This window comes from Stegodyphus dumicola, chromosome 2 (genome assembly GCF_044657685.1).
Source record: "Stegodyphus dumicola isolate Sdum_Otavi_A_Nest chromosome 2, ASM4465768v1".
Taxonomy (NCBI): Eukaryota; Metazoa; Arthropoda; class Arachnida; order Araneae; family Eresidae; genus Stegodyphus; species Stegodyphus dumicola.
In genome coordinates, this window is record NC_140769.1 from 201,782,164 (window position 1) to 202,746,364 (window position 964,201).

Here is a 964,201-nt window from a genome sequence, read left to right on the forward strand (position 1 = left end):
AATTTAGTTTCTAGAAGTCCATCAGAGAGAGGTAAAAATTAATAACTTTCACTAACTCTTGAAACTTTTTATTCAACAGATTTATTCATATGAGCATCTGTAAAAGAGAAATGCTGACTCGAATCCGTGACGAAGCCTTTTATGTGTTCTAACTGAAAACGCAAATCCTCTGCTCGTAAATCGCAGACACGGTCGCAGTGAAGACCGCTAACAATCATGAAATGTCATGTACTGTTATCCGGAAGCCACAATGCACCTCTTCATTCGACCCCTTCCCCCTCTTAAACGTGCCGTGCATTTGATGTTAAATGCAGATAACTTAAGGGTGATGCGACTCTTCCTCTGCTTTACCCTTCCTCCCCTGTTACCTCCCCCCATCCCGCTTGGCTCGGAACAAACCCTCCTGCGGTCGAATGCAATATTCAGCGCTGATTCAGCATTTTTTTAGTCTCGTCATTATATTTTCTATTTTTGTATTTTTTTCCTGGAGCTTGGCTTAGCAGATTCAAACCTCTTTCCATCACCCGGCTACGAACTAAGTCAGGCGCAAACAGATTAAGTCTAAATGAAGCTAAGGTCGCCAGAGGTCGCTAGTATCGCTATAAATCGGAGGGAATGAAATCTGGAACTGGATTTTCAGACAAACAATGTGATCCTGATTCCCCCTCCTCGCACAGCTTTTTTTTTTTTAACATCATTTTCTTCTTCGAATGATATCGACTGTCATTTATCGGTAAAGACGTACGTTCATTCTTATCTAGAATTTGCTGAGGTATTCGAAAGTTTTGGGAACATATATGCATTTCATATTTCTTCCTTCCTTTTTACGGATTATTTTATTGACAAGTGAGTGTAAAGCCTTTGTAAACGAGAACGTAATTGAAGGAATTATGTGCTTTTAAAGTGGCAACGTCATCTCTAGACTGATGCGGAAATTTTAAAGGATTAATTCACTTGCAAGAACGAATGCTTTAGAGTATCTAAAATGGCGCACTTCTTTCTAATTAAATTCTCAGCTGGGATAAAATTCATAGTAAATTAAGAGAAAATTAGGTTCTGTATCTTAATTAATGCAGTGAAAATTAAATTCTCAGCTGGGATAAAATTCATAGTAAATTAAGAGAAAATTTGGTTCTGTATCTTAATTAATGCAGTGAAAATTAAACAGGATGCTGCAAAGAATTAATAAAGGAGGAGGGGAAGTTATAAAAATAAATACCAAATTTTGCGTTGAGTAGAGATATATCTCATTTTATTGCATTTAGCAGAAGCAGCGCATATTTACAAATCGTACGTTGAATCGGAAGAGTATTGCAGTTTTGCAAACACATTTCATCGCTCCGTTATGTTAGTTTCTGGTAATTTGCACAAGCTTTTCATAACATTTAAAGCATTATAGGGAAATGAAGTAAATAACAGTCGTGTGATAAAATGAGTGACTATGTTCAATGAGTAATAAAAGAATGTATTATTCAAATTCCATACTTCTTTAAAATAAATTTCGGTAAAGATACTGATTTTGTTAAATGTGTATCCTGTTTTCCTTCGAATTTCACTAAAAATTTGTATCTCATTGGAAACCTAAATTACAGCTGTTTTAATATGACTTGACAGCTTAGTTTTGAAACCGGAAGTAAAGTTCTACAAGCCAGAAGCTCAACAAAATATTTATTCAGACGAATACAGTGTAAGTAATTTGGTAATCTGGTACTTAGTCGTTTAGCATACTACAAAATCTGCCACACATGTATTCCAGTGTGAAAGCTCTCGGAAGTCGTTCGGAAGTAATCGGAAATGCTCGAGATTTTCTTCGGACTGATAGCTTTAATGAATGATTGCTGTATGTAGCAAAATTCTGTTGAAGAAAGCAAAAATAATATTCATACGATTAATGACTCTGAGCTGTTAAATGCAATCCAAAATGTTATTTCCAACAACTATAATCAAATCTTGTCTAATTTCATGTTGTAAATTTTCTTGACTTCAGAACAGTAAAGTAATTTTGCGGTATTTATTATGCTAAAAAATAAAAATTATAATAGAAGTTTAATTTTTAATGTTTCGTGCGTAACTTTTCTATTTAATTTTATATTACAAATTAAAGGATAAAATTATATTCAATTTATTGTACCAAAATTAGGAACATTTGGATGCAATACCAGAATTTCATCTAAATATTCAAGTGAAGAAGCTAGCTGCAGCTCTTTAAATTAAAAATATATATTTTCAAATACAGGAAACAAATTCTGGTGATGGTCTTTTAAAATGTTTGTACACTTTCAGATTATTTCTAATTATCAGAAGTTTATTCTACAGTCTTCATTTTATAATTATAAGAGCATGAAACATAGATAAATCCAAAAAATAAAACTTTCATTTACTTTTTAACCCCCCCCCCAAAAAAAAAAATGGCACACCATTATTTTATACTCAATCAACCCTCTGTTACAAATATGAAGTTACCGAAAATTAGGTTCGTTATATCCGATAAGAATAAAAAGTAATCATTTTACGACAAAGAATTGAAACTTATTGATGAATCGCACACATACCCCCTCGAAAAAAATTACCACATCTTCCAAAAGAAATTACTGATAACTATAATTTAAAGAAATCTTATCAAGGGTTAACTGCAGTTGTTATGTATAGCTGTTAAATTTCTTTAATATTATTTTTCAGTTTCGCCATACATTGCTAATTTCACATAATAACTTATGGCATAATAATCATAGTTTAGACTGGTTCCTCGAATTACACATCTCCGCTTAAAATACATATTTATAATATTAATAATGCAGAAAAACTTAGAAAGAATGTTCCATACATTGCAAAAGATCTAAAAGAATGCAGCCTTCTTTTGATATTTGAAATTTGATATCAGTTTAAGTATTGAAACAAAACAAGCCCATTAGGGTAAAAAATTCTCATTTCCAAAATGACGAATCACCTATATAGCTCCAAGCTCATAATAGCAAAAATTTCAGAAGTTTCATCGTAGCATCAGTTTTTAGCAGAGATGTGTTTGACAACTCCATCAAATAACTTCATTAGAATCAGAAAAGATCATTCGGGTGCTTTGAATAAATGGTCTTGTACTCAATGGCCATGTAGTGTCCTAAGCGCTATGCTTGTTGTATGTCCTTGTCCACCAAGAACTAAATGTTACACCTGCTTGATTGATGACTTGAATTGACTGAAATGATTGATTTTAAGAGATAATATTTTTAAGCTGAAACATGCAAATGTTCTAAACAATTTGAAAATAAAAATGTCGAAGATATCCCTAAAGATCGTTATTCGATTTTTCACACCATTCTAGGTTCTCTGTAGTTGTATAAAATTACATAAAATATACAGGAAATCTGATGACAACAAGAAGTTCGTTTAGTATCCGGGGGTTCGTTATATATCAGGTTCGCTATAGCGAGGTTTATTGTGGTGCTGAAATTAAGATAATTTATAGCATTGTTATTAGGAACATGTTAGGAACTGAATGGATCTTAGAATGAACGGAACTTGAAACTAAATGGTAAATTAAAGAAAGAGTCGCCTTTCGATGGAGTTCAGTTGAGTTTTATCAGTGTTTTGTTGTTATGGTGGTGAAAACAGTAGAAGTTGTAGTGCTTGACGTGGAAGCTTCGTGCTTGGTCGAAGGAATAGGTTTTTCACGCCTGCGATTCGGAAAGGAGAGAACTGCTTTTACCACCGTAATACAAAGCTTTGATAAAGTTGGATTCAACTAAAAGAAACAGCGCTCAGTTATGAAGTTTTGGTGCTATTCATTACGTTGAAATTCTTCATCTGGCTATGGTTATATTTGTATACAAGTACTCGAATGGTGAAATGACAACTAAAACTGTGAAATGACAGCAGGAAGAAACACTATTAATGGTATACGAGTAATGTATGATAACGTTCTTCTGAGTAAAGGGAATAATAAAATGCATATTCTTAAAGGGGAAAAGAAACATTGAAAAAATTAATCAATATTTTTAGTTTTTAACGTCGTATTTCGTGTTGTGACTTATCTAACTTGTCTGACAGTAAAATCGGAACAAGCCCACGAAATTCATCGTGTCAAAGAGCGCAAGACGGCGCCTGGCGTTGGCAGTAGCTTTGATCACCATAGAGGTGACAGTACGACTTTGCTCAGTTCTGCCTCGAATTTGGGGGGGGGGGAGACGGGTCTTACGGTCTTCCACACCTCTTCCCCTACCATCAACCTCTCGAGAGGATGTTCGGCTCGCCGCATATTTAGAGTGCTCCCACGCCACACAGACACTATACATTTACAAATATTCATGCCTTCTTCCGAGATTCGAACCCGGGCCTTTCGGTACGGCGGTCAGCGTCGCTAACCATTATCCCGGTTCGGTTGAGCGGTTAACGTCGTATTTTACTTGCATTAACATATGTGTACCTACCTAATTATAGCCTATCTTTATTAGGAAATGGGATTATTATGATAAATTGAATATGCTAAGAACGTTTATCTATTGATAAAAATGTGATTAAATTATATACTGGAAAAAAATTTTTTTAATTTTGTGTTAAAACTGGTAATTTCTCTTAAATTTCAGGAAAGTTTTAGAGAAATTTTTAGCCTAATAGAATATGAGATTTATAATGTATTATAATATTAATAATAGTAAAAATTAATAATAGCAATTAGGTAATTTAGTAATGAAAAGAATAGTAGTATTAATAATTGTAGTATTAATAATATTAATATAAATAGTAGTAATAAAATATTTAGTAAACAGTAACAAAAATGGTAATAATAACAGCAATAATAGTTCTAACAGCAGTAGTAGTAATAATAGTAATAACAATAATAATAGTAACAGTAATAAATGAAAATAAAAATAACCCAAATAAGGAATTCAGAATAGTTCTAGGTTGACGATTAGCAGCTACATTCTTGTTCGGGGGGTTCTAAACTTTTAAAATTTTGATATAAATGCGAATGGAAAATATACGTACCGTCTTAAATTAGTAAACAGCAGATGGCCACTGTGACTGCAGGCATAGGCGACAATTTAAGGCAGGCGTGAAATGTATCTATATATATGTATCTGAGCAAAAAGATTAAAACAAACTTTTCAAAGAAGCCCATTTTACATGCATTTAAATATTTTGTGTAAAAATGGTTCCAAAAAATAATGTTATGTACCATTAGTGCTACATGTACTATAGTTTGGGAAACCGTAACTCTAGTTTATTCATTATTTGGTTACAACATTAGGGCCTAAAAGTGCTAGTACTTATACTAAAATATACTAAATAATATGCAATTAAATACTTGGAAATAAAAATAGAAATTAAACACGGTTAAGCTTCCAACAAAAACAATCAAGTTGACTACTAACTTACATTTCCACACTTGAGTGAAAATGACTGAAATATATGGACATAAATTATTTATTAAATTACTGTAAAAATAATTAATTACTGGTTTTTATACAAATTACTGTAAAAAATGAATATTTTCTGTTCATTCTTTGCTAATATTTTAATCTAAGAATAATTAAATTTTAAGTTTTAGCTGAAAGATTCCAACTTTGAAATCCATTTTATAATGGCTGTTTATTTTTCCGTTACTTCAGTTCTGTGAAAAAATACGTGAACAAACAGGAAATGAAATATGAGAATCGTGTTTTTGAACATCTTAAAAAAAACCTGACTGAGATTTTCCAGCATGACGAACCGCACAAACAACAATGATTATTTTTTCTTTGAAGTTTCTTACAAGTTACGTTTTTAAGTAATAAAATTATTCGTACTGATAATGGATAGTTAGCATACATTATCGTTACGATGCTTTCAGATTTTGTAGGGTTTTCTTTTATTTTTCTAATAGTTATTTTTATTTTAGAACAGGCCTTTTCTAAATATTCTAATTTCTCATCTACGTTTCCCTACCAGAATGAGTTTTCTGAATTCGATTTACGCAAATGAGGTAAAAACGAGAATTTACTTTTGGGTCACTTTACTTGAAGAGTTCTATCTTTCGGCTACGTTGTTGCTACAAGTTTAAGCTTGCTATTTTACGGCAGTACCTAATACGTGCCTGCTAGTATATGCTGGTGATCTTTAAAGAAGGACCAACACCGCGATTTGATTCTGTGCAGCTTTGGCTGATTAAATTCATTTAGCAGTAGTTTAGTTTTATATCTTCTATTTTGAGTTAAAGCCCAAGTGCAGGCTTATTGTACACCCGAGGGGGGCCATCCGTTGATTTATTTTGAGTTGGAATAAAGGGTAATTTAACTCTTCTCCGGAGTTGTTACTTACACTACAAGAACTCAGCGAATATATAGTTCTTCATATTGCTATGTAGTTCTTCAGTATTCTAGCTTTAAAGCAACCCGCAGTTTAGCTAGGATATTACAGTTTAAATTTCTTTTAAACGTGTCAATCTAAAAATGCTTTAGTGAGATTTTCAAGGTCAGATATCGAATCCTGTAATAAGAGAGTGCGTTCTTAAACTCACAAGAAATTTAAAATGTATTTAATTTTGTATTTTCAGGATTAATTTAATTAAATTTTAGTTAAAAAACACTGCAGTTTTAAATGATTATTAATTAAATACCATAATACTTACTCGCTGCAATATTACTCTGCCGTAATCAAAATTTATTTGAAATGATTAATTTAAAATTCACATATACAAAATAATCACTTGCAAAATCTTTCAAAAATTGCTCCGACTTTCAGTGGTATCTAGCTGCAATTCGTATCTCATTCCCTTTTATCATTTGTAAAGAAATTCGTTCTCAAAGAATAAAAACTTTTTACTTTGGCGATTTCCCAAAATGGCAAATGAGCAAAGAACATGCATTAAATTTTGATTTCGCAATGTAATTTTTGCTGCAAAAACGTTTAAAATGTTACAAAAAGTCTTTGAGAAAATGTTTTACCAAAAATAAGAATTTGGTAAAGCATTTTCCTCAAAGATTGAATTAGTATAAGATGTAGTAAAGGCAAAGCGTGCGTCGAAGGTGAGCAATACTCTGATAGGTCTTCCGCTTCAACCAAGAAACCATTAAGTCAATTGTTGTCAATCAAATCACAAATAGCTATCGTTATTTAACATCACTCATCATACAGGTTATTATATCATTTGGAATTTTTTAAGCAATTATGAAAGGTCATCTGGATTTGTAAAGGATCGCTTCTCGAGCTGTTCCAAAACACGTTGAATGTTTTAAAAATATAGAGCGTTTTCATGAGGGCTACGATTCCTGACAGGAACTCTTTCTTAAATTGTATTGTTACAGATAGTGAAAAATATATTTATGCTTTAGTTACAGAAACAGATCAACGGTCAAGAGAATGGCGCTCTACATCTGTAGTAGAACCAAAATTCAAGATGACATTAACATCGATCAAAAATCAAAATGGCGCTGAACGTTTTTCTTCGACTGTTGTTGGTAATATCACGAATTTCTATCAACTGATAACAAAGAATACTAAATGAGTATTTTGTGGCGTTTATGTGAAGAAATTCGCAGAAAATGGTCTGAATTTTATTTCAGATACATATATATTTTATGGACTATATATATATTTCGAGGTATTTCATGGAATTTGCATCACGATTAAGCACCTACTCACAGTACTCTTGTTCGTACATCTTTGGCCCCAAAACTCAAAACCTTCATATTCTTCTAAATGGTTCATGACTAAAATAGGTGCTTCATACTTATTGTTTAGCGCTTTAGAGAATTCGCTGCGAGATCTGAAGGGATTCATGAAAACTAATTTAAAACGTATTTCGAGGATTGAGCAAGTTTTTATTTTACACTATAGCTGGAGAGACTTTGCAAAGGATGTAAAAATATTGACCAATAAACTTAAGTCTTGTGTTTTATAAATTCATTCCTGATATTTTTTTTCGTAGTAGTACGAGTAAGAATGTATGTAACTGTGGTGGCAGTAACATTGCTGTCGTCATTAGAAAGAAATTTCTGGAAGTAATAGCTTAAATGCAAAAGAATTGCTCAATACAGGAAAGCCTATATTAATCCCTAAAACGGAAAGCTTAATCCATTCTTTTTGTAAATTACTCCCTTGTGCCTGTTTAAACTTTTTCGAAATGCTGGACTGTTTCAACTTCAATAACCCAGCTCGGAGATCTGTTCTTTCTATAAATCCGCTTGTTTGCATAAAATTTCACGTAATGTTTATCGTATCATTGTCCCGCAATTAACCTTCGTAGTGATTTCGAAATATATATAATAATACTGAAACTTACGTACCCTTAGAAGGAAATTTTTATGGCGTAGTTTTATTTTCTACAATTGGTACAATATTTGCAATGATGAGTTATCGTTCATGACTGGTTTTAAATTAAATAATCATTTAGATTTTGAATAGGTGAGAAAACAATTTTTCAGTTTGTTTACGTACTACCTGATTGATATTTTCTGTCTGAAATACATAATTTTCCGAAAATGAAATAAAATGAAAGTATCCTCTTAAAAAATTATTATTTCTAGAATTATGATTATTCGTTTTTAAGTGATACATATATAATATTCTTTATTTATATAATTATTATAAAATTAAATGACAGAAGTCTTCTTATAATTATATCATATCTGTTTTTACTTTTTTCTTAAGATTTTTCATATCAATTATAAAAAGAATCATTCTCTTTTGTACAAGACTATATTTCTATATTCTTTGTTCTTTCTTTATGAAAGTGTAAAGTGCTAAAAACTATACATATATTCAGTACTTCAGAATTTGTTAGCCGCTCAAGCGGTATAGTGGTTAGGAGAGCTACTGCGATACCGAAGGGCCTGGGTTCAAATCCCAGAGAAGGCATGGGTGTTTGTAAATATATAGTGTCTTTGCGCAATGGGATCACTCTAAATACATGGCGAGCCGAAAATCCTCTCGAGAGGTTGTGGTAGGAGTAGAGGGGTGGAATAACCTCGAACCCGTGCTACCAAAGTGCTCTCCATCAAAATTAGGGACAGAACTGAGCGAAGGGGTACTCTCACCTGTATTCAAGGTTCTTGAATAATAGAATTTCTTTTGAATAATAGAAAACAATTTATTCCAAGACATACATACTGAAGTGATTGCGGAGTATTAAATAATAATAATAATAATAAAAAGAAATTGAAAGAAATATACATAAAGTTTCAAGACCGGCAAAATGTATTACAAAATGTTTTGCCCTTGCTGCTTTTATTATTTCAATTTTAACTTCAATATGAGACAAATTCTTTGTGTTATGAATATTAGATTAATTATCATTATATAGATTAACAATTATTCTTATAACGTTTACCTATATTAAGCTTTAATAAATATGTACCGCCACGATTAATATGTTACTTATTTTGCTTTGTTTTTACGTAGCTTCAGTTCTTCGAGGTTAGAAGGAAGTGTTACTTTAACATGGACATTCGCGAAAACCTTTACAGTTGTAATTTTTTTTAAAGTACGAAATGACTGAAAACTTCTAAGTTATTATTGTAGTTATCTGAGATATTATTGCAGTTATCTGAGTTAGCATCAGTTAACAGAAGATGGATATTCTAGGTCTTTTTATACTTGTTCTACACTAACCCAATAAAATGAATCGCCCACTAGCGGCCGAGCGGTAAAATAGCTGAACACTGGTAGTTCGGTCTAAGATTTGAATCTCGCGACCGGGCTGGATGCATGGGCGTTTTCGTGATTTTCCCCGTGTGTAGCGTGTATACGAGCCAGTTTACCTTGGAAATTCCTCCACGAAGGCATCCCTCCCATTAGGCAGTTAGCCTTTGAGGCTTTGCCATAATCACATAAACCAAACCAAGCCAAACCAATAAATGAATCAGGAAATACATCTTCGCCACCACATCATATCCATGAATGTTCAAAAGAACGTTATCCAAAATTTATATCGTACACCATTATTTTAAAATCTTCAAAATAATTCGATAAAAACGCGTTTAATAGTGTGACACAAGTTTAGGTTAGAGTAAATCAAATTACTACTTCTGTATAAAAATCCTTTTGCATGCATAGAGAAAATATATTAATGCATTTTAAATTTATGAACGTAAAATGAAAACAACGAAAGTGCAGATTCGTTAGTTTGGTTTGGTATCCCGAGAGATGCCATCTAACTCTTACATAAAGGACAACAGTTCACTTTTACTTCGGGAACAAAAGTAAAATTGCTATTATTCTGTAAATGATCATAATGCGTTACATTTCCTGAAGGTGTAATGAAGGTGATATTTAATATCCCTAACAAAATTATACATTTCTTCTTGAAGTACGTATAGGGAGCATACCTTTCCACTTCCTTCCTTTGTGAAGAAAGCCGCCATTTTGATCCATCTGTTACCTCAATCTCGAAGATCACAGCCGTCTTCTTTTATAGGCTACGGCGTAAGAAAAAGAGTTCCACAATTCATCCGGGAATTTCTGGAAAAGGCAGATCTCTTTTCTTACGCGTCGTGCTTGTGAAAGACAGGCTGTGCGTGAGCATTCGGAAGGAAAGAAAGAATTTTATGACCAATATGTATTCTGCAGCTTTTAAGCCCCAAAATAAACTACAAAGGATCTATGGAACGGAGAAGAAGTCAACGAACCTTAAATCTGTTGGAATTAAAAGATGAAAGGCATAGCCTTAAGTCGTCCATCTTTGAAGAAAGAATTCTAAGAATGTGGTATTCTTAATGTTTTCCTGACGTAACAGATGCTTATCCTTTATCAAACATCTAGTTTACGAAGAAGTACGCTGAAATAAATCAGAAGTATTTCATAAATGAGCCATCACGATACTAAGGTGATTTTGATACAGCATTAATCTTGTCGCTGTTATAATAAGCTTGAGATTTGTATTCATAATTATAACCTCAGTTCGTTGTCATTGCATTGTATCAAGAAGATACACTGGAATTTTAAATACTGAATATATATAAAATACCGACTTTAATGGCAGTTCGAAATCCACCAGCTTTGAAATTCAGATGAACAGATCGTTGGATCTTTATAATTTTTTTTCCTGGATTTGATTCTCACTAGCCATACGGGCTTGAGGCATAATACACCATCTGTCTGTTGGGTAATATATTAACTGTCTTCGATTGTAACCTCTTCCTCCTCCAATGGTGGGCTCTAGTCGTTTATGGGCATTATCTATACTAAGGCCACAAGTAGTGGTCTCTTTATTATGGAGGCACCTAATAGATCGGCCGCAGTTGCCCCCTATTGAAAGGACAGATAAATTATATCCATGCCTTTTACTGGATTCGAACCAGAACCTTCGGTACGGCATTCAGAGTCATTAACCATTTCATTCAGAGTCATTTCTGGGCGGCCTTTTTGTAACCTAAATGTAAGCCTTTGGCCTCGGAAATCCTTTTAAGAATCCATTCATAGGCAGGTTGCTCTTATCTGAATTCAGTATCAGTAATTAATCACTTAGAAGTCTGCATAAAAGCAGCCAGATCCTTTAAAAGACATCCCACAGTACTTATTTTTAGATTCAAGTGCTCATTCGTTTGTTCATTTTTTGGTTATATGAACACGAGTCTCATCAGTAGGTTCTAAAAGCGGTGGATTACGGTTAAGAAAAAAAATATTTTTATTGCTGAACTACAAATAATAAATCACACTTCATTTTTGACTGAATTAACCAATAGAAAAAAAGAGTTTTTTATTACGTACACGCAAAACCCATTCTTGTCCCAAATAAAATAAAACAATAAAATTACTATTTACGTATATAATAATACACAATTTGTAAAACTTATAAGGTATTTTATTTTTTTCTGCATGCCTTTGGGGTGTAATTGGAAGCGGACTCAACGCACATGTGTGAGTACCTGAGTTCGAATCTCAGTGAGGGCCTAGCGGATTTCTTCAGTTTCCTGACTTAAAAAAAAAAAAAAAAAAAAAAAAAAACTAATGATTCTTTAAACTTACGTAATTTAATCCATACCTACATATTCCTAACTATATAGATGCGTAGATAACTCCATTATTACTTCATTATTATTATATAGACGTGTAGACACTCCTTCATATTATCTCTATATCAGGAGGTGCATGAAGATACGGGAGTGTCAAGAAATGCATCAGATAACATAGTAAGATATTGTTGTCGTTTCGGCTCAGGATATAATTGCATAATTTACATAATTAATACATAATTTCAGATATTCAAATACTCAAATTATTTTACTGCAGAACATGCAATTTACAATAGTACACATTACAAAGAGAATAATTTACAAACTTTACAAACGTACAAGCTTCCATTGTAGAGTCATTATGTTTTTTTTTTTTTTTTTTTTTTTTTGAAGTAGGAGTACATGAAAAATGAGCAAAATCCTCGCCGGGACTTGTACCTGGACCTCTCGAATACGCGCCGAGTGTGCTACTGTTACACCACGAAAGCATGCTGAAAGAAGGGAGAAAATACCTTATAACATTACAGACGGGCATCGAATTGCAGTAAACGTTTCGAAATCAAACGAGTGAATGTTAATCTCTGATTATAGGCACTTTTTCTAGCTAAAAAAAAAGTTATATAACGACACAGAGATTGGCCCCGAGTTTTGCAAAACTAGTCAATAAACTGGGTGATCCTTGTAAGCAGATGTCTTCGTTTTAAAATAAACTTCCAGTAGGCTTGTCTAACGCATACAAGAGTTATATCCTCAGAGTTTCGCTGCTAAGGCTACAGCTATGCATAGGGTGTAATTTCTATAATTAAAAATGCCGGAGCCCTATAAAAGGCCGTCAAGAAAGTTGAATAAAATAATAAAAATGAATAATTAAAATTTTAAAAAGAGTAAATTGACGAAAAAATTTATGAATTAAGTTAAAATACAGGAGCTGAACTTGCTTCGGATTCCGACTTGAGTTACGATTTCACTCCAAAACTGGGAAGTACCCGATTTGAACTTTGGCTAAATTTAAGCTCTGCATATGTAACATAATCAAAGCTCTGACGACCTTAGGGCAAGAGACTGTTGTTACTGTGTAGCAACTATAGTACTACTTTGCTCCTGTACAATTAATATTCATTCCAGCAAATAATTTGGCTATCTGAAGCAGTACATCAGTTTCTTCCTTTTCTGAATTATGTTTATATACACGTCCATTACTTTTGTCCTTTCTGAGTGTTTTAGGTGATAGTGCTCTGACTTATATGACATGCATACTTTTGTGCCTTATGTGCAATTAATTTAAAAAACAATCGTGCCAATCATGTGTTCTTGTAACTGCATTTTGTACGTGCTTCCCATTTTAATACCCGAGATGATTTCACATTTTCGCATCCATTCTGTGTCTATGTTACGCCATTCCCAATATCTGCCTCATACATCATCTTTAAAATGTAGTACCTATATCATAATTTACTTTTAAGTTCACAGTACCGCAGTTTCACTCAAATTGCTGTCTTTTATGTGCCTGTGTATGCATGTGTTCCTATATAATAGTTCAAACTACCTATAACTGTATGTGATGCCGCTAACATAATTTTGCAAATATTATGTCTCATCATCTACACTGAATTGCTCTGCATGTATGTATTTTATATGTCCATGTGTGATTTATGTGTTTAGAACTGTTTTATGTGCTTTATATAAGGGCGTGATAGCATTCCTTTATAAGCGTCCTAAATGTGTTTATATGTGCTTTGTGTATTTATAAGTGTTGGTACATCAGCATATGTATGTTAAATGTCAGATGTCAAGTTAGCATCAGCAAGCTGTTCTCCGAACCACCAAATATAATTAAATCAACATCTCTTGTTTGACAATGTAACCAGTTGTAACTCAATTTTTGTTGATTTTTGAGCTGTTTTAGAGTTAAATAGGTTTACTGATTTCAAAATTGTAGTTAGTTTTCTTCTACTATGTAAAGTTTCTTTTTTCTTGACACCTTTTGTGAACTTTATCATTCTCCGTGACACCAAGCGCAGATCATAGAAAGTAATGCTGTTCTCCAATTACCTGACATAAACCCTCTGATTGGCACCAGGTGAATAATGCCATAGAGACAACGGCAAATGCATACTTGTCTAGATTAGTTCAGTTACGCCTGAGATACTGTAGTGAGAGGCTGAGCTCCTTATAAAGTGTGCAAGCAGTGCGTGTCAGTTTACGGATGTGGATGAAGGGAACACATTCCAAATTTCCATTTCGTATATTTATGATCTGGTGAGAGCCCAATGCCACCGAGGGTGTTACTTTTGTGCAGTGAAATCGTCAGGATATAACAAGCAAAATAAATGTAAAATATGGTATCATAGTTTACCATTACCTATACGCCCAGTGCCTTACTCAACTGAACTCCCAGGGCCAGTTTTCAAAGAATTGCCCTCTTTGGAATTATAAGAATATGATTCTGCTGGATGTTGAATTGACCCTAATGACGAAGATTTTGAAAGTAAGATGATTCCGTTCATAAGGGACTTGACCAGCAATAACTGAATGAATAATTTGACAAGAGATTTGGGTCCGAGCACTTGCGACGGAGCGCATTTTCATTCCTGTGGAAATGACTTCTTAGAAGAAGTTCGGACCGAGAACGAATGTGCTTGCAATGCTGTACTATACAATCATTTTAACTTCATGCAAAGGCGCTGTTACCACATGGTAAGAACTTTCGTCAGCCCAAGTGAGCGCTTGTGTCAGCCAAGTGAGCCAAGTGAGCCCAAGTGAGCGCTTGTTATCTGTCCTTACGGATTACGCAAAGTGCGTCAGTGTTCATCTTGTATGCATTGTCACTGGTCTTTCATGTCATTGGTCTCATTTGTAAATGTTTTACGTCGACAGTTTTCGCATCATTTCGTATCATGCCAACGAAATTTATGGTTTTTCATTGCACTGATCAATTAAAAAAGGTGTTGGTTAAAAAGTTTATAAAGGTAGCAGGGGGAAAAATGGGTGTTTCTATTCGAAAAAATTTTGAACTGTAACCATAACTGTCAGAGCTGCAGTGTTTTAAATCATCTCAATCTCGAGGGCATATCTTAAATATGTGAAATTTCATTTCAGTTGATTTAGCGGATAGGCTGTTAGGGGTGCTTTATATCGTGGAATTTTTTTATGACCAACCTTTATGTATGTTTATTTATACGAAGAAAAAATTTATCAATAAGAGACTAAATTGTTATTATTTTTCCCCCAGTTGGTAGATTAGAAAGCTTACAAAGGTTTCATAATTTGTTTATTTTTAGTTTAAATTAAAGTAAATTATTTAATGATTAATTTAGCATGTTCGAATTGTTGGAAAGAAGTGTCATTTTAAGAATTTAGTAATTAGCTGTCAATGTATTTGAATTACGAAGTGTAACAAGCACAAATTTCTCATAGGCAGCAAAACTTAGATTTCCGTTAGAAAAAAGTACAAATTTGAATTTTTTTCCATTTGCGATATTATTTTTATTTATGTATGTTTTGATAAATATTTAGCAAAATAAATTTTAAAATTTATCTATACAGTTAATAACATTTTTCATTTTGTTAAAAAAATTCTCTCTCGTCAGCTATTTTCAGATTGTGCATTTGGCTCACATGCTATTTGAGTTTGATACCACTGTTTTAATGCATTCTCATAATGGCCTTTGGAATGTATTATTATCCATAATCACCCTCTCCTTCTAATGTAGCAGTATGGTAAGATTACTAATAATGCAGCCTAGGTGCTTTATAAGGTATTTCTCCCGCCTCCGTGGTGTAGTAGTCAGCACACTCTGCCGTGTATTCGAGAGGTCCGTGGTTCGAGTCCCGGAGAGGACATTGATCCTGCTTTCGAAATAACCTAATGTCTCCACAGTGGCGCCCGAACTAAAACCGGTGATGGATGATGAGGATTTGGCGATTGGATCTTCTAATCCCCAGTCGCCCTTTAAAAGGGGGACTATATAAGGTATTTCTCCCGCCTGTTTTGCATGACTTCGTGGCGTAGTGGTCAGCACACTCCGTACCTGTTCGAGAGGTCCGTGGTTCGAGTCCCGGCAAGGGCATTGCTCATTTTTCACACCTCCTGCTTTTGAAATAACCTAATATCTCTACAGCTCTACGTAACTTACCTTTGCCTTACCATTAACGCTTTACATCATCTTTATACAGTAGTGCGACAGGGCTCTACTTATACCGCTGATGCAAAATCCTGATGTTTCTCCACTTACACATACTTTGTTCTGTCCGGCAAGCATTTAATTGTAATAAATAAATACACTCAGTGGAATTTTAATCAGCCTCTCTACAATTAGAATTTCTTTAATTTTTAATATCCATTAATTATAAATATTAGAAATATTTGCATATACTTCATTACGAGTGTTAATTACTAGGAAGTATACTATTTTTTATTAAATTAAAATAAAATTTTGTTCCCTTGATAAGCAATTCGAAAGATTAAAATATTAAATTTATCAAGAATTTCGTGTATTGTTTCTAAATCTCTCAGTTTTATATATTTGTAAGAAATGCTCTGTTTTAATTACAAATTTAAATTAAAAAGAATGGTATAATCTTAAGACTATGGAATTATCAATTGTTGAAGTTCTCACTGTACCGCAAAGTAATGCGAAAAATGGAAATACTACTCCGAACATTTCTAACTTCCGAACATTTCTAAACATCAAAGTAAAAAACAAATCTGTAAAATGTTTTCTTACGAAACTTCCTAAGCTGTACAACACACAATAGTTATTTCATCGTAGTTCGATGAACTACGAAGAAAATAAGCAGATGTATTTGTTATTATTTTCACAAAACTTCCTCAAAGGTCGCTCGAGAATGTTTAAATATTCAAACAACTTTCAGAAAAACATTCGAATGATCCAGTAAAGCCGTAAACGTTTAAATAACAACTGCAGTCACCAGATTCTTCTTAACAATCCATTAGGTTTAATATGCACTCATAAATAATTAAAAGCTTACCAAAAAAAAAGTGCTTAAAAAATAAAACAAAAAATTCCAATACTGCGCAAGGCTATGACGCATCTTAACCTTCTTTACTTCGTAGTATCCACATTGATCCAAGAAACAGGGCCAGGCGGTCGATTTTTACCAGGTCTCGAGAAACCTGCCAGCACTAAGTCGTTTAAATTACAACTGTGACATTTTTATCACCGTTTTAAGTCGACTTCAGACCTATTAATCCCAACTGCATTGTGGGACACAATTAGTATTTTGATGTTATTACAAATCTTCTGGTGGCATCCAGATATATGATTTAAAATTCTCGCGTGAAGAAGACTCAAGATAGAGAAGAAAAAGTAGAAGGAAAATAAGTTAACAGTAGTTTTTTCCCCAAGCAAACAAATTTATTTAGGATTTCCTTTTTAATACAAGAAATAGTAAGAAATGAATGTGAAATATTTTAAAACCTGAAATTTGGGTAAAATTGTGTTTTAGTTATTCTTAAATCTGCTACCATGTTTTACGAATGCTATGATAAAAGCCAACAAAATATTATTAAAAAAATTATTAGCAAACATTTACATTTAGTTAAAATATAATACAAATACAATACTTTACAACGTTACAACGGAGAGCACATACAAGGCTTGTACGTGTTAAATTTAATTTGTGCACATAAGTCTGAATGTTAAGTACTTCCGAACTTATGTAAAATATCATAAATTTACATATATTAAAGAAAACAAGTTATATTGCTATGTTTTTAATAGAGAGTTTCAATAATTATCTTGTGCATTTCATTCATACATTTTATAAGGTATTTTCTCCCTCCTTTCTGCATGCCTTCGTAGTGTAAAGGTAGCACACTCTGCGTGTTTTCAAATGGTAAAACCATCGAAACTAGTCCTGTGAAAATTTGAAAATATAATGCTGATTTTTGTTGTTTTACTTCTAAATTAGTATTTGTTCGGCGTGTTATTGTGTCTGAATTAAGTTAATTTATGTTCAAATTTTTTAAAAAAAATTATCGGTCTGACTGGTATCTAATGAGACAAAAACTGAATATTACGATTCCGCATCAGTCTACATGCTCATTTATTCAAATCACAGGATTAATAACAAATTACGTGACATATTATTTCTTGATGTGAAGGTGACATCTCCCTCACAGTCAGTAGACGCAAGTTGGATTTCTATTTGATGGCAATTTAATCGTCCAGACTCATGAAATAATTCCTGTCTTTGCCATCTGGTACGTTGCCACGTACTGAATCTAAAACCTTTTGGTCATAAATAAAACTAAATAAAATATTTATGGCTGAGGAATAAGATTGACAATAATATCTCTATTCTGGCGATATGCTAGTCAAACATATTTCACTGAGAAATATTTTTGAAATTTTTTTTATTTATTTTCCTCTAGAGCAGTACTGAGCATAATAACCCCTTCAATTCTGTTTTATTCTTTTCTAATGATCTCCATGTACAAATTTATCTCGGCTTCTAACCCTGCTTTGACTGCAATGACGATGTCTTCGCAGTCGCGGTGCATTAAATCCGCCACCACCACTACCACAGATAAATTGGTAACAAGTGGGAAGACGCTGTCAACCAAATGGGCCGAAATGGTTGACGCATTCTTCATGCTCATTCACGCGTGAATTCGTCTTTGTCCTCTCACAGAGTGGCCTTATCATTTCACGCCGGAATGGGCCTGTGTTTGCCAGCTCTGAAGTCGCTTTAGATAGGAAAAATCAATCCTTGCCGGGAGAGAAGAAAAGGAAATTGTAATCGGACGCTTCTGGATGTGGGGTAGCTTCCAGGAACAAAAACCTGAATAAGATGCTCTTCTCGATATAGGTGAGGATATCGCAAAACCTTTCCCCACCTCGTTTCAAAGAAAAGGAGGCAGGATCTTTCACAAAGAGAATATTTCCTATTCTACTTAGAGCAAAAGAGGCGGGAACTTTTTTTTTTGGTTTGAAAGTCAATGGAGAATCACAAAAGATGTTCACAACAGCGTAAGCAATAATTAGTTATTGGAGATACAAGATAAAATGGAAAATATTGCAGCTATAAGGAAACCTGGCACACTCGTGAATGTATTTTACCATACAGAAATTTTACTCAGAATTATCTTTACAGATATAGGACTTTGGTCAAAAATTAATAGAAATAGTTCTATAAAACGTTAAGATTTCAAATTTTTTTATAATATTTATTACATCACCTTCAAAGTAATTTCGTACGACGCACGAAATGTTGTCGTATTATAAGCAAACACCAGGAAACCCGGTTATTTAATAGTTTGGGCAGTTAGAAGAAATTAATGGCAACACAAAGGCAATTCAACAAAGCAGTCAAAATCACCGGGAATTTTAACAGATTTTAGTACAGCCTTTTGGATTTTACACAGCTTTCTAGTAACTTTCACATAATTGTTGAGCTGTTTCTATACACAATGTGTATATCCACATTTCGCTATCCGTAAAAATGTGATTTCAGAAAGACTTAGTATGGGAAAGTATGTCTTTGGCCATCTGAATATACTATTTTATTAAAAAACACTTTGACGCTTTTTGACCAATTCGAAAAGCCTAAATTAGCTTTCAAAATTGCTGGGCAGAATTACATACATACCGCCACCGCGTTAGATTATTATAAAGCTGTTAAAGCTTATGGGCTGCACGATGGAAACAATGTCAAATGATAATTTTACAACTATCTGGGGTTCTTACATTCTTTGGCGCTATGACTCAAATATCATAATTCTCATCAGCTTCGTGATGAGGAGGAAAAGAATCATCTCCGTCAATGCCAAGACTCGAACCACTCTTCTTTAAGTTGAACCCTCTCGCCCTGTTCTTTTGGTTGAACCACCTCGGCTCGGTCGACAGCCGGCAACGTTGCCCGGACTGGTAGCGGTTAACAAGTCCCCACCGAGCTGCAGGTAGCCTTCCAACAGAGAGGGTTTGAGTAGATTTTGGTGGTGCATTGGTGGTTTAACATCACACTCACAAAGCCATACTCAGTAGTATATGCTCTATCCTGGCTAGAGATACTCGTAATGAGGCCATTTTGTAGTGAGTATTACAGATAGGGCTATTAAAGCCTTCGAATCGGATAATTCCATGTCTATGTTCTTTTAGTTGATGAACTAATTACTTACTATGCAACAGCATACGCAAGGAAATGCGATAATTCTTTAAAACATCGTTTCCATTTTTTCTGTGATGCTTTGAATCATTCTACTCGTGCATAGTGATTATCTTCCATAGGTAACCCCTCTGAAAAAGTAGTATTTATAATGTTATGACACGTTTACAGACGTCGAAAAACTACAAACACGTTGAAACAATCAGCAGCACAGCTTTTAAGTAAACACAGCCTATAACGCTAAAGACAGCTTCACGGCACCAAAGTACAGCTCCCGACTCAGTTGATCGCTCTCAAGCTAATTTCTGAACTCAAGACGCGCTACTTCCAGGATAGGCAGGGTATATATAGCTTTAACCTATCTTCGAGAATATTCTCGAGTAAACCGCTGAGAATGCGTTCTAGAATTTTCTCGCTTCGTATATGGCATATCACATATTTTGTCACCAATTGGGCGATCACACGCCAAATCTGCCTTTTCTTGGTACTTTCTGACAACCCTAACACCACATTGCGGGGAACTTATCTCACCGCAGCTGGGCGTTTCGCAACAATATTTTTCCTAAATAACGATAATGATTATCCTAAATAACGATAATGATTTCCTAAATAACGATAACGATAATGATTATCGCTGTTTCTTGTGACCTCTAAGGCGACCACTTCTATCTAAGACAAAAAGACCATGCAGGTGGATCTTTTTAGGAGGGTTTCACTTTAACAAATTATTTTCTTCAAAATGTAATGTTTCCATTCCACATTAATTTAATAAATTGATATCATATGGCTATGATTTTTCTTTTTTATGTAAATAAAATAAATTTTTGAATTAAATTTTGTTCCCTTAATTACGTGCTTCACTTTTTGGCACTACAGGGAAAGGGAGGGATGCCTCATGGAGGATCTTTTTAAGGAAAACTGACACACGGGAAAACTGAGGAACCCTAGACCGAAGTACCAGTGTTCAGCGGCTTTTACAGCTCGCCACTTGGTGGGCCGAGTTAAGTACTTTGCTACTTAACGCTATAGTGATTATTGGCTCAAAAAACTCCTTGGAATTTGCTAGAAGAAAATGTTGCTCTACCGGTCAAGCCAATCCTTGCCGGGAGAGCAAAAATCAATCCTGATTTTAATGAAATATTTTATTTTTAAATAAATTTTTAAATCGAAAGTTTTCTACTCCTATAAAGCAAAAAATACGTTTCTGAGAACGTATTCAAACCTTCTTCCACTTAAAAATCAATAAAAATTAACATTCACAATGCTTTCCAAATGATATGATTTTAATTACATTTATGATAGATTTTTAAAACGTTGTAGATCAAATTAATAGTGCATATACTCTTATTAGAAAATTGAAGTAATTTTAATTACATTTCAGATTATTGATTATTAAAACGATCTATATAAAGTTAAATGTAAATCTGTTCTTATTAAATAATTATAACAGTGCTAATAAAATTTCTGATTTTTTTAAGTAGTCATAAATTTGACCATAATATGTATTCTTATTTGGTAACTGTAATAATTTTCATTAATTTTTTTTTATTATTAAAAGAATTAAATACATAGAGATAACAATATATACTTTAGGGAACTGAAATAATTTTAATTTCATTCCTTGTTTTTAATTGTTGTTGTGTTCATGCTACATGGAACAATGTTTGCCAGAGCCGACTCCGAAGAGAGGTTGGACTTTTATTTTCCACCCTCAATTTTGAGGGAGTGTACCCCGGGGGAGGATCCGGGGTCTCCCAATCCTCTCCTATGCCACCAATCCACACGACAGGACTTTCGGCTCGCCGCATATTTAGAGTGCCGCCATGCCGCACCGACACTATACAAACATCCATGTCTTTTTGGGATTCGAACTTGGGCCCTTCGGTAACGTAGTAAGCTCCCCTAACCACTATACCGTCTGAGCGATATTTAATTGTTGAAAGTCAACAGTACAGTTATTATTACTTGCTCAATAATTTTAATTAAATTTCCAACTTTTCATTACTAAACTTGGTCCTTTATAATTTGTCTGTTTTCATTAGATAGCTGCAATAATTTTAATTCAATATATAATTTTTGAATGATAAAATGTATTACCCAGTTAACAGGATATCTGTTCTCTTTTGATAATTGCAACCATTTTAATTAATTTTATATTTTTGATGGCAAAGGTTAGTCTAAAGCACATGACAGCTACCTGCCTAAGGGGATGGATACGTTCTAAAAGACAACCCTGCACCCAGCCCATTTACCCCTTCGATTCGCACTCCGGTTGAACTAACATATTATTCAATGTCTTAACAAATCGGCCACTGAAAGACCACTTGAATGTTAAATTCGGATAAAAAAATTTAATAGTATACAAGCTCCCATTAGATAATTGCTAGAATTTTAATAGCTTTTTTGATCTTATACAATTAGTAACCGTCAGATGAACTAACAGTACGCCTATTATCAGACTAAATACAAAAAATTTAGTTATATTATAGATTTTGTGCTTTCAAAATCTGCTAAATGGCACATTAAATAATTAATTAAATAATTGCAATAACTTTATTACATTTCTCATTTTTATCAAGAAAACGTATTTAAATTAATCTTATATTCTCAACAATAATTATAATAATTATAGTAATATTATACTAATTATTATAGTAATTACATTTATATAATAATTATAGTTGCATTCCTGATTAGTAATAGTTTAAGCATTCTTTTTCATCTGTTTTCACCAAATAACTGAAATAATATTTAAATCTCTTTGTTATTTTTCAACATAACATTGGAAAAAAAATTAAAAGCTTTCATTTTTTTTATATTACGCCCAACAGGGTGTTTTTTTTATTTACAGATACATACTCGTTTCGAGAGCATTTGGGCTAACTATCTTTAGAATTTCCGTGCACTGGAGATAAAAATGCTTTATTCCCTACAGTGCTGCCAATGCTAACTTTGAAAATGTTGAGTTTTTTATCAAAAATTCGTTAAAGTTTTATAAAATCTAAAATAGTAAAACAAATTCGAAATTAAAAATTCGGGCTTCCAGTTGCCCGTGTTCGGGTGAAGGGCTACGGAATTCAAAATTTGATGACTACTTTCACAATGCGAGAAACATGCATGCATTCTTGTAGATCCTTCATTATTTGATTTCTTTAAATATAATACGGGGTGATAATATTTGGCGGCAACAATTTGAAAAGTGATTCCGGCATTTATTGCACGTAAAATGCCGTTTCGAGACTTCCCGTCTGGGTTACAAATTATCTGCTGCCCTTCTAGGCTAAAAATTATCTGCTTGATTTATAAATACATTAAAATTATGAGAAACATATGTTTCTGTATGATATATATTATAATAATTTATTTATATTGTTTACTTATTTTTTTCTGGTATAAAAAATTATTGAATCACTGTATGATTTTTCCTGTATATTAAACACCATTAAAAATTTTTGGCCTCGTGTTATTTTTGTAATAATGATTAAAGTAACTGAAATTTATGTTTCGAGTTTCGTAGAGTTATTATTATTAAAATATAAAAATAATTAGCATATGATATTAAAACTCTATTAAAAAAGCCTTTTTTTGCATAATCTTTCCTTTATTTTTGGTTCGAAGAAAAAATAAACTGTAAAATGAAAAATTAAAAAAAAAAATAAAATAAAAAATAATAATAATAATAATAATAATAATTAAAAAAAATCAGCAGATACTCTGCATCATAGATTTTTTGCAAAGGTTTCTAGAATTCGTAAAAATAACGAATGAGGAGCACTATGATGTCGGTAGCTTTTATCACGTATTTCGTTTCGCATAATTTTCGTCAAAATAACGTGCGTAAAATACGATAAAATTTCGATAATATCTACAGCTTTTTTTATTCGTATAACTTTCGTAAAAATGACTTCGTAAAAAAAAATCCCTTATTTCACCCAAATTATACTTATATTTTTGGAGGCATGCTACTTGGGATAATACCCAAAAGAGATACCGATTAACAATGCATAAAAAAAAAAAAAAACTCTTCCTGCTTCTTCATTTTCTTTGACTGATAGCATCAAATGCATAGCTCGAAGCAAAAAATAGATGCGGCTCGGAAAAAGTGATATTACCGAGTAATATAGACTCCTATCAAAACTTCAAGTCTTTACAGGGATAACAAATCAACGCCAAAAAATACTTCACGAGGGGAATTCTAGCTCCAGGCCTAGCTCGAGATGATTGATTTTAGTTTTTGTCTCGTAATCAGTGAGTTTGACCCTTTTCGTTGTTCTTATCTCTAGTCCCTTAGGTTATAGCGGGTAAGTTCTAGACTTAGTGGTGAACTTAGACCCAGCGCGGATCTATAACTAGGTCCCTCGGGTTGTTGGGTTTTATTTCTCCCGGAAATCTTGCCGAACAGAATTTTGGGAGATATTTGAGAGAAAATATCTCGTCTGAAAAGATCTGATTTGAGCACAGAAACTTCAGATTTGAGATTAATATTTTTAGAGCTTTATTTGTGGAAGTTAGGATACTTCAGCAAATCGTTGTATTTGCTGTTATATATTATATAGTGAGTACTTGGATAATATCAGAGGTATCCTTGGATAGTACTGCAATGCAATTCTTGAGAACATTTTATTTTCATTAAAGAGTTTTGTAAAACTTTCGAGAAAGGCAAAGCACAACGGAGAAAATCTTCAACTCTGGTTTTTCGCCCCAGATACAACTCAAGCGAACGGGTTTTCGTAGTTTACTCTGTGCGTAATGTGAATTTGAACCACCTTCCTTACAAAACCTTTACAAAAACATCTCTCCTCTTAAGACCCCAGCAGAGGCCAAGTGGTAAAGACGACTGAATACTGGGAGTTCGACCTGAGTTCAGTTGGAGGCGGATGAACTGACTGGATGTTTGGTTTTTGTAGCTTTACCCATGTATAACATGAATACGATCCAGTTTTACTTAGAACGTTTTCCATGAAAGTACTCCTTCTATCAAGCAGATAGCCCTAGTGTGTTTTGCCGTATTCAAGTAACCAGCCAACAAACTCTCCTGTTAGATAAAACAAGCAGTCCAGATGAGCATTCGTATTTCGATGAAGATATTCGTTCGAATCGCTGCGGATGTTTAACTGCTTGGGAGGTTTTTATGGTTTTCCGTATATGTAATGTGAAAAAACCAAGTTTTTCTTAAAACTTCCTCTAGGCTTTTACCCTACCAATGCCGAGTACTTAAGACTCGCTGAATGAATGCTGGTAGCTACCCGCCTGCGGCCGAGAGGTAAAAGTAACTCAACACTGGTAGTTCTGTTCGGGGCTCGAATTTCTGCGAGCGGGCTAGCTGCATTGGCATTTTCGTGGTTTTCCCTGTGTATAACGAGTATACAAGCCAGTTTTCTTAAGAAATCCAATACGAAGGCATCCCTTTCCTTAGGCCGCCAGCAGCCGAGTGGTAAAGTCATTGAACACTGATAGTTCGGACCTAGGTTCAATTCCAGGTGAACGGGTTAGCTGCATGGGCGTTTTCGTGTTTTTTCTCATGTATAATGTGTGCTCAAGTCAGTTTCCCTTAGAAAGTGCTCCGCGAAGGCATTTCTCCCTTTAGGCAGACAGCCCTCGCGTGATTTCCAAGATTAAACAAACCAAGTCAAACCCTCTCCTTAGTGAGATAGATAGCCCTCGAGTTCTTTGCCACAACTAAATAATCCAAACCAAACGAATGCTGGGAGTTCGTTCTAGCTTCGATGCCAGGCTGCATGGTTAGTTTTCGTGGTTTTGTCCATGTGTGAAATGAATATGAGCTAGTTTCCCTCAGAAAGCCCTCCGCGAAGGCATCCTTTTCCTTAGGCAGATAGCCCTAGTGTGCTTTGTTGCATTCAAGGAATCAATTGTCATTTTAAGGCCCACTAGCGGTCCAGTGCATCTTTGGTATTTTAACCAGGGTTTTAAATTTCTGCTAATGGACTGACTGAATAGGAGGTTTTGTGTTTTTTTTCATGTGCAGTGTGAGTGTGAGTAAGTTTCTGTTAAAAAGTCCATGAAGGCATAACGGCTCTTAGGCAGCTAACCCTTGTTACTTTGTCATAATCAAATAACCTCAGCATTTAGATAGGCATCTCTCTTCTTAAGCAGACAACCCTCGCTTGGTTTGCTGTGAAATAAGTAATCTTTAGGCAAATTGCCCTAATGTTCTCTGCAATAACCAAAACATTACAGTTGAGGAATACGAAGTATAGTATATTCCGTCTGTTACAATCTTTTAGGAGCAGAAAATATGTTTAAATGATCTTACTTTTAACAACAATATCGTGTAATATTATTTTTATGACGCTTTTTATACGTTTTATGAAATAAATTCTGTGAAAATAAAAGTACATATCTATTTCTGAAATGCATTTTTATTATAAAGCTAATAAATTGATTTTAATAAAAAAAAAATGAGTGTTGTTGTAGTAATAACGCTTCACATATCAGTGATTCTTCTTGCATTGAATTAATGATAAAATTAGAGAAGGATAATAACAGAAAATTCATTGTGTAAAACATTTAACAGGGTTCGTACAGTTCTCAAGAATACTTCGTTTTTTTTTTTTTTTTTTTTTTTTTTTTTTTTTTTTTTTTAATCGATTTTTTTTTTGTTCTTAAAAGTCCTTAATCACGGCCAAAATCGGCAGAAGGTTCTTAATTTTAATCATCTGAATTTCCTGTTTGTTTTTGCGACTGCATTTTTGAGTGTAAATTTGCATTTTGGAGGAATAATTTCTGCAATTCACTGACAAATATGGTTGGTTAACTTTGAATGGGTGAATGAGTTCATGGATCATAATTTGTTCCTCTTTCTAATATAAAAGGTGGGATATTCGAGTTTCTGGGCAAGAAGTGAAACATAAAAAAATAACAAAATAATTTTATTTTTTTTAAATAAGAGCTCTTCGCTTTTAGTGAAGAGTATTCCACTTTATTAAAAATTTCTAAATTTGGCGACTTATCAATATTTCGGCGATTTTTTAAAATCAAATTCTATTAAAAGGTTTTAATTTGGAGATCTGGAAATTTGTTGCCGACTTTTTTAAAACATTATAACATTGATAAGTTTCATTAAAATTATGGTGTGTTGCTGAGTGCTTCTAGCTATCAAGCCTGTTTAGGCTGACTTTGACGAGTCAGAGCCTTAGAGTCTCTTAGTGTATCGCGGTTAGTGCATCGTCGAGCTCCGGGAACGACTGAGGAGTCGGGAGTTGTACTTTAGGGTATCGTCGAGTGCATCGCGAGTTGTAGTGTGAAGAGTCACGAGAGTATGTTGAGTTCAGAGAACGATCGAGGAGAGTCGGGAGCTGTACTCGGGTGCTTTGCCGTGAAGCTGTCTTCACCGTTATATCCTGATTGTCTGAAGACTGTGTCGCTGATTGTTACAGCATGTCTAAAATAGTTCTTCGACGACTGTAAAAACGTTATTTTGAAGCTGCCCTGAGTATACTGGCCAATAAAGTGTGTTTCTATACTTCATTAAGTGCTGTTGTCATTATTGACTCAAAATCTGCACGTACCCGTACTTACGAAAGTGAAAAGAAGAAAAATAACGTAACAATATTTAGAATCTGAAAATTAACAAGGTAATAAATGCTACAAAGCACGATATACCAAACAATTCTTAGCAAAAGCTAAATAGCTATGTAATTAATTAAAATGTATTCTTTTTAATTTTTCCATGGTAAGAGATTTTCCCATGTAATTGTCTCAGAATATGCAACAGTTTTCTCTGTAAAATTAATTTTACATTTATTTCCTCTGACTTTTTTTTTCAAAATATTTCTGGCTTTTTGATGTTACAGAATTGGTAGGAGTAATTTTTCTGTAGGATCTCAGACATTGTAACTTGGAAACGTTAGAAGGATTTGAAAGAATGTTTTATAGATCCAAGATTGTAGAAGATTCCGAAAAAAGTGACAATATAAAAACTGTCTTCATGGTATTAACACATAATGGATATACTTTACAGAACGTTTGTGATGAATTTCTTAATTTAATTTCTTAAATTTTTCTAAGAACAATAAAAACATAATATTTGAATGTTTTACTTCTGATACTAGAAGTCTTTCTGTTAGCACGAATATCTTGCCTTTATTTTCTATACTTATCACTAGACAGAAGCATGGAGAATATTAAAAATTCTTCTAGCCTTATCACATTGATAGACATTTATAGAAAGTAATTTTTCTATTAATAAAGAGGAAACTGAAAACTAACAATTTAAAAGATTCATCTCATATGTCTCAATGCATCATACATACAGAATTTTCTCACCTGATGAAATCTCTGTGGATCGTAAATTCTACTGTCTAGTTGCCTTCCTAAATTCTGCTCCCAATACCTGTCTTAAATTCTAAAAGTTTTGCCATTTGTAGATTTTGTTGCTCGGTGTGTCACTAAATTCTGAAAATTCTGCCACACAGGCTTTGTAACCGGCCTTTACCATATATCGTTTCATATTTATTCTAAATGTTCATGTTACTAAAGAAATCAAATCAGCTTTTTCTATGCATTTAGTTTTTTAGAATAACAGAAATTTTTAATTAAATCTAAAAGTTCTGAAATGAAGAGTAAACGTATTTAAGAAAAAAACTGAATACATTAAGAAAACGAAAATTATTTTAAAGATATGTACAGTTATTATTATGTAAATTAACCAGTAGTTTATAATTTCATACTATAAGTTCCCCTTTCCGTTTCCTCCCCAGAATGCAAATCAATTGGATAATTTTAAAACTGGGGTTTTTGGATTGTGAGAAAGAGCGTGTTTCTGGCCTCCGTTTGCTCGCTGCATTAGTTCCTGCCAGCTCTGATAATTTGTAATTATTCGTCTTTGCGTTATAGCTGCTGACATTTGAATTTGTTGCGAAGACAGAGTTACTGAGCGAGCATAGATTAAAATTAAATTGTGTAGTATTTGAAACGTTTATCTGACTCAGTAGCTATTTTCAGGCACAGCGACAGTTTACTTTACGTCTGTCAGGGGTTTTGCACTGTTTGTAACTTTAACCAGATCAAGTAAAACCTCATAGGCACATTGTAGAGAGATTGACAAGTTGATAGATAAAGCACGCAGAAAGTAGGGAGAACATTGGTTTGCGTGGTGTCCGTCGAAAACATCGCGGACGAAAACGTCGCAGAGAAAAAAGGCGAAAACGTCGCGCTACAAAACATCATGGGAGAAAATAAAGCAAAGGGAAAACATCGCAGTTCTAAAACATCGTGGTACAAAATATCGTGATCGAAAATAATGTGGTTTACAAACATATTCCTAATTGTTAGGAAAGATGCTTAAAGAGAAGGAAATTGATATAAATTAGCCAAAATGCCTGGGAAGGCTTCAAATTATAACTAGGCTACTAGAAATTTAGGAAAGTTTCTAGCAAATATTCGCTAGTCTTCTACAACTATAAAATAAAAGTACAAAGAAGGGTTAAAATACCTTTTAATTCACTCAAAGAAATACAAACAAACGACCCCTCCCGGACTTAAAAGAAAGCCTCTTGTGCTTTAACTTAAAATAAAAATATGAAACTAAACTAATTCGAACTAGCTAAACTTTAGCTGAAGCTGTGCAAAGATAACTAACCGAGTTGGTCCATAATTAAACCTGACTGGAGAATATTAACAGGAATGTAAAGTGCCGTCCACACTGGGGTTTATCTGAGCTAATGGAGTCAGTTACATTTGTCGACTAGCTCCGCACGTGCAGGTCAGATTTTTCAACTGGCTGCGCTATGAGGAACATTTAGTTTTGAAGATGGGTCAGTTATGTCAAATGTTTCCGTTAGCTCAGATAAACCCCAATGTTAACGGCCCTTAAGATTACGGCCGTACGTAGTAAGATAGGCTTAAATCAACGACGTGGCCCGAAGGCAGAGCAGGCTTTACTGAGAACTTCTGTGCTCTTCTACGGAAGTGACTGAACTTCCCATCAAATATTAGTTCTACTTCATTTACATAAAACGCGATACTGAAATCTCATTCTGGAAGGGAGTAGCAGGTGGAAAAATTGAACTTAAAGGAATTTACACAGTTTTAGTAATTAATTAATAAATTAATGAGGATTACAACTATACACACTCGTCGTGTAGTTTGTGAAGTTTCGAGGAACCTCAAAGTAACCTATTGATGACATATCTGTCTTTCCTGTTGCTCAGGCAGCCTGTCAGCAATTAAATAACTAAATTACTAATTTTTGGAAAAGTTTTTATAATATATTTTTCGATTATATTCTAAAAATAAAACTGTTTGTTTTCACATTCCGAGTGGCATTTAAACAGGCTAGAGAACCACACGTCACTCAAATGCCATTGTTTAGTAATATGTAGTACTTAAACCTTTTCCTTTTTAGATCATGTTATGCTATTCTAGGCTCTAATAATTTAAACAAACAGCCTTTTTCTTTTTTTTCCCCCCTCTCTCTCTTCTTTTATTTTCTAGTCCAAAGGAACGATTTGCCCAGAAGGATGATTAATTTGTTAATTTCGTTTTGGCATTTTGCGTTAATTCGCTACAAGCGTTGTTTCACTTTTCAAATTGTTGCCACCAAATATTATCGCCTTGTATTATATTTAAAGAAACAAGTTGTTCAAGTTGCTCTCGCCGGTTGGTCTAACCGGCGACAGCAACTTGAACAAAAAAAAAAAAAAAAAAAAAAAAAAGTGCCCGTACATTTTTGCAAGCTACATACCGTTCGCCAAGGTGCTATAGAAGGCACAACGGTGTCAGCTCCAACTGTGAAGTTCATGTGGAAAGCAACTCCCTCTAAGGCTGTTGGATACCCATATGAAAACCATAATCTTGGTGAAATCTTGGAACTTACACAATATTCCTGCCACCTTTTTACTTCTTTCTAGGAAATAAAGGACATACTGTAATCGCGAAAAATTTCGTATATCATATTTTAACGGAAACATCCATCCTCGAATATATTCTGACTATTTTTGGGTGTGACTTGTGTACCTTCGGACGTAATAAAGGACTCTAAATAACGAGGAATCTGCATAAACGCATGTATGTTTCTCGCATTGTGATAAAACTACGGTACCTAGATCCATCAAAGTTTGAATGACGTAATCCTACTGCGAATATGGGCATGTGGAAGCCCAAATATGAAATTTGGAATTTGTTTTATTATCGATTTCATGTTTTGTAAAACTTTAACGAATTTTTGATTAACAAACTCAAGGATTTCAAAGCAAGCAATGGCAACGTTGTATAGAAAGAAATATTTTTATCTCCTGCGCGCGAGACTGTGTATCGGAAATTCTAAAGATATTATTATGACATACTGCTCGCCGAAGGAGCGCTCTCCTGTTATTCGTAAAAAAACTAAAAATAATTTATTTCTGCTTTTAAATGAATGAAGTTTTCTGTGATTTTGTTTGAGTGATGTGGCAAAATGCCATTATTTTTCATTATAATTGTGTTCTAAAGATGATATTTGTGTTGTGTTTCCAGTTTGTACGTTGGAGCAAAAGTAAAATATTTATGATATTTATTGTGTAGAGTTTGATTTCCAGCCCATTCCACAAAGAGTCGAACAGATATGCTTATTTTAAAATTATTTTGCGATATTGCTCTTGAACTGAACTTTATGGTTTAAGTGCGAAGAACATGATATTTAATAAATAAAGGTAACACACAAAATGTTAAAAAAAGTCCCTCTGGACGTAATTTAAAATCTGAAACTTTTCGGTTTTTTTTTTTTTTTTTTTTTTTTTTTTTTAAACCCAAAAGAGCATAAGGTCAGAAGAGCTATTAATTTCGTTTTGAGCTTTTGCTTTGGTTCATTATAAAGGGCATTTCACTTTTTCACTTTTCAAATTGTTGCCACCAAGTATTAGAGCCCTGCAATATATTTAAATGCATGTACAAGAGCCCTGCATTATACTGGAATAAAAGCTGCCATCAACATTGCGTCAATAAACAATTTCTCCAAAATATTCATTAATTGACACAACCAAGAAGCCATACTCTTCATCCGAAATGCAGACAGCCGTTCTCACCTGGCCCATGGAATTAATCAAATCTCTGAAGATCTCAAAACTAAAATAACCATAACTTGTATCAAAGGGCCCAGCGGCAACGATACCGCCAACAATCTGGCAAAAACAGCAGCTCTTTCCCAAGAAGGCGAGTTCCTCAACATCAAGCTTCTAAGCCACGAGTGGCAAGAAGAGGGGAATAATGCTACAATAGGCCGGTGCCTTCACCAGTTCTTCCCCCAAATCGGCACAGAAATCAGAAGCTCCAAGTTCTTCCTAACTTAGTACCTCATCGGTCATAGCCCATGTCCAGATTATTTTCTCAAAAGGAACCTCTCCAAAAGCGACAATTGCGTCTGTGGAGCCAAAGGTGATCTAGACAATTACTTATTCTTCTACCCACTTAAAGTGATCTTCGCCATTCAGAAACCCACCAATCCAGATCTTAACTGTAAAAGACTGGTGATATCTCAACGCCATCTATATCCAAAAATCAGAAAAGTACACCAAAAGCTTAGTGCTCTAGGACTAGACCTATGCGAAGTCACACCTTAAGACCGAGAATAAAAATGCGAAAAGAGCAATATCTATATTACACCCCAATAATTGATTCCGCGCAACATTAATAATTTTCATAATGCTCTAAAACACCGAAAGTACTGGACCATGAACTTTACTTATGAACTTTGGACTTTGCACTGAAAGATCTGAGCTCAGTACAGTTTTACTTGAAACAAATATCCTTACATAACAAGAATCAGATTTTCAAATCTTTCAAATCACACTTACATAAAAATGCAAAATTTTCAGTTCAATGATCTCCAAAATATCAACCTTACTATTTTCACTTACTCCAATATTTCAATGCATATACCAATTAGTTTGTGTATGTAACTTTGTATATGACTTTGTATAAAATTTTATGTTATTTTTCTCATATATTTAAATGTAACAACTCCGATGTATAACTCCAGTATTACTTGGAAATAACATCTAGTCACTTCAAGTATTTCATATTCTATATGGTTAGTGTACTGGAGCAATAACTGTTCGATTCTGTAATGAAGTGTCTAGTTAAGTCATGCACTTTTGCCTGTTTACTTGCATTGTATTTAAAAAAAATTAAATAATGAAGAATCTACATGAATGTATATATATGTTTCTGGCACTGTGAAAAAACAACGGTACCTAGTGACATCAAATTTTGAATACCCTAGTCCTTCATTCGAATATGGGCATCTGAAAGCACAGATTTGGAATTTGTTTTATTATCTATTTCGTATTTTGTTAAAATTTAACCAATTTTTTATTAACAAGCTCAACGATTTCAAAGCGAGCGATGACAATAACAGTATGCGGGTAAAAAATTATCTTCAGCGCGCGAGACTGTGTATCGGAAATTCTAAAAATATGTTTTTTTAAAATTATTTTGCAGTATTGCTGTTGAATTGAATTTTATGATTTAAGTGCAAAGAACATGATATTTAATAAATGAAGGTAACGCAAAAAACATTAAAAGAACATTCCTTTATGCGTAAGTGTAATATAAAATCTGAATGCTTTCATTTTTTTCTACGCCACTAAGCATTTTAGGCTTTTGCCATTACTAGGGCCGAAGGCGATGGTCATTTTATTATAGAGGTACCTAATCGGCGGCCTCCGTTACTTCCCACAGAGGGACAGATAATTTACATCCATTCCTTCTCCGGGATTCGAACACGGGCTCTTCGGTACCACAGTAGATTCCCCTAACCACTATACCGTTTGGGCGGCAAAACAAGGCTGCAGTTTAAAACTTCACAAGAACTCGCAGGATATGAAGTAGCAATTTTTGCGAGAGAAGACATTTCAGGCACCATATGATTTTCAAATTACATTAACTATAGTGAATCAATTTTAAGTTGGTTGCCAACTGGCGTCAGCAAGTCTCTCAGAATAGTTTTATCTGCCCTTAATGTCGTTTAAATGTCCGCTTTTCTGTTGTAAGATGTACTTTAGACAATAAAATAGAATTGTCGTACCATTTTTATGCTTGTTCGTATCAGAAGATGAAGTTACTTTTGCATACTCTTTAAATTCATTTTACGTTCGTTCGTTTTAGTGTACTCAAAATGGATATAAAAGAGAGAAAGAGAGCGAGAATTATTGCACTTGACAGTCATACATCCATGACTGTAAAGAATATTGTTTCCGCGCCTTGTGTTGGAAAATCGAGTATTTCTCCAATTCGTAAGAGACATAACGAAACTGGATCTCCCCGGAAACTCTCCGGAAAGGAAGGGCAAATATAAAAGCGAAAGGAAAACATCTCCAAAATCTGATCGATTTCTACTCTAAAATAGCACTATTAATCAAATAAAAATATCAAATATCTTAAAAGGGATATGTTTTCTATTAGTATTGATATCCATCCTTCAAAAGTGCGATGTACACTTCTCACTGCCGATGGGAAGGCGAGAAAGTCAATTTAAAAGCAACTTTTAATACATCTAATGAAGCAAAAACGATTATCTTGTACCTAAAGAACTGGAAAATGGTCATTTTCAGCAATGAGGTTCATTTATGTGTTCATGGTTATACATCTAACGCTGTTAGACGAAGCTAGGGTGAAGCAATAACACCATAATGTATCCAACAAATCGTAAAACCCCCTCAAAAACAAATGTTTTCGAATTTTTTCCACTGAAGATGGCATTTTAAGTCTAGTTACTTTTGATGGAATGTTGAATTCATGGAAATATACGGAAATTTTGGAACGTAAGATTGGGGCATCTTTGGAAACCTCTGTTGGGACATTTCAACATGACTTGGCTTCATGCCGTAATTCGAAATCTGTCTGAAGGTTCATGTTGGAAAATAAAATTATTGTGCTAGATAGACCTGGAAATTTACTAGAGTTAAATCCGATCGAAATCTTGTGGCACATTCTGAAGGAACCTAGCAAGATGGATTACATCACAAAATAACGTTTGATTAGGAAAGCTCTAAAAATGTGGTTCCATGATAAAAAAGTAAAACATAATGCACAAGACTAGTAGAATCAATGCCTAAGAGCATTCTAGAGGAAATTTCTGTGAAAAGAGGACACAATATCTGTTAATTTTATTATTATCACTGTATATGAAAGTATGCATATAAACTATGAAAAAGCTTCGTCCCAATTAATTTGCGCACTATAGTACAGTGGAACCTCAAAATACGAGTTTAATTCGTTCCCGCTTTGAGCTCGAATAGAGAATTTCTCATATCTAGAAACAAATTTCCCCATTGAAAAGAAAGGAAACCCAGTTAATCCGTTCCGCATCCCCAACAATATGAACATAAAAATATATTTTTTTTTAAATAAATAACACTGGTAAATAAGGTAACCATAGTTTACCTTTATGACAGCTTCCGACACCGACCTTTTTAACTGCTTCTCGGTAATCTACATCAACAACAGCTTCTCAACGTCTTTTAGGAGTTTTAAACTGTGCTTGGAAGTAACGGAAACTCCTTTGGCTACATCAAGTTTCGTAATTTTTTCTTGATTATTAAGATTAATTCAAATTGTCGATATCGAAAGGTTGTACATCTTCGCTAATTCCGTCACTTATACACCACGCTTGTTTATCTATGATTTCTTTCTTAAATTTCAACAGTCATGGCTTCCTTATTTATTTATTATTTTTTTCGCAACTCTATCCGAGGCAACAACTTCTTGGGAGACACCGTGAAATAATTATTTTAAAGTTAAATGTAATAAACATTTGAGTCTCAACCACACAATAAGTAGATCAAAGAACACCGAGTAATCTGACGAGAGGATCCCCGAGTCGAGCCGAATCGGGAAATTGCGCCACGCAATACCAAGAACCTGGCTCATTGCTCGTTACTCGAGTCAATGCTCATATTTAGAAATAAATGTTTCGCTCATACTTTCCTCGCATCTCGAATTTTTCGTATATAGAGGTGCTCGTGTCTCGAGGTTCCACTGTATAATAGCAATTTGTTTACAGTACATTATGACGGTATCACAATAATTTAATTCGATAATTACGAATTTTGGTTTATTTCACTAGTCTATATGCAATCAGCTAAAGACAATGCGTTAGCTTTTACGACTACTGGTGTTTCTTAATATCTTCGTACCTAAATTGAGCAGTCCAGTTCGCTCCAGGTCTTTTGGCTTCTTGGAAACTGGAATCTGTTGCTTTATCCATTTCGTATTTTGTTGTTGGTCCAAGATCTGTAGTAGTTTCTGTAGTATCAACCATAAAAGCAACTGCTGGAAATACCCATAAAAGGTGATAAATTATTGCTGTTCAGTTATCCACTTCATAATATCTTGAAATTCGATTTTGGATTTGGTGAAGTTAAGTTACTCATTGCATTTTTTGATTACCCTGATTTGTTTCCGGCATTATGAGGCCCTGTGTGTATTTAACTGTTACGAATTTTGTATATGTGTGCATAAATTTCGTAAAATTGCATGTGAAACTGTAGTTTTTTTGTATAACGTAACATGGAACGCTTGAAAGAGACGAAGTTCTGCCGTAAAAATAAGCTTGCAGGGGCAAGTTTATTTAACATTGAGACCAATGCCTATCTCGCTAAATTGGCGATAGTTTTTGGCAACTAACATTTGTCGCCAAATTTGAAGACAAATCGGCAAAGATGGCGACATTTGGGTTTGGTCCGTGTATAACTATAATTGATCCGTATAAATAACTGTAATCGTATTCGACCTTTATAAATCTTCTAGTAATTTCCAGAAGGGGAAGTTAATGTAATGTAATGTATGACTGTGCTGCAATCCTCCTGCCCAATAATAATCGGCTTGATGGCTAACGCAGCACAGACAACACAGATTAAAACAAAAAATGCAGTTAAAAACATCAAAGCAAAGTTCCCAGTATTGTTCTGTTGCCATTGATAAAGTTCATCAAATCCTTTGCAACAAATCTAAACTCTTTCCTGCTACAATAGAATTCCTTTATTTTACCATGTTTTCCCTAACATGTCGCAATAATTCTCAGTCTTCGACGAAGTGTCGTACATTGCCTTCGGCACTACAAAACTATAAAGACTTATTTTGATCGGTGACAAACTTCCAGGAGAGACACAGTAAATCTTGACGATGGGAAATCACACAGGAATGCATGATCGGCAACGCTTTCCTGGTGTGGTAGTGATGGCACAAATCTCAAGAAGGAAAGGACACGAACAAGGTGAGAAAACATGTTTAGTATTCTGAGTACAGCAAAAACAAAGAAAAAACAACATAAAGAGAGAACGATCATCATTAAAGAAGGTGTTCGAAGTTACGACTCGGACCGTATGTTGGAAGCGTGCGTCTTGCATCTTCCATTCGTGATGCAGATCTTCCATGCGCCAGAGAAGTGAGACCTGCATTACGTCCGGGGGTCGTAATTTCGAACACCTTCCTTAATGACGATTGTTGTTTGTTTTTGTTCTTATTTGTAGGTTTCTGCTGTACTTAAACATAATAAAACATGTTTTGCCTGTACTTTCAGTAGCTTTGGGCAAACTTTCAGTAGCTTTGGGGATTTCAAACAATATGGTAATGAGCTAGTCCAGCATCGTTTAACCAGGTTATAAAGCATCGATAAGAAGTTATAACTTTGCTTAGAATAATACTTGTCTTGTATCAGTTAGAAATTAAGCTATCGCTACCTTTAGATTCTAAAATAAAAATTAGATTCCAGTTACAACTTATGTTAATTCTTCATTTTTGTTCGCGGTTATTTTTTTCAGAACGTTTTTAACCAGAAGGTACCATTTTGTGCGATTATGGGACATTTCTATTTAAGCAATTACTTCCAAGATCTGCCGCAATACAGCACCACACAGACGTTTTGTTTTAAAATAATACCCGCTTTTCTTTACTAACATTATAAATGTTTAGAAATTTTGTAAAGTTAGCAAAAGAAATTTCCAACACCGCATGTTATGTATCTCAAAGATGATGTTTTTTCACTATTTCTTATTATAAGGCCTAAGTTTGCTTCTTTCGTTTATTTTATAAGAATTAGAAAACGCAGCGAAGTGCGAAAGGGTATGAAGATTAAAACGAATAAAAAGAAGTAAAGTTCAGCAATTTTAGGTTTTTAGAGTCCATTTTCATCAAAAGAATGTGAAAACAAAGAATAAAAAAAATGTCTTTCGTGGCAAAATCTCGGATGATTACGAACCCTACAGCCTCATTAAGGACAGTATCTCTAAATTGATCGAATAGAGGACATTTTTGTTACGATTTTCTTCCCTTTTATTTTTACTTTAATCTTCCCACCCCACTCGATACACTACCCTCGAATGGCATGCCCCTACGCCGCAACGGGTTTTATCGAATTTTTTCAGCACCTACGTCAGAACGATGGCCATCTTTTTTTTATCCTCTCTCTTCAAAGTAATGAAGACACAGTTGTGACGTGAAATTTTTTTTTCTATTCTGTCCTTTAACTAAATTAGAGCAAAAAGAAATGAGGAGCGAGGGAAAAGGAAGACCCGTCTTCTTAATGAGCTTGTTCATACCTGGCCGATCTAAGTGACCACAAAATGAGGGAAAAAAGGCAATACTTAGAAAACTAGTTTGATTTTCAGTGGTGTACATAGTGGTGAACTCTTCGCAAGGAAGCTTTGGTTAACGTTAATAGGATTCCACTTTCTTTTTATACAAAAAATAATGAACACACATGCGAGGATCGACAAGTTTTTGAATGATGCTCCTATTAGACTGGCACTGATAATCTCGCCTTTTTGGAAGACATTTAATGTTGCTGTGTTTCATTAACATAGCCCAATAAGTTATCTTTCTTGTAAACACATATTTGTAATAACAATAAATTTTCTTGTCTGTCTGCATTACTGTGTGAAAGTTATATCGCATAATGTGCCAGGCGTTCTACAAAATAGCTACTAAAAGTCGGCAAACTAATATATACACTGCGGGAAAAAAATATGACAGTTCTTATATCTCCCGTTCTACTAGGCCGATTGACGAAATTCAACTTGCATTTTTCATGTCTCGAAAGCGCGACTTAGGATAGGTATTAGAATTATATATAGCATTGTTCTAATATAGGTATATTGACACGAAATCGGACTTTTTCTGAAATATCATAACTTTTTTTTTTCATATTTCAATTCTGCGACTCAAATTACGCCAAACTACTAAGTTTTGTAAAGATCGCCCGAATAGTTTTTAAAAAATTAGCTATCAAAATTTTAGCTCCTCAGTGTTAATTGAGTTTGGTATATATTTATTCATCTCTCTTTTTTTTGTACTAAACATATTTGATTCTTGCTTTTGACATTTCAAAATTCAGGTTTATTCCAAATAAAATTCACCCATTTTTTATGATTTATTTTTAAAATTTCTATTTTTAAAGAACTTTTATAAATTTTTTAAGAAACATTTTGAATTATAATCTATAAAATTTTTACCATCATCTTAAAGTAGATGTATTTCTAAGCATATCTTCAAAAAATTACAGTTTTTTTAAATCAAAATTTCCGAAGATATACGTGAATTTATATATTGGCGCGTTTTGAAATTTTATCAACGTGGGCTTTTATTAGTGAGGGCTTTCATCAATGTGCGCTTTCATCGCTGTGGGTATTTGCAGCGTGGGCAATTATCATAGTGGGCTTTTTTGTGGGCTTTTGTCGCGTGCGCTTTTGTCCAGTGGTCTTTTGTCTGGGAACCCTACTTAGGATATATGTTTAAGTGTATCATTGTTCTAGCATAGGTAATATGACACAAAACTGAACTGTTTTTGAAACGACATATCAATTTCTTTTCCCTATTTCTATTCTACTACTCAAATTATGCACAAATATTAAATTTTATAAAATTTGGTGAGAAACTTACAGAGAAATTGAAAGATTTATCTTGCCGCAGGTTTTTTTAGTTTGCGCCACGAATAATTCACTAGGCGAAATTGTTAATTTGTGGTAACCTATTTGCCTTTCCCGTTCATTATGCGCGACCGGAAAGAAAGTTGAATCATTCATTCTTTCAATTAATTTTAACAAATGTGGCGTTATTATCGCTTAGAACAATATGCCAAGTTTCTTGACGCGGCAGTCTCTAAATTCACGTATATCTTGGGAAATTTTGAATAAAAACTCTAATTTTTTGTACGCAATCGTAGAAATACATCTACTTTAAGGTTATGGTAAAAATGTTATAGGTAGTAATTCAAAATTATGTTCGAAAAAATTTCTAAAAATTACTAAAAAATACAAATTAAAAAAATCAGGAAATAACTGCGAATTTGGACTGAACCAAAATTTTGAAATGTAAGAAGCAGCATCAAGTAAGTTTAATAAAAAAAAGCTATATTAATGAATATATACCAAATACAATTAATACTGAGGAGTTAAAACTTTTAGAGCTAATTTTTTAAAAATTACTCGTGCGCTTTTTACAAATTTACACCTAGGTAGCGCGATTTTTGCAAAATTTACACCTATAGAGGACTCTATCCGTCTTGAAAGTTTGTCACTGCTGTACTGATACACCCTGTATAAGCCCGGAGAGCCCTACTATCACTTTCACAGTTTTCAGTTCAGAGCTGATTTTTGAATACTGAGATTACTGCGAGCTTCGCCTTTTAGATCCGCTTCATTAGCCTTTTAGATACGCTAGTTACCTTTATTTATTAAACATCATGTTCTACGTACTCAAACCATAAAATTGAGTTCAACACCAATGTGGTAAAATAATTTTAAAATGAGCCTATCTTTAGAATTTCCGATACAGAGTCTCGCGCGCTAGGGATAGAAATGTTTCTTTTTCCGTACAGTGTTGACATTGCTCACTTTGAAATCATTTAGTCTGTTAATCAAAAATTCGTTGAAGTGTTGCAAAATATGAAATCGGTAATGAAACAAATTTCAAATTCAAATTATGGCTTCCACATGCCCATATTCTATGGAAGATTACGTTATTGAAATTTTGACGACTTTAGATACCGTTGTTTTATCACAGTGCGAGAAACATACATACATTCATGCATATTCTTCATTATTTAATTTCTTTAAATAAAATACAGGGCGATAATATATTTGGTGGCAACAATTTGAAAAGTGAAACAACGTTTATCGTGAATCGACGCAAAATGCCAAAACGAAATTAATAGTCCTTCTGGGCATATTGCCCCTTTGAACTAATAAGTATATCGTTTCAGAAAAGTCCGACTTTGTGACAAAATACTGATGTTTGAGGTATGCTTATATATAAGTCTGATATATATCCTAAGTCGCACTTTCGAGCCATGAAAAGTACAAGCTGAATTTCGTCAATCGGCCCAGTGGAGCGGAAGATATAGAGTTGCCGCTTTTTTTTTTTTTTTTTTTTTTGTGCAGGGGGTACTTATGTTATTCTGATTTGATGTAATTTAGCCAGGAATATTACACTTTACCCTACGTTTTTAAAGACAATGCAAAACTTTGGCAATGTGTGATCTAACCATGGCCTTAGTTCAAAAATTATAAGAGTAGGAAACGTCTTGGAAGTCTGTCAGAAGCAGTGGAATTATGTGTAAAATAATAGTAACAAAACTAGAATTAGGGAACTGTTAAAATAGAATAAAACTTTGCTAAGTATAAGAAGGAAAAATAGATTGAATTAAAACTAATCCAAGAAAACCTGTCTGAGGTTTAAAGACCCACGATTCTTAGATGATTTTAAGGCTTTTGTTGCTGTGATTGATTTTAGTTGGAACGGCATTCAATAATGATATTTATTTATGGTCTTTGAAATAACGTTTACTTTCAGAAGCGGTCAACTAAGACAGGTAATTTTCAAAAACGCTTTATAATAGATAAGATAAATAAATAGTTTGAAAGGCATTTTTCATTTCATTTAAAATAATGCAGATTTTTTCTGTTCAAATATTTCGCGACAGATATATATTAATAAAAAAAATCCTAAAGAATTTTACTATTGAAATAAAATATCATACTTATACAAACTTAAACAATCATGCTTATATAAAATCATCTGTTACACACAGATGTGCAAATGATATTTTGGTTTCAAACTTCTTTTCAGTTGAATCAGCATCACTAACATTTGATCCCTAAGCCTCTCAATTTTTTTCCTTTTCTATGGTAACACTTGTATATGAATTTGGTAGATATTTCAGCTTTTGGTTTCCAACTTTATATTTAATTATGTATTCTCATTGCAATTACTCTGATATGAGCCCCAAAAGGCATTGATATACATAATATGCAAATGTTAATTCTAATAGGACGATTTATGAGAGTGCCGCGTTATAAAGGTGCCATATACAATATCCATATACAATATGCACATATAATCTCCATAAAGGGTGCGGACACCTTATTGTCGGGAACCCGCTATACAAGTAAAAATTATTTTTCATTCCTCATTAATAAAGCAAAGGAAAATCATACTTGAACAAAAGTGCTCCCTCAGAAAGGTGTTCTCACTCTTATGAAGGTTGCTTTCTTCAAATTCAAAATTAATCTTAATAAGGATGCAGCCACCATTATGGCGGACACACCCATCGAAGGTTGTAAGGTATTTTCTCCCTCTTTCCAGCTTTCCTGGTGTGACGATAGCGTACTCGGCACGTATTCGAGAGGTCCAGGTTCCAGTATTGGTGAGGACATCGTGCATTTTTCACGTCTCCTGCTTAAAAATAAATAAATAAATAAATAAAATTTTCAAAAAAGTCTGAAAGTTTTCAGATTTTATATTACGCCCAAAGGGACGTTTTTTAACGTTTGTATGTTAACTTTTATTTTTTAAATATCATGTTATTCGCACTTAAACAATGCAATTCAATTCAACAGCAACATCGCAAAATAATTTAAAAGGAGCATATCTTTAGAACTTCCAATACACAATCTCGCGCGCTGGAGATAATTATTAGTCCAAAGAGGCTTTGTCCCTGAGGGGCTATTGTTTTCGTTTTGCGATTTTGCGTTGAAACACTATAAACAGCTGTATCACTTTTCAAACTGTTGCCACCAAATATTATCGCCCTGTATTATATTTGAAGAAATTAAATAGTGAACAATCTGCATAAATATATGTATGTTTCTCGCATTGTGATAAAACAACGTTGCCTAGAGCTATATTGAACGACGTAATTCTACTGTGAATATGGGTATCTGAAAGCCCAAATTTGAAATTTGGAATTTGTTTTATTATCGTTTTCCTATTTTGTAAATCTTTGACGAATTTTTGATTAACAAACTCAAGAATTTCAAAGCGAGAAATGGCAACGTTGTACAGAAAAAACATTTTTTCCAGCGCATGCGACTGTGTATCGGAAATTCTAAAGATGTATGTTCAATTTAAAATAATTTCGCGACATTGCTCTTGAACTGAATTTTATGGTTTAAGTGCGAAGAACATGATATTTAATAAATAAAGATAACAAACAAAATGTTAAAAAAATGCCCCTTTGGACGTAATTTAAAATCTGAAACCTTTTAGATTTTCTTTTTTATTTGTTTGTTTATTTTTTATAATCCCCCCTTCGCCGTACAGTGTTGCCATTCTCGCTTTAAAATCATTGAGTTTCTTAATCACAAACTTATAAATGCTTTACAAAATATGAAGTAGATAATAAAAAAAATTCTAAATTTGGGCTTCCAGATGCCCATATTCGGGTGGAGACGTACGCTATTCAAAATTTGATGGCTCTAGGTAACATTGTTTTATCACAATGTGACAAACATACATACATTTATGCAGATTCTTCCTTATTTAATTTCTTCGGTCCGAGGTTCGAATCCCGCGAACGGGCTGGCTGCATGGGCGTTTTCGTGGTTTTCCCCATGTGTAACGTGTATACGAGCCAGTTTCCCTTAGAAAGCCCTCCACGAAAGGCATCCCTCCCCTCAGGCAGATAGCCCTCGTGTCCTTTGCCATAATTAAATACACACCAACACCTTATTTAATTTCTTTAAATATAACAAAGGGCGAGAATATTTGGTGGCAACAATTTGAAAAGTGAACCGACATTTAAAGTTTTACACGCAAAATGCCGAAACGAAAGGAATAGTCCTTTTGAGCTAAAACGGTACGGTTAAAATAGTACCGTTTGCGGTATGCAAATAAACGCATGGCTGACTGCTTAAGCATATCGACAAGAAAGAATGCCAATGGCATGACAAAACATTTAACTATCACTTGTTAAATAAGTGGGAATGCTACATACTTTTTATGAAATGCATTTTTTTTAAAAGAGCAGCAACATGAATTTGGAATTCAAAAGACGCAATGGTTAGCTGTATTTGTGTTTTGCATGTTGATGCAAAGTAGATTATTGGTGCTAATTTAAATGCATGTTTATTATTCGAAAGATTTTATTTATTGTATTAGCTCAAGGAGATGTCAAATCCACATAATCTTTGTTTCCGAATCATTCGTAACTTGAAAATTCGTTCTTTCTTACTATTACAAATCATATTACGAAGGCCCTTTTTCATTATTAGCGGCTTATTATTAAAAACCTTTCCATATCTGAGCCCTTATTAAGAAGGGGGAGGAAATAAATAAATACATAAATAAAATAAATTAATTTTTGTCAGTTACTGAATGAAAACCACTGGAATATTTGCTTAAACCGGAGTCCATAATTTGATATAAATAATTTCACTAATAAAAATGATGATCTGTAATGCATATGGACATTTCGAAAGTATGCATTGTACAAGAATGTTTATAGTAAGATATAAGCATTCTATCTTTGCTTGTATTCATGTTACTGCTTTCATAAAAATGTGCAGACTGGTTTGGACATTAAAAAAAGTATTTCCTTTAAAATGTTGCAAATTAAAATTTTCCATTAGGCGAGAGAAGAAAAGGAAAGAGGAAGAATTAAATTCTGCTTCACAGAGTGGAAACATGAGCTCTGATAACACCGCACCAACATCTAATTATGAATTCCCTATTTAGCCTTTAATTTTTTTCGCGCCAGAACCTTTGTTCACCCGAATCAATCGTGTCCGGACAGGTCCTTTCGCTGTGGGATTTCTACAGCGTGGTCATTCATTGGACGCTGAGTAACACTAGTAAAGAGCCCTGACGATCAATTAACTTTACAAATGGTGCAGTGGGGGGATGGCAGAGGGATCGTCTGTGATTAATGCGTCATGGGGGTCCGAGGGGGTGCCGGCAGGCGAGTGTCCTAGATTGCGATGCGGAGACATCTATCAAGTCGCTGTCTCTCTATTGTGGGTGGCCTTGTCCCGTGATTGAATCGTAGAAGAGGACAAAAAGAGTGATAAAAAGGGACACGGCGAGCAGGGCTCTATCAGAATGTTGGGGGAGGGGTCCGTAAAGATTAAGAGGTGAATAGTTTCCTGTTCGGAAACGGAAGCCTCAGAGTGTCTATGGTTTATGCATCCGGCAGGTATGAAGAGAGGCCGAAATGAAACTGTTATTGGAGAACAATGAATTTCATTGTACAATTTTGTTGCCAGTTTTCCTTCGATCTTCTAATACCCTGAACAAATAAATAATTCAATAAGTATTCTATGAAAGTCTGAGAAAAATTTTTTTCACTTATTCAAAATCCATTAGTTCAGATGATCGAAATTTTTATTGTTCGATCTCGGAGCTTATGCAGCAATTAAACAAGTTTGCAGAATTAGACAATTCAATCTGCTTTTTGATAAGATACGTGTACTGGTATCGGGCATTAATTCAGTAGAGTACATACACGACATAAAACACGAAAGGTAAAATGTGACGGTTTTTAAGTTGTAGAGACATTAGGCTATGTCGAAGCAAGAAAGATGAAAAATGAGCAATGCCCTCGCCGGGACTAAAACCACGGACCACTAGAATACGTGTCGAGCATGCTGACACGTATTCTAATGTATTTTTAACCCCACGTTAGTTTTCTTAAAGCGGGAGAAATACCTTATAATATTACCAATTTTAAAGGGCGACTGGGGATCAGGGGACACAATCGCCAAATCTCGGCGGTGGAGAATCGTCATCCACCACCGTCTAGTTCGGGCGCATTAAGTTATTTCGAAGCAAAAAAGATGAAAAATGAGTAATGCTCTCGCTGGTACTCGAACCGCGGACCTCTCGAATACGCGTCGAGCGCGCTGACAACTACACCACGAAGGCAATGCTAAGAAAGCGAGAGAAATACGTTATAAAGTTTATAACTGATATAAGAGCATTTGCAGTATTAATTTGAATGTAATCAGGCTCATTTAAAAGTTATGAAAAGAATTCTGTTACCTTGAGCTGCGTCTTTCACATGTGGTATTGGATTAGCGTAAACTACTAACCCAATACCACATACAGATCCAACAGTAAGAACTTAAGATCTTACCGTTAATGCATGCCAATACTATAGTCGATTACTTATTATAGTCGGTTACAAGGTTGTAGTGATCGTCCTCTTATTTAAAGATCAAAATGTGTATCAGTATCATGGCACAGAACTAATTAACTGATTTGAGAAAATTAGAGTATTTAATCTTTTCTCCGGACAACTTGTTACCATGGTTATGAGGCACATTTTTTTTGGGGGGGGGTATAACCTTGATGTGCTTATTCTGAATTATTCTTGATTTTGCCACATATGATGTATCTGTCGAAATTGCTGTGTGATCACTGATGACGGAAGCTTTGTCAACAGTTATCTATTTTAAGGAGTTTGATGAAAATTCATTTCTTTCATTTCTTTAAAAGTTGATTTTTCTTTTTTTTTAATTAGATGTAATTTACTGAAGCTAATGAATTCATTTTCTGTGATTTTATCATTGCAATTTTAGTAAAAGTGTAAGGAATTATCACATGACCTTGTGGTAGAAACAATTAATACATTCAGGTAGTAACCGAAACATCCGTTGCTCAAATCGCCGTTTTTCATGAGAAAGCACAGTTGACTTTTTACGTTCCCGTTTCCGAAAGCCTAATAATCTAAACAGTGATGTGCGACCTAAATGTGGTGAAAAATACTCGTTACCACCTAGATTTGGCCGACTAGTTTTCGTGCCTCCCGATAATGGCACGACATGTTTTCGTAATGGCATTTCGTACTCCCCATAATGGCGAATGGCCATTATGGGGGAGGAGAATGTAAAGAATTATTACAATCGCCTATCCGATGTACGTGCTGTGTGTGGAGTAAGTGGTTAGCACATCCATCTAGTAATCAGAAGATACGTATTTTAAATTCCGGCCTGGATACAATTGAATTTTCCTGTTTCCAGCTTTGAAAATTTTATCTGCGAAAGGGATAACAAAAATTTGTTTATAAAATTTATTATATGCACTTAAATATTTTTTGTAATATTTACAGAATTTAATGGATGCTCATTGACACGTAGAAAACTAGCAGGGATTCGAGCCATGTGGTTTCTAATTGCTAGCCGGAAGTGCTACTAATTACATAACGAAAGCACGTACAGGGAAAAGGGATAATTCATTGTCTTCTCTCCCACTTAAATGGCGATTAAGAAGAGGAAAACAAGACTCACGTAATGACGAATCCAAGCCAAATCCAGGTAAAGCCGAATTATTATCCAAAATATTTTAGTCAGGCACCAGTGTTGAGTCATAGATTTTTCCTAACAGAGGTACGCTAAACATCAGCTGTGTTCCTGCCGAGTTTTGAACTACAGATTTTCCGACAGCGCTACTAGCTACATCACAAGTACACGAACGGAAGACGATATTTTCGAGTAGGTACAATGATGTAATTAAAAAATATGAGCTAAAATGCAATATTAAAAAAGTAGTAATTCCAATGTCTATTGAATTAGATGCTTTGAGCAACTACCCACCGAGGCCACCCTTAAATCTGCCATTGTCCACTACTTTATAAATGTTGCAAATTTTGACAGTCCACTATTCAGCATGTTACATGTAATGCTTAAATGATAGACTTCATTTAATGTATGATTTTTCTCTTGATTTTTGTAGTTTATTCTAAACTAAGGAATGTGTGCATTGCTTACAAAATCGGTAAAACTGCTTTATTGCATTTTCTCTATAAGCTTTTAAAATGAAAAAAAAAATGTATTGTTGTTGCAAAATTTCAGGGTAAAATGTTTTAGAAAGGAGGCAGGGGTAGAGTTCAGTATACGAGGTTTCAATGGTAACACTGAAGCTTCAGTGTTTTTAACAGTTAAAATGAGTGTCATTGCAAGTATTTTGCATTTACTAAATTAAACAAAAAAATATCGCATTCTATAACCTCTCGTATTCTTTGGTAGCATAAAATTTACGAAACATTTTAAGACTTAAAACTGAATTGTCGCTGTCTCGTAAAGTAACACACATACTGAGAAAGGGTGTAAAGGAGCCTTTAATTTAACTCAATTAGAAATTAATAGGAGGCACTACTTGTGCTTAGAGAAGCCAGCATTTATCGCTAAATCAAAGATAAATAATTGGATTTAACTAAATAATGTAAGTTAGCCTAACGGCTACACAAATAGAGTAACGCGCAAGTTGGCTCTGACCTGAATCAAATGGCGAAAATAACGTACGCAATGCCACAGAATGCTGCTGCTCTCGAGAGAAACATATTAGCAGCGTGGCATTCACCAGGCAGAACATGCTCAATTATCACAAATTATCACAAAATATTACTTTAATCAAACAACAAAATATTTGTCTTCTTCTTGGTCAGAATACTTAAATTATGGTTTTTCGCAACCCACATTGCCTAAACCTTTAAGGTTAGAGCAATATTATACGAGAAGGTAAATGCATTTACTATTTAAATCTGTTTTCGGAATTAATTCAAAGAAGTAAACTGTATTAAAATCTTAAAATTTATTGATAGGTTGTTTGATAAAGAATATTAGGAAGCAGATATTACGTAAGACACTATTTAAAAAAAATGTACATTTCCTACAACCATAGCTTAACATATGTTTTCTTAGAAAATGTTGTTTACTGAAACTGCTTAAAAAAGTTCCAAGAAAACAAGAAATTACTGTTTTTAATAAATTCTGAAAACATACTTTAGTAATTTCTTCCTAATTTTCCTACTCAGTTTATTTAAATATTTTGAGACTTTTATTAAAAGGTATGATATTATCAATAAAGGTCTTGTTAAAGACGAACAAATTTTGCAAGAATAAGCGGTTGACTGGGAATTTACGAAGTGCTAATTTTAGCTTATATTGTTCCTCAAATATGAGTTTTCTTTCATAATATACAGATAATTACAAAATATTTTATGTCCATTCTTTTTGCATTAACTTGTTTTAAATGTATCGTTATGTGCGTACGGACTCGTAATAGATTTATTGCACGCAGAAGCGATGATAGCTTGACAAAATTTATCTTACCAAAAGAAACACTTCATTGTTCTAGACCTCTACACAAAAATACTCGTACAGCCCTACTCATTATCGCAGAGTACAATCAATGGTTATACTTAAATTATTAAGAACTATTAAATTTAAACTATTAAGAACGTTTAACACAGAATAATGCAAAGCGCATTTAAAGAGCGAATGTAACACGGAGATATCTCTATACTCTGCAGTCAACCCTGAACTGAGAAACTGATCTCTCCCCGATCTTATGTAGTCACCCCCCCCGGAGAAATCTCTAGTACCTTCCATTTCTCGGAATCGCTGGAAAGCATATGCGGTTAAAGTTACATTTAGGGGGCCGGATACGGTTACAGTTACATATAGGGATCAATTACATTTATTCAGTTGCAATACCAACTGGAACTGGACTAAAATGTCGATTAGTTTGGCAACTTTTGACAATTTCTTGCCAATTCAGGCGACAAAAATTAGTTACCAGAATCATTGCCTGCTTGGCGATATTTGGCTAATTTAGAGAGATAGATATTTACTCATTATTAAATAGACTTGCAACCTGCAATTTTATTGTTCGAGCAGAACTTCGTCTCTTTCAAGCATTTTGTTACATTACACAAATTATATTATACAAAAAATACTACACTTTAGCAAGTAATTTAATTAAAATTATTTGCATATATACAATGTAATAGTATACATATGCAAAAAAAATCTTGAAAATAGTCTATAGGTCCTGGGCTGTCGCTGAGGCTTTACGCTAAACGACAACTTTTAAATATTGTAAAACATGAGTTAACGTTGCCTCTCTCTAATGCGAAAGGTACGTTTTCAGTTGGTTTGTTAATTAAACCGCTTTTCAACTATATACCTTAGTGGAACTCACATAGAATGATCAGTATTTTTAACTAACAGCCAGCAAATAATGCATTACTCGAGGAAAATAATTTATGCAGAATTAGTGTTACTACAAAAACTTCATTCAAGAGAGATGAGCTGTGTGGTATAAGGCATAAAATTTATCAAGTCGATTTACATCTGTTTAGCAGAGTAAGCCTCAGCCAGTCAGGGAAGGGAACGTTGCTCATGCGTAAATGTATAGTTGACTCAGCGAAACCGTCGACTGATCTTTGCTTCACAGTGATTGGTCGACTATTATATCAGATGACATAAAGTTGAAAAGTTAGAACATTTAGGCAAAATCGTTAAACTAGCTTTTCTGACGTAGGAAGATCTGATTGCCTAGTAACGAAGCTCTGCTTAAACCACTTATGATTTTAAAACCACCGTGCGAGCTAAGCTTGAGTTAACCTAGTCATACAGATATCGCTTCAAAATGGTGCTCCGGCATAACGGTGCCTCACGCTTGTGCAACTTGACCGTTGTTCGAAAAGACAGAAATCTTCATAACGCTGCCGAGCTATAAAGGAACGTTATGAAAATGAAGATCAGGTTCTTGCTTGACATTGATCGTCAGCATCCTAATGCCATTCCAGGGATTTTCATAAAGGTACGCATGTGCGTTCCTTTATAGAACTTGCCACTCAATAAACTAGAAAAGTGCTTTCGAGAACATGGGTTGCATAGTGAAATAATTTTTATTGAGGAATGAAAAGAGTGCAGTTTGTTTTGTTTTACAGTTATAAGGTATTTCTCCCACCTTCTTGGCGTGCCTTCGTGGTGTAGTGGTTCTGCACACTCGGCCGGTATTCCAGAGGTCCGTGGTTCGATTCCCGGCGAAGGCGTTTGCTAATGTTCCATCTCTCCGGCTTTAAAAAAGTAATCCCAATGTCTCTACCATGGCGCCCAAACTAAAAGGGTGGTAGATGGTGATTTCTCCCCACCCAGGATTTGGCCATTGGGTCCCAAAAACCCGCAGTCGTCCTTTAAAAGGGGGAGTATATAAGATATTTCTCCCACCTTCTTGGCGTGCCTTCGTGGTATAGTGGTTTTGCACACTGCGCCGGTAGTCCAGAGGTCCGTGGTTCGATTCCCGGCGTTTGGTAATTTTACATCTCTCCGGCTTTTCCAATTAACCTAATGTCTCTATATGTTTATTTGTTTAAATTATGAGTTAATTCATAATTTTTAGACGGTTTTGGATTGGTTTATTGAGATTATGGCAAAGCACACTAGGGCTATCTGCCTAAGGGAACGGGTGCCTTCGTGGAGGACTTTCTAAGGAAAACTGGCTCGTATACACGTTACACATGGGAAAACCACGAAATGCAGCCAGCCTGTTCGCGGGATTCGAACCTCGGACCGAACTACCAGTGTTCAGCGACTTTACCGCTCGGCCGCTGGTGGACCTATCATTTTTAGATGATTTAATTGATCGTTAATTATTTATTATTAAACCGTTGCAATGTTATTCTCTTCTGAATTCATTCTTCTTGTTTCATAAACGCAATTTTTTCTAGAGCATTTCTAGAAAGTGATTTTTTTTTTTTTTTTTTTTTTTTTTTTTTTAAGCGGTGGAAGAAAATTGATCAGGACTTCGATCCGGCTACTAGGTGTGCTGCCTTCTTAGTCGCCCTTTAAAGCTGTCAGAAAGTTTTTCCGTGCTTTCTTGTGTACTTTGATGGTGTTATTGGTAGAACGTGCGGTTAGCAGTTGGAAGGTCCATAGTTCGAATTCCAGGAAAAGCATCACTGATGTTTCGTGTTTTTGCTTCGATAGAACATAGTGAAGGCTACAAAATTAATTTTATTTCCTGAAATTATTTTCCTCATGTTACTCTTTTTTATATTTCGAAATACAACTTTTTGTAAGAGCTTAATTCCTTGCAATTTTTGCTGTGGTATATATTTTGAGAAGAAACCAAAGATTCGTTTTCTATAAATTTATGATTATAGATAATAATTTATATATGAGCATATATTTTAGGAAAATGAGTAATTATTTTTCTCGAATAATTTAAATTTTTAATTGCATGTGTACGCAATAAATCTTGAGTTAATCCATCTAATGTGACTCGTTTTTTTTCAGGTCATCTAAGTTATAGTAGAACTGGTTTAAATACACTCATAAAATACAAGTTTATACATATTAACGCATAAGTTATTGCTGAAATTCAAAGAATGATAAAAAGCAGCCGTTAGAAACGTATTTTTTACACCTACATTTACGTTACAGCGAGAGATTTCGCTTAAATATTTGATTTATATACTTTTTCTTTTTTTAAATTTTGCTGTAACTCTCGTACCCCTCTGGGAGGTTTAAACGTAAAAAAACATCGTAATAACCGCCTACGAATTATTGCATATTTACAAGCAGTGAGCTGCGTTTATCATTAAAACGGAATCTTTTTTTAACAGCTTGACTTCGGTATATCAACTCTTTAATATGAGCATTAAATTTCGATACCGCTTTGCCGTTTAAGATTTTATTTTAGTTTGGTTTTGAAATGATTCTCTCAGGCGTAATTTCGTAGGTAGTTATATATTTCTTGCCTCTTAATATAATGCACGCAACATGGACCGTCATTGGTATGATCTGGGAAAACTTCTAGGCGTTAAAATTGCCATTACGGTTCAAGTTCAAATTTTGTCCATTTTTGCAGTTTTAAAAGTACATAGAAATCTATTTCGGGATTTGTGGTACTTACTATACGAGGTGCTAAATTTAACTTTCCGCACGGGAGGTCAACGACGTTAAGAAAGTCACTTCCTCGTGATGAGTGTGGCTTCTCAGTGAACTTGACACTCCGCTCTTTTACCATAACATACACATTATGTTAATGGCATAACCGAGCCGAGAGAAGTTAATTTACAGCAAAATGTTCTGGATTCTTATACCGTTTCTTCGGACAACTTAGGGAGGATGCGTAGGATTTGTGAGAAGGAAATGCAAACAGATTTACGTATGAATTCCTTAGAATGGTTGTGGATCAAAATCTACAATTAATGTTTAATATAAAACTCTAATATTTCGCTTTACACAGCTGATAATAGTACAATACCTAAATAATATTTTGATTTAGGCTGCGATTCAGAAATTATTTAAAATCAGGCAGTATTTCATGTTCTCGCTCATAAATCTTATTGAATAAAGTTAAACCGCTTAAATCGTAGTAAGTAAATTATTTTTTACCTGTTTTAATAATAACTCTAATCATTGAGACAAACATATGCACCAAGTACAGGTGACAAGACTTTCACCATTGGTTGCACTGCTTAGGTATGGTCAACCACAGAAACTATGCAGTTCCGCAATTTTGATGGAGTTCACCCCGGTGAACGATCGTAGGGTTTCCTACCTGCCTTTTCTTTACCACTAAACAACTCGAGAGGACTTTTGGTTGCATAGTATTTTAAGTGCCCTCATGCTGTATAGATATCATACACTTACAAGCATGCATGATTTCTCTGGGATTTCAAAATCAGAAACCTCTCGTTCTAGTTGAATCAATCATTCAGACAATTAGGTATCTTCTTAGGTATTCAGCAAGTATTATATTTAACGTTAGACAATTCTAACTATAAAATATTCATAAGTTTGTGTTCTGGTAGGAACCGGAAGAAGTAGAAGCAAAATTATAAGATAGCTGGTTAATTAACGTAAAATCCTACGATCAATTATATAGGTGAAATTACGCTATTATATGTACTCTACTGTGCATATTTATATATCATTCTTGGTTTTGTTATTTTATATTTTAAGGGCTGTTTTATAGGATTTAATTGGATCATATTAAATGAAAACTACAGCTTGCTTAACAATGTAGTGACTTCAGAATTTAGAATTTTCGAAAGACTAACATTGATTGCAGCCAGCATGTGCAATTGTGGGGATTTAAAGTTGCATAAAATTAGAATTCGAAAATATTGGATACATGTAGGTTGAATAAGATAATTCAATCCCTTTTTTTGGAGACAAATATTTCATGCATTTGTACGCAGTCCCTAGAATAGAATTTGTGGCCAGCCTTTAGAAATGAATTGGAGCATTGGGGTAGAACGATGAGGGAGGGAAGTGAAATCTTTTGCCTTTGTTGTGGTTTTATCAGCTTCCGCTGCTCATTAGTCGACTCTGCCACCGCTCAGGAACGAGCCTTCTCCGACACGAACGAATCACCTATCTTTAGACAACATCTCTTTCTGTTCCAAAGTTTAATATTTGGTTGCACATAAAATGGGAATTCGTAGCTTTGCTCAAAAGTATTGAAAATAATTTTCGATTTTCCTTTAAAGAAATGTTTCTTAACATTAAATGTTGAAAGGAAAGTTTTTTTTTCAAACTTTTCAGTTTATTTAAGTGATTTTATTTATTGGTTTAAAAAAAGGATTAGGAATAGGATTACCATTTGTTTGTCGATGTTTGAAATTAGGAACACCTATTTAAAATACTGAAATTGCTGCATTAAGCAGGCAAGCTCATGTTTGAACATATCCTATTACATTAAACAGTTTTTTTTTAAATAAAAAGAAGACACCTTGAACGTAAAATAGTGTAGAAACTTCATGGAGGTTACTCAAAGACGATTCGGAATTATATAGCAATATACGGAAGCAGATGCCATCCAAGCGGAAAGGAGGGAGAAAATACTTTATATTCTCTCCCTTTTAAAAGGCGACTGAGAATGTGGGAACCTAATCACCGAATCCTGGTGGAAAAGAATTGTCGTCCACCACCTTTTAGTTAGGGCGCTAATATAGAGTCATTAGCTTATATCGATACTGAAATGGGAAAAATGTGCAGTACCCTCGCAGGGACTCGAAGCCTCTCAAACACGTGTCGAGTATGCTTCCAATTACGCCATGAAGGCATGGGGAAAAGAGGGAGAAAATAAATTATAGTTGTTTCTAAAACAATGAAATAAATCGCTAAGTTATTTAACATATGAAGTGAAGATTTAACGTAATATTGAAACTAGAGTTATTGCTACCTATTTGAGATGAGAAAAATGGTGCGAGGATGGTAGAATTTTGGTTTAAACTAGGATCATCATTTCATATTTCTTATTTTTTCACTGCTAGTATTAACTGCACACTCGAAGAAGTTACGCGACGTGCTTAAGATAAAATTATATAAAGAATCCACTTTTAAATCAATATTTTTAGTCGAAAGAGGCTTCAGCACAGGAAGGCTATTAGTCTCGTAACGGCATTTTGCGTCAAATCACTTAAGTGCAATGTATCACTTTCAAATTTTTGCCACCAAATAGTATCGCTCTGTATTATATTTAAAGAAACTAAGCAATGAAAAATCTACATAAATGTATATATGTTTCTGGCCCTGTGAAAAAACAACTACCTAGAGTAGCTACCTAGAGTCAGTAGTCTACCTATAGTAGCTACCTAGAGTAGCTACTTCGCTACCTAGAGTCATCAAATTCTCAATAACATAGTCCTCCACACGCACATGGGTACATGGAAGCCCGGATTAGGAATTTGTTTTAATTTCTATTTTATATTTGTTTAAACTTTAACGAATTTTTAATTAAAAGACTGTGTATAGGTAATACTAAAGATACGCTGTTTTTAAATATTTGTAACCCAGTGTGGCCTTAGCCCAAATGCTCTCGAAACGTGTTGCAGGCATAATATAAAATTAGAAAGTTTTCAGATTTTATATTTATATTTACTATTATTATTGTTTTAAATTTGATGGCAGATTACAAAGACAACTGTAGGCAAAACAAGCAACTTGTTCCAAAAGCCTTTAAATGCAAAATCCGAAACCTTTAAAATAAGTGTAAATATGAAAATTTCTTAGAAGCTATAGAATGTTTCTAATTTGTCTGTAAATCTTATTTTGATCGGCATTGAGGTCTTCCGGGCGGAATAATTTGATATCGGATTAAACGGTCTGATATCAAATTATTCCCCCAAAAAGATAATCGTAAGATAGTTGCAAAATTAATCATTACGGTATGATAGATTTGTTTAATGAATTAAATGCTCTTCTATACCGTAATTTATATATATAAAGAAGAAAGTATGTTTGTTTGTCCTCTAAATAACTCAGTCACTACTATAGCTATCGTCGCCAAACTTTCTACGACTCTTTTCTGGGTCCCGGAAAAGGTCGGCGTCAACTTTTTTTTCTAAAACAAAGTAGTTAAAATCAAAGATATTTAAAACTAGGAAAAACGATAATTTTCGCCCCCATTTATCCGAGTGGCAACAGTCTCACAATCTGGAGATGAAAATCTGCTTCATTTCGAAAGCTGTTGCCACTGTTCGCTTTCAAATTCTAGAGTTTGTTAATAAAAACATTTCTAAATTTTACGATGAAATAAAAATAGCATTGCCAAACATTAAATACATTATTCCCCATTCCCAAAATTCGTGGGAAGCCATTTCGGCTATTCCCATCTTTGTACGATTGTAATCATCCGAAATATTAATTAAAAACTCTGAAAGCGTTCATTTTCGCACTCATTTTTCCGAGTGGCAACAGTCTCGGGCTTTGGAGATAAAATTGCTTTCCAAAAGTGTTGCTTCTGCTCGCTTTCAAATTGTAGAGTTTGTGACCCAAAAATTTATAAGTTTTACAAAATCTATACATATAAAGAAGAATGTCTGTTTGTGTGTTTGTTTGTTTGCGTTATTTATTTGTGATGAATTACGATAATTTTTTTGCCACATTTAATCGACTAAAATTGAATATAGGTGAAATACTGGATGGGACTTGAGCCTTTACGACGATTTGATTCGAAAGACGAAAATTATTAAAAACTGCGTGCTATTGTTGCTGATATAATGAGTTTATTTTCTATCGAAATTTTTTATGTGGATTCAATATCGCGTCAGTCTAAAAAATGTTTGACTATGAATCTTAATTTTATGCATCGTTATAGAGAAGGATTGCAGCGGTATCGTTCGCTCTATTGCTAAAATACTATATTACTCTCAATGTAACTTAACTGCCATCGGGCACTTCCGCTAGTTTTGAATAACGTAATAAAGTCCTCCAATCGAATATGGGCATCTGGAAGCCCTAATTTGGAATTTGTTTTATTATCTATTATTATTATTAAGCTTTAACGAAATTTTGATTAACAAACTCAACGACTTCAAAGCGAGCTATGGCAATACTTTACGAATTTTTTTTTTTTAATCTGCAGCTCGCGAGGCTGTCTATCGGAAATTCTAAAGATATGCGCATTTTAAATATTTTGTGATATTGCTAATGAATCGAATTTTATGGTTTGAGTGTGAAGAACATGATAATTAATAAATAAAGGTAAAACGCAAAACCTTAAAAGAAAACGCCCCTTTAGGTGTAATATAAAATCTGAAAGTCTTCAGACTTTTTTTAAAGCAAACGTTAGGTAAGCAGTAAATAATTTCATTAAATCTCTTTGTATTATGAATAGCGCGTGTAGAGTACCGTTTTCAGAAATGTATTTTAAGTACATTCTTTTATTCGAACCAGCATGGTAAGTGATTTTTTAAATTTTACATCATATTCCCTTTATTTTAATTAATCTTTGATTTAGGAAACCTTTCATCGGAAAATAATGCATTTTTATTTGTTTTCCAGCAAACATTTTTGAGGACTTTTTCTTCATCCAAAAACTCCAGAAAAATTTCAAATAAAATTAAAAATAACATTACTTGGTATTTGATGTCGTTTTAACGGTTGAAATTTAATGTGCGCTACGTGGGAGTTCGCTTAGGAAAACCCACGTTTAGCTCCTACATAATTTATATAGAATCATAAATAGTTGCAAATCAAAATATCTATATAGAATATTTTTTCTTTACTTGGTTAGTAATGGAGTGGAAAAATAAATAATAAAAAAGTAGCGAAAGTTTAAAATAAAATTGAGTTTGGTGGATAATCTATTAAACTGCTGTGAAGCCGGCTATCATAATCTCGATGATAAATTCACAGTTTATTTTCGGCGCCCCTGATGTTCAACGGGAGGTGTTCTCCGCTACTTCTGATACTGATACTATAATCTCAAGTGTATTTCTAACGAACTGGTCAAATAAACGACTTCAATTCTTTGTGCGATATTAACGGAGCTATCACTGAATATAGTTGCATATTACGAGCTTAAAATTTTTTTTTTTGTGATAATACGGTGATATGAACAACAAGCCATGAATTTTCATAGAAAACAGAATAAAAACACTTACAGCAATATAAAAGAAACTACAAGTATCTCAAGGACTAAAACACAGATTACCCAAAATTTTTAGTTGAGTATGCAGATCATCCAAGTGCTCCAATTCAATGTTTAAAGTAGTGATCAGTGAGTAGAAACTCTTTACAGGTGCTTAAATTCTTACAACATCCAGAATTTCGCCAAGCTGGTGAAAAATCACTTGATGCTGTCAGTTGCGAAAAACTGCCGTCGAGGTCGTACAGGAGAATTTCTGCCTATATCTCCTCTTCGACATGAGTACCTTCAAAACTGAAGAGTCAGTCGAATCAAATGCTCTACTATTTAAAATATGAGATAAGCACATAGAAACACAATGATTGGTCAAAAATTTTTTAAATAAATAAAACACACAATAAATAGCATAAAGTTAGAAAACAAAATATGCAAATAAATAAATAAATAAGTATAAAACCAATACGTAACCAAAAACTGAAAATTTTTTATATAAATTTATAAAAACACCAACGGAATTTGACAATACAACAGTAAGGCTGGGTTTAATTCATTTAATTATGGCAAAGCACTACGGGACTATCTGCCTTCGTTGAAGACATTCTAAGGGAAATTTGCTCGTATACATGTTACACAAGGAGATAACGTCGAATGCGCCCATGCAGTCAACCTATTCGCTAGCATTCGAATCCCGGGCCGAACTACCAGTGTTGAGCCACTTTGCCGTTCGACCTCTGGTAAGCCTATTGTAGTAAGGGAAATAAGTTTTTAATCATTCACAGTCTGTAAAAATTTTACTTAACGTTATTTTGCCTATCACAGGTAGAGTAGTAAATTCGTTGAACTCTGTTTTGGTTTGGTTTGATTTTTGTTTAGTTGATGATGGCAAAACTCTCGAGAGCTATATGCCTAAGGGGAGGAATGCTTTCGTGGAGGATTTTATAGGAGAAGCTGGTTCGTATACACGTTACATATGGGAAAAAGCCTGAAAAGGCCATGCAGCTATCTGATTCGTTGAATTCTGAATGCGGGAACGAAGTACCAGTGTTCAGTGAATTTACTTCTCAATCGCTAGTAGGCCTATTGTGGTTTGATAGTTAGGTCCCAGCTCAAATTTAGCTAAATAGGCTGGTTTGAATGCGATCTTTCAGGGTTTTCCTTAATTAGTTTTCTCATTTTGTGGTTTTCCGCCATCAAGTGTTACGTGAATACCGGTAAATTTCCCTTCAAAAGTCTCCCACGAAGGCATCCCTTCTCTTAGGCAGATAGCTTTGCCATTTCAAAACATTTGACTCACCCAAAATCATTATTTCGATTGAATCTTTATTTATCGCACTTAAATTTTTCGCAGTTGTAATAGTTGACATAAAAATGATAAAACGCACTATTTTAGAGAACTAATATATAATTAAAAAAAGTTCAAAAATGATCTTTCGTTAATAAAATTTCTAATTTTAAAAGGCTATATACGAAATAGAGTTTGTTTTCACTTGTTTATTCTGTATTTATATAAGAAATACTTAAAACATTTTAAATCCAAATAAATAAAATCTATTTTGAATCCTTTGTACATTGTTTTAAACACACTAAAGAGTAAAATTAAACTCTTTTTGTTCCTTTTTTAGCCTCATCTGTTGACTCCTTGAATTTTAGTTCGAGTTTTCGGTCAAGCGTATTTTCAAGCCATATTTCTAATTTTGTATGTCCATTTTACGTTCGATATGATTTCAAGTAATTACTCTTATATTAGTGAGCATTTGGTAAATGGAAGAAACGCACGACAATCTAAAACGTAAACATATGCGGAAAAAAAAATTTTTGCTAGTGCACGAACTTTTAGAACAGCTTTGGAATTAACCTCACTCATAAAAGCTTTGTATATTGAATTGGGGGAAAAAAAAATGCTAGGCAGTGTTTTAAATTCATAGAGACGACACTATGTATCGGAACGATCCACTACGTAGGATGTACTTTGGCATATAATGGCAATTTCGATTCGTTTCCGTTCGTTATGAAAATTTCGATTAGGCTCCATTAAGACTGTGGTATAAATATCATAGAGGCTTAGTCATAAAGGCATAAAATGCTGGAGTTTCGTCCACACCTGGTAGACAGGGTATAAGCAGTAAAATAACGTAGCCAATTAGACAAGCTAAATCTGCGCATGCGTGGATGTGTCTACAGCTTTTTCACTCTGTTTTCCTGTTCAGGTTTCGCGCTTTCACTCTGATTGGTCGACTCTTATGCCACGCCGGCATAAAGTTGAAAACTTCGAACTTTATGGCAAAGTCCCTAAACCAGTTTTTGTGAAGTAACAAGGTCTGCTACTTAGCACCTGTGCATAATCAAGAAGAAATAATTTTGATTGAAGTATTATTTTTAGGGTGCACGTGTACAATGAGTACCGATGTATAATCGGGAGAACATCCTAACCAATTTTTGGGCTGTCGCATCGATCATCGATAAAGAGACCGTCGATCCCGCACATTGTCGCTGTTATACACTGCGAAAAGAAAAGGGGGGGAAACAGTTTTATATCTCTTGTTCTACTGGGCCGATTGACGAAATTCAACTTACGTTTTTCATGTCTCGAAAGAGTGGCTTAGGATATGTATTAGATTTATATATAGCATTTCTCCAATATAGGTATTTTCACACAAAATCGGACTTTTTCTGAAATGACATGCCATTTGTTTTCCTTATTTCGATTCTACCGCTCAAATTACGCCAAACTGCCATGTTTTGTAAAATTCGCAGGAACAGTTTTTAAAATATTAGCTCCTCAATGTTAATTGAGTTTGGTATATATTTTTTAATATCTCTTTTTTATTAAACTTATTTGATTCTTCCTTTCACAATTTGGAAATTAAGGTTCATTCCAAATAACATTCGCCCATTTTTTATGATTTATTTTTAAAATTTGTATTTTTAAATAATTTTTAAATTTTTCGAAAAAATTTTGGATCATAATCTATAAAATTTTTACCATCGTCTTAAAGCAGATGTATTTCTGAGCGTACCTGCGAAAAGTTACAATTTTTTATTCAAAATTTACGAAGATATACCTGAAGATATTGGCGCGTTTTGTAATTTGGCATATTTGTTAAAAGCGATTATAACATCAAATGTGGTTTAGGCACTTTGTTAAAATTATTCGAAAGGAGGAACGAGTGATTTTTTTTTTTTTTCCGCTCATGCACAATGTGAAACGTTAGGAACGATGTGACGTTTTTCCCGTCCTGTACAATGGAAAGAAAAGGAAAATGGGTTGCGTATATTAAGAAGTTTGCAAGTGAATTATTCTTGGCGCAAACTGAAAAAATACGCCAAGATAAATTTGTGAATTTCTCCGTAAATTTCGCATCAAATTTTACAAATTTTAATTTGTGGGCATAATTTGAATCGTAGAACCGAGATATGAAAAAAAAATGGTATGTTTTTGAGAAAAAGGTCCCATTTTGTGTCAAAATACTAATGTTAGAACAATGCTGTATATAAATCTAATATATATCCTAAGTCGCGCTTTCGAGACATGAATTTCGTCAATCGGCCCAGTAGAAGGGGGGATATAGATCTGTTTTTTTTTCTTTGCTCAGTGTACCATATTCCAAGGCTGTTCTTAGATGATTATAATTTCTAAACAGACATCTTAATTTAAAAAAATCTGATGTGTACACCACATGACTTCCTTGTACGGAATATTAAATTATACGCATTTTTTCTTGCATTTCATTTAACTTATTAGATCGAATTAAACCTACTTCGTCGACAGCGCATAAACCACAATAGAATAAAGGCATTCTTTAAAATTCACTTTGTTTACCATAGCGACACTCTGGCGCTAGGTTTACTTAACAGTATTATATTTCGTTCATATTATAACTCAAAATGCACAAAATTTATATAATTTAAAGAATTATTTAATCGTTGCCACATGTTCTATTCAAATGCTATAACAAAGCTAGAACTATGTATAAAAGAAATTAAGCAAACAAAACGAAAAAGAAACAGTTTTTCACGGACGATTGAGTATTTCTCATTCAATTAATTCAGTTTTCACTTCGCGACAAGGCAAAAATACATAAAAACTCAAAATATCTGTATTAAAAATTACGAAGTAAATCTTAAATACTTATTTCCTCGAAAAAATTTCAGAAAGGATTAAGCATGATTTAATTCCCTATAATAAAAGAAGGCGTTAGTTTTGTGTTGCGAAACTTAGTGTCTCTAGATTGGCAACAAATCTACAATTCTGCTGTTTCAAATGTAAACAAATATGTCCGCCATGTTATTTAAAACTAAACCGCACTTAAACCACTTTTAAATTGTTCATAATTGTACAAATATTGCTTCCAGAATTAACAAAGGCATAAAAACTTTAACCGGAAGATAAAAACAACATAATTCAATCATTTTTAAAACAAAAAATGTACGATTTACAAACATATAAGAGTAAAGAAACTGAGATCACTGAACTGGGTAACAGAGTGGATATATATATAAATATACTTATATACGTTTGGTGCGGCCTATTGAAACCAAAATACGAGGTGCACATCTACATGTTATAGTAGTCTTATATACAAAATTTCAATGTTCTGAGGCTACTCGTTTTTGAGTTATGCGAGATACGTACGTACGCACGCACGTACGTACATACGTTCGTACAGACGCCACGAAAAATTCTCTTCAGAATTCATTTTAAAGCAGTTTTTTAAATTTTTGGAGGAGTCTTTTATTCTGTCCTTACGTATAGATATTACGCAAAAACATCGTTAAATTGCATTCGAAAGCGGTCAAAGTGGATAATTTCGTTGAAATATGCTGCCTGAAGGTTTTCGCGATTACGATACTTCCTTTTTACTTCGTACAAGGAAGTAAAAACAACGTCGCATACTAGGGCCAGTGTGGTTGTTATTCATAATATTCTATATTTAATCCCATTCCTCTCTGTTTATTTTTACGAAAATATATTTCGAGTTCCTTTTCTTACTTTGATGCAAAACAACAGTTATGAGTAAGATGCGCATGCGCAAATCGGAAGAGACTTCATGCTCAACAAGCCATATAATTGTGTTTTAAAATTTCTTTCTTTTAGTTCTTTTAGTAGATGGCATTACAAAAGATATAGCAAAAAGAATCAACAGTACTTCAAGATCCAGACATGACATACTTGACATCCTCCCCATAGACAAAGAATTTTTTTTTTCATCTGTGAGGGGGGAACTATTTTTAAACCTTGGCAAGTTAATTTCTCGATGCAAGAGTAAAACATTAACTTTTTCTCTGGCGTAAAAATGACGATCAGCGGCTGCTTGTTGTTTATTCACTTTCCCTTGTCCTCCGCGCCTAAATGCCAAGCCACAAAAATATATACCTCGTGCTTAAAGAGTCGATAACAAAGTAGAACGCGGCGCCGAACCCAGCGAGTTATCACGCAATCCTTAGTTGCTTGCAGCCTGGAAGACATGTCTGTCAAGCAGCTTGAGGAGGATATCTACGCCATAAAGATTACATATGTTATAGGATAGTTTTTAACAAGATAGGAAACTGAAGATAAGTGCAACTTACCTTCGGAGGAATGACTAAAGCCAAACGAAAGTTTTTTAATCAATAAAATATCTAATTCCTAGAAATGAAAATGTGTATCTGATACTATCTTCACTTTTACTTCCTTGTACGAAGTAAAGAGGAACTATTGTAATCGCGAAGAGTTTCAGGCAGCATATTTCAACGAAAATATCCATTTTCACCGCTATCGAATGCAATTTAACGATGTTTTTGCGTGACATCTGTACATATGGACAGAATAAAAGATTTTTTCCTTCAAAAAATTATAAAACTGCTTTAAAATGAATTCTAAAGAGAATTTTTCGTGGAGTCTGTACGTACGTACGTATGTATCTCGCATAACTCAAGAACGAGTAGCCTCAGAACCTTGAAATTTTGTATATAGGACTGCTATAACATGTAGATGTGCACCACGTATTTTGGTTGCAATCGGCCGCACGAAACGTGTATATATATATATATATATATATATATCTCCACTCTGTTACTCGGCTCAGTGACCTCAGTTTCTTTACGCTTATATGTTTTAAACTGTGCATTTTTTGTTTTAAAATTGATTGAATTATGTTTTCTTATCTTTGGGTTAAGGTTTTTATACCTTTAGGAAATCTGCAAAGAATATTTGTTGAATTATCAACAATTTAAAAGCTGTTTAAGTGCAGTTAAGCCTAATTTTTAAATAACATGGTGGATATGCTTGTTTACAGTTGAAACAGCAGAATAGTTGATTTGTTGCCAATCTAGAGGCTTCGCAACAACAAAGATAACGCCTTCATTTATTATTGCGAATTAAATCATGCTTCATCATTTCTGGACTTTTTTCGAGAAAATAAGTGTTTAAGATTTACTTCGTAATTTTTAATATAGATATTTTGAGGTTTTATGTATTTTTGCCTTGTCGCGAAGTGAGAACTGAATTAATTGAATGAGAAATACTGAATCGTCCATGAAAAACTGTTTCTTTTTTGTTTTATTTACTTAATTTATTTTAGACATAGTAATACTGTTATACTTTGTGTATAGTAATTGAATAGAACATGTGGCAATGATTAGATATTTCTTCAAATGATATAAATTTTGTACATTTTGAGTTATAGTATGAACGAAATATAACGCTGTTAAGTGAACCTAGCGCCAAAGTGTCGTTATGGTAAACAAATGTAGTGGATTTTAAAGAGTGCATTTATTCTATTGCGGTTTATGTACCTATCGACGAAGTAGATTTAATTCGATCCAATAAGTTTAAATGAAATGCAAGAAAAAATGCGTATAATTTTATATTTCGTACAAGGAAGTCATGTGGTGTACACATCAGATATTTTATATTAAGTAGTTATTAAATTTAGCATCGAAAGTACGCTAGTTGAAAGAAAAGAAATCAAGAAAATATTCGTATTATATAATTTTCCGCTGAGTATTCAGTTATATTCTGACTGCATTGTCAGATTGTATTTCATTTGTTGTAAGCCACTACTCAATTACCGAGCAAGTTGTACCATTCAAAACTGATACATGAGCTTGGCTTTTTCTCATTCCGTAATTGAGTTTATTTCCAGGTGACTGAAAATTTGGCGGGGATGGGAAATTTGTGCATTTCCTCCTGCATAACTCAGATACGAATCTGTTACTGTTAGAAGTTACCACCACTTAGGTTACTACTGTTAGAAGTAATCGTACTCGTAAGGCAATCCTTGTTTTGGTGCTTTGCTTCAAATAACTAATAGATCTAACTTTGAGGGTTAAGCAAATTTTCGAGCGAAGTACTGAAGAGAAATTTAATAGGTTCTAGAAATTGAACTTGAACTTTCGAATTACTTGATCAATGCTTTCAACTTGGACCTAAAGGGGACACGGGAAGAATACCTTTACTTATAGTATATCCACTGCTTAAAAGCCACTGCTTGGTAAGGCTATAGTTGATCAATAGAAATATGATCACTCTTTATTTAGTACAGGCTAATTGTGGAGAAGGAATAAAGCTCAAAAGCAAAGAATCCTTGATGACCTGAGGCAGATCCTGATTTGAGGAATTAGCCATACCTTTGCCTGGTATCAAATTAGCAATATTTGAGTTATTAACTCGACATGTTAACCTTTACATCTAAAAAGCACAAGGAGGGAATGCTTGAAATTTCATATATTAATTTCTCCCAGTCATCATCTAAAGTCGGCTGGAAGGAGAGCGAATGATTTTAATTGGCTGATAATGTCTGATGATGAATTAAAGCCCTTCATTATAGTTTATGCATTAATCTGGAATTAGGAAGTCTTTGAATGTCATGTTTGAAACTGATACCGTGACGTTCGATCACCTTATTGGTTATGGTAACATAGCATTAAAATGCCTAGTTATAAATAATTTGGCATGTGCAAAGCAATCTAATCTGCGACTTTTTTAGTGAGCCCTGCGACATACAACTTCAAAACGTAACTTCGTCTTCTATATAACCGTTTAAAACCATAACTATAAAATAAGTAATTAATTTCATAATTGCCTAAACCATTTGAAATCGTTTAGAATAACAACTTTCTAGAATTCCGCTATCAACATAAGCTTATCAGTTTCCATCAGGAATTAAATTCTGCTTTCTCTCTTCGTTTTCGAGTGGAAATTTAAAAATAATATTTCCATTTTCTATCTCTTAGTACCACGAAGCATCTCCTTATGCACTTTTCACGCTGAGTATATTAATAGATACGTTTCATGGAATATACGAAATCAAAATTGTGAGCATATATTTTACATGAGCATATATTATACATGAGAGTAAGTCTGTGCAAAGCATTTGAAACGTAGTTTATTTTGTATTATATGAACTTAAGTAAAGGAAAAAAAATCTTTTCTTAAAATGATCTTAATTTAGCATCCGAATATTAATCTGTTATGTATTTGAAATTTAATTCGCTTAATGTCAACATTTTTATAATGGAATCCGAAATGTAATCTGTTTAATATAACCATCATGCCTTGTTATAAAGCCTGTGCTGCGCAATCTCGCTCTCTTTAGTCGCCCTTCCTTTTCCCTCGCTTTAAAAACTAACCTCGTCTGGTCGCTGCTTTGTTTCCTCCTCTATTGTTTCAGAAATGTTTCATAGACCAATTCTGGGGTGCTTATACGCCGCCGTAATATAGTGATGGGAAAAAATACATTATGTGTTAACTCACGGCATGTTTTGTTTACAAATCATTCATCCTTCTACTACGTAGTTATGCCATCACCACGCGGTCATGAGTAAAAGAAATCAACTGTGTGTTCTCCTAAATTTTATCTCAACTATTATAACGACTACCAAAATTTCTCTTCGTCAGAATGTTCATTTCTTCGCTACTAATTATACTTATTTTCAATAAATTTATTATTCAGTTTTTGTTTGTTATTAAGTAATTTTCTATTATGATGTATTTCGGAAACAAAATTATGTAGGATCCAGATATTCTTACAGCTTCGTTAGATTATCATCTCGACTTTTTTAAATTCATTTAAAATTAGGCAGCACTAGGCGCTAATTTTGAACTTGTTTGTACTTTTTATACTTTTTATTACTTGAACTTCGACTACATTTTAATTTCTCTCTCTCTATATATAAATATATTATGGAATACTATTTGTATATAACATCTTCAGCGCTCTACTTAAACAAGCTTCAAGAGCAAAAGTTTGAAACATTCCCATTGGCACCCCTCTTCCCCGCGAAAAAATAAATAAATCTGAAAGCTTTCGGATTTTATATTACGCCCAAAGAGGCGTTTTTTAACGTTTTTTGTGATGCCTTTATTTATTAAATATCACGTTCTCCCCACTTAAACAACATAAAATTCAACTCGTTCACAAAATATTTAAAAGAGCATATCTTTAGAATTCCCGATACACAGTCTCGCGCGGTGGAGATAAACATTTTTTCTTTCCATACAGTGTTGCCATTGCTCGCTTTGAAATCGTTGAGTTTCTCAATCAAAAACTCATAAATGCTTTACAAAATATGAAATAAGTAATAAAACGAATTCCAAATTTGGACTTCCAGATGCCTATATTCTAGTCGAGGACAACTTATTGAAAATTTGATGGCTTTAGTTACCGCTGTTTTATCACAATGCAAGGAACATACATACATTTATGCAGATTCTTCATTATTTAATTTCTTTAAATATAATACAGGGCGATAATATTTGGTGGCTACAATTTAAAAAGTGATTCGCCGTTTATAGTGAATCGACGCAAAATGCCAGAGGGGAACTAATAGTCCTTCTGTGCAAATTGACCCTTTAAAAAAATGTTGGTATTTGCTTTGCGCAAGATTACAGTGGCGAAATCGTTTGGTTCATATGCAAAAACTCTAACGTTTAAGTTGTCTAAACCTTTAACTACCTTTTTTTTAATACTGTTGCGTCTTACGCGCTGGGTGAGATCTTTTTAAATAAATAGGCCAGATAAAAAAAGAAAACTTGAAACTTTATTCAAATTTTAAGTGAATGAAACTTCTACACAGAAGATAAGTAGCTATAGAAGAACGCAAAGGTAAGATGAAATTCTTCTTAATATGCTACGAATATCACAGATTATCAAAGATCACTCACACAGAGAAGGTAATGCAGTAATCATCCAGCAGGAAACTCCAGAATGTAAATAGCACTAAGACCTGAACTAGTTGACAACTATTCGCAATTTTCCATTTATGCCTTCCTTCAAGAGGAAAAGAAGGAGTTTTTAGAAGAATCCCTCCTAACTTTTCAAAATCTTCAGAATGTTACCAGTTATTCGTAGCGTTGTTTCAGTACTATGCTTTGGATCTACTATCCATACAATTCCAGCAGGAACTCACTGAAAATCGAAAGTTTCGCAAAATAGTGTATGAAATAGATGCATATAAACACAAATAATGAAAAAATTTAATAAAATGCGACACAAATAAATATATAGAAAATTATCGTACACAATGCACTGAATTAGTAAATAAGTAATAGAAATAATATATAACACTAGAAAGTTTTGTAGAAATCCATTTTCAAATAAATAATTACAAATACATAAGAAATATTTTTATTCAATATCTACAGTATTTCGCAGGCATTCTGTATTTTACTGCCTGTGTATTTAACTATAATACATTTTTTCACATCATGGGTATGAATAACCGCTTCAGAGTTCAACTTTATCTGAACAAAAATTAAAAAAAAATAGTTAAAAACAAATCGCCAATCTACTAACGAATTTGGCAATCTTATCGAGCAGGAGATAGTTGTATTAATGTTATTTAAAGCATTGATAATATGTTTTTGATTTTTTATTAAATTTTGTTGGTTACCCTGCATTTAAAAATTCCTCAAAATCATTTACTCACATTTATTCCAACCTTTCGAAATTTACACAATCATATATTGAAAAACAAAAGATTCACTTATTATGCTTTGTGGCATTTTCAACAGAATATTTTACATTCTGTACATCTTCTCGAAGTTCTGTGTTTATAAACTACTCAGTTTGTATACCAAAGTTTCAAAAAATTTGAAAGGAATTAGTCCTCCGTGCGGTCCTTGCTGGTGTAAGTGGTTAACATGCTCAACCAGCAGATAGAAGATCCGTAATTTGTATCCGCGCATAGTTAATTTTGCAAGTTTTCTACTTTGAAAGAAGACTAAGAGTATCTACAAATTGAGAAAAAAAGTTTAAAAGCACGTTCCATGTGAAAGAAATGGCTCTTCAACAGCTTTGTTCCAGAGCAGAAAACTTCTTTTAAAACCTTGAAAGTAGAATCATCCGTCTCAAAATCATTATTTTACTGCTGTTGAGAAAAAGATATTTTTTTTAAACTTTCATATCGTTCAGTTTTTAGAGCACTGAAACAAAACACAGAAGTTAAAAGTATCCCCTTCAAACTCAAAAACTCCTTCTTAGAAAATATAACCTTTGAAAGAACAGCTGCTGGTAAAGAAATAAATGTTGGACAATGATGCCGGGGACAAATTGCCAGAAGGCCCTAAATAAAAGAAGACAAAGAAACAAAATTCGAAGCTGGAAGAACTACATCGATTCTTGTCTAGAGCATCATCAGGATCCAGATAAGAGTACCAAAGTGTCACGTGTCACAAAAGGGAGTAATTACGACATTCGTGGGAGTGTTTCGAATTTCTTGATGAAACTTTTCGATTGTGGTTTCCGACTGCAAGTAATCAAGAGGAAGAAGTATTTTACTATGAAAAGTACAGAGAAATACCCGAGTGATTAGGGAATCTGTGAAATTTCAAAGAATTCTCGAAATGCATCATAGAAAGAAACTGGAACCTATTTCTTTTATTATCACCTTTGAATTTCTTTCATTGAAAGGACAGAGATTCAAAAGGGATAGAATTTTCAGTTCGAATATTAATGGTTTCTTGTCTCCCAAGACAGCTCGACAGATTTGTCATTAAGTATGAGCTTTATAAGAGAATTTAGGTGGGTGCGCTTATGATTCTAATAAAAACGTATCAGTAGTGTCAGCAATTATTAAAATGCCTCGTCCGAGCTTGTGTGGTGCGCAGAGTTAACACGTCCAGCTGGCAACTAGAAGATTTTTGGTTCTAATTCCGACAAAGCGCAGTAGATTTTCATGTTTTCTGATTCGAGAAACTTAACAGTTGTTACATTTCGACGCAACCTATAAAATAGTAAACTAGCGGACAAGCCCACCAGATGAGCTGCGGCCAAAGCAGTATTTATAAGTTTTACGTACTGAAAAACTGGAAATAAAGTCAACCATCAATTTAATATATTGTATACAAATTTGCTAGCTGCGACCAAGGAAAGTTTATAAGTTCTATGCTATGTACACCTGAAAAGAAGTGCATAAAACCATTTCGATATGACTAAAGTCAGTACACTCTTTCCAAGCAACAACTAGTTCGTAAATAATTATTTTTTGTTGCCAAACCAAGAAACAAAAACTTTGGACACTTTAGGTTAATACGTATACGTATGACATCATGATTTAAATTTAATGTAATATAACAACTTTTTCTCAATATCAATGAAAGAATTAACGTGGCAATAACATACCGTGTCAGTTATCTTGTAGAGATATTAGGTATATTTTTGGAAACAGGAAAGATGAAAAATAGCAACCTCGGCTAATCTTTGGAATATGGTAACAGGTAGTTTTTATGGTATGGTTTTATGGTAACAGGTAGCGACATTTTGGTAAGACGATAAAGGTTACTAGCTAGAACTTTAGCATTGTACATGGATAAAGTCAAGAGTGTGCGCAATGCCATTTTTATGTTTTTTTAAGGGAAAATAGGTCGACGTGTACATGGATACCGTGTATGTGCAATTCTTAAAAACGCGGCAAGCAGTGGGCGATTCTGCATTTTCTCCCAATTTCGCACCTAATCTTCGTCATGATTAAGCACTTTTGTTCCATAAAAGTTCTAGCATAAGCTTAATTCGGCTAGCAGATTGTTGGAGGGGAGGGGGAAAATGCCTTTACTTCGTGAAAACAAAATAGCGTCCAAAAAAAAAAAAAAAAAAAAAAAAAAAAACTAGCAGGTTGCTGTAGCAGGGTTGGTCGCCAAGTTACCATAATCCGAAGATTAACCGCAACCGCCTTCGCCGGGAATCGAACCACGGACCTCTGGAATACCAGCCCAGCGTGCAGAATCACTACACCACGAAAGCACGCTAGGAAAGCGGGAGAAATACCTTATAATCTTAATCGTAAAGAAAAAAAGTTGCAAAAAGCAGCAGTTTATATAAAATTCTGACATTAACAAAACACTTTCATCATACAATGACGTCACATGAAATCGCGTGCTTTCTTCAACGTCAGAACATGACCTGATATAATAATAATATATTTTATGCTTGGCAATACTATTCTTATTTCACATTTTATAAAACTTATAAATTTTTTGTTAATAAGTTCTACGATTTAAAAGCGAACAGTACTAACACTTTTCGAAATAAAGAAAATTTTTATCTCCGGCGTGCGAGACTGTTTCTACTCAAAAAATGTGTGCGAAAATTAACGTTTTCAGAGTTTTTAATTAATATTTCGGCTGGTTAATGTCATTCGACGATGAGATGGGTCGAAATGGCTTCACATGTTTTTTTGGAATTCGGAGAGGGGTTACTTCTCTCGAAACTCAGCTTCCGCCGTTTCGGAGGAGGAAGGTAATACCACAAACAAACAAAAGCTGACGCGCACAGATTTTTAATAGTATAAACAACAATTCTTCTAGATCTCTAACCTTTTCCCTTAAAGAGGAGGCTAACGCAAAGAATTGTCGCCTTCATTGTGTAAGTGGCTAACACTTCTGGCTATCAACTGCACAATCTATGGTTTGAAGCCTAATCTGCATTTAAGCACATTCAGTTTGCAATAATTCCCTGTGAAAAATGAATTTTCAGATTTAGGTCCCTAAGCAGTTTATTTCGTTATCTATGCCAAAAAACAGGTGTTTTATGTGAATGCTTTTCTAGAATACAAGACTGAATTGTTGAAAAGTTCCAAACACTACCAATACTTTTGGTTGTTAACCATCTTGAAGCGATGCCTTTGAAAACTGTATTCTGTATTATAACGGGAAATACCACAAAGCACGGTTGTTACGTTTTTCAATGGGAGATTCAGAAAAGATATATAAAGGAGGATGATATTTAATCTATATTTTAATTTAAAATAATTTACATACAAACTATTGTCTACGATTTCATCATTGTGTTAATAGTTTTGCACAATTTTATCATCTTACATTTAGTTTCTCAAACTTTTATTCATATTTCCGAATAAGGTCACGCAAGAACCGAATAACATAATATTAAAAGAGACTAAATTTTATGAAAAAATAAAATAAAGTAAAAAAATAAATTAATTAATTAAAATTAAAATATACAAATAAATCTTTTATCTTTTTAAGGCCTTGAATTTTCCTTCTTAATTGAATATTGCCTTAAGAAAACGGAAATGCGTTATTAATTTTCTTGAGGCCTTCTGCAGCTTATACGCGCAGCCATTCTTCCTTTTTTATTCACTATATACCATACTCAGTTTTGAAATACATCTCTCAAAGGAATACACTTTTCAGAAAAAAATATTACAAATTTGATTTTGAAGTTTGATTTGATTCAGTTTCAAATAATATATTTCGATATTCACTTATCTCCGAATTTCTAATTGCGAATATCATTCCGTCAAAATTTGCGATTAACTGAACTCAAGTAATCGAAATTTTAGTATATATTCATAGTATGGCAATTAAGTAATCTGAATGTATTAAGACTAGAAACATTCTAAAGCTTATACTGATGCTACTTTCTTTCTCAATACAAATATGATAGATGTAGGCTTGAAGAGATACGATAGATGTAGGCTTGTTTTTCGCACGGCTCTAAGAGTAAACGTCGCATTTCTTTTATCTCTTCCACATCAGAAAACAAATGCCCTTTGAAAGGACACTTTAGTTTCTGAGAAGCGAAATTAATTGCAAATAATTCTCAACTGATAGTGAGAACTCAGATACTGCACTTAAAGCAGGTCCTGCAAGTAGAGACTTAAGATAGGTAAACTTCTCGACCTTTGTTGACTCATTATTATTACTAATAGCATTTTCAAAAGAATTATAAAATTCCAAAAATAAACTAGGATCACCATAATATTTAGGAATTGGAATTTTAGGTAACCGAATGTCAGTTTTGTTTTCAACCTTTACGGCTGCAGTATGGTTACCAGGCGATTAGTTTCAATGTTCACTATCTGAGAATTTAAATTAAGTTTCTTTTTAGTCCTAAAATACATAAACTCATTCTTTCATCATACTCTAACACAATATTACATTCGTTTTCAATTTCAGACTCATGCTCTTTAAAATAATACAGTATTTTTTCATTAATTTCTTTCAACACAGATTGTTTAGAAGTAAGTAAAAACAAATTTTCTTCTGCTGTATTCTTACCCCAAATATCCTTTTTTAATTTAAAGTTCTAAAACATTTATTATTTTAGAACTAGAATGTCTCATAGTTTTTCTAGCAGCTTTTAATTTAACGATATTATCTGGCATAATAACAACAAAAAAACTTTATTTGCTTACCTGGTGCGAATAAAATTCTTAATTTATCAACTCATAATTCCAAGAGTAAGCATTCATAAGCATTCTGAACTTTCAGCCTGCCACGTTCAGTGCGAAGGAATAATTTTCAACAATACGAATGAATACTGCGTCATTTCGGGTTAGTAACCGCTTCTAAATAGAAATAACATAAAAGACTGTTCGTGCGTAACTGATGGGCACCAAAAAGTTATAAAATAATAATAGAACCTACGAGGTTTCATATTATCCAGGTTCAAGTAACATTATTCAATTCAAATCACAGAACAATCAAGGCAAAGAACATACGAATCCGGTTTCAAGTTTCAAGTTTATTCAATTCTAAAACGCATTCAACTGGGGCTGCCAAATCCAAGAACAAGAAATATACATCATAAAAAATTTACGCCCTTTACTGGCGATTAAAATATATTTCCGGATAAAATTTCTTACAACCATTACTTTCAAACATCGCCAAAACAAATCCGGTTTCAAGAATTTCCTAAGAAAACGCTAGGTCGGGGAGCATAATTGCAGCCCATTCCCTCTTAACAGTCAAGGAACAAGCAACTACATCGAAGACAGCAAAGGAAAAGTGACTTATACTCCAAAATCCTACGCACAATCACACGAAAAACAAGCTACCAGAAATCCAGAATCTCCTACCCCCCCTCAAGACTACATTTCCACTTTTCCGTCAAACCGCACGAAACAGCCTATCTGCGCAAACGCAGCCATTCAGAACCAGTAGCCAAAGTGGACACTTTTTTTCGCTAAGACCTGTTGACCTTTCTCTCAAACACCTATTAACCATTGATCTTCTTCACGTACACTATCCTTCTCAACAATAAAAGACAAAGCAAAAACCTTCTAGAACTTTCTATTTGAAAACGGAATGACGCAGCAGAAATCTCGCCTCCTCTGCTTTTCCTGATTTTTTAATACAGATTACGAATTTACTCCATTAAATTTAATAAACCAAAACAGTCTTGAAGCACTGGTTTTCCGGCCGGAAAATCGTACAGCAAAATATTAATAAAATAAGTTATTAACCTAAATAGTTAAATTAATTCTAATTTTTCCTAAATAAATATAATTAAGCTTATACTTTTTCTAACAGAAAAATTCAGATATGTATCAACACAACAATGTGACTGAGATCATATTTATTTCAAAGTTTTTACATTAAAAAGTGCTTTATTTTTTCCTCAGAAACTAATTCAGTATTTTCAAAATCGATCCTCAAAATTATTAAGAACACTCTAATAAATACAATAAAGAATTGGGGGAAAACATTGAAAATTGTAGGAGAAGGAAGACATTTTAACTGTTAAATTTAATTTTTCTTCAAAAAATTTAAATTAAAAAATATTTTCAGCTTAAAGTTGTTTCGTCTTACAAAACCATTTAAGAGAGTTCATTAAAAGCAGATGTAAGCTCTTAAAAAAAAAAAAAAAAAAAAAAAAAAACATTCAAAAGGTACCGAATCTCCTTCTCACGCTGAAGCCGGTATGTGTGTCTGAGCACCTTAACTTTAGTTTTAATTTGAACGGTATTTCTGGAATACCCAGCATCAGATAATCTTGTCCATACTTGTTTTATAAATTTCTGCATCTAGTATTGTTCCATTTATCTGATACGGTACGCACGAGATACAGTACGTACGGTGCCGTATAGCGTATGGTTTCTTGGATGCTATCGCATCACCAGATATGCATCAACGCGATTGTTCCGCTGACGGTCCAGCGAGCAGTCACTTGCACGTCAGCCATGTTGTTTACTAAAATTAAATGAACAGCGCAATCACGCATTGCAGTATGGGAAATCTTCTCATTTGCCCAGCTCCAGAGACGTAGGAGCGTTTTACCAAATTATACCTCCAATTCCGAGAGGCAATTAATGTTTGTTCGCCGTGTGAATGGGACACGTTGGAAGAAGCGGCTGAGGAGCGTGAGTCAATGAGTTACGGTTGCCAGAAAGTAAACGGGAAAAGCAGAATTGCGAGGTTTGGCGCAAAATCACTCTTTTGACGATATTTAGCGACAAAATTGGGGGTATGTTTCAGAGATTAGCTTGAGAGCGATGGGCCGAATCGGGAGCTGTGCTTCAGTGCTTTGCCGTGAAGCTGTCTTCACCGAACCTGAAGGCGGTGTCGCTGATTGTTTCAGCGTGTTTGCCGCAGTTTTTCGACGAGTGTAAATGTGTCTTTGGAACTTTCCTGTGGAATGATGCTTATTGGCGAATAAATTGTGTTTTGATTCTTCATCAAGTGTTATCATCAATTACTCCAAATCCACCAACCCGTAGAACGCAATAATATAATATCTGTTGTTAAGAGACTGTCTTGCATATAATTTGCATTGCACATCAGTTTGAAAGCTCAGCATTCGAATTTGCGTCACAAAATAATATCATGTGAATATAAATATAAATCAAGAAATAAACCTCTGAGAACGGAATATTAATTAAATAAGAATATAAAAAAGAATGTTATGAGTTATAGAAATTTAATAAATTAAGATTTTTAATTTTAAATAACAAGCTTATTTAAAAATACTAATGGCCTACCAATGGCTAAGTAATTAATACTACTGAATGCCATCAGTTCGGCCTGGTTTGGATCCCAGGCTGAATGCTCATAGGATAATTGCATGTTTAACTTCCGTGGGTTTTCCCTATGTGTAACATCAATGTTTGCAAGTTTACCTTTGAAAATCCTTCTCGAATGCATCTCTACCGTTAGTCGGATATCTCGTGCGCAAGCATATATGCCATATTTGGTAAATAACTTAAATTACACTGGTCTGCATTTCAAAAAATTTTTTTGATGTTTTAAATGTAATAAGTAATTTTATATATTTTTCAGTGCAGATTTCAAAAATGGAATTCGAATTCCCGTATCACGTCGGGATTTTTTTCAAAATCAGAGCTTTTATATATTCCCAAATATTTCTATTTTACCTTATATTAATGGATTCATTTTAGTGACATAAGTTATAAACGAAGTGCACAATAATAAAAATATATTTAATACGTTTTATAAAGTATATAAATAGATTTGGTATATAATGCAAAGAGCATAATCGAATAGAAAGAACAAAATATACTTCCTTATTTTGCTTTTATACAATGCATGTTACAAAATTAGCTGAATGTGTTAAAGCTAAGCATTAGTTTTAGGGCATTAATTCAAAGCAAGAATTTTCTTTTGATTGATTTAGTCTAGATTAGTTTTAGTTTAATTCTTAGCCTCTTAAGTTCAAGCCCAAGTGTCGGCTTTTATTGTACACTCCAAGACGGAGTTTTGTTAAAACTTATTTGAATAATAAAGGGTTATTTACCCTTCCATCTTATTGTTTCTTGTCACACGAACTCAATCGATTATTCGATTAGTACTTCTTAAGATTCTTGACGTTCAACAGTAACTTAGCATTTACAAAGTGAGGAACTATACAATTGGCACCCGAAACGTTTTCAGCGGACCATCTCGTTAGAGTCCGATAAGTTTACGTTGACCCCTATGACCTTTTAGGTCCCTCAGACGTCCACGAATCCAATAAAAGGATTCGGATTTATCTTAGAAACAATGCGTAGCTCTATGAAGCCAGCCGCAACATTTGACGGCAAAGCTTCAATGATGACCTTCCTGGACCAACTGGACCTGCATTTTACGTTATACCCAGTAAACCAACTGCAGAAAGTCACCATCGCTGCGACAAACCTAAGAGGTCAAGCTGTCAGCTGGTATAAAGGGATTGGAAAGTTTTTGTTGGGATCCAGGTTCAGAATCGTACAGATGGAAACATTTCAAGTCTACATTACTGAAAGCATTTCCAGTTGTGAAAGATCGTGCGAAGGTAGAATCAGAATTGTTTAGTAAATATCAAAGCAATTTTGATGAGTTGACGGAATTTATTCTACAAGAAATCTAATTTTTCAATTTATTATACGGCCCGATAATGAACTCATCGAGACCGTCAGCTCAAGGTTTCCTCGAAGTCCGTAACCCGCAAACATTAGAAGATCTATTTCAGCTTTGGAATCTATTTCAGATTCCAAAGCCGAAGGAACTCGGAGAAAGCACGTGCGAACTAGTTTGCCCAGCACGCAAGGTTTACTCCTCAAAAGAAACCGCAAGTTCAGCAGAATGCTTCTCGGCAGACTGAAAAAGGTGGAAGTTTCAATAACGAGAGTACGGATAAATCTAACCGCAGGATAAAAAGTAATTGCCGCCCAAGGGAAACAGTGCGTATGTTTGGGAAAAACCGCACTGCATGTGCAAATCAAAAACTAAGTGTTAAATGTTAACTTTTTAGTTGTAAAAAATTTACTCACACCCGTAATATTAGGGGTCGATTTTTTGCGCGCAGCCGGTGCGAATTTTAATTTTCAGAATTCTACGTTTCAGGTGCACATGGACCCTGTGGAAGAAGAGGAAGGGACTCTGCCGGAAATGGGCTTAGCTCACTTGAAGCCTGAAGAGAAAGAAAAGACTGAAAAGTTGGTAAGAAAATTTAATTCTTTGTTTAATGGGAAACTTGGCTTCTGCCAAGTAGTTACAGGGAATGCCCCTACAGTCCGGTCGAAATCCTATCATTATGATAAAGTCAAGGAACAGATCCTGGAACATCATATAAAAACAATGTTAAAAAGTAAAATCGTGCCAAGTACTAGTCCATACGCAAGCCCAGTGGTCCTTTGCAGGAAGAAAAACGTGCTGTCGCTCGAGCACCCGGACGCATATAGGTTTGCAGTTGATTATCGCAAACGTAACAGTATAACAAAATATCCCACGTATCCCCCACCAATAATTGACAAAATCATTGGGAAAATTCGTTCGAATAAGTTTATGATAACCTTAGACCTAACGTCGGGTTATTTTCAAAACCTAAAGATGTCAAAAGACTACGTTCATTACAAAGTCAGGTGCCTATGCCTTATTAAGAATGCCGTTTGGGTTAAGCGGAGCTCCGGCTACTTTTCAAAAAGAAATGGACATAGTCTTAAGGCCAGTTTATGTGTAACGTGTATACGAGCCAGTTTCCCTTAGAAAGTCCTCCACGAAGGCATCCCTCCCCTTAGGCAAATAGCCCTAGTGTGCTTTGCCATAATTAAATACACCACCAACTTAAGGCCAGTTTTGGGTAAACGTACAATCATTTATCTTGATGATATAATAGTCACCAGCGATACATTGGACGAACATGTGAAACATTTGGAAGAAGTTTTTGCCTTACTTAACGAGGCCTGTTTTAAAATAAATGCAAGAAAGTACAAGTTCGCAGCCAAAGAATTGCGGTACCTTGGGTACAAGTTTTCAAATAAAGGCATAGAGACCGATAATACCAATATATTAGCAATTAAAAAGTTATCCTCCCCCAAACACGGCTAAGAAATTATCTTCGCTTTTGGGCTTATGTTCCTATTACAGAATATTCATTAAAGACTTCGCTAAAATTGTGGAGCCTAAAACAAATTCGAAATTCAAACTCTGGCTTCCAGGTGTCCATGTTCGGGTGGAGGACTACGCTTTTCAAAATTTGATGACTCTATGTACCGTCGTTTTTTCCCAATGCGAGAAACATACATACCTTCATGTAGATTCTTCATTATTTAGGTTGTTTAAATATAATGCAGGACGATAATATTTGGTGACAAGAATTTGAAAAGTTATTCGGACATTTAAAGCCATTCGACTCAAAATGCCGCTTTAAGAAAAATAACCCTTTTGCACTAACGTCCATTTGTGCTTAAAAAGTGTTCCAAAAATGTAATATAGTACTAAAAGGGCAAATTTCTTTCAAATATTACACCATTTAAATACTGCTTATATATAAGTTTTATATATGTTTCTTCAGTATTTTGTTACACCCTACTTGACTGCAATATGAAAATTGCATAGACGATCTGCTTTATATATAAGTTTTATATATGTTTCTGCAGTATTTTGTTACACCCTACTTGACTGCAATATGAAAATTGCACAGACGATTTGGATGTTTCTCTCAAAAATTGTTTGGTAACTTGAATCGAGATTTCTGGTGGAAATACACAAGTAAAATATGTTGCATATCTTCGCATGCGAAATAACTATGCTAAGATCACGGAGCATTGCTTTCAGAAGTCAACTTTCAAATTTCTCTGATCGATTGTTAGCTTTCGTAGCTTTCAAGGAGCAATTTCTTTTCTATAAAGTAGCAGACAAAATGGCGGAGAAAATATCGCCATGGTGAATTCGCAAATAGATATCATTTATATTTTCTTCATGCGCCATGTGTTTTCACTGAAAAGATATATCCATCAGATGAGAACTTTCTGTGTCAAGTAACAAAGAAATTTTATAGGAGCGATTTTCCATACCAAACACAAGCAGTTCATGCAGAAAATGGGAGTTTACTGGCAAAATGGGTGATCATAATAGCTCTTTGGTTGAAGCGTAAGAGTTTGTAGTTTTATGATGCAGAGAATTTGTAAAACCAATTAATGTAGAGGTATTTATCATAAATTGGTACGAAATCATAATTTCACTTTTCATTGCATTTTATTAATTTAAAGATATTTTTTCGAAAATCAAGTTTAGTACATAAATGGTCTGTATAAATTAGCATTGCACTTGTTGAACTCGATAAAAGAAGTACTAGTTCTGTAAAAATAGGCATTTATTTACGATGCATTTTCAACTATAAAATATAAGTAATTTTAATTAAAATGAAGAATCGCGGTTTTTGGCGGGTTTTGCTTATAAATGGTATATACACCCTTGGCCAAAAATATTAGGTATCTTATAATAATGCATTTATTTTTAAATAGTCTTGAAATAAGTGAAAATAAAATTTTGTGTCATTGGACGTAAGAATTTTTTAACTTCGGTACTTTTTTGTTATCGGGACAAGATTCAGAAATGTATGTATGTATGCATGTATGTATATATACCAAGTAAAAAAAAAATGCGAGAATTCTATATCATCCGTTCTATCCGGTCGATTGACGAAATTTAGCTTGCGTTTATTCGTTATTGTTTGTGTAAAACAAGTAACACGTGATTCTTGACTTATTTTCCGGCAAATCTCGGTTCACGAAGAAAAAACGACAAAAAATATGGAAATATAATATAGTAATGAAAATTGGAATTCCACCGAATATGAAGGCACATACAGAATGTCACGGGCACCAAAAATAAGCCCTTTTTCAAATGGTGAAAGATCTGTCATTTTTTCTATTTTACTTTATACATCGTGAAAAGCACTTTTCCACCTTACGTAAACTAGCATTCTGACCACCTGTAACACACGTTATAAACAAAATTTGCATACTTCATCCCTAGCACGCATTCAAATGAAAATATCAAAGGTTTCTAATTTATTGGCCAGTGTGTATGTGTGTATATATATATGTATGTATAAATCAAGATTGAATTAAAGTAAATAATAAATCGTAATAAATTACCTAATACTTGCTCAAAAGCTGCAAAGTAATAAAAGAATAATTTATTTACTAATGGATTATTGAGTATATTATACCCTTTGAGAACGTTAGTAGAATTTTAGTTGAATGTAGTAGTTTAAAAGCATTTAAAAATAGAAAAACTTTGCAAATTAAAAAAAAAATTTGGAGAAAATATATTGGTGGTAAGCTTGAAATTTGATAAATAGCGATATATATATATGAATAAACTTACAATGGGAATGAATAAATAGAAAATTTTTAAAATAACTATTTGAAGAGCTACAATTTATTCACGCAACACAATTAATAAAATAAAACTAAAAGAAAAAATTCTAAAAATAACAAGTATGATTAGAAAAGGTAATATTAAGAAAAAATATATTATGTAAAAACGTTACTTTTTCCGTTCGCGCAGAATGAAAGGGAAAGTGATATAGGTTGCCATAAAAAGAAACAATCGCCAAATGAATTAATTAATCTTGGCACAAAGTAAAAAATGTAGCTAAGATAAATTTCCAATTACTGCTTAAATTTCACATCAAATTTTACAAAATTTGATTTCTATGAATAATTTCAGTCATAGAATTGAAATACGAAAAACAATTGGCATGTTGTTTCAGGAAAAGTCCGATTTTGTATCTAAATACGTATATTAGATTAATGCTAATGTATATGCCAAGTAGCGCTTTTTGTTGCATTAAAGACGCAAGCTAAATTTCGTCAATCGGCCGGATAGAACGGAAGATATAGAATTTTCCAATTTTTTTTGCTTGGTATATATACATAGATTCATACATACATACATTTCTGAATCTTGTACCGATAACAGAAAAGTACTGAAGTTAAAACTATGAATAAATAATTCTTAAGTCCAATGACACAAAATTTTATTTTTATTTATTTCAAGACTGTTTAAAAATAAATGCATTATTATAAGATACCTAATATTTTTGGACAAGGCTGTATATACTATATATAAGCAAAACCCGCCAAACCGCGATTATTCATTTAAATTAAAATTACTTACATTTTATAGTTGAAAATACATCGTAAATAAATGCCTATTTTTACAGAACTAGTACCTCTTTAATCAAGTTCAACAAGTGCAATGCTAATTTATACAGACCATTTATGTACTAAACTTGATTTTCGGAAAAATATCTTTAAATTAATAAATTGCAATGAAAAGTGAAATTATGATTTCGTACCAACTTATGATAAATACCTCTACATTAATTGGTTTTAAAAATTCTCTGCATCATAAAACTACAAACTCTTACGCTTCAACGAAAGAGCTATTATGATCACCCATTTTATCAGTAAACTCCCATTTTAGCAGTTAAATCATTTTTAGCAGTTTCTATAACATTCTGAGTAGCTGCTGCATTACAATTTTATTAACTAATCTGAATTACTTTTGAGTTGATTTCTAAATTAGCTATAATTTAATTTTTAGATAAAATGTCACATTCTCTTATATAACTCGGAGAGTTTGAACCAAAAGATTAGTAATCTTTAAAGAGAATTTACAGTCGTCCTTTTTAGAATCAACATAAATGTCGCATTCAGGTTTACAATAATTTGCTAAATGGCCAGTTTCAGCACAATTGGCTCAATGCTGTTGTTTTTTATAGAAAGCTTTAGCATGACCTGAATTAAAGCGATCGTAATATCTTCTAATTTTCTTGAATTCTTTAACATTATTAACTGTCCGTTTTAAATTAATTTTTAAATTAATTTAAAAACTGGTATCTGATGGTGCAAACTTCGAACATCTGTTGTAACATTCAAGCTGTCGTACACCATTTGTATTCATGTCCAATAAATGTTTCAAGTTAATCACTCTTGTTTCTTTTGCCATCTTCTATTTTTGTTAACACTTATTCATGACATTTCCGGGCATGGGTTCCTATGCAATGTGCCCTACCTTCCCTAGAAATTTGTCGCAACATTTACGGTCCACCATGTATAACAGGTAAGATTCTACGCATTTATTCATTTTTACTTTGTACGAAGTAAAGGAAGTATTGCAATCGCGAAAAGTTTCGGGTTTCATATTTCAACGGAAATATCCATTTCACTCATCTCGAAACTATTTGAAGGATGTTTTTGCATGACAACTGTACGTACGAACAGACTAAAGGAGCGTTTTTACCAAAAAAGATTATGAAATGGATTTAAAATGGATTGAGATGAATTTTTTTTCCTTGACGTCTGTACGTACGTTCATATGTATGTATCTCGTAACTCAAGAACAAGTAGCCGTAGAACGTTGAAATTTTGTATATGGGACTGCCATAACCTGTAGGTGTAACCTTTTTCGTTGCAATCTGCTGCACCTTGTCGTATATATCCCACTCTGTTACTTGGCTCGGTGAGCTTAGTTTTTTTTATATGTTGGTAAAATTGTGCATTTTTTACTTTAAAAGTGACTGAATTATGCAGTTTTTATTTTCCGGTTAGGGATTTTATGCCTTAGTTAATCTGCAAGCAATAGCTGTAGAATTATCATCAATTAAAAATTTTAAATGGCAAGTTAAGCCTAAACCGCTATTTGTTTAGATTTGAAACTCAGTAGAATAGTGAATTAATTCAGTTTCTGCACCTTCGATGTATTTTTTCCGAGCGGAACCAAAAGTAAACATTCAGTTTTGTGCACCGAAAAATCTTCCTTCTTTCGTGCTGGCTGAATTACTTATTTTTGTGTAGAAACTCTAATTTTAATTGTAAAGATTGTTTTTTTAGCTTCTTTAGATGTTTTGAAGTTTTTATGTATTTTCGGTTTGCCGCGAAATGAGAACTGAATTAATTGAATGAGAAATATATATGGAGGAGATAAGTTTGAATGAAATGCAGCAAATATGTGTATAATTTAATAGGCCATACAAGCAGGTCATGCGGTGTTCACATCAGATTTTATAAATGCATCGTAAAATATGAAAATGCTTTTTTTCCTTGAGGCAATCATTACATGACAATTTTGTCCAATTCAGATACTAATTTTCACATGCCTGCTTTAGGGAGATAATCTTTAAAGATTTCTTATAGTCAGAGTAAACTATGGCTAAACTTTCACATTGTCTCCGTTTCCATTTCATCATCATAATCAGCATCTACAGTATACTTTAGATTATCCAGGCTAATATCAAGGAGCAAGTCACGGATAATTGAAAAACCCGAATAATCCAAACTATCAACTTTCATGCATATTGTACGTGTTTGTTTCTTAAAAGAAACCAGTAATTTTATTTTGCTTTTAGTCAAGGTAGGTAAACTGATTAAAGCAAAGGAACTCAAAGGCTATCTGCCTATAGAGAGGGATGCCTTCGTGGAGGATTTTCTAAGTATTAATGCCAGGATTGCTGGCTGCTATTCACGTTACACATAAAGAAAACGCGAAGATCAAACATACAGCCAGCGCGTTTGCTGAGATAACATCTCAGATGAAACTACCGTTATTCGACTACTTTACAGCCCGGTCGCTGGTGAGTTTTATTTTATTTCTGAAAACGTTTATTATTTGTTGAATTTCACTGCCTCTGTTCTTGAAAGTGCTGTTTTATTATCGCATTTGAATCTCCCACTGGTCGAAGAAGACCAACAGAGTTTCAACAGAAGTCTTCCTGTCTAGGGGCTAATATAACTGTCAGTATGTTCTTCGCTTGTGTTCTCAGTAACACTCTTTGTCTCATCTTTTCTGATATTTGAAACGATAACCGCATCACCCAATCCAATCATTAAAAGTCCGGCTCACTAGAATCACCATTAAACCATTCCTTGATGTTTTCCTGATCGACATTTTCAATTTTTTTTGGCGTATAACTTTAGTTATTGGCTTCACAATTAGACAAATTTACACACGCAGGAAGAATGTACGAGCAGTTCTTTGATAATAAACCTAAAGACGCAATTCAGTGATGTTTAGATCATGCTCGGTTTTGAACATATTCGTTTTTTATATATTCTTTTGCATAGCGTTGAGTGTATATGCAATGAGTGCCACACACGGATAATTCACATCCAGATAATCGAGAATACATTACTTTCAGTTTTTATTACTTTCCGAATCTACGTCAGGAATGCGCTTTTCGTTGCGCGTAGCTAGAAAATTTGGTTCGCCGTTTTCAACATTTATCAAATCCATTTCAACATACTTCTATCCTTTGATACGTGTATACGACTTAAATATCATTAATGTTATTTTCATCTGTAACATATGGAAACCATATGCTTTACTGTAGTGCGTAAAGAAGCCATTAAATGACTCGTTGTTGATAAGAAAGGCCGCAGATCAGTTATAGATATAATCGAATTCGCGAATATTATTTATTGATTTTGGTTGAATGCGTTACTATATTTTTTCGATGATTTATTTTAATTCATAACCGGCTCGGTTAGCAAAAACGTCGGTTAATGTGGTTATGTGGTTTTTTTTATTGTATATACATATAATACTTTGTGTTTATTCTTTATATATTATCAATTTCATTTTACATTCCTGAATTTTATTTGTTGCTTTCTCTTCTATAATTTTTATTTAAAAGGTATCGAAATATTTTTGGAAATCACTGTTAAATAAATACAATGAATATATATCAATACATTTTTTAATACAGTATAAATGCGAAATTTTTGTTCATAAGATGCATTTGAATTTCAGTAACTTTTGATTCAAGCTGTGTATCTCTCTCGCATTATAACAAGAATCTCTGTGTGTCTGTTAATACGATAAAGATATCAAACAACATCCGTGTTCAATCAATTTTTTAAGAATTCGGGATAAAAATAAGATGAAATGCTATGATGCGCGCAGATGAAATAGAAAATACACCTTGCGCAGTTATTTTTTTCGACAACAGACACGTTGAGTAGAAGAAGAAAAGCAAATAACATAACAATCATTTCCTTGTGTAAGAACACTTCCAAACAACACTTGGAGGTATCTCACGTAAGACGAAAACAGGGCATTTGTTCCATCTGGTTGGATCAATAAAGAGAACCAGACAACCACTGCTGTCCATTCTGTGGACTTTAATGACACAAGAGACAGAATCATCAAAAATTTATCAAATCAATTTCGATTCAGTGTCCAAACAATGGAAAATCATGCCTTAAATTGGGTTTGTCAAGTGTAGATTGAAAGTGCTAGAGAGGCATTTTTTTAACTTTTCCTCATAATAATTTCAAAATAAGATTTGGTATGAAACGCTGATGGATTTATTTTGACTTTGATTTGTTAATGAAAAATTCAATGTGTTTTGTTTTCATTCGCAGATCAAAAAATTATTATGCTTTTATATATTTTGCATTGTAAATGGAGAGATTCTTACCTAAAATTTTATTGAAAAATACGTGTTTGGTTACAATAACTCCAGGAAAATGGATTAAATTTACAAAATAGGTATAAATAGATCCTTGTTTTACGTTTGGATATATTTCAAAGTTAAAAGATCACATTGTTTGAAGGAGAAATGAAAAGAAATGTCAAACACAAGTTAATAACAAGCTTTCTGAAATTCTGACTCTGTTCTATTTCTCCGATTTTCTACTACAACGTAGTTGCTCGAGAATGATGTGCAAAATATATTAAATTAAAAAAGTGGTCCAGTTGATATACAATTAAAGAATTAACCATAACCTACATTAACTTCAGTAGCATCCAGCTCTGGGGGGGGTGCACACCTCGCTGTTAGGTATGATGCTAAAATTTGATAGAGAAGTGGACTAAGCTAGATGGAATAAATGTTTGTTTGTCTTGTTTTTGAGGCAGACACTAAGGCTGGAGGTGGCAGAGTTAATCACTATTCTCTGTTTTTAAAACAGCGCACATTTTATGTATTTCTGGCAAAAGAATAGCTTAGTATAGTTATAGAAATTCCAGTAAGTTATATATTGAATTGGAATAATGCTAATGTTAATAATCGGAATTGCATTAACTTTATAGAGTTCTTGTTAAATTGAGTGTCCTTGGCAACTAGAACTAGAGAAGAGTATATTCACTGTTTCTCTTAAAACTGCAAAAACAAAGTCAAAAGAAGAGTTAAAATCCCCTTTTATTTAGCTCAAAGAATAATCACCGTCGGCCCCTCACGGGTTTACAGGAGAGCCTCCACTTGGGCTTTAACTTAAGACAGAAAATAAGAAGCTAAACTATTTCTAACTAACTAAAACTTAGCCGAAGCTGTCCAGAAATAACTAACCGAGTGGTCCTTATTTAAACTTCACCTGTGATTACTAACATGCACGTAAGAATACGGCCGAACGTAGTATGATTGGCTTAAAGCAACAACGTAGCCAGAAGGCAGAACGCGCTATAACGTACCAAAAGCGGGCGCAGCCCGATCTACCTAACCAAACAAATTAGTCTTATGGTCATAACAAGCAACACCACACGCTATAAGCTTGTATTTTCTCCTTCTTTCCAGCATACCTTCGTGGTATAACGGTTAGCACTCTCGGCGCGCATTCGAGAGGTCTAGTGTTCGAGTCTCGGCGAGGGTATTGCTCATTTCTTCAGTTTCCTGGCATTAAAAAATCCTAATGACTCTATAACGCTCTGAGAACTTCCGAGCTCTTCTACAGAAGTGATTGAAACTTCCCCTTAAGAACTGGTTCTACCTCGTTTACATAAAACGAAATACTGAAAACGTTTTCTGGCAGGGAATTGTAGGTGGGAAACAAAAAAGTAAAGGAAAGGGTTCCAAAATTAAAATTACTATTAGGAAACTAAAATAATCCGTTCAACTTACTGGAAGTTTGGTCAGCCTGGACATTTGATCCAACATCATTTTCTTCCCTCTGTAAGAAGTACCGAAAAGGAAGATTTATGCAATCCTTGTACCACTTTGAGAGCAAGAAATTGTAACCACGAGCATCATCTGGTAAGTCACCACAGAAAAGTCTCTAATGAATTTCCTCCTTTCCCACTGCTTGTCTTTTTGGTGTAATTAGAAGAAGGAGCCTGGATAGTAATCTGGACGTCTGGAGATCTTCAACTAAAAAATTCTGAAAATACAAGTAACGCTCCAACCAAAATGTGGCCTATGATAATTTGTCACCACCAGGATTTGGCCATTAGGGCCTTTCCTTCCTAGTTGCCTTTTAAGTGGGAAAGAATGTAAGGGTTTTTTTCCTTTCTTACTGCTTGCTTTCATGGTTAATTGAAAGGCATGTCTGGCTAGCACTCGGAGTTCGAATTCTGGAGAGGGCAGTCACTGGATTTTCCCCTTTCGTACTCTGATAAATGTCTGAAGCTGTCTACAAGTCCTTCTTAAGCTTTAATCCACAATATTCAGATTTTGCTATTTTTCAAATTTTTATTTCAGTTACCTGACTGTCTTTCGTATTGATATAATCTAATGCTAATAATGCAATTTTAATTTACGAAATTTAAACCAGAGCTTTAAATTTGTAACTGATTATCAGTTTTGCCGGACTTCCATATTATAAGGAAAGGCCATTTCTCGAAGTGATGTAAATTATTTTGTTATCTGGCAGTAATGATAAATACTTCTGCATAAGCTTTACAATGATGCTGCATAACTTCAATCAAGCCTCCAAATGCAACAGCTGCAAATTTTCTTGTTGGATAGTTTCAAGCTCTGAGCATAAGACGAAAAAGGTCACGAGTAGAGAGATGTCATAATCAAAGTATTCCGAAGATGAAAGCAATGCCTTTACTCTGCCTTTAAGTACTTATACATCATGGTTGCTTAACATGGATGAGCATTATCGTCATAAGAATAAATTTCGTACCAACTGCTGCAATGTGCAGCGCAGATGAGATCAAGTATTTCGTCCTGATTATTTTGAATTATCATGTTATCTTCTTAAAATGGCGTGAAAAGCGATGCGGAATTCATTAAAAATCCATTCATACCATTACTCTGCCAGCAATGAAAGAATGGTATTTAATGATATTACTGGGTTCATTCCATGTTCTGTTTTCTATACAGATCCTCGTACGTTTAAAATCTGATGCGAGCTCAAATCTTGACCCATTCCTAAACAGTTCGTGAAATCATTGAATGTCTTTCCGATGCACATAGAAACAATTCCAATCCCAGGCATACTTCCCTTGTTTTGACGCTTAAACGTGCACAAACGTGTAGTACACATAAAGCCTTTTCATATCTAGTCATCGTTGCACAGTAGCCGCAAAGAATGCCTTTAATTTATAGAGTGATATGGGTATTCGTTGGTAGCCCTTAGCTATCAACGACATGCACCGCATATTCCGGCGTATAACACACTATTTTAATACAAAAAGTATGATCAAAATTTACTAGCGGGATATAAAAATGATGGATTTAAAAATAAGGAAAAGATGAACATAAAAGTATTAAATTTCCACCTGTAACTAAATGCTCTGTTTATTTAAAAAAATGATATAACTTATGAATTTAATTCGCATTCTCTGACAACATGAATATTCGTCTTCCGTTATATCTTCAGGCACATCATCAAATTCCGTTCCATCTTCACCAACACTGTTAATCTGATCCATAAACAAATAGTTATCGTCGGTTCCATCTAGATTATTAGATATCTTACATTTTTAAAATGATGCGATTGCTCGCTTGAAATCGTTGAGTTTGTTAATCAAAAATTCATTAAAGTTTTACAAAATATGAGATAGATAATAAAACAAATTATAAATTCAAAACTCCGGCTTCCAGTTGCCGATAATATAAATGCTTGAATTTGCAGCTTGTTTTTGTGTCATAATGATTTTCCAAACTATTATATTCAGCAGCAGCAGCAACAACAACAAAAAACTTGTTTTTGAGAAAAATAAAACTTTACTTATTACTAAAAACTTAACTTCTTTAGTAATATTTAAATACAAAAACCTTTAAGAACTGCATTATTTCTATGTGCCGTGGAATGGACTCATTTTTATTTTTTTTTACCAGGAAGAAAATGCCATACATCTGACGGAATTCTTCAAAGTTTCTTTTAATTTTGTGTGTGACGGTGTTATATTTTTAGTTCACGCCATATATTCTGAAATGGATTTAGGTCCGGTGTCTGAGAAGGCCACGACAAAATATCAGACCTCTTTCCTTCGAATCAGCTTTAGTGAATGCCTTGAACATTATTTTGTTGACAGCACCATTCCACTAGCATGTGGTTTTCTATCCATGGTAACACTGTGTTATCTTAGATATCCACGTACAATTCTTCGGTTATGATCACATCTGTACGAAATATTGGCCCCCCCCTGTGCCACAAAAAATAACATCGCAACACAAAACTGTCACTTCCATCTTTAAAACGATTTTCGTTATGTATTTTGCGTTATATAACTAGTCTTAAATTCAACGAATAAACGATTTTCCCTCCATTCCAAACAAATTAATTTTGGCTTTATCCTTCCGTCCAAAACACACCGCTGAGTACATTTCTTTTCAGTGTTTTTGATTTTTTAGAGCTGTTTTCGACATGGTACGACTTGTAAAACTGCAAGTTTTTGACTTGGTACAAACAGAACATTCACTGTGTTTTTAAGAATGCCACCTTTTCATTAACCGGAGTGTGTCAAATTGTTCTGTCATTTACATTAAAGCCAGTTTTACCTTGAAGCTCTTTCGCAAAACAATTTTTTTGTTTTGTTTTACGGAGAAGCATTCTTTTCTCTCTTGGACTTATTTTAGAAGTTCTACACCTACGTTCAGTCACAGTTTTTGCAAGTATTGCTGTAAAAACATTTTTGAGGAATACCCGACCAATGTGGCAGATTTTCTAATTCATAATCCATGATCGTCGTTAAAATAGCTCGTAACTGTGTCTTACTAGGATGTTTTCCTGTAGCCAATTTTTTCAATATAACGTACATGAGAAAAGTAATCATTTTGTGAGAAATTTCAGAGCTGGAGAGAAAGAATGACATATTATACAAATCATATCTTTTTTTTCTTTTAATTGAGTAAATCTTATTTTTTTAAAGTGTCGCTTTCAGTGGCCGAGCTGTTCCCATGCGAGAGACATTTCAAGGACCTATGAAGTCTTTCGACGCATCCGAATTTTTCTGTGGATTTTTAATTGTTTCTGAGACTTATGAAAAGAAAATTTCGGTTATTGCTAGGGATGGTGCAAAAACGGACAATATTATCATAGTCCATCCAGCATGTACAAATTTGCTATAAAATTGACTGGATTAAAATATTTCAAAGCTTATTAATGTTTGAGGTTAGTACAGCTCAAAATGAGATTCTTTTCAGGTTTTGTGCTATTATTTTTTGGGTACATGAAGGTTTATTACAACGCCAATATGGCCAATATGTGGCAACGAGTTGAGTTGTATATAATCACCACATTTAAAATAATCCAGGAATGTAATCTAGTTGTATGATAAGGAAAAATCTGGGTTTCATAATTTTGGAGAATTTCCTTAAGTATGAAGGCAAATAAAACGTATTTGAAACAAACATTTTTCTTAAATGAGATTATTTTTACCTCCCTGTGCGAAGTAAAGGAAGCACTGTAATCACGAAAAATTTCGAGTATCATATTTCAACAAAAATATCCATTTTGACCGCTCTCGAGTCCATTTAAACGATGTTTTTGTGTGACAGAATAAGGGACTCTATTTCCCCAAAATGCATTTTAAAATGGATTCAAAATAGCGTCAGAAGAGATTTCTCGGGTGACGTCGGTACGTATGTACACACAGCTGTATATATCTCGGGTAACTTGAATACGAGTAGCCTCAGAACGTTGACATTTTGTACATGGAACTGCTATAACATGTAGTTTCGCACCTCCCTTTTTGGTTGCAACCGGCAGCATGCTTTTTATGCCTTTAGTTAATCTTCATGCAGCAGTTTTAGAATTAGTATCAACAATTTAAAAGTTGTTTAAGTGATACCAAGTTTAAGTGCTGCTTTATATGTATCTCGCATAATTAAAAAACCAGTGGCCTCAGAGCATTCAAATTTTTTATGCGAGACTGCTATAACAGGTAGTTGTACACTTCCATTTTGGTTGCAATCGGTCTCTCCAAAAGTATATAAATATATATGTATATATATACCTCCACTCTGTTACTGAGTGAATTTTTGATTCTGATAAGTTGGTAAATTGATAATTTTTTTCTTTAAAAGGGATTGAATTATGCTGTTTTTATATTCCGGTTAAAGTTTTTATGCCTTTAGTTAATCTGAATGCAATAATTGTAGAATCATCAACAATTTAAAAGTTATGTAAATGCTACTATTTCTAAAGAAGCCTGGATTTGTTTACATTTGAAATTCGTAGTGGAATAGTAAATTATAGTCGATAGTTAACTAAATAAATATTAATAAATAAAATAGAATAAAATACTAATAAATAAATTAATATTAATAAAATAGTCAGTTTCTGCACCAGCTTCAGTGTCTTTTGCCGAGTGAGATCAAAAGTAAACTTTCAGTTTAGTGTACAGAAAAATATGTCTGCCTGCCCGCTGGGCGAATTGCTTGCTTTTGCATAGAAACCTCAATTTTAATTTAAAATTTGTTTCTTTTACAGTTTTTAAATGTATTTGGTGTTTCAGTTTTTTTTGTGTGTGTTTTACGATGTTTTATGAAGCTGTTTTGAGATTTTACGTATTTTTGCCTTGTCGCGAAGTGAAAACTAAATTGATTGAATGTCAGATATATTTCTAATGAAATTCGAGAAAATAAGTTTAAATGAAGTGGAGGAAAAAATGTCTGTTAATAGGCCATACAGGGAAGTCATGTGGTGTATCACATCAGATTTTGTATTTTTCAGGACAGGAAGTCCGCTGACGGAAACAATAAGCATGATGCAAAAGATTTCATTTCGAGGTTTTAATAAGATTAACTATTAATCTTAGTTTTGAGAGCTCTGATGCTGACACTTAAACTATTTTTATTGTTTGCTTTGAAAGTTGTTTCTGCATGAAACGGAAATGAATGAGAGCAAGCGGAAGGCAAAAATAGTCTTGGTTACGTGATAAAAGATATTGAACAACAAAACAACTCTTACGCAGGAGATATTATCTTCGGAAAGATATTTTATTTCAGAGCAATTACTAAAATCAAAGAAAAGAAGAGCAAAAAAGAACTTGCAATCTGAAAACTTCACATTGCAGTTCAACACCATGAAGAAGGGTTTGCCATTACATAGGCTTAGAAAAGTAAAATATGAAAAAGCATGCAAATGTTTCTCCTTTTCTCTTAACATTTTATGGCATTTTAACTTTGCGTTAAAAAAAATTAAAAGATATTTCAAAACCAGTTTTAAAACATTCGCTTCATTCTGAATTTCATTTTGAGTAAAAAATGGTAAAAACAGAAAGTTATCGAAATATTTAGAAAGTATATAAGCATTTCAACAAAAATTTACAATAAAAAAGATAAGTTTTCGAGGTTGTTTGTAAATAAAGTTTTCACACGTTAATACAAAAATTTATTATGACGACTGCATTTTATTCCGTATGTGGATGAAAGCACAAACAAGAACTAAAATTATAAATATTGCAGTTTTAGAGCTTATGCAAATTTTAGAATATTTGAAACTTATTTTATTTATGACATTGACACAATAAAATCTAATCACCATTACGAAATTTTGCATTAACATATCGAACACAAACCTTTCCATTTTTTAATACATTTTTGTTCAAATGTCTTAAGATAATATTTGTTGCGAAATATTGTATTACTAAGAAGTCAAAGTAAAAAGAGACTTTTTAAATCATTAAATTGCCTTAATTCTATAATAATAAAAATAAATCAACAATCTTATGTATCATCGATTGGCAACATTTACTATTTGTTCGGAACAGGGCGTTTAGGAAAAGGAAAACAATAATCGTTTCTAAGAGTTTTTCATTTAAAGGTTTAGTGCTTTTTTTGAGTTATGCAATTTTCTTAGCTATTTACATAAAAATATATAGTATTTCTCAGTTTGAAATCTGCATTCTATAAATGCTATTGTGTTACTTTAAAGGATTACACAGCTATTCCTTTATCCGGCTTTGAGTTGGTCTCCATAGAAATTGGTTGTTTGCAGAATTTATATTTGCATAATCTTATTTGCGCATGCTATACTATATTTGCATAACCTGACGATCCAGTTATAAACATTAACTAATTGACAAAGAACGGAAATACTCATGATAGCCAATGTATTAAAACTGGACACTTTCCTCAAATGTGTTATGAAATAGAGCCTTATAACCATAATCTTTCAGCAATTGAAAGTCATTATCTCACTATTACCTTGATCTGAGTTTCCGCATCCACCAATTCCGGAGCTCTTCTAAAATTGGTTTCAATCGCAAAGAACTCCCCATAAAAGCTTTAGAAGTGCAGCCAAACTTTAAATGCTAATCAAAACAAATCCCGGTTGGATAGAATTACACCTAAAAGGGGAGATCGTTCATCGTCTCGTTAGAAACACACTCCCCGCTTCCTCGTCTCGCCGAAGAGACACAAAGTAAATAAAGTGCCAGAGAACAATAACATGGATTATTTGTTCATCCCTCCGGTTCCTTAGGCTTCTTTCGCTTCAGATTTAGAGAAGACTCGATCAGCCATATGTTTGAAATAAGCATCTGTCAGTGGAATCAGAAGTAGATTTTACAATGTTAGTTGTTTCAAGCAGTGATTGGACGCGGACATGCTAGAACACCGTTGACAGCATACAGGAGGTATATGTATTGAAATGTAATTAATATCTCTAGTTCTTTCTACCTGCAGTGATGTCAAAAAAGTATATCTACACTACAGAGGCTGTTCGCAAATCTTTCAGACGACTCGGCTTTGCTATTAAAAAATCTACTGCTTGGAAAAATTTTTTTTTAACTGCGACTATATTTTTGAAAGTGTAAATTATCGTCTGCTATTTAACAATTTTGTTTTCGAACAAAATGGCGCTTTTAAAGAAGCAATGGACGGAAGGCTGTGTTTGTGCTCTTTCTAAACAAAATTATTCGTATTTAGTTATTAAAAATGCTGGGAAAGCCATGATTTTTCGGTATCTAAAGGAATGATAACTAATATTGTCAATAAGAAAGGGGGATAAGTCAAATTTTGGCTTCAAGAAGAAAAATTGTTCAAAATACATATCCAAGGAAAAAACAATGTTTCAAATCTTGCAAAAGTAAGGACTTTACTCTTAAAAGAAAATCTTCGAAATCAAAGGACAGTTACATAGCCATTAAAATGCTCAGTGTCAACTGTAAACAAAGTAATTAATGCCGATTTGAATCTTCAAAAGGCGAAAAAAACGTAATATGCGTCGTCTTTTTCCACGGCATATAGCCGATCGCAGAATGCGCTGCAGAATTCTCTATGAGAAACAATTAATCGTAAAAAAATGGAAAAATTTTGTCACAATAAATGAATCATGGTTATGTTCAAATGACCACAATAAAAAGAGATCCATTTATTACCATCAAAGAGAGGGAGGGGAATCTTACAACATGATTCAAAGAGTCTAAACGAAGTTTTTCAAAGCGATTTATGATCGTTTCTGGTTTTGATATAACGACAAATAAAAATAAGGAGATTGCAGAAAACTGTTAAGGTCAACTCCACATATTATCAGGAACATATTTTGTACCCAGGTTTCAAATATGAAATACCCATCTCCTTACCCACAGTACCATCAATCAGTAGAACTGCATCAAGACAAAGCAAGCAGCCGCGCGTCAAAGTTCACTGTTAAATTCCTGGAAAAAAGCTGATGTGTACACCACATGACTTCCTTGCACGGAGTCATAAATTATAAGCATTTTTCCTGCATTTCATTAAAACTTATTGAATTGAATTAAATCTACTTTGCGGATAGTGCATAAACCACAACAGAATAAATGCACTCTTTAAAATTCACTGTATTTATTTACCACGGTAACACTCTGGCGCTAGGTTGACTTAACAGCGTTACATTTCATTCATTTCATAACTCTGAATGCACAAAAATTATATCATCTGAAGAATTATCTAATCGTTGTAATATGTTCTGGTGCTACTTTGGTAGACGGTTGCACGGATTTTTGGCGATTTACATTGGCGCAATTGTTGGCGCGGTTTTTACAGTCGTCAGCCATCTTGAAAAATGCTGTTTTTACGTATTTCACGCATAGTAAAGTATTCGAAACTTTAAAAAAATAAATATCGTTAAAAATAATGGATTAATTTTTTGTTGAAAACGTTATTTTCATTAAGATGGCTGACAAATGTAAATAAATACATTTACTAAGGGTATAAAATGCTAAAGTAAGGTTAAATTATTACTTTCATAGGTACTATTCCGTTTTGAGGGCCGTAAAAAAATTGCAGCGAAAATGTATGCGCAAAAGCGCCAAATCCAACAAACGCGCCCATTTAACAGCGCGCCAAATCTAGCGTAAGAGCTGATTTCAGATCGCGTAAGTTTATATAGTTCTATATTTCTTAAGACGCCATTGAAATACTAGTTTAATTTTTTAATCTCTTTTTGATTTTAAATCCTTTTTGGATATCCTATGGGCAATTTGGGAATTGCCCATGACTAAAAGAGGCCAATAGAATTTTGGGTAAAGTGCAGAATCACCCACTGCTTGACGCGTTTTTAAGAATTGCACATACTCGGTATCCATGTGCACATCGACCTATTTTCACTTTAAAAAAGAATCCTAGAATTGCACAAAAATGGCACTGCGCACACCCTTGACTTTATCTATGTACACATGGACCTATTTTCATTTAAAAAGTAAAATAAAATTGACAAAAATCCAATTGTTTTTTCCCTTGTAAAAAGCGGCAAACAAGTAAGTGCGCGATTCTGCACTTCTGAATTCCGATTCTGATTATTTTCAAAGAAAAGGCATCATTTATTATAGAAAATTACGTTTGAACAACCAACGAGATGAAATTATGCTTTAGCGATAAGTCGGTAACGAAATAGCGATGCAGGCATCCATTCAGTTATGTTTAGCAATTTTTATATAAATTATAATAATGATCTGAAATAGCTATTTACTCTTATGCTTCCATTCAGTCATGTTTAGCCTTTTTCATATAAATTATAATAATAAAAAAGTATTATATGAAATTAACATTTCATCTAAATTAAAACATCAATCTTAGTTATTTACTATTATACTTCCTTTCTCTTGTCGCAATTATTAGGGTTGCCGCAATTATTTTTGGCAGCATTGGCATCAACAATAGTTTGGCGAATTTTTACGGCCCTCGAAACCGAATAGTACCCTTTCATATAATAGAATAAAAACATTGCGCCAACATTTAATTTGAATAAAATATTACTTAAATTGAATATTGAATTGAAAACATCATACTAACGTTTAAAAGAATTAAAATCTTTCAATTACTTAAATTCAAATCCTTTAAAATAAGTTTTATAGGATATAATTATTTAACATTAAAACATGTGGCAATAAATATCTCAGGAAATTAAAAAAAATATGTATTAAATTTTTAATAAAAATTGAAGTATACAATAATAAAGTAAAAGAAAAATATGTACTTACATTTTTTTAAGCATTTTACTATACGCATATTGATAAGCACCAGGAAAAAAAAAATCTTCATCTGTTATCCACATTTCTCGCACTTCATTGAAGAAGCAATTAGCGAGGTTTCCTTCAAATATTTTAAATAAATTTCCTCTGACCCTTGTAACAATAAATAAATCTTTGATTAGGAAATCCAGGTTGGCCAAAATAAGGTCTCAAACGACAATTTTTTTATGCCGATACCAATAATTCTTGGTAATTACCACTAACAACATTCATCTTCGAAACGGAGACATCCATTCGCTTTGAAATCTGAGGAATTCGAAGAGATAAATAATAAAATTTTAAAATGGCGCGGTAATGCACAAATATTCAGTAACCAATCAGGGAGCTGATTACATCACGCCTAGAATTAAAATTATTTAAATAATCAGCCATAAATAATGTTTAAAACATTAGATTAAAATTATAGATATTAAAACCAATTACTTTTAAAATAATGTGACGTCATTCATTACATCACTCACAACATAAAATTCCATAAAATATCATAAACAATAAAATTTTTATTTCAAATATAAATTCAAAATTAAATTCATTTTTATTATTCAGAAGTCATAAATAATATTTAAAACACGGAATTTATGCATAATAAAACGCATTATTTTTTAAATAAAATGACAAGAAAGTATCGGTTACCATAAATAACTTGTCTAGCAATGGGTTTACCATAAGTCGTATCGCTCGCCAAAAAGAAATCACCAAAAAATCGCCAAAATCCGTGCAACCGTCTACCAAAGTAGCACCTATGTTCTATTCAAATACCGTATTTACTCGCGTGACAGTCGCACTTTGTTGCCAGTTTTTAATTGTGAAAGTGTAGGTGCGAATATTATACGGTGAAATCTACTGCACAGTATTATACACTTTTGACGATTTTTTCCGCTTCAAAACGGCTATTACATGAGAACGCGTATTATGAGAGTAAATGCGGTACTATAATAAATCTAATACGTTGTATAAAAGAAACTAAACATAAAAAAGAATAAAAAAATGAGCTCACTGAGCCGAGTAACAGAGTGGGTATACATACATACATATATATATATATATACTTTTGGTGCGGCCGATTGTAACCAAAAAGGAAGATGCACAACTACATATTATAGCAGTCCTATATACAAAATTTCAACGTTATGAGGTTACTGGGTTTTTGTTATGCGAGATACATACATACATACCTACGTACAGACGCCAGGAAACATTTTCTTCTGAATCCATTTTAAATAAGTTTTATAATTCTTTTGGGGAAAAAGAGTCCTTTATTCTATCTTTACGTACAGATGTCGCGCCAAAATATCGTTATGATATCGTCCCTTATGATACTGTTACGAATTTGGTATTTAAAAAGCTAATGTTAGTTCAATTATAAATTAAATGCTTTTATTTCTCGCGCAGTGCAGCGCGTGACGAATATTAAAAGAAAGCTAAGCCGGAAAATTGAAAATACAAGAGCGCGTGCATTAAATAAATAAATATCTCTTTTTGATTTCGAGAAAGTACTGAAAAATTCTAGCGCGTGATTTGAAAATCTTGTAAAAGGAGGAAAACATCTCAGTTTGTAGTAATTACTTAGTTTGTTGTTGTTTAGAAAACTGCTCTTGTTGACTGTAGCGAACTCGCGGATTAGCTTTCTTTAGCTGTTTTGAATTACGTTCTATTGGACATTTGAGTAGTTAAAAGATAACTACTGTGAGATATTGTAATACTGCATGATAATTTGAGAAAATTTAAGCATTTTTGTTGTGATAATAATAAATTTTTGTTCATTTTTCATCGGACTTGTGCATTCATTTCATAACGAACCCGTACGCACGCAACAATTTTTGGTGTCAGGAGTGGGGTTTGAATACCAATAACAAGAGCGATGGAGGAGCAATTAAGGCAGTTGATATCAGCGTTTGCATCGTTTAAAGAAGAAATGAAAGAAGAGATGAAATCAAATCAGGAAAAGATTGAAGTGAAAGAATTGAAGAAATGAAAGCGGGACAGGAATTCGTCAAAGAGGAGATAAAATCCGTTAAAGACGAGATGAAATCTGTTAGAGACGAGATGAAAGCAGGTCAAGAGGAAATGAAAAGAGAAATTACCTGCGTAATAGAAAACAAATTCGAGGCTATAGAAGGTAGAATAGACTCGGTCGAAAGTAAGGTTGGAGAAATTGAAGAAAGAGTCTCCTTCGTCAAAGAACAAATAGAAGGGAGAGTTTCTGCTGTGGAGGAACGAATTGAAGGAAGAGTTTGTGCCGTCCAACACCAAATCGAACAACAAATTGATGAGAGAGTTTTTGCAGTTGCCAAAGAAATGGAAACTTAGTAATTCGTAGCGACGGGAGGGAGCAAGAGTGATGATTTTAAATTCTGACCGATGCCTGCTCGTCCATCTCTGAAGCTATCTACATATTCAGAAGTCAAACAACAAAAATCAGCGTTATATTTACAAAATTTTGTAAAATTGTAAATTTTGTAAAATTGTAAATTTTGTAAATATAACGCTGATTTTTATTGTTTGACTTCTGAATTGGTATTTATTCGGCGTGTTATTGTGTCTTAACTATCTACATATGATGGGAAGACCTCCTGGCAAGTGTATAGGACACAATTTTCTATCGTTGCGGATGCGAATGGATGGGATTCCCAAGCTAAGGCCTGTCATCTCGCCGCTTCTCTGAGAGCAGACGCAGCGGATATCCTGCAAACGCTTCCCGAAAATCAAAGGCTAGATTTCGAAGCTCTATCCGGCGCTTTGGAGCTGCGCTTCGGCGAGAAATGTTTAAAAGACTATAGCAGGCTCCAATTAAAATTCCGTCAACAGAAGCCCACCGAAACACTTCAGGAGCTCGCCAAGGATGTTGAAAGGCTGTCACATCACGCCTTTTCGGAGTGCCCGACAGAAACAAAGGAAATCCTGTCGCTGCAATATTTCATCGATGGCATCCGGGATTTTGAAATACAGAAAGCTCTTCGAATGGCAGATGTAAAGGACATAAAATGCGCTGTGTTGTACGCCATGAAGTTCGAGGCAGCCCAGCAAGTAACTAGTAGAGATCGCTACCCAGTTAGAGCTGTGCGAGTCCATGAGCCAGTGGATCAACTGATGGCTCGTTTAGATGATTTAGCCAGACAAGTCGACGCTTTGATACGGAATAGGAGCGAGAAGAAAGTGGCTCTAAGGTGTTGGAGATGTGGTAGTGAAGGTCACCTACGACGGCATTGCAGAACACCCCAGGGCACGGATCATAAAACGAATGAGTTAACAAGCCCAGTGAATGCTTTAAGACGGAATAATGGTGAAAAGAAACCGACGCTAAAGTGCTGGAATGCGGTGTTGAAGGCCAACTACGAAGGAACTGCAGAACACCCCAGGGCACGGAAACTAAGGCATACGATTTAAGCAGACAATTAAATGCCACGGGAAAGAAAAGAACTGACAAGAAACTCAAGTGCTGGAACTGTGGAGCTGAAGGCCACGTACGAAAGAATTGTAGAACACCCCCAGGGTACGAAAATTGAGACCAGTTTCCAGCAACAATACAGGAAACAAATTAGTGACCATATCAAAGAACTGAGGTTGCCACAGAATGAAAAACCTTGTTTTAAAGCGTTTAAAATTTATACAGTGAGTGGCAACAGTAACGGACTGTCCATTAATGGGAATATCGATGGAGTTCCTCGCAATATGATCATTGACACAGGAGCTAATGTTACCATCATTAGGAAAGATTTAGCTGAACAGTTTAAAGATAAACTTATTTGGACGCCATCCTGTGTTACCCTTCAGACTGCGTCTGGTGATAAGATCGACATAACTGGGAAGTTAAACGTAAGCATCACGTTTGGAAGTGCCGCCTACCATCACACGGCTTATGTGGCGGATATCACAGATCCATGCATACTCGGATTGGACTTTTTAAGGAAATACAATTTTTCCTTAGACTTCAAAAACAACAAACTGCTTTCAGCATCTGATGGCATGACTATCCATCCTCAGAAAGGATCATCGCCTGGAAACGTCGACGCCTCATGTGAAAGACCCTACTTAGAAAGCTGCCGAAATCATACTAGGGTCGAAAAGAAACACCAGACTATCAGCTATTCTCCATCCCAGATGCTCTTCGGTCGAGACCTTCGTCTGCCTTGTGACCGCCTGTTTCATCGCCGTACGGATGCGCCTTCATCGCCTGAGGAACACATCCAAGATGTCAAGGCCCGTTTTGAAGTGATGCACCGTTCCGCACGAAAGCGAGTGAACTTTGCGACGGAGAAAGTGAAGACCAGATACAACACGAGAGCTACTGGACATAGATCGAACAAAGGAGACAAGGTATGGTTGTGGAACCCGATTCGCCGAAAAGGAGTCAGTCCTGAATTACAGTCACCTTGGGATGGTCCGCACACGGTCCTAAACAGGCTGAATGACGTCGTGGTTCGGATCCGTAAGTCTTCGAACTCTAAGCCTAAAGTCGTTCATTACGACAGGTTAGCTCATTACTATGGCCATAGTACGTAATGTAAATAGTATAAGACCATGGTCCTTTTTGTTTTTAGCGGCCCACCAGTGGCCGAGCGGTAAAGTCGCTGAACACTGGTAGTTCGGTCTGAGGTTCGAATCCCGCGAACGGGCTGGCTGCATGCGTGTTTTCGTGGTTTAGTATTTGATTTGCATTTAGTATTTGATTTGTATTTAGTATTTGTTTTGTATTTAGTATTTGATAGCATTTGATTTGTTTAAGTTAGTTATTGCATTTATTGTTCATGTTGTTTGATATTGTAATGTAATTTTTATGCCTCAGTTGCATTTATGCCACAGTTGTAAGTTTAGTTTCCTGTCCAGGGATTGTACTGCCCGGGACGTGCAGTCCTTGGGAAGGGGCAGTGTTACGAATTTGGTATTTAAAAAGTTAATGTTAGTTCAATTATAAATTAAATGCTTTTATTTCTCGCGCAGTGCAGCGCGTGACGAATATTAAAAGAAAGCTAAGCCGGAAAATTGAAAATACAAGAGCGCGTGCATTAAATAAATAAATATCTCTTTTTGATTTCGAGAAAGTACTGAAAAATTCTAGCGCGTGATTTGAAAATCTTGTAAAAGGAGGAAAACATCTCAGTTCGTAGTAATTACTTAGTTTGTTGTTGTTTAGAAAACTGCTCTTGTTGACTGTAGCGAACTCGCGGATTAGCTTTCTTTAGCTGTTTTGAATTACGTTTTATTGGACATTTGAGTAGTTAAAAGATAACTACTGTGAGATATTGTAATACTGCATGATAATTTGAGAAAATTTAAGCATTTTTGTTGTGATAATAATAAATTTTTGTTCATTTTTCATCGGACTTGTGCATTCATTTTATAACGAACCCGTACGCACGCAACAATACAATAACCATTATTTACAGAAAAAAACCATAATTACTAATTGCACGTACATATAAAACGCTAAAGGTTTACTTTCATGACATGCTATTTAAACCCGTTCACGGGCAAAGAGGTATTAAAATGTGAAATTACAGAACTGAAACAAAATTAATAAAATAAAAATAGGGAAAGCACTAACATTAGATGGAAAAATCTCGAAATTTAACTTTTATGCAAATGGCAGTTTGAATTTTCCCCTTTCATACTATTTACAGCTTCCAGGTATAAATGATATCTGTTAAAAATTCACGTTTAGAAGTCTAACTGCAAAAGTATCTATAGAAATCCTTGCATCCGGTTTTCAAGATAAAGTATAACTAACTTTGATTCTATGATGATTTAAATTACAGTTAGAAATTTCAGATTTTCCGATATACAACTTCGCACCCTACAGATAATATTTTAATTCTTAAAGTATTGCAAGTGCTCGCTTTCAAATAGTTGAGTTTGTTAAAAATTCACAAATGATTTATAAAATATGAAATATAAAATTCGAAATTCAAAATTCGAGCTTCCAGATGCACATTTTGTGGTGGAGAACTAGGTTATTCAAGATTTGATGGATCTAGGTACCGTCATGCTTTCAGAATGCGAGAAACATATAGACATCAGATTCTTAATTATTTAATTTCTTTAAATATAATACAGGGCGATAATATATAGTGGCAACAATTTGAAAAGTTATTCGCTGTTTATAATGGGCGACGTGAATTCACGTTTCAGCCTAATAACCCATTCGGGCTAACATCCTTGTGGACTAAAAAGGAGTTTTGCAGCCCACCTGAGTAAGAAAATAGAGCATTGGTATGATAAACTGAGGGAAAAAAAAAAAAAAAAAAAAGGGGGGGTGGGGAGGAAAGAAAAGAAGAAAATGAAAACAAAATCTGAAACTTTCAGATTTCATAGAAGCGTTTTTTTCATTTACTCATAAATACAGTTTTCGAGAGCATTTGGGCTAAAAATATTTAAAAACAGTATAATTTTAAAATTTCCGATAGAAAGTGTCGCGCTTTGAAATAAAAAAAATATTTTATTCCGCACAGTGTGCTGCCACTACTTACTTTGAAATCGCTGAGTTTACAAAAAATTCGTTAAATTAAAAAAATATGGTGGTATTTTGGTAGACGGTTGCACGGATTTTTGGCGATTTACGTTGGCTCAATTGTTGGCGAGGTTTTTACAAACGTCAGCCATCTTGAAAAACGCTGTTTTTACGCATAATAAAGTATTCGAAACTTAAAAAAAAAAAAAAAAAAAAAAAAAAAAAAATATATATATATATATATATATATCGTTAAAAGTAATGGATTGATTTTTTGTTGAAAATATCATTTTAAGATGGCAGGCAAATGTAAATAAATACGTTTACCATGAGTATAAAATACTAAAGTAAGGTTATTATTACTTTCATATAGCAAAGAAAGAGAATAAAAACACCGCTATAAAAACATTGTGCCAACGTTTAATTAGATTAAAATATTACTTAAATTGAATATCGAATTAAAAACATTATACCAACATTTAAAAGATTTAAAATATTACTAAATTCAAATACTTTAAAATACGTTATATAGAATATAATTAACATTAAAACATATGTGACAATCATTATCTCAGCAATTTTTAAAAATAGTGTATTAATTCTTTTATATATTACAATTATAAAATAAAAGAAAAATATGTATATACATTTTTTTTGAGTCATGTCGTTTATTGATAAGTACCACAAAAAAATCAGAATCATAATTTAGATATCAATGAAAAAAATTTGAAAAATGTAATATCAAGGGCAGGAATAAAAAAATTAAAAATATTATAAATAGATAAAGCAATTTAGAGCCAAATTAATGGATCATGAAGATTAAAAATAACAAAAAAAATTGAAAAAAAAATCCAATAATAGGTATTGTTCTTAAGATTTCGAATATCCTTTAACCGCCCCTCTCTGAAGTACAAAGGACAATTTTTTATTTCCAATATCAAAAATTCTTTGTACATACGAATAACAACATTCATCTTTGAAACAGACATCTCTGAAGGAATTCGAAGATATGAATTAAATTTTAAAATGGCCCGGTAATGCACAAATTTTCAGTAACCGATCAAGGAGCTGATTACAGCTCGTTAATGCACAAATATTCTATAACCAATCAACGCAGCAACCAAAGAGCTGATTACATCACGCCTAGAATTAAAATTATTTAAATAATCATACATAATAAAATCATTTAAAAAATGCAAAATTAAATTGTATTTTAATATTTAACAGCCATAAATAATATTTAAATCATTAGATTAAATTTATAGATATTAAAACTAATTACTTTTAAAGTAAAGTGACGTCATTCATTACATTATCACACGTAAAATTTCATAAAATATCATAATTAAATAAATAATAATAATTTTTATTTCAAATAAAAATGCAAAATTAAATTGATTTTTAATATTTAGAAGCCATAAATAATATTCAAAACACTGAATTTATGCATGATAAAACGCATTATTTTTTAAATAAAATGACAACAAAGTATCGGTTACCATAAATAACTTATTCAGCAATGGGTTTACCATAAGTCGTATTACTCGCCAAAAGAAAAATCGCCAAAATCCGTGCAACCGTCTACCAAAGTAGCACCAAAAATATGAAGTAGATAATAAACTAAATCCGCAATTCAAGATTCCGGCTTCCAGATGCTCATGTTCGGGTGGAGGACTACGTTATTCAGAATTTGATGGCTCTAACTACAGTTGTTTTTTCACAACACGAGAAACATACATACATTTATGCAGAGTCTTCATTATTTATTTTCTTTAAATATAATACGGGTAGCTAATATTTGGTGGTAGCAATTTGAAAAGCGTTTCGACGCAAAATGCCGTTTCGAGACTAATAGTCCTTCAGGGCTAACGCCCTTCTGGACTAAAAATAAAAGAAATGTATTCCAATACTTAACTCTGCATCAGGAATACTAAACATATGCATGTTATGCTGTTAAAATTTCTGTAATTTTGTTGTAGAACTGTATATGGCGTAAGTGCGGTGCTAGAAATGATGCTTAATAATAAATAAAACAACAAAAAGAAATGAGGTTGCAGGAGTGAGTTTAACATCTGGCTGGTAAACTGCGACCTCAGTAAGGGCGTAAAAAAACCTAAACAAATACTTTTGGGCGACTGTTAAAATCTGAATCCTTTTTTCTTTTAATTCAGAGGAATAATATGATCAAAATTGTGGAATTTAGTTTGAATGCTTAATTTATTTGATTTATTTCTTGAATCGAAACTAGAGACTGCAACACCCATTCAAGAGATACCTATTCATACAATCCTTTCGAAATATTTATTCTGGGTATTTAAATTTAGATATAAATAAGATGAAATTCAACTCTTTACATCGTATCACTTTTGAGAAATATTTTTCAATTCACACCATATCGTTTTAACAAATTACTTAATTTCACTTCCTGAAATGACAAGAAATGTACACAGACTAGTAAGAAGAATTTCTTAAAATAAATGCTTAAAACTTCTGTCACTCTTTTCAAGTAACCAGCAGACCATTAAATATTCCTCGCAAACGTCAAGGACATTTTTTAAAATCCGCCATTAAATCTAAGTAGGATTAAAAATTGGCCGTACAACAGCTGTTGGAGAAGAAATAATTATGTAAATTAGCAGTTGTATATGATTTAACGAATATATTTGATGCATTAATTTTACTAAGATAGAGTGAACTTAAGCGACGTTTTCAATCTTATTTTAACTTTTAACATTTTCTGAATTCAACACAGGAAAGGGTTCTTTCTAACGTTATTGTTTTCATTTCGTCCAGATCTCCAAGTGTAAAAATCTTGTACAAATTGAATACAAATAGCGAGTCCAGGACAAAATTGAAGCTGCTGCAAATTCATATTAACTATAACCTTTCATTTGGATTTAAGATTATGAAAAAACATTGCCAAGATGGATAATTCAACAAGTTAATATCAAACTAATATTTTTTTATTATTAAATAGCAGCTTTATTAACTTCAAATTATTTTTATAGTGTTTTGTTTGACAGATTTTTGTTGCTTATATTATAGTATAATTGTTAAAGTTATAATCTAACGCCATTTATTATAATTTTGACCGCAGAATTTCGATATGTCTCATCGATCTGCAGCCACAATATCGTGTACAGCAGAAATAAAATTTCGCAAACAAATTCATTACATTTACTATAAAAATTCAGCAAGAAATCGTGAATTCTGTAAAATTTACACATCTACGTTATTCTAAGATTGCTCTATCATCTGTGTCAATCTATTTTTCATTTTTACTTCCTTGTGCGAAGTAAAGTAAGTACTTTAATTTCGAAAAATTTCGGGTATCATATTTCAACGAAGTATACCCCTTTTGACAGCTACCGTATCCATTTAGAGGATTTTTTTGCATGCCGTTTGCACGAACACACAGATTAAAGGACTCTTCAAAAAGTAGATTATAAAAGGTAGAAGATTCAAAAGGGAGTTTTTCATAACCTTTTTTATGTATGTAGGTTATGAAACCTCTAATAATAGGTATTGTTTTTAAGATTTCGAAGATCATTTAACCGCCCCTGCCTGAAGTACAAAGGACAATTTTTTGATTCTGATACCAGTAATTCTTGGTACTTACCAATAACAACATTCATCTTTGAAGGAATTCGAAGATATGAATTAAATTTTAAAATGGCGCGGTAATGCACAAATTTTCAGTAACCAATCAGGAAGCTGATTACAGCTCGTTAATGCACAAATATTCTATATCCAATCAGAGAGCTGATTACATCACGCCTAGATTAAAATTATTTAAATAATCATACATAATAAAATCATTTCAAAAATGCAAAATTAAATTGTATTTTAATATTGAACAGCCGTAAATAATGTTTAAAACATTAGATTAAATTTTAAATAATATTAAAACCAATTACTTTTAAAGTAATGTGACGTCATTCATTACATTATCCACAACATAAAATTCCATAAAATATCATAAACAATATAATTTTTAGTTCAAATAAAAATGCAAAATTAAATTGATTTATAGTATTTAGAAGACACAAATAATATTTAAAACACGGAATTTATGCATAATAAAACGCATTATTTTTTAAATAAAATGACAACAAAGTATCGGTTACCATAAATAACTTGTCTAGCAATGGGTTTACCATAAGTCGTATCGTTCGCCAAAAACAAATCGCCAAAATCCGTGCGACCGTCTACCAAAGTAGCACCTCAAACGTCTAGCCACCTAAACGGTATATTGGTTAGGGTCCCGTACTGCGGTACCAAAGGGCCCGTGTTCGAATCCCGGAGTGCCTTTGGCATGGGGGCACTTTAAATATATGGCGAATTGAAAGTCCTCTCAAGAGGTTGATAGTAGGGAAAGAGAGGTGGAAGACCCTCGGACCCGTCCTCTCGGGGAGGTTTCGATCAAAATTGGGACGGAACTGAGCGAAGTCGTACTGTAACGTCTATGGTGCTCAAGGCTCTTGGCAACGACAATCGCAATCTTGCTCTGCCTGCTACGATGAATTTCGTGGGCTTGTTCTGATGCTACTGTCAGACAATTGAGGTAAGTCACAATACATCCATCTATCTTATCTTTCTCTCTCTCTCTCTCTCTATATATATACTTACCTCTTTATACGGCCTTTATTTTCGCAATCGTTGGTCGTCATCAGGTACTTGCGGAAATGTTTTCAATGATGGAAATATTCATGTTTTGGCAAAGTCAAATTATATTAAAAAAAATCTGAAAGGTTTCAGATTTTAAATTACATCCAAAGGGGCGTTTTTTTAACGTTTCGTGTGTTATCTTTATTTGTTAAATATCATGTTCTTAGCACTTAAACCATAAATTTCAGTTCAATAGCAATGTCGTAAAATAATAATTTTAAAATGAGCCTATCTATCTAGAATTTCCGATACCCAGTTCCGCGCGCTGGAGATAAAAAGGTTTTTCCCGCGGTATATTGTTGCCATTGCTCGCTTTCAAATAGTTGAGTTTGTTACTGAAAAATTCGTTAAAGTTTTACGAAATATGAAATCGATCATAAAACAAAATCCAAATTTCAAATTTGGGCTTACACATGCAAATATTCGTAGGAGGATTACGCCATTCAAATTTCGATGGCTCTAGGTACCGTTGTTTTATCACAATGCGAGAAATATACAGATTTTTCATTATTTAATTTCTTCAAATATAATGCAGGACTCTAACATTTGGTGGCAACAGTTTGGAAAGTGAAACGAACATTTATTGTAATTCAACGCAAAATCGCAAAACGAAAAGAATAGTCCTTCAGGGACAAAGCCCCTTTGCACTAAAAACAAAATCTGACTTTCAGTGCGGTCTCCCGTTTTCTATATTAATATTTGGAAAAGTTTTATACTCGTTCGGAAAATGTAAAATTTTAAGAAATTGGACACCTGCACTACAAAAAATTGAACGAGATATTTCATTTTAAAATTCTTCTGTGTTTGATATCATTTTAAACTAGCCTTACGAGATCGGTTAATTATGTTAGAATAGTTCGAGGAAATAAGTTTAAATGAAGTGCATCAAAAAATGTGTATAATATAATAAGCCACGCAGATAAATCATGTGGTGTCCACATCAGATTTTCATTAAGCGTAAAAGAATATTGAAACTTTTTAAAGTTTATTTCAATAAAAGTACTTTTGACACATTTAGATTTATATCGCTTCTACGTTAGAGAGTGACAGAAGCAGACGTTCAGTAACTTATTCGAGTTAAATTTGAGTCTTATTAAATCAGTATATACAGCGTTTCCGAGAAGGAATTTTGAGATTTCATGATTTTTCCGTGAATTTATACGAAGTCCACAAAAGTCCTTACGCGACTTTTATTCTCGAAAGACATACACTTCCATTTGCGAAAATGTTTCAATTGACGCAAAGATTCATGTTTTCGTATTGTTAAGTTAAAATTAATGAATTTTGTATTAAACAGGAAATTTAACTTTCATTGATCCCTATACTTATATTTAAGAAAATATTACTCTCATTATAAAAAATAAAACATAAAAATTTGACTCCCATATGACAAAAATAAAGGAGCTATTTAATTTAAAATTTGAGATTTTTGACGTTTTTCTCAACTTGTCTCGAGGGACCGGCTAATAAATAAACTATGATATTACGAGATTCAATTCAATTAATTTTTCCTTAAATACCATCCATTGATATTATTTTGTGACTCACTAGTGTGTAAATTTCTTTTATTTATAATTTTATTTCAAATGGTGCGCTCAAAGAATTTTCATACAAATAATTCATAAATTTTGATACATCAGAAAAATGTTGTTAATATTCTCATGCAATTTTATAAATTTAGAATCCTAATTTAAAAATCATACAAAAATTAATTAAATTAGAAATATTCTTAATTTTTTATTTACGAAAAGTAAGTTACGTGTTAACAGTATGTCAATATTGAAGCCTGCCAGTATTTTCTAGAAAACAAATTCTGTAAGATTTCGTGAATAATTTCTATTGTTGAAAAATGCTTATTTGACCAAATGTTTTATTGACCAATACTTTTCACAAAAATATTCTCATAGAAATTCTCATCATGTAATTTGTTAACAACAGAAATCCTTTCCTAAATTGATATTTTACTTTTAGTTAAGTACAAACCTAAACACTTCACTCTTCAATCTGTGTACAGCCCTGAATGTGTTGTCCAAATTTAAAATAAATATCTTGGTCAATTTTTGTAGTAGGGAAGTATTGTTTTTCGTAATGCGTTTTTATACTGATTATAGCATTTTTACTTCCTTGTACGAAGTAAAAAGGAAGTACTGTAATCGCGAAAAGCTTCAGGCAGCATATATCAACGAAAATATCCACTTTGACCGCTTTCGAATGCAATTTAACGATGTTTTTGCGTGATATCTGTACGTAAGGACAGAATAAAAGACTGTTTTCCTCCAAAAAAACTAAAAAACTGCTTTAAAATGAATTCCGAAAAGAATTTTTCGTGGCGTCTGTACGAACGTATGTACGTACGTGCATACGTACGTACGTATCTCGCATAACTCAAAAACGAGTAGCCTCAGAACGTTGAAATTTTGTATATAAGACTACTATAACATGTAGATGTGCACCTCGTATTTTGGTTTCAATCGGCCGCACCAAACGTATATAAATATATTTATAAATATATCCACTCTGTTACCCGGCTCAGTGATCTCGGTTTCTTTACTCTTATATGTTTGTAAATTGTACATTTTTTGCTTTAAAAATGATTGAATTATGTTGTTTTTACCTTCCGGTTAAGGGTTTTATGCCTTTAATAAATCTGTGTGCAATATTTTTAGAATTATCAACAATTTTAAAGTTGTATAAGTGCCGATAAGCCTTTTTTTTATGGCGGCCATTGATAGTTTACATTTGAAACAGCAGACTAGGGGATGTGTTGCCAATCTAAAGAAACTTAGCTTCGCAACAACAAAGATAACGTCTTCATTTATTATTGCGAATTAAATCATGCTTAATCCTTTCTGGAATTTTTTCGAGGAAATAAGAGTTTCAGATTTACTTCGTAATTTTTAATACAGATGTTTTGAGTTTTTATGTATTTTTGCCTTGTCGCGAAGTGAGAACTGAATTAATTGAATGAGAAATACTCAATCGTCCGTGAAAAACTGTTTCTTTTTTGTTTTGTTTTCTTAATTTGTTTTATACATAGTTCTAGCTTTATTATAGGATTTGAATAGAACATGTGGCAACGATTAGATAATTCTTTAAATGGTATAAATTTTGTGCATTCAGAGTTATAATATGAACGGAATATAATACTGTTATGTAAACCTAGCGCCAGAGTGTCGCTATGGTAAACAAAGTGAATTTTTAAGAATGCATTTATTCTATTGTGGTTTATGCGCTGTCGGCGAAGTAAGTTTAATTCAATCTAATAAGTTTAAATGAAATGCAAGAAAAAAGCGTATAATTTAATATTCCGTACAAGGAAGTCATGTGGTGTACACATCAGATTTTTTTTAATATCATTATAGGGACCGGAGGAGCGTACAGATTTCCTTAAAAAATTTTTTTTATATATTTATTTTATTTTTATTATATATATTTACAAATTTTATTTTTTTTTCTTTGAAAAATGCCAAAACATTGAACTTTTGGTGATTTAAGTTATTTTGTAACTGGAAATACACATCTACGACCATAGATTTTGAAAAGAAAGGCTGGGTAATGACTTTCGTGGACACACTGTATATTACGCGACATAAATTCAAAGAGCGTTTTTTTATTAATTTGCTTAAAGAACAAAAATAATACGTCTGTTGAATTGTTAAAGATTAACATACAGCCGCTTTGACAGTTAGTGATTAGGGGAGCCTACTGCAATACCGAAGGGCCCGGGTTTGAATCCCGGACAAGCCATGGATGTTTATAAATGTTTAGTGCATGCCAGGTCTATGGGAGCCCGCTCCTTCTTGTGCACTATATATTTATTAGTATTTGATTTTAAGATTATTGAAGATAAATCGATTAAGAGTGTCATTCTGTTACTCTGGTGATTGTCTTAAACTGCAGCCGATTTATTCCTACTCTGCGTATATCGAGATAATCTTCATCATAAATAATTTGATTCTTACAGTAAATTGTGCCAACATATGCAGAATCATTATTTCCTAGATTAATCTTAACAGTTGTGCATCTTTGAGCGTATGTTGCAAATCATAGCTGTATTTTCTACAGTGGTAATCAATAAACTGATGATAGACAAGCATAAAAGAAGATTCGAATCTACATTTTTGGTAATTTTCAGCTACTATTTTTTGTACCAAGTAAACGTGTGCTTGTGAAATTGTAGTTTGATGTGTCCCGAAATTTATGTTGATTAAACTGGAGTTAGATGGCCAATCAGTATTACTTCATCCTATTAATTGTCTCCTAATAGATCTTCTAGAGCACTATGAAAGCATAAAAGAAGATATTCATGAGAACGGACGTAATGCTGGTCATTATTTTATTAAAGCATTTACCCGTTTATTAAAATAAACTCAGCATGGAACTGGCTAGTACGGTTTAAAATTTTTAGAACTATGTTTCTGTTACGCATTACAGTAGCTATGCACAAATATATATTCCCTATAGCAGAATTCTATTTTGTTTTCTTTTTATTTCTATGAGTAAATGTCTTCAACGATATAAAAAAATCTATTTCGATGTCCAATAGACTCTCACATTTCACAATTAATAACACTTGACATTGGAATCACAAAGAACATATTGCAATTTATTTTTAACACTTCAAAGGAATTTTTTCCTCCCCCATTTAACAAATACACTTACATCTTTCAATATAAAATATGTAGATACCATCAGGCTTTAGAAATGGTCAGGCAAAATACGAAAACGGTCAGAAACAGTGTTTGTCATCCGAGCGCCTTAGCAAGTGCCTTTTAATTTCATTTCCACTTGCCCTCGTGGAAAGCTGCCGGTTCTCGGGGTACTTCTCAGTAGGTTTTCAGTATGTTGTCTTTCGTCGAAGCATAAGATCTCTAATTTATAGTCTTTCGGACTAAATTAATCTGTTGCTGATCATAATACTGAGCGGTTGTAAAGAAATAAACGCACGTTTTAGTCATCTAAATCTTTATTTTCTTTTTAATAAACTAATTGATATAAATTAAAATGCGTTAAATTTTTAAATACCAACTGATTTTTATGAACGTCTGCACTAATAATGTTGTGAATTCTGCATGTTACACAACTGATGTAGAATTCTTTTCTTTTAAAACTTATATGGGGATTTGCATTTTGTTTATTTTCATATACATTTTTTAATTTTCTGAACCCTTTCGTGATAAACTTTTCTTTGAGATGTTAAACTATGATCAGAAGTTTTCAGCATTCAGTTTTTGTTTTATTTCGTTTTGTTTCAATTCTTTTATTTATTTATTTCTTCCCCAGCCTCGTCTTCCTTTTTGAAAAAATATGCCACATGAACTCCTTGTAGGTAATATTAAATTGTACGCATTTTCCCCGCATTTCACTTAACTTATTTCCTCGAATTTCATTAGATATATTTCTCATTCGATTAATTCAGTTCTCACTTCACGAAGGGGCAAAAATACATAAAACCTCGAAGTATTTTTATTAAAATTTGAAATTTTTATTAAAATTTGAAAAGTATAAAACATAAATACAGTTAAAGCAATTTAAAGAACAACTTTTCCAATTCAAATTAGAGTTTCTACGCAAAAACAAGCAATTTGGCCAGCGGGCAAGAACGCAGATTTTTCGGTGCTCAAAACTGAAAGTTTACTTTTGGTCTCACTCGGTAAAATGACACTGCAGACGTAGAAAATAACTTACTTTGTTGTGGAAGCTACGCTGATTCAATATATGGTATAATTTAATAACTTAAATCTTAATTCCAGAATAGAGTAAGCATGATTTAATTCGCAATAATAAGAGAAGACGTTATCTTTGTTGTTGCGAGACTTAGTTTCTCTAGATTGGCAACAAATCCACTGCTAAGTTTCAAATGTAAACAAATATGGCTGCTATGGAAAATAAAAATTAGGTTTAGCCGCACTTAAGCAACATTTAAATTATTGATAATTCTACAATTATTGTTATTGTTTATTACGAGGTATTAATTTTAAAAATTAGTGATTTAATTCTGAGTTATTTAAATCTGTATTAAATTTCTTAACGTTCAAATGATTTGTTTCTCAAAACGAAGATTTAACAAGACATGTAAATGCTATCAAAATATCTTCGTGATTATCACTAATCGAGAATGCTTTATATCGTAGAAGTTTAAATTATCTTTGCGAGTAATCATCAGAGCAACGGGAAAAATGCTCCTCTTAAAAACCTCCACTCGTCGAACCATTTGATAGCAAGAAAACCAAGATCAACTCTTTTAAAGTAATGTTAGTAGTATTTTACCCTTAGAAGACATCCACATCAACGAAAAATTGATTCACTTTAATTTTCATAAACTATTTTTTAGAGTTCTGTGACTGTAAAAAACTGATACGAAAACACAATAGCCAAAGCTCACAAAACTTCTTATGAATGTGTTTTCTTTTATCGAGTTCAGATTCTGTTTTAGTCTAGAAACCAAAAATACCTGCGTTAATACTTACTTGTACGGAGTAAAAAGGAAGTATTGTAATCGCGAAAAATTTCGGGTATCATATTTCAACGAAAATATCCATTTTGACGTCTATCGAATGCGATTTAAGGATATTTTTGCGTGATATTTGCACGTAAGGAAAGAATAAAGGACTCTTTTCTCAAAAAAAAAAAAAAAAAAAAAAAAAAAAAAAAAAATTATAAAACTGATTTAAAATGAATTCTAAAGAGAATTTTTCGTGGCGTCTGTGCGTACGTACGTACGTACGTTTCTCGTATAACTCAAAAATGAGTAGCTTCAGAATGTTGAAATTTTGTATGTAGAACTGCTATGACACGTAGATGTGCACCTCGTATTTTGGTTGCAATCAGCAGCACCACAAGTATATAAATATAAGTATATGAATATATATATATATGTATATATCCACTCTGTTACTCGACTGAGTGAGCTCAGTTTCTTTATTCTTATATGTTTGCAATGATTGAATTATGTTGTTCTTATCTTCCGGTTAAGGTTCTTATACCTTTAGTAAATCTGCATGCAATATTTGTAGAATTAACAACAATTGGAAAAGTGTGGCTAAACCTAAGTATTTTTAGCAAGGTGGCCATGTTTGTCTACATTTGAAACTGAGCAGAATAGTGGATTTGTTACCAATCTATAGAAACTATGCTTCGCAAAAACAAAAAATAACGCCTTCATTTATTTATTGCGAACGAAATCATGCTTAATCCATTTCGAGGAAATAAGTGTTTAAGATTCCTAATTTTTAATAGATATTTTGAGATTTTATGTATTTTTGCCTTGCCGCAAATTTAGAACTGAATTAATTGAATGAGAAACACTGAATCGTCTGTGAAAATCTTTTTTTTAAATATTATTTTCTTTTATACATCGTTTTAGATTTATTATAGTATTTGAATAGAACACGTGACGACGATTAGATAATTCTTCTGATGATATAAATTTTCTGCATTCTGAGTTATAAAATGTAACTCTGTTAAGTGTACCTAGCGCCAGAGTGTCACTATGATAAAAAATATAGTGAACTTTAAAGGGTGCATTTATTCTGTTGGGGTTTACGCGCTATCGACGAAGTAGATTTTAATTCAATCCAATAAGTTTAAATGAAATGCAAGAAAAAATGCGTATAATTTAATATTCCGTAATAGGAAGTCATGTGGTGTACACATCAAATTTTTTTATATTTATATTGGGGCACCCAGCAGTGAGCTGAGACTTTACAATAACTCCCACTTTGAAGATTACGAACTCACTCATTGTTCAGATTTTGAAGATCCTCTGACCATACAGATCTATAAACCACCAGAAACTGTATTGCAGCAAGCAATACAGTTATTATAACTGTCTAAATGTCAGTGCAGCCTAAATGTTAGCATGGTGAAAACTAGCATATTTTTCTAAAAACTAGGGAAAGAAATCCAGGCTTTCTAAAAATCTGTGAAACGTTGTCCAGGCCGAGCTCTCCAACATTGATGCTGTGCTATTTCCTGCCATAATCATTTCTAAAGTTGCCAAAATATAGGGTAATCACCGGAAAGCAAAATAAAATTGAATCATAACTTTGCGAAGTAACCGGAAATAATTTATATCGATATAATCCTTAATTCAAGGAATTTTTATTTCTTCTAATTTTTAGGGATGGGAACAGGGAACTTGTTTGTTTACAAACAAAAGGGCACCATGAAGTGAAAAAGGGATGTACGCTCCCTGGTTATGGAAATGAAATCTCCGAAAACAGTTCAGAGGCGATTTCCACGTGAATATAGTAAAGCTATACCAACGGAACAATTAATTAAAAGATGGTTAAAACAGTTTCGAGAGACCGGACATGTTTCGCATGAAGGAGATGAAAGTAGACCGAAATTCATGATAAATGTTTCCATCATTTGTAGTACGTTTGTGCGCAGTCCCAGTAAATCCATTAGCCATGCCAGGCTATAAATATGAATTCTTACGTCGACTGTTCATGAAATTGTTCTCGAACGTTTGAAACTCCATTCGTATGAGTTGCAAATTTGTCAACAAATCAAACTCGAGTCACTCGTAAGAATTTCTGTAGACATTCTTCATCATATCAGTAATGACGAATGGCGATCCGTTTCTTCACAAAGTCGTATTCAGTGAGGAAGCGACATTACATGTTTCACGACAGCTTAATCAACTGACTGCAAAATTCTATAATCATAAAATGTACAGTGCGTGGGTGAAATTGTGCGATGTAGTCTTAAAACTAACATGAATTAACTTTTAACAAAGTGATTGGTGCCTTTTTTCACCAAATCATCACTTAATTCAGAGATTTAATATGCTGAGATTGCTTGCTATACAGCAGTTAGAAGAAATGCAACCAAACCTTTTTCAACAGGATAGGACTCCTGTCATTAGGTAACAATATCTGCGTGAATTTCTTGATGAGACATTCCCAGATCCTTGAATTGATGAAGGTGGACCAAATTCATGGTCATCCCCTTTTCTGGACGCCACACCAACTGACTTCGTTTTCTGGGGATACCTAAAGAAGTGAGTTTATGCTGCACAGATTCGTAGTATCGAGGAATTAAAAAATTGAATCACCACAGAAAAAACTACCATGACTTCGCAAATGCCTCAATAATGTTGAGAGAGAATTCGAGAATAGACTGATATTCTTCGAATAACTAATAATGCTCAAACTGAATTATATTAGTGTAAAATTCTTTGATGTGTGAATAAAATTCAATCAGTCTTTTTTTTCTTTATCTCTTATTCTGTATTATTTAAAACGTATCTTTATCCGGTGAACAAATTATGGACACCCTGTATAATAAGGAACTTCAGATAACACATTCTCAGTGATCTAGTTGCTTTTATTGCTTTAAAGTACTACCAATGAATTACGATTATAAAAAATTACCGCCTTTCCCCGTGCGTACTCTTGGAGTGTAAGTAGTAATCCGTCCGTCTCACATCGGATAATAGCATTCTGATGTCTTTCATTTCTGCCCTTGATAAAAAAAACCTAATATCTGTATAAAATAACTTATGGTAATTCCGTTTTGTCGATGTTAGAAGATAAAAAAACAAACTATAAATTATGCATGAGAATAAAAATATACGTTTAAATTAACAACAGCTTTCTAAGTCACATTAACTTAACATCTAAAACTTTAACATTAACACAACATCTAAAAATAGCTTCAATAATTGTGAAAAATATTCTTATAAACTGTGTTTTGTACAGAAATTAGAATGTTTCTTAAAATGAATAAATGATGCTGCATATACATTGAGAGTTATTCGCAAAATTAGTTTTGAGTAATTATAGCCGTTTGAACCAGAAGCAATATTATTCTTAATTAAAAAGATTACTAGAAAAAGTTAAGCACGTTTCGCTTCTATACATTAATGAGATGCAAATAATTATCTCTGCAGTAATAAAAACGCTGATTCATGAACTTATGTTATCTGATAAACATATAGATAAAATCCACTAGCTTTCACAATATATTATAACTAAATGATTAAAATCTTTCCGAAAATTTACAGTGCTCTCTAAATAAATTAACGAATTAATATTGATTTTCGTTGAAAATGAGTTACTGAATTTCAGTACGGTAAATCGTCCTTTGCAAGCTTAACATTATTGTTCGAAATGAGAATGGTTTTCTCTAAAATAATTAATGTTACCTGATTGGTACTTTTAAATAAGTAACAAATTCATTTATGGATATTAAGACAAACGATAGCCAAGTATTGAATCAAATTAGTATTTCTTAATTTACTGATGTCCATATTTAAATGCTTTTAACAGCGAAAATTCTATCTTAGCCCTGACAAATTAGGTTACACGTTACATCAATAAAACTGATTGCAGGCAAAATGGGTTACAACGAAACAACCCATTTGTTTTAATTAACTTTAAAATTCTTTTTTATTATGAACGGCTATTCAAATACGTATTTACTTTCTTAAAATAACAAACGATTTTCTGCATAAATATGAACTGTATCGTTGTGTTGCTTCCATAAAGGAGAAGTAAACTGTTAAATTATTTGAAAATATTAGTTTCCGATAAAGTGCTTGAGATACTTTATTGGTTCTTGCAATGCTTTTATTTTTAATATGCTTAAGATACTTTATTCGTTCTTCAAATGTTCTAATTTTTAATATCTAAAGTGAGAACGCTGGAATGAATGTACCGAGATTAAAACATTATTATCTATATGATTTAATTTCTTTAATTTTTTTAAGCGTAAAAGTGTGAACTTAAAGGTTTAATTTATAGATATACTAGCGGGCAAGCGCGCCAGATGAGCGAGCTGCAGACGAAGCAAAATTTATAAGTTCTATGTACACGTGAAAAGAAAATGTATAAAAATATTTCAAGATGCATGAAATTAGTTCAGTCTTTCCAAGCAACAACCAATTCGTAAATAATTTTTTGTTTGCCAAACCAAGAAACAAAAACTTTTGACACTTTTAATTTAACACGCATATTCATGACGTCATGTAATGTAACAATGTTTTCTCAATATCAACAAAAGAGTTAACGTAGCAATAACATATCATGTATATCATGTCAGTTATCCTAACCTGGAACAAAACAAGTTGCCAACAGCAACTATTTATTTAAAATGCTTTCATTAACTAAAATTTTCGACATACAATGACGCTACATGTAATTAATTGCATGCTCTCTTCAGCGTCAGAATATGAGCTTATATAGTAATAATATGTTTAATGTTTCGCAATGATATCTGTTCTATTATTTCATATTTTGTAAAGTTACAAATTTTTCATTATCAAACTTTGCAATTTGAAAGCGAGCAGTGGCAACACTTTTCGGAAAAAAAAAAAAAAAAAAAAAAAAAAAAAAAAGATTTTTATCTCCAGCGCCTGAGACTGATATGAATATTCGAAACATGAGTGCGAAAATTAGCGTTTTTAAAGTTTTTATTTACTTTAAAAACGCTAAAGTCGTTACGAATATAACAATGGTCGAAATGGCTTCCCACGAAATTTTAGAATCCGGAATAATATACTTAATGTCTGGCAATGTTTTTTACTTCCTTGTACGAAATAAAAGTTTAATCGCGAAAGTTTCAGGCATCATATTTCAACACAAATATGCATGTTCACCGCTATCAAATGCAATTTAACGATGTTTTTGCGTGACATCTGTACGTAAGGACACGTCTGTGCGTACGTACGTACGTATGTATCTCGCATAACTCAAAAACGAGTAGCCTCATAACGTTGAAATTTTGTATATAAGATTGGTATAACATGTAGATGTGCACCTCCGATTTTGGTTGCAGTCGGCCGCGCCAAAAGTATATAAATATATGTATATATATATATATATATATATCCACTCTGTTACTCGGCTCAGTGATCTCAGTTTCTTTATTCTTATATATTTGTGAATTGTGCATTTTTGCTTTAAAATGATTGAATTATGTTGTTCTTATCTTCCGTTTAATGTTTTTATACCTTTGGTAAATCTGTATGCAATAATTGTAGAATTATCAACAATTTAAAAGTTGTTTAAGTGCCGCTAAGACTTTTGCAATGGCGGCAAAGTTTGTTTACATTTGAAATAGCGGAATAGTAGATTTGTTTTGTAGAGAAAGTAAGCTTCGCAATAACAAAAATAACGCCTCGCCTTCTTTTATTATTGCGAATTAAATCATGCTTAATCTATTCTGGAATTTATTCGAGGAAATAAATGTTTAAAATTTACTTCATAATTTTCAATACGGACATCTTGAGTTTTAATGTATTTTGATCTTTTTGCGACATGAGATCGGAATTAATCGAATGAGAAATACTGAATCGTCTGCGAAAAACTGTTTCTTTTTTGTTGTTGTTGTTCTTTGCTTAATTTCTTTTATACATCGTTTTAGATTTAGTATAGTATTTGAATAGAACATGTGGCAACTATAAGATAATTCTTAAGATGATATGTATTTTTTATGTTAAAAAGTGAATGAAATGTCACGTTTAATTGAACCTAGGGCCAGAGTGTCGCTATGGTAAACAAATATAGTGCATTTTATAACGTGCATTTATTCTATTGTGGTTTATGCGCTATCGACGAAGTAGATTTAATTCAATCCAATAAGTTTAAATGAAATGCAAGTAAAAATGGGTATAATTTAATATTCTGTACAAGGAAGTCATGTGGTGCACACATCAGATTTTTTTATTTTATATTTTGGGATACATAAAAATGTTTTATTAACAAACTCTACGATTTTAAGGCTATCAGTGACAACACTGCGAAATAAAGCAGATTTGTATCTCCAGCGTGCAATACTATTGCCACTCGGAAAAAAATGAGTACAAAAATGTTTACTGTTACTGCGTACAGTAAAAATACTGAGTACTGCGTTTTCGGAGTTTTTAATAAATATCTCCACTGATTAAAATCGAATGAAGTTGAAAATGGTCGAAATGTCTTCTCACGAATTTTTGGAATCACGGGGGTACCTCTCTCGAAACTCAGCTCCCCGCCGTTCCGTAGGAGATAATCCCGCAAACGAACAAACAAATAAACAGACAGAGCACACAGATTTTAATAGTATATATATATATAATGATTATAAGACAACGCTTATAGTGGCTTACATTTACTTTCGGGTACTTGTAATTTTTAGTTTTATTTGCAAACACCATTTACTAAATGTTAGCAAAATGACATTATTTTTCTTTCGCATATACTATTGATCATCTATTTAAAATTTAGCTTGTTTAGAGAATAGTTGTTCAAAACATTTTTGCTAAAAAGTTAATTAATTCAAATGTTTTGAAAATGACTCACATAAGTAATCGGACACTTTAAATAAACAGTTTAATAAAAACTTAAAAATAACAGAACATTCATTATAATGTTGGATATCCTTTAACTAAAGTTATACTTTTCATGTACTTTAGCATAGCTTCAACTAATGTTTTCGTGGAAGAAATAACTTTTAGTGGAGCTATCGGGAAAATGTCATGTTTCCTTATTCTTCTCTTCAACTCACTGCGTACGCATTGCATAGGATTTAAGTTCGAAGAATATGGAGAAATTTTGATGAGTTCAAAATTGTTATATAATAAGCACAAGCGAACTAACATTTAGTTCTGTATGTTTAAGATCCGTATTCTGATAGAAATTGAATGTGTTTTGAATTCCAAGTTTTATTGCAGAAGCTTCCGTGGTTTTATCTAGAATATTTATATATTTATACTAATCCATATTATCTACGATAAAACTAAATTTCTAATTCTAAAGGCAGCGAAAGATCCTTAAAACATTATGCCTCTATTCCTGCAAGGCAATAGGTTTTCGAATTCAATTCTTAATTCGGATTTTGCCACCTATTAATTCGTTTACAGGACCGAAATATATTAAATTTTGACATTTCTGCAAATATAAAATTGTTTCAATATAAAACTTTACTTACTATAGATTTCGTGAACATCATGAGTATTTTTTTTTTTCGGACAAAAGATTTTTTTCTTGTTGATCGCTTTTTTTGTCCATGTGTCCTAAATGGATCTTTCAAAAGCTTCAAGGTTAAAATTTATTGCAAACGTTTTTTTAAAATTTGTTGAACGTTTTACATTACAAATTTTTGGATTTGCGATTTCTCGGTGTTAGCTTGGAATGTATTTCACACTCGAGCTCATTTTAAACAGCAATTTCCATCGTTTTATTATATCAAAAATAGTTAAAGGCTTTACAGCAAAGATGTTTTAGATGTTTGGATTATTTTGCCATATTTAAAACGATGAATTATTAAATTACTAACAGAATTTGCCGTTAATTTGTAATGTTTTGGTACGTTCACTTCAGATGTGGAAGTGTTAATATATTTTTCTAAACAAGTAATAATTTCCAAATACAGACGGAAATTCATGTAATGTATTTTCAGGTAAAAACAAACATTGTCTACCAAAACATTTCGACAAAAATTTGCCGTGTTCGAATTATTTATGTGAGTTAATGATTAATACTTTTTAAACAAATTATTTCATTACATGTAAAATTTTAATGATATTTATTTTACAACGATCTAGGCTTAATATATAGAAAGAAAAATGCATTAGGAAAAAAATTGAACTTTATGTTTTATATTTAGTATAAGATCTATGCAAAAAAATTCAAAAATATAAATGTTCGAAGAGAAATGTGAGCCACTGTATGAACAGACGCTGTAAGATTGCGCAACCGTTTATATACTTAAAAGTGATTTTTTTTTTTTAGTTTTCTAATTGAAAAGTTCATTTGTTTATCTAAAGAGGAAATTAAAGTAGGATTTTCAGTGTAACAGTAACGAGAAAATAAAAATTAAAAAAAGTTTTGACGAATGTTGTGCATATGTAAATAATTTTAGCCAAATTATGTGTAAATTTGTAGCATCTTTTGTATAATGTAACGTGAAATGCCCCAAGAGGTGAAGCTCTGCTGGAAAAATAAGATTACAGGGTCAAGTGTATTTAACACTGAAGTAAATGATTATCTCACTAAATTGGCGATGTTTTTGGCGACTAATTTAATCGCAAAAATTAGAGAGAAATTGCCAAAAGTCGCCAAACTTGGCAAACATTCTGCGAAATTTTCGTCTGGTCCATTTTAATTGCTCCCTATATATAATTGCAACTGTATCCGGCCCTTAGGTATAACTTTAATCGCATATGTCTTCGAGTAAAATCGAGAAATTGAAGGTACTAGATATTTCTCGGTGGCTGGGAAAAAAACCATGCAAGACTGGAGAAAGTATCGGCTCTCTGTATTTAGTCAAGAGCTGACTTCGAAGTATCGATATCTTTGCGAGAGCTTCGCCTTTTAGATGCGCTTTGCGTTGTGTTAACGTTTTTGCAGTTTGAAGTGTAACTACTAATTGTGCTATATGATACTGAAAAGAGCGGCTCCAGTGCTTTTGTGGAGAGTTTCAGGACTGTGTTCCTTTTGGGAAAATAAATTATATCGATGTATTATCAGTTTTGTGCTCATTCAATCCATTACAAACCTGTACGCACGCAACAATATTAAATAGTTATTGCAATAATTATATAAATTGTGTAATAGTGAATTGTAGAATTGTATAACAGTAATTATATATAAATGTTTGTGCTGTTACAGGAAATTAAATTACTCCCCAGACCATAATATTTAACGAACAGCATGTTGTTGTGACTTCTCTCACTTGTCTGACAGTAACATCAGAACAAGCCCACGAAATTCATCGTGGCAAGGACAGCAAGACTGCGCCCGTCGTTGGCAAGAGCCTTGACCATCATACAGGAGACAGTACGACTTTGTTCAGTTCCGCCCCCAATTTTGATGAAGATCATCTCGGGAGGACGGGCTCGATGGTCTCCCAAAGCTCTTCCCCTAACACCAACTTCTCTAGAGGACTTTTGGCTCGCTGCATATTTAGTGCGCCCACATGCCGCATAAACACGATACATTAACAAATATACATGCCTTTTCTGGAATTCAAAATGGGTCCTTTCGGTACTTCAATCAGAGTCGCTAAACACTATCGCATTTGGGTTGCTAATGAACAGCGTAGAATTGAACAATAATTTCCAAAATTTTGCTACCCTGTTCATTTTACCAAAGTTGCAAAACTTTTTTAAAAGTAAAATGTCCGACTATTTTGGCGAACGAAATTTTTAATTGATATTTGGCAGATAAGATTAATAACATTTTAAAATATTTTAAAACGTTTAATTTGCATTTGTAAAATATCATAAATGTCTGCAGCTTTAGTTAATGGGAAATTTCAAAACTCAAGTGACTCTTAATCGTCCGTATTCTGTCCGTCTCAAGTAGAGCAAAATATGCTGTTAAATGGAGAAAAATTTGGAGCTCTAAAAATCATCCACTTTTTCAAGTGTTTTTTTTTTTTTCGCGTGGAAAATGTTAAATGGATCATAAGGATAAAAATAATAATTTTAAAGTCCATAAAAAGATCTTAAGACCCTGGATTTTTAAATTTGCTTAACCAAAATGAAATGAAATCGTCATAGATCTTTAACTCCCTCTTCTGATTACGACAGAATGATGGATCTAAATTTTGATGAAGTTCTCACTTGGCACCAGCTCTGGACGCCTTTGTTCTAGGCCTGTCTCTGAAGGCAAAATAATGAAATAAACTGGCCGTGCGCAAATAAGATTCGAAAGTGGAAATGATTTATGATTTTGGAAGAACATAGCTGTTCTTTTTGCTACGTCAGGCAGAAGAAAGGCATTTAAAATAGAAATTTAATAAAAGAGATTCAAAATGCTATGAACAAAAACAAGTCTTCCCTCGTTATTTAGACGGTTCTCTGCTTAGAAGTTTAGCTTAAAGGATTAGATGACCATGAACTAACGTTTAGGACATTTTTTATTCTTCTCTAAGTTAGGTACAAAAACATCTGTGGCAGTGATTTCACACTGATGATGCATAGGGAAAATTGTTAAAGAAGGCTTAGAAAAAAAGGTCTTTGAAACACGGTCACTTATTTGATGAATTGCTTTTCTTCATGAGGTTTGGGTGTAAAAGCTCTATTATTTAGTTTAATTATTTATCTAAATGATTAAACTCTCGGGATTATGGCACCTGAATGATGCAGTAAAAATTAAGCCTCAAGATGAAATTAGCAAGTAGTCATCAAAACAGTTCTACGACATGATTCGATGTATGACATGTTATTCTAAGACATGCAATGTGAAACTCGTGGCTTTTCACTCATTTTTCTGCTGCTCTCAGTTGACGCAAAGAAAATAATAATCAAAAATCTTAAAATAATAATAAAAAAATCTTAAAATAATAATAAAAAATCTTTAAATAATAATAAAAAAATCTTAAAATAATAATAAAAAATCTTAAAATATTAATAAAAGTTGGAAACTCACTTAAAATCGACCCTTATACAGCGGTTGCTTGCAAATTTGTGGACGATTATCATTGTATTTACGGAAATATTTTGCATAAAACGTTTGTGTTCTAAACGTTCTACTTGATATTCCGTGTTCTTCATTATCTTTCTACCTCATAATAGCTTTCCAAGGTCTAAGAAGGGTTATAGGTTAAAATTCATGGGTGGAATTTTTCGCTTAAATGGAAATAAAATCAAAAAATGGATGATACATCAGGAGATTTAATAGCGTTGTGAGTGAAGAAAATAGCTTTAATACCCGTTTCTTGTTCCATGTTTTTTCAGGAATTTAATAGTTGATTTTGACGTGTTGCTGCTCGCTTTGTCTTGATGCAGTTCTTCTGATTGATAGCACTGTGGGTAAAGAGAAGGTACTTTATGTTTGAAAATTGGGTATGAAATATGTTCCTGATAAAATGCAGAGTTGATCTTAACAGTTTTGTCCACTCTCATTATTTTTCATTTGCGTGATAGGATAAACTAACAACAATCATAAATCCATTTGAAAAACTTTATTTACATTTTAAGATTTTAAGATTTTTTCTCCTCTTTGATAATATTAAATGGATCTCTTTTTATAGGAACCATTTAAATGAACCCAGGATTCATCTGTTGTGACAACATTTTTCCATTTTTGACAGGAGAAATCTTTCTCATAAAGAATTCTGCAGCGAGTTCTGCGTTTGGCGATATATCGTGGAGAAGGATGATGCACGTTATGTACGAGTATTTTCGCCTTTTTAAGGTTCAAATCAGCATTAATCACTTTGTTTACAGTCGACACTGAGCCTTTTAATGATTTTGCAACTGTTTTTAGATTTGGTGGATTTTCTTTTAACATTAAAAATAATCTTACTTTCGCAACATTGGAAAAATTCCGTTTATACCGTGGATACGTGTTTGGAACAATTTTTCCACTTGAAATTACATTTTGACGCTTTTTCTCCACACTACAGTTGTTGACAACGTTACTTATTGTAGCTTTAGATATTGAAAATCCGTGCTTTTCATAGCGTTTGTTAATAACTAGATACGAATAATTTTCTTGGGAAAGAGCACAAGCAGAGCTTTCCATCCACTGCTTCTTTAAAAGCATCATTTCGCGTGAAAACAAAACTGACAAGTATAGCAGATGATATACTTTCAGAAATATAGTCTCAGTTGAACAATTTTCCAATCAGACGACTTTTTTATAACAAAAGAGAAATCGTCTAAAAACTATGCGAACAGCCTGTGTGTACAACTGAAAAGGATTCTTGAGAAAGTCTCTATATAAAGAGGCTAACCCATACACAAATGAAACTAACAGAAATCTAGTGCGACTTAGTTCTATAGCACTGTCTGATATACATTAAAAGACGTTCATCTGACATCTGTGCTGAAAATTGCTAATTTCTCCAAGTAACAGAAAGCTGGTTTCAGTAAAATGAGCCAGGTGTCGGGAAAAAAACAAAAGGTATCCCCAATTTACCACCGGGATTTCCTTACGTTGCTTCTACCTTTTGAAAAACTACAGCGTTAGGCAAGATTTTATGTATTACCCACATTTTAACTACATTGTGAAGTATGAAAATGACATTTTCTCCCTTGCTACCCGCACCATTGTACACCGATAACTATTTGGCCCACTTGAAGTACTGAGATCATCGTGATTGCTTTAAGACTTAAGATATGGAGTTTGGGACAGTTGTGATTGGGGGAAATTGTTAGAGACGATACAAAAGACTAACTTAAAGCTTTTTAAAACATCGGCCGTTTATGTAATGAAGTGCTTTAAGAGCTTTGGTTACAACAACTTAATTATTTAGTTTAATCGCTTTCTGAAGAGATTAAACTTAATGTAGATTTAAATGTAGGGTATTAAAAATACAGTGAAGATTAAGTAAAAATAAATGAAAGTTGGTAAGTTATTAGTCTCCATGCTGTCTCTCAGAAAGTAATTCAACTTATAAATGAGACTAAAATATAATGGCAGTGTGTGGAATGTATGTAGACAATGAATGTATAGAAATGTAAAATTTTTACATTCTACGGGTTCGTGGCTTTGGAGTAATTGACAAGCATTTGATGAAGAATCAAAACAGAATTTATTCGCCATTATTATACAGGAGAGTTCCAAAGGTATATTTACAGTCCTCAAAAAACTACGATAAACACATTGAAACAATCAGCAACACAACCTTCAGGCTACAACGTTTCAAAATAAGCAAAAGGATAAACACCTTTAAAAGAGTAAATATCTATAAAATTGTAAGTATTTCGCCATAGCTTTGCGCTTTTGCGAAATGTGTGCACGTGGGAAGTAAATATCTGCCTTAAATTAAACTACATAGTTCGTTAGTGGCAAGGAATAAAAAGGTTTTATAGATGGAAGAAATTATTTTCATATATAATTTGAAAATAACTAATAGTAAATTTCTGTGAATTGTCACATTTGTACTAACGTTATCGCATTTTATATTTAACAGCAATTTTTATACAGTTTCTTTTGAAACAAATTTATTGCTCAAAGTTGCACAGGTTTGAGGATAAATAGCTTATTTTATTATAAGAAAAATTCTGCGAAAAATGCTACAGTTATTCTTATTAAAATTTATACTGAAAGACAATGGAACGAGAGATAAAACTGCTGCTGAACCTCTAACATATTAGTATGAAAGGAAAATAACGAAATGACCCTGAAATATTTTTTATTTATACTATCTACCAAATTACTTTAAAACCTATACTGACAATTCACTGTTGGCTAAGATAGGGATTTGTCTTAGTGCTTATCTTTATGGTTTAACAAAATTTATTGTAATTTATTATGCTCAAATACATGACGACCATTTAAATAATGAAACGCATATTCATTAATAAGTTCGTTAGTTTAGTAGCCTAAAGGTGCGTTAGCCCAGAAGGGCTATTACACTCGAAACGGTATTTAGCGTCGAATCATTACAAATGGCAGTATCATGTTTCAAATTGTTACCACCAAATATTATCGTTCAGTATTATATTTAAAAAAGTTAAATAATGAAGTATATGCATGTACGATTATCGCAACGATACCTAGAGCTGTGAAAAAAGAACAATACCTAAGGCAGACACGTTTGAATAACGAAGTCCTCCAACAGAATAAGGACACCTGGAAGATCGAATTCTGAATTTCAAATTTGTTTTATTATCTATTTCATGTTCTTCAAATTTGAATGAATTTTTGATTAAGAACCTCAACGATTTCAAAACAAGCAGTGGGCAACACATTGTTCGGAATAAAGTCTTATGTATGTCTCCAGCGCCCGAGACTATATATCAGAAATTCTAAAGGTACGTTGTTTTTAAATATTTTTTGCCCAAATGCTCTTGAAACGTATATATATGTAAATGAAAAACGTAAATGTAAAATATATATGTAAAAAACATGCCCCTTTGGACATAATATAAAACCCGAAAGCTTTCAGATATTTTGTTTGAAATATTTATTGGATTTTCATATTAATAATAAAAATTTCTTTGTTTTTCAAAAATTGTAGAACAATAGGTACTAAGCCATCCAAAACAATAGGAGTCGTAACATATTTCACTGCATATCTAAAAATAAGTGCATTATTAGTTAACTACACCAAGTTAGTTGCCTATTTGTTTCTGCTAGGTATCCCGAGCTATGAGCATTATATAACATTTAAGTTTTATTTGTCTAATTTTTATAAAATGTTTCTCCTGCCTGCGCTACAAATAGAAGCCCAGTTGCATAATTCCCCCCAGAATTTGCTCTTGTGGAACAGCGATTGCCACCTCTTGGGCATGCTCCAGAAGCACTTGACAATTGTGGTCTATTGTTGCCGACAGTTTTCGCTCGTGAGAGAAAGCAACCTTATAAATCCTATCATTCCCCCCAGTTCAGCATCGACGCTTCTACCTGCTGGGGGTAAAGAGTCCAAGGCAAAAAATAGTCCTCAAGTCTTCTATACCTCAGACACTTTGTACTTAAGGGATAATTTTAACCACCAACAAAACGGAGCATCTTGAGCAGGTTACTGATAATATATATGTCCTTGGGGATGTTTTCCGCGCGTTTACTCTTTTTTCTTGTAATAATAGAGACAAGATAGCTGCGTGTAATGGTGCATCAACAAAAAATGCGCATCTGCTGCAGAAGAGAAAAGTGATCAAATAGGAAAATGGGTATTAAAAAAATGGCGAAAAGAACTTTGCGCCAAATAAAGAAGGAGGAAGAAGGAAAAAAAAAGATTAGGTTGACTTTTTCGGAGATGCGTAGTTGAGGAGTTCTTTTGCTGCATGCAGTCAGTGATCAAACATTCGTAGTCTGCTTTTCCCATTAAATTGGAGAAGGTAAACTTGGATAAAGTGGGATGGCTACTCTTGCGGTGAAAGGAATTTGCGCCAGGCGCAAATGGTGGTGGCGGTGGTAGAGTGGTGGAAGAATGTCCTGATCCGTAATGGCGGCGAATCTATTTGGATCCAAAGGTTGTATATCGTGATGCTGCAGGCGAGAATTGAAAACGGGTTGTTTGATTTTTGCTGCGAAAGAAAATTTTGCGGTTTCTGATGATCAGTGGTTATTTTCTGCAAAGAATCGACAGCTAAGCTTTTCGAAATTTATAGAGGTGAAAGAGATAATTTTATTATCAAAATGAAAAAAAAAATAAAATAAAATACTGAAAGTTTGAGAACTTAATTTATACTTTTCTATCTTCGCGCGAAAGAACTTTATCTTCCAAAAGTTATTTACAATATACGTATTGCCAAAAATGCATGCTTGAGTACACATTGAATTGTATCATAAGTTATCATGAACAAAATGTGATTGCAAAAACACACTTTTGGAGGAATCGCAATTATTACATTAAGAATTTAAGTTCTTTAATCCCTGAAATATTTAATAAAATAAATAAATTGTACTGTCATTAGGTTAAATCGATGCAGAAACGGGGAAAATGTGTAGTGCCATCGTCGGGATTCGAACTTCGAACCAAGTACGATTGTGCTTCCAATAATACATGAAGGCACACGAGAAAGAGGGAGAAAATACGTTTGAAAAAAAGAATAAAACAGCAATATGGAAAACAAGTTTACAGTTTAATACCTTGAAGAATTAGCCATTATTGTTTCAAAATGGATAAAATAGTTGAAAGAAAATAAATAACCTAAGAAAATGAAATAAAGTTAAAAAATATACAGTTTGATTTTTTAATGCAGCTTTAAGTTTGACCATTTAAAATAGTGTTAAGCTAAGGAATTATTTTAGATACGTACTAGAGACTGACTGCTACTTTAAAATAGGCACTTCGAGGATATAGTGACTGTATCCTCATTTTTGATCGTAACGTGTGTCGTCATCATTACACAGAAGGAATTAGGGAATTTTAATTATTTATAGGATTAATAATGTTTTCCGCAAAATAGTTGTTACCATGGCTATGAGGCATTAGTTGAATTGAATGCCTTTGAAGTTCTTTTTCTAAATTAACAGACCGTAGTTCAAGAATTTCCCGTAGAAATTAAATATATAGAACAGATAATTCATATGCAGGAGGCTGTTCAAATTGACAAAGCCGAACGCTAGGAAAATATTTGCTATGTTTATTATTTCGTTGGAAATTATCGATACGTGAAGATTTAAGACTTGATTATTCACTTATTTAAGACTCCATGTTTCGAGATGTAAATGCACATTTATTTCACTGGATCGTTTACGCATTAGGTTTACAATAAATATTTTCTTTATATGGTGGTATTTTTGCCAGGATAGGAAATCTGGTAACTGAAAATAATAGATATTTCTGTGAGGTGTTCAAATAAATGATTATAAATACCGATAATAATATCGTACTAGCGGACAAGCTCGCCAGATGAGCGGGATGCGTCTAAAGCAAAATTCATAAGTTCTATGTATCCCTGAAAAGAAAATGTAGAAAAACATTTAAATATGAATGAAACCATTCTTTCCAAGCAACAACTAATTCGTTAATAATTATTTTTCTGTCCAAACCAGGAAACAAAATGTTTTGACACATTAGGTTAATATTTCTACGTATGACGTCATGATTGAAATTTAATGTAATTTAAAACCTTTTTCCCTATATCAATACCAGAATTTATGTGGCAATAATATACCGTGTCAATAATTCTAACCTGAAACAAAAACGTTGCCATCAATAACTATTTATTTAAAATCTTGACATTGGCAAAACATTTTAGACATACAATCACGTGTTTCTCCAACGTCAAAATATGACATAATAATATGTTTAATGTTTGGCAGTGATGATATTATTTCATATTTTGTAAAATGTAAATTCTTTGTTAACAAACTCTATGATTTGAAAGCGAGCAGTGGCAACACTTATCGAAATAAAGCATTTGTATATCCAGTGCGTGCGATTGTTGCCACTTGGAAAAATGAGTGCAAAAATTATTTTCAGAGTTTTTAACTAATATCTCGGCTAGCTAAAGATTGACATGAGATTGGTCAAAATGGCCTCCCGTGAATTTCTGGAATCCAGAGTATCTCTCTTGATACTCAACTCTCCGCCGTTCCGGAGGAGATTTTGTTAGAAACAAACAAACAAAAAAGCAAACAAACAGACAGATTCGCACAGATTGTAATAGTATAGATTATTTTAAATTGTTGCAAATGAATGTTATCTATGAATCTGGTTATAATTTTGACAGTTTTCTTCCCGCTCAAGTCTTGCGTTGTTTACATTTGTAGCCATCACTATTAAAAATGAAAATGAAATAGCATTTCATAAGTAATTATCAGGATTAAGGGTTTTATTAGTTTAGCCTATTATTATTACTGTGTGGATGTTTCATAATGAAGCAAGTCACATTTATAAAGATATAAACTTTATTAAATATAAAATAATGACATTTTTTATTAAAACGTTTTATTAACAAACTCTACGATTTAAAAGTGAGCAGTGGTAACATTTTTCGAAATAAAGCAGATTTTTGTCGCCAGCGCCAGGCAGTTGTCACTTGAAAAACTGAGTGCGAAAATTAGAGGTTTCATAGTTGTTAATTAATATCTCGGCTGATTAAGGTCGTACGAAGATAAGACTGGTCGAAACGGCTTTCGACGAATTTTTGGTATCTGGGAGTACCTTTCTCGAAGCAATTCCCCGCCGTTTTGGAGGAGATAATGTCACAAACAAACAAACAAACAAACAGACAGAAGCGTACAGATTTTAATAGTACAGATATAACGCAAATAATAAAAAATAATACAGATAAAGATTACACTTCATCTGAGTAACTGATTGACAATACTCAGATGGTATAATTTAGGTCTAATTAAATTATTGTATGAACAACTATCACGAAAATGCAATATTAGAGAAACAGGTAATAATTTTCTAATAGGAAAGGTGTGACTAATTTTTGTTGTAAGCATATTTAATTTATACCAAAGTCCAAACAGATTATCTAAAATTAAATATTTTAATGCGAACATATAAGCATAAGTTACCAAGTTCGTATTTCGTCTTGAACAGAAAGGAGAGGATTTGACAGTTGTTAAATAAGTTAATCTTCTTGAAAGATCTAAGAAGCTAAAAAGTGCAGCCATGGACATATTGTTTTCTTACGTGTTTATAAACAGCAAGTGCTTTTTTTTCCATACTAAGATTTTTGTTTCAAAAAGCAGGAATATAGAACAGGTACAGGTGCTAATGGACGGAACCACTGGTCGAATAAAATAAACCATTGGTCGAAATAAAGTTGAAAAAAATAAAATAAAACCATTAGTCGAATAGGTATAATTTACCATACTAACTATGCAAATTCTTCTCCGTTTTGATGGAAAACAGTCTTCTTCTACCACAGAATCACTGAAGAGAATTATCGGCTCTCCCGTATTTTAAGTGCTGCCATGACGCACAGACACTATATTTTTATAAACATCCATGGTCCAGGGTTCAAACCCATATCTTTGGGATGGCAGTCAGCTTCGTTAATCAGTATACCGATCAGGGCGGCACAAACTAAGCACGTCAGAAAGACGTACTGGTATGAAACATGTGACAGCATACACATATATTTAGTAAAGTAACTCACCATTAAAACGGGTTTCGAAATGGTGCCAGATTGACTTCTGAGTGCTATAACGAGTTGAAAGATTTATTATAGTACCTAAGAACGGCCCAAGAAGATGAATCACGTGCACGAAAAATCTGTAGCGTTTCACAACTAAACGCGAAAAAAAATCGAATGTTGAAGTAAACAACATTCCTACTTCTTAGCTTTCAATATACAATCCTTGTAAATGTATACAAACGTTTAGTATATTTACACAGCTGATTGATTCCTCCATAGAACTTACATATTTTTTGAAAGACTGCTGAGGTCTTTTGTTGGAGTTCCGTCTTCTGAAGCTCCTTAGTGTTATTAAAATAATGACCTCTTATGTGAAAATCTACTTTAGAGAAGTGAAAGTAGTCCGCAGGTTTCAGGTTCTGATGAATGAGGGGGGCAATTAGGAAATGCGGTACTTTACATAGATGAAACTGCTTAACAAAAATAGAATTCTGTGATGGCGTTTGATTGAAGCTTAACGCATTGAATTCTATTCATTAGACTACATTTTTATAAAATATAGACTTCATTGTCTGTCTTCAGAGAACGAATGCTTAGCCAACAATTAATTTCTATTTATAAAAAGTCACCAATAGGTTTTTTATTTGAGATTTTGAAAACCGAAGTTTCTTTGGCCATGAAAAGCCGTCTGTAGTCCAAACACATCGTTGCCATGTTATGCCATGATTATAAAGCAAAGCAGCCAGTTTAACTTTCTGTCACAATTTATTTGAAAATCACAGGATTAATTATAATGCATGAAGGGAAAACGTGGACAAGGATAAAATTTCCTTACTTCGGGATCTTACACAATAGTGTCTTGAATATCTTTACCGATTTTAAACTGATTTATCAGCTATCAAAGAGACATCGGGCGATTTTTAACATCAATAGCCGAACTTCTTCGATGTTCTTATGCGTAAGGGACTGCTAAGAGGAATCCCTTTCGGATTCATTGTCAACATCTTTGCGTCCATTTGTCTCCATGAAAAAGATTGTTTCTTGTTAATGCTTCATCCGCGTATGCTTTACATAAACTTTCATTTGTCTCTCTGACATGTTCCTTGCTTTACAGCAAAATTATTTCGCTGTTTTTTTACTCAGCTTTCTATCCCATGACACATATGTTCATTCGATCAAAACAACCGATTAGCTACGTAGAAAATTATGTTCATAAGAATATGATATTTTGCAAAAAGGAAGCTGAGAGTTCATACTAACAAATATTGTCAATTATCTTTTGGTATGCGTGCTGAAATTTGTCCTAAAATTTTAAAGATTCAATGTGCGTGTATAGTAAATTCGTGAATATGAAATAATTAAACACAAAATTATATTTACATGTGATTAGTTTATTATTAAAATTTCCTTGCTTCTTCTTTCTGACCATTTGTATTGAAGAGAACCTCGGATGAGAAACACTGATGTTAGCAACTGTGTTGCTTCTGTAACTGGAAAAGTTAAGTCAAAGGCTTTTACCTAACTACATTCTCACGATCGCTTCTTTCTTTTAACTGAAATGTCGTTTGAAATTAATTTTAAGCAAACTCCCATACTGTTAACTATAAAATTAAATAAAAAGATAATTTAAATAAAAAAAAATCTGAAAGCTTTCAGATTTTATATTACGCCCAAAGGAGCTTTCTTTTCATTTACACACACATGCACGATTCAAGAGCATTTGCGAAAATGCTCCTTTGGGCTAAAAATCTTTGAAAAGAGCATATCTTTAGAACTTCCAATAGACAGTCTCGCGCGCTGGAGCTAAAAATATTTTTTTCCGTACAGTGTTGCCATTGCTAGCTTTGAAACTATTGAGTTTGTTAATCAAAAAATTTAATAAAATTTTACAAAATATGAAATAGGCAATAAAACAAATCCCGAATTCGGGCTTCCAGGTACCCATATTCGAGTGGAGGACTACGTTATTCAAAATTTGTTCAAAATGAGAGAAACATATATACATTCATGCAGATTCTTCATTATTTAATTTCTTTAAATATAATACAGAGCTTTAATATTTGGTGGCAACAATTTGAAAGGTGAAACGGACATTTATATTGAACCGTCGGAAAATGCTGTTTCGAAAGTAAAAACAGTTTTAGGCTAACGCCCCTTTAGGCTAATCATTTTCAAATAAATTACGTGTGGCATTAGAAACCTGAAATATAACGTAATCTTTGTCGAATGAATATATACCGCAATAACGAATATATACCACAAACGCTTTCTAAGAATCTATCCTATCACCAAAGATGCCACTGATTTACTCTAACAAGACCTATCCTGGATATCTATCCTGGATTCCGAATAATGCGCTTTATTTTTTTTTTCGATTGCAAAGATGAATGGGCATGAAGTAGATTTAATATTCGGAATACGACAACTTGATCATGTTCCATATTATTGATATGAATATTGCCTTTGAGTCATAAATAATACTCTTCTGCCGAAGAACTATTTGAGGCATAATGATACTTCTCCTCATAGATGTGATATAAAAAGATTTATTTTTCTTCTCGTCCATCGCCAATTACCTATATCTACTTCTCCAGACAATACTTATGTCTGCTATCCAAGAGTGCCTTTTGCTTCCATTCTAATTCTACGCGCTTTCCTGCTTAAAGTATTAAAAGAAAAATGTGTAAAATTTGGTAAAACGAAATATTTGCGAAATGCAAAAGTATAAAACAAACTTACAGCCGACAGAATTTACAGCTTTGTTGTTTTTCTCAGAGTAAGCGTTCATTCCCGTTTTTAATTCCTCGTACGGAGTAGAGGAAGTATCATAATCGTGAAAAATTTCGGGAACAATATTTCAACGAAAATATGCATTATAACCACTCTCCATTTGAACCATTTGAACGATTTTTTTGCGTAATATCTCTGTACGGACAGAATTAAGGACTATTTATTTTTGAAAACGGATTGTAAGATAGATTTAAAACGGATTCAGAAGGAGTTTTTCGTGACGTGTATCTGCAGCTCGTATAACCCCAGACCGATTAGCCATTGTTGAAATTTTGTCCATAGGACTGCCGTAAAAATCTAGTTACACACCTCCCTTTTTTAATGCAATCAGCCGCACCAATTATGTATACACCCACCCTCTCACCCGACTTGGTGAGCTCAGTGTTTCTTTTTTTTTTTTTTTTTTTTTTTCTCTCACATTTTTATAAATCCGAGTAAGACTGAGTTTTGCAATTAGATACATTCTGATGACCTCAGAGATCACGTGGTTTAGGTATAGCTAATATAAACAAACAGTGTAGATTGCTTCAAAGTTTATGTGGCTTACGTATAGGAAATGTAAACAAACAAGGCTTATTGTTCCTCTTCTTCAGTTGCGGAATGTATCTCATTGGAAATGAAATAAAATTTCTTAGGAATTCAGCTTTAGATTACGATGTTATATTCCCAGCCACTGCAGCAGATAAATTCATTAAATTCTGTAGCATTGAACGTGTTCATAAAATAATTGAAGTGGCGTGTTAAAACAAAAATTTTGTTTAAGTAAATTTTTTGTTTATTCTAAGAATGAAGTAAATAATTTTTATTCTAATATAAAAAGGTAATTTATATTATAGTGAAGTTCTGTTTTTCAAGGCGTTTTAAATCAATTTGTTAATCCAGTAAATGTGTGATGATGATTTTTTTAAAATTAAAAAAAATTTTAATTTTTTAAAACCTAAAAGGTATTTTTATGTAAGAGCTTATTCTGAAAAAAAAATCTAAATATTTAAATTATTTATGAAATAACAAATGAGATATAATAATATATTTATATATAACTAAAAGGTACGCGGTAAATAAATTATTCAGTTTTCAGAAATTAATAGTGCTTTCAATGATAAGAAGCATGAAAAAACAACCGTGCTTTCGCTAGGGTCAGAATATTAAAATTCCATATGTGGGACGCTGTAATTATTTGAATTCTCCCACAGCTTAAAAGCGACTGGGAAGAGGCACAAGACTTAGTTGTTCGAATCCAGATGGTGTCTAGTTACGCCAGCATACTTTATTTTGTGTTCAACTGAGGAAACTATTAGACATATCGGACCGGAGAACATCTTGAATCAGATAGATCCTTGCAATTATCTTCCAGATGCTTGGTGGACACGCTTCCGATTGCTTCCTCTCACTTAAATTACGACAGCGTACATAAGAAAATGCAAGAATTCATTTTAAGTTTGCGTAAAAATTTAAACATTTTAGATCAATAAAGAATCAAAGAGGATTTATGTTTAACTTCATAACTTAAAAACTAAATAAAAATTATTTCAGACTCACGTGTTTAAATTTAAAACTAATAATTTAATTCGAAATTATAATTAAAGTCTCAATTTACGTACTCATTCAAATTTTGTTATCGTAATCAGTCATAATCCTTCAGCTCCTGATCACTACAATATCTGATGTGGATACCACATATCTTATTTGTACGACCAGATTGAATCCATACCAATAGCGCTTATTTTCAGATTCAAATAAGGTAAAAGTTATTTAAAGAATGCTTTTTCACAGTTAACTTTTATAGGTCTGTGTAAACAATAATTACTTTTGTATGAACAATTAATATCTATATTCAAGTTTTTAATATTAACAAAATTAATACATACACATTATTTATTAGCTTGAAAGTGAGTTCATAAATTGAAAAATTATGTTTATGCGAAACCTTAAAATGCACTAACCTCTACCGGAAAAATTAAACTATTGTACCACAATTATATCATCGTGAAGCATGAGATTGTTTTCGAAGTTTTACGCAAGCTAATATTGTTAGATCTGAGACAAGACTTAGACCATTAAAATATTTTGTCAGGATCAATTTCATACCTTATTCTATGAGTAATTAAGTGTTCAGAGCTTAGAACCTGTGGATTATGAAGGTTGTTGTAATTCTAAAGCGGATTACATCTGTATTCGATTTCATAATTAGTTAACCGATCTATCTCTGTAATCTCTATTTTCCCGCAGTTACGATCTGTGCGCCCTGAAACAACATTTACAGGTTAGCTATCTGCTCGGCATTTTAACGGGATCTGCCTTTATCTAAATAAACTACAACGACAGGAGCTACTGACGGAAAGTGATAAAATGCCCTTAAAATAGCTCCGCAATGTTGGGGGTGTACTTTTTAATATCTATCGTCCCTGTCAACGATAGATGGCAGCACCAGGACGACTAACTCCTTTTCGAAAGAGGGCGTGTACGTCGCTGCTGACGTCACATATCCGAAAGATGATCCGAAAAGCGCTTGCGTCAGTGGAAGGTCCAATGGCAGTCGGGAAGGCTGGGTTCTGTAACCATCAAGAATACGACGAAGATCCTTACAGGAATTGAATAGCATGGACTGGGTCTTTGGAAACCAGTGGCCAACAAACATCGGGCTCTCAGCCGCTGCCTGTTTTTTTATACATTGTTTTTTAAAGCTGTAGAGAAGTTGAGAGTGCTCCTTGTGGGATTGTGTGTGTCTCTCTATGTGCAGCATTGATTAGGCCGAGGACCTTTCGCATTTTAAAGACGGATTTTTAAGATTCGGTTGAAGTATGGATTCAGAAGACCAAAGCAGTGCTGCTAGTCCAACCGATGTTTCTCATGACCCAGGGTGAGTTTTGGGAGTTACATATATTTTTTTTCACTTTTGTTCATTTGTCGTGCTTCATATACAGTGGTCATTATAAAGTGCCCAGTGGTCGTTTTCTTCAACCTCGTTCGCAATAGATCATTCTGTAACTCGTTAATGTTCCCTTCAATTTTATTCCGGTTTGAATAAGATTTCTCTTCTACAACAATGATTATGATTTACAGACTTATAAAATTTACGTAATTATTTTATGTCATAATAATTTTGATGAAACCTTTTATGATTTAATTTATTTTCCATTTCATTAAATATATAACTCATTTAAATTACTAAAAAACTATCAATTCATAATAATAGTTAAAACGAGATTATTTTGTATTTGTAAATGCTCAAAAGATTACATAACCTTAACGGAGAGTTACTACTCCAGTCATATTTAGCTGTTATGGTGTAATTAACGGAAACAGTTATTTATAAACATTAAATGGACATAATTGGTTCCCACATTTCAATAAATTTTTGATTTTGCAACATGTATTTAATGAAAATTAATGAAGTCGTAGGGAGAGTGACAAAGAATTTACTGTTTACGATTTATTTGAACACTGCTTGAGGAAGATAGAAATTATCTTCAGTTCTGAAACTTTTTCCAGAGTGTATGATTTTAACAACATAAAATCATAAGCTTCTAATTGAACACTATAGTTGGAAATAAATTTTATCAAATTTCGCGTGGTTATTATTAGTTATAAATAATTTTACAAGGCAAAGCAAATTTACAGTTAAACTTCAAATTAATTAATGAAATAATGCCACTTAGCTCAATTTTCTTTCATGTCATTTTTTAGTTTAAAAAAATTAATGAAAACTAGTTATTTGAAACAAAAATGATTTAAATTATTCTGTGCTTTTATTTATTTTTATGCACATCCGTTTTGACGTATTTAATGATATTGCTTTTCAGTGTTAAGATTTACTATTAAAACGTGGAATAAAATACTAATACGAGATTGATTTAGTATTTATATTTATTCTGAAATGCGATCGTGTTAGCAATATTAATTATTTTCAACTGAGTGAGGCAATATAAATGTATCACTGATTTCAAGACATTGTTCTAAAAATTTATTACGTACAATTTATGTTGTTTAGAATTGAAATTTACGTAATTTTTTTAATATCATTATACATAGTATTATCATAAACTTTGCTTATAATGTAAGATTACAAACTATATTGAGGCGTAATCAAAATTAAATTTTTGATGCAGGAAAAAATTCCGGTACGACAGTTGTGAAAATATAAAAGCATTCGAAGTATATTTTGTTTGTTTTGAAATTATTAGAAATTAAAGTATTGTTTTGTATTTTAAATAAAAATTATTTTAGACCAGGTAAGCCATATGTCAAAAGTATGGCAAATGCAAGGCACATATTCCAAAATGTTTAATATTTTCTGACCTTAATCGTAATTTAAAAGCAACATTTAGAATATTATATTACAAAACTAAGCTTTATTTTCATGTGAATGACTTCACATAATATGGGCGATAATATACATAAATAATTTATGACTATTGCATCAGGTTTATAACAATGCTCAGTTTATGAAACAATTTTTATTTATTTTTCGTTATTTGAACATAAATGTTATTTGTACGTAAATGCGATAAATAAATAATGTTTTGAAATTTACGTTCACTTTAATTTAAACTTATTCAAACTTTAGACGCATACTTAATATTTCTTCACTACTAATTTTCGTTTTAATTAATGATATGAGATGAGATACGCATTACAATAAGTTTTTCTTTACGCTAATTTCTCGTTTAATATTTCTTCGCCTTTCTGTTTTCCATGTTCAATTTTTGATTAAACTTGTAAGCTGGATAGTAAATAATGGACAGAATTTCCTTCATTATTTACGACACATATTCGATGTTTCACTCTATTTCATAAATCTTAAATTTTGGAACTAAAATAAAAGTTAAAAATACAATAATAACTTTCATTCTTTGGAACTTCTCATAACTCGCGCGAAAGTTATATTTTCGTAGTAAGCAATAACATTTTATTCAGTGTTTCGTTTTGTGACATATCTCTTTCATAATTATTATTTCAAGCAATTTGCTTTTATAAGTGAAAATAGTGTGTATTTAATTGCTTTTATAATATTTATAGCAAAATTAACTTAGTCGTAACTTGAAGCTAAAAATCAAAAAATCGAATTATTAGTTTGTTATATTTTGATTTAAAATTTTATCTGCACGGTATATAGCGCAGATCAAAATTTTTGTAAATTATTTTTAAGTTTTCCAAAATAAATGTTCTTGCTGTTTTTTGAAATATTTTAATATTTTATTACGTGGTTTATGTAAAATTTATGCAGCTTAAAATTCTACATGTTCTTAGAAATTCTCACGCATATAAATAAATATTCGTATACTTTCTTAATATTTTTAATAAAATAACATTTATTACGGCATGTGTTTAATCGAAATCGTTCTTATAAAATGTTTCTTTAGTTCATTTCTTTTAAAATCACTTTTTTACATTAAATTTACAGATAGTTGATTTACTATGGTTTAAAATTGTTTTAACGATATTCAGTCTTATTCCGCAATACATTATTTTGTTATTCCTGGTAGCATTTTTAGTTATATTATTCTATACTTCAGTTATATCATAATCAAGCCTTTCTATTATTTCATTCTAATATTCAATGCTTATATATAGATATAAAAGTAATCATTACATACTGTATCGTTAATAAATTTGCACTATTTTAACTTAAATAATTAAGCAATTTTATAAGTAACTTAAGTAATTTTATAGATACTACGTTTTAGAATTTCGTTTAGTTATAAGAATCGAAATTACGATTCATCGTATTATTTTGCAGTGTTTAGATCTTATTATGAGCATATAAAGTAACATTTTGAAATCATATTTCCCTTGAATCCTTGCAGAAACATTTATACAAAGTTAAACATTGCTGTAAAATTTCGAACATAAATAATTTTAATTGTTTATTTATATATTAGTTTTATTAACTGAAGTTATAATTTTCTGGAATGATTTTATTCTTTTAGTCTTTTGGCGTTATTGATTTTGTTTTATGCACACAAAATGCACTTTCACTGCTTTTATAACTGTATAAAAATTACAAACATAATACTCGTACCTTCAAATGTTTCATTTCTTTCCTTTTGATAGAAAAGGATGATATTATTGCGGTTTCTAATTGAAAGGTAGCTTCTTTTATAATTCTGAAACACAATTTTATATTTTTGCTTATTTCAGAAAATACATATGTATACATACATATACATATATATCATTTAATAATAGCAGTAATTAATTTTATTCTTTAAAGAAATGTATTTTAGTTATTTAACATATTCAGTACGTACAATAATACGTAATATAATATGAAAGATACGTAGCAAGGAGTTCTGTAGCGTAGATGGCACCTGCGATTATTTATTCTGAATGTATATTTTTTATATATTTATTATTTGGTTAAAAAATTGCATTTTTTGATAAATTTTATAAATGTCGTGTTCAAAAATTTCGTAGGAAATGTTCAAGGTATGTTTCATTCTCTAAGTCGGTAGCCTTTTCTTTCATTTCTGTAAATAACAGCATGTAATACCACTGCGTGTTTACTATCCGCATGCAAATGGTTTTCATTGCTTTGTAATATGGAACTTTTACAGATCAAATTTGATTATTTGCCTGAGTAATCATCAAAGCCGGATATGCGAGATGATTTATTACAATTTCGAGCTTCATCGAGATAATTTATCAGAAAAATTTTCAGGATGATTTATTACTTTTCTGGATGCTTTATTGAAAAATCGGGACATTATTGTTTTTGAAGAATTTTAAATTCCTAATGATATTTTTTATAAAAGAAAGCTCAAGATGCCGTCATGTTTTAGTGAGATTTGGATCGGATCCATGAATAAGCATTTCTATATTTCAGGATAAGGTGTGACAACTGATGTTCTGTGGATCTAGGAAAACATAATCTCCCAATATAATCTAAAAAGTCCCTATTCTAAAAAGGGCATTACACGGAAGGAATTCGGAGGCAATAACAGTGAAAACCTCGCAATCAAGATAATCAGTAGAGTTGTGTTTAAACTTGTAGTAAGCTCTAATGCTGCGCAAAAGTGATTTAAGGAAATTTCTCTTGTCCACTGTATTTGAGATTAGCTCACCAACACTTTTTGAAAATTTTCAGGTACAGCGGGAATTAACAGAATGTGACACTAACCTAGAAAATGCTTTCGACAAAAGGGGTGCAGATCGATTATGTTAATTCAAGATTGCTACAGATCTTCGATTTGTTAAAAAGCAAAGTTTCTACTGAATTCACTAATGCAATAAAAGGAGACACACCCTATAGTTGAATACCATTTTGAATTTTTGAACACTGGCATAAAAAGTATTTGGTTTAGTAGTTAGTGTATTACAACAAAATGTACGAGGGCTACTTGCTATGGGATGCTGATGGACCTTCTGGATATACTGCTGTTCATACATATCATACTTAAAAACTACCACGAAAATATTATGCATTTACCATAAACTTCGGAAGACGATCTGAAACTGAACTAGCCGCGCACAGAAGTGTTATTCAGCTGGCAAGTATCAGTTTTATGCATTTGGAGACCTATGGATTTGTGAACATTGATTAATTTAATATAAATATTGAAAATATTTTGTATACACCCGATTTTTTATTCTTTTATTAATGATATTAGCCCTATAAATGCCTGATACATAATTCACAATGAGTGAAGAGATAGATATTTATCAGATGTATTTTAGGAATTCGTTACAATTTCATTTATTACCATTAATACGTAAATTGTCTTCATGTGATAATGAGAATAGAAACAAACATAAAAATAAATTTTAACTCTATTTGATATTAACTTCGAATTTATTTCTAAATATAAACAATATGTTTACTGTTTAGAACATTCACCAGTCATTCTTCGTTCTTGATCTACAATAATATACAAACATAGCTTTATTAGCCATTAATATTCATTTGAGAAATTCGTCTTTTGTTTTTTTCGTTACTGCTGTCGCCGAGTTTAGATTTAAAATGAATTTTGTTTTAGACTTGATTGGCGTTTATGAAACATATAGAAAAATAGCCTTTTGAATCGAAGCAATTAATAATTATTTAACGTCTTTATTTCGTAATCGATTGTTAATCCTAATAATAGTGTTTAAATTTACATATTTATCCAAAGTATCAGAGATTTAAACGATTGCCTTTCGAAATGAATTCAATTAATGGAGGTCAAAGACAATAGCAGTTATCTGTAACTAAGCATCTTATAGAATTTGAATTATGCCTTAAGACTTTAATTTACATATTGGGGGCTTATTTTCATTTAAGTGATTAGGAGAAGAGATAAGTCGGAGGCAATTTTAAATTACATTGTTACTTTTCATTTATTTCAATTAAATATTCATTACATCATAGAAATTGAAAAACATGTTCTTTAACTGAGCTTGATATTTGTTTTACAAATGCGGCTCGTTTCTTTCAAAACAGATATAATTAATTAATAATACACAACGTAACTGAGATCATTAATCTAACGATTCCTTGTAACTTAATTTATTCATTAGCAGTGGAATAACGTAAATGATCATTCCAACAATGATTTGTTGATTTGGGTTAAAAGTTTTCCTATTTAAATAAAATGTGCTGTTAATAGTTTACTTTATTTACAGTAGTACAGTTCATAGGTTTAGTGATAAACAATGATTTCTAAAGCTGTTACGTAAAAATATCTTTTAACTCTTATTTTATTTTAAATTAGCTTCTTAGAAAATTTCTATACCAAAAGATGAAGCATATTACTTCGAAAATGTAAAGTGTATTTTTTATATTTTTAGAATGTTTTGCTTACCATGGATTCGCATAATCTAACGATATGCTACTGTAGTGGTTTCTACATCATAAAACGCTATTTATGGGTTTAAGAATAAGACATCAATTTAAAGCAACATTATTATTCTAAAACATATTATTTTTTACCGTTGCCATTTCAATCTACATAAAAGTTGTAGAAACAAAAAGATTACATATCGTTTACAGAGGTTACGCTATTTCGCAACGGATATAATAAGACGGCAGGTTTACGAAATCACAGTGAGAATATTAAAAACGTTAGAAAATATTCGAAATATATCAAAATAAAGTATTTTAATGTGTTTTCTAATCAATTAAAACTTTTTATTTTACTTCCTACCAGGTTTAATTTGTTTGTTTTCTTAGATCACGCGCTTCTTCGAGAATTATGCAAATAATTAGTATATCACTGAAGCCTATATGCCCAAAGAACACGGAATTAATCCTACTGTTGTGAAAATTTTATAGCTGTTTCATACAGGGTTTAATATTTTGTACTTAATCTGTCAACTTACTGCTCTGTGCATTGCTTAAGTGGACTGATTTAAACATTTTACTATCTGATACGAATTCACGATATTCAGATATGGTTACTCACGGAGAATACCAAATATGGTAATTAAAGCAATATTAATAAAACATAATACTATCTTATTATATCATTCTATGATTTTACTTCACGATATTTTGTTCATGCTGATATTGATGTGGTAGAAAACAAAGTTATTAATAGCATAGCTAAAACTAGTATTACTGCCATTGCGGTACCATTTTCAAGTATATAGTTACAGCCAAAGTGACCAAGAAATTTCGTAAGCTAATTATGAAAACATAACAAGATATTTGCAAGCAATATGAAGCAAATCGTAGAATGTACACGTTTTTTCCGCAAGCTATGAACAAATTTCTCAGCGGCTGAACAATTTTTAGCAGTACCTTTACAACAATATATTCCGTTCATCAAATTCTTTCAGCTTTTCGGTTTCCAGAGTCACGAATTAGTAGACATGCAAGAAGCGCCGACCTGGATCACTATGGTTACAATTGTATCCATACTTCAAAATTTCATCACTGTAAAACAGAAGCCTTGAGGTCAAGTGCTATCAAAGATACGTGACAAATCTAAAATCTAGCAAGCTGAAGAAAGGCGAATACTGAAGCAACTGTGCTTCAGTATAGCTACTTCAGTAAAGTTACTGAAGGAAACCCTTTAGCGATACCCATCAACACTACACTACAGTACTCTCTCGCCGACAAGCACCACAGGCAGAAGACTGTATGATTTCCAACCAAAAGTTAAACACAATTTAAATAGCAGTTCTTCGCACCTCACACAATATCTGACAGGGCATGGCCCATATATGTCCTATCTTCACAGATTTCGCTTAAGAGACAGTAACCAATGTATTTGTGGCAGTACTGGTGACCCAGATCACTATCTGTTTGACTGCTCGCACACAGAGAATTCACATTTGAAAAGACCAACTGCAATCAATATGCCAACATGGTTCAAGAACACAATTAAGAATAAATATACGCTCAGCCGCATTAGAGACTGCACTACCATTGCTAAAAGCATTGCTGACAACCTGGAGTGACTTCTTTCCTTGGACACCGTGCCGTCAGCAGCCTGCTCTGTACATATATTAATTTACTTAATGTCTTGTGTTTTATTGTTTGTTTCGCTGTTTTTAATTATATTTAATATTATGACTAATCCAGAACTCATTTAATGTATTCCACAATTTGTAATGTATTTGGTCATCTTTACATCTGTACCTGATTTTTATAGCACATCCGTAATATAACTGTATGCCTAACATGTACGATAATAGTGAAAAGTGTTCCGCTTAGTCTCAGCAGTCCCCACCATGCACCTTCTTTCCACGTTCTGGTCCTTACTTCAATGTTCCTCGTTTCATGGCCAATCCCCGGAGGGCACAGTACTAAGCTCTTTATTTATATTTATTCATGTATTTTTTTTAATTCCATCGACGGGATCCAACAGGCTGAAAAGCACCTAACCCAGTGGGCCAGCTGCTCCGTCGATGGTGAAAAGAAAGAAAGTACTCCCTCACCCTTATTTAATTACATGTAATTTCTCAGGACATGGCGCCCTTTATTTCTTATAGCTTCAATACCAAGATCGTCAAAGAACTATGGGTCATAAGAATGAATGTATTCTACATGTTAAAGATTTAAAGCATTTGATAATAAGAAATGAGTCCATGGTATTCTGTATATAACTTTTATAACCATTTATAGTGCTTTCATTCCTTTTTAAAGCATTTATGATAATGTGCAGCTTAAATTGTGCTGAGCAATTTAATCAACGCCAGACATGAAAAGAAAATTATTAAGCATCAAATTATATTCTTGTAACTCAACATAAAGACTTTATCGATGCTTTAAAACATTAGACTGAAATTAAATATTTCATCTCATATTTTTTTATATTCCAAAAGAGGCGGCAGCCCGGACGAGCTAATAGTCTCAAAACGGCATGTTGTGGCGTTTCACCATAAAGGGCGAATCACTCTTTAAATTGTTGCTTCCAAGTATTACCGTCCTGTATTATATTTAAGGAAATTAAATAATTAAGAACCTTCATGAATAGGTCTTGCATTGTTAAAAATACACTACGTAGAGCCATCAAATTTTGAATAACGTAATCCTTCACTCGAATATGCACACTTGGAAAACTGAATTTTTAATTTCGAATTTCCTTTATTATCTCTTTCATATTTTGTAATATTTTAACGAATTTCTGCTCAACAAATTCAACGATTTCAAAGCGAACAATGGCAACAATGTACGAAAAACAAATATTTTTATCTTTAGCGCACGAGATTGTCTGTCAGAAATTCTAAAGGTATGCTGTTTTTTAATATTTTGTGGTAATGTTGCTGAATTACATTTTATGGGGTTTAAGTGCGAAGAACATGATATTTAATAAATAAGGGTAACACATAAAGCGTTAAAAATGTCCCTTTGGGCGTAATTTAAATTGGGAAAAGATTCGGAATTTTTTTCTTTTGAAAAATAATTTTTTTGATTTAGAATTTTTCTGTCGCAAAATTTAACACGATTTTTTACACAAATTAAAACTAATTTGCAAAATTAAGATTTATTAAAAAGTTTTACATAGCTGGGAATCTAAGCAGAATGGTTTTAGAAGTATTGTTCTAAAATGCTCTCTCTTATTTCTTCCCTTGGAAAAAAATAATAAATATGACCCTAATTTCGCCTTCCTATCATTACTTGCTTACTTTTAAGACATGGGAATAATCCAGTTCGTATAGCTGCCAATATGTTAATTTATAAAATGGCAGGGTTCTTGAAAGTACCTCGGTTTTGGCAGTTTCGAAAGTTCAGAATGAATAAAAAATCAATTAATTTCTTTCGATACGATCAAGTTTGAATACCTGCAACCTATGGAAATACATGCATAAATACCTCGTGTTTGCGAACTGCTTCTTTTCTAACAGTAATTCGTAAAGTAAGGTATAACTATTAATTCAAATATTGCTTCCGAGATAACGTCGCCATGACAACTCTATGCTAACAATCGGTAGTTTTTATTAGTTGGAAAAATAAAAAAAAATTCCATATTTTCATTTTAAACTAATTTTAATTTTTATAGTGTGGTTCTATGAAGTTAATTGAAATTTATGTTTGATTTTGCTGCTTGCACACAGGATAGTTGTTAATTTGCAAACTAATATCATTTTTCTTTGCATAATTTTTATAAGCCAAAGTGTGGTCTATTAAATTCTAAAGTTCTGTTCATACTTTGAATATTGAGCTATTTGAGTTCTTTTCAGCTATAATCCAAAACAGGACATGAAAAGTTTAGTGATAAGACTGGATATGTATTTAAAGTAAGGCTACGTATTATGACTGGTTTAAAGCTAGCTCTTGAGAAATAAGCAATGTAGTTGACGTTAGATATTCGAAGCAGCTGGGATGGAACCATTTTAGATAATTTATATTTTTCAGCAAAGTCGTGTCCTTTTTTCTTTCATTAAAAAAAAGAAATGTCTCATTTTTATATACAATATTTTCGATAGTAATTTCTTCAACATAATTTGTATAATTCAAATTTTTATTTATATTAAATTTATGATTTCCTTTTTAAATGCTTTATTTTGAATTGAGTTATAGAAAGAAATGCAATACATATGTACAGTAAAAAACTCTGAAAAGTTTATCTTTTACTCTAGTTTTTATTATTAAACTATTAAAATGATTTCCTGCAAAACAAACTGAAACCTCATATTAAAAATTAGTAATAGTACAGTTTAAATGCGTAAATATTCTCCCAAACACCCGACTTATAAAAACTTATGAACTAAAATAAGTTTCTAATATTTCAGAAATGACTGTCAGTTCTTGTCATAAATTATCTTGCTTTTGTTAATATCAATGTTGTTCACTAAAAATTTGTTTTCTAGAATGGTAAAACTTCACCTAGAATATATTATAAATTTTAACTGGCAAAATCCATCAATGAATGTATATAATGGAAAGCCATGCCATGGGATATCGCAGTCCAAAATGGGAAGGGGGAGTAATTAATTCATGATATTATTATATAAACTATAATTACTAACGTAATCGAACAAGTTTGAACTTAGCGTATTTCTAAATCTAAACTATAACGTATTAATGAAAGAATTTTACTGAAAATAAAATACTTTCTTATACAACGCAATACACCTTTATGGAACTCTTTTATCCAATGAAAATATTATAGCATAAGATAAATCTTTAATATTTCTTTATCCTCAAATATTATTGTTTTTCTTTCTTTCTAAAATGTCAGCGTTGCTTTTTGAGATTAGCGTAATATATTAAAAAGCCTGTAATTGAATGAAGATATTTACATATCGCAGGAAGGAGAATAAATATGAATCCATGGTTTATATTTTTGATTGCAAAGTATGCAAATTAATTAAAAGTTTAACATTTAGTTACTTAATTATAATTGTACTTTAACTTAAACCTTATTTTTTATGAATTAAAATATTAAACCCAATGATTCCATATCAGGATATGTAAAAAATAGCCTTAAATCATATTTGGAGTTACAATAATATTGCAAGTAAATGCCAATAAAATTATCGTTTTTACATATTATAATGTGTGCTTTATATTGTAGCATTTTGATGCCATTAAAAATAAAATAAAGATATAAATAATTATAAAGTGAGTTTTTTTACCCTTAAAGCACACAGTCTTTTAAGCAATACGATAAAAACTTGAAAGATAAATCAATCTCTAAACCACACAGAATAAATGTCACCCTTCAGACTGGCTATTTATCATGCTGTACGGAAGATACTGAATTTCGTGTATTGGCAACACTTGCCAAATTGTGTAGATGATAAAAGGCAGGGTAGCATAATATAGCTGATAGTTGACGGGAGGCGGAGACACCATCGTTCTATCAAGAATTTAGGTGGTATTGTCTCGCGTCTAGAGTAACATAATATAACAGTACGCGTCTTCATGTCTATATGCATTTGTATTTAAATAAAAAGACACCTCGCGGTTAATTTAAATAAAATCTGAAGCTGGATAGTTTCTGACTTATTGATATAATGTTACAATTCTATACCTTCCAGCTAAGAAAAGGTGGGTTACCAGGGGATGATCTGTATTCGTTAAAAATGTCTGCATACCCTTCTACATTGCCTTGACGAATTTGAAAATAATATAATGTATGATAAAATTTGAGACATATAGTTCTTTCATTAGATTATTCTAAAATGAATTAAATGGTTTTGGGTGAATTGCTGTAAATCTCCCAAAGTCTATTTGTATGGGAGATGGATATTATTTCCAATAACGTCCTCAGAGATATCTTTCACACGATTCATAACATACAAGATAAATGCTGACATTTTCTTTTAACTATTTCTTCCTGAATTAGAAACGAAATTTTAAATACTCAGTTCTTTATCTAGTTTCTATGCTAACTTTATGAGCGTAAGATTAGATGTATTGTTTCTAATGGACTAAATGAATTTAGGAAAATGTTTAAAGTTATTGTTACTTTAATAAATAATGTAGCAAGAAAGTTTTACTTCATTTAAAAAGCTGGAAATTATTTTATTGGCTAAATCATTTGTAATAACCTTACTTTCACTTAAATATTGAAAACCCTTTTGCTAAAATTTATCTTTACGATTGTAATAACAAGTATCTTGCCAGGTATTGTAACTTAACTAAAAATAAACAGTATTTAATTTCGAAGCTTAAAAAACAACAAAAGCATAAAAGTCAGTGGATTTTTCAGTATATTGACCAATACTTGGATCAGTTATGGTTGCTTTCATCGTGGAGCTCTTAGCATATTTCTAAATCTAAACTATACTAGTAGTAATTTGTGTTATATGTTACACCCTTAAAGCTTTTCGCTCTCAGTACGTTTAGCAATGGATATAGTAACCAGAGAAAATGAATAGAATTCCCTGACCATTGTTTCACGGTTGTACTCACTAAGCCATTTTTCAGTCGTAGTCTATGACATTTTTATATTTCTGATTTTCATATAGGAATCAAAGTCATATTTTGGAAGGTTGCAATTATCTTGTGTTTATTACAAAAGTCCTGCTTTGAAAATTTATTTCAATTTTCCTGAGAGAATTTCTAAAATAAAAAGAGAACTACATTCTATATTAAAAGCTTAAAGATTTTAAAAATTAATAAACTATTCATACAAAAGTTTAAAATGTGTGTTTAGAGTGTGAAAATAATTTAAAATGTAGTGATTTCGGCGCATTCATGCAAATCCTGTTGCATCCATACGGCTTATTGCCAATAAGCTTTCAAACCAAACTAGCAGATGCGACGTAATGTGACACATAGAGACTACTTCACATTTTTCCTGTTTTTACGATTTAATGAATAATGAATATCTGATAACTAACTGCAGGCATGCTCGAAATCAACCATCTGCAGATGGATACTGCGGAGTATTACATTTTAGCGAATCACAGTTGCTTCATTACGTGCTTTTGAATTCGCTTAAGGGGATTTTCAAACTATGTTAAGAAGTATAAGATTAAACGCAACAACGTGTTGAGATGAGGCCAGGAGATAACACTAATTCGGAAATAGTATCCGACTCTTGGCAAAAGAGCGGGAAGATTTTCCAGAGTCTTGCTCGGCCAGCCACCGAGAAACTCGCAGTCATTTCCAGTTGCCTTGATTGTCTTTGTAAGCGCGTATGTTGCATCAAGCCATATATTACGTAAAGCTTATGTGCATGTTGGCCACTAATTGTGATTACATGAATGCTGAAAAATATGATGATCCTAGAGTGTGGTAATATTTCTTGTATGATATGTCTGTATTTAGGTGTGATAAGAAAATACGAGAGTATTCTTTCTGCAATTTCTCTTCACACTGCAATTGGGAATAAGAAGTATTTTAATTGAAATTAGTTTAAAGATCCAGAGAAAAACACAATTAACAAATACGATAAAATCCCTAGATTATTTCAGGTTTCCTGTGGGTAATATAATGGCATATATAATATATAATTCCTGTACATCATACATTTGTCTCAGTAAAGTGTATAAAAGATGCAGGAGATAACATAATAGAAAATAATAAGGTAGTATGTTTGGCTTGGATTTTCTCGATGACGATCTATCATGGCATGGGAAGTATAACAATTTTAGTTTTTCTTATAAGTGAACTTTCTACTGATTTCAAGATTATCCAAACTCAGATTAAAGTAATGGAATTCTACAAAATGGCTGTTGAGTTTAACTTTCTTCCCCTCTTTTGTTGATGGCAGATCTGCTTAAACTGCTGCCGCATCTCTGGACGAAAGTTCTCATGTGTTTGTTACCATGTTGACTGTATATTATGATAGTGTTGAAATATTTGGAAGTTCAGAGATGTTTGAATAACGTACTGCTAAATATATTAGCAACCAAACTCGTTTTCATTTTACATTTCTGTCTTCTTTAGTTCAAAATGAAACCAGTAGCAGTCTAATTAAATTAATTACTTATTTCATCTCCTTTTTTTAGGCCAAAGGTTCGTTAGCCCAGCGGCGCTATTAATCTCAAAACGGCATTTTGCACTGAATCACTAACAGCGTTTTATCACTTTTTAGATTGTTGCTACCAAATATTATCGTCCTGTATTATATTTAAAGAAATTAAATAATGAAGAATGCGCATGAATGTATGTGTGTTTCTAATATTGTGAAATATCAAAGGTACCTAAAGCCATCAAATTTTGAATAACGTTGTCCTTCACCCAAATATAAACACCTAGAAGTCCGAATTTGGAATTCGTTTTATTGTCTATTTCATATTTTGTAGAACTTTAACGAATTTTCGATTAACAGACTCAACGATTTCAAAGCGAGCAATGGCAACACACTACAGAAAAAATACATTTCTATATCCAGCATGCGAGACTGCCGATCGGAAATTCTGAAGATATGCTGTTTTTAAATATTTTTAGCCCGAAGGGACATTAGCCCAAATGTCCCAAAGGTAATATTTATTAGCGTTGGGACATTAGCTTAAATGTCCCAAAGGTAATATTTATTAGCGTTTGTGTGTAAATTAAAAAAATCGCCCCCTTGGCCGTAATAGAAAATATGAAAGTTTTCAGAGTTTTATATATTTTTTTATATATATTAATCATATATCGGCATTTTTTTCTTTGTTATAATAACTGGACAGTAACACAACTCAGTGTCTATTCACATCTTATGAAAATGGGAGTCTGACTTCATTTGCAACAGCTTCATTTATCAATTAATATGCGTGTTTCAATTTGCCGTTAATTTTAATCGTAATATTAATTATGAAATATATGTGAAGCTTAAAGAAATACTTAAATGAGTATACTTAAAGAAATACTGGAAAATTCAATTATATATCGAGGAATTATTACTAAAATCTAAAATTTCAGACTGCAAACAATGTAGTAAATAATAATCATTCATTCTTAAAGTTCTAAACATAAATTGTAATAATTTAAATAAATTTTCATTCTGTAGGTAATATTTATTAGATGTTTGTACTTTAGCATCAAAAGTGTCCGTACCTGAAATAATTGGAATATCTACATCATTTCGCGCAAATGAATTTTAATGATTTTTAATCGCCTTTCAGATATCTATCATTATAAGATCATATTAACGATCATTTATAAATTCGCTTCTCTGAATTTCCCTTCATTTCTTTGACAAGGCTGCGTTGATCATTATACTTCATTATTTTAAATGCAGATCATTTTAAATATACCCTGGAGAGAGGAAATAAATCTTTTCTACTTAAATGGAGTTCAAATAAGTTTTGTAAATAAGAGAAAAGTTTAAGTTTATTTTACTTACATTATTGTAAGTAATTAAATATGTATAGTTGCTATTACAAATTATTTTGTTTATTTGTTTTCACCTTAGAAGATTTTGAATAGTGTAATATTACAATTTGCAATATTAAAATTAAGTATTCTGAAATTATTTGACAATACATAATAATAATTATTTAACTGAGTTTGGTTGCGAAAATGCTCATGAAACTATTAAATTTACGCATTCGTCTAAATTCTCAAATCTCTTTGTATAAACAAATGTAATTTGATATATAAATCTCTGTAAATGTATTTAAAAATATAGTTTTTTAATTAAATGAGACTATTCATTCAGAATTATTTTTAAGCAACTGTCTGAACTTAAGTAGAACATTTATGATTTCTTGTTGATACATTTTATTAAATATATTAACTTCTGAAAGTTATAAATAATCATGATTTTATTATAAACAGGAGATTTTAGAGTCGTATCTTAATAGGTTGCATAGAAAATTACATATTGTGCCCTTAAAAACCTTTTTCTCAAACATAATTAATACGGTTTAAATCTCTAAAAATCAACTTAAAGATGCTTCCAGTGTTTCGACATTTCAGCTGCATGTTTTGTTGCAAATTCCTTGTCTTACATTGCGTTAGCAATAAAATAGGATACTGAAAATTAAAATCAATGAATCTGTATTTTCATATAAATATACGTTATAAAACATTATATATCTCATAAACCGAAAGCAATCCAAAAATGGAATAAAAGTCCTTAAACATTTTACTGTAATTTAAAAAAATTATATTTTGTGAACTATCTATTATTAAATATTAAATTTTTGAGAAAACTTTAAGGAACTTATTTAAGTTAAATTTAATATAAATCCTGTTACACTCAAAAGATGTAAACAAGAGCTTTGCATAAGGTATTTTAAGAAATAATTATAATTATTAATTCAAAATTTCATTCGTCCGATAACATCCTTTGGTGTAACATTTCTTTCTATTATAATTTGTATTATGATACTGTTAGTAAATGGAATGTTCTTACGTCATCAGTTAGTAACGAAATAGTATATAGCTGATTATCTAAATTTTGTAAAGCACTTGAGAGCTACATATTTAGAGAAGGAATGCGTTTATGGAATAGTATGATAAGAACGGACTTTACATCATACATAGGGATAACTGCAAAATCCTCTTACAAGTATACCTATTAACCACTGGTAACCGAACACAGTATAATAGCTAGTATTCGCTGTTTTAAACAGTCAACAAACAATGGATCTGATGAAATTTTCAGGAATCTGTTGAACTTTCATTTATACTCCGTCTCAAAAATGCAGATAGACATTTTCAACAGGATTATAGTTACTTATTTAAAAAAAGAATATTATTCATATTGATATGAAAATCCTTGAATGCTTGTTAGATTTAGCTTAAGAAAGGCTTGAAAAAGTTTCAATAGCCATCCTACTGTCCAATACACCAGAATAAATTTCAACAAAAATCAGCAGAGTCCATCAACAACTAAACCACAGCATTTAAGGACGGCTTCAAAATAGAAGAAATAGTTGGATGTGCAGTCTATATTCCTGTGCAAAAGAACTTCAAGAACTACATGGCAACGAAACGTAAAAAATAATAGTTGCATTCATCAGGCAGAACCTTTTACAGAACATTAAAAACAGCAAATGACTAGAGACTCCTCCATATCATAACTAAATCAGCCAGCCAAGTGATAATATTATAATTTCGTAACCCAGTCAACAGCTCTAAAATTGCATTCGAAATTAATCAGTACTAAAAAACATGCAAAATACAAAGATTACACTCATGTGGATAAAAGGCCACAGTGGAGACCACAGTGGTAAAGATCCTACAGATATATTAGCAAAAGCGATAACGCAAAAGAATATTTGCTTCTACCATGTTTAGTTATGTAAATTATTCTGAATCCAGTATCATGTATCCCGGCATCTGCATATATAATCTCGTGTCATCTTGTAGCATGTAACATATTCTGCACCATGTATCACGTATCTTGGATCTTGGTATCTGCCTAGATTAGTATCTTCTGCACCTTGTATCATATATCTTGTAACATCATGCAATACGTAACCTATGTTGTAAAATGTAACCCTGTACGTTTAACAAATATCTCGTATCATCCTGTAATATGTTTCATATATCTCGTATCATCCTTTAATATGCATTATGTATCATGCATCTTGGTATCTGCTTATATTAGTATCTTCTGCACCTTGTATTATATATCTTGCAACATCCTGCAATACGTAACCTATGTTGTAAAATGTAACCCTGTACGTTTTAACAAATATCTTGTATCATTGTGTAATAATTATCATATATCTCGTATCATCCTTTAATATGTAACCTATTTTGAACCTTCTTTTCTTAAGTATGTGTACGTCACCTTATGCATGTCCTTAGATTTGTCACCTTATTTATCTACCGCACCTTATGTTCTACGTATCGCCCACCAGCGGCCGAGCGGTAAAGACGCTGAACACTGGTAGTTCGGTCTGAGGTTCGAATCCCGCGAACGGGCTGGCTGCATGGGCGTTTTCGTGGTTTTCCCCATGTGTAACGTGTATACGAGCCAGTTTCCCTTAGAAAGTCCTCCACGAAAGGCATCCCTCCCTTTAGGCAGATAGCCCTCGTGTGCTTTGCCATAATTAAATACACCAAACTATGTTCTACGTATCATGCATCCTGGCATCTGCCAATATTTGTATTTTATGCATATTGTAACATATATCTCGCATAACCCTGTATCAGGCATCTTATTTCGCACCTTCTACCATGTATCCTGCCACTTATTTCACTCTGCACCTCATATTATGCATCTTAGCATCTGCATATATCTGTATCAACAGCATCTTGTATAAGATATCTCGCAACATCCTGTAACATGTAACTGATTCTTCTCCTATATATCTTATATTCAGAAGTATGTGTACGTCACCCAATGTGTGTCACATTAGATATGTTCTTATGAATGTCCCCTTATACATCTCATGCACCCCATGTTCCTACGTAAGATGTATTTAGGCATCTGAATATATATGTATCTTCTGCACAGTCTATCTGAAGCCACCGTATATTCTTATGTATCATGTATCTAAGCAAGAGATAAAGGTGGACGTGGCGCTATACCGATTAACCGTATTGGTAGAGGGATGGTGCCCACGTCCTCCGTCGCATGTCGCATGTCTTTAGTTAAGCAGTTAAGTTCTTATTTCTTACTTTTGAGTTCAAGCCCAAGCTTTGCTGTACGCCCTGATAAAGCAGCTGAATTTTCATTCTTATTTTGAGAAATAAAGGATAATTAACCCTTCTCGAGTTTACGTTTCTGTTACTGACCTTAAACGATTATTCGCTTAGCTGTTCACCAGGTTCTTTCACACTTAAATTGTTAGATAAAAGGATGGAATGCGACAACGGGATATTAAATTATACGCATTTTTTGCTGCAATTCATTTAAACTTATTTCCTCGAATTTCATTATAGATATGTTTGTCATTCAATTAATTTAGTTCTCACATCCGAAAAGGCAAAAATACATAAGACCTCAAAATATAATTATTAAAAAAAGAAAAAATATAGAAAAAAATATAAAGAAAACAATCTGAGTTTCAGATTTTATACTACTCCCAAAGCGGCCTTTTTAACATTTTGTGTGTTACCTTTATTTATAAAATATCATGTTCTTCGCACGTAAACCATAAAATTCAATTCAACAGCAATATCACAAAAAATATTATATCAAACTAAGGAATAAACGTGGTTTGTCATGAAGACCATGTTGTTCAAGTTTTTTTATTTTTATTCACAACATGTCTCATATATAAGCATATTAGACTGAAATATAATCCAAGTATAATTAGTCAGGTAACGGGAGAAAAAGAATAAACTAACCTAGTAAGCAAAACGTATCCTAGTAATTAAAGCAAAAAATATCCGTTACATTCCGAATTCTAAATATTTGCTTACCTAAACATTTATCGCAGGGTTGCCTGGAAAACGATATTAGACAATCGCCAGAGATCAGATTATCATTTTATTTTCAACAATTTCAAAAGTGAATCGAAGAAAAATGCCAAAACGAAATTAATAGCCCTTCTGGGCAGATAACGGCTTTGGGATAACGCAAAACAAGCAATTTGGCCAGCGGACAAGATGGCAGATTTTTCGGTGCACAAAACTAAAAGTTTCCTTTTGGTTTTACTTGGCAAAAAAAAACTGAAGATGCAAAAAGACTTAATTCACTATTCCGCTTGATTCAAACATTTTTAAAGCAAAAAATGCACAATTTACCAACATATAAGAAGAAAAAAAAACTGACGTTCAGATGAAACGTTCAGATGAAAAACAGTCCATTTAAATAATTTCTGCAATCAGTTTTGGGCAAAATAGTCCTTTATTCTGTCCTTACATACAGATGTCACACAAAAAGGTAGTTGAACTTCATTTGATAACGGTCAAAATGGATATTTTCGTTGAAGTATGACACACGCAAGTTTTCTTGATTGCAATACTTCCTTTACTTCGTACAAAGAAATAAAAAATGTTTTTGAAATTACGAAGATCTGTGAAATATATAGTGTATCCTTATGGGCGCATTTTAATGTGCTATGTTTATCACTTAAGCCATCTCTTGAGAAATAATAATGCTTCTCATATTTTTGACCCTCTCGGTTTTCAAACGGTAAGATTAGTAGAAAAAGGGGAGAATATGCAAGTAAATAAGGTATAACGTTTTACATCAATATATCTATTAACTTCACTTTTATGCTTATCTTTTTACAATAAATTTCAAACCATAGTTATTGTTTTGAAATATGCAATTTATTGCCGTTCTCTTGATAAAATTAACTGACCAACCGATTCTATTTTTGTAAAATTTTTCTCACGAAAGAATTGCCTTAATCGGACTCTGTTTAAAGATTTCTCTGGATGCATGACGTTCAATTTAAATTTTGACATATTCAGGGTTCTGATTGGAAGCAATTTCCGAATTGTTAATTACATTTAGTGCAAGTCCTGTAATATGACAACGCATGTAGGCTTAGCCCAGTTTACAAAGAGACATCATGAGATTGTGTATATAGCGGACAAGTAAAAATATCAGAGCGTATTTCGCGTTGGGCGATAAAATATGAAACTGTATTCGAGCCATTTATTTTGCCACCTGAATATGTCGACCATTACGCTACAAAAGGAAATGGGAGAAAATGTCTTCAATTTTCTATGTATTTATCCTCATCGAAAGACGATTGAAAGATGGAAGAGGTACTGTCAAATATAGTTGTCGACAAATTATCATGCATAAGTTTTTAGGGCAATCGCCATTGTTAAATCGTCATTTTTTTAAAACAAGAAAATCTTAAAAAAAGTTACCTGTGCTCTAATCTATCTTAATATCTACAAGAACTAAATCCGAGTCTACAATTTTGCTACATGATTGTGGGGATCAGTTTACTGCAAAAGTGCATAGAAGGAAAATATATTTCTCTACATTATTAAAAGCTACAAAAGATGTAGTTAGTGCTCATAACAAGAACGAAAATATATGGTTTCCCTGCAAAAGACATAAAAAAGTATTGGTATGGAGAACTGGCGTTTAAACGGTACAGAGTGCACAAAGTAAGTAAGAGAGGTAAACTAAAATAAGTAAAATACAGTGCTAGTATATTCTGATAATGTAGAAACTAATGTACATTTGTAAAATTGTATCTGAATAGCAATAAATGTTCCCAATACCACTTCTTACGTATTATTCGTTCTGGTAATCATTCCTTCTCACGATAAATTACGATATAATAGAACAGCATTCCGCTTTTAAAAGTCTCTCGGAAAATTAGTTCGGCTCAGAATTTGATGCAAACTTAAATTAAGCTCCAGTGTTAGAATCTCAGTGTATTTTAATTCCAATTGACCGTACAAATTAAAGTTGCATTTATACATATCATTAATATGTATACTAGTCCTATATGTATTGTTTATGGATATACAAGTAGGAACTTTAACTGAGTAAAATTTCCATTCCTTTGAAATCTGAAATTTTCAATATTTTCTAAGATCTTATAACATATAAAGGTCTCTAGTTAGTCTCTAGCTATTGAGCTAAAACTATTTATCATGTATCCCAACGGCTTAACTTTAGAAGTTAATTCTAATTAGAGTAAAGTATTAGAATTAATGGAACTGTTAGAACGGTTTAAGTTTAGAAGTTAATTCATTCCTTCTCAATAAAATTTTCCAACTGAAAAACTGGTTTTCAAAAATAAATAATCACTTTTTTAATTCTAACAAATATTTTAAGTCAAATTTAAAAAAAAAAATGAGTGATTTTCTAAAATTCTCCAAAACATCAGAACTAACAGTAAATATTTGATATAAACTTCATTAAAAGATTTTCTCCTACTCTACCTCATGGAGTAAAATTTTGAGAGTTTTAGCTTGTTCATAAAATGAAGATACGTGCAAAGAATAATTTCAACTTCAGAATATAAGGTATTTCTCCCACTTCCCTAGCGTGCCTTCGTGGTGTAACGGTAGCACGCTGGGCCGGTATTCCAGAGGTCCGTGGTTCGATTGCGAAGGCTGTTGCATATTTTTCATCTTTTCTGCTTCCAATTAACCTAATGACTCTACAAGAAAAATATAAATCAAATTTTGATAAAACCTGGCTTTTCCACATTGCGTTATCATTCACAATGAGTGTATCTGCAGATTAACTAAAGGGATAAAAACCTGAACCGGAAGATAAAAACTACATAATTCAATCTCTTCTAAAGCATAAAATGCACAAATTACCATTGTATAAGAATAAAAAAAAACTAAGCTCTCTGAGCCATATTAGTGCAGCCGATTGCAAAGAAAAGGTAGGTGTACAACTACATGTTCTAGAAGTTCCATACACAAAATTTTAACGTTCTACGGCTCTCCGTTCTTGAGTTGTTGCGAGATACATACGTACGTACGTGCGCAGGTACAGATGTCAAGAAACATAAATCTCATGTGAATACATTTTAAATTCATTTTACAATCCCCTCTGGGAAAATTAGTCCTTTATTCTATCCGTACGTACAGATATCAGGCAAAACATTGTTCAAATGGTTTCGAGAGCGATTGAAATGGATATTTTCTTTAAAATATGATACCCGAAATTTTCTGCGATCACAATTCTTAATTTACTTGGTAGAAGGAACTAAAAATAACTAAATCAATAAACTTTTTATCATTCTTGTGTCATCGAGGGCATCATTATCACCAACGAAGCATTTTATCATTGTCATCAATGACGGCGAAGAAAATCTGTATAATGTGTGAACATTTCAAACATTTTAACAGGTGCACTTTCAGATGTTGAAAATTTAAAGACGTGAAATAGTAAACAAAACTTGAGAGATTTTCCCAAATTCTGAAAACAATTACGTTAAAATTTCATATAATTTAATATGAAAAATACGGTAAAACTTCATATAATTTAATATGAATTTGTTTTCGCATTCTGTCATGTCGTAAGCTCTAGGCATAAACTTCTGAAAGTTTTTGTTGGTTCATTAAGCAAAGATATGTGCGAAAGATGGTTTCAACATTAAAAAAAATCTAAATCGGATTTTGAAAAACAAAACCGCTTTACCAGATCGTATTATCATCCACAAAGAGTGCGTGTGCAAAATTTGAGTTCCGTAGCTTATCAGAAGGTAATTTAAAAACGGGTGACAAACGCAAATTTTTGATCATAGCGACAAACACCATGAATGATCTAAATAAAAGTGTTAGAATAAATTTGCGTCACTTGTGCATAATGAAACTTGGCAACGTCGAAAACGAACGAGCGCCAAACGATATATTGATGAAAGAGGATTCTACCTTTGGGTTTAGATGCAGAAGTTTTAAAAAGATTTTCTACTTTCATTGTATTTGTGCTTCATTCCTTTTCAGCATGTTATCTTCTTATGGAATATACTCCTGATAATATTGCATAGTCGGTCAGCTTGAAGCTATTTAAACTTATAAATGAACCTATTGTAAGTTCTTTACTTCAACACTTCGATTTATATGTTTGTAGAGACTGTTAACTTTGATTTGTATTTTGTTTGTGTTCTATCGGACTTCAAACTCTCTAACTTGTTAAATAAAGATTTCACAGTTATTCTAACTTATGATTCTTTAATAAATCTGTGCTAAATAGAGGATAGTGTGTTGAAACGCCTTAAATATTTTAAATTCATGACATATCAAAAAGTTTATAAAAATAATGACAAAGTAAGTATTCTAACTATCCGTCCATGAAGCAGTAACTAGCTGCTAAGTTGCAAGTATTGACTGGATTACAATTCTAACAAACGGTATTCAGATTTACAATACCATTTTGTTGTGTCGAAAAAAACCAGCTGGCTTTCTGCATGCAGAGAACGGCTAAAGTCGTCATTCAAACCTTCTTTCCTTGACGAGTCTGAACAGCAAGAGTTTACTCAGAATGCCGATTAAAATTGCATTCTGGTTTTAATTTACATCGCTTGCAGTGCAATGAGCGAATATGGCGAAGAAATAAAAGAAAGAGATTAAAAGATTAAGGAGAGAGTTAATTGTTAACAAAACTTGAATCATAAATTTCATAAACTGATATTAAAATTTTTCACTCCACTAAATGTGTATAATTTAAGTAGGTATATAAAAATGAATGAAATAATATAATGAGAAGTAAAGAATAAAAAATAATTCAACTTGAAATAAAATACAAAAAGAAAATAATGACGATTAAAATTTAATAATTATCCTCTTTTCTGTGACGGGTTTAGATGATGAAAATCGTTCGCTGCTATAATTGGAATCCAAATAAACACAACCAGCTGTTAGCACCTCATTTTTAATTTTGGTTGCTTCATTATCGTTCTGTAATATCGGAACTAATTTAGCCTAAGGAAATATTTTAATATGCTCTTAATGGGCTTAATACTATGCGAGAAGCTTTTAGAATTACTTTGCAAATGAAGCGTAATAAAATAGAGTTCCAGAATAAATAAAATTCGTGAACGTATTAATTCGCTATCAATATTAATAACCAGTATATTATTAGAAAGTTCATTTGATACTTAATTTAATTAGATTAAATAAAAAGATTTGAGATGAATATGCTGAATTTTATATCATGCTTAACGTTCATAAGACAGACTTAAGCAAAATCTTATAATAATAAAATAATAAGTAAACTTTTATATTTCTATTTTATTTTCTATTTTAAATAAACTTTTATATATACTTCTAAAATAAACTTTTATTATTTTTGAATCATGGATGTTAGGATAGATTGAGTAAGCAATGACGTCAGAAAATTCAAGCCAAGGAAATATTAGCAACGTGAACGAAAGTCATCATAGCTGCCATAGAACGTACGGGTAAGACTATGAAACATATTGTTAAATAAAATTACACTGAATGTGAACAGCAAATATCGACGTAAGCAGGCTCAGGAAAGTGTTTTTAGGCATAATTAGCATAAAATACCTTTGAAACTTTTAATGATCTTCCAGGTTTTGCCATGTATATGTTACGGTGAAATACCAATATTTGGAGAATATCAATATTTGGAGACTTTCACCGGTGAATGTCAACATTCACATAGTCTCTTGGCGTGTGTCCGAAATATTTTCCAAATACTCTTATTTCTGACTTACACCGGTCAATGTCGACATTCACCATGTACTAATGGTGAATGTTGAACATATAACAATATTATAGTTTCTTCTCCGTAATTCAGTCGCGAATAAACGCACTTGAAACTTGAAATAAGAACTTAAGAACATGAGAACCGAAAACACACAATACATTCAAAATGAGAAAGAAAATAATAGAAGTTAAAAACTTACTTAATTATACAGTACGTTCTAAATGAGAAAATAAAATAACAGTAATAAAAAACTTACTAAATTATGTGATTCAAATCTTATTTATTGGAACAACTTAAAATATTATGGCACTTTATGACCTCTCTTTTCGACTTTCAGCAGAGCATATCTGTGATTGTCGACATACACCGGTGAGGGTCCGAATACACAAGAATGTAGTGAAATATTCGGTCTTTCACCGACGTATTGGGTGAATGTTGATATTCTCCGGTGAAAGTCGACATTCTCCAAATTCGGTCTTTCACGGTAACATATACATTTTTGTTATAATTACCATCTACCCAATTTCATGTACCTAGATTTTAATAAATTTGAAAACGTTATTTGCAGTCCTTGTGATTGCTGCATATACTAAGTAGAAAATGTTTTATGTTAAGTATTAAAATTTATAAACGTTCAGTGATGTTAGTTAACACGCAAACAACGCCGATTAGAATGCAAACAAAGTCCGTTTATGACAGCGGCCATGATAAGACATGACGTCATATCGTGACGTTTCACGTCTTCCTTTTCATTGCAAGGGACATACGGAGGAAGCTTACTGCATCAATTCTAATCTCCATGGTTTGAATCTCTTTTTATAATATTGCTAGGCATAAGCGGTTTCAGATATCACACGCTTAAAACTGTATACATAAAACTGCATACAGATGAAGCTGCATCGAAATAATGTACCTAGCAAATAATAGTTCTCGTTTTACCAAGGCCCATAATTTAGATTTACATTGATTTAAAAATTAAGCGGAAATGATAAAAGCATCCTAACAATTTTAAAATAAGAAGAGTAGAATAAAGTTTATTTCTTTAATGAAAGCAGAAATGTCAAAGGACAATTTTTTTCCTAAAACATTTTTTGAGATCTCTTTGAATTGACAGTTCAAATGACCCCCATTTGAGCTCATTCATCAGCATATGATACTTAACCGTGCCTTTCATCAGTGGGTGATACCTAGCCAGGCGCAATTGTCTCTTTAAATTCGTATCTAGAGGCATTGTTCAGCATCATCTTGGCAATGGCATTGCATAAAGCAAAGTTCGCCTTTGATATACTTAAAAAATCAAGTTATTAATTAGGTCACTGATATACTTAACAATAATTATTAGGTCATTGATATGCTTAACAATAATTATTAGGTCATTGATATGCTTAACAATCAAGTTATTAATTAGAACCTTTTGTTAATTTAATATTAAAATAAATATCTGAATCTAATTCCTAAAATCTTATAACAAAAAGGTTATATATATATATATATATATATATATTTTTAAATAAAGTACGTAATTAAAGGCTAAAAGATAAATCTTAACCAAAGATATATTTTTGATGTGTGGAATGCATTTCCTGTTTTATATTTTATTGGGCAGTCATTTTACGCTGATTCGATTTAGGACGCTAATGTAAATAAAGCAATACACCACCGTGAAATGTGGACCAATTGTATTTTCAAAAATGCCTATCTGCACGTAATCCTAAAAATTAAAAAGGTATATTTGATCTGCAAGAAATGCAAAACTCTTCAAGATCAGAATTTTAAATTTACAGAACCATTACACGGAAAGACGTTGAAACCTTTGGAAACAATAAGCGCCATATGCATAACAAGCAAATATAGTAATTGTGCAATAGGTAGATGTAAATTAGATATGGAGTAATTTTCATTTACATATACATACGCAGGTACGATCATATGTACATACTTTGTACCCCCTTTGTATTTTGTACTTTATTTATTACTTACACAATATTGTTGTTTAATGCATATCGTCGGATCATTCCAAAACAGTCAATCTGCAAAATCGCTGTCTTGAGAAAAACAAGTTTAAAGGTTTCACATGCCTTTAGTTTTGAAATTAATGCAATTATGGTTTGGTTTAGTTACTTAAGGTAAAGCCTCGAGAGCTGTCTGTTTAAGGGAAGGATTGCCTTTGTGAAGGATTTTCTAACAGAAACTGGCTCATATACATGTTACACATGGAGAAAACCACGAAACGCCCATACATCCCAGCCCATTCGCAGGATTACAACCTCGGACCGAACTACCAGAGTTCAGCGACTTTACCGCTCGGCCGCTTATTGGAATTATGAATTACATCGAACAATTCTTATACAATACATATTTACGTTGCATCTTTCTGTTGTATAGCAGTGCAAATAGGATATGGAGAGATAGCCTAGAAAAAGCGTATAAGTGAAAACAACGCAAAATGCAGATTTATATTTTTGGCATGATATTGAAGATATTCACTGACATGAGGCTAGACGCTTCGAAAGATAGTCATTGCATAAATTTAACCTTTTTCAAATACAGTAAAATTTAAGTAAAATTTAATAATAATAAAAATAATTACATAATTAAGTAGTTAAATAATAAAATAATTACATAGTTAAGTAAAATTGGCTGAGAATAAGCGAGATGAAAAGTGTACATTTTCCAGTATCATCAACTGTTTGTTTTTAAATCTTGGGATGAACAATATTTAAAACAAGTACTTCAGTATAAATTAATATATAAAGAATAACGTTTTTTGTTTTGTTATGTGTCATAAAAATATGGATTGTAGAATAAATGTAACGTTCAGTAAAGGAAACAATTACCAGATGTATGCATAGTTTACTACCTATCATCATGTTAAAGAAATTGAGAAAGTACACGTACGAAAATACACGTACATAAGAAAGTACGCATACGTACTTTCTGATACCTAGGAATAAACCATGAATTAATACAATAAGTTTTCAAAGACTTCCAGTCTTACAAAGGACATTCTAGGACGAATTATGTCTTTTATTACGATTTAATTCTTGAATTTATTGAATTAGTAATCCGAGCTATTTTTTTCGTATTAAATGGAAGGGACTAAAAATACAAAACACCGCATAGTATTCAGGCGCATAGCGCGCATTTTTAAACCAGAATATAAGATTGAAATTCATAGATGTGGCATTATACGTCGGACATAAAAATGATAGATTTAAAAGTAAGGAAAATATGAGCATACAAAAGCTAGATTTCTACATGTACCTAAATACTGTTTGTTTAAAAGAAATGACATTCCTTCTGAACTTAAAAATTTCCTAATCTGATAAGATGAAAACTTCGTTATAGTCTTGTTCCGTTATATCTTCAGACACATCACCGAATTCTGTTTCATCTTCACCATCACTGTTACTCTGATCCATAAATAAAGAGTCATCTTCCTTTCTATCTACATTGTGAGGTATACTACATGTTAATGACTTTTGAATTATATCAGGTTTAGTTTCATTCCATGCTTTTATATCCACTCAAGCACTATTTCTAGACTGGCGTGATGCATTTGGCATCTTTTTCTTTCCTTGCCTTCGATGTTCGCTTCAAAACCACGGCTTCATATCACTGCAGGAAGAGAAAACATCTAGCTGGAGAATTTCGCGAATTCATTTGGGTCTGAAATGCATTTTTACCTCAAATAATGTCCTCCTTTTGTTGGAAACCTAGAACAACATTCTTGTGCACAACTGCATGGAATACAAGGGATTTTTTGCAGAATTATTCACTTCTTCAAACATTTCCCTAACACATATTGTTCCCTTTATCGCTTTGCCAATTAAGTATACTATTGTTCGAATGCCTAGGAAAAAACTTCTAATGAATGACAAAAGGAAAGAGCATTGCACAATGTATCTTTCAGCTTTTTTCGTAATGAAAAGGGTGCGCGTTATACGGCGAATATACCTAAAAAAATGGAGTTAGAAGTTAAAGGAGCGAATTATATACCGGTGCGCACGGTATATATACGGTCATTCTTTTGTGAGGAAAATATCTCCTCAAAATAAGAATTTTAGTACGAGTGAAAAAATGCTTTTCTTTCTTTTCATCCTTTGAGGAAATACTTAATTTTTGTTTATGTGAAATGATGAAGAAAACTATATTTTTCATTTCATTGCTTAATTTTCCTAATTTTAACTGTTTTCAATTACAAATGTAAACAGACAAATAGAAATATCCCAAATTTTAGGAATTAACAAACTTGATAAATTTTGAATAATTTCAAAAATATTATTAACTTTTAAGACCTCCTCTTTACCCTCCTCCTTTTTTCATAAGTCATAGATTGTATTATATTATGAATTATATTATATACCAATCCTAATTCTAGTCTTATTAAATGTAAGAAAAATATCTGTGTAAATTATATTATTTCAGATTTTATTTTATCTTTTTTTCATATATCAAATAAAAATCTTATTTCATATGTGTGTATATATATTACTAAAATTGTGGTAACTTGTAGAGATATTTCACTTTTTGTAGTATAGGGCTACTACAAATGACTTATCTGATTTCAAATTTTTTTCACAACATTACGCATACAATAAGTGACATATAAAAAGAGCCGGAAACTCGCCAAGCTTTCATTACATACTCCATATGTTCTACGTGTATCTTGTTGATCACACGATCGATATACATCCGAACGCCAATTGAGTTCAAGCTCTAATGTTTTTGAATTACCCTGTTAACGGTTATCATAATATCGTTGATATATTCCCTGAGTTGTAGCAGTATTGTTTGTAGGTATAGTACGAAATCAAGGAATCACATGGTATCCGGTGCAAAGAAATCAGATGGTATCAGGGTGTAAGGAAATCTGCAAACTCAGTCTTACAGATTTCTTTGCTCCTGATGAAGAGAGACCAGAGACCTGTACTTGTTTGCCCTCGAAATAGATTGAGATTGTGACTTAAATCTATTCCAAACTCAAAGTTGTTGTGTTACTAATTTTATTTTTCACTTAGCCTGTTTCTCTTGTAATTTCAATTGCCCCCAATAACAAAATATTTTATCTTTTTCAAAGGCAACCAGAGAAGTTAAAAAATTATTTCCATGAAACGTTGAAAAGTATATACTTTTATTTTTATTAATGTTCTTGTTATTTTTCAGTTTCAAAACATTTACAGCTATAGTTAAAAAAGATAACTTTTATTGATTATTTTTTTAATTGTTAAAATAACTACTGTTTAACGCTTTTAATTCATGGCTAATACGTATTATTTGGATCCTAGTGATATACTTTATTGATTTTGTAAGCATATTCACTGCTCACTGGATTATGTTAGTGTCATAATGCTTTCTCCTGGATTGTCCTCAAAATGTAATGGATAAAAAATAGAAGCATCAAAGAAAGAGAAGCTTTCTTTATTACAAACACTTTAATATCTGTATTAATGTTTAGATATGAAAACTTTTCATTTAAGGATTGCACTAATTCTGTGTGCCATGGCGTCGACTATAACCTGTTATTTAAAAAAAAAATAGGCGCATCAATGTCGAAGCTACCCTCCTCTTTTTTACGACTGTAATCTGTGCCATAATTAACCCAGACAGAACGTTAGGTAATTTGAGCAAATTAAAGGATTCGGCCTTTTTTCTGCAACAGTCATTGCCATAGTTATGAATCATGGTTAGGGGAAAAGAATTGGCCTTGAAATGCCTATCCTAAAATAATGTTTGGCATCTTTCAACAAAAAAAGAATGGTATTCATCTTGCACAATTATCCTTCAGATATGAATGGTTATCGTGTTTATCTTTTAGTTTATACCACATATGCTCAACTAGATTTAGGAACGATGACTGAGAGGCCTATGGCAAAACATCAATCTTATTTCGTTCGAGCAACGTTTTCCATCAGATGATGAGAGATTCGGATTAGCATCTTATTGATGGCACTATTTCAGTGGCATGCTGCCTTGGACTTTGTTAATACACCTTTCATTCACTGGTGAGCGTCAAATTATTCTGTCATTTGTCTTAAGTCTAGTTTCACGAAAATTAGTTCTTGATTTTTAATGAAGAGCTCTTTTCTCTCTTGAAGTTAATTTTTGAAGGTCTACCCATTCATTCAGGTACATGCTTTGCGCGTACTGCTGTAGAAACCTTTCTTTGGGAACATCTAACCAGTTTGGCAATTTTTCTGATTGATAAGCCATTGCGGCGCATTGTTAAAATAATTTTCAATTTCTAGCTGTTGCGGTGTTACCTCTGCCAATTTTTGCTTTATAATTCATGTAAGAAAAGTAATTATTTAGTAAGAAATTTCAAATTTGAACAAAAGAATGACTTCTGTTATTCATAATTTATTTTCTAAAGGAGGGTAAATAATATTTGCAAAGAGTTTTTGAAATGTAATTTTGGAACAATTCAGAGACATAAATCATGATACAAAAGCATTTCAATAATCGGTTGTGATACTTAAATAATAATTAATTATATTCCTACGGTCCAAACAATGCACATTTGACACAAGATGCTAAAAAGAAGCCATTCTTAAATTTGACAACAAGTAAATGATGCTTCACCTTTTTGGCCATAGCTGTGTAAAGCATGCGTTTAAACCTAATCTAGAAACATACAGTGTAACTACATTAAAAATCCTATATGCTCTCCTAAATTTCTACCACCGATTTTTATTTGTTATCTATCGCTTGAAATTCATGTCGAAAACAGCGATTAAAAAACATAATCTCTACTCTGACAAGTAATCATAAAAGAACTATCCCAACAGAATCCCGGAGCAGCTTCTATTATTCAGCTTAACGAATGCTACCAAAAATATGTATTCTCTAAAAGTAGCTGTCTTCAAAGAACTATAAAATGAATCTTATTTTGCTCAAAAACATTTTGCTCAAAACAACACATTTTAGATTCTTTTAATGTAAACAAATTCTAGAAATCCTTTGAAGTTACTTTGTATTCCAAAAGAAAGTTTTCGTTTTGATGATTATTATATGTAGCTAAACTAAAACAAATACATTTTTGTTTCTTTTCGCAGTGAAGTAAAAAAAGTAAATATCCGCTTTGATTTTTTTTTAACTTATGAAGCTGGAAGTGTAGTTATGTATAACAGCATGCTTTTAACATTCATCCGAAATTCTGCATTATATGTACGTGAAATATGTAGAAGAAACTTTTTCCTGGAAATACAAATGATCTTAGAGAGCTCGCGACTAAAATTTCGTGTATTATATAAATGATATTGATTCTAATTTAAATTCAGTCTAACCATTTTATAAATTTTGTCACGAAAAATTTACATTGAATCCAAAACTTCGATTTCGTGGCGATTTTCGTTCTTAGATGCGTCTGGTAAATTAATCTTACAGGATAATTTTGGGAAAGCTAGAACTTCAGTCATGTATATGGAAAAATTTGCAGTAAGTCGTATTATTCTATTAAAATAGTTACAGTAACGGGTCACATTACTAAGCTTGTAACTCTGAGTTTTATTCTTAAGAAGCAATATTTGTAACTAGTAGTTGGTGATAATAGCAACGAAGGTGCTGCCGTGCAGACGGTAAAGCTACTGCTGTAACCGAAGGCCCCGGGTTCAAATCCCGAAGAAAGCATGGATATTTATAAATGTATAGTGTCTTTCCGGCATGGGGGGCATCTAAATATATGGCGAGCCGAAAGCGCTTTTGAGTTATCGGTGGTAGGGGAAGTGGGGTGGGAGACCTCAGACCCTCCTCCCCGGGGACTTTATCAAAATTTGCGGCTGAAATGAGCGAAGTTCCACTGTCACCTCTATGGTATTCAAGGCTCTTGCCAACGACAGGCGCAATCTCGCTCTTTTTGCACGATGGAATTCGTGGGCTTGTTCTGATATCGCTGTAAGACAAGTAAGATAAGTTACAACAAATCACACGACACGAAGGTTATAATTAATATCCTAGCCAGAAACCTGCAAATCTAATGTCAAAATGGAATCCTAAATCAGTTTTCATGATTTTTTCTAAAACGATTTCATTGTTAGGATTAATAAACAAATGAGTAATCAAAATAGCAATGATATGCTTATTGACATCATTGAATGTTGGCTAAGCTTTGACCACTTACAGTAGACTTCAAATTCAATTGCCAATTGGTAAATGGCTGATAGGACTTCTATGGCTTCCTTCATGATTAATTTACTATAAGCCAGCTAGTTACCTTTAGAGGTCTCCTGAATCATCAAGTTTTCAATTATAATCGTCAGAAATTTGATGCCGTCCAGTGGAGATTCCGTGAGAAATTATCGTGAATAAACTAGTCTAGACTAGTCTTGTATAGATACACTTTTGTGTCTTTTTCTGCTTAATTTTATATTTTTAATTTTACTACTTATGATGCCTGAAATCAAAGTGTGGTGGACAGAAATTCTGTGACTGAATTTCTTTACTAAAGTTTTAGCTGGAGTTTTGCTTACGGAGAGGGAATGATTCTCGCCGCTTATGACTATCTCTGCTGATCTAAAGTTTGTTAAAAAGGACGTATTCGGAGCTTGTGAGCCTTCCGTTGAAGTACTGAGATTACGTTCAAACGGTAAGTAAATGTTATTACAATTGCTTCCGGAGTCAAGTGTAAGTTTCTATTTGAAACTTTCAAGATAAACTGTTGTCAGATACGCTACCTAACTTTCAGTTTAGTATCACCAGGAATAAATTTTTCGGGAATACTTACGTATTAAAGCAACCACTTTGGCGATTTTTTACGGATAAAAAGGTAAAAGTTATTTATTGGGTGCAAGTTGGTGATTTTCGCGACAATTTTAACAAAGATTCCAAAACTATCGATATTTATCCAAGTTGACAGACATGATCAACATATGAAAAGTCAACATATTTTAGTTGTTAAATAAGGATTTCGTTATACATTAAAAAAATAAAACACTTACATTCGTCTCCAAATCTTTCTGTAATTTTTTGCGGTATTTTTCTTAAGTACGCAGAGGTCTGCTTTCGCTAAAGAAATCAGAGAATTGTAAAGGCTCATCCCGCAAACCTCAGCAATACCAGCTATCTATCAAATGCATCTCTTCATTGTTTTCCCTTGAGATTTTTCGGGAAAATTCTGTAATCCTGCAGACATTTTACCCAAGTTTCTTCTGTTGGCAAACTATGCAAGCGCATATTTCAAAACTAAGGCAAACAAATATCACTATTTGTCCATAACAATCCTTCGAACTTTGAACAACAAAAAGAAAGCATACGAAAATGGCGACGTTTTTTGACTGAAGGATTGTTATAAGAATGTTTGCCAGAGCTTGGCACATTCTGAAAATTTGGCGACTTCTATTAGTGTGTGTGTGTGTGTGTGATTATGGCAAAGCCTCGAGGGCTATCTGCCTAAGAGGAGGTATGCCTTCGTGGAGGACTTTCTAAGGGAAACTGGCTCGTATACACGTTACACATGGGGAAAACCACGAAAACGCCCATTCAGCCAGCCCGTTCGCGGGATTCGAACCTCGGACCGAATTACCAGTGTTCAGCGACTTTACCGCTCGGCCGCTGGTGGGCCCGCGACTTCTATTAAGATGGTTGCGATAATACTTAAGTACCTTATTTTGTACTTTATATTTAAAGTTCGTTATGGATGTTATTTATGGATGTTAAACTGTTTATGGATGTTAAACACAAGTTATGGATGAGTAAACTGTTGTGTCGAATTAAATTTTTAGCTGTAAGATCTTCTTTTTGATCAAGAACTCTATTGCAGTTGTATTTTCAAAATTGTACGAGCGCAAAATTACCTTTAAAGATACCAAAAACTCAATTATAATAAATAATTTGAAGATAAGATATAATTACAGAGGTTAATATTCTTAGTTTCTGCATAAACATGAGCAGAACAATGCCTGACAAGTTGGAAAATGTATTTACCTTATGTGACAAGATTCTTAGACGTAAAAGACGTGAAATGAAATAATTCTGTGCCAAACGCTTAGTTTTTATTTTATCAACTTAACAGTAATAGTTTAGTTACCTGTTCTTTCTGTTAACAATCCTTATATAATATACTGATTTGTTTTCTTGTGTGTTAAAAATTAAATTTTGTGTGAGTAGAATCTTCTGTATGAAGTTACTCGAAAAGAATTTGATTGATTTTTTTCCTTTTTCTTTTATCCCAAAGGGGCGATAGCCCGGAATGGCTCTCTTTCCATTTCACTTTTCATATTGTTGCCACCAAATATTGTCGCCCTGTATCATATTTGAAGAAATTAAATGGTGAAGAATCTCCATGAATATATGTATGTTTCTCACATTGAGAAGGAACAGTGATATCTAGAACAATCAGATTTTAAATAAGTAGTTGTTTACCAGAATATGAGCACTTGGGAAGCCCGACTTTGGAATTTGGTTTCTTGTTCATTTCATATTTTGTAAAACTTTAACGAATTTTGGATTAATAAACTCAATGATTTCAATGCGAGCAATGGCAACACTGTAAGGAAGGAAAAAAAAACATTTTTATCTCCAGTACGCCAGACTATATCTATCGGAAATTCCAAAGATATGCGGTTTTAAAATATTTTTAGCTCAAAGTGACATTAGTCTAAATGCTCTCAAAACGTGTATGTGCGTGTAAATCAAAAAATCCTCCTTTGGACGTTATGTAATATTTGACACCTTTCAGATTTTTTTTGTAAATTATTTTTGAATTTTTGCTTAAACGACCATAAAATACACTTTTTCCTAGGTATGAAGGATAGAGAAAAATTGCAATAATGGTTTCTAATTATTTTTATATGGCTCCAAAACTAAATAAGAAAGTTATTTCAAGGTCTCCGCAAGGGTAAAAAGATTGAGAAATGTTGATTTAGAAAGTTCTCCAAAAAAGCATCCTTCACTTCAGTAAAATATTTCTAATGTGCATTGCTTTACTTAACATACCTAATGAAATATAAACGTTCAATGACAATTAATAATACTTTACCACATAACGTAAATCATTCTTTTTTATAAAGATTTATACGACGTTCAAAGTCTTGTATTAATATTTAAATGCAAATTTAAGTTTCATAGTGACATAAAAAATTTTGCGGCTATTAATAAAACCAATAATAAATAAATAAATATGGATAAACACGAATAATAACGTTTTTATAAACCACTGTCAATGCAAGGCTAAAATGGGCCTTATCTTTGAATTCGATATTAGCACGAAACTCTTCTACGTGTTTTACATGTTAAATATAAATTATTTTATCATTGTTTATGAATTCAGTATTTTGAACTGGCAACAGAAAAATAAAGGATAGACTAGACACTATTTCTGATATTTTAGAATATCAAAAAAAAAAAAAGTTCATTTGAATTCAAAAATAGTAAATATACTGAATGATTTTTGAAAAAAAAACTTTAACATTTTTGTTTTTCATATATGGACAGAAATTTGTTAAATGCTAATCAAAGAACGGAAGGAAGAAGTAGCACTTTTCCGTCATCGAAGCAAAGATTTCGAAATGCGTCATCTTGAAAACAATATGCTTACATCCCATCCGTTTCTAAGATGTCAGAAAAGTAATATATGACTGAATGCCTGAAAGGTAGTTCCACTCTTCTAAATATAACGTGTCTGAGCAAGTTTCTCGTTATTTCAGTATGATAATGCTACTCCTTGAAGCATTTACGTTTTCATTTTGTTTCCGTATTTGACGCTGGATGCATGCGTCTTCTTCTTCTTTTCATTCATTTTTTTTCTTTTCAGAAGCGATATGCGAATGTTCACTTGGAAGAATTCCAGAATGGAAGATTGAAATTTCTTCTTTATCTTCTTCGCATAAGGGTGGATGTATTATTTGTGTGCTCTTAAGTGGATCGTAATGTTGTTCTGAAAGTCTGTTAAAATAAGATGCATACTTCAAGAAAAAAGAGGTGGAAATGGCGTTGCTTGGATGCGAAAGGATTTCGGATGGTAAACAATAACGAACGGGGCTAGTAAAGGAAAAAGAACCATTTTATTTCACGTCAGCATTCTTACGAAAAATAATTGAAAATAATCGCAACCAATAGGCATTCCTTTAAAGGAAAACATTGATAATGGAAACAAATAGAATTTACGTTATTTCTGAAAAGTCTCCCGAAGAATCAAAGGCAACGATTCCTTCAAGACACAAATGAATGTATAGCAAAAGAGAAATGAAAAAATATATAATTTAAAGGCGAAAAGGACTAATACTAAAGAAAGAACGATAGAATGAATAAAGAAAAAAATGAGTGATGGAGCATTCGAATTCTCGAATCTTGGAAACGATCTGAAATTAGACAACTTCAGTCTTCCGGCTATTTTTGTTTCGTTACTAGAACTTATCAATTCTTTACCGAAAAATCCATTAAGCAATTTAACTCAGGTCTTTGGAATAGTTACTTTTATCAATATCCAGTAGGAGCTTTCATTAAAAAAAAAGGAATGTGATTGCTGCAGTTTCATTAAACTCTGGATAACTAGCATACCTCATAGAATGTTTCGACCCTTTGTGCCACAAAAGCCTCGGGATATTAGTGCCACAATGCTTCGGAACTTAAGTGCCACAATTTTTCAGATATCATTCGGGGAAATCTCTTTGAATATTCGAGAAATCACTGCATTGTCTTTTCTCAAAACGTCTTGAAACTAACTCTCGAAATATTTCGTTTTATTTAGTATAAGATTTGGATGTCTCTAGCAATCTCCAGAGTTCTTATAGAAATATTACATTAGAAAGGTAGAAATATTACCTTATTAATTTTCTGTAATGTGCTGGAAGTCAACACATATGCAGTATTGTTAATTTTGCATTAACAATACTGATCTACTATGTTATCTACTATGTTATTTTCACAATAATGCTTAAATGATGTTTACTTTTGTTGTTGTATTGGGAAGAAAATTCACAACCCAGCCAGAATTATTTATGGTATCAGCATAATTCTCGTTTCGTTGCCTCGGAACTGCACATCATAGTACCAGTGTCATACTAATAACATGCAAACATATATTTAAAAACTGCTTCAGTAACACTGTATAAGAATCCTACTGTTAGTATATCATTTTATTGAATTGACATGTAAATTTTTATTTGTTGATACACAGAGTACTTCAGCAAAGCAGTAAAAAACTTTCAGGAGAGATAGAGTACATCCAGACTATGGAAAATCACATAGTAATGCATGATCGAAGAGGTTTTCTTGGTGCGGTAGTGACAACAAGAAAGGAAGAATATGAACAGGTGAGGAAACATGTTTATTATGTTTAGTACAGCAGAAATCGAGAAATAAGAATAAAAATAGACCACGATCATCATCAAAGAAGGTGTTCGAAATTACGACCTTGAACCCTGATGCAGGCCTCATATCTCCGACACATAGAAGATCTGATGTTCTGTAAAATACTGGGCATGTCCCGGACTGCCTCAGCGGCTGCCATGATGCGTGCAACAATTTCCTCAGTACTTCTAACTGGTGTTTCGTACACCAATGTCTTGACGTACCCCCAAAGGAACACGTCAGTGAAAGTGAGGTTGGGTGATCTTGCTGCCAGTGCACCGGCCCACCCCTGCCGATCCAGCCCTTCTGAGGATGCATTTAGAAAGCCTTCTTTGATGACGATCGTCTGTTTTTGTTCTTATTTCTTGGTTTCAGTTGCACTAAGCATAATAAACATATATTCTCACCCTGTTCCTGTCCTTCCTTTCTTGTGTTTTGTGTCGTCATTACCACAGCACGAAAGTGTTTTCGATCATGCATTACTTTAAGTTTTTCCATCGTCTAGGTGTAGTCTATCTCTCCTAAAAGTTAGTAACCGATCTGCTAAAACACCCCTTTATATATTTAACTACCAACGCTACTATGTTAGTTTTGATCTTTAGTTAATAATATGCGAAGTATATCTGTGCTATTGTATTTGTAACGAAAAATTAATTGTGCCTCTGGAAAATCTTAACCCTTTTCGATAGAAACAGTCTGGACCACCATCCTTTTTCTCGGCTAGTATTGGTATATGATTCTTTTCTTTCTTTCTTTATTATTTATTTTGTACTGGAATTACAATTAAAATTTCGTTTCGTATAGCTTGAGGTCCCAGAAGCGTTCAATTTATGCAATGGACATTGATTTATCTATATTTCTATACTAGCAGATGGTGCTATGGACGTTAAAAACTGATGATGCAACTAACGTTTTGTCACTCGCAAGATTTCTTTTGTTGACCAGTTGAACTGTTCTGCCACTGTTGAGGAATTTTGAACATTTATTGAAAACGTTTGTCGCATTATATTAGGGGGAAAAACAAAGAAAACCTAAAATGTCCAAGCATTTAAATTGTATGCTTCGTTTAATAAATTATATATTTAAATTGTTAATAATTACATGTGTATTTTTAAAAACTGTATTCTAAAATTTGATTTTCATGAAAACAGGTTTAAAATTTTAATATTAGGTAAAAGGTCTTTTTGTCCCATTATATACTATTCTTGTATACGGATTTAAGAAACTCGATAATGTTTTAGAATTCTGATTAAAAAATGGTATCCGCCGAAAACATCGCTGACGAAAACGTGGCAGAGAAAACAACGCAAGTAGAAAACGTCATGGTACAATACACCGTGGGAGAAAACATAGCAGTTCTAAAACATTGTGGTACAAAATATTGTTATCGAAAATAAAGCAGTTCAAAAACTTCGCAGTTTAAAAACATCATCGTCAAAAATATCGTGGTAAAAAATAAAGTACCTACAAATCATCTCATGACAATAACATCGCACACATGCGTTTTCAGGTTTTGAAAGTTGTAAATGCACGTTCGTATAAAGATCATAGAGCGCAAGAAGGAAAGCAGATTTTATTTCAAATATTTCATATATTTGAACGAACTAATAAATTTTTGCTGAAAATATAAGAAGGAAACTTAAGCATTTAAAATTTGAAAATGAGTAAAAATTTAATGCAACTTAATAGCTTAATAGAATTTTAAATTTATAAAGTTAATTAACAAAAATCATTAATAAATTAAGCTTTCTTTATATAGTTTAACTGATAATTTTCATGAAAAATACAGTCTAAAAATGCTTAGAGAAAGGAAGGTAACTGCATGAGGTTACCTTTATAAATTTTGTTTAGTTAATTATCAAATTATTTTCTTTCACATTTGTTAATCTGATAGTGTTTTAATGAATATTACATATTGTTTTTTTACGTTGATTCTTAAAGTGTCGTTAAGGTTTTCATGTATAACATGCAATCAATTTTTTGGATGTCGATTTGTTAGTTATGACGAAAGTCAATTTCATAATATGTCACAATGCGATTTGAAAAACGCATGTATGCGTCGTCATGCGATGATTTGTAGGTACTTTATTTTTTACCACGATATTTTCGACGACGATGTTTTTAAACTGCGAAGTTTTTTAACCCTTTATTTTCGACCACGATATTTTATACGAGGATATTTTAGAACTGCGATGTTTTCTCCCACGATGTTTTGTACCATGACGTTTTCTTCTTGCGTTGTTTTATCTGCGATGTTTTTATCCTCGATGTTTTTGTAGCGATGTTTTCGGCTGTAACCTAAAAAATATACGTTTCTTTCCAGCTTTAGAAAAAATAATGTAACTAAAAGGGAAGGATTGAAAATTGAACAATATAATAACGATTAACTTAAACGAATATAGAATAAATGTAAAATCTGACATTTTAAAAAATTTTCGAAAAGGAACGAAATGCGATATTTTTAAATTAATAGACCTGGCCTTGTATACACGTTCAATAGTATTTGCCCTGAGTAGGTATGCATAAGTGCGTCTTAAAAACTGTGTTCAGTTTAATTAAAACAATGTACCAGAAAGAAAAAGAGTCCTTCTGCAAATAACGGGAGCGTCTGAATTACAATCAAGAAATTGGCTTAGTTTCATGACCTATACAGGAACTTCGAAACAATGTTAATCCTCGGAATTCTTGCTTTAATGTTTATACTACGATGAACTGTTCTGATTTCTTTTTTCAGTCATAAATATTATAAGTTGTTTTCTTTTTCCTTCTTGCATTCCTTTGCGATGTAACTGTAATACACTCGGCACGTATTCCAGAGGTCCCAAAATCCAGTTCAGGCGAGGGTATTGCACATTTTTCACATCTCCTGCTTCAAAATAAACTAATGACTCTATAGTGGCGCCCGAACTAAAGATGGTGGACGATAATTTGTCACCATTAGGATTTAGTGATTGGATCCCCTAATCCCCAGTCGCCCTTTAAACTGAGGAGTATATAAGATGTGTTCTTCCTCCTTTCTGCATGCCTTTGTGGTGTAGTAGTACACTTGGCGCGTATTCGAGAGATCAAGCTTCGAGTCCCGGCAAGGGCACTGCTAATTTTATATGTACACCTGTTTCCTAAAGTCAAATGACTCTAAAACATGTAATTCGTTTTTAAAGTAAGTACCTGTGAAAGAAATGTATATGTGAATCTCTATCCTATTTTTAATGACTCCATTGCTTTAAATTTATTTTCATTGTAATAAACAAGCAAGTTCAGCAAATCTCCTGTGTCTGATATTTCCCTGTGCCTAAGTTTGGAATTTCATATAAAAATATGTTACCATTTCCTTCAAAGAAAACGTTAATTATTTTAAACATTTTGAAGCAAAATAGCTGTTGTTCGAAGCTATTTCAAAATACTGCTGCTTGAAGGAATTATTTATTTCAGGTCTCGAGCGCAAGGAACGAGTGAAATATATTAACAGCTCTGTCTTTAATAATACATTCGTTTCTGTATTAAATAAGTGGACAAATCCCCATTTTGCGTAACTTTTAGACAAAACAGTATCATAGTTTTTGCCTTCACCATTTAGCTACTTTAAACAGCTCGTTTTAAATAAAAGATTCTTGGTTTTATAGTCTTAACTTTCGGAATACTATTCTTAAACTGATAAATTAATCATAACTGCTTAGTTAAAAATATTTTAGCTATTAAACTAAAATCTGCATACCAAAATCAGACTGCAGGTTTCTTTTAATCTAAATAGTTTTTATAATTTTTAAATTTTTAAAAACTTTAAATACTTCGAATAATTTACAGACTACAGTTTATTTTGTTATAAGTTATTTATTTTTTAATTTCTTCTTCTTCTGAGGCCATGAATTTTGCATTCAAAATTTTATTTCTGAAGTAATTCCGAGAAAATTTCCCAACTGAAAAATTTCAGAAAAAAATGTCATGCCTATCATCAACAGTAAAGCTCCGATCGTTTTCAACATTGGTTCGTTTACACATTTCAGAAACTATAATTTTCGTCTGCTTAGGCCGTGCTTTATTTAAACAGCGTTACGCAAACCTCTTTTATTTTTTCAAATTTCTTTAAATAATTTTCCATACTTAAAGAGCCTTTATATAAAGATTATCGATTATATCACTGACAAAGTATAAAAAGCATGCTCTAGAATATCTGCGCAATATATAGAATTCCTGGTGATTTGGAACAAAGTATGTAATATAATGAATTATTTTACAATAAAATATATTTTTTCTAGGCGTTGTATAGAGTGACAAATGCCATTTAGACAAGTCATTAAAAGAAAGTCTTATGCCTTTTACTGAAAAGAAGTGAAGTCCTGTATTTGGGTGAAAGTTTTAACATTCTTTCCCGCCCTCTGTAGCTAATGTCCAAATGAGCAGCATAAAATACGATAAATAACTCAGAACCCGTGAGGTAAGATTGGATAACATTAATGCCTTCTTTAATGAGATAAATAAATTTACTTTCGTTTCCTGCCAACATGAAGCGATTCCGCAGTCAGTATTCCTAGTTCCTTGTTGGTATTCATCCTGGCCTTTTTCATGTAACTCAGTAACTTATAGTGAGTAGTGTCAGTTCAGAAATCACTCATTTTGTTACACTGTTTCGTATTTTAGACAGCTGATCAAAGATTAGCATAACCATTTTATATCAGCATGACATTATTCTTTTCCCGACACTACACCTTATTCTTTCTTTTTCACACAGCACAGTATCGGCTGGAGTGCTTGTTGAACAATTTCAAAGTAGCACGTTTCATCACTTCCGAACAAAGACTGACATTACAAATGGAGAACTCTCAGTCTGAAACGATCGTTGAAAATCACGTGCTTTGCTTCGTGACATTAGAAATGCCATTAGTAAGAATATTTCCCACTTTCCCGGTTGTCTTGCATAGAATGCCTGTTAAATGTGTGAAATATTAGTCATTTTATACTTTGACGTCCAGTTTTCGGCAATATGTTATCTAGGCATTCTGTACAAAACTTGCTTTCCATACATTGCTAGTAACATGCATCGATATGTAGGTTAGAATTTTTATCATCGTTTCTGTCGGAAAGCTAAACAATTTCTAACAGTACTCTAAAGTCTCTTCTGAGAAACGTTGATCTAGGGCAAGATTTCCCAGCATTTTTTAGTTTACCGCTCCCTTTTCAAGATATTTTTGTTCGGCGCCACTTTCAAGTTTGTTCAACGCTCGTGGGTTATAAACAGATACCTTAAAAGTTTCAAATAGTTTCCACTTCAATCGCGTTATTAATTAAAGTTCTTCTCGCAATACGGTAGCAGAATGGTGAGGATTACGCAAAACATAATTAGACCTGATAAACCGCCTGTTGAGATTCCTATCACAACACGCGTATTGGTATACATTAAAAAGGAATTCTGCTTATGTGCATTGGATATCAAGGAGTATCACATTTGTGGTGATGCTTATAGAGCATTAGACTAACAGTTCGTAACTTAATTAGCTTACAACAGAAGCTGAATCTATATGTAACTTGAGACAATATGTAGCTTGGGACAATGTTTGTAAAGGACCGATTGATGAGATTAAGTAAGATTCATATATAGATGTATAATTGTAGTATTTAAGTGAATGTTTGAATGTTTATTTCAAAATCCCTTAAACAATAAAATTTTTCATGCGTGTACTTATTGCTGACTTGCTTTCCAGACTTCCCGAACTGCCACTGAAACCAGTACTCCTCCCTAGTTATTCTCAGCATCCACAGGGTGGGATAATGTTTATGCCCGGAAGTTGATTTAGGACATTCAGGATCTCAGAGAATGATCTCTCCGATCTATGATCTTGGACATATAGGGTGTCTGAGAATGATCGTTTTGAATTATGATCTAGAACATACATGGTCACTGAAAATGACATCTTTGAACTATGATCTTGGACATAAATTGTCTCTGAGAATGATCTTTTTGAAATATGAACTAGGACATGGTCTCTGAGAATAACCTCTGTGACTCTGATAACCTAACTCTGATAACTCTGATAACTCTGATAACTGATCTAGGATACACATGGTCTCTGAGAATGACCTCTGGGAATACAAGAATGATTTAATGAAGATTTCTCTTAACTGATCTGATATATGCAGAATCTCTGAGAATAAGAGATGGGGATCTATGAGGTCTGTGCAAAACATGTACTATCTGAAATAAATTGAAAAGGATTTTATATAATTCAGCCACTCAAAAAGACTACAAAAGAAATTAATAAGTTTTTAATATATGTGCACTATATATAGCATAGCAAATAGCGACGTTCAATTTCAGTTCATGCTTTGGCAAGGAATTCCCTTGGAAAGATTGCAGCTCTTTGCAGGATTTTCTCCTTGACGTGGGGAAGATTATCAATTATTTCATTGTAAGCCTCAGTTTTGACAAAGTTCCAGAGGAATAAGTATAATAGAATAAAATTAGGATATCTTGTAAATCTTGGGGTAAGTTCATTTCTGCCAATTCACAGTCTTGTAAATCGACGATTTAACTCATTTCCTACGTGAATCGCGAAGTGGGGCGATGCCCAAACCTGTTGAAAGAAAATAGATGCATGATTCAGATTCCGTCATATCCATTATCTCAGTTTGTGGAAACAGAAAGATCTGTAACATGTACGAGTATACAATGAAACTGATATTAGTTCTAACAAAGAAATGAGAACCAAACATCTTGTTACTTATTAGGTTGCATCTGATACTGACATTAAGAGAATTTTGAATGGGTTAATGTGCCACATGCAGATTTTCGGAAACCTAAATTTGGTGATTTTGACGATTTACTCAAACTGTTATATGGAATGTGGAACCTTTTATGAAGAGTGTATTTTTAAACTAATCTGTTTTCGTTTCGAAGTGTTTGCAGCATGTAAAAAGTGTGGATAACCCTATGTTCAACACGTTCTAGTTCGATTGAATGCCGTTTTGAATTTTATAAGGATGTAACCCACTAAACTGCGCACGGAATTATACACAGCTACTTTAGTAAGACATAACTGTTGATATCGGCGTGAAACGAACTTTTGAGAACTAAGAAAATTTTGCATTGATCATAATTTATTCTCCACTGGTGCCTCGCATACACACAAAAACACATTTCGTAATCTGCTTGAATGAATGAAAAAGTGCATCACGGAGATATCACGAAATTCTGCCGTTCATTTATTTCGTCCTAACTGATCAAACTTCAGATGTTTAAAGGAGAATTTATATTCAAAAATTGCATTTTCCATTCAAAAATGAAATGACAAAATTTAATGAATGAGAGACATTTAATGGTCGGCGGAAAATTTAGCGTAATTAATAAAAATGTAATGAACGCAAGAAACCACAGATAATAATAGATGTCTGAAGATGATGACAGATAGAATCCACCTTAATGATGTATCGGTCTCGATGATCTGACCGTATTCGATGAGTAAGTAAATCTTACTTGGAATATGACTTTGCGTTTTCACCAGCGGCTGAACGGTAAAAGCCGATGAACATTGGTAGTTCGGTCCGTGTTGCGAGCTCTGGCAAAGAGGCTGGCTACATAGGCGTTTTCTTGGTTTTCTCCATGTGTAACATTTATATGAGCCAGTTTCCTTGAAAAAGTCCTCCACAGGGCATCCCTTTCTTTTCGTGTAGTGCCTAATGGGGGACCACGTAATAAATATTGTTACGAATTTTGTAATAAAGTAAAATAATAATAATTTTAGTGATTGATAAATTTTATAACTGATAATTTTAGTGATTTAACTGATAATTTTAATGATTGATAAATTGATAAATAAATAATTTTAGTGAAATTACATGCGAAATTGTTATCTTTCTCTTGTATAATGCAACTTAAATCTAAAGGAGCGAAGCTTGCTGGAAAAGTCAGAATACAGGGGCAAATCAATTTAGCATTTAGTAAATGACTATTTCGGTAATTTGGGTGGCATCGCGCCGAGATATTTAAAGGCGTAAGTTGGCTCTTAAACCTAAACCGGTGGGACAGCACTATCAGCAATAATAAAGCAATGTTGTAAACAGGAAAGCTTAACTTAGAATAACAACTGTTATGCCCTTCTGCAGGGAAAATACGCTCTGACTAAACAATTTCAAACCTTCACTTAAATACACGCGGGTTTAGTTTGCATTCTGGTAGGGAAAAGAAAAGAAAGAAGTCAAAGTGTAGATTCGTAATATAAAACAACTGCGTAATTAATATAAATAAACCTTACAAAGTTCATACCGTTACACTAATACTAATTCAGAATCAGCATTCTAAAACGATATTTTGTGCACTTCCGAAAGAAATCCGCTGTAACAAACTTACCTGTACACATAACGTATTGTAATAACATGATTTATTATAGATATATAGATTGCAATATTTTACGCGATGCTTTCTTTTTAAACTTAGAAACGTCCATATGTTAGTATTTCCGATTTTCGAGTCTCATTACTTTGAATGCGAAACCTTTCTCGAAAGTATTATCGTTATGCTTGGCATAAGTAGTTAATCTATTAAATTAAAATAGCATATTGCTTAAGAAACTACGAAAATTAAAATCAGTGTAGTACATTTTAATAATTTAAAGCTTTGTTTTGTTTTTAATATCTTTAATTGATGTAGTTTATAATAAATGTAACGCGTGTGATTTATAGTATGCCGTACTGAGAAATTTCATAAACATTTTTTCTTTGTTGATATAATTAAAACAAATTTCTAATGCCGTATATATTGTGATAGAATACTCATGTATTCGTTGTAGAAAGTTATCTGCGTGCGTAATAAAAAAAGAGTTATGATGATTTTATTTAAAAAATAAAACAAGCCTTTAAAACTGGAGAAATAAATTTTATCTAAAATGCGACATTTTAACATAATAATAATTTAATAAATTTTATCTAATGCCACATTTTAACAAAAATTTACTTTAGAATTTAGAGTTCCAGCTTAGTTTAAAATAGAAATTTTATTTAGTTAAATTAATATTAAAATTTGAAACGATAGTGTGCAATAAAAATAGGCATTTGTATTAAAGATATGCCCTATTATAACTGTCTGGTTATAAGAAATATTATAAGTTTGTGTTTGACTCGCAGCATTTTACTGTACAAAGATAGTGAGTGACCTGGCGTTTTTTTTTTTTTTTTTTTTTTTTTTTTTTTGTATGTTAGCCTGGAATTTGAATGTTTAGACTGGTTCGGACTGGAAGTTTATATTCTAATAAAAGAAATTGCAGTTTGAAATCTGTTAAGCAAACTTCATTAGAGTAGAAAAGTGAAAGAATTCCTGTACTTGAATTTTGTTACAAATTCAAAATATTTTGTCTATAAACAGAAAGGAACAATTAAGAGGGCAAATATACAAAATTATCTTAACTTTCTATAAATTAAAATACATGTATTGTTTATTGATCATTTAGTTAATATTACTCTTATCGTTAAACCGACAACTACGTTATAATTATAACTACGTTATTTAATAATGATAAAATATTTTATTCTACGTTATAATTATAACGTAGAATAAAATATTTTATTTCCATCTTTCTTGTCCTACTCTTTTTCATAAAATATTCTATATTTTTATCAGAAATTTATTTGTCTCAATAAAAGTGCATAGGTTATAACATAACGTCTGTAGTTTTACTAATGCACTAAATCCATGTCCCACGTAAGTGCAACACGAGCTTACAGGAGTGAGACAACATTAAAAATATCAGACACTGGAAAATCAAATCAAATTACAAGTATTTATAAAGGTAGCAATATTGAAAACTAATCATTGTTAAAATCAACAAGAACATGAAATTTCAGTAGCCGAGTTTTAGCAAAATTTCTCAAATAAGTCAGAACGCACAACCTGGGTAAGGCTAGGCAAATATTCCAACCACAGCGATCACCCGTATATAATTTGGCTGAAGGATTAACTTATAGAAATAACTTAAAAGTTATCATTCCCAGAAATAAATGGCGTACTTACAAAGTTTGTAAAGAACAAAATCTGATGTGAACACCAAATGATTTCTTTTTAAAGCCTCTTGAAACATACACATTTTTTGCTAATCTCCATTTAAACTTAATTCCTCGAATAATTCTAACTGAATTAACCGATCTTTCAAGGTAAGTTGAAAATAGCATCGAAAACTGTAAATTTTGAAATTAAATATCGCAATCAATTTTTAATCTACGTCGGGCTTTTTCAGATTTTATTTTTTCATATAAAAGTTTTTACAAATAAAAGTACAGGATTTGGGAGATCGCAAATTTAGATTTCGTTATTTGTTGATGATAATTTCTTTTTGTAAAAATTAGAAATTGTCGAAACATGAATATTCGCGTCATTTAAAATACTTCTGTAACTGGAAGTATATGACTACGACCTGACGATTACGAATTCATGCACTCCTTGCCAGGATGAATTTCGTCTGCTTGGTATGATGTTGCTGTCAGGCAAGTTAGATAAGTCACAATAACATATAATCTTTGTTTATAGCAGTTTTGACATAATCTAATGTAATAGTTCTACACTGTAAGGTATTATTTGAATTTTAAAGAAATTAAAGAATAATTAATAACCTGTCTAATTATATTCATCCCGAAATTTCTTTTTTAAATTATTTTATACTATTCGTACTTAATCTACTTTAATCTGATTTTCTATGCGATTCTTGTTTTGATAATTTCATTCTTCAAATTACAAAGAAACTAAGTGGTATCTCTATGATGCTTTAAGTTATAAATGAGGGTAAGGAGCTACAAATTAATATGCTAATGTTCGAACACGAGTTAAATATTTGACGGTTGAAGTGAACAGGTCACCCACTAAAAGTTATGCGAGAGATAATTCTTCATTAAATATCTTATTCTGCGAAATTTTCATCTCATCTACCATAAACAGATATTTAAGAATTACTATAATGCACACGGTTCTATACTACATACTGTACTGCATACTATCACCATGCAAATGCTGTTGTTGTTACATATAACCTTTCATGAAAAAACTATAATACATTACAACGACATTTTCTATACAACACATACAATTAGCAGATGCATAATAATTTATTATTACAATGAGAAAATAATACATTATCTCACACATCACTGATTCGATTGTTGTAAAATTGAAAACATTTCATTTTAAATCAGTAGTATTTTATAAAGCATGAATAAAATTCAAAATATGCTGGCAAACCAAATATTAAAAATCCTGTAGCAGTAAAATAGAATTAAAAATAAATAATAAAATCAAAACTAAATTTCTGAGAGCTTTCAGATTTTAACGAAATTTGAAAAGGATTTGTTATGGTTTTTTACTATCACGCTGAGCTCGCAGCAGTCTACTAGACTTCTGTTGCCCTCACTCCTGCTAGCCCACTTCTTTTCGTTCCTTCAGCTTTATTATTAAGCATCGTTTTCTTCGCACTAATGCCAAATATACAGTGTCTCACAAAAGTGATGGGACACTTTTGCTTTACAAAAGGAAACTGTAATAAAATAAATTAAAAAACATGTAAAATTTTTTGTGGATGTGTTTCATACTTAAATTTAGTAACAATTATTACATAACATACATTTTCTCAAAATATTAAAATAATAATTTAATAAAAATACAATTGTTTAGAACGGAGCAAAAAATGGCTCACATAAGTGATGGGACACCATTAGATACTACTACGTACTGCAATAAAAATATTTTTGGGGTTTTTTATTTTTACTCAAAAGCAATTAGCAATAATTTATAAAATCGTCTGCAGTCTTTCTCTCCAGTTTGTTTTGGAATTTTTGTGTTTTTTAGCTCTGTGCAGCCATGAATGCTAAAGGAAAAGAAACTTTGCCTGAAATTCGAAAATTAGTTATTAATTTGCATATTGTACGTGAAAAATCTATTAGAGAAACTGCTGAAACAGTTAATATGAGTCATTCAACAGTTTTCAGTATCATTAAACGATATAAAAAGAATCATATGATTCAGGATAAAAGAAGACCTGGCCGACCATCAAAGCTATTCCAATGAAATAAAGCGATTTATTGTTCAAAATATTAAAAAAAATCCAAGAATGAGTGCTTCTAAAGTTGCTGCTGATTTACAAGCATTATATAGAGTAATTGTTAATCCTGAGACTATTAGAAGAGTAGTTCCATCTGCTGGATATCACGGTAGAGCAGCTAGGAAAAAATTCTTTGTAAGTGAAAAGAATAGAAAACTCAGACTGGCTTTCGCAAAATCCGACATAAATAAGAAGTCTGATTACTGGAATGAAGTTATATTTGCTGATGAGAGTAAATTTAATATATTTTGTTCTGACCGTAGAATCTTGGTGTGGAGAAAACCCTGGAAAGAATTTCGCAAACAGAACTCGGTGCCAACAGTAAAACATGGTGGAGGAGGAGTTATGGTATGGGGGTGTATGTCGTCCGCTGGAGTTGGTAATCATGTTTTTATTGACAGTATAATGGATCAGGACAAGTATATTGACATTTTAAATCAAAATTTGAAATCTTCAGCACGAAAATTGACCCTTCATAACGATTTTGAATTCTACCAGGACAATGACCCCAAGCACACTGCTTTGAACGTTAGACTCTGGCTGCTGTATAACTGTCCTGAAATAATAAAAACACCACCACAATCTTCAGACTTAAATCCCATAGAGAATATTTGGCAAGAATTGGAATCAAGAATTCGCAAACACACAATTTCTTCAAAACAACAATTAAAATCATTGCTTCAAGAAGAATGGGGTAAAATCACTCCAGAAATCACAAAAAAATTAGTCGAATCCATCCCAAGAATACTAAATCACGTTTTAAAAGTAAAAGGAAATCCATCAAAATATTAAAACATTTTAAGAAGTAAAATTTTTGAATAAATATTTGATGGAAAAGTAAGTGTTCCATCACTTATGTGAGCCATTTTTTGCTCCGTTCTAAACAATTGTATTTTTATTACATTACTATTTTAATATTTTGAGAAAATGTATGTTATGTAATAATTGTTAATAAATTTAAGTATGAAACACACCCACAAAAAAATTTTACATGTTTTAAATTTATTTTACTACAGTTTCCTTTCGTAAAGCAAAAGTGTCCCATCACTTTTGTGAGACACTGTAGTTCAACTGCAAAATTAAAAAAAAATTAACGGTAGTGTATGATTAAAATACACGATGCAATCTTAAGTGTTAGCATAATATATAATTTTTAAGCCTTTTCTCAGTTTATCACATCAATGTTCAGTTTTCTTAGAAAGATGGCTTACAGAACTTTTTTTTGTATTTTTATTGTTAAAGTTTTGCACGTTAACATTATTTATTAAATGTCACGTTCTTCTCACTTACGCCACATAAAATTCGCTTCAAAAGAGAATTCAGAAAATATTTCAAAACAGCATATGTTTATAATTTCCCTTATACAGTTCGCGAGCTAGCGATAAAAATGTTTTATTCCATACAATGTCGCCACTGCTCGCTGACGTGTTTGAGAAGTGGAACTGCATTCTTTATGTTTAACCGTTATTTCTTCAAACAGTATCTCCTGGTTAAAAGAGTATAAATATCGGGATTATAATTTTCGTTTTCCTCATACATTTTTTAGTTCCTTTTCAAATATTTTTATTGTTATTTTAAGAATAAAACAATACTTGTGAGCCCTAAAATTAATTAAACGAGCAATTCATAAAATATCCAATGTGTTGGCAACATTTCATGAGGGATACGGATAATCAGAATGTACCGAATGTTTTGCTATGAAATTACATTTTCCGTTATATAAAATGTAAATATAACCATTCATGCCAAAGCATAACAGTCAGTGAATGGCTTGAACGGTTTGGAAAACATAATCTATGGCGTCGGAACCATATGCTGCGATGTGTTGGAGGAAGAAGCCAGCAATATGTGAATTTACGAGCGAAGCGTCATCTGCATCACCTAACATTAGCAGACAGAATAAAGGTACGGTGTTGGTGCAACTGTAAAGAACCATCTTACATCTGGGGATATCGGTAACTGCTACTTTGTGGCTTTTACTTCCAGTGGGCACACTAAATTACAACCGTATGTTGCGCTCGTGTTTGATGTCTTGCGCTACCAAACGCTTCAAGAATGGACGCATTGTACTGTGGTAGTGAATAGATTCTCCGTCGAGTATGGTTTTAACAGCATATTGTATGACAGTTTTGTTCTGTGATACATGAAAAACTAACCTAAAATGGCGATGCCATATATCTCATGACCTGATAGTGAATGTCGAGTGCCATTTGTTTTAATTCATCGGCATGTAATAAAACATTGCGTGTAATTTAAACAGTGCCTATTTAGCTGTAAGAAAACCACTTGCTGATTTTTACGGTTTTGAATGTCTTTAAATGAGGGTTAAAATAAGCCGGTGAGAGAATGAGTTGAGAGTTAACTCTTGAACTGATTTTCTATGCGATTCTTGTTTTGAAAACTTATTATTTATGTCAATGTAATTTTACACATTAGAAAAAGGGAAGAAAAATAAATAAATGAAATATTTTAAACTTATAAGACTTTTGCGTTCAGATAGAAAAATATTAGATAAAATAGAAAATACTGAAATTACTCTGAATCGGCAAACGTAATTACAATGAAGTGAGTTAAAAATTGCATATTTTTTATGCTGATTTTCATATGATTTTACCGGTCTTCACTTGTCTGACAAAGGTCAGTACAAGCCCAGGACATTCATCGTGGCAAGGAGTCAAATGTGCCTATCGTTGGCAAGAGCCTTGAGCACCATATAGGACCAAGGACCAAGGCAGTTTGATTACGAAATACGTTTGCAATTAAATACAATGATATCCACAACTTCGTTAATAAAATATGAAATAGCTAAGAAGAGGCATTCGTTAAAGAAAGTGAAAGTCACTAGGGGCTGAGGCAAGAGCTCTATAAGAGTTCAATATAGGTGACAGTCCCACCTTAGCTCACTTCCGCCCCCAATTTTAAGAGAGAAAAATCCGGGGGGGAGGACAGGTCCGCGAGTCTTCCACCCCTCTTCCCCTACCATCAACCTATCGAGTGGGTTTCAGCTTGCTATATATTTAGAGTGCCCTCAAGTTACAGAGGCACTACACATTTACAAACATCCATCCCTTCTTCTGAATTCGAACCCGGGTTCTTCGGTACGACAGTCAGAGTTACTAACCACTATCCCTGTTGGGCGGCTCTGAAGTAGACACCAAATGCACAAAATTTAAGGAAAGCAAACTTGTATTTAAGTTACGCAGAGGGAAACCAAGAACACTAATCATGGAGCCAGCCCTTTCTTTGTATTAAACTATCAATATTAAGCAGTTTTCACTTCTCGACCACCAGTGTGACAATTAAACAAAGAACACGATGGCTGCCTGCAAGAGGCAGGATGCTTTCTTGGGGGATTTTCTAAAGATGACTTACTTATGTTCACATTGCGCACGAAGAAAGCCAAGAGAACGTCCATATAATCAGTCCTTTCGGCACTCAATCTAAGCCGAACTACCGGTTTTATCTGTTGTAGCCATTCGACCACTAATGGACTAATATACAGGTATAAGTCAATTAAAAGAAATGACTTCGTTAAGTATAAGTGTGAAAAATAAGCAGAATATTTTTATATTGAAAAGATTTTTTACTACGTGTATATTAAAAATTGTGATAAATTTATTAGATCCTATAGTTTTATAATTACTTTCATTGTCAAATTTGGTTGCTTTCTTAATTAAGTGGCTTAAAAACCTTTAATGCCATTTACTTTGATGACGTTTTGTAAATTAATCTAATAAAATGTCAAATATTTGCGATATTTAAGTGAAAGACAACATTGGTTATTAAATTAATTGGATTTTCGGCTATACCAATAAGTTAATACGAGGAAAGAAATCGACTCTTTGCTGAGAAGGGAATTCAGCGAGCTGAGAAGGGAAAGTTGAATAGAAAGTGACTCTTTTTAAAATAACGAATGGAAATTATATTTCTATTAACAATTTCGTAATAATATAATTAAAACTTGTTACTTGGTGTACCTTTGCTTTTTTATACAAAAAGGAGTAAAAAAGTACCAAACAAATAAATAAAGAAGAATACTACAAATAAGAGCATTTAATGATATAGGAGGAAAGAAAATACGGCTTTCTTAATTTTGAATTAAATATGCTAAATATACATTTCGTAAAAAATAAAGTTTATACTGTTTATCTGTAGAATTCTGACTCTTAAGTAATCTGCGCGCTTTTCAAACAATTATTCTCTGCCAAGTGGCCAACACTATGCTTCATTAGGAATATCTTTCATATGTTACAATAATAATAGCTCTCATTAACGATTGAATAGTTCATATTGCAGTGTTTTTGTGTGTTTCAAGCCAGGCGATTGAATTTGTGGCATAATTAGCTTTAGTGGTTTTTACCATGTGTAACGTTAAAACGAGCTAGTTTATCTTAGAAATCTCTCCATGAAGGCATCCCTTCTGTTGAGCAGATAGCCTAACTGTTTCTTCCAATTCCTTCAAGAAACTTTATTTCTTCCAATTGTGCAATAACCGTTTTTTCCTACGTGACAGGGTCCTTTTCCTGCATACCTAAATAGATTTGGTTTACATCATACAAACCGGTGTTTTTGTGAACAAGAAGGTGCAATAGTTCATTACCTCTTCAATTGTGAAATTACCAAGGATCTTCACTTCAAGCCATACTGTACAATATCAACTCAACTTTGGTTTAAACAAATTCTGAAAAATAACTTTCTTCCAATTAAACTGGAAACGCTCATCAAGTATGTATCCATTAAATAGCGATAACTTAAAAGCACCATAACAAAGACCTTATGAATTAATTAAGTACTATAAACCTATTGACTTTTCAATTTATTAAACTTCTGAAAGAATCTATGAACTCAATAACTATTATTTATCACTATTGTCTATTAACTATGATCATCGACCCATATTCTATCCACCAAATACGGACTATTATGCACATAAAATTATTGACTCTTATTCCACTTTCTAAATATGGACTTTTATTCTATCTTCAAAATATAATTATGTAATGTAAATTCAAATGTAACTGCTTTTTATAGTATTTATATATTCATTGTAACCTTGATGTAATATATATTCATTGCAACCATTTATATATTTATTCTAATAAATGCCTGGCTGGTGGTAGATAGTAATCATCAATAGAGCATAAAAACCGAAAGTCTAAACGATGGTGCGGCTGTTCTGTTGATAGTTGTCTTCTGTTGGACAAATATTCTCGTATTTTTGCTATATTCAAATAACCTAGTTTCCAATAACAGTGCATAGGTTTGCGAACATTTGTAACAATTTTAGCTAAATACAATCAAGTTAAACTCATTATAAATATCATAAATTAACGTCTTTTAGCTATATTATAAATTTCCTCAGTTGATATGTTATTGCAATTAAAATAAAAGAATAAATTAATTAGTTACATTGTTTTACAATCACTCAATATATCAAGCGGTATACTGTTTTAATTTGCAAAATAGAGATATATTATGGCACGTGGGATGGCAGCTTCTTATAGAAAGACAAACTTCTAGGCTTCATAGTTGATGTATTCGGTAATAAAATAAAGAAACGTAACGTGAAAAATGCAATTATTCCAGCTATTTGTGTGCTTTCACTGCATATTTGAACAGAATAATTTCCTTTGTGGAATTCGTACATAATCATTAAACCTCGTTGAAAAACTATAGTTTATAATCACTGTGATCATTATTTCAGTTTGATAAATTTATAGGAGCAAATGAGCAAGGAAGATTAAATGCAAATTCAATGTTTCTATAAAATGAACTGCATAACGAAGATTTAAATAATACTGGACAGAAATAATGAGTAATTTTGCATCTTTTGCAAATAAATACCTGAAAATTCAGTAAAGCACGTATTTTAAGTTTGTCGTAGAATTTTAAAATATATGATGCTATTACTTAATAATTTTATTTTATATTTCTAGTAAAATTATATGTTTCTAGTTATTTACTGGAAATATAAATAAAAAAAATATGATATGGACAAGCAGATGGTTTCCATATACTGCCTACTAAATTATACACATTCTTTGTTATGTATCATTTAAACGTATTACCTCGAATTTCATTAGAGATATATTTCTCTTTAATGAATTCAGTTCTCACTTCGCGGCAAGGCAGAAATACATAAAACTCCAAGCATCTTCATTAAAAATTGAAAAGTACATAAAAACATAAAACGCCAAATACAGCTAAAAAAAGTTCACGTTTGGGTTTACTCGGCAGAAAAACACTTAAGGTGCTGAAATTGATTTAATTCACCATTCTGCCAAGTTCCAAATGTAAACAAATGGAACCTTCGTAAGGCTTAGTCGCAGTTAAACAACATTTAAATTGTTGATAATTCACAGCTGTTGCATGCAGATTAAGTAAAGGCATAAACACTCTAATCGGAACACAAGAACAACATATTTCAATCACTTTAAAGCAAAATATTGTACAATTTACCAACACATAAGAATGATAAAAACTGGCCTCAACGAGTCGAGTAACACAGTGGGTATATATATATATATATATATATATATATATATATATATATATATAACCACTTTAATCTAACCGCCCTTGATAAGTAAAGGTAATAGCTTGTAGTTTTGACAATGATAATCGATTATCAGATTTAACTATTCAGGCGAAGCTTTTAAGCTTTTATTATTCGCGATAATAAAAGCATGAGTTGAAGCATGACAAAAGTATACGAGGTAAAGATTTAAAAAAATTCAGCTGTGTTAAAATTATTAACAAAAGTTTATAAATTTTGATGAAGGTTTAAAACTTAGAAAAAATGCGATTTACAAGCTAACAAGCTAGAGAAGTCCTTTTGGAATATTTTAGCATAAAGTTATTAATAACTATCTGTTACTTCTTTTGTTTCATATACATTGCGTCAATTTAGAAAATTATGCCTAAATATTTTTGTACGTTAAAAAAAGACATATTAAGATGGCAGATGGATTTTATTAGTGTTTGTGAATAGATAATCACAGAGAATTATTAACTGATACAGAGATTATTTCCGAAAAAATGAATGCAAGATTCTTAATGTTAATGTAGTTAAATCAGGTTTTGTAGCTCTAACGGTTTATATATATATATATATATATATATATATATATATATAATGTTGAATAATCTAAAATTCACTTAGTTCGAAAACATGTTTTTCTAATACTTGCGCAATTGTAGCTGTTGCGTAAGTATTAGAAAAACTTGTTTTCGAACTGAATTTTAGATCATTCAACATTTGATATACTAAATAGCAGCTATTAGTGCTATTTATCATTTTTAATTCATTACCCCCATATATTATCTCCGCTTTTTATTTTTATTTTTAAGTTTAAAAGTTTTTCTATAAAACCTTTACTGTATTGAAGGTTAGTAGCCTCTTTACTTTTAAGTCTTGCTTATATGTTCTTGTTATATATATTACTGAAACCTTAATTGATTACAATTTCTTTCTTTATATACAATTAATTATATATATTGTCATCCAAAAGTTAAACGCGCGAAAGTAAAATTAACAAAAATGGGTAAATAAACTTTTAATCAACACTACATTGCACATCAAGGTAGAAAATGTGTTTATACAGGATCGAAAACAAGCATTATGCATCAAGATGAAAACAATATTTGATTTTTGTAAATCGTATGATGACGTCACATCTGGGTTAAGGGGATTCGTACACCTTAAATTTCATAAGTTCTTCGAATATGTGACTGTTGCAAGAATCGGGATAACATATTTATTTTAAAAGATATTACTACCAACTTTTTACAGCTGACTACATAATATAGCTGCTTTCTGAAATAGTCATCAGAAAGTTTGTGTTGCCACAAATATTTTTTAATTTAATCCGCTTTGTGACAACATTTTTCGTCAAGTTTCCACCTTGCACACACAGTTTAAAACATTCTGTTGCATAATTTAATTCCATATTTAATATATAGCTTTTATAACATTTGGAAAATACTGTGAACCAAAAATTCTAAGAATGTCGTGTTAAATTTTTATTTTATTTGGAGTTGAGTTTATAAAATGTATTTTATTAAAAAAATCTGTAATGTTTTCGTGCATAAATTTTGTTAATACTAAAATATTCATCAAATTTTTGGTTCACTTAGAAAATAGTGTCTATCTAAAGAATTCCATGAAATTTCAAGTACATACCATTAGCCATTTTTAAAATATCATGCGCGCAAGCTGGAAACATGACGAAATATTTTGTCACAAAGCGGATTAAATTACAAAAATATTTGTGGCAACACAAACTATCTAGTTACTAGTTTCTAAAGCAGCTATATTATGTAGTCAGTTGTAAAAATGTGGAAGTAATTGCTTTTAAAATAAATAAAATATCCCAATTCTTGCAACAGTCACATATTCGAAGATCATAAGGGGTTTAAGGTGTATGAGCCCCCTTAATAACAAACTGATGTTCAAAGCTAAAGACAAACCTTACATTAATATAGTATGTGATTACATCCTATCCTTACACAGACTTGACAATGATTATGGTTTCAGTGAGATAATAAACCATTACAGATGATAGAAATGGCCATTTTTCTTTTAGGGAAACTATCCGAGACTCTCTAGAGGAAATAAACTTACAGATACAGCATGCCCGAGGGCCTTCCAAAGATTTTCAGTTAAGGTTGGGGGGGGCGGAGAGAATACAGCGGGCACTCCAGGAAAGTATGAAAAATGCCCATACTCTCCCGGTACTTGTTAACGATGTTGGCTCGATTGGGACGACCATTATCATCCTTAAGCAGGAAATGGGGACCAACTGCCGCAGCGTAGTCTGTAGTCAATGGGGTCATAGGACTTCATCCTGATATTGCGCAGCCATAACAAACCGTCTTCAAAGATGTGCAGCTGAGTGCGGTATCCCATTGAAATTCAAGCCTACACTATGATGCTGCCATCTATAAATGCGTAATATGTGATGGCGCGATTCCGTATGTCTCGTTCTTTCTAGACTCTTACATGCTTATATTCTAGTGCCAGTACAAATTGAGGCTGTTAGCGTGAACAGGACGTTGTGCCAACCTGATTCAATCCAGTTGAGATATTAACAATACCATATCAATCTTGCCTCTCTGGATCGGGGGGGGGATAGTGAAACACAAAAGCAATTGGTACTCGTTCGTACAATTTTCACTTTATGTAAAACCTTGAATTTACTCTACTGGCAGTATTGTTTAGTACGTACCCCTGCAACCTTGAATATAACAGTTATGAAAAGCCGCTCATCGATTCTGCTTAACCACTATGGCAATATACCGATTTGCCGAAGGGATAAACCGTTGGTTGACCGGGCGTAGAACTCTGATAACTATTTGACCCGGATGGAATTGCACTGCATTTGAGGAAATATCGAATAGATATTTCATATAGATAGACTCTTCTGCCCCAGTGCTTCTAACAGCACTCTAGCGCTCACTATATACGATTCGTTTTCTTTCAGATATAGAAGCATGAATATCATCAAAATGTCATCCTACCTGAGTTATAAACACTCCATGTCAACATTGACTGAACCTTTTCAAACCCTTCAGAATCCAGGCGTCCTAGTTAGCATTTATTCGGGCAGTCAACCATGATTAGCTCTAACGTACGACATTTGCGTACTAAAATCTGGATACGAAGCGGTCTTAAGCCGTTCAAATTCAACTACGCTTTCGAAAACTGCTAACGTACGTTGCATGCTTAACTTTTGGAATTCCGTGTTTAATAGCAGTTAACGATTCAAATATAATGAAGCTGAGACAAAGTCAGTTTTGCACCAATAGTTATTATTCTTGTCGTTAGAATGATATTTGATTGGGGTAAAGACCCGAGAATACACTCTTTAAGCAGATTTTTCCTGAATGAAAAGCTTTTCCTAAGGAAATCGATTCATATGCATATTACCACAAAGAGAGTACATGTCTTTCTGCAGTTAACCTTTCCCATAGGAATGAAATCCACATTTAAAATGGTTATGTTTGGGAATTTTAACTAAATTGCAACTCCTGGATTCTATCAGAACTGGAAAATATAACAATTCAGTAAAGAGATTTTATTTATTGACGCTACAAACGTTCGTAAATTTAAATTTTCGCATCCGTTTATGTAAACTAACATTGTAAATAGCTAAAAGTCATTCCTTCGGTGTATCCTTGTTATGCAGTTGTAGTCACAGTACGTTCACTTAGTAACTAGAAGGGGTAAACCTCAACTCTAGGCGAGGTACAGCTGATATTCCAAGATACTAGTTCATAGTATTATTTAATATTATGATACTTTATCAAGGGTGTTATTACGCGGCATAAGGCCAATATTTAGCATATACAGCAGTTTGGTATGCTGACAGGTTTTAAAGAAGTTAGCACTAGATCTGGTTTAAGATCTCTAATTTTCTTTTCAGTCGAAATACTGCTTTACTGACTGGGCATTTTCATAAATAATGTACATAAAATAAATCTAAACAAATAAATATCTTTTTTCTTTTCTTAATATTTTTTGAAGTCATGCAACTTACAGGGTATCTAAATTATGCGCTTCATAATATAAATAAATGTTTTACTTTATAAACATTTTCAGCATTATCGTAATTGATAAAAAGCGTTTCGGACGCCATATCCCGAGCTTTAATAAAGGACAATTGTTTATGTTTCACCTATAACGAGATATTAAATTTAGTTCTGTAGTGCAGTAATCTAAACTACTGTTATCCTCAGATCTTTTCTATAGAAGAAAATATACCAGCTCGTTTGCATGTTTTCCTTAAATTTTACAAGTTACATTATTCGAAATTTGTTTTCATATGTGGCAGGAAGAAGTAAATAATAAAATCGATGGAAGTATCTGCCATTGTGTCTCCACTGATTATTATAAATTAGTTTGTTGAGAAGATCGCAACCATCGAGACTGAATGTAAATTTTTCACACTTTCGGAATGAGGAATTTATTCATCATGCACTACACGGTTCGTTTTCAACTTCATTTAAAAAATTCGCACGATGTACGTTAATTGTGCCGCTTGTCAGATGTGTTAATTATTTCACTGCTCGAACAGAAGAAATAATAATTAGTCAGAGCAAGAGGACAAACACTTCTCTACTGAGGTTGAAAAGAATTAGCCTAAACCGCTTTTTATCATAATAATTTGAAGGCTTCTTAAAAGTCTCCTATGAGCGGGATCAAAAACAGTACACATATTTAAATCATTGTCTAAGAAATGCATTATAGCCACGCTGTATATTCATTCCATAGTGAAATTAACAACAGAAAAGTAGCCGCCCAGCCAGGATAATGGTTAGTATCTCTGACTGCCGTACCGAAAGTCCGGTTTCGAATCCTGAAGAAGGCATGGGTACTTGTAAATGTAATAATGTTTGTGCGGCATGGGGACATTCTAAATATGCCAAAAGTTCTCGAAATTTGGTGATAGCTAAAGAGGGGTGAGAGATTCTCGGACCGGTCCCTCATGGGGTACTCTCTCTCAAAATTGGGGGTGGTGGAACTGAGCTAAAGTCAGGCTGTCACCTGTATCTGCTTAAGCAAGCTTTAGCCAGCGACAATCGCAATCTTGCCTCCTTGCCACGGTGTATATCTTGGGCATGTGCTGACCTTCGCCAAACAAGTGAGATTGGTAACAATAACAACAGGAAATGTGAATGATTTTGTCAAGTTATATATTAAGTCTAAGGATTGGACAAAACTAAATATTAGTCTTTATGTGCTATTCAATATGATGTTTGTATGCATCTATTACCAGTTCTGCCTGAAAATTTGATATTACATGATGTTTTTAATAGACATTATTTAATTTCTTTCTATCTTTTGCAAATACTTAAATTTTCTTTCAGCATCAAAAAAATATTACTATCAGACTGCCTATTAGTTAAGAATATATGTATTTGTTGAACATGCCTGAATGTCATAATTTTTTCTTTAACACATTTTGTTTTCATTTTGCAGGAAAATGTTCATTGGTGGACTTAGTTGGCAGACAGCTCCTGGTGAGTACTTTACATGTGTATTACTAATAAATGTTTTATTAAGAGAGAGAAAGACACGATAACATATAGCTGAGTACAGTTATACTGAATTTCACTGTTACGTTATTGGTCTCACAAGCTGTAGATGTTGTTCAGTTGAAGACATATGGAGAATTAAAACTGATTTCTAGCATATCGGATGCAGCAAACATAAAGAATTTTTGGGATGACTAATGTACAAGATATATGATATATTTTAATTAAAGCTTGTTTTAAACTTAAAGGCTTAATGTCTGAAAGGTATATGAGCAATTTTATATCAAAGGATAATAGAAGTTGGATGTATCGTTGATATGTGATACGCCTTCCGATATTTTGAGGATTTATGCTAAAAATAGTATACTTCCCCTGGTTGCGAGATCATTTCCAGCAGCTGTTGTAAATGCTCATTAACTTATCACTTTAAATAATTCCAACTGCAATTTAGTTTAGCACTTATTTTAGTAAGATTTAATAATTTTAGATTAATTTAAGATTAAATGTTTTGAAACTATAGTCTTGCAAATTTGCGCTGACTCTTTTTGCTATAGTCGCTGATACATTTATTTTTCGGCGTGTTATTCTTGTTAAGATTAACGAGCAATCAACCTTCTTTCCTTCATCCAAGATCAGCAAGAATAGCCATTTGATTCCAAAGCGTGCATTTGGTTGCAAAATATTCGAATACTAGGTGACCAGGTTTTAAAATCGCTTGCTTCGACTTTAGTTTGTGCGCAATTATCGATAGAAAGCATTGTAGATCTGACGAATAATCCACTAAGTGATTCATCTTCGTGAATATAATACTGCATAGTAAGAAAATTGGCAAATATTGAAGAAAGTGGACACATATCATTCACCTTTCGACCCTACATGTCACCATTTATGGAGCATAAAACGTAGGAAAGCGCATCGCCTGGAGGAATCATTTCAAAACTCTTCGCGCACAGATCAAAAATAATGACGAAACGTCATAAAATTGCTCGTATTTCCAGTTTGCTTCGGACGCAATCGCAAAAATATTCGAACGTACCATTCCATTACGAATTCTAATGTTCCCAGCATGCGCCGCTGCTCCTTCTAATGACGGGAATAATGAGAATAAATAAGGCGTCGCCCACGAGCGACGCATTACGCCAAGTAGGGAATAAATAACTCCCCAATGACCCCTTCCCCGTGATTTGGAGTCGACATCTTTCCCAAACAAAAGAGCAGAAGCCAGAAACGGGTTGCGAAGCTTTTGGTTTTGTTTCGAAATGAGAGTTCGCCTGTCGACGTATAGCGTATTCGGTGTGTTATCTGCTTCGAGCATGTTTATGAATCAAACTGCGAGGGCGTTTAATGTAATCGTAAAATGGTATTAAGCCCGTGTTTTGTAAGTGCCTAATTTTGCCCAGAATGGTTGATACTTAAAATTTTCAGTATTACCACGAGAGGCAAGGCAGAGTACCAACCACACTTTACGATCTTGGAACTGAGATTCTTCTCGTCTGCTGTAGATATGTACACCTTCCTCAGGGACTAAATTATAAAGCAGAAAACAAAAACAGATTTTAATGAACAGTAACATATTTTAGGTCCAACAGATTTTTAACCATTATTTTTAATAGAGTTTATATTTCTGAACATTTTATTGGAATAATCAATAGACAAATTCTGATAATATTTGATACTTAAAATTATTATTCTAGTATGAGATATTACTCATTTAAGCATTACAGAATTCCAATGTCCAGATTCTTGATATTTGGAAAAATGAAAATCAAAATAATTTCCTTATTTTGGAATCCAGATAATTTATTTAAACCTTTTCTAGTATTTTCTTTGATTTAAATAACAAAAAATACAGCATAGTGATTTATTTTTACTAAGCGCTATTAATTTAATTTTGTTCAATTGCATAATTGCATGTTTAGGTGAATGAAAACTTATTTTATTTTTAGTTTTACCCCCGTCCCACAAAGAAAGAATGTTTTTATTGGATTTTACATTTTTACTTCAAATACAAAATATTTTGTTTCTTTTCTGAATAATCTTCATTGAAATGACAAAATAAAATACATATATTTAAATTATTGTAAGCATATATATGCTTCAATGACTGTAATAGTTATTAACGAAGGCAATAATATAAATGGCATTTTATGTGTTATTAAGTCTTACAAAAATTGAAATTCTATAAGCATAAAAATAAATTTAAAACAGAATATGAAAGTTTTTAGATTTTATATTACGCCCAAAGGGGCGTTTTTTTAACTTTTTATGTCTTACATTTATTTATTAAATATAATTTTATTCGCAATTAAATCGCATAAAAATACATTCAACAGCAATACCGCAAAATATTTAAAAATAGCCTATCTTCAGAATTTCCCATACACAGTCCCGCGCGATAGAGGTAAAAATGTACTCGTATTTTTCCGTGTAGTGTTACCATTGCTCGCTTTGAAATCGTTGAGTTTGTTAATCAGAAATTTGTTAAACATTTTACAAAATATGAAATAAATAATTAAAAAAATTAAATTCAAAATCCGGGCTTCCAGGTGCCCTCGGGTGGAGGATAACCTTATTCAAAATTTGATGGCTTTTTCACGTATGGTCGTTTTTTGAATGAGAGAAACATACTATGATGATAAAATTTAGTTTTGCAGTCGGGAACGTTTGAAGAATCACAAAATCGCTTGATATTCTAGACATATCTTTATTACTTATTGCACTTCACAATGGGGGGGGCAATCAACACCCCACAATTTTGATGACGGCGTATTACATTTTTATCCAAAGCATAAAAACAGAAGACGTTCTTCGGCCAGCAAACACAAGCAGAGAAAAAGGGAGGGAGTAGGATTGCTACGATATTTATAGTAAAATATTTCATTAATCTGATTGACTAAAACGTATAGGCAATGCAGAAGTTTCAAGATGATATAATGAGGAATACGTTTTCAGATATGACGCAGTTTAGAGAAAGTTATTACTAGAGGTAAAGCACCCAAGTTAAAAATGAGCAATTAAGAGGCATTTTAAATTATAATTTTGATTTGCATTTTTTTATCTTACATATACACACATTTGTGTAGATTCTTCATTATTTAATTTCTTCAAATATAATGCAGGGCAATAATATTTCCTGGCAACAATTTGAAAAGTGATTCGACGCAAAATGCCATTTCGAGACTAGTAGCCTTTCTGGGCTAATGATACTTGAGAATTATGTATAACTATTACCTCCTGATTAATCTTGCTATTTTCTAATAAAATTTATAATTTATTATGTTCTTGCCACTATAATACATGAAACTTTAAGTTACGTAGAACATTGATATTTTACTTATATGCTTACGTGTCAGCATTTTACACAAAAGTCTGATTTTATTTGAGAACATTTATTTTTAAATTTAAGCCGTAAATTTATTAAATGTAGAAATTTTATAGCTTTTCAAAGGTTAACAACTATAACTTGAAAAATTTTGAATCGAGAAGAAAATAAATACATTTTCTTTCAAACTGAGGGAAAAACAAGGGATAAAAATATTCATAAGAGTTAAAATTTATATCCACGAGGATCTGAAGAGTAAACTACGTTACTGTTAAATTTGAACTAAACGTAAATGACTAATGATGTTTGGCTTTCTTCCTCGTTTCTAACGTAAATATGCCTCGGTCACTTTAAAATGTTACACAAAAAGCACATTTACGAGCGTATAACCCTTGCGTGTTTTGCTAGTATAAATATACTTGAGGCACAGATCTGACTTTTAATATTTGTGTAGTAGCATTTTAAGTATTTCTCTATAAATCTGATGCAAAACAAGTTTTATATTCTTACGTTGTAAAGATTTTGTTGGGCTCGGAAAATTCATACAGTTTAGTGCATATTTCTGATAAAATAACTTATATCTTTAACAGCGGAAAATCAATTCGTTTCATGGCATATATTCTGAAATACACGCCTTGTTGGTGAAATTTTCGGATTTTATGGTTTGGTTTTGGTTTAGTTGATTACGGTAAAGTACAAAAGGGCTATCTGCCTAAAGGGAGGTATCTCTTCGTGGAGGATTTTCACAGAGAAACTGGCTCGTATACAACTTACATATGGAAGAAAACTACGAAAATGCTTATATATCCTAACCGTTTTCCGGATCCCAACCCCGGACCGAACTACCAGTGTTCAACGACTTGACCGCTCGGCGGCTGATAGGCCTGGGATTTTATGACTTTGCTTAGTTGGACAAAGAGAAAGCTAAAAAGCCGGTATATAAAGTAATGGTTCTGTTTGCCATTCCATTTCTAAAAATTATTATACTGATTGACTCTTCGTATTATTTCTTAAACCTCTTAATGATAACCATAAAGGAGGTAGATTTTTAAAAGTAGATTTTTGCGCGGGAAGTTATTACTAGGTGTTAGTTGAATACCTAAGCCATTCTAAATCACATCAATCCTAAGTAAGTATTACTCTCCATCGTGAAGAGTAGAGCTGCATGTAAAAATTAAGGAAATTTCTCGCTTTCTGTGGATCAGAATGATGTCCCAAACATATCTAACAGGCTATTTAGAAATAAAATATTTTATTTAATTATCTAATTATTTTTAACTTTACACCACTTACAAATACAAAATGATCATAACATCCGGAAGGATTTCAGAATTATGTATAATAATCAAATACTAAATAAATGTTTATATTCAGATGTCAAAGTGCGCATGAAAACAAATCTCAGAGAGGAGAATTTGGGATATTTAGTTCAACATTTCTACTAGAGTTGGCGTAGTATCATGTTGACAATAAAAATACTTAACACCAAAGACGGTGCAGGCGGTCAGCTAGAGTTTCAGCATTTTTGCTGTTGAACCAGATGATTGTTTACTTTCTTCATAGCTTTTATGAAGAATTACCCCAGGACACATATTCTAGGACTGTTCCCAACTTGACTTTCGACTCGAGAGTATTTTAAGAGACTCCATGTCTAGAAGACACCATATAATAAACATTACAAACATCCATATCTTCACCCAGATTGGAATCTGTGCCTAAGGATATGACAGACAGCAGCCTTCTTAATATATACCTACATGGCAGTACAGTAAAGGAAAAAGCTAATGAAAGTAACGTTAAAAGTGATTTATTCCGATGCGAAAGGAACCCGTTATATGTCTTAAAAAGTAAAACTACTCAAGACATACTCTAACAGAAGAAACTATGGAATATGTCTTTCAATGTTGTTAACCCACAATCACGCATGTGGGGATACAAACCACTCTAGATAAAAGAAGGCCCATCAGAGGCCGAGCGGTTAAATCGCGGAACGCTAGTAGTGCCGGACATTGGTGGTTCGAGATTCGAATACCACGAACGAGCTGGCTGCATTGTCGTTTTCTTAGTTTTCTGCATGAGTAAGGTATATACGAGCCAGTTCTCTTAGAAAGTCCTCCACGAAGACATTCCTTCCCTGCAGGCAGATACCCCTCGAATTTGCCATAATAAAATTAACCAGATAAATTAAATCAAATTAAGCAGGTAATCCCATTATTCTGTGTAACTGCTTAGTGTGCTTTTCAAGGCCATTGGCCAGATAAATAATAAAGTAATAAAAAGTATTAAAAAGTGTTTTCCAAGATCACTTTGTTCTCTGCCTTTTACAAGAATAATTCACTGGTATTGTTTTGCAATATTTTTTGGTATAAAGTACAGTAAACGTAAGAACCGCATGGGTTTTTCAAAGTACTTAAAATGCAATAAAATGAATGGTTATCCTGAAACGGTATTTAATTCAATGTATTAAATGTATAAATGAGCTTCACAATAATTCAGGTAAAAATCGCAGAAATAAAGTAAAATGCAATAAAGTTGATACTAATGAATTAATCTATAGAAATTTACCGTTAGTTTTAATCTAAATATTACATTAGATTAGATAGTGATAAGACATTTTGTTTTCGCTTATAATTAAGTCATTAGAATATATATTTATCCCTCGCATTATTAAAAAGCCTCTCCTTGTCGTAACTCCTTTTTTGTATATGATAATAATTTTTTGTATACTTTCATAGTATCAATTTGCTTAAACTTTAATAGATTTTAAAAAAAAATTATGGATTTTTTACTATTTATTGTGGAAATAAATATGAAAGGCAACAAGATGGTAATGTTCTGGAAAAAGGAATGAAACAAACACAGTAATGTCCGGAAAATAAAATTGAAAGCCAATGTACATTATGAAAGACATGAAACTGGACATTACTTTAATGCCTTTGTTACAGTAATTAAGGCGAAATGCTGGAAAACTGAAACTTGGAAAACCATTTATTCAAATGCTCAATAGATACTAGAATGAAAACAAAGGTTTAAAAAATACAGTAGAACATCGATTATTCAGATATCCGAATGATAATTATCTGGATGGCGGTTTCTTTTTTCTAAGCAAAGTAAAATAAAGTTCATTATTAGTTTAGTTACATTTATTCATTTAAATGACATGCTATATGGAAACAAAGTACAAAATAGTCGTTCATCTCAAATGACTGACGCGAAGCCTATTTAGTATTTATTATACTTTGTAAGGTATTTATGTTAACTAACCAGTTATTTAATGTTAAGAACCTTTACTGTTCTTTCTCCTTTGCTTCACTGCCAGAGTGCACATTTTAGCTTGCGTGTGTTTAAGTGAGGGTTTGAGATTGTTTTAGTCAGAGCGGTTTCCAGTTGCTGAAGGCTACGTTACTAGCTGATATTCTACGTTAGCCTACCTGTCCCCGGCGCCGCTTTATTCTTGCAGATTGTGCTATCACGCCAATGTAGGTTAAAGACAACTTGCTTGTTAAATATCGCTACATAGCCTTTGGCTAATTTCTACTTAGATGTAGTTTAAATTTGAATTCCTTACTTTTGATTTCTAGCCATAAGTGCTGGCTGAGTCTCTAAGCACCAGGAGTGCTTTCTGTTCAACTATTTGAGTTCTTAGTAAAAGGGTACTTTTACGCCCTTCATACATTTCTGGTTGCTTATCTAGACATAAAATAAGTCGTTTAGATCTACATAGAGTCTTAACTTAGTGTATGTTACCATAACAAGTGAGACTCTACAACATTTCTTCAGGATAAGCTGTTATAACTATTTCGATAATTTATTATACAGCGCTATTTCTTAAACTTGAAACATATGTAGAGCCATTAGGTTATTTTAAAGCAGGAGATGTAGAAAATGTCCAATGCCCTCGCCGGGTCTCGAACCTGGACTCAATTCGCGCCGAGTGCACTACCGTTACACTACGAAAGCATTCTGGAAAGTGCACAAAACAATACATAAAAGCAATACACAAAGTGATCAAGAGAAGACTCATTAGTCAAATTGAGACAACTATCAAATTGACAGCTGTGGAATTTCTATGTCTAATTTAAAATTTAAACATTCTTGTGAAAACTATCATAATCTTACTAGAAAATTTAACAGTTCTTTACGTTCTTACGTATTTAAAAGTTTAAAATGAAAGTTCTTTACATAGACTCAGTAAATAAGTAAAATTCTAAATTAAAGAAGAGGAAGAAAAATAAAGTTTAAAAAAAAAAAAAAAAAAAAAAATCTGAAATGTTTCAGATTTTAAATTACGTCTAAAGGGGCGTTTTTTTAACGTTTTGAGTGTTACCTTTATTTATTAAATATCATGTTCTTTGCACTTAAACCATAAAATTCAGTTCCAGAGCAATATCGCAAAATAATGTTAAATTAAGCATATCTTTAGAATTTCCGATATACACAGTCTCGCGAGCTGGAGATAAAAGTATTTTTTTTTCTATATAACGTTGCCATTTCTCGCTTTTAAAGCATTGAGTTTGTAAATCAAAAATTCGTTAAAGTTTTACAAAATATAAAATCTATAATAAAACAAATTCCAAATTTGGGATTTCAGATGCCCATATTCGCAGTAGGATTTCGTCATTCAAAATTCGATGGCTCTATGTGCCATTGTTTTATCACAATGTGAGAAATAGACAATCATTTATGCAGATTTTTCATTATTTAATTTCTTCAAATATAATGCAGGAGTCTAACATTTTGTGGCAACAGTTTGAAAAGTGAACCGACGTTTATGAGTCCGACGCAAAATCGCAAAAAGAAAACAATAGTCCTTCAGGGACAAAGCCCCTTTGGACTAATAAATAAAAAAATTAAAAGAATCTCAAAGTTTCCAGATTTTAAATTACGCCCAAAGGGCCTTTTTTTAACGTTTTGTGTGTTACCTTATTAAATATCATGTTCTTCACACTAAAACCATAAAATTCAATTCAACAGCAAAACAAAAATTCATTAAAGAAAACAAATTCCAAATTTGGGCTTTCAGATGCCCATATTTGGGTGGAAGATTACGTTATTCAAAATTAGATGGCTCTAGGTACCGTTGTTTTATCACAATGCGAGAAACATACATACATTTATGCAGATTCTTCAGTATTTATTTTTTTAAATATAACACAGCACGATAATATTTGGTGACAATAATTTGAAAAGTGATTCAATGCATTTAAATTTTCAACGCAAAAAGTCAGAACGAAATTAATAGTCCGTCTGGGCTGCTCTTTTTGAGCTAATAATGATTTACAAAGCGGATAAGAGCGCACAAATTTGTCTCTTACAATTCGTTTATTATTTTTAAATAACAACTTAAAAACATTTGATCCTAACATTTTCTCGTATCTTCCACTTCAATATTTATAAATGCTAGTTTGCATAAAAAAATATTTCCCCATTCTCTAAATTACTGAAACATCTCATTTAGTCACTTCGTACAACCAAATAAAGTGAATCAAAGCTTTATTTCCTTTACCTTAAAAAAAAGTTTGAAGTAGGTTACTTTAAAATTCTCAGTTGTTTTCTTAACAAAGTAAAAAATACGTTTATAAGAAGTTATCTTCAAAACAAGATAAAAAAAAAACACTGTTTAGCGCAGACAGCAGGGTCAAATTGAATTTCCTTAAATGTGTATTCTTAAATTTGAAAGGAAATCCCTATGGATAGGCAGTTCCCTAAATGTGTGTACTTAAATATGACAGGAAGTCCCTGTGGATAGGAAGTTCCAAACAAATTTGCAGTTATGCGATTGAATGTTTTTATATCTCCTTATGGGAGAGAACTCGATTGGATTTGAATTCCGAATATTGAATTTGATCAAAAGAAATTGCTAGTATGTTTGTTGCTTTAAGAATTTGAATACTGGATTTCTTTTTCTGGGGGTCTGGCTACGTGTTGCTCCATTTTTTTTATATTGTTAAAAGAACGGCGAAAAACAAATTGCCGGCGTGGGTAGAATGTAACTTAATTACTCGAATTTTCTTTTGACTAAACATATTTTCTTCTCATTTTTGTTCTCTGTAATAATAAATCGTTATTATAATGCTACTTTAATAAGTTATGCTGTAATAAATGAAATATAACTGAAACTTTTGTAAAATAGTATTATTAGTTTATTGTTACCATAAATTATAGCTTTTAGGTAATTATGTCTAATTTCGTTTTATTTCAGCTTGTAAAGTTTTATGTTAGGAAGATAAGCCAACTTCCTTTACTTATGACCACGGTGAATAAACAGAAATACTAAATTAATTGTTGGATTGAATATATCTATTTTATTTACAAAGAGTTATTGCATTCCCTGTATGGCTGCTTTCTTGATGCATGTAGTTAGGACGTCTGAACAACGATTGCAAGATCAATGTTTCAAATTCTAACGCACAAACAGTTTATTTTCCCTAGTTTTAAAACACCTAATAGCTTCTGTAATGAACCTGAACTAAGAATATGACAGACAATATCCTCGCTATGACCTGTTTTTGATCTACTGGGTGACATTGCTCTCCCCAATCGTACTTTAAGTAAAGCAGGTAAAATCATTGCATTAACCTGTGGATGCTTTTGAGAGCATGTTCAGCCAGAGATTGAAAGACTTGTGGTTTCAATCCCGTCGAGGGCATAATTAATTTTTCATGTCTGTTGGTTCGAAAAACCGAGTGATCTATGCATATTTATTTGGGATTAGACATATACTAATAAATCACTCATACGTTACATAAGATTATAAATATGGCAAACCACACGGGGGGCTATCTACCTAAGAAGAGCAATACTTTCGTAGATAACTTCCTAAAGGAAACTCGCTCATATTAATGTTACACATTGGAAAATTAACGAAAACCAATCATGCAGCCTGGTCGAACTACCAGCATTCAGCGGGCTTAAACACTCGACTCATAGTGGGCAGAATATTCATATGAACCCAACAGCTGAGTATCTGAAAATAAATTTAGGTGGGAAGATTTATTCCTCAATAGTAAAAGAGAAACCACACGAAATCATTGAGGTTGAGCTCATAAAATGTTATTGTTAATGTAAAGAGCACGAGTTCATGATATTACCATGAGAATATTTTAGTATTTCCATTATGGCTCAAACAAATGGCTACATTTATGATTTTAGTAATTTAAAAATTTCAAGCTCCACCTTTGGTTTAAAACGAATATGTACATATATGTATATGCTTTTGATACGGCCAAATGCAATCAAAAATGGAGATGCACATCTACATATTATAGCAGTTCCATATACGAAATTTCAATAGTGCTACCGTTGCTTTACGAAGACGTGCTGGAAGGAGGGAGGAAATACCTTATATACCTCCCCTTTAAATTTTCATTCTAGCAGGAAATTGAAATCAGAAGGAAAAAGAAAGTTACTTAAAGTAATTGATTAGTACAAAATAAGGTCTTTACAACCATTTACCATTTCATTATTGATATATTTAGCTGCTACATCTTTAAAATAAAAACGGGAAATTAACGGTAAGCAATAAAACGTTCTGAGACTACTCGTGTTTGAGTTATGCGAGATACATACATACGTCACGAAAAAAATCTCTTCTGAATCCATTTTAAATCAATTTCACAATCCGTTTAGGGAAAAAGAGTCCTTTATTCTGTCGGAACGTACAGATATAAGGCAGAAACATCCTACAAATGCAATCAAGAGCAATCAAAATGGATATTTTCTTCGGAATACGATACCATAAATATTTTGTGATTACGATCCTTCATTTACTTCGTACAAGGAAATAAAAAGAAAGGTTTAAACTTGGAAGAAAAATCTAGGCAATTTTGTTATTAATAAATAGGGAAAGGTAAAAGAAATAAGAAAATAAGAAGAAAATTATCGCAGTTATTTTTTGTGTAAGCATGCCATTCAGTATACAACAAAAGTAAATTTAAAGCTTTAAATGTGTGGCAAAATAACGAAACTCTGTGTCAGCAGCAACATTTTTCACCTTTTGTTCAATACTTAGCGTTTACGAATTACGGACATTTATATACGGATAGATTAAAATACTTTGTTTATTAAAAGTAATACGTTTCATAGTTGAGCTTCTTTCTGTTTTTCCACTTGTGTAAACGCTAAGACTTTTTTTTAACCTTTGAAATGTTCTTGGAAAAAGGCAATTTTAATGCATCTCACAATAGGGTATTCTAAAAGCACAATGGATGACATGAACATTTCCGCGCCTCGCTGTTGCACATCACAATTCTACGAAGAAAATTCTTTTAATATTCAAGGCACGTTTCCTTCTAAGGCCCAAAGTATCATGTCCTTGCAAGCCCTACTGAGCAAAATCTTAAGAAAAATAATGGAAGAGGATTTGCCTCTTTTTATACTTACGCTATCATTCTTTCTTTCAGAAATCACTATTTTTTCAAGCTGATTTTTTGACACATTTGTAAAATATAAATTATTCGGACTTTTTCTTCAGTTATTGGATAACAATTGCTTCTTTAACAAGTGTTTAAGTGTTGCATAATTACCAATAGTTTCTCTATTTTAAATTTAACTAAAATTTAGTTAGATGCTATATTCACTTAGAACATGATTTTTATCTTAGCACATTCCTCTCTAAGCTCTTTGAACATCGAAATGAAAATGGGATGCTGAAAATAATTAATAAGGGGGGGGGGCTGTAGTGTAGAATTGGGTGTCCCTTCGATTAGCGACAATTTTTGTTTTAAATTTTGGCGATAACTTTGTTTTAGCTTCCTGATTTTATTTAAATGAAAATAGATTGATGTGTACATGGACAAATTTAAGGCAGTGCGCAATGCCTAGTTTGTATAATTCTAGGATTTTTTTTAAGTGAAAACAGATCGAGGTGTACATGGATACAGAGTTTGTGCAATTCTTTGACGTCTTATTTTGGTTTTGTGTAGCGGCCATTTTGAAATTGCGCCTTTCTGGCGCTGATCTTGGCGTCAAAAAAGAAACGCCAAAAAAACAAGGGGTACCCAATTGTAAACTTTTACCAATAAGAGATCAAAAGAATCTTTGACAAAATCCAAAATGCTGTCTTGTAATAACTTGGAACAGGAGGAAGCCTTTTGCTGAATCTTCTATGGTGACAAAAATTAAACGTAATTACAGAATGGAATAGAACCAACCTTCAAATCATTTTTGAACTGCAAAAATATACAACCTAACATTGTAGTCCTGATAGATTAGAGAGCAAAAAAGGTAGACCCTATTAAGACGAGATAGTGAATTCTCGCTATGTCTTGAAAAACAGATGACTGCCTACGAAGGTTACAAAAAACCTTTTTATTTTAACTAAACTGTTTTAACTAAATATTTGTGTAGCGGCCATTCTGAAATTGCGCCTTTCTGTCGCTGATCTTGGCGTCAGAAAAGAAACGCCAAAAAACAAGGGGCACACAACTGTAAACTTTTACCAATAAGAGATCAAAAGCATCTTTGACAAAATCCAAAATGCTGTCTTGTAATAACTTGAACAGGAGGAAGCCTTTTGCTGAATCTTCTATGGTGACAAAAATTAAACATAATTACAGAATGGAATAGAACCAACCTTCAAATCATGTTTGAACTGCAAAAATATACAACCTAACATTGTAGTCCTGATAGATTAGGGAGCAAAGAAGGTAGACCCTACTAAGACGAGATAGTGAATTCTCGCTATGTCTTGAGAAACAGATGACTGCCTACGAAAGTTTACAAAAAACTTTTTTATTTTAACTAAACTGAAGAGAACATGCACACACTCGGTGCTCACAAACTAACTACCACTTGTGGCTAAGTAATTTAAACACAAAATAGTATGTATAGTCTGAATGAATCAAATTTCAATTACACGACTGTCTCATACTTCAATCTAAATCAGATTTATCGGCTGCACACAGCAAAATATCAAATGATCTAGAAGTAAAGTGGTTATCACAAATAATTAGCTACAGAGTTACTTGCAGATACGCGACATAAACTCGTTCTCGGCGTAACCCGCTCTACTCGTAACTAACTCTTCAATGATACGTAAATACTGAGATTTTGCATATACGTAATTTAAATTTGAAATCTGGCAGGAAAATGAAATCAGAAGTTTCTTAAAATAATTGATTATCCCATAATAAGGTCTTAACAGCATATAGCGATCTTTATTCGTGATATCTTTAGCTGCCACATCTTTATAACAAAAGCGAAGAATTAACAGTATGCATTAAAATTACCACAGATTGTTGTTAATTAGTCCTTAACATGAAATTTACCAAAGAAAGAAACACATAATTTTCGACTGACCTTCATGTTGTTAAAATTTCACTTATTATATTACAGTTTATGATACAGATTAGAACTTTATCAATCAATTTTTATTTTTGATGTAGACGGATGATATACAAGAAAGAATATTAGAGAACTATTCCATAGCCGAAGAATATGGTGAGAACAATCAGAAAATTATATCCCGGTTATCATTACTTTGATAAGCAGATCAAATAGCATTTAACCGAATTGTTAGCTTTAAGCTTTCTGTACAAAAACCTGCAGGTGAACATATTTATAACAGCTTCGAGATTCAGTTTGAAATATTTTTATACAATTTCTGGATTTTGTTTCCCCATTGATGCCTATCATTTTGTTATGCGACTACTTCACGCCCTCGCATGAAACCAAAGCCGGCTGCTATAGGATCCGGCTTCAAAACCCAGAGAAAATATCGATGTGTGTAATGTTTCAGCAATATGTGGGTTCATATAATATTGCCGAACCGAAAGTTCTTTCGAGAGATTTGTTGGAACGGAACCCTGAACAACGTTCTAGGTGATGAGAAGGCTAAAACCAGTGATGGCCATTCTCCAGTCGCAAGTGCCCATCTTTCCTTCAATTGCAAGAGCAACACCTTGTCTTATTTGCAGATTCCATTTTTTCTTCTTTCACTCTAGGCTGCAAATTTATACATCCACTCTAGCGTATTCCCATACACGTTTTTCATTTGAATATAGATGCTCTTTTTTGTCAGATATTTAACGATATCTTGTAGTTTAACTATATGCACGAATATAATAAATCCACCTAAAAAGAACGAAATTATTGGTTTAAAAGTCAGAAAATCGTTTGATTATAAAATTTCTTTTGACAAAACTTAGGATATCATTTTTCCAAAGCAACAGATTTAACACTGACCATCTGACGAACGTTTTGTTCCTAACTTTATTGCTTTTCAGTTATACTTTCGAATTGATTTTATCACTAGATTTGTTTATCAACTTTGTATTCAACAGAAAAAGATAATTCGACAGCTAATTAATAGTCTAAAATATATTATTAGATCCAGTATGCCATTAATCTATAAACTTTTACTTCTTTCTAAACATATGTGTCATTGCTGTTAGTAAAAAATATACTTATTTTTCGAAGACTCGAGAATATTACTGTTCAATTTCGGATCTTCCATATCACAAACTGATAGTTAAAGTGAATTGCTAATAATAACAAATTTACATAGTATTATCAATTATAACCTCTTCTACTTATAAATAGTAATTATAAAATAATATAAGAATATGATGTTATTCTATAATTAATATTTATAAGTATTATTATTATTAAGTAGATTGATATGATGATTTACATATATCTTATTTACGCAAAAAAGGCACTTTACTTTCCGAGGAAAATTTCAAGTATCATATTTCAACCATTCCGGAATCCATTCGGACAAATGTTTTGCTTGACTTTCCTACATATGGACAGAATAAAGGACTATCTTACACAAAGCGGCTTATAAAGTGGATTTACAAGGGAGTTTCTTATTGATGTTTCTCCGTATGCATATCTCGCATATCTAAAAATTGATTAGCCGTAGAACATTGAAATTTTATATATGGGACTGCTATAATGTCTAGTTGTGCACCTCCTTTTTATATTGCGATCGGCAGTACTAAATATATACATATATTACTAGTAGATTATCGAATATATTATCTCCTTTGAAACTAAAGTAGTTAAGTTAGAATTCTATTGAAATGAATTTACACACTAGCATGTTTAAAACTGAATTATTAAAATGGAATAATTAAAAACGGATGTGCAACCAACAAACTAAGTAATTATCGCCGTTGACCAAAAATTAGCCGACTTTCAAAATAATTTTGGATCAATTAACAATAATTAATCGATGCGAGAGTGTTTCATCTTTTTCTCAAGTAAGAACCAAGACTAAAAAAGCCTTGCTGTAAAAGAAAGAGTTTATATCATTATATTGTATATTCCTACTACTTAGTTTAACATCGAATGAGGAATTAAAATGTAGGAGTCTATCTTATCTGATAATATATTTGTAATATATTCAATATGGTTTAAGATTTTAAGACATTCATGGCAGCAGTTATTATGCCAAGAAGAATTACTAACGTTAAGAACTAACTAAGCAGAAAACGCTCATATATATGGTACACATGAAATCGTTGATGAAGTACTGAAATAAATTTTAGTATGCATTTAAACAGTTGCTTTTTTACTTACATTTTTACGCACTTCCTCTTACGAAGTATAGGAAGCGTAACCGCGAAACGTTTCAGGTATCAATATTTGAACGAATATATCCATTTTGACATGCAGAACATATTAATATAATAAGGGATTCTTTTTTCCCAAAGCGAATTGTAAAATAGACTTAAAATGGATTATGAAAGGATTTTCCCCCCGTTACGTCTCTCCGCACGAATGTACATATATATCTGAAATAACTCAAAAAGCAGCTGGAAAGCTTTGGAATTTTTTATAAGGGACTGCTGTAACATCTAGTTGTGCACCTCCATTCTTTTTTGCAATCAGCCCCATCAAACGTACATCTATATCAACCTTCATACCTCGCTCGTAAGCTCTGAATTTTTAATCTTATATGTTGGTGAATTGCTTGCCCGTTGGCCGAATTGCCTGTTTTTACGAAGAAACACTAGTTTTAATTGCAAAAGGTTTTTTTAACTGTATTTCAAGTTTTAGATTTTTCTGCATTTTACAAATTTTAACGAAGATGTTTTGAGATTTTATGTATCTTTGCCTTGCCGCGAATTGAGAACTGAATTAACTGAATGAGAAATATATCTAATGAAGTTCGAGAAAATTAATTAAAATGAAGAGCAACAACAAATGTGTATAATTTATTATGCCGTACAGAATAGCCATCAAAAGTTTTCATTTTGTAGCCTTATCATTCTTATTTCCCTGTTATTAATTTTTAAGGCTCATTTCATAGAAATTGCAGTTTTCTTTTACTTATAACTTCAGTCGTGAAGTTTTTAATTAAGCTTTTATGAATTTACACCAGTGATTGACAAGCATTAACTTATCTTATTCAAGGATATATCCAAAACATGGAATAATATAATACTGAAGGTCCATTTACTATCTTTAAACACATCTTCCTACGAGTTTTATTTCTTCTTACTTTTTCGTTTTGGAGTCTTTATTGTTCCTTTTTTTTTTTTTTTTTTTTTTTTTTGCTTCATCTGTCATTCTCTTGAATTTGATCTCTCTTAATTCTATTATTTGATTTTCTGTAAAATTCCACATAAATTGCTTTTGCTTTGCTGCAGTTTCCTCTCTGATATTTTTTTAATTCGTCCCAATTAATTTGTTTTATATTTTGAGTGTACTTTTTTTGTCATGAACAGGTTTTTTTTTCTGATTTCTTTTTATATTCTATTTATTAACACCTTAAAGCAGGTTTTACTGTTTTCTTTACGAAAAAAGAATCATGCTCCCTTTCACTATACGAAAATAAAAATTGCATTCCTGCGAAAATAGAAAACTGTTGCTAGCATGAAGAATAAATAAAAGGAGGAATTCAAATAATTGTACTCTCTCTTTGTACTGTCTGAAAGTGAAGCCATGTTGACAAACAGGAGTCACGGTACTTAGGTCAAATTTGCTAAAAAATGAATGTTTGATTCCAGACGTTAAGTAAATAGATTTATAGATACTTTATGAATTTGTAATTAAATATCCTGATAATATTAACATAGATGTTTTTGAAAACACACAGGAAGTTTAATTACTAAAATATTCTCGCTTGTTTCACTTGTGAATACTTATGCCTTGAAATGCACAGTTGCATTAAAGAGTTAAGAATATTTCACATCATACGGATTTAAGTATAAATATTTCTTATTATATTAAAAATGAAAGAAGAAATAAAAAAATTAATTCTGAAGACGTAAGGTTTAGATTATGGGTAATTTTACCGCCAAATACGTGTATTTAAGCCCAAAGCAATTATGACCGTAAAACAAAATAAACAGCAATTTTACCTTGCTACACAAATTTCAGTTTAATGTCTAAAACAATAAGCTAAGCAATAATGATGATAGACCTTCTAGTTTAAGAATTAATTCATCAGAATTTAAAGATATAAGGTATTTTCTCCTTCCTTTGCGTATGCCTTCGTGGTGTAACGATAGCATACTCAGCGGGTATTCGAGAGGTGGCACAATTCGAGACTATTTACACCGTAGACACTATTCGAGAGGTCTAGGTTCGAGTCCCGGCGAGGGCATTACTCATTTTTTTGAGTCTCCTACTTTTGTGTTTCTAATGACTCTACAAATAAATTGAATATAAAGTCTTGCATTTAAAACGAGTTTTTCAGAATGTCAAAGACAGATATGTAATATGTATTAAAAATATTGTAAGACTATTTCAGAGTAAATTAATGCCAAGTGAAGACTTGTGGATTAATTTATAAAACAAGAAACTTAGTTATTCAAAACATGGATGTGCATTATTCTCACTGGATCGCTGGGCCACGAGGCTTCGAACAAATATTTCCGTCTGGTAGTATTTTCAGTTTTACCAAGACGTTAAATAAACGAACTAAAACCAGTAAGCATCTCGAGAAGATTTTCTTTTGAGTTGTTAAATAAAATATCGTTGTATAATTTGTGATGGATCAGTACCTCGCACACTGCAAGAAACCAATTTATGGTATCTTTCAAGTTTTGAAATGGATTTGGAAGATCAAATTTCAAGTTAGTTTCTTTAACCCTATAATTTATTATTACGTTCTTCTGAAGCTTTTTACGGGAGGTGAGCCAAAATTCAAATTATAACAATAATAAAGAATCAGTTTCTCAAACATTCAAGCCCTATGCATTGGCTAAATGAGGATTAAAGAACAAAGACCGAGCACGTACTGTTGGTGGAAAGTAATTTTCAAAGGATATAACGTCTATAACAACAGCAAAGAAAAATATTTTAGCACCTTCAGGAACCTTTAAAGCACATGTTTCGTACCTGCAGAGCAACCCTATTATGCAAATGAAGTCTCCACTGTGCTGCACAATGAGATTACAACTACACTTACTTTCGCAAGAAAAGTTTCGAGAGTGCGGAATAAAGAGGTGAAAATTCCACCAGTTCTTCCATAATTAATTCCCTGTCGCTATATTTTAACATCCCACCTTTGGATGGTAATGTCTTTAGTTTGGAACAAAAGTTTATGAAAGGGAGATGTGCCATGGCATGTTATTTATAATTGTGTGGCTTTTTAATCATTTGTTTACGTTGATGTAAAGCATTGTTTACTGCTAACAATGCAAAGAGGATATTGCTTTTTGCCGACATCGAATAAGGTCCCTTTGATAGGAAATCTGTCCTCAATATATAATATGTTGCTCAGTATAGTAGAAAAATAGAAAATTTAAACATAAAATCTCTACAGTTTATACTCAGAAATTATTACGCTCATTTAATTAATTCAGTTCTCATTCCCGGCCGAGCAAAAATACATGAAAGCTCAAAACATCATCAAAAATTGTAAAATGCACAAAAACATAAAACATCAGATATAGCGCTTTTAGCTAGCTAAAATAGTTAAAAACAAAAATTTTTACAACTAAAATTATAGTTCCTATGCATAAACAGGCAGTTCTGTCAGCGGGTAGGAAGACATATTTTTCAGTGCACAAAATTGAAAATTTACTTTAGACAATATTTTAAACCATTTTATGTAAATTATAAGAAACATATTTTCTCTAAATAGCTTATTTTTATACACTTGTAGAGTCATTAGGTTATATCGATGCTAGGACGGGAAAAATGAGCAATACCCTGGCCGGGATTCGAATTCCGGACCACCCGAATGCACATCGTGGTGTGCTTCAAGTTACACCACGAAGGTAACTTACGAAAGGAGGGAGAAAATATCTTGCATACTTCGCCTCTTAAAGAGCAGCTGGGAAAGTGATGACCAAATCTCCGAATGCCGGTGGGAACGAATAAATATCCAGCACCTTTTTAGTTCGGGAGTCACTGTAGAATTTTTCGATGTAAGAAAAACTGGATAAATCCCCAATGCTGTCGCTGGAATTCGAATTCCCGGCATTCCGAATACTCGTCGAACGAGCTTCCAGTTACAGCACGAAGGCATGCGGAAAAAAAGGGAAAAGATCTTATACATTGATTGGCAAGATCAACTTTAATTTGAAAGACAAAGATAAAATAAAATGAACTATATTGTATATAAAAAATACTGGGAGGTATGAACATCGTTATTATTGCCATAACCATATATAAAAAGTGCCGGTTTTTGAATTACAACTCCTTTCAACAAAACATTTGTAGAAACATTAGGTATTTTTGGAAGCAGGCAAGATGAGAAATGAACAACGCCTTCGCCGGGAATCGAACCACGGACTTCTAGAATACGCGCCCAACGTGCAGAAACACTACACCACGTGCAGAACCACTACCTTATATGTAATCCACGTTTTAAAATATATAATCCACGTTATATATAATCCACGTTTTAAAAGGCGACTGGGGTTTTTAGGGGAACCGATCACCAAATCTTGGATGTGGAAAACCATCATCCACAACCCTTTTTAGTTCGAGCGCCACTGTAGAGCTATTAGGTTATTTGGAAGCAAGAGACTTGAGAAATGAGCAATGCCTTCGCCGGGAATCGAACCATGGACCTCTGGAATACGCGCCCAGCATGCAGACTACCACACTACGAAGGCACACTAAGAAGGCGGGAGAAAAACTTAATGCTAACTTATGTGCGCCTGCTTTTAAAAGGCGACTGGGGTTTTAGAGGAACCAATCACCAAATCCTGTATGTGGAAAATCATCGTCCAACACTCTTTTAGTTCGGGCTCCACTGTAGAGACATTGGGTAATTTTGAGGCCGGAGAGATGAGAAATGAGCAGAATGCATGCCAAGAAGGCGGGAGAAATAGATTATGTTAAGCTGCCTCTTGTAAAACCTCATTACTGCTGAAAAATGAGAAAATAATTAAATGTACAATGCAAATACATAACATATGGTTGAAACTCTAATAAACCTGTTATGTTTCTTCTCAGGAAACTGCCTTTTTTTTTTATTTGTGATCTAATAAAATAGCAGCAATGATATATTGCTTTCAGATATTTCAGTGTGCTTCACTGTTAAACTTGAAATGCTGTAATTTGAAAGGCAAACAAACGTCTTACAGCAAGGAACAATAACAAACCTTAGACAGAAAATCAAATGCGTTGCTTGCATACTAATTCTTTGGTAGTGTAACGTGATGGGAAAGTTGAAAATACAGGTATTCTAAATACAGGTATACTGATATTCGAAGATCATTGGCTATCAGTATTCTGTTGCTCTGTCAGATAATTGCATAATAAATCACCTTGTGTTTTAATCAACAAGTAGATACTATGCTGTGTGTTATAAGTACTTGTGTCTTAATAATAAGCATTCTTAATAATAAGCTATAGAAATAACAAGCTAATAATATAAGTCTTAATAATAAGCTATAGAAATAACAAGCTAATAATATAAGTCTTAATAATAAGCTATAGAAAGCTCTCAGCTCAAAATTAAAACTTTAAGTATTGATTTTAGTAATTTAATTACATTTTAAAGGACGTTTCTTCTTTCAAAGCAAGAAGCTCGAAAAACCAGCAAAACTCTCTCTGGGATCTGAATTACGAATTTCCTGCTTACAAATCAGAGTGCTACACTTACACCATGAGAACACGTACTGGGGAAATGCGATAATTACTTATGAAATAACTTTGTTATAGAGACTTTAAATAACTTTGTTTAAATAACTTTGTTTTAGAGACTGAAATTTAGAAACTATCGCAAACGAAAGCGATGTGTATTCTTCGTGATAAATAACTGTCACAAAAAATTACTTGCATATTATCGGAAGATACTGATATATTCGTTATTCAAACTAATTTTAAAACTGTAAACTGTCGGTGTTAATAAATAACATAATTGAATTTTGTTACCACGTAAACCTTCTACATTTACCTGAATTTTCATCTTATCGCCCCTCGTAAATCTATGTGAATGGTCCCTTCGAGAGATGCGGTAAATATTTTAAGACTTTTAAAATGTCACTGATAAAGGAGATGCACGAAAGTAGTGAAGTCACTCGAAGCATGTTTGAGACATGTAAAAAATGTAAACTTTGATCGCGAATGACTTTAACAGCTTTGCAACTGAAACATTCACAGTAAAATATAGGCGCTTAATTATAAACCATTAGTATTTGAACTTAAATTTGTGTCTTTCAGAGAAAAAAGTCACGGAGGCAATCTAATTGAGAAAAAGCAGAGAGATTGCTAAACAAATTGTCATTATATCGTTAAGTGCACAATAATCCGAGTCCCAACGGATTCTTGAGCCCACCAGCGGCCGAGCGGTAAAGTCGCTAAACACTTGGTAGTTCGGTCCGAGGTTCGAATCCCGCGAACGGGCTGGCTGCATGGGTGTTTTCGTGTTTTTTCCCAGGTGTAACGTGTATACGAGCCAGTTTCCCTTAGAAAGTCCTCCACGAAGGCATCCCTCCCCTTAGGCATAAAGCCTAGTGTGCTTTGCCATAATTAAATACACCACACCACACCACTCCAACGGATTCTTAAATCTCTCGAACCTTTCATGTAAGAATGATAAGTTGAAAAGGAGGAAAAAATTCCGTATATATAACGTATACCGTAATATCTGTATATATACGGACAAGGCCATATGAATGCGGCTTAGAATATTTTTGTGATGGCTGTAAGAACGTATATATGCCTACATTTTGACATATGAGGCTGTAAATTAAAAGTACATAAATCGAGATATAAAGTACTAGAGGCCTTTTTGGCATTAAAATAAAAAAAATATCCTTTTCTCATTAGCAGTATTCGGAAATGTGGGTTTTCGTAGTGAAATTCCGTAACGGTCAGATGGTTAAAAATTATTAATTAAAGTGAAATTTGCAATTTGGATTAAAAGTAACATAATTTTAAGAGTACAATTTTTAAATACACTTTATGTTTACTAAGAAGATACAAGTGAAATATGTTTTTCTCTAAAAATTGTTTTTCTCTAAAAACATAAATAAATTATGTTTTTCTCTATTTAAGAAAAAAACGTAATTTAATTCTCTAAATCTTGATCAGTGCGGATTTATGAAACTGGGGTTAAGCCCAAATCCAGCATTTTCGGTATCCCAAGTTCTCAGTTTTATGACACCCTGTGTGAATTGAATATGTTAATATTATGTAACTTCGAATTCAAATCACACTTTTTAATCAAATTTGCAAGATCTGCAATTAAGGTCCGGCTGAATTCAAAGCTATAATTTATTATCTTTCTGCCGCTCTGCAATAACATAAATTTGAAAGTTGACTTAATGTTGCTTGAGTTCGAAGAAATATGATAATTAAAAGCAGGAAAAGGTATTTAATTGTTGCTAGTAAGAAAACATAGCTGGCGCCCTCTGAAAAATAAAGCCCAGGCAACTACTTATATCGCCTATGCTTGGAGCTGCCATGCCCTTAATCTTAAAACAAAAAGTATTAGTCTTATTTTTTTAATTTATTAATAATTTGGGAACCAATGTCTTTCGTAATTTTGTTTTCTATGATCCTTTAAATCTTAATGTCTCAGAAAATAATTTGACAAAATCTATTTAATTGACTGCTGAAAACATTTTCCACATTTCCAAAATCATATTAAACTAAAGTGTAAAAGGAGAAGAAAATAGTTCAAGAGTCAAATAAACACTGAATATGGAATACTAAATTCACTTTAGAAAATTAATATTGGGGGTACTTAAAGTCCCCTTTTGGTGATACTAATGCTTCTGGTGAACTGAAATTGCAAAACTCGTGTTCTTTTTTACTTCCTTGTACGAAGTAAAGGAAGTATTGTAATCGCGAACAATTCCGGGTATCATATTTCAACGAAAATATGCACTTTACTGCTATGGAATGCAATTTAATGATGTTTCTGTGTGATATCTCTACGTAAAAACAGAATAAAGGACTCTTTTTCCCAAAACGGATTGCAAAATGGTTTAGAAGAGGTATGTTTCGTGACGTCTTTACGTACGTATGTATATCACAAAATTCAAAAACGACTAGCCTCAGAACGTTGAAATTTTGTATATAGGACTGCTATAACAGGTAGTTGTGCACCTCTTCTTTTGGTTGTAATCGTCTACACCAAAAGTATATACCCACTCTGTTACTGGGTTAGGTGAGCTCAGTTTTTTTATTGTGATGTGTTGGTAAACTGGACATTTCGTGTTTTAAAAATGATTGAATTATGCTGTTCTTGTGTTCCGTTTAAGATTTTTATGCCTTTAGTTTATCTGAATGCAGTAGTTATAGAATTTGTCAACAATTTAAAAGTTGTTTAAGTGCGATTAGTTGCACTTAACCGAGCAGGTATTTGTTTGCATTTGAAACGTAGCAGAGTGATTTTTGAATTGAATGATTTGACTGATAGCGTGCCAATGAGACTAAAAAGATGAAAAAAAAAATGGTTTTTTATAAAATATGCTTTTATTTAAAATTCCTAAAGTAATCAATGAGCTAAAAGGAGAAAAATAATTTGTAATATAGCTTAACGGAAACAAGAGATTAGCTACTTTTCTTTACAAAAATTAATTATTATTCTCTTAAAAAAATTCATGTACAGTTTTATATCACGAATATGAGTAAAAGTTTTATATCGCGAAAAGTATGAAAGGTAAGGTGCTTTTGATAAATTTATAAAAATAATGGCTTATATTTTTGAGAATGAAATTCCGTTACTCGATTTCATTGTTTACGCGCCGCTTTTCTTATTCGAGATGAAAAACTGTAGATGAATTTTGTAAAGAAATTATTTAATCCCTTGTTCCCTTTAAACTATATTTTAAATGATTGTCTCCTTTTTTTTACTACTACATCAATAACTTTATAAAATTTAAACATGAGTTTATTTTATAAAAAACTTTCATCTTTTTTATTTTATTGATTACTTCTATTAAATGTCAGTAAAAAATATCTCTTCAACGCACGAGTTAAAACTGTTTGAGGTAAAGGAGCTTAAAAAAATGAAAAAAAAAAAAAAAAAGATTTCAATTTTTCTCGAACCTTTTCTAACGTTTAGAAGATCCTAGGATTTGTATGTTCCAACACCAAATTTAATTTGTCCTTTAATGTGCGTGATACAGAATTTCAGTCTTCTATTTCAGTTCTTTATTCTTGTTAATACATTATTTTTTATATAATACATTTTATAGATTACTTGTAAGATTCAATTGATCGTACTTTCCGGACACAAAAGAGGTTTTTTCGTCACTGAACAATCTCTCCCCCCTTTCTTTTTTTTGCTTTTAGCGCACGTAAATACGCTGCCTTCTTTTTCCCAGTCGCTTAGTTACATATACACTTAACGACGTATGTTAATCACGTGTTTCAGTGAGGAATTTTCTTTCGGCCGTAAATTTCAGTAGATCATAAATTTTGTCGTTATATTTAGATTTGCAGACTATTTATAAAAGCAAAAACATACATAAAAAATAAACCGCCTATTTACTTTTCGCACCCTAAACGTTAGAAAGTAACGCAATTATCTTCCCACCAACACACACCGCCATAAATTATTACTATTCCTTTCGTATTTCTTTTTTATTTTTTATTTCTGTGGTATTAACAGCTGTTGGCATAATTTTTTCTCTTCGTTCTTTGCAGTTGAACGTGAAAGTGAACTGAGTCTGCGTTATTGCATAAAACGAAAATTTTATAGCGTATATATATATAACGGTTCCGTTTTACTATTATATTATGTTAATTAAATGAGTTTGGGTTTAGTTGATGATTACTGTGATTTTAGGAGTTATGTTTATGACACAGGGTAAAATTTTAAGGTAATTTTTTAATGATTCAAAAAACGCGTTTGAAGATAATTCGATTTCTAGATCATATTTACTCGTTATTAAAGGTTCCAGATCAGAAGGTTATGATTTTGTTACAGGGCAATCAATATTCCTTTCTATCTTGATTGGAATCTTGCCCTTTTGAACAGCTCTCATATTTTATTGACTATACTTACTTGCTTTTTATTTTTTTGCTTTTCATATTTTTAAAGCCCTCAATAATTACTAAGAGCAGTTATCTTCAAGTTTTATTTCACATGTGGCGTTCTATTTCGAGGGATTTTTGCAAATGAAAATCAAAATTCAGAAGAAATTGTTGACATTGCGTGGACTACAAAAACTAAACATCTATAATAATTAAAAAAAAACCTGAAAGCTTTCAGATTTCTTTTTACGCCCTTAGATTCCTTGAACCATGTTTTAAGACTGTATAAGGTATTTCTCCCGTCTTCTTAGTATGCATTAGTGGTATAATGGTCAGCACGCTCGGCGCGTATTCGAGAGGTCCGAGGTTCGAGTCCCCGCGAGGGCATTGCATATTTTTCAAGTCTCCTGCTTCAAAATAAACCTAATGCCTCTAAAGTGGCTCCTGAACCAAAAAAAGGTGGTGGTTGATAATTCTGCGCCACCAGAATTTGGCGATTCCACGGTTGCAGGCCTAATTCATGGTTGCCCTTCAAAAGGGGGTATGTAAGGTATTTCTCTCGCCTTCTTAGAATGGCTTCGTGGTGTAGTGGTCAGCACGTTCGGCACGTATTCGAGAAGTCCGAGGGCATTACATATTTTTCAAGTCTTCTGCTTCAAAATAAACCTAGTCTCTACAACTGTTTTCTCTTTTTTGATCATAATAAATGGATCTTTTTTTATTGCAGCCATTTAAGTACACCCAAGATACGTCTATTGTGACAACATTTTTCCATTTTTGTCCGGATAACTGTTTCTCATAAAGAATTCTGCAGAGCGTTCTGCGTTCGACGATATGTCGTGGAGAAAGACGATGAACATTATGTTTTTTCACCTTTTTAAAATTCAAATCAGCATTTATCACTTTATTTACAGTTGACATTAAGCATTTTAATGATATCTTTTGAGTTGGCGCTTCCTTTGAATACGTGTTTGGAATACGTTTTCCACCTGAAGCTAAATTTTGACTTTTGTTTCCTTTGTTGTAGACAGCATTACCTATCCTAGCTTTAGATATTGAAAAACCATGATTTTTTACAACGTTTTTCAATAATGAGATAGGAATACGTTTCTTCGGAAAAGAACACAAATATTCCCTTCCATCCATTGCTTCTTTAAAAGCTCCCTTTTGCATGAAAACAAAACTGCCAAGCAGTAGACGATAATTTATACTTTTAAAAATATAGCTTCAGTTAAAAAAATCCAAGCAGAAGATTTTATTTACAATAAAGCAAAATTGTTTAAAATTTTGCGAACAGCCTCTATATCCTAAGAATATTAGTAGGCTTATTTAAAAAAAATTCCGAACTGTGTCATTTCAAAATTAAGCCTTGTCAAATTATGCTTACATAATACTGATGACGCATATATTTATATAAGTTAAAAGTGAAACTGAAAGCTTTCATCTTACGGGATCAGGAAGCTTTTCTAAATCAAAATCCTTAATAATCAATAAAAACAAAGTCGGATGATAATATGCTATTTTTAGTCCAAAGGAGCTTTGTTCCTGAAGGACTATTGTTTTCGTTTTGCGATTTTGCGTTGAATCACCATAAATGTCCATTTCAATTTTCAAACTGTTGCCACCATATGTTAGAGTCCTGCATTATATTTGAAGAAATTAAATAATGAAAAATCTGCATAAATGCATGTATATTTCTCTCATTGTGATAAAACGACGGTGCGTAGAGCCATCGAGTTTTGAATGACGTAATCCTCCTACGAATATGGGCATGTGGAAGACCAAATTTGAAATTTGTTTTATGATCGATTTCATATTTTGTAAAACTTTAACGAAATTTTGAGTAACAATCTCAACGATTTAAAAGCGAGCAATGGCAACACTCTACGGCCGGGAAAAAAAACCCTTTTTATCTCTAGCGGGAGCAGAACTGTGTATCGGAAATTCTAAAGACAGGCTCATTTTAATATTATTTTGCGACATTGCTACTGAACTGAATTTTATGGTTTAAGACCAAGATATTTAATAAATAAAGGTAACACACAAAACGTTAGAAAAGCGCCCTTTTCGACGTAATTTAAAATCTGAAACTTTTCAGATTTTTTTAATAGTTTTAATATCGTAATCTTCACGATCTTCTCTTACTTCTCTCTATTATTAACACGATGACCTCTGCCTCTCGTTCTTCAGTGCAGTCGATATGTGAAATGTGTGATTTCATTTGTTTTATTTTTTCTACGAATAAAGCCTAAAATCGATACGGCTGCATCTAACTAAAAAAATATCTCCAACGTTAGCTTCCTCAACAGCATTATCTGCGACGTGTTAATGAAATATAAAAGATAATAAATAACTTAAATAATGAATTGTTTAAGTTTATTATCAAGCAATTATCAAGTATTCAATTACACAGAATACTTTATTACTTCTGTAAAAGTTACCAAACTGGCGTTAAGTGAAATGATGGAAAATTGTTTAAACATAAATAGTTTTCAGCTTTCTAAACGGTACAAAAACAGATGCATAACATTCTTATGATGTAGCAGGTTTGTATGAAGATCTTGAATTTTTGAAATTGAATTTGAGGTTTGTATGAAGATATTGTTCAAAGAATATTAGTAATTTGAAATATTAAAACTATAATTAAAAACGTATAACAAATTATTGCTTTCCCCCATATGTGCTCTCTTTGTGCAACTGGTAGCAGGTCCAGTTCGAATTCCGACAAAGGCTTAGATGCTTTCTCAGGTTTCCAAATTGCTCCAAATGCGCTCCAAAATTTCTAACAGACTGATTCTACAAGCTCTATAATAATACTAGATATGGCTGATTCTTATTTGATGGATATATGTGTATGCTGTTGTAATAATTCGAAGACCGTCAAATCCAAGAATTTACACCTCTTTCTTGATTGTTTCTTCGGTAATACATAATAAACGGTCCAAAATATGTTTGAAATATTTTTAAACTTTTGATATTTAACTGCGAATTCTTTTCTTACCAGTAAAACATCAGACGTCATACTTACAAAACTGTAGATTTATTAGCACGAATCAGCATGAAAAAGTTTGCTCAAACTTATTTCATTATTATTTCATATATTTGAAAGAAAAATATTGTTGCGTATTTTTATATTGATTTATTTAGTTTTCTATTTTTAATGGAATTGTTATTAAGTTGTTTCATTTATTTGATGGATATATGTGTATGCTGTTGTAATAATTCGAAGACCGTCAAATCCAAGAATTTATACCTCTTTCTTGATTGTTTCCTCGGTAATACATAATAAACGGACCAAAATATATTTGAAAAGTATTTAAACTTTTGATATTTAACTGCGAATACTTTTTTACTCATAAAACATCAGACGTCATACTTACAAAACTGTAGATTTATTAGCACGAATCAGTATGAAAACGTTTGTTCAAACTTATTTCATTATTATTTCATATATTTGAAACAAAAATATTGTTACGTATTTTTATATTGATTTATTTAGTTTTCTATTTTTAATGGAATTGTTATTGTTTCATTTTCCCGTGCAATGCTTCACGCGACTTATTTGAAGAGAAAGCTACGCCGAAAAAATTAAAAATACAGGAGCATGCGCATTTAATAAATAGATATCTCGTAATTGTACGCTTTTGCCTTTCGGGAAAAATCGAGAAAATACTAGACTATGCTCGTGCTAATTGAAAATCTTATAAAGCCAGAGAAAGAACATCATTTGTTTCATGAGTTGTTAAAAAAAACTCTTGTTTACTGTAACGAGATCGCGGCGAAATCGGATTAGCTTTCTCTATTTTGAATTAGTTCTGTTGAACGTTTTGGAAGTTTAAAAGACAACTATTGCGAGATATTGTCATATTGTACGAATATCTAAGGAAATTTAAGCATTTTTTTGTTGTTGTAATAAGAATAAATTTTATTCACTTTTAATCTGACTTGTGCATTCAATTTATTACGAACCCGTACGCACGCAACAATATTTTTGTTTTAAAGTTTTCGCAGATTGCAATTTTCTACTGTTGTCGGTAGTCGTTTGTTTTCATCTGTTAAGAAGTAATGTTATCTGTAAAAAAGGCTTTATGGCTTTTAATACTAGATATTTTTAATTATATTTTTGTTTAAAAATAACATATGAACAAATTCATATCTGGATAGGCATATTTTTAATTTGTGTGTTATTATGTAGAACTTTTTAAAATGTAAAGTCACTGGCATATGTACCTGAAAAAGGAAATTTGCGTTTTCATATGTATTACTTTTGTAAAGTATACAGAAGATGAATTATTTTCTATTTAAAATTTAACTTAATGATAGGTGTAATGAAAGATAATCGACTAATTGTTATTTGATGAAGAATTCCTCGAGTTTTCGATGCAATGTAATTGCATTCTGATGGATGTTCTATTGATCTTCTTTATCACTATGTCATTAACATTAAAAGGAAAGATTTTACCGCAGAAATAGGTGCTTTGATTGAGTTAAAGAATTCTTTTTAAATCTACATGAATGAAACATCTGGCGACATATGATTATGACTTAAATATGATTCTTTTAATAGAAAAAATGTTTCCTTCATAAAAATAAATAAACGATTCAAGAGTAATGAATGATTATTCGCTAAAATATTGCTTTTATGTATATATGTGTGAGAGGAAAAACATAACGAAATTTGCAAAACTCATGTCATTGTTTGGTATTTCTATATGCACATTATTGATTTTACTTCTTAAAGCAATTATCCTATTTCTTAATTATGCATTACATTGTGTATCATCAGTGATTATTTGTAACGAACTATTTTTAATTGCTGCATTAAAATATTAGTTTTGAAAGAATGGTTAAGAATACGAAAGCGGCCATTTGCTATTCAAAAGACCAATTTTTAAGCCGCTTGTTAAAGAATATTTTAATGCCTCTGTATTAAATAAATTAAAATATAATCTGAAAAATAACTATAATTTTCGCAATCTTAATAATAAGAGGAAAAAACAGAATTGTACGGTCTTATCATTAAAATAATCCTGAATTTGTTTCAGAATATAGTAAAAAAATATTAACTAAAATATATTAGAGATAAATAAAATTGATAGGAAAAATCTAGTTGCTTTCGATAACTGATCTATAGGAGATTATAACCAAACATTAGATTTTATATCTAAACATATGTAATCCACAAACATTTAAGAAAATATAGATTTTTCACTTAATAGTAATGGTAAATAAAGTAAAATAATGATGCCTGTTAAAAACGTTTCGAATAAATTAACACTTAGCGTGTGTCAGTTGGAACAGATATTTCATTCTTTTCATACAGACAGTGCATCTGAAATTTTTGTAAGGATTACTAATAATGCTAAGAATTTGTTTTTCATAAACATTTAAGAAAATGACATAAAAATTATTGTTTGTAATATTCATCCAAGCTTAGAGTTACTCTCTCGAGGATTTTCGAAAATAGAATTTGTAAGTTTTAAATCAGGGAGGAATTTTTTAAACACCATTAATTTAAAAAAAATGAAATTATAAGTTTTATATTGTATGCTGCTGAATCAATGTAAAGAATCAAAATTAATTAAACATATACAAACAATAAATTTCTCAGTAGCTTTTAATAATGTCGTCGAAAAAATGGTATTTATAAATATTTCATACTTTTATTTAGTACAGCTGCCTAATAATTGTTTTAAATTTTTACGCCATTATTATTGGGAAAACAATTTTAATGTCTGATCTTATATCTGACGTCCATTGAAATACTTTACAGCTATGTATTAGGTTTTATAGCCTTGAATAATGTTGTATTGTTTCTTATATAAATTTGGAATTTAGTGTTCCGTCATTGTTAAACTGGATTATGTAAAGTATCTATTTATTCCGGAATTAAGTCAATTCTGGAATGAATAGATACTTTACTCCGGAATGAATAGATACTTACTTAATACAGTTCAACAATAATAGAATATTAAATTTTAAAGGATGACTTCGGAGTTCACGTGATTTATTATATACAGCTAATGTAAACAAACAATATAAATTATCTCTAAGATCACATTACTTATGTATAACTAATGTAAACAAACAAGGTCATTTTTCGTCTTCTTTCTTTTCTTCTCTTGCGGAATGTATACAATGTTTTATTTTATCACTCATCCTTTCCTAACAAACATTAGTTTATAAGAGATGTTGCCAAATATATATTGAATAAATTACATTTAAAATAAAGAAGAGGAAAAACCTAAAGCGATAGAAAAACTGCTTATTAATTATAATTATTTCAGCTTACCGAAATACTCTGTTGTAAAGAATTATGCCACTTCCCTATAATTTCTCATATGTAAATGGTTATCATACCTAACTAGAGCAACTGTAAGAATCCTGGTTCGAATTTCGGTGAGTGCAGAGTTAAGTTTTCTGTTACCTGGCTTAGCAAAAAATGAACTGGTTCTACAATGGTAAATTGTGGTTGACTTTGTATATTTTTTATCACAACCTAAATCTGGTTGATTGCGCGTAGCACCTTTTGCCGATCTCCATTTCTATGAGAGACAATGTAAGAAATTATCGCTTTTGCCCATGTGTCTCTTGAAGTGTGAATGGTTAGCATAATGAATTAGCAAGTAAAAAACTAGGGATTCAAATCTAGGTGAAGGCGCTGTTGATTTTTCATGTTTTCTGGCTTCAGAAGAAAATTTCATTGGCTCTACAGTAAGCTCGACTTTAAATGTGGTAGCCGATATATTTTCACAAATCTGAATTAAGTTGACTGGTCTCGTACCTCTTGCCGGTTACCATGTTATCCAAAGACAATGCAAGAAATTATCACGCTTCCCTATATGTACTCCTGTGGTGTAAATGATTAGAAAATTGCGTTAGCAATTAGAAGATCGGTAGTTCGAATGTCGGGGAGTGAACTATTGATTTTCATTGTTTATTGCTTTCGAAAAAAGAATTATTTGACTCTACAGTAAGACCGATATTAAATATGGCTGCCGATAACTTAACAAAACCTGAATTTGGTTAATTGGGTCTAGTGCCTCTTGCCGGTCTCCATTTAAATGAGAGATACTAATGTAAGAAATTATCGTATTTTCCCTTATGTATTCTTGAGGTGTAAATGGTTAGGATATTCTGTTAGCAACTGAAAAAGCCGTGGTTCAAATCTAGGTGAGATCGCTATTGATTTTCCATGTTTTCTGGCCTTTCGGTTACCAGGGTTCTCGTGCCTCTTCCCAATCTCCCTTTGCCTACCGTTCTGATTCCAAAGTAGACTTCACGGACTCGTTCGTACGCTCCGCTAAGTTTTTTTAGTTCAGATGTACGTGTCCTGGCTTTTACGAACGGCATGTAGCCACCGTTGTTTCGCAACTTTAGATCTGTGGAAGGTCTGCATTTAAATAAGAGACATTATAAGAAATTAGCGCATTTCTTGATCAGTACTCTTGAGGTGTAAACGCAGGTAGCAGCAACTGATTTACACCTCAAGAGGTGCATATCCAGTCTTCAGATGCATATCCATTTAGCAACTGAAAAATCTGTAGTTCAAATCTCGGCTAAGGAACAATCATATTTTCTGCCTTCAAAGAAAGCTAAAATTCTCCTCAATGTAACTGTGTTCAAAAATAATAATAAAAAAAACTATATAGCAAGAAAAAAAGAGGAAATTCTGTTTATAAAAATTGTGTTCTAATAAAAAATAGAAAACTATATAATCCAGAACAGAAAAAAATAGAAAAACTATATAATTATAGTTTAAAATTAGAAAACAGAAAAAAGTAGAAAAACTATATAATAATTACGATTCTAGTATTAAAGAGGTATACATTATTGTATCTAGAAGGCATAGAAAAATTATATAATAATTATGATTCTAGTATTAAGAGGTATACACTATTCTCTCTACAGTGTGTAGGATAAAATAGAAAAACTACATAATAATTGCGATTCGAGTTTTAAAGAGGCATACATTATTGTCTCGTCATAGAGTATGTATAAAAAAATAAACTATATAATTATTACCATTCTAGTATTAAAAAGGCATACATTATTTTCTGTAAAATGTGACTCTTTTTATGTTCCAGCATATATTGTATAGAAAATGTGGCTTTTGTCTATTAATAAGAGATTGTTAGTTATGATCTTATAAAAAGAAAAATAATTAAGCACGCCTTTTTCTGAAACTTTATCCTCCAGAGCAGCGGCAAGATATTTCTCGGCGGTCTTTTCTTATTTAAATCAGCTTGATAATGCTTTTAAATCTAATGCGCTTTCTAGAAAAAGCTTTATTTAAACTGGATTTTGGGATTTGCTCGCATTAAAGAAAATTATTTACATTTGGTATGGAATGTATTTCTTTTCAAGCAGAAAAGGTGTTTCAAGTAAATAAAAAACGAGTCTATGATATCATCGCACCATGTAATCTTTCTTGCGCTGTTAAAAGAAAGAAATTGATAGCTGATTTAATCGGTTAATAAACTATTAAAATTACTAACTAAAACTTGGGTAGTTATGAAATTATTATTGAAATTATTTAGTATTATGAAAACCTGATATAAATTTATTAAAATATGAAGTTTTAACACTTTTTATTTTTAGATTAAATTTTAGTTAATTTGGATTTAAATTTATGTTTTTCTATGTTTCGTTTTATGTTTTTTCTGTATTTTACAATATTTTAATTATTTACAATATTTTAATGAAGTTATGAGTGTTATGTATTTCTGCCTTGTAGCGAAGAATTGAACTGAATTAATTAAATGAGAAATACTGGGTATTTATAAAGTCCCGGACCCATTTTGATGTTTATTAACTCATAAAATAATAAAGATAGATTAAAATTAATAACATAAATGGTTAGATAGACTCAAAAAGTTTCATGACCCTTGTCAATGAAATTCCACGTGTGCCCCCTTCGTCACACGGAGAATATCAAGTCGATATTCATTTTCACGCCAGATACCGGCAAGTATGTCGGCATCCTAAGAAGCTATTGCGTTTGTAATTCTGGCTTTTAGGTCATCAACGTTCGACACTCTCCTCCTGTAGACGTGTCCTTTACGAATCCCCAAAGGAAAAAGTTCCGAGGCATTATATCAAATGAACTGGGTGGCCAAGGAATTGGACCTCCTCGCCCCATCCATCTTCCTGTAAAATGGTCATTCAAAGAACCATGAACGATGGTATCCCAATGAGGTGGTGCACCATCTTGTTGCAAAAAGACATGTGACTGAAGCTCTTCTTAGTTGTGGAAATACGAAGTTTTCCAACATGTCTAAGTATACGACTGATGAGACCGTCTTTTCTGTAAAAAAGAAAGGCCCAATGACTCGGTCGTGCATTAGTCCACACCACACATTAACCTTTGGGGAATCCCTTTGTGCCTCAAGGTATCCATGGGGGTTTTCAGATCCCCATATGCGCACATTATGGCGATTAACAATGCCAGAAAGATGTCAAAAACAAAAGAGAGAAAAATGCAATTAATAAGCAGACGATATTTAGAAAAGTACAGACATTTAGACTGGAAAATGAAATTATCTGAAATTAACCACACGCGCAGACGATATTTACAAAAGTAAAGATATTCAAGCCTATAAAGGAAAATATATAAATTATTCCATCAATAAATGCCATAAGTTTGTTTATATCTTCATTATTTTATGAGTTATTAAAAATCAAAATGGGTCCGGAACTTTATAAATACCCTGTATATCTCCAATGAAATTCGAGGAAATAAGTTTAAGTGAAATGCAGAAAAAAATATGTATAATTTAATAGGCCGTACAAGTAAGTCATGGGGTGTCCAGATCAGATTTTTTAATTTTGTAAAATAGCATAATAACTGAAATTAATTTGTTATGCAAAGGTTTACGTTCTTTTACATTTCAAAATTCCCATTTATAAGTATTTAAATAATTCTTCTGAATATTTACCTCATTTATCCTTAATGCATTCTCCGAATCATGTAATATCGATGTTTTTAGTCATCAGGTAATGTAAATCTCAAGTAATGAAAGACGTACTTCCTGCTAAATTATTACGAAAATCACGTACCGTCACCTATCTGTTAACACATAATTAAAATATTAGCCGCAACGCAAAACGACCTTTTTCCGGTAAAATCTTGTTAATAAGATATACATCTCTTGTAGTTGCAGGTAATTAAATCTCACCTCAGCCGTTCTTAGTAGGCGGATAGAGCTCAGATGATATGAAATTGTCGGTTGGTAACAAATTACAGGCTGATCTAATGAGAAGTTTACGATGGTTTCATGAATAGAGAAAGCAAAAACCGAGCTATCCGCGAGCCACGATATACCTTCGGAGAGGTAATCTCGTTTGTTTAATTTGCATAATCCGCACCTTTACTCATAACCGCGAAGAGCATTTATGCTTCGGGGCTTCGTGTAATTGGGTCTTCGAGGTGTTTACGTTGGAGGTTACTTTACCACGTCAGATTCTGTAGAGAATTTATTTTCCGTCTAAAATTGGTTGTGTAAGAAGCTGTGTGGTTTTTGTGTTGAATGAAACTAATACAAACTTTGGGAAAAAGAAGTTACAAGAATAAATTATTGATTTTTCTTTGACAGTTTTACAATGTTATCTGATGTATCTGATAGCATTAAATTCCCATTAACAAGGCTTTCAACACATAATCTGGCAGTATATTCGGAAATAAAATACGAAAAAGAATGGGCTGACTTTGCATCTGCAAACTGCATGGTCAAGCAGCTGCTGGCAATCGACAGTCTGCAAGTTACAAAATATTTGCTTTGTTTTGATAAGAACAGTTTTTTACTATGCAGTTACTGTATCCCGCCTTCTTGGCATGCCTTCGTGGTGTGGTGATCTGCACGTTCGGTGCGTATTCCAGAGGTCCGTGGTTCGATTCCCGGCGAGGGCGTTGCTAATTTTTCAATCTTTCTTGCTTTAAAAAATAACCTAATGTCTCTACAACTATATTTTGCATAATTTGTTCCAGTTTTACTAAGTAATTGGCAAGCTCCACCTTCGACATATCCTGATTCGTCGTCGACGCTGACCACCGTACAAGTACTTGTGATCCTCGTACAGCGCACAAGAGGCAAAGTGCTTTAGACTTTTTTCTTCCTTTAAATTCACCTCAGCTGGAGTTAATTTATCTGCAGAGTTTTTATAGGCCAGGCCCTAAAAGGAACTGGCAAGAGCAGGACGATATTGTCGCCTGCTGTATGCCAGTATACTCACAAAATATCGAAGTATCAAAGAAATAACGAGATGCAGTTGATAGGAGGCTATAGTGTTCAGTCGCTGAAAGAACTTTTTCTGAAATTAAAATCTTCCGCAATCAATATCGGTTTTCTTGCACTCAGAAGTAATTCAGTAATTTCTGTTTCATGTATTCGCGGTAAACGTTATCATTTGCAAAATGTTACTTGCAAAATTTAAATAGATAAGATTCATTTTTATACTAAATATAGAGCTTAGCCGTTGCCTACTGCGATTAATAATTCAACTCACTATTAATGACTCTGCAGGTGGCGCCCGAACTAAAAGATTGGTGAACGATCATTCTTAACCACCAGGATTTGACGATTGGGCCCCCTGACCCCATTCGCCATTTAAAGGGGGGGAGTATATAAGGTATTTTCTCCTTTTTTTCCGATCGCTATGACCGTTACGTTCCGGAATATCGTTATGAATTATATTTTTCGAGAAAAACAGCAAATGTATAGTTTTAAAAATGTTATTTTTTAGAATAATATTTTTTAAAAATTTATTTCATAATAGGGTCAAGTTTTGTCTAATTTTACTCGATAAGTTTTCACCACAATACGGAGTTCAATGATCGATAAGAAGTTAGCTAGTTTTCCATTTCGATCCAAATGCATTGCAAATGTGTGTAATTTTTGTAAATGTAATCACGCTCCTATCATTACCATATTGAAAAGCAACTGTTATTGTTATTCGACGGGAAATTAATATAAATTTTAGTTCGTTTCCATTTTAGTTGTACTACCCCGAAGTTGCGGTTAATAAAGTTTTACGTTACATTTTACAATTAAGTGTACACCTCAAGTATATTTTATTTTGTGTAGTCCTAGCTGCGCTGTACCAAACGATCGCTCGCTAATATCTGCACATAACTTCTACGATCAACTATTATATGTAAAGACAAGTAGTTCTAAGCAATGTATTTTATAGAATTTATATGGTACCATTTCCTAAGCGTAACAAACTAGTACGCTTAGGTACTGTAGCTCTAACAAACTGTACCTTAATAAATTAATTAGCCAGTCAGGAAGACGATGTATGCCAGATTTCTAGAAATACCTAAAATGTTTTTTTAAAAAACATTGTCAGTGTAAAGTGGAGTATTGCCTAGTTCTAATAAGGACAATATTTACCACCTAAATTTAAGGATAACTGCCCTCCTCCACTTTTTTAAATTTTGTGGACAGTGCGGCGGGAATTGTGTAAAAGGCGGCCGGAAAGGGCAAGAGGAAGTATTTTTAAAAGAGTCTATCGTCAATCTAAAGTCGTGTTACCAAACTTTAACAAGGATAATAGTTGCCGGCGAATTTTAATAAGGATAATAAATTCCAAAAAGAACTTTTTAAAAGAATTTTATGGACAGCGTGGTGTATATTAAAAAGTAAGTTTGGTTTATTTAAATATGGAAAAGCACGCGAGAGCTGCCTGTCTAAGTGTAGGGATACCTTCGTGAAGGACTTTCTAAGATTAAAACACAAGAGTAAGGGAATATATACCTATAATACAATGAAATATACAAAGCATTTAAAAAACTCTATCTCCATTCTAAAGTCGAGTTTTTCCTAAGCTTAATAAGGATAATAAATGTTACCACCTGAATTTAATAAGAAAAACTCCTGTTGGCTTTTCGTTTTGTGGACATTGCGGTGGAGATTAAGGTGCAACAGTAAAAAATACATTTTGAATAAGGAAAATATATAGAGCACTTTACTAAAATCTATAACCAGTCTCAAGTAAATTTTAGTAAGGATAATAATTGCAAAATAGAATATTTTTTATGCTGCTTACAATGCGCACAGACGTTAAGGTGCAGAAATAAGGAGAAAAGAGTAAGGAAAATTCGAATTTTGCTTAATTTTATTAATGATAATTAGTTGCCAAACAGGACCTTTTTTATTTTGTCGACAAGGCGGAGGAGATTAACGTATAGGTGTTCAATCGCAGTATAGCAAAGACAATGAGAGAGACTAATGGATACGGGACCGAGACAGGACGGCTTCCAAGCCGTGCGGCCGAGAAAGGACCCTCTCAATTGATTTCGCCGGATTCTCTGGCGTCCGGCCAGAAAAGGGGTGCTTATTCATGACGTCAGAGGCAACGCGGAGAGTCGTAATCCAGAAATTTCCACGTTTTGAATTCCGTGAGGATATCTGGATTCGATGCATAAATGCCTGCATGAACAATAGGCAGGAGAGAAGGCTTCGATTGCGGAAAATTCTCCCCTGGCACTTAACAAATGGATTCTATTTCTTGCGCGTGCGTAGTGGCGTTTGCGGAAGCGAGCATATTGTTTCAGGCTAATGACAGCGTTTTGTTCAGTTCATCTACGAACAAACGCCCTTCAACCTTTCTACCAGGTGTCCTTGTAAGTAACCTTGGAAAGGAAACTTTTGCACTTTGTAGATGGTCCATTCCTGGATGTATTACGATCGAACTGTTTAGGTCAAAGGTATATCAGAATGAAAAAACTTATTACCTATCTGTTAAAGGACAACAATAAAATAGTAGAATACCTTTTAATTTAAAAGCAAATTTTGTTTTTGTATAGTAAATAACGAATGAAGAAAAATGTTTCATTGTGATTAACATTCTCATTTCTAATTATGCAATACATTTTTTATTGCTGTATTATAAAAGCTTATCTTTTGGAATCATAAAATGTTTATGTGACAATTCGGTATATTCAGATGTCTATTACGAAGCAGATAGTGAAAAAAAAATTAAGTATTTATTGAAAGAATTCAAACAAAATGACGCCCGTTAGTGGCCGAGCGGTATAGTCGCTAAACACTACTGGTCGTTTGTCCAAGTTTCTAATCCCGATGAACGGGCTGGCTACATGGGTGTATTTTTGGTTTTCTCCATGTGTAACACATATTCGAGCCAGTTTCCCTTAAAAAGCCATCCACAAAGGCGTCTGTTCCCTTTGGCAGTTAGGCCTCTTGAGTGGCGAAAATCTCGGACGCGATTTATTTCAAATGAAAATGCGAACAGTTTATAAGGTATTTCTTTCACCTTCCTGGCATGCCTTCGTGGTGTGGTGTACTTCAAAAGTCCGTGGTTCGATTCCCGGCGAAGGCGTTGCTAATTTTTCATCTTTCTTGCTTTCCAAATACCTAATGTCTCTACAAGTTTTTCTTTATTAAAAATTGCAGAGATGTATTTTAAGATACACATTTCGATAGCCTAAAATATATACGACATTTTTGAATATTAAATGTTTTCTTATATGTATATTACCTAACAAAAATATAACTTTAAAACACTAAATTTCACTTTCGTTATATTTTTTAACAATGAAAATCCTTAGCTAGACGACTAACAAACCTCGATGCATTCATATTAAAATTTTTGCCACATATTGCTCTCAGATTATGATTTCAGAATATATATCTTAGTTGTAAAATTAATTCAAAAAGTTTTATGGCATTTACATGTTAACGGACGGGATAATTACTAAAGTTTGATGAGCATATTAAATTAAAATGAAGGTTTAATATTCATGTCAAAGAAGCTTCCAACTACGCGTATATTAATTTTGAAGCCCTGTAATTATACAATATTATAGAAGATAATATACGAAGCACCTGATAAATTTAAATTTTGCAGAAAGAAATCAACACTTATTTATAAATATACAATAAGCATATAAATTTAAACCTACGGAAAAAGTTGCAGAAATAATTAATATTTTATCTTTCAAAAAGAATAACTTTCCGTTTTGAATAATCACCAAAGAGCTTATCTTTTATTTCTAGATATATTTAAGACGAAGAAAGTGGTAACGACGAGAAAAAAATTGCGAGAAACAGAATGCAAAAGAAGCTGATAAAAATAGAATGCAGGCTAACGAACGAACAGCTGAATCTTTTTTCATTTATGTCTCTAAAAGTGTCACATCTTCTCACAAACGCTTTGAAGTTTTGTTGAAGTTTGTTATTTTCCTCTTTTTTTTCTCGTGGAAGGATTTCTTCCAAATTATTAACCTGTTTAAATATGCAAAAACATATTAAAAATAAGATTATATAACTTTTTTCTTTATTAAGGAAAATAAAACGAATTAGATAAGCGGATTTTTTAAATGAGTTTTGCATTTATAATTCAATAGAAAAAGTGTAAATAAATTTTTTGCATTGTTAATTTCGAAATTAATAAGTTTGTAAAAGATAACAAAATGATAAACATTTGGAAAGGTTTTTTTTTTAATAATCTTGCTAATATTTGAATTTCAGCGTGGGTTCTTAAGAATGTCAAATGAAATTTTTCTGATTTGAAAACGTTAATTATATAACAATGCAGGTAAATTCTAAGGGAACGTTTTTCTACATTTTATTAATATGCATATCGCAATTAATTTAGAAGAATATTTTTTCTTTTAAAAAATTTCTTCAATTTAAAAAAATGATTTTTAGAAATAAATCTGATATTCCGATATTTATTTAGTTAGTTGTTTTAAGAAACTAATAATCCTACTTTTCATTATTATCCTTGCGTGTGCAATGACAAAAAAACAGATTATATGCAAAACGTGTATTAGTATTGAAATTTGTGCGCGGCTGTTAGTTTGTTCGTTTGTTTGTTTGTGGTATTATCTACTCAAGAACGGCGGGGAAATGAGTTTTCAGAGAGGTACTCCCGGATTCCAAACATTTGTGGGAAGCCATTCCGACTGTTCTCATCTTCTTACGACTTTAATCAGCCGAGGTATTAATTAAAAACTCTGAAAACTGTTATTCATTCTTCAGAGTGGTAATAGGGTCTCACGCTGCAGATAAAAATCTGCTGTATTTCGAAGAGTGCTCTATTTCAGATCGTGAAGTTTGTTAATAAAAATTTGGAAAGGTTTGCAAAACATGAAATAAAAATAATAGTGCCAAACAATTAATATATTATTTCTGATTCCAAAAATTCATGGAATCCATGTAATTCAAATTTCTACTATTCTCATCTTCATACGACTTTAATCAGACGAGATATTAATTAAAAACTCTGAAAGACTAATTTTCGCCCTCAGTTTCCCGAGTGGCCACAGTCTCGATCGTAAATGTATGTATTTCGAGTGGAAAAAAGTTAAGGGTATCCTAAGTAATTAAAGGGGAAAAATTAAATAATTTGTTCTTCGTCTTTAATAGATTAATTGAGAAATAAAAGTACTTGCAGACGTAATTTTTTTGTCTCGCATCTTATATTAAATGTACTTTAAAATGATTTTCTAGGTGAGTAAAGCTACATATATAGCGAACATGCCTTAGATAATGCAAAAGAAACCGGATTTAATACATAAGCACCTTCTTGTTTTCTGCAATAATGCAGAGAAATATCCATATTACTGCATAAATGATAATTCTTCAGAAAGAGTATAAGGTAATATAGAATGCTTTATTCTTAAAATACGCAAAGTTCTTCTAAGAATCCATTAAATTCTGATTTTTAACTGCTTAGCAAATACTGCCTTTTCTTCCTCCCTCTACTACCGACAGAAAACAGAAAAATAAACATTTTTACAGCACTAGAAATGGTATTTGAATTTCAAGCTTAAAAGAATTGTTTCATCTGTCAAAATCTATTTCGTTTTCTTACTTTTGGTTTCAGAAAATGCTTGAGTGTCTTTTGTAATATTCAATTTATTTTTCTTCCAGCCTTTAATATTTACCGATAAGCGAATTAATGTATTTTGAATTATCTCATTCTGGAAAAACCAAACGATTGTTTATGGAATAAAACGAAAGGTGTTTTACTTTTACTTCACATAGTGTAACATTTCTGAAAATTTATGAATCCTTTTAGAGTGCTATTATAATATCAATTGTAAAGATAATTCAGGTTTTTATCGTATATCTTAAGAACTATTCATATGTTTAAGCATGTTTGTTTGCTTAGATGAATAAGGCATGCAAGGGCTTTCTACTGTAAGAAAAGGAATGCGTTCATGGAGGACCTTCTAAGGTAAGTTAATTGGTAATTACATAACACAGGAAAAGATTCACGAAAACATCCAAGCACCAGTCCATTTGTAAGGATTCGAATTCGGGTCAACGTCTAAAAATGTTATCCAGTCGGTCCCTAGCTGGCTAACATTGCTTTGAAACATGCGTATATGCACATATGAGTAAAGTAAGCATTGTATGTGTGAAGTATGCAAATAATGAAGCAGCAATCGTAGACGTAATGGTGAAGGAACACTGAGTCATGGATCCAGTAATATAGCATTTCGTAATGAAGATTTTCGTTGATCCGTAAAGAACAGCAACTTATCAGCCGAGGCAGATTAAATTTTCTTTACTTCCTTGTATTGAAACCGCGAGAAAATATCCATTTTGACCGCTCTCGAATCCATTTAAACGATGTTTTGCGTGACATCTGTATGTACGGGCAAAATAAAGATATCTTTTCCCCAAAACGAATTAAAAAATAGATTTAAAATGTATCTCGCATGACTCAAAAACAGCTAGCATCAAAACGTTGAAATTTTATATACAGGACTGCTATAGCATGCTGCTTTTAAAACTTTTGTGACTGTTAACCATTTTTCAGAAAATCTTTCCATTTGTCTTTCGATATTTGAAGATGGTTAGAACTATGGATATTCGGAATTACATAGCGCCATGTTGAATTTAACGAAATGGCTGAAAGAACACCATAGATTTCATTCTTTGAAGATTTGGTGAGAAAAATGGCTGCAAAATGAATTCACTATTATTACTAGTACATATATTCAGTTAAAGAAATTTTACTTATCAAATTAATATTTTCCTTAAATAAGTTTCATGTATAGAAATCTTTCATTCGCTTTATTAAAACATTTCGAACTATCTGTATTAAAGTAACTCTTATATGTTGTGCAAACAAGATATAAGGTATGAGTTGTAGATAGAGTCGTAGCTTGGGTTTTCAACGCCCAGGGTCAACTGAAGATTTCGCGCCCCCTACTGCTTGCCAAGGATGAAAAACATTTAATTCTAAAATGTCGTAACATCAGTTTGGCGCCCCTGGTTGTAGAGAACTTTTATTGGTGGTCAGTGAGGAAAGGCAATATTATGATGCATCTACTATGGAAGCTCTACCTTCACCTTTGTAATCTAAATACAGATCCCGTTTTCGTAGAAAAGGCGAACTCTGGATCTTATTGATCGTGATTGGGAGACGGGTAAGAGATTTGAAGAGATGATGCCGCTCACGCTCTTGTCTATAAACAACATCTACTGTGCTAGATGTCCCTTCATTCTAAAGGGAATGGAGACCAATACTTCCTGACCGATGGTCAGTGCATTGCCTCTTTCTTACATTAGATCGATCGATTCTGTTTATTACGACTGGTATTGTATATCATACTTTTGTTAAATAGTAGCTTTTTAGAATAGCGGTGAGTAATTTTCTATTGAAGGGGTAGAAAGTGAAAAGGTTAAGGAAGCAAAATGCTGTGGAGGATCAGTTGTAAATTTTCTTAAAAGCGTTATGGAATAATTGAGAGACGAACTAAAATAGTTTTATAATAATAAACGAAAGTTATATACTTAACAATAAAAGATTAAAAAGTAATAAATTATAATGGTACAAAAATAAATAAAGGAATAAAGACATCCAGTGGAACGGTGTAGCACCAGGGTACCTGGGTTAACGAGAACCCTACCCCTTGTAGAACGGCTAAGTTGTTTCGAATCATGCCCCGAAAAATTACCGGAACATAAAATCGAACAAGTGAAAAACTCAAATTACATAAATCTCTCATCCATATGAACCAGTGAAAACGTTGCAATAATGGATAGCCGTGATCATGATCATAATAATGAAAAAGTACTACTAAGATGCACAGAATTAATCCTTAATTTTCATCATCCGCAAACTTCACAAGCATCATCGCAGCTCTGAATCCCTCAGTTAGTGTTTCGGTAGTAGATTTTGCAGCTCGTATTTTCGCTATGTGATCAATCATGCTTCGCAGAAAGCTGCTGACCTTTCTATCTCTCAGCCAACTGACTGCTTCTGCAAGATCATCTGGGGGTGGTTGAATAAATTCCCTCGTGCTCTCACTGCGGGGAAGTGCTATTTTCCTTCTTGGTGCTACTGGAAATTTGCTTGAGAATATGGGAAATTCCTCGTCAATCTTGACAAACTCTTTAGGCTTTCTCTCGGATCTCTTTTCAAACTTCCTTCTATAATATCGACAACCTCGATAACTGCTGACGTGATTTTCCTGACAATAAATGCAGGTGGGTGCTTCATCTTGTTTGAGGGGGCATTCCTTGCTCCTGCGAGAATTGCCACACTTGCAACATCGCTCAGGGTTAGTGAACAGGTACTGAGAGTGCTCCCACTCCTGACACCTGTAGCACTGTATTGGCCTCTTCTTGGGATTGTATTTCTCAACCTTAACGTTAAAACTGAACATAATGTTTAGATTAAAAATTGCATGGCCAGCTTGATTCTTCCTCAGCTCAAGCAAGGAAACTGGAAGCTTCACGAAATTCTTTGATCTACCTTTGCGAAATTGTTTAACCTTCTCAATAGGGAATTGTCGCTTTTTCAAATCGTCTAAAACAGACGTCTCTTTCACCGTATCCGGCAGGTCCTTCAATATCGCTCGGAGAGGTTTTTCACTAGGCAACTGAAAAGTATGATCTTCTCCTGCAAGTCTCGTGGCATTACGATAGTCCTCTATCGACTTAAAACAGACGTAGATCGCCGCAGACTTCACGCTCGCCTCAAACTCCTCTTTGCATACTTTTCTTATCAGTTCATCTATTACCATCCAATCCACACTACGCTGCTGGAATACAATCGGTGGGGGCGTCTCCTCCTTACAGACCCCGCCTTCTGCCGGGTTTTCAGTTTTGCTCAATACTTCAAATCTGTTTTCTCTCGCAATTTCTATCCGCTCTTCCTCAACAACTTTGGCAGTTTTCCTTGTCGAAATCCAGTCGTTTTCCTTCACTTCCTTCTGCTGCTGGTTATTATCTGTTTTAGGCTTCTTCGCCACCTGTGCATTGGGCGGTCTCAGCAGATCGCTACTTACAGTATATCCTTTCTCCGCAATAAGTTTCTGTATAAGCATTATGCTTGCCATTTCCATGTCCGCTTTATACCCGTTCATCTCTGCAGTAGGATCCTTGCAACTCCATCATCCATAGTCTTCATAGATTGTTTCTTCGCCACTTTCTTACCCTTAGGAGAAAGCGTAAAATACTCTTTGCGCATCGGGAAAGTCCTTTTTACCTTGAAAGAGCTAACCAAACTCCTTTCGCTTAACTCGTCTTCATCGCTAGAATCATCAGGTGTCCTATAAAAGGACATTTTGGAATACCCGAAGGTAGCTACAAAAAGTTAATCACTGACCGCCTACGATTACTGGGTCAGTATTTGTCAGAACAGTCGGAGAGATCTGCAATGCAAACTACACACTCGCTATCTCAGCTCCGGATCCAATGAATCCAGAATCATAATAAAGGAATAAAAAAATCTGAAAGGGCTCAGATTTTAACGATTGCCCAAATATATTTGTTAAAGCTTTTACACTCTCGCTGCGATAGCAGGCTTTTCGAGGTATTTTCTCAAGGTTTCAGAAAGCAAAAGATTAGAATTACAGTTACGGCTGACACACAATTGATTACGAGTTATCTATTTATTAAATGCGCTTATTTTTACTTTTCTCGCTAGCTTTCTCTTAAAACTCGTCACGCGCTGCATTGCACGGTGAAATAAAGCAATTTTAATTATAATTCTACTAAAAGTAGCTAACTAAATACAAAATCTGTAACAATATCAATGGTCAGTTTTCTTAATAAGATGGCTCGCGAAACATTTTTTTTTTGTCTTTTTATTATTAAACTCTTGAGTATTAACTTTGTTTATTAAATATCATGTTCTTCGCACTTACGCCACATAAAATTCGATTCAACGGCAAAGTCATAAAATATTTAAAAGCAGCATATCTTAAAAAGTTCTCAATAGACAGTCTCGAGCGCTGGAGATAAAAAAAAGTTTTATTCCATACACTGTTGCCATTTCTCGCTTTCAAATCACTGAGTTAATTAATTAGAATTTCATTGAAAGTTTATAAAATATGAAATGTAAAATTCGAAATCCAAAATTCTGGCTCCAGATGCACATGCTTGGGTAGAGGACTACGTTCGTCAAACTTTTATGGCTTTGTGTACCGTCGTTTTTTCACAATGCGAGGAATATACATACATACGTTACATGAAAATTCTTCATTATTTAATTTTAGAAATTATACAAGGCGATAATGATACTCGTATTACTAAAGTACGTTCTGTAAGAATAAGATCAGAGACACCTGATCTGCATTATAGATGAATAAGTATTGTCATTTCATATATTTATCTTGAACTTCTGTTGACCTCACGCTTTTATACCGCAATAAAAATTGCTAACAATGCATTTTTCTTTGCTCATCCAAAAGACGTGGGCTTATTATAATGGTTGAAAGTTGTAGCTATCGCAGTTGACGGAGTATACATTCGGACAGAGCAGCTAGCAGGTAGCTATGGCTATGAATGTCTTGTATAAAATGAATTCAAAGTACTTATTTTTTATTCATTTCAAATCTGTCACAAACAAATTGATATCTTTCAGTATGTATGCCATTAGTATAACAATAGATGTCAGAGTGAAATTCTGCTTCTGTCTATACTCTGGTAGGAGCGTCTGCTGCTTATGTACGAGGGCCATCCAGGAAGTAGATTACGTTTCCGTCTGTGTCCGCTAGGGGCGGGGCTAGCGCGGCCATCTTGGGGTCAGAGCGTTGCGCAGCTCAGTCTGCATCTAGCCGTGCTAGTGAGAGGTTCGTGCTGTGCTCCGTTCAGATACTGTGACGGTTTGAAATGTCTGCGTTAATTGAAAATCCCGCGAGGTGCGCTCAGTAATAAGGTTTCTGACTGCAAAAAACTGTAAACCGATAGAAATCTATCGGCAGCTTCGTGAAGTGTATGGGGACAACATTATCACTGAAGGTGGAGTGCGTCAGTGGGTCATAAGATTTCAAAATGGCCGAACCAATGTTCACGACGAAGATCGAATTGGGAGACCCAGCATAGTGACCGCCGAACTTCTCGAAAAAGTCGATGCTAAAGTCCGTGAAAATCGAAATTTCACAATAACGGAACTTTCTTTGAGTTTTCCACAAATTTCGCGAAGTTTGTTGCACGAAATCATCAGCGAAAAGCTTGGTTACCACAAGTTTTGTGCAAGATGGAAGGCAAGAAGAGGTAACGAAGTGGTTGAAGGCGCAGGCGGCCGAATTTTTCGACGAAGGAATTTCCAAGCTCGTACATCGCTACGATAAATGCCTTAATTTGTATGGTGACTATGTAGAAAAGTAGTATTTGAGTGTGGCTTTCATCTGTATATAATAAAATTTGTTTCCTATACTTTGTTTATTTTTTTATTCCAAAACGTAATCTACTTTCTGGATAGCCCTCGTAATACTTTCTTTGATGTGGTCAAGATTATCGATTCTTTAAATTCATTTTTGACAAAGCCGCATAAGAAGAAGACCGGCAAAGTGAGATCAGCACTTCTTGTGATGGATCTCGGATAGATCCATTTTTGCCTATCCATCGTCTTGAAAATCGCTAATTCAACTTATCCCGCATATGATTCTCAAAGCTGAGCGATGTTTCATTTTGTTAGAAGATCTGCAGTTTCTTTTAGTAATACGGATGAAGGAGTGTCTTATCCCTCCAATTTGTTCGATGTGAAGGAACAAAAAATCAGTAGCATGTGTGAATTACACTGAGTTTGCTATTAGTTTCAACATAGATAGATAAATAGCAAAAGATCAGCAGTCTAATGACTAATTAGATCACAACAGACATACACCTTACGAAAGTCTCGAATAGGTTTATGTTTACGCACGGTTTTTCAGATTCCCAATTCAGTAAATGTGGAGCATATTTACACCATCTGTTTAGATCGAACATGGCCTTGTCCAAAACAATAATATTTTAAATAGACTTCGGTTCGCTATAAATTATGCTTCTCATAATATTACTGTAAGTAATCCTACACTCGTTGTCTTGCAGGTTTCAAGTTCAAAATTAAGTAAATCAAAATCATATTGCCGTTAAATTTATAGAGGATTTTTATGCTTTATGAAAGAGACAATTTCATGTTCCATTTTCATAAAAAAAAACAGGTTTTTTGTCAGTTTTGTTTATTACGTTTTTGAACTTCGAAAAAGACAACCATGTTTATTACCCTCTAAAAACGCTTGATTTTTTTCTGAAGAAGTAATTAACAACCTAAGGTTGAATTTTGCTTAATTTTTGCAAGAAAATTTCTTATTATTTCTTATTTAGTAATTTGCATATGTATTTTGAGCTAATTTTGCTAAATGTATTTTGAAGATATCTTGCTGCTGCTTATTATCCCACTAACTAGGAAATGAATTCAAATTTGACGAAAATCCTAATTTAAGGGGGGGGGAGGAATATAAATTAATAGAAATGCTGCTAAATGTCGTCGCAAATTTTGACATTTGGCCACATAGTTGAATAAGTACATGAAATTCAGTCTTTGTTCTGAAAGATTAGACATTTTAGGATTATTCTAAAAACTTTTTCTAGAAAAGTAATTAATAAAATGGTTATATTCTGTTGTAACAAATATTTAATTATCATTGTATTTTATTATTATTATTATCATTATATCATTATTATGTATTTTATCATTTATTATCATTGTATTCTATATTACGAATACGTTTTGTTGCTGGGGAAATATTTATAAGTATAATTATGCATGCTCTGTAATCAATATAAGTCAACGTGATTTAAATGTAAAATGTAACGAACAGTGCATTAATTTCATTTTAAATCAGAAATTAAATTTGTATTGATTCTACTGAAATAGAATTTTATAGAATAACTGCTTAATGTTAAAAATATATAGTAACCATGAACAGATTCATTAAGGATCATGTGACCACCATTTATACTTTCAATATAGGTTCATTGAAATTATCTTAACAGGACATTTAAAAATTAATGTATTTTGTTCTAAAAGCTATGTATGTCCATAACAATGATAGAGAAATACCGTTGACTCTTTAATTAAGCATTATTTAAGGAATTTACTTTTTTATCAAATTAACGAATCAACATTATGTTATAAATAAAGCCCTAAACCTTCAGAACGATTTGCAATGGAAGCTGGCCCATCAGTGGTTGAAAGTTAAGAAAATGCGCTAATCTGGTAGTTCGACCTGGATCCAAGTTCCGACGAATACGTGTGATGTGAATATGAACCTTTTTCTCTTAAGAAGGTCCTCCAAGAAGGCATCTCTTCCTTAGGCAAATAGTCCTCATAGCCTAATTAACATACTCTTTAGAAGCTAATTTTTCTTACATTGATAAAAAAGAGCGTATTTCCTTAAGTATATTTGATGCTATTCAATAACCTAAATTTAAATTTTACTCTATATTATTTTAAAAGATGTTTAATTACTTTGAAAGATAGGTTTAATATAAATCACTTACCGCATTTCAAAGGAAGGCTATAATTTTCTTTTAGCCAAAGCGAAACGAATAGTACATAGAATGATTTTTGCGGAGGATAAAAGGATTTGCCTTTATTAAAATGCAGTGCATCTCTTCTGGGCAGTAAATTATTCCTGAATAAATCTGTCAGTGATAATTTTGCCATTTATTAATATTTAAATGAGAGTCATTTATTCGGAGCATATTAAGGACAAAGAACTAAAACAGGCATAACAGGCAGGGTTTACCTTTTAAGTGACAGAAACATCTGGAATAAATATATGCAAAATGGCTGCTCATTATCTCGAACATGTTTAAACAAAATCCGGTATCGTGAACTTCAATAAATGAGCATTTGAATTATAACAATAAAGTACTATTTGTTTAAAAGTTCATGAAAACAATGTCTTTTTCAGCCGTAATCAAATTCACCATAATCGCTGTATCTCAAATGCTGCCTCTGTTATTTTAAACTGCTCATTACAAAAGAACCAAGATTTTCAGAGATCTTTTCCACAGTGGCTGTAACAGCATTTTTTGTTTATCTTCTAGATTATTTCCGAATACATTTTACCTCACAGAATATACATAAAATGTAATCACAAGGATTATAATCCAGTGAATATGACATCAAATCCTTTCATACCCACCAAATAATTCAAGATAATGATTGAAAATGGAAACAACACTTTACGTAATCCCTAATGCCATCCAGAGTCTTGATGTATCTTATGAGTTATGTGTATTAATAGAGTGTTTTCCAGAATTTTTTTTTTAAATAAATAAACTTTGAGATTTTATATTACGCCCAAAGGGGCGATTTTTCATTTACACATACATACACGTCTCGAGATCATTTGGGCTAACGCCCCTTTGGACTAAAAATATTTTAAAACCACATATCTTTAGAATTCCCGATAGACAGCCTCGCACGCTGGAGATAAATTTATTTTATTCCGTACGGTATTTTGCCAATACTTAAATTTATTTTATTCCGTACAATATTTTGCCAATACTTAAATTTATTTTATTCCGTACAGTATTTTGCCACTACTCGCTTTGAAATCATTCAGTTTCTTAATAAAAAAATTCGTTAAAGTTTTACAAAATATGAAATAGATAATAAAACAAATTCCGAATGCGGGCTTCCAGGTGCTCATATTCGGGTGGAGGACTACGTTTTTCAAACTTTGAGGGCTCTAGGTACCGTTGTTTTTTCACAATTCCAGAAACATACGCAAATTCATTCAGATACTTCATTATTTAATTTCAATTAATACAATACAGGGCGATAATATTTGGTAGCAACAGTTTGAAAAGTGATGCAACGTGCTTCGACGCAAAATGCCGTTTCGAGACTAATAGGCCTTCTGGGCCCTTTGGGCTAAGTGAATAAGAAGTTTAGTAGGTGTTAACGGTATAAATTTCGCAGATTCATTGTAGTTTGAGATGAGTATGATTTTTATAATAGCGTAAGATAATCTATAATTTGAACTGTGATAATGAAAAATCTAAGATTTGTGTTACTGTTTGCTTTGGCGATCATTCAAGCAAGCTGAAATGGTTAAAATGATATTTGCTTTAAAGAAAGAAAATTATGTTATTTTGCAATGACTGCATTTGTCATCTCACAGACTATTGAACGGACACCTCACAAATTATTTCTTTATGGACACATTAGACCTGGGATAAAGAAAAAATTTGCTTTACAATTTTTACATTCGACAGAACCAAACATTTGTGAAACATACCTAAAAGCATAAAATACACAATTTCTTCAAAACGAGTAGTTTAATAATATATGTTAACAAACTGCCTGCTCACAAAATTTTGCCAAATCGCATCTGACCTTTATATATACCAGAATAACATTTTTAAAGAACAACACGGATATTTACATATTTAAGAGATATCTCTAAGAGTCATATTTGGTGTTCAATGAGCATCTCTTTAAGATCCGTTTTACTTTTAATGGCTTTTCATTCTTTCAGAACTTCTGTGTGGCATCATTCAACGAAGATATGTCAAGGGCTGCATCTCCAATCAAAATTATGCCAAAGGCAATCAACATTTACAGTTTAATACCTATTAACAGCCGCGATGTCATCAATACTATACCACCTATATGGGGCTTATACTAATTTTAACTAAAGCACGATTTACCTAGGTGTTACTTAAAGTTCTTATGTTTTTCACTACTAAACTAAACTCTGCAAGCAAACAGGCTTTTTCAGCCGTAATCAGATGTTACTTTAAATTAAATTTATTCTACCTTACCAGTTGTAAGAGCTCAACTAAAAATGTTTCAACACAAAGTTACCAGTCACCTGGATTTGGCTGTGAACACTAAGTTTTCCTTTAAACTTCTTGTAAGTAAAACTATCTGATCATTTCTAATGCTGAATAAAGTTCACGTATAACTACTAACCATTACTTAAAATCTGTTGGTGTTGTTGCGCTTTATCTCACTTAACACCAAAACAAGCTCACGAAATTCATCGTAGCAAGGACAACAAGTCTACGCCTGTCGTTCACAAGAGCGTTGAACACCCTACAGGTGAGAGTACGATTTTGCTCAGTTCCTCCCCCTAATTTTGAAGGACAACACTTTCGTCTCGCCGCATATTTAGAGTGCTTCTATGTCGCTTAGCCACTATATACGCGTACAAACATCCATGCCTTCTCCGGGACTTGAACCCGGGCTTTTCGGTACCACTCTACCGTCTGGGCGGTCACTCAAAATCTGAAATTACCAAACAAATATAGCTTGAGATTTTACTCTTACGCGAGTTAGAATCTGTTCGCCAAGTGACGAGATGGACTGCAACCAGCCGACTTTAATCCTAAACACTGTTAATAAAGCATTTAGTTTTAAACAGTTTTGTTTAGTTACTTACCTTTTCTGTCTTCCCTCATTTCCATTTCTTGCCAGAATGATATTTCAGTTTCACGTGATATCCAAAGTAGGGTGGAAAGATTCTATTTAAGCTGGTTTCGGAGTTAGTTCAGACACAGCGTGTCCTGCAGTTCGGCCACGTTGGTTCGCAAGCTTGCTATTTTACAGCCGTGCATACTAATTGCCGGTCTGTCTGCTTCGGATGTAGGTCTTAGCTCCAACTCGCGTTAATTATCTTTGTGCAGCTTCCGCTAGTTATTTAACTTAATTTTTACTTTCTTGTACGAAGTAAAAAGGAAGTATTGTAATTGCGAAAAATTTCGAGTATCATATTTCAACGAAAATATCGATTTTGACTGCTATCCAATGCAATTTAATGATGTTTTTGCATGACATCCACAAGTAAGGACATAATAAAGGAATCTTTTCCACCAAAAAACAATTTTAAACTGATTTAAAATGAAGTCTGAAGAGAATTTTTCGTGGCGTCTGTGCATACGTACGTATCTCGCATAACTAAAAAACGAGTAGCTTCAGAACTTTGAAACTTTGTATGTAGACTACTATAACATATAGATGCACACCTCGTATTTTGGTTGCAACCGGCCGCACCAAAAGTATATAAATATATCCCCACTCTGTTACTCGGCTCACTGAACTCAGTCTCTTTATTCTTATCTGTTTGTAAATTGTGCATTTTTCGCTTAAGAAAAGGATTGAATTTTGTTGTTCTGATCTTCCGATCAAGGTTTTTATGCCTTTAGTAAATCTGCATGCAATATTTGTGGAGTTATCAACAATTTAAAAGTTGTTAAGTGCTGCTAAGCCTAATGAATTTTGCGCATGGCGGACATGTTTGTTTACATTTCAAACTTGGTAAAATAGCGGATTTGTTGCCAATCTAGAGAAACTAAGCTTCGCAACAACAAAGATAACGCCTCTTTTATTATTGCGAATTAAATCATGTTTAATCCATTCTGGAATATTTTCGAGGAAATAAGTGTTTCAGATTTACTTCATAATTTTTAATATAGATATTTTTAATTTTTATGTATTTTTACCTTGTCGAGAAGTGAGAACTGAATTAATGGAATGAGAAATACTGAATCGTCTGTAAAAAATCTGTTTCTTTTTTTTTTTTTTTTTGCTTAATTTCTTTTATACATCGTTTTAGATTTGTTATAGTGTTTGAATAGCACATATGGCAAGGAATAGATAATTCTTCAAATGATATAAATTTATATGCATTCTGAGTTATAATATAAACAGAATGTAACGCTGTTAAGTGAACTTAGCGCCAGAGTGTCGCTATGGTAAACAAATATAGTGATTTTTAAAGAGTGCATTTATTCTATTGTGGTTTATGCGCTATCGACGAAGTAGACTTAATTCAATCCAAAATGTTTAAATGAAATGCAAGAAAAAAGCGCATAATTTAATATTCTGTGCAAGGAAGTCATGTAGTGTACACATCATATTTTTTTATTTTTATATATCTGTTTTGAGTTTCAAGTAATATTGGCTAATTCTGTAAGCACGAGAAGTGTCTTCTGTAAATTCCTTCTTGAGCTGAATAAAAGGGTCTTTTCACCCTTCCTATATCTTAGCATTGATGCAGTTTGAATTTAATGAATATCCGCTACACAGTTCAAGTAAAATCTAGCCAGAAAAGTAAACTTAATTCAGCTAGTATTTTACACATTCACATCCAGTTACGAGCTGTTACTCAAAATTAATGTAAAACTGCTTGGAAATTCTGGAATGAAAGTCCCTCTGACGAAATAAGTCAATAGGAACTATTCAAACTAAAAATCAGTTGGGTTAACGAAGCTAAAATACAGTGCAACAATATTACTAAGAAAAACATCATAAGCTAAATGTACATGTGAAGGGGAGAAATTTTATTTAGAAATCTATAACGTATTTTTTATTATTACAACTTATTCCTTAGTGTCGAATATTTTCTTAATGTAATCCGCTTTATTAAATATATTAACTTATACATTTCATTTACACATGCATAACATAAATAGAAACCAGTTTCTCTTACAAAGGCCTCTATGAAGACACCTTTCCCGTTGAGTCCCTGTTAGCTTTCTTGTATTTAAAGCAAACAGATATTCCACTTGCAGACTTGCATGTAAATTTGACGTTATTAGCTTTTGAAATGCAACTGAGATGTTTTGTAATATATTCTCAAATTCTACTGAAACAGTGATCTTACATTTTCGTACGACTATATTCGTAAGAGTTCCAGAGCGAATTAAATGCCCATTCATTTTTGTTAGATTGCGATTTGAGGTTTAATTCTAACTCTGAAATCTTTTGAAAATCACACATTAGTGATTTTTGGCATTAAAACCACACGCAGTTGAGTATGTAGCCATATCCATTACAAATCAAACAACAAATTTTCAATTACAAATAAGTTCTTTCGAGTTTGTAACTGAAAATAATCTGTTTTTAGTTACAAACAGACGTTGACAGACACTGAAACTGGACATACAGTTGGTTCCGTTATACCCCATCAATGGGTTCTTAGGCCCTATAGTTGGATACCATTGGTTAGTCTACTTCTGCCACATGTGCTAATAACATTTATTCTTTATAAGTTATTTTTTCCTCCTTTCCGCATGCCTTCATGGTATAACTGAAAGTACGATCGTCCCACATTCGGGAGGTCCGGAGTTCGCATTCCCCCCAAGGCCCTTCCATATTTTTCACGTTCCAACAGTGATCTAACTTTAATGACTCCACATATGTTTTAAAGATATATAATAGATCTAGTTTTCCTTATGAAATTTGAGATGATAACACTCACAATTATTCAGGTCTTTTGCTTAATTAATAACCTGTAAACGTAAAACGAAATGCTCGAATATATGAAAACCGTAAGACTGAAAATTGGTAATACTATAAAAAAATCTGAAAAGTTTCAGATTTTAAATTACGTCCAAATCGGAGTTTTTAACATTTTGTCTGTTACCATCATTTATTAAATATCACGTTCTTCTCACTTAAACCATAAAATTCAGTTCAAGAGCAATATCGCAAAATAGTTTTAAATTGAGCATATCTTCAGAATTTCCTATACACAGTCTCACGCGCTGGAGACAAAAATGTTTTCTCTGTACAACGTAGTCATCGCTTGCTTTGAAAGCATTGAGTTTGTTAATCAAAAATTCGTTAAAGTTTTACAAAATATGAGATCGATAATAAACCAAATTCCAAATTTCAAATTTGGGCTTCCACATACCCATATTCGCAGTAGGATTACGTCATTCAAAATTCGATGGCTCTCTATGTACCATTATTTTATCACAATGCACGAAATATACATACATTTATGATAATTATTGATTTATGATTATTTTCATTTTTTAATTTCTTCAAATGTAATGCAGGGCTCTAACATTTGGTGGCAACAGTTTGAAAAGTGAAACGGACATTTATAGTGATTCAACGCAAAATCGCGAAATGAAAACAATAGTCCTTTAGAGACAAAGCTCCTTTGGACTAATCATTTTTCCAGTATTTCTGTTCTTTATCATCCGTATGTGTTTTCCATTAGAAGCAATGTTATTTGTTTTGGAAATATCACACATATGCTTTTAATAATGTCATTTTCAGAACAATCATTAATTAAGATAGTATTTCATTTTAGTGATATTTAAGTGCATAAAAACTTTAGATTTTATGCACTTAAATATCACTAAATAGATTTGCATTTTATGTATTATTCGTTTCGTTAATTAGAAGAATGTAGTATCAGTCACACTAAAAATCCCATCACACTGCTGGCTCACCAGCAGCCGAACGATAAAGTCGTTGAACACTGGTAATTCGGGCGAGGTTCGAAGCCAGCGAAATGGGTTGACTGCATGGTTGCTTTCGTGGTTTACTCCATGTGTAACCTGTATAGGAGCCAGTTGTCCTTAGAACGTTCTCCACAAAGTCAACCCTACCCTTAAATCATAGATAGTTCTCGAGTGTTTTGCCGAAAAAAAAAAAAAAAAAAAAAAAAACGAACCATCACATTTTTATCTGCTAAATAGTTATACAAAAATTGTCTTAAATTCTAAAATTTTTAGGGTTAATATTCAGTACATTTAAAATATTCCATTAAAGTCCTTTTTTCAAAATAAATAAATATATAACTGATCCCTGAATAATATAATCAAATAATTAATAGGTTTGTGATGTTACATTTGCTTTTAGTTCCCGAAAACAAAAATGTATACTGCTTAAATTATTTCGAAATTACCAATAATTAAACTAAAGAGAAAAACCTTCTACTTAAAAAATGAAAATTAAAGACAGCAGCATGAAATTCTTACTCTTGCCTCAAAAAATATTTTCGTTAATAACAAAGAATTTCTAATAACATAAGATGTAATCCGAAAAGTATTTAAGTTTTTGCATTTCATGATCTTAAGTGCGAAAGTCAACTGTAAGAGAAAACTGTGTGTTCGGGGACATTCTACCTTACTCTTTAATAAGCATTAACAAAATTTTTCTCATACTAATGCAAAAAGCTAGTTTAGTAAATAATTAAAAATAACTAACTTAGAAGTAAGTAAAGCCTGCTAGATCAGGGGATTTTCTTGTTTGTTAATTTTGCTTTGTTAGCGGAAGGATTTTGCAAGTTTTAATTCTATTTTTTTTTTTTTTTAATTTCTTTCTCAGCTCTTAATTTTCCCCGTCTTTCTTTTACAACTTTTAGTTCTTTTTGGTTTCTTTTATTCTTTGGCAGTCATTGTAAGAGAGGAAAAAAAACAATTACATACATTTTATAGCAGAAATTATAGATATATGTGACTATTGTTTTAACTTGCTATCTACATGTGTGTGTGTGTATAAATATTAATAAAATAACTGGAAAATTATTGGTAAAATCAAATAATAAAATAACTGGAAAATTATTGATAAAATCAAATAATAAAATAACTGGAAAATTATTGGTAAAATCAAATAATAAAAAAGCAAAAACTTTTAGTACTTGCTTAAATGCCTGCAATTAATAACAACTCCTATATGACTGAAAAAAATAATTAAATAAGAAAAAAAGTCTGAAATCTTTCAGATTTTACGCCCAAAGGGGCATTTTAAAAATGTTTTGTTCTACCTTTATTTATTAAATATCATGTTCTTCCCACTTAAACCACATAAAACTCAATTTAAGAACAATATCGCAAAATATTTAAAAACAGCACATCTTTAGAATTTATGGTAGACAATTTCCCGCGCTGGAGACAACAATGTTTTTTCTGTGCAGTGTTGCCACTCCTCGCTTTGAACTCATTGAGTTTGTTAATCGAAAATTCGTTAAAGTTTTACGAAATGTGAAACAGATTATAAAACAAATTCGAAATTCAGGCTTCCAGGTGTCCATATTCGAGTGGAGGAATACGTTATTCGAAATTTGATGGCTCTAGGTACATTCGTTTTTTCACAGTGCGAGAAATATACCTACATTCATGCACATTCCCCTTTATTTAATAAAATAATACAGCGTGATAAAATTTTTGGCAACAATTTGAAAAGTGATTCAGCAAAATCCTGTTTCGAGACTAACTAGCCTGTCTGCGCTAACACTACCTTTGGTGTAATTGTGGTTTCTCTTTTATGGAAAGCAACATCTTGCTAAAATTATTACATTATAATTTTAAGGATTATAATTGATTGTTTTATTACTATTTTTAATTAATTGCGTTACTGCTGTTTTAAATGATTTCCTCACTACTGATTTCAGTTTTCACTTTATGTTACTACATCGATGATGAGGTTCGAATAAATCAGTCAGTTCACATCCTTTGTTTTGATTGACACAATATCGGATTGTAATAGCGTAGTTGTTTCTAAAATATAGTGCATCTCTCATATATATATATTTCACACATTATGGGTTGATATGATGATGTATTCTTTCCATTTCATTAGGAATATTCATTGTATTTGGAACACAAGTACAAAAAATTTAAATTTTTTTATATGTTTTGTAATTATGTTTACTTTTATAATTACTACTGTTTTCGCTATGACAGTGAAAACATATTATGGTTTTTAGCAAGTTCTTACTCTCTCGAAACAAAGATTAGGTTCCTTTTTTAAAAATATTCTCTCTTGTTCACAAATAGCTTAATCTTCGTTTCATTTTAATTAGTTCCTCTTAATCTAAAAATAGTAATTGCTTATAATAAATCTCTCTGAACTGCGTCATTTCATATTTGATATTTCTCACATGATTCTTAGATAACGCTAATGACGCGGATACTTATGTAACATTAAAGACGCAGATACTTACGTAATGTTTCAGCTAGTAATAATTTCAAATTTGCAAAACATAAAGAAATTTCTAAAATTAACGAATGAGAATAACATCAAAATAAAACTACTAACATTCTCAGTCGGAATTTTATTTTAGCTTCTCTGCTTCTCAAGCTTATTTCGCTGCTGCGCTTTCTTTCTTCAGTTATTAAAAATCTTAAACGCGTGGCAGTATCGCTAATTTATATGGTATCTTATTCAAACAAGAACATTGCTTTGTTTCAAAATAAAACAATTTTATAACTGAGAGGACTGTATTAAGTTCTTTGTAAATTAGCTGTCACTACTAACCCAATTATGCCATCAACATTCCTATTTCATTCATATACCGTTTTTCCCTCGCGTATATTTACCTCTAGATACCTTACGTACGTACGTCGTGAAAAAGATCGCTTCTGAATCGATTTTAAATCTATTTTACATCCGTTTTGGAGAAAAGGGCTTTTTTATTCTGTCCGTACGTCCAGATGACTCGCATAAATATCGTTCAAATGGATTCGAGAGCCGTCAGACTGGATATTTTCGTTGACCGGAAATTTTTCGCGGTTGCAATACTTCCTGTACTTTGAATACTATTACTATTTACTCATGCTATAAATAACATTATTCATTCTGCAAAGAAAAAGTACGATCATTGAGTTTTCGTACACAATTTATACATATAACCATATTTTAAATTCTCTTGATTATATTAAGTCATGTTGGCTTTTAGTTTGATAAGAATTAATTCATTTTAATGTAAGGAAGTAAAAATGATCAATGTTTAATTTTCCAGTATAAAAAAGGAAAATTATCAGACTTATTTCATATCGGTTAGTGAAGAATTATGAATCAAATTCATACCCTTATTTAAATTTCGATTCTAATTATTCTTTGAATACTATTACTATTTACTCATGCTATAAATAACATTATTCATTCTGCAAAGAAAATGTATGATCATTGAGTTTTCGTACACAATTTATACATATACCATATTTTAAATTCTCTTGATTATATTAAGTCATGTTGGCTTTTAGTTTGATCAAAATGAATTCATTTTAATATTGTAGCTTAGAGACTATAGTTCAAAATGATATATATGGTATTTACTAACAATGTAAATATCTTTTATCACCACTCAGTGTCCAATACATTAAGCTGATTTAAATGTAATATTCAACTGATTAATTTGATTCATTTAATCAGCATAAAGCATTGATAATTTGTTAATAGTAAAATGCGGTATATTAATTTAATTTGTCATTTAAATAACAATATAACAGCGTATAAATCATTTTACAAATTTCAGAAGAATTAGGCATTAAAACAAGTTTATTCTCGCTTCCTAAAAAGAGAGGACCTAAGTCGAAATCAATAGAGTTCTATTTAAAGTTTACGCCGATTTATTTTTTGTTTTGCCTAATTATAAGTGAATACAAATGCCATTATATTTGGCTCTTTAAAATTATTTTCAAATAATGCTTCAGATTTTTTAGATAACAGAAATTTTGTAAGGAAACAGCCAGCTATAAGTTAAGTTATATTTCTGGATTTCTTTCATTACTGTGCAAAAACTGTTAACATCTTGTGTGTGTATTACAACAGAAAATTCCATTTGTTTGCGAAGAATATTCCTTAGCTTCAAATCTAAAACCAACAAACTCTGAAGAAATGTTTCAGAAACATTTGAAGATACCTTTAAGATGTAATCAACGGCTTTATCAACAGTTGACAGACTTTGAGAGAGGTCGCATAATAGGCCTAAAAGAGGCCGGTTGGTCAAACTGGCGGATCGACCGATATATTGGTCGAAGCGTTGAGGTCGTTGTCCTTTATAGAAACACCAGCTCAACGAAGTCATAGTCAGCCACCGTAGTTGCTCGTGACATACTCGGGTCATTGGTGCCCGAGATGATCACGCAGTTAGAAGAGCTGCCACTTTCGCACCAATAATTAATATTTCGCACCAATAATTACGTTATCCAGGATTCAGGCAACTTGCCAACTCTCAAGGATCGCGGGATATCCAGGGATGCGATTCGCAGAGGTATGAACTTATTATTAGCTGAAGCATTATGTAAGTATCTGCGTCTTTAAAATTGCTTAAGTATCCGCGTCATTAGCATTATCTAAGAATCATGTGAGGAATATCAAATATGAAATGACGCAGTTCACCTAGCCTAGGTGATATTGGGCTCTAATCTCGAAGTCCATCAAAACGCTTGCCGAAAGCACCAAACATTCCACAAAAAAGCAGTGGTCGTTTTGCGTGTTGCTGCTCTCTCTCAAGCTGGACAGTGTCCGACCGAAGAAATGTGATTTTCATCGACGAATCACGCTTTTCTCTCAATACTGATGATCGCTTCATGCGTGTCTGGAGACAAAGAGATGAGCGGTTCAATGTACCATTTGCTTTGAGCAGCACACAGCGAACACGCAGGGTGGCATAGTCTGCGGAACGATCAGCTGGGACAGCCGTTCACCTTTAGTCGTGCTGTGAGGTATTGTGACCGCTCGCAGGTACTCTGACTACATTTTTGCGGTCGTTCGTACTGCCTATGCTAGCAAGTCGTCCAGGAACATGTTCTGGATATGTTACACTGGCAAATACAGCCTTATACGTCCCAATACCCTGACCAGTTGTTCCACTCGTGGCGTAACCTATCGCAGAGGGACATTGGCAACTTAATGCCCAATCGGCTTGTATAGCTGTCAGGGAAGTCTTTACCACCTACTTATTTTCACATTCTTTTGTATTCTTATTTGTAAATTAAAAAGCTTTTTTCGCCCCGATTTTTGATCGTTTGTTTGTTTACTTGAACATTATATACTACTGCCGAGTTTCGTAGTTGGGTCTCAATTCTTTTTGGGTGCATGTATTTTTTTTCAACATTGTGTGTGTGTGTAAAATAAAAATTATGTAAATCTGAATAAAACATATACAAATCTCAATAAAACACATACAAATCTCAAAATTGTAATTTAAATTAGCAGATAAAAAATATGTAAATTTCGAAATTGTAATTTAAACTACCAATAGCCGTTAATTCCCCTTCTCTGTTCTAAAAATAGTAATAACGTTTCTTGACTGCGTTATTTATAAAGCAGTCTATGCCAAATGGCTTGCGTAACGCTAATGACGTAGCTAATTTGGAACACGAATTCAAAATTTCGTGAACTGAGACTTTTCTTTTAATAAGCAACCTAAACCAAAACATTCTCTTAGTGAGCTTGCATATTGTATTTAATTGCACACTTTAGTTTCTACTTTTCTTCCTGTTAAGACCCTATTTCGCTGTGCTCTCTTCTTGTCACAACAGTATAAAAAATGTAAATATTCTTGAATAGGCACGATTAGAGTTCCAAGTAAATTGTGGCTGCAAATGTCGACTGAAATAAAGCCGAGCATTTAATCTTGCCAAGTTTTCTCTTCAATATGGATCTGTCTTGCTTCAATATGGACATTGCTACATCTTTCTCATCACATACCCACACACATAGATATATATATGTACAATGAAAGCATTTCTGTTCTAATATATCATACATTTACTGATACAATTTACAGCCATATTGTTATGACACTTTAATTGTTTACTCCTTTTTTCACAGAAACTAAATACTATAAAAATAAACGGTATAAATAGCTTAGAATGAAAAGAGGAAATAATGCCACGTTAAAGGGTGAATATAATGACCGGTAATTACCTTTTAGGGTCATTTAAAGTACTTAGTTAATCCTCGTTTTTTGCTTCTTAAGACAAAGCTCAGAAATTAGTTACTAATACGAGAGAATGGAACGGTTAATAGTAAAAGTATTATGTGATTCTCAAAATTTAGATCGAGCGAGAGAGTACGTATTTATCTTTTGAATATTTGAATGAGGCAATAAATGGAAATATTACGTATATAATTTATAGGTTATGCAAAATTACAGCATATTTTATTTTTTGCTAATCTTTAAGTTTTTCATACTAAATCTAGTTAACATTGTTTTAGATATTAGATTAAGGGTTTATATAGATATTTATAATAGATTTGACGAACTGTATTTCGTACTTAAAAGTTTACATTTAGCCAAATTCAGTCGCATTTCGAATTTAAACTTACTACTGTATTCTTTATTGAGTTACCATCTAGTTAATGAAAACATATAATTACTGTAAACTGAAAAAAATCACATTAAAAAAATCTGAAAGTTATCAGAATTTATATTACGCCCCAACGAGTGTTTTTTCATTCACAGACATAAAACTTTCGAGGGCATTTGGGCTAATATAACTTTGGACTGAAAATATTTAAAAACAGCATATTTTTAGAATTTACTTCGTACAAGGAAGTAAAAATATGCGGTTGGATATACATTACTATACGTAAGCTAAAAGATATGGATATATGTACGGTTGATTTATGATATATAAACTTATCAGGAATTGTAAAAATTCTGAACTGAGCTAGTTAAAATTTTTTGAAAATAATATCAGGATAACTCTATGTAGTCAACTCTTGATTAACTAGGGGAATTAACCGGACTGCGGGTTAATCAGACATTGTCTAAAAACAGTTAAGTTTTACGCGGAGCATTATAAAGAAAACCTTTTTTTTGTTTTAAATGCTGGTTTAATTTATTAACTTATTCTCCAAATTAAACTGCAAAGAAATATAATTAAATTGTTACTAGAATTTTTCTGTTGATTATAATTTGGGTTGTTTTATTTTTGGGTTTTTTAATAGCAAATGTCGGTTTAATTGTGATTTTGTTTAACCGTATATTCCTGTATTACCCGGTATTAATCGGGAACAGAACACAAAACTATTTATAGATTATAAACGTTGCCTACTCTTACCATCAAATCAAATAAACAGTAGCTACTCTTGTTATCAAACCAAATCCTTTTTGTCGAAAAAATGAATTAGGTAAAACTTAAAGTGTACATAAATTTTAGAAGTTAGAGCATTTGTTTCTATACTTCGTTTTCACTATAAAACGCATATATAGAAACATAAAAATGTTATGACAAAAGGCATTAATGTTATGCAAAATTAGGAAAATAGATAAACAATTGTTACTAAAGGTTTATTGAAAAATTTGACTGCTGCCATTAGGTTTGAATTTCGACGCAGACGATCTAATTCGCTCTGTTATGCTAACAAGATTAGGCTTCACCTGTCGGCAATAAAAGCGGTTAAAATATTATTCCATTCAAATGAGAAAGAATGATTTACAAACATAAAATCTGGGAAAACAAATTTAATATTTTCTTATAAATTCCATTTTGGAGAAATCTTTGTTTTTGAAAAAAAAATAAAGAAATGCCACGCAAATAAACTAACCCACAAACGTTTCCCTCTTGAGCATTTTACTAGCTTAGATTACTTCTGTTTGTGATCTTTTAACGTGTTTAATTCTTTCTCTTCAACTCCCCTTTCTCCTCCAGATTTTCTGCTTATTTTTGTCTTCGTCATTTGAGCTGCAGACGACATGTTTCACTTTAAATTGAAGAACTTTAGAAGGGATTGAAAACTTTTCACTTTGTTTTCATCCCTTTGTCTCAGAGCAGACATCGTTGAATGGCTTTGTGTAATTCTAAAGGGAGTCATTTTTTATTTCTTTTAAGGAACTTTAGTAGACTTCATTTTTAGTAGACGTTTGTATTAAAGGTCATTCAGCTGGCACATTGAATTGTAAGTAGAAGCGGGAAATAAAAACCAATCAATTGCAGCCAGCTGTTTTCTGAACGATAGTTCTAGGTCTTTTTCTATGATTACATGATTTTCTAGTCCTCGAATATTATGTTAATGCCTCATGAATTATCTCTGCTTGATAATTCGATTACATCAAGTAAATTTCTATTGATCAGCAGATAGTGATAAATTTTATCCTAAAATGGGAATTTTCTTAAAAACCTGTTTATACGAGAGGGTTTGAAAAAAGATGGCTAAAGGATTAATGTAGGAAAATATTTACCCTAAACACGCATTTCTAGTTATACTTCCCAAAAAAACACAGAATTTTCTGAAAGCAATCTTAATGCTATGGGTGGAAATGAGTTCTATAAAAAAAAGCATTTTATGTGGTCCACCTAAAGTAAAATTTTAAATTAGTAAAATATTTTTGTTTGATTTATTTAATTACGGCACTCAAGGGCTATCTGCTTAATAGGAGGAATGCCTTTGTGGAGGACCTTCTAAGGGAAACTGGCTCGTATATACATTACACATGGTGAAAATCACGAAAACGCCCATACAGCCAGCCCGTTCACCTGGAGTCGAACCCAGGTCTGAACTGCTAGTATTCAGCGACTTTACCGCTGGGCCGCTGGTAGGCCCTGGTAAACTATTAAATATGTTTTAATAGTTTTCTGTAAGTTTAAAATTCGAGGACGCGTTGCAAAACGCATTTGTTCAGTTTGGCTCTCTGTGCTTATGTATGCATTACTTTTACTCCGATGTATGCATTACTTTTAATAAAACGTTTACTGAGCAAGCAAATATTTCTCATCATTAGTTTTTCCCTTGAAAATTCTTTGCTAGAAGTTTATTGACGAAAATGGAATTGTGTGAAGTGCATAGTCGTGCAGCAGACACCATTTGTTCCATTTAGCTTTTCCATACCTAGTATGCTGTAATCTCCTCAGAAAATTGTTCAATACGTTTTTATAAATTACGGAATTCACTATCTATTCTTCAGAAAACATCCTTTGGTAATTACCATTACCAATCAGAAAACTTCACCGACATTGTCCTCGCTCACGATTTCTGAAAGTGATGTTTCTGTGACCATGGCGAATTTTCTGCAGCACAAGCAAATGACAGCCATTTGATCCTTGGATCACAAGCAAAGCAGTAAATTTCAAATCCAATTGGCTTGAATGTATCTGTCATTTGTATCAAGCCATGACATACAGAAATTCAGTCTTATTTTCTTTCAGCAATGAAGCAAAGGGATAAAAGTAGAATGCATTTGTTTTTTTGTTTCTCCAAAATATTCTCACATCAGTAATCATTTTACTGATGTCAAGCCTACTAACGCTGATCTTTGCCCAGCTTGTAAATCCATGACGGCAGATTCTCACTGGAACAAAGGAGCTGCCATCGTGGATTCGAAAACATCATAGAATATTCTGTCTTTAAGTGGCTGATATTTTATGTAAAAGAAGCTGAGATATCATAATAATAAATAACATCAGTTGCCTTTTGGCAGGAGTAAAACAGCTTTAGATTTTTGTAGACGCACTGTGTAAACAAAATTTACTAGTTTGTGCTTTCTATTTGCAAAGAGTATTTTCAGAATAGAGGTAGTAGCTGTATTATCAAATAAAGGTGTTGCGGCACAGTGCGTGCGGTCTGGACACACCTAAAAATTTCCTTCTGTACGCAGAGAAAAATTGAATGAAAAAGGATTTATAGGTTGCTATAGGTTACTTTGAACCTTCTTTATTTATAGTAGATGGCAGCTCAACACAAACTAGTCCATATTATTTTAGCCATGTTTAGTTTTTTTAAGACTCATTTTTCAAAAAAATCTTCCAGATATTTTTTTAGGGTATAAAAATAATTGTTTAAAAAGAAATTTCTATGTTATTTTTTGGCTGTATGCTAATCTCCTTATTCTATATTCGTTTTAAATTTTTACCTTGAAATCTTGCTTAAAATCAAACAGCGAACACTAGGTGTGCCCAGACCGGGCTCACCGATAATCTAGGACAACTGAGAGTCTGTATTCTTTGTTTCTCCGCATCTCTTCGATCAGTTCATTGACAGCAATGCTCGTTTCAGCACTCTTTTCGAAGCTCTATTCAATCAGTGTGCCCACTTTGGGAGCACCTACAGAATTAAAAGATAAGTACTATCTTCACAAAGTTTTACTTTACTCCTCTAGGCCTAATTAGACTGCCTACGTTTTTTTTTTTTTTTTTTTTTTTTAAATCAAAACTCCAACGTTAAAAGGTAGCGTGCCGGAAAGGGTTAACAGATGTATTTAACTGATTGATGAAAAGAAGAATGAATTTTTAAATAGAAACCCAAAAGAGGGTGCTTACTTCCTCTTCTGAGTTGCTTTGCAGTATTCAAGGCTCATTGGATTATGATACGCCCCTTTCTTTCTTCGATTTCTGATTTCCCACTGGGAAAACCCTAGCAGATACACCTACATTAAGTGGCATAGCAACATTATATTACAGACCTGGACATGTTGCGCATTGAGCGTTAGTCGTGGCGATATTTAAAAAGATAGATTACGGGAGTGATGTTTCAGGCTTGTTTCCTGAGAGTTCATTGATGTGCTGTAGATTGTTCTTCTCTTAATTGCTACTATGCCAGAATAATTAATTGCTACGATTTCGGATATAAATTCCGGTGTGATTCTCCATGTGTCATATATATATATACCGAAAAGCTGTAATGGTCTCTCTTTATCCTAAAAATAGTTCCTAGCAAATAAAATTAACGCCAAGTTCTCCGTTTAAGCATTTCCGAGTCATTATTTCTTCAAATCATGTTTCAGCACGTACACGTAAAAGAGAACTAAGTATTAATTTACGTAGCCAGAACAGTTTTTGAGATCTGAAAGCGTTGAGCTTCAAATAACTACATAATTGGTTATTAAGGAAGCCAACTAATGCGAACGGAATCAGGAACGCATTAGGACAACGAATGAAAAGTACTATTTGAGTGCACGTTTAAGAATACGTTTTGGGTAAGAACAACAAACTCTAGGAAGTGGTTAATTTGTGGCGTTGTTTAACATGCAATGTTAATTAAATGTGAACTTTTAAAAGACGCATTGTTTGGCTTTTGTATCTGAAGCTACATTGCGAACGCAACAAATTTTCAAACTGAATTTATTGCAAAGTTTCCAAACATTACTAAACTTATTACAAAGTTCTAAAATCTATACACTGCAAACAAAAACATTAAACGAAATCCCTTGTATATGCATATTTCAAAGGATTAAGCAAACAATTTATAAGGATCAATGATTAAAATGAGTTGAGTTACAGAAAAGAAGTTAAAATGCTAATCGATGATTCTATTAATTCCTACATTTGAAGTTCGAGAAGTTGACAAAATATATCATATTTCCTTTTTTCGTCATCAATTAATGAGCCAATTAATTTTTGGGAACAGCAGCTATTCTTTCTTAAAGAAATAATATCTATAAATTTAGCCTTCCTTATTCTGGGACTTTATTTATTTGGCCACTGTTGGGCCTAATATTCAGACAACTCCAGCAAACATTTTTGCAGTTAAACGAATACCTATACACTGACTACCAATAAGTATTTGCACACCTGTGATAGAAAAGAAAAACTAATTCAAAATCAATAGTTGGTAGAGCCTCCACGAGAGGTAATTATAGCGTGGACCCTCCAGGGCATACTTTCCACAAGTCTTTGTATGACAGCTAGTGGTATTTTCTACCACTCGGCTTGGAGAAGACATAGAAGTTCCTTCACCGATTTTGCACGGGTAGTGCACTCCTGAATTCGGCGATGCAACTCGTCCCAGAGGCTCTCGATAGGGTTCAGGTCTGGACTCTGGGCAGGCCAGTCCTTAGATGATCTCCATCGGCACCATACCAAGCCTTGGTTAACGTCGAAACATGACAACTGGCATTGTCGTCCTGAAAGAAAGGGGTCCAACCCGTAAAACTGCCACAACGTAGGAAGCACATTGTCATCCAAAATAGTGCAGTAGGCATCGGAGTTGAGCTTACCATGAATGGGGACCAAGGGTCCCAGCCCATACCAGGAGAAACACCCCAGATCATAATTCCACCTCCGCCGAACTTGACTGTTGGCACAATGCATTCTGGCAGGAGACGTTCTCCAGGTAGATGCCAGACCCAGACCCTGCCATCCGAACGGTAAAGGGTGAACCTTGATTAATCACTCCAAAATTCATTTCCACTGATCTACGGTCCAATTTCGATGTGCTTTGCACCCAATTAACCTAGCAGCGTGGTTGGACTTTGTGATCAAAGGCTTATGGGCAGCAGCACGACCATGAAAACCAAGCAGATGTGCTTCCTTACGGATGGTATCCACTGAAACAATACTCCCGGATGCCTGTTGAAACTCCTCGCGGATGAGGGCCATCGGTTGGGTGCGGTTCTTCCGAATTTCTCTGAACAGCACTCGTCGGTCTCTATCTCCCAGTTGGTCTATCTCTATCTCTATCTCCCAGTTGGTTTCGTTGGTCTGCCGACTCGGGGCACATTCTGACAATCACCGCTCATCTTCCACTTCTTTTGGGTACTTCAGATCGCTAGATATGTGCCTTAAGGATCGGCCTCATTTGTGATACCCGATAATTATACCTTTTTCAAAATCAGAGAGCTCCGAACTGCGAGGCATTTTGCATGCGACTAAAGCCGATGCTGTTTCCTACACGATATATACCGGCGGAGTCCGTGACGTACCTTAAGACTGCAGATATCGTCATTTGCATAGGTGTCCAAATACTTATTGGTAGTCAGTGTATAATGTGTAACGTTTTAAAAAATTCGATGTAGGATTTTTAAGCTTTTTGACTTAACACATTGTGAATATATTGAAAACAGCTTTTTACTTCAAAAACATACACTCTATTTTAATTGGCTACTTAATTTATGATAAATCACTTGATATGTAAACCCCCTTTAACAAAGGAATTTCACATTTGTCATCTATCACAAATAAATTAAAAATAGGATTGATTCCTTATGAAAAGCAACAAACAAAGAGAAAACATCATCAAGATAATGAGTATGGTAACAAACATAAAAAATGAAAACATAAAACGGACATTAATTCATTAGTTTCCAATTGCAATATCTATTATAAGCTACATTCTATGATGCAAGCACTTATCAAAGCAGAAGTGCATCGTCATAAGTACAAAAGCATCTACAATAGCCACAGAAGTTCAAGAGCCACTATGAATTTGTTCTCACAAATCTGTTCAATCATTATTTTTGCAGAAATACTAAACTTGTAAAGACATCTAGCCTGCAGAAAGTTGCAGTAAAAGAACAGCACCTCTTGACAAGTACCGGTGTCTTCACACAACACAGGACACAAAGGCACTGTCCCTCACGCAAGGCAGAACAATTATTGTGGGTAGGACAAAAGGATTTCACCGCTAGTCGTATAGATGCAGTTCCACCGCGCTAACTATGCAGCTGCACCCCAGGTTTGATATACAACAGCTCGAGGGATCGAGCCGAAGGTCTCTCAAACTCTCATCCCTTAAAAACAACCACTCGAAACAATTTTCCGCTTGCCAGTATTTAATATATCCCATTCCACAGAAATGCTATATACTTATAAACCTTCATTCATGCTATTTTCGGGTTCGAACACGGACCAAGCGATACGGCAGCGAGCATCGCTAACCACTGTGCCGATAAGAATGGATTCAGTAATATTAAAATCTTCATGAAATTCATAGAATTCATTCTTCTCTTGTACCTGTTCTGCATTTGAAAACGAACGTCAGTAATAAATCGCGTCAGATATAATAACTAATATATGCTTCGCAACTTTGGCCATTCGGCTATTTGAAGATTAGATATATCTCATATGCAGAAAAGTTTCACACTTTTACACATTTTTTAAACATTTGTTATAGTTGATACGCCTTCATTCAAATAGCTTTATAATTTTCTGAAAAATTACCAATATTAGGTTATCACAGCAGAAGCGTAGTGTTTCGAACAGAATGTTTATCAGCAACTTAAACCATCGCTTAATTTCAACATCCGAACATTCGAATAGAATTTAAAGTAGTTGAATAAATTCATACATATCATTGTTTAATCAAATACAACAGAATACGCCATTCCTATTTGTCGATGTTTTAAAATTCTGCATGATAACATGAAATTAATTACGTTTTACATAAAATATATTCAGTTTAAGAAAACATAAGTTTTATTTAAATGTATTTAATGTAAATGTAAGTCTCACAAAAACGTATATTTGCATATAATAAGCTAATATTATCTCAGGTTTTAGCACAACCTGATGTAACTAGAAATAAAGAATAAAATGCATTAAAATGGGTGGTAAGTGAAATTATTTTGATTTATCATTCTTTTCACTAAAATTATTTTGATGAATAAATGATTTTTCATAGCTTTCCCTTTTTTAAAACCAGTTTTTAAAATTCACTGTTTTTAAAATACATGCACTGAATCAAACATTATGCATAAAAAATTTAACTGAATCATTTAAATTAAATATGAAGCTAGCTAGCTAAATAAAATGAAACATCATTTCTTACAGTTCTAGAGATTGAGCTACCGAAAAAAGCAGTACTGATTCTGTATTAAAAACTTAAGAACGAGAGCTTATTTATTCAAACGTTCTTTTTGGTTTTCATCATTTTAAGGTTCAGTTTTTTAAAATTTATCACATGAAAGAATATATTTCAGAACATTTCAATAATAAAATATTTTTTCTGTCTCTTTTCCTCTATTAATTTAGAATTGAAGAATCTGACGATATGTTTTGTGTGCAAATACAATTTTCCTTCATTTTTTCCCTTTTTAGTGTTTCACAGCATCGTTTACATTTTGGATTAATTCAAATATCGCATTTTGTTCCTGGCATTAAGTTTTAAAGTGTAAACTCTCTGATTTTGCTTATTTTAATATTTGTTTCATTACTCTTAATTTTTCGAAAAGCGAGTGTATGAACACAATAAAGATAAATGATAAAAATTATAATAATTGTGTTTTTAAGACTGCAAAGTATAATTAAATAATTGTTTTTCGCAAGAACTATTCTATTTATATTTTTAAGCTTAATTATGTATTTTCCTTCTATGATTATAATACATTTCGCATTTTGATTTCTTATTTCGTTTATTAAGTGTATTATCAAATTCTTTTTTTAAAATTAAAAATAATTTTTTTAGATTTGCCAAACTATGTGTTACCTGCACTATAAATTTGTTTATTTTTGTTTCTGTATTTTGACATTTGTTATTTTAATTTTGAATATCCTGTTATTTTGAAACAATTTCAATTATAAGAGAATATTTGTTAAAATATTGTGGTACTAATGGTCTCTAATTTTTAGTTGTTTCCTTTATTTGAAATTATTCAGACTAGAATATCGCTCATAGATTTTAGTCTACAAATATGCTCGTTATGCTCTACCGTAATATGATCTTTGCAATTTCTAACATATTTTACCTTTTATTGCATTGAAATATCAAAGCCTTGTAAATGTTGGGCATTATGACAATTTCTTTAATTTCTAAATAATATTTGAAAATATTAAAAAAATTCCCAGCGTGAATCAAATTTAAGGAAAACATTCCATGGAAAGTTTTACAATTTTATTCAAATATTTATAATCAAATCATGAGCCATTTTTCTACAGAGGTTGCTCTCACATTTTTAAGCGACTTTGCTTTGCTATAAAAAATTGTCTGCTTGAAAAGTTTTGTTTTAACTGCAACTATATTTTCAAAAGTATATATTATCGTCTGCTACTTAACAATTTTGTTTTCATGCAAAAATGGCGCTTTTAAAGAAGCATTGGATGGAAGGCTCTTAATTGATATAACTAGAAATGAAGAATAAAATGAATTAAAATTGTTGATAAGTGAAATTATTTTGACTTATCAATCTTTTCACTGCATTTTAAATACTGTTTCAAACGTATTTTAATGGCATCGGCTCTTTCCGCTGAAGATTATTCGTATCCAGGCATTAAAAAAAATCTGTGACAGCCATGAGTTTTCGATATTTAAAGCTAGTATAGGTAATATTGTCAACAAAAAATCTGATGTGTACACCACATGACTTCCTTGTACGGAATATTAAATTATTCGCATTTTTTCTTGCATTTCATTTAAACTTATTGGATTGAATTAAATCTACTTCGCCAACAGCGCATAAACCACAATAGAATAAATGCATTCTTAAAAATTCACTCTAGTATTTGTTTACCGTAGCGACACTCTGACGCTAGATTCTCTTAACAGTATTATACTTCGTTCATATTATAACTCATAATGCACAAAATTTATATCATTTAAAGAATAGAATTATCTAATTGTTGCCACATGTTCTATTCGAATACTATAATAAAGCTATAATGATGTATAAAAGAAATTAAGCAAACAAAGCAAAAAAAGAAGAAATTTTTCACAGACGATTGAGTATTTCTCATTCAATTGATTCAGTTCTCACTTCGCGAGAAGGCAAAAATACATAAAAACTCAAAATATCTATATTAAAAATTACGAAGTAAATCTTAAACACTTATTTCCTCGAAAAAATTCCAGAAAGGATTAAGCATGATTTAATTGGCAATAATAAATGAAGGCGTTATCTTTGTTGTTGCGAAGCTAAGTTTCTCTAGATTGGCAACAAATCCACTAGTCTGCTGTCTCAAATGTAAACAATCAATGGCCGCCATAAAAAAAAGGCTTAGCGGCACCTAAACAACTTTAAAATTGTTGATAACTCTAAAACTATTGCATACAGATTTACTAAACGCATAAAACCCTTAACCGGAAGATAAAAACAACATAATTCAATCATTTTTAAAGCAAAAAATGTACAATTTACAAACATATAAGAGTAAAGAAGCCGAGCCGATCACTAAGCTCAGCCGGTCACTGAAATCACTGAGCCGGGTAACAGAGTGGGTATACATATATAAATATATTTAGCAGTCCTATATACAAAATTTAAACGTTCTGAGGCTACTCGTTTTTTAGTTATGCGAGATACGTACGCACGTACGTACATACGTTTGTGCAGACGCCGCAAAAAATTCTCTTCAGAATTTATTTTAAAGCAGTTTTATAATTTTTTTTGAGGAAACGAGTCTTTTATTCTGACCTTACCTACAGATATCACGCAAAAACATCGTTAAATTGCATTCGATAGCGGTCAAAAGGGATATTTTCGTTGAAATATGCTGCCTGAAACTTTTTGCGATTACAATACTTCCTTTTTACTTCGTACAAGGAAGTAAAAAGGAGAAAAAAATGTCAAAGTTTGGCTTCAAGCGGAAAGATTGTTTCAAATACATTGCGAAGGAAAAACGGAATATTTCGAATCTTGGTAAGATATTTAATGTTAAAAGAAAATCCGCCAATTCAAAGCACAGTTGCAAACTTATTAAAATTGCTCAGTGTCAATTATAAACACAGTTATAGTTTGCTCTTTCTGTTTTGAAGGGTGTATTGTTATGCTTCAAATGTTCATTTAATTTGCATATTCAATTAAATACAGGTGAATTATTACTTATAAAGGCATATAAATTGTTAGTAGTAGTATCTTGTTTATTATAATATGAATTTTTCCTCTTTCTTGTGTTTTCATACTTTACTGCTGTCGGATTTACTGTGATTATGGCTAACCGTAGACGTCAAACCCAACGACGGTGTTACTATTTTTACTCTCGAATCTATTGTACATATTTAGTTAAGTAAACAATCCATTCTAAAAACTTTTCATCTAACTAGGATGAGGACTTTGTAATACGAGAACTTTGTAAAATTTTAACTTCCTGTTTGACATCTAGGAAAACATCATGTAAGAAACATATATCAAGCTATATCAAATCTAGTTTCGACATATATCACAGTCTATTAAGATATGAGATAAAGCAACAATCTGCTGAATGATAGTATTTTAGAAACAGATGGAATTCATAAGAGAAATAAACATTTTAAAGAATTTATAGATTCTATGCATGGACATAACTCTTCGGTCGAGTTCAAACATAAATTAATGAATTGTGTTTTGCTTTTTCTCCTTCATCAGACCACCTTACTGAGTAATGCCTTGGAGCAATTTCAAAGGCATGTGTCCTAGTGGCCCTCTGTTCATTAATTAGTAAAATTGCCTGCGGTGCAGAAGACTGGTATTGCCATCAATATATCTGCATGTGCATTACGAATGTAACATAGTTTCCATCTATGCTAGGCATTGTGAATATAGCATATTCTCCATCCATAGCAATCGTCATATAGCATCTCATCACTTATATTGATTAATGAAAGCAATCTAATACTTCGGACATGAAAAATTAAATTCATATTGTTTTAATAGTAAACTGGATTGAAAATCTTATAAAAACAATTCTGTTTGTTTTTCTTGTACATTAGACAAGAGTATCTCAATATAATGTGCATAATAAATTTACGGTAGGCGTGACCATAGTGAATAAATGGGATTGATTTCAACTTCCAGTCAAAAAACATCTACATTTTCGTATTTTAGTTTCATAAATAAGGCTTCAAATTAGTATCCTAAAGAAGTGCTTAAATACATAAACTATTTTAAACATATAAACATAAATTACATGTCCTCGCAGCTGAAAGCCACGTAAATCGCTATTCTATATAAATTAAAAATAACTTTAACAAAAAATTAATTACTGCTTTAAAATGAATAAATACCCTAAAATATTGTAATATTTTATCAAAAAAAGTTATCCATGTTAATTTTTTGAGATTGCAGAATAAATATAATTTCCATCAGCTTTATATAGTTTCCATAACAATTCCATAAGCTTTATTTTAATAAATGTAATTTTAATTTTAGAGCGAAAATTAGAGCTGTTTTGCAGCCTGCCCATGGTAATACATGCTGTTCACAATAAACTGTCTCAAAGATCTATTTTTGGAAACACTTATTCGCTCCATCAGATTTCTCTAGCTGAAATGAAAACCAAAGCTCATTTTGCTGGACACCATCTCCATTCGCCTTGTTATGTTTTCCAGCGACCATACGTCATTGAAGTTATGAATGAGTTATACCCACGTATAAAACGTGGTTGTCCAATCATAGAGCCTTGCCTTCAGAACGACAGAAACTGCACACTGATTACAAACCGCTTCCATACATCTCAACTCCACTTGCCACCAATTCGACCGCCAGTTCCCATGGTAACGGAACTGGCGAATGAAAACGCGACGCCAAAAGAGCTCTCTGTCTCTACCGCGATGAGTTTTCTCCCTGACAAAAGTACAGTAACGAATTTTCGAATTTCGCCCAACAGAAAATGAAGTTTGGACCATGACTTTTGCTTTCTTCCCCCCCCCCTCTACACACTCTTCTCCTCTCCTCCCTCCGGTATCGATTGGGGCCATTTGCTGATGGCACGTTAGGGAATTAATATTAGTGAGGAAAAAATGAATAAAGGGATTTGGCGATTTTTAAGTGCCACGCCAGTGGATGGATTATGTATGATGGTGCCAAGAAATATTAGATAAAGTACCTTTTCATAAAAACGCTGTGGGCGGGTCGTAAGCATTACTCCGAATCTCTAATTTTGTCTCCATTTTTTGCGGTTGTCTATCTCTTATACTCTAGTATTTATTTAGTTAATTTATACAATTAACTCTTTTCGTTTCCTTAATTATGCAATTATTCAAATGCATGTTTATTAAGCGGGTTATCATTCCGGCTTAATTGAGTGCTGTTTTGCAAACAAAAGGATAGTACATTTCTTAGTTTATTTTCAGTCCAACATAATGACAGTAAACTAAGTACAATTAGTTGACATTAATAAAAGGAACGTTATACTACATGTATTGTTGTGGGGACTGAATGGCCTTACAATCCTGATGGATTTTGTACAGCATGAAATCAGTTTCGTAGTGTAAGTCTTTAATGAATCCGAATCATTAGCATTAATGTCTTTATGGATGAAACGTGTTTATTCTCTTTCACAGTTTAAATTCATGTGCACCATAAGTATTTGTTTTATATCTCAGCTGTTTTCTTTATATAAATTAGCATCATTCTTCACAGTTACCTTATTTATAGAATTTAGTATCCTTTTTACTTCAATTTTCGAAGTAAAGGAAGTAATGTAATCGTAAACAATTTCGGTTATCATATTTCAACGAAAATAGCCATTCTGACCGCTCTCGAATCCATTTGAATGAAGTTTTCGCATTACATCTGTATGTAGAGACAGAATAAAGTTTTATTTTTCCCAAAGCGGACTGTAAAACAGATTTAAAATGGATTCAGAAGAGATTCTTTTCGTGACATACGTACGTACGTTCGTACAAGTCAGTAAGTTCTACAATTCAGATGCTTTTTTGTACAAATTACCTAAATTCCCTGGGCATGTAATAGCCGTATTTTGTACTATCAACCGCATTGTAAGTCCCGCGTCATTTTAAAATTAATCCGCGTCATAAGATCTTGCATAACGCTGCAATGCAGATACTTTCCATCGAAAAACTGATTAAGATTTTAATTGAAACTGAAACGTTTTTTTATCTCTTCCAAGTTTTCGTCTGAAGGTATCACTTCCTCGCTTGCTTAGCTGCTGCTAACACATTGCAGCTAATTTCAGTTTTATCATCCAAATTAAGATATAAGATTCTCAAAACTGTGAAACTGTGGGTGCATATAGCGCCCGTTTTATTTGCGTCGGATTAATGAAACATTTGTTTCTGTCTGTCATCCGTTATGTTAAACTCTGCTAAGCTTACAAAATTGTAGGGTGCATACTGCGTCATAGTGGTGTGCATCAGATATTGCATCTAAAATCAGATTTTGCAGCATCATAAGCTATTGCAGCATTATCAGATATTGCAGCAGCATCAGATATTGCGTCTTAAATAGAATAACATTTTTGAGTATTTTGTGTACAGTTTTTCTAGGTTTTTTATTATTTATGAATTTTGGTTTTTGTGTAATTTTGCCTTTTTAGTTATTTTGATTATGAATTTACTTTTAGCTAGTAAGGATTCAAAGACATGTCGGGGGAGTTCTGGTCATTATGGGATTATTAGAAATATTATTTAGCACTTTTTGACAGCTGGCTAGCGACAATTTGAGTTTCATAATGGCAGAAAGAACGAAAGTGTGTTATGTACTCTTTATTAATTTTGGTTTAAGGTTTTAAATTCTAATTCTTGAAAAGTTCTATTTAAATTATTAAGCAGAGGGTCATTTCAAAATTAACAACCGCCATCATATGACTTAATAATATAACATTGGTGACATAAATGCTTTTGCAAACTGAAACTCAAACAGCCAATAATCATTTTTAGGGCGCTATTAATTAGCCAATCAAAATGATATCGAAATTGAAATTAGTCCTTTTTTAATTAAGAATTTTGTCTCGAACACAACGCACTTGCTTACAGCTTATCTTTTCAATATAACGTCTCTCTTCTAACTGAAATAGTACCAAAAATGTAAATGTTATGTTCTGTAACAGGCACGATGAGTGTGCCAAATTATTTGTGGCCGCATTTGTTAAGAAAACGAATATTTAAATTATCCACGACTGCTTCTTATTGCATCTACAAAACTTCGAAGTTGTTTCTTCTTTATGGATTTAAAATCCACTTTTTACATTATTTCACACTCACGCATATATACACTCACATAATATATACGTATTCATGCAGATTCCTCCTTGTAGATGTTGGACTGGTTGGATGCATATATTGATTTAGTTTATATTTCCCTGATTTAAGATTAATATTACATATTTGTGCATTTATCAATTCAGCAGTAATCCTTTTGGTTTATATTTCGAGGGACACCAACCCCCTAATGAAGATGTGTCATGAGATGTAAAATCCATTTGTCTTTATTTCTTACACTTTTTTTATGTGAGTTTAATTAATTTTTTATGAATTTTTTATGAATTTTGTTTAATTTTTTATGAATTTTGTTTTTGCACTACGTTGGTTCGACTGAGGATTTTGGAACACCTCTCATATTATTGTTTGTTATTTATAATAGCTATCTGCATTAGTAGTTTTCGAATTTTTTTATGTGTGCCAATTCATTATCCAAACAACTATGGTATTTGAATTTGCTTAAGGTTATGCTTTGATTTAACTATACAGATATAAATAAGCTGCATTTTTTACACCTGTCAAAAGATAAAATATGATAATCTTAATTATTTTACTGATCAAATGAATGTTGAAGTTGTAGTGATCCTCCCTTTTATCTATTAACTATGTGTGGAGGAACCTAGTGAACTACTAAGCGAATAATCGCCGAAGGCCCAGAAACAGAAAAGTAAAACTCAAGAAGGGTTAATTTCCTTTTATTGCTCAAACTAAAGGTGTACAGGCGGTCCCTTTCTCAGGACGTACGACAAAGCTTCTACTTGGGCTTTAATTCAAAAATATAAGAAATAAGAACTTAACCAATGACTAACTGAAAAGATTTAGCCGAAGCTAACACAATTGCTAACTAGTTGGCGCCTAATATTAAATTAGCTATTGAAGCTATTAAGCGCACGTACTACGGCCGAGCGTAGCAACAGCTTAGAGAGACGTACGCAAAAGGCAAACGCGCACTATTCAGAGAATGTAAATCTCTCTCTCGAAGTCAGTGGAACTTCGACTTAAATACTACTCCTTAGCGTTTGCATTTAACATGCTCCTAAAAACTCATTCTAGTAAGGAATTGTAAGCTGAAATTAAGAGAGATAGGAAAGGAGCTTAAAAATAACTGTTATAAACTTAGAATAAACCTTACAAAGCATTTGATTTGAAAGATAATAACTATATTATGCACTTAATTCACTCATTATCCTTGTATATTTTAACTTCAAAAAAGTGTTATCTGACTAACCACTTTATCAACGTAAATGAATGGTTGTTATATTTTACAGTATCTCAGGTAGTTTAAAAATATATAACGTGCTTAATTTATATTTCTTACAGAAAATGTCTCTTATAGTCTAGTTGCTATATTATGGTATTGTGTAGTTGATAATTAGCTTAAATAGTTTTATGAAATAAAAATTAAAAAAAATCTGAAAGCTTTCATATTTTATATTATGCACGAAAAAGCGTTTTTTTCATTTACGCACACATAAACGGTTTGAGAGCATTTGAACTAACGTTTCTTCGACCTAAAAATATTTATAAACAACATATCTTAAAAATTCCGATGGCCAGGCTCGTTCGCTCGAGATAATTTTTTTTTTTTTTTTTTGGTACAGTGTTACCATTGCTCGCTTTGAAATCTTTGAGTTTGTGTCTTGAGTCATTAGGATTTTTGAGGCAGCAGACATGAAAAATGAGCAATGCCGTCGCGGGGACTCGAAGCTCGACCTCTCAAATACGCGCCGAGTGCGCTACTGTTACACTACGAAGCAGAAGGCGTGCAGAAAAAAGGAGAGAGAACATACCTTATATTCTCCCTTTTTTAAAGGGCGACTGGGGATTAGGAAGACAATCGCCAAATCCTGGTGGTGAAGAATCATCATCCACCGCCTTTTAGTTCGGGCACCGCTGCTTTTTTTTTTAATAGCCGGAAATGAGAAAAATGAGCAATGCTTTCGTCGGGACTCGTATTTCGATCTCTCGAATATGCGTCGAGTGTGCTACCGTTACATCACGAAAGCATGCAGATCTGGATAGAGAAAATACCTTATACGTTACTCAAAGATCGTTAAAGTTTTACAAACACGAAATAAACAATAAAACTAATTTCGAATTCGGGCTTGAAGGTGCTCATATTCAGGTGGAGGACTGCGTCATTAAAAATTTGACGGCTCTAGGTACCGCTATTTTTTCACAATGCGAGAAACACTCATACATTCATGCAGTTTTTTATTATTTAATTTCTTAAATAATAATATAATACAGGGCGATAATATTTTGTGGCAAGAATTTGAAAAGTGATACAACGCTTTTAGTGATTGAATGCAAAATGCCGTTTCGAGACTAATATCCCTTTTGGCTAACGCCTCTTTGGGCTAATAATAAAATAATAAAACTTGAATACAATTTTAGGAATTCCATTCATTGCATTTGAAGTTTCACTCGATGCATTTTTCTAAAATATTGAATTCAAATAATATAACCGCAACAAGTAATTGAATTCAAATAATATAACCGCAACATTTTCAATAAGTTCTATGGAGTGAGAATAACTTATCTCATTTAATAAACTTCTTGGCCAGTTAAAAGAACAGATAACATGTGCGGACGTCAGAGACTGCTGATTGATCGATTATGAGTTTCAAAATAGTTTGTATTAACTAGTGCATAAAAGAATAAAAATAAACACATATGGCGCTTACTATCACATCAGTCTATTAGTATCACTAGTATTATAATGATACATGTGCAGTTTTCATTTATAAGACTATAAAGGATAAACACGTATGACTTTTAATATCACATTAGTCTATTAATATCACTAGTATTAAAATGACACCTGTGCGGTTTTCATTTATAAGTCCTATCTCATTAGCAATGAGACTCAAAATTTAAATGTACTACTGATTTTCTCTGAATCCTGACAATCTATACCCGAAGGTGTTTTTCTAAAGTAACAATTATGTGTGTTTTAATATAATAAGAATTAAATCCTTTGCTTATTTGAAACATTTGTAAATTAAAATGTACGTTTTTTAAAAAAAGTGCTGTTTTTCTCTTAATTATATCATTGATGAAATTTTTCCCTTTTCCATTGCTTTATAAATAAATAATTGTTTCTTGATCATAATTTCTCTAAGAAATTATTGCTGATGATGCTGTTTAGCCAAAAGAGCTTTAGCCCAGAAGGGTTATTAATTTCGTTTTGCATTGAGAACTTCAAAAGGCTGTATCACTTTTCATATTGTTGCCACCAAATATTATCATCCTGTGTTATATTTAAAGAAATTAAATAATGAAGAATCTGCATGAATGTATGTATTTTTCTCGCATTTTTATAAAACAACAGTAATTAGAGCCATCCAATTTTGAATAACGTAATCCTCCACCCGAATAATGGGCATCTGGATTCCCTAATTTGGAATTTGTTTTATTATCCATTTCATATTTTGTAAAGCGTTTGTGAGTTTTTGATTAACAAACTGAACGATTTTAAAACTAGGAATGGCAACACTGTGTGAAAAAAAAAAAACACTTTTATCTCCAGCGCGCGAGACTGTGTATCGGAAAATCTAAAGATATGCTCTCTTAAAATTAGTTTATGATACTGCTGTTGAATTGAATTTTATGGTTTAAGTGCGAAGAACATGATATTTAATACATAAAGGTAACATACAAAACGCTAAAAAAAACTTTGGACGTAATATCAGATAGCTATCAGAGTATTTTTTTCGGTTTTTTTTATTAAATTGATCATAAAAATCCACTAAACGGCTAGTAATTTTCTGAAGTTTATTTGTAGACATATAAAATGCTTAAGTAGTTACTGCATGTAAGAAGAAGGAGTCAATCGTGCTTCTCCCAGTATGAATCCACAAACCCACCGCCATTCACAAACTGAACAATTTATAAAATGGACTGAAAATGTTTAGAATTATGTAATTATCGGAAAAGTTAATTAAATATTCACTTTACCGGGATATTTAGTAAGAACAAGAGCAATAATGTGTGAACTACAGTGAAACGTCTGTTTAAGAATTCGTTTCTGAAGGCCGTTCGTAAATCGAAACAGTGTTTTCCATAGAAATTAAAGTAAAATGGATTAATTCGTTGCCATAGGTATTTGCTTATTTAAAATTAATTACAGTACTCTGCGTACAGGTTCATAACACTAAACAATGGAATTATTAAATCTAAGGCAGGAAAAAAAACAAATACCGTATTAAGCGGATAAACAGGAGAAAAAAAAATAATTTAATTTTGCTGTTCCTGAGCAAAGAGGAGTTAACGTCAAAAGTAAAAAGTGATGAAAAAATGTTATTCTTTGGATGCGGAATTCCCTTCTATAAATAAGGGGTATCTTCCTTTACTTTGTCTCTAAGAACCATTCTCTTTGATGATTTCATATTTTGATAGATTTTAATTTCAAACGAAGGCTTTTTAATACAAGTTGGATTTAAATGTCCATGTTTACTAATGTATGTAAATCATATTATTTCATTTCAGAATATAATAAATAAATTTCTAAAAAGTATTAATTGAAATAATAATAATAATAAATAGATAAACAGGTAAAAAATATAAATCTGAAAATTTTCAAGTTTTATATTACGTCCAAACGGGCGTTTTTTCATTTCCAGACACATGCACGTTTCTAGAGCATTTGGGCTTATGTCACTTTCGGCTTAAAATATTTAAAAACAGCTTATCTTTAGAGCTTCCGATAGACAGTCTTGCACTCTGGAGATAAAAATGTGTTATTACTTACAGTGTTGCCACTGCTCGCTTTGAAATCGTTGAGTTTTTAAATCAAAAATTCGTTAATGTTTTACAAAATATGAAATAGAAAATAAAAATTTTCCAAATTCAGACTTGCAGGTGCTCATACTCTGATGGAGGGCTATTTTATTCAAAATTTGATGGTTCTAGGTAACGTTGTTCTTTCACAATGCGAGAAACATACATCATGCACATTCTTTATTATTTAATTTCTTCAAATATAATACAGGGCGATAATATTTGATGAAAATGAAAAAAATTTGAAAAGTGATGCAACGCAAAATCCCGTTTTAACAAAAAATAGCCCTTCCTGGCTAATGGCGTTTGGGCTAATAAAAATGGATTTTTTTTAGATTCAGGTATTTAATTTAAAGTTTGGTTAAGCTTTGTTTCAGTTATTCGAAATTCAACTAAGCAGGATTTTTACTTTATCTCAAAAACTTCGTATTCATCCCTCAACATCCATCAAACAGACATATGGCAACGCAGTTCATTTCTGCAGTTATTTGTTTCTTAAACTAATTATTTAAAAGGTTAACTAAATGTATGAATGTCCTATATCATAAGACTATTTTTGCGATTATTATAATAGAAACTACTTTATAATGAACGCAAAATTTGAATCACATACGCTCAGCTACTTCCTAGCATACGTGTGAGTAAACATCTATGTGGGTATATGTAATGAAAATATTTGTCGATGTTGGCGTAGATGCTGCTTGAAGAAGTAGATTCACGTTTAATCTTTCACAAATTATGTTTAATGAAACATATTTCCTTGAACGAAATACAATGAAACAGGATGCATGAGATGGGTGCAACCTTTGATTTCGAAGCTGTAAGCGTACAGCTTACGTTTTTATAGAAAACATGGAACAACTTAACATCATAGAAATACTTGAGAATACACGAAGAATGTAATATAAATGTTAAATGAATGAATAATAAAGTTTTGGTTATGCTTTATTTTTGTTGGGTGATTAAGGTTTTGCTCACAAATCTTAGCATTTTATTGGATAAACTACCTTTCTTTCGCCTTTTTATTAAAACAAGTGTCGTGCGTTAGATAGGAATCATGTAACAGGGATTAATTTAGAAATCCCTCACTCCGGAAAGTTTTGTTATAAACGTATAATACTTAAAACTTATTCTGGCAAAGAAACGTAGGTAAGAAGACGAGAGCGTACACGAAAGACTTGATCCAAAATACAAATTAACTATTAGAAAAATAAAGTAAAACCCTACAATGCAATCATATGTCGAGTTCAAGTATCTTACAGGAAACGTTTTAAATATTACCTTTTCGCAAGTGCTTAGAACGTTTGACTGTGGGTTTGTACATATGTCTGTATGTATACTGTGAAAAAAAGAACTGTTCTATATCTCCCGTTCTACTAGGCCAATTGACGGAATTCAGATTGCGTTTTTCATATTTCGAAAACGCGACTTAGGATATATTAGATTTATATATAGCATCATTCTAACATAGAAATTAAAAAAATTATCTTAGCATATTTTTATTTTTTCAGTTTTCGCCAAGAATAATTTACTCCGCGAACTTCTTAATTTATAGCAACCTATTTTCCATTTCGTTTTTTCATTGTAGACGAGCGGGTAAAAAATGTAATCTTTCATACTTTCAAATAATTTTAAAAATTGCGCATTTGGCTTAATTATCGCTAAAAAATTGGCCTAATTATCGCTAAAAAAAGATTCCAAATTTCAAAACGCTCCAGTATGTAAATTCATGTATATCTTAGACAATTTTCAATAAAAAACTCTAATTGTTTACAGGTGTGCTTAGAAATACATCTACTTTAATATGATGTTTCAAATTTTGTAGGTTATAGTACAAAAATATTTCGAAAAATTTATAAAAAAATATTTTAAAATACAAATTTTAAGAATAAATGATAAAAAATTTGCTGATTATATTTGGATTAAGCCTAAATTTCGAATTTTCGGAAGAAGGAATCAAGTAGATAAAAAAGAGATATTAATAAATATATAGCAAATTCAATTAACAGTGAGGAGCTGAAATTTTGAGAGCTAATTTTTTAAAAACTACTGGTTCGATTTTACAATACTTGGCAATTTGGCAGTTTTGAGTCGTAGAATCGAAATATGGAAAAACATTGCATGTCATTTCAGAAAAAGTCTGATTTTTTGTCAAAATACCTATATTAGAACAATGCTGTATATAAGTCTAATCATATCCGAAGTCGCGCTTTCGGGACATGAAAAACGCAAATTAAATTTCATCAATCGGCCCAGTACATGGCCATACATGTTTGGAGAATGTATTATGATATTCAATTAATAATAACACAGCTTTTACCTGAAAGCCTGAACTAACATATTACAATACTTTGCATAGAATATATTTGATTGAACTTTAATTTATATACGAAGAAACAAAAGCACTATGTTTCATAATAGAAAAGGAAAATATCATGGTAATGCAACTAAATTTTAAATTCTGCTTAACAGTAAAATTTTATTGTCTTTTTTCACTTTTTTTCTTTATATGTTTAAAACGTTATTGCAGTGCATGTGTAGATAATTAAACTTCCTTTCATCTGAGAGATGTTCTGCTCTTTTTTTTTTTCAGAAGGCCTTAGAGAATATTTTAGTAAATATGGTGACATTACAGAGGTCATGGTGATGAAAGACCCCACAACAAGGAGGTCGAGGTAAGAGGAATTACTAAATTTTTATCAGCATATTGTTTGACACTTCATTAGAAAAAATAAGAGGGAGCAGCTTATTTTTTATAATTTTTGTATACAAATATAACTGTGTTTAACTATTTGCAGAATAAGATTTTTTTCTTAACTTTTGCTTGGCAGTTGTGCAGTGTGCTTCAAAATTATAGTACGATATCTTTTTTTAAGCCAATGAATTTACTTAAGAAATGTACAAAATAATGTCAATTTTCACATTATGAAATTTTTTATTTACATAACGCCATTTAATAAAAGCACAGGATAAATATCCTCTGATTTTAAGACAAACTCCGATAAAAGGATGTTTTCGACAAACCCCTATAATGCCACTAAGGAAAATGTTTTCATCTGAGAATTATCCCTCTGCCATCTTAAAACCAAATTTAATAGTGGAAGAAAAATCTCTTATAACCAAATTTAATAGTGGCATGATTTATTAGAATTTTGAGACAAGGCTTATGTATAAGTATTTAACTGTCAGGAAATGCATATACACAAGTTATATTTTCAAATGCGAGGCCACCTACCATTTATCCTGAGTACTTAAAAGCCGCTTACACTAGCTATCAAGATTAATAACGCCTTCCTGAAACCACGGTGCAGTTTTGGCGCTGAGGTACTACTGTTGTGTGATGCAATCCACATCGCAAGCTTTGCCACCGCTGGCAGTGTTATCTATTGTCTCGTCTTATATTCGGATTTACGGTATTATTGAAACATTTACGGTATATAATGTGCAATAAATGCTTACGTACGTAGCTATTGCATGATTTAGATTACAACATAACCTACCTGATCAGATTCAACATTTTGTTATCTACAGCATTGTATGTATCACTGGATATTTTATGATTTTTAACGCTGTATATGTAGACAACAGTTAAGATGATTTGCTCACATGTACAAGATATGCTTTAAATGATTTATCGTGTGATTACATTAATACTTAATTCATTCTATATACAAGGGCGAGTCAAATGAAAGTGAGCCAAGGCGAATATATGACAAACAGAGTACTTTATTTAAAGGTAGTCTCCATGAACATTGAGACATTTATCCCATTGACAAATGAGCCGCGTGATCCCCGTCTCATAAAACTCCTTGGGCTGTCGACTCTAAAAGTCTGTAACCGACTCCTTCACGGCGTCGTCCGACACGAATCTGGTACCCTTGAGATGTTTTTTCAGTTTCCCGAAAATATGAAAGTCGCATGGCGACAAATCTGGGCTGTATGGAGGATGTCTTTGCCAGTTGTGTCTTAACCACATCAGCGACGTGGGGACGAGCATTGTCGTGTAGCAAGATCACACCCTTCGTCAATCTTCCAGGTCGTTTTTTCTTGATTGCAACACGCAGCCGATCCAGAGTTGCACAATATCGCGAACTATTGATAGTCTCTCCCCGTTTAGCAAATTCAATCAGTAATGGCTCCTGACGATCGAAAAAAAGTCAATAGCACCTTTCCCGAGGAAATGACAGCCTTTGCTTTCTTCGGGAATGGTGAATTCAAATGTTTCCACTGTAAGCTTTGCCGGCGTGTTTCAGGTTCGTAGTGGTGGCACCATGATTCGTCTCTGGTCACAATTGCAGACAAGAAGTCGTCACCCTCATTGTGATACCGGATGAGATGAGTCAAAGCAGCGCCGAACCTCTCCGTCTTCTGGCGGTCGTTCAAAATCTTGGGCATCCATTGAGCACACAAAAGCCGATAACCGAGATGATCATGAATTATGGTGTGAACCGAACCATGACTGATGTTCACACGCTCTGCCAGTTCATCGATGCTTATCCTCCGTTCTTGTCTAATCAGCTCATCAACCTGTGCAATTGTGTCGGAGGTGATTGCAAGTTGGCTTTGGCCCGGTCTTGGATCGTCTTTGCAACTTTCACGTCCTTCTCTGAACCGTTTGCTCCAACGCTTCACAGTGGCCAATGCGATGCAATGTTCACCGTACACAGCAGTCATACGGCGACTAATTTCATGTTGGGAAACACCTTCAGCTGTCAAAAACCTGACCACACCACGCTGTTCCTCTTTTGGAGCGTCCATTATGTCACGCTACCGTCTTCAACCCAGTGTAAGAGCGCCTCAAAGAACTTTAACCTCACACTTTCGCGCCACTTTCGTAAATGAAGGCTGTCTCTGTGCTACGCGCATGCGCCGCAGATGATGGACCGAACCATTCTTGCTGAGGAGGGGTTGGCTCACTTTCATTTGACTCGCCCTTATATATACAATGATTATTATTACACTATCACTTAAATACTGACATTTTTGAACAGATGGAGTAATTAAATTGTGAATCTGTATTCGACTGTTGAAATTCGATCTGCCTGGATATGCAATTCATATATTTTGTTCATATATGCAGTGAATGCTGTGGTCATAACATAAATATATTGATGCTTGAAATGATAATGAAATGTTCATTATATGCACACTATTGTTATGCAGTAGTGATGTCCTGAGAGACTTTTCGAGCGATAATTATTTAAGACATCGTGCATTTAGTGCTACTTAATTTATTGCAGGTGGCCTTGGACGGTTTTGACCAGGTAGTTTGGTGATGGTAGACTTAATTTTGAAAGGATGCCGTAACCTAGATATTACCATTTGAGATACGCATAACCATCGAAAAACTTCCCCTTGACCCTCATGGCATGCCAGTACACCATATAAGCGATATCTGAGAACTTATTTCAACTGAAATAAACATTTTAACTGAAAACCTTTAAAATCAGTTAAATTTTTTCTTGCATGAAACAAAATCCTATAGACGAATGTTACAAGTTATGGAAAACTGTATGACGAATGTTACAGGTTCTTAAGAAATGCATCGTTTTAATTTTTCAACTATCACTAGATACTTACATTGCATTTACGCAGATACGCGGTTTTATAGTTGAGTTAACAGCATAGTTGTAGTTTTTCTTATGTACCTTCAGCTGACGCTGTAGGAGACGTTATGCAACATCATTGGATGTTCTTAGGTTGGAAAGCAAAATTGTGTACGAGAAATGAGATTATTTTCCTAGAAGAGAATACTCTAAATGAATGGAAATGTCGTTTACATAAAACTTGAGAAAGTTCGCAAGTGTTAAAAAAAGTGCTAGGTCCACAGGCAGGAGAATAATATGAGTTAATAGCACGAAAAGTAATTGTTAAGGAGGTGGGCTGCATAGGGTTTCAGTTTGCAATTCATTATAATACTTGATAAATTAATTGTTAAGTCTTAAAATTTTCACGATTGAAATTATTTTTGGGAAGTAAAAATTATCTCTAAAATTATTCAATTTTAAATTATCGTACATAAACAATCATTTTTAAAATGCTTGCACTAATATATTGAGGCTGAAATTATTTGTATGAAAATTGTTGTGGTAGCATGTTTTACATCCTGTAGGAGATAGCATGGAAAATGTATTGAATTCATTTCTTACTTTTCACCATGAAAGAAAATGAAGATATGTTCACATGATAATGCAAGTTAGTTTTCATATTAATGTTTTGGGTCAATTTTATGAAACAATTTATACTAATTATGTAATTCAAAAGTGCGAATTAATGTAGCTATGCAATCATTATGTACAGTAAACTTAATATATGTTAAAATGTCATTTGTTTGGTAAACAGTTAAAATTTACTGTTATCTTGTCCTGCATGCATATTTACTGTCAAACTGAAAATATGCGTCTTACATGCAATTTATAGCAGCATGCTATGCAAGAATAAGCATATTGTTTTGAGTTAATTAACTAACAGCAAGACTTTTACATTAGAGAGCGCATTCTTTAATGATACGTAATTATGTGTATTGCCCCTTTCAATAATGTACGAGTATATTGAACGGGACCTTTTGGTTTGAAAGTTAATTTAAAATCAGGCTTATTATATCCGGTTTCGTGATTTGTTAATTTTATGAATTAAAAGTAAAATTAATGTATTAAAAGCCCCTGATAAATTGATGTTTCGCTAGTAAAATAAATTACACGTATTAAATACGGCTGAAATCTAATTAATTATAAATAAATATGGAACATATTCGTGTAATTTGATTAATTAAATAAAGCATAATTCTACTAAAATTCGCCTGGAGGTACTTTGTGATGAATGAGCATGCAAAGAATTAATAATACTAGATAGGCTAACTATTTTAGCTTAAAGGAACACCGTATTCAGCATTTATAAGGAAAACTAATGTTTCACTTGCCTTTTGCAAGCTATTAAATTCCCTTTTCTGAAATTCAAATGTGATTTATTTCCGCAAAGAATCATTTGGATAAATGATCGCTGATATATTTTAGAAAATTTGAGACAAGTCATATTGGTCAACTAAATACAGGACTAATTAAATTGAACGATTTCGTATCATCGGATGTTAAACATAATTGGCAGTAGATGAGATTATCGGAAATTGAACTAAAAGGAATTTAATAAATCAATTAATTTTATCAATCTGGATTAATTCAGATACATCAGTTCTTTTTCTTAACTGTTGTTAAGAAAAACGACATGTTATTTTACTAATGAGTGTTTTATTGTAACAATTACCGAATATTAAAAATTCATAACACTGCAAAATTGGAAAACTTTTATTTGTTTTTTACTTCCTTTGTAGAGACATTAGGATTTTTTTTAGGCCGGAGAGATGAAAAATTAGCAATGCCTTCGACAGGAATCTAACCACGGACCTCTGAAACACCGGCTCAGTGTGCTGACCACTACACGACGAAGGCACGCTAGGAAGGCGGGAGAAATACCTTATATACTCCCCCTTTTAAAGAGTGACTGGGGTTTTTAGGGGACCCAATCGCCAAATCCTGGGTGTGGAGATTCATCATCCACGACCCTTTTAGTTCGGGCGCCACTTTTTTTTTAGGCCGGAGAGATGAAAAATTAGCAAAGCCTTAAGGACCTACGTAAGGACAGAATACAGGACTTTTTTCCAAAACAGGTTGCAAACCATTTTAAATCATAAGGATTTTTTTCGTGACGTCTAATGATAGAGATTTTTTTCGTGAAGGATAAGAGATTTTTTTCGTGACGTCTGTACTTACATACGTATCTCGCATAACTCAAAAACGATATATATTATATATACAAACACATATACTTTGTTACACGGCTTCGTGAGCTCAGATGTTTTATTCTTATATGTTGGTAAATTGTGAATTTTTTGCTTTAAAAATGGTTGGATCCTTATCTTCTGGTAAATAATTTTATGATTTTAGTTAATCCGCATGCAACAGTCGTAGGATTATCATCAATTTTATAGTTGTTTAAGTTCAACTAAGCATAATCTTTTTACCAAAGCAGCCATATTCGTTCAGATATGAAACTTAAGTGAATAGTCAATTAAGTCACCACATGACTTCCTTGTACGGCCTCTTAAATTATCCACATTTTTTGCTGCATTTCGTTTAAACTTATTTCCTCAAATTTCATTAGAGATACATTTCTCATTCAATTAATTCAGTTCACACTTCGCGGCAAGGCAAAAATACAAAAAAAAAAAAAAAAAAACCCTCAAAATATCTTCATTAAAAATCGAAAAATATGGAAAATTATGAAACACCACATACAGTTAAAACAATTAAAAAAACAATTTTACAATTAAAATTAGAGTTTCTACGCAAAAAAGCAATTCACCAGCGGGCAAGAAGGCAGACTATTTAATGCACAAAACTAAATTTTTATTTTACTCCCACTTGGCAAAAAGACACTGAAGTTGCAGGCGTTGAATTAATTCACTATTCTGCAAAGTTTCAAACGTAAACAAATATGGCTATTCCATTAGGCTTATTCGCACTTAAACAACTTTTAAATTGTTGATAACTCTAAAACTATTGCATGCAGATTAACTAAAGATATGAAAACCGTAACTGGAACAGAAGAACAACATAAATGGTTGAATCATAATGTCCTTAGCTTCCGTTAAAGGATTTAAAGCAAAAAGTGCACAATTTACCAACATATAAGAATAAGAAAATTGAGTTCACCGAGCCCAGTAAATGAGCGGTATATATATAACTTTCAATGCTTCAAGTTTATTCTACTTCAATCCTGCAGCTATAGCGCAGGACAGGTAAAAAAATTTTTTTTTTAATTTTTAGCCTCATATTAGGTTTTTTTATGTATTTATATACATATGCGTATTATACTTATATACATATGCGTTATTCTTTATGTATTTATATACATATGCGTTTGGTGCGGCCGATTATAACCAAAAAGGGGGGATGCACAACTATATGTTATAGCAGTTCTATGTACAAAATGTCAACTTTTTTGTGGCTACTGTTTTTCGAGTTATGGAATTTACATATGTAGGTACGTACAGGTGCCACAAAATATCTCTAATGAATCCATATTAAATCAGTTTTATAATTCGCCTGGGGAATTATTATGTGTCCTTAAGTACAGACGTTACGCCGAAACATCGTTAAATTGCATTCGATAGCGGTCAAAATGGATATTTTCGTTGAAATACGATACCCGAAATTTTTCGGAATTACATTACTTCCTTTACTTCGAACAAGAAAATAATAAAACACAATGATTCATAACTAAAATGATGTCATGCATGCGACTAATTTATTTACTGAAACTTTGCAAATAAAATAGGCTAGTATTCTAAAAGCCTATCTTAGTAAATATTTTCATAAATTGAAATCCTGAACTTACGATTGAATATATAAAATTGCGCAGCTCATTCTGAAATACATAAAGCAGAAGTCCTCTCGAGAGTTTGGGGGTAGGGGAAGAGGGGTGAAAGACCCTCGGACCCGTCCTTCGCGCGTGTTCTCCATCAAAATTGGGGGTGGAACTAAGCAAGTCGTAATGTCACCTGTATGTTGCTCAAGGTTCTTGCCAACGACAGGAGCAATCTTTCACTCCTTGCCCCGATGAATTTCGTGAGCTTGTTTTGATGTTACTCTCAGACAAGTGAGATAAGTCACAACAACAACAACCACATATCTTTCATAATTTCTGGAAAACAGCTACATGTTATTCCTCCTTCATGATGTTAGCTTACAGGGAAAGAAATTCCAGATGTAAATAAAATCTGAAGCTCTCGATGGCCATTAAATTCATACATTCGCTGCTTTAATTGTCACGCAATAATTTTAAGTTATCCTTTCGGTGCGGAAAATAAAGCGGTTTTTAAGTATTGAACAAATACAAAAACATTTTGATATAAGGATTTTCTGAATTTAAAAAAGCCTTTTATTTCTAAATATTTAAGTAAGTTAATTTATTCATTATGCAGAACGTCACTTAGGTATTCCCTTATTTAATTTTCTCACACCTTTTCTCCTGATCTCAAGGCTCACAATAACTTTAGTCTTTAGCTCTCCAACTTCTTTTACGTTCGGGACAAGAACACCTTCCCAATTAAGGTCACCCACTTTAACAAATCACCCTTCGCTCTGCCTCAGCTTAATAGCGTTCCGTCTGCAAGCTGCAACAAAAATTTTTATCGCACAAGGTTTCCCTCTCCAATGCGTACTGTACTAGGAGGAAGGGGGTACCTTTTGAAATAATTAACGCTCGCATTAATAGGAACAGGGCATCCAATTTACAGGCGAAGCTCAGCTGGGCTACAAAAGGGAAATCACTGGATTTATGTCGTTGTTGTTTTTCGCGTTTTAATGACTGGTTTTGTTGGGAAGTTTGTTAGGAAAGGGGTTCTGAGCGAAATTAAGAGGGGCTGCCAATGTCTCGTAAACTGTTATCGCAAGGAACATGGATATGTGTGGGCACTATTCCTGGCTGTCATTTAAACAAAATACTTATTTTGTCGGTAAAATGCCGCTTTTAAATTCTCTGCTGTAGCGTCGCATTTCTGATATCAAATAGACGCAAACACGGAGAACTGGATTATTTGGATTATTACAAAACGCTCAAGAACTATCTGCCTAAAGGAAGCTATACTGTCGAGGAGTACTTTTAAGAAAAACTGGCTCGCATTCGTGTTAAACAAAGAGTAAACATCATGAGAACTACCATACAGCCAGCTCATTCTCCGGGATCTGAAGCCGGATCGAATTAACTGTACTATGAACAGTACATATTAACGTATTAACAGTACTATTAAATATGAATACCTGAGAAGGAATGTGATGTATAACTCTAATCATCTGGGCACCCAAAACTGCAGTGTATAATAGTACAAATTTTACTTCATAATACAGTATTATATAGTGCATTGCATATAAATTAAATGGCTTTTCGTGCCAAAATATTTGAACTTTTAAAAATAAATTTCTTTTTTGCGCTCTTGTATATTCAGTGATTAGGATGTTCGCTAGCAACTGGAAATCCATGGCTGGAATTTAGCTCAGATAAGCTAATTTATGGCTTCGAAAAAATCTAATAGTATCTATGATTTTTCGAAAGAAACCATAACTCATAATAATACATAAAAATAAAAATTGGTTTGTGGTGCTTGCTACTCAGTTATTCAAATACCAGGAGACGGATTATTTTGAAATTTTCAACAGTTAGGTTAGATAATGGTTCATTTGGTATATAAACCAACAAACGTCTCGAATTCCCATCCATTTTTCAAGGAAGAGGCCTAGAAAGATGTAAGCCAAAAAGCCCCCAAAAGTGTACGAGCGATGTTAGTGTTAGAAATCTGCATTATTTTCCGCGAAGCTGAAATGTATTAAGATGGACATATTAAGGTGGTATAAAATTTCCTACTTTTTGAACGCTGCTATCTCTGCTCGTTTGACTTTACAGTACTTCAGTGCCATCCGCTCTTCAGTTGTCTGAGCTCCCAAAACCAGTCATCCCGCACTAGTGGACAATACTGGTGTTAAAACTACATGGCTGTTTCGGGATCGTTTTGGCAAGATGCGGCGAGGTAAACATAGTTCATGATTATTATTGCCTGATTTACTAAACGCAAGAATTAGTGTCCCTAATACTATGTTTTTAAAACCGAAGTCTATTTATATTATGTCTGTTGTTTAAGCCGAAGTCTGCTTAAGAGCGGTAGGAAATTTCTTTTCCTTGCGCCAAAATGTTTCTTGTTATGTTACGGGATGTATTAAATATAAGATCTTTTTATTTCTCATTTATGTTACAGAGTAAATTGCTTTCCTACAGCTACTAGAAACGTCGATCCATTTCTGTAATAAGATCAATTCCAATGTATTTTTTATAACAGTATTTAAATAAACAACAAAATATGAAGTATGTATTCTAAACTATTCTGAAATTTAGCATATCAATTTGAAAGAAATATAGAAACATTTAGAAGCCAGAAGGAATGCGTCAATGTTTTAGGATTTAAACAATCTGCGAGTAGCATTTCCCGTTAATTATAAATAGTTCTAAGCGTATTTATCTTTGTTTAAGCAACTTTAACTGGCGCTATCATGTATCTCCGAACACAGAATGGTAACATGATATATTATAATTTGTTAACAAAATTTTATATTATGCCTTACAATATTATTTTTAATATTTTGTTATTTTACACCTATGAAAACTAAGAATCAGTTTTATTTAAGTAGAGAAAAGATATGAATTTCATTTTATGCAAGCAAAATATAATTTTATTCTTTTATTTGATCTGAACTGAAAATGTGTTGCGAGGTTTAAATAATTCAAAATAATTTTAATGATTTAATTTTGTCAAAAAGTATGAACTGCTATTTCGCCTTTCCATTTCCCTAACAGAATTCAAATCAGGTTTGAGACTATTTAACGTGAGGTTTTCGGATTGTAATAGAGAGTGTTTCTGCCTCTCGAAGCCGAGTTCGTAGGTTTCTGCTAGCTCAGATAAGATTGCTATACCTCTTTATGTTACAGTTTCCATCATTTTAAATTGTTACGCCGGTGAGGAGTTCTGAGCCAACTCCGCGTTAACAGAGTAATGGAGCCTTTGGCCCCTGGGCTTATTTTTGAATTTGAAATTTACCATTATTTTAAGTCATCCGGATAGTAAAGTTACACTATATTTTATATAACATCCAAAGACGTGCAGAGAAAATTACTTTTCATATTTTAATCCTTTTTCAACAGGGTAATTACCTACGGTGATGGAAAACTTATCGTTATGCTGCATTAGCAAATAATAGTTTACATTCATTTCACTTTTCACGATTTTTCGTTAATCATGACATTTTCCATTCTTCCAATGGAAATATAGAAATAATTATTTTAAAACTCTACTTAAAGTTTTACTCAACCGAAATTTTAAGCTCGAAAAGTGATTCTAAAACAGTAATATCTTTCAAATTGCATTCAGAATATATAATCCAACCGCATTCTCATTAAATATGTCAGAAATAACGTCAGCACCTGTAAAATCAAATATGTGTTACTTTATTATATTTACAGATCCATCAAAGAATTTTCAGAAATAAATCTGCTAAAAATGTATAAGACGAAGGATTACAGAATGACATGGAACCAGAAGTAATATTTATTTCTATCTCTATGACGAATAAATTATTTTACTAGCTAGCTTTACTTATTAATTCAGAAACTCCTTACATCAGAAAGCTTTTGTATTTGTTTAATACAGAAAAACCGCTTTATTTTCCTCTCCGAAAGGATAATTTAAAATTATTGCGTAACAATTAAAGCAGGGAATTTATCAATTTAAACAGACGTTGGCCATCGAGAGCTTCCGATTTTATTTACGTATGGAATTTTTTCCCCTGTAAGCTAACATCATGAAGGAGGATATATATATAGCTTTATTCCAGAATTATGAAGGATATCTAGTTGTTGTTGTTGTGACTTATCTCATTTGTCTGAGAGTAACATCAGAACAAACCCACGAAATTCGTCGGGGCAAGGAGTGCAAGATTGCTCCTGACGTTGGTAAGAACCTTGAGCACCATACAGATAACAGTACGACTTGCTTAGTTCCTTCCCCAATTTTGATGGAGAACACCCGCGATGGACGGGTCCAAGGGTCTCTCACCCCTTTTCCCCTACCCTCTACCTCTCGGGAGGATTTTTGGCTCGTCTTCTGCTTTTATGTATTTCAGAATGAGCTGCGCAATTTTATATGTTCAATCGTAAGTTCAGGATTTCAATTTATGAAAATATGTGCTAAGATAGGCCTTTAGAATACGATAATTTTAAATGTATAATATAATTTAGCAAAAATATACGGGATTTTAATTTCTGTATATGGACTCTATTCGTTTTCCCAAAATGTTTTTTTTTTTTTTTTTTTTTTAAACAGCAATGTATTTTTTATGACATTTCTAAGAAATATCAGCTAGGAAAATGTTTGACATACATTCGGCTTTCATTTGTCAAGGAAATAATTGCATCCTTTTATCCTCAGTATTTGCATAAATTGTTCAACATTGAATAGTTCGACTGGGATTTGATTCCCGGCAACCGGATTTTGGTTGCATGGTTTTTCCTCTAGTTTCCCCCTTATATTACATTAACATGAATATCAGCCCTTTTCCTCAGACAGTTCTCCACAAAAATATCTCTTCCCTTAGACAAACAACCGTACTGTGCTTTAGCGTAATCAGATAATCCAATCCAATCCAATGCAAATATCATTAATTAAAATTTTGTGATACGAACTGCCGTGTTGTTTTTGAAAGCTAAGCATATGTTAAGTTCGAATTCGAAATTAACATATCTACATTGCTAGTTTTTCAAAGCAGTATCTTTTTGTATTAAAATTTTTGAAAATGAATTTTTGATAACCTGCGGATTTTTAAAATATTTGTAACATTCAATATCAGTGGTTTTAAATAACCGTTTCTAGAAATTTCTAAGTCGAAAATTTGTTTTTAATGAATTTAATTCTATAAAATATGACTTTGAATAGTAACCTTTCTTTGGAAAGAATTATTTAAGACCAACAAATTTGGAAATTTTCTTTCAGAACTTGAATTAGAATTTTGCTAATGTAAAAGTATTAATTGACAAGCATTTTAAAATGTGAATTTTACGTATGACGCACCGCATTCTTTTTTAAGTATAACGACATGTAAATTTGGACGTTCTTTGTTCAAGGCTGTTATAAAAGCTTAAATATCGCATACTTTTAATAAAAGCAGCCACGTGATCAAAATATCAGTTTGAAATCCTGCATTATTCTATAGCCTGAATATTTATTATTAGCCTAAAGGGGCAATTTGAACAGAACGGTTATTAATTTCGTTTTGACATTTTGTAGCGTTTAACTTTTCAAATTTTTGCCACCAAATATTAGAGCTCTGCAGTGTATTTAAAGAAATTAAATAACGAAGAATCTTCATGATTGTATGTATGTTTCTCATGCTGTGAAAAACCAACGGTACCTAGAGACATTTAATTTTGAATAACGTAGACCTCATTCGAATATGATCATCTGAAAGCCCAAATCTGGAATTCGTTTTCTTACCGGTTTCATATTTTGTAAAACTTTAACGAATTTTTGATTAACAAACTCAACCATTCATTTAGAAGTCAAACAACAAAAATCAGCTTAATATTTGTAAATTTTCACAGGACTATTTTCGATGGTTTCTTTCTTAAACCAGGGGCAGGGAAAAGTGGACGGAGCACCAGAACTTTGTCAGTGACGTTTACAAGCATTGCTCCGCCACGCTACTGTACCCGCTGGGCGTTCGATTAGACTGCATCAGAAGCCATTGAAACTAGTCCTGTGAAAATTTGCAAATATAACGCTGATTTTTGTTGTTTGACTTCTAAACTAATATTTGTTCGGCGTGTTATTTTAACCTAAATTAGAAAACTCAACGATTTCACGCAAGAATGGTAAAATTGTACGGAAAATTAAAAAAAAAAATATCTCCAGCACGAGAATGTATATCGGAAATTCTAAAGATAGGCTCAGTTTAAATTATTTTGCAATATTGCTCTTGAATTGAATTCTATGGTTTAAGATCGAAGAACATGGTTTTTAATAAATAAAACGTAATATAAAATATACCTTAATATACATGTAAATACAATATGTATCTCGTATAATATTACCTTTGGGCGTAATATAAGATCTAAAACCTTTCAGATTTTTTTACCTCTAAGGAAGAATGTCGGTGTGTTTGTTTGCGATTAACTCAGTCACTACTATAGATATTAATTAAAATCTCTGTAAACGCTAATTTTCGCCCCATTGTTCCAAGTGGCAACAGTATTGCACGCTGAAGATAAAAATCCGCTTTATTTCGAGAAGTATTGCTGCTGCTCACTTTCAAATCAACAGGTTTGTTAATAAAAAGTTCTTAAGTTTTAAAATGAAATAAAAATATCATTGCCAAACATTGAATACCTTATTCCCGATTCCAAAAATTCGTGGTAAGCCATTTCGGATATTCCCATCTTCGTTCGAGTTTGATCAGCCGAGATATTAATTAAAAACTCTGAAAACACTAATTTTCATACTCATTTTTCCGAGTGGCAACAGTCTCGCGTGTTGGAGATAAAAATTCTTTATTTCGAAAAGCGTTGCTACTACTCGGTTTCGAATTGTAGAGTTTGTTAATCCAAAACTTTTTTACAAAATATATATATATATATAAAGAAGAATGTCTGTTTGTGTGTTTGTTTGTTGATTCGCGTTACTGATTTCTGATCAATTATGATCCATTTTTTTCACATTTAATCGACTAAAATTGAGTATAAGTGAAATATTGATATGGAACTTGAGCTTTTACGATCATTTGATTATACAGACGAAAATTATTAAAAACTGCGCGCCAATGTTGCTGATATAATGAAAGAGTATTTTTCTATAGAAATATGGGTTCCATTTCGCATCAGACTGAACAATTTATGACTATAAATCCTATTTTTTGCGTCGTTATTAGAGAAGGATTACATCGGTATTAATCTCTTAGGATTACAACGGAATTTGAAAGCGATTTGAGCGCCACTAGTCTATTTTACATAAAGTGTTAAAACAATTTATTTTAAAACATCCTTGTTAAAATTTAAATAAAAACGTAAATATCTTGAAACAATTAATTTTGCACCATTCTATCAAAATATAGGAGAAGTCTTTTAAATATCATACTTTCACTCAAATATTTTATACTTGTTTCAAAGCCGATAACTTTCTACGATTTATGATCCATTTTGTCACATATCTTTGAAACGAAAGAAGTTTGGAAAATTAACGATTAAGAAATGAAGTTAAAAAGAGAGAATACTTTTTAATATAATCTGATTGATTGTAAAATCAATATTAATTGTGTAAGGATTTTAAAGCGAAATAACATTCTATTTTTAAATTTAGAAATGACATATTTGCGTGCTTAGAAACCAACTCATTAGCCAACGCTTGCATAAAGCCAGGATTTGGGACTTCGGTCAAAATCTCTGTTTACCTTTATAGAAAATCGCTACAATAACATAGTGAATGGTGTTGATTAAACATAATTTGTAATTATTTAGCTGTGCAAAGCATATTTTTTTTCTAGTTCTATAAAGGCTTTCTGTGCTTGTTGCGATTGTACATTAATTGTAACGCAAATTTCGGCTTGAATATTTATGACATTTTTACTTCCTTGTACCAAGTAAAGGAAGTGTTGTAATCACAAAAAAATTCGGGTATCGTCTTTCAACGAAAATATCAATTTGGATGGCTCTAGGCTCAAATTGAACGATGTTTTTGAGTTACATCTCTACGTACGAACAGAATAAAGACTTTTTTTTACCAAAACAGTTTGTGAAATGGATTTAAAATTGATTCCGAAAATAGTTTTTGTGACTTCTGTACGCACGTACGTATGTGTTCAAAAACAAATAGCCTCATAACGTTGAAATTTTGTATATGGGATTACTATAACATATAAAGGAGCACGTCCATTTTTAATTTGTTGTGCGGTGTCCAGATCAGATTTTGTATTAAACATATCTTTTAATGCTTTCGGAATCCAGATTAAAAAACCCATTAAATTATTTTTATTACTAATTTTTCGATAGAAAGATTAAAATATTGAGTGAAAAATTTCAGTAAAGTGAAGTATAAAGAGACTTCTAAAATAAACAACAGACTTCGAAGATTAGAACGCAAAAAGCTGGGCATGTTGTAATTTGAACAGATTCACTTACTATTAGATTACGTTGTCTAAATAATCGCTTTTAGTTACTTGTATCAGAAAACTTACATGCTCTCTGATTTATACATAATCCAATTAGATAACCTATTACGAACTGTAAGAAACATTTGTAAGTTATTTGTACAATATTAGCGATGAGAAGTAAGAGTAATTGAATAAGAAAATGCATTAAATTAAAATTTAACGATTATAGTAAACATAAGATCACACATTAATTTTAATTTTCGCATTTATTAACTTAATTTTTCACTCATGTTTCTAAAATTTAATAAATTCTATAACAAAAAAGCACAGCAAATTCATAATGTTATCCTTTTACTGCAAATTACTTTATTGTTTATTACTTTTTTATTATTTTACTTTTATTATTATTTATTACTTTTTATATTAAAAGAATTAGTAATGTGCTAACCGGTGATAGAAATTTAAATTTATTGACCAATACCACTTTGAAGAATTATATCTTTTACTGCAACTTACTTTATTGTAAGAATATAATATTTTATATTTACATTGTGAAAAATAAATACGTGTTAATCATTTATGTTAGCAGGTCCCTGTCTACAATGAGTTGTTAAATTTTCAGAGATGGCTGACTTGTTAGCTAATTAAGGCATTAAGGCAACTCAAGAGATGGTTACCTGAGAGAGTTTAGGAATGTCTTTATGAAGACTGTATAAAGGAAAATGATTCAATGTTACATTTGTACATTTGAAAAACTACAAAAGAAACATGCATTCATCCATTGAGGGTTTGAACCAGATTCTAACAACAGCATTTAGCTTGAACCCTTTATCCCTTCAGTATAAGTGTAAATATCAAGACATTCAGTTTAATTTTTACATTTAAAATTAAATTTTCGGTATCATATTTCAAGGAAAATATCCATTTTGACCACTCTCTAATACATTTGAAAGATGTTTTTGCGTGGTATCTATACATACGGACAAAATATGTAAAATACTCTTTTGCTCACAACGGATTGCAAGATGGATCTAAAATGCATTCAGAAGAGACTTTTTTCTTGACTTCTCTACACATGTACTTATGAATATATCTCGCACAATTCAAAAACAAACATCTCCAGAACATTGAAATTTTGTGTATGGGACTGCTATAACATGTAGTTGTGCACTTCCCGTTTTGGTTGCAATCGGCTGCACCAAACGTATATATATATATATATAATATCACAAAATGTTTTCTATTTAAAAACATAATTATTCTAAGTATTTCCGCGCAATGTGCTGCTGAAAATTGATCAATATAGGTAAAAAGTAAGAAATTCAGAACCAGTTTTACAGATAGACCCAAAAGAAGTGAAATTCAATTCCAATAAATTTCGGAATACCCTGCGAATGTGCAAAATAAGAATTAAAGAAATGTGAAACTAAAACCTAAAAATTAGGAAAACAGTGTTCCTCACAGTGTCGCCATTGCTCGCCTTGAAATCATTTAGTGTGTTAATCAAAAATTCGTTAAAGTTTTACAAAAGATGAAATAGATAATAAAACAAATTAGAAATTCAAAATTCGGACTTCCAGGTGCCCATGTTTGGGTGAAGGATTACGTTATTCAAAATGTTATGGCTCCATGTACCCTCGTTTCGTCGCAGTGCGAGAAATATGCTCACATTCATGCAGATTCTTCATTACGTAATTTGTTTCAATATAATACGGAGCGATAATATTTAATGGAAACAATTTTAAAAATGATACCCCGTTTAGAGTAAACCGACGCAAAATGCTATTTTGAGACTAGTAGTTCATCTACGCAAACGCTTCTTTCGGGTAATAATATCACATTTGAGTTTTATTATACATGGTATTACAAATTTGTTGAGTATTTCATTTAATACTTTTCTGTACTATTTTATATTTGCTGTATCGTTTGCATTTTCTTTCGTTGTCCATAACAGCTGTGAATCTTTCAGCAAGGCGAAGAGGCTTGCACTTAAAATATTTAAATTTTGTTCTTTTGAACTGCAATTAAATTTTAATCACCGATTGTTCTCAAAAAAGATCTAATTTTAATTAAAAATTTTTTATTTAGATTTGCTTACATTAAAGATAAATATTTAGTCAAAAATTCCCTTACTTTTCTGTTTTTGACCTTAGAAGTGTTTATATTTGTGTCCTTCGAGAAGTATTGAGCGCTAATTCACGTTACGCTACGCTACCAAGAATGATGAAAATGGTCAGAAGGAAAAGCACTACAATTTTCTACCAGAATGTGTTTTTAGAATCGAGTTTAAGGCAAATGAGTAAGAGTAGTATTTAAGTTCCATCGACTTCGAGAGAGAGTCTCAGAGTTTCTGACTAGCGCGCGTTCACCTTTTGACTACGAGTTTCTATGCTCATCCGTATTGCAGGCGAGTTTACGTCTATGTTCCTGATTAAGCGATTATTCGCTTTCCTGTTCATTAGGTTCCTTCACATTTAGCTGTTAGATAAAAGGGTGGAACCACACAGACTATGGACTTTTCATGTATTAAAAACCATGACTCATCTATGGCCGCAAGCATTTCACATCTTTAGACCTAGTCTCAAGCCATTATTTATGCCATGGCTTCTTAAACTTTTCTCAGTCTCGACCCATTTTTATCGCTGAGATTTTTCCGCGATCCCCAGGACCCCATAATCTTTACAAAAATTTTGTGGGACCTCATAAGTATTGCGCAAATTCGATGCACGCGTGAGTGAAACTATCAATTTTTTTCACTTGTACTGTAATATACTGTTACGAAATGTACAGGCGCGGTAAAATGGCTTCCCGCAAAGCAGTTTTAGTGTTGCCATAAAATAGCAAGGGAAGGCAGGGTTGCCACATTTGGCGATATTTGGCGATAAAATTGACGATATACCATGGACGGATGGAGAACCTTCTGGAACGAATTCTTACCGGTTTAGCCCAGCATGTTCTCGAACACAAGCCGAAAGCTATATAAACCCTGCTGGTCCGCAGTCAGTTAGTCTTTGTGTCTCGTCTAGCGAGCTGATACTCAGTCATTGAGCGAGTGTCTCAAAGTCTAGCGCCGAGTTGGTCGTCGAATGCATCGAGAGAGTCTTTTAGTGCATCGCGAATTAGTGCATCGTCGAGTTTTGTTTTAGACTGTGCTGAGTCGAGAGCTATACTCTTGCGTATTGTCGAGTGCATCGCGTGGAGAGTCTCGAGAGTACATGGAGTTCCGAGAACGACCAAGCAGAGTTGAGAGCTGTACTCGGGTGCTTTGCAGTGAAGCTGCCTCCACCGTTATTGCCTGACAGTGTGAAATCTGTGTCGCTGAACGTGTCAGCATATTTATAACAGTTCGACGACTGTGAAAGTGATTTTGGAGCAATCTGATTAATATTGGTAAATACAGTGTGTTTCGATACTTCAACAAGTGTCGTGGTTATTTACTCCAAATCTACGAACCCCGTACAAACGTGAAGGAAGAAAATAACGTAACAATACTATTGCAGTTTTAGGTTATTAACTTCAGCAGTTTTAGGTTATTAACTATTTCAAAATTTAAGACCTAGAACAATGTGAAAATTTTAAATAAGTAACAGACGAAATGACAGCGTCACGTCCAAAGCAAGGAAAATGAGCGTTTATATTTAAAAAGAATGCGCCGAAACGTTTTCGTTATTTTCTTTGTACTGTCCTATCTGTATTTGTTTTCAGATACATTGTGTAAAAATATTTGGTAATTGTAAAATTATTATAAGTTAAGGAAATATCAAAAATGCTAAAATTTTGGCTATCCTCTGATTTAGGTCTGGGGGTCGCGACCTACCTCTTAAGAATCCTGATTTATGGTATTCTAACACATATAATTGCTTTTCTGCATACAAATAACTGATCAATAAACTTGGATTCGTAGATAATAAATCATTAATGAAATATTGTTAAAATTGATTATCATTTTCAAGCATTTCTCATTGATAAAACGGACAAAAGTCTCTGAAATCCGTCGAAATACTTTTACGGAATATTCTTTCGCAATCCTAGTCTCTAATAAACACAAAAGAAGTTCCCACTTTTCCATCGATTACATGAGTAATATTTTAAGCTCAAAGGCATAAATTCTCTGTTGTAAAGGGATATTAAACCTAATATCGAAGCTGTGGCAGTATGTTCATCTTCAGTAGATTCAACCTAACAATTTGGCATCATCCCGGAGATTGCATGAATACAGCAGCCATGTTCCTGGCACCGAGCCAGAGTTTTTTTTTTTTTTTTTTTTCCTCGCTATAAAGATTTTTTTGTTCGTTACCAGGTGCCAGAAATATTTAAATAAATGGCACAAGCCTCGCAGTAAGTCTCTTTAACCTTTGCAGTGACGTTTTTCATTCGGAATTCAGATGAAAGCTCTTTATTTTTTACTTTTTATACATTTATTTATTTTGCTTCCACCTATTTTATAAATCTTCTACCATCACCGGCAGCAGTTTAGTACGTTATAACTTCTCCCTGTAAGAATTCGTGAACGAGAAAATGGGTATATGTGCATATTCATAAATAAAGAGGGATACAGTTAGATAAATGGGGTAGAAGTAGAGGTGAAAAGGTTGGAAATAAAGTATGCAACATTTGACATCAATAATTCAAACTTTTAAAAGTTCCAACGAACTGTTATTTCTCAAATCTAATCTTCTAATAACTTTGTAGAATAATGCATATTCCGATAATGTCGATTTTAATACATGGAAAAGACACAAATTAATAAATTGGAAGGTTATAAATTTGAGATACTGAATTCACAAAACCCAGCCTTAAATTCACGTGTACTTTGCAGAAACGCCGTGTGCATTTGGGAAGTAATTTGACACCAAAACGTGATTTCTCTTTCAAATTCCACTCCAAATGATGATCCAATTAAATATATATTAATGAAGAGTATTTTCATCAAATTTTGAGATGTTTAATTTAAGCGGATTTAGAAAAAAAAACACATTTTAAATCTATAAATGTGTAAACGTGAAATGAATATTGATTACTGATTATTACGAGTGTAAACAGGTACCAGAGCGAAGAAAGACTAAATAATTGTACCACAAATAATACTTATTAAACAAAGTTTTTGAATTGATTAAAAACAGATGTGATAAATGCATTAGAAGATTCCTTAAAAAAAACTGTAAATTTTTATAGATTTTTTAAAAGTGAAATTTATAGTTAAGTTAATTTCCTTAAATTTAACTCCGTAGTTCTGATGCACTTGCTCTGGCTTTACAGGAGTATGCAAAACAGCTAAATTGAGAAAAAGTTTTGATCAATCAACTATAAAAATAATTGCTTAATTAAAATCTGTTATTTTGGATGTAGACTCCAGGTAACTGATACTGTTTCTGTTTGCCTATCTGCTTGACGGTGGGATTAGACCGAAGAAAGTGGCCGTGAAGAGTGTAAGGTAATTTTATGTTAATTATTGTTTAAAATTCTGTCCTTTATTATACCTTCTCTCACCAGGATGCAAATGAGGTTGAAATGCATTTAAGGCGGGGATGTTGAACATTTTAGAGGTAGAGCTTTTGGTAGCGGCTTTTGCATCGTTTACCACGCAGCTCTGCTTGTGAATACATTGGCATTAGCCATATTGTTAGCCGAAGTTAAAACGCGCCATTAAAGATCTGAGTCAGATTAGTTAGGCCAAATTTGTATAATCTACGGGTACGTTACTTTAAATTTGTAATTTCAATTTTGTTATTTTTTACCCACAATTCGAGGTGCTTTGTTTGTACGCACAATTGGTGCTTACTGTTTAAATTCAAATTAAGTAAAACGTTTGTATAAAAACCTTCTTAGGACTTTGTATAATTAAAACAGCCTAGTTGGATAACGATTAAGAAATTACTAAAAGAAGAAAAGAAATCTCTGCTGCATGAACAACTCTTCGTTTAAAATAACGATAGCTTTAAATTGTTGATATACGCTATCTGTGAAACAGCCATCTGGCCAATAGTGAACGAATGAGCAATCACGATAGCCAGATTTTTCTTGAATATAACTGTGAAACTATAATCTTTTTAAGCTTTAACTAAGCAGAAAATAATTCGCTTTTTTAAATTGGAAGACTCGCAAACAAATGTAAAACAATACTTCAGATTTTCTAGTTAAAAAACGTAACTGTTAATTTAAAAATGACACTTGAATGCAGTGAAGGTAAACTAATATAAGCTTAAGTGTGTATGTTTATATATATATATATATATATATACATATATATACACTATGTTTATATATATTATATATATATATATATATATATAAGCTTAAGTGTGTATGTTTATATATATAGAGAGAGAGATAAGCCCCCGGTTGGCTTGTCTCTCCATCTCTCTCTTTATATATATATATATAAAGAGAGAGATAGAGAGACAATATATATAAAGAGAGAGATAGAGAGACAAGCCAACCGGGGAGGCTGGACGATAAACTCGCTGAACACTAGTAGTTCATCCTGGGTTCCATTAATTGACTAGCTTAATACCATTCGATTAGCTTTAATGGGTTCGATTAATATATATATATATGTAATAAGATGACTTGGTGAAAGTTGTAACAGATTGGCGTTGGAAAGACGAAAGACAGATCTACATATACACACTGGTTACCATTAATTAAGAGAAAATCACAAAAATGATGATTACTCGAAAACTTACATGTCTAATTCAATGAAACTGAACCATAGTATACAATGCTTATTAAGGCACAGAATAACATGAAAAGAAATTATCAAATCAATACAATGAGCAAATCGGATGTGCCAGTTTGGTGCAAGAAAATTATCTTCAATATGGAGCCCCCTAAAAGCAATATATATATTTAGAGAGACAAGCCAACCAGTTGGCTGGACAATAAACTCGCTGAACACTGGTAGTTTATCTGGGTTCCATTAATGAACTGGCTTAGTACCATTCGATTAGCTTTAATAGGTTCGATTAACAGCAAGAGAACGGAATGACTGCATGGTCGTTTTTGTGGTTTTTCTCATGCATAACAGGGATACGAGCCAATTCCTTAGAAAATGCTCCATAAAGACATCCCGTGTTTCCAGTATGAAAGCTCAATTCATAATAAATCAGCTTTGTTTCATTTTTATTCTGATTGCTTAATTTAAGTTTCAATTCGCGTATTGACTGAGGAATTACGTAAGTACTTGAGTCAGTAGTGTTACATAAGAATCATGTCGTCTTATTTTGAAACGACGCAGTATAGAGAGATTTCTTATAAACGCATTGCTGTTTTTTGGACGGAAAATAAAAATATCCAGTTAAATAGGAGACTTAAGAACTATTATAAATTAAAGTTAATACTTTAACTTACTAATTTTTATCTTCCGTAGACAAAATTTAGATATTTTGGCAGAGAATCTTTAGCAATTTCGATGGTATATAAATGTGCAGGCAATTTAAATTTAAATATTGTTAATATTGAAGAGAAGATAGTGAACGAAAATCACCATTTTAGTTCTGTCCGGTAACATTTAATGATCTACTGATATTTCAGAAGAAAAATGGCATTAAAATAAATTATATTATGAATTCATGTATTTTAAAGCTTTTATCTTAAATTATTTTGAATGTATCTAAGAAGGAGATGTACGAAAACATCAATTTCTAAATTTAAATCATAAAATCAATACATGTAGAATATATATTACTTCATAAAACGTATCAAAACATTTTGTTAGAAACTAAGCATCAGTCTACGAAACTGAACTTAGTTTAATTTTATTTAAAATTGAACAAACTGGTGCTAAAACTGTGTAGAATAAAAGAGATCTATCCATTTTAGAAGTGTAAATTCTTTGATAATGGATTTTTAACTAACTATTTCGTTGGAAAAGTGGATTGCAAGGGTCAAAGCGGATGCCAAGTTTTCACTGAAAAACATCGCAACGATCTTTTAACAATTTGAGCTTGAATATGTGTACCATTTTTTTGATAAAAATCAAACGCAACCTCAAAAAAATGTTGATACTAAAAGCAACTAATGTGCATGAAAATCAATACATTCAAGATAACTTTTTGTTCATAAAATCAATATCATATTTATACATTTATACTCAAAACTGTCAGCCTAATATAAATGTATAAAATAATATGCTGTGTAATGCTTAATTTAATTAACTCGTGACTGAATAGTTTGTTCATTCGTCTGTAAACTTGCATTTAATGCTTTGGGGAATTTAGAATTACATAATATGCAAATTCGCAAAATGGTATAACATTCTTACCAACGAATGTTTACCCTCTAATCAACTGTAAAACGCCATTTGATTAAGTAAAAAACTAGTGATTGTTATGGAAATAATAATTATTTCCAGGGAATTATAATATGTGATATTTCATTCAACATTTTAATGTGTACTAAGCAAAAGTAAAATTGCTTTATATAAAAAAATAGTTATTTAACAGAGGTACTCACACTATGTTTATTCTCACGAACTAGTACATATCTGTCTTATGATCTTTTCATTACATTGAGACTTCTAATCGGTAGTCAATCTCTGGCTAAATTGTCTATGTGGTATGGATGGTTAATGCAGGTCAGTTTGAATTCAGTTCTATGAATCCTTGATGCTTTTATAAATTTATACCTGTTATATTTTACCAGTCCAAGAAAGGAAATCTAATTGTATTAGTGTTGACCGTTGTGATGACTATCTTGTTCAGTTTACCTACGAAAGAAAAATGTCATTTAGAGTTATCTTCGATCTTATTACATCTTTCTACTAAATATATCTTTTTAAATTCGCATTTGAAATCCTAATGAGCTCAAATATCCGACTAATATTCAGCAAACGGGAAAAAAATCTGAAAGCTTGTAGGATTCTTCACTGTGTAATTCTCAATTGAAAGTGAAGAATCTTAAGAACAAGTGAGCGAATAATCGCTTGAGTTCGTGTACTGGAAACAACAAGTAAGAAGGATGAAATAACCCTTTATTATTCCAACTAAAGTTTAACAGAATTCCGTCTTGGAGTTGTACAATAAAGCCGACACTTGGGCTTGAACTTAAGAGACTAAGAATTAAACTAATCTTAACTAAAGAGATATAGCCGAAGTTATCAAGATTCTAACGGAGTTGGCCTCTTAACGCTAATTGACTACAAAGCTATCAAGGGCCTAAAGTACGGCCAAGCGTAATAACAGCTTAGAGAGAGTAGCCTAAAAAGGCGCACGCGTACAGCCAGAATATCTGCTATCCCTCTCACTAAGACTATAGAACTTTGCGGTTAAAGACCGCCCTTCCTCATTAGCATTCAGACGTGATTCTAAAACTACGTTCTGGCCGGAAGTGGTTAGTTGAAATTAAGAATCGATAGGAAAGGAAGTTTAACTCAAAATTTCACTGTTAATAATATTAACATAATCCCTTACAACCTTCAAAAGTGAACTGAATGGCAGGATCAATGGAGTTCATTGTTGAAAGAACTTTATTTAAATCATCTTTATTACCTTCAAACAGGGTAAAAGTATCGTCTACCTAGTAGAACCATACCGGGAAGTTTTGAACTTGAGATTTGCAATTCTCTTCCGTTTCTCGACATTCTGGTCACACGTAACACATCCAACTTCAGTACTACGGTTTACCGTAAACTTTCATCGGTTTGCCTTCTATCACACTTACTCACTTCAAATCATGTCATCCGAATAAACAAAAGTTTGCTTCATTTTATTCCTTTGTTTTCCGTGCTCTTCAAGTTTACTCCTCCAAACTATCCCTTGATGAAGAACTAAATTATTTAAAAGCAATAGCTATTGACAGGGGTGTTGTGAAAGAAATAGAAAAATTGAACTGTCAATAGAAAAATTATTTTAAAAACATTTTTCATTGGTGAAATTGATTCTCTAGAGGCATTTTACATTCAAAAACCTCTTTCTGTTCTTGTTAACGACACTAATTCCAATTCATCTTTGCCTTCAGCAGCTTTTGGTATGTTGAGATGAGAATTTTTTAACTACTTCTTATTAATCAAACAGTTAAAAAATTCTCATCTCAACACACCAAAAGGCACACTCTTGTTTAAAAGATTATAAAAATTCTGTTGTCATTCCCTTCTTTCCATCAATTAGCTATAAAGTTGCACGTATTTTACAGAAATTTAACTTTCGGGACATTTATTCTCCCATCAATAAAATTCAGAGTTCCATACTCAAGGACCCCATTCCGGATATGAATTTCTGGGGTATTTACAGGATTCCGTGCCAGTGTGGTTTAATTTACATTGGCCAAACTAAGGGAGCCTTGAAATTCCGCATTGAGGAACATGAGGCATATGTTAGAAAAAAGGAAACACAGAAGTGTTCTGTTGCCCAACATTTGTTGGTCCGAAAATCACACTTTCAATTTTTCTTCTGCCAAAATTATTCAAAAAATATTTTCCATTGGTGAACTAGATTTTCTAGAGGCATTTCACATTCAAAAAATCTTTCTGTTCTAGTTAACGATCCTAATTCCAATCCACCTTTGCCTTCAGCCTTTAAAGAAATTATGTTTTAGTTCTGGTTTCATCAACAGATGGCGCCAGTAGCTTATCTTCTATCCAGGCTTTCTTAGCTTATTTAATCATTATATCTTATCTCTTTCATTTGCGCTTTTGCAGCTGAGGATGATGGTTCGGTAAAACCATAGAAACTAGTCCTGCGAAAATTTAAAAATATAACGCTGATTTTTGTTGTTTGACTTCTAAATTAATAAGCTTTCAGGTCTTAAGTTTTTATAGTACGTCTAAAGGGGAGTTTTTTATTTAGATATACATACACCTTTCGAGAGCATTTGGCCTAAAAGTATTTAAAAACAACATATCTTTAGAATTTGTGATAAACAGTCTTACGCGCTGTAATAGTCGCTTTGAAATCGTTGAGTTTGTTAATCAAATGTTCGTTAAAGTTCAAAAGATATGAAATAGATAATACAACAAAGTGCAATTTTAAGATTCGGGCTGCCAAGTGCCCATGTTCGGCTGAAGGACTACCTTATACAAAATTTGATGGTCTAGGTATCGTTGTGTTTTCACAATACAAGAAACATACATGCATTCATGCACATTATTCATTATTTAATTTCTTTAAATTTAATACAGAGTGAAAAGTGATAAAGTGATAAAGCTGTTATGGCGGTTTTACGCAAAATGTTGTTTGAAGGCTAATAGCTTTTCTGGGCTGATCCCCCTTTGGAAAAAAAATCGTTTTTTTAAACGAGGCATATTTAGAGTTTTTTTAGATTATTCTTTTGAGCATGTTTGTAGTGTTTCACCGTAAAACTTTTGTAAATCAATAGGCAACCTGCCGCGTGCGTATGAGTTCGTAATAGGTTGAGTGTACAAAAAACGATAATGGCTTGAGATAATTGATTTTTTCAAAAGAATACATTTCTGGAGCTTTCCACAAAAATACCCGTGGGGCTCTTCTCAGAATAACAGAGCACAATCAGTAGTTACACTTCATACTACTAAGAATGCTAAACGCACTCTAATGCAATGTAAAGTGCGTCCAAAAAGCGAAGCTCACACTGAGATATCTCAATACTCCGAGGCTACTCTGAACTGAAAAACTGAGAACTGATGGTCTCTCCGGTCTTATACAGTTTTCTTTCGGGTGCTGAGAAATTTCTAGAACCTTTCATTTCTCAAAATAACTGGAAGGAGTAAACGGTTTAAGTTATATATAAGGGCCAGAAACGGTTACATATGGGGATCAATCAATTACAGTACCAATTACAGTTATACAGGAACCAAAACAGAATGTCACGAAATTAAGCAACTTTTGTCTATTTGTCGCCAAATTTGGCGACAAAAGTTCGTTGCCAAAACTAATGCCAACTTGGCGATATCTCGCCAATTTGACGAGATAGCCATTTATTTAACGTTAAATGGATTTGCGCTAAGTAATCTTATTTTTCCGGCAAATCTTCGCCTTATTCAAACTTTTCATGTTGCATTATACGAAAGGTACTACAATTTTAAACATACCTTCACTCAAACTATTCCCATATATGCAAAATTCGCAACAATATGTTATGGAATGAATGTAATATCAAGTACCGATTTTTACCGCTTTTTGTAAAGAGTGTATTTGTTAAATCCGCCCATAAAAAAAATACATATATATTCAGTGCTTCGGTTGTATAATGACAATAATTACCGTATAAAATACGTTAACATCCATCCTTGACTGTTGACAGTTGCGTGCACAGAGCGGCGGGCAGTAAATACAGCGATCAGAAATTAAGAGTGGCTAAAAAGACTTCCCATCAAGTGACGTGCTTCGTCCACGTCTCTCGCATTTTATTTTTGTTAGATAAATAAGCAACTTATTGATCCAAGCCGCTATCTTTTCCTATGAGGTAAAGGTTTGAGATTTCAAACCAGACAAATATCAGACCTCTTCAATAAATATTTTAAGAAAAAGGCTACGAGAGAGATTGGTTTTAAACTGAATTCCAAAATGTACTTTAGAGTGAAATATTCTGTTTAACCTTACGAGATACAAAAATATGCAAGAAATGGGATCGTGACTTGGATGATACAATTTAACAACATCGACTAAGTGACAGCAGACTTTAATATTGTATGGTAACTGCATATTTTGTTATTCTGAACTAAATCACGGGTATAATTATTTTGTTTATTGAGATTATGGCAAAGCACACTAGGACTACTTGCCTGAGCGGAGGGATGCGTTCATGGAGGACTTACTGACAGAAACTGGCTCGTATATAGGTTACACACGGGAAACACGGAAACGCTCGTGCAGCCAGCTTGTTCGTGTGCAATCGAACCCAGGGCGCAACTACCATTGTTAAGGGACTTTACCGCTCGGATGCTGGTGGGCCGCAAAATTTCTATGGAACATGTTTCAGTGTAAAATATATTGAATAACACATTTATACATAGTTAATGCGTCTAAGACTCACTAAAGAAATTAGGTATTTTCTAAATTTTGCTCCATGAAAGATTTCTATTCTCCGAGATTCATTTCTTCTCAAAATACATCTTTTTTTTTTAGAAACGTTTCTAAGCGTCACTTCAGTATTTTAACTCACTCATTTGTACAGACCTTTTTTGTATTCTCTATCTCTTGATGACTCACACGCGATTGCAAAATCACCATCTAATTAAAGAAGAAAAGTCGTCTAGCTTTAGAGCTAATCTATTATTTGATATTTTATTCCCTTCATTTAGAGGACATCTTTTACAGATACGGATATTTGCATGAACATGAACATTACCGGTGTTTTCAATCTTTTCAACTGCGTGTTGGCTGGAAGCTTTAGTTTCTGTAAAATTAGCCACTGTACTTTTTGTGGCGAATGGCTGAGTTGGAAATGAAATCTTCTGAGCTAATTTACTTTCTTTGCGGGAAAAATCTTCGGCAACTACTTCAGTACAGGGTTCACCTGATTTTGTGAATTAATAGTTTACAATACTATCATCCAGTTGATCTGGTTATTTTTCTAATTTTATGAATTTTTTTGTGAAAATGAACAGAAGATGGTTTTTCTATTCTGGAATCATGTATCATTTTATTTTTGTGCAAGAAGCAAACTGAACTCCTACAGTCTCCCCGTGCACCACGCATGTACAACAAGGGCTTACAGAAGTAATGTAACTAAAATATTAAATGTTACAAGTATAAATAAAACGAACAAACGCAGAGAACAGCAGTCTGAACTTCAAAAAACAGATACGTTCACTGGCCAAGTCACACCGAACATTTTCAAATAATTCGGCATGCATAATCTAGGGTTATCAAAGGTAGGGAATAAGATAATCAAATGTTCCACATCTTGAGGTACTTTTTGAACATTCACATAAATTGTTTGATCTTAGATTGAAACGAAACAGGTAATTTGCAAATTTACCGTGATCAGATAAAAACAGAGAAGCTTTAAAATTAATAGAGAGGGAAAACAGTTAATGCAGTGTATGGCAAATAGAAGGAAAGAAATTTTTGGTGACCTCAGCATTACAATATGAAATATATTTCTCATTCCACTTAGCTAAGGGCTTCTTATAATGAAAGGACCTCCAATAGCTCTTTGGAATTCTAATATTCATATATGTATGTAAATTTAAGGCATCTTTAATTAAGAAATCAGCTATTTCATTTCCATAGAATCCTTGATAAACACGCAGATAAGCAAAACGGATATCAATGTATTTTTAAAACGGATATCATGTATCTTTCTCGTTTAGTCTAAAATTGCAAAATATACCTTAAATAAAAAAAACTTTACAACTGTATACATTTGGATTTAACTGCGGGGTATTGCGGATTATCGTAACACCAAACGTCTGCTGGTGATGGTTGAAATCCGACAGAACACTATCTTTCGAAAATGAAATCGATGGTTCCAGCATGGATGGAAGGAGCGGCAGGCAGGCGGTAACCAACCATGAAGGACAAATGCTAGACAACAGACATTTTGTACGAATGACTCAGGCAAAGCATATAGCCGCACAACTGATCCCTGAATGAGATTTTTTTTAACGACAAGCAGAATCTGTACGTACGGTGAGAATCCTCCTGAAGGCTCTGCAAACCATAGCCTAGCCTACTTTTTATATTACAACATGTCATCTGTTGCTACAGTGATATTTTGAAAGACCAGGGTTGGATGTATGAATGGAATGCTTTCGTCTATTCAGACGAATATCCTTTCTGCATGCAGTATTTTGATGGTAGTGTGCAAGTGTGATACTGTCGCTAGCGAGCACTCCTTAGAATCTGGCTTCATGCATCGTCATATAGGTCCAGTTGCTGTAGTTAATAATATAGTATATGCCATTAAGTGCAAGTTCAGTTTGCGTCTGGCACGCATATCGGGCTGTTTGACCAGTCAACCTTAGCAGATCTGTTAAGTAGTGTGGCCTGCGTGTTCATCAGATTGTTGATCTACTGGATGCGTTCGTCTATATTATCTTGCACGCTGGCACGACAAAAATCATCTATAATAAATGATCTTTGTAAACGCATTGCTACTTTGTGGAAAAGCTGACTACAGTTAATCACAGATTCCATCTAAATTATGTTTGATTCCTCGATAATTAACTGCGATTACGTTTATTCAACTTGGTCATATTCGTTGCTGATCATAGCTCATTTTCTTTGTCCAATTTTTCACCTTCATAGTATCAGCTGCAGTAAAATCTCTGTCTTTAATAGTTAACAGGGTACTTACTGCACTAATAACCAAACTGCATCCTTTTGTGAGTTGTATTTTTAGGTTTATTTATCATAAGAGGAGACTTAAACTCAGAAATCAAATCAATTGTTAATAACATTTAAAAAAAACTCAGAAGAAGAGTTAAAGTAACCTTTTATTTGAACTCGGATTCACAGATGGTTCCTCTTGGGCGTACAAAAAGCCAATACTTTTGGCTTGAACTTAAAAAAAGAAAAAATGCAATATTAAACTAAGCTAAATAAAATAAGCAACCTAAGCTGCACAAAATTGTTACCGCATAGTTGGTTCTCATCTGAAAATCACCGTCTTAGACTAACAGGTATGTAATAAGTATGGCCGTAAACTAGCAAGCTTTTATTCGTAGCAACAATGTAGCCGACAGACAGAACAAACTCTCTCTCTCTCTTTGACACTGTTTAATTGAAGTACCTCAGACCTGGGCTTAAATCTTAGTTTCTCCTCTTATTATTTTTTTTTTTTTCATAAAGCGTGAAACTGAAAACTCATTCTGGTAGGTAAGCGTAGGTAAGAAAATAAGGACACACGGCATAAATCTTGCAAACACGTGGCATACATCTGGATCGCGGCATAACGTCGTTCTCAGCGTAGACACGTTTTGTTCGTAACTAACTCTTCTATTGCGAACTCTTCAATTCTGCTTCTTAAATATTATTTTCCGAACTCATTGATATTTTTCATATATGCCATTTAAATTTGCATTCTGGCAGGACATTAAGATCAGAAGGGAAAGGAAAGTTTCTTAAAATAAAAATTTTTGTTTAGTCAAAAATAAGGTCTTTGCAATGTAATTGCAAAGCATATCCGAGTGGCAGTAGGGAAGTCCAGGGTTCGAATCGCGTTGAGAGCAATGAACAATTTTCACACCTCCTTCGAAGAACCTAATGTCTGTGCATTTATTCCTGCGATGGAAAAATCGTCACATATACTGCTATCTCAATATTTTCTTTTTATTTCCGGAAAATTTGTTTGCTAAAAGTTTTTATTCTGTTTTTGAAACTCATCCCATTTAAAATTCTAAATCTAAATTAAAATATACGATTGATCGAACTGTGGCCCTTCAACTGCACGAATGACAAGCCAGTCTCAACTGCAGCAATTCTTGCTTTTGATAATTTCCTTCAGAAGAAATTTATCTGGAAGATGAAATACTCTGACTATGATTTATATATAGCACGAATATATCTTTATTGAAATAAAGAAGTTTAAAATGTATCTAAAGTACCAATCTCCAGCAAATATCTTCTAGCTCTGATGTATTCTTCCTTGTTTAGCGTTCTATTCATCCAAGGCTTGGACTAAATAGAAGATGATTGCCTCCTGATAATGCCAATAATGTTTATTTGATAGCGTTTAATATGTACTTGTACTAAACAGCATTCCATCGGAATGAGATACACCTGGACATTATACCATTTCGTGGCACTGAGTTATACAAATAGAGCCTCCAATTTCCTGTGTTAGTCCACGATCAGGTGAAGGATTAACTCTCTGATTAATGGTGAGCTGTTGAGGAATGACGTAATAGCGAAACGAAGGCCGAATAACTACGAAACATGCAGTTGTAACCGTGACTGAATATCTCTTCCAGTTAATGAATCCCTTAGTATATGTTGTTACATACAAGAAGTTAATAAAATAAAGCTATGCAGAGCCGTTCATAACACTCAAATTCGTTTACGATATATTCTTAATCACTTAATGCCCATGTAGGTCCTTTATGACACTTTCAGCACTTTATGCGTAATTTATATATCTCGTTAAATGCAATGTATTCTGCTATATTCATATCATTTAATAAAATGCAAGCTGTAGAGACTGTTAGGAACTGTAAAATACTAGGTACTTTGAAAAATGACGAATACTATATTTAAGAAAAATGACGCTGTGAATCTTTAAGATTATCCTCGAAATTGGGTATATGATGGTATTTTTGTCTAGAAGGATTGCAATAGAGTAATGTCATGTATTTCTCTTGACCTCTGTAAATATTTTTGGATAAGAGGTTGGCTTAGATCTGTTGTACCTGAGTGCCTTTTGATTGACATTATAACTATTCACAAAGAAATCATCTCTATATTTATGGAATTTTGTTTTATTCAAGCTTTCACTCTGTTGATTAATTTAATATTTCCTATTCAGTCGGATTATGTTCAGATTAAACTTTTAAACTTGTATTACTTGGAACGAGAATTATTTTTTCAGTTAGTATTTGTAATTAACATAAAAATGTTTCAGCGGTTAAATTTAATTTTTTTGTCAGCGTATTCCGAATCATCATTCCCTAAAACTACCAACAGATTAGTAGATCATGGTAGAGCTGAATTAATACCATGTTAGTAACGTAAACGTTCATTTATCGCCAAAATGCTACTAAAATCTAGCCAATAAAGTTTTCTATTCAACAGTCTGCTTGTAGTTTTAGTATGGTTCAATATGTCTTAAGTTCTGTTTGTAGTTTAATATGTAAGAATACTTTTCAAAATTCATGAAAACTTATAATTCTTTGAGATGTTTTCTTGCCTACTAGAAAATATTATGGTTCAAAAAAAGAAAACAAAATTCTAGATCAATATATTTCTTTTATTTCAAAATCATTTTCAACCATGGATTTTTAATTCCAGTATTAAGTAACTACATACAAGTCTACAAATATTCGAGAGGTTTTATAAAAGTCGTCGATAGCACAACACAAAGCCCTAAATCAGCATTTTTATGGTTTCAATATCGTTTTTAACCCTGTGCTCCTTAAATTTCCATAATAGTTATTAGGATTCCGTGAAGACTGAATGACAGGACATATCAGTTCAGCATACTTCTTACTATTTTGGTTTTTCTTGCTTTATATGTAACATAATTCAAGCTTTCAAACTGTCAGGCATAAAATAGTAAATAAGGTTCTGAAAGGTGTTACTGCTAAACGTCGGACTATTTTATAATAATCTATCATCTTCGTAACTCAAAAATCATGTTCATACTGTACATCATAAATATATTTAACCAACAATATTAAGAATTTAAGAATTCATTACTGTTGAGCATACCCAAAAATCTTTCACATTCTAAATACCATTCATAATTAACAGATTATTATGGAAAGATAAATCAGTCAAAACTTCTTTTAGGAAGTTCAGTCTCACTTCTATGTTAGACAGTCATTCTGTAACAAGCGTATAACACCTTGGAGAGGCTTTACTGCGTAGTTAAAAAGACGACACTCGAAGACAAACGTAGCCGTATATTCCACACATAATTTTATTCCTGGATGATGAATTTTGAGAACACATACTCTTTTTCATTTCACATCATCATTGTGGGTGCGCTTGTACCTCACAATTTAAAACAGATTATATTTTTAGAACCATGGACAATAGTTAGCAGAGGTTAAGCGACACGTCAGCCTGCGAAATATGGCCTTGAGTGCAAGACAGCTGAAGCTAAAGTGCACAGTTATCGAATACTGAAGCTCATCAACGCAAGATTTTGGTTTAAGCTGTTTATTTAGAACAAGATTTTAGTTCTCGAAATTTTGATTTTAGGTTCCGAATTTGCTACGTTATCAGAGTTACGCGAGCCATATGAGATGGAGGGATCTCGAAATGACTCAGTTCAGAAAAGTTATTACGATTTTTAGAATAGAGAGGGGGAATTACGGACTATTGCTAATTTAAATTAGAATTTTCATTCACATATGTTTCATCTTATAATTTTGATTTACATATTTTTATCTTGCACATATATATATTTCAGGAAAGCTAATATAAGCATGTCATTTAAGTAAGCTTAAACGTTTCGTTTTAGTTTTAGGTGAAACAAATTGGCACTTGTTCGAGATGCATCAATAATTATTAACTTATCTCATGATAGAAATTTATAACAAGACATTTACGTTTTCTTTTGTAAAATAAAAATGCCGATAAAAGAAAAGCTGGTTCAGGTTAAAAGAAAGGCAGAAGGATTACAGAGTAAAACAAGATTAATAAAAAATTTGGCAAAAAACCAAGAAAGTATTGACTTTCCTTTCTATCTGCAGCCCCAAGGTTTATCAAAACTGACAACAACATTTGAAGAAAGAGAAAAGATAAAACAAACAAATATACAGGCTAAAAAATATATTCACGAAAAAAAATTATTTTCTTCTTAAAAACTGATTTAAAATTATTGTTGGCTAATTATGCTTTTATTTTAAGTATCGCGTTGATATATCATAAAATTCGGCTATTTTGATTTATTTAAGGAATCCATCCCGGTTAGCAATTATTTCAAGATTTTGTTGTAGGTAAGATAGATGATCAGAAGAAAGATTTTTAAATGATAAAAAAACCTTTTTTTATCGAATTAGTTTTCGATTTGAGAAAGCTTCACCGTCGAAAAGATTGCAGACACCACTGGAAGCCTTTGATCCAACGGATATCTTCACGGTCTTCTCTCAACGGTCTCTTTGTCTCTTCTTGACTTGGTTACACGTATCGATTTCTACTGTATTCCCTCGTCCACTGCTCGTGTCTAAAATGACTGAAAAGCTATGGGAGATTTACCATGGATTCTTTATGCTAGGATCAGATTTCCATCTCGTAAAGTTTCGATATTTGTGTCTTTTTAGATTTGGGACCTCAAAACATTTTTCATAATTTTGCTTGGAATTCCTTAATTATATTCTACACATAATTAAGTACTTTCGAATGCTTTAAATTACGAAAACTCCTACCAGCCTGGCACCGCCATAATATCTTAATACTTAGGTATTAAATGTAGGATCAACACTCAGCTTTTAGGTCAAAGTAACTCAGCTTTTATGAAAAATTTCGGTGTTTTATTATACCCCCAGATAATGGAATTTTCTATTATCTAAATATATGTAAAGCGTTGTCTTACTGTTTGAAAATACGCTATGAACAATGAATTATTAAATCAACTGAAAATAAAAATTTTCGCATCCCTTTCAATAGTTATCTATTACTTCCTTACGAAATAAAAAAGCGAAATTTCTTATCTCTTAAGGTAATTATCGACTTATAGAAATACTCGTTATCTACACAGGAAAGTAAATAATCTCTGTGGTTATTACAATGTTAGACAATAAGGAAAGGCCTTGAATAAACTGGTAATAATAACTATTATACATCACTTTGTATAATATCAAATTAATCACCAAAGTGTGATGCTATGCCTTTAAAAAATCTGAAAAATATAAAGAGATATGTAGCATGTCCTGCGTTCATCGAGCTACCATATCTCGAGAATGATTTTGGACCCTCAGCCTGCATTCAGAACTTCAGTACGGTATGCCATATATACTAATTATAAACGCAGTATTTTTAGCATAAACTGTCTCAAGTTCAGAATTCCAGATTAAGTCTGCTTGTCAAAGATTCTACATCCGATCACGATTCTAATGTGATCTTTATTCACGTAACTTGTGCTTGCTCGGACAATTCTCCTGAAATCTTAACAGCATAAGATCCTAGACTTTCAAAATAGGATCGTGAAACATATGACTAATTCTCCATTGGCACATAAAAACTAGTGGTATCCATGGCTACTTGAAAATGAATAGTGTATAACAATCTCGCACAATTGCTCATAATTCTGCTGTTGTAACTTATCTCATTTGTCTTATAGTAACATCATAACAAGCCCACGAAACACCTTGTGCCAAAGAGTGCAAGTCTGCGCCTATCGTTGGCAAGAGCCTTGAACACCATACAGATGACAGTACGACTTTGCTGAGTTCCGCCCCAAATTTTGATAGAGAGAACCCCGGGAGGACGGGTGCGAGGGTCTCCCACTCCCTCTTCCCCTACCAGCAACCTCTCGAGAGGGCTTTCGGCTCCACATATTTAGAATGCCCCCAAGCAGCACGGACACTATACATTTACAAGCATCTAAGCCTTCTCGAACCCGGACCCTTTTACACGGCAGTCAGTGTCACTAACTAGTATCCCGGATGGAAATTTTCCTTAGTTAAAGTTTTTATATTATTAAAGATTTTATACAGAGGAATGCATTGGATTCATACGTATTGGAAAGTTAAAGATCCGACAGATAATATTCCATTTAAGTGACCTTAAAATAATATTTCAGAGCTTTGAATAGTATTAACGCCCCATTGCTAACTACTCATCAAAGATCCGTTGAAAACACTATTTGATAATTGTCAAAAATGCATATATTCTGTATCGCATTACTTAAGCAGAAGGCACTGCCGTATGACACGCATACCACCTTACAGAAATGCGCCTTCCTGTTGACCCAGTGACGCTATAACTTACAGACACATTATTGTTACCAATTTATGATTGCAAATATTACGGAGGCGCGCAGCGATCATACACCTTATGCTGTTGGTTGTGGGTGACTGGGAAACTCAAAACTTTTCGTTTCCTTAATTACCCAAGAACACACTTGATCATACCAAAACGTTTCACGCGACTGTCGTCAAGCAATCCAATAAATTTCTTTATAAGTAAGAAAAGAAAAAGAATCAGGTTATACTATACAAAGCTATCCATTTTAAATTAAGAAAGTTTGTTTTCTTTTGCATTTTATTTACAGTTGTTTTTATTCATTTTCTCTTCGTGGATTCATTCTACGCATTAGACTTTCTCAGTAGTGAACTGATAATATAAACTGACGGTTATAAATGTGACAGGTAATTGAATTTCTACTGTATTTAATTTAAAATTCCAAAATATGTATGACAAAGTGGTTAGACTAGAACAATAGTTGAGTTAGTATAACCACTTAAGACTAACTTTAAATGGTTAGACTAACATAATAATTGGTGGATTAAAAAAAACTGTCTGATAATTGAGTTTCTACGATAAATTAAAATCTTGAAATATGTGTGTCAATGGTTTAAGTGGCTGAGGGATATGAGATTTCAGACGCATCAAACTGTCCTTTTTAAAAGTTACAAGAAAAGCTGAAATCAATTTATAATGTGAACCAATAGAAACAACACTCAACTATGTAAAATCCATTAAATGTAATATGTTTTTGATGTTTTATTAACATCAAATTAATTAATTATTAACTACTTAACTTTGATTTTTTAACATTTTATATATTTCGTCATAATTTTTATATGTTAGGAATGTCTACAGAAACATATTTCCAATTTCTGAGGTTGTTATTTCACGTTATGCTACCAAAGCATTTATCGATTAGGCTGCAAGGCAAATAGCCAATTCTCAGACTGTTACCCTTCAAGATAATACAAGTTCTGGTTTTACTTCCTTGTACGAAATAAACGAGGTAATATAATCTCAAATATTTCAGGTGTCATATTTCAACGGAAATATCCATTTTGACTGCTCCTAAATCCATTTGATTTTTTTTTTTTTTTTTTTTTTTTTTTGCATGGTATCTATTCGTACGAACGGAATAAAAGATTCCTTTTTCCAAAGCGGATTGAAAAATGGTTTTAAAATGGATTCAGAAGTGATTTTTTTTCCTTGACGTCTGTACGTACGTTTCGTCTGTATATATCAAAACGTTTAGCCGTAGAATGTTTAAATTTGGTATATTGGACTGCTATAACATCTAGTTCAGCATCTCCTTTTTTTATCGCAATCGGCAGTACCAAACTATATATATATATGTCATAATTTAATGCATAGGAGAAATAAGATACTTTAACAGCTTGCAGTCTTAGATGGCTGAGTGGAAAGACAAAAAAGATGACGCTGACAAAACTGAATTTTGAAGAAGACCCGATCTGTATTTTCACGCATATAAAACCATCTTAGTAGACATTTATCCAGTCATAATTAAATACGATAAATTCTATGTACATTGGTTTTAAAGTTACGGCGTAAGCAGTTTGGACAGCATCAGCAGTCCAGAGTTCTTTGCAGGGTGGAAGCTAGGGAAAGGAATGACGTCATACCCTCCCCACTTCCTTACACGGCTTAAAAGTCCTTACCTGTCGTTTATTTTCGCAATCGTTGGCCGTAGTCACATACTTCCAATTGTAGATGTGTCTTAAGTGACGAAAATGTTCATGTTTTCGCAATATCAAATTTAAGAAAAATCTAAATTTTAACATGGGTTCCTGGTTCCTATACTTAGAATTGGGAAAGCTTTATACTCATTACAAAAATATGAAATATGTTTAACTCCTGTACAATAAAAATTGACCATAAATTTGCAGTTTTTGATGTCATTTTCAACTTGCTTTGATGTATCTGTTAATTAAGTTAGAATTATTCGAGTCAATAAGGTTAACTGAGCTTCAACAACAATTGTGTATAATTATCAGTAGGCCATACAAGGACGTGTTGTCCACATCATAATTTGTATATTATAACTGAGAAATTTTAAAACGTTGATAAGATTTTATAACTTTATTTTATTATTTAAGAATATTTAATTGATATAATTTAGAATATATGTGGTACGTGTAATTAACAGTATATCCTATCAATAATTTTCATCCATATTTGCATCATCATTATACTTAATGAAAGAAGTCTCTGATTCCATAAGTTTGTTTTAATTTAAAAGGTTGATTTCTCCTGAAATTAACTATAATTTTACTGACGTTTAATCTAATGGAAAATGGAAATAAAAATATGCGAGTTTATTAGTATAAGAACTGAAATTCATACATACTAATTATCATGTAGCAAAACGAAACGGCTTGATACGAGCATTTTGAATAATTAAATTATCTATCCTATTCGCCTGGCCACATGGAAGTTAAATGAATTATTTTGCGTTTGGTCTAATGGACCTGCCGAATCGCGAGAATGATGTATGCATGGAAAATTAAATGTAACAGATCGTAAATTTTGTAAACTGTTCTGCTATAGACACTGCTAAATCATAATAAGTTTTATTGTTAAGTTTCTTTTAAAAAAATTGTTCAGTATGTTTTTAGATACTATGTTTCTCTTTATTTTCATAAATACTATAAAAATGTAGTACTTAATGCAAAAGTTTAAAAAAATGTAGTGCAAAAGGATAAACTCTGGATAGAGTTATAAATCCTGATATTCCATTGTAAGTCTTATTAATTCTGTTTTACCTTTTCATGATATGAATTTTTTGTACGTTTATCCTAATTTTTTTAACGTTATACATCACGTATGGCAGCACAGTACATTGTCTGTGCTCCAATTTTAGATCCTGACACTCATGTCTAAAATTGGACAAAAGCCAATATGTGTTTACGCGTTTTAACAGTGATAGATAAGTGAGTATTATAAGAAAAAAATGGCAAAATAAATATAGTTGTTAAACGAGTGAAACATTCTTGAGAACAGAAACGTCCTTAAAAAATTCTTTCCAAAATCTTTTCACGTTAACAAATTTTGGATATCAAATGTTGTTATGTTTTACATAACGTTATCATACATTTACTATTTACGTGAATTGGTTAATGTTGCTATTGTGCGGAATAAAAGATAATTAATTATGTTTCACATGACGTTCAAAATAGCTACTTTCTAGAATACTGCCATTCGAAAAGGCAATAATAATAAATAGGCATATCTAATTTAATAATAATAAATTAAATTACATAATTTAACATATACTTAATTTATTGAATATATGTTAAATTACGTAATTTATTATTTTTTTACTTAACCCTGTCGAAAATTGTACACATTTCAAGTATTTTACAAATAACAAAAGATGCTCTTGAGGGTATTCTATTCAAATACTATAACAAAGCTAGAACGATTTATAAAAGAAATTAAGCAAACAAAACGAAAAAGAAACAGTTTTTCTCAGACGATTGAGTATTTCTCATTCAATTAATTCAGTTTTCACTTCGCGACAAGGAAAAAATACATAAAAACTCAAAATATCTGTATTAAAAATTACGAAGTAAATCTTAAATACTTATTTCCTGGAAAAAATCCAGAAAGGATTAAGCATGATTTAATTCGCAATAATAAATGAAGGCGTTATTTTTGTGTTGCGAAGCTTAGAGTCTCTAGATTGGCAACAAATCTACAATTCTGCTGTTTCAAATGTAAACAAATATGTCCGCCATGTTATTTAAAACTTAACCGCACTTAAACAGCTTTTAAATTGTTCATAATTGTACAAATATTGCTTCCAGAATTAACAAAGGCATAAAAACTTTAACCGGAAGATAAAAACAACATAATTCAATCATTTTTAAAACAAAAAATGTACAATTTACAAACATATAAGAGTAAAGAAACTGAGATCACTGAACCGGGTAACAGAGTGGATATATATATAAATATACTTATATACGTTTGGTGCGGCCGATTGAAACCAAAATACGAGGTGCACATCTACATGTTATAGTAGTCTTATATACAAAATTTCAATGTTCTGAGGCTACTCGTTTTTGAGTTATGCGAGATACGTACGTACGCACGCACGTACGTACATACGTTCGTACAGACGCCACAAAAAATTCTCTTCAGAATTCATTTTAAAGCAGTTTTTTAATTTTTTTGGAGGAGTCTTTTATTCTGTCCTTACGTATAGATATTACGCAAAAACATCGTTAAATTGCATTCGAAAGCGGTCAAAGTGGATATTTTCGTTGAAATATGCTGCCTGAAGCTTTTCGCGATTACAATACTTCCTTTTTACTTCGTACAAGGAAGTAAAAACTGAATTATAAACACACTAGTTTATAATTCCTTTTCTTTTTTTACTTTTCCTCCCAAGCATTCAGGACAATTCAAGCTTTTTCAAGCGTTCATGCGGTTCAAATGCTATTCAGGCGTTCATTTTGTTAAGAAATTATGGGTTGATTAAATATGTAAGCTAAAGATTTTATGTTTTACCAAATGACAACATTTTTAACTGACTATGGGCAAACATAAATTAAAATAATAAGATAAATTGAAACCTTGCGTTTCGTGCAGGGATAAACATTAGTGCTGCTTGGATGATGTATGCGTGGTTGCATAATGTAAATCGAGGGCATAAATTTCTTAATATCTTTGAGTATGTTTTTACATCAAAATACAGCTTAACCAAGCAAAAAGCAAAGCATTGATAATTCCTTAGTTCTTTTAATTTTTATTGCGGGGAAGGAAGTGTAATGCTTAAAAATGAAATGATGCTTGGCCTAATTTTCAATCTAATGTGAAGTCTATCCTGTAAAGTTACTTATGCATGATATATCAGAAAATATTTAGATCGCATATTGTCATTCCTGTACTCTGATTTTAATTACTGAGACAGTTCAATTGCATATTTATGAAGTGCTTATCATCATTAAATTAGTACGCTGTTTACAGATCGCTAATAATATTCTTTTAGAATCCAGATGCTCCATAATTTAAAATACTAGTTCTCCGAAATTTTAATTTCCCTTCAAATGATACGAATTTGGAAATATTTTTCGGATTATAAATTAATTTTATTTCTTAGGAAGTATGCTTCATTTCAGATGAATTTAACTCAGTCGTTTTAAATTACTTTACTTTTAATGAGAATTTAAAACAGGCATAAAAACTCTTATTTTTTCATATTTTAAGAGTACGTTTTTCGCGGCGTAAAATTATATTTATCATACGTTTTATTTCCTGAAACATTTTTTTTTTCAAAAATTCCAAGATTCGTTTTATGTTAAAGTAAGAGCTTACGCTTATATTATTCATGATTTATTCATAATATTTATGATATTCTAACTTAATAATATTTTTTTGGAAATTTACGTCGTGTTTATAGAGAATGTCAGCAAAAAGTCTATATTGATTGCCAACGCAGAAATACTGATATGTTTTAGGGATTACAAGAATCTTAACCAAGTGTCATTACTACTGTTTTTCATTTTCATTAGTAGGATGACACTGGCTATTTCTTTAATTATATGCTTTTATTATCCTCGGAGAACGATAAGTAGCCCTTCGATGCATTTTTTTCATGTCTACAGATGAAACTGGTGCAGATAGTGCTGGGGAGTACATTCAGTGGCATGTTTCATTTATTGCAGTAATACTAATATTTCCTCATTATTTGCTATTTAAAATGTTATCTATTAGTTTAACTTGATTTAGCCCTTCGACGAATTTTCTTCAATGAGTTTTCTTCGTGTCTACAAATGAAACTGGTGCAGATAGTATTGAGAAGTACATTCAGTGGCACGTTTCATTTATTCCAGTAACACTAATATTTCTTCATTATTTGCTGTTTGAAATGTAATCTATTAATTTAACTTGACTTTCTAAGCTTATTCATTTCCGCTGACTATTGCCGAAGAATGGCATTTGCACGCCTAGTCAGGAGACATATGTTACATCTTATGTTTTAATACTAGCGTCTTAAATTAATTTTATAACGTTTTCGGCGCGCCTTTGATTTGAGCTGTCAGGTCCTGTAATTTCCCTCTTCAACTGGCATTGTTGCTGATAATGGTACGGATAATTACTTTTTACTTCCTTGCATGAAATAAAGGGAGTATTGTAATTACGAAAAATTTCGGGTATCATATTTTCAAGGAAATGTCCATTTTGACAGTTCTCGTATCCATCTGGGCACATTTTTTGGAGGGACGAATTTTTGTTCCAAAACAAACTGTAAATTGGACTCAAAAGGGATTTTTTGTTATGTCTGTAAGTATGTATATATGTATCTCGCATACTTCAAAAACGATTAGCGGTAAAACGTTGAAATGTTTTATAGAGACTCCTATAACATCTAGTTGTGCACCTCCCTTTTTTTGCAGTCGGCAGTACCAAACGTAAACGTATATATATAAAACGCACTCTCTCACTGAGCTTAAAAGTCCTTACTCAGCCTCTATTTTCTCAATCGTTGTCATAGTCATACGCTTCATATTACAGAAGTGTTTTGAGTGACGAAAATATTCATGTTTTAGCAACGACAAATTAAAAAAAAATCCAGAAATAACAAAATCTTAACTTTTAATGCAATCTGCCTTTTCCTATACTTATATTTGGAAAAGTTTTATACTCATTATGAAAAAATAAAATTGTAAGTTTGACTCCCGTACGGCAAAAACTCATTCGGATATTTAATTTCAAAATTTGTAGTTTTTAGAATCATTTTTAATTTGCCTTGCGGGATCGGTTAATAGAATAATTCGAGAAAAAATAAGTTTAAATGAAGTGCAGAAAAAATGTTTAGAATTTAATAGACTGTATAAGGGAAGTCTTATGGTGCCCATATCAGATTTTTTATATATGATCTAGAGTTAAACCCTAATTAAGTTAACCTGATTTATAACGAATCTCTTATCTATTTAATCTATTCATCGAAGATATAACGAACGAACTCTTTGATCTCTTCCAATTTCCCACATGTTTAACGTTATTTTGCAGAGCTATAGGGAACTTTTAGATGTATAAAATCGGATATAATGAACTTTATGGATAACTTCTCCAGAAGTTCTTTTGTATTTTTAGAACTCTTTTCCAGAATTTCTGGAGTTTTCACTCAAAAAATGCTAACCCTTATATTAGTCCTGTTTAAGCTCTTAGAATGATGAAAAACACTTTTATTTTACTGTCCTTTTATTTTCAACCCCCTTGTAAAATAAATTATAAGTATTGATATTTGGCGTAACCTGAGTACCGCAATAATCCAATGATACTTATGAATATGAGATGAGATCTTTGACCTAAGGAAAGAAACAGTTTATTAGGAACTTACCCAGAATCAGTAACCAGATGCTGAAATAATCATAATAAAATTTCACATGTGAATCAAACATTTATTTTACTCCTTGAAATATTATTCTTGATTAAATATTCAGAACACACATAAAAAACGTTCCAGATCTACTGAAATATGGCCCTTTCACCTGGCATGACGAAATATTTATACACTGCTGTGGAAGTAAACGGATTCGAAAATAATGATGAAGTTACTCTTCTTTCTTTTCTCACTCACATGTTGTGAATTCCAGAATCAGCTTTCGAAATATCTTACAGTTCACCAGCTTGTCGACGTATAAGTTCGCATGTTGTGCACGAAATTCCTCACGACGTTCAGCGCGGTAGCAGTCGAAGAAGAAGCACCCATCAGCGTGGCGGCAGAGAAGGAACAGAGCGAAAAGTCCGTCCTTCAAGCCCGAACTCTAGACGCAGAAGAGGAAAAGAAACCGGTTGTAGAGTCCCTTCAAGAATTGGCTTGATTTGATTACGATTAACAAAACGATGCGTAAGTACAAATTGGAGGCTTGCCACAGGGCACACAGTAAACATACTTCAAGAGATTCTACTGTTTCACGCTCTGAGCCAAAGAACCATTGATACATTGAGAGCTTGAATCGGTTCTTTGATTCCACTCGAGTTCTTTCATTAGGCTGTTAAACATCATTCTGTTTTGATCTATAATAGTTAAATGTGTATTTTAGATGGAAATGTGTAATTGGAGAGACATGTCTAAACCATAAATTTTATGCTTAGTGATTCTTTATGTAAAATTATTAACGTATGGTAAAACTGTGAAACAAGGAAAAAGGAAATGTAATTATTGTACATAATAACAATTGCACTTCATTTTTAATTATTTTTTTAAGTAAATCTATCTCTAACTTCTTTTTGGAGATAGGGCAATTTTAGTCACTCTTTCTGCGTGATTCATCAAACATATTGTACGTTATTTTGAGTGATGATCCATAGTTTTCTTATCAGGTCGGCTATAGCGAACCAAACATTCAGTCTTTTGATATTCGATATAGCGAGGTTCGACTGTATATTATTACTGTGTTCCTGTTTTTGTGTATTTCATACTCATCGTCCTAGCATAAGGTTTTGCATCTTGTATTTGATTCGTTTTATGCGAGGGAAGGTGAAAAAGTATAAATGTAAGTTGATGTATTCGATATCGATTATTTCCGCGTTTTCAGAATGTCCGCAGGAGACTTGATCCCAAGAGAAAAGGATTGAATGAGGAAACGTCATTGGTCAGCGACTTCATTTCACGACTCAGGTATCTGCGACAAATGGAAAATAGCTGTAGCTGAAAGCGGTCAGTGTCTTCTAGGCTGTGATCACATGACAAACAAGAAGTCTCAGATACCATTTTGCTAAAATTGAAATCGGAAAAATGTCTCCCTACTGATAACTTCGATAGCAGAGAAACGGTTTCAAAGATAAAAAAAAAAAAAAAAAAAAAAAAAAAAAAACCACGTCAACAACATCTGAGACTTCTTCAAAATACATGCTTACTTGAAGCTAATAAACAGGACACAAGTACAGCACCAATGTTTTAGTTTGAAGATATATATTTTAAAAGGCTTATAAGGTATCTCTTCAGCCTTTTTAGCAGGCCTTCGTAGTGTAGTGGTCAACATACTCGACGTGTATTCGAGAGATTCGTGTTTCGAGTTCCGGTGAGGGCATTGCTCATTTTTCATCTCTTCTGCTTCAAAAAATATGTAATGTCTCTACAGTGGCGCCCGAACTAAAAAAAGGTGGTGGATGATGATTCTCCTCACCCAGGATTTGGTAACTGGGTTTCCTAAATCCCCAGTCGTCCTTTAAAAGCGGGAGTATATAAGGTATTTCTCCCGCCATCGTTGTGTAGTGGTCAGCATACTCGACGTGTATTCGAGAGGTCCGTGGTTCGAGTCCCGGCGAGGGCATTGATCATTTTCACATCTATTGCTTCAAAAAAAAAATGTTAATGTCTCTAGAGGCTTAACAATCGAACAAAACCCATTGTTTATTTTATACGAATGCGTCGATCTTAGTGTATATGAGAGCTAATTTTAATCACTTTTGAAAGAGCTTTGAAATAAACATGGGAATGAATAAGAAATACTTCATTACATACAAAAGTTAGATACATGCTAATACCATATATCTTGTAATTTTCTTTCCTTTAAAATGTTTTCCATAACACAACATTATTTGATCTGTCATAAAAGCTTCCCGTAGAAAATACAATTCTGTTAAATAAAATACCTTTGTCATAAATGTTTGCCATAGAAAATAATATTCTGTTACAATTTGAAAGATTTTATATATTATCGCATTGCACGTATTAAAATAATATATTTAAGGGATAAGATATCTTCATGGAGGAATATCTAAGGAAACGTGGCTTGTATTGACGTCATACATGTTATTCTGCCCCAGTAAAACCCCTTTCGTAGACGCATTTTACAGAAAATGCAACTTTCATAGACGTTTCTTGTAGAAAATACTGTTCTGCCATAGAATCTTGCCGTAGGAACTATTCTGTGTTGGAAATACCTTTGCCACAGAGTCTTGATACGGAATATACTGCTTTAGAAATGCCTATAGAAACTTATCACTTGACCATTGCTCCAATCCATCACATCATTTGATAAAAGTTTCACATATTTTCTTTGCTGACCTTTCTTACTAGGAATATATTCACCATTCACTTGCATTAGTGACATAAATATCATTTTTCTTTAACTGACACTCCCACAGTACTATTACTGATATAGGTTTTTATGCACATTATGTGGAAGAACAAAACGAATATCGCACTTGATGGGAGCATCCATTTCATTTGGCTTGTTATACAAACATGTATCAAATGCAAAGGAAAATCATTATGCCAAATGGGCTTGACACGGCAGATATTTAAATGTTCCGTTATAAAAAAGATTTTTTCGTCAATTTCATTTTTATTTTCAAAGTCTTCGAAGCGTTAATTTTAAGTATTACAGAGTATTTGGAAGTAAAGGTAGCATTCTTAAATGGTTCTGATCATACCCAACTACTGCTAGAAGGCCCGTATATGCGTTTCATGTTTGCAGTAAGCTGCCAGGTGACTGGAACATTTTGTAATTTGTATTTTTTTTAGCCCAAGTGGGCGATTAGCCCAGAAGGGCTATTAGTCTCAAAACGGCATTCTATGACTATAAACTATGACTATAAACGGATGTATCACCACTTTTGAAATATTGCCACCAGTAGCTCTGCAGTGTACGTCAGCTTATTACAGAATATCAGAAATGAGAGTTCAGGTGATTTCTGGAAAGAAAAGAATGAGTATTCTCGAAAAAACCAGATATTTTATTAACTTCCATTCAACTAAGATATTGATAAATATAAAATTTAGAAATATTTATGACTCAGCTTTATGCGTAGAAGCTAAGGGAAACATGTAGAAGCTTGAACAAAGGATGTGGTATACCAGCTTTTCCTGGTGCTTCTGCTATGACATTATTCTACTTTTGTGTCCAAGATCGCCTCAATGCTCATGCCTTTTAATAGATTCTAGAATTCTAAAATGTATTCTCTTTTTGATTCTGGACATTCATGAGGAAAAATATTTAAGCACATACTCAGCATGTAATAGTTTTAGTTTCGATGTACTGCGAAGCAAGATGGGTAATGGCTTAAGTGCCCAAACCCAGACATTTAAAAATAATACTAAGAAGAAGAACACTTTGAAGTTATAAAGCTACACTGTTATAATCGACTCATTGAACTGTATAACATACGTTTCTGCTGTTTTCAAATCATCTAGACGGCGTGGAATTATCGGTCGTAAAATATATTTAAGACTGTGGGGTCAAGCGAATGAATGCCCTTCAAGGTTTAAGTTTCTGTGTTAAATAATTACATAAAAGTTTAGCTTTATTATCTTACTCTAAGCTGTGTTATGGCACTAACTTATAGATTTTTTTGTTAATAAAACTAAGTTCATTAAACTTAAGTTAGTTATACATAAAATTTATTAAACATAAATTATTAACAGTTTAACAGTTTATTAAACATAATTTGAAATTAACTGTGTGTTTATTTCAATTTATTCGTTTGATTTGACTATTGAAGCTGACATATAAACATATTAAAATAATAAAAGCGTATAAGAAATTGCTGCAAGAATTAGTCAGTTTACTTAGTGATATCCGATGGAAGAGGGCCCATCAGCGGCAGAGCGGTAAAGTAGCTGAACACTGGTAGTTCCGTTCGAGGTTCGTATCCCTCGAACGGGCTGGCTGTATGGGCTTAAACTGTATGAACCATTCCCCTTACAACGTCCTCCACGAAGGCATCCCTCTCCTTAGGAAGATAGCCCTCGAGTGCTTTGCCAGTCTAATAAACCAAACGAAACCAACCGAAGAAAATTCTAAGAGTGTTAAGATACACCTGAAATGTCATCGCCCTTGTTTGAAATTTTCTGCCTTAGACAAAAAGGCAAGTGATTGCGTTTTTGAAATGTTGATGCCACTCAACATATGCCACTCGTACACAGTCATAAAACAAAATCGAACTGAGTCTCATCCGAGAGCTTGGTTTCGAGATTCAGCAGTCTAATGTAGAGAAAAGTTCGAATTTTAGGAGTAGCCTTTCTTTATTGCAAAAATGCACCGTATTTCCCAAAGATGAGATCAAAAAGGGCTTGTTTGGAAATTTTTTTTTGAAGAAGCTTGCCTAACGAGTGCCACCTTTGTTGATTTTCAGATATCTTTTAATAGTTACTATTTGTATACACAGATTTCTTTGGTTCTATTATTTGCAAGCAGGTGAATTCATTATTGATATAATAGTTTAATCTAGTACAATGACAGAATAATTCAGTTAATATATTGAATATTTTCAGCTATGGCAGAATTGATCCAAATTAATTGCCTAATATTATCGAAAATACAACTGTATTCTTCCTTTAATTTAAATAATTTAATTCCACGTTCCAAGTTCTAGTAACTAAAATAAGATGTTTTGAGTGAAATAAAACATATTACTGTAGTGTATATATATGATATATTAGTATAAATAGAGAAGAATGAAATGATTATTAATATTTTTGTTACATGCTTGGAAAACAAATAGGTGTTATTTGAGAAATTATCCAAGATTTATTAATAAGTCTCTGAAACATTTTAAAAAATTATAGCAAAGAAACTATTCGACTAATAAATAACAAATCTTTAGAACACTGAAAAACAATTAAATGTTTTACATAGTTAACAAACGCGCAATATGCTTCCTTGACTATTGCAAGTTACATCTACGCAGTATTAGTACGATTTACTTAGAGACACTGTAAAGCCGCCTGATGTTGCAGTTGTAGGAAAACAGTGATGATTGCCTCTTTTAAGAAGAGCGTTGTCTAGCTTTTCACCACAGAGAATAGTATTGAGACTACTTACGAGATATCTTTCAGTCATATCTCTCAGTCATAATTTGTCATAAAGACTGAGACCATTTGTAAGAGCGTTTCAGTCAAAATGTGCCATTAAGCTGGATAGGATACATCTTCAGGAGAAGATGATGCATTAACGCAATGGCCACCATGAATTTCGGATTTAATTCTATGGCACAATTTCTTGGGACATTTCTATGGGGCATTCTGTGGATTGGCAAGAATACTGTTTTTGTGCCTTCGTTTTCCGTTATTTTCCAGAAGCTTCACAATTGTACCATGGATGCTGAGCCCCTGTTTAGTTGTGATATATTGGCATGAGTGTGGAAAGAAACGTGTTATGGTAAATGGTCTCCGTATCAGCAAAGGTAGAGCATTTGCGAAATATGTAAAACATATTTTGATGAATTTACCTCGTTTTAGCTTAGTAAGTTTTGCATCAATAATTCTTACAAACTTTTTAAATGTGTCGTTGAATTCTGAATAATCTTGTATAATCGATGAAAAAAATACAATTCATGTACTGTATCTATGAAATGAAGTATCATTATTTTTAAAATATGTATCTGTGCAAAATGAATATATTATTTATGAAATATTTGTGAAGTTTATTTATGTCAATTAACCAGTTATTTTATGTTATGAACCTGCCACTTCTATCTTTCCTCTTTCCTGAAAGAATGCAAATTAACTCCGTGTACTTTTAACTGGGAGTTTGAGATCGTTTCGATGATACGTGTTCTGCCTGCTGAAGGCCACGTTACTAGTTTTCTGTTCTAAGTTAAGAGTTCTTGCCTTCGGCGTTGCTTTATTCTTGTTGATAGAACTTTCAATCTTGTGGAAGCTTAAGAGTCAACTGTCTCAGTTAAATAACTTTGCGTAGCCTTTGGCTAAATGATACTTAGATTTAGTTTTAAATTTTAAATTATATTTCGCGTTTTCGCCAGAGTTGCTTGCTGATTTGTCAGCACCGGCTGTGCCTTCTATTCAAATTTCTTATTTTTAATTAAAGAGTCTTTCACACCCTTATTACATTTCTGTTTTTATCTTAGATAGAGCCAAAAGTCTCTGCAGTCTTATGGAAGATTTGCCACAAGTCACCTTTAGTAAAAAGCATATTCCTTGTAAATTTAGCAAACATATATTATTCTCAAATTTCTAAAAATACTGTTAGCTGTATGTCAGCTTAAAATAACTTCTAAAAAGTTTGCAAAAGAAATTAAGCTATGTAGATTGTGCAAATAAACATAACTTCAAATGCATAAACAGGATTATGTTTATAAAAGTTTGCGTCCTCATGAGTTTAAAATTTACTTAGATTCTAGCACTTTAATCTTCAGAACTGGAGAAACGTTTTGCGGAAAATTTATTAAAGCCAGTTAATTGTGAACATCAACCCGTTTCCCAAAATGTGTGACAGGGTAACAAATTTAGCATTAGCATAACAAACCAATAACGCTAACGATAAATAACCACCGCAACAAATTTAACATTAACAATGATAACAATGCACAGTTTTGTTAACGACCTGAAATTAAATTAACAGCGACAAAATTCAGTTGAGCAAAGATTGCGTAATCCGGTGTCACACGGCGATTATATAAATCTCATTTCAACTGAACGTTATGCAATAGAAGCAGAGAAAATTTTTAAGCAGCATTAGCTGTAGCGATTTCGACACAGTAGTTAATAAAGATTAAAACTCTTTATTATTTATCTTGTTTTATTTAGGTTAATCTAACTTCATGCAACTGGCTAGAAAGACAAGAAATCTCAACAACTCAATCACCGTCGTTCTTGAAGATGTTAATACAATTGCCAGATATAGATTCAAAGAGAAATCTGTTAAGAAAGACTTATCAGATATGTGAAATTGATGCAAACAGAAAAATTACAAAGACAATTACTAGTTTGAGAACCTGCAATTTAGAGGAATGAAAATTAATGAATATGGTATCAGATCATACAAGCCTAGTGGTAATAAAACTTTAATGCCTCAGGATACTGATCGCTAGAGAATAATAGTTAGCAACATGGCTTTCAAGCAGGCGGAACACGCTCTGGTTTCACCCTCGAAAACCTTCCTTTAAATAATTTGTTCTTCCTACCTAATCTGAATACAACGCGCGCTGGAAATTTACATTCTGGCAGGGAAATGAAAACGAGGCTGAAAGAAAAGTAAATTAACATAAAATAATGGGTTAACAATTTAAATGACAGTTTATATGTGTATAATAGAATACAAAATACACATTCTCCATTCCTTACACCTTTGGTGCATATAAACAGATTTAGAATCGTATTAACATTGTTCTAAATCGCAGTTAATGATGTTAATAAACTATTATTACTGTGTTCAATAATAATGTTAACTCTAAAAGGTTTCTTAAACTTTTAATGTGTTTGAAGAAAGAGATTAAGAGATACGAAATGTCAAAACCATCATCCATTACCAAATTGTAAATTTATTAACTATTAATATATAACTTAGAATATTTAAGAAATTTAACACGACTGTGATGATAAACTGGAAATACTCTGTCCGTCTATATTCTGAACTTCCAATCAGTGTTCAGATGACGTTCCATTCGATTCTGTTCAAGAGATTAGTAGCAATGGAGTTGCAGTCGAAGTCATTTGTTTTTGGGAAAACCAATTTGCTGATTAGTGCATTTGGCATCCGTCGCAGAAGAAGACCATCCCTTTCACCCACCCCTACCTCCCACCCGCTCTACCCCTTCGGCTGTTCCACTCACATAATCAATCAAGCCTCTGGAATGCCAAACAGCTCTTGTTCTACCTCGGGACCCGACGTCATCATTATAAGGCATGACAACGGACATGCATCACTCGGGTCTCGCAAGACCTCGTTTTTGTGCGTGGATACGCGAGAAAGGAAACTTTCCTTTTGTTGTTGCTTGCACCTTGGCGCGATTTTTGTTCTGTCTTTTTCAGCAAAACATTAATTTTTATTTTTATTTCTTTTTTTAAGACTCTGTTCTAGAAATTTCTAATGCATGGAAATTTATGCTGAGTGTATCGTATGCTTATGACAGGATCAGCGTAAAAAATGCTAATTTTGAGGAGTGAGTATTAATCTTACAGAAGTTTTTTAAAATGAAACTTTAAGCGACGTTAAGGGATTGCATTGCCATTAATAAGATAAATATAAATAAACAGTCAGCGTTTTATAGATATTTGACAACAACTCCTTGCAAAAATATTAAGTAGTTGTTGTACAAGAATAAAATATAATATGAAATATTTTAAATAAATATTAGCATATATGCATGTTTCTTTTTGCAGTTTTGTCTCAGGAGAATTAACGTAAAAATTTTGAACATTTTGGTCACCAGAATATTTCAAAGTTATGTTCTGTAAGCTTAAAAACTTCTCTCTCCGGGGCACTGAACATTAGAGTTTTATATTTTGATTCCAAAACATACGACCTTTTATTTTCTTGTGAATAACTTTATGCTCGACTTATTTCAGGTTTCTAATAATAACGATTTTAATTTTCTTCATAAGTTTACTGATGCCTTATTTAATGAAAATTTGCTTCCATTGCTGCCAAAGCTACTTTATTAGAAATTTTTATTTATTTTTGCATTATTAGCCCAAAGGAGTCTTACCCAGAAGGGAAATGTGTCTCGTAAAGGTATTTTGGATATGTCAAGTATAAACGGCATATCACTTTTTAAATTGTTGCCACCAAATATTATCGCCCTGCATTACATTTAAAGGAATTAAATAATGAAGCTACATGAATGTATGCATGTTTCTCTCACTGTGAACAATCAGCCTTGTATACGTAATAAGGCCCACCTTGTATATACATAGTAAAAGTAATGCTCATGCAGTTTTGAAAAATTCTTTTTCCATCCAGTTGCATCTGTTGGAACTTCAGAACACTTACCAAAGATTACTGAATTCAATATTTGTGAAAAACTGATTTCTAAAAAGTCCCCTTCCGCCAATTTAGAACATAGTTGATCTTTCTAGATGCCAAGTGGGGTGAATAACGAAAGTGAGCATATATTTCGAGATGTAGTATTTTGATGATCCTCTAGGTTAACAGAGGAAAATGTGTATAGGCATGAACCTGATAATATATTTGACCAATGTTTACACATTATAAATGCTTTTAGAAATTTTCTTTCTAACAACCTTCTCACTATCATTGGAGATTTTCTCGTACGTCTTCCTTAATGATACTGACATCAATCTCTTTAATCTATATTGAAGATTGTTGGAATATAGAGCTGATGGCGAACACTTATAATCTTCGGAGTATTAAAATAATTCTTCTGCCATTTAAAACCTCGTGCGCTGACTGTATTGGTGATAGCATATACTTTATATACTACATTTGTAGAGACATTAGGGTTTTTCTGGAAGCAGAAGAGATAAAAAATGAGCAATGCCCTCGCCGGGACTTGAAACACAGACCTCTCGAATAAACGTCGAGCGTGCTGACCACTATACCACGAAGGCATGCTAAGAAGGCAGGAGAAATACTTTGTGTACTTCCCCTTTTAAAGCGCGACTTTATTAAGATTGTATTGCCTTTATTAAGATATTATTGCCTCACATAATTTCTATTTGTTTCGTAGATCCTGCGATTTATTGCTATATTTCTCAGAGGTTGCGATTTATGCAACCTTACCCTACATTTGATAAATCAAAATAGTAAAGGTTTAGTGAAGTTTGCGTCGCATTGTTTAATTCTGAGACATGTTAAAATATTTTGACATGTCTCAAGCTTCGATTGCAGTGTTTTGCTGATTAATAGCAGCTGCACGTTCTCGTGGCTAAATTTATTTAAATTAGAAACACGTGTTTCAAGTAATTTAAGGTAATTATACCGTCTAGACTAACCGTTCTAGACCGTGTAATTGTATTGATAATGATATTAATAATATTACAATTAGACAATAATCTTACGGTAATTGTAGAAAATTTTCAGCAATATTTTCTACCTTTTGACAACTTTATTCTTCGGTAATTTTGGTTTTCATTAGCAACTAATTTTTGAAGTTACAAAGTACATTGATGTTTTTTACCTTCTAGAAAGAGGTATATTCTTTTCATTTACTATATGAAATCGCATCCTGCAAAAATAACATTCGTAATCTGCGAACGTCGCAGATGAACTGAATGAAAATAATTTAGAATAAGTCTTTGGTAAGCTGTTGCAACACTAGACCACTAAAGTACCTTTCGTGCACCAATGCACATAGCCGATTCATGGCATTTTACCACTCGCCAAAACTTAAGCGTTACGAAAAATGTTTGCTACTTAATTTAATTTAATTTAATAGGGGCTTATTATGGTGCGTTAATTAACTATAATGAGATAGTAGTTTAATTAATTAGGAAATTTGTTTACTTATCCAATTAAAATGTAACACCGCGAAGAAAATAAAATTCATTAATTTCACTTAATAAGTTACTTATTTTTGTAAAACAATATCAAGGCTTGATTACCTTCAGATAAAAACCAAAGCACAGATCTCAGTTACAGTGTTTCGTACAGGTCCATCAAAAATCTGATTTAAGAAAAAGTGGCAAAAATATCGAAAAATACTTTGGTGTCTTGAGATCAGTTGCAAGAATTTTTGGCAGTATAACAATCAAACCAGATGAAAAATAAATTAAGAGTAATTTTCTATGATTAGTGCTATAGAAGTATTATTATGAGTAAATAGCATTATTATGAGTAAATAGTAGACTTATTAGACTTGGTAAATGTGAATTTGCATGAGGTTTTAGTAGAATATTTCTAATACCATCTCTTTTGGAGAGGTGGCCATCTAGCTTAATCTTTCATCATTAAATCATGATAACTAACATATTAGAATATGGGGAAGTTTCCAATTGCTAATTTCTCTGCAAAAATCTAGTAATATATTTCTAGTTATGCAAAAATCTAGCACAATCTAGTGCAATCCGTTTGGTTTCTCCTTTAAGTAAGGAAACCAGAATCCGAATTAATATAGCTTCTAGTTAAGGATGAAAGATTTCACCTATATGATGCTACAAACGATGCTTCTTGCTATGCGAATCTTACCGAATTCAATCTTTCATTTGTTGTTTACAGAGGGTTGTATCCCTGCCAAATTATAATGATATTAATAATAATACAATAAGACAATAATAAGACTCAGTCCCTCTTACTTTAATCCAGTGACACTGGAAAAACTTATATTCTGATCCAAATTCGAACATAGATAGTTTTGCTACTCTTAGTTAAATTTATTTTATCCACTGGAGAGACGAAGCTAGGAAATGGCTCCAACGTTTCTGCTTAAGACTGAGTTTTGAAAAATTCGGCATTTGTCTTCAGTTGTCTAGTTCAAATAAAATACCAACTGAAATGACTTGGTTCAAAATAGTAAAATAATTTTAACAAAATGAGTAAACCACATGTGGCGTTAGTATCGCTTGTAACAATTATGTCAAATTTTCAGAATGCGCTAATAAATAGATTCATGTATATCTTGGAAAATTTTGAATAAAATATCTAATGATTTACAGGTATGCCTAGAAATACATCTACATTAAGATGATCTTAAAAATTTTAAAAGTTACAATTCAAATATTTTTCGAAAATTTTACAAAAAATACTAAAAATTACAAATTTTAAAAATAAATCAGAAAATATATTAGAATTATGTTTGGACGGAACTAATTTTCGAAATATAAAAGAAGAAATTAAGTATGTTTAATAAAAAAAAGAAAATTAATAAATATATACTAAATACAGTTAACACTGAGCAGCTAGAATTTTGAGAGCTAATTATTTCCTTGTACGAAGTAAAAAGGAAGTATTGTAATCGCGAAAAGTTTCAGGCAGCATATTTCAACGAAAATATCCATTTTGACCGCTATCGAATGCAATTTAATGATGTTTTTGCGTAACATCTGTAGGTAAGGACAGAATAATAAACTCTTTTTCTCCAAAAACATTATAAAACTGCTTTAAAAAGAATTCTAAAGAGAATTTTTCGTGGCGTCTGTACGTACGTGCGTACGTAGGTACGTATTTATCTCGCATAACTCAAAAACAATTAGCCTCAGAATGTTGAAATTTTGTCTATAGGACTGCTATAACATGTAGATGTGCACCTTGTATTTTGGTTGCAATCGGCCGCACCAAACGTATATATATATATAACGTATATATATATATATCCACTCTGTTCCCCGGCTCAGTCATCTCAATTTCTTTACACTTATTGCTTTGAATTATGTTGTTCTTATCTTCCGGTTAAGGTTTTTATACATTTAGTAAATCTGCAAGCAATATTTGTAGAATTATCAACAATTTAAAAGCTATTTAAGTGCGGTTAAGCCTAATTTTTTAATAACATGGCGGTCATATTTGTTTATATTTGAAACAGCAGAATAGTAGATTTGTTGCCAATCTAGAGGGACTAAGATTTGCAACAACAAAGATATTTTATGATGTCTTCATTTATTATTGAGAATTAAATCATGCTTAATCCTTTCTGGAATTTTTTCGAGGAAATAAGTGTTTAAGATTTACTTCGTAATTTTTAATATAGATATTTTGAGTTTTTTTGTATTTTTGCCTTGTCGCAATGTGAGAACTGAATTAATTGAATGAGAAATACTCAATCGTCTTTGAAAAACTGTTTCATTTTTGTTTTGTTTGCTTAATTTATTTTATACATCGTTCTAGATGTATTATAATATTTGAATAGAACATTTGGCAACGATTAGATAATTCTTCAAATGATATAAATTTTGCGTATTCTGAGTTATAATATGAAAGGAATATAACGCTGTTAACCTAGCGCCAGAGTGTCGCTATGGTAAACAAATACAGTGAATTTCAAAGAGTGCATTTATTCTATTGTGATTTATGCGCAATCGTCGAAGCAGATTTAGTTCAATCCAATACGTTTAAATGAAATGCAAGAAAAGTTTCGTATAATTTAATATTCCGTACAAGGAAGTTATGCGGTGTACATATCAGATTTTTTGTATAAGCTACTCAGGCGAGTTTTACAAAACTTGGCACTTTTGCATAATGTGGGTCGTAGTATTGAAATATGAAAAAAAAATCATTATGTCATTTAGAAAAAGTTAGATTGCGAGTCTAAATATGTCAGAACAATATATATAAACTATATATAAATCTAATATATATCCTAAGTTGCGCTTTCGAGATATGAAAAACGCAAGTTAAATTTCGCCAATTGTCCCAGTAGAACGCGAGATATAGAACTGTCTTAATTGTTTTCTTGTGCGGAGTGTGCCTGTGGTAACTTGGAGATATTTGCACTTCCAGTAGCCGTACTCCGAATATATACGTGGATCAGAGACTGTTTATCTTGTATAAAGAGCGAATAACTATTCATATCTAACTTATTGGAGTTGCAACAAAATCTTACAGAGGATCTAGATATTGCTTTTTATACATTTACGAAAGATATTAAATTTATTCATCATATTTAAAAAATGTACAATTACATATCTTTTGAGCGGTTGATCAAAGACTCAGAGTTTAGTTGAAATAAGATAACCTTTCGTATAGAAATAGTTATAAACCTTTTAATTAAAATACATAAAATTTTGAATTTTCTGCATACCCTCTAAGAAGGAAGGTTAAATTAGAAATTTTTTACAATAGTCTAATTAGTTAAACAGAATATGTTTCTCGTTGTACAATCAAAGATATCCCAGATAGCATTAATTCTTTACGGAGACCCTACACAAGTGTTGTAAATATCACATATAAAAATAAGTTTCATATGTTAATTTATGAAACGCATATAAACTTTAACATTAAATAAACATGAATATGGAAACATGTATTTAAAACCCATTTTTGACTTTCTAACCTAACCAGATCCAGTTATCATATAGCATTCAGATCTGATATATTTCACTTTAAATTTTACTGAAAACTTATTCAAAATATATTATTATGAAAATGGTTTTAGAAGATGCTAGCTTTGCTTATTGCAAAGATGCATATTTATTTATTTATTTAATCAGGGATCGTGACATAAACAGAGATCATAATGAACTACTTGCTCATTAATTAAACGATTTTGTACAGAATTCTTGTAAATATCTTCATATGTTATATTTCATTAAAATATTACCCGTGACCAAAATTATTGTAAAATCTGAAACACCACCTTACTTCGATAATTTCAAAAGCTGCAATTATGGCTCTCCAAGTAACGATAAAAATAGTTAATGGTATAATCTTCTTGAATCTCTATTTCTATTGAGTTAGCAAGAAAGTAATTTGGTTTGCCCAAATTACTTGCCGTTATGTTCATTTTGTTGTTATTATGTCAATGATATAAATTTTTTCGTTTACGATTCTCTATCTGACACTTTTAGTTTGCTATAGAAACAAATTCTGTGTACTTGGTTAAAAATTGTTAGTTTACGGACACTTTTAACATGGGATGCACAAATAAACACTTTCGACATATTTTACTTTTTTATTTTGATAAAGACAATAAAGCGGTTGACACTCACAAACAGACATTAGAAGTTTATGATGCTGAATGCTTAACAGAATACATGTGTTAAAGCTGGTTTAAGTTTCCTTTGGAGGTTTTTCGCTTTAAGATGACCAACGTTTTGGTCGACTTTCTGAAGTTGAAGATGACAAAATGAAAGATATAATTGAATCGAATATTCATGTAACTCAATCGAATATTCATGTAACGAGACATTGCAAAAACGTTAAACGTATCACATAACAACAATTGGAAATCATGTAAGATGTCTTGGACGTGTTAAGAAGCTCAATATTTCCGCATGAATTGAATGAAATTTACTTAAAACAACGCATCAATATTTGCGATACGCATTTCAAACGCTATGCACTCGGCTCTTTTTAAACGAATTACCACTGGTGATAAGAAATAGATCGTCTACAACATCAATCGAAATTAAACACAGTTCAATCATATGAATCAGCACAAATCATTTCCAAATCTAATTTGCATCAGAAAAGGACCATGCTGTGAAGTGCGATAGCAAAATTGTGTATTTTGAGCTGCTTCCAAGCAATCAAAAGATGAACTCAGATATTTAATGCCAGCAACTCATGAAACTGGAGCAAGCAATCCCAGCAAAAAGTCCAGAATCGGCAAATCGGAAAGGAAACGTGTTCAACCACGACATTGAGAGGCCTCTCACGTTTTAGCAACACTTACAAAATTGCTAGAGCTTGCCGGGCAAGTTATTTCGCATCTCCCATTTAGCAGCATTGGATTCTAATTTACTTTGAAGGTCACAAAACTTCTTAAATGATAAAAGTTTCAGTAATAATGATGACCTCAAATCACACTTGCTTGAGATTTTTTCTGGTAAAGACTAGAAAAGCTATGAGTGCAGAATCATGAATTTAATGGAAAGGTGGCAAAAGGTCATCGAACGTAAAAGAAGATATTTTTTCCAATGGCGGGCACTTGTCTACAATGGCATTGGCTACTCCTAAGGCCAGAAGTGGTGGCGATTTTATTGTGGAGGCACCTTAGGCGGCCACCGTTACCTCCTATGCTGGGACAGACAATTTACATCCATGCCTGCTCCGAGAATCGAACCCGGCCCCTTCGATATCGCAGTCTGCTCTCCCAACCACTATACCGTCTGGGTGGCCGAATAAAAGATATTTGACCGATTAAAGTTTTTTTTTTTTTTTTTTGTAAAAATAAACTGAGTTTTATTTTATAAGGTATTTTCTCCCTCCTTCTAGCATGCCTTCGTGGTGTAAAGGTAGCACACTAGGCGCGTACTCGAGAGGTCCAGGCTACAGTCCCGGTTGCTGAATTTTCACGCCTAATCAGAAGCTCCTAATGACTGTATAGTTTCATACTAAAACTCTGAACTTTCTTGGCAACCCGATATACAGAATAGAGAGCTTAATTTTAAAATGATTAGATAAAATCACGTATTTGTTATTTAAGTTACTTACTCTCGAATCTTTTGTGTTCCGTACGTTTTCATAAGATAGAAACTTAAAAAAATATTTTCCTTTAGAAAAAATTCTCTACTCGCTCGCATGTTGCTAAGCCAGATTCTGCATTAGTTTAGAAGTCAAGAAACAACTTTTTACCAAGAAAAAACTAATTCCAGATTCTGCATTCCAACATTTTTACCCAAATTTCAGATTCTACATATTGACTGTTTAAGAATTAAAAGCATTTTGCTGCAGCATCACCTAAAGTAAACGTTAGAAGGTGAAAAAAACTAAAGAACGTTTCTATCGATTAATATTGATATGTACTTCACATGCATCATCCACAAAATCTTAATGACTGTAGAAAATATTTTTTAATCACTTCTCTTAAAAAAGAAGATATTCTTCCTTCTATCATATCAAACGACGGGTTTTCTTTTTCAAGAAGTAAAAATCAACAAAATTTTGAACTTCCCTTTCCAAATCATTAGGCAGTCGCAAGTTAAAAAAGGAGCTTAACAGATTTTTATTTCTGTATTCTTTACGGTAAATCATTTCCTAATCCCAGTGGAGATGTAATGTTTTGTAAATAACTGTTTTTTAACTATATCGATCTGAGAGTATGTCTCTGGGTGTCTATTTTTCATCTGTAACAACTTTCTCATTTTTACTCCATTAAGCCCAAGTATTCATCTTCTATTTATTTTAGATTTTACTTTCAAAGAAAACGCGATCGCAGATCAATAGTGTCATTTAACGAAACAGAAATTCTGAGACAGAGGTAAGTTATAGTAAATGCGAAGAGTTTTGAAATAATCTCATTCTGAGAATTCCTTTTTCTCAAACCAATGCCTCGTAACTGAAAAGAAATGAAATATTTTTAAAAATAATAAGTGCACTAGAATTGCGAATAGCTGGGTTAGATAGATAAGACCACAACGAATAGAAATATTTCAAACATCATATTTTTTTCTGCGGGCCTAAATAGGTATTCATTATAATGCACGTTACTGTATTTTTATTATTTGTATATCATGCATTATATCAATAAAAATTATAATACTGAGAAGCATTAAATTTTAAAAAAAAGTATGATTTGTTTCACTAAAAAAAGAATGAAATTTACATTGTCTAAAAACACAGTTTCCGTTTAAATTAAACTGGAACAACAAAGCAAATTTTTATTTAGGAAGACCTTAAAATAAAACGCTCTACGGTTACTATTATTTAAATTAACAGTTATTTATAATTTTAGTGTTTACTATAATTTCTCCTCTTCGTTTCCTCACCAGATTGCAAATTAGTTAGATAGCATTTAAACCGAGTTTTTTGTGGATTGTAAGACAGAGCGTGTTTCTGGCCTTCTCGTGCACGCTTTGTTAGTTCCTGCCAGCTTTGATATTTTGTAATTATTCGGTTTTGTGTTATCCCAGCTGGCATTTAAATGTTTTACGCTGGTGAAGTTATTGAGCCAGCTTCATGATGTTGTTACTTTCAGGCATAGACTAGACATAGTGATAATTTGCTTCAGGGGGATTTCCACTAATTAAAGTTTACTAGATTAAGGAAAACTCTACAGCACATAAAAAAAAATTCCAAGTTTGCTGTAATAAAAGTTAAATCAAAATACTTTTTGCGTGTAAGGCACAAAAAGTATTTTGATTTAACTTTTATTACATAAAGGCATAAACTATTTCTGTTCAACTAATGTTAAGTTTGTAGAGACATTAGGTAATTTTGGAAAAGCCGGAGAGATGAAAAATGAGCAATCGCCTTCGCCGGTAATCGAACCACGGACCTCTGGATACAGGCCCAGCGTGCAGAACCATTACATCACGAAGGTATGCTGGGAAGGCGAGAGAAATATCTTATAAGGTTTATTTTTTCTTGAAATTAAAAATAAAATTAACAGTTTTACTACGTACAAAACGCACACTGTTTGAGATATAAAGAGTAGCTATTACCTAAACATCTTTGAATTATCATTCATCGGAGCACATACATTTGCTCCAATGCTTTTGGAAGTCCTCGAAACAATATACAGTCCGCACACACAGAAGGAGACCGTTCTACATTTCCCAATCTACTGGGCCAGTTGACAAAAGTGTGTTTTTCTTGTCTCTAAACGCGACTTAGAATATGCATAAAATTTATACATAGCATTGTTCCAAGATAGATATTTCGACACAAAGACGTATATTTTCTGAAATGACATACAAATAGTTTTGCATGTTTCGATTCTACGACTGAAATTATGCCTAAATATTAAATTTTGTCAAATTTGGTGCGAAACCTAACGAGAAATTTAAAAACTTATCTGGTTTACCTTTTTCAGTTTGCGCCAGGAGTAATTCACTTAACGGAATTCTAATTAATGCTAACTTATTTTTCTTACCCTTTCATTGTGCCCGAGAGGGAAAAAACGTGCATCGTTTATTCTTTGAAAAAATTTTAATAAAGTGCGTAAACCACATATGACGTTATTATCGCTTATAATAAATATGTCAAATTTCAAAATTCGCCAAGTTTTGTAAAAATCATACCAGCAGTTTCTAGAATATTAGCTCTAAAAATTTAACTTCTCAGCATTAATTGAATTTCGTACACATTTATTAATATTTATTTTTATTTTTATTAAACTTACTTGAGTGCTTTATCTTATAGTTCGAACAGAATCAATCCAAATAAAAATTCGTTGATATTTTCTGACTTGTCTTTTAAATTTGTATTTTTTAGTAAATTCTATATTTCGGAAACATTTTTGAATTATAATCTATAAAGGTTTTACCGTCGTATTAAAGTAGATATATTCTAACTATGTCTGCAAAAAATTTGAGTTTTTTTTTTATTTAGAATTTCCTGTACTTTTCTGTTTCACCGGCGCAAATCTCGCCAAGCAGACTTTATTGGCGACAACACACAGTATACACATAAAAAATGTTGAAAAATATTAGTTCTAAGAGTTTTTTATTTTTAAGGTATAAACATTTTAATGTTTAAAATTTTGTAAAAAGCCCATAAATAAAGACAATAAATTTGTAAAAAGACACTAATTTAAGAATTTACTATGCTTTCATGATACAGCATTTTGATTCGCCGGTTCGTATCACGCGACCCAAAGTGATCTCATTTCACGTAAACTATGCTTCAAAAATCTAATTCTCTCAGTAATTGTATACATTAATTTTAAGTAAAATCTTAATTTGAATACAAGTTTAAATTCAAGAATTATTGCAATTCGTACGAATAGCTTACTCAGAAATTATGTAAAACAGTAGTGCTTTACTTCATTAGTGTATTCTCATTAGAACTGATAAATTTAACCCTTGACTTTGCCTTTTCTATATTTTCGCTATCAGGTGAGCGGTGTGATTGCATCCTAGTTGACTTAATTACCACCGGCGAATGGCCTTAGGGCATAAAATTGAACTTTCTGGTAAAATTCCTATGTAATTGTATGCCAGTATTGAAAGAGTGTGTATGTGTGTAATTATGGCAAAGCCTCGAAGGCTATCTTCCTAAGGGAAGGGATGCCTTTGTGGACGACGGTCCAACGGAAACTGGCTCGTATACAAGTTACACATGGGAAAAACCACGAAAACGCCCATACAGCCAGCCCGTTCGCGGAATTCGAACCTCAGACAGAACTACCCGTGTTCAGAGACTTTGCCGCTCGGCCGTTGGTGTGCCCGCCAGTATTGAAAGAAACAATAAATCTGATAAGAAATGGCTGCGACTTGTTTTGAAAATGAGGAGTAAAAGATTACCAGCGAGGATATTCCGTTTGGCATCGGTTGTACCATTATTGGCCTGCATCTATTGCCTGCGCCGGCAAAACGGAAAAGTACCGAATTTCCTACGGTATATATGAATTTACATATTGGCGCATTTTCAAATTTGGCATATATATTTTAAGCAATGATAACGACACATGTGATTTACGGATTTTAAATTAACAATTACGATTAAAAATAAAATATGAAGGAAATTATTTGAAAGAATGAACGATGAACTCCCCCCCCTTTTGCACAATGAAAGGCAAAGGAAAGTAGGTTACCATAAATTAAGAATTTCACCAAGTGCAAATTCTTGGCGTAAACTATAAAAGTGGTTTAAGCTAAATTTTTGAATTTCTCGGTATAAGTTTCTGATCAAATTTTAGAAAATTTAATATTTAAACATAATGTGAATCATAGAACAGAAATAAGGAAAAAATCGTTATGTCATTTAAGAAAAATGTTTTTGACAGAATGCTTATGTTAGAACAATGCTGTATATAAATCTAATATGTATCCTATGTCGCGTTTCCGATACAAGAAAAACGCAAATTATGTTCCCTCAACCGGCCCAGTACGGGTGATACAGAACTTTTTTTCCTTTGTGAAGCATACCTTGTGGTAACAGTCATAAAACAAACATTGTAAAAGAAATCAATTTTTGTCGCACGGTTAATAATAATGGCTTTTGCTCTCATTTCTGGTTCCAGGTGAGCTATTTATATAAAGTTCAAATACAATAAGAAATAAGCACTTACAAACAAAATAAGTGGCCGCAAATTTGATTAAGCAAAAATACAACATAAAATTATTAAACAAGTTGTATTAAAACAATAAAGAAAGAACATTTTATAAATGCTTAAAACGTAAATTTACAATAATATATGTACGCAACGATTGTTGTGAAAGAATATGAAATGAATATACAAAAATACACTTAAAAAGAATAATCCTGATTATTTCGTTTTTATTCAAATATCAAGTAAGGTTCTTGCACACCAAGTTAAAATTTAAATATGGACCAAAAATGTATAGAAAAGAAATAATGTTTGTTATTAATTTCAGATCAATTAGCATTCAGTAAGCAATGTTTACCTACCTTAAATTATGAAAAATCTAGTACACTACTCGATGAAGCATTTTTATTGCATATGTGGCTTTTCTCTGTTCAGGTCGATTATTTCCTTGATTATTTTAATTTCGAAATCACTCTCTATTCATGCAATATAAGTGAATAATTACTATATCTGTAAAACATTTGAATTAATGCTAGCGTTTTACTAAGTAGAGGCTTTTAATTCACTTTATCTTATTCTGTGTTTTTATTTAGTTGCCTTATATTAGTATGTCTAAATGTTCCGAACAGGAACGATAAAAATGTTCATATTATGCTTCGGTCAAATTTTCTGTCTTATATAATATAAAGACTCCTGAATGAATTAATAAAATGTAAAGTTTTGGAATATATTTAGTTGTTTAAAATAGGAGACTGCACCTTTACCGGGATTCAAACTACAGATCTTTCGATTGCTATCCTACATGATACCACTTAGACTAATAGAGCACGCCCTCGAGAAAGTGGACACAAGGTTATATCAGTACATGTGTAATAAAATGTTAGTTGGTATCCCAAAGAATAAATTACATGTAATATTATAAAATACTATTCTCAGTCGCTAACGTATATGGTGCTAGATTAACATAAGACCCCCTGTAGAACACAATAAATGTTAAATGTAAAAATCTATATTTTAATGCAGTATAATGATTAGATAACCCATAATTAATTACTTAACACAATTTGTATTTCTTGATAACCTTACTTTAACTGAAATTAGCGTAAAATATTATTCATGACAGTTATTTATTATTTGATAAAAAAAGTGCATTTAATTAAAATTTATGGTGAAAACAAGATCATTGTTTTTTTAATTTACATTTACTTCATTTTAAACCAAACAAATTTTAAAGATACTGACTGCGAAGCACATTTAATTTTAATATGTATAAAAATCACTTAACCTTGGCATGTTTACTGAATTTTCTTCTACGCTTTGGATTACAGAATAACGGCGAATAAATTAGCAGATGAAATTGAGTGTCTCCTACTATGTAATATTTTTATTAACGTTTAATAAAAATTAATAGAAGTACAGATATGAGGAATTTAATCAGATAGAAAGAACGAAGTCATGCATAAACCAGAAGTAGAATAAAAATTTAAAATATTTAATAATGTTCCATATTGTAATCAAATAAAAAGTTTAAATGTGGCTCTTTCGGAATATGAAATACATTCATGATAGCAAATTTATTTAGAAAATCTTTTTTTTTATTTTTCAGTTTTTAAAACTAAGGAATTTTTTTGTGAAAGTAAAAATGAAATTGTGGCGCTTATTTTCGAAGATTAAAAATTTATCTTGCCGTTAAAATCTTTAAGAAATATATCGCAACTAAGTATTGTATTATTACAGGTTTTGATGTGTTATTTAAATTTGCTTTATTTATAAAATGAAAGTACCTTAATAATTAATTATTTAATAAATGAAAATTATAATCTCTTTTTAATTAGGTTAGAGGAGAATATTTTATTGAAAATTTTCATGCTCCCGTTTATTTGCAAAAAGCAGAATATAGTTTTTTTTGGGGAAAATATAAAGAACTATAATTTTAAAATAGTTATATTTTGTGAGGTTTAATTAAACAAAAGAGAAGAGAGAATGCAGGAAAGAATTTTAGCATCCTATTTATATTTGTTGCCCTAATATTTATACTACTAATATATTAATTTCTCTATGACTTTATGATAACAATATATATTATGTTTGCAACTGTTAAGTATTTTCTAAATATTCCTTAAATTTTAAGGGTATTACAAATTTATTTATAAGTTAATCTTTTAAATTTTGTGTTTTCTAATTTTAATATAAAATTCATACATTTCAGTTAAATTATACCTAGCTTGTTACTGTGGATACATTTATGTTTTCGTAATATTTAGTTTAAACAAGCAGATATAAAAAAAAATTTCTAGCAAATGAACCTAGCAAATTTTCCTGATTAGGAGAAGGAGATCAGATATTTTCTTTAATTTAAATTCAAACCCTTGTATCGAACATTTTAAGAAATTTGAAATGTGGGCAAAGATTTATCACATATGAAATAAACTGTACTCTTCAATGGAAAAATCTGATTCCGTTGAGTCTAATTTTTAAGATTTTTCTGCGGTAAAAATACCTGCAAAATATTAATATTATAATAATTATTTACTTTAGGAAATGTCTTAATTTTTATCGCATTCTATATTTTTAAGTTCAGGAAATAACAAGGAACAACAGCCCATACATAAAACTTGATAAAAACATCAAATTATCGTTTGTTTTAAAGAAAAACTTTTTTGTGGAAGTGATTCTCTGGATCTTTTTCTTTGATTAGCAGAATTAGATGAATACATTTTTATTTCTTCATAATAGAGACTTTTAGCTGTTCTCCCTCAAAAATGCTAATGTATGTAAATCCTAAATGTAAATGCTAAATATGTAAAAGTTTTTTTCCCTAATTCCGTATTTGATATTAACGTGCTTATCATCTACATAATATGTGTTGTGTTAAAAGGCGAAATCGTTTTAATTGTGTACTATTTTCATAAATTTATGACAGATCGAACGCACAGGTCTGTTATGTCCTGTGTGGTTGGTGTTTTGGCTTTTCTAGTCCGTATGCAAAGAAGCAACATTTACAGTGAAAAGTATTCCAGTTGGATAACAAAGTAGTTTCAACATAATAGTTCGAGATTTGAAAAAATTCTTGTTCCCCACAGCCGAAGGTAAATTTTGTTTGCATTCTATTGAATGTACACTGCGGGAAAAAATGGAACAGTTCTATATCTCCCGTTCTACTGGGCAGATTGACAAAATTCAAATTGCGTTTTTCATGTCTCGAAAGTGTTACTTAGGATATGTATTGCATTGTTTTAATATAGGTATTTTGACACAAAATTGGACTTTTTCTGAAATGACATGCCAGTTTTTTTTCATATTTCGATTCTACGACTCACATTATGCCAAACTGACTAGTAGTTTTTGAAAAATTAGCTCTCAATATTTTAGCTCCTCAATGTTAATTGAATATGAAGTATATTTATTAATATCTCTTTTATTATTCAACTTATTTGATTTTCTTCTTCCAGAATTCGAAATTTAAGCTTAATCCAAATATAAATGGCACATTTTTATGATTTATTTTAAAATATTTTTTATAAATTTTTCGAAAAACAATTTTATTATAACCTATAAAATTGTTAATATAATCTTAAAAAAGATGTATTTCTAGGCACACCTGCAAAAAATTAGATTTTTTTATTCAAAATTTTTTAAGGTATACATGAATTGACATAGTGGAGTGTTTTGAAATTTGGCATCTTTTTTTTTTTCAACAAAAATAAGGCCATAATGAGCATTACCCTCGCCGGGACTCGAACCACAGACCTGTCCACTACGCGTCGAGCGTGCTGACCACTACACCACGAAGGCATGCTAAGAAGGCGGGAGAAATACCTTATAACATATTAGAGCGTTTTGAAATTTGGCATCCGTTTTTTTATCATAATTTTTGGGTATGGTGTTTTGAGCGATAGTAACGCCAAACGATAATACGCACTTTGTTGAAATTATTTGAATGTATGAACGATGACTTTTTCCCCTCTCGTCTACAATGAAAAAAAGTAAAGGAAAATAGGTTGCTATAAATTAAGAAGTTCGTCAAGTAAATTATGCTTTGCGAAAACTGCAAAAAATCCGCTAAGATAAAATTTTGAATTTCTCCGTAAATTTGGCACTAAATTTTGCACCAAGGCATAATATGAAAAAATTAAAAATTAATGAGTAAAAGATTGAGACTTTTAAATCAAATTGTCATTTAAACAAAACTCAAAGAATGGCTCGTCCCTGATTATGTGAACATTTAACTTTTAATACTAAGAAAATTAAAACTTTTCTTAAGAGATTTCCATAAATTAATTGCACATAAAATTCCAAATCGAGCCCTAATTAGCTAAACAAACCGAAAATATATTAGAAAATAAAATTATTGAACAAAACGTAAACTTACTTCTAATTGTCGAATAACAGAAAACAGTATTTTTACTTGTATTCAATATGTCCTATCCTGACCTTTATTTCATATCTTTTTCCAAGAAGTTCAAATTTCTGCATCTTTTCTGCAAAGTGCTTTGAATTCAACATTCTTTTGCGCGAGTCTGCCGTTTGGAAAACGATGGTCGTTTTATAAGAAATTCAGCAAGTTTGTTGTACGTATGCTGTATATTAAAATGTATCTAAATTTCTGAAACCGAAATAAAAAGGCAGATACAAATAGCAAAAGTTTAGTGCAAGCATATCCGAGCCAATAAATATTCTATTTTAGTTTAAGCTGATTTGTTTGATTACTGGAAATGTAAACATTACGAATGCTTTTATTTTGTACTAGCAGCTACGCTGCCACCCTTCGTCTGACTTCTTAATGTACCGAATAAATGCTTGGAGGGAATACCAAATGTTAAATTTAAAAACTGCGCAGAATTTTACCTTGCAGAACAACTTCATAAAAAAAACTTCACAAATTAAAAAAAAGTATTACATACGTATAACAAAATTACAATGGAATAAGCAATATCCCTCAATACAAATATTAATTATCATAATGAATAAATTAACCAACTTCCCTTTGCCTTCTCTCAACAAAGGTCCAGTATCCAAAAGAAACATTAAATTAGAAAACTGCACAGAATTATACCCCTCAGTTTTCCAAGTGGCAACAGTGTTGATGTTAAACAGTCAGCATTCCAGTATACAATTGAATGAAAAACTGTTGCCGAAACCACATATCTAAAAGAATGAAACTATTCAAAATAATGCGATAAAATCGAAAAGATAAAATTTTAAGAAATCTGATTCGAATTTTGAAAAAATCGCTTCTAGGTGCACTGGCTCTTGTCTAGATGCTCCTATTTACCAAATTTCGTAGCCCCGGATCTATTAGCTTAAGCGCAGTACGAACAGAAGACACACATGCTCTTTCTTTTACTATATGTAGAGATTTGAGCGCAATTTCTTTAAATAGATATTTTTAATTCGTTTAGTGTTGCCATGTGTGTACCATAAATTTATTTGATGCGTTCGCAATAGACATCGTCTGTTGACAAGTTCACGCAAAATGCATTCAGTACTTAGGCCAATCATCCTTTCGGCAGAATTTCATCAACTACAAGCCATAAGAATCCGATGATAGTGATAAAATGTTTCATCTTGTTTAAAATAAATGTTGAAATAATCTGCTTACAGTGTTACAATAGACACTTTCGTGTGGCTTCAGAGATACGAACTTTCTAACTAATTATATTTCCTAAACTATTTACTGAGCTTGCGTTACCAAAATTATTTTTAGCAAAATATTTTCAAGATATTGTAAACCGTCTTCCGCAGGTATTCTAACCAATTGTTGCAGAAAAGGAGTCCAGAAATTTAAAAATATTCTTTCTCAACTCTTCCTACGTATAATTAATTATCGTTCAAGGCGAGTGCTGTCATTCTCCGTTGCAAAAATAATTTCCAAAGCACGTTTGCATCTCCCAAATTGGCCGATTTGTGATTTGTTCATGCACTACTTGAAAAAGAATTATGAAAACTTTTGCCTTCAGCTTTGATGATTTGAAATTGGAAATATGAATAACATCAAAAAGAGCACTTAATTAGCATTTCTCCAATATCCAATACATGGAAATCGAGAAAAGATCCGAATTAGAATAGTGTTGAACTACTAATTACTTTCTTTTTAAGTTTGGACGATAATTTTTAATTTTTATGAAGCGAATATATAGTTTTAATAACACTGCAGATTGCTCTAAATTTACGTAGCACTTGAATGAAATTCTAAGTGCAGAATAAAACTTGGGAAATAAGTAATATTTATTAATTATATTAATAATTAATATATTTGTAATATTATACAAATCGATTTTGAACGCTAGAGTACTGACAATGAAAAAAAGTCTCTGATACAACATATATTGTCATTAAAATGAGCTCGTAATTGCCCTAGCTAAATTGGAAGTTATTGAGCACTAGAATATCGAAGAACTGTGTAGCGACTTATCGCATAGTTCTATTTAGTAAGAGTCCAAAAAAGGTTAAATATACCTTTTATTCCAGTTCCCCTTCTAGGGCTTACAATAAGCCTCCACTTGGGCTTTAACTCAAGATATAAAATAAGAAACTAATCTAAATACTAAATAAACTAAAACGAGCCTAACTACACAGAAATAACTAAGAGAGTTAACTAAGATCTTAACATTTTAAATTTTAAATTAAAACATTTAGCTCTTATTTAAGATTACCGAAGAATACTAGCAGGCGCATAACAATAGGGCCGAATCATAATAAGATTAGGCATTTAGCAACAACGTGGCTCGACGGCAGAACACTCTGTCCTAATGCTGTTCCAGACTCTTCTAGTGAGACAACCGAGACTTCAACTTAAATACTGGTTTCTACCTCATTTAACATAAAACGCAATCTTTAAAACTCATTCTAGTGCGGAATCGTAGGTGGGAAACGAGGAAGTAAAGGAAAAGCTTGTTCAAAAACTGGTAAAATAGGCAGCTGAAATCTCTAAAGTAAAGGCATTTTTTGCTTATTTTGATAATTAATAATATTAAAAAAGGATTTTTAGCTTGAATTTATTGAATTTATATTATAATCTACGCAAATCCTTTTTCAACTTTATTAAACAATCATATAAAAATAACAATTAAAGTCAGTTATTTTATTCTTCTTTTAGCCAGTGTAAATAATGAACAGTCCAGTCATTCACGGCGGGGGTGCGGTAATATCGCTAAACACTGGTAGTTTCGACCTGGTTTCAATTCCAGGTGAACGAGCTGGCGCCATGGGCGTTATCGTGGTTTTCGGCATGTGTAACTTGTATACGAGTCAATTTCTCTTACAAAGTTCTCCACGAAGGCATCCTTCTCCTTAGACAGATAAACCAAACCAGTAATTCACATTATGCCGATTTACTTCACTATGATTTGCGAAAATGCTTTCTTCAGAAAACAATATTGAGAGAAAGAAAATATTATCTGGAATTCTTTTTATGCCCATCTACAAACTGCGATTCTAATCACAAAGTGGTCATTATTTAGTTACTGATGCAACGAGGTGATTATTGAGGCATAATTTACCATTACTAATCTTTATTAAAGTAATCCAGTTGAATTATGTGATATTATGTTTCTGCATTTCTGATTTTCGTTGCCTGTGGAATAGATGGCATTCTGTTGTCACTATTATCTGTTAGATATCTGTGAAATTTTTCGCGAAACTAAAAACATTATTCATACAGAATTTATTTATTGCGAGAATTAACAATTGCAAATATAATATAAATGTTTATCTTTTAAAAATGTATTGACATTCAAATGATTCCGAAAACTTTCTCAAAATGAAACATCCATAATACCACTTTATTATTCACTTTCGAATTAATCTCTAAATAATCAAAATTAAATAATGTGTAACTTTTTCCTAAAACTCATCATTTGTGAAATATTTTGTATTATCAACTAAAAAAAATTTTATATCTTGTATACGTAGTTTTTTATTTTATTAAAATGGTAACACATTTTTTTAATATTTTGAAAATCTTCTATTATACGTTTTGAGTTCACTAAAAGATACGTGTTCGAATCTAATCTGAAATTTCTAAAATTTTTAGATTAAATATTTTTTTAATTTAATGAAATTTGGTGTTAAACTACCAGCAAACGAAACGCAGAATATTCTATGATGAAATTGTATTATTCAGTTTCTACAGGTTTATAATACTGAATTCTAGAGTACTAAAATAGGAAATGAAATATTTTCTGTGTTGCAATACTTAGCAGTACTTACGTGACTTGGTTAAGTAAAGCAGAGACAGCTGATTCAGAGATTTATAGAAACATTCACAGATTTATCAAAACCGGGAAATTTCAGCTGAATAATAAACGTCAACCAAATTTAAATTTTGATGCAAAAATAAAATATTTCATACAATGCACCTTGTTCCGAACTATGTTACTTAATTCAAGACAATCTTCTCTATGAATTGTTTCATGGCAACATCTAGTCAGATTCAAAGAAAGTAGAAAAGAATGTCGATTTTGCTTTGCGTGTGAAGGTACGTGAATGCTGTGTAATTGTATTTCATCTCATTTTCCTTCTTTTTTCAGGGGTTTCGGTTTCGTGACGTTTGCAGACCCTGACAGTGTAGATAAAGTGCTAGCAAATGGGCCTCACGAACTCGATGGTAAAAAGGTAGGTTTTCCTCCTCTTCATTCAGTTCACATACGACTATATATATATATACATTATATTTGCAAAGCCATAAAGGCGAATTTGATGCATTTCTTCCAAAACGTATTAAAGTTTACAATATATACTAATACATAAAGGACCAAGTTTATGAAAGTTAAATTTCAGCTCTATCTTACGACTAGAAAAAGAAAAATGTAAAAGTATATCAAAAGTAAGAATTTATGATGTTATAAGATCTAAATATCAGATCAACACTTAACAGATGCCAGAAGTCGATAGGGATTTAAGAATCGATGCGAAACTCTTTTTATGATGATAAAGAATGTTTAATTGTAATATACGAACAACTGTGCAAACTTAGAAACGAAATCTAATTTTCTTTATTGTATAAAATACTTTCTCGTACGTGCATATATATAAGATTTTGAAATCTTCTCACCAGTATTTTAGAACTGTTAAAAATCTAAATTATTTCTGTGTAACATACAGAAACTTACGGTTTTTCTACGAATGAATATTTAATCTTTTAAATAAACTAATAGACATCTTTGACTTATGGTAAAATAAAATATTGCTGTATTCTTTGAAAGCATACACAAACGAGCTATAAAAAAGACTCTAGAAAAATTATCTTTGAATCTTATGATACAAAACAAAGTCAGAAGATGGATATACAGGACCCTTTTAACTCTTTTATTTGAACACAAAGAAATAAAAATGACCCGGCTTGGGTTTAAAGAAGCGAACACTTCTGGCTTAACTTAAATAACAAATGTTGAACTAAACTGAAATGTAGTAAAATCATAAGGTATAGCATAAGGTATAGGCATAGCATAAGGTAACGCGCAAGAAACCGGTGAGAAACCTTATAGCTGAAGCACTCAACTCTCGAAGCACTCAACAACGAAGCACTCTTTGGCTTGTAGAAAACCGGTGAGACAAACCTTATAGCTGAAGCACTCAACGCCACAGAATCAAATCGCTATTAAGTCACCGTAACAATGTGGCTTCATGCAGACAGAACATGCTATAAAATCAACTTGCAAAACCTTCGCTTATTTACATTCTGCCGTGAAAAGTGTGTGTGTGAAAAGAGAGCGACATAAAAGTACTTTAACTCAAAATTAACTATTAGTTAAAAATAATGATAGATCCTTCACCTGGTTAAGCAGAATTAAAACTACTAAAAAAATATATACTATTTTAACTTGATTGATATTACTGAAATTTACCTTTTGCCATATATCTTCTACATTATGTGTATTTCCATAGTTCCTACCTTGAAAATAAGCGAATTGACAACCTAGTTAATTATTTTATATAATACTTGAATGATGGTTTTTATAGTGTGATGAGATATCAAATTATCTGTCTCATGAGATACCACATCGCTGTTACGGCACAAATTTAGCAATTATTGCTAAAACTTCCACTAAACGAAATGTTGGACTCTTTTGGACTTATTATGTGACTTCCTACTTTGATTCAATAATGAATTCCCGTGCGCTATTACGTGACTGTAAAGCTAAGTTGTCGTGCTTAATAGGCAACATAAAGAATTAATATAATCATAGTTAACATAAGAAGATAACATAAGAAGATAACATAAGAAGATAATATAAAATCAACAAAGCAACAACCTTATGTTTGGCATAGGTTTAGTCAAAAACTATCGATTTTGAGGGCAGACAGGTATAGGTCCCTCTTCATCAAGGGAAAAGAAATCTTCCAAAAACCTATAATAATTCTTTTTATTTTCTGTCAAGGTACTAGTTATCGTACAAATATTCTTCTAGAAGAAAGAGGAAAAGGAAAGACTGATCATGAGAAAAACTGATTCAGATAATACATATGAGAATTTAAACAATAAATATGAGCGTACTATAACAATAAAGATGAAAAAAAATATCAATATTATCTGATACGTCGATTAGAATAGATTTTAAAATACATTTAAAAATACACTCAGAAAGGGAATCCTTTAAAAAATGCTACATTCAAACAACTTGAAATACAATTAGTTGTAGAGATTACACACATGCATGCACACGTACATATACCCATCCACACATATATGTAAGATATAACAAAATATGATAGCTGTTTCAAAAAATAATCAAAGACCTCAAAATTAACATTTTAAATTCGGTGATCTGCCCCTAAATTCATCAATTTTCACAGGTTCCGGATTGTTCTATCTTACGTAACGTTTTAACGCAGATGCCTCTTGTCCAATCAAATTAATTGTAATTCAAAACTCTGAACTGAAACTTTTTCGACTCCCACCCTTCTTCCTCTGAGGTGCTATGACACTCTCCCCCTTTTTTTCGCATAAGCTCTGCTGCTGGTAAGACGCTTTTCATTTATGCTGCTGCTTACTTGCTTAAGATGACGTCCTACTTCAAATTGGAACTCACTGCATTCAAATATAATTAGGAAATATCTTATCTGCAAGAGGATGGTTTGAAAATAATACAGATTGTGATTTTTCAAGATACGTTGTGCTAAACTGCGTCATCATATTTTCCACTCTGCCATCTTCAAGCTACTACAGTCTTCTCGGTCATCTACGCAGTATCTAAGCTGTTAAAAACTCCACTGTTTTCATCTATGCATTTTATAATCATTTCATATATATATATATATATATATATATATATATATATATATATATATGTTTAATATATGTATATATGTTTAATATATATATATATATATATTAAACAGAATTAAAACCTATATATATGTGTGTAAGATTTGTTATTTAAATCAGTTATTCATAATTTTAGATTTCACTACAAATTCTCCTTTCAGTTTCGTCCCCAGAATGTAAACTGATTTACAGAGTATTTAATCTGAGGTTTTTAGACTGTAAGACAGAGCCTGTTTCTGCCACTCGTGGCCACGTTACGTAGTTCCAGCCAGTTTTTGAATTTTCAAACCAAGTTAATTAAGTATCTCAACTAAAACAAGTTTCCTTTCAATAAATTCACTGAGAGTTCATACGGGATAATCAAACATAAATTTCTAATTTACCTAAAGAAATTAACAGTTTCACTGAATTTGTCTCTTTTCCCGACTTGTTTCAGTTGTCTAAGCCATGAAAATACTAAAATGCTGAAAAAAGCAATTACTACTGATTATAGACAAAAATTTGAAAATGATAATATACAAGTAAAATCCTAAATTAAAATATGCCTAACAAGGCAAAAGATCAAATTACAGTTTAAATGCTGAAGAAAAAATCCTAATAATAAAAAATGAAAACAGAGAAAATTATATATATATATATATATATATATATATATATATACAGACATACTTTTCGTGTCTGAAAATTATATATATATACACTAATAGAAGTAATGCAATAGAAGTAAATGTAAGGACAGTTTCTAAAACTAATAGTGGTGAAGCTTGTAAAAACGTAATATTTCATTATTTTACTTTAATAAAAAATAATATCTCTCTTTACTGTCTCATATAGAAGTAAGTTAATAAAATTAAAATATGCCTAGTTTAACTTTTTTGTTTTATGCAGTGAAAGTATGATTTAGGATTATTGTGTTTCAATATATACCTGAAAGACAAAGAAATTACTTTCAGGCAATAAAAAGAGAAAAAGAAGAAATTACATGAACAATTATAAAGAAAAAAACTGTAAAATTATTCCGATAATTTATTTTTTAAGGAAATCAAAGAAAATAGTGGAAGAATACAATTTTATGCAGTTTTACACAGCTAATATATTATATTGCAAGAAATAATTCTATGCAGTTTTATGCAGATAATAAGCTTATGTAATTAAGGTGCTATATTGGAAGAAACTAATTTATATAGTTTAATCGTAAATGTAAAAGTCCAATGCCGAAATTAGCACGAATAAGCAGGAAATTATCGCTGACAACAGTTTTGTTAGAATTCAGTCCAACTTCATCAAATTATGGCTACTATGGCACAATACAAGTTTTGCTTCACGCGGAAGTTGGTTAAAAGAAGAAAAGCGGGGCTTGTATTAGTCTTTTCCCTAACCTGTGATAAGAAAAAAATAGAAGTTACGTCATTTGCAGGATTGCCATACTGAAAAATTTTGGAAACTTCTAAGGAAATTTAATTGCAGAGCTATAAAAAATGAGTAATAATTTTGGCCTCCGGAAAATGAAAGTGTGATTACATGAACATTTGAAAAACTTTTGTTATTGATAATTTAAAATACGGGAAAAAATTAAAGTAAATTGTAACGAAAATTAAAATACTTCTTATTAACCCTACCAGTGATCGCTAGTATGATAAAAGTGTACTATGAAAGTAGTAGCGATGTGGAAAGTTATCATATTCACAAGGTTTGCTTTCGCGTGACCTCACTGATTTCCAATCGTCTCAAAAGTGCCATTACCTACTCCTTTGAGCTTCTGAAAGTTCTGAAAGTGTCTCCTAAATCTGAAAGTCAGTGATATCAACGTTATGAAGAACCTAACCTTGTTTGTCTACTATCCTTGGTAAATAATATTTAACATAATGATGAAATTTACATCTAATGAGGCTGACTAGAAAACTTAAAGAATGGTATCTAATGAGGCTGATTAGGATGACTTACATCTAATGAGGCTGACTAAAAGATTTAGCCCATTTATTTATCCTTAGAAATCCTGTATATACATGCATAAAAAAGCAAAGGGTAAAAATTGTTTAATCAATTGATATTTATTTTTATTAATTTTGTAGTTAAGCGTAACCTTTCCTATTGCATAAATATGATATTCATAGGAAAACAAGTTAATTCTAGATATAAGATACTGTTCTTTATGTAAAGCTGCAAACATATTTATGGCAAACGTTCGTCATACAAATGCCAAACTATTTTCCACTTAATATACTTCTCTACATTACTTAAAGTTTCTAATTCATAAAACATTTAAACAATTTAGTCTGACTATATTTTAACCAAGAAACTGCGCAGCGAAAGGTGTTTTTACATATATTTTCAAAACCCGAAAATGTAATTATACCGACTTGTTTTTCATTTCGTGTTTTAAATTCAGATGCAATATTTTCTTCGATCATTCTTCAGAGTTTCCCTTAAAGAACGAAAGTATTAAAACCTTGTTCACATAAGGGAAAAGACGAATTCTTTGTATACTTTTTAAAAACATTAATGTTATTGATCATTCCTTGAGGCACAGAACCATTGAAATAATATGTTGGGTCATAAAAAAGTATTCTGTACAAAAATTTACTTTTGTGTCTTTTAAGTCAATATCTTATATTAAAGTAATTATTTTTTCAAAGCGTTCAGCCTTTGGCCAGACATTTATTAAGAGAAATTCAAAACCCATGGGATTAAAAAAAAGTTCTGATTTCGCGTTCCTTTGTTACATTTTTAGGAATTATGACGAAGGTAAAAGCATTTTTTTTTTTTTGTATTTTTATTCAAACGCTGTTTTTTAAACGATTAAGCGAAGTACTTAAAAAATTGGCAACATTAAGAAAAAGAAAGGAAGCAATCAACGACAATCATTTAAGCACATTATCATATGACACGTGTTTATGTAGCAAGAGAATGAGACAAATGCCTTTGCTGTTAGCATTCTGCAGATTTATTTAAACTCTAAAAGAAGCATTTAATGTGCGAATCCATTCTTAGAACCTAACAGCATCTTGTTCTTTGATCTTAAACAAGAAGTTAAACGTGGTTTCCTTTTGGAAAGGCTGATATTATTTTAGTGAAATATTCTTAAGCTTTTGCTGAAAATTTGATGTACGCGAAGGACATTAAATAATTAAACTTCGTAGAAAACCAGCAACCCTTAATCAGTGCAGTGTAGTTTATAAAGTATTTTCTCTCTCCTTCCAACATGCTTTCGTGGTGTAACGGTAGCACACTCGGCACGTATTCGAGAGGTTCAGGTTCGAGCCCCGGCGAGGGCATTGCACATTTTTCACGTCTCCTGCTTCAAAATTAACTGATGACTCTACAGTGGCGCCTGAACTAAAAGGTGGTGGATGATGATTTTTTAGCACCAGGATCTGGCGATTGGGTTACCTAATCCGCAGGCGTCCTTTAAAGGGGAGAGTATATATTGTCTCCCTCCTTCCAGCATGCCTCCGTGGTGTAATGGTTAGTACACTCACAGCGTATTCGAGAGGTCCAAGTTCGAGTCCCAGCGAGGACTCTGCTTATTTTTCATGTCTCCTGCTTCAAAATAACCTAATGTCTCTACAACTTTTAGCACAATTCATTGCCTTTAAATTGTAACTTTGAGATTATGCTAAAGGCAGACTTCTTAAAATCAGACCATAATTGTTTGAACGTCTCATGGTTTTGCATTAGTGGTAACAGGCCTAGTTAAAGTCATTAGATCATTTGACCGTGCTGGTATGATTTCGGTGATGTTAGAACTTTTAACTAAGCTGTTGTTGCAGTTTATCACTGCGGGAAAACGATCTTATAAATTATTATGAGTGCGTTGAAGCAGCTCAACTTACGTTAACAAAAAGCCTAAAGCATGACTATGTTCAAATATATCTTCTAATTCGTTTGTAATTGACAACACCTGTGAACCACTAGAAAGACAGCTAGATGACTCACCTTTTATGTGCACACCTTTTATGTGCAGTTACGAAACTGCGTCGTAAGCAAATCATACACCATACATTACCAACACTATCGGTATAAACAACGAAGAAGTCCGTGCATTGGCAAATGGCTGTACGTTATGATTTGTCACGGATAATAAAAGAAAATTTAATACAAAAGATTTTCAAACATACAAATATAATAAACAATTCATTATTACTCACTAAATGAGTCATTAATATAATATATGTATGGTTAAGAAACGAAAAGTAAGAAAGGAAGCAAGAAATAGAAGATATCAACGCGAAAACATAATACAAACATTACGTACATGCTGCCAATTTCACAGTTATTATTCTCATTCGGTGTTGTACGCAAGTTTAGATGGTTGCATGTAGAGTTGTAATTATGGTTATTTATTCTAGCTCATCAAAAACATATACAAGTGACGCCGATTTGGGAATGTAGATTGTAACTCACATGGCTATATTTCATAGAATTTAATATTTGTAACACTCTCAATAATTTTCTATTATGTTGGGGACATGAAAATAGCAAATCAATACCAGAATTACAATTTATCACAAATATTTACTAAATAATTTGGAAACCTCACTAAAAATATCATTTGTCCTTGACAGTTACGATTATTACTTAAACTCGTGAAATCGCAGACTATTATAACTTCCAATAAAATGCTGTAGAATAAGAATTTATATTTTTATACAACCATTCAAAGCAAAAGACCCTTATTACTTTCCATAGGCTTGCAACTTATCACCAGATGTTTATTAAGTTTATTATATTCCGTTATTTAACCATTTTTTGTTATGTTATTTAACGTTCGTTAGTTGTTGGAGCCTGTCCCCCTCATAGCCATATGGCAGGCTTCGTCTGCTAGGTGGGCTGGAGGCCAGTTCTTGAAACTAGCTTTCCATAGACTGTGAAGTATGAGCCTATAATTTTCACAGCAACTCCATTCAGAACACGATAACAAAGAAAATAAATGACCTTCGGAATTTTTTTTCAACCAAATTATTCTATTTAAGGAATGCAGAAAAATTTTAGTTGATTCTGAAAAATATTCCCATACATATTTTAGATTTATAAAAGTGTAAAATAAATTGATTTTCTGCTACAGCCTTTATCTTCTCTTAGGAAATGGCAATTTAATATGTTTTTTCTGCACTGTATTATTTTCAATTTGAAAGTTGTTCAGCCAACAGTTAGAGGAAATTATGAAATATTGAAGATTTACTATAGCCATTATGTAGCGATTAAACTGATAAAATGTATAAGATGCTTTTGAGACCTTAGGTTTTACATGTAAACTGCTGACAACAGAAATTTCGGATTAAACATGATGCTGACCGCTGGATTAATGCAACGCTACGGTGAATATCTTAAGACCTCATTCATTTTCTTTTGAATATTTGTATTACGAATATTTCTATCCTTCTCCGTATTGGTCTGGCTTTGTGTTTACAAGCTGTTGTTGTGCCTGATCTCATTTGTCGGACATCATCAAAACATGCCCACGAAATTTATCGTGATAGGGAGTACAACTTTTACGCTTGTCGTTGGCAAGAACCTTGGACACCATGTAGGTGACAGTGACAGTACGATTTTGCTCATTTCCAACCCGATTTTGGGGGAAAGCACCCCGGGGGATTCGTCCGAGGCATTTCATCTCTTCCCCTGGCGCCAAATCATACGAGAGGAGTTTCGGCTGGCCATATACACCTGGTGTGCAAAAATTAAGGACGAGACGGTTTTTTCAATATAACTTTGTATAAAAGCTTTCCAAATCAACACATTTAATACCGTAAGATTACTTACGGTATTAAATACCGCAACACTTACTAAAAGAGAAATCAGAGGGATAAAAGAAGCTTTATTGAAAAAGTAGCATGGAGCGCAATGCGACTGAAGGCCGAAACATCCCTGTGATGGGTGTCCAGCAAGAAACATCCCGTCTTTAATAGGGGATATGATCTCTCCTGACTGCTAGGCAGGTTTCACAGCGTCTGCCCATGCTGAGAATGAGGCTGCCCATTCGTCTTGCAGCGCCAATTGAAGCTCCGGAATCGTTACTGGTGGTAAGGTACGAGCTGCCAAGCGTCTGCCTAGAAAATCCCATACATGCTCGATGGGATTGAGATCCGGAGATCGTGCCGGCCAATCCATACGTTCAATATCCTTACTCTCTAAGAGCTGTTCGGCAGCTACTGTGCGATGACATGGTGCATTGTCCATGAAAAGGAACTGCTGACCCATAGCGCCTCTAAAAAGACGCACATATGGAAGAAGAATCTCGTTGCAATAACGGGTCCCGTTGACTGAACCTGCGTCGAAGATGTGAAGGTCTGTACGACTACCAAGCATGATGCCTTCCCAAACGAGAACACCGCCACCTCCATACCTGTCCCTTTCAATGATGTTCGAGGGATGATTGCGGCTTCCCCGCTTTCTCCAGATGAGTATGCGATGAGAATCGCTACTCAGACTGAATCTGCTTTCATCTGTAAAGAGTACTCGTCCCTATTCATTGTCTCTCCAATTCCGGTATTCCCGGCACCACAGAGAACGCTTTCTCCGATGGGCAGGCGTTAGAGGTACACACCGTACAGGGCGTCGTGCAAACAGACCACCACCGTGCAGTCTTCTGGCCACGGAAAAATGCGATATCCGTCGTCCAGTCGCCTGTGTCGTGTGTCTAGCGATTTTTCCCGCTGTCTGCCGCCTGTTTCTTCTGGCCTGTAAGGCAATATACCGGTCATCTGCGGGTGTGGTTCCTCGTGGACGACCACTACTTAACCCCCGGATAGCTGTTCCTGTAGTTTGAAATTGTCTCCAAAGTCGTGAAACGATGCTGTGAGCAATTCCGAACTCTGCAGCCACACTTGTCACACTGCGGCTTTCCTCCAACTTCCCTATGATTCGACCTCGGGTAAAAAAAGCATCCAGATGTCGTCTAACAGATTGATTATTCGCCATTTCTCGCTGAGGCAGCAACTCGGTGTGATTTTAACTGCTATACGGCGTGCTTTATACTACTCAGACACTCCCCCATTACGTCTACCTGCATATCTGCGCATGTGCTACCGTACATCATCTTACTTAATCTCCTGATTGGCCTTTCTGTCCGCTCTGCCTCTTCGTTCAGCTGATATGCTAACTTTTCGACTTCGTCCTTAATTTTTGCACACCAGTGTATTTAGAGTGCCCCAATCCATGCTGCAAAAATTCTTTACATTTACAAATATCCATGCCTTCTACGGGATTCGAATTCAGGCCGTTCGGTGCGGAAGTCAGAGTCACTAACCACTATCTCGTTCGGGCGTCACAAGCCGAAACTGAAATTTAATAGCTTATTATCCTTCTTTCTGTATCATTATGCCTTTTGACCCCCTTTATAAAACAGACAGAGTTTATATGCCCTCCATTCTGCAAAGAACTTCTCAGCAAGTGGCGAAACTAGAGGAGCGCAGAGGGTGTGGTATATCGTGGAGGGGCGATATGTTTAGAATAAAACGTATTACAGAGGTTAGTGATACGAATCTTCGAAGAGAAATAATAATTGAGATTTATTTTATCACAGCAAAGTTCACTACGTTTATGTGTCTAGTGGGCGAATGATATCTTTGGTGAGTACTAAAATTTCCTGCAAAGGGCGAGAAAGATAGCTCATATTGGCGTTACGAAAGGGGGACTAGCTTGTATTTACGTAATGCATGTGTGACTACATTGTAAGATACGCTACATTTTATACGTAAGGTAACCCACATACGGCAGCCAGTTCGTAATTTGGGATTTGAATTTGGGACTAATAAAACGATACTATATAAAACAATTACGCCTCTCGTATCTCTTATTCCACACTTCCTTCTATTTGTAGACAAATTATAAGATCTAAAATAGAGATTCTGCAAAATTAAGCCTTCAGAGAATTCAGAGAAATAGCCAGTGCTTTTTTATACTTACGGAATGGTACAAAACATATTGATTTAGAAATCGAAATTATCAGAAAATGAATTTTCAAGCTTTCTTACAAATATTAAATGTACACCCGAAAAGAAATTGCAGAAAAATATTTCAATATGAATGAAATTAATTCATTCTTTCCAAGGAACAACCAATTCTTAAACAAATGTTTTGTTGCCAAACCAGGAAACAAGAACTTTTGACACTTCAGATTATTAAGTGCACGTATGACATCATAATTTAAACTTAATTTAATATAACAACTTTTTCTCACTATCAATAAACGAATTAACGTGACAATAAATTACCGTGTCAGTTATCCTAACCTTAAGCAAAAAAGCTGCCAACAGAAACTATTTATTTAAAATGCTGATATTGACGAATCATTTTCGACATACAATGACGTCACATGCAATCACGTGCTTTCTTCAACGTCATAATATGCCCTTCTATAATAATAATAATAATATGTTTGATGTTTGGCAATACTATTTTTATTTCATGTTTCGTAAAACAAATATTTGATCAACATACTCTACGATTTGAAAGCGAGCCGTGGAAACACGTTTCGAAATAAGGCAGATGTTTATCTCCAGCGAACGAGACTGTTGCCACTTGGAAAAAATGAGTGTGAAAATTAGTATTTTTAGAGTTTTTAATTAATATCTCGCCTGATTAAAGTCGTACAAAGATGAGAATGGTCAAAATAGCTTTCCAAGAATTTTTGGAATTTGGGGTTACATCTCTCGAAACTCAAATCCCCGCCGTTCCGAGGAGATTATGCCATAACAAACAAAAAGACAGAGGCGCACAGATTTTAATAGTATAGACACGAAGCATTATTAAAATGTTATAGTTTCAGTTAAAAATCATAAACTTTCTACAGAGGAAAAACGCGCATACTGTGCCAAAATTTCTCTTACTGCCCGCAGTCTCATTAGATGCCCGCAGTTTGCTGTCTGACACACAACTGATAATTGCGGCCGGCTCTTACTGGCTTCCCGAAACAAAGCGGAGAGTTGCTTCCAAGAACGTGAAGATCGTATTCTTAGACAATTTTGTTGCCAGTAAGTAAATCCGACGGTATTATTTCTATTGCACTGCAAGAAATGATGGGTTTAGAACATGGTATATCCATCGATATCCGGAAAGAGAAAAAAGGGCATTTTAGTCACCTCAGGGAATGCCTGCTAAAGTTTTGCTTTGATTTTAATTAAAAATTTAATCTAAAAAATTGTTTACTTAAATATTCAAAAATAAAAACCCGCGCTTAACATTACTGTTTGGGGAGTAGAAGATGCAATAGACTAACGCAGAAAAAGATGAGAAATGCATCGAGAATAGCTAGAAGTGTTTCAATCTTCTCTTCCTCCCGTCATGCATAATATCTATCAATTTCCTCGCCCTCTTCCAAGTTTTATTACGAGCCCCATTTCAACCCCCGAGCAATGAATTGATCCTCGGCAAGCCCCTGACAAATATAATGAGTTGGCAGTTTATAGGAAGGGAAGTTGGGAATTTCTTTAAGAATTTCTGTGAAACCTTCTCACGGTATTTACGATGTTGAACCATGGAAGTCATTTGCTGCTGGATTAACAGTGAGCCTCAGCGAACACAGACGACCCTGGTAGCGAAGGGAAGAAATTTGAGATATGCCCCCTTAGCTGTTTATTTCATATAACAACTTCGGTGTCGAGAGTAATATTCAACTACCAGCTAGAGGTATTTTTATAATTTATTTTCTAGGGAAAATGCCAGCTTTTTCCTATGTTGAGGCTTTGGGCATACTTTGAATACTCAAGCAGTATTTGATTGTTGTTAGGTTTTTGTTGTGGCTTGTTGAATATTTCTTTTTAATGTGCATCACTTTAGGGCTGTCACCAGTAAATAAAGCCATCATATGGTTGGATTTGCTGGAGGCCACAGACAGCTGCTACTGTTTGAATTTTCCTGGCAAAGAGAGGAGTGTTGTAACGCTAACAAAGATTTTGTTACAGTACCACGCTATCATATTATATTAACCAAATAATAATTTAGATTTAATTCTTTCAATGCATTTCAATCCACTTTCTGAAAAAATCCATAATTTTTAACGCAACGAATGGCACTATAGAAAGCTCAAGTAATAAACCTAACACAGTAAACAGCGTTTCTCAAAACCCTCGAAATGAACACTTAATAATACTAACAATAGTTACTCTCAAAAACCACTTTATATAATAATGATAGCAATTAAGTGGGGAAAAGAATTCTAAAATTGTGGTTGGTTTAATGGCAAACAATAAATATCTGCATTTTACTTCCCTTTTATTCCACTTTGAGTGTTTTCATAAAATACAGTAGAACGGCATGTATTTAATAAAGCTTAACTGACCCGATATAGTGAACTCGTTCATTAAAACTCATAAAGCCTAACTGTCTCAATGCAGTGAAAAATTAAAATAAGTAGAAATTATTCGTACAGGAAAACTGTCATGTTATTGGGTACGCAATATTACAAGAAGTCACATTCTAATCGATTTCTATATATACGTATGTTTGCCAGCGTTACCCAAACGGCTAGTGACTCTGACTACCGTACTGAAGGACCTAGGTTCAAATCCCGTCGAAGGCATGGATGTTTGTATATGTATGAGGCAGGGGGGCACTCTAAATATATGGGAGGCTGAAACTCCTCTCGTGTGGTTTGGTGTAGGAGAAGAGGAGTGGGAGACCCTCGGACCCATCCCCCGCGATGCTATCTCTCAAAATTGGGGTGAAACTCGGTAAAATCGTACTGTCACCAATATGGTGCCCAAGGCTCTTGCAAACGGCAGAAGTAATCTATTCTCCAACCCTGATAGATTTCGTGGGATGGTTCTGAAAAGGTGTCCGATAAATGAGATTAATCATCGCAACAGCACCACAATGTCGCACACAACAATGTTGTAACACATCGCAACACACCTGAGTTTCAAGTGTAAATAACAAGAAAGTAAAATGGCCAGCTTTTTTATGTGAACAAAAATATGGATTACCTTTGTCAGAAAGTCCTCGCCGGATTATCATACATTCACCGAGCTTTGAGAGAGCAAATGATGACCGATATATCGCCCTGCAAACGAAAACAGATCGAAACCAGACGAAAGGTAAAATTGCTCAGCAACCGCACACGGGAACCGGGCAACAAGTGTCTCGGTTTAAGTAATAAATAACGTCTTCTTAAATGTGGCTTGTTCACCCATTATTCTGAACCATCCTGGATACCATTGACAGCAGTGTCCATCGGCGGCACTGTTTACAGTGACAGAAGACAAAGACTGAATACCTCAACAATGGAGTCACGCCCTTTTTACTGATGAGAGTTGTTTCAGTTTGACAAAAAATTCTCTTCGCAAGGTGATATGGAAAGAGATAGGGACATGCTTCCATCCCACTAACATTAGGGAAAGAGACCGCTCGGGTAGTCGAGCCGTGCTTATGCGGGGAAGGCATTTTGGTGAACGGACAGAGGTTCACTTACGGAAGATCATTACTGAAGTTATTCTCCCCCATGTGCGTTTCTTTCCAGGTCATTGGTCCCGAATTTATTTTTAAGGATGGCAACTAACTATCACAAAGAACTCATAATGTTGAAGTCCTCGAAAGCGAAGATATCCATAGATTGTATTGACCAGGGTGCATTCTTGATTTAAACTCCATTGAACAGGTATGGGATACTTTAGGGAGACGCCTGGTGTTAGGTATCGACAGACTTTGAAGCGCAACCATTGCAGTTAGAGAAGATCATATTCCTTACTAAAGGCTGTTTGGTTAGTTGTCTTTCTCTTGGCAGACAGATTTTTGTACAACCTCCACTCTGTCTATAAAGCCTTTCTTTATGCGTTTCCGAATTGATGAGGCTATTTTTATGCTATACATCCCTCATCTTTTGAGTACTACAGTGTGCCTCTGAACCTCTGAAGTATTAATTTCACGTTTGCCAGTATATTTTTTCCTTGTCTACGGCCAAAATCGGAAAAGGTTTTTTAAGTTTTGCATATTAGTATCGTTTTTTTAGACTAAAATTACCATATTTTTCTGAATTCGTCACGCTTTTAAATACCTTATAAAGTGTTGGTGTATCTGTTTAATTTTTCCATAACTTAATTTTGAAAACCGTTTTTAGTACCTTTACTTAATCCATGCAAAATATGTATTATGCATCTAAACATGATTCGAACAAACAAAATTAGTGTAAAGCAGTTATCTCAAATATTTAGAATAACATATACAGTTTGATTCATATAGTATATATGGAACAAATATGCAAGCTGCATATATCAAAATGTTTCTAACATATTCTCTAAAAATATTTGGCTACACAATTTTTTACTTAGCTCCAAGCCAAGAATTCTACAAGAAAAGATAACTCAAGCAGCAGGACTCTAACACTTTGAACAAGTTTTCCCCTTACAATTAATCTTGCTGCCGTGAGCGTCTACTACAGCTCAGATAAGCGCTGTATCCTTCATACCTACTACTTTTCGATTCTTTCTTATCCCTTTAAGATAAGAGAGGTTTGTAGCAAAGCGATAAAAGGGCCCGAGGTATTCTAAAAATGGATAAGTAGTGACGTCGACTACTTGGGATACTGATATCTGCAAACTCGGCGTTGATGAAAGAGTGTCCTGTTGTAGACGATATTAGATGTAGCAAGAACTGGCAGTAGAGTTATGAATGTCAATGTGCAGAAAAAGATATCCTTGTATTTTTTAGACTAAGAAAGAATAACGTAAGATTTTATACGTTGCAAGTATTATGGCTGAAGAAGTTTGGAAGAAAACAGATGTTTTGCAAAGAAGAATATACGTACTTTTTCCTGAAATACAATAATACTATACAGATAGAAATTAGAAAATAATAGCTTAGGCTTAAAATACATTTTTGACAAAATAGCTAGCATCAAGTTGTATTAACTCACGACATATCTTAATCTGATATTTCCTGCGCAGTATTAAAAGAACGCTTAATTTTAGTTATATACTGGATTGAATTTATTAGTGTTGGTTGTGCATTAGCACTGAAGGCGTAATGAGTACGTTTCCTCAAGCACAGAATTAAAGAATCATAAGTCAAAAGATTAACTACGAAATCTTTATTTTAATAAAATAGGATAATTCTGCTTAACTTAAGCATAACAAAAAGTAATAATGTTCAAGGACATTAAAACACTGAAGTATTGAAAAGAATAACTTACAGAGAATCATCATCAGTCCTAAATATCATCAGGCTTACCTATATTATGCAATAAGAAAAATAAACAGGAATATACTTTGCCATCGTACCTGAAAGAGAAGAAAGTACTACTGGATTAGACCTTTGGCCAGGTACAAGTAGCTAGGGTGAAAATCAAATATACTGCATTGCACACGAGCTTTACTTTCTCTCGCCAATATATACCTTGGCGCACGTTCGTTTCGTATGCCTTTCGAGTTTCATTACGCAAAATACCTAAATTTATGCTAACAATTAGATTATGACAGAACACTTGCATAATGAAAGGGATGGTCTTATGGAAGGGATTATAAGCATAACTTCTTGATATTTATGCTATACATTGGTAAAATTTTAAACCTCTGTAGGGGTGTGCTTGATCTGGCTTTGTAAATTAGGCCCAAACTCCCTAACAGATGTAAAGCGAATTACGCTATGTTTGATATAACCCCAGAGCCATGAAAAGTTTTAAATAACATTTCGATTAAACAGAATTTAGAACAAAAACGCGCTTTTGTGCAACAATATCGTGCACACCTCGTGGTTATGCAACTAAATAGAACAGATAGATTTAATTCAAACGTGTCAACATACTCAAAATCTACATAATTTAACTCTATCGGAGCGTCAAAACCAAAGTATCGGTAGCGATAGAAAGCAAAGCCGAACATTTACAACTTTCAGAGCTTGCAAGAAACTAATACGTGTCGTGCACGAGAAGCCAGAAATACGCTCTGTCTTAAAATACAAAAACCTCAGTTTAAATACTGGCTCACTCCTCTGGTGAGAAATATGTAAAGTAAAAGTTATAGTAAAGATTGAAATCTTAATAACTGATTAATTTAAATAACAACCCTATAACTTTCATTCAGCAAGCCTGCTTTTTGGGGTTTGAAACCGGTCGAATTGCTAGTGTTCAGCATTTGTATCCGCTGAGGGCCACTTCAGTACGGCATTTACAATAATATCGAATAATATATAATGTCATTTACTAAAATATATAAATATATCAGCTTTTTCGCTGGTGATATAAATTAACTCTTAATTGTGCACAGCAGAATTGCTTAAACATTTTGCCTTAAGAAAGCTTCGCTTTACTTAGCAAAATTCTGAGAAAAAATTTATATAGATCTGAAAGTTATACAGTAATACAACTTCCAATACCCTTTTAAGCGAAATTTTAACGAACTATCGTATTTTTCTGTGCTTACGGTTATTGCGCAATTACATCGCTAGAATAAATGGAAGATCTGTGACTGAAATCCAGACGACGACGCGATTGCATTATCATGTTTCTTGACTTGAATAAAATAAATATATAATAAATAAATATAAAGCATATTTATATTATATTTCTATAGCAGAGCCTTAAGTCGCATCTCATCCTCACTTGAAAGTAGAGAAAAGTAGAACTAAGTTAACTGATCTACTGAGTAGTCTGCTCTCCCCAGTCGTTTTTCAAGTGTGGCAACTTCAGGAATTATCGCGTTTCAACCTTTTGCGTGTTCTCCTATTGTGAATGGTTAATACATTAAGTTAGCAACTGAAAGACCCTTGGTTGAATTCCTGGCGAGGGCTGTGTTGATTTTCGCACTCCCTGATATTTTTTAACGCCAAATGTTTAAACGCTTCTACGTACTAGAGAATAAATTCTGGAAGTCAATGCTTTCGACCAGTTTATTAACCAGTCTGTTTTCTATGATCTCTTTCGCCAAAAGCAATGCCAAATCGTTTTCAAATTAATAGCCCTCTCCTTATTGTGTAATCAAACATATATGAAGTTAGAAACATATATGAAGTCCGTTCACCATGCTAACTGCATGTAAAATTCAGAAGAGTAGATTTTTCTCACCGTAAAAATAAAAAGAAGGACGCGTTTGATAAAGACAGGAAATAATTAAAATTTGGCTAAACGCGTATCTCGTCATTGCTAACAAGTACTGCTATAAACTCTCGGTAAATGCGTGGGTTAGGTCACTAATTCATCGTGCGCACTGCAAAATCGCGTTTCGCAAAGTTAGCTTTCTATGGAAGTAAATTTATAAAGTATAGTTCAAATCAAGAAAATGTGTATAAGTTAAAAAAACTAATAATTGCTGCAATATAGAGGGAATATGAAACAATGATAATTTAAAAGGATTTTTGTTACCGCTCAATATGTAAGTATATAATACAATTATGTTTTTCATAAAAAAGTCGGTGATTTTTTGCTTAAGACAGTGACTGACGCAGTTCTTTAAACGTTTCGCGGTAAAGTGGACAACTTCTCATAAAATGTCTTTCATAGATGCCTCATATATAGTGTAATCTTCTTTCTTTATTTGGTCAGTTTCCACCTTTATTCGCTTTATCTTCTTCACGGTCGCTGCTTTCGCTGTTGGTTGGTATTATAAGATAATCCAATTGTTTCTTCATTCGCCATTTTTCGATCCTCGTTCTCGATAATTCTTTGACTTTTACATATCTGAAAAGCGTTCCTCGCCAATTACTTTGCCAATTCAAGCTTTTAATATTTTTCCTCTCTTCCAGCTGCGGAATTCTTGAAACTTAAAAAGGCCTTTACCGAAGTATCGTTTGAAGCTCGACACAAGGCTGGATCTTTTCATATTCTCCCATATTGCTCTTGCGCTTGATTAGTTTATAACTAATTCTTTTGCTAGCGGTGAAACAGGAGTACCGTTCTCTAAAATTTGAATTTAAGGCAATGTCCAAACATTTCTTATTTTTGCTGCTTTATCATCTTCATTTTAGCTGTTAGATCTCATATTGCATTTTGGAAGTTAAAAGAAATACAAAAGCAAAAGGAGAAGAGGATAAGCACTTATAAAATACGTGACTAAAACTCAGTTAAAATGAATAAAATGATTGCAACTTTGCCTGGTTTCCTCAGCTAGCGGACAGTTCCGAGCAGGGTTGTCAGATGCGCGCGCTTGGGGGCCTCCTATAAAGAGTACATTGCTATTGCTATGCCAACACAACCAACGTTCTGCAGCTTACCGGTATGAATGATAGTCAAGCGTTATAAAAATTAAAGAGAAAAAGTTAAGATAACTCGTATGTGCAAAACTGAGTTCTACAAATCTGCGCTTGTCAAGAGTTTACTGTATACTTCGCAGCTTTCGAAGCCAGGAACCAGCCTCAGATTAGATTACTTGTTGTTGTTGTTATCACTTATCCCACTTGTCCGACAGTAACATCAGAATAAGCCAACGAAATACATTGTGGCAAGGAGAGCAAGATTGCGCTTGTTGTTGGCAAGAGCCTTGAGCACCATAGAGGTGACAGCTCGATTTTAGCTCAGTTCTCCCACCCCAATTTTGTGAGAGAGCAGCCGGGGGAACAGGTCCGAGTATCCTCCACCCCTCATCCCTTAACAACAACATCTCGAGAGGATTTTCGGCTCGTCGCATAGTTAGAGTGCACCCATGCCGCACAGACACTATACATTTACAAACATCCATGCCTTCTCCGGGATTCGAAACACCGGGTTTTTCGGTGTGGCAGTCAGAGTCACTACTCCCTGTCCCGGCTGAGTAGTAGAATAGATTAGTTTAGTGATGAACGATACCCAAAACATGTATCCATTATTTTTGTCTGAATGTGACCTATATAGATTTCCTCGTTCTCTTTGCATCGGATCGTGTCCCAGGAACATAAAGAAAAGAAATTCTACCTTCCAAGGGTTTGTTAATACTAAATACAGAAAGTTTCCTCAGATATCAGTACATTGCGAAGTTCCATGTGAGGTTTCGGAGATGTAAAATAAAAAGAAATGTTCTATATGAAGATATCATATAACCTCCTAATCCTATAACTCCTGCGAAGTTTACTGTATTGAATGTACTACTTTTCAGCTGTGTTTCCTTTTCAGCTGTGTGGTTATGATATTTTATCACTTTGACTACAATGGGTGACAGGTCTTAAAGAATGGCCAGAAGGAACTTCTTAGGAAACGAAACAAACAAAATAAGTCATAAATGTTACAGTCACATAGGTGTTCCAGTTTATGTTGTTTTTTCATTTGAATGTCATATGCAACATTTTGAACGAAGTTTAATTTCGAATATTCTGCTTAACATACCCTTAAGTAAAACGGCTATTTTTTACTTTTTTGAATAGGTCATTCGATTTCTAAAATTCTATACTTTTACGCAGTTTTCTTTAGGTAATAAGAAGTAATTTTAAATGCAATCCAAATGGAATTAATTTATAAAATACAACAGTAAATTACAAAAAAGGCATAACTATAAATTTATTCTCATTTCATTCTTCTCGTTTTGTGCCAGCGTTTTGATATTTTATATGCATCTATTTTTTGTCTATAAGTAGATAAAAACAGCTGCGTCAATATGGAAAACTTACTTTTGAATGTGGCTAAAGTAAGCCAATCACAATGCAAATTTAACTTAAATAAAGTACTTAATTCTGATGAACAATCAGAAAACGAATCTTCCTTGTCTCAACTTGAAATAAATGACTCTAATATTTTCTGTCTCACAAAAATTACAGAAACGTGATTTTGCGGCGTATCATTTTAGAGGTCTGAATCACTTTTTATATAATTGTATCATGTACTTACTTATCATTTTTCATATTGTTGCCACGGAATATTATCACCCTGTATTACTTTTAAAGAAATTAAATAATGAAGAATCTGCATGAATGCATGTATATTCCTCGCACTGTGAAAAAACGACGGCACCTAGAGCCACCTAGTTTTAAATAACGTAGTCTGCCACTCGAAGATTTGCAGTAGACTAAATTCGAATTTATTTTATTATCTATTTTATAATCTTGTAAAACTTTAATGAATTTTCGATAATCAAAGTTAACGATATCAAAGCTAGCAATAACAGCACTGTACGGAATAAAATATTTTTAGCTCCAACCCGTGAGACTGTATATCGGATATTCTAAATATATACGCTGTTTTTAAATATAGATATTTCGAAATTTGAAGTTTTTATTTGAAATGTTAACAATTCCTGAAGCTATAAAACTAGGAAATTTTGGTACTATTATCAGGTTCAAATGTTCCTTCCAGCCTTCTTCGGGAACATACAAGGACCTGACTCGGAACAGAGAGCTTACTAAAGCTATGTTCACTAATTGTGGTAAGTAGACAGGATACAGACGAAGGGTATACAAAACCCTTTATTTTTCTCTATATACAATAACTTCCGTACTTCGGAATACAATGACCCGCCACTCGGGGTCTAACGTAAAAGTATAAAAATAAAACTAAACTCTAATTTAACTTTAGAATAATACACGTGGAAGATTGGCCTTATAATAACAGGAAGCGTATGTAGCACAGAGACTGTGAACACTACAATACGTTTAATTTATCAAGAGGATTAAAACCTCTGGCCTGGAAGGCAAACAGCAACTGCGTAACTTCTAAGGTAAGCGGCCTGCGTTGACTCACTGCTTCCTCTCTCTCTTGCTTGGCAAAAAGCCACAACTTAAGTACTTGGCGTTCGCCAGACAAACTTTGCATAAAATCCTTCACGCTTATAATTCTGGCCGGAAGTAGAAAATAAGAAGTGATAGTAAAGATTTAAAATAAAATAAACGTTAGTAAAACTTAAGATCCTTACATACTTCCCGCCAGAGTTAATTAGTTTGAAACTGAGGTCTAAAACGACCTTGTTGAAAACTTTTAGCTCTAGAATCTAACGCGAGGCCAACCTTTTACAAACACACTTCGCTAGAAACTAGAAATTTAAAAGAAAGAAATTTGTTACAATAGCAGCTCCCAGGATATACAACAATCTTTTTTTCATCTGTACTGCATCTAAACAGGAGCTTTTATTCAATTCTGGTTCCTTCCAGAGATCTGGAAGGAAAACTAGTTTAATGAAATGTTACACAATGACATGGCAAGTAACATATACAATTATACTGCTCTTAACATTCTTATTTCATTCATGACTATTTTAATTATCTCTCCCCGTGCTCTCTGACATGTGTTGTAAAAGAACACCAAACACGAATGTGTTTCTGTCTACGTGTGCCACACTTCCTCCTACAATCAAAACACTAACGTGTTAAAATTCAACATAACGAGACCTCTTAACACACCCTAATTTCAACTCTAAACCCTGAGGTACTATTCTAAAAGTGGCTAACTCTAAAGTGTAGCGTCAGAGAGCCTAACTACATCATTCAACCTTTAACACATATTCGCCATGATTTAGTCTTTACAGTCACACGAATAACAAATTTTTAACATTACTTTCACTTTTACCATATCACGGTATTTCTTAACATTTAAAATAACAGAACATATCAACCTGCCGTTAATTTTACAGATTTGAAAACATACATTAGTAGTACATTGTTAACTTCTATTCTTTTCAAAGCAAGTGCCAATTCTTTCTACATTGAAATACTACATTTCAAAAAAAGTCTTTCAGACTAAAACTTCTCTCTTGCTAGAATGTTTTAAATAAAATTTATACAATAACTTTTTACAATATTTAAGTTTTTACACAACGCTATTATACATCAACTTTAGTTTTACGCACGAGTAATTGAAAAACATAATACGAAAATCGGTCACAACTCATTTCTCGCCCTTTTGGCGATAAAGGTAGACCTCGCATGAGGTAAAACTTCTTGAAATCTGCCACTTGCAGTAAGAATGAAAGATTAACTTAAGTTTGCAAAGTAACATAAAATTTTACTTATCTTTGTAATATTCGGACATCCTTTTCTGGGCCCAGTCTTTAAAGGTACTGCAGATAGTAGCTTGATTATCCTCCTTCTTGTACGGGCTCGCCCTTCAGTGCTTTCCTCTGGAAGCTTCCGTTTTTCACCAGTTCGGCCACCCTTGAACACCTTCCTTTTCTCCTCTGCTTGTGGTCTTGGCCGTTTGAAGGCAGCTGGTCTTGGCGGAACCGGGAAACTTCTGTCGTGATCCTGCTTGGACCTCGTTGTTGGCCGTTCAAATTTTCCTTGTACTTTTTCCTCCGCCGCTGATGGCCCTTCCGCAGTTCGGCGACTTTTGCTGCGGAGAGTTCTGTCGGATGAGTAGATCTTCCGTTTTAAAGCCGGGTTATAGTTGCCGTCATTTCTCCTGGTCCTCTTCACATACGTCGTCCTTCTCCCTTCTTCATTCTGGGGGTGTTCGTGAACTCTGTTTTCTGGACGGTGGAACGGCTTCTTTTTCTTGTTACCTTCAATTTTTTCGCGGGGCAATATTTTCTTTCACTTGCTTCTGTCTCTCATTGGCTTGCCCTTGTACTTGTCGTTTTTCCACCTCTGGAACTTGTACCTGCGGTGTCTGCCGTGCCGGATCCTGCAAAAGATCTGAAAAGATTTGCATTTTATTACGATCGAAGTAGGGCTTGATTTGATCAATGTTTGCGGAACAGGTTTCACCATTTCTGGCTTTTAACACTACAACAGCGTGAGTTATTTTTTCTATAACATATGGTCCTTCAAATCGTGGAAAAAATTTGGCAGTTTTATCTTCTGGTGCTGAAGAAAGTGAATGCTTAATTTTTAAAACTTCATCCCCTACTTTATAAGTTACTCCCCGTCGTTTCAAATCATAATATAGCTTCTGTTTTCTTTGTGCTACTTCCGTATTCTTTTTTGCTTCTTTTATTAGTTTTTCTATATCACCCATTTTAAATTCTGGGGCTCTTTGTTGCACATAAAATAATTTATCTAACGGTGTTATAATCTTTCTGCCTAGAAATAATTCAGCAGGAGTTTTGCCCGTTGTATCATGTTTTGCGGTCCTAAGGGCGAAAGCAAATTCATTGACATAGTTATCCCAGCTTTTATGAAAATTTTTAACATAACTACGGATAATTTTCACTATATTTCTATTGACCCGTTCCGCTATATTTGATTGCGGCCGATACGGGACCATTTTTAAATGACGTATGCCCAGTTTTTGGCACATGTCTTCAAATATATTACTTACAAATTGAGGACCATTATCCGATATAACTTTTAGGGGATCACCGTATTTTAAAATATATTTATTTAAAATAGAATCAGTAACTAATTTCGCGGAGGCTCGTTTTAAGGGAACAATTTCGGTCCATTTACTAAAATGATCAACCATAACAAGGAGATAGCGACTTTTATTTAACTGACTTTTTGGGAAAGGGCCCAATAAATCGATGCCAATTATTTCATTTGGAAATTCGGATTTAATACTATTTAGAAACCCGGCCGGGCGGAAATTAATATAATTAACTGCTTGACATGTTGGGCAGGACTGGACATACGCCCTTGTTAACTTTTGCAGTTCAGGAAAGTAGACTGCCTCGCGTACGCGTTGGATAGTTTTTCGAATACCAGCATGAGAAGCTAAAGGGCTGTCATGGAGCTCCTGCAGGATATTTAATCTAAGACTAGCTGGGATAACAGGTCGAAATTCGTTGTTGGAGTTCGTAGTTTTTGTATAAAATAATAGACCATCTATTAGTTCGTAATGGGCCGCCCTATTTCTTATCGCCACAATATCTTGGTGGCTAAAATTTTCAGGATCCTTCAAATACTCATAAATACTTCCAAACTCAGGATCCTTACCCAGTTCGGTTATTACAGTTTCTCGGGAATTTATTGTACACGCTGTAAGCATTGCCATCTTTACGGTATTGCCTTGTTCGTCTATTTTAATCCTTGATAGGGCATCTGCTACGATATTTTCCTTTCCAGGGGTATGCTTGATTACCAAATTATATTCTTGCAGCTTGAGTGCCCATCTTATTAACCTTGGGGATAAATTTTTCCCTGAGTACAATCTAGTTACCGCCGCATGATCAGAGTATACTGTTATCGGCGCCTTTCCAAAATAGACTCGGAACTTTTGCACTGCTAACAGAACTGCAAGTGCCTCTCTCTCGGTCGCGGAATAGTTTCTTTGTGTTTGATTTAAAGTTCGGCTAAAAAATGCCACGGGCTGCTGATTTTGCGAAAGTACCGCTCCTACCGCATAATCCGAAGCATCCGCTGAAATTTCTAAATTTTCATCCTTTTCAGGAAATTTCAACACAGGGGCTTGCGTTAATGCTTGTTTTAATTTTTCGAAAGCACTATTGGCGTCGGCCGTCCACGAGAATCTTGCCTTTTTCCTTTTTAATTTTGACAATGGCTCAGCGATAGCCGCAAAATCTTTTATAAAGGACCTATAATATGAACAAAGTCCTAGAAAAGAAGAGAGCTTCTTTGCCGTGTTTGGAGTCGGATACTTTTGTACAGCGATTATTTTTGATTCATCTGTCTCGATCCCTTTTTGAGATATTTTGTAACCTAAATATTTTAATTCAGGGGCTGCAAATTTGCACTTTTCGACATTAACTTTTAGACCGGCCTCATTTAATAAAGAAAACACCTGTCTTAAATCCTGTACATGTTGGTCGAGCTTATCACTAGTAATAATGATATCGTCTAAATAGATAAATGTGGACTTTCCAAGAACAGGTCTTAACACAATGTCCATGCATCGCTGAAATGTTGCCGGGGCGCCTGAAAGGCCAAACGGCATACGCAAAAATGCATAAGTGCCAGACTTGGTTATAAAAGCAGTCTTAGGCACGTCCTCAGGCCTCACCCCTATTTGAAAATAACCAGTCGTTAAGTCTAAAGTCGTCATAAATTTGGTTGATTTTATGTTCCTTAAAATTTCTTCTATGATCGGTAACGGATATACTGGATATTCCGTTATGGAATTTAATTTACGGTAATCAATAGCGAATCTCCACCTTTTTGGATGCTCCAAAGGATAGTCATTATTTTTCTTACATAAAACCACCGGGCTAGCATAACTACTTGAGATGGGCGTTATGATCTTTTTACGTAGCATATCGGTAATATGCCATTCTATAATTTTTTCCTTATTCTTATCATACCGGTATGGTTTTTGACGAACTGGCAATGCATCTCCGGTGTCAATACTATGGTTAGTAACCTGAGTAAATCCTGGAATATCACTAAATAACGAAGCAAATTCACTTACCACTTGTCGGATTCTATCTTGCTCGTCATTAGGCAGGTGGTCAAGATTTAACCTTGGCGGTTCAGCCTTTTCTACACGCACTGGTTTCATTGTCAGCTTAAGGGACGCTTCATTAAAATCCAGTGTAGCTTGTGCGTCTGAAAGAAAATCTATTCCTAAGATCAAATGTGCTTGCAGATTCTTTACTATAAAAAACATCACCTTTACTTGTTCGTCCTTGATACGGATATACAAAGGTACTTTACCTACGCACTTACATGTTTCTCCTTTCGCCGCTAATACTGTCGTATTATCCGCATTATATATGCGGTATTTGCGAAAATACTTTCTAAAAAACTCTTCTGCCACACAGGAACACTGCGCGCCGGTATCCAGGAGTGCGGTGGCCGGGATATTATTCACCAAGACTTCAATCTTCGGAAGAGTCAAATTTTTCACCATTACTGTATTTAACTTGTAGGAAGAGGGGTTTTCGTGGCCTTCGGATTTCCGCACCCTCTCGTCCGCAGAAATCCGTTTTAGTTTAAATTATTTTTCCTTTCCGTGCTTTCCTTCTTTTTCCACTGGCCTTGAGACTTTTTTCCTGGGTTGCTATTGAAATGTCGACGTTCGCCGGCTGTTTTTGAATGCTCGGGTTTCCTTGCCCACTGATTCGCTTTTTCTCCGTAGCCATGTGCTTGAGTTTGTTGTAGTCTTGGCGTACCAAATTGGTTTCGCTGTTGATATTGGCGTCTTCTTTCGACGTCCGCCGTTCTTCTACTTTTAAACTGGATTGCTAGCTCAAATAACTTTTCCAGTGTAGTCGGATTTCTTAATTCAATAAAGTCTTGCACTTGGGGCAGTAACCTCGGCAAAATCACTTGAATTATTTCAGAATCCGGACGGTTTCCATACAAGAGCTTGAAAACGTGAATTTTTCTTAAAATAAAGCTCGAGAGGTTTTCGATTCTTTGTTGATATATGCTGAAAAGTTCCGTTTCTAATTTCGCACGATCCCTTACAACAGGGAAGGCTTTTAGTAGGGCAATCTTGAAATTTTCGTAAGTATAGGTGGGACTTCCTGCTTGACCCAAGAGACTTCTGCCTATACATTTGAACCAGTTAAGCGCTTGACCCCTCAAAGCGCTGGTAGCTAAGGTAACTTTTTGAAACCCGTGCACGGGGTAGAGCATGAAGTGGTCATCCAATTGTTCCAAAAAACTGGTTACCGGTGAGTTTCCATTAAACGTTGCTTCTGGTTTCATCGAAGCGCGCATGGTCTGGACGATGTAACCGAATCCTTCCAGGGCGGCAGCTGGCATTTCTGGATTCTGAGCCGTTTCTGAAGGCAGCACAGGTTCTTCTTGAAACTCGGCCATGGTTATTCTTCTTCGTTGGGCGCCACTATCAGGGTCAATGTTCCTTCCAGACTTCTTCGGGAACATACAAGGACCTGACTCGGAACAGAGAGCTTACTAAAGCTATGTTCACTAATTGTGGTAAGTAGACAGGATACAGACGAAGGGTATACAAAACCCTTTATTTTTCTCTATATACAATAACTTCCGTACTTCGGAATACAATGACCCGCCACTCGGGGTCTAACGTAAAAGTATAAAAATAAAACTAAACTCTAATTTAACTTTAGAATAATACACGTGGAAGATTGGCCTTATAATAACAGGAAGCGTATGTAGCACAGAGACTGTGAACACTACAATACGTTTAATTTATCAAGAGGATTAAAACCTCTGGCCTGGAAGGCAAACAGCAACTGCGTAACTTCTAAGGTAAGCGGCCTGCGTTGACTCACTGCTTCCTCTCTCTCTTGCTTGGCAAAAAGCCACAACTTAAGTACTTGGCGTTCGCCAGACAAACTTTGCATAAAATCCTTCACGCTTATAATTCTGGCCGGAAGTAGAAAATAAGAACTGATAGTAAAGATTTAAAATAAAATAAACATTAGTAAAACTTAAGATCCTTACACTATAAGATAAATATCTTGTATGTTGGATAACAAAATTTAAATTGGAATGTGCTTTATAGCTGAAAGAGTAATTAATTGGTGATAATCCGTGGATTATAACAAATCCGCGATTACAGAGAAATGTAATACACAGGGCTGAATGTCACTTCGAAAGGCCTTATAACTATTTGAACCTACTGTGTGAGAGGGTTTTAACAAATTGATGGTAATTCCAAGTCCTGCTTTTACAGGATGAATGAGTTGGCTTAAATTTTAAGAAGAATATACTTTTATAAAACATTCTAGAGAAATTGTAATAAAAGAAACAGAGCGAAATCTTGTATGCAATTTAATATAACAAATTTACTGCATAGAAATGAAAATAAGAAAGAGACGTTTAAATTGGAGAAAAATGTTTCACCTAGAAACACTAATACGATAAATGATTGTAACGAGGTATTAAAATTAAATGAAAGTTCCTACTACAGACTCTATGGTAATAATAGTTTTAAAGAAACTATTTGTAAATATTTTCCTGTGATAAAATATTTTTGTTACGAAAATTCTTCTGCAAGTTTGAGATATGGCTTTGCTCTGAAAACATCGTAATAATCGGAATTAAATCTAAGCAAAATATATATTTTAAACCGAAAAGTGTTGAAAATATTTCACTACATTTTAGGTTCTAATTAAAAAAAGAATACAATAATTTTCCAATTACTAAAAGTAAAATATTTCAATTTTATAACTGTATTTTTAGGTTAGGTACTCCAAATAAAACTTGTGATTTTAGGTTAGGTACTTCAAATGTAACATGTAATAGAGAAAATTATCAAAATAAAAATAGCTAAAAACCTTCAAGCTTTACATTATAGTTTAACTTCTTATAAGGTATTTTATCCCTCTTTTCTGCAGGCCTTTGTACGGTAGCACACTCTGCGCATATTTGAGATATCCAGTTTCCGGTCACGGCGAAGGCATTGCTCGTATTTTATGTTTCCTGCTTCAAAATAAACAAATGAATTTACAATCCAAAAACGCATACCACTGAAATTTAAAAATTTTTCAAGTATTTAAAATGTAAACGTATATTAGTCCTAATAGTTTTATAATTGGTCTCCCAAAACTTAAGGATATATATGGTAAAATTTCATAATTAAATTACCTATCCAAAATGGTAAGAAAAAAGGCCAAATAGTGAAAAGTTAATTCTTAAGGTATTATTTCATCGTACGTGAAGATATGTACATTTATTTATTGATGAAAATGTAAATTATTCAAAACACAATTGCGCAGGTATTTCTTTGGATCACTTGAGCATGAGATTTGCAATAAATATTCACCTGAGTTGACACTATTTATTTCGAGAGGACATGAAATTCAGCAATTTAAAATAAAAAATGTATATAAAAAAGTTTCCTTTGACCCTGAATACCCTTTTTTATGCATCATTAGTTACTAAAGTTAATCCACTACAGATACTCAATCGCAATATATCAATAAAAAGCTAAAAGGCATATGCAATTTATATTTTTTATATCACGGTATTCATGTTTTTTATATCCGAAACTATGTTAATGATAGCAATTATGATATAAATTTGAATATTGCGGGTTTTTAAAAAAAGAATTTTATTTTTTCTTTTGGTTGCTTATACATATGGATGCAACCGTTGGAATGACAAACTTAACACTTCTAGAAATAGAATGTTTTTCCTTAATTTCTTAACAATTTGTATTATATAAGCAATTTACTGCAAGAATTAATACATTTGTAAAACTTGCCATTTGCCATAGAACGTTCATCTTTGGTACTTTGGTTTACTTTTTGATATAAATATATAAACATGATGATTATATTTTTTAATAAATGAGTAAAAAATGTCCAAGTGTATACTTAAATGCTAATGAAACTGAAAAATTAACAATAGCAATTTACCAGAACTGGATATGCTCTTCTTTATTTTAACCCTTTGTTGCATCATGTCCACTCTAGTAGACAAAAGTTTAAATTTGTTTATTTTTCTGTAAATACCTTAACAGATTCTATTCCTGTGTTTATTCATTCTATATTATTAGAACGTTCAACTGTCGATCATAGATGGCTGTATAGCATCACTAAGTAAAGCATTGCTATTTGGAAAATGGCTGTTACTTCTGTTTCCAATTTAGTACAATTTCTCATAGTAAACACTATATAATATTGCTTACATTTTCTTATACTGCCATTCTTTTATTCATAATTAGTAATTTTAGACATTTTATTTTAAATGTCAGTTTGAGAAAATTGTCGAGTGGATAGATAAAGATCTACCAAAAAGAGTGAATTAACCCAAATGTACTGCTTATCAAGCCACTGGAAATGTTTGTTTGGCAAGGAATTTCTAGAACATTTGACATTTGAATCCAATAGGTACAGGTTACAAAATCGTAGCAAAATGAATTCAATTACAATCGACGAAATGAAGGTAGTTTGGGGGATCTGTATGTACATGTCAGTTGAAGATTTACCATTTAGGAGATGGTAATGATCACTGCAAACAAGGCAGGAAATGATTTCAAATGCAATGACCGTAAATCGTTGGGAAGAGATTTGTATGCATAAATGTATATGCATGCTGTCCACTGTAGTGAGCAAACTGAAGCAATTATTTAAAACGAAATTTGAATAAAATACATTTTTTTATTATTACTAAGGTTATTTTAACTAAAAAAAATACAAACATTTTCGTTTAACTTCTCTAGGATTATTTGTATGCAACAAAGGGTTAAATTTGAAAACTGCAGTAATTAAATTTCAAAGCTTTTTATTAAAAAGTGAAATCACTTTTAAAAATAGGAATAACGAATAATAAGCTAAATAGAATTTCTATTTTTATTTCTTCAGCAATTAAAAAAAATATACCGACATATTTCTTGATTGTATCAGCGTTAGAAAATGATGATCAAACAAGAAACTCAAGCACAGTAAGCAATTCTCGGTTTTTGGAATTTTTCGATAAAGTTAACATTGGTACTCAGAAAATTAAAAAAATTGTATATCTCTGTTTAAAGAACAAAAGGCAATAATAACGCATATATCTAATATCTTCCGGCACATTACGGTTACTGTTAGTGTATTATCTTTAATCATGCAAAAGAGTAATTTCAGAAATACTCCAAAACGCGACACAACGAGTTAATATTACTATAACATGAGCAGACTAATATTACTATAACTAATATTACTATAACATGACATTCCATATTAAATGTTTTTGGTGAAATAGTCAGAGTTTTCATGATCTAAATCAATTAAATTATGCTGTTTACGATCAGGTAAACTTTAAGGTCAATTCAAATTCTAGAAAATATATATAAAAAATAATACGAATAACTTAAAGGCGTAAATGAAAGGATCTTCTAAAATTGAGTTTTGTTTCTCATTCATTAGATTTAACTTTCATGCAATTTTTATGCAATTCCCTGCAGCTTATTTGGACAGCTAGCCTTATATTTATATTTATTATATAACAGATTTGCTTCTCCTAAATTTTTAAAACGGTTAGGTAATTTTTACTTGATGCACGAAGTAAAGGAAGTATTACAATCGCGAAAATTTTCGGGTGTGTTATTATAGCGAAAATATTTATTTCGAGCGCTCTTGAAACGATTTGAACGATGTTCCTGCCTGACATCTGTACGTACGGACACCCCCCCCCCCAGGGGTTGACTCAGGCGAACGCCTGGGAAGTACTGGTTAGGATCTGCACCTAGGCGTCTCAACCACGAGAGTATATAATTTGACTTCACAGGACTAGAGCCCGTGTATTGTGCTCAGGTTGGTTCAGGCGTGGCAGGGACCGTACTGGTACTGTCGTGTCTGTTCCTTCGGCTGTGGTGGAGCTACATAGTACATTTGTCGACTGAGTTCCCTGGGGTTTGACCTCATTCAGTTCTCTTGGCGTTGACTGACAAAGCGGACAGAGCACCTTTCTACAATGTGGTTTTGCCGATGGAGTGGTGCCCTGAGGCAAGGTGACAAAGTTTCAAACTAGCAACGTTTTCGTTCTGCCCAGTGCTTAGTAAAAGCCGGGCGGGGACTGCGGGGGTTGCGCCCGCGCGAACGAGGTCCCACGGGCGTTGGATATCTCAAACTCTGAATGGGTCCCGTATAATGAGGACCTGGGACGGAGGTCCCTCGCCTGGTGTGTCTGTACGTACGAACAGAATAAAGGACTATTTTTGCCAAAACGGATTGTAAAACGGATTTAAGATGGATTCAGAACAGATTGTTTCTTTGACCGTATGTACATACGTACGTATGTATGTATTTCGCATTACTCAAGAATGATTAGCCATAGAAAGTTGAAATTTTGTATATGGGACTGCTATAACATGTAGTTGTGCATGTTTTTTGTTGCAATCTAAGCATCAATCGTACACACACACACATATATATATATATTCCCAATTTGTTAACTCGACAGATGAGCTTAGTGTTTTTATTGTTATATGTTGTTAAATCGTGCATTCTTTGCTTTAAAATTGATTGAATTATGCGAGTTTTATGTTACAATTCAGGCTTTTATGCCTTCAGTTAATCTGCATACAATAATTGTAAAATTGAACAATTTAAAAAGTTTATGTGGAGTGTTAAGCCTAACGAACCGCCATTTGTTTACGTTTGAAAATAGTGAATTAAGTCGGTTTGTGCACCTTCAATGTCTTTTTTGCCGAGTTGCATCGAAAGAAAGCTTTCAGTTTTGTGCACCGAAAAATTTGCCTTCTTGCCCGTTTGCCGACTTGCGTAGAAACTCTAATTTTTATTTTAAATGTTTAAACTGTTTTAACTGTATTTAGTGTTTTATGTTTTCCCGTATTTTACAATTTTTGATGAAGATTTAAGTTTTTATGTATTTCTGCTTTGCCACAAACTGACAACTGAACTAATTGAATGAGAAATATATCTGTAATGAAATTCGTGAGAAAAAGTTTAAATGAAGCGCAGCAAAAAATGTGTATAATTTAATAGGTTATGCAAGAAAGTCATAAGGTGTCACATCAGATTTTTAAAAATAAAAGAGTGTAGAGGAAAATTATTGAAAATTGCTTCTGAAGTACAGCTGAATCTGTGATTTATTTTATGTTTATGTGTATGTTTTGTAAAACTGTTAGTTCAGATTATTAATTAGGCTTTAACTGAAAAGTATTAAATACTAAAAAATATTGTAAAATCAGTTATAAACTGAAACACCAAGCAGGTTTCCACCTGCAATCGTGGACTACAAGGTAGATGTGACTCAAACGCCAGACAGCTAGACGTAATAACTACAGAGAATAACAAGCAGTAACAACTTTAATCTGAAGAACATGGCTATCACTCCGTAGTAATTAAGGCAACTGAATTTTAAATCAAACTTACTTCAGAATAATTTGGAACTTTTAGCTCAATTAGCGGCGAATATAAGCTCACAGATAAATAACGCCAGCAGCTCCGAGCGTAAAGGGCTGTCTTGCAATTCTTAAGGTCAAGGTTATTCTCTCTCTCTAATCAATGAACCCTCTTTGAGCTTGTTCTTAAGAGCTTTTATACATTAAGTCGCTCATTTTACAAAATTCTGCTGTGAACAATTGAAATGCGCAAAAGGGAAAGTGAGAGAGCGATACATACTTTTATTAAAATAAAAACTTGTTTGTTTCATGTTCTTTGATTCGAGTGCGTTGCTGTTGTGACTTAGCTCACTTTTCTAACAAGAACATCATAACAAACCCACGAAAATCGTCGTGGCAAGGGGTGCAAGATTGCAGCTGTCGTTGGCAAGAGCGTTTAGTACCATACAGGTGACTGTACCACTTGCGCTCAGTCGCGTCCCCAATTTTGATACAGAGCACCCCGGGGGACGGGCCCAAGGGCCTTCTACTCCTCTTTTCCTACCAACAACCTCTCGAAAGGACTTTCGGCTCGCCGCATAGGTAGAGTACCTCCATGCCTTGCGGACACTACACATTTCTAGACATTCATATTTTCTTCGTGATTCGAACCCGGGCCCTTCCGTACCGCATTAGGCTCTCCTAACCGCTATACCGTATGGCTAGCTTCGCTTAATGTAATTAGAAAAAGTCAGCGAATTTTAGTATGGTAAGGAGCGCAATATTGCATCTATCGTTTGCATGGGACAAGCACCATACAGGTTGCAGTAAGATTTCTTCTAGTTTTGTCACAATTTTAAAAGAGAAACTCTGGGCGATGGAACCTAAGGTCTCCCTCCCCTCTTTTCTTACTACGAAACTACTCTAGGTGTTTTTCTGCTCGGGGTATTTTGAGTGCCCCTATGTTCCCAGATATTATACCTTTAAAAGCATCACTACCTTATCCGGAATTTGATCCCGAGCACAACGAGCAATACAGCAGCCACAAGCACTCAGCACGATACCGTCAAGGATACTATAACTTATTTAACTCTTTCGCATCGAGAGAGGGCAAAATCTCAATTCCCCAAACATCGAAAACGCCCGTATCTAAGAATTTCTCCTGGAATGCTTTTCCTTCCCCCATAACAAGTTGAATACTACAGCGCTAACAATAGCCTTACTTAAGTAAAGCGAGAACTTCTTTATTCGACGCTTTGAAACTGTGAAGTTCCCCCTTGGGACGGGATTGCAACTTCGGGCATCAAAAGCTAAACACTGACAGTAAACAAAGGAAAGGAAAGAACAAAGGAAACAAGGAAGCTACTTTTAGTAGCTTCAAAAGAATGATTGACATGTGATTTAACAACACCTGAAAGCAATGAGTAATGCAGTAACGTGATGGGGGAAAACACTGGGTAGGAAATTATTCAGGCGTTTCGGGCGTCCAGCCGATGTCTGAATGCTCGGGCGTTTGGGGCGACTTCGATGCGAAAGAGTTAAAATACAGATATAATCAATATATCTTCCCATGTGACTTTAAATGCCACATGTTTTTAACTTAAGCCTTAAGAAATGGTATGCATGGCGTAATTTTCATCTGTTCGGTTTTAAAAAGTAAAATTAATAAAACGTTGAAGAAATACGCGAGTATATACAGTATTAATATATTTTTAATGCAAAGTTGAATTTCTTTTCACAAAAATCCATCCTAGCACATTCTATTCTGTTTTCAATTTTTAGTATAGTAGGAAGAGATTTTATATAAAAATTCTTTAAGGGAATTCGAATTAATTTTTCCTACAAAAATTTATGTTTTATTGCATTATGCGTATTCCTGTTTAATTTACCATTCATTGACTGACAAAAATAAATTCCTTAGCTATTTTAAAAAAATAATTATCTAAATAAGTAAAGAAAGTATTGAGACCCAAGATCAAAAATAGAAAGTCGGTCAAGATAGAATTGGTGAGGTCTTAATCCTAATTAAAGATCTCCGAAGAAAGATACCAAGTGGAAAACATCCACTAATGATGTGTATGGCTTTAACAGAACTCTCTTTTTTCTTTTAGTGCAACTATCCTGTATCTGTAATGAGAGACGAGGGAAGAAAAAGCCTGTCGAGAGACATTAATCAATTTTTAAAGCAATTAAAGCTGCATCTTTGCGATTTCCTTCGTTTTGTTCTGCCGCCATAATTAATCCCTAAAAACAACGTTGTCTAATCTTAAGAGGGATTTTTTCCCTTACCTTGTAATGCCAAGCACACAGAACACAAATTGCCAAATATTTGTTCTTTTTCCGAAACTAAAGCTGAAATGAGTAATTAGCCACGACTCTTATTTTCTGTCAGCTTATTTTTAAAGCTTTTAGCAAATTTTAACGTTTTTGGAGTTTCGAATTGCGCTCGGATTGAGTTGCGTAATGTAGTTTGCGTCAAACATAGCTCAGATCTGGTAATCAGTCAGAGAGGTTTGTCATAATTAAGCATAAAAATGAAATATAATTATATTAAAGTGAATATTTTGATCCAAGAGCTCAGATTTAATTGAGTTTGCGAAAATTAGTTTGGCAACAGTTCGAACACGGAGAATTATTTTTCAGCAGTAGCTGAAAGATTATTTCTTAATAATCTTCTTGAAAAAAACTTTGCAGCAGCTTAATAATGTATCATGACAGAAAAAAAAAATGCTCAGTGATGTGTAAATTTGCACGCAAGTTAAGAATTTGTCAAGAACAAAGACAAAAAAAAAAAAAAAAAAAAAAAAAAAAAAAAAAAAAAAAGAAAACTAAAATATTTCCTTAAGGCACAAGCAACTAGATGCTCGAAACAAAAATAATACTAGAAAATAGAATATTTTATATCGTTACGTGTACAAAAAGTACAGCGGTCTCTAGGAAATATCCGTTAATAATCACTGTCATTTTTCATGAAAAATTGTATTGCAAGACGGTTACGCTTTACAAAATAGTTCGCCCCCACCCATTGGTGGAGACGACTTAGCCTACTTAAATTCGACCACTACTAAGGCCGGAAGTGGTAGCCACTTTATTGTAGAAGCACCTAGCAGGTGGGCCACCTAGTAGGCCGTTACCTCTTATGAAGGGGCGAACAGTTACAACTGTGCCTTTCCCGTGATTCGAACATGGGCCCTTTGGTATCGCAGTTGCCTTCACTATACATTATACAGTCTGGGCGGTCTTTGTAAAATAGTAGCATGGCCCATTTTAGCGGCATTCGAGTTATTATCCTACGCCACTTCCACTCCGCAGTTTTTAACCCACTACTTCCTGTTATTCTTCTCACTGTTTGCATAACACCTGCATTCCTGTTATTCCCGATAATAACAGAAATGCAACTGTTATTCTAGTAGTATAATAGGATGCTAACATGAATGCAGCTACTATTTTAGCAGTATTCCTGTTATTACCCTTTTACACTTATATCATAACAGCTGCATTTCTTTTATTATTCTACTACACTACTACACTGACTACCAATAAGTATTTGGACACCTATGCAAATGACGGGATCTGCGGTCCTAAGGTACGTCACGGACAACGCCGGTATATATCGTGTAGGAAACAGCATCGGCTTTAGTTCAGCTTTATTCAACTTATGATCTCATATCTTTACCGTAGAACATTCCAAGTAAAGTGTGGAAATGCAATTTCCATGAAAAAGATAATTTACAGTGGTGTCCCGCAAGGAGCAGTCCTCGCTCCCTGTCTTTTCAATATATTTATAAATGACCTCCCAAATCCCTTGGATTCCAAGATTCTAAAATACGCCGACGACACGGTCGTACTTACGGATTCTGTCAGCCCGCCTCTTGCAATGGAAAAACTGCAATTCAAAGTAAATATCGTTACGAAATGGTGCGAGGATTGGAAAATCAATTTAAATTCTAGTAAATGCTGTGTTGTGCTTTACAAACGCTACAGGAAGAATGTAATTGTTAATACGGATATCAAAATTAAAAACGTTACAGTTCCGATGGCTGACTCCTATAAGTATTTAGGAGTTATTCTAGATAGCAAGCTTACCTTTAAATACCATGTTACAGCCGTAGCGGAAAAAGCGAATGCTGCGTTCTGTGCCCTTTACAGCTTGATTGGCAGGAAGTCTAATTTATCGATAAAAATCAAAAGAACACTGTATCTGTCCTTAATCAGACCGATTATGTTATACGCAGTGCCAGCATGGGCGACAGCCAACAAGACTGAGCGTGCTAAACTAGACATAATACAAAATAAAATACTTAGAGCGATTGTGAACTCACCGTGGCTTGTGAGGAACTCTCAAATTCAGGAGGATCTGAATGTGAAGGCCATGCATGAACAAATTTTGATCACTTCACATAATTTCTTTGAAAGCCTTAGAACCTCTTCCCGCGCTTCTATTAGAAGCCTCTGCGACTATGACCCTACTGTTGAATATGTGGTCAAAAGACCCCGCACCATACATCACAACCCGTCTTGGTAGTTGTATTTATGTAAATAGTTTTCAGCTTTTTTCTATGTTTTATAATTACGACTTTTGTTATTTTTGAATGCAACATTTGCCACCACGACCACGAATGCCAGTCCCAAGCTCTGAAAGTTTTTTATGCCTCCGAGTGACAGATGTACCTAAAGTACATCTCTTTTATTTTACTACCGTGATTGGCCTTTGGCAACTCTGAACTTTTGGTAATAACTCTGTTGAAACCAAATGCGAGCGAAAGCAACTGGAATTGGATCGGCTTTAGTCGCATGCAGGATGCCTCGCAGTTCGGAGCTCTCTGATTTCGAGAAAGGTATAATTATCGGGTATCACAAAATGTGGCCGATCCTTAAGGGACATATCTAGCGATCTGAAGTACCCATAATCGATAGTGGCCTATGTGATTAAGAAGTGGAAGGTGAGCGGTGATTGTCGGAATGTGCCCCGAGTCGGCAGACCAACGAAACTGGGAGATAGGGACCGACGAGTGCTGTCCAGAGAAATTCGGAAGAACCGTACCCAACCGATGGTCCTCATCCGCGAGGAGTTTCAAGAGGCATCCGGGAGTATTGTTTCAATGAATAGCATCCGTAAGGCAGCACATCTGCTTGGTTTTCATGGTCGTGTTGCTGCCCATAAGCCTTTGATCACAAAGTCCAACAGCGCTGCTCGGTTAATGTGGTGCAAAGCACATCGAAATTGGACCGTAGATCAGTGGAAACGGGTTTTTGGAGTGACGAATCAAGGTTCACCCTTTACCGTTCGGTTGGCAAGGTCTGGGTCTGGCGTCTACCTGGAGAACGTCTCCTGCCAGAATGCATCGTGCCAACAGTCAAATTTGGCGGAGGTGGAATTATGGTCTGGGGGTGTTTCTCCTGGTATAGGCTGGGACCCTTGGTCCCCATTCATGGTAAGCTCAACTCCGATGCCTACTGCACTATTTTGGATGACAATGGGCTCCCTACGTTGTGGCAGTTTTACGGGTTGGACCCCTGTTACTTTCAGGACGACAATGACAGTTGTCATGTTTCGACGTTAACCAAGGCTTGGTATGGTGGCAATGGAGTTCATCGAATGGACTAGCCTGCCCAGAGTCCAGACCTGAACCCTATCGAGAACCTCTGGGACGAGTTGCATCGCCGAATTCAGGGGTGCACTACCCGTGCAAAATCGTTGAAGGAACTTCTATGTCTTCTCCAAGCCGAGTGGAAGAAAATACCACTAGCTGTCATACAAAGACTTGTGGAAAGTATGCCTCGGAGGGTCCACGCTGTAATTACCCCTCGCGGAGGCTCTACCAATTATTGATTTTGAATAAAGTTACTTTTTTTTCTTTTCTATCACAGGTGTCCAAATACTTATTGGTAGTCAGTGTATAAAAACAGCTGCATTCCTGTTATTATCCTGCTCCTCCTCCACTCACAGTTATTATCCCTGTACTTCATGTTATTCTACTCACTATTATAATAACAGTAGCATTCCTGTAATAATTCTACTACAATACTATAATAGCATCTGCATTCTTGTTAATAGGATAACAAGCATTCCTGTTGTTATCCTATTACACTACTAGAAGAACAGCTGCATTTCTGTTATTATCCTACATTTCGGTCATAGTCTTACACAGATTATTATAAATGTGAAAAAGTCCAATAAAAACTGCTAATAAAAATGTTCGTTTTTACAAAACACTTAGATCAGTGATAGAAATATAGCACTTCGTAAGAAATAAAGCTCTACGACTTCCATTTCAATTGTTTAGGTATAATAAAAAGGCAAATTCATTAAAAGATGGATACAAACATATTTAATGAATACAGCTTTGTCAAACCTATAACTTTGTAACTAATTTCTGATAATAATTTCTTTTATAAATTATCAACTTCACTTATGAGAACGTATAACAAATACTTCCAATTCTACTTAAAAGACAGAATAAGTTTAAAAAATAAAAGTAATGCCCGTATGTTCACCGTCTAAAATATATATCATGGCGATTAAAACACTTTTTGGAACATAATATATGGCGTTACCAGTGCCTTTTAAAAATTACGCCAGCAGTGGAGACATTAATAATATCGTTAAAGAGCACACGCTATTGCTTATGTGACTGCTGTTGTATTATAAACAAAATGATTATGATTTGAAAACTAATTTTTAAATTTTACGTTATGTAAAACAGAGAAAAATTGCATAGTTTATAGTTTGACAGTTTTTAAGAATTGTGCCCTCTTAATCACGGTTTACTGTATGCGTGGTTGCTGGGAAAGTCTGAAAGCAGGTATTGTATAGAACTCCAAAAACTGAACGTCAAAATATAAAGCGATTAATATCCCACACATATTCTAGGCGTTCTGTGCCAAAATACAAATATACTCTCGGTAATATTTTTTATGTCACGTGAAATTTATATTCTGCAATTCAATATTCGTTTGAAAATGGCAATCTCAACAGTTTTTCTATCGCTTACCCCTAAGACGAAAATAATTATAAGTTGTACCCCATGTAATATGATATGATGTAAGGTAATATGATATGCATGCACATGCGCTTTAAAACTGGATCAGTTATGATGATGAGCTCTCTAGACGCTAGTGAAACCAGACTAAGGACCTTATAAGAATAAGGTCCATCAACCAGATAGCGAGACCAATGAGAGAACCTCGCACTCATGTGATACATGAGCATACACACACTCAAATGATTTTAAGCCTACTTCTTTGGCATACCCCCAAGTATCACTTCTCGTACACCCTCGAGTACGCGTACCTCAAATATGTATATAAAGAAGAAAACCTTCCAAAGACATAATGTAAACCCAGTTTGACTACTACGCCGCTATATCGCGGAGGGACAATTTCTCATTGCTAAATCGACAGGTATGCAGGAAATTCAGGAATACGATTCAAACTCAAAGAAATTATAAGATTCTTTCTTTGCCAAAATTTTTGCGGTCATTTAAACAAAGGTTTTCAAATATTTTATTACTCAAAATAAATAATCCATTAATTAATCTACTTGCGCGGTCACTGATTTGATTTACGTCGATGCGGCGGTGAAAATATTATATCACAGAACTTTGAACTCTTGATGAATATGATCTTCGACACCGGGTCAACAACTATTTCGCACATGAGCGTAAAGGTATTAAGGCTGGACCTTCCTTCGACACCAATTCGACAGCTATTTCGTTCACGCCCAAAAGGATATTAAAGCTGTATAGATATGCTCTATTTCCCTCTGCGGTCTGATGGAGCCACCTGTGCTTTGGCAAAGCTTTCTTTCTAAATATACGTATTCTTTGCTTTGGAGACACAGAGCACAACAAAGGCTATAGTCCATACTATGCTGCACGAAAGTGAAGAGGATGTTGTAGCATCGGGAAAAGAACCAGGGCATGTTGACATAAAATGGCGATTCTTCGATGAGCTGTCTAAAGGGCGAGTTAATGCTGCAGACACTGTGCTATTCTAAACGAAACTACTTACCAAATGTTCGTGAGAAAAAAGGAAATATGACCACGGTAGAGTCCCGCAAATTCGACTCCCGATATTTCGACATTCCATATATCCCAATAACGTTTCAGGAACTGTTTTAAAATATCTCTAGGTCAAACATAGCAAATATTACATACAGTACATATAATTATTATTTATGTGTATGTCTTTCCTGTTCTGTTCAAACATATGAGTGTTCATTTTCTCTAATTTTTGCCGTTTTCGCACAGAGCCATTAATTCTTGGAACTGCCTAAAAAATTTCAAGATATGTTATAATACTTGGGAACGCTGTTTGCTTCTTTCGAGGATACGAAGAAAGTCAAGTAGCAGCTGGCCACTGGCTCACATTCCTTTCTATTGTTCCGAAACTTTAGAAGACTTGTCTGAAATTTTGTGACTGCATCTTATCGCAAACTAAACTCACAGTTGTTCATTATGTGTATCGTACCTTAGTTCACAACCAGGCGTATAAGTGTTAACGCATTTTGGGGAACTTTTGATATTCTGTGAACTGAAAATATTGTTTGAAAAGAAAACAAACTAACGTGAAAATGGAATAAAATTAGATGCCTTAAAAGAGACTGGGCAAAGTGGGAAGTGTAAACAAGATTACCATGCATTTAGGTGTTGAACTACTTTGATACGGTGAGGTTAGAAACTGAGTCATGGTGTGTGAAAAGAGCATGTACGGATAGGTTAAAGGAAAGAGAAAGTATGAAAGGTGGTGAAAAGGGAGCGAGGCGCTTTATTTGGGGTTAAAGCAGCAAAGGGGATAGAGAACACCCATTTCAAGACCAATTTTACAAGAGAAAGTCGTAACATTTTATGATGAATTTCAAGAAGGAAAGCCTGAATTTACTGCTAGTGTTGGCTGGTTCGACAGATGGAAAAAGCGTTACGGCATCAGGCGGTTAAACATTTGTGGGAAAAAGCTATTCACTAACTTCGAAAATTCTGCAATATTCAAGGCTAATTTTCACAAACTAATTGAAAAGGAGGTTATATCTGGAGATCAATTTGATAATTGTGATGAGACCGGTCTGAAATTTGGAATGCTACCTTTGAAAACGCTAACATCCAGGGAAGAAAAATCGGCACCTGGCTACAAAAGAAGCAAGGGGAGAGTCACAATTTTGGCATGCAGTAATGCAACTGGCCGCCATAAGCTCAAACTAGCGCTTATAGGCAAATAAAAAATCCTCGTTAGTTAAAAAAATACACTAATGGGACCAAAGCTAACTACCTGTTAAATGCTGGAATCAGTCAAACACATAGATGAATGGAACAATAATTAATGTGGTTTTTATGAGCAGTTCGTTCCATCGGTGAAAAAGTTTTTAAATCATGAAATCTACCAAGAAAGTCGACTCTCATTTTAGACAATGCTTCATCCCATCCTGATGCATAACAGTTATGAAACGAAGGTATAAGAGCCATGTTTCTTCCTCCTAACGTAACTTCAGTGTGTCAGCCGATGGATACAGGGTGTTTTGAAGGCACTGAAAAAACAATTAAGACGTAAACTTGTTTTATCTCTTGTCCTAGCCATGGAGGAAGGGATTTTCATGATTCTCTTTCAATACGTTACCTAAATTGGACTTGTTATTTTATAGAATGCCTAGGTATTACATACAATGTCTAGGACAAATATGTATAATATTTAAAGATTCTGATATTTCACATTTCGGCTCTAAATCCCAGATGTTCTATATATTTCTTAGACATTCTCTAGAATACCTGAATACCTTCTTTTCACCGTAACTTATAGATGATTGTTTATGTAATAGTAAACTACATTTCAACTGAAGATTTTCCTTTTTAATATAATAAAGAAAAAATTTACTAAGCATCAAATCATAATTTAGAAAAGAATATAAACCTGGTAAACAAGATTAACACCCTATTTTGTCTGTAAAAGAACAGACGATGGTTAAATTGATAAAAAAAATTTAGGATTTGAATTTGTGTCTAATTGTAGAATTTATTTTAGAGTTTCACTCTAGTACTGGCAACAGGCGCTAGTACGATAAGGATAAGAAATAATTGAGCTGTCTCTCTCTCTGTATTCCACATCCATGAGAATAAAAATAGCATTTAAAAATAAGAATCAAATTTATTTCAATGATGTTGTGCTACTAAGAATTCACAGATTTAGTCCTGAATGAAGCAAAAAATTAACATTATTCCATATGCGAATGTTTAACGTATGCATATAGTAAAACATCTTATATGTTGTCAATTGAAGTAATTATTTTGATTCTTTGTTTATTATTTTGCACTGATCATGATGACTGAGAAAGATTTATTATTTTCACGCTCATACTTAGAATGTTACACATACAGAAAACTACTTGATTAGAAAGGTTATCAAATTTATAATTAATCTGTGAAATTCATTTCGGTTATATTAAAGCCTGTTCTATATTTTTATTGTTTCGTCAACTTCACCAGAATATGTAAAAGAAGGGAGTTTTAAATAATAGCAAGAATCTAAGTTGGGAAACAGAGAACTGACAACGCCTCCAGGCTTATGATCGTATACTGGTTGTCGAGTTTCTCTTTTGCTGTTGAAGTTTAGGTAGTGAGTGCGTAAAATTTTACTAGCCCAGTTACTGTAGCCATCAACAGCTAACTTCATGCATTCTGGCCGGATGATCAGCCCAGTTAAGTCTCTGTAGTTTCAAGAATTTTACTAAATACACCTTGTCTATGTATCTTGTACAGCTATAAAATAGATCTTCTTCTCCAGAGTCCATTCACACGGAACCCATCAAGTACGGAACGCAAAATCCTTCTCTCAAAACTTCCCTAAGCTTTCTCATCACGTAAAGTGACCGCCAAAGCTTCCGACGCATAATTCAAGTACTATATAGCCTGTCACTTTAAAATAGGCTCTTCCAGTTGCATGCGATTCTTCTTCCTTTATGACCGTAACGCCTGTCGTAATCATTATGCAGCACTTATTTTCTCCACCTCATTTGAGGCTGGTATTCAAGTCGACCTTCATTCATTCCTTTTTCACGTTGCGGTACATTCCAAATGGAAGTGAACAGAGAAAAAATTTAGAGGACTCTACAATTTTCCTTAGCTTTGTCGTTAGCATGGTTACAACACATGCTGGAGATGAAAAATGAACTTGAAGTACCTGTTTTAAAGTAATTGACTATAAGGTAGGATTGCACTTTTATATTGTAAATCTTTAAATGTTGTCCGTTATTCTTTCTAGAAGCAAAAGCAAATTTGTTTTGTTAGGCTTAGCATTGCATCTCAAGTTAATCCTTCGGTGGTTGCGAGATTAAGCAATTCTTTCTTCTCAAATATGCACGCTATCTGTCAGTCGTAAATTTGTAATGCGAGCAGTGTTTGTTTGCGCCCACTGCACGGCGTAACTGGAATGCGAGCTGAACTCGTTGATGACTATAAAAAGGTTAAAGGCACAGTAAATTTTAGTTGCTGTGATTTCTGTCTAAGCCCTCGTTTCTGGCAAATCGAATAAGCGAAAGCGTGAAACTCTGCCAAGATTCTGATGTCATTGCTAATGTTGAAAATAGTAACTAAAGTAACAATAAATAATAACTAGTGTAAACAACAACTAAAATAGGTAATTCATGCCTAAAGCTCATTCATCACTAAATGTCATAAAACTAATTTCAAAATAGTTTATAGAATGCAAATCATGATATTAAGGTTTATAACATCCTATTGATTGTATTATTTTAATCTTAAAATCCAAAGTTTTAAATACATTAAAATAACATCTCACCTGTTATTCAAACTAAAAGTCTTCATACATAGGATTCCGCTTTAAATTGCTTTACAAATCGTTAACATTCTCAACTTCAAAACAGAGAATAATTAAATTAAACATTTGGATAATTTCCAGTGTGTTCAAGTATTGGATCAGAACTTTTGTGCGTTAGCAGTTTGTATAAACTTTGTGAAAAAACATGTCAGAAAAGCAACAAAATTAAACGAAAATTTTGAACCTATTTTACAAATTAGAGCAGAAAAAATCTTTTGTTCCAGATATATTCTTCAATTTGCATCTGAATTATACGTATGACAGCGTATATCATATACGTATCATATGTAGAAAAGTATGCCATAGAACTGAAGACATGAATATTGAAAGGTATCGGATTTCTTTCGTTAGCGGGAAAAGATAACAATACATATGTATTATATATGCATATATGTATTTATTTTTAAATTTATGAAGTTTCATAGCATGTAGCAGACATATATGGAAAAGAATCTAGTAATTATTCCAAAGCGAAAGTTAGTCTTTGAGGTGTTACAAATTTACAAAGCAAATAACTTCTCTTTAATTCTATTGTTGCGTACGTATGGGTTTATAATAGACTGAATGCACACAGAACAGATCGTAGCTCGATGAAATTTATTTTAAGGAAAGAAGCACTTTACAGTTCTGGAACTTTCCACAAAAATGCTTATACAGCTGTCCTCAATATTACAGAGAGTAGCTACATTTCAACTACTGAGAACGTTAAACACAAAGTAATGCAAAGCTCAACTAAAACGCGAAGTCCCTACGGAGATCTCTCAGTACTTCAAACTCTTAGAAACTGATGCTCTCCCCGGTTTTATATAGTTTTCCGCCGGAAGCCAAGAAATCTCGAGTATTTTCCACTTCTCGAAATTACTCGAAAGCATATGAGGGCCGAGTAAGTTATAGTCATGTAGAGAATCAATTACAGTTATTTAGTTACAATACTCCTTACAGTTAGTTATACAAGGACTGGACCAAAAGTCCGCCGAATGGCCAAGTTGCGCGGCTTTTGGGGATAACTTGCCAAATTTGCCTACAAAAATTGGTCGCGAAAACCATCGCCAACTAGGCGATATCTCGCCAATTTAGCCAGAAATCCATTTACTCAATGACAAATAGACTTGCCCCTATATTCTTACTTTTCCTGGCTAAGCTTCGCTTCTACAGATTTTCATGTTACATTACATCAAAAAACAATTACTACAATTTTATATATAATTTTACTACAATTATTTACATATGTACTGAATTGTAACAATATTTTAAACATCATAAATATTAAAAATTAATACAATTCAATCCTTCGGATTTTATCCTAGTATCTAAAGCGTAGCATAACTGATATTCACACGTTAATGTTGTAGTGTCAAATTTACAGATTCATGAAAACACATAAATCAATTTATTTTAACACTAAACACTTAATCATAAATATTGATTAAATTATTGAAATCAGTAATTAAAACAGTTCGGGTCTCCAAGAACCTAACTATATCAGGCCTGGTTTTCTAATGGCAGAATATACTTTTTGCCTTACTAGTGGCAGAAACTGGTTGATAGAAAATGGCAACAAGTGGCAGAAACTAAAAATAAAATGTTTGAAATGCTACATTAACTAATAATGCTAGCTAACTATAACTATAAAAATAACCGAATAAATTATGTTTAATAAAAATTGCTTATGTTTTATTTTATATATATTTATAATAAAAGTAATTAATTATTACTTTGATTCTCCTAAAATACTTCTGAAATATACGGGTTTTAAAATTCATTTGTAGGGTTTTCCTTATTTTGCATAACAAAGTTATTTTACGTTGATACCTTTATTTGAACTTCTCAACTTCCCCTCACACTCTCTCGCCAGGATGTAAATTTAAAGTTAAGTGAAGTGAGTATCTAAACAGGTGAATCTCTGAGTTTATTCAGAGCGTGTTTTCGCAAGCCAGCGCACGTTACGTTGTTGTTTCGTTGTTAGGTCAGCAAGCCTCTTGGCCATGTCGGAATTATCACCACGCCTGTTAGGTTTTTCTGAGTCCACCTGCTAGGCATAACTTAAGTGTTACCTAGCGCTACTCATTTTAGTTTTGACTTGAATTATATTCTACGTTTTCAGTTTCATATCAGAATACCGTGCCTTTTCTGTTAATTTGAATTTAATAAAGGCTTATTTCTCACCCTTCTTCTGCTTTGGTAGTTTTCCACCCATGTGCGAGAATTCGTCAGGTCATTGTAGGATCTAATTTAGTTTATGTGGAACAAGAGAGAACGACCCTACAAATTTTGCACAATAAATGGTAGAATGCATTCTTCTCCTTAGGCTCCGATAGGCTCGCATGCTTTGCAATAATCGGTAGTCAACTAATTAAACAAAGATAAATAATTAATTACTAAAAAACAGTCCTTATTGTTTCTAAGTGTGTAATGTTCCAATCTTGAGAACTGGTAAGCGAATAATTGCTTAGTTCAGAAAAATAGAAACGTAAACTCACGAAGGATTTATTAACCTTTATTGCTCAAAATAAAGTTCACAGTCGGTCCTCTCTCAGGACGTACAGAAAAACCTCTATTTAAGCTTGAATTCAAGAATACTAAGAAATAAAACTTAACTAAAATGATATAGCCGAAGCTATCAAAATTCCACAGGATTTGGCCCCCTTAACGCTAACTAAACGTCGAAGCTATCAAAGGCCTGAAATACGGCCCAGCGTAGCAATAGCTTACAAAGATTATAGCCAAAAGGCGAACGCGCACTGGTTAGAATCTCTGGCTTTCCAACGAAGTAAGTGGAACTTCGACTTTAAATACTTGTTCTTCCTTCATATGCATTTAACCGCTATTCTGAAAACACATTCTGGCAGGAAATTTGTAAGCTGAAATTAGAAGCGACAGGAATGTGGCTTTAACTCAAAATTAATTGTTAAAAACTTAGAATAAACCTTACAAGTGTACCAGGCAAATTGTATTGTTGAAGTTAATAGGTGACTTACCAATCAAAAACTGTCTAATACTTCAGAGCTTATGAAGCGATTTTGATAGAAAGAAGAACAAATATAAGCTTCTGATATTTGTTAAAGTCGTTACGTTTACTTTAGGACTCATCGCACTGTCACATGTTAGGTGCTCAAGGCTGTTGCAAACGGCAGGCGTAATCTAGCGCTCCCTTGCCACAAGGAATTTCATGGGCTTAGGCTGACTACGTCAGACAAGTGAGCATCAGCAGCAACAACAGAAAATTTAGAAGGCGGTAAAGCCGCAGAAAATATCTTATGAGGATACCACATGACTCCCTGACATGACAATTATAAGGCCTATTAAATTATATAAATTTTTTGCTGCATCTCCTTCAAACTTATTTCCTCGAATTTCATTAGAGATCTATTTCCAATTCAATCAGTTCAGTTCCCACTTTGCGGCAAGTTAAAATACACAAAGTCTCAGTCTTTGTTACATATTAAAAGTACAGAAAAACCTAAGAAAACAAATACACTTAAAAATAGTTAAAACAATTTTCACAATTAAGTTTAGAGTTTGTACTCAAAAACAAGCAACCCAACCACTGGGCAGGAAGCCAATATTTTCGGTGCACAAAGCTGAAAGTTAATTTTCGGCATCACGTGGCAAAAATGACACTTAAGTAGATGTAGAAAATGACTTAATTCACCCTCCTACTAAGGGTCTCAAATATAAAAAAATGGCGACGTCGTTACGCTTAGCGCCACTTAAACTTTAAAACTGTTGATAATTCTTTAATTGTTGCATGCAGATTAACTAAAAGCATGAAAACCTTAACCGGAGCATAAGAACAACAATAGTTCAATCAACTTTTAATGAAAAAAATGCATAATATACCAGCATATAAGAATAAAAAAACTGAACTCATCGAGCAAGGTAACAGAGTGTGTATATATATATATATATATGTGTGTGTGTGTGTGTGTGTGATGCACCAGCTTTCGTCCGGAATAAATAGATTGGTGAAGAATCATAGATGTAGTGGTAGCTTAAATTATCAGACGATAAGTTTAAAAAACAGGATCCATTTATTATTGGTCAGGAGAAATAGCAGTTACAAAAAATCAGATCTCCGGAGTAAATAAAAGAGAACTACTAATAACTTTTTGTATGAAGCTTACTGCATCGTTACATTAAAGAAAAGACCCCGATATTCTTTTGCGTGTCCTTTTATAGCCTCTGGAGAGGCGGAGCTTCCAAGAAATGACGTCAGCCTCGTCAGCCATTCCAGTTCGCTTTAAATAGCTCCAGAACATTCTAAAACTGTACGTGTAGAAAAGGCGGGAAAAACAACTTGACTACGGGGCTATGGATTTAATTCCACGTACTTTCAAATAAGAGACCGTCGCTATTAAGAATGAAAAGAACATACAGTTAGAATTTTAAGTGCATTCTTGACTATGGAATTTTATTATTACATATATATATATATATATAAAGTAATTAAGAGTAAATTAATCAGCGCATAACTTGCGCTAAAGCTGTAAATTAATAAACATATAATTTATCATTAGAAAAACCTTTTAAAACCATCTTCAAGGAACAGAAATTCAATTAAAACTATAAATTGTTATAATAAATAAATTTTCATACATTATTTTAATTCGTATTTTAAATTACTATTTATAGACCATAAAAAACATAAAAAAGTAAAACGAACAATTCTGAATCTCAAAAATGCCAAAATCAAAAGTAAACATTTTAATTATTGAAAAAATAGTTATTGTCATTGACTGGAGATTAATTGACTTGTCAAGGGGAACAAACCAATCTGCTATCCATTAAAAAACTAAATTAAGCGAGAGTGTTTCGTCAATAAATTTATTTATCCTAATAATGTTGCGTGCGTACGGGTTCATAATAGATTGAATGCACAGGTCTGATGAAAAGTTAATAAAATTTATTCTTATCACAAGAAATAAAACAAAATGCTGAAATTTTTTCCTCAGAGATATTCGTACAATATCACACAGTAGTTAGATTTTAAACTACTAAAACGGTAAATATAATAGAACACAAATCAAAGTGCAGAGAAATCTAATCCGATCTCGTAGCGAATTCACTACAGTCGACAACAAGAACTAAGTAGACAACTGAACTAAGATGTTATTCTCCTGCTTTTATAAGCTTTTTAATCAAACGCGAGAGCTTTCTGATATTTTCTCGAAGTTTCTGGAAAGCAAAAGAGTACAGTTACGATATACCTGTTTATTAAATGTTAAATGCGCGTGTTCCTGTATTTTTACTTTTTAGGCGTAGCTTTCTCTTAAAACTCGTCACGCGTGCATTTCACGGGGAAATAAAGCAATTTTAATTATAATTCTACTTAAAATAGCAAATTAAATATAAAATCCGTAACAATAATTTATGGTTTTAATTGAATTTTTGTTCCATGGAGATGGTTTTGAAAAGTTTTAAACTTTTATATACTTTTCGCATGGCGGCCGATTACTGCGAAAATGAGACCTGCACAGCTACATGTTATAGCAGTCCCATGTATAAAATTTCTATGGCTTCTCCTTTTTGAGCTATTTGAAATACATACGTACGTACGTACAGAAGTTGCGAAAAAATATTTTTTGAATCCATTTTACAATCCGTTTTGGGAAAAAACAGTCTGTACGTATAGGTGTCACACAAAAACATCGTTCAAATGGATTCAAGAACGGTCAAAATGAAGGAAAATGATCTGAAAATACAGATCTTTGGCATATCAGCCAATAGGAGAAAAAACTCCTAAAGACAGAGATTTTTTATATTGCTAGATAGCAACAGCAAAATTCTATTACGAATGTAATACACCGTTATCTACCTGCAACATCTATATTATACACAAATTATCAGTCTAAGGCGAAATGATATCTTAGCGTATCCATTGACAGAAAACAACTGGCAGGATATTATGCATAATCAATAAACTTTAAATGGCTAATACTGCCCTGAATGGGTAGACACATTATAAGTTCAAGTCCAAAATTGAAAAGAAGGCTTGGAATTGACAGAGGATTTCATAATTATTTCCTTCACAATGATGTCACAGCCTGCAAGTTCTATTATGCGTGTAAGAACAGCTGTCCACTTATTCACAGTAAAGTACGAAACTCTTGATTCTGAAGCAAAAGTGAAATTAATTTTCTGCTATAAATTGCTTTGCGGAATAGGTAGGGCTAAATTTTAATGTTTAATCTGCCGTTATATAAACTTTAAATAAATACTGTAAATATTGTAGCTAACTTTGTTTAATATTGACATATTCTCTTCTGATGCTTGCATGACATGGTTCGTTAATGTATTTGTATGTTTGGATACATAAACGTAAAATACGTTTTTATTCCCAAAACATTATATGTATATTTTCGTAGCCAAACTGTGTGACGTCTACAATAAATTTTAAATTATTATTATAAAAAAACTGTCAACTGTAGCACTATTATGGCCGCTATAGTGGTTTTAATGGGCTAGTCCTATAATTAATTCAGATACAAAACAGCAGGAAATAATGTAAACTAGCAGGCCAAAGCGAAATAATTTATAAGTTCTATGTACACCTGAAAATAAAAATTTGATGTGTACATCACATGACTTCCTTGTACGGAATATTAAATTATACGCATTTTTTCTTGCATTTCATTTAAACTTATTGGATTGAATTAAGCTACTTCGCCGACAGCGCACAAACCACAATAGAATAAATGCATTCTTTAAAATTTACTCCAGTATTTGTTTACCATAGCGACACTCTGGCGCTAGATTCACTTAACAGTATTATATTTCGTTCATATTATAACTCATAATGCTCAAAATTTATATCATTTAAAGAATAGAATTATCTAATAGTTGCCACATGTTCTATTCAAATACTATAATAAAGCTAGAATGATGTATAAAAGAAATTAAGCAAACAAAACAAAAAAGAAACAGTTTTTCACAGACGATTGAGTATTTCTCATTCAATTAATTCAGTTCTCACTTAGCAAGAAGGCAAAAATACATAAAACCTGAAAATATTTATATTAAAAATTACGAATTAAATCTTAAACACTTATTTCCTCGAAAAAATTCCAGAAAGGATTAAGAATGATTTAGTTGGCAATAATTAAGGAAGGCGTTATCTTTGTTGTTGTGAAGCTAAGTTTCTCTAGATTGGCAGCAAATCCACTAGTCTGCTGTTTTAAATGTAAACAATCAATGGTCGCCGTAAAAAAAAGACTTAGCGGCACTTAAACAACTTTTAAATTGTTGATAATTCTAAAAATATTGCATACAGATTTACTAAAAGCATAAAACAATCAACCGGAAGATAAAAACAACATAATTCAATCATTTTTAAAGCAAAAAATGTACAATTTACAAACATATACGAGTAAAGAAACTGAGATCACTGAGCCGGGTAACAGAGTGGATATATATATAAATATATTTATATACGTTTGGTGCGGCCGATTGCAACCAAAATACAAGGTGCACATCCACATGTTATAGTAGTCCTATATACAAAATTTCAACGTTCTGAGGCTACTCGTTTTTGAGTTTTGCGAGATACGTACGCACGCATGTACGCACGTACGTACATACGTTCGTACAGACGCCACGAAAAATTCTCTTCAGAATGAATTTTAAAGCAGATTTATAATTTTTTAGGAGGAAACGAGTCTTCTATCCTTACGTACAGATATCACGCAAAAACATCGTTAAAATGCATTCGATAGCAGTCAAAATGGATATTTTCGTTGAAATATGCTGCCTGAAACTTTTCGCGATTACAATACTTACTTTTTACTTCGTACAAGGAAGTACAAATGTATAAAAGTACTTCAGTATGAATTAAATCATTTCAGTCTTTTCAAGCAACAATCCATTCGTAATAAATTCTTTTGCTGCGAAACCAGAAAACGAAAACTTTTGGCACTTAGGGTTAATACGTATACATATGACGGCATGATTTAAAATTTAAGTGTATAACAAATTTATCGCAATATCAATAAAAGAATTAATTTTTTGATACTCTATCGTATCAATTATCCTAACATGAAGCAAAAAAGTTGCCAGCAGAAGCTATTTATTTCAAATGTAGACATTAACGAATAATTTTCGACATACAATGGCGTCACATGCAGTCGCGTGCTTTCTTCAAAGCCAGAATATAACCTTATACATAATAGTAATATATTCAGATTTGGCAATGCTTATTTTTATTTCATATTTTGAAAAACTTTGAAATTTTTGAATAGCAAACTGTGGCAACACTTCGAAATAAAGCGCATTTTTATTTCTACCGTGCGAGACTGTTGCCACTCGGAACAAATTAGTACACCAAATTAGCGTTTTCAGAGTTTTTAATTAATATCTCGGCTGATTAAAGTCGCACAAAGACGAGAATGGTTGAAATAGCTTTCCAGGCATTTTTAGAATCCAGAGATGCCTCTCTCGAAATTGAACGCCATTGCGAAGAAGATGATATCACAAAGAAACAGACAGAAGCGCACAGATTTTAATAGTGTAGATATTTATTTTTGGTCTTTTATTGTTATTAAGGAATTGTAAATGTTAATAAAAGTAAATTGAATTAATTGAAAATTAAATTTATTAAGTCACTTAAAGTACATTTTTAAATTTTTATCTTCTGGTGATTTTTTTCCTCAAACTGAAAACAAAACAGTTCTGGGTGTTCATGAAACTTATCTGTACTTAAGAAGCTATATTTTGTCACCATATATGCAGATTTTATCATATTTCTGTTCGAAACTTAGTACATTTGCATCTTATTTTAATAATATTCATTTGGGCATCTCAGGTACAAGCAAGCTGAATAATTTATGATTCATAATTAAGCTCTTAGTTCTTTGTCAATTCATTCTTTTTAATTTAAAAAATAAAATGCAGTTTTATGTTTTAATTATATTCATCTTATGAACTTTCGTGTTATGAAAAGGAAAGTCAAATGCGATCAAGAAATATAATGTTGCTATTCTTGCTAAATTCAGTCCACCTACTCGGTATTGACTTCCTTTGAGCTACTATTAAACTACAATCTTAATATGGCATGAACGCCACCTAGTGCATTATTATCTTTACTGTGCTCCCACTCATTACAAAAAGAGGGCGGAAATTGCCGCTGAAGTTTATTGTCAGCATCTCTCTACACACGTCACTCTAAGAAAAGAAAAAAAAAAAGGAAAGAAAAATGCCAGAAAACAACGAAAAGAATTTTTCAAGAAAGGAAACAAAATAATAGCCGCGTTTTAGACATACTCACGGAATGGAGCACGGCTGCAAAACCAAGCAAAAAAGGCGTTGCTCCAAAATTCGCGTGACAGCAAAAATGAACAGTGAAAGAAATAAGAAATTTTTACGCGGAGTGTTTTATCCCTTTTTTCCCCTTTTGTAGGGAATAAGCGCAACTGATTCCTTCTCCCCCTCCCGTTCATATTATACTAGTATTCTTTTGTTTGATGAAGTTCTAAAGTTAATCGACTCCAACCTGCTGAAAAATTTATTTAGGCGCTCTTATTTTGCAACTTTTTTGTAGAAGGATGGCTGTAAACGGATTAAGTATTCGATTAACCAGAGTTATACAGGGGGATCCAAAAGTTACAGACATCAAACTTTCAGTATCGTTGAATTTCGAAAATGGATAGTAATGGCCAATTGTTTTAATGGGTGGTAACTCTATACTGATAAATGTAATATAGCACTTGAATTATCAGTTGCAGTTTAAGCTGTTGTCTTTAAAAGCTATTTGTTTGGTGCAAGAGGCAGTTGCAACGCATAATTAAAATGTTATGCTATCTTCCTCACATTCTTAGTTGGTAAGTGCAACATTTTACTCCTGACTTCGTTCGAATTCATAGAAGGCGGGTTGCGATTTCATTTCTTACAGTGAAGGCGATCTTTACTGTAAGAACAGTGACCGAACAGTAACTGTAAGAACAGTTCTAACAGTTTCGCGATATCTTACTAAGTGGAAAATCATAGCCTTGTTACGTTCACTATAATTTCAGGAGGTTTCTTTAAATACTGCAGCAACTTTCCATAAGAATACGTTGTTAAAATGTTATAAAAGTCCCTTTTGTGATGGATGAAAAGTCATCTCCATTTTTCTCCAAATAAATGGTTTTTAAAGCTATTAGCATAAACATCAACTGCAAATGATGGAACAGTACAAGGATGTCATTTGGACAGGGGAAGAATTTGTCATTAATGTAAATTCCATGATTTGTATTTTCCATGATTTTTGAAAGTTTTATGAGGGCGAGTTTTGGATTACCTTGGGCTTTATAATTCGTGTAAACCGACCTAAATAATCAGCATTACTTTCTATAGCCCATCGTATGTTTTGCTACATCCTGATTTATTAATAGTATAATAGAAAATTTTAATGCCTTGTTTTATTTATATGATGGCATAAGATCTCCAGAATAAAAGAACTGTTCCGGGAAGTCGCATTCGTAAATGATTTTGCATATGACTTAAGATAAATGGCTTAAAGACTGTAAAGACCTTATTTTATTCTAACCAATTATTTTTAGTTTGTGAATCTTTCCTTTCCCTTCTGATTTCAGTTTCCTGTCAGAATGTAAATTTTAATGACGTAGTATGCAATCCTAAGTGAGTTCGAAATGAGTATTCAAGCGGTTAATAATTAATTACGATATTTTAGAGGGACAATTAGTTCCGAATCGATGCCGCGTGTTTTGAAGTAGCTTTGGTGCTTAGCCACTTTAGATCATATTGATATTATAGGTTCAGCTTTACTGTACGCAGCCGATTTAGCAGTTTAGATTACTAAGGAGCCCGTCATGTAGACCATTTACTTTATTGTGATTTTATATTTTTATTTTCGTGTTAGTTTATAAAGTATTTCTCCCACCTTCTTAGCATCCCTTCAAGTGTAGTGGTCAACACACTCGACGCGTATTCGAAAGGTCCGTGGTTCGAATCCCGGCGTTGCTCATTTTTCACATCTCCTGCTTCTAAAAAAATCCTAATGTCTCTACAGTGGCCTCCCTATTAAAAGGTGGTAAGTGATGATTCTTCACCACCAAGATTCGTCGATGGGGGTCCCCCTAAAACCTCAGTCTCCACTTAAAAGGGGTAGTATGTAAGGTACTTCTCTCGCTTTCTTAGCATGCCTTCGTAGTGTAGTGGTCAGCACGTTCGACGCGTTTTTGAGAGGTCCGTGTTTCGAGTCCCGGCAAAGACGTCGCTCATTTTTCACATGTCCTGCTTCCAAAAAATCCTAATGTCTCTACAACTTAACCACAAGTGGTGGTAATTGTAAACACCGAGTGAGTGCAATCTTTGTTTAGTTCAAATAAAAAGGTTACTTAAACCTTCTTTTGTAGTACTTGTTCTTCAACCACATAGCGAAAATTCGCTACTCACTCCTTTCCGTACCGTCTGCCCTTGGATGATCCCGAAACAAACAAGAAGACTTTACAAGGTAAAGAAACTCACAGTAGTTCTTCAGATTTTCTTTGGATCAATTTCTGGAGAATTCTATAATTCTGCAACATTAGACTAACATAATTAACAAAAGAGAATATCCTTTCTGATATGACATTACTTGATAATTACGTTAACGAAAAACTTGATCCATATTAAAATAATCTGAAAGAACTGAAGAGAAATACAATTTTGCATTGCGAAATTTATATTCGTGCCTAAATCTGATTGAATATAGAATGTAAGAAAGTTATTTTAAGGCGATAAAAATAATACAGAGAGAATTCGCTTTCAACACTTTCTTTTAATTAAACTCCAGCCATCATTCCGAAACCTTTAGCCTTTACAATTAATCTCCATCAGCTTTACCACTGCTTGCTAAGACAACGAAACTTATCACAAAGGGGCTTTCTCTCTATGCGGAAAGGAGATTAAAATGATGTTCCACCCTTTATTTAATGTGCTGTATGAAATAAGTAGCTTTTGAACGGATTACTCAAACTCATTACTCCCGCAGCAAACATATTTGCCCTTTCTCCTCCCAAGGGCTAACACGAAATATGTATTGTTAATGGTGGCCGTGCATATCTGTGACTGTATCTTTCTCGCTAAAGCTCCATCGCTCATTTTGTTGGAAGAACTCGGTGACTCAAATGGTGCATTAAGATTTTAGCAACCGACTTAAATATTTGTTTGTAAAGTTGAAAACGAGAAAGCAATAGACGAATCCCTGGTTTGTTGAATTAGGAGGTGATTTCCTTTGAGGGGGATTCAGAAAGAGAATCGCTTTGTGCCTCAGGATGTGGTTATACGGAGTGGAGAAATTTGCAAATTAAGGATATGGTCTCAGTAAATTATTGAAAGAATTTCATTTTGCGCTTTTCAAAGAGGAAATAGCAAAAATCATTAACTTTCTGAGATTCGAAATGTACTTCTTTTATGAATTCTCTCTAAATACTTGGAAAATGATATGATTGTGAACATTAATAAATCAACTCAGATTCAAATTTCAACGAAAAAAACTAACTGTATGGGAGGTTCGTAGTTTTTCTGATGTGTTATGTGAATATACTTCAGAGTCCTTTAAAATATCCTCTACGATTGCATCCCTTCCCTTTGGAGAGGAATCTGTCGAATGTTTTGCCTTAAATAATCAATAAAACTATATGTTCATTAAACCAGAAACGTGAAGATTCGTAGATAGAAGAATAATATTCTATTGTTAGTTTTGACCCTTTGGATGCCAAAGGTGAAAATATGATTTTGTCCAAAAAATACTACATTTCTGACAGAGGCTCTATCTGAAGGTTTTATAGCCTCTTCTATTTTCAGCAACCACGTTAGATATTTGCTTTCCCACAAAATTATGTCATAATTTATCTATCTTTATTCCATATAAATGCGATGATCACAGCCATCAAATCAATGGGCTTAACCGATAGCCAGCGGGATAAGACTGATAAACATTGCTAGTGTCATCTGGGTTCAGATCCGGACAAATATTGAATTGCATTGGTATTTTAGTCTCTTTTGTGTATCTCACTTGTCTGACCTAATCAGAACAAGTCCACGAATTTTGACGCGGCAAGGAGCGCAAGACTGCATCTGTTGTTAAAATGGGATTTGAGCTACATATATAGATGAGAGTACATCTTTATCCATCCTCAGTTTTAATGGAAAGCAACTCAACCTACTCAAACTACTCGAGGGAACTTTCGCTTCACTGCATATTTTGAGTGCTCCAATCTCGCACAGACACTATACACTTCCAAACATCTGCGCTTTCTCCGTGTTTTGAACCCGAGCCCAACGATACAGGAGCACTAACCACTCTACCGGTCACTAACCGCTCTACCAATCTGGGCGGCTGACATTTTTGTTCATTTCCCCCATGCGTAATTAAAATCAATTTGTAGATTCATTGACTGAGATTAACAATCATACATATTTGACCATTAATCACTTCCAGTAAATACTTATATTAAATGAGCATATATTTTAATTTGAATCCTTCAACTCGTTTTGAACAGTTTTATGAGAAGCAAAGGGAAACTAATCATAGATTTACTTATAAAACTTATTTCTAGGATTTTGTTAAGAAATTTGCTGCCTTAAATCAAGAATCTAGCGTTAATATTAGTATTTATAAACTTTTCTTAAGAGTCTGAGCCTGAAGCAGCATTCTTACCATCCTTTCATCGTGTTATAACTCTATCGGAATCAAAACAAATTCAATCTTTCAATCTCACAATTATGTTTTTAAAAAGTAATTTAATATACACGGATCTTTGTAAATACATGGAACTCATATTTTAAATATGTTTTTGTCCGTCTTTGCATCATTTTTAGATTTTCTCGTGGATTTCATACTGCTAAATCCAAATATTACATCTATCTTATATTATCGCTTTCCAGTTTTACAGGATCCAAGAACCTAAATTATTCATTTGTATCCAGAAATTTCTCGGAAAATCCAAACTTTTTTTATCTACAGCTTTAACAAATAGTTAAATGAGACGTTATTTTACACGGAGCCTCCTCGGCTTCGTAAGCTATCTTGTCTGTTAAAATTCATAAACCATGATGTTGCTATGCCATCTAATCTGCATCTACAGCCACGTCTGCCCTCTGATTTTATTGTAGCCAAGTTTCAAATGCTGTACTAGATACTGGCGAGGTAATGGTACCTTAAAGATGATAGTTCGCCTATGCTCAACTTCATCTCAGTTTTGATGCAGAATACCCCAACGCAAAAGACGTGTCTCAAGGTCTTATACACCTCTTTCCCTACCACTACCACTACCACAACCTCTCGAGAGGACTTTCCGCCTGACAGTATTGTAAGTGTTTCTTCGTTAAAGATACTATACATTTACATTATTCCATGCCTTAAATAATCTAGGATCTTCTCTAGAATTTAAATTAGAGAATCTATGGCATCTAACTCCTCTACCATCATGCAATAGAGCGGTACGTGCCATATATTATCACATCAGACACCGCATTTTCAAGTTTTTTTTATGATGCAGTGTTTCATCTTTTTCAACTAGTCCATTCGCTTTTGTAATGTTTGGTAAAGCACGCGTGCAGTCATATTAGTAGTAAAAAAGTAGGCAATACAGTAGTTAAAACTGCAGACTTTCCTCTGATGATCTTGGTAGTGCATATTTTGAAATAATGCTGAAACGTGTCACCGGTTTCTTTTATGTTTATACAATAAACAATTACTAATTCATAACATAGTGACAAACTGAATGTTTAAAAGCTCCAGCGCTGATTTAATTTATATATAACCTGCTTGCAAGTTTTACCACATTAGTGTTTTTCAGTTTAAGCCATGATTATACAGTTTGTTTTAGAATTAGACTTAAATAATAAAGTTTATACAGAGTAAATTCAGAGTGTTTAAGAAATAGCAATAAATGATTGATTGTTCAAAGAATAAAAGAATTACCTCAATTTCAGGGTGATGATAGAAGACGACATGCTCTACAAAACTCAATCGTTTCTCGCCAAATGAATACCATCCCATCAACGTAAACAACGAATGTGGCCATAAAGGCTTAGAAAAAGGAGACTCTAGGGATCCATGAAATATGTCTTCGCATCCAGAAGGCACCTTTAAATGCTTACTTGACCACCGTCCATTGTATTGGTCCCCTTTTAGTTTTTGAACCTCGAACAAAAAATAGAATTAAAGCCTATAAATATTTTGAAAGAAGGGTTTTATTTATTGGCATTTGCGCGGTGAGACATGTTTTATGGTGTTCTGCCTTTTGATTCTCGAAGTTTATGGGGCGTGTAGGATGAGAAGGGCCCTGAAGATCTTCTTTCTATCCATGTTTCTTTCTCAACGCAGTGTTTTATTTTTGGCAGTTGTGCTTTTTTTTTTTTCAAAAACATAATCGAATAACCAGCTTTTATATCTTTGCTTGTGTTAATGTTTCTGTGGGAATTAGCTTTTTGTTCTTTAGGTACCTTAATTGTAGAATTTGTCATTGTCTTACAGCAGCTTTGTCTTGTCTAGTGTCCATCTGAAGTAAACTACGCAGTCCATTAAAATTCATTTCGTACAAAGTTTGAGTTTATGTTGCTAGTTCCGAAGCGGTAAACTGCATCATCACTGAAACCTGATATAACTTTAAGCTTTTGCCGAAACTGTTAAATTTATTCTAATGTTAAAAGAATCTGAAAGTGTCCAAATAACGAATGAATAATTATAAGTGTAAAAACACTGATATATATATATATATATGAATATAATTTTTTACTCGAGGAAATACTTTATTTTTTTAAATGTGCGAGAACTATATTTTAAAGATTATTTGTGATATATCTGCAGCGTCGTGATAGCGAATGCATTCCCGCCTCGAAGAAATTCTCATTTCTGGTAGCGCCAAAATACAAGGCATTTAAATCATTCCGGCCTCTTTTTAACATCATAAAATGTTTAGTTTAATGTAAGGTTTTCCATATTACGAAATAATTGGTGAATTAAGTTAAAGTTTCCTATACCATCTGATTTATCCAGGATTTTAGATCATCCTGGAAGACCGTCGTTCATGCATCTTGATAACTGCAGCTTCCGCAACGCTAAGTATTCTCGGTATTTCCTGGATTTTATGACAATAAGAAACAACATTAATCATCTTTTTAGGCCTCAGAAATAAAGGCGAAATATTTTCCTTAGTAGTTTCTAATACAACCAATTCGATCTGATGACCAAATATATATAATATTCAACTTGTGTTCTGGGTATCGCGTTTGATTAATCTATTACCCTTATACGTTCCTCTCGCATTAAATGATATACACACTTCTTATTTGAAATTTTGATTTTGTGCTAAACGTTTGTTGACTTGCTTCTCAAATAGAAAGAATAGGAAATATCATATTTTCACCACTTCTGTTGATCGTTTGAACTCACGAAGAGTTCACCTGTCGAGTTTTTAAATCTTTTCATGCTTTCAGATAACTAATGATGGTCATTGCTATGCACCACAAAGTCGTGAACCAAGAGGGATAATGTTTGAAAGCGTTCAGCTACCCAAAGCTTTGAAGCTGTCATCACTGAGGGGATTTTTAACTTCTCAAACCCTCTGAAATGGAAATTTCTAACTACCTCTGTACTGTCCTTTTTCATATGCGTTGTTGCTAAGCGTGAAGCTGAAACTGTGAGTAACTCTGTTTACTCTATAGCCTATAGTATGAATTCATTCGAGAGGCTAGATCTTATTTCTTATCATAATGTAAATTTTCTAAAAATCTGCACTCATCTAAAATTAAAATATAACAAGACAAATTTATGAAGAATTGTATGATTCTTAAGTTAGAATAGGCCTTTTTTATATTTATAAGTGAGAAAAATGATTTTGTACTCAGTTTAAGAATTCTGAGCCATTTCATAAAATATGCTTAACGATCGGATATCGCTAGTACATTTTCTAAATAATATAATCCTTCTCTATGTATGGTGACTTCAAACTGCGCATCAACAATATTTATCATAGAAAAAATATATTATATATTGGTTTGGAAATAATGTAAGTTAAACATCCACTTTAAAATCGGAGAAATGTAAATATTAACCTGAAACCTTTTTCTGATGGGTTTCAGTACCTAAAATTAACGTAATAGTTTGAAGCATATTTGCTATTTAAAAATAAAGATAAACATTTTCCGTAAAATTTTTTACTTGATTTCAAGAGTTACATCATAAATAATATTAAGTGTTCAGAATTTAATGCTGTTTTTAAATTTCCATATGACTGTATAGCTTTCAACAGGCACGAAATAAGCTAAGTAATCAAGTACCAATATGAATGTAGAGCTATTGTAAGAATGCAAACAGGATTTGCCTGCATGGTTTTCTAAATACAGTTAGAGTTGCAGTCGGCTAATTATGATGAGTATAAAAAATTCGTAAAACATTAGCACTCTTAGCGTGAACATCACATAATTTTGTTTGAACTAAAGAAAGAGCTCAGACAGTGCATCTTTAGCGAGTACACAACACAAAGATAAACAACTTTATATAAGTTCTCGTAAAGTATTAAAATAAATATTTAGATTTACTTTTTAAAATTTTGTAAAATAAAAAATTCCAGTCTGCATTAAATCTACTTAGGGCTAAAATGCCTGAACGTAAATGTTCAAAGAAAATTTAAAATGCAAATTTTCAATCAGAATTTATACAGAACAAAACCGTCATATGTGCATCTGTAAAAATGCTTAAAATTGCCCACATATAATGGGAGCCTTTAGAATTTTTCGATGTCAGGAAACTGACGAAATCCGCAATTCCGTCGTTGGAATTTGAACACTGGACTTTCCGACTACTAGCCGGACGTGCTATTTATTTACTCGACGAAGACACGCGGTAAGGAGATATAACATATGTTTATAATTAGAACAAGTAGCGATTGATGTACACTGTTCCTACTAAAATGAAATATTCGTGATTTTAACGGATGGTAATTCTTTTATGAAACCTTCGAAGATATTAGTCTACTTCAAATTGTGTTGCTGGTTGCTGTAGGAGTAAGATTTAGAGCTCAGTTCACCACAAAGTTAAATAAATTATTAAAATATCTTTAATAGTTCTTTCTTGAATGAAAATGTCACTGATTTTGAAAAATATTTCAGATTTTTCGAAATAATGTACAAAACAATCAGTTTTTTCTTCAGACAAACAGACTTATAAATATTTAAAAACGCATTCGCGTAAATTTATACACTTGAATTCAATATTTAAAGTATTTAGCAGAAACCTGAATCATGTGTAGTGTATATGATTAATGACGAATAAGTCATATGTACTTAACATATATTTTTGTTTCTTAAAATATGTTTTAAACATATAATTTGAGTAGAATTTGAAAATTTATTAAATTAAATCCAGCTAGCGTTTTTATCCATTTCCGAGGTTGGAATTGTCCAGTTATTCGGCCGTTAATCTTGCCAGCAGTCTGAAATCACACTCTGAATACCTTGAATAGCAGTTTAATTATTCCTCAATACTCATTTAAAAGTTTATTTCTCAAAATCGCATGCTCTTGACACAATATTCACAAGTTTCAATTTAGTTATGAAATCAGTCGTTTTTCGCGTGCTACGTTTAAGACTTCAATGTATTTCTTGCTTAATGTTACTATAGCGAAAAGCGTGGTTTTCTTAGATTGACTGACTGCTTCTTAGATTGACTGCTTCTTAGATTGTCGAAATTCTTCGACAGTTCTCCTAACAAACTCACATTTCTAAACAAACCCGTAGGAAGTTTATTTGTATTTATTTCTCAGAACAAACTTATAGATGTCTTCGATACCATCCACGATTTTCTGTAGCTAATCCTTCTTCACTTCTCCATCCTTCTGCCCACAAGATCAGCCTTTCTTTCTTCGATTCGTCAAACCACTTTGAAGATTGCCCCTCTTTATGCTAGGGTCCTGATTGGTCTTAACCCAACCTCAAGGAGTATTCAAGTAGTCGCCAATACTTTCACTATGAATATTGGCACGGAAAAGTAAAAAACTGTCAGTAGTTCAGAGAACTAAACAAATAACGCAAATTCTCCTTAATTAGATAATAATGTCGCAGATCATTAAATTCGCTGTGAAATTATAAAACAGTAGTAAACAATCAAGAGCTTTACGGCAACCAACGATTTTGACTTGAATAATTGAACTAACTGGATAACAGCTCTAGTGTTGCTGCATTCATAGCAAGGGTTCTTAACCAGAAGAGAATCCCGCCTATGGGTAATTTCATAGAATGCGGTAAGACTTTTATTTAGCTGTTATATATTTAATTTTTATTTAGAAGTGTAAAATATACTTTTAATCAAGTTTTCGTATTTAATAACATTTTCAATATTTTTATTGTTTAATGTACAAAGCATGTTAACAGTGACCTATATTTAAATAAATGTGTGCAATAATTTCATTGGTGCGCCGATAAAACTTGTAAGAGAGTTGGATAGAGAAGATGAAACCAATCACGTTTTAGTCATGGCCAAGAAAAGCTACTGCGAAGACGACTAATAAATATCGATGTAATGGATGGAATTTTGGAAGAGGCACGACTTGGTACTTAAACATACTTTAGTTTGCTTACGGATATTTCTTATCACATACCTTCTTAATTGATAGAATACTAGGGGTGCTAAACGCGCCCCACGAATTTGATGCACAATTGCATCTTAATTAATGGAGAATAGCTAGCAGAGTCTGAGTGATACGTTACCAGCACGAAAGCAAAGTGGAGAAGATGGATGTTTAGTTACGCATCAATCTATATCTGCTATAAACCATCTATTTACTATAAGCTTGGAACGCTTTGCTCTAGCTTATAGTAGGTAACTAAGCTTGAAACGCTTTGATCCTAGCTACTATAAACTTGGATCCACGTATTTACTATAAGCTTGGAACGCTTTGTTCTAGCTTATAGTAGATAACAAAGCTTGGAACTCTTTGATCTAAGCTACTATAAGCTACTATAAGCTTGGATCCCTCTATCTACTATAAGCTTGGATCCATCTATCTACTATAAGCTTGGAACGGTTTGTTTTAATTTTGAGCAGCGATTGAGCAAAGGTCTGGACCAATGCAGATATTACAGGAAAAAGTGTAGATTCCTTGAAGAGGGTTGTGTCTTAATTGAAAATTCGAAATTTATAGGTCTATGATTTGTTCCAATTGACGTTTAATTTGTTAATAAATTTCCATCATATTTATATATCTCACATATATATGTTTGGAGTTTTGTAAAGGGAGGGTGATTATTTAGCAATGGTGAAAAGAGTGCATGAGATAAAACAGATAATGGTAACCTTATAAAACAGTGATTGAGAACCACTGAATAATAGGATTGCACTGGCACCTTTTGAAAGCGTCTTGAAGCCTCATTTTTGAAAATGCTTTTTCGGAAAACTTCTAGAATGTCGTCAAGTTATCGCCATCATTAAAAATAGTTATTAAGGCCCATAAAGATGGTTACTAATCATACTTTCAGTTGTAATTGAACTATTTACAGCTCAGATGTCGATCCATTTGTAAATACATGATCTACAACAAAAGACACGGACCGATTAAACCAAGTAATATTCAGTAAAATGCATTAAATAAATAAACTAATCGATAATACATATATACTGCTACAAATATGCATAAAATTCGAAAGGCAATCGAATAGACACAAAAATGTTCATTTAAAATAATATAATCAATACCAACAGATAATTAATTGGTACCTATGTTACATACTGATGAATATAATCAGTATCATGTTAAAAGAGATGAAAATAAGCTGATTGTTACAATCCTATAAAATTAATAAGTTGTGACTAAACTATGCTTATAATTCGGAAGTAACATATTTAATCAATATTGAGTTAACTAATATTGTTCACTTCCACGCCTATCGAATTAATTTCTACCTTTTCGTTGCCCTGCGTTGGCAACACGCTTTTGAGATTTGTCGTTCGTAGAATTCGGTCGCTAAAAGCGTAGCTGGCCTGTAACGGTTGTAATTCTTATTTTTAAGCTTATCTGTACTCCTAAATTATTACTAAATGTTTACGTGTGAATGTTATATTATTAAATGTATTCAGTTTGATTTAAATAGATCGAGAGTGACTGAATTTATTAAGTATATTTAAAACCAAAACTGCATCATCCATGTTGGCGCCATTCTAATACGAGGAACGTAAACAAATATAATTTGATGCAATTCAAAATACGTTTATTCTTACTTTATATATTCTATTAGTTATCTTTGTTACTTAACTTTAATTTAATGGACAGGAGATTAAAAGATTTTTCTGAACACTCGGCAACATGTAGTTATGCAGATTGCTCAAAAGCTAAATTTTTAAATAATTAAATTTTTAAATAAATAAATTTTAATTAATTAGAGGCAAAATTATATGAAAACCTTTGTAACGAGTTTCTAAGTGCGCACGTAAAATGATCTCTCGTTTCGAAGCTTGCTGGAAAAGAAGTAAAAGAAGTAGGAAGGTACTATTTTTTAATTTTTAGACGCTGAAATTCCGTAACAAAAGCCGTCCATCGAAAAATTGGAGAGGCCATGTTAGGAAAACCCTATAGCAGATATAGGAAGGGACCATTGAAGAAGACAGGCATGCAAATAAGTTCAGTATAGAAAATGACATAAATTATGCGATGGCAATTCCCCTCAAGCAGAGTACACTTTTTACTTGTTGGGGTGTTATTATTTTTTTTCCAGAATCCAGGCATTATTAAACACTTATTTTGAATGGAAAGAAGCTTTCTGCCAAAAAAATAATAAATCATTTCTAATCTTGTTTGTGCATACTATAGTAATATAAATGTATGATTTTTATTTTTTGATTTTACTTCTGCAGCAGATGTTAAAGCTGTAACTTACGACAGAAGCATGTTTTTTGTGGATAGTAAAGAGGGTAGAGATAAATTCTTTTTTTTCTTAATTGATAAGCATCTAGTATAAATATTTAGCCCAAGCGCTGTAAGTAATATATCACACACATCCTAGAAAACTCCTCAATGTGATTGCATACCACAATTACAAAATTAGAAATTGGAGTATTAATCTCCAAGAAATGTTAGACCAAGCACAAAGTAACTCAAGATGACTACACATTAAAAATTAATCTTCCTCGTAACGCCCACAGTCCGGACCAATAAAAAACCACGCTTGCTAGGGGGAAAAACTGCTCACTGTTTCGCTAGCAAACTTCATAGCAAACATCGGTAAACAGAGGGGAAGAAAATAGTTGTCTGGGCAACTATTTTGTTACTGAGAGAGATATATTGCACGTAGTCCTCTGCTTTTTTGTGATTATTTTTCGCAGACTTTCTCCCGCTTTTGTTCTTGTTCTTTTCTTTCTCGGTTTTTGCAGGATTTATCCCTTTCACTGTAGAAACAGCTTCACTTGAGCATTTTATTTTCAGGTTAAAGTAGATAAAAGTAGCTCTCTTTCTCTCGGAGAAGCTTTTCTTGAAAATTTGAGTATCTTGAAAGTTTAATCTGGAAAGCGTTCGCTTTGTAACCGGTCCGTCGAACATTGGGAAATAGAGTAAGTGAATCTGAGGTGTTATTTTTCAGGATTTGGAGCTCATTTCTGGAGTTCTTTCTGACACGAGCCTTTCATGTTTGCCACTTTAGCGAAGCAAAATGAATTTCGTTAGTGTAGGAATAAAGATTTAAAGAGAATAGCCTAAATCGCTTAATACCTTCCTTTTCAGAAAGTCTCCTTGGTTTCTGAAAATTTCAGATGAAAATCAATTAGAGTGTTAAAATTAGAAATGAAATTTGTGGCTTAAATGTAAGTGAAGGAGAGAGAAGTGTTGCAAGTGAGTAACTGCATCCTTCAGATTTGAGTTAATTCTCTGAAAGTCATCTTAAACTGACATCTTATAATGCGAAACTTGGGATTTTGTAAGAAAAAAGAGAAAGAAAGGCAGAAAATGGATTTATAATCTGAGAAGTATGTGCTTCTAACATTTAAGCGGTCAGATTATGCTAACAGAGCGTTTATATTCTATGCAGGGTAACAGGTGTTACCCACAGATATTCTTCAAATAAAGAAGGGAATGATATTTATTTGCATAGGACATAGAAACATTTATTTGCATTTAATTTAGATATCCTAGCAGGTTGCCATTTCTCAACATATTGAAAAACTTGGAAACTTCGGCTGTATCCCGAGATTAGCATGAAACGTTCATGCTGTGTTCCAACTGTCAGAACTTCGTGTGCCGTAGAAGGGCGCTTCAAGTAGAATGAATGCAGCACAGTAAGTCCAGGAGGACAGGACAGAAGATGGACAACATATTGAATTTAAAAATAGGAGTTGAAATTTATCTGCCAAATTTAAACTGTTGTTGCCTAAATAATTGCGCAAATAAAAAGAATAAATAAATATATAAAATTAAGATAAAAAAAAGCCGACCAACCGGTATAGTAGTTAGCGTCGCTGACGGGTTCGAATCTCGGAGGAAGCTTGGTGTTTGGGGTATGGCGGCACTCTGAATATGCGGCGAGCCGAAAGTCCTCTCTCGTGTGGTTTGGCGGAAGGGGAGAGGTGTGGAAGACCCTTTGACCCGTCCGCCCCGGGGTGATGTCCAACAAAATTGGGAGCGGAACTGAGCTAAATCGCTCTGAATGTGCTCAAAGCTGTTGCCAACGGCAGGCGTAATCTAGCGCTCCTTGCCACGAGGAATTTCGTGCTTGGGCTGACTACGTCAGACAAGTGAGCATAAGGCAACAACAACAAGATGAAGAGAAAATTAAATAGTTAATTTATTTTTTAGTACTGTATTTAAATGATATAATTTAAAATACGTATAATTCTTACAATTTAACTGTATATCTCCTGTTAGTAACTTTTATCAATACTTACAGCATGACTGCAGCCAAAGCAAAATTTATAAGTTCTATGTACCCCTGAAAAGCAAATGTATAAAAACATTTCAGTATGAATTCAGTTTATTCTTTCCAAGCAACATACAATTCGTAAATATTTTTTTATTTTCAAACCAGGAAACAAAACGTTTGATACTTCAGGTTAATACGTATGAAGTCATGATTTAAATTTAATGCAGTATAACATTTTCTCAATATCAACAAAAGAACTAGCGTGGCATTAATATAACCTGTCCTAAAAGAAAAAACACCTGAAACACAACAGCTTCCGACAGCAGCTATTTATTTCAAATGCTGACTTTAAGGAAAACCTTTCGACATACAGTGATGTCACATGCAATCGCGTGCTTTCTTCAACGTCAGAATATGACCTTATAATAATAATAATGCGTGTAAAGATTTGCAATGCTATTTTTATTTCATATTTTGTAAAACATACAATATTTTTATTAAGAAACACTACGGTCAGAAAGCGAGCAGTGGCAACATTTTTCGAAATAAAGCAGATTTTTATCTTCAGCGTGTGAGACTGTTGCCATTTGGAAAAATGAGGGCGAAAATTAGAATTTTTCTGAGTTTTTAGTTAATATCTGGTCTAATTAAACTAGCACGAACATGAGAATGGTCGAAATGGCTTCCCGAGAATTTTTGGATTCCGAGGGATTTTCGAAGCTCAACTCCCCGGAGATAATGCCACAAACACACAAACAAACAGACAGACGCTTACAGATTTTAATAGTATAGATAGCGCTATGACATACCGCAGTACAAAGTAATTACATGTGGTCTTTTCTTTTGTCAACAATACATCTTCATATTCATGTATGACTTATAAACCAACAGATGCTGTTCGAATATGTCCCTTCTTTTCAAACAAAATTGATTTCCGCAATTTTTGTCTAATAAAATCAGCTACATGCTATTGAAACACAAGTAATTATCTAAATAATTATGTAAATAACTATAATTTATCCGTTGATAAAAAGCTAAATTGTATAGAATTGTCAAAACCTACGTTTCTACGTAGGAATTACTTAATACTTACTTAGACCAGTACAAATTTTACACTCAACTAGGACTTCGTTCTTAAAAACGGGCTCAAATTTTCCCAATAAATTAGGTGAAATTTTTTTCAGTTAAATTAACTTTTAGCCCAAAGGGGTAATTTTCCCAGAAGGGCTGTTAATTTGGCTTTGGCATTTTTCGTCGTCCACTATAACACGGCGTTTCACTTTCCAAATAGTCGCCACTAACTATTAGAGCCCTGCATTATATTTAAAAAAATTAAATAATGAAAAATCTGCATGAATGTATGTATGTTAGTTTCTCCCACTATGAAAAAACAACGGTTCTTAGAGGCATCAAATTTTGAATAACGTAATCCTACACTCAAACATGGGCATCTGGAAGCCGGAATTTGTCTTATTATTTACTTCATATTTTGCAAAACTTCTTTGCAAAATAAACCCTAAAACAAGCAGAATTTTTGATTAACAAACTCAACGATTTCAAAGCGAGCAATGGCTACATTGTATGGAAAAAATAACATTTTTATTTCCAGCGTGCGAGACTGTGTATCGGAAATTCTAAAGATGTGATCTTTTTAAATATTTTGTGAACTGAATTTTATGGTTTAAATTCGAAGAACATGATATACTTATTAAATAAATATAACACACAAAATGTAAAAAAAAAAAGGTTCCTTTAGACATAATATCAAATCTGCAAAATTTCAGATTTTTTTTTAAATTTTGTGACTTATATTACTTAGCTTTCTAAAGAGCGTATTGTTATCGTTAATTATTATTCATTACTATTTTACTTATTATTTATTACTGTGCATTAATTACTATTATTTATGTGTGTTTTTTTCCAATTTCTTTCTTCTTTACTTTTATTGTAAATTCTATTCACAGGATAAAGATATCTATACGCAGATTTAGTTTCAAATATAATTTTCTTTTGTACTAAATTTCTTTTGTCTTTTTTATAGAAAATCAGTATTCTGCTAATTTAATTAAAACAAAATAGTCAACCTTATAAAATGAGTAAAATCACTGAAACATATCTTAATACAAATTGCAAAACTTTATTTGAAGTAATTACTGAAACACGAAAAATCTTTTTCAAAATTACCATAAAAGAATTTTAAACTAATTAAAAGTTTCATTAAAATTTGCATTTTACGAGAAATTTTTGGTCAAGGTCTCTTCTATAGTACCAAAAAATTAATAATATATTGCTGCAGTCCCACTTGAAAAATGACTTTGAAACAACTATTAAAGATTTCTCGTTAGGAGAGAAATGTTTGTTATTCAACGAGTTAGAATCAACATGGTTTCGCTAGAATTTAATTTACATTTTTGTTTCGATTCTTATAAAACTGTGTGAATTTTAATTGCTTAATACAAATCTGTGTTGTTAATGATAAAGAGTAATTTGAAAGTTATGTGCATGAGAGACTCGCAAATCAACAACCACAACGTTTCCAGCAAGCGTGCAACACTTTCGTTTATAACCAAGTGAGTAGTCTAGAATTAATTTTTATTATAAGAAGATCCACGATTTACGGATGCTGAAGGAATGCCAGTTAAAAAATCAAATATTTATAAAGTGCAAAACCTTTTTACATGTATTTTAGTGATTAATATAACAGTTTTACAGGTATCATAACAAATAACAGATCCAAATCTATAAGAAACAATTCAGATAACAAATTCTATAATTCTTCTGCTCAAATAACAAATTATGTAAGTAGAAAGCAAACAAACAAAATGGAAATTACGACATTAAGATACTTGCAATTCATAAAAACTATAAGCACATTATTGTAAGATAGATAAAGATATGGATATATAGAAAGATACGAAAATATACATTAAGTAAAAATCATACTGTGTATATTGGTAGATAAATATTTATTTACCCTATGCGCGAGTAACCTATATGTGTACATTTGTTAATTTGCTTGGTATTTTCGAAATTCTTAGCTGCCGACTGTTCCTATGTACTTTTCGGTAAGTTTAAATTTATACTAAATACTATAGTACAGCGTTTACAGTACCTAAACTTTCATTTTCTAGGCGACGGATAAGAGCTCATCTCGGCACCATAACTTTCAGATAAAACTCTTTTCGTCACTGAAGAATTTGAAAGGCCATTGAAAATTTGGCTTATTACCAGACCGGAAACTCCGGAATTGCATTTTTATCCATGCGATTTCAGGCAGTTTCGACATAATAGCTATAAGCGAGATATATACCTCAGCATATAACAAGGTAATTCAATTGGACGAAAATAACAGGAGTATCTAGATGTAGGATATAGTCGTTCAGGGACATCTCGACACTTTTAAGTAAGTCCCTTAGTCTACACCCTGGTGTCGCATATGCAAACCACTGTATTGGAATAACCTAAGAGTGTAGTGTGTCATTGTGAATTGTGTATGTGTGTTGTAAAGTAATGTGTCATGTGTGTTGTAAAGTCAGAGATTGATCAAGAAAATAAATATTAGTAATCTGCCAGGTAAGTTCTTCATAGCTTGCAATGCATAAAGTATAAGATTGGCTTTGATAACGATGATAAATGTGGACGATGGCTTCGATTTTTGGCGATTTCCAAATGACTGGCTAGTGAGATCAGGCATTCAGGAACATGGATGTCTACGCAAAAAGTTTTCATACCCAGTCAGAGGGGTTTGCTGCGATCTTTCATAGAAATGTGTAACTCGGGGAGATTTCGAAAGTAGGTTACGGGGAAATCTCGACAATCTGTCAATTTTGCCAATGGCTTTAGAAAATGTGGAATATACCCATACAATCCCGATATTTTGGAAAACAATGTGTTTGAATATGAACTCATGTCTGCTACAAATGGCACCATTCTTCTACACCAGCTTCTACATCATTTTTGGAATCCTGTACCAGTAGTACAGAACCACTCTGTGTGGAATAGGACGAAAAAAAAAAAACAAGAATCAGCTATTATAACATCCGCAGAATACAGTAGTCAACTGCGCAGTAAAACACCAACACAGCGACCTAGACGTCAGCGAGGAACTCAACCCAGTACCTCGAGGGATCTCGAAGACAGTGAAAAATACCGTGGTGAGTGCGGTGGGTACTATTTTTATGATACCGCCGGACAGAAGTGGATGAGATGTGTTGGAGAGTGCAGTACGTGGTTCCATGAGGCGTGTGTACAAAATGGGTATCAACCCCAATTTACATGTAAGAAATGTGCATAGTTAAAAGGGAGGATATATATTGTTGCATTGTTAGTCCGTCAATCTTTTTTGACGTGTCCTTATTTCTTAAAAAAAAGCCATTGTTCTGAATTGTACCTGCCGCCCCGTAGATACCTGTCGAGATCTTCCGCAGTTAAGGGAGAAGTGGACATCTGTCTTTTATGTTTTTCATTGCATTTATATGACCTATGATGTTTTTCAGGTACGCCAAATTTTCATAATGTGTTACTATAACAGGAATAATTATTTTCTGTAAAAATAAATGATAAAATCTTTAAATGTCAACCAGTTATTCATAATTTTCCGTTAAGGTGTCGAGATGTCCCTGAACGACCTTATATTGCAGAAGTTGTTTTTACGGAACTAGTGTGTATTGGTAAGATACGGAGAAAGTAATATCTAAAAAAATTTCTTAATGTAACGGCCTTTATGTAGCGAAATTGTGCAACGTTCTAAAGAGTCTATTGAAAATGAAGTTTAATAACCCTAGCATTATACTTGAAAGGAAAGTAAGCTTTGCACACACACACGCACAAAGAAAGAAAAATGGGACAGTTCTATATCGCATGTTCTAATAGGCTGACTGATGAAATTTAATTCGCATTTTTCATGCTTGGAAAGCGCAACTTGGGGTATATATAATAGACTGATGCATAGCGATTGTGCTGACATAAATATTTTGACACAAAATCGGTCTTTTTCTGAAATGATATACCAATTTCTTCCTTGCTTTCATTTTACGACTCACATTATGCCTACACAATAAATTTTGTTATATGCGTTGAGAAATTTACCAAAAAATTTTAAAATTTATCTTGGGGCACTTTTTTACTTTGCCCCCGAGAATCTGACTTGGCGAAATTCTTAATTTATGATCAGCTATTTTCCTTTCACTTGACTTGTGACGGAAAAAAAAGGTGCATCATTTATTCTTTGAAATACTTTTTACAAAATGCGTAAACCGCATTAGACTTATAAAAAATACGTCAAACTTCAAAACACGCTGATGTATAAATTCACGTATATCTTTAGAAATTTTGAATAAAAAACTCTAATTTCTCGCAGGTATGTCTAGAAATACATCCATTTCAAGGCGATGTATAAATGTTTTAGGTTCTAATTGAAAATCCTTTTTGAAAAATCTGTAAGAATTACTAACAGATACAAATTTTAAAAAATCAGAAAATATCTGCGAATTTTATTTGGATTCAAACTAAATTTCGAACTCTGAAAGAAGGAATCAAATAATTTAACGCAAGCTAAATTTCGTCAATCGGCCCAGTTAAGTGGAAGATCTAGAACTGTCTCTCATTTTTCTTTTTTTTTTTTTTTTCGTGTAGATTGTATATACAAAACTGGAATATATACAACACCGAAATATATACGAAGGTAATAGGAAAGGACGGCAGCTTACCTTTTCAGTTAATTTAAATATCATTCCCGTTTAGTTGCAATATCGAAGTAATTGGTATATAAAGAAGATGAAAATTTTCAGCTATTACTTAAAGTTTATCAATAACTATTACAACGATGTTTTACTTGAAAGAAGAGAAGAAAATGTTAAATAAATCACACAAATCTAACTTCTGAAAAGGCTGGTCACAAACCCCTTTAAATGTGGACTTACTCTCCCATAGGAATAACGCAGCTGGAGACTATAAATACAAAGCTGTCTCGGTTTATCTTAGCGAAAACACATGAGCGACGAAAAACATTGGCTTTCAATTTACGAACCAGTTGTCTGTTCCAGACAGATTCGTAAACAAAGAACTGCCTACACTTTCAGTTTATGGAGAAAAGTGACTTCATAACAACACAAAAATATTGTCCAGTCATCCATACGTTACGAAAATAAAATACTTCAGCTATATTATTCTTCTTTCCATTATTTCTGCATTAGACACATGAAGATACTTGCATCTCCAAGCAAAAATGAAAAATGAAAATGCTGAAAATATCTGTTCCTTAAAAGATTTGTTTATTTAGAATGGATATTTTGCATTACTAAAATCTAAGCCAATGATCCCCTGTTAGAGCCCGTATATGTTTCTGGATGCATCAGAGACTTTGAAAGAATTTTTGTTATTGCTGCGTACGCACAACACGTAGTTTAAAAATAATGCCCAAAAATTAAATTCTTTTAAAATAATCAGCAACAGATGATAGTTTTGAGCATTTTATTTACAAAAAATTGAGCTTTTTAAAACATTTTTAGAAATTTTTTTATATTGTGATAATATACAACCGTTTTGCCAACAACTTATATGTTTCTTAAAAAGCATAGCAAAACGTTGAATACATCTAACTTTTTTTTTGTAATTTACTTATGGTTATTTAGGCCCATCAGCGGCCGAGCGGTAAAGTCGAGTCGCTAAACACTGATGGTTCGGTCCGAGGTTCGAATCCCGCGAACGGGCTGGCTGCATGGGCGTTTTCTTGGTTTTCCCCATGTGTAACGTGTATACGAGCCAGTTTCCCTTAGAAAATCCTCCACGAAGGCATCTCACCCTTTAGGCAGATAGCCTTCGAGGCTTTGCCATAATCACATACACACCCATGGTTATTTAAATTTATGTATATTCATATAAATTTTAAATGTTAGTCTCAAAAACAGCTTGTATGATAAGAAACCTCCAGTTACTTATTTGAATTCAACAGAAGGAATAATGCTAGATTCATATGCTTTGATTCGTGTGGCAAATAAAATATTTTTTCCGCAGTGTTAACAAACACTAATTATTAAATTTATTAAAATCTGATTATTGATCATTTGCCTTCTAAATTCAGCCTCAACGGGAATATGAGTATATTTTTGCGTCTTTTCTTTCATAATTAAAAACATTGGTGTTCAATTCGATTTCTATAAATGAATGCATTAGATATCCTAAAAAAATCTTTGAATAAAGTTAAGTGAATTTCTTTGGGATATACATAGACATAAAGTATAAATAAAAACTGAAAACGATTAGTGAAAACAAGTGCGTACAATTCAGATTTATGTTATGACCCTTAAAAAAACAGGCTGATCACATTAGATAAGATAATCGTTAATAATTAATTTAATTTTGCCTTTTGTTAATTATTAATTTTCTCTTTTGTTTATTCGATGATGATATTAACCAAATCGATTTCTGTTTTCATTAAATATCATTATTTTTATGTAGACAGTATACATTTGTAACAAGTGCAGTACAAGTACACTTTTATTATTATAACAACAAAATTATTGCGCTTATGAAGCAGATATGTGTGTGACATATGTAAGTTGAACGTAATCTTTTATCAATTAATTTCTTTGCATTATACATCAAACAACAAAACCTATAGTGAGTTGTTCTCCGAGAGTAAGAAATGACTTCAGAATCTCTGAAGTGTCCTTCCAGTAAATGACTGGTACTCGAGAGTTAGCTATGGTGGCACCCTACTTTTTGGAGGTCATAGAAGTCAGCAGACTTGCATATCCCATTTTGCCGGGGGACACTTGAGGAGTCTGTCCTATGCATGGAGGTAGGAAAGGGAGGAGGGGCCATTCCGCGCTAGAAGTGAAGCACTGCTTTGAAGCTTGGGTCACCAGACGGGGCGTTCTTTGTTTACATTCAGAAGCTCGCTTGACAAGATTCTGATAGTATTTCGACACACGACAGTTCCATAGAAATCGAAAAAGGGACACTCTCGCATGAAAGAAACATTCATAGTGTGATGGATAATAGCAATTTGTATAGTTTACTGACATTTACGCAAAAACCACATCTTGGTTATTTTTTGATAACTAACAACAGCGATTATGATTATGAATTTGTTTTATAAAATTCTAAGCTGCTGTACTACAAAAATATAGATTTTAAGAAAATTGCTAAAAGAGATCTGCCAAAATTTATTTTCTAGAAGATTTGAAAAGTTTGAAACTTGATGGCTAAATTTAAATATAAAATTATGTATGTTAAAATATTTGTAATTAGGCACATAGGTCAGATGAAGTTTTTATTAAATAGAGTAACGCATGCAATGGCTATATGCCTAAAGAGAGAGATGCCATCGTGGAGGAATTTTGAAGAAAAACTGACCTTTGAGTGGGTATTAAAAATAATACTTATAATTTTCATTCAAATTATATTCATATATATTTTTTATGTAAAACTTTCGGGTGTATGCTAAATTAGTGTAAATTACTTTACACGAAAAATATAGTGAATGCACAGAAATTAAAGATTTGCACATGCCGTAAATGATAAATAGGAAATATGTATGGGTATTTATGCATGTGCTTGCAAAAAGCATGTATCTGCCTTTGACAAAATACTTAAATATTCATTAAATTATTTATAAATGTATTTGAAATGAAGAATTTATTAACTTATAAACAACTGTGAAAGTACTGTAAAGAAATCTAATGATTAAATGTATCTAATTTATAATGATTATAAATGTTATCTAAATATGTAATAACCTTAATATTGAATTGTAAACATAAATTGAAATCCTGTTGACAAATACGTTATAAAACTATTTAAGCAAGAATTGTTCGTATTGGAAAGCAATCTCTTAAAAGGTATTGTAAAGCAAATGCTATGAGATGTGCACTTAAGAACGTAATAAAGAGTTTTGGAATATGTATTGTTGAAATGAAGGGTAAAAAAAAAAAAAAAAAAAAAAAAAAAAAAAAAAAAAAAAAATCTGATAAGTATAATTAAAAGAATTATTCCCTTTACATTTTATAATAACTCAGTTACAAGTTTTAAATAATACTTAAAAAAAAAAAAAACTTATTTTATTCCCTTTCAGAAATGTTCAGAGAAAGTCAAATACTATTTAATACCTATTTAATTATTAGGAAAATAGCGAAATACTTCTTTAAAGTATTTCGCTAATTCCTAATAATTCTCTAATTTAAAATGAACCGAATAGAGCATTAATTATAAATTGACTTACATTTTTCGATTTAAAAGAAGCCAAAAAATCATGTCATATTTAAGAAAGTATTTTAGGAAGAAGCTCTATAAATAGAAAAGAAATAATGCATAATTTTAATATTAATAATACAATAAACTTTGATCTTAATTTTTGTACCTTAACCGAATAAAATCAAATTACCGTAATTTTTTTTTCTAATTTAATTAACGAAAACTTGTGAAAATATTTCATTCAAATTAAACCATTCTGAGAAAACTGTCCTGTGAAAAGTATAGCATTTAATTCCGTTCAGAATGAAATGTTGTTTAAAAATATGTTGTTTTCACATACTTAGGACTCTGAAGTGTTGTAGCAAAAGAAAATATATACATTTATATGTATATTTGCGACGTAATTACAAAATATTTACACCCGAACGCGTCAAATCCCATAGAACTCAATAATAAATGACCCAATGTTTTGGTCACCACGTAGGGATCGCCGGTGCTTCAGAGCAGTGTACGGAGAAACTTGTTTAGGGCGACTCCTTCTTACTTCCTACCTCCATGGTCCTATGAACAGGGGAAGAAAGTTTTTAAGACCTGCATCAAGTGTAATGCTGCTCAGCTATCACCTGATCCTGTTTTATTTTGCCTTTGGCGAGGCTCTTTGGACACCGTTCCTCTTTTTAGAAGTAATTTGACTCATGGAAATGTTCTAAATGTTGAACCACTTCGGGGATTAGAAACACCAACAACAATATACATCAAACACCATGAATTTATACTATAGAATATCTCTGAATAATACACTATATAAATAAGTATCAAATAATTATTTTGAATTCTGTATTTAATTACCTTTTAAATCTGGGAACTATGCATCAAGAAATATAAGTAATTTAATCTGTAATATATACATGAAGAAACCGCTTTATTTCCATATGATATGTTATGCATATGTATAGTGTTTAAAATAAAGGATATTTTAAATATTCTAGCCAAATAAATGTAATTTATTTTATATTTTTATATACCAAATAAGTTGCTAAACTTGAAGAAGAGTTTAATTTCAACGCATCACCATCTTTAGCCCTTAGATAGACAACAAAATAACCACATTCTTGACAAGGAAATACTTAACAAAGAATTGGACCTCTTACTAAATAACGAATCTCTCTATGCCTGGCAGAATAAAAATAAATTAAAGAATTAAGATCTTTATGGAAGTGAATGTGTTAGACAAAAACTTAAAATATTTACGCGCGTAATCAAACTCATTAAAAGGAATGCTGCATCAATAATTCAAAGGCATTCGTATCCAGCAGTTAGGTAGTTAACAATCGCTCGCGGAATAATGTATTGAGCATTAATTTGTGACAAATAATGCATTCGTATTTAATTCATAAAAACTATTTCTTTTTTATCCTTGTGTTAACGTATCATTCTGAACGATTCTAATACAATTGCGTTTTATTTTCTAACTACTGTTTTATTTTAAAAAACTATTCAAATCCGATTTTCTTCTTAGCATTAAAATTTGAAACCATAATACATGTTGTTCACTCTACAGTTTAAAAACTGCTTAGTATTTCCAAATTATTCTAAAATGTATGGCATCTGTATAAATAAACTTTGGTTTTCGAATGCAACTAAAGTATTTGAATTTTTGCATGCCGACAATATCGGAAATAACTAAGCAATTAAAAAAAAGGTTTTAGAAATAATTGTGCATTATAATAATTTTAGAAATAATTATCATAGTGCGTATTAAGAAAGGTATTAAAATAGCTTTAATTATGAATATTTAAATTAGCTTTTCATGCCTATTTTCAGTTTGAAATATCTTAAATATCTTATGATCACATGCTTCAGTTTGAAATATCTTAAATATCTTATGATCACATGCTTCAGTTTGAAATATCTTATGATCAAACACTTGAAATCCTTAAATACCAACATAACGTTCCTTCTTGTCAAAAAATATTATTTCTACACCAAACTCTGGTAACCATGCGCATAACAATTATTCAGGCAACCATGTGCATGGCAAATATCCATTTTCCAACGTTGCCATTTTTGTATGCTCTCTTTTTGCTGATTCCAAGCTCCAAAGGTTCTTAAAGAAGAATTGTGATTATTTTTTTATCTTAAACTCGATTTTAAGATGTGTGCTTGTAGAACTGATCTAAAATAGAAGAAAGAGAGGTGAAATTTCTGCAGGAATTTATTGTTTTGCTGCAAAATTTTTAAAGGAACAATGCTTCGAATTCTTTCTCAACGCGATAGTTAAAAAAAACTGTTTGTAACTAGGTTTTATGGAACACAGTATATGTGTACATAGTATATGCAATAAAATGTATATATGTAATGAATAATTCTTTACAATAAAAGTAATTGTTCATTTCCTTTCGTAAAATTCGCCGTACTGCACCGAAGTAATTGCGATAATAAAGTAACAAAATTTATTTTGCTCTTGCAACAAACGCTTTTCTAGAAAAAAATGCGTTATTATAAGAAAATGTTTTATTTTAAAATTTAAAAAACTTTTGGGACTATGAAATTGAAATGTTTTATTCTATATGTAATAATAATGACTTCCAGGTTTTGCTATGTCTGCATCTTTTGCTAAATATGTAACTTAAGAATACGAATGCAATTTACTAATTCTAATATTAATTAACATTTTACATTTTCCTTCAACTTAAATTATATAAGAAAATTCTTCCGTTAACAATTTAAATTTTTCAGATAAGTTTCATATTCATAAAAATTTTCAATTCTAGTTAATGACCTCAGTCCTAATCCGCTTTAACCTTCAGCTTTTGAGAAATAATTTCGTAGTGGTTTCATTTTCTGTCAACAGATGGCTTCGGTAGCTTTTTTAATTTTTATTTACTATTGCGCGAGCGCAGGTTTCTCCTTCGTCACCTTCACTCCTGCAAAGAAGAAAATTATATTCAAACCTTCGATTCCTGCAAACTTATGCAACTTTACAATTTGTGCTCCTCAATATCACCAACATTTCTAATTCTTCTTCAGCATTTTAGAAATGACTTAAAATATGAAACTATTGTATTCAGTTATTTGGATCATTTCCCAATTCTCAACCTGTACGACAGGTTTTTTAAACCTTCGAAAAAGGAATCTTGTTAGTCCTAAGGCGCAATTTGCACAAAAGGACTATTACTTTCGTTTTGGCATTTTGCGTTCATTCACTATAAATGTTGATTAACTTTTGAAATTGTTGCCAAATACTAGAGCCCTGTATTATATTTAAAGAAATTAAATAATGGAGAATCTACATAAATGTATGTATGTTTTTCGCATTGTGATAAAACAACGGTACCTAGAGCCATCCGATTTTGAATAACGTAATTTTCCACTGAATATGGGCATTTCGAAGCCCTAATTTGGAATTTGAAATTTGTTTCATTATTGATTTCATATTTTGTAACACTTTAACGAAATTTTTATTACCAAACTCAACGATTTCAAAGCGAGCAATGGCAACACTGTACGGAAAAGAAAAATTTATCTCCAATGCGCGAGACTCTGTATCGGAAATTCTAAAGATATGCTCATTTTAAAATTATTTTGAGATATTGCTGTTAATGTGAATTTTATGGTTTAAGAACATGTTATTTAATAAATAAAGGTAACACAAAAAACGTTAAAAAACGCCCCTTTGGGCGTAATGTAAAATCTGAAAGCTTTCAGATTTTTTTAAGATATTATATTATTTTCATTTCTCAGATTTTGCAAATCATTTTTATTATTTTTAGCAAAATCAAAAGTATACACACTTTAGGGTTGAAGCAGAAAAACCTGTGAAGTTGTTGGCTGGGATAGTTTCGGCCACGGGAGCATAAAATTACGAGCCTTGCGGTTCCACATGCCTGGGTGGGAGATACTTTGAGACGAAACTTCATGGTTGACGGAAGCCCGCGCAGTACTGGTAGGTGCATCTGACGACCAGTAAAATCTCTAGATGTGCATGTTCCCCACCAATTCTGAAACCTGGGAACGGGTATTGGTGACCCCACACGTCCAGTTGATAACAGTGGTCATAGAGAACTTTAAAGTTTGTCGTCTCGGATTGGGGATCCGGGGCGGTATAATGATTAGCATACATCTTATTACGCTTCGAGATTATTTACTCTTGGAGAAGTATGACTGGCAAACCCAGTCCCTACCTAATATGGGGACCTTTCAGCTGGGCCCGGGCCGTGTAATGGGAGCACTTTTAACAATATTATCTACAGGGAATATTAAAAAGTATGTATTAATAAGATGAAATTTTGTGTACTGTCATAAGGTATTTTAAATTAATAATTTTGTTGCCACAATAAAAGTAAACATTAGTAAAACATATTTCCTCTTTCTTTAAAAATTAAGTTTGATTCTGTATCACTACATTGGAATAATATAAATCAGCAGGAAAACAAAACTGTACAAATTCTTTTCTTTTAAAAGTTAGCTGAGTATTTTTAAACGATACCAATTAAAATGAAATACTGGAAATTAGTATGCGAAAAAAAAAAATTTCTTTTCAACGAAATGAGTATTGTTTCACTACAGTATTGAACATCAAAAGGCGAAAAACGTAATTAAAGTCTTATTTGCTTCTAAAATTTCACGATATATTTTTTCCAACTATTGACTTTACTGTTATAGCATTAAAGGCAAGGAGTATTTAAAAAAAAAAAAAAAAAAAAAAAAAAAACACAATCGAAATGAAAGTTTCGCTTTTTTGTGTGTTATTTTTAACCAAAGTAGCGTTTGAGAAATTCTGACTTCATTCAAGATGAAATTTGCTGCCAAATACATGTGAGCAAATTAAATAAACTGTTAACAGCAGGTAATTTTATAGTCGCTGATTTTATTATTTAAAAAAAAAATCTTAAATTTCATTAACTCTTGCAGCTCGATTTTAGATTTAAAAAAAACTTGTTGTCAAAATTTTAGTCTTGAATTTTCCTTTAAACAATAGCACACTGAGGTGGCAGAGGACACTGCCGAAGTGGGTAAGTGAAAGCAGTCCGTTGGAGTAAATCGTCATTTCCCGTGAGCATTTCGAGCGATATGTTTTGCTATATAAACGCGGAGTGTACTGACATGGCTCTTATCTGTAGAACTGTGGCTCCAGATGCTCCTCAAAAGATGCACTGAGATTGATTCTCAAGTTGAGAGTTTTCAAATCGCCAAATGTTGGAGCATATTAACCGGTAGCTATGCGAGAATAGATTTCATGGTTGTAGGCATGTTGCTGGTAGGGAAAGATATCTCCTTCAACGGAAGAAGCTATAATATTCACATTTGAAGGGCCCACCAGCGGCCGAGCGGTAAAGTCGCTGAACACTGGTAGTTCGGTCCGAGGTTCGAATCCCGCGAACGGGCTGGCTGCATGGGCGTTTTCGTGGCTTTCCCCATGTGTAACGTATATACGAGCCAGTTTCCCTTAGAAAGTCTCCACGAAAGGCATCCCTCCCCTTACGCAGATAGCCTTAGTGTGCTTTGCCATAATTGAATACACCACACCACATCACATTTGAAGGTAATCTTGGTACAAGCACGAGAGATGTTTGATGTACTTTGGGAGGTGAGGTGGCCATCCTCATTTTAAGGGCTCTAAATGAGGAAGATTGTATCAACATCATTTTGCAGAGAGTGGAATCGAAACCGGACGATTTTCCTCTCCATTTTAACTTTGTCGTTGATACCAATAGCAGGCTAAAGCAAACACTGATCCCACTTCGTATTTACCAATAAAGCTGTGTTTGCACCTTCAGGAATGTTTAACAGTTACTAATCTCACGTGTGGGAGCGTGATACACCACAGGGCAACACTTCATATGCCTATCAGGAAAGATTCTCCATTAATGTTTGGGGCTTGTATGACATACAACTTTTCAATAGAATCGCACATTCTACCTAATCATTTAAATGGTCTCATATACGGCATCCTTCTGCAAAATATTTACCTTACCGGAAATTCCTTCAGATGTTCTATCACGATGGAGCACCAGCTTACTCTAGCGATGTCAGAAATTACCTCGTCGCTACTTCAGCAAACACTGGACCGGACGGTGTCAAGCTATAGCTTGGCTATTACGATCTCTACATATAGCATGTATGAATTTTTCTTTCTTGGAAGCCATTAACAACATCAAATTTAATGAATCGTTATGAAGATCTGGTGGCTAGACTGTCAGTTGCTATTAAAAATGTGCATGAAATATTTGAAGCTTTAACTAATCTACATCAAACCATGCGGCAGCGCTGTTAATATTGTATTACTGTTGGTAGCCATACTTTCGACCACCTGTTTTAAAACGCTGAATCATTAAAATACTTTTTTCGATTGACATAACTATACTTCTTACTTAACTATTGTTCATATCTTCCTGCCGTCACAGCCAGTATAGTGATTAGTGGTACTGACTGCTGTATCGATGAGCGTGATTTCGAATTTCAGAGAGGGCGTAAATGTTTTAAGCATAAGCGTATAGGGTCTGTATGATAAAGGGTCACTCATAATACACGGCGAACCGAAAGTCTTCTTGAGAAGTTGTTATAGGGGAAAAGCTAAGAGCGGGAGACCCTAGGACCGCCCTGTCTGATGTTGTCCCTCAAATTGGGCGGAAACCTTGTAGAGACATTAGGTTATTTCGAAGCATGAGTCATAAAAATTGAGCAATGACCTTGCCGGAACTCGAACCTCAGACCTCTCAAAAACGCGTCGAGTATGCTGACCATTACACAATGAAGGCATGCTAAGAGGGCGGGAAAAATACCTTATAGACTAGCATTTAACAATGTCCGAAGATCCCATATATAGTATACATAGAAATATACCTATGGGGCATGCATAGTGATACCTATCGGACATACGGTGATACATATGGAAATGTACAGATACCGGCCTTGCTTCAGCCTTTTACCTTTCTTACAGACTAGCAGTTACATACATGCTTTCTGCAACACATTCCCTTACAAAATCGGCTTATTTCAGTCCCCTTTATATTTTTGCTAGTCCCCTCCTCGCATAGTTAATACTTTTAACATCTCTCTCTTTAAACGGAGATAGATTAAATATCTTTTAAAAAATCGAATAATAGTTTGATTCAAATAATATTCATAAGGAGCTGTAGTTGGAGTCGGGCGTGATAAACCTTTTTCTTTCTTCTCCATTTCTTAATATCATTTTACTTTATTAATTGTAGTTATTAGGTGCAAGTTATAGTAATAGTTTTAAAATAACAGAAGGAAGCATTTTGAACCATCACAATTAAACTAAAAACTAAATATTACGATTATCTGCATGAAGAAACAGTGCAATTTTCTCCATTTTTACAAGTAAAAATTTTGACGAAATTCACCAGCATTTATGAATCAGATACGTTGTTGTTTTATGAGAGAGAAGTTATCTTTTGAATAAACATGCTTTTCTTTCATTATCTGTTTGTCCTTTCAAAGTAATGTGATTAAATTATTTCGAATCTAGCACATTAACACGGTGATGTCATTTCTGTTATTATTCTTTTCACAAGAAAATCCAACAGGAATGTCATCACAGTGTTATGGATGAAATCAGATTCACAAGTGAAATAAAAGTGCATATTTTAGTAAACAAGCAAATGTATCAATCGGTAAGCTTTTTTTTCCCTTATTTACGGAAACAAACGTCTTTTATTCTTCAACGTCTTTACGATCCTTAATTAATAAATTCAATTATTGATCCGTAAAAAAAACTCTTGTCACAATATCCATGCATCCAAAAAACAAATAATGAAAATTGTCTTTTTAATATATATGCTGTTAATAATTGCATCATGACAAGACGTTTTCTTATTGGGCTGTAATTTGGCGAACTTTAAGGTATTTACATCAATTAACTTAATTGAACAAAATGTTCAATAAATGCTTTATCGCATTTCTAGAAATTTTGTGTGGGAGAAGGATAAATAAATCATTATTGTAATGAGTACTGAGAATGAAAATCCAAATCAGGCCCATCAAATGAAGAAACCAGTAACCTGTACTCCTTCGGGGTCTTTAATTATAAGGCTTTGGAAGAAGGTTTCCTAAAACGGATTAGGGAAAATTGGGGATAAAATGAAAAAAAATATATAAAAAGAGGAGGAAAAAGAGAATATATAATTAGAGTTAAGGAGAGGATAGATAATAATTTGATGTAAAAAGAAACACGAAATAAAAAGAATAGAATGCAGAGCGAGTCCAACTGCATTTGCATTATTCTCTCTGTAGAACTAAGAGCATCACACTAAAATAACGCATTAAATCACTGATATTGCCATCGCGTGGTTAAGACTGGGTATTTTACATATTAAATATTTACAATTTTTTTTAATTAAGAAAACCTTTTAGCTCAAAGAGACGATTTGCCCAGAAGGGCTATTAATTTCGTTTTGGGATTTTGCATCGTCCACTATAAAATGGCGTTTCACTTTTCAAATTATTGCCACCAAATATTAGTACTTTGCATTCTAATGAAAGGAATATAATAATGAAGAATCTGCATGAATGCTTGTATGTTTCTCGCACTGTGAAAAAAAAAAAAAAAAAAAAAAAAAAAAAAAAAAAAAAAGGTACCTAGAGACATTCAATTTTAAAGTCCTCCGCTCGAATATGGGCACCTGGAAGCCGAACTTTGGAATTTGTTTTATTACCTCTTTCATATTTTGTAAAGCATTTATGAAATTTTGATTAAGAAACTCAACGATTTCAAAGCGAGCAATGGCAATATTGTACGAAAAAAAAACACATTTTTATCTCCAGCCCGCCAGACTTTTTATCGGAAATTCTATATTATTATTATTATTATATAGTTATTCTCTTTTAAATATTTTGTGATATTGCTGTTGAATTGAATTTTATGGTTTAAGTGCGAAGAACATGATATTTAATAAGTAGCACAAAAAAACTCCCCTTTGGGCGTAATATAGAATCTGAAAGCTTCAGAATTTTTTACTATTTTTTTACAACTCAGTTTAAAATATTACCTAATATACAATCTTACATTCGAGTTTCTTTCGTGAGACAGTAACACAATTAATTAATAGGCAAATTTTATTAATTGTAATGAAACAAGCACCTTAATATCGATTTAATTTTTAATTAAAATATAGTTTGTAAATAACTAAAATAAATTTTAGAGCTAATTTTAAAATCAGGGAAAGCTTTAGATTACCGTTAATTTTAGGACAAGCTTCTCTACGCAATTCGAGAGAACCTAGCACGATTTTGCTTCTATTAAATTCAATTTTTTTTTCAGTGGCAAGTACTATGCAGCATTCCATTGAAGAAAGAATATGTAAAGGAAAGAGGTAAAAAGTTACTAGATGGGACTTTTAAACACATTTTTAAGAACAACATACCGTCAATTAAGTCATCAATTAAGGCTGCCAGAATTGCATGAATAGAGAACACTTTAATTTAATTTTAAATAAAATTCGCTAACTGAAGAAATATGTGCGGTAGTTTTAGCAGAATAAAATTTACAAGATTGAGGAAAAGATGAACAAAGATTTGGAATGCAAACATTTGCTCTCTTTTAGCAAAGGATTTGTGATTTCTAACGTGGAATTTAAAACATTTGTATAAGCAAACTTTATACTGATTTTTAAATGATTTTATTTGTAAAGTTAAATTAGCTATTGATTATTAGAAGAAAAAGGCGAATTTTACGAAGAAACTTTCGTTAAGGCCGAATGCAATCGTTTTCAGATAAAACCAGGTACGTTTCAGCATCTTGGTGAATAATACCTTTCACTAACACATATTCGTATCATCTCCATCCTTTAAATAAACTTGCTCAAAGAATGCGTATCTGGTTTTGAATTTTTTTGGTGAAGCATCTTGCATTTTAATTCCATTTTAATTCTTCATACTTTATTTTTTGCTATTATTGTTATTCAGCAGGCTATACAACTTAGAAGTCTCAGGCGTTTTTAATTTGGAAATTAGTTTTTCATGAAATGTGTTCTTGTATCTTTCCTAAAATATGTTAATCTCAAGTACGGATCTTCACTTTTATCCCGTGATACACAATAATATATCCTAGGATGAATTAGAAGGAATGCTGAAAAATGTTGTATGACAAAAATTTTGAAGTAACGTCTAGAAGCTAAAAATATAGACAAATTCCTTGATGAACTGATGAGGGTAATAGAATCAGTCATTTATTTAACAATTACAGAACTCAAATATGAATACAAAATACTTTTAAACGAAACTTTAGATTTACTTAGGAAGTCTTCATCTTTGTTGAACTTATTGTCATTCATTAGGAAGGAACGTTAAAAATGTGCAATGGTATCTCCAGGATTCGAATTAAAGATGAATTACAGAAGAAGATGAATGACAGATAGTAAGCGCTGGTGTATTGTAGGACGCATTGAAGCAGGGTAATCAGATATGTTACGCTTTTCTATAGCATTGATCATTTGGTAATTTCTCGAATGCGGAAACAATTCCAAACAAGTCGAACAGCTCTTTGGTTAGCTGTACCCGAAAAACAAAGTTTACCACCCCTTCTGTTGATGTGTATGTTGCTATAGCAGCCAACCGGAATCAAAAAGTGACCTCCACAAATATTACATCCATGATCGCAGCCTTACTTTGGTAGCCTGCCTGGGCTGTGCGCCAAAGACTTAACATGAAGGACCTGTACCTCCGATTACCAAGGTTTTAAATTCTACCAACCGCTCAATCAAGAAATTCAAGATTAAATTGTTATCCCCAACATCTCAGTTGGACTGTCTCAGATTGGCGCAATTTCCTGTTCGTGGACGAGTCTCGATTAGCCCTGAAATTATACGGATTTGGAGAGAACAGTGCATACGAAATTAGGCCAAAACATCATGCATTCAGAGGTGGAAGCATTACAGAGTGTTCTGGAATTTGAAAGGGATATTGCCTTCAGCTGCGTATCTTTAAAGACGGTTCTGATGAACTCCTACACCTTATCGTCACACTCTACGCTGCAGCAGTTGGCCCTGATTTGAACCTGAGGGATGATAATGCTCTCATAGCCGTGCCTATCGAGCTGATATATTTAATGAGTACCTGCAGAGTTCTCGTATAGAGTGATCGCCATATTCCTCTGACCTCAATCCCACTGAAAATTTTTGGGATACTCTCGGGTGTGCTGTCCTTGCACGATTATCCCCTCAAGCGGATCTCAGGCAGTTGAAAACTCTACTAAAAGCGGAATGGCTGTTGCAGGCATTTGTGATAGTTGATCACTGGATAGAAAATATGGATAATTTCTGTACAATTTGTGTGAAGTTCCGAAGTGGCCACATTCCTTATTAAGCTTTATTTGTTTGCTTTTAGCTTTAAACACCAATTTATTAGTGATCCAAATGTGACATCATAATGCAATTGACAAAAATTATATAAATCTTTTATCGTTTTATATAATCCTCTTTTTTAATTCATAAAATATTTGCTACCTTCATATGCTCTCTGTTGTTAATCAAAATTTCACTTTTCCGTATTGTTTGTTATACTGTCGCATGCTTGAGTTTTGGAAGCCATTTGGAGCTACGTTTTCTCTAAGATGCAACCACAGATACATTCTTGTCACATAGCGAAAATAAAACATGATACAGAATAGTGTTGCTAAGCAACGAATGATAAATTTTAACAATTGAAAGTTAAGTTGCGTGTGCACAGAAAGATGCATTTTCTATGGGACGTAACCGAAGGCTATGTTCTTGTCATTTAAGCCATTGAACAAACACGATTAAAAGGATTAAATAATATAAAATGGAGTTATTTTGTATTTCGAGAAAATGAAAAGTATTTAAGAGCAGTCTCATTTTGAGAGTTACCACCATTTGTGGGTCAGTGACCGTTTTATTTGCACCGCCATGGGTAATCACAGAATGAAACAAAAGCAACAGCAGTTCTTGCGTAAAAATTCTTTTTCTAAAGACTTTCTATTCTTTTAAGATTTTAATCGGAAATGCTTTTAAAATGCGGATTAACATAGTGATAATTTACTAATTAATTAATTACTGTTGTTGTGGTTACTTATCACAATCAGAACAAGCCCACAAATTATTATTTTGGCAAGTAATACAAGATTGCGTCTGTCGTTAGCAACAGTTTTAAGTATCATGCAGATAAAAGTTCGACTTTATGCTCAATTTCGCCGACGGTCTTGTAGGAAAGCACTCTGGGAGAGACGGATCCATGCGTCTCTTAACACCTCTTGCTCTACCACTAACCTATCGAGAGGACGTAGAGGCTCGCCGCTGATTTTGAGTGTCCCCATGCCGGACTGACACCATAAATTTACAAAGATCCATGCCTTCTCCGGTATTCGATACTCAATACAGCAGTCAACGTCGCTAACCAGCTCTTCTTTCCCGTCTGGGCGGCTAATTAGTTACTATATTATATAATATATATAATTAATACTAATTTGCTACATTGTGCAACTGTTAAATTATTTTAATGATACAGGTACACATAGAAAATGGAAATGAAACCTAGATGATTTTAAATACGATTAATTAAATACATTATTTAAAATGAGGACTTTAAATATGATTCTAGCATATTTAAAATCTAAGCAAATCCTAAGCCGAAGAGGAATCTTTGCAAAATAATTTTACGGGAGAATAATGGGAGAGAGGCCCTGTTGATTATTGCCTGCTTAAGGTGTCAGAGGAATGTAAGGCAAGATTCACTGCTCTCAGCCTGGGAGTTACGCAAGATGAGACTGGCTTGAAAACTCGGCTTTCGGCATATTTAAAATCTGTACAATCAACAGAAAAAGACATTTTCGGGATATAATTTTATAAAGGACTTTTCTTTTCTTTCTTTGATTATTATCTACTTAGAATATCCGAAAAACATAAATAAAATATTCGCTGGAAGAGAGTCGAACCAAACCTCAAGCAAAAGAACTAATTTTTTCCATAATAATGAAGTTTATTAGTATCGTGAAATGAAAATTATACAATCTTTATTTTAAAATACGAGATTCTGTCTTTTTATTTATAGCATTTCTTTGATTTTTATGGGAATTTTTAGACCTCCAAACGAGTTACGTGTGTAATTATTCCATTTTATTATTTAATACAATAAACGACTCTTCACGATTCCAGAAAATTTAGTCTCCTGAGGATGTAGTCACTTTGGCGCGAGTGGTTATCGATGATACTCAGTATCGTTATCAATAGCGATACTGATGATCGTTATACATTATGTTGATTTTGTTGTAAACAACAATTATGATACTTTTAGAAATATTAGACATTTTATAGAGTGGTAGCCATGAGGTTTCATTTTACGTGTACATTCTAACAAAAATGGAAGACCGATTCGAGTAGATTTTTACCTGAATACATATAGTTCCATTATTATTAATTCAATTTCCTTTATAAATATTATTGATTAAATTTTAAAAACATTATATTTGTAGTCGGCTTAACTGACGCAATTAAAGTAGAAAAAATTCAGCTCTTTTTTTATAGGTGCATAGTAAGGAATTATAAAATTAGTTTTTCGAATAAACAACTTAAATATTTCTTACCGGTTATAATTAAACGTTTGTTTCACGTTGAGTTAAAGCTTTAAAACCTTTTATAGCAATGGTATCTTTTCCTTAAAAACAAGATTCTCAAGATTAAAGGCATATGATTCATCAAAAAGGAAAAGTTTTAAGAATTCTGTAAGTGATAAGGTGTGGTGTATTTAATTATGGCAAAGCACACGAGGGCTATCTGCCTAAATGGAGGGATGCCTTCGGGGAGGACTTTCTACGGGAAACTGGCTCGTATTCACGTTACACATGGGGAAAACCACGAAAACGCCCATGCAGCCAGCTGTAAGTGATAAGAAGAACATAAATTAATCGTATAACATGATAACTACAAATCAGACGCTTGGAAAAAGAATGATACGCCGCATACAAACTGAATGCAGGAAAATCAACGTTAATTAACATAGATTTTATTTAAAGCTAGTATGTGAGGTATTTTCTCCCTCCTTGCTGCATGCCTTCGTGGTGTAACTGTAGCACACTCGGCGCGTATTCGAGAGATCTAGTTTCGAGTCTCGGTGACAGCATTGCACATTTTTCATGTTTCCAGCTTCAAAGAAGACCTAATAACTCTGCAACTAATAAATAAAATTCTTACCAATTAATTTTCTTTTTATAGCATTCGAATCGAAACAGAAACCAATTTATGAATCAGAACTTTTTAGATAACCAAAAAATTTTATTTTCTTTGTTCAATTACTGAAATTCACCGATATTAAAAATTAAGCAATAAGAACAATTTTAAATTATTGATTCCTATTGTATTCACATTATATTATTTTGATTATACTTATACACCTTATTTCGCTAATGCGTCTACGTATTTGTAGATAACCAGAAAATTTTTTTCCTATATTCAGTTGTTGAAACATACCTATATTAAAAATTAAGCAGTAATAACAGTTTTAAAGTATGGAATCTTATTGTATTTACATTATATTTTAATTATACTCAAACAATACGTATTGTCCTAAAGCTGCTAAACACCACCAGAGGTGACCACTGTCCTGACCTTCTCAAAGAAAGTCAGTTAGTGTTTTATTTATCACACCAGCATACAATTTATTGGATCTTATCATAATTATACATGAGCAAACACGTCCTAATTCTTACATAGATACAGATAGTACATATGTTTGAGAAATCAGAAGTTTGGGAACTATTGCAAGCCAAGGATTTAAGTACCTTACATTGCATCTACTTTGCCATGTATGTTAATCAAGACACGAATAAATATTAATATAGTAATAATAATGATATTGAAAAAAAAAAACAATTAAAAATAAAAATAGCTAAAACCACTACGTATTTTCATATTTCAATTAAAATTGTATTGAATTCTTCATTTCATACATTTTGGTTCCAAAAATATTTGCGCCGTCAGATTGATCGTCAGAAGACAGTACAGAGGTTGTACTCAATAAGTTACCGTCTGCTATTTGACAATTTTGTTTTTATGAAAAATGTTACTTTTAAAGAAGGAATGGATGGAAGGCTATGTTTGTGTTCTTCCGAAGAAAATTATTCGTATCTAGTTATTAAAAAAAGTTATGCAATGCCACGGGTTTTTCGATATCTAAAGCTACGATAGGTAATGTTGTAAACAACAGAAGAAATAACTTGAAGTGGAAAAAGTATTCCAGATATGTATCCAAGAAAAGAAAGAAATATTTCGAATGTTGCAAAAGTAAGATCTTAAATGTTAAAAGAAAATCCATAAAATCAAACGACAGCTGCAAAGTCATTAATATGCTCAGTCTCAACTCTAAACAACGTAATTAATGCTGATCTGAATCTTAAAAAGGCAAAAAAAACTTAACGTGCGTCGCCTTTCTTCACGACATGTCGGCGAACGCAGAACGCACTGTAAAATTGTTTATGACAAACAGTTATCTAGACAAAAATGGAAAACTGTTGTCACAGTAGACGAATCTTTACTGTACTTAAATGACTGCAATAAAAAGAGATCCATTTATTATCATCAAAGAGGAGAAAAAAATCTTAAAACATGATTCAAGGAATCTTAAGAAAGATTTGCAAAGGTAATTATGATTGTTGCTGGCTTTTTGTATAACAGCAAATTAAAAATAAAGAAAGTAGTTAAAAATGTTAATATCAACTCCACATATTTTCAGGAACATATTTTAAAACATAATATTTTCAAATATGAAATACATTCTCTTTACCCACAGTAACATTAGTCAATAGAACTGAATCAAGAGAAAGCCGCAGCATTTCAAAATCCACTGTTAATCTCCTGAAAAAAAAAATGGAACAAGAAATGCGTAGCAAGGCCATACCTTTTTATATGTCTACTAAATCTCCTGATGTATCACCTATGGATTTTTGCGCTTTTGAAATTTTAAAAAGTTGGTTGTCCAAACGTCGACCTCCAACAGCCTTTTGAAAGCTTTTATTGTCTTGGAAATTAAGGTCTATAAAGATAGTAAAGAATAAGGGTTATCAAAAGAACATATAAAACATAAATGTTTTAGGTAAAATATTTCTATAATTACAATGAAAAATCGTCAAAAAATGGGCGAACAGCTTTTGTAACTTCGCGAACGGATATTTCCAGATTTCATAAATATTATATTTTCCCACAAGCTGAACAAATATCAGAATTTCGAAATTTTTCTAATCATATATATTAATTTATAGCCGCCCAGTCGGTATAGTGGTCAGGGAAGCTGACTGCGATACCAAAGGGGCCTGGGTTCGAATCGCGGAGGAGACATGGTTGTAACAGTCCGTCCCTTCATAGGAAAGGCGATGGTGGCCCACCTATTAGGTGCCTCCATAATAAAAAGACCACCACATCCGGCCTTGTATAGATTAATGGACTGGGTTACATTTGTAATTGTTCAAAATCTGCCATTGGAAAAAAAAATATTAATTTATATTACATTTAATAATTTGTTTTTATATTTGAATAATTCTTATCCTACTTACTGCTGGAATATCCAGCAAAATAATCCTCTTTCAAAACCCTAACTAGCATTTTAAGCATTCCACGTTTTTCTGAATTGCTAATATACGATAAAAAGAATCGTTTTATTTCGAATTCAAAAAAGTTATCTTTTCTGATTTTCAGAGCCGATAAAAATTTTATTGCCAAACAGTCCTTTTTATAAAAATATGCTGCTTAGTGAAGAAAATTTGTATATGTGTACAATTGTGCAGGCCAGCCTCCACATTTGTTCAACATAAAGTCTGTTCACTGCGACCGCTCAATGACAGAGCGAAATTGGCGGCTACAACCGGTTTCTCCTTCTCAGCTGCTGGGCTCCGAAGGTGTAGGACGGTCTTCTGGCCGTTCTCACCTCGGATGACGCTTGTATGCCATTTTGTTCTTTTTCGTTCTTGTTTTGACTGCCATCTCCATATTGTTTGTAGAGAAATGCATTTCTCCTAGAAAATAGATATGGGTACTGAAGTTTCAACTAAAATTATCTAGATGCTGACTTCTGCAGTAAATTAATGATGTTCTACGACTTGAAATATCCTCGAAAGGACTTCATGTGCACGTGTTACACTTTCCTGATGATACGAATATTTGCCTTGTGTTTCTTCAAAAATATATTAGAATAACCAGTCAACTCAATTTCCTCCGTTATAAAATTTGATTTTTTTTATCACGAAACTTTGTTTAAAGACGATGGACTGAGATTTACTTTGATTGGAATATTACGCGTTTCTTGTACGATAGGTTAGGTTTCAAAATGAGGACTGTTTCTTTCTGCCGCTGTATGATCACAGTTAATAATCTTCTGTCTGGCGATATTTACTTAATTTATGCTGGTATTAATTCAAAATTTAATGATTTCATCATACAATAAATATTACTTAATTTACATTATTTGAAGTGTCATCCTTTGGGGGTAAGTTACTTTAATTTTATATTCCTTTATAGATCATACATTCCATCATTACATTCGACACGACATCATATTTTTATTACAACAATATAATGCATAAAGAAGGCCATCAAATTTAAATGGCAATCTTGATCTAAGATAACTATGTTGAATACTTTTCAGAATCTGATTTATTTATTAACTAGTAAAAGTACTCGATGCCAGTTAAGTCAGACTGAAAGTAATGTACCTAACAACAGAGACGACGATACCGCTGTAATCCTTTTCTAATAACGATGCAAAAAGTACGATTCATAGTCATATATTTTTCAGTCTGATGCGATATGGAACCTAGATAAAAATTTCGATAGAAAAATAAACTAATTCTCTCTCATTATATGAGCAACAATGGCACGCAGATTTTAATAATTTTCGTCTTTCTCATCATACGGTCGTAAAAGCTTAAGTGTCATATGTCACCTGTATTTAATTTTAGTCGATTAAATGTGGCAAAACATTGATCATAATTGGTCAGAAATCAATATCGGGAAGAAAAAACTAACACACAAACAGGCATTCTTTGTTATATGTATAGATTTTGTAAAATTTACAAATTTTAATTAAGAAACTCTACAATTCGAAAATGAGCAGCAGCACTTTTCAAAATAAAGCATTTTTATTTCCAACGCGCGAGACTGTTGTAACTCGTAAAAATGAGTTCAAAAATTAGTGTTTTCAGAGATTTTGATTATTATTTCGGCTGATTAAAGTCATAAGAAGATGGAAACAGTCGAAATGGCTTCGCACGAATTTTTGGAATCGGGAATAATGTATTTAATGTTTGGCAATGCTATTTTTATTTTATTGTAATAAAACTTAGAAATTTTTACTAACAAACTCTACGATTTGAAAGCGAGCAGTGGCAACAACAACTTTCGAAATAAAGCACATTTTTATATCGAGCGTGCGAGATGGTTGCCACTCGGAAAAATAAGGGCGAAAATTAGCGATGTCAAATTTTCTAATTAATATCTTATTTATTTATTTATTTATTTATTTATTTATTATTAATTATATTTTACTTTTTTTTTTTTTTTTTTTTTTTTTTTTTTTGAAAAATTGGACGTTGGCCTTTCCCAGGACAGCAATTGTAGGAAATTTGCTGTCGATAGCTACAATAGTGACTGAGTTAACCGCCAACAAACACACAGGCACTCTTCTTTATATATAGAGATTAATGTAAATTCCAATTAAAAATGCATAATATAATATATATTTAATTGCTTACTAATTATTTGTATTATTGGTTCAGTTTTGGAAAATATGCCTCCTTCTTAAATTTTCACATTAATTCTCTACCGGGAGATATTTTCTGAAATTTTTAGTATAAATAACAGGCAGCGAATGTACGCAAACTTTTCCTACATATGGAAAAAATTTTGCTTTTTTTCGTGTGATTAAAATTATTATCCTAGTGTTGCAAAATATGAAATCGATAATAAAACAAATTTCAAATTCCAAATTAGGGTTTCCAGATGCCCATATTCGGTGGAAAAATACGTTTTTCAAAATTCGATGGCTCTAGGTATCGTTGTGTTACCACAATGCGAGAAACTTACACACATTTTTGCAGATTTTTTATTATTTAATTTCTTTAAATGTAACACAGGGCGATATTTGCTAGCAAAAATTTGAAAAATGAAGCGAGATTTAATGTTTTCAACGGAAAATGCCAAAACAAAATTAATAGCATTTCTGAGCTAATGCTCCCTTTCGGCTACAGAAAACTGAAAGCTTCCATATTTTATATTACGTCCAAAGAGACATTTCCATTTTTCATTTACACATACACACATGTTTTGAGAGCATTTGGAATAATGTTTCTTCGAACTAAAAATATTTAGAAACAGCATATCTTTAGACTTTTTGATAGACGGTCTCCCGCGCTGGAGAAAAAATATTTTATTCCGTATAGTGTGTTGTCACTGCTTGCTTTGAAATCGTTGAGGTTTTTAATCAAAAATTTGTTAAAGCTTAAAAAATCTGAAATAAATAATAATAAAAATTTTAAATTCAAGATTCGGGTTTGCAGGTGCCCATATTCGGGTGGAGGGCTATGGCATTTAAAATTTGATGGTTCTAGATATTTTTTGGCAATCCGATAAACATACATAGATTAATGCAGAATCTTCATTGTTTGATTACTTTAAATATAACACAAGGCGATAATATTTGGTGGAAACAATTTGAAAACTGATACAGCCATTTATATTGATTCGACGCAAACTGCAATTTCAAGACAAAATACACTTTCTGAGCTAATGTCGTAATGATAGGTAGCACTGATATTTATCGTATTATTATTTTTTAGTGAACGACAAAACGTGTTGCTCATTCTTTAACTTTTTTATGGTCATCAAAGACCTCAGCAAGCTTTCCTGTTGCACACCTCAATGGGAAACAGATGATGGCCGCTCGGATTACAAATTTACGGCTGACAGATACCGCGCATATTTGGAAAGAAAGAATTTTTTAATTTCAAAGAGTTAAAAAACCATATAGTATATGGTACATCTGCAATCCGATTTTAAATTATTAAGAAGAGTGAACGAAAATGAAAGGAACATAAATTTAGGTAACATTTTCTAGAATACTAGTTACTGTTTTAAGTAACGGTGCAAGAGAGAAGATAAACGTGCCAAAGTAAAACGTAAAATTAAGCAAAGCAACGACTTTGTGTTTGGTGTAGATCTTAGTCAGGACTCTACCGATTCCTAGAGCAAACAGGTGCAGGTCCCTCTTCATCAAGAGCAAAGAAACCAGCTTCCGTAAATGAGATACAACTACCACGAAAACAAGCAAAAGATTATGTCTACGATCAACGTTTGAGAAAATAAAGACCGGGTAAGGACTTTTGTGATCACGGTGTATATTGAATATCTTTAACTAGCTGTGAATGAGACAAGTCATTTGAACATTTATATTACCATTACTAAGCTGATATTACGCCATTTCTGTGCCAGCTCTCTATTTTCCCTCTCTAGCATTCCTCGAGCAATACTAATGCGAATTCAACAACCTGACATTCTAAAGCCATGTTCTCCCGATTTGGAAACGAAACCACCTGCCTTCCAACCGATGCTTTCTTACGAATTCTCAGCTGTCGCCTTTTGTGTGATAATGACTCTTTGAAGTTCTGTGGCTACAGTCAACGTCCTTCTCTTTAAAAGAACATTTGGAGTTGTAAAACAACAGACCTTTTCTTCAAAGCAGTAGATCTTCTGCTTTAGAATATAACGACATCCCTTTCCCAGTTTTTTTTTTTTTCTTTTCTGTAAACCACTGTGGCAAGAGTTTATCTTCCAATTCGAAGAGACATTAGCGTGGAACACCTCCTCTCCTTAAGTTTATTCCGCAGTGAAGAGTTGAGGTGCAGGCAGCGTCTTGCGCAGCGAATTTTTTCCCCGCAGTATCGGAGACTTAATCGTCTTCCATGCGGTTGTCCCCTGCATAACAATCAATGTCGGGTCCTAAAACCCGTAGATGTGTTTTTCAGATTCCTTGCGAAGGAAACAACCGCGGAATTTCTGATCAATCTTCGATTTACAACGCGTTGTTGGACATCATATGATTCACATATACGTACAGCTGTGAAACTTCACATGAATTTCTTCATGATTTTACAAAGATATAATATTCAAATTTAAAATGAACTGATTTTTACTGCTTAAAAGTATAAATGCTGCGAAAGAACACGCCTGAAAAATTGAATGTTGTTGACATTGAAAAAGTAGCAAACAAAATAAGCGTAACATAAGTAAACATATAGTGTTTTCTAGTTCCGAAAATCAGATATAAACTTCTTTTTCAGCAGAGGGAATTTGTACATTCGAAGTTGAAGGAAAACAATTTGTTTGTCTTTCTAAGTTATTCTTGTTAATTGTTTGGTTTCTTTTGCGGATTTGCGTTAAGTTTGCTATTAAAACTATTATTTCCAAGAACATTTTCCTAACAGCTTTTAGTATGTGCGTATGCGTACACCTTGAAAGGTGCCCAAACAATTTAAATAATACTATATTACAAAAACAAATTTCGGATATAAATTCAGGCATAAATTCAGTTTTGATACTGTAGTTCAGAAAATAACGTTTTCTTATGATTGTTTTAGGAATTTTGAGGAATTGAGGCAATACCCGTCGCCTATTTGAAGGTCAAAAAGATAAAGTTCAGAACGTATTCAAAAAACGTAAAACAACCATTTTTTCCCCTTAAAAATAAACCGCTTTTATAAAAATTTAGTTCTTTGTCAAACTTTTGTTTTTCAGATTATCCGTGTATTGATTTACTTATGTTTACGATTTATGGGCAAGTTATTATTGAGCAGCTAATTCAGACAATATTAATTAACATATTATTTTAAATATGATAACAGTATTTAGTTTTGTATAAATTTAAGCACAGAGAATCTAAATGCTCCAGATAAAATTAAGTAATATATAAGAACGTTTAGTAAGATCTGTGTTCAGGATCTTTTACAATATGAGAAGGAAAATTTCTAATAAAATCTCCGTGCATTTTGGATAATAATATATTCCTAAGGTTTCGGTGTGAATGCGTATGTCACATTAAGACTTCTTTGAAATGGACACAAAATTCGTTTTTCGAGGCTTTCTTTAAAAGGTAATTGATTTGACCGATGTGCTGCACTTTTACACTTAATTTTAGAGGCAACATTAATGCTCGGAATGTAAAGGTTACCCGTAATTTCTTATTTCCTTTAATAGATCTTGTAAAATTTACTTCTGTTTTATATGCAGTTTTTTAATATATTAAACCTCAGATAATTTTCTCTGAGGAAGATTTTTGCATAATTAATTATTTATAGGATTTCTTCATAGAAATCATGCCATGAATAGTTTGGTTTTACTAAATTTAAATTATTTACTTTACTTCAATATTTGCTTTAATAAAGATACAATTTTGTGCTTGAAATAATCGCATGAGTTTGTCATAGACATATATAAATTAATTGGGACTAAAACTTATTCATGTCCTTTAATGTTCATTTACCATTATTTATCCGTTACACTCTTGAAAAGAAAACAAAATAGACACTATATAACAGACAAGAGCTCTCATTTCTTCTATTATATTTTCCTCTTACCTATGTCCGACTTTGTTTCATTAATCGGGTTATAATAATGCGTAGCTTTAGTTTTTGTAGCAGGCAAATAAGTAGGATATTTATATCAAAAACATACGTCATAAATGAATCATATCAAAATTATACAGGGAAGAAATTACTAAATTGAAAACAAAATTTACTAAACTATTATAGTTAATCCTTCTGAAAGTAAAATGTGTTAATGTGCAATGACGTTGAGTGATACAACAAATATGTCATGAAATTGAATGAATGACTTACACTCTGAACAAAAAAAAGGAGGGACAGTTCTGTAGCTCCCGTTCTATTGGGCCGATTGACAAAATTTAATTTGCGATATTCAATTATACAAAATCCAACTTTTTCGGAAAAAGGCATATATCAATATCTTTTCCAAATTTTGATTCTCTGAATCAAATTATGCCTAAATATTAAATTTTGTAAATTTTTGGTGAGAAACGTCCCGAAAAAATTAAAAATTTATCTTGGCTTACATTTTTTAATTTGCGCAAGAATAATTCGCTTGTCGAAATTCTTAAGTTAAGTAACCTGTTTTCCTTTCTTTTCACTGGGCACGAGCAAAAAAAAGGTTCATCGATCATTCCATCGAATAATTTTAGCAAAGTACGTAAACTACATTTGGCATTATTATCGCTTATAACAAATATGCCAAATATCAAAACGCCCCAATATATAAATTTATGTATATCTTGGGAAAATTTGAATAAAAATCTCTAATTTCTTGCAACTATGCCTAAAAGTACATCTACTTTAAACATTAAATAGAGGGTGAAAATTTTATAGGTTATAATTTTTAAATGTTTTTGAAAAAAATGAATAAAAATAAAAATAAATCAGAAAATATGTCTAAATTTTATTTGGATTAAACTTAAATTTTGAACCGTGAAAGAAGAAACTAAGTAAATGTAGTAAGAAAGAAATATTAATAAACATATACCAAATTCAATTCACACTGAGGAGCCAAAATTTTGAGAGCTAATTGTTTTAAAACTACCTGTTCGATTTTTACAGAACTTGGCACTTTGGCATAATTTGAGTTGTAGAAGCGAACTATGAAAAGAAATCTGTATCTAGTTTTAGAAAAAGCTGGATTTTGTGTCAAAATACCTATGTTATAGCAATGCTACATATAAATTTAATATATATCCTAAGTCGTGCTCGAGATATGAAAAACGTAAGTTAAATTTTCGCAGTAGGCCCAGAAGAACAGAAGATATAGAACTACCCCCTTTTTTTGTTCAGAGAGTACGTTTTTTAAATTAGTAACTGATTCTCTAAATTTGTCAAATAATTTCAAGATTAACTTTCAGACTTAACGCTAGATCCACTATTAGCATAATTTTCTTCCCACGGGAGAGAGATATCCTTCATTTTGAAGGAAGTTTTACCAGCATATTCTATTGATTTATTTATTAGGGCTATTAATATAGCAAGATTTAACAAGCTAACTAGCTAGATTTAACAAGCACGAATTACGTTCATAACCAGTTATGTACGTAATTCGTGCATTTGATGAAATCTAATTTCATTTAAAAAATATTTTGTTTCTTAAATACTATTTGTAATGACGGGAAGTGGTCATTAGAAGACAACAGTTATTGATTCAGCACCATTTGCCAACTCGCCGGGATCTCGGGATATCCAGAGACACGATTCGCAGAGGACTAGATGAAGCTGGGCTTTAAATTTCGATGTCCATTCAAGTCAATCGACATTGACACTCCACCATAAACAGTATCGACTTGCAACGTGCCTCTCTCGCTCAGGATGGACAGTGTCCGATTAGAGAAATGTGATCTTCAGCGACAAATCACTCTTTCCTGTCAATGTTGATGACCGCCGCATACGTGTCTGGAAACGAAGAGTTGAGCAGCCCAATGCATACCGAACGACACGCAGCCATTACATAGAATGTGACAGTCTGGGGAGCGATTAACTGGAACAACTGTTCACCATTAGTCTTACTGCGAAGTATTGTGATTGCTGGCAGGTACGTTGACAACATTTTGCAGCCGGTCGTACTGCCTATGCTACCAGGTCGTCCAAGCTCTGTTTTCCAGCTGGACAGCCCTCAGCTACATAATGCACAACTTTCCCAACAATATCTTCACCGTGTTGATCACCTCGAATGACCTGTCAGGTCTCCAGACTTGCCTTCTTAATATTTGGGACATGTTGGCAAGCAAATTCAGCCGTGTACAAATATGTCACAACTCACGGAACAGTTGCTCAATTTGTTGTACAATCCACCTCAGAGGGACTTTGGTAATTTAACAGACTCCACTGCTAGGGAGAGCTTTGCCACCTACTGATTTTCACATTCTTTGTATTGCTACTCGTTAATGAAGCTCGTCCCCCCCCCAGTTTTTGAAAATTTGTTTATCTGTTCGAACACTATACTACTGTCGAGTTTCCTAGTTTGGGCTTATTTCTTTCTGGGTGCATATATGTTTTTGCAAAAGAGTGTATAATTATTGGTTTCTTTTGGATATTGAGTAATTTCAGTTTGCCATATTTCAGACAGATCTTTTATTTGCATAAAGCCGCACCACTAGCTTGAGAGAACCGCTTTTTGGCCATCTCTGCTATATAAGTGTTTTGTAAGATTGTTTTTTAGAAAATACTAGCTGAATAATAAGCCGTCTTTCCATCCTTACAATTTTCTGTAAGATTATATTCTCGCCAGTGGCAGTTTTGCTTGATAACTCACGACAGTTTTAATGGGATCAAATTTCTATGGACACTAATTGTATTTCATCTAAGCCGCAATATTAAAGGAAGAAAACACGGATGCGTGAAAAGTAATCCTCTTTTTTAAAAACATATTATTTTTGAACCGAGTAATTCACATGGGGTTTTAGTCAACTTCATATTATATTCCGCAATAGACCGCGCAGAGTAGTAATAGAAGATGTTTAATGTAATAATGTTGAACACGTTATTTATCTATAGTCCTTTATAAAGGAAATCCATCGCTAATCATTCTTGAAACATTTATTACTAACTTTTTTTCAACGCGGTAAGCATTTGTTAAACATCATTGGTACTAAAGAATTTATGAGAAGTCAACTACGGTAAAGCTATTCTCAAAGAATAAATGGAACCTACACATATTTGTAGTAGACATTGTTTATTGAGAGATCCTTCTGTATTTATTGCTGTAAAAGTAAATATGTATGACTTGGGAATACCCAGATTTATTCTACAATGTGTATTTCGTCCAATGAAGTCTTTATTCTTCTTTTGCAGATCGATCCGAAGATAGCCTTTCCGAAGAGGGCACACCCAAAGGTAAGAAGATGTTTCAGTTTTATTTCTAAGATTCTGTTTCTCTTCCTTTTACGTAGTTTGCGAGAAACAATGGTATACGTCCAAGAAATACTGAAAGAATTTCGGATCACCATTAATATGCTTAAATAGTATGTTGTCACTGTGTTTGACCAGCTGGAGACTTGTAATATCTGTGACATCCAGATTTTGCCGATGCCATATGATTTACATTTTTTTCCGGGTTTATTTCGATTTTCTTGTTCTTGTTTTTGAATTATTTAAACTAAGAGATGAAAAATTCAAATGAGAACATTTTGAGACTCAACTTGTTATTCGAATCTTTCTAATCCTAATCTACAAACTATTAAATATTTAGGAAAAGATTACTTTTATTGACTTCCAGTAGAAAAGTTTATTAAAACGAGAGCACGACTTTAGCATTTTCAGTGAACTTGGATTACCTCTTGACATCACTAAATGTCCCTTCTTAAAGTTGCTAAAATAATTCAGTATTCCATGTTTACAATTTATCTACATTAAGTTTTTAATTGAATTTTTCCCACTGAATAACTATACTGATTTAATTCTTTCGAATCGATTTCTCTCAAACATGTGAAACGAGTGTATATATGAATTTTTGTTGGAAAGAATTTCTTTCCTCCATGCCTAGTAGAATGCTGCAGCGTTCATAGTAACTTACTTCAGTGAAGCGACGACTTCTCGCTTAGAGATCTTTGTACGGTTGACGGCATTGCAACTGCGAGCATCAATAACTAAACGCTGACGCTAACAAAGGAGAGAGGAGATGCATTCAAATAATAGATCTACCTTTAGTCGCTTCAAAAGAGTGATTTGTACTTCATTTAACAACTCTTGAAACCAATGAACGATGCATTAATGCAATGAAGGAAAGCACCAGGTAGAAAATGAACTTTGGCGTCTCGCGATCTGCCGATGTATGAGCGTTTCCGGTCGACTTTTTGAAAAAATACTAAAAAATTTAACTGTTTACTAATATTTTTCCCAAAAGTTATTGAGATATTGACTTCATAATTCAAATATATTTCATTTATTAAGTTTCATTCATTTGTATTTTCTGAAGTAATATATCTATTTTTAAAAACAACATTGTGTGTATCATTCATTGCATATTTAAAATAGTGCTTAAAAATATAATATTTTTAAAAAAATTCTTCCCTCCTTTTATTTATATTTTTTATACGAACAAAAGAATTGATACTTTTTACGACTCAGATTCGTCTAGTATCAAATTTAAGCACTTAAACTGACATCAGTAATGGTATATGTGGTTGACAAATGCGATAAAAATTTTATTTATTTATTTATTTATTTATTTAGTTTTGCTCATATTTTTTTTTAAATTCCTCCTGTCTCCACAACCGAAGAAATCAGTTTAAGGAAAGAATTTATGTAAACTTAATGTAACTACTTGTGCAAAAAGCATGAAGGATTAATAGAGCTAAAATTAAATAAGGAGGCTAATGAACCAGAACTGTACTCTAAGAGTGAAGACTGATAGGACTAACGTAAAATAGAGCGTCTTTTATTGTAAACTGCCTTAAAGGCTGCGTTTTATCTGAAGTACTTTGTCATATCTTGTTATAGAAGTCTGAAAAATCTCTCATAGATATTCGAATTTGATAGGTGGGAGATATTTTAGGGTTGATGGTTATTGCATATTTCTCCGATGTCATCTTTCTCCCTTAATTTCAGTATCACCAAGAAAACAACAAAAAGGGATCTCAGCAAATAAAATGAAGTACATCTAGCCTTTAAATTAATATTTTCTCACGCAGCCGTTTAATTAATTAGCTCTGTTGAAAACCCATTAACACCTGAAATTTTGCAAGGTCAAGAATTCCTGAGAACTTTTACTTAAAAGGTAAACAAATCGTTCTCCACTGGTTCCTTCGCCATTGTGGCCTTTGGGGCAATGAACAAACGGATTTCCTTGCAAAAAAGATGTTCCAGCTTACTACATCCTAATACAGCCATTTTTTATTAGAGGATTAAACTGTTAATTTTTAAAAATTATTGACGTCTAATATCTTACGAGATTTTTAGATCCGTACGGTCTTATAAAGTTAGAGGAGGTTATGTTCTTCCATTATTCCCGATAGTCGAAGACGCAATGCAGTTGCGGCGGTCCATCTGTTTACAGAACATGATTGCCTTCTCGTCCACCTGCACCATATAAGAGTTTCAACCGATCCGATTTGCTACTTTCTGATTCTGGAGAAGAAATGGCAGGAACTACCTGCTCCAATGTAGGGCTCTTCGTGGTTTTAACAGAACAGTCGAGGCACAGGGAGGCAAGAACTCTCTTTAGGCAATGACATCGGTATTTTTGTTCTCAGTTCTATTGTTTGTAACCTTATAAGGTATTTCTTCTGCCTTCTTGGCATGCCTTCGTGTTGCTTTGGTCTGCAAGCTGAACGTGTATTCCAGAGGTCCGTGGTTCGATTTCCGGCGAAGCCGTTGCTAATTTTTCTCTTATCCTGCTGCCAAAAAATATCTAATGTCCCTACAACCTTGTCTATAAGATTTTAGTTCTTTGTAACTTTTCCCCTACCTACTGAAAACAAAACAAAAATAATAATAATAATAATAATAATAATAATAATAATATTTCGGAAAACTCTTTTGTCTCTAAATTTAATAATTCAGAATTATCTGCGATTCTAAGTTAGAATTCATTCAAAGACATATCCGACTTTTAAAGGCATTTATATAGTGAAAAAATGAGCCTTAGATTGGTGACTTCTAATAAATAGATGAGCAAGATTATAGACGAGAAATAAATAAGAAATGTGTAGTAAATAGATGACTAATCTGATTCAAATAATTCGATTATTAAAGGCATACGAATCTTTTAGCGAAATTTTTATAGTTAAAAATTCGCTTTAGATTGACGGCATGTAATAAATAGATGAGAAAGATTATGCATGAAAAATAGATAAGAAAGGTGCAGTAAATAGATGACTGAACTAATTTAGATAGTTCCAATTATTTCGTATGGACTTTCTGATTTTTATTTGCTGTTATTAACCACTTAGCCTTTTAAATTTGCTGTCATACCTCTCTATTTTTACTTTTGTGCTGGCTTAGTACAAAGTACGTAAAATAAAAACTAAATAATAAAAGTTATGAAAAAATTTCAAATGCGATAGATTGGTTGTAATGGATTATCGATTTAGCAATCTTCATTGCTGTTGGTCTGATCCGTGAGTCAGTGACAAAGTTTTAAATTTTAAAGCAGTGTGAAAAATTATGTTAACCTATTGTTATAATGGACAGGCTTATTATGAGGTTAGTTTTAGATATAAGAAGAATCATGGCGAAATAGGTTTGTTCCTTCAGATATTAAGTAAACTCACGGCTTGTTACTGTAAATAGATTTAGTTAAATTTTCACGATTATTTTTCTATTTGCCAACTGTGGCATTTTTTTTATTTATTTTATTCAGCAATAAATGGCAGCATACCTTTTTGACATTTAGCATTGTTCCAAATTATACACGCTGTTACTACCAGAAGCATTTTCACCATTTGCTCCTTTATACTAAATTTATAAGCCATTTAACATTATATTTTAATACGTATTGTTAACTCCATTTGAGGTTCTGGCGTTAATATTAAATTAAATTGTCCTTGTCCTAACCATATATGTTATCTGATGCGAATTTCTTAAATTTGTGTTTATTATATTTTAATATGTATTTTTAATTCCCTTATAGAAACTGACACTAAGTTACAGTAGTCATGGTCAGATCTTTTATTGCCATAAAGTTCTTAAATTTAGGTTTAATGCAGGCGTCTAGTATATTCGGCTAAACTTGGCCGTGAAGCAGAACATTATATACTATTTGCGGTCTCAAATGATCTCCCTTGGTATTACGATCTCCCTTTGTATTTGTATCCCCATCGCTATTTAAATGGCGTTACGTTTTAACTTAAGAAAGGCGAAGTGATGAAGGAAAATATAAAAGTTTACTTGTCGTATACAGTTTGCGGTTGTTTTAAGTATGCGATGGCTTTTGATGTACCATCAAAGCATTTTATCGTTCCAAAGATCTCCGCCATACTCCTTTGGAAAATAAACAGGAAATACAATAGAAATGCAATAATAATACGTATAGAAACGGCTGCCATGAGTTTTTCCAGACGCATGGCGATGGTTTATGATATACGCATGGTGATGGTTTATGATTTTGGCGCCTTTTAAATAATGAGTCCATAATAATAAGGAAGTTCCTTTTGATTTCTTGTATACTTAATGTGTTATTATCATTTTAATAATATATTTTTAAAATGTAGTAAATAAAGTAGTAAACATAGTAAATATAGTAAATTTTTTAATTAAGATTTGAAGAAAAGGAATAATGAATATAAACTGAATGATATCTGACACCTCTTAATAAAATGGTATTTATAATAAGCAATTAGATTTTACATTAAAGTTTTGCAACTACTCACTGCCGAATTTTGCTGTTGATTACAGCGACAGTTTAAACTCAGTGGTACATTAAACACTTACCCTATGTACAAGTGGTATATAAAATAAACGATACATTTCAGTTATTAAGTTTTTAGAACAGAAAATTGTGTCACGATCTGTCTTTTAGGTATGAACAGTTCCCGACTGCATGCGTTGCTGAGACAGTGACACTGTCTGAAATCGACCAGTTAGTACTACAATAATATGTATATAGCCTGTACATAGAAAACACCTGATTTATAGTTGTGCTGAACATTGAAAGGAAATTATGCGGAAAGAGGTTATTTTAAGATAAGGAAGTAAAAAACGCCACGCCCGTAGTGCTAAAAAGACTGTCACAAAACGGTCTAATTCACGCTATTGAGATATTTATAAAACTCCGTTAAAAGCGTTATTCAGTACGAAAGATTCAAATTTGAAATTTAAAAAGGATACAAGGTCAACGGAGTCAAGATTTGGAATAAGAAAATCAATTAAATCCTTTCAGTCAGCTTGCGTTTATTGGCATTTAAAGGGATCCTTAGTAAAGAGATAATTGCGTAAAATCCAAAGGTTGTGAAAGAAGCTGAAAGTGAAATTGAAAATGTATGAGAGATTTTCTTTCTGTGTGCTAATGCTTTATTTTTTCTAACAGCAGAATATATGAATTATTTAAAGAAAGTGTCAGAATAAATCTGTGCCGGCGAATGAGCATCTTACGTTCCTACGCAGAGAAAATTTAGGCACTCTTATATATGTTTTCTATACCGTTTAAAATGAAAATTCCTATAGCTTATCCCTTAGATGATTTGATCTTTCTGAAGTTTGATCTTTTGAGAAGTTGCTTTAGAGTACCTGACTGTTGCTAATGTTAAAATTATTACTTAATGATGTTTCCAGGAAGGCTATCGCCTTTCACAGGAGTTCTCCTAAGCGAGGTAACAAGGAATGGAAAAACACAGAAAATCTCACTAAGAGGTAGAGAAAAGATTTATATCGCTTTGTTACAGTATGCAGTATCGCTCTATTTAGGAGCATAAACTAACGAGCTCGAAAAGACTATATGAGGAATTATCCCTAGATGTTTTAAGTATTTAAGTACCACAGAAATTCAGAAGAATTGTGTAAAAAGCCTTTATTCACTCAATATAATTTAATAGGTGGTTCATGTCGGCTTACAAAAAGCCAATAATTCTGGCTTAACTCAAACAAATAACTATGAACTTTAATTAAAACATAGTAAATCTAGCTTAACGGCTCAGTGAATAATTTAACCTGCAGGAAGGCTCTGACTCGTAGGGGTCGACGGAAAACAAGCTTAATGGCTAGAAGCACTCAACTCCACAGCAATCTAATCACTAGTAACTCAAAATAGCAACGTGGTATGCAAGCAGGCTTAAAACGCTCTCCCTAACTAACTGAAATCATCTTCTAAAATCTTTCCTCAAATAGCACTTTTTTTCTACCTCATTTAAATAAACTCGCTCTAGCGCTTAAAAGAAAGGTACTTTAACTAAAAATTAACCGTTAGTAAAATTTAATAAATCTCCAACCGTTATGGGCCAACCTTGCCGTTAGGACAGTTAGTTCTCAAACGTTTTTGGCCTACGTTTTCCTTTTATCAATGTCAGATGATCATTTCCCCCTTCCAAAACTCGAGGAATATATATATACGTTAATTTAAATTTAGATTATTCGTTAATGTGTTTTATAAATCAAATAAGAAAAAGTATACGGAATGTCGATAAACACCAAAACCTGAATAAAAAGTAGATTTTTATTATTCATAAACTAAAACTAAAATAAACAGGTAAAACAGGTAAATAAAAGGCTGACAGAATTCCGCTGATACTAAGAAATTCTTCGTCCCAAGGGAAAATCGCATTTTTTGAGAATTCTTGCTTTAGATGACTCAAAAGTATTCTTTGATTTTCCTATTTGAGGTAAAGCTAGTTCAACCTTAAACATTTTAACGAACACATTATTTAAAAAAAAGTTATAGTATTATTTGTTAAAATATGTTAAATGTTTTGAAACACAGAATAACAAATGCGGATTTTTAATCAACTCAGTTTCATTTTATTCCAGATATAAGTTCTTGCATTTTGAAACAAATCAGAAATTTATTTATGTATATCTCCAAATATTAACATCTACCATATTAATAATTGCCAAAAAAATCGCAACACCAGGAATAAATGAGCAGATTTGAGTAAGAGTGCAAGTTACTTTACATTTACGGGTTTTAAAAAATGGTTAGTCACATGATTTCTATAATGTATGTGAATTATAGAAGCTGTTCGCACACTTTTTATACGAATATTTTTTTAACTGCAACTGTATTTCGAAAGTGTAATTATCGTCTGCTATTTCACAATTTTCTTATCATGAAAAAGGGTCTTTTAAAGAAGGAATGGCCGAAAGGCTATGTTTATGGTCTTTCCGAAGAAAATTACTCTCATTTAGTTAAAAATGCTTTGAAAGTCAAAGTTTGTCTTCAAAGAGAAACATTATTCAAAATCTGTGTCCAAGATAAAAACGGAATGTTTCGAATGTTGTAAAGGTAAGAACTTAAATGTTAAAAGAATATCTTCGAAGTCAAAGGACAATTGCATAATCATTAAAATGCCCAGTGCCAACTGTAAACAAAGTGATTAATGCTGATTTGAATCTTAGTAAGGCGAACAAACGTAATGTCGTGGTCCTTTCTCCCCGACATATAGCCAAAAGCAGAACGCGCTGCAGAATTCTCTATGAGAAACCATTATTCGGACAAAAATAGAAAAATGTTGTCAAAATTCGGTGAATCTTATTTGGTACCTTTAAATGACGCAATAAAAAGAGATTCAATTATTATCATCAAACAGAAGAAAGAAATTTAGAATATGGTGCAAAGAATCTAAAGAAAATGTTTCAAAGGGATTTCTGATTGTTGTTGGTTTTTGATGCAACGACACATAAAAGTTAAAGAGCGTACAGGAAACTATTATGACTAACTCCACATATTATCATTACAAATATCACTTTACAAATATGAAATACCTTAACTTTCTAGAGACATTAGGTATTTGTAGGAAGCAGGAGTGATGAAAAATGAAAAACGCTTTCACCGGAAATCGAACCACTGACCTCTGGCATCTTATATACTTCCCCTTTTAAAGGGAGACTGGAGTTTTTAGGGGACCCAATCGCCAAATCCTGGATGTGGAGAATTATCATCCACCACCTTTTTAGTGTGGGCTCCACTGTAGAGACATTAGGTATTTTTTGGAAGCAGGAGTGATGAAAAATGAACAATGCCTTCGCAGAGAATCGAACCACGGACCTCTGGAATACGCGCCCAGCGTTCAGAGCACCACACCACGAAGGCATGCTCACCAATCAGTAGAACTGCATCAAGACGAAGCAAGCAGCCGCAGGTCAAAATCCATTGTTAATTTCCTGAAAAAAAAAAGAATAGAACAAAAATGTTCATATCACTACTAAGTCTCTTGTTGTATCATTCTTGGATTTTCGCGCTTTTAGACTTTTAAAAGGCTAATTGTCCAGACGTCGACTTAAACCCCCCCTTTGGAAAATTATTCATGAAGAATGGGATAAAATACCTTTTCCACTACTAAAAAACATTTATTAACTTGGAAATTACAGTGTAGAAAGATAGTGAATAATAAGGCTTATCAAATGGAACATTTAAAACACAAAACTTTAGGTAAAATATTTCTGTAAATCCAATGAAAATCGTTTAAAAAATGTGAGAAAACCCTCTGTGTATAGTTAGCAGTGTAAAACAAAATATTTGAGCAACAGTCGACAAACTCAGCTTATTGAATATTTGAGTATTTAGCTCAATAAATTTGACTGATCGAGAAGGTTTATATTGATTTTTATAACTTTCGTATATTAGAAGCTTCTAGCTCGATATCTCAAACATTTAGAATTATCAGAACACGAATAAGTGAAGTTCTACAATATTTATTGTTTAAAAATCTTACTGTATTACTCTCTGGTAGCCTCGCAGTTATTTATCAGTGTCGAAACTGCTTCTTTCATCTTTAAACGGATTTATTTCTAGACGCACATCTTGAGAAACGAACTATCTCAAAAACATGTCGTGCGATAAAAAAGGGAAGAAAATTAACAAAAGAAAAAGAAATTCTAGAAGGAAATGCAATCCATGAAACTTGAAATAGAATATTTCACTAGAAAGAAACACCAACATGATAAAAAAAGCTCTTTGCTTTTCTGAAAACAATGCGAATGTGATTAAAAAATCTGAAGATATTTGTCGGAGATTCACGCTTTGAACAAAAACCGTCCACGTAAACTATTTCTCTCGAGAACTATTCCGCAACTAGATACATTTAGTTTCCTAGTTCTTCGCTTCAAACGTTTGCTTCTTTTGGCGCAAGATGGCGCACCATGTGTTTTTATTCTTCAAGCTAGATAATGCCTTTGTAGAAACGCGTGTTTGAAACTGGTATTCCATAGCAATCATGCTGAGTGTGTGGATCGTATACAATGGTGAGTGTGGGCGTTATTTGAAATAATGCTTCTCTTCTTTCAAAAACAGCGACATTCAAACTGCAAAGAAGATAACGCTGCAATATTCTAAATAGTTTAAGTATTTCAGAATCACTAGTTCAAATAACACTTACGAAAGCAAGAGCTGAGGAACAAGTGTATTGAATACATTAAATTTACTTCTGCTCATTAATCATTTAGTCGTGTTTCTATGACCTTTTACAACAGCGATGTGTATGACTATGGCATATGACTATACGCAGTATGAAAATTCTTAGATTCTGAGAAATTTAGATCTTCAATTAAATAATCTAAAATCTTATACGCTTTTAAACTTTTACACAAAAATACAGACTTTTTCTCTAGTTGCCTGATTTGAGATGACGTAAATATATGTTGATTTTATACCTACATTATATCCACTTTATGAAACTGTAAAACATTGTTTAAATATAGAGATGAGTTTGGCTTCAAAACCTTTTTAAATTGTGTGAAAATATTTTATTTGCAGTTCATTCTGTAGATAATAACTACGAAATACCCCGACAAAACTAACTGACGCTACAGCTAACTAACGCATTTCAACTATAGATGAAATAAAATCTCAGAGCGCTGAGGATCTAGTTATTAATATAAGTGATACTTAGATTTTTCAAGAAGAATTGAGCTGTTTTTGACAAACTATGATGCAGTGATAATGATTCACAATCTTGCTTTGGAAAATGAACCTGAAACTACTTCCTCCGAATTTTTACTGAGGCAAGAACAACGCACAATAAAGTGTGCTATGTTAAGATAGGCGTAGATTCCTTTTCTTTTCTTGATTGGGTCTGAGCTGCATCCACTGATAGAATATGCCCTGATAAGAGTTCCGGAATTTGTCCCTTGTGTAAGGAAGAACTGTTTTATACGTTTAGCTTCTTCTCTGGTATAACCTAAATATTTTATGATGGTGCAATAAGGTACAGAGTTCTCTTTGATGTGGATGCTGTTGAATACCTTGTTTCATTAAGATAGAATACTACACCCGTAATTTTAGAAGCATTAATCCTCATTCCCCATTTGCCAACCATTCAGTGATTGGATTCATACAATTCTACGAAAAGAAAATTTTCTTTCTTGGATTGATTCATTGAGTCGTCACATAAATGTCATTTTTGTAATTTGCAATCATTAAATTCTTTAGGCTTAGAAAATCGTCAAGTTAAATTGCTCGTCATAGAAAAGATTCTTGAGGAATTTTTATAATTGAAAGTATAGGTCTACGAAACTGCAAAAAGTACATGGACCTTTGCAACTTTTGCGTGTGCGTGGGCTCCATGGCGTTTGCATGATTTACTCCATACATAATATGAATCGAAGTCAATTTACCTTAGAAATACTTCCACGAAGGCATCCCTCTCAGTAGGCAGACAGCCCTGGTGTACTTTACATATTCATCTATCCTAATATAATTTTCTTCTACATTAAAATAAAAAAAAAATTGTAAAAGTTACATATCGGGTGTAGTAGGGCCAATTTTTTTTTTAATTATCGATATTTATAGTAAGTCGGTAAACGTTAACATATAAAAAAACGCTTTATAGCAATTTAAAGTATAAATTACTGAACAATTATTATATGACACATTAAAAAAACTAACGGAATTACATATTTTTCGAGATATCTTTAAGTAATGTTTTTTCTCCCTTCACAACGATCTGTTGTCGAGGAGGAAAACTCCAGAGAACTACATAAACTTGAAATCAGGCACTGCCCATTTTCAGGGTCATCATGGAGTTATTTTAACATGCTATAGAGTTATTAGGTATTTTTGATACGGGAGACATGAAAAATGTGCAATGCCCTCGCCAGGACTTGAACCTGGACCTTTTGACTACGCTCGGAGTGTACTACCGTTTCACCACGAAGGCATGTAGAAAAGAAGGAGAAAACACCTTACAATATTCCTAACGTAATGAAACGTAATAACATATTCCATAACGTAATGAAAACAAAACACCGATTTAGTTTTTACTGATTAAAAATAAGCCTTTTAAAATTAACAAATAACAGTCAAAAAAAGAGAATATATAAACGAGAGCAAAATATTTCCCGATCTCAGTCATATGAGAACTAAAAAAATTAGCTTCTTGAGTTAATATAATTATTTAACAAAAAGTAAAGGTACCAGAGTAAAATCATTATTTAACAACGAAATCGCTAGATTTAACGTGCACTGTATACTTTATTTTAGCCAAAGTATTAAAAAGATTATTAAAATGAGTTTTTTGTAATTATACATATAATGCAGAGTAATAGATTAAACGCACATTCTATCAAAACTTAATCTCTCTAAAATGTTAAGAAACCATATTTAATATTGTAATATTAAAATATTTTTACGAATTAAACAAGTTATAATATCTATAGAAAATTAGAACAATTAACTACAACAAGTTATAAAAAGACTAATTAAAATTTAATATATTCCTCCAGCTTGTAAACATAGCCTCAATTTAAAATATTTTAAAATAAATCATTAGCAAAGTGCAACCTGGTCAAAAAACTGCGCCCTCTGGCGTTCGAGATTCGGAGCAGTCCAGATAATTAATCGTCTGCATTTGATCCCGCATTATTTGAAATAATTCATCTCAGATTATTACCATCATCGTCTTGGAATCCCATCTGGTGTTGCCATTTGACTGTTTCATATATTATAACTTCTGGCTGGCTGATATCCTCTTTGGTCATTACTCTCGGAATGCAGCTCGTGCTCGTTTGTTCTGCTGACTGTGCGAATCAGCTGTAACGATTTCAAAATTAGAGTTTGGCATCATTAGAATGAATTAAAACTGGTAATGATTTCAGTAGTCGGGTCTTGCAAATGCTGATAATTACTCTGTGTAATTTTGACAAAAAAATTGATTCTCTAGCTTTTACATACAGGAAAGGGAGCTAAAACAAACAAATGTTCAGAATATTTTCCAGCATAATTTAATTAATGTATGTTTTAATGTCAGTAAGTATATTAGAAACTTAATTTAGAATCGCATTTTTGCAGCTTAGATGAGATAGTGTTTAGTGAATGAAGTGTCGGGTTCTAAGGTGTGGATGTATTTGTCCATCATCTTAGGAGCAAAGATGGCCCACCTATTAAGTGCCTCCATAATAAAGTGACGACCGCTTTCGGCCTTAGTAGTGGCTAAAATTTGTGGACGGTTTGGGCCCGCCACTGGAAAAATAAATCAAGATTTTTTCAAATTTAAAAACAAAAGGTTTGTTATAACAAATTAATAAAATGCTAGAGAGAGTTAGCGTGATATCGTCTACAGATAATCAAACTAATTCACCACAAATTCTAACGCATTTCAATCAAATTATATCATCATAATGCAAATGAATTAAAACATAAGACAACAATTAAGGTTATTAATTCTTGCAGAAGTAAATGATTTAATATTCATTTACTATGCATTAATCACAGTGAATTACAAAGTTTAGAAATTTCTGATAATGAACAGGCATGCATATGCTGGATGTTAGGACGAGTCAGTGATTCTTTCATTGTGGAATCAAAGAATTAACAGTTGAACCAATATATATCTTCTTGATAATAAATGTAAAGATATTTCGAAGTTGGCAGCCTCGAAACCCTAAGTAACCTCTCTGATGTTTATTATCACTTATGAAAGTAGTATTAAAATTACCTCTGCGCATATGCTAGCTTAAATCTAGCGTTAAAGTATCGGCTTGAATCTGAAACTAATAAAATATGGTGAAGGCATCTCATTGTCCATTCGTTGATATTATTACGATTTCAAAGTGAATTTATCGTCGTCGAAAATCAAAATAATATATTTGTCATTGGCAAAATCTGATTTAGCGAAGGAACTTCTATTGCAGATTTGTGGGAAGTTTCCTGTTTTTACCACGTGTAACATGAATACGAACCAGTTTCACCTAAAAGTGTTCCTCTTTTTAATAAAATAGCCCTCGAAAACTTTGCTTCTGTCAATTAGCCTAACCCATCAGTAGGACTCATATAACGAACTATATTAATATCTTTGAATAGAACAGTTTTTGTATTTTTCAGACTTTTTCGTGAATTTCTTTAAGTTTTAACAAAAACATTACCAACTCTTAATATCATCCATATTTAGGATGTAAGATCCACATTGGCGCGCAGAAGGTATGTGGTTAGAGACGACTGCGATATCTAAGGACCCGGTTCGAATTCTGGATAAAGCCTGGGTGCGAGCTGTGTGTATCCTCACCGGAGTTAGTCGCCTACTAAGTGCCTCTATAATAAGATGATCACCACTTCTGACTTCGGTAGTAGCGAAATCATAAAAAATGGCTAGTGCCCGCATAAAAACAAAGTCCACATGACATTTTAAAGGACAACACCGTTATGCTTCTTTTCCTTTAACTTTCACCCCTTCTCTATTTGCTTTAAACAAACGGTCTGCACAACAGGTATTCTATGAGGCCGAGGACACAGTAAGCATATCTTAGGGCACCATATGGTGTCGTAAGCATTGAAGTGAAGAATACCGATGAGTTCTCAGATTCTATACAAATTATTTGACTGGGCTGTCAGTTAGAGCTCTATTCAAGGTTGATATTATGATGGAAATTTTAAAATTTTCGCTATTCAAGGGTAAAGGTGTGATTAGGATTTTGGAGTATCACTACATGAAAAAGCGTATTTTAAACATTTTGGACAAGTATGACAAACACGTCGATTACAACGTTCCACGTGCAAATATCCAAGTTACTGTGATAGAAATTAAAATGTGAAATACTGACGTCAAAGTTTCTTCTTCCGACAGTAATGCAAATGTTGAGGAAACGCAACACATAGAAAGTGAAATCTCTACCACAGCGCATGCCAAGGCTGCGATGCATTCCATTAATAAGTTTTAATTTACATAAACTGTGAACGAAAGTGATGGAATCTATCTGATTTTTACTCAAAATGACAGATAAAAGTTTTCTGCAATTTACAACATGCCAGCAGAAAATTAGATTATTTTTGAGCTTAAAAGTCAAGCAAAACCAAAAGTAAATTGGTCAATAGCTTTTGGTTATATTTTCGTGGGAAAATAACTATTTATAGTTATAATTTGAAGTAAGCATTGGAACCATAGTATTTATGCTTAGTAATTTATCGTTTAAAATTATTAAGATATGATGAAACTGGAAAAGAACAGCCAACAAATTTAATAACTGTGCATAATGATAATTCTAATTAAACCTTAATACTGTTCTTTAAAGTTAGATATATTTTTCCCATCTTAGGATAGATATAGCATTTGGGGGGGGGGGAGTGTAACTCATCATTCAGTTTCTGCACGTTTTTGTGAGATACGGATTTTTCTTTTTGGATCGGATATAGCGAATCAAACTGCCGATCTCTTGAAGTTCGTTCGGTGATTGACAGTTCAAAAATATACTACGGTTCTTTATTTTTAAGTTGAAATTAAGCCAAATAATATTTGTACGTAAGTGCTCATATATTAATATTATAAGTTTACAGAATTACTACTGATATTAATCTACGTTTACAATTATTCAACTCATGCATTTATATTTCTCAAAAGTATTACAGTAAATCTTTAAAACATCATACATAAACAAATAGTTCTCATAATATTTCTTTTTCCTAAAGCTATATTAAACACCTGAAAGCTTTAATGGTCCACAAGATAATCGCTTATATGCGTTATCAGGATATCCAAAATCTTAATTAATAAAAGAGGTATTATACGATTCCTGTAATAATGTTCTTTAAATCAACAACCTACGCAGAAAAACAAAGTTCACCAAAGAAAACAAGCATAATGTGAATAGTTAAGGAATATCAAATTCTGTAATATGAAGTAGAAACAATACTGTAATATTAAATTAGAAACAATGAATGACTGTACAGTTAAAAACGTTTCAATGTTCAAGGGAAATCCAACGCCACACATTTTGTTTTTTTATTCCAGAGGTTGAAACGATCAATCTAATGGAGAAAGATATTTCGAATACAAAGATAGACTGAAAACGGATTTTGCGCTAAAAATGTTGAACCACTTTTCAAATTCTTGCCACCACACATTATCGCTCTGTATTATATTTAAAGAAATTAAATAACGAAGAATCTGCTTAAATGTATGTATGTTTTCCGTAATGTGAAACACAACAGTACCCAGAGCCATCAAATCTTGAGTAACATAGTTCTCCACCCGCATTGGAACACGAACCCATCTTGAGTAACATAGTTCTCCACCCACTTGGAAGCCTGAATTTTGTATTTCGAATTTGTTTCATTACCTATTTCATATTTTGTAAACTTTTAACGAATTTTTGATTAAAATATTCAACGATTTCCAAAAGAGCAGTGGAAACACTGTAGGGAATAAAACATTTTTTATCTCCAGCGTGCGAGATTCTCTATCGGAAATTCTAAAGATATGCTGTTTTAAAAATTTTTTAGCCCAACGGGGCGTTAGGCCAAATCCTATGGAAACGTGCATATGTGTGTAAATATAAAATCTGAAAGCTTTCAGATTTTTTTTTCCAGTTTATATTCACCGATTTTTCACGAAATTCATAAGGAACACTAATACTAATCCAGCGACCACGTAAATGATAAGAAAATGAAATAAATTTCACTATTTTTATAATGTAAACATAATTTTTATGTACCTTAAGAAGAGTATAAAATGCTGCCATTCTTTTCGTTGCGCCTTTTATAATTTAAGGTATGTCTGTAATATCTCAAATGCAATTTGATACTTTAAATATTAAATTCATAAATGCTAACTGTAAAAGATTTAATTAATGAAAAGCCACGGATATTTTCAGTAAATTTTGAAAGACGTTATACCGTTTTGGACACAAATTATTATTCGAGCGTGAGATCAATGCTAATGAAAATTTAAATGACAAAACGAATCGTAATTATGCGATTGGTCCACTTAGGCACCGATTCAGGAAAATTAAACTTTCAGCTCTGTCTCAAATTTCTAACTGCAAATCATTTTCGGCTTTTCAAACTATCACATCTACAGTACAATTATCGGAATGTCGCGTGCTTGCGCACACTCCCCTTCCCCTTTCCCACAGAACAACCATCAATAATTCGCCATTGCCTGACCCCTTCAACTCATTTCAAGTAACACCTGCCATGGCCAACGGGACTCGAATCAGCTGGTTGGCGTTGCAGCAGATCGCCAAGATTTGCAGAATGGCGACATGAGCTGTTAGCAAACAAAGGGATTTGAGCGCCAAAATTTCATTAGGCTCCTATCTGCAACGAGCACTCTCCATAATCCTTAATGACGGATGGCACAGTGTTACTGTAATCTTCTAGTTTACAAGCGCAGAAATTTAGGGAAAAGGGGTAATTAATGACGTTTTAAATGGACGCTCATTAAACTGGTATGTTCGAACGTCAGAAAAAAATATTTGTTTTAATAGATCGAACGTTCTATCAGCGTCCCGGCATCTGGCAACGTCACGTAACGTCCAGGCTGAAACTGCATGGTATGGGCGCCATTTTAATGAGATGTGTCAATCGATGAAGATGATGAAAGGTTACTTATCGCCAGCAGAAGATATAATCTTTAATACTAGCTCCTTTGCAAAAGACAAGATTTCTTTGAAATTACCTCTATTTGTTTTATCTTGATGAATCACAATGCTTGAATATTTAAGATTGAGCAATAAATTACATGAAGCAATATCGATATTTACCTTTCCGAGATATCTTAACAAGAGTGAACAATTCTTACAACATGTTCATATAAGCACCTTTTTTGTAATTCGATAAAAAACATATTTACTTCCTTAGAAAATTAGACGATATTTCGTGTTCGTTACCATGACAACGTAAGAGGATTTCAAAAGCATATTCCTTTTAACACAGGAAAAATATATTCTTTTTTCTTTGCAATGAAATTCACGTCTCTGACAAAAGACGAAGCTGTTGCTAATGCACAAGGCAGGCGACTTTCATTATCTTCTAAATTACATCAGTACATTATTTATTAATTGAGCATCGAATTATTTTTAAACAACATATCTAATTTTAAGTAACAATATATAGAGTTTTAAGTAATATTATCTACAGTATAAGTAACAATATATATATGGTTTGAAGTAACTATATATATATGTATATAGTATATATGATATTTCGGCAGTCGTGATGAAGTTTGGCATCAAAGTTCAAGCATTGTTTTGCAGAGTGGTAAGGCGGCAATCCAGATGACAGGCAAGTTAATTTAGGTTTTTAAGGGTACATCTTTATTCCATAGCTTTAATTCAATTTTTATCGTAGATCATGCTTTACTTCATATGAAATTCTACAAATCACATATTCAATAGTAGTTTAAACTAAGTACAACTGAATTTAAACTTTATGCGTCATCACATTTTCTAACAAAGGAAAGAGAGATGGGCAGAGAAGCGCAGAGTCTTGTGGCAGCGATATTAGGAAGCAGTCTGACTGACAAATGGCGAGTACTCAGTATTTATAGAAGCGGTTACGTAATAGGCTAGCATATTCTAGAAGGTACTGGTTTAGGAGGAAGAACCTAAATTGCAGAAAGTTAATTAAAGGTTGCCGGTTCTCAAAGAGCAAAGCTATCGTATTTTTTATATTTTACCTATATATATATAGTTTTAAGTAATATTTTTAATGTAATTCAGGAAGATTATTTATAGGGTATTTGGAGATCACATAACTTTCTTGAGTTTGATTTGCAGAGGCAAATCTGAATTTTGTGCACATAATTTATTTTACAAGTTGCATTGCTCAGGCTTTTGGGACCGTATTTTTTTTCCCAAAGCAGTTATAAATAAGCTAGCACACTAAATAAAAACAAGTTAAATTATATTCACTGCCGCTTTAAATTAAAAAGCCCTATAATAGTATCTGATACGTCGATTCAAAATCATTCATATGTTCTAAAAGCTCTAAGATAAATCAGTATCTCATTAAATAGCATCTGTTAAAATTTGATCTTTTTCAGTCCCTTGTTATCTTGAATAAAATATGTTATTTACAGAATGAAACAATCTTTCTGTTAAATTAGCGAATAAATAGATATTTATATCATTGCTATGTAATTTGCTTTAGAATTTCTTCATCTTGAAAGTTTTTCCCCTATTCTAAATACGGCGAATACCTGAGGGATACCAGCCTAGAGAGAAGGATGACTTCGAAGAAGAGTTTCGTTTCTAGTTTATACACAGGGAAAATAACGAAACCATCCATGCAGGCAGCATATTTACCAGTCTTTAAGCCCGATGTCAAACTACCAGTATTCAGCGGTTTTCACTATTCCACTAATGTACTCATTTGAAAGTTATTAATATTTATGAAAATCTGAGTATTTTTGCTCCAGGAAAAATGAAGATGTAGAAACAAAACTATATATAAAAGCACTTATTGTATTTTGAAGTTCCGGGAAATAGCCTCAAAGTGTCTGTGCATAGTGCGGACATAGGGGTATTTAAAATACTATCCAGGCGAATGTTTTCTTAAGTGGTGTGATAGAAGCGAAGAGGGCTGGAAGAACCTTGAATTCGTCCCTCTGGGTTTCTCCATCAAAACCGAAGTGGAGCTGCATAATTAGTGCGGACTATACCTGCACGACTATTGATGGAACTCTGATCTTCCTCTCACTCTACCTGTGCCTGTAACTGCAGGTAGCGAGAGTGAAGTGAAGTCCAATATAGATTTGAAAATATAAATATACATCGCAAATATAAATTTGCAATGAGATGCCAGTGAGGAACATTTAAGTTTTCCTTTGCGGGAAAGAAGAAAAGAAGAGTATTGGTTGGCTTTGTGACCCTAGTTTATAATTTTGAACTAAATTTATACGATGTTTTTTAAAAACATCTGACAAAAACGTAAAAACAGGCAAAGGAGACAGACTAATATTAGTACATTTTCGGAAGAAACATGTGTACGAAAATGGCGCGTTGAGCTGGCAGACGGCGCGGTTAAGATTGGTATGCAAACGTGAGCCTCTGGCGTAAATCTTTCTTCTATCTGCGGATTTCAACACGAGTCAAGCCCAATTCGGGCATCAATCATGAACTGGTAAGATCAGAACCTTTTTTCCTGCTGAGTGCCAGTACACTCACCGAAGTATCAAAGTGTCGAAGTAAATCTTTCTTCCCCGGGCAAATTTCGAGCAGTAGGCATCTCTACACGAAAGCAGAGCTCATAGATATGCATTTTATCAATGGGTTTTGGGGTTGCGGCTGAAAAAGGAGAAACTACTCAAAGCATTTACAGAAAGGTAATCCTAAACAGACATTTACGGAAACGCCAAAAGATTAAAACTAAGAGTAAATCGTACCATGCTTGTAAGTGGGATACATCCAGGGCAGAATACTGCAGAATTCAGCCGTGTGATCGAATGCGGTGATCTGGCTCGTTGGCCATCATGATCACCAGCTGTGACATGCATAAATTTTGCCTTCTGGGGACACATTATGAACATGATCTATGAACATGCCGATGAGTCTGACGAAGATATAATGGCCAGCCTGTCAGTTTTCGATCTAAATAGTTAGTCTGTTCCATAGAAAGCAACTATATTTCTATATTTTGTATAGGTAGTTTGTTTAACTATAACTAACTGTATTATATATAGATTTGATTTTGTAGCTTGCATTTATATAAGGCTAGACAGGTAATGCTTTATGTAGTATCATTTTATCATAAAGACTTCTTGTATTTTCCTAGAAGAGGACTTAACTAAGAAACAAAACCAAAATGTACTTAGACCATTTTTATTTGCTATTCATCGCTTATTTTACGCAAATTTTCTTTTTTTCCCCAAGATCTTTGAAATGACAGTTCTAAGTAGATTATAAAATATTTTTTATAATGTATATTGTGTATTTTATTGCCTAAATGTTTCTGCTATTTAAATATTTTCTTTATCCCAGGTTTAGTGTAAATCTCCTTTGTCTTTTAAATGTGAAGAACATGAAATATGTTATATCACTTTAGGGAGAAAATTGGTGTGCTTTTCCTGCTAGCGTTCGCATGCGCTGTTTTTGAGACATTTCATGTAATTAATCGGATTTTCGGACAGGACATATACAGTTTTTCGAATACTTATAATGACTGAAGGCGGATACCTCACACTGTTTTTTCTTGTAAAATGGCAAAACATAACCATGCCGAATTCGGTACAGCTACAGTGAACCGGTTAGGTTAGGTTAGGTTATTTTGATTAAATCAAAGCAACTCGAGGGCCCTCTCCTATGGAGGGGATGACTTTGTGCAGGACGTTTTGAAGGAAAATGGCTCGTATCCACGTTAGGAATGGTTAAAACCAACCATTAAGCCAGCCCATTTGCCGGAATTGGATTGCAAATCGAACTAGCGGTGGTCAGCAATTTTACCATTCGACCACTAGTGGACCTGCAGTAAATGGGATAGAAGCATTTATGTATGATAAAAATTGTGACTTTTATGAGCATAAAGTTTCAAGTTAATTTTGTTATTATAACTAATAAAATATTTTAATGACATGCGTTATATACCTGCGGTACAGAATTGTTTTGTAATTTTCTGCCTACACTGATTGATGATTTAGACATCGGTATTGATGTCTAAATCAGCAGATTCCTTACCAAAATTAAATAAACATGTCGCTGTCTGACAAGTAACCGTGTGTTGTTCGCTTCACTAATTGGTAGTGCCTCTGATATCAATATAAACTCTTGAACAGAAGCCAAAATTTATTTTTAAGATTAACAATTCTTTCCAATACGGTAGTCCTTGATGACTTTTGAAATTAATATTGCATGTCACTCGTTAAGTAAAGTAGATTATGTAAAAATTATCATTAAATTTTGGAAACCTCTTAAGCTTAATCCATTCAATGAATAGAACCATCCAAGGCTGCTTCCCGCCAAAGCCTTCATACGAAATAATGTTGGGTTACTGCAACGTAAAATGTCCACTTTTTACTTCTTTGTATGAATTAAAAGAAGTTTTGTAATCGCGAAAAAATTCCGATAACATATTTCAACCGTAATATTCATTTTGATGGTTTCCGAATCCATTTAGACGATTTATTTTGCATGACGTCTTTACAAACGGACAGAATAAAAGATTCTTTCTTCCAAAACGAATTGTAAAATGGATTCGAAAAGGATTTCTTTCGTGACGTTTGCAAATACTTGCATACATATGTATGCATTGTTACCTTCGTACAGGTTCGTTATAGATTGAATGCATACAGAACTAATGATAGCTTTATATAATGTATTTTCCCAAAAGAAACGCTTCACATTTCTGTAAGTTTCCAGAAAAGTACTCTCACAGCTCCTCTCAGTATCACAGAGCACAGTCAGTAGTTACTACTACAAGCTATTAGGAATGTTAAACACAACGCACTGCATAGGCATCTAAAAACGAAGCTCACACGGAGATCTCTCAACATTATGAAGTCAGCTCTGAAATGAAAACTGAGATCTAATGCTCTCTTCGATCTTAGATAGTTTCTCTCGGCCATGACAAATTTCTAATACATTCCATTTCTCAAACTTACTCGAAGGAATATACGTTTAAAGTTACATATAACGGCCGGATTCAGTTACAGTTACATATAGGGATAAATTACAATTATTCAACTAATAGTTAAACATATTATAGTATCATTATAGTAAAACAAACATTATATTACAGTATTAGTTAATGGACTGAAGTGTTTCCAAATGGTTGCGATCTCTTTTTTATATGATATGCTTTGACAGAACGGTAGCTGTTATCTTAATAAAAAAGAGCGATAGTGATGCATATTTTACATTTAATTAGGCATTGAATGGTTTTTTTATTTAATGTTCATTATATTTTTAAAAATGTTAAAGATGCATAAAAAAATGCTGGTATGATTTTCACCCTTATTCCTCCTCTCTTCAATTTTAATTATTTAAAAAAGCAAATTCTGTCGCTTTTCTGTTAGCAGTTCTTTAATGCGAATCATTTATTAATGGGCTCTTTCTTAAACGCTGTCCGATTACTCACCGTCGTAAACTTGAGAACGTTTTAATTTCGTCCGCAACATCCCCCTTCATCTCACGTACTTCCTTTTAAGTTGCTTGCTTGGGGAAAAATGAGGCTTGGTCTTTGGGGTAGAAGTTTACAAAGGCCATAAAATTTTTACGACATTCGCCACCAGCTCTACCGGAACTGTTCTGTTCTGCCCGTTATGAATGATTCTCACAGTTCCTTTGGGAGTCGTATTTGATGCTTGTGTCTAAAGTTTTGTTTTACTTTGGCCTGAATTTGGGACAAAAAGTATGTGTTTTACCCCATGAGTAATTCCAAAAATGTACTTTCCTTTAGAATAAGTAGCAGAGAAAATTCAAAAGGAAAGCACATCATGACATTCATTGTTACATAGCAAATGTTGCTGAAAATACAATTAAAAATAGCATTAAATTTTACTATGTTAATAGTTGCTGATTTTTCTCCAATTTCGATAGAGACTGTCTACAAGTGCAACATATTGCGTATTTCTTTTCTGTTTAAGAAAAAAAAGCACCATCTGGAAGAAAAGATCCATCATGGGTTGTCAATAGATTGATATGTCTCCCGTTGAATGTGTGTTGTTGGAACAGCAGCATCGACTGAATACATATGTTATAATATGAGTTGAAATGTCAATTAGGATGGATTTTATAAAATGCTACATGTAAGGACACGTAAAAAAACTAATTTAAACTTTACCGATGTCTGTCTGACCCTTGAAATATAAATTTAAAAAAAAAGGTTATTCCACTGTAGCTCCCAGTCCTCTGAAAACAAACCATATTTGATACCGTGGATATGGTATTTGTAAATGTCACTTTCTTTGAAACAGACGTTCTCAGACTAAAATATATGTAACTCAGGCTTTACGTCTATAATCGTTTAGTGCTCTGCAAAGTGTGCAGAGTGTGAATTTTAAACATTGTGGTATTTCATTGACAGTGCGATTAATTTCATTGAAAAATATCAGTTGATCTTCGGAAACGTTGTTATTCTATAAAATCAACCTTACCACTTACTCACAACTTAAAATTTCAGTAATACGACTGTATTTTACTCTTACCCTTGCAGAAAATATAGACAATACAAGCATTTTCCCTGATATAGAAGGCCCACTTGATGCCGAGTGGTAAAGTCACTAAACATAAGTAATTCGGTGCGGGGTTCGAACGAAGTAAAATTTGTAAAAATAACGATATCTTCATAAATAATGGTGCTAATAACATACAGATCTAATTTACGTTATATTTTGTAGTCATTTTATAATGTTTTTGCTTTACTTTTAGTTTTTGATGGAATATGAACTGTGCTTGCCGCCCCCCCCATTTCAATGGAAAATCTTTAAACAGGTCTTTACGTAAAATAAATAAATAAAAGCCTGTATAAAGCATGATTATTTAAAAAATATGCTATGCTGAAGCCGAAGGGGTGAATTCTACTACGATGTTGCATGAATTGTTAAACTGATACCTGTAACTTTAAAAAAATTGTAATGGTTTCAATTTTATTGAAAATAGAGAAAATTAGAATTAAAATTGGAATTGTAACTTGCAAATTAGAATTGTAACTTTCGTTTAAATCATGTAGTATTTTTTCTTTTCTCTTTATTTGCTTTTAATTTACTTTTTTTCATAATTTAATTTTGAGCTAATAGAGGGAAATTTTGTCCAATGTACAAAACAAGCTCATAGTTCATATAACTTAGGTTACCTCCGATGTAACAACAACCATGAGTGTAACTCAATAAAATTTGTGTGCTTAACATTCACTAATGCTTTTCAATTAAATGTTTTAGTCTAACCTTATATACAGAAGCACAAAAACATGGCTTATTACTTTAATATCCTATCAAAACAGATCTTGGCATGATCTTTCTATTGCAAATCACATTAACTTACGTGAAAATTCACAAAACTACTAGAACATGTTTAATATCAAATCTTTGATTGCTTTTATTTTCAAGATTGTAAAGGAAACATTTTGTTACGAATTGGCAAAAGGACATGTGCACATAGCATTCTGACTTAAAGCTGAAGCCTTTTACACATTTCTATTCTCTAAGAATGATTTTCACCAGTCAAGTTACCATTTCATTTTACTGAAACAACGGCTTCTATTTTAAACACAGGTGATGGAAAAGTCATTAAAATGGTGAACCTATTTGCTTGATTAACACTTTCCTTTCAAACCGTTGTTTAGTTTTAACAGCTAATTACGTTTCGTTCTGTTTACATGCGTCACCGAAATAAACGAGAGTTGAACTGTTTCTCGTCAAATTTTGTTAAGACGGTTACGAATTTTCTTATTCTTTTCTACTTCTTCCACGACTCTTTGTCTGGTTTTTGATTGATTTAACCAACTTGTGTTAAGAGACATTTCCGAAAATCTCTTTGTCTGAAGCTGCCATTCTTATCGGATGCCGAAAGCTATATTTAGAGACAATTTGAGGATTTGCAGTTCCTTTTGGATTCAGAAGAGCATATTTTAAATGCGTAAACTTCCAAAATCTCTTCTAGCAAGAAAATCAAAGACAGAGAGAAAATTAAGTTAAAATCTTTACGATTTGAAGCACATATTCATATATTTTTTATATCTTTGAATATTTACAGCTTCTCGAGAAATTGTAAAATTTGTTTCGTATCTTCGCTAACAATGACGTTAAAACCAATTTTTTTTTTTTTAAATCTGAAAGCTTTTAGATTTTATATTACGTCCATACTTGCATTTCTTTCATTTACGTACCAGTACATGTTTCGAGAGCTTTTGGGCTAGCGCCACTTTGGGCTAAAAATATTTAAAAACAGCACATATTTAGAATTTCCGATAGACAGTCTCGTGGTCTGGAGATAAAAATGTATTATTCTCTACAGTGTTGCCACTGCTCGTTTTGAAATTGTTGAGTTGTTAATCAAAAATTCGTTAAAATTTTACAAAATATGAAATTGACAACAAAACAAATTCCAAATTTGAGCTTCTAAGTGTTCATGTTCCGGTGGAGGACTATGTTATTCAAAATTTGATGACTTTAGGTACCATTGTTTTTTCGCAATGTGAGAAAGATACATACATTCATGTAGATTCTTCATTATTTAGGTTCTTTAAATATAATACAGGGCGATAATATTTGGTGGCAACAAATTAAGTGATACATCGCATTTAAATGAGTTACCGCAAAATGCCGTTTCGAGACTAAAAGCCCTTCTGGACTAACGCTCCTTTGATCTAACTAAGCATATACACATTCATGAAACAAAATATATAACACTGTTAGCAAACTTGAGATCGGCCCAACTTGAAATTGTGCCCATTAAACTTCTTAAGAAGAAATAAAACAAAAGGGAATAAATGGTAGACATCATAATAACAATAACAGATCCACTTCTTACATTTTAATTGGACTAATATTTACAGTTAATAAAGATTGATAATATCTTTATGAACTAATAATAAATAAACAACTAACATTCATCTGACTAGCTAAATGGATACAAAGTGAAAAATAATCTAAAATAATAAAAGAAATTTTAAAATTCGGAAAACGGTGAAGCGTGCAGGTGTTTATACTTGCTCGTATTATTTGTTTTATTTGAATAGACATGGAATGTTCTTGAAAAAATCTGTCATAAATTCAAGTCTTATCTAACTATAAAATAATAATAACTGAGTTTCATCTGGAAAACTACCAATTCCCCAATCGGATTCCTCACATAGATTTAAGCATATTAAACAACATTGTAAAGACTTAAACTATCAAGTTTAGGTTTTGTTTATCCTAACCAAAGTGATTAAGCTTCTGAAAGTTTCTACTAATGATTAGAACTCGAATGTTACTTACTTACACTTTTGGAATGGACTATAATATGAGAGCTGCACCCTTCTAGCATTTGGAATAGCAAAAGACTTACGTACACCAACCATAGGGACTCTGCTTATTCCCAAGATTTTCTTTTAGGCTAGCCACATTAGGTTTCGAAATGGATTCTTGGTTCCCAAATAGGCAGCTATCACTTACTTTCCGAAACCTACTAGTCGCTTTCAATGATGTTTCCATGAAATGAAAATTAAGTTTCAATGATTATTGGATGTGAACATGATAAGTTAGCTCGAGCGATCTAACCTTAGGCTATCTTCATAAAACTTAATGTGCTTTGTTGATTTTCATGATAAGGAATTTTGCTACAGATTTTATCAGATTTTTTTCCAAGGTGCTTAAGATCTCGTTATAATATGTGTGGAAGGCAGTATTAATATTTCTGGTAATATGAATACGAAATTTCAAGAATCTGTAGAAAAGCGCAACAGATTTGTGTTTAGACATAATGATGGTTCATAGTTTATAGGAGTATAGGTTACGAGTTCCAATAAGGATGACTTATGAAAATTAAGTACGATAGAATATTATAAGTACAAAAGGGAATAGAAATTTTTTAAGTTGAATTGTTACAGATCGTGTGAATCTCATATTCTAAATAGGTTGTAAATTCATCAGAAGTTTTACGAAGCAAGCAATCCGCAATGCTCTCGCCGGGATTCGAACTCCATACTTTCCGTATCCACGTCGAATGGACTTCCAGTTACACCACGCAGGTATGCAGAAATAAAAGAGAAAATACCTCTGTTGTTCCCCCTTTTAAAGGATCGAGTTATCAAATCCTGGTGGGGACCAATTATCGTACCCCACCTTTTAGTTCGGGAACCACTTGTAGCGACATTTTTTAGAATTTTTGGATGCAAGATACTGAAGAAATCCATAAGGCTTCGCCAGGAAACGAACTCAATAGTTCCCGAATATATGTCCAGCGTGCTTCCAATCACACTACGAAGACGTAAAGAAAAGAGGGAGAAAATTCCTTATAAGCTTAATATTCAGAAAACTTCTATTTCAGGTGATGTCTCAATGAATATCATTTTAGATAATTATTTTATTTTAAATAAATGTAACTGGATCAGAAACTTTACGAAATCTATAGCGTATTCAGAAGCAAGCAAATAGAAGCAAACTGCGTTCCTGCGCAGATCTCCTTTCAATTAATGTAACCATCTTTCTGCTATTGAAATATGGAATAATTTTTAGATTTTCATAATCAATGCCAAAAGCAAGTTGTAGAACCTTAGATTCTTAATACTAATTCATAATAGATAGTATTGCTGTTACTATTTACCGTAAAGATTATAAGATGATATATCGAATGCTCGAAGTTAGTTTTGGAGGCAACTTCCCCTTGATAAGTCTGTCTCCTGCCTGCTCAACAATCATTCACTTATGCAATTTTATAAATAATTTTAGGAATAAATAAATTTTTTAATTTAATTTTATATTTATTCATGGATTTTGATACTTTCACTTGATTTGAATATACTCTCAGAATTTAAATGATATTATAGATTAGTTCGCAACAATAATTAATCATTTATTTGTTTGCATTAAATTTCATTTAAATTTATTAATTTATTGCTTTTTAAGAATAGATAATATTTGTTAAATTCATACATATATATATGTGTGTGTGATATTTGCTGTAGATGGGCATTGGAAATGATGAAAATATGTAAGAAAAATAAAGAATATATAAAAGATTAAATTAGAAACGTAAATTTCCCTTCTCAATTCTAAAAATAGTAACCTCTCTCTGCAGTGTGTCATTTCTAGATTAATGCATGTCATATGACTCTTACATAGTTTTGATGATGTAAATGGAACAAAAACTCAAAGAGCCAATAATAATTTTAGAGGAATATTAACTGTCCAATCAAAATGCATTGAGAACCAAAACTAACTCAGTTTGAATTAAGATTTCACCTTGAACATAACGCAGTTACTTTCTACGCTTTCGCCTAGCTTGACTGCAGTCTGTCTGCTCCTTCTTTCATACTGCAAATTTATCTAAAATTTATAATTTTTGGAATAGGCACAATTAATATGCCAACTTGTTTGTGGCCGCAACATGTTTGCTGAAATAAAAAAATGAAGGTTTAATCTGCCTTCGCCTTCAGTTTCCTATTCATTATGGATCAGCACTTCTACGCAATCAAAATTTCTAGTAGACATTACTTCTAATTTTGAATTTATCACGTATATATATGTAATAGTTGTACTTTTGGCGGAAGATGAAAACAATTCACGTTTAGTCATGGCCGGAAAAACTGCTGACCGGGCATTATGGACGTAATGGATGATGGAATGGAATTTTATAAGCACGACCAGCTTGATAGTTAAACATAATTTATTTCTGAATGACGAATTTTTTAATACGCATTTGCTTTCTGTAAAAGATTCTGTGAAGAGCAAAGAGAGATAACTGTAGAAGATTAAGGCTGCTAAACGCGCCCCATAATTTTAAATACGCAATTACATTTTAAATAATGGCGAATAGCTAGCAGAGGCCGAGCGACACGCTGTCAGGACGCAGGCGAAGAGGCGAAAGAGAGAGACAACTACGCAGTTATTAGCTATTTATACTAGATTGTGTACACAAAGTACAGCTAAACTGTGATTGGTTAATTTTGGGTTTTAGTTCCATTTTTCAAGCAGAGTTATGTAATTTGGAGTGATCTCGAATTTGGAGGAAATGGGGAACTTAGGGGGAGAGCAAACCTAGAATGTTAATTTGTGAGGTCGCCAATTATTCTTAAAGCAGCTATTGTATTTTGTTATATATACATATAATACATTAGTTACAATTTTTATTGGATAAATAATTTGATAAGAAGGAAATGACTTTATCAAGTATTTCACAGATTTAATTAGTTTTTAACCATCACTAAATTCCGATGAAATTTCCTTACGATCAAAATCAGTATATAGTATTTGCATTGTTTAACAATCAGAAACACTAACCGCGTTATATTACTCTTCGCTTCGAAATACTTTCTGTTTCGTACAGGGAATAAAACAACTTTATTTAAACTAGAATTGTGTAAGCTGGATTACGATAAACGTGTAAACACATAATTATTTTTCATCCTTTTTTCTCCCTCTCTCATCAATATTCATGAAATTCTTCCTTTCTTCTTCATTTGTATTTTATTTCCAAGCGCTCAATTAGCTCAGTATACATTCTTCTGAAAGTAAAAGGGAAAATTAATCTCCGCTTTTATTTAAGAATTTAAATAATTTGTAACATTGAGGGATGTGTTTCCGACATTTAATTTCTTTGAGTCTTTATTGCAACGTTTCCTAGTAATTCGCAACAAAGTAAAAATAAGTTAATCCAGTTTGAAATTTTGTGTTCTTTCAACAAATTTCCTTCGAATAAATTATTGTTTTTACTTTTGCATTTAAATTTCTTTAGAATTTATTTTGCATTATTTAAGATTAAAAGCTACAGCCGTTCTTATTCTTTATTAATTTTCACTGAATTAATAACGAGTATTAGAGAATCTCTGTTTACGGAATAATTCTGTTTGAAAATAAGTCAAAATAATTGAAAGCTAATGTATTTAAACGCTTTTACCTAACCTATCGTTCAATTTATTTAAGCATAGCATTATTAAGTTATACAGAACGGATAAAAAACAAGGTGGATATTTAATTCATAGTTAATATGTTAGGATCTTAGTTACAAGATGTCACCGCTTTTGACTTTAACTTTCTTGATAACAATACGAACTATATACTGTATCCACGAAAGTCCTTAGCAGGCAACCCACCAGCGGCCAAGCGGTAAAGTCGTTGAATAGTTTTACAGTTGAATAGTTTCGTGATTTCACTCAACTGTAAAATGTGTAGGAGCCAGGTTCCCTTAGGAAGTCCTCCACGAAGGTATCTCTTCCCTTAGTCAGATAGGCCTCGCGTGCTTTGCTGTAATTAAACAAACCAAATCCTTATCCAGCTTTTGTTTTTGTAATTCTTAATCATAGGCATAAACTTTTAATTATCAATTTTTTCAAATGATGAAAATATTCATTTTTTTTGTAATGTTTAAGTTTAAAGAAGCCAGTTTTTTTAAAAAATTACTAAAGCTATATTTTTAGACATCTTCCGGTCCCTATACTTATGCTAAGGAAAGGTTTATATTCATTATAAAAAATAAAAACACAAAATGCTCGACTTCTGTGCGACAACTCACAGTTCACTGAGATATTTGATATCAAAATTAAAGATCATATTCAGGGGCCGTACATAAATTGAAGAACGAAGTGTTTACATTTGTATAGAACTTAAATTAAAATATCAGTTTAGAGGAAAATTTCTGATGTTAAGAGATTAAGTGGCAAATATTTCTGCTCAGATTGTTTTTAAATAATTTTAATTTATTTAAATTTTTACATTTCAATTTATTTCATTTTATTCGATTTAAATTTATTCAAAATAAAAACCTGATTCATAAAATCTAACAGAATTCCAATTCTAGGAAATACTGATAACCTTCGGTTTGGGCACGCGGCCAACTAGTAAGATTATTTGCATTAATTGAGAATTAAAAATACAGATACTGTATTTAAATAAATTAAAAATATGTATTCTGTATTTGTAATTTAATGAATTTTTGTAAGCTTACCAGATAAGGATTCTAGCGCAAAAATCATTCATGAGACTATTAATATTTGTAGACGTATTAAAATTATCTTATCATACTTATCTTAATACTTATCTCATAATATTGAAACTTATAAATTATTTGTGCGAAAATCCTTTTCGCATGCCTAATTTAGCAAAATTGTAAATTAAAGACACTAGTATCAGACGTCAAAATTTGTAAATTTTGAAATCAAAAATCGTGATAGATTTTGGAATACAGGAGTTAAACGTTTTGAATTTTATTTTTTATAATGAGTACAAAAGTGCCCTACATAACGCGTACAAAATTATTATAAGTATAGGCAACGGAGAAATGTATAACTTAGATTTCGTAACTTTCACAAAATTAACGTCTTAAAATTTAAAACTTCCACAACATGAATGTTGTGTAATTTAAGAGCTTTTTGTAATCGGAAGTATTTATGTATAACTAAAGATTGAAAATGAATTGATTTTATGTGATGAGTGATTAAGCAGTTAGTTCAGTCTGTAGAAAATTTAATGTTAAATTTATATACGCGTATTGTTGTCATTGTAGCTTTGTAATTCCGAGTCTGGCAACTGGAGAATGCATTCTTATATTTTTTAATTCACGGATAGAGTTCTCTTCAAATTCTTAGTTTGTTTTAAATATAAATATGTTAATTATTAATGTTACACAAAATAAAAAGAGTGTCGTTTTGAGTTTTCAGCATTAGGAATATCGATTTATAGCTGACTTTTGAAATCGATACATGGCACAGTCATTTGAACTCAAGCCGTCTAAATTCCTCATAGAAAAAGGAAAATTTTAACCTGTATTAAAACCTAATAATTTACATAATTAGTCCTATATAAGTTTAATTTGAGTTTCGATTTATTGAAAGCTATTTTATTTGATAGATTTGTGTTATCGGTAATCATATTCTGTAATTAGATCAAGATCTTGCATCTTAAAAAATGCTTCATACCTTTATGAATATTCATTCTTTAACAAACATTAACATTTAATCTTCCGTAGGGAGCTACGAAAGTTAGTCATTCATTTAATAGCGTGACTTCATAAGATTAGTTTGTTCGGCATATGCTAATTGATTTAAAGCTGCTGTTTTAATGAGATGATGTGGGCGGAAGTTAAAAGATGTAGCAGGTATTTTCTTAAATTATCTATTATCTTCTTTATTGTGATGGTATTTTCATAAGCATAACAAATCTTTAACATTAGTTTAGAATGTATTATTTATTATTTATTACAACAAAAACAAAAACAGGGAGAGAATTTGCTGGGCTTATTACAATGGCTAAATTTTAAATGTCTTTTTCTCCTTTCTCTTTATCATTAAATAAATTATGGAGAGTCTACATGGATGCATGCATGTTTGTTTGTACATCGCAAGAGAATGGTGGCATCTAGAGCCACATTTTCGAACGCTCATGGTCCTCCACCCGAGCATGTGTACTTCGAAGCTTAAATTTGAATTCGAGTTTCGTTTCGTATTTATCAGCCCGAAGGGCCAATTTGCCCAGACGGGTTATTAATCTTGTTTTGCCATTTGTGTCGACCACTATAAAACGGCATTTCACTTTTCAAATCGTTGCCACCAAATATTAGAACCCCGCATTACATTTTAAGAAATTAAATAGTGAATAATCTGCATATGTGTATGTATATGTTTCTCGCACTGTGAAAACTCAACGCACATAGAGACATCAAATTTTGACTAACGTAGTCCTCCACTCGATTAGGGGAATCTGTAAGCCCAAATTTGTAGTTTGTAATTTTTTTTCTATTTCATATTTTATAAAACATTAAGATTTTTGATTAAGAAACTCAACGATTTCAAAGCGAGCAATGGCAACACTGTATGAAAGGAAAAGCATATTTTTTATCGCCAGCGCGCGAGAGTGTGTATCGGAAATTCTAAAGATATGCTGTTTTGTTTTTAAATATTTTGTGATATTGCTGTTGAATTGAATTTTATAGGACTTTAATGCGAAGTACGTGATTTTTAATAAATAAAGGTAACGCACAAAACGTTAAAAAATGCCTTTTGAGCGTAATGCAAATCCAAAAGCTTTCAGATGTTTTTTCATATTCTTTTTGTGATTTAATGAATATGTAATTAACAGTCTCATCGGTTTAAAAGCAATGTATTGCCACTGTCACAAATAAAGTACTTTTATCCTTCAAAAGCCACAGTGTTGCCATTCGACAAAGTGTAAGTCATTTAATTTTCAACTTTAGTTGGTCTCATTAATTCACAAACTTAAAATTAAAAGCAATTTAAAAGCAATAAATGTAGTTCTTGAAATTTTTCTGCTTTTTTATTACGATTGATTTAAATAAAATGCATTTAATTCATGGTTTATTTGATTAAATTTTTATGGAGTGTTTTTTAATTTATTAAAAAATTTGAAATGCCAAATTTTACGTAATTAATGCAGAATACTTTTTAATATTTTTATACCCTTTTGCATTTTTAAAGGCAAATCCTTTTACGAAGTGTTAAATTGTAATTTCAGGACTTCAAATACAATTATTTTTCTTAGCTTAACTTTTGCTAAAAATTCCATTCAGAAATTCGTCGTTGATCACTATGCATAGTTCATCTAATCTATCCTATATCTTATGATATTATTTTTCATTTCCTTCCTCAGTCTTTGTCGATATTCTGTGAGAAGGTTTCGGCACGTTTCATAGAATAAGTAAAGAGAAAAAAGGAATACTGCGTAAATAATGTAAAGAATGACTGCTAAAGAAAGACTTTTGTGTTCCCTGTCATCAAATTCTTTAATTAAAAAAATCAATATTTGAATTAATATCAGTGCTGCCAATATATACTGAAAAGCAGAAAGGCCTCAAGGTATTTAAAACATTTTTATTCATCCCAGGCCGTTTCAGAGCATAACTAAAAGACCTTGTCATATTAAAGGAATTGTATAGCGAGCTGCAGTATCAGCGTATTGTATAATTTCAGTTACATTTAAAGTCCGGTACTGTTAGATTGGTAGGACTGATGAAATTAGTGGACTCGAAAAAATCAATATTTTTGATTTATTATTAGAATCATTAACTATTTTAATGGAATTAATTATACTAGGCTCTAGCGAAAGCATGAAATTACATTAACGGTATTCGTTAAAATGATTATATGTATTTTTTTTTCTTTTTATTTTCTTGTACGAACTAAAGAAAGCATTCTAATCGCAAAAAATTCTGGTATCATACTTCAACGAAAATATTCATTTTAACAGCTCTCGAATACATTTGAACGATGTTTCTGCGTGACATCTGTACGTACAGACAGAATAATGGACTCTTTTAATGGCTTTAAAATGAATGCAGAAGAAACTTTTTGCATGACTTCTGTACGTACGTACGTATGTATCTCGCATTACTCAAAAATGAATAGCTTCAGAGCATTTAAATTTTATATACGGAACTGCTATAATATGTAACTCTGCACCTCCCTTTTTGGTTACTATCCAGCTGCACTAAAAGTGTATATATATATATATATATATATATATATACACACTCTGTTAACCGGCTCGGTGAGTTGAGTTTATTTTCCTTATATATCGGTAAATTGTGCATTTTTGCTTAAGAAGAGTTGAATTATGTTGTTCTCATATTCCGGTTACAGTTTTTCTGTCTTTATTTAATCTGCATGCAATAATTATAAAATTATCAACACTTTAAAAGCTGTTTAATTGCTACTAAGCCTAACGATGGCACCGTTTGTTTATTTTTGAAACTCTGAGTAGAATAGTGAATTAAGTCAGTTTCTGAACATTCAGTGCCTTTTTGCCGAGTGGGAACAAAATTAAGCTTTCAGTTTTATGGACCGAAGCACCGAAAGATCTGCCTTCTTGTCCGCTGGCTGAATTGCTTGTTTATGCAATAAACTCTGATTTCAGTTCTAAAAAAAATTTTAAACTGTTTTTAACTGTATTTGGTGTTTTATGTTTTTCTGTATTTTACAGTTTTAAATGAAAATATTTTGAGTTTTATGCATTTTTGTTCTGCCGCGAAGTGCGATTGAGTCAGAAATATATGTGTAATGAATTTTGAGGAAATAAATTTGAATGAAATGCAACTAAAAATGTGCATAATTTAATAGGCTATACAAGGAAGTCACGTAGTGTCCACGTCAGATTTTTTACAAGTAGTATTTTAAGCGGCCTGTAGCTCAAGCCGTTAGTATAATAATATTGGAAAAAAATTGTAAAGTGAATTTAGATTTTAAACCAGATGAAAGTAAATTTTGTTATTCTTTTCACAGTGTTTTGCATTCTGAGATCTTATATTCTGAGATCTAAGAATTGCTTAAAAATATCAGCTACATTTCTAACACTCGCATATTACATTTCGAAATTGAAAAATAAATAAAATTATCTTTGGTTCAAAGCAAAGGAAATAAAAATTATATTCTGGCTTTTGCTTTATAATATCTCTTTATGCCACTGTCTTTTATTTTAATATAGTATTCTTACACCAATATCTTATCTTTGCTATAAGTGTATTTCATATAATATTTTCCTTTATTGTCTCAATCTATAATTAAATCGAGGTTTCTTTCTCCCATTACTTATAGAGTGATGAGTGTTTTGTGTCTGAGAAGTAAAAAATATAAATTCAAATATCATCAACCGGTTTCAGTATAAGTAAGAAAAATATATATACTTTCAAGTATATACATTCAGGAAAATCAATAAGCGAAAGTTATGGAGGTTCATTCAATTCACTTAATGCTCTGGCACAGCTCAAGAAAAAAAAGATTTTGCAACATTTTGAAATGAATTTCCTGTCTCCTTGGAATTTTATCAGATATCTTATATCCAATTTTTACATTTTCCAACTTTATTATAACTATCACACATATATTTTGCACTTTCAGTCACGTAGATTGATATGTAAATTGCAAAGATGGCTGAAATAATTTAAAATGTAATCCTCTACAACCATTTAAGAATTCAGAATTCTCAAATTTTACATTTTAACTCTTTTTTTTATGCTGCGGATAACCGGAGGAATAAATTTCATCATCGCGGTTTCTTTATTATTACTTTTTTCTTCCCTTTTTTATACATTTTCCCTGACTTAAATATTATTTTTTCATTAGCGTTGCAATATGATAATAAAAACAAAATTTTATAACAAGCTACAGAAGCCAAAAAAACTGTAGCATGGTAATTATTCTAAAATTAGAATTTATAAATTTTTTATTAATAATGTAAAAATACGAGTATGATTTTTATGACTGCACTAAAATACTAGAGGCTGCATATTTATTACATTAGTCATAAATTATTTTGTTTTTAAAAAATGTATTAAATGATATTCTTTTACTATTAAAGTGTATGCACGCAAGAAAATGGAACTTCAGAAATTCTGCTTTTTATTATAGTACTTTTCATTAAATTGTTCCTTAATTATACTTAGTTTTAAAAAATTAATAAATGAAATATTATTTTAAATAGAATAAAACACTAATAAGGGAATTCCAAAGAGAAGAAGCCTATAATTTATATTGACGGTGGTCTGTTAGAAAAACCGAATAAATTTCATAAGATATTAACATGAGTGCTACTTTTTTAAACGCAAAAAGTTCTGATAATATTTAAATTGGGATTTTTATTTCTGTCTCAAGTCGGATCTTTAAAAAACTGAAGAAAAAGCGTCTGATAAAATTTTTCAGCATATTTAGTTTGACTTTTGTTCATTTGTATATTTAAGCATATGCGTAAACTGTGCATTTTCAACATAGCTCAAAAAATAGATATTTGCATCTCTTAAATTAAAAGGACTGTTACCATCTACCTCCGTTTCTTTTAATTATTAATAAACATAATAAAATTTCCTACTTTTTTTATTCTTGCCTGGAGTTAGTTTACAAGACCTTAAAGATTACAGGCTTAAAAGCTTTGCAAGGGTTTGTATCAATATAGCATAAATGTTATAAAGTTGATTACTTTATAAGATATTTTCTCCCTCAATCCAGCATTCCTTCGGGATCTAACGGTAGCACACTCGGCACGTATTCGAGAAGTCCAGGGTTCACGTCCCGGGTAGGGCACTGCATATTTTTCACGTTTCTTGCTTCAAAAACATAATGACTCTACAATTCAATTTAGAAAAAATTTTGTGATAGACAAATATGTCGAATAATATTAGTGTAATATTCTATTACTATTAATTGCCAAATACTTAACATATTTTTGTGGAACAGGCATACATACACATCAGCATCAAATGTAAAAACTAGGCAAAAATCAACTTTATATTAGTTACATATGTTATTATTGTTTAGCTATTTTCGATTCTAACAGAGTAAAACAATGCATTCTCTATTCAAGAAGCAAAAGTGTTTTGCACTGGGCAGAAGACAATAACTGAAACATTTTTTAGAAGTCCAAACAAACGTAGTGTCATCTATCAGAAAAAACTGGAGTGCAACAGAGAAATTATAAACTATGAGATTAGAATTTAAACTGGTTAGAATTTAAATCCCTAATTTGGAATTAATAATCTTCCTGTTAAGGTACTAATTACCTCTAATGAAAACGAGACAATTTTTTTAAATCTCTCAGCTTGAATTTCTTTAAATGGAATGAGTTAATTATCAGTCAGCAATTCCGACGAAATGGTTTTAAGAAGAGGCAAAAAAGGAGACTTCGTTTCTTAACCTAATGAGATATAGTCCGTTGCATTCTGTCACCCAAAGTTAGTCACGTAGATATGGCTTATGAGTAATTATGCATGATAATACTTGTGTTGAATAACTATGACAATACAGTCTTGTTCCGCTTAGTTCCATGAAGGTTAGAATAGATGGAGTAAGCCTTCACTGTGCCTATGTCCCGTGCAATGAAAATGATGCCATGAAACGTCACGACTTATCATGGCTTCTGCAGTAAGTGGACTTCTGGTTGGTTTTGTTTACATTGTATTCGGCGTTGTCTATATGTTAGGTGTTCATCACTGAACGTTTATAAGTCTCCCGTTCTGATTTAATATTTAACATAAAACATTTTCTTCTTAGTATATAGGAAAATCACAAGATTGCAAATAACGCTTTCAGATTTAATATAATCTAGGTACATGCAAATGTGTAAATGGTAACTATAACACAAATGCGTTACATGGTAAACCTGGAAGTTCTAATGATATTTTATGCAAACAATGCCTAAAGGCATTTTTTGAGCCAGCGGACGTTGATATTTGCTTTCACACTAACTTTATTTAACAATATGTTTCGTAGTCTTACCCGTACGCTGTATTGCGGCCATGATAAGTCTTGATGTCACGTTACTGACATTTTCTTGGCTTCATTTTGGTGACGTCAGGCTTACTCCATCTATTCTAACTTCCTTGCTTAGTTCTCATTTTGATTGAACACACCGACACGAAAATAATGTATCTCTGTTTTCCTCATCTCAAATATCTCAGGAAGATATTGAAATTAAAGTGTTTAAATGATTCTTCAAAGACAATATAGAGAAGGTCACCCATACCTTACACTGAATTCTAACCAAGGCTCTTTGAATTGAGGAAATTCTTCTTTGGCCATAACATGATAGCAACTGACAAAATCATTTTCGTTTAAAATTACATTCCTACTTAGCTAACCTTAGTAAAGTTCCTACTTCTTTCGACGAGTTGCTACTTATCTTAACCTTGATCAGTAAAAACACAATTCGAGTAAAAAAAATCCGCTCATATGGAAAAACTCTCCAGCTATCTCGAAACGTGACATGCAAACACTTATCAATCAGACATGTAAATGTAAGAAGTTACATTGCCAATGAATGTATAGAATGAGTCTAAAACCAAACTGAATGGCAAAAAATCAGAAATCACCAATCCGAATCGCAAATGAACCTTGATAAGTTTTTTTTTCATTCGGACTCTTTTTGTAAAAGACGCTTGTATCAGGAAATGAGAATGACCCGAAGATTTAACCAACTAATGATAGAATTGGATAGCAGATTTAACAAAGATTTCATTCTCGCTTTCATAAAAGTAAGCTAGTCTTGCCAGTGAACTTGCCTACTCCGAGAATGGAAGCAATGACACTGTCAGTCTATGTAATTATAGCTCCAAAATGGCAACTATCACGTTTATGATGATAATATCAGATACTTTTTATCTAGCCCTAACTTATAAACATTGTTAGCAAAACTTACTCCGTTGTGGCAACTGTGAAGCTTGGGTAGTATCTCATCATATCCGTGTCGAGTTCAAAACGGATTATGTTTCGAAAATACGGTGAATTTGCTTCAGACATCACCAAAAAGCCTGCCGGTGGTTCCTCGCAGCTCGTTTTGGGGTTAATAATATGTTAATAAAATTCTGTCACCTTAGAACTGCCAATGCTATCGCATTTTTCAAGACAATTGTTCAGTAAAATATCTAAAAGCACATATCGGGTATCTCTAGAGAATGGGGGTGTAATATTACAATTGTCATTGCTTGATTGATCAGCAAACATTTTCTCAATTAAATGCCTATAGGACATGTTAGGGTGTTGGTTTTAATTATTTTGCAACATGCCTAAATTTCTAAGCAATTACAGAAGGTTTGGCAAAATTTCCAAACGACAGCTTGCAGTGTTTGCGCTGATTTCCACGAAATGGGGTATTCCCTTAGATTTCCATTAGGTTTATACATTCATCAATCGATAATGGTTCTGAAAGTGTATTCGATAATGTTAAGATAAATATTCATTCATTACATTAAATTCGATATCTTTACTTAATTCACATTTAATCAGAATTCATCGTTATTTATGCGTGTATATATTACAAAGTTTTATATAATTTTAGCATAATCAGTTGTTTTCGCAGACACTTCAGTGACTCTCAGATTGAATTTCTATAAAATTTAATTAAATTTTGGGCTGAATTATCCGTTATGTGATCCCAAAGAAACCCAGAGGAGCTGGCTTTCTTCTCTGATAAGCGTCTTACACAATGAATAGAGTTATGATGGCAAGTACTGATTTATTACGTAGAAGCAGTTTCAGATTTAGTTAAAAATAATTTTCTTTGAAGCTCATTACTATACCATTAATAATAGTCACAGCCAAATGAGGAATCTTCATTCGATTCACAACGTCTTACAACTTTAATTGTAACTATAAATTTTAAAAGACTACTATCTCCAAATCTGCTGAAAATAGTCTTTCATTCCTATTGATTAGCTCAGTTATCGCATCACTAGAAATCTGGAGATTATCTTTAATCAAATCTCTCCTAAGTTTAGATTTATTTTATGGAGGTGCCATTTTCTTTCATTCATAGTATGTTTTATGCAAAGACCTCTTCTTTTAAGCATGAAAGTGTGGGTCTCCTTCTTAAATGAAACGCATTATTTAATATCTTTTAAGGTATTTTCTTCCTTCTTCCAGCACGCCTTTATGGTGTAACGGTAACGCACGTGGCGCGTATTCGACAGGTCCAGGTTTGAGTCCCGAAGAGGGTATTGCACGTTTTCCATGTCCCTAGCTTTAAAATAACTTAATAGCTCTACAATCGTTTAAGGTATAGCTTGATATTTATGGTACTACTAAGCTTTAATATGCTAAGGAGGTATTCAATTTGTGCCCAAATTTGTCGTTCGTTAATTTTAAAAAACATGCACATAGTTTGCTTATCTGAGAACAGATGAGCTTCTTTATCTCTCCCTCTTTAGAATAATGTATACAGGGTGTCCCAAAATTTCTTGTATAGACTTGGGTTGGAAGGTGAAGAACATCGCTAGGAATCATAGTCACATAGGAAAGCATGGGTGGAAATACCAACCGAATGTGATAAAAAGAGATAAAAATACAAGAAGGATGATAACAAGAAGTGATGTAAAACTTTTTATTACACAACAATAGAATATAAAATCACAGGATGTGTTCAACAGTAAGCCCATTGGAACTGATGCATTTTGGCACCTACGAGACATGCACTGGCGAACATTTTCATTACCTGGCATTTCGCTGATCAGATTCAGCTGCAGCGATGCTGATTTGTGCCACTAGGTTCATTTCAGAAGTCACTGGCATGTAATAAAAACGGTTCTCATAGCAGCCCATAAAAAATAATCCAGAAGAGATAAATCAGGTGATATGGTAAGCCATGCTACGAAATCGCCACGCCCAATCCAACGGTTTCCAAAGGTCCTGTCCAAATGGTCACGTACGGATGTGAAGTAATGCGATGGTATTTCCTTAAAAACCACATTCGCCGACGAACAGCTGCAGGGAAAGCATCAAAGAATTCCGGAAGAACTTCAAAGAATTCGGAAAGAAGATCAGATACTTACGACAAGGTGATACGTCAAGCTGATAAGGCATGGACCGGCGGCATAGTCTGCCACGATACCTGCCCACGTATTAATATTGAAGCGATGTCGTGCGGCATGTAGTCGAGTTCCGTTTGGGTTGTCTACGGCCGCATATGCGTATTGAAAAACTCTTCACGTCAAAAGGTAGCTTGATCGCAGAATAAAATAGAGTTGGGTAACTGCGGTCAGGCAGCAGTTTGGCAAAGAAACCATAGTGCAAATGCGGCATGCCGTGGGTGATCGTTCAACTGCAATAATTGAACACTTTGAAGATGATAGGGATGTAAACTTTCGCTGTGCAGAACGCGGTGGACGGTTGACCGAAATTTGGTGGCAGCAGCAAGCGCCCGTATACTAGTTCTGGAATTTCGTTCCACTGAATGCAACAGTCCCTTTTCCAGTACGGGTGTTTGTGCTATTCACTGCTGCCCGGTATCCTGCATCCTTTCTGCGAGAGATCCGTGTTCCGACAGGTTCTGATGCATCCGAGCGAACTTTTAGTGATTTGGTAGGTAACTCTTTGGATATCCTTCTCGACTCAACAGTGCAGAAGAGCGTCTATTTTATTTCCGTTAACTAGGCCACAAACAAAATGTATATCCGTCAACTCGGCATTTATGAAACGATTCATGTTCACCGCAGGGCAGTCAATGTCTGAAATGGGCAAACCACATTTGCCAACCTTGAGAGTCCGTACACCACCATTTATCCGTTTGGCATGGCAAAGGGTGCAAGATTGGGTCTACCATTAGCCAAGAGCCTTGAGCACCATAGAAGTGACAGTACGACTTTGCTCATTTCCGCCCCCGATTTTGATATAGAGCACTCCCGGGGGGGGGAACGGATCCGAGGTTCTCCCACCCCCTCTTCCCCAATCACTATCTCAAAGGACTTTCGGCTTGCCGTATATTTAGAATATCTTCATGCCGCACAGAAACTATACATTTACAAACATCAATGCCTTCTTAGGAATTCGAAACCATCGAAACCAGGCACTTCGGTATGGCATTCAGCGTCGTTAAGTACTATCCCGGTTGGGCTGCTAAGAATTGTTTAAGCTCTTTATGTTTATGTAATAAAACTTTCTAAGTGTACCTTTTTTTTCTTACTTACGACAGTTAAGCTTAGTGTTTGTCCTAAATATATATATATATATATATATATATATATATATATATATATATATATATATATATATATATATATAAGTTTTTATTTTACTTTCCTCTAAGATGTATGAGATTTCTGAGAAATACGGAATAAAGAAATTATAGAATTTCCAGAATGCCTCGAGTCAAAATCTCTAAAATTAATTTCAATATTTTCTCTTCTAATTAAACATGGCATTAATAAAATGAAGGTGTAAGAAATACATTATTAAATAATGCATAAACAGTTACTTAATTAATTCTTATTACTGAGTGGAGCTGTATGATACATAGTCTTGAAAACGTTTTTGGTAATTAATGATGTAAATAAAAATAAACAAAATAATGATTCAAAAGTGTATGAAAATTATGAAATAAGTATGTATGATTTAAAATATAAAGCAAATATCATCGCTTTTTATTCTTTAAATTTTATATTAATTAACAAGGAAAACAAGTTAAAAATCTTAGGGCAACTGCAACAGCTTTCCCAACTAGCTGTTTGACAGCCTAACTGCGTAATAGTTGTTACATTGGTTCTGAGCACAAACTTAAAAGACATTTTAATTTGACGGACATAAAATTTTTCTCTTAATTCTCATATTTCTTCATACCATATTTAGTATTTAATTTTAAAGGTTCCATATTCTAGTTTCATAAATATTATGGATTATTTTCATACTTTTTTAATCCATGTTACTTTATTTGTTCAAATAAATTGTTAATTGTAGTTGATATTTTAAATTGCTTAAATTACAATTATCAGCTTACGAAGATACATTTAAGCACTTAAGTGGGAAGAAAATATTAGCTGTCTTAGTGAACGGGAAATTTAAATTTAATTTTTCATTAGTTATACTATTTTCCATGATAAGCTTCTTTTTTTATTATTTTGCAGAAAATGGTAAAAAATGTGTATCTGATTATTTAAATATCTAAGTAAAGCAAGGTATATTAATATCATACCCGTAAATTACGTATATGTTTATAAAATAGTATTAATAAAATCTTACTGAGTTGTCGAAAAAATCTTCAAAAATTCAGAATATCCCCTAATGAAATAAAAACGTAAAGAAATCCAAAATAGCATATTAGTTAAAAGTTTTGAAAAGGAATACCAAAATAGTATATTTGCTGCATGAAAAATTAGATTCATATTTTGATAATTTCTTGTGGGCTTAAATTGTCTAAATTCACATATTAAAGTTTATAAACAAAATTATCTCATTCTTGAGTCTCTAAAGCAATTTTCGTTTTCTATAGATAATAAAAATACGATTTGCTTTATTATTCGTTTAACGGTCGCACACTTTTGAAACACACTTTTTGGGATGGAAGAGCATATCTATGCATACAAAACATTTATATGAACAAAACAAAACTTAGATAGACAACTATAGACCTAAGAAATCTTGTATATTTTCTATACATATAAGGAACCATTTTTATTGCTCAAATTTATAATACCGAATGTCAGAGATTATGAGGATGGTCTCTAAATAGATTCAGAACAAAGCTGGATTACTAAAACAACAAGCCATAGCAGATAAGGAAGCTAATATAAATCCCAAGGAGGCGAAATACATGTATACAAAAACAAAAAAAGTTTGCAAGGGAAGCCCCTCGAAAAGTCGTCAGTATACATTCGGCTTCTGTCGATTTATGGAAAGCAAGCACTCATGCCTTTTTTTCTTGGTACCTTGCAAGTCAAGAAGCCGGCTAAGATAAAGAAGAGAAGAAGAAGACGCGAACTGCTGAAGAGGGATGGGAAAGGGGGGATCGGCACTCATAAGGCATTCGCTATCGATTACTAAAGGAATCCTTTCTGGCGACTCAAACCCATTTGGCAAGCGGCCAAGAACACTTCCAAGTTTTGGAACATCGGCGTTTTAATGGCTTTAGCCGCTGCTGAAATATCTACTGAGGGTGTTTTTTTTTTTTATCCGGGATATTACCTGACCCCTCGTGAAGTCCTTGAATTGTTCCGTTTTTTCCTTGAGGAGTCAATCGGGCAGGTTTTAAATGTTTGTTTTTAGAAATCGTTTTTGCTCCCAAAACTCCGAGGAAATTGACTTATCCAAGCCATACTTTTGCACGCTTTAACATATTTTAAATACTGACGTTTGAAAATATCTATCTTTCTCTTCAACTTTTCATGTAGTTTAAAATATAACGTTTCCAAAACTGGGACATTTGAACCAGAAACTTGGATATTTAGTATGAGTAGCTTTGTACGGAATTATCATAAACCACATAATGCATAATCTGGTACTAGACTTTCTTTCCACTTTCTGTCACTGTTACGTTATGCTATCAGAATTTTTATCTTCTATACGCCTTAGCAAACATACATCGTGGCGTAAGACTTTTTTTTATGTTGGGCTCGGACATTCCATGAGATCCTAAAATTATCTTTCAAATTTAACGGAGCATTGATTGACTAATTAAATGATTCAAAAGCAATATGCATTATTATAATTTAATAATGTCTATTTTTATTTTACTTTATAATAATATTTATAACAAAAGCGCAACAGAACTCCAAATATGGGGACTAACTGGGGTCGCAGACAAAACGAGTAAAAGGAAATTTCCGATAGCTTTTATGTCTTTTTTTGTGTCGGCAAAATATGCAGTTACCTCTGAAAGTGAGAAAATTCAATTTTCTAATTTATCGAAAGCAATTTCAATAGAAATTATGCTGTTAAAATTACGCTTTTTATTTCTGTAGCACAAAACTGACAAGAAAAAAGTGTTTTCGGCAAAACTAATTAATAAAGTTTTCTTTTATTTGCTTGAATGTATTACTAATTTTCTTGGAAAGAATAAAAATAAGCAAAGCTGAGAAAAAGCATTTATGTACAGTGTTCCAATGGGAGATTGTGAACAGTTACAGTGTAACACAGTCCATTAATCTATACAAGGCCAGCTGTGGTGTCTCTTTATTATGGAGGCACCTAATGGGTGGGCCACCGTCGCCTCCTATGAAGCAAAGGACAGTTACAACCATGCTTTATTAACATTTTAAATGTAACACAAATATACATTTAAAATTGTCATGACACTTGTGATCCTTATGCAGCAAATAAATTGATGCAGACAGTTAAATGTGTTACTATACATTTGCAAAGGATGAAATATAGACTTAAGTATGCCACAAATTATGAACATATATTATACCGTGAAAAATACAAAATACATTCAATGTTGGTATAAATACAATGGATATATTTAAAACAATGGATAATGGTTGGATATATTATACAATGAAAATCTCTAGCGACCCCAATACATTCAGTGTTATTATTACACAGAGAATTAAATGTATGATATTACATGGGCTATTGATGAAAAGAAGACAGTAACAGCCAAATATGCAAGTATATGGTATACCGATGTTTAACAGCAACTGGCAAACAATGTACCATTAATACGCCCAACTAGATATGCCAAGATATTATATACTATTATACAGTGAAAAACGCAAAATACGTTCAATGTAGATATTATCATAGTGCATTATGAGGGAATACAGACAGTTATATGTTTGATAATACATGGGCAAAAGATAAAAATAAAGACAATAACATTATTATTCATAGGTAAATAGGCAGATTTAATATATTCAGATATTTAACAGCACCTGGTAAAAAATGTACCATAAGTACATTGATAGCTGCTATGGACAACAAAGAGACTATTAGGACAATACATATGCAACAGATAAATATGCAAATTCAATATATACAGATATTTAACAGCACTTGATAATAAATGTGCATATGCAAAAGATAACATTATTATTCATCGGTAAATAGGCAAATGCAAGATATACAGATACTAAACAGCACCTGGTATTAAATGTACCATAGGTACAAGGACAGCTGTTATAGACAATATTACCTGGTTGCACTTAGAAAAAGATGCTGAGAGAGAATATACAAATATTTGACTGCTGCTATACACAGCGACTTATAACAGATGGATTACAATAGATTACAATGGTTACAAACACCTCAGAGCATAAAAGTAGATGGGTTATAATATATACAAGCCGTTGAAGAAGTTGAATCATATGTCGATATTATAAGGCACAAAGATCAAGTCCCAGATTCATCAGTTTGTCAATTAAACGGACTATCTTTTTGACTTGATGCCGTTGCTTAATCAAAAAAAAACGACTAAAGGCAATCCTATCCGTTGGTGGAAAAGGAATATGGAATTCAGTAGTAAGTGGACAATCGATTAGATAGTGTTCTGGATTGCCCAGTTGCCCACAACTACAGAGTGCTGAGGAAGAGAGTCCATGTTTCTCGAAATATAAGGGAAAAGGCCCGTGGCCCGTAATGTAGAAGATCAGCTGTGGTGGCATGATTAATCGGTCTAAATCTACTTTAGGAACATGGGCAAATGCTCGGCGACCAGTTTCCTCCGAACTCCATGCATTTTGCCACAAGGAGATGGCTGTGAGAAGTAAGTGACGCTTTAGATTAGATACTGGGCGTGAAACCGTCAAGGTCTGTGTTATCTCGTGATTCTGTGCTGCTTCTTTAGCAAGCCTATCGACAGTTTCATTACCGTAATTCCCCACATGAGCTTTTGTCCATTCTAAAAAAATGTGTAGATTTTTATGTCGAGACAAGCTAGTTTGAATGTCCACAATAATGGGGGATGAATGCAGAGGATTTAAAATGGCATACAATGTGGAGAGACTATCGGTAAGAACATAGGAATGTGAATATCGATGATTAATGATTGTTTGTATTGCTTGTCGAATAGCAATAGCCTCACTCTGGAAGACGCTGTTAAAAGAAGACAGATGGCATTTCCACTGGTAGTCATTTGCTAATCATTACACGAAGTCATAAGCGCAACTTGCCGCCGGTTACTACACATGTAAATAAATTAACCATAAACACGTAGAAATAAATATATCTATGCATAACATTAATATGGCTACGTAGAGGTAGAAGGGATTCGGACTTCTGAAATTGCTGATATCTGGACTCCGGATAATTGAAATTTTGCTGTGATTTATAAAAGCAGTTCTCTAGAAACTTTAAGTTCAGGAGATCTACTTGATCTCGAGAAGTTTGAGTTTCAACCATTATTCTATAAATATTTTCACATTATATCTACGTTTTATTCTAACAAAATTACATCGAATTATATCCTCAAGTGAGTACCACCAAATTTACTTCTACGCATTAGAGCGCGTTTTGCATGAATGTATTTCGCTGAAGTTTTTAAAACCAATAGCAAAAATTGTCTTTAAAACTTTCTATTATCGGTATCCAGAACAATATTTTGCACACTGACTATCAGTGGTTTTTTAGTAACTAGAAGAGTCAAGGTAAACGTGTGTTACAAATAATAATTTTTTTTATCGAATGGCAAGCACTTACCTTATCAGTACTGACCACTCCTAAGGCCAAACGTAGCGGCCATTTTATTGTAGAGGCACCTAAAAGGCGGCAACCGTTACCTCCTCTTGTGGGGACAGATAGTTTGCATCCATGCCTTCTTCGGGATTCGGAACCGGGCCCTTCGGTATTGCAATCGGCTCCCCTAACCACAATACCGTCTGGGCGGCAGTCACAAGTAATATGACTTTCTGCAACTTAGTGCGAAGACTATTATGCTAGAATATTACGTTCTTAGTTTTTTGACTTGCAAAATAGATATTTCAAAATTATATGTTGCTATAACATTTCGATAACAACTATCAAATAACATGCATGGCGGTACTTATTTTTGTTTAGTGAAGAGATCATGTTTTTGAGAAATATCGAATGCTTAATTATTTCCATATTCTTTTAAAGTATAATCAGTACTTTAGCGCTTACAAAAGCTATTTTCTAATAGTCTCTTTTACGAATTTGTCTTCGCATGTATGGATAAAAATGCTACACCATCTGCGTTTTAGCCGATGCCAGTGTCAAATAGGGATCGGAGTATTATGTTTTTCTGATTGACGTTTTTGCCTTCTTCTGCGTCTTCTTACTACACTCTCTGACCGGAATTAGATTAGATCCATACATTTATTAGCCCTCATAACTTCCAACACGAAATTGGACCTTATCAGCAAATCTTCACATACCAAGGCAACACAACTAGGTAGATGTAGCTTCGAGCTTTTTACATTTGGATCAAGTGGGAAAAGATTTAATACCACCGGGATATCTGAGGATCCTTTAAATGTCCTGAAGTCAACCGAGTCTGAGGGGTTTGATCTTTTCTTGTCACCCTTAAAACCAATAGCCATACCAGGAACTGTAACGGTTTTGTTAATCTGGAAAATATAGGCTGATCCAAAAATTTGTAAACATTTGCAAAGGCATTCATCAAGAGAAATAGCTTATAATTTGGTGTTTAATAGCTAATCTACAAATAGAGAAATTAGCATACTCGGTAAAAGTAACAGCATGTAGCCATAACATTTGCATACATAAAAGCTGTAATGCGTGAAGAAAATTTTCTGCACGAAACATTTCATATTTAAGTTTGCAGATGTTCAGACATTTGAAACAACTACATTATTTTGCACACCATTATTTTTCCCTCCTTGCCACGATGTATTTCGTGGGCTTCTTTTGATGTTACTGTCAGGACAGTGAGAAAAGTCACAACAGCAACAACACATTTGTTCCTTCTCATTTCATTTGATTTTTGCAGGAAAACATTTATGAAAAATCTTCGAAGGAAAACTCAAATACTCAAAGCAAATTTTGATAATCTAGTTTTCAAAGCAGATCAGCTTCAGTTTTAGGGAAGATTCTCATTTCCACTGAAAATAAAAAAGTTGAAACGTTATTAAGCTGTTAAAAGAAACTTAAGGCTATGGTATATGAAAAACATTTGATGTTGTAGAAAAGCATGCAAAATTTATGCCAATAGTGCTCAACGAATATAACGCAGAAACATGTTATATGGCGGTACAAATCTCTTTTACTAACTGGGATGCTACGAGAAAGTACGTTTGTAGGTTGAACTTAATAAGCATGAAAAAATGACATCGTAGAAGTTTATCAAACTGGTTCACGGTCAATTTAATAAGTAATTGACTTACGCAGTCCTTTAACTTATGCAACTTGCTAGAGGAAAGGTACTGTTTTAATTTGAAAGAATAAATATATCATTCCTTGTGAAATAAGCACAACTTGCAAAAGCAGCAAATAATCAAATTTAAGAAGCCTGTATTACTAGTAATATACTTTGTATTTTAATTCAGAGTGCGATTATTCCACAGTTATCTATTTCCTAAACGAGTGGAAATCCTAAACCTTTCCTATAAAATGTACTATATCTTGGTAAATTGATTTTTGTGTATAAATCTGATCCTTTTATTTGTAAAACAACTGAAATTATTCTTTACAAACAAACAGTATTTAGTGTTCATTAAAAATACTTTCAAACTCTTTCGATTCTTTTTTGTTTTTTAATAACTCATTAATTTAATCAATTATTTCAGTTTTTCTTATTTTGAATTTGCTTCTAATAGCTACAAATATAATTGCTGAAATGTTTTTAAATATTTATAATGGAAAAGAACAGAAAATATAAGAATCTATATCTTGTATTTTATTTGCTTTCTTAATTCGCAATTACTTAGAAATTATGTCCAGTTTAAAGAACTTCCATTAACAAACTATATCTTCTAAATGGAAAACAAATCTAGAACCCAATGAGCGAATTAATTTTCAGTTTCTTAATTAAACTAATTAAACTTTTTGAGTTTAATATTAATTAAGAAGAAATTAAATATCCGTTTTCTCTTTTCCTATAACATACAAATCCAGGAATAATTTTCGTGTCCGATGCATTTAAACTGAGCCTGAAGAAAAAAATGCATTTTATTGGTTTTTCAAAGTGAATTTAATAAAATTCACTTTGATACAACTCGTAAATCTTCTTTATGTTTTTCAGGTGAAAGAAGTTTATGTCTGGTAATTTTAATAACTTTTCTTCAAAGCCGATTTGACCATATTACTGACTGGGTCTTTTTCTTCAAATATTTTCAAAAGGATTAAAAAAAGGTATCTAAGTGAAACCTTTTTCATCGAAAGTGCGTATAAAAATTAAATTCTGTTTAATTTTGCTAGAATTTGTAACATGGCTAAATTAGTTAGCTCAGAAATAGTGCCATATTTGATTCAATTCTTAAACTTCAGCCACTCGTCTATTCCAACCGTTCTAAGCAGTTATTATTTGTGCTTTTCTTTCCTTTTTCTTTTTTTAATCATGTACACTGCGCAAAAAAAAAAAAAAGGGGCGACAGTTCAATATCTCCCGCTCTACTGGTCCAATTGAAGAAATTCAGCTTGCGTTTTTCATGTCTCGAAAGCGCGACTTAGGATATGTATTACATTTATATATAGCACTGCTCTAATATAGGTATTTTGACACAAACTCGGACTTCTTCTAAAATAACATACCGATTTTTTTCCATATTTCAATTCTACGACTCAAATTACGCCAAGCTATCAAGTTTTGTAAAAATCACACGAGTAGTTTTTAGAAGATTAGCTCTCAAAATTTTAGCTCCACAATGTTAATTGAGTTTGGTATATATTTATTAATCTTTCTTTTTTTATTAAACTTATTTGATTCTTCCTTTCAGATTTCGAAATTTAGATTCATTCAAAATAAAACTCATCCATATTTTATGATTTATTTTTAAATTTGTAATTTTAAATAATTTTTTATAAATTTTTCAAAAACCTTTTTGAATTATAATCTATAAAAATTTTACCATGATCTTAAAGTAGATGTATTACTAAGAATATATGCAAAAAATTACAGTTTTTTATTCAAAATTTCCGAAGATATACGTAAATTTATATATTGGTGCGCTTTGAAATTTGGCATATTTGTTGAAAATGATAAAACATCAAATGTGGTTTAGAAACGTTTCTAAAATTATTTGGAAATAGAAACGAGGTGCCTTTTTTTCCGCTGCAATAAAATGGAAGGGAAACGAAAATTGGTTATCACGTATTAAGAAGTTCGCCAAGTGAATTATTTTGAGCGAAAACTGAAAAAATTCGGCCAAGGTAAATTTTTGAATGTGTCCGTAAATTTCGCACCAAATTTTACAAAATTTAATATCTAGGCATAATTTGAGTCGTAGAATCGAAATATTCGAAAAATTTGGTATGTTATTTCAGAAAAAGTCAAATTTTATCTCAAAATACCTATATTATAACAATGCTATATTATAAATTTAATTTATATCTTAAGTCGCGCTTTCGAGACATGAGAAACGCAAGTTGAATTTTGTCAATCGGCCCAGTAAAACGGAAGATGTAGAACTGTCACACCCTTTTTTTTCGCGGTGTACACCTCATTTATATAATGATTGAAGAATAAAAAAAATGTACGTTTTTATAATAACATTTTAATTTAAATCGCTTAAACTGGAATAATAGTAAACCCTTTTGTATTATTAGCGAAAGGACGTTAACTCCTGTTAGTCTCGAAACAGATTTTGCGTTGAATCACTATAAACGGCTGAATCATTTTTCAGATTATTGCCACCAAATATTATTGTTCTGTATTATATTTAAAGAAATTAGATAATGAAGAATCTACATAAATGTATGTATGCTTCCCGCACTGTGAAAAAAGACGGTACATAGATCCATCAAATTTTGAATAACGTAATCCTCCACCCGAACATGGGTACCTGGAGGCCCGGATTTTGAATTTCAAAATTTTTTATTGTCTATTTCATATTTTTTAAAAGCTTAACGAATTTCTGATTAACAAACTCAGGATTTCAAAGCCAGCAATGGTTGTACTGTACGGAAAAGAAAACATTTTTATCTTTAGAGCACGAGACCGTCTGTCGGAAATTTTAAAGATATGATGTTTTTAAAAATTTTGTGGTATTGCTGTTGAACTGAATTGTGTGTGGTTTAAGTGCGAAGAACATGATATTTAATAAATAAAGGTAAGACACAAAACATTAAAAAACTTCTCTTTGAGCGTAATATAAAATCTGAAAGCTTTCGTATGTTTTTTTTCTTATTTTTTTACTTTTTTTTAAACTTATTTCTAATATATTTATATCTCTTTATGTACGTGAATTGTAAAATTTAGAAAATATTAAAGTCATGTAAATGCGATAAAGCAGAAGCTTGCGAACATGTGGCCGATTTTAATATACTTTATTATTCCCATGGACAAGTATTTTCAATCCAAGACAGACAAATTAGCGCAATAAATGCCTGCTGAACTACATCAGTACCGATAAAGTTTTTAGGTATACTTGAAGCGGCAGACATTCGCAAGCTGGCAAGACGGAGGTACGTCACGGTGCGTTGGCAACTGGTTTCATGGAAACGTTTTGATTTACAATGTTAGTTTCAGTTTGCTAATTTAAACTTCTGAAATTATTATTGGCTAATGTCTTACGAAAATTATCTGTATTATGAAAGTTATGTAAGAATCATATCATATTGATTAATTTCAAAATAACGCAGTTTAGAGATGTTTATTATAAGCAATTTCTTTTTGTAAGAGGGAAAGGAGAGATAGCCAAATTAAATGGAGACTATTGCAAATTTAAAGAAAAAATTTAAATAAAAAAGACTATTTCAAATTTAAATTAGAATTTTATATTTTTCATATATTTTAAATTTTTTTCTTTTATATACATTCATGCATTTCTATAGAAAATCTTCAGTGCTTTATAATTATATTAGGCTGAAATTGCTGACAGTAATTAAACAATTGAATGAGACAAATTTGATTTTAATTTGAAGCTGATTAAAGATAGATAGGTTCAATGTATTTCGAGAGACAATTAACTGATTATCTTTTTCAAGATTGATTTAAAGTGAATAACTCATCTAAACTCTGTTTTAGTGTAGCTTTAATATAAAACTTTCATATCGGCACCAAACTAAGAAAGAATTTTGTCAAATAATAAAATTTTGACCTAACAGTTGGTAAAGTCAGTTTTGGCTGGATTTATTAAAATTAAGCTTCGGTAAAGTTTAAAAGAAACTTAGACAGATAATAATATGTGCTTTGTCACAGCTTAATAATCCACTGGAGTCTGTTATTCAATAAATTCCCTTTTAATTGGATTGTTTAAAATAACCCTCTGCGAAATAAAATATCGTCAAATTTCTCGGGTTAAATGAAACACATTCGAATTTTTGATAATTTTATTTTAGGAAATTAAGATTTCAAGTTTACCTATAGTCCAAATCAGGGATTCTCAAAATTTTTCTTGAATCGAACTTTCTTATAAAAATGGTTTTCTTCATCTATCCCTATATATTTTGTGCAGCATACAATATAATCATAATGCAAATATTTGCGCATCAATTACTTAAAAATAACAAATAGACTAAAAATATAAAGAAAAAAATCTAAGTCTTTATATTACGCTCAAAGGGACTTTGTTTTCATATACACACATACACGTTTCAAGAGCATGTTCACTTTGGTTTAAAAATATGTAAAAACAGCATATCTTTAGAATTTCCGATAGACAATCTCGCTCGCTGGACCTAAAAATATTTTATCACGTACAGTGTGCTGCTACTGTTTTCTTTGAAATCATTGAGTTTCTTAATCAAAAATTCGTTAAAGTTTAAAAAATATAAAATAGATAATAAAGCAAATTCCAAATTCGGGCTTCCAAGTGCCCCTATTCGGGTGGAGGACTACGTTATTCAAAATTTTTATGGCTCTAGATATCGTTTTTTTTTCACAGTGGGAGAAAATTATATATATTAAGGCAGATTCTTCATTATTTAATTACTTTAAATATAATACAGGGCAATAATATTTGGTGGCAATAATTTGAAAAGTCATACAGCCGTTTATAGTAATTCGATGCAAAATGCCGTTTCGAGATTACTGTGCTAACGCTTCTTTGAGTTAATATTTTTCAATTATTTATTAGCTTTATGTTTAAATTATTTTATGCATTATTTTTATTTAGTTTTAAAAATACAAGAAACAAAATCACAGATTATAATTGCACAAAAAGTCGATTTTAATTAGTATGATGGCTGCGCTTGATGAATTTATGCAATTATTTCTAATTTGGCGTAAAATGGCTTGACGTATTCTTTAAGCCACCTCGTTGAAACAAATGCAGCTTGTTTCTTTTTTTCTGATATAAATGATTAATCTGATTAAAGCCTGATTCTGTTAGGCAAGAAGATGGAAAATCAATAATACTGTTTGGTAACAACCAACTTTGGTATATTTCTCTCTTAAATTCCAAAACTTTAAGCAAACGTGTGTTTTGAATAAGACTTCTGCTTGAATAGTTTCCTTCTGTGGAATCAACTCTTCTTGCATCATAATACCAAGTTCAAGTATATCGCATTTCAGGTTGTCATCATGGCTGCCTTTCAAAATTCCATCGACACCCAGGGGGGTGAATACCGAGCTCGTTCGGAACCCCTGCTATAAACAGTCACCAGTTACAGATTCTTAATTTATTGAAGCAGTTTAACTGATGGCAAAATATCATTTTCATTATAAGTTTCCGCTCAGACAATTTAGTTATCAGATCATCTAATCACGAGCCAGTTTGAAACATGATCTCTGTTTTTTACAATTTAAAATACTTAATTTAATGACGTTAAAGCATTAGTAACGCATCTTTGTCATTCCGAGTATATTTTAAAGTTCATAAACTTACTTGCGTACTATCTCGAACTTCAATATCCTAGATTCTAATCTATTGCAATATAGTGAATATTGCTCTAAAAAATTCACGTAATTTTCTCCAATGCATATAAAAGTTCCGGTAGCACAATGCTGCTCTGATCTATAAAACGTTTGTCTTCTTTTTTTATTATTCATATGTTTGCTAGCGTAGCAATTTTATTTTTCTGTAAGAAATTTCTGTGGGTTAACAGTTCAGGCAGCTCTTCCTAGCCAACGGGCTGATTGCGTGGGTTCATGAGGTTCCAAATGTTCAAAATAAAAACAGTCTATTCCTTCAAAACGTTCTCCAGAAGGGCATCCCTCCTCTCTTAGCTACGTACGTCTAGTGTACTTAATAAAATAATGCAGTCCAAATTCAATGCGGGTAACTGTTTGGCGAAATGAGCCTAGTTTTGGGCCTATCTATGTATTCGACATATTTTAGTCAATTTTTTTTAGATTCTAATTTTTGATTTAAAAGAAGTAACATGGGTTCTTCTTTCCAAACTGAATATAATAATAGTAAAAAATTTGAAATGCTATAAAAATTGATAAACTGTTGTAGAAATATTGTAGTATTCATATAAAAAATTCTTGATGTAACACAACAATAAGCATAATTAACACATGATTTTGAGGAAATTTTGATAACAAATGCGATGTAAGTCATCGAATACTTAGCATATGTGGCTAATAGTAGGCCAAATATCAGAGTAATTGTAATTAAACTTGTTTTGGGCTGTGGTTTGTTTAGATTACTTGGTTATGGCAAACCACTCGAGGGCTATCTGCCTAAAGGGGAGGGATGTCTTCTTCGAGGACTTTCTAAGAGAAACTGGCTCGTATACACGTTACCCATGGGGTAAATTGCGAAAACGCCCATACATTCAAATCTCTGACCAAATTACCAGTGTTCAGCAAACTTTATCACATGGCCGCTGGTGAGTGTTTTGGCTGTGGTAAAGCACACCAATGCTTTATCTGCCTAAAAGGGGGGATGTCTTCGTTGAAGACTTTCTGAAGGAAACTAGCTTCCATTCAGGATGCTAATAGAGTGTTTCATGGTATATTATAATCGTAATAATTGTATGGTTATATAGCTTATGTTTGAAAAACATATGTGTGTATGGTGGTTGAAGGAAGCACTTACGCATGCAGCCTATTCGTCAAGGCTTAATATCTGATTCAGGGGCCCCACCACAGACCGAGTAGCTCCAATATGGCTCGAGCCCAAGCGAGTGGGTTGGCTGTATGGTTAGGTTTCGTGTTTTTTCCATATGTAACTTGAATGCTAGCCATTTTCCTTTAGATTATCAAACCCGGATACATCTTTTCCTTAGACAGATAGCGCTTGTGCGATTTGTGACATTCAAATAACTCAACCCAAACAAATCTGCTCCACTCAGCCACTAAAGGGCTAGTAATTAAATAGTCTAAAATATTGCGAAAAATACAAGAATGTTATACAAAATTTCAAAAACTTAATATATATCATTTTCAAAATGACTGATTTCGATTGGCTCCATGAAAAGTTGCCCCAAATTGGTTTCTAAAAGCACACAATATGTACGATACGCATTAAAGCTTGTGGCATAGCTGATATAAGAAATAACTGTAAATTGACAAAACCTATCTTAAATTATCAAGCACAATACAGAAGTTAGAAATAAATATTTCTGCATAAAATTGATAAAGACAGAACATAATTTCCGATACGTGGGGTACTGATACCTGCATTTGGTTTCCTTCGATGTTTACTAATTAAACTGAATATTCGGTTTCATGACTTAGGTAATTTTTTAAATACAAAAGAAATTGCACCGCCTTCGCAAGGTTAGTCAGAGTCAAATCATTCAAATCTCATAGTGAAATAGAAATTATGCCAGCTTAATAGCCCTATAGAGAACTTTTATGTAAGATTCCGCAGATAGGAGTTATTGCATTTTTAATCATAGATTCACATTACTACCGTGGAGCTACGATAAAATCCTAAAAAGATTTTTCAGAATTCTTGTGACTGGTTATAACATATATCATCTCAAATAGAAGAAGAGGCGTGTGAAAAATCACATGTTATATTGTCACAACTAAATCTGATTGTCAGTATCATATCATTAGAATCGCATGATAAAGCAGACATTAACAGTATGTGCCTTACTATTGCCCGGTTAGTAGAAAGACCTGTTCATGGAAAACGTCTTGGAAACGTCTCATTTCCGCAGAAGTGAATGATTAAATACGCTGTTGCTATCCATGGTCGTTTCAAAAGTGTACGCACAAAAATGTATTTAGCATAACAAAAAATAATAAATAATAATAATAAATAAAAAATAATAATAAAAAATAAAAAATAATAAATAATAATAATAAAAAGCATAACAAACAAGAGCTAAAGGCTTTATTGTTAGGAGTTATCTAGAAACGTTATCTGTATTTCAAATTAATAAAATATAGGCTTCTGCTGGGATTTGCACCGAAAGAATTATAAAACACCCAAACTGTCCATTTGCGATGAGCTACAATTATTGACAATCAAGTTTGAATATTGTCTTCATAGAAACTCAGAAATTGTGACTGCAAATAAGGAACTTGGGAATCGTAATGCTCTGTATTTTTTAAAAATTTTGAACACATACAATCTCTCCAGGAATCACAAATGTACAACACAGTACTTACGAAAATTAAGTTAATTAAAAATTAAATACTACATACATAAATAAAAGAACAAAACAGGGAACAGCAGTTTAGACTTCACAAAAACGGATAATTTCAGTGGACAAGTCACGCCAAGATTTTCCAAATCGTTCAGCAAGCATAATCTAGAGCCGTCGAAGGTAGGACTGAAAAATAGTAAATGTTCCATATCTTGACGTACTTTTTTAACTCTCATAAATTATTTGATCTTAAACTGAAATGAAATACGTAACTTGCAAATTTACCGTGACCAGATAAAACAGAGATATTTTAAAATTAATAAAGAGGAAAAACTCAGAATGCAGTCTCTAGTAAACAGAAGGAAAAACCTTTTGGTGTCCCCAACATTCAAGATGATATATATTCTTTATTCCTCTTAGATAAAAGCTTCTTATAATAAAAGGACTTCCAATACACTTTCGAAACGCTAATATTGATACTTATTGGTAAATTTAAAAGATCTAAGCTGAGGAATCAGCTTTTTCATTTTAACATAATCCATGATGAAACTGTATTGCGTTTCATTCCGTAATGCCAAGAAGCCTGCATATCACAATGTGCAATTCTGTAATTAATAATTACGTTTTTATTTCTTAATAATTAAGATATCAGCTAATTTGATAACTATGTTGTTGCTCAAAATTAAAGACTTAGCTCACGGTCACGTAGTTTATTTGCTAACAATTAAATATGTACTTTTATAAAAAGCATTTATATCATATACCATGCTTATTTTAACAAGCATCAAAATGTTAATAATAATTTATTTATAAAACAAACCTCAACAAAATCCTTCATGTTAGTGATATAGTAATCAGAATGATTATTTTGTTTACGAAGAACCTTTTTCTTTTAGTTCTTTTCTCTACACTTTTTTCTCGTTTATACTGGTATTACGGTGTGAGAAAATATAGGACTCTTTCGAAACAACAGAAAGGTCACGCTAGTTTATGCACTTCTAATATTTACGATAGCTTTATTACTCCAAAAACTTGGGAAGAAAAGATGTACAGGTGAAAATAACGTATCAAGTATTACGGACTAAAAATTTATGAGTTATGCAAGCTTAGGCATATTTTCAAAACAAATAGATTATTTCAATGGTCTCTTCTTTGTTATCCAAATTTTAATAACCTGAAAGGCCATTAATTGCTCTAAATCTCGCAGACAAGAAAGCAAAAATTATTATGTCAGGAAACAATTTATAATAAGCTTAAACAAAGTGTTATCTGAGCAAGTTTTCGTCACTTATTTTCCTCATATGAAACCCCAAAATATGTAAGAAAAAATTCCATGTTTTGAACTATTAGTCATTTACTATGATATGGCAAACCTCTCTCCTAATACTTGGATAAGGTATTTGCAAATGAAACCAAAGCACGCGTAAAACGAAAACATGACACTCCTGGAGGATATTAATAGTTAAGTGTTCATTTAGGACTATAAAATTACCCAAAGATTAATGGCGAATAACCGGTAAGCTCTCCAAAGACTAAGAAAAGTTAATTTACATTCTTAGTTGCGCGAGGGGTGAAGTGAGCTTGCTGAAAAAAAAAGCAAACAAAAATACAACATCTGGTCCCCAGCTTAGCAATGTTACAATAATTGCTTCCTAGGTGAACTGCAGCATGTTGAATTAATGATGCTTCTCTTACTGTCTAACTTACCAAGATGGCGATTTGGAGCCGAGTTTAACTAGAAATAATTAATGCTCCTGGTTCTTGTCTAGAATAATGACCTTTCTTTCCTCCTTAAAAAGTAACTGCTTCTTATCGTCTGCTTTGGAAACACTCGGTTATGTTTTCGCTACAACGTCATCGAACGTGACGTCATGCAGTTATTTGCAGTACTTTGGGTTGGAAATTAGAGAAACCATTTTGTGAAAAAGAGGATATTGATGCCATTTTAAGGATATGTTGTTTTGCAAAATAATTTTTCTGACACTATAATAATTTAATAACAAATAAGGAATACATTTTCTTCAACTGAAAACCCTTTTAGAACTCAGTTTTGAAATATATTATATGAGGAATTTATTTATTCTCTGAGAATATTGCCTTTGTATTTAAGATTTTTTTGTCAAAAATGGCATCTTCTGCTGTTTACTAAGGTTTTCATAATAATTAGGAGATCTGCATTCAGTTCGTCGTTACCATTCACATTAGTTTCCGAATTTAAAACTAATTCGTCTGAAAATATTATGTAACGAATCAAAATATTTCATTAAAATTCTTTTTTTATGTTACAGTAATTGCTTTATGTTTTATTAATAGTCAATCTAGCTTAATTTAAATATTACCCTGTCATGTATTGTATTCAAGTCGCACATATTTGCTCAGACAGAAAGATTAAGCAAGATCACAGCAACTGAAAAGGAATTTTAAAACTGAAGTTCTGACTGAAACTGTGCTGACAAACAAAACTAGCGCCAGTCTATTTCTCGAAGACTGCAGCGTTTCCTGTTTGCTGCTTAAGGCTGCTAAATATCTTTAAAGAGATTAGTTGAAGAAAGTAACCTCTCTTGTTTGAGAGAAATTGTTTTTGGTAATGTAATAAATTTCAAAGTAGGATTCCTAACTGTTAATATTTTGGTCGAGGTCTGTGGTTCAATTCCAAAAAATACCTAATGTCTGTACACTGGCTCCCGAACTAAAAAGGTTGGTGGATGATGATTCTCCACTCCCAAGATTTGGCGATTCGATTCCCTAAATCCCGGCCACCCTCTAAAAGGGGGAGTATATAAGGTATTTCTCCCGCCCTCTTAACAATCCTTCGTAGCGTAGTGGTTAGCACCCTGGGCGCGTATTCCAGAGGTCCGTGGTTTGATTCCCGGCGAAGGCGTTGCTCACTTTTTCATCTCTCTTGCTTCAAAAATACCTAATGTCTCTACATCCTTACTAGTGGCTGAGCGGTTAGGATCGCTGAATACCGGGAGATAGGCACGTATTCTATCCCCGGCGAACGGGATAGTTTATTGTTCCTGGTTTTCCCCATATGCAACATGTATACGTTTCCTGAAAACATTCTCCCGAAGATAAGCCCTCCTGTGGCTTGCCATGTTCAGATAACCCAAACTTGTCATTAATTACATATTTGGTATCGTGTCTTTGCAGTAAGCATTAAATATGACTTACAATCACAATGAGGTTCATCAGATTTTCTGTTCTAAAGATAATTTTGTATGCTGTTTTAATGTTTGTGTTCTCTAAACTTTAGCTCAAAAAGACTTATCTCACTTGTCTGACAGCAACATCAGATATTCAAACGTTATAAAAATTATAGAGAAACAATTAAGATAACACACTTATGTGCAAAACTAAATTCCACAAATCCGCGCTTGTCAAGAGTTTACTGTATACCTCGCAGCTTTCGAATCCAGGAACCGGCCTCAGATTTGATTAGTTGTTGTTGTTGTGACTTGTCTCACTTTCTGACAGTAACAGCAGAATAAGCCCACGAAATTTAAAGTGGCAAGGAGTGCATGATTGCGCCTGTCGCTGGCAAAAGCCTTGAGCATCATACTGATGACAGTACCACTTCGCTCAGTTCTGCCCCCAATTTTGATGGAGAGCACGTCGGGAGGACGGGTCCGAGGGGTCACCCACCCCTTTTCCCCTACCAGCAATCTCTCGAAAGAACTTTCGGCTTGCCGCATATTTAAAGTGCCCCCATGCCGTGCAGACACTATACATTTACAAACATCCATGCCTTCTCCGGGATTTGAAACGGGCCCTTCGGTACGGCTGTCAGCGTCGCTAATTACTATCCCTGTTGGGCGGCAGCTCAGAAAGAAAATCAAGTAGCTTAATTTTCAAGAATGCATTTCGAAATGAAATCATTTCTAGTAAAGATTATGTAAATACATTTCTGGGATTGGCACTTGGTAAATAACATATAGACATGGAAATTTTGTTTATTTTCTTACTTATAAGAACCTTCTCCCAAATGCTGCACCGTTTCTCTCATTTTACACTGTTTTCTGCTGATGAAGTTAAGTGAAGGAAATTCATCTGTGCTAGAATGAGCATTTCTTTTTTTAAATCATAATCTTCATTAGTAGTAGACTCATTTCAAAAATTCATTTCAAATGAGATTGCTTAATGAGCCATTTGTCTGTCTTGGAATGTTTGAGAAAAAGTTTAGAAAAAAAGGATTTTAATTCTTCCTTTCATTAGAGTAAATATACGGAAATTTAGAAATAAATTGTACCTGAATTAGCATATCTACTTTCCGTGCATTAAACAGAGATTCAAAGCCATTTGTTAATAATGAGTGTAAAAAGAAAATTTCGTTTCAGTGTATATAAACCAACTGCTGCATTACATTGTCAAAAAATAAATCACTAAGTTACATTCTATATTTTACGTACACTTGAGGAGGAAATTGAAGTTTAAAAATTGTATGTAACTACACGTACACAGAAGAAAATTTAAGAGCCTGAATATGTACATAGGCCAAAAGAGAAATGAAGTCAAAAGAAGTAATTAAAGAAAAGGTAGTAAAAAGAGAAAATTTTCCATCGTGCTTAGTTTTCGTATTATTTGATCATCTTCTTTCAACATAGTGCTCGTATACCCCTTATAAGCAACTAGCTTACCCATGAGGGTACACGAACCGTAACGAAATGCATTTGCTCGAATATGAGCCTCAAAGAGAAAAAAAAAACCTTGATTCATATTTCGCTAATGAAATATATTGTATATATCGTGGTCGAAACTGTACTGAAAGCTATTAATTGCAGTAATAGTTGCTGAACGACAGTTATTTCGTGCAACAGACAGCTACACAATAACGTGTTTAATGCTATTTCATTGTTATGGTTATATGGGTATGACACAACGCTCTTTAAGTATTTTAAATTTTCTTAATATTTAAAAAATTTGTAAATATTTTTAATATTTTTGATACTTTGAATGAAATATATTCCCTCTAAAAATCTGATGTGGACCCCACATAACTTCCTTGTACGTCTATTAAAATATATACATTTTTTGGTGAACTTTATTTAAACTTATTTCATTTGAAAGTGAGATGCTATTTCCAATATTTTAATAAAGTAGGCAATTACACAATTGCTAAAATGTTACTTTTTATTAATATCAAATAGTCATAACTATTAGTTCGTATGGTAATCATATGGTTATTTATTCGTATAGTAATTGAGCAAAATCAGAGGTCATGTATACCTTTTAGGTTCTTTATATTGCTAGAAAGAAATTAGAAAAACTACGCATAGCTAGTTTAAATATTTGTTTGAAAAAGACAAAGCGAACCGTAGATGTACAAGTTAAAAACGTTTTAGATATGGCATTTTTAGCCCAAAGGGGTAGTTTGCCAGAAGGGCTGTTAATTTCATTTTGGCATTTTGCGTTGGTTCACTACAAACGGCGTTTCACCCAATATTAGAACCCTGCATTGTATTTAAAGAAAATAAATAATGAAGAATCTGCATGAATGTATGTATGTATATTTCTCTGCAACTAGAGACATCAAATTTTGAATAACGTAGTCCTCCACTCGAATAAAGGCATCAATTTTGGATCCTAAATTTGGAGTTTGTTTTATTATCTATTTCATATTTTGTAAAACTTTAACGAGTTTTCGATTAACAAACTCAACAATTTCAAAGCGAGCAATTGCAACACTGTGCGGGGAAAGAATACACTTTTATCAGCAGCGCGCGAGACTTTGCATCTGAAATTCTTAATATATGTTATTTTTAAATTATTTTAATATTGCTGTTGAATTGAATTTTACGGTTTAAGTTCGAAGAGCATGATATTTAATAAATAAACGTAATGCACAAAACGTTAAAAAACGCCTCTTCGGGCCTAGTACAAAATCTGAAAACTTTCAATTCTTTTTAAGACAGTATAATTAAATTAAATCAGGGTCATAAAAGTTTAAAGCAAATTAGATCTTTGCCTTCTGATTGGGAGTCGAAGCAATGATCAGGCAACGATCAGGAATATAAGTAAATTAGATTTGAACAAAACAATTTCGATTTACGTGATCTCCGCACGAACTCATTTTAGTCTAGATTGAAGAGGGCGCCTATATATGATCCTTTCAATAGTGGGCAGTGTAAAAAAAAAGAATGCATTCGGTTGATAGATAGGTTTATAACTTGTAACTATGATAAAAATGATGTTTTTATGGGAATGAGATACATTCCGATGACATCAGACATCACGTGACTTATGCGTAGCTAATGTAAACAAACAATGCAGATGACCTCAGAGATCACATGACTTATGTATAGCTAATGTAAACAACAAAATCATTCTTCCTCCTCTTTCTCTTGCGGAATGTATCTCATTAACATCATAGACATACTCATACACATCAAAAGGTACAAGAAATAAAATCTAATGTCGATTTAATTTTTTATGAATAGGGCCATCAAAAAAAATCTCATGTGGATACCCCAGGATTACTTTGTACGGCCTATTAAGTTACGCACACTTTTTGCTGCATTTCATTTAGCTTTTATGTCCCCGATTTTCGGTAGAGATACAGTTCTTATTCGGTCAATTCAGTTCTCATTTCGTGGCAAGGAAAAAATGCATAAAAATTCAAAACATCTTCAATAAAATTTGTAAAATATAGAAAAAACCTAAAACACCAAATTGAGTTTAAAAGAATTTTACAATTAAAATTAGAGTTTAAATTCATTAAAATTAGACAGGAAGATGGATTTTCGGTACACAAAAATTTGGGTCACTCTCGGCAAAAAGACACTGAAATTCGTGCAGAAACTGACTATGCTACTAAGTTTCAAATGTAAAGAAATGGCGGCGTCGTTAGGCTTAGTGGAACTTAAATAACTCTTAAATTGTTGATAATTCTAAAACTATTGTAGGCAGATTAACTAAGGCATACAATCCTTAACCAGAACATAAGAACAACATAATGCAATAACATTCAAAGCAAAAAATGCACGATTTTTCAACATATAAAAATAAAAATCTAAGCTCACCGAGCCGCATAACAGAGGGGATATACATATACATATCTTTATATGCTTTTGATGAGGCTGATTACAACCAAAAAGGAAGATGTACATCTACATGTTATAGCAGTCCCATATACAATATTTCAACGTTCTGAGACTACTGGTTGTTGAGTTATGCGAGATACATACATAAATAAATACGTACAGATGTCATGAAAAAATCTCTTCTGAATCTATTTTAAATCCATTTCACAATTCCTTTTGACAAAAGAGTCCTTTATTCTGTCCGTACCTACAGATGTAACGCAAAAACATCGTTTAAATGGAATCGAGAGAGGTCAAAATGGATATTTTCGTTGAAATAAGATACCCGAAATTTTTCGCGATTGCAATACTTCCTTTACTTCGGACAAGGAAGTAATATTAATGAAAAATGTGATGACATTGTAAAAACGTTGTCTGAAAGTCGCAATTGAATGTTATATTTTTAAAAAATTTTGATTCTTTTGAAGATTAACAAAAGAACAATTAAAAATAACAAAAGAACAGTATGTTTTAATTTTAAAGAATTCATTAGAAAGAACACATGTACTATTTTTTAAACGTAGCAATTTAGAAGTAAATATCAATAGTTATAATAAAACCATATTGCATTTATTTGAGACTAAAATACAGACATTCAGTTTGTTTCGGAAGAACACGGTATAGTATTAGGAAAAGTGGGTGAAGGTTTGCCTAATCTTTTACGTGATGCGGAATATGATGTTAAGAGTAATATTATCAGTTTGAAAGAAAAATTTCGAAAATTTATTAACGTATTTTGAATAGTAATTTAATGTCGGCGCAAAAAGAAGCATATCGCTTTTTACCGTTGCCATTGTAAAAAAGTAATAGATAAACGATTTATATTAACCCAAGTCCAATAAAATGAAACCGCTCTGAACATTTGCTAATGAATGCGCTCTAAATGAACGCTTTCATAAATTCAGTCTCTCGCTGAATTTATGAAAACTGAATCCTGATTCTACTGAAATATTCATGGATAAGGAATTCAAGGTCAGATTGCAGTAAAAAAAGAGACGTGCACAACTAGATGTTCTAACAGTTCCATACCCAAAATTTCACCATTTTACGGCTGATCATTTTGGAGATATGTGAGATACATGCCTACGTACAGACGTCACAAAAACATCCATTTTGAAACCATTTTACAATCAATTTTGGAATAAATAGTCCTTCTTCTTTCCTTTCGTACATATTTCATGCAAAAACAGTCAAAATGGATATTTCCGTTAAAATTTCAAATGTAAAGATTTCAGCGATTATTTCCTTTACTCCATAGAAGGAAATAAAAATATTTCTTCTCGAGATTAATTTTTGTTCAAACCGCACTTCATTAGTCTCATTTTAATGTTAATATTACTGTGTATTTTTATTGGAATTCTTATAAACGTTTAAAACTTTTGAGGATTCTGAATGAGAACTTGTGTATAATCTGAATCACGCATAAAGTAGGATTTTTTGACAAAAAACTGAATTCCGATATCCTGCGTAGAGCAATTACATTTTGATTTATAAAGAATAAACCTCTTTTTTTTATATAGCAGAAGACACAAAATGTGCAAGGATTTCCCGGGACTCGAACCTGGCCCTCTCGAATACGCGCTGAGGGCACACGTTACACTATGAAGGCGTGCTGAAAGAAGAGAAAAATATCTTATATTCTGCCTCTTTGAAAGCGCAGCTGGGAATTAGGGGCCCCAATCGCCAAATTCTGGTGTTGATGAATTATTGTCCACCATTATTTTTAGTACGGGTGCCACTGTAAAATAGTTAAGATTTTTTTTTGTTGTTGTTGTTTTGTTTTGTTGTTGTTGTTGTTGTTGTTGTAAACAGGAGTTGTGGAAAATGTGCGATTCCCTCACCGAGAGTCGAACTTGGACCTCTCGAATGCGCGCCGAATGTGCTACCGGCATTCTGAAAGGAAGGAAAATTACTTTATAAGAGAATAATGAAACCAGATACTTCATAGAACAGTTGTTATATTAGTATTAATAAAATTAATTTTAATTTAAGTAGTTGGTAAATTAAGATAAAATGTACGCCATTAAATGTTTGCTAAATGAGATATTTCTTTTAAAATTTGACATTATAGATAGTAGTTTTAGAAAATAATCGATAATAATAAGTAAAATAATGTCCCCTTTAAATATACATTTTCAACATTCTAATTATGCGCTTGAACATATTATTCAAAATTCCCTGTTCAATTTAATGAATGTTGATTAAGTTACTTTTTATTAAATAAATAAGGTGTATTAGTATTTAACTAAAGCAAAAGAAATCTGGAAGCTTTCAGATTTTATGTTACACCCAAAGGGGCAATTTTTTTTATTTACACTCATACGCATTTCGAGAGCATTTGAGCTCCCGCGCTGGAGATAAAAATGTATTCTTTCCGTAGAGTGTTGCCATTTCTCGCTTTGAAATCCTTAAGTGCGTTAATCAAAAATTCGTTAAAGTTTTATAAATATGAAATAGACAGGTAAAAGTTTTGGGAGCACCAGAACTTCATTAAAGATTGCACAGGTATAGCTCCCAATCACTAACCGAATAGAGCAAGGGGGAAGGACAGAAGCAGAATAAAGCTGATGATAGTTCTTTAGGAGATATTTAAAAGTTTATTATTAAGAGAGGAGGGCAGAAAGGGAGAACGATTATTAGAAGAAAACTAGAAAAAAGGTCATTAGAAGGGTTACTGTGTAGTGGGTAAGTCAATTCTTAGCCCACCGGATGAGACCAGATCTCGAAACTTTGTACCATTGGGAAAGGAAGGAAATCTGATAAAAACAATTTTTACATTAAGCTAGTATAGAATATATTATATGAAAAATTTAGAATAATTCTTAATATAGGAAAAAAACAGAAAAAATATGTGTGTATAGAATAATACATCAAGTATACAATAACATATAATGTGTCATTATAACAAAACTTTGAATTTTCCAAATTTGGAATAAATGCTAAAGCATAGAGTATATCATGACAAGTACAGAATAATAGTTAAAATATAGAAAATAAAATATAGCATAATACATAAAGTGTATAATAGTACACAGTATATGTACTATTCTATACTTTATGTACTATGGCCTCTTATCCATGATATATGAATTTTTAAATCATCTGTTATTTTAGAGAGGTTACTGATGTCATAAGTAATATAAAATTGATTTTCTGGGTTAGAGGTCATAAGTAATATAAAATTGTCATAAGTAATATAAAATTGATTTCTGGCACAGATGGCAGATTGACTGTCAGTATGAATATTCAATTCTATAATATTATTTTCTTTTGCTAATTTGATAGCCATTTTTATCGCAGAGAGCTCATCTTGATGAACACTATCTGCATCTCTTAAGAATCCTTTCCATATAATATCTGATTGTAGAAATTTTTGCTTGGGAATAAAGACTGCACAGCCAATTTTATTATTAATTTTTGATCCGTCTGTAAATACTTCATATAGGAAATAGACAGTAAAACAAACTCAAAATTCAAAACCTGGAGCTTCCAGGTACTATATTCGGATGGAGGACTCAATTTATTGTAGCTAGGTACCGCTGTTTTTACACAGTGCGAGAAACATACGTACATTAATGTAGATTCCTCATTATTTAATTTCTTTAAATATAATACAGGGGGATAATATTTGGTGGCAACAATTTAAAAAGTGATAAAACGCTTTTAGTGATTCAATGCAAAATGCTATTATGAGACTAATAGCTCTCTTGGACTAACGCCCCTTTGGGCTAAAAATGACCTTCTGTCATTTTTTAAGTATTTAAAATAAACTGTACATGTAAGCATGTAAAAATGTAGGTATTGATCAAGAAATTTACAAAACTATCAATTAAAATCAAATAATTAGGAAACCACCAATTACGACAAAGCATATACAACAAATTTTAGATAAAAATGTCTCACTAATTACTGATTATTACTCTTCTTACTTATTATTACTCTTAGAACTGACCCAGTTTGCTTCAGTTATGTCGTTTACATTACTTATTTTGTAAGTTTTGGAACGGAACGTAATTTGCCACAAATGGCTCAAAAAGTATACGCAAGAATTTATAAACAGCTTGCTTTTATTCTTCCAAATAGGAAAGTTCCGAGTAGTTTACAAGGCTCATATATTTCTTATATAATGCAAGCAATGAAGAAAAATATCTCCAATTCTTCGCAAGTATGATTTAGTAACTCTATCCAAAAGAAAATTGCTATCTTGTCTTCTCAATGAAATGGCAACCTAGTAATTCAGCACCGAATTCTTTGCTTCAGACAACAGTTTCTCGAGGACGGAGTTTCACTCGTGAAATTTTCACGGAAGATTGATAATCTGATCTTGCAAGGAAAAACGTGTGAGATTCATAAGCATTATGGAATGAGTCCATCATGCTCGAAAGGAATTGTTCCGATCTATACTTATTTTTCGACTCTGGTAAAGTGAACGTCTGTCGGATTGCTGCTCCTGTTTGTGATTGTCTTTTTATCCTTACACTTTTAGTCTGTGTATTTTCTTCTTATTTTCAGTTTTTGGATATCTTCTGTTTATCTGTCCTCACCTTTATTTTACTTTGTCGAAATATCACCTTTTCTCAATTTTTCACTCTTCTTATTATAAAACTTTTAATCTAACTAGAGTTTTATAAATTTCTATTTTGAGTATTTTAGATCTGTATGGTATTTTATAGTCTGTTTAACTTGATTTTCTAATAAACCTTTAGTAATTATAATCAGATTTACTTATAGGATATTCATTCTGTATTGAAAGAATACAAAAAAAGAAAACTGTAACGGGCATAAAAACTTAGTTTACTATACCTTAATTTGTTAACTCAAAAAACGTTCTTAGTATTTTTTAGCATAATTACAGGTGTTTTGAGCGTCCACAGTGAAATGATAAAAAATATCTAACGTAACAGGAAAAATAATATATATTGGTTCAGGCTATGGAAACCGAATCAGCTTCAGTCCAGAAGTATTTTAGATCCGGCTTCAGAAAAGAACTTCTAACTTCATGATCAATTAAGCAATATCTAATTCGCTTCAAAACATGAGATCAATGAATGAAATCGAGTGCAAGGCTGATATTCTAGGATCAAAAAAAAAGTTTCATTTTTGTATTTGATCTTTTCCAAAAGAAGAGTTTTGAAATAGACTTTTTTTAAATAAAGATCAATGTGTAACAATACCTATTACAGCTTTTCTTCCTATTTTGGAGGTTTTAAATGAAGTAAATAAGTTATGAAAGTTTATAGCTTACAGGGTTCTTATTATCTTACATAACTAGTTATTTTATGATTTAGATCTGTACTATCATTTCTCTCTTCCTTTACCCTACCAGAATACAAATTATTTCCAGAATGAATAACGTGAGATTTTTGAATTGTGAGACAGAGCTTGTTTCTGCCTTTAGAGGCTACGTTACTAAGTTTGCTAACTCAGATATGATTTCATTCTACCACTTGCGTTATAGTTGTCGCTATCTAAGATGTTACTCTGGTAAAAATATTTGTGGCAATTTCGTGTGAAATCATTTGTGTATACTTTGTCTAATAGACTTAGTTTGAATTTACTGTTACTTTAAGTTACAACGCCGCAAGTGTTTGGCTGGTTTGTCAGCACGATTCGTGCATTTATGTTCCAGTTCTGATTTAGTAAAAAGATTTGTTAAGCCTTCGTAAGGTTTCCTAGTTCTATTCAAAAGAAGCGATGATTCTCTCTAAGTCTGTTAAGAGTTTGGAAAACTAAAGTCAAAAAGTATAAACTTCTATAGGGTAAATTAAGTTGCTTGTCCTCACACCCAAGCCTTATTACTGAAATTATGTACAGAGATTGGGAAATTATCATCTAGTACTGTTGCTTAACTCTAACACATAAGATAAGACTAAAAGTTAAAATCTAATATAAACTTTATTAGCCGTTATTTATTTGGGGTAAGCAACTAGAAATGGGAACAAAGTATACTGTACAACATTTTGTGAGCTGACAACAGCTGCTTGCTGATGTGATAGAAATAAACTGTTATAAAACAAATCCTGCACAGGCATAAAATACAGTTTGGTCTGGAATGGAAAACTAGCTAACTTCCTGAACTTACTGAGCTTTCTTAACCTTTCGATAGTTCCAATCACTTCGACAGTTCCCCTTAACGGCTGGTATCGTAGAAAAAGTTCTAAATAACTCACGTTTAACATTACATTCTATTTAAACTACGCCGCTTATTGTAAAATTTGCATATCCTTGTGATCTGAGAAAGTATCGAAACGAGACAAATATAGAAAAGAAATTAGTATAAAGCAAATTGGCAGCAGTTTTTATCATAAAGATCAGAACCTTATATTAGGCTTAAAAAGTAGTCTGACTTAAAAAGTAAGTCAGACTACTTTTTGACTTAGTCTCACAAGTTTATCTTTATGATATGAAATTAAAGATATATACTACCTTTTAGCCTGGTATAGCCACATACACGTTGCCGGTTACAGGTAATTCCCAACTCGGAGTCAGCACTGAAAAGCAAACTAAAAATAAATGTAGGCAACAGCTGCAAATTCAGTGTGATACAGAGACAACGGAGCGTATCAACCATGACTTGTCTCGTCAGCCCTAAAATCGGGAAGTTTCATGATGACCCAACTGTACACGGAACACTGCCCTACACCAGCCTGTTTACATAGAATCGACGTACATAGAGACTCAGACTTCTGCGTCTGTGTGGCAATTTGAGTGGCAATTTGAGACATTACTTGCATGAATATTCCATAACAGAAGACATGTATCTCTCAAAACTCTCTGAAAATAATTTTTCAGACCTAATTTTCGACTAGTTGAAAATGAAAAAGGTCCAAAGAAAGCTATCCTAAATAATTAACGCTGATAATAGTACTTTAGGCCTAACTGTCAACTGAAATTGCTCAGTCTCAATAACGTTTGATCTGTAACGCGCATATTTTCTTCACGTTGTATAAACCGTTATTTTGTAAATAGTATGTAATTATTTATGTGAAATATTATTCTGATGCTTGCATATATTCTTTTAAAAGTTTCTATAATATCTGGCTCAGTATGTGATTCTGTGAAATCAGTGCAAATAATCCTATAATTTATGCAGTGCAACTTTTAAGCATATGATATACTGATATAAGTAACACAGGATTCTAACGTATATCCTTCAAGGGCCTTGTATGCTCATGTAATGTCCTCCCAAGCCTTGGCCGTGGTGTACATATAGTATTTTTTCCCTTCCAGAGGACATATAATAACAGTTTAAGCATAATAGCAGGCTTGTTTTTCTTATTAGGATGTAGAGTAGGAAGAATGGGGGTCATGGGGGTATAGCGTAATAATTGCGCAACGGTACAGAACGATATCATCTAACATATGTAAGACCTTTGGTGGAATTCCTACTGCTATTAAAGGCTTTCAAGAAAAAAGTTGTTCAGTCATGTTTATTAGTGTTTTTTGCATAAAACTTAATTAAAACCTTCATCACTTGGCCTTTTGTTGCACCTTTATATCTGAATATACGTCTAGCAAACTAATTAATTTTCTCATTTCATTTCGCTGTCATTTTGCTTTTTAAATATCTTTCCTTTCCACAAGCTTCATTGTTTTAACAGTACTTTTATTATCCTTTGAATTGGATTGTTAGCCATAGTTTAAATAATAATGAAACCAACGCCATTTAAAAATCATCTGAGTACTAGATTTAATTAAAACTAAGTTGAAACGCAACCCTTTTAAAAATACTATAATTAAACACTGTAAATTGGATATTTCCGAATCCTTTTTCTGTTTTTAATTTTTTTTACTATTTATAATATATAGTTAATGAGATAACGTCATAAAAATACATATTTTTCCTGCTTTGTTAAAGAACGAATATATACTGAGAAGTGAGGTTTTTGAAATATCACGTCTGATTCATGTGAAAAAACTTCAATTCTGATTCATGACATTTCTGTTAACATTTATCTAAAACAAAACAAGCTGCGGACAATTCTTAGACTCATTCATTACTACATGTATTTATAATATGCTAGTGAAGATAATATTAATTTCAAAGAACCTTAATTTGAAAAGCTTTATATTCTTAGAGCTTTAATGATAAATGTTATTAATCTCCGAATGTTATTTAGAAGCTGATGAACTTATTTTCAAAATTTATGTTCGAAAATGTTTATAGAAGTTTTATATAACTGCTATTACTAAAGTATTGGATGTAATTTAGGTATCCTATAATAATTTTAAAAAGTTTTTATTATTATACTGGTGTTTAAAATCACCTTTGGATGCGTATATGTCCTGAAGAAAGAGGAACGAATTTTTTTAAAGTGATACATAACTTGATTCAAAACCAATGATCATTCCAAACTCGCACAGTTATGTCACAAAATTATTTCATACTCTTAAACAGACAGATAATTAGAGTATGAGGAAAGAGCTAAATTCCTCCACAAATATATTCTTCATAGCATACCCCAATTGTTAGGAAAATTTCTTCATGCAACATTTGTTCAGTTAATGCCCTACTAATTGTATATGAGATTCAAACCAGTTGATTTAATGAGTTCAGAAATTTTCAGAAATTTATCTATCATGTTTTCTGCAGTACGTGCGCTTTATTACCTATTACTTGAAATTCATGGGTACACTTGAAATATCTTACACAGAGTCGTCAGATTTTGTTGTACTTATTTATCTTAATATATCTGGGCAGATTGTTGTCGACGAAGTGCTTCATGAAATCCTTCAAGCACGTTCAGAAGAATAAGTCCATTTGATATTACTCCTATCCATACCATCACATCCTCACTGTTGTTAAGGTCATAGCCCTTAGTTTCTTGATAAAATGTTATGCTATTGTCGTTTAGCAGCTGAATGAATCCGCTATTTTAGGCTGGCTATCTTTCATTGTGATATCAGTAAAGCACATATCATTGGCTTATGCACGATGTATATCAAGAATGAGGAAATGTCATTTTCTATCATTCTCGCATTTTACTCATTTAATTTTGACTATAAAATACAATTGACGTTAGGCCTTTCTCTTTTAAAGTTCTCTCGTTTAAAGTTTAAAGAGCCACTGGGTTTAATGCGTAGGAGGATTACCAACGGAAGTGTGAGGATGTTACAGAACAAATAAAACAAACAAAAGATTTTACAAACACATGTATTTTATTTCATGTTTTATTTATTACATTTAATCCTTCAAACTGATCCTACGTAAAATTGATAGACGATATGACAAATAAGATACAACATAATTTAAGATGTATGCAGTTATGTTCCTAGTAAATTTTAAATCTATGAATGAATTTCTAAGTGTATTTGGATAGTTACTTGGCACCGTATTGAGATTGAAATGATGCTTTATAAAATCAAATGCCTTTACATTTCATTTGACTTCTACAGTGAAACTATCATCATAATAACAGGCACATAGTAAACTCTTCATCTATCAATAATTTTAGTTATCAATAATTTTAGTTAGTTTTAGTCTTAGAATATTTCATCAGTGCACTAAACAAGAACATCTTCAGATCTCCTGAATTAATAGTTAGATGAATATATGCGGATGCTAGAATAAATCTTGATTATCCATTACCAGTTACGTCAATCATACAAATAGAACTTGCTTCTGAATATTGTTTGTATTCTTTTATGCTGCTTAACAGTCAATTCTGTTGGTACACAATCTGCTACACTCGTTAAATTCCATAAATCCCAACACAACTAGCTTAGCGAAATAAAAGCATACACCACCCGAACACACTGTCTACCAGACGACTTGCCATTCACACTCTGTCGCACATGCCCACGGAACTTCATCAAAATTTCGTTATTTCTGACGCGTTACAATGCATATACCCTTTATCCAATTTTTTAAATTTCCCTTTTTTGCCCACATGTCAGAAAGCACCTTAAGTTTTGCTTTCCCATCAGACCATTATGGAGAAACATAATCTGACGTAATTTATTAGCATATAGTTATAGAAAAAGATAATCTGACATAATTTTGCTTTCCCATCAGACCGTTATGGAGAAATATAATCTAAAAACTGACGTGTGGTCAGGTAGCGCCTTGAGTTTTGCTTTATCACCAGACCGTTATGAAGAAACATAATCCTCCGTTTAAAAAGAAAATTTAAATCTTTCAGATTTTATAGTAATCCCAAAGGGGAGTTTTTTTGACATTTTGCGTGTTACCTTTCTTTTATTGAATATCATGTTCTTCGCACTAAAACCATAGAATTCATTTTAAAAGCAATATCACAGAATATTTAAAAACAGCATATCTTTGAAACAGTTGATTTTGTTGAATCAAAAGTTCGCTAACGTTTTACAAATAATAATAAAACAAATTCCAAATTTAGGCTTCCAAATATCCATATTTGAGTGGAAGACTCCGGTATTTAAAATTTGATGTCTCTAGGTAGCGTTCTTTTTTTTTTCACAATGCGAGATACATCCATGCAGATTCTTCATCAGTTAATTTCTTTAAATATAATGCAAGGTTTAATATTTTCTGGCAACGATTTAAAAAGTGAAGCGCCATTTTATAGTGTACTACGCAAAATGTCATGCTAATAAAAAGTGAAATTATTTGTCAAAAAGGTAAATTAAACTCCTCTAATATTTTTTTAAACAAGAGAAACAAAATGCTTTTATCAGACATTTTTTCTAAAGAACTTTAAGTTCAAAGAACATTACTAACGGTATGTAAAATGTTTTATACGATATTCTTTGATACCTCAGATAAAATATGAAATCCGTTGTTAGTGAGCTGAATTCCTTAAGAATTAACTTTCTCTACATAAATGTATGAGGTAGCCAAATCCATTCATTACAAGAGAGGGAAAGATTTATAATAGCCTCAAAGCTGCCACATGTAATTTATGATCTTGAAGAACATTTTGCTTTTGATATAAAGCATACATTATTGATGCTGAAATGAGAAATTTCAAAATACAATCAGGCTTTATTCAAGGTAACTTTATGTAAATTGTTGCAGATATTCTAAAAATTTCGAAACTGGAAATAAATTAAATTCGTAACAAAGTATTTTGGAAACTTGCATAATAAGACGTAATGCATAGTCATGTATTTTAAATTTATGCAATAAACAGTTCTGTATTTAAGACATGGGTGAAAGTAATTCAATTTACAGAAAAATTTATTATCTCGTATACCCAGAAACTATTTTCTAAATTTATATCATTCAGTATTCCTTGGCTTATAATAAATATTCAATATGAAAGGTAATACTAAAGATAGGAATAGTTCTTACAGGTTTTTTACTAAGGGTTTGATTAGACTTCGAATGCTTTTCTGAAGCTGGAGCAGTCTCCAATTGTTTTGAATGAAACTCAGGATATATATATATATATAACGAAATTCATCTTATATATTATGCAAAATATACTATTTGTTAACTATTGTAGATTTGATTTAATTTGTTTATATTTTGTTATTTATATTTAATTAAAAATATAGAGTTTCAATGCTCATTTAAGGAGCATACAACTTCTACGTCGAAGTAATGAATTCTCGCTACGTCATGAAGAATAGAGACTGCAGAAGAAAAGTTTAAATAACCATTTTATTTAAACTAAGTTAAAACAGACGCACGCACTTTGTGCTCACAAATCACCACCACTTGTGGCTACGTAAAGTAACAGAAAATAAGAATGTAACAAATCACAAATAAAACAAGATATCTAATGACTGGCTCCTTAGCTTAAATAACGCTAAATCGGCGGCGAACAGCAAAGCAAAGAGTCGAGGACTATCAGTATAAACTGAAGGTGTCTAACAGCGGCTAAAGAGAGCTAAATTCAAACACACAGCATAAACTCCGAACTAAGTCTGCTGCTACTCTTTTCAATCTCTTGACACAGTTTAAATACTGCTTCTGAAACACACTTAAATTTGAATACTACGTCATAATAAAATTTACATTCCAGCGGGACACCGAAATCAGAAGGGAAAGGAAAGGAAAAATAAAAAATAATTGGTTAGAATAAAATAAATCCTCACAAACATTTGATAATTTTCAAAAAGAACGTTAAAATTATCCATGTACATATGTCATATTCAGAAGATGAGAAAAAGGTAATGCCCATTTGTCAAAAGTAATGTTGCTTTGAACCCAAACATGATGTCATCGATCTTCAAGGGCTGATGAAAAAATTATAAAAGTACCTCAGTTTTTATTTCCGATGCTATATGTGTCAATTCGTACTAGATTTTTTGAAGAACTTTTATAAACGTGTTTGTATCTACAGACTGCCACGGACTTCAGTGCTTGGCTACAGGTGAAAACGGTATCCAGACATAATCCCGACAGCCGAAATCCTGACAAGCCAGAATCCCGACAGACGGAATCCCGACAAGCCAAAATCCCGACAGGGTCGAAATCCCGACAAACCAAAATCCCGACAGGGTCGAAATCCCGACAAGCCAAAATCCCGACAGGGTCGAAATGTCGACAAGCCAAAATCCCGACAGGGTCGAAATCCCGATTTTCCAATATCCCGACAGGGTCAAAATACCGACACGGGCGAAATCCCAATAAGGCCTAATGACCCCTTAACATACTTCCACAGCTGCAACTAGTATATGCTTTGATGACTAGCAAATCTGAAGAAAATTACAAAAGATTATTCCAAGATTTAATTGATTTCGAAGAAAATAATATTGAACTGAGGCCATCTAGAATCATTAGTGATCTAGAAAAGGCAGCTATAAATGCTCCGCGCACTCAAAATGCTGTCGAGGATTGGCACAGAAGATGGGAGACCTTAATTGGACGGGCCATGTTGGCGTTTATAACATCATAAAAGGATTTAAAAAAGAACAGGAGCATGTGGAATACCAAGTTCAATGCATTCTTCGCGGAGAACAACAACCGAAACGTAGGAAGGTAGATGATGACAGAGAAAGGAAAATTATGACTGTTGCGGACGATCGTGATAATCGACCTGTGGTGGAACATCTTCGTGCTATCACTCACAATGTGTCACTGTAAATATGTCTTTTGCATGTGTAAGTGATGTTTTCTTTTTCTTAATAAAAATAATTTTATAAATCTTCATTTCAAATTTTAACGGTCATTTCAATTTGTTAAAAATTATTTAAGTAATGACATAATTTTTATGATTTTTTTATTTAACCTTTATATTAGTAATATGTAATAGTTAGTTAAAAATTGTATTTTATTAAGCTAAATTGAGTGTTTGTATTTAGATATTAACTTGTCGGGATTTCGACCCTGTCGGGATTCTGGACACTCGGGATTCTGACCCTATCGGGATTCTGGCTTGTCGGGATTTTGACCCTGTCGGGATTTTGACTGTGTCGGGATTCTGGCTTGTCGGGATTTCGGCTGTCGGGAATATGACCCAGACACGGTGAAAACATACCGTGACGGATGTGCCGAGTATGTTTGTCGGGACGGCTGTAAAAGAACGAACAAGAAATACGGCTGTAAAGAAATGCAGCTACAGGTACAAGTGATTGTAATTGAGGTACCAGATCTTCACAATTAATTAACAGGTATTGTTTCTACTTATCAGCCTTTAATAACAGCATGGCCAGCAAGGGATAAGTGCATTGGAACTCTTCCGAGTGAAAAGCCGAATTTCTTCCACGCTGCAGAGCAGCTCCGCAATCTTCTGCAGTCCATCATGCGCGTTCCAGCCGACGAAATCTCAGCTGTTTCGAACAATTGAGTTATATAAATGTATTGCAATTAGGGTTACAGTTTTCAGTTAGTTGAAATAATTGATAAAGTTGTATTTGTATTTGTTCATCAGTTATCACGCTTCATTAACCAGCCATATTTACATTTAGGCAATATCCTTAATATGCATATTGTATACAAAAAGTATTCATTTTTAATACAGCTAATTTAGTTTATCAGTCTCGGTCATACAGGAAATTTAAAAACTTAGGCAAACATAAACCTCGAAATGTAATTCTATAGTAATTCCATAAGTCATTTTACCCGTTTGTTAATCTGAAACTTGGATTATGTCTGTCCCACATGTTGCTAGTTTTGTAATAATACTCGTATTTCATTTTACCAACAGATCTGGAAGCATCATCAGGTATCTTTTGAAAGCTAGATGATTGTTGGCTACGTTCTTTATACGAAAGTCAGATGTTTTAAAGAATATTTAAAAATGTAATGATCTATAAAAGTAAATCTAAAAATATATAGCAGAACAGCATTTGCATTTTGTGCTAAACATAGAAGAGTGGTAACGAACTGCATAAAATTTTAAGATGAGAAAACAGTTCGGAAACACTTAACCCTGTTTCAGTATTTCAGTGACGGAGGCCACAGAAGAGTTTTAAATTGAGCATATATCTATAATTTCCAATACAGAGTCTTACGCGCTGGAGATAAAAATGTTTTTTTACTGTATAACGTTGCTATTTTTCGCATTGAAATCCTTCAATTGGTTAATCAAAAATTCGTTAAAGTTTTATAAAATATGATATCGATAATAAAACAAATTCCAAATTTCAAATTTGGGCTTCCACATGCCCATATTCGCAGAAGATTACGTCATTCAAAATTCGATGGCTCTATGAACAGTTGTTTTATCACAATGCGAGAAATATACATATATTTATCCAGATTTTTCATTATTTAATTTCTTCAAATATAATGCAGGACTCTAACATTTGGTGGAAACAGTTTGAAAAGTGAAACGGGCATTTATAGTGAACCAAAGCAAAATCGAAAAACGAAAACAATAGTCCTTCAGGGACAAAGCCCCTTTGGACTAATTTAAGAAAGCTGATGTATTCAACACAAGACTTCCTTGTACGGAATATTAAATTATACGCACTTTTTCTTGCATTTCATTTAAACTTATTGAATTAAATATAATTCGTCGTTAGCGCATAAAACACAACAAAATAAATTCACTCTTTAAAATTCTATATATTTGTTTACCATAGCGACATTCTGGCGCTAAGCTCACTTAACAGCGTTACATTTCGTTCATATTGTAACTCAGAATGCACAAAATTTATATCATTTGAAGAATTATTTTATTGTTGACGCATGTTCTATTCAAATACTATAACAAATCTAAAACGATGTATAAAGACATTAAGCAAACAAAACAAAAAGAAGCAGTTTTTCACAGACGATTCAGTATTTCTCGTTCAATTAATTCATTACAAATTACGAAGTAAATCTTAAACACTTATTTCCTCGAAACAATTCCAGAAAGCATGATTTAATTCGCAATAATAAATGAAGGCGTTATCTTTGTTGTTGCGAAGCTTAGTCTCTTTAGATTGGCAACAAATCTACTATTCTGCTGTTTCAAAAAAAATCATGCCCGCCATGTTATTTAAAAATTAGGCTTAACCGCACCTAAACAGCTTTTAAATTCTAATTCAGAAGTCAAACAACAAAAATCAGCGTTATATTTACAAAATTTTCACAGAACTAGTTTCGATGGTTTTACCGAACCACCATCCTCAGCTGTAAAACCGCAAAATGAACCGCAAAATGAAACTGCAAAACCGAAATTGTTGCTAATTCTATAAATATTGCTTGCAGATTTCCTACAGGCATAATACCTTAACCGGAAGATAAGAACAGCATAATTCAATCACTTTTAATGCAAAAAATGCACAATTTACAAACATATACCAGTAAAGAAACTGAGATCACTGAGCCGGGTAAGAGAGTGGATATATAGATAAATATATTTATATACGTTTGGTGCGGTCGATTGCAACCAAAATACGAGGTGCATATCTACATGTTATAGCGATCATATATAAAATATTTAAACGTTTTGAGGCTACTCGTTTTTGAGTTGTGCGAGATAAGTACAGACACTACGAAAAATTATCTTCAGAATTGATTTTAAAGCAGTTTTATAATTTTTTTAGGAAAAGAGTCTTTTATTCTGTCCTTACGTACAAATGTCATGCAAAAACATCGTTAAATTGCATTCCATAGATGTCAACATGGATATTTTAGTTGAAATATGCTGCCTGAAACCATTCGCGATTACAATACTTCCTTCTTACTTCGTACAAGGAAGTAAAAAAATCTGATGTGTACACCACATGACTTCCTTGTACGGAATATGAAATTATATGCATTTTAAACTTATTCGATTGAATTAAATCTACTTCGCCGACAGCGCATAAACCACAATAGAATAAATGCATTCTTTAAAATTCACTTTAGTATGTGTTTACCATAGCGACAGTCTGGCACTACATTCACTTAACAGTATTATACTTCGTTCATATTATAACTCATAATGCACAAAATTTATATCATTTAAAGAACAGAATTATCTAATCGTTGCCACATGTTCTATTCAAGTACTATAATAAAGCTAGAGTGATGTATAAAAGAAATTAAGCAAACAAAACAAAAAAGAGACAGTTTTTCACAGACGATTTAGTATTTCTCATTCAATTAATTCAGTTCTCACTTCGCGACAAGGCAAAAATACATAAAAACTCAAAATATCTGTATTAAAAATTACGACGTAAATCTTAAACACTTATTTCCTCGAAAAAATTCCAGAAAGAATTAAGCATGATTTAATTCGCAATAATAAATGAAGGCGTTATTTTTGTTGTTGCGAAGCTTAGTCTCTCTAGATTGGCAACAAATCCACTAGTCTGCTGTTTCAAATGTAAACAATCAATGGCCGCCATAAAAAAAAGGCTTAGCGGCACTTAAACAACTTTAAAATTGTTGATAATTCTAAAAATATTGCATACAGATTTACTAAAGGCTTAAAAACCTTAACCGGAAGATAAAAACAACATAATTCAATCATTTTAAAGCAAAAAATGTACAATTTACAAACATATACGAGTAAAAATCTGAGATCACTGAGCCGGGTAAGAGAGTGGATATATATATAAATATATTTATATACGTTTGGTGCGGCCGATTGCAACCAAAATACGAGGTGCACATTTACATGTTATAACAGTCCTATATACAAAATTTCAGTATTCTGAGGGTACTCGTTTTTGAGTTAGGCGAGATACGTACGTACATACGTTCGTACAGACGCCACGAAAAATTATCTTCAGAATTAATTTTAAAGCAGTTCTATAATTTTTTTGGAGCAAACGAGTCTTTTATTCTGTCCTTACGTACAGATATCACGCAAAAACATCGTTAAATTGCATTCGATAGCCGTCAAAATGGATATTTTCGTTGAAATATGCTGCCTGAAACTTTTCGCGATTACAATACTTCCTTTTTACTTCGTACAAGGAAGTAAAAAGGAGCAGTTATATATATTCCGTTCTACTCGGCAAATGGACGAAAGTTGCGTTTTTCATGTCTTGAAAGTGCGAAGCGTTCTAATATAGACATTCTGATGTAAAACCAGACCTTTTCTGAAATGACATAGCTATTTTTTTTTCGTATTTTGATTCTACGACTCACGTTATGCCAAAGTGCCGAGTTTTGTAAATATCGCACAAATAGTTTTTAAAAAATAGCTCTCAAAATTTTAGCTCCTCGGTGTTAATGGAATTTGGTATAAATTTATTAATATATATTTTTTAATTAAGCTTACATTATTCCTTCTTTAATAGTTCGAAATTTAAGTTAAATCCAAATAAAATTCGCAGATATTTTCTGATTTATTTTTTAGTAATTTCTATAAATTTTTCCAAAACATTTTTGACTTATAACCTATAACAATTTTACCATTACCTTAAAATAAATGTATTTCTAGGGAACCTATAAAAGATTAGTTTTTTTTTTTTTTTTTTTTTTTTTTTAAATTTCCAAAGGTATACCTGAATTTATATATTGGCGCGTTTTGAAATTTGGCAAATTTTTTATAAGCGATAATAACGCCAAATACAATTTACGCATTTTGTTAAAATTGAGAGAATGAATGATGATCCTTTTATTCCACTTGTGCAAAATGAAAATAAAAAGTGAACGGAAAATAGGTTGCTATAAATTAAAAATTTGACAAAAAAGGGCGCCAAAATAAATTGTTCACGAAATTTTACAAAACTTAATATTTAGGCATAATTTGAGTCATAGAATCTAAATATGGAAAATAAATTGGTATGTCATTTCTGTGATATATTACAGAAATATTTTGTCAAAATCCCTATGCTAGAACATTGCTATCTAAAACTCTAATATATGCTGTAAGTCGGGCTTTCGAGACATCAAACACAAGAGTTAAATTTAATTAATCAGCCAGTAGAACGGGAGATATAGAACTGTCCCCCCCCCTTTTTTTTTTTTTGTGCGTTCAAGGTGTACATAAGAAGTAATGAAGATTTCGGATCAGTGGTAACCACTAGAAGGATATGAAGAATGTTGATAGGTTTCATGTTGATTCTTTGTCAGTAATAGAACCTTCACTATGTCAGGTAACATGGAATATTAACTTAATCAGTGGCTTCTTCTTTTTAATTTAAATAATTTACATTTAAATATGACCAGAAATCAAAAGCGTTTAATAAATTCGGGTACCAATGTTGCCAACTATATAATCCGTTAAATAATTTCATGAAACCTTCGGCACTACTAAGAGAACCAGATTTATGATAAGAATTTCATAAAATCATTCGTTATAGTTTTTCTTGTTGAACTTTAGTTATTTATCATGCATAATATTTATTAGTCTATTGCTGTTTGTAGTGTTAATGATGTTATCCTCAAAGTGACATCTTTAAAAAAACTGGAATAGTTATGATTTCGCTTTAATAAGAATTTATAATAGAGCTTTTACTGCTACATTACAGCTTCCTATTTCTTTCGTTTTATTTTATTGAACGTAACTTTAATAGCATAAGGCCGGCATACATGGATCGTTATTAGCACCATGCACTATAATGTACAAGATTATTATCATACACTGTTTCGTTCTTTCAAGCTCTCGTTTTATGATGTGCATTATTTTTATGGAAAGGGTCCCGCTATTATGGGAAATTTTGTGTTTCTAAGAAGGAAAAGAATATTATCAATTAAAAAAGATTACGATTGTAGCCATTAATCGAAATTGTTTCTGTCTCGTCCATGAACGAAAGAAGTACATTTATTTTTTTTATTATACTGTTATAAAATTTTTGGTTGATACTCTATTTTGTTTCTATTTCTTTCTGCTCTTGCGTCCGTCCGGCATATCTTTGACGAAGGGTAGGTATTCGAAAATGGGAAAACTGAATTGCTCCTTTCTTTCTATTCTAAACATTTTTCTTCTAAAAATTCTTTTGTTGGCAATTGCGATGTTTCAAAGCTCAATTGCTTATTTTCTTTATTTCAAAAATGTTTTTCGGAATGACATGCCGTTTTCTGATAACTATGACTTTTGGAAAGGAAATCAATTCTCTATTTTTCTTGAGAAATACTTCTCAATAAAATGGCCAACTAAATCTGAAACTGCAGTTCAGAGTATTTCTTTAAGGCCCATTTATTTTTAACTTATATTTCCAAGTATTTGCATAAAATTATAAGAATGTTTTCACACTTTTGAACAGAGAGAGCTCTGCTATATAATAACGCCATTTTTTTATTTCAGTGACATATTACAGAAATTGAAGCAATTTATGTATAACTGAAGCACTTTACGTAAACGCTATGAAGCGTGTTTGTTTCCAAAGGAATTTAATAAAAGCTATCACCTTTCTCAAAATCGTCTGCAACGCAAGCTGCTGCCACTGATACATTTCAACAAGAATTTGTAACGTCATGTTCAATTACTTAGGCAGCGACTGGAAGAAGTGAATATTTTATTCAATAATTGAAACTGTAATCATAGCCATGTGGTTTATACGTCACTTTATTCTAATCACAATCAGTTAATCTAAACGTTAGAATGCACTTTCATGTTTTTTTTTTTAGCCCAAAACTGGCTATTAATCTCGAAATGAGATTTTGCCTTGGTTCACTACAAACGGCGTATCACTTTTCAGATCGTTGCCACCAAATATTATTGCACTGTTTCATTCTTAAAGAAATTAAATAATGAAGAATCTGCATATATGTATGTATGTATGTTTCTCACATTGTGAGAAACTGATGGTACCTAGAACATCAAATTTTGAATAACGTAGTGCATGCACACGTGCACACGTGGAAGCACACCCGAGCATGCACACGTGGAAACCTGAATTTTTAATTTAATTAAAGTTATTACTTATTTCATAATTTATGCAACTTTAATGAATTTTTAATTAACAGACTCAACGATCTGAAAGGGAGAATAGCAACACTTGTTCGAAATAAAACATTTTCATCTGCAACGCACGAGATTGTGTCCATTCGAAATAATGTAAGATATTTATCTTTCAGTTTAAATTAATAAACTCAGCTGTATGAAAACAATCTGTTGCCGCTGCCGAAGATAAAACACTTTTACTCTCTACAATTGTCAAATTTCTATAAATAGAACTTCTATAAATAAATAATGTTTCTATAAATACTACGCTCATCAAATTTCTATAATAAATCGTAGTTTGGCTAAATAAAATAAAATGCAGGGAGCGCCACCCGAACGCAGTGACTGCCTACGCGCGACTGTCTACCAAATGACCTACGCATACGCTGTCGGGTATGCACATGAAGCTTTGATATCAGCAAAATTTCTTTATTTGTGAGACATTACTATGCGTATATCCTTTGTCCAATAGTTTTATATATATATATTTTTTATTTTGTGTTAGCTAATGTGCTCTTTCATCTATCTAATGATGTGTTTCGATTGATTGTAACATTTGTAGCTTCGAAGGTAAAAGCATTGTCTCACACCTCAAATAGCGCATTAATTTTTGCTTTCCTATCAGACCATTATACAGGCACATAATCCTATTTTTTTAAAGTTTTCCTTGACGCCTTGATTAACAAATTATCTTATTAAGTAATGTTAAACATTGCTTTTGTAAAATTTTATGATGGAGCACTTTTGAAGAAATCCATCCAAGTTATTAAATAATTACAATAACATCTCAAAATATCCTCTGTTTATAGAAAAACATTTAACTAAAGTTATTTTTTTCATTTTATGCAACCTATTGTTTGTTAAGATTTAAAAACTGAACAACAAAAAGCCATAAAGTTTTCTTGGCACAACTGGAAATAATCCTCGAGAATTTTTTTGCAGAGTAAATTATGATAGTTCTTACTTGTACCCCTTTCCTTGCATATTTTTCAACCTTCAAATTATTTTATGTTCTCTGAAGGGAAATCATGTAAAGTTTTTCTTACTCCTTTCATTCCTCTCAGTGCCTTTGTGGTGTAATTAGAAAAACATTCGTCCAGCAGTCGGAAGGTTTGGAGTTCGAATCTCGGCGAAGGCATGGTTGATTGTCTCATCTTTTCTGATACAAAACATTTAAGCCGCTGTACAATCTCACTTTAAAACTTACGAGTTCCAATGCATTTTAAATCCTACATTTTAAAATATTCAAGGATGTGTAATGAGGGAACCAAAGAATATTCCTCTTAACTGATTTCTACAGAAGCTTGCAGTAGTTCGATGGAGATGCCGCAAGATGTATAGCATCAGGATTAATCATTGGCTGTTAAATAAAGACTTTTCGAATCTGGATTCTTTATTATTCCACTTTAAAACTTTTCAGTTTCTATTGTTTAGTACGATGGAACTAATCACAACAACCTAATAATACTAATAATGATATTCACAGTAATTTATACTACTTGATGTAATATAATTACGCTATGCTTTGCATGTACTACATAATTACTGTAATACATGCAAAGTATAGCGTAATATTCGTCATAATGAGCACAAACTTGATAAGCATAATATCGCATCACTTCATATTCATTCATACTATATTCCCAGCATGAAAAAAAGCAGGTACAATTTATGAATTTCCGACTTAGCGTATTATTACATTCAGGATGACCTGTGTGCTTATCTATGTTGATAACATTTGCATTACCTTGTAAATGAACAAAATCATTCAGCACAAAGCCAATTCTGTAACAATAAGATTAATAGGTATTGTAAAATATTTAGTGTTGCATTGAAAGTGAAAACAGCATGGGTTGTTTCAGTTGATTTCATTAACGCAAAGCACACTAGAGATACCTGAATAACAGAGAGATGCCTTCGTGGAGGACTTTCTAAGCAAACTGGGATATATATATGTTATTATGTATGGGGAAAAACCACGAAATCTCCCCCGCAGCCAGCTCGTTCACCTGAAATCGAGCCCAAATCGAAACTGCCAGTGTTCATGGCAGTTTTGTACTGTTGTTGTACTTTCAGACATGATAGTTTTAAATCTCTGAAGGAAATAACGAAATTTAAATGCAGCAATACCAAGAAGTAATATCAAAACAGATAAGCAATATCAGAGACTTTGTTCCAAAGACAATTGATTGTTACAAATTCACATTATTGAAATTAAAGAAGCACAGTGGTACTGCGAACTCGCTTACATAGCTAAGTAATTTATTGACCATATGTCGAATCGTTAAGTATTTGACTCCGAACTTTCTACTGAACAAATAACTGAACTGACTAATTCTTGATTTCTTCGACCTCATAAAGCTTCATCGCAGATTGCAGGAATGAGAATGAAAAGAATTTTTCGAAATACCTCTCACTCAGAGCGCTACTACATGATTTCGCCAACCTTTTAAGATTTTACCCCCAGGAAATGTAAGAGAGATGAAGGAATTTTCTGAAAAAGTTCCTCTTTCGGAAGACTTCTACGTCCACACTACCAAATTTCTAAATCTTTCTGAGCTAAGTGTGATTGCGAAATCTCAGTTAAATATTAATATGCGCTATCGATTTGTTTGGAAAATTGTATTGGTTATCTACATAGAACCAACAGTTATCTACATTTATCACATTAACACGTAATAAATTAAAATACAGTTATTACAGGATTATTTTGATGCAAAGGAAAATAAGCAAAGTGCAGAAAAATGAGCACAAACTTGTTATTAAACAAAAATACAAGACATGTAAAAAACAGAAAAGATGAGCAATAAGTAATAACAAATGCATATTAACATGATGTAATGAAAAAACAGTATACAGTAAAATACACTAGCAAGCGAAAACATTATGACCATTCCCACATTTTTCAATGAACTTGCCTGCATGATGTGGAGGGCATGTAAATAAGTGGGAATGGTATTTAACTGCTGTTAGAGAAGGTAAGGAATCATTCTTGCGCTTAATTTGCGAGTGATGGGAAATGCTGCTGATCTAAGTGAATTTGATTGAGAGTAGATTGTAATGGTCTGAAGGCTCGGAACGAGTATATCCGAAATGTTAGGTTGTTTACGATCTGCTCTTATTAGTATTTATGCAAAGTGGGTAAATGACGGTGAAAGTAGTAGGTGTTGGACAGTGACGTCAAGGTGTTCGACTTCCACGCGTCGTCAAAGAAAAAGGACAGAAACTGTCCAAATTGGTACAGCAAAATTAGCGCCCAACAGTAGCTCGGCTGACAGCCTGATACAGTGCAGGTCTAAGTGCTTAAAGAACACTATTGGATGTGGTACTGCGCAACAGACGTCCCCACTCGTGTGCCTCTGTTGACTAAGCGTCATTGTCAACTGTGACTCAGTGGGCTCGGGAGCATCGAGACTGGACCACGGATCAGTGGAAGACAGTTGCCTGGTCGGATGAATCACGATTTCGCATTCATCACTTCGATGGTCGTGTAATGGTACCCCGTCTTCCAGGTCAACAATAGCTCCACTCGTGTCCAGCAGGTCATAAACAGGCTGTTGGGGGCTATATTTTGCTTTTGGAGACGTTCTCATGGGTGGCTCTGGATCTTTAATTGTGGCTGAACAGACCATGAAGATGTAAAGTTATATGCGTTATCTGAACATAATTACGGATCAGTTGTTCCCTTACATGGTATCTGTCTTCCCAACTGGAAATGAAATCTTCCAGCAGGGAAATGTCCCATGTCACAAACCTCGAATTGTGTTGGAGTGGTTCGGGTGAACGTACGGGTGAATTCCAGTAATGTTTTGGCCACCCAACTCGCAGGAACTTAACCCGATAAAACACATTTGGGATGTCATGGAGCAGCAGCTCAGAGCTCAACACCACCATGTCGGAATATCTCGATTTTGCGTGATTCCTGCTAATATACTTGGGACAACCTCTCTCTAGTCATCAACCAAGAACTTATGGCATCCAGGACAAGGCGAACTGCAGTTGTTTTTGCAAGTGAAAGGTCGCACAACGCGTTATTGAGTAGGTGATTATAATGTTTTGACTCTTTAGTGAACAAATAAATATTTACATAACTTTACAATAATTGCACAGTATGTTTTTTTCTTTTTGTTATGTACTGGTACCTTGTACTTATATACGCTGTGCCGACATATCACATCTAACACATACTGCTAACATGGTAAATAATAAAGATTCAAATTCGAAACACGATTTCTTGTGAATGGATATCGCTCTTGGATAAATCGAAGAACATTAAACTCAGATTAGGTAAATAGGGCACCACGTTTATGGATTAATTTTCAACTAGATCGAAATCGACTTTCGTCATTGAGAAATTCCAGATATAAAATTCATGTCAATATTTAAAGAGAAAATAAGTAGGAAAAAAACAGAGCTAAAAATTTCAAAGCTCATTTAATTATTTAGGTCTAGAAACATGATGAAAAGGAAGAGCCAGAGATAGAAAAAACAGACAAAAACAGAAACATTCTTTTCTTCTATCATTGTTATTTAGGACAATACACTATTCATATATATTGATAATTAGTGACGCTACGGGAACTTAAGTGCATGTTCTCATTACCATTTAAGTGAAAAATATTTTGTTTATCTTCTGTTGCTATAGCAGTTTACAAAAAATAATAATCAGTAGCAATGCGTTTTGTTGTTTTCGTTCTTTATTGTATCTAGCTATATACTATTTTAATATGAATTCTAATCATGTGTTAATTTATTCAGAATATAAATTTCGAATTCATCTGAAAAACATTTGAATATAATATGTTTGAAAGTAATAATATAGCATATAGTATCTATCATTCTAAGTGATATTGAGGAGAATAAGTTTTACAGTAAAGACAAATAAACGATAAGTTTTTGTATATTTTATGCTAATCATGCCCCTGTTTTCACTTGCTTTTATTTTGTAAAAGACGCAATAAAAGAACTGCAAAAACTATGTCATATTTTTCTGATAAATATGTTTAACGTTACACAATCATTCAATTATGATTCCCATAAAAATGCAGCATGTTATGAGATCATTTTTGCTAATTCCTTATATTGTTTTCAAAAATAAAATTTTCTATGCTTTGAAGTATTTTTACAATTAAATTTGTTTATAGTTTAGCCTTCCCATACTTCACATCAATTTTCGTTGCATTACTACAGTCTTAGTTATCACTATGCCTAGGTATATTGCCTATCAGAAAATAGTTACCATTTACCGGACATAATATTGATGTGCGCGTATGGGCTTCTTAATGGATTTAATGCATACAGAACCAACGATAGCTTTATAAAATTTATTTTACCAACCAAAACACTTTGCAGTTCTACAACTTTCCACAAAAATACTCGTACAGCTCTTCTCGATATCGCAGAGTATAATCAGTAGCTGCCCATCAAAGTACTAAAATCGTTAAACAAAACGCAATGTAAAGCGCATTTAAAAAGCGAAGCTAAACGCGGAGATATCTTAATACTCCAAACTCATGCTGTACTAAACATTAGCTTATAATCGGAAACTAATGCTGTCGCCGGACCGAAAATATCGCGGGAAAAACATCGCGGACGAAAACGTCACGTAGAAAGTAACGCAAAGCAAAAACGTCGTGGTACAAAACATCGTAGGAGGAAAAAAAGCAAAGAACATCGTGATAAAAAATATCGTCGAAAGTAAAGCGGTTCAAAAACTTCGCAGTATAAAAGCATCGTCGTCGAAAATGTGGTAAAAAATAAAGTACCTACAAATCATCGCAAGACGATAACATCGCACACATGCGTTTTTCAGGTTTCAAAAGCTGTAAATCCATTTTCGCATGAAGATTTGGGAGCGCAAGAAGGGAAGAGGGATATTTTTGCTTTTATATTTTATATCTTTGAATGAACTAATAAGTTTTTGCTGAAAAGGTAAGAAGGAATCTTAAGCATTAAGAAAGGTCATTAATAAATTGATCTTTTTCATGAAGTTCTTTCATGAAGTTTCATTCTTATAACCTTTCATGAAAAATACATCCTAGAAATGCTTATCTCACAAGAAATGCATTCTTACTATAAATTAGAATAAAAAATTTCTTAAAAGCTTTTATCGCATCCACTTCTTCTATCCAAATTACACTGTTTCTAGATTAATCTGCAGTTCTTCACCTAGACTTAAAATCATTTGCTAGGCCGTATTGCATCTCATTGTCTGTTAACTCCACTGCTGTTTTTAGCTCTCATTGCTGTTTTTAGCTGCCCGGTTTTGATGTTCCTCACACTTTCTGGAACATCTATTATGCCTTTCAAATACTGTCAACGTTCCTATGATGTCTCCCTTATGTGCCACGTCAGACAGATATATCTTTTCACAAGCGTTTCTTCTAATTCTCAAAAATTCTTATGTTAATACATTACGCTTACCCTGAATTTCGATCATCTATTTCTGTTCCGATGTGCTCATGCCAATATTTCATATCCTTTTGATAGCTTATTAACACCCGCCTCTATGAATTTAAATTTATATGCTAATTAGTTTCGAAATATTCAAACATGAATGTTTACAATTTATATCATAGATGACGTTACGAGACCATTACCAGAACTTTAATATTTACTTGGAATAAATTTGACGTAGCTTGTCCAGTAATCGGAATTTTTTTTATTATTAGAATTTGGATAGGTTCTGACAGTTTTAGCTGATCGATACATCAGCATTTTCTTTGTCGGTGTAAAAGCATGTGATATTCTAAAGCAATGAAATTTTTAATTAATTTCGTACATATATATAGCACATTATTTATAATGTTTGTTTATAGTGTAAATTAATGGTCTTAATTTATGCGTTTATATGCATCTTAGACATATTTAAATTAAGACACTTCTAATGCTACGTATGCGATGTCTAATAAAAGAAGCCGGATACTTTAATTTTCTAAAATAATATCAAAAGTTTTCAGTATTTAAATTAATAGCATGAAAAATGATTTCCGTGAAAGTAAATATTTACTTTAGTGTTCTTTCCGCGCTAAAATGCTTTGTTCGAAAACAAGATACTGAACTTTGCCTTTGTTTTTTCTTTACTGTGAAAAAAATCATACGTCAAAAAATAGTATTCTTGTATCAAACAAAAATCGTAAGAATCGTATTTTTAAAAATACTTCCAAAATTTTATTGGATTAGATTAGCCTTCAAAATAATGTTTAATCTCGATAATGTAACGTTGCCATATTAAACAATGAAATAAATTTCAAGAAAGACTATGATGAAGAAGACCATTTCTGAGATATTATTGCAAAATGGTATCCTAAATATATATATTGTATTTATTATGGGTACAAAACAGCATCATGCATGCATATATTGTATTTATTACAGATGATTCCAGTTAAAGTCTGAGTGGTGTCTTAGGACCTTTGCGAACTGTTTTGCCCATTCAAAAGGAAAGCCTAATTTTTAAGCAACGAAAAATACTTTATAATAGCGGGCAAACCCACCAGATGAGCGAGCTGCGGCTTAAGGAAAATTTATAATTTCTATGTGTTCCTGGGAAAAAAGATATAAAACATTTTAATATGAATGAAATTAGTTCATTCTTTTTAAGCCACAACCATTTGGTAAATCATTTTTTGTTGCCAAACCAGGAAACAAGAACTTTTGACACTTCGGGTATGCGTATGAAGTCATGATTTAAATTTAATGTAATATAACAATTATTTCTCAATAGCAATAAAAGAATTAATGCGACAATAATATATCGAATCAATTATCTTAACCTGAAATAAAAAAAAATTGCCAAAAGCAGCTACTCATTTAAAATGCTGACATTAACGAAAGCTTTTCGACATACAATCACAATATTCACGTATACACATGCAATCGCTTACTTTCTTCAACATTCGCGAACATCTTGATTTTTATCTCCAGCGAGCGAGACTATTGCCACTCGGTTTTAAATTGTTTTCAGAGCTTTTACTTAATATATCGGCTGAATAAGGTCGTACGAAGATTAAAATGCTTTATATGGCTTCGCACAATTTTTTGGATTTCGGAGGTACCTCTCTCGAAACTCAAACTCACCACCGTTGCGGAGGAAGTGTTGTCAAAACGAGCAAACAGACAGACAGATGCCCACAGATTTTAATAGTGTAGATTCATTAGGTTTTATTTAGGAAGCAGGAGAGATGAAAAATATGCAACGCCTTCGCCGGGAATCGAACCGCGGACCTCTGGAACACGCCCTTAGCGTGCAGACCGCCACACCACGAAGGCATGCGAATAAGGCGGGAGAAATACCTTATTATAATATAGATGAAATATATACTAAATAAATGAAAAAGAGAAAGAAAGAATAAAATTCCTTCTTTAATTATTGAACTGTTATGAATTCAAACGTTTTGTTATTATTTTCATAATTTGAAATTGCGCAAACATTTCTGAGACAATATAATGCATCTTGTCTGAGGCAAAATCGCTTACTGATGTAGAACATTCAATGAATATGTCTGTATGTTTTATTTCTTTCAACACTGATTTTAGGCACATTGTTTCTAGCTGCAAACTTTCGCCGATTAAGATAAAAATTTCTATGGAAGCATTTTCCGTAATGCATGCAGGATATGTAAAACAAAAATCTAACTATTTACGTGATCAATACAAAGGGAAAATTCCAGCGAAATATTCATTATGCTTTAATAATTGATGAAAAATGTATGAAAACCTGTTTTACTAATTAGTCTTTTTATTACAAGTAAATCATGCAAAGAGTTAGTTTTTATATTTATTGAAACATCCTCCTAATAGCGTAAAAAAGGCTTTTATAAAATTCTCTATCTTATTTTTTAAATGCATTTGGAAATATATGTATATTACAAACACATCGTACAAATATTGCGCATATTTTCATTTAAGTCACAGATGCAATAAATGCTATTCTAAACATAATCTGAGTTACATGATTTTCTATTTTCTTATTCTTCCTTAAGTCATCTAGGATTTTTCCCTCGATAAAATAACGCAGTCGAGCTAGTGATTGATTCTTTAAACCGACGTTTCATAGACGCTCATATAAATCATTGCTTTGTAATTTGATATCCTTTATACGAATCGAATCAATCATTTTCAACAGTACTTTTATGTTAGAAACAATAAATGGCGAACGGAAGATAAAGGATTTTTCTCTGTTGTATATGCGAAAAAGATGAAAAAGAACACTAAACAAAAACATAAAATTTAAACAAAACACAAAGCTAAACCAAGCCAGTATTTTGCTCTTAATATGTTATTTATGGCGTAAGAAACATTTTATATTAACTGAATGATGATAATTTGTTCTTAAAGTAATTAATAGGTAATGCTATAAAATAATCAGTTGAGTATATCAATTAAATGCACTATAAAATATATGAACTAAAATTATCGTCATAAAAGTTTATTCTACATTGAGGTAAATAATACCTAACGTACATTTAAAACATATTTTATTAATTAAAATAATTCTTTAAATGTTCTTAAGAAATAACAGTTCATTGAATTTTAAAGCAATAAATGAATTTTAAATTGTGTCAGTTAAATACATTGTCAAAAAATAATATAAAGATTTTAATAATTAAGAAATATAATTGTTGTTTTCAATTATTAAATTTGTTAGGCAATTACGGACTTTTAAATGTTTGAGTTTAATAACCTATAGAATGACAACGCTCTGGAAACTGCCGATTTGTAAAAAGGGAAAGTTAAACTCGGTAACTTATATTTCGCAAATTGGCAACACAGCAGTAACACTTGCCATGCCACATGAATAATAAATGTGTGGTAGAATAACGTAACATAGCAGTTCAGAAACTGTAGAAAGATTCTAGTAAAGCCATTTCGATCATTAAAGTAAAATAAAAATTTTGAGTTACCAAGAAATGCCTTCATTGCTTTAAAATTGCTAAGTTTATTCGTTAGTATAATATGCTAATATTGTAAAATTCTTAGGTTTATTTAAAAACAAACAAAAGGAAAAATATGCTATGCCCTAATCAGGATTCAACACCTCCCGATTGCTAGTCCTATGTGCTTCCAGTGGCACCATGGCTGCACGTGATATGGGGGCAGAAAATTTCTTACATTCTTCGTCACTTAAAAGACGACTGAGGAGGCTGAGAGCCAGTGGCTAGATTCTGCTAGAGTCTAATTATTGTCCACGACATTTTAGCTCGGAAGCCGCTGTAGAATCTTTTAGAAATTTTCGAACATAGAAAGTCTGAAAAATCAGAAATACCTTCACCAAAATTCGAACTTCGGGTCTCTCGATTGTTAGCCAGGCGAGCTTCCAGTTATATCTCAAACGCACGCGGTGAGGAAAAAGAAAATACTTGAGAATACAGCTTGATTCTTCAGATTTTAGCGTACACCTGAAAATATCATAAACTGGGATACAGTGGAACATTCATTATTCGTAATCAGGATATCTGTAACTCTGATTATCCAAATCATTGTCATTTGTCATAAAATTATGTTTGTTCTAGCTTTTCAATTTATTTTGCTATATAGATTTTTGTTAATTTATAAGGTATTTTCAACCTCTTTTCCGCATGTCCTCGGGGTGTTACTGGAAGCACGTTAGACGCGTATTAGGAAAGTCTAGAGTTTGAACCCCGCGATGGCATTGCGGATTCTTCAATTTCCTGACTTCGAAAAGTTCTGAAAAACAAAACTCTGCAATGATGGTGGCGGACGGAACTAAAAAGGTGGTCATTACCACCAGGATTTGGCGACTGGGTAATCTAATTCCCAGTCGCCCTTTAAAAAGGGATTACATAAAGTATTTCCCCCTTTTCCCGTATACCTTCGTAGTGTAACTGGAAGCACACTTGATGCGTATTCGGGATGTCCTAAGCTTGAATCAGGGTAAGGGCATTGTAGATTTCTTCAGTTTTTTAACTTAAAAAAATTCAAAAATCTTTGCAAGTGGCAACTATTACGCTCCGAGCTAATTTTGATGGGGAACTTCTCGGGGGACTGTCAGAGGGTCTTCCTTTCTTCTTCCCTTACCAGAGACACTCGAGAAATGTTTCGTGTATTCTGAGTTCCCTCTTGCGTCACAGCAATAAACGATGAAGGAGAGAAATGAGAAATGTATAGGCGGCAGATTTCTATGAGAAAGGTACGCAAAAACTAACGTTGCGAGAAAAACATACTTTGAAATTTATGCAAAAAGTAGTTGAGAACAGTTACAATAGTTACAAACAGTTATAAAATTCACATAGCGTTTTATTTGAATGGAATTTAATTTCTGTGTATGCTACACATCTTCATTGTATCAAACATATATAATTCGTCTCAAAAGTTTGCGTCTTGCGGGAAAGAGCCTAAATGAACGCTACAGAAATATAGCAGCATTTCAATTGTTCTTTATCCTGCTGAAATATGGCTATAAATTATTCAATATAATGCATGAACGAAGCAAAGGAAAGAAAAATAAAAACTACGTACACTTATTTTATTATTATTCAGTTTTTAAATAAAGAATTCAAATTTTATGTCCATAAAGTTCAGGTTGTACCGAATGGTATTGATTCAAATCCCCAAAACTGCATAGTTAAGCAAAGTAACTGCATAAGAGACTTGACACTGGACTAAACCTTTTGTGAATGAACAATTAAAACACACAAGGTATTTTCTCCCTCTTTCCAACATGCCTTTGTGGTGTAAAGGTAAGCACACTCTGTGCGTATTCGAGAGGTCCAGGTTCAAGACCTGGTGAGGGCGTTGCACATTTTATATATATATATGTATATATATATATATATATAAGATAAAAATGTATAAATCTAAATTATGATTTAAACTAACGGTAACTCTTTAATGCTCCCTCTCTATTCTAAAAATCGTAATAACTTCTCTGAATTGTGTCATTTCTAGATCATTCTATTTTGCATGGCCTGCGCAGCTCTGATGACGTAATAATTGGGAACAGAAGCTTTTAACTCAAACCAAAACGTTTCTCTTCCTGTGCTTCCATATAGAATAACTACACTTCAGCTTCTCTGTATGCTGCTAGGACGTAATTTCACTGAACTTTCTTCCTATCGCAGAAGTATAAAAATGCAAATGTTTTGTGAATAGGCATGACTACAGTGCCAAGTGACTGTGGCCACAAATGACAGTTGCAAATAAAAATGGAATTAAAACTGCCTCGACTGCCAAGTTCTTTAGATATTACGAAGTCAACATATTAGTATATTACGCAATCAGATTTCTTCCTATTCAATATGCCATCTACGTACTCCGTCATCAGTATTTTCTACGTTTCTACGTCTCGGTTTTATTACCTTCAAGTACTTATAAAGTTTTGCTATTATTACAATTGCGTTTATTACATATATATATATATATATACCTGCTACGTTACTCAACTCAGTGAAATCATTTTTTTATTCTTATATGTTGGTAAATTGTGCATTTTGCTTTAAAAAATGACTGGATTATGTTGTTTCTGCGTAAGGTTTTAATGCGTTTAGTTAATTTGCATGCAATAGTTGTAGAATTATCAACTACAAAGATACTGATTGAAGTACTGATATTGCTTAAATGATAATTTTTTCGAGATGTCAAACTGTAAATATCAATGCATTAGAGTTTATGCATCCTGTCCGGTAGAATATCGAACATAAACAAACAAAAAAGAGGGTAAGAAAGAAATGACGCCCGTATTAAAACATTCTAAGCCTCTTTTACGTATTGTAAGACAAAGTATAAAAAGAAAATAACATGAAAAGATACATTTCTTCCTCGTACATTAGTTTTAATCCCAAAATGCTATTCAGTAATTCAAAATAAATAATATTTCATTCATATTATTTGTTTCCTTTCTCAGTTCCTTTCATGTTGCCAGTAAAAGCTGCTAAAGAATTAAGGAACTTGCGTGACCTTATATGCAGTGGGATGGCTAATCAATACAGACATCTCGCAATGATAAACACGCGATCCATCAAAATTACGGTCACAGTTTGGGGATTTTGACAGAAATTCCGCTAATAGTTACATACTCAGAATACCATTTGTTAGACATGCTGTTTGCAAATGAAATTTTATACGATCTCCAAGGCAGATTGGTAAATTTAGTTGTTTTCTATGTGTATTAAGGTAGTTAATTAATGTATTGATCAGTAATCGATGCAGCTGATTTTTCCTCTTATTAACAATCTGGAATGTTTATTTGTAGCTCAGTTACTAGAGATGCTTATTTCTTGTTATTTCCACCCTTTTGGATTTTAGTTAATATACAAAACTATTTGCAGAAATGATTAAAGATAATAAGAAGTCAATCATTTAATGTGTTACTAAGCGTATTACGTATTCGTGACATTTTTATATAGAAACATATTCTTTAATATAAATTTACTTTCATCATAACTTTTCGCTATTTGAACAGATTAGGGGTTATAGAATGTTGAAATAAATAATTAAATAAAAATGCAAAATATATTTTTCATTTACGAGTATCTTTTTACTTCCTTGTACGAAATAAAGGAAGTATTAAAATCACAAAATTTTTCGAGTCTCATATTTCATACAAAATATCCATTTTGACTGCTGTCGAATGCAAATTCACAATGTTTTTGCTTGACATCTGCACGTAAGAACAAACTAAAGGACTCTGTTTCCCAAAACGGGTTGCAAAATTGATTTAAAATGGATTCAGAAGAGATTTTTTTCGTTACGTTTGTACGTATGTATCTCACATAACTCAGAAACGAGTAGCCTCAAAACTTTGAAATTTTGTGTATAGGACTGCTATAACATGCAGTTGTGCACCTCTCGTTTTGTTGCAATCGGCCACACAAAAAGTCTCTAAATATATGCCCATTCTGTTACTCGGCTTCGTGAGCTCGGTTCTTTTATTTTTATATGTTTGTAAATTTTGCATTTTTTGCTTTAAAAATGACTGAATTACGCTGTTCTTATCTTTCGATTAAGGTTTCTATAACTTTAGTTAATCTGCATGCAGTAATTGTAGAATTATTAACAATTTAAAAATTGCTTATGTGCGGCTAAGCCTACTTATTTTGTCATAGCAGACATATTTGTTTGCATTTGAAATTTAGCAAATTAGTGAATTAAGTCAGTTTCTGCATCTTCAGTGTCTTTTTGCCGAGTTCGACCAAAGGTAAACTTTCAGTTCTGTGTACGGAAAAATCTGCCTTCTTACCCGCTGGCGGAATTGCTCGTTTTTGCATAGAAACTCTAATTTTCATTGTAAAAATTGTTTTAACTGTCAAGATCGTAAAAACAACCTTGTATTTAGCGTAAGTATATTGAAACAATCGATTTCGAGGGCAGCTAAAGGTCCATCCTCATCAGGAGAAAGAAATACCTAGAAAGAAGAAAAATAAAGGGGGAAGGAGGTCTCAGAAACACGTGGTCCTTATCAGCCTACTCCAGTGTAACTCTGATTAAAAATCCGGTTATAACCAGGTGCAGTGCTGATAAGGACCACGTGTTTCTGAGACTCCTTTCCCCTTTATTTTTCTTCTTTCTAGGTATTTCTTTCTCCTGATGAGGAGGGACCTTTAGCTGCCTTCGAAATCGATTGAGCGTTTCAATATAGTTATGCTAAGTACAAGGTTGTTTTTACAATTTTGATTGTCACATTAGCGTGTTTCTCTTCTAGTCTTGTTTTAACTGTACTTGGTGGTTTATATTTTCCCATATTTTTCAATTTTTAGTAAAGATATTTTATGTATTTTTGCCTTGTCGCCTAGTGAGAACTGAATTAATTAATGAGAAGTATATCTCTTTTGAAATTGGAGGAAATAAGTGTAAATTAAATGAAGGAAAAAATTAGTATAATTTAATATTCCGTATAAGGAAGTCATATGTTGTACACGTCAATTTTTTTTACTTTTAAGTAAGCAAATTATTTCAGCCCCTGATAGCAAACATTATCGCACTCATTACACAAAACCTTCGTGTCCTCTGCCAGACAGGATTAATTATTGCTTAATTTCCATAAAATGTTTCATTCTATCTACCAGCTTATCTATTGCCAATTTATGAGATATTAGATCTGTGTAATGAAGTTTGAGAATAGTTTGTTCTTTTTAATAAGCTTTTGATACATTTTGATGAGAGCAATTTTTTTTGTTTTGTTTTTTTTTCCCAGACAGCAATCTTTAATATAACGCTTTGATAAGCGAGTGGTATCTTATCGGACAGAAGTTGGGCTTCAGTACACAAACAAATGCCTTCGATGAAAGTTACTTATAAATTACGACTTAGCGACTTTTTCATAAAATCGCCAAACTATCGATATTCATAACTCGGCAAACATTATCAACATAATAAACGAAAACTATTTAAAATACAGTTAGGAATTATTAAATAAGAATTATTTGGTACGTTAAACATGCTATAGTATGTGATATACAAATATGAATTATTAAATAAGGATTATATGACGCATTAAATATGCTATAGTATGTGATATATTACTACTGTTCTGCCAATGTACACATCCATCTAGTTTCACTTAAAAAAAATCAGAGAACTGCGCAAATTCCACATAGAGCACAGGAACACTGGAAGTATATATGAGTATATATGTTTCAGTTTTTTAATTTGTCCAATGGTAAAATTTTCATGAGCGGCGCATTGCAAACCATTGGTCATGTTGCCGTAGCAGCGTTCTGTTTATAAGAGACCCACATGCGAATCTGGGTAGTATGACCCTCTAGCTGAGGGAAACTGGTCAAATTTCTGTCCTTAAACTAGGGTTAACAGAGTTGTAATTAAATATTTATTTGTTTATCCTATTTTCCTTTTGTATTTGTGCTTCTTTTAATTTCAAAAATTCAATGTGACATATAAAAAGACATAAAATTAAGATGATAAAGCAGCAGAAAGATGCAAAGATTTGATATTATTTTAGAAAATAGAAGTTTTAAGTAATTTGGAAACCTGTACTCGTTTAATACAAAATAAATCAAGTATAAGAATAATATGGAAGATTAAAATGAAGAAAATATTCGGTCTAATGTCAAAGCTTCAAGTTATACTCCTGTAAAGGAATTACGCAAATGGAAAAAATATTAATACGATTGTATTAATGTACTCGTAGCTTGGATTAATCAAGCAGTCGTCAGCGAAGGTTATTCACTTCTCGAAGAAGCAGAAGTCAAAAATCTAAACGAGATTGATGACCTAGAAATTACGAATGAAGGACTGAATGATCTTATAACATCAACCAACTGCTAACGCAGCGGTACTGAAGAAGGTGAAACACTTTTAATTTACGAAAAGTTAAACGAATTGTCAAAAAGATGTAGGAATTGTTTTATTTTGTAATGGAGATCGACCAAACGAAGGAAAAAGGACACTTTTACGAAAGACGTTGAAAACTTCTACGCTCCTTTATCTCGAAACGTTTCTGAATTTCGTCAATCGTTGTCCCAAGCAAACATTTTTTAAGCAATTGCGTTATATATACTCATGTCCAAAATTATGTTTACATGCATAAATTCACGGATTTCTCAGAGACTAATAATTTAATGAATTTTCGTGGAATTATACATAACATGATGACACATAAATGCAAAAGAAAAAATTGAAGATCACCTATATGATCTCTCCTGTCTTGTACACACATATCACAACGTGTTTTAAGGCTGGAAATAACGTTGTTAACCACAGTTTGGGGAATTAATCTCCACTCTTCCAGCAATGCCGTCTTCAGAGCATTTACATCTCTAGGAGGAGGATGTATACGTGCAATTGCTCTTCCAAGGTAGTCCCATAAGTTCTCTATCGGGTTAAGGTCAGGAGAGTTTGGTGGCCAAGGTATTCGCTTAATGTCTTCACTTTCAAGGAATTCATCAACGAGGTTTGCTCGATGTGGACGGGCATTATCATCCATAAATAAAATGTCAGGTCCATATGCACCCCTGAAAAGTCTTACATAAGGATCTAAGACCTCATCCCGATATATCTGGCCTGTCACAGATCCGCTGCTGAACACGTGTAGGGGCGTACGTCCATCGATCATTATTCCACCCCATACCATCACACTTCCACTACCGAAACGGTCACGTTCCACAATGTTCGAGGGATCATTTCGTGTTCCTGACTCCCTCCAGATGTAAACACGTTTAGAATCACCAGTTAAACTAAACCGCGACTCATCAGTAAAGAGAAAATGGGACCATTGATGTTCAGTCCGGTTTTGATGTTCTTTACACCAATTAAAGAGATCCCGCTTTTTCTGTGAAGACAGTAAAACACATACCCTTGGCTTTCTGGCATAAAGGCCTTTTTCATTAAGCCTTCTGTATATTGTTTGCCGTGATGCAACAGTTCCAGTGGCGGCTGCAAGCTCTGAACTTAACTGGCGAGCAGTAGCCTTTCTGTTACGACGGGCAGTTAATGCCAGATACCGATCTTCAGAAGCAGTTGTCATTCCTTTCCGACCTTGTCCAGGCCTCGTTACAACACTTCCATCATTTTGAAACTGTTTCCTTAGCTTAGAGACTGTCTGTCTTGAAATATTCAGACATGTGGCTGTTTCCATGATTGACTGCCCTGCTTCTAAACGGCCGATAATTCGCCACTTTACAGATTCTTCCAAATGATACTTCGAAGCCATAACAAACAGCTTTGAGTCCCTACACACTGAAATCAAACGCTATGTTGCAGAAATTCACTCAAATATTCAGTTTGCGCAAAGCGCTTGATTCACCCTTGGATGACGTAACGCCTAGATTTGCATATCACAAACCGTTTGATTACTTTTGATTGGATAATGCTAATTAGGTTTGGTTTTCACACATTACCTGCAAATACGGATCACATTGATTCGATATTTCATTGAATATCATCATTTTTGGGTATGTAAAGGTAATTTTGGACATGAGTGTATTTCTTTATTAAGCAATTTGCTTTTAGTTAATATTTGTTTCACTTTTCCCTTTTAATAATATTTAATTATTCAAAACAACACTATTTCCCTTTGATTGCACAATACATACTAAACTATGCCTAACATATTTTTAACATATAAAGTTTATTTTGAGCAACGTGATTTTTTCGTATGCGCAATGTATTAATGACGTTATCTCCGCGTTCGGCAAGAGTTTACTGTATGTATATATAGAGTGTCCCATAAGTCTGTAAATATTTTAAAAATTCATAAATCTGAAGGAACTGATAAAATTGAACTCGGCTTGCGTAAAAGTAATTCTCGTAAAGGGCGATATTTTTTGGGCATGAAAAAAAATACTTAAACTTTTCGTCAATAGATGGCGCTGTACGCGACCCAATCACATAGCTCAAGAAAAGCTATATTTATTTGAATGCAAATGTCTATAAGCGTATCATTCTTATTGTATGTGTCTGCCATCACCACAAATTGCAGTTTTCAAGCGAGTTACAACACAATTAACTGCAGCATGTAGCATATCCGAATGAAAGCAAGAAATTTCGTGACGGATGGCACCAAACAAGATGAGCTGTTGCGGTACACTCTGGACTTGACATAACCCCAAAATCACAAAACAAGTGGTGTTAAGTCCGTCGAGTGAGGGGGCCACTCATATCTACAGTTACGGCTAATTAATAAATTCTTCAGTGATGCATATGTCGCTTTGTGTGTGTGTATATGTATAAATCCATACTGAATATACATATATTTTTCTAAACCTTAACCTACAGATAATGTAAATCAAATTAGTAACATCAAAATATATATTAAAAGCCTATTAAAGTCGCTAATATTTGCTTACGGATAATGAAGTTTCAACCTATTAATATTTTACAAAATTTTTAACCTGCAAGTTTAGAATTTCAGTTTTCACAAGTCACTCTAAATATTAAATTATGATGCTTCAAAATGTTAAAAATTTACATCTAAATAATTGCAGGCCATTATTTCTACAAGAGTAAGCGTAGTTAGCACGAATCCTATATTTATCCGAAAAGAACAGTATGCTTAAATTAAATTTTTACCATTTCTAATAAAACTGATAAATTTTTAATTTTAAGAATCATCAAAATCTGCAGATTACAAATCCGCAAAAGAAACAACAAATTTTCTATCGGTATTTATGCATCTGTGTTTAAGGTGAAAACCAAAAACCACTTTATCACTTCACCATTGTGTGGACTTCTCTCCAAAAGCATAAATCAGTTCAAATAGCGTTAGAGAGGTATTCGATAAGAAATTTCGTACGGCAAGCTTAAGTGACTATCCTACTTGTTCCTAATTCAAAAGTACCTTTGTATAATGGCATAAAAAGAAGAACTTAACAACATTTTCGTATTTGGCGAATAGTTGGAAAAGAAATGCATCTGCTTCGGCATAAAAACGTCTCTTGGGTCTCTTTCTTACGTTTAATACAACTTTTGGATTGTATAACAAGAAACCTTTGCCATTTCAAACACCGATAAACGGCTTTCACACCAAAAAATAAACAAAAAAATTTCCAAAGTAAATAAACTCGCTCTCCTTTCGGGATGTGTAAGAAAAAGTGCTATACTAAGAAATCACCGTCGAAGAATGTATTCTGCAAAGTTTATGCAATATCGTATGGCGTTCCAAATCGCCGATTCGATTTTTGTATTTCCCGGGGAGTTGGCCTACTTTCGCTGGAAAAAAGAAAAAAAAAGAAACGAAGGGGAGGAAGGGAAACAGGCCACTACTTTGTTGTGTTTCTTCCATTTGAGCTTATTCACGGAAAATGCCATTGGATCGATATCGTTTCACTCTTGCTTCTATCGGTCGCTTCACTGACGTTGCCAACCGGCGAACGGATAAAATCGCTACAGTACTTGTGCTGCCATCTGGGATTTGGATATGAGGATAGCTTCGAAAAATTTCTTTGCGGTAACATTGGAATCCATTGTACGGCTTGCATTACGACTCTGTTGGTGATAGTTATCTATGAAACTTTGTATCAGTGTTTCGAAAAGTATTTCTCATTTATACAAGGTTTGCTAAGATTTTTCTCTTCATAAATTTGAAATAACTTCTATAAAAGTAGAATTGTTTAATGTTTTATTTAAAAATCGGAATATTTACTATCAATACGGTTCTTTTTACTCTTGATTTCTAATCTTGAAAATTGTTTAAAAGTGATTATGAGAACACTGAAACGTAAATACACATTTTTTATGATTTTAACAAACATTTATTTTAATATACATACGTTTCTGTTGATAATACATTTCGCTAAATTTGTATTTTTTATTTTCAACACAGAATTCTTATTCCTGCACAAACGATAAAATTTTATTAGCTTAAAAGGTTTCTTTACCCAAACAATTAGCATCAGTTCTTTGTTTAGAATTTAGATGAGAATTTTTTTCGAGATTAAAAAATAATAAGTTTTCCTTTAATAAGAGTATTTCTCTCTTATATGTTAGGTGAACTTAAAAAAATCAAGCTATAAGTTTTTAACTTTGATAGTTATAAAATTCCGAATTGGTGTTTTTTAATTTTTTTTTTTTTGCATCATGTATATATGTTATTTACTGTACCACAGCAATTGTCATCCACGTGCCCGAGATAATTGAAATTCTCAAAGGTGTTGCCTTTTTGCATGTTATAATTTGCATTTCAGTTAATTTGTGTTTCAGTTTGAAACTAAACATCGCCTAATGAACTGATTCAAAAGCAATATACGTGTGTTTTAATAATTTGCATCTATTATTGTTTTTATTTTTAATACAAACGTAATTCATATTATTTACAACACATATACCTCATATGATATACAATACATATTTCATAATTTTTATAAGCATTTTGCACTGTCTCAATATGTTGTAAAATATGTTCTTATTACCTTTTTTATGTACTTTAGTACAGAATAATCATGTGTGCGCCATCTGATAACGAGTTTTTAAATGTTTCTTTATAATATTTTTCATAAGCATTGGCTTTTATTATTATAGTATATTTACTTGTTTTAATATCCAAGCTACATTATCTACAGAGCCGCCTAGGTTGGAAAACGATTAGCGACTCCCATTGCACTACTGAAGAACCCGGGCTAGATTCCAGGATAATACCTGGATGTAAATTGCATCTTCCTTCATTGGAGGGAACGCCGCGTAACCGCCGTAATAAAGCGATCGCAGCTTCCTCCTTTAGTAGTGGCCAACGCCTATAATAGCTAATACCCGCCACTGAGAAAGGAAAAAAAAAAAAGAAAGAAACATAATGGGCACATATCAAACCGTTCGTAACAGTAACATAAGAAAATATCGAAATATTTTTTTAGTTTTTTTAAAAAAAGAACATTATAAATATTATGTATAAAATATTCTCAGCCGTTTTCCAAAATATATTTATTCTGTTCTGCTTAAAAATTGATAATTTTTAAAACAGTAAAGAATTAAACTCTATTTTAAGAGTTTAATTATTTTTAACTTGGAAAAACAAATATTTTTAATCCAGTATTATTTATTTATTTTTTTTTAATCTGATCTGGACACCACATGTCTACATTGCTCGGCCTTTTAAATTTTACATATTTTTGCTGCATTTCATTTAAACTTATTCCCTCAAATTTCATTATAAATATATTTCTCATTAAATTAATTCAGGTAGCACTTCGCGGGAAGGCAGAAATACATACAACCCAAAACATTTCATTAAAAGTTGTAAAATATAAAAAATAAAACATCAAATACAGTTAAAACAATTAAACAAAACAATTTTTATAACTAGAAGTTGAGTTTCTAACCAAAAACAAGCAGTTCGGACAGCGGGTAAGAAGGCAAATTTTTCGGCGCACAAAACTGAAAGATTACATTTGGTCCCGCTCGGCAAAAAGACTCTGAAGACTTAATTCACTATTCTGACTCTGAAAGTGATTTAATTCACTATTCTACAAAGAGTTTTCAAATGTAAACAAATAGCGGTTTGGTTAGGCTTAGTGTCACTCGAAGAACTTTTAAATTGTTTATAATTCTATAACTACTGCATGCAGATTAATTAAAGGTATAAAAATCTTAACCATACCATAGAACCATCTTATAGAACATAAGAAAAACACAATTCAATCACTTTTAAAGCAAAAAAGGCGCAATTTACCAACATATAAGAATTTAAAAAAAAAAAAAACTGAGTTCACTAAGGCAGCTAACAGAGTGGGAACATATATATGTAAACACAACTGGTGTTGCCGATTGCAACCCAAAAAGGAGGTGCACAACTGCATATTATAGCAGTCCCATATACAAAGTTTTAATGTTCTGAGGCTACTCATTTTTGTATTATGCGAGATACATACATAGGTATGTACAGACATCACGGAAAAAAAATCTCTTCTGAAACCATTTTAAATTCGTTTTTCAATCCGTTTTGGAAAAATAGTCCTTTATTCTGTTCGTACCTATAGATGTCACGTAAAAAGATCGTTTAAATGGATTCGACCTGTGGAATTGGATATTTTCTTCGAAATACAGATCCCGAAATTTTTCGCTATTAAATTACTTTACTTCGTACAAGGAAGTAATAAAAAATTAATATAAAGTTTGATAAATTTTACTCTTAAAATTGCGCGTTTTTAAGGTTCGTATATGTTAAAAAATAAGTAATAATAAAATATAATAAGAAACTTTATTATTTAAAACTCCTATTTAAATGATTTTCTTGCTGAGCTTTTAAATTTACATTAATATTGAAAATATTTGTATTGAATAGCTATTGATGGTTCTTCTAAAGATTAAAGTAAACTTATTTTCTTACAGATGGTGACAAGGACAAAAAAAGTTTTCGTGGGTGGTCTTTCTGCTCCAACTACACTTGACGACGTTAAAAACTATTTCCAACAGTTTGGTAAGGTAAGTTAAAGAAAAGTTACATAACTTATAAATTATTGAAGTAATTCAATTTGAAATTGATTTTCATTCTGAAATTTCTTACTTTGTGATGGAATAAAGAGAGTTCTGTGAAAAAAAAAATAACCAAGGTGAAATATTTTATAAAATTTTATACTTATTACAATTATGATAACAATTTCAACTATGGATATTTATTTTATGACTTTATAAAATTGTTTACATTAATTTTTTTATTATTTCATTAAAAATATTTTATAGCCGTTACGTAAAATGAAAAATCTCTGATATTTTGATTCGCAGAAACATTTCGTTTTGTTTCTATATCTTACTTATTGTGTATTCTAATTTAGATAATACATCTCTTATTGTTTAGGTTTTTTTAAACTGACTATTTTATCGCGATATTTAATTAATCATGATTTAATGTATTCCATCAGGGTTAACAAACAAATATCCCAAAGCACAGAAATGGTAATGAAATTATGTTTTTAAAAGTAAAATTTCGGAATTAGTTCTTTTCTTTTAAATTATATATTTTTAATTATTTTTATAACTTCTGTACATTATATTGATCTTTATTGGAAAGTCTGCTGTTTTTGATGAATATTTTGTCACGGCAGATGCAATGTGAACTGGATTTGCTGTCTTGGACACGAACAAAAGCAATCAGTAAGATATTAAACGCTTTAAAAACGAGTAGTTAGTTAGTTATCTTTCCACTAGGTAGAGCTCTATCTTGTCACTAGAACATTGGTGTTTCTTTTAGCTACGTAAACATCAGCTTTCCTAAGTAAAGGTGTACTATATAGTGAAAGTGCATGGTACAGTAGATAGTAGAATTATTAAGCTTTCTAATCTCAGATACTTCCTTGTTATGTCCTACCTTTATTCTATTAAGTATACTGAATAATTTACTTTTGTACTTAGTGGCTATTATACTAATAGAAAATAATGTTTTATGAAGTATTATATTTGTAGAAGATTTGTAAAAAACTTGTATATATTTATTATTACAATATGGTTACTTATGTTGTGAACACAACACTAAGGTGATTGATCTTGCATTCGTAATAACAGAAAATATAACGTTATTTATTGAGCTAAATAACAGTTTTATAAATTGTACATAATAATATAAATCAGTTAGTATTATATAAAGTTACAAGAATAATTAATTTAAAATGTACATTTAAACTGAAGGGAAAAGGCTAATGTGAAGCTGTCAAAACTAAATTCGATAGTCTTTTAATCAATGAAAATCTACCAAAATTGTTATTTTAGTCTTTCGCCAATTAATATTACAACACTGAAAAGGCCGTGTATGACTGACTCGATATTTGTGTGATGGAAATACATGTAACGGATTAGCAGTGCAATAGAAATGTAAATCATGTCGTCTATAATTCTTCGTTGAAGTAAAAAAGGAATAAAGTATAGAAATACTAGAATTATGTTTACCAGCCATTCTTGTGCTCAGAGAGATGATTTACGTTATGCCTCATCGAAGAATAAGACAAACGTATTTTCATGTTTCTGACTTTTATAACTAAAGAATAATCTCATGCCAAAATTATGTATTATCTTCCCGACAAATTGTTGTTGCTATTAAACAGAATGCGACCACATTGATAAGAATCGGTATGTGGAGGAAGGACGAATTCAAACAAGTGAGGAATCCCGATAGACTCCCTCACAACACCAGTCGAGAGAAACATGTTGGGCTTATAGCTGTTATGTATCCCAACTGCACATCACAAACCCTAGCTCAGTAATCAGGCGTGCTAGATAACAACGTCACTTTATCTCTGCACACATGGTGTGGCACTATGTGACCCATCACTGAATTTTCTCAAGCGCCCGTTGCTTCGGCTGCCCTCCATAGTCCAACACAGGTGTCTGTGGCTGTAGAGGTGTCTTAACTGTCAGTTACGAACGAATGACAATTAAATCCAGTGTATATCTGTAGCGGTATATTGATTGAGCCATCATGTAGGGGTACCGCTACAAAAGTCTTAGTGAGTTGTATATTATGCATCACTATATTTGGTCCGACATCTGGTCTTATGTAATACTCTCGAATTTTATGCCCACTGCACTGAACATCCACAGTTGTATACTGAACCTAACACAGGCTATGAAGATAAGGGAACACAGTTGTTTCCCTTATCTTCATAGCCTGTGTTAGGTCAAATAAATACAGAACAAGGAGCGATAAGCATAGGGCAGGAAGCTTCGTAAGTATCTCAAATGGATGCTATTTCACTTCTTTTTCCCCGCTTCTCGCCCGTTAACCGGATTTATTGCCTATCGATTACGTTTCATCTATGCTCGAACAATGAATAGGGCATGCAACTATCTACCTTCAGCTGCAGCACGTGAGGTCGGCTGGGAGCAATCCAGTCATTTTGACTAAGTCAATACTTAAGCAGACTCGACTTTTGAGGAAAAGTTAATAGTTTTCACAGTGACTAGAAGCATCGTTTATTCGGTTATAGGTTCAGGCTCAGCAGGGACCATATAGTACTGTCTTATTTGCCTCTTAGTTGATGGAAAGCTACATGATCAGATTTCGAAGGTTGTTTGATTGTTGATCGATGTCTAACTATGTTCTCTTTGTGATGGATGCATTGCCGTTAAACTTTGACTTGTGTGCTTATAACCCAGACTGTGTAAAACACTTAAGTCCCCCTGGGTTTACAAGGGGGTTATGCCTCCTCGAAGCGCCTCTAGAGGCTCGAACGTTTTAACTGTGTAAGGCAGCCTCGAGCTAGCCAGGTCTGCGTGCCCCTTCATCCTAGTGTACTGTAGCAGAAGAACTTTGTCAGCATGTCAAAACCCCATGGACTGCCCTCAAACACGCATCCAGCGTCACTTCCTGTGTTTGCTGGGCCATATAGTAGCAGCAATAATTACAACTCCGGCTGCCTACGCCAAATTAACCATATACTGTTTAAGTCGGACCAAGCTGTAATCGTAATTATTTCTCCTTTACACCATATATTATACGTATTATAAATATAGCTTTGATAGCTTTTGCTTATCATAATGACCAACGAAGCAATTAAACGTCTCTTCTGTTTATCATAATGTAGTATAATTTAATGGCCAACGAAGCAATTAAACGTGTCTTCTAAAAGGGTAATAAGAGTAATTTAATTCGGTTGGTAAAATCTATAAACAGATTTTAAGGAAATAGAAGCAACTTAGTTAAAATGATACGTTTTTTAAAGCCTTTCATCAAAATGATACATTTTTAGAAATTGAGTTAATTTGATTCTTATAAGAATTACGTGAAATTTGAATAAACTTGATGAAAATAAAATGAATTAAGGATTTTACTTAAGTAGAGTGTATATACAGTTAATTAAAGTTCTCTAATATGGGTGATTTTATTTAAATAGATTAGGTAATGAAGTATAAACAGAGCTAAGCAATTTTCAAAAATCATTAAAATATTTAAAACCGTGAGTTATTTCAACACATTTTGAAAAATTGTAAATTTCCAGTCAAGTTGTGAATTAAACTAAGAATTTTAGCAAAGAATTGGAGAATTTTTAATTAAAGTGATTTAAATTATAATCCCACTAAATTTAAAGTAAAATTGCAATTACGTTATAATAACCTAAATGATTAAATTTAACGAACAAATACAAATCAATTCATTCATTATTCAGTTAATTAGGGAACCTGAGCTAAATTAATAGTATTACAACCATAGTAATTTGATTAAGCCCTAAATAACACATCTAGACTATATGATAAGACAAAAAATTATTTTGTAATGAATCTGTCTATAAACAGAAAGTTAGCTTCTTTAAAATATTCGAAATATTCTTCTCGTCACTTTAAACACGAATTCCCAAGAACAAATATCGTGGAACCCAGACTGTCTATTCGAAATTAGCAAAATAATTTCTGATTGATTTCATGCTTTTTCTATCTTCTTTTACACTCATGTCCATAAATTAAGGATAATGCGGAGTCACGCGGAAATCGAAATCTAAAATAAATATATCACCTGTAAAATCACTACACACATCTTCAAGAATCATATGCAAATTTCAGGAACTAACCATATGACACCGATGGTACGTCACAATGACGAGAGTGTGAGAGAGTGATATATAAGGAATACAGGCAAGGAAGTAAAATTGTTCGCAGGCGCTTTATAAGCATTTCAGTGCAATAACCGAATAGTTATGACACAAAGGACGCATTTGGATGATTTTTTACGTGGTAGAATTATCGGCCGTCTTGAATATGGGCTTACTCAACTGGAAGTATCAGACGAACTTGGAATTGCCCAGAGTGTCATCTCCAGGCTTTGGCAACGATTCCAAGGTGATGCTAATGTGAGTAGACGTTACAGCACAGGTCGCCCCAGAGTTACAATGCCGAATGAGGACCGGTATTTGGCAGTTACTGCCAAACGAAACAGACGGAGCACAGCCTCAGACCTGTCTCGTCAGCTCTCTTCAGCCACTGGTACGACAATTTCAAGGCAGACCATGTACAGACGCTTAAGGCAGATTGGTCTATATGCTCGTAGACCTGCCAGATGCGTTCCAATTACTGCAACTCACTGTCGCCTTCGGTTAGCTTGGAGCAGAAAGCATGCATTGTAGACACCGCAACAGTGGGCTTGTGTGATGTTTTCCGACGAGTCCAGGTTTAGCTTGCAGTCTGATTCTCGCCGGACTTTCATATGGAGAGTTCCAGGTACCCGTTAGCACCAAGAAAACATCATTGAACGACACCGTTACGGTGGTGCAGGAGTGCTCGTTTGGGGTGGAATTATTCTGGGTTCCAGAACTGACCTGCATGTTCAAATTGGAATTATGACAAGCCAAATCTATCTGGACGTCATTCTGGAACAACATGTACGTTTGTTTCGGGGCGCCATGGGCGCACAATTTGTGTTTATGGATGACAACGCCCGTCCTCACCGTGCAAACATCGTAAGCGAATGCCTTCAATCGGAGGATATCACCCGTATGGACTGGCCAGCATTCTCACCGGACTTGAATCCAGTAGAGCACGTGTGGGACATGCTTGGGCGACGAGTTGCAGCCCGTCAACCTCCTCCTACATGTCTACCGGAACTTCGGAGAGCATAGCGTTTTGAGTGGTGTAATATCCCCCAAGATCAGATCGATAATTTGATACTCAGCATGCCTAGGCATTGTACGGACTGTATTGCATCGTCTGGGAGACATACAATGTATTAACAATCATACCGACCATGTAATATTGGTTTTTTGTAAATAGGTGCTTTCTATAATTTGCTCCAGGGAGGAAAAGTCACTAATGTTCTTAATAATATCGAACATATAGCATCTTTTTTTGCTCTTTACCTTTTGTTTAATAAATAAGCTTTACAAATAAGTCAAATTTGTTTTGCTTCTAACTCTTCCTTTGCCTGATTTTGCATTATCCTTAATTTATGGACATGAGTGTAGCTTTTCATACAGCTATGAAAACTTGAAATCATATCTTTTGCCAGAAAAATATGACCACAAATTATTATAAATAATAATTACTTCAAAGTTTAATCAGAAATTATTTCCACAAAATAATCTTAATATCTGCTGCATCCTATTCTAGTGTGAAATGTACAAATGAGGAATTTAATCTTTTATTCAGAAAATGGATTCTACAACCGTATTAGCTGTATTAGATACATTTCAGAATTATGAAATATGAAATAAAAAATCTTCTAATTTTACTTCTCATTTTACCTTAATGGCATTTTGATTGATTCCATCTCATCATTTTAGAATTTTTAAATTTATTCTTTAATTAACTGCACTAGCTTAAACTTTGCGAGCTAACTGGAAGGTTATATTGTTGAAACTCTTTCTACAAATGCTTTGAAAGTATCCCTAAAGGAACGTTGAAGCCTGTCTGAATGTTGTGGAGATCGCATTCGCAAACTTTGTCAAAATGCTATGCTAATCTATAAAATAAAATGCTATGCTAATCTGCTAAATGCAAACAATGTTTCTTCTATCACTTAGTCATTATCACATTACGTTTGCCTTTCATTAAGTGAATTTATTTTTTACCGCTGAAATGAAACAAATGGCAGCAATCTATATGAGACATCTAAATTGTTTTCCTCCCGAACTCATTGCAACTGCCAAGTTGGCAAATATTGTAAAATATTAGCAAGATAATGGCAATAATTCAGGTTAAACTTTTTCAATTAATAAATTAACACTCTAGTAGTATTTCAAATAATGATTAAAAAGGGGATGCCTTTAGAAAATATTTCTTTCGAACCTTTCTGTTATGTTGATTAAACATATTTATGTAAATTCGCATTCTAGAATATTATATTACAAGACAAAAATTGTTACCTTATTTGAACATTATAATAAATTTTACTATTATTAATGGAATTGTAGACATTATTGAGGTAGTCAAATTTGTTTTATGAATTAATCATCACTTACATGCAAGAAAAGTATTTTTTTTTACATAAAGGATTTGCTGAAGAAAATAAAATCGTAGTGAAATTGTCAACAGTATATTCGACGTAATGAAATACCTTCTAGCCTATGAAGTCAGCTATTTTTTTGGCTATTTTATTAAATAACATGGAAATTTTTGGATTTTGATAATTTAATACAACAGCAATCTTATTATATCGAATACACGCCGAATTTGCTACCCTTGCACCACGAAGGCATGTTGAAAGGAGGTAAAAAATACCTCACATACTCCCTCTTTTAAAGTATGATTGGGGATTAAGGACCCAATTCCCAAATCCTGGTGGTAAAGAATTATTGTCCACCACCCTTTACTTCGAGCGTCACTGTAGAGTCATTAGACATTTTTTAAAGCAGAAGACGTAAAAAAATAAGCAGTGCTCTCGCTGGGACTGGAACGAATACGCGTCTAATGTGTTACGATTACACCACGAAGGCCTGCTGGAAGGAGGAAGAAATTACCTTACAGTGTGTTTTAATTATTTATCCACAAAAAGTTCATTTAGTTCAGTATCAGTTTCTTATGAAATTACTTTGCTTAAATATGCAGTTTTGGGGGTTTGAATCAGTACCATTCGGTATAACCCGAACTTATGGACATAAAATTTGAAAACGCAGTTAGGATATATATTAGATTTACACATAGTTATTTTCTAACTTAGGCATTTTGACGCGAAATCGGACTTTCTCTGAAATTAAATACGATTGTTTTCATATTTCAATTCTAAAACTAAAATTTTTCCTAAATATGAACTTTTTTAATATTTAGTGAGAAATTTGAAAATTTATCTTGCCTAATTTTTTTCAGTTTCCGTCAAGAATAATTCAGTTGGCGAAATTCTTAATTTACGGTAACGTATTTTCCTTCCCCGGAAAAATGTTGCATTTTTCATTCATTCAAATAATTTTAATAAAGTGCGTAATCCACATTTGACGTTATTATCGCTTTTAACAACTATGCCAAATTTCAAAATGAGCTAATATATAAATTCACTTATATATTGGGAAATTTTGAATACAAAACTGTAACTCTGTAAGTATGCCTAGAAATATATTTACTTTAAAATGATGATAGAAATTTTATAAATTATTTTTCAAAATTCATTTTCAAAAAACTGTAAAACTTACTCAAAAGGCCAAATTTAAAAAACATCTGGGAATTTTATTTTTGTTGAACCTAAATTTCTAATTGTGAAAAAAGGAATAAAGTAAATTTAATTAGAAAAAGAGATGATGTAATAAATATATACCAAATTCGATTAACATGGAGGATCTAAAGTTCTGAGAACTAATTTTTTAAAACCTAGTCTTGCGAGTTTTGCAAAACTTGGCATTGTGGCATAATTTAAGCAATAGAATCGAAATATGAAAAAAATTTAGTAATGTCATGTCAGAAAAAATACGATTTTGTGTCAGAATATCTATGTTTGAACAATGCTAAATGTGAATTAAATATATATATCCTAAGTCGTGCTTTTGAGATTTGAAAAACGGCAAGTTAAATTTCAACATTCGGCCCATTAGAACGGCAGATATGTAACTGTCTCCCCTTTATTCTGTGCAAAATGAACATCTTCAAATGCGAGAAAAAGTGAAATTCTCTTGATAAGAACATAAGATTATAATATCTTGATAAGATAACATAATATCTTGATAAGATATTTTAGGGAGAACAATGATCCACAGGTTTCCAACCAACTTAATAAATTTATCTTTAGTAGCACTGAGGAGATAATCATTAAGAAATAATGCCCCACATCCAGTAAGCATTTTCGCTTCTTACTCTAACTTACTTTGTGATTTTTTTTTGAAGATCAATGTAGACATTTTCTGAGTTTCTCTTTTTTTCTGAAAAATTTCATGTTGCTTCTAAAACATTATGTACATCATCTTGGTTATTGAAATACTTGCTTAAATTTTCAGTCATAAGGAACTGTGTAGAGGCATTAAATTATTTCGAAGCAGGTAAGCTCAAAAATGAGCCTTCGCCAGGCATCGAACTACGGGCCGTTGGAATGCGGTGCTGAGCACTACACTACGAAGGCATGCTAAGAAGGCGAGAGAAATACCTATAACTGACAAGCCATAATTGACATTTCAGGCCTGGAACTGTATGGGATATCTGTGCTGCACTATCTGCAAAGCTGTTGCAGAAGATTTACACGCCAACTTATTCTGCATAGTAAAAACTTGAGAACCGATCCAACACATTTTTTTCCTTGTGTTCTTAATAAAGCACCTTCCAAACTCAATCACGTCACGTCTTTCTGTATTTCAGTCTATTTTTGATAGATTTACGCAGAAGGGTGCTTAATTACTGAAAAAGCTTCGTTATACTTAAGAATGAAAACATCGCAAAAACAATCATTATAGATTGCTGCGTAGAAAATATGTTTTCATTCTCACATTTAAATGGAACTTCATTTTTAACATGCTTCATTGTTTTCTTATTTATTTGAATGAATATACTGATATAGTTCTTATTCCTTAATTTTTAGAAAAGATTTAAATTTTGTTGGGATTGAAACTATTTGAGTCTTTCGATGTATTTGGTAATCAGTCCTGAGTTAAATTTATTGCTTTAGGAAAATATTTTAATTAATTAATAAGGTTCGTTTATACTTTCTTCAGCTTAATTTACTTTTCCTTTTTTATAAAGGTAAATCAAATTTGATTTGATTATATATATTTTGCATAAGGCATTATTTCTTATGTCTGCAATACCCTTATGAATCAAATTTATTCACTAAAGTGGTGTTAAGATAGAACACCAAAAAACGCGTTAATTGGAGAAATATATCCGTAAAATTAATCTTATGTTTTTAGCATTAAAATTTAATCATTAGAGTGATAAAGAAAGGACAATTAATTTAATATTTATCACAATTTCTTTTTACTTCCATCCATGTGATTAATAATCCACTTCTCTTTTTTTGTTTTGTTTTGTTTTTTAATGATCGATATAGAGTAATAGTGTTAAGTTCTTCTGTTAATTCGAAGTGAAATATCGCAAAAGATAATGCAACAAAAAATATCATTTATAAAGTTGGATTTTCCTTTACACTGAAATTAACAATTCCTGACGTCCTGGAAAGGGTTTTATGTGGCAAAAAGATGGAAATAAAATTCCATGAACTTCGAATTTTCACTGTATTAAGTGTTTTATTAGTACACTATGTACATTAATTAGTACACTAATGATGTAAAATTTCGAGAATAGGCATAATTTCGTTTTTTATGTCTGAAAGAAACTTCTGATAAAATTCAGATCGCCTGGAATCATTCCTCTTTTACAATTTAATCTGTAATGTATACTGCTCACGAGTCATGCTGTAAAATCGTTTTGAGTTTAGGTAAGTTCACGCTGGTGAATTTGATGTTGATACAAAAGTTCAAGCTGCACATTCTTCCTAAATATCTTATTAAAAAACCTCTTAATTCAAGTTAATATGCGGACTGTAATATTAAATATTTAAATGTCTCTCACAATTACTTTAGTCATGCTTTCGATGTATTCCGTTTTACATATTATATCAACTACCTTAAAATTTTAATTTTATATTGCAGTATTATAAAACGTCAAAAGAGAAATGTCGAATATTTGGATTTTGTAAAACTCGTACAAATCATATTGTGGTGGACGTTTAATGTTTGTTCCCTGTTGCGTCTGAAGCATTAATTTTTAAGCAGTTTTTTTTTCAAACGCTTTAACTATATCATATTGTTGCGTGCTTACGGGTTCGTAATAGATTGAATGCACAAGTCCGATAAAAAGTTCGTAAAATTTATTCTTATCACAAGAAATATAACAAAACGTTGCATTTGTCCTCGAAGATATTCGTACAATCACAATATCAAGCAGTAGTTATATTTTAAAGTACTAAAACGTTAAATAGAACACAATCCTAAGCGCAGAGAAAGCTAATGCGATTTCAAAATTACAGCAGGTAACTAAACAAAAACTGAGCTGAGATGTCTCTCTCCGGCTTTCTACAGCTTTTTAAAGTTTTCAAAATCTCCATTTTCTCGAGATTTCTGGAAAGCAAAATTTTACTTTTTCGGGGTAGTTTTCTCTTAAAACTCGTCACGCGCTGCATTGCATGGGGAAATAAAACAAATTTAATTATAATTCTACTAAAAATATCTAACTAAATACAAACTTCGTAACAATATTTAAACACGTCTGAATTTAGAACTGCGTGCCAGTCATTTAAAAAAGAGTAGAAAATGCATCTATGTTTCAGACTGTAGAAGAGTTCAGGTGATCAGAATTCAGCATTGAGTATATAGTTTAGAAATTTTTAGTTCATTTCGCTGTAAACGTAATAACAGAATAATCTCTTCATCATAGTTTGAACTCAGATCTCAATCTAACCAAAATATATTGTTAGGCAATGGTACGATATATATATATACAAATGGCAATGGTACGATATATATATAATGGTACGATATTTTACATGTTAGTACGTAACATGTAAAATAGAAACATATTTTATTAACTGCAACAATAATATAACTGTTTCTAAAAATTATTAGACAGGAATATCATAAACCTCATGAAATAGATACATTGTAAATTATATCAGTTAGATGTACCTTTAAAAATAATGGTAAAATTACAAACTATTAATACGTAATAAATTAAAACCTTATGGAATACTGTATGCATACGCACTTTAAAAACAAGCAGTTTCTCAGTCCGTATGTTCAAATGAAAACTCTTATGGTTCTTGAAATGATATCACATGAGCGATAAATCCTTCGGTGGCATCACGTAGTGAAATGGTGCAAACAAAATTGGGAAGATAAAATATAGATAAAATAGATAAAATGAAAATAAGGAAAATAGGAAGATAAAATGATAAAATGTTACAGATCTTTCTAACATAACAAAATAAGGATGGAAGAGTCTTAAATATAATTAATGATTAAGGCAATTACTTTAGGAAGGGTAAAAGTATTTATATTTGCTGAATTTCTTGAAATCATTCATAACCAATCCGAGATTTTTTTAAATATTTCAGTCTAGTCTGTCAGTGATAAATATTGTGGATCAATTCCCTCTACAGAAAGGAGAGCTATTTGTACCTCTCTCTTTTGAACCCATTAAGCAGTTTCATGGTGGCAATGATAAAATGTTAATCTTTTATTACAAAAGACAATACGAAGTCGTTTTATGGTTTATCTATCCAAGAAATAATAATTTCCGAGCTTTCTAACAAATGATTCTATTATAATCGAAATGATGTGATTTTTTCTGTCTATTAAAAATCTGGAAACCTTACGTTTATTAATATAGTTGATTCTGAGATCAGCATACAATATAGAATTACACATAAACCATGGAGCATGTATGATCACATATTTTACACTTTTGTAGAGACTGAAGGTTTTACTGTAATTTGAAGGCATTCTGTTTCATGGAAAACTAAAGCTGAATTCTGTAGAATATACATTTAGTTTTGCTAACCAGTTATTTTATGTCAGTGTGCTTTTCTGTCCTTCCTGCTTCCCATTTTCCTGCCAGAATGTAAATTTTTTCCACGTGTGTTTTCTAATGAGGTTGAAAGGAGATAGTATTAAGGAACATTTTAGTGGGTAGAATCGGAACATATTCTGCCTGCTCAAGGCCACGTTGCTAGTTTGATTCTGTTCGGAGTAAAATTCTGCTGTGTGCATTATTCTCGCCATTAGGCTTGTCAGGCCGATTTTAGGTCGGAGCCAACTTGTACCTTACGCTGTTTATGTAACCGTTAGGCTAATTTACATCTACTTAGGTACGTCAAATTCATTACCTTTGATCTAAATGCTGGCTTCTGCAAGCACAATAACTGCCTTCTGTTAACGTTTAATTGAATTAAATATACGGATTATTGCACCCTTTCCCCAGTGTGTATGTGATACTTTACAAGACATAACGATAATTCACTGAAATTCTTTAGAAATTTCGTACCTTGATGCTACCAAAGAAAACAAAATTTCATGATTCTAAACTGCATTAACTTCAAAATTCCAATAATAATAATTGTGGTGACGAATTATCTTCCACCACCTTTTAGTTCGGACGCCACTGTAGAGTCATTAGGTTATTTTGAAGCAGGAATATAAGAAAAATAAGCAATACCCTCGCCGGGAGTCGAATCAGGTCCTCTCAAATATGCGCCGAGTGCGCTACCGTAACACCACGAACGCACGCTGGATGGAGGGAGAAAATACCTTATAAACATGCCTAGATTCCTTATTCGTTTCTTAGCATTTGTAAAATTATACTTTTTAGTCATCTATTTCAGTATTTTTATTTTGTCGTTGATTGAAATAGCTAATGTAAAGATTAATGTATGCAGAATTTAGGGTTCTTGAACTACTTATTAGAGTGCCAAATGTTTTGCAGAATTCTCACTAATAGGAAGGATGAACTCAGTGTGTCAGCTTTCAAAGTAGGCTAAACTCCAGATGTGTGATATTTTCTTAAAATTTGTCTTCAGAGTGATCTTAGTTTCACGAATGCTCATCTAAAACATTTAAATGCGGGAGTTTACCGTCCTAAGTTATTTTTGATTTCAAACAGATACCACACAGAACTCTGGATTTTACGCAAGAGCATTTTGAGTTCCGTGTGATGTCCCACTGATATCCGTAACATCTCCTATGTGACAGCCACAGATCATGGATATTAATCTACTCTACGTTTTGTGAGATTTAGCTGTAGGGTAGAAATGTGACCAGATATTATTATTTTCGAAGGATAGAGCGATAATTTAGATCAAAATTTATCACAAATCTGAAGGTTCTCGGAAGGAATTATGTCCTGAATAAGGGAAAATCCAGAATTAGTCCTTCATATTAGCTAACCATATAAGTTTTAAAAATCATTTTAATAGCAATGTTCAGGAAATATACTGTATAATAAAGGCTCATGATTCATTTCCAAATTGTAACATTCCTTACTCAGAACCATGTAATTTAACTGAGCATGCACCACATGTAAATTGTTTTCCAGAGATCAACCTATAAATATCAAGATGAAGAAAATTTTTTATTGAATCTTGGTGTATTGTTCTTCAATTATTCCGGGAGTCTTCCTTTGTTTAAATTAAAAACTAAAAAAATAAAAACATAAAGATTAATTTAACTCTAAGAACTAGATGAATAAAAATTATTTTCTTCGTTTTAGTTGCTATGTAATATATGCGAGTTATGGTCTCGTAAAATAAACTTCATGCCATTGCTAAAATATGTCAGAAATGATTACTTTTGTATTTTTTGATATAAATAGAAATATGTTGACTACATAATTTACTTTTAGCTCAAATGGGCTGTAAGCCTCTCAAATGGGCTGTAAGCCTCTAAACGGCATTTTGCGTCGGTTCACTATAACTATCCATTTATTTTGAGATTGTTGCTACCAAATATTATAGCCCTGTATTATATTTGAAGAAATTAAAAAGTGAAGAATCTGCATGAATATATGTATATTTCTCGAGCTGTGGTAAAGCAACGGCAACTAGAGCCATCAAAGTTTGTATAATGTAGTCCTCCACCCGAGTATGGGCACCTGGAAGCCCGAATTTTGAACTTCGAATTTGTTTTATTATCTATTTCACATTTTGCAAAACTTCAATGAATGTTTTATTAAAAATCAATGATTTCAAAGCAAACAGTGGCAACAATGTACGGAATTAAGCATTTTTATCTCCAGCGCGCGAGATTGTCTATTGGAAATTCTAAAGATATGCTATTTTTAAATAATTTTAGCCCAAAGGGACGTCAGCCCAAATGCTTTCGAAACATGTATGTATATGCAAATGAGAAAAACGCACTTTTGGGCATAATATAAAATCTGAAAGCTGTCAGATTTAATATATTTATTTATTTGTTTGTTTGTTTTCGAAATTAAAGGCGGTAGATGAAAATGAATGCAGTCCTCTCACTTGTATTAAAGTAAACATTTAATTAACGCGCAATTAAACTGTAAGAAAGAAAACGAGTTATGTTTCTCTTTTTAATATCGAGATGAATTTTCCATCCAATTTGGCTGAATATTGGTATTTACTGAAATCATTTGAATAAAAACCTACATCCACTTGTTTTAAAGAGCTATACTTTATTGAACTATGAATTAATGTTTAAAATATCAATAACAAAATTACCTTTTAAATTACACACAAAAACGAAGAATCCGTGTAACAGAAACGTTAAGTCACATTATAACTGCATGAGAAAAGAAACACAAAGATAAAAAATAATGTAAATATGAAACGAAAGCTTTTATAACAAGGAAAATACTAAAGATGAGAAATAGCAGGCGAGAACAGCGAGATTCAAAACCTGGCTATTCTCGGCTCCATGTATCCTCAAGTTTGCCCTTCATTTTACCTTCCCCGCTTTTTTAAAGCAGGTTTATTTTCTTATCTTCTTATTGATTTTAGAGTTTTTTTCATACCTGTGACTAAGCTATTATCTCTTTACTTGCCTTTTTTCGTCTTATCTTAAGAACACACCTTTAGTTCGTCTACAATATTTTTGTAATAAATCAATTTTCTTTGTTCTATATCTCCTTAGATAAAGCTTGTAAGATGTCTAGATCTTTTGCGTTACCTTTTTCATAATATCCTCATGTTTTATGGCTGTATTTTATCCTATGACTTGCCATCTATTAGTTGGTATTTATTTACATTAACATTAATATTTGCATTTCTTTTTCGCTTAACTGAACAAAAATGATAAAAAAGCAAAGCACGTTTTATTTAGTACTTTTATTATGTAGACATCTTATGTGTCAAGCAAAATGTATTTTATTCTGTTGGCGGGTGTGTATTTTACGGTATTAGAAAACGCTTTTATAAAGCAAAGTTAATAATGTGATTTTAAAACATTTAGAAATATCTAGATTATAAGACATTTCAGATGTATATGTGATTAAATAATAATGCAATATATAAGTGCATTTATGTTAGTAATGCAGTAACACTCGCTATGGGTGACTCACAAAGATTATTTTGTTACATTATAAGGTATTTTTCCCTCCTTCCAGCACACCTTCGTGGTGTAACTGTAGCACACGCGGCGTGTAGTCGAGATGCCGATGTTCGAGTCCCGGCAAGAGCTCTGTACATTTTTCATATCTCCTGCTTCAAAGTAATCTAATGACTCCACAGTCGCACCCAAACTAAAATGTGGTGAACAATAATTCGTCACCACCTGTATTTGGCGATTGGGTCCCGTAATCCCCAGTCTCCATTTAAAAGGGAGAGTATATAAGGTATTTCCCAGCATGCTTTCGTGGTGTAACGGTAGCACACTCCGCGCATATTCGAGAGGTCCAGGTTCGAGTCCCAGCGAAGGATATATTTTCATATCTCCTGCTTTAAAATAACCTAAAGACTCTACAATATGTATAATATTGAGTTAAAAACGTGGTTCATTACTACATTAAAGGAACAATAGAATTACGTATATTGCTTTTAAATTGCTCTATTAGTTCAGTAATAGCTCTGTCAAGTTTAATTGGTGTATTTTACGTTCATATCAAATTGCAACGCCAATGTGAAATGACAGTTAGTCAGGCGAGGGAATAATAACGTTCTGTGATAAAGAACGTAAACGAATGTGTGAGAGCGTGACACAGCTACTCTTCTCCAAGTGAATTTAAAATTATTCATTAGTTTTCTTCAGAAACAGGGCAAAGGATTTAGGAGAGAGAAGATATTCTTTTAATATACCGCTTAATGTAGAAGTATATCTGCCCAATAACGGCTACACCAGACTTTAAACGCAGCAAAAAGACTGAAATCAGTGGACTCAATCTTACCAACTTCAACCTTTTCGCAGCATTCAAATATATTTTGAAATTAAAACAAATTCATAAAAGAAGAGTGTCCAGGAAATATATGATGTGGACAGCACATGACTTCCTTGTACGGTCTATTAAATTAAACATATTTTTGCTGCACTTCATTTAAGCTTAATTCCTAGAATTTCATTATAGATATACTATTTTTAATTTAATTAATTCAGATCTCACTTCGCTGCACATAAAAACTCGAAATATTTTCATTAAAATTTGTAAATATGTATAAAACCTTAAGCACCAAATATAATTGAAAAGACTTGAAAAAACAATTTTTGCAAATAAAATTAGAGTTCTTGTCCAAAAGCAAGTAATATGGACAACGGAAAGAAAGACAAAATTTTCGGTGCCTAAAACTTTTAAGTTAACTTGCGGTCTCACTGCTAAAAATGACAATGAAATTGGTGTACCAACTGGACTTAATTCCCTATAAGTGTCAGATGTAAACAAATAGCCACCATGTGAGACCTAGGGCCACTTTTAAATTATTGATAATTCTACAAATATTGCATTCAGACTAACTAAAGGCATAAGACCCTTAACCGGAACATAAGAACAACATAATTCAATCACATTTTAAGCAAAAAATCCCCGATTCGGCAAGAAAGCTCACCGAGCCGGGTAATAGCGTGCGTATTTATATATATATATAACAATAAAGACATAAAGTAAGAAATTTAAAACTAATTTTTCGCAAAGACCAAAAATTGAAATTCATAAGTTATAAATTTCAAATAATCCTATAAATGAAATAACGAATTAAAAAAATGTTGGAAAAAAACTCTTCAAACAAGCAATATCCCAATTCAAAAAATCAATGAAATTTAAAGAAAAACGAACATGCTAGAAGAGGAATTTTATCAACTTCAATGGCACTTCAGGAAGAGGAACGCCGAAATCAACTGCAACCTCTCTTCCAAAAAAAAAAAAAAAAAAAAAAAAAAAATGTTTTGTAATTATATATGCATATGCATTTGGTGTCGCCGATTGTAACAAGATGATGTACAACTTGATGTTAAATTTCAACGTTCTACGGCTAACCGTTTTTGAGTTATGCGAGATAACTTCATACGTACGTACGTACAGATATCACGAAAAAAATATCTTCTGAATCCATTTTAAATTCATTTTTCAATCCGTTTTGGGAAAAATAGTCCTTTATTCTGTCCGCATGTACAGATGTCAGGCAAAAATATTATTCAGATGCATTCAAGAGTGTTCAAAATAGATATTTTCGTTGAAATTTTTATGATACCCGAATTTTTTCCCCGTTACAATACTTCTTTTACTTAAATTTACAAGGCTTCTTTTACTTAAATTTTTACTTACTTTACCAGGAATTAAAATTGTACCACAGATATACCTAAAGAACTAAGTATGAGAACACATGAAAAGTTTTGCTAGTACTATCTTTTGCTTTACTTATGAGTATTACCCTATATAAAATAATAATAGTATAAGTATTAACGTACCTCAAGGCTTTGACGCCATTTCTTGAATGTTCCTTAAGCCATTCTTAATTTTTCTCAAAAGCATGCAGATTATTTTATTTTAACGCAAACTTCAAGGAGTTTTTACTTTTATTGTAGGAGAAAGAAGCGAATTATTTAAAATGAGTTTAACCTTTCATTTACTTTGCGCAATTTATCTCGGCTTCAGACTCCTTGCTTGAATTCAAAAATAACTTCTCTGCTTTCAGTCTGTATGTAAGAAGAAACAAACTATACAGGCGTACAAAAAACAGTCATTACTTAAATGTGTGTGTAGATTTTCTAAAAGAATGAACATTTAACTGTAGCTAATAAATTATCATGAAAATCCTTGCAATTATATTTATTTTTATATTCATTTTAAAAGTCATGTAAATGGAAGATTTTTTTTTAAGTTTGGTCCAGGTAGAGAAGATGCGCATATCTTTTATTGTCACATTTTCGTTTAGTTGACTGTATTATTCTCAGAACCGGAAATAAATATATCGTTTAATTTAAACAGCAAAAAATGGAATAGTTAGGATAGCGCAAAATATTTTCTTCATGCGAGTGAGAAAATAATCTGTGAATAAAATATGTGCGATAAATTTAATTTAATACCTTTTGCAATAACATGGAATAAACTGAGAGATTTTTAAAATCTAAATATATTTCCATATAGGATAGTAAAAAATTCCTTATGCGTAAAGTATTAAATGATATTCAGTTAAATGCATTTAAAAATAGCTTTCCACATAATGATACCAAAATATTATTATAGAGATTTTGCAGACAAATATATAAGAGACACCTAAAAATTTCAAAACCAATTAATTTCATGATTTAAGTGTCTTAATATGTTAAAGTAATAAATAGACTCATACAGGTTAGTTAGCTTTAGAATTTATCAACTGAATAGTAATATTAATTTTAATAATAATTTTTAAATGTATTTATACTTTATGAATTTTTTCGCATTTTGCTATTTATATGATTTCAGGGCTAAAATATAGGGTTTTAACGAAAGTTTTCTGTCATCGCAAATATCGTCTGCGCAAACAGTTCGCGTTGGCGTGTTTAATCATTATTTGTCAAATGATGTTTGGCATTTGAAATAAAGAGACTTGCTTTAAAACATTGTTCCGTGAAATTTATAAAAACGTATCGTTGCTTTTATGTACAAGGTGTCTGAAATGGAACTATTACGCTGCTACATTACAACCATCATTTACTTCCAGTTCTGTTGCAAAACTTCAGCTACAAAATGCCACAAAATCATATATAGAGCTTTAGGTACTAATATTGTATCATATGACACTGAAGATTTAGTAACGAAAGTTCAAAAACAACGACTATGACATTCAAGAAGCAGAGCGCTCTGGCCTTCCTAATGATGTTGATGATGCCCGCTTGCGAGAACTGGTGGATGAACAACAGCACGCAACCACTCGAGAGCTTTGCTAGAAGAGTTAGACGTTAGTGTCATGTCCACTAGACACACTATGCAATGCATAAACTTGACACACAAGTTCAGTCGCTGAGTTCCGCATGAACTGACTCAAGCAGATAAGGACACACGTGTTCGAGCCTGCACTAATCTGCTCAAATATCAACGCAAGTACAAAATTCTTGACCGGATCGTCTCTTGTGATGAAACGTGGATTTACTTCAAGGACACAAGCTGAAAAGGAAGTTGGGCCCATCGTCTGAAAAGGGCCCATCGTCTGCTTTGCTTCCGATGAGGCGTCGCAAAGCACAATTTGACTAACAAAAGGATCATGCTTTGTGTCTGATGGGATTGCCGTGGTATTATCCACAAAGACTATCTGGAAAAGGTAAAACTCTCGACAGTAAGGTATACAGCGAGATGCTAGTCCGTGTTGACACTGCCATCAAAGGATAATGTCATCCGGCGCGGTAATGTTCCATCAAGACAATGCAAGACCACATGTGCCTGCATTCATCTGCTGGAGTCTGTACGGACACAAATGGGATTTTTTGCCACACCCACCATATAGCCCCCGGCATCGCACCTTCGGACTTCTATATTTTTCACATCTTCTATTCTGCACGGAAAGTACGAACAATCAGACATTTATGACTTTTATGTTAGGCATAATTCTGAAACACGGAAATTTTTTTCTTTCTAAGATACAGTTCATACAGGCTTTTATACTGGGTTACTAAAGAACTTCGAATTTCTAGAATTATCTTTGATTTGTAAACGATAAAGTATTTTAAACGATATTGGCATTTAAGTGAAAAAACGAATGAGGCCAATCTAAAAATAATATTCCTTCACAGCCGTTCAACAAATAAAGCCCACATTTTGTTTAAATAACTGAAACCTCAGGAAAATAGCATGTAATAATAATCATGCTTTTTAGTGTAAATTCTAAGAAAACTCATTTCTCCCTTATGTATAACTCTTCAAAATGAGCTTTAGATTTTGTAGAACGTGAGAACGAATCTCATATTTCAATTTCATCAGCATCGTTTTATTGTCATCCAGTTTTCACCACCAGGAACTTTTCTCGTATTACCAGGAGAAGAGGAAGGGAAGGGTGATCGGGTAGCAGAGAGAAATTTCGGTGGCATCTCGCTGCTTCCTCATTACGCATGTCCTTTTTTTATAGTACAGTAATAGTACAATTATATATAAATATTAATATTAATTTTATAGTACAGTAATAGTACATTTTAGTTACATAATTAGTACATAATTAGTAACAATGTAAAAACCTCTGAAAATCGAATTTAAGAATTATTTGATAAACGCAGAAAACGACCAGAAGAACAACGACATTTTATAATAACGAGGAAGAACAAATGTTGAGAGATGATGCGCAGTCACGTGTTTTGAGGCATTTGCCATTTTCTAACCTTTCGCAAAATCAACGTTAGAAATGAACAGGAAATTTTTCGAGTTACGCAAAATGAGGCTCTTATATTAATACTACAATACTTAGTTGATTAATTTAATTGTAGATGGAAATGGATTCTAATCTCAGGAAACTGTTAACTGAATTTGGGTCTATAAATTGTCTTTAGAATATTCTTTGCCATTTTGTTAGTTTATTTTGAACTAGACAGCTGATGACCTGATTCAGAAAATTATGATTCAATTCTGCCTTTAGTTATTTATGTGAAATTAATCAAATATTAATATTATTATAGGAAATTATAGGAATTTATTATAGGAAATAAGACGGCAAACATTTTCTAACAATAAGGTTATTGCTCTTACAGAATAAGTCTTTAACGACCAGTAGTATGAATGTAATAGCTTTTGAGCAAAATGTCTCTAATTTATTAATTTTCAGGCTTATTGTGGCACCAGTGAAAAAATTAAAATGTATAATTTCTAACAGTAACTAATCTTAAATAAGATGCTATACAAAATAATGAAAGGCAGGCTTCTTAATTTCTAGGAACTTCTAGATATACTAGTAGATATATTTATAAATATTTTGCAAATAATCTTAACAATGCAAAGTCACGATTTAAAGAGGCTAACTCACAATGAGACTTAGCTCAAATACCATTTACTCTTAAATGATATAAAATGCTTTTCCGGGAGAGAAATAATCGTTTCGTAAAATAGTTAAATAATATTCTTTAGTTACGCGTACGTGACAGGTTTTCGAAATGTGAAAAGAAATATTTTTCTGCTTGAAATTTGAGAATCGCTAAGTTACTTATAAAATGACGTCATTCACCATGATTTAAAATTGCTGTACTTATGTAATAGAAAAAATTCAGCAACATTTCCTAAATACATTACTATTCCTATATCATTTCGTATCTACATCAAAGCGGAGGGGGGGAAAAACCTCAAAAATTTCTTGTAACTTTGAGCATAAAAAATTATTAAAATAATGAAAATATGAATTATGAATTTACGAATGATAAATTGCTCTCCAAGTATGCCTTAATTCTAGATCAGCTAACGAAAAAGAATCATTTATTATGTGCTGGCTCCTTTCCAAGGATGCATACGTTGCAGTCATATATCTTACTGAGAAAATTTTTCATCTTCCTGCACCTATTTTAAAACTGGCAGTTAAATTTTAGGCTGTCTTCACAGTATAGCATTTGATTCCCGATATAATTTTAGTCGAATTTAAAGAATATTACTATCGAAAGTTACTCACTGTAATGCAGTTTTATTAAATTCTTACCTCTTTTCTAATTCTGGTAAAGAAACTTGTAATATAATAATAGAAAGAAACAAACCTTAATATTATTTCTGAAAAACCATATTCACTCAGCATCGCCTGAACATATCAGTATACTGTACTGGGGTTACTTGCTCCATGTGGCGATCAGAATCTTTCTACAGATGGAACTACCAATGATTGCAGTAGGGTTCGTATAATTATTACTTAAGGATAAAGCTTTAAATATCATTTTAGCAATGTACGAGGATCAAGGTATGTTACCTGACTGACTGTGTCATATATAATACTTAATTAATTACATAAATCCAATCATTGAGAAAGAAAATATAAAGAAATTAATATTTAGAGAAAACTTCTTATATTAAAGTAAAAGAACCAACATAAAAAGTTTAATTTATATACGAGGTTTATTTTTCTTAAAACCTGTTAGTGGTCCTTATTTCGCTCTATATGCCACTTTTATAATATTATTAATAAGTTCATTAATAAGTAGGTAGACGTAACTACATTCCACTGAATTATCGTTTTATATTTCCGTGTTTTAAAATCTTAAATATGAGATAACGTAGAAAGTGCTATTAGGTAATTTCCCTTAGAAAGTCCTCCAAAGCATTCTTTTTCCTACAGGTAGCTTTTGACTGTTTTGCCATAATAAATAATTTTAATCTAAACCGTTACATTATAAGGTATTTCTTCCACCTTCTTAGCATGCCTTCGTGGTGTAGTGGTCAGCATATTCGGTGCGTATTCGAGAGGTCCGTGGTTCGAATCCTGGCAGTTTTCGGAAATTGCTCATTTTTCATCTATCCTGCTATCAAAAAAATCTAATGTCTCCACAACATGAAAACAATCTGACCGGAAAGTCCGTATATGTACGGCCTAGGATATTTTTGTGGTGTCTGTAAGAACGTATATATACGTGCATTTTGAAATATGTCCAAGAAGTTAAGGTAATGTATTAAAAAAGTAAATAAATCCAGGTATAAATTACCAAGTGTATTTTGACATTAAAATCAAGAAAGAAATTACTTTTGTCTAATGGCAGTTTTCGGAAATTTGGGTTTTCAAAACGAAACCCAGTGCTCGTCGTAGGGTTAAAAAACTTTATTAAAAAACAGCTTTTACAAATTAGGTTTCAAAAACGTTTTTCCAGAAATAACATAAATTTATATTTATTTTTTCATTGTGGTCATTTGTGAGTTTTTCTGTTAATTTTAAATCTATATGCATTCTCTAAATATTTAGTTTGCTTCTTAATCATCAAGCCAATTAAATTGATTTATATAATTAAATTAATATAATTAAATGTAAGTCCAATAACTGTAAGTACTGATAAATAATGTACTGCTCAAAAGAAATTTTAAGTTACTGTGTAAAACTTTTAAAGTAGACTTTTTGTAGTAGTATACTGCAGTACTTAGCAAACAGATGAGGCCTATGGATTTTTTTATTCTTTTTGTTTTTAAAATTGATCGCAGTATTTAGAACTCTTTTAGAAATCATAGTATCTGAAGTTTTCTAGTGTATATAAAGTAATTTTATTGCTACTCATTACTGGAATACACATAAAATTATTTTCTACGTTTACGTTTTCTTTTTTTTTTCCTACAGTGTATCCTCGATTATCTGCGCTGTATTGCAGGGTAAGCAAATCACGGATATTCGAAACTGTCAATTTTTATGCAAACTGTGTGTTTATTTGTTTCGAAACCTGATGTAGACACCACATAACTTACTTGCACGGCATATTAGATTACACATATTTTTGCTACTCTTCATTTAAACATATTTCCTCGAATTGTTCTAACTTAATTAACCAATCCCTTAAATTGGAAATGACATCAAAATTTGCAAATTTTGAAATTGAATATCCTGGTTAATTTTTGTCGTATGCGAGTTAAACTTCTTAATTTTTTTCCATAAATAGTACAAAACGTTGCGAAATATAAGTATAGCTATCGGAAGATCGCATTAAATGCTAGATTTCTTTATTTGTCGAAAATAATTTTTCTTAAATTTTGCATTGCCGAAAAATGGAAATTTTCGTCATTTAAAATACTTTTGTAACTGGAAGTATATGAACACGACCAACGATTGCGAAAATAAAGACCGAGTAAATACTTTTAAGATTTTCATACCTAGATGTTATAATAATAGTCCATATACAAAATTTCAACGTTCTTACGCCTAATTACTTCATAGGTTGTTGGACCTTGGTACAGAAGTTGACTTCTGTTTTTATGCTTTTCTCGATGTGTAACATAAATATGAACCAATGTTCAGCAAAATTATTCCTCAAAGTATGTTTTCCGTGTCTGTAGTTGTCTTATCACCTTTTCGTTAAGTTATCAGCTCTTCACAAGATCTTAATTTAAATGACGATTTAATTTTCATTCTACATTGGGAAGAGACAAAATGATAAATAACATGAAATTCTGATTTTTATCTATTCAGCGATGATCTTTAATAGTTAATAACTAATTTTGAAACTTTTACTAAGCAATTCAGACATTTGTTGTAGTCGGGAGTTTTTTTAGTCAAAGGAGCTTAAAGGAATAGAAATAAGGTAAAATCATGCGTTTTCCTATTACAGTAGCTTTTATGCTAATTAAATTCATTATATTATATTTATCAGATCATTTGAATTTGACATACGCCCAGTTTTGAAACATTCGGACAAAATAATTCTCTACGCCGTGCTTTAATAAATTCCATAACTGAAAGTTAAAACTTACGTAAAACAATATGAATACAGGTACAGAATAAAATCTTTCGAGGAATCAGAGATCAATAAATTTGGTTATATTTTGAGCCTTAAGTGGTCTTAAACATTTTAATGCTTCTAAAAGATTACCTCCAAAAGGGAGAAATAAAGATAGTACGAAAGAAGACAAAACTTCGTAACGAGGAGTTGTGTAGTATAAGTAACTCATATACTAACTATAGTTTCAAATAAGTAACTCTTATACTAATTATGGTTTCAAATGTCTTACATAATATTTTCTTCTTTAAATAAATTGATAAAAACCGAGTATTTCTGTTTGTAAAATATTATATCTATAACATGTTTTCAGTATTTACCTATTCGTATCTTTAATATTTTTTATTTAAATAAATATTAGGTTATTCCAAAGCACAAAAGCTATCCGCCCAGGATAGTGAAAAGTAGACTTAATAAACTTTCACCGGTTAAAGATAATTTGCACAGTCATTGTGATGAAATGGTAGCTATAATGATCTTTATAATAAGCATCGATAGTAGTATATATTTTTAATAAATATTAGAAGTGATGTACAGAGTTGTCATGGAAAACCTTCCCCGATATATGAACCCTTAGCGACCAACCCGCTCAATCAACGGAAATAAAATTTCAAATATTCTTGTTTGAAAGTATGCACTCGAGATTGCGATGATTTAAAACAATACAGCTTTCACCGTTACGACCACAGTAAAAAAATTTCAAAATTTTCGCACGACAACACCTACGTGTTTCCTGCGCAAATTTATCAGCGCACTGAAAATCATAAATGGCCATCAATGTATATAAAACATAAACCATATACGTATGATGAAAATTGCCGACTTAAAACATTTGCAAAGAAGAGCGTTGTAAAGGACTAATGACAATACAAGGCAGGAAGACGCGGAAAAAAGCTTTTATTGGAATTACGATATTTCAACCTGACCCCATCTTCGCAGATGATAACGCATTGCATGCGGGAGATTTTTTACAACAATGCCGAGCGTTAACATCGCAAGAGGAATCTGTACGTTTTATGGCATGTTTTCTGACAAATATCGTGGATTTGATGTGTACACGTGCAAATTTCAGATAATCTCAGAAACAGAAATTCATCGGAGTGAAGTTTAGGGATCGCGGTGGCCTCGAAACTGCAACGGAAGAAGACTCTATCTTGAAACTTTATAGACGTTGAAAACTTGTAATTCCAATAATTTTCCCCTTCCTCACTGGTCCTTTACAATGTTATTCTTTGCAAATACTTTACTTCGGTAGTTTCGTCATACGTCTATTTTTCCAACGCCATTTATGGCTTTTCAAAAGGTTGATCAATTTGTGCTGGAAAAACGTCGGTGCAGCCATACGAAAATTTTGAAATTTTTTCACTGTAAGCGTAATCGTGAAAACTCGGTTGTTTTAAATCATACCGCTATCAAACGCATACCTTCAAATCAAAACATCCGAAATTTTATTTCGATTGGCTGAGCTGATAATCCACTATATATACATACATATATATGTATATATTAAATTTTAACATTCATAAGCATTGACTGTAATATAAATATAGCCGACGTTTTCCGGAAATTTTCTGCATAGAGGAGGAATTCAAAATTTTCCGGTGAGTTGTTAGAATTAAAATTTTCCGGTGAGTTGTTAGAATTAAATAATTTAGAATAGTTCATCAGCTGATTTTGGGTGAATAGAAATGTAGTAGGTTTCCAAGGGAGAAGGATAAATCTGATCTACGTCCTCTTGATAATATTGTACAGTCATTAGGTTATTTTCGATGTCAGAAAATTGAAGAAATGAGTAATGCCCTCTCCGGAACTCAAACCTCTCGAACACTCGCCGAGTTTACACCACGAAGGCATGCTAAGGAGGAGGGAGAAATACCTCATATATTCCTCCCTTTAAAAGTCGAGTGGGGGTTGCCACTATTGAGTCATTAGGTTATTTTCGATGTCAGGAAGTTGAAGAAATGAGCAATGCCCTCGCTGGGACTCGAACCTCAGACCTCTCAAATACATGCCGAGCGTGCTGATCAATTACATCACGAAGGCATGCTAAGAAGGCGGAAGAAATACTATAACGTTGAATAAGCTTTTAATTGCATTCCTCTGTCTATATTTTTTTTGTTATTTTTGTATTACCCTTCTTTGTAATTCTGCTGGTTTGATGACTGTTGAATGATTTTTTTATATATTTATGGAGAATACTTATTTTATTGGTTTTACATTTCATTTCTTTCATATCCTTGTGGTTCTCAGTTTCTTGCTTTTTGTCTGTAATTAATTAATTTTCAGAAGCATATTGCACGGAAACAATATTTGGATAATTTGGTTTTAAAATAAAATTTCTGCACGCACATATACACTGACTACCAATAAGTATTTGGACACCTATGCAAATGACGATATCTGCGGTCCTAAGGTACGTCATGGACTCCGCCGGTATATATCGTGTAGAAAACAGCATCGGCATTAGTCGCATGCTAGATGCCTCGCAGTTCGGAGCTCTCTGATTTCGAGAAAGGTATGATTATCGGGTATCACAAATGTGGCCGATCCTTAAGGGACATGATCTGAAGTACCCAAAATCGACAGTGGCCTATGTGATTCAGAAGTGGAAGGTGAGCGGTGATTATCGGAATGTGCCCCGAGTCGGCAGACCAACGAAACTGGGAGATAGAGACCGACGAGTGCTGTCCAGAGAAATTCGGAAGAACGGCACCCAACCGATGGCCCTCATCCGCGAGGAGTTTCAACAGGCATCTGGGAGTATTGTTTCAATGAATACCATCCATAAGGAAGCACATCTGCTTGGTTTTCATGGTCGTGCTGCTGCCCATAAGCCTTTGATCACAAAGTCCAACCGCGTTGCTCGGTTAATGTGGTGCAAAGCACATCGAAATTGTACCGTAGATCAGTGGAAACGGGTTCTTTGGAGTGACGAATCAAGGTTCACCCTTTACCGTTCGGATGGCAGGGTCTGGGTCTGGCGTCTACCTGGAGAACGTCTCCTGCCAGAATGCATTGTGCCAACAGTCAAGTTCGGCGGAGGTGGAATTATGGTCTGGGGGTGTTTCTCCTGGTATGGGCTGGGACCCTTGGTCCCCATTCATGGTAAGCTCAACTCCGATGCCTACTGCACTATTTTGGATGACAATGTGCTTCCTACGTTGTGGCAGTTTTACGGGTTGGACCCCTGTTACTTTCAGGACGACAATGCCAGTTGTCATGTTTCGACGTTAACCAAGGCTTGGTATGGTGCCAATGGAGTTCATCGAATGGACTGGCCTGCCCAGAGTCCAGACCTGAACCCTATCGAGAACCTCTGGAACGAGTTGCATTGCCGAATTCAGGGGTGCACTACCCGTGCAAAATCGGGGAAGGAACTTCTATATCTTCTCCAAGCCGAGTGGAAGAAAATACCACTAGCTGTCACACAAAGACTTGTGGAAAGTATGCCCCGGAGGGTCCACGCTGTAATTACCTCTCGTGGAGGCTCTAACAACTATTGATTTTGAATAAAATTAGTTTTTCTTTTCTATCACAGGTGTCCAAATACTTATTGGTAGTCAGTGTATATATATAAATGCATGTATGTATAAAATAACTCTTAAGAAAGTCCAAAAAGAATTTTTTAAATTAAGTTTAAAACAATGAAAACAAAATCTGAAATGTAGCAGATTTTAAATTACGTCCAAAAAGGCGTTTTTTTAACATTTTTTCTGTTACCTTTATTTATTAAATATCACATTCTTCGCACTTAAACCATAAAATTCAGTTCAAGAGCAATACCGCAAAATAGTTTTAAATTGAGCATATCTTTAGAATTTCCGATAGCCAGTCTCACGCGTTGGAGAGAAAAATGTTTTTCTGTACAACTTTGCCATTGCTCGCTTTGAAATCCTTGAGTTTGTTAATTAAAAATTCGATAAAGATTTACAAAATATGAAATCGATAAAAAAACAGATTTCAAATTTCAAATTTGGGCTTCCAGATGCCCATATTTGCAGTAGGATTACGTCATTCGAAATTTGATGGCTCTATGTACCGTTGTTTTATCGCAATGCGAGAAATATACATACATTTATGCAGATTTTTCATTATTTAATTTCTTCAAGTATAATGCAGGACTCTAACATTTGGTGGCAACAGTTTGAAATTAATACATATTTTTACATATTTAATTAATACATATTATTACAGAAGATTAATACATATTTTTGTTTATTGTTCTATTTCGTTTTGTTTTCAGTTTAGTATACGTATTTTAATTTTTTTTAATTTTACATGTACTCTTTTTTTTGGGTCACGTCTTTTATAGAGAAAGAATTAGTAGAATAGGGAAGAAATTATAGTCTATCATTTTAGTTGCGACTTTTCCTTCTAATTTTATTAACTATATAAATATTATATACATACAATGCTTCCGTTCCTTTCCTGTAGAAGGTCAAAACTGTGTTATCAGTTAATATTTTAATAGAAGGAATTTGATTCTAACAATTTAGGAAATTAGTCTGTCTAGCATAAGAGATGTCGTCTGTTTTTAAAGCATCCAATACTCTGCTTTAGCTTTGGATTTTCCTTCCATAATCCGTCATGACCATCATTGTAACGAGTTTTGCCACAACAAGATTTGCAACAAATTCCAACAAGAATAGAAGTCCTTCTATTCGAGAAAGTAGTTGGATTTTACAAGCCAGGGGAAAACCATTCCATCGCAAATCCAATGCTCGATGACGTCATAAAAAACTTTCTTCGTAAGTCTCGCTGAGTTCTTTTCTCCACCTTGCGGTAGAAAGGCGAAATTAAAGTATCTCGGTCAGCTCAGGTGAAGGAAATTGAATGAGGTGGCTGTTCAGGTTATTTCAGTCCTCAACACATCGATCGGAAAACGTTCTAAATTTAAACTTTGCTGTTAAATCACAAATAATGATCCATATGTTCAAAAGCGTTAGGTTGAAGGTCTCGTAAGAATTCGTAATTCAGAGATTTCAATTCATTTTTTTCCACTAGAGATCGATTTTCTTTAATTTCATCAATATTTCATTCCACGGTGGTTTGAAGTTAAGCGGCTGTTTTATTGAATTCTAAATTAAAAACCATGCTTAGGCCTTTTTCCAATATACTTCAAGCAAGATGCTTAATTTTTTATTTTGATGTTCATTGTCGTTAAATTCTTCTTTCCATGAAAAGGCGTTCGTAATTCTGTGGAGTTAGAATTCATTTCTCACAGCGAATGCATTCACAAACCTTCAGTATGATTTTCATCTGCTGTGCTTGTTAGAAGTGTATTGAATTTAAATAAAGGTAATGACAATAAAGAATGATTTAGGAATAACTTAGCAGGGAATAAATGTTTTTTTTACAGTTGAGATTATAAAAACGTGAAATGACAGAGAAATGGCTATGCTTTCGTTCTAAAGAATACAATACGCTATAGCAATTAACGCATAAACCATTAGAAGTGATACTAAAGTATATCATTACAGATACAAGCGACTCCATAGTTGCTGTATAAAACATAAAGTTTAAAGATATTGCGTTTTCAAATATATTATGCATTAAATAATGCATTGATGAATATATTGGTAACTGAAAACCTATTTACTACTCTTATCAAAGCAGTGCCAGTTGTAATCAGAAATTAATAAAATGATCGTTGCCATAGTTTACGTTTTTATTCGTTAATCATATTTCTTTTATTCCACACTAAATAGCAAATCCTGTTTCCATTATGCAACTCATGCGCGATAATATGATGCAATTCAAGATGCATAAAGGTATCAGCTTAATCGCAGTGTTTTAATAATAGAAGTAGATTGAATTTCAGAAATACAGCAGCCAATCAGAGGTTAAGTATAAGCCAGCGGTCTTCAAACTGCGTTCCACGGAAGCCTTGGGTTCCATGAGTCAAATCACTGGGTTCCGCAAATCAAACTAAAAATTCGAAAAGAAAATTATAAAGTACTCGCGCTGGTTGAGTAGTGTTTATTAACTAAAACTATTTAACTAAAACTAAGATAACTAAACATACATTTAGTTATCTTTGAAATGCAAGTGCACTCCAGTCGCTAAATATGAATCAGTAAATACTGCAATGGTAGATGACACCTGAATCACGTGTTAATGCTATTAATGAATAAATTACTTTAATTTTATGTTAAAATATTTTAATAAAAACTATAGTACTTTTCTTTGATTGTCTTTACATAAAATACCTATAATATACTGGTTTATGTTAAATATTATTTTAAGATGTATTTTTCTAAAAGTGCAAAACAGCCTTACAATTCTAAGGGTTCAAGATTGGAGAAAGTTTGAAGACCACTGGTATAAGTGAAACAAAGTTAAATCTATGATTAAGATTAAAGAATTAATAAGACTTAGCCCGTTGAATGTGTAATAGCTTTTAGAATATCATTAAATTTGATTACTATTTATTTTTCTCTGATCTGTTAGTTATATCGTCCTTGGTTTTAACTGATTTCCTGTAGAATAATTGCAGATACATGCACACAGATATCAGCTATCATAGTACAAGAGAAGCCATTACGAAATACAATTAGTCTTACAAGGCGAGCTCATGAACTATCGACCATGTATTTTGTTTGAACTTCAAACAGTTAGAAGAAACGGAAACACACTATTTGTAAATAGCTTAGCTATACTCTGAAAAATAAAGAAACGTCGAGGCTAAAAATTTGGTAAATTATATATATATTGATGTCTTCAGTCCTTTCATTAAAGCTGATTGTGATTTTAAGTTATAACGTGCTTGCATAATAGAAGGCGCATGTCTTGGTTCTGTTATCAAAACGTTTTATTATGCTTCTCGAAGTTATATTTAATTATTTCAATGTCGTTTTATTTTGAAAGAAAATGCCTTAAGAAAACACCGTGTTTAGGGGGTTGATGCAGAAAATAAAGTTCAGATTCTCTCATTATTGACGGCGCTGTTTTTGAAAATTTACAGACAACTTCAGCCTTATGAATTTTCTCAGCTCCGGTAGTTTTTATTTAGCAATTGATTTCTTGTAAGTCATGGCAATTATAAGCACGGTTAAAGATTGGTTTGGGGCATTTTATCTTCTCCATCTGATTCCTTTTATATATGTTATAAAGTATTTCTCCCGCCTTCCTAGCGTGCCTTTGTGGTGTAGTGGTTCTGCACGCTGGGCCGGTATTCCAGAGGTCCATGGTTCGATTACCGGCGAAGGCGGTTGCTAATTTCTCAATCTCTCTTGCTTCCAATTAACCTAATGTCTCTACAAAGATTTATGCTTTAATGGCAACAGGCTCGCTTGCTGGAGGTAAAATGTTTTATTTCGAAGACTGTTGCCAACTCTGTTCTCAACTTTTTCGAAGACTCCTTAAAAATAATACACGACTATAGTGTTTGGTGGCAACAGTTTGAAACATACGCATTAGTTGACTGTAGTATGATTTTGTTGCCTAAGCCTTACACTTAATTTCTACGAATATTCTTCATCTTTTCTTATCACTATTCTTATCACTCTTGCATTACTTATGACCATTATTAACAATCTCTGTAATTTGCAAGAGTTCTTTGTTATTAATTAACTTTGAAATATGTTTCTGAAGTTCCAATAAACACAATACAAATAAATACAGGTTCATCTAGCAATCCAGAAATATCTAATTGGAATTTACGACTTATAACCTACTACGCACTTTGCGTCCGTAATTGGTATGTTACTTTAGGCCATACTATGCTTTGACTTTTGCATAAACTCACATATTGTGTAATATATTAAGTAAATTTTGTATTAGATTTCTTGCTCAAATTCCTTAAATATTTTATTTTTTGAATTTTTATGATAAATTTGTTGAAAACACGCAGTAAGTCGCACAACATTTTCAGGGCATTTTTAATTATTGGTCGCACAAAAATAATTTTAAGAATAAATTTTTTCATAAATGAAAAAAAAAAATATTAAAACATTAAAAAAGTAACTGTTGAATGTTTACATATCACAGAATCTGAACTATCACGTTTTCAGCTGAAAACTGTTGCACATTTGGAGTTCATAATTGGTTCGTCACCAATAAACCGCGCTATACTTTGCCTAATCTCACATATAGTATAAATTATTCAATGCATTAATTTTACATTAACTCTAGAGGGGCTAGATCAAAATGCGATTTTGCGTCGGTTCACTGTAATCTGCGTATCGTTTTTCAAATTTTTGACACCAAATGTTATCGTCTTGTATTATTTTTAAAGAAACTAAATAATGAGGAATCTGCATGCATTTTTCTTGCATTGTGAAAACAACGAGGGTACTTAAAGCCATGAAATTTTGAATAGCATAGGCCTCCACCAGAAATGTGAACCTGGAAGCCCTAATTTTTAATTTCGAATTTGTTTTATTATTTATTTCATATTTTGTTAAACTTTGATAACTTTTTATTAACTTAACGATTTGAAAGCGAGCAGTGGCAACACGCTTTGAAATAAATTTCCAGCGATCGAGACTCTTGCCATTCGGAAAAATGCTGCGGGCGGAAATAAAATACATTTACTTGCTTTTTAATATGTCTGTTTTAGATAAAACAGTTCAACTGCTAGCTTTTGCCGACGACATTGATATCATTGGACGAACTAAACGGACTGCTGTAGAGGCATGTGTCTCGCTGGAACATGCAACAAGAAAGATGGGTCTAACCATCAATGAGGATAAGACAATATTTATGATGTTGACAAGTAAAATCATGGACCCTTTAAAGATCAAAATTATACATTTGAGACTGTTAAACAATTTAAGTATCTGGTACAATGATTTGAAGCTACCACGACGTTAAAATTGAAATTACAAATAGTATATCTATTGCCAACAATGTCTTTACGGACTTAGAAACCAACTTAAATCCAGATTACTTAGCATAAAAACCAAAATAAGTTGATATAAGACATTGATAAGAGCTGTACACTTAACAGGACAGAGAAAGATCTCCTGCTGATATTTGAAAGAAAAATTATAAGGAAGACTTTTGGACTGTGGAGGCAAAATGAACTTTGGAGAATATTATATAACCGTGAAATTTATAGGAAATAACCTGATTTTTTTCATAACTGTAAAGGCATGTCAGATTAGATGACTAGGCCATATTTCTAGATATGATGATGCATTTTGTACTAAAAAGACAACATTCTCAAAAATAGTGGGGAAGCAACGAAAAGGAAAAGTACCCACTAGATGGCTAGATAGTGTGGAAAAGTATCTGAGACTGATGGGTAAACCGGTGGGAAGCTGTGGCGCCGGGTAAGGTCAGATGAAGAAAAGTTGGAAAGGCAGACTTGGCCTGTAGCAGGCTGTAGGCCTTAAGAACAAGAAGATTTAAATAAAAATTATTTTAATTCATGATAAATCTAATTAAAAATATCAAATATTGTTTCAGAATTATATTATAGATTTTTTCACTTTCAAATACATAGCAGCTATAGAACATTGCCTGTTAGTATAGACGTATATTCATCAAGTATCCTATAAAGTGTTTTGCTATCCTCCTTGCGCCATCTCTATTGATTATCTCTAACGAAAACCCCATATTAAACTTTAAAAGAATCCTTTCGGGCGACTTTTAAAGTTTGGACCTTTTTTTGCCCCCCAAGCAACGTGGGATGAACTTTTGTATATTCTTTCCTTATAAGGTCTTAGAGGATGTGTGAACAATTCTTGAATAATTTGAATGCAGCAAAACAATTATTTATGGTACAAATAATTTTAAGTATTAATCCTGGTAATTCTTTATTTTAACTATAAAAGGGAATTTCTTAATTTTAATGTGAAATTTGCTTCCAACTTCTATTGTTCTGCTTTCCATAATTCATCAATTGTCTATGGACGACGTATAAAAGTCTCTTTTTAACAGCTCCAAAATGCTGCAATCCATCGTTGTCACATGAGTAAAGATTTCGGAAATGCGTTAAAGGTGTAAGTTTTAATCACGGTCTCTTATTCCATTCTGTGGGGACCTATTATCTATTGATGCGTGATTCATGGTTTTATCTTTGTGAATTCTGACGTCTATTGCGTAATGTGTACATAAAAAAGAAAGATTTCTTTCTTAACTGTGGGAGTCACAATGTTGTTTTGATAATACCAAGAATTTACTTTATAAGGTATTTCTCCCGCCTTCTTATCATGCCTTCGTCGTGTAGTGGTCAACATACTCGGCGCGTATTCGAGAGGTCCGTGGTTCGAGTCCCGGCGAAAGCACTGCTCATTCTTCATCTCTCCTGGTTTAATATAATACTAATGTCTCTACAACTTAATACAATAATTTCTTTCGACAAGTTTTAGTTCATATTTTCTGCGAAATGAAATATCTAAGATCATGTATCCTTTTCTGAAGCTTTCTTTAAACTTTTCAAACTAAGTTCGGAAGTATTGTTTTTCTCTTTTACGGCAGTAACTAGAGATCGCTTTCTTTTATATTCATTCAAATAGGCCGTTCTTCATCTAACAAGCTCTTTTCGTAAACAAATCTATGTCTGATTGTACTAGAACTCTCTGAAAAAACAATGAACATTCTATTTTTTGCTTTGTTAAATTAAATCTTTGGTTATTATTTTGTTAACAATAGAAACACAAACTTTAAAAACTATTCACGTTGCATTTTGAATAGATTGGTCGTTTACAGTTGAGTATTTATTTATAGATGGGTCTTTATTTAATTCTGAAATGGTGTTTGAAGTACATTCTCGATAAACGTTTGGCAATCTATTTTCTGAAGATAGCATCACTGGTTATCAATAATTTTCCTTTCTTATTATTTATATTGTTTATTATGCCTCAAATGTTTTTATTCCAAGGCTTCTACGTTGTGTCTGTGTTAAGAAATGAAAACATTTCCTTTGGAAAATTACAAAAACATGGCTTGCTATCCGAAATTTATTACATGCTATTTTTTCAGCTTATAAACTATTGCAGATGATAATTTAGCTTCGAAGCTTAGCTTCAAAGATTTTCAGTTATATTTTTAATTAAAATTATTCACAAGAACAGTCTTTGTAAAATTGCGTGAAGTTAAACCGAAATCAGTTGAGCCATTATGTCACGTTTTCCTAGTTGTTAAATAAACAGAAATTAGACGCAAGTTTCTGATAATTTTATGAAACCTCCATTACAAATATTTGAACTATTTTTACATATTATATCTATCTTAAATCATTTATTGAATACTTATGTGTTTTTTAAATACGCTCTTTTATTAATATTTTTCGAAAATCGAGATTTCTGTTTTTTATACTATCTACTTACTGGACAAACTTATGGAACATATTTATTTGCTAGATTTATTAAACATATTAAAACATGTAACATTTTAACATGTTTTCATTTGAACATGTTAGAACATGTTTACACATGGCTATTTTTGAATTTTTAACTTACATTTAATGCATTTCTTCCTATCACTTTTTAAGGCATGAAATAAATTTTTCATTTTCAAAGTACATAAAATATTTAGCAATAAATAACAACAAAAATACTTTTCTCATCTTCCTTAAAGCAATGACTTTTAGTTTTGATTTAAATGTATTTTATTCTCTTGCTAATTTTTAGGTTGAAGACGCCATGCTCATGTTTGATAAACAGACCAATAGGCATAGAGGTAAGTATAAATAAATGTATTTTCCTTATATATAATATGACTGTAATCGTAAATTTTGAAATTGTATTGTGAAATAAACACTTGCAATATTGTCTGCAAATCATTTCCAACAGCTCAAAAAAAAAAAAAAAAACAGACTACATGGCCGTTTCTATCATATTCAAAACTGCCTAGATTCTTTTAGAAAACTCTCGTGAAACTTCGCAATGCATATGTTCCTCAAATGGTTTTACATGAAAAATTCTATGCTTTTAATGAAAATTTAATAACTAAGAATATTCTTTCTTTCTGTTGCTTTTAGGTATGCTTTATTTAAACTACGTTCGTCGAAGAGCTTACTGACGTAATATAAATTTATAAGCCAAATATTAACTTTTAATAAATTATTTTTATTACAAATAATTATGTAGATTAAGGTTAAAGATTATTGAGACTACATTAAATCTGTAAGCTATTTTAATGGTTAATTTCCATTTAAGAGTAAGAGATTGACGACTTTAGTGAAATGTTTATTTGGCAGCTTTGGCAATAATCTTTTGTTTTCAATAATTGCAGTATTTTTACTTTGCGACTTTTCAAAATTAGTTGAGATTTAGTAGTAACCGGTGTAACTGAAAATGAGCAGTGATTGCCATTTAGTAACTAGTGGTAAAGTACTAATATCCCATTTATCTCTTATTTCTGTCCTGTCAATAAATCTATAAAAGAGATGAGTTGCAGCGAAGGAACTTTCAAAACAAATTATTCATCAATAATCACAAAATACAATAAATCTTTCAAGAATTATTGCCAGTTTTTGATTCACTCGTAAAATTAATATCTAGGGACTAGCTACTTCTTCAAAGAAAATTTGTCTTACTGATTTCTTAGCTTACTTTGGGTACTGAAATAACTTTATTAGCAAATTTTGTAATCTTTTTTTACGATAGAAACTTGAGATATGTTTCTAGCAATAAATTTGATGGAAAATAGAAAATAAAATTTCAGCTTATGATATATTTGAGACATACTGTTTGAAGAATTCAGTGTAGCCTCAAGACCAACTCAAAACTCCCAGTTTAGATTTAAAACCGTCATTTCCTATTAAATAATTTCTTAAATTAGGTACTATTAACTAGACTGTTAAACTTTAAAGTTTAACGATAATATTGCAGTTTATAATTAATTAATGATACACATAACTCTATTTTTTTCACACATTTAATCACATGTATGGTAATTTATACATATATAATAGGAAAGCTATTTATACAATTTTAACACCCATATTTTTAATAGTTTTTGCTGAAAATATCGCATTAATTCGACTTTAAAAAGCATTCTTTAATTTCATTACCACGAACAGGATGAGATTTGTTTATTCTAGACATGTAACAGCTATGAAATAAAGAGTTAAAATACGTCTAGCAATTTTTTTTCTTTCATAATTCACTTCAGTTTATTGAATATGATAGTCTATATTAGTAATCTGAATAATTTAATTATTTCAAAGTAATTAGTACTTAAAAGAAATACACTTACTTTAGTACTTTGAAACATTTTGTGATTCTAAAACTCATCACTTCTATAGCGACGTTTATAGAAGAAAAATGGTGCATCTTGGAATCAAATGAAAGCGGCAAATTGAAACCTCCTATGCAAGTAGATCTAATTAATAAAATCTTTAGCAAGTCTTAAGTTTTTACAGTTATACATCCTTTCAACATGTAGTCAACTAAAATTAACTTGCACGAAACATATTTGAATATATATTATGAAAATATCATTAAATCATTCAATAAAATATTTAAATCGCTGAATTAAGCTTATGATTTATATCTTACTATATTTTGAAACTATCTGGTTCCTAATTAGTTTTAAATTTTATTCTTTTATATTCGCATGATTTGTATATATTAATATTTTCGTAAGCCAAAGCAGTCAGGAATGAATTCAGAATAACTTGCGTTTTGAAATTTTAAATATGAAATTTGTGAAGATGTAATATTGAGTGAAGTCAAAATGCAGCGAAAAACATTAAATCCTCTTAAATCAACGATTATCATTGCATTTTATGCTTAGTTTTACAATAGTTTCCTAAATGTTGCTTATAATTTATGTCGACAACTCTATTTCAAGAGAAATTTTATTGTTTTCCGAAAGCAACATAATTTTTCCTTAATTACTCCTTAATAGAACCTTACTTTCAGAACGTTTAAAGTAAATAATAATGAAGGCCAGGTGCTAAGAGCAGTTCTAAAGAAAATGAATCCGGAAGGAAATGACGACAACGACTGTGAGAAGACAATTAATTATAAGTTACAAAAAATAACTTTCTTTTAATTAATTAAACTTAAGATAATTTAGAGAGATAAAAATAGAGAAAGATAAAAAAAAAGCATTGTTTACGTGTCCTAAGAAAATTGATACACTTACTTCTAGTTTCTATACGTAACTTATGCTTTTTTTTAATTGTAGTTTTTTAATTATAGTTCATAGTATTATAGAAATGAAGTATACCTGTATTTTGGACAAGGGAAAAAATCATTATCCACTTGGTTGACTTTTTGTTATATCCAATATAGCTTCTGAAAATCACATGACAGAGTTTCGTTTTTAGGGATTTTTACAACTCCAAGGAATTTACAAAGATAAATAGGAAGTAAATATAAAGTAATTTATATAACCCACTTGAAAGCAATACACTATCGAGTAACATAACCTGTAAAGGATCCAATTAATTCATTACGTTAGTGATCTGCTATAATGCAAGTGATTATTCGGGTACATCAAGCCGAAAATTGAAGCGCTCGTCTGTATTATAACTGCGCCCTCTATAAGCAGAGAATATATTGAAAGATGGCCCATTTTTTAAGTATAAATCTTAAGATAAACGTGATATAGAAATTACATAAATATGTAGACCAAAGCTTAAAGTAATATTACCCTTTCCAAATGAGCACTGTATGTTAAAACAATAAATGTATGCTAAATGCAACAGAAAAAGGTAGGTAAAATATTCATGGCTAACAAGGTTGAGAGAGTAAATACAACTTCTGTACCTTACAAGTAGAAACACTGACGTCATTTTCGATGAGAGCCAGTATTTATATACGAATAGGTTTTCCAGTACAGTCTCTGAAGAAATTGGATTGAATTGGTACTTAATTGGTGAATTACATTACTGAACATTCCAAATTCAAGTAGACTTCAGATGATTGATTTTCGAATACTGACTTTCTGGTTGACATGCTATTGAGTTTTATTCAATATTGAATATCAGTAACGGTATAAAGCTATAGCAATTCGTCTTTCGTCCGGTCTGCATATCAAAGCAGTAACTTTAATTGTCTGGAGTATATAATGTTGCAATCAGAATGGAAGTTTGTGGAAGCCAAGTGCATTTAGATTTCAACCCAACTTTGCCCTGGAAGATAGAGAAAGCTATAAACTGGCTACATTGAGTTATTTATTTTCAAGTATTGATATAAATTACGGAAACTTGAGTCTTCTAATAGCACTTAAGCTCAAAACTTATACATTAAATTAACTTATAGTACTTTTTTATACTCCTTAAAATGGACTTCTTAATTTATTTTAAGGAAATTCTGAAATTTTGACAAAAACATAGTCTGCTAATAACTTATTTAACCACTTCACGATAAGTGGTTAAAGAACTCATTCTTTTAAATTTATCCATTCAATTTCTATCAACAGACGATTAAGAATTCTTCTTTTCTTAAGGTAACAAAAGAATGCATCTAAATATGTAGCTAATTATCTGGCATTAACAGCTTTCCACCGTTATACATGATTATAGTTTCCTGTTCATTATATTAATAAAGTAGAATCGAATTTTGTAAAGCATTACAAGCAATACTGCGAAAGCTTTTTATTTCGTTTTAGGGGATAATTAATGATAATTATTCCTGAAATCTATTATTTGAAGTCGTAAATTTCTTAATGAGACTTTGTACTACCTTTTTAAGTGAGATACTAATTTTCCTTTTGTTTTAGGAACAAATACTTTTTTTCTAATTAAAATTAGTCCAATTAATTTTGCACGTATAATTATGTAAAGCAACGATTTGAACTTATGAATACCTAAGTTTTCAATTTTATTATTTTATTTTCTTCTTTCTAAAAAGCACTTTATGTATTCAGATTCTGAAATGTATTGAAAGAAATTAAAAGGCAACAAATATTATCAGACAACATTCATAATTACAATTTTACCCTATTCGTTCAGTTTAATATGTAATAAAACTTTTTTACTTTCTTATACGGAGTAAAGGAATTGTTGTAAATGCGAAACGTTTCAGGTGTAATTTTTCAATGGAAATATCCGTTTTGTTCATTCCCGAATCTATTTTTTTACGTGATGTCTGTACCTACGGATAAAATAAAGGACTCTTAATTTCCAAAATGGATTGTAAAAGGGATTCAAAAAGGATTTTTTCGTGACGTCTGTAAGTACGTATGTATATATCTCGCATAACGATAATCTTTAGATCTTTGAAATTTTATATATGGAATTGATAGAACATCTAGTTGTGCACCCCCTTTTCATTGCAGTTGGTAATACCAAGCGTATACATATACTTATTGCCTACATATCAAAGTCTATATATATATAATATATATGCTCACACCCTTACTTGGCCTTTATTTTCGCAGTTGTTGGTCGTAGTCATATACTGCAAATTGCAGAAATGTTTTAAAGGATGAAAATATTCATCCTTTCGCAATGTCAAATTAAAATAAAATGATTAAATACAAACGAAAGTCTGGAAAAAGCTTTCAGATTTCATATTAAGTATTCTCGCTTTTGCGCTTTCGAGATGCAAATGGCTAATAGATCCAGCTAGCTCTGGAAGATTCATAAGTCAAGGAGAGCTGAGTTTTCATATTCCGAAACTCCTAATGTCTTCTGAAATAGTTCTTTAATTCAGTTTAATGGAAATCTGTAATAAGTAGATGTCTGAATACGTTACAATTTATTCCCCAAAAATTACTTATCATATAAGAATGCAATGTAATTTTAAAGAAGTAGTTTTTTACTGCCTTTCTATTCAATTTAAAGTAATCTAACTTTTATCTTGAATAATCAGTCATCAGCAGAATGTCTCCTTTCTTAATTTACTTCATTAGCTGCCTAAATGGTATGATAGTAATGGAAACAGCTACTATTCTGTTTTCTTTACAGCTACTGTTCTGCAAAGTCAGAATAAATACGTATTTATGATGTTTGAATTTATGAACAGTTGCCTTAAATACGTAGACGAGGAAACGCAATATGAAAACCTTCATAGATATTTTTTATTATTTTAAACACGAAGTTCATTATTTTAAACTTCGTTAAATTGGAGTAAGTTGCTGGTTTTGATGCAAGGCAGATAAGATACAGGGTTATTTTCGTTGCAGTACATTTCGAACTCTTTCAGCATATCACGTTGCAGGCAGTTTCATGCATCCTGTGGTATAGCACACCACACACATACACACAATATGTGTATCAGAGGCACTGAGCTTTAGTGCTTGCAAAATTTGTTAAGCGTATATTTCTCGAATGCTTAAGGACTTTAGTCGGCAGTCGATGCCTTAATTTCAGACGAATTTTTGAAAATAGGCAGCTAGCTTTCCGGTCACAGTATTAAGAGTTTTCGAATCAGTAATGAAGTGATTTTTAACGTGTTTATACTACGTATTTTCAAGAGTAAAATGACAGTTGCTACGCAAAAACAAGCAATTTGGCCAGCAGGCAAGAAGGCAGATTTTTCGGTGCACAAAACTAAAAGTTTGATTTTGGTCCCACGCTGCAAAAAGACACTGAAGGTGCAGAAAGAATTAATTCACTATTCTGCTAAGCTTCAAATGTAAACAAATATGGCTCCTATGGTTAAAAAAAATTAGGTTTAGTCGCACTTAAAATTGTTGCATTTTTAAATTGCTGACAATTCTACAAATATTGCATGCATATTAACTAAAGGTTTAAAAACCTTAACCGGGAGATAAGAATATAATTTAGTCATTTTTAAAACAAAAAAAAAATGCACAGTTTACCAACATATAAGAATTAAAAAAACTGAGCCGAGTAATAGAGTGGGTATGTATATATATATATATATGCTTTTGGTACTTTCGATTGCAACCGAAAAAGGGAGGTGCACAACTACATGTTATAGCAGTCCTATATACAAAATTTCAACGTTCTGAGTTTACTCGTTTTTGAGTTATGCGAACCACATACATACGTATTACGCACAGACGCCACGAAAAAATCTCTTCTGAATCCATTTAAAATAAGTTTTATAATTCGTTTGGGGAAAAAGGGTCCTTTTATTCTATCTATTATTACGTACAGATGTCACGCAAAAACATCCTATACTTGCATTCGGTAGCGGACAGAATGGCTATTTTCGTTAAAAAATCGGACCCGGAAATTTTCGTGATTACAATACATTCCTTACTTCGTACAAGGAAGTAAAAATACCCTATTAGAAAAATTGCACAAATAAAATTATGTATAAATAACAACTAATATTTATGTAAATTTACAATATGTTCTAATTAGCTGATCTTAAATTTAACTGCTAATTTTGATACGTTTAAAACATTTCATTATTTGTATTGTTTCACTGTGAGTCATTTATAAAATCCATCTATATTTTGTCTTTTAATAACATTTCTGTTTAATACAAATTAACTGAAACTAAAAATTTCTGATTTAATGATTTAGTTAAAACTGTCAATTTTTTGTTGATAACAAAAATCTTAGCTGGCTATCTGTTTTATTTTCTTGATAAAAATATAATGAATTTTCTTATTAAAGCAGTTTTCTCGTTATTACTTTTAATGCATTCATTAATGCTTTAAGCTGAGAAATTTGAGTTAAAAATAATGGGATTTTCTTAATTAGTAAAAATATTAATCTTTATTTATACACGCAATATTTTAAAGCTTTTTTACCACTTTAGAGTTTTTAATATATACTTCTTCCGCGCGTGTTTTTCATACAACATGATAATTTTTCATTTTTATGATAATAAAAGCTAAGCAAATACTCTGGAATAAAAAGTAAGCAATCAAAGAAATAAATTAGAATATAAGAAATGCGAATTTTCATAATAATTGTTTGAGATATTTTAATATCGCTGTAATTTAATTAATCTTTTTATATTCGATAAAAGTACAAAGCATCACAGCGTTCTCAATGAAATGCAAATAACAGCTATATAATTAAGGTTACGCCGAATAACGATTATTGGGGAAGCTAAACAACGAGAATCAGCGTAATATTTGTACATTTTGGCCGGACTAGTTTCAATGGCTTAAATAGAGAACCATCTACTTCAGCTGCGTTAAGTGCAAATGAACGAGATAGAATATGTTGATAAGAATGACGGGAAAGAAGTCAAGCTACTGCCGCCATCTTTTGATGAAACCCGAAAACTAAAGCATAATTTCCTTAAAGATTGAGGTTAAAGATGGATTTGAATTAGAGTTATTAACTAGAACAGAAAAATTTTCTTAATATGAAACGTTTCTAGAAAATCTAATTCACCAATAGAAGATGTTTCCGAATAATGTTGGCTACAGAAAAATGGAAAGTGTGATTTTCTGACCAACAGTGCTGGGTAAAAGAGGAATTCTATGTTTCCTTTCCCTAACGTATGCCCCGTGTTCTTTAACGTGAAATTTTAAGGCTCTCTTAGTTTGACCAATGTAAGTTAAACCTCACTGGCAAGGAATCCTGTAAATAGTTCAGGAATTCATATCCGGAAAGGGCTCCTTAAGTATGGAACTGTGAATTTTAATGGTAGAAGAAAAACAACTCGAAAGTTAAGTTTCTGTAAAATACGTGCAATTGTATAGCTAATTGATGGAAAGAAAGGCATGACAACACAATTCTTACAATCTCCTAAAACGAGAGAGAGCCTTTTGATATGTTGATGTGAGAGTTTTAGTTTTCTTGTTTCATCAATAGATAGCGCCAGTAGCTTGATTTCTTTGGAAAAAAAAAAAAAAAAAAAAAGAACGGCTCTGCAAACACAAAATTTTGTACAAGTTACAGCATGTATACATTTTATGAATTCACTGAAAATATTTAATTTTAGAATCGTAATCAAATAAGAATTTTTGTGATCTATCGGGTTGGTAATGGTAAGAAAGTAATTTCATTTTGTACATTTTTGATTATGTTCCTTTTTGTTATTCTTCTATCAATCTTATATATTTTTTTCTTTCGAGAATTAGTAGCTGACACTTTTAGGTTGCTATAGAACCAAATTCCGTGTATTTTTATTCCCATTTGTTAGATTACTGTCAGTTTTAACATGGGGTGCAAAAATAAACATTTTTGACATCTTTTACATTTTTATTTTAATAAAGGCAAGAAAGCGGTTGAGAAGAAATACATGTGAAGAAACAAATACATGTGAAGTTTATAGAGTTGATTACTTAATAGAACGCATGTGTCAGAATTGATTTAAAAACGTTCTTTCTGGAGATTTTTCACTTGAAACTGAACAACGTTCTGGCCGACCTTCTGCAGTTGATGATGATAAAATTAAAGTCATAATTTAATCGAATTCGCATATAACAATGTAAGAGTTTGTAGAAAAGTTAATTGTTTTACGCACAACAACTGAAAATCATATAAGATGTCTCGGACGTATTACGAAGCTCGATTTTGCGTTCCGCATGAATTGAAAGAAATTCACACACAAGCAATTCGCAAAAAATACATTCGAATCCAGTTAATTGGGCCACGGGATAATCGGACCAGCCGCTTTTTCAGACAAAATCCTAAACAACCGAAACAAATCCTATGCACATAAGCCTAATATTATTCGCTTATTTGGACCAAAATTCCGTTTAATCGGATCAAAAAAAACGTGAGAGCGAATAACAAAACAGAATAAGAAACAGAAGCCAAAAGTCGGCAGCGTACAGCGGATGTACAGGTGGTCTGCGACATATGGGAGGATCTGTAGTTGTGGCTTCCCAGGAAAATTCTTTATCTAAGGTTAGGAATTCCTTAAAGTGCATGACAAAAGCAAAACCTGTGGGAGGTGAACACGAGCACCATTTTCTTTGACCTGCGCCTCCGAGTTTTCAGGAAAGGAACAATAGAGTGTCCGGTTCCTCCTGAAAGAATTTCTGCCTGTCAATCATGATTAACGTTTACACGAGAACGCTATCATTTCATCATTTTTGGGGGATGAATGGGGATGAATTTGGAAAGCTTTGAATGGCGAGCATTTTATCTCCCTCTTGACCTCAACATCTTGAATCCGAAACACCAAGGTTTCTTCAGATCACTTTAGTCAGTGAACTGTGCGCGTGTCTTGTCTCCCCTGCCAAAAACACTAGTCAGTGTTGGTTGGTGTAAATAACCGGATTCGCGAAGGACGAGGAGGAACTTCCAAAAAACGGAAGCGTGAAGGCAAGGACCGAAATATCGATGAGGTCCTTAATGAATGGTTTTCCCTTGTTACTGGACGATCTGTGCGAGTAAGCGGACCAATGTTAAAATGCAAAGCAGAAGAACTCTCTAAAACGCTGGGCCACGATGACTTTAAAGGTACGGACGGTTGGTTGTCTCGATGGAAATCTAGACATGACATAAAATTCAACAAAGCATATGCCGAGAAAGAAAGTGCTGATAGTGCAAATGCTGAAGAATGAAAATCAACAAAACTGCCCGAGCTTCTTGAAAATTTTTCAGCAGATGACATCTACAATGCTGATGAGACTGGGCTGTATTATCGTGCTACACCGGACGGCTCGTTAAATTACAAACATGTTACACTCTCTGGCTCCAAAAAAGCGATGGATCGCGTAACTGTTTTGTGCTGCTCAAACATGTCAGGAACGGACAAGAGGAAGCTGTTGGTTATAGGAAAAAGCACTAAGACTCGCTGCTTTAAAGGACTTAGGATGGAGAGTTTACCATTTGTGTATTGTGAGAACGGAAATGCGTGGATGACCTCTGAACGTTTTAATGAATTAAAGAACGGCTGAAGAATTGGGACAGAGAGCTACAACGCCAGTCGAGAAACGTGCTGCTTCTTCTTTACAATTGTGCGCCACATCCTCATTTAGATTGCTTGATGAACGTCCAACTGAAATTTCTACCTCCCAGGACCTCAGCTTTGGTCCAGCCAATGGACATGGGCATCATAAAAAATTTGAAGACCCTTTATCGTGCAAGGTTGGTTAATTACATCCTTGAAGCAATTAAAGAAAGTTTGCTACCTCATCGTCAAAAGTCAGTGCAAAAGTCAAGCGAAGTCAGTGCAAAGGTCTTACAAGCAGTTACATTTGTGGCCGACAGCTGGCGTAAAGTGAGCTGTGAGACAATTCAGAACTGTTTTTCTCACTGTGGCTTTATGCACTTGGTTTTGCAGATGGATGTGGACATGCTCATTGAAAGTAAAAAGGATTTCCTCAGGATGCGAGGAAATGCATTGTAACTTTGCGTCGGTATTTCAATGCAGGAGGGAAATGAAGGCAGTCTCATTGCTGCGTTAGATGTTTGTGGCGGTTTTTGTTTACGTGCAATCCTTCAAGAGATCGCGTCAGATCACATTGGATAAGTTCTTCAAATGTTGACTGGAACTTGGTAATAAATTGTTTTTATTGTGCTTCGCATGTTGAGTATCGTGGATATTGTTTCTTAGAATTTGTTTCTAAAGTAATTTTCTCAATGGAAAAAAGTTCGACTGTATTTTTTATTTGTACATGTATGTTCGCCACACGTGTCTACCGCACCATAAAGTTCATAATTACATTTTAGTACATGATTTACATCTACATTTACTGTTTGCTACATATAGCACGTCCCGTCTTACAACATAGGACATGTTCGTGCAATCGGACCAGCTGGTTATTAGGACCAAAACGATCGCTTCTCGATGTGGTCCGATTAATCGGAATCGATTCTATTGAAAACCGCAAGGAATCAACATTTGCGATACGAATTTCAAACGTAATGTAATCGACCCCTTTTTTTGAAGTGAATTTATCACTGGTGATAAAAAATGGATCGTCTACAATAACCTTATAGAAAAATATCATGGTCCAGGCATGACGAATCAACACAAATCATATTGAAAACAAAATTGCATCAGTAAACGATTGTGCTCTCTATTTGGTGGGACTACAAAGGTGTTGTGTATTCCATGAGCAGCTTCCAAGCAATCAGAAGATCAACTCAGATGTTTACTGCCAGCAACTTATGAAACTGGAGGAAGCAATCAAAGAGAAAATGGTAGAATTGGCAAATAGCAAAAGAATTGTGTTCCACCACAACAATGCGACAACATTTTTAGCAACAGATACGATATTATTGGAGCTTTGCTGGGAAGTGATGTTTCATTCGCCCATATAGCTCATTTATTTCAAAGTTTACAGAACTTCTTAAATGGTGAAAATTCCAGCAGTAATGATTACATCAAATCGCAGCTGGTTGAGTCTTTTGGCTGATAAACTCCAGAAGATCTGTGAACACGGAATCATGAAGTTGGCAGAAAGATGGCAAAATATCATCAAACAGATTAGAAAATATGTCATTGATTAGACTTCATTTCTTGTATAAAAAACTGAGTTTTATTTCACACTAAAAAACCTAAATTACTTTTTAGCCAACCCGATATACAAATATCGCAAAAATTTAACAAAATGCATTTGATAGTTTCAAAATGTATGTATTGTTATTTAGTACGCTTTTAAAATAATGAAATTAATATATATAGAGAGAGAACATGCAGATATTATAAACTGCTGTAAATAGGTATTATAACTTACTACTACTAAGGTATTATAAACTATGTGCTAACTACTAGTATCTCGGAACATTAGGAAATTTCCTTGTTTCCATTTCTGACAGAAAGGCTGGTGGCGCAGAAAGTTTTCGTGGTTTTCTGCATGCGATCGTTTTTCCTTAAAAAATCCTCCACGAAGACAGTTTTGCCTTTTAATAGATATCCATAATAGCTTTGCCATAATTAGTTACCCCCAACTTAATTAAAAATGGGCGTAGAACCTTATAAAAATGAAAAATTATTTTCAAACGTAGTTTAAATAAATAAGTAAAATATTTGCTTAAACAAGTTTCTAATATTTAAATATATATATATATATATATAGGAACATACATATATTTTATATTACATATTAATGTACACATGTGTATATAATCAAAAATAATATATAATTAAATCAAACATAGTGGTTGACACAGAAAGAATGTACATCAAAACTGAAACAAAAACAAAACAATTTAAAAATATAATGTAAATCTTAAAACCAAAATTCAAATAAGAAAGTTAAGTATTGTAGTACTTGATTTCAGTTGTAAAAATATTCAGCATTCTTATATATCTTTTTCAGGTTTCGGTTTTGTTACTTTCGAGAACGAGGACGTCGTGGACAAAGTGTGTGAAATACATTTTCACGAAATCAACAGCAAAATGGTAAGAATCAGTTGAAAATTGTTTCCAATAATTATATTCGTATGCAGATAACTAAATCTTCATCTGTAGGTTACAACAGTTAGACGAAAGACTAGTTTTCTAATTTAGCTTTTTTTTTTTTTTTTTTTTTTTTTTTTTTTTTTAGATTATAGGGCATTTAATAAAGACCCTAAATCATAATATTATTTCTTAAAGCTCTATTTCTTATGAGAAAACACATATTTCCCACGTTTAGCTATTTTTATGTACATAAAATATGGCAAAAACAAATAATTACTTAGAATTAAGTAAAATTTTAAATCAATATCAGTGTTTCAAAGAATGAATAGTGAGATATCATAATATTTCTGTGAAATATATATTAAGAGAGATAAATTTAAAATGATGCTCTTTAATTCTGTCATTTAGAAAACTCACAAGAAAGATTGGTAAATTTCAATATGTGAAACATTAATAGTACAACGGGCGTCAAAGGATGTTCACTTTCTGTTTAAATTCTGGAAAGAATGTCTAGTATAACGCATGTAATACTTGCGTCATTCTCTTTTTGAGGTGGTTAAAATTATCTGTAATTATTTCATGTAAACTTTATTTTGGCAATACCCCTGAGGAAATGGGATAAGATCAGAATTTCTTACAAATGGGCCATGGCATAATATTGAAAAATTTCTGGCAGTCTGCTGAATATCGATGACTCATCTCGTCTAGTATATAATTCACAAAGTGAAATCATCAGTTCAGCATCTTCAGTTCCCATTTGCCCGATTTTGAGAGAAGAGAAAGATCTCCAAAACGTTCGAGTAAATTTGATATTAATTTTAACAAAGAATAAAAAAGGATTAAATAGTGTTATTCGTCAAAGGATTAGCAGAGTTGTTGATAATAAATCACACCTCTTCATCGAGATTTTTATGTATGCAAGGCATGCATCATGTACTTAACAGTGCTTATGACTGTAACAAATGCTGAACAATCATTCTCAAGACTTAAATTAATTAAAACGATATTTGCTAAGAAGTAAATGGGACAGGAAAGATTCGTCAGTTTAACTTTACTCTCTCTAATAGAGCTCAAAAAAACTACCCTTGATGAAATACTTCATGAGTTTGTTTCCTGAAAAGTTAGAAGACAGTTATTGTAATTCAAGAATAAACCCAAAGTTTCCGAATAACGTCCCATTAAACATTTTACCATAATTATGATGCATATATTTCATATTACTCTCTGTATGATGTCAAATAGCTTCGGATAAGATATTCTTTTGACTTAAAGGGATTAAAAGAAATCAAAACTAAAGTTTAATAGCACACATCAAATATGCATTTATCGAAACATTTTTCATTAGATTAAAGCGTATAAAGCTACTTGAAATACTTAGAAAATTATCAACCGTAACTACAAAATATGGCGGCATGATTGGAAGAAACAATAAAAAAGAAAGCTCGATTATCATTTGTTACCACAGGGACTCCAAGTCTCTAGTTACGGCCCTGTTTAGTTACGAATTCAATATATTACTTGAATGAAACGTTTGTCCTAACGCTAGATCGATCAAAATGTGCAAGATGAGTGGGTGTTCTTTTCTTGTTCTGTTACGCTCAAATACCTGACATCTTGTAATTTTTTCCTCTTAGAACCTCAAAAATACATCACATATGAGATACCCGTGCCAGCCACTTTAAAAAACATTCGGTAACAAATTTTTGTAACAAACCTTTTAAGTATTATGTAAGAAAAAATATTTGATACAAAACAGACTATAGCTTTGATGTATATCAATTTATGCGAGGCATCACATAAGAATTTCTGATACAGATTTCATTTTTTCTGAGTCATATGATGGGCACCACGTTTCTCAATCAAAATAAAACTTTTCTAGGCAAATAATATCTCATACTTTATAAATACCCTTATTGTTCGAAGAAGTTGGATTCTTTAAAACTAAATATTACCCCTAGTAAAATTACCAAAAGCATAAAATATTTACATTACAGATTCGTCAGTTTAACTTTACTCTCTCTAATAGATTCGTCAGTTTAACTTTACTCTCTCTAATAGAGCTCAAAAAAACTACCCTTGATGAAATACTTCATGAGTTTGTTTCCTGAAAAGTTAGAAGACAGTTATTGTAATTCAAGAATAAACCCAAAGTTTCCGAATAACGTCCCATTAAACATTTTACCATAATTATGATGCATATATTTCATATTACTCTCTGTATGATGTCAAATAGCTTCGGATAAGATATTCTTTTGACTTAAAGGGATTAAAAGAAATCAAAACTAAAGTTTAATAGCACACATCAAATATGCATTTATCGAAACATTTTTCATTAGATTAAAGCGTATAAAGCTACTTGAAATACTTAGAAAATTATCAACCGTAACTACAAAATATGGCGGCATGATTGGAAGAAACAATAAAAAAGAAAGCTCGATTATCATTTGTTGCCACAGGGACTCCAAGTCTCTAGTTACGGCCCTGTTTAGTTACGAATTCAATATATTACTTGAATGAAACGTTTGTCCTAACGCTAGATCGATCAAAATGTGCAAGATGAGTGGGTGTTCTTTTCTTGTTCTGTTACGCTCAAATACCTGACATCTTGTAATTTTTTCCTCTTAGAACCTCAAAAATACATCACATATGAGATACCCGTGCCAGCCACTTTAAAAAACATTCGGTAACGAATTTTTGTAACAAACCTTTTAAGTATTATGTAAGAAAAAATATTTGATACAAAACAGACTATAGCTTTGATGTATATCAATTTATGCGAGGCATCACATAAGAATTTCTGATACAGATTTCATTTTTTCTGAGTCATATGATGGGCACCACGTTTCTCAATCAAAATAAAACTTTTCTAGGCAAATAATATCTCATACTTTATAAATACCCTTATTGTTCGAAGAAGTTGGATTCTTTAAAACTAAATATTACTCCTAGTAAAATTACCAAAAGCATAAAATATTTACATTACAGTTTCATGAGATTAATATTCTGTGTGAAATAAAATTCGACCACTATTTCAAAACTATGAAGTCAGTCGTCTGTCAACGAATACTATTTCAAAACTATGAGGTCAGTCGTCTGTCAACGAATATCAGTAAAATTTCATATGTTATGAAATCTCATTACACGCATAATGTACAGCTATCAAAGATACTTAAAATTGTCATTTCAAATTTTGAAACTTCGAATTTGCATAACTATAAATATTCCTTATTAACTAAAGATAAAAGTATTCAGCATACTATTAGGAGAATTCATAAATATGTGTTTCTCTGAAATATGATAAATGCTAATATGTTTTTACAAAAAGACAACAAGCTTAGACTAAACTTACATATGCATATTTAAACAAAACCCAACAAATAGCGTTGTCCGCCGATAACATAGCGGCAAAAACGTCGCGGACGAAAACGTCGTGGAGAAAACAACGCAAGACGAATAACATAGTTAATTAACAAAGGCCATTAATAAATCATTTTTATAAAGTTTTTACTGGTAATTTTTCATGAAAAGTATAATCTATAAGTTGCATTTAATTTTCTATGGTCAAGTTTCCTTCTTACGTTTTCAGCAAAAATTTATTAGTTAATAAAAAATATGAAAATAAAAATTATCGTTCTTTACATCTTGCGCTCACAAATCATTATAGGAATATCCATTTACATTTATTAAAACCTGAAAAAAACATGTCTGCGATGTTATCGTCATGCCTTGATTTGTAGATACTTTATTTTTTACCACGATATTTTCGACGGCGATGTTTTTAAACTGCGAAGTTTTCGAACCGCTTTATTTTCGACGTCGATGTTTTGTATCACGATGTTTTAGAACTGCGATGAACTCTTTGAGATGTTTTTCTCCGACGATGTTTTGTAGCAAGACGTTTTCGCCTTGTGTTGTTTTCTCCGCGACGTTTTCGTCCACGATGTTTTCGGCTGTAACCCGAATAGCAGAGACTTTTAGCTATTTCATTTCATTTTGCTTGTTTTTTTTTTCTTTTTTTTTCTATATAATTATATTTTTATTTGTATATTATTATCTGTTTGTTATAAGTATATAATATTATTCCATACGTGTAGCATATCAATGTTATTTTCATTCGTATAAAATACAATTGTATCAACTTGCAGACACTGAACATAATGATAAAGGCTTTAAAGCCTCAAAAATTTTAATAGAAAGCACAAGAAAGCCACTACAGTCCTAGAAACGTTTTGTCTTTACCTTTTGCTGCTGTATGTGATTCTTTTCCTTCTTGTTACAATGCTCGATCATTGATTCAGGTTCATTCATATTTTAAGAAATTAAATAATGAAGAATTTGCATGAATGTATGCATGTTTCTCGCACTGTGAAAAAAACCACGGTACCTAGACATGAAATTTTGAATAACGTAGTCTTTCACTCGAATATGTGCATCTGGAAGTCCAAATTTGGAATTTGTTTTATTATATATTTCATATTTTGTAGAACTTTAACGAATATTTGATTAACAAACTCAACGATTTGAAAGCGAGAAAGGGCAACACTGTGCAAAAAAAATTAACCCCAAGGCGCGAGACTGTGTATTGAAAATTTTAAAGATATGTTCATTTTAAATTATTTTGCGACATTGCTGTTGAATTGAATTTGATGGTTTAAGTGCAAAAAACATGATATTTAACATATAAAGGTAACAGACAAAACGTTAAAAAACGCACCTTTGGTCGTAATATAAAATCTGAAATCTTTTTTTTTTAGAAATGTAATCAGTTTTACTTGTTGGCATTTCTCATTATGAGAATCTCGTTCAGATAAAATAATAGTTTACTGTAAATTAGTCAATTTTTAAACAACTAATGAAAGGAAACGTGAAAATGCAATCTTGATTCTCATTAATTGTTATAAAGTGAATATCTTAATGTGCAGCATTAGATTTATTGTTGGAATAACTTCTTAACATCAAATAACATTTTTATGTAATTTGTTTCAGGTCGAGTGCAAGAAAGCCCAGCCCAAAGAGGTCATGATGCCTAACAGCACTGCTCGTGGTAGGCTAATAGGCTTATGATATCATTATATAAATTTCGTTCTTTTTATAATTAACTTTATTCTATGCTCAAAAGTGCTAATCTAAAATCAATGATACTGCATTTATTATTTGAGTTTGCATGATTAAAAAAGTTAGATTAACTTTCAGAAGAAGTTTAAAAATATATTCCGTATAGATTAACTTTCAGAAGAAGTTTAAAAATATATTCCGTACTATATCATAAAATTTCTGTAAACGTCGTTAAGTTTTATCCGTAAGTTAAATCCGTAATATTTATTGCCTTCTCTTGCTAATAGTTTCTGTTTTTTATTTATTTAGACTTGATATGCAATGTACATTATCACACCGCAACAAATAAATATGTAGCTGTATCCGGAATAGTTCTGTGTAAATAAGCATAAAGTATATATCCACTCCAATTTTATTTTCAAATCACTAACGAAATTTGTACACTTCTCTTTCTTTTATAGGATACTTTTACATCAGTTAAACTGTTTTTTTTTTTTTTTTTTTTTTTTAATATTCATTATTTTACATCACTTTCCTTGTTGTTATGGCGTTTTTTTTTCTTGAGGCAGTACCGAATGATATTAAATATTAGTAGTTTGCCCGATCAAAATTAGGAAATCTTCCTTAATTTCAAGGATTAGAAAATTGGTGATTCAATTAATTACTTTCAAAACGTTCGTCGAAAATGCAAATCTGGCACGATTCTAAAACGTTTTGTCCTAGATTGATTTGCAATTTACCACTTTCGATTAATCCAGAGGACTTAAAAGTATGTTCCGCGGAACCCAGGGGTTTTGCCAGTCAATCCGAAGGCTTTCGCGAATCAAAATAACAATTCAAAAAGTAAATTATAAAGCATTAATAATGCATTAATAAGCATTAATAATGACTGGTGTTTATTAACTCAAAAATATTATAAGATATTTCTCCCGCCTTGTTAGCATGCTTTCGTGGTGTAGTGGTCAGCACACTCGTGCGTATTTGAGAGATCCGAGGTTCGAGTTCCGGCGAGGGCATTGCTCCCTTTTTCACATCTGCTGCTGGAAAATAACCCAATGTCTCTACAGTGGCGCCCGAACTATGATGATTGAATGATGATTGGTGGTGGATGATGATTCTCTAGTACCAGGATTTTGGGTCCCTTAATCCCCAGTCGCCCTTTAAAAAAGGGGAGTATATAAGGTATTTCTCCTGCAGTCCTAGCATGTCTTCGCGGTGTAGTGGTCACCACATTCGGCGCATATTCTAGAGGTTCGAGTTCCGGCGAGGGCATTGGTCATTTGTCACAGCTTCTGCTTCCTAAATAACCTAATGTCTCTACAATATAGAAATATATTTAGTTGCAAATTAGTTTAAAAACTGAAACATATCATCATAATATGTCAAAGAGATGACGTGCAATACTTTTCAAAACCAAACAGTTTTCTAATGAAAAAAACAGCTGAGTTTAGACGACATTGTACAATGGAGCACAATTTTCAGTTGAAGAAAATTGTAAGAGAATATTTTTCTGAATAAAAACTGAGTGTGATTGGATAAAAGTACTACGATAAAAAAGATAAACGTACTTCGTTCTAGTACTGCGATAAATCATAAGGCCTTGTTAATGAAGGATATAGCAGCAAATTCGAGGTTAAAATCTAAATTTAAGCATGTGCAGTTCCCAAATATTTGGTTGTATGTTCATCCAAAATACCTAAAAGTTTCTCACATTATCAGGTTCAATGTTCCTTCTAACCTTCTTCGGGAACATACAAGGACCTGACTCGGAACAGAGAGCTTACTAAAGCTATGTTCACTAATTGTGGTAAGTAGACAGGATACAGACGAAGGGTATACAAAACCCTTTATTTTTCTCTATATACAATAACTTCCGTACTTCGGAATACACTGACCCTCCACTCGGGGTCTAACGTAAAAAAGTATAAAAATAAAACTAAACTCTAATTTAACTTTAGAATAATACACGTGGAAGATTGGCCTTATAATAACAGGAAGCGTATGTAGCACAGAGACTGTGAACACTACAATACGTTTAATTTATCAAGAGGATTAAAACCTCTGGCCTGGAAGGCAAATAGCAACTGCGTAACTTCTAAGGTAAGCGGCCTGCTTCGAACTCACTGCTTCCTCTCTCTTTCGCTTGGCAAAAAGGCCACACTTAAATACTTGGCGTTCGCCAGACAAACTTTGCATAAAATCCTTAACGCTTATAATTCTGGCCGGAAGTAGAAAATAAGAAGTGATAGTAAAGATTTAAAATAAAATAAACGTTAGTAAAACTTAAGATCCTTACATACTTCCCGCCAGAGTTAATTAGTTTGAAACTGAGGTCTAAAACGACCTTGTTGAAAACTTTTAGCTCTAGAATCTAACGCGAGGCCAACCTTTTACAACCATAACTTAGCTAGAAACTAGAAAATTTAAAAGAAAGAAATTTGTTACAATAGCAGCTCCCAGGATATACAACAATCTTTTTTTCATCTGTACTGCATCTAAACAGGAGCTTTATTCAATTCTGGTTCCTTCCAGAGATCTGGAAGGAAAACTAGTTTAATGAAATGTTACAGAATGACATTGCAAATAACATATAGAATATACTTCTCTTAACATTCTTATTTCATTCATGACTATTTTAATTATCTCTCCCCGTGCTCTCTGACATGTGTTGTAAAAAAACACCAAACACGAATGTGTTTCTGTCTACGTGTGCCACACTTCCTCCTACAATCAAAACACTAACGTGTTAAAATTCAACATAACGAGACCTCTTAACACACCCTACTTTCAACTCTAAACCCTGAGGTACTATTCTAAAAGTGGCTAACTCTAAAGTGTAGCGTCAGAGAGCCTAACTACATCATTCAACCTTTACCACATATTCGCCATGATTTAATCTTTACAGTCACACGAATAACAAATTTTTAACATTACTTTCACTTTTACCATATCACGGTATTTCTTAACATTTAAAATAACAGTTCACATGTATATAAGAACATATCAACATGCCGTTAATTTTACACATTTGAAAACATACATTAGTAGTACATTGTTAACTTCTATTCTTTTCAAAGCAAGTGCCAATTCTTTCTACATTGAAATAATACTACATTTCAAAAAGTCTTTCAGACTAAAACTTCTTTCTTGCTAGAATGTTTTAAATAAAATTTATACAATAACTTTTTACAATATTTAAGTCTTTACACAACGCTATTATACATCAACTTTAGTTTTACGCATGAGTAATTTAAAAACATAATACGAAAATCGGTCACAACTCATTTCTCGCCCTTTTGGCGATAAAGGTAGACCTCGCATGAGGTAAAACTTCTTGAAATCTGCCACTTGCAGTAAGAATGAAAGATTAACTTAAGTTTGCAAAGTAACATAAAATTTTACTTATCTTTGAAATATTCGGACATCCTTTTCTGGGCCCAGTCTTTAAAGGTACTGCAGATTGTAGCTTGGTTTATCCTCCTTCTTGTACGGGCTCGCCCTTCAGTGCTTTCCTCTGGAAGCTTCCTTTTCTCACCAGTACGGCCACCCTTGAATACTTTCCTTTTCTCCTCTGCTTGTGGTCTTTGTCGTTTGATGGCAGCTGGTCTTGGCGGAACCGGGAAACTTCTGTCGTGATCCTGCTTGGACCTCGTTGTTGGCCGTTCAAATTTTTCTTGTACTTTTTCCTCCGCCGCTGATGGCCCTTCCGCAGTTCGGCGACTTTTGCTGCGGAGAGTTCTGTCGGATGAGTACTGTCTGTCTACGGTAAGAACAGCTCTCGCCAGTTTGTCTGCGGCTGTCTGTTGCCGTAGAAACGAGCCGTGACCCATTTTTCGTAGGGGTGTCTTGAAGATTTACTTCTCAGTTTGCCACCTTGGCATATTTAAAGATGATTTGGCGATATTCACATTTTGTTTTAGTTTCAAGTAAAATGCTCGTTGACCCTTTGCGTCGACCCCGACATTCAATTTCCGAAAATGAAAATTGATGGCGTAAATAAAGTTTTTGCAGTTAAGGAACGGTCTTTGATTTTGCCGTGTGAGGTACAAGTCGCTGAATTTGCCATCCTTCTAGATGTACAATGAGTAAAAATATATCAAAATAACTTGTAGGGAAATGCATTTAAAAATCCGTGCTTATTTTTGAAGAAAAATGCTCTCAATAAATACTTTTTGCGAACATTTCTTCTTTTCCCATACCTTCGAACTAAACCAAAAGGTGGTCAATTTAATGACGAAAGGAAGCGAAGGTAAATTAAAATCAAAACTGTTTTTTACTTAATTACCAGTGGTTTGGGTTGGTTTATATGATTACAGAAAGCCTCCAGGGTTAAATGCCTAAGAGGAGGGATGCCTTCGTGGAGGGCTTGCTAAGGAAAACTGCCTCGTATACACGTTACACATGGGGAAAACACCCATGCAGCCAGCCCGTTCACGGGATTCAAACCTGAGACCGAACTACAAGTGTTCAGTGACTTTACCGATCGGCCGCTGCTAGGCCTCTTAATTACCAGCGCCCATTTATGCATCATGCTGCTTTTTATAGACACTGTAATAGCTTGTAACATAATAAAATGTTAAAATCAGAACAAAATTATATGTTAAAATCAGAACAAAATTATATTAGGTTTCTTAAATTATTCAGTTACCTATTTTATATTTAAAATTATACGAAATTTATATAATTATACAAAATTTGGCTTTTATAACTGCAGTGAGCATTGTTGCATTAATATAATTTTGTATTAATATTTTCATAATAAAACAAAACTTATTTAATTTCAATTAAAGATTAAAAATTATTTTTTAAGCAAATTATACCATGGCTTGTGGGTCCCCAAGAACACAGTAATGGGAAATGAAGCAACCATAAAGTGTTCTTTATTACCCACAGGGGGGGTTTCGCCTCTGCCGAAGGCTCATTGTTGCCCACTTTTGGTAATCTTTCATTTACATAGTGGCAAAGAAAATATTGAACCTAGAAATATCCTCACAACTTGACAAAGCTATCAGATGAAGAAGAGGGATGCCTTCGTGGAGGACTTTTATAGAGGTATAAAATCTGAAAAGTCATCCGAGTCACTGTCGCAAGATTCCGTTTCTTCTGAATCAGAATCAGAATCGCTGCTGCCAGTTTGAATTATTAATCCATCCACTATCTCTTCTAAAAGTTCGTCCTTGTCCCAATAATAATTTTCAAGTTTTTCTACGTGGTTGCAGTGCGCCTGCCATTCTTGAGAAGTGACTTCATCCAAAGCTTTTTGTGTTAAATTTTTCAAATTTTCCAAGCTTAAGTCCCCAGTCACATTCCTTTCCCTGATCAGTCTTTTAACTGATGACCAAACGTATTCAGTTGCGTTTAGATCACAGTGGTAAGGAGGGAGACGCACAACATGATGCCCATTTTCCTTTATGATGTTGTCAATTTTATATATTACTTTTTTAGGACGATTGCATTCTATTAAGCTGAACAGTTCCGCTTTTCGCATTTTGGGATCGCAGCATATCGTCTTCTTCATCAGCCAATTTACAATTGTTTGCTTTGTAGCATATTTCGTGGGTGTCGGATCTTCAATTTTTGTGTGATACGGGGCATTATCCATGCATACCACACTTTGAGGTAGTAAATTTGGAAGAAGCTTTTCCAACACCCATTTTTCAAAATTTCCATAGTTCATTTGCCCATGGTAATCCCCGCTTTGAGCTGATGCTTTATAAATAAGTTGGGCACCTGGAATAAATCCTGCGGAAGAGCCAGCATGGACAACAATCAGTCTATTTTTGGAACTGACATTTATCTGTGCGCCCAAAACCGTATCATGCTGCCAACATTTCTTAAAAGTTAAATTGCTGTCAATCCATGTTTCATCGATGTAAACGATGTGGCGTCCACTTGCTCTGAGTTTCCTCATTTCGCGTAAATAATTGTTCCTCCAAAATACAATGTGAGGTCTTTCGATAAGAATTTTTCTTTTGTTAACACATTTCTTCCAGCGAAAATTCATCGAACGCAAAACTTTGCACAATGAGTCTTTTTGCCACGGGAAGTCTATTTTTTGCCCCAAGACAGGCAATAATTTCCGCACAGATGGCACTTTCTTTTCTTTGATGTAAAAGTCTTGTATAGTCTGCCGTATAACGCATTTGTCAAAATCGTCAATTTCGCACTTATGATTAGCAGGGCTTTTACGTTTCTTTCCAGGCGTATTTAGAAGTTGATCTTCCCCCATTGTTGATACTTCGCGCTTAATTTTTTTAATTGTATACTCCGATACTCCAGTAGCTTGCGACGTTCTCTTCAAAACTTGAGGAAGAGGAACTACTAAAGAGTTCGCCGAAGCTTCAGAAGCGCAAAATTCTGCGACATTGTACACGATTTGACGTGCCTGAGACTTTAAAGGTTGACCTTTCTTAAACTGGAAGGGCATTTTAAAAAATTGGCGATTAACAAAGCACTATGAAAATCAAGCTAAATAGAAGCAAATTTGAACAAATACCAGTACAAAAGATATAACAACGAGAATAAAAATAGCTAATAATAATAATATAAGGCTTAAGAAAAGATGCGTGCAGCTGGAATGAAACCAAGAAGACGAATGATAAACTCTTTTCCCTTCAGCCAACAGTCGCCAAAAATAAAATAACAATAAAGCAACCCTTGGTTCGTCCCTATTTGAAATATACTAGCCCTGTTGCTATAGCGACCGCCACCCGCCAGACACCGTGGCGGGAGGTGTTCTTACCGTAGACAGACAGTAGATCTTCCGTTTTAAAGCCGGGTTATAGTTGCCGTCATTTCTCCTGGTCCTCTTCACATACGTCGTCCTTCTCCCTTCTTCATTCTGGGGGTGTTCGTGAACTCTGTTTTCTGGACGGTGGAACGGCTTCTTTTTCTTGTTACCTTCCATTTTTCCTTGGGGCAATTTTCTTTTCACTTGCTTCTGTCTCTCATTGGCTTGCCCTTGTACTTGTCGTTTTCCCACCTCTGGAACTTGTACCTGCGGTGTCTGCCGTGCCGGATCCTGCAAAAGATCTGAAAAGATTTGCATTTTATTACGATCGAAGTAGGGCTTAATTTGATCAATGTTTGCGGAACAGGTTTCACCATTTCTGGCTTTTAACACTACAACAGCGTGAGTTATTTTTTCTATAACATATGGTCCTTCAAATCGTGGAAAAAATTTGGCAGTTTTATCTTCTGGTGCTGAAGAAAGTGAATGCTTAATTTTTAAAACTTCATCCCCTACTTTATAAGTTACTCCCCGTCGTTTCAAATCATAATATAATTTCTGTTTTCTTTGTGCTACTTCCGTATTCTTTTTTGCTTCTTTTATTAGTTTTTCTATATCACCCATTTTAAATTCTGGGGCTCTTTGTTGCACATAAAATAGTTTATCTAACGGTGTTATAATCTTTCTGCCTAGAAATAACTCAGCAGGAGTTTTGCCCGTTGTATCATGTTTTGCGGTCCTAAGGGCGAAAGCAAATTCATTGACATAGTTATCCCAGCTTTTATGAAAATTTTTAACATAACTACGGATAATTTTCACTATATTTCTGTTGACCCGTTCCGCTATATTTGATTGCGGCCGATACGGGACCATTTTTAAATGACGTATGCCCAGTTTTTTGCACATGTCTTCAAATATATTACTTAGAAATTGAGGACCATTATCCGATATAACTTTGAGGGGCGCCCCGTATTTTAAAATATATTTATTTAAAATAGAATCGGTAACCAATTTCGCGGAGGCTCGTTTTAAGGGAACAATTTCGGTCCATTTACTAAAATGATCAACCATAACAAGGAGATAGCGACTTTTATTTAACTGACTTTTTGGGAAAGGGCCCAATAAATCGATGCCAATTATTTCATTTGGAAATTCGGATTTAATACTATTTAGAAACCCGGTCGGGCGGAAATTAATATAATTAACGGCTTGACATGTTGGGCAGGACTGGACATACGCCCTTGTTAACTTTTGCAGTTCAGGAAAGTAGACTGCCTCGCGTACGCGTTGGATAGTTTTTCGAATACCAGCATGAGAAGCTAAAGGGCTGTCATGGAGCTCATGAAGGATATTTAATCTAAGACTAGCTGGGATAACAGGTCGAAATTCGTTGTTGGAATTCGTAGTTTTTGTGTAGAATAATAGACCATCTATTAGTTCGTAATGGGCCGCCCTATTCCTTATCGCCACAATATTTTGGTGGCTAAAATTTTCAGGATCCTTCAAATACTCATAAATACTTCCAAACTCAGGATCCTTACCCAGTTCTGTTATTACAGTTTCTCGGGAATTTATTGTACACGCTGTAAGCATTGCAACTTTTACGGTATTACCCTGTTCGTCAAATTTAATTCGTGATAGGGCATCTGCTACGATATTTTCCTTTCCGGGGGTATGCTTGATTACCAGATTATATTCTTGCAGCTTGAGTGCCCATCTTATTAACCTTGGGGATAAATTTTTCCCTGAGTACAATCTAGTTACCGCCGCATGATCAGAGTATACTGTTATCGGCGCCTTTCCAAAATAGACTCGGAACTTTTGCACTGCTAACAGAACTGCAAGTCCCTCTCTCTCGGTCGCGGAATAGTTTCTTTGTGTTTGATTCAAAGTTCGGCTAAAAAATGCCACGGGCTGCTGATTTTGCGAAAGTACCGCACCTACCGCATAATCCGAAGCATCCGCTGAAATTTCTAAATTTTCATCCTTTTCAGGAAATTTCAACACAGGGGCTTGCGTTAATGCTTGTTTTAATTTTTCGAAAGCACTATTGGCTTCGGCCGTCCACGAGAATCTTGCCTTTTTCCTTTATAATTTTAACAATGGCTCAGCGATAGCCGCAAAATCTTTTATAAAGGACCTATAATATGAACAAAGTCCTAGAAAAGAAGAGAGCTTCTTTGCCGTGTTTGGAGTCGGATACTTTTGTACAGCGATTATTTTTGATTCATCTGTCTCGATCCCTTTTTGCGATATTTTGTAACCTAAATATTTTAATTCAGGGGCTGCAAATTTGCACTTTTCGACATTAACTTTTAGACCGGCCTCATTTAATAAAGAAAACACCTGTCTTAAATCCTGTATATGTTGGTCGAGATTATCACTAGTAATAATGATATCGTCTAAATAGATAAATGTGGACTTTCCAAGAACAGGTCTTAACACAATGTCCATGCATCGCTGAAATGTTGCCGGGGCGCCTGAAAGGCCAAACGGCATACGCAAAAATGCATAAGTGCCAGACTTGGTTATAAAAGCAGTCTTAGGCACGTCCTCAGACCTCACCCCTATTTGAAAATAACCAGTCGTTAAGTCTAAAGTCGTCATAAATTTGGTTGATTTTATGTTCCTTAAAATTTCTTCTATGATCGGCAACGGATATACGGGATATTTCGTTATGGAATTTAATTTACGGTAATCAATAGCGAATCTCCACCTTTTTGGATGCTCCAAAGGATAATCATTATTTTTCTTACATAAAACCACCGGGCTAGCATAACTACTTGAGATGGGCGTTATGATCTTTTTACGTAGCATATCGGTAATATGCCATTCTATAATTTTTTCCTTATTCTTATCATACCGGTATGGTTTTTGACGAACTGGCAATGCATCTCCGGTGTCAATACTATGGTTAGTAACCTGAGTAAATCCTGGAATATCACTAAATAACGAAGCAAATTCACTTACCACTTGTCGGATTCTATCTTGCTCGTCATTAGGCAAGTGGTCAAGATTTAACCTTGGCGGTTCAACCTTTTCTACACGCACTGGTTTCATTGTCAGCTTAAGGGACGCTTCATTAAAATCCAGTGTAGCTTGTGCGCCTGAAAGAAAGTCTATTCCTAGGATCAAATGTGCTTGCAAATTCTTTACTATAAAAAACATCACCTTTACTTGTTCGTCCTTGATACGGATATACAAAGGTACTTTACCTACGCACTTACATTTTTCTCCTTGCGCCGCTAATACTGTCGTATTATCCGCATTATATATGCGGTATCTGCGAAAATACTTTCTAAAAAAGACTTCTGCCACACAGGAACACTGCGCGCCGGTATCCAGGAGTGCGGTGGCCGGGATATTATTCACCAAGACTTCAATCTTCGGAAGAGTCAAATTTTTCACCATTACTGTATTTAACTTGTAGGAAGAGGGGTTTTCGTGGCCTTCGGATTTCCGCACCCTCTCGTCAGCAGAAATCCGTTTTAGTTTAAATTATTTTTCCTTTCCGTGATTTCCTTCTTTTTCCCCTGGCCTTGAGACTTTTTTCCTGGGTTGCTATTGAACTGTCGACGTTCGCCGGCTGTTTTTGAATGCTCGGGTTTCCTTGCCCACTGAATCGCTTTATCTCCGTAGCCGTATGCTTGAGTTTGTTGTAGTCTTGGCGTACCAAATTGGTTTCGCTGTTGATATTGGCGTCTTCTTTCGACGTCCGCCGTTCTTCTACTTTCAAACTGGATTGCTAGCTCAAATAACTTTTCCAGTGTAGTGGGGTTTCTTAATTCAATAAAGTCTTGCACTTGGGGTAGTAACCTCGGCAAAATCACTTGAATTATTTCAGGATCCGGACGGTTTCCATACAAGAGCTTGAAAACGTGAATTTTTCTTAAAATAAAGCTCGAGAGGTTTTCGATTCTTTGTTGATATATACTAAAAAGTTCCGTTTCTAATTTCGCACGATCCCTTACAACAGGGAAGGCTTTTAGTAGGGCAGTCTTGAAATTTTCGTAAGTATAGGTGGGACTTCCTGCTTGACCCAAGAGACTTCTGCCGATAGATTTGAACCAGTTAAGCGCTTGGCCCCTCAAAGCGCTGGTAGCTAAGGTAACTTTTTGAAACTCGTGCACGGGGTAGAGCATGAAGTGGTCATCCAATTTTTCCAAAAAACTGGTTACCGGTGAGTTTCCATTAAACGTTGCTTCTGGTTTCATCGAAGCGCGCATGGTCTGGACGATGTAACCGAATCCTTCCAGGGCGGCAGCTGGCATTTCTGGATTCTGAGCCGTTTCTGCAGGCAGCACAGGTTCTTCTTGAAACTCGGCCATGGTTATTCTTCTTCGTTGGGCGCCACTATCAGGTTCAATGTTCCTTCTAACCTTCTTCGGGAACATACAAGGACCTGACTCGGAACAGAGAGCTTACTAAAGCTATGTTCACTAATTGTGGTAAGTAGACAGGATACAGACGAAGGGTATACGAAACCCTTTATTTTTCTCTATATACAATAACTTCCGTACTTCGGAATACACTGACCCTCCACTCGGGGTCTAACGTAAAAAAGTATAAAAATAAAACTAAACTCTAATTTAACTTTAGAATAATACACGTGGAAGATTGGCCTTATAATAACAGGAAGCGTATGTAGCACAGAGACTGTGAACACTACAATACGTTTAATTTATCAAGAGGATTAAAACCTCTGGTCTGGAAGGCAAATAGCAACTGCGTAACTTCTAAGGTAAGCGGCCTGCTTCGAACTCACTGCTTCCTCTCTCTTTCGCTTGGCAAAAAGGCCACACTTAAATACTTGGCGTTCGCCAGACAAACTTTGCATAAAATCCTTAACGCTTATAATTCTGGCCGGAAGTAGAAAATAAGAAGTGATAGTAAAGATTTAAATAAAATAAACGTTAGTAAAACTTAAGATCCTTACAACATAGCTACAAACATTTTAATGCCAATCCAAAACATGCATTTAACTGAAAACTATCTCTAAACTTATCTGGCAATAAAAAAATATAGAAACAAATTTAAAAGCAAAATTTTGAAATACGACTGCAGATTACATCAGTAGAGCTGCGCTACGAAAGTTTCTTTAAAAAAATGCAAGCACACCTTTGTCAGTGGCAGATGACACCTCTGCAGTACAAGTTAATACTATTAATAAGTACACTACATGAATTTTATATTAAAAGTTTTTTAAAGTACAATACTTTTGTTTAATTTTCTTCACATATTACCTATAACATTTGAAAAGGTTTGAAGATTACTTGATTAATCGAACAAGTATCATTAAAACTGTACTTTTAAATCCGATTTTAATTTACATGTTCACGTAAACTAATGTAAGCTGGAAGAAGTTTTCGTACCATTACAAAAGGATTTTAAACCCTATATATAATCAATATTAATGTGTTTCAGATTGCATTACAAACACGCACCAATTTTCTAATCCATTCGAAAATTCCTCTCGTTTCCTCTCCCTTTCATTATTTGGAATCTTCAGATTCTTTTGTTTCAATCTTTTGCATAGCTAGTATCAGTTTGGTTGTGCCCATAACCAAATGAAATATTAAATTAACAGTAATGCTAATCTGAATAAGAATCAAAACATTTTTTTAAATCCTACTATCTACATAATCTGTAGTCCTTAAAAATAAATGTAAAATTATTTGTAAATAAAAAAGTATTAAAAAAACAGTTATATCTTCTGTTTTTTTTTTCAAGTACTTCTTCTAAAATTTGTAAATTTAAGAATTTGTTAGGAAATGTTAGAAACAAATCCTTAAAAAATATTCAAATCTGCGGCGTTGCTTACAGCTACATATATTACGTTTTAGAGTATAAATTTCTAAAATAATCTCTTTACGTTGCTAAATATTATTTCAAAAACATTGATTTGAAAACAGCGTTTACTGAAACGCTAAAATTAGAAATATTTTAGGTGATATAATTCAATTTTATCTCCCTTCTAAAATCGACATTTATTTTAGGGGAATGCGATTTAAGCCGTATGCTATTGAAAATGTTTTTCACGGCCTGTTTTTACACATGAAGGGCCATTTGTTGCTGTTGATTTTAGGGGCAGCCTAAAAGATATTTAGATCTTTAATAGGCTGAAAAACAACTTACTAACTGGAACTGTTTCTATGAGAAGCTCATATTAAAACTTTTACTAAAATGAACTGAGGAAGACACTGAAATTAGTCTGAAAGCCTGCCTTAGTTGATTCATTTATCAAATGAGAACTTTATTTCTATCCAGAGCTGTTTCAGAGATAATTAATTGTGCTATCTGATTGAGATGATGTGTGCAAATGTTTACTTACAAAAGTGATCGGAGACATTTAGTCTGTCAACGTTTTGTGTACCAAATATGAAAACATAAAAACACGGTTACCTTGAAGGTTTACGTTTCCCTAGCCTTCTTTTTGATACTAAATATTTTTACGAAACTAAAATACTGAACTTATGAATTATTATATTTACTTTGAAAAGACGTAATACTTTTTTGTTAAAATTACAGAGTACTGAAATTGCAAATAAAAATTGTCTACAATAAATGCAATATGTAACTATATGACAATTTTTTCAATCGAAGTAATAGGAAGCATCTAAAAGGTCGTCTTTTTGAATTCTTAAATTAAATTTTCTTAGGTTATATTATTTCAATTATTTATTACGGCCTTTTTCAAGAAAACATATATAATAACAAATTCATCAATTTATTCTTAATTTGCAGTTGTAGAAAAAGCGAAATTAGAAATTTTATAAAAATGATCGATTTAACGCCCCCTCTTTTTTTTAGTAGCGAACTTTTATTCAAAGTATTAACAACAATCAAAGACGTCCTATATAAAACAAAGAACTAATATTAAAAACAACTGAAATTCTCAGAAGTCATAGTTCCTGAGCCTAAATCAGAACTTTGTGAATCACTTAAAGCAGGAGTGAGTAGCCCGCGGCGGGTTGACGTTTCTGTGCGGCCCGTTAAAGCTCGAGGTCGACACATTTCGGATTATTAGGTTTCTCGCTTTTAGAGAAGAGACATAGGCAGTTGTTCCAAACCAAATTTGACAAGGATTAAAAATTATTTTATTCTTTAACACAAGCGTTGTATCTGATAGCAGTCTAATTAATCACAAGTCGGAATCTAAATATTCTTTACGTCAAGTGATAGAATACGTTATCCGCTGACTCGGTTTGCGTCATCTGGGTACCTGGCATTCCTCATCTTTGATGATAACGCTCCATCAACTGCGCCACCCGTCGTAAATTGAAAGAAATGGGAAACTTCAGCATAGAAGTTAATAGTCCTTCTTCTCGGTAGTTAGATATGTTATTTTAGGTGAATCTTCCCAAATGTTTTAAACAAATGCTCCACAAGAATTGGGTTTGAAACATCCACCATAAATGCGATCCAGTGATCGCATATCCAACACGCCAGCGAAAAGAGGTTACTTTGTCATAAGAATGGTATATAAGACTATTATCTTTTAGATTTGTGCGTACCCAAATCAAACTAAGTTGCTTTATTCGCTTATTTTACCTAAACAGCCAACGAGTTTCGCACAAAGGTGTATGCAATCTGTGCTGAGAGTCGTTCGCAATTATACGAGCTGTTTGTTTCGCCATAGTTCTTTAAGTTTAATTTCAAATCTTTTACAAAACATATAGCATTTTTGTGTGTATTTTGTGTTGATTATTTTTGTGACTTGTTATTGCGCCATTTTAATGAAAAGGTAAGCAGTATTTTAAAATTTTAAATTAATTGCGTCGGCCCAAAATTAATTTTTTGTGGGTTATTTTTACAAACACTTGCCGTATTTTTGCTGTTGGAAAAATGTCCTCAAAACAAATAAAAATATGAAACTTTCAAATAGAAGTTTTAACGAGAAAGGAAAAGCTTTTTACATTTTAAACTCTGATTCAGTATCCGTGTTAGTCAAATTTTAACCGAAAAAATGAAACATTTGCTCATGGAGAGATGATTTAAAGAATGCCCAATTTCTGTTGCAGAACTATCTTTTTCTGACAAAAAGGACATTATTTCCACAATTAGTTTATCAAGATTTACAACTGCGAGAAGAACAGAAGATCTGTCTGAAAACATTGTTGCAGCTTTAGGTGAACGCACTGAAAGATTTAAATAATGTTTTTTGGCATCAAAGTTGTGACATCAGTGACACATCACAACTAGCTATATTTGTAAGAGGAATCGATTCCAGATACCGATATGTGACTACTACAACAAGTGATAACAGAACCCGCTACAGCAGATGAAGACCTGTACAATGGATTAAAATGGCTGTTGGAGAACTTACTTCCATTGAAGAAGACTGTCGGCATACCAACCGACGCAGCATGAGCAATGGGAAGCATGAACGTGAGAATCTCGGAATGTTATTCAAAGATATTAAAAACTTGACAAGGGGAGAAATATTTGTGAGTCATTACATAATTTATGAAGAGAACTTTTGCGGAAAAACTTTAAATATGACAAATGTCAACGCCTATAATAAAACTTATAAGTTTTCGTAAATTTCGAGCATTACTTCATTGCCAGTTTAAAGAATTTTTTAAAGATTTGAATATTGAACATGCTAATGTAATTTATATAACGTAGAAATACGCTTGTTGAGTAGAAGTGCTATATTAAAAATGTATATAACTTAAAAATTGAAATTTAGTTCTTTGTTTAAATGAAAGAATATCCATTTCCCAACTCAATGATAAAGAATGGCTGTATGATGCTGCCTTTCTCGTTGATATAATTCAGCATCTGAATGACGTAAATATAGAACTGCAAGGAAACCGCCAGTTTCTACGTTACACATGCTTGATACAATTAAAGCTTTAGAAAGAAAACTTGAAATTTGGAACAAATATCTGTTGCCAAACAACGCGTCACATTTTAAACACATGAGAAAAGAAACTCCTTCAGAAACACGAAAATATGCCCAGCAAATGAAAAAAATAGAATCGAATTTGAATCGCGATTTAAAATACTTATATCGGAAAAAAGTTCTTAGTTTTAATATTTTTTCCTGCCATTTAATATAAATGGAAATAAGAGTTAAAAATGATAAGTTAGAAATGGCAGTAATAGATTTACAAAAGAAAATTTAATTGAATTGCATTTCAGAATATGGAAATTCAAAAAGTTTTAAGAAAATTAGATAATTTTCTAAATATTTCCACGTCCAAATCATGACATTTTTCTAAAGTACTTCTGTTTTATAGAAATCTTTTCAGCAGTGTGAATAATTAAAAGCGACAACCGATCGAGGCTAAATGCCGAACGATTGAAAAGCTACGTGCGATTTGCTATATCGTCTATATCTCTGCAAATATAAACTAGTTCAGTGCAAAGAACCAATGCGAAATTTTTCATTAAAAGGTTGTTTATCTTTCCTGTTTTTATAGTCTATTCTACGTTTTATTAGTCCAAAGGGGCTTTGTACCTGAAGGACTATAGTTTTCGTTTTGCGATTTTGCGTCGAATCACTCTGTATGTCCGTTTCACTTCTCAAACTATTGCCACCAAATATTATCGCCCTGTATTATATTTGAAGAAATTAAATAACGAAGAATCTACATAAATGTATGTAGATTTCTCGCATTGTCATTAAACAACGGTACCTAGAGCCATCCAATTTTGAATGACGTAATCCTACTGCGAATATGGTCATCTGGAAGCCTTAATTTGGAATTTGTTTTATTATATAGTTCATATTTTGTCAGACATTATAGAATTTTTGATTAAGAAGCTCAACTATTTCAAAGCGAGGAATGGCAACACTGTACAGGGGGGGGGGAATTACTTCCAGCGCGCTACACTGTGTATCAGAAATTCTAAAGATATGTTCATTTTAAAATTATTTTGCGACATTGCTATTGAACTGAATTTTATGGTTTAAGTGCGAAGAACATGATATTTAATAAATAAATGTTACACACAAAACGTTAAAAAAACGCCCCTTTGGATGTAGTTTAAAATCTGAAACCTTTCAAATTTTCTTTCTTTCTCTTTAAATTTTTTTTATTATTATTTTTTAGTCTAAAGGGGCTTTGTCCCTAAAGGACTACTGTTTTCGTTTTGCGATTTTGCGTTGAATCACTATAAATGGCGAATCGCTTTTCAAACTGTTGCCACCAAATATTAGAGTCCTACATTATATTTGAAGAAATTAAATTATGAAAACTCGTATAAATATATGTATATATATATATATATATATATATGTATAAATTTCATTTATATGTATATACATACATTATAAAAATAAATATATGTATATTTCTCTCATTGTGATAAAACAACGGTACATAGAGCCATCGAATTTTGAATGATGTAATCCTCCTACGGATATGGGCATGTGGAAGACGAAATTTTGAATTTGTTTTATTATCGATTTCATGTTTTGTAAAACTTTAGCGAATTTTTAAGTAACAAATTCAACGATTTAAAAGCGAGCAATGGCAACACTGGGAAAAAAAACTTATCTCCAGCGCGCGGAACCTTTCAGAATATTTAAAATCTGAAACCTTTCAGATTTTTTATTTATTTATTAATTTTTTATGTTATTTTATAAGGTTGTTATTAGCCCAAAAGAGCTATTAATCTCGAAACACAATTTTGCTTTGTTTGATTTTTTATGAGTTGTTTCACTTTACATTCGAGACTGTTGCCATTTGAGAAAACGTAAGATATTATTCTTTCATATATGATCTGTATGCTATTAATCAACAAGCTAAACTATTTAAAAGCACTAGATGCAGTTTTTAAGAAATATTATTTTTTTTTACTTTTTATCTGTGTTCAGATTTTAAGGTCTCCTAAAAAGGTTATTTTAAAGTTGGATAAGGTTTATTACCGTATACCAGCAGACATGGCCGAGATAGAATTGCGAAACATTCCATAGGATACTAGATAAATGCATATTTAGACTAACATGAGAACGTTATATATTTTCTTTAAATCTGAAAAGTGAAAAATACATAACTTCATAATTCTATAAAAATACATTCATTCATTCTATAAAAATACGTAATGTTTTAATTATTTATCGTGAATTAAATGCATTTTTATTTAAAGCAATCCGATTGAAAAGTAAAAATATAAGATTCTTAAGAATTTCATCCATTGCTTTTAAATAGCTTCGTTTGCTACTCGATAACAGACAGATTCAGTTTCAAAGATAGATAGATATAAGTATCTTTCATTTTTCCGAATGGATTTTCATTCGAAACGCAAACACCAAAATAACGCAAAATCGTGTTTCGAGACGAATACTTCTTTTGGGCTAAAAATGTGTTTAATTAATCATACATTTAATTAATTTAAATTTTTTATAAAATCACATTACATATCTTTTCACTTTTTGAATATGCAGAAAATATATTAAATTCCCAATGTCAGTATAAAAGCATATTCATCTAATATCCTACAAAATATTTCGCTATTCCACCTGGTCCATATCTATTGATAATTTCTACTGATAAACCATATTAAACTTTAAGTGAGCCCTTTGGGGTTATCGTTAAAATCTTCTAGGTTTTGTTTTGTTTGGTTTGTTAATAGCAAAGAGATTATTTGTATTCGTCATCTAATTTTGATATTTTAATAAATTTCTTATATCCGACCTGCATGAAACTTTTGAATTTGTGTTTGGCCTGTTGTAAAAACAGTTGCTTACTCTGATCGAGAGTATTCATTACTAAAGGAATTATTAAAGTTGTAATTGGTATACTGATGACAATGGCTAGATGACCAGTTAAAAATTCCACACCCAGGAGAACAGAAATTTTAGCTTTCTTTAATCCCAAATCTGTAAAAAGTAAGAATTCCCGATAAAAGTTTACAATTGAATGCCCCTTGTTTATTTGGCGATTCTTTTTTGACGCCAAAATCGGAGCCAGAAAGGAACAATTTCAAAATGGCCGCTACACAAAACCAAAATAAGAAGTCAAAAGATTGCACAAATTCGGTATCCATGTACGCATCGATCTATTTTCACTTTAAAAAAATCAGAGAATTGAACAAACTAGGTATTGCGCACTGCCTTGACTTTGTCCATGTACTCATCTATCTATTTTCACTTAAAAAAGTATCAGAAATTAAGTTAAAACTATCATGGTAACCAGAAACGGGATTTTATCGCCAAAATTCAACAAATGTGTCGCCAATCGAAAGGGCACCTAATTCTATGTACACTACAGCGGAATTCCCAATATCACAGTATGTTATTTTACAATAGTAGCGGCTTTATACAGTTTTTAAAGCTCACAGAAAAAAAGAAGAGTGCCAAAAACCCAAGTTAATTCCAACAATAAAGAACTCGCGGTGGATCAATTACGATATTTAGTGCAAGAAGAATACTAGGTAAACGTATACTTTAAATAAAGCCATTTGAATGAATTCACATTTTTGATATTATTATCGAAATTCAGGAATCCGATCACTTTTATGAAACGCTGTATATATCAGATTTTTTATAAATAGCAATAGCGTATTCTGGTACTATATAATTTTGTTTTTACTTTTTACTGTTTTGTGATTTTATGTCTGTAATATGCAAAATGAACCAATGGTAAAGTTCAGAAGGTTTTAATATATTTTTATAAGGATCAACTTAATGTGCTCAAAGTTCAAAAAGATTTGTTTTGTTTTGTATATGCAACATAACGAAAACAGATAGCTAAAATGTGATCAGTTGTTTAATAATTAAATAAATGCATATATACATTAATTTTTTGTTTATTCTAAGTAAAAAAAACTCTATCGTTGATTTTGGTTTAGAATTAAGACCTTGTATTCAATTCATTTGGCATATTAAATCCATCAATAATCATTAAAATATCCAAAAGGGAAAAATATTATAAAACTCAGCATTTATTAATTTTGTTCAACAATGACTTCTTTACAAAACTTTTTTTTGAATTACGTTTCTTTTTGTAGGATGATTCTCGGACTGCAAGAATTTTTTTCAAAATAATCGTGACACTTTACTTTCAAATGATTATTATTTTCAGAGAAGAAAAAACTTATAATGTACATTTTGTTTCTGAAAAATGTCTTCCTATGTTATAGCCAACGTGTCAGAAAATCAAATGTTAGAGCATTGCAGATGGTGTGCATAATTTACAGCATTGAAATGAATTATGAGTCTGAAAACTAACAGCATGAATGGACCAGCACTGTAAAATTAAATTGAGACAATTCAATGTACAATACTTAGAATTAATGCTACACTCAAAATTACACATATAGTCTACATATTCAGGTGAACATGAAAGCCAGTTTCTCTTAGAAAAGAACGAAGGCATCCTTTGGGCAGATAGCCCTCGTGGATTTGCCATATCCAAATAACTTAACATGACCTACCTATTCAGGTTCTTTGTTATTCCTTTAGGCAAATACTTTAATAAAAACTTCTGCAACAATCCTTTCATGTTATTTCCAAAATGTGTAGATATTTTTATATAAATGTTTAAACATTTTTCATACATATATGCTAACGTTTCTTCATACCAGATAATTTCTGCATAACATAATTATGATAAATCGAGACAGATGTAAATTCGGGCGAATGGGCTGGCTGCATGTAAGTTTTCATTTTTTCCCCATGTGTAACATGAATGTGAACTAGTTTCCTTCTTAAAGTCTTCCATGAAGGCATCTCGTACCTTAGGCAAATAGCTCTAGTGTACTTTGCCATATTCTAATAAATCCAATCCAAGGATGTAGACACAGACACTTTTTTGCAACTAGAATAAGATACCTTACATTATTTCCCTTAATCGCTCACTGATGCATCTTAAATTATGCGTTTAATTGGTATCTGAATCAAAAAGAAATTCTCCTTCACATTATACATATTATTAATATTCTGTAAATAAGATGCGATGGTTTAGTGAAGGCGTTTAGAATATATGAAAATTTGCTTCCTATATTTGAGTAAACTGTATTTCTTTGTTGTCGACCTATTCCTCGGAACCTTAATCTGGCTTTCCTGTAACCATTTCTGCATTTGAACAGAGAGACACGCACTGGTTACTCTCCAGAATGAAATTTCCGATAAATATTTCACGCGGACTAACCTAACGTCACCGGAAGATAGCAGATGGATCTTTTCGCTGCAGCCATCTTGCTTCGAACTCACTGAATCAATATCCCATTACTTGACTGTTGGCTATTTTCCATTCTATTACCGAGGAAAATCAATTCAAATGTTTATTCTGGTCACCCAGAGTAAAGTATTGGAATATGGGCTTTACCATTGGTTCGTTCACCGTGACTAATGTAATATCTTTAATGTCGTGCACGATCAGATCCATACGTTTTAATCCGTTTCTTTTCAAACAACATGTGAAGACCTGGTGTGGCCGCTAGGAGCCCTCACGGACGGTAGGTGGCGATTTTGCTTATTGAATATTTGTTTCTTTTACATACTGGATAAATAAATTTAGATATCTAATTATCTGCTTCAGTTAATAATAATTATTTCATTGTTCATTTTTTCAGTATTGTGATAAATGACTCTGATAAGTAAACCTGCTATTTAAAATATTATTTCTGATAAGCTAATATTAAATAAATTATATCTGATTTGTTTGTTGTGTTATTTTGAAACTATATAAAAAGAATACATTTTCAAATGCAAGGTATCTATGTCCACATAGGTTTTTTAGTACCTATGCCTACATAGATACTAAAAAATGGTAAAATTCAACCTTCTGTTATTTCTAACAATGCAGTTTTTTAATCTAAGAATAGAGTTTTAACTTGACTGATAACATACGTTTTTGGAAATAGAGTAAACTGAATGGGACCATGGAAGTACGTGTAGGAAGTAAGATGGAATTGTACTAAACAGTTTCCCAATACCCTGCTTTGAAGCACTGACGATCTTTTCGTTGGTGACCAAAACATTGGGTAATTTACCATTAAGTTCAATGGGTTTTGACACGATCGGATGTAAATATTCTGTAATTACGTAGTAATTATACATATAAATGTATATATTTTCTTTTTCTACAATGCTTCAGAGTCCTAAATATATTTAAAAAATACATATTTAAACGTTATTTCATTCTGAACGGAATCTTTTCACAGAACAGTTTGCTCAAAACGGTTTAATTTGAATGAAATATTTTCACACGTTTTCGTTAATTACATTGAAAAAAAAATAAAGTATTTCGATTTTATTCGGTCAAGGATTACAAAAATTAAGATCAGAATTTATTATATTATTAATATTAAAATTATGCATTATTTCTTTTCTATTTATAGAGCTTCTTCCTAAAATACTTTCTCAAATATGACATGATTTTTTAGCTTCTGAGGCATCTTTTAAATCGAAAAATATAAGTCAATTTATAATCAATGCTCTATTTGGTCCATTTCAAATTACAGCACCTTTTATTTTAATAGCGAAATACTTTAAATAGTACTTAACTTTCTTTGAATATTTCTGAAAGGGAATAAAATAAGGATTTTATTTAAAATACAGTATTATTTAAAACTTGTAACTGAGTTATTATAAAATGTAAGGGAATTAATTCTTTTATTTATACTTATCATATTTTTTTACCCTTAATTTCAACAATACATATTCCAAAATTCTTTATTACTTTCTTAAGTACGCATCTCATAGAATTTGCTTTACAATACCTTTTAACAGATTGCTTTCCAGTACGAATAATTCTTGCTCAAATAGTTTTATAACGTATTTGTCAACAGGATTTCAGTTTATGTTTACAATTCAATGTTAGGGTTATTATATATTTAGATAATATTTATAATCATTATAAATTGACCGCACATGGTACTTCCGCCGAATTCGCAAATGTATCCGTCTTCTGCTCCACACATTTGTGTAAATCTGTATATTTACACAATTGTGAGGTTACAAATCAAGGAAAAGTTAACTTATTGGCATATCTGTGTGTATATTTATTAATTTTGACGATGATTGCAGCATTTGGTGGTAATTTTATTTTTATTAACCCGAATAAGTAAAACGTGTAAGCCCAAAGTGATTATTTTCTAGATATATAAAAATAAAATGATGAGTTTAAAATTAGCAACAGTAAAGCCTCTCCTCTAAAAAATTTGAAAAAAAAATATTACAATAATATGTGGATGTGAAATATATATATATTTTATTTAAAACATTTTGGCGTTTGGAACATAAAATAAAAGTAGCGAATACTCTATCAAGAGTATCGAAAGATGTCTTTAATTTTAAAGGTACCGTAAGGTATATTTTTCATTCTTTAAGCATAACATTTTTGCTAAAATCTATATTTTTGTAGTTCAACAGCTTAGAATTTTATAAAACAAAATCAAAATATTATAAAGATAATCAAAATAGCTGTAGTTAGTTACGAAAAATAACCAAGATGTGATTTTGCGTAAATGTCACTAAACTATACAAATTGCTATTATCCATCACACTATGAATGTTTCTTTTATGCGGAAGTGTCCCGTTTTCTGATTTGTGTGGAACTGTCGAGTGTCGAAATACTATCAGAACGCTGTCAAGTAAGCTTCTGAATGTAAACAAAAAACACCTCATCTGGTGACCAAAGCTTCGGAGCAGTGCTTCACTTCTAATGCCGGTTTTGCCACTACTCCTTCCTTTCTTACCTCCATGAATGGGACGCATTGTAGTTTCTCAGCCTAACGATGAATAATAAAGATAGGTTTTCTATTCTCTCAACAGATTTCTTTATTATACTATAGTCAATTTTACTGTATTTTTAATGCTGATGATGGATATTCATTAACATTTATAATCAGAGAACTATTCTTTAGTCGATAAATCCTTCTACATTCTTTTATAACAAAGGTAAATATATAGTAATCATTGTATAAAGTTCTAGTTAATTTGTGTGTCCTTCGCTTCTAGAACTTTAAGTAAAAAGTCTGAAAGTCTGACGACTGTTCGCTGGTCTTCTTGAAACTATAAAAAGATTATTCCAAAAAATGGTTAAAATATCCTTTTATTCACTCACAGAAATAATACAGTCGGCTCTTCTCGAGCCTACAGAAAGCCTGCACTTGAACTTCAGATAGAAAATAAGAAACTAAATTAATTCTAACTAACTCAAACGTAGCCGACGCTGTACAGAAATAACTAACCGAGTTGGTCGTAATTAAATCTCACATGCGAATACTAACCGGCACGTAAGACTACGGCCGAACGTAGTACGATAGGCTTAAAGCAAGGACTTGGTCCAAAGGCAGAACGCGTTCTATTGAGAACTTCTGAGGTCTTCTAAGAAAATGGCTAAATTTCCCATTTAATTCTGTTCTTCTTTCTAAAAAATGTCCGCTTCTTTATTTCTGCATCAAAGCCAATACCTGCATCATTACTGGAATCTTCTGATAGTCATTTAATTAAACTCTTCCAGAATCAAATGTGGACGATTTAGTTTATATTTCAGCTTAGCAATTAAAACATTTTATGGTGCTCAGTCTGTGAGTAAAGGAATAAGGATTGCGGGTTTTATTTTCATTCTAAAGGCTTAGTATCTTCAAAGCACTATGGTTGTTGCGGTCAATCGACCTTATCCTATCCATCCTATCATTTCAGTAGGTGAGATCTTTTGTTGCAAATATATTTTTTTAGTCATTTTAAAAGTTCACAGTAAAACATATCATCGACTGTCTGACCTGGAGAAATAAATTAGGGCTACATAATCCATTTTTTTGGCGGTGACCGTCATCAACATTATTTTCGTTGAAAACCTGGCGTTTCTTGGCCTTCTTGGTTTAGAAAATCGGAGTCCTTCATTCTGAAACTAGTTCTTTGTATAGATTTCTGATACCCATTGCATTAATCTTAAGAATTGATTCCATGGAGGTCAGTATTTAATGGGAAGACAGTGGTGCTAAGACAAGTGGTGGAAAGGTCTAAACACTTTTCAATTAAATGACTTTCAAGAAACATTCCAATCATATTGCAAATGCTGAAACCGGTGCTCAGAAGTGGGCAAAGAGATAGAAACCGCATTTAATTCATAATTATTCAAAATGATATGCTTTTGCCAGTTTCCTTTTAATCAAAGTATACAATATTAGAAGTAGAAGTTAGAATGTTGAGCTAAGACAAAAAACAGGAACATATAATTTTTAGTAATAGAAAAATAATTAATTTGCTTTTTTCATGCAATTATTTTTCAGTAATACATTTGAAACTGAAATATGTTTTATCTGCTTTTGTTAGGAAGAGATTATTTTATCAAAAAAATCATATTATCGATTTATAAAAAATAAAACGATTGTTCAAAGCATTAAAGTTGGCTGAATCACTGAACCTTTTATTTTTATTTACATTACGCCTTTATTGACTGTGGCTGAGGAATTTTTAGAGCTACTTTCGAACTGTTCTGAAAATTGTAATGCGACACAGATGTAAAAAATCTAAAACAAATAATTGTATTATAGTGTTACTAAAGAATATATTAATCAAATTTAACTACCTTCTACCCCAATCTATTATGTAATAAAAGTTTATATTTACTATTTTATATTCTTAAAAAAGTAATTTTAAGATTCTGCTTCAAAAAGACGCGAAGGAAAATTTCAAAACGTACTGTTTGTAATACGATAATTATAAAGAGTACAAAGGAATTCTGCTACAACTAAATCTTATTTCCGAAAAGAGGTTTTTAAATTTTATTTTAAGTTTAACATTATATGAGGTAAAACTTATGTTATATGAGGTAGAACTTATAATGTAATTTGAATTCTCTGTTAGAAAAAGAAAAAAACATTTGTTTAATATAATCAGGCAATGACTTAATAATAATAATATTTCTACAGTTGCCCAATGTACTTTTGCACATACAACAAGACATCTGAATACAGCGTTTACTTAAGGGCAATCACTCTGAGTATAACAGTTCTTGTAACATTTGAATTCAACTAAGCAGTCGTTTGAATGCAGCAGTCTCTGATACGTGTTTTTTTTAACTTCTCAAGCTTAGTAAGATACCAAATCAGTCTTTCATTGCCATTGGTTTGTTTAAGGAAGCTTAAAATTCAATGCATAACCATCCAGCTCATTTCCGGGCAAAAAAGAAAAACTTTCTATTGAATCAAGAAGACAAAAATTACTAACTTTTCTTTATGTTTTTGCTGTTTATAATGAAAAATATCGCAGTGACAATTTTGCTAGCTACCATTTGTTTGTCGTGTTTATATCAGTTAAGTAAACTTTAAAGATACAACTTCTGTCTTTTGGTAGAGGTATTTTCTGTTATGAATGCAGGTAATCACTGAAAAGAACTGAGTTGGAAAGATTAACTTTTCTTTCTATTTTGAATAAATATTGCGTTCGTTAATATTATTGACTATTGTTATGCAATTTCTGCTTCCAAAGATTATGCTTTAAATTTTACAGTATGTGCTAGTTTCAGAGGAACGATTTCGCAAACTGTACTTTCTTTCCCGATGCATTTCAAGCGCCTCTACTCTTCAAGATAAACAAAAATGGATCTCACCCTTGAGTTCTAGACCCGACTTCATATTAGCTTACGATCTACCTTCACTAACCACCATAATTATTGAGTGGTTATAATGATTCTTAAATGTAAATGTATTTTCAGTTTATTTGGCATGTGATTAAAAATGCTTCTTGATAGTTAATTAATTGAAGAGAAAAATACCCTTGTTCAACATTTCAATCATTGTATTTATGTCTAGATTTCAGCTGTTGTTTTTCTTGTATATTCACTGGACATTAAGTTTCAGTTGATATTCCCAAAAGTCATGTTGTTCTGATTGCATTCTTTTCAAAAGGAAAAACCTTATTGATATGAGTTTATAGGTTTTATTTCTCAATAGATTATTCCATTAAGCAATTACATACTAAAAAAGATTATTTTAATATGTAACCATGTTTGCTTAAAATAATGCTTTAATTTTTAAACAGAAGGACAAAAATAATCCTTATATAATATATTTATGTTTCATTATTTTTTCCTTGTGGTTAATGATGCTGATTGCCGTACCGAAGAGCCGGGGTTCAAATCCCGGAGAAGGCACAGATGTAAATTGTCTGTTTCTTCATAGAAGGCAACGGTGGCTAACCAATTAAGTGCCTCCATAGTAAAGTGCCCACCACTTCCGGTCTATAATGCCTAGTACCCACCAGTGGAAAAAAAATTCCTGGAAATTTACCTTAATCCAAGTCTTACACCATGATCTTAGTTTTTAAGCCTGTAACGAATGCCATGTGGTTTTCAGGAAGATATTTAAGTATATTAGATCTAATTTTAAAAACCAAATGAATCATTGTGCGCTTACTCCTTTTAATTCCTGAATCTTTTATGAAAATCTCCATTTATATCCATCTATACATATTTTTCATTATTTTTAGAAAATACTTTTTAATAAATATGTTATTAGACGCTCACGCGGGGAACTGTTATCCCAACCCTTTTTCATTGCTACTCAACCATATGTTAATTCTGTATTCAACCATATGTTATTCTAGTATTCATTAGTTACTAATAGCATAAAGAATCTTATTCAAAGCATTGCAATTGGATGAACAATTGGTTTTAAAGTCTAACATCAAAGCTATAGGCTAATTAGATCTTACATCTCATTTAATCTTGAATTACTTTGTAATGGCTCAATTTTGCGCATTTATCTGTTACGTCCTGCTCAAAACTACCCATTAGCTGATTATTTATTGATTTAGTCTTATTGTCGGTTATTTGAATTTATCAGGTAATTCTAATTTCAGTTCATTTCCGCACAAATGAGCTGTGTTTCACAAGAATTTATTTTGGTATTATCATAAAAATCCCGAAGACTATCTGAAAGCTTTCGTACAAAACATTAGTCGTAAAATAAAATAAAATATCAAAGTGACTGTTAGGAGATACTTATTTTTACTGCAGTTTACTACTCTGCAATTATATGAAATTTTAAGTTTTCCCTGTTTAAAATCTCACCTAAACGTGAAGTAATAAACTTCATAAAGTCTACAATCTGCATGCAATGTAAATTTGAACACCTACCGATTTCTGACATAATAATTCATATTATTTGTTTTCCTTTTATGTTTCTTACTTTAAATATGGATCTCTCTAAATATGGATCATTTAAAATTTTCTTTCGAGTTTTATTCTGACGCGTCTAAAGACTACCACTCATATATCGGTAATTTACCAACTGGTGAAGTTGCCACTGTCATGCTGTAAATCTTAACAACATTCTTTTGACTTGAAAACCAAATTCATTATAGATTTTGAGGTTTTACTTTTTTACTTGTTCAATACTTTATATGATGTAAATTACAATTATTGCTACGGGATATTCTAAGAAATATTTGTTTTTGTTTTCCAGCCGGCTTCACCACATTTGGTTATGGCCGAGGAATTCCAGGCTATCCGAGTTTTGGCTACTCTTTTCCAGGTATGAACCTTAATGTGCCTCAGATATGCATACCTTATCCTTTGGAACATCTGAACGTCTTCAATCTCCATGCAATGCAAATCTGAATTCCCACCGATTTCTCCTTTGTCTGTCGATATGTATCGGGACATAAACTGTTTAAGAGAAACAAAAAACACAAAACCTTTACTCAAATAGATGCACATATAACGATATTAAGGTTTATAAACAGATATTAGGACTGAGAATTTTACACGACGCAGGTTGTCGAGATCCTGTTACTCTTTTCATGATGTTTTTTAAGGATGAGATTGCCCGCCGAATGGACGATGAAGAAAGATTGCAAGAGACTGATGGACTCTTTCGTGTTTCGGAGAACTTTTAAATTCACGTTTAGAAGAAACTTTGGCAAAATTCCTTTCTCTAGTTCATGTATATCATTTTCGTGATGTCGTGCAACAGATTTAGGAACATACTGATTGCGTCACTTTAATGCGGCTAGGAGTATTTATGTGAAAAGAAGGAATAAAACATTAATTTATTATTTCTTTTTTTAAACAACGAATTTTTTTTTAATCTATTCGTATTTTTGTTCTATTAGATACATATTAAATGTAATTTCAGCTATCTTTGACAGTAAACTTGACGGAGACAGAAATATTTCTTCCATTCTTCTAATTTGTGTGTATATCCTTATTTAATTTAATTTTCAACTGATAAATGATTTTTTTTCAAACTTGAAAGAAACTGGACATTCCTATGACATTTTGATAAAATACTGAAGATTTCCATGTAAAGCAACTAATGATATTATTAAAAACTTTTAAGCTGATAATTTATGAGAAGTTGACGAAATATTGTAAAATTATTAATAAATTCCTTAAAAATTTTAAAATTTCATTATTTTTGTCGAAAGTAAATTAAATATTATAAACAAAAATATATATATAAGAAGCCAAAATGTAGAGCTTAAATGTAGAATTTTTAATCTAATAAGAAACATATTTATTTAAAATAATAATGGTCTTACGAAACTTTACCGAAAAGAATTAATAGATTTTAAGACTTCTATCTACCTTTTTCAATTATTTCAAAATATATTATTGATATTAAATATAATGATGAGAATATAAAATCTATTTGAAATTTAATTTATATTGCTTTTAGTGATATAGTTTTCTTTCTAATGATTTGAGTTATGGGAAATAGCAATTCAGTGTGTTCTAGTTGCACTTCAAAATTTGTATCTCGAGAAATTTATTCTCGAGTTGATCACAGTCTTCCTTATTAAGCAATAACAACTGTTGCTAGCTGTTAGCAACAAATAACTGTTCTAAAAGAACTGTGTAAAATGTACTTGCATTTACTATATACAAGTGAGACTTTGTGGATTTGAATATTGTAACCATTATATTCGGTGATAAAAGTGTTCTCTCTTGTGCAACAGATTTCATAAATTGAAGATAATAATTTTACATTATCCAAAGATATTATATTTATATGATGATAATAATATATGTATTCATTTGGTTAAATTCCGTTTTTCTTTTCTGTTCCAGAACACAAAATATTTATGTTAAAATACAGTTAACATAGTTTAAAATTTGGTTGTGGTGCGAGAAATAAAATATTGCGAAATAATGATTCCAAACTGTAAATTAAGTAAGTCTTAAAATATTTTGGTTTTATTTTTGCAATGCGCTAGCAAGGTTCCATGACAGAATTTTGAGACTGACAAGTCCTTTTTTACTCTTAAATATAAACCTTTGTATAAATCTTCGTAGCAACATTTTCGGACCATTTAATGCTTTTTTATTGTATTTGAAAGGCGATACCCTGTAATTCAACTTAAGGGAATATTCCATAATGTATATTCCATAAACATGCATTAATATATACTTTAATCGTAACCGATTTATGAATAATGTCGATGTGCCATGAACTTCCCATCTATGCAAAACTTTCTTATTGATATATATATGAGTATTTTAATAAGCATGACTATGTTTCGAGAAATTAAGCAGTTTAATGTTTAAAATGTGGTTAAGGGTTCTGATGTATGGAAGTGCTAGCAAGCAAAAATACGATTACAAAATGTTTATGAATACATATAAGACTTTTCAGCTGAATCAAATATTGCTTACGTGGTTTACAGAAATAATAGCAGAATCTTAGTGAATGCAGTTTTTATACAATACATTTCAAATTATATTAGACTAATTTATATTACATAAAAACTAGCAAAATCGCTCTAGAAATGAAACATATACATTGAAAATAGAAAGCCAATGCGAACGGTTTTCTTGAAAATTTTTTACTACTATCATAATATTACTGTTTATTAGTGTTAGAATTTTTTCTAATTTCTAAAATTAAAGCTATTTTTTTACATTGAGAGAAAATTAGTTCCGTAAAACAAACAACTTGTTTTTATGAACTTTTGAATTAGCTTTTTTAACTTTTCCATACATTGTAAATATCAATTAAAAAACCTTTAAATTCAAATAAATTTAATATACCTTTAAACCCAAAATTCTAATTTTACATTCTGAAGTATTTATGTAACATGAAAAGGTTATACAAATGTTTTCTTTAATATATTTATGAGAGTTTTCTTATCGATAAAATTAGTTGCATGTAATTAACAGTTGCTATAACTATTTAATTCAGATTAATTATTGCGAATACTGCATTTCTGCATTAGTACCCGAAAGATGTAAGCGATTTTATATGCGAAATCAAATTTTCATTGAAATATTTTTTAGTTCAGAATGGTATTTACTATACATCAGTATCCTTAAACTTCGTCTCACGTCATTGTTACCATAACCCCTGACGACAAGCTTCATTGTAAGGAACCTTCCGTTTTACGCGCCGAGTTCAAGTGGATTTATACAACACTGTAAAAGTGTTAAATTCCAAAGTGAAATGAGGGATCATTCACATAATTTATATTTCGGATATGACATGTATGGCACCACACCAGCAAGAATTTTTACCTGTGCTTTTTTCTCTCAAACGGTTGCTAAGAACCAGATTTATTCATTCAAATTCTTAAACCGAAAGTTTAGTTAATTTCATTTATCATTCAAATATATTTTGTCTATACAACACTCGTGTTCAATTTACATAACAGAGGTGCATGCAGATGATATCTAAAGGGAACAAATAAAGATGTGAATCCTGATAATAAAATATTTGATTTTTGATGTATTTTTAGTACCGTAAGTGTGATTTCATATTCAGTGTAGTTCTTAACAGTAGACTATCTTAAGTGCTCTCTCAAACTGATATTTATCATGAAGTGAAACTTATAGACTATTTTAGAAAAATATTTTAGCTGTACACGGTAACTGAAGAACAGGATTTAATATATTTCTTGAACTCTCTTTCAAACAATTTCAGTGCTCAAGCAAATTTAAAATATGAGAAGCGTAGAAATTTAATCTGTAGAAAAGGACACTTATTTTCTCAGGTTCAACAGAGTTTTCTCTAGTACAATGTTCAGTAACAATAACTTTAAAAAAGGTTTATTTTATGAACGCGTGTTATTCTCTGTGTAATGACTAAAATGCAGAAAGGAAGTAGCTCCTAGTATATCTTTAATAAACTTTCACAGAACCACACTCTAACTACATGATAAAAATAGAAATTCTTAGTTATTAGGTTTTTTAAACTATTTCTTCTATCAGAGCTTATCACCAGAACGAAAAAGAGCTTATAAAAGAAAACAATGTGTAAAAACAATAAATTAGGAAAATTATCTAATTTTTAACAATTATGGTATTTTAAATGTATTCTCTTCCAGTTAGGTGAATGCAGTGACTTTAAAAGTTATATAAAAAGGCTATGTGAATTCAGTTTACTTTTAATACCTTTAATTCAGATTTTCAGTTATGTGACAAATTTGTGAAAATTATTATTTCTGTAGAAGATTCATTAGGAAACGATTAGTAAGTAACATAATCACAAAATAGCTTTATTATTATTATTTTACGATGACAAATATCTATATCATTTTGCGATAACTGAATTTATAGGAATGTATAGTTTCTATAATATAAACTATATCGTCGGCTCCATGTCAAAATGATGAATCTGTTTTTTCTTCTTCCTTGTGTATATTTCCTAAGTTAATTTTTAATGTTTTGTACTAGAACATAGAAGAAAAATATGCATATTTTATGAGACGCATGTATGAGAGTTACGTCAAATGCATAACTTATTTTTCTGGAAATTAAGCATATATCAAAGATGTAATCCACATTTTCTCTAAGCAACGAATTTAGTGATTGATAATTTGGGCGTGGATGGAACGTGTTAGAAAAACTCTGCTCTATTAGTTCGTTATTATATGAACTTCAAGTCATGAAATCCGAGAATCTAATCATAAATGTTACATAAAATTTGGCTTTAATATAAGATAATATTTTTATTATTAATCATGTGATTGATAATTCTACCATCATTAAGATGAATAAAAACATCAGCCTTTCTAGATCAGCGTTTACCATTTCATCATTTTGTTAGCAGATAGATATATAAAAATTTTCGTAAGGTGTATTTGATAATATCACGTATATATAAAAATTCTAAGAGATGTTTTCATTGCATTCAATGATGCTTTAATAAGAAATAAATCACATAGAAGTCAATATCAAAAAAATATTAATTTGTTATTTTTCATGTTCGTTCTGTAATCTAAAAGAAAAATGGCCAAACGTTTGAACATTTTAAATTCATTTTTCACTCCATTTGTTGTTGTTTAAAATTAGGTTACTCAAAGCAGCTTACTCAAAAAATGCCTGAATATTCAAACGACTGTAGATTACACTATTCAAATTCTTCCGAAAATTGAATGACTCAGAGGGTAAAATTATTACTAAAATAATTGTTCTAATTTCCTTTTATTTTTCGAATTATATCTCTAGGCATATGTTCTGCAAAATTCAAAATCAGAACATTCTGAGGAAATAGTGGATTTAAAATTTTTATGAGTAATTAGTTGGTTATATAATTATGTTATTTTATTGCATTTGCAACTATTCATATACAATAAAAGCCTCACTTTTTGTGCCTTATTTAACAAAGACTACTACAGAGAACATTTAATAAGAATTTTTTAATAAAAAAATTTAGTATGAAATATATATATAGTAAGTATATATATTTTACATACCTAGAGTGCACGTAGTTTCAGATTTTTAGAAAACTATTATACGATTTAGCTCTTTTTTGGCGTAGAAGCATGCTACAATAGAAAAAATAATAATAAATATATAGATTATAGAATTAAAAAAACGAAAAAACAATATTAATAGGAAAAAGTGCTATTGCATCTGGATATCAGGAATTAATATTATCACTTAGATTTATTTATTAAAAGATAAGTTGCGTAAAATTCTCTATTTCTGTTTTAAAGTGCATAGTTATTATAGAGCGTGATTAGTATGTTATTGCAATTAGGTAGAAAACGAAAGTCATTTCAAACGTTCATGTTTATCCCACTTCATTTTGCTACAGCCAATATACATTTTGCTGAAGCCAACATACATTTTGCCAAAATGTTAAATAAGTGCGAACTTTGTCTTCGCACTATATTTTTCAAAGAACTAATTACTGTTTGCATCATTAAGCTGATTATAATGTAAGTACTCTTTAAATGTTTAACTGATCGATGTGAGATGTGATTTCAGTGACTCAACGTGAAAATTATATTTCTGACACAAACAAGATTTTTTTATGTAAAACCTTTTAAAAACAAAATTAATTTCTTTCCTGAAATTCAAGGACTTTATTCTTTCAATTATTTTCACTTTTCTAAACGTGTTTTGTTTTTTTTATGATGAAATTTAATTATCATGAATAAAGTAATCGGTTTTCTCTAATTAAGCGATCATTTAAATTTTTGTTTGATTGAGTGATAATTTAAAATATTTAATGATGAAAAGAGGAAGGACACCCTGTGATATATTATATTGATGATGTCACTGACAACATTCAACATGTAATACACAATAATGAACACTTGCTCTTTCATAAATGGAGTGCTGAAAATTATGCTTGAGGTAACAAAATAATTAATTAATTAAATGTCATGCGCTTTACATATTTCTTTCATTTCAGAGAGTTCAAAAAAAGTTTATTAAATCCTGTTCTAAAATACCACGTGTCTTAGTCATGTGATATCAAATATAGTGAGTTTAGAGTGATAATTTGAAGCCCATACGTAGAATCAAAACCCAGATGAGTTTTGTGCCTTGTTTTAAAGTGTAATAAGTGCAGTTTATAGTATTTTGAACAACATAGATTTCTACCCGTAGTTTACTATTGCAAATCTCCAGAAATGCCTTAGATGACGGTGAAGATTTGTGTTTCCTGAATTTGTGCTCTTACCTTTCTGGCGATGGCAGCGCCTCCTAAGCAACGCAGGAATTCTGACTATTCGATGCATTTTTTGTTCCAAATTAGGAACAGGCTTTATCTTTGCGTACTCAAACCTCGGTGTAGGTGGCGCTGCAAAAATGTGTCTCACTTGATCGTAAACAACGCAAAATGGTTGGTTAGTTGTATGTAAAATGCGTAAGTGAAAAATAAGTCGGTATAAAACGTTACGAAATAGTATGAGTAGTTTAGTAGATTGTTCAAAGCAAATAGACTAGCTACTTGTACGATGTCTGCGGAATATTTTCTTCACTTGTAATAATTTTCTTTAGCAAAATGTCAAAAAATTTGATTTCAGTTATTTAATTCTTCTGGCATGTTATTATGAGGTTTTAAAGTTTCAATAATTAAGATCAGCAAAAATTTTTTATTTAACAGAACTTTCAAACTCAGCAAATCATAAAAATGTTCACTTCTTCATTAATAAAATTTTAATTAATTATTTAATTAAATAAAATTAATAATTTAAATTTAATAAATAAAATTAATTAATAATTTTTAATAAAATTTATATTAATGGTTATTCAGATTAAAAATTTCTAAAAAATACACTCGGCCTTCATAAACTGCTTTCCCTGTTTCCGCATAGGACAAAAGTTAACGTTTTTCATGACTTTACATATTCATTTGGAAATCGATATAATGTACATAAAATTTATGTCATTAATAAGTTTGGTATGAAAAAATGGTTATGAGCATTGTAATAATTTAGAACTGCGTGTAATAATATACAGCTTGAGTCATTAATCAACTCAGAATAGAAACTTGATTGGTGGTCATGAAAAAACGTTCATAGGTGATAATAGGTATGTTTTTTTTTTTTTTTTTTTTTTGACTGAAATTTTATTTTCTTGCAAACTCTGTGATTAATTTCATCATTTTAATAATTGCCTCTATTAAATAGCAAACAATAAATAATTTTGTAATATTGTGTTTAATAGAGGAAAATAAGTTAATTTCTTCGCAAATTAAAAAATTTCTGCTTTCAGAAATTTTGAGAAATTTGAAATTTGGAATTGCAATATAAATGTAAATTTTATTTCTTAAATGATACATATTTAACAGATAAATTTTAAATATATGCTTTTTGATGCTTAGTGAATGAATATCAAGTTATTTTGTATTTATTTTCAAAATAAAAGTACTTTTACTTACAGCCCGTCAACAATTTCGTAAACATGTAATGAACAAATTTGAAGATATTTTGCATTTATTTTTGCAATGAAAAATATTTTAACTTGCAAAAATTCAGAAATTTGTAATTATTTTTCAAGATAATTTAAAATGGAGTTTCTAATAAAAATTTTGTAATGCAAAACAATTTATAATCATTGCAACTATTCCTCATAAACTCTCATAAGTATTCCTGAAAACTTCCTTGATAAGATGTGATTCCACATTTGAACAATCTAGTAAACTGCTCTTGTGTTTCTAACACGACTCCTACTGTATAGCCCTGTTCGGGTAATAGTTCTTCAAAAAAACGAATATTATGAAGATCTATTGGTTTCATTAGCTGAAGCGTAAAATCTTTAAGAAAATCATATCTTTCATGATGTTTCCATTCATTCATGTTTCAAAGCTGATTTTACACTATACTGTGTACTGTACAAATCCATCAATCTTTGTCTCAATGTTCTCTTGTTCGATTTCGATATCTGTGATCGAATAATATCAACAAATCAGGTGTTTTTTCAAAGTTCTAAAATCCTGAAGTTATCAGTATTATGACAGTGCTATATCAATGCTATGAAACTGCTTTGAATTTTGTGTTCTTGATCTTTAGAAAGATAGTTCTATATGGTTTAAAAGGAAGAGTGTATACAGTGAAAAAATAGTTAATTATGATAACTCAAGTACCTCTGAGATATTTGAATTTGCAGGTAAAAATTCTCTTACGTGATAGGTCTGATGCAATTCTTCGATTAAAAAGATCTGTGTATGTATGTAGGAAAGCAGCAAGAAGTAAAGTGTACTAAAACTTTTATTTCCTTAAAGAAAAGAAAAAGGATTTAAAATGTCCTTCATGTCACAGATTTATTTGAAAAGATCTTTCGAAATCCAGTAAAATTATCCCCTATGTATAATTAATAATTAGCTCTATTGTATTAAATTTTTTCATCCGCTTTATATATATGTGTGAATATATCAAGATAATAAAAATAGCAGATTAACTAAGCATAGAAGCATTTATTATAAAAGATTATCATAATTTATGTAAATAAAATTTGGTACTTTCTTAAACCTTTCAGTACTTTTTTAACGTATATTTATTTAAAATCAATATTATTAAACAGTTTTGAGGAAGTATAAAAATAGATTCATTTCAATTTAATTTTAAGGTGTAATTCAAAATTCCAAAAATGTATTTAAAAGAAGGTTTTTTTTTTTTATTTTATGTGTTAGATTATACACTCCTGAGCAGCATTTTAAGAATGTTCTTATATTGATGCTTTATCTGACAATTCCTAAAAAGTATATTTTTGAATTTATTATTATAACATAACTTACTGAACAGGTTTTGTTATAAACCAAACAGAAATGACTAACTGCGTTTAAAATATTTTCATGTTAAGTAAATTCTCTGGCATGGAGTTTTAGTTTTATATATGAATAAAAACAGACGACAAAACTAAATTGCATGTTGATTATTTAATGATATAACTGTTTTATGATTTTATCTTACTGAATAGATAACGAGAGGTAACAAATAAATGCTGCAAGTGAATACATTTGCAAATTTCAGGGTGTTTGGAATTGCTTGTCAATTAAAACTTTATTTTATTAGTTACATGATATCTAGATTTCAATGTATAAATAACATAAAATCATAAAAAGATTAAGATAATCATAAGGTCATAAAAATTTTGAGCATTTATTTTATATACATAAATTTCGTATTCAGATTTACAGGTTTCACCGGAAAAAAGGTATTTCTTTCCCTGTAAAAATACAGTAGTCTATTTTGTTTAAAATAAACGTACCGATGGGCCAGGGTTCTAATCCCGCAGAAAGCATGGATGTAAATTCTCTGTCCTTTCACAGGAATCAACGGTGGCTCACTTTTTTAGGTGCCTCTGTAATAAAATGACCACCGCTTTTGACTTTGCCCGCCACTAGAAAAAAAGTATTTAAAAAATTAATTTTATTTTGTTTAAAATAATACTATTTATTTGATTATAAACAGAAATACATTTATAATTCCATGTAAAATTTTAAATTGCATAATAATTATATATGAGCCTCCGTAATTGTATAAAAATTTAATTTTTTTAGCAAATTAAATATCAGTTAAAGACTATCTTTACAATTTATAGAGAATAAAAGTTACAGTACTCAAGTTTATTACGCAATGATTGATGCTATCCACGAGCATTGCAAAGCAAAATTGTGTCTCATTTCAATATTTGTATTAAATATTAATTTTATTTTGAAATTGAAATAATAAAACAAATTTTTGTACAGTTTATGAGATGATTGGGATGGCATGCATTTATAAGAATGTGATCAAGATAAGCATTAAGGTATCATGCCCAAAAAACAAGAAATTTCGGGGCGAAATTATTAAAATATTCTTGGAAATCAGAAAATTTAGCTTGGAACTTATTCAAAGCTCTTAGTATCTGCTATTCCATATATAGTTTGGATTTTAAGCATGAGCATCTATTAGATGGCCTGAAAAAATTGCATTATTTCGCCTAATTTGTGCAAATATAAATTGTTGTTTTCGTATTTAAATTTCAAAAATATAACGTCGAAGAAATAATCATTAGTAGTAACATGAATCCTAATGAATTTGATTAATTAAATAAAGTTTTCATTGTATACACTCTTTCTTTTCAATACTAGATCAATTTTTGCAATACAATTGGTGCCAAAATGCTGTTCTTTCTGTCATGCATAATGTAGAAACTTAATTTTGTCGACCTTATTTGTAAAAAAGCACACATATAGAGTATCGCAGAACAACTGTGGGAGTTCTCACTTATCAATATATCACCTAATCAGACGCGTAAAAAGCAATTTCCATAATCACACCAATAAAAAAATTTTTGTTTATTAATTTATGTACTTTAAAAAAGTAATTTATTTCTATTTTAGATTTTATATGAAAATTGGATTTATTTTGGATGATTATCATTGATGCTGGAAATAATTAATTGCAAATTATAACTTCAGTATGCTTTAAAAACATTACGCAAAGAATTTTCAATCTTTTGCACTTGCAGAGAATTTTCAATTGTTTAAAACTTTAATTAGTTTTTTTTTTAAATATTAAACAAAGAATTATCAGTAGTTTGTAGTCGCAAAGAATTTTCAATCGTTTGCAATCGCAAGGAATAATCAATTGCTTATTAAAATGTGTTAATAACGCTTTTTCTGTTTTAAAAATTATATGTGTAATCTTGCATTTGAAATACTTTTGTATTAGACATCTCACGAAGAATAATTTTTCATACATTTCGTAAATGTAAAATTCACTCTATTGCCTCAGCAGTAGGTACTTTAAATATTTACACATTTCTTTGGTCTTTCAAATATTTCACTCAATATAAATTTCTATTTCAGAAAAGTAATAAAAATCTAAATAACAAATAAAAAAGAATGTTAAATTAGCAAACTTTTGCTGTAAAACTATTTACTTTCTAAAATCCGTTACAAATTTACGCATCTTCAGTGTAATAATAGTAATTAGTAAAGGAAAAGCCCGAGGAAGCTCATAATGATTCATGCATAAGGATTTAATAATTAATTATAGAACACTGAAAATACTCATTAAAATTTTAATAATCGCTTCTGAGTTTACATTTTAATTCATTTGTTTGCAAATGTAATTTCTCTCATTCGTAAGTAAGTCATTCAAACTGTCTACCTACTGCGCTTTATATTTTCCTGTTGTTTTCTTAGCGTATTCAGGCATTCAGTCTTTGGTACTGAAGATTTTAAATATCCCACCGAGTTCAAATTTCTTGCTATTGAGAAACTATTTGATTTATGTTTATGGGTATTAAATAATTAATGCAGTTATTACAAATAAGCGTGAGGAATAGACAGTTATACTATTGAAAGAAAAAATATAGTTTATGTATAAGAGGTCTAAACAATGAAATTTCGAAATCAATGAATTAGCTTCTAACGCAGTGATGATGGACAATATCATGTGTTCATGTGTTCATCTACAAAGTCTGAAATTTTTTAATTTGTTCGTATCTCCAATGCCTCAGAGTGACTTCTTTAGCAAGCAGATAAAATGTTACGTTATACATTTAAATTTAGAAAATTAAACTTCAATTTTCACACAAAATAAAAAGAAACAACAACTATTACTTGCATTTTTTATCAAATAAATATGTTCTTAAAAACCTTCTTTTTTAATGTAAAAATAGTATTTTTCCCGTAAATAATCACCACACATTTTTGCAGTTGCGATTTACAAGCATAATTCTTTTATATAAAAAATAAGTACTGCAGGCTTTTAATTCTTCAAATCATACAGTTTGTAATATATGCAAACCTCTGTACGCATGCAGAAGATCTCTTCGGAGTTTAGAAATCTTCTCTTTGCAACTTAACTCCTGCAGTTGTTTCGCGATGTGTAACAACGTGTCTAGAAGATTAGAATATGTGTCAAATGTAGGATCTGAGAATTTGATGTCATTTAGGATATAAACCAGCTCTATAAACATAACACGATGCTGTCAGTTGCTGTGAACATGTTGAATAACTGAGTCACCATCGGCATGGAACAGAGATGATCCCAACTTTACGATCGTGGGATATAAAGGTACATAGTCATTACAGAAAGACTTGCGTCTAAAATTTTGAAAGAAATTTTATCGTTATTTATGAGATGTCTTTGTCTGATCTTCTACAGTATTTTACAGGGTGAAACTCTGACAAGTAATTTTGAAGCGATGTAAAGTTGGGCGTGTATGAATCCACTATTTTATAAAACTTGACGACAATCCTGAAATGTGAATAGCTTTTAATCTCTGCAATAATCGCTTTGTTTTTGTGTATTCGATAATCAAACACAGGTTTTCAAATGGGTCAATCAACACAGACATTTTAAGTTTTGTCATGCACTTCTTAATATCAATACTTATATTTTTGATATTACTTGATTATTTAATAGAAGAATTTTAACTCTTTTTCCAGTTCTGCATATAATATTTGTATGCATACATTTGAATTTTATATAATAAGTTATGTTATGGTAATGTACTTCAGCAGCTGTATTGCAATTTAAAGTTTAGACATAGTTTAATGCAATAAAACATTCCTATGAAATAACAAATAATATAATATTATTAATTATATAGAAGATTTAATTTAAATATTTCGTTTAATTTAAGCAGTAATAAATGCCATTGATAATAAAATGTTTTTCATAAAATTAAGAATATATCCAAATAAATACGCAAAAAATATAATTAATCGTTTGAGTTCATATGTCTACCACTAAGTTTCAATCAGAAATATTTTTTACGTATATGAGAAAAGGCTGTTTACTAGTTTCTGATTACCTAATATATCTGCATATTTTACATGAAAATATTCTCAACGTTTTTCTCTCGCAGAGAGTATGAAAACAGTTTTCAGATATTTCATGAATCGTTAGATCTATCGTAGTTGTTTTCTGTATCGCTAATGCCGAAATACAAATTAAATAATAACTAAAAACTCTATAAATAACGATGCATACTTAACTTAATACATGCTTGACTAAGGAGTACATAGACACTAGTTCATAAACGCATATATGCTTAAATAATGAGTAATAATGAACAATAGAATATGAAATAAATTTTCTATATTTTTTTCTGAAAACTGCACAACCATTTTATATTTAATTTCGAACTGGCTATATTCTCACTGAATATTACATTGAATACCTTGTTCTATTGAACATTCTATTGAACACGATGCCCTTCTTTGAGTGGAAATAAATGCGTGCGGGACTCAGTTCCTCAGCATGTTTACATAATAATTTGAATTTTCTTGGCTGTGCTTCAGTCTTATAGGCATTACTGTGCAATATATCTTGGAGAGTGAAAATTCACTCTTATTGTGTCAACTTCTAACTATGAAAAACCTGTGTACAAAGCTCTAATCTTTCTAGAAATTTATGAATGTCATTTTGCAATAATCGTGCCATTGTCATATTTAAATATACGTGTGAATGAACTTTGTATTTTTGTTGAATATAAAGAAATAAAATTCTTCTTGTACATAAGACAAATCGTGTGTTTAATAGAGTTATGCAATTATTAAATCATTTTTGCAGAAAAGCTGAATAGATGTTTTCTTTTAATTTAAGAAATCAGTTATAAGTTCGTCAATTCACAACTTAATATTTACAGATATTTATAAAAATAACACAACTCAAACTATGATAATAAACTGATGCTCGATATGGAAGGGATAAATACAATGCTCATCGATAAAGCTCTACTTAGCTTTCAGCATTCCATGAATTATGTTTTAAAAGGAAATATATCATATTAATAAGTACTCCTTTCTGTGGCTAAGTGGTCTTATTCTAAAACATTTAAGTTGAAAAATCATTTCAGAAGTTGAAACTGAGCTTTGTATTTAAAATTTCATAGACTGCATTTGTATGATACATTGTATTAGTAGTTTGTATGCTGATTTTTTTGTAGATTTCTGTGTTTGAATCTATTCTACTATCTTAGAATCTACTTTTGTAACTTTGTTTTCTGCAGTTATCTTAAAATTTAATTTTATAAAGAAAAGTTTCACTATATTCCTTTGGCTCCTTCCGCAAAAATTTTATCAGTGCAAAAATTATTAATTATAAATTTGATGTTGTAACAATAAAATTATCAGTGCTTTCTCATTCAGCTGTAATTATAATGTTATAATTTTAACTTTTTTTTAACCTTTTTAGAGTATCAGTTGTAGTTTTTTACTTCGTAACAGTTTTAAGTAATTACATCGAGATTATTTGAAATGAATTTCATTTGTTCTTATACCATGATCGACATGGGTCACAAGTTCTGTATAAACAATATAAGCACTAACATCGATCACATTAAAACAAATTTATTATTGGTAATAATACCCCCATTCCTGGATTAATGCTTTTGATGCAGCGCTCTAGTTATAACAAATTTCGTGATTCCTTTGCACACAAATAAAAGCCTAAATCTTTTAGAAAGATCTTCGTTTCTCATCTCAAATAAATCGGATACTTTTTTTTGCCATAAATTTGTGCATGAACTATTTTTATATGTAGCAATATTAATTCTAAAATTAAATTTGCTGAAATGAGAACTATTAAATGTTAGCAAATATTTACGAGCAGCGAGTATTTGAAATAAGTCTATTTGTACTTGTATTTACAAATACATGACTTGCCTTTTTAATTAATACTTTTATTAACTTGTAATAAATCACGCTTTACTTATATATTAATTTTAAAAATACTTTTTAGTAATTTATATTTTTCTGAATGGGATAAATCTTTGAAATCAAAAATCTGAGACAGCTTTAAAATCAAAATAGCCATAAGCCAATCAATTCGATTTCTTTAATTATTACATTTTAAACATTTACTTCTGTTGCTAATTTGTTAAAAGTAATAGGAAATTTAAAGCCCAATTTATTTACAATTTATTCAGTTCATTTATTAATTTAATTCATAATTTGATCAAACTCTGCTAGTTTTTTGTTAGCTGTATAAACTAGAGTCAGATTTTTCTCATTTAAAAACTTTTAAGTCATAACTACATTTTCGCATTAATTTGACCAGTATTAAAGGAGCAAAGTTCTTCAAATTTCTTTTTATTGTGAAAATGGAGATTTCACTTTCACATTTATAAGTTTTCAATGAAATCTGTTCTATTTACGTATCTTAACAAAATAACATTTATGTTATACAATTTATCTGAATAATGTAAATATTGTATACCTGACTGGTTTTGTAAATATTTATATGTGATGAAAGAATAAGAAAGTAAAATTATTCAAACCTTAAGTAAAGGTATTGCAGAGTAAAAAGGATATTCAAATATTTTTTTCTATAAATCGATTTCTTTTATGCTATCGATTCATTTCCAGACATCTCAGAAAAATTAAATAAATATCATAAACTTGAGTTAAACCTTCAATTAAATAAGGATACTTCAATTAAACATAAACCTATCTTTTATCAAATCTGCAGAAAGCAAGGTTCGTAATTCAGTTTTTGATGTTACAGATTAGTGAATGTTTTAGAAACGTATGATAAGAAAATTATTCTTGTAAATTATTGCTTGTGAATTTACTGAAAATTTAGATTGTTTCTGTATGTACTATGCCTGAAGATAACAATGTTCCATTTTCTCTAACCAATCTATTTTAGTATACGAGATATACTTTTCTTAATATAGGCTTTTTAGTAGATAGTTACTAACATTTGCTTTCTCCTCTAAATTCCTGAGTGTAATAGAATTTGAATTACAATGTCCAGTCTTAGACCATGGTTTTTCGGTGTATGTTTGTAACAATCGTACTATTAAAGACATTTTTATTAATGCAGAAAATAAGCAAGGGCTAAGTGTAAAATATATGCAATTTACCGCTTCCTGACTTCATTTTAAGCATAGATACAGACACGATATTCATTTAACGCTATTAGAAGATTCATTTTCACACGTACTAGTACTGTAGAATTACTCACGTTATAGCGGCGCACCGTGTAGGAAGGGACTGGACACTGTACTAGATTTCTAGAACTTCCGTAGAATTGTCCATAGTTGAAAATGAAGCATAATAGTTGGTGATGATTTTAGCGATTACGGTTGCAGCATGGCAATGGATTTATTATTAGCTCTTGCATGATAGCATGATTATAGCTTTTAGATTTAATTTTTTTTTCAAAAACCTTTTGTTGCTTGTTGATTGTTCCCCCAGTATTTTTTATCCCAATTTATTTTTCAGCAATATTTACCTACACATCTCTTGAAGACATCATCAGCAAATGACAACACAAATATATAAAGATAAAATCAATCACCATAGTCTTTTATTACTTTCACTACTGAATTCAGTCATTCTAAGGGTTTCATTTATCTTAGAAATCAACTTTAAATGAAACATATAACACATATAATTCAATTCATAACTACCAAATTTAAATGCTGATTCAATATTTATGAAATACTTGTATTTTTTACACAGAGATAGTCAGCTATCCTTAAATATTAACTGTTAAAAATGAAATTTTAAATGAACAGATCTCAGTTTTGGCTTTTATCTTTTTTTGGAAGTGTTCATTTAATATGATTTTGATTAAACTATTTTATGTCGGATTCTAGGATTAATTGTATTCCTAATAATTCTGTTCTACTTCATATTTACCTTAGTTAAAGCTATTATATTAACTTAATAATGAAGCCACACGAAGTGTTTTTGAATCTCTAACATCTAAAATTTATGAACATTCAAAACACACATGATTCTGAGTCATTTCATTAAAAATATTTACATATTTCCTCGAAAGCGAAACGTTAAGCTGACAGTTAAGTTCGATTTATTCCCTTTATTTAAATTCAGATAAAAACGAAGGGAAAATTTTAGCTTTTTGAAATTCTAAATGTATATATATCCGTAATATGTATTTTTTAATATTTAATTTAATAAAATTAACATATTTTTTAATTTCTGCGTACATTTCGAAAACAATTTAACACTGAAATATAATTCAGTTTTTAACAATGTAACAGTAATGTCCCCTTAAGCACAGTTTGTGCAACGTAATGATAACAGATGAAATCTTTTCATGTTATAGGTTTGAAAACGGATAGTATAATAATAACGGATATTATAACGGATAATAATTCGGATAATATATTCTTTAGCTTCTTTGTTTTTAAGCTATGTTCTGAATTTATTTACTTAAAACAATTATTCCTTCAAATCTATGAGAGAAAGAGCAATTTTTCGATAAAAATAAAGAACTACCTTACGTATTTATCGAAGTTCTATATGTGACAGAAGATATACAAACACACACACACATATATATATATATATACATATGATATTTCGAGTTGAAAATATTACTTAGCATCTGTGTAAGAAAGAGTAATAAAAAATTTCAGGGTTTATTTGGCATCTTTGTGAGGAAAAAATAATAATAAAGATAAGGATTGAAAATTAACTACAGAAAATTCTAATGTGAGAAATCAATTCATAGAATCATTTTGCATCGAAATAAAGTTTTTAAATGAAATGGCCATAAGTAACATATGAAAGAATACTCAAATTTAACTTAATTACCCAAGTTTATTAATTTATTTTTTAACTTTATTTTTAAACAATTAATGTTTAAATTTATATTTAAACAATTTTAAACAATTGATGTATTTTCGTTTAAAATTTCCGACACTCTTTCTTCCGAGTTTTGCAAATGCCAATAAATTAGTTTTGATTATTATAATGTCGACATTCATTTTGCTCTGCTACGTAAAACAAAACTAAACTTGCCATACAAATAAATGCTAAAAGATGCAGAAAAAGTTGTTCATGAAAATACTGGAATTAAAAGCATGTTCTGCGTTAATGGTACATCAAAATATCATTTCATTTTAGGACTTCAATCTACTCTCACTAAATAGTAAAAACTCAAAATTAAAATACTGTTTCCAACATTTCACTAATATTCCCAGACTTTTTATTATAAATTAATCACATGAAGCACTAATTAAAGTAGTCATATTCCCCACATTCTTTACCAGCTTACAGCATATTCTGAAACCGAATAGAAATTAACAGACCATGATTTTTCTGCGAAAAGAAAACATTTTTCGTCGACTTCACACCAAGACTTTTACCATTTTTAAAAGGCCTGCCAAAAATAGTTGTCTGGAATACCTAGCTGAAGATGGCAAGACAAGAAGATGCTGCCTCTGAAACGTGAGTAAAAGAAATGCAGAAAGTCACTACCTTTTTTATCTGCATCTTATTTCGAATGATTTGCTTTTTCCTGCATGCATTAATTTATGAAGCATTTTTTTTTTTTTTTTTTTCTTTTTCCTTTTTCAAAAACTGCTGGAAAAGCAATTTGCACCCTTCGCGTTATATTTTATATGCTCCTTAGCTTAAAATGAAGTTCCTAAATATATTAATCTCAGGAGATAAGACTTCAAAAAGTCATATGTTATACTGCTGCTTTTATTTCATTTTTTTTTAATTTGCTACCGCTTCGCTGTTTGCTTAATTTTGTATTAAATTTCAATTTTTTTCTGTTGCTATTTTATTGCTAGATATAATTCTAATTTCAGTCAGAAAATTTATCAGTAGAGCTGCGATGATTATATATGTGAAAAATCTCTTTCATTTTACACAGATGATGTGAAAAAAAGTAAATATATGGTTTCAACTCTTGAACTATGTTTTCTTAAAAGTCTTTAATTCTTTGTAACACCCTTATTTTTGTATTTATAGTCCCTCAATATACCTTCCTTCTCTAATAATTTTCCCGCCTTCCTCATTAGTTAATAAAAAATTAGACAGAATATTTTACACCTCATATTAATAACTAACGTCTCTTCTTATGATACTGCAGGAAAATATCTAGAGTTAATTTTAATATTTAATGATTATTTCAAATTTACCCACATTTAACTGATTGCTTGATATTCTAACTGTATGTTGCCTATTTTTATTATTTTCTGATATTAACCTAAAGATACATTTTTGTAATAATTAACGTTAATAATTGTAAGATTCTTTGTTACCATATCTCATATTTAAAAATTATCAGCTGCTCTGTGTAATGTATCATTATCGTTATTATTTCAGTAAAACGTAAAAGAAATTTAATTTTGTGATAAAAAACAGTTGCTAAATTTATGGGAAAGCCATGTTTGGAATAGCTCACAAAGTATTGCATTTATTTATGACTGCATTCAGTTATTATGCAATGAGTTCGCAATTGCACTCTAAGGTGGACATTTTCGTGTTTGATATTTCGTATTAGGAACAGAGTGAACATAATTAATTAGTATAAAGTAAAGTTTGTATAACATATATTAAGTAAGCTTCCTTTTGTTACTTGGTAACGTGTAATTATAAAATGTATTATACTTTCTAAGGAAATATACCAATGAAATAAATTCCTTTACTTTTATTTAAAAATCAATAAAATTTACTTGTATTTACACAGGTTAATTTAATTAAAAACTTTAAATTAAACAAATCATAAATATCAATTATTAAAAAATAAAATTAGATGAAAGTTTTCGATTTTTACCTGCAGTAAATATTTGATTGATATACTGACACCCATCGATTATTTATTAATTATATATCTGGATTTATATTTAATGTTTTTAATTTCTAAAATTTAAGTTCTAATTTAATAGCTTTCCTATCGGTTTGCATTTTAATTCTCAGAATGCGTAAAAGTATGTCATTAATTTACATTGATAACCTACTTGAATTTTGTAGGCTTCCACGGTTTCAGCTACATTCCTTCACCAGCGGCCACTGACCACCAAGCAACGGCCTTCTTTGTGGACGCCTTCTCTGCCACAGCAGTGTCTACTGCAGCCGCCCTTGCTAGCCACATGACTAACGTGGGCCAAACGGAGCCACCGGCGGGCCTAGCGCCTATGGGGAGTTCCCCCATAAAAAGGGGACATCCTTTCGCTCCGCAAATCCCCACTGGTAAGCGTCTTGAATTTCTAAAGCATCCCAGTCATAATTTGATTCGTTGTACTTATTTTCCTACAGTCTGATACAGAAAAAATATATTCTAATATTTTATTAATCGTTATTTATATCACAAAGGAAAAGAATGGAATACATCATTTACGTGCAATTATGAGACATTAATCTTTGAAGCTGAAATTTATGAGCTAAATATCTAGTTTTTGTATTCAAAATACATATTTAGGATCTGTATGGGCAACCATTGCTCATTTAGACTGGTGGAAATTAATGGCTTGATGACTTGCGGGAAATTAATGGAAGCTAAATAATATCACTGCATAAGAAAGAAAATCAAAAGATTGTATACGAAATCATCGCATTCAATTTCTATTATACAGCACATGAATATTTAAAAAATTATTTTTTATATCTGCAGTTTCACATGTTGTTCCTTTAAAAAAAAATGAATCATTCTCAAATTTTCATGCTCTAAAACAGGAGAACTTATACATGAATTTCGAAACGAAGGGAAGCTGAGCATGAAATATACAAATCATTTCGAATTGTGACGTTTAACACCATTTGGCTTCTTCACTTACTGGTTTGCAATCATTATTGTCCGAACAACTAAACCAGATTATTTCTGCTTATAAAAATATTTTATTATTCAATGTACTCAATCATAATTGTTATATAAAAAAGACTAACCTACGGTAAATCTTTTATAATAATGGAATCTAATAATAATGGAAATTATCCTGAAAATGTCTATATTCATGAATCAGCAAGTACCTTCATTTCTCGATAGTTATTCATCGAATTATCCATTCGCAACTTTAACACCAGTATTAACACTAACGCATTTTGAATGTCGTATTACCTCATCCTGTTTTATTCGAAGAACAATTAAATTATAGATTTAAATCCTGAATCTTGATTTAACTATCAAGAGAATGAAACTTCTCTAAAGCTTATGAGCTTATGTTCTAAAGACCTTGTAGTAAATTCGGTAATTCTAATTGTATAATTATCGTTTTCTAAATTTACTTGCTAAATCTGAGACCGATAAAAACAGAAGAAAATATGAGACTTATTAATCCAAACTTTCTCATAATTATTCAATTACTAGCGGAAGTACCCGATGGCAGTTACGTTAGATTGAGAGTAATGCATCTAACAACAGAAAGAACGATACCGCTGGTAATCCTTCTCTAATAACTATGCAATACGATTCATAGTCATACATTTTTCAGTCTGATGCGATATGGAACCCACATAAAAAATTTCGATAGAAAAATAAACTAATTTTCTCTCATTATATCAGCAACAATGGCGCGCAGTTTTTAATGATTTTCCTCTTTCTAATCAAATGGTCGTAAAAGCTCAAGTTCCATCCAATATATCACTTGTATTCAATTTTACTCGATTAAATGTGGCAAAAGCATTGATCATAATTTATCAGAAATCAATAACGCGAACAAACAGACATTCTTCTTTATATGTATAGATTTTGCAAAACTTACAAATGTTGTAGTACTATATCTATATTATACTATATCTATTACTATATCTTTTTTTTTTCAACTAGAGGCTAAATTTATATTTTGAGGTGAGATTATGAGTATTTATTGACAAATATGTCGTGTTTTTTATACACATACCATTTTTTTTCTTTTATAGCCATTGCTGTAAAATCAAAATTTTAGTCGAAATTCAAATATGGGATTTCTGAAGTTCATGAACATCAAAACTTATAAATGACCTTTCTACATCATATTCAAATTCCTTCTCTATTTTAAATATCATTCAATTGTTGGGATTTATTGATTGTTGTTACCTAAACGTATAGAATATGGATGAATTCAAGTAGGGGAAATTTCAACTGTAATCTTTCTGTAATGCGAAATACTCAATATCACTCTCATCATAGAAAACAAAAATCATAAAGAAGAAAAGCAGTTTAGTCATAATGCCTTCTTCCTAGATACATTGTTATTTTTTGGCTATCTATGACCGACAGTGTTTGTTGTGGTCATTTTCAAAGTTTCCATTATAATGGTTTTCTTTCTAGTGATCAACAACTATGGACCTCAAGGATTTGCCACCTCTCCCTCCCCAGCCAACAACCGAGTCTTCCCGGCAACCAATAGTCCTGGACCGATTGACATCTACACTTCCAATCAAGAGGGTGTCAGCTATGTTCAGGACCCGAGTCCTCAATCGTCAGGATTTCCTCCAATAGCTGTTAATAGAGTATGGAATTTCTCTAATGTTCATGCGCTCATTCTTGTGGTCTTAATTATATGAATGATGTGATTTTTAACTCAGTGAATGATTTATGCCAGGCGTCGGCCATCTTTTTTGGCTCCGAATCAAAATCAGCCAAACATTTCGAACGAAACGTACGAAAACGTTTCGAGTCAGGGGTATTATCATTTTAGAACGCCTTTCTTGACGAATAATAAGATATCTTTTATCGAGAAAATAAGGCAGTTACATGTTTCCGCAACCACTTTAGTAGAAGTTGCCAAATTTTTAGAAGTCACCGAACTCTGGCAACCATGCGCATAGCAGTTCTTTAGGTAACCATATATATTATAAGCTGCAATTCGAAAGTTCCCCGAATCACTTTTTCCTTCTGTAAAAATTCGCCTCTTTGCGCCAAAGTGGTTGCACTAATACGTAAATACCGAAAACGATCACAATACGCTTCAGAATTAAAACGTAAGGATTAAAATTATAATTCTAATTATTATAAAAGCAAACATAATTGAACATAATTGAATGAACTTTATTTTCCTCTCCGACATCAGTGTCTTCCCTGATGCGAATTTGTGACGTCAATTTAGTCAAACGTGGCTTGTGATTAGCCGCCTTGAAAAAAATACAAGCATCTGAATTTTCGGTAGTTAAGCTGCTCCTGTTCTTACTTAAAATAATTTCATGGGTTAAAATATTTGCTCGTATTTATAAGTTGAACCGAATGCGGACAAAATGGCTAAGCCAACTATTTGGAATTATGGAATAAAAAGTCATCCTGCAGGTTTCATTCATCTCACCATAACGAGTGAATAAATACTCGTCATTTGTTATTTCATCTACTTTACAATGTGAAATAACACAAACAAGTGCTTGATGCTTGATGCAAGCGCTTGATTCAGGCTATGAGCCATAAATTTTACTATTCATCCTCCTATCCTTAAAGTTACTATTAAAGATAAAAATTCCGTTTTTAAAAGGTGCTTTCATGATTACGCAAATGAATTTGAAACAGTGAAATATGTATGTTTACCTTATAAGGTATTCGTGGTGTAGTGGTCAGCACGCTCGACGCATATTCGAGAGGTCCGTGGTTCGAGTCCCGGCGAGGCCATTGCTCATTTTTCATATTTCCTGCTTCCAAAATAACCTAATGTCTTAAGAACCTTGCAAAAAATGCATTCACAAAGAAGATAAAATAGTCTAAAATAGAGTATTTGCTTAACGATAAATCGTCAAGTAAAGAGTCAAGAAAGTGTTGTTAAATAATGCGTGATTCTAAGTGTGGAATGACAATCGGATGCAATGAATTAAATATGATTTTCATTTCAGGGCCCGCTGATTGCTGCAGCTTTTACTAACGGCTACCACTGAACAATAAATGGATTTCACGATTTCAGGTGAGAATTAAAAATGTAATGGATAGGCTTTAAATGATGAATATTAACAAAATACATGTACCGAAGTAAAGTAATTGCATGTATGTTAAAGTGAAACACGGATGGTTAAATAAACATTCCATTTCAGTATTCGACCTTGTTTTTGTAAACAGGCTTGCAACGTTTTTGAACTAGTCATGTATCAATTTAGTAAAAATCAGTTTGAAACATTATTCAAATTCAAATTATGTTTATCAAAATCTTCAAAGATCATCAGTTTATTATGTGATCTGTGACTTTTTTTATTTAGAGATTTTTATAGTAGTAATACGTAATATAAATTGAAAACCTAATAATCACTACAGTATATCATAATAATGTATAATTTGCTGAATAATAATAATTATAGCTTTTACTAATAAGGTAACATCGAAACTTTTTTTGCTGATATTTTTCTGTTTGAATATATTTCACAATAAAAGTTGATCTTAATAATAAAAGTCTTATTAAATAAAAGGTATGATGAATAAAGATCTTAATAATAAAAGCTGTAATTTAAATAATTACAGCTTTTATTATTAACGAAACTTCGAAATTTTTTTCGCTCACCTCCTCGAATATATTTGGCTAAAAAATATAAAACATATTATTAGGATGTTACGCCTACATGTTATTTGGCTTAATGGAATTTATCAAAAAGCCACAAAAACTTTCAAACAATAAATTAATAATAAAAAATAAAATGTGAAAGATTTCATTTTTTACATTACGCCCAAACGGGCCTTTTTTTTTTTTTTTTTTTTTTTTTTTTTTTTTTTTTTTTCCCATTCATTTACAGATACATACACGTTTCGAGATCGTTTGGGCTAAAAATGTTTAAAAACAGCATATCTTTAGAATTTACCATAGACAGTCTCGCGCACTGGTGATAAAAATGTTTTATTCCGTACAGTGTTCCCACTGCTCGCTTTGAAACTGTTGAGCTTTTAATCAAAATTTTGTTAAAGTTTTACAAAATACGAAATAGGAAATAAAACAAATTCGAAATTCAAGATTTGGGCTTCCAGGTGGCCATGCTCGGATGGTGAACTAAGCTATTCCATGTTTGATGGTTCTAGGTATCGGTTTTTTTCCCCACAATGCAAGACACTTACATAAGTTTATGCAGATTCTTCATTATTAATTTCTTTAAATATAATACAGGGGGATAATATTTGATGGCAACTATTTGAAAACTAATACAGCCGTTTAAAGTGATTCGACGCAAAATGCAGTGTCGATACTATTAGCCCTTCCGGGCTAACGCCCCTTGGACTAAAAATTTTTAAAAATAGCCTCTTATGTCTCTCTTTAAAAATTATTGCTTTGATAAATGAAAAAAATCTTTAATTAAGCGTTCCAAATATTCCAGCAACTCATTGATCTATTGTTAAAAATATTAATTTTAAATTTATCTTATTTTATATGAAGAAAGATTTAAAATTCTTAACAAAATGTTTCCTGATCCATAGACTAAAATACTATAGAACTGAACTAGAAGAATGTTTATCAGCTTACAGTCTGATATATAATAAAATCTTAAACGTTCTGAGGTATTATTTAGGAAATAATACCTTTATAATAATCAAAAGGTATTATTTCCTAAATAATACCTTTTGATTAAGGAAAAACAAACATTTGCACGAACTGTGTCGTCTATTCAGTTCATCACTTTCGAAGGGATAATACGTAACTTATACAAAAGCAAGCATTCTCTAAAAAAAAAATAATAATTAAAGCTTTCTATCCATGAAATGCATGAATAATACCATTGTACGCTTTATTTAGATATTATTAAACTAGCAGAAAAATAAACAGGAACCATACGATTTCAACTACTCTTACTTTTTATGTAATTTATTGCTATACCGTTTATACTGTTATTATCAAAAGTATTCATTTAGCATATTGCTTTTTATTATGAATGACTATATGAATTGCACCTGTAGTTATTGCTGACTCTTTAATGAACTAAAATAACTTCCTCAAGTAAAATTTAACTCTTTATAATAAATAAAATAGCTTATTTTATTTTAAACAATAGCTTAATGAAGCTGTATTGAATATAAAAGTTTAAATTTGTCTATCCATAAATTTTACTGAAATACATGAAAACGTGAACAATCAAAATTCATCTCAGTTAGAAAATTATGTTAAAGAATTAATGATAACAATCAATGCTACTTAAGCATAACACTGCAATATGAAGGAAAAACATTATTCAACTTATTATTAGAAAGCAAATACGTCACATGCTATTATGGTATTTCTAATTTACTTACTTTAATCAGGTTGGTTTAAACGTAAGTACCATGACATTTAAGATTTTCTATCATACATCAGGCATATGGAATTTAAAACGTACTTGTGTGGAAGAAGCTTTATTTTTCTCTAACTATTATATACCTTACATAGAAGTATTACAAACTGACAAGAATGTCAGATGAAAAGGTGTGACAAAGACTTAGTTATAAAATCTGAGCAATCCCAGGACTATCAATATTATACTATATAACTGCGCAGCTTACTTCCCTTCAACCTGAATTCTCTTATGTGTAGAATTTTAACTGATAATGCCATTATGCGAACGCTTTATGCATTATGTCTCATGAATTTCACACTGTTTTACAAATTTAAGATTATTTTCCAGAATTCCATTTGCGTTGTCCTTTCAGATACTTTTGTTGATGGTGGATTGAAGGAAGTTAATAGATATAGAGATACTTGAATAATTTATTCAGATGATTAATTTTGAGCCTACTCGCCATGAATTTGGAAGTATAATAAATATAATTATTTAATTCCAAGGTCTTTTTATTATCCTAGTGAACGTTCAGTTGGGATTCAGGCAGTAGTAGTACATTTTACATTCCACAATAAGATGATAGCAGAGTAACATATACTATACGTTTGAACCTCTAATGTCCTGATTAAAACTCATCTGCAGTCGAAATTTCTAATGGTCTATTTTTCCTTTTCGAAGTACTAGGTTGGCAAGGTAATTTCGGTTTTTATTGTGAAATAAAATTCAATTTTTATATCTAAAAATTAATGTCAAATATCTTCCATTCTGTTAAATGACCCTTTGAAATTTTTCTTTTAACTTCAGGATTCCACAATTATAGAACTTCAGACATTTATAAGCAAAAAACTCGGCCAAGTGCAATTTGAGGTTATTGTTATTAGTGAAATTTTTACCATTTAGGATGTACTGCAAAATAAATGATAATCTGACTTTGCAAGGTCAAGGCTATGTGGAGGATTGGACATCTTACCCAATCAAGCTCCAATAATTTCGTACATGTGTTGTTAAAGATGTATGAGGCCTCGCACTGTCGCTGGAGCTGCTTTCTCCAGTTTCATAAGTTGTTCGCAATAGACATCTGAGTTAATCGTTTGGTTGGTTGGAAGCAGCTCAAAATATACAACACCTTTTTAATCCCACCAAATTGACAGCATGTTCTTTTTCTAATGAATTTAATTTTCGATGTAATTTATGCTGATTCATCATGCTTGGACCGTGATCCTTTTCGATTAATAATTGTTTTAGATGATCTATTTTCCTCACCAATGATAATTCGTTTAAAAAAAAGGGTCGATTGCATTACGTTTGAAATTGTATCGCAAATATTGATTCGTAGTGTTAAGTGAATTTCTTTCAGTTCATGCGAAACCCAAATATCCAGCTCCTTAGCGAATCCAAGACATCGTATGTGATTGTCAATTGTTATGTGTAATACTCTAAAAGGTGAAGCTTTTAGAAAATTCACAGTTATATGATGAGCACATTTATATGACGATTCAATTCTGGCTTTAATTTTGCTATAATCAGCTTGGAAAGGTGAACCAGAATGTTGTTATTCATCTTCAAATACAAAATCTTCAGACGAAATTTTATAAACCGATTCTGACACGTGCGTTCTGTTAAGCAATCAATACCATAAACTTCATATACCTCTTTTTGAACCTCAAGTGCAGTGCTTTCTTACCTTTATGAAAATAAAATAGTAAACTATGTCGAAAATGTTTATTTTTGAATCCCATGTTAAAACTAATCGTAAATTCACAGTTGTACACAAAAATACACGGAATTTCTTTCTATAGGAACCTAAAAGTATCAGCTGTCAAATCTCAAAAGAAAAACGTTATAATATTGACAAAAGACTAACAAAACGAACATTACGCTATCTATTTACTCAAAACGAGGGCCCACCAGCGGCCGAGCGGTAAAGTCGCTGAACACTGGTAGTTCGGTCCGAGGTTCGAATCCCGCGAACGGGCTGGCTGCATGGGCGTTTTTGTGGTTTTCCCCATGTGTAACGTGTATAGGAGCCAGTTTCCCTTAGAAAGTCCTCCACGAAGGCATCTCTCCCCTTAGGCTAGATAGCCCTAGTGTGCTTTGCCATAATTAAATACATTACTCAAAACGAAATTACTTTCTTGCCAATCCAAATCGCTCATTTTTAACGCTTTCATCAAATGTAGTAATTATATGATGCAGAGATAGAGATAATAATTATTCCAGTGAAATGTATTACACAAGTAACTTGTTTTGGGTGAGAACATTTTGATAAATTTTCATGAAGATGATTCCAGCTACAGTTTGACTTTCACTTTAAATCAACAGAAGAAAAATATATTTTTCTTCATTAAATCACTAAATATTATTACAATTTAACTGGATAAAATTTCTCTTGAAAGTAAGAGAGGAGAAATTTGGGACTGTAAAAAAATATAAATTCATGCATGAGTTATTATCAGAAAATTTGTGTATTCTTTTCAAAGTCTCTGTGCCTATGAGCTAATAAAATACCTTCGTTATTTCGTTAGAAATTCTTTATTCGGAGATTTCTATTAGCATTGAAATTCATTGGCTACATTAAAGAAGTTTTCTGTAAACAGTTACGTAACTTTGTACTGTATAACTTAACTACAAATAATTCTTGATATAATTTTTAAACACATATAAGACGTCTTATGTTTTAATTCAGTTAACTAATCTGACTGGATGTTCATGTACGGATCATCAGAGAATCATGTACAGATTATCAGAGAATATAGCGTCACAATAATCGTGTGCATATGTTTTAAATAATATGAGAGTTTGCTGATAATTTAGACCACTCTACAAAATTTGGGAAAATTAAGGTTTTGAGTTTTAATGGCAGCACTTTATCCCTAATCGTACTGACTTAGTGCTTTTCGCGATGGTTTATTTTTGAAGTTGGATATTCAACAGTTTTGCTTTAACTGCAGCTGTCTCACTGAAATGCATTAATTTCAGATAGTTCAAATTATCTCAAGTTTAATCATCAGCATATTGTGAGGAACTATGTTTCAACAAGGCATTCTTTTACTTGTGACGTTAGGAATAATTGTACCTGTATTACAAATGGACAAGCACGGAGAAGTGAGTTATGCAATATATCAATGTATAAATAATATTTTTGTTTTAATTATATTTTTCTTTTCCAGCGCCTGAAGACGCTGAGAGAGTGCGTGAAGAAAATGAGCCTTTTCGCAACCACCTGTTAATGGAACCCTTTTTACTTCGAGCACTTTGAATCATTCACCAGTCACCATTGTCCTGATTTCCTTTCTGTTGTTAATGTTGTTGTTGTTGTACCTCTACTACATCCTCACCCCGAACGTCGAAAACGAATCCTTATCGTACCGTTCGAAGACAACCTTCCCAAGTTCAAATCTCGAAATGTTTGTAGCTTTGCATATTCCAATGAGTTAAAAGTATTGTTTGTTTGTCGACGTTTTGGAGACGACGTCGACTGTTTACCGAGCACTCAAAACCACTTGGGACCGCAGACTTTTCATGAAATAGACGTGCTAATGACGTTTCGTGAATTTTTGTAAAAGTTTTCGTGCTCGAATTATAAGCAATAAATATTTAAAAAAGAGTTACTGAACTCGCACGATTCACAAACAGTAGTGCTGCACTGAAAGAATTGAGTGAAGAACTTATACCTCAGATGCATCAGAGATTCATTTTATTACAAATTCAGAAAGCAGAGGTTGTGTGCATATATTTTCAGTTTGAAAATGACTGATTATAAAGCTTGTTGTAATGACTGCTTCGCAGATACGAAATAAAGTAAGTTCTCAGTATTTTCAGTTGGCGGTGGTAGGCAAAGTTGCCTTCCTAGCAACTTGAAAAATTCGATAACAAGTGTTAAATGGTGATACTATAATCTGTTTATGTTTAAAAGTGTTGATTGTATATTGTATCCTTATAATCACATGTGGATATATAGACTTGGAAAGTAATCTTTTTGAATGTCTGTGCATTGTGAGTGGAAGGGTGATATCTCTTTATGTACACCTAAAGCAATACAAAAATATTAAGCTTTACGCTTATTGTCAGCTCTACATTTTACAATACGAGCAAGCTGTTTAACATGAATCATTTATTGAAATTTTATTATCTCTTTCTGTTCGTAGAATAGTCAATAGTCCTAAAAACCCCCCAGAACAACAGTTTTTTTTGGGGGGGAGGGTTTTGAAGTTCTGATAAGAATTAAAAGATAGATTTTTACTGGTGAATTATATAAAACATTTTATAGCCAGCCCACATTCTATTAAGTCTGTTAGTAGAAAGGGAACACTTGTTCGCATTGTGGGGGGAGGGGGAGAGTTTTGTGAAAATTTTGATTCGACGTATTTTAGCTCTTTAGTTATTTAATTCTATTCACCTTTTGGTGAAAGAAAGTAACAATGAATTGACATTCTCGTTGACTGTTGCTCGTATTGCAAAAATAAAACGTTTTACAATGATAGCTTAATGTAAAATGTTCGATGCATATGAAATCCTAGTGCTTTAATTTTGCTATATTTTAATTATATTTTCAAGTACGTCAGTTTTATAAATTGTTCTTGTCAATAACACATAAATCTTGTTATCTGCACCATATATTGTGAGTGCTCCCCTATGTATTCAATGTGAGCACCCCTTCTATAATGACAGTCATTTTTTTTCTCTCGAAGAGCAGTCATTAATATACTTTGGGAAGCTAACTTCCTAGTTCCTAATGAAACGGCACTTCCATTATGACTGCTCAGGAAAGCTCGAAGGCTATCAAATCATTCTGCGCAGTACTTTGGAATTTTGTATTAAATGTTAAACGTTTACTTTTTTAAGAGTAAACCGGAATAGTAGTATTGGCATTCATCGACAGATGGCACCTGAAAACAGCATGTGCAATGCTGCGCATGAGAACTTGTTTCCGATATTTTCAAAAAGAATAATTTTCCCGCTATTTTTAAAGTGCTAAAATACTGATTCTACATTTACAGTATTCTGAATGCCTGAAAAATCACTTTATTTTAACCAAAGCAATATATGGTTAAAAAATGCTACTTAAATTTGTCTTAGAATTTTACGTAGAAAGTAGAATTAGAGGTTGTGTACGATCAAGCATCTGCGAATCCCACCAAAATGATCTTCCACTGTTGGACAATGAATGTCAATTCGGGTAAACATCTACATTGCAATAAGCCATCAGACGTACTTTAGCTGTTTGAAAAATATTTTTATATGAAAACATTTCCTTATTTTCAAGTGATGTTTTCATAGTCTGTAGATATGTGTGTGAGCAACATAAGGCATCTTGATATACGTATGTATGTTTTAGAAAGCACATTCCTGTTTCTTGGTAATCGTTAACGATTCGCATTTCTGTGTTTCAAACGCTAAAATCTTATATATAATATGGAAATAAGTGTTTAAAAGCTTTCCGGTTTCTTTATATACTTTTATTCATGCTTTTTGAACAGAATACTTTAATTTTGCAATGCGTCCGTCTCATAAGCTAACTAATAGAAATGAGATGATTTTTTTTTTCAATTTTAGTAACAGTCATAAACAATACTTTTTTGCTTCGTTCTTTTCGCTAAAGGATATATTCTGATGCGTTAAACGTTTAATACCTATGTACATTAAATAACAAAAGTGTTCAACTTCCTCTTGTTTCAGCAATATACGACAAATGCAATATCTAGTTGCGCAAAACAACATTAAAAAATTATATGATGTTAAAAAATTGGCACTGAAAAGGACGTTACCGCTTGATTTTTGGATTAATTTCTTCGGATAATTTCAGATACAATATTAGCAATTAAAATGAAGATACTACGTTTTTCAAATTTCAGATTCATAAGTGTTGAGGGTATTCACTTTATCAAATTCTGAATATTTATCTCGGAAATGATATTTATGTCAGGATTGTCACAGTGAACCCAAATGTGTTCAGAACGCATACAGTTCTGGCAAAATTTTTTAAATAACAAATTCCAAAGTACTTCGCTAAGGAAGGTTAATTCTTTCTATTCTCATACCTCTTTCTTAATATAAAATGACAAGCTTGCTTTGGGTCGCTTTTTGATTAGTGGAATTTAATACTTTGTTTATGTAATTGTTTATAAGATGATAACTCAGATTTCATATCATGTCAAGCTTATAACACCATAAATGTTAATTGCCAATCATCAATCTTTATGAGGTTCGTGCTTCTAGAAATGAACTTCATTTGTTTTTATTACGAAATTATTAGACGCACGTACAAAATTTTATAACTATTACATCTTTAATAAAGATCGAAATTATTCTGCGTTTTAAATTTAAGTATCTGAAAAAACTGAATTAATGTTGTTCATATTTTTCCGATGGCAAATCTTTAAAGCCTCTTGCGAATTCGAGTTTCTGCCTAACACCAATATTTACAAATAATGTAACGACAAAGTAAAATTAAAATTACAGCAACATCAAACTTGAGAGTTAAAAATTAAGAATACATAGAAAACTGAAAAAAAAAATAATAATCAGAACCAAGGAATTTTAAACTCCTAATTAAGCAACAAATCTGAGAACTTTCATATAAAATTCTGAATAACTCATATTGAAAATTAAATTTATATTTATTAAATTTGTTACATAGAAATTTTTACATGTGTTTTTAATTGCAATCACGCTATCTTATCATTAATCGATCCAGAGCAAGCTTAGAATTTTAAGCTAATCATTAGCTTAAAAATGGATTCCCCTGCCATTTTATTTGGATATAATTTCGATTTCATGTTCCTTAGATGCTCACATACTGAAATTTTCGATGTTATTTGTGGATTTTTCGGTGTGGGAAGCACTCTAATTCTTATTAGTACCTGTACAGTATAGGAAAGGAGAAGAAAGTGCGAAAAATCATAAATGTACAACAAAAAGGATGATATACACTTGATGCACTTACTACTTAGTAGATGTAGATGATAACAAATGGATGTTTATTCCGCAAAAGCAATAGCAACACTCCTCTGCATTGTGCAGGGGCGGGTGCATTATATAACATGTACTATTTTCGAGTGTATTGTATCGTGCAACGTGATCGTACGTCAGTACGTGATTTATATTTCTCGCTTCCTAGTGTGCCTCAGACAGATGTGTTCCACAAAGAATTCGAGAAATGCCTACGAAAGTGGAGGAGTGTCTCTTCCACATGTAAGCTATGGCTTAAAAATATACAACATTTTTTGATATCTTGAATTATTCTTTATAAATATCCAACTATTTTAATTTTGTTCCAAAGTTTCCGTTTTAACCATGCTAACTGCTTCTAGATTTTTTTTAATTAAAATAGATGTGAAGAGGAGCATCTCCTAGAACAAAAGTATTTTCTTAAATTATAAAATAAGGTAGAAAAATCTGAATTGCAGATGAAAAAAATTTCTTTGTTTAAAATATGCTGTATTGAAACAAAAGAAGGGATGCAAAGACAAATCGAAGTTTAGGTAACGTAGATTTAAAGTTTTAACTTTGAAAACGCTAAGGCAAATTAATCTTCCAGTAGGCATGTTCCTCTTATATCTGTTAAAAATGTGTAATTAGTAATAGAATGGATTCGTTGAAACAAAATAACAGACTAATATAAATTCTCTATCTCCCTGCAGAGTTTAGAAGATATTTTCTATGACTGAAGAATTTAACTGCTAATAAATATCATTAATAACAATAATAATAGTTATAGATTTGTTAGCTCAGATTTTAAAGTTAGATTGCCCCCTCTGATATATAAAATTTTCAGAACATGAAGCAAAATCAATTATCATACATATTAAAATGATATATAACATTTTCACCAATATTTAGAAAAATGTGCAATACAAAATAAGTAAAAGACCATGGATAAAATTGTATGCATGAAACGGTTAGGAAAGCAAAAGTACAAAACAACTGTACAAAAAGGGCTTTTCATTATGTCGTAACAACATGACATGTAAAGAAGTGGTTTTTTTTTTAATATGAACTATTTTTATTTCATAAAAGTAAGAAATTTTAAATTATTAATATAGTAGAAAACGTTATAAAGTTTTAGATACTTGGGGGTAACAGAGTTAAAACTTTTATTTGTGGTCATACAGGAAATGATCAAACTTGTATAGATGTATGTAATTAATTTATATAATCAGCCTAAAACTAAAAGACGAGAATAATATTTAATTTAAATTAGTCATTAGAACAAAAAAAATCTGCACATGAATACACATCTAAAATTAAATTTATTCAAATATAAAGCTATGATTTTTTGTTTTTTCATATTTCATGCACATATAACAAAATACTCTTATGGAATAACACAAGAATATTTTTAGTTAATTTTTAATTAGTTTTTAATTAAAAGTAATCAGATGTTTTAGCTATCTTATAAAAATAAGATATCTAAATCATATGATCTCTTTTTCTCTAACCATAAAGTAATTTTAACATGCTTTTAACTTTTAAAACCAAATTTTCAACTTTTTATCATTAAAACATAAAAGAAAGTTTCAAATTATTGTGCGATGCTGTTTATTTTGAAATATCTAACAATTTCATTTTGACAAATTAATTTTTAATATATACTAACATATTAAGAGATAAAATCTTCAACTTAAACAAAACGAAAATAATTAATTTTTTTATAATAGAATTTCATTTCAAAAAGAGACTAAAGCATTTTTCAAAGTTAAACAGATTACATTAAAATATTCCCATTTTCGCTTCAAAATTTGCAGGTGAATATAAAACACCTCGCGTATTAAAAGGTGTGTGTTATTTAAAATCTCAGTATACTGACATATGAGTCATTGCTTTGGAATTTAAGCAGAGTATTCGATTGCGTTTCAAAATAACGAAGTAGCATGTTTGATGTTTCTCAGATTTTTTAATTTTATTTATATTTCTTTAAATTAAAAAAAAATCAACTAATCAACTGTCTTAGCTGAAATTAAGATTTATATATCAAAACAAATATTTTTAAGTAAGTGATATTACATGCTTCATTCATAGAAAATTTCATATCTTACTTTATTTTCTTGTATTAAACACTTAAATCTTAAACACAATAAGCATACAATAAACCTTACTTTATTTTCATGTATTCATTTAACTCAAATTAATGCACGTTATGTACATTAATCTAATAATTAATTTTGATATTATAACTTCTGAGAAATGCGCCTTCTTTTGTTCTGTGATGAAGCTAAAATTTTAAGAAATAAATTAATTTAGGAAATAAATTTTTCATTAAAAAACTTCTGAAATAATTTTTATATCGTACATTGCATTTCATAAGCCTTTCTTTTCAAACAGTTTCCGTAACAAATATATTACAGCTAGAATTCGGTGTTATTTCTAAAACCAGAATTTTATCTCGACAATCAAAATACTTTCCAAAATTTTTAATCCTAAAATCGTTAATTTCATGTAGCTCATTTGCCATTTATACAACATTTCGAAATGCAGTACATTTAAAAAATATTCTGCGTATATTATACTTACCAATTTTTCATTGAACTGTTAACACACCGTTTTTCTCGCTTTTTCTGACAATTAATTTCAGTATTGGTTTTACACTTTGAACGAAATACCTAATTCAATTTTAAAAAAAAGTCCACCTAATTCAATTTTTCCTCTTTCTTCAAGGGCAGGAGAAATTTTGGACGTCGTCTACAAGAATTAAAATATTTACCTCATCCAAATTATAAGAACACTTTCGTCTAAATGAAGGCGCGAGCAACGGACTGTTATAAAAATTATAGCTTAGAATTTTGCAACGTAGAAACTATTCGTTTCTCAAAAATTAACGAATAAAATTAAATTTTAGTAGTAGTACTTAAGAAAACCGGAATTCAGAATAGCGGAAGAGCACAGAATTTCGACAATAGGTATACTATATATTTCGACAATAGGTTTTTGAAACATAGTACGTACAAAATTGCTTTTTGTTATTCTCCAATTGAATTAATGATTCTATGTTTAAGATTTTTAACAAGCAAAATAGGAACTGCGAATGCAGTTGAAATGACTCTTATTCTGTACTTGCTGTAGTAATTAGTATGAAGAATGAAAGAACCGTATCCATTAACTGAATTACAAAGTAAATTTATAAATCTTTATAAAAAGATTTTTCTTCGATTGCTAATGCAAAATGATTGCATTTAGACAATAACTACATAGTACAAAGTGAAAGGGTACAAACTAATTGAATTTGTTTTACGATCATGAAGAATACATTGAAACGCGTTCGTAGAAAACAGAAAGTTATGAAATCATAGATTTAACTCCACCAGAACATAATGGCCTAATAGAAACAAAGCTTTACCTTAAAATCAATTCAACTTTGGCATTTTCATTTAAAAGAAAAATCTTTCAGAAATTTTGGGATAGCAAAGTACTTCGAAGTTAATACTTTTTTCTAGAAGTTCCCTTTAAAGTAAGAAAAGTAAACTGCTTTCCACCACTGAAATTTATTCGACTAAATGATAAATATTTTGAAAACAAGGCTTTTAACTCAATGAAAAACATTCGTTCTAATTTATATAAATTATGTATGCATTTCCGAAAAGCAACTGGATTTAATAAAGAAGAATTATTTCTGTAAACTTGCAATATAAGTATAATAGATTGCTTCCATAAAGTATTAGAACGGAATTTTTATCTATGTACCATTTCTCATCATTTAAAAATAATTAAAATAAGCATAATAATATTATTAATTTTGCTCAAGACCGCAATCATATGTGAATTTTCAATTCCATCTTAATAAGCAATAAAATATTTTAATTGATTGAGGCCTTCAAGAAATTGCTATATTTTTGGTTATACTTGATAAAATGGACCGTAGACATTAGAGTTTAAAGACAATCAGTAGATTCGTGGTATTTAGAAAAGTTTCTTCAATTTTAGAAAATGAATTAGATAAGAATTACTAAACGTTTATTGGTTAGTTTCAAATAACAAAAAAAAAAAAAAAAACTACTATAATCCCGTAAGTGAAGTATTTTTATACAATGCGCGTGATTTTTGTCCTTCCCATATTCATTTTTATGGAAAATGGTTGTATAAAGACGCTTAGAAATCGTAGATGAAAAGTCTTCCTTACAGTGTATGTGCTTTATCTATGGATATATAAGCTTTTGCGCAATAGACTATCTTTTGACAGATTCAATAAAAAATTGTAACGTTTAAAATCCTATTTCGTGTTTTGCTAACGGCTTATGAAATGCGTTTTCTCAGAATAAAAGAACGCGCATTTGTTTCCTTGAATTTCTTTTTTACACATTGCGAATTAATTCAGAGCTCTCTTTAAAATTTCGAAGTCGAAATTAGGATCTCAATTAACATTTCAAGTAGAAATGTAATGAAATTCAACTTATTCTGAATTCGTAATGAGTTGCGGACAATATGTACTCATTGCCATGAAATTTACACTTTTTAATTTGAAAAAAAATTAACTTGAAGTTTTAAAAGATGTGTTTATTTCTGAAATTCATTTTTATGGATATTTCTTATTTAACTACAAAATTTCGAAGAATTACAGGACACAGTTAAGATACTTTATATTGTCCAAAAAAAAGGCATTAGTCAAAAAAATCTAATCTTATGAATAATTATGATTAATTTTAAAACATTTAAATTTACACAAATGTATAATTAATTAATCTAAGGCAAATTTATCAGTACATTGGTATTGTCAATATTATTGCAATTTATGCATCGGTTTTTCCAGAAAATTCTTTGGGCATTCCATAGTGCTAATTGAAAATTTTTTTCTACTGCTTCTGTTAATCTATTTTCCTTCCTTTGTTCTTTTGTGATCTGATGTCTTAATTGTAGGTATCGAAGTTTGAATATTTATAATAAATTTATTATAAAAGAAAAATACGTATACTGCTAAGGTAGTTTTAGATTTGTTTAATACAAATGTATTTTTTAATTTTATTTAAAATCTCTATGTAATAGTAATATTTCACGTTATATTCTATTGTAGATTGTATGGATCATTATCGTGCACCATCATCATATAGAATAATTGTCTCATTCTTGGGAAAAAAATGTTAAAGCTTTAAAATTGTTTATCAATGATTTTACAAAAATAAGCAGTTTTTATGAAAACTGTTCAGCCATATTTTAATTGCATGATATACTTTTATTACGGAAATTTACGGAAATTTAAACATGAACTTCACTCGCAAAAATGGAAAATAAAATACTTTTTCGACTTCGACCTTGAAGAAAGTTCAATATTTATTCTTTTAAATCATAATAATAGCTAATGAACAACTGGAAATGCCTTCCAATAATACAAACAATTTTAAATAAATTTTGATAGTATTTATGAACGTGATAGTTTCGTGATTTAGTACTACGAGTATAATTACACTAGTTTAACGTAGCCAGAATATACCATTTGAGCGCTAAATATTGCTATTTTATGAAACATGAAACCAAGTCTGTCCAAAAGCATTTTGTATTGCCTGTAAATGTTAAATACTGAATTTTCGATTCGATTAAAATTCAGATAAGTGTTGAAATTTTTTTATATCTTTATTTACATACTTTTATATGTGTTACTAATTGTTACACTTTTAAGAAACGATAACAGAATTAATGCTGTTAAAATTTACCTTTTCTTAGTTTATATATTCAGATGTATGCAGTCTATTTGATTGACCTTTTTCCGTTTGCATTACACTATTAACTTAATGACAGACTAATTTAATATTTGCTATACATGTAGCCTGTTTGAAGCGTTCGAGAAAGAAAGATTAGAAATTCATTAAAGAGTTTAATTTTTAGGGACTACCATAGCACCTAAAAGTACTTTGAAAATAATTCTTTTTAATCATTAAGGTTTTCCGGACTTCAATTTTCTTGGAGTAAACCAAAATTCCGAATCAACCAATTTTGAATTAACGACAGTTTAATGCATTTAGTATCGCTACTAAATCTTCCGTAACAAAATGTTTTGCAATAAGATATTCAAATTTTAAGCCAATTTACTGAACTAACAATCAGTCAAAAATTTTTCTTACTATTTAAAATCGTGAATATATTTACAAATATATTTACAAAGCAGCTCTATTTTGACGAGACCTAGCAAACAATCATGTTATAGCAAAAGCAAAACCTCTTCAGAACTAAATTTGCTCCCCTTGTTCTAAGGCATTTCCATACGAGTTTAAAATCCTTGCTTCAAAGCCTTATTGTGAAAAATTACTAGTTTAATATGCATTCATATTAGGTTGTATAGCTTGATGGAAGAACACTCCTTCTACTCTTTTGAGGTCATTGCTCGAAAGCTGGCAGCCAAAAGCAATACCTTGATGTTTCCACGTGTAAACCAGAGGCCTTTCAGTGTTCACAAAATATAGAAAGAAAGGTGCACAAGTAGGCATAGTAGAAAAATGTGTACTAGCAACTCACTTTTTTTTTTTTTTTTTTTTTTTTTTTGTTCTTAAGTTTTTATTAGGGGTATAGTTGAATTTTAAAAATTCTTCATAAGTGTAAATGAGCGATGGGCATTGAAAGCTGTTGTGTTCTTCTAAAAAAATGTGAATATTATCCTGCAAATAGAGATCGATTATTTGTAATGAATGGCAATGTTTAGAAAATGGAGTATGTATATATTGTTCTATTAAAAATAAATCTTTTGTACATGCACATTTTGAATTCAACAAGGCGTTGTACATCTTAGTTGTAAAATAATACTTCTATATAAAACAAATTACTATATTTAAATTCTTAATTTATTCAGCTTATTTATCATTAATCTACATCTTAATAATGGTTTTAATGGAATGAATAATAACCAAACCTTTTCAGAATACATAGTGTTTTCTCCTAATTAACTGAACTCCTGAGTTAAAGCATTTCAGACATGCAAAATGCTGAGGTATTAAACTGCAGATTATATCTGTTTAATTTCATCCTTAATTGGTGAACGTCCTCGCTTATTTTTGAGTACATTCACCTCTAAATATTACTTCAAATAGAAGGAGTATAAATTACATACATAGTATCGAATTTTAGTAGCCAAAAAATTACTAGAAATAACGAGCTTTTTGTAAAATATAAGTCATACTCTCAACTCGATTCGTCATGAGATCCACGCATCAGATGAATTCATGAATAACATAATGTTATAAAATAGAAATATTAAAAATTAATTCTGAAAGGTTATTCCATATAACTAGAAATATTCAAAATAAAGCCTAAAAGACGAAATTTCAAAAAGCATGCTGTATCCAAATTATGCAAACTTCGAAAAATATTTTCTTTCCTTACATATGTATTAGAATACAGACTGTTTTGTTCTTAAAATAAATATCCTACTACTTATCATAAGAAAACAAAAGCTTGTGAAACATTCCATTTATCTTTTATTGGATATTCACGCCTGAATATTTTTATAGTTGCTATCTATGTGCATCTACTAACAATAGAAGCAATTAAATAACCCTAAGCGATATTAGAATTTAAAATGTAGTTTAAGATTAGTCTAGATCAGCAAGGTATATGTACATATCATAATTCTAAATCACGAAATAAATTTCGATCTCTGTTTGTAAGGTAAACATTAACTGAGAAGAAATACGGCCATTTTTGCGCCATAAATTAAATCTCGAAAACATTTGTAATCATTTGAGGTCATGGAGTAAAGCTAGAGAGCCCTTAGAGACGTGTTTTGTTTCATTTTAACCTCAGATAATCTTAATGTATCATATCTGTTTCACCAGAATGTTCTGCTAAACTTTTGTGATTTTTATAAACAGTGATTTATTTTATACGGAGAGGTTCACACAAGAAGTTAAACTAAAAGCGTGTTATGATCTTCTAGTTCTTCGAAGATGATGCAATTCTTCGACACACTGGTGATAAATTTTTTCTTCCAATTATATACATATAAATAAGTGAAAAACCTTGCTATGCAGTTTTTTCTATACAACCATACATTAGATAGTTTTTATTTTCCTCTTTTTGATGTCAAACTACTCCTTTATGCATTTAAGCTGAAGTAAATCTTATGTATGGAGTGTTATGTTAAATAATGTGTTTGTAAATTGATAAAATTTCAGTAGATAGAGCTCTTTTATACATTTTTGCGTAGGAGACTCAATCGAATTTGAGAAGAAGCAATAGATGCACAGAAAGAAAATCAAGGTCATTTAGAAATGACAGCTTATCGGATAACATAAATATCCTTTTCGCTTCTATCCTCTTCAAATGTGTTTAGCCTTTTAATTAGACCTAAACGGCACTATTTCTTTTTAAAATATAAATAACAAAAATTAAGTTGCCAATTTCTTAGCTCAAGGATCATCTCAGAAAACAAACTCTTGCGAAGCATCAGGATAGAAAAAAGAAGTCAGAAACCTCTTTTTGTTCAAGATCATGATTTTTCATGGTAATAAATGTCAGTCAGTGATTAAATTGTGTCAGTTATTAATTTTCGTTTTGTCATGCTATCATTCCTAATATTCCATGAATTGCCTTGGCTTTGGTTATACCAAATAAATCGTGCTTTAAAAATTGAATCATGTTTGCTATAGTCTTTTCTTGTAGATTTTTCTGCTTGAAGTACATTCCAATAAGAAATTTTATTTATGTCCAATTATATGCATGTTAATCTAAGTTATGTATGTTAATTTAAGTTAATCTAAGTTTAAAGTTTATCTTGCCCATCACTGTCATAAGAATGCTCTGGAATGTTCAAGATTAAAAAGCGTCTCTTATGTTGGTCATACTTCCACTTTTAATTATCTGTTGCAATATTAATTTAAATGTAAAAACTGCTTAAGTAAGCTGGCATGCATTTTAAGATGACTAGGTATCGTATGGATAACAGATTACTGCTCTTAAATATATCCAAGAGGATTAATTTTGTAAATGAATATTAAGTGATTTTGAAATCTTACAGTGAAGAGGAACATGGAAATATTTGCTTCAATTAGCAGAGAATAATTTTATGGAACTAGCAGTAAATGATTGTCATTTTTATGTAGTTAATCGTATTAACCATAATTGCTTTCGGTTAATAATTAGAAAATTAGTTTATACGAAACTCTGTAAAATAATCTACGAGTATAAAGCATAACATGTGTAAGTTACATCTCTCTCGCTTCTATAATAGTTAATAGCTACTTAATTGAATTTACAGAAATTAATCTCAAATGCAGGAGACACAATATCTTTTTCTTCTTTCAAATTAGTAATGATAATATTTTCAAGCGACAATATTATCAATTCAATAATATTTTTAAGATTCGAAAATATCACTGTAATTTTAGTTTCAATACATAGATGTTTTGACTGGGAATTGTCTGTCTCGTCTGACTATTTACATCTTTTCAACTGGTAAATATTCTTCCCAAGAATAATTTTTTTTATTCCGGACTTCACATTTCTGGCATATATATTTTGTAAATATTGTAAAATGGTTTAAATGCTTTGATTTACAAGTGCTTTTGTGATAAATATTGAAACGACATTTGAATCTACTATTTTTAACGGTGCGTTTTTATTCTTAATGCAGTTACTTATTATCTTCGGATATTCTTTACACTGGTTTTTAAAATTTCCAAAATTTTAATAATATAGCGTCAGATATTATTTCCTATGAACCTTTAAGTTTGAGGAGCAATTCATGTACACCTTGCACAAAAACAAAAAGGATCATTTCTACATATCCCGCTCTAATGGGTCGATTTATGAAGTTTAACTTGCGTTTCTCATGTCTCGAAAGCGCGACTTCAGACATATATTAGATTTATATAGAACATTGTTCTAACAGAGGTATTTTTACACAAAATCGGACGTTTTCGGAAATGACATGCCGTATATGTTTCCATATTTCGATTCTACCACTCAAATTGTGCCCAGATATTAAATTTTGTAAAATTTGGTGAGTCTTTTACCGAGAATTCAAAACTTTATCTTGGCGTGCATTTTTCAATCATGCGCCAAGAATATAGTTATTGGCGAAATTCTTAATTTATAGCAGCTTATTACCTGTTTTCTTTGTGCACAAGCGAGGGGAAAAAGGGTGCATCGCTTATATTTTCAAATAATTTCAATGGAGTACGTAAAGCACATTTGGCGTTATTATCGCTCATAACAAATATGCCTAATTTCAAAGCTCGCCAATATGTAAATCCACGTATAGCTTTTGAAATTTTGAATAAAAACTCTACATTTTTGAAGGTGTGCTTACAAATACATCTATTTTAAGGTGGTGGTAAAAATGTATAGACTATATCACAAAAAGTTTTTCGAAAATTTTATAAAACTTACTAAAAATACACGTCTTGAAAATAAATCAGAAAGTGTCTGCGAATTTTATTTGGATTGAATCTAAATTTCGAACTGTGAAAGAAGGAATCAAGTAAGCATAATTAAAAAAGGGATATCAAAAAATATATGCCAAACTGAATTAATTAACAATGAGGAGCTAAAATTTTGAGAACTAATTTTTTGAAAACAACTGGTGCGATTTTTACAAAACTTGGCACTTTGGCATAATTTGAGCCGTAGAAACAAAATATGGAAAAACAATGTGTATGGTGTTATAGAAAAAGTCCAATTATGGATTCAAATACCTATGTTAGAACAATACTATGTATAAAGCTAACATATATCCTATGTCGCGCTTTCGAGACATGAAAAATGCATGTTAAATTTCGTCAATCGGCCCAGTATATCGGAAGATATAAAGATGCCCCATTTTGGGGGGGCAAGGTGTACGTACTGAAAAACGCTTCGAATATCTGTAATCACGCATGTATCAAATGTGTACAGTCAGTGCATCTTATGAATTTTTCAGATTAAAAACTACTAAATTCCATACGTGTGCGCAATGCGAAACTTACCACAAAATTTGTTGTTATTAATTCTAAACATCGATTAAGATAAGTATATAAATTCATTTACATTTAGTTATGGCAACACCTGTTTAAAAGAAGAGGAGGAAGCGAAATGGTTGTTAGAATTTTTTGGCAATAAGTAGATTAGTTGGTGGAATTTTTTGGTTCCCGGTTTTTATTTTCACTTTAAAACTCGATACACGCCGTGTAGATTTGGAATTCCGCGAGCGTAGTAGGCAGAAGTAATCAGTAGATATTTGGGAGTCAATGTATCAAGTAATAAGTTCTTTTAGGGGCCTTCATTGGTGCTAGGTTTTATTGAGTTTTAAGGGAAAAAGAAATTTTATAGTATAGGCTAGGAAATACGTCGGCATGTTTAACTAATAAAAGCATTGCTATGTATAGAAAGCTCTACGAGTAATTTGTGCACTGGTAAAGGCTGTTTGTTCCCCATACGCAGAGGCTGCACGAAGGCCTCTTGTACCATGAAGTGATGATATGTTACCTGCTATTTGCTAAACGAGAGCATGAATAAAAATATCCTAATCAATGTTGTCAAATGTCTGTAATTTCTTTTTACAACAGTTTTTTGCCAGTTCAAACAGTCTTATACATAAAAGCATGTTACTATGTTATTGGAAACAGATTAAGATTAATCACTTACCATAAAATTATTATTAACTGTCAACAAATATAATGAAATCTTATTATCAAACAAAATGTTATAAAACTATACATTCACTTCATCTGCCAAATCGCAATTTAATAAAAGCAAATTTAATGACTTTTTAATCTAAAGTATTTTTCTTTCTCCAACAAAACTTAAGCAAAGAATTTCGATTTAAAAATGTGTTAGCCCAATTTCGCAAACTTTCAAAGAGTCCAGAATTCTCATTTTTGAAATGTTAAAGAACTACCACGAAAGGAAGACAATTAGCTAGATGCCATTTGGCATGAAGTAAAATCAGGCGCTGTTAACAGCTTTAAAAAATCTGATGTGTACACCACATGACTTCCTTGTATTGGAATATTAAATTATACGCATTTTTTCTTGCATTTCATTTAAACTTATTGGATTGAATTAGTAAATCTACTTCGCCGACAGCGCATAAACCACAATAGAATAAATGCATTCTTTAAAATTCACTCTAGTATTTGTTTACCATAGCGACACTCTGGCGCTAGATTCACTTAACAGTATTAATAATTATATAACAGTTAACTTAGATAATAATTTTATAACGGAAACTAAGTTAACTGTTATATAATCCAATAATTATATAACAGTTAACTTATATATTTCGTTCATATTATAACTCATAATGCACAAAATTTATATCATTTAAAGAATAGAATTATCTAATCGTTTAAAGCAGTTTTATAAAAATTTTTTGAAGGAAAAGAGTATTTTATTCTGTCCTTACGTACAGATATCACGCAAAAACATCGTTAACATGCATTCGATAGCGGTCAAAATGGATATTTTCGTTGAAATATGCTGCCTGAAACTTTTCGCGATTACAATACTTCCTTTTTACTTCGTACAAGGAAGTAAAAAGTAAACTTCTTATTTCAAAGTGAAATCGAATGCAGAGCACACGTACTTGAAAAGAGTTGCAAAGAATACACTTTTTCCCCTGAAAATTAATTTACTCCATTTAATCTACTAAGTATTAAATACCTTTAGGCAATCAAAGCCACAAGTCTTTCAAAAGCAATTAAATCTTGATATAAAATACACTCTAGTGCAAAATTAAGGGAATTTGCAAATAATGTTTATTTTTATGAGACGTACTGAACCCAAGATACTATATTATGCCACCGAAGAACTATGGAAATATTCAGAGTCGAATACGTAAGCATACACGTTCGTATCTGGGGAACTGGTGAATGTGAAAGGAATATAAGCGCATGGGAGAGGGTTTTCGGCGATTTGTGTGCTCGTATTCCTTCACGACGCTCTCTGTGTTTCTCGCGAGAATTTAAATTTTATAAGATATGAGGTAAAATGAGTAGTCAAGATCCATACGGATGACGGAATGAAATGGGGAATTGTTGGTGGTTTAGAGGATGGCCAGTCGCAGGCGCAAGTAGTTGCACAGCTCATTATAACTCCCAGTGCTGTCCGCAAATTGTGCCAACAGATTCAGAACACTGGATTTATATCGAGAAGATCTGAACAAGGTCGACCAGAACGGTGAATGAGAATCGTCATTTTTTCACTTTCATAACTGCGATACAAATCTACTACAGTTTCACAGCACTCACGTGAGCTGTGTGCTGACACTGGAACACGATTTTTAGTCTACACTTGTCCGGAGGATTCATGAAGTAAGGCTGTATGCTAGAAGACCCCCCCTGTTTGCGTCTCGCTCACTGCAGCGAACAATATAGCACGTTTAGCATGGTGTAGACAACATACCCTTTGGACCAGACTTCAGTGGAGTACCATAATTTTCACAGATGAGTACAAATTTCGTCTGGGCACTCATTCTCGGCGTAACTGTATCTGGAGAAAGACTGGAACACCGTATCATCCGTCTCTCATCAGGAGAGAGGATCATTTTAGTGGTGGGACTGTAATAGTTTCAGTAGGCATTATGTCGGACGGCGGCACACTCATGCATGTGTTTGATAGAGACAACCTATGTTTGACAAAGGCTGTTATAAGGTATACAGAAAACATCTTAGAGCTCTCTGTGCAACTTTACAACGTCACAGTTAGCCCCGGGTTTCTGTTAATGGATGTGAATGGATTGTGAATGGCACATCTCTTTATCATGTTTTGAATGGTATAAATGCACATTCTTACAATTTCATTAAAACATATCCATTAGTTTTACAGAAATTCGACATGATGTGCAAATTCTTTTAAATTTGTACGCAAGTGTATGTAGGCATGAGTCACATACAAATACTATTAGTTTACAATAATGCAAAAATTCTAAGTTAGATACATGAAAGTAAATGAAGACTACGGCTCAATTCAAAAATTTCACATATGAACATATCTCCAGACGATTCATCTACCCACGTCAAATTTATTAACCTGGAACAGTGTATTGATATTGAAATTAGCACTGATTCTGTTATTGAAAAGAAAGAAAAAACACTTAAAATTACATTACATTTGCAGATGTTCTTTCTGATATAAAGACTGAAATAAATAGAAGTTGAAATAGAAAACAAAATATCTGATACTTTCAAAAAAATTATATTGAAATCTGGGGATAGAATTTTTTTAAATATACACACATTTGAATATCAGATTTCTTTTCTAAAGAATAATTCATTATTCACAATAAATTTAGAAATCCGTTGCTATTCTTTATATGTAAGAAACTGTTTTCTCACTTTTATTTTCATAATAAGTATACAAAATAATATTTTCTTGCATACTTAATGTATACATTTTCTATCCCTGAATTTAAAAAAAGGGATATTGATTTAAAAAGTTTAATCGTCGATCTCGGGCGTTTTATTAAATCTAAATTCGATTACATTTTGAAAATCTTCGAATCTTTGCACTGCAGTTTACATAGTGAAGTCAGGGTACTTCATAAAACAGAAATGGTTAAATCATTATAAATATCGTATAGCAAGTCAAAATATTTAATATTAGGGTTGCTTGATTTGCTTTTCGATCACATCTAACAGAAACCTGATTTTTTTTATCAGGTTAGTGGCGGTTAGAGGATTAATTATGTTTTTCGATTTTTCTTGGCGGCTTTTCGACCAAAATAGCTACATGAAAATTTCAAGCAAGTTTCTGTAACCGTCCTTCAGAAATGGGGATTATTCGGAAGTTACATGTGGAAAAATGTATACGTGTATAACGAACCATACACAATACATAAAAATATGCAATCAAATAGCGCATAAAATAAGAAGAAAATAATAAGAAATATCATATATAAACATTTGTATATAGTTTAACGCATGTCAATAAGTTTAAATACTTTCTTAAATTACGATTTTATATGTCAAAAACAGAATAGTAGATAAGATCCCTTTCTGCCAACCCTCCATCTTCCCTCCAACTATACATTACAGTGTCATTCTGTTTAATACAGGTATACGAGAAATAAGTGATGAAAAAGAAAGTCACATGTAACACGAAATAAATATGTTTATTGCACTGCGGTTTACGTAGTTTTAAAAGCAGACCTAAAAGTATTCCGTCCGCTGGGTAATCTGGTGCAAAGCGGACTTAACTCCTTTACATTTTATTCTATGGCTACTTGACCCCTTTAGATTCCTCTGTAGGGGGTATCGAATGCCTGTGGCCTGTGTTGCCTATTCAAGTTAAGGAGACAGAGGACATTACTGACTGACTGACTGACTGTGGATTTAATCCGTCGTTCTCTTCCACCACTTTTTTCTGGACACCCTGTAAATTGCCAAAATGAAATTAAAATGTCAACAAAAAATCTAACGCTATTTAAGAAGGAGGGGGAAATGGTAATAACATAGTAGAATTGCAATATTAGTCTAAAAAATAAATAATATCTTTAAATTTGGTAACGTTTTGTGGCCCCACTAATGTATGGATTATGTTTATGTGAAATCAAAATCACTCTAAAAACGGATCTCAGTAAAAAAACATGAATAGCAAAAAATAAATTCAAAATTAAACTACAGCAAACATTTGAAATCAATCGGTTTAAGTGAAAAACAAATTAATATACCAGCATTTTTTTAAAAAAGAATATATTTTTTATAATTTCACTTTTCTAGGTAGCAAAGGAATGGAAATACTTACAATTTCCTCCTTTGCTAGCATCATTTGGCCCTCACACAACTTTCAATCATACTTAAACCTCTCTTCCCCCAATGCTCTCCAGAAAGTGTTCTGAATGTACTTAGGGTACTCATGTTATGTTACCGCGAACAAAAACAACCGCTAATCATCGTCTAACATTGTTAAATTTGACATACTAGACCTCAAAAGACTCCCTATACACAAACCCTTACCTAATGTACTAAGCGAGAACTTAAATTTAACTTTAAAGTATTAGCTGGAGAGCCTGACATTAAACACACATATATTCTAAAACATTCAATTCTTTCACAAATTCACTTGCACATTGGCCAAAATTTTTCTTTTGTACAGATTTAAACTTAAGACATTTTAACACAAACATTTTACATTTCTACAACATAAACATTTTCAGGTATTTACACATCACATTTTAAATTCACTTTACATCAAAAGTCATAGTTGCTTAATTACAATTTACCATCTTTTCACGAAATCTTAACTTTAAGTTAACAGATTTCATTATTCAAAGAGTCTTTCCGACTAAAAGATATTCACAATTGAATTCTCGCAACTTGCGAGTTCTTAAAAATATTTACTGCTACTTTCTCGTCAAACTGCGAACACAAAATATTTTTGCTTACAAGCTGTTTACAACTAAGTACTCGCTATTTGCGAATTAACGTTTCTTCTTTTAAAATATTTAGCAACTTACAACAATATAACATAAATTGAACTTGGTATGTAAAATAATCAAACAAAGAAATTTTCACTTATCTTTCTGTATTCCTCCATCCTGATATAACAGAACTGCTCAAACGTTGGGTATCTCAGAACTTCCAGCTTTCTCCTCCGACTTCTATAATCCGCACCGTTTCCGTCCTTTCTTTTCCTCTTTTTCCCTTTTGTCGACGAACCTGGGGTTTTTGCGGGACGGCTGCAGATTTTGAAAACTCTTAACTTCTGGCGGGACCATTCGTTCCTCCGGGTCTTTCAACTTGCGCTGACTCAACTTGTTGGTCTGGCACGGTTGTATCGGCTGGTCTTTTATTTCTTGTTTTCCTCTAATGTGGACCTCCTTGAGCCTCCCTAGTGGTCGTTACCGGAGGAAAATGTAGCTTGCGTTTTGTTGTTTCCACACGTCGTTGAATTTGCTGTTTCGCTGGAACCTCCTCAGCAGGCTTCGTCCTCTTCACCGCCGGTACTGGTGTTTTTCTTGAATCCTCTATTTTTGCGGGTTCGTCCGTAGGCCTTACATTCTTCCGTTTCGCTGAGCCTGGACCTTTTCCTGGTTGGATCTGCTTGACCGGTGATTGTTCCAGTCTCTCCGTCTGCTTTCGTTTTGGTGTTGGGGGACTCCAGCTCGGCTTCTGACTTGGCGAAATTCTTTGTTCACTTCCAGGATCCTGTAATAAATCCTGTAAAACTTGGAAATCATTACGAGTATATAAGATTTAATGTGATCAATATTTGCAACTACTTGCTGGCCATTTTCAGCCTTTAAATAAAAAGTGGCTTCTTTTATTCTCTCTACTATATACGGCCCTTCAAACTTGGGCTCAAACTTGGCAAAACTGTTTTCGGGTGCGGAATATAACGAATGTTTTACTTTCAATAATTTCTGCCTCACTATACACTCTAAATCCCTAGGCGTGGGATTTGAAGAGAGAGAGAGCAGTTTTTACTCCGTTTCGCGTTAAACAACGCAGGTTTACTGTCTTAATAACAGAATACGTCTCACCACCTGCAAGTAAAACAATGGAAAACGGAGTGAGTTGAGAGACAGAATGACCCCTGTCGAGACAGAGTGCCCGAACATGTTGATGAAGCTCACCATTTCAAGCGAGGACAGTCGTAACAATGGAGGCACTTCCTTTGCCAAAAGTAAGTTCGCTTTTAAAACATATTGTTGCGTGCGTACGGGTTCGTTATGAATTGAATACACAAGGCCGATGAAAAACTAATAAAATTTATTATGATCACAACAAATAAAACCAAAATGCTTAAATTTCCTCAGAAATTTGTACAGTATTACAATATCTCACAGTAGTTATCTTTTAACAACTCAAACGTTCAACAGAACTTAATTCAGAACAGGTAAAGAAGGCTAATCCGCGTATTCGCTACAGTCAACAAGAGCAATTTTCTAAACAAACACTTAAAAATAACAACTAACTAACCGAATTGAGATGTTTTTCCTCCTTTTTATAAGCTTTCTAAATCACGCGCGATTGTTCTAGCAATTTCTCGAAATCAAAAAGAGATATTTATTTATTAAATTTTAAATGCACTCGCTCTTGTATTTTTAATTTTCCTGCTTAGCTTTCTTTTAATATTCGTCACGCGCTGCACTGCACGGGGAATAAAACAATTTTATTTATAATTCTACTAACAACTAATTAAATATAAAATCCGTAACACTGCCCCCATGCCCAAGGACTGCACGTCCCGGGCAGTATATTCTCTAGAAAGGAAGCCAAACTTACTAAGGCATAAATGCAATAGTAAATATTACATTACAATAACAAACAACATGAACAATAAATGCAATAACTAACTTAAACAAATCAAATGCTATCAAATACTAAATGCAAGTGATATCAAATACACATTTAGAAACAAAAAGGACCATTGTCTTAAACTATTTACAATTATTTACACTACGTACTATGGCCATAGTAATGAACTAACCTGTCGTAATGAACGACTTTAGGTTTAGAGTTCGAAGACTCACGGATTCGAACCACGACGTCATTCAGCCTGTTTAATACTGTGTACGGACCATCCCAAGGTGACTGTAATTTCAGACAGATTCCTTTTCGTCGAATCCGTTTCCACAACCACACCTTGTCTCCTTCGTGGAATTGATGTCCAGTAGCTCTTATGTCGTATCGGGTCTTCATACTCTCCGTTGCCAAGTTGACTCGCTTTCGTGAAAAGTTGTGTATCACTTCAAACCGTGCCTGGAGATCTTGAATGTATTCCTCAGGCGATGAAGGCGCAAGGCGCATCCGGAGGGCGACCAAACAAAAGATCACAAGGCAGACGAAGGTCACGACCAAAGAGCATCTGTGATGGGGAATAGCCGGTAGTCTCATGGACAGCACTGCGGTAAGCCAGTAAAAACAGTGGTAACTTCTTGTTCCAATCCTGTTGGTTTCTGGAAACCACTAATGAGAGGTTATTTAGGACGGTTCGATTGAACCTCTCTACCATGCCGTCCGACTGGGGATGTAATGGCGTCGTTTGAGTTTTGTCAATGCCGAGTAGTTTGCAGAGTTCTTTGATTACTGCTGAGGTAAAATTCCTTCCCTGATCGGAATGTAACGGAAGAGGCATTCCGAACCTGGAAATCCAGTGATGTATCATCATCTCAGGTACTGAGACAGCCTCTTGATCAGGAATAGGATACGTTTCTGGCCACTTGGTGAAGTAATCAATCACAGCCAGTATGCATTTGTTGCCATCAGCAGATCGTGGCAGAGGTCTCAAAATGTCAAAGGCGATAAGTTCAAAAAGAGCACCTACGTTGTAACGTTGCAGCTTGCCTCAGCTGCGTTTCGTCGGCCCTTTCCAACCTGCACAGGTATCGCAAGATAGGCACCACTTTTGCATGCCATCCTTTGCATTATTCCAGTAAAAGCGTTCACGAACTCTCTGCAAGGCCTTCATTATTCCAAAGTGACCTTGTAATGTTGCGCGGCCCCAACCTGCACGCAACAATAGTGGTGACTGCTATGAACTGGAAAGTACACAAAGTCTTGAGAAGGGTTTAAATCCCTTTTTATTCAACTTTAGAAATTACAGATGCGTGCTCTTGACGCTCACAAACTACGCCGACCCGGCGGTAAAATAAAAATAAGAAACTAAAAATGAATAATAACAAGTCACTACCTACGAGGCTCTCTAAACGTAACTAACCTAACCGCGTTCTGAGATACAGCTGATATTTCAGCAAACTTCTGAATATTAAGTTGAAAGATTCAACTATCTGCCGGGGCAAGCACACAGGCCGCAACGCGTGGTTCTTCAATTTCTACCTAGCCACCTCCACGCTCGTGAAGCAAGAAAGCACACTTTCGAACTCGTTTCCCTTCTATTTAACTCAAATTACTTCCGCTGACAATTTGAATACTTTGCGCGTTCTACTAAAATTTACATACTCTGGCATTGGCAATTCCAGGGGAAAGTAAGGCTTGACCGGAAAGATAGTTTAAACTTAAAATAAATGTTAGTTAAAATAAATATAAACCCTACATTTGCCGCTGCCAGAATTTGGTAAACTTGGAAGCAGGTCCTAGAAACGACCTGTTGAAAAGTTTCCACAATTCTGAACTAAAATTTAAGAGCCTCGTTTACATAAAAAAAACTGTTTTCTCACAAAAGTTAGAATAAATTTCTGTAGACAATTATTTTACCCTCTCTTCTTACAGCAACCTTTCCTGGACTTCAGCAATCAATCTGTTCTCTTCCTTCCAGCATCTGGAAGGAATAAGTATCAGTATCTTTCTAAATACATTATAATTTACACTTTCTTGACACTGAATAAGTTTTTGTTTTTGATCGATTTATTTTCCTTAGTTACTGCTTAATTCACATCCATTCAAGTATTCAAACATGAATTTAACTTTAGCCTGGCTCTCCACCATGTGTGGTGTCAAACGGGAATATTCGTGCTTTAGTATTGCAACACTTCCCCTAACCACAATGATTTGTTAGAATTCAACGACCAAATAGACACACCTTACTCGACATTCTAAAACTCGATGAGCTATTTTAACATTCTTAAAATTCAAGTGTAGGTGGAGAACCCTACAAAACACATTCATTCTAAATTCCCCCTCATTCATCTTTAGACATGCAGGCTTTCGCTCTAAAGCATGATTTTATCTACAGTTTAATACTTAAATTTGAATTCATTTCTTTTGGGCATTTACTTTTAGCATCTAAAATTTTATGCTTCTAAACTAAATTCTACTTTTACATAACTTTCAAGTATTTTCGTATATTTACAGAATTCTAATCCATATGATTTTTACAATTTATCATAAAATGAATAAGAGAAAAATAAATTTTTACTTCACGCTATCAGGTTCAGTGTTCCGCCTTACTTGCTTGGGGAACATTCAAGAACCTGACTCGGAACAGGGAGCTTACTAAAGCTATGTTCAATAAATGTGGGAAGTAGACAAGATACACAGGAAGGGTATACGAAACCTTTATTTTTCACTCTTTACAATAATTTCCGGACTTCGGAATACAGAGACCAACCACTTGTGGTCTGAACGTAAGAATATAAAAATATTAACTAAATTCTAACTTAACTTTGGAAAAATAAATAAGGGCCTACGTGGAAGATTGGCCGTATATTAACAGGAAGCCGTATGTAGTACAGAGAACTGTTAACACTACAATACGTTTAAAATTATTAAGAGGATTAAACCTCTGGCCTGGAAGGCAACCAGCAACCGAGTAAAACTGCTAAGGCAAGCGGCCTGCTTCTATTAACTCCTTCCTCTCTTTCGCTTGGCAAAAAGCCACAACTTTAGTACTTGGCGTTCGCCAACAAATTTGCATAAATAAGTTAAAGCTTTTAATTTTGGCCGGAAGTAGAAAATAAGAAGTGATAGTAAAGATTTAAAATAAAATAAACGTTAGTAAAACTTAAGATCCTTACAACGCATTCTTCGCCAAGCTGGCGGCACTGAAACTAAATTTCTTATTAATACAAGAATACGAAGTTATTTTTATCGTCGGCCAAATTTTGGCTTTAACATAACAGAATTAGTCTTTCGACCAACAGAAACTGCTTGTTCTTATACTTAAATACTTGATTTTATACTTAAAGAAAATAATACTTTTGCCTTAGCTAAATAAAGTAAAACAAAACTAAGTCTCAACCGGGACAAATTGACTTCCGTCTTCGTTCCTCCTGCTGTCTTTTCGTTCTCGGGAACGGCGGCCTTGTTTGCTCCTGACTATCTGGCCCTGGAAGTGTTTTCCTCGATGCAGAATTTCTACTGCGATACGTTGTAACTGGTCTTTTCCTCTTTACCAAAGATTCTTTACGCGACGGCGTTGCTTTCTTGTATTTCTTAAATGCTGCAGTCTGAACGTTTTCATTTCTTCTTTTCGGTACCGTCGCATGACATGTAGAAAGGCTAGGTTTCTCTTCAGTTCTCTGCTTCTTGGGTGGTGGAGCGGGTGACGTTACTTCTGGACATTCCACTTCTTTTGCGCTTGAGTCCTGCAAGAAACTTTTAAGGATTTCAAAATCATTTTGATTATAATATTTTTTCACCTGGTCGGGACTTGCTTTACAGATTTTCCCTCTCTCGTTCTTAAGGTACATTACGACTTCCTTGATTTCCTGAATTACATAGGGGCCTTCAAATTTTTGAGCTAACTTTGCAGAAAAATTGTCTGGGGAACTTGATAATGAAAATTTCCGCTTCAACACTTTACCCCAACTTTAAAATCTGCTTCACGGCGTTTTCGGTCATAGTACAATTTCTGTCTATTTCTTGCTGTATCCGAACTTTTAACCGCCTGATGAATGAGTTTTTGTACATCTTTTTGTTTGAACTCTTGCTCTCTTTGTTGCACAAAGAATAATTTATCTAATGGCGTAATTAACTTCCGTCCTAAAAATAATTCTGCTGGAGTTTTTCCCGTAGTATCGTGATTTGCTGTTCTTAAAGCATAAGCTAACTCATTTATGTAGCCATCCCAGCGCTTGTGATGTGTGCTAACATAACTTCGAATTATTTTTACAATATTTTTATTAACTCTTTCTGCTATGTTTGCCTGTGGTCTATACGAAACCATTTTGATATGGCGTATGCCAAGTCCAGTGCAAATGTTTTCAAATATTTGCCTAACGAATTGTTTACCGTTATCGCTAATGACTTTTATCGGTGCACCGTATTTTAAAATGTATCTGTGTAAGAATGCATCTGCGACTGTTTTGGCTGACGCGCGTTTAAGTGGAACAATTTCTGTCCATTTTGAAAAATGATCTACAATTACTAAAAGAAAACGATTTTTATTTAACTCACTCTGGGGGAAAGGACCAAGAAGACCTATGCCTAAAATTTCATTCGGAAATGTAGCGCGAATGCTATTTAAGTACCCGGCCGGGCTGTAATTAATATCATTTATTAACTGATATTGATTGCAGGACCTGACATACGCAGTCACTATTTTGTATAATTGCGGGAAATTTACCGCCTCGCGTACCCTTTTTAAAGTCTTTCTGACCCCTAAATGACCCGCTGTTTTCGCGTCGTGTAATTCCTTCAAAATGCTTAATCGAAGCGAGGATGGGATGACTGGTTTGTACTCGAGATTTTCGTTTGTTGTTTTCGTATAAAATAATAAATTATCTATTATTTCATAGTTTTCTGCTCTATTTCTTATCGCATCGATATCTGTGTGCTCAAAGCTTTCGGGGTCTTTCAAATATGCACAGATACTTCCAAATTCAGGATCAGCTTTCAATTCAGCAATAATTGTTTCTCTAGAATCCAAAATTTTTGAAGTCAACACAGCGCATTTCAGTTCATTTCCTTCATCGTCCAGTTTTATACGAGAAAGTGCGTCAGCTACATGGTTTTCCTTACCCGGTTTATATTTAATTATGAGATTATATTCTTGAAGTTTTAAAGCCCATCTTATTAACCTGGGCGTTAGGTTTTTCCCCGAGTAAAATCTACCAACAGCCGCATGATCCGAAAAGACTGTTACTGGCGCTTTGCCGAAATAAACTCGAAATTTGTGTACAGCCATTAATACGGCTAACGTTTCTCTCTCTGTAGCTAATGTTTCTCTCTCTTCTTCTCTGTAATTCCTTTGTGTAGGGTTCAACGTTTTACTAACAAATGCCAAAGGATGGCCATTTAGCATGAGAACAGCACCTACAGCATAGTCCGACGCATCTGCTGCAATTTCCAGGTTTTCGTCCCCCTCCGGGAATTTCAAAACAGGGGCATTGATGAGCGCTTCTTTTAACCTTTCCAATGCGGTATTTGCTTCCGCTGTCCACGTGAATTTACTTTTCTTCCTTTAATTACTAACAAGGGTTCAACAATATTCGCAAAATCTTTTATGAATGACCGATAATAAGAACATAAACCAAGGAAAGAAGAAAATTTCTTGGCGGTGTTGGGAGGTGGGAAATTCTTGATGGCTTTTATTTTTGAATCTTCAGTTTCTATACCCTTTTGCGAAATTTTATAACCCAGATATTTAAGTTCTTTAGTTGCGAACTTGCATTTTGAGGCGTTAATTGTAAGACCGGCCTCTTTTAATAATTTAAAAACTTTTTCTAGGTCTTTAATATGTTGTTCCAATGTACTACTCGTTATAATTATATCATCATCTAGATAGATTAAAGTCGATTTTCCTAGGACAGGCTTTAGAACAATGTCCATAGCTCTCTGGAATGTTGACGGGGCCCCACACAACCCAAAGGGCATGCGTAAAAATGCACCGATTTTGTTATAATCGCGGTTTTATGTATGTCTTCGGGTCTCATAGCTATTTGATAGTAGCCAGACGTTAAGTCCAACGTAGTCATGTATCTCGTAGATTTAATCTTTCTAATAATTTTCTCCATAACCGGCAAAGGGTAAACTGGGAATTTAGTAACACTATTAAGTTTTCTGTAATCGATAGCAAACCTCCAAGCCCTTTTATCCGAAGGAGGAAACTCGTTCTTTTTCCTACATAGTACGACTGGACTCGCGTACTCACTATTTATGGGCGTTATTATCTGGTTCTTCAACATTTCCTGAATGTATTCTTCGATGATTTGTTCTTTCTGTTTATCATAGCGGTAAGGTTTAGTCCTACAGGTTTTGTCGCCAATTAACTGTATATCATGCATAACAATTTGACAACTACCAGGCCGTTCTGAAAACAAGTTTGAAATAGTACTCACCACTTGGTAGATGGCTTGGCTTTCATGGTCATTCAAATGGCTAAGGTCGACTTGCGGTTGTTCCACTGGTTCCACCACCCTCCAATCCATCTCCAGCACAATAGAACTTTCCTGAAAATTCAGTTTGGCCTTCGCGGCTTTTAAAAATTCCATACCTAAAATAAGTCGACTTTGCAAGTTTTTTACTACAAAAATTAATACTTTAAGGCTTTCGTTTTGAACCTGTATTTTTAAAGATAATTTTCCAATATATTGACAAGTTTGTCCTTGCGCTGCTATGATTTCTGTGTTTTTATTTTTAAATAATCGTAACCTATTAAAATTCTTCTTAAAAAAATATCACTCATAAAGTTACCTTCTGCTCCTGTATCGATGAGGGCTTCTACTGGTGCATCGCCAACCAGGACTTGTATAATCGGTAATTGTGAGTTTTTTACGACGACCGTATTTAAGTATCTTGAGGGTTTTTTCGAAACTTCCGGGGTCTGGACCCTCGCTTTTACAGGCCCCTCTACTCGTTTAAAGCTTCCCTTTCAACTTCTGCCTTCTGGGTACGCGGACGGTTGTTTTCAAATTTCCTTTTTGGGCCTTGACCTTCGAGCTTCGATGAGTTAGCTTGATAGCTCTTTCCACCATAAGAGAGATTTGCGTTTCTGTTTTGCTCATTTGAAGATTGCCTTCGGATACTTTGAGAATACGATGCCCCTCTAGCTTTTTCCGCTATTTTGCGATTTTGAAACTTGACCGCCAATTCGAAGAGCTCCTGCAATGTGCTTGGGTTTCTAATTTCGAAGTAATCTTGAACAGCAGGTAGCAATCTTGGTGAGATTATTTCAATAATCTCCGCATCGGGTTTCTTCCCATACAGTATATCCGTCAGCTTAATTTTTCGTAGAATAAAGTCCGTCAATTCTTCTATATCCCGTTGATAGAAACTATATAGTTCGGCTTCCAGCCTTGCTCGGTCTTTCACTATGGGGAAGACCTTTAATAACAATTTTTTTAAATTTTCAAATGTATATGTTTGGCCTCCGAATTCCCCTAATAAAAATTTACCTATATTCTTCCAGCATAGCGAGGCCTGTCCTCTTAGTGCAGATGTGGCAATGGCAACTTTTTGTCTTTCAGGCACAGGGTAGAGCTGGAAGTGATTTTCGAGGCCTTCTAGAAATATCGCCCCCGAAATTTTCCGTCGAAATTAACGTTTGGCTTGATTGACGCTCTCATCGTCTGGACCAGGTATCCAAATACTTCCAATTGGCTTGCCATTTCTTGTTGTTGGACTTGTCCAGCAGCTTCCATCCAGTTTTCGGCCATTTCAGTTCGATGAGTGTTCGGGCGCCAAAGTAATGTTGCGCGGCCCCAACCTGCACGCAACAATGGTGGTGACTGCTATGAACTGGAAAGTACACAAAGTCTTGAGAAGGGTTTAAATCCCTTTTTATTCAACTTTAGAAAATACAGATGCGTGCTCTTGACGCTCACAAACTACGCCGACCCGGCGGTAAAATAAAAATAAGAAACTAAAAATGAATAATAACAAGTTATTACCTACGAGGCTCTCTAAACGTAACTAACCTAACCGCGTTCTGAGATACAGCTGATATTTCAGTAAACTTCTGAATATTATGTTGAAAGATTCAACTATCTGCCGAGACAAGCACACAGGCCGAAAAGCGTGGTTCTTCAATTTCTACCTAGCCACCTCCACGCTCGTGAAGCAAGAAAGCACACTTTCGAACTCGTTTCCCTTCTATTTAACTCAAATTACTTCCGCTGACAATTTGAATACTTTGCGCGTTCTACTAAAATTTACATACTCTGGCATTGGCAATTCCAGGGGAAAGTAAGGCTTGAAAGGAAAGATAGTTTAAACTTAAAATAAATGTTAGTTAAAATAAATATAAACCCTACAACCTCCTGTAGGGCTGTTATGTATTTATTTAAGGACATCAAGAATCCGGAATCTTGGAAGTATCAGTTTCCATCGGAATGTCTTCCCATCATCCGATTCGAATTTCCGGTATAAGACGCTGTTTCGAATGTGAACTGAATCCCAGAGTGCCCAGTATTTTTTTGTTGTAGGACTATAGATAGAAATGTCCTGCCAGGTAGGTTTTCTGTTCGATGACGGCATTAAATCAATTATGGGTTTAATGTCACGATCTTTCTGTTGGTCTTTTCTGACTTCATCATCACTCCACGGGTGTCGATCAACCGATGTTGATGTCATAATTTGTCTTGCGACCGGCCTCAGCAGCTGGTATTTCGCTTCCACCCTGGAACAATACCGGCAGCTTTCTGGGCAAGGTCTTCTAGACAGGGCGTCGGCTTTTCCGTGTGATGATTCCTTACGTTGACGGATAGTGATGTCATATTCCTGGAATCTCCATATACACCTGGCTATTTGACCCTCAGGATTCTTAAAATTTAAAAGCCTGGCCAATGGGACCTCATCCGTGCGGAGCAGGAATTTTCTGCCGCATAGATAATGATGGAAATGTTCTACGGCTTGGACTATGGCGAGCAAAACTTTTCTCGTGACACAATAATTCCTCTCCGGGTTAGACAGGCACATGCTCCAGTAAGCCACTACACGTTCTTGACCGTCTATTTCTTGGGACAAAAGAGCACCAACTTTTTCATTGCTCGCATCCGTGTCGAGAATAAATGGTCTCTCGAGCTGAGGATACGTCAGTATTGGAGCAGATGTTAAAGCCTCCTTTAAGTTGTTAAATGCATCCTCGCAATCATTTGTCCACAAGAACTTTTGCTCGCTCTGTGTCAGCTTGTGAATAGGTCTTGCGATGGAAGAAACGTCCTTCACGAATCTCCTATAGTAAGTGCAAAGCCCTGGAAAGCTTCTCAGCTGATGCACATTTTCGGGACGTTTCCAGATTTAACGGCTGACACCTTTTCAGGATCCGTGCACGCATCTTCTGCAGAGATGACGTGTCCAAGGCAAGTCACTTCCTGTCTGAATAATTTGCATTTAGCGGGACTGAACTTTAGATTGGCTTCCTTCAGTTTTTGAAGCATTTTTCTAAGATTTTTTAGATGTTCTTCAAAAGTCTTTCCAACGATGATGATATCATCCAGGTATCAATCAAGTTTTGCATGCCCCACCTGCTAACTAAATGGCAACTGGGGTGACACCTGTAATCAACCTCCGTATTAGGCGGGAGGGCCGGACATGTCCGCCAGATCTCTTAGAAGGATTAACAAATACTCTTGCTACGCCGGGGTGCCTCAAATTCCTGCGCAGACTTTTTATAGAACTCTCTCAAATTCTCCGGGGCTGAACGGGGCCACCGAATGCTTTCTCTCCTCGGGTCTTGGAGACCCGAGGTGTGCCACCCCGGAGGAAGGCCCTCAGCAGACATCGATGTCAATTTAGCGATCTGACTGGCCGTTGATGCCCCTGCCGGTACTACGCGGCTGCCCATCACCGAGGGTCATTACCCGGAATACACAGACTGACTACGCTACCAGATCCTCCAGTTCGGAGACATCTGCAATCCGCGTTGGTCCGGCCGTATAAACGACCTTCCCTCGGGTTTTGGAACCGCCAAGCTCAAAATGCTTTTCCCCAGAGTACGCAACACAAGATACAGATCTTGCCCGCTTTGTACCCCGGGGGAGTAACATCCAGGTATATTAAACACGCCTCGTAGGAAAGACCTTTCAAAGCAGTCTCCAATCGGCGCTGAAATGTAGCCGGCGCATTGCAGAGTCCAAACGGCAGTCTTGAACTGCCAAAGTCCTTGTCTCGTAGTAAATGCCGTCTTTTCTCGGTCATCAGGATGTATTTCCACCTGCCAATACCCGCTCTTTAAATCAAGTGTTGAGAACCACTTGCTTCCAAAAAGAGTGTCCAGAATGTCTTCACTTCTAGTAAGAGGGTAACTGTCTTTCTTTGTAACCTCATTCAATCGGCGATAGTCAGGGCAAAATCTTGTTGATCATTTTTTCTTTCTGACGAGGACGATGGAAGATTCCCGTGGACTTGCTGAAAGCTCGATGACATCGCCTTCTTCCATATCTTTTAAACGTGTTAGTACCTTTTCCTGCTTAGCAAACGGTAGCCGTCTTGGATGTTGCTTGATCGGGGGATGTTCGCCGGTATCGATTCTATGTCGTGTGAAACTGGTTCGTCCCACGTCAGAAGACAAGCGAGAGAAAACATCATGAAAATCTTTAATGACACGATCGGCAGCATTCCTCTCTTCATTGTTTAATTGCACATTCTGCAATAACTCTGATGTAATGCTCTCTGAGGACACGGATTCGGGGATGCTATTCTTTCTTTCAACGCTGGTTACTGGAATACATGCTGCAATCACTTCGCCTTTCTTAATAACTCTCGCCTTCTCAGTTACATTGGCAACTCTCATCGGGATAACGATCCCCGACAAGTCGACGAGTCCTGAGGCTACTAGTACTCCTTTCGGGCTGTTATAGTTCTTGGTATATTCTATGATGTCGTAGCGGAAATTTATGCTTGCGGCTATGGATCCAGGGAGTCAAATTTCTGTTTTTTGCCGGTATTGTGATATTGTCTTGTGCTATGATTCTATGGACAGATTTAACTTCTTCATCATTGCCCCCAGGGGGAATGCGATTCATACCAGTAGTCTTTTGTCTTTTGCATGCGCGAGAGCCTTGTGAAATTCAGAGCGAGTTAGTTGATCCATCTCAGAAAGAACGTCGGGTGCCGTCCAGTACTATCTGAGTTTAAACGTGATCAACTAGCGGTCATTTGCTGGTCGCATCCCGTGTGGAGTTGGACCTTGTCGTGGTCTGGGGGCTCCCTTTGCAAGAGGGTCTAAAGCAACTCCACCCGCTAAGTAACAGTTCCGGTGAGAACCCCAGGGTACCGGTTCTGTGAACAGCAGCCACCGTGTAAGTTGGGCCCATAACGGTTCATACGGTGGTCCCTGAGCTAGGACATATCTCTTACACGTCATCTTGCGCCCAATTACAAGACAAGGCAAGATGGCACGTCGAAAAGACACCGGGCTGGAAAGTCGGGCTGAAACCTCCAAAGAGCAAACGGAGGGTCCGACGACGAAGGCTCGAAAAACAGTGAGTGACAGTACCACAGATAGTGATAAACAGGTAGATCACACAGAAGTTAAAGAAGTTAATGAGTTAACCGAAGAATTTATGGAAATCCGCAGAGTGTTTAGAAGACCTAGAAGGTCTATTAAGCAAAGAGGACTTAAATAAAAGATTTTGTAAAAGTGTAAAGAAGTGTTTCCAAAGACTATTAAATATAATAACAGCGCAAAATCTAAAGATAGCTAATATGCAAGGACAGATAGAGCAAACCCAGAACGTTGAAGATTATCTTCAAAGGTTAGTCGAGACCAGAGAAACATACGCGGCAAAAGCTGCTAAAAATATTAGACAAAGATCGAGAAGTAGGTCAAAATCAAAATCAAAAAGACCACAAGGCACAGAGCATATTCTCTTGGTGTATCCTAAAGACAACGAACTAACATCAAGTTAAAGAGGACTTAACGAAAAATATTAATCCCAATCAATTAAAGATAGGGATCAAAAAAGTTAGGAAAATCCGCAGAGGAGGGGTTTTAATAGAAACAAACAAACAAGAGGAAATAAAAATCCTAGAGGACGCTATCAAAGAGAATGCAAAACTTAGAAAAGCAATGGAGCCTAAACGGCCCGTTAAGCTCAACCCCAGAATAATTATCTATAATGTAGATAAAGACATAACGCGAGAAGGACTAAGAGACCACTTAGTCAAACAAAATATAGAACTAGAAGAAGCAGAAATAGATGTTAAATTTAACATGAAAGGGAAGTATGGACTCAATTGGGTCATAAGCATAGACCCCATCGCATTTCAAAAATTAATGAAAACGAAAAAAGTCAACATACAATGGTCACGAAAGAGTGTTAAGGAATACCTCAAAGTAACACAGTGCATAAATTGTCTAAAACTCGGACATACAAAAAGAACCTGCAATGCAGAAAAGTGTTGCACAAAATGCGGAAAGCAGGGACATATTAAAGCAGAATGCAAGTCCGAAAGGACCAGATGTGTCAACTATCATAACGCAAATGAAGAGTTTAACTTAAACCTTGAAACAAAACATAATAGCTTAGCAAATGAATGCGCATGCAAAACAAGAGAACTAGAAATCCTTAGAAAACGAATCAACTATGGGTTCAATTAAAATTACGCAACTCAACGTACAGCACTCAAAGAGTGCAACACTTCAACTAAGACAGGTCTTAGAAACGGACAATAGATTTAAGTTTGCATGCATACAAGAACCGTATGTATTAAAAAACAAAATTAGTGGATTCCCACTAAAACATAGAGCGTATTATGCAGATAAAAACGCAAAATCAGCAATCATAGCTACGGATAAGAATATTCCAATCCTAGAATTAAAGACAACTCCAGAAATAGTAATGATTAAAGTCGAGGGTACAATATCATTCATCCTAATATCGGTATATTGTCCCCCACATGACGACATAGAAGAAATAATGTCGGAACTAGATTACATAATTGAAGAAAGGGAACACGACAATATAATAATATGTGGCGATTTCAACGCCAAAAGTAGAGTTTGGGGTTCTCTGAACTCAGACCCCAGAGGTACCAGAGTAAACGACTTTATAGCGACACATAACTTGTGCATCATAAACGAAGCAGATAGTCCCCCAACATTCATGGGGTCAAGAGGAAACTCGTGGATTGACCTGACAATAGTTAAATATAAAAGGGAACTAAACATAGAGAATTGGAAAGTTGCAAAAAGAAATACGCTAAGTGACCACAATGCGATAAACTTCGAGGTTAACCTACACTTCAATCACATGCCGATAGGCATGAGAATGAAGAGAGGACACACAGATTGGCTACTCCTGAAAGAGGGGATAAATAAAGTAATGACAGCAGAGTATAAGTTAGAGACAGAAGAGGATATTAATGACACAATAAAAACAATCTCGGGAAAATTAAAGGAAGAGTACGAAAGGGCTCTATTCCCAAAACACAAGAGAACAAGAACAGATACGAAGAGATCAAATCCATGGTGGACACACCACCTCACACAAGAGCGTAAAAATGTAAGAAAGCTCAGGTGGGAATACCAACATACCTATAATGAAGAAAGGCAGGACAAGAGGGCGCTCTATAAAAGAGCAGAGGCGCAGTACAAAAGAAACATTAATAAGGCAAAACAAAAGTCATGGGAGAACTACTGGAATAGTTTGAAGATTAGCTCACCCTTTGGGACATATTTTGACATAATCAAAGGGAGCCACTATCAACCGCTAAAAATAAGTAAAATTCAAAATTCGAATAACGAATGGACAGATACCATAGAAGAAACCCTGCGACACATAATTCAGTATCACTTCCCCCAAGACGAGGACAGCCTAGATACAATAGAACACGGGACAATGAGACAAGGGGCCAGGATAAGCCCGAACACAGAAAATGATACCCAGTTCACAAAAGAAGAAATACGAAATATAATTAAAACAACGAAAAAGGGTAAAGCCCCTGGGCTAGATGAACTCTCAATAGAAATAGTAGAGGAAGCAATGATAGCAAATGAGGAACTCTTTCAAACGATACTAAACAAGTGTCTAGAGAAGGGGTATTTTCCAAACACATGGAAGGAAGGAAATCTAGTACTATTCCAAAAGAAGGGAAAGAACAAAACCACACCAGGAGCCTATCGCCCCATATGCTTATTATCAGCATGGGCGAAAGTATTGGATAAGCTGCTGGCCAAAAGGCTAACGTACTTCCTAGTAAAAACAAAAGCGCTGAATACAAAACAATACGGCTTTCTGCCTGATAAGAGTACAATAGATGCCCTAGAAGGGCTAATGCAGCAAATAGAGGAAAACAGAAGGGAAGGCATGCACACTTGTGTAATCTCATTAGATGTGGCCTCTGCCTTCAACAACCTATGGTGGCCAGGAGTGCTAAACAGGCTCAAAACACTTAAATGTCCTAAAAACATATATGAGCTAATAAGTAGTTACCTAAATGAAAGAGTAATAACATACAATCGAGACGGAACACAAATAAGACACGACTACCAGAAGGGTGCCCCTCAAGGCTCAAACCTGGGACCCATACTCTGGAATGTAATGGCAGACACAGCCCTGTCATTGGACTTAGGGGAAAATGTCAAAATTCAAGCATATGCGGATGATTTCATCCTAATAATAAAAGGAGGGAATAGGCTGAGACTAGAGGAGCACGCCCACCGGGCGCTACAACAAATAGAAGAATGGAGTCTAAAATACAAACTCCAATTCAGCATAGAAAAAACGAAACTAATATTATTTCCGAAAGGAACAAAACTTCATAGATCGCCACCCAGAATCAAATGGAAGGGAATTCTAATCCCGCGTAAAGATGTCCTAAAATACTTAGGCTTTATACTGGATTCCAAGACAACATGGATTCCACACCTAAGCACGATAAAAGATAGGACGCAGATCATGATAAATAAACTCAACAATATAGTCTCAAGAACATGGAACATGAAAGGGCAGTTAATAAAGATCATATACAATAGAGCAATTGAAAGGATGATCCTTTATGGATGTCCGATATGGCACACAGGGACGGCACGACAAAAGCAGAAGCTACTCCAAATACAAAGAGGAGCCCTCCTAAGTATTACGAAAGCGTATGCAACAACACCAACGTCAGCACTACAAGTCCTCTCAGGTATGTTACCCTTGGACCTACGTGCAGAAATGGAAAAACAAGCTTACAGGCTTTTTCACTTTAAAGAAGACGTTAGACTAGGGGATCTTACGATCCGGGCACATGAAGTCGAAGAAAGACTTCCCGCCCTTCACACACACCCGGCAAAAATCTCAATAATAAAATGGGAAAAAGATCCGCCTCAGGGAAAAGACCTAGAGACATACACAGACGGCTCCAAAATGGAAAACAAAGTAGGAGCGGCATTTGTAGCATTTCTAAATAAGGAGGAAATTCATAAAGAACAATACAGGCTAAACGACGAAGCCACAGTATTCCAAGCGGAAGTTTTAGCCCTCAAAAGGGCACTCCTTTGGATAGACCAAAGACCAGAGAACACACACAGGATCTTCACAGACAGCTTAAGCACACTCCAGAGCCTAAACAAGGGAGAGCACAGATCAAGAAGTATAATGAGTTTAAAAGAAATAATACACACAATAAAGGACAACAAAGATCTCGAAATAAACTGAATAAAAGCCCATGTTGGGAACAAAGGGAATGAGAGGGCGGACGAAGAAGCCAAAAGGGCCACACAAAGACCCGAAATAGATATCACAGTTCCCTTGTCGGAACAATCGGCAAAGTCAAAGATCCTACTAGAAACCCTAAAGAGGTGGCAGGAAAGATGGGAGGAAGAGGAAACAGGCAGAGAAAGATACAAGTACTATCCAAGAATCTCTCTTAAAAGGCTCAGGACTGACCATCTATTGGTCCAGCTCCTGACCAATCACGGGAGATTCCCAAGCTACATGTCAAGATTCCATAAGAAACAAGTCAGGTGCGCATGCGGCACGAGTGGGTCGTTAGCGAACGCAGCCCACTACCTGTACAGATGTCCAGAACTCAACAGCTTCCGAGCAAAGATACTTCCAAAAATCCCAAGACAGGAAATCCTGGCGACAAGTGAGCGACACCTAGCGGCGATGAGGGAACTCATGAGAGCTATTACAAATCCCTAGAATAACATAATAGTGGCAATGTGAGACCACACAACCATAAAGACCTTCATAGGTCCCTGATAATAATGTACATATGTAAATAGCTAATTATTAATATTGTAACAATCTAAATGTATTAATGTAATTGTCAAACCGTATTGTAACATCGTCCAAATGTAACTGTCTACTAACTCCTAATATGTGTAATGTTAATGTCAACGTGTATTGTATAATCATCTAAGTATTATTGTCTACTAAACCTTTAACATTTGTATTGTAACATATTAAATAATAATGTATATAATAAAATAATAATTAAAGAAAAGATGGCCGAAGGGCCCAGATAAAACGATTTGTTGGGGACAAATACCCCGGCAGATCCTCCAGTCAGAGAGAGCGCAGTGTGGTGCTTGCAATTCTAGGAAACAAGCAGGAGAGATTTCGCCGAAAAGGCCCTCTCACAATCGCAGATTAGCCGAAAGGCTTCATAGGGACAAAGTCATGACACCAAAACAGACCAGGCTCCTCCCGCCTAATACGGAGTGAGCAAACCTAAAGCACGATGGATTGCCAAGGTACACAATGGTATCAAGCGGTGTCAGGTAGCTTAACCACCCTTCTCACTCCTGCCTGATATGGAGTGAAGAAACGCCAAGTGCCGACGTGGATTCAAACACCACATCTGGCAAAGCGAACGGTCATCAATATCAACAAAGCCACCCGCCTAATACGGTGAGCTTCCCACAGTTGCGTCACATGACGCAGGAGTGGTGTAGAAAGATTGATTGATTCTTCATCATTAAGGCACAGCTTCAGTATAGCCCACCCGGAATTTTAAACAAAAAATATCGCCAAGAGCGGCGATAAATGATATGAGTTGGTAACCCATACTATTCGACAAACGCAATGTAAAAAAGAGGATGGAATTACGGTTACAGCTAATATAGTAGTCAGTTACATTTATTCAATTTCAATACAAATTACCGAGATATCCGTTTACTCAAAGTTTAATGCACGTGCTCTGTATTCTTACTTTTCCGGTATAGATTTCTCTTAAAATTTGTCTCACGCTGCGTTGCGGGGGGAAATTACAACATTTTCAATTAGAATTCTACTAAAATTAATATCTAAATACGCAATTCGTAACAGTGTTATTGGCGATTGTTTAACGCTCAGATACCGTGAATACTATTTTGTATACATATTTTTTTGGCTACTTTGGAGGTGATATTTTTGCGTTTAGTTACTGCTTGCTCTAAAACTGCTGTTAGTGATGTTGTAATTAAGTGTCAGGAGATTTTAAAGGAAAATTTAAGGAGGAAGTTTTAGATAAGCGTAAAATTTCGGGAGCAAATATTTTATGTATGAATTGACAGGAAAGTATGAACTTTTTAGAGGATTTTTGATGAATTGTGGATTATTGAAAGATAACGTTTGTTGTGAAAAATATAAGATACCATGCTGGTTAGTTAGTCAGAAAAAAATCATCGAATCGCAGTATTTGGAGATGCAAGAAGTGTAGGGCTGAGAAATCAATTAGGCCTGAGAAATCAATCTTGGTTCGCCTGTAGTAAGCTCAATTTTTCTGGAAACATTTTTTTTTTTTTACAACGCGAATCAATGGAGTTGGTTATGCGCGAGTTTCCGAAATTATGCGATTTCTTTTAAGCGAAAGCAGATTTCCTAGTATATGAGCAATGCAGAGTTTATTCAAGGTCTGATTTTTAAGTGAAAAGAGATCGCTATATACATGGGCAAGGCCAAGGTAGTGCGCAAAGCCGAGGTTGTGCAGTTCTCTGACCTTTTTTAAGTGAAAATAGATCTCTGTGTTCCTGGGCAGAGCGAATGTAGTGCGTAATGCCGAGCTTGTGCGCTATGCCGAGTTTGTGCAATTCTCGGATGTTTTTAAGTGAAAATAGATCGATGTGTACATGGGCAAAGCCAATGTTGTGCGCAATGCCGAAGTTGTGAGCGGTGCCTAGTTTGTGCAATTCTCGGAAGATTTTTAAGTGAAAATAGATCGATGTGTACATGTGCAGAGCAAATACCGTGCGCAATGCCGAGTTTGTGCAAGTCTCGGATCTTTTTAAGTGAAAATACATGGATGTCTACATGGGCAAAGCCAATGTAGTGCGCAATGCCGAGGTTTTGCGCGGTGCCGAGTTTTTGCAATTCTCGGATGTTTTTAAATGAAAATAGATCGATGTGTACATGGGCAGAGCCAATGTAGTGCGCAATGCCGAGTTTGTGCAATTCTCTGATGTCTTTTAAATGAAAATAGATCGCTGTGTACATGGGCAGAGCAAATGTAGTGCGCAATGCCGAGTTTGTGCAATTCTCTGATGTCTTTTAAATGAAAATAGATCGCTGTGTACATGGGCAGAGCAAATGTAGTGCGCAATGCCGAGGTTGTGCGCAATGCCACGATTGTGCAATTCACGGATGTTTTTTAAGTGAAAATAGATCGATGTGTACATGGGCAAAGCCAATGCAGTGCGCAATGCCGATTTTGTGCAATTTTCTGATATTTTTAAGGTTGAAAATAGATGGATGTGTACATGGACACCGAGTTTGTGCAAATCTTTGAAGTTTTTCGAGCGAATAAGGATCGTTGTGCACAAGGCAAAACGAGATAGTGTGTGATGCCGAGCTGTAATGTAACGTATTTTATATGCAATGTTTAACATATCGTTTGTGTATTTTAAAGTTGTATTGTTGTTTTAATTGTGAATTATATGTTTATAACGCTTTCCGACTTACGATATATATCGATAGCCCAACGATCTAATCAACAGTAGCAAAACTGTAAACTTTGACCCTATAAGTAACTTTTACCTCATTATTATAATACGTAGTGTTTGCTATTGTAATTGCACTCGATAATATGAATACTTTGATAATATGTGTGTGTATGAAGCATTGCTTAGTGTTTCAAACTTGTAGTATTTACTTTCTTATAATATTTTCCTTCATTGTGAGAAATTAGATTTTTTTTATTTATTAATGTGTAGAATTCTAGTATGCCTGCCTACAGAGAATATGATGTGATTTAGGAATTTAAGAACCTATTTTCCATTAATGTGAAGTTTAAAAATTTTAGAAAATAATGAAAATTGTCTAGTTACTCGTATGTAAGGGATTATGTCGTTACGTAGCAAAACGTTAATTTGTAAATGAGATAAAATTGATATGTTTCAACGTATTAATTTAAATTTAAAAAATCTTTTTTTATTTGTATAAATGCTGAAGCTTAAAAATCTTTGAAAATACTGAAGCTGTATGAAATACAAGTATGAGAGACTGCGACGTTCTTTATCGTTTTAATAATTGGTAAAATTCACTTACTGTATCACAGTAATTTTAAATATAAACAATTTATTATATTTATTTTCAATTACGCCTAAGCTTAAATGTCATAAATGTAAAATTAAAGTAAAGAATTTGATGTTAATTTACAATAATAAACAATTCATTATTTTTTTTTTAAAGAGGAAATAGAAATTACGCGTAGCATAAATGCGAGAAATACATTGTGACGTCCCAAGCTTATTCTCGCCCGTTTATGGACGTCACACAGCTCCGCCTTCTCAACTTTATTGATGCAGCCTGTTCTACGCCTTTACCAAATTATTTATTAAGGTAAAACAGCTAAAGGTTTCCGGTATTGTTTTTAAAATTGCATCCTTTTAACCTTAATCCTTTTTACGAATTATTTCTTAATATTTCTTTCTCTTAAAATCATGTATAATAGTCGTAAATTTATTTCTATTATCCACGATTTCTGGTGAAATCAAAATAGCCGCCATTTTTTGAAACACAGAGTTTCGTCGAAAATCTGGATGGCAACCATTTTTCAAAACAACGTATTTCATGTGCTTTGGCGCTAAAACAAATTCGCCAAACTTTGAAGGTGGGCTATACTGAAGCTGTTCCATCATTAATTCCAAATAACGCTATGTCCTCAGACGCAGAATGCAATTCGTTATTTTTAAAGTCCAAGGAAAAATTGTTTCCTTAGAAAGTCTTATCCGAGTATGCAAGGATCTGTAATATCTGCCACATATGCTGTGTGATGTTAAGCGGCACTTCCAAACTTGATGTTAACTATTACTTTCCCGTTAATGTCGATCTTCTCACCAGACACAGTCTGGAGAGTAACACAGGGCGGCGTCCAGATACGTTTGCTTCCCAGTTGTTGAGCCAAATCTTTTCGGATAATGGTAATGTTGGCTCCTGTATCTATCGTCATATTTCCAGGAAACTCCATTAATATGTATATTATGAAAAGTCCATTACTGCCGCCTCTCACTTCAGAAATCTGAAGAGCTTTAAACTGGGGCTTTTCATTATCTGGCAACCTCCGCCTTGCGATATGGTCACTAATTAATTTCCCTGCTGCTTGCTAGGAGTCGCCCTGGTCGTTGCCCTGGTCGTTCTGCAGTTTCGTCGTATGTGTCCTTCAGCACCGCACTTTACGGTCGGTTTCTTGTCACCAATATTCCGTCTCAAGGCATTCAGTTGTCTATTTAAATAGTCTAGACAGCAGTGACTTGATCCCCTGGCTCCTGGACTTGAGCAGCTCTGATTGGGTGGCGGTCTCTACGAGTGGCTTGCTGGGCCGCCTCGAATTTCATGGCGTACACTAGAGCGCTTTTCAAGTCCTTGACATCCACCATTCGCAGAGCTTTCTGTATTTCAGGATCACGGATGCCGTCGATGAAGTATTGCAGGGACAGGATTTTCTTTGTTTCTGTCAGGCACTCCAAAAAGGCGAGATGAGACAGCCTTTCTACATCCGTGGCAAGCTCCTGAAGTGTTTCGGTGGACTTCTGTTGACGGGATTTTAATTGAAGCCTACTGTAGTCTTTTAAGCACTTTTCGCCGAAGCGCAGCTCCAACTCTCCGGATAGAGCTTCGAAGTCTAATCTCTGGTTTTCGGGAAGAGTCTGCAGAATATCCACTGCGTCTGCTTTCAGAGAAGCGGCGAGATGACAGGCCTTAGCTTGGAAATCTCATCCATTTGCTTCCTCCACTATTGAAAATTGCCTCTTATACACTTGCCAAAAGGTCTTCTAATCGTATGTTGATAGCTTCAGAAAGGGATGAGTACGCATATGTAGAAATGTAAAGCCATCCGAATTGCTCTCTACCCTCGCTAAGAATTTCTTAAATTATCAACTTCTTTGGAAACTGCAGAAACCCTGTCATCAATTTGTTGTTCGATATGTTCTTGGAGGACACATACGTTTTCTTCAATTTGTTGTTCGATTCGATGCTGGACAGCTGAAATTCTTCCTTCGATTCGTTGATCCACAGTAGAAACTCTCTCTTCTATTTGTTTCCTCGCAGAAACTCTTTCTTGAATTTCTCCAACTTTATTTTCAACAGCGTATATTCTGCCTTCTATAGAATCAAATTTATTTTCTATTATGCAGGTAATTTTTCTTTTCATTTCCTCTTGACCTGCTTCAATCTTTCCTTGAACACAATTCATCTCCTCTTTAAATGATTCATGACAAGATTTCACCTCCTCTTTCATTTCTTCTTTAAACGAGGCAAAGGTTGATATCAATTGCCTTAATTGTTCTTCCATCGCTCTTGTTATAGGCATTCAAACCCCACTCCTGACACCAAAAATTGTTGAGTGCGTACGGGTTCGTTATGAATTGAATGCACAAGTCTGATGAAAAATGAATAAAATTTATTATGATCACAACAAATAAAACCAAAATGCTTAAATTTACTCAGATATTCGTACAGTATTACAATATCTCACAGTAGTTATCTTTTAACTACTCAAACGTTCAACAGAACTTAATTCAGAACAGCTAAAGAACGCTAATTCGCGAATTCTCTACAGTCAACAAGAGCAGTTTTCTTAACAAACACATAAAAACAACAACTAACTAACCGAATTGAGAGGTTTTCCTCCTTTGTACAAGCTTTTTAAACCAAGCGCGATTGTTCTAGCAATTTCTCGAAATCAAAAATAGATATTTATTTATTAAATTTTAAATGCACTAGCTCTTGTATTTTTAATTTTCCTGCTTAGCTTTCTTTTAATATTCGTCACGCGCTGCACTGCACGGGGGATAAAATGATTTTGTTTATAATTCTAATAACATTAACTAATTAAATACCAAATCCGTAACAATATATACAGTTATTTCTTAATAGAAATATCTTAAGAATTATAAATTATAGTCTTATAGTTAGATTTATGTGTAAAAAATTGAAGGGTGTAATAAAAAGCAGTTTTAGTTTGCTCTTTTTTTAAGGTATCTGTAAATTTGATTTAGAGTGTAATGCTGTAGCGTAGTTTTATTTATTACAAACTGCTAACACGATAAAAGCTATATGCATGGATGGTACTTTCTGCAAACACTTCTTAAAATTATTTTTATTTTTGTACAATTTACACAACACTATCGATTTTAATGATTTAAATTCAGTTTTGCTTGCATTTTTAATTCAAATATTAAGAATAGCGGTGAAAAAGAAATCCATGCTATAGTTGCGATTTTTTATAACACAAGTGAGCAAATAATTTGGTATAATTGCAGCATGTCAGCAAAAAATGAAAATCATATACTTTACTGAATTCTCGGTGCTACTTTGGTAGACGGTTGTACGGATTTTTGGCGATTTACTTTGGCGCAATTGGTGGCGCGGTTTTTACAATCGTAAGCCATCTTGAAAAACGCTGTTTTACGTTATTTTGTGCATAGTAAAGTATTCCAAACTTTAAAAAAATAAATATCGTTAAAAATTAATGGATTAATTTTTGGTTGAAAACGTTAAGATGGCAGGCAAATGTAAATAAATACATTTACTGCTAGTATAAAATACTAAAGTAAGATTAAATTATAACTTTCATATAGCACAGAAATAGAATAAAAACAAAGCTATAAAACATTGCGCCAACGTTTAATTGGATTAAAATATTACGTAAATTGAATATCGAAATAAAAACCATCATACCAACGCTTAAAAGAATTAAAATATTGCTTAAATTCAGATACTTTAAAATAAGTAAATAAGAACGCTTCGTACACTAGAGCTAAAATGACAGCAATCAGTTTATTCCCGGTAAAAAAGGAGGAATGTCTAATTTTTTTTTTACCGTTACAGCGGTTATTTCTTCCACCGTGACCACAATAACATATACGGTCGTCCTCAGAATCGGCTCTTTTAACGATCTTCATCTGTGATCCACATTTCTCGCACTTCATTGAAAAAGCAATTAGCGAGGTTTCCTCCAAAAATTTTTAATAAATTTCCTCTAACCCTTGTAGCAATGTATGAATAAATCTTTGATTAGGAAAGCCAGGTTGGCTAAAATAAGGTCTCAAAGGACAATTTTTTTTATTCCGATACCAATAATTCTTGGTACTTGCCAATAACAACATTAATCTTTGAAAGGGACATATCCGTTTCCTATGAAATCTAAGGAATTCGAAGAGATGATTAATAAAATTTTAAAATGGCGCGGTAACGCCCAAATATTCAGTAACCAATCAGGGAGCTGATTACAGCTCGTTAATGTACACATATTCCGTGGCCAATCAAAGAGCTGATTACATCACGCCTAGAATTAAAATTATTTAAATAATCATGCATAATAAAATCATTTTAAAAAATGCAAAATTAAATTGTATTTTAATATTTAACAACCATAAATAATGTTTGAAACATTAAATTAAATTTATAGATATTAAAACCAATTACTTTTAAAGCAAGGTGACGTCATCGATTACATCATCCACAACATAAATTATACAAAATATCATAAACAATAAAATTTTTATTTCAAATAAAAATGCAAAATTAAATTAATTTTTAATATTTAAAAGCCATAAATAATATTTAAAACACGGAATTTGTGCATAATAAAACGCATTATTTTTTAAATAAAATGACAACAAAGTATCGGTTACCATAAATAATTTGTCCAGCAATGGGTTTACCATAAGTCGTATCACTCGCCAAACAAAAAACGCCAAAATCCGTGCAACCGTCTACCAAAGTAGCACCGAATTCTTTGGAAGTGGTATCGTTTTCAACTTATAGTACTTTTTAATAGATTTTTTTAAATTTTAGATTAATAATGTAATTTTTTGTCATGCTAGTTTATTGCCATATTTTTAGTGTCATATTGTCCATTTACATATGTATATACATATATTTCCTAATAAAAAGTTTTTCATACATCGCTTGGTTTCATTTATATTTAAATTCCTTTGTTCATGGAAATTATTATTATTCTGCAATTATGTTAATGATTTCTACTCAGATTTAATTTAATAAATAAAATACATAAGAATTTTCGGAAGAATTACGAAAAATGAATTTTTACCTTACACATGTGAGCTAATCCATATTATTTCACTTTAAAATTTATTCTTTGCATATGAGACTTGGAAATAGAATTAGCATATATAAAAATAAGTTATAGTCTAAAAATATATGTAAACACTTATTCACCTGTAATGATTAATATAAAGGAACTTGTATGCATATAACTTCTCAAAAGTAAAAAAGCATTATAAGCTAAATGAAGATTTTAAGCTTTATTCATAATTTGAGGTAATAGGTTAATTAATTTTAAGCTGTTCATAATTTTGTAATAAGAAATAGAAATGTTTCTCAACATTTTGGTACAATATATGAATTTAAAAACAATAGCGTGAGAGTATTTTATGGTTACTTTAATTTTCTGAATCTCATACATTGCAAATAAAGCTGAATAATTTTCATGTAAGAGAAATTAAATTCACATGTTTTTCTTATTTCAACGTATATTAAAATTTATTATTCGATTTTTTATGCATATTATTCTCAAGTAGACAAATTACCAGTAACATCAATTCACAAATTGTATTAAAATAATCATTTATACGTAGCATTTTAGGAAGTTAAATCTAGCAGATTATAGTGTGTGTATGTGTGTGATTATGGCGAAGCCTCGAGGGCTATCTGCCTAAGGGGAGGGATGCCTTCGTGGAGGACTTTATAAGGGAAACTCGTATACACGTTACACATGGAGAAAACCACGAAAACTCCCATGTAGCCAGCCCGTTCGTGGGATTCGAACCTCGGACCGAACTACCAGTGTTCAGCGACTTTACCGCTCGGCCGCTGGTGAGCTCCTAGCAGATTTTAATACAGGTTTACTGAGACATATATACATAATCAGCTGTTTCAACACATTTAAATTTTCATGATTATAAAATTTTTCAAGAAATATTTTTAATAAATTAATTTTTCGACTATTATGATTATTTAATGAAAAATTTAGCTTACATGATTACATGTTCTAATCATGTGAATGAAAGCTATGAATTCGTTTTTTGAAATTAAATATGTATACAAAATTCAGAATGTATATCACTATATTGGATTTTTTAAATTTCTTTTATGAAACTTGTAGAGACATTATGTATTTTTTGGAAGCAGGCAAGATGAAAAATATGCAACCGCCTTCGCCGGGAATCGAACCGCGAACCTTCTGGAATACGCACCCAGCGTGCAGACCACCACACCGCGAAGGCTTGCCAAGAGGGCGGGAGAAATACCTTATAAACTAAGCATTTTTTATTTCTCAAATCAAATTTTGGAAATTTCTGAAATATTTATTCCAAGTTTTAAGTACCTGAAAGACCTTATTTTTTATTCAAAAACCAAATTTTCAGTCCGAATTTCTTGCTATTCCAGTTTTTATGTATAAGTTGTATCAATTTCCTTATTTTTATTACTTACACTACACGTAGATAAAGACAAAAACCATGTTTCTGTAAAATAACATATATTCTGTGTATTCAGACTAATTTCATATCAGAAGTACTGTGATAGTGAGAGATATATTTACTCACAGTACTCATAGAACTGTGATAGTGAGAGATATTTCATATCAGAAGTACTGAGATAGTGATAGTGTTAAGTATTTCAGAATGTTAAATATTGCAACATGACACCGAATTTCCAATATTTTAATATGGATGTAATTTTTTTAAATATGTATTTCGTTAGATTTGGAAAAAAAATCTATATGTCCAAACAATGAAGATATGATTGTCCTAAAACTGTGCTTTTTATTTCAGTGATGATCTACTTTGATTTATAACTTTCTTCATCACCAATAAATATTTTTGTAACTACATAGGTAGCAAATCTAAAACAGATGTATATGTCAGATATTTAAAATCACAATAGCATGTTAAAAAGTAGTGTAAAACACTTTTTCAAGAGATAATATTAACCAGAAATCTAAAACTTTACATACAGCAAATACCAATTTTCAGTTTGCAAATAAAATAAATATAAAATAAGTATATAAAAATCGGTTAAGGAAAGGGTTGCTAAGGAAGAAAGTAAGAATAATTCTAACACCGTAACAGCAAAGATTTCTTCTCAATATTTTACTGCGAATCAAGAAGTTAAGGAATTAATAGATGACTTGCCAACCGTTAAACTTATATGTGATGGTAAATTAATTAATGCAGTAGCAGATAAAGGCACACAATTAACCGTTGTCAAAGCTGATATTGTACCAGAAAAATACCGTACCCCACATGGAAGTGTTATCCTCACGTCAGCTTTCGGACAATCTTTAAAAGCTCCTCTCATTAACCTACCTTTAGTAATGTGTTCTGAAGATGATAAATTTATTTAACCTATTTTTATAACATGTGAAATGGCGGATAAGTTATCTAATTTACTCTTGTAGTTAAGTGCTTTTAAGGAGTTAAGGAGAGATGATAAACGAAAGTTTAATTTTGAATGCAAAAATGTAACCATTACTAATGATAGGTTCGTTGATTTCAACGAACGTTCGTTTATTTCAACGAACCTATCATTAGTAATGCCTTTTCATGAAACTGAAAATTTTGTCAAAATACTTAACCATGATAGGGAAAACCTAATTAATGAAAAATGTAATGAAACTGTTAAGAAGATAATAGAATGTTGTTCTCTTGCATACGAAGATATAGGTGAGGATGATTCCAAAGGTAGCACGAGACACAATCAATGTGCTTAGGATTCAGAACTGTTTCGAGTGCAACAAATGAATGACCCATCTTTAAAAACATGCTGGCAAAATGCTATGAACGTAAGTAATAACTTTACTGTTATTTACAACTTTTTGTATCATAAAGATAAAGTTTTAGGAGAAAGAGTTCACCAGTGAGTTGTTCCTAAAGAAAGAAGAAACCAAATTTTGAACTTAGCTCATTCTAGCTTATGGGAAAGTCACCTGCGAACCAAGAAGACAACAGAACGGTTGAGATATTCCTTCTATTGACCTGAAATCAAGAAAGATGTAAATGAATGTTGCAATACTTGTACTTATTGTCAACTTCAAGCGAAAAAGCGTCCCTTTGATGAAGTTCCGATTACGCCAGTAACACATCCTAAAGAACCATTCCAGGTAATTAATGTGGATATCCTCGGACCTGTAGAGCCAAGCTGTAGAGATTACAAATATGTTCTGTGTGCTGTTGATCAATGTACAAGATAGCCCGAAGCGGTACCATTAAAGAATTTGAATTCCAAAGCAGCATGCGATGCGTTGTTGCAAATCTTTTCACGCACAGGAATCCCTCAGATTGTTGCTTCAGATCAAGGAACTAATTTTACTGCTTCTTTGACGCAAGAGTTTTTGAAAAAGATCGTATCGTCCCCAAGGTTCTCGATTCCTTATCATCCAAATTCAAATGGCCTTGTAGAAAGATTTAATGGAATGATACATCATACCATTACAGAACATTCCAAAGATTGGGAGAAACATCTACCATACTTACTTTGGGCTTATCGAGAAGTTCCTAATGCTACGACTGGTGTTAGTCCTTTCCAAATGCTTTATGGAAGACGTCCTAATGGGCCTTTGTCTATTTTGAAAACGTCATGGAACTGATGAAACTCCTGTTCCTCATGGACAGTTAAGTTCAGTTACCGATTATCTGAATGATTTGAAGATGAAATTAGAAAAAGCTGCTCAATACGCAGGACTTACAGATGTTGGAAAGCAACAAGCTTATGCATTCTACCGTAACCAAAAGACTCGTCATAAAGAATTCAAGGAAGGTGACAGGGTAATAGTTTTAATCCCTGATAGTCAAAACAAAGTTTATGCCTGATGGACGGGACATGCTACGATCATCAAAAAGCATACTGATTATAGTTACATAGTACAAATGCCTGACAATTCCTCGAAGCACGTTCACGCAAACAAGATACGAGAGTTCAATACCGCTGTGAATAATAGTGATATATGATACAGATATTGACTTCAATAAAGTTGAAAACGTTCCAAGAATTGTTCCACGGAAAGCAAAAAAACACTATTCTAATGAAGAATGGGATTTTACGCACCTTGAACAGCATAAGAGGAAAGAAATTTTAAGAAGGCATAAGAACCTAAGAGCTGATATTCCGAAAATCGTTAATGTTGGAGAACACAGTATCAAACTGAAACCTGAATGTATGCCAAAAAAGCAGAAACCGTATCGAATACCTGAAACTCTATGACGTTGATCGACAAATAGATGAGCTATTGCAGCTAGGGCTAATTGTTGAATCAGAAAGTGAATATGTGCATCCAGTAGTTTATGTGTCAACAAAAATGGAACGGTAACATGTATAGAATAAAAGCCTATGCTGCGTCTTTTGATGATGTGATTATATTTTCTAGTGAGTGGAGAATGACTGATGTTGTGAACTATGAGTTATAAGACATTTTGATTACTTAGTTTGAACATTTTTTTGAGCTAAACTGCTAATTTTTTTGCTAACGTTATGTAGTATGTTTAAAGATTTAGTCAGGGTTGCTAAAGCATTATGTTTAATTTTAAATGATTAATTTGCATTGTCTTGTTTATATGATAACTGCTTATATGATTACAAGAAAGCCCGGCGGTCATACCAAATGACCGCTGTTCTAGATATTATGAATTGCAATTAAAATGAATTTTGCAAAGGTGTCTGCTAATTCAAACTAAATTACCCAGGGCTGGCGGCGAGGACGCCTCTTTGCTTACTGCTCCACGGGAATTCTCCCTTCTACTTGCTTAATTGCTTAGAGTGCAATAAAGGAAACCACTGGCTGTACATTTCTTAAGAGCCACCTCTAGCTCAATAAATAAAGATGATTTAAATCATAAAATATTAATTCACATGTCAAATATCTCTTTGCACACAACATTTCTTGTGTACATCTTTCCATATATTTAAGCTCGCTTGCAGGGAACCATCAATTACTTTTAATTTTACGTCCGTTCTTTCACGAACTCTTGAACAGGCAACATAAAGTTGACCCTGTCCGAATGCAGGATCAGGTAAAAAAGTTCCAATGCGCTTAAGAGCTTGGCCCTGAGACTTATTGATGGTCCTAGCAAAGGCAAGTTTTAAAGGAAATTGTCTACGTCTCAACTAAAACGGCAACCATGTGCCGTGACAATTGCACCCCATTGGCTAGTACAGTTACGCAAGCAGCCAATAAACTATAAGCGACAAACAAACACATAAGCCGCATATATATATGGGGGAAAGTAACATCATCCCCTCCGAAATGGCCGGCTCCCGGACTTAGCGAAGCACGCCGTTGGATTCCGCAAGTCCGTGGCACGCCATTTTGACCATTCGCGTCTTCGTAGGACTTTAATTAGCCCAAATAGTAATTAAAAACTAAATGTAGGGCCCTACATTTTCTACTTTCTTTCTTGGGTTTTCCCTATTAGAGGGATCTGGCTACGTGAAAAATTCTTTTTTCTCGAATATCTACGGAACGGCGCCGAGTTGAAATTCGAGACGCGTATCCTCGGATTCCAAAAAATTCTCCGAATCCATCGATACCGTTCTCATCTTCGTACGACTTTAGTCGGTTGAGATATTAATTAAAAATTGCGGAAACGTTAAATTTCGAGCTCATTTTTCCGAGTGGCAACAATAAACTATCGGCGACATACACTTTAACCGCTTATATATATAAAGATGATTATGTGAAAGATTTAAGTTCGAAAATTTCATGAATGTAGTTTTGTTTTGTTTCAAGAAATGTTTATATGAGGATTTGACAGGTCAGTGAAAGACGCAATCAAATCTTTTAGAGGGAAGGTGTCATGAAGTGATGACTACGCATGCGCAGTTTAGCCGAACGGCCTGCAACGTCTCTTTCTCATGTGACTTACTAGAGAAAAGTAGTTAGTTAGTAGCGATGTAACGAAGGTAACCTGCTGTATTCCAGCGTGAATGAAAATACGTAGTTATACTTTTGTGTTAATCGTTTGTTCTTATTTTGTTCGTGTGTTAATAAAGTCTTTGTGCCGTTAAATGTTTGGTTTTATGCAATGCCCACATTACTATACGTCTACGGTAGAAATTAAATATATATCCAGAACCTACACGCCCAGGAAGCAGGATATGACAACGGCCGAGCGTAATAATAGCTCAAGAGAGAGTAGCCTAAAAAAAGGCGGACGCGTGCTAGCCAGAATCACTGGTTCTCTCTGACGAAATCAGTAGAACTTCACGGTTAAATACTTCTCCTCATTTGCATTCAAATGCGATTCTAAAACTACGGTCTGGCCGTAAGTTTCAAGTTGAAATTCAGGAAGACAGGAAAGGAACTTTAACTCAAAATTTAACTGTTAGGTAAATTAACATAATCCTTACAGTGGCATATATGTTTCTTTGATTATTTCTGTAAAGAAGTTAATCAATGTGTTGTTATTACTATTATTCAGAAATTTCTACCAAAAAATATTTTTAACACCACTGACACATTTAAATATTTTTATAGAAATTCAACTTATCGAATTTTCTTGAACATTGAATTTCGAAACAAAATGTGGTTCATTCTCCAATCTTAGTCAAAATATTGAATCACGTTCAATTGTAAGAAAACTTCGATGAGCACTTTTTTTACTCTTTTTCCTCCTATTCTTAGCATTTTTATATATTATTTAGTTTTTTTTTTTTTTTTTTTTTTTTTTTTTTCAAATTTTACACCATTACAACAAACTGCTCACTTACTGAAACTAGCAATTAATACAACTTTCTTGCATCAATCGAACATAGCTTTTATTCCTCCTTGTAGATTAGAAATAAGTACAGTGTTATAAAACACCCTATCAAACGTCAAACTATATTATAACTTCATATACTGCGAACCTGATAATAATCTTTCGAAACAAACCAGGAAACAGGAACTGAAGAAATGAATTTAGAATCAGAGAATTGCCTGAAGTACTTCAAAAGTTCATTCCTATAATGCTTGAAAGAGATTTTTATTGTAGTCTATCTGGTCGAATGCCGTTTTCTCGCTGCCAATTCTTGCCATCTTAGCAGCATCACTACAAAGAAGAGCCAGAACATTATGACCGTCTACCCAATAACGCGTTGTGCGACCTTTGACCTGCAAAACAGCTGCCAACTCACCCTGGCCCTGGCATGGATGCCACAAGTTTTTGATGGATAATTGGAGACAGGTTGTATCAAATGTCTAAATAGCGTTCACGCAAAGTCCAGATATTCCGACATGGTGGTGTTTGATCTCTGAGCTGCAGCTCCATGGCATCCCAAATGTGCACTATCGAGTTAAGATCCGGCGAGTTAGGTGGCCAGGCCATTAATTGGAATTCATCCTTATGCTCCTCGAACCACTCCAACTCAATTCGAGCCTTGTGACATGGGATGCTGTCCTGCTCGAAGATTCCATTTTCAGTTGAAAATATAGATGCCTTTCAAGGGTCTAACTGATCCGCAGTTATGTTTTGATAGTTCTGTTCTACGACAACTAACGGTCCCAGAGCCGCTCATAAGAATGTTCCACAAAGCATAATACCGCCACCACCAGCCTGTGTATGACTTGTTGTACTGGGACGGAGCAACTGTTTGTCTGGAAAGATGAATGAGAAATCGTGATTCATCCGACCAGGCAACTTTATTCCACTTATCCATGGTCCAATCTCGATGTTCACGGGCACACTGTAGGCGCAGTTGACAATGACAGTCAACAGAGGAACACGAGTGGAACGACTGCTGCGCAGTCTGAAATCCAACAGTGCCCGTTGAACTGTGTATCTCGAAACACTTGCACTTGAACCTGCATTGTATTGGGCTGTCAGCTGAGACACTGTTTGGTGCCGATTTTGCTGTTCCAATCGAGACAGTTTTCGAAGTCCTTTTTCTTTGAGGACGCGTAGATTTCCAACACCTTTCCGTCTACGTAATATTTATGTATTACCCTGCATAATGTAAATTTTTGTAGATTTAAATATACAAACGAAACACTCGGGACATGCGGATGAGCCTCTGATGTACTGCTGGTAGTGGTAGTCCCCGCAGTGTAGCGTGAGCCGGGCATCTTCTGTTCCAAGATAGGCTATTCCGAAAAGTTAGTAGGAAGGGACAACACCTGGATCACCTGTTGGTAAATATCTGGTGACAGCCCTACTTGTACCTGTACTTGGTTTCATCGTCATTTATCCACTTTACATAAATACTAACAACAGCAGATCGTGAACAACCAACCAGTCATACAGTTTCGGAGATACTCATTCCGAGTCTTCGGGCCATTACAATCTGCCTTCTATCAAATTCGCTTAGATCAGCAGCCTTTCTCATCACTTGCAAATGAAAGTCAATAATGATTCCTCTCCAGCAGCAGTTAAATACCATTCTCACTTAATCACATGCATTGAACGTCATCTAGACGAGTTCATTGAAAACTGTGGAGATGGTCATAATGTTTTGGCTCGCCAGTGTATGTCGATTCCTGTAACTTCTCGTTGTTCAATATATAACATTTAATTGCAGTTTCTAAAGCAATGATTCTCACCATTTTTCTCCATGTATCCCTTTTGCCACTGCTAGAAGATCATCCCCCTCCTTACATTTATTTATTTAGATTATTTCAATGTGTTTCATAATTTAAACAACAAAAAGTATAGAAAGCTGTGCTAAATACCAAAACTTAAATAAAAGGATTTTTTATATTCATAAATTAAAACTAAGTAATTAACATATAAATAAAAAATTGCCCCCATTCCCCCTTTTCTGAAACTATGAAATCCTCGGTAGCTGAGAGCCATATTCCAGAACTATTCCAAAACTCCATCGTTATGTGAAATTATATGAGCTCAACAGCTGGTGCTTGATCTTGATCATCAACTACGTTTTTCTCACAATTGACAAGAGTGACATGTTCATCAGTTATTTCATACTAATCATCATTTCATTCAACTTTCGATTTCTTTCAGAGATGCATCGTTACGTCGAAGGACTCGTTGCACTAAATATAAAATGATTTCTTTGGTTTCATCTGTTCTTTCCATTTTCATCTTTTCATCGTAGCCCAGTAGCTTCTTCCATTATTTGACAACTGTCATAGCTCCTACGTCAGCCCAGACCAGTACAATCAAATAAGCATCATCTCTTACAGCTACGTTTAAATTTTTTAATCGTGTTTTGTCCTTCTTCAGTTTCTCCTATCATTGTGGACAGTAGCTTCATGAGATAGTTCATTTTTATTTCTTCCAAAACATTCTACCTAATATTGATCCCGATATACATCCTAATATCCTACACTACAAAACATAAGTAAACATATGGCGGTTAGACTGGGTGGCAGAAACATGGTCTTAATGTCACTATCTTGACGATACTGTGCATCACTGGGAGTTGGAGCATAGTCTAAAAAAAAACAGTTTTTTGGGGTAAATTATATTTTTTTCGAAAACTTCTCTATTGACAGAACGAATTCCAAGGATCCTGTCTTTCAAATTTCGTTGTTCATCCATGCGATTTTCTGCCTATAGTGTTCTAGAGGAACGGCGTTTTCTGAAACTGTTTTATAGGCTTTAGAATTTTTTTACTTTCCAATTATTATGAGGTCCATTCCGAGGTTTGCTGTAGTATTACTGCATTCTAAAATTTTCCTTACTATGCTTATAAACAGGAGTTGCCTCTTCAGCTCTGGCCACAACGCTCTTAAATTTTGTAATTAAGAACTGACTCATCACAATTCTCACACATCTAACTTATTACATCTAATCCTCCGCTAAGCTTTAGGTTTCAATTAATTACTAAAATGTTTTCTTGAATGTTTCCATTTCTTTAAAATTCAATGATAGGTTTCTGCCACAAACACTTAACTGACGGACACGGTAGAGTTTCTTCCATCGTTCCAGCCAACAGAATACTTGTGAAATATGATCCCCTTCACCGAAATGGTTCAGGGATATAGGAACACCTTTATCCCTGAACTGTGTAAACCAAACATACGAAGCATCACTCACATTTTCACACTTCTCCTTTCTTTTAATGCACCCTCCGTAACTCTTGATGAACGTGATTTTTTTATATGTTTTGTTTCCTTTTCCAATCTCCTACTGTAAATCGCTTGTCTGCCTTCTGCCCCGACGATTATCTTCCCTACCTTCATCCCTGCTTCACCTCTATGCTTGTCACTATACTTTAGTTTTACTGGTGCTACCTTCTACTCACTTTCGCTGTATTATTATTATTATTAAATACACAACGATAATAGTAGCTTCCAATAGATTATTCCTATATAAATTTTTTGTGGATGTATTCCTTATTCCCTAGTTTCCCTGAAGATTTGTCTAACCTGTAACGCCTCATTTGACATTCTTACGAAGATTCTGTTATGTTTGAATGTCCTATTACCAAAGAAAACCATCTGAAGCAAAAAAACCTGGATTTGTTCTGCCGGGGAAACTTATTCTCCACTCTCTCCACTCACTCATTATTCTCCACTCTCTTGTCTCCGTCACATTCCAATAAATTATACTGCTACAAATTATCCAAATTTTCTGCAAAAACGAAGGATTAAATACACTCCTCTAATTTTATCTTAGGACCCAAATTTCTTTGCTGCATCTGCTATAATAATGTTGTTTCATTTTCATTATCTTGAACAGACTGTCGTCTTCTGATTTTTTTTATCTCCAAGCTACTTCTCACTTTCATTAAGGAGCTAAATGTAACATTGGTATTTGCGTTCTGATAGATTGCCATAATCATTACTAAGATATGCACTTATCATTCGATGTTCTGCCATACCTTATCCTAAGTCGTACCATATTTAATGACAAAAATATTGTGTGACATGCTCTTTTTGAAATTTCATTTTTTGTTCTCTTTCATTGAATATTTATAAGTAATTACAAACCACTTCTAAAAATCTTTTACAGAAATAGCTGTAGAAAATTCCATACTGAGATGCAGATGCAGCTAACTGATGAATACTAACAAAACATTTCCAATGTGATAAATGTTACCACAATTAAAAGGTAAAAGTTGTCCCGTTTCTTGGACTTGTTGCTGTACGAGTATATTACTTGTCCGACGAGGTTCTACTTTAAGAAATTTAAAGCAGCATCCTTTTTCTTACAAAATCTTTTCTTTATCTACTAGCATTATGTTTTGCGCTTTGAAACAGTTCAACCAATCGTGTTTACCATTACAAAAAATACACAGCCTTTTTCGTGATTTTTGTACTCAACAAGATAGCAGCCGTATGAAATTGTTCGTGAAGTTTCTTATAGAGTTTTTCTTTAACTGAAATTTTACCTCCAAGTCCGAATTCGGCCATTAATAAATTTATCCGCTCTTCAGATTCAACTTCAGATTTCAAGAATTTTAAAAACTATGCAATCGATTTTTCGGATCGCTCACGTAGCCACGGATTCACGTAGTAAGTTTGGGGTTTGTTCGCGCTTGCGCACCTGTAATGTAATCCGCGCATGCGCATCTGTAATGTGATGATCAAACGAGTTTGAGAATTGCCATCGACGGTGTAGGAGGGCTGGTCACAGGTATGAGTTAATGAGTGATTGTAATTAATTATGAGAATTAATAAAGTAAGAACCAGCGAATTTATTATAGAGTGTGTTATTTGGGATGAGACCCAAACATATCTGGTCCGTCGAGCCAAAGATTGAGTTTTGTGCGTGAATACATAGTGTTTCGTTTTTGAGAACGCAGGAGTGTTTGTGTTTGCCAGTATTCCTGGTTTGTTCTTTTCAACGAATATCGCTGATTTTGGATAGGGATATTCATCAAACGTGAACCACTGCAGAGGTAAGTGATTCCTCTCTTGTCAATTCTGTACATTCTGTGCTTTGTTCTCTTATAAATAACAATGTTAAGGGTGCTAAAAAAGATGATTTCAGGCTTATTACCTTAGAAATAAATCTAAATGTTGACGAAAAAATGACTATAGCAGATTTAACTGATATTATTGAGAATAGTGAAATTTTTAAAACTAAACAAGATTTAGTAAAAGAGATAGCAAACTTTATTATCGAAAATAGGAAACAAGAAGAGCAAAACAGCAAACACTTGTCGAGTTAGAACAATTAAAACTTGAGACATCAAAGAATGAGTTAGAGTTGGCTAAGCTCAAAGCAGAAACAAAACTTAATGGTGTAAGCGAAACCGAAACAAAATGAGAGTCACTAGATCAATTAATAAAAAGTATCAGCACCTTTACTGTAAAAATTCTTATACTGCCTGAGAGTTATGGATTTTTCTTTTCGTAATTAGAACGAGCGTTTATTACAAAAAATGTTTCGGAGGTCTATAAAGCAGAAATTCTGTTAAATCTGTTAGTAGACAAAGCTTCGAATATAATAACCTATTTACATGATAAGGATATAGAGAATTATGAAAAAGTAAAAGTAGTAGTTCTGAAGGAGTTTCAGCCAATACCATATTCGTGTTTAGAAAACTTTAGACAAACTGTTAAACAACCACATGAAACTCATGTGCAGTTCGCTTCACGCTAAGTAACTACTTGGGATTATTATTTAAAATTAAGGAAGGTAACTGACTTCGAAACCCTCAAACAACTCATAGTTTCAGACATATTATACCAATCTTTAGATACGGGAACAGCTTCTCACATTGCAGTGAGGCAATGTGATTCATGGTTTTCACCTAGTGAGTTAGGTAAAGAAATAGATTTATATTTCACATCACGAGGAAAACCTCTTACTGAGAACTCTCATATTAATCGTAAGTACAGCAGCTCAAAAAGTGTAGCTAAAGTGTTTTTGTCAGATGTTAAAACAGAAAACTGTATTTTAATTCATGGGAATCACGGTTTGGAAAAATGCCCATCGTATTTAAAATTACCGGTACAAGAAAGAGTACAGGTTGTGAAATCTAATAAATTATGTTTTAATTGTCTACATATGTATTCAGTATCAAATTGCCCATCGAAATATTCTTGTTTTTGTCAAAAACGGCACCACAAAACTATTCATTTTCAGTAAGCAAATATCGTAAAGGAGAAAGAATGTTCTTCATCGGAACAAAATAAAACAAATGGATCTGAGTGCAACATTCCCAAAAAAGATGACTTATCGACCTTGAATGTTAATGCGCAGGAGTTCATTCAAAAGGCATATATTAGTAACTATTCAAATAATAAACAGAATAAACAAAATACATTTTGTTGAGAATGGAGCATTTAATTGCTATTGTGTGCAGTTTTCAGTGGCATCATTGTTTTATTAGGTTTATGCATCTGGCATCAATATTATTTTTGTCATTCTAAAAGTTGTCATGTAAACAATAAGACGTACGTAAGTTCTCTTTACTTTTTTTTTGTTAATAAAGTCCAAAAATTAAATTAGCCGTTGCTCTGTTTGTTAATTTTATAACAGGTTATGGCTTTCAGCGACATTTAACTGCGCAAATAAATTAAAGATGGCTATGTTGACGAATTTGAATCACGGATATTTTTGACTTTCGTTTTCGATTTCGATTTCAACACTTCCACCTGAACAGTGTGTAGGTAGACGCTACAGTATACGATAGCCTTTTTTGCTGCATATGTCCTGGTTAACTCTTTCGCATCGAAGTCGCCCCAAACGCCCGAGCATTCAGACATCGGCTGGACGCCCGAAACGCCTGAACAATTTCCTACCCAGTGCTTTCCCCCATCACATTACTGCATTACTCATTGCTTTCAGGTGTTGTTAAATCACATGTCAATCATTCTTTTGAAGCTACTAAAAGTAGCTTCCTTGTTTCCTTTGTTCTTTCCTTTCCTTTGTTTACTGTCAGCGTTTAGCTGTTGATGCCCGAAGTTGCAATCCCGTCCCAAGGGGGAACTTCACAGTTTCAAAGCGTCGAAGAAAGAAGTTCTCGCTTTACTTAAGTAAGGCTATTGTTAGCGCTGTAGTATTCAACTTGTTATGGGGGAAGGAAAAGCATTCCAGGAGAAATTCTTAGATACGGGCGTTTTCGATGTTTGGGGAATTGAGATTTTGCCCTCTCTCGATGCGAAAAAGTTAATGACGACGTAATATGAGAAGGGTGGTAAGAAACCTCAGATAGTCTGCCAGTCCCAACCCTTGACAACAAATAATGCCAAAACGATGAACAGACTTAGTAAGACCAGTGATGGTGTGAATGTTTCAATGGCATCTGTTTTCGTTGTAATAAACCCGGGCACATTGGTAAATTTTGCCCAGTTTTCCCTGGCAAGCCAAACACGACGAATGGCAAAACAGAGACCTTCTTTGCAAATACTCAATTCAGTGCGTTTGCTTGTCAAGAAGATGATTGTGACCGAAATGTGTGGCTTAAAGACGATGGAGATAGAGCATACATTATAAATTCAGCCGAGTATTTCAAGACGTACCGTCACTTTGACAAACAAGCAGAAATCACAGTCGATAACAAACAGAAAATACCAGCATATGGCTGTGGGGACATTGACATGTGCGCGACGGTTGGAAACGTCGCGCACACGTCAATGTCAAAAATCTATTGAGCTCATTGATGTACTGTACGCACCAGAAATTGGCAAAAATTTGTTATCAGCCTCAGAGGCAATGAAGCGAGGAATCTCGAACTTTGGTGATTCAGACGATATGATTTGTCGTTTCTTTCGCAAGGAGACCCTATATAATATACTTTTAGAAGCCCCATGTTCATCAAATGGACTCTTTGAACTACGTGCAAAGCCAGTCAAGCCACAAGGGGGTTCTGCTGCTGCAGCCTACTTGGTTAATAACGAAATGACGACTCCTTTTCCTGAGACGGCAATGAAGATGATGACAAAATTGCCATTATCGCTTTGGCATCGGCGACTTGGGCATCAAGGTACGTGAAACAGTATTTGAGCAAAAATGGTATAGATTTTATCGATGACGGACTATTTTGTGAGCCATGTGTATATTAGAAATAAATTTGGTAAATATTAGAAATTAATCAATTGACTTATTTAATAACTTCGGACGAATGGTAATATATTTAGCAGAGAAAACCTTTTTAATTAACAACAAACTTATTTATTTAGCATTCTAAACATTACAAAAAGAATAACATTTCATGCGTTATCACGCTCAAAGCAATATATGAAACAACATCACTGTTGCCACAAAAAATCTACACTATAACGAACATATTAAATTATTGTGTATTAACTGAGTTCGTGCATGTTCCTTAACATCCTCCCACCTTGCAAATTTAGGAAATTGCAACATATTCTTTACTCAGTTCATCAGTTTCTAGTTCTGACTTTTCAGAGAGAGACCATTTATCCGGCTCTTGTTTAAGCCAATTCGGCCACTCCCACCATCTGCTCTGTAGCAACATTTTTGCATTGCACCCTCTAGAGGGAAGATCAGCTGGATTGCTTGAGCTTGGTACACTTGGCACTTTGTCAATTTAAGAGCGTCAATGACTTGACGGTACAGCCGAGTAGCTATAAGTGCTCCAAGCAACTCTAATCTGGGAATAATTACTTCTTTGGCAGGCGTTACTCTTGATTTACATAATACCAATTGTACTGAAGTTTTGCCCTCAAAATATGCACATAAGAAAATGCATGCTGCATAAGCTACCTTACTAGCATCACTAAAACAATGTAGAGAGATAGAGCAGTCATCGAAGGGTCCAATCACAAGTCTTCTTGAAATTTTACATTAATTCAAGAAGCGTAGTCTTTTGAGCCAAGCCTAAAATTCTCTTTCTATACCTTGTGGAAGATTTTCATCCCAGGAAAGTTTCACCTTCCATGTTTTTTGCAGAATGAGTTTTGGAATTAACATAGTTGGACTTGTAAATCCGATGGGGTCGAATATCCTCTGTGAGACTGACAGAAGAGATTGTTTCGTGTGGGCACTCTCCGAAAATGTCAAACGGGTTAAATTGCAATAGATTTCCTCATTCTCGGGTCCCATGAAAGTCCCAGAATTGGAATGATCTTCTGATAGGAAGTCATGCTTCAATCTTTGAATGGTGCAGCAGTCCACCCTCTAAGGTCAAAACCTCCTGGAAACATCAGAGTTTGGGACTCTTCTTTGAACTTGACTATTTCTTCTTCGGTTTCGAAACTAGCTATACAATTGTCGACATAAAAGGATTTCTTCAATCGAAGTGCCGTTCCTCTTAAATATTGTGGAGCATTATCCAAATGGTAAGAAATCGTTGCTCCCAACAGGAATGGACTCGAAGAAATGCCGAACACGACACGACAGTGTCTGTAGGTAACATTCTCGGTTTTGTTTGAATCTTTCCACCACAGGAATTTCAAAAAGTCTCTAGCACACAAACTGATTTGTAAAAAAGCTTTCCTTATCTCGGCAGTAACACCAATTGCATGTTGCCGGACCTGTATCAAAAGTTTTGGAAGCATTTCTATTAAACTCGGCCCCTTTTCGAGGCAAGCATTCAAGGAATTCCCATTTTCTTTCTTCAATGATGCATCGAATGCAGGTCGCACTTTCGTAGTCAGACTGGAATCCTTGATTACTGCTTGATGAGATAAATAGTGTCCAGCATCACTATTATTCGGAGCTATTTCAATTATACCTTCCTCATGCCAGCCTTTAATAATACCATCATATTCTTCGAAAAATCCCATCTTCTGCAGTCTTCGTGTATTGGCAAAAAGTCTTTTTTCCGCTTTATTATCTTCAAGAATCCGATGACTATCCTTCCAAGAAAAACAGACTTCATACCTATTGCCCTCGATTACTTTAATGTTCTCTAGGGAAACTTTGATCGTTTCATTGTCTAAATTCTCCTTAGTCTTCCCTTCCGCCGGATCTTTTATGCCAATTGTCTCTAAATTCCATAGTTCTGTATGATCCAAATAACAAAGTCTGACGGTATCAAGCAAGGTATTATGACTTTGCATTGGGCCTTTTAGGGTTCAACCCAATTTTGTTTCAATGGCAATACGGTTTTTGTCAATTGGAATGATATTATTCGTCATCAACAGTCCGGAATAGTCGGCTCCTATTAACAATCCGATATCTGGTGTATCTCTACCAGAATCACTGATTTTGATTTTATGTTCTCGAAGTGAGAACATATACTATGTGTGAGTTTCATTCTAGGATTGTATCAACAAATTTTGTCTTTATCTAAAACCGATAATTCGTATTTAAATTTATTTTCCGTTCCTTGTATTTCGATATCAAAAATACCATGGACCTGAGATTCAGTTTCAACTCCACCAAACAAATTGTGGCTCAAAGGCTCGTGATGTAATGGAACTAAATCTAGTCTCTTTATTATGTCTTTCTGTAAGTAAGATCTTTGTGACCCACTGTCAAAAAGCGTTCTCACAAGTTCCTTTTTCCCATTATGGAAAATCTTCACCATAATAGTTTGGAGAAGAGTTGTTTGCAGTTTTTGGTTAGACAATAAAGTCTCACTCGTTTCTTTAGCTGCTTTAGGTGCTTCCTTTTTTGAATTTCTAGAACCTTTTAGTTCTCTGCACATCACCGTTACATGATGTTTGTTGCAAAATAGGCATTTCACAGAACTTTTACAATTTTCGGCAGCATGCCCAATTTTTAGGCAGTTAAAACAAGCTTTTTTCTTTCTTAGTAAATTTTTCTTATCTTCCAATGAAAGGCTGTGCAGCTTAAAGCATTCATAAGAATTATGTGTTTCCTTGTCACACCAAACACAAAAATTAAGCTGTTTCTTCTTTGAATCTCCTGCATAAATACAAGCTGCTGTGGCTGGAACCAAGTCAAATTTGTCTGGAGCAGAAAAACTTGTACGGGCCAACTGAAGACGCTCTTCTCTTTCAACTTCAATTCGGAGAAAATGCAATAAATTTTCCAAATTTTCAGTGTGTGCAACACTTTCCCTACGCTGGCGAGATTGCTCCCATGCCCTCAGAATATCTTCAGGTAGTGAAAACTCTACAAGGAGATACAGCATAGCTCTGAGTTGCGTCTCTAACTGATCATATAAGTTGGATTAAGTCATATTTCCTTTTCTGCTAGCTTGAGCCAAAACCAACTTTAATAATTCGCGAACATAGATTTCTACCAGTAATTCGTCTCGTGCAAATCGAGATTTTAGCTGCTTGATAGCTTCTTTATAAATCGCGCCTGAGGGAGGATAACTATCTATCTATGAGCTCTTTCGCTGGGGATTGTAACAGATTTAAATCATATTAAAATCTTGTAGTTTAAATAACTTAAATAGATGAACATTAAGGTATTTGTGAATGGCAATATTTGAAACCAGACTCGAGTGCCACGTGCGACTCTCGCACGAAGAATGTAATTTAATTTTAAATGATAGAATATGTTTTCTCTTCTTGTTTGTATGTCGCCATTTTTTTAGTGTTAAATAAAAGTTATTGCTGTGTTCCATCATTGGAGTTGCTTCATTTCGCCAAAGAAGTATTACAGTCTTAATTATTTTGGAGGCACCAACCGAGATCGAATAATCGTGCGTATTTTTATTTCATTAGTTCATCACTGAACATATTATTAGTGATACCAGATTATTACTTCCTGTTAATATTGAATTGCTTTATTTTATTAGTTCATCACTGAACGCAATATTAGCGATACCAGATTATTGCTTTCTGTTAATATTGAATTTCTTTATTTTATTAGTTCATCACTGAATACAATATTAGTGATACCAGGTTATTACTTCCTGTTGATATTAAATTGCCTTATTTTATTAGTTCATCACTGAACGTAACTTCCTGTTGATATTGAATTGTCTTATTTAATTTGTTCATCACTGAATATAATATTAGTGATACCAGTTTATTACTTCCTGTTAATATTGAATTGCCTTATTTTATTAGTTCATCACTGAACGTAATATTAGTGATATCAGGTTATTACTTCCTGTTAAAACTGAACTGCCTTATTTTATTAGTTTATCACTTGAACGTAAACTTAGTGATACCATTTTAATGCCGTTTCTACTAGAGCTCAAAGGAAAAGAAAAATAGCTGAAGAGCAGATCTTTGAACCGATGATGGAAGAAAATAAAGCATCCAGAGATGTATTTGAAGAAGAAGTTAAATCACCAGAATTAAACGTGGAAGATGTTCACGAAAATTTGAAAAACGATAAAGAAATTAATATTGAGAATCATTTTGCAATGCAGCGTTATCATCATCTTTCGGCTTTTGATTTAATATCAAAGCCGCTACTAACAGACGAAGAAAACAATTGTCGAAGCAAATGACAAATGAATATTATCCGAAAGTGTGGTAATGATTATTTCGTTGGTTGTGGTGGCAAACGTATATGTCACATGTTATGATAAACAGGAATATAGTGGCAACTTACCCCAGGACAAGATCCAGGTCTATAGCCCGCCGTGACGAGAGAGTGACAAACACGTGAAAACAAATTTAATTCTTGCTTTATTGGATACTAACAATACTGAAGAGATATTCCTTTTTTTTTTAAATCCGGTATGTCACATGACGATATGAGGCCTCCTCACTCAGTACAAAAAAGATAGGTCAATTCTTCCACACAGCCCTTCGAAGACTTGGTGTATTTCAGCTCATACACATGCAGATACTCTTCATCGGGATGCCGGGCGAAAATGCCAAGCCCGGGAAAAAATGAGATTAGCTTAAATTTTGCAGCTACAACATCAAAGAGAAAGAAACTCGCTTCTTTCATACATACTGGGAGACTAAAGAAAGCTTGCACGATAAACTCCCACAAGTTTGCATTTTTACTCCACTCTTACTGTCTTTCTCTATGCAGCATCTCCATCTCGCACCTTCACAATCTCCTCCTTCACCTCCCTTCTAGTAGACAAAAAATACCGCCTTTTATAAAGTTCCACAGTTAAGTTTTGCCGCCCAATGAAAAAGATCCAGCGTCAGAAGGCAACCAATCGCAAAATACCTTCAGCTACCCAGGCAAACAGAAGTGAAGACGCTAGTTGTCTGACGCAATACTTTCCTCCGCTTACAACAGTTGTCTGATGCAATACTTTCCTCCGCTTACAACAGTTGTCTGATGAAATCCGCCCCTCACCTTACAACACAAGTTGGCGAAAAAAATGAAACTGTCACCAAAGGAATCTGATGCAAATATCTAAATATTGCCATAACGTAGCAAATAATTAATTTAATGTGACCTCGTCACAGAAAGGCACAGATGAACTGAGGAAAGGCTTTGCTGTGAATTATAGCCGAGGAATTGGTCCACCATGGAAGAGATCTAGGCGCCGTCAAGGAAAAAAAAAGAAGACTAATTTGAACACTGTCCATTTTCTTCCTATTTAAATGTGGTGTAAAATATTTGTTTTAAATTTAAAATTTTCGGCCTGAAAATTTGGAAACTTATGAGATAAGTTATCTTTTCTCTTTAAGCAATTGAGCAAGCCGAGCTTATAAACTTTCGAAATTTACAGAACTTTTACCTTCGGTAAAAGTCTCTCCGTTGGGGGAGAGGTTGTAACAGATTTAAATAATATTAAAATCTTGTAGTTTAAATAACTTAAATAGATGAACATTAAGGTATTTGTGAATGGCAATATTTGAAACCAGACTCGAGTGCTACGTGCGACTCTCGCACGAAGAATGTAATTTAATTTTAAATGATAGAACATGTTTTCTCTTCTTGTTTGTATGTCGCCATTTTTTTTAGTGTTAAATAAAAGTTATTGCTGTGTTCCATCATTGGAGTTGCTTCATTTCGCCAAAGAAGTATTACAGGATCCAACGACCGTTGCCTGCAATAGGTACTGAAATTTATCATCGTCATCTATATTTACATCTTCGTCGATCTTCTTAAACTGTCCCCAAAGTCCTAACCAATTTCGGGTCTCCCCATTGAATTTTTGAAGCTCCAACTTTGGTGATTTAAAGTTCCTTTTCATGGCATTTTCTAAAGTTCCATGTGTAATTACAGGAGTGGAATTCACCATTCTATTTCCTACTTTTGTTTTTAAACTGAGATATTTATCACGATATGTTTCATTCGTGTCAAAATCAGCCAAATATTCACTTTCGTTTTCACTTTTCAACAAAAGTTCGGAAATTTGTGATTGAACTTCATCTAATCTCTTGAATTTTTCTTCCAACTGTGAGCTCAATACTTGGAGTTGATTAACCTCAACGTCAGGCTTTAGAATTTCAGCATCTAAAGCACTGGCAGTAATCGTAAACGATTGCCTTAGAGGTTTACGCTTTCGTAATAAAAAGTTCCATGATTTTAAATTCAATATGTCCAATATATTCAAATAATAAAGGATATAATCAAATAAATCATAAACTCACTTGATAAATTTCAATACGAAATCGATGTTTCGTTTTCAAACCGTTGTTTCGTTTTCTTCAAATAGCCATTCCGTCCTTTCACCGGACGCCAGTTGTTAGAAATTAATCAATCTCTTGACTTATTTAATAACTTCGGACGAATGGTAACATATTTAGCAGAGAAAACAACGATTTTTAATTAACAACGAACTTATTTATTTAGCATTCTAAACATTACAAAAAGAATAACATTCCATGCGTTATCACGCTCAAAGCAATATATGAAACAACATCACTGTTGCCACAAAAAATCTACACTATAACGAACATATTAAATTATTGTGTATTAACTGAGTTCGTGCATGTTCCTTAACAGTAAACAAAGTCGACGAATATTTAAACCGAAACGATTCAAAGTGCAAACGTCTGGTGAGATAATGCATGCAGACTAACTCGAATCGCCAGTCTTATCAAGAGGTGGAAAGAAATACATGTTAGTGATTGAAGACGATTACTCTAAGTTTCTACATGTAGAATTTCTGAGACATAAAGACGAGGCTGTGGATAAAATCAAGCAGTTTCTTGTTCGGACCAACAAATGTGGTATAAATATAAAAGAACTATTCACAGACGGTGGTCGTGAGTTTATCAATTATAAATTGGTGAAACTAACTGATGATGCAGGCATCAAGCTGCGAATCACTATGCCATATACACCAGAACAAAAAGGATTGGTTGAAAGAGAGAATCGTACAATAATGAATGCAGTTTGCACAATGATCAAGGATTCAGGCCTACCACAGTTCCTATGGGCAAAAGCAGCATCTACAGCTGTCTGCGTTCTCAATCGAACCGGACCAAGTAAGACCAAAGGAAACTCTCCGTTTGAGGAATGGTTTGGACACATGCCAGCAATCAACAGAATTCGAGTTTTTGGATCAGCTACATTTGTACATGTACCAAATGTCAACAGAGGTAAATTAGATGACAAGGCTATAAAGTGCTATTTAGTTGGTTATTGTGATGACTACAGGTATCGCATTTTCATACCATCAAAAAATGATATATTTGCTGTTCATTGAACAATGTAGTGTTCAATGAACAGCAAATGGGCCCTACTTCTCAACCTTCAAAATTAGCATCTAACACCGGTCAATCAAACAGTACGAAGTTTATTTTGGAAGATTAGCATCTAACACCGGTCTATCAAGCGCTACGAAGTTTATTTTGGAAGATGCACACGATGATGCAGACACACAGCGCTGACTGAAAAGAGATGGACTCTGACCTAAGGTTTGCTTAAATGCTACCGAACAGAGTAACCCATTCCCTTCATAAGAAATCCACCATCCGCTAGCCAATACCGGAAACGGCAAGGCAGAACAGACGGCATTTATTGAAAACAAATAAAACAAAGTTACATAAGTGTGATTACAAAAAGTACAAATTTACAAAAGATTACCATTTATAAAAACAAAGTTAAACGATTGTATGCAACTTCCATTACTAAAGTAGGTAAAAAGACAAACAAGTAAAAATAAGTATAAACCTCTGAAAGAGGTGAAGTATATTCAAATAAATAGCAATGGAAGTTATAGTGAAGGACAAGAACTACGACTTCTACTTTGAAAAACATAAAAAAAATCTTACAATCAGGTGATAATCATCAGGGGGCTGGTGATCTGTGCACTGATGAAGATGAACCAACACAGATGACCGCGCGTACATTGCGAGACCGTTCAGCTATCCAACGGCCTGTCAGATTTAATGACTAAGACGTGTATAACAGCATTCTGAAGTTGGAAGAGCCTAAAACATATGACGAAACAACGAAGTCTTCTGAATACGCCGACTGGAAATGAGCCATGGACGAAGAAATGGTTTCGCATTCCAAACATGGAACATGGCAACTTGTTGAGCCACCTAACGGACGTAAAATCCTCGACAATCGCTTGGTTTACAGAGTGAAGACAAATCCCGACGGCACAATCGAGAGATTCAAGGCCCGTTTAGTGGCAAAAGGGTAATCCCAGACGGTGAACATCGACTACGAAGACACATTTAGCCCGGTGTGTTGCTATGACGCTATTCGAGCTCTAATTGCAACGGAAGCCAAGGAGAATCTCAACTTATATCAAATTGACGTGAAGACGGCATTCCTTTACGGTTACCTAACTGAGGAGATTTACATGTATCAACTCGAAGGCTATAACCACGGAAGTAAGCGTGTATGCAAGATGCTTCGACCTTTATACGGCTTGAAACAAACTGTACGATGTTGGAATGCCAAGTTTACTGACGACCTGAAAAAACATGGCATGATACAAAGAAAATCCGACAACTGTCTGTTCATACGAAATGATTATGGACATAAGATGCTGATGACGATTTATGTTGATGATGGCATTGTCGCTGTTCAGGACAAAGCAGCATTCTTCACATTTATGACGAGCTCAAGCAACATTTTAACATTCGAGTAACGACGTTAAATTGTTTCCTTGGTCTACAAGTTGAACGTTTAAAAGACGGCTCACTCTTCCTGCACCAAGAAGCATTTACAAGAAAGATATTAGAGCAATATGATGATGCTAAAACATTACACATCCCAGTAAAGAAGTCGAGTCTCAAGGTCAACTATGATCAACTGAATGACGACGGCATGATCAAGATCAAGGAGGCGAAGCCTCTCAGCAGTGAAATTCCATACCGATCAGTAGTTGGCAGTTTGCTGTACTTGGCGATGGGGACTCGACCAGATATTGCTTACGCAGTGAGTTTGATGTCTCGAAAGCTGAACAATCCTACAGAGATTGATTGGGAAATCGTACAGACAACATTAAGGTATCTTTGCAGTACCATAGGACACGGCATTGTGTACAGCAATGAAGACGATAGAAGTTTGATGTTGTTTAGTGATGCATATAACATTAGCTGTGCAGAAACACGCAGGTCTCGAATAGGTGTTATTTCTTTCTATGGTGGAGGTGCAATTACGTGGCGAAGCAAGCTACAGGAGGCCATATCCCATTCAACGACAGAGGCAGAGTTCATGGCAGCAGCTGATGCTACAAAAGACCTGATATGGTTGAAGAGCTTGTTCAATGAGATAGCTAATATTGTCTAATTGCCTATCCTAAAAATTGATAGTCAGGGTACTATCAAGTACATCAAAAATCCAACGTTCCTCGCACGCACAAAGCACATTGACTAAAGGTACAAGTTTGTGCAAGATGAGTTCTCGAAGGAACGTTTTCAATTATGCTATGTCAGAAGTAATAAACAACGAGCAGACATTCTGACGAAGGCGCTTCCAGCACCTCAGTTTCATTTCCAGAAGAAGTTGATTGCTGTCAAATCAGTCAATAAGTAAACGTTAATCTATATGAACAATGAATATTTTTCATGCTCGAAGGAGGCTGTTGAGAATCGAGCATTTAATTGATATTATGTGCAGCTTTCCAGTGGCTTTATTGTTTTATTATGTTTTATGCATCTGTCATCACTATTATTTTTGTCATTCTAAAAGTTGTCATGTAAACAATAAGACGTACGTAAGTTCTCTTTACATTTTTGGTTAATAAAGTCCAAAAATTCAATTAGCCATCACTCTGTTTGTTAATTTTATAACAGCTTTCAACCGTCGTATGTTTTTTAATTGATAACTAGGGAAGAAAACACAGAGTGAAGTGTCTGCTGTCTACAGAGTGAAGTGTCTACTGGTTAAATTTCTTGACACGTAATTTTATTGAGCATTTGCAGTTAGAGAAAGAAAAAAACAAACATTTCGGTTTCGGGAATAAATGATGCTACTTTGACAATAAAGCATAAAATTAATGCTTCGATATGCAATAACGAAGGAACTTTTATAAAGAATTTGGACTTTTACTAATTCCAAAACTGCTGATTTAACACCTTCGCGCAAAATTAAAATTTCAGTGCAAGGTCTTCCTAATTTAAAATTAGAAGATGAAGGACTTAATGTTCCAGAAAGGGTAGATATGCTGTTGGGAGAGGGAGTTTTTTATGAACTTTTGAAACCGAGTCAAATTCGAATGAATGATCCTGATCTTATTTTTCAAGATACAGTTTTTGGTTTTATCGTGTCTGGAAGTATTGCAACAGAGACTGAAAACAGTGTTCATTGTAGGTTGATGAAGGAAGAAGACAACTTAGATAAAACTCTTAGAAAATTTTGAGAATAAAACAATATTGAAATTGATAAACCTAAAAACAAAGAATCTTTAATTTGTGAGAAACATTTTGTACAAAATTATACACGAGATAAAAACGGTAGGTACGTTGTTAAAATGCCATTAAAGGAGGATCCGGACACTTTAGGAAGTTCTAAGCAAATTGCAAAGAGTAAATTAAATTCCTTACGGAAACGCTTGGTAAAGAATCCAGATTTTTTAAAAGAATATCAACAGTTAGGAAATATGGTTGAGATGAGTGAGAGCGAGGAGAAACAAGGATCATTTTACATTCCTCATATTGGAGTATATAGGGGAGAAGAGAAAAGTAAGTCGACTCCCTTGAGGGTAGTATTTAACGCTTCTTCTTTGGCAACCAAAGGAAACGCTCTAAATTCTAGACAGTGTAATGACGGTGTGATACAAGATGGTTTATTCTCAATTATGCTGAGATTCAGGAAATATATTTTTGCTTTCACACCAGATATACAAAAGATTTATCGAGCTATTTCTATCCATCCAAATTCGTGAAGTTGCAAAGGATTTTATGGAAAGAAGACATTGATAAGCCAGTTAAAAACTTTGAACTAACCACCGTTACCTATGGTACTGTGAGTGCACCATTTTTAGCAATGCGAACACTTGTACAGCTGTCAAAGGACGAAGGAGATAAATTTCTCTTAGCAGCACCTGTACTGAGAGAAGACATGTACATGAACGATATTCTATCTAGAGCTGAGTCGCTAGGTTCTGCGTTAGAACTTCAAAATCAGTTAATAGGTATTTTGAAGAGTGGAGGTATGTTATTCCATAAGTGGTGTAGTAATACTACTGAACTGTGTCAAACAATCGACAAAACATACCCCTTTGGTAAATCAGAAGAATCAGAAGCATTGGGTATTTTATGGAAGTCAAAAAAAGATTTTTTGAGCTTCAACGTTAAAATCGAAGACAACGTAAAGGTTACGAAACGGCAAGTGTTATCCGTCATATCCGTCTTTGACCCATTGACTATAGTTTCCCCAGTCATAATTATAGCAAAATATTTATGCAGAAATTATGCCTATTAAAATTAAACTGGAATGATGTTCTGCCAGAAAAGGAGGCTAAAGAATGGAAAGAATTCTCCGCTACCTTGCAGTTAATTAACAGCATTCTAGTCCATAGATGTATTTTATTACCAGATACAATCAAGATGGAGTTACATGGTTTCTCTGATGCCTCAAAGGCCGCCTATGAAGCAGTTATCTACTGTAAAGCCACATCAGCAACAAACCATACATCAGTCAGGTTGGTGTGCAGTGAATTGCATGGCTTCCCCCTAAAGAAGACTACAATCTCAAGACTTGAGCTTTGCGCAGCAGTACTATTATCTAAACTAATGCATCGAGTGAAATCATCGTTAAAATTGGAGCTTACTGCTATTCACCTTTGGACCGATTCCATGATTGTGCTGTGATGGATCAAGAAAGAGCCACATCTGCTCAAGACATTTGTTGCAAACCGGATTTCAAAACTACAAGATCTGACTGAAATTGCACCGTGGCATCAAATCGCTTCAGAAGAAAACCCATCAGATCTCATATCTAGAGGTATGGCTGGCAAAAGACTGCAACTAAGTCAACTGTGGTGGAACCGGCCTGACTTCTTAATAAAGGTTGAGTACCCTATTAGAGATACTGAAAATTACTGAAAAGAACAGTAGTGAACTTAAAAACTTTGCTAATTCTGAACTATCAACATGTTTAAATCTAAATGTGAATAATTTTATTAACGATTTATTGAATTGCAGTAATAAGTATTTAAAATTAATTCGTATTATAAGTTTTTGTTTTAGGTTTTATAAGAATTTTAAGCAAGAACAAAATAAGGTAGGTAATTTACAAGTGGGAGAATTGAGAACAACTGAAGAAGCTTTATGAAAATTAGTGCAGTTTGAGTATTTTATAAATGAGACAAATGATCTTAAAAATTAAGGTATTGTTCAAAGAGATAGTTCTACAGTCGAAAGTCGTTAATCCGGACTCGTCGGAACTTCGGCGATTCCGGATTATCGATTTTTCCGGTTTATAGATCATCAGTTTAAATCTCGTAAGATGGCATGCAGAAATTCTAAAATTAAAAACATGAAACCGTAATTTATGAAATAAAGAACAATTATGATCTAAAGGGTATCAAAATTTACAAAAAAAAAAAAAAAAAAAAAAAAAAAAAGCTTAATATTTATTTGTTTACTTTATTAAACATTTCTTTCAATGTAAGTTATTTAAGTTGCTTCGTTTTATGTGATAAAACTTTCTCTTTAATTCTATAAACAGACATAATTTCTTGTTCAGTTACAAAGTTCCGCTGTTCAAGTCCCGCAATTGCTGTGCCGAGAATACCGACTAACTTGTCAATCGCAATTTTTTCGTTTTCACTAACCTCTCTGTCACCTTCTTCATGTCTTTATCCATTTTTTTGCAGCAATTCCACTTTTTGTTTGATGGACATCGAAACATACTTTCGTTTTGTAGATCCTTTGGGAGCTCCAGCATCGGAAATTCTATTTGACATAATCGAAAGTTCAAGTTTACTTTTATAACATTGCTCTTACAGTCTGCAAAAAATAATAAGCCGCATCCAATTCGAAGATTAAGGAATAACGCAATCATGAACATTAACAGAAATAGATAATTTTAGCTTATACCGTCCGTTATACATTAAACGCGCACGCAAAAATGTATCCTGCACTTGCTCACACGCATCTGAGCAGTCGTAAAGGTTTTACGCGCACGCGTAAACGCCTATGCGCATGTGTCAACGCGGCGCATGCGCAGAAAGTTTTTAGCTTTGAGGTCCGGATTATAGATCATTCCGGATTATGGGTGTCCGAATTAACGACTTTTGACTGTATTAAAAACCTTAACCCTTTCATTGACAGTAATGGACTGTTGAGAGTTGGAGGTAGATTAAGAAATAGCAATTTAACTTATAGAAAAAAATTTCCTATTATTCTGCCTTCTAAACATAAATTAACACTAACAATAATATCTAAACATAATATCTAAACATAAATAGTTAATTACTATCATTTAAAATATTTGCATTTGGTTCCTCAATCTTTGTTACATGATATAAGAAAAAAATTTTGGATTGTAAATGGTAGAAATGTTTGTAGAAAAATTGTAAAAAATTGTATAACATGTTTTAAAGCTAATCTCATTGTAGCTCAGCAAATCATGGGGGATTTACCCAAGAAAAGAAAGAATTACAGCTAATCTTACATTTAATTGTACTGGAGTTGACCTCTGTGGCCCATTTTTAATTAAGTACAAAAACCAGAGAAAAGGTCTATATCAGAAAGTTTATGTGCGTATATTCATTTGTATGGTTACTAAGGCCATTCATTTAGAACTAATAACAGACCTTACATCTGAAGCATTAATAGCTACCTTGAAACGTTTCTTTGCACGAAGAGGTAAAAGTTCAACACTATTTAGTGATAACGCTACTAATTTTGTAGGTGCAAATGCAAAATTAAAGAGGTTAAATAAACTGATGAACGAACAAGATGAGCTTTTAGCTTATTATTTGTGTTCTGAGTGGAATGGAAATTTTTCCCTCCCAGAGCACCCAATTTTGGAGGCCTCTGGGAGGCTGGAGTTAAATCTTTTAAATGGCACTTCAAACGTGTCATAGGTAATGCAAAATTGACCTTTGAACAGTTTTTAACAGTTGTGATTCAGATTGAAGGAATTTTAAATTCCCGACCATTGACACCCTTGTCTTCGGACATTGATGATTTAGAAGTTCTAACACCTGGGCATTTTTTAATTCGTAGAGCAATTAATTCGATTCCGGAGCCAGATATCACGGAAGTTAATATTAACAGGTTAAAATTGTGGCAACAGATCACAAAATTAGTACAAATTATTTGGAAAAAAATGGAACTCCAATTATTTAAGTCATTTACAAAATCGGTCTAAATGGCAAAGCTCTAAAAACAATATACAAGTTGGAGACATGGTCCTAATTAAAGATCATTTGCCTTCTTGTAATTGGACAGTTGGTCGTATAATAGAAGTATTTTATGGTAAAGATGGAAAAGTTCGCGTGTGCAATGTAAAAACTCAAACTGGAACTTTCAAGCGACCAATTACCAAATTATGTGTCTTACCAATACAAAAATGAGTATTGTCTTTATCGTTATTGTGTAGTATTGAATGTGCTTCACGTAAAATGTCATTCTGTAACTGAAATGTTATATTGCATTGTTTTGAGTTATACGCTGATGTGTATGGTAAATGTCTAATTATAATAATGATTTTATGTAATATTAATTATTCAAAATTGTTTATAATACTTGTTTAAATTTCTTTATACTATATCTTAATTACAATAGTTGAATGCTACCCATTGCAAAGCGGGGCGGCATGTTCGCGCCTGCGTACCTGTAATGTAATCCGTGCACGCGCATCTGTGATGTGATGATCAGACGAGTTTGAGAATTGCCATCGACGATGTAGGATGGCTGGTCACAGCTATGAGTTAATGAGTGATTGTAATTAATTACGAGAATTAATAAAGTAAGAACCAGCGAATTTATTATAGTGTGTGTTATTTGGGATGAGACCTAAACAGGGCTCTTTGCCAAGCTCTAAGGAAATCTGCAGGTAATCACAGTTCAACAGGGAGATAAAGTAAAACAGCACTTCTATCTGTCATAACGCTTAGAGATTCAAAAGCTCATATCTGAGTCTCAAGTTTATCATAAAGTGCATATAAATGATGAGAATAATTATGTGATGAGAAATTTTTCAAAATTAGCTTTAATTGCGTAATCCACACGAAAACGAAAGCATTCCAAACACTCTATATGAAGTTATGGGTAATACAACCAAACGAAAGTATGCCAAATGTTCTAAAAAGTTAATTTTAGCAACGATATATTTTACCTGTGGCTCGGCGGGCCATAAAGTGTTCATGCGATGCGTGCGTTATTATATAACAATTTCAAAATTAACTAGAAGTGGACTGTACTAAATATTTTGGGTTTTCATCCGCAGAGAACCCGTTGGCGCTTCGGGAAAGAACCCGTTGGCGCCGTTGCATTTTTACTCGCCAAGTTCGCGGTCCATCGACGATAATCCGAGCCGTAAACGTGATATTTTGTAAGCGTGATTTTTAGTGCATGTAAATTCAAGTTAGCAGATAAAACAATATATTAAGCATATTGTAGTAAAAATTCACAGATAATAAGCATGTAGATGTAAAACTAACCGGTTAAACGTGATATACGAAAATTGTATTAAATTCAAGTTAGCACAGAAAAGAATATATTAAGCATAAGAGCATTTATAACGGAAATAAAAATTCATTTAAAAATATAAATTAGTATTAATATACTGAAATTAACCGGTTAAACGTGACATACGAAAAAAATTTGTCTTAAATTCCAGTTAACACAGAAAACAATATATTCCTAGTGGTTTGCTAATTTTGATGACCATGGTGATGCATCAAACTATTCTGTCATCCTAGATAATCAATAATATTTTTTTATTTCAATTTAATCATCTATTTATGTCACACCTGCCATCCTCTGAAAGGTTATTGTTAGAAAAGCATTAACAATATATTATCTTGTTTAAATTTTACGCCATAAAAATTAATTTATTCTCAGAATTTTAGATGACAATAACCAATAATAAAAATAAAAGCATTACTTAATTATTTAAAATGCACATTTTTGCGGTCTACGAAAACAAATTACTTTAGACGTTGGAAACCTCATGGTTCTTAGAGCTGTTCATAATTAAGAACACAACGTGAACAGCCGTGTTACGAATTAGCATTCACCCCTCCTTTCATTCCGAACCGAGAACCAGCATCTATCTACGAAAATATTTCTATTTATTCGTTGTTAAAAAATTCAGAAAAAAATAATAATAAATAAGAGAAGAATAATATAAATCTGCAAATGCGAACAAATACAGTGATAATTCAACAAAATAAACGCAAGAGGAGTGGTTGCATACTTCGAACAAGGGAATAGGATATATCCGATGGTTTACCAGGTTTGAACTATTATCGCCGATGTTTACATTTACCGGGTTCTCTGCGGAAGTGCTTCCAGTATTTTATTCGACAACTTTAATCAAATGCGTGCCATACTAACAACAACAGCAATAAAAAAAGAAATTGAGTAAGCGTTTACAGGGTTGCTGTAATGAATATCTGCGCCATGCAAGGCGGCAAGAAGAGAAAAAATGACGTAATCTTGCAGTTAAATAGTCCTAATGACTTGACACTCACTATTATTTTTTCTTTTCTTTTTTGTATCTACTTTTTTCGTGATTACGCGCGTTTTTACATCCGTTGTATGCTCTGATGTGCTAAAATGTCTAGAAAAAAATTAACAACTCAGAAAGCTTTGTATCTTTTTGTTAAATTGCCATCCGATTGCCACACAAATGCTTCAGATGTCAGTTCTGATTCAGATGAAATTGAAATCCAAGAGAAAATAACAGGTTGAAATTATTGCTGAAGAAGAAAGGGAAGTAGTTATTATTTGTTTCGCTTTTTAAAGACACAGAACATCTATGCATGTGGCACTGTAAATATGAATCGGAAGTGTCTACCCAAAAATTTAAAAGACGACAAATTTATGTCGAGAGGAGATATAGACTTTTTAATTAGCAATGATTCAATTTACTGCATAAAATGGAAGGATAAAAGATCCGTTTCTATCCTGTCTTGCTTGGAAAAAGCAACTGAAATGAAAGAAATTAATAGAAAAGGACGAGATGGAAAAACAAAAAAAGTACTCTGCATAAACAGCATTATTTCATATAATAAGAATATAAGATATGTCGACTTATTTGATCAACTGAAATTACTATATGAAATAGACCGCAAAAGCAAGAAATGGTGGCAAAGGATCTTCTTTTACTTTTCAGATGCGAGTATAGTAAACGCATTTATTCTATTTAAGTTTGTTCGCGAACCCGATCATGATGTAAAAACAATGAAAGATTTTCGTCTCTCAGTTATAGAAGGTCTAATGGCACTTGGAGGCAAGAAAGAGCTGAAAAGAAAACTGAAATCCCCAGTTCAAATTAAAACTAAAAAACCGTTCGTACAATCAGAAAAGAGACTAAAAAATGTAAGTCCCACGCCAAAGAGAACGAGCAGGAGAAGATGTGCATATTGCAGCACATCGAAAGAAGAACGTCGAGCATTTTGGATGTGTGAAACATGTGAAGTGCCTCTATGCTTACAAAAGAATGAAACAATATGTTTTTCAAAGTTTCATGAAAAATAACTTTTTTCAAGTTTAATCATATATAAATGTTTTTGAAACCAAGTGCCAATTTTAATATTTTATTTAGTATCATATGTACGAGTATCAAATTTTAATCTTAAAATAATATCCAAGAAATCGCTTTTAAGGTAGAAATTTTATGTTCCATTTCGTTTAATCTATTAATATATTCCGTTTCCATTCCATATCCGAATCATTCATTAATTCCTGGGGTGGTAGTCCAACACATCTTTCCTTCGCTAGAGGGACTCCGGTGAGGTAACATCCTCAATCTAAGGTACACTGCTCAAAAAGAAAAGGAAAAAAAAAAAAAAAAAATGGGACAGTGCTATATCTCCCTTTCTACTGAACCAATTGACAAAATTCAAACTGCGTTTTTCATGTCTCGAAAGTTCGACTTAGGATATATATTAGATTTATATATAGCACTATTCTAACATAGGTATTTTGACACAAAATCGGACTTTTTCTGAAATAACCTACCAATTTTTTTCCATATTCCGATTCTACGACTCAAATTATGCCAGAATGCCGAGTTTTGTAAAAATCGTACGAGTAGTTTTTAAAATATTAGCTCTCAAAATCTTAGCTCCTCAATATTAATTGAATTTGGCAAATATTTATTAATATCTCTTTTTTGATTAAACTTTTATTATTTTTCCTTTCACATTTCGAAATTTAGGTTCATTCCAAATAACATTTACCCATTTTTTTGTGTTTTAAATTTTAAATTTCTATTTTTAAATAATTTTTATAAATTTTTCGAAAAAAATTTTGAATTATAACCTATAAAATTTTTACCAACATCATAAAGTAGGTATATTTTTAAGCATATCTGCAAAAAATTTGACTTTTTTATTCAAAATTTTCTAAGATATACACGAATTTACATATTTCCGCGTTTTGAAATTTGGCATCATTTTTTTTTTTTTTTTTTTTTTTTTTTTTTTTTTTTTTTTTTGAGCGATAATAACACCAAATGTGGTTTATGGATTTTTGTTACAGTGAATTGCCACAGCTATTTTTAACCGTAAATTTCAAATAAAATTTTACGGAGAATTAATTATATCAAATTTTTCTCGCAATGATGCATAATAAATATTTATTAATACTATATGAAAAGCTATCTTTTTAAATTATAGATGATATTATTCAAATTTTTAACTATTTTTTTTTAATTTCTCTCTATCTTTCTTTTTTTTAAAAAAAAAGAGTAAGTTTTTGTAAGAGTAATTTTTACCTTCGGCGTTTTATCGTCTGCTACTTTACTTCGTTTAAATCGAATTGTCTAAAACTGAGAATTTTCGTTTGATGTTTATTTGAATTTTATGACATTAACTGCATAATTTATTTCTAAACAAACTGTTGCTTTTCAAGTGGCTGAAAAAGCGGCTGATACTATCATCCATATTTTTAAAGCACAATATATTTTTATAGAAACATAAGATTTAGAATATTCATTATTATAAAAGTCAAATTATGATATAAACACACAACCCTCTAAAGACTGAATTAATGGAAGTTCAATGGTTATGCAGAAATGATCTGCAGCTACTTAATGGCTGGATAAGTCAGCAGTTTTTGTGGACAAGTAAGAATAATTATATAAACGACACCCAACATTCTGGATTCAATTAACAACGAGGATACGATGTTTATTAAATGAATTTAAGAAGTTTTAAAACATAAAAAATCTCATTTTTTATCCTAAAATGTATCTTTGTGCGTAGCGTATTTTCATTATATCCTTAAAATTCTAATTTAGAATGTAATTGTCAAGAACTGAATCCTAATCATCAATAATATAATAAGCAATTATTACGGTTATTAATAAATCCTTCTTATAAAGTAATTGCAAATATTTCAAAAAACTCTGTCTGAATGCAGATATTTTTCTATGCAAATATTTTTAATTTTATATTAATCAAGATTGCACACGATATTATTTATTTGCATTTCAATTCTTACCGTCAGCTGTAGTAGAAGTTAAAATCAATTCTATTTAATTAAGGATTGGATTGGATTATTTAATTATGGCAAAGCACACGAGGGCTACCTGCCTAAAGGGAGAGATGCCTTTGTGGAGGACTTTCTAAAGAAAACTGGCTCGTATACACGTTACACATGGGGAAAACCATGAAAATGCCCATGCGGGCAGCCCGTTCGCGGGATTCGAACCTCGGACCGAACTACCAGTGTTTAACGTCTTTACCGCTCGGCCGCTGGTGGGCTATTTAATTAAGGAATGACCATCTAAGTTTAGAAACAGCGTACCTTAACAGCAATTCAATTATTGGCGCCGTATCTTTCATGTTACTCCCGATTGGCAAGCTACATGATTTTTAATGAGTATTCGGGTTTTGCTAGTAACTTTACTTGGAAATCGCGTTTAAACTAGGTTAGTTGGTTATCTGAACGTAGAAAGAACACGGGAGCTATTTGATTAAGATGCTTTCATAGAGAACCTTTGTAAAGAGAACCTAAAAAACTACGAAAACCAACCATGCAGCCTGGGTTAGACTTCGCAACAAACAATTAGTATTTAACAATCTTCAAATGCTAGGCAACTGGTGAGGCTCCAATTAAATCTCCAATTTAATATTTTATTTGTAAATATTTAAAATATTGTTGTATTCTTAGACACAAAAAGCAGAATTTAAGTTTTGTTAACTCGTTAGTAAACTACCAAGCAAATGAATATTCAATTTCTTTTGCTATTGCAATATTTGTGTTCACTTAATATTCTTGGAATATGAGCTAAAGAAGGAACGTTCTCGGAAGATTAAAGAAGTGTTTAAATCCAATGATATTAGGTTTATCTTACAAGCTCAGGATCAAAACGATTCTGCAATTGCCCGAGTAGTTGACTTGTAAATGGCTGTGAATTAAGCAGATGACTTTTAATCTTACGTTTTCAATCAGAAAACGTATTCCAAATGTTTTGTATTGCATGACAATGCAACTTTCCTTTATTCAATAACCAGTCGGAGAACCGCTTGTGCTCCGAAAATAAGTATGTGTACTCAATCGTCCTGCATGTTCTTCAAATTTGTCTTCTTGTGATTTTTTTTCTTTCCCAAAAACTGAAGTTACCTCTCAAAGGAAAGTTTTTTGACATTGAAGAGGTAAAAGGAGTATGACATCTACTTTTAGAGGTATATCAAAAACAGATCTTTACAAGCCTTCTCTTCCATTACATGTTGTGCAGTCAGACAAAAAGTTGCATCAGCGTAAATTCTAAAATCTATTTTTAATACACTATGATTACTTTATTAACATACAGTGAATATATACTAAGCCTTTTACTTCAGCTTAAGTAATTCGGAATTTTTGACGAAATTGTTGTCGGAACTAGGACTTAGAAGATAAGTCAAATTGAATATTTTCGATAATCCAATAAATTCAATGTCGAAGTTTCAATATTTTATTTTCGGAGCGAGGGGAAATTTTTTCAGTTTTGGTCCATTATCCTAAGTATATTTGCTTCGATTCTTTATTTTTTCCGTAAAAATTTAATAATATACAGGGTAGTTATAATTAAAGTTCCACTTTGAAACGGTCATAAAAGGAAAACTGCTGGATCAAATGTTATCAAACTTGGTAACCGTGTAAAGGAGGTTATGTAAATTTATTTTCTGCGAAAAAATGAAAGTTCGAAACCTCATCACCAGGGGGAAATGGCGCTGTATGCAATATTGTTAAACGAAATATGGGTCGGAATCTAACTTAACCTTTTGTTACACGGGTTTAATATGTTGCATACCCTTAAGAAACTTTGAAGTAAGCGAATTACCATTTAGAGGCGTTAAATTCGATAAAAGTCGAGTGCGCCATCCGTGTAAGGGAGTAATTCGTCCGTGAAAACCACGAATTAGCGATTAGAAAATGTGAGATCGGAAATCACTCGCGCAAGTGCGTACAATCTGGAAATCGTTTTCTTACAGATCGCTAATTTGTAATTTTTGAAGCCCGAATTCGGCCCTGAAACATGAAGATACTGATTCAAAACGCTTTTAATCGATTTGGGCCAAAGAAATCCCTCATGTTATCTATCTAGTTCCATTGCATTCTCCTACTGCATTCGATTGCATACGGTATGGAATGACAGCTAGTTTCATAACTGAGCCATTTTTCTCTGAAGAGAAGTCGACTGCTGGATCACTGTGATTGCAGCTCGCTTAGGGTCAATGTTAAAATGTTTCCTGATACATGAACTGCAGTAACGTGGCATTTTAGATACTAGGATTTTTATGCAGGGCTGGGCCCCACCTCCCACGTGTCGCACAGTTACTTAGGCAACATTTCACGAATGAACGTCTTATAAGCCGACACTTCCCCTTTTTTTACCAGACCTCAACCTCTGTGACTTTTGGCTATGGGGTTATCTCAAAAGCACTGTTTATGGTGATAATCTAAACAATTTGACAGAAATGAAAAATGTGATACACTGACATGTCCGTAACATTCCTCCTGATATGCTAAGAGCTGCTGTTGAGAATGCAGTAACAGGATTTAACTTGCTTTCGGAAAATGCTGGACGCTACATTGAACATGCTTTGTAACGTTTCGGAAACTATTAAACACATTTTAAACAGATGTTTTCATGTCTTATTTCAATTAACAATATTGTATACAGCGCCATTTTTCCACTGGTGGAAAAATGGCGATTTTTGAACTCTTTTTTTCCCGCGGAAAATAAATTCCCATAACCTCCTTTACACGATTCCCAAGTTTGATAACATTTGGTCCAGTAGTTTTCCTTTTATGACCATTTCAAATTGGAACTTTAATTATAACCACCATGTAAATTAAACTTTAAAAGTCTGACAGTTTGGTTCAAGTCCCAGCTTTAAAAATGTATATATTTAAATATAATATTTTTTATTAATCCTCTTAGAAAGAATGTTTTAAGAAGCTAATTTTTCTCTCATATTATAGATTGTATAAAAAAACGTGATCTTTATTTATGATTTAGATTGTTTCAGCCGATATAAGAATCGGGTCACTCGGTGGTACAGAAGAAACCCTGCTGCACTGTTTTATTTCTTTGTCATTTAGCAAAAATCTTTTAATTAAAATATTTATGCTTTGGACTTTGCTCTATACTTTGTTTATAGTTAAAATGTCTAGAAAATGAAAAGCTGTCTTCAGCTGAAACGCAGTTGATGCAATTGATATTTTAAAGAAATTGACAAGAATGCAAAATTTATGGAAGTCTAGCAATCGAAAAATCTTAATTTTCTTGTGTGAGCACTGAAAATAAATGTAGAAGGAAAGAAGAAACTTAGGGAGGAAAGTAAGCAAAAATTTGCAGGGAAATTTGGCTGTCAGACATACCAAGATGTTTCAAAAAGTTGGACGCTTTTGAATATACTTTCAGGATACTTCAAAGAATTTAGGTGTTCAAAGAGAAAACACTTGGACGTGTACACCAGCAAATACCATCAACTGAGCTTGTGTTAACAGAAAAGACAAAAACGATATCATTGCAGATTAAAGTGAAGAGCGATTGGTTTTAAACTATATAGTTGTATAAATTTAAATTATGTTATAGAACATCATATCGTATCATAAATGGTGAATCCCATGATTTTCTCAGTCGAATTATTTGAAGATTCAGGAGTTTATCCAGTGATGTATGTGGATGTCACCTAAAGATGTTTTTTTTCCTCCTGATGAAACAGCGGCCGAGCGGTAAAGTCGCTGAACACTGGTAGTTCGGTCCGAGGTTCGAATCCCGCGAACGGGCTGGCTGCATGGGCGTTTTCGTGGTTTTCCCCATGTGTAACATGTATGCGAGCCAGTTTCCCTTAGAAAGTCCTCCACGAAGGCATCCCTACCCTTAGGCAGATAGCCCTAGTGTGCTTTGTCATAATTAAATAAACCAAAACCTCTTGATGAAACCAGTCTTTTCTTTCATCTCATACCTTCAAAATGCTTAGCCTATAAAGGCTCTGACCAAATACTTCGTGAAGAACTTTCTAAGGGAAACCAGCTGGCATACATGGTTCACATGAGGAAATCCACGAAAACGCTCATGCAACCAGCCCGTTTACCGGGATTCGAACCCCGGAGTAAACTACCAGTGTTCAGCGACTTTACCGCTCGGCCGTTTGTGGGCCTTTATGAAATGGAAGGCGATAACTTTAGTTAAAATGATTGTCAGAAATATCAAGATATTTCGAAAAGTTGGATGCTCTTTAATATACTTGCAGAATGCCTAAAAAAAAAAGAGCAAGAATAAAGTAAAGTGCCTGAAGAAACAATAGATTTTTGCGTAAAATTTATTATTTGTATTTTTTTTTTTAAATTTAAAATCTTTTAATCTTATGATATTTGATTCTTGCGATTTCAAAAATAAAATATTTGACTAAAATATGAATAACATTTTAAGAAACCAAATGTAGGATAAAATTGTCTAAAGCAATGAGAACAATGATAAAACTGTTTAAAGCAGTGTATGCAAGTCATCCTAAGTTAAAATGTCGGTTATACATCTCTCTTATTGATATATATCTTTTCTGAACGGAACATTGAAAGGCGTGTTAACTGTGCTTTACTTTCTCTTTTAATATATACAGTTTTCAAACACATCGTAGTCTGGATTACAAAGTATTCTTCCAAAAAAAACGCAATTCAAATAAATAAAATCAATTCTGGAAAATTTATATTAATAAATATATTTAAAATGCTCAGTTCGAAGGAATAAATAGAAAATTTTAAAACAATTATCTGAAGAGACAATGCAACACAAACAATTAAAATAAAAGTATAAAAATTTAAAAATTACCTAAAATAATAACTATGACAAAAAATATATATAAAGAAAACTATTTGAAAAACAATAAACGCTGCACCTTTATTTATGCAGTTCGAATAGGTAAATAGAAATTTTTAAAACAGTTATTCGAAAAAAACCATGCAATTTAAACAATTAAAATGAAATTCGAAAAAGAAAAAATTACTTAAAATAATTAGTTAAAAATATAATATAAAGAATATTATTTGGAAAAAAGGAACGATGGTGACTTTTTTCCCTCTCACGGGAAAGAAAACTAGGTTGCCATATATTAAGAAGCTCGCCAAATGAACTATTTTTAGCGCAAACTGAAAAAAAAAGTGCGAACATAAGTTTGTGAATTTCTCCGTAAATTTCGCTCCAAATTTTACAAAATTTCATATTTAGGCGTAATTTGAATTGTAGAATCGAAATATGTAAAAAAATTGGTATGTTAGTTCAGAAAAAGTCCGATTTTGTGTCAAAATACCCATGTTTGAATTGTGCTATATATAAATCTAATATTTGTAAGAACTAACCGTTCTCCTTTCTCCTAATAAACTTAAAATAAAATAACTTTACATATAAAATTCTACAGCGTCATATTTATTTTCAAAATCCATAGAACTACAAGAAACTACAACAAAGATCAGATGGTTGCCATTCTTACAGTGACAAACTATGAAAAGAGAAATAAAAACTGAGGCTGGGTTCTAACAATACTCCCACCTTTTGATATACTTAATCAATCAAAACAAAATATAATAAAACATACTATCTACACAAATATTAAGGCTAAATAATAAACAAAAGAAAAAATTAAGTTCTTAAATTTCTACTCTAAAATAACTCAAGTAGTTTTCAAGTTAGAAATCTAGATGGAATTTTAATTTGTCGTCCACTTCTAGTCACGACAGTCGTAATGTCCTTTGATAAATCTGCAGCTGAATTATTCTTTGGTAATTTTGAGACTAAACTGTCTTCACCCTGCGTCTCAGGTCATTTGCCTCATCTGACTCCAAAGATGAAGGTATTTCGAGAGGGAATATTCTTTGGATTGGTCGAACTCCAATCCAGATTCTCCAGACATGGTTTTGACACGAACTACTCGAATGTTGCCGTCTTTTCCGGGATATAGCTCAATTACTTTTGTTAGAGGCCACAACACCTTGCGTTTGTCATCACATTCGATAAGAACTATATCCCCGATTTTTATCTGTTGAGAAATCGGCACTGTAGATGGACGTTGCACTAGCAGGCCGAGATATTCATTTCTAAATCTCTTTCTCAAGAGCTCTCGTAAATTCTGTAAATGTCTCAGTCTCTTGTTGAAATCAACTTTATCAAGATGATCCAAGTCAGGAACTCGAAAGACTGGAATTTCACCTAAAAACAAGGACGGTGTCAAAGGGATGAGATCATCAGAGTCCTCTGACACATAAGTGAGTGGTCTGTCATTCACGGTTGCTTCGCAGTCGCACAGCACACTCAATTCTTCATAATTCAGACATGACTGGCCTAGGACTCGACGCAAAAGCTTCTTAATCATTTGAACAAGTCGTTCCCAAAAGCCACCCCACCATGCTGCTGCGGATGGACTGAACTTCCAGTCGATCTTGCTTGTGGCGTCTTCTATCTCAATGGTAAGAACTTGGAAGAGTACCGCCCACCTGACATAACAGTCTCATGGCATAATGGTAACTCTTCCTTTGAACCACAAACGATAGCCTCCAGCAGCCCGACCGTGCTCACAAAGATAGAAATAAACGATTTTAAAACTTTAAGAATACACGCCGTGAAGCTGAGAGGGTCCGGGCAACAGAAAAGGGTTAGTAGAAAAACTAAAACAAACAAGCAAAAAGTTAAAGGTAATCAATGGTCACAAAGCTGATAAACAATTATACCGAGAAAAGGAGAACAAAGAAATAAAAGAAAGAGAAGAAAACTGTAAAACTTGATTAGTATAAAGTAATAAAGAAAAAAGAGTAAAGAGCAAAAGGAGAAAAGTTTCAATTATACAACCAGACAAACAAACATACATTTACACAAAACTGCACAAGACAATATAAAACACACATTCAAACACAAGAAACACCGAAACATCTGGAATGGCAAAATCAGAATCAATCGTAGGAATTCCCAGTTTAAAAAAGGAGAGCTGTTACATCGAAAAACTAAACTAACAATACCGTTGGAAGGACCAATCCGATTTAATCACTGAGACGCTAGTTCTCAGTGATTTTATATTTATACTTGACAGAATTATTTTTATTTTTATCAAATTAAACTTTGTATTTATGTAAATCAATTGACAGACATTTAACAGAACATTTAAACAGATTTTTATAATTTTGTATTTAACAGAAATTAAATTAAAGTTCAAGTTTCAAATAGATTACAAAATAATTATCCAACGGATGTGTATAAATAAAAGGTGTTTAAAGCTGACGAAAAACATTGGTTTTATACCTCCATGAGCTGAACTATTTTATTAAATTAACATTAATTGTTTAAATCGCAAGTTCTGAATCAATATTACAAATGTGGTGACTACATATAAGTTAGTGGATAACTCAGAGAGATCAGACACAATTATTTTTTTTGATAATTCAAAAACAATAGTAAATTACAAAAAATAAGAAAAATAATAATAATAATTTAAATACAGCATGCATGGAGAAATTAAATCTTCATTTCCAATACAGCAATCTTCACCAGGAACCAAGATACAATAAACACATCACAAGTAATAAACATGTCCTCTCTCGGGAACAAGAACATATACACATAAAATCCAAATACAACCAAAAACAATAAGTATAAAAACAACATATACAATATATACAATAGAATACTAAAAATTTCAAAAGCCGAATATCTTTCAGCAAGTACCAAGCAATAAAATCATTAAAAACACCAATTGTTTCATAAGAATAAATTGAATTTAATTTAAAAAATTAAATTTAAATACATATTTAATTAAATATTCTTTGCGCTATTGCTGCAAGGAATGAAATTTAAATTTAAACAAATTTAAATTCTTAACAAATACGTATAAAAGTAAAAAAAATTAAATTCTAAAAAAAGGAAAAAAGCCAAAATAATTTAAAATAATTTTAAAAAATGTGCAAACATGTAAAAGATTTAATTCTCGAACTAATCTACAATATCATTTAAATTCAGAAGCATAAGCAAATCAAGTGCAAAATCTATTCATGAAAATAAATCTACTAATTTAATAAATTAAAATTAAATTAAACATTTTTTTTTAAAAAATGCATATGTGAATGACCGTAGAGCAGGCAGGAGACAGACTTATCAAGGGGAAGTTGCCTCCAAACCTAACTCTCCAATCATTCAATTCGTGTTTCGTCATTCATGCAGGCAAGGGTAAAAGTCAAAACCAAAAGTAATTCCAATAAAGTGGTACCCTTAGATATTAACATTTAAGTATTAACATTTAAGAATTAAAGTTCAAAAAGGAAAGTCTTTTGAGTAACAAGCAAGTAAAGTCAAGAATTAAACTTTTTCTTAAAAAATTAAATTTTTTAATATTAATTTTTTATAAAATAATAAAAAAATCTAGAAACCAATGTATTTTAGAAATCCTTGTCTACAGAAACTTCCCCTACACGATTGTAGATTAGTTCGAGAACTAAATCTTTTACATGTTTGCACATTTTTTTAAATTATTTTGGCTTTTTTCCTTTTTTTTTAGAATTTAATTTTTTTTTTTTACTTTTATACGTATTTGTTAAGAATTTAAATTTGTTTAAATTTAAAATTAAAAACACCAATATATACAATATAAATAAAATCAGCATAAGATTTAAACATCAAGGTAAAATTCACGATACAAATATAAGTATTAAAATTCAGGGAATAAAATCATAGATGTATAAATATTAAATCAAAACTCCACATTTGGTTCTATTGGTGTTAATAAACCTCAGGACGGCCTCTGCAAAAGATCGTAATTTTACAAAGTCAGGAGTAGTATTCCTAGAAATATTAAAACTGTTTCTTAAGGACTGAAATATAACGCAGTCAAATATATAATGATTAGCATCTCCAGTGACCCCACACTCTGAACAAACACTGGCATTTTGTACATTAAAACGAAACAGGTATTCAGGGAAGCGACCGTGGCAAGTGAGGATTTGATTAAGGTCGATGTTGTTGAAGATCTTCATCTTTTTCTTAATGTCGATGTGTCTTCAAAAGCCCTTGTTCTTCTCCGAGGTGTTCCAGTCTTTCTTCCATTCCATTTCTTCCATATCTACCATATCTACCATTTCTTCCATTTCTTCCATATCTACGAGAACCTGAAATTTCAATATAGGGGATATCGTCAGATCTGGCGGCGTCGAGCGCATCCGCTCTCTCGTTACCATCGAACCCCACATGGACTTTAATCCAATGTAACCTTAGAGAGCTTAAGCATAAGATATTTTTGTGTAAGCATTTTATATTGTATAAAGTAAAATTAGAAACAATTGGATTTTGCAAATTTTGTAATAGAGATAAACAATCGCTGTATATATCAATGACAGATCTTGGAGGCAAATTATGATGTACGTATGAGAGGGCTTGTTCGAGAGCACAGCTCTCAGCTTGAAAGACAGAGTTATATTTGTTTAACTTGTACAAAGAATAATCAGTTTCTACTCCATAAAAATACACCACAAATGCAGCTCCAATGCTATTGTCTATACCAGAACCGTCTGTATAAATTTCATACATATTATTTCTTGGTAATATTTTATCAAAGGTACACATAACATTTTTGGCGGGATGAAAAAGCAATCTGTTAAATTTGTCATAAGCATGTCTGGTAAGTAATTCGTTTCCAAAGATCTTAAAATCCAAATTTCCGGATCTTAAAAGAAATCTATCATAATACATTTGGTATAAAATTGAGAGAGGCGGAGTGCCAGCCAGAACACATAAAACCTCGGAGGAGACCGTCCTGAAGCACCGAGTAATCAGCAGGCACCAGCTCCTCTGTATGGTATTTAATTTCAATCTAATCCTCTGAAGTTCCCCCGCCCTGGAACCCCAGGCACCCATGCCGTACATAACGATAGGAATAATGACCTTTTTATGTATGTCTAAAATAATCCTGTATTTACTAGAGAGAACACAGGTTGTAAAATAACGTTTGTAAAATAGGAAAATATTATCAGTTCTTCTTTGTATGATCTTAAAATGCTCAGAGAAAGTTAGACCAGAGTCGAAAATAACGCCCAAATATTTTAAAGACTGAACGAATTTGATGCGACATCCATTGTATCTTAGTTGTGGAGTACGACATTTTCGTCCACACTTTGGAAAAAACAGGGCATTCGTCTTATTCATGCAAAATGTCAAGTTCTCTTCTGTCTTCCACTTGTCAAAATAGGGAGTGATGCGATCAAAGAGTGCCTCTAATTTTTCTAGAGAATCTTCCTTTAGAAAAATTAAAATATCGTCAGCATAGGCGACCAATTCCATGTCCTCTTCATGAAAATCAAAATTTAAAAGTTTGTTCATTATGAGGTTCCAGAACAGGGTTGCACTACAAGAGCCCTGCGGGCAACCTTTAAAAATCTGTAATGTAACACAGTCACTGTCATCAAAGAACTCGTTATATAGGACATACCTGTTGGTGAAGTAAGAAGCGTAACGTCGCACAATATCTAAAGGCAGTTCCAAGTCGATCATATAGTGTGACAAAGAGGACCAACTAATAGAATCAAAATCCAGCGAGAGAATAACGACATGTTTATGCTGCTTAAATTTAGAGACAAAACTTACTACACGATTCAAAGCCATATCAGTATTACGACCCGGTACAAAGCCGAACTGTCTATCATGTAAAATCCCCTTATTCAAAATCCAGTATAAAAGTCGATTGCATAAAATTTTATCTAAAATCTTGGCAAGAAAATCTAGTAAAACAATTGGTCTTTTTTTGCCATTCGGCTTTCGTATTAAAATCATCTTTCCTGTTTTCCAAAAATCTGGAAATAATCCAAATTTAAAGCATTTGTTAAAAAGTAATTGCATAAAATCAGAGTAAAAGGTATAAAAGATTTTAATAAAAATACGGTGTATACAGTCGGGACCCGGCGCGCTCCTGTTGCGCAGGCCATTCACTGCCCAGCACACTTCTTTCGTAATGTCTGGTTCAAAAGACGTAATGTCCTCCAATCTTCGGTAAATAACGGTCAAATCCTCTTCATGACCAAGGTCAAAAGTATTCTGCACAATGTTCTTATTATACTCGACTTTATCAACATTGTATTCTTTCTCATTCTTCTTCATGTTACCTATATTTCTCTTATCGGTTGCACATTTAAAAAATCCATCATTGTAAACTTCATTGTTCAAAAAGGAGTTATTCTTAGCGTCAAATCTGGCTTTGCGGAGAGCCCTTTTATAAAAGGCTAATTCTCTTTTATAATCCGTTTTTCTAAAACCTTTTTCATGATCAGAAATGCCCCAGACCTGTGAGCGTTTTCTCAAGACCCTGACTCTTCTACGAAGTCTGGTGAGTCCAGAGGTCCACCATCTATATTCTTTTCCTCGGCTCGGTTTAGATTTCAGTTTTGTCTCGACTCCGGTCTTCAATACTGTTAAAATTTCATCAATAATAATATTCACTTCGCATGGAGAATCGGTATTAATCAAACGACCAGTAAAATTGGATATTTTTCTACGAAAATTTTCACAAAATCTCGAAATTCTATAAACGTTTTTGGTAATGCCGGTCTGGTCTTTTTTTCCTGATCTCAAAATCTAAATGGAATATCAAGTATTTGTGGTCACTCAAGGACTCCTCCTGAGAGATCTCTAAACTTTCTGGCGCACAATTTATATCAGGAGAACACAAGACAAGATCTGTCCATTTCGTTCATGGAAATTCATCAAAAGAACGTTGTTAGCTGCCAAAAAATCAAAGACAATAGAACCTCTCGGGTCTATGTTTGGCGCACCCCAATAGGTATGCCTAGCATTAAAGTCACCAAATACCAAAAAATATTTAAAATTTTCACAAATGTCCTTTAATTTAGCGATGTAAGCTGAGATATCCTCAGCTGGAGAAAAGTAGCAAGAAAAAATAGAAAATATTCTCGTCTCATTGTATAGTGATGCCAGTGATAATATCAGTCTGCAGATCAAACGTGCAGTCAATTTTCTCGTTGAGGACAATGATGGCAGTTCGACCTCCAGGAAACATAGCGACTCTCCAAGAATTGTTAATCGAAGCGAGATTACCATTTATTAGATATGGCTCTTGTAGGCATATAATGTCGGGAATCGACCCAATTATCTCACCAATAACAGGGAGCTAAGCCGCAGAGATAGAGCAATGGTTAAGATTGATACTTAAAATCAACATATTTAAGATGACTAGATTTAAAAAGCTCATAAAATATACTAAAATCAAAGCAATGACGATAATCAAAAATGTCAGATTTCAATAAAATAGTATAAAATAGAATAAAATCATAAGATTGGAACCCGAATCCGAAAAATGAGTATATATAAAATACTTAAAACTTAAGATCAAAGTTCACATCCAGATGTTCTTTAATAAAATTTATCTCGCTGATAAGGCACGGACAATCTCTATCAGTCACTTTATGCTTACAGTCGTACTTCGTACCATACTTTTTATTAGAAAAGTCGCAATTAATACACTTAAGTACTTTCTTATCACATACTTTATTATTGTGATCACCAGAACAATTGGAACAATAGGTTTCTGTTTTACAGAATTTCTTAGTGTGGCCGTAGGACCAGCAGTTAGTACATTGTTTTCGGCGTAAGAATAACTTAGCACTGTAAGATTTCCAGCCGCTCATGATGCGCTGATGGTGTAAAATCTCATCCTGACAGATTGGACTAACAGAGAAAACTCTGTGGGAGAAGTTCTCTTGAGTAGGAATTTCAAAAAGAAATTTGGCACATTGTTTATTACATTCACAATTTTCGTAGAGTTTGGAAATCAAAGAGTCGCTGGATAGTTCTTTATCAACATTATATACTATAATTTTCGGTTTGATGAACCTTTTTCTTCTAGTAAGGATCTTAGTATTAAGGTTCCGTTTTTCCTGACTGGCATCCTCTAGTTTAGAAACCTCATCTTTATTAGCCAGTTTCAGTTTCAATTCACCATTATCATGTATCCTAGAGCTCTGGATATGTATACCTAAGTCCAATGGATTGATTTCGTTAGAAATCTCCTCGAAAACGTCAATGTCGGGAGCCATCGGCTTGAGGACAATCTCATCGGCGCCTTTTGCAAAGTGTACAGAAGAAGTCTCCTTCTTTTCGAAACAATCCAGTTTATCAATAACCGAATGTTTGAGACCTATAATCTCATCCTTTATATCTTTGAGTTCATAGTTAGTGCTAGACTTAAGTTCCAACTCCAGGATCTGAAGTCTTTGGGCAGTAGCAATCTCTAAGATTTTGCTCAGTCCAAGAGAGAGTTTATCTGGAAGAGCTGCACCCATCTTCTTTTGCGACTTGATTTTGTCGACAATTTTAAACATCTCTTTAACAATTTCATTAATATTGTTCATCTCTTCAAGGACTCTATCAAATGAATCTTCCTCTCTAACATCACTTTTATCCTGACTAGCCATTACTTTTTTAAATTCGGTGTCGGGTTCCAAGTTGGAGTTTAAAACATTTCAAAATGCCTTATAAAAACTAAAAAAATTTTCAAAGTTCAAAATTGGACTTTAACAATTTCCATAAAAATTTACAATAATTCCAATAAAATAAAAGTTCGAGGAGAACCTCTAAGCATGTAATTTCTATAAAAAAAAAAAATAAAATGCCCACAACCTTCACCCGCGAGTACACACGGTTTAAAAAGGATTCACAGGGGAGTTGCCGTGCACCCACGAATGGTTTTAACACGGACTTAAACTTAAGATCTATAAAATACTTACACTAAATACATATAAAAAATATATAATCAAACACAGAAGTTAAAATACATAAAAAACCCCAAAACCCGAGAGAAGACAAGACCATAAATACAAAAACATTAAAATGACAATAAAACCAAAGACAAATACAAAATACAAAAAACAAAGAAGACAAGAAGAGAATACAAGATAAAATTGACTCGAAGTCAACGTAAAATCAAGCTATATACGCTATAAATTTAAGATCTCATTTGATCACAAATGCTATATACGCTATAAAATTCAATATAAAAAGCTTAGCAAAGCTTTACATTTAGGAAAATAAAGGCAAAAGCCGCACAACGCTTAATTGAAAAAATGCCAATAACAAAATGCCAAAAGAACCCGTTTTAGGGCGATATCATTAAGCTATATACGCTATACAATTCAAGATCTCATTTGATCATATATGCTATATACGCTATATAAATACAAAGTATAAGCACTACAAAGTTTTTACAATAAGGAAAAGGTATCTATCTCAATGGTATTCCAATTAATCGATCTCAAGAGATTATTGGATCCGACAAAATTGCTTCCCTTATCGCTATAAATTATCGATGGCCTTCCTCTACGAGCAATAAATCTTCTAAGACCAAGTAAAAATCCTTGAGTTGAAAGGGACAAAATCAGTTCCAAATGGACCGCCCTGAAAACAGCACATGTGAAAAGTAAAATCCAAGCTTTTCTTTTATCCTTCAAAATTAATGGGCCAGCTAAATCAACGCCGACAATCTCGGAAGCACGAGCCTCTCTAACTCTGTTTTCTGGTAGAGTAGCTTGCACAGTCTGTAGTCGTTTACCTCCATGTCTCCTGCACCTGACACATGCATATAAAGCTTTTCGAATCGTAGCTCTACTTTTCAGGATCCAAAACGTCTCTCTAAGTGTTGACATCAGTACATGAATTCCTGCATGAGACATAGAGAGATGTTTATCAATTATCAATTTCTCCACAATCTTATGATTCTTCGGAAGTAACATCGGATAAATAAAATTTTCATGGTCTTTCCTTTCAGTCAACCTAGACCTGACACGTAAAATGCCTTCGTCATCTTTGAACACACTTATTGACTTCAGCTTCTTAATATCATCAGATGAAAAAGAATCATGCTGAATAATCTTCACGATAGATTTCTCAGCCCTTATCAATTCATAAACTTTAAACTCTCCTGATTCTCTTTCTTCTTTCCTCTTTCGAGTATTTCCTATGAATCTGTGTATCCACCCAATCATTCTAAGCATTTTCTTATACTTTGAAAAATAGCCAAAGAATTGTGAAGACATATCGCTAACATTGCTTAACGAAACTATAACTGCTTTACGTTTTTCAGTATTAACCTCTTCTTTATTATCGATTCTTTATTATAGAGGCCATTCTTCTTCCGGCAGTGCCAACCAAGGTGGGCCCTCCCCCCATCTTAATTCAATGAGTTTCTTCACAGAGCATCCTCTTGATGGCTTGGTTTTCCGCACCTGGTACATGATGCCAATTTTCACAATCCTTAATTTCTGAAACTCTGTTATTTACAAAAGTGGTCAAAACTTCTATGTTCTTTGTACAGAATAGTGCTGTTGAAGAATCGTTCCAGTAATATTCCTTTGAAGTTTTGACCTTAAGGTTCTTCTTGATAAATGAGGCTAATTGCACTCCAGTAAGACAAGCAAGCAATTCAAGTCGTGGTATACTTATTTTTTTCAATGGAGCCACTCGTGCTTTGGCTTGCACTAGTGTCACTTTGACTTCTTTATTTTGACTTACTGCACTTGCATAAAATCTCTGTGAAGCATCGGCAACCGTATGCAAACTAAAAGATTGTCCTTCTGTCAATGAAAGTAGTCTGGGAATCGTCATAGATGATAACAAGGGCAATTCTTTGATCCACTTCAATTTTCTTTTGATTTCTTCAGGTAGCTCTGCATCCCAGCTCAATTTAGTTTCTCAGCTCTTTTGCAAGTATAACTTTGGAAGGAGTGTAAAAGGGCATGTGAAACCTATTGGGTCAAAAACTCTCTGTGCAATCGATAGAACGTTTCGTCTTGTCACTGAGAGATCAATCAAGTTGATATTAGGGATGTCACAAAACAAAGAATCTTCATATTTATCCCACAGAAGAACAAGTATTTTCAATGGTTCGTTCATTGTAGATTTTCCACTGTTCAGTTCTGTTTCCTCCCACCCTCTTAAGTCAAAGTTAGCGCTTGCCATTAACTGAGTTGATTTTGCAATAAAGTATTCTGCTTCTTCATTCGAATTCACTGAAGTGTCAACATAGAAGGAATTTTTCAATTTTGTAGCCACTTCCTTCAAGGAAGGTTCACATTGGTCTAAATGAGAGTTGATCACTGCTCCTAAAAGAAACGGACTGCATTTTGGTCCGAAGACTACTCTGCAATGGCGAAATTTTCTTATTTCCTTTTGTTCCGAGAGTTTCCACCATAGGAATCTTAGGGAATCACGATCAGATAGATCTTTGAACAGATATTTGAAGAAAAGCTCTTTTAATATCTGAGATAATCCCTATTTTTCCTTGCCTAAATTCAAGAAGCAATCTAGGTATTAATTCAATTAAATTTTGACCTTTTGCTAAACAGTCATTAAGTGACAGGAAATCTTTTTGCTTGCACGAAGCGTCAAATACAGGCCTTACTGCTGTTGTACATTTATCTTTGAAGACCGGTCTGTGGGGAAGATAATGATTGTTAACTCGTTCCTCTTCTTCTGTTACTTCTTCTATTACTCCAGATTCGAGCCATTCTTCGAACACTGCATTGTATGTTTCAAATTTATCTTTCAACATGAGCTTCTTTGTCGTGGAAATCAAACGCTTTTCAGCAACTTCTCTGTTACTTGGTAAAACTTCTTTATCGTTGATCCAAGATAAACTGACTTCATAGCGATCAGCCACCCTCTTCAGAGTCTTGTGAAAGTGATCCCACCCTGCTTCTTCTAACTCTGAGTCAGTTTTACTTTCTTTGGCATCTGTAATACCCAGTGCTTCTAGCTTCCACAAGTTTTCTATGTCACTGCTGTGAGTCAACATCGACGTTATGGTTGAAGACATGGACAAGGAGTTTCTTTCTGAAACGTTATCTTTTATCTTTCCCATGATTTTCCATTCAAGTAGTGATTCCACAGCAGTCAGCCCATTTTCTAATTTCTGAATTCTTCCGGTTAACAGAACACCTGCAACGTCAGCTCCAATAGGAACTTCTATTTTCAAATCCTTTTTTCCTACATCAGATGCATGGATACTCTTCTGTCTTAGTTCTTCTATCCATGGTCCAGGCTGTAAACTGACTACTGGTCCACAAACCTTCGACAGTTCCAACAAGATTAGTCGTCTAGAAAAATTACCTCTTAGGCTTCTAACGTTCACTTCATAGCGTTTGTGAATTTCTCTCTTTGTTGTTACTCCTCCAAAAAGTGCGTGGATTAAAATTCAGATCCAAATACGTGGCACCCTATGTCTACAACAGTCTCCTTTAATATGAATGAACGTTGCGATCCTGTATCGATAAGTGCTCTTACTGTCTTCTGCTTTTTGTTTGCATCGATATTAATTAATAGTGTTTGAAGAAACACTTCATCTAGGAAATTAGTGCTCGCAAGTGATACGTTTTGTGTTTCCTCTTCTTTATTCTTTTCAACATCATTGCTCTTTTGATTGGTGGGCAAATTCGGACACATGACACCCCAATGTCTTTTCGAGCATATCATACATCGTACATTTGTCTTACATTGCTTGGCCCTGTGTCCAATTTTGAGGCAGAAGAAGCAAACCTTCTTTTTCTTAATCTCATCATTCTTTTGACTCAGAGGCATCTTCTGAGCAACAAAGCAATCTCGACTTTAATGAAATTTTTGACAAAATATGCAAGAATTCTTCTCACTATAATTGGTTGCTTTATTATGGCCTGAGAATAAATCATTTGCTGTAGGCACGAAATGTTCACTCTAGTACCTTTTATCTCTTCTACTTTCTCTCTTGGCACCCGAATCAATTAATTTAAATCCAGCTTTTGCCAAAGAAATTCTCTGCTCTCCTTCCACTTCATTCTTTAAAAACAATAATAATTGTTTCAATTTATCAGAGTGAGAATTTTCTGCTGTAATTATTGATGCATAATTTTTAAGCCAAACTCGTAAAATTTCCTCGAGAATGCAAGATTCCACGAGCGGAAACAGCATTGCAATGTATTTATCGCTTGTCATTCCTGTTGACTCCAACGAACGTAAATACGACTCTAACTTGTCATACAATTCTGATATACTGCATTTTCACTTTTGATCAGTGACATTTTTAATAATCAAACCTAATAATTCCCGAATATAGAATTCTACCAAAAATTTTTCCCTGTCGAACCTATTTTTTAAGCTTTCTATAACTTTTTCATCATTTTCGGCAGTTGCAGGGAAGCTGTTTACAATATCCCGTGGTCTCGTACCGGGTACGGTTGCTTGAACGAGATAATGCATCTTATCCTCGTTTTGAATTTCTTTATCTTCATGTATTCGCCGAAATTGCCCCCATAACGGTAACCAATCTTTAATTTCGCCACCGAATTTTTTTAACTCAATTTTAGGTAATTTCAGTTTCCGTTTATTCGAATTCGGCGGAGCACTGCCTATGGATAGTGTTGTTTGGCGATTAAAGAATAATTCCGTTTCTACTCGTTTTAAATCTAATTTTTCTTTGTATTCTTCAGTTTTCGCCCATTCACTTTCAAACTTATCATTTGAAGAAAATTCCGAATTTAATATTTGAGTATCAAATGCATTAAGTTCAACAGATAAACGTTCTAAAGTAACAAGTTTCGTTTTTACAGATTTTGCATCAGGAATTTCCTTTCTAATTTTTGCAAAATTGCATTAATTGTTCTCGTAAAAGACGCTCTGACAGGTTTTCGTTTCTCAATTAACGATTCCATTCCAATAAAAATAATGGCTGATCTTAGGAGTATGGTAACAGGTAGTTTGGCGACATTTTGGAGGGGATAAAGGTTACTACCTAGGACTTTGGTAATAATGTGAGAAGTACTCAGTTCCGATTACGCATTATTTTGTGTGAGGGAAATGAGAGATCATGAGATATATCATGTGACATTAATGAACGAATTACAGTTCTTTAATCGGAAAAGGGGGTAAATTTGGAAGAATATCTGTAGCAAGAATCTTAGAGATTCTTTGTCTGTAGTACTATATTATTTTGTATTAAGCTTCATTGTGTGTTGTGTGATATAGTGTTGATTAATTTTCGGATTGCATAGCGCTATGTAAAGTGAATTCTAAATTTTTAATGCGTTTATCTGATAATAATAATAAGTTGAGATTGTGTGAAAGGAAGGATGTTACAGATAAGTTTGAATGGAGGTGCAAGAAATCTGGTGAAAATGGACATTTTGTGAAACGGAGTGTAAAGAAGGGTACGTGGTTTGCTGAAAGTAGTTTGAGTATGGGTGAAATTTTATTAATTTCTTATTACTTGGTGAATAGACTGCCAGTTGACTACTGGATTTCGGATTTAGAAATTAGCAGTAGTACTGCAGCCGATTGGAACTCTTTCTGTAGGGAAGTGTGCGTGAGAAGATTAGGTAAGTTAGTATTTTTAATCATTTGAGGATATTGTTTTTATGCATTGTCCTAAATGTAAGGAGTAAATAAATTAATATGGTATTATTGGAAAATTGTTATTAGCAATGATTTAGTTTAAAGTAATTAGGATTGTAATCTAATTTTTATTAATTTAATGTATGTGCTTATTTATATTTTAAGTAGTGTTTTTTAATTTAATTATATTTTAATTTAATGATCATGATTTTGTGAGTTATATGTTTGTAGTATTTTGGAATACGTTTGAGTAGTATACGTTGAGTATTTTCATGCATTTTCGTGAAATTTTTCGTGAAATTTCGTGAAAAAAGCAGTGTACATGGATATAGTGAAGAGTGTGCGCAATGCCATTTTTGTGCAATTCTGGGATGTTTTTTTAAGTAAAAATAAGTCGACGTGTACATGGTTTAGTTATATTTTAATTAAATGATAGTTATTTTGTGAATTTTATGTTTGTAGCAATTTGTATACGTTTCAGTTGAATTAAACGTGTATGGAAATAATTTAAATATTTGACACTAAGTATTTGTAACTATTTTTAATGTTTGCGGTATGAATTCGTTGGTGACGTTTATAATATAATAGATAATTTAGAGGTAAAAGCTTTTGGATATTTTATTTATTTTATACGTGGAAATGTTCATCCTTGGTAAGGGTATATACTTTTTCGCGATCAGGTAATTTCATATATGTGCTTTTTATCGAGTTTAAAGATTCAGAAAATTTTTCATTTTCGTGCAAGTTTTTGTAATTTATGAGAAAATAGCAGTGTAGATGGATAAAGTTAAGAGTGTGTGCAATGCCATTTTTGTGCAATTCTGGGATGTTTTTTTAAGTAAAAATAAGTCGACGTGTAAATGGTTTATGCGTATGTGCTATTCTGTAAAACGCAAGGAGTATGCGATTGTGCACTTTTCCCAATTTTGCAGTTAATATTTGTCATGATTAAGCAGTTTTGTTACATAAAATTTCTAGCATAAGTGTAATTCGGCTAGTAGATTGTTGGAAAAAGTGCTGAATAAATAAAAAGAAAAGAAACATGTCTTTACTTCGTGAAGACAAAATGGCGGCGAAAAAAAAAAAAATAGAGGATTGCTGTAGCAGAGTTGGTCACCAAATTTTCGCCAAAAAATCGCCAAGTTACCATAATCCAAAGATCAACCAAAATGAATTCAATAAAGTCAAATAGAATTAAATTCGATAAAACCAATAAAATTACCTTGACTTGTTTAACCGATCACTTCCGTCGTCACCAAAATTGTTCGAGATTTGCAAGAACTAACCGTTCTCCTTTCTCCTAATAAACTTAAAATAAAATAACTTTACATATAAAATTCTACAGCGTCATATTTATTTTCAAAATTCATAGAACTACAAGAAACTACAACAAAGATCAGATGGTTGCCACTCTTACAGTGACAAAGTATGAAAAGAAAAATAACAACTGAGGCTGGGTTCTAACAATATATGAATCTAATATATATCCTAAGTCGAGCCTTCGAGGCATGAAGACGCAATTTGAATTTTTCAATTGGCCCAGTAGAACGGGAGATATAGAACTGTCCCTTTTTTTTTTTTTTTTTTTTTTTTTTTTTTTTTTTTTTTTTGAGCAGTGCACATTGCTGTTCGTATTAGCTGGAACTCTTATTCAGTCAGATTAAACTGAAGAAAATATTGGCACGTAAGCAAAGAAATGGCTGCCATAACATTGGGTAAACCGAGTCGATTCTAGATTACCAGAAAACCAGTAGCATCATCGGTATTTGGGGTGAAATCCAGGACCGTCTTAAGGAATTCGGCGCCCATGGGCTACTAAAAATAATGCGCCCTTCTTCCTATGAAAATACACAGAATGGCAAATGGGAGTCGGAAAAGTTATACAAAACAAAAGTATCAGAACTAAAAAAAACTATTTATTACTTTTATAATAAACTGTTATCTTTATTGTAACTTTTCTTTAAAGTCACTTATTTAAAAGATGGGTATAAATGTTTACCCAGATTTGAGGGGATTATCTCAATAATGACAGTTCCGATCAGTTTTTAGTCTAATCCTTAGAACTTGATCGGAACTATTATGTGATTCTCCATCAGTGCATAACATAAACAAAAATAAAATTTAATTAAATAAAAAACCATTTAAGAACAAAAACACACCTTAATCTAAACAAATGTAACTTATATATTTACTTTCCTAGCTTTTTCTTTGGCAAACTGATCAATAATATCACTAGTATTTAAATTTTCAAATAAATCTCTTTCAATAGACAAAATACTTAAATCATTGAGTTTACTCTGTCCCAAAGAAGATCGTAAGTAATTTTTTATTCTTTTGATTGCTGAAAATGATCTTTCGCCACTGCAGTTTGTTGTGGCGATACTTAAAAATATGCGCAGTGCTGTGGTTACGTTTGGAAATGTAGATTCAATTTTTAACTCGATTATTGTCTTTAAACTTAGTTCTGCGATAGATATATTTTCGGTATTTTCCAATAAATTCACATGTTTAAAATGTAGGCATTCTTCAATAAAGTTGTTTTCTAAATCATTCTGATATATTTCGCACAACTTTGCAGCATTATTTCTAATTATGTCTTCATTTATATTTTTTAAATTAACTAGAAACCCAAATGTTGAATAAATGTCAACATATGCACATTTTCTCTTTTGTACTTCTGATAGAATTTTATCAATAATAGCATAATATGTTTTTATGCGGAATTCGTCATTTGCATCAAGTTGCACTTCTTCCGACGTATTTTCGTCGAACTGTCTTTTTCTTTTCCGTAACCGTTTGTATTCATAACAGCCAGATAATTTTATACCTTCTGATTTGTAAAGGTTAAACGAATCTATATTTCGTTTCGATTGTACAAATTTTTCTAAAGAAGCATATAATGAAACAATGCATTCAATTGTAATATCAACTTTTTGAAGCGATGTATTAGTTTTATCGATGGTTTCCAATATTTCACTCCAAAATGCTATCATAATAGCAGTTTCCAATGAGTTGAACTCATTTAACAACCCCTGGGCTTCAACTTTTGTTGCAGGCTTTTGAAAATTATCTTCGTAAAGTTTAGTTAAAGCATTTTTAAAATTTTCATAGCCCGAAACCACTACTTTCACTGAATCAGCTCTTGCTGACCAACGAGTGTCGCTTAATTTTTTGGGAACTTTATTTTTTGCTGTTAGCGTATTTTTTAAAATTTCCCATCTTCATGTTGATGCGGCAAGGAAATTGTATAAGTTTTGTAGAAACAAAAACAATTTAGTTGCTTGTATGCAGCATTCAGCTGCCGATTGTCCAATTAAATTTAAAGAATGTGCCGCACAGGGCACGTAAATGGCAAGATTATTTCTAGATTTAATGCGTGCTTGGAGGCCGTTATATATACCCGACATATTAGAGGCATTATCATAAAATTGTCCTCTACAGTCTTCCAAACTAATATCTAAATCAGATAATAGCTTTAAAATACAGTCTTGCATTTCTGAGCTCTTATGGCCAGTATTCTCCAAAAATTTTAAAAACCTTTCAACGGGTGTTCCATTTTTATTGACATATCTTACGACAATTGATCCATATGGGACGACAATTGATCCATTAATTGATCCATATGGGAAATATCGGGCGTCGAATCTACTATAATAGAGTAATATTTTGCCTCTTTTAGTTCCGTGATAATAAAACATCTAACATTTCTGCCCAATATTTTTAGAAACTCATCACAAATATTTGCAGATAAATAAGAAATATTCCTAGTACCTTTATTTGAAAAATTAAATATATGTTGTTGCAAAATAGGGTCAAATTTTGCTAAAAGTTCTAAGCACCCTAAATAATTCCCATTATGTATCACCAATAGTTTGAGTTTCTCCCCTAAAAGCCAAACCCCTTGAACTTAAAAATTTTATGACTTCGATGATACGTTCTAAAATATTTTTCCAGTAATTCGTATTTTTTTCCATTGATATAATAGAATAATTTTTGAAATATTCCCATTTTTCTGTAGATCTGTTCACAATTATACGGGTGTTTTCTTTATGAAGGGCTGAATTTTCATGGTCCGAAATTTTTTCACTGTGTTTCCAATCGTTAAAACCTGCACTAAATGGATTATTGGCAGTTATACCAAACAGTTTGCAAGGGATGCAATATACTTTTCCTGAAGTATTTGAGTATAAAAGCCAGTTTCTTTTTTGTTGTTTTCCGTTTTGTAAACGTCTATAAAATATCATTTTTGTAGCATACCTGCTCTGTGATTTGTAGACCACTTTAGATGCAGAAAAGTCTAGTTCTTGAATATCTACCTCTACGTTAGGTATGTTCTTCATTATATCTATAATTTTATCTTCGCTTAATCTTCCCCATAATGCTGGATCAGTATAATTAACACTTAACATATTACTAAGTTCATCTTCATCTAAATATTCTCTTTCTTGATCTTCTGGCTGTGGCTATTCCATGTTTTGTTGTTTCTGGTCCTCTTCTTTTTCTTTCACATTTGATTGCTGGGCATTATTGTCATACTGTTGTTGATTTTTTTCTTTTCCCTCTTTGTGTTGCTCATCCTCTGTAATATCCATAGAAAGTGTTTCGCCTTTTTTAAAGAAATTTGTTAATGTAGGCATTTTTTCCAAGAGAGCTTTTTGCCTCGCCTCTTTCTCTTCTTTTAATTTACGGTTGGCGGAACCAGATAATTTTTTTCGTTTATGTTCCATGGTTAGTCTTCCTACATAATGGAATAAAAAATTGTTATAAAATTGTTAAATATGTATATATCATTATTAATTAATTTTTAGCTAACATATACACTAGTGGACAAAAAAAAACACATAATCAAAAAAATGGCATTTAGCAAGATAATATTTAGTAATTTTAAAAGGTTAAAAAATAAACTGGTTTTTTTTCTCATTTTATATTTAAAAATATATTTACTTTAAGGTATAAAGAAATTAGGTAGTATATTGAACGGTTTATAAAAATCAAAGTGGAAAAAAAAATGCATATTGTTTAATTAATACCTTGTATGCCCGCCCTTTGCTTTATAAAGTGCTTCAGCTCGATCTGGCATACTTTCGACCAACTTTTTGCAGAAATCCGGATCAATCCTGTCCCATTCTTCATGCGTTATCCTTTTTAACTCATCAATGTTTTTTGGCTGTCTTTCCCTTATTCTTGTTTTCAGGTGAGTCCAGAGATGTTCTATTGGATTCATATCTGGTGATTGGGATGGCCAGCTTAGCACAATAATCTTCTTATCTCTGAAATATTCTCTTGAATGCATTGAACGATGCTTTGGATCGTTATCTTGTTGGAATTCATATCCATTAAGACCAATTTTTGAAGCTGACAATGCAAGACAAGAGTCGATTATCCTAGTATATTTAAGGGAATCCATATTTCCCTCAATGATCGTTAACATTCCAGTGCCATTAGAGCTAAAACAACCCCAAACCATAATATGCCCTCCGCCATGTTTAACAGTAGGCTTTAAATTTTTCAAATTATGTCTTTCCCCTACCTTACGACGCACATATCTTCGTCCATCTGATCCAAACAAGTTTATCTTGGTCTCATCTGACCAGATTATGCTATTCCAATACTCTTGAGTGTAATAAACCCATTTCTTAGCGTGCTCATATTTGCTTAAAACATTTTCAGGACTTAAATATGGTTTAGAACAGGCAACTCTGCCAGGCAAACCTATAGAACACAATCCACGACGAATTGTTCTAGATGAAACACATTTTCTTTTTCTGTCATTTAATATATTTTTCAATTTATTTGATCCTAATTTAGGATCTTTTGAGATATTTTGCTTCAAAAAAGTTAAATCACCTGATGAGAGTGACAACTTTCGTCCAGATCCCGGTTTTCGAGATGAAGACCCTCTTATAATATATTTTTTAACAATTCTGGAAATTGTTGATTGATTTACGGAGTATTTTTTTGCTAACTCCATTTGGCTCATTCCAGACTCGTGGAAAGCTACAATTTGAGCCTTGTCTTCAATTGATAATTGCTTTGACATGGATGCACTGAATCATAGAATTTTTTTATGTTTTTTGGCGGGAAAAGGCAATTTTTTTCAATATGCATTTTTTTTTGTCCACTTTGATTTTTATAAACCGTTCAATATACTACCTAATTTCTTTATACCTTAAAGTAAATATATTTTTAAATATAAAATGAGAAAAAAACCAATTTATTTTTTAACCTTATTAAATTAAATTTGTCTGTATTTTCTTTGTAAAATTAATAAATATTATCTTGCTAAATGCCATTTTTTTTATTATGCGTTTTTTTTTGTCCACTAGTGTATGTAAAAGGAAAAGCACTTACCTTAGGAAGATAATAATATAATTTAATAATTTCCACTTAATTTTCAATTTTTAGTTCACCTTATTCAGTCGACAAATACTAAAATTATATCAATTTTACTTTTGTCGTGCCTTTATGTTCCTATCTTTTATCAGGATTGTTAAAATAATACAATTTACGTTTAGATAAATGAATATGCCCTGGCGACGCGGTGAGTATACGTAGGTGGTCTTATATTAACTCCAGTACAGCTCCGACAGTTCAAATGCGACTGAAACAAAAGTACGATCGGTAGGGTGTTACTCCTATTTCGCGTTGCCCTTCTCTATCTATCGTTTTTCAGCACATTTGGAAGAAATAAAAATCAGTTTAATATTTTAAGAAGTGTTTTAATTTAAAAATAAGTAAAAACTAATAAAATGAAAAAAATTTTTTACTATATCGCAAATAAAAAATTGCCGCCTCAAAAGGCTTGCGCCCTGGGGCTATAGCCCATTTAGCCCTGTGATTAGGGCGGCACTGGTGAAATCAAAGGACGCCTTTTCGTACACTAAAACTGGAATACGTATCTTTTCATGACATAAACAAAAAACAAAAAAGGTTATATAAGTTGCCACTCACAAACTCAGTGAAAAACCGCTAGAAAAGGAAAATTGTTAAAACATGGTGTTGGTTAAAACTTTAGATGTGACAATGATTTCATATATTATAGGCAGGGATCAATAACGAAAAAGCGACAAAATTAGAAGGTCAGAGCTTGAATCGAGAAAATTATGAAAAAACTACGATGCAGAAATTCTTGAAAAGTACAGAGAAACTAGTGAGTGACCCTTTTTCAAAACAGGTTGTTTCCGTCTTAGAGTTGAAAGAAGTAATAAAACACAAAACTTCATCAATTAAATTCCTCTACATGTTGCTAAACTATTTTTTTAACTAAACTAACCTTTTTTTTTTTTTTCAAAAAGTGTTTCTACCAACGAGATAATATACTGGTAGAGAGCGTATTGCAACCTTCAACCGGTTCCAACATTAGTGTCACGTGACTGCTGCACGAATTCCGAAAGTGCGGAAATACTTTACATTGCTTTCTATGGGACGAAAGACTGCTGCTCTGCTTGGTCACATAAAATTTAAGTAAAAATGGTTATTTGCTGCAGCGCCTACGGATGTAAAGAAAGTTTCGTGAAAGGAGGACTTGTAACCTTTCATAAGTAAGTTAAAACTGCATGATTTATTATTTTATTTTCAGTATTTTTGTCATTTTACTATCTCTGTTGAATTGGTTGGAAAGTTTCAGCCATACTGTATAAGAAAGTTGCCGCCGTATATGACATTTTCAGCATGTATTATTAGCATCAAAATGTATTAAATACTGTGACACTATTTACTGGAATCACCCTTTACAAATAATTGAATTTTATATGTTTTTTTCCGTATATTCCGTTGAAATAGAAAGCTGCGCCAATAGGCGTTAACCTTTTTTCGCCAAGTCGTACGCGTTTTGATTTCATAAACAATTACTGCCTGCGATAAAAAAAGAAAAACGCTATTATTAGCATTAAATTATTGAGAAAAGATTGTGCGATATGTTTACTTTGTTAAAAAAAAAGCATCTTGATTCATGCAACATTGAACATAAACAGTTAAACAGCATTATTTTAAAAATCAGATTACTTTTATAAAGCTCAATGCTTTATCATTATTTTCTATAAAATCAATTAAAATAAAAGTAATCTGGATTATAATTCTGTCTCATCTACGATGCTGTTAGAAATTTATTGTAATTGAAAAAATGCGATTTGAAAAACTTACCATATTTTAAATAGTATTTAAAAAAAAAGAAGAGAGAGAGAATTTTTAACTGTAATATCGTTTTGATCCTAATAATAAATACTGAGTTGAAGTTTGTTACCGTTTGATACATATTCAATATAAAATAATTTTTATAGTTAATAAGATGTATTGATCCCCCCCCCATGACATACACATGAGTGTGGAAATCAGTAATTAAGATTGCATTATTTTGTTCCAGTAATGTAATCTCAAGAAAAGAGAGTGTATTATTTTGTTCCAGTAATATAATCTCAAGGAAAGAAAGGCAATCAATGGCATAAATACATATAATACAATGTGATTTTCTTTTTCTTTTTAGGATGCAATGCATTAAAATTAAACGAGATTTTTTTTACCTTCTCAAATATTATAACAGTAGTGCAATTAATTTTTTAACGTTATTCAAAATTAAAGTTTCCATCTCAATTTTTTATTATTTATTTTAGATTTTCTTCCTAAAATTATTTAACATAAACATCTTAAACAATGGTGCAAATAATTTAAAGCAATTATTAAAAATATAGATAAAATATTCAGGAAAAAAGGGGTTAAGTTATATCTAAATATACTTGTAAAAAATCGAACAACCTAATTCGAGGCCGTTGTCTGCTGACTGCTAGCAGACGGAAATAAAAAGTACTACCTGCCATATCAAAAGCGGGTCAAACTGGCGATGAACAGCCTAAGCTATCACTCCCCAAGAGCGCCAACAGCATTAGTCACGTGGTGTATGTTGGAGACACCCTAGCAGACGAATTCTCTGTGGGTGAGCCGTCTACCTGTTATATGAAGTCGTTGGTTTCTACTAATCATTTTATCCCATATATCTAAATATTTCAAAAACTCTGAATTTGTCAATACGTTTTGGCAATACATTAAAATTGGTACCTTACTTAAAAGTTTCAGTATGGTTTGGTGAGAAACGGCGATTAAAATAATAATCGTGTTAATAGGGGTTATATTAATTGTTTGTGTTGGGGAAATTTGGATGACGATTGTTGATTGAAGGTATGTAATTAACAGTTTGTCGTAATTTAATATGTGAATGGAAATTTGGTCAGTATTGCGCATTCTTTTTATCATATTATTTTATGTGTTCAGAGTTAAAATGTTTACTGTAATTTTAAAAATAATCCAAATCAGCTAATGAAAAATTTCCAGTTCTTTTAATATTAATTAATAAAATTTTGTCGTTTTCTTTTTAGTTTTTAGTATAAAAAGTTTTTCTTGACTCATCTGTAATAAGGGAATTCCCCGATCTGCTTGCAATAAGGAAAATTCTTTGTCTGTGAGTTGCACTTATAATAATTGATTCATCAATTAAAAATGCTGCAGGATTTTGCAGTTTCATGCAGAATAACAGTTTAAATATTGATATTTTATCACGGTTATTTTAATTTTCGGTGTAATAGTAATCGTTGTAAATAAGTATGAATAAGTAAACTATTGAAATTTTTCAGAAATTTCTGTAATTGTCAGAGTAACATTTATCTAAAGTTTTTTATGTGTGTTATTAATGTAAAAAGCGTGGTTTGCTAAAATTACGGCATGAAAATGTTTCAGGTTTTGTATATTAATTTTGCGATATAAGTAAGAGATTAATGGCACCATTTAAGAAAAATATGTTCTGTAACATAAATATTTAATTAGAATAGCTGTCATGAATTTTTCCAAAATAGTATTTTTTAATTTGTATATGTGACATATTTATCCATATATCATAATTTAAGTTCTGTTTTAAATAAGAAATCGTGTCTGATAAAATCAAATAATGAAAAGATTTAGATTCCACTTTTCATATGATGAGTAATTCATCATATGACACTCATCACTCAGTGATGTCATTATAATCACTTGTAGATGTTGGTTTTCGTGTTGCTTAAACTTGCATAGTTGAAGCAGTTACAATATTCATTAGATGTTGAAAGGTAAGAAAATGTCATTATGAACACATAGCAGCAGGAACATTCATGCAGGAAAATATAAGATGTGGAAGCTGCAGTACCATGGTTATAGTTAGAATTTGTAACGATTAAAGTTACATAGATAACAGTTACCAAAGGTATAAGGATATCTTCGACTCTGCTGTAAAAGTAGTGGTACTTAACGTATTCAAGGCGCCAGCACATTTGGTGTTATTCAAGAACTTGTATTTGAGAACTTACAGCATATTTAATGATTTAAGAATGCTACATAAGTTTGCGAATATAATTCAGCTGGTTTATTTACAGCTGATGTACAGCTTTATATACTGTTTTACGTTTAGATGCTGGGATTTTGTTTTATAATTGTTTCTGGTGATCAGAAATCTGCTGTTGCTGAGAAAATTGCTTACTGTGAGACTTTTGCTTTTTTCGTAACGAATATCAGCTAGCTATGAATCATATGCTGATGCACTGTGTCCAGATGTTTGTTTCTTCATGTTACTGTGAAGTTATACATATGGTAACTATAAAATGGTGAGACTTGCATCTTCTTATTCCAGAAATTTGTATCCTTTACTGTAATCTAAATAATATTGTGCCCACCATATTAATATTTTAGAGTATTGCTTTCATGGTTGTGTGGCCATTTCTGTTTTGTGTCAGTTGGATATGACAGTAAATGTATGTCACTTTGTCCATTCATTGACTCATTTCTACCTAAATGACCTCGCAAAAATTTAAACGCAACCAAACAAGTTTATTTTACCATTTAATAATAACATTTTACAGCTGTTGCCACTCAAAGCAAAACTAAAAGGAAATTAATATCACACTGGTTGAATGTACTATATAAACTATGCTATGCTATACTTTACATACTCCCACCTTTTGATAACAGGATTTTTATCAAAACAAATATTTAAACTAAAAGTTAACCTAAAATTCCATTTTGAAGTTCACTTAAAAGTCTATTCTAAAGTTCACTCCATTCATCGACTCATTTCTACCTAAATGATCTCGCTAAAATTTAAACAGAACCAAACACGTTTATTTTACCAACTAATAATAACATTTTACAGCTGTTGCCACTCAAAGCAAAACTAAAAGGAAATTAATATTACACTGGTTGAATGTATATGAACTATGTTATGCTTATACATACTCTCACCTTTTGATAACAGGATTTTTATCAAAACAAATATTTAATTAAACTAAAAGTTAACATAAAATTCCATTTTGAAGTTCACTTAAAAGTCTATTTTAAAGTTCACTTAAAAGTCTATTCTAAAGTTCACTTACAAGTATATTTTAAAGTTCACTTGTCCTTGAATCTAAAAGCCACATTCATAGCTCGATCACTTCATCATCTAATCTATAGCACTCATTCAAATAGTCATTAAACATTTTACCATCTGGATCAAAAACTGTTTTAAAAAGAATTTCTTTCTAACCTTTATCCTTCCTGTGTGAGTTGACTTAAACATTTCTTTTTTAACTTTGATTTAACCTGTGATTTAGAATAAATTTTGGAATTTGTAGTATCAACACATGATGTTTCAGAAGCACTTCTTCAAGTTGTTCTTCAGCACTCTCATCTCTTTTACTTGATCCAATCCAATGGTCCCAATCTTCATTATTGAGTTCCTCATCATATGGAAATTTTGGACATTCTTCTTCTTGAATAGCATAATAATCATCATAAAAAAACTGTTTCATTTTCTGGTCAAGTTTTTCAGGTTCAAAATCACTTTCAATATCATCTTCGTTAAGGTTTAATTCATTTTGACCAGGCACTTCTTTCAACTTTAAAAATTTGTCTTCAAGTTCTTTTCTCATTAAATCTTTCAAATGTTTCAGATATTCTCTTTTCTGTTCTTTCTTCATTTTTTTTTTCTTTCAATGTATTCTTCATGCTTCTTCTTTCTTTTATTATCAATACGTCTGAGAGAATCTTCAATCATCCTTGGATATCGTTTAATGAATTTTGAATCGGACTCTTCAAATTGGGAAATATACTTACGTTCAAACAATTCTTACCTTTTCATATCTTTTTCTTCATCACTTGACACTGCAATATCTGCTTCTTCATAAGTCGGAATCTCATCATTTTTATATTTTCCTTTACACTTCTTATCTAAAATAAAATCTTTTAAAATTTTCTTATTCTTGTCCAGGTTTGGATCATTTCTAAACTTCTTCAAAAAGAACATTTCTTTCTTAACATCTTTTGGTACTTCTTTTTCTTGGCCTTTTAAACATTTTAAATTATCAGCCTCTTCATCTTCTCTTAAATTTGTCATAAAATGATCGTTTATGACCTTATCAATTTCTCTTCTAGATTTCAATTCAAAGGAATATGTATTGCCAATGGCTTCTAATTCCCAGAGGTTTCTGATATCTTGATTGTGAATCAAGGGGGAGGTAACTACAGCAGCAATAGAATTTTCACCTCCAGTTGTTGGCGATTTACCAATTAACACCCATCCGAGCAGTGTTTCCAGTGTTTCCGTGGCAGAAATGCCTATACTTAATTTCTTTATTTTTTCTATATAAGTATTTCCTGCAAAGTCTGAGCCTATCAAAAGATCAATCTATGGGTTGACACAATCAACATCTGTGAAATATGAATTCCCTTTCCAGCTAATTCTGATATCCAAGGTCCCCCCCCCTTTTTTTTTTTTCCAGCCTACAAAAAGGCCATAGGGCGATGTAAAGTCTGCCAGGAGGGTCGGGCTGCATCCCTCATATCATATCCAAGGTCCTTTCTGTAGACTAGGTATAGATCCACAAATTAATGGGCTGATCTAACACAGGAATCTTGCAGCTATAGTCAGTATGTAGATTCTCAACATTTATTTTATAACATTTATGGGTACTTTTCCGTTTTACCGGCGCAAGCGATAAAGTCGCCAATAATGGTACAACCGATGCCAAACGGAATATTCTCGCTGGTAACCTTTTACGCCTCATTTTCAAAACAAGTCACAGCTTTTTCTTATCAGATTGATTGTTTCTTTCAATGCTGGCATATTATTACTTAGAATTTTTATCAGATAGTTCAGTTTTGTGTCTAAGGCCATTTTCGGTAATTAAGTCAATTAGGATGCAATCACAGCGCTTACCCGAAGCCGAAAATATAGAAAAGGAAAGTCAAGGGTTAAATTCATCAATTCTAATGAGAATGCATTAGTGAAGTTAAGCACTGCAGTTTTACATAATTTCTGAGTAAGCTATTCGTACGCATTGAAATATTTCTTGCATTTAAACTTGTGTTCCAAATTAAGATTTAACTTGAAATTAATGTAGATAATTACTGAGAGCATTAGATTTTTGTAGAGTAGTTTACGTGTGATGAGATCGCTTGGGGTCACGTGATATGAACCGGCGAATTAGTATGTTGAACCATGAAAGCATATAAATTCTTAAATTAATGTCTTTTTACAAATTTATTGTCTTTATTTATTGGCTTTTTATAAATTTTTAAACGATATTAAAATGTTTATGCCTTCAAAAAGAGAATTCTTAGAACTAAAATTTCTTAAATATTTTTTATGTGTATACTGTATGTTGTCGCCAATAAAGTCTGCTTGGCGAGATTTGCGCCGGCGAAACCGAAAAGTACCCATTTATGATTCATATCAGATGTCCTTCTTCCAAACACAATATGTGTTAATTTTTTATGAGCTTCTGATCTTATTCCTAAGGATTCTACTGTCGATTTTAAAACATAGGAATATTCAGATTCAGTATCGATCAACACTCGAAAATGAAGTTTCTTTCCTTCATGTTGAATAGCAACCACAAAACTCTTTCTGAAGTGCCCGTTGAAGAAAGAGTGCTAATTTCACAATTTTCTTGATTGCACTCGACAGGAACTTTTGATTTCTGTTTAACTTCTGGACAACAAACAATGTAATGCTTCCTACCACAAAACATGTATAGAACTCTACTTTTACAATTTTTAGCTTGATGGTTTGTTTTCAAACACGTAAAGCAACATTTTTTTTCTTTCATAATTTTCAATTTTTCATCATGATTTAAATTTTGTGCTTTGTAGCAATCTTTGCTTTGATGAGATTTTTTGCAGAAAATACAATTTACAGCATTATTTTTATTTATTTCTTTTGCTCCTGAAAACAAGTTTCTTGCAGTAGGTATAGTAATATCTTCCCTATCCTTATGAACTTTTCTATAGGGATCACTTTGCTTCATACCTGACTTTGCTAGAGTTATTCTTTCTTCCCCTTCGACCTCAGCCCCTAGAAAATTTAAAAGTTGGCTCAGTCTTGCACTATATGATTTCTCTTCATTTACTGAGTTTCTCAACCAAACTCTCAACACGTCTTCTGGAATACACAACTCCACAAGCACGAAGAGCATTGCAGAATATTTATCTGAGGTCATCCCAAGGGATTCTAATGATCTGATGTGGGATTCAAGTTTATCATATAATTGAGTGATACTAAGCCTTGATTTGGTAGCATTTTTAACAACTAAAGTTAATAGTTCATGAACATAGTATTCCACTAACAATTCCTCACGGCCAAATCTTGCTTTGAGGCTTTCAATCGCTTTTAAATAATTTTCTGCTGTAGGTGGATAGCTATCGATAATCTCTTTCTCTCTTGTACCTGACGACATACATTGTATTAAATATTGGAATTTGACTTCCAATTCCATTTCTTTATGATTATGAATTCGTTTAAACTGACTCCACAACCATTCTTTAACTTCACTGCTAAATTTCATTAGTTCAAGTTTGGGAAGTTTAATTTTTGATTTCTCATTACTTAATATATTCCTGTTTGGCTGTGATTTACTTTCTATAAAAAAATTGATGCAAACTGTAGCTTTATCAAATTTGATTTTATATTCGTCTACAGATTCAAATTCATCAGAATAACTTTTACCATTATTGTTTTCACTTGAGGGAAGTTCTAAAATTTCATTATCAAGAGTCATTAAACTAGCACTAATGTGTTCTAAAGTAGCTAATTTAATTTTAACATCACTTATTTATGTATTCTGTAACTTAGCAGTGGTTCCTGTTTTGGTGTTGCTTAAACTTGCATAGTTGAAGTAGTTAAAATATTCATTAGATGTTGAAGGGTAAAAAAGGGTCATTATGAAGCTAATGGATAACACCATGACCATAATGGTGAGTTATCTTGCTTAGTGTTGTTCAAAATTCTAATACTTCAGTATCACAACTTCTGAATACACCATGTAACCAAAAACGTTTATGTGGATTTCATCACTCCTCAAAAACAGCCCACAGAAAATAGGAGTTTAAGCACATTTTATGCATCAAAATAATGACCATTGGTTTCAATTTACATGTTCCCAATGAGACACAAGCATATGCCCTATTTTTGAAAAAATGCTTTTTTGTGTATGTTTATGAATGTATGTGATCCTTATATGCATGTACTATATAAGTATGTATGTATGTGTATGCACACACATGTATAGACATACATACATGAATGTATACAATACACACATGCACTTACATACATTTCTGAATCCAGTCCTGATAATAGAAGATTGCCCAGAAATGTTTTTAATGATACAATATGTATGTTTTGGTATTTTTAAATTTAAAAAAAAATTATTTTGTAAAAATTAAAAGTATAACTTTTTTATACTGTCTGTCAGTCCGTATAATTTAAAAGTTTATAATCATTTTAAAAAATGAAATACCAAAATGTTTGACTTGAACTATGGTAAAAATTGACCAAGATATTTAATTTCAAAATTTTGAGTTGTTTAATAAAATTGATCTGTTTGAGGGTCAGATAAAAATACATTTGCTAAATTCAAGATTGATTCCCCCCCCTTTCTGCCATTAAATGCCATTCAGTGATATTCCTTTGTGATTTATGTAACATTCTTTAATTCATGATTTTTTTTTTCTTTTTTTCATTTGATATGTTGGAAGCATTTTCACACAAGCAATTTGTAAGTTTTCAAATGCTAAATATAGTTAATAATATTCAAGTGCAGTTTTATTTCTTTATTATAACTTATTAATCAATTAGAAAAAGTAATTAAACTTGAAGTATTTTCCATTTCTTTACTTATGCAAGTAATGCTATGAATTAGCTTTGTGCTAAATAGTTTCTGTATCCTGTGTCATGAATTCTATAAGATTCTCTGAATAATAGTCCCTTTTTGAAATAATTTGTATTAAGAACTTTTCTATGTCTTTATAACAATGCTAGTCAAATTAGCCTATAAACACCAGAAATATTTTTCTAAATTTATGTTCACTTTTCAGTTTAGATATGCCCCTTGAATTTTTAAGAAATCTGATTGCTTCCTAAAAAAAGAAGTCAAATATTTTGTTTTTATTTTTCGGAATGAGTATGAGCTAAATATAACTATGTGGACAGGATAATGTAAAGTAAAATATTAAATCTCATAATTTTTACAAATTAGATTTTTAAAATTTAAAAATGCCAAGAAATAAATATTTATTTTGTTTTAAAATAAATATTTACCTTGTTTACCTTGTAAATGGAAGTATGTAATCGCAAGTAAAAAAAAAAGAAAAAAAGAAAGCATGTGTAAGAATTTTTATGGACATGCTGTAAACAGATTTTTATGCAAGTTTTTTTTTTAAATCCTAAAGTACAGGTGAAATGTGTTAAAAGTAATTGCTAATTTACAAAATGTTCTGCTTTTATAGATGGAAACTCAACAACCAAATAAAAAAATTAGAAGAAGCAGTGAGCAGGATATTGCTAAGTCATTTACGCCTCGAGATTACCAGGTTTGGTGTTCCATCTTTTATTTTATTTTCTAATGTTTGATTTGTCTGTCTGTTCGAGTTGCAGTTTTTTAAATGCTATGTTCTATTATTTAATATATCTGTAAAGTTAAGAATTCACACGGTATCTTACTTATGAAGTAATATAGGAAGTAATGCATTTTTACTTCCTTATACGAAGTAAAAAGGAAGTATTGTAATCACGAAAAGTTTCAGACAGCATATTTCAACGAAAATATCCATTTTGACTGCTATCAAATACAATTTAACAATGTTTTTGCGTGACATCTGTATGTAAAGACAGAATAAAAGACTCTTTTTCTCCAAAAAAATTATAAAACTGCTTTAAAATGAATTCTGAAGAGAATTTTTCGTGGTGTCTGTACGAACGTATGTGCGTACGCATATATCTCGCATAACTCAAAGAGGAGTAGCCTCAGAATGTTGAAATTTTGTATATAGGACTGCTATAACATGTAGATGTGCACTTTGTATTTTGGTTGCAAACGGATGCACCAAACGTATATATATATATATATATATATATATATATATTTATATATATTATATATATTCATATATATTTATTATATTTATATATATTTATATATATATATATATATATATATATCCGCTCTGTTACCCGGCTCAGTGATCTCAGTTTCTTTATTCATATGTTTGTAAATTGTGCATTTTTTGCTTTAAAAAATTATTGAATTATGTTCTTAACTTACGGTTAAAGTTTTTATGCCTTTAGTAAATCTGCAAGCAATATTTGTACAATTATTAACAGTTTAAAGGTTGTTTAAATGTAGTTAAACCTTAAGTTTTAAATAACATGGCGGATATATTTGTTTACATTTGAAGCAGCAGAATAGTAAATTTGTTGCCAATCTAGAGAGACTAAGCTTCGCAACAACAAAGATAACGCCTTCATTTATTATTGCCAATTAATCCATGCTTAATCCTTTCTGGAATTTTCTCGAGGAAATAAGTGTTTAAGATTTGCTTTGTAATTTTTGATAGAGATATTTTGAATTTTTATGTATTTTTGCCTTGTTGTGATGTGAGAACTGAATTAATTGAATGAGAAATACTAAATCATCTGTGAAAAATTGTTTCTTTTTTGTTTTGTTTGCATAACTTCTTTTATATATCGTTCTAGACATATTAGAGTATTTGAATAAAACATGTGGCAACAATTAGATAATTCTTCAAAGGGTATAAATTTTATGCATTCTGAATTATAAAATGAACAAAATATAACACTGTTAAGTGAACCTAGTGGCAGAGTGTTGCTATGGTAAACACATATATTGAATTTTTAAGAGTGCATTTATTTTATTGTGATTTGTGCGCTATCGACAAAGTAGATTTAATTCAATCCAATAAGTTTAAATGACAAGAAAAAATGCTTATAATTTAATATTCCGTACAAGGAAGTTGTGGTGTACACATCAGATTTTTTTCCATTAAGCAATGTGTTTTTCCATAGTCTTTTGAGTAATGCATCTTCCATTTCCCCAGTGCAGGTTTATTCATTGGGCACATGGGGCGTGGGGCCATGATAGGCTGGACAGAACTAGAATTTCTGGTTATAAATTTCGATAGTTGAAGATGAAAATTCTTTAGAAAAATAGAAAATGATTTTGCGAAAATAATCTGTCCTCTCACCTACATGTCTGTTTTGTCCTTTGATATCTAAGGACGGTGCGCCTGCTTTAGATATCAATGGATAAAACATATGATAATGCCGCAAATGTAGTTGGGTGTTGCACAGGAGTACAAGTAAGAATACAAGAAAAATTTTATCTGAGATGGATGCCATAATTTTTGACTGCTAACCAAAAATTGATATGAAGAGATATTTCAAAGCAATGTTTTGGTGATGTTGAGCAGTGTTTCGATGGTGAACTACTGTCTGTTGGAGGAAGTAAGCAACAGAATCGATGCAATATTCATAAATTTTCAAGATTAGTTTCTAAGCTTTAAACATAGAACATGCTTCTTCATCTGTAGATGTGCAAATGGCAAAAGCCAATGGTAAGGTTATAAGAATGAGAGGAAGGAAGTCAAGCTATTGGTTATCTGTTGATGAAAAATAAAAAGAATTGTGTAATAATTTCCCTAAAAGCTGAGGGCAGAATTGAGATCATCAGAGAGCTGAAAAATTCATATGAATGTGAAACGCCTCAATAAAATCTAATTTACCAGTGGAAGATGTGTTTTGAATAATTTTGGTTTTAAAAAAATGGACTTTTTTCTGTTTTCATTTTTCTAACAGTAAAGCCCATATATAAATACTTATATAATTTTAATTTTTGAAAATGTAACATCAGTTATTTAAAATAAAAAAATTTGATGTGTACACCACATGACTTGCTTGTACAGAATATTAAATTATACGCATTTTTTCTTGCATTTCATTTAAACTTATTGGATTGAATTAAATCTACTTCGCCAAATAGCACATAAACCGCAATAAAATAAATGCATTCTTTGAAATTCACTCTATTTGTTTACGATAGCGACACTCTGGCGCTAGGTTCACTTAACAGTATTATATTTTATTCATATTATAACTCAGAATGCACACAATTTATATCATTTAAAGAATTATCTAATCATTGCCACATGTTCTATTCAAATACTATAATAAAGCTAGAATGATGTATAAAAGAAATTAAGCAAACAAAACAAAAAAGAAACAGTTTTTCACAGACGATTGAGTATTTCTCATTCAATTAATTCAGTTCTCACTTCGCGACAAGGGCCCACCAGCGGCCGAGCGGTAAAGTCGCTGAACACTGGTAGTTCGGTCCGAGGTTCGAATCACGTGAACGGGCTGGCTGCATGGGCGTTTTCGTGGTTTTCCCCATGTGTAACGTGTATACGAGCCAGTTTCCCTTAGAAAGTCCTCCACGAAGGCATCCCTCCCCTTAGGCAGATAGCCCTCGAGGCTTTGCCATAATCACACACACACACACACTTCGCAACAAGGCAAAAATACATTAAAACTCAAAATATCCGTATTAAAAATTACGAAGTAAATCTTAAACACTTATTTCCTTGAAAAAATTCCAGAAAGGATTAAGCATGATTTAATTCGCAATAATAAATGAAGGCGTTATCTTTGTTGTTGCGAAGCTAAGTTTCGCTAGATTGGCAACAAATCCACTATTCTGCTGTTTCAAATGTAAACAAGCAATGGCCACCATCAAAAAAATTATTTGGCTTAGCGGCACTTAAACAACTTTAAAATTGTTGATAATTCTAAAACTATTTCATACAGGTTTACTAAAGGCATAAAAACCTTAACCGGAAGAGAAGAACAACATAATTCAATCATTTTTAAAGCAAAAAATGTACAATTTACAAACAGATAAGAGTAAAGAAACTGAGATCACTGAGCCGGGTAGCAGAGTGGATATATATATAAATATATTTATATATGTTTGGTGCGGCCGATTGCAACCAAAATATGAGGTGCACATCTACATGTTATAGCAGTCCTATATACAAAATTTCAACATTCTGAGGCTACTCGTTTTTGAGTTATGCGAGATAAGTACGTACGTTCATACAGACGCGACAAAAAATTCTCTTCAGAATTCATTTTAAAGCAGTTTTAAAATTTTTTTGGAGGAAAAGAATCTTTTATTCTGTTCTAATGTACAGATATCACGCAAAAACATCGTTAAATTGCATTCGATAGCAGTCAAAATGGATATTTTCGTTGAAATATGCTGCCTGAAACTTTTCGAGATTACGGTATTTCCTTTTTACTTCGTATAAGGAAGTAAAAATATGAAACTTGAAAAACAAATCTGAGATATCTTAAAATTTGAATTTTAATATTGAAAAATGAATAGTATATTAAATACAATATAGCATTTAGTAATTATTTTAAGAAAGGAATTATTAGCATTAAAGTAGGTAAGTCTCCCTGGTATAAGTAAGTGTTTATTCTTTTTGTGCAGTTTTGTATTAATTTTTTTATGTGAGTTATGGTTATCGTACAACAAAGTAATTAATATTAAGTAGGTATAAAAGTAGTTTATATAGATAAACACAATTTTTCTGTTCTAATTTTTAGATCGAAATACTGGAAGCTGCAAAGAGAGAAAATGTAATTGCTTGTCTTGGTACTGGAACTGGAAAGACTTTTATAGCAGTTATGCTTATTCGTGAACATGCAGATGAAGTTCGTGTGCCTTTTGCTGAAGGCGGGAAAAGAATTTTTTTCCTTGTACCAACAGGTTAATTTTGCTTTATCTTTTTTTTTTTTTTTTTTTATTTTTTTTTTTTTTTTATTTTTTTATTTGAAACATTTTTCATTTATGCATGTGTATACTAATGTAGTAAAGAATTTTTTAAATTCTGTAACTGAAGTAAAATAATTCTGGAACATTACTGTTTCCGAAATGTTTAATAAATGGATTAAAAAAAATAAATTGTACATTATTGTGTGTTAAAAAGTTATTTGGAAATGAAAAACTTAATTTTTTTTTTTTTCAATCTTGAATAATTTTTCTGTCTAGTTTTTCAAATATTAAACTACAATATTCAAGAAATGGTTGGATGTGTATATAGAGGTGTATTAATCACTAGCTTTTGTGAAAGAATGCATGGGAATAAAAGATCTGGGCATTATTAACATGTTAGGTAGTCATCAGCCAGGGATTGAAAGAATATTTTTTGCTTTTGAAGCTGTGTGCATCATATTTAGAAATCAGTTGAGGGTTGAAAAGGCAGCAAAACTTTTCTTTTTTGTTTGTTTAAAGCACTTAACAGAAGTAGCGGTTATGCAGATATAATGTGAAAAAACTGTTTTGAGAAAGTTATGTAGATTGCAAATGTAACTGTCATTCGTATGGTTGCATTTATTGTTATTGTTTTTGTGTATATAAAAGACATAACTACAATAATATACTTATTTGTGTGTTAATGCACATGTGTATCTGAGTTTGTATTTAAATGATTAAAGTCACTTTGCAAGTTGCTTCCCAAAAAGCAGCCAGTATTTTTGTGTTTTATACTACTAAGTAATAAACTTATGGCAACTTATATTACAGTCAAAAGTCGTTAATCCGGACTTGTCGGGATTTCGGCGATTCCGGATTATTGATTTTTCCGAATTATAGATCATCAGTTTAAATCGCGTGAGATGGCATGCAGAAATTCTAAAATAAAAAATAGGAAACCGTAATTTATGAAATAAAGAACAATTATGATCTAAAGGGTATCAAAATTTACAAAAAAAAAAGCTTAATATTTATTTGTTTACTTTATTAAACATTTCTTTCAATGTAAGTTGTTTAAGTTGCTTCGTTTTATGTGATAATACTTTCTCTTTAATTATATAAACAGACATAATTTTTTGTTCAGTTACAAAGTTCCGCTGTTCAAGTCCCGTTAATTGCTGTGCCGAGAATAACGACTAACTTGTCAATCGAAATTTTTTCGTTTTCACTAACCTCTCTGTCACATTCTTCATGTCTTGCAGCAATTCCACTTTTTGTTTGATGGACATCGAAACATACTTTCGTTTTGTACGATCCTTTGGGAGCTCCAGATTCGAAAATTCTATTTGACATAATCGAAAGTTCAAGTTTACTTTTATAGTATTGCTCTTACAGTCTGCAAAAAATAATAAGCTGGATCCAATTCGGAAATTAAGGAACAACGCAATCATCAACATTAACTGAAATAGATAATTGGATAATTTTAGCTTATACCGTTCTTTATACATAAAACGCGCACGCGAAAACATATTCTGCGCTTGCGCACACGCAAATGCGCAGTCGTAAGAGATCTTACGTGCACGCGTAAATGCCTATGCGCATGTGTCAACGCGGCACATGCGCAGAAAGTTTTTAGCTTTGAGGTCCGGATTATAGATCATTCCGGATTATGGGTGTCCGAATTAATGACTTTTGACTGTATTTCTAATTATTATTTCATCTAGTTATGTATAAAGATTATGCTTCTTAATGTCATTTATTTAGAGGTTTCATTACTTCAAAAACCTTCAATGCATGGCAACTATTTGATAAGTTAATGTAGGAAAAAAATCTGATATGAATAATTACGACATGGCAACATTGCACTTCTTGCTCTTGTTAATAGGTAAGACAATAGTAGAAAGTGAGTTAGTATTGGAAATGTCACAAGTCTAATTCTTGCAGAACTCTTTTGTTGCCTAAATGCAAAGAAAGAATATTCTAATATAGACATTTCATACTTCAGTCCAGTAGGTACTGTGCAGTGTTGCTAATCTTCATATCTTCAGAAAGATCCTTATACGCACCATGCATTTTCAGCCGGACTTGTTTATGTTTCTTGAAAAGCTGTCTAGAATTAACTTAAGATACAGATTAAAATAAATGTTTCAAATGGGAAATTTACTTATCTGGACTTTATTGAAGTGCTTTATGCTCATACTGGCGATAACTATATGATTGCTTATAAAATGTGGTAATATGTAATAGTAGTTTGACCCACATTTTACTCTTATTTTATTCAATTATTCTTTAGATGGCTGGGATAACAATTTTTCATTGCATGCTTGAATGCATGTGCAAAATATTTGATACATATAATCTGATTTCAATTTTTCCAACTTTAGCTGCTTAAAGAACTGAAGAGACTCACTCTGAAAGCTTTAAAAAAAAAAAAAAAAAAAAAAAAAAATCCAGTTTTCTCATATGAGGAACTTTGTCTTTCTTTAGTATCTATAGAATGAAACCTCAGAGATGTTAATTACTAGTCTAACACAATGTATCAATAAGGGAAGTAATTGCAATATTCACCTGTAGTTTTATTGAAATGTTGACTAACTTGTACAGCTCAGTTTCTACCCCTAAAATTTATCATCTGAAATAGGAATTCTGAAACAGACTTAATGTTGGTAATATTCTCTGATATTTTTGGGATTATAATTTCTGAAATAGAGATGAATCTTAAATTGCTAGTAAGAAATCAAGGATGTATTTCTCTTTTAAGAAATGTATCTTGCAAAACAGTGGAAGAAATGGAAAAGAAAATAAATAAAAAATAAATAAATATAAAAAAAGAGACTGAGTAGACAATGTGCACCTATGGGACTGTTAAAGAGAGTAAATTTACTATTAATAATTTCATTTATATGAAAATAAATGTTTTATTGTGTCTGTAATAACATCCAGAGCAATTAAATAATCCCTGTCCCAAAAATCCAGTGAAAAGTGCAATAGAATTCTTATTCATTTATTGATGTGATATTTAACTGAGTTTATGCTGGCCCAGAAGGAAAATTATCTTTACAATCTGGATATTAGTTTTTTAAATTTTTATATTTAAGTAATGATTTTTGAGTAAGTTTTGAATAATTCAGTGCTCTAAAACAGTGCTCCGCAACCGGTGTGCCATGAGTAGGATATAGGTGTGCCGCAATCAAATACATGTATTTGACATTTTACAATTTTTTATCATGTATTTAATACACAATGACAATTTTTTTCCTTAATAATGTCTATTTTAAATGTTTTTATATATTTCACTGTTGTGTGGTTGTGTGTGTGATTGTGTGTCAGCATTTGAATTTTTTCGGCACTTCCTTGATAACTCGGAACTCAAAATTATATAACTTTTTTTAAGCGCAGGTATCACATTGATAATTATTATGATTGCATATAAATAAATATGTTATGGTTTTATAATTGTATATTTTTCAAATTAAAAACAAAAAAATTATTGTAAATTTTGTGTATAAATCAATACATATATACATTAGCTTTTCGTGTGCCACGAAATTGCAGAAAGATTTTTTGTGCGTCGCAGGTGAGAAAAGGTTGCGGAGCACTGCTCTAAAATATACCTCAGTTTATACCTTTTTCCCCCTTTTTTTCTTCTTTACCCAGGAGCTCTTCCGTTTTCTTATAATTGGTAGCTTTTAGCAAAAGAAAACTCCACTGGTTTCTGTTAAAAGCTATTGTCATGTCCTTTTAAATGATCTTGTATTTATTTGTTATGATGCAGAATGAGCTAACTATTCATATGTTTTGTTTCCATTTTAAGCACTTGTGTGTATCTTCTTTATAATTTTTACTTTAATCTCAGAAAAAATGATAATTTCTTTTTAAATTTTTGTTTTTGTTTCTTACATTGTGACATGAATAAACGAGGAAGAAGGTGAGATCCAGTATGAGAGATATTCCAAGAGGTTGAAGAAAGTGGCAAAACATTCAATTTTATTGTTCAATTTCTTTTTCTAATTCAGTTTTGTTTTCTATACTTTTTGAAATAGACATGAACTGAAATTCAGCTTCAGAATTCTGAATTAATTCACAGATATGAAAGTAGATCTCATAGAAAGTATATAAAAATGCTTATACAGCCAACTCCCAGTTATTTGATGTCTGATTAACCAAGTCGTGGATTGAAAAAAAAAAATGAAGATTAAGCTCATTTATTGTGGAAAAATGAAAAAAATTACTATTCTAAATTATCAGTGCAAAACAAATTGCCTATTGTAAACATAAAAGAGAAAAGAAAAGTACATGAATTAAAAGCAGTGAAAGCACATGATGTTTAAGAGTTGTTTTTATCCATCTGTGTTGTTTTATTAGAGTAGTTTATTTAAGAGTTGTTTTTACCTATCTGGAGATGATGTATTATCATAAAACAGAAATCACACTTACTGTTTCCAAGTATCAGGCTTTATTTCTTGATTCAGAGAAGATAAATGGGAGGAGTTTGTACAGATGGATTGAGTATGTTTTAGAAGAGGAATCACAACATTAGTTCCAGTGTCACCTTCTCATGCACAGGTTAATGATAACAGCTGACCACTTACATGTGGTCGCTTTAGATCAGTCCAGGTCTGATCGCCTGCATGCGATCAGTAAGCATCTTGTTGTAGGTCCTTTGTAAGTGTTCCATCAGGCAGCTTCTATTGGACTTCTAAGAACCAAGAAAAATGCGTTTACTTGAAGGTTTCCTACCATAAATGAAGGTTGCTCATTGCTTCATGATTCCCACATCCATAATAATATGTAATTTAATTTCTTCATAATTTTGAATACTGATTAAATTTATGTAGACACTGAAATTATTCTCTAGATTAAACTGCTTGAAAATATATGTAAGTTGATATATAATTATAATGCTGATTATTCTTTTCCTTTTTTTATTTTTAACTGTTCTCTGATTAATCATGCTTTTGAGTTAAGCATGGACATCATCCCAGGTATTACTGTTATTAATTGAGAGTTCATTATGTATTGAAAAAAAAAAAAAAAGTTATTGCAAGCATATAGATGGGGCTAGTTAAATTACATTGAAAAAGAAAATATATAAATTAGTTGTATAACAGTGCAACATGTGAATAAAATATACAGGGTGTAATGACTAATGGTCACAACTGTAAGGGCTAAGAGTTTCTGCAAAAAAAAAAAAAAAAAAAAAAAAAACTTTTCACCATACAACGGTTGGTTGGAAAGTAAAAGGCAAGCTGTGAGAGTGCTTATGTGTGGTAAAAATGGAGAACACAATAAAGAGGAATAGTTAAAGTACAAAGAATCTTTATTGTTGAAAACTTTACAAAAAATGCTCAAATGAGGAACCCCTGGCTGCAGTACAGGCATCACATTGGTGACAAAGTGAATCATGCACATGTTTGAAAATTCCTGGCATTTCATGGATGTCTGCAGCTGCAACACTAAGCTGAGCAACAAGATCTTCTGATGAATTGATAAGCATCTCATATCGACACTTTTTAGCTGTCTGCAGAAAAACAAAATTCAGGCAGGAGAGATCAGAGATTTGAGATGCCGAGAGATAGGCCTACCATGGTCTTTGCATTTGTTTCAGAAAGGCAATGTGCAAGTAATTTCACATAATTCTGAAGAAATGTGCTGCTCCATTATGCTGGAACCACATAATTGTTCAAACATATTCTGCCATATTTTTCTAGTAATTCAGGCTGAACCTGTTGAAGAAAGTAAGGTAGATTTATCATATAGGCAGTCTGATAATAAAAGAAAGTGTGATATCAAGTGATCCTTGATAATCCTTGCATATTGACAGAGAATTTTTGCTGCTGGCATCTCAAATATGTGGCATGCAGATATCTGTGGCCTATGGATGATTGTTGTTCATATTAAATGTGCCATTACATATGAACATAGCCTTATCCCTAAGCAGGATGGGTGCTACAGACTGTGCAGTATACTCTGTTGTGGGAACTAACATTGAAATGTTGCACATTATAGAAAATCCATTTCATTTAAGGCTGGGGCATACTGGAGATGATAAGAGTATAACCTTTCTTCATGCAACACATTCCATACCATCATATGGTTGAAATTTTAGGCATGAGCTGTTGCTTTTGTGTTTCTTTTTCAGGCTTGTTGTCCACTACTTCAAGAATTGTCTGTATTTGATTTTTCATTCTCGTGCTCCTTAGCTGATTTGTGTGATGTCTTTGGCTGCAGAATGAATTCATCTCCAAGATTTGCCTAGTCAAATATTGAAATGTTCTCTGATTGGTCATCCTGTTTGGAAAGTTTGGAAATTACTTCCCATAAAGTCTCACTACTTCTGCAGCTTTGCTGTTTGCAGCCCCATGTATAAAGTTCATATAAGTAAGGTGACCAGATTTTGAAGTTTTAAATTCAGGATGCTACTTGTATAATTTTTTCTTGCAAATAAATTATTTGATTATTTGGTGGAGGTGGTATATAGGCCAAATTAGTTCCATATTAGTTTTGCTAGAGGTGGTATATAGGCCAAATTAGTGGCCATATTAGTGTGGTGGGGGTGGAATATAGGCCAAATCATATACATATAAATTAAAATGAGTAATTTTTGTTTTATCTTTTAATAGTGATATATAATATTTTTTAATAATAAAGACTAAATCAAAGCGCAGTATTAATTTTTAAACAAAATAATAAATTTGTAATCGTTTTAAATTATTTTGATGAAGTAGCCTTATATTTCTCTGAAGTATGAATAGTTCTTAGGACATCTTTTTCTTTTTTGATCTTTTTATAAAAAACCGGGCAGTTTTCATCGAAATTTATTTTGGTAATTAGTATACCCTTCAAAATGTCCACTTCAAGCTGTGTCTTATCACTAGTCCAAAAACTGTTCATAACACTAAATACTAATTTAATATTAGCATTAGTGCCAGGAAGACAGAAGAGAAACTCAATTTAAAAATATTTTAAAACATTTTAATGGCAATTTTAAAGCTTAGAACAAGAATATGGTTCCTTTTTACATATGCAGTTATTTCCATTCACCTCTGAACTAGGCACATCTTATTTTTTTACCATTCCAATATTTTCTCCACAGAGAAATCTAAAGATATAAAATAATATATAAATAAATATATGTAAATAAATATAAATCTAATCTAAACTTTAATATTTTTATAAATGTCAGTGTGTTGGGTCAATGATATATGAAAATCTGTTTCTTTTCCAACTCTGATATTGTTTATTATTGATAAAGGAATAATGAATAAAGACATAATGAATTTATTATATCTATACTTTTATTGTGTAATTCTAAAAATAATTATAAAACTTGTATAAATCGGGTCTTTTTATAACAACTTTTGGCAGTTGGTAGTCTTTGAGCAGTCTTAATTGACAATCACTGTTATGTGCTAATTACTTAATCCTGATTTTATTTTCAGTTCCACTGGTCTTGCAACAAAGAGATACCATCAATGATCATACAGACCTCAAAGTTCAAGGCTATTATGGTGAAATGGACGTAGATTCATGGAGTAAAGAACAGTGGGAGGAACAGTTTAAAACCTATGAAGTATTAGTAATGACTGCAGAGATATTCCGGATAATTGTTGATCATGCTTTCATCTCACTTAGCAAAATAAAATTATTAGTCATTGATGAGTGTCATCGGGCTCAAAAAGATCATCCATATAGGCAAGCAATGAAATGCTTTTTGAATATAGAGCCTTCTGAATTGCCAAAAATTTTTGGCTTGAGTGCATCATTGTTAAATGGAAAATGTAAACCTTCACAACTGGAGAAAAATTTGCGTGAGCTTGAGAAAACTCTTAGGAGTACTATTATTACAGCAAGTGATGTAAGTGAAATACAGAAATATGGAACAGATCCAGAAGAAATAGCTATATTTTATCATGCATCTGGGTTTACAGATTCATATCTTAAAGAAGAAATTGTAAATTTATCGAATGAGTTAAAACTTAAAAAATCAGAGTTTTCTAGAGATGAAGCTTATTCTTTAGAAAGTGAATTACTATTTGAGAGACAATTCCGCTATTCTTCAGAAGGTGTTATATTTTTTGATAAACCATTGCGCTGTTTAAATGCTGTATGTGAAACTTTAGAAAACTTGGGTTTGTGGTGTGCATGTACTGCTGCTAAGATTTATTTGAAAGAAGTTACCATTCTTTGTGATCGTCCAATTATGGAAAAATATCTGAAAATTCTTGAAAAGATTCAAAAATTTTTTGAGGATTTTATAAAAAAGTGCGAAATTTTGTTGCAAAAAAATGAAAATAGTATGCCTCATAAATTAAAAAGATTACTCGAAATATTTTTTGCTGTAAAACAAAGTAAAAAATTTATTAATGAGCTGCCCGATACCTCTGATGTCACATTTGCAGAAGATCCTGAAGAATATTTTGTTAACAGTAAGCTAATGCAGAAATATTCAAATTGTTCAGACATAAATGTGTGTTCCATCGTTTTTGTAGAGCAAAGAATTACTGCCTATGTTTTATATCAGTGGATATTATATATGACAGAGAAATATCCTGCCCTTGCATTTTTAAAACCTAATTTTATTGTTGGTCATGGTAAGGCTAACTTTGCAGAAACTTCTATGACAGAGAAGAAACAAAAAGAAATTGTGTCTAGTTTTCGTAAAAACGAGTGTAATATTTTGATTGCAACTTGTGTTTTGGAAGAAGGAATGGATATACGACAGTGTAATTTAGTAATACGTTTTGATTTGCCCAAAGATTTTCGTTCATATGTTCAGTCTAAGGGAAGAGCCAGAGCTAGAAATTCTGTATATGTTCTTATGATACAGGAAGGTATTGTTTCTTCGAACTTTTTGATGGATATGTCTAACTTTAAAACTATTGAACAGGTGAGACTTATTTATATCTAAAAAAAAATTTCCTTTTTAAAAACTTCTTAAATTCTGCTTTCAGTTTTTAATTTTAAATGTGTAGTTCTTGTCATTAAACTGCTATATAGTTAAAGAATTTTTTAATAGAGCTGCTTAAATTACTGCTCACTTTATTATCTGATTTTTTTTTTAAATTTAAGAAAGAGTGATTGAATGAGTGATTCATATAATAGTGAAAATATTTCACTATTTTTCTATTAATTTCTACATTTGAATAGGCGTGCTGTATGAGTTTGACATTAAACTACATACAGGTAAGAACTTTTAATAGAGCTGCTCACTTTATTATCTGATATTGTTTCTTAAATTTAAAAAAGAGTAATTGAATGAATGATTCATATAATAGCAAAAACCTTTTAATATTATTGGGCTGTATGAGGTTTCCTTGGTTTTTCTTATGTGAATTATAAACTTTGTAATGCTTGTAAGATCTAGTCTTCTTGGCTAGCATACACTGTTGTAACTTATTGCTAAGATTAGAAGATGAATGCAGCAGACGAAGGGTGTAAAAGACCCTTTTATTGAACTCAGTTATTTACAGATAGCACAGACTTAGTGCTTAGAAATTTGCCATTTATTTGTGGTGATAAAACTAAAGATAATGGTAAACTAAACTAAATTTAAAGATGAGATAATAGTTCAAGATTACACAAATTCGTTAGTAGGTTGACTCAAGCCTATATTGGCATATTAAATATTGGTGGCAAGAATTGGAAGCTGAGATTCAAAATACAAACAACTGGTAGAAACAGCAACGTACACCCTCAATAGCAAAACATGCTCTGGCTAACCTTTTCATTATTTCAAATTAAGTACTCTCTTGTTTACCCTAACTCATTTACATCCTGTCAAGGGAATGTGAAAGAAACAAGAATGGCAGAAAAGGCTAACAAATTAAAAAACTTGAAGTAAAAATAATATACACCTCAACATCTTTCCTCGCCAGAATTTAGCTATTGTCAATAAAAGATCTTTAATTGCCTTAATAAAGACTATTAAATTCTAAACCTAACACTGAGTCAACCTTCACAAATTTTTAGTCTTACAATTTCTTAAACTAATTTTCACAGACGAAATATCATATCACTTCCATTACATACACAGTATTCCTTCTACCTTTTCATCTTTTCTCCGTCTAATAAAGGAAAAATATCATATATTTAACATATTCACTTAGCTTTTAAAGGTTTTACACAAATTAATTGTAACATGAAATGGGAAAAACATTCTTTCAAGCTTTTAAATCTCTCCCATGCTCTTCAGGGAGGTGTACTGTAATGAGGGCATGTGTTCATGTAAAAAGTGTACAACGCTACTGCCTAACCGAACATCCTACGTGTTAGCATTTTGGCAAACAAGGCCTCATATACCATACATTCAATTCTCAGCCCTGAGGTGCTAATTTAAGGGGAAAAAAAAAAAAAAAAAAAAAAAAAAAAACATTTAGTTATTGGCTGGAAAGCCTTACTTTAAATTCTCTGCATTCTCAAGCCAGTTTTTATTTAAATTGTACTATTAACTTGACTAAACTCTTTCATACATAGTTTAACACATATTTCACCACCAAAACTTATACGCTACTTGAATTTCCTTAAAACAATTTCAGTTGGAATAGGGATGTCATGTAGGATATTATTTCTGATTCTTAATTCACAACTGTTCCATTTCTTAAGTAAATGAATAATTTATAATGAAATAAATACTCTTCCAAATTTAGACTCTTATCTAATTTAATAAAGAGGGTAAAACTATATTTACAGATACCCTTTGGCGGTACATGGACACCGAGTTTGTGCAATTCTTTGACTTGTTATTTTGTCTTTGTTTGGTTATTTGGCTTCGATTTTTGCACCGCTACAGAAATATATATATATATATATATAAAAAAAAAAAAAAACAAGTCAAAGAATTGCACATACTCAGTATCCATGTACACATTGACCTATATTCACCTCAAAAAACATCAGAGAATTGCACAAACTAGGCATTATGCACTCCCTTTGTTCATGTACACATCAATTTATATTCACTTAAAAAGTCAAAGAAACGGCCAACAAAAAATACATAATCTCAATAGACTACATTTTAAATAAAACAATGAAATAACATAAAAGAAAGGAAATTCATCTTAGCACTACACAAAGGAAATATCCACTTAACCTTATTTGCAAATTTCCCTGTCTTCAATAAAACCAATTTCCTTTAACAGCATCCAAAAACTTCCTAAAATTATCTGAACTAGAATCTGTATACTGGCGTCACCACATAAATTCACAAAAATAAGAATCAAAAGTATCCTCCATAGTGCAAATATTCTCCAACGTTCGGCCATATCAGGGTTCGTATGGTCCTTAAGAGTCCGTAAAAGTCCTTAGATTTTTTGAAATCGTTTTTTGGTCCTTAAAAGTCCTTAATTTTGGCCAAAATCAGCAGAAGGTCCTTAATTTTAATCACCTGAAATTTGGTGTCTGTTTTTACGACTGTCATTTTGAGTGTGAATTAGCATTTTGAGGAATATTTTTGGCGATTCACTGCCGTATATATGATTATCTTTTGAATGTGTTCATGAGTTATAATTTGTTTCTATTTCTAATGTAATATAAATGATAGGATACTCAAATTTCTAAGCAAGAAGTGAAACATAAGCCTTTCGAAATTCATTTTTCTAGTAAAGAGCTCTTAAACAACTTTTCGCTTTTGGGGATGTCAATTAATTTATTAAACGGTTCTAAATTTGGCATCTTTTCAATATTTTGACGATTTTAAGATTAGTTTCTATAGAAACTTTTTAATTCCGAGATCTGAGAATTTTCCGACGATTTTTTTTAAAACATCGTAACATTAATAAATTTCATTAAAATAATGGTAATATATTGAAATTATATTTAAAAAATAACATTGAAATAAGACATTTTTATTTTTCGCTGTAATATTATAAAGTTTCATTTTGGCAACTTATCATACAATATTTTAAATCTGAAAAATAAACAAGGTATAATGCTATAAAGCACAATTTACGAAACAGCTCTTAGCAGAAGCAAAATTAGCTATGTAATTAATTAAAAAATGCCTTCATTTTAATTTTTTCATAGTAAGAGTTTTTCCATGTAATTGTCTCAGAATATTCAAAATTCTCAGAATGTGCATCAGTTTTCTCTATAAAATTTATTTTATACTTTTTCCCTCCTATTTTTTCCCAAAATATTTCTGGCTTTTTGCTGTTACAGAATTGGTAGGGATAATTTTTCTTTAGGATTTTAGACATTGCAGCTTGGAAAGTTTAGAAGGATTTGAAGGCAAGATTTATAGACCCCACGATTCTAGAAGATTCGAGAAATATATGACAAAATGAAAAATGTCTCCATGGTATCAACACTTAATGGATGTATTTTACAGAAGGTTTGCAATGAATTTCTTAATTTTTGGAGAACATCTGGAAGAACAATGAAAACATAATATTTAAATGTTTTACTTCTGATACTAGAATCTTATCATATTTATCTTCTCTTTATTTTCTGTACTTTTCACTAGACAGATGCATGGAAAATATCAAAAATGCTTCTGATTTTATCACATGGCAAGGCATTACAGAAAGGGATTTTTTTATTAATAAAGAAATTGAAAACTTACAATTTAAAAAATTCATCTAATATTTCTTAATGCATCATCCACATAGCTAGTGCTAGGCATTTTCCCACCTGATGCAATCTCTGTGGATCCTAAATTCTGTTGCCTAGTGCCTTATTAAATTCTGCTTCCAATGCCTTCTATAAATCCTAAACGTTTTGCCATTTCTAGATTTTGTTGTTCAGTGTGTTACTAAATTCTAGAAATTCTGCCACGTCAGCTCTAACTGGCCTTTACGTTATATATATTTCATATTGCTTCTGAATGTTCATAATACTAAAGAAATAAAATTAGCTGCTTTTTCTGTACATTCTAAATGCATTTAGTGTTCTTTAGAATAACAGAAATCCTTTATTAAATCCAAAAATTCTAAAAGGAAAAGGAAACGTGTTGAAGAAAGAAACTGAATACATAAAGGAAATTATTCTTCAAAGATATGTGCATTTTCAAAGATATGTGCAGTTATTATTATGTAAATTACCCAATTGTTTATGATTTCAACCTTTACGATAATTCCCCATTTGTATTTCCTCATATGATAGAGTTATTGAGCCAGATTAAATTTAAATTAAATTGTATAATCTTTGACCACTAATCCGCATTATTAGTTTGAATTTGACTGTTCTTGTTTAATTACGTCACCATGAGATGTAATCGATTTTGTTAGCATCAGAACATGCCTTTATGTTTTAAGCTCTTTTTAAATAAGAGGTTTATTTAAACCTTTTTCTAATATTATTGTAGTTAATTTCAGACATAGTGATAATATGCTTCACACCTGTCGGGAGTTTTGGACTAGACTAGAAGAGAAACATGCTAATGTGACAATCAATCAGTTTTGGACTATTTAACTTTTACCAGATCAACTAAACCCTCATAGGTACATTGTGGAGAGGTTGACAAGTTAGGAGATAAAGGCGCAGAAACTAGCGACAGCATTGATTTGCATATTGAGACAAATCTCAGATTGTTAGAAAAGATGCTTAAAGAGAAGGAAATCGATGTAAACTAGCCAAAGTGTTTGGGAAGGCTTCAAATTTAAATGACGGATAAATATTTTGTTGACTGTTGTTGTTACAAAACATAAATGTCTGTAGCTTTTAATGCGTAATTATCTTAATATCATTTAAGAAACTTTAAACTTATACTTTAATTACATATACTTTAAAATGTGAAGTGGTCACAAGATAAATTATAAAAATGTAAAAATTCAAGTAAAACATATTCTATGCATCTACTTAAAATAATACAAAACAACTTATCACCTCTGGTGCTTTAATGGTTTATTGGAACCTTAAAGTATATTAACTGAGTTACAACCCCTGGAACTGTACACGAAGCTACGACACTAACTGCATGAAACAGAACCTGAGTAACTTTCAACACTTGCCAACCTTGCCTACATCAGGCCTTTCAGGTTCGTTCTAATCAGCAGGTCTCTCTGACAAGCAGCAGCGGTGACAACATTTAGTCTTTTGGTTATGAATCATGCTGATTATGATCTTACTTCTCATTTTAACCTATGCAGTTTGACATAAAATCTACCTGCTATTTACTAAACCTCTAGACTGACCAAGTATGTGACAAAATGAGACGTAACAAAAATCAATATAAAGCTAACTTTTAGTAAAACGTAAATGTCACTTATCTTCTTTCAAATATGACCAACAATTATAAATGTAAAATATTTAATGCTACTTGTTAAATTGCATAAAGTTTATTTTATTCTCAAACTTATTAACAATTATGTTAATTAATTCATGTTTAGCAATAATGCGTACTACTTAGGGATCTATTTTATTTTTAGGATGGTATTGCAAAAGGGAAATTCAGGCATACATAATATCTTCAATTAAATTTATTCAGTTCCCATTTGCTCATAGGTCCTTAATTTTTTTCATTAACGGTCCTTAAAAGTACTTAATTTCTGTGTGCAGAAATATGTATGAACCCTGCATATGCATTTCCTTCCTACAAACAGGACACTTATAGTGGCAATTAAGTAAACCAGTCAATTAATGCTTTTTTCCCTTTCGTTCCAAATCATACAACTTCAAATTAATCTTGCAACATTCAGCCATTTTACGGTGTAAACCACAAAATAACAACCGTCTTCTTATCCAAAATCCGTCCCATCATTCAAATTCACCACAATCACACAACCAATTATGTCAATAGGGTTTCCATAGCATTAAAGTACTCAGGTTACCATAAATGAAACAACAAGTTGGCGATAATGAAACAATAACTTAGCAATAATCCAAGGAACACCCTTCAATCTACTCTAACCATAAAGGGTTCATCTAATTCCTAATCATTTTCCATCTTATAATCTTTAAATTAGTGTAACTATAATATAAATTTAACAAATCATGATTTGATAAAATTTTTAAGTTCACTGCAGCCAAAGAATGATTTTCATCCTTTTGTGTTTCTGACAAAAGAGAGAAAAAAATGTGAAAAATGTATTTATTGTTAAGCATATGTTCTTTTAGAGCACTAAGCAAACTTAAAAGTGAGAACCATCTAAAGAAAAATGCATCCGATAAGAATTTAAATAGTACAGTTTTTCATATTTTGAGTTATATTTATGTAGTTTCCTAACCGTATTTTAGGGCAAAATCTATTGCACATATTTTTCTTTTTATTGTATTGTTATGTGCATACAGGTTTTTTAATGGATTGAATGCACATGGAGCCAATGCTAGCTTGATAAAATTTATTTTCGTGAAATACTTTATAGTTCTGGAAAGTTTCACAGAAGTACTTGTACAGCTCTTCTGAACATGTCAGAGTACAATCAGAAGTTAACAACTTGTAACTACAGTCAAAAGTTTTTAATCCGGACTCGTCTAGACTTCGGTGATTCTGGATTATCGGTTTTTCCAGATTATAGATCATCAGTTTAAATCTGGTAAGATGTTATGCAGAAACTATAAAATTTAAAATATGAAACCCTAATTTATGAAATAAAGAGCAATTATGATCCAAAGGGTATCAAAATTTACAAAAAAAAAAAGGCGTAATATTTATTTGTTTACTTTATTAAACATTTCTTTCAACGCGCGCATGCGCAAAGCATACATTACGCATAGTCGAAATTAGAAATTTGCAACCATGAAATTTGAATTAGAAATAGCAAATAGAAAATTGCAGAAAACTATTTGATGTGTATTCGTGATATTTATAATGACGAGGTATTTGATTTAAATCATATGAAAGACGGAGTACATCCAGATGAAAGACTACATTTAGTAAGGAATTATAAGCCGAATAAAATAAAAACAACTTCCCTGAAGATAAGGATAGTGCTGACAGATCATTTTCCACATTGCATACCACAACATTTCCTCCCTCCCCCGCAGAGCAGCGTGAAATTGATAAACAGATTTCAGAATGGTTATTATCTGTATGGAACAAAATATGTATTATCTGTATGGAACAAAATTTTTCTGCAGTATAGCTAATGATGGAAATGTTGTACAGCTTTAACTATGGTGAGCAACTCTTTCTGGTGGCACAGTAATTTCTTTCTGGTTTAAATAGACACTTGCTTCAGTATGCTACAACACACTCTTAACCATTTATTTCTTTGGACAAACAGCACCAGCACCTTCATTTGCTCATGTCTGTATCAAAAAGAGATGGTTTGCCAAGATAAGGATATGCCAGGGTTGTTGCAGATATTAAAGCCTGCTTCAGTTGGTCAAATGAATCCTTATTCTTTGGTCCACAAGAACTTTTGCTAGCTCTTTGTCAGTGTGTGAAAGAGTCTTGTGATAGAAGAAAGTCCTTCACAAATCTCCTATAGTAGGTACAAAGCCTTAGGAAATTTTTTAGCTGATACAGTCAAAAGTCGTTAATTCGGACACCCATAATTCGGAATGATCTATAATCCGGACCTCAAAACTAAAAACTTTCTGCGCATGCGCCGCGTTGACACATGCGCATAGGCGTTTACGCGTGCGCGTAAGACCTTTTACGACTGCACATATGAGTGTGCGCAAGTGCAGAATACGTTTTCGCGTGCGCGTTTTATGTATAATGGACGTATAAGCTAAAATTATCTAATTATCTATTTCAGTTAATGTTGATGATTGCGTTGTTCCTTAATTTTCGAATTGGATCCGGCTTATTATTTTTTGCAGACTGTAAGAGCAATTTTATAAAAGTAAGCTTAAACTTTCGATTATATCAAATAGAATTTCCGATATATATTTGTTAATATGTAAAGGATCTAAAGCGAAAGTATGTTTTGAAATTCGAAATCTGTTTATCAATTTCACGCTGCTCGGCGGGGGGAACGCGCCGGCGGGCACGTAATGAATTGGAAGTTGATCTGTCAACACTATCCTTGTCTTCAGCGCAGAAGTTTTTATTTTATTTGGCTTATAATTGAAGATCAGATGTTTTTATTTTATTTGGCTTATAATTCCTTACCAAATGTAGTATTTCATCTCGATATGCTCCGTCTTTGATATGATTTAAAACAAGTTCCTCGTCATTATAATTCGCTTCCGATAGCGAAGAAAAGTGACAGAGGTTATTGAAAACGAAAAAATTTCGATTGACAAATTAGTCGGTGTTCTTGACACAGCAATTATAGGACTTGAACAGCGGAACTTTGTAACTGAACAAGAAATTATGTCTGTTTAATAGAATTAAAGAGAAAGTATTATCACATGAAACGAAGCAAAACTTAAACAACTTACATTGAAAGAAATGTTTATTTAAGTAAACAAATAAATATTAAGCTTTTTCTTTTTGCAAATTTTGATACCCTTTAGATCATAACTGTTCTTTATTTCATAAATTACGGTTTCATATTTTTAATTTTAGAATTTCTGCATGCCATCTTACGAGATTTAAACTGATGATCTATAATCCGGAAAAATCGATAATCCGGAATCGCCGAAGTCCCGACGAGTCCGGATTAACGACTTTTGACTGTATACGTTTTCGAGGTGTCTCAGATCTTTAACTTCTGACACTGTTTCTGGTTTTATACACAGATCTTTGGCTGAGATGACATGTCTGACATAAGTCACTTCCTGTTTGAACAATTTTCATTTCGTGGATCTTAACTGTAGATTTGCTTCCTTCAGTTTCTTTTTATATTTTTCTAAATGTTCTTCAAAACGTTGTTGTTATTACTGATCCTAATTGGTTAGCCATTAGGCTAGACTAGATCCATGAATCCAAGAGACACTAGTACTTCTAATACAGAGGTAGGTCTTTTCAATAGGTTCTCTTTTATAAGTCCCAAATAGGTGAGAAGATGTGCAGAAGTGAAATGATCAGCATTATGTTTTCTACTGATAGAATAGATCTTGTTTCCTGGTCAAATTTAAGGCATTTCAGGTGTCTACTTAGAAACCTTGTCAGAATAGTCTGCTGAGCACGAGTACTCTGAAAAGCAATAGCACTTTCGACTGCCTGCCACAGTGCCAATCATGAGCCGCAGGAGCATGCCAGGAAGAGGCAACAGTAGATATAACTCTCGAGCAGTTTTCCAAAAAGGTCAGGGTGCCAATGATCAGAGTCATTAAAGTACCTTCCTTAGCCGGGGCATCAGCCATTTCGTTACCACTGATGCCAGTATGTGAAGGGATCCATTTCAGATGTATTTTGTGATGGGAAGATTGTTTTTGCAGTAAAGTCAAAATAGAGAATGGAAGTCTTACAGAGCCAGATTTAGACTTGATTAGGCCCAAAGCTGTTTGAGATATGGGGCCCTTTATAAGTCTGCTATAATATATTTTAATACTATTTATACTATATTTTAATTTTTGGGGGCTCCCAAGAAAGTGGAGGCTTATGCTATAGCTTGTGTGGCTTACACAAATCTCACCCTGAATTCGTATCACCAATACGAGGTCAATTTTACAGAACATTTCCCAAATATAATGATGTCATCCAGATATATTAGACAAGCTGTATAGGAAAGACCTCTCATGCAGCACTCTTCTCTTCATTTCTTAATTGTAAATTCTGCAATAACTCCGCTGTTAGGCTATCTGGCGACACAGAGACTGGAGTACTATGGACTTGTTTAACACGGGTCACTGGAGCACATACCACAACATTTTGCCCTTTTAAAATGACTTTTACCTTTTCACTTACTGTCACCCTGATGATTGTCATCATTAAGTTAATGAGTGCCAAGGCTACTGGTACTCCTTTGTTACAGTTCGTAGGATACTCCATTATTCCTTGCTCGAAATTTCTGTTTTTAGCTGTGAATCCAGATAGTAAAAATTCTGTTCTTGCTGGTATTGTGATATCGTCTTGAGCTATTATTTGGTGGGTGTATTTAAATCTTTAAATTCCAAACAAGGTTATATCTTCAGAGGAAAGTCTGATCTGAAGACTGATCGAGGGTGTGTAATATCTGCCACATAAGTTGTATGATTGTAGGCGACACTTCCAAATGGGATGTTAACCTTCCATCGATGACCATTCTATGACCAAAGACAGTTTAGAGTGTAATGCAGGGTGGCGTTTAGGTGAGGTTACTTTCCATTTGTTATGTCAGATCTTTTCTGGTGATGGTAACATTGGCTTCTGTATTGATGGTCATACTGCAAAGAACTCTGTATGTCCCATGATAAAAAATTGATTGCTGCCACTGCTCATTGCAGATATCTGAAGAGCTTTAAAATCGGACATCTTAATATCACACAGTCTTTGCTCCATGAGGTGGTCACTAATTTGTTTCCTACCTCCTTGCTGAAAAAGCTTCTGTACCTTGGGGTGTTCTGCAGTTCTTTCGTATCTGGCCTTCATCGCTGCAGTTCCACCACTTCAGGGTCAGTTTGTTGTCACTCCCATGCATGCTCAAGGCATTAACTTGCCTGGTTCTCTATTTAGATGAGCAGTCAGTTGAGCTACTAGATCCTCCAGTTTATCCTACTGATTCTGTTTTATATAAACTTTAAAAAGAATTAAATTCCCAAATGGCATTTGAATTCCAAGCAAAGTTGCAGTTTGTTAACAGTTTGAAAAGGTGTTTGTTATTTTTAGTTACTGACAGAATCCAGCTCTACAAAGAAGATCAGGAAAAGCATTCAGTTATGCATAATATGTTTCATGTAGCTTCAATATTATGAAAGTTTATTCAGTATAAGAAAGTTAACCATTTTAAATGTTGTTTGTACTTCCTAATAACATCTTATAATAAGTGCCATTCTACAGTTACATAGTGATAAATATAATAAATTTCTAATGCAAGTGAAATATGAGTAAAATTTGATAAATTTCTACAGTGTGATAAATATATCTGGTTGTAACAAAAGCTTTGCACCAAAAAAAAACATTCTTAATAAAGTTAGGGGGAAATGAAAGCAGTACCTTTAGTGTGGGTAGTTGTTATTACTAAAACATGGTCTTATCATTAAATATCATTAAAATAAAAATACTTCCTTCACTCATCCCAGATACCGAGCAATCCAGAAAAACTAAAGACGAAACTTGCTCACTTACCTGGGTAGTGTGATGTTGAATCTGTAATAAAAACTCTAATATGTTGATTTATCTAATTATATTCTTTCTATACTACAAAATATATACATTTTTTAACAATTGTCGGGAAATTTTTCTGGCCCCGAAAGTTATTACACACTTAATCAGTTCACGTCATGAGGTCGAAAGGGGAAAACCCTTTTTTTCTTCCTACTTCAATGACAGCCAACGCCATCTGTGTCTCGTACATCAAAATGAAGAGATTTGTTTTCAATATTTGTTAGATACAGCTAATCAGTTTCACAACACTCCCACCTTTTTGATTTTCAGAAGGAAAATCAAAAATCAAATAATGGTATCCTTAGTACAGGAACACACTTCTAGAGGGTACAGTTTACGTACAGGACGAATCAGTATGCCATTTCTAGTTTTCACTTTTACAACTCTTACACGTCCATCTCTGCTTGTACAAAGTTTTTGGACACGAGCAATTGGCCAGTTCACTCTTTTAAGGTTCTCACAACCTATTAGCATGATGTCTCCAACTTTTAATTCACAGTCCGTCTGTCCATGCTTTTGTACTAACTGTCCAAGGAACTCCTTGCGGAAATGGCTACGAAATTGACCTTAATGTCCTGTAAGAACATGGAAGGCGTTAATGGTAGAAGGTCCTCAGAGTCATTTGACACATAAGTTAGTGGTCGACAGTTTATTACGGATTCCACATCACAGATGACGGTGAGTAACTCTTCGTAATTGACTGCAGCTTGTCCTAAGACTCTCACAATCAAATTCTTGGCTGTGCGGATTAGACGCTCCCACCATCCGCTCCACCAAGCAGCAGTGGGCGGAATGAACTTCCAAGTGATGGGATGCAAAGTTTCCTGAGCAATTACCTTTACCCAGTCAACCTTTTTCAGCAATGCAGATGTACCGACGAAATTTGTGCTGTTGTCTGAATAAACTGTAGATGGCCGACCTCTTCTGGCTATGAACCGACGAAACGCGTGAATGAAGCATTCGGTACTTACGGATGTCACTAGTTCCAAATGTACACATCTATATACAGCACACGTAAACAGTACTACCCAGGTTTTGTTTTTATTTTTGAGAATCAGAGGGCCACATAAATCTATGCCGGTAACTTCAAATGCGAATGCATCTCGAACTCTGTCTAATGGTAATTGAATGGGTGCAGTAGTTGGAGGTTTTGCTGAAAATCGTTTACAACGGACGCACTGTTTCACCACCGATCTAATTCGGCGTCTTGCACCAATGATCCAGAATTCTTCTCTAATTATAACAGTTAATGCTTGTACGCCGGCATGAGAATGCTTTAAATGGTAATCTCTAATTAAACAGTCAACAATATAATGCTTAGAAGGTAATAAAATCGGGTATCGGAATGCATAAGAATCATCTCGTTCGGTGATTTTTGTTTTTACTCTTCTTAAGCCACTCTGATCTCGTACGGTCAAAAGACCATTGATGGAGTCTCCAGTCTCTGGAAAACTCTCCCCCTGAACAAGTGAAAGAAGTATAATTTTAGATTCCTTTATGTCGGAAGTAGACAGAAAAGGCTCTTTATTTACAATTTTCTTTTGACAATGTTTGATAAATCTCTTTATCCAACCTAAAACATTTTTGAAAATTTAGAGAACTTCTCACACCACTTAACTTTATCCGCTTTTGTAGTTATACTAAGATTTACATTTAAATTTATGCCTTTCCTGCGCTCTGAAAAAACTAAAGTTTCATTTGGCTTAACCTCTAATTTTGGCCAGCTATCTCTAGGGTCTTTGAGCCAAACAGGCCCTCTCCACCAATTTAATTTGAAAAACTGAAGAGGGGAACAACCACGAGATGGTAAATCAGCTGGGTTAGAATGACCCTGTACATATGACCACTGATTTGCTTTAGTGAAAGCGCAAATTTCCTTCACGCGATTGCCCACAAAAGTCTCCCACGCATCGTTTCTTTGAATCCAAGATATGGCCGTGGTGGAATCGGTCCAAAAATATTTCGGGATGTCATCCAATGTAAGAGCTTCTGTCACATATTTGGAAAGAGGCACGCCCAAAAGACAGGCCATAAGTTCTAGACGGGGAATAGTAAGTTCTTTTAAGGGTGCGACTCTTAACTTAGCCATTACAAAACTGACTAATGTTTCTTCTTTAGTTTCGCATCTCAAAAATATTACCGTGGCATAAGCATGCTGGCTAGCATCACAAAATATATGAAGTGTCCAGGAACTTCTATCTCCAAAACCTATACGTCGCGGTATTCTCAACTTATTCAAAATTTGTAATTTATTATACCACCTCAAAAATTTACTTTTGATACTATCTGGTAATGGAGTATCCCAGTCTGCTTTTATCGCCCAAATTTCCTGTAGCAGTAACTTTGCAGGCAATAAAACAGGTGTCAAGAAACCCAAAGGATCAAACATTGTCTGTGTTACTGACAAAACCTCTCTTTTAGACAAATTATCCGAAACCAATACAGTCTTAATTTCAATATAAAGGTTATCTTCTATTCTGTCCCACATAATTCCTAAAACTGGTACAGAATTCTCCATTGTGGACTCAGTGCACAAAGTACTTTGGGTTAGTTCCACATCTTTTTCTACTGGGCCATAGGTCCACATACGTAAGTCCATTTTTGCTTCAGCTAATATTTCAGTAGAAGATTTCACAAAATTCACAAGCTCCTTTTCGTTATCAACAGAAGTCACACGATTATCAATATAAAAGGATTTATTTAATTACTGAGCAATAGAACTTTGTTCCTTTGGTACTTGTGCCAAATGAACTGAAATAACCGCTCCTAATAGAAAAGGGCTAGACTTTACTCCAAAAACTACCCTCGTATGGCGGAAAACCTTCAGTACATTATCTTTCTCCCACCATAAAAATCTTAAAAAGTCCCTATCTTCTTTCCGTAATTCAATCTGTAAAAATGCACGCCGGATATCAGAGGTTACGCCAATGCATTTTTCTCTAAATCTTAACAAAATTGAAGGGATTTCTTCTATTAAATTTGGTCCTTTTACTAAATAATAATTAAGGGAGGGCGATCTATTAACTTTGCATGATGCGTCAAAAACAGGTCTTATCTTAGTTGAGACACTGTCTGGTTTAAATACTGGGTGATGCGGTAAGTAGTGCCCTTTATAATTCAGTTCATTGTCTGGTACTATTTCAATTACACCCTCCTCCCTCCATCCATTCATTAAAAATTCTATCATATTCTTCATATTTATGTAAAGACTTGAGTTTTCGGGTGACACTGAATAATCTTTTTTCTGCTACATGACGATTTGATGGCAATTCTGCGTTATATACTAACCAAGGTAATCCGACACAATAACGACCATCTTCGTTTCTGGAAAGAGAGTTTAAAAATTGTTCGTGGGCAATTTCTTCCTCAGCAGCGTTAGTTGAATTCTGGTGAGCATCTAATATTCCGATCGTTTCTAAACTCCAAAGATCGGAGATTTTAAAGTCGTGACCCACTAAACTTGCACACAAAATGGAAGCATCTTTATCTTTGTGATTAACAAATTCCTCCGATACACCACAAACTGTCCAACCAAGTTTTGTACAAACTGCTGTTAGTCCTCCTTTTAATTGTTTTACTGATTCCGTGAGAATTTTTCCATAAATATCACTACCGATGAGCATTTCTATTTTTGGACAATCTGTTCCCAGATCCGACAACCAAATGTTGTTTCGTTTTAATTCTTTTAATATTGGACCCTTGGGTACCCGAGGTATATCCCCACGTATTATGTCTTGATCTAAAAATTCAAGTTCTAGATCTGAATACTTACGCGGACTGGCTGAACATAATTTTACCAAATATTTGTTATGCATCTTTGCCTCTGTTTTGGCACCTCCAAATAAAGTAAGAGCAACATTTTCTTTGGAAATAATTGGTAACCCCAATTCAGTGGCTAATGACTTCAAAATATACGATTTCTGGGAACCACAATCTAAGAGTACTCTAACATCTTTATGCTTTTTGACACCAGCTACTCTTACGCGTAAAGTCATTAAAGCTACGTCAGCGGTACAAGTTTGCCTGGCTGTAGCCGTATGTATGTTGTCTATTTCTGATTTTTCTGTAGGAAGTTCAGTTTCATTATTAATGTCCGGACACAAAATAACTGAGTGTGATTTACCACAAGCAAAACGCCTAACAAACTGTTTACAGAACTTTGCCATATGATTTGGTTCCAAGCATTTTAAACAGCATTTTTTCTCCTTAACTTTAGAAATCCTTTCATTAAGAGATAATGAACGCGCATCGTAACAATTTTTACTATCATGCATTTTACCACAAAAAATACATGCATGTTCTCTGGTTGTAAGAAAACCTGTGGCAGTGGGAACATTTCCCTGTTTCTTAAATTTAAATTTACCTTTTGTTTCCCTCTTTGCTTTATCATGATATCCTTCTTTACGACTAACACCATCGAGTCCATTACGCGCCAATTTTAATCTCTCCTCACCCTCCACTTCTGACTTTAAAAATTTCATTAAGTTGGTAAGGCGAGAAAGATCAGTTCCTTCAGGCTGGTTAAAGAGCGAACTCCTTTGCCACGCCTTTAAAACATCCTCTGTGAGACACGATTCCACCATCGGAAATAACCACGATGTGTTTTCGCTCGATTTAAGACCTAAAGACTCTAAGGCTCTCAACTGAGCTTCAATTTTATCATACAGTTTATCAAGAGGTAATTTATCCTTTTGATCTGCCTTCACATTAGAAACAATTAATTTAATTAGTTCCCTAACATACACTTCTACTAATAATTCAGGTTTCCCAAAACGTTCCTTCAAAGCTAAAACAGCTTTATCATAATTTTCCGAAGTCACCGGATAGCTTTCAATGAATTCTTTAGCACGTGATCCGGGCTTCATACACTGAATCAAATAGGAAAATTTGTCACTTTCATATAAATCAGGGTCAGTGTGAATTTTCTCAAACTGCGACCAAAACGGTAACCAATTTATCAATTCCCCATCAAACTTCTTAAGTTCGATTTTCGGAAGTCTATACTGTTTAATCTTATACAACAAATACCAGCACCATCATTTGGTCTTGTTTCTAAATTGATTTCATCTGAAAATTGCAATTTTTCATTAATTTGCCGAGTTTGTGTTATGAAATCATCAGAATACACCTCGCGACTTTCGATTTCTTTAGTAACATCATCCTCTAAAGTTTTCCCGTCTTCAGCTAACAAATCAAGAATTTTATCATCTACATTTTTTATATCTGAATTTACATTTTATAGTTTAGTAAGTTTATCTCGTACTAAATCTACAGAAAAATCTTCTTTTCCTAATTCCGTTTTTAAAATATTAGCAGTTTTTGCAAAAGAAGTGCGTAAACCTGCCCGTTTAAGTTTCAGAGCCTTTAAAGCTTCCATAGTTAACTTTCAAAATAAAACAAACTGCTTTACAAAAAATAGTTTCGAATTTAAACTTAATTATACTTTAATACATCAAAAACTATCTATAACCATTAAAATATTTTTTTTTAAAGTTTATTTCTTAAGAGTCCTGTCACGGGATGCCACTTTATGTTATTACTAAAACATGGTCTTATCATTAAATATCATTAAAATAAAAATACTTCCTTCACTCATCCCAGATACCGAGCAATCCAGAAAAACTAAAGACAAAACTTGCTCACTTACCTGGGTAGTGTGATGTTGAATCTGTAATAAAAACTCTAATATGTTGATTTATCTAATTATATTCTTTCTATACTACAAAATATATACATTTTTTAACAATTGTCGGGAAATTTTTCTGGCCCCGAAAGTTATTACACACTTAATCAGTTCACGTCACGAGGTCGAAAGGGGAAAACCCTTTTTTTCTTCCTACTTCAATGACAGCCAACGCCATCTGTGTCTCGTACATCAAAATGAAGAGATTTGTTTTCAATATTTGTTAGATACAGCTAATCAGTTTCACAACAGTAGTAATCATCACACAAATCTATGATTTTCTGCCAAAATTTTGGTAGTTTTTTTAAAGCCTTCGGCCCTGAAACTTGGTGGCCACAAATCTGATAACAGATCAACCTCATTTTGGACGTCCTGTACAGAATGGGAGATAGCACCAGCAACATGTAGCTGTAGGTGCGAAAAAAGATCAAAAGGAGCAATGTCTGGGCTATATGGTGGGTGTCTCAAAAGATCCCATTTGAGTCCATACAAAGTCCAGGCGATGAATGCAGACACACATTGTTTTACATCATATTGATGTAACATTACCTTTTTATGCCAGAACTCAGGTGAACATTTTTTCTTGATAGCCGCATCAACACAGAGTAGCATCTCGCTGTACACCTTACTGCTGAGGGTTTTACTTTTTTCCAGATACTCTTTTTGGATAATCGCAATAGATACAAAGCATGATCTTTTTGTTAGTCAAATGGTGCTTTGTGATATTGCCAACAGACTGACCCGGCACAGACCAACCCCCTTTTCAGCCTGTGTTTTTTAAAGTAAATCTCCTTTTCATTACAAGTGATGATTCAGTCCAGAATTTTGTCCTTGCATTGATATTCGAGCAGATTAATGCAGGCCCAAACAATGTCTGTCCTTATCTGCTTGAGTCAGCTTATGCAGCACTCAGCGATTGAACTTGTACATTAAGTTTATGCAACGCATAGCACGAGTAATGGGCATGGCACTAACATCTAACTCCTTAGCAAGTTCTCAAGTGGTTGCGTATTGATCTTCTTTCGCAAGTTCTCACAGGCATGCCTCATCAACATCAGTAGGCCGGCTAGAGCTCTCTGCTTCTTGAATGTCATAGTCCTTGTTTTTGAACTTTTGGTAACAAACGTTCGCAGTGTCATATGATAGACATTAGGAACTAAAGCTGCATACATGATTTAGTGACATTGTGTAGCTGTCATTTTGCAACAGAACTGAAAGTAAATGATGGTTCTAAGTTGGTATTATGATAGTTCCATTTCAAACACCTTCTACTATAATAACGATATTTTTTTACAAATTTCACAACACAGTGTGCTAAAGCAAGTTGCTTTCAAATGCCAAAGATCATTTGACAAAATATGATTAAACATGGCAACGCAAACTGTGTTTTCATGGACGATATTTGCGGTGGTGAGAAACTTTCATCAAAAACTCGATTGTAAATCCTTAATGTATTGGTACCTCGGTGTACATCCACTTTTTAAATGCATTCAACTGGGTATGCGTCCTATTTGGATGCAAGAATTTTTTTTTACTATACAGTATTTGTTTGGAATAAAACACTAGTTCAGTGAGTCATAATTACTTACACTGCATTTGTGTACCTGCTTTGAGACAATTCTGTGACTGCCCTTAAACATCGGTATACCTGTTGCTACTATTCAGTAAACAACATATGCTCTAACTCTGAATTTTCAAGTGATTTTATGTTTTTCCAGGTAAATTTTTTGCAAACTGTTTTACAGTGATTTTAAAGAAAGTTAATGAAAAATGTCAAGCTACAAAAAAGAATCTTAGGATCACAATGAAGGTAAAAAAATGCGGTTGTTAAGAAGTATGAAGATAGCATGCATATCGGAGATTTGGCATTTGCATACCATATGCCAAGTAAAAGAGTATCTAAGATTGGGAAAGAAAAAAAATAATATTAAATTAGCCGATGTTGAGAAAGGCGTGAACAAAATCCAACATTACCAAACAAACAAACATCATTGTTTGAACATTACCAAACAAAAATCAGAAGCATTAGAGCATGTTGAAATATTGCTTTTTATCTGTATAGCAGAAAAACATTTATGTACAGTAGCATGTGGAGTATTTCGCTTATGTTCAGCGTATATTTCACCCACTGCATTTACATTTATAATAATGACAAGGATTTTACTCTTTATTTCAGAAGGCATTAATTTTTTCCCTTTAGTTCTTATTATAAAAGTTTGTTTGGTGTATGCCCAAGGATGTGCAACAGATTAATGATGTGTCATTGAGGTGCTACTCTATACTGATTACAGAATTTCATGCTTTACTTCTTGCGTACACTATCATTTATGTCTGTTATTAAATAATGAAGAATTTGTATGTATGTAATCCTTACATTGTGGAAAAATCATGGCCCTTAGAGCCACCAAATTTTGAACATACATTGGCCTCCACCTGAACATATGTACCTCAAAGCCTGAATTTTGAATTTTTTTATAATTCAATTCATATTTTGTGCAAATTTAATGAACCTTTGATTAACAAATTCAGTAATTTAAAAGCAGTGTTTTCATTTATTTATTTTTTTAAAGGAAAAAAAAAATTCCTCATTCACCACAAAGTATAACATGAGACTTGTGTAAGTAAGGTTAGATAATTAAAAGAAACTGTGTCAGCTGTACAAACCAGAAGTTGTACTTTGATCACATTTTACTTGAACCGATGACTGAAATTAAATATTTTAGCATTATTCTTTATTATGAGTTTTGCTGGAAAAATCGTATTATGTATTTATCCAATAAGTGTGAAAGTATGCTCTGAGGACTTGATCGTGTCTCTTACAATACTTTCAGTTAAAAATCTAATGTTATTAGAATGATTTATAAGCAGGGTATATTCCTTTTTGTTTGCTATTCTTCTAGAGTATGGGGAGCAGCTTTAGAAAAGAAGATTAATTCTTGTATCCTTCCCAGAATTTAAAAATGAATTTTACAATGAATTATTCTTGGCTACAAACAATTAGCTATGAAACCTGTTTTGCAATTTCAGGATTTCTGCTGATTGATCTTCATGATTTTCATGACAGAGAATTTAAAGGTACAATCAGCAAACTTATGTTCGGTTAACAAGGTGCTGTTTAAGGACCTTCCTCACCCTGCTGATTGTTTGCCAGTTCAAACTATAATTTTCCACCAACAACGATTGTGCTGAAGATAATTTTCCATTTGTGTGTTATACAAATGGCAGTGAAATTAATAATAGATTTGGACAAGGTAATGTCATTTTTATGATAGTTCTGAGCTGGAATATAAACTCTTTAGAATTTCCAATGAATGCAGTGTTTTTTTAGAATTTCCAATGAATGCAGTGTTTTTTATGCCAAATGACTGTGCATGAGTGAGTCAATTAAGTGGATATCTAATCACACAAGTTGTTCACAATTGTTCACAATTTCTTATTTGAGATGATTCTCTTTCATCCTTATGTTCACTTATGAATGTCTTTTCCTGTAATAAATTAATAGTCAGTTCTCATGTAATTCTTAAAGACCTTAATAATAAAGGTGTTCCTGTCATCTTTTCTCATATACGTGGCCACCCTGGTAATCTAGGAGATGAAAGGGCTCATTGGTTGTCCAAACAACGCTACAAACCTTCAAGTTCCCCCAGTGATACTGCCCAAGTCATTCTTCTAGAACCCAAGTGGAATGAATTATACAGAAATTCTACTACTGCCTCCTTGAATAAATAATTTTTTCCTTCTATTCCTCATAGACTGAATTATAAACATTTTTTCTGCAATTTTGAAATTACCAAATATCTAACTGAACATGGTAATTTTAACTAATATCTGAAGAGATTTGGGTTATCTAATACAGACTTATGTTCCTGTAGCTTTGGGGGGTGCCAAATGTTGAGTATATGTTGTTCGGTAGTTCAAAGCTAATGGGAAGGAAGAAACGAACTCATTTTCAGCACCATCTATGTGCTTGTTCAAGACAAATTAATTAGTCTTCTCTTTTTTCTGTAAATTTATTCCATATGTTTCTTCTATGAATCTATAATTTTAATTTATTGTATGTTTTAAAGCATAAAATTGACCCCTCACAAATGAAATTTAAAACATTTTGGGCAAGGTAAGAAACATCATGTAGCTGCTTTCCATAAGTAGTATGTTGTCTGAGAAAGCAAGGTTATTTATTATTTATTTATTTTAAATTTATGTTTCAAATTTAAGCGTACATTCATACTATTAATTTTATTGAAATTAATAACCCACTTTTCTAATGTTTTGATATTTTCTTGTGTATGCAGTTTTATGTTCTTAAATTTAAAATATTCTGATTTAACTTTAGTTTCAGTCAGTATAAAGATTTAATTTTATGAGTTAGCAGTTTTAGGATAGGGTACGAACTGCGCCAAATTTGATCGAAGATCCCCGTCCCCCTCTTTTCTAATTTACGAACTGCGCAATGTTTTCTGTCCCCTATTTCTTTCCCAAGAAGATCGGGTGCTACAAAAAGTCATTTATCGCCATTAATGGGACATTCTATTGAGACTGCAAGCCTTTATTTTCGTTTATCGATATTGTAAAAATTGTGCATGCAAAACAAATATTAATTTAAAGTCTGGCGTGTGCTAAAGTAAAAATAATTTCTTTTACACTGATTTTAAAGTTTTATGATGCTTAAAGGAATAATGAACCAGATCGTTTTTATTCTCTGTAAAAATTAAAAACTTTCCAAGTTGCAGATTTTAGTCGCTGATATATATATATATAGTATATATATATCAGTTTTGAATAGTAAAATTGATAGATTAATGACACACAAAACTAATACATAATCAACGTATCAAATATCGGATTTGTAGCTCACCTTAAATAAGTTTCTTGTCTAGATAAATATTAACAAATCTTCTTAGATAGCAGAATGGTTTGAACTTTCAAATTTACCATTTTAGCTAAACAGCTCTAATTTAATTTAAAAAATTGTCTTTATTAAGTCTAAAAATTGGACTTCTTAAGTCGTTCTAAATTCACACTAATATTATTGCAATATATTCCCATATTAAGCTTTCCATTTTTAATCATTGAAGTTATTTTAAGGTTATTTAACTTTGTTACAAATTCCATATTTTAATACTAGAAACGTTTAAATATTTATTTTGTTTTCCACCTGATGTACTTTGGCATACATTTAATTTCTAATATACATTTAATTAATAAATTAATAATTATGAGCATCAGCAGAATTTTCATAATTAGCAACAAAAAAAAAAAAAAAAAAAAAAAAAAATCAAACTCCCTTATATTCATATCCTGGGATTTTCAGTTCTCTTTTAATCCATTCCTTTTTCACATATTGTTGCACTGTACTCAAGTTTTCATGTATGTAGAATGTATTTATTTTATATTGTATTTATACCAATTTATATTTAAATGATAATTTTTACAAATTCTTGCATCATAACTCTAGTTAACAGAAGATGTTTCTAACACATTGGTAAAGCTTAATCTTCAGCATGCAGCTTATTTTCTAACCTAGTTTCAGGCTGAATTATTTATAAAATTAATTATTTGAAATTATTTGTTAACAAAGATGGTCGCTAAATCACGCTAATAATATTTCTAACTGTTGTAATTTATAATGCAACGAGTTCATGTGATTTATAATGTAATTCATTTATAATTTTTTCAGCAGTAATGAAATTAATAGCAGATACTGATAATGATATACATTTAGACTACAATGATTTAGATTGCCATTGCCTTCTTCACTCATGCTTTTATGCTACATTCCTAATATTTTATAATGGCATACAGGTAAGGTATATTTAACTCATTCACTAAACATGTAAATCTCTAATTCAGCCCACTCTTGTTCTTATGTGTGCTGTATCTTCTATTTTCTTTAATATATTGTTCAGCCTAATTTCAAAAGGTCTTGCGAAAAGTCACTAAACATTGGTAGTTCGACCCGAGTTTCTAGTCCCAGTGATCCCCCAGCTCTTTCTTTTTTGGTACTTATTTACTGTGTAAAAATGTTGCGTAAAAATACTTTTTTAATTTATTCTTTAAAAATATTGCAAAAATTTTCACCTTTACATTAGCATATCTTTTTACAAATCCCTTTAATAAGAAAAAATAAGGAAAGAAATTAACTCGGTTTCGGTGATTGATACCTCGGCGCAAATTATATGTAACATTTCCCCAAAAGCATAGAGTTTATGTGGATATCAATAAATTAAGGATTATTTCTCCATCTAATTTTCATAACATGTTTATTCAAAAATTTTCTTTCCACACTGTAGCGCTTAACTTTATGAGTTTTCTATAATCATTCAATTTCTCTAGCCATGGCAACTTTGCATACCTTCTGACAAGTAGTTATATTTTTAACCACTGTATTTTAATTTCTGTTGACTATCAGTACATTATTCACTTGTTTCACAAGTGCAACTTTTATTTTATACGCTGATCTACGTAAAATAGCATTAAAACTTCAGTTATGCGGAGCTCCTGATCAATTGCTTGTTTTAGATTGAATGAAATTAAATTTAATGTTACTGTTAATTAGCTTGTTATTAATTTAATTATACATTTCTAATTAATTATATGTTCAGATATTTCCAAGTATATTACTCAAACTTTCGCATCCCAATTTTTAATTTTTGGTTAAAAAAATAAACTTTTATTTATTGAGAGGCCTGATTGATTATATTAATTTGCAGTATTGTTTATCTAATTCCTTTCTTCTATATAAATTTTAGAAAGAATTTCTTAGCATAATAATTTTAATTTATTTACAATTTATACGTCAGTTTTCCAAATGCATAGTAATGCTGTTATAATAGATTTCATGCTAAGCTTTTTTTAAATTTAACTAAATTTAATTTCTGCAAACATTTACATGATTACTTTAGTTAACAAAAAATATTTTTAGTACACTTTAACACACTTGGATATGGAATAATTTTTTGCACTCTATTAAATTTTCCAGTCTGGTTCAGACATCTTGACTATTATTGATGTAATTTATTAAAAGTATAATTTGTATGCTTTATAATTATTTAATTTATGATACTATTATAATAAATGAAAGATGTTTGTAATGCTAATATGTATGTTCACCAATACCTTTTATTTTCTTTGTTAGCTCTCGCATTTATTACTATTATTCAAGTAATTAGGTATTAAATTCAAGCTAATATGTATGTTCACCAATACCTTTTATTTTCTTTGTTAGCTCTCACATTTATTACTGTTATTCAAGTAATTAGCCTGCTTGTTAGATATTTTTTACTTGTTTTTGTGATATGTAATTCTATTTATTTATTTTTATTTTCCTCTTGGCTACAATTGGCTTCAAAAAGTTAAATTGTAACCCTGTAGGCAGCAGGGGGAAGAAATTTTGATTGGCGCAGTTCGACTATAGCTTGACCCAGGGAGGGGGATTTTCATTAGTGCAGTTGGAGTACACCCAGTTTTAGATATGTCATAAAAATAAAATATTTATATGACTTTTTAATATTTGTAAACATTTTTAATGAAAATTTGTTTTTGCAGTGTCCATTTTTTATAGACTAAAAGTATATATATATATATAGAGAGAGAGAGAGAGGTGTTTCATTAAAGATGATCACTTGTAGCGTCTTTTTTAATAGTTTAAAGCTTACTAAACTTGAAATTTCTTATCTTAAATTAAATTATAATTTAAAATCAAATTTTAATTTGTATCATATTTTAATTAAAATTTTATTGCATTATTGTTATTGATAATAATAGTTTTTATTTTGTTATCCCTTTCTGTATAAAGATGCTGTTATCAAAATGTCACAATCGTGCAATGCCAAGTGAAGATGAAATTTCAATTCACATGGCTGACAGTTTGATCCCTCCATATATGCCTCATGGTCCTCATGGTGCACGTATCACAATGACTTCTTCCATCTCCCTAATAAATAGGTATTTTTTCTTCTGATTTTAATTACAGTTTACAAATATCTCTGCATTAAGTTGCCATATAATTAATATGAATATTTTTAGTATCCCAGTCACTGACACCATTAAATTTAGCAATTATGAGTGTTGCAGTACATAGTGTTCAGAATTTGGCTATTAATGCTTGCCTTGCCTCACCCCTTTGAGTTATACATTTTTTATTTGTGTTAAGATATTTTAATAATTTTAAATGAAACTTAGTGAAACTAAGAAAAAAATGTTCATGATAATTCAAAAATTCATTTAAGCTTAGAAGTATAAATAATTTAACATGTCCTTATACATGAAAAGTGCTGTTTAAATTTTAAGACGTTCAGCTTTAATTATGCTCTTACTTATTTAATTTAGTTAACATATTAGTATAAATTTTATATTAATAGTTTATCTGTTATTTTCAAAAAGTCTGCTATTTTATGGTATTGAAGAATGTTATGAAGTGCCACCCAGACCATATAGTGGTTGGGGGGAGCTAACTGTGATACTGATGTATCCGGGTTCAAATCTCAGAGAGGGCATTGTTGTAACTGTCTGTCCCTTCATAGGAAGCAACGGTGGCTGCCTATTAGGTGTCTCCACATTAAAATGGCCCCCACTTCAAATTCTTAGTTCTTTTTCTTCAATTGCACTACAACCTATCACAGGCAAAGGCCGTCTCAACAAGCTTCCTCCAGTGGATTGGATTAATAACTACAGTCCTCCAATGACTGATTTTCTAAAGTCTTGAGATCTGCCTTCAGACAGTATATCCATCTTATGTGAGATCTTCCTCTTTTCCTAGTATCCAGTACAGTTGCAAAGATCACCTTTTTTAACAGGGTTCAAGTCGTCACATCTAATTATATGTCCAGTACGATAAGATTTGATGACTCCTACAATATTAGATTGTTTGTGTCTTCTATATCTTTCATAGTTAAATGAAATTTCCCATTTGTTATTTTCTCTAACTGGGCCATATATTTTTCGTTCAAAGATTAGAAGTCTGTCTTCATTTGTTTTCGTGAATGGCCAGCAGTATACTAGGTCTAATAAGAGTTCTATAAAGATTTATTTTTGTCTTGAAGCTGGTTCTGCAGCCATGTTGTAATTTAGATTCTCAATAACCTTCCTCACTTCACATAAGGATGGTGCATCATTTTCAGTAACGTTCTGGTCGGTAGTTATATCAGCCTCCTCCCTTGCTAGGTCATTTCCACAGAGAAGATCTCTAAATCTCTCCATCTTTCCAGCACTTCAAGTTGCTTGCCATCACCTTTTCTACAAGTAATATTCCCAGGATAGGCAAAAGTGAGATAGAGCTCTGATTTTCTGGTAAAATTTTCTTGACTCATTTTTTTATCTCTTTAAACTGTTCCTTCAAATATGCTCCCCTTTTTGTACAAAACAGTCTTTTTTTTTTTTTTTTCCTTCTCAACTCTATAATTTTCCTTGACTCCTCTAGTATAGTGTTTTTGAATGGAAGTTTATAAGCTTTGTTTTTGTCCTCAGTAATTTTTGTACATTCACAATCATATCATCTATGTCGTTTATTTGCTTTCAGTTCTGGTATAACTTCCCTTGCAGTATCCTTGTCTGTTTCCAGGAGAAGTCACCATTCTGTAAATCATCACATTTCATTAGCCTTTCTTTTGCTTTATTTCTATAATCTTTCATTGTCACAAGTTTGCACATTGAGTCAACCTTTGTGCCTGTTCCAAAAGGTCTTACCCTTTCTCTCAGCCTGGAAATCACCAGAAAGTGATTGGAATCAACATTGGCTTCATAATAACTGCAGACATCAAAAAGCCACTTTCGGTGTCTTAGATCCATCAGGAAGTGATCAGTCTGATTTCATTTGGACAGCACCATGTGACTTTATGTGTATTTGTATGTTCAAAGAAGGTACCTCCTCTTCCTCATTTTTATTTTCAAAATCATTGAGTCCTAAGCCATCATCACTGATTTCTGCATGTAAATTGTGATTACACACAGAATTCCCCTCTAATCTCATGCCAATCTTTGCATCAATTTACTAATTTCATTTTAGGATAACCTGAGAAATCTGGTTAATATTTTCACTGAAAATAGTGAAACTCTGTACACAAAATCCACATTAAGTAAACTGTGATGTGTACATTCCCGTGGTTAATAACACATCAGTTAACAGTTATATAATCTGTAATTTTTTCATCAAAATTGAAGAATTTTAAAATGAATAAAGAATTATGAAAATTACTCTTTCAGTTGAACTTTTCTGTTCATATGAATAGGTAGGTACCTTCCTAAGACAGCTCAGAATTTCAGATCATTTACAGACATATTTGTAGAACGTGATTATCAGTGATGTTCAATATAGTTGTTGTTTTCACTTAGCTATAAAATCATGTTCATAGCAACAACAACAACAAAAAAAAAAAAAAAAAAAAAAAAAAAAAAAAAAAAAAAAAAAAGAGAGAGAGAGAGACCAGAAACACGAGAGCACATTTGTTGCCAATTTATAATACATATAATCTTATCATCTGTATTATGAAAATGTGTTGCTTATCTGTAAAAAAAATTTTTAAAATTGTTTTATTTGTACTTTTTAACAGTTTGCAATAATTATAATTTTATACCGTAAGCTTGTTAAATAAATTACATTTCAAATATGGTATGCAATTATTTCTTATAAACTGTATAAATGCATATGCAATTATTTCTTATAAACTGTATAAATGCAATCTATGGCTAAAAACTTGTGCACTTAAAAAAAGTGCTGAATCATGATGAAACTGATCAAGAACATGGAAAAGACAAAGAAAACATGAGAATAGCTACAGAATGAGTAACATCATTTATTGCAGCAAGAGCAGTCCAAAACCATTACAGGTAAATATAGCATAACAGCCTCAAGCATATATCCATGCATAAATCCACTTTGTCATGAACACATATAACATATACTAGACTTGTAATGCTGTCATAAGATGTCTCTCTGTATTCAGATCAGTAAAATTTTGAAGTGAAGCTGAACATGTTTTGCAGTGCTAGGAGCCAGGTGCTATCCATTTTCCAAATATGTCCCATGGGGAAAAGATCAGATGATCAGGGCAGCCATTGAAGAGTACCCTGTTGTAGAGAAAATCCAAAGCGACTTGCACTGTAAATAGATGAGCATTATTATATTTAAAAAAAAGCCCCTGGCACGCCTGACAGCATGAGTACTGTAACAGGCTGCAGAATATCATTGATGTAATGTAGGGCAATTAAGGTCATTTGCATGATAACTGAAGGTAGCCAGGTGTCATATGCAGTAGATCCCATGTGACAATGCCACCAGTAATGGAAATATTATGGCATAATGGAAATTTATATACAGGAACATGGGATAGGCGTCGGCCTGGTTGCCTCCACAGATGTGGTGGTCATCTGAGACAAGCAAGAACTTATATTCATTACTGAAAATGATGTGAATCCAGTCCAGCTCACCATACACATACTGTGTATATTCAGTGGCTGTCCATGTTTAAGGACATGTATAGATGGGGCTGGGATATCTGCCTGTCAAATATCGTTATGTTCTTATGTATGTTCACAGTATACAGATGGAAGACAAAATAATGCGGAGCACGTTTAAGTGGAGCATCGGTTATGGAAACAGCAAACCTTATGGGTTGTGCAAGGAGTATGGTATCAGCCATTATGACAGCGTACACAAAAGAGTGTAAGACGATGTCTTCAAAACACAACAGTGGCCGAAAGTCAAAGCTAACTGATAGGGATAGATGGGTCTTGAAGCGCATAGTAGCCCGAAAGCACAAGCAGTCGTTTTTCGAGATAACATCCAAAATTATCAGTCATCTCCAGGACCCCGTTTCAACAAAAACTGTCAAAAGGGAACTTCATGCTGCGAACATTTATGGCAGAGTGGCAATTCGTAAACTCTTGGTAACAGTAACTAATGCTTTCAAGCGATGCCAATGATGCAGAGATCACAAAGGTTGGCCCCCACAGCAGTGGCAACAGGTAATATGTCAGATGAATCGTCATTCACCCTATTTCAGACGACATGGTGTGTTTATGTCTGGAGAATACCCAAAGAAGCCTTTCATCCTGATTGCCTCTTGCCGACTGTGAAGTATGGGGGTAGCGCCATTATGGTAATGGGTGTAATATCTTGGCGCAGTCTTGGTCCACTTGGTTAGTCTGCATGGGAGGATCACATCCAATCACTATCTAACCATTCTATGGGATCATGCCCATCCTTTTGTCCAGACTATATTCCCTGGAGAGCGACCACTTTTTCAAGACGACAACACCCCCATCGACACTACTAGGTGTATTCAAAAATGGTTCGAAGAGCATGACGATGCAATTGAACTTATTGCTTGGTCCCCTCATTCTCTGGACTTGAATATTATTGAACATTGATGGGCATATTTGGAGTCCAAACTTCGTTCCTGATTTCCACCTCCATCCGGACTTTCGGAATTCGAGACCGCTCTGCAGGAGAAATGGCTTAATATTCCTTTAAATATTGTCCATGACCTTTATGCATCTATCCCACGTAGCGTTCAATCTGTACTTCAGTCAAAGGGTGTTCCAGCCCCCTATTAATAAAGATTTTCCATTATTTCACAGGTATTCATATTATTTTGTCCTCCATCTGTATATATGGGTTGCAATGCAAAATGTGTAAATTTACTTCTTGTACTACAGTTTACATTCAAAATAAAGTGTAAGTGGTAATAATAAAAATTTTCTGCAGCATACAGATGGCAAGTCTTCCTCTATATATTATTTCACATTTTTCTATTTTCATAAAATTACCAGTTTTCTCATGAAACATATAACCGTTAACTTGATAATATTTCCAGCAAGAAGACATTTTTTTCATCATCAGCTCATTTCAGTTTTGCCAAAATATAAGAAATAAATCTGTTTTGTATTTCATTAAACTAAGAGGAAAATAGAATAATGCACTTTAAAAATTTTAAATTCCAAGACAAGAACAGCATTATGAGAGATAAGAACTTCATATTTAATTTAATAATAGCCAATGGGCAATACTTGTGCATGCCATTTGCATATTGCAAATTTTTTTTTTCCTCATGCTGTCTTTTAAGTTTATTTAGACAGTAATATAATATTTTAATATTTTTCATGCTTTTCTTTGTATTGTTTTATATTTAAAAAATAGTAATTTAATATCTTTTAACTGATTGATTTTTTTAAAATTTTATTTAGGAATTGTAAAAAGCTAAATTTTTGAGTTGACAGCATGGGTGATTTGCTAGATAAATATTTTAAATTAGTTTCTTAAGAATTTTATTTCTTAAGAAATCATTTTTAGAGATGATCATTTCAGGGAGAGATCACTTGAAGATATATACAAATTTTCTATCCTTTAGATATACAAAAATTCACTATCCACTTGTGTTTTTATATAATCTTGCATTATGCTGCATATTATATAAAAAAAGACTCTACTAATAATTTATTCAGTCACGTTTCCAACCTAAATGTTAAATAAAGACTTTATTCATCAACCTTGTTTTATCTATTCTAATTTGTTTTAAAGAAAATTAAACAGTTTTTTTATAGTTAGCTTCTGTTGGCATACTTATATTTGATATTAAATTAAAATTCTTCATTATCAGTTTAGCAGATGATTATACTAAATATCACAATTTACTTGCAAATGATGGCATTTTAAATAATTCTTGTAACTGTGTAATATCTCTCTGACATTATATGTATTTTTTTAAAGTGCTGATTAAAAAACAAGTATTTTTTAAAAATTCTGAAAATGGTGTGATGAAAATCAGGCAGTAAAGTTATGATAAAAACTGACATGTAGCCATTCACAGAAGATTTTAAAATCTAGGCTTAAGGTAAGAATTTTATCATGCGAAATTATTTTTGACACCTCTTTGGAAACTTGTACCAAATTTCAGATGCAAATAAATCAAAGACTTCTCATACTGAGTTTACATAATTTGAAGTGTAGAATTGAATTGTGGAAAAAAAAAAATATCATTTTTGAAGAAGCTGTTTTTTTGTTTTGACTCACGAATGGGAGAAGTAGATTTCCCATTCTAGAGTCAGAGTTTTTTACTTTTCCACATTGTACATAACTGTCCAGTGCAGTAGTTGTATTTTTTTTTAAATTATTATTTTATCACCTCTTGAGAATTAAGCTAAACTGTCAAACTCCCTTACTTACGTTTTTAAGAGAAAGAAATAAATTGCATTGCAAATATATATTACAGAATATAATAAGCTTTATTTTTATCTTATTTAACATTGATAGTTATTTACTATTCATAATTTATCAATTAAAATTTACTGTGTAGCATGAATGATCATGTATTTTGTGTCATTTGAAATTTCATATATGTATGGTCAGTCCTGAAACATATTATCCTCAATTACAGGACACTACTATATTTATTTCGTTGATCCAATGACCATATAGATGTTAATGCACTTCTTATCATAATTATGGGCTAATTTTTATACTGTACAAATATACATTATTGTAGATTATGTCTTATTACAGTTTATAAAAATGGGCATTGTGTTATTCATGTTTTGAGGCACCTGTTTGCAGATATTGTGCTAGCTTGCCCTGTGATATGGCCACAAAGTTAACACCACGATGGGAAATAAAAATTGTGGATCCTGAATCTAATGAGAAGGAATATTACTGCAGATTGCGTATGCCAATAAATTCACCTTTAAGGCAGATAATTACTGTAAGTTTAATGTTGCATATATAATATTTTTTAAGATTAATATTTTTCTATCATTGTTTAGTAATGAATCTATGCTGTATTAAGAACTTATTGATAAATCGTAGCAAGACCATAAATTTCATTAACTTAAATGAACCTTTTAATGACTTTTGATTTGTAAAGTTTAAATTTCACTTCAAAATAAACCTTCTTTGTATTTTAGCATTATATTAGAACATTATAAAGTACAATAATTAATTGTTCTGTGATCAGTGATTTTAATTTTAATATATTTATGTTTTATGCTTTAGTATTGGCTATTTTTATAATATTTAGTAATAATAAATATCATGACTTAATTTAATCAAATTTAAATGTAGTGTGTAATCCAGTAATGTAATGTGTGATCTAAATTTTAATGTGGAAATTGCAGTAAGTAGTAAAGAAGGAAGTTTGCTTCTTATCTGTTTTTGTCTTTCCCCTAACTACAACATGTGAACTGCCTTTTGGGAAATTAGAAAAAAATCTAGTCAAATCTGAAAGAGTTTCTTTCCCTATTTAAAGGCAAAGCAACGTAAATGCAAAAGAAGCTGCGATGGTACTGGGGAAATACACGTACTTAACTTCCTAGATAAATTGAGACTTTTTTTCCCCCCCTCGTCTTAACCCTTTGAGCGTTATGACTGGCTTTATCCGGTCATCAGAAGTTTCGCTACTTGGCATATATTAGCTTATAAGTTAAGATATTTTGTTTTCTTACTTCCTTTAATAATGTAAATGTCATCTTAAGGAAAAGTTTATGAAAATACAACCTAAAATAAGTAATTATACTAACTCAATTAATAAATGCTGTTTAACTACCAATCTTCATGATGGATCTAAAATCCTGTGCCGCCAGAAGCGTAGCTAGGGTTTTTAGTGCCCGGAGACAACTGAGATTTTCTGCCCCTTTCTGTGTACCAAGCATGTGAAGCATTTCATAACATCAATTGGCACCCCCTGAATGCTGCGGCCGGGGACAGCTGTCCCTCCTTACCCCACCCTAGCTACGCCACTGTGTGCCGCTCAGAGAATTAATTGATAAATGCTAACTGATTTGATAAGTTCTTAAAGGAATCTTGCATCTGAAGGGAAAAAGTAGAAAAGAAACTAATTTTCCTTCTGAGGGGTGAACAATTATGTTCTGGCCAGTTTGTTTGAATTTGGATATGACTTGATAACTGCAGTATCTCAAAAGCAACATGCTAACTAATTTACATAACATTAACATGGAAGTGCAGTGGGAATTGATTAAGATAAAAAACATTTCTGATCTAGTAAATGAAGTTACCTATTATGCAAATGACCGTCATCCAATAACTTATATACATTCTGTGAAATTTGATTATAAAAATATAGTATGAAGGATAAAGATTTTCTTTTCTGTTTTTAAAATCTGACTTGTTATAAGCATAAAATCATACTTTACTTCTACATTAAGCCCACCAAAAATTCTCCCCCTTTTTCTAAGAAAAATTTTATATATCTTAAGTTTTTCTGCACCTGCAGTTAACTGTATTTATTTCCTGTTTTATTTCCTTTGTAATATACTTTCTCAGCCTACCAATTCTAAGAATGGGTACTATATTATTAAAGGAAATAAAAGAGCAACAGAACCAATATAGGAGAGAAAGTTTCATGACCAAATAAAAATAGCCTAGGCATCCATACCATTGTTTTTGAGCATCTGTATTATTAAAAACCACTGTTTGTAATCTAGTCTTTCACTTGGCAATGATATTGTTTAAAATTAAATGTCCTTTTTTATGAAGAAGCTTTGTGATATTTTAATCCCATTAATCTAGTTTCTTTCAAAAGTTTATTTTAGTCTTTTTTCATTTTCTCCTCCCTCTCTTCCTATCCCCCCCTCAAATCAGTAATACACAGTGGAACCTTAGATTTCAAATGCAACAAACAGAGACAAATGAACAAACAATGGGATGGTACTTCAAGTGATGAATCATGTCTTGAGCTATAAACACTCAGATTGGTAACATATGTTTTTAAAAGTGTTTTCAGGTAACTTCCACATAATTAATACTTAGGGACTCATTCACCAAATTTTGGAACATCATTTTAGCAATTTTCATTGCTTGACTCTTATTAACAAAGCCTGACAGCCTGACAATGGATTCAATGTATGATAAGGTTCAACCATCTTAGATTAATTCTTATCGAGAAATTCGCTTCAGTGTACATATATTTTATATGGCAAACAGATTTTAGAGATGAATTAAATTTGTAAACAGAGGTTTTACTGTATACTATTGAAGCCATGTAACATGACTTATTGTTTATTTAATCCTATTGAAGAAAAATGTTACATCGTATAAACTATCTGTTTCTGTTAATTGTTGATGTATTAATAAATAATAATTTAATTACAGATTAAAATTATTTAAAGTGTTTTGTATCAGTTTCCCTTTACATATGTCAATCATTTAAAAAACATGGGTTCACAGACTTGCACAGTGCATCTACATTATTCATTCTTCATTATGTTAAATTTATTCTATCAAAATTTAAGCAGCCTAGGTAAGTTTGTACATTTATAAAAATAAAATGCAAAGAAGCATTAGGCATAACAAACATGTAGTTAATAATGAACCTAATTTAATTCTAATATCGGCGAGTCTTTTAATGTATAGAGCATTTCTCTAAAATAACCATTAGTTTAAGTGATTTTTTCCCCCTCTCTCATTTTTAAATCTTGATGTTTTAAATTTATAAACTGTTTTATTTAGCTCTGTAATTTAATTTTAGGGTGACATTATGAAACAAAAAAGATTAGCAAAAATGGCTGCTGCATTGAAAGCATGCAAGTTATTAGATGAATGTGGTGAGTGAATTTTATTACTGCGTGCCTTTTTTTATTAATTTTAGATTTGTTTAACAGCTAGAATTTTATCTCCTGTCATATCTATCAGAACCTTCAAATATGAACTTTACATCCAGGAAACTCTAATTATAATCATGAATTTTTGTATCATGATTAGAAAAAGTTTTTTGAATACAATCAAATTCTGAAAATCCGCCAACTTCTGAAATCCGCATCGCCTCTCAAAATATAAACATTCAGTTTATAGGTTCCGGAAGCCGCAACATGGAGTACAAAATATTGAAGAAAAAATACTTACTGAATAATGACGTCATAATTACTGAATAATAATGAGTCATAATGGATATATCAAATTATTGACATCATGATAAAAGTTTTCCTCTCGCATCTGCATCGAGGTAAAAAAGCAGACGATTCACTCAACTCTTCTTTCAAGTTCAGGATTCATGTTCTTGTATTTTCTGAGCTTTATTATTTCACGAGATTACTTAGTGTTGCCGTTTTTTTTTTTTAATCCGGATATTTTGTGGATAAATTATGAATATTTTAAATTTCAACACTTTTTAATACATTGACAGATAAGAAACGCACTCGTGGTACATTGCATTGAAGGTAATGCAAAAAGTGTAGTAATGCAAAAGGTACAGGTGCTATTTGCTACTCGTTTTATAGCAGAATCATGGAATTGCGACACGGACTGTGCATGATATACGGAAAAATAAAGAAAAGCTGCTGAAATTTTACAGCAGCAGTGATTCTAACACTGAATCCAAAACCGGAAATCTGTGCATGAGGCGAAATCGGCAAACCTTGATGCTGTCTTGTACAAGTGATTCCGGCAGCGGTGGAGTGATGGGGTACCAATTTCAGGACCACTTCGAGAGAAAAGGGGAAGCAGAATCATGCTGATTTAAAAAAGAGGAGCCGTAGTGATTTAAAAATAGAGGAGCCTAATGTAAATGAATAATATAATCAATTTATATATGTGTAATAATAATTTAATGCATATAATAAATTATTGTAATAATGTATATAATAATTTAATTAAATGCATCTAATACGCCATATTTATTTTGCACTTTTAGTCTGAATATTATGATTTATATTCTCTGTCCTGAAATCCATAAAATCCTAGAATCCGCACAACCTCTGGTCCCAAGCTTTGCGGATTTCTGGACCTTTACTGTATACTTAAAAATCATTATTTCCCTAAGAAAAGCCGTCAAGTATTATAAAATAAAAGAACTTCATATTCAGCATTTTCAGTGCAGCCTTGGTCAGCAGTAAATAGTTTTGCTTTATATTAGTAGTAAATAACTACTGGTTTAATAAGCATATAATCCTTATAATAAAAAAAGATTAAACTATATTCAGTTTGTTTATGTATGTTGCTCTGTTTCTGTAAAAATTTAATCTTTAACAGTAAGAAGTGCAACGAATCCCATCCTTTAGACCAGGGGTCCCAACCCTATGCCTGTGGGCACCATTGCACCTGCCAACAGTTTTACATGTCCCTGCTGCTATGCAACCATATTAAAAAAATGTTTCAGCTTCCAATAAAAGTGCTAAAAATGTTTTTATAGTTAGTAATTAAGTGGAGAATTGCAAGCATATTTATTTGAAAAGTTATTTGTTTGTTTACATGTTTATCATTTTAAATGGGCTTGCCATACATCCCGTTAGGACCTGAATTGTCCCAGTTTGAAGGTATGATCCCAGCCAGTGTATTTCATTACTGTTACTTGTTAAAAATAAATTTAATTATACATGCATTAAAATATTTTTAATGCCTTCTTGTACTACTGTGCTGTTTACTCTTGTCCATAGATGGTGCCACACACAGAGCATAATTATATGCTCTGTTGTGCCACATGTGAGGGGGTACTCATTTCATAAGTATTCGCATAAATGCTGTGTTATATTTCAAATTATACATTATTTTTTTGTGTACATGTCTCCTACTTTATTGTTGGTATTTTCTATTTCATTGTGGCCCACCAGCGGTCGAGCAATAAAATCGCTGAACACTGGTAGTTCGGTCTGAGGTTCGAATCCCGCGAAGGGGCTGGCTGCATGGGTGTTTTCGGGGTTTTCCCCCTGTGTAACGTATATACGAGCCAGTTTCCCTTAGAAAGTCCTCCATGAAGGCATCCCTACCCTTAGGCAGATAGCCCTCGAGGCTTTGCTATAATTAAATAACCTAACCTATTTCACTGTTTTTATATACTTTGCTATTTTAATCCTCAAATGATGTCTCAAGTTAAAAAAAAAAAAAAAAAATGAAAAAACATAATATTAAATGCCACTTATACAATTCATGCCATTTGTAATATGACTTATTCACTTAAATCTCGAGTAAGACAGAAGAACATAAATCAGTTAAAATCAAACCTGTTTGGTCAACAGTCATTTTTCACTAATCCTCTGGTGAAATTTAAAAATATCACTACAGCTTCTCTCAAAATTTCGCACATATTCACAAAGAAGAAAAACCCTTTTCAAGATGGTGAATTGTAAAAAGAAGCATTTTCAATTGCTGCCCACTGCATATTTGAAGGTGTAAACATAAGGTTATGTCAGCTACACAGGACTTGCAGTTGTCAGATAACATAATCACAATAAGATTAGATGCATTGCAAAAGACATGCAAACTCAGTTAAACCTGTGACTTAAAAATATGTGCCTGGTTGTGGTAACAGTTTTAAGAGTGTACAGATATATGAGACACTTCAGAGTTAGCAGTTGTGATGAGAATGGTATTTAGTAACTTTACTACAAGTGGAAACAACTGAAAATATGAAAGAATATGTGAAGATAACTACTACATATTTACAGCAAGTACAAAGTCAGAAGATATGCTTTTGTACAAACTATTGGTACTAACTATCAGCAGCAAGTAATATTGAATTTATTGTCCATTGCAAGAAAGATATCATTTCCAGACTTTATGCCATATCACTGTATCATCCACCGGGAAGTTTTGTGCCATAGAATTTTTAGACTTTGAACATCTCATGAAAGTATGTACAAAAATGAACTTTACTTGAACAATCCCTTTGCAACAGTGCCTTTTCAAGGCCATACTATAAAATCTTGAAGATCCTGATTTTATTGCAATCCTTTGATCCCTGTGAAGGGGGAATGTTCTTTGAATCCTTCAATCCCTGTGATTAATGATCTTCCTGCTTTCTCCTAGTACTACACTATTCATCAAACATTTGGGAAGATGTATGTGTCTCAGCAGCAGATATTTGTGACTTTTCTTTGTACTTTTGGCCCTGGGGGGTGGGATACTATGGAGAACTAACTTTTACTAACAGCCAGATCCAAGAGATGGCACTACTAGCTTTCTTTCTCTCATCCAGTAGGAGAGAGAATATGTGATGCCTGGAGCAGTTCATCTCTGGCAGCCATCAGCGAAGCATCGAACATAGCTCACTCCATATGAATAAAACTCTTACATAATCTTTGACCAAACTCAGTGCATTCTGTTTCTGTGTTAAAAATCCGTCCACGTTGCAGGCTGTAACATAGAGTGTCTATCTTGAAGTTAAGCTGAACATTGTTTTAAAAATGTAAAATGAATGCATCAAAATTGATAGTTGACAAATTAAGGATGTATCTAATTATACACGTGAAATGTTTTTATAGAAATACATTGTATATTTTTTTCACTTTAGTGGGTTTATTTTCCCTTTTTCATTCGAAAAAACGTAAGATATTATTCTTTCACATTAAATCTGTCTGTTATTATAGAAATTGGAAAGTATTAGATATGGTCTCATTGAGTGACCATTGTCATGTATACTTCGAAATTTCTTATTATTCAATGGCTAAAACTCACACAACCAAATATAAAATTAAAAAAAATGGATTGGCTAAGTCTTAAAGAGTTATTTGGAAATTACTTTGCTAAATTCACTCCATAATTAATAAAGGATTCAGTGTATTTAAATGGATTAATTATAAACTGGACCAAAATGTTTAAAGAATTTTGTGATCTAGCAATAAATGCCAAAGGGAAAGCAATTAATACCAAACATATCAGTGTCCCGCGGTGGACTCCAGAATTTTCCATCCTCAGAAAAAGAATCACAGCAGAACGTAAACGATACCAACATTGCATAAGTGACGAAGAATTACAAGAATCTTACAAAAGAGCTTACAAAAAGGACTTACTACATACAAAAGAGCATTATTAAAGGCAAAAAGAAACTCTTGGAATGTATGTTTGGTACATATTTCTCCAAACTCTCCATTTGGTATTCACTACGATTTTGCAAACAGGAATATCCATTCCCCGCTTCAACTAAAATCCATATTAAAACCAATATGAAAACTCAGTCTTCGAAGAAACAATCAAAGTGCTCCTAAACTATCATTTCCCAAGGAATAATCGGCAAGACAATCTTCCTGAACATACTCAAATTAGAGAAAATCTTAAAAAATGCCATGGAACGCACAATGATGTTCCATTTACTCAAACTGAAGTGGAATTTGAAATCCTTAAATCCTGGAAAGGCACCAGGAATAGATCAGTTACCGAGAGAAATAATATTAGAACTCTTTTATGTCAATCCACCAGTATTAACAGTGAATTACTGAGACGTGGTATTTTCCCAGATTTTTGGAAAATAGCTAAATTAGTCCTCTTTCATAAAGAAGGTAAGAGGGGTGAACTTCCAGAAGCATATCGGCTAATTTGTTTTTTGAACTATGGAGTAAAGTATTTGATAAATTAATTACTAATAGATTAAGTTATTTTCTGCATTCGCAAAAGAAACTGAGTTCCAAACAATATGGTCTCACAGCTGGACTATGTTCTTCAGATACTATAAAAAACATTATAGAAATTATTTAAATAATAGATGAAACAATACTATACAAATGTAATCTCTCTGGACATAAAGAAGGCCTTCAGCAACATCTGATGGGCGTATCTTTTACAAGAACTTTGTCATCTCAACTGTCCGCTCAATATCTATAAAGTGATTGAGAATCTTCTGGAAAATAGAAAGTTTAATTGTGAAATCAACCAAGAGCAATATTATCATAATCCAAAAAAAAAAAAAAAAAAAAAAAAAAAAAAAAAAAAAAAAAAAAGGATGCATTCGAGGATCCAACTCAGGACCTCTATTTTGGAATATAGTAATGAACACCGCTCTCCAGATTGATTATGGAGACAGTGTCCAGATTCAAGCATATGCCAATGACATTCTGCTTATTATAACTGGATCAACGTATCAACAAATACAAAATAGATCAAAACAAGGATTACAAAAACTGGTGGAATGGTACACCCATTGTAAACTTCAATTCTCTCCATAGAAATCAAGTTTAATGTACTAAAAAGAGAGGTGCAGCATAACTCTGCTCCGATGATTAAAGTGGGCACAGCTACTATCAAGAGACAAAAACAAATTAAATATCTTGGAGTCATTTTAGATGAATGCTTAACCTGGCTTCCATACTTGGATAATATAAAGTCAAAAATATGTAAAATCATTAAAAATCTTATGAAATTACCAGGTCTTTCTAAACCAGTTATTAAAGAGCTCTATAGGAGGGTAATAGAAAGAGTGGTGGTCTATGCGGTTGCAGCCTGGCTATGCCAACAGTTAAAATGCGGAATAGGGCCAACACGATACAATGTGTAGCGTTACTTGCAATGACTAAAAATTATAAAACCGCTCCTACTGCTTCTCTTCAACTTCTAGCGGGACTAATCCCATTGGACATAAAACTAGATATGGAATGTGCAGTTCAAAGAACAAAAAGAGGATGGTCTGACTTCATAATGAATGATACTGTTATTCCTAGAACTGATATTTATTGCCCTCTTAATAAATGGCATACACACCCAGCTCAAATTAAAACATTCTCCTGGGATGATAAGCCTCCTTCACGTAATGGATTGGAATTATTTACAGATGGCTCCAAGAACGAGGACGGTACAGGAGCAGGCTTCTGTACAGTGTGGAATGGTAGAATCACGGAGGAATTCTCAATAAAATTGGACAAGACTTGTTCTGTTTATCAAACGGAAACTTTAACATTAAAATCAGAATTGCAATGGCTTAAATCTCAAAAACTGTCTGCTAATATTTATACAGATAGTCAAGCAGTCTTGAAATTATTAGAAAAGTATGACATCTATAATACTTATATCATTGATGTTAAAAAGCTCCTGACACATACAAAAGCCAAGATTCACTGGATCAGAGGCCATCAAGGCTCCACCAGAAACGAAAAGCAGATGAATTAGCAAAGCAAGGAATATACCGTATTTATGCGAATCTAATGCGCATAGTTTTTGGCCAAATGTAGTATTCAAAATTGGGGTGCGCATTAGATTCGATGGCGCATTATATTCGAGTGCAAAATTCGCCGATGACGTCAACCAAATTTCTCGACTACATTTACCGTTACATTTATCGTTGACACATTATTGCATAGAGGATACAAACTGCAGAGTACGTAGTCACGAAATAGAGGGCAAACAAAGAAGAATGTCATATGACATTCTTCTCTGTTTGCCCACTTTCAAAACTAAACTAACACTTTCAAAATATAAATAAACACTAACACTTTCAAAATATAAATAAACCTTTTAAAGGGGTACGTTCAGGCGGAGTACGAAAAATGGTTTTGTGAGCCAAATCGTGTATTGACCCCGACAGGAAAAATAAAGCGTCCTGCACCGCACACTGTTGCACACTGGGTTTCTGCTGCTTGGAAAGCATCGAAGCACCAATGATTGTGAAATCTTTCAAAAAATGCTGCATTTCAAATTCATTGAATGGAAGTGCCGATGACGTGCTCTGGAACGATGAGGATGACGATGACGATGATAAGGAAAGAGGAAATGAATCTGCTTCTGACGAAGAGAGCTGCGAGGATTCCAGTGATGAAAACATTAGTGAATAAAGACGTTTACTATTAATCACTGATTGTAGAAACTGTTAGCTAGATAGAAATGTTACGATTTATTTCATGTTCGTATTTTACGATAGGTACAGTATATACGGTAGTACTAATTAACAATGATTGTTTCACATGACAATAGCCCACTAATAGGTTAATTCTATGTTCTGCTACTTTATGTATAAATCCATTGTTGTATAAAATATGGTATCTAAATTTAAATAAAATTATCATACCATTGATTGATAGTTTATATGCAAATCCATTGTTGTATAAAATAAGATTCAATAAATTCCTCATACCATTGATGCGCATTACATTCGCCGACAAACAATTTTTTTATTATTTAAAGTTTTAAAATGGGGATGCGCATTAGATTCAATGGCGCATTAGATTCGCATAAATACGGTATTCTTCTAATCAAATAGAATGCAAAACTCCTCTCAGCTATATAACAAGAGCTGCCAAGGAGACAGCTTTAAAGATGGCAAAAGAGATGGCATAAAGATGATACCGGACAAATAACATATAAAATAATTCCAAAAGTCTCTGAAAAAAGGCATCTTTGTGATTTCTTTCTGAATCAGATCCTTACAGATCATGGAGCGTTCCTGTCATACATTAACAGATTCAAGCTAAAAGACTCGCTTCGACAATGTCAATGTGGATCATTGACAGAAGATTAAATTGATATGATTGTGGACTGTCCTAGTATTGCTAATAAGCGCAAAGAGCTATTTCCACAAACTTTAACTTTTGATCATTTATGTAAACTTATCTCAATGGATAAAGTTGCTGTTATCCCTCCTTATGGAATATATTTATGTTAACGAAGATGTTTTATGTGTTTAATGTTTTAAAAATCATGTGTTATTGATGGCATTTATTGAGTATCATTCATTGTAACCTTTCATGTAGCAAACTAAATATTTTTCTGTATTCAAAAATTGCTACTATGTTTCTTATACTCATATTTTGTTTAAATGTCTTTTCATATTACTGTATCTTTCCAAGAATTGTATGTATGTATATAGAACATAATAAAGATGTTGGCGAGGCCAATACATCTTCTAGTTAGAAGACTTCAAAATTATAACTAGAATTCTAAATTTAATATTTAATTAGACTTTTTCTCTTTTAGCTTTTTGCTTCAAATTTATTCTTTTTAGCCTAAGGCTCCGGTGATACCTTAGTATAGAAGTGCGGACCGGATAATCCATCTTTACGTTATTAATTAATAAGCATTTAAAAGCAATAGGTGAAGATCTTAAAAATATTATTTTTTACATTTCAATCTGAATGATTTAAATAAAAATGCATTTAATTCACCATATATCTAATTGAAATAATTAAATATTAAATAAAATTAAATAATTATTTTTATATTAAAATATTTTATATAGAATTGCATTACTTTTTTTTTCAAATATGCAGAAGATATATAACATTCCCATATTAGTCTAAAATGCATATTCATCTAATATAAAACATTTTTCCACCTTGGCCATATATATTGATAATCTCTTTTCAGACTTTTTTAAATTAGATTCATTATTCACTTCTTTTGGTAGAAGTGTCAATGTTAATCAGCTTTTTCCCAATTCTTCTTCTAATGCTTTTATTCTTCATTTAATTTTTACACGTTCTTGTGAGATAATCTATTTTTCTTTTTGGGTATTATATAGTGAACCAAACTTTTCGTCAGTGGGATTTGACTGTGTTTTCCATCTTAAGTTTTAGTATATACATGCTTAGAATGAGAAATGAAAACAAATTTTTATTAAATCGTTTGTAAAGACAAGATCTTCTGTTCAGAGTAGATTATTAGAGGTCTTCTATGAAGTTATGTTTCAAAAAGATGTTAGATAACTGCATATGTTTGACTTATTTTAAGCTTATTTCAAGCCATAGTAAAAATAAAAAGTAGATTTACTATCTGTCTTAAAAACTGGAAAATCCAAACTGAATTCTGCAAAATGCAGTGTGTCTTTGAAATTTAAATCCCATTTTATGCTTTGTTCTTGTAGTTTCGTGTTTCTGTGTTAAGAGTTAGTATATTTAATATTTCATGCACTGAATTTTACTTTTGTTTCCCCAGGTGAATTAAATGAACATTTAGTGCCTGTAAGTTGTTTAGTGGATAAAGCGTTAGAAGAAGAATTGGGTCCATCTGAGGAAGAAATTACTGATGGAGTTCAACCTGGAACAAAGAAAAGAAAACAGCCTTATAAGAAACATGTATGCAGCTTAATTTTAATTATTTTGTCTTCAAGATTTGAATATGGATTACGGTTAGATAGAACATAATAGGGTACCATGTTGCTTGTCGATAATGTAGCTGATTGATAGTGGCCAAGTTGGCTTAAGCTATATACAGTACAAAGTCCAGGATCCGGAATGATCTAAAATCCAGACCTCAAAACTACAAACTTTTTTTTTAATGCTTTGCGCATGTGCATTTGATTTTTTCCCCCATAAATAGAACAACATGTGGAGAGTGCCGAATCTTAATTTCCCTTTGGCACTAAATACCTCATTATTGAAGAAACAATAATTTTTTGCATAAATTTGTGTCATCGATAATTTGGATCTGTAGCTGCATATCTGCTTGGCATACATCTCAAATTGAGACATCATTGATTTTACACCTACTAATATTTTATACTCAGACTCCAACCTGGTGAATCATTACTTATTATATTTTGCTTTCATGGCTGCATGTTTATCAATACATGACAACTTGAGTAATTACTCATGCAGCGATGCCCAAAAAATTTGTTTTATATTAGTATTTTAATAAATAAAGAGTATGGTAATCTTTTATGTTGAAATTACGCATGGCACCAATGATTACAGATTTAAGTTAAATAAACTAGAAAATATTGATGAAGAAAAATTTAACAAAAAATTCTTTCCATATGCTAAAAATAGAATTTGTTAATAATACTAATAGGCCAGAAGATAAGATGACAATTTAGTGTTATTTGAATCAAGAATAACCGATTTGTTTTTCACGTAAACCCAGAACCGGTGCCAGAGCTCGTATGACCGCGCTAGGCGACAGAATTTAGGGAAGACAAGATTTTTGGAATTTATAGAAGCACTGAGTAAGCAACAAAATTAAGGGATGAAAATATTTTTGGAATTTGGGAAAGCACCAAGATCCAAAATATAGAGGCTTTCAAAAATACTAATAAAATTTATTTACAAGAATATGTAAGAAATTGAAATAACTGGAGATACAGGTACACTGCTCAAAAAAAAAAAAAAAAAAAAAAAAAAAAAAATGGGACAGTCCTATATCTCCCGATCTACTGGGCCGATTAACAAAATTCAAAATGCGTTCTTCATGTCTCGAAAGCGCGACTTAGGATATATATTAGATTTATATATAGCACTATTCTAACATAGGTATTTTGACACAAAATCGTACTTTTTCTGAAATAACATACCAGTTTTTTTACATATTTCGATTCTACGACTCAAATTACGCCTAAATATGAAATTTTGTAAAATTTGGAGCAAAATTTATGGAGAAATTCACAAATTTGTGTTGGCACTATTTTGTCAATGCGCCAATTTGTTTGCGCCAAGAATAGTTCACTTGGCGAACTTCTTAACCCCTTAACTGCCGCGGGCGTATATATACGCCTTGCTCAGCCGATGCGTTCACTGCCCCAGATGCGCAGCCGATGCGTTAACTTTGCGAATAATTTTAGGTGTAGCAGCGCAAAGCAAATGATAGCAGTTTGGAAGGACGTATATATACGCCTGGGGCAGTTAACGCATCGGCTGAGCAAGGCGTATATATACGCCCGCGGCAGTTAAGGGGTTAATATATGGCAACCTAGTTTCCTTTTCCGTGAGAGGAAAAAAAGTCACCATCGTTCCTTTTTTCCAAATAATATTCTTTATATTGTATTTTTAATTATAACTTATTATTTTAAGTAATTTTTTCTTTTTCAAATTTCATTTTAATTGTTTCAGTTACATGTTTTTTTCGAATAACTGTTTTAAAAATTTCTATTTACCTATTCGAACTGCGTAAATAAAGGTGCAGCGTTTATTTTTTTTCCAAATAGTTTTCTTTATATATATTTTTTGTCATAGTTATTATTTTAGGTAATTTTTAAATTCTTATACTTTTATTTTAATTGTTTGTGTTGCATTGTCTCTTCAGATAATTGTTTTAAAATTTTCTATTTATTCCTTCAAACTGAGCATTTTAAATAAATTTTCCAGAATTTGATTTTATTTATTTGAATTGCGTTTCTTTCGGAGGAATACTTTGTAACCCAGATTACGAAAACTGCATATATTAAAAGAGTAAATACAGTAAAGCATAGTTAACACGACTTTCAATGTTCCGTTCAGAAAAGATATATATAAATAAGAGAGATGTATAACCGACATTTTAACTTAGGATGACTTGCATACACTGCTTTAAACAGTTTTATCATTGTGCCCATTGCTTTACACAATTTTATCCTACATTTGGTTTCTTAAATGTTATTCATATTTTAGTCAAATATTTTATTTTTGAAATCGTAAGAATTAAATATCATAAGATTAAAAAGTTTTAAATTAAAAAAAAATACAAATACTAAATTTTACCCCAAAATTTATTTTTTCTTCTCTTTTTCTTCAGGCATTCTACTTTATTCTTGCTCTTTTTCTTTAGGCATTCCGCAAGTATATTAAAAAGCATCCAACTTTTCGAAATATCTTGATATTTCTGACAATCATTTTAAATAAAGTTATCGCCTTCCATTTCATAAAGGCCCACAAACGGCCGAGCGGTAAAGTCCCTGAACACTGGTAGTTCACTCCGGGGTTCGAATCCCGGTAAACGGGCTGGTTGCATGGGTGTTTTCGTGGATTTTTCTCATGTGTACCGTGTATGCCAGCTGGTTTTCCTTTGAAAGTTCTTCACAAAGGCATCCTTCCTTTTAGGCAGATAACCCTGCTTTGACATAACTTAATAATCCAATTGAATCCATTTCATCAATATTTGGTCAGAGCCTTTATCAGTCTTTAGAGGCTAAACATTTTGAAGGTATGAGATGAAAGAAAAGACTGGTTTCATCAAGAGGTTTTGGTTTATTTAATTATGACAAAGCACACTAGGGCTATCTGCCTAAGGGTAGGGATGCCTTCGTGGAGGACTTTCTAAGAAAACTGGCTCATATACACGTTACACATGGGGAAAACCACGAAAACGCCCATGCTGCCAGCCCGTTCGCGGGATTTGAACCTTGGACCGAACTACCAGAGTTCAGCGACTTTACCGCTCGGCCGCTGTTTATTCAGGAGGGAAAAAAACACCTTTAGGTGACATTCACATACAATACTGGATAAACTCCTGAATCTTCAAATAATTCGACTGAGAAAATCATGGGATTCTCCATTTATGGTACGATATGATGTTCTATAACGTAAATTAAATTTATACAACCATATAGTTTAAAACCAGTCGCTCTTCACTTTAATCTGCAATGATATCGTTTTTGTCTTTTCTGATAACACAAGCTCAATTGATGGATTTGCTGGTGTACACGCCCAAGTGTTTTCTCTTTGAACGCCTAAATTCTTTGAAGTAACCTGAAAGTATATTCAATAGCGTCCAACTTTTTAAAATATCTTGGTATGTCTAAGAGCCAAATTTACCCTGCAAATTTTTGCTTGCTTTTCTCCCTAATTTTCTTCTTTCCTTCTACAGTTATTTTAAGTGCTCACACAAGAAAATTAAGATTTTTCAATTGCTAGATTTTCATAAATTTTGCATTCTTGTCAATTTTTTAAAATGTCAATTGCGTCAACTGTGTTTCAGCTGAAGACAGCTTTTCATTTTCTAGACATCTTAACTATAAACAAAATATAGAGCAAAGTTCAAAGGATAAATATTTTAATTAAAAGATTTTTTGCTAAATGACAAAGAAATAAAACAGTCCAGCAGTGTTTATTCTTCACCAGAGTAACCCGATTCTTATATCGGCTGAAACAATCTAAATCATATTAAAGATCATGTTTTTTATGCAATCTATAACGCGAGGGAAAAATTAGCTTCTTAAAACATTTTTTCTAAGAAGATTAATATAAAAGATTATATTTATATATATATTTTTAAAGCTGGGACTTGAACCAAACTGTCAAACTTTTAAAGTTTAATTTACATGGTGGTTATAATTAAAGTTCCAATTTGAAATGGTCATAAAACGAAAACTACTGGACCAAATGTTATCAAACTTGGGAATCGTGTAAAGGAGGTTATGGGAATTTATTTTCCGCGGAAAAAGAAAGAGTTCAAAAACTCACCACCAGGGGGAAAATGGCGCTGTATACAATATTGTTAAATGAAATAAGACACGAAAACATCTGTTTAAAATGCGTTTAATAGTTTCCGAAACGTGTTACAAAGCATGTTCAATGTAGCGTCCAGCATTTTTTGAAACTAAGTTAAATCCTGTTACTGCATTCTCGACAGCAGCTCTTAGCATATCAGGAGGAATGTTACGGACATGTCAGTGCATCACATCTTTCATTTCTGCCAAATTGTTTAAATTATCACCATAAACAGTGCTGAGATAACCCCATAGCCAAGAGTCACAAAGGTTGAGGTCTGGTGGGAAGAGGGGAAGTGTTGGCCTATAAGACTTTCATTCGTGAAATGTTGCTAAGTAACTGTGCGACACACGTGAGGTGGGGCCCAGCCCTGCATAAAAATGGTAGTATCTAAAATGCCACGTTACTGCAGTTCATGTATCACGAAACATTTTAACATTGACTCTAAGTGAGCTGCAATCACAGTGGTCCAGCTGTTCAGTCCAGTCAGAGAAAAATGGTTCAGTTATAATAGTAGCTGTCATTCAACACTAAACGGTGTGGAATGACTGCTATGCAATCGAATTCAGTAGGAGAATGCAATGGAACTAGATAGATAACATGAGAGATTTCTTTGGCCCAAATCGATTAAAAGCGTTTTGAATCAGTATCTTCATGTTTTAGGGCCGAATTCGGGCTTCAAAAATTACAAATTAGCGATCTGTAAGAAAACGATTTCCAGATTGTACGCACTTGCGCGAGTGATTTCCGATCTCACATTTTCTAATCGCTAATTCGTGGTTTTCACGGACGAATTTCTCACTTACACGGATGGCGCACTCGACTTTTACCGAATTTAACGCCTTTAAAAAATGGTAATTTGCCTACTTCAAAGTTTCTTAAGGGTATACAACATATTAAACCCATGTAACAAAAGGTTAAGTTTAGATTCTGACCCATATTTCGTTTAACAATATTGCATACAGCGTCATTTTTACCTGGTGGTGAGGTTTCCAACTTTCTTTTTTTCGCGGAAAATGAATTCCCATGACATCCTTTACACGGTTACAAAGTTTGATAACATTTGATCCAGTAGTTTTCCTTTTATGACCGTTTCAAAGTGAAATTTTAATTATAACCACCCTGTATATTATTAAATTAGGGTTGCCACGCTACCTGGAAAACCGGGAGAACCGGGAAAAGTCAGGGAATTCGAAAATTGACCAAAAAATTCAGGGAAAAGTCAGGGAATTTAAGTATTTTTGTAAAATCTGGAAAAGTCAGGGAAGTTCATACAATGATCCCACCAAAAAAAGCGATTTTTGCGCCGACGTCGGAAGAGATAACTTTTTTGGCGAATTGCCTATCACGTGAGTGTCTGCTGGCATAGAGCCAATTTTCGCAGCTCCAATTTGAATGCCTTTTAGAAAGGCAAAGCAAGTTTCCCGCAACTTTTGGTTTCCAGTATTCTTGAGAATCGCATGTGCAGTGCATGAACTAAAAGTACCTGTTCTCGTATAAAACAAAATGGGTTTAATCTTAGTATATGGTACCATGGAGGTTAGAATCAAAGAATATGTATTGTAAAGAAGGAAAACCTCTCTGCAACAGACGTGGCTCCGTTCCATCATAGAGGGAAACAGCTGTGCATGCGTGATATATCTGCCGCCAAAGCTGGAAACCGGTGTCGAAGTTCGAAGGTCACGTTATCAAGAGTTCATTAAATGAATATCCTTTAAAATTTCTTTAACCACTTGCGCTAAAAAGACGTGCCACGCACGTCGAGATGTTTTTGTCTCAAACTGCGAGCGACGTGAACACTACGTCGATAAGCATTTATCGCAAAAATGAAAATAACATGGTGCACACGTCGCCTAACAACGAGATTGTTTATTTCTCCAGTTACAGCTCTGGATTGCACTTGCAGATGCGGAGCGGCGTAAATGAGACACTTTACCACTTGCTGTATTGTAGCGCACGGCACCGCAACCGTGAAGTTTAGTCTTATCGCAAGTAGTTAAACTCTAAATTAAAAGAATATATTTTTTGGCGCAAGTAAATTAATTCATAGGTTAGTAATTTTCAGGGGGGGGGGAACTACGAAAATCCGTTTTTAAAATTATTGCGAAAAATCCAAGAAGAAACGTCCTTTGATAAAACGTTTCTTCTTGGATTTTTCGCAATAATTTAAAAACGGATTTTCGTAGCTTTCTTTTTGTCAAAGAACGTTTCTTCTTAACATGTTTCTCAATTTCCGGTACACATCGCGGAGAGGGAAATTCTGGCCGTCAGGTTGTGTCGCCAAATCCCTTGGCAAATTTTCCCTCCGCATTCTAGCGGCGTAATAGCATTTTACTTGTATGGAAAATTTTCTTCTTTACATAGACCAAAGAATTAGAGATTCTTTGCATAGACGTTTTTTGGTTAAAATAATCTCCATGTATGTATTTGGCGACATGATGATGCGCAGTAAACGGGTCATTTTGGTCTTGGCGACAATTTTCAAAATCGTGCCAAAGCCTTACCGTATACTAGAATTTTACCGCAAAATCTTTTTAAACTTTTCTTTTTAATAAATGCCATTTTGCAGTAAAATAAAAAATAGTAATCTGTCATCTAGGCTAACCATGTAATATAACTATATTCGCTAAAATATCGTTGATTATTCTAATTCAATTTTTAAGTAATTATCTTTATTTTTATGTTATTCGTATAATTTAATGATGTTTCTTCCCTCTAAATTTATTAATTATTAGTAAATAATATTTCTAAATTTTAGGAAATTTTCTCTGGCATAATCTTGAAATTAATTCTAGCAGTATGATGACATACCATCACGAAATTTAATGCACATATTTTTTTCTTATGTATGCTGCGAACTAAATATAAAATACCTCAATTTATTAAAATAGATTTCTTTGTTTCGTTTAGCTGCAGAATTTCTGCAAAAAAAGCCTTATTTTATTCCAGATTGGGAAAATTCTAATCTCAATCTTCAATGGAGAAAACAACAACTATTATAATTATATTTGTGTTTTCAAGTGTTAAGGTGCTTTTTTAGAACATACCTCACACAAATTAAATTTACCTAAAATCTAACCTAACTATTTAGCATTGCGTTGTGATTTATAAGGACCGGATTAGCCTCGTGTTGAACTGGTGATGATCATGAGTAATAATTAAATAAAACATACATTTATTATCCAATGTATATATCTTAAATTTTATTAAGTTTCTTAAGTGGAAAAGTAAACAAAATTATCAAACAAAGTATACCAAGAATAATTAAGAATAAATGTCCTCTGGTATTTATTGAATAATTAAGTGAATTTGCTACACAATACAAGTAATACCATAATTTACCACTTAGCGTAGCCAACGTACATTACGCGGATAGACTGGAATTTTCTTGAAATGCACCTGGAAAACCTGGAAAAGTCAGGGAATTTCATTCTCCTGTTTGAGTGGCAACCCTGTTAAATTTTAATTTGAAGCTATGCGTTATATGTCTACCATGCGTAAGATTTTTGCTTTTATGGAAAAAATTAAGAATCGAAGCAAATATACTTAGGATATTAGACCAAAACTGAAAAAATTTCCCCTCCCTCTGAAAATAAAATATTGAAACTTCGACCATGAATTTATTGAGTTATCAAAATATTCAATTTGACTTATCTTCTAAGTCCTAGTTCCGACAACAATTCCGTCAAAACTTCCAAATTACTGAAGCTGAAGTAAAAGGTTTAGTATATATTCACTGTATGTTAATAAAGTTATAAGAGTGTAACAAAAAATAGATTATAGAATTTACGCTGATGCAACTATTTGTCTGAATGCGCAACATGTAATGGAAGAGAAGGCTTGTAGAGATCTGTTTTTGAAATGCCTCTAAAAGTAGATGTCATACTCCTTTTGTCTCTTCAATGTCAAAAAACTTTCCTTTGAGAGGCCTTTAGTTTTGGGGAGGAAAAAATCATAAGAAGACAAATTTGAAGAACATGCAGGACAATTGAGTACACATACTTATTTTCGGAGCACAAGCGGTTCTCCGATTGGTTATTGAATAATGAAAAGATGCATTGTCATGCAATACAAAACATTTGGAATACGTTTTCTGACTGAAAAAGTAAGATTAAAATTCATCTGCTTAATTCACAGCCATTTAGAAGTCAACTACTCAGGCAATTGCAGAATCGTTTTGATCCTAAGCTTGTAAGACAAACGTAATATCACTGGATTTAAACACTTCTTTAATCTTCCGAGAACGTTCCTTCTTTAGCTCATATTCCAAGAATATTAAGTGAATACAATTATTGCAAAAGAAATTGAATATTCATTTGCACTACGGCTTGGTAGTTTACTAACCAAGTTAACAAAACTTAAATTCTGCTTTTTGTGTCTAAGAATACAATGATATTTTAAATATTTACAAATAAAATATTAAATTGGAGATTTAATTGGAGCCTCACCACTTGCCTAGCATTTGAAGATTGTTAAATACTAATTGTTTGTTGCGAAGTCTAACCCAGGCGCTGCATTGTTGGTTTTCGTAGTTTACAATTCTCTATGAAAGCATCTTAATCAAATAACTCCCATGTTCTTTCTATGTTCAAATAACCAACTAACCTAGTTTAAGCGTGATTTCCAAGGGAAGTTACTAGCAAAACCCGAATACTTATTAAAAATCATGTAGCTTGCCAATCAGGAGTAACATGGAAGATACGGCACCAATAATTGAATAGCTGTTGCGGTACGCTGTTTCTAAACTTAGATGGTCATTCCTTAATTAAATAGCCCACCAGTGGCCGAGCGGTAAAGACGCTGATCATTTGTAGTTCGGTCCGAGGTTCGAATCTCGCGAGCGGGCTGGCCGCATCGGCGTTTTCGTGGTTTTCCCCATGTATAACGTGTATACGAGCCAGTTTACCTTAGAAAGTCCTCCACGAAGGCATCCCTCCCTTTAGGCAGATAACCCTGGTGTGCTTTGCTATAATTAAATAATCCAATCCAATCCTTAATTAAATATAATTGATTTGTAACTTCTACTGGAACTGACGGTAAGAATTGAAGTGCAAATAAATAATATCGTGTGCAATCTTGATTATTATAAAATTTCAAATATTTGTATAGAAAAATATTTGCATTCAGACAGAAAGTTTTTTGAAATATTTGCAATTACTTTATAAGAAGGATTTATTAATAACCGTAATAATTACTTATTATATTACTGATGATTGGGATTCAGTTCTTGACAATTACATTCTAAATTAGAATTTTAAGGATATAATGAAAATACGCTACGCACAAAAATACATTTTAGGATAAAAATGAGTTGGTTTTTTATGTTTTAAAATTTCTTAAATTCATTTAATAAACATCGTATCCTCGTTGTTAATTGAATCCTGAATGTTGGGTGGTGTTTATAGAATTATTCTTACTTGTCCACAGAATCTGCTGACTTATCCAGCCATTAAGTAGCTGCAGATCATTTCTATATAACCCATTGAACTTCCATTAATTCAGTCTCTAGAGGGCTGTATGTTTATATCATAATTTGACTTTTATAAAAATGATTATTCTAAATATTATGTTTCTATAAAAATATACTGTGCTTTAAAAATGTGGATGATAGTATCAGCCGCTCTTTCAGCCACTTCAAAAGCAACAGTTTGTTTAGAAATAAATTATGCAGTTAATGTCATAAAATTCAAATAAATATCAAACGAAAATTCTCGGTTTTAGACAATTCAATTTAAACGAAGTAAAGTAGCAGACGATAAAACGCCGAAGGTAAAAATTTACTCTTTATTTTTTTTTTTAAAAAGGAAGATGAGAGAAATTTTAAAAAAATAGTTAAAAATTTGAATAATATCATCTATAATTTAAAAAAATAGCTTTTCATATAGTATTAATAAATATTTATTACGCTTTATTGAGGGAAAAAATGTCATATAATTAATTCTCCGTAAAATCTTACTTGAAATTTAAGGTTAAAAATAGCTGTGGCAATTTACTGTAAAAAAATCTATAGACCACATTTGGCGTTATTATCGCTCAAAAAAAAGATGCCAAATTTCAAAACTCGAAAATATGTAAATTCGTGTATATCTTAGAAAATTTTGAATAAAAAAGTCAAATTTTTTGCAGATATGCTTAAAAATACACCTACTTTAAGATGATGGTAAAAATTTTATAGGTTATAATTCAAAATTTTTTTCGAAAAATTTATAAAAATTATTTAAAAATAGAAATTTAAAAAATAAAACACAAAAAATTGATAAATTTTATTTGGAATGAACCTAACTTTCGAAATGTGAGAGAAAAAATCAAAAAAGTTTAATAAAAAAAGAGATATTAATAAATATTTGCCAAATTCAATTAACATTGAGGAGCTAAAATTTTGAGAGCTAATATTTTAAAAACTACTCGTACGAATTTTACAAAACTTGTTATTCTGGCATAATTTGAGACGTAGAATCGAAATATGGAAAAAAATTGGTATGTTATTTCAGAAAAGGTCTGATTTTCTGTCAAAATACCTATGTTAGAATAGTGCTATATATAAATCTAATGTATATCCTAAATCGCGTTTTCGAGACATGAAAAACGCAATTTGAATTTTGTCAATCGGCCCAGTAGAACGGGAGATATAGCACTGTCCCATTTTTTTTTTTTAGCAGTGTACATTATTAGGCATCTCTGCCTTCCACGTACTACACCCTTAGAATCCAGCCTGCCACTAACTATTGAAACATATACGTATCCGCCCGCCACTGGCTATTGGAAAATCACAGTGCCCTCTAGCTGAATGGTGCAGGAAATACCTAACAGGGGTGGCAAAAATTTAGAACTTAGGGAGGTGATTGGTAGCAGAATTTAGGACCCGCACAGTGTGCATCAGGCAGCAAGATATCTAACTGTAGCCTTTGATAAGCCATAACCCTGTGCAATAAATAGACGTAAATATAATAAATAACTAAACTAATACAATGAGGCTTAATTGTCTCAGTGTGCAATAGAACCAAGACAAAATTTAGCAAAACAACTTGTGTTTCGTTGCCAATCTCACACTACATGGCCATTAATGTGTAGTGGACACAATTAAGCTAGACTAAAGTTATACTTTAATAATTCCAAGGAATTTCAGTCAGTATAGCATATTGCGATATTCCTTAACTTTTTGATTTGATCCAGCTTAATTATTTTTTGCAGGCTGTTTTTATTACAGCAATTTTATGAAAATTAGTTTTGACTTTTGATTATGTTGAAAACCATTTTCTAATTATGGAGCTGTAACAAGATCTACAGAGCAAAAGCATATTTTGATGTCCATAAAACAAAAAGTGTGAATTGCTGCAAAAAATGGATAAATGCATATCTATCTCAACATTATGCGAGGAGTATGGTACTGGAAAGTCAACTGTATATGACATAAGAAAACAGAAAAAGGAACTTGAATTTTTGGGGGATTTTGATATCCCACTCACAATGAATAACAGTAAAATTATTCGTTATGCTAAAAGTGAAGATCATGACAAAATGATCACTGAATAGGTCAGACAGCATCGCAGTGAAGCATCACAGACAGCATTGATGGGTCAAATGCTAATGGCCCAATATTTCACTAAGAAATGAACTTAAAAATGGAGGGCATATATTTGACAGGTTGGTTAACCAAATTTAAAACTTGCCATAGTCTAAAGCAATAAGAAATTCATGTGAAATATCTTCAGCTGATACTGAAGCTGCTGAACTATTCGCAGATGAATTCATTGAACTCATTAATAGTGAAAAGTTATCTTCAGAAGAAATTTACTATGCTGATCAAACTGGTCTTTTCTGGCAACATGTACCACAAAATACCTTGGCAACCTCTATGGGAAAAGCTCCAATTCGTGCCTAAGATTCCAAAGCGAGACTAACAATTTTAGCATGCACAAATACTGCAGGAACACACAAGTGTAAACTTTTCGTAGTCAGAAAAAATACACGACCTCAAACATTTCAAGGAGTAAAGAGTTTCCCATAAGAAATCGTGCAAATAAGAAAACATGGATGACAAAAGTGTTAATGAATGGTTGGTTTGAAAAACATTTCATACCCGAGGCTTGGCAGAATTTGGTTGGCTTACTTGTTGATGCAAAAATTGTCCTGATTGTAGGCAACTGTTCGACTCATACTTCACTTAAAATTAACTAAGCAGACAAATGAAGCATTTGTACAGAATTAGTAGTGTTTTTGAGTAGCTTTCTCTATTAAATAGCGAGAGAATAACTACAAATATCTCCAGTCTTGTTCTTCTGGAATAATTGGAATAATCGCTTTTCATTTTCTGTTTGTGAAGGAAAGGTTACATTATTTGATTAGATCAAACTTTATGTGTGTGTGCATATATATATATAGAGAGAGAGAGAGAGAGATTGATAGATAAGAGATTTATCTTAAAATAATTGCTCTTTGATAATTTTATTTCTTTTTACAAATTATAATTGTATGATAATGTATCCGGATTATTCTTTCCTCCAAATTGCACTTCCTTCATTCAGCCTATGAATATCAGAATAATGTGTGCGCTGAAATGCAAATGTAATTTTTAAAAGCCATGTTAAAATTTCTTGATTAATGGCAAGGCTATTCAAGAATTTTGTAAATATTTTTGCATAAAATCTGCTTTGTGGAGCATCGCAAGATCATGGGAGGATGTGTCTCCAAATACTTTAAAAAAATGTTTGGCATAATTTATGGCCAGTTATCGTATTTCATGGTGAGGATGATGAAGATAATAGCCCAAATGTTTAGGATTTCGCATATCGCAAACCGAAGGTTAAATTTTCCAATTAATGGATTTTTTAAAGAAATGTGGAGAAGTGGTAATAAATGAAGATGACGAAACAGAAGTTTTTAATTGCGATGACAATGCCCCAATTATCAAAAACTTAACGGACAGCAAAATCTGTAGTACGGTTCTAGATACTGAAAATACCGCTACTAATGGTGAAGAAAGTGACAGAGAAGTTATTAAAAATGAAAAAATTTCGATTGACAAGTTAGTCTGAAATCTTGACATAGCAAGTACATGACTTCAACAATGGAACTTTGTAACTAAATAAGAAATTATGTCTGTATAGAATAAAAAAAGTTTTAGCAACTTACATTGAAAGAAATGTTTAATAAAGTAAACAAATAAATATTAACCTTTTTTTTTGTACATTTTTTTACCCTTTAGATGACAAATGCTTCATTATTTCATAAATCATGATTTCATATTTTTAATTTTATAATTTCTACATGCCATCTTACAAGTTTTAAACTGATGATTTAATATCCGGAAAAATCCCAAATCTGAAATTTCCGTGGTCCCACTGAGTCTGTATCTCGGACTTTGTAATGTAATAAAGAATTGACCGATTAGTTTTCATGATTTATCTCTTGTGTAATATAGTATCAGACTCAAAAAGTCTTCTGCTTACAAGAAAGGTCTTCCTACCTCAAATTCACAATTTTCTTAAAAAAACATACAAGAATTTATGCATCTAGAAATATGTAATAGTAAAAAAAATCAGCTGTGATTGTTTTTCAAGTAATTTTAAAAAGGGATTGTTAAAAATGGAGCTCTTGTAGGATGTGCCATATCCTACAAGAGCCTTCTGATAGCCTTAGGTCAAAAAATTATTTGCACAAAGTTTTGCCTTGGAAAAACATTGCAATCTATCCTTTGAAGTTCATTATGATGAAATTCTTATGTATTTAAATGTAATTTATGTTATTTAAATGTAAATTGATGTCACTATTTTATAAATATTTCCTTTTCTCTTCCTTTCTTTTTTTTGGGGGGGGGGGAGCAACCTATAAATAACTTGCAGTCAGGTTGATTGTTAAACTCTAAATATAATATCATAGAGACACTGAACTTTAATTCTAGTCTGTGTTTTTATTTGAAGGAATGTACATATGAAATTTTTTTGACTGTTTTTTGAGTATTTTGGAATGCATTTTTTTTATTGTAAAAAAGTTTGTATATTAGTTGAAATTCACTCAAATGGTAAAAAAGGACAAAACATGTATTTAAAACTCCTTAATTGTTATTTTTTAATTTTTTAAATTAATTACCCTCTGATGAGTCTAATTGGGACATTTAACAATGGATGATTAATTTACAGATTGTCATTCATGTTAAAAATTAATTTACAGACTGTCATTCGTGTGTAAGAAATTTTTAATAAATAAAGGTAACACACAAAATGTTAAAAAAATGACCCTTTAGACGTAATATAAAATCTGAAGATTTTATTTATGTTTTGTTTTTGTAGTTTAATTTCTTTTTTACATGGCAACGATTAGGTAATTCTTCAGATGATATACATTTTGTACATTGAGTTTTTTTAATTTTTTGTAGAGTTTGATAGAAATTGTAATAATTTTTTCACTGAATGATATATATTAATAGGTGGGATGTTTAGTACAAATATCAAAGAGAAGAAAAAAAACTCAGTGTTTTTGGTAAATAATTTATAAGCATCATCATTATTGTACTATATGAAGTAAGAAAAACATCTGAAAGATTAGCAACGGATATCTAAAATATTAAAATAAATAAACTGATTAATTTTGAGAATTCAGTAAAATTCTAGCTGTTTTGGATAAACTTTCCTCTTATCAACCAGAATTCAAAATGTGTGTCATGTTCTCTTGTTTTCCTTTTATTGTTATGCTTGCAACATCCCTAAAAGGTAATAATAAGAATTATAGAAGACAAAAGTTTAAAATCAAACTAAAATTTATGTCAACCAAAATATTAAATCATTAATTAAATGCATTAAAGCTTGTTTGCATGATCTTGTTGAAGTTAAAAATATTAATAAATCCTTGCATAAAATTAGTTTTAAACTCAGAAAATCATTAAGCAATGGAAATATGAAAAAAGGTTAAACATAAAAGCAATATGAAGACTACCATTTTTAAGCGAATAACAATTCCAGTGCAACAGTGAAGGAAGGATGACTAGAGAAGGTGATACCATTCTGATTTTTCTTCATGAAATGAGCAGATTGGCCGTGAAAATTCCAGTTTTAGTCAATAAACACTTAATGCAGTTATATCATATGAATCAGTTCATTAATTTTTTTAAAATTTTATTTACTTTGATGAAGTAAACATAATTTCAGTTTTAAAGTAATTCTGTGTAAAAGACAAAGTTTAATTAAAATGCTAAGTACCTTTTGAATGCATATATGCATTGTAAAATTTTGTCATGGAAACTACTTAAAGAATTATTTTTATTTTTAACTAAGCAGACAAATGAAGCATTTGTACAGAATTAGTAGTGTTTTTGAGTAGCTTTCTCTATTAAATAGCGAGAGAATAACTACAAATATCTCCGGTCTTGTTCTTCTGGAATAATTGGAATAATCGCTTTTCATTTTCTGTTTGTGAAGGAAAGGTTACATTATTTGATTAGATCAAACTTTATGTGTGTGTGCATATATATATATATAGAGAGAGAGAGAGAATGATAGATATGAGATTTATCTTAAAATAATTGCTCTCTGATAATTTTATTTCTTTTTACAAATTATAGGTTCCCATATTCTTGAGAGATTGTAGACCAACTTCATCAATTTGTTGTTACCTACATATTTTTGAGATGGATCTTGTTGAACCTTTGCCAGATTGTCTAAATCCAAGAAAAAGACCACTGTTTAATCCTAAGGATACATCAAGAGGTGTTGCTTTGTTATCATCAAAGATACTGCCTTCAGTAAGCTTGGAAGTTCTACCTTTGATAAATTGATTGATTCCTTCTCTCAGAATAAAGTTTTTAATAATATAAAAAAATCCTCCAATTTCATTATATTTTCAATAGGTTTATTTTTTAAACTGACCTTAAATTTTTTATGTTTTAGTTCAATTTCTATTTGTAAAACAATTCTTAAAAAATTTCTTTTTCTGCAAAGCTGGTTTCTAACAAGTATTTTTACCTGTTAAAAATGGACAGTGCACCACTGTAAGTTGCATAATAAAACTTTTTTTTAAAAAAACTGCCTTTGCACCATTAAATCTGGTCATAGTTTGAATTATCACGGAATGTTCAATAAGGAATTACAATTGATGAACGAAAACTTTGATAAACTTTAATAAAATACAATTGATGAACGAAAACTTTAATAAGCTTTAATAAAATAGTTTGAGTATTTTATGGTGAAAATTTTAAAACAGAAATAACTTTTTTTTTTTTAAACCTATAACTTAAAATTTGTTTCCAAAACCATGTTAAATATTAAGTGCATTGCATTTTGCACGTGCATTTTAATGAAGGTAGCATGCATGTGTACAATTTTACTGCTTTCTGTCTAATAATTATTTTGCATTTTTAATCATATTTTTTAATCATATCAGCTTCCAGATGAAAGATGTTTGCATACTTTTATTAATAACTAAATATGTTTATGAGTAATTCCAATGTATTCGTTAATTGCAGTTACAGATTGTCCTTTCTGCATTAATATAACACTTCCAGTGTTACATTGACAACTTTCTGACCAATATCTTAGAATATTGTTCTTACCTTGAATTTCTGTGTGGAAAGATGTAAGCAAAAGATTGATACAAAGATATTTAATGGTGTTGAAAATTTTTGGCTAGTGAAAAATATCATAGATGATGAACTGGTGTGAGTATAATAACAATAATAATAGTGGTTTATTCAAGGTTGGCTTCTGTTTTGTACCCACAGTCAAAAGTGAAAATTTGGATAACCTTGAATGTATACTTCATTCATCGTTTACTGAAAGTGAACTGAATGCCTGTCTCTAATAAACCAGAAGGAAAGTAGAAATATTCCACGTAACAAGATGACTGACCGCTTAATTTTCTGTCATGTGAGAATCCCAAGGCAGGATCAGCAATATGCAATTCCAGCTCGGTAAAAAAGTCATTGGCTACCAGGATGGCTTGAGAGACATTGTATTCGTGAGTGAGTGCTGGGTGAAAAAAGGCATCGAGGTTTGTATCTTATGCCAAGGAGACATTTTCCCATGATCTTCCGATGCTCCACACAGCAGATTTTATCTTAAAATATTTCAAAAGTTCTTGAATAGTCTTGCCATTGTTAAAAAAATTTAACATGAATTTTAAAAATGCTACTTTATATTTGCATTTCAGCATGCGCACTATTTCTATATCCATAAAATGAATGATCCTCTTGCTAAAAGGCATAGACATGCCCACGCCTTTTATTTCCAGCTCCCGCCCATAAAGGTTGGACGTCTCAATCTTCTAAAATTGCTATTTCTCATTGACTATGCCAAATTGCTATGTTCTACTCAAATTCAACTGAAACATAGCCTTCTTTGCACTTTTATCAATCTGTTCGTTCAACTTGCATCATGTCCGCAGAATTAATTTCTGCCTTGGATATTTTCTCTTGTTTTCACAAACTTTACTACATTCTGATTTAGCACCATATGCCAATGAGCCACTTAATCTCTAAAATCTTTCCTGTCTGATTTTTTGCTTTTGTGTTTCGTATAAGTTATAAAAATGTAAAATACTAAAAAATAAATTTAAAATATTACAAAACACAAAAAATAAATAAATAAAAATTAAAAAAAACCATAAAAAATTACAAAAAAATCAAAACTTAACGATTTTTTTCCTATACCTAAATTCTCTCAAGCTAATGTGGCTCTCTCTAACTTGCATCAAACCAAATATTTATGCAATTTTTCTAACCATTGGCACTCTGAAATACTTAATAATTGGTATTGGCAGGTTAAATGATATATGTGCAATTTGGAGAAAAGGATAAGAATATGGATGGATACATTATCTTTCACTAATCAGATTTGTGCCATGAGGTTAAACCAACCGAATTCAAATGTTACCGAGTCTCTGGTATAAAATGATTTTCAAACCAATCATTCATTAACACTTGTGTCATCCATACTCTTTTGTTTGCACGATATATAACAGAAAAAATTGTTACTCCTTTAAATTCTGGAGATCATGTTATGTTTTCCGATTATGAAAAGTTTGCATTCATACGTTCATGCAGCATTTGCACATGCTAAAATTGTTAGTCTCGCTTTGAAATCTTTGACACCAGTTGGAGCCTTTTCTGTAAAGGTTGCCAAGGTATTTCGCAGTACATATTGCCAGAAAATACCAGTTTCATCAGCACTGTAAATCTGTTCTGGGGATAATTTTTCACTAGTAATGAGTTCAATGAATTCATTTGTAAATAGTTAAGCAGCTTCAGTATTAGCTGAAGTCTTTTTCACCTGAAATTTCTAATTGCCTTATACCATGGCAATTTTTAAATTTCGATAGCCAACCTGTCAAATATGTGCACTCAATTTTTAAATTCATTTCTTTATGAAATATTTTGACTTGAATCATTAGCATTGGTCCCGTCAATGGCATACCCTTGCTGTGGCGCTATTAAGGTAGGCTAAAATATACATCATACCCATTCACTATCCACTTTGTCAATCATTCAGTACCCATTCAATCATCACTTTGTCATGATCGTCACTTCTAGCATAACTAACAATTTTTCTATTATTCCTTGCAAGTGAGGCGTCGGAATCCACAAAAAATTCAAAAAGTTTCTTTTTTCTTATGTCATATACAGTTGAATTTCCAATGCCATACTCATCACGTAATTTTGAGACGGATAAGCCTTTATCCATTTTTTGCAGCAAACCCACTTTTTGTTTAATGGACATTAAAACATGCTTTCGCTTTGTAGATCTTGCTGAATTAGAAACTCTTTTCAACATAATTGGAAAGTTCAAGCTTTAATTTTTATAAAATTGCTGTAATAATAACAGTCTGCAAAATATAATAAGCTGGATCAATTTCGAAGATTCAGGAACAGTGCAATCTGCTGTATTTACTAAAATTCCCAAGAATCAAAGAAGTATATTTTAGCCTAGCTTAATAGTGTCCGCTTTACATTATTGGCTATGTACCATGAGATGGGCGACGAAAGACAAGTTGTTCTGCTAAATTTTGTCTTACTTCTGTCGCATATTTAGAAAAATTAAGCCTGAATTGTATTAGTTATTTATTATATCTACATCTATTTCTTGCGCACGCTTAAGGCTAATCTGAGTTCTGAATAATAAACTCATTATACTTAGGGCTTACTGAGCACCGAGGCTGAATACCGCCTGATGCAGTCTCTGTGGGTCCTAAATTCTGCTACAAAGCATCTCCCCAAGTTCTAGTGGCATAGCTAGGGTGGGGCAAGGGAGAACATCTGTCCCCGGCTGCAGCATGCAGGCGGTGCCAAATTGATGCTGTGAAATTTTTTAATGAAATGTTTTCCACTCTTGGCACACAGAAAGCGGCACAAATTCTTCAGTTGTCCCCAGACGCTGGAACCCTAGCTATGCCACTACTAAGTTCTAAACTTTTGCCGCCCCTAAATTTTGAAACCCCAGTGCTTTCCCAAAATTATAAAAATTTTGTCATCCCTTAAATTTTATGCTTTGCGCTTCTCTAAATTCCAAAAGTTTTTCATCCCTAAACTCTGCTGCCCTGTATGGCCATATGAGCTCTGATGCCGGTTCTGAGTTTATGTGAATAACATATCAATTATCCTTAATTCAAATAGCACTAAATGTAGTCTTTTGGCCTATGAGTTTCATTAACAAAATTTATTTTTGGGATATCAAAAGAAATTTTTGTAAATTTGCTCGTCAACATTTCTTAGCACATTTAATTTAAATCTATAAACATCGCCAAGCATAATGTCAGCAGGAAAGGCATAAAAAAAGCATAAGCATGCGGTGATAGAAAAAGCAAAATATAATAATTCACCAGGTTGGTTGTCAGGGATATAAAATATTAGTAGGTGTAAAATCACCGATGTTCTTATGTAGAATGTTTCGATTTGAGATGTATGCCAAGCAGATATGCAGCTATGGAGCCAAATTATTGATCTTACAAATTTATACTAAAATGATTGTTTCTTCAACAATGAGGTATTTTATTTAATGCCTCAGTGAAATTAAGAATCGTGACTCTTCGCATGTTTTATTATGGGAGGAAAAAATCAAATGCACATGCGTAAAAAAAAAGTTGTTTGTGGCTTTGAGGTCTGGATGTTAGATCATTCCAGATATTGGACATCCGGTTCTCGTACTTTGTACTGTATCAACAAATCCAAACTCATTTTCATCTGCACATATATCTGTAGCGTATTTAGGTATCAATGAGCAGTTCTTATTAGTTTTTGAAATTACAAATAAATAGTAACTACTGCACCTTTGGGGATCAGTAAAATGTTAGGCAGTCTGTGCTTTTGAGTATGCTGTTTGTTGTTGTGCCTCATCATAATCAACAATGCAAGAGAATAACAAGTATTTTTATAAATAAATACCATACCTAGGTATAAAGAAAATAGCCATAATATGTGTTGCATTATTTTAGATTAAACTCTTATTATAGTGATCGTGTATTTTTTTACAAAAATCTATAAAGAGTTCTTAATAAAGTGCCACTTTCACTTTATCATATGTAGTTAAAATGTAATATGTTGTTCTCAGTGATGATAGTATGTGCATCATATGTGCATACACAAATTTTGAATACCAAATCTGAGATGTTTTAGATTATGTTAATATATTTGTTTTACAAAAACCTGGCCAGAGATTCAAGCAAAGTATTACTTCCATGTTATTAATTTTAGCCACAGTCTAAAAAAAGGTTTAATACTAAAATTTAAAAATTTTGCATTATATTATAATATATTAGTTTTTCATTAAAAACTGTTATGGATTTCAAATAAAATATTGCTTCCGGTTGTCCAATTTTACCCAAAATCTAATCAATTCTCTACTTTAATGCAGAAAGTTTAAGTATTCTATATAGCAATGTTTTAAAGTTTGTAGATTGGTGAGAAGTAAAAAGTTGACCGTATAGTAGTTTTTGGAACTGGGATCAGGATGAACTAGAATTTGATATCTATGTACTAAAATCAACATGAAGAAGATGGTTGTTTAATAATTATTTTGGGATGATAGGATAATGATTTGGTATTATAATAAAAATAGTCTGAGAATGGTGGTGAATTTGGAGAAATATGCTATGCCGTACATCAACAATCGATATTCTGAATCATAAGAGAGTGGAATTAGCTGTGTTTTATGTTCTTGAATGATGAATGAAGTCAAGAATTAACTGTTGTTATGGAAAATTCCATAAACATGTGTAATTGTCATTTCTCTGACACCTTACAGAGAGGCTTTTTTCATATTGGTTCAAACTTTCAAAATGGTTTGAGAGATTTTTTTTTTTTTTTCTTTCTTTCTCTTCTTCAGAGCAACTAGACAACTCTTAAATCACTACTTACTTAACAAAATCCTCATAAGTAGAGGAAAAGCTATGTTTTATAAGAGGTATATTTGGTGAAAAATTATAAACTAATATATGTCAAAAAGTGTTAATATTTTACAACAGGCTATTTTCTATAGTGTAAGAAAACTGTTACAAAAAGGGCTTTCTCTTGTATCCTGTATTAGATTTCTGTTTGAAAATGTGCCGCTCTCTTAATCTAATAAAAATTATTTTAGAATTTTTTTTTTAAGAAAGTAACTTATAAGTAAAGGGAGAAATAAGTTAAATAATCCTTGTTCTAGTTTTAAGCTAAAAATTGCTATTAAAATGTTTCAGGTTCATTAATTTAATTATTTTTTTAGGTTAATCCATTTCCAATTTTTACTAAATTTGGAAGAATCTTGGTTAAAATTCATGCATTAAAAACTTCAATTATCTTAGTTGATGAGGAGCTAAAGAAATTAGAAGAATTCCATAAATTCATTTTCTCTGATGCATTGTGGCTTGTCAAGGACAAAGAATTTTCCCCTCAATGCTCTCCTTTTTCATATTACATTGTTCCTGTAAATAAAGGTATGTATTTCTTTTATAACAGTGTGCACTTAACTCTCATCACAGATTGTTCATTATATAATAGAACTGTTTGTCTGAAGCTTTTATATGACAATTATTGTAAGTGTGGATAATGAAATATATAATTACATAGCAGTATTTTTATTATAATTTATTGCATGGTGAAGAATTTTTTAATGACATAAATCTGACTAAATTCAGAAATACTCTTTGGGTATGTAGAAAATAGTGTGTTATATTTATGTTTTGAAATGTTTTATATTTTGTTATTATTGTATTGCTTTGGTAAAATTGCCTCAGGTATAAGATTGCATCTGTATTTTTGGCTGATCTTTGATGACTTTCAACATAGTCATCCCTTCTCAATGTAGTAATTTAGAGTAACAAATGACAATAACTGCCATATTAAAAAAAAAGAGGTTTGTGAGTAAAGTGTCTGTGCTCATAAAAACTTTTATGTGTTGAAAACAGGGTTAGAGTCTGGGATTCCAAAACTGGTTTTGAATGAGATTAAATGAGATTAGAGTTGAGAATGTTAAAGTTTTGTATAAAGTACTACCTCTGCAGTCTAATATGTTGTTCTCAATGATGATTGTGTATGTGTACAGAAGTTTTAAATACCAAATCTGAGAAGTTTTGGATTACAACAATATATTTTTTCACGAAAATCTGTTCAGAGCTTCAAGCAAATTATCATTTCCATATTATCAATTTGGGCCAAAATCTAAAAAGTCTTGGATTATATTATAATATAGTTTTACTTTAAAAACTGTTATGGGCTTCAGTTACCATTTCCAGTTGTCCATTAAAAACTGCTGTGGTCTTCAAATAAAGTATCGTTTTCAGCTGTCCAATTTTATCCAAAATCTATTCAATTTTTTACATGAATGCAGAAAGCTTAAATATGTAAAATAGAAATGTGTGGAAGTTTGATGTACAAGTTATCATAGACGGAACAATTGTCACATACAGACACACAGAAAGACGGACGTCATTGTAAATGTAATGAAAACATTTTATGGGGATCCTATTTCATACTTATTCATTGAAAATTCAGTGTCAAATGTTATGATCCCAAAACATTAACTATGTATGTAAATCGGTGGGAAGTAATTTTTGGAACTGGGATTAGAATTAACTAGAATTTAATGATATCTATGGGCTAAATTCATTGTGAAGAAGATGGTTGTTCAATGATTATTTTGAGTGTCAGCTGGAATATACATATATATATATATATATAGGATGGGATAATGATGGTTAAAAAATGTTAGAAACTGTCAGCAGTTCTTCTTAAATGTCAGTTTCCAAATTAATAAAGTCGGCTAAATATGTAGTGTTTTTTAAACAATAACTGCACTGTGCATAGGAATAGCTCTTGTTTTTACTGCTTTCCTTTTCTGAACTATTTTATTCTTTAATAAAATGTAGTTTTAACCCTTAAAGTGTTTAATTCATGAGCAAAACATTTGGGATATGGGGAATTTGTATACTGTTCAAGCAAAACAAATAATCCTTAATATGTAGTGTGACTATCTTTGAAACAGGCTTCGTATCAGTGTTTCTTCTGTTCAGTCAAGTGAGTCGGAACAGCTCACTTGACTGAACTTTCAAGGAGCAGTTCACAACTCTCAGAAGGAAGGGCTGGAATAACTCTGGAAGGGCCTGATAGGCAGAGACTTCCAAGAGCACTTTTGAGTTTTATGAGATTGAACTAGAGCGAATGGCTATTGAATTTAGGAATATTTTCTCTTTTGTGAAACTTGACTATCAGCTGTGCATGCTGTGTACCATGAATGAAATGAAAAATCTATATCCAGTACTGCAGGATGCTCTTGTAAATGGTTAAAGAACTTAAAAACCATTGTATATTATTACATGGTGTAAGTGTACAGAATAATATTATAGATTGGCTGCATGTTTATGGTTATTGTGGACTTCTGCCTAAATAATATTAAAGGATATTAGGAACTGTTTGCATGTTTCTCATTCTCTGCTGATTTTTAAACATTTATTGTATGATTCTAAGGCAAATTTTGACTGATTTGAGTGCTGTTATTGCACTTTTGAGTTACATGCTGATGATGCTATGTAAACAATGATGGTACTGTAATTTAGAATCATTTGGTATTTAGTCTTTGCTTCATAATACTGGTAGATATCAACTTTCCTATATGGTGTTTATCAGCTATTGAATATGATTTCGGGTATAGTATGATTATGTACCAATAATGCAACGTCAAATAAAAGTTTAAAAAGATTTTATGCTGGTTGTCTTGCCTCTAGTTTTCTGTCTGCATTGAGAATCTTTAAAACATATTCCTTTGTTATGACAATGCATATGTATTACAAAATCCATGCTAACAAGGTTACTCCTTCCCCCACCCCACCCCCAAAAAAGGTTAAGCATTTTAATACCTAGATTGGGAACAAGTCACTTATACTGCATGCCTAATTTGTATTTTTTGAAGAAAAACCACTTTGGGGGCACTTCATTTGAACTGTGTATATCACTATCAATGACAACAGAGTTTCATGCTAGATGACTATGCATAACTTACAGTTTTAGAACTTGCATAATTTGTTTAATTGTTGAAAAACAACTTATTATCCAAATGGAAGAGTTTAATTCTCTGTATTTGAGAAATGGGGGGAGGAAGAAAAAGAAAAATGGGATAAATATTAAAAACTTTAAATAAAATTAATCTCAGAATATTAAATGGTAAGTAAAATACACTCTTTCGAAAAAAAAAAAAGATGAAGCACCATGAAGGAAGTGGTTGTTTTTGACGAAATTGAATATGTGTATACCTCCATACACAGGTAATAATGAGATAAATATTAAAAACTTTAAATAAAATTAATCTCAGAATATTAAATGGTAAGTAAAATACACTCTTTTGCCAAAAAAAAAAAAAAAAAAAAAAAACCACCATGAAGGAAATGGTTGTTTTTGACGAAATTGTATATGTGTATACCTCCATACACAGGTAATAAAATGATTAAAAAATCAAGGTCATAGTACCTGTTCACAGCTCACAATCACCCATTGAGTGTTCAAATTAGTAGTTTGTCGAACTTCCGCTGGTGACAATGCATGTTTAAATTCGTCGAGGCAAGGAGTGGTAGAGGTTCCTAATGTCATCCTGCGATACATTCTGCCAGGCAGTCATCAGTTGTCGCTCAAGATCTGTGATATTTTATGGTCCCTGAATCTGGCAGCATACCATGTCCGAGACATGCTCGATTGGTGAAAGGTCTGATAACCTTGCTGGCCAAGGAAGAGTATCACCGCATGGAGACAGTCCAGAGATATGTGAGCAGTATGTGTCCTGGCATTATCTTGTTGGAAAATGACCCCAGGATGACGTGCCATGAAGGGTAATGCAACCGGCCGCAGGATGGTATCAATATATGATTGAGATGCTAAAGATATACGGAGGATGACTAAAGATGACCTACTGTCATAAGAAATAGTGCCCCACACCAGAGGTTACTGGCTGTATGACTTTGTAAAACAAAGGCTGATTAGGACTGCTGGCCCCATCCTCTCCAGACACGAACATGGTGGTCTTATGCTTCAAGAGTGAAGCTGGATTCATCGGTAAACGCTGTACGATGGCAGCCATGATGATTGGCTGCGACACTACTCCAGACAACTCCACTGATGTTTTGGGGTAGCAAACATCCTAGAGGTCTCAGTGAGCGTAACCCCGCCTCAAAACAATTGCCGTGAGATGGTGAACAGTACCACGGGAGGTGTAGACCAGGGTTCGTATGGTCCTTAAGAGTCCTTAAGTTTTTTGGAATCGATTTTCGTCCTTAAAAGTCCTTAATTTTGGCCAAAATTGGCAGAAGGTCCTTAATTTTAATCATCTGAAATTTCTGTCTGTTTTTATGACTGCCATTTTGTGTGTGAATTAGCATTTTTGCAGGAATATTTTTGGCGATTCACTGACAAATATGGCTGTTTTTTGAATGGGTTCATGAGTTATAATTTGTTCCTATTTGTAATATAAATAATGGTGGGATACTCGAGTTTCTGAGCAAGAAGTTAAACATAAGCATTTCAAAATTTTTTCATTTTTTGTAATGAAGAGCTCTTAAACAACTTTCCGCTTTTGAGGATGTGAATTCTTTTATTAAACAGTTCTAAATTTGGCGATTATCAACATTTTGGCAATTTTAAAATCGGTTTCTATAGAAAATTTTTGTTTAAAAAATCTGGTTTAATTCCGATATCTGGGAATTTTTTGACGATTTTTTTAGAACATTCTAATGTTGATAAATTTCATTAAAATAATGGTAAATATTGGAATTATATTTAAGAAATAACATTAAAATAAAGCATTTTTATTTTTCACTATTATATTATAAAGTTCCATTTAGGTCACATATTATACAATATATTGAATATGAAAAATAAGCAAGGAATAATGCTATTTACCACAGTTTACAAAACATTTTTTAGCAAAAGCAAAATAGCTATGTAATTAATTAAAAATGTCTTTTTAATTTTTTTTCATGGTAAGAATTTTTCCCATTTCTCAGAATGATCAGAATTCTCAGAAAATGCATCAGTTTTCTCTATAAAATTAATTTCGCACTTTTTTCCTCCGATTTTTTAAAAAAAACATTTCTGTCTTTTTGCTGTTACAGAATTGGCAGGGGTAATTTTTCTTTAGGATTTTAGACATTGAAGCTTGGACAGTTTAGAAAGATTTTAAGGTAAATTTATAGACCCACGATTCTAAAAGATTCCAGAAAAATGTGATAAAATGAAAAATGTCTCCATGGTAGTAACACACAGTTTCTTACATTTTGAAAAAACATCTGGAAGAACAATGAAAACATAATAGTTGAGAATCGCTTTCTTAACATTTTTATCTTCCCTTTATTTTCTCTACTTTTCACTAGATACAAGCATGGAAAATATCAAAAGTACTTCTAATCATCTTATCATATGGACAGGCATTATAGAAATAATTTTTTTTATTAATAAAGAAATTGAAAGCTGACAATTCAAAAGATTAATCTAATATGTCTTAATGCACCATACACAGAGCTGGCGCTAGGCATTTTGTCACCTGACTCAGTCTCTGTGGATCCTAAATTCTGCATCCAATGCCTGTTCTAAATTCTAATAGTTTTGCCATTTCTAGATTTTGTTGCTCAATGTGTCCCTAAATTCTAAAAATTATGCCACACCAGCTCTGTGACCAGACTTAACCATATCTATTTCATATTTCTTCTGAATGTTCGTATTACTAAAGAAATAAAATTAGCAGCTTTTTCCATACACCTTAAATGCATTTAGTCTTTTAGAATAACAGAAGTCTTTAATTAAATCCCAAAATTTTAAAGTGAAAAGGAAACGTGTTGAAAAAAGAAACTAAATTTGTAAAAAGAAAGAAAATTATTCTTCAAAGATATGTACAGTTATTATTACGTAAATTACGTGTTAAACCTTTACCGTGTTCACAAGGTAAAACACAAAAATATAAAAATTCATGTGAAACTTATTCTTTGCATCTAGTGAGACTTAATGCAAAACAACTTATCACCGCTAATGCTTTAGTGGCTTAATAGAACCTTAAAGTATATTAACTGAGTTACAACCTCTGGAAATCTACACAAAGCTACAACACTAACAACGTCAGACAGAGGTCAACTAACTTTCAAAGCTTGCTAACTGTGCCTACATCAGGCCTTTCAGGTTTGTTCTGATCAGCAGGTCTCTCTATAGACAAGCAGGAGCGGTGACAACAGCCAGTCTATTGTTATGAATCATGCTGATTATGATTTTAATGCTCATTTTAACCTATGCTGCTTGACATAAAAATCTACTTACTATTTACTAAACCTCTAGACTGAGCAAGTATATGACAAAATGAGACATTAAAAAAGAAAAAAAGCTGTTAGTAAAACGTAACTAAAATGTCACTTATCTTCTTTCAGATATGTCCAGTTATTATGAGTGTAAAATATTTAATGCTACTTGATAAATTTCATAAAATTAATTTTATTCTCAAAATATTAATAATTATGTTAATTAAGTTATGTTTAATAATAATGCATCCTACTCATGTTCAGGCATAGATATAATATTTTTAATTGAATTTATTCAGTTCCCTTTTGCTCATAGGTCCTTAATTTTTTTCATTAATAGTCCTGAAAAGTACTTAATTTCCTTGTGCAGAAATGTGTACGAACCCTGATAGATGTGGTTGTAGTGCGCTGAGTGGTGGACAATGATACTGTTGGGGCGGTTCGGGCCTGGCGAACAATCATCCTGTCTTGCCTCACATTTGTGTTTCTTTGCCTTCCAGTGCCTTCATTTCATCGGCGTGTGTGAGTATGGCAAAGCCTCGAGGGCTATCTGCCTAAGAGGAGGGATGCCTTCGTGGAGGACTTTCTAAGGGAAACTGGCTCGTATACACGTTACACATGGGGAAAACCACGAAAACGCCCATGTTGCCAGCCCGTTCGCGGGATTCAAACCTCGGACCGAACTACCAGTGTTCAGTGACTTTACCGCTCGGCCGCTGGTGGGCCTCATTTCATCGGCAATTTCCTTGTAGCAACCGTTGCTGCCAACATCTTTGCACAGCAGTGTCTGTACGCTGCAGGTGAGACCTATTGATCGGTATGACCACCAAGCTTCACGCAAACCCTACAATGCGACCACGTTCAAAGTCGTTTAGTTGTCTGTAAGGTCTTCGATATTGTCGTTATGGCATCTTTAGTTGCTTCTTAACGAAATTGCAATGGCAGCAACAAAAAAAAAAAAAAAAAAGATAAATTTTCCGCCTCTGTTACTGGTTTTATACTTTGCGAATTGCGCACTAGAAATGCATGCTATGATTGCAATTCCTGTTCGTTTGCCTTGAAACCCTGATCATTTACATGTTCGATCAAGATGTTTTTGCATACCAAATTTCATCACGATCGCAAAAGTCCTTCTTGGAGCTTCAATTTTTGTGCTTAAAAGTGTATATTAACTTATAAAGGCTGATAATTTGGTTTTTTCATTTTATTGTGTTGTGTAATAATTCTTCAAGGAAATAATATGCATACAAATTCAACATTAAGAAATAAAACATGCTTTTCAGAATTTTTCGAAAAAGATAGAATTCAGTGCTATTTGAAATAATACAGATTAATGTAAGACAGCCATAGATACCATATGGCAGTGAAAGTACAATCATGAATAATGCTTACCAGAACAGAATGTCCAATATGGCACCCAAAATAGGTATAATAAGGGGAATGGATCATTTTAACAATCACATGGATTGCATAATGAGTCATGATACTATTAAGAAGGTATTATTACATTTACGCGTATATTAATATTACATTATTTACATAAAACATTACATTACACCAAACAAACACTACATTATTCTTATTAACATTACCATTGCCTTGTAACTATTACATTAAACACAGGTGTAATTACAATATACACAAATTTTCAGTTTTCTTATATCAAACTGTGCAAAGTTTCTAGTAAACAATTTCATCTTGCCAAATAGCATAGATCTGTCTCTGCAATTGTGATTGGGATTGATAAGAGACCATCTTCAAGTGACATATGCCAAGCCCTGCACATAAATCTTGAAATATCTGGCTAACAAATTGGGGACAGTTATCTGATATGATATTTAAAGGTGCACCATATTTTAAAATAAATTTATTTATAAAAAGGAATCTACAACTATTTTGGCAAAAGCCCTTTTTAGAGGAACTATTTCTACCCATTTGCTAAATGATCAACAATTACAAGCAAGTTAACGCTGTTTATTCTTTACATTACAAGGACATGATCCTAAATGTTCGATCCCTAATAATTCATTTGGAAACATTGCTTTAATACTACTTAGGTATCCGGCTGGCCAATAATTAAAGTCGTTAACTAATTGGAGGTATGGGTGGATTTGACATACTCTTTAATAATTTCTTGCAGTTTTGGAAAAAATATCCCCTCTTGTAGATGTTTGATTGTTTTTCTAATACTGAGATGACTGGAAATCGGTGCATCCTGTGATTCTTGTAGGACACTAAGTCTCAAACTTGCTGGAATGATTCATTGTTTTTGTAACGTTTGAAAAATATATCAGATTATCAATGATATCATAGTGAGTATTTCTAATGGCTATTAACCCTTTCAGGACAGGCGTCCCATATATGCATTCCCTAAGAATGTCTCTTACAGCCGGGCATCCCATCCATGCATCAGTAAAGATCGCATTCAGAGGACGGGTGATGCGTATACGCATTTTAAGGTGAAACGTTTTTCTGAAGACCACTAGATGGCATCCTGTGTCGATGAAATGAATGAACACAGTTTTAGGTTCCTGACCTTGAGTTTGATATATTCTGCTTGACTTTGGTATTTTAATCATCAGCTGTTCGAGGGTGGGGGGGGCAGAGGGAAAGCGTAAACAGAGGTGAGCTCTTTAAATTGCTGCGTGCTAATGAAAACATTCTCGGATCTGATTTATATCCAATTCCTTTTTTTATTCTATTTTTTCCCTCTACTATGTACAGTCTTTTAGGGTTACTGTGCGGAGTTTTTTTACGTTTTGCATTGCCTTCAGATATATTTCCGTTCCTTCTTTTTTTATTTAGGAAAGCCTCACCTCCAGTCTATTATGGCGGGAAGGCGCTATTTATCAGAGGAAGAATACCCTAGTATGGTTAGTGAACCATTTACTAACGCAAATGAGAGTACTGATTCATTTTCTAAAAAGTGATACTTTTTCTAAGAGTTACAAAGTGATAGTTCTCTGTGCTTCGAGATTTACCACACTCGTTTTCATTTTAAATTTTGTTACTTCTTACTGTAAATAGTCTTTATTGTGTTCTTTTTATTAATTTTAAACTTTATTGATGGATTTTATCAATTAAAACTTTGGAATAATTTAAATAAGCAATTTTTAAATATATTTTCATGTAAAATAAAGAAAAAAATTTTATTAAGTGCTAATTTTAACATATATAAGAGCTCAAGTAATAATCTAAAATGATACAAAAAAATTACAATGCTAGAAGCGAAACTTTTTTTTTTTTTTCTGATTTTTTTAATAAAATTAGGCTTAGCGAAGCAAAACCTCCGTCCTGTACGGTGACTGCCTTTGATTCCCTTCTGTCCCACATGAGCGTCTTAAACAAAGGTGTGCCATCGCAAAAAGGTTAAATCTGGATGCTCAAAGTTATATGGATCCTGCTGTTACACATATATGTTTTAAATTCTGGGTCTGTTTTTAGTTCAGAGATAATAGTATCTCGAGAATATAAAATTTTTAAGTGAAACATCGTGCATTTAACTTTATTACCCTCTTCATCTAATTTAATGCAATAGAGCATCCATGACCATATTATCTTTATCCAGTAAATGTTTAAATATTAAATTATAATCTTGCAGCTCAAGTGCCCGTCTTATCAATCATGGCAACAGTTTATTTATTTATTTTATTATTTATTTATTTATTTATTTATTTATTTTTGTTTTAAAATAAAGCCTAAGGATGGCAGCATGGTCAGTGTGTACTGTAATGGTCAATTTTTGGAAATTTACTTTGATTTTTTGTATGACGAGGAAGACAGCTTGTGTTTCACTCTCAATAGCCGTATAGGTTCTTTGGGTAGGTTTAAATGTCTTTCAGAAATAGGCTACTGGTTGCCCCGGTTGAGATAATATGGCCTCTGCGACAAAGTCCGACAATTCTGCAGATATTTCAAGCTGATCCTTTAGGTCAGGGACCTTCAGTACTGGAGCTGTAATTAATGCTGCCTTTAATTATCCAAATGCCGTATTGGCTTCCGCCAACCAACAGAATTTTGCTCTTATGCTTTTCAGTTTTAAGAAAGGCTCATTTATGTGTATGAAATTTTTAATAAAGGACTTACAGTGTAAGCAAGTTTTTTCACAGTGAAGTCAGAGTTTGGGTGGAAAGTTGTTTTTCAATTGTGATAATTTTTTAATCTTCAGTTTCAATACCTTTAGCGGAAATTTTATAACCTAAATATTTGAGTTCTTATGCCACGAATTTTAACTTGCTGGAGTTCGCTTTCAAACCGGCATTTTGTAAAAGTCTAAAGATGTCAGTCAAACCCTTAATATGTTAATCCATCACATTGCTGGGAAATAAATGTATAAAAATCTAAATAAATAAATGTTGATTTTCCGAGGACTGTTCAAAGAATAATGTCCACTGCCCTTTAGAAAGTAGCGGAGGCACCGCATAAACCAAATGGCATTCATAGAAATGTGTATATGCCAGATTTAGTGGTAAACACAGTTTTCTAGATATCCTCTGATTTCATACTAAACTGAAAATAGCCAGAGGTAAGATCTAAAGTGGTCATATATTTAGTTGATTTAATTTGTCTAATTATCTCCTCTATAATCGGTATTGGGTATACGGGATACTTTTAATATTATTAATCTTTCGATAGTCTATGGCAAAATGCCAAGCTTTAAATTCAGTAGGGGGAAGATCATTCTTTTTACTACATAACACGACTGGGAAAATGGTTTACTAGATGCCACAATATTCTATTTGTGATTATTTCTGCTACATGCCTTTCTGTTATTTGTTCCTTTATTTTATCGTAGCTGTATGGCTTAGCCCTACATGGTAAATTTATTCCAATGTTCACTGTGTGGTTTACCATAGAGGTGAGACCTGGTTGTTCACTAAATAAATCAGCTAATTTACTTACTAATTTTGCCATTTTACCCTTTTCCTTAAGACCATTCAGCTGCACCACTGGAGGCTTGCATTCTGCATGCTTTTTCTCTGCCATGTCCAAACTGAAAACTAACTTGCATTTTGAAAGTTATTTTGGGCTCTTGCGAACTTCAGAAAACCTATACCTAAAAAAATGTGTGCTTGCAAATTTTTCACTGTGAAAAAGGTGACTTGGTGACTTATTGCTGCTCACTTTTTACCTGCACATGGAGTAGCAACTTTCCTATACAAGAGCAGCATACCCCTTGGCTACAATCACTGCCATAATTTTCACGATGAATGATGATTTCACGATGAATTTCACGATGAATGATGATTTTCACGATAAATGATGGTGTTTAAACTATCGTCGAAAAAATTTTCCCCAAATAAACTGTGCAGTTTCTGTTTATCAAATAAGGCAATTTCCAGCGCATTGTTCAGTTGAATTTATATTAAAAAGTGTTCAAATTTGTATTAGAAAATGCACTTTGTATGTGGGAGGAATTTTCTCCTTCCCAGAGCAGCTGATCTCCCTTCTTTCCAGCACCCCTCAAAAGTTTAACTTCTTCGGTTGTGTTTCGTCTTGCCACTGTTGATTGACCTTTCGGTGGTCACTTCTTTTTGGAGAAAAGTCTTTCTGGCGATTAAATTTTCTTTTATTCTCTATCTGCTGTTGTTGTTCTGTCCTAGGCGTGTGTAAATTTCAGGATTCTTGTGCATACCTCTGCGTGCACGCATTATTGGAAATGTGGCAGCTTTCATACTTTGTCTCCAGCTCAGATAAAGTTTCCAAAGTCGCCAGGGTTTGAAGGTTCAGCTTCCAATTGTCGCCAAGGTTCAGCTTCCAATAGTAAACGATTTTTTATGACTGGAAAGGCTTGCAAGAAGGCACTTTTAAAGTTTTGGTATGTGTATGTTGGAGTTTCCGGATTGCCAAGCAGAAATTTCCCAATACCCTTGTACCATATCAAGGCTTGTCCTTGAGAACTGACATTGCTAATAGCCACTTTTGGATGTTGCCAAACTGAGTACAGTAGAAAGTAATTGTCTGGTTGGTCTGCAAATGCTGTTGTTGACAATTTTACATCAAATAAGCACTGAGGCCACATTGATGCTTTAATGGAGTCAACAATATTCCCAAATCTGTCCATAGGATTTGGTTGAGCTATATGTACAGTACAAGTGGAAGGGACCAGGTTTAAATATAGCTTTTCCCATGATCCTAAGCCATTTTTGGCATCACTTGTAGAGTCTTGTTCTTTATGGGAGCATAAAATGTAGACCCTGCTTAAGACGAGATAGCGAATTCTCGCCATGTCTTGAAAAACAGATGACTGCCAATGGAAGTTATAACAACCTTTTTATTTTAAGTAAACTGAACAGAACTTGCACACACTTGATATTCACAAATTAACTGCCATTGTGACTAAGTAACTAAAACACAAAATAGTTTGTACAGTCAGAATGAAGTAAATTTTAACTACGCGACTGGCTTCAACTTTAGTCTAAGAGTCCACAACATCAGTGTAATAAAAAAAGAAGTGACTACCACAAATAGTCAGCTACAGAGGTGCTTGCAAACACATGGCATAAATCTTGCTCATCGCATGAACTCATTCTACATGTAATTAACTCTTCTAATTCTGCTAGTTAAATGCATTTCTGAACTCATTGAAATTTAGCACATACATCATTTAAAATTGCATTCTGGCAGAAAATTAAAATCAGAAGGGAAAGGAAAGTTTCTTAAAATAAAAGTAATCGGTTTATACAAAATAAGGTTTTTACAATGGAAGTTCTCTTGTGCATCAAAAAGGATCAATTCTGCGTAAATCTTATAAATATTTTCTGAGCCAGTTTTATTTTGCCCACCTGTGTGTAGGAAGTGCGAGCCAACTGTGCCCCTGAAAAGTGACACATAGAATAAATTACGTTCTATACTGTAACCAGTCAGGGTATCTCTGTCAGACACATAATGTGATGTGCCATCATCCAACATAACCAGACAATGATACGTTGCCATCGTTAGTAGTCTCCTTTCTCTGATGTTTAATGAATGGTATCAAGTTCAGGTTCTTTTGAGGAGAAGGTATTCAAAAACAAATGTAGAATGAGGTTGAATTTAGATTCATTACTGGAAATAATATGGGTCCACTAAAAGTTCAATGCAAAACGAATGTTCTTTGCATTATACCAAATGAGCTGTCTTTTGTGATGCAATTAGTGGGGTGCCAACATTGAATATTCTGGCAAAATGCCCTGTCTGATGAGGCCTTTAAGAAACAGTAACCTTTAAGGTAATGCTGGTTGGTAGCAGCGAATTTATGAAAGTGCTTTATGGTTGTAACAACCATATGTCACTTCACCAAAAATGCCAAATGTGAATTTCCAATTTTCTCTGTGGCTCTTGGATTCTATTTCTCAGGCCTTTTAGATCCAGTCGTCTGAAATTGTTTTCACAAATTGCAAATGGCACTAGATGTTACATTGATGTTTCTTGCAAATGGAATTTTGTTTCTTCCTGCCTTCAAATTTCCAGCAGTGCTCTGCTTTATTATGTCATTTAAACATTGATGGTTGCTTAGTCTACCTTATCAAATTTAACATAATTTTGCAACAGACGTTATCATTATTGCTAGTGTGTTTGGACAAAGAGCAAATGACTGCTTTTTATATCTGCTGCTACCGCAACTCCATTTAAGTGTATAAGTAACATTACAGTTGTGACATCAGCACTGTTGCATCATTATTTGACAACATGCTTTCCAGTTTTATCTATCCCCCTTTCATTTTAATTTGAAGGAAATGGGGGGAAAATCTGCTTAATAGTGTTTAATCTCTTACTTTTGAGCACCAATGAATATTTATGCATTTGTAATGCATTAAGTTTTGGTTTTAGGCAAGAATCTCTTCTTATCCTAATAAAAGATTCATACTAGTAATGATAACTTTGTAACTTCGCATGAAATATTATGTAACTCTGTAATATTTTTGAAAAGCTGAATTTTAGAGTTTAGCTGTGCTAGAGTGGGAAATTTATTTTATTTGTAGCGTTTGCAAGTTTTAGCCATCAAACAAGAGTTTTTTTAAAGAAAAATAGTCACGAAGAAGGAGAAATAGCTTTTATTCCAAATTGGTAAGAGCAAATTATAAGCAAAGAATCAATAACTGATTGCCTCAATTATCTGTTTGTTTTAACAAGTCTTTTTTTTCGGAAAAGGGCAACAGGTTTTAGCAGACTAAAAATTCCTTCATTGGTTATATTTGTACATATTACTGTACTGTTAAAGAGGAGAAAATGACAGAACGTTCAGTTAAAAGTAAAATTTTTATATTCATACTGTTACCGGCATTATGGAATTCAGGAAATCGGCAGTCTTAAATTTGTGCTACTTCCTCTCTGTGTGAGATTAGATTTTTTTTTTTTTTTTTTTTTTTTTTTTTTGTGTGTGTGTGTGTGTGTGTTCCAGAAATTTAGTTCAGACCAGAATCTAATATTTGGAAGGGAAAAAAAAAAAAAAAATAAGGGTAGTTATATATCTGTTTTTAATACCATTTGACAGTTTGTATAAGAATAAGCAGACATAAATTTGACATTACTCAAAAAAATTAGGAGAATGTCGCTGCATTCAGTCTTAATTTTTAATTGAATGTATTTTGTAAAGATTAAATTACTATTGCTGACATATATTTAGTCTTCATAAAACAACCGCTAACTGAATATTTGGGAGAAAATAATTTACCAGTGCTTTTATATAGATACATATATGTATATTTTCTTGTATTTTGATCTATACTGATTGGGTCTTCGAAAAATTTTTATTTTTCATATGACAGCATATTATCTTCTAATTACTTTGTTACTGGGTGACTGTTCAAAGCGAATACTTAAATAAAGTCTTTTCTCTTTGTGTTGGTTAGTTTTATTATGTGCTGCAATGTAATTTTTTTCCATTGCATTCCTAACAATGGAGAACTTGAAATTTCATTTTCTCCATATCATGGTCTTTTATTTTAAAAAAGGAAGAATGCAGGGAGAACCGCTCCTAAAACTTGAGCTATGTGTAGACAGTGCTACTTCTGATAGCACAGTTTGAAGCTTGTTTCAGAATTTTAAGCATAGGAATAACCATTCTTTGTAAACAAGGACCAGTTAAATAATACTATCTCTGAATATCTACGTTAAACAGTTTAGGACTGTTAGAGAGACTAAATAGTCCAAAAAATACAGTGCACCTATTCTGATTTTACATGAAAGATATGTTCTTGAATAATGTTCTTTCTTGGGAAACCTCCCCCCCAAGAAAAAGATTTGTGTTTATCATCCAAAAAACTGCAGAACTTCTCACCTGATATAGTATATGAGCAAGTGTATCTGTTATTGTACAAAAATTATCATCATACTTTCTTGTGGACTTCACCTTTTTTACTTCCTTGTACAAAGTAAAAGAAGTATTGTAATTGCAAAAAATTTTTGGTATCATATTTCAATGAAGATATCCCTTTTGACTGTTTTCAGTATCATATAAATAATGTTTTTGTGTTACATTTGTAAGTACAAACAGAATAAAGGACTTTTTTTCCCAAAATGGATTCAGAAGAAATTTTTTTTCATGATGCCTGTTATGTACATACCAATGTATCTCGCATAACTGAAAAACAAGTAGGCTCAAAACGTTGAGATTTTGTATATGGGACTGCTATAACATGTAGTTATGCACCTTCCTTTTTGGTTACAATAGGCCGCATCAAAAGTATATAAATATATATACATTTAAACAAATTTAAATTCTTAACAAATACGTATAAAAGTAAAAAAAAAAAAAAAATTAAATTCTAAAAAAAGGAAAAAAGCCAAAATAATTTAAAATAATTTTAAAAAATGTGCAAACATGTAAAAGATTTAATTCTCGAACTAATCTACAATACCATTTAAATTCAGAAGCATAAGCAAATCAAGTGCAAAATCTATTCATGAAAATAAATCTACTAATTTAATAAATTAAAATTAAATTAAACAATTTTTTTTTTAAAAAATGCATATGTGAATGACCATAGAGTAGGCAGGAGACAGACTTATCAAGGGGAAGTTGTCTCCAAACCTAACTCTCCAATCATTCAATTCGTGTTTCGTCATTCATGCAGGCAAGGGTAAAAGTCAAAACCAAAAGTAATTTCAATAAAGGTGTACCCTTAGAAATTAACATTTAAGTAGTAACATTTAAGAATTAAAGTTCAAAAAGGAAAGTCTTTTGAGTAACAAGCAAGTAAAGTCAAAAACTAAACTTTTTCTTAAAAAATTAAATTTTTTAAAAATTAATTTTTTATATAATAATAAAAAATCTAGAAACCAATGTATTTTAGAAATCCTTGTCTACAGAAACTTCCCCTACACGAATATGCATATCAATAAAAAGAAACTATAAAAGAACTATACGTAATCCATATAAACCAATAAGAAACAAAAAGAACTAATTCACAATTTTTAAAAAACAAATATATATTTAAAAATATAATTTCATATTTAGAAAATACTTAGATACTACATAAAAAATTAAAAAAAAAATACTTAAAGCAAGTAAATAGTAAGTTTTAATTCTAACTTACCTACTATATGAGTGTTGAGGTCTGCAAAAGTGTTGTGAAAGAGAAGTGTGTTCTTCAAATTATATAGATGGCGCTTATGTAGATAAAGTTGAGTGTCAAGCTGCTATCTTTGTTATAGTAAAAAAATTTTTGTAAACATTAATATTAAAAATTAAATTAAATTAAATTTAAAATCCTAAAGGTAGTAAAATCAATTATTTAGGGAGTTAAGTAACTGAGCCAATCAAGAGATGTAAGTTTGCTTGAAGGAAATTAAAGTGTAGTGAAAAAAAATGTAAACTGTTTGTAATTTGAAAAATTGTGAAAATTGTTAAAAAAATTAAGTGAAAGATATTTTGTGTGAAAATTTCAAAAAATTAAAGTAATTTAGAAAAACTGAAATGTTTTAATATTAAAGTTTTAAGGTAAAATTTCCCAAAATTTTTTTTGAAATGAAGTCCTTAAAAAACCTCTAAAAATTCCCAGAAATTTCTCAAAAATTCCTTTAGGAAGTTAAATAAAACTTAAATTTGATGAAAGAAAATATTAAAAGTTTAATGAACTTGATTTCAATTGGTATATCAAAACTTAACTAAATACTGGCTAAAGTATGGAAAATTAAATATGTATTGAAATTTAATTTTTTTAATTTACTTCAATTTATTCTTTTCATAATTCAATTTTTTCTTCTTCATATTTAATTAAATATGTATTTAAATTTAATTTTTTTAATTAAATTCAATTTATTCTTATAAATATATATACATATATATATATATTGTTCCGTTATTTTCTTCCTTCTGACACTAGTTGTTACATTTTTCTTCCTTCACGTTCGTACGTGATTCGTGTGGATTTGGAGTGAATAATGACGACACTTGACATGTATCGAAACACACTTTATTAGCCAGTATTGTCAGGACAGCTCCAAAACACGTTTTACAGTCGTCGATGAACTACTATAAATAAATGCTGACATGATCAGCAACACAGCCTTCAAATTATCAGGCTATCATAGTGGAGACAGCTTCACTGCAAAGCACCAGAATACAGCTCCCGACTGTGCTTGGTCATTCTCGGAATTCCACGTACTCTCGATACTCTCCACGCTACAACTCGCGATGCATTCGACGACACACGACCCTTACGTCTTTTGTTAAATTGCTTACGATTCTCTTGTATCTTCAAAATGTTGTTTTTAGCATCTTCTCTCATTTCATCACATTCTTGCATCAACTGCTTTAGATATCCTTCATTCAATATCTCACTAATTCTTAGATCTTCCTTGTTCTTCATTTTCGTGCCTATGAGAAGCTCAAACGGTGAATATTTCGTACTGTTGATTCTTAGTTGTACTGTTGATTATTCTCTGGACATCTGGAACATACTTGAACCATTTCGTTGAAATCACCAAATGTGATAATTTTGACAAAACGGGAATCAAGATTTTATGAATTTGCTCAATCTGTCCGTTACCACTTGGAATACCAGTAGTAATTTTAACATGTTCTATGCCTTCCTCCGTACAATAAGCTGAAAATTCTTTCGATGTAAAGGCACTACCTCGATCTGAAATGATTCTGGCTGGATTCCCAGATACAGTCTGTTGTTGCTTCAATTCTGAAATAATTTCTTGCGTAGTTGGTGATTTCACTTGATAGAACCAAGTAAATTTTGTAAAAGTGTCGACCGCAGTTAAAATGTGTTGATGGAAGAGGTCCAATAAAGTCGACATGGTATGTACTCAAAGGAACGTTTTCTTTCGGTGCAGGATGAAGAAATCTTTCTGCTTTTCGTTGCTTCTTGTTGTACAGTATAATTTCTATACAGTTAGCAATTACGTTTTCAACTTTGCATTTCAGTCTGGGAATATAGAATTCTTGCTCTACAGCATTCACAGTTTACTCTACAGCAAAGTGACCTTTTTTATGTACCTTCTGTATGACTTCGTTCTGTAGTGACTCTGTCACTACTAGCAGATCTTTACCATTTTCCAATTCATACAAACTATCATTTCTTAGGAAGAATCCATTTTCTTCTCCCTTCTCAACTAAATTTTTGATCAATTTCACATGTTCATCTTCATTCTGTTGTGCTAACTGTATCTTCTCAGTTACATCGGACATTTTTAATGTTAAAATTAAAGCATTTCTACTTAGAGCATCAGCATGTTTCATTTGGCTTCCTGAACGATGTACAATTTTGTAATCGAATTCTTCAATAAACATTGCCCATCTTGCAATCTTAGGAGTTAAATCTTTCTTTTCTAAAGTTTTCTGAAAAGCACTACAATCAGTTACAATTTTGAATTTAGATCCTAACAAATAGTTTCTAAACTTCTTAAGAGCTTCTATAACTGCAAGGGCTTCTAATTTGTAACTACAGAGTTTCTCTTGCTGCGGTGAAGTCTTCTTACTCATATGTTGGATTGGGTGAAAATTACCATCGTCAGACAATGGGAAGTAGTACTGCACCTACTAGCATCAGTCACCTACTAGCTACTAAGCCTTGACTACTAGCATCAGTATGAAGTTCTAATGGATATCCTTGTCTAAATATGTGTAGAATAGGTGCTTGAGAGAAAATTTCTTTTAATCTGCAAAAAGCTTCCTGTTGTTCGGAATTGAACTTAAAACCAATACCTTTTCTAAGTAAGTCACTAAGAGATTTAGCTATTTTAGCATAATGAGGAATGAATTTATGAAAATATCCCGTTAGTCCTAAAAAGAGCAACGGTTTTGGAAGGTGATGGTCGAATAGTTCCGTTTTCAATTACATGTTTGGCACTTTTTGAAATTTATTTGTAATCCATATTCCGAAGCAGTTTTGAATACTCTTTCTAATTTGTCTAAGCATTCAACTTCATCATTAGCCGGTATGACAATATCATCCATATAAATAATTAGTACACCGTCAGTTAGCAAGTCACGAAATATTGAATAAATATACCTTTGGAAAATATTTGGACTAATACATAAACCAAAACGAGCTTTAAGAAATTCATAAATACCATTATGTGTTACGAACGCAGTGTATTTTGTGCACTTTTCATCTATGTCTACATGGAAAAAGCCATTTTTCAAATCTAGTGTTGTGAAGATCTTTGATTGCTGTAAATGATCGAGCATTTCTGAAATTAAAGGCAGTGGAAATTTGTCTTTAATAATCTTCTTATTTAATTTCTGATACTCAATGCGCAATCTTTTGGAAAAATCTTTTTTATTACACAAAACAATAGGCACCGAATAATTAGAATTACTAGGCTTTATTATGCCCTCTTCCAACCATTGTATAATTTGCTCGTCAACAATTTTTTGCTCTGCGAAAGACATGCATCTTCTATTTTGACAGACAGGACTTTCATCGCATAAATTTACTTGCATCTTAAAGTCACATTGTCTATTTTTCGAGGTTGGTACAAATTAATTAATTTACACAGTATTTCTTTATGTTCCACATTCAAAATATGCAATAAATCAATCTCGTTGACAGAAATAGCATTCACCAGATGTGAAAGGTAATTAAATTTCAAGCCACTTCCGCTTTTGAGATTTTTGTTTAGATTAACAGGGACTCCAGGTGATTGCGAAAGATCATAAACATTTTTCAATGACACAGCAATATTCAAATTTCCCATAATGCAATGAACATTAGCATTTCGAGATGACTCAACAGTCATCAAGTTTACATTACTTTTATTCTGATGAGAAATTATTTGAAGGCCATTCTCGGTAAAGGAGAAGTTAAACTGATTCATTACATCCAAACCTATTACAATTTGATTACATAATGACTTAAAACATGAATTTTCGTACGAAGTGAAAAACAATCCATTAAAATATCAGAAATAAAAAAGCCAATAAGATGCGTTTGCTTTGATTCAATTCCTTTTAATGTGATATCGCTAAGATTCAAATTTGGAGAGCCAATTTGCTTATGTAATTCTACACTGCATATTGTAACATGTGAACCAGTGTGAACTAGACTATCAACTAAATGATTATTTATTTCTACAGTCTTCATAATTCTATTATTATTAGAAATTCACTGTACTAAAGCTGCTTGTTTCTCGGGGCTCTGGTTTTGACAGTTAGTTAATTTATGCTCAAACTTTTTACATTTAAAATATTTTATCCCATTCGATTTGTTTATACATAGAGAAGATTTATGCCAACTTGAGTGTCTACTTTTGGTTTCGGATTTTTAAACTTTTTATTGTCCGATCTCATTTTATCACAAAGTTTTAGCCTTTGTTTAAATTCAGATATTGTTTCGCAACCATATAGTATAGTTTTCCTCACCACAGAATCGGGAATACCATCTATGACATATTTAATTAATGAAGCATCTTCAATGTTACCTTGGGAACACATTTCTTTCATTTTCAAAAAATACTCATCTAAAGATTCATTAGACATTAATTTATGCTTACATAACATTTCATGCAATTCAGCAGAATTAAAAGCTTTACCAAATTCAAATTTCAAAAGCTTTTTTAACTTACACCAGTCATTAACTTTAGGTTCACTCTGAATAAATAGTTTCGCTTTACCTTTTAATAATCTTTTAGCAAAAACTAATTTATGCAAATCACTCAATTTCAAAGAATTTATGACATCTTCAAATTCATCAATCCATTTATCAACATTTTCGTATGCATTACCAGAAAAAGGATTAACAGTACTTTCAATATCCAAAAAACTAAGATGAGGTTTAAAATGATCTTGAATTGGAAGCTGCATACTGTTATTTACTAGAGACTCATTAAAACCAGGATTGTCTCTTTGATTATCATCAAGCATTACTTCAGCAATTTTATTAACAGTTTCATCTTTGATATCACTAATTTCTTCATGCAAAATATATTCAAATAATACAGATAAATCACATAGGAAAGAGACAATTCGGGTTACTACTTCTCTTTTTGATCCCTCTGAATTTATGCATAGTACATTACAAACTTTAATTAACTCATTCAAAGAAAAACTATTCTGCACTGTATCTATTTTCTTATTAAATTCTTCAGTATCTGGTTTAAATATAAAGCCAGAAAATTCACGTAATCTTTTCCGGTTGTTTCGGTCTAGTATTAAAAATAAGCTTATGCAAACTTTTGATTTAAAAACTTTTACTGTTTTTTAAAGCTGCTTCCAATTCTGGAATTTCTACTAACTTCATATTGGAAAGAAAGTTTTGTGCTCACCCGACAGATGATTGTCTTCATTTGGTAATCCAAATGCTTAAACAGTAATCCAATAAATCCAACAACTTGTAAGAACAGTTCACTAAATTCACAGTCATTCAATACAGTTCAGAATACTATTTGCACACTTTCGACTTGCAGTTCGTTGAATTTGCGCCACGGTTGGTTGCCAAATTTGTAGAATTTACTTTCAAAACATGAGGAGAGCACGGATATTGCATTATTAAATGCTTTATTTTACTAATAAGAAATAGATAAATGTAATAAAAGGTAAGTTAAGTAAAAATTAATATTGCAGGTGATGCATTACTTCAGAAATTATACTCATGATAGTTATTTTTTGCTTGAAAATAGTTTTTGCCATATAAACCTAATTACTTCTAAAGAATGGTAGAAAGTACGGTATTTATAGTGTCAGTTTTGATATAAACATGGTTTGAATTAAATTGAAAATACTGAATGCTTTCAATTTCACTGAGAGGATTTTGCTACAGAATAGTATCTTATAATAGTGTTGCTCTGACACATGCAGTTAAATGATATTTAAATATGTCTCATTAAAAAATATCCCCCACTGTGTGCTGAAAACTTTTTGTTTTTATTACTCATTATATTGGAGGCCCACCAGCGGCCGAGCGGTAAAGGCGCTGAACACTGGTAGTTCGGTCCGAGGTTCGAATCCCGCGAACGGGCTGGCTGCATGGGCGTTTTTGTGGTTTTCCCCTTTTGTAACGTGTATACAAGCCAGTTTCCCTTAGAAAGTCCTCCACAAAGGCATCCCTCCCCTTAGGCAGATAGCCCTCGTGTGCTTTGCCATAATTAAATACACCAATACCCTACTCATTATATTGAGGATTATATATTATCTCTATATGAAATTTCACTTTTGAAAATTACTTTGTAATGACAGATTGTATATAGCTTTTTAATTTGTCTTTCGTTTCTTCAGTTTTATAATGATATTTTTTTAACTGTCTTTCATTTAGATCATGCAGAGAATTATTACATTGACTGGCCTTTTATTGATGCCACTAAAGTTCATCCTTATAATGACATAAAACAAAAGACATCAACCATAACAAGAACTCAATTTGATGAAAAGTTATTTGAATCATCAGTTTTGATGCGTTCTTACAAGATGCATGAATGGGAAAACACTCGCCCAACTTTTCATCATGTTATACATATTTTGTATGATATGTCACCACAAAGCAGAATGAATTCAGAGGTATTCAATGACTACTATAAAAGAAAATATAATTTGGAAATACTAAATGATAAGCAACCATTAGTAGAAACTGTGCAAAGTGATGTTCTTCATTGTTGGAAGCCAATATATATTTCTGTAAAAGAAACTTTTGAAAATATGTCTGTCTTAAGCAAAACTAAGCAAAAGCATATGAATTATCATGAATACTTAGTTCCTGAATTGTGTATAATACATCCATTCCCATCACAATTTTTTAGTAAAGTTTCTTGCTTACCAACTATATTATTTAGGTTGCACTCTCTTTTACTTGCTGAAGAAATCAGGCAGAATGTTGCTTCTCAGGGATTTATTGGCTCATTACATTTAAAACCCACTCATGTTTGGCCAGAATTCAATTTAGAAACAAGTGATAAAGCACTGAAAGAAAAGTTGTATAAGAATGGTCATATCAAAGCTTGTGTCAGAAATGTCACAAAACCTAAAGATGTAATCAAAATTGGTGAAAAAATTTCTAGTTTTGAAGTAAAAGTTAAATTATCTGATCATCCTGGACCTGAACCTAGCTTAATCTTGCAAGCTTTAACATCGAAAAGTGCTGGTGATGAATTTGATTTAGAACGCTTAGAAATGATTGGTGATTCTTTTCTAAAATATGTTATGTCTGTGAAAACGTACAATAAGTACTCTAATTTTGACGAAGGAAAGCTATCCAAATTGAGAAGTGGCCTTATTCAGAATCTTCACTTATATCAAGTAGCCAAGAAAAAAAAGTTACCTGAATATATGATATGTACTTGTTTCAGTTGTAATACTACATGGTTGCCACCTTGTCATATTGTTAATGAAGTAATTACGAAAAAATCATCTAGTCAGAAAGCTAAATGTGATGAAGATGATAAAAATGCACCTGCAAAATATCAGCATTTTACTGAGCAGATCATTTCAGATAAATGTACTGCAGATTCTGTTGAAGCATTGATTGGAGTTTACTTACTATCTTGTGGTCAGCAAGGTGCACTTCGATTCATGTACTGGTTAGGATTAAATCCTTTACTTAAAAACAGTTCTATCTGTAACCATGATTTTGAGTCATGGCCTCCTGTTCCTCCTGATCCAATTATTGCTAAGGAAAGTGATTTAATTAATCAGTCTCTGTCTCATCTCACTAGTGGTTTAAACAGATTTGAAAAAATTATTAATTATACATTTAAAAATAAGGCTTATCTTTTGCAAGCTTTTACTCATCCTTCGTATGTATATAATGAAATAACTGATTGCTATCAAAGACTTGAATTTTTAGGTGATGCTGTTTTGGACTATATAATAACTCGACAATTGTATGAAGATCCCAATGATCATTCACCAGGAATGTTAACGGATCTTCGTTCAGCTCTTGTCAACAATGTATTTTTTGCTTGGTTAGCAGTAAAACATAAATACCATGAATTTTTAAAGATGTTATCATCACATCTATTTAGGCTGTTAAGTGATTATGTAAAGCGTCTGAAAAACAGTGATGCTTTCAAGTTTTTTGAGGTAAGTATACAATTTTTTCCTGTTAGTTTTATTAGTATTTTTATTGAAAAGATACTTAAAAACTACCACTGTGAATATTTAGATAGAAAAAAAACTAAAAATCCTAATTTAGAAACACTTAATATTAGATGTGATTGAATCAAATGAAATTATGGTGGGTGAAGGTTATGGCTCAGTTGTTAATCTTCAAAGACGCTAAAATACAACTGTATAAACACATCTATTCATCAACAAAACTATATATTAACATGCCTATTCATTAAGACAAAAGAACTTCTACTCAGATATTTGAACATCTTTGTACTCGAGCTAAGGGCAATGTGTATGAGTCGTAGACTTGTGAAATAGAGGGCCGCTTCATTCTACCTGAGGGTGTGAGGGCGTGATGTGGCTCTCCTATCCACTTGTTCCATCGTTCTCACACATTTTCCTTAAATGGCTTATTCACCGATGCATCTAAAGGCTGCAATTGGCTAGTCAGTCCACCAGGAATGACAGCGATCTGGGTTTTTAATTCTCTCGCTTTTTCTTCATGGTTTCAGTTCTGTGGGTGCTAAACTGATCCAAAACCAAAAGAGAGGGTTTTCTTAAGAGTCCACTAGGTTGCCTTGCCCATACATTCTGTAACCACAGTTTCATTCCAGTTTTGTCCATCCAGCTTTTCGAATGAACAGGAACAATTACACCCTTTGGAAGTTTTTCTTTCGGATGAGTTTTTCTTTTGAATATGAAAAACGGCGGTAGTTTTGTGCCATCAGCACAACATGTTAGAACTACCGTATATCGGTTTTTTTCTTTTTTTCATGACCTGTGGTTTTTATGGTTACTGATTTAGACCCTTTCATACTCACAGTCTTGTTGGATGACATCAAATGTGAGTGGAATTTCATCCGTATTTCCTGTTTGACTGAGATCAAACGAAGTTTTCTTGCATGCATTTATAACATACCTATGAAATGCTAGCTGGCATTTTCTGTGCAGTAGTTGTTTTTGTGCGCATTGATAAGCCTTGCCTTTTCATGAACCTGTAGCACCAGCCCTCAGACCATGAAAAGTTCTGATTACCATGTTTTTCTGCAAATCCTTTGGCCTCATTGATTATCATTTTGGTGGAAACACTTATCCCAGATTTCCTCTTATCTAACAACCACATTTTTACGGCATTTTCAAGTTCAGGCCAAGATGGAGCTGGGCATCAAAGGTTATGTTTTTGTGTTTTTGTTTTTTAGCAGTCTTCACTTGATCTTCCTGCAGTCGCCAAGTACGTATGATTTTTTCGGTAGGTGGTGGACCGAAATGCCTTGCTGCTGCTGCTCTGTTTCCATGCACTTTGGCGTAGTTTAATACTCCTTTCTTTATACTGAATTTGGAATAGCTTAATCTCTTGTTTCCTGTAGTCATATTTTCCAGGGTATTTTTTTAAAACAAATGGTTTTAAGCACTGATACCGACACGTTTATACAGAGTAGCACCGTTAACGATATGTGTGTCGGCCGAGTCAAAGAAAGTCTATGTCAAGAAGGAAAGGCTCCATAGAAGTAATGTGACTGTCGAACCTGTTCGAACTTCGACATCAGCTTCGAGCTTTGGCCCTTTTTGGCGACAGATATTTCACGCATGCACAAAATAATTATGGCAGCTGAAGAAAACGTTATGTATATCTAGACCTTTATCCGGGCTAAAAATAGCATTCAGTATTGAAAGTTAACCTGTGTCCTTCACGTATAAGATGCAGGTAACTATTTTGAGACCAAATTTAGGAAAAAAAGTGTGTCTTATATGCCGTCAAATACGGTAATTGTTTTTGTAAAAGATGCGCTGACAGGTTTTTGTTTCTCAATTAACGATTCCATTTCAATAAAAATAAATGCAATATAAAGTCAAACAAAATTAAATTCGATAAAACCAATAAAAATACCTTGACTTGTTTTACCGATATCGTTCGTCGTCACCAAATTGTTCGAGATTTGCAAGAACTAACCGTTCTCCTTTCTCCTAATAAGCTTAAAATAAAATAACTTTACATCTAATATTTCAAAGCGTCATATTTATTTTCAAAATTCGTAGAACTACAACAAAGATCAGATGTTTGCCACTCTTACAGTGACAAACTATAAGAGAAAAATAGCAACTGAAGCTTGGTTCTAACAACTGCCACAGAGTATTCCCCCAGTGACACAGTTACGATACAAAAGGGGTTGATCGCAAAATTTCAATTTAAGATATACACATTCGAATAAAAGTTATATTTTAAAATACATGTACAAAAACCAAGAAATACAAAGTATATGTGAATTTTAATATATAAGTAATAATATACTCAAATTCTATGTGAAATATATATAGCTTAATTAAATAAAAATAGTGAAAAGTTAACAAAATACGAATTTTAAGCAACTCTCAAACGTTATGCAAAACATATTAATGAAGTACAGTACAAAGTCCGAAATCTGGACTCGTCAGGACTTCAGCGATTCGGGATTTTTCCGGATCATCAATTTACCATATTTATGCGAATCTAATGCGCATCCCCATTTTAAAACTTTAAATAATAAAAAAATTGTTTGTCGGCGAATGTAATGTGCATCAATGGTTTGAGGAATTTATTGAATCTTATTTTATACAACAATGGATTTGTATATAAACTATCAATCAATGGTATGATAATTTTATTTAAATTTAGATACCATATTTTATACAACAATGGATTTATACATAAAGTAACAGAACATAGAATTAACCTATTAGTGGGCTATTGTTATGTGAAACAATCATTGTTAATTACCACTACCGTATATACGGTACATATCGTAAAGTATGAACATGAAATAAATGGTAACATTTCTATCTAGCTAACAGTTTCTACAATCAGTGGTTAATAGTAAACGTCTTTATTCACTATTTTGATAACTTTTTTAGTCCCCTTCTCCATAATGGTGTAGTTACGAGGCATATCAAACCAAATTGGCATCTCGTCAGCGTTGCCAATTTGCCCCATTGAAAAATTCTTTTCCTTCCGAAGTGTGATGACATACCGCTAAAATGTTAGTAGTTTTCCCTCAAAATCTGCAGGAAGCTTTTGGCATATTGTTGTACGGCGTCTTAGAAATAAGCCCATCCGCTTCATAAACCGATCCACCCATCGACGGCTAGCTTTAAACTCTCGTTTCAGTATTCCAAGAACTTCAGCCTCCTCTTTTGCTTTATTTCTTATAGTGTCGCTAGTCACAGGTTGTCCATTCTTCCTCCTTTCACGTACAAATTCCAAAACTTTTTCTTCAATTTTAGGGTGTCTTCCTTTGCAAGGGCCAGTGAATTTCTTTCTACTAGTTTTAGTTGCAAACAGTGCCAATTTCTGTTGCCGCCACAAGCGAACATTGCTCTCAGCTACGTTAAACTCTCTCCCAGCCTTTCTATTGCCATTTCTTTCAGGATAAAGAATTACTTTACGTTTGAAAGTAGCGTCATATGACATTCTTCTCTGCTTGCCCTCCATTTCGTGACTACGTACTCTGCAGTATGCAATAATGTGTCAACGATAAATGTAACGGTAAATGTAGTCGAGAAATACAGTAATCCATTGTTACGATTTAAATTCTGTTGACGTCATCGGCGAACTGCTGACGTCATCGGCGAACTTTGCACTCGAATCTAATGCGCACCCCAATTTTGAGTACTACATTTGGCCAAAAATGATGCGCATTAGATTCGCGTAAATATGGTAAATCTGGTCAGATGGCATGCAGAAATTATACAATTAAAAATATGAAACCGTAATTTATGAAATAAAAAGCAATTATGATCTAGAGTGTATCAAATTTTACAAAAAGCAAGCTTAATATTTATTTGTTTACTTTATAAAACATTTCTTTCAATGTAAGTTGTTCAAGTTGATTCGTTTTTTCTGCTAATATTTTCTCTTTAATTCTATAAGCAGACATAATTTCTTGTTTAGTTACAAAGTTCCACTATTCAAGTCCTGTAATTGCTGTGTCGAGAATACTGACTAACTTGCAATCAAAATGTTTTTGTGTTCAGTAACCTCTCTGCCACTTTCTTCACTATCGGTAGCAGTATTTTCTGGATCTAGAACCCTACTACAGATTTCTCCGTCCGTTAATTGATTAATGATTGGAGCATTGTCATCGCAATAAAAAACTTCTGTTATATCATCTTCATTTATTATCGCTTCTCTGCATTTTTTTACAAAATCCAATAACTGGAAAATTTCACTTTTAGTTTGCGATATCCGAAAACCTTCAAATTCGCGGCTATCATCTTCATTGTCCTAATCATGAAATATCGTAGCAAGCTATAAATTATGCCAAGCATACTTTAACGTATCTGGAGACACATCCTCAAACAATCTTGCGATGCTTCACACAGCAGATTTTATGCTAAAATATTTCAAAAATTCTTGAATAGCCTTGCCATTTTTCAAGAAATTTAACATAAATTTTAAAAATGTTACTTTATATTTGCATTTCAGCATGCGCACTCTTCCGATATCCATAGGCTAAATGATGGACGTACAATTTGGAGGGAAGACTAATACGGATACATTATCTTTCACTAAAACTTTAACTGAAATATGAGCCGAACAGTTGTCTACAATCAGGACTATTTTTGAGTTGTCCGGTAAACCAACCAAATTCAAATGCTGCTGAGCCTCGGGTATAAGATTATTTTCAAACCAATCATTCATCAATGCTTGTGTCATCCATGTTCTTTTATCTGCGCGATATATAACGGGGAAAATCGTTACTCCTTTAGATGTTCGAGGTCGTGCATGTTTTCCGATTACGAAAAGTTTGCACTTGTGCGTTCCTGCAGCATTTGCGCACACTAAAATTGTTAGTCTCCCTTTGGAATCTTTGACACCAGTTGGAACCTTTTCTGTAGAGGTTGCCAAGGTATTTCTCTGTAATATTGCAAGAAAAGACCAGTTTCATCAGTGTTGTAAATTTGCTCTGGAGATAATTGTTCACTAGTAATGAGTTCAATGAATTCATCTGCAAATAGTTCAGCAGCTTCAGTATTATCAGCTGAAGCTTTTTCACCTGAAATTTTTAACTGTCTTATACCATGGCGATTTTTAAATTTGGTTAACCAACCTGTTGAATATGTTCACTCAGTGTTCAAGTTCATTTCTTCATGAAATATTTTGGCTTGAGCCGTTAACATTGGACCCGTCAATGGCACGCCATCGCTGCGACGCTGTCTGACCTACTCAATCATCAATTTGTCATGATCGTCGTTTTTAGCTAAACGAACACTTTTCCTGTTATTCATTCTAAGTAGAGTGTCGGAATCCAAAAAATTCAAAAAGTTGTTTTTTTTCTTATGTCATGTACAGTTGACTTTTCAATGCCCTACTCCTCACATAATTTTGAGACGAATATGCCTTTATCCATATTTTGCAGCAATTCCACCTTTTTTTTTTTTTTTTTAATGGTCATCGAAACATACTTTCGCTTTGCTGATTCTAGCTTAACAGCACCCATTATACGTTATTGGCTGTGTATCAGAAGATAGGAGACGAAAGCCAAGTTGCTCTGCTAAATTTTGTCTTGCTCCTATTGCATACTGTATTAAGCCTAAATTGGAATAGTTTTCTTATTTACTATACCTACGTTTATTTCTTGCACATGCTTAAAACTAATCTGAGTCCTGAATATATAAACTCCCACATATACTTAGGCTTTATCTAGGGCCATTGCTAGATAACCCCGGTGCAGTTTCTGCAGGTCATAAATTCTGCTACAAAGTGCTCTCCTACGTTCTAAATTTTCACCGCGCCTAAACTTTGCATCTCAGTGCTTTCCCGAAAATATAAAAAAACTTCTCATCCCTTAATTTTGCCGCTCGGTGCTTCCCTAAATTCCAAAAAATTTTGTCTTCCCTAAATTCTGCTATACAGTGCGGCCATATTCTGTTGCTGCTTCTGGGTTTATGGTGAATAACAAATCAGTTATTCTGAATTAAAATAGCACTAAATGTAAGCTTTTGGCCTATGAGTTTTATTAACGAAATCTATTTTTAGCATATGAAAAGAAATTTTTGTTGAATTTTTCCTCATTAACATTTCTTAGAGCATTTAAAAATTTTTAATCATCGCCAAGAGTAATGTTAACATAAAAGGTTACCATACTCTTGTTATAATTACTAATATTAAAAAAGTTTAGACATCACTGCGTGAGTTATTACTGAAGCTGTCATGTATTGATAAACATGTGGTGATGAAAGCAAAATATAACAAATAATGACTTGCCAGGCTAGCGTCAGGGATATAAAATAGGTGAATGTTTTGGTTTGAGATGTATGCCAAGCAAACATTCACCTATGGAGCCCAATTATTAATCTCACAAATTTATGCTTACGTGATTGGTTTTTCATAACGAGATATTTTATTTAGTGCCCAAGTGAAATTAAGAATCGGAATTTTTAAGTGAAAATCTCCGCATGTTTTATTATGGAGGAAAAAATCAAATGCGCATGCGTGTAAAGCATACAAAAAAAAGGGGGGGTTGTGACTTTGAGGTCTGCATTTTAGATCATTCCAGATAATGGACGTTTGGATTTCAGACTTTGTACTGTACTTAAATACTATAGCGTTTGTAGCAGACAAGAGAAAAACTTCAATCATATTACAGTGATCAGTTTTTTGGGGAAAATGTACTTGACATTCACTGTTAGTAATCACTTTATTATTTACCTCAATAATAAAATTTTTGTCCATTCATTGAACAACGGCATGAGAACCAATGTAAGGTGGAGTTGGAGGAGGTTTAGCAGTATCGATATGCAGAAATACATGAGAACAGGTTTGAAGTGCCCAGGTGTACATAAATTGATGGTTCAACATGTTTGGTGGTTGGAATCGGTCTAACTGAATATATGACTGTTCGAAACTGTGTCACATAAGATTCAGAAAGAGGCATGAAATTAGCAGCATTCAGCATATCTGAGGGTAATCACAGTGTGGTATCGTAAACAAGTTCAGCACAAGTAGAATATTCCTTAATTGCAAATCTGATACCCAGCAGAACCATAGGCTGAATTGCAGTCCATTTTTGATTGTTATGAGCCATTATTGCACTTTTGAGCTGCCTATGAAATCTCTCAATCAGCCCATTGAATTGAAGATGATAAGCAGTTGTCTACCCAAAATCTTCATTAAATCCTTAAATAAGTGAGATTCAAAGTTTTGTCCTTAGTCAGTTGTTATTGATACAGAGCAGCCAAATCTAGCTATCCAGTTATGCACTATCACTTTGCAAGTAGTCCGAGCTGACATGTCAGCAGTAGATATGACTTCTAGCCATCTGGTAAACCTGTCAATAAATGTCATGTAATAACAGTTGCCGTCAGAGGGTGAAAGAGGACCTATGAAATCAATATGGATATGTGCAAATCTTGCATCAGGCAAGGAACAGGTACCCAAAGGTGATTTTGAATGTCTATGAATTTTAGAACATTGACATTGTTGGCAAGATTGAGCAGCAGTTTTAATAAATTTTGTCATTATAGGTCAAAAGTAGCACATCTATAGGAAAATAATGTTTCTATAGTTTAAAAACTGTTGAAGATTGAGATAAAGAATTCTGAAATTTTGGAGTCCTGAATTTATGCTTTAGATAACTTTTTATGATCAATGTGTTGATTATCAGATGCTGATCGATTTCTACTCTGAATAAGGCAGAAGCAGCAATATTGTCACGGCCTTTGCTGTATTGTATGTCAGTGGAAAATTGGCCAATAAAATCAAGATGATGAAGTTGTCGCAGAGAGCACTTTTCAGGCTTATGCTTTAAAGCATATACAGTACAAAGTCTGAAATCTGGACGTCCATTATCTGGAATGATCTAAAATCCGTACTTCTAAGCCACAAACATTTTCTTTATTATTATTATTAATGCTTTATGCATGTACATTTGTTTTTTTCTTCCATAATAAAACATGGAGATTTTCAATTAAAAATTCTGATTCTTAATTTCATTTAGGCACTAAATAAAATACCTTGTTATGGAAAAACAATTATGTAAGCATAAATTTGTGAGATTAATAATTTGGCTCCATAGCTAAGTATCTACTTGGCATACATCTCAAACTGAAACATTTACCTATTTTATATCCCTGACGCCAACCTGGCGAGTCATTATTTATTATATTTTGCTTTCATCACTGCATGTTTATCAATACATGACAGCTTCAGTAATAACTCATGCTGTGATGTCTAAATTTAGTAATTGAATAACAAGAGTATGCAACCGTTTATGCTAACATTACACTTGGGGATGATTATAGATTTTTAAATGCTCTAAGAAATGTTGATGAGGAAAAATTCAACAAAAATTTCTTTTTATATGCTAAAATAGATTTTGTTAATGAAACTCATAGGCCAAAAGATTACGTTTAGTGCTATTTTAATTAAGAATAACTGATATGTTATTCACCATAAACCCAGAAGCGGCGGCAGAATATGTTGGCATCGGACGCAAAATTTAAAGAAGATGAAATTTTTGGAATTTGAAGCACTGATCTGCAAAATTAAGGAATGAGAAGTTTTTATGATTTAGGGAAAGCACTGGGATCCAAAGTTTAGGCACGGTGAAAATTTAGAACTTAGGAAAATGTTTTGTACCAGAATTTAGGACCCATAGAGACTGCACCAGGCGGTATCTAAAAGATAAAGTTTTAAGTATATGAGTGTATTTATTCAGGACTCGGATTAGTTTGAAGCATGTACAAGAAATAAACGTAGGTATAGTGAATAACTAAACTAATACAATTTATATATAATTCAATACACAATAGGAGCAAGATAAAATTTAGCGAAATAACTTAGCTTTCGTCGCCAATCTTGTGATACACAGCCAATAATGTATAACGGACGCTATTAAATTTGGCTAAAATTATCTTTATTGATTCTAAGGCATTTCAATTAATGTAGCAGACTGTGCTGCTCTCTGATCTTTTAATTTGATCAAGCTTATTATTTTGTGTTATTATTACGACAATTTTATAAAAACTAAGCTTGAACTTTTGATTATGTCAAAAAGAGTTTCCAATTCTGGAGTTGCCAAAGTATCTACAAAGCGAAACCATGTTTCGATGTCCATTAAATAAAAATTGGAATTGCTGCAAAAAATGGATAAAGGCATATCTGCTTCAAAATTATGCGAGGAGTACGGCACTGGAAAGTCCACTGTTTGTGACACAAGAAAAAAGTAAAAGGAACTTTTTGAATTTTTTGTGGAAGCATCTTAAACACCTTACATTGAAAGAAATGTTTAATAAAGTAAACAAATAAATATTAAGCTTTCTTTTGTAAATTTTAATACCCTTTAGATCATAATTGTTCTTTATTTCATAAATTATGATTTCCTAATTTTAATTGTATAATTTCTGCCTGCCATCTTACCAGATTTAAATTGATGATCTATTATCCATAAAATCCCAGATCTGGAATCGCTTAAGTCCCAACCAGTCCGTATTTCGGACTTTGTACAGTATTAAGGACTTTTGATTTGTGTAGATTGTAAATGTCCTGCCTTCAAGAATTTCTAATTGACAAATTGTAGATTGTAAATGTCCTGCCTTCAAGAATTTTCTAATTGACAAATATATAGCTGATCAATCATAAATTGATCATTTCCTTTGACTTTTGCTGAGTTTAATGCATAGAAACACAATTTGGTTTCCCAAACTGAATTATGCAGTTGCATTAATGAGCTACCAACTGCCACATCCGATGCATTGGTATAAAGTTTCAAGGTTAGTCTGCAATTAATTTTTAAATCAACAAGCTTTTTGTTTCTTAAATCAGGTAGTAAATCAAAATAATGCAAAAAATCGAATCCAATGATATTTGTTGGCACTTTACACACATAAAAAGTGAAATCAAAACTGCGAGTACCGTTGGCAGCTGAAAACATCATAATATGTGCCTGACACATTTCATCTTTGGTTGCTGAGAAGAGACCGAGATCTGAGCCAGTGTTGCACAAAAATATTTTATTTGACTTTCTGTCTCTAATAAAAAGGCGATGAGACTCGGAGGGTAAAGCACAAGTTGCCATTACACTTTCCCTGGTTCGTTTTCCTGGAATGTACATTGTGGAACAAAGTACGAGATCATCGTAGAGACAATACCTCACCATGCAATATGCAGACCTCATCCAGTAGAGAATCCAATTTAGAATTATTGGGAACACTGACAGAAACAGGTGAAGAAACTGCACTTACATGTGGGTGTAACTTCCAATATTCCATTGGCAGTGCTGGTAGCTTTCCAAGAATCGAACGGCTCAACCAATGCGAGGATAGATTGAACATTTGGCAGCATTTGCTGAGTAAATAACTAGTAAAAATAAGTCTGATATATGCTGTTTTTCAGTACGCCTTTTCATGACATAAAGCTATCAGAAAGTTTTCTGTCTCCAAGCTGCTCACTGGCGAGTAACTTCTGCTTTTCATTAGTATTGTTTTCCTCACAATGATCCGTAATGACAACTTTCAGGTCTTCGTAAGAAGAATCTGTGCGTTCCCAAAGTATGATATCTCGAACCAAGGAGGCAATCTCAGGCGGCAAATGCATAATGCAATAGTTAAACTTCGTCTTGGTATCTGGTACAGGCTAGGGTGCAGCTAAAGCAAAAGTTGATTCGCACATAGCAAACCACAATGCCAGGTCAATAGGATTATAAATTGGTATCTTCACAGCAGCTGTTTCCTCCATGGCAGTGGCTGCAAGGAAGAACATGAAAGCTTCTGAACAAACAACCAATATGAATTAAGACGCAAAAACACGCTGAATAAATACTAATTCAGAAGTCAAACAACAAAAATCAGCGTTGAAAATATATTATTTATATAATTTTGAAAATATAATGCTGATTTTTGTTGTTTTACTTCTGAATTGGAACCAATATGAAGCTTCATGCATATAGACAAGTCCCCAATTTATATTGGGTGAAGGTTATGGCTCGGTTGTAATCTTCAAAGACATGATTCCACTTCGCTAAAACAGAACTTTATTAACACGCCTATTCATTAACACAACTATAAGTTAACATGACTATTCATTAAAACAGAAAGACATCTACACAAATATTTGAACATCTTTGCACAGGGTAATAATGTGTGTGAGTTTGCTGGTCATGCTGGCAATTATTACGAAAACAACATGATGTCATCTGGTTGCGCATGCAGTCAAACACAAAACTGCCACAAAATCTACTACAATACTGCCTTGCATAATGAATGCAGTAATCCATTCCAAAATGGTATTACTCAAAACAGTAAAATAGTTCATAGAATAATAAAAACATCCCCAGCCCTGAATATGCTGGGAATTTACTTATTTCTCAGTTACAAAATTTAACATGTATGTATACATAACAGTTCATTTAAGATGTATATTCTCAATTTTTCTGTAGGGATGAACATCATAGCTTTGACAGTGTTGCACTTCTGTTTCGATTTTTTGTGATATTCAGATTCACAGGTATTACCTAAAGTGGTTTACCTCTTTTCATTATAATCATCCAGAAGTACTACGTGGATACTGTTGTTAACAGATCTGCTTGACGGTTCATATCACTGGAATGCTTCTGTTTGGCTTGGTCTGAGCCTCTTTCCATGTCTGAAAAGTTGGTGATGATTACAGTACGCATGGTCTGTTTATGTTCTCTTCTTATCATCAGAAAAAACTGAAGAGAAGGTGGCTTCTCTGTGTTCCTATTCAAGACATGCTCATTTAACTCTTCTGTAATAGTATAGTAATTAAGGTCACGTCTCTGGTAATTGTCTTGTCTAATCAAAGACACATTTTCTCTGTTTAAACACCAGAATGTAAAACAAATTTAGCTCCATGTTTAACATGTTAGTGTGATGATAGTCTTATGTTGTTTGTTATGCGGGACATTTTTTCAGGCTGCTCACCCATATGACACCACTTTATTTGGTTCCCTTTAGAATATTACTTTTAAAATATTATACAGTATGTAGATTATAGAATTAAATGCCTGTATAATATTCAGAATTCATAGTTTGTATTATTTATTTTTCTGTTGAAAATCTAAACAAATTATGCAAAATATTATAACTTAAAATTTATTAATTGTATATGTAAACTGTAATGCATTTTTAGATGCCAAATTAATGTTTTATTTGAATATTAGTATTACTCATAAGGAAAAAATGTAATAATAATAAATGAGGTGATCTAAAAATGTAGAGTAGAGATTCAATATATATAACTACATTATTTTTTCTTTGTATTTAACTTACAGTAGTTTACAGTATGTGTCTTAGTAGTTTAATTCTCATAAATATATATTATTTAATTTTTAAAAAAAATTTTCTAATTATGTTGCTTATGTCTAATTATCTTGTGTTGCAGTTAAGGAATAAATAATCTTGTGTTTAATACTTTTATGATTTTAATTAAAAGAAAATTTTACAAAACATTTTTCATCTTATTTATTGTAACTTCTGCACTTTCTGTTTTCTTATTTTAGGAATGTGGATATTATCTGGAAGAAATTGAATGTTTTGAGTTAGATGAGGTTGAAGTTCCTAAAGCTTTAGGTGATATTTTTGAATCTGTAGCTGGTGCTATTTACCTTGACAGTGGGATGTCTCTTGATGCCGTGTGGAATGTCTATTATCCAATGATAGAACCAGCTTTGAGTGAGTTTATTTAAAATTTTTAATTATCAAACTTATTTATTTCATACAAGAAATTTAGTTTCAGACTTCAGCATAATTTTACTTTAAAAAAAATGTTTCTGAAGTTATAATATCATTATTAGTGTAAAATTTCGTAAAAGTTGTCTTTTCCGCCCTATCTTAAAATATGGGTAAGTGTTATAATTAGTTGTGTATTGTTTTTTGTCTTATTTGCTTACATTTTACATGCATGCTTTTAGTTGTTTAGGTATTCTGTGTCATTTCTCATGGCTTTGCTGTGTTTTTCCTTATTTTTATGGCTGTTGTTTTTTTAAGTGCTGCCAAGAATTATGATAAATCAGCGATGGCAGTCTTAACAATCATTTAGCAATGATTGTCACAAGTGCTGGAAGTAGGTTATGTAATGTGTTATTGTATTATATATATATATGTTTTTTAAATGTGTTGCCAAACTTTGATTTAATGCTGACTGAGGAAGATGCTGTTCTATTTTTCTAAGAAAAAGGTATTTTACCTCTTATTTGAATATGCAAAAATGCCCCAGAATGAAATTATATATCAATGAAAGCGTTTGGAGATGCAAAATGGAAGTTTCAAGTGAAGAGAAAGCATGCATTCTGACAATTGATGCATTGGTTCAAGAATATTGTTTTTACTAGTTCTGCTTTTTATTTACTAGTGGGCTGAAGAATTGATGTTTATACCCAGTGGTGTGAGAAACATTTTAGCCTTTGCAAAAATACAACTTTTGATTGGAATAGTTTTATAAAAGAATGCATATACACTATATTCAGTCTGAAAAGCAAATATGTGGCTCTAAAAGGATTGTGGTTATATGTCTATTACCACAATTTTGTCAGACAAAAAAAAAAAAAAAAAAAAAAAAAAAAAAAAGCAATGCTGACAGTGCTGTTTCACAATAGAGGATAACTAAAGGGTTATATGCCAAAAAACTGGTTTCTTTTTCAGCTTTCAAATAGAGAGGTAACCACAGTAAAAATCATTTATCATGTGCCAGAGGGATCAATAGTTTATGCTTACTGTTAGCAAACATACAAAACAAAGGGGTTACAGACCAAAACATTGCTGATGAATATGTTGTGGTAAAAAAAAAAAAAAAAAAGCACCTATAAATCATGTCATGATGATAATGTTGCAGATATATATTTCTAAGGGCTTACATACGCGGTTAATAGAATTGTATTAAGTGTCACCTGTGTATGATGACCACCTCCCGACAGATGACCCAAATCATTTGGAATCATCGCTGATGATTTCAAGATGGTTTACCACTTCTATGATGATTTCTTCTTCTGATGATTTCAAGAAGTTCTAATCAGTATCCTGAAATGTATAACCATTTAAACATTTGCTTGGTTTTAAAAGAAATCAAAGATGTATTTCTAGTACATCGTCACACGAGGTGAAAGTTCAAAATGCGAGTTCGTGAGTATGTAAAATAAGAACGAAAGATGCTCTTCGTCTTGTGCTACACTGTCGTGGAGGCAGGCAGAGGAGAAGTTATGTGATCTTGAGAAGGCACCTGGTTGATCAAAATCAGTAAAGTTCATTAAAAGTTCTTAATTTAACGATAAAAATACTTAATATGTAATAAATTTATGTATATTCCTTTAAAACATGTCTCTTCTATAAACAGTATCTCTTCTCTTTATGCGCATGCATAGCAGACATGCACATTAAACGCTCATGCGTAAACGTATTATGCGCATGCGTAAACGCATGCACATAAAGTTTGTAGCTTTGAGGTCCGGATTATAGATAATTCTGGATTATGGACGTTCGAATTAAAGACTTTGTATTGTACAGATGTAATAAGCATAACATTTTAGTATTTTTCTCATACTTTCCATCCTTTTCAGAATTTAATGAAAATATTAACAACGAAACTGATTTGGGCAAAATTGTTATTTATCATAGATGCCCACAAAGGTTTCATTAACCCTATATTGCATTTTTATTCCTTTAATTTAAAGATGTAAATATTTAATATATTGAAAAATTGATTGAAAAATATACTCAAAATGGGTCTTCAAATTTCAAATACAGCATTTGGTCTTAGTCTTTTTGCAACATTATTTAACAAAGATAATGTAAAGTACGCTTTTTATTAGCTTGGAACAACTGGTGTTTATTAATCAGGATGTACTGTTAAATATCGGCAAAACTAAACATCACAAGATCCATGGTCCTACCATAATTACCTTGTACTAATTTCATAATTTGCTCTTCTTTGTACGAAGCTGTCTATATTAGGCTTCAGTTGATTAACTTACTCCTAAGTTTATTAATTGTAGGTGAAGCATATAAAAACTGTCTGCCTTGGATAGACTTTCTGAGATTTGTAGAAATAGATTAATATGCCATGTTGCTTATTATTCGTGTTCTTAAGTTTTGACCTAAGAAAAGAAAATTGTGAATTAAATTTATCTTTTTAATTTAATTATTTAATGAAATTATAAGTTAATTAACTAAATCTCTATGTATAAAAGCATACACACAAAAAAAGGGGGTAGAAGACTTTATCAAAATGCAAAACAGGAACAGCAACCCAGAAATGTTTGATAAACTCTGATCTAAAGGTTTCTGGATTCTCATTTTAAAATGCATATCAGCTTTAAAAAATACAAATACTGTTTAGTTCTAAAGAAGAAATGCTATTTCCATTTTATTTGTTTACTAAGCATATGGAGTATCATCTTCAGTGATCGGAACTTCCAGCTTTCTTCTGTTAGCAAAATAGCCTTTAGCACATAGATTGCACAGAACTTCGGGCATTATACTTAGTCTCTGGATGATATACTTTTTCTAAGACTCAAATCATATTGCCAACCCTCCAGTAAAACCTGTCATAGATGAAAATGGTTTTATCACATAGGTTAGCCCTGACCTGGGTACAGCACAACATGTTTGTTGTAAAAAGATTCTTTTGTTGTGTTTAATTTCGTAATTTTTTTAAGGATTTGGTAGAAAGAGGGTATTTGTTTGAAAAACTAAAAGTTACACTTTTAGAAATGGGATAGACAATCAAGAGAGAGGTGGTCAACGATCCGTAGAAGATATTTTAAACTTTTCACAAAGACAAATTATTAGTCACCAAAGTAATCCATTAAATAAAATGTTTCTAAATGTAGTTGTAATAAATGTTTGCAGTTATCCTTAGTTTAATATATAAAACTGAAACTCGAAATTTCTATTACATGTAAAGAGAAGTGTTGAAATATTTGCTGTTTAGAAATTAATAGTACATTTCTCATACACCTTAAAATTTATAAATTCAACAAAATAAAGAAATAGTTTTGTTTGAAATAAAATGTAAAATAGGAAAATCAGCATACCTTCTTTAAAAATATTGTAGATGTTTTTAGTTTAGGGCGTAGAAACACAAAAAAGCTTCATTTTACTGGAAAATGATTGTTTCTGAGCATTCTAATTCAAAAATAATCATCATTAATTTTGAGTAATGATTTACATTAAAAATCATATGCCTTATAAAATGTTTAAAATTACACATTAGAAACAGTGACTTTATTATTATTATTATTACTAAATCTCTCATTTATTTAAAATAGAAGCCAATGTAAAATAAAGTTTTTATCCTTGAAAACTGCCTTTTCTAAGGGCAATCTAATAAAGATTTATTTTATCATTTTTATTTTTAATTAAAAATTTACAAGGATAAAAAGTCAGTTGAAACTTACTAGTTAACTTTTTTTAAGGTCAAAAAGTCACCAGAAAACTAAATCTGACTAAAAAATTTTAATGTAGTTTTGTTTTTGATTTTTAGTGTTATTATGCATAAATCAAGATTTTTAGCAAAAACTGACCTTAAGAAGTAAAAAAATATCAATCAGTACTTCTGTTCTAATTACTGAGATCAGCCAGTTTTCCTTTGGAACATTCTTATAGAAGTTGCATTTTCTAAGCAGTAATCCCTTAGCGATTTAGCGGCAGCTATGATAAAACTCCTATCCATCAGCTTATTAAACAATATTAAACAATCTTTCACAATAAATCAGTGACTTCCAAAGGAAGTTGCTATGAGATAATTCACTATGTACACTGACTACAAATAAGTATTTGGACACCTGTGATAGAAAAGAAAAACTAACTTTTTTCAAAATCAATAGTTGGTAGAGCCTCCACGAGAGTTAATTACAGTGTGGATCCTTCGGGGCATACTTTCCACAAGTCTTTGTATGACAGCTAGTGGTAGTTTCTTCCACTCGTCTTGGAGAAGACACAGAAGTTCCTTCACCGATTTTGCACGGGTAGTGCACCCCTGAATTCGGCGATGCAACTCGTCCCAGAGGTTCTCGATAGGGTTCAGGTCTGAACTCTGGGCAGGCCAGTCCATTCGATGAACTCCACTGGCACCATACCAAGCCTTGGTTAACGTCGAAAGATGACAACTGGCATTGTCGTCCTGAAAGTAACAGGGGTCCAATCCGTAAAACTGCCACAACGTAGGGAGCACATTGTCATCCAAAATAGTGCAGTAGGCATCAGAGTTGAGCTTACCATGAATGGGGACCAAGGGTCCCAGCCCATACCAGGCGAAACAGCCCCAGACCATAATTCCACCTCCGCCGAACTTGACTGTTGGCACAATGCATTCTGGCAGGAGACGTTCTCCAGGTAGATGCCAGACCCAGACCCTGCCATCCGAGCGGTAAAGGGTGAACCTTGATTCGTCACTCCAAAGAACCCGTTTCCACTGATCTACGGTCCAATTTCGATGTGCTTTGCACCACATTAACCGAGCAGCGCGATTGGACTTTGTGATCAAAGGCTTATGGGCAGCAGCATGACCATGAAAACCAAGCAGATGTGCTTCCTTACGGATGGTATTCATTGAAACAACACTCCCGGATGCCTGTTGAAAGTCTTTGCGGATGAGGGCCATCGGTTGGGTGCAGTTCTTCCGAATTTCTTTGGACAGCACTCGTCGGTCTCTATCTCCCAGTTTCGTTGGTCTGCCGACTAGGGGCACATTCCGACAATACCGCTCACCTTCCACTTCTTAATCACATAGGCCAGTGTCGATTTTGGGTACTTCAGATCGCTAGATATGTCCCTTAAGGATCGGCCACATTTGTGATACCCGATAATTATACCTTTCTCGAAATCAGAGAGCTCCGAATTGCTAGGCATCTTGCATGCGTCTAAAGCCGATGCTGTTTCCTACACGATATATACCGGCGGAGTCCTTGACGTACCTTAGGACCGCAGATATCGTCATTTACATAGGTGTCCAAATACTTATTGGTAGTCAGTGTATTAAGGATAAGAAATAATTAAAATGTTTCAAATAAAATTTAGTGAAATGAAAATGAACTAGTTTTTGAAAAGGTCACTGAATATCAGTAGTTCAGTCCAGTGTACAAGTTAGCTGCATGAGATTTTTGTGATTTTTATAATGTATAGCATGAATGTAAGCTAGTTTCTGAAAAGGCACTCCACAAAAGCATCTCTCCTTAGAATAACCCCTTGTGTGCTTTGACATGATGCAATAAGTCCAAATCTCCTACTTAAATATTATGCAGTGTTTCATCATAACTAATGAATTAAGATTTAACTGATTAACCACACACTGTACATGAAAATGTTAATGACACTTTAAGAAGATGAATAAACTAAAACAAAGTAAGATTTAATTTTTACTAAAGAATACCAGATTAAAAAAGTGAAGGAAAATAATTTCACAATTTGATAATTAACTAAACAATTTTAGGTAGTTTTCTGTTATGGACCTGCCATGTATTTTGATGGTACTGTGGTAATAATATGTGTGTGTGATTAATTATTTTTGCTTACGCACACACACTCACATGGTCTCCAGATGGTACTATAAATAATTTTGTCATATTTTTGGTTTCTCTTTCACAGGCACCAAAAATCATGGCTGGTGCATAATGAGAAAGTACCTAGTTTTAAAATAGGTAACCTTACTTTCCCTTTTCTAATCTTTTTTAGACTATATTTTTCATAGAAAATTACCAATCCTTTTTTATAAAAGAGTTAATTAAATAATAACTTTTAATAGTTAAGTACATAAATTTAAAATTCTATTAAGTGCTAAGGTGTAGCATAAATTTTTTATCCATTTTTCAATTTTTAATTGTTTAATTTTCCTTCTTGCTTTTTTAACAAAAACTGTAATTAACTCAAAGATATGAAATATGGAGGTAAAAATATTCCTTCTTGCACTTTCAAATCACCATGTAAGTATATACATTTACAACTTGCAGCTGCTTTATTTTTATCCTGATATTTTCTATGCTGATGTTTTTAACCACTTTATTTTTTATGACTGTTTAATATCACATTTAAGAACTGTGATGTTTTCTGCTTGCTTTTTTTCTCCTATGATATATTCTGCGAACGCCAAAAAAGAAACTGAAAAAAGTAGGGTACACTTACTTCACTGTAAACCATCAATTCCATTTTGTTGATCTGGAAATGACTGTGCATACAAAAAATGTTGAAAGACTCCAGCTAAATGCTGAAATAAAAAAAAAAAAAAAAAAAAAAAAAGAGACACAGCTCATCATTGTCTTGAGATCCTATTGTGCAAAATTCATGGAGCAAAAGTCCTTGGAATGAGAAAATGCTTTTGATGCCAGAAATAAACCTAAATTTAGCAATAATATTGGCACCATTATGATGGGGACCATAAAGATAAGAAAGTACCCTTGTCTTTGTATCCAAAATTTACTCTATTAAATATAACTTGTTTCAGTTTACAGCAGTTATTCAATTTCATTTCTGGGAGCTTTAAAACACTGCTAATATTTCTAACTCTTAAAATTATATACTCATTCTCAAATCTTTGTAATTCAGCAGCTTTGCATAATACCAACTTAATAAATATTTATCTTTTTAATACTTAAATTGCATTTGTGGGTCCTTATCATGTAAACTCTATTTGATTTCATTTTGTTTATCACAAATGATTCAATTATAATACTGAATTAGTTTTTATTAGTGTTATCTACCATTATATTAGCTGATCATAATTTTGATTGTGTTAGCTTTTTGACCTTAGCATTTTTCTCATTAAGGAGGGAACTTTTTAATATGAGTTCACCAGTAATGTGTGTTTGAAAATTAAAGTTAATCTGCTTTGTTTTTTATGATAGAGCATTTAAGTGAGCATGTTCCAAAATCACCTGTGAGAGAACTATATGAAATTTCAAAGAAGGAAGATGTTTTTGGGTAAGAACTTATTCTTTGGTTTTTATTGTAATTTTTGATTTTGTTATAATATTACTGTGTGGTATTTTGGTTAACAATTCTGAGTTCAGTGTCATAGGGCCAAGTTTAAATCTCAAAGAGGGCATGGATGATTATTATTGTCTCAGTTCCCTTTCTGCATATATAATGTCAGTTGTTCCCTATGGTGCACCCTGGACAATGCTAAATAACTGGTGGCTTCAGCCATTCGCAAACAGTATTTAACAAGCAGAATTAATTATCAGCAACTTAAAAATAATTTAAGTGCTTCTAAGCTTAACTACCATTTGTTTATATTTGGCACTCTTTGTAGAATGGTGAATTAAGTCAGTTTCTGCACCTTCGGTGTCTTTTTGCCAAGTGTGATCAAAAGTAAACTTTTAGTTTTGTGCAACAAAAAATCTACCTTTTTGCCCATTGGCCGAATCGCTTGTTTTTGCCTAGAAACTCTAACTTTAATTGTAAAAACTGTTTTTATAACTGAATTGAGTGTTTTATGTTTTTCTGTATTTTACAATTTTTAATGAAGATGTTTTGCTGCGAAGTGAGAACTTTTAATTGAATGAGAAATTTATCTGTAATGAAATTCGCGGAAATAAGTTTAAATGAAATGCAGCAAAAAATGTGTGTTATTTAATAGGCTATACTAGGAAATCATGTCTTGTCCACATAAAATTTTTGAAATCAAGCACTCTTTTTCAGCACGTCTTGTTGTTTTTTGGTGTGCGTGTGTGTGTGCACGTATGAGCTTAAACAAAATTTACATGTTTTTAAAAATCCCTGTTTCACTAATCATATTTTAGAGTTAACAGTGCTATATGGTGGAATCTCTTTTTTGCGTGGTCCTTTTTTATGGGATTTTATTTTTGTGTAGTTTTTTTATGCAGTATATGAATTCCAACGGTGCTGGCATTATGACACCATCGTAATGTTTTCTGTCGGTGTACATATATACACTGAAAGGCTCTGTTCACCTTTAGGTGCTATGTTTTGCTTTGTACGAGAAGTTGAAAAGTATATGACAGAGATAGATCTTTCTTTTAAAGTGTCGGTAATTGTTGGCAGTGCTCCTGGCCATCCTTGCTGAGAACTCCTAATGTACAAGTAGTTTTTTTTTTTTTACCACCCTATACGATTAGCCTTGTACAGCCATTGGATTAGTGCATAATTGCAGCTTTTAAGAACCATTGTGTGGAATTAATTTTGAACAACATTTTGAAAAAACTAGAAAATGATGGAATAAGCCTGACTGAAGTTTGGAAAAAAATTTAGGCTGCATAAACCATACTATGGCGGCAATTGCTCAAATGAAAAATCACACTTTAAATTCATGTCAGAAAGCTGGCTATCCTAACATTTACAAGCAGCTGATCAAACGACCATCATTGCAAAATCTTTTCACCGACTTTATGGTAATAAAAAATAAACCAATTTCAAGTAATGAAAGCAATTTTGAACCAGTTCATCTCAAGAAAATGCACGTTTCAGATTACAATGAGTAGCAGTGAATTATGTGTTATGTAGCAGTGAACGTCTCCATGTGTAAACTGAGAAATTAATTTTTTTAATGTTTCCATGTATAATTTAATTATTTATTTTGTTTGAAAGCGCTTTCTCATTATTTTGTAAATCTTTGACATATTTTCTAAGTGCAACTTCTTTTTAATGCAGTCCCTTTCCACTGCATAAAAAAAAAAATGTTCTCTAATATATTGTAAAAAATTATTTGTTATAAGTATTTGTGATTTTTTTCCACTTTTTTTTATGCAATCGCTATCTACTGCACAAAAACAGGTTTGACTGTATCTGGAAATTAGATATGAGCTATAAAAAAATATAGCATAAATTTGCAGTAATAAAATGCAGAAAATTATATATTTTTTAAGCAGAAAGCTTCTTTTACATGTGCAGATCAGTATCTGATGAGAGGCTGTGTTAGTATATGCAAATTAGTATTTGTTAAAAGACAGTTATTAGTTGCGTTTAATAACTCTGCCTACAAAAATAAGGCAACAAAATAAAGAATTTGTGTTATATTTAACAATAAAAACGTATATCAGTATGGAATTACTAATGATTATTTTAAGTTTTACATAAATAAGAATAAAACAAAAAACTATTACATAGAAATTTATAGAGATTAAATAGATATAATAGATAAAATTAAATAGGTAAAAAAGGGAATTTTGCTTTGAACATCATTGACTGACCAATAAGTAATACCAAATGCAAATTTGAACAATGTAATTGTTCCATAAATCTTGTCCTAACACATGATAATTTCATATTTGTATAGTTTAATAATCTCACACTGCATGCAAAATGTACACCCATATTTCTATATATATTTATCTTAAATGTGTACATGTGTAAAATTTTCTTTATTTAAAATTTAATTGTTTCAATTTTTTTAGTAAGCCAGTTCAGAAAAGTGGTAGAACATACATCGAAGTTGAGTTCAAAGGAAAGAAATTTGTTGGTGTCGGGCCTAATAAAAAAGTTGCCAAGAGATCAGCTGCTAAAAGAGCACTTGCATATTTAAAGTATAAGAAAGAAGAGACTGTTGTCAAGAATAAAAGTTGCCAAGAGATCAGCTGCTAAAACAGCAATTGCATATTTGAAATATAAGAAAGAAGAGACTGTTGCAGAAAAATCTACATTTCGTAGGTTGTGATAGTTGTGTTTGTGAGAAGGTTGTTAAGTACTTATAACTATGTATAAATAATGAAAAAAAAGTATAAAACACTAAAAATCATGTTGAATGTTATTATCAAGTAAAATATTTTCTCGGAGTTTCTAAGTTTATATTTTATTTATATCTGTATTATTTTAGTTTTAATTTTAGTGTTGTTTTAGAAAAGTCTGTTATCTGTTTAGATGGCATCCTATGAAGAAGTACAGTCAAAAGTCTTTAATCCGGACATCCATAATCCGGAATGATCTATAATCTGAGCCTCAAAGCTACAAACTTTCTACGCATGCGCATAATACGTTTACGCATGCAAGTTTAATGTATAATGGATGGTATAAGCTAAGCTAAAATTATCTAATTATATATTTCAGTCAATGTTGCAGATTGTGTTGTTCCTTAATCTTCGAATTGGATCCAGGTTATTATTTTTTGCAGATTGTGAGAGGAATTTTATAAAAGTAAGCTTGAACTTTTGATTATGTCAAAAAGAATTTCCGATTCTGGAGCTGCCAAAGGATCTACAAAGTGAAAGCATGTTTCGATGTCCATCAAACAAAAAGTGGAATTGCTGCAAAAAATTGATAAAGGCATATCCTTTGTTTCTCTAACCATTCTGAAATCTGTTTATCAATTTCACGATGCTCTGCTGGGGAGGCGGCGATGTGCAATGAACTGAAAGTTGATCTGACAGCATTATCCTTATCTTCAGGGCAGATGTTTTTATTTTATTCAGCTTATAATTCCTTACTAAATGTAGTATTTCATCTCGATGTACTCCATCTTTGATATGATTTAAATCAAATTCATCGTCATTATAAATATCACGAATACGCATCAAATAGTTTTCTGGTTGCAATTTTCTAATTTCGACTATGCATAATGTATACTGTACGCATGCGCGTATTGAAAGAAACGTTTGATAAAGTAAAAAATAAATATTAAGTTTTTTTGTAAATTTTGATACTCTTTAGATCATAATTGCTCTTTATTTCATAAATTACGGTTTCATATTTTTAATTTTATAATTTCTGCATGCCATCTTACCAGATTTAAATTGACAAATAATCTGGAATCGCCGAAGTCCCGACAAGTCCAGATTAAAGACTTTTGACTGTATTATATTTGTGTTGAAAATGTTATATATATTTTTAATCAAGAAATTTGTGAATATACAACAGACATGTATATGAAGAATGTTCTTTATTTACAAAACAGAAATTCTATCTTAGTGATATTCTGAAATATTTTTTATGTAGCCTATAGGTATAACCTTCCTTCTTAGTAAGTAGTAGTCTTAAGTAAAAGCGAAGGTTGAAAATTGTTTTATCTATCTATCTTTTTTTATTGTTTATGCTACATTAATTGTATAAATACAAAAATATTATATAATAATATTCTAATAATCTGAACACCTTGGAAACAAGGGTGGTGCAGATAAGAGAATTTTGCTGATGAAAGATCATGTCTCCCTGAGATTTGTTTGTTTTCCATTTATGATTTTTACATTAAATTTGGATTGCTTGCTCATATGGATCATCCAAGAAGGTTTTTTTTTTTTTTTTTTTTTTTTAAATCATAAATGCCAATGATGCAGTATAAAAACATAAGAAAGTTTAAATCATAAATGCCAATGATGCAGTATAAAAACATAAGAAAGTTTAAATCATAAATGCCAATGATGCAGTATAAAAACATAAGAAAGTTTCATTGAATCACATAAGTACCATAATTTTGTGTTTATTTATCATCTCTCCTGCAGTTGGAAAATTCCTTTTTTTTTTAAAGAAAATTATTGCATTTTAAATTAAGAAGTTATTGGAGTTGTTTGACAATCAACTCCAGTAAAGAAGTCTCCAGGCCCTTCAGAGAATTTTGAAGTAACTTGAAGAGATGAAAATCCAAGGAGACAAGATCTGGTGAATATGGAAGAGGGTCATTTAACATCCCATCTGTAATTCAATAAATTTTTGTTTGACATTCATTAAATCATCAAAATGTGGAGCAGAGTAGTTGTCCCAATGGGAGGCAACATCCCAACAAGTTTGTCAATCCTGGGCACTTTACTTTGATTTCTGCTCTTAAAACTGCCATTTGGGGATGGTATTTTTAAAAATTTATTCTGTGATTTAGTGGCAATATTTCACAGTGTACAATTCCTTTGTAGTCTGACCATAGACAAAGCATTTCTTTTCTAAGATGCAGCCACTCTCTCGATGTTACTAAAGGAGGTTTTTTTTTTACTCCACTTCTCATCTCAGTAATGAGCCATTTCAAAAAAAGGAGCTTCTTTATTTATTTTTCAACAGTGTGTCACAGGCTCAAACTCAAGTAAGCATGTTGTGTTAAAGCAGGGTTTCTTAAACTTTTTTCATTCACAACCCTTTTTTATCACTGAGATTTTTTCGCAACCCCCAGGACCCCATAATATTTATGAAAATTTTGTGGGACCCCATATGCATTGTGCAAATCCAACACACGCGTGTGTGAAATTGTCAATTTTTTCACTTCTTCTGTTATATACTCTTGCAGTTTTAAGTCATTAATTTCTAATTTCAAGACATAGAACAATGTGAAAATTTTATATAAGTAACAGACAAAATGACATCGTCACATGCAAAGCAAGTAAAACGAACGTTTCTATTATAAAAAGAATGCATCAAAACGTTTTCTTTTTTCCTTTGCCTGTATTTTCTTATCTTTATCTATTTTCAGATACATAATGTGAAAATATTTGGTAATTGTAAAATTATTATAATAAGTTAAAGAAATATCAAATCTGCATATCAAATCTGCTAAATTTTTTGGCGGCCGCCTGCTGCAGGTCCCTTGACCCACAGTTTAAGAAATGCTGTGTTAAGGTATGGGGTACCCATACATTGCAGCTGCCTTCATTAAGTGATTGTGTTGTGTACTTTTTAAAATATTTAATTTGTTGGATAGTTTCTGAACTGTGTACAATGTGAATTTCAGCAATAGCTTCTTTTAATACATTCTTTTTTACAAAGGATGGTCATCCACAGCAGGCATCACCTTTGAGGCTGAAATCTGCTGCTTAAACTTCTCAAACCATCTTCAGAGTGTCATCAGAAACAGCACTTTGTCCATATATAGCACTAATTTTTTAAGCAGTCCGACTAGCATTTTTTCTCCTTTTTCAAAATAAAAGAACATAACATGGTGAAAATGAACTTTTACGTTCTCCATTCTTAGCACTGCCCTGAAACAAAATCTTATGCCACCATACATGCCATGCTAGAATTATGCAGCATGTGCAGAAAAGGCAATATTTAAACATCTGCCTTGATCAGACTCGCATCTTACCAACAGTAGCAAAATAGTTAGCAAAAAACAAGCTTCGATTTAGTAAACCACAGAACTTTCCAAATGACCAAATAATTATGCAATAGTATTCTTGTAATCTGAATACCTTGGGATCAAGGGTTGTGCACATAAGAGAATTTTGCAGATTTTAGATCATATGTCTGTGAGTTTTTTATTTAAACATTTTTCTATATCTAATTTAAATTTGGATAGTTTCGATATAAATAGCTGACTAAAACATATTCATAACATCAGAATTATTTAATCAAAAGTAATGAAACGAGAACTCTTACTATGTTTACTTGCATATTCCCCCTATTACTTGGTAATTTTTTTATGATTGAAAATTGGGAGAGGGAAAATATATGGTTATGCTATTTCTGAAGAGCCATCTTAATTGATAAATATGCACATTAAAAAGCAAAAACGCATGCATAAATACATATCAATATGATTATAGTATGCATATCAAAGGACTTATCAATTTCAGTAATGTTCTTTTTACTCACACAAAATACTTTTCTATTTGTGCATACATTTTACATTATTACCTTAAATCAGAAGTTTCTATAAGTTGAAAAAAATGAGGGGAAAATTATGCAAGGATTAGTAATATGCAAGTAAATGTTTTATATGTTTTCATCAAGTTACATACTAAGAAAATAATGTCAGTATAAAAGAAAAGTGTGAAGGAGAGTAAAATAAACAATTTTTTTAGGAATTAATAAACTCTGTTTTTAAATACTTTGAAGTATTTTGTCTTAACAATTATGCATCTGCTGGCAAAACTACTTTCACAGTAATTTTTATAATCTAAATAAGGTAATACTATATAAGTAACACTGTTCACAAAATCCAGTGTGAGGATCCCTGTTATCCTAAATCCCTGTTTATCCTAAATTGAATCCTTAATTGCACCATTATGTTAGATGCAAATGCAGTTGGATTAAGTAACTTAAAAAATAAGAGAACTGAAATATTGAGTTTTTTAAAAAACACTTTTTTGCAGTCATAATGGCAAATTGAGCCTAGGAAAGATGTTAAGTAATTTTATTAATAAAGTAAGTTTACCTTTTTAATCAAAGTATGTTGTAAACATAGTGCATTTCTGTTAAAATGTTTATTTGAATATTAATATATGAAAAATTGTCAGCAAATTTCCAGTGCTTAATTTTTTTTTAAATAAAATTTTGTTTGTCTGTATAAAAATAAGTTCTGATTTTGGGCATTTGCAACTTAAGCTGTTGCAGATGGTCAGAATTCTACTTATTTTTCTATCAGAAATACTATATCCTTTTTGACCAAGAACGTTTTCTTCAAGAGAAAAATTTCTTCTATTGAGTAATTAGAAGGATGATGCTTGAAGACAAACATAGCCATAAATTCAACACATAAATTTATTCCTTTATAACTAATTCTTAGGATACCTATGGATCTTTATACATTATCATGAGTACACTATGCACCTTACAATTTTATATAAGTATTTATTTACATCTTTAAACAATGGACAAGACAGAGCTATGAAAACACATGTTGGCACAGTGAGAGGAAGGCAGGAAAGAAGGTATATGTATCAGCAAAGTGCATGATAAAGAGTAAAAAATATCTTTAATCTTGTCGGGTAAAAACTTACTGCATTGCAGTAGGTTTGTTTACACAAGTAAGCATAAAACGGATTAATTTTGAAAGATGTAGTCCAAAAAAATTTAGTGTAAACAATTTCTACCTTTGGAACTGAAAAGAGGAGATATAGAAATTAAAATGAAAAATTACAGGGCTGTTTCTAATTTAAGTTACAATTTTGAGTTACGTATTTTATATATTACAAATAGATACACATATAAAATATCTGTCTATATATGTATACATATATATCTTGATTAGAACTCCAAATTTAAGACAGTCTTTATAGTATTTTCAGAGATAAAGCAAACTTTTCAATAAAATTCTAAAATTTGCATTTGTTGTTAAAAAATGTTCTATTAAAAGTTTTATGACAGACTTTTCAAATTGGACTAAAATTTCAATAAAATTCTAAAATTTGCTATCATCGTTAAAAGATGTTCTATTAAAATTTTTATGATTTTTTTTAAAAAATATTGTATTTCTGTTGTTTTCCTTTAATGCTTTCTTCTAAAAAAGCTTTCCTATCGCCAGGCATTTTTCTCTTTGAAGGGGTTGGGATATGAAAGCAAATTACTAGTTTTAATTTAGCAGTAGTCCTTTTAATTCCCCATTTTAATTTGGCTATTTCCTCTTTTTGTTTTTAACTGTTTATAATAATTTTGCTGCACTGGGTTTTCCAATTTGATCTGTTTCATGCTTTATTAAGTAATCCTGCTGCAATGTGGAGCTATTATCCACTCAAATTAAAGAACATTTTTACTATATACCTCATATTTTGCTAATAGGTACCCTTTTTTCCTTGCCTTCCTCTCGCTGTGCCAACATGTTCTCATAGCTCTTGTTTTGTCCATCGTGTGATTGTAAAGATGTGAAAAGTTATGTAAAATTATAGGGTGCATACTACACCCATAATGATGGTGTTTAAAGATGAATATGTGCCCTAATAATTAGTTATTAAGGAATTTTGTATTGAATTTGTAGCAATATCTGTCTTCAAGTGTCATCCTTCTAACTGAGCAGTAAAAGTCTCCAAGTTATTACAATATAAAGAACGATCACCATGGCAGCTATTCCTAAATCATACCACTACACACACACTTACATATATATATATATATGCATATATATATATATATGTAAAAAGCTTGCCTAAGTTGCAGAAATATAAGCTACAATTTTAGCTGTAACTCATTCAATAAAATATTCATCAGTCTCTGCACAGTCAACCAGAGTCATGCTTATCCATGATTGGTACTAAACTGCACTGGTTTGCAACACTTTCATGGTTGACAAGATGAAATGTTAGTATCATCAATAATAATGCAAATTCTTTTTAATATCTCATTTCATTAGTATTCTGATGATCATTAAACTTTGAACTTGCATAAGTTTTTTCAGCAACACAAAAATCTACATTCTTTTACATCTGAATTTATAATAAAGTTTTATTTCTATACTGGTACTTAGAGACCATATCATTTTCTTCACACACTTCAATCATTTTAGCTTTCAATTTTCGATTATATATATATATATACTGTGTGTGTGACAAAACATGTTATTCATTTGCAAAAAATATCTTAAAAGAAAGATGTTTTAAAAGTAACTTATTCATTTAGCATATAGGTATAGTGTTCTTCTTCATTAAACATAAATTATAATATTGTGATTTAATTAAAAAGACAAAGGTGAAAAATAGAAATCGTTGCCCACTTCTTTTGCAAGTATTAGGTCTAGGCAATCCAACGTGGGAGATGTCACAGCTACATTGTTAATAACATCTTTTCTGTATTGAGTAAATGAAAAATTAGTATGCGCCATTAATTCTTTAATAGATGGACTGCTATTTACAAAATTACCCCTAATATTTCCCATAATTATTTTGAACAGCTAATATGATTTTATATTCTGTATTTTGAATTTCTGGTTATGAACACTAAAACATATATGTATCTAGCATGAAAGGTGTTAAACACTGGAATGTGTAGCTTATTTTAATTTATCTGATTGTGTATATTTTTTAAGTATTTTTGTTTTCCATCTTTTTTTTTTTTTTTTTTTTTTTTAAATTTAATTTTATTTTGAAGTTTTTTGTGTAAAATCCTGTTAAAGATATTAGACTGCAGTTTGAAGTTTCCAAATTGCAGTTTTAGGTGTTAAATAAGATTGAAGATCAAAGTGCAATTTATTTATTTTTATAATAATTTATAAAATATATTTTATGACAGACCCTTATTTAGATGTTAAGAGTGTAGTCTGAAGTTTACAAATTGCAATTTTGAGTGAAGTGGGATTAAACATAATTCCTCTTTTTTATTAGAAGAAAGATCACTGTGATATTCAAAACTCTAAGCTTATATGAGTTTATGTTGCTTTTAACTTTGTTCCTAAAGAAAAATAATGATATTTTTGGTACTGAAAAAATTATTATGTTGGTGATTTTTAAACAAAGAACTCTGTCATTTCATCATGTAATGTTTTTAAATAATAAAATTTAATTTTTAAAGATTGGGTCAGTTTTTATATGAAAAAAATTTCAAATATACTGATAAAACTGATTAATCTGTAATTCTGATATAGCTGCTGAATTGCAAAATAATTTTTTAGCTTGAAAAGGCTTTAGCTGAAATAGGCTATTAGTTTGGAAACAGGATTTGGCAGCAAGAATGTTTGAAGCATTTTTCAAATTGTTGACACAAAATATTATTGCCCTGTATTACTTTTAAACTAAATAATGAAGAATCTCCATGAAGGTATGTATGTTTCTCACACTGTGAAAAACGAATGTACTTAGGGCCATCAAATTTTGAATAACGTAGTCCTCAACCCGGCCTTTGAAAATCTGAATTTTGGACTTTATATTTCACATTTTATTAAACCGTAATGAATTTTTAACAAACTCAACTATTCGAAAGTGAGCGAGCAGTGGCAACATTGTATGGAATAAACATTTTTATCTCCAGTGCTTGTCCATGGAGACAGTCTAGCGAAAATTCTAAAGATATGCTCTTTTTAAATATTTTGTGATTTTGCTTTTCAATTCAATTTTATGTGATGTAAGGGCGAAGAACGTGATATTTAATTAATAAATTTAACACATAAAATGTTAATAAGAAAAATAATTTTTAATGTCTGTCTTTTTTATTGTTGAGTTAATAATTTTATTAAAGTTAATAATAAAAGAAAAACAAAAAACAGTTTTGGCAGCCATCTTACTAAGGAAACTGTACATTAAGGTTATAAACTGAGAAAAGACTTAAAAATATTTAAAAAAAGTATGCCAATACCTTCATCAGGCATTGTAAGCACATGCTACTTTTAAAAATTTAGTAATTTTGCTGTTGATTTGTATTTGTGGGAAGAAAATGATGCTTAATAGTAAAGCTTTAAAAAAAAAAGGGTTAGCAGAAGTGAGTGCAACAGCAGACTGGTAAACTGCGAGCTCAGTAAGAGCATATGAATATTTAAAAAATCATTTTGGACAACTGTTTAAGTCTGAAACCTTTAAAACTATTTTTTTTTTTTACTTTTACTTAATTTTTAAATTTTTTTCCCATTTACCATGCTATTGTACATTTGTTTATTTTGTTTCTATAAATTACTTATGTAAGCCTCGGGGTATTCGTTGTGGGACACAAGGAATTGAAATTAAAGTTAAATAAATAAAATAGTATTGTAGTAAAGATAACGTCAGCGCGATTTGACGGATATAGTATTTATCGGAAACAAAATTTTGCATTTAATTTGTGCAAATGCACAAGTTTGAACTCCATAAACGTAGTATTATAAAAACCTCTACTGAAAAAATCTGATGTGGGCACTGCATGACCTCCTTGTACTACCTATTAAATTATACACATTTTTGCTGCACTTCATTTTAAACTTATTTCCTGAAATTTGATTAGATGTATATTTCTCATTCAATCAATTCAATTGTCACTTCGCCCCAGGGCAAAAATGCATAAAAACTCAAAACTTCTTAATTAAAAATTTAAAATACAGAAAAACGTAGAACACCAAATACAGTTAAAAACAATAAAAAAAAATTTTTTTTTTAATCTTTTATCATTTTTATTTGTGAAAAAAATATTTTGTTCGTAATTAATTCTTCATAATTTCTTTCATTAAAATATGAAATATAATATTTATATAATTATGGATGTATTTGTTTGAAAAGGGATGTGTAATTTTGCATTCAAAATCTGTGTCTTCCAAAGTGATCAAAGTAAATCATTATCATTGAAAATTCAGTTAATTGCTTTATTTCATTTTTATCATAGTTATTAAATTTACAGCATAAAAATTTCTCATTAATTTCGTTTAACTCATTTTAAACTTATTTCCTGTTTTAACTCTGTTCATGGCTTATGTCTTTCTTTTAACTATGTTCATGGTTCATATTTACATATTTGAAGAGCTTAAATTTTTAATGTGTAATTTAGTGTAAAGTTTTACAAATAGCATACACATTTTTTAAGATAGAATTCAAAATAAATTAGATAATTATGTAAAAATATTTTAGATAAGAAATATGATAATAAAAGAAGGCAAAGTAATTTTGAAAGGCTTCAGAAACGTTAATGTTGTACCTTTTTTGGGTTTAGCAAATTTATTTAATGATCATATACTCTTTGCAGGTAGCCATTGTGATAATATGCATAATCAGGATATTAATATTTTTGCATGTGTACATGTTCGTAATGAATTGAATGCACACAGATGAATTGAATGCACACAGAACTCATGATAGCTTGATAGAATTTATTTTCCCAAAAGAAACACTTTACAGTTCTGGAATGTCCACAAAAGTACTCGTACAGCCCTTCTCAGTATAACAGAATAGAATCAATAGTTACCACTCCAGACTACTAAGAACGTTAAACACATTGCAATGCAAACCACATCTAAAGAGTGAAACTTGCACGGAGAGTTCTCTTACTACTCCTAATCTGAGAGTTACAGCTGTTTCCGGTCTTATAATTTCCCCCCAGCCGCCGAGAAATCGCTAGCACCTTTCATTTCTCGAAATTACTGGAAGATATATATGGTTAAAGTGGCATATAAGGGCCGGATGCGCTTACAGTTGCATATAGGGATCAATTACAATTATACAGGGACCCGACATAAATGTTTTCAAGTCTGACTATTTCTTGCGAAATTTGGCGACAAATCGCCTACTTGGCGGAAATAGCCATTGCATCATACAAAATTAGTAATATTGCCCCCTTCCCAATGACTGCACGTCCAAGGATTTTTGGCTTTGCTCATCCGAAGTACTACGTCGTTCAGTCTGCTTTTTGCTGTGTAAGGACCGTCCCAAGTTGACTGTAGTTTAGGAAAGAGTTCTTTCATTCGAATTGGATTCCTTTACCACATCTTGTCACTTTCATGAAGTCGATGTCCTGTAGCTTTCGTGTCGTATCGAGTCTTCATCTTTTCCGTCACCAAGCTGACTCGCTCTCGAGCAAAATTGTGCGTCATTTCAAACCGTGCCTGCAGATCTTGTATTTACCCCTCAGGCGATGAAAGCACATCCACATTCCAACCAAACAAGAGATCATAAGGCAGCCGAAAGTCCGACCGAAAAATATCTGGGGTGAAGAATAGGCGGTAGTCTTGTGGACAGCACTGCGGTTAGCCAGTAACTACTAGTACTCCTTTCGAGCTGTTACAATTCTTGCGATATTTCAATATGCTGTAGAGGAAATTTCTGTTTTTAGCTATGCATCCAGGTAGTAAAAATTCTGTTCTTGTTGATATTGTGATATCGTCTTGAGCTATTCTTTGGTGAATGGATTTAACTTCTTCATCTTTATTTCCAATTAGGCTTATATTCTCAGCGGCAGAATGCAGTCCATTGTTTTTAAAGTCCAAGGAAAAATTGTATTTCCTGAGGAAGTTGAACCGAGTATCTAAGGGTTTGTAATATTTGCCACAGATGCCAATTCAGCGGTAGACACCACTTCCAAACGTGATGTTAACTTATAACTTTTCATAGATGTCGATTTTATCCCTGGAAAAAGTCTGGAGGGTAAAGCAGAGCGACTTCCAGATGAGTTTACCCTCCATCTATTGAGCTAAATCTTTTTGGATGATGGTAACATTGTCTCTAGTATTGATAGTGATATAGTAAAGAACTCCATTTGTATGTCCTACGATGACGATTCCATTACTGCCGCCCCTTATTGCAGAAATCTAAGGCATTTTAAATTGTGCTTCACGCTATATGGAAACCTCCGCTCCACGAGGAAGCCATTAATTTGCTTTCTGCCTCCTTCCTGTTGAGCGGTCTCGGCTTTGTGCATTTGAGTGTTCTGCAGCTTCATCGTACATGACGTTCACAACCGCAGTCTCAAGACTTTACAGTAGGTTTATTGCCATCCCTATTCCGCCTTAAGTCATTGACTTGCCTCGTTAAATCATCTGGACAAGATGTTAGTTATCCACTAGCTCCTGGACATGAGCAGTTCTGGTTGGGCGCGGTCTCTACGAGTTGCTTCCTGGTTGCCTTGAATTTTATGGCATACACTAAAAAGCTTTTAAAATCCTTGATATCCCCCATTCGCAGAGCTTTTTGTATCTCAGGATCCCGGATACCATCGACGAAGTACTACAGGGACAAGATTTCCCTTGTTTCTTTTGGGCAGTTCAAAAAACCGAAGTGAGACAGCCTTCCAACATCCGGAAGAGTATCTGGAGTGTTTTTGTGGGCTTCTGCTGACGAGATTTTAACTGAAGCCGGCTATAATCTTTTAAACACTTCTTTCCAAAGCTCAGCTCTTCTCGTCGGACAGAGCTACAAAGTCTAGCCTCTGGTTTTTGGGCAGAGATTGAACGGTATTCGCTGTGTCTGCTCTCAGAGAAGCGGCAAGATAGCAGGCTTTAGCTTCAGAATCCCATCCTTTTCATTTCCCACTATAAGGAACTGTTATGAAATTGTTATCCATTATTTGTGTTGTGTACAATTACTACGTATTATTTTACTGTGAATAGAGAATTCTTAGTGATTATATCAATTTACTGTGAATAGGGAACTTGTTATGTTCTTATCGAAGAATTAATTTTTATTATTTAGTATTGCTTAAACTTTTCGTTCGATTACGGCAAAGCTCTTTTAGGTTGGCAGAAAGTTGATACAGCTAAACGGCACGGGTTTTACTTCCGTTCTCACAGAGCGGTCACTTTGCGACCAGCTGTGTTTTCTTCTCTTTGTTTTTGGCGGGGGTTGAACACGTGTTTCGGATTTGGAGGCGAGAAAATATTTTCGGCCTTTCTGAAGAAGAGAACTATGTGATATGTTTATTACCTGTCGAAAGTTTAACTGAATTACGATTGAAAACATTCCTGTGAACGCGCGGGAAAAAAGGGTTTGTCGTCTTGAAAGAGAGGACTGATCTTAAAATTTGACTTGTTATGTTATAATCACATCTTGGTTTATCACCTCTGTTCTAGTTGGCTAAGGAAAATTCCAGTTTGGTTTAAGATGGCTAATTTTTAATTTTAATAATGTTTGAGCCAATAGTGAATTAGAGGAGTTCCAAATTTTGAGCGTCAACCTAGGTTTCTTAAGCTGTTGCACGAGAGGCAGGAGCAGATTTTGTCTTTTAACGTCTCTTTAACAAGGAACAACTTTATCTCTACAGCCACCATGGAGGTAAGAAAGGAAGGAGTGGCCAACCGGCACTAGAAGTGAAGCACTGCTTCGAAGCTTCGGTCACCAGATGGGGTGTTCTTTGTTTACATTCAGAAGCTCGCTTGACAGTGTTCTGATAGTATTTCGACACACGACAGTTTCATACAAATCGAAAAAGGGACACTTTCGCATGAAAGAAACATTCATAGTGTGATGGATAATAGCAATTTGTATAGTTTAGTGACATTTACGCAAAAATCACATCTTGGTTATTTTTCGATAACTAACAACAGTGATTTTGATTATGAATTTGTTTTATAAAATTCTAAGCTGCGAACTACAAAAATATAGATTTTAACAAAAATGTTATGCTTAAAGAATGAAAAATACCTTACGGTACCTTTAAAATTGTATACGTCTTTGGATACCCTTGATAGAGTATTCGCTACTTTTATTTTATGTTCCAAACGACAAAATGTTTTAAATAAAATAAAATTTTTCACATCTATATAATATTATAACGTACCTTTTAAATTTTCTTAGAGGAGAGGCTTTACTGCTGCTCGTTTTAAACTCATCGTTTTAATTTTATATATCTGAAAAATAATCACTTTGGGCTTACACGTGTTACCTATTTGGGTTAATTAAAAATAAAATTACCATCAAATGCTGCAATCCGTCATTCAAATTATATTCATATATATTTTTTATGTAAAACTTTCGGGTGTATGCTAAATTAGTGTAAATTACTTTACTCGAAAAATATAGTGAATACACAGAAATTAAAGATTTGCACATGCCGGAAATGAAAAATAGGAAATATGTATGGGTATTTATGCATGTACTTGCAAAAAGCATGTACCTGCCTTTAACAAAATACATAAATATTCATTAAATTATTTATAAATGTATTTGAAGTGAAGAATTTATTCAATTATAAACAAATAAACAACTGTGAAAGTTACTGTGAAGAAATCTAATTATAAGATATTGTAAAGCAAATGCTATGAGATGCGCACTTAAGAAAGTAATAAAGAGTTTTGGAATATGTATTGATGAAATTAAGGATAAAAAATATCTGATAAGTATAATTAAAAGAATTATTCCCCTTACATTTTATAATAACTCAGTTACAAGTTTTAAATAATAGTTTAAAAAAAATCCTTATTTTATTCCCTTTCAGAAAGGTTCAGAGAAAGTTAAGTACTATTTAAAGTATTTCGCTAATTTCTAATAATTCTCTAATTTAAAATGAACCGAATAGAGCATTAATTATAAATTGACTTATATTTTTCGATTTAAAAGATGCCTCAGAAGCAAAAAAATCATGTCATATTTAAGAAAGTATTTCAGGAAGAAGCTCTATAAATAGAAAAGAAATAATGCATAATTTTAATATTAATAATACAATAAACTTTGATCTTAATTTTTGTACCTTAACCGAATAAAATCGAATTGCCTTAAATTTTTTTTCTAATGTAATTAACGAAAACTTGTGAAGATATTTCGTTTAAATTAAACCATTCTGAGAAAACTGTTCTGTGAAAAGTATAGCATTTAATTCCGTTCAGAATGAAATGTTGTTTAAAAATATGTTGTTTTCATATACTTAGGACTCTGAAGTGTTGTAGAAAAAGAAAATATATACATTTATATGTATATTTACGACGTAATTACAAAATATTTACATCCGATCGCGTCAAAAGCCATTGAACCTTAATGGTAAATGACCCAATGTTTTGGTCACCACGTAGGGATCGCCAGTGCTTCAGAGCAGGGTACGAGGGAAACCTGTTTAGGACTACTCCATCTTACTTCCTACCTCCATGACAGCCACATGCGACAGCAGTTTATTCTTAATTACGTCTTAAAAGCTTCTTTTCACCCGCTAAACGGGTTGCTTTCGACCCCCTAAAGGGTTGCTCTTATCTGGCCTTTAGACATCGCATTGAATAGCGACCAAAATTTCTTCTCCATCAGCTTATGATTATCAGGTTATGATTTGCTTCTAAAACTCGCCTAACGGCCTCCTCGCCTCTTCCGCCCAGCTATTCCGAGTGGGTGCAAGTTCAAATTCATTGACTTCGCGCTAGCTCTTTTCATTCGGTCTGTTTGTGACTTAGGATTTTTAATTATTGTTGATATCAAGAATCATGGAAATCTTTTGCACCTTTTTAATTCTATTCTAAATTTTGAATGATGATTGCCTCTATCCAAATTGAATTCTGGCCCTTTTTAGACACGAAATTTATATAAAAGACCTTCTATGTGTTTTTACGTTTTTTTCTCATGCGGAAGGCATTATCTGAAAAGCTTTTATTTTATATTAGGCTTCTAAATTTTTCCCCGTATTTGATGAACCTCTCTTTTAATGTAATTATTTTATCTCTGATGATGCGGAGTTAAAGGCCTAGTCTAGCGCTCTCCATAAATTAACTTCCTTGATCTTTGATCCTTAAAGCTATATTGGTAAAACGGTTTTATCAGAACTGTAGCAATAGCTTAGCTGCATTGCGTGAATATCGTCGTTTAAAGGGATTGCGAAAAGGGCCCATGTCGAAGAATAGTTTGAAGATGATGATTATGAAATTTGAAGAGTGCTGCCAGGAAGAGAGCGGAAACCGGTTGCGAATGAAACTACTGAAGAAATCGCTACTGCTGTGGATGAAAGAGCCTCCAGCTCCCGCTATTCTTCAGCAAGTGCTCGATCGATGTCACGTGAGTTGGCGATTCCTTGGTCGACAATACGAAAAATTCTGCGATCCATTTTAAAATAGTATCCGTGTAAGATACTCTTAGTGTAAATGCTGCAATCTCAATACCACCGAACAAGCTCTGAATTAGCTTACCGATTCTTGGAGAGAATGAATGTTGACGAGTGTCTTTGGAAAATTCTATGGTCAGATGAGGCGCATTTTTCTTTAGGTTGAGCTGTGAATAATTAAAATTGCCGCATATGGGGTGCTTCACCTCCTAATGACCTTCACCAACAACCACTGCATTATGATTATGTGACTGCATGTTGTAGATTTACTGCTGATTTTATCCTCGGACCGTTTTTCTTTGAAACTCTCACTCCTCAAGGTCTTACGTGTTCTGCATGGTGCAGTGAACTCTTTCGACAGCAAGTCATTCCTGCTTTAGAGGAACGGCAATGTTTGAAGATCACTGTCTTCACGTAAGATGCAACAACTTCCGACATTGGATGCCAAGACAAAGAACTGCTTCGCGCTAACTTTGGCGAGAATCGTGTAATATCCAGAGCTTTACCAGTTGCCTGTCCTCCTAGTTAACCCAACTTAAATACCTGTGATTTCTGATTGGGGTTTTTCTATCAAACTGTGTTTATGGAGAAGGAATTAAGACTTGAGTTGAAAGCCAGAATTACACGTCATCTTGCTGAAATCCCTCGAGAATTACTTCACATTACCATTGAACACGTTATAATGCGCTTTCAACACGTAAGTGATGTCAATGGAGAATGTCATTGAGCATATTCTGTAACTGAATAAATTGTAATCATTCTGACAGATTATTTTGTCTTTTTTAGGCGCACATTTCTCCCTGGTGATCAAAATCTGAAATATTTTTTAATGGCAGAAATCGCTTTCCCATGCTATATAACATGCATATGAAATGTCATCAAAATTCAAGAAGTAGAACAGGTTCTAATGGGTTCTGAATAGGGTCACTTTAATTATAACCACCCTGTATAAGGGCCGGAAAGGATACCGTTACAGTTAAAGATAGGGATCAATCACCGTACCGATTATAGTTATACATGGACCTAAATTCACTGACCTAAACTAAAAATTTGTGTATGAATTAGGCAGATTTTTCCCTTGAATGATAAACTGTAAAATAATAATAATAATAAACGAATTTTGTATATCTTAGATTAAAAAACTTAAAACTGCCTAAAGAACTTCAAATGAACAAGATTACACAAAATTTAGTTATTTAATGATCCCAAATTTCTTGGGGAAATGAATAACAGCAATCTAAATAATAATACATAAATCTGCATGTGTGTGATGTGTATAAAATAGTATCTTTCATGAAAGGTACTATTTTATATGAAAGACACAAATTTTCCATGAAAGACACAAATGTCTCTAACTGACGAAAAGTTATCCGGAATGACGGCGTATTCTAAAAAGAGATGGAAAAAGATGCGCTGTTTACAAATCTGTTTACAAAAAAAAAAAAAAAAAAAAAAAAATTAAAAGTTACGATTATTTTTCAACAAGTCTTCTCATTGATTGTTGTACTATCGAATGACTTCAAAATGTGGGCGGTGCGAAGGAGGAGCTAATACCTCTTTCGATCGGCGAAAGCCTTAACGTTTTGCATGGTAGAGACGCTTGAGGATACCAGTTCTCGCTCAATCGTTAGTAGCAGTCGAATGAGAAGGAGTCGCTTGTTACGTCACTCTCGTATCGATGTCTCGTCGCACGGTAGGAGGATACGGCCCACAATGTCGCCAGTTTGGGTGACTCTTGGCGAATTTTTGCCAAATTTGGCGACATGAATTAATTGTCAAGACCATTTCCAGCTTGGCGATGTCTTGCCAATTTCGTTCATTTACGTCGATGTTAAGTAGACTTGTCCCTGTAGTTTTACTGTTCCGGCAAAGCTTCGCTTTCTGAAGGCCGTTCATGTTACATTGTGTAAAATTCGTAACACTATATAGGAATTACTCAGAGGGTAAAGAATATCTCAAAGCAAGCATTCTCTTAAATTCCAGCTTATAAATCTTTGAAACCATCTTTATTATAATGAGATATGTGCGCAATTTTGAACAATAAGCCTATAAACGTTTTTATAAGATTATGGTAATTAACAGAAAATATTATGGTAACGTTTATGGTAATTAACAGAAAATTAACAACTGAAGACAGCATTTTAGCAAAACTCTTTAATTTGTAGGTTGTGGCTGTTGCAGTTTGTTCTAAATGTGGCAATGATGTTAAATAATTAGGAAACAATCAAAGTACATTTAGAAGCTATATTTAAAGCAGTCATTTCCACTGAACAGACTAAAAGAAAAATGTGGTCCGCGGAAAGTTAAGTTGTTCTACAGCTATTATAAAGCTACCTTAGAAGCATTACTCTATATGAGGAGTTTTTAATACATGAAAGTCATATATTAAAACTACTCATGTAGTGTAAAAATGTGCAGGAAGTTCAAAAGAATAAGGAGCAGAAAAAAATTCGAGTATTCGAATATTCAAGCATGTAAAGAAAAGCTAACTTTAATTTCAAATTTTACATCTCAGCCCAATTTTTCAAAAATTGTGATTCATTGAAATTATGCTATATATGTGTGCTTTGGTTTGTTTAGGAATATTTTATGTAATGATAACTCATTTTTCTTAATTGCTGCATTTATTTTATTCAAGAGAAACATATAGGGGTTTACATTTGTTTTTGGATACTCCTTTACTCCCAACAACATTAGGCCTTGGTGTAAACAAGCATCTAGGGCTCTCTTTTCAGGAGCCTTTTTTTACGGTATCATCACTCTTCAGGCCTGGTCTGGGACAATAAGACTTGAACTATCCACCGTCCTTCCGCTCGTAATATTTTAATGAACCTCGTCTCCAAAATTTCTCAGTTAGTTGCTTGCCGTATGTCCCCTGCTCAACATCTTTGTTATTTATTTCTCTATGTCTCTGCAACTTCTTTTGTAAAATCGAATAAGGAAACCTTGATAGCTTTGATAGGGTCACGTGCTGTATTAGGTGATGATTTTTTGGGCTTTTTTACATTTTCAAAACCATCAAACTGTAACGTTGCGCGCCTCCAACTTGCACGCAACCAAGAGGTGACTGTGAAAACTTGATAAAACACGGAGTCTTGTAAAGGGTTTAAGTCCCTTTTTATTCAACGTAAAAAATTACAATTGCGTGCTCTTGACGCTCACAGACTGCGTCAACTCGGCGGTCAAATAAAAATAATAACCTGAAAAGAAACTAAAGACAAGACTCTAACTACGAGGCTCTCTAAAATAACTAACTCACCGCGTTTTACAATACCGCTGCTAATTCAGCCGACTTGAAGCTCACTTGAACGATTAACACTACTTCCCGCCAAGCATATAGGCCGAAACGCGGGGTTCTTCAATTTCTCGCTAACTACCTCCGCGCTCGTGAAGTAAGAATATCACACACCGAACTTGTTTCCTTTCTATTTAAATCAAAATACTTCCGCTGATAATTTGAATCTTGCGCGTTCTACTAAAATTTACATATTATGGCATTGGCAGTTCCAGGGGAAAGTAAGGCTTGACAGGAAAGATTGTTTAAACTTAAAATAAATGTTAGTTAAAATAAATATAAACCTTACATTTGCCGCTGCCAGAATTTGGAAAACTTGGAAGCAGGTCCTACAAACGACCTGTTGTAAGTTTCTCTAATTCTGAACTAACTGGCGAGAACCTCGTTTACACAAAAAAAATCTTATGTAACAAATTGTATACTAAAATTCTGTTGATCGTTATAAAGCTCTCTTCTTACAGCAACTTCTCCTGGACTTCATCAATCAATCTTGGTCTTTCCTTCCAGCATCTGGAAGGAATAAGTATCAGTATCTTTCTAAATACATTATAATGTACACTTTCTTGACACAATAAATTTTTGTTTTTAAACGATTCGTTTTTCTTAGTTATTGCTTACTTCACATTCATTCAATTTTTCAAGCATTAATTTAACTTTACCCTGGCTCTCCACCGTGTGTGGTGTCAAACGGGAATATTCGTGTTTTAGTCTTACAACACTTCCCCTAACCACCATGATTTGTTAGAATTCAACGACCAAATAGACACACCTTACTCGACATTCTACAACTCAATGAGCTACTTTAATATTCTTAAAAATTCAAATGTAGGTGGAGAACCCTACAAAACACATTCATTCTAACTTCCCTCTCATTCATCTTTAAACATGCAGGCTTTCGCTCTAAAGCATGACTTTCTCTACAATTTAATACTTAAATTTTGACTTCATTGCTTTTAAGCATTCACTTTTAGCATCTACAATTTTATGCTTCTAGACTAAATTCTACTTTTACATAACATTCAAGTATTTACGTACATTTACAAAATTTTAATACATATGATTTTTACAATTTACCATAAAATGAATAAGAGAAAATAAATTTTTACTTTACTCATTCTTCGCCAAGCTGGCGGCACTGAAAGTAAAATTCTTATTAATACAAGAATACGAAGTTATTTTTATCTTCGGCCAAATTTTGGCTTTAACATAACAGAATTAGTCTTTCGACCAACAGAAAATGCTTGTTTTTAGCTTTTACACTTAAAGAAAATAATACTTTTGCCTTAGCTAAATAAAGTAAAACAAAACTAAGTCTCAACCGAGACATATTGACTTTCGTCAAAACATAGAACTTCGTACTTATGCATAACATTTGGGAACAAAAGAGAAAAAAAAATTATAGAAGGTTTTAACTTATCTTTGAGTTTTCGATGCTTGAAACTCCGTCATTCGTTTTTGGCAAAATTGGTCCCAAGTTAGAGGTTTCATGGATGTTAATCTTCTCCTTTCTGCCCTCCGAGTGTCGTCCACATTACTTTTTCTTTTGCGTCCTCTACATGCTGGCCTCTTGGCGGAGTAATCGTCTGGTTGTTGGCATTTCCGTTTTTCCCTGGGACGGCTGGTCTTGACGTCCTCCGGTCTGGAGTCCTTCTTGAATTTCTTCTGTTCCTCGTATTTTTGTGCCTCCTGTTGGCGTTTCAGTTTCCGGAACGGCGGCCTTGCTGGCACCTGACTCTGTGGCCGTGTGCGCGTTCTCCTTGATGTGTAATTTCTCCTGCTATCCTTTGTAGGTGGTGTTTTTCTCTTTACCACGGTTTCTTTAATCGGTTCATCTGTATTCTTGTTTCTCTTAAACGCTGGAGTTTGAAAATTATTTTTTCTTTTTGATACCGACGTCCGGGTTGTAGAAGGGCTAGGTCTCTCTTTTCTCTGTTTCTTGAGTGGTGGAATAGTTGTTGTTGTCTCTGGACCTTCTATTTCGTTTAGACTTGAGTCCTGCAAGAAACTTTTAAGGATTTCAAAATCATTTGGATTATAGTATTTTTTCACCTGGTCGGGACTTGCTTTACAGATTTCCCCTCTCTCGTTCTTAAGATATAATACTACTCCTTTGATTTCCTGAATTACATAGGGGCCTTCAAACTTTGGAGCTAGTTTTGCCGTAAAATTGTCTGGGGCACTTGATAAAGAAAATTTCCGCTTCAATACTTTATCCCCAACTTTAAAATCTGCTTCACGGGATTTTCTATCATAATATATTTTCTGCCTATTTTTTGCCGTATCCGAGCTTTTAAGCGCCTGATCAATCAGCTTTTGCACATCTTTTTGTTTAAACTCCTGCTCTCTTTGTTGCACAAAGAATAGTTTATCTAAAGGCGTAATTAACTTTCTGCCTAAAAATAATTCTGCTGGAGTTTTTCCCGTAGTATCATGATTTGCCGTTCTTAAAGCATAAGCTAATTCATTTATGTAGCCATCCCAGCGCTTGTGATGTGTGCTCAGGTAACTGCGAATTATTTTTACTATATTTTTATTATTTACTCTTTCTGCTATGTTAGCCTGTGGTCTATACGGAACCATTTTGATATGGCGTATGCCAATTCCATTGCATATGTTTTCAAATATTTGACTAATGAATTGTTTTCCGTTATCGCTAATGACTTTTATCGGTGCACCGTATTTTAAAATGTATCTGTGTAAGAATGCATCTGCGACTGTTTTGGCTGACGCGCGTTTAAGTGGAACAATTTCTGCCCATTTTGAAAAATGATCTACTATTACTAAAAGAAAACGATTTTTATTTAACTCGCTCTGGGGGAAGGGACCAAGGAGATCTATGCCTAAAATTTCATTCGGAAATGTAGCGCGAATGCTATTTAAGTACCCGGCCGGGCTGTAATTAATATCATTTATTAACTGACATTAATTGCAGGACCTGACATACGCCGTTACTATTTTGTATAATTGCGGGAAATATACCGCCTCGCGTACCATTTTTAAAGTCTTTCTGACCCCTAAATGGCCCGCTGTTTTTGCTTCATGCAACTCCTTCAAAATGCTTAATCGAAGCGAGGCTGGGATGACTGGTTTTTACTCAAGATTTTCGTTTGTTGTTTTCGTATAGAATAATAAATTATCTATTATTTCATAGTTTTTTGCTCTATTTCTTATCGCATCGATATCTGTGTGCTCAAAGCTTTCGGGGTCTTTCAAATAAGCATAGATATTTCCAAATTCAGGATCAGCTTTCAGTTCAGTAATAACCGTATCTCTAGAATCTAAAATTTAAAATTTTTGAAGTCAACACAGCGCGTTTAAGTTCATTTCCTTCATCGTCCAGTTTTATACGAGAAAGTGCGTCAGCTACATTGTTTTCCTTACCCGGTTTATATTTTATTGTGATATTATATTCTTGGAGTTTTAAAGCCCATCTTATTAACCTGGGCGTTAGGTTTTTTCCCGAGTAAAGTCTACCAACAGCCGCATGATCCGAAAAGACTGTTACTGGCGATTTGCCGAAATAAACTCGAAATTTGTGTACAGCCATTATTAATACGGCTAATGTTTCTCTTTCTGTAGCTGTATAATTCCTTTGTGTCTGATTCAACGTTTTACTAAAAAATGCCAGAGGATGGTTATTTTGCATAAGAACCGCACCCACCGCATAGTCTGACGCATCTGCTGCAATTTCCAGGTTTTCGTCCCCCTCCGGGAATTTTAAAACAGGGGCATTAATTAACGCTTCTTTTAATCTTTCAAATGCTGTGTTAGCTTCCGCTGTCCACGTAAATTTACCCTTTTTCTTTTGATTACTAAGAGTGGTTCAACAATATTAGCGAAATCTTTTATGAAAGATCGATAGTAAGAACATAACCCAAGGAAGGATGAAAGTTTCTTAACGGTGTTGGGCGGTGGGAAATTCTTAATAGCTTTTATTTTTGAATCTTGCGTTTCTATACCCTTTTGCGAAATTTTATAACCGAGATATTTAAGTTCTTTAGTTGCGAACTTGCATTTTGAGGCGTTAATTGTAAGACCGGCCTCTTTTAATAATTTAAAAACTTGTTCTAGATCATTAATGTGTTGTTCCAATGTACTACTCGTTATAATTATATCATCTAGATAAATTAAAGTTGATTTTCCTAGGACAGGCTTTAGAACAATGTCCATAGCTCTCTGGAATGTTGATGGGGCCCCACACAACCCAAAAGGCATGCGTAAAAATGCATAAGTGCCCCATTTTGTTATAAACGCGGTTTTATGTATATCTTCGGGTCTCATAGCTATTTGATAGTATCCAGACGTTAAGTCCAAAGTAGACATATATCTTGTCGATTTGATCTGTCTAATGATCTTGTCTATAACCGGCAAAGGGTGAACTGGAAATTTGGTAATACTATTTAGTTTTCTGTAATCAATAGCAAACCTCCAAGCCCTTTTATCCGAAGGAGGAAACTCGTTCTTTTTCCTACATAGTACGACTGGACTCGCGTACTCACTATTTATGGGCGTTATTATTTTATTCTTTAACATCTCCTGAATATGTTCTTCGATAATTACGTCTTTTTGTTTGTCATACCGATAAGGTTTAGTCCTACAAGGTTTTTCGGCATTTAATTGAATCTTGTGCGTAACTATTTGGCAGTTTCCTGGTTTTTCTGAAAATAAATGAGAAAAATTACTCACCACTTGCTGTATTGCTTTCCTTTCATGGTCATTCAGATGGCTAAGGTCCACTTGAGGTGTCTCCACAGGTTCCACCACCCTCTGGTCCATCTCCGACACCACGGAACTATCTTGAAAATTTAATTTGGCCCTCGCGGCCCTTAAAAACTCCATACCTAAAATAAGAGAGTTTTGCAGATCTTTCACCACAAAAATTAATACTTTGAGACTTTCCTCTTTTACCTGTAAGTTTAATGATAATTTCCCGATGCAGTGACATGTTTTTCCTTGCGCCGCTATAATTTCCGTATTTTTGGTTTTAAATAATCGTACCCTATAAAAATTCTTTTTGAAGAAATTTTCACTCATAAAATTTCCTTCTGCTCCTGTATCGATGAGGGCTTCTACTGGTACATCGCCAACCAGGACTTGTATAATTGGTAGCTGTGAGTTTTTTACGATGACCGTATTTATATGTCTATTTGAGGGTTTTTTTAAAACTTCCGGGGTCTGGACCCTCCCTTTCACAGGCCCCTCTACTCGTTTAAAGCTTTCCTTTCAATCTGTGCCTTCTGGGTACGCGGATGTTTATTTTCAAATTTTCTTTTTGGGCCTTGACCTTCGAGTTTCGATGCGTTAGCTTGATAGTTCTTTCCCCCATAAGAGCGATTTCCATTTCTGGTTTCCTCCTTTGAAGATTTCCTTCGGGTACTTTGAGAATATGTTTCCCCTCTCGCTTTTTCCGCTATTCTGCGATTTTGAAACTTTACCGCCAATTCGAAAAGTTCCTGCAATGTGCTTGGGTTTCTAATTTCAAAGTAGTCTTGAACAGCGGGTAACAATCTTGGTAATATTATTTCAATAATCTCCGCATCGGGTTTCTTCCCATACAGCATATCCGTTAGCTTGATTTTTCGTAGAATAAAGTCCGTCAATTCTGCTATATCCCGTTGATAGAAACTATATAGCTCGGCTTCCAGCCGTGCGCGATCTTTCACTATGGGGAAGGCCTTTACTAACGATTTTTTGAAATTTTCAAATATATATGTCTGGCTTCCAAATTCCCCTAATAAAAATTTGCCTATATTTTCCACCATAGCGCGGCCTGTCCTCTTAGTGCTGATGTGGCGATGGCAACTTTTTGTTTTTCAGGAACAGGGTAGAGCTGAAAGTGGTTTTCTAGAGCTTCTAGAAATACCGCCACCGAATTTTTTCCTTCGAAATGGACGTTTGGCTTGATTGACGCTCTCAAAGTCTGGACCAGGTATCCAAATCCTTCTAACTGAGTTGTCATTTCTTGGTGTTGTCCAGCGGCTTCCATCCAATTTTCGGCCATCTCAGTTCGATAAGTGTTCGGGCGCCAATGTAACGTTGCGCGCCTCCAACTTGCACGCAACCAAGAGGTGACTGTGAAAACTTGATAAAACACGGAGTCTTGTAAAGGGTTTAAGTCCCTTTTTATTCAACGTAAAAAATTACAATTGCGTGCTCTTGACGCTCACAGACTGCGCCAACTCGGCGGTCAAATAAAAATAATAACCTGAAAAGAAACTAAAGACAAGATTCTAACTACGAGGCTCTCTAAAATAACTAACTCACCGCGTTTTACAATACCGCTGCTAATTCAGCCGACTTGAAGTTCACTTGAACGATTAACACTACTTCCCGCCAAGCACATACGCCGAAACGCGGGGTTCTTCAATTTCTCGCTAACTACCTCCGCGCTCGTGAAGTAAGAATATCACACACCGAACTTTTTTCCTTTCTATTTAAATCATAATACTTCCGCTGATAATTTGAATCCTTGCGCGTTCTACTAAAATTTACATATTCTGGCATTGGCAGTTCCAGGGGAAAGTAAGGCTTGACAGGAAAGATAGTTTAAACTTAAAATAAATGTTAGTTAAAATAAATATAAACCCTACAAAACTTTTCTGCCAATTATGAGGGTTAAACAATATTGATCATTTCGTCAAAGTAATATTCTTTGAAAGCTGTCGAAGCTCGTTTTTTAATTTGATCACTGATAATTAAATCTCTAAATTGTTCGAATGCTGTTATTTTCAGTCCTTATAGCCACTTTTAAAAGTAAGTGAATAATGCATGATAAACGTTACGCCAGATGCTGGTGGTGTCTTTTGTAGTGAGCCCAAGCGTTGCCAAATTTCTCGTTGGTGAACTTAACTTTTTTAACAATCGTTCTTTAACGTACTCATGCTGTACTTTATCCTGTGGTTCACGAGCAATTAGTTGATTTATCCAAAAACATGGTCCAAAAACATGGGTGGCACCTCCTTCCTTTGGTAAGGAGACACGACAGGATTGTCTTTCAGAAAGAATGAAATGCAAATTTATAGCTTCTTTCTCATAAAATTTCGGAACTAGATTTCTAAAGTATTTGTTAGGGTGTCTAGTATCTTCCACCCGATCTTCTTAAATCTTTTCATTTTCTTGGCTTCAGTTTTCAATTTTTCAAGCTCCAGTTGCAATTTTTTTTATCTGCTGGTGATTGTGGCTCCTTCCTTTCGCCTTTTATCTTTGACTGCTTCTTTCCGTCTTTAGTCTTCGATTGCTATTGCTTCCTTTTATCTGTCCTCTTCAATTTCATTTGCTTTTTTCCATTTTCCTTCGCCATTGCAAATGCTACGTTTTTACATCTATTATAGTGTTAAATCATACTCTTCATCACAATCTGTGCTACTCGGAATAATGTTCTTGAAATCTGTAAATTCTTTGAAATGCGGTTGCATATCTAAACCTAAATCATCAGGTAAAGTTCTTCAATCTTAAGACCTTTTGTTAAATACGACATTTCCGAGTAAAGTAATTGCAAATAAATTAAGGTTTAAATCAGAACCAAAATGCAAATTAATGGCTATCAAGGAAGAATATCATGAAATTCAAATATTTAAAAAAAAAAAAAAAACTAATTTATATTTCATAGTATAAACAGAAAATTCAAAACATTTGAATAGTTTATTTTTATTTCATAATCTGTCTTTGGATGAGCGTTAAAAAATGCGTAATATGATTCAGTTAGAGGTATTTTATTTAGTGATAGTCATGCTTCCTAATAACAGCATTTATTTCAATGTAAGATTACTTTCTACTATAATGGCCTGATTGGAAAGCAAAAGTTGAGAAGCTATTTGAGGTGTGCGCGAATGCTTATATCTTCGAAACTACAAATATTACAATCAATCTAAATACATGATTAGATAGATGAATGAACACATTAGCAAGCACACATAATTTTTTTTATTGGGTAAAGGGTATACGCATAGTAACGCGTCAAATATAGCGACGTTTTGGTGAAGTTAAAGCTCCGTGCGCATGCACGACCAGCTCTCGTTGAACTAAACGTTCAGTTGTTGCGGGCACGTGGGTAAAACTCTATCCCAGTAGAACATCATTTTGCACTTTTCGAATCTTGTCTAGCATAATGAAGAATTATTCCCATAAAAGTTCGTGAAATAAGAATGGAATTTAGTCGATGTTAAGACAAAAGTTCTAAGATGTTGAAAACAAGCCGAACAGATATTCACCCTCGAAGGGTTAGCTGGAGTTGAGTGCTGAGCTGGCGGTAGAAGAGAAGTCTCGACTTCTGAGTAGGGAGGAGGAGTAAGTAAGAGCATTGGCTGCAGAGGAGAAGATGATTGGTTGGCGAGAGATCCACAGTCTGCTAGTGGGAGGGGGCTCTTTTCATTGCCATACTAATTTAGAAGGGTAGCGAAAAGTAAGGGGGCATTTCTCATTTTTCGGGCTTGCTGGACGCTGAGCGTGAAGGTGCTCAGTCCCCTCGCTCTGTGCTAAGCCTTGTTGATTTATCTACTATTTTAGCTTTCCTTGTGTCTCGCTCTGAAAAGGTTAGATTCTCGTTGAACCTTGCGTTCTGAGACCTGTAAAAAGGCCTTGTGTGGGATACAAGCGTACAAATTTGTGCTTTCTTTTCGATCTGAAATTGTCGGTCTCTGCGACGATTTCACACTTTGATGAGTACAGCCACGTGCTTAGTGGATGCTCGGTTCGACTCAACGCCATAGGATTGATTTATCACGTCGTTGCTCTAAAACGTCTGCTTGCTTATCGGTATTGGTTTAGCACTGATTTTTTTTTTATTTTTTAGCTGGATTTTTAGCTTACTTAATTACTCCCTAGCTTTCGCAGTTACGCGTTAGTCAGGAGCCGAATGAGTTTTCCGCCTGCCCATCTGTCTGCCGAGACGCCGTCGAGCAGGCCCGGTTACAGGGCGCAGGTTTCTTTTGAGCGTTTTTGGGCGCTTCGATTTCCTTTTTCGTTTGGATCATGGACAGAGTAAGGCTAGTTTTTCATCAGCTTCTAGATGAATTGGATGAGGTACGTAGCGTTGCTGGTGCACTTGCGAGTGATAAGAAGCGCGATTATAAATTTTATCAACAAATGCTAGCATGTATTGAAAATTACATTGCAGGATCAGATAGTGACACACGTGGCGTTACTAGACATAACACTGATGCACATAAAGATGACAGGAATGCTACACACAGTGACAACGATCGTTCTCGTAGCCCTATAAAGTTGAATGAAAACTCTGCGGTTAATTCGGATCATGAAATAACATTAGATCAAGATGTAAGCTCCGATGAGGAATTTTACAGGAAAAGGCGAGGCGATCAAACTGTACGTAGTCGTACTGTAATGCGACGGTGATGAAATCAAAACAAGAGCACAAAGCACTTGTTATAAGTAACTTACCTCCCTTAACTAAACCCGATATTGCACCCACTAAAAGCAGCACAGAGAGTACGGGTAAAAATAAAAATATGACTAAATCTCCTTCTGAGGTGAACAATAATGATGAGGATAAAATGAATAACGCTAAAAATTCTGATATTGAAGAGAATGTAGAAAATGCAAATACAGCTGATAACGAAATAATGGATACTTCCTCTGCTGCTAATGAGCAGATTAGCACTTCAAAAATAGACACTACCACGCAAAATGATGACCTTGAAGCGGAATTTGTTAAGAAAAGTAGAGTTCCGCCCATTACCATCAGAGTTAGTAATAAAATTTTTCAAAATTTAAGAAACACATTCATTTAGAGAAACATAGATGTCATGAGTAAAAATACCCCTAAAGGTGTTAAAATTTTTGCAAAGGATGCTAATGACTACAAAATCATCGTGCTGCCAAAATTGAACACCACTCATTTATACTCCCTCATGATAGAGACTTAAAGGTTGTAATCCGGGTTTACTAATTGATACTGAAATCAATGACATACAAGACGCACTCGAAGCTCAAAACTTTACTGTTAAATCTATTAAGCAGATGACCCGTAGGCGTAACGGTGACGTTATAAAGTTACCATTATTCTTAATTACACTTCCCAAAAAAGACGAATCGAAAGAAATTTATAATATCACTAATTTATGTGGACTTGGTACCAAAATTGAGGATTACCGCGGTCGGGCTGGGGCCCTGCAATGTTACCGTTGCCAGGCGTTCCACCACACCCAGGCCGGTTGCTACTTTACCCCGTGTGAGATGCGCGGAAGAACATTATTCTTATGAATATCCAAATAAAAGTAAGGAGAAACCCCCGAAGTGCGCGAGCTGTCAATTAGAACACACTTCGAACTTCAGGGGGTGTGTAAAGTTCCCTAAGAAGAAACAAGACAAGGTTAAGACCTTCCCGAGCCGTGTAGTCGAAAATAAAACATTTGCGCAGGCTTTATCCGCTGGCCTATACACGGACACTATCAAAGAAGCAAAAAAAAAGGTTTTCGAGGATTTAGCGGAATTAGTAAGTGTCATTAAAGGCTCCGGCTTCTTACTTTCAAAACGATTACAACACGCCAAAAATTTAATTGATGAAACTCCCAAATCCGGTGAACATAATGGCCAATAACACCATTACTAAGGCTCCCATCAGATTAGTGTATTGGAATGCGCACAGCATTCAAAATAAATTAATGGAGTTTGAAAATTTTCTATTTGATCATGAAGTTGACATCGCCCTGATTACGGAGACCTACGCTACTCCGTGTAGTAGCATAAGGATCGACAATTTTCGTACATATCGTTGCGACAGGCTGAGTCACAGAGGAGGGGTTGCGGTGTACGTTCGAAACTCCCTTCAGTCTTGCTTAATTGCCGAGGATAGAAACAACTCTCACGAGTTAGTTACAGTTTCGGTTTTATTACTTTTTCTGGGTACCATCTATTTTAGTGCCTTCTACAATCCTCCTCAAGTGAAATTCAACGAAGATATTCTTAAGAATATTTGTCTTGAACAGAACCAGTTTATCTTAGCAGGCGATCTCAATGCTAAGCACAGAGAATGGGGTTGTCGTTCTACAAATAAAAACGGGAAAACCCTGTATGACTTTTTGAACAATTACCCAATTACACTGGAAGCGCCTGCAGAATTTACATATCGTCCTGATAATACTCATGAGGCAGATATCCTCGACTTGCTACTTACTAATACCTCAATTCCGATGTTCACTGAAGTCGTACATGAGCTGACTTCTGATCATTTGCCGGTCCTCGTTACACTTGGTACGACCAAAGAAAGAAGCTGCGAGAAAATTAATCTTGCTGATTGGAATCTTTTCAAAGACATCTTGCAGGTGAACCCTCCGAATATTGGAAGTCTAAGAACCAGAAATAATATAGATGCAGCCATTGATAATTTGACAGACAGCATAAACATTGCAGTCAATAACGCCTCTCGTCAGGTTAATAAGGAGGAATTTGCCGGTAGACTGCCGAAGAGCATTAGGGACTTAATTAAAGATAGAAACCGACTAAGGAAAAGATGGAATTTGACTTGGAGTCCTCTGGTTAAGAGAGAGTTAAATCAGTTAAACAGGCTCATTAAAAATAAAATTGCTGAGCATAGAAATGAGGTTTGAGAAGAAAGGATCCTGAATTTAAACCCAGAGGACGGTTCGCTATGGAAATTTATTAAAAACCTTAAAGGTACTGCTACTTGCAACAGGCCCATTTATACTGACAACAATATTGCCACTACTAACAACGCAAAAGCACACGTACTGGCGGAGCACCTTGAACAGCAATTTATGCCAAACTGCATCCCACGTAATATTGATTTTACCTACGAAGTTTGCGATTATTTACGCGACTGGCTAAACGCGCCGACAGTCAGAAATCTCCCAAAATTTTCATCGCCCTCTGAGGTCCAGGATATTATTAAGAAATTAAAGAGACGAAAGGCAGCTGGCTATGACATGATTAGTAACACGGCTATTAAAAATCTGCCTATCAATTGCATCACGATATTTACTAGCATCATAAATGCAAGTTTAAAGTTAAGTTACTTTCCCGTTAAATGAAAGCATGCGAAGGTCATACTTCTTCCAAAGCCCGGCAAAGATAAAACAAAACCTGATGGATACAGGCCTATCAGTTTGCTTCCAGGCTTTGGAAAGATTTAGGAAAGAGTTATATTTAACAGATTAAAGCCTTATCTGAACGTCCCTTCCCCGGAGTAATTCGGGTTTCGAAGCAAGTTATCCACCACAAAGCAGTTAGTAAGACTTACAGAGTTTTGCAGAGACGCACTTCATAAGAAGCAGAATGTGGCAATCCTCATGCTAGACGTGGCGAAAGCTTTCGACCGCGTCTGGCATGAGGGACTTATCTTCAAATTAATTCATTATAATATAGAGAGAGAGAGTTAATTCAGCTAATTGCATCCTTCATCCAAGATAGAACTTTCACGATGGCTATTGGAAAAGAGCAAGCGTCAGGCCAATAAATCCAGCGTCAGGCCAATAAATGCAGGGGTCCCTCAAGGATCCATTTTAGGTCCCATTTTGTATCATTTGTATGTAGCAGATTTTCCTAGGTCGCAGCTAGATAATAATTTCTTCCTGGGATGTTACGCGGACGACACGGCCTTGGCCGTTAAGTCCGCAAATGCAAATTTTGCTATTCGTAAGCTGCAGAACATCATGCCTAGTATTGAGAACTGGTGCGCAAATTGGAGAATATCCATAAACGCCTAAAAATCTAACTTGCTCATAGTGCGACAAAAACACACCAGGACGCCTGTGCAGGAGAATATTACATTATCTAATGAAGTTGTCCCAAAAGTTCGAAATGCCACCTATCTTGGTATAGTCTTTAATGAACAGCTTATCTGGAAGGACCACATCACACATGTTCGCAAAAAGGCGTTCCATGTTATTAATAGCTTAAAGCCCCTTCTAGGGAAGTTTTCAAGTCTTGATCTGAGATGAAAGCGTTTAATTTACCTCACTACTATTAGGCCAGTCATCACATATGCATCGCCTGCTTGGTCGACGATACGTAAAAATGATATTAAAAGGCTGCAACTAATACAGAATAGAGTGCTTCGTACTATTACTAACGCGCATATGTATGTCAGTAACTTAACTCTTCACCATGACTTGCGTCTGGATACACTTGAGGAGCCCATACGCAAACTTAATAGGCACTTAATGATAAGGCACTTAAGATGATCACATGAATATTTTCTGACTAAGTGTAATCATATTATAATTATGATAAGGCACTTAAGTGTGATCACATGAATATTTTTCTGACTTTCAACTATGTCATATTAATGGAGGATAAAGACCTACGTCCATTCGCGGCCCACGTCTGTAATAGCTCTCCTGACCGAATGATGCCGGTCCCCCCTTTTTTTTTGCCACCTCCTATTTACTGTATGTACGTGACGATAGACTTATCGTGATGTCGCCATTGGGGCTAGTTTGATAGAACCGGATACGCAGTTCACAGGACTGCATTGCCGGCAATAACCTGCCAGTCAGTCAGTCAGTCAAAGTAAGGGGGCGGGGAGAGGGAAGGATTTGCCTGCTAAATTATGATAAGTTAACTTTAAGTAATTAACAGAATTATTGTTAAGAATGGTAGAACAAAATTAGATATTAGAAATTAATTTAAGTTAAATAAGATTATTGGAATAATAAGAAAATAAATTTAAGGATTATTTATTGCTAGAATTATTTAATTCTTCAAACATTAACAAAATAATGTATATTTTGTCCATGATAGTGTTTGCGTTTCTGAGTACGTTTAATTTTTGCTTTATTAAGTAAATTATTTTTGAAAGTTGTATGCCAAAAATGGATTCAAATTCTTTTATTGCTTTAAAAAATTCTAGAAATCCTGAGGTTGAGTCGTTTGAGGAAGATTTAATGCTATTTGGTTCAGGGGTAGTAGGATTTAGGTTAGGTTTAATATTATCCATCTACTGAGAGTCTGTTTTCTGAGATTTGTTTGTGACTATTTTGGAAAAAAGTTTTCTAGGTGCTTGTTGGTTAATTGTCCTCTGTCTGGGGAATTTTGAACATCAACAGTACGAGGCCGGGTGAGAAATTACTGCAATTTACACAAATTAGATTTTCGATAAATCCTTTTTTGGGACAAAATGAAGTTCTGTGTTCTGCGCATTTCACGCAGCCTGGCATAAGGGAACAGTTTTCTGAGGAGTGGTGCCATTTTTGGCAATTATGACACTGTGGAGTGAGATTTTTGTTTGTGTATTTTTGAACTTGTACGATGGAAAATGAAAAATGTGTGATATCATAGATTGTTTCAATTGTTACGAATTTGGTATTTAAAAAGCTAATGTTAGTTCAATTATAAATTAAGTGGTTTTATTCCTCGCGCAGTGCAGCGCGTGACGAATATTAAAAGAAAGCTAAGCCGGAAAATTGAAAATACAAGAGCGCGTGCATTAAATAAATAAATATCTCTTTTTGATTTCTAGAAAGTGGTTACAGCCGAAAACATCGTGGACGAAAACGTCGCGGAGAAAACAACGCAAGGCGAAAACGTCATGCTACAAAACATCGTGGGAGAAAACATCGCAGTCCTAAAACATCGTGGTACAAAACATCGTCGTCGAAAATAAAGCGATTCAAAAACTTCGCAATTTAAAAACGTCGTCGTCGAAAATATCGTGGTAAAAAATAAAGTATCTACAAATCATCGCATGACAATAACATCGCATACATGCTTTTTTCATACATCCTTTTCGCAAACATGCGTTAATAACTGTAAATGGATATCCCCATAATGATTTGTGAGTGCAAGGTATAAAAAAGGATAATTTTTGTTTTCACATTTTTTTATTAACTAATAAATTTTTCTGAAAAAGTAAGAAGGAAACTTAAACATAGCAAATTAATGCAACTTATAGCAATTAATAGAATTTTAAGCCGACTTAGTTAACTAACAAAGGCCATTAATAAATCATTTTTTATAAAGTTTTTACTGGTAATTTTTCATGAAACGTATAAGCTATAAGTTGCATTTAATTTTCTATGCTTAAGTTTCCTTCTTACTTTTTCAGTAAAAATTTATTAGTTAATAAAAAATGTGAAAGTAAAATTTATCCTTCTTTACATTTTGCGCTCACAAATCATTATGGGAATATTCATTTACAGTTATTAAAGCATGTTTTGAAAAAGCATGTCTGCGATGTTATCGTCATGCGATGATTTGTAGATACTTTATTTTTTACCACGATATTTTCGACGACGATGTTTTTAAACTGCGAAGTTTTTGAAGCGCTTTATTTTCGACGACGATGATTTTTACCACGATGTTTTAGGACTGCGATGTTTTCTCCCACGATGTTTTGTAGCACGACATTTTCGCCTTGCGTTGTTTTCTCCGCGATGTTTTCGTCCGCGGTGTTTTTGCCACGATGTTATCGGCGGACACCCTAGAAAGTACTGGAAAATTCTAGCGCGTGATTTTAAAATCTTATAAAAGGGGGAAAACATCTCAGTTTGTAGTAGTTGCTTAGTTTGTTGTTGTTTAGAAAACTGCTCTTGTCGATTATAGCGAATTCGCGGATTAGCGTTCTTTAGCTGTTTTGAATTACGTTCTATTGGACATTTGAGTAGTTAAAAGATAACTACTGTGAGGTATTGTAATACTGCATGATAAGTTGAGAAGATTTAAGCATTTTTGTTGTGATAATAATAAATTTTTGTTCATTTTGCATCGGACTTGTGCATTCATTTCATAACGAACCCGTGCGCACGCAACACAATGTTAGGTGTAGCAAGGAGTTGCACTTGAAATAGTGGCATGGGTTGGCGGATGCGTATTCTTGTCATTTGTACAACCTTATGTACAGTGTAGCCTAAATCTGTTAACATTTCACTGATTTCTGAGGTGTCCATATCTATAGGTTATCTGCGAATGACTATTTTGATTGGTTTCTTGTGTTGTGCATTGATTAGATAGTGTTGTTCAATAGAATTAGTCTTGAGATATCTGGTAAGTGCTTTATGATCATCTAAATACATTTAAAAATTCTCCATTGACTTTACTACAGAATTTTGTTGAGGATTGATTAGCAAGTTGCTTTAAATGAATATTTTGTTTGATGTTAGCTGGTGGTTTGACCATTATAGGTGGAACTGATTTTTCTTTTCGTGTGGAGGTATTTGTTGCTCGGGAGATTCGGTTTGGGTATTTGTGTTATTTTCAGCAGCTGAGTTATTATCAGAGTTAACTTGATTTAAGGGGCTAAATTTATTTTTTGTGTTAATGGCATCCTTAGTTGCTTGATCTTTTTTTCCAATTTTAGCAACATGGGTGGGTTTGATAAAGCCATCTTGATTAATGTTATCATCTGAGTAGTCAGAAATATCGTGTTATTCCTTTTCTGAGCATTAATGTTAGCATTACTAGCAGGTTGAGAGGGGGTATTTGCACACTGAAATAATAAAAATTCTCGCTTACCCATGAGATATTCCCTTTCCTTCTTTTGAAGTCCCGACAGTTCTTCACTATAATTTCAGTGTATTTATCAGGTGCAAAAATAGGTCGATTTGCATCTAAATGACACTTCATCTCTGTGACATTGTCGATTTTATTATTTATCAGCATAATTTGCATTTGCAGTTGCTTGAGTTGATCTTGTAAGTCTGGTCCGTCATCATTATCAGATTGTCAATATTCCGTAGCGGTCATTCTATCTGTATTTGAAAGTAATCATCCGTAGGCGCATTCCAATGGGAAAAGGATTTCTCCGGTGTAAGAGCATCGCTATTCGACTTAGGATCATGGATGGCCATGAGAGCTAAGAGAAAGCAACCTTGATGCATGGAGGCGGAAGGCAAAATCCCATGCATGACCAGTGTGAGTGGTAAGGTTTAATGGTAATGATATCGTGCGTAGAAAGTTAATGTGTTCAGATGGTGTTTGCTGTATTTAATTTTATTTCGCCAAGTTAATGGTGTTGCGATTTATAGAAATTTGAAGAGTGTAGCAGACTGTGTACTAATAGAATTTGCTGTTGCGCAGCGTAAAAGAATACAGGATTCAGAAGCAGGTGATATTTGCATGGTTTATGTAATTGTTAATCAACAGTCAAGTTTTAGTCTAGCATCCGTATATATTCATCCAACTGTTAATTCAAGAGATTTGATGTTCTTGTTTAGTGCATTGATGAAATATTCTGAAACTGCTTTGTTGATTAATGAAGAGTTTACTGTAGATACAGAAGTTCCATTATCATAATTTGAGATTTTGATGTAGACGTCAAATGAAATGAAAAAGCATTTGATTTTACGAAATATCATTTTAATCTCAATATGGTGCCAAGTAGCTACCCAAGTACATTTGGCAATTCGTTTATAGATTTAACATTTACTAGGAATATAACTGCAGACATATTAAATTATGTATCTTATTTCTCATATCATCGACAAATTTTACATAGTGTTAGTTGAATGAATAAATGAAATAAATAAAATAAAATTTATAATTGTGTGTAAAATCTTTTGCTGCTTTTATTTCTTTTATTACATCCTCACACTTC

The 964,201-nt window shown here is 32.8% G+C and overlaps 3 protein-coding genes and 1 pseudogene across 3 annotated transcripts; 3 read left to right on the forward strand and 1 right to left on the reverse strand.

The window, feature by feature from the left end:
- Window positions 1-139,912: 139,912 nt before the first annotated feature.
- Window positions 139,913-700,306, forward strand: LOC118201074 (RNA-binding protein Musashi homolog Rbp6-like). Its single transcript, XM_085811638.1, has 15 exons — window positions 139,913-140,250; window positions 202,550-202,590; window positions 288,957-289,038; window positions 362,387-362,471; window positions 466,251-466,292; window positions 573,650-573,742; window positions 610,077-610,125; window positions 622,501-622,583; window positions 627,570-627,627; window positions 648,748-648,780; window positions 655,741-655,809; window positions 675,691-675,909; window positions 677,966-678,147; window positions 679,486-679,553; window positions 685,047-700,306. The coding sequence occupies exons 1-14, from the start codon at window positions 140,192-140,194 to the stop codon at window positions 679,525-679,527; spliced, it is 1,137 nt and encodes a 378-aa protein (XP_085667764.1). The 5' UTR covers window positions 139,913-140,191; the 3' UTR covers window positions 679,528-679,553; window positions 685,047-700,306.
- On the reverse strand, window positions 632,561-633,315 carry LOC146998799 (uncharacterized). The gene has a single exon (XM_085811639.1). It carries the CDS (start codon window positions 633,313-633,315, stop codon window positions 632,683-632,685), a length of 633 nt encoding a protein of 210 aa, XP_085667765.1. The 3' UTR covers window positions 632,561-632,682.
- Window positions 700,307-755,361: 55,055 nt separating the features above from the next.
- LOC118198510 (uncharacterized) lies at window positions 755,362-755,826 on the forward strand (annotated as a pseudogene).
- Window positions 755,827-794,455: 38,629 nt separating this feature from the next.
- On the forward strand, window positions 794,456-935,506 carry LOC118198512 (endoribonuclease Dicer-like). The gene is made up of 14 exons (XM_035370203.2): window positions 794,456-794,724; window positions 802,333-802,416; window positions 806,510-806,672; window positions 814,100-815,547; window positions 840,216-840,364; window positions 846,969-847,113; window positions 849,895-849,970; window positions 858,993-859,132; window positions 874,794-874,973; window positions 880,921-881,131; window positions 903,649-905,408; window positions 917,933-918,104; window positions 925,265-925,340; window positions 927,773-935,506. Exons 2-14 carry the CDS (start codon window positions 802,333-802,335, stop codon window positions 927,957-927,959), a joined length of 4,791 nt encoding a protein of 1,596 aa, XP_035226094.2. The 5' UTR covers window positions 794,456-794,724; the 3' UTR covers window positions 927,960-935,506.
- The last annotated feature ends 28,695 nt before the right edge of the window (window positions 935,507-964,201 follow it).

Excerpts from the sequence above, each read along its gene's own strand:
- LOC118201074 (XM_085811638.1), top strand. The coding sequence starts at position 140,192 with ATGGATTCAGAAGACCAAAGCAGTGCTGCTAGTCCAACCGATGTTTCT. Across the intron at positions 362,472-466,250 it reads ACGAACTCGATGGTAAAAAG|ATCGATCCGAAGATAGCCTT; the intron begins GTAGGTTTTCCT and ends CTTCTTTTGCAG. Across the intron at positions 675,910-677,965 it reads CGCTCCGCAAATCCCCACTG|TGATCAACAACTATGGACCT; the intron begins GTAAGCGTCTTG and ends TTTTCTTTCTAG.
- LOC146998799 (XM_085811639.1), bottom strand. The coding sequence starts at position 633,315 with ATGAACTATGGAAATTTTGAAAAATGGGTGTTGGAAAAGCTTCTTCCA.
- LOC118198512 (XM_035370203.2), top strand. The coding sequence starts at position 802,333 with ATGGAAACTCAACAACCAAATAAAAAAATTAGAAGAAGCAGTGAGCAG. Across the intron at positions 815,548-840,215 it reads ACTTTAAAACTATTGAACAG|ATGCTGTTATCAAAATGTCA; the intron begins GTGAGACTTATT and ends TTCTGTATAAAG. Across the intron at positions 881,132-903,648 it reads CATTGTTCCTGTAAATAAAG|ATCATGCAGAGAATTATTAC; the intron begins GTATGTATTTCT and ends TCTTTCATTTAG.